Raw genomic sequence first — 1,153,433 nt, 5'->3', positions numbered from 1 at the left:
TATTAACCGTTAAGAGAAAAAGAGCCTATATTTTGTGCCTAGAAGAGGGTTTGGCATGCAGTAGAACTTTACAAAGTGCACTCTGTAAAAATTAAAAACAAAAATTCCATTTAACAAACACAGTAATCACTAATGACCTTGGGAAGAGCAATATTAGGAATAGTGGAAATAAAAATAAAACTTCAATAAATTGAATAGCAGAGTGAAAAGGAAATGGGGTGAATGCTGACATTAATGACTTTTTGAGGACTAAAATGATAGGGAGAGGGGCTGGCATTGTGGCATAGTGAGTAAACTGCCAATTGTGAGGCCAGCATCCCATGGGAGTGCCAATTTGACTCTGAACTACTCCGCTTCCAACTCAGACACCTGCTAATGCACCTGGAAAAACAGCAGAAAATGGTCCAAGAACTTGGGCCCCTGCTTTTCATGTGGGAAACCCAGAAGAAGCTCCTGACTTGAGCCTGGCCCAGCCCCAGTTGTTGCAACTCTTTGTGGCATATGCTATCAGATGAGAGATCTCTCTGTCTTTCCCTCTCTATATTTAACTCTTTCAAATAAACAATGAAATACTTAATAAAAAATAAGCCAATAGAAAAAACCCACAATATTATAACTTATTCCAAAAATATAAAAAAGAAAATAAATGCTAGAGAGGATATGAGAAAAGAAAACTCTCATATACTACAGGTAAAAATGTAAATTAGTACAGGAGTTATGGAGAACAGTATGGTCATTACTCAGAAAAGAAAAATTAATCTACATGACATAGCTATCTTACTGCTGGCTATACAGTAAAAGGAAATGAAATAAGAATATCAAAGAGAAAGCAATTTTCCTACAGTCACTACAACACAGTTCACAGCATTCATGATTTAGAACAAATCTAGCTGTCAATCAGTGAGACAGTGGACAAGGGAACATCATTTGGACACAAAAATTAAAATAATTTAAGTATCTCTATGTTTTAAAAGATATAAAAATAACTTAAATAAGCCAGACACAGAAACACAAATGTCACACATTCCTTGTCATATATTGAAGTGACAAAAAAATGGGTCTGAATTGTGATGAGTAGAGGCTGAGAAGGGTGGCAGCTTGGGAGAGAGGGGTATTGCTAACAGGTAGCAAAGCACAGGGAAGCAGAAGTAACTTCTGGTGTTCCATAATACAGTTTGATGACTAGAGTGCACCATATTAGGTACTATGTAAAGAACTGGAGGAGAGGAGCTGGTAGGCTCAAATTATGAAGAGGAAATGGAAAACTAGTTATCTAGCTTAATTAGTTTCTACTGTGTATATGTGTTCAAATATTGCACTATATCCTATGATAATGCATGACTAGTATACATTAATCAAAATTGCTGAAATGCAACTTTAAAAAGCAAAAGCATTTGTACGTACTAATAATGAACTACTACAAAATGAAATTAGTAAAACACTTCCATGTATAACAGCATAACAAACAGTTGGAAAAATATCCTCCAGAACTCTCAGTGATTAATGAAATACACAGCTTAATAATCAAAAAAATCAAGGTGGCCTTCCCACTTTAATTTTTCTGATCAATCCTTACATGATTTACAACTAGATTAAACTGGTATTTTGAAAATGCCATTGTGGGGAAACTGGAACTCAGATGGATCCTTATACTGGTCTATTCATTGCTAATACTGTTATCACTGCTATCATCATGTGGCTTCTCCTCCTCCCTCCAATCAGACAAGGGGCCTGAATTCACCTCCCTGGTGCCTCAACAAGTCACTCAGTATTTATATACCCCTTGGAAATTTCATATTCCTTATAGGCGCTGGCCTGAAGCGCCAGCATCCAATATGGATGCTGATTCGAGAACCGGCTGCTCCACTTCTGACCCAGCTCTCTGCTATGGCCTGGGAAAGCAGTAGAAGGTGGCCCAAGTTCTTGGGCCCCTGCACCCATGTGGGCAACTGGGAAGAAGCTCCTGGCTCCTGGCATTGGATTGGCGCAGCTCCAGCCATTGCAGCCAACTGGGGAGTGGACCATCAAATGGAAGACCTCTCTCTCTCTCTGCCTCTTCTCTCTGAGTAACTCTGACTTTCAAATAAATAAATCTTTTAAAAAAAGTGAAAAAAATATTGTGTCTATTTACTTGAGTGAGTTCAATTCCTGGATACGGATATGGCTCCTGAATCCATCTTCCTATTAAAGCAGACTGTGGGAAGCAGTGGTGATTGCTTAAGTGATTGGGTACATGAAACTCACATGGAAAACCAGGATGGAGCCCTCAGCAACCAGCTTTTGCCATGGTTCTCACCATGGCATCTGTGGGCATTTGGGTAGTAAATCAGTGGGCAGAGATTCTCTAAGTCTCTTCAATAAATAAACAAGCAATGAATTAATCAAAGAAAAAGAGTTACAGATTTAGATAACAGGTCACAAAAAGGAGTGTGAAGTGCATTGAATTTGCCATTAACATTTTGCAGAAGTGGGAACTTTTTTTATTCCAGGGCCATTTGTATATTTATATCATTCATGGACCATATAAAATTACCAACTGAAAAATTAGCATACTGTAGATCGATTATCCATTCCCACCTGAAGTTGCCTTGGCAGGGCCAGAACAAATGATTTCATGGACCTTATAATGGCCCACAGTATGGATATTCCCCACCTCTGATTTAGAGCAAAATGTTAACTAAAGCTCTGACTTTTTTGCTTTGCTTATTGGCCCAGTCAGAGCTGATGTCCAATAAAGGTCTCTGGAACCAATTGTAGTTAGAAGAAGCTTCTTTCTATTTCCCTTGTTTAACTTTAGCTTGTACATTTTCATAGCCATTGATTTCACTTCAAAAGTATAATTATGGGGGCCTACGCTGTGGCCTAGAGGGTAAAGCCACCACCTACAGTGCCAGCATCTCATATGGAAGTGGCAGCTCCACTTCCAATCCAGCTCTCTGCTATGGCCTACAAAAGCAGTAAAAATGGCCCAAGTCCATGGGCCCCTGTACCCACATGGGAGACCCAGAAGAAGCTCCTAGCTTCAGATTGGTGGAGCTCCAGTCATGTGGCCAAGTGGGGAATGGACCAGTAGATGGAAGACTTTTCTCTCTGCCTCTCCTTCTCTCTCTGTATAATTCTTTCATATAAATAAATATATATTTTTTAAAAAAGTCTATTGATGGGATAACATTGTGGCACACTGGGTTAAGCTACTGCCAACAATGCCAGCATCCCATATAAGTACCAGTTCAAATCTCAGCTGCTCCACTTCCAATCTAGTTCCCTATTAATATTCCTGAGAAAGGCAGCAGAAGATGGCCTGGCACTTGGATCCCTGCCACCTGCATGGGAGTCTCAAATGGAGTTCCAGGCTTCTGGCTTCAGTCTGACCCTACCCTGGCCACTGCAGCCCATTTGGAGGGTGAAACAGACCTCTCTCTATCCCTCTCTTTCTATCACTCTGTCATTCAAATACACAATGTAAATTTTTTTTTAAAGTAGTTTAAATGAGAAATGGAAGAAAGTTTATCAAAGTAATGATAACACAAGATAAATACTAGGGCTCATTAACTTCAAAAAATATACACTAAATAGAAATTTAATGAAACTCAAATTATATCCAAAAACCATCATCTACTACAATTAAAATCTTTATATTGAGAGTCATATCAGAAAAAAAAATTATCCTCCCCTTTGAAAAAACCTACCTGGGGCTGGCATAGTGAGTTAAGCAGCCTCCTGCAGTGCCGACATCCCACATGGGTGCTGGTTCAAGACCTAGCTGCTCTATTTCCAATCCAGCTTGCAGCTAATGCACCTGGGAAAGCAAGTGCTTCAGCCAAGTGCTTGGGCCCCTGTACCCATGTGGGAGACCAGGAAGAAGCTCCTAGCTTCTGACTCCTGGCTTCAGCCTGGCCCAATCCCAACTGTTGAAGCCATTTTGATAGTGAACCAGTGGATGGAAGACTTCTCTCTCTCTCTGTAAATCTGCCTTTGAAATAAATAAAGCAAATCTTAAAAAAAAAAAAAAACCTATACAATGTAGTATTTTGGTTATTCCCTCACACAGAGAAACCTTTGATAAACTGTATATGAATCCTCCTGGCTTAATGTAATTCAGAGAGGATTTTCTTCTCCTAACAACATGTGGTAGACATCAATGACTACCATAAATGGTCAGATGAATGGACATCACCAGAATGCTTCCTCACACGGCACCTTTCCTTAAAGACATCACTGCTACTTACCATCTTAGGCATCTCATATGAAACATATCTCTTACAAATTTTAAATAACATGCCAGAAACTTATAGCAGTACAAGGAATGATGTGCCAAGGACAGCCAGTTAGCCTGACAAGTCTACGAGTCCTGCTCTTGGCCGTCCCCAAGTCATATTAATGGGCACACAACATGGTTGCTCAGAAAGTGGTCTTACAGTTGTTTCATGAGTGTGCAGCAGCTCTTCCCAGCAGAAACACAAAACTGCTTGTCCATTCACAAGCACTGTGATAGGAAGTACAATGGAGAAAAGGTCACAAACAACATATTGAGGTTGAGAGGAGAAAAACTGTCACACTAACACCCTTGGTCCAGGATTCAGTTTCTATTTTTACTTCCTAGATGACCTCATTATGGTAAATGAGATTCATAAATTAGTAATTGGTGACAACACCACTCTAATAGAATACATGAGTCACTTAAACAGTTATTCTTGTGAAAACTTCATTATACTCAAAGACAGCAACAGTTTTCAAGGCCACATCTACACTATGTGGGCAACTCTGTATGGGGGATGGGGCACTTTTTCTTTTCCCTCTTCTTTCTTACCCCTCCTCACATTGACAACTTGTATAGAGGCTGGCACAGACCACAGTCGTTATGAAAATCTATAACTAATATCCTTTCATATCAAAAATGTCATGGACTTAAACACAAAACTTAAAATAAGCAAAGTAACTGGACTTCTTAATTAAAATAGTATGGTCTGTAAGATAATCAGCTTGGGGCTGGTGCTGTAGTGTAATGGGCTAAGCCTTTTCCTGCAGCACCAGCATCCCATATGGGCACCAGTTCTAGTCCCAGCTGCTCCTCTTTCAATCCAGCTTAGTAGAAGGTGGCCCAACTGCTTGGGTCCCTGAACCCATGTGGGAGATCCAGAGGGAGCTCCTCGCTCCTAGCTTCAGATTAGCTCAGCTCCAGCTATTGAGGCCATTGGGAGAGTGAGTCAGGGGATGGAAGACCTCTCTGTCTCTCCCTCTCTCTGTATGCAACTCTGCCTCTCAAGTAAAACAAACAAATCTTTAAATAGCTTGGTGAAGCATTGGGTGACTGTAAGGAACTAGTCAGAGAAAAAGTTACTTTTCTGTATGTATGTTTCTAGAGTTCTCCACTTTATCCAAACCCAGATTAAAATAGCTCCAGTTACTGACCCACACAATAGATTTGCATTAACTTCGGTTCACATCTCACTTTGCAAAGAGTTCAGTGGCAGGTAATAAGAGTTGAATTCCTTGCTAACAGAAGAGAGAAGGATGAAGATAGAAACTAAAAAGCAGCCAAATAAATAATCAGCTAGGTTTTCATGCCGCCGCAAACTCCAAATTGATAAGTCTGTTAACAAAATACAGAACAGACATCAAACCACAAAACTACCGCATACCCATCAAGCTGCACTGCCTAGAAAATGTCAGCTGGGTAAGCAGATCCCATCTGTCAGGTGTGCCACAGGGACCCCACCCTCTGGGCCTTTGAGGTGCAGGGTGGGGACCAAGGAGCAGAAGCAGATCCTAATCTGAGTCTCATTTCCCAACCCCCTGCAGCCTTTGGCCCCTTGCCTAAGGCCACCAAGCCCCGCCCCACTGAAACAACCTCAGGAAACAGCAGGAGGCCTAGCCAGATGGAATTCTGCAACCCATCCTACCTGTGAATCATGCTTATTGAAATATAGAGAATGAGAGGCTCATTGCCTTCCTTGGCTGTCCCTCTGCTTGCCCTGCTTGTAAAGCTCTCCTATCCTGTGCCCCCTCTCTAGTAACCACTACATAAGACACATTAAGGAAAGTTTGAGCAAGGTAGCATGCGGGACTGATTGGGCGCAGGGAGGTGGGGAAGCAGCGGTGGAAGACTCAACAGCTCCTACCGTGGGTCCCAGCCCCTACCGTGCCCAGGGAAGCCTGCAGGTTCCCTGGCAAGCAAGCGAACAGTGTCTGGGATCCGCTGGCCCCCCTCACATCCACCCCTCTCCCACACATGCATCCGTGCCCCCTTTCTGTTCTCCATACTTACAAAAAAAAATGTCCCAGGCGCACGTCCCCTTTCTTCAGGACATACAGGGAGCAAAGCAGGGAGTGGGGGGGCAGGAAAAGTCCCTGGCAGTGTGACCTACAGGCGGTAGATCCTGAGGCTTAGTAGCAGAGGGTGGCAGGCTGTAGGATGCCTGGGATTGCACTTCCACAGCAAGAGACCTGGCAAATGCAGGAGAAAGCAGTGCAGCCGCTCAGTGAGTGAACTCCCTCAGTTCCCAATTCCAGGCAACGTGGGCAGTGATGCGCAGGTGCACACACTTTCTGCCACATTCACCCTCACAGGCATTTGGAACACGGAATATGTAAGGACACCGGGGACTCTGGGAAATGGAGTCCAGGATAGGGCATACCTAGAGAGACCACTACCACTTGCCCCATCCCAAGGACTTCAGTCTGGGTTGGAGACAGACTGGAAACCAAAGGGCATTTGCTTCTGTTTACATCCCTCCTGCCCTTCCTTCCCATCCCCAAATCTCAAATTGGTGTTTTTCAAGAGTGGTTACCGACTGCTGCTAATTGATCCCCAAATCTGGCTCCTTCATAACCTCTTGTCTTTTTCCAGAAAAAATCTTACTTGTTGCTTTCTTCTGAGAGACCTGGGCCTGGATCAAGGTGCAACTATTTTAAAATAGGCCTTCATCTTGTAACTCGGGCCTGACCAGGCCCTGAGCCCTGAGCCAGAAGCTCCTAAATAAAATAAATGAACTCCCCTTGCAGTAAACTCTCTCAGCAACAGCCAATTAGCAGATAACAGAGAAATACCTAGAGTTCCTGGTGTCTTCTCAAGGCAATTAAGGTGATTGATAACTTCCCGAGACCCTGCAGTTTGGCATTATACCCCAGCAGCTCAGACCCTATACTTTAGCCAATCACTTTAAGAGACATCAGCCCCAAAGCCATCCAACCACCTTTACTAGGGCAATTCCCACCACTGGATGCACTAATCAATTCTAAGGGATGGCCTTTGAATTTCCCATGGGATGAGATGATTTGCTAAATGGTGCTATAATATATAGAATGTCTCTAAAAACCCTATAAAACCCCTGTTAACTGAAGAGTCGGGGCTCTCAATTCAAATCTGCTGTGTTGGTGATAGTTGAGAGCCCAGGCAAGGACCTGTAATAGAACTCTCATGTGTTTTACAGTGGTATCGGCTCCTTGGTGGTCTTTGGGGACAAACTGGGCATAACACTTCCAGGAATGATTCTGTCAAATAATAAATGACTATAATCACAATACAATTTTTAGAAGAGTGTAGATGGAATGGTTTAACATCCAGATTTAAGAAAACAATTTTTATTTGTGTTTTATTGATGTTTAATGTTCATTTCAAATCATTTGACACCATCCTTTAATTCACCAAGTACAGAAATGAACAGGGGAACTGATACAGAACTAGCATTGCTGAGTATCTTCTAGGAGCCAGGTTAAGATACTAAATGCCTTACATCACATCATTTATACCTTAGGTTAATTTTGGAGACAGGATAATCATCAGTTTACAAAGGGGAAACTGAGGCAGAAAGACTTTAGAATTTGCCCATAACAATACTGTTACAAAGTATATGTTAAAAGCCAATCAAATTCTAGTATTACTGGGGGAGGAGGCAAGATGGAGGAACAGGAAGGGAGCACACTGATAGTCCGGGGAGAGACAGTTTAATAAAAGTGGAGATACTGCAGGTTCAAGGAAGAACAGGGGAGGAAACAGCAGAAGAAACTCTTCCGGAACATGTGATTCACAGTGGAGCTGCGTGGAGAGCATGGGAACCCACAGTTCGGGACACCAGCAGCAGACTCAACACACCAGCGCTGGAACGTGAGGTGAGCCGAACCTCAATAGCCCGAGAAACCAGCAGGCAAGCGGGGAGAGGAGACTAGAGGGAACGACCCCCGGGGGGGGGAGTTCACCAGGCTAACTGGAAGAGAGAGAGAGAAAAAAAAGGTGACTGGTACGGACACAGGTTTCTCTCTCTCCGCTCACCTCTCAAGGGCGAGCAAGACAAAGAGCAGGCGCCATCTTGGACATACGTCATAAGCAGAGCGACCTCAGGTCTGCACCAGCCCTGAGCCTAGCAGAAAAACCTGACTCTGGGCGGGGCGAGTTAACAGGAGATTAGGACCTAGTAAATTTGTGGTGCTACTGAACTGAGACTGTGAAAACAGAGACGGTGGGGGAGAGAACTCACAGAATTCACGTGAGTACTCTCCAGAGATGCTACAATTCCGTAACTTTGGCAACCCAGTGGGAGTCTGAAGGAGAAATCAAGGCCACTCTGAGGGCAGAACAGATTCCCTGTGTGGTCCTTGGGAAAGAGCTTCTGATCTCTGGCTCCTGTGGGTATATCATTTGCCTGCTAACTACCTCCAACTTCGTTCAGCTGTGCAGAATTACTTCCCTTTTGAATCAAAAAAAAGAAAGAAAGAGAGAGAGAGAGAGATCTATCACGCCTAACCTGGGAGTGTCACCTTTGGCACACCAAACAGAGCTCTCAGGCCACACCCATCTCAAGCCTCTAAGGCTCCATCAAAAACAGACAGTCCACTTAATCTAGAGTCATAGTATAACAAGAGAAAGCACCACAGTGAAGAAACCAAATATCTCCAATATGCCAAATAACAAACGCAAAAACCGAAATAATAGAAACAAGGAAGTAACCATGACGCCCCCAAATGAAAAAGACACCCCAATACAAGATTATGAAGATGATGAGATAGAAGAAATGCAAGAAGCAGATCTCAAAAAATTGATAAGAACATTAAGAAGTTCTCAAAAACAAATTCTTGAACTACAGAAATCCTTAATGGACAAGGTAGAAAAATCTCTCTCATGAAAATGAAATATTAAGGAGGAATCAAAATGAAACAAAACAACTAGTACAACAGGAAACTGTGATATTGACTGTGGGGAGCAAACCGGACTAGACTGAGTTACTGGAATTAAGACTTATTCTATGCATCTGCTCTCCCACAATATGGCGCTGGGAGAGAAGTAAACAGCTTCCGCACAGCTGCCTCCAGTTCAACCAATAAACTGTAGGACTTGCTATTGATTGGAGGAGAGCAGCGTACTCGGCGTGTGGGCAGCCGAGTTGGGATTGGCGGAGGAGGACTATAAAGGAGGAGAGAGACGGCATGCACCAGGAACATCTATGGGGAACATCTAGCTGAAGGAACACCTGTGCAGCCCCCGAGAAGAGCCGGCCGGCGGTGTGCCGCTCCCCTGCGGAAGTGGGGAAAGCGGCCAGGGGGAACCGCCCTTCCACGGAGGTGGAAGGGATAGTAGCCAACCCGGGAAGAACCAGCAGCAAACCCGGGGAGGGCCGAGCAGACGAAAGAACAGCGCAGGGTCCTGTGTCGTTCCTCCACGAAGAGGGGGAGCGACAGTGACGAGAAATCATAATGAAGTGAAGAATTCAATAGATCAAATGAAAAACACAATAGAGAGCCTTACAAACAGAATGGGTGAAGCAGAAGAGAGAATATTGGACTTAGAAGACAGAGAACAGGAAAGGATACAGTCAGACCAAAGAAAAGAAGAGGAAATTAGAAATGTAAAACATATTGTCAGGAATCTTCAGGATACTATTAAAAAACCCAACATTCGGGTCTAGGAGTTCCTGAAGGCATGGAGAGGGAGAAAGGATTAGAAGGCCTTTTTAGTGAGATATTAGCAGAAAATTTCCCAGGTTTGGAGAAGGACAGAGAAATCCTAGTACAGGAAGCTCACAGAACCCCTAATAAACATGACCAAAAGAGATCCTGACCACGACTCGTTGTAATTAAACTCTCCACAGTGAAACATAAAGAAAAGATCCTAAAATGTGCAAGAGAGAAATGTCAAATTACTCTCAAAGGATCTCCAATCAGACTCACAGCTGACTTCTCATCAGAAACCCTACAAGCTAGGAGGGGATGGCGAGATATAGCACAGGTGCTAAGAGAGAACAACTGCCAGCCCAGAATATTATATCCTGCAAAGCTATCATTTGTGAATGAAGGTGAAATAAAGACTTTTCATAGCAAACAGAAATTGAAAGAATTTGTCGCCACTCATCCAGCCCTGCAAAAGATGCTTAAAGATGTGTTACACACAGAAACACAGAAACACACTCATCAATATGAAAGAAGGTAAAGGAAGGAAACCTCACAGCAAAAGATCACAGGGAATTCAAAGCATATATTAGAACTTATCTTTGGCAAATGGCAGGGCAAAGTTACCACTTATCATTAGTCACATTGAACGTGAATGCCCTGAACTGTCCAGTTAAAAGACACTGATTGGCTGATTGCGTTAAGGAACAAAACCCATCTATTTGCTGCTTACAAGAAATGCATCTTTCCAACAAAGATCCATACAGACTGAAAGTGAAAGGCTGGAAAAAGATATACCATGCCAACAGAAATGAAAAAAGAGCGGGCGTAGCCATCTTAATATCGGACAACATAAACTTTACCACAAAAACTGTTAAGAGTGACAAAGAGGGACACTATATAATGATTAAGGGATCAATACAACAAGAAGATATAACAATTATCAATGTATATGCACCTAATTACAGGGCACCGATTTATCTAAAAGATTTGTTAAGGGACTTAAAGGGAGACTTAGACCCCAATACAATAGTACTGGGGGACTTCAATACTCCACTCTCAGAAACAGACAGATCAACAGGACAGAAGATCAACAAGGATACAGTAGATTTAAATGACACTATAACCCAAATGGATTTAACAGATATATACAGAACTTTCAATCCTACAGCTAAAGATTTTACATTCTTCTCAGCAGTACATGGAACCTTCTCTAGGATTGACCACATACTAGGCTATAAAGCAAGTCTCAGCAAATTCAAAAGAATTAAAATCATACCATGCACCTTCTCAGACCATAAAGGAATGAAGTTGGAAATTAGCAACTCAGGAATCCCTAGAGCATTTGCAAACACATGGAGATTGAACAACATGCTCCTTAATGAACAATGGGTCATAGAAGAAATTAAAAGAGAAATCAAAAATTTTCTGGAAGTAAATGAGGATAACAGCACAACATACCAAAACTTATGGGAAACAGCAAAAGCAGTGTTAAGAGGAAAGTTTATATCAATAGGTGTCTACATCAAGAAATTGGAAAGGCACCAAATAGATGAGCTTTCAATTCACCTCAAGGATCTAGAAAACCTACAGCAAACCAGACCCAAATCTAGTAGGAGAAGAGAAATAATTAAAATCAGAGAAGAAATCAACAGGATTGAATCCAAAAAAAATTACAAAAAATCAGCCAAACGAGGAGCTGCTTTTTGAAAAAATAAACAAAATTGACACCCCATTGGCCCAACTAACTAAAAAATGAAGAGAAAAGACCCAAATCAACAAAATCAGAGATGAAAAAGGAAACGTAACAACAGACACCACAGAAATAAAAAGAATCATCAGAAATTACTACAAGGACTTGTATGCCAGCAAACAGGGAAACCTCTCAGAAATGGATAGATTCCTGGACACATGCAACCTACCTAAATTGAACCAGGAAGACATCGAAAACCTAAACAGACCCATAACTGAGACAGAAATTGAAACAGTAATAAAGGCCATCCCAACAAAGAAAAGCCCATGACCGGATGGATTCACTGCTGAATTCTACCAGACATTTAAAGAAGAACTGACTCCAATTCTTCTCAAACTATTCAGAACAATCGAAAAAGAGGGAATCCTCCCAAATTCTTTCTATGAAGCCAGCATCACCTTAATTCCTAAGCCGGAAAGAGATGCAGCATTGAAAGAGATTTACAGACTAATATCCCTGATGAACATAGATGCAAAAATCCTCAATAAAATTCTCGCCAATAGAATGCAACAACACATCAGAAAGATCATCCACCCAGACCAAGTGGGATTTATCCCTGGTATGCAGGGATGGTTTAATGTGCGCAAGACAATCAACGTGATTCACCACATTAACAGACTGCAGAAGAAAAACCATATGATTATCTCAATAGACGCCGAGAAAGCATTTGATAAAATACAACACCCGTTCATGATGAAAACTCTAAGCAAACTGGGTTTGGAAGGAACATTCCTCAATACAATCAAAGCAATCTATGAAAATCCCACAGACAACATCCTATTGAATGGGGAAAAGTTGAAAGCATTTCCACTGAGATCTGGTACCAGACAGGGATGTCCACTCTCACCACTGCTATTCAATATAGTTCTGGAAGTTCTAGCCAGAGCTATTAGGCAAGAAAAAGAAATTAAAGGGATACAAATTGGGAAGGAAGAACTCAAACTATCCCTCTTTGCAGATGATATGATTCTTTATTTAGGGGACCCAAAGAACTCTACTAAGAGACTATTGGAACTCATAGACAATTTTGGAAAAGTAGCAGGGTATAAAATCAATGCACAAAAATCAACAGCCTTTGTATACACAGACAATGCCATGGCTGAGGAAGAACTTCTAAGATCAATCCCGTTCACAATAGCTACAAAACAATCAAATACCTTGGAATAAACTTAACCAAGGACGTTAAAGATCTCTACGATGAGAATTACAAAACCTTAAAGAAAGAAATAGAAGAGGATACCAAGAAATGGAAAAATCTTCCATGCTCATGGATTGGAAGAATCAACATCATCAAAATGTCCATTCTTCCAAAAGCAATTTATAGATTCAATGCAATACCAATCAAGATACCGAAGACCTTCTTCTCAGATCTGGAAAAAATGGTGCTGAAATTTATATGGAGGCACAAGAGACCTCGAATAGCTAAAGCAATCTTGTACAACAAAAACAAAGCCGGAGGCATCACAATACCAGATTTCAGGACATACTACAGGGCAGTTGTAATCAAAACAGCATGGTACTGGTACAGAAACAGATGGATAGACCAATGGAACAGAATTGAAACACCAGAAATCAACCCAAACATCTACAGCCAACTTATATTTGATCAAGGATCTAAAACCAATTCCTGGAGCAAGGACAGTCTATTCAATAAATGGTGCTGGGAAAACTGGATTTCCACCTGCAGAAGCATGAAGCAAGACCCCTACCTTACACCTTACACAAAAATCCACTCAACATGGATTAAAGACCTAAATCTACGACCTGGCACCATCAAGTTATTAGAGAACATTGAAGAAACCCTTCAAGATATTGGAACAGGCAAAGAATTTCTGGAAAAGACCCAGGAGGCACAGGTAGTCAAAGCCAAAATCAACTATTGGGATTGCATCAAATTGAAAAGTTTCTGTACTGCAAAAGAAACAGTCAGGAGAGTGAAGAGACAACCGACAGAATGGGAAAAAATATTTGCAAACTATGCAACAGATAAAGGGTTAATAACCAGAATCTACAAAGAGATCAAGAAACTCCACAAAAACAAAACCAACAACCCACTTAAGAGATGGGCCAAGGACCTCAATAGACATTTTTCAAAAGAGGAAATCCAAATGGCCAACAGGCACATGAAAAAATGTTCAAGGTCACTAGCAATCAGGGAAATGCAAATCAAAACCACAATGAGGTTTCACCTCACCCTGGTTAGAATGGCTCACATACAGAAATCTACCAACAACAGATGCTGGAGAGGATGTGGGGAAAAAGGGACACTAACCCACTGTTGGTGGGAATGCAAACTGGTCAAGCCACTATGGAAGTCAGTCTGGAGATTCATCAGAAACCTGAATATAACCCTATCATTCGACCCAGCCATCCCACTCCTTGGAATTTACCCAAAGGAGTTTAAATTGATAAACAAAAAAGCGGTCTGCACCCTAATGTTTATTGCAGCACAATTCACAATAGCCAAGACCTGGAACCAACCTAAATGCCCATCAATGGTAGACTGGATAAAGAAATTATGGGATATGTACTCTTTAGAATACTATACCACAGTAAGAAACAACGAAATCCAGTCATTTGCAACAAAATGGAGGAATCTGGAACACATCATGCTGAGTGAAATAAGCCAGTCCCAAAAGCACAAATACCATATGTTCTCCCTGATTGGTGACAACTGACTGAACACCAAAAAGGAAACCTGTTGAAGTGAAATGGACACTATGAGAAACGGTGACTTGATCAGCATAGCCCTGACTGTTAATGAACAACTTACTGCATTATCCCTCTTAGTAGATTTTTTTTGGCAGTTCTACTTAATATGACTGGTTTAATACTGTAATTAATACACAGTTATTCTTAAGTGTTGAAATTTAACTGAAATGTGATCCCTGTTAAATATAAGAGTGGGAATAAGAGAGGGAAGAGATGTACAATTTGGGACATGCTCAAGCTGACTTGCCCCAAATGGTAGAGTTAGAAACATACAAGTGGAGTCCAATTTAATCCCATCAAGGTGGCATGTACCAATGCCATCTCACTAGTCCAAGTGATCAATTTCAGTTCACAACTGATCATAATGAAAGGACTAAGAGTCAAAGGGAGCACATAAACAAGTCTAGTACCTGCTAATACTAACCGATAGAATAAAGGGGAGAGTGATCCAACATGGGAAGCAAGATACTCAGCAGACTCATAGAATGGTGGATGTCCTAAACAGCACTCTGGCCTCAGAATCAGCCCAAAAGGCATTCCAATCTGGCTGAAATGCCCATGAGAGTATTTAGGCATGGAAAGCCAAGATACTCTGGAAAAAAAAAAAAAACACCTAAATGAAAGATCTCTGTGAGTGAGATCCCAGTGGAAAGAACAGGTCTTCAAAGAAGGAGGTACCTTTCTCTGAAGGGAGGAGAGAACCTCCACTTTGACTATGACCTTGTCTAAACAAGGTAAGAGTCGGAAAACTCAAGGGGCTTCCATAGCCTTGGAAACTCATGACTGGTGCATAGGGAGATTACTGATGCCATAAACAGGAGTGTCAATTTGTAAAGTCAACAACAGGAGTCACTGTGCACTTACTCCTCATGTAGGATCTCTGTCCTTAATGTGCTCTACATTGAGGCTTAATGCTATAACGAGTACTCAAACAGTATATTTCACTTTGTGTTTCTATGGGGGTGCAAACTGTTGAAATCTTTACTTAATGTATACTAAACTGATCTTCTGTTAAAAAAAAAGAAGAAATTAGCAATTCCCAACTTGACTCTCACTGGGATTAAACACGACAATAGGTCTGATCTGATTTCATCATCATTTAAAAAATCATCTATTATTTTGCACTTTATGTTTCTGTGTGGGAGCAAACTGTTGAAATCTTTACTTAATGTATGCTAAACTGATCTTGTGTATATAAAGAGAATGGAAAATGAATCTTGATGTGAATGGAAGGGGAGAGGGATGGGAAGGTGAGGGTTGCGGTGGGAGGGACGTTAAGGGGGGGAAGCCATTGTAATCCATAAGCCGTACTTTGGAAATTTATATTCATTAAATAAAAGTTAAAAAAAAAGCCAACCAAATTCTAATACTGGTTTAAGAAATCTTTCTTTTTTCTTGGGGTTCAGTTTCTAAATCCCAGATTTCTCATCTGGAAAAAAAAAAAGAGAGAGAAAGAGTACCTACAATGATTATCTACACAGAAACCTGCATATGTTTATACCTTGTCTAAAAAAGGAAAGAAATTCAAAGTTGCTATTATTCCATGATCATTTTTCTTATGTTTAATATCAAGATAGCATACAAATTTTATGTATTCTTAGGTATATGTGTGTTGTTTGTTTTTTAAGTTTTAAAGTAGAAGCACAAATAGTTAACTGGATGACATGGCGTTCTATGTTTATGATTACTTCTCTCAATTATAGTTCATAGGATTAGAGCTGCTGGATTGGGAATGCATAAATCTTTATCCATTCACTTCTCAATAGCATTTACTAGATCAGAACATTCTTTGGGTAGCTGCTCTTTCTTGCCAGATTGAAAACCTCATTAGGACAAGAAAAATGCTTGCTTTGACATTAAAACTCAGCATCGTGATAAAGTAAGCCTCTTAGTTGAATGAATAAATGAGGATATAACAAATACAAATAAGATTTCTGACCTTCAATAACTATCTAATAGAGGATACAAGGAAATAGAAATCTATTTGATGACTGCCACAATCAGCTGAATATATAATCTGTTGTTCTGAGAAAAGTTTGATCATAAAAGGACCAAGTTAATAACTATACAAGATTGAAGTGTAGAAATAGGAACCATCCAGGACCAATCAGGTTAAATGTTCACCCTAGCAATGTAATGCATTCCATTCATTTATTTAATATGCATTTATTGAGCATTCTTTCATATGGTGATTTGAAGGAGCTACCAGCAGGGCTGCTGCTGTGGCATACTGGGTAAAGCTACCTCATACAGTGCCAGCATCCCATATGGGCAACTTGTTAGAAACCTGACTGCTCCAGTTTCTGTCTAGCTCTCTGCCATGGCCTGGGAAAGCTGTGAATGATGGTCCAAGTACTTGGGCTTCTGCACCCACATGGGAGACCCAGAGGGAATTCCTGGCTCTTGACTTTGAAACAACCCAGCTCTGACACTTGTGGCCATTTGGGGAGTGAACCGGTGGAGGAAAATCTCTCTCTCTCTCTCTCTCTCTCTCTCTCTCTCTCTCCCTATGTCTCTATGTAACTCTGCCTTTCAAATAAATGCATGAATCTTAAAAAAAAGAAGAAGAAAGAACTACCACCTACTTGATTTCACTAAAAATTGGAGTGAGATACTGAGCTACCAAATACAGCCAAGAAGAGTGGGCCAAATCACAAAAGTCTTTGGACACAAAGGTAAAGAATACAAAAGGCAAGAAAGTCAATTAAAGAGTCCATTAGGAGCCAGCACTGTGGCGTGGCAGGTAAAGCTGATGCCTGCAGTGCTGGCATCCCTTATGGGTGCTGATTCTAGTCCTGGCTGCTCCTCTTTCAATCCAGCTCTTTGCTATGGCCTGGGAAAACAGTAGAAGATGGTCCATGTCCTTGGGCCCCTGCATCTGCATGGGAGCCCTGGAAGAAGCTCCTGACTTCTGGCTTTGGGTCAGCACAGCTCCTGACATTGCAGCCAATTGGGGAATGAACCATTGGATGAAAGACCTCTCTCTCTCTCTGCCTTTCAAAGAAATAAATATATCTTTTTTAAAAAATCACACAAAAATTAGCATTAAAAATGCTTTTAAAAAGTCTATTAAACGTAATTTAGTAGGATCAGAACCAAGGAACTGTGGCAGTGGGAATAAAGAGGCAATAAGTGAAATCTAAAAAGTATAATCAACATAATTTCAATGCTTTACTATGGTAGATGAAGGCAGAAGGAATTTGGATTTCATTATTCAAAAGACAAGGTGTTGTTAGTACATTAATGTTCATCAGTAATAAAATGCTTCCTCCAACCAACTTATGGTGTCCCCATAAATCCAGGACACAATCTCATGAGTATATGCTCTCTATAAACTCTATGTCAATCATCAAACATTTTAACTGCTACCATATACAATGGCCTTCATGATGATATATTAACTTAGAAACTAGAAGACATAATCAGGGTTGATAACCAGAATCTACAAATAAATCAAGAAACTCCACAACAACAAAACACACAACCCACTTAAGAGATGGGCCAAGGACCTCAATAGACATTTTTCAAAGGAGGAAATCCAAATGGCCAACAGGCACACGAAAAAATGTTCAAGGTCACTAGCAATCAGGGAAATGCAAATCAAAACCACAATGAGGTTTCACCTCACCCCGGTTAGAATGGCTCACATACAGAAATCTACCAACAACAGATGCTGGAGAGGATGTGGGGAAAAAGGGACACTAACCCACTGTTGCTGGGAATGCAAACTGGTCAAGCCACTATGGAAGTCAGTGTGGAGATTCCTCAGAAACCTGAATATAACCCTACCATTCAACCCAGCCATCCCACTCCTTGGAATTTACCCAAAGGAGTTTAAATTGATAAACAAAAAAGCAGTCTGCACCCTAATGTTTATTGCAGCTCAATTCACAATAGCCAAGACCTGGAACCAACCTAAATGCCCATCAACAGTAGACTGGATAAAGAAATTATGGAATATGTACTCTTTAGAATACTATACAGCAATTTAAATTCTCCAGTAGACAGTGCTGGGTAAGACAAGGGTTGGGGGTAGGGCTGGGTTATTAAGATGCAGGCTGCTGTATTTTAACCAATGGTTTGGGGAGGGGTGCCTGGAGACAACAAAGTGACTTCCCTGTTTTGAAACTTGAAATTATTATTTTTGTTTGGTAAAAATGGGAGAAATTCTAACATACCTGTCCATAAGGGACCACTTCCACTGAGAAATGAGCAGTGGGAACTCAAAACTTTGAAAACATTTCAGGAAAGGGAAAATTGGCTTTCTGTTAATTGGCAAATGTTCCAATGGGTCTCTGTTTTTGTTGGGATGTGTTATGTTGTATGTACACATTTATGGACCAGAGTCTACTGAGGTTACAAAGTTCAGAAAACACGAGTGGTAAAATCTGGATTTTTGTTCCTTTATCTCAATAAAAGCCCACTGGAACTACAAAAAAAGAGTACAGGAGTAAAATAACAATGAAATCCGGTCATTTGCAACAAAATGGAGGAATCTGGAATACATGATGCTGAGTGAAATAAGCCAGTCCCAAAGGGACAAATATCATATATTCTCCATGATCGGTGACAACTGACTCAACACCAAAAAGGAAACCTGTTGAAGTGAAATGGACACTATGAGAAACAGTGACTTGATCAGTATAGCCCTGACTGTTAATGAACAACTTAATACGTTATCCCTCATAGTGTTTTTTTTTTTTTTTGGTCTGCTCTACTTAATTCTACTGGTTTAATTCTGTAATTAATACACAATTATTCTTAAGTGTTGAAATTTAACTGAAAAGTGACCCCTGTTAAATCTAAGAGTGGGAATAAGAGAGGGAAGAGATGTACAACTTGGGACATGCTCAGGCTGACTTGCCCCAAATGGTAGAGTTAGAAACATACCAGGGGATTCCTATTCAATCCCATCAAGGTGGCATGTACCAATGCCATCTCACTAGTCCAAGTGATCAATTTCTGTTCACAACTGATCATAATGAAAGGACTAAGAGACAAAGGGATCACATAAACAAGACTAGTGTCTGCTAATACTAACCCATAGAATAAAAAAGGGAGAGAACGATCCAACATGGGAAGCAAGATACACAGCAGACTCATAGAATGGCGGATGTCCTAAACAGCACTCTGGCCTCAGAATCAGCCTTAAAGGCATTTGGATCCAGCTGAAATGCCCATGAGAGTATTTCAGACATGAAAAGCCAAGACACTCTGGCAAAAAATTAAAAAAAATGACCTAAATGAAAGATCTCCACAAGTGAGATCCCAGTGGAAATAACAGGTCTTCAAAAAAGGAGGTGGGGGTGGGGCAAGATGGCGGAATGGGAGGGAGCACATTGATAGTCCAGGAAAAGATAGCTCAATAAAAGTTGGGATTCTGTAGTTTCGGGGAAAAGTTAGTGAAAAAATACTGCAGAGGAAACTCTTCCAGAACTAGTGAGACAAGGTGGACCTGTGAGGAGGGTGCAGACATCCACAGCGCAGGACACCAGCCGACGAGTCTAAGCACCAGTGCTGGAAGCCGAGGTGAGACAGGGCACTCACCCAGCTCTGCTGCAACAGCTGGTGCTGCCCCTCCCCCAACCCACTCTGGGACAGACACTGAGACACACATGACTGAGTTGGGGTGTAAATAGAAAATGGAACAGAGTGTGCAGTGCCTGCGGAAAGAGTACGTGATTCAGGGGCACTAACTGAGGGTCTAAACAAGTGAGGATCCTTTGCTGCCTCCACCTCTTCCCAAATTGGAGCTGCAGTGGGCGGGAAGCAGCCATCTTGTTTGTTTACATTAGGGCTTAAAGGAGAACTGCCTTTGCCTCCACACTAACCTTCGGAGGCGGAGCCCAAAGGTGGAGTGGAGTGACACAACATTCCTCACGCAGGGGCGGGCAGCGAGGGAGGGCAGCTCAAAGCCCTGACACCAGTCTGCTCAAGTTACTAGAAAAAAAAAACTACCCAGATGGAATGCCAAAAAAACAAAACAAAAACCCACAATAAGAATATGGAAGAACATATAAACTCACCAATAGAGCAGGCTAAACCAACCATAACAGAAGCTGAAGAAGAAGAAGAATTTGAAGCCATGCCAGAAAAAGAATATGAAAATTAATAATCAGATTACTTAGAAATAATGAGAAACAGTGTCGAGAGCTGAACGAAAAACAAGCCCAAGGATTAGAGATCCTAAAGAGAAACCAGAACGAAATAGTGGTAATGAAAATCTCAATTGACCATATAAAAAACACCGTGGAATCCCTCAGAAATCAAACAGAGGAAATAGAAGACCGAATATCAGAATTCTAAGACAAACTTCCAGAAATAATACAGTCAGTTCAAATACAGGAAGAAGAAATTAAAAAATTAAAAAATATGGTTGGAGACCTACAAGATTCAATCAAACGGTGTAATGTTCAGATAATAGGAGTCCCTGAGGGGGTGGAAAGAGAGATTGGATTGGAAGGTGTTCTCAATGAAATAATATCAGAAAACTTTAAACAAAGGCAGCTGGATAACAACAGACAAATGCAACAGATAGTCAGGACTCCGAACAGGGTAGACCAGAAGAGAAATTCACCGTGACACATTGTGGCAACACTCAGCTCAGTGACACACAAAGAACAAATCCTAAAATGTGCCAGAGAAAAACAACAAATCACATTCAGGGGTAAGTTAATCAGACTCACCCCAGACTTCTCATCGCAAACACTACAGGCAAGGAGACAATGGCATGATATATTTCAAGTATTAAAAGACAATGCCAACCTAGAATACTACCCTGCAAAGCTATCATTTATGAATGAAGGGGAAATAAAGATCTTCCAAGACAAACAGAAACTGAAAGAATTTGTATCCACGCGTCCAACCCTACAACAGTTGCTCAAAGACGTGTTGCACATAGAAATACAAAAACAAGAACTTCACTACAAAAAAAAAAAAGTGAATGTAGCCAGTTAGATTGGCTTACATACAGAAATCAACCAACAACAGATGCTGGCGAGGATGTGGGGAAAAAGGGACACTAATCCACTGTTGGTGGGAATACAAACTGGTAAAGACACTATGGAAGACAGTTTGGAGAGTCCTCAGAAACCTGAATATAGCACTACCACAGGACTCAGCCATCCCACTCCTTGGAATATAGCCAAATGGAATTAAAGGGGAAGAAAAAAAGAGCCATTTGCACCTCAATATTTGTTGCAGTTCAATTCACAATAGCTAGGACATGGAATCAACCTAAATGTCCATCAACGAATGATTGGATAAAGAAACTATGGGATATGTACTCTATGGAACACTATACAGCAGTGAAAAACAATGAAATCCGGGCATTTACAACAAAATGGAAGAAGCTCGAAAACATATGCTGAGTGAAATAAGCCAGTCCAAAAGGGACAAATATCATATGTTCTCTCTGATCAATGGCAACTAAATGAGCATCTAAAATGATACACATTGAAGTGAAATGGACACTATGAGAGACAATGACATGATCAGCCCTTGTCTAGACTGTTGAGGAACAACTTACTATTTTATTCCTTTTAGAATTTTTGTTGTTGTTGCTCTGTTTGTTCTCCATAAGACTACTGGTTGAACTCTGTAATCAATGTACAATCATTCTTAGGTGTTTAAAATTAACAGAATAGTGATCTCTGTTAAACATAGGAGTGGGAATAAGAGAGGGAGGAGATATATAAGTTGGCACATGCTCACTCAGACTTACCTCCAATGGTGGAACTAGAAATGTGCCAGGAGATTTCAGCTCAATCTTACCAAGGAGGCAGGTACCAATGCCAGTGCACTTGGTAAAGTGATAAGTATAAATACACAATCAATCAAAAAGATAGGGTAAATGTCGAAGAGGTTTCACAAATAAGACCAGTGTAAGCAAGCAATGAAGGATGGAATTAAAAGGGAGAATATGATCCTGCAGGGGAAGCAGGACACACAGCAGACTCATAGAATGGCAAATGCCCAAAGCGGCACTCCTGCCTCAGAATCAACCCTTGGGACATTCGGATCTGGCTAAAAGGTCCATGAGAGTCTCACAGGTATGGGAAGCCATGACACGGTGGCAAAAAAAAAATCAAAATGAAAGATCCCGGTGAACAAGACCCCAGCAGAAGGAACAGGCCATCAAGGAGGGAGGCGCCTTTCCTGAAAGGAGGAGGGAACCTCCAGTGTGATATGGCCTTGACTGAACAAGTGCAGAGTTGGTGAACTCAAGGGGCTTCCATAGCCTAGACAGCTCATGGCAAGAGTCTCGGGTGATTGCTGATGTCATAAATAAGAGTGCCAATTGTTAAATCAACAGCGGGAGTCACTGAGTACAGGCTCTCCATGTAGGATCTCTGTCCTTAATGTGTTTTACTATGAAACAAAAACAACACTACTAGTCGAACAATACCATATACATTGTGCGGTTGTGTGAGTGCAGCCTGTTGAAATCCATGCTTAGTATATACTAAGTTGATCTTCAGTATATGAAGGTAATTGGAGGGCCACAGGAGGGAGGGAGGTTGGGGAGGGAGCCACAACAATACAAAAGCTGCACTTTGTAAATTCATATTTATTCAATAAAAATAACTATATTACAAACAAAAAAAGAAGAAAAAAGAATTTAATACTTTACCCTTTTAGTATTTTTTATGTTCTACTTAAAACTGTTGGCTAAACTCTGTAATTAATATACAATTACTCTTAGGTGTTTAATTAATGCTATAACTAGTACTCAAATAGTATTTTACACTTTGTGTTTCTGTGTGGAAATCTTTACTTAATATATGCTAAATTGATCTTCTGTATATAAAGATAATTGAAAATTAATCTTGATGTAAATGGAAGGGGAGAGGGAGTGGGAGAGGGGAGCATTGCGGGTGGGAGGGAAGTTATGGGGGGGAAGCTATTGTAATCCATAAGCTGCACTTTGGAAATTTATGTTCATAAAATAAAATAGAAAAAAAAATAATTACTAGCCCACCATGTTGTCAAACTTTTTTTAAAAAAAAGAAGGAGGTACCTTTCTCTGAAGGGAGGAGAGAACCTCCACTTTGACTATGACCGTGTCTAAACAAGATAAGAATCGGAGAACTCAAAAGGCTTCCATAGCCTTGGAAACTCATGACTGGAGCATAGGGAGATTACTGATGCCATAAACAGGAGTGTCAATTTGTAAAGTCAACAACCGGAGTCACTGTGAACTTACTCCTCATGTAGGATCTCTGACCTTAATATGCTGTACATTGTGATTTAATTCTGTAACGAGTACTCAAACAGTATTTTTCACTTCGTGTTTCTATGTGGGTACAAACTGTTGAAATTTTTACTTAATGTATGCTAAACAGATCGCCTGTATATAAAGAGAATTGAAAATGAATCTTGATATGAATGGAAGGGGAGAGTGGGAAAGGGGAGGGTTGTGGGTGGGAGGGAAGTCATTGGGGGGGAGCCATTGTAATCCATAAGCTGTACTTTGGAAATTTATATTCATTAAATAAAAGTTTTTTTAAAAAAGAACAAATTAATTAAAAAAGTTAAATCTCAAATACTGAATGCACAAAGAAGCAGAAAGTAAGTAAAAACAAATTCCAGAATAGCGAAAGTATCCATTATAAAATCCAAGTGATGTGCCCCGCCACTGACTCAGCATCACAGCTCTTAAATGAAGTCACTCTGTCTTGACAACTCTGGCAGGAGTGGATGGGCACATAGAGAAGAAGACAACAATAGGTATGAGCAGTGAATTACTAGAAAGGGCTCCAACAACAGTGGTGCAGAACTCTTTGGCCACTAACTGAAATGCAATATGCAGGCAGACATCTTCATTTCTGGTAGATGGCTAGAAATGAAAACAAGAACTCAGTTGTTAAGAACTGAGCACAATCAGAGCATTCAAGGACAACATCCACAATTCACTTAGTGATAACAGAGCACAGTAGCTTGGCTTCATGGGTACAACTAAGCCTTATTCGCCTGCTATATCTTTTTGTTTGGAGCCACTGGAACTGGAGAGAACATAGGGTTAGAGGAAATATAGGAGTGGGGTGTGTGGGGGTCTCATGGTGGTAGTTGTGCAGAGGGAGCTGTAGAGGAAAAGATCAAAAGCATCTAGCACTGTGGAAGTGAGGAGCAGAGGACAGAAGGAGACAGGGATGACTTGTCTCATTATGCCTGGTGCTCTCCTAGGCATCAGTGATACAATATGAATGATATGAATATAATGCTTACCCTAAAGGTACTTAGAGTCCTGGGGGACAGATGACAAGGACATAGACAATTATAAAGCCATGTGAAAAAAGCTCTAGGTGCATAATAGAATCACCTACATCATTTGTGGATGTAATGCCCTTGCCAGGTAGGAAATACTGGTTTAAGGTCAGATCTCAGAAGTAGCAGAGCGCAGAAATGACACCACTGTCTGAAATGGAAATAAGCATATGGTGGGCAGAGGCTTGGTAACTGAAACTGGGGAAAGAACATGGATGCTGACTGACTGGGAGGCTGCTAAACCCATCATTAACCTGGGCAAGGCTGAGATCTCTAGTTTCTTTTTCTTTTTTTTTAATGGAAATTTTTTAACTTTTATTTAATGAATACAATTTCCAAAGTACAGCTTATGGATTACAATGGCTTTCCCCACCCTATAACTTCCCTCCCACCCCCTGCCCTCTCTCCCCTTCCGTTCACATCAAGATTCACTTTTAATTCTCTTTATATACAGAAGATCAGTTTAGTATATATTAAGTAAAGATTTCAACAGTTTGCACCCACACAGACACACAAAGTGAAAAATACTGTTTGAGTACTAGTTATAGTATTAAATCACAATGTACAGTACATTAAGGACAGAGATCCTACATGAGGAGTAAGTTCACAGTGACTACTGTTGTTGACTTAATAATTTGACACTCTTGTTTATGGCATCAGTAATCACCCTAGGCTCTTGTCATGAGTTGCCAAGGCTATGGAGGCCTTTTGAGTTTGCCAACTCTGATCATGTTTGGACGAGGTCATAGTCAAAGTAGAAGTTCTCTCCTCCCTTCAGAGAAAGGTACCTCCTTCTATGATGGCCCCGTTCTTTCCACTGGGATCTCACTCACAGAGATCTTTCATTTAGGTTATTATTTTTTTTTTTTTGCCAGAGTGTCTTGGCTTTCCATGCCTGAAATATTCTCATGGGCTTTTTAGCCAGATCTGAATGACTTAAGGGCTGATTCTGAGGCCAGAGTGCTGTTTAGGACATCTGCCATTCTGAGTCTGCTGTGTATCTCGCTTCCCATGTTGAATTGTTCTCTCCTTTTTAATTCTATCAGTTAGTATTAGCAGACACTAGTCTTGTTTATGTGATCTATTTGACTCTTAGTCCTATCATTATGATTCATTGTGAACAGAAATTGAGAGATCTCTAGTTTCTATCCTGGTGCCCATGTCTTTACAGAGAGGCATAACCAAGAAAGAGAAACCTCTGTAATTTGGCTGGCTGCGGGGACTGTGAGAGCTCCCCACAATTTGAAACCAGAATAATTTACCCTGAGGTTTGCTCTTTCATAGGAAGGCTCTTTTTTCTTCTTAGTATAAACATCTCTTGCCACCAGCTCTCTCACAGGCCCACATCAGAGGGCAGATGATAATGACTTGCTGAATGAACAGAATCTTGAGGTGCCATTTAAATAGAAGATACATGCTATAAGTGAATACTCACATTATGAGTGTATGGAAGGTGATAAAACTGAGGAAGGGGACATTGGTCATGCTCTAACTTAGAGTCCTACTTAAAAACAAAATAAATGAATAAATAAATAATCCTTTCCGTAACTCAGAAATGCCCAGCTGCTAACCTGCTGAGTACACGCTCCTAAAAAACAACAAATCTCCAAAGACCAGATGTGGGCATGGAACTATCTTAACGCCGTAGAAAACATTTTGGGAGAAGAAGCCCCACACCACTAGAACCCATCTGTCAAAGGATCCAGCAGAAGCCTCAGAGGCTAGTCTCATCACACATTTGCTGACAAGGTAGGCCAGGCACAAAACATGTGGTGGGTTGTGGGCATGTTGTGATGACTGCAGCAATTGACCCACCAGGAATTGGTAGTAGTAGTAGGCAGTGGTTTGAGCTAGCCTCGCCTCTGTCTGGCCAGCTGCAGTATGCATGAACTGAGTCTGCACCTGGACTGCCTGCTAAGGCCAAGGGATACCTGGGGACTTGTAATCAGAGAAAGTCTGTTGCACTGGCCTCAAGATTGGAGAGTTGCCATAGCAACAGCATTTTCAGGGGGTGATGTGTCAGGGGCAGCCCTGGGGAGGTGGGCTGGTCTCTTGATCTCATGTTTTTCCCCTTATACCCCCCTAAATTTTTGTGAGCCTGAGTTTAATGCAACAACCTGTATGGGTGATGCTGAGAAGCCACAAGGTGAGATTCTGCTTGGTCCTGCAGAAACAATTGTATGTCATGGAAGAGATGATATGTGACTTCTGAGGCTGTTATAAAGACCATTCTCATCTGCCTTGGATCCTTTCCACTGGGGAAAATTCCCATGCTGCAAGGACACTCAGGAAACCCTGGGGAGAAGCAAGTGTTGTATAGAAATTGGGCTGCAGCCAAAATGCAGTGACGACTCATCAATCATGTGAGTGAGTTTTAAGTGAGTCCATCAGCCTCAGTCAAGCACTCAGATGATTATATTTCCAGTCAAATCAGGAGAGACCCTGCACCAAACAGCTACTCAATCTTCTGCCACATTCCCAATTCACAGGATCTGTGAATAACAACAACTTACCATCTAATGATTTTTTAAAGTCACACTTGGGATAATTTCTTGAGAAAAGCATTAGGTAACCTAAATAAGTACACTTTTGGTTGTTGGAAAGGAAAATTTCTTGGCTTGCTTATTTCTTTTGTGACCAACTAAGCTCAAAGACTTTTCACCTCATACAGCAGTACTCCCAGAAGCCTGGAGTGGCAGTAGAGAGGCAAGTGCACTGTGATCATGAAGTGCTTGGTGTTTACTTTGAAGGGTAACTTGGGGGAAGCTGTGGTAGTTACTGCATTGTGAATGCCTTGGTGGTGTCTCTAGGACTATGACTATCCTGCAAGGCTACACCACTGGGATGCAGACATCTATTGCTTTGGAAGATGCTTCCTTAGTAGGCAGGGGATGGAGAAGAGAACCTCAGCACTGGTCACTTTGGTAACAGGCAGGAATAGGACCCCTTCAAAGAAAACTGGACCCCTGTCCTTTCTAGTGCTTCATTTTTTATTTGTGTTTATTTGTTTAAAAGACACAGATACAGAAAGAAAAAGAAAAAAAGGAGAGGTAGGGGAGAGAGAAAGAGATAGAGAGATAGAACTTATATCCACTTATTCACTCACCAAAAGGCCAAAATAGCTGGAATTGGGCCATGTCAAAGCCAGGAGCCAGTTCCTTCATACAGGTCTCCCACATGGGTGGCAGGAGTTCAGACATATGGGATATACTCCACTGCCTTCACAGGTACATTAACAAGGAGCTGGATCAGAAGTTGGGTAGTCAGAACTCAAACTAGTACCCATAAGAGATGCTGACACTGTGGCCTCTGTGTCAGCCTACTGTGGCTCAGACATTGGGCTCATTTCTTGGAACTGATTTTCTGGAATATGTCTTTAGGAAAGTAGCCTATTAGGGGGCAGTTTTAATCATCTGAAATTTGCCTACTCTCAGATGTGTAATCTTTAGAAAAGTATTTAAAGGTAATCTGAGTTTAATTTATGGATACTGAAGCAAAATCCTTCAAATTTAAGAAATTTTCTAATAATGACAACTACCTCTTGATTTATTATTAATACATTTAAGGCACACTTTTAGTCTAAACATTCACAAACTTTAATTTTATGTTAATGATTTTGTTGCATTTTAGGAAATAGTAATGCATGATGGTAGCATTAAATTAGTAAATTAATATTTGATGGTAGCATTAAAAATAAACATGAATTTTAGCAGCTAAATTCAGATTATTTTGTAAGTTTTATTTGTTCATAGTTGATAATTTAAAGTTATTTTTTCAAGATTTATTTATTTATTTGAAAATCAAAGTTGCAGAAAGAGAAGAGAGACAAGAGTCTTCTGTCTACTAGTTCACTCCCCAAATGTCCAGAATGGTTAGGGCTGGTCCAGGCCAAAGCCAGGAAGGAGCGAGAGCCTACTTTCAGTTGGCAGGGACCTAGGTACTTATGCCATCTTTCTCTGATTTTCAGGTTTAACTAGCAGGGGCTGGATCACAAGTGGAGCAGCTGTGACTCTAACTGATGCTCAAATGGGTTGTCAGCACTGGAGATGGTGGCTTCACTCACTATGCCATGGTGCCAGTCCCATTTAATTGTTGTTTTTAGATCTTGTTTATACTCCTGTGGAACTGTGGTCTTTCTAGTTTTTACTTGTTAAGTATTATTGGTAGTGGTGTGTTAACCCTGTGATTATAGAGTGGATTGGAATTATAGTTTTTATAAAAGTAAAAAAAAATTCATAAAGGAAGGAAGGCATGGGATTGAGGAAAGGAGAAAAGGAAGAAGAGAAATATGGTTATCACCTTAGAATTGTACCTATAAAAACATGTTCTCTTTATATTAATAAAATTTTAAAAGAATATTTTATCACAAAGACAGAATACAATATTCTTTGGACACTATTGTAATGAAATAATATCTGGCTTCTTTGTCTTATGAAGGCATAAAGGGACATGTCTTTCTAGTTAACTGTTGTACTCTCAGTACCTTTCATGGTACCATACACTTAGCATACATTCAATAAATATTTGTTGTTTGTGTAAAAGTTACTTTTAAAACATGTACATGACTTCTGTCCAGAGGCAACACACTAGCTGCCCTATGACAAATAATATGCTCAATGACCTAAGCAGATTTCAGAAAGGAACATTGATTTAGATGAACACTGTGACATCCATTTGTGAAGAGAGTATGCGTAGTACCTCTCTTTGTTACAGTAGTTTTTCCAATTAGTTTTGAAAAACATACAATCCTAGGTGTTTGAAAAAGAAAGATTTTAAGCAAGGGTTTGAATCACCAGTGTTTTAGGACACATGGGATCCTGCAACACTGTTCAATCACATGAAGCTCTCAAATTACATAAATTCTGAGTCACTGTGAGAACTGCTTATTTTCTGTAATTGCACACCCAGGTATGGCCCTAGCTCCATTCCTAGAGATGGCCCTGGAATGTGTTCCTAAAGACAGCAAGATTCAGGGAAAGAGATATAATGTGAAGATGCCCAAGTCCATTTTTGGGAAACATAGCCCCAGTACTCAGGATGATGCATGAAATTTGATGTGGGAGGACTGCCTAGCACCCTGTGGACAGCAGCACACAGCAGTGGAAACATGGTAAAATAGCCAATGCAAAAATGATCACAAAAAAATTAACTGAAAGAGTGGAGAGTCACATTTCTGCTATACAAAGCATAGATTGCACCTTCCTCCAGAAAGGGGAGCAGTTGAGAACCTAGTATTGGATAGCAACTCTGGAGCAAATTTCAGGGTCACCTAATAGCGCTGCATTAACATACATCCAGATGCAAGGTGCCTCAGATGTACTTTCCCACTCTGTCAGCCATGACATGGGGTGTGATCATAACAGGGCCACCAGCTTACAATTTGTTTCTTCCCATGATTCTATCCTTATACATCCATTCACCTCACATACAATAGGAGAGAATGGCACTGCCCAAGTGGGCTCATGGTGGTGGCCTGCTCCTAAGACGCCTGCCTTGCATCAGTCTTTATCCTGAATTATTTTTAAAGATTGTGGGATGGTGATCTAAAGCAGCATCTGAAGTAAGTGTTGGAAAAGCCTTTGACCCTATGGCATTCTGGCCATAACCTCTGGGAGTAAGTAGGATTTCAACATCAAAGCACCATGTCCACATTGTCTCTGATCAAGTTAGCTGAGTGGTGATTATCTCTTGATATGTACATGCCTGGTCACCAGGGTTCTAAGTTCTGTTGTCTTTTATCACTAAGAAAGTGGTATCAACCTGGACTCCTTTTATCTGACCACTCTCCTCTGCCAGGGTTGTGGGGTGGGAGTAGGGGTGGGCAGGGCAGGGCAAGTAGGCTTATTGTGACCAGGACCTTTCCATTGCCAATGCACCTAGTTATAATGAGTGACGTACCAGCAGGGGAAAGAGGACACAGTGGCAGAGCAGTGGAAAGGAGGAAGAAACTTCAACCTCTGGTTGCAACTAGAGGATTCCCAGGTGGGCAGGAAGGGACACAAGAGGTCTCTCCAGTCAGGATCTGAATCCAGATTGTGTAAAAATGGGGCAAGCCCCTGGGAGCAGGAACTCAGGGAACTTTGAGTCAGGTGCCTGGACCTAGTGACCCACAAGGCACTCCTATCCAATTGGGGGGCTCCAGATGGTCGGGATCCCTACCTGTGTCTGTGGGGACCTCTAGGAACTAGTGCTCGATAATGGTGCAGAGTCTCACTGCAGTGTCACCAGGGAAAGACTGAGTGCTCCATTTTCGCTGCTGGTGTTAATTTTTATGTCTTTATGTGTGTGTACACTGGGATTATGGGAGAGTAAAGAAGTGTTGGGAGGGAAGAGGGTTGGGGTTGTAAGGCAAGGCTGGGGAAGTGTGGGATGACTCTTGATCCTAAGTGGGAACGCTACCTGGAGCCAGATCCCCTTCCAGAATGCTGCACTGGGCCTTTTGGGGCTTTCCACTTAACAGAGAGCAGACCTGTCTGCTTCAGGATAGATGGGGCCCCCAACAACAGCAATTCAGCTTCTACCAGCAGCCCAGGGAGGGTCAGTGATACGGACATAGGAGGAACAAACTCCAAGGCTTGAGAGATGTGGGTGGAGGTGAGAAGCCACTTCTGTTCCCTTTCCTTCCTGGAGGTGACCAGAAGGGGATGTCTGTCCCTTGGGTGGGCCTGCAGTACCTGCTGGAAGCTCTGTGCTGGGCTCCAGTTCCCAACCGCACATGTGGTTTGTGATGGGTACTTCAGGGCCCTGACATGGATACAGTGCCTACTGAAGGAGATACCTCATGGGGGCTGAGGGTTGGATGCCTGGCCAGACCTGGTCTTTTCTACTCTTCCCCAGGTTCTGTGCTTGCCTGGTGGGAGCTTTGTTGCCCTAGGGGCAGCTGGACAGGTCTAGCACATGGTCACACAGCTCCATGCCTACAGCCTGAGTGCTGCCATGCACCAGACACCCAGGGCACCCTCCCACCTTGTGTGGACCCTACATGCCTAGACCATGGTCCTGGCTGCTGACTACAGTGCTGCCAACCCCTAACAGCAGCACATTTGCCTGACCATGCTGTTGGTCATAATGAGGTAAGCATGAGCATCATGGATAAGGACCTGGTGAAGCAGAACCAGAGGGGAGCAAGATTGCTATGCACAAATTCGTGCTGGTGGGAGACCAATGCTTCCTGCTGGTGTTGTGCTATTTGGCATCATGGACCAGAGTCAAGGTGTGTAGGTCCAGCAGCAGCTACACCATGGTCTTCTGGTTCCTGTACATCTTCGTGGTGGGGGTCAAGCTCTATTCTATCTTTCATAGGTGCTGGGTGGCACAGCATGGCACGGCTGATGCAGTGGCTTACAATGCTCTGACACTCTTGCTGTCGGTGTGTGTGCTGGTTATCTTCTTGCTGCTTGAGGCTTAAAGTACCATCATAAAGAACACTAGGTTTGAAGGCTTACTGCTAAATCATGGTCCACTTAGAGCCCAAGGAAAAAGCTTGTCCCCTTGTAGTGGGGTGACATAGCTGATTGATGGAGCTGTGCTGGAAGAAAGAATGAGCCAGCTCAGCTTCAGGAAGACAGTGTCTCATTTTCCTGCAGCTGACTGATCAGAATGGAACTGAAGAAGAAAATGATAAAGAGGAGGGGATACCAGGAACTACAGTGGGAACTAAACTAAAACCATTTATGCTCATTTTATTTTGCAATCATTAAGTTATTAATGTTTATCCAGTTCTGATAAGGTTTATTATCAAACAAGTGCAATGAGATTATGGGAGGTTAACCTTTTTATGAATTTTTAAAAAATATTTGCTCAAGTTGATTCACTTTAATACACTACACAGTATTTAATCAGCATCTTATATTTTTAAATAAAAACAAGTTTAAATTCTGCATGCCCTTCAAAGTCATAAAACCTGAATCTTCATACTTAATTTGAACAGACTCCTGTTCAAATGATGTTCACTCCAAATATATCACAGAATATTAAGTCGGCATCTTATATAATGTTTCAGTAAATATTAAATATTAAACAATGTTAAATATTAAAGACAATCCTAAAGACCCTATGGCCTTCATAGTTATAAATCTTCAAACTAGCATAAATCCAAACATACATATCAATATTATAAACTTTTTATAAAATTAGTACTTTCTTCAGGGCATAATTGGATTAAGTGTAAATTTTAGGAATGCCTTTTTATATGTCTCCATATTTTAGTATAAGATAGATAATTCTCTGAGCTACATGCTGTAGTAATCATTTATCTGAACAGTGGTTAGTTATGAAATCAGTTGTACTATTATGACAAACTGTTTTACATTTTAAAACCTGACACCTTTTCTGTTTTTCAGATGATGCTAATGAGATATCAAGCTATATTTTTCTTTAAAAAAGATGCACTTTGGGTGCTGGCACTCTGATGTAATGGGTAAAGCTGCTGCCTATGTATCCTATATGGGTGCCAGTTAAAGTCCCAGCTGCTTTACTTCCAATCCAACTCCATGGCCATGCTCCTGGAAAAGCAGTGCAAGAGAGCCCAAGTGCATAGGCTCCTGCATCCACAAAAGAGACCCAGAAGAAGCTCCTGGCATCAGACTGGCCCAGCTAAAGCCATTACAGCCATTTGTGGAGTGAACCAGCAAATGGAAGATTTCTGTCTCTCCCTCTTTCTCTGTATCTCTTACATTCAAATAAATAAATCTTAGAAAATGCATTTTTGGCATAAAATCTTGGAGTATCCTTTTATCTATAATGCCTCTATTCAAAGGTGTCTTGAAAATATTTTAACTCCACTACTTTTTCATGAACATCTATAAAGCTGAGTGTTTTCTTGAACTTGAATGTTGTAAAGACATCTGCATTCACATGCTTCACTTAAATTTACTGCTTTTCAAATAAATTTTATGCCATTTGTGTTTATTTTAATATGTTGACTGCTTTCTTAATGATGATGTAAAGGATTATAAAATTGCACTTATCATCTTTTTATGCCTTAAATATTAAATTTTTAAATGTAATATCACTTTTCTTTTTTTTTTATTTGACAGGTAGAGTTACAGACAGTGAAAGAGAGAGAGACAAAGAGAAAGGTCTTCCTTCAGTTGGTTCACTCTCCAAATGGCCGCAATGGCCGGAGCTGCGCCAATCCAAAGCCAGGAGTCAGGTGATTCTACCCGGTCTCCTATGTGGGTGCAGAGGCCCAAGCACTTGGGCCATCCTCCACTGCTATCCATGGCCATAGCAGAAAGCTGGACTGGAAGAGGAGCTACCAGGACTAGAACCAGCACCCATATGGGATGCCAGTGCCATTGGTGGAGGATTAACCTAGTGCACCATGGCACCAGCCCCCGTGTAATATCACTTTTCTATCTCCTACCATTTTTTAGAAAGCTTTTATTTAATGAATGCAAATTTCATAGATACAACTTTATTAATATAGTGGTTCTTACCGCACCCTCACTCTCATCCCACCTCCTACTCCCTCTCCCATCCCATTCTTCATTGTGATTTATTTTTAATTAACTTTATATACAGAAGACAAACTCTATACTAACTAAAGATTTCAACAATTCACACCCACACAAACACACTAAGTATGAAGAACTGTTTGAAAACAAGTTTTACAGTTAATTCTTATAGTATAACTCATTAAGGACAGAGATCCTACATAGGGAGTAAGTGCACAGTGACTCCTGGTGTTGATTTAACAATTAACACTGTATTTATGATGTCAGTGATCACCCAAGGCTCTTGACATGAGCTGTCAAGGTTATGGAAATGTTTTGAGTCCACAAACTTTATCAGTATTTAGACATGGCCATAAGCAAAGTGGACATTCTTTCCTCCCTTCATGAAAATGTACATCCTTCTTTGATGCCCCCTTCTTTCCACCAGGATCTCACTCACAGAGATCCTTCCTGTAGAATATTTTTTGCCACAGTGTCTTGTCTTTCCATCCCTGAAATGCTCTCATGGGCTTATCAACCAGTACAGAGTGCCTTGAGGGCTGATTCTGAGGCCTGAGTGCTGTTTAGGGCATTTGTCATTCTATGAGTCTGCAGTGTGGACTGCTTCCCATGTTGAAAATTTCCTTTTCATTCTATCTATTGTTATTACCAGACACTGGTCTTATTTATGTGATCCCTTTGACACTTAATCCCATCTATATGATCAATCACATACTTAATATGATCTGTTTAACATGTAAGATGGCATTAGTACCACCCATATTAATGGGATTTGGATTCTCATGACTAGTTTTTAGCTTTATCCTTAGGGGTATGTGCAAGAGCATGTGTGCAAAAACATACAACTCCTCCTTCTCTTATTCCCACTCTTATTTTTGTTTAATGGGATCTATTTTCAATTGAATTTATACACCTATGGTTAATTCTATGTTAAGTAAAGAGTCAATCAATGGTATTAAGTAGCATAAAAATAATAAAAAATAAAATAATAAACTGGTCCTTGACAGTCAAGACAAGGACTGTTCAAATCATTGCTTCTCATAGAGTCTCTTTCACTTCTACAGGTTTCCTTTTAACTTCCCATATTTCTTAACTGACACTTTCCTGAGCAGTTTCCTTAACTGATTTCTCTTACCTGATGTCTCCTGCTAAAAATTTTTGTAAATTAAATATTTCTTTTTTAAACTTTGCTTATGGTTTTCTGATTTCTGAGAGAATTGAGAGAAAGAGTTTTCTTTTTTTTTTTTTTTTTTGACAGGCAGAGTGGACAGTGAGAGAGACAGAGAGAAAGGTCTTCCTTTTACTGTTGGTTCACCCTCCAATGGCCACCATGCGGCCAGTGCGCTGCAGCCGGCTCACCGTGCTGATCCAATGGCAGGAGCCAGGTACTTATCCTGGTCTCCCGAGGGGTGCAGGGCCCAAGGACTTGGGCCATCCTTCACTGCACTCCCTGGCCACAGCAGAGAGCTGGTCTGGAAGAAGGACAACCGGGACAGAATCCGGCGCCCCGACCAGGACTAGAACCTGGTGTGCCAGCGCCACAAGGCGGAGGATTAGCCTAGTGAGCCACGGCGCCGGCCAAAAGAAAGGGTTTTCGTAAATCATTCCAGCTCCAGTTCTATAATGTATTTCAGGTTTCGAATACACTATTTTTCTAAATTGAAATTATAAAATTTGGGAAACCAAAATAGTCTCATTAAAATTTATACCCTCGGCAATAATTCCATATTTACTTTTGTATCAAAGTTTGGGTAAAAATTTCTTACTTGTCATTTTATAATTTTTCTTCTACTCAGATTTTAAAAAGTAGGTTTTATATCAGTATGCACTATGAAAACCATATATAAAGTCTCTTTTTCATATGTGAAAGACATGTACTCAGCAAGATTTTCTGTTGTTTTCCTTCATAATAGTGGTACCAAATTAAATGATAGTTTTACAAATTCTACTCTATTTATTTCATAGGCCAGTATAAAACACATAATTCACTTACAAATAAAATTTCTGCAGTTTCAGAAAATAAAACTGGTAAGATGTCAGAACATTTCAACAATAAAAGTCAGTGTGGGCCTGTGCCCTGGTTCACTAGGCTGATCCTCTACCTGCGGCACTGGCACCCTGGGTTCTAGTCCCAGTTGGGGCGCCGGTTCTGTCCCGGTTGCTCCTCTTTCAGTCCAGCTCTCTGCTGTGGCCCAGGAAGGCAGTGGAGGATGGCCCAAGTGCTTGGGCCCTGCACCTGCATGGGAGACCAGGAGGAAGCATCTGGCTCCTGGCTTCGGATTGGCACAGCGTGCCAGCTGTAGCGGCCATTTGGGGGGTGAACCAATGGAAAAGGAAGACCTTTCCCTGTCTCTCTCTCTCTCTCTCTCACTGTCTAACTCTGCCTGATGCCAGTGTGGTATCAAACTAGAAAACGGATTAAAAAGTTTTGGAAAAGTTAGCTAAATGCAAGCAAGTTACTTTTTAAAAGATGTATTAAATATCCTCAGGGAGTTTTATTTATGTATTAATTTGAAAGGCAGTGTTACAGAGAGGCAGAGGTAGAGGTAGAGGTAGAGAGAGAGAGAGAGAGAGAGAGGGAGAGAGAGAGAGAGAGAGAGAGCGAGCTTCCATCTACTGGTTTACTCCCCAAATGGCTGCAATGGCTGGAGGTAGGCTGATCTGAATCCAGGGCCCAGGAGCCTCCTCCAGCTCTTCCACATGGATGTAGGGGCCCATGCACTTGGGAGATCTATTGCTTTCCCAGGCCCTAGCCAAGAGCTGGATCAGAAGTGGAGCAGCTGGGTCTCAAATCAGCATGCATATGGGGTGCTGGCACTCTAGGCAGTGGCTTTACCCAGTATGCCACAATGCCAGCCACCCTTGAAGATTTTTTAAGTCTGTTCTGCATTACAAAGAGTCTAAGCATATTATATTTTATATGATCTGCAACACATAAAATCATAAGTATCAGGAATTTAGCTAAAATGATTTCTAAATGAGTTTTAATCAAAGGAGTAGCAAATATTAACTCTCCTAGCAGAGATTATAAAAGATACTTGCTGTATAGTCTCAGAATGATAGTGAACTTTGTTGCAAGATAAGCTGATTGACATGAATTTTAATTTGAGGATGCACATTATGTAACTAAGAAAGTTTTTTAAGTAGTTTTAGATGTGAATTTTAATCATAACCATTGCCCATGTCATTCTCTCTCTGTTTAAAAGCATTGCTTATTGAGCATCCAAGTTACTCTTTGAAATACTAGATATTTGCATGTTTGAAAAACTTAGAGTTCTTATAAAAATTTCACAGATGACATGTATTACCAATGTGAAAGTACAGTGAAAATCAGATATTCTCTGAAGACATGGAATATTTGTATCCTGATGGTAGCTCTACAACTTCTACAAGTGCAACTTTGAACAGGTTATTAATTCCTACACACCTTTATTTTCATGTATATTAAATCAATAAAGTCAAATTCATGTTTTTAAAGGAAAGTTAGACAATATAATATATGACTAAATTGTGTAAATTTACTTTTCCTTCTGTCTCCAAAATAAATCAAATGAGTACCTTGCATGATCTCAAGAAGAGAAATTATATGTGGTTCCTATTGTCTTTTCTACTTTCCAATTCTCCACAAATATGTTTATATTACTCTTATATGAAAACAAAATATTAAAAAATAATATTCTAATGTTAGTTGCTTTATAGATAGGCATGTGGCAAAAATTCCTTTTTATATTGTGTATTAGAGCTAGCATTGTGGCTTAATGGGTCAAGCCAACACCTGCAGTGAGAAATCCCATATGGGCACAGGTTTGAGTACCTGCTGCTCCACTACTGATCCAGCTCCCATCTAATACATTTAAGAAAACAGCAGAAGATGTCCCAAGTACTTGGGCTCTTGTACCCATATGGGAGACCTGGAAGACTCCTGGCTCCTGACTTCAGCCTGGCACAGCCCCAACCATTGTGGCCATTTGGGGAATGAACCAAAAGATGGAAGATCTGTGTGTGTGTGTGTGTGTGTGTGTGTGTGTCTTCCTCACTCTCTATAACTATGCCTTTCAAATAACATAGAATATACCATTTTAAATATTGGGTATTAAAAATTGGGTATAACTTCATCTCCATAGATCTTTCATCAATTAATTCACTTAAAATGTTTTTACTATTTTGTGAATATCTATTTTTTTCTCATGCTAATACTTCACTTTTAATAATTGAACCATATAGATCTATTGCAGTGTTTTGAGGATTGAATAGATAATATAGAGGTAGTGGGTAGACAATCACTTTGGCAATCTAGAATAAAAGCCCATTAAACACATGAACTACATATTATTGGTAAGAATCTAGACTTCAACATCAGATATACCTATATTCAAGTTTAAGTTCTGTCACTGACATCCTGGGATCTTCTGAGGAATATAATGTCCCTTTCTAGTCTCTATCTTCTGTGTCAGCAATCATAGGATAATGGCAACCTATCTCAGAGAGTGCTAGTGAAAATTCAATGAAGTAAGTAACACTTACCAGTAACAGTGTCTGACAAAAATTAAGGACTCATTCATTGAATATTTTTGTGTGCAATCCATTTGAGGTTACTTCTGAGGTTAATTCAGCAGAATGGAAGATCCAAGATGTATGAATAGGGAAAAGAGGTGCTGATTTTGACCACAGGAAGATAACAGAAGAAAAGTAAAGTAGCTGCATTCCAGAGGAGAGTTGGAGAGAGGTTTTCAGGGGAAATTCGACAGAAAGAAAAGAATCTTCTTGAAGGAGTGTGGACACTACAAACACGGAGCAGTGGGCAGTGACAGCACTGCCAACTCCCGCAGCTGAGGGCTGGAGAAGCCATATTCTTGGGACAAGGTGAGAAGAGTCTGTGACAACACATGTCACTGGTGACAAATTTCCTGAAAAGGAATTCAAAATAATGGTCATAAAATTACTCAAAAATACAGAGAAGGAAATTCATAAGTTAAAGACATCCATGCATGACATAGCTGAAAAATGTTGCCAGGAGGTAAAGAGGTTGAAGGGAGATGAAACTGAAATATTACAAATGAGAATTCAGTATGTCAATAAAATAGAAAGTGTTAACAATATAATGTGTAGGAGAGAACAAAGAGCTAGAAGACAAATATTTGGAAATATTTAAGACAAATAAAAAAACTGAAAATAGTGTATGAGAATTATAGGATACTATCACATGACCTAACATAGATTCTTAGTAGTTCCTGAAGGTGTGAGAACAGAGAATGGACTAAAAGACTTATTCAGTGAAATAATGGCAGAAAATTTCTTTAACTGGGAGAGAGATATTGACAGGCAAGTAAAAGAAGCACATAAAACTCCTAACAAACATGATCAGAAAAGAGGTTACCAAGACACATTATTAGACAAACATTCAAAAGTAAAACATAAAGAAAAGATGCTTCAAAAATATCCAATTATACTGGCAGATGGTTTCTCATGAGGAACCCTACTGGGTAGGAGAGAATGGAAAGATATAGTCCAAGTCCCAAAAGAAAATCAACAACAACAAACCTTAACAAAGAACATTATACTCAGCAAAGCTGTCATTTATAAATGAAAGTAAAATAAAGATATTCCAAAATAAGCAGAAATTGTAAGAATTTGTCACCACACATCCAGCCTTACAAATGACACTTAAGAATGTGCTACAAACAGAAACAGAGGAAGATAGTCATTATTATGAAAGAATGTGAGGGAAGAAAAATCTCCTAGTTAAAGTATAAAGGAAATCCAAAGCAAATAATAGGAATTTTTATGGAAAAATGGCAAGACCAAGTCACTATTTATCAATAACAATGTAACTAGCCTAAATTCCCCAATGAAAAGATATAAACTACTGGAATGGATAAAAAGAAGACCCATCTATTTGCTGCCTACAAGAAACACATCATCAACAAAGATAGACAGACTGAAAGTAAAAGATTAGAAAAAGAGCTTTGTGATATCAGAAAGCAAAAATAAGCAGGAGCAGCAATCCTGATATCAGACAAAATAGACTTTAACATAAAAACAATTAAAAGAAACAAAGAAGGGCTTTATGTAATTATTAAGGGATCAATTCAAGAGAAAGATGTAGTAAATATATATTCACCAATACCAGGGTGCTTGGAAATTTAAAACAAATATTAATGGATCTAAAGGGAGACATAGACTCCAATACAATAAGAATAATGGGTAACTTTAATACTGCACTATGATCAATGGACAGGTCAACTAGAAAAAGAAAATCAACAAAGAAGCAACAGTACTAATCTACATTGTGGACCAAAGGTTTCTAATTTATATCAATGGATACAAATTAGGAAAATATAGAAAACCTAAATAGACTAATAAACAAGTTAGAAATTAAATAAGTAATAAATACCCTCCCAGAAAAGAAAATCCTCTTCTTCAGATATTGATCTGAAGCCAGGAGCCAGGTGCCTCTCCTGGTCTCCCACACAGGTGCAGGGCCCAAGGACTTGGCTCATCCTCCACTCAACTCCCAGGCCATAGCAGAGAGTTGGACTTGAAGAGGAGCAACCAGGACAGAACCAGCACCCCAAGTGGGACTAGAACCCAGGTTGCTGGCCCCACAGGCAGAGGATTAGCCTATTGAGCTGCGGTGCAGGCCTTCAAGGAACATTATTAAACTAGGGGAACTAGATATTGAGCCTGGCCTTGTACATGGGTAATACACACCTGGCTCTTCTAGCAAATAACTGTCTCTATCCAACATTGAGGATCCCTAAATAAGATGCACTCCTTATTCATCTATCTGGATTAGCAGATTCTATGAGTCACAGCTTTATTTCTATCTATATTTCTTACTTCTCAGATATGTACATTTGTATTTATTTGTGAATGTATACCTTTCCAGAAATAATGGTAGTAATGATTTTGTTCTTAGGATGCTGAAGCATTCAAGATGCAAAGTTAACAGTCACACAGATAAGGAACCATTTATTGTACTTTTAGTGTTTCTCCATTTCTGCTTAAATCTGTGGGTGTTCAGTAAAGATTTATATATATTTCCATAAGTGTATGTAGCCTGATTTTTTCCAAGACGGGAATTTTTGCAAAAGATACTATGTAGATGTCAACCACTCATTGGTGACATCACCCTGGAGACTTTGCTGAGCTGAGTTTAGAGGGGAGCTGTACATGGAAATCCACATCCCCACTCACTGCCAGCAGTTGTGCTAACCATCTTTATGCAAGAGCAGTGGCCCTTACTTTAGACAACCTATGTCAGCATCTATGAGGCTTGCTGGCCCAAACCCAGGCTCTGACCAAATAATTGGTATTAATTTTCGAATTTGAGGTGAATCACTCTGTTGATGCAAACATTAGTGGAGGTGTTTTTAGTGTATCTGAAAGCTGTGGATTGATTTTATACACAAAATTTGGTGTAATTCTGATGAATTTTTTTTTCAAATTGTGCATTGTATTTTACCTACACCAGGTAATCTTTATAGTTTTTTTTTATTTTATGCCAAACTTTATTGAGGTAATATTGACAAAGAAATAATGTATCTACTTTTTGGACTTTATTTATTTTAAAATTTTAAGGTAAAAAATTTAATGTATTTCTCATATATAGGTTTAGAAAAATAGTGATACTTCCCACCCTACCATCCCTCTTGACCATGTTCCAATACTTCTTACTCCTTGATCTCTTATTCTGTTAATTTTTTTTTGACAGGCAAAGAAGACAGTGAGAGAGAGACAGAGAGAAAGGTCTTCTTTTTGCCATTGGTTCACCCTCCAATGGCCACTGCAGATGGTACACCGTGCTGATCCGAAGCCAGGAGCCAGGTGCTTCTCCTGGTCTCCCATAGGTTGCAGAGCCCAAGCACTTGGGCCATCCTCCACTGCACTACTGGGCCATAGCAGAGAGCTGGCCTGGAAGAGGGGCAACCGGGACAGAATCTGGCGCCCCGACCTTGACTAGAACCTGGTGTGCTGGAGCCACAAGGTGGAGGATTAGCCTATTGAGCTGTGGCGCTGGCCTTTATTCTGTTAACTTTTATAATGATCTACTTTCAGTTTACTTCATACTCATAAGGTTGACTCTACACTAAGTAAAGACTTCAACAAATACTAAGAAGAAAAATAAACTGTTACTCAACAGTAGAGACAAGGGCTATAAACAATCACAAGTTCTCAAAATGTCCATTTCACTCATATACCATACATTTTGGTATTCTGTTAGTTACCACAGACCAATGAAAGCATATGGTATTTGTCTTTGAGACTGGCTTATTTCACCAAGTAGAATGGTATCAAGTTGCATCCATTTTGTTGCAAAACACAGGATGTCACTTTTATTTGAGGCTGAGTAGTATTCCACACAATTTCTTTATCCAGTCATCAGTTAATGAATATCTGGGCTGATTTCATATCTTAGATGTTGTGAATTGAGCTGCTATAAACATGGAAGTGCAGATAACTGTTTCATATGCTGATTTCATTTCATTAAGGTAAATTCCCAGGAGTGGGATTGCTGGGCCTTTGGTAGATCTAGATTTTTGAGGTATCTCCATACAGTCTTTAAAAATGGCTGTAGCAGTTTACATTCCCACCAACAGTGAATTAGGTTACCTTTTCCCTCACATCCTCAACATATATTGTTGATTCCTGTATGGGAGATATTCTAACTGGAGTGAGGTGAAACACCATTGTGGTTATTTGCATTTCCCTGATAGCTAGTGATCCTGAGCATCTCATGTGTCTGTTGGCCATTTAAATTGCCTCTCTTGAAAATTGCCTTTCAAGTCCTTTGCCAATTTGTTAACTGTATTGCATGTTTTATTTCTTTCTTTTTATTTTTGACAGGCAGAGTGGACAGTGAGAGAGAGAGACAGAGAGAAAGGTCTTCCTTTTGCCATTGGTTCACCCTCCAATGGCTGCCGTGGCCAGCGCACTGCAGCCGGCACATCACACTGATCTGAAGCCAGGAGCCAGGTGCTTCTCCTGGTCTCCCATGGGGTACAGGGCCCAAGCACTTGGGCCATCCTCCACTGCACTCCCGGCCACAGCAGAGAGCTGGCCTGGAAGAGGGGTAGCTGGGACAGAATCCAGCGCTCCGACTGGGACTAGAACCCCATGTGCCGGCACTGCAAGGCAGAGGATTAGCCTATTGAGCCACAGCACCAGTGCTTGCTTTATTTCTATTGAGTTTCTTGAGCTCTTTATAAATTCTGGATCTTAATCCTTTATCATTTGCATAGTTTGCAGTTATTTTCTCCCATTCTGTCAGTTGCCTTTTCAGTTTGCTGAGTGTTCCCTTTGCAGTATAGAAGCTACTCAATTTGAAGTAATTCCATTTGTCATATTTGGCTTTGGTTGCCTGTGCTTCTGGGGTCTTTTCCAAAAATTCTTTGCTTATGCCAGTGTTTTGCCAAGTTTCCCCCAATGTTCTCTGGTAATTTTATGATATTACATTGTTGTTGTAGGTGCTTGATCCATTTTGAGCAGATTTTTTCTTAGATGTAAGGTCTAGTTTCACATTTCTACATGAGAAGATTCAATTGTACAGCACCATTTGTTGAAGAGACTACTCTTTCTCCTGGGATGGATTTTATCTCCTTTGTGAAAGAACAGTTGGTTGTAGATGTGTGTATTGATTTCTGGAATTTCTATTTTGTTCCATTGGTGTACATGTCTACTGTTGTGGTGGCATCAAGCAGAGTTAGACAGTGAGAGAGAGAGAGAGACAGGGAGAAAGGTCTTCCTTATATTGGTTCACCCGCCAAATGGCTGCCACGGCCAGTGCTGTGCTGATCCGAAGCCAGGAGCCAGGTGCTTCCTCCTGGTCCCCCACGCAGGTGCAGGGCCCAAGCACTTGGGCCATCCTCCACTGCCTTCCCAAGCCACAGCAGAGAGCTGGACTGGAAGAGGAGCAACCGGGGACTAGAACTTGGTGCCCATATGGGATGCTGGCACCGCAGGTGGAGGGTTAACCAAGTGAGCCATGGTGACAGCCCCTTGTAGTATATTTTATGATCTGGTATTGTGACACCTCCAGCTTTGTTTTTGTTGTTTAAGATTACTTTAGCTATTCAGGTTCTCTTGTTTTCATATGAATTTTAGCACTGTTGTTTTGCTAGATCTCAGAGGAATGTCATTGGTATTTTGATTGATAATTCATTTAATTGGTAAATTACTTTTGATAGTATGGACATAATGATATTAATTCTTTCAATCCATGAATGTCATAGATTTTTCCATTTTTTTGGCTTCTATTTCTATTTTTTTGTAGTTTTAATCCCAGAGATCTTTCACCTCCTTTGTTAAATTTATTCCAAGGAACTTATTTTTTTGTAGTTCTTGTGAATGGGTTTGATCTTAGTTCTTTCTAGCCATGGCATTATCTGTTATACAAAGGCTATTGATTTTGCTGCATTAATTTTATATCCTACAAATGACCAGACTCTTTTCTGAGTTCCAATAGTCTCTTAGTGTATTCTTTCAATTTCACTATATATAGAATCATGTCATCTGTAAACAAGGATACTTTGACTTCCTCCTTGCCAATTTGTATCCCTTTAATTTATTTTTCTTGCCTAATGTCTCTGACTAAATCTTCCAGGACTGTACTGAATAGCACTGGTGAAACTGGGTATCTTTTTCTGATTCTGGATCTTAGTAGAAATGCTTCCAACTTTTCCCCATTCAATAAGATGCTTGTTGTGTTGTTTGTCATAAATTGCCTTTATTGTGTTGAGGAATGTTTTTTCTTTAAGATTTTTTCATTTATTTGAAAGTCAGAGTTACAGAGTGAGGTAGAGACAGAGAGAGAGCTCTTCCATCTGCTGGTTCACCCCCAGATGGCCACAATGGCTGAAACTGCACTGATCAGAAGCCAGGAGCCAGGTGCTTCCTCCTGGTCTCTCATGTGGGTGCAGGGCCCAAGCACTTGGGCCATTCTCCACTGCCTTCCTGGGCCACAGCAGAGAACTGGACTGGAAGAGGAGCAACCAGGACAGAAACCGGTGCCCCAACTGGGACTAGAATCTGAAGTGCCAGCGCCGCAGGCAGAGGATTAGGCTAGTGAGCCATGGCGCCAGCCTGAGATGAAATTTCTTGATGCAGGCACCAATTTCTATAAACTGCAATTTTAACACTGCTTTCACTGTATCCTATAATTTTAATATTTTGTATTGTCATCTTCATTTGTTTAGGAATATTTTTATTTCCAATTTGATTTCTTCTGCAATCCACTGTTCATTCAGAAGCATGTTGCTTAGTCTGCATGTGTTTGTGTATTTTCTAGATGTTCTTGAGTTGTTTCTCCATTTTCTCCAGCCCCTAGTGTTTCTGGTGAGAAATCAGCTGTGAATGTAATTGAAGGTCCTCTGAAAGTAATCTGGCATGTCTCTTGTATGCATTTTAGAAACTTCTTTTTATATTTTACTGTTAAAAGTTTTACTACAATGTATTGTGATAAGGTGCTTTTCTGGTCATGTCTATTAGGAGCTCTATGTGCCTTGTGTACTTGGATATCTCTTACTTTCTCCAAATTAGGAAAAATTTCTGTAATTGCTTTACTGAATAGGCCTTTTAAACCATTCTCTTTCCACACCTTCAGAAACTCTTATGACCCATAATTTGATAGTATCCCATAAATATCTAATATAGCTTTTAATTTTTCTAATTTCATCTTTTTTTGATCTAAGATATTTCCAAAGATTTGCCTTCTAGCTCAGATATTCTTTCTTCTGCATCAACAAATCTGTTGATAAGGCTTTCCACTGTATTTTTCATTTGACATATAAAATTCTTCATTTCTAATATCTGCTTCTCAATTGAAATCTCAATCTCATGGGAAATTCTTTCCTCCATATCATATATAGAATCCTATAACTCATGAGTTTGCTTCTCATTGCTTCTGAGTAATCCTATGATCATTCTTTTGAATTCCCTTTAGGTATTTTCATCAATCATTTTCACATTCTAATATTGAAGTGTTGTGTTCTTTTGGGGGAGTCATGTTGTCTTCTTGTTTCTTGAATTTCTGCATTTATTTTTAAGTATTTGTGGAAATATTTGTTACTTTTCTATTTTGCTGGATTTTATTTCTAAACCATACCCCCTTTGGCTTAGTGGAATGACTGTTCTTTCAGTTGATACAGAGACATGCTCTAGGAGTGTCCAGGAAGCTCTGGGCAGTGCTCTAGAGTAGGGCAAATATCCAGATTAACACCCAACTTTGGCGTGGTAGATCTCCTCTATTGTCAGCAGGGGGAAGTGTGTGCTCACCTCTGTTGGTATCTTCACATTGTTAACACCTCTCTTCCAAAGTGATCAAACCCAAGGCTTAGACCACAGTGGGTACAACACTCACTTGTACTACCACATGAACCACACAGCAGATCTGTAAAGTCCTTAATGTGAGCATGGATCCCACTGCTGGGGCCCACTGCAGGTAATTGCAGAGCTCTGAGCTTCTGGTCCCAGACATAGTTATTGCCCAGAAACCCAGCTATACATGCCCTATATATATGCCCTATCTTAGAGAATTCTGAGCCACAGCATGCCATGCTCCCACATGGAGAGTGGGAGTGCAGAGGATCAATTCCACCCCACTACGCTGTTCTGTTGACAGAGAGAGCAAAGACGTTTCCAGAGCCAGCTGCCTGTGGGTGCTTCACTTAGAGTTTGAGCCCTGCAGCCTATATGTTGAGATGAAGGGTCACCTCACAGTTCTACATGGGTGCCTAGGCCCTGTCAAACCTCCCAGCCAGAATCAAAGTCAATGAGGAATACACAGTTTTCTCTTTCATAAAATCCCTTGATCATACCCGTGCAGCTGCTACTGGTGTCAAATGGCACCTTCTCCCCACCAGTTGCCAGGTGCCCTTGTGGGGGCATGGGGAGAAAGAATTGTTCTTTTCTTTTGCTGGGTTAGACAGGTACCCTGCCCCCTGTTAGCGCTCCAGGCCAGAATGAAAGACAATGTGATCCTCAAGGTTCTCCCTCTGGCAGTATCACCAGTGGCACAGGCTGCCTCAGTCTCCTGTCACCCCACTCTCCAATGCAGACAAATCCCCCAGCTCTCAACTGCAGGAGTTGTGTGTGGAGTGTGCACTGGTCATTGTGTGTTGGCATCTTCCATGCTGATCCATGGTCTCCCTCTTCCTTCTGCAGGATTTCCAGAGCAAATTTCTCTCTGACTCTCCTCTGCAAATGCACTTCCTCTGCTTTTTGTTGTTGTTGCTGCTGTTTTCCTCTCTTCTAAAGCAGTATGTCTTTTCCCTATTCAGTCACTTAAAATCTTCTTTAGTGTATCTATCTTAAACATTTTTTTAAAAGTATGTACTTGCCATGCAGAGAGAGAGGCAGAGTGCTCTACTCCCCTTAATAATGCCTCAATGTCTGCCGAGGCTGGGGTAGATGAGGGTTGAAGCCATGAGCTGGAGACTCAATCCAGGGTGATAGAAACCTAATTACTTGAGTCATCACCTGCTGTGTCCCAGAGTCTACATTGAAAGGAAGGTGGAACTGGGAGCCAGAGCTGAGACTCAAACCCAGTCACACCTATGTGAGACATTGGTCACATAACTGGTGTCTTAACTTCTAGACTAGATACCTTCCATCTCTATGTTTAATGAGTATATTGCACTAAATATACATGTATATATAAAATATACATACACAAATACACATAAATATTGTGAAATGAGGACTGCAATGAAGCTAATTAACCTAACATCTTCCATACTGAAAGATCTACTCTTTCATTTAGCAAATTCTAACACTATGATATTAGTAACTGTAATCAAATTCTAGGTTAAATCTCAGGAACTCATTCATTCTATTTAAATGAAACTTTGTATACTTTGGCCAACACCTCCCAATATCCTTAAACCCAAGCCTCTGGAAGCACCATTCTACTCTAGTTTCTACGTGCTTGATATTTGTCGTGTCTGATGTGATATGTACTTGTTTTTCTGCATCTAGCTTACTTCACTTACTATAATGGGACATCTTTACGGAGTTTAGCATAAGAATTAATTATATGTAGACAATTTGTGATGATCAAATCAGGCTGGTTTACATTTCCAGTTCCCTAACTGTATTTTATATTCTTTTGATTGATATTAAATACTTTCACAGGTTTGGAGTATAGTGCGACGTGTCAAATATGTATAGTGTACATATGGTCCAAATGAGGACCATTAACATTTCCCCTTCCTTATTATGATAAGTTTGCAGCCTTTGAGCTACTCCCTTCTATTTATTCTGTTTATTCCTCCTGGATATAATGGGTTATTGTAAACTCCTGGTCTTTCTTTTCCATGTGATGTATGCATATCTCTTGAGTCATTGGCTCCCCAGGTTCATGCTACCCAATGCCAATGGTAGGATCATTGATCAAGAAAGTCAGCGTGTGGTAGGCAATGATGTCTCTTACTATGCTGCATAAGGGATTTGTGACAGGGTGACAAGTACTTTTGTGTACAGGGTGTGTGCTGCTGCATTTAAACATACATTTTTAAGGCTCATGTTGACGATTGATTAAATCTAATAAAGGTCTGGCGCTGCGGCTCAACAGGCACCACCTGCAGCGCCAACACCCTGGGTTCTAGTCCCGGTTGGAGTGCCGGATTCTGTCCTGGTCACTCCTCTTCCTGTCCAGCTCTCTGCTGTGGCCTGGGAGTGCAGTGGAGGATGGCCCAAGTGCTTGGGCCCTGCACCCACATGGGAGACCAGGAGAGGCACCTGGCTCCTGGCTTTGGATCAGTGCAGTGTGCCAGCCGCAGCAGCCATTGAGGGGTGAGCCAACAGAAAAGGAAGACCTTTCTCTCGTCTCTCTCTCTCACTGTCCACTTTGCCTGTCAAAAAAAAAAAAAAAAACCTAATAAAGTGTCTCCCTTTGTCTTGCCTATTTAGGCCAGGTACTGAAAAAGACTGAACTTAACAGAGGTTGACCTTTGCTTTCTGACATGGTGCCACACACCTCTCAGAATTTGTGAGTTGATGAGGATTTCTGTTTGTGTGTTACAATGCTCATGATGATGCCAAAGCCTGCAATTTGGTGTACCTATTGCTACTTGGATTGTGTGATAACAGAGATCAGCTTATAATTATGTACAGCATTTAGGATCTCTGTGGATCTAATAATTCTTGGCACGTAAGTGCTGGGACTCCCTTGCATGGTGGTGCTAGTTATGTCATGGTTCGAAGTTCACTGCAGTCAGAAGGATCAACAGGGGCACTTAGTTGCCTCTCTCACTTGGGCCATCAAGGTCTTGGGCAATTTGTGTATGTATCATATCTGTCTGAGCTGTGGAAATGTAACTTATCTGTCAGACATTAGGCGGGGATAGGGTTGAATGAGTCCATTACATAAAGTTAATTACATAAAATGATCAGATTCTTCTCTATTTTGAGAAGTTAATCTTGAGCTGTGCATAGGAATGCATTTCCTGGGGAAAACACACACACACACACACACACACACACACACACACACACACTCATGCACACTTTTAAAAGCATACATGATCACTCATGAAAACTTCACAACACTGATGCACATAGACCCACATGATCTCTAAATGACACAGCTACTTCCAGGGCCTGCCTTAGATGCCCATAGCTCTGTGCTGGCCTATCTGTTCCTTTCACCACACCTGAGATCTTGTTATCCACCAGGAAGCTGGAATCAGATTGAATCACCAGAAGAGAACAGGCAGGAAGGTCCCACTCTCTCATCCCTTCAGTTTTCCTCAACAACTGAGGGATTCCAGAACATGTACAGTTTTCACTGGATCTTGAGTCCATCTGTAATCAGAGAAAGAAAGTCAAGTCGCTATAGGACCACATTCTGTTTGCACACAGGTCTCTTTTTCCCTTGCTTACTGTGGGAAACCTGATGCATGAGGCAGCTGCCCTCAGATAAAGCATAGATGACACTTGTGTGCAAGACATGACCTTTCACAGGTGACACTGCATGTCCATTTTGCTGGCAAATACAAGATGCATTTTTCTAAAAAGATTTTTTATTTATTTGAGAGAGCTACAGATGGTGTGAGAGAGAGACAGAGAGAAAGGTCTTCCTTCTGTTGGTTCACTCTCCAAGTGGCCACAATGGACAGAGCCGTGCTGATCTGAAGCCAGGAGCCAGATGTTTCTTCCTGGTCTCCCATGTGCATGCAGGGTCCCAAGCACTTGGTCCATCTTCTACTGCTTTCCCAGCCCCCAGCAGAGAGCTGGACTGGAAGAGGAGCAGCCAAAGAATGAAAAACTGCTACTGAACAAATGCCCTGTACTATATAACTTGTAAATGATGCTGTCATTTTTGAAGACCATCTTGAATCAGGTCACAATTAACAACAGGCATGCACTTCATTTATCTCAAGAAAACTGAGGTAGTCATCTGCAATGTATGTAGTCAGATTTTCATATTTGAGAAAAAACTAATTGTAAACAAAAAACATTTCTGTCTCCAAAATAAAGGTACCAATGCCTTGGCAAAGGATATGGCTTTCTCCTCCACCCTGTCTTTGGGAAGTTCTTGGAGAACACAGGGTAACTGTCAGTAAATTTGCGTTGTGGATGAGTTAGGAAGGGACACTTGCATGCAGTGGACATAGAACTAGGCTTTGTAGGGTGGTTGGTGAACAGTGAACAACATGAAAAGTTCTGTGCTGCACTCAGTGACAGAGCAAGAAAAAACCCAGCCCTGCACCCACAAATAATTCAGGAAGGTCAACTGATGCAGGCTCTGAACTGTTCTGGACCATCTGAACTTTGGGACCACCCTCATTGATGGATGAAAGAAGGCCAAGAAGAGGGCTGGGAAATAAATAAGAAATGGAGTCTTGATTTCTTGCCCAAAGCAACCAAATCACTATGAAATAGTCAGTTTAGGATTTTTTTTATTTGAAAGGCAGAGATAGGGAGAGAGGGGAAGGGGGAGAGAGAGAATCTTCTACCTGCTGGTTCACTCTCCAAATGGTTACAATGGCCAGGGTTAGGCCAGGTAAAACCAGGAGCCCACAGCACAATCTGGGTCTCACATGTGAGTGGCAGGGTCCCAGCACTGGGACCATTCTCCACTGCTTTCTCAGGAACAGGAGCAGGGGGCAGGAACAGCAGCAGCTGGGACTCAAACTGGAGCTCTGATAGACAGAGGCTTTCCTCATCACATGAGAAGGCCCAAGCCAGGAACCTGGACTCCACCCACATCTCCCACACGGTGGCAGGGGAACACAGGCCACTGCTTTCACAGGTGCATTAACAGGGAGCTGGACCAGAATCAAGGCAGTGGAGACTCGACTGGGCACTCTCATAGGAGATGCTGGAGTCACAGGTGTCAGCTTAACCTGCTGCACCACAGCAATGGCCAGAAACTGCCTGCTTCTATCACTGTCTACAGTGAGGTAACAAAGTTCACTGCCCAAGGCATAAAATGTCCATGTCTCATTTCTCTCCTCCTACACCCAGGAAGAGAAAGCAGCTTCTTCTCTTCTTCCTTCCTCTGCCCCAGATCCTGCACCCCTGGCCCAGCAGGTGACTCTACTCACAGCTACTCCACTGCCTCTTGGTAACAGCTGATTCAAGAGACACCACAGGCAAGCCCAGGGCCCTCCCTGATCCCACCTCCACAACACAATTGCTCCAGGGCTGGCTTCCAAGCTCTGAACTCAAGACATGGTCCACAACAAGAACTCAGTGAACACTGGAAATAACATCCAAAAGTAGACTAACATGAAGCCAGGAAAACTCAAAAGTGTCTGCAACCCAAGCAACAGACTGAGGGTGAAGACCCTTAACATGTGAAAAGTCCCTACCAATCAACAAGAAAATCAGAAAGAGAAATAAAATCACTGGGGGAAGTATCAATGAATGCATAAAAATGCATTCTGGGGCCAGCGCTGTGGTGTAGTGGGCTAAGCTTCTGCCTGCAGCATCAGCATCCAATATCAGTGTCAGTTCTAGTCCCAGCTGCTCCTGTTCTGATCCAGCTCCCTGTTATGGTCTGCAAAAGCAGTAGAAGATGGCACCTATGTGGGAGACCCTGGAAGAAGCTCCTGGATCCTGGCTTCAGATCGGCACAGCCCCAGCTGCTACAGCCATTTGTGGAGTGAAAGAGCAGATGGAAGACCTTTCTCTTTCTCTCCCTCTCTGTAACTCTACCTCTCAAAGAAATAAATAAAATCTTTTTTTTTTTTTAATGCAGTTGTGTTTCTACGGTCACCTCAATAACAACACTATAACATTTCCACACACCAGAGAGGCAAAAATTCTAAAAATCAATAACATCCAGCAGTGTCAGGATAGAAGAAATTATTTTCTTTTTTCCTATTTTTTCAAATTAGACAAAGTAATATATGCTCATTTTCAGTAGTCAAAAAATGCAAACTGTTAACGTATTTCAAAGAGACACATGCACTGATTTGATTTCCTGATACCATACCACATAAATGTGTTTGTGATTCTGCAAGTGAACTATTTAAATACTTTGGAGAAATTTCAATGGCAGCGGAGAGATCAATCTCAAGCTTCCTCCAGCTGAATTCCTCCACACAGGGTGTGCTCAAATGTATTCCACCAAGACTTGGCCAGAAGAATCTGCTTCCAGACTGCTTTCCCCCAGTGTTAACACACAGCTGAGCATTCCTTTTTTTTTTTTGACAGGCAGAGTGGACAGTGAGAGAGACAGAGAGAAAGGTCTTCCTTTTTCCGTTGGTTCACCCTCCAATGGCCGCTGCAGCAGGCGCACTGCGCTGGAGCCAGGTGCTTCTCCTGGTCTCCCATGGGGTGCAGGGCCCAAGGACTTGGGCCACCCTCCACTGCACTCCTGGGCCACAGCAGAGAGCTGGACTGGAAGAGGAGCAACCAGGACAGAATCCGGTGCTCCGACCGGGACTAGAACCCGGTGTGCCGGCGCCACAGGCGGAGGATTAGCCTGTTGAGCCACGGCGCTGGCCCACAGCTGAGCATTCTGACACGTGACTCTGTGGGATGGGTCCCTCGGAAGGGACTTGCTGAGGCCAAGGCAGCACAGCCCAGCAGATTCCCACATCCTCACGTTTCCAAGTTCTGCTGTTCTAGCCCTTCTCAGGTGAGGACTTGGAGGTTAGCCCTTGCCCTGGGGTCAGGTGATGGCTGAGCCCAATCTTCAGCTCTTCTCCCATGCTCGCCAGCAGCTGGACACTCCCGCCTTAGCAACTGCTGCCGAAGTGGTCAGCAGGGAAAAGCAGCGAATGGGGGGAGGGCTGAGACAAGGACATGAAGCCACCCCTCCCCATTCACAATGTCATAAAACTCCCCGTGCAGAACCAGGCAACTGAGCTTCCATGGTCACGGGGGTGGGGGGTGCAGCCCTCACAGGAAAGGCCACAAGCAGGAAATCTAATGTGTAATGTGCAGGCCTGGACCTGCCCCAGCATCACACAAGAGAGGAGACGAGCGGGCCATGCAGACAAGCCCTGCCCTCCATCCGAGAAGAAACGCCAGAAATGGCGAGAGGGGAGGGGATTGGCACTGTTGGCCCCAGACCATGCCCCCAGTGACCACCTGAGTCCTTGGGGACACCCTGGGGACAGAAGGCATGGGGCCCACCTGGGGCACCCCGCTGAGCAGCAGCCTGGGGGTGGGGGAGTTGTCCACGCAACCCTCGCCCGGTTGCCGTAATCCATGTGGCTGGGCCGTGGCATTGTCCACTGCTGGTAGTACAGGGACTGCTCCGTGGACGTCATGGTATTGCTGAGTAGCGGGCAGAAGAAGCTGGCCCACATGACCGAGGGGGAGGGCAGCATCGAGGCAGCCTTGGGCAGGCTGCTGCTGTCAGTGGCCAGGAACATGTCTGCAGGAGCTTGGGCAGGAAGATGATGGGCGGCTGCCGGCAAGTCTTGGCCAGGAAGCACTGTGGGGCCTGCAGGATGAGGGTGCTGCTGGCGGCGGCTGTGGACAAGGAGCATGAGCCCGAGGAGGACGGCTGGCCAGATGAGGTGACCACCACGTGCAGGCTGCTCCACCCAGGGCTGTGTGTGCTGGCTGCGGGTGGGGGATCCTGGCTCACCTGGCTCCCCTGCTTCTCCCTGGGGACACTGCCCTCCTCAGAATGGCAGCTGGGCAGGGGTGAGCTGGCCTGCTCTCTCTGCAGGGGCCCCACAGGCAGAGCCCCAGGCTTGCCAATGAGCGTGGAAGCTGAGGAGAGAACACCGGTCAGGCGCGTCCCATGGGAACCTGTGCAGAGCCTATGCAAAGCCTGCTGGCTGCTTCCACGTCTACCCAACTCCCTGAGCTGTTTCTGGTGGCAGGAAGTGGCCCACTGGTCGGGGGCTTGGAGCCTGCTGGTCACGGCACTGGGCCAGCCACCCAGCTCACTGCTACCCATGGGCCAAGTTAGCCAAGAAGAAGAAAGGCAGCCAAAGGCCCCCCTGCGCCCTGCCTCAGGCCATGCAACAGGGTTTCCCAGTGGCCCCAGCCAGCCCCTTGCACCCCAGGCTGGAGCTGCTGGAACTCCCAGAGCCCAGGCCCTGCACCCCTGCCCTTCAGCAGCTCCTCTGCTCAGGAAGCTCCTCCTACTTGGGCCACTTCCTCCAGGGCTGGGCCAGGGGACACTTAGGGCAAGGGCCAGGGGAGGAGTTTTTGTTCACAGCCCTTCTCCTCTCTGCCAAACGCGGTCTTTGGCCTGAGGCCACAAGTCCTAGCAGCGAAGCCTCCCATGTCCATTCACCTGGACAGGGGACACCTCATCCTCACCCCTACTCCCAGCATAGGTGCTTCCCAAATCAGTAGCTTCACTGAGGACATGGCCACCACTCCCAAGATGGCCCTGGCCAGGGGCAGACCCCATGGTCCTCTCTGGGCCCAGCCCTCCCCAAAGCATCCAAGCCCTTGGATCCCAAGTTCACTCCCGGTCTGCTCCCTGGAGGACCCACGTCTTCAGAGACTCCCTCCTTTTTCAGGACCCCATGGAGCTACACCAGTGCCAGCGAAAAGCACCTCCCCATGTCTTCATTCTTGGAAACCTCAGCCCTCACCCAGCTCGAACCTCTGCACGGGAACTCACAGGACGCCGTGGAGGATGGGGTGAGGACGCTGAGTCCTGGGAGCAGAGCCTTTCCATTGTCACCGGGCTTACTCACGCCCAGGTAGAGCCTGTTTCAAAGCATACAGGCAGCTGTGACCCTGCTGCATGCCCAGCCCTTCACACATCATCTCCTCTCCCCTTATCCACTGCTGGAGCATGGAGGTGGCAGAATGAGAGATGTGGAGGTGGCCATGGGTGCTCCCAGACCATAGGCTCCCACCCAGGCGGTGCAGCACAGAGGAGGACCACGTGGCCAGCAGGTGGCGCTGCAGCCATCTCTTCCCACTCTACAAAGGCCTTGCATTTTTCATGTGCTTGGCCTTTTTCTCATCCCCCTTGGCCACAGCCAAACACCCTCTGCCACTCTCATTTGTGTGGTCTATAGGAGACCCAGTGTTGGGCTGCAAGGGGCTGCAAAGGAGACCAGCCAGCTCGCACAAACTGTGGTTATGGACAGCACAATGGTGGCTCTGTTGGTGTAGGGGCAGAGAAAGAGGGAGCCCCACACGGGAAGGAATGCAGCTAACAATAGTCTCAGCCTAGCCCTAGGAAACCTCAACGTCCTTCTCAGCCTCCAAGAGTTCTAGGGCGAGAAAGAACCCACGGGGACTTCCTACTCACCCCACCAAAACACGGGAGCAAAACGTGAATTGAGCGAGCGCTGCTCTGGAGGCTCCCAGCCCCACGACCACGTGGCAGGGACCCCAGGGGGACAGGTGGGCCTCACCTTAAGTCCCTGCTCCTCCTCCTCATTGTTCATGCTGCTCAGCTTCTCCGTGTCACTCTCCAAGGCCTTGCTCCTGGGCCCCTTGTCCGAGGGCAGCTCACTGCTCACAAAGTGGGTGGCCGGCCCAGCTCCTGCTCCAAGGCACTTCTCACCAAGCACGAGTTGATCAGGTGCAGGTCAGAGACCTAGGAGGTGGCACAGGCCAGGCCTTAGGGGCTGCCCTGTGCTGAGCAAGCACCCAGGGAGGCAGCAACTGTGGACTCCTGCCCTCCTCCTCATGATGCCAGGACCCGTGCCGGTGGGAAGACAACCACGCTTCTGTGAGACTTCAGAGCAATGCCAGCTTGCCGGCAAGGCTCCAGGGCGCCTGCTGCATTTCCGACTTGGCTGCATGTGATTGAAGGAGCAATGATTTTAGGGTCAGGCGACACAGGGCTGGAATCCAGCTCGGCCACATCCACATGACAGAACCTTCTATAACTGTGCAACTTCTCTGAGGCTTTGATTTTAAAAGATCTGCTTATTTACTTGAAAGGCAGAGTTTCAGAGAGGGGGGGGGGAGATATCTTCCATCTTCTGGCTCATTCCCCAGAATGGCCACAGTGGCCAGGGTTGGGCCAGGCCAAAGCCAAGAGCCTGGAACTCCATCCAGGTCTCCAACGTGGGTGCAGGGAGTTCAGCAGCAGCCCCACCCCTAACCCACAGGTGCCTTTCTGAGAAGTGGGAAAAAGCTGCTTGTGCTTCTGATGAATCTCATTGCCATCTGCTGGAAGCTCCTAAGAATTACACCATCTACCATGACCATAGCTGACAGTGAAGGGTGCCACCTGGAGCCAGGCCATGGTAACACACCTGGCCTCACCAGGGCAAGGACTCCCTGAGCAGGTCCACCCCACTGAGGAAGAGGATGCAAGGCAGGCCCTCCAATTCCAGGTAGGTCTGGGGTCTCCATGCTGCATCCTCGATGTTCTGCCACATCTGCAGATAGTTAGAAAGAGATGAGGTCCAGAGGCTCCTTCCTCCCCCCGGGCCCAGCTGCCCAGGACCCGCATGTTCTCTGAATGATTTAAAGCCCTCACCATGCAGCTCTTTGCACTGCAGACAAGAACACCATCCACTTTGTTTTCCATTAGGTGTGAGCATCCTATCCCTTTCTGTACTTTATTCATTAATTTTAGAGGCAGGGAGGCAGAGGAGGGGGTTAGGATGGGGGAAGATAAAGAGTGTGCTCCCCCACCCACCAGTTCCCTCACCAAACACCTACAATGGTGGGGGCTGGGCTGGGCCAGGCAGAAGCTCAATTGAGGTCTCCCATGTGGGTGGCAGAAACCCAGTCAGCTGAGCTCTCACCACGGCCAGGTACTCCAATGTGGGATACAAGCACCAACCACTAGGTTAGATGCCCAGTCATGCCTTATTCTTGAACACTCTAACTGGGCAGTCTGAGAGTGTCCATTCAGAGTTCTCTGGGAGGGAGGACCTGTGGGTTCTGTCCCATGGCTCACTATTCTGTCATGTGCTACTCGCTTGTTCATTCATCACCTGCTCTCTAACCCCCACCTTCTCTCCTGGCCTGGTGACAACTCTGATGGGTAAGGAATTGCGCTAGGTTTCCAGGCAAGCCATGAGGGATAGTCTTTGTCCCCAGTGCCTGGAGGAGGGGCAGGGAATGCAGAGACCTGGGCCCAGCCCCAGCAGTGGGGGAGGGTGTCCTTGTGAAAGGGGAAATGACATTGAGCTGGGTCCCGCAGCAGAAGGAGAAATGGACCCCAGGATGCAGGAAAAGCTGGGACAACCCTAGGGGTGTGAGAAAGGTGGCCCTGGGTCCAGGGGAGCAGCATGGAGAGCTGCACAGTGGAGAAGTGGCCCTGGGTTGGAGGAGTGGTAGGGTCCCAGGAGACCAGCAGGCATTGTGGCACCCACCATTAGCTGCTTTACAAAGTGCTTGCTCACCATGACGCCCATGCTGTGGGTGCCCCGGATGATCTGGAAGCACTCCTGCAGTGCCAGGCACGCACACACGTGGGCCAGGGACTCCGAGGCCATGGTGGCCAGCGGCTCACAGGGCACATGCATCAGCACCATGAGCCCGTGTCCACAGGGGCATTGTGCAGAAGCACGCAGCAGGTGCTGTGTGATCTCCAGCTTCTCCACTGACATGTGGTTCCTCCTCTGTGGCAGGCCACTCCTGGCCATCAGCACAGCTGCCTAGTGCTGCAGAACAAAGGTCTGGATCACCACCCTGTGCAGGTGGGGAATCAGACACACGGATGTGGTGTCACTTTGTGCTTCCCAGCCCCTGGCGCCCCGAAGCAGCATACTCAGCACGTGCAGTGAGCAAACAGATGGAGGAAGGAAGGGCCTGTGCAGCTCTCACTGGCTTCTGGAAGGCTCCCCAAGGAGGCAGGTGAAGCTCCCAGGGCTCCCCCTAGCATCAGGAGAGCCTGCAGCCACCAACAGGCAGAGGCAGCCCCTGCCCCTCAGACCCAGGGCCCATCTTCCACACACACCTTTGTTTCCATTACAGAAGTCACGTTTGACAGATGAGTCTTAGAACACGTGAAGTCAAGCTGACATTTACCATGCATCCCCACAGAGCTGGTGGCTCCAGGAACAGCTCTGACCCACACATCAGGAACAGGCCCCAGGTGCTGCTGGAAAAACCCAGGTCCTCCTGGGTTACTGTATGCCTCCCAGGAGCATACAAATATATGTGCTCCGTTTTTTTGAAAAGATTTATTATTTATTTGGAAGGCAGAATTACAAATAGAGGGAGAAGGAGACAGACACATACACACACACACACACAGACACAGATCTTCTATCCACTGGTTTACTCCCCAAATGGCTGCAATGGCCAGGGCTGGGCCAGTCCAAAGCCAGGAGCCAGGAGCCAGGAGCTTCTTCCGGGTCTCCCACGTGGGTGCAGGGGCCCAAGCACTTCTGCCATCTTCCACTGCCTTCCCAGGCCATTATCACGGAGCTGGACCAAAAGTGGAGCAGCCAGGTCTGGAACCCGTGCCTATATGGGATGCTGGCATCACAGATGGTGGCTTAACTTGCTATGCCACAGTGGTGGACCCAGACATCCAGTTTCCAAACAGTGCCCTTGTGAGTTCCTGTAGCTGGAGTGAGTCCCCCTGAACCTGCAAAGCTAGGAATCATGCAGTAGCCAGGCACTTGTATGTGCTCTTAGAACAGCCAGCTGACACCTAGATGACATTCTGCTCCCTCCTCTTCTTCATTCTTCCCTGAGCAGGGCAGCTTCTTTGGGTTTTTTTTGGGGGGTGGGGGTGGTTTGTAAACTGGAAGGCTGGCCTAGTGGACTTGACAGGACTTAGCACAGATCCAGTAGGGCATAAGTGGTTCATGGGGTCTGGCACAAGGGGACTCAGTGGCCCAGGGACTTCTTGCCCTGCCCCTGGTGCCCAGCCAGATGGCAGGGAGGGAGGGAAGGACAGAGGGGGTGGGTTAACTCTCTTCTGCTCAAGGGCAAGCAGAGACTTCCACTTCTGGCCATGACAGAGTTGCAGGGATCAGGTTTATCCTCCCAGGGGGTGGAACAATGGTGTAGCAAGACCTTGGTTTTCTGAGCCTCCAGCCCCTGCCTGCACAGGAAGGGAGAACCCAGGCAAAGCCCAGGGGTCTCCCCGAGTTGAGCTGAGATGTCAGATTCCAGGGAAACCAAGGCAGCTGCGTGGCACAGCCAGAGTGCCAAGGAGGAGAGAGCTGCATAGACAAGGAGAGCTCCAGAGATCTGCAGCGCCCACCCCCTCGAGTCTTCAGCTGAGCTGTGGTCAGCACTGGTTAGGTGAGGAGGCTGCCCAAGGCAAGGAAAGGATGTGCTGCTGTGAGCCCCCGGGATTGGAGGCAGTCCCTCTTCCCTCCTGAGATGTGGAAGACCTCAGAGGCAGGGGACACTGCCTGCTGCTCTGCTCCTGCCTGGCAATGTTCAGCAGCAAGGCCAGAAGGACTGAACTGTTCCAAGCATCTTCACTGTATTCCAGGAAGAAAAACCAAAACTCACTATTTTTAAGAATACCAACATATGTAACACCCAATAAGGTAAACTTCACAATGACTAGCATCTCTCAAAAATGATCAGATAAGAAAAGCAACAGAAAAAACAAGCCTAAGGAAGAGGAGGCAAGCCAGTCAACAGAAACCAACCCAGAAATGCTACAGGTGAATCAGCAGACAGGAAACCTAACACAAGCATCCTGCCTGCGTTCTGTATTCAAATAACTAGAGGAAAAATGGAACATGCTAAGTGGAGATGTCTTTAAAAAAACAAATTACAGAGGTGAAAGCTATTTCTAAATAGGACCCTGAGTTCTCCCCAGGAGCCGTTGTCTCTGTCCATGGTCTCACCCTGCCAGCCACAATAAGCTGGCTCAGGAATGGGAACCTGACCCAACAAGGGCCAACAACATCTTTCCAGGATTATTCCCCCTGAAGAAGTCAAAGACTGTGAGGTCCACTGACAACCACAGGCAATGCTTTTCAGTCCCTGGACGATGCCCATGGGTATAAGCTATGTATAGTAAAGCCAGCCCAGAGACAGCCAAGGCAGGATGGCACTGTTGTGACAATGGGTGAACACCTAACACAACTACTCTCAGAACCATCAGTGACTCTGCTTAGCTTTTTACTTCATGAGCCAATACATCCCTGTTCTTCCTAAAAAGTTCAAGCTTGGTGGTAGGGTGGGGGCAGCACTGCAGCATAGCAGGTTAAGCCTCCACCTGCAGGGCCGGCATCCCATGTGGATGCCAGTTCCAGTCCCAACTGCTCCACTTCTGATCCAGCTCCCTGCTAATTCACCTGGGAAAGCAGCAGAAGATGGCCCAGGTGCTTGGGCCTCTGTACCTGCATGGGAGACCTGGAAGAAGCTCCTGACTCCTGGCTTGACCCTGGTCCAGCTCTGGCTGTTTCAGTGATTTGGAGAGTGAAACATTGGATGGAAGCTCTCTCTCTCTGTAATTCTGCCTTTCAAATAATTAAATATTTTTTAAAAATTAATAAACTTGAAAACAGCAGCAGAAACCAAACTGACTGAGGAAAAAAATGAAATGGAGGCAGGGATCCAGCTTCAAGCAGCCTGATCCTTGTGTGATTGTTTTCCTCTCTGATAGAGGTGGGTGGGAGACAGAAAGGATGAACTTTTGAAGAAAGGCTGAACTTGCTCAGATGTGATGAAAACTCAAGCACAAGAAAGATGAAGAGAATTATGCCCAACCATGCCGAGCTTGTATGGCTTTAAATGAGTGAATGTTTTAAAAGCTTCCAAGCCACCAGCAGGGACAGGGGAGACAGCAGAGAGACACAGCAGGGATGATGTTTCGGGGCTGAAATGACACAAGACAGAAGACAGCAAAATAGCATCTCTAGCGTACTAACAGAAAAAGTCGGTCTAGCACTTATGAGGCCTTCCAGGGAAAATCGCTCTAGAGAATGATACAAAGACAGACTTTTTCAGACATACAATAGCTGAACAAATTCATCACTAGCTGACCTGCTCTATAAGAAATGTTAAATGAAGGCCTTAAGACAAGGAGGAGACTGAGCTGTGGTGTAGCGTCAAGTCTCTGCCGGTGACACCAACATCCAGTGAAACCAGAAGATAGCCCAGGTATTTGGGCCCCTGCTACCCAAGTGGAAGACCTGGAAGAAGCTCCTCGCAGCCATCTGGAGATTTAACCAGTGATGTAAGTCCTCTCTGACTTTCAAATAAATTAAATCATTTTTTACAAATGTGCAAAATGGAATTAAAAGACCAGGTTTTTTGGTGCAAAAAAAAAAAAATGAAATCCACTCACACTTTCTTCCCACTACCTATTCTTTTTAAACTTTTCAAAGTCTCCTCAAATGCATGGACTCTAGCGTTTACTTTGGTACAAAAAGAATTTATCTTTTAATTCCATTTTCCACAAAATTTTGAACACTCTCATAAGCTGCTGAAAGAATCTTAAACATGACCTGAGGGCACAGTGTGGTTAGATGTAAACCATACATGTAAGGCAGCCATGAGAGAGAGTGCAGCAGTTTGTATCAGGTAGTATAAATAATCTAGAGATAATTTAAAGTATACTTGAGAATGTGCATAGGTTCTATGCAAATACTGTACAATTTTCCATAAGGACTTGAGCATCCATGGATTTTGATAATTGCTGGGGTTGTAGAAACAACCCCTCATGGACATGGTTGGATGTCTGTATTTATCTTGCAAAAATAGTATCATATTATCTCTCAAATTTTGTGTCTGTGAGTGTGCATGTCTAAATAATATCATGGTGTTCTTTGCACATTTTTTAAGAAAAATTTTATTTAATAAATATAAATTTTGAGGGGTGGTTCCAAGATGGCGAACTAGGGAGGGAGCTTACTGATCTAGTCCAGCAGAAGATACTTTAATAAAAGTGGAGATAGTGTAGTTTCAGGGAAGAGTTAGGGTAAAAATGGCAGAGGAAACTCCTCCGTAATTGGAGGGACAGAGTGTACCTACGTGGAAAGTGTGGGCGTCCACGGCTCAGGACTCCAGCAGCTGAGAGCCTCCGCACCAGTGCTGAAAAGTGAGGTGAGACAAGACCACAGTAGCCCAAAACAATGGCAGAAAAGTGGCAGGAAGTGCCTAGAGGGAACGAAGCTTGAAGCCCCGTGGGAGAAAGTACACCAGCCTAACTATAAAAGGGAAGGTACAAACACAATTCTCTCTCTCCTGTCACCTTACAAAGGCCCAATCACCTTACAAATGCATATGGGCCAATAGAGCAGGCACCATTTTGGACATATACAGCAGCTATGCCAGCTTGTTGTCTGAGCCTGGCAATCAGCCAAGCAGAGAAACCTGACTCTGGTGGGGAGTAATAGCAGGCAAATAAGACCTGGGGATTGTGTGGAGCTTCTGAACTGGGACTGTGAAAAAAATAAAATTGAGAGTGTGTGGGAGAACTCACAGTGTGGCTGAGACTTTGAGTAGTCTCAGTGGGAGATGCCACAAGCTTGGGCAGTCCTGGCTACCTGGTGAGAGACAGTGCTGGGGAATCTGATCTTACACTGAGGACTACACAGACCCTTTGTATGGTCCTTGGGACAGAGAAGATGGATATTAGATCCACTAGGGCTAGCCCTCACGTACTGATCACCATCAAGAAGAAGAGCTCAGCTGAGCAGAATTACTTCCCTTCTAATTCAAAATAAAAGAGAGAGAGAGAGAGAGAGAGAGAGAGAGAGAGAGGGATTTACAGTGACAAACCTGGATGTGTGACATTAGGCATGCCCTTAACCCTGAAGAACTGAACAAAGCTCTCTGGCCAGACCCACCACAAGCCTTTAGAGATTACTGAAAGCAGACAGTACACTTATCTACAGAGTCACAGTACAATGAAAAAAGCAGCCACAGCAGAAAAAAAGGAGAAGAAACCAATGAGTATCTCCACAAATGCCGAACAATGAACACAACAATCCAACAAACAAGAATAAGGAAGACAACATGACACTCCCAAAAGAATGTAGCAATTCAATACAAGATTATGAAGATGATGAGATAGAAGAAATGAAAGAAATGAAACTCAAAAAATTTATGATAAGAATACTTAAAAGTAATCAAAAACAAATCCACAAACTACTGAAATTCATGCAGGACAGGAAAGAAAATCTCTCTCATGAAAATGACATCTTAAAGAGGAATCGAAATGAAGAATTCAATAGCACATGAGATTGAAATATTGAAGATAAATCAATGTGAAATGAAAATTCAATAGAACAAATAAAAAAAGCAGTTGAGAGCCTTAAAAACAGAATCAGAGAGGCAGAATAGACAATATCGAACTTAGAAGACAGGGTACAGGAAAGTATACAGCCAAATCAAAGACAAGAAGAGGAAATTAGAAATCTAAAAACTATTGTGAGGAATCTACAGAATACTATTAAAAAAAAACAACATTCGAGTTCTAGAAGTTCCCTGAAGTCATGAAGTGAGAGATAGAATTAGAAGGCCTTTTTAGTGAGATACTAGCAGAAAACTTCTGGGTTTGGATAAAGAAAGTATGTCCAAGTACAGGAAGCATACAGAACTCCTAATAGGCATGACCAGAAAAGACCCTTGCCACTACACATGGTAATTAAACTCACCACAGTGAAACACAAACAAAAGAGCACAAGAGAGTAATGCAAGATTACTCTCAGAGGATCTCCAATTAGACTCACAGCAGACTTATCAGAAACCCTACAGGCTAGGTGGGAATGCAAGATATAGTCCAAGTACTAAGAGAAAAAAACTGACATTCCAGAATATTATATCCTGCAAAGCTCTCATTTGTGAATGAAGATGAAATAAAGACCTTTCACAGCAAACAGAAATTGAAAGAATTTGTCACTACTTGTCCAGCCCTGCAAAAGATGCTTACAGATGTGTTACATACAGAAATACAGAAAGACAGCCATCAAAGTAAAGGAAGAAAATCTTTCAGTAAAACATCACAGGAAGTCAAAGTATATATTAGAAATATTGTTGGGAATTTGGCAGGGCAAAGTGACTACTTATCAATAGTCACACTGAATGTAAATGGCCTCAACTCTCCAGTTAAAAGACACAGACTGGCTGAATGGAATAAAAAACAAAACCCATCTATTTGCTACTTGCAAGAAACACATCTTTCCACAAAGGTGCACACAGACTGAAAGTGAAAGGTTAGAAGAAGATATTCCATGCCAACAAAAACAAAACAAAAAAAAATAGCTGGCATAGCCATCTTAATATCAGACAAAATAGACTTAAAAACAAAAACTGTTAAAAGACACAAAGAGGGGCACTATATAACTTAAGTATGGAGGCCTTTATTAATCCAGGCTGATAAAACAATATTCCCATTACTCATTTACTTCAAGGCAAATTATTAAGAATATCAATTTTTACCACACCCCCAAAGCATATTTCATATGCCTGGGCAGTAGGAAAAGAACAGTTTTTTTTAAAAAAATATTTATTTATTTATTTATTTCAAAGTCATAGGAGAGAGAGGAGGTAAGGGAGAGAGAGACTGATTTCCATCCATTGGTTACTTCCCAAATTACTGCAACAGCTAGCACTGGGCCAGGCTGAAGCCAGAAAGTTTTTCCAGATCTCCCACATTAGTGGCAGGAGCCAAATACTTGCACCATTTTCTGATGCTTTTCCCAGGCTATTAGCATGGAGCTGGGTAGTAAATGGAGCAGTTAGAAATTAAACCAGTGTCCACAGGGGATACTGGCATAATGAGTGGTGGTTTAACCTGCTATACCACAAAACCAGCTCAAGAAAACAACAATTTAATATTCTTCCATGAGATCCTTAACCTCATTTTTCATTGAAGTTGAAGCAAATTTACCATTTTTCACCAGAGTTTGAAGAGCTCTGTATCGTATTTCTGAGCCACAGTTTTTATCAAAAGAAAACTAGATCTCTGTGGATTTGGAATCTACAACTTGCACCTTTGGTTTTCTATAAAAAAAGTATTAAACAGTACCTACACACAAAACTTTAGGCCCAAAAATGCCTAAATCTCTGGTGATTGAGTCTTTCATCTATCCAGGAACTTCCCCAGACCATTGTAGTTAGAAGAAGAGAACAGGGGAGATGCAAGCTGGCTGACTAGAGAAAAGCTGTGCTGATTCAGACCACAGGAAAGTAACAGAATAAAAAGGGAACTGCGTTCCCAGGGGACAGTTAGAGAGAAGTTTGCTGTGGAAATTCTACAGAAAGAAGAGACATACCATAGAGCAGCAGAGATGGCACAATCACATAATAGGGAGCAGAACACTGCCAGTGACTCCTGCAGCCAGTGGGGGTCAGGAAAACCACTTTCCAGAAGCAAGGTGAGAGGAACTGTGGCAACCCATGTCACTGGTGATACTGCCTTTGGGAGAGATTCACAGACCCCACTGACTTTGAGTTTGGACTGGAGCATGAATGGGGGAAGGGAGTGTGCCTGCAAAACCCCATGAAGGGAGAGCACATTGCTTTCCTCACATTGCCCCACAAGGATGCTCAGTAACTAGCGAGGATGTAGTACCATCTTCATAAGGTGAGTAGACTGATGCAGCCCACATGCACTTGCAGGATTTTATAGGAAGGATAAATCTGTGGCCCCCACTGAATGTCATTGTGTTCTGAATGGATGCTGTGGGTGGAGCACCCACTTAGGACTGTAAATTGCCCCCCTCTCCTCGCTCAGTCAAGGTGCCTAGACTCAACGTGGCAAGGCATAGCACCAACCACCTTCTATTAGGCATTCAGATGGATTTAGAAAAACTGTGGCTCTCTCCATGCATGGGATAGACTTGAGCTGAGAGTGGTTCGCCTACTCTCTGTTACTGCAGGAACACACTCTTTTTGACTGTGAGAATTCTGTGACTGTGCAAAAGGGTGTGGAGTGTGGAAAGATCTTAATACAATCACTGTATCTGGCTTCAGAGGCCCAGAGTTCCCTGAGTGCCCAGAGTGGGTCATGACAGAGGTCCTGCACTCACACTGGGGAGACCACAGATCCTTATGTAGTTCAAGCACCTGCTTGGGTGGGTACATAGACACTGAGGACCCATCCTGGAGAGTTTGTTAATATTGACAAATAGGGGCTGAGACTGTGTGCACACCAGGCAACATGATCATAACCCTACCCCTCCTTACAGTACAAGAGATCCACAATTCCTAATTTGAGAGACACACTGGGCACTTTCTCTAACCTCAAGCACTGCCTGGAGTTCCCTGGCCATTCCCAGCACACACCACTGGATATGCAAAGGAGCAGACATTCCACTAAATCATAGAGGCATATGTCAAAGAAAAAAGCCCTCAGAGGAGAAAACCAAGTGTTTCCACCAATGCCTAAAAATGAATGTAGAAATATAAAAATGATAGCCAGCGCCGCGGATCACTAGGCTAATCCTCCGCCTTGCGGCGCCGGCACACCGGGTTCTAGCCCCGGTTGGGGCGCTGGATTCTGTCCCGGTTGCCCCTCTTCCAGGACAGCTCTCTGCTGTGGCCCGGGAGTGCAGTGGAGGATGGCCCAGGTGCTTGGGCCCTGCACCCCATGGGAGACTAGGAAAAGCACGTGGCTCCTGGCTCCTGCCATCGGATCAGCGCGGTACGCCGGCCGCCGCGCGCCGGCCGCGGCGGCCATTGGAGGGTGAACCAATGGCAAAGAAAGACCTTTCTCTCTGTCTCTCTCTCTCTCTCACTGTCCACTCTGCCTGTCCAAAAAAAAAAGAAATATAAAAATGATGAACAAGGAAGAAAACATGACTCACATAATATTTCACTATTAGAATGTGAAGAGGAAGAGGTTAATGAAATGCCAGAAAGGGAGTTCAAAACAATAGTCACAAATTACTCAAAACACAGAGAACCAAATATATTAGTTAAAGAAATCCATACCTGACATCAGTTAGAAACTAGGGTAGCATAGAGAGATACTGAAGAGAAATCAAACTGAAATATTAGAAACAAAGAATTCAATATGTTAACCAAAAAATTCAGTGGAAAGCACGAACAACAGACTTGTTGAGTCAGAAGATTGAAAAGCTGAGCTAGAACACAAATCCTTAGAAATAGCTCAGAGAAAACAAACAGAAAAGATTACAAAAACTGAAGATAATGTTTTAGACTTACAGGATACTATCAATCAAACATACATATTTGGCTGAAGAGTTTCTCCAGGTATGCCCTTGATTAGAAGGCCTATTCAATACAATAACAGCACAACAATTCCCTCATTTGGAGAAAGACAGGGTCATCCAAGTACAGGCAGCACACAGAATTCCTGAAAACAATTATCAGAAAATATTTTAACACAGCACATTGTAGTCAGATTTGCAAAAGTAAAACATAAGAAAAAGATTCTAAAAGGTGCAGAAGAAAAACACTAGATTACATTGAAAGAATCTCCAATTAGCCTGACAGCTAATTTTTCCTCAGAAAAGTAAAGCAACCACATGCAGTGCCAGCATCACATATGGGCACCAGTTTGAGTCCCAGCTGCTCCACTTCTGATCCGCCTCTCTGCTATGGCCTAGGAAAGCAGTAGAAGATGGCCGAAGACCTTGGGGCCCTACATCCAAATAGAATGAGAACTTGAAGAGGTTCCTGGCTCCTGGCTACAGATCGGTGCTGCTCCAGCCACTGCAGCCATCTGGGAAGTGAACCAGCAGATGGAAGGCCTCTCTCTCTCTGCCTTTCCTTCTCTTTCTGTGTAACTCTGACTTTCCAATAAATAAATAAATCTTAAAAAAAAGAAACACACACACAGCGAGGTTTCACTTCACACCACTAGGAATAGCTTTCATCCAAAATCAAGGAATAACAAATGCTACCTAGAATGTGGTAAAAAGGGTATCCTAATACACTGTGGCTGGAAATGTAAATTATTACAACATAGGATGCTTGGGGCTGACACTGTAGCATCATAGGTAAAGCTTCCACCTGCAGTGTCAGCATCTCATATGGGTGCCAGTTTGAGTCAAGGTTGCTCCACTTCTTCTTTTTTTTGAAGGCAGAGTGGAGAGAGAGAGAGAGAAAGGTCTTCCTTTTGCCATTGGTTCACCCTCCAATGGCCGCCACGGCCGGCACGCTGCGGCCTGTGCACCACGCTGATCCAAAGGCAGGAGCCAGGTGCTTATCCTGGTCTCCCATGGGGTGCAGGGCCTAAGCACTTGGGCCATCCTCCACTGCACTCCCTGGCCACAGCAGAGAGCTGTCCTGGAAGAGGGGCAACCGGGACAGAATCTGGCACCCCAACTGGGACTAGAACCTGGTGTGCCAGTGCCATAAGGCGGAGGATTAGCCTAGTGAGCCACGGCACTGGTGCTCCACTTCTGATCGAACTCTGCTATGACCTGGGAAATCAGTGGAGGATGGCCCAGATTCTTGGGCCCCTGCACCCACATGGGGGGCCTGGAAAGATGCCCCTGGCTCCTTGCTTCAGCCATTATGGCCATTTGCAGAGTGGACCAGCAGATGGAAGACTTCTCTGTTTCTGTCTTTCTGTGGCTCTGCCTTTCAAGTAAATAAATCAGTAATTTAACTTTGTGTATCTGTGTGGGTACAAACTGTTGACATCTTTACTTAGTATATACTAAGTTGATCTTCTGTATATAAAAATAATTGAAAATGAATCTTGATGAAGAATGGAATGGGAGAGGGAGTTGGAGATGAGATGGCTGTGGGTGGGAGGGAGGTTATGGAGTGAAAAGCTGTTATAATTCAAAAGTTGTACTTTGGAAATTTATATTTATTAAATAAAAGTTGAAAAAAAAATTTAAGAAAATACAGTATGGCAATTCCTCAGAAATCTGAAAACAGATTTACCATCTGACCCAGCCATTCCACTCCTGAGAATTTACCCAAAGGAAGTGATATCCACATAAGAAAGTATTATCTGTATCTCCATGTCTCTAGCAGATCAACTAAAAATAGCCCAGATAAAGAATCAACTACATGTCCATCACGTTAAGACTGGATAAAGAAATTATGGGTATATATACATGATGGACTACTACTTAACCATAAAAAATAGGATGAAATCTTGTTTTTCACAACAAAATGTATGCAGAGACTATTAGGCTCAGTGAAATAACCCAGTCTCAAAATGATAAATATGTTTTCTTGATTGGTGGGAATGGGTATTATGGAAACTGACATTTTAATAATTGATTATTGCTTATAGATTGCCCTTGAGGAATAGTGCTTTTTTCTACTTACTACTTGTTGATTTTTGTATTTAACAGAGTATTAAGTTTGTGTTTATAAAAAAAAATTAAAAGTGTGTCATTGTAAAAATTAAAAGAAAAATGGGAACTGAGGGAGGATGGGTGTGAGGGAGAGAGGAAAGGTAGAATGGCAATTATCACTATGGTCTTGAAACTGAATATATGAAAGACATGATATATGTGCCTTTTTAATAGTTTTTTAAAAAGTAACAAAGGAGAATAAATAAATAAACCTCAATAATCAGGCCCCAGTACAAACAATTGGACAAGTGAATTTAATTATCATAACTCATAGACTCTCACTAAAGCTTTGTTTATTCTTTCTAATTGAGACTGCCAGGGGGCAAATTGCTGAAATAATCAAATTAGGATACCTGAAATGTTTGTGTCTCTAGAACAGCAATGTAAAATAAAAGTCATGTTAACATTTAACCTTGGATGGAATTACAGTCAAATCACATGCTTTTCTTGCCTGTGAACAGAAACAAGCAAGAGGTTTTGCTGATCATTTATTATTCATTGTGGATACAAATTTAAGACTGATAATGTGGGACCAGCATTGTAGTGCAGTGGGTAAAGCCACCACCTGCAATGCCAGCACCCCATATGAGCACCAGTTTACGTACTGTATGCTTCACTTCTGATCCAGCTCCCTGCTAATGCACCCAGGAAAGCAGTAGAAGATGGGCCCCTGCAACCATGTGGGAGAATCAGAAGAAGCCCCTGGGGCTCTTGGCCTTGGTCTGGCCCAGCCCTGGCTGTTACAGCCATTTGGGGAGTGAACCAGTAGATGGAAGGTGTTTCCCTCTCTCTAACACTGCCTTTCAAATAAATAAAAAATAGCTTAAAGCACTTATGATGCAGAACATTAATTGGGAGAAAATAAGCAAAAACACACCAAAGTGGCTCCCAGTTTGTAATTATAAAATAGACTCATAAAAATATCATATGAAGGTACCCCCAAGAATTTGTTGAAAATGGAATTCAAAGATAACTTTATTTTGGGACAGATATTTTCAAATCCATATTTTTTTAATAATATGCACTTCCATAAACTTTTTACAGATCCCTCATACATAAGAAAAAGAAAAGGAAACAAATATGTATGAAGAATAGTCGGCCTAAACCAACTTGATTGCAGAGCTGAGGTTTCAACTTCTTAAGAGAGGTTTTCAACACTGACAGGAGAATCCAAAATGGACAATTTTCCTTATAATCTCCTTCCAGTATCAGGATAGATTTACTCATACACACTTTCCCTGAGGATGTAGCCATTTAACGGTCCTGGCTTATGCAGCTGTCTCATTTCCCATTAAAGCCCAGGAGCCAAAGGCATGTATTTTACCTCCATACAGCTGGTAAAATCCAGTCCTCTGAGCAATGGAAGAGAATAAAGAAAAATAAGACTGTTTCTTCCTGTTCTTGTTTTTTTTTTTTTTTAATTTTTATTTATTTATTTTCATTGTGCTTGAAAAGCAGCCTGACTGAGAGATGAGGGAGGGAGACTGTTCATATGCTGGTTCATTTCTCAGGTGCCTGCTACAGCTGGGACTTGACCAGGCTAAAGCCAGGAGCTCAGAACTCAACCCAAGTCACCAAATGGGAGACAGGGACCCAGGCACTTGAGCTATCACCTGTTGCCTCCCAGGGTGCACATTGGCAGAGCTAGGACTCAAAGTCAGGCACTTGGATATGGGATGCAAGTGCCCCAAGTGGCAGCTTAGCTGCTGCTCCAAATGCCCTCACTCCTCTACTCTGACTCCAGAGAAACCACGTAAACTCAGCAATGCCTTTAAAGGGATATTTAATATACTTAACTCCAATGTGCTAAATGAATTGTAATTGAAACTTTTTCAGATTATCTAATTTATTAAATTGCTGGAAATGTAAGTACTCAGTAAAGAGTGTTGAATATAAAATTACTTAGTAAATACATGTGTTAGCTCTTCATTTAAAATCACAGAAATGAATCTGTATAGTCTCATTTGTGTATGTGATGAATATAAATGTCTGTATGTATGTCTATGTCTTTGTATATGTTTGTGTACGTGTCTATGCATGTGTGTGTAAGAGTGTGCATGTGTGTTTGTGTGTATATGATTATTACATATCCACATATATTTATTGCAATAAAATTTAATTACTTCATAATTCAAAAAATAAATAAAATAGTGGGAAAGGGAAGCATTTCTGATTACAGCTTTTCAGTCTTCTAAGTATGCAAGATAATACCCTTTTCTAATAATTCATGCACATATAGACCTGTTCCAAATTAAGAAAATTATATAGTTATACTTGACATTTCAACTAAAAGCGCTATACGTTATTTTTCTCTTTGAATTAATTATGATTGTAGAAAATGACATTTAAGGGTTTGGTACAAATAAGGGATCCACAGATGGCATTTAACAACCAGCATTAAACTTACTTGTTCACTAACTCCTGCTTGACACCAGTGCAGATCAGATAGCGCCGGGTAAACAGTAAGTATTTGATACTAAGCATGGTGCTGGTCATGAGTGAGGAGTAAGACTGCCATTGGTATGCCTTCCAGATGGGTAATCAATAAGCACATGATGGTGTGAACGTAAGTTATGCTTGGTTGGAATGGCAGAGATCATGTGCAAGGGGACTGATTAATGAGAGAATCTGTCCTGTAACGAGGGTAAAAAAATACTCCAGAAAACAGACAGTTATGCTCGACTTCAAAATGAGTAAGAGTTATCACAGGAAGAGAGGGATGTAAGTGTGTTCTTCTAAAGGAAACAGCATGGGCAAAAGCTCTGAGTTGGAAGAATGCATGGCATATCCATGGTATCATCCTACCAGATATTGCCAGCCAGACTCCAGAGGTTGTTAGGATTCAAATTCTACCTCGACCAATCACAATTTTTGTTATCTTAGGCAAAATATAAAACCATGATTAGTACCCTTCTTCTGTAAAATTAAGACAATTATTGTACTTACTTCAATAGGCAGATTGGATCAAACAAATTAACATATAGACAGTACATATCTAGTAATGTTATTATTGTTAGATATTATTGTTACAAATATTATATGATTTGACATTTTCTACTACTTGTCTAGATAAAATTAAAACATGATTATTCTCTCTTCCGTTAAAGGTAAAAAGACCGTGCATACACTTTAATTTTTAGAAAGATAAAGCAGTTTCTGTATATCCTATACATAAATAACCATGCACTCTAACAGTGCTGTCCAGTGACTTTTAGTAAATGTATGCAGGGGGAAACCAGCACAGTCCAGCTTTAGGAAATTCCCATCACTCCAAGGTTCCTACAGCATTTCTGAGTCTTTCTCCAGTTTTACCCCCAAAAACATGTAAGTCATGATTTGCTTTCTCTCCATATATATTTGCCTTTTCAAGATAAATGGGATCATAGAACATTTTAAAAAAAAGACTTTGGTAGAATGAGGTGTGTGGTTGAAGAAGGCTTGGGGGACAGTGGTTTTATGCTGTGCAATGCTCCTATGAAAAGAAACATCAGTAGAGTTCCAGCTTATTCTTTCCTCCCTTTTGGAATCTCCCAAGCCCATATCAATAAAACCATGAAATTGCCATCATTCTATTATTTTTACAGCAACATGTTGTAAGCAATGACCAGAATCACAAAACCATCTTTGAGAATTGTGAAATTTACTTTGAAACATGAAAGGAAAATATTCCATAATGCAGTTCCAAGGGTACAAAGTAAGAACTAATGCCAATTACCTGACATGAAAGACCTAGAACATATTTTCAGTACAAAAGCCATCATACATTTTATGTAGAAATTTAGTATGCCCCTTACTTCATTCAATAAGCCTATAAACTCCTAAAGTACAGGACTGAATTCATAGACTAAACTTGTTACACTACAGCCATGGGCAGACACACATATTTTCAATAAATTCTTTCTGAGTTTATGAGTGAACTTTACCAAGAAGCTAAGCAAACACAGTTTTCTGATTAGATCAAGCATTGAACAATAGTATTGGGATGAATTGAGTGATGCACCTGGCCTTACATATCAGTGTGACTTTTTCTTGAGAGGTATAGAAATCTTTCATACCAACTCTAATGAAAATTGCAAGTGAGGTGGAATTCAGTGTTAAGTCTAAGAAACAGCAAAACAGCTTTGTAGGATCAACATTAAAATGGAGTCCTATTGCCACAACACCTATGTCACATTATATTGTGATTACCAAGAGAAAAATACAGAGTATATTCATCCTAAAACTAGTGAGAAAACATGTAAATGAGCTATTTAGCCAGAATACTTTCCAATGACTCATTTTGCAAAAGTTTCTCCATTCCTCCTGGTTCCCCTCTGCCTCTGGGTTTATGTTGCCCCATATTCAGTCCATCCCAATCTTGCTTTACATGTGAAAATAGAATGACGATCTTTCTAATGTGACTGGAACTAGATATTTACATATTAAAATATATTCACTCATTCAACATTTACTGTTTACCTATTTTAAAGCACCATTTGAGATGTGTAGGATAGATGAATAAAACTGATACAAATCAGTGGCTTTCTGAACCTTACATTGTATGAGAATCACAGTTTGTCAGACACTGAATCATTTGTTTTTATTTATTTAATAGGCAAAGTAAGAGATGAGGAGGTAAAGAGAAATGGGGGAGAGTGTGAGGAGGAGGAATAGAGGGAGAGACCATCCAATCACTGGCTCAACCCTCAAATGCCCACCTTTAAGACTGAATCAGGCCAAATTCAAGAGCTGGAAGTCCATCCAAGCCTGCCACAGGTGTGGCAGGACTCAAGCCCTTGGGCCATACTCTAGTGCTTTCCCAAGTACATCAGTGGCTAGCTGGATGGTGGTTGCTGGCACTCAAAGCAGCACTCCAATATGGGATGTGAGCATCCCAATCTGCAGCTTAACCTGATGAGAGGCAATGCTTACTACATACACATTGAATTATTTTACACAAGTTATGTATCCCTCACAACAAGGAGGTAGTTGCCTTTATCATCCACACTTGATAAGAAACTGTAATAAATGCTTAAATGCATGGCTACATGTCCAGGTTTACACACAGCAATGAGTCCAATCCAGGCATCTAACTCCAGAGCATACAGACAACCATGACAAACTGCACACTTTATGAAATGCTGGTAGCAAACAAATATGTAGCAAATGAGGCATACTATACAATTAGCCCCTAACATGCTAACTTGTAATTGTCCTAATTAAGTTTACTTCCCACAAAAAAGCACACTTTGTGAGCCAACCAGACTTTATAGTACAGGAGTGAAGGGTATACCGTACTGTATGTTGTCCAGCTGGTTGGCCTCTTTTGGCCTCGGTTTCCTTATAGATAAAATAAAACCTCAGTGTCCAACTCACACAGTAGCAGCAAGGATGAACAACAAATGTGTGCAGGATGCTTGGTTCACAGGAATCACAATAAATTGCTGCTGCTATCAGTGTTCTTAGACACAACACTGCTCCCACAGCTTGCAGCCAAAGCTGGGTATACAGTAACTCACTGAAAAATTTTGGGCTTTTGGGTTTTCTCATGTCTTTCAGATTTCTTGGATATTTCTCCTCATTCAACAAATATCTCAGCAGTTTCTATTCCATGCCAGGCTGTTCAAAAGGGTGAACCAAATAGAAAAGTTGTCTTCTACTCATTACATAATGCTATCGTTGTCACTCCCCAGCTTGCTTTCCTTCCTAATACAAAATTAGAAGGCACACACCTTCTCCAGGCAAATTTACCAACATATTAAACATCTATCCCTAATGCCACTAGAATTACTTTATCACATTCTTGCAAATCAATGCAGTCTGAAAATGATTTCTTTGTTTAATCTGCAAAAATAGGCTGGTTGCGATCAGGGATGTGAGGCAGGATATTAAACTTCCACCTGTGGTGCGAGCAACCCAGATCAGCACCAGTTCAAGTACTGGCTGCTCCTTTTCTGATTAAGTTATCTGATGTTGGCCTGAGATGGCAGTGGAGGATGGTCTAAGTGCTTGGGACCCTATACCCATGTGGGCCCCTGTAGCTCCCCCTCTTTGCGGAGGAACAACACTAAACCCTGCCTATGTTTGCTATCCGAGTCACGGCACCATTATGTCGCTCCCCCTCTTCACGGAGGAACAACACAGGACCCTGTGCTGTTCTTTTGTCTGCTCGGCCCTCCCCGGGTTTGCTGCTGGTTCTTCCTGGGTTGGCTGCCATCCCTCCACCTCCGTGGAGGGGCGGGCCCCCCTGCCACTTTCCCCACTTCCACGGGGGAGTGGCACACCACTGGCCGGCTCTCTCGGGGGCTGCTCAGATGTTATCCGGGTGTTCCCTTTAGATGTTCCTGGTGCATGTTGTCTCTCTCTTCCTTTATAGTCCTCTTCCACCAATCCCAACTCTGCTACCCACATGCCGAGTATGCTGCTCTCCTCCAATCAGGAGCAGGATCAGCTCCTGCAGGTCATCACTCAAGTTGGTGAGAGGCAGCTGCGTAGAAGTTGTTTACTCCCTTCTCAGCACCATATTGTGGGAGAGCGGATGCATAGAGTAAGTCTTAATTCCAGTAATTTAGTCTAGTCTGAGTTGCTCCCCACAATTCCCCCTTTCTTTTTATTTTTGGCGTTGATATGCGCCTGTCTTTGGTGCCCCGCGGCACACACTCTGCTCTGCTTGCTGGAGTTGCCCACAGGTGCTTACAAGCCCTACCAATCAGGCAAACTGAATCCGGGTCCTCTCTTCGCCATGTTGTGAGGAGGTTTTTAGGCGCTGATGCGTGCTTGTGTTTGGTGCCCTGCAGCGCATGCTCTGCTCTGCTAGAACTGCCTGCAGGTGCTTACAAGCCCTACCAATCAGGCAAACTGAATCCGAGCCTTCTCATTGCCGTATTGTGGGGAGACTTATTGATGTTGATTCGTGCCTTTCTTCGGTGACCTGCGGCACCTACTGCCTGCAGGTGCTTATCGTCTTACTAATCAGGCAGACCGAATCCAAGCCCTCTCATTGCCGTGTTGTGGGGAGGACTTATTTTTCTCTATTTCTCTATCTCCGGGCATTCCTATTTCTCCTATTTTACTTCTATCTGCCAGCATTCCTATTTCTCTCATTTTACTTCTAAACTTCTGTTTCTCTTATCCCCGCAGCTTCCTGGCGCCCGCCCCGAGGCAGCTTCTCAGCGACTCGCCCGGAGGTGGCTTCCCAGCTCTGCGTGGCTTCAGCCCACGCTTCTCTCATCTGTGTGGCTTCCCGGCTTCACGCGCCCCTTCTCCCCCACACCACGGCCTCCTCGCCAGCCCCGCACTTCCTATCTACTCACGCCCCGTGCGCCCTCTCCGCTTGTGCCCTGCACGCTTTCTCTGCGCACAGCGTCTTCCGCGAATCACACAGCCTAGCTCATGTTTCCGCTTCTCAGTTTTCAGTCTAAGTTCCCCGGGCTAACCTGACAAAATCCAACCTAGCTTACATCTCCGCCTTTCAGTTTGGCTTCCCGTCTTTTGCTCCCCGGGCTAATCAGATGGATTCCAACCTAGCTTACGTCTCCACTTCTGGTTTTACATTTTCGCCTTTTGTTCCCCGGGCTGCCTTGATGAATCCCAACCCAGCTTACGTCTCCGCTTCGGCCTGCCCCCGCGACTTCATCCTCCCTAACACATTTTTCTCTACCCAGTATGTTTCCTAACTTTTCTTCCAACAATATTCCCCTCTCATTCCTGGCTTCTCCCCAGTCCGTATCCGAGTCTAACATTCTTCTAGCTTTCACTTTCACTTTCTTTTTTTTTTTAACTTTTATTTAATGAATATAAATTTCCAAAGTACGACTTATGGATTACAATGGCTTCCCCTACATAACTTCCCTCAAACCTGCAACCCTCCCCTTTCCCAATCCCTCTCCCCTTCCATTCACATGAGGATTCATTTTCAATTCTCTTTATATACAGAAGATCAGTTTAGCATACATTAAGTAAAGATTTCAACAGTTTGTTCCCACACAGAAACATAAAGTGAAAACTAATAGATGATTTTTTAAATGATGATGAAATCAGATCAGACCTATTGCCATGTTTAATCCCAGTGAGAGTCAAGATGGGAATTGATAATTTCTTCTTTTTTTTTTTTTTACAGAAGATCAGTTTAGTATACATTAAGTAAAGATTTCAACAGTTTGCACCCCCATAGAAACACAAAGTGAAATATACTGTTTGAGTACTCGTTATAGCATTAAGTCTCAATGTACAGCACATTAAGGACATAAACAAGTCTAGTACCTGCTAATACTAACAGATAGAATAAATAAAGGGGAGAGTGATCCAACATTGGAAGTGAGATACTCAGCAGACTCATAGAATGGCGGTTGTCCTAAACAGCACTCTGGCCTCAGAATTAGCCCTAAAGGCATTCGGATCTGGCTGAAAAGTCCATGAGAGTATTTCAGGCATGGAAAGCCAAGACACTCTGGCAAAAAAAAAAAAAAAAAAAAAAAAAAAAAACACCTAAATGAAAGATCTCTGTGAGTGAGATCCCAGTGGAAAGAACAGGTCTTCAAAGAAGGAGGTACCTTTCTCTGAAGGGAGGAGAGAACCTCCACTTTGACTATGAGCTTGTCTAAACAAGATAAGAGTCGGAGAACTCAAGGGGCTTCCATAGCCTTGGAAAATCATGACTGGTGCATAGGGAGATTACTGATGCCATAAACAGGAGTGTCAATTTGTAAAGACAACAACAGGAGTCACTGTGCACTTACTCCTCACTTTCGCTTTCAATCCTAGCTTTCAATCCTAACTTCTTTCCCACAGTCCGTATCCGAGTCTATGCCTAGGCTTTCGATAGCTTCTTCCGGCACCTTTTCCGTCCGGCTTTCCCCTAGGCTCTCTCTAATCTCTCTCCAGTATTTTCCCACTTTTTCCCTCTTCTTCCCTCCTAGGTTTCCTATCCGAGTCACGGCACCATTATGTCGCTCCCCCTCTTCACGGAGGAACGACACAGGACCCTGCACTGTTCTTTTGTCTGCTCGGCCCTCCCTGGGTTTGCTGCTGGTTCTTCCTGGGTTGGCTGCCATCCCTCCACCTCCGTGGAGGGGCGGGCCCCCCTGCCACTTTCCCGGGCGGGCCCCCCCTGCCACTTTCCCCACTTCCATGGGGAAGCGGCACACCACTGGCCGGCTCTCTCGGGGGCTGCTCAGATGTTATCCGGGTGTTCCCTCTAGATGTTCCTGGTGCATGTTGTCTCTCTCTTCCTTTATAGTCCTCTTCCGCCAATCCCAACTCTGCTACCCACACACCGAGTACGCTGCTATCCTCTAAACAGGAGCAGGATCAGCTCCTGCAGGTCATCACTCAAGTTGGTGAGAGGCAGCTGCGTAGAAGTTGTTTACTCCCTTCTCAGCACCATATTGTGGGAGAGCAGATGCATAGAATAAGTCTTAATTCCAGTAACTTAGTCTAGTCCGAGTTGCTCCCCACAGGCCCCTGTAACCATGTGGGAGACTGAGAAGAAGTTCCTGTATCCTGGGTTTCAATCAGTGTAGCTCCACGTGTTGCAGCAATCTGGTGAGTAAGCCAAATTGTTTCTGTCTATCTCTCCCTCTGTCTCTCTGTAAATCTGACATTCAAATAAATATTTTTTAAAAAGAGCCATAGAGCAAATGTTTTTTTAAAAAATTACAGCATCCGGGGGCTAGCATTGTGGCATAGCGGGTAAAGAAGCCACTTGCGTGCCGTCATCCCATATGGGTACTGGTTCTAGGCCTGACTGCTCCACTTCTGATCCAGCTCTCTGTTATGGCCTGGGAAAACAGTGGAGGATGGTCCATGGCCCAAGTGTTTGGGACCCTGCACAGATGTGTGAGACCTGGAGAAAGCTCCTGGCAACTGGCTTCAGATTGGCACAGCTCCAGCTGTTGCAGCCACTTGGCGAGTGAACTAGTGGACTCTGACTCTCCTCCTCTCTCTGTATTACTCTGAATACCAAGTAAACTAATTTATTTAAATTATAATATCTAAGAGTATCAGATGAGACTCAATCATTAACAAGGTTAGTCTCTCTCTGTGTTACTCTGAATTTCTTTTTTTTTTAACTTTTATTTAATGAATATAAATTTCCAAAGTACAGCTTATGGATTACAATGGCTTCCCCCCATAATGTCCCTCCCACCCACAACCCTCCCCTTTCCCACTCCTTCTCCCCTTCCATTCACATCAAGATTCATTTTCGATTCTCTTTATATAGAGAAGATCAGTCTAGCATACATTAAGTAAAGATTTCAACAGTTTGCTCTCACACAGAAACATAAAGTGAAAAATACTGTTTGAGTACTAGTTATAGCATTAAATCTCAATGTACAGCACACGAAGAACAAAGATCCTACATGAGGAGTATGTGCACAGTGACTCCTGTTATTGACTTAACAAATTGACACTCTTCTTTATGGTATCAGTAATCAACCTTGGCTCTTGTCATGCATGAGCTGCCAAGGCTATGGAAGCCCCCTGAGTTCACCGACTCTGATCATATTTAGACAAGGCCATGGTCAAAGTGGAAGTTCTCTCCTCCCTTCAGAGAAAGGTACCTCATTCTTTGATGACCTGTTCTTTCCACTGTGATCTCACTCCCAGAGATCTTTCATTTAGGTTTTTTTTTTCCCCAGAATGTCTTGGCTTTCCATGCCTGAAATACTCTCATGGGCATTTCAGCCAGGTCCACTTGCCTTAAGGGCTGACTCTGAGGCCAGAGTGCTGTTTAGGACATCTGCCATTCTATGGGTCTGCTGTGTGTCTCACTTCACATGTTGGACTGTTCTCTCCCTTTTTTATTCTATCAGCTAGTATTTGCAGACACTATTCTTGTTTATGTGATCGCTTTGTTTCTTAGTCCTATCATTATGATCAATTGTGAACAGAAATTGATCACTGGGAGTAGTGAGATGGCATTGGTACATGCCACCTTGATGGGATTGAACATCCCCTTGTATGTTTCTAACTCTACTGTTTGAGGTAAGTCAGCTTGAGCATGTCCCGAATTGCACATCTCTTCCCTCTCTTATTCCCACTCCTTTATTTAACAGCGATCACTTTTCAGTTAAGTTGAGCACTTAAGAAGAATTGTGTATTGATTACAGTATTCAACTAAAAGTATTAAGTAGAACAAACAAAAAAAATACTAATAGGCATAACATATTGAGTTGCTCATCAACAGTCAGGGTGAGGGCTGATCAAGTCACCGTTTCTCCTAGTGTACATTTCACTTTAACAGGTTTCCTTTTTGGTTCTCAGTTAGTTGTCACCTATCAGGTAGAACAAGTGGTATTTGTCCCTTTGGGATTGGCTTATTTCACTCAGCATAATGTTTTCCAAATTCCTAACAGGGATCACTTTTCAGTTAAAATTTAAACACCTAAAAATAATTGTGTGTTAATTACAGAGTTCAACCAATGGTACTAGAACAAAAAAATACTAAAATGGATAAAGTATTACATTGTACATCAATCGTCAAGACAAGAGCTGATCAAGTCACTGTTTCTCATAGTGTCCATTTCATTTCAACAAGTTCCCCCCTTGCTGCTCAGTTAGTAGTCGCCGATCAGGGAGAACATATGATATTTGTCCCTTTGGGACTGGCTCAATTTACTCAGCATGATGTTTTCCAAATTCCTCCATCTTGTTGCAAATGATCGGGTTTCATTGTTTTTGACTGCTGTATAGTATTCTATAGAGTACATGTCCCATAATTTCTTTATCCAGTCTACCATTGATGGGCATTTAGGTTGATTCCAGGTCTTAGCTATTGTGAATTGAGCTGCGATAAACATTAATGTGCAGACAGCTTGTTTGCCTATTTTGTTTCCTTTGGGTAAATTCCAAGGAGTGGGATGGCTGGGTTGAATGGTAGGGTTATCTTCAGGTTTCTGAGGAATCTCCAGACTGACTTCCATAGTGGCTTGACCAGTTTGCATTCCCACCAACAGTGGGTTAGTGTCCCTTTTTCCCCACATTCTCACCAGCATCTATTGTTGGTAGATTTCTGAATGTGAGCCATTCTAATTGGGGTGAGGTGGAACCTCACTGTGGTTTTGATTTGCATTTCCCTGATTGCTAGTGATCTTGAACATTTTTTCATGTGTCTGTTGGCCATTTGGATTTCCTCTTTTGAAAAATGTCTATTGAGGTCCTTGGCCCATCTCTTAAGTGGGTTGTTTGTTTTGATGTTGTGGAGTTTCTTGATCTCTTTGTAGATTCTGGTTATCAACCCTTTATCTGTTGCATAGTTTGCAAATATATTTTCCCATTCTGTTGGTTGTCTCTTCACTTTCCTGACTGTTTCTTTTGCAGTACGGAAACTTCTCAATTTGATGCAATCCCAAATGTTAATTTTGGCTTTGACTGCCTGTGCTTCTGGGGTGTTTTCCAAGAAGTCATTGCTGGTACCTATATCTTGCAGGGTTTTTCCAATGCTCTCTAATAATTTGATGGTGTCAGGTTGTAGATTTAAGTTTTAATCCATGTTGAGTGAATTTTTGCGTAAGGTGAAAAGTAGGGGTCTTGCTTAATGATTCTGCACGTGGAAATCCAGTTTTCCCAGCACTATTTATTGAGTAGACTGTCCTTACTCCAGGGATTGGTTTTGGATTCTGGATCTAATATGAGTTGGCTGTAGATGTTTGGGTTGATTTCTGGTGTTTCAATTCTGTTCCATTGGTCTATCCATCTGTTTCTGTACCAGTACCATGCTGTTTTGATTACAACTGCCCTGTAGTATGTCCTGAAATCTGGTATTGTGATGCCTCCGGCTTTGTTTTTGTTGTACAAGATTGCTTTAGCTATTCTAGGTCTCCTGTGTCTCCATACGAATTTCAGCATCATTTTTTCCAGATCTGAGAAGAAGGTCTTCGGTATCTTGATTGGTATTGCATTGAATCTATAAATTGCTTTTGGGAGAATAGACATTTTGATGATATTGATTCTTCCAATTCATGAGCATGGAAGATTTTTCCATTTCTTGGTATCCTCTTCTATTTCTTTCTTTAAGGTTTTGTAATTTTCATTGTAGATATCTTGAACGTCCTTAGTTAAGTTTATTCCAAGGTATTTGATTGTTTTTGTAGCTATTGTGAATGGAATTGATCTTATTTCTTCCTCCACCATGGCATTGCCTGTGTATACAAAGGCTATTGATTTTTGTGCATTGATTTTATACCCTGCTACTTTGCCAAAATCTTCTATAAGTTCCAATAATCTCTTAGTAGAGTTCTTTTGATCCCCTAAATAAAGAATCATATCATCTGCAAAGAGCGATAGTTTGAGTTCTTCCTTCCCAATTTGTATCCCTTTAATTTCTTTTTCTTGCCTAATAACTCTGGCTAGAACTTCAAGAACTATATATTGAATCACAGTGGTGAGAGTGGGCATCCCTGTCTGGTACCAGATCTCAGTGGAAAGGCTTCCAACTTTTCCCCATTCAATAGGATGTTGGCCATGGGCTTTTCATGGATTGCTTTGATTGTATTGAGGAATGTTCCTTCCAAACCCAGTTTCTTAGAGTTTTCATCATGAACGGGTGTTGAATTTTATCAAATGCTTTCTCGGCGTCTATTGAGATAATCATATGGTTTTTCTTCTGCAGTCTGTTAATGTGGTGTATCACATTGATCGTTTTGCGCACATTATTTTTTTTTTTTTTTTTTTTTTAAGTTTTTTTTTTTTTATCTTTTATTTAATGAATATAAATTTCCAAAGTACGTCTCATGGGTTACAATGGCTTTCCCCCCCATACCGTCCCTCCCACCCACCACCCTCCCCTTTCCCACTCCCTCTCCCCTTCCATTCACATCAAGATTCATTTTCGATTATCTTAGTATACAGAAGATCAGCTTAGTATACCTTAAGTAAGGATTTCAACAGTTTGTTCCCACACAGAAACATAAAGTGAAAAATAATAGATGATTTTTTTTTAAATGATGATGAAATCAGATCAGACCTATTGTCATGTTTAATCCCAGTGAGAGTCAAGTTGGGAATTGATAGTTTCTTTTCTTTTTTTTTTTTTTTTTAACAGAAGATCAGTTTAGTGTACATTAAGTAAAGATTTCAACAGTTTGCACCCCCATAGAAACACAAAGTGAAATATACTGTTTGAGTACTCGTTATAGCATTAAGCCTCAGTGTACAGCACATTAAGGACAGAGATCCTACATGAGGAGTAAGTGCACAGTGACTCCTGTTGTTGACTTTACAAATTGACACTCCTGTTTATGGCATCAGTAATCTCCCTATGCACCAGTCATGAGTTTCCAAGGCTATGGAAGCCCCTTGAGTTCTCCGACTCTTATCTTGTTTAGACAAGGTCATAGTCAAAGTGGAGGTTCTCTCCTCCCTTCAGAGAAAGGCACCTCCCTCTTTGAAGACCTGTTCTTTCCACTGGGATCTCACTTGCAGAGATCTTTTTGCCAGAGTGTCTTGGCTTTCCATGCCTGAAATACTCTCATGGGCTTTTCAGCCAGATCCGAGTGCCTTTAGGGCTGATTCTGAGGCCAGAGTGCTATTTAGGACATCTGCCATTCTATGAGTCTGCTGAGTATCTCACTTCCCATGTTGGATCACTCTCCCCTTTATTTATTCTATCGGTTAGTGTTAGCAGATACTAGACTTGTTTATGTGCTCCCTTTGACTCTTAGTCCTTTCATTATGATCAATTGTGAACTGAAATTGATCACTTGGAATAGTGAGATGGCATTGGCACATGCCACCTTGATGGGATTGAATTGGAATCCCCTAGTATGTTTCCAACTCTACCAATTGGGGCAAGTCAGCCCGAGCATGCCCCAAATTATACATCTCTTCCCTCTCTTATTCCCACTTTTATGTTTAACAGGGATCACATTTCAGTTAATTTTCAACACTTAAGAATAACTGTGTGATAATTACAGAATTAAACCAGTCATATTAAGTAGAACAGACAAAAAAAAAATACTATGAGGGATAATGTATTAAGTTGTCCATTAGCAGTCAGGGCTATGCTGATCAAGTCACCATTTCTCATAGTGTCCATTTCACTTCAGGAGGTTTCCTTTTTGGTGTTCAGTCAGTTGTCACCGATCAGGGAGAACATATGGTATTTGTCCCTTTGGGACTGGCTTACTTCACTCAGCATGATGTGTTCCAGATTCCTCCATTTTGTTGCAAATGACTGGATTTCGTTGTTTCTTACTGCGGTATAGTATTCTAAAGAATACATATCCCATAATTTCTTTATCCAATCTACCATTGATGGGCATTTAGGTTGGTTCCAGGTCTTGGCTATTGTGAATTGTGCTGCAATAAACATTAGGGTGCAGACCGCTTTTTTCTTTATCAATTTAAACTCCTTTGGGTAAATTCCAAGGAGTGGGATGGCTGGGTCAAACGGTAGGGTTATATTCAGGTTTCTGAGGAATCTCCAGACTGATTTCCATAGTGGCTTGACCAGTTTGCATTCCCACCAACAGTGGGTTAGTGTCCCTTTTTCCCCACATCCTCGCCAGCATCTGTTGTTGGTAGATTTCTGTATGTGAGCCATTCTAACCGGGGTGAGGTGAAACCTCATTGTGCTTTTGATTTGCATTTCCCTGATTGCTAGTGACCTTGAACATTTTTTCATGTGCCTGTTGGCCATTTGGATTTCCTCTTTTGAAAAATGTCTATTGAAGTCCTTGGCCCATCTCTTAAGTGGGTTGTTGGTTTTGTTTTTGTGGAGTTTCTTGATCTCTTTGTAGATTCTGGTTATTAACCCTTTATCTGTTGCATAGTTTGCAAATATTTTTTCCCATTCTGTCGGTTGTCTCTTCACTCTCCTGACTGTTTCTTTTGCAGTAAAGAAACTTCTCAATTTGATGCAATCCCAATAGTTGATTTTGGCTTTGACTGTCTGTGCCTCCCGGGTCTTTTCCAGAAATTCTTTGCCTGTGCCAATATCTTGAAGGGTTTCTCCAATGTTCTCTAATAACTTAATGGTGTCAGGACGTAGATTTAGGTCTTTAATCCACGTTGAGTGGATTTTTGTGTAAGGTGTAAGGTAGGGGTCTTGCTTCATGCTTCTGCACGTGGAAATCCAGTTTTCCCAGCACCATTTATTGAATAGACTGTCCTTGCTCCAGGAATTAGTTTTAGATCCTTGATCAAATATAAGTTGGCTGTAGATGTTTGGGTTGATTTCTGGTGTTTCAATTCTGTTCCATTGGTCTATCCATCTGTTTCTGTACCAGTACCATGCTGTTTTGATTACAACTGCCCTGTAGTATGTCCTGAAGTCTGGTATTGTGATGCCTCCGGCTTTGTTTTTGTTGTACAAGATTGCTTTAGCTATTCGAGGTCTCTTGTGCCTCCATATGAATTTCAGCATCATTTTTTCTAGATCTGCGAAGAATGTCTTTGGTATCTTGATTGGGATTGCATTGAATCTATAAATTGCTTTTGGGAGAATGGACATTTTGATGATGTTGATTCTTCCAATCCATGAGCATGGAAGATTTTTCCATTTTTTGGTATCCTCTTCTATTTCTTTCTTTAAGGTTTTGTAATTTTCATCGTAGAGATCTTTAACGTCCTTGGTTAAGTTTATTCCAAGGTATTTGATTGTTTTTGTAGCTATTGTGAATGGGATTGATCTTAGCAGTTCTTTCTCAGTCATGGCATTACTTGTGTATACAAAGGCTGTTGATTTTTGTGCATTGATTTTATATCCTGCCACTTTGCCAAACTCCTCTATGAGTTCCAATAGTCTCTTAGTAGAGTTCTTTGGATCCTCTAAGTACAGAATCATATCGTCTGCAAAGAGGGATAGTTTGACTTCTTCCTTCTTGATTTGTATTCCTTTGATTTCTTTTTCTTGTCTGATGGCTCTGGCTAAAACTTCCAGAACTATGTTAAATAGCAGTGGTGAGAGTGGGCATCCCTGCCTGGTGCCAGATTTCAGTGGAAATGCTTCCAACTTTTCCCCATTCAATAGGATGCTGGCTGTGGGTTTTTTATAAATTGCTTTGATTATATTGAGGAATGTTCCTTCTATACCCAATTTGCTTAGAGTTTTCATCATGAAAGGGTGTTGAATTTTATCAAATGCTTTCTCTGCATCAATTGAGATAATCATATGGTTTTTCTTTTGCAGTCTGTTAATGTGGTGAATCACATTGATTGATTTTCGAATGTTGAACCATCCCTGCATACCAGGGATGAATCCCACTTGGTCTGGGTGGATGATCTTTCTGATGTTGCATTCTGTCAGCAAGAATTTTATTGAGGATTTTTGCATCTATGTTCATCAGGGATATTGGTCTGTAATTCTCTTTCAATGCTGCATCTTTTTCTGGCTTAGTAATTAAGGTGATGCTGGCTTCATAGAAAGAATTTGGGAGGACTCCCTCTTTTTCGATTGTTCTGAATAGTTTGAGAAGAATTGGAGTTAGTTCTTCTTTAAATGTCTGGTAGAATTCAGCAGTGAATCCATCTGGTCCTGGGCTTTTCTTTGTTGGGAGGGCCTTTATTACTGTTTCAATTTCTGTCTCAGTTATGGGTCTGTATAGGTTTTCTTTGTCTTCCTGGTTCAATTTAGGTAGGTTGCATGTGTCCAGGAATCTATCCACTTCTGATAGGTTTCCCTGTTTGCTGGCATACAAGTCCTTGTAGTAATTTCTGATGATTCTTTTTATTTCGGTGGTGTCTGTTGTTACGTTTCTTTTTCATCTCTGATTTTATTGATTTGGGTCTTTTCCCTTCTTTTTAAGTTAGTTGGGCCAATGGGGTGTCAATTGTGTTTATTTTTTCAAAAAACCAGCTCCGCGTTTGGCTGATTTTTTGTAATTTTTTTTTTTTTTTGGATTCCGTCCTGCTGATTTCTTCTCTGATTTTAATTATTTCTCTTCTTCTGCTAGATTTGGGTCTGGTTTGCTGTAGATTTTCTAGATCCTTGAGGTGAATTGAAAGCTCATCTATTTGGTGCCTTTCAAATTTCTTGATGTAGGCACCTATTGATATAAGCTTTCCTCTTAACACTGCTTTTGCTGCATCCCATAAGTTTTGGTATGTTGTGCTGTTATCCTCATTTACTTCCAGAAAATTTTTGATTTCTCTTTTGATTTCTTCTATGACCCATTGTTCATTCAGGAGCATGTTGTTCAATCTCCATGTGTTTGTGTATGCTCTTGGGATTCCTGAGTTGCTAATTTCCAACTTCATTCCTTTATGGTCTGAGAAGCTGCATGGTATGATTCTAATTCTTTTGAATTCGCTGAGCCTTGCTTTATGGCCTAGTATGTGGTCAATCCTAGAGAAGGTTCCATGTACTGCTGAGAAGAATGTAAAATCTTTAGCTGTAGGATTGAAAGTTCTGTAGGTATCTGTTAGATCCATTTGGGCTATAGTGTCGTTTAAATCTACTGTATCCTTGTTGATCTTCTGTCCTGTTGATCTGTCTGTTTCTGAGAGTGGAGTATTGAAGTCCCCAGTACTATTGTATTGGGGTCTAAGTCTCCCTTTAAGTCCCTTAAGAAATCTTTTAAATAAACTGGTGCCCTGTAGTTAGGTGCATATACATTGATAATTATTATATCCTCCTGCTGAATTGATCCCTTAATCATTATATAGTGTCCCTCTTTGTCTCTCTTAACATTTTTTGTGGTAAAGTTTAGGTTGTCCGATATTAAGATGGTTATGCCCACTCTTTTTTCATTTCTGTTGGCATGGTATATCTTTTTCCAGTCTTTCACTTTCAGTCTGTATGCATCTTTGTTGGACAGATGTGTTTCTTGTCAGCAGCAAATAGATGGGTTTTGTTCCTTGAGCCAATCAGCCAATCGGTGTCTTTTAACTGGACAGTTCAGGCCATTAATATTCAATGTGACTAATGAAAGGTGGTAACTTTGCCCTGCCATTATTAGAGTATTCTCACAACAAACAATGAAATAAATAATTTTTATGGCTATTTTACAGATGTGAAAAATGACCTTAGAAAGTGTAAAGTTTAAACAACTTATATAATGCATACAGTGAATTAGAAATAAGGCCAATGATGTACTTCTTAAGTCTATCTCCAAAGCTTCCATTATTCTTCATTTCCTCTGAAATGGAGAGGGAGAAGAGAAGAAAGGCCATACATAGGGGATGGATATAAGGTTTTACAATATGGTACAAGGCAGGACATGCAATGGACTGAAATTTCACATTTCTGTGGCTCTACGATATTATCATCACTCTGACAAGGCCAAGAGTTCAACTGCAAATGTGAGGCCTAATTATGCACATTCCTCTTGGTTAACTTTCTTTTTCTTAATAAGATGTATTTATTTATTTGAAAGTCAAAGTTATACAGAGAAGGAGAGGCAGAGGGATGGGGGGGTGCTCTTCCATCTGCTGGTTCACTCCCTAATTGGCCGCAACAGTCCAAAGCCAATCCAAAGCCAGGAGCCAGGAGTTTCTTCAGGGTCTCCCACACAGCTGCAGGCACCCAAGAACTTGGGCCATCTTGTATTGCTTTCCCAGGCCATAACAGAGATCTGGATTGGAAATGGAGCAGCTGGGACTTGAACTGGTGCTCATGTGGGATGCCAGCACTGCAGGTGGAGGCTTTACACAGCACTGGCCCCTGGTTAATTTTCAGAAGGAAGTCAATCAGATAGTGTCACAAATGGATACCAGGTAGTACTTAGAGGTTAGGCAGATACTATCAACATAGACAATGAACCAGTGGGGGACTACTGAGTTATGCCTCAGAAGCTTCATAAAGCTGTATCATTGGCTCCAAATGTAAAAGTGAATGAAGCCTGTCACAGACACCAAAAAAGATATTGTTTCCATGTCAATAATGCAAACTTAAGGCAGAGGCGTCTGAGCATCTTAGAAGATACTAACACTGACTGGTAAAAGGAGGTGTGACCTTGCTTAGGTTGTGGTAATCAGAAGTATTCTTCTTCTTTTTCTCCAGCCTTGACAAGGGGCAAAACTGGTAAGTTACAGACACAAATTTCAGAACACGGGCTACCAATATGTTGTGATTCACAAAGCAACTTCTACCATGGCCTACTGAGTGCTGATGCTGCTGAGGGGCTGGAGGAAAAGTGCAGGCTATGAGCCCAGTAAACAGGTGACTGTCACCCACAGAGGTGCCCATGGAGTGCATGAACTACTGTGCCAAGGGACCTGCTATGGAGACTGGAGGGATGAGCCACATCAGTGCCAAGGAGTATCTGAAATACATGAGGTTCACCTGAAATGAGACAACTTGGGATCTCCCTTTAGCACAGCATCCAGTAGTGATCACTTGATGAGGATGGCCAGGTGTGGTACCAGCATGTGGAAAATGGATGAAGAGATGTCAGGGAGAACAGCACCTGATGCACACCTCTAGCTGCACAGTTCTGGGTGATGAGCACAACAGGAAGCTGCTGCTGTGAACACTCCATTGGGTGGTTGTGTTTGGGTATTTTCTATGGTGTTGAGGGTCTGCATAGCTTAACTTTAGGGACTATAAACATCAGGGCCAGCAGGGTTGGTTTGGACTGTTACAGGAGTCCTCTTAAAATAATAGAGGGGTGAACATTGGGAAACAGCATGTAATATGGCTCTTTAGAGACCCACATCATATATTAGGATATGTGGGTTGATTTCCACTCCACTTCCAATCCAGCTTCCTACTAAAGTGCACCCTAGAAGGCAGCAGATAACAGCTCAAATACTTGGGTCTGTGCCCACCCATACTGAGTTCTGCGATCTTCACTTCATAAAACCTGATGTTTTCACATCACAACCTGGTTCAATCCCAGGTATTGTGAATATCTGGAGTGAGAACAGTGGCTGAGAGATCACTGTGACTTTAATATGAATAAAATTAATTTTCAAAATTTAAATAAACCTCCTGCATCCATGTGGTCAGAGTGGGACTATTCCAGTTGTGCTCCTTCCCTGTGGGGATGGCAGCTGCACAGACTAACTGAAAAATGCCTAAATACCTGAGTGGCCTCCTTTTCTCAGTTGTGCATCATTGTTTGACATAAGGAAGTTCATGATGGAGTGTGTCATTTTCCAGATCACCAACACACATTGCAGCAAAGGAACACTTTATGTCCATCCACTCTGCATGGAGGACCCCATCAGTTCTGCTTCCCAGATGATATGAATTTTCCATGTGGGTTATAGGGACACACATACTTCACCCACCACTCCCTCCAAAAGTGAGTATTGGCAGAAAGCTGGAATTGAGAGTCTGTGACTGTAACAAGGCACACCAATATGGGATGCGGACATACTAAGCAGGGTTGTAACAGGTGCCAAATGTCGATCCCTCGATGAATTTTGGAAGTGCCTCCATATATCCAAGGATTTCGGAGAAAGGAGACAGAGCCTTCTGGGCCCAGCCCCTTTACTACATGGTTTCTGCTTCTCCCCAACATTGCACACTGCTTCACATGACTCTCTCTGTGCATGCTCATGTCTGAGGTCTATTGATGCGGACAGGGAAGAGCAGCAGAGCACAGCAAATGGGTCTGGGAGACAAGGCAGATTAGGGAAAACTGGACTGTGACAGTTTCTGCCTGGATCCTGCCTTGTTAGAGGCACATCTTTGGGGGTGCTGGGTCTAGCAAGTAACACCAGTTACCAAGTGGCTACACACTATTTAGTGACCACATCTGAAGCAGAGGCAAATTGGACATCTACATGCAAAAACTGAAATACAGTATCTTTATGTTACACCAGGCATGAAAGTCAACTCAAAATGAATTGAAGGCTTACATAAAAGGTCTGAGAATATAAACCCCCTTACAAATGGAAGCAGATTCATTGATATTAGTCTCAACAATGATTGTTTACATATGACACTAAAAGCACAAGTGAAAAAGCAAAGGCTGCAAAAATCTAAGAAATATTCTTCATACGATAGGAAAAACAGAACAGATAAAGCAAGGAATGGAAGAAAGTATTGGAAAGCCTGAGTTTGAACACAGACAACTCAAAAGCAAATACTGTAATAAAAATCGCACAAAGGATTGATCAGTTTTCAATGGAATATATACAAGTAGTCAACAGGTAACTGAAAGGGGGCTCCAAAACTGCTAATGAAGAGTACAATGCTAATCAAGACCACAATGGTTATCATCTCATATATGTTAAAATGATTATTATCCAAAAGCAAAAAGATAACATTGGACCAGGTAGGAAAAAATATAAAAATTGTTGCTGCGAAAGTAAATTGGTATATCCAATATAGAAAACACTGTGTAGGTCTTCAATCAAAATTAAACATAGAACATATGACAAAGCAATCCCACTACTGCATATGTATACAAAGGAAATCAAATCAGTATCTCAAATAGGCACATATCTCCACATTAATGGCAATATTATCTACAAGAAAAAGATACGGAAACCCCATTGTTAACAGATGAATAAAGAAAATGTGATACACACATACACACACACACACACACACACACACTGAAATCACAGCCAACCTTAAAAAGGAAATTCTTCCATTTTGTCAGAACAAGGATCCAAAAATATGAATGTGGACATTAGGCTATTTGAAATAATGCACAAAAAAAATGCCACACAATCTCACTCATATGTGTCACCTAAAAAAATCACACTTAATCACAGAACAGAATGATGGTTATCATGGGCTGAGAATGAGGACATGGGAAAATGTTAGCTGAACACACATTTGCTGCTCCTCCGCACGCGGAGGAGCCGCACCGGACCGGGCGCTTGTTGTTCCCTTTTTTTACAAGTCCTTTCTATAGTAAAGTAAGAATAAGTAAACAGCAAACTCCCAAAGCAAGAATGAGTAGAGAAATGAGAAAGAACGAAGTAACGAACTTCCCCGCGAACTCTCCAATGCAGTCTCCAACCAACCCACCACACCATGCCGTCTCTCTCCTCCTATATAGTCCTCTCCACCAATCCCAACTCGGCTGCCCACACGCCGAGCACGCCGCTCTCCTCCAATCAGGAGCAGCTCCTGCAGCTTGTCAAGTTGGTGAGAGGCAGCTGGGTAGAAGCTGTTTACTTCTCTCCCAGCGCCATATTGTGGGAGAGCAGATGCATAGAATAAATCTTAATTCCAGTAACAGTATAGTCCGAATTGCTCCCCACAGATCCCCCTTTCTTTTTATTTTTTTGGCGTTGATACGCGCCTGTGTAAAGTTCAGTGTGATCTTCATGCTATTGACTCTTGTTTGTCGTGCTACTTCAGAGTTTGTTGAAAAATGTCCCGTATTCCAAAGATCTCAGGGATTGGTTATTCATTGTTTTCTTCCTCAAATGGAGTTTTCTTCTTCTAGATCTTCTGCTGGTAGGTTTATCAACCGAATTCTTCTCTCAGGGGTCCATATTGGTTGTGCCGCACCCTGTGGAAAAAAACAAACGGCGCCTCGTACTCTTCTGAGTAAGGGGAACGGGCCTTTCCATTGGTTGTCCTGTAAATCCTTCCACATTACCCACTGTATTGATTCCTTATCAGCTGATTGAGTATGCATTTCTGCAGGTGTTTTACCGTTCTTTTTCTTGTTCAAAAAATTAATTGTATAAAGAGCTAGGGCCAAGACGTCCTTGTTGGATGTGGCCATTTCCCCTATTCCCCCTTTTTGTTTAATTATTAAATTTTTTAAATATAAGTGAGCGCGTTCTACCACAGCTTGCCCCTGTGGATTGTATGGAATACCGGTAATATGGGAGATTCCGAATTCTTTCAAAAATGCAGCAAAACGCTTTGATGTATACGCTGGGCCGTTATCCGTTTTGATCACATGAGGAACTCCCCAGGCTGCAAAAGCCTGCAAGCAGTGTTGGATTACTTGTTGTACTCCTTCTTTATTCATGGCTGTGGCCATAATTACACCTGAGTATGTATCTACAGTGACGTGAACACAGCTTTGTCGCCCAAAAGAGGGGATATGTGTAACGTCCATCTGCCAGATATGTCCTGGTTTAAGGCCACGGGGATTGGCTCCTGCAGGAATCTTTGGAACTATGGTAACAACGCACTTTTCACAGGATCTAATGATATCTTCTGCTTGCTTGCGGGGAATATTAAATTTAAAACTTAAAGTGTGGGTGTTAACATGCCATTTAGAGTGATATTCTTTAGCTTGTTCCAAAGCGGTGCATGCAAGCAAGAATCTTGAATAGTGATCTGCCATCATGTTTCCTCGAGTAAGTGGGCCAGGTAAATTAGAATGAGCTCTTATGTGGCCTATGTAAATAGCATGCTCTCTTTGATTTAATAACCCCTGAATTTCACTTAGATAAGAATAGACTGAGGAGGATTTAAGAATAAGGCACTGTGTAGCGAGCATCTGAACTGCATTCACCACATATGCACTATCAGACAAAATATTCATGGGTGCGCTCTCTCTGCGTAATACTGTTGCGATAATAGCTAATTCTGCATGTTGTGGAGAAGGGGATGCTGTTAAAACGAAATATCATTGATTGTTAAATATAGCTGCTCCTGTTCCGCCTTTAGCTCCATCCGTAAATACGGTAACTGCCCCTTGAATTGGATCCCTTCGCACCTTCTGCACCCGTTTTATTGAAACCTGTGTGCAGAAGTTAACAAATGGATGGCGAGGGTAGTGATTGTCAATCTCTATTTGTAGAATGAGAACTATGTATGCCCATTGCCAGCATTCCCTTGTAAAGGCTTCTACTGCCTCTTGAGCAAAGGGAACTACACATCGCTTTGGAGTCTTCCCCGCCATTTCTGTCGCCTTTTTTATTGCTGTTAATATTAAATCGGCCACCGCAATGCCTTGGGTGTATAGTACACGCGGTGCATGTGAATGTGGGTATACAAACAACAAGGGTCCTCCTTGCCAAATGACTGCGAAGGGATACAGCTGTTCCATAAAAATTAATATTTCTAGGGCTTGTTGTGGATCACATCTTTCCATCTGCATTGCTTTAATTTGTTTTTCAATTTTCTGTAACGCCAAGCGGGCTTCTATTGTCAATCTACGAGGGGAATCAAGCTGGGCATCTCCTTCTAAAATATTGAATAATGGCATCATATCTTCGGTAGTTAATTTACAATAGGGCCTCAACCAATTTAAATTGCCACATAATTTTTGGAAGTCATTAAGGGTCTGTAACCCATCTATTGCAATTTCAAATTCTAATGGGGTTACCTTTTCAGAAGTTACTTTAAGTCCTAAGTACTGTACTACTTCCCCTTTTTGTATCTTCTCTGGCGCTACTTGTAACCCAACTTTTTCCAAATATAATAGCAGCAGCTTATATGCTTCCATTAGGTGACTTTCACTTTCAGCCGTTATTAACAAGTCATCCATGTAGTGTAAGATTTGTACTTTTGGGCACTGTTGTCGAACCGGCTCTACTGCTTGGTCAACATATAGCTGGCATATGGCAGGACTGTTAGTCATTCCTTGGGGAAGCACCTTCCATTCATATCTTTTGTCGGGACCTTGATGATTAATGGAAGGTACGGTGAAAGCAAACCTCTGAATGTCTTGTTCATGTAGAGGTATGCTAAAAAAGCAGTCCTTCAGATCGAGTACTATTAGTGGCCAATGCTTTGGGATCATAGTAGGAACCGGGAGTCCGGGTTGCAATGCCCCCATGGGTTGCATCTGCTGATTAACAGCCCGTAAATCATGCAACAACCGGTATTTCCCTGATTTTTTCTTTATCACGAATATTGGCGTATTCCATGGGGAGGTTGATGGTTGCAAATGGCCTGCCTCTAATTGTTGTGATACTATATCATTTACCGCAGCCAGCTTTTCCTGGGTAAGGGGCCACTGTGGTATCCACTTTGGCTTGTTGTCCAGCCATGACAATGGCAGCGGCTGCATCTCAGTGGCCCCCACGAAAAACCCGTGTCCTGTCTTTTAAAATCGCCTATGGGCTGGGCTAGGTCCCTTCTGCCTTCTCTGGAGCCTAATCCTCTCTCCTGATATCCCTTTTTATACATAATACGCCGTCCTGTAGAACTCTCCAATTGATCCTCATTTGTTAACGTCAGTCCCAATTGTTCTAAAATGTCTCTTCCCCATAATGTGATGGGGAGTGCACTAACATAAGGTTGCACATTTCCCTTGTTCCCTTCTTGATCCTGCCAATGAAGCACCTGAGCACTCCTTGATGGTGTCATGGCCGCACCTAGGCCTACTAAAGTATCTCCTGGCTGAAGGGGCCATGACTTCGGCCAATCATTTTCCGAAATTATACTTACATCCGCACCTGTGTCTAGCAGGCCCTGAATCGACTTTCCTCTAATGGTTAAGGTCCACAGAGGTCGATCTGCTAGAGATAGGGACAAGGCTGCAAATTTCTCCCCTTGGGGTCCATGAACGTCCTGCGCTCCAATCATGATCAGTATTTGAGCCACAGGTTCTTCTGGTTTGATTTGAATAATACCCTTTGTAGATTGTATTAGCACTTTTAACTTATCAAAAGGTAACTGAATGACTCCGGTGATGACCATTAGGCCTCTCAAAGCATTTGTTTCTTTTCCTACGATTATTCCAAGTCCGTTATGCTCCACTGAAATTGCTTCTGCCCTCACCTCTATGGCTTGTGGCCCCATTTGAGGTGTCAGTACCGAATATTCGGTGGCTCGTAACTCTGCGCGGTAAATATTTGGTTTTGGGACCGTGGCACCCACCGATTGTTTTGGCCCTGGGGTGCAGGGGCCCACATTCCGTTTTTTTTGCTGTTGACCATATACACCTGATCTTCTTATGGGGCCCGGCTCATTTGGCATCCTCTGGGGATTGCCTGCGCTGTTTATTTTAAAGTAACATTCACTGACCCAATGATTTCCTCTTCTACAGCGTGGGCAAAGGCCTGGTCTTCTCGAGTTCTCTATGCCCTGCCGATCTCGGGCTGGAAATCTGGCCCTACATTCCCTCATTAGATGCCCTTCTCGACCACATCTAAAGCATATACGTCCCCTCATGTTCTGTCTAAATTGTCGGGTTACTGCTACTGCAGCATGTGATCCAGAAACTACATCATCCATGACATCCCTACAGATTTTCAAAAAGGTAGGGATGTCCTTATGCTGCCATGGTCTAAGAGCTTCCCGACATGTTTTATTGGCCTGTTCATACGCCAATCTTTTGACTAAGGGCATTGCTTCTTCCACGGTTTCGAAAATGTTTCCTGCTGCTTCCATTAATCGGTTCACGAAATCAGCGTAAGGTTCGGTAGGACCCTGTACTATCTTAGTTAGGCTGTGTCTTACTTCTCCTTTTCTGGGTATCACCTTCCAGGCTCTTCTTGCTATTTCTCTCACCTGTAAGAGGACAGCTGTTGGTAATCGGGCCTGCTCATCGGGACAGGCAAATCGCCCTTCTCCATTTAACATTTCCTCATCCCATGCTTGATTCCCTGTTTGATAGTTCTGCTTTGAATATTCTCGCGCAAATTCTTTATAGGCAGCTAACCACAAGAGGAAGTCACCCCCGCCTAACACCGCCTTTACTAAGTTTCTCCAATCCTCAGGTATTAGGCCTTGCTGCCCAATGTTATCAAGGATTGCCTGAGTGTAACTTGCATGGGGCCCATACAATTGTACTGATTGCTGCAACTCTTTAAGTAATTTATGGTCAAGAGGCGTCCATCCCCTGTTTCCCTGTGGATCCTGAATTACAGGAAACACCTGGCCTGGTTCCTGGTACTGCTCCCAAGCAGGTTTTCTATAAACAGCTCCCCTTTGCTTGTTTTCGGTTCTTGGCCTTTCTAGCTCCTCCTGCATACCTACTCCCTCCATCACTCCTTCTTCCTCCCACTCTTCTTCAATCTCATGGGGAAAAAAGGGGCTTTTCTTTACAGGAGGAAACTTTGGTAGTACCAATGGGCGATACCGGGGTGGTGATTCATCCTTTATGGTTGAATTTGCCAGCCTTGTATGGCCAGGCATCTCTCTCGGGGGCGAGGTTCCCTCCTCAGCTTCCTTCTCCCCCCCATAAGCTTCCTGGCTCTCTAAATCCTTCTTTGATTTTCTTCTCACTTGTTCGTTACAATAGTTGCTCGCCTGGCTGCCCTGCCATAATTCTTCCTGCATTTCACTCCCCTCATTAAGCAACAACTCGATCCCTTCCGTGGGGTTCTGAAGCACCTGATCAACGAGTTGCCACAGCTTCAGCACTTCTATCGGTTCCCCAGCCTCGCGCATTTTCCGTCCCACCTGCCTCCACTGCTGTGGAAACCAGGGGGACGTCTCTACGATTGCTCTTACGAATGCATGAATTTTCCTCCCCCCTCGTTTCCCTTGCTTAGAGGAAAAGCTGCGACGAGGTGGGGAGTAGGAAGAGAGAGAGAGAGAAACCATATTTAGCCCATAGATGATCTTTAGGGAGAAACAGAGGATGGTGCCCAGGAGGAGGAAGAGGTAGCCAGTGGGCAAAGAGTAGCCAAAGAACTCCATTGTCTGTACCGTCTGTGACATGTTGGAGCAGTGAGCGTAATGGAAGACTGAGTCTCCCAGACGTTCCCAGTTAATACCTCCTTCCTAGCTTCTAATTTTCTTCCCCCGCGGCTTTTTTCCTAGGTTCTGACTAGCTTTTCACCGGCACTCTTTCCGTCCGGCCTTCCCCTAGGCTCTTTGCTAGTCTCTCTCTCCAGTAATTTCCCACTTCTTCCCGGTCTTCCCTCTTAAGTTTGCTATCCGACCTAGGTTTCCTATCCGAGCTAGGTTTCCTATCCGAGTCACGGCACCACTTGCTGCTCCTCCGCACGCGGAGGAGCCGCACCGGACCGGGCGCTTGTTGTTCCCTTTTTTTACAAGTCCTTTCTATAGTAAAGTAAGAATAAGTAAACAGCAAACTCCCAAAGCAAGAATGAGTAGAGAAATGAGAAAGAACGAAGTAACGAACTTCCCCGCGAACTCTCCAATGCAGTCTCCAACCAACCCACCACACCATGCCGTCTCTCTCCTCCTATATAGTCCTCTCCACCAATCCCAACTCGGCTGCCCACACGCCGAGCACGCCGCTCTCCTCCAATCAGGAGCAGCTCCTGCAGCTTGTCAAGTTGGTGAGAGGCAGCTGGGTAGAAGCTGTTTACTTCTCTCCCAGCGCCATATTGTGGGAGAGCAGATGCATAGAATAAATCTTAATTCCAGTAACAGTATAGTCCGAATTGCTCCCCACACACATTTGCAGCTACGAGGTAAATTAACACCTCAAGACCTTAATATTCAACACAATAAGTAGGTGAGTATGATATCACATACTCACAACTTGCTAATATCTTACATATTCTTTAATAACACAGGGGTGTAAGGTGATGGATATGTTAGATTGTCCTAATAATTTCATAATATAGACATACAAGAGGATTCCAGAAAGTTATTAAAAATGTAATCAAAAGATAATGTGAATTGTCCATGATTTTTTAAAAATATTTTTTCAAAATAACTTAGTAAACTCGACATATCTTCGGGATTGAGAAGGCTTTCATGGAACAGAAATCATTTTTAAAACACACAAAAATTTGAGCAGCCAAAATTTCTACTTTGAAAGTGCAAATACAGATGGCATTTGTTAGGAGGAACTGTAAGGGCTACGATGATACCTAAGTACCAAATTACAGGGGCCTCCTGCCCCTCTAAAACCTGGGTAAAAACTTTGAGCCAAATAAAACTTCGGTTTCCATCTTACTCAGTCTATGTTACTGTGTTACTGGAAACAGAAAACGGCCTGAGACGTCCCAGAAACAGCTACGTGAAGAGGTCAGAGCCCTGGAAAAGACCCTGCAGCCACATATTTAGAAATCTCGGGGGGAACCAGGTCCGTGTGGGGAAGGGAGGAGGAACCCACAGCGCCTGCCCCGCATGAACCGCATAACCGCACTGCACACAGAGCCGCCTTCTCCCTAGTGACCACCCCGTGCCCCCTGCACAACCGGGGAGAGCGGAGCTGCAGCCACACAGCTGCCCGCTATGGCTCCGGGGTCGAGAAGCCTCTGCGGGCAGGGAAGGGGCAGGACCTCGGGGGTCCTGGGTGCTGGCAGAGCCCCCACCCCACAGGTCTGGGGGGCCGAGGGAAGCCCTGAGCCAGCGCCAACACGGAGTCCACGGCGCTGGGCCCGCGTCCTCCGGCCTGCGGCTCCGGGTTCCTCTCTCGGACCCCAGGGCCACACACTCACCATGTCGCGGTGCCCGGCTCCCCAGGTGCCCGCGTCCCCGGGGAGCGAAGGTCGACAGAGGCAGAGCCCGACTTCACCTGGGAGCCTCGCAGCGGCCACTCTGCCTCCTCTGACCTTACTCTGCAGGAACGCTAAGACGACTGTGACGTCAAGGCCGCGTGCTGACGCAGCGTGGACGGCCCCATGTCTGACTGGGCAGTCTGCCGGCCCGGCGTCACGCAACGTCACAGAGGACGGAGCCAATCAGCACCCCCACAGCAGGACCCCTGCCGTCAGGTGTCCTGCACGGGGACAGGAGCGCAGGCCTGGGCAGGTCTGCAGTGGCCGCCCCAGGGCGCGCACTCCCAGCTCCTGCCGCCCGCTGGCCTCGCCCTGGGTCCAGTCCTTCTCCCTGTGGAGCCTGCCTGGCGCTGGCCGGCCTGCCTCAGTGAGCGCAGTTCTGTGCATGCGCTGCCGGAGCCTTCGCTTTCCTCGTATTCTGCTTTTTCCTGTTGGGCCATTGTATTACTATGTGATATTTACTGGAATAGTACTTAAAGAAATAGCGTACTTTAATCAGTCTGTCTCTTGTGTCCTGTGAATATTCGTTGTCCACTCTGCCTGCTGACCTCTGATAGCGTCTATTGCTTTCTTTCTTTGGTAATCTAGTGGATTTGTAAACCACTGATCTTTCCCGCAACCTCATTAAATTCATTTATCAGTTGTGTTTGTTTCTAGATCTTATGGATTCTCTCTAAATAAATATCTCCACTATACTGACAATTTATTGTTTAGAAATTACACATTATTTTTCTCTTTGCTCTCCCACCCCCACTACTCCCCCAGGAAGAAGCTGGAGGTAGTGGAGACTTCCTGGTCTAGGTTTCCTTCCAGGGAAAAAGCTGTCAATTATTCTGTATTAATTGTGCTGTTCGTTGTAGGAGCCTTTTAAACAATCTTGATCAGAATAAGAAAGCCACTGCTTTTTTACTATACTGCTAGCAAGTTTTTAATTACGTGCGGATTTTTAATGTTTTTCAAAATTAAATTGTCATGTGATTTTCCTCTTGAATTTTTCACCTACCTGGAAAATTTACATGGCTTGTTTAGAAATGTTAACCACTTCTTGTATTTTTTATTATATGTCACTTATTATTCATATTTTCATATGTGGTTTAATTTATTATAAAATACTAAAGATTTATACCTCTGTATGTGAAAGAGAAGTTCATACTTAATTCATATTTCAAGTTCTGGTCAACTTACAGCATAATCAATGTAATGCTGGCTTTCTAAAAGAAATCTGAAAATATTCTCCGCTTGTTTATACTTTGGCGCATCTGGGAAATATAGGTTTTTTTTTTATTTCTTAAATGTTTGGAATATTTTGTCTTTCTATAACTGAAGGTTTGCTTCTGTATCTGTTTTAGTGGTTAGTGGTCTTCAAATTAGGATTCAACTTGCTTGGTTTAATGTGGAGTTTTCCTATTTTACATTTGTTATATTGGATTTTAGGAATTTATATTTGTGTTTGTGAATTTGATTTTCAAAGTATAGTGGATTTTTTATCTCTAGTCAAATTTTTCCCCTAAGAGTTTTATATTTTTTGCAGATCTTGACAAGGCTATTTTCTCTGTAAACAATGTTTTAATAACTGAAAATGGACGCTAGTGTTACTTTTCTCTGTGTTTCTCAGTTACTTTTACTCATAGTGTATTAATTTTGTTAACATTAAAAAGTATATCCTGGGGCCAGTGCTGTGGCGTAGAGGGTAAAGCCCCGCATGCAGTGCCAGCATGCATATGGGCAGCAGTTGTTGTACTTGTACCAGGTGGTTTGATCCTAACTGCCCTGTCGGATGCCTTGAAATCTGGTATTGTGCTGCCACTAGCTTTGATTTCCTTGTGTAAAATTTCTGTAGCTGTTCAGGGTCTCTTGTACTTCCATATGAATTTTAGCATTGTTTTTATATTTCTAAGAAGAATGTCATGTTGTTTTGATTTGGATCACTTTGAATATGTAAATTGCTCTGCATAGTATGAACATTTTTGTAAATTAATTCTTCCGATCCCTGAACATGGAAGAACCTTTCATTTTTTGTGTCTTCTTTGAGTTCTTGCTATAATATGTTCTAATTTTCATTGCTGAGATTTTTTATATCCTTGGTTAAATTTATTCCAAGGTATTTATATATTTTGTAGCTATTGTGAATGGTACTGATCTTACAAGTCCTTTCTAAGCCATGTCATTTTTTGTGAATACAAAGGTATTGTTTTTTGCATGATTATTTTATATCCTGCTACTTTACCAAAATCTGTTAGTACTCTCAATAGTCTCTCTCTTTTTTTTTTTTTTTGACAGGCAGAGTGGACAGTGAGAGAGAGAGACAGAGAGAAAGGTCTTCCCTTGCCGTTGGTTCACCCTCCAATGGCCGCCGCGGCCGGCGCGCAGCGGCCGGCGCACCGCGCTGATCCGATGGCAGGAGCCAGGAGCCAGGTGCTTTTCCTGGTCTCCCATGGGGTGCAGGGCCCAAGCACCTGGGCCATCCTCCACTGCACTCCCTGGCCACAGCAGAGAGCTGGCCTGGAAGAGGGGCAACCAGGACAGAATCCGGCGCCCCGACCGGGACTAGAACCTGGTGTGCCGGCGCCGCAAGGCGGAGGATTAGCCTAGTGAGCCGCGGCGCCGGCCCTCAATAGTCTCTTAGTGGTGTATTTTCATTTTCCTATGTATAGGATCACGTCATCTGCAAACAGGGATAATTTGACTTTCTCCCTTCCAGTTTGCATCCCATTGATCTCTTTTTCTTGCCTAATTGCTCTAAAATATGAAAGCATTGTGAGATTGGGCATTCTTGTCTGGTTCTGGACCTTAATGGAAATTCTTCTAGCTTTTCCTGATTTAACATGATGCTGGCTGTACTTTAGTCATGTATTTCCTTATTCTGTTAAGGATTGTTCCTTCTATATCTATTTTGGTTAAGGGTTTTATCATGAAAGGATGTTGTATATCAAATACTTTCTCTGCATCTACTTGAGATAATCAAATAATTTTTATTTTTCAATTTGTTAATGTGATTTATCACATTGATTTGTGTATGTTGAGACATCCCTGCATACCAGGGATAAATCCCAATTAGCCTAGGTGAGAGGTCTTTTTGATGTGCTGTTGAATTCAATTAGCTAGTATTTTGTTGAGGATTTTTGCATCTATGTTCATCAGTGATACTGTTTTATCATCCTATTTCTTTGTTGTATCTTTTCTGGCTTTGTTTAGGGCAATGCTGGCCTCACAGTAAGAGTTTGGGAGGATTCTGTCCATTTCAGTTGTTTTGAATGGTTTCAGAAGGATTGGAATACATTCTTATTTAAAAGTCTTGTAGAATTCAGCAGTGAAGTCATCTGGCTTTGGACTTTTCTTTGTTGAGAAGGTCTGCATTATTGATTCAATCTCTGTCTTGGCTATTGGCCCATTTAGGTTTTCTATATCTTCATGAGTCAATTTTGGTGAATTGGATGTGTCCAGAAATCTATCCATTTCTTTTATATTTTCCAATTTGTTGTTGTATCTCTGTAGCATTTTTTAAAAGAATTATTTATTTATTTGAAAGTCAGAGTTACGCAGAGGGAGGAGAAAAAGAGAAAAAGAGAGAGAGAGAGATCTTCCATCCAATGGTTTGCTTCCAAATTGGCCACAATGGCCGGAGCTGGGCTTATCTGAAGCCAGGAGCCAGGAGCTTCTTGTGGGTCTCCCACGTGGGTGCCGGGGCCCAAGGACTTGGGCCATCTTCTACTGCTTTCCCAGGCAATAGCAGAGGGCTGGATTCAAAGTGAAGCAGCTGGGTCTCGAACCAGCACTTATTTGGGATGCCAGCACTTCGGACCAGGGCATAACCCACTGTACCACAGTGCCGGCCAACTTTGTAGCAATTCTTAATGATTCTTTTCATATCTGTGGCATTCACTGTAAAATCTCCTTTTTCCTGTCTCATTTTTAATGAATCTACTCCCTTTTTTGGGTAAGTTGGGCCAATGGTGTATTTTTTTTTTTATTTTTTCCAAGAAGCAACTCTTCATTTCAAGGAATTTTTGTATTTTTTGGCCTTTATTTTGTTTATTTCTTCTCTAATTTTAATTTTTTTTTCTTCCAAGTTTATGTTTTGTCTGTTCCTGTTTTTCTAGGTCCTTGAGATGTATTCTTATATCATTTATTTAATATCTTTCAAGTTTCTTGATGTAGGCACTGGCTGCTCTCGATTCCCTCTTAACACTGCTTTTGATGTTCAATTTCTGGCTCTGCAATCTACTATGACTGAGAAACTCCTTGCAGGGAATGGTTTAAGGGAGTGGAAGCCTGTATTAGGTGTTAGTAGAGGTCAGGGAAGCAGTAGCATGGTCCAGGGGACCAAAGAACACAGCCAGGTGTGGAGCTAGGGCAGTGATAGCAAAGCCAGAGCAAGGCTGTTTTGGAATGAAAGTGGGTGGGGCAGAGTGAAGGTGGCTAGGATTCAAGGCCACAGATTTGGACTTCATCTGGTTTACCATGTGCAGAGGGACATCATGAAACATGTTTTCAGGTTTTCAGGAAACGTGGCCCATGGACAATGGGAGAAAAGTTTAGAATCTGAGGTCTAGGAACTTGGTGTTAGGAGACAGCCCCTTGGCCTGAGATGGTGAGAAGAAGAAACAGCAGCAGGAAATGTCAGGGTGGAAAGAGCCTGAATAGGCAGGAGGGTGAGGTTTGATGCTGCAGGCAGCAGGAGAACTGGCACTTAGGTGGTACTCTATTGGATAGGCAGTGGGCCCTGGGAGATTGTTGGTCCAGAGGTTTCCAGAGTGAGGAGAGGCAGTAACCAAACTACTGTGTGATGACACAGGCAACAGAGGGAGTTCTTTCCTCAAAATTCTGTGGATCAATGTTGGGAGATGGAGATGAATGGAGCAAGCACCACTTGATACATCACTTACAATGTGTGCATGGGCAGAGTAGTCTACACTGGGGATCAAGTGTTTGGGCTTAACTGTTTAGACAGCTAAGGCTTGGGTTGCTCACTGCAGCTGAGGGATCTTAGTCAAGACAGCTTGCCCTCCATTTTCCTCATGTAGAAAATGGGCAAATACTAGAAAGACCGTCAGAGATAGGCTGCTGCATGTGAAGACACTTGATACACATAGGGGTTCATATAGGCACACTTGTGTGCACAGAAGTGCTCAGACAAGTGCATGTGCAATTGTGGATATGAGCCTAGTACACGACGGTGCTCATACACACACATGTGTATGCACATTCATGTGCTTTGTATACAAATGTATTAGTACACAGACATGCACATGCACAGACGTGTGCCTAGTACACACATGTACTTACCTCTGCATGTAAACACACAAAAGCATGCCTCATACACAGAGATGTACACACAAGCACATGTGAATTCATGGATATGTGCTTACTACACAAAGGTGCTCACACATGTACATGTGCATCCATGGCCATTTGCTTGCTACACACAAACTTTCATCTTGCCATGTACACATATGTTCCCAAAGATGGAGGTAGACATAGGGTGTTTTGGAAACCCAGGTGTCGCTCCCCCTCTTCGTGGAGGAACGACACAAGACCCTGCACTGTTCTTTTGTCTGCTCGGCCCTCCCCACGTTTGCTGCTGGTTCTTCCCGGGTTGGCTACTGACCCTTCCACCTCCGTGGAAGGGTGGTTCCCCCTGCCACTTTCCCCACTTCCGCGGGGAAGCGGCACACCGCCGGCTGGCTCTCTCGGGGGCTGCACAGGTGTTCCTTCAGATAGATGTTCCTGGTGCATGTTGTCTCTCTCCTCCTTTATAGTCCTCTTCCACCAATCCCAACTCTACTACCCACACGCTGAGTACGCTGCTCTCCTCCAATCAGGAGCAGGTCCTGCTGCTTATTGGTTGAACTGGAGGCAGCTGTGTAGAAGCTGTTTCCTCCTCTTCAAGTGCCATATTGTGGGAGAGCAGATGCATAAAATAAGTCTTAATTCGAGTAACAGTCTAGTCCCAGTTGCTCCCCACACCCAGGCACTCCCCCAAAAAAAGGAGAGCCCAGAACTCCAGCTTAGGCTAATTAGGTAGAGTGGCAGGCAAGAGATTTCAGAACTCTTTGGCACACAGAAGATACCAAACACAACTTAGCCCTCTTCAGCCTGTAGAAAATATGTGACCCTCAGACCATGCAAGCCACATTTTCTTCCCATAGGATCTGCTGGAGCAAACAACCTGCAGAGGGAACACTTTACAGGCTCCTCAGGTAGTGGGCTCATTTTTCCTTTGATTTCATCTGTTCTATTGAAGAGGATGGTGCTTTCCTCAGTCCATTAGCAGGGATCTATCTGAAGTGGAGCAGCCATGACACAATCAGCACCCATACGGGATGCCAGCATTGCAGGCAGCAACTTTATGTGCTATGTCACAATACAGCCCACAATGACAGGCTTTTTGTCTGCTTGCTTGATGCACTCTTGTTTAATCACAATGAAATTCTTTCTTTCATTCTAGCCTGATTCATTAAATTAAAAAAATACAGGATATACTGGTAAGTTTAGTTTCTTCAAAGCAATGAATACTTTTTAATATAAATTTGGCTCATGCAATACGTGTGAAAAAAGATTGTGGTTTCTTTGAAATTCAAAATTAACTGGGAATTCTGTATTTTATCAGCAATCATATGTTGCTTCCTGCAATCCATGAAGCAAAAGTGGGGCTAACTACTCACATTCTGGTTAGTGAATTCCCTTGGAAGTAAAGATTTTGTTCAATACCAGGTACTAGGAATAAACACTCCTTCTCACATTTTATTAACAAAGAATGAAGAAGTGGCATAACTCACCAGTAGATTATATTTCCCAGATTATTGCAAATAAATTATTTAAATACATAATTGATCCCATTACCTTGAAGCTTTTCTTGAACACTTACTCATTTGGGGATGCCAGGAACACAGTTAGAGGGACTATTGCAAGCAGGCACCTTGTACCCCTTTCCCTATTGCAGCCGCTAAAAGTGAGCATGTCAACCATAGCTGCTCAGTCATCTTCCTAGAGAACAACATCAATGCCTTTTGTTATAATTCAGAATCCAGAAATTTTATATTCATATTACATAATGTGTTTCCCATCTGATTGTTTCTTGGTACTTTAGTTTTTATTTATAACCCAAAGAAACCAGCACCATGGCTCACTTGGCTAATCCTCTGCCTGCGGTGCCAGTACCCTGGGTTCTAGTCCCGGTCAGGGTGCTGGATTCTGCCCCGGTTACTCCTCTTCCAGTCCAGCTCTCTGATGTGGCCTGGGAAGGCAGTGGAGGATGGCCCAATTGCTTCGGCCCTGCAGCTGCGTGGGAGACCAGGAGGAAGCACCTGGATCCTGGCTTCAGATCAGCGCAGCGTGCTGGCAGTGGCAGCAACTTGGGGGGGGGGGGTGAACCAATGGAAAGAAGACCTCTATCTCTCTCTCTCTCTCTCTCTAACTCTGCCTGTCAAAAAATAATAATAATAACCCAAAGGAAGATTTATGGAGACAGATCTTAACCCTAAAGTCATTATATTGGAAAAAAAATTCTCTAAGAATAGTGAAACAAGCCATGGATTGTCCAGTTGGAAGAGGGCCTTGCATGAGTCCATTACTAGATGAAAGCACATTATTCATTTCAGAGAAGCATTTCTCTAATAGGGGAATTTGAATAAAGCATCACCTGTAACTAGACAACTCACAAGCAGCTGGCTCAGCAGGTGGACAGCACATTCATGCAATAAAATGTGCCAATTTTGTGAAGAAGAAGGCCCACAGGCAGGGTGGATGCTATGATGAGCAGGGTACAGGCAGTATTTCAGCCCCTACTTTCCCATTTTGTGTTGTACATAAACTTAACGACAGGATCAGTGCCCGTGATCATATTAAATAAGATGATGATGTTACAAAGTGGTGGAATTTTCTGCTGAGTAGCCTAGGGGGTGATGGAAGTGTAGCTGATTGCAGCAGTATAAAGCGGCTGGAGTTAAATAAGAAGAGATAGAAAACATATCACCATAAAAATGGTAATTGTGGGAGCACCGTGTTTTAAAATGGTTTTACTTCTTATTTTCTAAAATATTTGTAATATTTTGAATGCTAAAACATAATTTAAAAAGAACAATTTCTTCAATGGATTAAATTAAAGATATTTTGGAACTTTTATGGAACCAGCATTAAGTCTCAAGAAACACAAAGCCTAAAAAAGTAAACAAGAACCAACCTTAACAAACACTGGGGCACAACCAGCATTCTAAGTTTTATCAATAAACTGGCAAATGAGTTGCTTACATGAGTTCCTCTGTTGACCATAGCTGATAAACTGGGCTGGGCAACTTCATCTGTGACAAGGAATGTGGCTGCATCATGGGTGAGGGCAGGATAGATGGGAAGGCCATTCATGCTGAGGACGAATGATAAGATAAAGGAACAGAAGCAGGAAACCATGTTTGTGTAATTAGAGGAAGGCTATTTGGGAACTAGCCTCAAAGTACATGCATGGGGGAGCTGGAGCAGTGCGGGGTAGACCAAGCCTCTGCCTATGGTGCTGCCATCCCATATGGGCACCGGTTTGTGTCTTGCTCCATTTCCTATCCAGGTCTCTGCTTTGGCCTGGGAAAGCAGTAGTTATGGCCCAAGTGCTTGGGCCCTTGCACCCATGTGGGAGATCCAAAAGAAGATCCTAGGCCCTGGCTTTGGATCAGCCCAGCTGAGGTCGTTGCTGCCATTTCAGGAGTGAACCAGCTGATGGAAGACTTTTCTCCCTGTCTCTCCCTTTGTCTGTGACTCTGCCTCTCAAATAAATAAAATCTTGACAAAAAGTACATGCAGGTATCCCAAAGTGATGCACAACAACCCAACCCATTAGCTTGTGGAGGTAATTAAATAGAATTTGTGATTTTTTTCCCTTTAGAAGTACAAGTATAACCTGCTGTACATGCTTCTAAGTTAAATGTGTCTGTCTTTTATGGAAGTATGGGAATACTATACACATCTATAGAGCTCTGCATGGCAGACCAAGGCCTTATTGAAAAGGCTGTTGAATCTTCACCTGGTATTAGGGCAACATCCTCAACCCTGATAATATCTTGGCCTATTTAGCCCTAACATGGTTTGCCTTTATCAATTTTTAAAAATGTTTTTATTAATTTGTTAGAGCAGGAGAGAGAAAAGAAGAAAGGAAGCCAGCAGGGGAATGGGAGACAAAAGAAAGAAAAGAAACAGAGTGCTCCCACCCATTGGCTCACTTCATGCCTTCAACAGCCAGCAATGGACCAGGACAAAGCTAGGAGCCAGGAATTCCTTCTGGTTCTCCAATGTGAGTGACAGGGACCTTAGTACTTGAACCATCAGCCACTCCTTCCCAGGCCATGCATTGGCAGAAACCTGGAGTCAGGAGTTTGAGCTGGGAATCAAATCAAGGCACTCTGACACACAGCACAGGTTTCTTAACAGGCAGCTTAAAAACTAGGCTAGATGGCTGTCCATGTTTTTTTTTTAAAGTAACATTCTGGAAAATTAGAGTTTATACCTATTTGTGGAACCTACATGTTTTCAATTCAGCTTACTTAGGGCAGTCCTAGACATGGTCTATTCTGTTTCATTCATAGTACCATATGGAGATGCTATTCTTCCTCCATCTCCACTTTTTCTAGCTTGTGTGCAGCATGAAAGAACAGAGAGGGTACCATAATTCGCAAGGCTTGTGTACCCTCACCCTCACATTCCTGTGTTGAAATCATGACCCACAATATTTCAAACTGTGACCTTATTTTGAAAGAGTTTGGCCTGCACCGCAGTTCAATAGGATAATCCTCCACCTGCAGTGCTGGTATTCTGGGTTCTAGTCCCAGTCGGGGCACCAGATTCTGTCCCAGTTGCTCCTCTTCCAGTCCAGCTCTCTTCTATGGCCCAGGAGGGCAGTGGAGGATGGCCCCAGTCCTTGGGCCCTGCACCCACATGGGAGACCAGAAGAAGCCCCTGGATCCTGGCTTTGGATCAGAGCAGTCTGCTGGCTGCAGCAGCCATTGGGGGGTGAACCAATGGAAAAGGAAAACCTTTCTCTCTGTCTCTCTCTCTTTCTGTCTACTCTGCCGGTCAAACAAAAAAGAAAGAGTATTATTATGTTATTAGTTAGGATGAGGTCATACTAGAGCATGGTGGGCCAACATCCAATATGGGTGATGTCTTTATTAAAAGGGGATGTTTGGAAACAGACATGGGCACAGGCAGAACACCATGTGAACATGAAGGCAGAGATCAAGGTGTTGAGTGCATAAGCTAGGACATCACAGACTGCCAGGAACTCACCAGAAACTAGAATGAGGCCTGGAACAGACAGCACCCCTCAGCCCTCAGTCGGAGCCAGTCCTGCTGAGCCTGAGCACAGACCTGCAGTCTCCAGGACTACAGGACAGTGCACTTGTTGTGGTTCAATCCACAACACTGGTTCTAGATCAAGTACATGGCATTTAATGTCTCTTCAAATAGAGAACACAAGGGAACAAACCAAGGCAACTCTTTAGTGGTATCTTAGTGGGAATGCTTCTGAAATTACTCCATTCAATAAGATGCTGGCTGTGGTTCATCATAAATTGCCATTCCTATGTTGAGAAATGTTTCTTCTGTACTCAAGTTCTTAAAGTGTTTTTCATAAAAGGATGCTGTATTTTATCAAATGCTTTCTCTGCGTCTATTCAAATAATCGTATAGTTTTTGTTCTGAAGTTCTTTGATGGAATGTATAATAATTACTGATTTGTGAATGTTGATACATCCCTGCTTACCAGGGATAAACCTCACTTGGTATGAGTGGATGATCTTTCTGTTGTGTTTTTGGAGTTGATTATCTAGTATTCTGTTGAGGATTTTTACATCTATGTTCACAAGGGATATTGGTCTATAGTTCTCTTTCTCTGTGTATCTTTTTCTGGCTTAGGAATTAGGGTTACGTTTGGTTTATAGAAGGAGTTTGAAATGATTCCCTCACTGTCAATGGTTTTAATAACTTGAGAAGAATTGGAATTAGTTCTTTTTTCAATGTGTGATTGAATTTTACCAGTTAAACCATCTGGTCCTCGACTTTTCCTGGGAGGGTATTTATTACTGATTCAATCTCTATCTTCTTTCTTTGTCTGATTAAGTTTTCTGTGTCTTCATGACTCAATTTTTTTAGATTGTATATGTGCATGAATCTATCCAGTTCTTCCTGGTTGACATACAGTTATTTGTGTAATTCCTGGTTATTTTATTCCTGATGTATCATGCTACTTTTCATTTTTCATCTCTTATTTTGTTGATTAGAGTCTTCTCCCTCTTTTTTGGTTAGTTTTTCCAATGGTTTATCAGTGATTTTTATTTCTTCTTTAATCTTAATTATTTCTTTCATCCTACCAATTTTGGGTTTGTGTCGCTCCCCCTCTTTGTGGAGAAACGACACAGGACCCTGCGCTGTTCTTTTGTCTGCTCGGCCCTCCCCGGGTTTGCTGCTGGTTCTTCCCAGGTTGGCTACCGACCCTTCCACCTCCGTGGAAGGGTGGTTCCCCCTGCCACTTTCCCCACTTCCGCGGGGGAGCTTCACACCACCGGCTGGCTCTCTCGGGGGCTGCTCAGGTGTTCCTTCAGATAGATGTTCCCATTAGATGTTCCTGGTGCATGCGGTCTCTCTCCTCCTTTATAGTCCTCTTCCACCAATCCCAACTCTGCTACCCACATGCCGAGTACGCTGCTCTCCTCCAATCAGGAGCAGGATCAGCTCCTGTAGGTTATTGGTCGAACTGGAGGCAGCTGTGTAAAAGCTGTTTACTCCTCTCCCAGCGCCATATTGTGGGAGAGCAGATGCATAGAATAAGTCTTAATTCCAGTAACTTAGTCTAGTCCGAGTTGCTCCCCACAGGTTTGGTTTGTTTTTCTATGTCCCTTAGATATATTGAAAGCTTAATTATCTTTCCAATTTTTTGATATTTGCAGTAATTGTTTTAATCTTTCCTGTTAGCACTGCTTTTGCTGTGTCGCATAAGTTTTAATATGTTGTATTATCTTCATTCTCTCTTTTTATCTCTTTTTATTGATTATATTGCCCACTGTTCATTCAGGTACATGTTTTGCAGTGTGCATGTGTTTGCATATGTTCTAGAGATTTTTGAGTTGTTAATTTCCTACTTCATTGCATTGTGGTCAGAGATGCATGGTATGATTCAGATTTTTATTGAATTGTTAAGACTTGCTTTATAACATTGCATATGCTCTATCCTATAGAAAGTTCCATACAATGATGCAAAGAATGTGTTCTCCAACTGTGGAATGAAAAGCTCTTTAGATATCATTTAGGCTTCTAATGTCATATCTACACTATCAATTAGCTCTGTCGTTTTATTTTTTGTTGTTGATTTTCTGTCTAGTTGATCTGCCCATTGAGAAAAGTGAGTGTTGATTCTATGTTATGGGAGTCTATGGATCCATTTAAATCCATTAACCTTTCTTTTAAAAAGCCAGGTGCCTTGGCATTGGGTTCATACACATTTATTATTATGTCATCTTCTGTTTAATCAATCTCTTAATCACTACATAGTGTCCTTCTTTGAATCTTTTAACAGTATTTTGGTAAAAGTCTATTTTGTCTGATAACAGGATGACCACAACTGATCTTTTTTGTTTTCCATTATTATGGAATTACTTTTCACATCCTTTCACTTTCAATTTGCATTTCTTGTTGTTGAGGTGTGATTCTTGTAGGCAGCAAATAAATGGGTTTTGGTTTACAATCCATTCAACCAGTCTGTACCTTTTCACTGGAGGGTTTCAGGCCATTTACATTAGGGTAACAACTTGGCCTTGGCATTTTTTTCATGAATATGCCTATTGTTTGTTTCATATTTCATTTATATATTCACTTCCTTCACATTCTTTCATAATGATGACTGTCTTTCTGTGTTTCTGTTTGTAGCACATCCTTAAGCAAGTTTTGTAAGGGAAGGTCTTTATTTTACCTTCATTCATAAACGATAGCTTTGCAGGGTATAGTACACTAGGTTGACTTTTTTCCGTAAGACTTGGACTATGTCTCTCCTTTCTCTCCTAGCCTGCAGAGTTTCTGATGAGAATTCAGAAGTGAGTCTAATTGGAGACCCTGTGAAAGCAATCTGGTGTTACTCTCATGATCATTTTAGAATTTTTTTATGTTTTATTGTTGAAAGTTTGAATGCAATGTGCTGCAGTGAAGATCACTTCCTGTCATTTATATAAGAGATCCGTGTGCCTCATCTACTAAGAGTTCCCTTTCTTTTTCTAAATTAGGGAAGTTTCCTGTAATTATTTCACTAAATAGGTTTTCTAATACATTTTATCTATCCATATCGTCAGGAACTCCTAAGACCCAAATGCTGGGTCCTTTGATGTTATCCCAAGAGTCTCCAACACTGTTTTCAATTTTTCTAATTTCTTCTCCTTTTTTTGTTGTTCTCACTGAAAAGTTTCAAATGATTTATTCAAGCTTGGGAATTATTTTTTCTACCTCAAGCAGTCTGTTGTTAAGGCTTTCCACTTAATTTTTATTTTGCATATTGAGCTCTTCACTTCTAATATTTCATTTTGATTTCTCTCAAAATCTCAATTTGATAGGAGAAGTTTTCATTCATGTCATTTATGGATTTTTTAAATTTTTGAACTTTTTCTTATTGTCACTGAATAATCCTTTCATTAATTGTTTGAATTCCAGTTCAGGCATTTCATCAATCTCTTAATCTTCAAAGACTAATATTGGAGTATTTTTGTATTCCTTTGGGGAGTCATGTTGTCTCCCTTGTTCTTGTTTCTTACTATATTTTTAGGCATTTGTATAGAAAATTGTTGGATCTTTCCTCTGATGGCTTTTATTTTTCAACTATGCCTCTGTGGCTTGGCGGAGCATCTGCTCTTTTAGTGAATATCCAGATGCTTGAGCTGGGTGTGGACTGGGGTTTCTAGTATGTGCTCCAGGATGGGGTGAGTATCCCATCCTGTAACCCATGTTGGATGTGGTACATCTTCTTTATTGTCAACAGAGAGGAGAGGATGATCACCTATGTTGGCATCATCACACCCTCCCCTCCCCTCCTCTCTTCTAAAGTGATCAGTGCCTGGGTGTTGGGTCTCAGGGTGTAACCCTCACCCATGCAGATGCATGAACTGCACAAAGGATCTTCATAGTCCTCAGGATGAGCATAGATCCTGCTGCGATGTCCCACCCAATCAGGAGCTCAGAATGTGTGGATCTGTAAACAGGGATTGCCCAGAAATCCAGCAACACCGTGCACCCACTCAAGCAGTCACAGAATGCACAGTGTCAGCCCACAGGACACCCACAGTCATTTGTGCAGAGGATCCACTCTGTTCCACTAGCCTGGTCCTAGTCAGAGAGAGGCTGAGATGTTCCCAGAGCCAGCTGCATGTGAGTATGCTGCCTAGGCAATTTGGGCCCCAGAGTCAGTGATATGTTAAAAGGCTGGGGCACCTCACAGTTGTACATGGGTGCCCAGCCCCCTGTCAATCATCCCAACAGACTCAAAGTCTGTAGAGAATATGTACATTTCCCTCTGGTAAAATCCCTGAATCCCAAACATGCACAATAAATGCTGGCTGCAACCTTACTTCTTTCAAAATAATGCCTTCTCCCCAGCAGTTACTGGGTGCATACAAGAGTCTCTGCAGCCAGTACAGATGTCAGAATGGCACCGTAACTGTACTCATTGCTGGGAGCTGGCAAAATGGCATCAGTCCTTGCCAGTTGCTGGGCAAGCACAGATGAGTTGCTGTAGCTGCTACATACTATGTACAAAATGACACCCACCCTCTTTCACCTGAGTGCAGGCACTGTTGTGAGGAGGGAGCTGAGATGAGTAGAAAGAATACTGCCCCTTTTTTTTCCTGGGTGAGTGTGCATCTTCTTCCGCTTGGGCACCAGGCAAGATTCAAAATGTAGACCTCTAGGTTCTCACTCCACCTATATCACCAGTAGCCTGGGGCACTGCAGTCTGATCTCACCTCACTCTCCAAAGCTGATGCTTTCTCCAGTTCTCAGCTTCTGCATTTGTGTGCTATGTCCATGCTCATTGCTGTACATCTGCGCCTTCCACACAGATCCACAGTGTCTCTCCCCTCTTCCACAGAATCTCCACTGCAGTTTTCCCTCCAACTCACCCCTGAGAATGCACTTTCTCTACTTTTTTTATTATTTTCATCTTCCCTGTAGTAGTCTGCTCTTTCCCTATTTTGCCACCTTGGAATCCCTGCCAAAGTAATTTTGATTTGAGGTGTATAATTGTTTAGCTGTTTGTCATGACTATTTTTTGAAATGAAATATAAAACTTAAAAAATTAAATTCTTGCAAATAGATTTTGGTAAATGTTCTTTCAGTATGAGAAAAAGTGAGAACATGATATGTAGTTGTTGGAGAACAGAATAAAACATATAATAAAGCTCTTTCTGTAAGAAAATAGATGTTGATCAAGATATGCTACATAAGATTAAGAATGGAAAAGTGATTCATGACATGGATATCATATAATTGCTTCTACAAATCAAATTTGAAAATCAGTTCTCCGAGTTATTAACACTACTCCAGCGTGTATTCAGTGTTTTAGACTAAAATGCTAATGTTGTGTGTTTAATAACTATGGGTATTCAAAAAACTTTCCTTCAGTGCATATGTATCCAATTAGAAAAAACTTATCTAATTAGAAAAAAATTTCCAGCATCGTTTATTTGATAAAGTTGGCAACCCTAATTGCTTTGGTGCCATGAAATTTTAAAAAACATATTTTAGATGTGAATTTTGATACTAGAGGTCCGGTGGACAGTGCTGCTGATCTAGGCCACCTTTGCCTAATCTTGCCTGATCTTGTGCAACATATCAGTCTGCTATTATAGGATGGCCTCATGTTTTTATGTTTTTCATCATTGAGTGGGTATTTGGAACACATGTTAAGTTACTTCTTGGTGTTACTTCATCTCATACATGAATGCCTGGGTTTACATCCTGACTCTGCTTCAGATTTCTGCTGTTGTACACTCTGGGATGCAGCAAGTGATAATTCAAGTGATTGGGTGCTTGCTCCTTTCATGAGATACACTGATTGAGTTCCTCTGATTGTGACTTTGATCCAACTTAGCATTTGTTGTGAACATTTGGAGAAATGAACTAGAGGATGGAATATTTCTCTGTATCTGCCTGTGCCTTTCAAGCAAATACAAATTTAAAACAAATGAATTCATGTGTGTTTGATATTTGTGTAGCTGAGACAATTTTATCATGCTGCCCACTGTGAGGCATGAGAACAAATGGAAAAATACTTCAGATTGGAAATTATCACATGTTTATTAGCATTTTATTGAATTCATAACAGGTTCTATGTTTAATGGAACCATTAGTTCAGGTGATAAAAACTTACTTACCTAAAGTCATATCAACACATCTATTCATTAAACTCAAAAGACTCATAGGTTATTGTGCATCCCCTATCTACTAAAATATAGCTTTTCTTATTTTTTTATGATCTTTGAACCATTACTTGTCAAGATCATGCACCATAATTGCTAGGATTTAGCTCCTGTTGATGGTTACCTAAGCTGTATCTGAGTTTCCCAGCAATCCTTCTGATTCTTGTCTTTCCTCATTTACAACTTTGAGTGGGGACACAGAATCTTAAGACATTGCCACCTTAATGCTCACAGTTTCCCCCATGAGTATGCAGTTGTCCCTCAAACTGTCCTAGTATCCTAGATGGTTTTCAGGGTGACCACAGTTTGTCTCAGGTAGGAAGTTGCACTGCTCTTCCAGTCAGCTAAACAACTGTAGTTCACCTTCTAGCTTCCCACAAAACACCTCACAGCAGGATTTACAATTACCAAGAACATACTGAAGGTTTCAGGATAAGTAGGAACATAACACAGGTACGCACCCATGCACAAACATCAGGGAAAACAACCTAAAGCTTCCCCATAAGCCTACATCAAGTTAGAAGACACCTCCATCTTATATTGTAATGATTCCATCATCCTACACCAGGAAAACACCAGGCTTTGGAAACCTGCATAATTTGACTCTAGTCTCAGGTTGGAAGAAGAGTTACATGTTTGTTTGTTTCTTAAGCACAGTTTCAAAGCCTGCTCTGAAATTCTTGTTCTCTGGATCATATTTCTCCCAAAATGGTGACTCCCCTTGGGCCCTTCCTTAAGAGACTTAACCTGACCCCTTGAGACTCAGGGACCCACTGGACCCCTTCTGACCACTGGCCATGATTAAGAAATAGATTCCTTTAACCCTGTGACACACCCTCTATAATGGTGCTGGAAAAGGCTGGCTATATCAGACACAGGGTGAGATCCTCAGAATGACCCTCCCCTCTTGCAGAAGAGGCCTCAGCCCTGCATAAACCACAAAAACCTCATATCCAGCTCCATCCCAGCCAGTCACCCTGGGTCACTCACCGGGTCAGTCAGCTCTAATCTAATGTTCACCAGGATGAGCACTGTGATGGCAGCCAGAAGGAGGGTCCCAACCTTGTGGAGACCTGTCTTATCTCAAGGCAGGTGTTTCTATTCTCACAACTAGGATGAGATGCAGACAGAGGGCTCGCTCACTGCAGGACCCCCAACCGTCTATGACTAGGCAGAGGCTCACATCCTTCTCCTCCCTAGGCCCCACCTGCTTCCCTCCTTTGCAGTGCTGCAACCAACAGGGGGATCAGGTGAATGATCAGAGGCACACAGAGTCTTGGGGAAGCAGGGCGGTCTGTCTGTTCTGAGGGATCCCAAGGCCCTGTGTCCACAAGCACAGCACAAGGTTGGGTCCTTCCTCCTTCATGCAGTATCCAGGTCTGTAACTGCTCATCCTTGGCTATGGTGTCTACTCACTCCTTTGCCTACCATATTCAGGGCTCACAGCTGCTAAAAGCTGCAAGACAAAAATCTGTACATAAAGCAGTACTGGATGACTACAGGGAACTATTCCTCATAGAGGAATAGTTGTCCATTTAATCAAAAGAAGATTTAGATCCACAGACAGGTGTACGGCACCTGGAATCTAGTTCCCAGAAAGGTGACTAATTTAAAGGACAGAGACAAAGGGAGTATCAGAATCCTTGTCCAACTCCCTTGGCACACAAGAAGACCGCTCCTCACACAAATTGGGCCACATTTTCCATCGTGAAGGGCCATCCCCACTCCATTACAGGTCATGAAGCCTATGAGTCTGGTGCACCCACAGCACTGAGATCAGTGCTGACTGCAGTGCCTCCCTAAGGACTCATGTACCTCCACAGGCCCATATAAAGGGGAAATTTGCACCCATCCCAGGAGTCAGAAACAACTGTATTCATACTCAGCATACAATGGGCACCACTGAGAGTACAGCAAATAACACCTTCCACAGCAACCAGGAGAAATCAGGGCCACCCACCTTGGATTGACTGTCCCAATTCATCAGGAAATGAAGAAGGCGGGTCATAGTCACAGGGGTCCTGAAATTATCCTTCTGTGCCGAATTAACTTCCTGAACTAAAAAACAAACCCCAAGTCAGTAATTTATCAACAAACCAGTCTCCTCTAACTGCAGGAGAGCATAGAGGAAGGGGCACTGGACAACAGTGACATCATGGAACCGGCCCTGTCACAATGGTGCACTCCACAGATACTAGGGCCTAGGTCAGTTTCCTCAACCCACTGAATAAGCAAAAACTCTGTCTCTCTGCTTCTGTCTCTCTGTAAATCTGCCTTTCAAACAAAAAATAAATCTTTAAAAAAGAAAAGAAATGATGTTTGAAGAGTTAGATTTGTTCACTCTGATTTGAATGTTATGCAATGTATGTTTCAAAATAGCACATGGTATCCCATAAATAAAAATATAATTTTATTTTTATTCATAAATATTATACTTTTTATCTCAGTTAAAAAATTAAAATATATAATTTTTAGAAACTGGAAAATAACCCCATATTAAGCACAACCAAATTCATAGAGAACACAACAGAATATAAATAAAATGTCAACCTGCTTACAATAGAAAAATTAAAAGTTGAAACATAAGGACACATTAATATCAGAATTTAAGTGTTATCTTTTTCTCAAAAGATTTTAGGATCATGATAAGAGAATATTTGGAAAAATATAAAATAAATTCAATGTATTAGGGAAAACCTCAAGAAGGAAGGTGATCATGCAAAATTCAATGAAATTTGTTTTAGGAACAAATTAAATGAAGTAAAACTATTTACAAAAGCATTAAAAATATAAAATACTTGGGGACAAATAACAAATGTTATGTAATACCTCATACCATGAAAAATAAAATATTACTGGTTGTATATAAAGAAGATCCAAGAAGTGGAAAGTTATAATACATACCTTGAAGATAAAACTCAGTGTTGGGGTGGTCATTGCCATGCGGTGGGTTAAGTTGCCATTTGGGGTGCTAATGTCCCATATTAGACTACTTGAGATCAAATCCCACCTCCACATCTGATACAGATCTTTACTAATGTGTCTAAGGGGCAAAGATAACACACTGAATGCTTGGGGTCCTGCCACCCACATGGGAGAGCTAGACAGATTTGTGTGTGTGTGTGTGTGTGTGTGTGTGTTGGCTTTACACAGCTGTATTTCAAATATTTGGAAAGCAAAACTGCAGATAGAAGATTTATCTCTATATTCTCCTCTGTATTTCACCGTGACATTAAAAAAAATAAAGAAAATTCAATAATTTGAGGCATTAATTCCTCCAAATTTATTTTAAAATATAAAAAAATGCCATCATAATTCCAACAACTCTGTATATGTGTCTCTGTGTGTGTGTGTCCTTTGCTCCGGTCACCACCATTTGCCAAGGCTGGAGGAATGCTTTCAGGAACATATCCGCTTTGTGAACTCTACTGCCATGATGGCATTTTGTTCCCTCCCATCCTTGGAAGGGACCAGGCAGAGACCTCACTCTCCAAGTACAGGAAAAATAGATCAAATGAGGGGGGAACTGCAGGAAGCAGCTACCCGTTTACACTATGCTCTAGCAGCTATCCTGATCGCAAGTGCGGCGGACATCAAGCAGGAGAGTGGGATGGAAAGCACGTCAGAAGGGCAGGAGGGGCACTGAGAAGTGGTGGGGGCGCGGCGGGGCTCACACCGCCCCCTCCACCCCAGCTCCAGCCCCTTTCCCTCTGGAGCCCCGGGACTCCGCGGCCGCCGCCACCAGGGCGAGCACAGAGCATGGGGCAGCGGTGGCGGCGATGAGCAGAGCGGTGCCCGATCCACTACAACTCCACTTGGAACTTCTGGGCCAGCACCATGCCATCGCCGCCGCCGCCGCCGCTGTCGCCACCGCCGCGGGCGCGCAGACCCCTTTGGCCTTCTTGCCTGACCATGGCGCGCGTGTGTGCACGAGGTGCTGCAGCAGTGGGGCAACCTGGACCACCTGGCCTGGTTCCTGTGGTCCCTGCCCCAGAGCGACCTGCTACAAGGCAACGAGAGTCTGCTGAAGGAGCGGGCGCTCCTGGCCTTCCACCAGGGCATCTACCCGGAGCTCTCCAGCATCCTGGAGAGCCAACGACCCGCTGCTGCAGCAGCTCTGGTACAAGGCGCGCTACACCGGACCGAGAGAGCCCGCGGCCGGCCGCTGGCTGCCTTGGACAATTACCGGCTGCACAGGAAATCCCCCTTGACCCACATCATCTGGGACTGGGAGGAGACGGTGTACTGCTTCAAGGAGAAGTCACGCAGTGCGCTCAGGACTCTACAAGCAGAATCCCTCGCCTCACCCGTGAAGAAGCAGACCTGGCCAAGATCACCAGCTTCTCCCTCACCCAGCTCAGCAACTGGTTCAAGAACTGCTGGCAGCGCGACCAGAACCCGTCAGAGACCCAGTCCAAAAGTGAGTCAGATGGCAATCCCAGCACCGAAGATGAGTCCAGCAAAGGACAGGAGGCTCTATCTCCTCACCCTCTCCTGGGTTCCTCCAATGGTGTCACCAACCTCAGCTTGTCCAGTCACATGGAGCCCAGGTACATGCAACAAATTGGAAATGCTAAGATATGGTTAAGCTCTTCTGGGTTTTGTTAACTGGAAGCTGAGTACCTACAAGTACTTCACCTGTTTTCCTTACTGGTAACTCTTTCATCCAGGGACCCAGTGGAGTCATCCTAAATGGATTAAATGTGAGAAACACACAGACAGTGTCCTTGAACCCACCAAACATGTAAACCAGCATTGTAAGCAATGGTATCCACATGATGTACATCCTGGGGCCTACCTCCCAGGATGTGAAGGAATTCAAAGTGCTGCACAGTTCTGCAGCCAATTCAGCAGCCACCACCTCCTACAGCCCCAGTGCCCCCATGTCATTCCCAGGCAGTGAAAAGAGAAGATATTCAAACAGTGACTTCCCTGGAGGGAAACTCTACGGTGACTTTCACTAGCCCAGTGCAAGTTAAACAGTATGGCATTGTCCAGATCCCCAATTCCAGAGCCAATGGCCAGTTCCTGTCTCAGTGGCAGCTTCACCAGGTAATAGTTCCGTAAATTCAAGAACTTCAGACAGGAGCACATTCACCAGCAAGTCTGCTCCAGTGCAGCAAGGCAGGGTTTTCTTTCTTTCTTTTCTTCCGCACTGCCCCACCACCACCACCACAGGCAGAGTTACACAGTGAGAGAGAGGAGAGGCAGAGAGAAAGGTCTTTTTTTTTTTCCGTTGGTTCACTCTCCAAATGGCCATGCTATGGCCAGCACTGCGCCGATCCAAAGCCAGGAGCCAGGTGCTTCCTCCTGGTATCCCATGCGAGTGCAGGGCCCAAGTACTTGGGCCATCCTCCACTGCCTTCCCGGGCCACATCAGAGAGCTGGACTGGAAGAGGAGCAACCAGGACAGAATCTGGCACCCCAACCGGGACTAGAACCCAGGGTGCTGGTGCCGCAGGCAGAGGATTAGCCTAGTGAGCCACGGCGCCAGCCGCAAAGTTTTCTTGAGCTCTCTCAGTCCCAGTGCAGTGGTATACACTGTTCCTAATTCTGGCCAGACTGTAGGATCTGTGAAGCAGGAAGGCTTGTAGAGGAGCCTGGTCTTTCCCCAGTTGATGCCCATCAAACAGAACGCCAGTAAATGCAAACCTGCCATTTGAAAATCTTTCGGGGCATGGCCTCCACCCTCTGGCCTCTCGTTGGTGAATGTGTCCCCAACTCACAGTTTTTCCCTGACTCCTTCTGCACTGCTAACTTCCACTGAGCTCAACCCTGACGTTGCTGATAACCAGCCAATGGCTGTACTGTGGCAGGCAAATCTACAAGGACGGCTGTCAGCAGTGCTAACTATGCAGCTCTTCATAACTTCTCCCCATTACTGGTCAGGACCTGTTGTCCACGCCTCTGACTCAGACTTCCCTGGGGGAAATTGTTCCTACCTCCTACCAGGTGGGCCACATCTCCATGGCAGTGCACCAGGATTTTGTAGAACACCATTTGGTTCTGCAATCAGTAGCTAACTTAAAAGAGAATTTCTTACCAGATTCTGAGAACAAAGCAATGAGCAGCCTAATGATGCTGGACACCAAATATGAACATGTCCTAGATGGCAAGAATGAGACTGTGTGTGAAGATCTAGAAACAGACAAAAAAAAAAAAAAAGAGCTTGCCAAGCTCCAAACTGTCCAGCTGGATGAAGCTATGCAAGATTATAAACTTCCTGTGCCTCTCCCCTTCCTTTTTGGCATAGGGGCAGATGTTTTCCTGAAGCCTTGATGACACAAAGCATTTACCCTTTCAAAGGAAAGCACTACTTTTGCAAGCAAATGCATTCAAGAGACTTTGGATCTGCATAAAGATCACACTTAAATATATTGAGTAGAACTGGGTTACTGTAGCCTTTTTATTCACATACAATGATCTCTTTTCAATAGATGGAGACAAAAGAATCAGATGAAATGTCTCAAGGCAAAGTGTACCCTTTAGAGGACAATATCATTCTAAAATGAACATGGAACTTGATAATTTTAAAATTAAAAATGTACACATGTAACATAGAAAACTAAATATAGCTGCAGACCATTAAAAACCATGCAATTATTTTGTTTACTTTTATTCCATGGGCATTGATAAGGTTAAGCATAAATGGTACTCCAAACTGTTCTAAGGGTGTCTTTTTAAAGTTCAGTAGCTTAATTATATATTTGTGTGTAGGTAGACAGAGACACACTTCTCTTTTTCAGCATTTTTGGTTTAGGTCTCTACACATTTCCAAATGCGATTGTTTATAGCTCAGTGTGGCTGAGCAACTTGGAGACCCCATGAGAAACTATGAAACAAACTTCAGCGTGAATGTAAATATATCACTTCTATACACAGACTTTAATTACAGTGAATTTTATTTCTATTGTATATGTTCCTCTTGCACTGCAGGTGCTATGAACTGAAACTTCATTCTAAATGTTTTTGAAACAGTTGTTATACAATGATATGTGACTCTGGCTTGCACTATACTTTCATGTCTTCTTTAAAAGTAAATATTTTGGGTTTCTGTAAAAAAAGAACAATAGAAGAAATATGTGTTTTAAACAGTAAATATGGTATATAAAATAACATCATGTGACATTTAAAAAGATTACAAAAGCATTTTTAGAATTGTAATCTATATATATATATATGTCATTTGGATACAATAACAAAATGGAAATGAGTAACTTATTATTCTGTTGTTGGTTCTGAAACAGATATTGAAGTATAAACTCATTTATTTGATGTGTGGAATATCTCCGAAAGAGTGGAGACTGAAGTGATATCATGCACTGCCTTTAAGCGTGAATACATACATAATTGAACAGCAAGGAAGATTGTTTTTCACTATGTTTATATCTTACAAAGCTAAATAAAATGTTTAAATCATTAAATTTAGAGCATCTTATCAGCACCGTCACACTGCACTACCTGTCAACCTCTTAAATTCATCATCTCTGTATATAGGAAAATGACTTTTACTTAAAATTATGCACACTATAGGATAACCTTCATTTTTAATGTCTATTTTGATCTTCTGCTTTGTGTCATCTTGTCTACATTTTCAAATACACTTATTTTCCATCCATAGTCAGATGCTTTGGCCCTATGCTTTTAATGTTAATTTTCCATGTTGTACCTTCAAATGTATAATTATTTGATTATTGTTTTCAATTCATATTTGGCTTTTCAATTTTATTTTTAAATAGAGAACAGAGTGAATTTTGAACATTTTGCTATATTTTTTCATGTGTATCAACATGACTTATGTAAAATCTGTTAGCATATCTTGCTTAATAACTGTTACTGTAGTTCACAAGTCATATTAAAAATATCTGTTGTGATGTATTCTCTTGAAAAATAAGATGAAATCATTGAGATGGTTTTGTTGGAATGCTCATTATAAATGAGAAAGCTTCAGCTGCAAAATGATTTTCCTTATTCCTGCCTGAAACACAGATAGTATATTAGTCATACAGCAGCTACTATGTTACCATGAGGTAAGAATATGGAGACTATAAGCCACATTGTCAGGATCATGTCAATGTTATACTCTCAGACTACTATATTAGTCCCAGATCATATAATTTAGGGGGCTTGTTACATAGAAAAATAAAATGATTTAGATAAGCCTATGACTTCAATTATCTATTATACTCAAGTTTATTCTTAACTGAATGGAAAGAGTACTTTTTTATTATATTTAGTTATTTAATTATAATTATTCTAAATCACCCTCCTTATCTCTTACCCAGGTTGTCCCTTATGGTAATTTAGTCTCCAAGAAATGATGCATTAAGTCCCTCTGGTGTTAAGGAAAAGATTTCCCAGTGGCTGTCCCTTCTCAGCTTCAACACAATCCTAGCATTACTTCAGGAGTATAACTTTGAGAAAGATTTAACAAGTTATATAGATATTTTGCAGACTATAATACATTTTTAAAATCTAAAATGGTGCTTGTTGTTCCTCTTATCTGTTCTATTAAAAGCCACTATTGATTATAATTAATCTTAACCAAAAACAACAGTATTATTTTTACTTCAGTATGAATTCACTGTGTTTTTTTCTTTTTCTACAATAAACAAAAGTATAGAGAAAGCAATTTTGAACACATTGCTTACAATTTTCCATTTGGATTAATAAACAGATGGCAGTCAGAAAGCACGAGAAATTAAGAAAAGGTATTATAATTTCAATTAACACCTATGAAGGGGCATGCTAACACTTGCCTGTTAATTGCACACATTCAATTCCTGCTAGTAAGGCTTGGCTCATTTTGTCATCACTTATTTTACCCACAAAATAATTGTTATCTTAGGGTAACTGCTGTAGCACATCAGGTTAAGCTGACCCTTAGATGCACCCATCAATCCACCTTCCTGATGACGCACTTGTGAAGAAGCAGATAATAGGCTCAGCTCCATGGGTTCCTGACACAGACATAGGAAACCTGGGTGGAGTTTCTACTTCCTGGCTTTGACCTGTCCCAGCTGAAGCTACTGAGGGCACTTGGGGAGTGGAACTGGAAACAAGTTTCATGCTCATTCTCATTCTCATTCTCATTCACTTCTCTCTCTCTCTCTCTCTCTCTCTCTCTCTCTCTCTCTTTCTCTCCCCCGTATCTACCATTCTGCCCTTCTAAAAAATAAATACATTTTTTAAATTTATTTTATTTGAAGGTGGAGTTACAGAGAGGCAGAGGCAGAGAGAGAAAAAGTCCTCCATCTGCTGATTCACTCCTCAAATGGCTTCAAAGGCTGGAGCTAGTCTGATCTGAAGCCAGCAGCAAGGAGTTTCTTCCAGGTCTCCCATGTGGGTGCAGGGGCCCAAAGACTTGGACAATCTTCCACTGCTTTCCCAGGCCATAGCAGAGAGCTGGATTGGAAGTGGAGCAGCCAGGACTAGAATCGGGGCCCATGTGGGATGTGGGCATTGCAGGACACCCACTATGCCACAGAGCAGGCCCCAGTGAATACATTTTTAAAAGAATACATTTTTATAAGGCGGCAGTGTAGTGGTGGTGGTGGCAGCCAGCTGCTGGGGTCTTGGGAGCCTGGCGCTGCACGTTGCTGCTGTGGGCTGGACCAACCACCATGCCACAGGTCTTTTGGGATAAATCATGGGATGCAGCTTCATTCTGATGTGGTAGACTATGCCAAGGAAAAGCTGGAGAACTTCATCAAAAATAGTAGTAGCTTTGATAAATTTGAGTTCTGTGAACCTGCATTTGTGGTTGCTAACTGACTCCAGAGATCGTCTGAAAGTCATCCTTATGATCAAATTTATTGTGGTGCTGGAGTCCAGAAAGACCGTGAAAACTACATGAACGTTTTACTGAACATGGGAGCATACCAGTCATGCTTATAGAAAATCAGTTAACACAGATTATGCTAACTGGAAAAGTCAGTGGGAAAGTAAAAATAGCCTTGCTGTTTCATTTGCTCCACTGGTGCACCCAAGTGAGAATGATTATGGCACGCTTGCCTCTGTGGGACTGCCTCCCTGACCTGTCAGGAGCCTGCAGACTTGTCCTGTATTTACATTCGCTGCACACTTAGAACTTGCATAAATGATGAGATGCAGGCCCAAGGGATTTCCCAAAAGGCTCCACCCAAAAGGAAAAGAGAGTGAAACAGAATTAATAGGCACATCCTTGTAGGTAATCGGCTTATTCCTCAACTTCTAGACAGTGAGGAGGATGAGAAAATGCAAGATCACAAAGAGGAGACAGACCAGAGTGAAGACATGGAGCCAGAAGAGCCTCCTCAGAATCCACTGAGGGAGAATCATGACGCTGCCCCTCGCTGAGTCTGTAAAAGCTCACTTGACATATTTTAGGAACAAATTACAGAGTGATGAGAAAGAATGACTACTGATAATTCCTGTAGCCTTGAACCTGTAGAGTTTGTTAGGAGTTAAAAGAATTATTTCTTTCACCAGAGTGAATTATAGTAGGGTAAAAAGTATAACTTGTTCCTCTCAGTAACAAAAATGATGTAGTCAGTCATTAAAAAGAATCTCTTTTATAAAATCTATTTTTTTAAATCTTGCAAAAATGCCATTTTATCTGACTGATTTGAAAGTGGAATGCCACCATAGTCAAGACCTTGTGACCTATAAATCCCTTTTTGACTCCCTACGGATTTATAATAGTGAAGCTTAGATGTAATTTTATGCAAGGTCTAAATCATTGTTAAGCATATAAATCTGATTTGAATAGGAGTTATTTTATTTCCTCTACAAAAACTTTCTTATGAGGAAATCAAATGCTTTGTAGACCGGTTTGCCTTACTTTTATTACAATCACTATTTCTGAGTTGTTGCAGATTATTCCAAGCTATATATGTATACACTAATAATGCAATGTATCAAGTAATTTAGCTTTTAAAAATCACAAATTTCATGAAATTATACATCCCTGCAACTTTTGCTATTGAAACTGATGCCACAAGACCTGGGTAGGGGTGGGTGGGGATATCTGCTTCTCTCATAGAGATTTTTAAGAGCACAACAAGTGAATACTAGAAAGTATACACTTAATATAACTCTTAGTTTGCATGGGCCATTTGCATTTTCAGTATTTAAAGTTAATGAAGTCATCTTGAGACTCAAGATTTTCAAGGTCTATTAAGCATTATTTTTAATATAGTTCACTGTAGAAAGTATTTGGTTTAAGAGCTCCAGAATTGTGTGTGACTCATAGCAACACAGTGACTGAGTGAATGAGTGGAATAAGCACGTGTGACTGCCACTTTCCTGACAGCTCCAAGTTGCAGGGCTACAGCAGGCATGGACAGCAGATGCACTTTAGTAAATAGGACTTCCAGTTTATCTGAATATTTACCTGTGACAAGGGAGGGCTGAACTCACTATATTTGCTTTGGATCTTTCTAATACAAGAAATATTCACAGAAATTGCATGTAGACACCTTTTGTTTTGGAAAGTTGGTTCAGATTCACAGTGTAAACTTTGGGACCTACATCATGCTCATCTAACAACTCCTCTTACTTTTTTTAAAAAAGATTTTCTTTTATTTGAGAGAGTTGCAGAAAGTGAGAGGGAGAGAGAGAGAAAGAGAGAGAGAGGGGGGGGAGAGAGAGGTCTTCCTTCTGTTAGTTCAATCCCTAAATGGCTGCAATGGCCAGAACTGCACCCATCTGAAGCTAGGAGCCATGTGCTTCTTCCAGGTCTCCCACATGGGTGAAGGGGCCCAAGGACTTGGGCCATTTTCTATTGCTTTCCCAGGCCACAGCAGAGAGCTAGATTGGAAGAGGAGCAGCAGGGACTAGAACTGGTACCCATATGGGACGCTGGGACCTCAGGCGGAGGATTAGCCTCCTGTGCCATGGCGCCAACCCCATCCTCATACTTTTTAATGTTTCTTTTGGCAAAATTTTAATGGTTTTCATTTCACTTAATATTTTCATTTTGCTTAATACTTAATGCATCCATTATGAGAATTTTGTTGTAGCTTGATAAAACTGGGAGAAAATGCCATTCTGACTTTTTTTCCAAAGGAGGCTTATAGACAGTCATGTCTTCTGAGCAAGCTCTGCAGTCCAGCCAGCTGTCTGGAGCCCTTTCTCCCTGTTGGGGATCCCAGCACCCTGAAGCACACTAGACTTTTTAAGCCTGTGCAAGCAGGCAGGAGGCCAATTTTCAGCCCAAGGGCCCACCACCCAAGGCACAGCTGGGTAGAGAGATGAGTTTTCCCAGGCAGCGAGGCTTCCTCCATCCACTGGCCACCCAGGGTTTCCTTTCAATGTCGGGGGCAGGGAGATGACACAACTGCCAGTTACCAGTGCCTGGACTAGGCCCAAGTACCATCATAGAGCTACAGATAAGCCAGAGCCACATCAACCAAACAGGGTTACAGGATGGAGCAGAGTGTGCTTCTGGTTTACTAATCCACTGCCCAGCCTTTCAGTGGTTCCTGGGTTGAGCATCAGTCCATGGGAAACAATGGCAAACCCTCCAACACTCTGCCATGATTGCAGCCATTTGCCGTACCCTAGGATGTCTCACAACCATAAGGGCTGGGCCCAGCCAGCAGGGTCCACACCAGGCTCAAGTGATACAGGGATCAGGTGATCAGGGAGCCACATGGATCTGGCATGGAATCCATGCTGTGGAGGATTCTGTCTAAGATGGTCACCAACATGTTGGGCAGGAGGACACAAGCAGACTCCCTCCCCACACACAGGCACTAGGTGTCACAGCACAGTTCCATCAGTTGAGGGAGGAGGAAACTGGTCACCATATGCCCCATGCATCCAACCAGTGGACATCTGGTACCATGTGACATTCACATTTTATTGTGGCCTGGGGCATTGGTGTTGGTGCCACATGGGTGTCACCACTCTGAGAGGCAGGGTGTCTGGGCACCAAGGGGCAACTGTGATCAGTGGCTACCAGGAGGAGGCAGCTCAGAGAACCCTGATCTCTCTAGGCCTCAAATAGGGCACTGTTGGCCTCCCCTGGGAGAGCCCCACACACCCACTTAGGAGGGTGCTAAGGTGCCATGTGGAGCAGCATGTTCAGCTGAATGCTCGAGGCCAGGAAGAGCTGGCAGGAGCTTCCCATGCAGAAGTCACCCTCAACCTCCTTTACCCAATGTAAGAGCCTCTCGAAGCCCGGGTCTGGGACCCAGCCACAGGCCCAGGACACTCCTAGGATGATGTCCTCATGGGCTGCCAGTGCAGCCCAGCAGTAGTCTGTAGTGTACTGGGATCTTCAAACCTTTGTGTTTCTTGCTATTTGCTGCTATCCAGGCAATCCTGATCATGTCATGGCTACAAGGGCTGCTGGAAAATATGTTGCCTGAGGGAAGTGGAGTCTCCTGTCAATGTGAGACTTTCTAAAAAAGTGTGGCTCTTTGGGGCCAGCGTCGTGGCTCACTTGGCTAATCCTTTGCCTGCGGCACCAGCATCCCATATGGGTGCCTGTTCTAGTCCCGGTGGCTCCTCTTCCAGTGCAGCTCTCTGCTGTGGCCCGGGAAGGCAGAGGAGGATGGCCCAAGTATTTGGGCTCTGCACTCGCATGGGAGACCAGGAGGAAGCACCTGGCTCCTGGCTTCGGATCGGCACAGCACTGGCCATGGTGGCCATTTGGGGAGTGAACCAATGGAAGGAAGACCTTTCTCTCTGTCTCTCTCTCTCTCTCACTGTCTAACTCTATCTGTCAAATAAAAAAAAGTGTGGCCCCTTACTTGTGCTAGGCATGCAGACAAGATGCTCTTCCCTCACCATCAGTGGCTCTAGGCAGCCCTGTCTGTAGCTGCTGTCAGGCTCAAACTGAGGGTGGAGGTCTTGGGGATGTTGGTTGAGTAGGTGACAAATTTGGATGGCTTCTTTTGACTCCTGATCTAATTGGCTCAGTTCCCACATATGCACTTCATATATGACATGACATTTCCTAGGTGAGATAGGAGAAAAAATGTCAGGGTAGGAAGGGAGTCATGATACCATCTCTGTGTTTCCACAGAGGTTTCACTGAGAAAGTCTTACAGATCCCTGCAAACAGCAACACTGACGGGTGTGACTGCCTGTGGTGAGGATAAAGTAAGAGCCTCCTCTGTATTAGAGAGGGGGATGCTGTACCATTCCTTGACATCCCCTCAACTCATGTTCTGTCCACTGTACCAGGACTCTTCCTTCATCCCGCTCAGAGAGCTGCTCCTTCAGTTGCTCACTTCAACCACAGGAATTTCCATGTAAAAACACAGAGCATGTTGTGCACTGATGGAACACAAAGGCACACACAGATGCCATGTGTGACTCAGGTTCATGAGAAAGAGGTTGGCAAGGCTGATCAAAGTCAACATACTCAATTGGGAGGTGATGGTGAGCAAAGTGAGTGAAATGGTGAGGACACACCATGTGTATACCACGTTACTCACTATCCCTTGTTCAGTTTATTATATGAATTTGAACTCAAGAGAGGCTCCGAATAACCACCACAGCCCATCATTTGGTATTTTCATTGATATCCACATGTTTTACAAACACAAGATGCATCCCCAACATGTCAATTCCTGCCCTACTCCTGACCCAAGTCTCAGTTTTCCCAGCTGAGCTGCCCCAGTTCCAGACACACACACCTTCTCACCCACTTACCCTGCATGCGACTTACCATACTTGAAGTCAGTAGACACCAGCATCTCAAGGCTTCTCCCCCAGTATGGATGCAATCATATTTAGGCACTCTTCCCAATCTGAGACAGACAATGACAGACATGCCTGCCTTTCTGGACAGCTGGACATACTGCTGAGGCCACTGTCTCCAGGGAGGAGAAACTCTACAACCCAGATCTAATTTAGGATTTCCTCATCTTGATTTCTCCACCACCAAACAAAGGGACGTCTGATAATTCCCAGGTTAAAGATGAGCAGAGTGCCAAGGGACAGAGTGACCTGACCAGGTGATTCAACTGGTATCCTACAGAACCACAATTCCCTTCCCCTGAGCTGTGACTGAGTCATGGGGCAAGGTCATTACACACTGTGCAGCTTGTTAAGTCAAACACTGAGTTGGGGTAAGAAGCAGATTCCCTGGATGGTTGGAAAGGTGCCCTAGTACTAGGAACTAACAGTTCCCTTGTGCTGAGAATTCCAAGCTTTCATGTTTGGGGAGTTTCCAAAGACAAAAATTCCCAGCTAGAGAGAACTGTGTAAAACAGAATGCTTAACACCTGAAGGCCTTGAAGGACATACACGCTTATACTAATGAAGTTCCTGTTAAATGAGACCTAACAAAAGATAGTGAATAAATCTGCTCCATGCCAGGAACCATACTAGGAATTTCACAAGAAATATGTCTTTTATTTCATAGCAACAATTTACAGAGATAGGAATTACAACAGCACTGTGGGAGCAGATGAGGAAGGTCAGGCTACCTGGAGCAGAGCCCTGGGGAGGGGCCCAAAGTCCCTGCTCTACACTCTGCTCTGTGCCACTCAAGAGCTTTCTTCCTCGCAGGAAGAGCTTGTGCTCCTGGAGCAGATCTTCAACCTCACCCGGGCAGTCTCTGGTCCTGACAGTGTCACTCACAGACACCACAGTTTCAGTGCAGAGTGGAACCCTTTAGCACCTAGAAGGGAGATTCTGTGTACTCTTCACCATATTTCCATATGTGACTAGCACAAAGATTTGCTGATTGAAACTCCAAAGTAGCCTCAATTGAGTGAAAGTTCGTTAATCCCAGACATGAAAACCACACCATCTGGTACTGGATACAGAGGCAGCTAATCACTGACAACCCATCCTACACTTCGATGAAAACTTGGAAAAGTTGCTGAATTTGTGCCTCAGTTACTACACATTCAGCAAGTGAACAACAAATACTAATGTCTACCTTTCTCAGAGTATGATCGTGATAACATTTCTTTTAATGAAGAGAAGAATCAAATCTAGAAAGCATTTCATTTCTCAGAGGAACAAAAGATAATAACAAATCATTCTAGTGAGAGGACCTATTGAACTCACCAGGGTTATCTTGTTGGATGACTCAATAGAGATGCCGAAGAATATCTCTGAGGTCTTGCAATTCTCGTTGTTTCTGCTCCAGTTCGTAGCACAGTGCGAGGTTCTTCACAACCATGTTCTTTGTATCGGTTAGGTAAGATGGAGGAATAAGTGGTACTGTCATCCTGATGTTTCTGGCATAAGAGGTAGATCTGGAGGCTAGGGTGAAGAAACCCAAGCACAGAATCAGTTACAACAAATATAATTCAATGACAAGAACTCTATTTCTAAACTTAATGTTGGGAAACACCCCACAGAACTTGAAAGTCTTCAATCACAATCCTATCAACATTAGGTAGTCAGAACTCAGCTTTTAAGTGACTTCTCATAACTTGGTCACTAACACAAGTAAGGCCACTAAGGGCCCTGCCTGCCAAGTAACCGTTGGGAGTAACAGTAACAGCATTAGAAGGTGGGGGGTGTCATGGAATGTTAGGAGCTCCTGCCTCCCATTTGCCTAAGCCTGGCTGATACACAAGGCCACCTGGTATCTTCTTAAAGGTACCACTGAAAAGACCCCCCAACTCATCCTTCAGACTCAAGAGTAGTGTACCCTTGTGCTGATACCAACGACCTGCCTTTTCCCCTAAACCAATCTAAGCACATTTCCCCTGTCTGTCCCTCTCTGTGGTTGAAAACACTAAGGCAGAATTAGTTTATAAACAAGTTTTCGTTTCTCAAGGGCTGTCAGGTTCAAATCGATCTCCAGGTTTTTCCTCCAGGGAGACAGATCACATTATAAACTGCCATGAGTTTCTTCTCCAGTTTCTGCACACTTTTCTGTACAGTTAAATAACATAGGACTAAAAAACAGAATACAACACTAAGTGAATGAATAATTCATTTTCAAACTATTTTGTGTCCTGTCTCAAAATACCTTTGGCTGTACTCAAGTGCTGTATTGACTTCCTTTCCTTCACACAGGCTGCATGTTGCCATTTCATTCCACCAAAAGCCACTTAGACATCCCTCCCTACATTGTAAGTCCTTCCTGTAACTTGAGTGGTTTTGTTTTGCTTCCAACTTCACTGAACAGGACATTTCACGCTTGTCACAGTTTTTGTACTAGCTCCACAAGAGCTCTTTTTTGAGATATCATAGGATTGAAATCCTTTATGTACAATCTCCTGCTAATACGGAGTGGCCATCTATTTCTGGAAGACTTAGAAACCTATGCTTCTATTTAAATGTTTTCCTTCTGTACATCCACATGGTGAACAGAACAGGAACCACTGGCAGTTCTTACGGGTTGTTGCCTGATGGATTTCTTTTGTGGCCAAACCCCGTTGAATGATGGCTGAATTCCACTAACATGATCAGGACCGAGATAATGACTGTATGGTGCCTGGTGATCCACAGTGCATATGTGCAGTACAAGCTGATGCTGAAGCAAGAGCAGCCACCTCCTCCCTTTCTTAGCTTCCATCTTCACTTAGTTTTTGTGGACCTGAGACTTTGAGGACTCTCCTGGGCTCTGAAACACTTCAGTTGTTGGACTTGCCTAAGTTGAGAAGGCAAGGGTTTTGACCATGGGGCAATGGATATTCCTCAAAAAGTAAAGGAAGTTTAATCAATCAGCTGTATTGGAAAGATTCTCTACCTCACCCCACTCACACCATCTTCCAAAGATACTGCTTGATGGTGTCAGTTTGTGAGTTGAATGAAAGAGTTTTCTAAAAATTTTTTTTTGTCTGGTGTTCGTGGACTTGACATTCAGTGGCAAAAGAATTGTCAAATCCTTCACTGTAAAAATGACAAACTTAAATAGCACAAAGTTTTACATGTCTAATTTACCTCACTCAGGGATGAGTTTGGGCAGTGTTAATAAAAAAAAAAAAACTGTAATAAGAGTGGCCACTACTTGCATGGATTACACCACACACTTGGCTAAGTGCTGTATACATGAGGGCATTTCATTTTCACCAAATCCTTGAGATAACAGTATTAAGTAGAAGGAATAAAACCTAAAGAATAGGGACAGTGAGTAACTTATTTAGCCATATTTACATTTTTATGTTCCATTGCTTCTTCCAATCAAAGTGAATCAAAGAAATACACATTACAGCATCACTTTCGAGGACAGATGAGTGCCCGCTTGGACCAGCAGGACCAACGTGCACAGACACCTGCAAGCATTCTTTCACACTATGTGAAACGACCCCTATGACCTAGACATTCACCAGTCCTTGGGGATATCAAGAGAAACACCAGATTTGAGTCTTCATTTAACTGGCTGTAATTGAACCCTCTATTTAATGTTGGGCTTCTCATGAAGACTTTTGCCTTTTTAGAACCACAATAAATGCATAATGGGGAATATTTTACTCTTAGAAAGATGAAATGGAAATAGTGGCTTTGGTTTTCTTCCTTAGATTTAGAATTATTCTGATTTTAGTGCCAGCACTGTGGCACAGTGGGTTAAAGTCCTGGCCTTCAGAGCTGGCATCCCATATGGGCAGCAATTTGAGTCCTGGCTGCTCCAGTTCTGATCCAGCTCTCTTCTATGCCCTGGGAAGACAGTGGAAGATGGTCTAAGTTCTTGGGCCCCTGAGCCTCTGTGGGAGACCTGGAAGAAGCTCCTGGCTCTGAGCTCCTGGCTCTGGGCTTCAGCTCAGCACAGCTCTGGGCATTGTGGTCATTTTGGGTGTGAACCAGAAGACAGAAGATCTCTCTCTCTCTCTCTCTCTCTCTCTCTCTCTCTCTGGCTTAATCTCTCTGTAACTGTTTTTCAAATAAATAAAACAAATCTTTTTTAAAAAAGAATATTCTGATTTCTACAAAGACTAAATAAGTATAAAAATAATGCTTGTTGTTAGCTCTATGAGCAAAGGAGTTATCAGCTTGGAACCCACTGATGTCACTGACCTAAGACTTTATGGGATGATTATTTCACACACGCTCAGCTTGTGAAGAAAGCATTACATTCCCATGCTTTGCTGCTGAGGGACATGATTTACAGGCTCCTTTCTTTCCAGGAGTCTGTAACTTGCCCAAGATCCCCTTGCTGTGACTGCTGGAGCCAGATACCAGGTACAGACCTCTCTACCCTCAACCCTTGCCACACTTTCCAATTGAGTTGACATAAGCCTTTCCACATAGATGTATCACTTACCAATAACTCATTTCTGCCTGAAACCATTTGGAAATCCAGTGGTTTTATTGGATTTTTTTTTTTTGGACAGGAAGAGTAAGACAGTGAGAGAGAGACAGAGACAGAGAGAAAGGTTTTCCTTTTCCCCTTGGTTCACCACCTAAATGGCTGCTATGGCCAGCACGCTGTGGCCAGCGTGCTGTGCTGATCCAAAGCCAGCAGCCAGGTGCTTCTCCTGGTCTCCCATGTGGGTGCAGGTCCCAAGGGTGCTGTGCCTTCCCAGGCCACAGCAGAGAGCTGGACTGGAAGAGGAGCAACCAGGACAGAATCCAGTGCCCCAACCGGACTAGAACCTGGGGTGCTAGTGCCACAGGCAGAAGATTAGCCTAGTGAGCTGTGGCACAGGCCTGATGTGTTTTGTCACAACAAGCATTCAGTGCCATATTCTGGCCACTCACTGTTTACTGAAAATGTAGTGTGTGATGTGTGTGATTAAAAATACAGGGAGCAGGGTAAGGGTAAGGGTAACATTTAATACAAGCATTGAGATGCAACCTGGAACACCGAACTCCACCAAAATCAGATCCACTACAGCAGCCCCAGCCCCCCCATCAGGTGGTGACTAGTGGAGACTAGATTCCACAAAAGCGCCATCAGAATTGATAGACCAGTTCAATAAGGTTGTAGGATACAAAAACAGCAGACAAAAACAATACTATTTTTATGCACCAACAATAAAGTCTCTAAAATAGAACTTGTAAAGGCAATCCCATTCACAATAGCTGTAAAAAGAATAAAACTTCTTGGATTTCTGTTAATTAGGGATGTGAAAGACTTATACATTGAAAACTACCAAAAAAATCAAAATAATGTGAAGACACCAAAAAATGTAATACCTCCCACATTCATGGACAGGAACGATTAACATTATTAAAGCAAGAATATTGCCAAAGGGATGTACAGATTCAATGCAACCCCCTACCAAATACCAATGACATTCTTCACATAACTGGTAATACAACACTAAAATTCATGTGGAAGCACAAAAGACTGCATGGACATGGCAATCCTGAACAATACCAAAGATGAAGACGTCACAATACCAAATTTCAAGATGTACCATAGAACCAAAACAGCACAGGGCTATTAAACACATACTAACAGAAGAGAATAGAAATCCCAGGAATAAATCCACATAGCTATAGCTGACTTACCTTTGACAAAGGTACCAGAAGCCTATCTTGGAGAAAGGACAATCTTTTCAATACATGGTGCTGGGTAAACTGGATATGCACATGTGGATGGCTGAAACTTGTCCATTATTTCTCATCCGAGACAAAAATAAAGTCAAAGTGAAGTAAAGATCTAGATGTTTCTTCATGGAACTATGAAATCACTAAAAGAAAAGTAAGGGGAAACACACAAAGACACTGGCATTACAACAATTTTTTTGCTAAGATCCCTAAAGCACAGAGGATAAAAGCAAAAGTAGACACACGAGATTATGTGAAACTGAGCAGCTTATATATAGCAAAGGAAACAATCAACAGTGAAAAGGCAACAAAAGCATGGGGCACAATATTGGCAAATCATTCTTCTGAATGGATTAATATCTGGAACATGTAAGGTGCTTAAAAACTCAATAACCAAAACAAATAATCCAATTAGTAAGTGGACAAAATATCTCAATAGCTATGTCTCAAAAGAAGAAATACAAATGACCAAAAATACATGAAAAATTGCCCAATAGCACAAAAATTAGGGAAATACAAATTTAAGCCATAAGGAGATCCCATCCTACTCTAATCAGATTACCCTTTACCAAAAATAAAAAAAAAAAAACAGTGCTGGTGATGATATGGAGAAAAGGGAATCCTAACACATTGTTGGCTGGCATACAAATTTGCATATAGACCTTATGGAGAACACTGTGGAGGTCCCTCAAAAATTAAAAATAGATCTGCCATAGGTCCTAGTTATCACAACTCTGGGGATATATTTGAAGGAACTGAAATAAGCCCACTAAACATCAACCTGTACTACCAGGTTCATTGTAGCTCCACTCACAACAGCCAAGATACAATATGAATCTAGGTATTCATCAATGAATGAATGAATGGATAAAGAAATATGGTATGCATAAACAGTGTAGTGTTATTCAGCCTTGGAAAGAGAAATCTTGACATTTGCAGAAAACATGAGTAGAATTGGAGATTGCTATGATAAGCAAATCAGCCAGATATTTCTCATTTAAGGAAGTTCATCTATAGTTGATTTGAACGTTAAATAGTAACTACTGGCTGGCGCCATGGCTCACTAGGCTAATCCTCCACCTGTGGTGCCGGCACCCCGGGTTCTAGTCCCGGTTGGGGCACTGGGTTCTAGTCCTGGCTGCTCCTCTTCCAGTCCAACTCTCTGCTGTGGCCCGGGAAGGCAGTGGAGGATGGCCCAAGTACTTGGGCCCTGCACCCACATGGGAGACCATGAGGAAGCACCTGGCTTCTGATTGGCACAGCATGCTGGCCATTGCAGCCATTTGTGGGGTGAAGCAATGGAAGGAAGACCTCTTTGTCTCTCTCTCACTGTCTAACTCTGCCTGTCAAATAAAAATAAAAATAAAAAAAACATAAAAAATAGTAATTATTAGAGCTTTGGAAATCAGGGGGTAGGGGAGGTTTGAGAAATGGGTATCTTGGGGCTGGTGCTGTGGAGTAGCAGCCGCCTGCAGTGCTAGGATCTCATATGGGCGCTGGTTTGAGTCCCGGCTGCTCTACTTCCAATCCAGCTCTCTGCTATGGCCTGGGGAAGCAGAAGATGGCTCAAGTCCTTGGGCCCCTGCACCCATGAGGTGAGAATTGGAGGAAGCTCCTGGCTCTTGGCTTCAGATCAGCAGCAGCTCCAGCCATTGTGGCCAATTGGGAAGTGAACCAGGGAATGAAAGATCTCTTTTTCTCTCTGCCACTCCTCTCTCTGTAACTCTGACTTGCAAATAAATAAATAAATCTTTTTTAAAAAGAAAGAAAAATGGATATTTCATGACACTTAAGTGAAGGTAGGAGATTCTGGTTTTGCAGCACAGTGCAGCGACTATAATTCACTTGGAAGAAAGGAGCCTGTAGATTCCAAACAAAGAAAAAGTCAGAAAATGAAAAGGCTAATTTCCTATTATGACTGGTTTGCATTATGCTTGTGTGTTTAAGTATTGCACTGTATCTTTTCAAATGTACACTTACTACAAGTTAATTCAAAGATAACATAAAATGAAGCTATTTTTGAAAATGCAAGGAAAAAATAACAGAGGTAGGCATTTAGTCTAGTGGTTAAGACAATAGTTCAGAAGCCCCTAAGAGTACCTGTGTTCAGCTCTCAGATCTGCTCCTGACTCCAGGTTCTTGTTCATGTGGAGCATCTGGTGATAGTTCAAATAATTGGATTCCCGTCACCTACATGGATGACCTGGACTGAGCTGCTAGTTGTTGGCTTCAGTTCTGGCCCAGCCCAGGCATTGTGGGAACTCGAACACTGGACTCTCTTTTTAATCTGTTGCTCTTTTGTTAAATGTTTGTGTTGCAGGCCCTACATAAATAAAAATAAATAAATAATTTTAATGAAAGAAAAATCTCCAGTATATAGACACTATTGATTCAGGACTTCCTATAAAGCTACAGTAATGAAATGCGGTGGGATTGATGAAAAAAAGAAAAAGAAAACTGATGTATAAATCAATGGAAAATGATGCAGACTTCAGAAGTGGACATCCATGAGTGTGTCAACTGATTTCGCACAAAGGTGTACAGACAATTGGGCAGCAGTGACAGAGTGATAGTCTTTTCAAAAAAGGTGCCAGTACAACTGATCATCCCTATGTTCCAAAATGTCAATCGAGACCCAGATCTTCTTACACTTTTCACAAAACTGGTTGAAGCCTCCTCAAGATAACATATGAGAAAATTGGGCAACCTTAGACTTGGTGATGGCTACTTAGAAACACCACCAATAGTGCAAAATGAAAGAAGAATGTAATAAGATGAACTTCATTAAAATTAGAAACTTCCTCCCTATGAAAGACACTATTAGAAAGAAAAGTCAAGTCTCAGGGCCCAGTGTTGTGGTACAGTGGTAAAGCCACTGCCTGTGAAGCTGGCATCCCATGTGGCACCAGTTTGCGTTCTAGCTGCTCCACTTCCAGTCCAGCTCTCTGCTAATGGACTGGGAAAAGCAGTGAAAGATGGCCCTAGTGCTTGGGCCCCTACACCAATGTGTATATAACATTCAAAGATGAAAAGAAATGAGCTATCAAATAGGGAAAGGACATGAGGGGACTAAATACGTAACTCTAGAAAGTCTAGAAATAGGCATACTGGGTGATTCCACTTATAGGAAATTATAGAAAAATCCAAACTATCAAGATAGCAAAAGATCAGTGTTTGCCTAAGGTGAAGGGAGGCAGAAGGGACGACATAGGGATTCTTTAAATTATGCCATCATCTGTAGACTGTAAAGGGGATTCTTGACATTTATTTGTCAAAACTAATAGAAGTATACCACACAAGAACTTTTTTTTTTGACAGGTAGAGTGGACAGTGAGAGAGAGACAGAGAGAAAGGTCTTCCCTTGTCGCTTGGTTCACCCTCCAATGGCCGCCGTGGCCAGTGCACCGCGCTGATCCGATGGCAGGAGCCAGGTGCTTCTCCTGGTCTCCCATGGGGTGCAGGGCCCACGTACTTGGGCCATCCTCCACTGCACTCCCTGGCCACAGCAGAGAGCTGGCCTGGAAGAGGGGCAACAGGGACAGAATCCGGCACCCCGACCGGGACTAGAACCCGGTGTGCCGGCACCGCAAGGTGGAGGATTAGCCTAGTGAGCCACGGCACCGGCCCCACACAAGAACTTTAATATAAACTGTGGAATAATTAATAGTAATGTGTCCAGAATGTAGTCACGAACTCTGAACCATAATTAAGCAAAGATACCAATAATAAGACAAAATATGTGTGTGTTGGACAGTGGAGAGCAGGGAGAATTCTCCACACCATTACTCACATTAGCTGTCAACCTAGAACTCTTCTAAAAGTCATATCTATTTTCCTTCACGTCAGAATGTGATTCACCCAAATAAAGATATTGATGGCATTCTGGGAAAGATTCGTTAATATTGAATAGTAAGGTGTACCAATCTGGAGTCCAAACAACTGCTGAATTCTATTCATGCATTTTTACCTGCAAGCACCAAGAATACCACTGCAATTCAGTGGGTCAAAGCAGCCTCACTCCAGGGTAGTGCAGGGGGACTGGGGCATCTGGTAGAACAAGGAGAAATCATGGATCCTGTGAGGACACTGTGGAAACTTGCAGTCAATGAGACCCCGGCTGCCTGAGCAGCACCCACATATCAAAGCAGGAGATTGGGAAGACAGGAGGAATACAGAGTGAGCGGCCTGCCTGGAAGACAAAAGCAGCTCCAATTTTGAGAACCATCAAGAACCTGAATAAGAACATAGGTGATGATTAGAACATCTGAGCTCTAGAATAGTCTGTGGTTTGTGCTACCAACCTTACCCTTTAAGGCTCCAAGGCTTTAAGCCTGGCCCGGCATGGACCATTGTGGTTGTGGCCATCTGGAGAGTGAGCCAGTGGATGGAGGATCTCTCCCTCTCTTGTCACTCTGCCTCTCAAATAAAGTATTTTTTTTTTTCAGAAAAGGGGTCCTGGGGCTAGAGCTGTGGTATAATGATAAAGTCATCTCCTGCCTTATCAGCATCCCATTTGGGCACCAGTTCAAAACCTGGTTGCTCTATTTCTGATGCAGCTACCTAGTCATGTGCCAGGGACAACAGATGAAGATGATCCAAAGGTTTGGGCTCCTGAACCCACCTGGGAAAACTGGAACAAGCTCTTAGCTCCTGGCTCCTGGCTTTGGCCTGGCCCAGCTCTAGTTGTTTCAGCCCTTTGGGAGATGAACCAAGGATGGAAGATATATATCTCTCTTTCTCTTTCTCTCTCTCCCTCTACCTTTTACATACATATAATTAATATTTAAAAAATACATAATGGGACCCTGCTCTGCTTTCTTGCAGCAAGTAGGAAATCCCCCCTCTACTGAGAGGAACCTGTGTGCTGATCCACATGCCCAGTGACACTGGCCTGTGGTAGCCCAGGTGAAAATGACTGTTGTCAAGGAAAACCTTCATGGGCCACCCTACCATGAAGTGAATGTCTACTTCAGGGTATCCCACCTGAAATGGGACACAACGAGGAACCATCCTCCCACCATCTGTGTGTTTGCTACTTCATTTACTCACTGCAAGCCTAGGAACCCTTAAAGCCAGGCATTCTGTGGATAATTTTTAAACATGGTAATGTTTACAATGATATCCTGTTATGAAGAAAACACATTCTTACTGAACTCATGCAATCACATTGCCACAAAACTTAGAACACTCATAAAAGCCTTTCAATTTTGGACGCATTAAGTGAGAAAAAAGTAGTTTTGTATTCTTTGTTTATACAGCTATACCAAAGCATTGTAATCTTTCTGTGCTTCTATTAGATTTTCATAACACAATTCTCATGTTAATGCAATATTAATGCAAAAATGAGAACATATTCCATGTAGTTCATAGATACAGTTCTAATAATATAATGACAATTCCCTTGCTCCTTCCCAGTTTCTTCTTCCTTTCTTTCTCTTTCATTAAAGTTGTTGTATCTAGAAAGGCTAGAATTTGCAAATAATATCAAGGGCAGCTATAATTTAAGAAACACAAAAATGAACCAACTTGCGATATGGATGATAAATGTAATCCAGTTAATGCCCACAACAACCCTATTATATAATTCCACTCACAAATGAAGAAACTTAAGACCAGAAAGATTAAATAATATGATGAAAGATAGCTAATAAGACTCTGAGCTACAATATCTGAACCTCTGCTTCCCAAACCTAACTTATACCTCCCCACCATGTTAACACAGTCTCTCTTAAACAAGGACTCCACCTAATTTTATATTTTCAAGGGTTAATTTGATAATGTACCACTATAGTAAAAGAGATGATCCTTACTGCCACTTCTTGAAGGCTTGTGCCAAGTGCTTGGCTGAAGGATCTAGACACCTTAACCCTTTTGTTCCTCATCACAGGTTTCTGAGGTTGCAACCATGGTTATCTCTACTTCTCAGTTAACACATGACAGACATGCCATGAGTAACTTTACCTTAGTTACATGGGATATGTGTGACAGAGTCAGAAAGACACCCAGGCAGTCTGCTACATATATGTATGTATATATACACACGTACATATACATATTCCTCAGCCTGCTATATGTACACATATATATGCATACATATATAGACACACACATACATGTTCCTCACATCAAATAATAAAGAGAAATTTTTCCACTAGCCAATGTGACAACTTAAACTCTTAGTGATTAAAAGTCATAAAACATTACAAATTGAAGACGTCAGTGAGATTTTCTTGAACCTTCATTGCGTTATCTCTGGTCGGTGTTTTCAGTACCCAGAATCATGCTCATGAGGGTACCATGGCCTTCCTGTTGGGCACTCTGCCCTGCTAAAAGCTTTTTGCCACAATTGAGCATAAATTCTAACATGATAAAAAGTTTCAAATGGAGCAGTGAAATGAATACCCCAGAATATTAGATAATATGAACTGTCCATGAGTAAAATGTTGCATCAAATCAGCCATCTGTTTCAACAAAATGAATCTATTAACTTGAAAATTAAGAATTCTGCTCTACCAAATGAGACAGGGCAGTCAGAATGTAAACAAGTGAAAAAATTTTCCTGAAGAATCCCGACAAAGTAGTGAAATTTTTATTCATCTATAGAAACAACAAAAAAAATCAGTGACATAGGATAACATAAAAACGGATTATATTTTAATGTTTTTAAAGATTAATGTTTATTTTTGAAAGGCAGAGATACAGAGAGAGAGAGGGAGAAAAAGAGAGAGAGAAAGAGAGTTTCCATCTTCTGATTAACTCCTCAAATGGCCACAATGGCCAGAGCTGGGCCAGTCTGAAGCCAGGAGCCAGGAGCTTCTTCCAGGTCTCCCACATGGATGGCAGGGTCATCTTCTGCTGATTTTCTGGTACATTATCAGGGAGTTGGATCAGAATGAAGCATCCAGGACTCAAATCAGTGCCCCTATGCGATGTCAGCACCAGAGGCTATGGCTTTACCTGCAACGCAACAATGCCAACCCCAGGATTGTATTTTAATTACTGGTGACTTTAAATTTTATTTTCCATCAAATATACCATGACTTGGTTTGGTCTACTATTCTTCATTTGTTTGTAAAATATCAATTTCTCAATGAGAATGTCTATAACTGCCTATTTAAAACTGTAACCTTGGACCAGCATGGTGTCAGCTGAAACCAGTGCTTGCGATGCTGGCAGCCCACACTGGTGAATCAAACGTTTGAGTGTCAGCTTCTCTGCTTCCCAGCCAGCTCCCCCTCCATGTGCCTGAGAAGTCAGAGGAAGCTGGTCCCTGTACTTGGGCCCTTCCGCCCAGATGAGATACTCTGAAAAAATTCCTGGATCCTGACTCTGACCTGGCCCAGGCCTGGGTCATTGGGACCATTTGGGGAGAGAAGCAGTCGATGGTGGGTCTCTCCCCTTCTCTGTCATCCAGCCTTTCAACAACACCCTTCAAATGGAAGGAATTTCTTCCTCACTCTTTCCTAGTTTACCTTCTTGATAGAGAATTTTTCACCAGGAATTAAATAAATGAACTGATTTGTTTTATATTTGGGCCCTCTCCCCCATGAATGCACCTTTCACATGGAGCTGTCAAAGAGGTTATACAAAAATATGTATTATGAGAAAGCTGTGCATGGATTATCAAACAATTTTATACCCAAACAAATGAACAATTTTTCTTCTCAGAAACTTTTTCAAAAACAATTATGTTGCTCCCGGCATTATCTGGAGTAATTAGAAAAAAAGCTGGTAAAGTACAGATAACACTTACAAGACACATTCCTTTAATGACCAAGAGTGTTCTGCCCCAATTCAGTCCTACAAAGTGACCACAGCCAAAAACTATTTCAGTCTCAACCTGAGTCAAATTCTCCATTTTCTAAAGTGCTGTTTCAACTCAGTTTTCTTTCAGAAAAGCTTCCTCTCTATTCCCAGTTTTCTAGAGATCTTTATTAAAGTTTCTTAATTAGTGCTGCACGAGTACTCCAGTCCTTTCAGAAAGATCCCTCCTCCCAAATTCTCCTTCCTCCCACTTTGCCTAAGGGTTTTCCCTAGGGTCTGTCCCAGGTCCAACTCTCCTGACCCTCCACTAGTCCAACTCACGGATCCCGTGCATCCCTGCTATAGCTCTTGCAAAAGTCATCTGCCATCAGCAGTAATACTCTTCCCTTGTTCTTATCCAACCTCGAATGGTGACATCCACAGATGACCTGTTTTTCCATCTCCCATGTCTTCCAAGGTACCTAACCCTCCCCAGAATTTCCCTCTAATGCTGTCATCCTTAGTCCCGAGCTTACCTGACTTTTTCTCAGTCTCTTCAAATCCAGACGTGTTCAGCTTTTAATCTTAGCCAACAGCACACACCTTCCCTCACAGGTCTAGCTCCCATGCTGCCATGCCCAAGTCTTCTCAGCCCCTAATTCCCTGCAGCACCCCGGGGAACTCAGTCCCCAATATCCTGTCTGCCCCTCCTGTCTCTGTGGCCCCTAACTCTCCTCTAGCCACCCTCGGACCTCAGATTTCTCCCCAAGCGTGTGACCACTCTGCTGCAGGAGGGAGGCCCACCTCACTGCCTGCAGGGCTCGGGAGTCCCTCCCCCTCACCTCGGGGCCCCCAGGCTGCTGCCAACCCCAGTGCGGCCGGACTGGCTCACCTGTCACTCCTGTCCAGGAAGAACGCACAGGTTGAGTCACGCTCAGCAGCCTCTGAGACTCGGAGATGAGCTCGTCCTTGCCGGTGGCCGTCAAGCAGCTGAACTTCAGCGTCAGGTCCATGTCCAGCTCCTGCCTCAAGTCCTCCAGAGCGTGGCGGACTCCGGCTTCCCTCCTCCTCACAACTCCGCTGGGAGCCCAGGGGGCCGCTGCCCGCAGACACAGCGACTGCACTCCACTGAGGTAGGCCTCTGATCTATCACTCCATAGAGAGAAACTCAGCAGTCAGTCGTATGCACCTCATGCCGCGCCGTGGCTGGCATTCTGCTGCATTCCCGGCTCCCCCACGGCAGCCCCAGGGCCTCCAAGGAGACACCTGAGGCCCAGCTTCGTCCCCACCACCGCCGCGGCCCACGCTCAGTGCCAGCTGCTTGGCCATCGCCCCACTGCCGCCATCTTCCCATGCTCAGCGGTGCCTTCTCCCCACACTTCTTCGGTTCCAAAGCCGCAGCGCTGCCGGGATTCAGGCTGCCACCATCGCAGTGCCCCACTCTTCATGGCCTCGGCCACTGCCTCGTCCTCATTTCTGTGCTGCGGTTTCTTCCGCTTGCTCTGGTGCAGCACCTACTGCACGGGGCTGCATGCTCGGCCCCGCCTCTTCCTCCTGGTCTCCCTCCTACCTTGACTTTCAGCTTCCCATGAACTCCATGGACGTGTGCATCCCAGAGAGCTTTTTCACTCCCACGGACCCTGGTCCCTCTTCTGACATCTGTGAGCAGTAAACTTCTGTTACTGCATAGATGTGGTTCAGTTGCCTCGACTCCCACTGAATCAACTCAGTGAATCTAACTTTCTCCTGGAGAGAGGCCACCTGGGTAGGAATAAGCTAGGAACAGATCAGACAACAGTCTCAAGGGCATCTGCCAGTCTTCATGTGTCCTGTAAAAGGAACAGCTGATCATGGTTTGGACACTGGAGTATTGGGCTTTGGCCCTTTAATTCCTCTATAACGTGTCCAGTCTGGTGGCCATGGTTTCGAACCCCTCTGTGCTCCTGGACATGGCGTGCACTGTAGTGTCACTGGATGATACACATTTTTCAGCCGTTATCCTCTGATGGGACCACCGTTGTATGTGCAGTCTGTAGGTGACTGGCACGTTGGGATGTGGTGACTATTTTCTCAGGAGTAAGTTCTGTAATGGAAGCTAAAAGCTCCCAAGTATGTGAATAACCAGGCCAAACTAAGTGGGCTTGAGTGGTGGAAACTGGGCCCTTGGGGCACGTGTCTTTCTGTAGTTCTTCTTTGACTGTCTTCAATGCATATATATCCTGCGTTTATTCACAAATAAAAGTGGTGTTTAGGAACATCAAAGAAAACATGACAAAAATATCTGAACTGTTTGTTATAACCTCCTTTAAGTCAGAAGTTTGTGTTGCTTGTGTATAACTTCCAGACCCTCCAGAGAGTGTTTGAAGATGCCGACTCTTCCTTCCTTAGTACAATGATAATTGATAAGATAAACAATTATAGTTCCAAATATATCTATATCGATTGAGCACCTATTTTGCTCTGCTCCACCCCTCACACACAAGACACTTAACCACTTTTAACATTTTGTATCTCTGTTGTCTAAATTAGTCTTCCACAAAGCCCTATTGGTAGGAAAGGCAGCTGCTAAACATTATGCTATTTTACAGATAAAGAAACTGAGGCCCACAGGAGATTTATCACTTACACAAAGGCAGTTTGATTGAGACAGAGTGACACAGACAGGGCTGGTAGTCTCATGTCTCCAAAGTCAGTGTCATCCCTTCCCCTGGCCCTGGAGCTCCATACCACCCTGGAGCAGGCTTCTAGAATGAGCCACACACACAGAGCCTTGGGTCCAGAGGGCCTGGAACAGGTCTTTGAACCAGATGTGAGCGTCCATCCTATAGCAGGATTTGTGTGTAGAGATGAGATGCTAAGGCCTTTTAGAGGAACTATTTATTATTATTTATGCCGGCATAAGGCCTAGGTGTATTTTAACCCAAAAGCCTGAGCCCTAAACAAAGAGGGATATTTTTCTATGTATGGTTTTAGATTCCTTTTCCCCCTATATGGCTACATGCATGCAGCATGCTTCATGGTGGCTGCAGGAGATGACATAATACTGCTCATGCATAGTTGTTGATAATGTTATCTTTTCCAAAAATACTGATTGTTACACTGTCTATCAAGGGTTAACATCATCCTTTAGTGCTAATAAGCAGGAACCCCAGCAGACAGTAAACTCACAGGCAAGAAGATAATAACTACGTTTCATTCACAGGACAGGCCCCTCCCTTTTTCTTCTTCTGACCTTGGGAAGTCCTCTCCCACAACATTAATCATTTTAGTCAGAAACAAGTTTAATTAAAAGACAAAGGCCTGTACCAGGATCCCCCACTCCCCATGTCCTCCGCTGTTGAGTACATCTGTACCATCCAGTCTCTACCAGAAGGGAAGCCTGTGTAAGTGTGACGAATGTGGTTCATGCCACGGTTACTGCCCACCAGGCATACATAGTGCTGACTGAGCCCAAGGCTGGACTCTGGGGTCAGGCAGAGTGAGTGCAGGGCCAATGGGCTGTGTGGGGTAGTTAGACCAGAATCTGGTGATGGACTGAGGAAAGAGGCAGGGCTGTTGAGAGGGTGGAGACTGAGGGGAGGCCCAACTGCGGGTACCCTAAGATAAAATCCCAGAATGCATGCCAGTGTCCCTAGCTCCTGCATTCTAAGTTTTCTTGGCACCTTCTGAACCATTTCTCCATAAATATTCTGAGAGAGCTGGAGGTTGGACAGACACATGTGGGACTTCTTGTGTAGGGAGCCTAGATTTCCTTTCATCCTCCCAGAAAGCTAGCCAGTGACATGAAGACTGTTCCACATGCCAGCCTGATGCCCTTGTCTGAGGAGCATGCCTCAGGCTGTCCTCATTTACTCTTCAAGCTCTGGGACCTGTGATATTAATAGCAGCCCTGCCTTTGGATCAGATCTTTTGATGACTGCCTGATGTTGGATGATCTCATTTAACCCCCAATATTTGGAAGTTAGGTATTGTTTTAAAATAAGGTATTTGAAGCTCAAAGAGAGTGACTTTATGTGATACAGCTAGAAATTCTAGCAGGATACTGAGGTCAGGGCACTGCCCAGTGTCAGTCACATGGCGTCAATGCCCTCTTCTACCCCAAACCTGGCCCCCCATGACAGAATGGCAGGTGGTGCCAGGATGTCCATGAGTTTGCCCTCAGGTTTTGTGGGTTATGATGTTGATGACTATTTGATGTGTTCTTGTGTTAATGGTGCCACCTGCCTTGATGGCATAAACTGCTTCACCTGCCTCTGCAGCACACTTCTGCCGATGCCTTAGAAGAGCCTGCTGTGGGAACCAAGTGCTAGACTTTCACTCCCTCTGCCCCATGTCTATGGGGGCAAGACTTATGAGCTTGTCTTACCTGCCCCAAATCCCTCACCACAGTGGACACCCCTCTAAAGATCACCTTAGCACCTGCCACAGGACTAGCCCCTCTCCCCCACAGTATAGGGACTACCATGGCATCAGTGAAGGAGTTGGTGTTAAGGCAAGAGTCTGGGCTGGGGGAGTCTAATCTGGTGGCCTTGATGGTGTTTGGATCCCTCACTGCTGCCCTGGTCCTGGCTACTATGTTGCTGACCCTGAGGGTCTAACATCACAGTGTCATAGCCACAGACCCTGAGCCTCTCCTGGCCCACACTGTGTCCCAGAATGCCATGCCCAGGAATGGCAGGTTGGCAGCTGGCAGCAATACTCTCCCTGCCTCCTGTCCTGCCATTGAGCCTGGAAGGACCAAAGCACTGTGATAGAGGGGAGCTTGCTGGCCCAATTTCTCACCTCCTCTACCCTGAGGTTGGAAGGGTCCCTTCTCATGAGCCCCCAGCTCTGGCACACATCCTAAGGGGACTTCATCTCTCATCAGAAGTATTATGTTTTCAATACACAAAATGTAAGATGGGGATTTTATCCAAAACATGAAAATGCAGGTGGGACCCTATTCCAGAAACCCCACCTTGATTTTCAGCTGCCAAAAGGGCAGAGCAAAGGCTTGGTTCTGGGAAAGCCTCTGCGTTCTGCCCACTGAGGAGTAGCTTCCCAAGAGGAAACCAGGATGCCACTTTCCTCTCTGGGGAAATGAGGAGAGCTGGAGCCACAGAGGAGAATGTGAATCTGCAGTCAGCACCTCTGTGCTGGCCCCGCTGTGGACAGATGGAGGGGAGAACCCCACAGCATGGGGGATGGGGCTCAGAGCCCTCAAGGAGACTGGTGGGATCCCTACTGGCTTCTTTTTATCTGCTGCTGGGACAGCAAATGGGAGTGGTTGTGCAGGCCAGTATGAAGTCTGTCACCACACCCTTCCTGCTACTTGTAGCACTAGTACCTGGTCCAAGTTCAGGATCAGGTTGAGCCCCTGGGAGAAGATGGTCGGTGGGTGAGCAGACAGGGAACAGCACTCTACAGGAGAAAACTGAGCAGCTCTATCTCTTTCGTCCACATATAGCACAGATCTGTCCTCACCTTTTTCCTTTGTCTTTGTGCTAGAGGAGTCCACTTCCATAATGTGTGTGATGCATGATTTCTGATGTGTTTGAAAGACTTTGAGGATTTAGAAGGAATCACTAGAAATTTAGTAACTTGTTATTTATATAATTAAAGAGCACTCATGGTAATCTAATTACATATGTATATAGATATTTTAATTTATCCAGTGTGAGCATTATTTCACATTATACTTATCTCCCTTTTTTCTTCTGTATTGTATTTCTTCAATATTTTTCTCCTTATATTCTATTTTTATTTCTAAAGGAATGAAAAAATAACATTTTGTTATAATGTTTTTATAGCAAAATGCAGGGATGGTGCTGTGCCTTTTGTCTCCTGAATATGCTGAAACTTACTTCCTGTCTGAAATTCTGCTAGACAAGGTATCTTGCACTGGTTTCTTCATGCTGGATTCATCCCAGGGCTTAAGGAGGTGGGGCAATATTAGAGGCCTGAGCTTCTGAGGGATTCCTCCTTCTTCAGGGAAGTCTCTTCCTAAGGAGGTTTGTCTGGGGCAGGGTGGGGAGGTAGGAAGCACAATAGAAAAGGGGTAGATGGAAGGTTTGCAAAAGGTGTTGAAAGTACACCAGCAGTTTGAGGGAGTTTCATAAGGATGCACTTAATGGCCAAAGATGGCAGCTTCCCTTTGGAGAGCTCAGATACAGTGCATGGTACAGGACTAGGACACACATGGTGACCCTGGTATTCTGGCATCCATGCTATTCCAGTCACTCCCTGACACTGAATACAGGGATCAACATCCCAGTATCGTGTCTCTAGAAGGAAGAATCTCAGTGTTTAGCAGCCTCCTCTCCAAAACCTACACATATCCTCTCCAGGATGAGTCTTTGTCACAATCTTCCTTGTGTTGTGGTCCTCCTCTTCTCCTGGGCCTTCCCCTTTTGCTCAAGAAAGGCCTTACCTTTGTAACCATTTGGGAAGTGAACCAAGAGAAGGAAGACACTTCTACATCTCTCTGTCTCTCCCTCTCTCTTTCTCTAAATTTTTAAAATAAATAAAAAATAAGCCTTAAAAATTTGAAACCCCTTTATTATAAAAATCTTCCCAAAATTATTCACAGAAGGAACATATATGACAAGCTAGGTGTCCCAAATGGGGGCTTTACCTGCTGTGCCACATTTTCCTCCATATATTCTTTTAAAGTCAAAAATATATCTCCCTTTGGCTTCTGTTAGATTCCATTCTATTCGCTTCTCAGCCTTTTGGCTAAGATCAAGTGTAAATTCCGTTGTGGTGATGGGCTATGAATTGCTGACCTGATAAGGAAATTGATTAGAAAGTTAGGAATAAAATTGTTTGCTATGGAGATTTCATTGAAAGACATAAATAATATGTTCTGTGTTAAGTTTTACTATTTTGTTTATAATATAAAATAAGACATATGAGTATATTAAAGGTAATTGTTAATGTCAATCAGAATATTTTATTTTTGTCTTGGAATCTGATTATGTCACTCTCCATGTTTCTGACAAGTTGCTGTTTATAAATGCAGTGATTCTCAGCTGAGAATGGTGCTAACGCTACCTCAGGGGCATTGAAAGTCTGGGAGGACCTTTTTAGTTGTGGCAGAGTCTGGGGAGTGCTCCTGGTACCAGATACTCTTTATCAGACAGCCTGTTTCCTTTTGCTGCCTATAGTTCTTCACAGATTTCATGGAGAATCTTTTCCCTTGTCCCCCGCCTTTTTTTTTTTTTTTGACAGGCAGAGTGGACAGTGAGAGAGACAAAGAGAAAGGTCTTCCTTAGCCGTTGGTTCACCCTCCAATGGCTGCTGTGGACTTGGGCCATCCTCCACTGCACTCCCGGGCCACAGCAGAGAGCTGGACTGGAAGAGGAGCAACTGGGACAGAATCCATCGCTCCAACCAGGAATAGAACCTGGGGTGCTGGTGCTGCAGGTGGAGGATTAGCCTGTTGAGCCATGGTGCCAGCCTGTTCCCTTGCTTTTGCCAGCTCCTAGAAGATGCCTGCATTCCTTGACTAGACGCTCTTCCCATCTCTCATTTTCCTTCTGCAGTCCAGTGTTCCTCTGATCACAGCTGGCAAGGCTTCTTCACTTTTAAAGACTTCATTTAGTGAGAATGGTCTCACCTACTTTATCCAGTTAAATTCCTTATCCTAAGAACTTAGACACAACCGCACTTGCAGTCTGTTTTGCCATGTAGGCTAACACATTCACAGGTTCAGGAAATAAGGGTAACTTTGGAGGAGAGCTGTCTGTTACAGGACAACCTAGATATATGAACAGAAAAGTGAGGGGGCACAATCTGAGGAAACTGTTCCTAATTACTTCCAGGGTGATAAATTTGTGTTAAGTCCAGGATAGTTATTTTGTACAAGAATTGTCTAAATTTCAACCACATCTGTATAGTTATGCTATGATGTTGAACATTCCATTTTAAATTGAATTGTTTTGAGGCTCGCTTTGAGGCCCAGTGGTTCAGCTACTGCTTGCAGTGCGGGCATCCCATACTTAAGTGCTGATTATGTCCCCTCTGTAATTCTGGTCCAAGTTTGGAAAATGGCCCACGCGGTGTACCTGTGCCACATATGTGAGCTACCTGGATGGAGCCCCTGGCTTTGGCTTGGCCTAGAAAATTCTGCTGTGGCCATCTCTGCTCCATTTTAAAATTTTTTAAGATGTATAAGATGTATTTATTTATTTGCGAGGTAGAATTACCGACATAGATAGAGAGAACGTTCTTCCATCTGCTAGTTCATTCCCCAAATGGCCACAATGGCTGGATTTGGACCACTCCAAAGCCACGAGTCAGGAGCTTCTTCTAGGTCTTCCATACAGGTAATAGAATCATTGAAAAGAGTAATATAATCAATAAAATGAGATAAAAAGAGAGGATGAAGATTATACAACACATTAACACTTATGGGAGACAGCAAAAGCAGTGCTAAGAGGCAAGTTTAAAACAATTGCTGCCCATATCAAAAAATTGAAAGAAACCAAATAAATAAGCATTCAGTATATCTAAGGGACCTAGGAAAACAACAAAACAAACCCGAAATTGGTAGGATGAAAGAAATAATTAAGATTAGAGAAGAAATAAAAAACACTGATAAACCATTGGAAAAACTAACCAAAAAAGAGGGAGAAGATTCTAATCAGCAAAGTAAGAGATCAAAATGAAAGGTAACATGATACAGCAGGAATAAAATAACCAGGAATTACACAAATAACTGTATGTCAACCAAGAAAAATAGTTTCGTAGACGTATATAATTTACAAAAATTGAGTCATGAAGACACAGAAAATTAGAGCAGACAAATAAAGAACAGAGATTGAATCCATAATAAATATCTCCCAAGTAAAGTGCAGAACCAGATGGTTTCACTGGTGAATTCAATCACACATTGAAAAAAGAACTAATTCCAATTCTTCTCAAGTTATTAAAACCACTGACAGTGAGAGAATCATTTCAAACTCCTTCTATAAACCAAGCATCACCTTAATTCTTAAACCAGAAAAGGATACACTGAGAAAGAGAATTATAGACCAATATCCCTGGTGAACATAAATGTAAAAATCCTCAACAGAATACTAGATAATCAACTGCAAAAACACACCAGCAAGATCATCCACTCCTACCAAGTGAGGTTTATCCCTGGTATGCAGGGATGTGTCAACATTCACAAATCAGTAATTATTATACATTTCATCAAAGAACTTTAGGACAAAAACTATACGATTATTTGAGTAGACACAGAGAAAGCATTTGATAAAATACAGCATCCTTTTATGAAAAACACTTTAAGCAACTTGAGTACAGAAGAAACATTTCTCAACATAGGAATGGCAATTTATAACGAACCACAGCAAGCATCTTATTGAATGGAGTAATTTCAGAAGCATTCCCACTAAGATACCACTAAGGAGTTGCCTTGGTTTGTTCCCTTGTGTTCTCTATTTGAAGAGACATTAAATACCATGTTACTTGATCTAGAACCAGTGTTGTGGATTGGACCACAACAAGTGCACTGTCCTGTAGTCCTGGAGGCTGCAGGTCTGTGCTCAGGCTCAGCAGGGCTGGCTCCGACTGAGGGCTGAGGGGTGCTGTCTGTTCCAGGCCTCATTCTAGTTTCTGGTGAGTTCCTGGCAGTCTGTGATGTCCTAGATTATGCACTCAACACCTTGACCTCTGCCTTCATGTTCACATGGTGTTCTGCCTGTGCCCATGTCTGTCTCCAAATATCCCCTTTTAATAAAGACATCACAAATATTGGATTTTGGCCCACCACGCTCTAGTATGACCTCATCCTAACTAAGAAGATAATAATACTCTTTCAATAAGGGCACAGTTTGAAATATTGTGGGTCATGATTTCAACACAGGAATGTCAGGGTGAGGGTACACAAGCCTTGCAAATTATGGTACCCTCTCTGTTCTTTTGTGCTGCACACAAGCTAGAAAAGGTGGAGATGGAGGAAGAATAGCATCTCCATATGGTACTATGAATGAAACAGAATAGATCATGTCTAGGACTGCCCTGAGTAAGCTGAATTGAAAACATGTAGATTCCACAAATAGGTATAAACTCTAATTTTCCAGAATGTTACTTTAAAAAAAAAACATGGACAGGCATATAGCCTAGTATTTAAGCTGCCTGTTAAGAAACCTGTGCCCTGTATCAGAGTGCCTTGATTTGATTCCCAGCTCAAACTCCTGACTCCAGCTTTCTGCCAATGCATGGCCTGGGAAGGAGTGGCTGATGGGTCAAGTACTAAGGTCCCTGTCACTCACATTGGAGAACCAGAAGGAATTCCTGGCTCCTAGCTTTGTCCTGGTCCATTGCTGGCTGTTGCAGGCATTTTGAAAGTGAACCAATGGGTGGGAGCACTCTCTGTCTTTTCTCTCTTTTGTCTCCCATTCCCCTGCTGGCTTCCTTTCTTCTTTTCTCTCTCCTGCTCTAACAAATTAATAAAAACATTTTTAAAAATTAAGAAAGGCAAACCATGTTAGGGCTAAATAGGCCAAGATATTATCAGGGTTGAGGATGTTGCCCCAACACCAGGTGAAGATTCAACAGCCTTTTCAATAAGGCCTTGGTCTGCCATGCAGAGCTCTATAGATGTGTATAGTATTCCCATACTTCCATAAAAGACAGACACATTTAACTTAGAAGCATGTACAGCAGGTTATACTTGTACTTCTACAGGGAAAAAAATCACAAAACCTATTTAATTCTCTCCACAACCTGTTGTTGTGCATCACTTTGGAATACCTGCATGTACTTTTTGTCAAGATTTTATTTATTTGAGAGGCAGAGTCACAGACAAAGGGAGAGACAGGGAGAAAGGTCTTCCATCAGCTGGTTCACTCCTGAAATGGCAGCAAAGACCTCAGCTGGGCTGATCCAAAGCCAGGGCCTAGGATCTTCTGTTGTATCTCCCACATGGGTGGAAGGGCCCAAGCAATTGAGCCATAAGTACTGCTTTCCCAGACCAAAGTAGAGACATCGATAGGAAATGGAGCAAGACACAAAGTGGTGCCCATATGGGATGGCAGCACCATAGGCAGAGGCTTGGTCTACCCCGCACTGCTCCAGCTCCCCCATGCATGTACTTTGAGGCTAGTTCCCAAATAGCCTTCCTCTAATTACACAAACATAGTTTCCTGCTTCTGTTCCTTTATCTTATTCGTCCTCAGCATGAATGGCCTTCCCATCTATCCTGCCCTCACCAATGATGAGCCACATCCCTTGTCACAGATGAAGTTGCCCAGCCCAGTTTATCAGCTATGGTCAACAGAGGAACTCATGTAAGCAACTCATTTGCCAGTTTATTGATAAAACTTAGAATGCTGGTTGTGCCCCAGTGTTTGTTAAGGTTGGTTCTTATTTACTTTTTTAGGCTTTGTGTTTCTTGAGACTTAATGCTGGTTCCATAAAAGTTCCAAAATATCTTTAATTTAATCCATTGAAGAAATTGTTCTTTTTAAATTATGTTTTAGCATTCAAAATATTGCAAATAGTTTAAAAAACAAAAGGAAATATTTTAATCACGGTGCTCCCACAATTACCATTTTTATGGTGATATATTTTCTATCTCTTCTTATTTAGCTCAGCCCCTTTATACTGCTGCAATCAGCTACACTTCCATTACCCCCTAGGCTATTCAGCAGAAACATTCCACCACTTTGTAACATCATCATCTTATTTTATATGATCACGGGCACTGATCCTATGGTTTAGTTTTTGTACTACATAAATTGGGGAAGTAGAGGCTGAAATACTGCCTGTACCCTGCTCATCAAAGCATCCATACTGCCTGATGTGGGCCTTCTTCTTCTTCACAGAATGGACAAATTTTATTGCATGAATGTGCTGTGTACCTGCTGAGCCAGCTGCTTGTGGGTTGTCTAGTTACAGGTGATGCTTTATTCAAATTCCCCTCTTAGGGGAGTGCTTCTCTGAGATGAATAATTTGCTTTCCTCTAGTAAAGGACTCATGCAAGAACCTCCTCCAACTGGACAATTCATGCCTTGTTTCACTATTCTTAGGCAGAGAAATCAGTTTTTCCAATGTAATGACTTTGGGGTTAAGATCTGTCTCCATAAACCTTTGTTTGGGTTATTTTTTAAAAACTAAAGTAGCAAGGAACTATCAAACAGGAAAACACATTATGGAATGTGAATATGAAATCTCTGGATTCTGAATTATAACAAAAGGCATTGATGTTGTTCTCTAGGAAGATGACTGAGCAGCTATGGTTGACATGCTCACTTTTAGCGGCTACAATAGGGAAAGGGGTACAAGGTGCCTGCTTGCAATAGTCCCTCTAACTGTGTTCCTGGCATCCCCAAATGAGTAAGAGTTCTAGAAAGGCTTCAAGGAAATGGGATTAATTATGTATTTAAATAATTTATTTGCAATAATCTGGGAAATAAAATCTGCTGTGAGTTATGCCACTTCTTCATTCTTTGTTAATAAAACTTGAGAAGGAGTGTTTATTCCTAGTACCTGGTATTGAACAAAATCTTTACTTCCAAGGGAAGTCACTAACCAGAATGTGAGTAGTTATCCCCACTTTTGCTTCATGGATTGCAGGAAGCAACATATGATTGCTGATAAAATACAGAATTCCCAGTTGATTTTGAATTTCAAAGAAACAACAATCTTTTTTCACACGTATTGCATGAGACAAACTTACATTAAAAAGTATTCATTGCTTTGATGAAACTAAACTTACCAGTATATCCTGTATTTTTTAATTTAATGAATCAGGCTAGAATGAAAGAAAGAATTTCATTGTGGTTAAACAAGAGTGCATCAAGCAAGCAGACAAAAAGCCTGTCATTGTGGGCTGTATTGTGACATAGCACATAAAGTTGCTGCCTGCAATGCTGGCATCCCGTATGGGTGCTGATTGTGTCATGGCTGCTCCACTTCAGATAGATCCCTGCTAATGGATTGAGGAAAGCACCATCCTCTGCAACAGAACAGATGAAATCAAAGTAAAAATGAGCCCACTACCTGAGGAGCCTGTAAAGTGTTCCCTCTGCAGGTTGTTTGCTCCAGCAGATCCTATGGGAAGCAAGTGTGGTCTGCATGAGCTGAGGGTCACATATTTTCTGCAGGCTGAAAGGGCTAACTTGTATTTGGTACCTTCTGTGTGCCAAAGAGTTCTGAAATCTCTTGCCTGCCACTCTACCTAATTAGCCTAAGCTGGAGTTCTGGGCTCTCCTTTTTTCTGGGGGGGGTACCTGGTTATCCAACACACCTTATGTCTACTTCCATCTTTGGGAACATATGAGTACATGGCAAGATGAACAGCTTGTATGTAGTAAGCAAATGGCCATGGATGCACATGGACATGTGTGAGCACCTTTGTGTATTAGGCACACATTTGTCTATGCACTTGTCTATATGTGAACACAGTTGTGTACCAGGCACATCCATGCATTCACATGTGCTTGTATGAACACCTTTGTGTATGAGGCATGCTTTTGTGTGTTTACATGAAGAGGTAAGCACATGTGTGTACTGGGCACACGTCTGTGCGTGTGCATGTCTGTGTACTAATACATTTGTATATAAAGGACATGTATGTACATGCACATGTGTGTGTATGAGCACCGTCATGTACTAGGCTCATATCCACAATTGCAAATGCACTTGTCTGAACACTTCTGTGCATACAGGTGGTGCTTATGTGAACCCCTATGTGTAGCAAGTGTCTTCACATGCAGCAGCCTCCCTCTGAGGGTCTTGCTAGTATTTGCCCATTTTCTAGATGAGGAAAATGAGAGAGTAAGCAGTCTTGACTAAGATCCCTCAGCTGCAGTGAGCAACCCAAGCCTTAGCTGTCTAAGCAGTTAAGCCCAAACACTTGATCCCCAGTGTAGACTACTCCACCCATACTCACATACTAAGTGACATATCAAGTGGTCCTTGCTCCATTCACCTGCATCTGCCAACACTGATCCACAGAATCCTGAGGAAAGAACTCCCTCTGCTGCCTATGTCACCACACATCACTGACAAATATTTGTCAAAATGGGAAACAAATTGACACATTTACTCATCAGTTACTTGTTCAGTTCACTGCAGTTTGATTACTGCCTCTCCTCACTCTGGAAACCTCTGGACCAACAATCTCCCAGGACCCACTGCCTATCCAATAGAGTACCACCTAAGTGCCAGTTCCCCTGCTGCCTGCAGCATCAGACCTCACCCTCCTGCCTATTCAGGCTCTTTCCACCCTGACATTTCCTGCTGCTGTTTCTTCTTCTCACCATCTCAGGCCAAGGGGCTGTCTCCTAACACCAAGTTCCTAGACCTCAGAGTCTAAGCTTTTCTCCCATTGTCCATGGGCCACGTTTCCTGAAAACCTGAAAACATGTTTCATGATGTCCCTCTGCACATGGTAAACCAGATGAAGTCCAAATCTGTGGCCTTGAATCCTAGCCACCTTCACTCTGCCCCACCCACTTTCATTCCAAAACAGCCTTGCTCTGGCTTTGCTATCACTGCCCTAGCTCCACACCTGGCTGTGTTCTTTGGTCCCCTGGACCATGCTACTGCTTCTCTGACCTCTACTAACACACCCAATACTGGCTTCCACTCCCTTAAACCATTCCCTGCAAGGAGTTTCTCAGTCATAGTAGATTGCAGAGCCAGAAATTGAACATCAAAAGCAATGTTAAGAGGGAAGTCGAGAGCAACCAGTGCCTACATCAAGAAACTTGAAAGATATTAAATAAATGATATAAGAATACATCTCAAGGACCTAGAAAAAGAGGGAAAGACCAAAACCAAACTTGGAAGAAAGAAAAATTGAAATTAGAGAAGAAATAAACAAAATAAAGGTCAAAAAAGATATATAAATTTCTTGAAATGAAGAGCTCTTTTTGGAAAAAATAAAAAAGATAGGCCATTGGCCCAACTAACCAAAAAAGGGAAAATGAGCAATGCTAAAATTCATGTGGAATTACAAGAAACCCTGAATATCTACAGCAGTTGTGAACAAGGAAATCAAAGCTAGTGGAAGCACAATACCAGATTTCAAGACATCCTACGGGGAAGTTAGGATCAAACCACCGGGTAAAGCTCAACAACTGCTGCCCATATGGCATGCCAGCACTGTAGGTGGGGCTTTACTCACTATTCCATAGCACTGGCCCCAGGATATACATTTTTTTTGACAGGCATAGTTAGACAGTGAGTGAGAGAGAGACAGAGAGAAAGGTCTTCCTGTTTCCATTGGTTCACCCCCCAAGTGGCTGCTACGGCCTGCATGCTGCGCCGATCTGAAGGCAGGAGCTAGGTGCTTCCTTCTGGTCTCCCATGGGGTGCAGGGGCCCAAGCACTTGGGCCATCCTCCACGGCACTCCCAGACCACAGCATAGAGCTGGACTGGAAGAGAAGCAACCAGGACAGAATCTGGCGCCCCTACCGGGACTAGAACCTGGGGTGATGGCGCAGCAGGCAGAGGATTAGCCTAGTGAGCCATAGCGCCAGCTGGATATACTTTTTAATGTTAACAAAATTAATAAACTATGAGTGAAAGTAATTGAGGAAACACAGGGAAAAGTAACACTAGTGTCCATTTTCATTTATTAAAACAATTGTTTATGGACAAAATAGCCTTGTCAAGATCTGAAAAAAAATTCTTAGGGGTAAAAATTTGACTTGAGATAAAAATCCACTATACTTTGAAAATCAAATTCACAAACACAAATATAAATTCCTAAAATCCAATATAACAAATGTAAAATAGGAAAACTCCACATTAAACCAAGCAAGTTGAATCCCAATTTGAAGACCACTAACCACTAAAACAGTTACAGAGTCAAAATTTCAATTATAAAAACTCAAAATATCCAAACATTTAAGAAATAAAAAACACACCTATGTTTCCCAGATGTACCAAATATAAATAAGCATAGAATATTTTCAGATTTCTTTTAGAAAGCCAGCATTACATTGATTATGATGCAAGTTGACCAGAACTTGAAATATGAATTAAGTATGAACTTCTCTTTCACATACAGATGTATCAATCCTTAGTATTTTATAATAAATTAAACCACATATAAAATATGAATAATAAGTGACATACAATAAAAAATACAAGAAGTGGTTAACATTTCTAACCAAGCCATGTAAATTTTCCAGGTAGGTGAAAAATTCAGGGGAAAATCACATGACAATTTAATGCTGAAAAACATTTTAAAATCTGCACGTAATTAAAAACTTGCTAGCAGTATAGTAAAAAAGCAGTGGCTTTCTTATTCTGATCAAGATTGTTTAAAAGGCTCCTACAACGAACAGCACAACTAATACAGAATAATTGACAGCTTTTTCCCTGGAAGGAAACCTAGACCAGGAAGTCTCCACTACCTCCAACTTCTTCCTGGGGCAGTAGTGGGGGTGGGAGAGCAAAGAGAAAAATAATGTGTAATTTCTAATCAATAAACTGTCAGTATAGTGGAGATATTTATTTAGAGAGAATCCATAAGATCTGGAAACAAACACAACTGATAAATGAATTTAATGAGGTTGCGGGAAAGATCAGTGTTTTACAAATCCATTAGACTACCAAGTACCAGAAAGAAAGCAATAGACGCTATCAGAGGTCAGCAGGCAGAGTGGACAACGAATATTCACAGACACAAGAGACAGACTGATTAAAGTACGCTATTTCTTTAAGTACTATTCCAGTCAGTATTACATAGTAATACAATGGCCCAACAGGAAAATGAGCAGAATACCAGGAAAGCGAAGGCTCCGGCAGCGGATGCACAGAACTGCGCTCACTGAGGCAGGCCGGCCAGCGCCAGGCAGGCTCCGCAGGGAGAAGGACTGGACCCAGGGCGAGGCCAGCGGGCGGCAGGAGCTGGGAGTGCGCGCCCCAGGGCGGCCACTGCAGACCTGCCCAGGCCTGCGCTCCTGTTCCCCTGCAGGACACCTGACGGCAGGGGTCCTGCTGTGGGGGTGCTGATTGGCTTCGTCCTCTGTGACGTTGCGTGCACGCCGGGCCGGCAGACTGCCCAGTCAGACATGGGGCCGTCCACGCTGCGTCAGCACGCGGCCTTGACGTCACAGTCGTCTTAGCGTTCTTGCGGAGTGAGGTCCGGGGAGGCAGCTTGGCCGCCGCGAGGCTCCCAAGTGAAGTCGGGCTCTGCCTCTGTCCCCCTTCGTTCCCCGGGGACGCGGGCACCTGGGGAGCCGGGCACCGCGACACTGTGAGTGTGTGGGCCTGGGGTTCGAGAGGGGAACCCGGAGCCGCAGGCCGGAGGACGCGGGCCCAGGGCCGTGGACTCCGTGTTGGCGCTGGCTCAGGGCTTCCCTCGGCCCCCCAGACCCGTGGGGTGGGGGCTCTGCCAGCACCCAGGACCCCCGAGGTCCTGCCCCTTCCCTGCCCGCAGAGACTTCTGGACCCCGGAGCCATAGCGGGCAGCTGTGTGGCTGCAGCTCCGCTCTCCCCGGTTGTGCAGGGGGCACGGGGTGGTCACTAAGGAGAAGGCGGCTCTGTGTGCAGTGCGGTTATGCGGTTCATGCGGGGCAGGTGCTGTGGGTTCCTCCTCCCTTCCCCACACGGACCCGGTACTCCCCGAGATTTCTAAATATGTGGCTGCAGGGTCTTTTCCAGGGTTCTGACCTCTTCACATAGCTGTTTCTAGGACGTCTCAGTCTGTTTTCTGTTTGCAGTAACACAGTAACATAGACTGAGTAAGGTGGAAACCGAAGTTTTATTTGGCTCAGAGTTTTTACCCAGGTTTTAGAGGGGCAGGAGGCCCCTGTAATTTGGTACTTAGGTATCATCGTAGCCCTTACAGTTCCTCCTAACAGATGCCATCTGTATTTACACTTTCAAAGTAGAAATTGTGGCTGCTCAAATTTGTGTGTGTTTTAAAAATGATTTCTGTTCCATGAAAGCCTTCTCAATCCCGAAGATATGTCGAGTTTACTAAGTTATTTTGAATTTATATTTTAATACAGGAGTTTTTTTGCTTGTTTTAATTTTCAAGATTGTCAGAGTATGATTGACACAATTTGTGTATATTCAAGGTATGTAACACGATGCTTTGCTATATGAGGGGCCTTTAAAAAGTGATGGACAATTCACATTATCTTTTGATTACATTTTTTCATAAACTTTCTGGAATCCTCTTGTATGTGTATATTATGAAATTATTAGGACAATCTAACATATCCGTCACCTTACACCCCTATGTTATTAAAGAATATGTAAGATATTAGCAAGTTGTGAGTATGTGACATCATACTCATCTACTTACTGTGTTGAATATTAAGGTCTTGAGGTGTTAATTTACCTCATAGCTGCAAATGTGTGTTCAGCTAACATTTTCCCATGTCCTCATTCTCAGCCCATGACAACCATCATTCTGTTCTGTGATTAAGTGTGATTTTTTTTAGGTGACATATATGAGTGAGGTTGTGTGGCATTTTTTTTGTGCATTATTTCAAATACCTAATGTCCACATTCATATTTTTGGATCCTCGTTCTGACAAAATGGAAGAATTTCCTTTTTAAGGTTGGCTGTGATTTCCGTGTGTGTGTGTGTGTGTGTATGTGTGTATCACATTTTCTTTATTCATCTGTTAACAATGGGGTTTCCATATCTTTTTCTTGTAGATAATATTGCCATTAATGTGGAGATATGTGTCTATTTGAGATACTGATTTGATTTCCTTTGTATACATATGCAGTAGTGGGATTGCTTTGTCATATATTCTATGTTTAATTTTGATTGAAGACCTACACAGTGTTTTCTATATTGGATATACCAATTTACTTTCGCAGCAACAATTTTTATATTTTTTTCTACCTGGTCCAATGTTATCTTTTTGCTTTTGGATAATAATCATTTTAACATATATGAGATGATAACCATCGTGGTCTTGATTAGCATTGTAGTCTTCGTTAGCAGTTTTTGAGCCCCCTTTCAGTTACCTGTTGGCTACTTTTGTGTATTCAATTGAAAATTGATCAATCCTTTGTGCGATTTTTATTACAGTATTTGCTTTTGAGTTGTCTGTGTTCAAACTCAGGCTTTCCAATACTTTCTTCCATTCCTTGCTTTATCTGTTCTGTTTTTCCTATCGTATGAAGAATATTTCTTAGATTTTTTGCAGCCTTTGCTTTTTCACTTGTGCTTTTAGTGTCATGCATAAACAATCATTGTTGAGACTAATATCAATGAATCTGCTTCCATTTGTAAGGGGGTTTATATTCTCAGACCTTTTATGTAAGCCTTCAATTCATTTTGAGTTGACTTTCATGCCTGGTGTAACATAAAGATACTATATTTCAGTTTTTGCATGTAGATGTCCAATTTGCCTCTGCTTCAGCTGTGGTCACTAAATAGTGTGTAGACACTTGGTAACTGGTGTTACTTGCTGGACCCAGCACCCCCAAAAATGTGCCTCTAACAAGGCAGGATCCAGGCAGAAACTGTCACAGTCCAGTTTTCCCTAATCTGCCTTGTCTCCCAGACCCATTTGTTGTGCTCTGCTGCTCTTCCCTGTCTGCATCAATAGACCTCAGACATGAGCATGCACAGAGAGAGTCATGTGAAGCAGTGTGCAATGTTGGGGAGAAGCAGAAACTATGTAGTAAAGGGGCTGGGCCCAGAAGGCTCTTTCTCCTTTCTCCGAAATCCTTGGATATATGGAGGCACTTCCAAAATTCATCGAGGGAATGACATTTGGCACCTGTTACAACCCTGCTTAGTATGTCCGCATCCCATATTGGTGTGCCTTGTTACAGTCAGACTCTCAATTCCAGCTTTCTGCCAATACTCACCTTTGGAGGGAGTGGTGGGTGAAGTATGTGTGTCCCTATAACCCACATGGAAAATTCATATCATCTGGGAAGCAGAACTGATGGGGTCCTCCATGCAGAGTGGATGGACATAAAGTGTTCCTTTGCTGCAATGTATGTTGGTGATCTGGAAAATGACACACTCCATCATGAACTTCCTTATGTCAAACAATGATGCACAACTGAGAAAAGGAGGCCACTCAGGTATTTAGGCATTTTTCAGTTAGTCTGTGCAGCTGCCATCCCCACAGGGAAGGAGCAAAACTGGAATAGTCCCACTCTGACCACATGGAAGCAGGGGGTTTATTTAAATTTTGAAAATTAATTTTATTCATATTAAAGTCACAGTGATCTCTCAGCCACTGTTCTCACTCCAGATATTCACAATACCTGGGATTGAACCAGGTTGTGATGTGAAAACATCAGGTTTTATGAAGTGAAGATCGCAGAACTCAGTATGGGTGGGCACAGACCCAAGTATTTGAGCTGCTATCTGCTGCCTTCTAGGGTGCACTTTAGTAGGAAGTTGGATTGGAAGTGGAGTGGAACTCAACCCACATATCCTAATGTATGATGTGGGTCTCTAAAGAGCCATATTACATGCTGTTTCCCAATGTTCACCCCTCTATTATTTTAAGAGGACTCCTACAGCAGTCCAAACCAACTCTGCTGGCCCTGATCGTTATAGTCCCTGAAGTTAAGCTGTGCAGACCCTCAACCCCATAGAAAATACCCAAGTACATCCACCCAATGGAGTGTTCACAGCAGCAGCTTCCTGTTGTGCTCATCACCCACAACTGTGCAGCTAGAGGTGTGCATCAGGTGCTGTTCTCCCTGACATCTCTTCATCCATTTTCCACATGCTGGTACCACACCTGACCATCCTCATCAAGTGATCACTACTGGATGCTGTGCTAAAGGGAGATCCCAAGTTGTCTCATTTCAGGTGAACCTCATGTGTTTCAGATACTCCTCAGCAGTGATGTGGCTCATCCCTCCAGATAGTCTCCATAGCAGGTCCCTTGGCACAGTAGTTCATGCACTCCATGGGCACCTCTGTGGGTGACAGTCACCTGTTTACTGGGCGCATAGCCTGCACATTTCCTCCAGCCCCTCTGCAGCATCAGCACTCAAGCAGGCCATAGTAGAAGTTGCTTCAGTGAATCACCACATATTGGAAGCCTGTGTTCTGAAATTTGTGTCTGTAACTTACCAGTCTTGCCCCTTGTCAAGGCTGGAGAAAAAGAGGAAGAATACTTCTGATTACCACAACCTAAGTAAGGTCATACCTACTTTTACCAGTCAGTGTTAGTATCATCTAAGATGCTCACACGCCTCTACCTTAAGTTTGCATTATTGACATAGAAACAATATCTTTTTTTGGTGTCTGTGACAGGCTTCATTCACTTTTACATTTGGAGCCAACGATACAGCTTTATGAAGCTTCTGAGGCATAACTCAGTAGTCCCCCACTGGTTCATTGTCTATGTTGATAGTATCTGCCTACCCTCTAAGTACGACCTGGCATCCATTTGTGTCACAATCTGGTTGACTTTCTTCTGAAAGTTAACCAGGGGCCAGTTCTGTGTAAAGCCTCCACCTGCAGTGCTGGCATCCCATATGAGCACCAGTTCAAGTCCCAGCTGCTCCATTTCCAATCCAGCTCTCTGCTATGGCCTGGGAAAGCAATACAAGATGGCCCAAGTGCTTGGGCGCCTGCACCTGCGTAGGAGACCCTGAGGAAACTCCTGGTTCCTGGCTTTGGATTGGCTTTGGACTGTTGCAGCCAATTAGGGAGTGAACCAGCAGATGGAAGAGCACCCCCCCTGTCCCTCTGCCTCTCCTTCTCTGTATAACTTTGACTTTCAAATAAATAAATACATCTTATTAAGAAAAAGAAAGTTAACCAAGAGGAATGTGCATAATTAGGCCTCACATTTGCAGTTGAACTCTTGGCCTTGTCAGAGTGATTATAATATCATAGAAGACACAGAAATGTGAAATTTCAGTCCATTGCATGCCCTGCCTTGTACCATATTGTAAAACCTTATATCCATCCCCTATGTATGGCCTTTCTTCTCTTCTCCCTCTCCATTTCAGAGGAAATGGAGAATAATGCATGCTTTGGAGATAGACTTAAGAAGTACAACATTGGCCTTATTTCTAATTCACTGTATGCATTATATAAGTTGTTTAAACTTTACACTTTTAAGGTCATTTTTCACATCTGTAAAATGGCCATAAAATTATTTATTTCATTGTTTGTTGTGAGAATACTCTAATAATGGCAGGGCAGAGTTACCACTTTTCATTAGTCACATTGAACATTAAAGGCCTGAACTGTCCAGTTAAAAGACACCGATTGGCTGATTGGCTCAAGGAACAAAACCCATCTATTTGCTGCTTACAAGAAACACATCTGTCCAACAAAGATGCATACGGACTGAAAGTGAAAGGCTGGAAAAAGATATACCATGCCAACAGAAATGAAAAAAGAGCGGGCGTAGCCATCTTAATATCAGACAACATAAACTTTACCACAAAAACTGTTAAGAGAGACAAAGGGGGCACTATATAATGACTAAGGGATCAATTCAACAGGATGATATAATAATTATCAATGTATATGCACCTAACTACAGGGCACCGGTTTATTTAAAAGATTTCTTAAGGGACTTAAAGGGAGACTTAGACCCCAATACAGTAGTACTGGGGGACTTCAATACTCCACTCTCAGAAATAGACAGATCAACAGGACAGAAGATCAACAAGGATACAGTAGATTTAAACAACACTATAGCCCAAATGGATCTAACAGATACCTACAGAACTTTCAATCCTACAGCTAAAGGTTTTACATTCTTCTCAGCAGTACATGGAACCTTCGCTAGGATTGACCACATACTAGGCCATAAAGCAAGTCTCAGCAAATTCAAAAGAATTAGAATCATACGATGCAGCTTCTCAGACCATAAAGGAATGAAGTTGGAAATTAGCAACTCAGGAATCCCTAGAGCATATGCAAACACATGGAGATTGAACAACATGCTCCTGAATGAACAATGGGTCATAGAAGAAATCAAAAGAGAAATCAAAAATTTTCTGCAAGTAAATGAGGATAACAGCACAACATACCAAAACTTATGGGATGCAGCAAAATCAGTGTTAAGAGGAAAGTTTATATCAATAGGTGCCTACATCAAGAAATTGGAGAGGCACCAAATAGATGAGCTTTCAATTCACCTCAAGGATCTAGAAAATCTGCAGCAAACCAGACATAAATCTAGTAGGAGAAGAGAAATAATTAAAATCAGAGAAGAAATCAGCAGGACTGAATCCAAAAAAAAAAAAAAATTACAAAAAATCAGCCAAACGAGGAGCTGTTTTTTGAAAAAATAAACACAATTGACACCCCATTGGCCCAACTAACTAAAAAAAGAAAAGACCCAAATCAATAAAATCAGAGATGAAAAAGGAAATGTAGCAACAGACACCACAGAAATAAATAGAGTCATCAGAAATTACTACAAGGACTTGTATGCCAGCAAAGAGGGAAACCTATCAGAAATGGATAGATTCCTGGACACATGCAACCTACCTAAATTGAACCAGGAAGACATAGAAAACATAAACAGACCCATAACTGAGACAGAAATTGAAACAGTAATAAAGGACCAGATGGATTCACTGCTGAATTCTACCAGACATTTAAAGAAGAACTGACTCCAATTCTGCTCAAACTATTCAGAACAATCGAAAAAGAGGGAGTCCTCCCAAATTCTTTCTATGAAGCCAGCATCACCTTAATTCCTAAGCCGGAAAAAAGATGCAGCATTGAAAGAATTACAGACCAATATCCCTGATGAACATAGACGCAAAAATCCTCAATAAAATTCTTGCCGACGGAATGCAACAACACATCAGAAAGATCATCCACCCAGACCAAGTGGGATTTATCCTTGGTATGCACAGATGGTTTAATGTGCACAAATCAATCAATGTGATACACCACATTAACAGACTGCAGAAGAAAAACCATATGATTATCTCAATAGATGCAGAGAAAGCATTTGATAAAATACAACACCCTTTCATAATGAAAACTATAATGAAACGGATATGGGAGGAACATTCCACAATACAATCAAAGCAATCCATGAAATGCCCATGGCCAACATCCTATTGAGTGGGGAAAAGATGGAAGCATTTCCACTGAGATCTGGTACCAGACAGGGAGGTCCACTCTCAGCACTGCGATTCAATATAGTTCTGGAAGTTCTAGCCAGAGCTATTAGGCAAGAAAATGAAATTAAAAGGATACAAATTGGGAAGGAAGAACTCAAACGATCCCTCTTTGCAGATGATATGATTATTTAGGGGATCAAAAGAACTCTACTAAGAGATTATTGGAACTCATAGAAGATTTTGGCAAAGTAGCAGGGTATAAAATCAATGCACAAAAATCAATAACTTTGTATACACAGGCAATGCCACGGCTTAGGAAGAACTTCTAAGATCAATCCCATTCACAATAGCTACAAAAACAATGAAATACCTTGGAATAAACTTAACCAAGGACTTTAAGGATCTCTACGATGAAAATTAGAAAACCTTAAAGAAAGAAATAGAAGAGAACACCAAGAAATGGAAAAATCTTCCATGCTCATGGATTGGAAGAATCAATATCATCAAAATGTCCATTCTCCCAAAAGCAATTTATAGATTCAATGCAATACCAATCAAGATACCGAAGACCTCCTTCTCAGATCTGGAAAAAATGATGCTGAAATTCGTATGGAGACACAGGAGACCTCGAATAGCTAAAGCAATCTTGTACAACAAAAACAAAGCTGGAGGCATCAAAATACCAGATTTCAGGACATACTACAGGGAAGTTGTAATCAAAACAGCATGGTACTGGTACAGAAACAGATGGATAGACCAATGGAACAGAATAGAAACACCAGAAATCAATCCAAACCTCTACAGCCAACTCATATTTGATCAAGGATCCAAAACCGATCCCTGGAGTAAGGACAGTCTATTCAATAAATGGTGCTGGGAAAATTGGATTTCCACGTGCAGAATCATGAAACAAGACCCCTACCTTTCACCTTACACAAAAATTCACTCAACATGGATTAAAGACCTAAATCTACGACCTGACACCATCAAATTATTAGAGAGCATTGGAAAACCCTGCAAGATATAGGTACTGGCAATGACTTCTTGGAAAACACCCCAGAAGCACAGGCAGTCAAAGCCCAAATTTACATTTGGGATTGCATCAAATTGAGAAGTTTCTGTACAGCAAAAGAAACAGTCAGGAGAGTGAAGAGGCAACCAACAGAATGGGAAAATATATTTGCAAACTATGCAACAGATAAAGGGTTAATAACCAGAATCTACAAAGAGATCAAGAAACTCCACAACATCACAACAAACAACCCATTTAAGAGATGGGCCAAGGACCTCAATAGACATTTTTCAAAAGAGGAAATCCAAGTGGCCAACAGACACATGAAAAAATGTTCAAGATCACTAGCAATCAGGGAAATGCAAATCAAAACCACAATGAGGTTCCACCTCACCCCAGTTAGAATGGCTCACAATCAGAAATCTACCAACAATAGATGCTGGTGAGAATGTGGGGAAAAAGGGACACTAACCCACTGTTGGTGGGAATGCAAATTGGTTAAGCCACTATGGAAGTCAGTATGGAGATTCCTCAGAAACCTGTATATAACTCTACCATTCAACCCAGCCATCCCACTCCTTGGAATTTACCCAAAGGAAATGAAATTGGCAAACAAACAAGCAGTCTGCACATTAATGTTTATTGCAGCTCAATTCACAAAATATCTAAGACCTGGAATCAACCCAAATGCCCATCAACTGTAGACTGGATAAAGAAATCATGGGACAAGTACTCTATCGAATACTATACAGCAGTTGAAAACAACGGAACCCAGTCATTTGCAACAAGATGGAGGAATTTGGAAAACATCATGCTGAGTGAATTAAGCCAGTCCCAAAGGGACAAATATCATATGTTCTCCCTGATTGGCGACAACTAACTGAGCACCAAAGGGGAAACTTGTTGAAGTGAAATGGACACTATGAGAAACAGTGACTTGATCAGCTCTTGTCCTGATGGTTGATGTACAATGTAATACTTTATCCATTTTAGTATTTTTTTTGTTCTAGTACCATTGGTTGAACTCTGTAATTTACACACAATTATTCTTAGGTGTTTAAATTTTAACTGAAAAGTGATCCCTGTAAGGAATTTGGAAAACATTATGCTGAGTGAAATAAGCCAATCCCAAAGGGACAAATACCACTTGTTTTCCTTGATAGGTGACAACTAAGTGAGCACCAAAAAGGAAACCTGTTAAAGTGAAATGAACACTATGAGAAACGGTGACTTGATCAGCCCTCACCCTGACTGTTGATGAGCAACTTCACATGTTATCCCTCTTAGTATTTTTTTGGTTGTTCTACCAATACTTTTGGTTGAATACTGTAATCAATACACAATTCTTCTTAAGTGCTCAACTTAACTGAAAAGTGATCGCTGTTAAATAAAGGAGTGGGAATAAGAGAGGGAAGAGATGTGCAATTCAGGCCATGCTCAAGCTGACTTTCCTCAAACGGTAGAGTTAGAAACATACAAGGGGATGTTCAATCCCATCAAGGTGGCATGTACCAATGCCATCTCACTAGTCCCAGTGATCAATTTCTGTTCACAATTGATCATAATGATAGGACTAAGAACCAAAGGGATCACATAAACAAGGATAGTGTTTGCAAATACTAGCTGATAGAATAAAAAAGGGAGAGAACAATCCAACATGTGAAGTGAGACACACAGCAGACCCATAGAATGGCAGATGTCTTAAACAGCACTCTGGCCTCAGAGTCAGCCCTTAAGGCAAGTGGACCCAGCTGAAATGCCCATGAGAGTATTTCAGGCATGGAAAGCCAGGACATTCTGGGGAAAAAAAAACCTAAATGAAAGATCTCTGGGAGTGAGATCACAGTGGAAAGAACAGATCATCCAAGAATGAGGTACCTTTCTCTGAAGGGAGGAGAGAACCTCCACTTTGACCATGGCCTTGTCTAAATATGATCAGAGTCGGTGAACTCAGGTGGCTTCCATAGCCTTGGCAGCTCATGACAAGAGCCAAGGTTGATTACTGATGCCATAAACAAGAGTGTCAATTTGTTAAGTCAACAACAGAAGTCACTGTGCACTTACTCCTCATGTAGGATCTTTGTCCTTCGTGTGCTGTACATTGAGATTTAATGCTATAACTAGTACTCAAACAGTATTTTTCACTTTATGTTTCTGTGTGGGAGCAAACTGTTGAAATCTTTACTTAATGTATGCTAAACTGATCTTCTGTATATAAAGAGAATCAAAAATGAATCATGATGTGAATGGAAGGGGAGAGGCAGTGGGAAAGGGGAGGTTTGCGGGTGGGAGGGAAGTTATGGGGGGAAGCCATTGTAATCCATAAGCTGTACTTTGGAAATTTATATTATTAAATAAAAGTTAAAAAAAAGAAATTCAGAGTAACACAGAGAGAGACTAACCTTGTTAATGATTGAGTCTCATCTGATACTCTTAGATATTATGATTTAAATAAATTAGTTTACTTGGAATTCAGAGTAATACAGAGAGAGGAGGAGAGTCAGAATCCACTGGTTCACTCGCCAATTGGCTGCAACAGCTGTAGCTGTGCCAATCTGAAGCCAGTTGCCAGGAGCTTTCTCTGGGTCTCACACATCTGTGCAGGGTCCCAAGCACTTGGGCCATGGACCATCCTCCACTGCTTTCCCAGGCCATAACAGAGAGCTGGATCAGAAGTGGAGCAGTCAGGACTAGAACCAGTACCCGTATGGGATGACAGCACTGCAAGTGGCTTCTTTACCCGCTATGCCACAGTTCTAGCCACAGGATGCTGTAATTTTTTTTAAAAAAACATTTGCTCTATGGCTCTTTTTAAAAAAAAATTATTCATTTGAATGTCAGATTTAGAGAGACAGAGGGAGAGATAGACAGAAACAATTTGGTTTACTCACCAGATTGCTGCAACACGTGGAGCTACACTGATTGAAACCCAGGATACAGGAACTTCTTCTGAGTCTCCCACATGGTTACAGGGGCCCACATGGGTATAGGGTCCCAAGCACTTAGACCATCCTCCACTGCCATCTCAGGCCAACATCAGATAACTTAATCAGAAAAGGAGCAGCCAGTACTTGAACTGGTGCTGATCTGGGATGCTCCCACCACAGGTGGAAGTTTAATATCCTGCCTCACATCCCTGATCCCAACCAGCCTATTTTTGCAGATTAAACAAAGAAATCATTTTCAGACTGCATTGATTTGCAAGAATGTGAAAAAGTAATTCTAGTGGCATTAGGGATAGATGTTTAATATGTTGGTAAATTTTCCTGGAGAAGGTGTGTGCCTTCTAATTTTGTATTAGGAAGGAAAGCAAGCTGGGGAGTGACAACGATAGCATTATGTAATGAGTAGAAGACAACTTTTCTATTTGGTTCACCCTTTTGAACAGCCTGGCATGGAATAGAAACTGCTCAGATATTTGTTGAATGAGGAGAAATATCCAAGAAATATGAAAGACATGAGAAAACCCAAAAGCCCATATTTTTTTCAGTGACTTACTGTATACCCAGCTTTGGCTGCAAGCTGTGGGAGCAGTGTTGTGTCTAAGAATACTGATCGCAGCAGCAATTTATTGTGATTCCTGTGAGCCAAACATTCTACACACATTTGTTTTTCATCCTCGCTGCTACTGTATGAGTTGGACACTGAGGTTTTATTTTATCTATAAGGAAACCGAGGCCAAAAGAGGCCAAGCAGCTGGACAACATACAGTACGGTATACACCCTTCACTCCTGTACTATAAAGTCTGGTTGGCTCACAAAGTGTGCTTTTTTGTGGGAAGTAAGCTTAATTAGGACAATTACAAGTTAGCATGTTAGGGGATAATTGTATAGTATGCCTCATTTGCGACATATTTGTTTGCTACCAGCATTTCATAAAGTGTGCAGTTTTGTCATGGTTGTCTGTATGCTCTGGAGTTAGATACCTGGATTGGACTCATTGCTGTGTGTAAACCTGGACATGTAGCCATGCATTTAAGCATTTATTACAGTTTCTTATCAAGTGTGGATGATAAAGGCACCTACCTCCTTGTTGTGAGGGATACGTAACTTGTGTAAAATAATTCAGTGTGTAGTAAGCATTGCCTCTCAGCAGGTTATGCTGCAGATTGGGATGCTCACATCCCATATTGGAGTGCTGGTTTGAGTGCCAGCAACCACCATCCAGCTAGCCACTGATGTACTTGGGAAATTACTAGAGTATGGCCCAAGGGCTTGAGTCCTGCCACACCTGTGGCAGGCTTGGATGGACTTCTGGCTCTTGAATTTGGCCTGATTCAGTCTTAAAGGTGGGAAGTTGAGGATTGAGCCAGTGATTGGATGGTCTCTCCCTCTATTCCTCCTCCTCACACTCTCCCCCATTTCTCTTTACCTCCTCATCTCTTATTTTGCCTATTAAATAAATAAAAACAAATGATTCAGTGTCTGACAAACTGTGATTCTCATGCAATGTAAGGTTCAGAAAGCCACTGATTTGTATCAGTTTTATTCATCTTATCCTACACATCTCAAATGGTGCTTTAAAATAGGTAAACAGTAAATGTTGAATGAATGAATATATTTTAATATGTAAATATCTAGTTCCAGTCACATTAGAAAGATCGTCATTCTATTTTCACATGTAAAGCAAGATTGGGATGGACTGAATATGGGGCAACATAAACCCAGAGGCAGAGGGGAACCAGGAGGAATGGAGAAACTTTTGCAAAATGAGTCATTGGAAAGTGTTCTGGCTAAATAGCTCATTTACATGTTTTCTCACTAGTTTTAGGATGAGTATACTCTGTATTTTTCTCTTGGTAATCACAATATAATGTGACATAGGTGTTGTGGCAATAGGACTCCATTTTAATGTTGATCCTACAAAGCTGTTTTGCTGTTTCTTAGACTTAACACTGAATTCCACCTCACTTGCAATTTTCATTAGAGTTGGTATGAAAGATTTCTATACCTCTCAAGAAAGAGTCACACTGATATGTAAGGCCAGGTGCATCACTCAATTCATCCCAATCATATTTTTCAATGCTTGATCTAATCAGAAAACTGTGTTTGCTTAGCTTCTTGGTAAAGTTCACTCATAAACTCAGAAAGAATTTATTGAAAATATGTGTGTTTGCCCATGGCTGTAGTGTAACAAGTTTAGTCTATGAATTCAGTCCTGTACTTTAGGAGTTTATAGGCTTATTGAATGAAGTAAGGGGCATACTAAATTTCTACATAAAATGTATGATGGCTTTTGTAATGAAATATGTTCTAGGTCTTTCATGTCAGTTAATTGACATTAGTTCTTACTTTGTACCCTTGGAACTGCATTATGGAATATTTTCCTTTCATGTTTCAAAGTAAATTTCACAATTCTCAAAGATGGTTTTGTGATTCTGGTCATTGCTTACAACATGTTGCTGTAAAAATAATAGAATGATTTCAATTTCATGGTTTTATTGATATGGGCTTGGGAGATTCCAAAAGGGAGGAAAGGATAAGCTGGAACTCTACTGATGTTTCTTTTCATAGGAGCATTGCACAGCATAAAACCACTGCCCCCCAAGCCTTCTTCAACCTCACACCTCATTCTACCAAAGTCTTTTTTTTTTAAATGTTCTATGATCCCATTTATCTTGAAAAGGCAAATATATATGGAGAGAAAGCAGATCATGACTTACATGTGTTTGGGGGTAAAACTGGAGAAAGACTCAGAAATGCTGTAGGAACCTTGGAGTGATGGGAATTTCCTAAAGCTGGACTGTGCTGGTTTCCCCCTGCATACATTTACTAAAAGTCACTGGACAGCACTGTTAGAGTGCACGGTTATTTATGTATAGGATATACAGAAACTGCTTTATCTTTCTAAAAATTAAAGTGTATGCATGGTCTTTTTACCTTTAACAGAAGAGAGAATAATCATGTTTTAATTTTATCTAGAAAAGTAGTGGAAAATGTCAAATCATATAATATTTGTAACAATAATATCTAACAATAATAATTAACATTACTAGATATGTACTGTCTATATGTTAATTTGTTTGATCCAATCTGCCTATTGAAGTAAGTACAATAAATGTCTTAGTTTTACAGATGAAGGGTACTAATCATGGTTTTATATTTTGTCTAAGATAACAAAACTTGTGATTGGTCGAGGTAGAATTTGAATCCTAACAACCTCTGGAGTCTGGCTGGCAATATCTGGTAGGATGATACCATGGATATGCCATGCATTCTTCCAACCCAGAGCTTTTGCCCACACTGTTTCCTTTAGAAGAACACACTTACATCCCTCTCTTCCTGTGATAACTCTTACTCATTTTGAAGTTGAGCTAACTGTCTGTTTTCTGGAGTATTTTTTTACCCTCGTTACAGGACAGATTCTCTCATTATTCAGTCCCCTTGTACATGAACTCTGCCTTTCCAACCAAGCATCACTTATGTTCACACCACCATGTGCTTATTGATTACCCATCTGGAAGGCATACCAATGGCAGTCTTACTCCTCACTCATGACCAGCACCATGCTTAGTATCAAATACTTACTGTTTACCTGGCGCTATCTGATCTGCACTGGTGTCAAGCAGGAGTTAGTGAACAAGTAAGTTTAATGCTAGTTGTTAAATGCCATCTGTGGATCCCTTATTTGTACCAAACTCTTAAATGTCATTTTCTACAATCATAATCAATTCAAAGAGAAAAATAACATATAGCGCTTTTAGTTGAAATGTCCAGTATAACTATATAATTTTCTTAATTTGGAACAGGTCTATATGTGCATGAATTATTAGAAAAGGGTATTATCTTGCATACTTAGAAGACTGAAAAGCTGTAATCAGAAATGCTTCCATTTCCCACTATTTTATTTAATTTTTGAATTATGAAGTAATTAAATTTTATTGCAATAAATATATGTGGATATGTAATAATCATATACACACAAACACACATGCACACTCTTACACATACATGCATAGATGCATACACAAACATATACAAAGACATAGACATACATACAGACATTTATATTCATCACATACACAAATGAGACTATACAGATTCATTTCTGTGATTTTAAATGAAGAGCTAACACATGTATTTACTAAGTAATTTTATATTCAACACTCTTTACTGAGTACTTTTTTTCCAGCAATTTAATAAATTAGATAATCTGAAAAAGTTTCAATTACAATTCATTTAGCACATTGGAGTTAAGTATATTAAATATCCCTTTAAAGGCATTGCTGAGTTTACATGGTTTCTCTGGAGTCAGAGTAGAGGAGTGAGGGCATTTGGAGCAGCAGCTAAGCTGCCACTTGGGGCACTTGCATCCCATATCCAAGTGCCTGACTTTGAGTCCTAGCTCTGCTAACGTGCACCCTGGGAGGCAACAGGTGATAGCTCAAGTGCCTGGGTCCCTGCCTCCCATTTGGTGACTTGGGTTGAGTTCTGAGCTCCTGGCTTTAGCCTGGTCAAGTCCCAGCTGTTGCAGGCACCCGGGAAATGAACCAGCATATGAAGAGTCTCCCTCCCTCGTCTCTCAGTCAGGCTGCTTTTCAAGCACAATGAAAATAAATAAATAAAAATTAAAAAAAGAAAACAAGAACAGGAAGAAACAGTCTTATTTTTCTTTATTCTCTTCCATTGCTCAGAGGACTGGATTTTACCAGCTGTATGGAGGTAAAATACATGCCTTTGGCTCCTGGGCTTTAATGGGAAATGAGACAGCTGCATAAGCCAGGACCGTTAAATGGCTACATCCTCAGGGAAAGTGTGTATGAGTAAATCTATCCTGATACTGGAAGGAGATTATAAGCAAAATTGTCCATTTTGGATTCTCCTGTCAGTGTTGAAAACCTCTCTTAAGAAGTTGAAACCTCAGCTCTACAATCAAGTTGGTTTAGGCCGACTATTCTTCATACATATTTGTTTCCTTTTCTTTTTCTTATGTATGAGGGATCTGTAACAAGTTTATGGAAGTGCATATTATTAAAAGAAAACTATGTATGGATTTGAAAATATCTGTCCCAAAATAAAGTTATCTTTGAATTCCATTTTCAACAAATTCTTGGGGGTACCTTCACATGATATTTTTATGAGTCTATTTTATAATTACAAACTGGGAGCCACTTTGGTGTGTTTTTGCTTATTTTCTCCCAATTAATGTTCTGCATCATAAGTGCTTTAAGCTATTTTTTATTTATTTGAAAGGCAGTGTTAGAGAGAGGGAAATACCTTCCATCTACTGGTTCACTCCCCAAATAGCTGTAACAGCCAGGGCTGGGCCAGACCAAGGCCACAAGCCCCAGGCGCTCCATCTGACTCTCCCACATGGTTGCAGGGGCCCATCTTCTACTGCATTCCTGGGTGCATTAGCAGGGAGCTGGATCAGAAGTGAAGCATACAGTATGTAAACTGGTGCTCATATGGGATGCTGGCATTGCAGGTGGTGGCTTACCCACTGCACTACAATGCTGGTCCCACATTATCAGTCTTAAATTTGTATCCACAATGAATAATAAATGATCAGCAAAACCTCTTGCTTGTTTCTGTTCACAGGCAAGAAAAGCATGTGATTTGACTGTAATTCCATCCAAGGTTAAATGTTAACATGACTTTTATTTTACATTGCTGTTCTAGAGACACAAACATTTCAGGTATCCTAATTTGATTATTTCAGCAATTTGCCCCCTGGCAGTCTCAACTAGAAAGAATAAACAAAGCTTTAGTGAGAGTCTATGGGTTATGATAATTAATTTCACTTGTCCAATTGTTTGTACTGGGGCCTGATTATTGAGGTTTATTTATTTATTCTCCTTTGTTACTTTTTAAAAAACTATTAAAAAGGCACATATATCATGTCTTTCATATATTCAGTTTCAAGACCATAGTGATAATTGCCATTCTACCTTTCCTCTCTCCCTCACACCCATCCTCCCTCAGTTCCCATTTTTTCTTTTAATTTTTACAATGACACACTTTTAATTTTTTTTATAAACACAAACTTAATTCTCTGTTAAATACAGAAATCAACAAGTAGTAAGTAGAAAAAAAGCACTGTTCCTCAAGGGCAATCTATAAGCAATAATCAATTATTAAAATGTCAGTTTCCATCATACCCATTCCCACCAATCAGGAAAACATATTTATCATTTTGAGACTGGGTTATTTCATTGAGCCTAATAGTCTCTGCATACATTTTGTTGTGAAAAACAGGATTTCATCCTATTTTTTATGGTTAAGTAGTAGTCCATCATGTATATATACCCATAATTTCTTTATCCAGTCTTCATGTGATGGACATGTAGTTGATTCTTTATCTTGGCTATTTTTAGTTGATCTGCTAGAGACATGGAGATACAGATAATACTTTCTTATGTGGATATCACTTCCTTTGGGTAAATTCTCAGGAGTGGAATGGCTGGGTCAGATGGTAAATCTGTGTTCAGATTTCTGAGGAATTGCCCTACTGTATTTTTTTAATTATTTTTTTCAACTTTTATTTAATAAATATAAATTTCCAAAGTACAACTTTTGAATTATAGTGGCTTTTCGCTCCATAACCTCCCTCCCACCCACAGCCATCCCATCTCCAACTCCCTCTCCCATCCCATTCTTCATCAAGATTCATTTTCAATTATCTTTATATACAGAAGATCAACTTAGTATATACTAAGTAAAGATGTCAACAGTTTGTACCCACACAGATACACAGAGTTAAATTACTGATTTACTTACTTGAAAGGCAGAGCCACAGAAAGGCAGAAACAGAGAGAGAAGTCTTCCATCCGCTGGTCCACACTGCAAATGGCCATAATGGCTGAAGCAAGGAGCCAGGGGCATCTTTCCAGGTCCCCCATGTGGGTGCAGGGGCCCAAGAATCTGGGCCATCCTCCACTGATTTCCCAGGTCATAGCAGAGTTCGATCAGAAGTGGAGCACCGGCACCGTGGCTCACTAGGCTAATCCTCCGCCTTACGGCACTGGCACACCAGGTTCTAGTCCCAGTTGGGGTGCCAGATTCTGTCCAGGTTGCCCCTCTTCCAGGCCAGCTCTCTGCTGTGGCCAGGGAGTGCAGTGGAGGATGGCCCAAGTGCTTGGGCCCTGCACCCCATGGGAGACCAGGAGAAGCACCTGGCTCCTGCCTTCGGATCAGTGTGGTGCACAGGCTGCAGCATGCCGGCTGCGGTGGCCATTGGAGGGTGAACCAATGGCAAAAGGAAGACCTTTCTCTCTCTCTCTCTCTCTCTCTCTCTCTCTCTCTCTCTCTCTCTCTCTCTCCCCACTAGGCCTTTAAAAAAAAAGAAGAAGTGGAGCAACCTTGACTCAAACTGGCACCCATATGAGATGCTGACACTGCAGGTGGAAGCTTTAGCTATGATGACACAGTGTCAGCCCCAAGCATCCTATGTTGTAATAATTTACATTTCCAGCCACAGTGTATTAGGGTACCCTTTTTACCACATTCTAGGTAACATTTGTTATTCCTTGATTTTGGATGAAAGCTATTCCTTGTGGTGTGAAGTGAAACCTCGCTGTGTTTTTTTTTTTTAAGATTTATTTATTTATTGGAAAGTCAGAGTTACACAGAAAGAGAAGGAAAGGCAGAGAGAGAGAGAGGTCTTCCATCTGCTGGTTCACTTCCCAGATGGCTGCAGTGGCTGGAGCAGCACCGATCTGTAGCCAGGAGCCAGGAACTACTTCCGGTTCTCAAATTCTATTTGGATGTAGGGCCCCAAGGACTTGGGCCATCTTCCACTGCTTTCCTAGGCCATAGCAGAGAGGCGGATCAGAAGTGGAGCAGCTGGGACTCAAACTGGTGCCCATACGTGATGCTGGCACTGCATGTGGTTGCTTTACTTTTCTGAGGAAAAATTAGCTGTCAGGCTAATTGGAGATTCTTTCAATGTAATCTAGTGTTTTTCTTCTGCACCTTTTAGAACATTTTTCTTATGTTTTACTTTTGCAAATCTGACTACAATGTGCTGTGTTAAAATATTTTCTGATAATTGTTTTCAGGAATTCTGTGTGCAGCCTGTGCTTGGATGCCCCTGTCTTTCTCCAAATGAGGGAATTGTTGTGCTGTTATTGTATTGAATAGGCCTTCTAATCAAGGGCATACCTTCAAGAACTCTTCAGCCAAATATGTATGTTTGATTGATAGTATCCCGTAAGTCTAAAACATTATCTTCAGTTTTTGTAATCTTTTGTGTTTGTTTTCTCTGAGCTATTTCTAAGGATTTGTGTTCTAGCTCAGCTTTTCAATCTTCTGGCTCAACAAGTCTGTTGTTAGTGCTTTCCACTGAATTTTTTGGTTAACATATTGAATTCTTTGTTTCTAATATTTCAGTTTGATTTCTCTTCAGTATCTCTCTATGCTACCCTAATTTCTAACTGATGTCAGGTATGGATTTCTTTAACTAATATATTTGTTTCTCTGTGTTTTGAGTAATTTGTGACTATTGTTTTGAACTCCCTTTCTGGCATTTCATTAACCTCTTCCTCTTCACATTCTAATAGTGAAATATTATGTGAGTCATGTTTTCTTCCTTGTTCATCATTTTTATATTTCTACATTCATTTTTAGGCATTTGTGGAAACACTTGGTTTTCTCCTCTGAGGGCTTTTATCTTTGACATATGCCTCTATGATTTAGTGGAATGTCTGCTCCTTTACATATCCAGTGGTGTGTGCTGGGAATGGCCAGGGAACTCCAGGCAGTGCTTGAGGTTGGAGCAAGTGCCCAGCGTGTCTCTCAAATTAGGAATGGTGGATCTCTTGTACTGTAAGGAGGGGTAGGGTTATGATCACGTTGCCTGGTGTGCACACAGTCTCAGCCCCTATTTGTCAATATTAACAAACTCTCCAGGATGGGTCCTCAGTGTCTATGTACCCACCCAAGCAGGTGCTTGAACTACATAAGGATCTGTGGTCTCCCCAGTGTGAGTGCAGGACCTCTGTCATGACCCACTCCAGGCACTCAGGGAACTCTGGGCCTCTGAAGCCAGATACAGTGATTGTATTAAGATCTTTCCACACTCCACACCCTTTTGCACAGTCACAGAATTCTCACAGTCAAAAAGAGTGTGTTCCTGCAGTAACAGAGAGTAGGCGAACCACTCTCAGCTCGAGTCTATCCCATGCATGGAGAGAGCCACAGTTTTTCTAAATCCATCTGAATGCCTAATAGAAGGTGGTTGGTGCTATGCCTTGCCACGTTGAGTCTAGGCACCTTGACTGAGTGAGGAGAGGGGGGCAATTTACATTCCTAAGTGGGTGCTCCACCCACAGCATCCATTCAGAACACAATGACATTCAGTGGGGGCCACAGATTTATCCTTCCTATAAAATCCTGCAAGTGCATGTGGGCTGCAACAGTCTACTCACCTTATGAAGATGGTACTACATCCTCGCTAGTTACTGAGCATCCTTGTGGGGCAATGTGAGGAAAGCAATGTGCTCTCCCTTCATGGGGTTTTGCAGGCACATTCCCTTCCCCCATTCATGCTCCAGTCCAAACTCAAAGTCAGTGGGGTCTGTGAATCTCTCCCAAAGGCAGTATCACCAGTGACATGGGTTGCCACAGTTCCTCTCACCTTGCTTCTGGAAAGTGGTTTTCCTGACCCCCACTGGCTGCAGGAGTCACTGGCAGTGTTCTGCTCCCTATTATGTGATTGTGCCATCTCTGCTGCTCTATGGTGTGTCCTTCTTTCTGTAGAATTTCCACAGCAAACTTCTCTCTAACTGTCCCCTGGGAACGCAGTTCCCTTTTTATTCTGTTACTTTCCTGTGGTCTGAATCAGCACAGCTTTTCTCTAGTCAGCCAGCTTGCATCTCCCCTGTTCTCTTCTTCTAACTACAATGGTCTGGGAAAGTTCCTGGATAGATGAAAGACTCAATCACCAGAGATTTAGGCATTTTTGAGCCTAAAGTTTTGTGTGTAGGTACTGTTTAATACTTTTTTTTTTATAGAAAACCAAAGGTGCAAGTTGTAGATTCCAAATCCACAGAGATCTAGTTTTCTTTTGATAAAAACTGTGGCTCAGAAATACGATACAGAGCTCTTCAAACTCTGGTGAAAAATGGTAAATTTGCTTCAACTTCAATGAAAAATGAGGTTAAGGATCTCATGGAAGAATATTAAATTGTTGTTTTCTTGAGCTGGTTTTGTGGTATAGCAGGTTAAACCACCACTCATTATGCCAGTATCCCCTGTGGACACTGGTTTAATTTCTAACTGCTCCATTTACTACCCAGCTCCATGCTAATAGCCTGGGAAAAGCATCAGAAAATGGTGCAATTATTTGGCTCCTGCCACTAATGTGGGAGATCTGGAAAAGCTTTCTGGCTTCAGCCTGGCCCAGTGCTAGCTGTTGCAGTAATTTGGGAAGCAACCAATGGATGGAAATCAGTCTCTCTCTTCATTACCTCCTCTCTCTCCTTTGACTTTGAAATAAATAAATAAATATTTAAAAAAAAAAACAAAAACTGTTCTTTTCCTACTGCCCAGGCATATGAAATACACTTTGGGGGTGTGGTAAAAATTGATATTCTTAATAATTTGCCTTGAAGTAAATGAGTAAAGGGAATATTGTTTTATCAGCCTGGATTAATAAAGGCCTCCATACTTAAGTTATATAGTGCCCTTCTTTGTGTCTTTTAACAGTTTTTGTTTTTAAGTCTATTTGTCTGATATTAAGATGGCTATTCCAGCTATTTTGTTGTTGTTGTTGTTGTTTTTTGTTGGCATGGAATATCTTCTTCTAACCTTTCACTTTCAGTCTGCGTGCACCTTTGTGGAAAGATGTGTTTCTTGCAAGTAGCAAATAGATGGGTTTTGTTTTTTATTCCATTCAGCCAGTCTGTGTCTTTTAACTGGAGAGTTGAGGCCATTTACATTCAGTGTGACTATTGATAAGTAGTCACTTTGCCCTGCCAAATTCCCAACAATATTTCTAATATATACTTTGACTTCCTGTGATGTTTTACTGAGAGATTTTCTTCCTTTACTTTGATGGCTGTCTTTCTGTATTTCTGTATGTAACACATCTGTAAGCATCTTTTGCAGGGCGGGACAAGTAGTGACAAATTCTTTCAATTTCTGTTTGCTGTGAAAGGTCTTTATTTCATCTTCATTCACAAATGAGAGCTTTGCAGGATATAATATTCTGGAATGTCAGTTTTTTTCTCTTAGTACTTGGACTATATCTTGCATTCCCACCTGGCCTGTAGGGTTTCTGATAAGTCTGCTGTGAGTCTAATTGGAGATCCTCTGAGAGTAATCTTGCATTACTCTCTTGCACTCTTTTCTTTGTGTTTCACTGTGGTGAGTTTGATTACCATGTGTAGTGGCAAGGATCTTTTCTGGTCATGCCTATTAGGAGTTCTGTATGCTTCCTGTACTTGGATGTCTCTTTCTCTCTCCAAACCCAGGAATTTTTTGCTAGTATCTCACTAAAAAGGCCTTCTAATCCTATCTCTCACTCCATAACTTCAGGGAACTTCTAGAACTCGAATGTTGGGTTTTTTAATAGTATTCTGTAGATTCCTCACAATAGTTTTTAGATTTCTAATTTCCTCTTCTTTTCTTTGATTTGGCTGTATACTTTCCTGTACCCTGTCTTCTAAGTTTGATATTGTCTATTCTACCTCTCTGATTCTGTTTTTAAGTAGTTTAAGTAGTTTTCAGTAGTTTGTGGATTTGTTTTTGATTACTTTTAAGTATTCTTATCATAAATTTTTTTTAGTTTCATTTCTTGCATTTCTTCTATCTCATCATCTTCATAATATTGTATTGAATTGCTGCATTCTTTTGGGAGTGTCATGTTGTCTTCCTTATTCTTGTTGTTGGATTGTTGTGTTTGTTGTTCGGCATTTGTGGAGAAACTCATTGGTTTCTTCTCCTTTTTTTTCTGCTGTGGCTGCTTTTTTCATTGTACTGTGACTCTGTAGATAAGTGTACTGTCTGCTTTCAGTAATCTCTAAAGTCTTGTGGTGGGTCTGGCCAGAATGCTTTGTTCAGTTCTTCAGGGTTAAGGGCATGCCTAATGTCACACATCCAGGTTTGTCACTGTAAATCCCTCCCTCCATCCCTCTCTCTCTCTCTCTCTCTTTTATTTTATTTTGAATTAGAAGGGAAGTAATTCTGCTCAGCTGAGCTCTTCTTGATGGTGATCAGTACGTGAGGGCTATCCCCAGTGGATCTAATATCCATCTTCTCTGTCCCAAGGACCATACAAAGGGTCTGTGTAGTCCTCAGTGTAAGATCAGATTCCCCAGCACTGTCTCTCACCAGGTAGCCAGGACTGCCCAAGCTTGTGGCATCTCCCACTGAGACTACTCAAAGTCTCAGCCACACTGTGAGTTCTCCCACACACTCTCAATTTTTTTTTTCACAGTCCCAGTTCAGAAGCTCCACACAATCCCCAGGTCTTATTTGCCTGCTATTACTCCCCACCAGAGTCAGGTTTCTCTGCTTGGCTGATTGCTGGGCTCAGACAACAAGCTGGCACAGCTGCTGTATATGTCCAAAATGGTGCCTGCTGTATTGGCCCATATGCATTTGTAAGGTGATTGGGCCTTTGTAAGGTGACAGGAGAGAGAGAATCGTGTTTGTACCTCCCCTTTTATAGTTAGGCTGGTGTACTTTCTCCCATGAGGCTTCAAGCTTCATTCCCTCTAGGCACTTCCTGCCACTTTTCTGCCATTGTCTTGGGCTACTGTGGTCTTGTCTCACCTCACTTTCCAGCACTGGTGCGCAGGCTCTCAGCTGCTGGAGTCCTGAGCCGTGGACGCCCACACTTTCCACGTAGGTACACCGTGTCCCTCCAATTACAGAGGAGTTTCCTCTGCCATTTTTACCCTAACTCTTCCCTGAAACTACACTATCTCCACTTTTATTAAAGTATCTTCTCCTGGACTAGATCAGTAAGCTCCCTCCCTAGTGCGCCATCTTGGAACCGCCCCTCAAAATTTATATTTATTAAATAAAAGTTTTCTTAAAAAATGTGCAAAGAACACTATGATATTATTTAGACATGCACACTCGCAGACACAAAATTTGGGAGATAATATGATACTATTTTTGTAACATAAATACAGTCATCCAACCATGTCCATGAGGGGGTGTTTCCAGAACCCCAGCAATTATCAAAATCCATGGATGCTCAAGTCCTTATGGAAAATTGTACAGTATTTGCATAGAACCTATGCACATTCTCAAGTATACTTTAAATCATCTCTAGATAATTTATACTACCTGATACAAACTGCTGCACTCTCTCATGGCTGCCTTACATGTATGGTTTACATCTAACCACACTGTGCTCTCAGGTCATGTTTAAGATTCTTTCAGCAGCTTATGAGAGTGTTCAAAATTTTGTGGAAAATGGAATTAAAAGATAAATTCTTTTTGTACCAAAGTAAACTTAGAGTCCATGCATTTGAGGAGACTTTGAAAAGTTTAAAAAGAATAGGTAGTGGGAAGAAAATGTGAGTGGATTTCATTTTTTTTTTGCACCAAAAAACCTGGTCTTTTAATTCCATTTTGCACATTTGTAAAAAATGATTTAATTTATTTGAAAGTCAGAGAGGACTTACATCACTGGTTAAATCTCCAGATGGCTGCGAGGAGCTTCTTCCAGGTCTTCCACTTGGGTAGCAGGGGCCCAAACACCTGGGCTATCTTCTGGTGTCACTGGATGTCGGTGTCACCAGCAGAGACTTGACGCTACACCACAGCTCAGTCTCCTCCTTGTCTTAAGGCCTTCATTTAACATTCCTTATAGAGCAGGTCAGCTAGTGATGAATTTGTTCAGCTATTGTATGTCTGAAAAAGTCTGTCTTTGCCTCATCTTCAAGAGCGATTTTCCCTGGAAGGCCTCATAAGTGCTGGACCGACTTTTTCTGTTAGCACGTTAGAGGTGCTATTTTGCTGTCTTCTGTCTTGCGTCATTTCAGTCCAGAAACATCATCCCTGCTGTGTCTCTCTGCTGTCTCCCCTGTCCCTGTTGGTGGCTTGGAAGCTTTTAAAACATTCACTCATTTAAAGCCATACAAGCTCGGCATGGCTGGGCATAATTCTCTTCATCTTTCTTGTGCTTGAGTTTTCATCGCATTTGAGCAAGTTCAGCCTTTCTTCAAAAGTTCAGCCTTTCTGTCTCCCAACAACCTCTATCAGAGAGGAAAACAATCACACAAGGATCAGGCTGCTTGAAGCTGGGTCCCTGCCTCCATTTCATTTTTTCCTCAGTCAGTTTGGTTTCTGCTGCTGTTTTCAAGTTTATTAATTTTTAAAAAATATTTAATTATTTATTTGAAAGGCAGAATTACAGAGAGAGAGAGCTTCCATCCAATGTTTCACTCTCCAAATCACTGAAACAGCCAGGGCTGGACCAGGTTCAAGCCAGGAGCCAGGAGCTTCTTCCAGGTCTCCCATGCAGGTACAGAGGCCCAAGCACCTGGGCCATCTTCTGCTGCTTTCCCAGGTGCATTAGCAGGGAGCTGGATCAGAAGTGGAGCAGTTGGGACTGGAACTGGCATCCATATGGGATGCCGGCCCTGCAGGTGGAGGCTTAACCTGCTATGCTGCAGTGCTGCCCCCACCCTACCACCAAGCTTGAACTCTTTAGGAAGAACAGGGATGTATTGGCTAATGAAGTAAAAGGCTAAGCAGAGCCACTGATGGTTCTGAGAGTAGTTGTTTTAGGTGTTCACCCATTGTCACAACAGTGCCATCCTGCCTTGGCTCTCTCTGGGCTGGCTTTACTATATATAGCTTATACCCATGGGCATCGTCCAGGGGCTGAAAAGCATTGCCTGTGGTTGTCAGTGGACCTCACAGTCTTTAACTTCTTCAGGGGGAATAATCCTGGAAAGATGTTGTTGGCCCTTGTTGGGTCAGGTTCCCATTCCTGAGCCAGCTTATTGTGGCTGGCAGGGTGAGACCATGGACAAAGACAACGGCTCCTGGGGAGAACTCAGGGTCCTATTTAGAAATAGCTCTCACCTCTGTAATTTGTTTTTAAAGACATCTCCACTTAGCACATTCCATTTTTCCTCTAGTTATTTGAATACAGAACGCAGGCAGGGTGCTTGTGTTAGGTTTCCTGTCTGCTGATTCACCTGTAGCATTTCTGGGTGGTTTCTGTTGACTGGCTTGCCTCCTCTTCCTTAGGCTTGTTTTTTTCTGTTGCTTTTCTTATCTGATCATTTTTGAGAGGGTGCTAGTCATTGTGAAGTTTACCTTATTGGGTGTTACATATGTTGGTATTTTTAGAAATAGTGAGTTTTGGTTTTTCTTCCTGGAATTCAGTGAAGATGCTTGGAACAGTTCAATCCTTGCTGCTGACCATTGCCAGGCAGGAGCAGAGCAGCAGGCAGTGTCTCCTGCCTCTGAGGTCTTCCACATCTCAGGAGGGAAGAGGGACTGCCTCCAACCCCGGGGGCTCACAGCAGCACATCCTTTCCTTGCCTTGGGCAGCCTCCTCACCTACCAGTGCTGACCACAGCTCAGCTGAAGACTCGTGGGGGTGGGCGCTGCAGATCTCTGGAGCTCTCCTTGTCTACGCAGCTCTCTCCTCCTTGGCACTCTGGCTGTGCCACGCAGCTGCCTTGGTTTCCCTGGAATCTGACATCTCAGCTCATCTCGGGGAGACCCCTGGGCTTTGCCTGGGTTCTCCCTTCCTGAGCAGGCAGGTGCTGGAGGCTCGGATAACCAAGGTCTTGCCACACCATTGTTCCACCCCCTGGGAGGATAAACCTGATCCCTGCAACTCTGTCATGGCCACAAGTGGAAGTCTCTGCTTGTCCTTGAGCAGAAGAGAGTTAACCCACCTCCTCTGTCCTTCCCTCCCTCCATGCCATCTGGCTGGGCACCAGGGGCAGGGTAAGAATTCCCTGGGCCACTGAGTCCCCTTTGTGCCAGACCCCATGAACCACTTATGCCCTCCTGGAACTGTGCTAAGTCCTGGCAAGTCCACTAGGCCAGGCTTCCAGTTTACAACCCCCCCCGCAAAAAAAAAAAAAAAAAAAAAAAAAAAAAAAAAAAAAAAAAAACAAAGCAGCTGCCCTGCTCAGGGAAGAATGAAGAAGAGGAGGGAGCAGAAGTGTCATCCAGGCATCAGCTGGCTGCCCCAAGAGCACATACATGTGCCTGGCTACTGCATGATTCCTAGCTTTGCAGATTCAGGAGGACTCACTCCAGCTACAGGAACTCACAAGGGCACTGTTTGGAAACTGGATGTCTGGGTCTGCCACTGTGGCATAGCAAGTTAAGCCGCCATCTGTGATGCCAGCATCCCATATAGGCACGGGTTCCAGACCTGGCTGCTCCACTTTTGGTCCAGCTCCATGATAATGGCCTGGGAAGGCAGTGGAATATGGCAGAAGTTCTTGGGCCCCTGCACCCACGTGGGAGACCCGGAAGAAGCTCCTGGCTCCTGGCTCCTGGCTTTGGTCTGGCCCAGCCCTGGCCATTGCAGCCATTTGGGGAGTAAACCAGTGGATAGAAGATCTGTGTGTGTGTGTGTGTGTGTGTCTCCTTCTCCCTCTATTTGTAATTCTACCTTCCAGATAAATAATAAATCTTTTCAAAAAAAACGGAGCACATATATTTGTATGCTCCTGGGAGGCACACAGTGACCCAGGAGTACCTGGGTTTTTCCAGCAGGACCTGGGGCCTGTTCCTGATGTGTGGGTCAGAGCTGTTCCTGGAGCCACCAGCTCTGTGGGGATGCATGGTAACTGTCAACTTGACTTCATGTGTTCTAAGACTCATCTGTTAAACGTGACTCCTGTAATGGAAACAAAGCAGTGTGTGGAAGATGGGCCCTGGGTCTGAGGGGCAGGGGCTGCCTCTGCCTGTTGGTGGCTGCAGGCTCTCCTGATGCTAGGGGGAGCCCTGGGAGCTTCACCTGCCTCCTTTGGGAGCCTTCCGGAAGCCATTGAGAGCTGCACAGGCCCTTCCTTCCTCCATCCGTTTGCTCACTGCACGTGCTGAGTATGCTGCTTCGGGGCACCAGGGGCTGGGAAGCACAAAGACACACCACATCCGTGTGTCTGATTCCCCAGCTGCACAATGTGGCAATCCAGACCTTTGTTCTGCAGCACTAGGCAGCAGTGCTGATGGCCGGGAGCGGCCTGCCGCAGAGGAGGAAACGTGTCAGTGGAGAAGCTGGGATCACACAGCACCTGCTGCATGCTTCTGCACAATGCCCCTGTGGACACGGGCTCATGGTGCTGATGCACGTGCCCTGCGCACCGCTGGCCACCATGGCCTAGGAGTCCCTGGCCCACGTGTGTGCGTGCCTGGCGCTTCAGGAGTGCTTCCAGATCATCCGGGGCACCCCCAGCATGGGCATCATGGTGAGCAAGCACTTCGTAAAGCAGCTAATGGTGGGCACCACGGATGCCTGCTGGTCTCCTGGGACCCCACCACCCCTCCATCCCAGGGCCACTTCTCCACTGTGCAGCTCTCCATGCTGCTTCCCTGGACCCGGGGCCACCTTTTTCACACCCCTAGGGTTGTCCCAGCTTTTCCTGCATCCTGGGGTGCATTTCTCCTTCTGCTGCGGGACCCAGCTCAATGTCATTTCCCCTTTCACAAGGACACCCTCCCCCACTGCTGGGGCTGGGCCCAGGTCCCTGCAGTCCCTGCCCCACATCCAGGCACTGGGGACAAAGACTAGCCCTCATGGCTTGCCTGGAAGCCTAGCGCAATTCCTTACCCATCAGAGTTGTCACTAGGCCTGGAGAGAATGTAGAGGTCAGGGAGCAGGTGTTGAATGAACAAGCGAGTAGCACATGACAGAACAGTGAGCCATAGGAGAGAACCCACAGATGCTCCCTCCCAGAGAACTGTGAATGGACACACTCAGACTGCCCAGTTAGTGTGTTCAAGAATAGGGCATGACTGGGCGTCTAACGTAGTGGTTGGTGCTTGTATCCCACATTGGAGTACCTGGCCGTGGTGAGAGCTCAGCTGACTGGGTTTCTGCCACCCACATGGGAGATGTGAATTGAGCTTCTGCCTGGCCCAGCCCAGCCCCCACCATCGTAGGTGTTTGGTGAATGAACTGGCGGGTGGAGGAGCACACTCTTTATCTTCCCCCATCCTAACCCCCTCCTCTACCTCCCTGCCTCTAAAATTAATGAATAAAGTACAGAAAGGGATAGGACACTCACACCTAATGGGAAACAAAGTGGACGGCGTGCTTGTCTGCAGTGCAGAGAGCTTGTCTGCAGTGCAGTGAGGGCTTTAAATCATTCAGAGAACATGCGGGTCCTGGGCAGCTGGGCCCAGGGGGAGGAAGGAACCTCTGGACCTCATCTCTTTCTAACTATCTGCAGATGTGGCAGAACATCGAGGATGCAGCATGGAGACCCCAGACCTACCTGGAATTGGAGGGCCTCCCTTGCATCCTCTTCCTCAGTGGGGTGGACCAGCTCAGGGAGTCCTTGTGTTACCACAGCCTGGCTCCAGGTGGCGCCCTTCACTGTCAGCTATGGTCATGGTAGGTGGTGTAATTCTTAGGAGCTTCCAGCAGATGGCAGTGATATTCATCAGAAGCACAAGCAGCTTTTTCCCACTTCTCAGAAAGGCACCTGTGGGTTAGGGGTGGGGCTGCTGCTGAACTCCCTGCACCCACGTTGGAGACCTGGATGGAGTTCCAGGCTCTTGGCTTTGGCCTGGCCCAACCCTGGCCACTGTGGCCATTCTGGGGAATGAGCCAGAAGATGGAAGAGATCTCTCTCCCTCTCTCTCTGAAACTCTGCCTTTCAAGTAAATAAGCAGATCTTTTAAAATCAAAGCCTCAGAGAAGTTGCATAGTTATAGAAGGCTCTGTCATGTGGATGTGGCCGAGCTGGATTCCAGCCCTGTGTTGCCTGACCCTAAAATCATTGCTCTTTCAATCACATGCAGCCAAGTTGGAAATGCAGCAGGCACCCCAGAGCCTTGCCGGCAAGCTGGCATTGCTGTGAAGGCTCACAGAAGCATGGCTGTCTCCCCATGGGCACTGGTCCTGCCATCACAAGGAGGAGGTCAGGGGTCCCCAGCCCCCTGGGCGCCTGCTCAGCAAAGGGCACTCCCTAAGGCTGTGCCTGCCTCCTTGGTCTCTGCACCAGATCAACTCCTCATGCTTGGCAAGAATGGCTTTAGAGCAGGAGCTGGGCCTGGCCACCAACTTTGTGAGCAGTGAGCTGCCCTCAGACAAGGGGCCCAGGAGTGAGGACTTGGAGAGTGACACGGAGAAGCTGAGCAGCACAGACAACAAGGAGGAGGAGCCAGGGACTGAAGGTGAGGCCCACCTGTCTCCCTGGGGTCCCTGCCACGTGGTCGTGGGGCTGGGAGCCTCCAGAGCAGCGCTCGCTCAATTCACGTTTTGCTCCCATGTTTTGGTGGGGTGAGTAGGAAGTCCCCGTGGGTTCTTTATCGCCCTAGAACTCTTGGAGGCTGAGAAGGACGTTGAGGTTTCCTAGGGCTAGGTTGAGGCTTTGTTCCTATTGTTAGCTGCATTCCTTCCCGTGTGGGACTCCCTCTTTCTCTGCCCCTACACCAACGGAGCCACCATTGTGCTGTCCATGACCGCAGTTTATGCGAGCTGGCTGGTCTCCTTTGCAGCCTTTGGCAGCCCAACACTGGGTCTCCCATAGACCACACAAATGAGAGTGGCAGAGGGTGTTTGGCTGTGGCCAAGGGGGATGAGAAGGCCAAGCACATGAAAAATGCAAGGCCTTTGTGGAGTGGGATGAGATGGCTGCAGCACCACCTGCTGATCACGTGGTCCTCCTCTGAGCTGCACCACCTGGGTGGGAGCCTATGGTCTGGGAGCACCCATGGCCACCTCCACATCTCTCATTCTGCCACCTCCATGCTCCAGCAGTGGGTAGGGGGAGAGGAGATGATGTGTGAAGGGCTGGGCGTGCAGCAGGTTCACAGCTGCCCACACCTTTCCAGCGCCTGTATGCTTTGAAGCAGGCTCTACCTGGGAGTGAGTAAGCCCGGTGACAATGGAAAGGCCCTGCTCCCAGGACTCAGCGTCCTCACCCCTGTCCTCCACGGCATCCGGTGAGTTCCCGTGCAGGGGTCGGAGCTGGGTGAGGGCTGAGGTTTCCAAGAATGAAGACACAGGGAGGTGTTTTTCGCTGGCACTGGTGTAACTCCATGGGGTCCTGAAAAAGGAGGGAGACTCTGAAGACATGGGTCCTCCAGGGAGCAGCCCAGGAGTGAACTTGGGATCCAAGGGCTTGGATGCTTTGGGGAGGGCTGGGCCCAGAGAGGACCATGGGGTCTGCCCCTGGCCAGGGCCATCTTGGGAGTGGTGGCCATGTCCTCAGTGAAGCTACTGATTTGGCAAGCACCTATGGTGGGAGTAGGGGTGAGGATGAGGTGTCCCCTGTCCAGGTGAATAGACATGGGAGGCTTCGCTGCTAGGACTTGTGGCCTCAGGCCGAAAACCGAGTTTGGCAGAGAGGAGAAGGGCTGTGGACAAAAACTCCTCCCCTGGCCCTTGCCCTAAGTGTCCCCTGGCCTGGCCCTGGAGGAAGTGGCCCAGGTAGGAGAGCTTCCTGGGCAGAGGAGCTGCTGAAGGGCAGGGGTGCAGGGCCTGGGCTCTGGGAGTTCCAGCAGCTCCAGCCTGGGGTGCAAGGTGCTGGCTGGGGGCCACTGGGAAACCCTGTTGCATGACCTGAGGCAGGGCCCAGGGGGGCCTTTGGCTGCCTTTCTTCTTCTTGGCTAACTTGGCCCATGGGTAGCCATGAGCTGGGTGGCCGGCCCGGTGCCATGACCAGCAGGCTCCAAGCCCCCGACCAGTGGGCTACTTCCTGCCACCAGAAACAGCTCAGGGAGTTGGGTAGACATGGGAGCAGCTGGCAGGCTTTGCATAGGCTCTGCACAGGTTCCCATGGGACGTGCCTGACCGGTGTTCTCTCCTCAGCTTCCACGCTCATTGGCAAGCCTGGGGCTCTGCCTGTGGGGCCCCTGCAGAGAAAGCAGGCCAGCTCACCCCTGCCCAGCTGCCCTTCTGAGGAGGGCAGGGTCCCCAGGGAGAAGCAGGGGAGCCAGGTGAGCCAGGATCCCCCACCCGCAGCCAGCACACACAGCCCTGGGTGGAGCAGCCTGCACGTGGAGGTCACCTCATCTGGCTAGCCGTCCTCCTTGGGCTCGTGCTCCTTGTCCACGGCCACCGCCAGCAGCGCCCTCATCCTGCAGGCCCCACAGTGCTCCCTGGCCAAGGCTTGCCAGCCGCCGCCCATCGTCTTCCTGCCCAAGCTCCTGCAGACATGGTCCTGGCCAGACAGCAGCAGCCTGCCCAAGGCTGCCTCACTGCTGCCCTCCCCCTCGGTCATGTGGGCCAGCTTCTTCCGCCCACTACCCAGCAAGACCATGACGTCCACAGAGCAGTCCCTGTACTACCAGCAGTGGACGGTGCCACAGCCCAGCCACATGGATTATGGCAACCGGGCGAGGGTTGCATGGACAACCCGCCCCCCAGGCTGCTGCTCAGTGGGGCGCCCCAGGTGGGCCCCATGCCTGCTGTCCCCAGGGTGTCCCCAAGGACTCAGGTGGTCACTGGGGGCATGGTCTGGGGCCAACAGTGCCAATCCCCTTCCCTCTCACCATTTCTGGTGTTTCTTCTCGGATGGAGGGCAGGGCTTGTCTGCATGGCCCGCTCGTCTCCTCTCTTGTGTGATGCTGGGGGCAGGTCCAGGCCTGCACATTACACATCAGACTTCCTACATGTGGCCTCTCCTGTGAGGGCTGCACCCCGCACCCCCATGACCATGGAAGCTCAGTTGCCTGGTTCTGCACAGGGAGTTTTATGACATTGTGAATGGGGAGGGAGTGGCTTCATGTCCTTGTCTCAGCCTTCCCCCCACTTGCTGCTTTTCCCTGCTGACCACTTCGGCAGCAATTGCTAAGTCAAGAGTGTCCACCAGCTAGCAAGCATGGGAGAAGTGTTGAGGATTGGGCTCAGCCATCACCTGACCCCAGGGCAAGCGCTAACCTCCAAGTCCTCACCTGAGAAGGGCTAGAACAGCAGAACTTGGAAACGTGAGGATGTGGGAACCTGCTGTGCTGTGCTGCCTTGGCCTCAGCAAGTCCCTTCCCAGGGACCCATCCCACAGAGGCATGTGTCAGAATGCTCAGCTGTGTGTTAACACTGGGGGAAAGCAGTCTGGAAGCAGATTCCTCTGGCCAAGTCTTGGTGGAATACATTTGAGCACACCTGTGTGGAGGAATTCAGCTGGAGGAAGCTTGAGATTGATCTCTGCTGCCATTGAAATTTCTCCAAGGTATTTAAATAGTTCATTTGCAGAATCACAAACACATTTATATGGTATGGTATCAGGAAAACAAATCAGTGCATGTGTCTCTTTGAAAATACGTTAACAGTTTTTTTGCATTTTTTGACTACTGAAAATGAGCATATATTACTTTGTCTAAATTGAAAAAATAGGAAAAAAGAAAATAATTTCTTCTATCCTGACACTGCTGGATGTTATTGATTTTTAGAATTTTTGCCTCTCTGGTATGTAGAAATGTGATAGTGTTGTTATTGAGATGACCGTAGAAACACAACTGCATTTTTTTAAAAAAGTATTTTATTTATTTCTTTGAGAGGTGGAGTTACAGAGAGGGAGAGAAAGAGAAAGGTCTTCCATCTGCTCTTTCACTCCACAAATGGCTGTAGCAGCTGGGGCTGTGCCGATCTGAAGCCAGAATCCAGGAGCTTCTTCCAGGGTCTCCCACATAGGTGCCATCTTCTACTGCTTTCCCAGACCATAACAGGGAGCTGGATCAGAAGAGGAGCAGCTGGGACTAGAACTGGCACCGATATTAGATGCTGGTGCTGCAGGCAGAAGCTTAGCCCACTACACCACAGTGCTGGCCCCAGAATGCATTTTTATGCATTCATTGATACTTCCGAACCCAGTGATTTTATTTCTCTTTCTGATTTGCTTGTTGATTGGTAGGGACTTTTCACATGTTAAGGGTCTTCACCCTGGGTCTGTTGCTTGGGTTGCAGACACTTTCGAGTTTTCCCAGCTTCATGTTAGTCTACTTTTGGATGTTATTTCCAGTGTTCGCTGAGTTCTTGTTGTGGACCATGTCTTGAATTCAGAGCTTGGAAGCCAGCCCTGGAGCAATTGTGTTGTGGGGTGGGATCAGGGAGGGCCCTGGGCTTGCCTGTGATGCCTCTTGAATCAGCTGTTACCAAGAGGCAGTGGAGTAGCTGTGAGTAGAGTCGCCTGCTGGGCCAGGGGTGCAGGATCTGGGGCAGAGGAAGGAAGAAGAGAAGAAGCTGCTTTCTCTTCCTGGGTGTAGGAGGAGAGAAATGAGACATGGACATTTTATGCCTTGGGCAGTGAACTTTGTTACCTCACTGTAGACAGTGATAGAAGCAGGCAGTTTCTGGCCGTTGCTGTGGTGCAGCAGGTTAAGCTGACACCTGTGACTCCAGCATCTCCTATGAGAGTGCCCAGTCGAGTCTCCACTGCCTTGATTGTGGTCCAGCTCCCTGTTAATGCACCTGTGAAAGCAGTGGCCTGTGGTCCCCTGCCACCGTGTGGGAGATGTGGGTGGAGTCCAGGTTCCTGGCTTGGGCCTTCTCATGTGATGAGGAAAGCCTCTGTCTATCAGAGCTCCAGTTTGAGTCCCAGCTGCTGCTGTTCCTGCCCCCTGCTCCTGTTCCTGAGAATGCAGTGGAGAATGGTCCCAGTGCTGGGGCCCTGCCACTCACATGTGAGACCCAGATTGTGCTGTGGGCTCCTGGTTTTACCTGGCCTAACCCTGGCCATTGTAACCATTTGGAGAGTGAACCAGCAGGTAGAAGATTCTCTCTCTCCCCCTTCCCCTCTCTCCCTATCTCTGCCTTTCAAATAAAAAAAATCTTAAACTGACTATTTCATAGTGATTTGGTTGCTTTGGGCAAGAAATCAAGACTCCATTTCTTATTTATTTCCCAGCCCTCTTCTTGGCCTTCTTTCATCCATCAATGAGGGTGGTCCCAAAGTTCAGATGGTCCAGAACAGTTCAGAGCCTGCATCAGTTGACCTTCCTGAATTATTTGTGGGTGCAGGGCTGGTTTTTTTCTTGCTCTGTCACTGAGTGCAGCACAGAACTTTTCATGTTGTTCACTGTTCACCAACCACCCCACAAAGCCTAGTTCTATGTCCACTGCATGCAAGTGTCCCTTCCTAACTCATCCACAATGCAAATTTACTGACATTTACCCTGTGTTCTCCAAGAACTTCCCAAAGACAGGGTGGAGGAGAAAGCCATATCCTTTGTGAAGGTATTGGTGCCTTTATTTTGGAGACAGAAATGTTTTTGTTTACAATTAGTTTTTTCTCAAATATGAAAATCTGACTACATACATTGGAGATGACTACCTCAGTTTTCTTGAGATAAATGAAGTGCATGCCTGTTGTTAATTGTGACCTGATTCAAGATGGTCTTCAAAAATGACAGCATCATTTACAAGTTATATGGTACAGGGCATTTGTTCAGTAGCAGTTTTTCATTCTTTGGCTGCTCCTCTTCCAGTCCAGCTCTCTGCTGTGGCCTGGGAAAGCAGTAGAAGATGGACCAAGTGCTTGGGACCCTGCATGCACATGGGAGACCAGGAAGAAACATCTGGCTCCTAGCTTCAGATCAACACGGCTCTGTGCATTGTGGCCACTTGGAGAGTGAACCAACAGAAGGAAGACCTTTCTCTCTGTCTCTCTCTCACACCATCTGTAGCTCTCTCAAATAAGTAAAAAATCTTTTTTAAAAACTGCATCTTGTATTTGCCAAGCAAAATGGACATGCAATGTCACCTGTGAAAGGTCATGTCTTGCACACAAGTGTCATCTATGCTTTATCTGAGGGCAGCTGCATCATGCATCAGGTTTCCCACAGTAAGCAAGGGAAAAAGAGACCTGTGCAAACAGAATGTGGTCCTATAGTGACTTGACTTTCTTTCTCTGATAACAGATGGACTCAAGATCCAGTGAAAACTGTATGTGTTCTGGAATCCCTCAGTTGTTGAGGAAAAGCTGAAGGGATGAGAGAGTGGGACCTTCCTGCCTGTCCTCTTCTGGTGATTCAATCTGATTCCAGCTTCCTGGTGGATAACAAGATCTCAGGTGTGGTGAAAGGAACAGATAGGCCAGCACAGAGCTATGGGCATCTAAGGCAGGCCCTGGAAGTAGCTGTGTCATTTAGAGATCGTGTGGGTCTATGTGCATCAGTTTTGTGAAGTTTTCATGAGTGATCATGTATGCTTTTAAAAGTGTGCATGAGTGTGTGTATGTGTGTGTGTGTGTGTGTGTTTTCCCCAGGAAATGCATTCCTATGCACAGCTCAAGATTAACTTCTCAAAATAGAGAAGAATTTGATCATTTTATGTAATTAACTTTATGTAATGGACTCATTCAACCCTATCCCCGCCTAATGTCTGACAGATAAGTTACATTTCCACAGCTCAGACAGACATGATACATGCACAAATTGCCCAAGACCTTGATGGCCCAAGTGAGAGAGGCAAATAAGTGCCCCTGTTGATCCTTCTGACTCCAGTGAACTTTGAACCATGACATAACTAGCACCACCATGCAAGGGAGTCCCAGCACTTACGTGCCAAGAATTATTAGATCCACAGAGATCCTAAATGCTGTACATAATTATAAGCTGATCTCTTATCACACAATCCAAGTAGCAATAGGTACACCAAATTGCAGGCTTTGGCATCATCATGAGCATTGTAACACACAAACAGAAATCCTCATCAACTCACAAATTCTGAGAGGCGTGTGGCACCATGTCAGAAAGCAAAGGTCAACCTCTGTTAAATCCAGTCTTTTTCAGTACCTGGCCTAAATAGGCAAGACAAAGGGAGAAACTTTATTAGGTTTTTTTTTTTTTTTGACAGGCAAAGTGGACAGTGAGGGAGAGAGACGAGAGAAAGGTCTTCCTTTTCTGTTGGCTCACCCCTCAATGGCTGCTGCGGCTGGCACACTGCACTGATCCAAAGCCAGGAGCCAGGTGCCTCTCCTGGTCTCCCATGTGGGTACAGGGCCCAAGCACTTGGGCCATCCTCCACTGCACTCCCAGGCCACAGCAGAGAGCTGGACAGGAAGAGGAGTGACCAGGACAGAATCCAGCACTACAGCAGAGACTAGAACCCAGGGTGCTGGCACCGCAGGTGGTGCCTGTTGAGCCGCAGCGCTAGACCTTTATTAGATTTAATTGATCATCAACATGAGCCTTAAAAATGTATGTTTAAATGCAGCAGCACACACCCTGTACACAAAAGTACTTGTCACCCTGTCACAAATCCCTTATGCAGCATAGTAAGAGACATCATTGCCTACCACACGCTGACTTTCTTGATCAATGATCCTACCATTGGCATTGGGTAGCATGAACCTGGGGAGCCAATGACTCAAGGGATATGCATACATCACATGGAAAAGAAAGACCAGGAGTTTACAATAACCCATTATATCCAGGAGGAATAAACAGAATAAATAGAAGGGAGTAGCTCAAAGGCTCCAAACTTATAATAAGGAAGGGGGAATGTTAATGGTCCTCATTTGGACCATATGTACACTATACATATTTGACACATCACACTATACTCCAAACCTGTGAAAATATTTAATATCAATCAAAAGAATATAAAATATATTTAGGGAACTGGAAATGTAAACCAGCCTGATTTGATCATCACAAATTGTCTACATATAATGAATTCTTATGCTATACTCCGTAAAGATGTCCCATTATAGTAAGTGAAGTAAGCTAGATGCAGAAAAACAAGTACGTATCACATCAGACATGACAAATATCAAGCACGTAGAAACTAGAGTAGAATGGTGCTTCCAGTGGCTTGGGTTTAAGGATATTGGGAGGTGTTGGCCAAAGTATACAAAGTTTCATTTAAATAGAATGAATGAGTTCCTGAGATTTAACCTAGAATTTGATTACAGTTACTAATATCATAGTGTTAGAATTTGCTAAATGAAGGAGTAGATCTTTCAGTATGGAAGATGTTAGGTTAATTAGCTTCATTGCAGTCCTCATTTCACAATATTTATGTGTATTTGTGTATGTATATTTTATATATACATGATATTTAGTGCATTGTACTCATTAAATATAGAGATGGAAGGTATCTAGTCTAGAAGTTAAGACACCAGTTATGTGACCAATGTCTCACATAGGTGTGACTGGGTTTGAGTCTCAGCTCTGGCTCCCAGTTCCACCTTCCTTTCAGTGTAGACTCTGGGACACAGCAGGTGATGACTCAAGTAATTAGGTTTCTGTCACCCTGGATTGAGTCTCCAGCTCATGGCTTCAACCCTCATCTACCCCAGCCTCGGCAGACATTGAGGCATTATTAAGGGGAGTAGAGCACTCTGTCTCTCTCTCTGCATGGCAAGTACATACTTTTAAAAAATGTTTAAGATAGATACACTAAAGAAGATTTTAAGTGACTGAATAGGGAAAAGACATACTGCTTTAGAAGAGAGGAAAACAGCAGCAGCAACAACAAAAAGCAGAGGAAGTGCATTTGCAGAGGAGAGTCAGAGAGAAATTTGCTCTGGAAATCCTGCAGAAGGAAGAGGGAGACCATGGATCAGCATGGAAGATGCCAACACACAATGACCAGTGCACACTCCACACACAACTCCTGCAGTTGAGAGCTGGGGGATTTGTCTGCATTGGAGAGTGGGGTGACAGGAGACTGAGGCAGCCTGTGCCACTGGTGATACTGCCAGAGGGAGAACCTTGAGGATCACATTGTCTTTCATTCTGGCCTGGAGCACTAACAGGGGGCAGGGTACCTGTCTAACCCAGCAAAAGAAAAGAGCAATTCTGTCTCCCCATGCCCCCACAAGGGCACCTGGCAACTGGTGGGGAGAAGGTGCCATTTGACCCCAGTAGCAGCTGCACGGGTATGATCAAGGGATTTTATGAAAGAGAAAACTGTGTATTCCTCATTGATTTTGATTCTGGCTGGGAGGTTTGACAGGGCCTAGGCACCCATGTAGAACTGGGAGGTGACCCTTCATCTCAACATATAGGCTGCAGGGCTCAAACTCTAAGTGGAGCACCCACAAGCAGCTGGCTCTGGAAACGTCTTTGCTCTCTCTGTCAACAGAACAGCGTAGTGGGGTGGAATTGATCCTCTGCACTCCCACTCTCCATGTGGGAGCATGGCATGCTGTGGCTCAGAATTCTCTGACTCTAAGATAGGGCACAATGTATAGCTGGGTTTCTGGGCAATAACTATGTCTGGGGCCAGAAGCTCAGAGCTCTGCAATTACCTGCAGTGGGTCCCAGCAGTGGGATCCATGCTCACATTAAGGACTTTACAGATCTGCTGTGTGGTTCATGTGGTAGTACAAGTGAGTTTTGTACCCACGGTGGTCTAAGCCTTGGGTTTGATCACTTTGGAAGAGAGGTGGTAACAATGTGAAGATACCAACAGAGGTGACCACACACTTCCCCCTGCTGACAATAGAGGAGATCTACCACGCCAAAGTTGGGTGTTAATCTGGATATTTGCCCTACTCTAGAGCACTGTCCAGAGCTTCCTGGACACTCCTAGAACATGTCTCTGTATCAACTGAAAGAACAGTCATTCCACTAAGCCAAAGGGGGTATGGTTTAGAAATAAAATCCATCAAAATAGAAAAGTAACAAATATTTCCACAAATACTTAAAAATGAATGCAGAAATTCAAGAAACAAGAAGACAACATGACTCCCCCAAAAGAACACAACACTTTAATATTAGAATGTGAAAATGATTGATGAAAATGCCTAAAGGGAATTCAAAAGAATGATCATAGGATTACTCAGAAACAATGAGAAGCAAACTCATGAATTATAGGATTCTATATATGATATGGAGGAAAGAATTTCCCATGAGATTGAGATTTCAATTGAGAAGCAGATATTAGAAATGAAGAATTTGATATGTCAAATGAAAAATATAGTGGAAAGCCTTATCAACAGATTTGTTGATGCAGAAGAAAGAGAAAGAATATCTGAGCTAGAAGGCAAATCTTTGGAAATATCTTAGATCAAAAAAAAGATGAAATTAGAAAAATTAAAAGCTATATTAGATATTTATGGGATACTATCAAATTATGGGTCATAAGAGTTTCTGAAGGTGTGGAAAGAGAACGGTTTAAAAGGCCTATTCAGTAAAGCAATTACAGAAATTTTTACTAATTTGGAGAAAGTAAGAGATATCCAAGTACACAAGGCGCATAGAGCTCCTAATAGACAGGACCAGAAAAGCGCCTTATCACAATACATTGTAGTCAAACTTTTAACAGTAAAATATAAAGAGAAGTTTCTAAAATGCATACAAGAGACATGCCAGATTACTTTCAGAGGACCTTCAATTACATTCACAGCTGATTTCTCATCAGAAACTCTAGGGGCTGGAGAAAATGGAGAAACAACTCAAGAACATCTAGAAAATACACAAACACATGCAGACTAAGCAACATGCTTCTGAATGAACAGTGGATTGCAGAAGAAATCAAATTGGAAATAAAAATATTCCTAAACAAATGAAGATGACAATACAAAATATTAAAACTTATAGGATACAGTGAAAGCAGTGTTAAAATTGCAGTTTATAGAAATTGGTGCCTGCATCAAGAAATTTCATCTCAGGCCAGTGCTGTGGCTCACTAGCCTAATCCTCTGCCTGCAGCGCTGGCACTTCAGGTTCCAGTCCCAGTTGGGGCACTGGTTTCTGTCCTGGTTGCTTCTCTTCCAGTCCAGTTCTCTACTGTGGCCCAGGAAGGCAGTGGAGAATGGCCCAAGTGCTTGGGCCCTGCTCCCACATGGGAGACCAGGAGGAAGCACCTGGCTCCTGGCTTCTGATCAGTGCAGTTTCAGCCATTGTGGCCATCTGAGGGGTGAACCAGCAGATGGAAGAGCTCTCTGTCTCTACCTCACTCTGTAACTCTGACTTTCAAATAAATGATAAATCTTAATGAAAAAACATTCCTCAACACAATAAAGGCAATTTATGACAACACAACAAGCATCTTATTGAATGGGGAAAAGTTGGAAGCGTTTCTACTAAGATCCAGAATCAGAAAAAGATACCCACTTTCACCAGTGCTATTCAGTACAGTCCTGGAAGATTTAGTCAGAGACATTAGGCAAGAAAAAATAAATTAAAGGGATACAAATTGGCAAGGAGGAAGTCAAAGTATCCTTGTTTACAGATGACATGATTCTATATATAGTGAAATTGAAAGAATACACTAAGAGACTATTGGAACTCAGAAAAGAGTCTGGTCATTTGTAGGATATAAAACTAATGCAGCAAAATCAATAGCCTTTGTATAACAGATAATGCCATGGCTAGAAAGAACTAAGATCAAACCCATTCACAAGAACTACAAAAAATTAAGTTCCTTGGAATAAATTTAACAAAGGAGGTGAAAGATCTCTGGGATTAAAACTACAAAAAAATAGAAATAGAAGCCAAAAAAAAGGAAAAATCTATGACATTCATGGATTGAAAGAATTAATATCATTATGTCCATACTATCAAAAGTAATTTACCAATTCAATGAATTATCAAAATACCAATGACATTCTTCTGAGATCTAGCAAAACAACAGTGCTAAAATTCATATGAAAACAAGAGAACCTGAATAGCTAAAGTAATCTTAAACAACAAAAACAAAGCTGGAGGTGTCACAATACCAGATCATAAAATATACTACAAGGGGCTGGCACCATGGCTCACTTGGTTAACCCTCCACCTGCGGTGCCAGCATCCCATATGGGCACCAAGTTCTAGTCCCGGTTGCCCCTCTTCCAGTCCAGCTCTCTGCTGTGGCTTGGGAAGGCAGTGGAGGATGGCCCAAGTGCTTGGGCGCTGCACCTGCGTGGGGGACCAGGAGGAAGCACCTGGCTCCTGGCTTCAGATCGGCACAGCACTAGCCGTGGCGGCCATTTGGCGGGTGAACCAATGGAAGAGAGACCTTTCTGCCTGTCTCTCTCTCTCTCTCACTGTCTAACTCTGCTTGATGCCACCACAACAGTAGACATGTACACCAATGGAACAAAATAGAAATTCCAGAAATCAATACACACATCTACAACCAACTGTTCTTTCACAAAGGAAATAAAATCCATCCCAAGAGAAAGAGTAGTCTCTTCAACAAATGGTGCTGTACAATTGAATCTTCTCATGTAGAAATGTGAAACTAGACCTTACATCTCAGAAAAAATCTGCTCAAAATGGATCAAGGACCCACAACAACAATGTAATATCATAAAATTACCAGAGAACATTGGGGGAAACTTGGCAAAACACTGGCATAAGCAAAGAATTTTTGGAAAAGACCCCAGAAGCACAGGCAACCAAAGCCAAATATGACAAATGGAATTACTTCAAACTGAGTAGCTTCTATACTGCAAAGGGAACACTCAGCAAACTGAAAAGGCAACTGACAGAATGGGAGAAAATAACTGCAAACTATGCAAATGATAAAGGATTAAGATCCAGAATTTATTAAGAGCTCAAGAAACTGAATAGAAATAAAACAAGCGCCGGTGCTGTGGCTCAATAGGCTAATCCTCCGCCTTGTGGTGCCGGCACATGGGGTTCTAGTCCCAGTCGGAGCACTGGATTCTGTCCCAGTTGCCCCTCTTCCAGGCCAGCTCTCTGCTGTGGCCGGGAGTACAGTGGAGGATGGCCCAAGTGCTTGGGCCCTGTACCCCATGGGAGACCAGGAGAAGCACCTGGCTCCTGGCTTCAGATCAGTGTGATGTGCCGGCTGTAGCACACTGGCCATGGCAGCCACTGGAGGGTGAACTGATGGCAAAAGGAAGACCTTTCTCTCTGTCTCTCTCTCTCACTGTCCACTCTGCCTGTCAAAAATAAAAAAAAGAAAGAAAACAAGCAATACAGTTAACAAATTGGCAAAGGACTTGAAAGGCAATTTTCAAGAGAGGCAATTTAAATGGCCAACAGACACATGAGATGCTCAGGATCACTAGCTATCAGGGAAATGCAAATAACCACAATGGTGTTTCACCTCACTCCAGTTAGAATATCTCTCATACAGGAATCAACAATAAATGTTGTTGAGGATGTGAGGGAAAAGGCAACCTAATTCACTGTTGGTGGGAATGTAAACTGCTACAGCCATTTTTGAAGACTCTATGGAGATACCTCAAAAATCTAGATCTACCAAAGGCCCAGCAATCCCACTCCTGGGAATTTACCTAAAAGAAATGAAATCAGCATATGAAACAGTTATCTGCACTTCCATGTTTATAGCAGCTCAATTCACAACATCTAAGATATGAAATCAACCCAGATATTCATTAACTGATGACTGGATAATGAAATTGTGTGGAATACTACTCAGCCTCAAATAAAAGTTACATCCTGTGTTTTGCAACAAAATGGATGCAACTTGATACCATTCTACTTGGTGAAATAAGCCAGTCTCAAAGACAAATACCATATGCTTTCATTGGTCTGTGGTAACTAACAGAATACCAAAATGTATGGCATATGAGTGAAATGGACATTTTGAGAACTTGTGATTGTTTATAGCCCTTGTCTCTACTGTTGAGTAACAGTTTATTTTTCTTCTTAGTATTTGTTGAAGTCTTTACTTAGTGTAGAGTCAACCTTATGAGTATAAAGTAAACTGAAAGTAGATCATTATAAAAATTAACAGAATAAAGGCCAGTGCCACAGCTCAATAGGCTAATCCTCCACCTTGGGGCACCAGCACACCAGGTTCTAGTCCCGGTCGGGGTGCCAGATTCTGTCCCGGTTGCCCCTCTTCCAGGCCAGCTCTCTGCTGTGGCCCGGGAAGGCAGTGGTGGATGGCCCAAGTCCTTGGGCTCTGCACCCTATGGGAGACCAGGAGAAGCACCTGGCTCCTGGCTTCGGATCAGTGCGGTGTACCATCTGCAGCGGCCATTGGAGGGTGAACCAATGGCAAAAAGGAAGACCTTTCTCTCTGTCTCTCACTGTCTTCTCTGCCTGTCAAAAAAAAATTAGCAGCCATTCTAACCGGGGTGAGGTGAAACCTCATTGTGGTTTTGATTTGCATTTCCCTGATTGCTAGTGACCTTGAACATTTTTTCATGTGCCTGTTGGCCATTTGGATTTCCTCTTTTGAAAAATGTCTATTGAAGTCCTTGGCCCATCTCTTAAGTGGGTTGTTGGTTTTGTTTTTGTGGAGTTTCTTGATCTCTTTGTAGATTCTGGTTATTAACCCTTTATCTGTTGCATAGTTTGCAAATATTTTTTCCCATTCTGTCGGTTGTCTCTTCACTCTCCTGACTGTTTCTTTTGCAGTACAGAAACTTCTCAATTTGATGCAATCCCAATAGTTGATTTTGGCTTTGACTGCCTGTGCCTCCCGGGTCTTTTCCAGAAATTCTTTGCCTGTGCCAATATCTTGAAGGGTTTCTCCAATGTTCTCTAATAACTTCATGGTGTCAGGACGTAGATTTAGGTCTTTAATCCACGTTGAGTGGATTTTTGTGTAAGGTGTAAGGTAGGGGTCTTGCTTCATGCTTCTGCACGTGGAAATCCAGTTTTCCCAGCACCATTTATTGAATAGACTGTCCTTGCTCCAGGAATTAGTTTTAGATCCTTGATCAAATATAAGTTGGCTGTAGATGTTTGGATTGATTTCTGGTGTTTCAATTCTGTTCCATTGGTCTATCCATCTGTTTCTGTACCAGTACCATGCTGTTTTGATTACAACTGCCCTGTAGTATGTCCTGAAGTCTGGTATTGTGATGCCTCCGGCTTTGTTTTTGTTGTACAAGATTGCTTTAGCTATTTGAGGTCTCTTGTGCCTCCATATGAATTTCTACCAACAACAGATGCTGGCGAGGATGTGGGGAAAAAGGGACACTAACCCACTGTTGGTGGGAATGCAAACTGGTCAAGCCACTATGGAAATCAGTCTGGAGATTCCTCAGAAACCTGAAGATAACCCTACCGTTCGTTCGACCCAGCCATCCCACTCCTTGGAATTTACCCAAAGGAGTTTAAATTGATAAACAAAAAAGCGGTCTGCACCCTAATGTTTATTGCAGCACAATTCACAATAGCCAAGACCTGGAACCAACCTAAATGCACATCAACGGTAGACTGGATAAAGAAATTATGGGATATGTATTCTTTAGAGTACTATACCGCAGTAAGAAACAACGAAATCCAGTCATTTGCAACAAAATGGAGGAATCTGGAACACATCATGCTGAGTGAAGTAAGCCAGTCCCAAAGGGACAAATACCATATGTTCTCCCTGATCGGTGACAACTGACTGAACACCAAAAAGGAAACCTCCTGAAGTGAAATGGACACTATGAGAAATGGTGACTTGATCAGCATAGCCCTGACTGCTAATGGACAACTTAATACATTATCCCTCATAGTATTTTTTTTGTCTGTTCTACTTAATATGACTGGTTTAATTCTGTAATTATCACACAGTTATTCTTAAGTGTTGAAAATTAACTGAAATGTGATCCCTGTTAAACATAAGAGTGGGAATAAGAGAGGGAAGAGATGTATAATTTGGGGCATGCTCGGGCTGACTTGCCCCAATTGGTAGAGTTGGAAACATACCAGGGGATTCCAGTTCAATCCCATCAAGGTGGCATGTGCCAATGCCATCTCACTATTCCAAGTGATCAATTTCAGTTCACAATTGATCATAATGAAAGGACTAAGAGTCAAAGGGAGCACATAAACAAGTCTAGTATCTGCTAACACCAACCGATAGAATAAATAAAGGGGAGAGTGATCCAACATGGGAAGTGAGATACTCAGCAGACTCATAGAATGGCGGATGTCCTAAATAGCACTCTGGCCTCAGAATCAGCCCTAAAGGCACTCGGATCTGGCTGAAAAGCCCATGAGAGTATTTCAGGCATGGAAAGCCAAGACACTCTGGCAAAAAGATCTCTGTGAGTGAGATCCCAGTGGAAAGAACAGGTCTTCAAAGAGGGAGGTGCCTTTCTCTGAAGGGAGGAGAGAACCTCCACTTTGACTATGACCGTGTCTAAACAAGATAAGAGTCGGAGAACTCAAGGGGCTTCCATAGCCTTGGAAACTCATAACTGGTGCATAGGGAGATTACTGATGCCATAAACAGGAGTGTCAATTGGTAAAGTCAACAACAGGAGTCACTGTGCACTTACTCCTCATGTAGGATCTCTGTCCTTAACGTGCTGTACACTGAGGCTTAATGCTATAACGAGTACTCAAACAGTATATTTCACTTTGTGTTTCTATGGGGGTGCAAACGACTGAAATCTTTACTTAATGTACACTAAACTGATCTTCTGTAAAAAAAAAAAAAGAAAGAAAGAAATTATCAATTCCCAACTTGACTCTCACTGGGATTAAACATGACAATAGGTCTGATCTGATTTCATCATCATTTAAAAAAAATCATCTATTATTTTTCACTTTATGTTTCTGTGTGGGAGCAAACTGTTGAAATACTTACTTAAGGTATACTAAGCTGATCTTCTGTATATTAAGATAATCGAAAATGAATCTTGATGTGAATGGAAGGGGAGAGGGAGTGGGAAAGGGGAGGGTTGTGGGTGGGAGGGACGGTATGGGGGGGAAGCCATTGTAACCCATGAGTCGTACTTTGGAAATTTATATTCATTAAATAAAAGATTAAAAAAAATTAACAGAATAAGAGATCAAGAAGTAAGAAGTATTGGAACATGGTCAAGAGGGATGGTAGGGTGGGAAGTATCACTATTTTCCTAAATCTATATATGAGAAATACATTAAATTTTTTACCTTAAAATTTTAAAATAAATAAAGTCTAGAAAGTAGATACATTATTTCTTTGTCAATATTACCTCAATAAAGTTTGGCATAAAATAATAAAAAACTATAAAGATTACCTGGTGTAGGTAAAATGCAATGCACAATTTGAAAAAAAATCATCAGAATTACACCAAATTTTGTGTATAAAATCAATCCACAGCTTTCAAATACACTCAAAACACCTCCACTAATGTTTGCATCAACAGAGTGATTCACCTCAAATTCGAAAATTAATACCAATTATTTGGTCAGAGCCTGGGTTTGGGCCAGCAAGCCTCATAGATGCTGACGTAGGTTGTCTAAAGTAAGGACCACTGCTCTTGCATAAAGATGGTTAGCACAACTGCTGGCAGTGAGTGGGGATGTGGATTCCCATGTACAGCTCCCCTCTAAACTCAGCTCAGCAAAGTCTCCAGGGTGATGTCACCAATGAGTGGTTGACATCTACACAGTAGCTTTTGCAAAAATCCCCATCTTGGAAAAAAATCAGGCTACATACACTTATGGAAATGTATATAAATTTTACTGAACACCCACAGATTTAAGCAGAAATGGAGAAACACTAAAAGTACAATAAATGGTTCCTTATCTGTGTGACTGTTAACTTTGCATCTTGGATGCTTCAGCATCCTAAGAACAAAATCATTACTACCATTATTTCTGGAAAGGTATACATTCACAAATACATACAAATGTACATATCTGAGAAGTAAGAAATACAGATAGAAATAAAGCTGTGACTCATAGAATCTGCTAATCCGGATAGATGAATAAGGAGTGCGTCTTATTTAGGGATCCTCAATGTTGGATAGAGACAGTTATTTGCTAGAAGAGCCAGGTGTGTATTACCCATGTGCAAGGCCAGGCTCAATATCTAGTTTCCCTAGTTTAATAATGTTCTCTGATGGCCTGCTCCGCAGCTCAATAGGTTAATCCTCTGCCTGTGGGGCCAGCAACCCGGGTTCTAGTCCCACTTGGGGTGCTGGTTCTGTCCTGGTTGCTCCTCTTCAAGTCCAGCTCTCTGCTATGGCCTGGGAGTTCAGTGGAGGATGAGCCAAGTCCTTGGGCCCTGCACCTGTGTGGGAGACCAGGAGAGGCACCTGGCTCCTGGCTTCAGATCAATATCTGAAGAAGAGGATTTTCTTTTCTGGGAGGGTATTTATTACTTATTTAATTTCTAACTTGTTTATTAGTCTATTTAGGTTTTCTATATTTTCCTAATTTGTATCCATTGATATAAATTAGAAACTTTTGGTCCACAATGTAGATTAGTACTGTTGCTTCTTTGTTGATTTTCTTTTTCTAGTTGACCTGTCCATTGATCATAGTGCAGTATTAAAGTTACCCATTATTCTTATTGTATTGGAGTCTATGTCTCCCTTTAGATCCATTAATATTTGTTTTAAATTTCCAAGCACCCTGGTATTGGTGAATATATATTTACTACATCTTCCTCTTGAATTGATCCCTTAATAATTACATAAAGCCCTTCTTTGTTTCTTTTAATTGTTTTTATGTTAAAGTCTATTTTGTCTGATATCAGGATTGCTGCTCCTGCTTATTTTTGCTTTCTGATATCACAAAGCTCTTTTTCTAATCTTTTACTTTCAGTCTGTCTATCTTTGTTGATGATGTGTTTCTTGTAGGCAGCAAATAGATGAGTCTTATTTTTATCCATTCCAGTAGTTTATATCTTTTAATTGGGGAATTTAGGCTAGTTACATTATTATTGATAAATAGTGACTTGGTCTTGCCATTTTTCCATAAAAATTCCTATTATTTGCTTTGGATTTCCTTTGTACTTTTACTAGGAGATTTTTCTTCCCTCACATTCTTTCATAATAATGACTATCTTCCTCTGTTTCTGTGTGTAGCACATTCTTAAGTGTCATTTGTAAGGCTGGATGTGTGGTGACAAATTCTTACAATTTCTGCTTGTTTTGGAATATATTTATTTTACTTTCATTTATAAATGACAGCTTTGCTGAGTATAATGTTCTTTGTTAAGGTTTGTTGTTGTTGATTTTCTTTTGGGACTTGGACTATATCTTTCCATTCTATCCTATCCAGTAGGGTTCCTCATGAGAAATGATCTGCCAGTATAATTGGATATTTTTGAAGCATCTTTTCTTTATGTTTTACTTTTGAAAGTTTGTCTAATAATGTGTCTTGGTAACCTCTTTTCTGATCATGTTTGTTAGGAGTTTTATGTGCTTCTTTTACTTGCCTGTCAATATCTCTCTCCCAGTTAAAGAAATTTTCTGCCATTATTTCACTGAATAAGTCTTTTAGTCCATTTTCTATTCTCACACCTTCAGGAACTACTAAGAATCTATGTTAGGTCATGTGATAGTATCCTATAATTCTCATACACTATTTTCAGTTTTTTTATTTGTCTTAAATATTTCCAAAGATTTGTCTTCTAGCTCTTTGTTCTCTCCTACACATTATATTGTTAACACTTTCTATTTTATTGACATACTGAATTCTCATTTGTAATATTTCAGTTTCATCTCCCTTCAACCTCTTTACCTCCTGGCAACATTTTTCAGCTATGTCATGCATGGATGTCTTTAACTTATGAATTTCCTTCTCTGTATTTTTGAGTAATTTTATGACCATTATTTTGAATTCCTTTTCAGGAAATTTGTCACCAGTGACATGTGTTGTCACAGACTCTTCTCACCTTGTCCCAAGAATATGGCTCCTCCAGCCCTCAGCTGCGGGAGTTGGCAGTGCTGTCACTGCCCACTGCTCCGTGTTTGTTAGTGTCCACACTCCTTCAAGGAGATTCTCTTCTTTCTGTAGAATTTCCACTGAAAACCTTTCTCCAACTTTCCTCTGGAATGCAGCTACTTTACTTTTCTTCTGTTATCTTCCTGTGGTCAAAATCAGCACCTCTTTTCCCTATTCATACATCTTGGATCTTCCATTCTGCTGAATTAACCTCAGAAGTAACCTCAAATGGATTGCACACAAAAATATTCAATGAATGAGTCCTTAATTTTTGTCAGACACTGTTACTGGTAAGTGTTACTTACTTCATTGAATTTTCACTAACACTCTCTGATAGGTTGCCATTATCCTATGATTGCTGACACAGAAGATAGAGACTAGAAAGGGACATTATATTCCTCAGAAGATCCCAGGATGTCAGTGACAGAACTTAAACTTGAATATAGGTATATCTGATGTTGAAGTCTAGATTCTTACCAATAATATGTAGTTCATGTGTTTAATGGGCTTTTATTCTAGATTCCCAAAGTGATTGTCTATCCACTACCTCTATATTATCTATTGAATCCTCAAAACACTGCAAGTTAATTCCAATTGTTAAATGAACAAGATAGATCTATATGGTTCAATTATTAAAAGTGAAGTATTAGCATGAGAAAGAAAATATTCACAAAATAGTAAAAACATTTAAAGTGAATTAATTGATGAAAGATCTATGGAGATGAAGTTATACCCAATTTTTAATACCCAATTTTTAAAATGGTATATTCTATGTTATTTGAAAGGCATAGTTATAGAGAGTGAGGAAGACACACACAGACACACACACACACACACACACACACACAGATCTTCCATCTTTTGGTTCATTCCCCAAATGGCCACAATGGTTGGGGCTGTGCCAGGCTGAAGTCAGGAGCCAGGAGTCTTCCAGGTCTCCCACATGGGTACAAGAGCCCGAGTACTTGGGACATCTTCTGCTGTTTTCTTAAATGTATTAGATGGGAGCTGGATCAGTAGTGGAGCAGTAGGTACTCAAACCTGTGCCCATATGGGATTTCTCACTGCAGGTGTTGGCTTGACCCATTAAGCCACAATGCTAGCTCTCATACGCAATATAAAAAGGAATTTTTGCCACATGCCTATCTATAAAGCAACTAACATTAGAATATTATTTTTTAATATTTTGTTTTCATATAAGAGTAATATAAACATATTTGTGGAGAATTAGAAAGTAGAAAAGACAACAGGAACCACATATAATTTCTCTTCTTGAGATCATGTAAGGTACTCATTTGATTTATCTTGGAGACAGAAGGAAAAGTAAATTTACACAATTTAGCCATATATTATATTGTCTAACTTTCCTTTAAAAACATAAATTTGACTTTATTGATTTAATATACATGGAAATAAAGGTGCGTAGAAATTAATAACCTGTTCAAAGTTGCACTTGTAGAAGTTGTAGAGCTACCATCAGGATCCAAATATTCCATGTCTTCAGAGAATATCTGATTTTCACTGTACTTTCACATTGGTAATACATGTCATCTGTGAAATTTTTATAAGAACTCTAAGTTTTTCAAACATGCAAATATCTAGTATTTCAAAGAGTAACTTGGATACTCAATAAGCAATGCTTTTAAACAGAGAGAGAATGACATGGGCAATGGTTACGATTAAAATTCACATCTAAAACTACTTAAAAAACTTTTTTAGTTACATAATGTGCATCCTCAAATTAAAATTCATGTCAATCAGCTTACCTTGCAACAAAGTTCACTATCGTTCTGAGACTATACAGCAAGTGTCTTTTATAATCTCTGCTAGGAGAGTTAATATTTGCTACTCCTTTGATTAAAACTTATTTAGAAATCATTTTAGCTAAATTCCTGATACTTATGATTTTATGTGTTGCAGATCATATAAAATACAATATGCTTAGACTCTTTGTAATGCAGAACAGACTTAAAAATCTTCAAGGGTGGCTGGCATTGTGGCATACTGGGTAAAGCCACTGCCTAGAGTGCCAGCACCCCATATGCATGCTGATTTGAGACCCAGCTGCTCCACTTCTGATCCAGCTCTTGGCTAGGGCCTGGGAAAGCAATAGATCTCCCAAGTGCATGGGCCCCTACATCCATGTGGAAGAGCTGGAGGAGGCTCCTGGGCCCTGGATTCAGATCAGCCTACCTCCAGCCATTGCAGCCATTTGGGGAGTAAACCAGTAGATGGAAGCTCGCTCTCTCTCTCTCTCTCTCTCTCCCTCTCTCTCTCTCTCTCTCTCTACCTCTACCTCTACCTCTGCCTCTCTGTAACACTGCCTTTCAAATTAATACATAAATAAAACTCCCTGAGGATATTTAATACATCTTTTAAAAAGTAACTTGCTTGCATTTAGCTAACTTTTCCAAAACTTTTTAATCCATTTTCTAGTTTGATGCCACACTGGCATCAGGCAGAGTTAGACAGTGAGAGAGAGAGAGAGAGACAGAGAAAGGTCTTCCTTTTCCATTGGTTCACCCCCGAAATGGCCGCTACATCTGGCATGCTGTGCCAATCCGAAGCCAGGAGCCAGGTGCTTCTCCTGGTCTCCCATGCGGGTGCAGGGCCCAAGCACTTGGGCCATCCTCCACTGCCTTCCCAAGACACAGCAGAGAGCTGGACAGAAAGAGGAGCAACCAGGACAGAACCGGCACCCCAACCGGGACTAGAATCCAGGGTGCCAATGCTGCTGGTAGAGGATTAGCCTAGTGAGCCACGGCACCGGCCCACACTGACTTTTATTGTTGAAATGTTCTGACATCTTACCAGTTTTATTTTCTGAAACTGCAGAAATTTTATTTGTAAGTGAATTATGTGTTTTATACTGGCCTATGAAATAGAGTAGAATTTGTATAACTATCATTTAATTTGGTACCACTATTATGAAGGAAAACAACAGAAAATCTTGCTAATGAGTACATGTCTTTCATATATGAAAAAGAGACTTTATATATGGTTTTCATAGTGCATACTGATATAAAACCTACTTTTTTAAAATCTGAGTAGAAAAAAAATTATAAAATGACAGGTAAGATAAATTTTTACCCAAACTTTGATACAAAAGTAAATATGGAATTATTGCCTAGGGTATAAATTTTAATGAGACTATTTTGGTTTCCCAAATTTTATAATTTCAATTTAGAAAAATAGTGCATTAGAAACCTGAAATACATTATAGAACTGGAGCTGGAATGATTTACGAAAACCCTTTCTTTTGGCCGTTGCCAGGGCTCACTAGGCTAATCCTCCACCTTGTGGCGCTGGCACACCAGGTTCTAGTCCTGGTCGGGGTGCTGGATTCTGTCCCGGTTGCCCTTCTTCCAGGCCAGCTCTCTGCTGTGGCCAGGGAGTGCAGTGAAGGATGGCCCAAGTCCTTGGGCACTGCACCCCTCGGGAGACCAGGATAAGTACCTGGCTCCTGCCATCGGATCAGCACGGTGCGCTGGCTGCAGCGCGCTGGCCGCATGGCAGCCATGGGAGGGTGAACCAACGGCAAAAGGAAGACCTTTCTCTCTGTCTCTCTCTCTCACTGTCCACTCTGCCTGTCAAAAAAAAAAGTAAAAAAAAAAAACAAAAGAAAACTCTTTCTCTCAATTCTCTCAGAAATCAGAAAAACATAAACAAAGTTTAAAAAAGAAATATTTAATTTAGAAATAAATTTTAGTAGGAGACATCAGGTAAGAGAAATCAGTTAAGGAAACTGCTCAGGAAAGTGTCAGTTAAGAAATATGGGAAGTTAAAAGGAAACCTGTAGAAGTGAAAGAGACTCTATGAGAAGCAATGATTTGAACAGTCCTTGTCTTGACTGTCAAGGACCAGTTTATTATTTTATTTTTATTATTTTTATGCTACTTAATACCATAGATGGACTCTTTACTTAACATGGAATTAACCATAGGTGTATAAATTCAATTGAAAATGGATCCCATTAAACAAAAATAAGAGTGGGAATAAGAGAAGGAGGAGTTGTATATTTTGGCACACATGCTCATGCACATACCCCTAAGGATAAAGCTAAAAACTAGTCATGAGAATCCAAATCCCATTAAAATGGGTGGTACTAATGCCATCTTACATGATAAAGAGATCATATTAAGTATGTGATTGATCATATAGATGGGATTAAGTGTCAAAGGGATCACATAAATAAGACCAGTGTCTGGTAATAACAATAGATAGAATGAAAAGGAAATTTTCAACATGGGAAGCAGTCCACACTGCAGACTCATAGAATGACAAATGCCCTAAACAGCACTCAGGCCTCAGAATCAGCCCTCAAGGCACTCTGTACTGGTTGATAAGCCCATGACAGCATTTCAGGGATGGGAAGACAAGACACTGTGGCAAAAAATATTCTACAGGAAGGATCTCTGTGAGTGAGATCCTGGTGGAAAGAAGGGGGCATCAAAGAAGGATGTACATTTTCATGAAGGGAGGAAAGAATGTCCACTTTGCTTATGGCCATGTCTAAATACTGATAAAGTTTGTGGACTCAAAACATTTCCATAACCTTAACAGCTCATGTCAGGAGCCTTGGGTGATCACTGACATCATAAATACAGTGTTAATTGTTAAATCAACAACAGGAGTCACTGTGCACTTACTCCCTATGTAGGATCTCTGTCCTTAATGAGTTATACTATAAGAATTAACTGTAAAACTTGTTTTCAAATAGTTCTTCATACTTAGTGTGTTTGTGTGGGTGTGAATTGCTGAAATCTTTACTTAGTATATAGTTTGTCTTCTGTATATAAAGTTAATTAAAAATAAATCATAATGAAGAATGGGATGGGAGAGGGAGTAGGAGGTGGGATGAGAGTGAGGGTGGGGTAAGAACCACTATATTAATAAAGTTGTATCTACAAAATTTGCATTCATTAAATAAAAGCTTTCTAAAAAATGGTAGGAGATAGAAAAGTGATATTACACAGGAGCTGGCGCCATGGTGCACTAGGTTAATCCTCTACCTATGGCGCTGGCATCCCATATGGGTGCCGGTTCTAGTCCTGGTAGCTCCTCTTCCTGTCCAGCTTTCTGCTATGGCCATGGATAGCAGTGGAGGATGGCCCAAGTGCTTGGGCCCCTGCACCAACATGGGAGACCAGGAAGAATCACCTGACTCCTGGCTTTGGATTGGCGCAGCTCCGGCCATTGCGGCCATTTGGAGAGTGAACCAACTGAAGGAAGACCTTTCTCTTTGTCTCTCTCTCTTTCACTGTCTGTAACTCTACCTGTCAAATAAAAAAAAAGAAAAGTGATATTACATTTAAAAATTTAATATTTAAGACATAAAAAGATGATAAGTGCAATTTTATAATCCTTTACATCATCATTAAGAAAGCAGTCAACAGATTAAAATAAACACAAATGGCATAAAATTTATTTGAAAAGCAGTAAATTTAAGTGAAGCATGTGAATGCAGATGTCTTTACAACATTCAAGTTCAAGAAAACACTCAGCTTTATAGATGTTCATGAAAAAGTAGTGGAGTTAAAATATTTTCAGGACACCTTTGAACAGAGGCATTATAGATAAAAGGATACTCCAAGATTTTATGCCAAAAATGCATTTTCTAAGATTTATTTATTTGAATGTAAGAGATACAGAGAAAGAGGGAGAGACAGAAATCTTCCATTTGCTGGTTCACTCCACAAATGGCTGTAATGGCTTTAGCTGGGCCAGTCTGGTGCCAGGAGCTTCTTCTGGGTCTCTTTTGTGGATGCCGGAGCCTATGCACTTGGGCTCTCTTGCACTGCTTTTCCAGGAGCATGGCCATGGAGTTGGATTGGAAGTAAAGTAGCTGTGACTTTAACTGGCACCCATATGGGATACCTGGTCCATAGGCAGCAGCTTTACCCATTACATCAGAGTGCCAGCACCCAAAGTGCATCTTTTTTAAAGAAAAATATAGCTTGATATCTCATTAGCATCATCTGAAAAACAGAAAAGGTGTCAGGTTTTAAAATGTAAAACAGTTTGTCTTAATAGTACAACTGATTTCATAACTAACCACTGTTCAGATAAATGATTATAAAGCATGTAGCTCAGAGTATTATCTATCTTATACTAAAATATGGAGACATATAAAAAGGCATTCCTAAAATTTACACTTAATCCAATTATGCCCTGAAGAAATTAGTAATTTTATAAAAAGTTTATAATATTGATATGTAGGTTTGGATTTATGCTAGTTTGAAGATTTATGACTATGAAGGCCATAGGGTCTTTAGGATTGTCTTTAATATTTAACATTGTTTAATATTTAATATTTATTGAAACATTATATAAGATGCCGACTTAATATTCTGTGATATATTTGGAGTGAACATCATTTTAACAGGAGTCTAACACGGAATACCTGTGTTTGAAGATTGAGGAATTAAGTATGAAGATTCAGCTTCTATGACTTTGAAGGGAATGCAGAATTTAAACTTGTTTTTATTTAAAAATATAAGATGCTGATTAAATACTATGTAGTGTATTAAAGTGAATCAACTTGAGCAAATATTTTTAAAAAATTCATAAAAAGGTTAACCTCCCATAATCCCATTACACTTTTTTGATAATAAACCTTATCAGAACTGGATAAACATTAATAACTTAATGACTGCAAAATAAAATGAGCATAAATGGTTTTAGTTTAGTTCCCACTGTAGTTCCTGGTATCCCCTCCTCTTTATCATTTTCTTCTTCAGTTCCATTCTGATCAGTCAGCTGCAGGAAAATGAGACACTGTCTTCCTGAAGCTGAGCTGGCTCATTCTTTCTTCCAGCACAGCTCCATCAATCAGCTATGTCACCCCACTACAAGGGGACAAGCTTTTTCCTTGGGCTCTAAGTGGACCATGATTTAGCAGTAAGCCTTCAAACCTAGTGTTCTTTATGATGGTACTTTAAGCCTCAAGCAGCAAGAAGATACCCAGCACACACACTGACAGCAAGAGTGTCAGAGCATTGTAAGCCACTGCATCAGCCATGCCATGCTGTGCCACCCAGCACTTATGAAAGATAGAATAGAGCTTGACCCCCACCACGAAGATGTACAGCAACCAGAAGACCATGGTGTAGCTGCTGCTGGACCTACACACTTTGACTCTGGTCCATGATGCCAAATAGCACAACACCAGCAGGAAGCATTGGTCTCCCACCAGCACGAATTTGTGCATAGCAATCTTGCTCCCCTCTGGTTCTGCTTCACCAGGTCCTTATCCATGATGCCCATGCTTACCTCATTATGACCAACAGCATGGTCAGGCAAATGTGCTGCTGTTAGGGGTTGGCAGCACCGTAGTCAGCAGCCAGGACCATGGTCTAGGCATGTAGGGTCCACACAAGGTGGGAGGGTGCCCTGGGTGTCTGGTGCATGGCAGCGCTCAAGCTGTAGGCATGGAGCTGTGTGACCATGTGCTAGACCTGTCCAGCTGCCCCTAGGGCAACAAAGCTCCCACCAGGCAAGCACAGAACCTGGGGAAGAGTAGAAAAGATCAGGTCTGGCCAGGCATCCAACCCTCAGCCCCCATGAGGTATCTCCTTCAGTAGGCACTGTATCCATGTCACAAACCACATGTGCGGTTGGGAACTGGAATCCAGCACAGAGCTTCCAGCAGGCACTGCAGGCCCACCCAAGGGACAGACATCCCCTTCTGGTCACCTCCAGGAAGGAAAGGGAACAGAAGTGGCTTCTCACCTCCACCCACATCTCTCAAGCCTTGGAGTTTGTTCCTCCTATGTCCGTATCACTGACCCTCCCTGGGCTGCTGGTAGAAGCTGAATTGCTGTTGTTGGGGGCCCCATCTGTCCTGGAGGAGACATGTCTGCTCTCTCTGTTAAGCGGAAAGCCCCAAAAGGCCCAGCGCAGCATTCTGAAAGGGGATCTGGCTCCAGGTAGCATTCCCACCTAGGATCAAGAGTCATCCCACACTTCCCCAGCCCTGCCTTACAACCCCAACCCTCTTCCCTCCCAACATTTTTTACTCTCCCATAAGCCCAGTGTACACACACATAAAGACATAAAAATTAACACCAGCAGTGAAAATGGAGCACTCAGTCTTTCCCTGGTGACACTGCAGTGAGACTCTGCACCATTATCGAGCACTAGTTCCTAGAGGTCCCCACAGCCACAGGTAGGGATCCTGACCATCTGGAGCCCCCCAATTGGATAGGAGTGCCTTGTGGGTCACTAGGCCCAGGCCCCTGACTCAAAGTTCCCTGAGTTCCTGCTCCCAGGGGCTTGCCCCATTTTTACACAATCTGGATTCAGATCCTGACTGGAGAGACCTCTTGTGTACCTTCCTGCCCACCTGGGAATCCTCCAGTTGCAACCAGAGGTTGAAGTTTCTTCCTCCTTTCCACTGATCTGCCACTGTGTCCTCTTTCCCCTGCTGGTATGTCACTCATTATAACTAGGTGCATTGGCAATGGAAAGGTCCTGGTCACAATAAGCCTACTTGCCCTGCCCTGCCCACCCCTACTCCCACCCCACAACCCTGGCAGAGGAGAGTGGTCAGATAAAAGGAGTCCAGGTTGATACCACTTTCTTAGTGATAAAAGACAACAAAACTTATAACCCTGGTGACCAGGCATGTACATATCAAGAGATAATCACCACTCAGCTAACTTGATCAGAGACAATGTGGACATGGTGCTTTGATTTTTTTTTCTTTCGTCCATTTTTTTTAACTTTTATTTAATGCATATAAATTTCCAAAGTACGACTTATGGATTACAATGGCTTCCCCCCCATACCATCCCTCCCACACACAACCCTCCCCTTTCCCACTCCCTCTCCCCTTCCATTCACATCAAGATTCATTTTTGATTATCTTAATATACAGAAGATCAGCTTAGTATACATCAAGTATGGATTTCAACAGTTTGCTCCCACACAGAAACATAAAGTGAAAAATAATAGATGATTTTTTTTAAATGATGATGAAATCAGAGCAGACCTATTGTCATGTTTAATCCCAGTGAGAGTCAAGTTGGGAATTGATAATTTCTTTTTTTTTTTAACAGAGGATCAGTTTAGTATGCATTAAGTAAGGATTTCAACAGTATGCACCCCCATAGAAACACAAAGTGAAATATATTGTTTGAGTACTCGTTATAGCATTAAATCTCAATGTACAGCACATTAAGGATAGAGATCCTACATGAGGAGTAAGTGCACAGTGACTCCTGTTGTTGACTTTACCAATTGACACTCCTGTCTATGGCATCAGTAATCTCCCTATGCTCCAGTCATGAGTTTCCAAGGCTATGGAAGCCCTCTGAGTTCTCCGACTCTTATCTTGTTTAGACAAGGTCATAGTCAAAGTGGAGGTTCTCTCCTCCCTTCAGAGAAAGGTACCTCCTTCTTTGATGACCTGTTCTTTCCACTGGGATCTCACTCGCAGAGATCTTCTGCCAGAGTGTCTTGGCTTTCCATGCCTGAAATACCCTCATGAGCTTTTCAGCCAGCTCCGAATGCCTTTCGGGCTGATTCTGAGGCCAGAGTGCTATTTAGGACATCTGCCATTCTATGAGTCTGCTGAGTATCTCACTTCCCATGTTGGATCACTCTCCCCTTTATTTACTCCATCGGTTAGCGTTAGCAGGTACTAGACTTGTCTATGTGCTCCCTTTGACTCCCAGTCCCTCCACCATGACCAACTGTGAACTGAAACTGATCACCTGGAACAGTGAGATGGCATTGGTACATGCCACCTCGATGGGATTGAATTGGAATCCCCTGGTATGCTTCTAACTCCACCACTTGGGGCAAGTCAGCCTGAGCATGTTCCAAATTATACATCTCTTCCCTCTCCCATTCCCACCACCATGTTCAACAGGGATCACATTTCAGTTAATTTTCAACACTTAAGAATAACTGTGCATCAATTACAGATCTAAACCAGTTATAGCTTTGATGTTGAAATCCTACTTACTCCCAGAGGTTATGGCCAGAAAGCCATAGGGTCAAAGGCTTTTTCCAACAATTACTTCAGATGCTGCTTTAGATCACCATCCCACAATCTCTAAAAATAATTCAGGATAAAGACTGATGCAAGGCAGGCCTCTTAGGAGCAGGCCACCACCGTGAGCCCACTTGGGCAGTGCCATTCTCTCCTATTGTATGTGAGGTGAATGGATGTATAAGGATAGAATCATGGGAAGAAACAAATTGTAAGCTGGTGGCCCTGTTATGATCACATCCCATGTCATGGCTGACAGAGTGGGAAAGTACATCTGAGGCACCTTGCATCTGGTTGTATGTTAATCCAGCACTATTAGGTGACCCTGAAATTTACTCCAGAGTTGCTATCCAATACTAGGTTCTCAACTGCTCCCCTTTCTGGAGGAAGGTGCAATCTATGCTTTGTATAGCCGAAATGTGACTCTCCACTCTTTCAGTTAATTTTTTTGTGATCATTTTGCATTGGCTATTTTACCATGTTTCCACTGCTGTGCACTGCTGTCCACAGGGTTCTAGGCAGTCCTCCCACATCAAATTTCATGCATCATCCTGAGTACTGGGGCTATGTTTCCCAAAAATGGACTTGGGCATCTTCACATTATATCTCTTTCCCTGAATCTTGCTGTCTTTAGGAACACATTCCAGGGCCATCTCTAGGAATGGAGCTAGGGCCATACCTGGGTGTGCAATTACAGAAAATAAGCAGTTATCACAGTGACTCAGAATTTATGTAATTTGAGAGCTTCATGTGATTGAACAGTGTTGCAGGATCCCAAGTGTCCTAAAACATTGGTGATTCAAACCCTTGCTTAAAATCTTTCTTTTTCAAACACCTAGGACTGTATGTTTTTCAAAACTAATTGGAAAAACTACTGTAACAAAGAGAGGTACTACGCATACTCTCTTCACAAATGGATGTCACAGTGTTCATCTAAATCAATGTTCCTTTCTGAAATCTGCTTAGGTCATTGAGCATATTATTTGTCATAGGGCAGCTAGTGTGTTGCCTCTGGACAGAAGTCATGTACATGTTTTAAAAGTAACTTTTACACAAACAACAAATATTTATTGAATGTATGCTAAGTGTATGGCACCATGAAAGGTACTGAGAGTACAACAGTTAACTAGAAAGACATGTCCCTTTATGCCTTCATAAGACATAGAAGCCAGATATTATTTCATTACAATAGTGTCCAAAGAATATTGTATTCTGTCTTTGTGATAAAATATTCTTTTAAAATTTTATTAATATAAAGAGAACATGTTTTTATAGGTACAATTCTAAGGTGATAACCATATTTCTCTTCTTCCTTTTCTCCTTTCCTCAATCCCATGCCTTCCTTCCTTTATGAATTTTTTTTTACTTTTATAAAAACTATAATTGCAATCCACTCTATAATCACAGGGTTAACACACCACTACCGATAATACTTAACAAGTAAAAACTAGAAAGACCACAGTTCCACAGGAGTATAAACAAGATCTAAAAACAACAATTAAATGGGACTGGCACCATGGCATAGTGAGTGAAGCCACCATCTCCAGTGCTAACAACCCAGTTGGGCATCAGTTAGAGTCGCAGCTGCTCCACTTGTGATCCAGCCCCTGCTAGTTAAACCTGAAAATCAGAGAAAGATGGCATAAGTACCTAGGTCCCTGCGAAATGAAAGTAGGCTCTCGCTCCTTCCTGGCTTTGGCCTGGACCAGCCCTAACCATTCTGGCCATTTGGGGAGTGAACTAGTAGACAGAAGACTCTTGACTCTCTTCTCTTTCTGCAACTTTGATTTTCAAATAAATAAATAAATCTTGAAAAAATAACTTTAAATGATCAACTACGAACAAATAAAACTTACAAAATAATCTAAATTAGCTGCTAAAATTCATGTTTATTTTTAATGCTACCATCAAATATTAATTTACTAATTTAATGCTACCATCATGCATTACTATTTCCTAAAATGCAACAAAATCATTAACGTAAAATTAAAGTTTGTGAATGTTTAGACTAAAAGTGTGCCTTAAATTTATTAATAATAAATCAAGAGGTAGTTGTCATTATTAGAAAATTTCTTAAATTTGAAGGATTTTGCTTCAGTATCCATAAATTAAACTCAGATTACATTTAAATACTTTTCTAAAGATTACACATCTGAGAGTAGGCAAATTTCAGATGATTAAAGCTGCCCCCTAATAGGCTACTTTCCTAAAGACATATTCCAGAAAATCAGTTCCGAGAAATGAGCCCAATGTCTGAGCCACAGTAGGCTGACACAGAGGCCACAGTGTCAGCATCTCTTATGGGTACTAGTTTGAGTTCTGACTACCCAACTTCTGATCCAGCTCCTTGCTAATGTACCTGTGAAGGCAGTGGAGTATATCCCATATGTCTGAACTCCTGCCATCCATGTGGGAGACCTGTATGAAGGAACTGGCTCCTGGCTTTGACATGGCCCAATTCCAGCTATTTGGGCCTTTTGGTGAGTGAATAAGTGGATATAAGTTCTATCTCTCTATCTCTTTCTCTCTCCCCTACCTCTCCTTTTTTTTTTCTTTTTCTTTCTGTATCTGTGTCTTTTAAACAAATAAACACAAAAAATAAAGCACTAGAAAGGACAGGGGTCCAGTTTTCTTTGAAGGGGTCCTATTCCTGCCTGTTACCAAAGTGACCAGTGCTGAGGTTCTCTTCTCCATCCCCTGCCTACTAAGGAAGCATCTTCCAAAGCAATAGATGTCTGCATCCCAGTGGTGTAGCCTTGCAGGATAGTCATAGTCCTAGAGACACCACCAAGACATTCACAATGCAGTAACTACCACAGCTTCCCCCAAGTTACCCTTCAAAGTAAACACCAAGCACTTCATGATCACAGTGCACTTGCCTCTCTACTGCCAATCCAGGCTTCTAGGAGTACTGCTGTATGAGGTGAAAAGTCTTTGAGCTTAGTTGGTCACAAAAGAAATAAGCAAGCCAAGAAATTTTCCTTTCCAACAACCAAAAGTGTACTTATTTAGGTTACCTAATGCTTTTCTCAAGAAATTATCCCAAGTGTGACTTTAAAAAATCATTAGATGGTAAGTTGTTGTTATTCACAGATCCTGTGAATTGGGAATGTGGCAGAAGATTGAGCAGCTGTTTGGTGCAGGGTCTCTCCTGATTTGACTGGAGATATAATCATCTGAGTGCTTGACTGAGGCTGATGGACTCACTTAAAACTCACTCACATGATTGATGAGTCGTCACTGCATTTTGACTACAGCCCAATTTCTATACAACACTTGCTTCTCCCCATGGTTTCCTGAGTGTCCTTGCAGCATGGGAAGTTTCCCCAGTGGAAAGGATCCAAGGCAGATGAGAATGGTCTTTATAACAGCCTCAGAAGTCACATATCATCTCTTCCATGACATACAATTGTTTCTGCAGGACCAAGCAGAATCTCACCTTGTGGGTTCTCAGCATCACCCATACAGGTTGTTGCATTAAACTCAGGCTCACAAAAATTTAGGGGGGTATAAGGGGAAAAACATGAGATCAAGAGACCAGCCCACCTCCCCAGGGCTGCCCCTGACACATCACCCACTGAAAATGCTGTTGCTATGGCAACTCTCCAATCTTGAGGCCAGTGCAACAGACTTTCTCTGATTACAAGTCCCCAGGTATCCCTTGGCCTTAGCAGGCAGTCCAGGTGCAGACTCAGTTCATGCATACTGCAGCTGGCCAGACAGAGTCGAGGCTAGCTCAAACCACTGCCTACTACTACCAATTCCTGGTGGGTCAATTGCTGCAGTCATCACAACATGCCCACAACCCACCACATGTTTTGTGCCTGGCCTACCTTGTCAGCAAATGTGTGATGAGACTAGCTTCTGAGGCTTCTGCTGGATCCTTTGACAGATGGGTTCTAGTGGTGTGGGGCTTCTTCTCCCAAAATGTTTTCTACAGTGTTAAGATAGTTCCATGCCCACGTCTGGTCTTTGGAGATTTGTTGTTTTTTAGGAGCATGTACTCAACAGGTTAGCAGCTGGGCACTTCTGAGTTATGGAAAGGATTATTTATTTTGTTTTTTAAGTAGGACTCTAAGTTAGAGCATGACCAATGTCCCCTTCCTCAGTTTTATCACCTTGCCATACACTCATAATGTGAGTATTCACTTATAGCATGTATCTTCTATTTAAATGACACCTCAAGATTCTGTTCATTCAGCAAGTCATTATCATCTGCCCTCTGATGTGGGCCTGTGAGAGAGCTGGTGGCAAGAGATGTTTATACTAAGAAGAAAAAAGAGCCTTCCTATGAAAGAGCAAACCTCAGGGTAAATTAATTATTCTGGCTTCAAATTGTGGGGAGCTAGTCCCTGCAGCCACCAAATTACAGAGGTGAGTTTCTCTTTCTTGGTTATGCCTCTCTGTAAAGACATGGGCACTAGGATAGAAACTAGAGATCTCTCAATTTCTGTTCACAATTAATCATAATGATAGGACTAAGAGTCAAAGGGATCACATAAACAAGACTAGTGTCTGCAAATACTAACTGATAGAATAAAAAAGGTAGAGAACGATCCAACATGGGAAGCAGGATACACAGCAGACTCATAGAATGGCAGATGTCCTAAACAGCACTATGGCCTCAGAATCAGCCCTTAAGGCATTTGGATCCAGCTGAAAAGCTCATGAGAGTATTTCAGGCATGGAAAGCCAAGACACTCTGGCAAAAAAAAAAGGCCTAAATGAAAGATCTCTGCGCATGAGATCCCAATGGAAAGAACGGGTCATCAAAGAAGGAGGTACCTTTCTCTGAAGGGAGGAGAGAACTTCTACTTTGACTATGACCTTGTCTAAACATGATCAGAGTTGGTGAACTCAAAAGGCCTCCATAGCCTTGGCAACTCATTACAAGAGGCTAGGGTGATCACTGATGCCATAAACAAGAGTGTCAATTTGTTAAGTCAACAACAGGAGTCACTGTGTACTTACTTCTCATGTGGGATCTGTCCTTAATGTGTTGTCCAATGTGAAGTAATGCTATAACTAGTACTGAAACAGTATTTTACACTTTATGTTCTGTGTGGGTGAAAACTGATGAAATCTTTACTTAATGTATACTAAACTGATCTTCTGTATATAAAGAGAACTAAAAATGATTCTTGATGTGAATGGAAGGGGAGAGAGGGCGGGGGGGGTGGGAGGGAAGTTATAGGGTGGGGAAAGCCATTGTAATCCATAAGCTGTACTTTGGAAATTGTATTCCTTAAATAAAAGTTAAAAAAATTTCCAATAAAAAAAAAAAGAAAAAGAAACTAGAGATCTCAGCCTTGCCCAGGTTATTGATGGGTTTAGCAGCCTCCCAGTCAGTCAGTATCCATGTTCTGTCCCCAGTTTCAGTTACCAAGCCTCTGCCCACCATATGCTTATCTCCATTTCAGACAGTGGTGTCATTTCTGAGCTCTGCTGCTTCTGAGATCTGACCTTAAACCAATATTTCCTACCTGGCAAGGGCATTACATCCACAAATGATGTAGGTGATTCTATTATGCACCTAGAGCTTTTTTCACATGGCTTTATAATTGTCTATGTCCTTGTCATCTGTCCCCCAGGACTCTAAGTACCTTTAGGGTAAGCATTATATTCATATCATTCATATTGTATCACTGATGCCTAGGAGAGCACCAGGCATAATGAGACAAGTCATCCTTTCTCCTTCTGTCCTCTGCTCCTCACTTCCACAGTGCTAGATGCTTTTGATCTTTTCCTCCACAGCTCCCTCTGCACAACTACCACCATGAGACCCCCACACACCCCACTTCTATATTTCCTCTAACGCCATGTTCTCTCCAGTTCCAGTACTCCAAACAAAAAGATATAGCAGGTGAAGAAGGCTTAGTTGTACCCATGAAGCCAAGCTACTGTGCTCTATTATCACTAAGTGAATTGTGGATGTTGGCCTTGAATGCTCTGTTTGTGCTCAGTTCTTAACAACTGAGTTCTTGTTTTCATTTCTAGCCGTCTACCAGAAATGAAGATGTCTGCCTGCATATTGCATTTCAGTTAGTGGCCAAAGAGTTCTGCAGCACTGTTGTTGGAGCCCTTTCTAGTAATTCACTGTGCATACCTATTGCTTTCTTCTTCTCTATGTGCCCATCCACTCCTGCCAGAGTTGTCAAGACAGAGTGACTTCATTTAAGAGCTGTGATGCTGAGTCAGTGGTGGGGCACTTCACTTGGATTTTATAATGCATATTTTGGCTATTCTGGAATTTGTTTTTACTTCCTGCTTCATTGTGCATTCAGTATTTCAGATTTAACTTTTTTAAGTCATTTGTTCTTTTTTTAAAAACTTTTATTTAATGAATATAAATTTCCAAAGTACAGCTTATGGATTACAATGGCTTCCCCCCTCCAATGTCTTCCCTCCCACCCGCAACCCTCCCCTTTCCCACTCTCCCCTTCCATTCATATCAAGATTCATTTTCAATTCTCTTTATATACAGGAGATCAGTTTAGTATACATTAAGTAAAAATTTCAACAGTTTGTACCCACATAGAAACACAAAGTGAAAAATACTGTTTGAGTACTCGTTATAGAATTAAATCACAATGTACAGCATATTAAGGACAGAGATCCTACATGAGGAGTAAGTGCACAGTGACTCCTGTTGTTGACTTTACAAATTGACACTCCTGTTTATGGCATCAGTAATCTCCCATGCTCCAGTCATGAGTTTCCAAGGCTATGTAGAAGCCTTTTGAGTTCACCGACTCATATCTTGTTTAGACAAGGTCATAGTCAAAGGGGAAGTTCTCTCCTCCCTTCAGAGAAAGGTACCTCCTACTTTTTTTTTTTGAAGTTTGACAACATGGTGGGCTAGTAATTAATTTCTTTTTTTCTATTTTATTTTATGAACATAAATTTCCAAAGTACAGCTTATGGATTACAATAGCTTCCCCCCATATAACTTCCCTCCCATCTGCAATGCTCCCCTCTCCCACTCCCTCTCCCCTTCCATTTACATCAAGATTAATTTTCAATTATCTTTATATACAGATGATCAATTTAGCATATATTAAGTAAAGATGTCCACAGTTTGCCACCCACAAACACAAAGTGTAAAATACTATTTGAGTACTAGTTATAGCATTAATTAAACACCTAAGAGTAATTGTGTATTAATTACAGAGTTCAGCCAATAGTTTTAAGTAGAACATAAAAAATACTAAAAGGGTAAAGTATTAAGTTCTTTTTTTTCTTTTTTTGTTTGTTATATAGTTATTTTTTATTGAATAAATGTGAATTTACAAAGTGCAACTTTTGTATTGTTGTGGCTCCCTCCCCAACCTCCCTCCCTCCCGTGGCCCTCCAATTACCTTCATATACTGAAGATCAACTTAGTATATACTAAGCAAGGATTTCAACAGGCTGCACTCACACAACCGCACAAGGTATATGGTATTATTCGACTAGTAGTGTTGTTTTTAAGTTTCATAGTAAAACACATTAAGGACAGAGATCCTACATGGAGAGCCTGTACTCAGTGACTCCCATTGTTGATTTAACAATTGGCATTCTTACTTATGACATCAGCAATCACCCGAGACTCTTGCCATGAGCTGTCTAGGCTATGGAAGCCCCTTGAGTTCACCAACTCTGCACTTGTTCAGTCAAGGCCATAACACACTGGAGGTTCCCTCCTCCCTTCAGGAAAGGCACCTCCCTCCTTGATGGCCTGTTCCTTCTGCTGGGGTCTTGTTCACCGGGATCTTTCATTTAGATTTTTTTTTTTTTTTGCCACCGTGTCATGGCTTCCCATACCTGTGAGACTCTCATGGACCTTTTAGCCAGATCTGAATGTCACAAGGGTTGATTCTGAGGCAGGAGTGCTGCTTTGGGCATTTGCCATTCTATGAGTCTGCTGTGTGTCCTGCTTCCCCTGCGGGATCATATTCTCCCTTTTAATTCCATCCTTCATTGTTTGCTTACACTGGTCTTATTTGTGAAATCTCTTCGACACTTACCCTATCTTTTTGATTGGTTGTGTATTTATACTTATCACTTTACCATGTGCACTGGCATTGGTACCTGCCTCCTTGGTAAGATTGAGCTGAAATCTCCTGGCACATTTCTAGTTCCACCATTGGAGGTAAGTCTGAGTGAGCATGTGCCAACTTATATATCTCTTCCCTCTCTTATTCCCACTCCTATGTTTAACAGAGCTCACTATTCTGTTAATTTTAAACACCTAAGAATGATTGTACATTGATTACAGAGTTCAACCAGTAGTCTTATGGAGAACAAGCAGAGCAACAACAACAAAAATACTAAAAGGAATAAAATAGTAAGTTGTTCCTCAACAGTCTAGACAAGGGCTGATCATGTCATTGTCTCTCATAGTGTCCATTTCACTTCAATGGGTATCATTTTAGATGCTCATTTAGTTGCCATTGATCAGAGAGAACATATGATATTTGTCCCTTTTGGACTGGCTTATTTCACTCAGCATGATGTTTTCGAGCTTCTTCCATTTTGTTGTAAATGCCCGGATTTCATTGTTTTTCACTGCTGTATAGTGTTCCATAGAGTACATATCCCATAGTTTCTTTATCCAATCATCCGTTGATGGACATTTAGGTTGATTCCATGTCCTAGCTATTGTGAATTGAGCTGCAACAAATATTGAGGTGCAAATGGCTCTTTTTTTCTCCCCTTTAATTCCATTTGGGTATATTCCAAGGAGTGGGATGGCTGAGTCCTGTGGTAGTGCTATATTCAGGTTTCTGAGGACTCTCCAAACTGTCTTCCATAGTGTCTTTACCAGTTTGTATTCCCACCAACAGTGGATTAGTGTCCCCTTTTCCCCACATCCTCGCCAGCATCTGTTGTTGGTTGATTTCTGTATGTAAGCCAATCTAACTGGCTACATTCACTTTTTTCGTAGTGAAGTTCTTGTTTTTGTATTTCTATGTGCAGCACGTCTTTGAGCAAGTGTTTAGGATTGGATGCATGGATACAAATTCTTTCAGTTTCTGTTTGTCGTGGAATATCTTTATTTCCCCTTCATTCATAAATGATAGCTTTGCAGGGTATAGTATTCTAGGTTGGCATTGTTTGTCTTTTAATACTTGAAATATATCATGCCATTGTCTCCTTGCCTGTAGTGTTTGTGATGAGAAGTCTGGGGTGAGTCTGATTAAGTTACCCCTGAATGTGATTTGTTGTTTTTCTCTGGCACATTTTAGGATTTGTTCTTTGTGTGTCACTGAGTTGAGTGTTGCCACAATGTGTCGCAGTGAATTTCTCTTCTCGTCTACCCTGTTCGGAGTCCTGACTATCTGTTGGATTTGTCTGTTGTTATCCAGCTGCCTTTGTTTAAAGTTTTCTGATATTATTTCATTGAGAACACCTTCCAATCCAATCCCTCTTTTCACCCCCTCAGGGACTCCTATTATCTGAACATTACACTGTTTGATTGAATCTTGTAGGTCTCTGACCACATTTTTTAATTTTTTAATTTCTTCTTCCTGTGTTTGAACTGACTGTATTATTTCTGGAAGTTTGTCTTAGAATTCTGATATTCAGTCTTCTATTTCCTCTGATTTCTGAGGGATTCCACGGTGTTTTCTATATGGTCAATTGAGTTTTTCATTTCCACTATTTCGTTCTGGTTTCTCTTTAGGATCTCTAATCCTTGGGCTTGTTTTTTGTTCAGCTATTAACACTGTTTCTCATTATTTCTAAGTAATCTGATTATTAATTATTGGAATTCTTTTTCTGGCATGGCTTCAAATTCTTCTTCTTCAGCTTCTGTTATGGTTGGTTTAGCCTGCTCCATTGGAGAGTTTATATGTTCTTCCATATTCTTATTGTGGGTTTTTGTTTTGTTTTTTGGCATTCCATCTGGGTAGTTTTTTTTTTTTTTTCTAGTAACTTGAGCAGACTGGTGTCAGGGCTTTGAGCTGCCCTCCCTCGCTGCCCGCCCCTGCGTGACGAATGTTGTGTCACTCCACTCCATCTTTGGGCTCCGCCTCCGAAGGTTAGTGTGGAGGCAAAGGCAATTCTCCTTTAAGCCTGAATGTAAACAAACAAGATGGCTGCTTCGCGCCTACTGCAGCTCCAATTTGGGAAAAGGTGGAGGCAGCAAAGGATCCACGCTTGTTTAGACCCTCAGTTAGTGCCCCTGAATTGCGTACTCTTTCCGCAGGCACTGCACACTCTGTTCCGTTTTCTATTTCCACCCCAACTCAGGCACGCATGTCTCAGTGTTTGTCCCAGAGTGGGTTGGGGGAGGGGCGGCACCAGCTGTTGCAGCAGAGCTGGGCAAGTGCCCTGTCTCACCTTGGCTTCCAGCGCTGGTGATTAGACTCGTCGCCTGGTGTCCTGCACTGTGGATGTCTGCGCCCTCCTTACAGGTCCACCTTGTCTCACTAGTTCTGGAAGAGTTTCCTCTGCAGTATTTTTTCACTAACTTTTCCCCAAAACTACAGAATCTCAACTTTTATTGAGCTATCTTTTCCTAGACTATCAATGTGCTCCCTCCATATTCCACCATCTTGCCCTGCCCTCACCTCCTTCTTTGAAGACCTGTTCTTTCCACTGGGATCTCACTTGTGGAGGTCTTTCATTTAGGATATTTTTTAGTTTTTGCCAGAGTATCTTGGCTTTCCATGTCTGAAATACTCTCATGGGCTTTTCAGCTGGATCCAAATTCCTTTAGGGCTGATTCTGAGGCCAGAGTGCTGTTTAGGACATCTGCCATTCTATGAGTCTGCTGTGTATCTCGCTTCCCATGTTGGATTGTTCTCTCCCTTTTTTATTCTATCGGTTAGTATTAGCAGGCACTAGTCTTGTTTATGTGATCCCTTTGACTCTTAGTCCTTTCATTATGATCAATTGTGAACAGAAATTGATCACTGGGACTAGTGAGATAGCATTGGTACATGCCACCTTGATGGGATTGAATTGGAATCCCCTGGTATGTTTCTAACTCTACCATTTGGGGCAAGTCAGCTTGAGCATGTCCCAAATTGTACATCTCTTCCCTCTCTTATTCTCACTCTTATATTTAACAGGGATCACTTTTCAGTTAAATTTCAACACTTATGAATAACTGTGTATTAATTACAGAATTAAACCAAAAGTATTAAGTAGAACAGACCAAAAAAAAAAAAAACTGCTAAGAGGGATAATGTATTAAGTTGTTCATTAACAGTCAGGGCTATGCTGATCAAGTCACCGTTTCTCATAGTGTCCATTTCACTTCAACAGGTTTCCTTTTTGGTGTTGAGTCAGTTGTCACCGATCATGGAGAACATATGGTATTTGTCCCTTTGGGACTGGCTTATTTCACTCAGCATGATGTGTTCCAGATTCCTCCATTTTGTTGCAGATGACCGGATTTCATTGTTTTTTACTGCTGTATTCTTTTTTTTTTGTAGTTCCAGTGGGCTTTTATTGAGATAAAGGAACAAAAATCCAGATTTTACCACTTGTATTTTCTGAACCTTGTAACCTCATTAGACTCTGGTCCATAAATATGTACATACAACATAACACATCCCAACAAAAACAGAGACCCATTGGAACATTTGCCAATTAACAGAAAGCCAATTTTCCCTTTCCCAAAATGTTTTCAAAGTTTTGAGTTCCCACTGCTCATTTCTCAGTGGAAGTGGTCCCTTATGGCCAGGGATGTTAGAATTTTCTCCCATTTTTACCAAACAAAAATAATAATTTCAAGTTTCAAAACAGGGAAGTTATTTTGTTTTCTCCAGGCACCCCTCCCAAACCATTGGTTAAAATACAGCAGCCTGCATCTTAATAACCCAGCCCTACCCCCACCCTTGCCTTACCCAGCGCTGTCTACTGGAGAATTTAAATTGCTGTATAGTATTCTAAAGAGTACATATTCCATAATTTCTTTATCCAGTCTACTGTTGATGGGCATTTAGGTTGGTTCCAGGTCTTAGCTATTGTGAATTGAGCTGCAATAAACATTAATGTGCAGACAGCTTTTTTGTTTGCCAATTTCATTTCCTTTGGGTAAATTACAAGGAGTGGGATTGCTGGGTCGAATGGTAGGGTTATATTCAGGTTTCTGAGGAATCTCCAGACTGACTTCCATAGTGGCTTGACCAGTTTGCATTCCCACCAACAGTGGGTTAGTGTCCCTTTTCCCCCACATCCTTGCCAGCATCTGTTGTTGGTAGATTTCTGAATGTGAGCCATTCTAACCCGGCTGAGGTGAAACCTCATTGTGGTTTTGATTTGCATTTCCCTGATTGCTAGTGATCTTGAACTTTTTTTCATGTGCCTGTTGGCCATTTGGATTTCCTCTTTTGGAAAATATCTATTGAGGTCCTTGGCCCATCTCTTAAGTGGGTTGTTTGTTTTGTTTTTGTGGAGTTTCTTGATTTCTTTGTAGATCCTGGTTATCAACCCTGATTATGTCTTCTAGTTTCTAAGTTAATATATCATAATGAGGGCCATTGTATATGGTAGCAGTTAAAATATTTGTTTGATGATTGACATAGAGTTTATAGAGAGCATATACTCATGAGATTGTGTCCTGGATTTATGGGGACACCATAAGTTGGTTGGAGGAAGCATTTTAGTACTGATGAACATTAATGTACTGACAACACCTTGTCTTTTAAATAATGAAATCCTAATTCCTTCTGCCTTCATCTACCATAGTAAAGCATTGAAATTCTGTTGATTATACTTTTTAGATCTCACTTGTTGTCTCTTTATTCCCACTGCCACTGTTCCTTGGTTCTGATCCTACTAAATTACGTTTAATAGGCTTTAAAAGCATTTTAATGCTAATTTTTGTGTGAATTTTTTAAAAAGATATATTTATTTCTTTGAAAGGCAGAGTTACAGAGAGAGAGAGAGAGGTCTTTAACCCGATGTTTCATCCCCAATTGGCTGCAATGTCAGGAGCTGTGCTGACCCAAAGCCAGAAGTCAGGAGCTTCTTCCAGGTCTCCCATGCAGATGCCAGAGCCCAAGGACTTGGACCATCTTCTCTTTTCCCAGGCCATAGCAAAGAGCTGGATTGAAAGAGGAGCAGCCAGGACTAGAATCAGCACCCATAAGGGATGCCAGCACTGCAGGCAACAGCTTTACCTGCCACGCCACAGTGCTGGCTCCTAATGGACTCTTTAATTGACTTTCTTGCCTTTTGTCTTCTTTACCTTTGTGTCCAAAGATGTTTGTGATTTGGCCCGCTCTTCTTGGCTGTATTTGGTAGCTCAGTATCTCACTCCAATTTTTAGCGAAAGCAAGTAGGTGGTAGTTCTTTCTTCTTCTTTTTTTTAAAGATTCATGCATTTATTTGAAAGGCAGAGTTACAGAGAGAGAGAGAGAAAGATTTTCCTTCACTGGTTCACTCCCCAAATGGCCACAGAGTCAAAGCTGGGTTGTTTCAAAGTCAAGAGCCAGGAATTTCCTGTGGGTCTCCCATGTGGGTGCAGAAGCCCAAGTACTTGGACCATCATTTACAGCTTTCCCAGGCCATAGCAGAGAGCTAGACAGAAACTGGAGCAGTCAGGTTTCTAACAAGTTGCCCATATGGGATGCTGGCACTGTATGAGGTAGCTTTACCCAGTATGCCACAGCAGCAGCCCTGCTGGTAGCTCCTTCAAATCACCATATGAAAGAATGCTCAATAAATGCATATTAAATAAATGAATGGAATGCATTACATTGCTAGGGTGAACATTTAACCTGATTGGTCCCGGATGGTTCCTATTTCTACACTTCAATCTTGTATAGTTATTAACTTGGTCCTTTTATGATCAAACTTTTCTCAGAACAACAGATTATATATTCAGCTGATTGTGGCAGTCATCAAATAGATTTCTATTTCCTTGTATCCTCTATTAGATAGTTATTGAAGGTCAGAAATCTTATTTGTATTTGTTATATCCTCATTTATTCATTCAACTAAGAGGCTTACTTTATCACGATGCTGAGTTTTAATGTCAAAGCAAGCATTTTTCTTGTCCTAATGAGGTTTTCAATCTGGCAAGAAAGAGCATCTACCCAAAGAATGTTCTGATCTAGTAAATGCTAGTGTGAAGTGAATGGATAAAGATTTATGCATTCCCAATCCAGCAGCTCTAATCCTATGAACTATAATTGAGAGAAGTAATCATAAACATAGAATGCCATGTCATCCAGTTAACTATTTGCGTTTCTACTTTAAAACTTAAAAAACAAACAACACACATATACCTAAGAATACATAAAATTTGTATGCTATCTTGATATTAAACATAAGAAAAATGATCTTGGAATAATAGCAACTTTGAATTTCTTTCCTTTTTTAGACAAGGTATAAACATATGCAGGTTTCTGTGTAGATAATCATTGTAGGTACTCTTTCTCTCTCTTTTTTTTCCAGATGAGAAATCTGGGATTTAGAAACTGAACCCCAAGAAAAAAGAAAGATTTCTTAAACCAGTATTAGAATTTGGTTGGCTTTTAACATATACTTCTTAACTATATTGTTATGGGCAAATTCTAAACTCTTTCTGCCTCAGTTTCCTCTTTGTAAACTGATGATAATCCTGTCTCCAAAATTAACCTAATGTATAAATGATGTGATGTAAGGCATTCAGTATCTTAACCTGGCTCCTAGAAGATACTCAGCAATGCTAGTTCTGTATCAGTTCCCCTGTTCGTTTCTGTACTTGGTGAATTAAAGGATGGTGTCAAATGATTTGAAACGAACATTAAACATCAATAAAACACAAATAAAAATTGTTTTCTTAAATCTGGATGTTAAACCATTCCACCTACACTCTTCTAAAAATTGTATTGCAATTATAGTCATTTATTATTTGACAGAATCATTCCTGGAAGTGTTATGCCCAGTTTGATTGTCCCCAAAGACCACCAAGGAGCCGATACCACTGTAAAACACATGAGAGTTCTATTACAGGTGCATTCCTGGACTCTCAACTATCACCAACACAGCAGATTTGAATTGAGAGCCCCGACCCTTTAGTTAACAGGGGTTTTATAGGGTTTTTAGACATTCTATATATTATAGTACCATTTAGCAAATCATCTCATCCCATGGGAAATTCAAAGGCCATCTCTTAGAATTGATTAGTGCATCCAGTGGTGGGAATGGCCCTAGTAAAGGTGGTTGGATGGCTTTGGGGCTGATGTCTTTTAAATTGATTGGCTAAAGTATAGGGTCTGAGCTGCTGGGGTATAATGCCAAACTGCAGGGTCTCGGGAAGTTATCAATCACCTTAATTGCCTTGAGAAGACACCAGGAACTCTAGGTGTTTCTCTGTTATCTGCTAATTGGCTGTTGCTGGGAGAGTTTACTGCAAGGGGAGTTCATTTATTTTATTTAGGAGCTTCTGGCTCAGGGTTCAGGGTCTGGTCAGGCCCGAGTTACAAGATGAAGGCCTATTTTAAAATAGTTGCACCTTGATCCAGGCTCAGGTCTCTCAGAAGAAAGCAACAAGTAAGATTTTTCTGGAAAAAGACAAGAGGTTATGAAGGAGCCAGGATTTGGGGATCAATTAGCAGCAGTCGGTAACCACTCTGGAAAAACACCAATTTGAGATTTGGGGATGAGAAGGAAGGGCAGGAGGGATGTAAACAGAAGCAAATGCCCTTTGGTTTCCAGTCTGTCTCCAACCCAGACTGAAGTCCTTGGGACGGGGCAAGTGGTAGTGGTCTCTCTAGATATGCCCTATCCTGGACTCCATTTCCCAGAGTCCCAGGTGTCCTTACGTATTCCGTGCTCCAAATGCCTGTGAGGGTGAATGTGGCAGAAAGTGTGTGCACCTGCGCATCACTGCCCACGTTGCCTAGAATTGGGAACTGAGGGAGTTCACTCACTGAGCAGCTGCACTGCTTTCTCCTGCATTCGCCAGGTCTCTTGCTGTGGAAGTACAATCCCAGGCATCCTGCAGCCTGCCACCCTCTGCTACTAAGCCTCAGGATCTACCACCTGTAGGTCACACTGCCAGGGACTTTTCCTGCCCCCCACTCCCTGCTTTGCTCCCTGTCTGTCCTGAAGAAAGGGGACGTGTGCCTGGGACATTTGTTTGTAAGTATGGAGAACAGAAAGGGGTCACGGATGCATGTGTGGGAGAGGGGTGGATGTGAGGGGGGCCAGTGGATCCCAGACGCTGTTCACTTGCTTCCCAGGGAACCTGGAGGCTTCCCTGGGCACGGTAGGGGCTGGGACCCAACGGTAGGAGCTGTTGAGTCTTCCACCGCTGCTTCCCCACCTCCCTGCACCCAATCAGTCCCGCATGCTGCCTTGCTCAAACTTTCCTTAATGTGTCTTATGTAGTGGTTACTAGAGAGGGGGCACGGGATAGGAGAGCTTTACAAGCAGGGCAAGCAGAGGGACAACCAAGGAAGGCAATGAGCCTCTCATTCTCTATATTTCAATAAGGGTGATTCACAGGTAGGATGGTTTGCAGAATTTCATCTGGCTAGGCCTCCCGCTGTTTCCTGAGGTTGTTTCAGTGGGGCAGGGCTCAGTGGCCTTAGGCAAGGGGCCAAAGGCTGCAGGGGGTTGGGGAATGAGACTCAGATTAGGATCTGCTTCTGCTCCTTGGTCCCCACCCTGCACCTCAAAGGCCCAGAGGGTGGGGTCCCCATGGCACACCTGAAAGCTGGGATCTGCTTACCCAGCTGACATTTTCTAGGCAGTGCAGCTTGATGGGTATGCGGTAGTTTTGTGGTTTGATGTCTGTTCTGTATTTTGTTAACAGACTTATCAATTTGGAGTTTGCGGCATGAAAACCTAGCTGATTATTTATTTGGCTGCTTTTTAGTTTCTATCTTCATCCTTCTCTCTTCTGTTAGCAAGGAAGTCAACTCTTATTACCTGCCATTGAACTCTTTGCAAAGTGAGATGTGAACCGAAGTTAATGCAAATCTATTGTGTGGGTCAGTAACTGGAGCTATTTTAATCTGGGTTTGGATAAAGTGGAAAACTCTAAAAACATACATACAGAAAAGTAACTTTTTCTCTGCCCAGTTCCTTACAGTCACCCGATGCTTCACCAAGCTATTTAAAGATTTGTTTGTTTTACTTGAGAGGCAGAGTTGCATACAGAGAGAGGGAGAGACAGAGAGAGAGGTCTTCCATCCCCTGACTCACTCTCCCAATGGCCGCAATAGCTGGAGCTGAGCTAATCTGAAGCTAGGAGCGAGGAGCTCCCTGTGGATCTCCCACATGGGTTCAGGGACCCAAGCAGTCGGGTCATCTTCTACTAAGCTGGATTGAAAGAGGAGCAGCTGGGACTAGAACTGGTGCCCATATGGGATGCTGGTGCCGCAGGAAAAGGCTTAGCCCATTACACCACAGCACCAGCACCCAAGCTGATTATCTTACAGACCATACTGTTTTAATTAAGAAGTCCAGTTACTTTGCTTATTTTAAGTTTTGTGTTTAAGTCCATGACATTTTTGATATGAAAGGATATTAGTTATAGATTTTCATAATGACTGTGGTCTGTGCCAGCCTCTATACAAGTTGTCAATGTGAGGAGGGGTAAGAAAGAAGAGGGAAAAGAAAAAGTGCCCCATCCCCCATACAGAGTTGCCCACATAGTGTAGATGTGGCCTTGAAAACTGTTGCTGTCTTTGAGTATAATGAAGTTTTCACAAGAATAACTGTTTAAGTGACTCTTGTATTCTATTAGAGTGGTGTTGCCACCGATTACTAATTTATGAATCTCATTTACCATAATGAGGTCATCTAGGAAGTAAAAATAGAAACTGAATCCTGGATCAAGGGTGTTAGTGTGACAGTTTCTCCTCTCAACCTCAATATGTTGTTTGTGACCTTTTCTCCATTGTACTTCCTATCACAGTGCTTGTGAATGGACAAGTAGTTTTGTGTTTTTGCTGGGAAGAGCTGCTTCACACTCATGAAACAACTGTAAGACCACTTTCTGAGCAACCATGTTGTGTGCCCATTAATATGACTTGGGGATGGCCAAGAGCAGGACTCGTAGACTTGTCAGGCTAACTGGCTGTCCTTGGCACATCATTCCTTGTACTGCTATAAGTTTCTGGCATGTTATTTAAAATTTGTAAGAGATATGTTTCATATGAGATGCCTAAGCTGGTCAGTAGCAGTGATGTCTTTAAGGAAAGGTGCCATGTGAGGAAGCATTCTGGTGATGTCCATTCATCTGACCATTTATGGTAGTCATTGATGTCTACCACATGTTAGGAGAAGGAAATCCTCTCTGGGTTACATTAAGCTAGGAGGATTCATATACAGTTTATCAAAGGTTTCTCTGTGTGAGGGAATAACCAAAATACTACATTGTATAGGTTTTTTTTTTAAGATTTGCTTTATTTATTTCAAAGACAGAGTTACAGAGAGAGAGAGAGAAGTCTTCCATCCACTGGTTCACTATCAAAATGGCTGCAACAGTTGGGATTGGGCCAGGCTGAAGCCAGGAGTCAGAGCTAGGAGCTTCTTCCTGGTCTCCCACTTGAGTACAGGGGCCCAAGCACTTGGCTGAAGCACTTGCTTTCCCAGGTGCATTAGCTGCAAGCTGGATTGAAAATGGAGCAGCTAGGTCTTGAACCAGCACCCATGTGGGATGTCAGCACTGCAGGAGGCTGCTTAACTCACTATGCCAGCCCCAGGTGGGTTTTTTCAAAGGGGAGGATAATTTTTTTTTTCTGATATGACTCTCAATATAAAGATTTTAATTTGTAGTAGATGATGGTTTTTGGATATAATTTGAGTTTCATTAAATTTCTATTTAGTGTATATTTTTTGAAGTTAATGATCCCTAGTATTTATCTTGTGTTATCATTACTTTGATATTCTTCCATTTCTCATTTACACTACTTTTTTAAAAAACATTTACATTGTGTATTTGAATGACAGAGTGATAGAAAGAGATGGATAGAGAGAGGTCTGTTTCACCCTCCAAATGGGCTGCAGTGGTCAGGGTAGGGCCAGACTGAAGCCAGAAGCCTGGAACTCCATTTGAGATTCCCATGCAGGTGGCAGGGATCCAAGTGCCAGGCCATCTTCTGCTGTCTTTCTCAGGAATATTAATAGGGAACTAGATTGAAAGTGGAGCAGCTGAGATTTGAACTGGTACTTATATGGGATGCTGGCATTGTTGGCAGTAGTTTAACCCAGTGTGCCACAATGTTATCCCATCAATAGACTTTTTAAAAAATATATTTATTTATATGAAAGAATTATACAGAGAGAGAAGGAGAGGCAGAGAGAGAAAAGTCTTCCATCTACAGGTTCATTCCCCACTTGGCCACAATGACTGGAGCTCCACCAATCTGAAGCTAGGAGCTTCTTCTGGGTCTCCCATGTGGGTACAGGGGCCCATGGACTTGGGCCATCTTTACTGCTTTTGTAGGACATAGCAGAGAGCTGGATTGGAAGTGGAGCAGCCACTTCCATATGAGATGCTGGCACTGTAGGTGGTGGCTTTACCCTCTAGGCCACAGTGTAGGCCCCCATAATTATACTTTTGAAGTGAAATCAGTGGCTATGAAAATGTACAAGCTAAAGTTAAACAAGGGAAATAGAAAGAAGCTTCTTCTAACTACAATTGGTTCCAGAGACCTTTATTGGACATCAGCTCTGACTGGGCCAATAAGCAAAGCAAAAAAGTCAGAGCTTTAGTTAACATTTTGCTCTAAATCAGAGGTGGGGAATATCCATACTGTGGGCCATTATAAGGTCCATGAAATCATTTGTTCTGGCCCTGCCAAGGCAACTTCAGGTGGGAATGGATAATCAATCTACAGTATGCTAATTTTTCAGTTGGTAATTTTATATGGTCCATGAATGATATAAATATACAAATGGCCCTGGAATAAAAAAGTTCCCACTTCTGCAAAATGTTAATGGCAAATTCAATGCACTTTACACTCCTTTTTGTGACCTGTTATCTAAATCTGTAACTCTTTTCCTTTGATGAATTCATTGCTTGTTTATTTATTGAAGAGACTTAGAGAATCCCTGCCCACTGATTTACTACCCAAATGCCCACAGATGCCATGGTGAGGACCATGGCAAAAGCTGGTTGGTGAGAGCTCCATCCTGGTTTTCCATGTGAGTTTCATGTACCCAATCACTTAAGCAATCACCACTGCTTCCCACAGTCTGCTTTAATAGGAAGATGGATTCAGGAGCCATATCCGTATCCAGGAATTGAACTCACTCAAGTAAAAAAGACACGATATTTTTTTTCACTTTTTAAAAAGATTTATTTATTTGAAAGTCAGAGTTACGCAGAGAGAAGAGGCAGAGAGAGAGAGAGGTCTTGATGGTCCACTCCCCAGTTGGCTGCAATGGCTGGAGCTGTGCCAATCCAATGCCAGGAGCCAGGAGCTTCTTCCCAGTCTCCCACATGGGTGCAGGGGCTCAAGAACTTGGGCCACCTTCTACTTCTTTCCTAGGCCATAGCAGAGAGCTGGGTCAGAAGTGGAGCAGCCGGTTCTTGAATCAGCATCCATATTGGATGCTGGCGCTTCAGGCCAGCGCCTATAAGGAATATGAAATTTCCAAGGGGTATATAAATACTGAGTGACTTGTTGAGGCACCAGGGAGGTGAATTCAGGAACCTTGTCTGATTGGAGGCAGGAGGAGAAGCCACATGATGATAGCAGTGATAACAGTATTAGCAATGAATAGACCAGTATAAGGATCCATCTGAGTTCCAGTTTCCCCACAATGGCATTTTCAAAATACCAGTTTAATCTGGTTATAAATCATGTAAGGATTGATCAGAAAAATTAAAGTGGGAAGACCACCTTGATTTTTTTGATTATTAAGCTGTGTATTTCATTAATCACTGAGAGTGCTGAAGGATATTTTTCCAACTGTTTGTTATGCTGTTATACATGGAAATGTTTTACTAATTTCATTTTGTAGTAGTTCATTATTAATACGTACAAATGCTTTTGCTTTTTAAAGTTGCATTTCAGCAATTTTGATTAATGTATATTAGTCATACATTATTATAGGATATAGTGCAATATTTGAACACATATACACAGTAGAAACTAATTAAGCTAGATAACTAGTTTTCCATTTCCTCTTCATAATTTGAGCCTGCCAGCTCCTCTCCTCCAGTTCTTTACATAGTACCTAATATGGTGCACTCTAGTCATCAAACTGTATTATGGAACACCAGAAGTTACTTCTGCCCCCCTGTGCTTTGCTACCTGTTAGCAATACCCCTCTCTCCCTAGCTGCCACCCTTCTCAGCCTCTACTCATCACAATTCAGACCCATTTTTTTGTCACTTCAATATATGACAAGGAATGTGTGACATTTGTGTTTCTGTGTCTGGCTTATTTCAGTTAATTTAAGTATCTCTATGTTTTAAAAGATATAAAAATATTTTATTTTTTGTGTCCAAATGATGTTCCCTTGTCCACTGTCTCACTGATTGACAGCTAGATTTGTTCTAAATCATGACTGCTGTGAACTGTGTTATAGTGACTGTAGGAAAATTGCTGTCTCTTTGATATTCTTATTTCATTTCCTTTTACTGTATAGCCAGCAGTAAGATAGCTATGTCATGTAGATTAAGTTTTCTTTTCTGAGTAATGACCATACTGTTCTCCATAACTCCTGTACTAATTTACATTTTTACCTGTAGTATATGAGAGTTTTCTTTTCTCATATCCTCTCTAGCACTTATTTTCTTTTTTATATTTTTGGAATAAGTTATAATATTGTGGGTTTTTTCTATTGGTTTATTTATTTTTATTAAGTATTTCATTGTTTATTTGAAAGAGTTAAATATAGAGAGGGGAAGGCAGAGAGATCTCTCATCTGATAGCATACACCACAAAGAGTTGCAACAATTGGGGCTGGGCCAGGCTCAAGTCAGGAGCTTCTTCTGGGTTTCCCACATGAAAAGCAGGGGCCCAAGTCCTTGGACCATTTTCTGCTGTTTTCCCAGGTGCATTAGCAGGTGTCTGAGTTGGAAGTGGACTAGTTCAGAGTCAAATTGGCACTCCCATGGGATGCTGGCCTCACAATTGGCAGTTTACTCACTATGCCACAATGCCAGCCCCTCTCCCTATCATTTTAGTCCTCAAAAAGTCATTAATGTCAGCATTCACCCCATTTCCTTTTCTCTCTGCTATTCAATTTATTGAAGTTTTATTTTATTTCCACTATTCCTAATATTGCTCTTCCCAAGGTCATTAGTGATTACTGTGTTTGTTAAATGGAATTTTTGTTTTTAATTCCTCATTTACAGAGTGCACTTTGTAAAGTTCTACTGCATGCCAAACCCTTTTCTAGGCACAAAATATAGGCTATTTTTCTCTTAACGGTTAATATGACAACATGCTCACAAGACAACATAAAGTACACTTTCACTGAGAATAAATTGTTATGAAAATGAAGCATAGTAATGGGATAAGTAACTAATCAGAACAAAGAATGGGTTTAGAAGGCATCATCTGACACATTTCCTAGCTCCCTCTTCAAACACTGTCTCCCTCAGCATACATTGTAACACATCTCCTTCAATTTCCTCTGTACTTCTGATTACTCCCTTTAAGTTCATTTGCCGTTTCACATGCTTAAAATCAAATATTGATATTTCTCAGATGTTTACCATTGCAGTGGTTGTCTACACACTTTTTTTTTTAAGTGATAGCATCTAAAATTTTTATTTGTTTATTTTCACTTTATTTGAAATACAGAGATAGAGATAGAGATAATAGAGATAGATAGAGGTGAAGAGAAAGGGGGCGGCATTATGATACTGCAGGTTAAGTGGCCACTTGGGATGCCAGCATCCCATATCAGAATGTGGATACAAGTGTCATGTGCTCCACTTCTGATCCAGCATCCTGCTAATGTATCTGAGAAGGCAGAGGAAGATGGTCCAAGTACTTGGGCCCCTGCCACTCATGTTGGAAACCAGAATGGAGGTCCTGGTTCCTGACTTCAACCTAGCCCAGACCTGGGGTGTGAACCAATGAATGGAATGTCACTTTCTCTTCCTCTCTCCCCCTTTCTCTCCACCACTCTGTCTTTCTTTTTTTTTTAACTTTTATTTAATGAATATACGTTTCCAAAGTACGAATAATGGATTACTATGGCTTCCCCCCCATACCGTCCCTCCCACCCACAACCCTCCCCTTTCCCACTCCCTCTCCCCTTCCATTCACATCAAGATTCATTTTCGATTATCTTAATATACGGTTGTCTACACACTTTACAAATACATGTAGTGCTTGGCTAAACTCATCTACTCCTCATGACATCTTACTTTATGTTATATTAAATTTACATTTCTCCTGAGCATATAACACATATATATGCAACTATGAACTTCACAGTTCCTCAAAATCAATATGAACAAAAGTAAAAGTAAAACTTGCTTCCCCCTTGGTAAACCTTATCTCAGAATATGTCACCAACATTCCACTTTCTATAAAAGGTAAATATTTGGGAATAATCAATTCTTTCCCCTTTTTGTTCACTTACCTATGACTGGATGAGTGTATTCCTTACCTATTTTTCAAATCTCTTCATTCCACCTGCTACCTCCTTGGTCCCACCTTCCTTATATCTGCTGTCACCTACATAAATGAAATTACAATAGTTATCTAAGATGGTTCCCACTCTTGCTCTCAACTTCAGTCCATTCCCCAAGCAGCAAATTAAACACAATAGCTGTCACCTTATTTCTCTTTCATATCTTCATCTACACCACATGACTCTTCCACATCCCACTTCTGCCTACTTCTTCATCTTCATCTTTGTCAGTGGCCCCTGACCCCAACTCTGCTTTAATCACTGTGAACTTTTGCTCAGTTCCTGCTCCATACCTTGCCCTTAATATACTACTTGACATGTGAAAACCATGGCTCATGAAAACTACAGACTGTATAAATGAGTGAATCTTTTGAGCATCACAATTTCTTGGAGAAATGTAATAAGGAATAAAACAAAAAATATCCTTGGTATACAGCAGGTATACTATTTTTAAAGCCACAGAGAAGAGACTAAATAGAAGTTCAGCAGAAGGAAAGTAGCGTGATACAAAAGTTTGTGGCAAGGCTAACAGGCACCGGTCAAGAATCTAACAAATCCATTAGGAAAAGACTAAAATTTTCTTCACCTCCTTCAATCATACAAATTATTTCAACCTAGGATAATGAGACAACTTTCCAATTTATATGTATATATTTTTCATCAGTTTAGAGGTTTTATTGTAGAAGGCTTTCGTATCCTGGATTAAATCTATTGCTTGGTATTTTATTTTCTTGTGACAATTGTAAATATGTTTGCTCTTAAAATTTGCTGCCCACTAAATTCATTATTATATACCAAAGTGCTACTGAATTCATTTTGTATTGTCCATTTTATTAAATTATCAGTTCCAGAATTCTCTTGATGATGTTCTTATTTATTTCCATATAGAACCATGTTATCTGCAAACAGAAATATAAATTTAAATTCTTACTTTCCTGTTTGAGTGGATATTTTCTGTTTTCGATTGTATTCATTTGAATCATTTCCTATTTCTCTTAATTTAGCTAGAAAATTATTTTCTTCAAAGAATCAGCTCTTCATTTTTTTAAAAGACTGATTTATTTATTTTAAAGCAGACTTACAGAGAAGTAGAGGCAGAGAAAGAGAGAGAGAGAGAGAGAGAGATAGAGTCTTCCATCTACTGGTTTACTCCCCAAATGGCCACAATGGCCAGAGCTGCACTCATTCAAAGCCAGGAGCCAGGAGCTTCTTCCAGGTCTCAGATGTGGGTTAAGGGGCCTAAGGACTTAGGCCATCTTTTACTGCTTTCCCAGGCCATAGCAGAGAGCTGGTTCAGAAGTGGAGCAGCCAGGACTTGCACTGTCTCCCATATGGGGTGCCAACACTACAGGCAGTGGCTTTACCTGCTATGCCACAATGCTGGTCCCTCTTCATTTTATTTATTTTTAGTATTGATTAAGATTCGTCCTTATTTATTTCTGCTTTGATCTTTATTATTTATTTTTTACTGCCCTTGGATTTGACTCATTCTTGTTTTTTCTGGGTACTTGAGAAGGATAGTAGGTTACTTATCTGATATCTTTATTGTGTTTCTATATGTTTGGCCAACTGAAGTCATAGTTTTAATTTCTATGTTTCTCTGATAACTGTGGGGACCTTCTAGGTGACTGCAGAGAACGCTTGCAGAAATGAGGCTGTATTAGGTTGCTAACAAAATACCACAGATAGTGTCATTTTAATCAGAGAAATTTACTTCTCAGAGTTCTGGAGATTGAAAACACAAGATCAAAGTCATAACAAGCTTGATTTTCTTCTAGAGGCCTTTCTCCCAATGGACCTCACACATATGATATTATTTGTTCTGCTCAAAAGCAATTTCTCCAGGTAGAATCATATTGGCACTTAGCACTTAAAGGTATGAGTTTTAGGGAGGCACATTTCAGTCCATAACACTTATATGGGCTACATGGTCTGACTCAAAGACAGCCATCTCTGGGGAGGCTAGAGATGTTGAAATGAGTGTTAGGATTCTTACGGTATTACTTTCAGAGCTAACTCCATTGAAAATTGTGCATGCATGCACACACACAGAAACAAAAATACTTGCACATATAAACACATACTACAGTGGAAATGCCTAATGGTTCTTACCTATAGGTAACATCAATACAATAACCATAAGGTGGCAAATTAGCAAACCATTAAAAAGAGTATTGGAGAGAATAAAAACAAAATCTGCCACTACAAAAATATGTAAGTATATGTATATATGATATTCAATATTTATAGTTGCTAAAAGATAAATACTGATGTGTGGGAAATAAAACCTAAATCTTACCTCTCAATATTACAGACTATGCTGCATGGAGAATGTCTTCCCAAAACCATTCATTGGGTTAATGCTTTGGCATAGTATGTTAGGTCTTCAACTGCAGCACTGGAATCCCATATGGGTGCCAATTCAAGTGCCTGCTGGTACACTTCCAGTTCTGCTCTTGGTAATGGCCAAGAAAGCAGTGAAAGATAGCCCAAATACTAGGGCCCCTGCAACCATGTGGCAGACCCAGAGGAAGCTCCTAGCTGCTGGCTTTGGATCATCCCAGCTCCAGACATTGTGGCCATATGGGGAGTAAACCAGTGGATAGAAGACCCCTCTTTCTGTCTCTCCTTCTTTATGTCCATAGCTGATTCTCAAATAAAAATTGAATCTTTATAAAATATTGAAAATTCTTCACATTTTAAATTTCTGTTACTCAAAGCTAGCACAGAACTACATTATACATAGGAAAGATAGATTCTGAAAATCATAAATGTAATGCATTGTAGCAAAATTTTCAAACACTTCTGATTTTCTCAACACTAGATACTAAATTAATAGTCATTGTAGGCCGGTGCCACGGCTCACTAGGCTAATCCTCTGCCTTGCGGCACCGGCACACCAGGTTCTAGTCCCAGTCGGGGCGCCGGATTCTGTCCCGGTTGCCCCTCTTCCAGGCCAGCTCTCTGCTATGGTCAGGGAGTGCAGTGGAGGATGGCCCAAGTGCTTGGGCCCTGCACCCCATGGGAGACCAGGAGAAGCACCTGGCTCCTGCCTTCGGCTCAGTGCGGTGCGCCGGCCGCAGTGCACCAGCTGTGGCGGCCATTGGAGGGTAAACCAAAGGCAAAAGGAAGACCTTTCGCTCTGTCTCTTTCTCTCACTGTCCACTCTGCCTGTCCAAGAAAAAAAAAATAGTCATTGTGGGTTTTTATCTCTTTGACAACCACTTGTAGTACTTCACAGCTTTTCCAAATTTATCACTATGTGTGTTTTTCAAAACATGCACTGAATTTTACCAGTTTAATGAACATGAAATTGAATTTTAGTGGCACATATAATAAACATCTACAAAGCTTCCAAAACATAGAAATACCATGGATCAGATATGAGACTTACATTTGATTGAGTTCAATTCTTTTAAGCTAATTTGTCATTAGTATGTGGCAATTACAAATATAATTAATAATTAAGCATATAAGCATTAAAATTGAATGATTCATAGAATTAGGAAAAGATCATGTGTAGCAGTGGGAACATGTTTTTTAGTAAAATTGATGAGGGTTACTTAAAATCTAAATAAGAAGCTATTCTAGTAAACTCCAAAGACATATAGGGAGTAAATAAATACCACAGAAGGTAAGAGCAAAGAGATTTGGTGCCAGTTGAAACCTGGTCTGCTTTCTTATCCCCTGTCGTGACACAATGAAATGGAAACATCAGGATCCTTCTCCTCTCTACCACCAACTGAAGGGCAAGGCATCCTCATTTGTTCTGACTCCAGTTTCCTGTCGCCAAGAATATGTCCTGGGTGAATATGGCTGAGAGGTAGTGCCCCATCCTATCTGAATGATGGAGGCTCTGTATTTGTCAAGAGAACACATAGATCCCATCTTCCACTATATGTTATGTCCACCGTAAGCATGTCTACAGAAATTGACCATATTTGTGGTGAATTTTGGTTGTAAGTTTTTGGGATAAGGAAGATATCTCTCTCTCTCTCTCTCTCTCTCTCTCTCTCTCTCTCTCTTTTTTTCAAATACGTAATTTTATTTAAGAAATAACTCAATCCAAGTGTCTGACATGGCTCAAAGGCCTTCACCTACTTGAGGCATTGCTTCCCGGGAGGAGTTTTTCAGTATGTGATTTTGCAGGGAGCTGGAATTGAATTAGGAGGGGAGCAGCCACTCAAATGGTAATTTCTAGTGAATCTTGGCTAGATCTTATCTCTTCCTCAAGCAGACCCCAGGGTTTTCCTGAAGATAACTGTGTCAAATAAGGAAAATCTGAGAAGGCAAATGCTTTACAATGTGTGTTTCTCTCACATGTCCTGATGTCTCATAGGTAAAGGAAGTGAAATGGTGAAATCCAAGGTCTTGTGAAGGGATGGATACAGGGAATGGTGTTATTTGAAATCATTACTGAAAAAGTATACTACATTAAATATATATTATGTATATTTGTTCCAATGCAATTTTGGCCAAAAATGTGATGCTGTAAGTTGCATTCTTTCTATAGACTTTCAGGTCTAAAAATACAAGAAGTGTTCTAGTGTACACACATATATATGGAATCCTATATGGTATTTTTGAAATCATAGAAAAAGAATGAATTCAAAATGACTTTCTCTAATGTAAATTTTAGTGACAACATAATGTTTGTCTCTTTGATAACCTCATTTATTTGGATAATCACCCTTAAAGTTTTAATTTTTTTTACTATTATCTCATTATTTTACAAAATTTGTAGGCAGTGCTTTCTTAATTATTCCTCAGCTTGTAGTCAGTTTTCATTTTAGGAAATCTATAAGTGTTTATTAATCAAAAAGGAAAATAAACATAACTTTGTTCTCAGAGAATATCCACAAATAAGATGAATGACAAATGTGTCATGATTATGAAACATTACATTCATCTAAGATAGGGCAGTTTGGTCTCTGTTCTTTCTGTTGCCATGAGAAAATATATATTACATGTTTGAGTTGAACCTCAGAGCAAAATATCCTAAATCTTTTGGATCATGATGTCACAGTTTTTATTGTCACATACATGACATAGTGGTCAACATTTTAGTGCTACCTTGAAAATAAATACTTAGAATTCTACAAAGGTAAAAATTGCCTAGTACTAACACACATATCCGTTAAATTCATTTCTGAATTTTTAGAGTAATGCAGTCCTTAATAGTTTTGAGGTGCTGAACTTGATTCAGGTATAGGATCCAAAATGTGGGGAAAAGAATCTAGTGCAGGTTATTTTGTTTTTGTAATATTTATTTATTGATTTGAAAGGCAGGGTTACAGAGATTGGGAGAGACAGGGAGAGAAAAAGAGATATCTTCCATCTTTCTGCTCCATTTCCCAAATGGCCACAGTGGCTGGGACTGGGCCAGGCTAAACCAAGAGCCTGGGACTCCATCTTGGTCACCCATATTAGGGGATGGGGCCCAAATACTCAGACCATCTTTCAGTACTCTTTCAGACGTATTAGCAATGGAGCTGGGTAGCAATAGAGAGGCAGGACTCAAATTGTACGCTCACAAAGGATGACAGGATTGCAGATGGAGGCTTAACCTGCTACATCACATTGCAGATGCCTACTTCAGTTTCTTAAATCTTTATGCATTTCTCTCAATTAGTCACAAATGCAGATTGTAGTGCAGACTTCCCCAAGTACTGTTTTTAGGCAAATAATTCCATTGTTTTCCTTTAATTTGATGTTATTTCAGTTCTTCAAATGTTCATCAGTAGAATAATCATAGACAAAGCCAAAAGCTATTTTCTATTGTCTGTCTTACCTCAATGTTCTTATTTAAAAATATTTATGAGCTTGATAGGGAAAGAAGTTAAAGGACAGAAAGAGAGAGAGAGAGAGAGAGAGAGTGAGAGAGAGAGAGAGAGAGAGCTCCCATGCATTTATTCACTCCCTAAATAACCATACCAAGCAGAGGTGAGCAGGATTGAATCCAGAAGTTAGGAATGGAGTCTATGCCTGCCTCCTTGGTGGCATCACTACTGCTTCCCCAGTTCTGCATTAGCTGAGAGCTGGAAACTAGAACTGGCACTGGAAATCCAAGTTGGGCACTCTGAAGTAGAACTAGGGTTTCTTAGCTGGCATCATAAACACTAAACTAAATGCTTGCCCTCTCTTTAAAATATTTGTCTTTTGCCATATTTGAAGTGACTATGGATGATGTTTTCCTGGAAATTCTTCTGTGTTCATTCTCATTAAGGCTTCACTGATAGGATCTTCTCTTTTTCCCTAAATGCTTCTAAATTCTTCACTTTAACATTGCTCACTCAAAGTTAATATTATCCCCCTTTCAGTCTGTTATGTAATTCCTCTGGACAGATGTAGCCCTTTTGATCTGAAACTCCTGTTTCCCTCTGGGTTGGGCATTTTTCACTGCTTTCAGACAATAGTTTGACTCCCTGTTTAATGCTTCTTATGTGGTTGTCCAAATGCTCAAGTCTAAAATGAAACCACTTCCTTCCTTCTTCCTTCATACCTGCATACATCATACACAGCTTTTAGTGTTTGCTTTGTGACAGAGTTCATATGTTGACCAGAGGTGTTCTATTACAGGTGATGATAGGATTTGAAGACCTGGCTGTGTATTTCACCTGGAAAGAATGGCAGAACATGAACAATGCTCAAAAAATCTTGTACAGGGATGTGATGCTGGAGACCTACAGCATCCTGTTCTCCTTGGGTGAGTGACACCCATCACATTCCCAATGGTAACTTTTTCTGCTATTTGACAAATAAGTAAACACTTTATAAAGTATAATGTTTGGAAGGTGTAGAATTTGAGAACATGAATAATCTGAATTTCTAACATCCAGGAAGGATTCAAATTGGTACCTTTGTTGCAGAGCACCTGAACCAAGCTCTAGTCTTTTAAATAACCCAACATTGTGATTTCACAAAGTCTGACATTGTTTCCATTAATAGGGCACTGCATGACCAAACCTGATTTGGTCTTGAAGTTGGAGCAAGGAGCAGAGCCCTGGATGGTGGAAGAATGCTTGCATCAGAGCCTTCCAGGTCAGTCTGCACATAATGGGCAGGGAGGCCAAAGTAGAAGCAGTGCAGCAGATGTTGACTGGTGCTCTTTCCATGAATTTTTCTCAAGTCTTACTCCTGATGACATCTGGATTTGTAAATCAGGTATTCTAGAATATCTGGGGATACCAATGTCTGTCTCTTTTCTTCTTGGTGAAGATATTCTTGAATTAAAAAAAAATTATAATGCTTTTCTGATGTTACTAAGGGTTTTTTTTTCCAGGTTAGATTCATTCTACACATTCTAACTTGTTCTCCACACTTTCATACCTTTTCCTTCATGCATTTATTAACTCTTTCAGTGGCTGGCAACCCTCTCTTTCATTCTCTTTGTGCCTCAATCTTTGTCTCTTTGGCTTTGAAGTAAGTTAATAAATGAGTAAATGCTAAAAGATGATCAGGAATAAGCCTCTGTGCTGTGACATCAAAAATCATAAAGCTAAGCATGAACTTGTATAGGAACATGAAAATAAGTGATCCTAGACTCACCAAGAAATTCATGAGTTTCTCAATCCCAAGGTCAAGTAACCTCATAGGTTCATGTTGAATGGCTCAGATTTGTTTGGGAGAAGAGTTTGAATTATGAATTCTTATTTTTCATTGTCATTGAAAAACAAGAAAATAACAAAACAGCATAGGAAATGAAGTGTTCTGTGAAAATAGGAGGCAACTAATCAAAAGCCTTGAGAAACTCAAATTATCACAGAGGAGTGTTTATAGGAAGAATTGAGAGGAGATAACCACAGCTGGTGTTTTCAGAATTAGTTAGAAAACACTTTTCAAGTGATCTCTGTTAAATATAAGAGTGAGAATAAGAGAGGGAGGAGATATATAGTTTGGGACATGCTCAATCGGACTTGCCCCAAATGGTAGAGTTAGAAATGTACCAGGGATTCCAATTCAATCCTATCAAGGTGGTATGTACCAATGCCATCTCACTAGTACAAGTGATCAGTTTCAGTCCACAATTGATCATAATGAGAGGATTAAGAGTCAAAGGGATCACATAAATAAATCTAGTACCTGAGAATACTAACTGAAAGAATTAAAAAGGAGAGAATGATCCAATATGGAAAGTGGGATACAAAGAAGGCTCAAGAATTCCAGATGTCCTAAATAGCATTATGGCCTCAGAATCATCCCTTAAGGCATTCGGATCTGACTGAAGAGCCCATGAGAGTATTTCAGGCATGGAAAGCCAAGACACTCTGGCAAAAAAATGACCTAAATGAAAGATCTCTGCAAGTGAGATCCCAGTGGAAAGAATGGGCCATCAAAGGAGGTACCTTTTTCTGAAGAGAGGAAAGAACTTCCACTTTGACTATGACCTTGTCCAAACATGATCAGAGTTGGCAAACTCAAAAGGCTTCCATAACCTTGGCAACCCATGACAAGAGCCTAGGGTGATTACTGACACCATAAACAAGCATGTCAATTTGTTAAGTCAACAACAGGAGTCGCTGTGCACTTATTCCTCATGTAGGATCTCTGTCCTTAATGTGTTGCACAATGTGAATTAATGCTATAACTGGTACTCAAACAGTACTGTACACTTTGTGTTTCTGTGTGGGTGCAAACTGTTAATCTTTTTCTTAATATATACTAAATTGATCTTCTGTATGTAAAGATAATTGAAAATGAATCTTGATGTGTATGGGATGGGAGAGGGAGTGGGAGATGGGAGGGTTGTGGGTAGGAGGGAAGATATGTGGGGGGAAAAGCCACTATAATCTAAAAGCTGTACTTTGGAAATTTATATTTATTAAATAAAAGTTAAAAAAAATAAGAAAACACTTTTCAAAGAAAGTGAGCACCCCGTGGGTTGTAGAAACAAATTCTTTAAACTGGTATCGAGTTTATACCCAAGATGGTATACTGTGACTTTTCTGTACCAGTAACAGATATGAGAAGCTGAAGATGTCAGATTTACTTAGGAATATGGGGAAGCGGTCATAGATTGCAGATAAAAGTTTTTCATTTGAAAAATCCTACAAACCCCAGGGAAGACTAAACATGAGGAAACATACACTCATATACTATTCCTTAAATGTGATCCTGTTTGGAATACAAACACATTTCATTCTTCACCTGAAAGTAAATGATCCAGTAAAACTTTCTTGTATTTCTGAAATATTAGAGAAGCCCAAAATACACAATTTTTCTAAATATAAACTGGAGCAAAAGCACAAGGAAAAAATGTTTGCTAGGCAAGGGGTGAAAATTTTTGCTAAATATTTGTCTAATCTTTGAAATCTTTTGTAGTTGTTTCATCTCTGATAAAAGCAGAATGTCAATGAGTAGAGAAAGATCTTTTAACTCACTGTCTGCAAACGACTGCAACAGTTAGGTCTGTCTAGTCTGAAGCCAATATCCTGGAATTCTATCTAGTCTTCTCTGGTGTATCACAGGGTCCCAAACACATAAACCGTCATCTGCAGCCTCCCAGGTTACATAAGCAGAGAGTTATATTCAAAGCAGAGACTTGTATTGGAGACAAGAGTAGTCAGGTTTCAAACTGGCATATCTGAACAGAATTCAAGTAGTGAACACAATCATGATTGAGCATTGGGAGACTATTGATACTATTCAATATATTAATGTGTTAAGGAGAAAAGCCATATAATAATCATAACTAAGTTTCTCGTATTGATTTTGTTAATATTTTATGCCAATTGAATAATAAGTAACTTGATTCCATTTACATAAGTTATCAAGGGGAAAGTTCTATGTGATTCAGTGAGGTGGTTGTTTATTTTTTTCTCATTTCAGTTGCTGTGAAAAGGGATGACCTGATTAGGACCAACCAGGAATGTCAGGACAAAAGTCTAAATCTTAATGTTATGAAAAATAACAACACTTGAACTCCAAAGAGAGTTGAATTAAGAAAAACATTTAATTTATGTTCAAGCCATATTCCAAACCTAAATATCAGAAAGGGAAATTATTTAAGAATGAAACCTGAAGAATGCAATGTATGTCAAAATGTGTATCCCCAAAGGGGGTCTGATCAACTACAACCTGAAGAGAAATTTGATGCCACTAAGGTACCTGGGAACTCTCTCCAGTTCTGTGAGCCTCTTAATCAGTGTCACAAGATTCAGACTGTAAATCAGACATTTGAGCATATTGGACAAGGGAAAGACTTCACAAGGAAGATGTTCTTTAAATCTGAGAAGGTTCATAAGGGAGAAACCTGTAATAAGTCAATCACTGTTGGAAAGGCAACTCAAATAATAAATGCTTTCCACAAAAGCTCTAACCTCAGTACGTGTCAACAAACCCACATAAGAGAGAAATTTTATGAATATATTAGATATGTGGAACCTGTTATTTACCACTCAAATCTTGCCATAAATCAGAGACCATATGTAGAGAAAAAACTCTATGCAGGTAAACCTTGTGGAAAATCTTTCAGTTGTGAGTCCTGCCATAACATCCATCACAGTACTCACATACAGGGAAACCCCCATATGTGTATTGAATGTGGAGAGACCACTCACCAGGAGTCAGATCTCATTAGACAACAGAAAGTTCACATACAGATGAAACCTCATGAGTGTACTAATAGTAGAAAAGTCTTTTTCCCAAAACTGTACATCATAACACAACAGAGAATTCACATAGAGGAGAAACCTCATGAATATAATGACTATGGAAAAGACTTTTTGAACAAGTCCAACCTCATCAATCAGCAGAGAATCCACAAAGGGAAGAAGCATTATGAATGCAATGAATATGGAAAAGCCTTTGGCCATAAATCAAACCTCAAAATGCATCAGAGAATTCACACAGGGGAGAAACGTTATAAATGTTTTGACTGTGGAAAAGTCTTTGGCCGGAAGTCAAGCATCATAATTCATCAAAGAGGTCACACTGGGGAGAAACATTATGAATGTAATGTCTGTAGAAAAGCTTTTGGCAAGAAATCAAATCTCATGAGGCATCAGAGAATTCACACAGGGGAGAAACCTCATAAATGTAATGACTGTGGAAAAGCCTTTGGACAAAAGTCAGAACTCATCATACACCAGCGAATTCACACAGGGGAGAAACCTCATGAATGTAATAACTGTGGCAAAGCCTTTGGCCATAAGACCAACCTAATAATGCATCAGAGAATTCACACAGGGGAGAAACCTTATGAATGCAAGGAATGTGGAAAAGCCTTTGGCCAGAAGGCAAGCCTAATAATGCATAAGAGAATTCACACAGGGGAGAAACCTTATGAATGTAATGACTGTGGAAAAGCCTTTAGCCAGAAGTCAATCCTCAGAAACCATCAGAGAACTCACACAGGTGAGAAACCTTATGAATGTAATAACTGTGGCAAAGCCTTTGGCCAGAAGGCAAACCTAATAATCCATCAGTGAATTCACACAGGGGAGAAACCTTATGAATGTAATAACTGTGGAAAAGACTTTGGCCATAAGACAAGCCTAATAATGCATCAGAGAATTCACACAGGGGAGAAACCTTATGAATGTAATGACTGTGGAAAAGCCTTTGGCCAGAAGTCACACCTCATTAGACATCAGAGAATTCACACAGGAGAGAATTCTTATGAATGTAATAACTGTGTAAAAGCCTTTGGCCGGAAGGCAAGCCTAATATTGCATCAGAGAATTCACACAGGGGAGAAACATTATGAATGTAATGACTGTGGAAAAGCCTTTGGCCAGAAGTCACACCTCATAGACATCAGAGAATTCACACAGGAGAGAATTCTTATGAATGTAATAACTGTGTAAAAGCCTTTGGCCGGAAGGCAAGCCTAATAATGCATCAGAGAATTCACACAGGGGAGAAACCTTATGAATGTAATGACTGAGGAAAAGCCTTTGGAAATATATCACAACTCAATGCATCAGAGAATTAACACAGGAGAGAAATGTCATGAATGTAATGACTGGAAAAGTCTTTTGTGAAAAATCACAACTCCTATACACCAGAAAATTCACACAGGTGAGAAACCTTATTAAGCTAATGACTAATGGAAAGGTCTTTGGCCAGAATCAGACCTTATTGAACACCAGAGAATTCACACAGGGCAGGAGCCTTATGAATGTAATGTATGTGGAAAAGCCTTTGACAATAAGTGAGAACTCAATGCACCAGAGAATTCACACAAGGAGAAACCTTATGAATGTAATGACTCAGAAACTTTTTAACTATAATTCAACCCTAACTGCACATCATCAAATCATATAGGGGAAAACCCTTTTGAATGTAATGCATGTGAAAAAGCCTTTATCTGGAAGTCACACCTCTTAAGACATCAGAAATCACATGGGGGGAAAACCTTATGAATATAATGAGTGTTAGAAAGCTCTTTGCCAAAATCATGCCTTATAACGTCAGAGAATTTAGAGTAGAGACTTTTGAGTGTAATAAATGTAAGAGGTCCTTTTGTCAGAAGTAATGCCCCATACTACATCATGGAATTCAAACAAAGGAAATAGTTTAAGAATATACTGACTGTGGAAGAGCTTTTTCCCAAAATCAATGTAATCTTTGTGACAAAGCCTTTTGTTAGAAACCATGGCCCATACAACAGGGACTCATGTAAAGGAGAAAGCTAATGAATGTTATTAGTGTGAAAAACATCATTCTTCCAAAATCAATTGTTATAATCAAAGAATTCACACAGGGGTTTTCTTACAAGTGTAATGAATGTTGAAAAGTATTTTCCTGGAATTCATGCTTACATTGATACAAAATTCAAAACATATGACAAAACAGTTAGCCAGAAATTAGATATCAATAGACATCAGAGAAACCATAAAGAAAAAAATAAATGTAAGGAATGTTTAAAAAAAATTCATCTCCTGTAAATCTGTCTTTAGTTCACAAGAAGTGACTCAGAAATGAAATTACCATAAGTCATCTCTCAATGGTTAGCTGAGAACTCACCAAAGAGAAAATCCTTTGCTTGTAATGTAATTGGAAAAACCTTTATTGTAAGGCAAACTTCTGCAATACTTAGCAAGATTACAGGGAGAAGTTTCTGAAAATGTCATGTGTTTAGAATTCTTAGATACAACCACACCTCAGCAAGTGTTAGGCAATTCACATGATGAATTGTGACTGAGACAGGTTAACCATTCTTCAGAAATTCTTTCTCTTATATAACCTGTGTTTTTAGTTTCCCATTATTGTGAGACCAAGTAAATGACCTATGCTTTCATGTATAAATTTTGCTAACAAATATTCAACAGTTGATTCAACAGTTACTTGGAATACCTTCACCAATTACAAAGTTATTGTTGTATAGCAGTTTTACCACCTGCCTAGGATTCTTTCCCCACATTATTGTAGTATTGTAGTACAAAGAAGTAATGTGACCACAGGCATGTGAACTGAACTGACACATGTTCCAGCCATCATTCTGTACTCCAGCCCTGGGTGATGAGTGTTGTGTCCAGTATAGGGAATGAGCCTGTGGTCACCTGTATACTCATGTGAACTTTCAAGTTATCTGTGTGCATGTCTGGATTAGACTATACTGCCTGAGGTCTGTTCGAATATTCAGGTAGGACTTTTTGCACACATCACCTTCACTATATAATGGGACTATCTCAAATCCTATAAATTGCTCTTTATCTCCTAAATTTTCTTGGATTACTGAGTTGCAATCCATTTTAAAATATTTCATTTACAATCCCTTATTTTATACTTTTCTTCCTTTAATTTCTTGCACAGAGACAATAATTTGGGTAGTATTACTTCATACTGCTAAAAGTGACCCTCATTTTTATTGAAAATGTGTGTTTTCATCCTTTTCCAAAGGCAAAAGGAGGCTTATACTGAAAATGAAAATCAATGTCATCATGAAGGCAAAGATGAAAGTCATGTAATCATAAAGACAGAGGCTACCAGAAGCTGAAGTTGGCAATGAAGAGATTATTCTGTAGATACTGGCTGGAGCACAGACCTCACTCCCTGCATTGCAGTTTGAGCCAGAGAGAGTGATTTCACTTTTATCCTTCAAATAGTGACAGTATACATTTTACTTTTTTTAAGTCATTAAGCTTGTGATAATTTTTGACAGTAACAATAGGTAACCAGATTCTCTTACTACTAACCTGGAAGTGACTGAAATTTCATGAAACATGAGCACAATCTGGTGGTAGAACTAAAAAAACTGATCATATCTGGGAAAATTGACAAAAACTTGCTAGTAGGGTCAACGGATGGATCAATTAGCTCCCTGATCCACAGCTAATTATTTCCTTATAATTATCATTGTTGGAATATAAATAATGCGGTATGCCTCTAGAAGCCATTTCTTAATTCTGGATGGAATATAATTCTTTTGGCTTATTTGTTTTGTGTCATTTGTGCTTTTCCAATGTTTTTAATCACTGATGCCTCAATAAATTCTTTTTTTCTAAAGTTAAATGTGATATATTTTATTTACAAATAATCCTCAGGGACCGGGAGAGGACAGTTATTGTCAGAAATCCACTAATTTCTTTGAATTTTTGTTTTGGTGTTAATTTCCGACATGTGTTATGAGTTCTATTGAAAGAGACACTGGTTAGTTTAATGACTGATGATGCCATAATTTCTTATGACAAGTAATTGTACATTTTCTGGCTGGGAGTCTTACTTTCCTCTATACTTAAGGAGTCTGTTTCTCTATGGGCTTTGTTTGATTATCTATGACTTGATCAGGGTGGGGGATATTTTGACCTGTTTGTATTTCTTGCCATCTTAATTTTGTTTTCCTTCAAAACAAGGCTGAGACAGGAGCATATCTGAGGGTCTTATATGGGACTTGATGCCAGATGTAGAGTGAGGGCATAGAAAATGTGAGAAGGGGAAGCAAGTTCACAGAAGAAAATGCTGGTGAATTGGTAGCTAATGTGAGCCAGCTGGTATCCATATCAATTTTAACTGTATCCAGCCAAGAATTTGCTATCAACTGATGTCCTAAGATTTGGAGTCCGATGCCATTGTGAATTGCTGGGTATTGTCTGTGAACTTTTTATAGCTCTGTTAACTTTAGTGAGCTTTAAGAGAGCCTGGCATAGTCAATCTAGATGAATGAAAGATCTTTGTAGATTTGTTATAGCAAAAAGTGCCTGCTGATGAAGAACAGGTTATACGGGGCCACTTAATAGAAACACAGTTAGCCACAATACTGAAGGAATGAAATGTTGTGAACAAGTATTATATTATGGATTCAAGTTTAAAATTAGTTGATTTAGAGAAAGATCTTTGGTGCAGTGCTTAATAAAGCACTTGGGATGTCTGAATACCTAGATTTGAGTCCAGCTTCATTTCTGATTCTAGTTGCCTGATACTACACATATTTGGATGTTGCCATTCAAATTGGAAGACCAAATTGAGTTCTAACATCCTGGCTTTAAGCTGTGCTGATTCAAGTGCCAGCTGCTCCACTTCTGATTTAGCACTCTGTAATGTGCCTAGGAAAGCGGCATAAGATGGCTCAAGTGCTTGGACCATGCATCCATGTGGGAGACTCTGAAAAAGCTCCTGGCTCATGGTTTCAGAACTGTTCAGTTCCAGCCATTGCATCCATTTGGGGTATGAACCAGCAAATGGAAGACCTCTAGCTCCCTCTGTCTCTCTGCCTCTGCCTTGTCCCTCTCTGTAACTCTTTCAAATGAATAAATAAATTTTACAAAAACCAAAAGATTACATAAGTTTACTAATCCCTGTCCCCCTTAAGGTAAAATATCAGTCAATGATTTCTTATGTGTCTGCCCTGGATGGACAGGTATACAGTAGCTCAGCTCTGAGGGTCCAAAAGAGAAGATGCTCTGGGTGGGGTCAACCATGGTTTCTCAGGAATGGCATTGTAAAACCATAAATCCATAGACTAGATAGTGAATAAACACGGCATTTTCAAAATGGTGAACAACAATTTAACCCATGAAATTTTCACATCAGATTTGGACTAGACCATTTGGGATATAAAGTATTTTATCATGAGATTAAAATTAAGATCACAAATAGAAGTCTTTATAATTTTTTTATTCAAATTATACAAATTGCATGTACTTCATATGTACAGATTCAGAAACAGTGATAATTCCTACCCTGCCCTCCATACAGCACATGTGCCCACCCTTTTTCTTCCCCCATCCCATTCTTATTTTTAACAAATATCTATTTTCAATTTGTTATACTCATAAAAATAACCATGCTCTAAGTAGAGTTCAACAAATAGTATGAAGAAAAAAACACAAAAGAGCATTGAACCTGAACAGTAGAGACAAAGACTTAAAAATCACTGCAAGGGCTGGCACTGTGATGCAGTGGGTTAAAGCCCTAGTCTGCAGTGCCAGCATCCCATATGGGCACCAGTTTGAGTCCCAACTGCTCCTCTTCCTATCCAGCTCTCTGCTGGTGGCCTGGAAAATCAGTAGAAGATGGCCCAAGTCCTTGGGCCCCTGCACCTGCATGGGAGGACTGGAATAGGTTCCTGGCTCCTAACTTTGTATCAGCTCAGCTCTGGCCATTGTGGTCATTTTGGGAATGAACCAGTGGAATGGAAGACCTCTCTCTCTCTCTCTCTCTCTCTCTCTCTCTGGTTCTATCTCTTTAACTCTGTCTTTCAAATAAATAAAACAATTCTTTAAAAAAATCACTGAATTCAAAATGTCAACTTCATTCCTATAGATTACTTTTTAGGTACTCTATTACTTACCACAATCAGACTGGCTTATTTCATTAAGTATTATGATTTCCAGTTGCATCCATTTTTTTGCAAACAACAGGATATCATTTTTAACCATTGTATAGTATTCCTTGGTATATATATAACACAGTTTCTTTATCTAATCTTCAATTGATTGACATCTGGGTTGATCTGAAATCTTAGCCCTTGTGGATTGAGCTGCAATCAACATAGGGATACAGATAAATTTTTCATACACTGATTTCTTTTAATGTAACTGCACCGGTTTACATTCCCATCAACAATAAATTAGGATTTTTCCCCCTCATCCTAGTCAGAATTTGTTGTTTGCTGATTTCTCCATTGGAGCTATTGTAACTGTGGTGAGGTGAAACATCATTGTAGTTTGATCTGCATTTCTCTGATGGTTAGTGATCCTGAACATTTTTTCATGTGTTTATTGCCATTTGAATTTCCTCTCTTGATAAAAAGGCTGTTCAAGTCTTTTGCCCCCCTTTTAACCAGATTGTTTGCTTTCTTCTTGTTATATTTCATTACATTTTGTGTATTCTGATTACTGGCTTGTAAATGTTTTCTTCCATTCTGTCATGCTTCTTCATTTGGCTGAGTTTTTCCTTTGCAGGGAAGAGGCTTCTCCACTTGATGTAATCCCATTTGTTCAATTTTGGCTTTGACTGCTTGTGCTTCTGGGATCTTTTCCAAGAAGATTCTTCCTCTGCCAATATGTTGTAGAGTTCCTCCAATGTATAGCTAGTAATTTGATGGTATCGGGTCATATCATAGATGTAGGTCTTTGATCCATGTTGGGTAGATTTTTTGTGTAAGGTGTAAAGTAGGGGTCTTGTTTCATACTTCTGCATGTGGAGATCTAGTTTTCCCAGCATCATTTGTTGAAGAGACTGCCCTTGATTCAAGGATATAGTTTAGCTCCTTTGTCAATGATCAGTTGGTCGCAGATGCATGGATGAGTTCTCAAGTTTCTACTCCTTCCATCGGTCTACACATCTCTCTTTTTTTTTAACCAATACCAGGCTGTTTTGATTTCACCTCACTGATCTTTTTTATTTTATGTTTCAATTGTGTTTATTTCTTCCCTAATATTAATTATTTATTTCCTCCTAATAATTTGGAGTTTGTTTTGTTGTTGCTTTTCTAGGTCCTTGAGATGCACTGATAGCTCATTTATTTGGTATGTTTCAAATTCATTGATGTAGGCACCAAGTGCTGTAAACTCACTTAACCCTGCTTTTGTTACATCTCATAAGTTTTGATATATTATCATCTTCATTTGTTACCAGAATTTTTTTATTTTTTTTAAATTTCTTCTGTTACCTACTATTCATTCAGAGCATGTTGTTCATCCTCCATGTGTTCACATATGTTCTGGAGTTTCTTGAGTGCTTGATTTCCAATTCTATTACTTTGTGGTATGAGATGATGCATAGTATTGTTGAGATATGCTTTATTGCCTAGCATATGGTCTATTCTAGAGAAAGTTCCATGGACTGATGGAAAGAATGTGTATTCTTTAACTGTGGGATGAAAAATTTTTCAGATTTCAGTTAGATCCATTTGGTCCCTAGTGTCAATTAACTGTCATTTTTTGTTGATTTTCTGTCTAGTAGATCTGTTCATTGATGAAAACGGCTTGTCGAAGTCCTCCATTAGTATTGTATTGTAGTCTATCCTTCTCTTTGAATTCATTAATATTTCTTTTAAATACCCAGGTATCCTATAATTGGGTTTATATTCATTTACTATAGTCACAGTTTCCTGTTGAATGGATCCCTTAATCATTACATAGTGCCCTCTCTTAGTCTTTTTTAACAGTTTTTTTGTTAAAGTCTATTTTACCTGATATTAGGACTGCTATAACTTCTCTTTTTTGCTTTCCACTAGCATCAATTATCTTTTTCCATCCTTTCAGTTTCAGTCTGTGTGTGTCTTTGTTGGTGAGGTGTGATTCTTGAAAGCTACACCTTGGTGGGTCTTGGTTTTTTAATCTTTTCAATCAGTCTATATCTCTAAACTGAAGAATTGAGGCCATTTACATTCAAGGTTATGATTACGTAATGACATGGTCCTGAGATTTTCCATACATACTCTTATTGTTTACTTTAGATTTCTTTTGTATTTTTACTGGGAGATTTTCTGTCTTCACATTTTTTCATAATGATGAATATATTCCTGTATTTCTGTGTGTAGCATATCCTGAAGCATGCTTTATAAGGCCAGATGAATGATGACAAATTCAATTTCTGTGTGTTATGAAAGGTCATTATTTACTTTCATTCATAAGTGATAGCTTTGTCGAGTCCGGTATTCTCTGTTTTTATTTTTTTTCTCTTAAAACTTAAACTATGTATCTGCATTCTTCCATAGCCAATAGAGATTCTGACAAGAAGTCAGCTGTGGGTCTAGTTGGAATGTCTCTGAAAATAACCTGGCATTTCTCTCATGCACACCTTAGAAACTTTTCTTTGTTTTACTATTAAAAGTTCAACTTTCAAAGGTGGGCTGGTCTCCTGACCCCGTGTCCTTTGCCTTATGTCCTCTGAACTTAGGGGATCCTGAGTGCAAAACCTAAGTGGGTGATGTTGAAAGGCTACAAGAGAGTGCTGGAAGGGGAGTGGATGTGACACAGATGACCAGTGGGGAGAGCAGGGATGCCCAGGGCTCCAAGTCCACACATCAGTACTGGAAGTTGAGGTGAGCTCAGTAACCCGAGACATTGGTGGGGAAACGGTGGACAGAATCTAGAGGGAAGTGGGCTTGAGGCAGGAAAGTTCACCAGACTGACTACAGGAGAGAAGGAAAAAAAAAGTTGGGGGGGTACTGGTACAGATGAGTTTCTCTCTCTGCCAACCTTGCAAAGGTGAGCAAGAGACAAAGAGAAGGCACCACTCTGGATATACATAACAAAAGGGTAGAGCTAAGGAACTGAGGCGCTACAATTAAGTAGACTAGGCAACCAGTGGGAGTCTGCAGGAGAAACTGAGCCCGCACAGACTCTTTGGGTAGAAGCCAGAGATTTACCACGCATAACCTGAGGGTGGCACCTTTGCACACCCGTAACCCTGAAGAACCAAGCAGAGCTCTCAGGCCACACCCATCTCAAGCCTCCAAGGCTCCTCCAACAGCAGACAGAGCACTTAACACAGACCTAATATTAAAAAAAAAAAAAACCTCACAGTGAGGGAAGAAAAATTAATGATGCTAAGCAACAAACACAAAAATCGAGGGAACAAGATCAACGAAGACACTATGATGCCTCCAAACAAACAAAAACAAAACACCCCAAGCCAAGATTATGAAGATGATGAGATAGAAGAAATGCAAGATAAAGATTTCAAAATATTTATGATAAGAACATTTAGAAGTTTTCAAAAGCAAATCCTTGAACTACAGAAATCCTTATTGGACAGGATTGAAAATCTCTCTCGTGAAAATGAAATTTTAAGGAAGAATCAAAATGCAGAAACTCGTAGAACAGGAAAGTGTGATAGTGAAGAGAAATCAAAATGAAATGAAGAGCTCAATAGATCAAATGACAAACATATTAGAAAGCCTTAAAAACAGAATGGGTGAAGCAGAAGAGAGAATATTGGACTTAGAAGATAGAACACAGGAAAACATACAGTCAAACCAAAGAAAAGAGGCAATTAGAAATCTAAAATATATTGTTGGGAATCTACAGGATACTATTTAAAAAACCAACATTTGAGTTCTAGGAGTTCCTGAAGGCATGGAGAGAGAGAAAGGATTAGAAGGTATTTTTAGTGAGATACTAGCAGAGAACTTTCCAGGAATGGAGAAGGACAGAGACATCCTAGTACAGGAAGCTCATAGAACCCCCAATAAACATGACCAAAAGAGATCCTCACCACGACACGTGGTGATTAAACTCACCACAGTGAAAGATAAAGGAAAGATCCTAAAATGTGCAAGAGAGAAACGTCAGATTACTCTCAGAGGATCTCCAATCAGACTCACAGAAGACTTCTTGCCGCTCCTCTGCACGCGGAGGAGCCGCACCGGACCGGGCGCTTGTTGTTCCCTTTTTTTACAAGTCCTTTCTATAGTAAAGTAAGAATAAGTAAACAGCAAACTCCCAAAGCAAGAATGAGTAGAGAGAAATGAGAAAGAATGAAGTAACGAACTTCCCCGCGAACTCTCCAACGCACTCTCCAACCAACCCACACACCACCATGCCGTCTCTCTCCTCCTATATAGTCCTCCTCCACCAATCCCAACTCAGCTGCCCACACGCCGAGCATGCCGCTCTCCTCCAATCAGGAGCAGCTCCTGCAGCTTGTCAAGTTGGTGAGAGGCAGCTGGGTAGAAGCTGTTTACTCCTCTCCCAGCGCCATATTGTGGGAGAGCAGATGCATAGAATAAGTCTTAATTCCAGTAACAGTCTAGTCCGAGTTGCTCCCCACAGATCCCCCTTTCTTTTTATTTTTTGGCATTGATACGCGCCTGTGTAAAGTTCAGCGTGATCTTCATGCTATTGACTGTCTTGTTTGTCGTGCTACTTCAGAGTTCGTTGAAAAATGTTCCATATTCCAAAGATCCCAGGGATTGGTTATTCATTGTTTTCTTCCTCAAATGGAGTTTTCTTCTTCTAGATCTTTTGCTGGCATGTTTATCAACTGAATTCTTCTCTCAGGGGTCCATATTGGTTGTGCCGCACCCTGTGGAAAAAAACAAATGGCGCCTCGTACTCTTCTGAGTAAGGGGAACGGGCCTTTCCATTGGTTGTCCTGTAAATGCTTCCACATTACCCACTGTATTGATTCCTTATCAGCTGATTGAGCATGCATTTCTGCAGGTGTTTTACCGTTCTTTTTCTTGTTCAAAAAATTAATTGTATAAAGAGCTAGGGCCAAGACATCCTTGTTGGATGTGGCCATTTCCCCTATTCCCCCTTTTTGTTTAATTATTAAATTTTTTAAATATAAGTGAGCGCATTCTACCACAGCTTGCCCCTGTGGATTGTATGGAATACCGGTAATATGGGAGATTCCGAATTCTTTCAAAAATGCAGCAAAACGATTTGATGTATACGCTGGGCCGTTATCCGTTTTGATCACATGAGGAACTCCCCAGGCTGCAAAAGCCTGCAAGCAGTGTTGGATTACTTGTTGTACTCCTTCTTTATTCATGGCTGTGCCCATAATTACACCTGAGTATGTATCTACAGTGACGTGAACACAGCTTTGTCGCCCAAAAGAGGGGATATGTGTAACGTCCATCTGCCAGATATGTCCTGGTTTAAGGCCACGGGGATTGGCTCCCGCAGGAATCTTTGGAACTATGGTAACAACGCACTTTTCACAGGATCTAATAATATCTTCTGCTTGCTTGCGGGGAATATTAAATTTAAAACTTAAAGTGTGGGTGTTAACATGCCATTTAGAGTGATATTCTTTAGCTTGTTCCAAAGCGGTGCATGCAAGCAAGAATCTTGAATAATGATCTGCCATCATGTTTCCTCGAGTAAGTGGGCCAGGTAAATTAGAATGAGCTCTTATGTGGCCTATGTAAATAGCATGCTCTCTTTGATTTAATAACCCCTGAATTTCACTTAGATAAGAATAGACTGAGGAGGATTTAAGAATAAGGCACTGTGTAGCGAGCATCTGAACTGCATTCACCACATATGCACTATCAGACAAAATATTCATGGGTGCACTCTCTCTGCGTAATACTGTTGCGATAATAGCTAATTCTGCATGTTGTGGAGAAGGGGATGCTGTTAAAACAAAATATCGTTGATTGTTAAATATAGCTGCTCCTGTTCCGCCTTTAGCTCCATCCGTAAATACGGTAACTGCCCCTTGAATTGGATCCCTTCGCACCTTCTGCACCCGTTTTATTGAAACCTGTGTGCAGAAGTTAACAAATGGATGGTGAGGGTAGTGATTGTCAATCTCTATTTGTAGAATGAGAACTATGTATGCCCTTGCCAGCATTCCCTTGTAAAGGCTTCTACTGCCTCTTGAGCAAAGGGAACTACACATCGCTTTGGAGTCTTCCCCGCCATTTCTGTCGCCTTTTTTATTGCTGTTAATATTAAATCAGCCACCGCAATGCCTTGGGTGTATAGTACACGCGGTGCATGTGAATGTGGGTATACAAACAACAAGGGTCCTCCTTGCCAAATGACTGCGAAGGGATACAGCTGTTCCATAAAAATTAATATTTCTAGGGCTTGTTGTGGATCACATCTTTCCATCTGCATTGCTTTAATTTGTTTTTCAATTTTCTGTAACGCCAAGCGGGCTTCTATTGTCAGTCTACGAGGGGAATCAAGCTGGGCATCTCCTTCTAAAATACTGAATAATGGCATCATATCTTCGGTAGTTAATTTACAATAGGGCCTCAACCAATTTAAATTGCCACATAATTTTTGGAAGTCATTAAGGGTCTGTAACCCATCTATTGCAATTTCAAATTCTAATGGGGTTACCTTTTCAGAAGTTACTTTAAGTCCTAAGTACTGTACTACTTCCCCTTTTTGTATCTTCTCTGGTGCTACTTGTAACCCAACTTTTTCCAACTATAATAGCAGCAGCTTATATGCTTCCATTAGGTGACTTTCACTTTCAGCCGTTATTAACAAGTCATCCATATAGTGTAAAATTTGTACTTTTGGGCACTGTTGTCGAACCGGCTCTACTGCCTGGTCAACATATAGCTCGCATATGGCAGGACTGTTAGTCATTCCTTGGGGAAGCACCTTCCATTCATATCTTTTGTTGGGACCTTGATGATTAATGGAAGGTACGGTGAAGGCAAACCTCTGAATGTCTTGTTCATGTAGAGGTATGCTAAAAAAGCAGTCCTTCAGATCGAGTACTATTAGTGGCCAATGCTTTGGGATCATAGTAGGAACCGGGAGTCCGGGTTGCAATGCCCCCATGGGTTGCATCTGCTGATTAACAGCCCGTAAATCATGCAACAACCGGTATTTCCCTGATTTTTTCTTTATCATGAATATTGGCGTATTCCATGGGGAGGTTGATGGTTGCAAATGGCCTGCCTCTAATTGTTGTGATACTATATCATTTACCGCAGCCAGCTTTTCCTGGGTAAGGGGCCACTGTGGTATCCACTTTGGCTTGTTGTCCAGCCATGACAATGGCAGCGGCTGCATCTCAGTGGCCCCCACGAAAAACCCGTGTCCTGTCTTTTAAAATCGCCTTTGGGCTGGGCTAGGTCCCTTCTGCCTTCTCTGGAGCCTAATCCTCTCTCCTGATATCCTTTTTTATACATAATATGCCGTTCTGTAGAACTCTCCAATTGATCCTCATTTGTTAACGTCAGTCCCAATTGTTCTAAAATGTCTCCTCCCCATAATGTGATGGGGAGTGCACTAACATAAGGTTGCACATTTCCCTTGTTCCCTTCTTGATCCTGCCAACGAAGCACCTGAGCACTCCTTGACGGTGTCATGGCCGCACCTAGGCCTACTAAAGTATTATCTCCTGGCTGAAGGGGCCATGACTTCGGCCAATCATTTTCCGAAATTATACTTACATCCGCACCTGTGTCTAGCAGGCCCTGAATCGACTTTCCTCTAATGGTTAAGGTCCACAGAGGTCGATCTGCTAGAGATAGGGACAAGGCTGCAAATTTCTCCCCTTGGGGTCCATGAACGTCCTGCGCTCCAATCATGATCAGTATTTGAGCCACAGGTTCTTCTGGTTTGATTTGAATAATACCCTTTGTAGATTGTATTAGCACTTTTAACTTATCAAAAGGTAATTGAATGACTCCGGTGATGACCATTAGGCCTCTCAAAGCATTTGTTTCTTTTCCTACGATTATTCCAAGTCCGTTATGCTCCGCTGAAATTGTTTCTGCCCTCACCTCTATGGCTTGTGGCCCCATTTGAGGTGTTAGTACCGAATATTCGGTGGCTCGTAACTCTGCGCGGTAAATATTTGGTTTTGGGACCGTGGCACCCACCGATTGTTTTGGTCCCGGGGTGCAGGGGCCCACATTCCGTTTTTTTGCTGTTGACCATATACACCTGATCTTCTTATGGGGCCCGGCTCATTTGGCATCCTCTGGGGATTGCCTGCGCTGTTTATTTTAAAGTAACATTCGCTGACCCAATGATTCCCTCTTCTACAGCGTGGGCAAAGGCCTGGTCTTCTCGAGTTCTCTATGCCCTGCCGATCTCGGGCTGGAAATTTGGCCCTACATTCCCTCATTAGATGCCCTTCTCGACCACATCTAAAGCATATTCGTCCCCTCATGTTCTGTCTAAATTGTCGGGTTACTGCTACTGCAGCATGTGATCCAGAAACTACATCATCCATGACATCCCTACAGATTTTCAAAAAGGTAGGGATGTCCTTATGCTGCCATGGTCTAAGAGCTTCCCGACATGTTTTATTGGCCTGTTCATACGCCAATCTTTTGACTAAGGGCATTGCTTCTTCCACGGTTTCGAAAATGTTTCCTGCTGCTTCCATTAATCTGTTCACGAAATCAGCGTAAGGTTCGGTAGGGCCCTGTACTATCTTAGTTAGGCTGTGTCTTACTTCTCCTTTTCTGGGTATCACCTTCCAGGCTCTTCTTGCTATCTCTCTCACTTGTAAGAGGACAGCTGTTGGTAATCAGGCCTGCTCATCGGGACTGGCAAATCGCCCTTCTCCATTTAACATTTCCTCATCCCATGCTTGATTCCCTGTTTGATAGTTCTGCTTTGAATATTCTCGCGCAAATTCTTTATAAGCAGCTAACCACAAGAGGAAGTCACCCCCGCCTAACACCGCCTTTACTAAGTTTCTCCAATCCTCAGGTATTAGGCCTTGCTGCCCAATGTTATCAAGGATTGCCTGAGTGTAACTTGCATGGGGCCCATACAATTGTACTGATTGCTGCAACTCTTTAAGTAATTTATGGTCAAGAGGCGTCCATCCCCTGTTTCCCTGTGGATCCTGAATTACAGGAAACACCTGGCCTGGTTCCTGGTACCGCTCCCAAGCAGGTTTTCTATAAACAGCTCCCCTTTGCTTGTTTTCGGTTCTTGGCCTTTCTAGCTCCTCCTGCATACCTACTCCCTCCATCACTCCTTCTTCCTCCCACTCTTCTTCAATCTCATATGGAAAAAAGGGGCTTTTCTTTACAGGAGGAAACTTTGGTAGTACCAATGGGCGATACCGGGGTGGTGATTCATCCTTTATGGTTGAATTTGCCAGCTTTGTATGGCCAGGATATATTCTTGGCATCTCTCTCGGGGGCGACGTTCCCTCCTCAGCTTCCTTCTCCCCCCCATAAGCTTCCGGGCTCTCTAAATCCTTCTTTGATTTTCTTCTCACTTGTTCGTTACAATAGTTGCTCGCCTGGCTGCCCTGCCATAATTCTTCCTGCAGTTCACTCCCCTCATTAAGCAACAACTCGATCCCTTCCGTGGGGTTCTGAAGCACCTGATCAACGAGTTGCCACAGCTTCAGCACTTCTATCGGTTCCCCAGCCTCGCGCAATTTCCGTCCCACCTGCCTCCACTGCTGTAGAAACCAGGGGGACATCTCTACGACTGCTCTTACAAATGCATGAATTTTCCTCCCCCCTCGTTTCCCTTGCTTAGAGGAAAAGCTGCGAGGAGGTGGGGAGTAGGAAGAGAGAGAGAGAGAAACCATATTTAGCCCATGGATGATCTTTAGGGAGAAACAGAGGATGATGCCCAGCAGGAGGAAGAGGTAGCCAGTGGGCAAAGAGTAGCCAAAGAACTCCATTGTCTTTACCGTCTGTGACATGTTGGAGCAGTGGGCGTAATGGAAGACTGAGTCTCCCAGACGTTCCCAGTTAATACCTCCTTCCTAGCTTCTAATTTTCTTCCCCCGCGGCTTTTTTCCTAGGTTCTAACTAGCTTTTCACCGGCACTCTTTCCATCCGGCCTTCCCCTAGGCTCTTTGCTAGTCTCTCTCTCCAGTAATTTCCCACTTCTTCCCGGTTTTTCCCTCCTAGGTTTCCTATCCGAGTCATGGCACCACTTGCCGCTCCTCCGCACGCGGAGGAGCCGCACCGGACCGGGCGCTTGTTGTTCCCTTTTTTTACAAGTCCTTTCTATAGTAAAGTAAGAATAAGTAAACAGCAAACTCCCAAAGCAAGAATGAGTAGAGGGGGCGGAGCCAAGATGGCGGAATAGTGAGGGCGCGCACCGATAGTCTGGGAAAATTTAGTTTAATAAAAGGGGAGTTACGGTAGCCTCAGAAAAAAGAACCAGGAAAATATTGCAGACAAAACTCTTCTGGATCCAGTGGGCGTGAATCGGAGGACCTACTGGGAGAACAAGGTCGCCCACCGCGCGCGAAAGCCGAACCGCAGGACCGAGCCACGGGACTGAGCCGCGGAAGCCGAGCCGCGGGACTGAGCTGCGCAAGCTGCAGGGTCTGCGCGCAAGTGCTCGAAGGGGAGTGCAACAGCGGGGAGACTTGGGAAGTCCAGGGCTCCGAGTCCACACATCGGCGCTGGAAGGGGAGCAGACCTGCGTGGAGAGCGTGGGAGCCCACAGTTCGGGACATCAGCGGCAGACTCAACACACCAGCGCTCGAACGCGAGGTGAGCCGAACCTCAATAACCCGAGACACCGGCAGGCAAGCGGAGAGAGGAGACTAGAGGGAACGACCCCCGGGGCGGGGGGGACTTCACCAAGCTAACTGGAAGAGAGAGAGAGGGAAAAAAAAAAGGTGACTGGTACGGACACGGGTTTCTCTCTCTCCGCTCACCTCTCAAGGGCGAGCAAGACAAAGAGCAGGCGCCATCTTGGACATACGTCATAAGCAGAGTGACCTCAGGTCTGCACCGGCCCTGAGCCTAGCAGTAAAACCTGACTCTGGGTGGGGCGAATTAACAGGAGATTAGGACTTAGTAAATTTATGGTGCTACTGAACTGAGACTGTGAAAAAAGAGACGGTGGGGGAGAGAACTCACGGAATTCACGTGAGCACTCTCCAGAGACGCTACAATTCCGTAACTTTGGCAACCCAGTGGGAGACTGAAGGAGAATTTGAGCCCACTCTGAGGGCAGAACAGATTCCCTGTGTGGTCCTTGGGAAAGAGCTTCTGATCTCTGGCTCCTGTGGGTATATCATTTGCCTGCTAACTACCTCCAACTTTGTTCAGCTGTGCAGAATAACTTCCCTGTTGAATCAAAAAAAGAGAGAGAGAGAGAGAGAGAGAGAGAGAGAGGTTTACCACGCCTAACCTGGGAGTGTCACCTTTGGCACACCAAACAGAGCTCTCAGGCCACACCCATCTCAAGCCCTAAGGCTCCATCAAAAACAGATAGTCCACTTAATCTAGAGTCATAGTATAACAAGAAAAAGCACCACAGTGAAGAAACCAAATATCTCCAATATGACAAATAACAAACGCAAAAACCAAGGTAATAAAAACAAGGAAGTGTGTTTTTCATTTGATCTATTGAGCTCTTCATTTCATTTTGATTTCTCTTCACTATAACACTTTCCTGTTCTACTAGTTTCTGAGTTTCATTTTGACTCTTCCTTAAAATTTCGTTTTCACGAGAGAGATTTTCAATCTTGTCCATTAAGGATTTCTGTAGTTCAAGGATTTGCTTTTGAAAACTTCTAAATGTTCTTATCATAAATTTTTTGAAATCCGTATCTTGCATTTCTTCTATCTCATCATCTTCATACTCTTGGCTTGGGGTGTTTTGCTTATTTGGAGGCATCATAGTGTCATCGTTGATCTTGCTCCCTCTATTTCTGTGTTTGTTACTCGGCATAGTTAATTCTTCTTGCGTCACTGTGCGTTTTTTTTTTCTTTTCTTTTTTTTTTTTTTATTTATACTGTGTCCGTGTTAAGTGGACTGCCTGCTGTTGGAGGAGCCTTGGAGGCTTGAGATGGGTGCGGCCTGAGAGCTCTGCCTGGTTCTTCCAGGTTAAGGGTGTGCAAAGGTGACACCCTCAGGTTATGCGTGGTAAATCTCTCTCTTTTTATTTATTTATTTATTTTATTTATTCAGGGGGTAAGTAACACCGCAGGGCACGGCTGTGCAGAATTGATGGTATTTAGCTTCCAGTCTTTGGCTCCTCTGGACTCCCACTGGGTTGCCTAGGCTACTGAATTGTAGTGACTCAGTTCCTTAGCTCTCCCCCATTGATATGTAAATCCAGAGCGCAGGCCTGCTCTTTGTCTCTTGGGAATTCTAGCCTTCCAGCCTTGTAACCTTTGCAAGGTTAGGGGGAAGAGAAACCCCGAAGCTTTTTTTTTTTCCTTCTTTCCGGTAGTGAGTTTGCTGCACTTTCCGGCCCCCCTCTAGATTCTGACCCCCGTTTCCCCACCAATGTCTTGGGTTATTGAGCTCACCTCCCCTTCCAGCGCCGATGTGTGGACTCGGTGCCCTGAGCATCCCAAGTCTCCCCGCTGTTGTCTGTGTGGCATGCACTCCCCTTCGAGCACTGGCGCGCAGACCCTGGGGCTTCCGCAGCTCGGTCCTGCGACTTGGCTTCCGCAAGGTGGGCGACCTTGTTCTCCCAGTAGGTCCTCCGAAGTCAGTCTGGAGATTCCTCAGAAACCTGAATATAACCCTACCATTCGACCCAGCCATCCCACTCCTTGGAATTTACCCAAAGGAGTTTAAATTGATAAACAAAAAAGCGGTCTGCACCCTAATGTTTATTGCAGCACAATTCACAATAGCCAAGACCTGGAACCAACCTAAATGCCCATCAACGGTAGACTGGATAAAGAAATTATGGGATATGTATTCTTTAGAGTACTATACCGCAGTAAGAAACAACGAAATCCAGTCATTTGCAACAAAATGGAGGAATCTGGAACACATCATGCTGAGTGAAGTAAGCCAGTCCCAAAGGGACAAATACCATATGTTCTCCCTGATCGGTGACAACTGACTCAACACCAAAAAGGAAACCTCCTGAAGTGAAATGGACACTATGAGAAATGGTGACTTGATCAGCATAGCTCTGACTGCTAATGGACAGCTTAATACATTATCCCTCATAGTATTTTTTTTTGTCTGTTCTACTTAATATGACTGGTTTAATTCTGTAATTATCACACAGTTATTCTTAAGTGTTGAAAATTAACCGATGTATAATTTGGGACATGCTCGGGCTGACTTGCCCCAATTGGTAGAGTTGGAAACATACCAGGGGATTCCAATTCAATCCCATAAAGGTGGCATGTGCCAATGCCATCTCACTACTCCAAGTGATCAATTTCAGTTCACAATTGATCATAATGAAAGGACTAAGAGTCAAAGGGAGCACATAAACAAGTCTAGTATCTGCTAACACCAACCGATAGAATAAATAAAGGGGAGAGTGATCCAACATGGGAAGTGAGATACTCAGCAGACTCATAGAATGGCGGATGTCCTAAATAGCACTCTGGCCTCAGAATCAGCCCTAAAGGCACTCGGATCTGGCTGAAAAGCCCATGAGAGTATTTCAGGCATGGAAAGCCAAGACACTCTGGCAAAAAGATCTCTGTGAGTGAGATCCCAGTGGAAAGAACAGGTCTTCAAAGAGGGAGGTGCCTTTCTCTGAAGGGAGGAGAGAACCTCCACTTTGACTATGACCGTGTCTAAACAAGATAAGAGTCGGAGAACTCAAGGGGCTTCCATAGCCTTGGAAACTCATAACTGGTGCATAGGGAGATTACTGATGCCATAAACAGGAGTGTCAATTGGTAAAGTCAACAACAGGAGTCACTGTGCACTTACTCCTCATGTAGGATCTCTGTCCTTAACGTGCTGTACACTGAGGCTTAATGCTATAACGAGTACTCAAACAGTATATTTCACTTTGTGTTTCTATGGGGGTGCAAACGACTGAAATCTTTACTTAATGTACACTAAACTGATCTTCTGTAAAAAAAAAAAAAAAAAAAAAAAAGAAAGAAATTTTCTATTCCCAACTTGACTCTCACTGGGATTAAACATGACAATAGGTCTGATCTGATTTCATCATCATTTTAAAAAAATCATCTATTATTTTTCACTTTATGTTTCTGTGTGGGAGCAAACTGTTGAAATACTTACTTAAGGTATACTAAGCTGATCTTCTGTATATTAAGATAATCGAAAATGAATCTTGATGTGAATGGAAGGGGAGAGGGAGTGGGAAAGAGGAGGGTTGTTGGTGGGAGGGACGGTATGGGGGGGGAAGCCATTGTAACCCATGAGTCGTACTTTGGAAATTTATATTCATTAAATAAAAGATTAAAAAAAAAAAAAAGGAAGTCACCATGAAGCCCTCAAGTGAAAAAGACACCCCAATTCAAGATTATGAGGATGATGACATAGAAGAAATGCAAGAAGCAGATCTCAAAAAATTGATAAGAACATTAAGAAGTTCTCAAAAACAAATTCTTGAACTACAGAAATCCTTAATGGACAAGATAGAAAATCTCTCTCGTGAAAATGAAATATTAAGGAGGAATCAAAATGAAACGAAACAACTAGTACAACAGGAAACTGGGATAGTGACTGAAGTGAAGAATTCAATAGATCAAATGAAAAACACAATAGAGAGCCTTACAAACAGAATGGGAGAAGCAGAAGAGAGAATATCGGACTTAGAAGACAGAGAACAGGAAAGGATACAGTCAGACCAAAGAAAAGAAGAGGAAATTAGGAATCTAAAACATATTGTCGGGAATCTTCAGGATACTATTAAAAAACCCAACATTCGGGTTCTAGGAGTTCCTGAAGGCATGGAGAGGGAGAAAGGATTAGAAGGCCTTTTTAGTGAGATATCAGCAGAAAATTTCCCAGGTTTGGAGAAGGACAGAGAAATCCTAGTACAGGAAGCTCACAGAACCCCTAATAAACACGACCAAAAGAGACCCTCACCACGGCACGTTGTAATTAAACTCTCCACAGTGAAACATAAAGAAAAGATCCTAAAATGTGCAAGAGAGAAACGTCAGATCTCTCTCAGAGGATCTCCAATCAGACTCACAGCTGACTTCTCATCAGAAACTCTACAAGCTAGGAGGGAATGGCAAGATATAGCCCAGGTACTAAGAGAGAACAACTGCCAGCCCAGAATATTATATCCTGCAAAGCTCTCATTTGTGAATGAAGGTGAAATAAAGACTTTTCATAGCAAACAGAAATTGAAAGAATTTGTTGCCACTCGTCCAGCACTGCAAAGATGCTTAAAGATGTGTTACACACAGAAACACAGAAACACAGTCATCAATATGAAAGAAGGTAAAGGAAGGAAACCAAGGAAGGAAACCTCACAGCAAAAGATCACAGGGAATTCAAAGCATATATTAGAATTTATCTTTGGCAAATGGCAGGGCAAAGTTACCACTTATCATTAGTCACATTGAACGTGAATGGCCTGAACTGTCCAGTTAAAAGACACCAATTGGCTGATTAGGTTAAGGAACAAAACCCATCTATTTGCTGCTTACAAGAAACACATCTTTCCAACAAAGATCCATACAGACTGAAAGTGAAAGGCTGGAAAAAGATATACCATGCCAACAGAAATGAAAAAAGAGCAGGCGTAGCCATCTTAATATCAGACACCATAAACTTTACCACAAAAACCATTAAGAGAGACAAAGAGGGACACTACAGAATGAATAAGGGATCAATTCAACAGGAAGATATAACAATTATCAATGTATATGCACCTAACTACAGGGCACTAGTTTATCTAAAAGATTTGTTAACGGACTTAAAGGGAGACTTAGACCCCAATACAATAGTACTGGGGGACTTCAATACTCCACTCTCAGAAATAGACAGATCAATAGGACAGAAGATCAACAAGGATACAGTAGATTTAAACGACACTATAGCCCAAATGGATCTAACAGATATATACAGAACTTTCAATCCTACAGCTAAAGATTATACATTCTTCTCAGCAGTACATGGAACCTTCTCTAGGATTGACCACATACTAGGCCATAAAGCAAGTCTCAGCAAATTCAAAAGAATTAGAATCATACCATGCAGCTTCTCAGACCATAAAGGAATGAAGTTGGAAATGAACAACTCAGGAATCCCTAGAGCATACGCAAACACATGGAGATTGAACAACATGCTCCTGAATGAACAATGGGTCATAGAAGAAATCAAAAGAGAAATCAAAAACTTTCTGGAAGTAAATGAGGATAACAGCACAACATACCAAAACTTATGGGACGCAGCAAAAGCAGTGTTAAGAGGAAAGTTTATATCAATAGGTGCCTACATCAAGAAATTGGAAAGGCACCAAATAGATGAGCTTTCTATTCACCTCAAGGATCTAGAAAACCTACAGCAAACCAGACCCAAATCTAGTAGGAGAAGAGAAATAATTAAAATCAGAGAAGAAATCAACAGGATTGAATCAAGAAAAACATTACAAAAAATCAGCCAAACGAGGAGCTGGTTTTTTGAAAAAATAAACAAAATTGACACCCCATTGGCCCAACTAACTAAAAAAAGAAGAGAAAAGACCCAAATCAATAAAATCAGAGATGAAAAAGGAAATGTAACAACAGACACCACAGAAATAAAAAGAATCATCAGAAATTACTACAAGGACTTGTATGCCAGCAAACAGGGAAACCTATCAGAAATGGATAGATTCCTGGACACATGCAACCTACCTAAATTGAACCAGGAAGACATCGAAAACCTAAACAGACCCATAACTGAGACAGAAATTGAAACAGTAATAAAGGCCCTCCCAACAAAGAAAAGCCCAGGACCAGATGGATTCACTGCTGAATTCTACCAGACATTTAAAGAAGAACTAACTCCAATTCTTCTCAAACTATTCAGAACAATTGAAGAAGAGGGAATCCTCCCAAATTCTTTCTATGAAGCCAGCATCACCTTAATTCCTAAGCCGGGAAAAGATGCAGCACTGAAAGAGAATTACAGACCAATATCCCTGATGAACATAGATGCAAAAATCCTCAATAAAATTCTCGCCAATAGAATGCAACAACACATCAGAAAGATCATCCACCCAGACCAGGTGGGATTTATCCCTGGTATGCAGGGATGGTTTAATGTGCGCAAGACAATCAATGTGATACACCACATTAACAGACTGCAGAAGAAAAACCATATGATTCTCTCAATAGATGCCGAGAAAGCATTTGATAAAATACAACACCCGTTCATGATGAAAACTCTAAGCAAACTGGGTTTGGAAGGAACATTCCTCAATACAATCAAAGCAATCTATGAAAAACCCACAGCCAACATCCTATTGAATGGGGAAAAGTTGGAAGCATTTCCACTGAGATCTGGGACCAGACAGGGATGTCCACTCTCACCACTGCTATTCAATATAGTTCTGGAGGTTCTAGCCAGAGCTATTAGGCAAGAAAAAGAAATTAAAGGGATACAAATTGGGAAGGAAGAACTCAAACTATCCCTCTTTGCAGATGACATGATTCTTTATTTAGGGGACCCAAAGAACTCTACTAAGAGACTATTGGAACTCATAGAAGAGTTTGGCAAAGTAGCAGGGTATAAAATCAATGCACAAAAATCAACAGCCTTTGTATACACAGACAATGCCATGGCTGAGGAAGAACTTCTAAGATCAATCCCGTTCACAATAGCTACGAAAACAATCAAATACCTTGGAATAAACTTAACCAAGGACGTTAAAGATCTCTACGATGAAAATTACAAAACCTTAAAGAAAGAAATAGAAGAGGATACCAAGAAATGGAAAAATCTTCCATGCTCATGGATTGGAAGAATCAATATCATCAAAATGTCCATTCTCCCAAAAGCAATTTATAGATTCAATGCAATACCAATCAAGATACCAAAGACCTTCTTCTCAGATCTGGAAAAATTGGTGCTGAAATTTATATGGAGGCACAAGAGACCTCGAATAGCTAAAGCAATCTTTTACAACAAAAACAAAGCCGGAGGCATCACAATACCAGATTTCAGGACATACTACAGGGCAGTTGTAATCAAAACAGCATGGTACTGGTACAGAAACAGAAGGATAGACCAATGGAACAGAATTGAAACACCAGAAATCAACCCAAACATCTACAGCCAACTTATATTTGATCAAGGATCTAAAACTAATTCCTTGAGCAAGGACAGTCTATTCAATAAATGGTGCTGGGAAAATTGGATTTCCACGTGCGGAATCATGAAGCAAGACCCCTACCTTACACCTTACACAAAAATCCACTCAACATGGATTAAAGACCTAAATCTACGACCTGACACCATCAAGTTACTAGAGAACATTGGAGAAACCCTTCAAGATATTGGCACAGGCAAAGAGTTTCTGGAAAAGACCCGGGAGGCACAGGCAGTCAAAGCCAAAATTAACTATTGGGATTGCATCAAATTGAGAAGTTTCTGTACTGCAAAAGAAACAGTCAGGAGAGTGAAGAGACAACCGTCAGAATGGGAAAAAATATTTGCAAACTATGCAACAGATAAAGGGTTAATAACCAGAATCTACAAAGAGATCAAGAAACTCCACAAAAACAAAACCAACAACCCAATTAAGAGATGGGCCAAGGACTTCAATAGACATTTTTCAAAAGAGGAAATCCAAATGGCCAACAGGCACATGAAAAAATGTTCAAGGTCATTAGCAATCAGAGAAATGCAAATCAAAACCACAATGAGGTTCCACCTCACCCAGGTTAGAATGGCTCACATTCAGAAATCTACCAACAACAGATGCTGGCGAGGATGTGGGGAAAAAGGGACACTAACCCACTGTTGGTGGGAATGCAAACTGGTCAAGCCACTATGGAAATCAGTCTGGAGATTCCTCAGAAACCTGAAGATAACCCTACCGTTCGACCCAGCCATCCCACTCCTTGGAATTTACCCAAAGGAATTTAAATTGGCAAACAAAAAAGCGGTCTGCAGCCTAATGTTTATTGCAGCACAATTCACAATAGCTAAGACCTGGAACCAACCTAAATGCCCATCAACGGTAGACTGGATAAAGAAATTATGGGATATGTACTCTTTAGAATACTATACTGCAGTAAGAAACAACGAAATCCAGTCATTTGCAACAAAATGGAGGAATCTGGAACACATCATGCTGAGTGAAATAAGCCAGTCCCAAAGGGACAAATACCATATGTTCTCCCAGATCGGTGACAACTGACTGAACACCAAAAAGGAAACTTGTTGAAGTGAAAGGGACACTATGGGAAACGGTGACTTGATCAGCATAGCCCTGACTGTTAATGAACAACTTAATACATTATCCCTCTTAGTAGTTTTTTTGTCTGTTCTACTTAATATGACTGATTTAATTCTGTAATTAATACACAGTTATTCTTAAGTGTTGAAATTTAACTGAAATGTGATCCCTGTTAAACATAAGAGTAGGAATAAGAGAGGGAAGAGATATATAATTTGGGACATGCTCAAGCTGACTTGCCCCAAATGGTAGAGTTAGAAACATACCAGGGGACTCCAATTTAATCCCATCAAGGTGGCATGTACCAATGCCATCTCACTACTGCAAGTGATCAATTTCAGTTCGCAATTGATCATAATGAAAGGACTAAGAGTCAAAGGGAGCACATAAACAAGTCTAGTACCTGCTAACACTAACCGATAGAATAAATAAAGGGGAGAGTGATCCAACATGGGAAGTGAGATACTCAGCAGACTCATAGAATGGCAGATGCCCTAAATAGCACTCTGGCCTCAGAATCAGCCCTAAAGGCATTCAGATCTGGCTGAAAAGCCCATGAGAGTATTTCAGGCATGGAAAGCCAAGACACTCTGGCAAAAGATCTCTGTGAGTGAGATCTCAGTGGAAAGAACAGGTCTTCAAAGAAGGAGGTACCTTTCTCTGAAGGGAGGAGAGAACCTCCACTTTGACTATGACCTTGTCTAAGTAAGATAAGAGTCGGAGAACTCAAGGGGCTTCCATAGCCTTGGAAACTCATGACTGGAGCATAGGGAGATTACTGATGCCATAGACAGGAGTGTCAATTGGTAAAGTCAACAACAGGAGTCACTGTGCACTTACTCCTCATGTAGGATCTCTGTCCTTAATGTGCTGTGCATTGAGATTTAATGCTATAACGAGTACTCAAATAATATATTTCACTTTGTGTTTCTATGGGGGTGCAAACTGTTGAAATCTTTACTTAATGCATACTAAACTGATCCTCTGTAAAAAAAAAAAAAAAAAAAAAAAGAAAAAGAAAAGAAACTATCAACTCCCAACTTGACTCTCACTGGGATTAAACATGACAATAGGTCTGATCTGATTTCATCATCATTAAAAAAAATCATCTATTATTTTTCACTTTATGTTTCTGTGTGGGAGCAAACTGTTGAAATCCTTACTTAATGTATACTAAGCTGATCTTCTGTATATTAAGAGAATCGAAAATGAATCTTGATGTGAATGGAAGGGGAGAGGGAGTGGGAAAGGGGAGGGTTGTGGGTGGGAGGGACGTTATGTGGGTGAAGCCATAGTAATCCATTATTCGTACTTTGGAAACGTATATTCATTAAATAAAAGTTAAAAAAAAAAAAAAGAATGAGTAGAGAGAAATGAGAAAGAACGAAGTAACGAACTTCCCCGCGAACTCTCCAACGCACTCTCCAACCAACCCACACACCACCATGCCGTCTCTCTCCTCCTATATAGTCCTCCTCCGCCAATCCCAACTCGGCTGCCCACACGCCGAGCACGCTGCTCTCCTCCAATCAGGAGCAGCTCCTGCAGCTTGTCAAGTTGGTGAGAGGCAGCTGGGTAGAAGCTGTTTACTCCTCTCCCAGCGCCATATTGTGGGAGAGCAGATGCATAGAATAAGTCTTAATTCCAGTAACTCAGTCTAGTCCGGTTGCTCCCCACACTTCTCATCAGAAACACTACAGGCTAGGAGGGAATGGCGAGACATAGCACAGGTGCTAACAGAGAAAAATTGCCAGTCCAGAATATTATATCCTGCCAAGCTCTCATTTGTGAATGAAGGTGAAATAAAGACCTTTCATAGCAAACAGAAATTGAAAGACTTTGTGGCCACTCATCCAGCCCTGCAAAAGATACTTAAAGATGTGCTACACTCAGAAACACGGCCATCAATATGAAAGAAGGGAAAGGAAGAACACCTACCAGTAAAAGAGCATGGGAACATCAAAGCATATACTAGAAAATATCTCCGGGAAAATGGCAGGGCAAAGTCACTATGTATCAATAGTCACATTGAACATTAATGGTCTGAATTCTTCAGTTAAAAGACACCGATTGGCTGATTGGCTAAAGAACACAACCCAACTATTTGTTGCCTTCAAGAAACACTTCTCTCTAACAAAGATGCATGCAGACTGAAAGTGAAAGGTTGGAAAAAGATATTCCATGCCAACAGAAATGAAAAAAAAGCAGGTGTAGCCATATTAATATCAGACAAAATAAACTTTAATACAAAAACTGTTAAGAGAGACAAAGAGGGACACTATATATTGATTAAGGGTTCAATTCAACAGGAAGATGTAACTATTATAAATGTATATGCACCTGATTACAGGGCACCGGTCTATTTAAAAGATATCTTCAGGGACTTAAAGGGAGATTTAGATTCCAATACAATAGTACTGGGGGACTTCAATACTCCACTCTCAGAAATAGACAGATCATCCAGACAGAAGATCAACAAGGAAACAGCAGATTTAATTGACACTATTGCCCAAATGGATCTAACAGATATCTACAGAACTTTCAATCCTACATCTAAAGACTTTACATTCTTCTCAGCAGCGCATGGAACCTTCTCTAGGATTGATCACATACTAGGCCATAAAGCAAGTCTCAGCAAATTCAAAAGAATTAGAATCATACCATGCAGCTTCTCAGACCACAGCGGAATGAAGCTGGAAATTAGCAACTCAGGAAACCCCAGAAAGTATGCAAACACATGGAGACTGAACAACATGCTCCTGAATGAACAATGGGTCATTCAAGAAATCAAAAGAGAAATCAAAAACTTTCTGGAAGTAAATGAAGATAACAACACAACATATCAAAACTTATGGGATACGGCAAAAGCAGTATTGAGAGGCAAATTTATAGCAATAGGTGCCTATATCAAGAAATTGGAAAGGTACCAAATAAATGAGCTTTCAGCACATCTCAAGGACCTAGAAAACCTGCAGCAAACCAGACCCAAATCGAGTAGGAGAAGAGAAATAATTAAAACCAGAGAAGAAATTAACAGGATTGAATCCAAAAAAAAAACAAAAAAAAACTACAAAAAATCAGCCAAGCGAGAAGCTGTTTTTTTGAAAAAATAAACAAAATTGACACCCCATTGGCCCAACTAACTAAAAAAAGAAGAGAAAAGACCAAAATCAATAAAATCAGAGATGAAAAAGGAAACGTAAGAACAGACACCAGAGAAATAAAAAGAATAATCAGAAATTGCTACAAGGAGACCTGTATGCTAGCAAACAGGAAAATCTATCAGAAATGGATAGATTCCTGCACACATGCAATCTACCAAAATTGAATCATGAAGACATAGAAAACCTAAATAGACCCATAACTGAAACAGAAATTGAAACAGTAATAAAGGCCCTCCCAACAAAGAAAAGCCCAGGACCAGATGGATTCACTGCTGAATTCTACCAGACATTTAAAGAAGAACTACTCCCATTTCTTCTCAAACTATTCAGGACAATGGAAAAAGAGGGAATCCTCCCAAATTCTTTCTATGATGCCAGCATCACCTTAATCCCTAAGCCAGAAAGATGCAGCACTGAAAGAATATTATAGACTAATATCCCTGATAAACATAGACACAAAAATCCTCAATAAATTTCTTGCGAATAGAATACAACAACACATCAGGAAAATCCTCCACCCAGACCAAGTGGGATTCATCCCTGGTATGCAGGGATGGTTCAACATTCGTAAATCAATCATTGTGATTCACCACATTAACAGACTGCAGAAGAAAAACCATATGAGTATCTCAATAGATGCAGAGAAAGCATTCGATAAAATTCAACACCCTTTCATGATGAAAACTCTAAGCAAATTGGGTATAGAAGGAACATTCCTCAATATAATCAAAGCAATTTATAAAAAACCCACAGCCAGCATCCTATTGAATGGGGAAAAGTTGGAAGCATTTCCACTGAGATCTGGTACCAGACAGGGATGCCCACTCTCACCACTGCTATTTAACATAGTTCTGGAAGTTTTAGCCAGAGCCATCAGACAAGAAAAAGAAATCAAAGGAATACAAATTGAGAAGGAAGAAGTCAAACTATCCCTCTTTGCAGACGATATGATTCTTTACTTAGGGGATCCAAAGATCTCTACTAAGAGACTATTGGAACTCATAGAGGAGTTTGGCAAAGTGGCAGGATATGAAATCAATGCACAAAAATCTACAGCCTTTGCATATACAAGCAATGCCATGACTGAGAAAGAACTGCTAAGATCAATCCCATTCACAATAGCTACAAAAACAATCATATACCTTGGAATAAACTTAACCAAGGACAATAAAGATCTCTACGATGAAAATTACAAAACCTTAAAGAAAGAAGTAGAAGAGGATACCAAGAAATGGAAAAATCTTCCATGCTCATGGATTAGAAGAATCAACATCATCGAAATGTCCATTCTCCCAAAAGCAATTTATAGATTCAATGCTATACCAATCAGGATACCAAAGACATTCTTCTCAGATCTAGAAAAAATGATGCTGAAATTCATATGGAGGCACAAGAGACCTCGAATAGCTAAAGCAATCTTTTACAACAAAAACAAAGCCAGAGGCATCACAATACCAGATTTCAGGACATACTACAGGGCAGTTGTAATCAAAACAGAATGGTACTGGAACAGAAACAGATGGATAGATGAATGGAATAGAACACCAGAAATCAACCCAAACATCTACAGCCAACTTATAATTGATCAAGGATCTAAAACCAATTCCTGGAGCAAGGACAGTCTATTCAATAAATGGTGCTGTGAAAACTGGATTTCCACGTGCAGAAGCATGAAGCAAGACCCCTACCTTACACCTTACACAAAAATCCACTCAACATGGATTAAAGACCTAAATCTATGACCTAACACCATCAAGTTACTAGAGAACATTGGAGAAACCCTTCAAGATATTGGCACAGGCAAAGAGTTTCTGGAAAAGACCCGGGAGGCACAGGCAGTCAAAGCCAAAATCAACTATTAGGATTGCATCAAATTGAGATGTTTCTGTACTGCAAAAGAAACAGTAAGGATAGTGAAAAGACAAACGACAGAATGGGAAAAATATTTGCAAACTATGCAACAGATAAAGGGTTAATAACCAGAATCTAGAAAGCGATCAAGAAACCCCACAAAAACAACATAAACAACCCACTTAAGAGATGGGCCAAGGACCTCAATAGACATTTTTCAAAGAGGAAATCCAAATGGCCAACAGGCACATGAAAAAATGTTCAAGATCACTAGCAATCAGAGAAATGCAAATCAAAACCACAATGAGGTTTCACCTAACCCCGGTTAGAATGGCTCACATACAGAAATCTACCAACAACAGATGTTGGTGAGGGTGTGGGGAAAAAGGGACACTAACCCACTGTTGGTGGGAATGCAAACTGGTCAAGCCACTATGGAAGTCAGTCTGGAGATTCCTCAGAAACCTGAAGATAACCCTACCGTTCAACCCAGCCATCTGACTCCTTGGAATTTACCCACAGGAATTTAAATTATCAAACAAAAAAAGCGGTCTGCACTCTAATGTTTATTGCAGCTCCATTTACAATAGCTAAGACCTGGAACCAACCTAAATGCCCATCAACGGTAGACTGGATAAAGAAATTATGGGATATGTACTCTTTAGAATACTATACCTCAGTAAAAAAAAAATGATATTCGGTCATTTGCAACAAAAGGAGGAATCTGGAACACATCACTCTGAGTGAAATAAGCCAGTCCCAAAGGGACAAATACCATATGTTCTCCCTGATTGGTGACAACTGACTCAACACCAAAATGGAAACCTGTTGAAGTGAAATAGGCACTATGAGAAATGGTGACTTGATCAGCATAGCCCTGTCTGTTAATGAACAACTTAATACATTATCCCTCTTAGTAGTTTTTTTGTCTGCTCTACTTAATACTATTTGTTTAATTCTGTAACTAATACACAGTTATTCTTAAATGTTGAAATTTAACTGAAAAGTGATCCCTGTTAAGTATATGAGTGGGAATAAGAGAGAGAAGAGATGTACAACTTGGGACATGCTCAAGCTGACTTGCCCCAAATGGTAGAGTTAGAAACATACCAGGGGATTCCAATTCAATCCCATCAAGGTGGCATGTACCAATGCCATCTCACTATTCCAAGTGATCAATTTCAGTTCACAGTTAATCATAATGAAAGGACTAAGAGTCAAACGGATCACATAAACAAGTCTAGTGCCTGCTAATACTAAACGATAGAATAAATAAAGGGGAGAACGATCCAACATGGGAAGCGAGATACACAGCAGACTCATAGAATGTTGGATGTCCTAAACAGCACTCTGGCCTCAGAATCAACCCTAAAGGCATTCAGATCTGGCTGAAAAGCCCATGAGAGTATTTCAGGCATGGAAAGCCAAGACACTCTGGAAAAAAAAAAACCCTAAATGAAAGATCTCCACAAGTGAGATCTCAGTGGAAAGAACAGTTCTTCAAAGAAGGAGGTACCTTTCTCTGAAGGGAGGAGAGAAACTCCACTTTGACTATGACCTTGTCTAAGTAAGATAAGAGTCGGTGAACTCAAAAGGCCTCCATAGCCTTGGAAACTCGTGACTGGATCATAGGGAGGTTACTTATGCCATAAACAGGAGTGTCAATTTGTAAAGTCAACAACAGGAGTCACTGTGCACTTACTCCTCATGTAGGATCTCTGTCTTTAATGTGCTTACATTGAGATTTAATTCTATAACTAGTACTAGTATTTTTCACTTTGTGTTTCTATGTGGGTGCAAACTGTTGAAATCTTTACTTAATATATACTGAACTTATCTTCTGTATATAAACAAAATTGGAAATGAATCTTGATAAGAATGGAAGGGGAGAGAGAGCGGGAAGGGGAGGGTTGCAGGTGGGAGGGAAGTTATGGGGGGGAAACCAATGTAATCCATAAGCTGTACTTTGGAAATCTATATTCATTAAATAAAAGTTAAAAAAAGGAAAAAAAGAAAGGCTACAAGATGAGATTCTCGTTAATGTATGCAGGTTGTGGGTCATATTCCTAACAGTGTGTGCAACAGTGGATGCTGGCCAATGCAGTCACCCACATGCATGATCTGAGTGAGGGTCTGACAGAGTAATAGTGGGACATCATATTTCCCAGACAAACTGGTGAGTGAGTGAAGCAGGCTAACCTGTTGCCTAGGACTCTAGGACTGCTAGAGAAGGGGAGGAGAGATTTGCAGGCTAGAAACAGAGCAAAGAGATAGCAGAAAGCACATCCCTTTTGTCCCTTCCTCAATATGCACACCCAAGATTAGCAGTTGACCTCTTCTTAAATCTGAGTTGGTGGTGGTAGGGATGCTACACATCGTAAGTGAAGGGCCTAATACAGCTATGTTTCTGTCCATCTTTCCTGAAAATGTTCCAGCAAATGATATTTCCTTAAAACAAACATAGACATGCACATCACTTGAGGCTTGACTGAGAGTTCCTGTGAAATATAAGTATACCTTGTGAACTTGAAAGATGCTAAATGTGTGGCCCCTCATGGGGATTTGAGTACTGTCATTAGGGCTGGATTTTGTCACTGGTGGTTTGCACTGTTCTCTCTACTAGAGTCTCTGGCCACTTCTATGGCATTCACCCCTGTTAGACATTTCCTCATGTTCTCAGTTAAAGGCACCAAACATGAATCCCTTTAGCTAGAATGAAATCTATGTGAATTGCCATAGATTGCAATTGGCTATATTTTTATTATAGAATTTCTACCAGGGGCCTGTGCCATGACACAGTAGGTTAATCCTCTGCCTGCAGTGCTAGCATCCTATATGGGCACCTGTTCTAGTCCAGTTGCTCCACTTCAAGTCCAGCTCTCTGCTATGGCCTGGGAAAGCAATAGAAGATGGCCCAAGGCTTTGGACCCCTGCACCCACATGGGAGACCAGGAAGAAATGCCTGGCTCCTGGTCTCTGATCAGCACAGCTCTGGCCATTGCAGCCATTTGGGGAGTGAACCAATGGAAAGAAGACCTTTCTCTGTCTCTCCCTCTCACTGTAACTCTACCTCTCAAATAAAATAAATAAAATCTTTTTAAAAAGAATTTGTGCCAGAAATTTCCTTAATCAAAGTGTGCTTTATTCTGACTTCATCATACACAGTGATGGAGCTAGGACAAAAAACTAGATCCATGTTGACCTCTCAACTAACAAGCAGGTCCTTGTTTCTCTGCCTTGCCAATACAGCCCCACTCTACCTTGACCAGCCCTGTCCTGCCTTGATTGTTGGACACAATGCTATCAAAAGATGCCTACTACCAGCCTAGGATCTCTCTTACTCCTCCCAAGTTCTCTCCCCCTATTTCAACAGCTCAGCCTCAGAGTCCAGCCTCAGCCCAACCCCTCACAGCTCACACTATCTCAAAGGGACTTTAAATCTAGCCCAAATTCTCCCTTTGTCTCACTAGCCTAGCTTTAGCCCAGACCTTCAAGCCCCTCCCAGTTATTTTGTGCTATATAAAGCACTAGTCTTTAAGGGAGGGGGTTTCCCCTCTGCTTTGTATTCATTGGCAACTGTCTTAAATGCATTCACCTGGTAGTGAGCCCCTCCTAGACTTTATTCTTCTAAATAAACTTGCTCTGAAAGTGCCTTAATGCTTTCCCCTCTTTTGTGACACACAGCATATCTTGTTGTGCAGGCTTGTGGTTGGAGGTTAAAGTACCTCAACCTTTACCATTTAAAAGCCAATTTTTAAACAGGACTTGTAATGTGGCTTCACTAATGTGTGCTTGTGGTCTTAGAAATCATCTTGGTTGCATTTTTTAAAAGACTTATTTTATTTATTTGAAAGAGTTACAGAGAGAAGTAGAGACAGAGAGAGGTCTTCCATTCAATGGTTCACTCCCAAATGACTACAATGGACAGAGCTGAACTAATCCAAAGTGGGAGCCAGGAGCTTCTTCTGGGTCTCTCTTGCTGGTGCAGGGGTCCAAGGACTTGGGCCATCTTCTACTGCTTTCCCAGGCCATAGCAGAGAGCTGGATCAGTAGAGGAGCAGCCAGGACTCGAACTAGTGCCTTTATGGGATGTAGGCACTGCAGGTTGGGGCTTTAAGCCACTGTACCAGGGCACCAGCCCAGTCTTAGCTGATTTTATTGGGAGATGGGTGTCAAGATGGGTGCTGCTGGGAAGGCATTGATAGGCTTCCTTTATGAATTCTCAATAAATTTTAGAGCACTTTGATGATTTAAGCCCTTCAGATTAAAAGCTCATTAATAATTCCTGCTCAAAAATGCTGAAAATGATCAGCTATCTAAATCACAGATGTTGGCTAAGTGTTTTATCTACAAATTGAAATTTCTATAGAGGACTTCATTTAATTTTTTTTAGGAGTGAGGTTTTCAATAAGAGAAAACAAAGAGCTACCTTTTTTCCTTGTCTTAGCAGAACTTACTTTTGAGAAGTAAGGGGAGTGTGGAACCCAGTGACTATTGATGTCTACAGATGTGACTTCCTAGTGAATACTCCCATGATTTTCTATAGCTTTTCTATGTGAGTGAAATCAAGTGAGAAAGGACAGTATTCAAGCAAAAGGACTCTGGCCATCAATATGTTGTCCATAGTAGAGACTGGGGTGCATGAAGAGTCTTTAAAAATTTCATTAAAATGTCTCTCAAGGGGAAGAAAACTAGGTACTGATTTTTTAAATGAAACAAAATTATCTTTTAATTCAATTTCTCCTATGAACTTTTTTAAGCCCATTTGGATATGGTTTGCTCTATGTGAGGTCTAGAGAACTTTAGACAACAAGAGCCATTGTTGTCTCTGAGGCTGCATCATGTGTTGATTGGGCTTATACATTCAGAGTATGGGAACTCAAGTGTGGCCCACTGCACTTAGCCTGATAGAACAGTAGTAGTGATAATGGTAAGCTAGTACTGAGTCATTGTATGCTAGACATGGCACTTAGCATTTTAAATGTGTTGTCCCACTTCATTCTTGCTTAAGCAGTAGGTTACATTATTCTCATCATTTTAGAGGGGAGGAAGAACTGAGAGTGCCCAAGAAGCTGCTGCTAAGAAGTGGCCAAGCCAGCATTGAAACCTGGAAACATTCCTTAATGCTGATGCTTAATTTTGGTTGGATTTGTCATAGTCTGGCTAACTATACATACTCTATATACTCTGTACACTGGATAAGGTTAATAATTTTACAAGTCCTTGTACATGACCTAACTTGATGGGTCTAGAGAAGAATTTGATGCCCCAAGGGACTTTACATCCCACTTGAATAAAAAAATCTGAGACTACTAGTATTTCCCATTTCAGTCAACTTTCAGGAGAGTGATGAATAGAGTTATTTAGCACTGTGTCTTCAAAGAAATGTTGTGGGGCCAACACTGTGGGGTAGAAGGTAAAGCACCACCTGCAGTGCTGGGGTCCCATATGGGTACCAATTCAGTTCCTAGCTGTTCCACTTCTGATCCAGCTCTCTGATGTGGCCTAGGAAAGCAGTGGAAGATGGCCCAAGTCCTTGGGCCCCTGCACCAATGTGGGAGACCTGGAAGAAGTTCCTGGCTCCTGGCTTTGAATCAGCCAGGTCGGGCCATTGCATCCACTTGGGGAGTAAATCAGCAGATGTAAGACTTTCTTTCTCCCTCTCTCTCTGCCTCTCTGTAACTCTGCCTTTCAAATAAATAAATCTTTAAAAAGAAAATGGATGTTGAACATTTTTGCTTGTCCTAGATATTCCATAGTAAAACACAAAGTAGCCTTTGTATTTCCAGCAGAGGGATTTTGGCTTTATTTTAGGAGTGACTGTAAAACAATGGGTAAAGCAAGTTCTGTGCTTGTGCAGGATCCAGGAAATATTTCATATAATTTTAAACCTTACCACAACTGAATCCCCATGAGTGCTCACTGGAATTAAAGGTACTTTGGAGGGCTGGCGCTGTGGCACAGCGGGTTAAAGCCCTGGCTTTAAGTGCCGGCATCCCATATGGGCACCAGTTCTAGTACTGGCTGCTCCTCTTCTGATCCAGCTCTCTGCTGTGGCCTGGGATGGCAGTGGAGGGTAGCCCAAGTCTTTGGGCCCCTGCACTCACATGGGAGATTTGGAAGAAGCTCCTGGCTTCAGATCAGTGCAATTCCAGCCATTGCAGCCATCTGGGGAGTGAACCAGTGGGAGACCTCTCTCTCTCTGTCTCTACCTCTCTATATAACTCTTTCAAATAAATAAATCCTTTCAAATAAATAAATAAATCTTTCAAATAAATAAAGGGTACTTTGGGGACTCTCATTAGCACAGAGCACATAGTCAATATGCAAGTGAGTGAGTGTGTGTAGTTCAGTGAGGCAGGAGAGAGCTGGGGAGAGAAATGACACTTGACATTCCACTCCCTGAAGGTGGCAGTGGGCTATTTGGCTTTGAGCATGCTGTTGACTTCACTGGGTGTCATCCCCTCTACCTGAGATGGAAGCAGCCAGGTGCCCACTTGAAGCAATTCAGAGACAAGTCTTTGGGTGTGTTGCAATAAGGCCATTTCTGTAATGAGCAGTGAAGTTTTGTGTTTGAAGACTAAAGTAGTGAGAAATTTAGGTGCAGGGTTTAAAAGGAGGAAAGACACAAAATTTCTGCCTTACCTTTATTTTAGGAAATTTGAGTTATTTGTAAGTAAAACTTAGGCCATGATTTTTATATTTAGTTAGGCCTCTGAGGATAAAACATCCTACAAATTTCAAAGAAAAATGTCAAGAGAAAATAATTTTTTCACAGGTTCATGAAGGTTTTTGAGACTTTCAGCAATGCTCCCATTACTACTGAATTTGCTTTTTCTCTCTTTCCTTAAGTAAAAAGTCCTGCAGTTCCTCAGGGCCTCTGGGGAGAGTGATCCTGAAGGCAGCAAATGGAAAGGGGCTGTGGTCACCTGTACTCTCCAGGCCTTGTTCAGCCCCTAGCATGCCACCTCCTAGTACAGGGGGTTCAGAAATTGCCTGAATGTCCAGAGCAAACTCCCCTGTGCTGGACATTGTTTTCACATTGGGAGAATGGAAGAGGTTGAACAGAGATGTCCAGATTGAGACAGAAAACCTAGGGGTGAATGGTTAGTAATAGAGCTGAGTGGAGACCCTGTGGCATGTTTCCCAGAGGTTTAATGTGGATAATTGCCACCTAAGAAGTGTCCAGACTTTCCACTTTCTCTCATTTTAGCTTCAGAGCTGCATCTACAGGTGGAGGTAAGTGGTACATGGTGTTTTGAAAATGATTTGGGGGATTCAGAGCTATAATAATGCATCAGACACATAATTAGGGTCTTGAATTTCCAGTGATGAGACACAAGATATGCACATGCTGAATGGACATTACTTGACTGATTATAACAGGGTCACAGTGGATACAGTAGGAGAGGAGGAACAGGGCTTTTATCTTTATCTTTACTTCCCTCCCCCATGTTTTAGATGCATCTCTGTGTTAAATTCTACCATCTTTACAGCTTGTAGTAAATCTCTTGCTTTGTATTTACTTTCAAGAGCAAGGAAAGTGCTAGGTTCCCACTTTCTTCCAGCGGTGTTCCAAATTCCTGCTCTATATATTCAGTAGAAAGTTGAAGACTATGATATTCATGCATCCATGGTTACATTAGCATCATTTCTTCCCCAGAGGCATCACTTTTTTTAAAGCAATCACATTTATTAAAGAGATTTATTTATTTATTTGAAACGCAGTTACAGAGAGGCAGAGGCAGAGCGTCACAGAGAGGTCTTCCATCCAGTGGCTCACTCTCCAAATGACTGCAATGGCCAGAGATGAGCTGATCAGAGACCAGGAGCCAGGCATTTCTTCCTGGTCTCCCATGTGGGTGCAGGGGTCCAAAGCCTTGGGCCATCTTCTATTGCTTTCCCAGGCCATAGCAGAGAGCTGGACTTGAAGTGGAGCAACTGGACTAGAACAGGTGCCCATATAGGATGCTAGCACTGCAGGCAGAGGATTAACCTACTGTGTCATGGCACAGGCCCCTGGTAGAAATTCTATAATAAAAATATAGCCAATTGCAATCTATGGCGATTCACATAGATTTCATTCTAGCTAAAGGGATTCATGTTTGGTGCCTTTAACTGAGAACATGAGGAAATGTCTAACAGGGGTGAATGCCATAGAAGTGGCCAGAGACTCTAGTAGAGAGAACAGTGCAAACCACCAGTGACAAAATGGCCTTGGGCTGTTTTCTACTGCTGTCCCAGGCCATGGCAGATAGCTGCACTAGAAGTAGAGTAGCCAGAACTCAAACTGGCACCCAGATGGGTTGTCAGGACTGTGGGTGGCAGCTTTATCCACTCTGTCACAGCACTGACCCCAGTGTGATCACTTTTTAGTGACCAGTTTTGAGAACATATGTGTCAAGCCACAGACTTATTCTTAGGTACTTGTCACATCATAGCTTCAACAAAGGTAAGGTAGGAAAAGGGGAAAGGAAGACAGCTGTGCCTCCTGGGACCAGGAATAGGTTTCTCAATGCATCCTGTCTTTTTGTGACTCTTCTGAAATCTCTGCCTTAGAAGTTGGAGTTTGGATTCGAGGATTCTCCTGTGAAGAGACATCAAGGTCGGCCTCAGAGGTCTCAGGAAAGAACTGCGTACATTGTTTCTATCTGCTCTCAGCTTTTAGGAATCAAAACATTTCCTTCTCTCCCATGCTCCCCATCTTTCCCTTCTATCTCTTTTATGATATGCTTCTTATTCTTTTAAGTACTAGTTCAGCAAATCCCCAAAATGATCCCCAATGATCCTTATCAGTATTCACACCCTTTGCACACTCACTGAATCTGATAGCCCTGTAGAAACAGTAGTATGTCATGGAAGTGATGACATATGACTTCTGAGGCACTTATAAAGATCACTCCCATCTGCCTTGGATTAATTCCTCTGGGGAAAATCCCCATGCTGTAAGGATACTAAGGAAACCATGTGAAATGATACATGTGTGTAGAAAATAGGCTGTAGCCAAAATCTAGTGACAACGTGTCAACCATGTGAATGAGTTATAAGTGAGTCCATCAGCCTTAATCGAGTATTCAGATGATGACAGCTCCAGTGAATGTCCAACTTCAGCCTCAGGAGAGAGCCTGCACACACTCAATCCTCTCAAACATTCCCAACTCACAGGAATGTGAACAATAGAAACCAATGATCTAATGATTTTTTTAAAGCCACAGTTTGGAATGTTTCTTGAGAGAAGCATTAGATAGCATAAGTTAGTATATTTTTGGTTGTTAGAAAGGAAAACCTCTTGGCTTCCATATTTTCCTTTAAGAGAAACTGTGCTCAAAGACATTTCACCTCATACAGCAGTACTCCTAGAAACACAGAGTAGCAGCAGAGAGGCATGTACACTATGATTCTGAGTGCTTAATATTTACTTTGAGGGACAATTGGGGACAGATGCCTTTGTTGTGTCTGACTCTAGGATTATGACTGTCCTACAAGGCTACACCACTGAGATGCATAAACATATCGCTGTGGGAGCTGCTTCCTTAGTAAGCAAAAAGAAAAGAGAGAGAGAGAGAGAGAGGGAGAGAGAGAGGGAGAGGGAGAGGGAGAGGGAGAGGGAGAGGGAGAGGGAGAGGGAGAGGGAGAGGGAGAGGGAGAGAGATCTTTCATCCACTGGATCACTCCCCCAAAGGCCACAATAGCTGGGATTGGGGGATTGGGCCATGTCAAAGCTAGGAGTCAGTCACTTTATAGAGGTCTCCCAGGTAAATTAACAGGGAGCTAGAACTGAAATGGGGTAGTCAGGACTCAAACTGGTATCCAATTGGCTGGTGCCGTGGCTCACTAGGTTAATCCTCTGCCTGTGGCACTGGCACCCTAGGTTCTAGTCCTGGTTGGGGCACCAGATTCTGCCCTGGTTGCTCCTCTTCCAGTCCAGCTCTATGCTGTGGCCCTGGAGTGCAGTGGAGGATGGCCCAAGTGCTGGGCCCTGTACCCACATGGGAGACCAGGAAGAAGCACCTGGCTCCTGGCTTTGGATCAGCAGCACAGCACACTGGCTGTAGTGGCCATTTTGGGGGTGAACCAACGGAAGGAGGACAATTCTCTCTGTCTCTTTCTCTCTCTCACTGCCTAACTCTGCCTGTCAAAAATAAATAAATAAATAAGCATAAATTAAAAAAAAACTGGTACCCAATTGAGATACTGGCACTATGGGCTGTCTTAACACAATGTGGCTGAATATCAGACCCTGGGTTCATTTCTTGTGGTTGGTTTTTTCAGGGGTCTCTAGGAAAGTAGCATCCTGGGGGATAGCACTGGGTGTAGCAGGTAGAGCAGCTATGTGTGGGGACCATAATTCCATATGAGAGCCAGTTCATGATTTTGCTGCTCTGCTTCCCATACAGTTCCCTGCTAATGTGCCTGGGAAAGCGGTGGAGGATGGCCCAAGCACCTGGGCACCTGCAACCATGTGGGATACCCAGAAGAGGCTTTTGGCTCCTCTCTTCAGACCAGCCCAGCTCTGGCCATTACAGTAATATGGGAAATGAACCAGAAAATGAAAGATCTAACTCTATATGTCTATCTCTCTGTCTGAAACATTAAAAATGAAAACCAGTAACAGAATATATATAGCAGGGAGAGTTCAGGAGATACAGAAAGATTAGTTCCACATCAGTAGATACATTTTAAAAAGTAGTATATTTCACCTATAACAGAACACAACAACCACTTCACTTTTCCCTTTCTTCTCTTATTCTCCATTCACCTGCTTATATATACATATTATAAGCTTGAAGTGGTATATAAACTCAGATACTTACAGAGCTTTATTCTACTCTTTTGAAAAGGTTCCCATCCATGTTCCAGAAGGTAAAGCCTTATTGGTTTCTCAATTTGGTTGAACATAGGCATTTTGCATCTCTCTCTGTCTAGGATATTTACTTATTTATTCATTTTTATTTTTATATTTAAATGCTTATGACATCATGTAGTTCATATTTTAAAGAACTGCATCACCAATTTCCTTCCTAGATTTAGGCACCAAAATCTTCCAGATCTAGGCCAAGTTAGTTCATGCAGTTTACCAGGACCTGGGCCTGATTAAAGATTATCTCCCGGGGCCAATGTTGTCACATATCAGGTTAAGCTACTGACTGTGAACCTGGCATCCCATGTAGAATCCAGTTTGAGCCCTGGCTGCTCCACTTCCTGTCTAATTCCTTGATAATGCACCTTTGAAAGCAGCTGAAGATGGCCCAAATCCCTGGGCCTCTGCCACCATGTAAGAGTCCTGGAAGAAGCTCCTGGTTTCTGGCTTTGGCCTGACCAAGTCCTGGCCATTGACACCATTTGTGGAATGATCCAGTGACCCAGGCCAAAGCCAGGAGGTTAGAATGCCATTTGGGTTTCCCACTTGTGTGGCAGAGGTCCAAGGACTTGAGCTACATTGTGTTGTATTCCCAGGTGCATTCACAAGGAGCTGTATTGAAAGCACAGCAGACAGACTCAAAGTGGCATTCTCATATGGGATGCTGACATTGCACTCAGTGGCTTTACGTGTTATACCACAATGCCAGCTCTGCAGAGAAGATTCTTGACCTGATTGTCAGATAATCAATCAATATACAGCTGAAAGTGCCTGGAGTACTGAATAATAACTTACACACATTTGTAATGAAGAGAAAATCCTGTAAGATCCATCTAATTTCTTGTTGTATCAGTGATGGATTTGAGTAGACTTAGGACCTGTAAGTGAAATGCATCCTGATCTCATTAAATCTCCACAATGCTGTGAACAAAAATGAGAATGTGACTTTGGGGTCAGACATCTGTTTGACTCCCATCATATCATCTCAGGAAAGAAATGGACAGTTTGAGAACTGAGTGTGGCAGCTTTAAGTCATCTAATTTTCAATATTCTTTCAGGTTTGCAGGTAGTGAGGCTCTAATAGTACTCACAGAAATCTTAGAATATCAGTGGGAGAAGAGAGTCCCAGATAGGACAGCATTGCTTCAGTGAATTCATTATAAGTTGGGTTTTCATTAGAGCTTGTGTGTTGATTAGATCTGGTAAACAAAGCAAGTGTAGAAAAAAATAAAAAGAAAAAAAAAGCAAGTGTGGAAATTGGAAAAGCTCAGAAGAGGAACAAAAATCATTAGAGCCAAAAATATGTGATTTAAAATTTTTCTATAAAAAGAAAACAAATTGAATACAGTTATAGTAATTAATTTCTTTTCCAGGCTAAATAAACTTATCATGTGTGGAGTAATTGCTCCAAGTAGTATGATAATAACTTCATTTTCCTTTTAATAATGACAGAAATGAATTTAAATTGAGGCAGGAGGGACAGCATTTTGATCCAGTGGATTAAATTGCAACTTGTGAAGCTGGCATTCCATATTGAAGTGGTTATTCAAATCCCAGCTGCTCTGCTTCTGATCCAGCTCCCTGCTAATACACCAGAGAAATCAGTAGATGATGACTCAAATGCTTGGGCCCTGGCTACTCAAGAGGGAGAAATGGATTGTGCTCCAGGCTACTGACTTCAGCCAGGCCCAGACCCATCAAAAGAAGCAGGAGATAGAAGACCTCTCACTCTTTATCTGTCTCCCTCTGTCTCTCTAAATTTGCCTTTCAAATAAATATACAAATCTTTGAACAAAAGAAAAGAACTTCAGAAACATTTATTTGTATACCTACACACTCAGTAAGGCAGTTACTGAGCCTACCATATCAAAGGCACAATCCTAAGAGAAGCCAAACATAAATAGAGGATGGATTCTGCCCTACATTCAAGTGGAAGTATAGAATATGTAAACAAGTAAAACAGAAAAGTATAATCCACCAGTTCTACAAATGAAGTGAATAACTTAAAGTAAGGGCATAGAGGAGATGACAGGATGTAAGTCTGGGCAGCTCAGAAAATGCTGCAAAAGTAATGCCAAATTTTGACAAATGGACCAAGTGCAAAGATAGTGTGAGAAGGTCATCCTAGAGAGGGAAGCATGAACAAAATATGAGCTATGAAACATGGGAAATGATGTATGCCAAGTCATGTGGTAAAACAAGAACATATTCAATGGGAAAGAGGCAGAGTGAAAAATGGTAAAGTCAAAGCCAACCCAAAAATTATGTGTCATGCTAGAATGTGAACCTTTGTCTATATATAGAATTTGTCTATATATAGAATCATGTCATCTGCAAATAGGCATAGTTTTTTTTCCTCCTTCCCAATTTGTATCCCTTTGAATTCTTCTTCTTGCTAATGGCTCTGGCTAAATCTTCCAGGATTATATTGAATAGCAATGGTGAGAATGGTTATCCTTGTCTTGTTCTAGATCTCAGTGGAAATGTTTCCAAATTTTCTTCATTCAATGCGATGCTGGCCTTGGATTTGTCATAAATTCCCATGATTGTATTGAGGAATGTTCCTTCTATATCCTATTTGCTTAGAGTTTTCATCATGAAAGGGTGTTGTAATTTATCAAATTCTTTCTCTGCATCTATTGAGATAATTATATGATTTTGTTCAATTTGTTGTGATGCGTGGCTGTGGATTTGTTCTGAGAGGAGGAGCATGGTGGGGGCAAGAGGCAGGAATCACCACACAGACCCTGGAAGTTGGGTGAAAGTGGGCCAGAGGCTAGCAGCCCACAGACTCATTTATTTCAACTGGTATAGCTGCTTAAATAGTCAAAGCAGCCAATCCAGTCAAGGGGCAGTTTATGCCCTAACCAATCACAGCCTGTTGCCAGGCAGGCTCTGTTGCCTGGTGGTTTCCCAGGGGGTTGCCCAGGGGGTTTCTGAAGCCACTCCTGAGTAACGGACAACATCTTGGCATGGCCTTCTCATTCCACCACAATGATATATAACATTGATTGGTTTGTGAATGTAAAACCATTCTTGCATACTAGGCATGAATCACACTTGGTTTGAGTGAGTGATCTTTTTGATCTGTTGTTGGATTCAATTGCCCAGAATTTTGTTGATGATTTTTGCGTCTACTTTCATCAGAGAAATTGGTCTGTAGTTCTCATTCTCTGTTGTATCTTTTCCTGGTTTAGGAATTAAGGTGAAGTTGGTTTCATAGAAAGAATTTGGGGGGATTCCATCCCTTTCAATAGTTTTGAATAATCTGAGGAGAATTGGAGTTAGTTCTTCTTTAAAAGTCTGATAGAATTTAGCAGTGAAGCCATCTGGTCCTGGGCTTTTCTTTGTTGGGAGGGTCTTTATTACTGATTCAATTTCTTGGTAATTGGTCTATTTATGTATTCTATGTCTCACGGCTCAATTTAGGTAGATTGCATGTGTTCAGGTATCTATCCATTTTCTCTGTTTCTCAGTTTGTTGTCATACAGCTCTTTGTAGTAATTTCTGATGATTCTTTTTATTTCTGCCATGACTATTGTCACATTTCTTTTTTCATCTCTAGTTTTACTGATTTGGGTCTTCTCTCTCCTTTTTTTGGTTAGTTGGGCAAATAGTGGGTCAATTTTGTTTTTTTCAAAAAATCTTTTGCATTGTTTTTTGCTTCTATTTTGTTGATTTATTCTCCAATTTTAATTATTTCTTTTCTCCTACTAGTTTTGGGTTTAGTTTGCTGTTGTTTTTCTAAATTCTTGAGATGCATTGATAGCTCATTTATTTGGTGCATTTCCAATTTCTTGATGTAGGCACCATTTGCTATAAACCTTCCTAATAACACTGTTTTTGCTGTATCCCATTACTTTTGATATGTTGTATTGTCATCTTCATTTGTTTCCAGAAATTCTTTTATTTTATTTATCTTTTGATTTTTTTATGACCCACTGTTCATTCAAGAGCATGTTGTTCAGTTTCCATATGTTTACATATGTTCTGGAGAGTCCTAATTTGTTAATTTCCAGTTCATTACATTGTATTCAGAGAGATTTTGATTTTTTTTAATTTGTTGAGACTTGTTTTATGGCCTACCATGTGGCCAGTCCTAGAGGAGGTTCCATGCACTGCTGGGAAGAATGTTTATTATGGAACTGTAGGATTAAAAGTTCTGTAGATATCTCTTAGGTCCATTTGGTCTATAGTGTTGATTAATTCTGTTTCCTTGGGGATATTCTGTCTGGTTGATTTTTCCATTGCTCAAAGTGTGGTATTGAAATACCCCATTACAATTGTATTTGAGTCTATGTCTCCCTTTAGCTTCCTTAACATTTCTTTTAAATAGCCAGGTGCCCTTTAACTAGATGAATACATATTTATAATAGTTACATCTTCCTGTTGAATCGATCCCTTAATCATTACATAGTGCCCTTCTTTGTCTCTTTAAACAGTTTTTGTTTAAAAGTCTATTTTGTGTGATATTAGGATGGCTACACTGTGGTGGAATGAGAAGTTTCTCATGCAACCAGCACACTTAAAGATCAGTGCTTGGTCATACATTATGTGGATGATATCTTACTTGCTCACAAGAATGCAGCAACTCTGAATGCCTGTCTAAGTGAGACAGTAAGAAATTTACAATTCCTGGGTTTATCTATTGCCACAGAAAAGGTACAACATTTTCCTCCCTTTCAATTCTTGGGTTATCAAATCTCCTCCCATATATCTCCAATAGGACCAAACCTAAAAGTGAAGCATAAATACTCACTTAATGAACTTTGGCAACTATGTGGCCAAATCAGTTGGCTGTAGCCCTTCCTTCCCCTAACACCTGCAGAACTTAGACCGCTATACGATTTACTGACTAAGGGAAACAGCCCTTCTTCAAAATCACACTGACAGCCAACCAAAACCAGCTGAACAAGACTGAGACTCCACCTTGTTAGCAGACGCACCTTCCCTATCATCCTACCCTGAGGAACTGCCCATAGCCATACCTGTTACTGTTTTATACCCCACTAGCTCTGGTCAGCCACTCAAATGGCCCACAGCCTGTGTGCGGTCATGCCATTCCTGATAACCATTATTCCTCATTCCTACCCCTACCTGAGCAAGCAATCCTGTGGTCTCTCAATTTGAGCACTGGTTAGTCAATGATGGGTAAGATCCCCTGGGGGACAACCTAAGACAGGCACAGCTGTGTACGGAGACCACATGGAAATGGGGTCAACAATGTTATGGCCAAGAATCATGCCTCCTGTTGCTCAAAAATAAATGAAAAGGGGGAAATGTGGTGGAATGAGAAGGCCATGCCAAGGTGGCCACTGGCAAGCGAGTGTCAGTTGCTCAGGAATGGCTTTGAAACCCACCTGGCAATGGAGCCTGCCTGGCAACAGGCTGTGATTGGTTGGAGCATAGACTGCCCCTTTACCACATTGGCTGGTCTTGACTATATAAGATGTGGTTCCAACTGTAATAAACAAGTCTGCAGGCTGCTTGCCTCAAGCCTGCTTTCACCCAACTCCTGGGGTCTGTGTGCTGACTCCGCATCTCTTGCCCCCACCACGCTGCTCCTCTCAGAAATGAATACACTGCAACATTGTTGAGAAAGCAACAGCAACACTATACTAGCTCTTTTTGGGTTTCTGTTGGCATGGAATATCTTTTTCCATCCTTTCACTTTGAGTCTGTGTGCATCATTGTTGGTGATAGCTGTTTCTTGTAGGCAGCAAATAGATGGGTTTTGATTTTTAATCCATTCAGCCAGTCTGTGCCTTTTAACTGGAAAGTTAAGGCAATTTTCATTCAAGGTGACTATTGATAAGGAAAGACTTGCCCTGCCTTTTTCCAAAAGTATTCCAGTTTTTCATTTTGGATTTCCTTTGTGCCTTTACTGGGAGATTTCCTCCCTTAACTTCTTCCATAATGATGACCATGTTTTTGTGTTTCTGTGTGCAGCACATCCTTAAGTATCTTCTGCAGGGTTGGATGGGTGGTCACAAATTCTTTCAGTTTCTGTTTGTCATGAAGGTCTTTATTTCACCTTCATTCATAAATGAGAGCTTTTCAGGGTGCAGTATTGTGGGATGACAGTTTTTTTTTTTTTTTCTCTTATGACTTTGAGTATTTCTCACCATTATCTACTAGCCTGTAGAGTTAATTATGAGAAGTCTGCTGTGAGTCTAATTTCAGATCCTCTGAAAGTAATCTAGCATTTCTCTTGTGCACATTTTAGAATCTTTTTTAATGTTTTATTGTGGAGAGTTTGATTACAATGTGTCTTGAAGACAATCTTTTCCGGTCATATCTATTAGTTCTATGTGCTTCCTGTAATTAGATGTCCCTTTCATTCTTGAAATTGGGGAAAATTTTCTGTTACTATTTCACTAAAAAGTTCTTATAATCCTACGTCTCTTTCCAGCCTTCAGGAATTTCTAGAACCTGTATGTTGGTTCATTTGATAGTGATCTATAGATTCCCTCCAGTGTTTTTTATTTTTTATTTTTTAAATTTCTTCTTCTTGTGTTTGGTCTGACTATAATTTCCTGTGCTTTGTATTCTAAATCAGATAATCTTTCCTTTGCTTAACCGATTCTGTTATTAAGGCTCTCCATTGTATTTTTATCTGTTCTATTGAATTGTTCATTTCCAAGATTTCTTTCTGATTTCTCTTTTAGATCTCAATTTCATGGGAGCAGCCAGGACTCAATTCAATGTCCAGTGGGATGCCAGCAACTCAGGTGGCAGCTTCACCTGTTATGCCACAATGTAGTTTCCCATTTTTGGAGTTTTAGAAGCACTCTTATACCTCTAATTTTTTAGCCAAATTATTAAGACACCTGACCCCCACAATGGAGAACCTGGATTTAATTATCTATCTGGCTGTGACTCCTAACTCCAATTTAACACAAAATCAAGCTCTGGAATACAGTGATAATAGCATAATTAATTGGATTCTTTCTACCCATATAGGAGCCTAAGATTAAGTTTCTGGTCCTATCTTCTCCCCATTACAGGTAGTTGGAGAGTGAACCAGTGGATAACATGGGAGCTATCTCAATCTTTTTTTTTTTTTTTGAAGGTTTTTTTATTTACTTGAAACTTGGAGTTACACACAGAGAGAAGCAGAGGTAGAGGCAGAGGTAAAGGCAGAGGCAGAGAGAGAGAGGTCTTCTACCTGCTGGTTCATTCCCCAATTGGCCACAATGGCCTGAACTGTGCCAATGGGGAAGCCAGGATCCAGGAGCCTCCTCCGGGTCTCCCATGTGGGTGCAGAGGTCCAAGGGCTTGGGCCATCTTCTTTTATTTTTTTATCTTTTTTTTGTTTGTTTATTTTTTTTAACTTTTATTGAATGAATATAAATTTCCAAAGTACGGCTTATGGATTACAATGGCTTCCCCCCCATATCGTCTCTCCCACCCGCATCCCTCCCCTTTCCCACTCCTTCTCCCCTTCCATTCACATGAGGATTCATTTTCGATTCTCTTTATATACAGAAGATCAGTTTAGCATACATTAAGTAAAGATTTCAACAGTTTGCTCCCACACAAACATAAAGTGAAAAATAATAGATGATTTTTGAAATGATGATGAAATCAGATCAGACCTATTGTCATGTTTAATCCCAGTGAGAGTCAAGTTGGGAATTGATAATTTCTTCTTCTTCTTCTTCTTTTTTTTTTTTTTTACAGAAGATCAGTTCAGTATGCATTAAGTAAAGATTTCAACAGTTTGCACCCCCATAGAAACACAAAGCGAAATATACTGTTTTATTTTTTTATCTTTTAATAAATATAAATTTCCAAAGCACAACCTTGGATTATAGCAGCTTCCCACCCCCGTAACCTCCTTTCCACACGCAACCATCCCATCTCCTACTCCCTCTCCCATCCCATTCACATCAAGATTCATTTTCAATTATCTTTATATACAGATCAATTTAGCATATATTAAGTAAAGATTTCAACAGTTTGCAGCCACACAGAAACATAAAGAATAAAGTACTGTTTGAGTACTAATTATACCACTAATTCACATCGAATAACACATTAAGGACAGAGATCCTACATGGGGAGTAAGTGCACAGTGAATCCTGTTGTTGATTTAACAATTGACACTCTTATGTATGGCATCAGTAATCACCCTAGGCTCTTGTCATGAATTGCCAAGGCTATGGAAGCCTCTTGAGTTCGCGAACTCTGATCTTATTTAGACAAGACCATAGTCAAAGTAGAAGTTCTCTCCTCCCTTCAGAGAAAGATGCCTCCTTCTTTGATGACCTATTCTTTCCTCTGGGATCTCACTTAGAGATCTTTCATTTAGGTCATTTTTTTTTTTTTTTGCCAGAGTATCTTGGCTTTCCATGTCTGAAATACTCTCATGGGCTTTTTAGCCATATCTGAATGCCTTAAGGACTGATTCTGGCTATCTCAATCTTAATCTCTGAGTTCCTGCTTCCCAGCTTTTGCCTGGCCTAGCCCCAGCTATTGTGGGAATTTGGAGAGTAATCCCACAGATGCACAATCTCCCTGATTCTCAAAGAAAAAAATATAAGATTAAAAAAGCCCTGAAAGCCAGCACCGCAGCTCACTTGGCTAATCCTCTGCCTGCAGCACTGGCACCCCGTGTTCTAGTCCCGGTTGGGGCACCAGATTCTGTCCTGGTTGCTCCTCTTCTAGTCCAGCTCTCTGCTGTGGCCCGGGAAGGCAGTGGAGGATGGCCCAAGTGCTTGGGCCCTGCACCTGCATGGGAGACCAGGAGGAAGCACCTGGTTCCTGGCTTCGGGTAGGTGCAGTGTGCTGGCCATAGCAGCCATTTGGAGGGTGAACCAAAGAAGGAAGACCTTTCTCTCTCTCTTCACTGTCTAACTCTGCCTGTCAAAAAAAAAAAGCCCTGAAAACCAACATGTGAAATTTTGCCCAGTTTGTACTTCTAGTGTTGATTTATATTTTTATTCCATTACACTTAGGGAATGTGCTTGGTACAATTCCAATTTTCTAAAACTATTTGAAACTGAATTTTCTGAACTACAGGTGATCCCACCTGAAGAATGGTTAAGAACATGTGATCTGGGATGGGTGTTGTGTTATAGTAGATTAAGCCACTGACACTTCTGTTCCAGCTCATTGCTAATGCACATGGGAAAGCAGAAGATGCCTCAATTCCTTGGCCTCTGAATCCTTGTCAGAGACCTGGAACAAGCGCCTAGCTCCTGGCTTTCGCCTGACTCATTCCTGACTGTTGTGGCCTTTAGGTGAGTGAACCAGCAGATGGAAGATCTATCAATTTATCTCTTGATCTCTTTCTCTGCAACTCTGTATTTCAAATAACTAAATAAACTTTTTTTTTAAAGAGTATGTGTTCTGATGCTGTCAGGTAGAAGGCTCCTTATATGACTGCTCAAAAAGTTGATCTACATTGTTGTTCAAATAGACTATTCTGTCAGGGTCTCAAGCCCGATGCTAGCCCCTGACCAGCAGGGGCAGTGCAAGCACACCCCAACAGGGCAAATGGGAGGGGTAAGGTCGACGGGTGATGAACACACCACAAGCACCCGTGAGTTCTGTGGAAGCAGGAACCACTTTATTGAAGAAGTATGCAGGCTTATAAAGCTTACAAAAGACATGGGCAGTAGGGGAGCCAATCAGCGAAAAGGTCATGCAGGCATCGGTGGACCATGCACAGGGGCATCTTAAGCAAAGTGTAGGTATCACGCACTGTCCACATGTCCAGAACTAAAGCAGACCTATCCCTGCTGGTGGTCTGATCAGCAGCTGCAGACACGCCCCTTGAACATCTACCAGGTGCCATATTGTAATGGAGATTTTAGGCAATGCCAACACTATTCCTTACTGATTTTCTGTCTGGTAGTTCTATCTTTTCTCGGAAATTATGATTTGACATCTCTTTCTAGTTATTCCATTGCTATCTGATTCCCCTTCTGATGTGTCAATCTTTACATTGACTATTACTCATCATAGAATAATTCACTACAACCTAGATTTGGAAGAAATGTCCTTCTAATGATAAACTTGTGAAGAAAACATGCACACAGTGGGATTTATTGCAGCCATAGGAAAGAAGAAATTCCTTGACATGGATGAACTTTTAAGACATTGAAATAAGTAAATAAGCCAAGCAAAGAAAAATATTGTAAGACTCCACCCAAATAAAGTATTTAAAGCAGTCAAAATGCTAGAAAGCAGAAATGTGGTTATGGATGTCAGGAAGGATTTATTGTTCAATGACAAGAAAATATACTAGAGATTCTTTGCACAACAATGTGTTTCTGTGTGCACTAACAACTGAATATATAAATGTTAAAGATGGTAAAGTTAATATCATTTGCCTTTATCATAATTATGAATGAGTGTAGTTTTATTTTTCTTGTGAGATGCTGTATCTAAGTCCTCTTGCGCCTTACCCTAAAAATATGACTCTGCCTATGGTCTATGTCACTCTGAGATTGCATGTGGGCATGGTTGGTAACAGGTCACTCCCAGGAGGATGTTGGGCAATCCACGACTGGTGTGTCTAGGAGTATTGAGAAACACTGCAAGCCCATGTCTCTTTTCTCTTCTCCCAATCTTTTCTGTGTAGTTATCAGAATTTCTTTTCATGAGAACACAGGAAACCCTAGAGGACTCTGGTGAGTTCATAACAATGCAATTGCAGTGTCTTATGAATGGACTTCCATTTGTCAGTAAATGGACAGTTTCCTTATCTTGGCTGAAGACTTTCAAGTACACCCAGGAAATGTTAATTCCAATTTTACTTCACTAAGACTCTGGTAAGTGTATATAGCAGTGAAGAAAAGAATCAAGTATGTATAACGTTCCCCACTTTTTTTTTTTTTTGACAGGCAGAGTTAGACAGTGAGACAGAAAGAGACAGAGAGAAAGGTCTTCCTTTTCCATTGGTTCACCCCCCAAATGGCCACTAGGGCCGGCGTGCTGCAGTCAGCGTAACGTGCCAATCTGAAGCCAGGAGCCAGGTGCTTCCTCCTGGTCTCCCATACGGGTGCAGGGCCCCAGCACTTGGGCTATCCTCCACTGCACTCCTTGGTCACAGCAGAGAGCTGGACTGGAAGAGGAGCAACTGGGACAGAATCTGGTGCCCCAACCGGGACTAGAACCCGGGGTGCCAGTGCCACAGGCAGAGGATTAGCCAAGTGAGCTGCAGTGCCGGCCAATGTTCCCCACATTTTCACTAACACTTCATTCTCCATTAAGAATGTTTTTGCAGAAAAGGAACATGAGAGACTGGCATTTTTATTTTCTATCCCATCGTCTTGGTGAGGAAATCATCCTCTATTAACTGTGGCAGTGACTGTAGTGGGCGGTGTGCTGTGAGCACAGGAGACAGCTGAGTGAGAGAAATTCAGTGCCCTGTGGAGTCAGCACCTTCCTCAGCGGGCTCAATAAACACAGTGATAAAAGTGCTGGAAGAGGGCCGCATAGCATTGATGGAGGAGAAAAGAGGGGTTAGAGTAGGCAACAAGAAGGAATCATGTGTTTGTGTTCAAGTTTTAAATCAGTAAAAGTTTTATTTAGGATTTAATGGAACATTTTGATAAATTCTTAAAATAATTTAACTTTCCTTCCTGTTTCCAGCAAACCTGTTTGCCCCTTGGTAATTAGTGTTTATTACAATTATAATATAGTTGAAACTTATTTGAGAGACAGAGAGACAATTACACAGAGAGAAAAAGAGCTCCCATTCACTAGATCAATCCCCAAATGTCTGTAATCATTAGGACTGAGCCAGTACCAAAGCTGGGAGCCTGGAACACACATTGATACCCAGAACCCAATTACTTAATCCATAATGGCTGCCTCCCTGGGTGTGCATTAGCAGGAAACTGAAGTCAGGTATATCAAACCCAGTCACTATGGTTAGGATGGAAGTATCTTAACTATTAAGCAAAATGGATACCCTTTATTCTCAAAATTTTTAAAATTCATGAAGTTTATGGCAAATATCGTTTCCTTACTTTTGGTCATGTGGTTAGTACATAACAAAAAAAAGTGGGATAATGTGAAAATTTTTGAATGACTAGCGAAGTCACATTGAATTGAGTTTTCTTCTATCCATTTAACAGATAAATACATTAAGATACAAAAAAAAAAATGACAACTGGTATTTGGAGGCTCCAGAGAAGAGAGCAGGAGGTCTCACCTCCTGGAGAGACCACAGGAAGTCAGGTTATGACCATCCTTTTCTACAGCAGTCTTAGGGTTCCAGGCCTATCTTCTGACTGTACCTTATTTGTTACTGTGAACACACGGCTGTAGAGATGAGGGAAGCTGCATCCACTGATGTCCATGCTGTGTTTAGACCATATAATCTGCAGAATGCTGAACACTGTTTCATCATCCTTTGCCACCTTAACAACAATAAGAAAAAAAGACAATGGTTAGGATGCCAGCATCCTGTATTGGAGTGCACTTTGAGTACCAGCCAATCTGCTTCTTACCCAGCTTCCTACTGACATGCCTGGGAGGACACCAGATAACGGACCTAAGTGATTGGATCCCTGCGGCCCACCTAGAAGACCCAAATGGAGTCCCTGGCTTTTTAAAAAATATTTATTTATTTGAAAGTCAGAGTTACACAGAGAGAGGAGAGGCAGAGAGTGAGAGTGAGAGAGAGAAGTCTTCCATCTCCTGGTCCATTCCCCAGATGGCCGCAATGGACAGAGCTGTGCTGATCTAAAGCCAGGAGCCAGGAGCCAGGAGCTTCTTCCAGGTCTCCCACTTGGGTGCAGGGACCCAAGGACTTGGGCCATCCTCCACAGCTTTCCCAGGCCTTAGCAGAGAGCTGAATTGGAAGAGGAGCAGCTGGGTCTTGAACCAGCGCCCACACAAGATGCCAGGGCTTCAGGCCAGGGCATTAACCCACTGCGCCACAGCACCAGCCCCATCCCTGGCTTTTGATTTTGGACTTGTCTACCCCCAGGTGTTGCAAGTTTTGTAGAGTGAACTAGCAGATGGACGATCTCTCTCTCTCCCTCATTCACTTGCTCGCTTTCTCTCTCTTTCAAGTAGATGAAAAATAAATACACATAAAAACAGTGTTTTAAAAATGTATGTTTTTGATTCTGGGGACTAGCATTGGAAATGTATTACTTTGTGCCTAGCGCTGTGCCAGGACTTGAGCCTACTGTTAGTTCTTAAAGACTGAAACAGACAGCAACAAGACTCTGGTCATTTTTCCACTGGAAGTTTTCAGAAGAGGGTAAGCTTTCCATTAGAACCTCAGCAGCTCCTGTCTGAATGAACCACTGTATTTGTGTCAGGTGTTGCATTTTTACTGATAATATTTATATGCATATGCTGTAGAGTTATATATACATGTGTTTATATACTCCTGTTTGGGAGATTTAATAATTATTCATGTCTATATAATTCACTTGAAAGTAAGATATATCAGTACATGTGTAAGTCTATCCATACATAATGGAGTGAACTTATGAGTGTCTTCCATGTTATGGTGAATCATCTAGTGAGAAATATGTTTGAATAAACATGCATTTCATAGACTCTCCAGGTATTTTCATTGTAATGTGTACATTTGTTATCTTTATTTATACATTTTAACAGACATACACCTACATATGTGTGTCATTGTTACTTCTTAATTTACAATTGATTATTTGTGAGTTTAATTACCCAAGAAAACCACATAAAGATCACTCACTATTGCTAAACTCCTGAATATTGTCTGAAATCTTCCTAGGGCTAAAAGCCCAAGTGCTCAGATGGGCTTGAGTCCTCTGCCTTGAGCATGCATTGCAGCATGTCCTTTGCTTTAAACATCACAGAAACATCCTCACACTACACCTCAAACACAGGAATGAAACGCATGGTCAGAAATATGGGATCTCTCATTAAATATACCCCTCATCCAACTGCCTTGAAATGGGGGTGGGGCTAATACTCTAATTTTGACCAATTGTTGTTGCTCCATCACAAGTCTTGCTAAACACCAAGATATCTGATCTATTCTCCACCTGCAAGGCACCTGAAAAAATGAGCCCTCAAGGATGCTTGATCCCCAGCTTTGTGGAGTCTAGATAATGAGCAGACAACAGACCACCAAAAGAGAAATGTCTGCCTCCTTGTGGACATGGATAGAAATTATCAGACCAAGAATGTGAAGTCCCAGAGTCAGGGTTCCTTAGTCTGGCTTTAGGATATTTTCAGAAGGCCATAAGTGCTGCTTTAAACCCTGGCAACATTTCCCCCCATTCTGAAGCTCTCTTCCTTTCTGTATTTTCTTACTGTTCTCAGGGCTGTCTGAGATCCCAGAGTTGGCTATAGTTCTCCTCAAGGCAGAGCCTGAACCTTACTCTCAGCATTGCCTAGGCACACTCCAAATCTTATTGTTTAAAACATGAGTTCTTATCCTGGAGCAACTCTATATAAAGGATGCCAGTATCTCACTGGGAATTTTGTATCTGTAGTAGGCCTGGTTAAAGGCCAGGCTCTAGTTGTTTCTCTCAGTCATAAGTCACCTGCAATAGACAGCAAAGGCTCCTTTTCTCTGGAAATGTGGCTCTGAGCAGAGAACGAGAGGCTTCTCTGGCCCCTCTCCAAAACAAACATGTTTGTTTCAGATTTGGTTTGTTCATACTAGGTTTTGGGGTTCTTTTGTATAGTGGTCATGCATTTTGTAGATTTGAGTATATTTTCTTTCTATTATATTTGGAGGATACATTAATTGGTCCATATTCATATAATTTATTTCACAAGAATGTATGTGTTTATTTAGGTACAAATTTATATACAAATCTGTATTCATGCTCTTTCTTTATTTTCTATGGTGAAGCACCTCAGACTTATGAATGTTACTTGTATAGGTTCTGTAATGTTCATTACATCTATGATTTTTTCACAATGTGATGTAATATGTTACTATATTAAATCTATGCACACACATGCATAAAATAAACAACATAATCATTGCCTAAGGAAATTCATAAAATATGAAATTCATATATTCATTCATTCATTCATGAGAAGGATGAGTATGGACTGTTGTTTTTTCATCATAAATATTTATTTTATTAGCACCAGTATCGTGGCATAGTGCCTTCAACAGCCACCTGCAATGCTGGCATCCTATATGGGCCCTGGTTTGAGTCCTGGCTGCTTTAGTTTTGATCCAGCTCCCTGGTAATATGCCTGAGAAAGTAGCAGAGGATGGCCCAAGTGCTTGCATCCCTGCACCCATGCGGGAGACCTGAAGGAACCTCCTGCTTCCTGACTGTGGCCTGGCCCAGCCTACATCAGCCATTGCAGCCATCTGTGAATTGGACCCATGAATGGAGTACCTCTCTGTGTGTATCAATTCATTTGTGTTGAAGGCATAGTTACAGAGAGATGGAAAGAGAGAGAGAGGTGAAGAGGCGGGAGGAGAGAGAGATTTTCCATCTAGTATTTCACTCCCCAAATGGCTGCAACATTCAGGGCTGAGTCAGGCTGCAGGCAGGAGCCAGAGCTTCATCCACATTTCCCCCATGGGTGCAAAGGCGTAAGTACTTAGGCCATCTTCTACAGCTTTCCTCAGCAAATTAGCAGGGAGCTGCATCAGATGTGGAATAGTCTGAGATGTAAACCAGATGCCCATATGAGATTATGGCATTGCAGGGGGTAGCTTAATCTTTACTGGCAACAAGTAGAGAAAAAAACTTCCAGGCAGGCCATTTCCAGCCAATTACAGCTGCCCATGTCTGCCAGGAACTTCTAGAACTTGGCCCTCTAGCCAGGTACAACCAAAGGTATAGCATTCTTAATGAGATACTGGCTTCTTTATTATTATTTCCATCAGCATAAGAATTCATCTAGTGGACAAAAAATGGAATTTGGGATTTTGCCACACAGTGCATTGGGTCTGGAGTTGAGACTCTATCTTAAAGAAAAGCTACACTAATTCTGAGGTTTCAGGTTCCCCTGCAAACTTACAATACAGAAGGGTAGATAACACCAGGGTGCTTTCACTGGCTGATACTCTGGGCAGATCAAAAATTTTTATTCTGACTCTTCAATGTTTAGACCTGATGATCTCCAAATTTGTCTTCAGCTTTTCAGTCACATTGCAGGAAGACATGAATCAAGCAACCACCCTGGAATGGCCCACATCCTACTGAAGAAGAAAAGTCTGAGTAGATGGATCAAAAAGTACTGGGGCCAGCGCTGTGGTGCAGTGGGTTAACGACCTGGCCTGGAGCATCGGCATCCCATATGGGCACCAGTTCTAGTCCTGACTGCTCCACTTCGTATCCAGTTCTCTGCTATGGGAAAGCAGTGGAGGTGGCCCAAGTCCTTGGGCCCCTGCACCCAAATGGGAGACCTAGAAGAGGCTCCTGGCTCCTGGTTCAGATTGGGTTATCTTATTTGCAACATCTTCCTTTACTTCACAATTTTGGTGCATTCCTTAGAACACACTGGAAAATGATACCAAAATTTTGACTGGGTAACATTTTGTGGCCCAGTTGAACCTCACCCTTCAGAGTTCCTGGTCTTCTAACTCCCCATTTTCTCATGAACAGTGCAGAGGACAGTGGCAGAGAGGCTAGCCTAGCTCATTTATTCTACTGTAATTTGAGGTTCTGGCCTCACTGAGGTGGCTCCAGCCTTGGAAATGTTGCCACTGGTCCTCCTTGCCCCTCAAGATGCTCAGTGGCTGCACTGAGTATATTTGCTTGTATGATATCTTGGTAGAAATAAGTGCCACTGACCCTCATTGTGTGGCTATAAGTGGTCTAGAAATGTCCACATAATGCCTGGCTTCTGGAATCTGAAGACCCCCACCACCTAGATCAAGCAATGCTCTAGCATGAAGTTTGACTAGCCAATCTGAGGTGTATGGCACAAGTAGGTTAGCATCCCTTTGGCAGATTTAGCCCATGACAAATCAATGGTTTGACTCCCTCCAAGACATCAAGATCCTTGTTACTGCCTGTGGTTTGGGAAGTTTTCAGGGATGTCTGGCACTTTTTCCTTCTTTCTTTTTTGATCAAGCTGGATTTCAGGCTAGATGAAACACTTTCCCTCTGTTCCTTTCCCAGTACACCTTAATGGGCCATGGTAAACTTTGACTTTCTCATAACCCAGCTCTAAATTTTTGACCTCCATCATTATTCTGTCTCTACTTAAGTTGCCCAATTTTTGTGATTGCATTTTGTGTAGCTGGTTTGTCATTTTCCCAAACAGTGGATTCAGAAAAAAAGTCCTTATGGAGACATTCATCTTCTCGAACCCCATGAGGAATGAGAAACCACCCTCTTCCTCTTTTCAATAAGGCAAACTCATAGGGAGGCTGTCCTCTTGAGTTGTTCTATCTCAGAGCTTATTTCTGACTTCAACCTTTGTCAGTTCCTGCCTACTGAAAGCCAAGGACAAGTGCCCAATTGGATCTTTATTTTTAAATTACAGAGACTGGGATAACCAAATATGTGAAAGTAGTCATATTTATATGACCTAGCTTCAGGTCAGCAAGATTTATAGTTTGATTTTGGCAAAATTTTGATGTATCTGTGTACCTGTTAAAAGATCAGGGAGCAGGTATTATGGTACAGCAGATTAAGGTGCTGATTATGGCACACACACACCCCATATTAGAGTGTCATTCAAATCCTGGCTACATTCCAGGTTCCAGTGAATGTGCCCAGGAAGTAATGGATTATATCTCAGGTGCTTGAGTCTCTGTCATTCAAGTAGAAAACCTATATGAGGCTCTAGTTTCATGATTTCTGCACGACTCAATCCCAGCTGTTCTGGTGACTTGGGTATTGAATCAACAGGTAGAAGATCTCTCTCTCTCTCTCTCTCTCTCTCTCTCTCCCTCTCTTTCTCTCTCTCTCTCTCTCTCTCTCTCTCTCTCTCTCTCTCATGCTGCCTATCAAAAAAATCTTTTGAAATGCCTTTGAGATGTTAAAAACTCTGAGAAAGAATTATAGAATGCATGGAGGCAAGTCTCATGCCAGAGAGAGTAGACAGGGCTGCAACCTCCCAGAGTTTGAAGGCCTTTGGTTACACCTCATTGATCTAGAAGCAGATGATCTTTCTTGTAGCACATCCTGACTGCAGCGTTTATTAGGAAATATGAAATGATGATCCACATTTGAACACCACATTATAACTGGACTTACACTATAAAATGCCTAGAAGTTGGGAGCAAATCCCATCATGTTCAGTGGATTGTGGCACACTGTCAGAATGAGGGATTGCACAGAAAATGGAAATTATTTTTTTTGTATTTATTTGGCAGATAGAGTTATAGACAGTGAGAAGGAGAGAGAGAGAAAGGTCTTTCTTCCATTGATTCACCCCCCAAATGGCTACTACGTCCAGAACTTCTGATCTGAAGCCAGGAGCCAGGTGCTTCCTCCCAGTCTCCCATGTGAGTGCAGGGGAGAAAATGGAAAATTTATAGACTGAAAATGTTGAACTTTAGACTTTAAATATTTCCTCACACTACAAGTTTTGTGGGTGAGGAAGAATTGCTCCTCCAGGCTAGGAAGTAATGAAAAGGGCACATGAGGATAGGCCCCGCTCACAACTTCAGCCTTAACCCCATCACTGAGCCAGCTGGTCAGCCCTGAGAGGCCCAAGGACCAGCATATACCCTTGCTAGAGCAGGGCATCAGGAGCCCAAAATCTCTAACCCCAGTGGGTTTGTCACTCTTCTGTGAGCTTGTCTCCTCAACAGCCCCAAATCTTTTACCATTCTCTCACACAGAGCTCCACTAGATCAAGAATCAACAAGACTGGAATGGTCCTGCAAAGGCAGGGGCCTGGTGATAAGAGGAGACTTTCTGATGCTCATGACCCCTTATCCAGAGCTGATTTACATAATTGAAAGGCACACACTGTTCAAGAAATTCAACAACAAAATCAGCAATCCAGTTAAGGAATGGGCAAAGGAATTGAACACACATTTTTCAACAGAGGAAATTCAAATTGACACTTGAGAAAATGCTCAGGATCACTAGACATCAGGGAAGTGCAAATCAAAATCCCAGTGAGGTTTCGCTTCACCCCAGTGAGAATGGCTGCCATAAAGAAATCAGCAAAATATAAATGCTGGCAAGGATGTAGGAGAAAAGTACCCTCATCCACTGTTGGTGGGAATGTAAACTGGTGCAGCCCCTATGGAATACGGTATAGAGATATTTCAGAAATCTGAATATAGACCTACCATGTGATCCAGCCATCCTCCTGGGAATTTACCCAAACCAAAACAAATCAGCATATGAAACAGTTATTGGTCCACTCATATTCATTGCAGTTCACAATAGCTAAGATCTGGAATAAACCCAGATGTCCATCAAATGTTAGCTGGATAAAGAAATTATAGTGTATATATACATATATATATATACATATACATATATATACATATATATATACATATACATATATATACATATACATATATATATATATGTATATATACTCAGCTGTAAACAAAAAGAAATCCTGTCTTTTGCTACAAAATAGATGCAACTAGAAACCATTATAGTTGGTGAAACAAGCCAGTCCCAAAAAGACAGATACCATATGTTTATCTTGATCTGAAATAACTCACAGAATAACTAAAATAATGTAGTGGAGTGAAATGGACATTTTGAGATTCAATAATTCCTTATAGCCCATGTCTCTTCTATTGAGGAACAGCAATTGTTTTTTTTTCTTCATGCTATTTGTTGAACAGTTTTACTTAGTGTAGAGTTAACTTTATGATGATTAAATAAATTGAAAATATATTTTTGTAAAAAAAATTAAGAGTGGGAATGGGAGAGGGAAGAGGAAGAAAGTCTGGCGTATGGGCAGGAGGGCGAGTAGGGTGGAAAGTATCACAGTTTTCCTATATCTGTGTATCTGAAATACATGAAACTCATACTAGTTAAATAAAATTTTTTAAAAAAGAAAGGCACACATCACAGGGCACAGAATTGAGTCAGAGAAATTTATAAACCTAAGGATTTTCTCTATGCACAGTCCAACTTGCATAAATATTCAAATTCTGGTGCCTGCTCACCTCCCTGTTGAGAAGTTGGCTTTTCTGCTGGAGATGAGAAATACAAGCTAGGGTAAAGAGTTAGGAGACTCAGTGAAGAGGATCTGCCAGGGATCTGCCCTAAACAAGATCCACAAGATCCTGAGGGACAAGAGAAATTAGGACACTTTTGGAGTCTCCTATTGAAGGCAATGTGCCTACTAATCACCCTCCCAACAACTGCTTTATCTGAGAGAGGTCCAGCAGGGCCCTGAAGAAACCACATCACATTTTGCAGAGGTGGCAGGACTGCCTCAGAAAATCTGAAAAGCAGAGGTCTGAGGCCTGAGCAGTGCAGTGGTTGTTTTTAAAGATTTATTTATTGATTTCAAAGGCAGAGTGACTGAAGGAGGGAAAGAGAGAGAACTATCTCCTATCAACTGATGCACTATCAGAACACAATGGCCAAAGTTGAACCAGGCCAAAACCAGGAGCCCAAAACTAAATTGAGGTCTCCTACATGAGTGTCAGTAGCCTAATACTTGGGCCTTTTTCCAGTGCTTTCCCAGTCACATTAACAGGGAGCTAGAAAAGAACTAAAACAGCCAGGACATGAACCAGCACTGCCATATAGGATGCTGGCATTGCAACAGCTTTACATTGTACCAAAAATATGGCCCCAGGGAAGTGGTTCTAAATATGTACTTCATATCTCAGAGTACCCCACACATCTGGAGGTAGCTTCAATAATTGATGATACATCCTGATGCTAACCTTACTCATTCAAGATACTATTCAGTGTTTAACAACCTAGGAGTGCTGAGGAAAGAAAAGAAGACAAAAAGATACAAAGATCACAAAATTCTGTGAGCCATGACTCCCCACTCTGCTGGAAATAACTGGGGGAGAGGAAGAGATGCTATGTATGAGTGACTATATCCTTCACTAACGGCTTAAAAAGGACATCAACAATACTGGGGCTTATCAGTATGGTTATTGCAAACAAGAAAAACAGTGGAAACAAAATGCTTGAAATATCTACAAAGAGGTAAAGAATCAGAAAGAACTGAGTCATGCCAATTTCATTTGGCTTAAAACAGATGACAACACAATGAGATTCTCCAGTTAGTCCTTAACCACATCTTCATCTCCCATGAGGGTCTCCAGGTAATCTAGTTAGAGACAAAGTTAAATTTATGCTAAATACTGGAACCTTATCTTCAGTGTTAAATATTCATAAGGAAGACCTTTCTAATAAAAGATGTGTTATAAAGAGAACATCAGGAGAGGGGGAGAGACAAAGAGGTTTCTGTAGTCCTTCACCTGTGGAACAGGGATAAAGATGTGAATGCATTCCATTCTGCTTCTGCCAGAATCTCCTGTTTCCATGTTAGAAAGGAACATTATCTAAGTTAGTGGCATTAATAAACTGAATTAGACAAAATTTAGATCCACATACCTATACATTGCAGGTTTATTGCAAATACAATAGTGCCTGAAATGGAAAGGATTCCTCCAAGTGTCCTCAGTTGAATTAATTTGGAAGTTGCAGCACAAAGCTGAGTGGGACAAGTGGCTTCTGCCATTCCATTTTTTTTTATCTTTTATTTAATGAATATAAATTTCCAAAGTACGACTCTTGGGTTACAATGGCTTTCCCCCCCATACCGTCCCTCCCACCCACAACCCTCCCCTTTCCCACTCCCTCTCCCCTTCCATTCACATCAAGATTCATTTTCGATTATCTTAATATACAGAAGATCAGCTTAGTACACCTTAAGTAAGGATTTCAACAGTTTGTTCCCACACAGAAACATAAAGTGAAAACTAATAGATGATTTTTTTTTAAATCATGATGAAATCAGATCAGACCTACTGTCATGTTTAATCCCAGTGAGAGTCAAGTTGAGAATTGATAATTTCTTTCTTTCTTTTTTTTTTTTACAGAAGATCAGTTTAGTGTACATTAAGTAAAGATTTCAATCGTTTGCACCCCCATAGAAACACAAAGTGAAATATACTGTTTGAGTACTCGTTATAGCATTAAGCCTCAGTGTACAGCACATTAAGGACAGAGATCCTACATGAGGAGTAAGTGCACAGTGACTCCTGTTGTTGACTTTACAAATTGACACTCCTGTTTATGGCATCAATAATCTCCCTATGCACCAGTCATGAGTTTCCAAGGCTATGGAAGCCCCTTGAGTTCTCCGACTCTTATCTTGTTTAGACAAGGTCATAGTCAAAGTGGAGGTTCTCTCCTCCCTTCAGAGAAAGGCACCTCCCTCTTTGAAGACCTGTTCTTTCCACTGGGATCTCACTCACAGAGATCTTTTTGCCAGAGTGCCTTGGCTTTCCATGCCTGAAATACTCTCATGGGCTTTTCAGCCAGATCCGAGTGCCTTTAGGGCTGATTCTGAGGCCAGAGTGCTATTTAGGACATCCGCCATTCTATGAGTCTGCTGAGTATCTCACTTCCCATGTTGGATCACTCTCCCCTTTATTTATTCTATCGGTTAGTGTTAGCAGATACTAGACTTGTTTATGTCACTGAAATCTGGCACCAGGCAGGGATGCCCACTCTCACCACTGCTATTTAACATAGTTCTGGAAGTTTTAGCCAGAGCCATCAGACAAAAAAAAGAAATCAAAGGAATACAAATCAAGAAGGAAGAAGTCAAACTATCCCTCTTTGCAGACGATATGATTCTGTACTTAGAGGATCCAAAGAACTCTACTAAGAGACTATTGGAACTCATAGAGGAGTTTGGCAAAGTGGCAGGATATAAAATCAATGCACAAAAATCAACAGCCTTTGTATACACAAGCAATGCCATGACTGAGAAAGAACTGCTAAGATCAATCCCATTCACAATAGCTACGAAAACAATCAAATACCTTGGAATAAACTTAACCAAGGACGTTAAAGATCTCTACGATGAAAATTACAAAACCTTAAAGAAAGAAATAGAAGAGGATACCAAAAAATGGAAAAATCTTCCATGCTCATGGATTGGAAGAATCAACATCATCAAAATGTCCATTCTCCCAAAAGCAATTTATAGATTCAATGCAATCCCAATCAAGATACCAAAGACATTCTTCGCAGATCTAGAAAAAATGATGCTGAAATTCATATGGAGGCACAAGAGACCTCGAATAGCTAAAGCAATCTTGTACAACAAAAACAAAGCCGGAGGCATCACAATACCAGATTTCAGGACATACTACAGGGCAGTTGTAATCAAAACAGCATGGTACTGGTACAGAAACAGATGGATAGACCAATGGAACAGAATTGAAACACCAGAAATCAACCCAAACATCTACAGCCAACTTATATTTGATCAAGGATCTAAAACTAATTCCTGGAGCAAGGACAGTCTATTCAATAAATGGTGCTGGGAAAACTGGATTTCCACGTGCAGAAGCATGAAGCAAGACCCCTACCTTACACCTTCTGCCATTCCATTAAGTGTAGAATTAAAAGAGATGGATTCCTCAACATGGGAAGCAGGACACACAACAGACTCATAGACTCACAAATGCCCTAAACAGCACTCTGGCCTCAGAATCAGCCCTCAAGGCATTCGGATCTGGCTAAAAAGCCCATGAGAGCATTTCAGGCATGGAAAGCCAAGTCATTGCAGCAAAAAGATAACCTAAATGAAAGTTATCTTTGAGGGAGATACCAGTGGAAAGAAGGAACCATTAAAGAAGGAGGTACCTTTCTCTGAAGAGAGGAGAGAACTTCCACTTTGATTATGGCCTCATCTAAATAAGGTCAGATTTTGTGAACTCAAGAGGCTTCCATGGCCTTGGCAGCTCATGACAAGTGCCTTGGGTGATTACTGACATCATAAATAAGAGTATCTACTGTTTCTAACATATTTCATCCAGAATCCAAGAACACAGCCAGCACCACCAGGAACACATGTTATAATACCCCATTACATAAAACAAGGCTTCTGATCCACCAGTAAGACCATCTTTGAAATTTTAGGAGTTACTTTGACTTGTCACACTCAGTTGCAGCACCACCACAACCATGACATGAGAACGGGAATAGAGTTCACAGCAGCAAAATGACAGGTGTAGGTGTAAGAATCTTAGTATTGGGGATAGACAGAGTCATGCCAAATGTAAGACCTTGTTAAAATCAAAACCCTGGGGCCAGCACTGTGACACAGCGGGTTAAAGCCCTGGCCTGAAACGCCAGCATCCCATATTGGCATCGGTTTTAGTCCCTGCTGCTCCTCTTCTGATTCAGCGCCCTGCTATGGCCTGGGAAATCAGTAGAAGATGGCCCAAGTCCTTGGAACCCTGCACGCATGTGGGAGACCTGGAGGAAGCTCCTGGCTCCTGGCTTCGGATCAGCACAGCTCTGGCGGTTGCGGCCATGTGGGGAGTGAACCAGAAGATGGAATACCACTCTCTCTGTCTCTACCTCTCTCTGTAATACTTTCTTTCAAATAAATAAAATAAATCTTTAAAAGAAAAAAACAAAACTCAGCCAGACTAGTCACCTTTCAACTTAACAACATCACACTGTAAGCAAAAACGAAAAGAGAGACAACATGCAGACTGTAGTAAAGTTGATCCTTCTAATGATTCTGAGAGCTAAATCTGATCATTGCTGTTTTTCAGAATAGTCAGAAACTCAGAAGTTCAGGGCACAGCTTGGACTTTTGCTCAGGTCTTTTTGCTTCTGATATGCATGGCCTCTCACTCTCCACTCTGCTGACTTCGCTATCATCTGAGTTCCCTAGTGCAGTCAATTTACTTATTAAAACTGCAAGAAAAGAGAAAGACATCTTAGAATTAAGGGCAAGTGTTATTAGTGTGTTTACATATTTTTCCAAACATTATCCACAAGGAAAAGATAAAAGCAAAGCAAAACAAAACAAAAAAGAGTGAAACTAAAGCAAAAGCAAACCAGTACCTATTAGCCTATCCACAAAGAAGTGCCATAAGTTTATTAAAAAATAAAGAAGAGACATCTGGAAACAGCATTCTGACCTTTCTTGTTTTCCCTCTTATGCAACCTATATTCTCTCTCACTCAACCATCTACCTACTCTCTTCTCTGTAGCTCTCAGCTCTAACACCATCTGCCTGACTGCTTATGTAACCAACAATCTCATAACTCACAATCTAAATCCTGGAAACTCGTTTAGATATCCCTCTCTGCATGTGGGTAGCTGTGAGCCTGGGTAATTGAGGGAGTCACTGTATGGCCAGATAAGGTAACTTGCTTAATAGAACAGCTACTATATTAGTTTTCTAGTGCTTCCCTAAAGAAGTACCACAAGCTGAGTTGCTTAAAACCACAGGAATGTATTGTCTCAGAGTTTTGAATGCCAGCAGTCCAAACTCAAACTCAATCTGAACACCTTTCTGAGGACTGGACTCTGAGGGAGAAATCTATTCCATGTCTTTCCCCAACCTTCTGATGATAGCCAGGGGCTGTATCACTCCAGTCTCTGCTTCCATTACTGCATAGTCTTTGTATTTCTGTTTGTTCTCTCTTTTTATAAGGACACTTGCCATTGTGGATCAGTGCTCACTCTACTGCAGTAGGACCTCATCCTAACTAATGCCATCTGCAACAATCCTACTTCCAAATAAGGTCACATTCTGAGGTCCCGTTCAAAGGACTTTAACATATCTATTCTGTGTACACATTTAACATGTAACAAGTGCTGAGTGCCAGATATGAGGGCCATGCCATTTCATTTGGTCCTAAAACTATGAAATTTATCAGTGGCTCTCTACCCTGGCAGCAGTGGCTCTCTACCCTGGCAGCACACAGAAATGTTAGCAGAATAATTTTGTTCTAACATATCCATACATAGAACCACAAACTAGATTAAGGCACTGCCTGTGATGCTGGCATTCCATATGGGTGCTGGTACAGGTTCTGGCTGCTCCACTTCTTTTTTTGAAATTTTTTTTAACTTTTATTTAATGAATATAAATTTCCAAAGTACGGCTTATGGATTACAATGGCTTCCCCCACATAACATCCCTCCCACCCGCAACCCTCCACTTTCCAACTCCCTCTCCCCTTCCATTCACATGAGGATTCATTTTAGATTCTCTTTATATACAGAAGATCAGTTTAGCATACATTAAGTAAAGATTTCAACAGTTTCCTCCCACACAGAAACATAAAGTGAAAAATAATAGATGATTTTTGAAATTATGATGAAATCAGATCAGACCTATTGTCATGTTTAATCCCAGTGAGTGTCAAGTTGGGAATTGATAATTTCTTCTTCTTTTTTTTTTTTACAGAAGATCAGTTCAGTATGCATTAAGTAAAGATTTCAACAGTTTGCACCCCCATAGAAACACAAAGTGAAATATACTGTTTGAGTACTCGTTATAGCATTAAGTCTCAATGTACAGCACATTAAGGAAAGAGATCCTACATGAGGAGTAAGTGCACAGTGACTCCTGTTGTTGACTTTACAAATTGACACTCCTGTGTATGGCCTCAGTAATCTCCCTATGCACCGGTCATGAGTTTCCAAGGCTATGGAAGTCTTTTCAGTTCTCCGACTCTCACCTTGTTTAGACAAGGTCATAGTAAAAGTGGAGGTTCTCTCCTCCCTTCAGAAAAAGGTACCTCCTTCTTTGGAGACCTATTCTTTATACTGGGATCTCACTCACAGAGATCTTTCATTTAGGTTTTGTTTTTTTCTTTGTGTTTTTTTTTTTTTTTTTTTTGTGCCAGAGTGTCTTGGCTTTCCATGCCTGAAATACTCTCATGGGCTTTTCAGCCAGATCCGAATGCCTTTAGGGTTGATTCTGAGGCCAGAGTGCTGTTTAGGACATCTGCCATTCTATGAGTCTGCTGAGTATCTCACTTCCCATGTTGGATCACTCTCCCCTTTATTTATTCTATCGGTTAGTGTTAGCAGGTACTAGACTTGTTTATGTGCTCCCTTTGACTCTTAGTCCTTTCATTATGATCAATGATAAATTCTGAACTGAAACTGATCACTTGATCTAGTGAGATGGCATTGGTACATGCCACCTTGATGGGATTAAATTGGAATCCCCTGGTATGTTTCTAACTCTACCATATGGGGCAAGTCAGCTTGAGCATGTCCCAAATTGTACATCTCTTCCCTCTCTTATTCCCATTCTTATGTTTAACAGGGATCACATTTCAGTTAGTTTTCAACACTTAAGAATAACTGTGTATTAATTACAGAATTAAACCAGTCATATTAAGTAGAACAGACAAAAAAAACTACTAAGAGGGATAATGTATTAAGTTGTTCATTAACAGTCAGGGCTATGCTGATCAAGTCACCATTTCTCATAGTGCCTATTTCACTTCAACAGGTTTCCATTTTGGTGTTGAGTCAGTTGTCACCGATCATGGAGAACATATGATATTTGTCCTTTGGGACTGGCTTATTTCACTCAGCATGATGTGTTCCAGATTCCTCCATTTTGTTGCAAATGACCGAATTTCATTTTTTTTTACTGCGGTATAGTATTCTAAAGAGTACATATCCCATAATTTCTTTATCCAGTCTAACATTAATGGGCATTTAGGTTGGTTCCAGGTCTTAGCTATTGTGAATTGAGCTGCAATAAACATTAGGGTGGAGACTGCTTTTTTGTTTGCCAATTTAAATTCCTTTGGGTAAATTCCAAGGAGTGGGATGGCTGGGTCGAACGGTAGGGTTATTTTCAGGTTTCTGAGGAATCTCCAGACTGACTTCCATAGGGGCTTGACCAGTTTCCATTTCCACCAACAGTGGGTTAGTGTCCTTTTTTCCCCACATCCTCTCCAGCATCTGTTGTTGGTAGATTTCTGTGTGTGAGCCATTCTAACTGGGGTGAGGTGAAACCTCATTGTGGTTTTGATTTGCATTTCCCTGATTGCTAGTGACCTTGAACATTTTTTCATGTGCCTGTTGGCCATTTGGATTTCCTCTTTTGAAAAATGTCTATTGAAGTCCTTGGCCCATCTCTTAAGTGGGTTGTTATTTTTGTTTTTGTGGAGTTTCTTGATCTCTTTGTAGATTCTGGTTATTAACCCTTTATCTGTTGCATAGTTTGCAAATATTTTTTCCAATTTGTTAGTTGTCTCTTCACTCTCCTGACTGTTGCTTTTGCAGTACAGAGACTTCTCAATTTGATGCAATCCCAATAGTTGATTTTGGCTTTGACTGCCTGTGACTCCCGGGTCTTTTCTAGAAATTCTTTGCCTGTGCCAATATCTTGAAGGGTTTCTCCAATGTTCTCTAGTAACTTGATGGTGTCAGGTCGTAGATTTAGGTCTTTAATCCATGTTGAGTGGATTTTTGTGTAAGGTGAAAGGTAGGGGTCTTGTTTCATGCTTCTGCACGTGGAAATCCAATTTTCCCAGCACCATTTATTGAATAGACTGTCCTTGCTCCAGGAATTAGTTTTAGATCCTTGATCAAATATAAGTTGGCTGTAGATGTTTGGGTTGATTTCTGGTGTTTCAATTCTGTTCCATTGGTCTATCCATCTGTTTCTCTACCAGTACCATGCTGTTTTGATTACAACTGCCCTGTAGTATGTCCTGAAATCTGGTATTGTGATGCCTCCGGCTTTGTTTTTGTTGTACAAGATTGCTTTAGCTATTCGAGGTCTCTTGTGCCTCCATATAAATTTCAGCACCAATTTTTCCAGATCTGAGAAGAATGTCTTCGGTATCTTGATTGGTATTGCATTGAATCTATAAATTGCTTTTGGGAGAATGGGCATTTTGATGATATTGATTCTTCCAATCCATGAGCATGGAAGATTTTTCCATTTCTTGGTATCCTCTTCTACTTCTTTCTTTAAGATTTTGTAATTTTCATCGTAGAGATCTTTAACGTCCTTGGTTAAGTTTATTCCAAGGTATTTGATTGTTTTTGTAGCTATTGTGAATGGGATTGATCTTAGCAGTTCTTCCTCAGCCATGGCATTGTCTGTGTATACAAAGGCTGCTGATTTTTGTGCATTGATTTTATAACCTGCTACTTTGCCAAACTCTTCTATGAGTTCCAATAGTCTCTTAGTAGAGTTCTTTGGGTCCCCTAAATAAAGAATCATATCATCTGCAAAGAGGGATAGTTTGAGTTCTTCCTTCCCAATTTGTATCCCTTTAATTTCTTTTCCTTTCCTAATAGCTCTGGCTAGAACTTCCAGAAATATATTGAATAGCAGTGGTGAGAGTGGGCATCCCTGTCTGGTACCAGATCTCAGTGGAAATGCTTCCAACTTTTCCCCATTCAATAGGATGTTGGCTGTGGGTTTTTCATAGATTGCTTTGATTGTATTGAAGAATGTTCCTTCCATACACAGTTTGCTTAGAGTTTTCATCATGAACGGGTGTTGTATTTTACCAAATGCTTTCTCGGCGTCTATTGAGATAATCATATGTTTTTTTCTGCGGTCTGTTAATGTGGTGTATCACATTGATTGTTTTGTGCACATTAAACCATCCCTGCATACCAGGGATAAATCCCACTTGGTCTGGGTGGATGATTTTCCTGATGTGTTGTTGCATTCTATTGGCGAGAATTTTATTGAGGATTTTTGCATCTGTGTTCATCAGGGATATTGGTCTGTAATTCTCTTTCAATGCTGCATCTTTCTCTGGCTTAGGAATTAAGGTGATGCTGGCTTCATAGAAAGAATTTGGGGGGACTCCCTCTTTTTCAATTGTTCTGAATAGTTTGAGAAGAATTGGAGTTAGTTCTTCTTTAAATGTCTGGTAGAATTCAGCAGTGAATCCATCTGGTCCTGGGCTTTTCTTTGTTGGGAGGGCCTTTATTACGGTTTCAATTTCTGTCTCAGTTATGGGTCTGTTTAGGTTTTCGATGTCTTCCTGGTTCAATTTAGGTAGGTTGCATGTGTCCAGGAATCTATCCATTTCTGAGTGGTTTCCCTGTTTGCTGGCATACAAGTCCTTGTAGTAATTTCTGATGATTCTTTTTATTTCTGTGGTGTCTGTTGTTACGTTTCCTTTTTCATCTCTGATTTTATTGATTTGGGTCTTTTCTCTTCTTTTTTTAGTTAGTTGGGCCAATGGGGTGTCAATTGTGTTTATTTTTTCAAAAAACCAGCTCCTCGTTTGGCTGATTTTTTGTAATTTTTTTTTTTGGATTCAATCCTGTTGATTTCTTCTCTGATTTTAATTATTTCTCTTCTCCTACTAGATTTGGGTCTGGTTTGCTGTAGGTTTTCTAGATCCTTGAGGTGAATTGAAAGCTCATCTATTTGGTGCCTTTCCGATTTCTTGATGTAGGCACCTATTGATATAAACTTTCCTCTTAACACTGCTTTTGCTGCGTCCCATAAGTTTTGGTATGTTGTTCTGTTATCCTCATTTACTTCCAGAAAGTTTTTGATTTCTCTTTTGATTTCTTGAATGACCCAGTGTTCATTCAGGAGCATGTTGTTCAGTCTCCATGTGTTTGTGTATGCTCTAGGGATTCCTGAGTTGCTAATTTCCAACTTCATTCCTTTATGGTCTGAGAAGCTGCATGGTATGATTCTAATTCTTTTGAATTTGCTGAGACTTGCTTTATGGCGTAGTATGTGGTCAATCCAAGAGAAGGTTCCATGTACTGCTGAGAAGAATGTAAAATCTTTAGCTGTAGGATTGAAAGTTCTGTATATATCTGTTAGATCCATTTGGGCTATAGTGTCATTTAAATCTGCTGTCTCCTTGTTGATCTTCGGTCCTGTTGATCTATTTCTGAGAGTGGTGTATTGAAGTCCCCCAGTACTATTGTATTGGGATCTAAGTCTCCCTTTAAGTCCCTTAACAAATCTTTTAGATAAACCGGTACCCTGTAGTTAGGCGCATATACATTGATAATTGTTATATCTTCTTGTTGTATTGATCCCTTAATCATTATATAGTGACCCTCTTTGTCTCTCTTAACAGTTTTTGTGGTAAAGTTTATGTTGTCCGATATTAAGATGGCTACGCCCGCTCTTTTTTCATTTCTGTTGGCATGGTATATCTTTTTCCAGCCTTTCACTTTCAGTCTGTATGGATCTTTGTTGGAAAGATGTGTTTCTTGTAAGCAGCAAATAGATGGGTTTTGTTCCTTAACCCAATCAGCCAATTGGTGTCTTTTAACTGGACAGTTCAGGCCATACACGTTCAATGTGACTAATGATAAGTGGTAACTTTGCCTTGCCATTTGCCAAAAATAAGTTCTAATATATGCTGTGAATTCCCTGTGATCTTTTGCTGTGAGGTTTCCTCCCTTTACCTTCTTTCATATTGATGACCGTGTTTCTGTGTGTAGAGTTTCTGATGAGAAATCAACTGTGAGTCTGATTGGAGATCCTCTGAGAATAATCTGATGTTTCTCTCTTGCTCATTTTAGGATCTTTTCTTTATGTTTCACTGTGGAGAGTTTAATTACACCGATAGTCCGGGAAAATTTAGTTTAATAAAAGGGGAGTTACAGTAGCCGCAGGAAAAAGAACCAGGAAAATATTGCAGGGGAAACTCTTCTGGATGAATCGGAGGACCTACTGGGAGAACAAGGTCGCCCACCTTGCGGAAGCCAAGTCGCAGGACCGAGCTGCGGAAGCCCCAGGGTCTGCGCGCCAGTGCTCGAAGGGGAGTGCATGCCACACAGACAACAGCGGGGAGACTTGGGATGCTCAGGGCACCGAGTCCACACATCGGCGCTGGAAGGGGAGGTGAGCTCAATAACCCAAGACATTGGTGGGGAAACGGGGGTCAGAATCTAGAGGGGGGCCGGAAAGTGCGGCAAACTGACTACTGGAAAGAAGGAAAAAAAAAGCTTCTGGGTTTCTCTTCCCCCTAACCTTGCAAAGGTTACAAGGCTGCAAGGCTTGAAGAATTCCCAAGAGACAAAGAGCAGGCCTCCTCTCTGGATTTACATATCAATGGGGGAGAGCTAAGGAACTGAGTCACTACAATTTAGTAGCCTAGGCAACCCAGTTGGAGTCCAGAGAAGCCAAAGACTGGAAGCGAAATACCATCAATTCTGCACAGCGGTGCCATGCGGTGTTACTTACCCCCTGAATAAATAAAATACATAAATAAATAAAAAGAGATTTACCACGCATAACCTGAGGGTGTCACCTTTGCACACCCTTAACCAGGAAGAACCAGGCAGAGCTCTCAGGCCGCACCCATCTCAAGCCTCCAAGGCTCCTCCAACAGCAGGCAGTCCACTTAACACGGACACAGAATAAAAAAAAAACGCACAGTGACACAAGAAGAATTAACTATGCCGAGTAACAAACACAGAAATAGAGGGAACAAGATCAACGATGACACTATGATGCCTCCAAATAAGCAAAACACCCCAAGCCAAGAGTATGAAGATGATGAGATAGAAGAAATGCAAGATACGGATTTCAAAAAATTTATGATAAGAACATTTAGAAGTTTTCAAAAGCAAATCCTTGAACTACAGAAATCCTTAATGGACAAGATTGAAAATCTCTCTCGTGAAAATGAAATTTTAAGGAAGAATCAAAATGAAACTCAGAAACTAGTAGAACAGGAAAGTGTTATAGTGAAGAGAAATCAAAATGAAATGAAGAGCTCAATAGATCAAATGACAAACACATTAGAAAGCCTTACAAACAGAATGGGTGAAGCAGAAGAGAGAATATCGGACTTAGAAGACAGAGCACAGGAAAACATACAGTCAAACCAAAGAAAAGAAGAGGAAATTAGAAATCTAAAAAATATTTGGGAACCTACAGGATACTATTAAAAAAACCAACATTCGAGTTCTAGGAGTTCCTGAAGGCATGGAGAAAGAGAAAGGATTGGAAGGCCTTTTTAGTGAGATACTAGCAGAGAACTTTCCAGGTTTGGAGAAGGACAGAGATATCCTAGTACAGGAAGCTCATAGAACCCCCAATAAACATGACCAAAAGAGATCCTCACCATGACACGTGGTAATTAAACTTACCACAGTGAAACATAAAGAAAAGATCCTAAAATGTGCAAGAGAGAAACCTCAGATTACTCTCAGAGGATCTCCAATCAGACTCACAGCAGACTTCTCATCAGAAACACTACAGGCTAGGAGGGAATGGCGAGACATAGCACAGGTGCTAAGAGAGAAAAATTGCCAGCCCAGAATATTATATCCTGCCAAGCTCTCATTTGTGAATGAAGGTGAAATAAAGACCTTTCATAGCAAACAGAAATTGAAAGACTTTGTGGCCACTCGTCCGGCCCTGCAAAAGATACTTAAAGATGTGCTACACTCAGAAACACAGAAACACGGCCATCAATATGAAAGAAGGGAAAGGAAGAACACCTACCAGTAAAAGAGCATGGGAAGCTCAAAACATATACTAGAAAATATTTCCAGGAAAATGGCAGGGAAAAGTCAATATGTATCAATAGTCACATTGAACATTAATGGTCTGAATTCTTCAGTTAAAAGACACCGTTTGGCTGACTGGCTCACAGAACACAACCCAACTATTTGTTGCCTACAAGAAACACATCTCTCTAACAAAGAGGCATGCAGACTGAAAGTGAAAGGTTGGAAAAAGATATTCCATGCCAACAGAAACCAACAAAAAGCAGGTGTAGCCATATTAATATCAGACAAAATAAACTTTAATACAAAAACTGTTAAGAGAGACAAAGAGGGACACTATATAATGATTAAGGGTTCAATTCAACAGGAAGATGTAACTATTATAAATGTATATGCACCTGATTACAGGGCACCGGTCTATTTAAAAGATATCTTAAGGGACTTAAAGGGAGATTTAGATTCCAATACAATAGTACTGGGGGACTTCAATACTCCACTCTCAGAAATAGACAGATCATCCGGACAGAAGATCAACAAGGAAACAGCAGATTTAATTGACACTATTGCCCAAATGGATCTAACAGATATCTACAGAACTTTCAACCCTACATCTACAGACTTCACATTCTTCTCAGCAGTGCATGGAACCTTCTCTAGGATTGATCACATACTAGGCCATAAAGCAAGTCTCAGCAAATTTAAAAGAATTAGAATCATACCATGCAGCTTCTCAAACCACAGCGGAATGAAGCTGGAAATTAGCAACTCAGGAAACCCCAAAAGTATGCAAACACATGGAGACTGAACAACATGCTCCTGAATGAACACTGGGTCATTCAAGAAATCAAAAGAGAAATCAAAAACTTTCTGGAAGTAAATGAGGATAACAGTACAACATATCAAAACTTATGGGATACAGCAAAAGCAGTATTGAGAGGCAAATTTATAGCAATAGGTGCCTATATCAAGAAATTGGAAAGGCACCAAATAAATGAGCTTTCAGCGCACCTCAAGGACCTAGAAAAACTGCAGCAAACCAGACCCAAATCTAGTAGGAGAAGAAAAATAATTAAAACCAGAGAAGAAATTAACAGGATTGAATCCAAAAAAACATTACAAAAAATCAGCCAAATGAACAGCTGGTTTTTTGAAAAAATAAACAAAATTGACACCCCATTGGCCCAACTAACTGAAAAAAGAAGAGAAAAGACCCAAATCAATAAAATCAGAGATGAAAAAGGAAACGTAACAACAGACACCACAGAAATAAAAAGAATCATCAGAAATTACTACAAGGACCTGTATGCCAGCAAACAGGAAAACCTATCAGAAATGCATAGATTCCTGGACACATGCAATCTACCAAAATTGAACCATGAAGACATAGAAAACCTAAATAGACCCATAACTGAAACAGAAATTGAAACCGTAATAAAGGCCCTCCCAACAAAGAAAAGCCCAGGACCAGATGGATTTACTGCTGAATTCTACCAGACATTTAAAGAAGAACTAACTCCAATTCTTCTCAAACTATTCAGAACAATCGAAAAAGAGGGAATCCTCCCAAATTCTTTCTATGAAGCCAGCATCACCTTAATCCCTAAGCCAGAGAAAGATGCAGCACTGAAAGAAAATTACAGACCAATATCCCTGATGAACATAGACGCAAAAATCCTCAATAAAATTCTGGCCAATAGAGTACAACAACACATCAGGAAAATCATCCACCCAGACCAAGTGGGATTCATCCCTGGTATGCAGGGATGGTTCAACATTCGAAAATCAATCAATGTGATTCACCACATTAACAGACTGCAAAAGAAAAACCATATGATTATCTCAATTGATGCAGAGAAAGCATTTGATAAAATTCAACACCCTTTCATGATGAAAACTCTAAGCAAATTGGGTATAGAAGGAACATTCCTCAATATAATCAAAGCAATTTATAAAAAACCCACAGCCAGCATCCTATTGAATGGGGAAAAGTTGGAAGCATTTCCACTGAGATCTGGTACCAGACAGGGATGCCCACTCTCACCACTGCTATTTAACATAGATCTGGAAGTTTTAGCCAGAGCCATCAGACAAGAAAAAGAAATCAAAGGAATACAAATCAAGAAGGAAGAAGTCAAACTATCCCTCTTTGCAGACGATATGATTCTGTACTTAGAGGATCCAAAGAACTCTACTAAGAGACTATTGGAACTCATAGAGGAGTTTGGCAAAGTGGCAGGATATAAAATCAATGCACAAAAATCAACAGCCTTTGTATACACAAGCAATGCCATGACTGAGAAAGAACTTCTAAGAACAATCCCATTCACAATAGCTACAAAAACAATCAAATACCTTGGAATAAACTTAACCAAGGACGTTAAAGATCTCTACGATGAAAATTACAAAACCTTAAAGAAAGAAATAGAAGAGGATACCAAGAAATGGAAAAATCTTCCATGCTCATGGATTGGAAGAATCAACATCATCAAAATGTCCATTCTCCCAAAAGCAATTTATAGATTCAATGCAATACCAATCAAGATACCAAAGACATTCTTCTCAGATCTGGAAAAATTGGTGCTGATATTTATATGGAGGCACAGGAGACCTCGAATAGCTAAAGCAATCTTGTACAACAAAAACAAAGCTGGAGGCATCACAATACCAGATTTCAGGACATACTACAGGGCAGTTGTAATCAAAACAGCATGGTACTGGTAGAGAAACAGATGGATAGACCAATGGAACAGAATTGAAACACCAGAAATCAACCCAAACATCTACAGCCAACTTATATTTGATCAAGGATCTAAAACTAATTCCTGGAGCAAGGAAAGTCTATTCAATAAATGGTGCTGGGAAAATTGGATTTCCACGTGCAGAAGCATGAAGCAAGGCCGCTACCTTACACCTTACATAAAAATCCACTCAACATGGATTAAAGACCTAAATCTACGACCCGACACCATCAAGTTACTAGAGAACATTGGAGAAACCCTTCAAGATATTGGCACAGGCAAAGAATTTCTGGAAAAGCCCCGGGAGGCACAGGCAGTCAAAGCCATAATCAACTATTGGGATTGCATTAAATTGAGAAGTTTCTGTACTTCAAAAGAAACAGTCAGGAGAGTGAAGAGACAACCGACAGAATGGGAAAAAATATTTGCAAACTATGCAACAGATAAAGGGTTAATAACCAGAATCTACAAAGAGATCAAGAAACTCCACAAAAACAAAACCAACAACCCACTTAAGAGATGGGCCAAGGACTTCAATAGACATTTTTCAAAAGAGGAAATCCAAATGTCCAACAGGCACATGAAAAAATGTTCAAGGTCACTAGCAATCAGAGAAATGCATCAAAACCACAATGCGGTTTCACCTCACCCCGGTTAGAATGGCTCACATACAGAAATCTACCAACAACAGATGCTTGCGAGGATGTGGGGGAAAAGGGACACTAACCCACTGTTGGTGTGAATGCATACTAGTCAAGCCACTATGGAAATCAGTCTGGAGATTCCTCAGAAACCTGAATATAACCCTACCGTTCGACCCAGCCATCCCACTCCTTGGAATTTACCCAAAGGAGTTTAACTTGACAAACAAAATGCGGTCTGCACCCTAATGTTTATTGCAGCACAATTCACAATAGCCAAGACCTGCAACCAACCTAAATGCCCATCAACGGTAGACTGGATAAAGAAATTATGGGATATGTATTCTTTAGAATACTATCCCGCAGTAAGAAACAACGAAATCCAGTCATTTGCAACAAAATGGAGGAATCTGGAACACATCATGCTGAGTGAAGTAAGCCAGTCCCAAAGGTACAAATACCATATGTTCTCCCTGATCGGTGACAACTGAAGGAACACCAAAAAGGAAACTTCCTGAAGTGAAATGGACACTATGAGAAACGGTGACTTGATCAGCATAGCCCTGACTGTTAATGGACAACTTAATACATTATCCCTCTTAGTATTTTTTTTGTCTGTTCTACTTAATATGACTGGTTTAATTCTGTAATTATCACACAGCTATTCTTAAGTGTTGAAAACTAACTGAAATATGATCCCTGTTAAATATAAGAGTGGGAATAAGAGAGGGAAGAGATGTATAATTTGGGGCATGCTCGGGCTGACTTGCCCCAATTGGTAGAGTTGGAAACATACCAGGGGATTCCAGTTCAATCCCATCAAGGTGGCATGTGCCAATGCCATCTCACTATTCCAAGTGATCAATTTCAGTTCACAATTGATCATAATGAAAGGACTAAGAGTCAAAGGGAGCACATAAACAAGTCTAGTACCTGCTAACACTAACCGATAGAATAAATAAAGGGGAGAGTGATCCAACATGGGAAGTGAGATACTCAGCAGACTCATAGAATGGCAGATGTCCTAAATAGCACTCTGGCCTCAGAATCAGCCCTAAAGGCACTCGGATCTGGCTGAAAAGCTCATGAGAGTATTTCAGGCATGGAAAGCCAAGACACTCTGGCAAAAAGATCTCTGTGAGTGAGATCCCAGTGGAAAGAACAGGTCTTCAAAGAAGGAGGTGCCTTTCTCTGAAGGGAGGAGAGAACCTCCACTTTGACTATGACCATGTCTAAACAAGATAAGAGTCGGAGAACTCAAGGGGCTTCCATAACCTTGGAAACTCATGACTGGTGCATAGGGAGATTACTGATGCCATAGACAGGAGTGTCAATTGGTAAAGTCAACAACAGGAGTCACTGTGCACTTACTCCTCATGTAGGATTTCTGTCCTTAATGTGCTGTACATTGAGGCTTAATGCTATAACGAGTACTCAAACAGTATATTTCACTTTGTGTTTCTATGGGGGTGCAAACGATTGAAATCTTTACTTAATGTACACTAAACTGATCTTCTGTAAAAAAAAAAAAAGAAATTATCAATTCCCAACTTGACTATCACTGGGATTAAACATGACAATAGGTCTGATCTGATTTCATCATCATTTTAAAAAAAATCATCTATTATTTTTCACTTTATGTTTCTGTGTGGGAGCAAACTGTTGAAATCCTTACTTAAGGTATACTAAGCTGATCTTCTGTATATTAACATAATCGAAAATGAATCTTGATGTGAATGGAAGGGGAGAGGGAGTGGGAAAGGGGAGGGTTGTGGGTGGGAGCGACGGTATGGGGGGGGAAGCCATTGTAACCCATGAGTTGTACTTTGGAAATTTATATTCATTAAATAAAAGATAAAAAAAAGGCCTTCTAATCCTTTCTCCCTCTCCATGCCTTCAGGAACTCCTAGAACCCAAATGTTGGGTTTTTTAATCGTATCCTGAAGATTCCTGACAATATGTTTTAGATTTCTAATTTCCTCTTCTTTTCTTTGGGCTGACTGTATCCTTTCCTGTTCTCTGTCTTCTAAGTCTGATATTCTCTCTTCTGCTTCACCCATTCTGTTTGTAAGGCTCTCTGTTGTGTTTTTCATTTGATCTATTGAATCCTTCACTTCATTATGATTTCTCATCACTATCACAGTTTCCTGTTGTACTAGTTGTTTTGTTTCATTTTGATTCCTCCTTTATATTTCATTTTCATGAGAGAGATTTTCTATCTTGTCCATTAAGGATTTCTGTAGTTCAAGATTTTGTTTTTGAGAACTTCTTAATGTTCTTATCAATTTTTTGAGATCTGCTAAGAAGCATTTCTTCTATGTCATCATCTTCATAATCTTGAATTGGGGTGTCTTTTTCATTTGGGGACGTCATGGTGACTTCCTTGTTTTTATTACCTCGGTTTTTGCGTTTGTTATTTGGCATATTGGAGATATTTGGTTTCTTCACTGTGGTGCTTTTTCTTGTTATACTATGACTCTAGATTAAGTGGACTGTGTGTTTTTGATGGAGCCTTAGAGGCTTGAGATGGGTGTGGCCTGAGAGCTCTGTTTGGTGTGCCAAAGGTGACACTCCCAGGTTAGGCATGATAGATCTCTCTTTCTTTCTTTCTTTCTTTTTTTGATTCAAAAGGGAAGTAATTCCGCATAGCTGAACAAAGTTGGAGGTAGTTAAGCAGGCAAATGATATACCCACAGGAGCCAGAGATCGGAAGCTCTTTCCCAAGGACCACAGAGGGAATCTGTTCTGCCCTCAGAGTGGGCTCAAATTCTCCTTCAGTCTCCCACTGGGTTGCCAAAGTTACGGAATTGTAGCGTCTCTGGAGAGTGCTCACGTGAATTCCGTGATTTCTCTCCCCCAATGTCTCTTTTTTCACAGTCTCAGTTCAGTAGCACCACAAATTTACTAGGTCCTAATCTCCTGTTAATTCGCCCCACCCAGAGTCAGGTTTTTCTGCTAGCCTCAGGGCCGGTGCAGACCTGAGGTCGCTCTGCTTATGACGTATGTCCAAGATGGCGCCTGCTCTTTGTCTTGCTCACCCTTGAGAGGTGAGCGGAGAGAGAGAAACCCGTGTCCATACCAGTCACCTTTTTTTTTCTCTCTCTCTCTTCCAGTTAGCCTGGTGAACTCCCCCCCCGGGGGTCGTTCCCTCTAGTCTCCTCTCTCCGCTTGCCTGCCGGTGTCTTGGGCTATTGAGGTTCGGCTCACCTCGCGTTCCAGCGCTGGTGTGTTGAGTCTGCCGCTGGTGTCCCGAAATGTGGGCTCCCAGGCTCTCCACACAGGTCTACTGTGAATCACGTGTTCCAGAAGAGTTTCTTCTGCTGTTTCCTCCCCTACTCTTCCTTGAGCCTGCAGTATCTCCACTTTTATTAAACTGTCTCTCCCCGGACTATCAGTGTGCTCCCTTCCTATTCCGCCATCTTGCCTCCTCAGTAGATCATTTTTTGAAATTTATTTATTTGTGAAACAGAGAGAGGGAGAGAGAGAGAGGTCTTTCATCAGCTGGTTCACTCCCAAAATGCCCACAATTTCCAGAGTTCGGCCTAGTCAAAACCTGGACCCAAGAGATTATCGCACACGTGTGCAGGGGCCTAAACACTTGAGCCATCTTCCACTATTTCCCAGGCTTTTAGCAGGGATATGAATTAGAATTGGGGCATCTTAATTGGACACCGGTGCTGCAGGTGGAGGCTCAGCCTAAGTTACAATGCTGACCCCTGTCCATTTCTCATCCATCTCCCTGATAATGGCCTGGGAAAAGCAGTAGATGTTCTGAGTGCTCAAGCCCATGCCATGCATGTGGGAGACCTGGATGATGCTCCTGGCTCTTGGCTTCAGCTTGACCCAGAACTTGTTGCAGCCATCTGGGGAGTGACCCAGAGAATGGAAGACATTTCTCTCTGTCTCTCCCTCTCTACTTATAACTCTTTCAAAATAAATAAATAAAAATCTTTTTTAAAAAAGAAAAATATGTAATCTACAAATGCCTACATACTTGTTCAATCCTATTAAAGTACCAAATAAACGTCTCACAACTGAACTCTGGATGTCCTCCCTAGATCTACTCTTACTCTAATCTTCTCCCTTAATTTTCAGTAAATAGTATTTTCATTCTTAATGTATAAGATAAATGTAGTCATTCTAAGATACACAGAAGAACCATCCTCTTTCTCAACTCATGCATCAGCTAATCTGATTTATTCCAGATTCAAAATGCTTATGAAACTCAATTTTTTCTCACTGCCTCTACTGATCCCATCATCTCTGGCTTGTAATATCATAATACCCTCTCAACTTGTGTCCCTGCTACCTTCTTGACAACTTATAGTCTGTTTTCCAAATAGCAACCCAAGTAATTATTTTAAAGTGTAGATATAGTCAAATCACTCTCAAAATTCTTCAGTGGTGGGCTGGTGCTGTGTCATAGCAGGTAAAGCCTCACCCACAATGCCAGCATCCCATATGAGCACTGGTTCAAGTCCCAGCTGCTCCACTTCCGATCTCTGCTATGGCCTGGGAAAGCAATGGAAGAGGGCCCCTGACCCACATGGGAGACCTAAAAGAAGCTCCTGGCTCCTGGCTTCAGATCAGCACAGCTCTGGTTGTTGTGGCCATCTGGGGAATGAACCAGTGATGCAAGATCTCTATCTCTCTCTCTACCTCTCTTCCCTCTGTGTGTAACTCTGACTTTCAAATAAATAAAATAAAATCTTTAAAAAAAAAATTCTTCAGTGGCTTTTTAGGCTGTTGGGAGAATCTTAAGGCTTTATTTAGTTTCTGGGTCCGTCTCTAAGTTCTTTTTCTAAATCATTTCCCATCTCCTTTACCTCACCTTCTGTTACACTTACACTCAATAATTGTCTTAAGGTTGCCCTGGTCTCCTTGATACTTCTCAAACAGTCTAAGTAAGCTATTGCCTCAATCCTCAATTCCAGTGAACTTACCACCCCTTTTGCCTAAAACTTGCTTCCACTGAATACCAGAATTTTGCAATCCTAACTTCATTCAGGTCTGTTCAAATGTCCCCACACCAAAGGTGATGCACTGAATATTATTTCCTTATCCAAATTGCTTATAACTCTCCAATCTGTCTCTAAATGGTTAATTTTAACTCACACTTTGTTCATCTCATCAAGTTACACTTCCTCAAGTAACACTAAGCCCCAAATCTAAGTCAACTTATTTGCTAGTTTCTCCCACACAATACACATTTCCCCAAATTTATCCAAGTTGGTAGTTATTCATATCTTGGCATGAATATTTTATTTTTATACTAGATTTTAAGATCCATTAAGACAATGAATATCCAGCACCTACCTAAAAGAGTGCCTGGCAAACAGTAGATAATTAATAAATTTTTGAAGCTAAAAAGAAGGCTAAAAACCACTATATGCCCTATTCCAACGAGTACAGAGGAAAAAACTGTGAGAAATATGGGTGCCTAATAAAGATGTGGTAGTCTTTTAAATTAGGAAAAGAAGCAGTCTTTAAAGATGCATGCAATAAAAAGATGAAGCATAACATTTTGCTAATCTACATTTACCTCCGCCCCCCCTTGTCTTTCATGCCTGCCTTTTCTGATGTTCAACAAAGTCAAGTAAAGAAGGAAACTTACCTATGGAGAGGTCTAGCTCTTTTGCCTTGAGCTCCAAGAAAGTAATTTCTAGGTAGTTGGAATTTCCTGCCTGATAAGAATGTTTTCCTTATTTGGTGGCCTTGGGCTGTAGGATATCAGCTTGACCTCCAGAGAAGTGAGAGGCTGTGATCAACCACATGGTCAGTCAACTTTGTGATACAGCCAACGTCCAATTAAAATCCTGGACAGTAAGGCTCAGATGAGCTTCCTTGTTTGGCAGCACAGCATGTGTATTGTCAAACATGGTTTCTGGAGAAATTAGTTTGTTTGCCACTCCACTGGGAGAGGAATGTGAGAGATCACAAATGTGAGTATAACAACTTTCAGTAAGTTCTATGAGTCTTGTTGGTATATTATTGAACCTGAATGTAATCCTGGATATTCCTGAACTTGCAGTTGATGCCAGAAGTGAGGATAGTTGAGGCTGGCACTGTGGGGCAGTGAATTAAAGCCCTAACCTGAAGCACCAGCATCCCATGTGGGTGCCAGTTCAAGACGCAGATGCTCCACTTCCTATCCAGATCTCTGCTATGGCTTGGGAAAGCAGTACAAGATGGCCCAAGTGCTTGGGTCCCTGCAACCATGTGGGAAACCTGGAAGAAGCTCTTGGCTCCTGGCTTTGGATTCGCGCAGCTTCAGCTGTTGCAGCCATCTGGGGAGTAAACCAGTGGATGGACGACCTCTCTCTCCATCTCTACCTCTCTATGTAACTCTGTCTTTCAAATAAATAAAAATAAAAAAAGAAGTGAGAGTAGTCTTCAGCTTGCTGAAGTCTACATAAAGTCACCTAACCCAGGTGGTACTAGAAGAATGAAGTAGACATATGAACTATTTTTTTTCCTAAGTTTCTCATATGTTTAACATGAGCCTTAGAGTCTATGACTTACTACATTAGTTATATGACTTAGGGCCTCTCACACCCCTAAAAATCATCAATAAAAACAAAAAAATGTGAAGCTCACTCAGAGAATGACTGATGTTTAAATATAATGTGCATAAAGCCCAATGTATGGAATGAGAAGTTAATCAGTGTTCATTATAGATTTTCTTGACTGTTTCTCTGACTGGTTTTCCTTCTTTCCTCCTATCCGTAGAGTTGGAATTATCCAAGTTTCTCCCCATGATATATGCGGCCAAGACTTTAAGACATTTGCCAGAATATTTTTTCTCTTCTTCAGAGATACAGTTAGACCTATTTCCCAGGCTCCCTTGTAATTAACTGTTGTGATGTTAGACAAAATTCTAACCAAGGAACACCAACAAACGTTCCAAACCTGAGGCATTAAATATTTCCACACACATTTCTTCAGTACTGGATGATACAAAGTTAGCCCCTGCACTGATTTTGGAAGCCTACTAGAAAGACATTAGTATAGATGATTTAATATTTAAAAGTGGGCCCAACACCACACCTAATTCCCTGGAATATTCTTGGTCCATTTGTATGGGTGAAAAACAAACTTCTACTACATTGAACCATCACACATTTGAATCTTTTATTTACTGTGGCCTGGTTTATCCCAGAAAATATACATCTCTGCTTTTATTTTTGTGTTTGTTTTCCTTCATTATATCAACTGACAAATTAATTATTACACTTTGGATAGTATGTCTAATCTGTAAGGCAATTTTTCTTCTCAGAACTCTTCGATATGTAAACCTCATTTATTTTGCACTGGTATAAATTTAATTACCCTAACAAACAGCTTTGACTATGATTCTCCCTTGCTTAGAATATTAAGAGAATTCTGAGTTCGGAGGCAAGATGGCGGAATAGGAAGGGAGCACACTGATAGTCCGGGGAGAGATAGTTTAATAAAAATGGAGATACTGCAGGTTCAAGGAAGAGTAGGGGAGGAAACAGCAGAAGAAACTCTTCTGGAACGCGTGATTCACAGCGGACCTGCGTGGAGAGCGTGTGAGCCCACAGTTTGGGACACCAGCGGCAGACTCAACACACCAGCGCTGGAACGCGAGGTGAGACGAACCTCAATAGCCCAAGACACCGGCAGGCAAGCGGAGAGAGGAGACTAGAGGGAACGACCCCCGGGGGGGGGGAGTTCACCAGGCTAACTGGAAGAGAGAGAGAGAAAAAAAAAGGTGACTGGTATGGACACGGGTTTCTCTCTCTCCGCTCACCTCTCAAGGGTGAGCAAGACAAAGAGCAGGCGCCATCTTGGACATACGTCATAAGCAGAGCGACCTCAGGTCTGCACCGGCCCTGAGGCTAGCAGAAAAACCTGACTCTGGGTGGGGCGAATTAACAGGAGATTAGGACCTAGTAAATTTGTGGTGCTACTGAACTGAGACTGTGAAAAAAGAGACATTGGGGGAGAGAAATCACGGAATTCACGTGAGCACTCTCCAGAGACGCTACAATTCCGTAACTTTGGCAACCCAGTGGGAGACTGAAGGAGAATTTGAGCCCACTCTGAGGGCAGAACAGATTCCCTCTGTGGTCCTTGGGAAAGAGCTTCCGATCTCTGGCTCCTGTGGGTATATCATTTGCCTGCTAACTACCTCCAACTTTGTTCAGCTGTGCAGAATTACTTCCCTGTTGAATCAAAAAAAAAAAAAAGAAAGAGAGAGAGAGAGATTTATTACGCCTTACCTGGGAGTGTCACCTTTGGCACACCAAACAGAGATCTCAGGCCACACCCATCTCAAGCCTCTAAGGCTCCATCAAAAACAGATAGTCCACTTAATCTAGAGTCATAGTATAACAAGAAAAAGCACCACAGTGAAGAAACCAAATATCACCAATATACCAAAAAACAAACGAAAAAACCGAGGTAATAAAAACAAGGAAGTCACCATGACGCCCTCAAATGAAAAAGACACCCCAATTCAAGATTATGAAGATGATGACATAGAAGAAATGCTTCTTAGCAGATCTCAAAAAATTGATAAGAACATTAAGAAGTTCTCAAAAACAAATTCTTGAACTACAGAAATCCTTAATGGACAAGATAGAAAATCTCTCTCGTGAAAATGAAATATTAAGGAGGAATCAAAATGAAACGAAACAACTAGTACAACAGGAAACTGTGATAGTGATGAGAAATCATAATGAAGTGAAGAATTCAATAGATCAAATGAAAAACACAATAGAGAGCCTTACAAACAGAATGGGTGAAGCAGAAGAGAGAATATCAGACTTAGAAGACAGAGAACAGGAAAGGATACAGTCAGCCCAAAGAAAAGAAGAGGAAATTAGAAATCTAAAACATATTGTCGGGAATCTTCAGGATACTATTAAAAAACCCAACATTCGGGTTCTAGGAGTTCCTGAAGGCATGGAGAGGGAGAAAGGATTAGAAGGCCTTTTTAGTGAGATATCAGCAGAAAATTTCCCAGGTTTGGAGAAGGACAGAGAAATCCTAGTACAGGAAGCTCACAGAACCCCTAATAAACACGACCAAAAGAGATCCTCACCACGACACGTTGTAATTAAACTCTCCACAGTGAAACATAAAGAAAAGATCCTAAAATGTGCAAGAGAGAAACGTCAGATCTCTCTCAGAGGATCTACAATCAGACTCACAGCTGACTTCTCATCAGAAACTCTACAAGCTAGGAGGGAATGGCGAGATATAGCCCAGGTACTAAGAGAGAACAACTGCCAGCCCAGAATATTATATCCTGCAAAGCTCTCATTTGTGAATGAAGGTGAAATAAAGACTTTTCATAGCAAACAGAAATTGAAAGAATTTGTTGCCACTCGTCCAGCACTGCAAAGATGCTTAAAGATGTGTTACACACAGAAACACAGAAACACAGTCATCAATATGAAAGAAGGTAAAGGAAGGAAACCAAGGAAGGAAACCTCACAGCAAAAGATCACAGGGAATTCAAAGCATATATTAGAATTTATCTTTGGCAAATGGCAGGGCAAAGTTACCACTTATCATTAGTCACATTGAACGTGAATGGCCTGAACTGTCCAGTTAAAAGACACCAATTGGCTGATTAGGTTAAGGAACAAAACCCATCTATTTGCTGCTTACAAGAAACACATCTTTCCAACAAAGATCCATACAGACTGAAAGTGAAAGGCTGGAAAAAGATATACCATGCGAACAGAAATGAAAAAAAGAGCGGATGTAGCCATCTTAATATCGGGCAACATAAACTTTACCACAAAAACTGTTAAGAGAGACAAAGAGGGGCACTATATAATGATTAAGGGATCAATACAACAAGAAGATATAACAATTATCAATGTATATGCACCTAACTACAAGGCACCAGTTTATCTAAAAGATTTATTAACAGATTTAAAGGGAGACTTAGACCCCAATACAATAGTACTGGGGGACTTCAATACACCACTCTCAGAAATAGACTGATCAATAGGACAGAAGATCAACAAGGATACAGTAGATTTAAATGACATTATAGCCCAAATGGATCTAACAGATATATACAGAACTTTCAATCCTACAGCTAAAGATTTTACATTCTTCTCAGCAGTACATGGAACCTTCTCTAGGATTGACCACATACTACGCCATAAAGCAAGTCTCAGCAAATTCAAAAGAATTAGAATCATACCATGCAGCTTCTCAGACCATAAAGGAATGAAGTTGGAAATTAGCAACTCAGGAATCCCTAGAGCATACGCAAACACATGGAGATTGGACAACATGCTCCTGAATGAACAATGGGTCATAGAAGAAATCAAAAGAGAAATCAAAAACTTTCTGGAAGTAAATGAGGATAACAGAACAACATACCAAAACTTATGGGACGCAGCAAAAGCAGTGTTAAGAGGAAAGTTTATATCAATAGGTGCCTACATCAAGAAATCGGAAAGGCACCAAATAGATGAGCTTTCAATTCACCTCAAGGATCTAGAAAACCTACAGCAAACCAGACCCAAATCTAGTAGGAGAAGAGAAATAATTAAAATCAGAGAAGAAATCAACAGGACTGAATCAAGAAAAACATTACAAAAAATCAGCCAAATGAACAGCTGGTTTTTTGAAAAAATAAACAAAATCGACACACCATTGGCCCAACTAACTAAAAAAAGAAGAGAAAAGACCCAAATCAATAAAATCAGAGATGAAAAAGTAAACGTAAGAACAGACACCAGAGAAATAAAAAGAATCATCAGAAATTACTACAAGGACTTGTATGCCAGCAAACAGGGAAACCTATCAGAATTGGATAGATTCCTGGACACATGCAACCTACCTAAATTGAACCAGGAAGACATCGAAAACCTAAACAGACCCATAACTGAGACAGAAATTGAAACCGTAATAAAGGCCCTCCCAACAAAGAAAAGCCCAGGACCAGATGGATTCACTGCTGAATTCTACCAGACATTTAAAGAAGAACTAACTCCAATTCTTCTCAAACTATTCAGAACAATTGAAAAAGAGGGAGTCCTCCCAAATTCTTTCTATGAAGCCAGCATCACCTTAAATCCTAAGCTGGAAAAAGATGCAGCATTGAAAGAGAATTACAGACCAATATCCCTGATGAACATAGATGCAAAAATCCTCAATAAAATTCTCGCCAATAGAATGCAACAACACATCAGAAAGATCATCCACCCAGACCAAGTGGGATTTATCCCTGGTATGCAGGGATGGTTTAATGTGCGCAAGACAATCAATGTGATACACCACATTAACAGACTGCAGAAGAAAAACCATATGATTATCTCAATAGATGCCGAGAAAGCATTTGATAAAATACAACACCCGTTCATGATGAAAACTCTAAGCAAACTGGGTTTGGAAGGAACATTCCTCAATATAATCAAAGCAATCTATGAAAAACCCACAGCCAACATCCTATTGAATGGGGAAAAGTTGGAAGCATTTCCACTGAGATCTGGTACCAGACAGGGATGCCCACTCTCACCACTGCTATTCAATATAGTTCTGGAGGTTCTAGCCAGAGCTATTAGGCAAGAAAAAGAAATTAAAGGGATACAAATTGGGAAGGAAGAACTCAAACTATCCCTCTTTGCAGATGATATGATTCTTTATTTAGGGGACCCAAAGAACTCTACTAAGAGACTATTGGAACTCATAGAAGAGTTTGGCAAAGTAGCAGGGTATAAAATCAATGCACAAAAATCAACAGCCTTTGTACACACAGACAATGCCATGGCTGAGGAAGAACTTCTAAGAACAATCCCATTCACAATAGCTACAAAAATAATCAAATACCTTGGAATAAACTTAACCAAGGACGTTAAAGATCTCTACGATGAAAATTACAAAACCTTAAAGAAAGAAGTAGAAGAGGATACCAAGAAATGGAAAAATCTTCCATGCTCATGGATTGGAAGAATCAATATCATCAAAATGCCCATTCTCCCAAAAGCAATTTATAGATTCAATGCAATACCAATCAAGATACCAAAGACATTCTTCTCAGATCTGGAAAAATTGGTGCTGATATTTATATGGAGGCACAAGAGACCTCGAATAGCTAAAGCAATCTTGTACAACAAAAACAAAGCCAGAGGCATCACAATACCAGATTTCAGGACATACTACAGGGCAGTTGTAATCAAAACAGCATGGTACTGGTAGAGAAACAGATGGATAGACCAATGGAACAGAATTGAAACACCAGAAATCAATCCAAACATCTACAGCCAACTTATATTTGATCAAGGATCTAAAACTAATTCCTGGAGCAAGGATAGTCTATTCAATAAATGGTGTTGGGAAAACTGGATTTCCACCTGCAGAATCATGAAGCAAGACCCCTACCTTTCACCTTACACAAAATCCACTCAACATGGATTAAAGACCTAAATCTACGACCTGACACCATCAAGTTAGTAGAGAACATTGGAGAAACCCTTCAAGATATTGGCACAGGCAAAGAATTTCTGGAAAAGCCCCGGGAGGCACAGGCAGTCAAAGCCAAAATCAACTATTGGGATTGCATCAAATCGAGAAGTTTCTGTACTGCAAAAGAAACAGTCAGGAGAGTGAAGAGACAACCGACAGAATGGGAAAAAATATTTGCAAACTATGCAACAGATAAAGGGTTAATAACCAGAATCTACAAAGAGATCAAGAAACTCCACAAAAACTGTGGGGAGCAACCGGACTAGACTGAGTTACTGGAATTAAGACTTATTCTATGCATCTGCTCTCCCACAATATGGCGCTGGGAGAGAAGTAAACAGCTTCCGCACAGCTGCCTCCAGTTCAACCAATTAACTGTAGGACTTGCTCCTGATTGGAGAGCAGCGTACTCGGCGTGTGGGCAGCCGAGTTGGGATTGGCGGAGGAGGACTATAAAGGAGGAGAGAGACGGCATGCACCAGGAACATCTATGGGGAACATCTAAGGGAACCCGTGCAGCCCCCGAGAGAACCGGCCGGCGGTGTGCCGCTCCCCTGCGGAAGTGGGGAATGTGGCCAGGGGGAACCGCCCTTCCACGGAGGTGGAAGGGATAGTAGCCAACCCGGGAAGAACCAGCTGCAAACCCGGGGAGGGCCGAGCAGACGAAAGAACAGCGCAGGTTCCTGTGTCGCTCCTCCATGAAGAGGGGGAGCGACAAAAAACAAAACCAACAACCCACTTAAGAGATGGGCCAAGGACCTCAATAGACATTTTTCAAAAGAGGAAATCCAAATGGCCAACAGGCACATGAAAAAATGTTCAAGGTCACTAGCAATCAGGGAAATGCAAATCAAAACCACAATGAGGTTTCACCTCACCCCGGTTAGAATGGCTCACATTCAGTAATCTATCAACAACAGATGCTGGCGAGGATGTGGGGAGAAAGGGACACTAACCCACTGTTGGTGGGAATGCAAACTGGTCAAGCCACTATGGAAGAAATCCTATCTTTATGATCAATTATGAACTTAAGCTGATCACTTTAACTGGTAAGATGGCATTGGTACACGCCTACTTAATGGGATTTTGAGTCCCATGGCACGTTTCTAGCTCTACCAACTAACTAATTGAATTCAACAACACACCAGAAATATCATTCACCTGGACCAAGTGGGATGTACTGCCTGAGTGTGCAGGGATGGTTCAACATATACAAATCAACAAATGCTATATATCATAGTAAGAAACTGAAGAATACAAAAACATGATTGGGCTCAGCACTGTGGCATAGCAGGTAAAGCTACTGCCTGCAGTGTTAGCATGCCATATGGGCACCAGTCCTGGCTGCTCCTCTTCTGAACCAGTTCTGTGCTCTGGCCTGGGAAATCAGTAAAAGAGGGCTCAAGTCCTTGGGCCCCTGCATGCACTGGGGATATCCAGAAAGAAGCTCCTGGTTCCTGGCTTCATATTGGTGCAGCCCCAGCTGTTGAGGCCGATTGGGGTGTGAAACTGCAGATGGAAGACCTTTCTCTCTCTCTGCAGCTCCTTCTCTCTTTGTGTAATTCTGACTTTCAAATAAATAAATAAATCTTAAAAAGCTTATGATTATCTCAAAAGATGTGAACAAAGCAGTTGATAAAACACAAATCACTTCATGATTAAAAAACTTAAGCAAATTGAGCATAGAATTTACACATTAACACCATCAAAGCAATATATCACAAACCCACAACCAGTATTACATTCAATAGGGGAAAGCTGGAAGCACTTCCACTAAAATCTGGAACCAACCAGTATGCTCATTCTTACCATTACCACTCAATATAATTCTGGAAATTTTAACCTGAACAATTGCACAAGAAAAAGAAATCAAGGGGATGCAAATAGGATGGGAGAAAGTCATATTATATTTGCTTGCAAATGATATGATCCTATACATATGGGAACAAAAGACTCCACTAAGAGATTACTGGAACTCATAGAAGAGTTTTGAAAAGGTGCAGGATATAAAATCAACAAACAAAAACAAATAATCTTTATATAAACAAATAATTTCATGGCTGAGAAATAAATGGTAAGATCTGACTCATTCATACTAGCTTCAAAAAACGTATATACCTGGGATAAATTTAACCAAAGATATGTAAGAGTGCTACAATTTATAATTGTAAATGAGACTCACATAAAAATGAAGGTACTCCAAAAAGTTTGTGGAAAATGGAATTCAAAGATACGTTTATTTTGCTATGAATATTTTTAAATTCATACATAACTTTTTAATAATATGCACTTCCATGAACTTTTTGAAGACCTCTCATGTATATGAAAAAAGAGGAAACAAATATGTATGTAAAATAGTGGGAAAGGAAGTAATTTCTGATTACAGCTTTTTATTCTTCCAAGTATGCAAGAGAATACACTTTTCTAATAATTCATGAATGTATAGACATATTTCAAATTAAGATAGTAATTTAGTTATACCTCAGATCTCAAATAAAAGTGCTATAAGTTATTTTTCTATTTGAATTTATTTTGATTGTAGAAAATGACATTTAAGATTTTGGTAGAAATGCACAAATAAGGGATCCACAGATGGCGTTTACCAACCAGCACTAAACTTACTTGTTCACTAACTCCTGCTTGATGCAAGTATAGATCAGATAGTGCTGGATAAACAGTAAGTATGAGATACTAGGCATGATGCTGGTCACGCATGAAGAATAAGATTGCTGTTGTTATGCCTGCAGGTGGGCTATCAATAAGAACATGATGGTGTAAGCACAAGCAATGGCTGCTTTGAAAGGCAGAGGTCAGGTGCAAGGGCACTGCATGGTGAGAAGCTGTCCTATACCAACAGGGTATAAAAATGGCTCCGGAAAACAGACAGTGATACTCTACTTCAAAATGAGTAAGAATTATCAAAGGGAGAGGGCAAGAATTATCAAAGGAAGAGGGCGATGTAAGTGTGTTATTGCAGAGGGCATGGCCAAAAGCTCTGAGGTGGAAGAACGTGTGGCATATTCTATCAGATACTGCAAGCCAAACTCGAGAGGTTTTGAGCTTCTAATTCTAGCTCTACCAATTACAATTTATGTTACCTTAGGCAAAATGTAAAACTGCATGTCAGTTTCCTTCATCTGTAAAATGAAGACAATTATTATACTAATACTTCATAGGCTGGTCGGATCAAGAAAATTAACATACAGACAGCATGTTCCTAGTATTGTTAGATATTATTATTGTTAGATGTTATTGTTAGATATATATGTTTTGATATTTTATATTTTTTTAGATAAAATTAAAACACTGATTATTTTCTCTTCTGTGAAAGGTTCATGCCCAAGTTTATGCACATAGGAATGGATCCAATCCCAACATGTAACTCCAGAGCATAAATATTTAACCATGACATAACTCCACCCTTTATGAAATGCTTCCAGAACACAAATACATAGGAAATGAGACATACTATACAATTAGCCTCTTAAATGCTGTTTATAAATTTTCCTAATTATGTTCTCTTCCAAATAGTCATTAGAGTACAGTGGTTAAGGGTACACCTTACTTTGTGTTGTCAAGCTGCTTGATCTCATTTGGCCTCAGTGTCCTTATACATAAAATAAAACCACTGTGCCCAACTCACAGTGTAGCAGAGGGAATGAAAAACAAATTTGTACAGAATTCTAGGCTCATAGGAAGCACAATAAATGGCTACTGCTATCAGTATTCTTAAACAGAGCACTGGCTCCCACAGCCTCCAGCCAAAGCTGAGTATACTGCAAATTACTGAAAATGTATAGGATTTTAGGTTTTCCCATATATTCCAATTTCTTTGGACACTTCTACTCATTCAATAAACATCTAAGCAGTTTCAAATTCATGTCAGGCTATTCCAAGGTGTGAGCCAAATAGAAAACATGTCTTCTAATCACTAAATAGTGCCCTGGCTGTCTAAGAAATCATCCTTCACCCCCAACTTGGTCTTCCTTCCTGATAAAAAATTAGAGGGCACCTCACTCCCTGCTGACAAATTTACCAATATATTAAACATTGAACTCCAATGAAATTGGAATTATTTTAGGACATTCATGCAAATGAATTCAGTCTGAAAAAAAATTCTTTAACATGTAAAAATGGACTGGTTGGGGCCAGTGCTGTGGCAAAGCAGGTTAAGCCTGTGGTTGACAGCATCACATATGGGCACTGATCTGAGTTCCTAGCAGTTCCTCTTCTGATTCAGCTCTCTGCTTTTGACCTGGGAAGGCAGTGGATGATGGTCCAAGTGCTTGGGCTCCTGCACATACATGGGAGATTGAGACAAAGCTCCTGGTACCTGGCTCTGGATAGGCTTAGCTCTTGCCATTACAGCCATTTGGGGAGTTAGCCAGTAGATGGAAGATCGCTCTCCTTGTCTCTCCCTCTATTTGTCTGCAGTTCTGCCTCACGAATAAATAATCTGAAAAATGGACTGGTTTCTAAATTCCCCTAAGAACTTGTGAGCTCATCTGGTAGACAGGATTTAGTTCCCAAATGTAATTCACCATAACATCCACAGTCAGGTTGGAGTGTACTCGGTGTGAGGTGTGACAATGAACTTCATTTTAGAAATGGTGAAATTTCTTTCCTGAGAATGTCTTATGAATTAATGACATTTTGTTTCTTAAGATGCCATTTAAGGGGAAAAGTCACCTTTAGGAGTTCAGAAGAAGTAATCCTACTGTACAGTTCAAATTGTGTCCCCCCAAAGATTCATAGGTTCTAGTCCCAACCCCAGGACCCCAGAATGTGATGTTATTTGAGATAAAATCTTTGTAGAGGTAATCAAGACAAAACAAGTTCATTAGGATGGGATCATGAGCCAGTATGACTGGCATCTTTATAAAAAAGGGAAAATCTGGAGGCAGACACACATATAGTGAGACACCTATATGAAGGTGAAAGCAAGCTCAAGGTGCCAGAAAACCACAGGCTGCCAGGGAGAGATGTGGATCCAGTTCCCCCATAGCCCTCCAAGGAACTCACCCTGCTGATACCTTCATCTCTGACTTTGGGCTCCAGAACTGTAAGACAATAATTTCTGTGTTTTAAGCCACTGATTGTGTGGGATTTTGTTATGAGAGCCCTACCAGGTACATCAAAACGATATTTGAAGTTTGGACTTAGTATTATAGAGTTTGGCTAACTTCAGAGTGCTTACTTCTCTTTTCCAATTGCCCCCCATTGCATAGTGTATCGTACAAGCATTCCAAAACATTTATGAAAAAGTGTCATTAAAAGATAATGTGAAAAAAAAATTTTCCTACAACAAAGTCCTCTCAAATATCAAAACACCAGGTTACATACCTTGAATATACCTTGAATATACACAAATTTTTTTCTATCATATTCTAACAATCTTGAAAAAATTAAAACAAGCAAAAAGAAACAGGATCCTATATTAAAAATAAATTCAAAATAAGAGTAAACTAGACATATCTTCAGGATCTGGAAGGCTTTCATGGAGCTGAAATAATTTTTAAAACACTCATAAATTTGGTAGGCAAAATTTCTATTTTGAACGTGCAAATACAGATGGCAGCCTGTCAGGAGAAAGTGTCAGGGCTACGATGATACCCAAGTACCAAATTACAGGGGCCTCCTGCCCCTCTAAAACCTGGATAAAAACTCCGAGCCAAATAAAACTTCTGGTTTTACTTTACTCAATCTATGTTACTGTGTTACTGGAAACAGAAAGTGGAGCAAGATGCCCTAGAATCAGCAATGTGAAGAGGTCAGAGTTCTGGAAAAGACCCTGGAGCCCACATACTTAGAAAACTTGGGGGAATCAGGTCCCAGGGAAAGGGAGGAGGAACTGACAGCTCCTGTCCAGTGTGAACTCCATACACAAAGCCTGCGTTCTCCCCAGTGACCACCCAGTCCCCACTGCACAATTGGGAGCAACACGGGGCCACTGCCACACAGCTGCCCAGAGATGGCCATGGGGCCGAGAAGTCTCTGCAAGCAGGGAAGGGGCAGGACATCAGGGGTCACGGATGCCAGTTCTGTCCCCATCACATGGGTCTGAGGGGATCACAGGAAGCCCTATGCCAGCTCCAACATAGTGCCCATAGATTCCAGAGATGGGAGGCTCGTGGCTCCAGGGCCCTTCAGCGACTTCCATAGGGCGACCTTCCCCCTCTCTGGACACCTGGGCCCACACACTCACCATGTCGTGGCTTTTGGCTTCCTAGGTGCCCGGCATCCCCTGGTGAGCAAGGATGGAGAACAGCAGAGCCCGACTTGTCTTGGGAGCCTCCTGGCAGCAGAGGCATCTCCTAGGACCTCTCTTCCCTGCGGAACTGAAGGATGATTGTGACGTCAAGAACCTGCATGATTTCCTGGTGTGAGCATCACCATTCCTGATTGGACCATTTGCATGGCTGTGAGCGTACCCAGTATCACAAAAGAAACAGCCAATCAGCATCCTCCATAGCATGGACCCCTCAGTTCAGGTGGTGCTGGATGAGAACAGCGGCAGGCCAGGGGTTCAGGTCAGAAACTGCCTCCTCCTGGGCTCCACCTCGCCACAGCAGGAGGGCCTTTCCCCTCCGTGCTGCTGCCACGCCTGCTGGTATCGCCCTGTGTAGCCCCAGTTCTCCCTGGCTGGTCCTCCCTGGTACTCGCTGTAACCTGTCTCAGTGAGGTACAGTTCTATTTATCAGCTTCTGGGCATTTCTTTTTCCTCGTATTTCTGGTCATTTTTCTGTTGGGTTCTTTGTGTTACTTTTAATATTGATTTGAAGAATGTCACATAATTTAATCCTTTTGTTTTTCTTTTCTCATGTTGATAGTTCTCTTCTAGTCTGCCTTTTATCCTTTCATGTTTTCTATTTGTTTCATGCTGGTACTTGATAATCTAGTGAATTTTATGGGTTTTGTTTTGTTTTATTTTTTTATTATTTTTTTTTGACAGGCAGAGTGGACAGTGAGAGGGAGAAACAGAGAGAAAGGTCTTCCTTTGCCGTTGGTTCACCCTCCAATGGCCGCCGCGGCCAGCGCACTGCGGCTGGCGCATCGCGCTGATCCGAAGCCAAGAGCCAGGTGCTTCACCTGGTCTCCCATGGGGTGCAGGGCCCAAGCACTTGGGCCATCCTCCACTTCACTCCTGGGCCACAGCAGAGAGCTGGCCTGGAAGAGGGGCAACAGGGACAGAATCCGGCGCCCTGACCGGGACTAGAACCCGGTGTGCCGGCGCCGCAGGCAGAGGATTAGCCTGTTGAGCCGTGGTGCCAGCCGGATTTTATGTTTATCTTTCCAGCAATCAAATTAAATTCATTCATCATTTGCTTTTAGACATTATGGACTATCTATATAAAATACCGTGAATATATTAATTTATTGTTTAGAAATTTATTTTTACACCTTTTTTTTTTTTTTTACTCTTTTTCACTCCTGACTACTCCTGCAGTAAGTAGTTGGAGGCATCCTGGTGTAGGTTTACTTTCAAGGAAAAAGCTGTCAATGATCTTGTGTTGATTGTGTTGTTTGTTCTAGGATCTTCTTAAGCAACCTTGATCCGAATAAGAAAGCCACTGCTTTTTTACTACACTACTAGCAGTTTTTTTTAACTAGATGTTGAATTTTTAAATTGTACTTCCACATTTATTCTAAATGATCATGTGATTTTCCTCTTGAAATTTTCACCTATCTGGAAAAGTTCTATGGTTTGTCTGTGAGAGTTAACCACTCTTGCATTTTGTTAGTATCTCACTTGTTATTCATTATGGTTTCATACGCGATTTCATTTATTATAGTAATACTTTACTAAGAATATATGTATCTGTTTTTGAAAGAGATACTTATACTTAATTAGCATTTCAAGTTCTGATCAGCTTGCATCATCATCAATGTTATGCTGGCTTTCCAAAAGAAATTTTAAAATATCCCCAGCTTATTTCCACCGGATATGTCTGGAAAATATAGATGTGGTTTTTCTTCCTTAAATTTTTAGAATATTTTGTATTTATAGACCTGAAATTTTTCTTCTGTAATTATTTTTATTGATTGGTTGGTAGTTTTCAAATTCTGATTCAACTTGTTTTGTAAAGTAGTAGTTTTCCTATTTTATGTTATATTTGTGTTTCTGCGAATTTGGTTTTCAAAAACTAGTGGATTGGACCTCTAGAAAATGTTTACTCTTAAGAGTTTCAAATATTTATTCTAGCATTTTGACAAGAATATATTATCCGTGAAGAATTGTCTTAATTCTTGTAACTGGGTATTGCTGTTACTTTTCCCTTTGTTTATTAATTATTTTTACTTGTAGTATATTAATTTTGTTAAAATTTAAAAAATTGTGGTACTTTTAAAAACATTTCATTGATATCTGCTGTTATTTTTTGAATGTATTCTATACTTTCAGGTTTTATTTTCTTTTTAATTCTTGTGAAGGAAGCTATGATGTTTGATTTTTCAATGTTTCATTCTAAATATTCATTTAAAGCTATAAATTTTCCCTTTGTATTGATTTATCTGCACTGTATTTATTGCCTCATAAACTTCCAATCCCTATATGTGCAGACCCTGGCCACCTCCCAGTGTTTCCACTCCTATGTGTCTGTAGCCATCGTAGACTATATGTATTTCCATTCTTGTGCCTGAAACACATCCGTTGTTATTGGTAAATTAATACTTCAACCATTAGAGACAAATACTTTTTTTAAGATTTATTTATTTATTGGAAAGTCAGAGTTACACAGAGAGGAGAGGCAGAGAGAGAGAGAGAGAGAGAGAGAGAGAGAGATCTTCCAATTGGCCGCAATGGACAGAGCTGTGTGGATCCAAAGACAGGAGCCTGGTGCTTCTTCTCGGTCTCCCATGTGGATGCCAGGGACCAAGCACTAGGGCCATCTTCCACTGCTTTCCCAGCCCATAGCAGAGCTGGATCAGAAGTGGAGCAGTGGGCAGAGACAAATTCTTTATTCTTTGCCATTACAGCTTTCACTGTCTCTTTTATTCCCCCTTGGAAGTCATAGAAGCATTTTCTTGGGAATCAACACCATCTCCACCTTCCCCAGAAATCAGATTCTGCTTCTGCTTGCTCCTAGGGGCCTTGATGGCCTGCAGGTCCTTGAAGGTTCCTGCCTCACAGCTCCTTTTATCCTTCTTGCTGATTTTGGTGATGTCTGTGGCATTCTTTCTTTCCTGATTCAGCAGCTGCATCAGTACCTTCACCACCAAGGCCTGCACCTGGTCTTACTCATGGGCCTGGTTTGCGCAGGAGGTTGTGGGTGGTATTGCTTTTAAGGAGTGAGGCTTGGGGACACACGGCCCATTTCTTGGGCTTTTGAAGTTTGGTGCTTTATGTGGACTCTTTTTCACCTGTATTAGGAGACATGATGCCTGCTTCTTGTTGGAACTCTATCTCCTGCTTCACATCTGGGGAATCTCTTGGCCAGAGCAGAGGTAACTGGAAGGTTGATTTCTAGCCTGGGTCTGGGCTTTAATACTGGAGAACAGGCAAGGGTAAGCCCAGGGTCACTCTCTGTAATTTACACCCCCAATAAGAATTAAACCCAATGTGAGACTGAGATGACCATCTAGGGCCCTGCAGATCCCTGTTCACTCACTGAAGAGCTTTTTCTGCTATCCTTACTTCTGCCTGAGTTCCCGGTGTCTGGTTTTGGTGTTCTCTGAGGGAGGAGCTCTGGTCTGCAGATCCTTGGTTTTTCCAAATTTGTTGGTCACTGTGTCCTGGACATAGACTCTCTGAGGCTTCAACACAGTGAGTATTCCACAGCAGTGTTACAACAGTTGAAGACTGGTAGTAGGTGGCTCGGCCAACCTGTGTTCTGGAAAAGGAGCTTCAGGAAAGCGGAATAGATTCTTGTTTGTCACATGCTTGGCTGTTACCTCCTATTTCTTTCATCTGCTAGGCAGACCTGTGGGCACAGATGTGTGCCTAGTACATAAAAATGCTCACACCTGAACATGCACACACAGATGTGTGCCTTGTACACAAAGGTATCCAAACAAGCACATGTGCATACATGGTTGTGTGTCAGGTACACATAAGGTGCTCACACACACACACACACATATGTTCATGCACAAACTTGTGCCTGATACACAGAAGGTGCTGACACCTGCACATGTGCCTGTGTGGATGTGTTCCCAGTACACAAAGGTGCTCTCATCTGCACAGGTATGCATAGATGTGCACAAAATGTTACACAAAGATGTTCACAAAAGCACATGTATGTGCATAGATATATATGCAGTACACAGAAGGTGTTAACACTAAGATGCACCCCAAAGGTGGAAATAGGCACAGACAAGAGAACCCAGGGCTACAGGCAAAGGCAAGTTAGGTAGACTGTCAACAAAGATGTCAGACCAATTTGGGATGCATCAAGTATCAAATAAATGTTGGCACCTTTAGCTTGAAGAAAGCGTATGACCTACAGGGTGTGCAAGCCACATGTGCTCCTCAAAACATCTCCTGGAGCAGAAGGAGCACTTTACAGGCTTCTCAGCTAAAAGGCTCATTTTCCCTCTGGATTTTGCCTTTATCATCTGTACTTTTGTAAAGAATTACAGCTGTTGCATTCATTTTCTTAGCACAGGAGCCCATGACCATTGTATCCCTCATGACAGACACAAATCCAGACACCAGACATGAGAAACTTAAGGGTCACCTGATAAAACTAAGAAGATGTGCTCTGTTTTTCTATTTGAATATCCTACAACAATAGGCTCAGTCTAGGGTGAGAACTCCAAATTTAGGGCTGGAAGATAATAGGAGTATCCTGCAGACCCAGAGTACTGCAATGACAGTCTTTCTTTTAATAAAGATTCATTCAGTTATTTGGAAGGCAGACGTGCACAGAGAGGGAGACACATATACAGAGGGGGAGGGGTCTTCATCCACTGGTTCACACCTCAGATGGCTGCAATGGCTGGAGCTGGGCCAGGCAGAAACCAGGATCCAGGAGTTTCTGTGCCTCCCACATGAGTAGCAAGGACCCCAACACTTGAATCATATTCCACAGCTTTTCCCAGGCCATCAACAGGAAGTTGGGTCAGAATTGGAGCAGCCAGGATGCGAACTGTTGCTCATATTGGATGCCAGCAGTTCAGGAGGGAGCTTTAGCTGCTATGCCATGACACCTGCTCCCCCAACAATAGGCTTTTATCTGCTTCTTTAGTGCACACTTATTTAATCACAATGAGTTATTTATTTCATCCCTACATGATTTAGCAATTAAAAATATAGGAAACACTGGTAAATTTTAGTTTTATATAAAGGATGAATACATTTTTGTAAGTTACCCCATACAATATTTGGGAATTAATTCTGCCAAAACATTGTTATTTAATGAAATCCTCATTTAACCAGGAATTCTGTATTTTATCAGCAATCATATGTTGGTTCCTGCAAGCCTGAAGCAAACATTGGGAGAACTTCTCCCATGCTGCTTAGGTATTCTCCTTGAGGATAAGAGAGATTTTGCTCATTACTAGCACTAGAAATAACCTAACTTACCTTCTCTTTCAAGTTTTATTTAAAGAAGTAATGAAAAAGAAGTGATATACCTCACTTATGGATGACATTTCCCAGTTTTGCAAACAGGAAATTAGAGATTCACCATCAATCCCATTTCCCTAAAACTATTTCTTGTACTCACTCCTTCTGGAATGCCAATTCTTATGTTAGAGGGGATTATTGAATGCAGGCACCTTTAACCCTTTACCTCATATGGCCCTGAAAAGTGAGCAAGGAATCCATAGCTGTTCTGTACCACTAGAGAACATCAATGGCTTTTGTTATGATTCAAAATCCAGAGCTGTTAGTCTTCATATTCTGCAGTACATTTTCCAATCTTACAGTTCCTAGTACTTAAATTGATACAGTTTAATCTCAATCCATATTAGGAACAAGGACACATGCTTTACTCCCATCAGCCATTTTACTGGACAGTGTATTGGGTCAAAGTTTTTTATGTACTGTCATTAGTTTCTTTTAAAAAAGCTAGCAAAGATGTACTTTTGAATGTTCAACCACAGTTTTAAACACAATAAAGACAAAATTCTTGAAAATTTAGGCCTTTAGGTATTTATCCACCATTAATGAATGAATTTTTGAGCAAAAACATATATGCAAAAGGATAACTGAGATATTATTTGTATTGTGAAAATATGGTACCTCATATGGCTCTTGCAACTCATGACAAGAGCCTAGGGTGATTACTGATGCCATAAACAAGAGTGTCAGTTGTTAAGTCAACAACAGGAGTCACTGTGCACTTATTCCCTATGTAGGATCTCTGCCCTTAATGTGTTGTACAATGTGAATTAATGCTATAACTAATACTGAAACAGTACTTTACACTTTGTGTTTCTGTGTGGGTGCAAACTGTTGAAATCTTTACTTAATATATACTAAATTGATCTTCTGTATATAAAGAGAATTGAAAATGAATCTTGATGTTAATGGGATGGGAGAAGGAGCAGGAAAGGGGAGGGTTGTAGGTGGGAGGGAAGTTATGGGGGTACAAAGCCATTGTAATCCATAAGCTGTACTTTGGAAATTTATATTTATTAAATAAAAGTTAAAAAAAGGTGGAAAAGTTACTATGATATATTCATAGTTAAAAATGATTATGATTTTTATATCAAGCTATTACATACATACATACATAAATATCAATATTTAATGCAATAACATTAAATTTACTAAGTATCAATGTTTACATATCTCAGAAATACTTAAGCTTCTAATCTTTTTTTAAGGATTTATTTATTTACCTGAATGGCAGTTACATAGAACCAGATGCAGAGAGAGAGAAAGGTCTTCCATCTGCTGGTTCACTTCCCAGATGGCTGTAATGGTCAGAGCTGTGCCAATTCAAAACCAGAAGACAGGAGCTTCTTCTGGATCTCCAACGTGGGTTCTAAGAACTTGGGCCATCTGCTATTGATTTCCCAGGCCATAGTAGAGAGCTGGATCAGATGTGGAGCAGCCAGGACTCGAACTGGCATCCCATATGGGATGCTGACACTGCAGACTGAGTTTTTCACCCATTGCACCACAGTGCCAGCTCCCCTAATTGAGTTTTTAAAATGCACTTATTTGAGAAGAATGGAAGGAGATTGAGTGAGAGAGAAAAAGAAAACTCCTGTCTGCTTGTTCTGAAAATGCCTACCATCGTCTTCAACCCTGGGCTAAAGATGGGAATCCAGAACTCAATCCAAGTATTCCATTTGGGCATCAGGTACTCAACTGCCTGGGTGATGACTACTGCCTCCCTGGGTCTGCATTAGTAGGACGCTGTAATTTGGAGCAGAGCCAGATACTCCAGTTAGAGATGTGTCTCTCAACATGTAAGCCTAATTATAACATGTAATTGAGTATTTTATTTTAATAAAAATAGCTAGTTATTTTAATGGGAGGGTATGTTATCCCCTGGTTTACTGCTTAAGATGCTGCAGGTTGGGATCTGAGGACTTGATTCAGTTCTCACACATTGGGTTTCAGGAACCCAATTATTCGAGCCATCGCCACTGCCTCCTCAGACCTGCTTTACTGGGAATCTGGAGTCAGAAGGCAGTTATCAAACCCAGGCACTCCAGTATGGTATATGGATGTTTTAAGTGAAAGCCAAAGTGGTTACCCCAGTACATCTTTTTTTATGAACCTTTGAAATGTTCTCACTTTTGCCTTCCTATGATCTCCACCTTCAAGGCTAACTTCAGTTACCACCTCCTCCTCCATCGCTTCCATATAGGATATTCTGTCTTCTCTGGGCTCCTAGACTACTTTATTCTTCACCACGTTTCACTAGTTTATGTACCGATTGTGCTATATTCTGCTGCCTTCATTATTTCACATACATACATTCAGTTTTGCTAGAATAATTCATTTAAGAGGCTATTCTTTCTCCAGCATATGTTCTGGGCACTTCTATCATAACTCAGTTTGTTGTATGTATGAGAATTGATTTTTAACTCTAGATTTTATTCCTTTGACCTATATAACAGATTTTATTCCAGTACCATGCTGTTTTAATTAAGGCAGCTTTGTGGTGTGCTTTGAAGTTAGGTGTTGAGGTATTGTGATGCCTACATTATGTTTTTTTTTTTTTTGAAAATCAGGATCACTTTGGATCTACTGGCTCTTTTGTTGTTTCATATGAGGTTTGCGATAGTTTTCTAATTCTGTGAAGAATCTTATTGATATTTTGACAGTGATTATATTGAAATTGCAGTTTGTTTTGTGTAATATTGACATTTTAATGACATTAATTCTTCAAACCATAAAGAAGCAATATCTTTCCACTTTGTGCACTTAATATTTTTCATCAATTTTTTTTAACTTTTACTGTAGAAATCTTCCACTGCTTTTGGTTAACTGTTTGCCAAAATATATGAATCTTGTGGTGATTGTGAATCTGATTTCTTTCTTTATATCTCTTTTGGTGAGTTTATTATTAGTGTACAAAATGCTACCTTTTTGTATTTTGATTTTGTAATCTGTGAATTTACTGAATTGGTTTATCAGTTCTAAGAGATTTTGTGGTGTGTTTAGGTTTTTCCTTGTACTATATCGTGTCATCTGCAAACATGGATACTTTAATTCCCCTTTCCAAGTTTGATACCCTTTCTGTGTCTCATTAATTGCTATGGCTAAAACTTTTAATATTATGTGAAAATGCACATTCTTTTCTTGTTCTCTTTCTGGGCAGAAATGCTTTCAGCTTTTTCCCTTCTGTGTAATTTTGGCTTTTGTTTTGTCATATACAGTCTTTAAAATTTTGAGGTATGTTTCTTCTATACCTGGTTTACAGAGCATTTTTATCCGGAAGGGATGGTGAATGTTCTTAAATGTTTTATCTATTAAGACAGTCATATGATTTTTGTTCTTCATGCTGTTGATGCCACATGATATTTACTGAATTGAGAATATCAAATGATCCTTGCATTTCTGAGATAAATACCACTTGATCATATCATATGCTGTGATTGATGAGATACTGGATTGGTTTGCTAGTATGTTGTTGACAATTTTTGCATGCATGCTCATTAACAATATTGGTCTGTGGTTTTCTCTTTGTGTTATGTCTTTGATTTTGGATTCAGAGTGATGCTGGACACAAAGAAAGAATTTGGCAGAGTTCTTCCATGTTCGATATTTTGGGATAGATTGAAAAGTATTAGAGTTAGTTCCTCTTGAAATATTTTGTAGAATTCAGTAGTAAAACCATCAGGTCCTAGAATTTTCTTTAGGGAAGACATTTGAGTATTTCTTCAATTTGATTTCTTGTTATGGGTCTGTATAGATTTTCTACATTCTTGTGACTTAATCCTCGCAGATTACAGGTATCCAGGAATTTATTCATTTCTTAATAATTTTCCAACATGTTATGTATGGTTGTTCTCAGTAGTTACTTATGGCCCTTTGTATTTCAGTTCTATGAGTAGTACCATTACTTATGTCTAACTCTGTTTATTTGAAGTTATCTCTTTTCTCTGTTAGTATGTCTAAAGACTGTAAACTTTCTTTTTCTTTTAAAAAACAGACATTCTGCATGAAAATGCTGGCCACATTAAGTATTTTTAACCCTTTTGGGTGAGTGAGTACATGGAATAGCACAGTGTACTTGGAAGATGATGACCAATTTACTATTTTTGAGAGATGAGAGAAGATCTTAAAGTAGTGATGAGTACTCTGAACTAAGAGGGTCTTGAAATCCCAATTGAGAATTTTTTCACATCTCAATCATGTGTTGGAGTAATTAGGAACCAGCAATAAGAGACAACATGCTATTTCCTTTTTTAAAAGATTTATTTATTTATTTGAAAGAGTTACACAGAGAGGAAAGGCAGAGAGGGAGAGAGGGAGGGAGGGAGAGAGGGAGGGAGGGAGGGAGGGAGAGGGAGGTTTTCCATCAGATGGTTCACTCCCCAATTGGCCACAATGGCTGGAACTGCATTGATCTGAAGCCAGGAGCCAAGAGCCTCTTCCAGGTATCCCAGGTGGGTGCAGCAGCCCAAGGACTTCGACTATCTTCTACTGCTTTCCCAGTCCATAGCAGAGAGCTGGATTGGAAGTGGAGTAGTCTGGTCTTAAACTGGTGCCCATATGGGATCCTGGCACTCCAGACCAGGGTGTTAACCCACTACACCGCAGTGCCGGTCCCAAAATGTTATCTTCATCTTACAGATATTTCTATGATCATTGTAGAGAAGATAAGTGGAAGTTATAAGGAAGCTACAGAATGGGGAGAACTGCTGAAGGTTTGATGAATCTGCATAAAGGATGGTGATATTCTATATGAGATCTATGGGAATGGAAAGCTATGATTAAATTCAAAGACTTTTAAGGATACTCAATAACTGCATGCAAAGGAAACTGAGTCCAGGATGGCGGTCAGATTTTATTTTTAGGTAACAGTGGGTGATGCAGCCACTTGATACACAGAAAATATATCTATATTAGGAAAATGACATGTTTAAGTGCATGATATTAATGTTTGAGTTGTCAGTGGTATTCAGTTGCAGCTGTTCAGCAAGAAGAAGGCTCTACTCATGTGAGCAGAAAATTTTATGTTGGATTCTAACTGCAGTGTTATAAAAAGAGATTCAGGAATAAATCCCTGGGAAAACAATTTGAGGCTGTATAGAAATGACCTTTGGGGGAAGATCAAGAGCAAACATTGTCAAGAACATCTAGAAAGGAGTTTCAATAATTAAGGATCATCACAAGTGTTTCATAAAACATCAATATTGAGACCAATGAGGACAAGAAATATCCAATGCATTTGGGTACATTTAGTGTTAGGATAAGACTAGAACACTGTACTCTGAAGAGTGAACAAGTCAAACATATAAAAATATCCAGTGCCGTCTACTGACCTAGAAAGGGATAAGGAAAAAGAGAACAAAAGAATGATCAATAGAAGTAGATAAAGCATCTCTGAAAGTTTTTCTTTTGTGAGGCACAGGAGAAACTTCACGATGAGTGATAGATCAAATATACAAGAGGCCTCTATCCAGGGCCCAATCAGGAGGCTGAAATCATCCCAGATATTTGACAATAGAAAATTTATTATAAATTTATTAAATATGCATAAAGTGGGTTATAGGTGCTTTAAACATTGATAACATAGCAGTTATATGTAAATAGTGTTTGTAAGAAGCATCTAGCACTCTGAGAGCTAAATTACCAAAGTAGGAAGGTAGGGAAGGAAATGTGTAAATCTAAGAGGATTGGTGTCAGGTTTTTCAAATGAAGCGACAGGATATAAAAGTGTCCATTCTAATTGCTTTGTGACAGCTGTTTTTATTAGAGGGCACCAACAATTCTACAAGCAGGCAGGCGTGTAGGTAAGGTTATACGTTAACTTTATGATTGGGAAAAGGAATGCAGTCTGGTGGTCTATGATAGAGAACAGGATGGTGGTGTAAATTTTCAAAGACAAGTCCATTGAAATGCTATCACAAGTTCACTAGTTCCAGAAACACCAGAAAACAATTAAAGCCCATTACTCCTGCTGCTCCCATCCCCTGGCTTATATTGGAAGAGAATAGAGACTGCAGCTGTACCTCTAATCCCAGGGCAGTTTGCTGCACTGAGAGACACTTGGGCAGCATCTTCTACAGATGGAGAAAATTTTATGCTTATGCAGAGTGTTTTATGAAGATGGTGCTTGATAAAGGCTTATAAAGAGATAAAAGAATATCCCAGGAATTGCACATGGTCTGCCAAGTAGTAGATGCTTAATAAATATTTCCTAGAAAATGAAATGAAGGGATGAGCAAAAATCTAGAGAAATATGGAAATATTTGGGGGAACAGTATGTTTGGGGATTCAGTGGTGGGAAATAAAGCTGCACAGATGGAATATGCATGGAGAAGAGAGCCTTAGGTACCAGAGAAATGGGTATCAAGCTCATTTTAGGAAGCTGTAGATATGTAAATAGAAAAGTAACAGAAGTAAATTTCTGAAAGGATCAACGGTGGTATGCAAGAAGAACTAGGAGATGAGTCCTGAAATCATCTTCTTGAAGGCCAAAATGATTATGTGGATAGAGTAGAAGGCACAATATTAGAAAGGGATTAGATAGGGAATAAAATATAGGCAGCCCTGTATGATTTAATTAACTGCTGATTTAATTCTTTTCTGTGAGTGATCTGCAAGACTTGTGAATGGGGAAAGAGAGGAAGAGGTTTTAAACAATCACTGTTGGTTCCTTGATGGGTGGATTTCACATCCAAGTGCACACAGAGGTGATCACACAGGTCTGTATTTTAGTGGAGTCAGCAAAATATGACCAAGAATATTATTTGCATAGAATCTTGCTGAGGACTGCAGTTGAGAGATTGTAACAGTTCCCTGGGTATCTGAATCTGCAGTCATCTTTCAGGCCAGAAGCACAGGAGGAACTAGCCCTTCATTTACTACACCTTCGTTTACAGTATGCACTACAACCAGGAAGAACAAGGTTCCCAGGTTCCATTTTACCCCAAGGCATTGAACTCAAGGAGAGTAGGATGAACTCAACTTTTCCAATACTAACTGCTTCCTGGAAAAATCAGAGGATGCTGGCAGCCAAGGTTGTGCTCACAGAACATAGGCACAGAGGCACAGCCTGATGTCACCTACCAAAAGGGACATCAGTGGTTAGGAGGTAAGCATTGGAAGCAGGGGCACCATTTGATAGCACTCTGCGGAGTGGATACCAGGTCAGACCTCCAAGCAAGTAGAGGAATGCCCTTTCTACCCATCTAACCTGTGGGTTGGAGAGATCAAAGACAAAGGCCTGAGTAAAATGGTGAAAGAAAAAGTGCCACATGATTGAGGCCTGTCAGACAACTGAGAGGACAAATTTTAAAATTTTCTTATTTATTTATTTAGATTCTTAAACATTTGGAATGTTACGAAATTTTTGTATATTTTATGGCTTTCTGTGCAGTGATTCAACTGATTTATAAACTAATCCCACTAGGCTATTAGCCCTCCCATTTTCCTTATTGAAGACTATGATCACTCTATTGTCCTATGCAGCACCATAGTGGTGCTCATGATCAGATTCCTCAGTGCTCATGCCTCACCCCTCTCAACATCTAGTATACTCATACTGAATATACAAATATGTTTATATATTTGTATATATAGTATACTCATATTGAATATATAAATATATATATAGTATACTCATATTGAATATATAAATATATATGTATACATATACAAACAAACATATGAGAGAATATGTGGTATTTGTCTTTTATGTCTGGTTTATGTCATTTAACATAATGATCTCCAATATCATCCATGTGGTTGCCAAAAGCAGGGTTTCATCTCTTTTTTTGGACTGAGGCATATCTAATTCTAAAACATATACCACATTTTCTTCAGTCAGTCTTCCATTAATTGACATCTAGGTTCATTCCATATGCTTGGAGTGCAGGAATCTCTTTCATATATTGACTTAACTTTCTTTGAAATATACAGAGTGGAATATCTCAGTCATATTGATAGACAAATGCTTTATTTCTATAAGTTATAAATAACAGATGAAAACCAACAGGGGATAAAAAGCACATGAATAAATGAGCACAGTATAGTATATCAGTCCACAAAGAAATTAACTTTGAAAAGGAAATTGTCATTAGTAAATAAAAAACATTCCAACTAAAAACGATATGCAGTTTACTGTTTTACACATTGAACTCCGTATGTGAATAAATGCGTTTTCCTAATCTTGTTATGAAACTGCATTTTGGAAAAGGAACACTGAAATGGGCCTACTCCCATGATTTAATGGAAGTGAATAGAACATAACACAATTGTTTTGAAGAATAGCCTGACACTATATCTCAAAGATAAGTGTATGTGTGTATGTACCAGTTACATAGTCAGAAATTGAGGTGAGGCACCAACACAGATTTGTGCCAACCTGAGAAGACTTGACTGAATATCCTTAGAGTCACTTAGGGCTCATCAAGGCAAAGGAAGGACAGAGCCTTCCCATCCCCTAATTCCAAACTGCTCCTCTTCCAATCCAGCTCTCTGCTGTGGCCCAGGAGTGCAGTGGAGGATGGCCCAGGTTCTTGGGCCCTGCACCCCATGGGAGACCAGGAGAAGCACCTGGTCCTGGCTTCGAATCGGCACAGCACGCCGGCCTCAGCATGGCGGCCATTGGGGGGTGAACCAACGGAAAAAAGGAAGACCTTTCTCTATCTCTTTCACTGTCCACTCTGCCTGTCCAAAAAAAAAAAAAAAAGAAAGAAAGAAAGAAAATGTAATTAAAGATAAATTTCTTGTGGTGCAAAAATTTTTGCTCAATTCATGCAGATTTTTTTTGACAGGCAGAGGAGTGGAGTGAGAGAGACAGAGAGAAAGGTCTTCCTTTGCTGTTGGTTCACCCTCCAATGGCCACCACGGCCGGTGTGCTGCAGCCGGCACACCACGCTGATCCGAAGGCAGGAGCCAGGTGCTTCTCCTGGTCTCCCATGGGGTGTAGGGCCCAAGGACTTGGGCCATCCTCCACTGCACTCCCTGGCCACAGCAGAGAGCTGACTTGGAAGAGGAGTAACCAGGACAGAATCCGGTGCCCCGACCGGACTAGAACCTGTTGTGCCAGCGCCACTAGGCGGAGGATTAGCCTATTGAGCCATGGCGCCGGCCCAATTCATGCAGATTTTTACAATGTGTTTTTTTTTTCATTAAATTTCTGAAGATTTGTATTATGTGACTGATCAGAAGTCTGATGGGAATGAACTTTGAAAGGTATTGAATTTTCTGATTCAGAAATTCAGAAAGAAACTGACAGGTGATATTATGTTCTTACTTTTTGTTTCTGAGAATTTGCCAGATTCCTACAACTAATGTTACTTTTTTTGGTCAAAAGGAATATTACTGGTTTTTTTTCAGTAGTTCCAATTTTTTTCCTGTGGTAATTCTAATAAATGGAAAATCACAAAGGGATTGTGGTAGAAAAGATTGGTATAACAGTTCAACACAAGGTCTTTACAAAGACAAAGTGTTACCATTTCAGTTAAAAGAAACACAGTCATGCAGAATAAACCTGGGAATAACTGGATTTCCTATAGTTATGGCCCCAGTTATGCCTGTCATCTCAGCAGGAGGGAGATCCAAAGAATAAGGCAGGCAGGCAGGGCACAACATTTGGGAAAGTTCTGAAAACCCACTGGAAGACTTGATGTGTCCTGGTCAGGATTCTGACTTGTTTCCTGCTCCATTTCTGTGGTATCTGCTCACATTTTCCTAGAAATTCACGTCCTCAGGGGAATGTCTACACCACTCACATGAGTGGCCCTACCTGACCCAATTCTTAGATGGCTGATCACACCAGGAAAGGTCCATCTCCAGGACAGTTGGTACTACTGCCCACCAATTACTCTATTACTGTACACTGTATGCAGGGCAAACCAGTGGAAGGAAGGATAGACCCCTGACATGCAGAGACCCCCTCTTCAGAAACTCAGGAGGAGAGGCAGCCAGCAGTGGTCATATGGTGCTCCAACACCTTATCTACACACATAAACCATGTTAGTCTTGAGCTCGGGGCCACTCAACAGGTGTAATAAATGGAGGTCTCCCCTTAGATTTCTGATCATGCCAATTTCTAGAGCAAAAAAGCCAAACCCACAGATCTCAGTTTCACCAAATCTTAGATTCCATTCTCTGGACTCCACCAAGCAGCTCTGAATCATCTCTCTTAACCTTCACTGATCTTGAGAGACTGAAAGTTGATAGTATCATTTTATAAATGAGCAAACTGTGTCTACAGAGAATTAAGCTTAGTTCACATGAATAGAAACTGGCAGAGCTAAGACTTAAACCTAGGCCCTGTCATGTCTGTGGGAAATGCCACATACCACACAGATTCCTACACAACAGACAAGGCAGGACTGTCCTTATTGAACAGGAAATTCACAGTTGCCACTTGGATGAGCAATGGAAAGGTCATGGCATGAGGTCAGATGACAGTTATCCCCGGAGCCATCCCCTGAAATTACCATCACATTGCAGGTAGAGACATTCTGTACTCACACAATATATTTATGTTAATAGAGATCTTGTACCATGAAAATTATAAACAGGATGCTTAACTAAACTCACCTCATCCAACCATGATCAGTTTGAAGGAGAAATCAGCCAGCTTTAGCCTCTCATCACTCCTCACTATTAGAGGTCTGTGTGCAACAAACTCTGGCTCAGCAGAATGATGCCCTGATTGATGACTCACTCACTTAGGATGATTGCCTTTAGCACTGGACATTTGGAGGGAAGGTGGAGCAATGCTACCATGTGTCCTCAGCAGTAAGCCGGAACAGGCAACCTGGAATGCTATGATTTGATAAGTCATGTGACACAACAGGGACAGACGGATATGGGAGCGCACACAATTTCACTAATTTGCCTATTTGATCATTTAAAAACAGGGGTCATGAGAAAGAATCCAGAAAACACTTGAACCAAGTATAGTTTGTATGACTCATGTTCATACATAAGCATTTTCACACAATGATATCTATACCTAGATTAGCAGAATAAACTGGTGACTAGCGGGGAGGAAACACCATCTTATTAAGATGAGTAGAGATCACTGTGGCTCATGCACATTACTGGGGTATTTTACCAGAGGGACAAATCTATGGTTCCCACTGACTTTTTGAGGGTGGTCTGGAGGACTGGTGGGTTTGAGGCACCAACTTAGGCCTGTGAAGTTTTCTCCTACTATCATTTTATCATGGAACCTGGGCTCAATCTCAAAGGCAGAGCACCAACAAATTTCTGTCGGGCAGGCAGGCAGCTGGCTCTGGGAATGCCTCAGCTCTCTCCATGGCCAGGGAGGCTCACAACACTAAGCATGGATACCGTACTCCCTATGACCATGGAAGACCTGTGCATTATAACTATGAGAATCTTGTGACTGTATGATAGGATCTGGGGTGTGGCTGGGTCTCTGGGTAATCACTGTGTCTGGCTTGAGAGGCTTATAATTCCCTGAGTGCCTGGGATGGGTCATCAGAGGGGGCTCCATGCACACAGCTCCTTTGTGCAGTTGATGTATCTGCATGGGTGGGGTATGGAGTCACTGTGGGCTCACCCTCAGAGTTGGTCACCTTGGCAGACATGGGGTGATCATGACAGTTGATGTGGTTACACCCTCCCCTTTATTGACAGAAAAGGAGATCTATTAAGCACAGGGCAGAGTTCCCTGGCTCCACCCGACACACATCTCTGGATATCTACTGAATGAACAGACACTTAAGCCATAGAGGCATACTTCAAACTAAAAGCCATCAGAGGAGAAAACCAACCAGTATTTTCATAAATGCCTTAAAATAAAAATATAAATACAAGAAACATGAACATGGAAGACAATATGACTCCTTGATGGAAACAAAACAACACTTCAGTATTAGAATGTGAAGACGAACAGATGTATTAAATTTCTGAAAAGGAATTCAAAAGAACCATCATAAGATTACAGAAGAACACAGAGAAGCGAATACATGAGTTAAAGAAATGCATACAGACGGATATAATTGGGGGGCGGAGCCAAGATGGCGGAATAGTGAGGGCGCGCACTGATAGTCCGGGAAAATTTAGTTTAATCAAAGGGGAGTTACGGTAGCCTCAGAAAAAAGAACCAGGAAAATATTGCAGAGGAAACTCTTCTGGATCGAGTGGCTGTGAATCGGAGGACCTACTAGGAGAACAAGGTCGCCCACTGCGCGGAAGTCGAGCCGCGGGAGCCACGGGTGCCGCGGAAGCCACAGGGTCTGCGCGCCAGTGCGGGAAGGGAAGTGCATGTCACACAGACAACAGCAGGGAGAGTTGCGACTTCCAGGGCTCCGAGTCCACACGTCGGCGCTGGAAGGGGAGGTGAGCTCAATAACCCGAGACATTGGCGGGGAAATGGGGGTCAGAATCTAGAGGGGGGCCGGAAAGTGCAGCAAACTCACTACCGGAAAGAAGGAAAAAAAAAAAAAAAAGCTTGGGGGTCTCTCTTTCCCCTAACCTTGTAAAGGTTGCAAGGCTGCAAGGCTTGAAGAATTTGCAAGAGACAAAGAGCTGGCCCCCTCTCTGGATTTACATATCAACAGGGGAGAGCTAAGGAATTGAGTCACTACAATTCAGTAGCCTAGGCAACCCAGTGGGAGTCCAGAGGAGCCTAAACAGACGCTTTGGGTAGAAGCCAGAGACTGGAAGCTAAATACCATCAATTTTGCACAGCCGTGCCATGCGGTGTTACTAACCCCCTGAATAAAATAAATAAATAAATAAATAGAGAGAGATTTACCACGCATAACCTGAGGCACACCCATAACCAGGAAGAACCAAGCAGAGCTCTCAGGCCCCACCCATCTCAAGCCTCCAAGTCTCCTCCAACAGCAGGCAGTCCACTTGACACGGACATAGTATAAAAAAAAATAAAAAAAAAACGCACAGTGACGAAAGAAGAATTAACTATGCCAAGCAACAAACACAGAAATCGAGGGAACAAGATCAACGATGACACTATGATGCCTCCAAATAAACAAAACACCCCAAACCAAGATTATGAAGATGATAAGATAGAAGAAATGCAAGATACGGATTTCAAAAAATTTATGATAAGAACATTTAGAAGTTTTCAAAAGCAAATCCTTGAACTACAGAAATCCTTATTGGTCAGGATTGAAAATCTCTCTCGTGAAAATGAAATTTTAAGGAAGAATCAAAATGAAACGCAGAAACTAGTAGAACAGGAAAGTGTGATAGTGAAGAGAAATCAAAATGAAATGAAGAGCTCAATAGATCAAATGACAAACATATTAGAAAGCCTTAAAAACAGAATGGGTGAAGCAGAAGAGAGAATATCGGACTTAGAAGACAGAGCACAGGAAAACATACAGTCAAACCAAAGAAAAGAAGAGGAAATTAGAAATCTAAAAAATATTCTTGGGAATCCACAGGATACTATTAAAAAAAACAACATTCGAGTTCTAGGAGTTCCTGAATGCATGGAGAGAGAGAAAGGATTAGAAGGCCTTTTTAGTGAGATACTAGCAGAGCTTTCCTGGTTTGGAGAAAGACAGAGACACCTAGTACAGGAAGCTCATAGAACCCCCAATAAACATGACCAAAAGAGATCCTCACCATGGCACGTGGTAATTAAACTTACCACAGGGAAACATAAAGAAAAGATCCTAAAATGTGCAAGAGAGAAACGTCAGATTACTCTCAGAGGATCTCCAATCAGACTCACAGCAGACTTCTCATCAGAAACACTACAGGCTAGGAGGGAATGGCGAGACATAGCACAGGTGCTAAGAGAGAAAAATTGCCAGCCCAGAATATTATATCCTGCCAAGCTCTCATTTGTGAATGAAGGTGAAATAAAGATCTTTCATAGCAAACAGAAATTGAAAGACTTTGTGGCCACTCATCTGGCACTGCAAAAGATGCTTAAAGATGTGCTACACTCAGAAACACAGAAACACGGCCATCAATATGAAAGAAGAGAAAGAAAGAACACCTACCAGTAAAAGAGCATGGGAAACTCAAAGCATATACTAGAAAATATCTCCGGGAAAATGGCAGGGCAAAGTCACTATGTATCAATAGTCACATTGAACATTAATGGTCTGAATTCTTCAGTTAAAAGACACCGTTTGGCTGACTGGCTCACAGAACACAACCCAACTATTTGTTGCCTACAAGAAACACATCTCTCTAACAAAGATGCATGCAGACTGAAAGTGAAAGGTTGGAAAAAGATATTCCATGCCAAAAGAAACGAAAAAAAAACAGGTGTACCCATATTAATATCAGACAAAATAAACTTTAATACAAAAACTGTTAAGAGAGACAAGGAGAAACACTATATAATGATTAAGGGTTCAATTCAACAGGAAGAGGTAACTATTATAAATGTATATGCCCCTAATTACAGGGCACCGGTCTATTTAAAAGATATGTTAAGGGACTTAAAGGGAGATTTAGATTCCAATACAATAGTACTGGGGGTTTTCAATACTCCACTCTCAGAAATAGACAGATCAATAGGACAGAAGATCAACAAGGAAACAGAAGATTTAATCGACTCTATTGCCCAAATGGATCTAACAGATATCTACAGAACTTTCAACCCTACATCTACAGACTTCACATTCTTCTCAGCAGTGCATGGAACCTTCTCTAGGATTGATCACATACTAGGCCATAAAGCAAGTCTCAGCAAATTCAAAAGAATTAGAATCATACCATGCAGCTTCTCAGACCACAGCGGAATGAAGCTGGAAATTAGCAACTCAGGAAACCCCAGAAAGTATGCAAACACATGGAGACTGAACAACATGCTCCTGAATGAACAATGGGTCATTCAAGAAATCAAAAGAGAAATCAAAAACTTTCTGGAAGTAAATGAAGACAACAACACAACATAACAAAACTTATGGGATACAGCAAAAGCAGTATTGAGAGGCAAATTTATAGCAATAGGTGCCTATATCAAGAAATTGGAAAGGTACCAAATAAATGAGCTTTCAGCGCATCTCAAGGACCTAGAAAAACTGCAGCAAACCAAACCCAAATCTAGTAGGAGAAGAGAAATAATTAAAATCAGAGAAGAAATCAACAGGATTGAATCCAAAAAAAAAAACACTACAAAAATCAGCCAAGTGAGAAGCTGGTTTTTTGAAAAAATAAACAAAATTGACACACCATTGGCCCAACTAACTAAAAAAAGAAGAGAAAAGACCCAAATCAATAAAATCAGAGATGAAAAAGTAAACGTAAGAACAGACACCAGAGAAATAAAAAGAATCATCAGAAATTACTACAAGGACTTGTATGCCAGCAAACAGGGAAACCTATCAGAACTGGATAGATTCCTGGACACATGAAATTTACCAAAATTGAACCACGAAGACATAGAAAACCTAAATAGACCCATAACTGAAACAGAAATTGAAACAGTAATAAAGGCCCTCCCAACAAAGAAAAGCCCAGGACCAGATGGATTCACTGCTGAATTCTACCAGACATTTAAAGAAGAACTACTCCCATTTCTTCTCAAACTATTCAGAACAATTGAAAAAGAGGGAGTCCTCCCAAATTCTTTCTATGAAGCCAGCATCACCTTAATCCCTAAGCCAGAGAAAGATGCAGCACTGAAAGAAAATTACAGACCAATATCCCTGATGAACATAGACGCAAAAATCCTCAATAAAATTCTGGCCAATAGAGTACAACAACACATCAGGAAAATCATCCACCCAGACCAAGTGGGATTCATCCCTGGTATGCAGGGATGGTTCAACATTCGCAAATCAATCAATGTGATTCACCACATTAACAGACTGCAGAAGAAAAACCATATGATTATCTCAATTGATGCAGAGAAAGCATTCGATAAAATTCAGCACCCTTTCATGATGAAAACTCTAAGCAAATTGGGTATAGAAGGAACATTCCTCAATAGAATCAAAGCAATTTTTAAAAAAACCCACGGCCAGCATCCTATTGAATGGGGAAAAGTTGGAAGCCTTTACACTGAGATCTGGCACCAGGCAGGGATGCCCACTCTCACCACTGCTATTTAACATAGTTCTGGAAGTTTTAGCCAGAGCCATCAGACAAGAAAAAGAAATCAAAGGAATACAAATTGAGAAGGAAGAAGTCAAACTATCCCTCTTTGCAGACGATATGATTCTTTACTTAGAGGATCCAAAGAACTCTACTAAGAGACTATTGGTACTCATAGAGGACTTTGGCAAAGTGGCAGGATATAAGATCAATGCACAAAAATCAACAGCCTTTGTATACACAAGCAATGCCATGACTGAGAAAGAACTTCTAAGATCAATCCCATTCACAATAGCTACAAAAACAATCAAATACCTTGGAATAAACTTAACCAAGGACGTTAAAGATCTCTACGATGAAAATTACAAAATCTTAAAAAAGAAATAGAAGAGGATACCAAAAAATGAAAAAATCTTCCATGATCATGGATTGGAAGAATCAACATCATAAAAATGTCCATTCTCCCAAAAGCAATTTATAGATTCAATGCAATCCCAATCAAGATACCAAAGACATTCTTCGCAGATCTAGAAAAAATGATGCTGAAATTCATATGGAGGCACAAGAGACCTCGAATAGCTAAAGCAATCTTGTACAACAAAAACAAAGCCGGAGGCATCACAATACCACATTTCAAAAAATAATACAGAAAAAAGAAATAAAGAAAACAAAACAAAACAAAAAAATACTACAGGGCAGTTATAATCAAAACAGCATGGTACTGGTACAGAAACAGATGGATAGACCAATGGAACAGAATTGAAACACCAGAAATCAACCCAAACATCTACAGCCAACTTATATTTGACCAAGGATATAAAACTAATTCCTGGAGCAAGGACAGTCTATTCAATAAATGGTGCTGGGAAAACTGGATTTCCATGTGCAGAAGCATGAAACAAGACCCCTACCTTACACCTTACACAAAAATCCACTCAACGTGGATTAAAGACCTAAATCTATGTCCTGACACCATCAAGTTACTAGAGAACATTGGAGAAACCCTTCAAGATATTGGCAAAGGCAAAGAATTTCTGGAAAAACCCGGGAGGCACAGGCAGTCAAAGCCAAAATCAACTATTGGGATTTCATCAAATTGAGAAGTTTCTGTACTTCAAAAGAAACAGTCAGGAGAGTGAAGAGACAACTGACAGAATGGGAAAAAATATTTGCAAACTATGCAACAGATAAAGGGTTAATAACCAGAATCTACAAAGAGATCAAGAAACTCCACAAAAAACAAAACAAACAACCCAATTAAGAGATGGGCCAAGGACCTCAATAGACATTTTTCAAAAGAGGAAATCCAAATGTCCAACAGGCACATGAAAAAATGTTCAAGGTCGCTAGCAATCAGGGAAATGCAAATCAAAACCAAAATGAGGTTTCACCTCACCCCAGTTAGAATGGCTCACATACAGAAATCTACCAACAACAGATGCTGGTGAGGATGTGGGGAAAAAGGGACACTAACCCACTGTTGGTGGGAATGCAAACTGGTCAAGCCGCTATGGAAGTCAGTCTGGAGATTCCTCAGAAACCTGAAGATAACCCTACCGTTCGACCCAGCCATCCCACTCCTTGGAATTTACCCAAAGGAGTTTAAATTGGCAAACAAAAAAGCGGTCTGCACCCTAATGTTTACCGCAGCACAATTCACAATAGGCAAGACCTGGAACCAACCTAAATGCCCATCAACGGTAGACTGGATAAAGAAATTATGAATCTTGATGTGAATGGAAGGGGAGAGGGAGTGGGAAAGGGGAGGGTTGTGGGTGGGAGGGACGGTATGGGGGGGGAAGCCATTGTAATCCATAATTCGTACTTTGGAAATTTATATTTATTAAATAAAAGTTAAATAAATAAATAAATAAATAAAATTAAAAAAAAGAAAAAAAAAAGAAATTATGGGATATGTATTCTTTAGAATACTATACCGCAGTAAGAAACAACGAAATCCAGTCATTTGCAACAAAATGGTTGATTCTGGAACACATCATGCTGAGTGAAGTAAGCCAGTCCCAAAGGGACAAATACCATATGTTCTCCCTGATCGGTGACAACTGACTGAACACCAAAAAGGAAACCTCCTGAAGTGAAATGGACACTATGAGAAATGGTGACTTGATCAGCATAGCCCTGACTGCTAATGGACAACTTAATACATTATCCCTCATAGTATTTTTTTTTGTCTGTTCTACTTAATATGACTGGTTTAATTCTGTAATTATCACACAGTTATTCTTAAGTGTTGAAAATTAACTGAAATGTGATCCCTGTTAAACATAAGAGTGGGAATAAGAGAGGGAAGAGATGTATAATTTGGGACATGCTCAAGCTGACTTGCCCCAAATGGTAGAGTTAGAATCATACCAGGGGATTCCAATTCAATCCCATCAAGGTGGCATGTACCAATGCCATCTCACTAGTCCAAGTGATCAATTTCAGTTCACAATTGATCATAATGAAAGGACTAAGAGTCAAAGGGAGCACATAAACAAGTCTAGTACCTGCTAACACTAACCGATGGAATAAATAAAGGGGAGAGTGATCCAACATGGGTAGTGAGATACTCAGCAGACTCATAGAATGGCAGATGTCCTAAATAGCACTCTGGCCTCAGAATCAGCCGTAAAGGCATTCGGATCTGGCTGAAAAGCCCATGAGAGTATTTTAGTCATGGAAAGCCAAGAGACTCTGGCAAAAGATCTCTGTGCGTGAGATCCCAGTGGAAAGAACAGGTCTTCAAAGAAGGAGGTACCTTTCTCTGAAGGGAGGACAGAACCTCCACTTTGACTATGGCCTTGTCTAAACAAGATAAGAGTCGGAGAACTCAGAGGGCTTCCATAGCCTTGGAAACTCATGACTGAAGCATAGGGAGACTACTGATGCCATAGACAGGAGTGTCAGTTGGTAAAGTCAACAACAGGAGTCACCGTGCACTTACTCCTCATGTAGGATCTCTGTCCTTAATGTGCTGTACATTGAGGCTTAATGCTATAACGAGTACTCAAACAATATATGTCACTTTGTGTTCCTATGGGGGTGCAAACTGTTGAAATCTTTACTTAATGCATACTAAACTGATCTTCTGTAAAAAAAAAAAAAAAAAGAAAAAAAAAAGAAATGATCAATTCCCAACTTGACTCTCACTGGGATTAAACATGACAATAGGTCTGATCTGATTTCATCATCATTTAAAAAAATCATCTATTATTTTTCACTTTATGTTTCTTGTGGGAGCAAACTGTTGAAATCTTTACTTAATGTATACTAAGCTGATCTTCTGTATATTAAGATAATTTAAAATGAATCTTGATGTGAATGGAAGGGGAGAGGGAGTGGGAAAGGGGAGGGTTGTGGGTGGGAGGGAAGTTATGGGGGGGAAGCCATTGTAATCCATAAGTCGTACTTTGGAAATTTATATTCATTAAATAAAAGTTAAAAAAAAAGAAATGCATACATGAAATGGATGAGAAATTCTACTGGAAGATAGAGATATTTAAGAGAACACAAACTGAAATATTAATGAAGAATTAAATTTATCAGATAAAAATACAGTGGAAAACCTTAACAACAAACTAGTGAGCAAAGAAAGAGTATTCAAGCTAGAACATAAATCTTTGAAAATACCTGTTGGACAAAAAAACGAAAGGAGAAGGAGGAGAAGAAATAGGAAAATTAAAAATAATGCTTGAGATTTTGGGGATACTATGTAATGACCATATGTGAAATAATAGCAGCAAATTTCACTAATCTGGAGAGATAGAGCCATCAATGTATAGCAAGCACATAGAATGCCTGTATAGAAATGATCAGAAAATATCTTCACTGCCATGCATTATAGTCAAACTTTCAAATATAAATATGAAGAAAAGATGCTAAAATGTGCATAAGAGAAGTGCCAGTTACCTTCAAAAGATCTCCAGTTGAACTGGGAGCTGATTTCTCTTAGAAATCCAATGAGGTAGGAGAGAATGGAGAGACAGAGGCCATATCCTAAAAGAAAAAAAAAAAAGCTGTTATCTCATAATACTGGACAAAAGAGGCCTCTCAATTATGAATGAAAGTGAAATAAAGACCTTCCAAAACAAATTGAATTTGTCACCACTCACTGACTCAGACTTATGAATGATATTTAACAATGTGCTACAAATAGACACAGAAGAAGATTGCCTGATTTGTGAAATAATTTTAAAGCAGAAAATCTCTCACTAAAAGTACAAAGGAAATCCAAAACAAACTATAGGGATATTTATGGGAAAATAATGGGAGCAAGTTGCTACTTATCAATAGTGCTTTTGAATTTAAATGGCCTAAATTCTCCAATTAATTACACAGACCTGCTGAAGCTATAAAAAGTACCCATTTATTTGTTGCTGACAAGAAATGCAACTCACCAACAGACACATGCAGACTGAAAGTGGAAGGATGGAAAAAGCTATTCTATGCTAAGAGAATGCAAAAACAAGCATCGGTAGCCATCCTAGTTTTAGAGAGAATAGACTTTAACACACACACAAAAAATTTATACTTGATCTGAGCTAAAAGGCTGAGAAGCAGTGAACACAAAAAAATTTAAGAGAGGCAAGGGCATTTGAAATGATAGGAATAGGAAGATGTGATATATAATATGTTTATATGCACACAATACTAGAGTATGTGGCTATTTAAAACCAATGTTAATAGATCTAAAGGGAAACATGGACTCCAATACAATAATAATGGGGGACTACAGCAGCCCACTTTCATCAATGGGCTGATCAACTAGATGACAAATCAATAAAGAAATAATAGAGCTAATCTAGACTTTGAACAATTGATATCCATAAAACATTTCATTCCACAGATGCAGAATACACATTCCTTGCCTCAGTGCATAGGACTTTCTGTAGTATAGGCCATCTAATAAGCCATAAAGCAAATCTCAATAAATTAAAAAAAATAAAGTCATGCCATCTGTCTTTCCTTATCACAATGGGATAAAGCTGAAATTAACAACTTAGCAAATTATAGAAAATATGCATACATTAAGACTGAACAGAATCCTAGTTGAACAGTAGATCATAGAATTAATCAGAAGGAAAGAAAAAACTCCTCTTTCCCTTATCAACAGATGCCTGTTGCTCAGTGGATCACAAATGGATTCACAATCACTCAAAATTCCAACATTTACACTGATGCATTCTAAGTTAATAAAGTTATTTTGAATGTAGAATTTGTCTTACACTAGATCAATGTCGTTAGGAAGCACAAGAACTTAAGTAATCCAGTTAGTGACTGCAATGGGCTTAAGAAAGCAGATCTGTAGACTTGAGAGGAGCAAAGAACACTTGTACTTCTGTGAGTTAGTGCCAACCAGAGTGATGCAACTATTTTCACACTTTATTTTCTATAATTTAACTGCATTAAAGTTGTGATACAATATACTTAATATTTTAAAAACACCAAACAAGATAAATTATCCTTAGCATTCATGTATTCATTCTTTGTGTTCATTTAATAAAAAAAGACAATCAAGGCCCTTTGTATTAAATACTTATTCAAATTAGAAACCAAAAAATTTGAGTATGTCTTTAGGAGAAATACAATAGTAGTTACAGTAAACTGTAGGGTGCACAGACATCATGTGTAAATAATAAAAATCTGAACCCATCAAGGGTCTCTGTTATTTTGTGAGCAGAGACATAGGATTAAGAGCTTGAAGAGATGACAAAAAAAATGGTATTAGGAGGTCCCAAAGAAAACAAGAGGAAATGGCAGCCCAATAGCAAAAGAAGAATGCAGTCATCACCTTCTCTCATTATAGCAGTTCTGGATCCACTGGGTTAGATTGTGACCCCATTGGTCTTCATCTGCTCTACCAACTCTGTGTGAAACCTGTTCAGTCCTGGATGAAGCTAGACATTACTTCATGGTGATCTGACATTTTATGAAGAATAGGTCCATCAATTGTGTTTACTCAAGGCTGTAATATTCAAAAAACTATAACAATTATTTTACAGATTAGAAACCTGAGGTTGAAGCAAATGAGTATTTTGTTCATTTTCACACTTGGTAAGCAGAAGATGATATAAATTGCTTGTTAGGATATTACCTGCCTGTTAATGAGTCTCTAAAGCAACTGGAAATTGCCTGGGGTGTTAGTTATTAAATATACGCCAAGTACAAATTTTAAAGTCATGTCTCAGGAAATCAGCAGTAGCTGATAATGATAGTGACAAAGTAAGTTTAAGCCAGCCCTAATGTGATTCCCTATGCAATTGGAATTATTTTGTGTTCAGAGTATGTGCCTCACTGTGAATATGCACGGAAGACAGGCTCTGTGCCTGGAATCTATGACACAGGGACAGATTAACGTACAAACTCCCCCTTCTCCAGCACTAGCATGTCTACTGAAACTTTCTGTGTATTTGCTTCTGTCCAAAACAGAATGATGATTTAGAAACCAGTGACATTTATGATGTGGCTACAGACTTATAGGAAGAATGGACCCTGATAGATATATCCCAGGGGAAGGTGTGCACACGGATGTGATGCTGGACCGTGTCAGTCACTTGATACCTGTGGATGAGTCTGTCAGCATGGAATGATCTGTTCAAATAGTACCCACAGTACCTTCTCTATATATGCCCTTTCTCTATCCAGACGCATATTTTTATAGCAGTTACAATTGCCTCAGGATGAATTTTCATTCAGCTACTCAGATCTGGTTTTGACCTGGTCTTTGAGAGACCATGTGTCTCTCAGTGCCCCATTCTTTACACTGAGAACAGTGTCTGACAAGCAATGAACATTTGTTGAATGAACAAATTCCAAGCCCATCAGAGACCCTTGGGCTCTCAGCCCTAGGAGGGTTTTAGACATCACTCAGGACTTCAGTGATAGTGGTCTTCTTGGGTAAATAATTCACCCATAATCAATTGTAAATTAGTAAGAAGCAAAGATACAAACATGTACATGCATTTTTCTTAGTATTATTGATGGATGTAACAAATATACACATTACAGTGAAAATACATGTACATGGCAAGCCTATGAAATACATGTTTATTCAAACACATATTTCTCAATGGATGATTCACTATACTCTGTAAGACATCCATAAGTTCACTTCAAACATATGGTTACACTTTCATATATACTGAAATACCTTACTTTCAAATGAGTTATATAGACATACATAACTTTCAAATCTCCCAAACAGGAGTATACAAATCAATGTATATATCACTATACAGCATATGCATACAAGTATTATCAATAGAAATGCAACACCTGGCAAAAACACAGTTGTTCAAACAGGGCCAGTGGAAAAACAACCAGAGTCTTGTCACTGTCTGTTCCAGTGTTTAGGGACTAACAAGAGGCTCAGGGCCTGGCACATATGCCAGGCATGAAGTAACACCTTTCCAATGTTGGCCCCCAGAATCAAATTATATATTTTTAAAGCATTGCCTTTGGTTTTATGTTTCTTTTTCATCTACCTGAAATGGAGAGAGAGAAAGAGAGATATCTTCCATCTGCTGCTTCCCTCTACAAAACTTGCAAAAGTTGAGGGTAGGCGAGGCCAAAATCAGAAGCCAAGGACTCCATTTGGGTCTCCCATGTGGGTAGCAGAGACACAAGCACTTGGGCCATTATTTGGTGTCCTCCAAAACATATTATCAGAAATTCGGATCAGAAGCAGAGTGCCTGGGACTCAAATTGGCACTCCCATATGGGATTTTGACATCCCAACCATTGTCTATTTTTGTTAAGGTGGCAAAGGATGAGGAAGCATTGTATAGCATCCTGAAGACTAAATGGTCTAAATATAGAATATGGGAATCATTGGGTGCAGCTTCCTTCATCTGTACACCAGCCATGTGTTCACTGTAATGAACAAGGCACAGTCCAGCAAAAGGCCTGGATCCCTGAGACTCTATAGAAAGGGTGGTCCTAACATGACTCTTCCCTCCTGTTCTCTTCTTAGGAGCTTCCAAACATCAGTTTTCATTCTGCCTTTTTTATCTGTTCAAAAAATATTTATTTAGGTGCCAGTGCTGTGACATAGCAGGTAAAGCCACCACCTGCAGTGCCAGCATCCCATATGGGTGCTGGTTCAAGTTCCAGCTGCTCCACCTCTGATTTGGCTCTTTGTTGTGGCCTGGGAAAGCCATAGAAGATGGCCCAAGTCCTTGGATCCCTGCACCAGAATGGAAAACCCAGAAGAAGCTCAAGGATCCTGGCTTCAGATTGGCCCAGCTCCTGCTATTGTGGCCCTTTGTGGAGTGAACCAGTGAATGGAAGATGGCTGTCTGTCTGTCTCTGCCTCTGTCTCTGCCTCTCTGTAACTGCCTTTCGAGTAAGTAAATAAATCTGTAGAAAAAAAGAATAAGTAAAGATTTTAACTGTTTGCACCCACACAGACACAATAAGTATAAAGTACTGTTTGAAACTTAGTATAGAGTTGATCTTCTGTATATAAAGATAATTAAAAATGAATCTTAATTAAGAATGGGACGGGAGAGGGAGTAGGAGGTGGGATGGTTTGTGGGTGGGAGGGTGGTTATGGGGGGAAGAACTGCTATAATCTAAAAGTTGCATTTTTGAAATTTATAGTTATTAAATAAAAATTATCTATTAATAAAACAGTGGCACTATAAAAAAGAAAAAGGACTGATCCTGACTCCCCAGATGAACACTTAAAAACATTTATTTATTTATTTATTTGAGAGTTAGTGTTACAAACAGAGAGGGAGAGACAGAGTGGTGTTCCATCCACTGGTTGACTCCTCGATGGCTACAATGGCCAGAGCTGAGCCAATCTGAAGCCAGGAATAAGGAGCTTCTTCAAGGTCTCTCATGCAGTTGCAGGGGCCCAAGAACTTGGGCCATGTCACTGTGGCAAAGTGGGTAAACCACTGATTGCCCACATCCCATATGGGTGCCGATTTGAGTCCCAGCTGCTCCATTATCCATTCAGCTCTCTGCTGTGGCCTGGGAAAGCAATAGAAGAGGGCCCAAGTGCTTGGGCCCCTGCACTTGTGTGGGATTATCTAGAAGAGGCTGCTGGCTCCTAGCTTTGGATCAGCCCAACTCCAGCCATTGCAGCCATTTGGAGAGTGAACCAGTGGATGGAAGATCTCTCTCTCTCTCTCTCTCTCTCTCTCTGCTTCTGACTCTGTCTTTCTGTAACTCTGCCTTTCAAATAGAATAAATAAATATTAAAAACCATATTTTAATTGTAACCCAAGCTAGTTAAGAGAGAAACTGGTTTGTTGGAAATAAGGGAAGATCAATTTGTGTTTTTAAGAATTACAAAAATGTTCCATTAAATCCCATAAAAGTTTTTCCAAATATAAAATTGGTAAACATAAACTTATGATTCTTCCTTTTACCTGGTTTAACTTTTCTCCTTTATCCTCCATCAATATTGCATGGCCCTCTTCAAGCACCTTTTTGCTACTGTACTTAATGAACTCACAGAGGAAGCCTCTGCCTCTGAAGGGTACTATGTACTTCTACCTTACTCTGCCTGTCTCCTGTGCTTACCAAACACTAAGCTCACTTCAGTCATTGCCATGGTTAATGAGTGGATGATTTCCTTGCCAAGGCCAGGCTAGAAGAGAAAAATCTCAGTCTTTCTGTTCCTTCTATGCAAGAACTTACTTAATAATAAATTGTTAATGTAAATCTGGGGAAGCCTAACATTATTGATTATTTTCTACACTGCTATATACATCTACCAGAGTCCTAGTGAAGTAAAAGTGGAATTATTATTTTCAGGGTGCAATTAGAAGTCCTAGAACAAGATAAAGAAACTGCCCATTTACTGACAAATGAGGGCCAATTCCTAAAACAGAGCAAGTTCCTGCTCCGTTGCAGTGCGTTGTCATGAACTTAGCAGAGAGCTCTGGGGCTTCCTGTAATCTCATGGAAAGACATTCTGATCATTAAGCAGACATGAAAGGGGAAGATAAAGCAGACATGGGATTGCAGTGCTTCTCAACATTTCTGGACATACCATTCATAGATCACCTGGGAGTGACCTGCCACCAGCCTTGCCCACCTGCAATCTCAGAGTGACTTAAGACCACAAGGGGAGTCATCTTTTTAGGGTAAGGTAGAAGAGGACATAGATGCTGCATCTCACAAGGAAAATAATCCCTCATTTACAATTATGCTAAAAGCATATAATATTAAATTTACCATCTTTAACAACTATATGTACAGGACAGTGGTGATACACAGACATATACACATATATAAACACATTGTTGGGCCAGCACTGTGGCATAGTGGGCTGAGCCTCCATCTGTGGTGCCGGAATCCCATATGGGCACTAGTTCAAGTCCTGGATGCTCCACTTCTGATCTAGCTCTCTGCTATGGCCTGAGAAAGCAGTAGAAGATGGCTCAAGTACTTGGGTCCCTGCACTTGCATGGGAGACCGAGAAGAAGCTCCTGTCTCCTGGCTTTGGATCAGCTCAGCTGCAGCCATTGTGGCCATCTGGAGAGTAAACCAGCAGATGGAAGATCTTTCTTTCTGTGACTCTACCTCTCAAATAAATAAATAATATATAATAAATAAATAAACAAAAACACATTGTTGTATAACAGAGCTCTAGAACTTCATTTTGCTAAAAAGTAAACCCTTTACGCCATCCATAACCACATGTCTACTTTCTAGGACTTTGGCTATTTTAAATACTTTATTTGGGTGGAATCGTATAGTATTTTTCTTTGATAGGCTTATTTCTGTATCATACTCTCCTCAAAATTCATCCTTGTCAAGGAATGACAGTAAAGTAGCTGCATAAAATCACATGCATAAAATATGCATGCACCACATTTTCCTCACAAATTCATCTTTACAGTGGACATCCTTCCAAATCTTGGCTGTAGTGAATTATGCTATGAGGAATAATACTCAGCAAAAATATTGATACATCAGAAGGGAAATCAGACAGCAATGCAATACGTGAAGGCGGTGTCAAAACTTGACTTCCAAGAAAAGATAAAACATCTAGAAAGAAAATCAATAAGGAACAGCAGATTTGATCAACACTGTAGATCAACTTCTTTGACAGTCATATAAAGAGCTTTTCATCCGAAAGCATCAAAACACACGTTCTTTTTTAAAAGAAAGTTTTATTTAGTAATTTATTTGAAAGGAAGAGTTACCGAGGCAGAGATCTTCTGTCTGCTGGTTCACTCCCCAAATGACCACAACAGCCAGACCTTTACCAAGCTGAGGCCAGGATCCAGGAGCTTCTCCTGGTTCTACCACATGGATACAGGGGCCAAAGATTTGGGCCATATTCTGCTACTTTCCCTGGTGCATTAGAAGGGAGCTGTAACAGAAGTGACAGTGGCTTAACCCACTTCACACCAATCCCAGAACACATATTCTTAACTGCTGTTTTTCAGGTAGAATCATCTGTTAGTTCAGAAAATAACTATCAACCAGATTTAGAAAATTGGGATCATCAGGGCCAGCACTGTGGCATAGCAGGTAAAGCCATAGCCAGGAGTGCTGGCATCCCATATGGGAGCTGGTCTAGTCCCAGCTGTTCCACTTCCAGTCCAGCTCTCTGCTATGGCCTGGGAAAGCAGTAGAAGATGGACCAAGTCCTTGGGCCCCTGAACCCACATGGAATACCTGGAAGAAGCTTCTGGTTCCTGGCTTCAGATCAGTGCAGTGCCTGCTGTTGCAGCCATTTGGGGAGTGAACCAGCAGATAGAAGACTTTCTTTCTCTCTCTCTCTCCCTCCCTCTCTCTCTCTCTCTCCCTCCCTTCCTCCCTTCTTCCCTCCCTCCCTCTCTGTAAACTGACTTTTATTAAGATTTATTAATTCATTTGAAAGTCAGAGTTACACAGAGAAGGAGAGGCAGAGAGAGAGAGGTCTTCCATACAATGGTTCACTCCCAAATTGGGTGCAACAGCCAGAGCTGTGCTGATCCAAAGCCAGGATCCAGGAGCTTCTTCTGGATCTCCCACATGGGTGCAGGGGCTCAAGCATTTGGGCCATCCTCTATTGCTTTCCCAGGCCACAGCAGAGAGCTGGATTGGAAGTGGAACAGCCAGGTCTCGAACCGGTGCTCATATGGGATGCTGGCACTTCAGGCCAGGGTGTTAACTCCCTGTGCCACAGTGCCGGCCCCAAACTGACTTTCAAGTAAAATAAATAAACCTTTAAAAAAAGAGAGAAAAATATTGGAATCACATCAAGTGTATTTCCTAAATGCTGTGGAATATTATACAACTCTCAAGTCCAAAGATGGATATATGGAGAAAACAGATGAAAATGGAAGACCACCAAAAGAGAACTTGGAAATCTAAGAACCATGTTTTTGTTTTGTTATGTTTTTATGTTTTGTTTCATTTTTCATTGGAGCAGAAAGAATTTGTTATATTCTTCACAATAAAGTGAGGACCACAGGCCACTGATGCACTTTTACAAATCTGAAGCCGGGGGGTGGGGGGGGCGGCGCCATGGATCACTTGGTTAATCCTCCACCTGCGGCACTGGCATCCCATATGGACGCTGGATTCTGTTACTGTTACTCCTCTTCCAGTCCGGCTCTCTTCTATGGCCCGGGAAGGCAGTGGAGGATGTCCCAAGTGCTTGGGCCCTATACCCGCATGGAAGACCAGGAGAAGCACCTGGCTCCTGGCTTTGGATCGGCACAGTGCCGGCCGTAGTGGCCATTTGGGGAGTGAACCAACGGAAGGAAGACCTTTCTCTCTCTCTCTCACTGTCTACAACTCTACCTGTCAAATTAATTAATTAATTAATTAAAAAATTGAAGGCAGACCACCAAATCATGTGATTTAAATTTTAGCTGTAAACTATACAGCCTTGAGCATGCACAACATGTCCACTGCTTTGAGCATACACAGCAACATCCCCTCACCACACCTCAAATGCATGAGACAAACTCATGGGCAGAAATGTGGAAGCCCTCATTAAACATACTATTCATTCATTTACCTTGGGATGGGGTGTGGTGTTGACACTCTGAATTTAACCACTGATTTTGATCCATCAAAGTGTTGCTAAACACAAAGACATCTAGTCCATCCTCAGGTCTGCAAGGCACCAGAAAAAGAGCCTTTAGGGCCCCTTGATCCTCAGCTTTGTGGAGTCTAGATAATGAGCAGGTCAACCACTCATTCAGCAAGGAATGATTGCATCCTTGTGGACATGGACAGAAACTATCAGAGCAAGGATGAAGAGTCACCAGAGTTAGGGGCCTGTAGTCTGGCTCTAGGATGTTTCCAAAAGGCCATAGATGCTACAAACCCTGGCAAGATTGCCTCCCGTGCTAAAGCTCCTGTGTTTTCCCACAGTTTCTCCCCTGTGTTTTCCTACCATCTCTAGGGCACCCTGGCAACATCTACTTAGCTCAAGTTCTCCTCAGGGTGAAGCCTGAGCTCCACCCTCAGCATCACAAGGCCACACTCCAAATCTTAGTACTTATTCAAAAGATGAGTGATTATCCTGGTGCAGCTCTGTGTAGAGGAGACCAGAAACCCGCTAGAAATGTTGTACCTTTAGTAGCCCTGGTTAAAGGTCCAGTCCCTAGATGTTTCTGTCAATCAGAGGTCAGCTGCAAAGTCTTCCTGGATATTCCCTGACAGGGTGGCTATGAGTAGAGGACAAGAGAACTCACTGGCACCTCTCCAAAATGAACAAACATGTTTATTTCAAATTTAGTTTACTTTTTGTGCTAGCTTTTGTTTCTATGTTTTATGTTATAGTGATTGTACATTTTGTAGACTGTATATTTTCTTTCTATGCTTATATCTGGAAAGTATAATAATTTCTTTATATGAATATAATTTATTTCAAAGGAATATATGTCTTTATGTAGGTACAAATTTACATATAAATCTGTATTTATTACCTTCCTTTATTTTATATGGTGAGACACCTCAGATTCAGGAATTTTAATTCCATAGGTACAAGAATGTCCACTGTATATTTATATATGCATGCATATTTTCCAATGAGATGTAGATATGTTACTATATTAAATCCATGCACACAATGCAGTAAATATGCAGCATAATCATTGCCTAAGAAAACCTATGAAATAAGAAATTTACACATTCATTCATTCATGAGAAGGACAAGCAGGGTCTCTTGTTCTTTTATCATAAATTTTGTTTTATTAGAGCCAGTGTGGTAGCATAGTGGGTTAAACAGCTGCCTGCAATGCTGATATGTCATATGGGCACTGGTTTGAGTCCCAGATGCTCTATTTCCAATCAGTCTCCTTGTTAATGTCCCTGGGAAAGCAACAGAGGATGACCCAAGTGTGTGTGCCCCTGTACCCATGTGGGAGACCTGGAGGAAGCTTCTGGATCCTGACTTTGGCCTGGCCTAGCTCCAGCCATTGTAGCTATTTGTAGAGTAAACCAGTGGATGGAGGACCTCTGTGTACCATTTTAATTATTTGAAAGGCAGAATTAGAGAGGGAAAGAGGAGAAGGTGACAGAGAAAGAGAGAGAGGAGAGAGAGAGAGTTTCCATCTGCTGTTTCACTCCCCAAATGGGTGAAACTTACATGGGCACAAGGGCTTAATACTTGGGCCCCCTTCTGCTGCTTTCCTGGGTACATTAGTGGGGAGTTGGCTCAGCAATGGAGCAGCTGGGATGTGAATCAATGCTCCTATGGAATGCCGGCATTGCAAGTGGTGACTTAACCTGATTATGCATTCTTTACTCATGGCAAACGCTTCCAGGGAAGCCATTCCCTGACAGTTGCAACTGCCCTCAACTGCCAGGAACATATAGAGCCTGACTCTTTAACCAGGCACAAAGGTACAGCGTTCTTAATGAGATGCTGGCTTGCTTATGCTTATTTCCACCAGCATAAGAATCCATACAGTTTCAACAAATGGAATTTGGAATTTGGCCTCACAATACCTTGCGTGAGGTTGAGACTGTATCTTAAAGAAAAGTTTCACTAATTCTGAGGTTTCAGGTTCCCCTGCAGACTTATAATACAGAAAAGCAGATAGTACCAGGGTGCTTTCTCTGGCTAATGCTCTGAGCAGATCAAAATCTTTTATTCTGATTATTTTCAGTGTTTAAACAGTGAAAGCACCTGATGATCTCCAAGCTTGTCTTCAGTTTTTCTATCACATTGCAGTAAGACATGAAATCAGCAGCCACTGTGGAATGGTCCAGAGCCCACTGAAAAAGAAAAGTCTGAGAAGGTGGGTCACAATGATGTCAGTGATCCCTCTTCATGATAATGTTGAGCTCTGCCATTGAGGGAGCGATTCTGCCTCCATGCTCTAACACACAGCCTATGCAGGGGCATGATGCTGCACAGTGCTCACACACACCCTTATATGTGATGACAAGAATGCCCTCCCTGACACGTTCATTTCTCCCTGAAAGATGTCAGTGTCCCCTGCGCAGGAGATTGCGGCTTCAAAAATTATTTGTCATGGCTGTCTTATTTGCAGCACATTACTTTGCTTCACAACTCTTGGTGCCGTCCTTAGAACACATTGGAAACTAGGACTGAAATTTTGACGAGGTAACATTTGGTGGCCTAGATGGGACCTCTTCCCTCAGAGGTCCTAGTCTTCTAATTCTCCAGAAGACAGCAACAGAGAGCATATTCTAACTCATTCACGCTACTCAGAGTTGGGTTTCAGGCCTCACTGAGGTAGCTCCTGCCTTGGTGCTGTTGCCACTGGTGCTGTATCTGTACCCTTCAAGATACCCAGTTGCAAAAGCAGTGGAAGATGCTCAAGTGCTTGGGTCCCTGTACCCACCCAGGAGACCCAGAAGAAGCTCCTGGCTCCTGGCTTTGGATCAGCCCAGCTCCGGCCATTGCGGCCATTTGGGGAGTCAACCAGAGGGTGGAAGACCTTTCTCTCTGTGTATTCCTCTGTATGTCTGTAACTCTACCTCTCAAATAAATAAGTAAGAATTTTATAAAAAGATACCTAGTGGCTGTGCTGAGCATTTTTGCTTGTAAGAAATCTCAGCAGAGGTAAGAGCCACTGACCTCCATTCGGTGGCTATAAGTTATATCTCAGAGTGGTCTAGAAATAGTCATCTCATCCCAGGCCTCTGGAATCTAAAGACCCCCACCAGCTAGATAAAGCAATGCCCTGGCATTTAGTTTGATTAGCCAATCTGAGGAGGGCTGCACTAGCAAGTTTAAGTCCCCTTGGCGGTGTTATCCCATGAGAAAGCAAAGGTTTGGATCCCTCCAAGGCACTGAGATTCTTGTTATCATCTGTGGTTCAGGATGTTGTCAGGGATGCCTAACTTTTCTCTTCTTTTTTATTTGGTCAGGCTGGCCTCTAAGGCCAGGTCAAATACTTCCTTTATGTTTCTTACCCAGTACACCCTGATGGGCCGTGGTAAACTTTCAGTTTCTCGTAATCTGGCTCTAAGTCTTTGTACTCCACCCTTATTCTCTGTCTCTACCTAAGTTGCCCAATTTTTGTGGTTGCATTTTGAGTGCCTGGCTTGTCATTTTCCTGAACTGTGGATTCCAGAAAAAGAAAACTTCTCAGTGGGACACCTTTCTTCTAGACCCCCTTGAGGAATTAGCAGCCACTCTCCTTTTCTATTTTTTTTTTTTTGTAAGGGAAAGAGTTTATTGGGGGAAATCCAACAGACTGCAGGGAAGGGGCAAATAAGGATAAAGAGAGAGAGGAGAGCATAAGAGAGAGATCAAGAGAGAGATAGACAGAGAGACAGAAAGATCAGGAGACAGAGAGAAAGAGCCACTCTCCTTTTCATTAATGCAAAGTCACAGGAAGGCTGTCCACCTGAGTTGCTGTGTCCCAGAGCTGACTGCTGACTCTAACCATTGGGGACTTCTGGCTAATGAGAGCCAAATACAAGCACCTATTAGGGTCTTTATATTTAAATTACAGAGACTGTGATGATCAGTTCTGTGTGAAAGTATTCATATTCATATGACCTGGTATCAGGGCAGCAAGATGCGTAGTTTGACCTTGGCGAAATGCTGCCATGTCTGTGTACCTATTAAAAGATTCCCCCAGGATCTGGTGCTGTAGCGTAGTTAGCTGGGCCTCTGCCTAGGGTGCCAGTGTCCCATATGGGGGCCAGTTCATGTTTCAGCTGCTCCTCTTCTGATCCGGCTGTCTGCTAATGGCCTGCAAAAGCAGTGAAGGATGGCCCAAGTGCTAGGACCCCTGCACCCATGTGGAAGACCCAGAGGAAGCTCCTGGCTCCTGGCTTGGATCAGCCCAGCTCCGGTGGCCAATGCAGCCATTTTGGGAGTGAATGAGCGAATGGAAGATCTTTCTGTCTCTCCCTCTCTGTCTATAACTCTTCCACTCAAATAAATAAATAAACAGAACCTTTAAAAAGTTGCTCCCAGGGAACAGGCATCAGGATGCAGCAGATTTAAGTGCTGCTTGAGATGCATGAATCCCATAATGGAGTGTCATTCAAATTCTGGCTACAGTCCAGGTTCCAGTGGATGTGCCCAGGAAGCAGTGGATGATACCTCGGGTACTTGGGTCTCTGTCACTCATGTGGAAGATCCAGATGAAGTTCTAGTTTCCTGACCTCTGTGTGGCCAAGTCTCTGCTGTTGTGGCCACTTGGGGATTGGATTAGCAGATAGAAGTTATCTATTTCTCTGTCTCTCTCTTCCATGCTGCTTGTCAAATAAATAAATAAGGACTTTAAAATGCTGTCATTGAGATGCTAAAAATTATCCATGAGAAAGAATTCTGGAATGAAGAGAGATAAGTCTCAGGCTAGAGAGAGTGTAATCTGGGCTCCACCCTCCAGAATTTGAAGGACTTTGGGTACACCTCATTGATGGAAGCAGATGATCTTTCTTGTAGCATAACTTAGCTGTAGTGTACATTAGGGGATAAGCCCATTCACAGCTGCCATGGGCAGTCGGGGAGTGAAAAAGAAGATGGAATACCTCTCTAGATTTCTCTCTAAATAAATAAATAATAAAATAAAAATGAAAATAAATAAATGTTTAAAGCCCAGGAAATCTAGTTTTTCAAATAACTCTTCGTGGTGAAATTGACCTAATATGAGGATTGATGTACTTCTGTTATTCACACTTTATATGAATATTTAAGCTTTGCTACAAAAGACCAATTTGCTCGGCTATGGAGAAATACTTCTGTCTCCACTTGGTTTGAGTCACAGCTTATGGTACTCATACATTTTCTGCCTTTCCAATTAATAAATAATAGCTTTTTATATTTTTATATTTTAAGATTTATTTATTTATTTGATAGGCAGAGTTACATACAGGGAAGGAGATTCACACACACACACACACACACACAGAGAGAGAGAGAGAGATCCATTCCCCAAATGATGACATCAGCCAGGAGGGTTGGGCCAGGCCAAAGCCTGGAACTCCATCTGGGTCTCCTTGTGGGTGACTTGGACTCAAATGTTTGATGCATCCTCCACCACTTTTGCAGATGTCTTACCAGGGAACTGTATTGGAATTGAAGTAAGACAGGGTGTCAAAATCTTTAAGGATAGTGATTCCCAAACTTTAGTGTGCTTAGGATTCACACACAGAAATTATCCAATAGGTAGATTTCAGAACCTCACCCCAAGCATTCTTAATGATAGAAACATGAAGTCCAGAAATATACTTGCTGGTCAGCTTGAATCTTATAACTCAGGTACACTGTTTGGGGACCCAGAAACATATTGCCTGTTTAGGGGATCACATAGACACATTCCTCCTTAGAATATTCTAAGGTATCTACAAGGATATCTTGATTTAGGATAACTTTAAGTTAAAAGAAGCTTATTCAGGAGACAAATCAGATGATATTACTTATTTTACAAACAGATGTTCATTTTAGGAAAAATTTGGTACAGGTGTTTATTAAAAGATCCAAAAACCCCTCATAGTCTTCAAAATTGGATGTTATTTAAAATATGGTTTACACTCAAGTTTTCTGGAACATTGCTGTTGTAAGGTTTCTTAAAATTCACACACATATGTAAATTGCCCAAAAATGTAACATCACTCCCCTGGTAACTTATTAAAAAATATTATATAACAATGGTGGTTTATTACATTCAATTAATTATTACGTCACCAGGGTTTTTATATCATCATAATTGATTATGAGCCAACAATGGTAGGTTAGGGCATGAAAATCTTTTGCAGCATCACAATAGATTTTGATTTCACAATGATTTCTATGATATTGTAATTGATTATAATACCATAACAATGGTTTTATGGCATCACGATGGAAGTTTAAAACATCACAATGATTGTTTATGATATCACAATTGATTTTTATATCACAATGGTACGTTTGTTATGCCACAATGGCTTTTATGGCTTCAAAGTTCAATTAATAATGACAACATAGTAGCTAGTTTATGAGATCACAATTTTGTATTTATCACAATATTGGTTTATGTCATCACAGTGGTTTTCATGACATCACAATTTATTATGACATCACAATGATGGTCAAGGGAATCAGGATGTGACATCACAATGCAAGGTTTATAATGTCACAATAGTATGTATGGCTTCACAGTTAATTATGACATCATAGTGGTTGGTTTGTGACACGACAATTGTTGGTTCATTGTATCATAATATTGGTGGCCAAACAATGGTTTTCATGATGTCACAACTGATTATCATACCACAATGGCATTTTACCACATCACAATTATGACTCCCTAAAGTTAGATTTGTGACATCACAAATGGTTTTTATGTGTTCACAACTATGATATCACAATGGTAGCTTTATAACATCATATTGTTTTATTCACATCAGAATTGATTATAATGTCACAATGATAGGTTCATAACATCACAGTGGCTTTTAAGCCTGCAATATTGATGACATCAAATGGTTGGTTTATGACATTACAATGATTTTTATGGCATTTTGTGACATCACAATTGATCATGACATAACAGTGTCATGTTATGGCAACACAACGGTATGTTATGCCATCACAATATTGGCTTATGGCATCACAATAGATTTTACAACATCACAGTTACACCATGATAATGATGGTTTATAACATCACAATTGAGATGACATCAAAAAGGTTTATAATTAATTATGTTATCACAATGGTGGTTTATGGCATCACAAACTGATTATGACTTCATATTGGTAGATATGACATCACAATGGTTTTTATGTTAATTGATGATTATGACATCATAATGGTAAGTATATAATCATCACATATTATTGATTAGGAAATTACAAGGATTTTTATGAAATCACAATTGATTATGACTAACTGATAGCTTTATGTCATATATAACATGGTCTTTCATATCATAACAGCTTTTGACTTCAAAATTATTTTAATTACCTCAATGTTTTATAACATATTGGCAGTTTTATGACATCACATAGAGGCTTATAATATCAAAATATTGGTTCATGACTTCACAAATGATGACTCACAATGGAAATTCATGTCCACACAGTGCTTATTTATGACATCCAATTGATTATTATCTCACAATGGCAGATTTATGACATCACAATGATTTTCATGGCTTTAATTTGTCATCATGACTACACAATGTTTGACCTATGATATTAGAACTACATATTTATGGCAGCACAATATTTTTATATAACATCAAAATGTTTTTTCATAATATCAGAATTGATTATAATGTCAATCTTGTGTTTTATGACATCACAATTGATAATGCCATCACAGTGATGATTTATGATACAGTAATTGACTAAGAGATCATAATCATAGGTTTATGACATCACAATGGTTTTTATGATTTAACAATTGAATGATATTATGATGTCATAATGGTAAGGTTAGGGTGTCCCAATTATTTCAGTGACCTCACAACTGATTTTGACAACACAGTGGTAGTTTTATGAGATCACAATGGTCACTATGACATCACTAGGGTTGTTTATGAAATTACAATTGACCATAATGTCACAATGGTAGTTTTATGATACCAGAATGGTTGGTTTATTTCATTATAAGTATTTTTGGGACATCACAATTAATTATGACATATCAAAGGCAGTTTTATTGCAGTACAATATTTTATGCCAACAAAATCCTGATTTATGACATCATATTGTTTTATGACATCATTACTCATTATAGTATCACAATGGTGGTTTAGGACATCTTAATTGATTATGATGTAACGACATTGGATTTGTGGCATCACAATGACTTTTATAATTTGACATCATAGTGGTTGGTTTATGATGTCACCCTGGTGGCTTATGAAATCCTGAATGATTATGACATCAACAGGGTTTTGATGATAATATGGTTGATTCCATAACAATGGTAATTTTATAAAATCACAGATTTTACATGTAATCACAATAATTTTTAGGGTGCACCCTGCCCTGCTGCCTTCTCCTTCCACCTTGCCACTGCCACCACGCATGCTCACTCCCACTCCTGGGCGCAGCAGAGGAGCTGCCCGCGGGAAAGCTGCGGGAGGCAGCATCGGGCAGCCAGGAGGGGGCTGTGTGTTTGGGCTGGGGCTGGGAGTGTGTTCCCAGTATTAAAACGAGGAGGAGGAAGGGGAGGCAGCCGCAGCGGCGGCAGCAGTGGCCCGGAGGACTGTAGCCCTGGTGGACGCGAGGGGCCTGGGGCGCGCCAGCGGCGCCGGCGGCCAGGATGAGTCACTGACCCTTCAGTGGGGGCAGAGGTGGCAGCGAGGGGGCACGCGAGCGAGCGAGCAGCGGCCCTGTCCGGAGGCTCCGCTCACAGGCACACACACACGCGCGCACACCTGCCCTGGGCCGCCCGCCGAGCAGCCGCCACTCAGCAGCACAGCGATTGCCCTGGGCGCAGGGCCGTGGCGGAGCCAGGCGACCCCACCACGGAGCCGCTCGGGAAACTCCTCCTGGGCTGCGCTCCCTCCAAGTCCTAGTCCACTGTGCTGCTCCTTGTTGACCCAGGCTCTGGCTGAGCGACTTTCGGGGAGGGGGCTGCCAAGAAGGCAAGGTGTTTAGGGGTGCCTTCACACACCCTCCCGCCCTCTATCTCCTCCCTCCCCCGTGCTCACTCCAGGATACCCGGACGCTCCAGCCCCGCGTCTTTGGGCAGGGACAAGGTCCGTGAGGCTGTAGTTGGCGAAGGTGGAATCAAAAGTGGCATTTCCATGCCTTCCCGGGGCTGCGCTCGCGACCCCCTGCCCGGCCCTCTCGCCATCCCCTGGTAGATGCAGTGGTCAGGGGTGCAAGTCTGTGGGGAGAAATTGGGGGCTTGTTAATAGCAGTCACAGTTGTTGGGGGAGAGGGCAGCGGCGAGGGGTCGCGGGGCTTCCCTCTGCGTTCCCCAGGCTGGGGGGAACAATGCTGCGACTGACAGCCCCTAGTAGACATTCTCTCCGGCCTGCTGCCCAGGCCCACAGGACAGAGGCATGGACTCCAGGGGACCTTGTCCCTTCCTGGAGACCTTGTCCACAGTCCTTGTCCCCCTCACCCCCGACTTTTGAAGAGAATCCTCAGTCACCACCTCACCTCCCCAGCACCGCCAACGTGTTTGGCTCAAAACGGATTTTGGTTTGTTGTTAAGATTTTCCCCCAACGAATCATTTGTCAGATCAATTTTATCTTCTTCCCTCCTCCCTCCTTCCCACTCTCCCTGACTCCTGACATTAGACATTTTACAAGACATGTATGTTGCTTTTCGAATTACCCTCCATGACTACTCTTTTAAGACATTTTTTTTTCTGTCCTTTCCCTGCTTAGAGGGGCGGGGGTAGGGGAAGAGAAACTAATACAATTTCAGAGGAAGTCACCTTCAGGTCTGTTGCTGGCTGTTTTTGTTTCGTTTTGTTTTGTTTTGGCATTGCTGTCGCTAGGCCATTACCAAGCTCTGATGCCCAGGCCAAAGGGCTCACCCAGGTTGGAAAGTAGAATCAGGGCCACTCTCTTATGTGACAGATGCCCCTGATACCACAGTAGCAGATACGCTTCAAGGCATGTATCATGTAGTCACACTGAAAATTCAGTCGCCCCAAACTAGATTTGCCTCCCAAACAATGGTCACACACCACAATAAGGAATGGTCTGAAGGGCTTGCTAAAAGTCATGAATCAGAGTTCATTGGCCAAGGCGTGCCCCCTTTCATAGAGTATGATTTCTTCCATTGTGTTCAAATGTCTCAACAGCAGCAAATGTCAAGAATTTAGAAGGTGGTACAAACATTTCAAGCAAGCAAAAGATAAAATGGTCAACATGGATAGTCTTTCTGAACTATCCCAGGGAAGTGCCAACCATGTGAACTCTGGCCTGTGGCCAGTCAGGGAACACAGCCCAGCAGCCTGCGTCCCCCACACAGCTTTCCAATGACAGCCAACCCTCTGTCCAGACCCCTCTTCCAAACCTGCATCCAGGACTTGTATCAATACCTATCAGTCCTCAGTTGATCAACAATCAGCTGGTGATGGCACAACTGTTGAACAGCAGTATGCAGTGAATAGACTGTTAGTCCAGCAGTCCTTAAATCAACAATACTTGAACCATCCTCCGTGTCAGTAGAGCTATGAATAAGACTTTGGAGCAACAGGCTTCAACCAACACAGAGGTGTTTTCTGAAATCTACCAGTGGGTTCATGATGAACTGGAAGGTGCAGGACACTCCCAGGCAGTATTTGCATGTATGGCTTTTAACAGAACTCAGGGCTGGCTTTCAGAAATCCTCCAAAAGGAAGAGGACCCCAAGATTGCATCCCAGTCTTTGCTGGTAAACCCTGGGGCTATGCAGAACTTCTTACAGTTACCAGAAGCTGAAAGCAACCAAATACACCAAGATGAGAGGGAAAGGCGTTTGAATGCTGCCTCAGCCATGGGTCCTGCCCCCTGATAAGCACCCAGCCATCCTCTCTGGGTGAAAACAGATACCATTGCTACTGAGAGGAATGGAAGGGGGCACTGTGGCATGAAAGGTAAAGCTGCCTCCTGCAGTGCCAGCATCCCATAGGGACACTGGTTCAAATCCAGGCTGCTCCACTTCTGATCCAACTCCCTGCTATGGCCTAGGAAAGCAGTAGAGGATGGCCCAAGTCCTTGAGCCCCTGCAACCACGTGGGAGACTGGGAGGAGGCTCCTGGCTCCTGGCTTTGGATCAGCACAGCTCCAGCCCATGCAGCCAATTGGTGAGTAAACCAGTGGATGGAAGACTTCTCTCTCTCTCTCTCTCTCTCTCTCCCTCTCCCTCTCCCTCTCCCTCTCCTTCTCTCTTTGTGTAACTCTTTCAAATAAATCTTAAAAAAGATTTAAGATTTATTTTTATTTATTAAATATATGAAATTTTATTTTATTTATTATTTTTATCTTGTCTTTTATCTTTTATCTTATTAAATCTTAAAAAAGGTTTATTTTATTTATTTGAAAGTCAGAGTTACAGAGAGATAGAGACATAGACAGAGAGATCTTCCATCTGCTGGTTCACTCCCCAAATGAATGGGTGGGGCTGGACATGAGCTGATCTGAAGCAAGGAGCTTCTTCCAAGTCTCCCACATGGGTACAGGGGCCCAAGGGCTTAGGCCATCCTCTACTGCTTTCCCAGGCACATTAGCAGGGGGCTGGATGTGAAGTGGAGCAGCCAGGACTCGAACTAGCATCCATATGGGATGATGGTGTTGCAGGCCAGGGCTTTAACCAACTGCACAACAGCACTGGCCCCATAAATAAATCTTAAGAGAGAGGAGGGGGATTGGGAAGCCAGAGAACAATACCATGAACATTAATGCTTTCATTTATGATGAGATTCACCAGGAAATGAAAGCGCCACAGTGCCCCAAGCAATGTTTGCAAGGGTTGTGGCAACCAAAAGCCAGGGATGGTGTGTAAGCTGTTATGCTGGAAAGAAGATGCTTCTCCAGAAAATAGGACCTTGTGGGAGAACCTCTCCATGATCCGAAGGTTCCTCAGTCTTCCTCAGCCAGAATGGAATGCCGCTTATAAACAGGAGAGCAATGGGGTGCATCACCATGGCGACAGGCCCTCCCACTTCAGCAATGCTCCACCAGAGCGGATTCAGCAGCCTAGCACTGCCACCCCCACAACCACAGCAGCAGCCACAGGCAGGCCCCCACTCCCAGCACGGCAGCCCACAGTAGCCTCGTCTGCTGAGTCAGAGCAGGAAAACCACAAACAAGCCCTGGGAATCCTCCAGTGCATCCAAGATGTAAGCCTATACCCTGATAAGAGGTCATCCAGACTCTGTCTGCCCAACTTGACCTTCCCTAGTACACCATCATCAAGTTCTTTCACAACCGGTGATATTATCTCAAGCACCATGGCAAATGGAAGACAACTCCTGTTTAGAGGTGGATGCGGCAGAATATAAAGAAAAGGAGCTGGTTAAGGATCTAGAAGAGTGTCCAAGATGCAAATGCTAACATCTTTTTTTCAGTGAAACTAGAAGAGCTGTCAGTGGAAGGAAACAGACATTAGTGCTGATTTAAAAGACTGAGATAACAGTATTATTTTCATCCAACAATGCCACTGGTATTTACTTACAAGATGAAAAGTCCACCTTGCATTCTCTCAAAAAATCTTTGTTGTTCATTGTTTGGCCAATCAATCTTCAAAAGCCTGCACAAAGTGGGAGATAGGATGGTTGCGGGTGGGAGGGAGGCTATGAGGGGGAAAAGCCGCTATAATCCCAAAGTTGTACTTTAGAAATTTGTATTTATTAAAAGTTAAAAAAAAGGAATGCTAAAAAAGTTGAAAGTCATGAAAGGAATAATGCGGACTGCACTAAATGTTTTACTCTGTGTTTGATATTGAAACGTGTTCACAGAACACACCAAGGTGTGTACCCATAAGCATGGAACAAGTGCTTTTTATTTTTAAATTATTATTATGGAGCCTCAAACAAGCATTATAACTTCTGTGATTATGATTTCCTTTTCTTTAATTATTTCTGTAACTCTCCACACTGATCTTTGGAAACTCACCCCTTTTTATAAAGAAGAGAGAAAAGACTTTGTTACTCTATTGTATGTTCCAAAAAAACTATAGACTGTGCAATGCAGTTTAAAGATGACATATGCCAACAAATGCCTTATATTATATGGCCCTGACATAATTCAAATTTGTTTTTATTTTGGAAAAAAGTTCACTGTATTTTTTAAAAAAGAATAATAATTTCTATGACATCAAAATTAACTATAAATGATGAGGGTAGTTAGTGACATGAAAATATTTATGACATCAGAATGTTCATAACACTACAATATTGTTTTATGATGTAAATATTTTATGGTCTCATATTTGGTTCTGATATTGCATGGAGGTTCATATCACAATTGATGATGATGTCACAATGGTAGGTTTATTATGACATATTGGTTCAATGGCTTCACAATTGATTATGAAATCATAGTGGTAGTTTTATAATATGATAATCAATATGACACCATAATAGTTGTTCATGACATCATAATTATTACATCACAGTGGTAGGTTTATAATATCACAATGGTTTTTACAATTCACCATTATGACATCACAATTAATTACACAAGAATTAGTTACAGATTTCTTGTAACAAATTTTATGTCACTGAATGATAGCAGGAATTTTGATCGTATATTTTCAACAAATGAATCATAACAAAATGTCTGTATGTGCACTTACTTGTAATGTGATTTTTGTGGGATCCCTTTTAGAATTTGTATAACTATATATGGTTTTCATAATATCTGAAGATCACTTGTCTTTTAATGATTTATTTACTTAAAAGGCACAGTGATGGAGACAAAAGGAAAGACATATATTATATATGCTGAAATACCTGCAACAGCCAGGGCTGTGCCAGGCTGAAGCCAGGAGCAAAAGGCTCCATTCAGGTCTCCTGAATTGGCAAGAGAAACCCAAGAATTTGAATATTGTCTGCTGCCTTTCATGTTCATTTGCAGGAAACTGTATCAGAGAAATGTCTTGTCTGGGTCTCAAACCAGGCACTCTGATGTAAGAGGCTGGTGTCCCAAGCACTAGCTTAACACACTGCATCATCATGCCAGTTCTATGAGGATCTCTTATTCTTAATGCACAACCTAATTTATTCAGGGCTATTAGCTTATTTCTTCCTATATATTGCTTTATTTGAATTCCTTTTTGTCCCCCTATATTTCATTTGATGACATAGATTTCTCTCCTGTTTTCTCTTTGTATTTTTGGTTTGTTTCTCTAGTCTTTTTTCCAAACTATAATTCTGTTTTTAAATATTATATTCATTTACTTGGTTATTAGAAACAAAATATGGTAGTGTCATATTTTGCACACTTACCCAATTCTAAGCTCAAGAATGATATGCTTTAATACAAATGTCATAATTTTTACTTTACATTGGTAATTATTTTTTTAAAAGATTTTATTTATTTGAGAGGTAGAGCAACAGACAGTGAGAGGGAAAGATAGAGAAAGAGGTCCCCCATCCACTGGTTCACTCCCCAAATGACCACAACAGTCGGAGCTACACCAATCCAAAGCCAGAAGCCAAGTGCTTCTTCCTGGTCTCCCACGTGGGTTCAGGTGCCCAAGGGCTTGGACCATTTTCTGCTGCTTTCCCAGGCCATAGCAGAGAGCTGGATCAGAAGAGGAGCAGCCAGGACTAGAATGGGCACCCATATGGGATGCTGGCACTGCAGACGGAGGATTAACCTACTATGCCATGGTGCCGGCCCCGGTAATTATTTCTTACAACTCATTTATATTTTTTAACATTTAATTTTTCTTGTCCTTAAGGCATCTTTCTCTTCATCAAATGTATCCTGTATTTCCTTTGCTCTACCATAAAAATTATTGACATTCATTGAATCTAAAATGAAGCCCTCTCAAATTATTTGTTTTTTCATGTTTCTAATAAGTTCCTTTACCTGTTAACAAATATTTTGCTTCTTATAAGTCAAAGAATATTTTCAGAAGCATCATAAGAGGTATAACTCTAGTTTTTTGTAATCTTTGTATTGGTGTGGATGTTTATTGCTATCAACTTCCATCTTGGACTGCCTTCACAGAGTTTGGCATTCTATATTTCCAATTTTATACCTTAAGAAAATTTTAAATATCTTTCAATATGACTGGCCTAGTCATTGGGGATAGTAGTGGCATTGGTACACTTGGGGTGATTAGGCTACCTGGTATTATCATTCTGACCTCAGAATCAGTTCTTAAAACATTCTCATCTGGCTGAAAAGCCCATGAGAACACTTTAGACATGGAGACATGGAAAGCCAAGACACTGTGGCAAAAAGTATCCTACATAAAGGACCTCTGTGGGTGAGACCAACAGAATGATAATACCTGATCTCTGATTGACTTCAAAACAACTATGATAGTCTTCCATTGGTCTTTATAGTTACTGTGGTCATTTGGAGGTTCTCTATCAAAAAGTGTTCAATTCTGAAAATTTTGGGTTATTTTATCAGGAAAAGAGCCATGATCAATACAGAAGCTTTCTGAAGACAAAGACAATACAGACTCTACAGAATGTAAGAATTATGAATACTAGGCATTTCTCCAGAGACATGTGCTGCAATTATATAAGTATTTCCTCATTTTGGATATTAAGTTGAAACATATACTTACATATATATGTATTTATTTTCTATGGATACATATGTTTATATACACATATATTTACAAAAATGTAAACATATATACCTATTTATTTTCATTAGTACTAGTAAATTATTAACATAAGTTACAATGAAGTTAATATATTTTAAAATGGTTAAATGAAACATGAAAACTGTATATATTTATGTGATACCATGTGGATTATACATTGAAAAATATTAAAATGAGGGTAAACATAACTGTCTTCAAATGTTTATCATTTTCTTTTTATTAGATTATTAGTTTTTATTGACATACAATAAAAGCAAACCTTTCTAAGGTTTAATTTACAACTTTTTAATTTTTAATTTTTTTTTATTTTTAAGCATTTTTTGAGAAACTTAATTAGCTTTGAAGAGCCTGAGAATGATATATCTTTTGCAAGCCCATAGACTTAACTATAGCTTACGAGACATAAGGATATCCTCCACTTAATACATGATAATGAAGTAAATAATTGAGAACAAGTTTCTTTGTCCAACTCTCATAATCCAACTTGTTGAAAACAAAGGTCCTGAATGGAAGTTAATGCACAGTGACTCCTGTTGTTAATTTAACAATTAACACTCTTTACCACTCTTTGTACACAAGGCTCATGACATGAGCTGCCTATGCTGTGGAAGCCTTTTGAATCCACAACCTCCTTTAGTATTTAGACAAGGCCATAATCCCAGTGGAATTTCTCTCCTACCTAAAGAGAAAAGTACATTCTTCTTTGATGACCATTTCTTTCCACTGTGTCCTCACCCACAGAGGTCCTTTATGTAGGATACTTTTTGCCACAGTGTCTTGGCTTTCCATGTCTAAAGTGTTCTCATGGGCTTTTCAGCCAGATGAAAATGTTTTAAGAACTGATTCTGAGGTCAGAATGATAATTAAAGTGATTGTCATTCTATGAGTCATCCATATGGATGGTTCTCTTGTTGGAGCATTCACTCCTTTTTTAATTTTTTATTTATATTTTTTGACAGGCAGAGTGGACAGTGAGAGAGAGAGACAGAGAGAAAGGTCTTCCTTTTCCATTGGTTCACCCCCCAATGCCCCCTGCGGCCGGTGCAACATGCTGATCTGAAGCCAGGAGCCAGGTGCTTCTCCTGGTTTCCCATGTGGGTGCAGGGCCCAAGCACTTGGGCCATCCTCCACTGCACTCCTGGGCCACAGCAGAGAGCTGGACTGGAAGCATTCACTGGAAGCATTCATTCCTCTTTAATACTATTATTATTTCTATGAGTTCCAATAATCTCTTAGTAGAGTTTTTGGGTCTGCTAAATAAAGAATCAGAAGATTTTGGCAAAGTAGCAAGGTATAAATTAAATGCACAAAAATCAACAGCCTTTGTATACACAGGCAATGCCACGGCTGAGGAAGAACTTCTAAGATCAATCCCGTTCACAATAGCTACAAAAACAATCAAATACCTTGGAATAAACTTAAACAAGGACGTTCAAGATCTCTACGATGAAAATTACAAAACCTTAAAGAAAGAAATAGAAGAGGATACCAAGAAATGGAAAAATCTTCCATGCTCATGGATTGGAAGAATCAATATCATCAAAATGTCCATTCTCCCAAAAGCAATTTATAGATTCAATGCAATACCAATCAAGATACTGAAGACCTTCTTCTCAGATCTGGAAAAAATGGTGCTGAAATTCATATGCAGACACAGGAGACCTCGAATAGCTAAAGCAATCTTGTACAACAAAAACAAAGCCGGAGGCATCACAATACCAGATTTCAGGACATACTACAGGGCCGTTGTAATCAAAACAGCATGGTACTCGTACAGAAACAGATGGATAGACCAATGGAACAGAATTGAAACACCAGAAATCAATCCAAACTTCTACAGCCAACTCATATTTGATCAAGGATCCAAAACCAATCCCTGGAGTAAGGACAGTCTATTCAATAAATGGTGCTGGGAAAATTGGATTTCCACATGCAGAATCATGAAGCAAGACCCCTACCTTTCACCTTACACAAAAATTCACTAACATGGATTAAAGACTTAAATCTACAACCTGACACAATCAAATTATTAGAGAGCATTGGAAAAACCCTGCAAGATATAGGTACTGGCAATGACTTCTTGGAAAACACGCCAGAAGCACAGGCAGTCAAAGCCAAAATCAACTATTGGGATTGCATCAAATTGAGAAGTTTCTGTACTGCAAAAGAAACAGGAGAGTGAAGAGACAACTGACAGAATGGGAAAAAATATTTGCAAACTATGCAACAGATAAAGGGTTAATAACCAGAATCTACAAAGAGATCAAGAAACTCCATAAAAACAAAACAAACAACCCACTTAAGAGATGGGCAAGGACCTCAATAGACATTTTTCAAAAGAGGAAATCCAAATGGCCAAAAGACACATGAAAAAATGTTCAAGATCACTAGCAATCAGGGAAATGCAAATCAAAACCACAATGAGGTTTCACCTCACCCCAGTTAGAATGGCTCACATTCAGAAATCTACCAACAACAGATGCAGGAGAGGATGTGGGGGAAAAGGGACACGAACCCACTGTTGGTGGGAATGCAAATTGGCTAAGCCACTATGGAAGTCAGTCTGGAGATTCCTCAGAAACCTGAATATAACCCTACCATTCAACCCAGCCATCCAACTCCTTGGAATTTACCCAAAGGAAATGAAATCGGCAAACAAACAAGCTGTCTGCACATTAATGTTTATTGCAGCACAATTCACAATAGCTAAGACCTGGAACCAACCCAAATGCCCATCAACAGTAGACTGGATAAAGAAATTATGGGACATGTACTCTATAGAATACTATACAGCAGTCAAAAACAACGAAACCCGGTCATTTGCAACAAGATGGAGGAATTTGGAAAACCTCATGCTCAGTAAATTGAGCCAGTCCCAAAGGGACAAATACCATATGTTCTCCCTGATCGGCGACTACTAACTGAGCACCAAGGGGGAAACTTATTGAAATGAAATGGACACTATGAGAAACAGTGACTTGATCAGCTCTTGTCTTGACTGTTGATGTACAATGTAATATTTTATCCATTTTAGTATTTTTTTTTGCTTCTAGTACCATTGGTTGAACTCTGTAATTAACACACAATTATTTTTAGGTGTTTAAATTTTAACTGAAAAGTGATCCCTGTTAGGAATTTGGAAAACATTATGCTGAGTAAAATAAGCCAATCCCAAAGGGACAAATACCACTTGTTCTCCTTGATAGGTGACAACTAACTGAGCACCAAAAAGGAAACCTGTTAAAGTGAAATGAACACTATGAGAAACGGTGACTTGATCAGCCCTCACCCTGACTGTTGATGAGCAACTTGATATGTTATGCCTCTTAGTATTTTTTTTGTTTGTTCTCCTTAATACTTTTGGTTGAATACTGTAATCAATACACAATTCTTCTTAAGTGCTCAACTTAACTGAAAAGTGATCGCTGTTAAATAAAGGAGTGGGAATAAGAGAGGGAAGAGATGTGCAATTCGGGACATGCTCAAGCTGACTTACCTCAAACGGTAGAGTTAGAAACATACAAGGGGATTCCAATTCAATCCCTTCAAGGTGGCATGTACCAATGCCATCTCACTAGTCCCAGGGATTAATTTCTGTTCACAATTGATCATAATGATAGGACTAAGAACCAAAGGGATCACATAAACAAAAATAGTGTCTGCAAATACTAGCTGATAGAATAAAAAAGGGAGAGAATTATCCAACATGGGAAGTGAGATACACAGCAGACCCATAGAATGGCAGATGTCCTAAACAGCACTCTGGCCTCATAATCAGCCCTTAAGGCATGAGGATCTGGCTGAAAAGCCCATGAGAGTATTTCAGGCATGGAAAGCCAAAACACTCTGGGGAAAAAGAAAAAAAAAAACCTAAATGAAATATCTCCATGAGTGAGATCCCAGTGGAAAGAATGGGTCATCAAAGAAGGAGGTACCTTTCTCTGAAGGGAGGAGAGAACTTCCACTTTGACCGTGGCCTTGTCTAAATATGATCAGAGTCAGTGAACTCAGGGGGCTTCCATAGCCTTGGCAGCTCATGACAAGAGCCTAGGGTGATTACTGATGCCATAAACAAGAGTGTCAATTTGTTAAGTCAACAACAGGAGTCACTGTGCACTTACTCCTCATGTAGGATCTTTGTCCTTAGTGTGCTGTACATTGAAAAAAAAAAGAGATTTAATGCTATAACTAGAACTCAAACAGTATTTTTCACTTTATGTTTCTGTGTGGGAGCAAACTGTTCAAATCTTTACTTAATGTATGCTAAACTGATCTTCTGTACATAAAGAGAATTGAAAATGAATCTTGATGTGAATGGAAGGGGAGAGGGAGTGGGAAAGGGGAGGGTTGCGGGTGGGAGGGACATTATGGGGGGAAGCCATTGTAATCCATAAGCTGTACTTTGGAAATTTATATTCATTAAATAAAAGTTTGAAAAAAAATACTATCTATTATTATTTCAAACAGTCCTATTTATATGATCACTTTTACACTTAATCCTATCTATATGATTACTTAAACACTTAATTCCATCCAGATGCACCCTTTAACACTTAAAATGCTATTATTACTACCCAGCTCAAGAGGATTTGGGGTCTCATGGCAAGTTTCTAAAGCTGTACCCTTAGAAGTAAGTCTGTAGGACTTGCAGTTGCAAACTTCACACATTTCACGATTACAACTTAAGGAGAATTCAGGGCCGATGCTGTGGCATAGTGGGTAAAGCCACCACCTAGCAGAGCTGGCATCCCATATGGGTGCCAGTTCAAGTCCTGGCTGCTCCATTTCTGATCCAGTTCTCTGCTATGGCCTTGGAAAGCAGTGGAAGATGTACAGATCTAGCCATCATGGAAATGCAGATCAAAACCACAATGAGGTTTCACCTCACTCCAATTAAAATGGCTTACATACAGAAATCAACTAACAACAAATGCTGGCAAAATGTAGTCCTTTGCCCATTTAATAACTGGGTAGTTTGTGTTGTTGTTTAGTTTCTTGATATCTTTATATATTCTGGTTATTAATCTTTGTATAGTTTGCAAATAATTTTGCTTTCCTTTAACGTGCCTCTCACTTTCCTGATTTATTCTTTTGCAGTAGAGAAGCTTCTCAATTGCATGTAATCCCATTTGTCAATTTTGGCTTTGCCTGTGCATCTGGGGTCTTTTCAAAGAACTCTGACTATGCCCATTTATTTCAGGGTTTCCTCAATTTTCTCTAATAATTTGATGGTATCAGGCCATAGATTTAGGTCTTTAATCCATTTGGAGTGGATATTTGGGTAAGGTTCAAGGTAGGGGTCTTGCTTGACACTTCTGCGTCTGGACATGCAGTTTTCCATTTATTGACGAGACTATTCATGCTCCACAGATTGATATTTTAACTCTTTTGTCACAGAAGTTGGTTGTAGATGCTTGGAATGATTTCTGGCATTTCTATTATGTTTCATTGGCCTATCCATCTGTTTTTCACCAGTACCAGGCTTTTTTGATTATAACTGCCTTGTAGTATATCTTAAAATCTGGTATTGTGATGCCCCCAGCTTTGTTTTTGTTGTATAAATGTCTTAAGCTATTTGGGGTCTCCTCTGTTTCCATATGAATTTCAGCATACATTTTTCTATATGAGAAGAATATTCTTGGTAATTTTAATGGTATCACATTGAATCTGTAAATTGCTTTCAGTAGTGTGGACATTTTGATGATATTGATTCTTCCAATCTATGAACATGGAAGATTTTTTTCATTTTTTGTATCTTCTTTCTTTAATGTTTTGTAATTTTCATGGTTAGAGATCTTTGACATCCTTGGTTAAATTTATCCCAAGGGATTTGATTTTTTTGTAGATACTGTGAATGGGATTGATCTTAGAAGGTCTTTCTCAGCCATGGCACTGTCTGTGTATACAAAGGCTATTGATTTTTGTGTGTTGATTTTATATCCTAATATTTTACCAAACTCTTCTATGAGTTCCAATAGTCTCTTGATGGAGTCTTTTGGATCCTCTATATATAGAGTCATGTCACCTGCAAATAGGGATAGTTTGGCTTCCTCCTTCCCAATTTATATCCCTTTGATTAGCTTTTCTTTTCTAACGGCTCTGGCTAACACTTCCAGGAATATATTGAATAACAGTGGTGAGAGTGGGCATCTTTGTCTGGTTCTGGATCTTTATGGGAATGCTTCCATAATTTCCCCATTCAATAAGATTCTGGCCATGGGATTGTCATAATTGCCTTTACTGTGAGAAGAATGTGTATTCTGCAACTGTAGGATGAAAACTTCTGTAGATACCAGTTAGGTCCCTAGTCTGCTGTTGGTGAAAATGTAAATTGGTACAGCTGCTGTGAAAAACAGTATGGAAATACCCCAGAAATATGAATATAGACCTACCACATAAATTTAATTGAAAATAGATCTTAGTAACAAATAAAGATGAGAATAGGGGAGGGAGGCAGAAGAGGGGTGGGGCTGTACGTCAGAGGGTGGGTATGGTGAGAAGAATCACTATGTTCCTAAAGTTGTACTTATGAAATCCATGAAGTTTGTATTCCTTAAATAAAAGGTTTCTGGGGGAAAAAGTTCTTTTTTGCCTGTTTCCCTCTTTGTGACAACATACCAGAAGTGAAAAAAATATAGTAAGAATTATACCAAACTTCATGAAAAATGCATTTGTATACTTTATCAGTCAAAAATGCCATGTTTAGTTATGGGCTACCTTGAGTCATTGGTGTGCTACTGCATTTTTTGTCATATTTACTTATCATTTGTTATTTTAGCTCCAGCTGTATATTAGGGATCAAAAAAATAAACGACTTCATCTGTTTTCAAGAAACTTACAATCTGGCGGAGAAACAAACATAAAGAGATGTAGTTCAGCAGAGTATTCCTCTAGAAAGTACACTGTTACCACTGTGCACCAGATTGACCTAGTTTTAAGTGCTCTTATCGTGAAGGAGTGTGGGGTTTTGTCACACAGTTTTTTATATCTTCTGAGATGATTACATCTTTTTGTTCATTTTTCTATTTTTATATTAAATTGCTGATCCTTTTATTTAATGAATGTAAATTTCATAAGTACAACTTTTGGATTACAGCACTTCTTCCCCCATACCCGCCCTCCCACCTGCAAACCATTCCATCTCCTACTCCCTCCCCCATCCCATTCTTCATTAAGATTCATTTTTAATTATCTTTATATACAGAAGATCAACTCTGTACTGAGTAAACATTTCAACAGTTTGTACCCACATGCACACAAAGTATAAAGTACTGTTTGAAGAATAGTTTTACCATTAATTCTCATAGTAAAACACATTAAGGACAGAGGTCCTACATGGGAGCAAGTGCACAGTGACTCCTGCTGCTGATTTAACAATTGACACTCTTATTTATGATGTCAGTGATCACCCGAGGCTCTTGTCATGAGCTGCCAAGTCTATGGAAGCCTCTTGTGTTCACAAACTTCCACCTTATTTAGACAAGGCCATAGTCAAAGTGGAAGTTCTCTCCTCCCTTCAGAGAAAAGTACCTCCCTCTTTGATGCCCCCTTATTTCCACCAGGATCTCACTCACAGAAATCATTCATGTAGGTCATTTTTTGCTACAGTGTCTTGGCTTTCTGTGGGGAGCAACTGGGAGCAACTCGGACCAGACTAAGTTACTGGAATTAGGACTTGTTCTGTTCATCTGCTCTCCCACAATATGGCGCTGGGAGAGGAGAAAACAGCTTCTACACAGCTGCCTCCAGTTCAACCAATAAACAGCAGGACCTGCTCCTGATTGGAGGAGAGCAGTGTACTCGGCGTGTGGGCAGCCGAGTTGGGATTGGAGGAAGAGGACTATAAAGGAGGAGAGAGACAACATGCACCAGGAACATCTAAGGGGAACATCTATCTGAAGGAACACCTGTGCAGCCCCCGAGAGAGCCGGCCGGCGGTGTGCTGCTCACCCGCGGAAGTGGGGAAAGTGGCTAGGGGGAACCGCCCTTCCACAGAGGTGGAAGGGTCGGTAGCCAACCCGGGAAGAACCAGCAGCAAGCCCTGGGAGGGCTGAGCAGACAAAAGAACAGCGCAGGGTCCTGTGTCGTTCCTCCACGAAGAGGGGGAGCGACAGCTTTCCATGCCTGAAACACTCTCATGGGCTTTGTAGCCAGATGGAATAATTTTTATTTGACTAGTACTTATTTGTGCTTTTAATAATCTGCTTTTCTCTAATTTTTAGTGGTTTGATTATAATGTGCATAGATGTGGATCTCTTTGCCTTTGTCTCAATTGAGTTTTTGTTTCTTGAGTGTTTACATTTCTTTTTTTCGAATTTGGGAAGTTTTTGGCCATTATTCCTTCAGATATTTTATTTCTTTCTCCCTTTTCCTTGCTGGGGCACGTGTATCTTGGTGTGCTTCATCATGTTCCACAGGTCATTATGCTGTCTACATTTTTCTTTACCCTTTCTCCTGTTCCTTATGTTGGGTAATTTGGAATTCCCTTTAGTTTCTATCTTTTCATTGATATTCTGGGTAGCATGGAGACATTAATGTTATATTTCATTATTATTTTAAGGCTTCATTTTCTTTAGTTCTTGGTAAATATTTAGAATAACTGATTTAATCTATTTTTGTAGTGTGTCTTGACTTCCTCAGGGACAGATTATGTTGTCTTTTTCATGTGCAGTGGCCATACTTGCTTCTTTTTTATTTTTATGCATCTTTTTATTTTTTTAAAGATTTATTTATTGATTTGAAAGTCAGAGTTACACAGAGAGAGGAGAGGCACAGAGAGACAGAGAAGTCTTCCATTTGATGGTTCACTCCCCAATTGGACACAACAGCCGGAGCTGCACCAATCTGAAACCAGGAATCAAGAGCTTCTTTCAGGTCTCCTACACAGGTGCAGGGGCCCAAGGACTTGGGCCATCCTCCACCACCCTCCCATGCCATAGCAGAGAGCTGGACGGGAAGCAGAGCAGCTGGGTCTTGAACCAGCACCCATATGGGATGCCGGCACTTCAGGCCAGGGCATTAACCTGCTGCATCACAGCACTGGCCAATTTGTGCATCTTTTTAATGTTTCTATTCAAAACTGGACATTGGTTGATTCAATGCAAAAATAAGAAATCAGATTCTCTCACACCCTAGTTTTATGTTTTATTTTGTTTTGTTTGGATCTTGTTGCTCATTAGTTTTTTTTATAACTTTTATTTAATAAATATAAATTTCCAAAGTACAACTTTTGGATTACAGGGGCTCCCCCCCCACAACCTCCCTCCCACCCACAACCCTCCCATCACCTGCTCCCTCTCCCATCCCTTTCACATCAAGATTCATTTTCAATTGTCATTATATACAGATCAATTTAGTATATACTAAGTAAAGATTTCAACAGTTTGCAGCCACACAGAAACACGAAATATAAAGTATTGTTTGAGTACTAGTTACACCATTAATTCAACAGTACAACACATTAAGGACAGAGATTCTACATGAGGAGTAAGTGCACAGTGACTCCTGTTGTTCATTTAACAATTGACACTCTTATTTATGACATCAGTAATCACCCGAGGCTCTTATCATGGGTTGCCAAGGCTATGGAAGCCTCTTGAGTTCGCCAACTCCGATCTTATTTAAACAAGGTCATAGTCAAAGTGGAAGTTCTCTCCTCCCTTCAGAGAAAGGTACCTCCTTTGATGGCCTTTTCTTTCTGTTAGGATTTCACTCACAGAGATCTTTTATTTAGGTTTTTTTTTTTTTTTTTTTTTTTTTTTTTTTTTTTTTTTTTTTGCCAGAGTGTCTTGGCTTTCCATGCCTAAGATACTCTCATGGGCTTTTTAGCTGGATCCAATTGCCTTAAAGGCTGATTCTGAGGCCAGAGTGCTGTTTAGGACATCTGCTATTCTGAGTCTGCAATGTATCCCGCTTCCCATGTTGAATAGTTCTCTCCCTTTTTTATTCTATCAGTTAGTATTAGCAGACACTAGTCTTGTTTATGTGATCCCTCTGACTCTCAGTCCTATCATTATGATCAATTATGAACTGAAACTGATCACTTTGACTAGTGAGATGGCATAGGTACATGCCACCTTGATGGGATTGAATTGGAATCCCCTGGCACGTTTCTAACTCTACCATTAGGGGTAAGTCCAATTGGTTTCTCATTAGTTTTGCTTTGCTTTGGTTTTGTTTCTTTTTTGGTTGCTCTTTGGTTAATGGCTTTCCCAAACTAATTCTGTAGCCTTTGTTAATTGTAACAATTAAAGTTTCTTCTTGGTTAGCTTAGTGGTCAGCTAATAATTAGACAAAAATTCCATTAAGAATTTGAAATAGTGAATTGAGTAGCCCTTGCCTATAGGACTATGGCCTCTCATGTACCATTTAACCTCAATCACTTCATTAGAGGTACCATCTCTAAACACAGCCAAATTTAGAATTAGGACTTCAACATTTGAGTTTTGAGGTGGACACAAAAATACAGTGCCTAAAAACATCACATTCCCTAGCTTTTCTTTTTAATTTTGTTTCCTATCTATTACATGTTTTCACCAAATGTTATCGTTTCATATATCCTTACTATTTACATATTGCTACTTCATATTTTCAATAAATTCTCTCAGGAAAAATAAAAACTGTTATCAAGCTAGATTTGAGTTAGGTCAAATAAAGCCAGATCATCCTACTGGGATCATAGCTATTGTTGAGGTTTTTGTGCAACTGTTCCATTTCCTCTGGTGGCTGCTCAGCTGCTAATTTCATTGTGATTATGTACATTCTGGTTTTAGTAGCTGTTCAAAGTCTGTTTTAAAGTCTGTTCAAAGCTGTTCAAAGGTGAAAGCCTTGGAAATGAGTAATTTTGGATTTTGAAATTTTTGGATTTTATAATATTTATAGATTCATACTGACAAATCTTGAGACAGAACACAGATAAACATGAAACTCATTTATACATAAACTGAAGGTAATTTTAAACAATTTTTTTTAGTAAGAAGTTTTTTTTTAACTTTTATTTAATGAATATAAATTTCCAAAGTACGGCTTATGCATTACAATGGCTTCCCCCCCCATAACATCCCTCCCACCCGCAACCCTCCCCTTTCCCATTTCCTCTCCCCTTCCATTCACATGAGGATTCATTTTCAATTCTCTTTATATACGGAAGATCAGTTTAGCATACATTAAGTAAAGATTTCAACAGTTTGCTCCCACACAGAAACATAAAGTGAAAAATAATAGATGATTTTTTAAATGATGATGAAATCAGATCAGACCTATTGTCATGTTTAATCCCAGTGAGAGTCAAATTGGGAACTGCTAATTTATTCTTTTTTTTTAACAGAAGATCAGTTTAGTATACATTAAGTAGATTTCAACAGTTTGCACCCCCATAGAAACACAAAGTGAAATATACTGTTTGAGTACTCGTTATAGCATTAAGTCTCAATGTACAGCACAATAAGGACAGAGATCCTACATGAGGAGTAAGTGCACAGTGACTCCTCTTGTTGACTTTACAAATTGACACTCCTGTTTATGGCATCAGTAATCTCCCTATGCACCAGTCATGAGTTTCCAAGGCTATGGAAGCCCCTTGAGTTCTCTGATTCTTATCTTGTTTAGACAAGGTCATAGTCAAAGTGGAGGTTCTCTCCTCCCTTCACAGAAAGGTACCTCCTTCTTTGAAGACCTGTTCTTTCCAGTGGGATCTCACTCACAGAGATCTTTCATTTAGGGTTTTTTTTTTTTTTTTTTTTTTTTTTGCCAGAGTGTCTTGGCTTTCCATGCCTGAATTACTCTCATGGGCTTTTCAGCCAGATCCGAATGCCTTTAGGGCTAATTCTGAGGCCAGAGTGCTGTTTAGGACATCTGCCATTCTATGAGTCTGCTGAGTATCTCACTTCCCGGTTGGATCACTCTCCCCTTTATTTATTCTATCGGTTAGTATTAGCAGGTACTAGACTTGTTTATGTGCTCCCTTTGACTCTTAGTCCTTTCATTATGATCAATTGTGAACTGAAATTGATAATTAGGACTAGTGAGATGGCATTGGTACATGCCACCTTGAAGGGATTGAATTGGAATCCCCTGGTATGTTTCTAACTCTACCATTTGGGGCAAGTCAGCCTGAGCATGTCCCAAATTGTACATCTCTTCCCTCTCTTATCCCCACTCTTATGTTTAACAGGGATCACATTTCAGTTAAATTTCAACACTTAAGAATAACTGTGTATTAATTACAAAATTAAACCAGTCATATTAAGTAGAACAGACAAAAAAAACTACTAAGAGGGATAATGTATTAAGTTGTTCATTAACAGTCAGGGCTATGCTGATCAAGTCACCATTTCTCATAGTGTCGATTTCACTTCAACAGGTTTCGTTTTTGGTGTTCAGTCAGTTGTCACCGATCAGGGAGAACATATGGTATTTGTGCCTTTGGGACTGGCTTATTTCACTCAGCATGATGTGTTCCAGATTCCTCCATTTTGTTGCAAATGACTGGATTTCGTTGTTTCTTACTGCGGTATAGTATTCTAAAGAGTATATATCCCATAATTTCTTTATCCAGTCTACCATTGATGGGCATTTAGGTTGGTTCCAGTTCTTCGCTATTGTGAATTGTGCTGCAATAAACATTAGGGTGTAGACTGCTTTTTTGTTTGCCAATTTAAACTCCTTTGGGTAAATTCCAAGGAGTGGGATGGCTGGGTCGAACGGTAGGGTTATATTCAGGTTTCTGAGGAATCTCCAGACTGACTTCCATAGTGGCTTGACCAGTTTGCATTCCCACCAACAGTGGGTTAGTGTCCCTTTTTCCCCACATCCTCGCCAGCATCTGTTGTTGGTAGATTTCTGAATGTGAGCCATTCTAACCGGGGTGAGGTGAAACCTCATTGTGGTTTTGATTTGCATTTCCCTGATTGCTAGTGACCTTGAACATTTTTTCATGTGCCATTTGGATTTCCTCTTTTGAAAAATGTCTATTGAGGTCCTTGCCCATCTCTTAAGTGGGTTGTTTGTTTTGTTTTTATGGAGTTTCTTGATCTCTTTGTAGATTCTGGTTATTAACCCTTTATCTGTTGCATAGTTTGCAAATATTTTTTCCCATTCTGTCGGTTGTCTCTTCACTCTCCTGACTGTTTCTTTTGCAGTACAGAAACTTCTCAATTTGATGCAATCCCAATAGTTGATTTTGGCTTTGACTGCCTGTGCCTCCCGGGTCTTTTCCAGAAACTCTTTGCCTGTGCCAATATCTTGAAGGGTTTCTCCAATGTTCTCTGATAACTTGATGGTGTCAGGTTGTAGATTTAGGTCTTTAATCCATGTTGAGTGGATTTTTCTGTAAGGTGTAAGGTAGGGGTATTGCTTCATGTTTCTGCACGTGGAAATCCAGTTTTCCCAGCACCATTTATTGAATAGACTGTCCTTGACCCAGGAATTGGTTTTAGATCCTTGGTCAAATATAAGTTGTCTGTAGATGTTTGGGTTGATTTCTGGTGTTTCAATTCTGTTCCATTGGTCTATCCATCTGTTTCTGTACCAGTACCATGCTGTTTTGATTACAACTGCCCTGTAGTATGTCCTGAAATCTGGTATTGTGATGCCTCCGGCTTTGTTTTTGTCGTACAAGATTGCTTTAGCTATTCGAGATCTCTTGTGCCTCCATATGAATTTCAGCACCATTTTTTCCAGATCTGAGAAGAAGGTCTTCAGTATCTTGATTGGTATTGCATTGAATCTATAAATTGCTTTTGGGAGAATGGACATATTGATGATATTGATTCTTCCAATCCATGAGCATGGAAGATTTTTCCATTTCTTGGTATCCTCTTCTATTTCTTTCTTTAAGGTTTTGTAATTTTCATCGTAGAGATCTTTAACGTCCTTGGTTAAGTTTATTCCAAGGTATTTGTTTTTGTAGCTATTGTGAATGGGATTTATCGTAGCAGTTTTTCCTCAGCCATGGCATTGTCTGTGTATACAAAGGCTGTTGATTTTTGTGCATTGATTTTATACCCTGCTATTATGCCAAACTCTTCTATGAGTTGCAATAGTCTCTTAGTAGAGTTCTTTGGATCCCCTAAATAAAGAATCATGTCATCTGCAAAGAGGGATAGTTTGAGTTCTTCCTTCCCAATTTGTATCCCTTTTATTTCATTTTCTTGCCTAATAGCTCTGGATAGAACTTCCAGAACTATATTGAATAGCAGTGGTGAGAGTGGACATCCCTGTCTGGTACCAGATCTCAGTGGAAATGCTTCCAACTTTTCCCCATTGAATAGGATGTTGGCTGTGGGTTTTTCATAGATTGCTTTGATTGTATTGAGGAATGTTCCTTCCAAACCCAGTTTGCTTAGAGTTTTCATCATGAACGGGTGTTGTATTTTATCAAATGCTTTCTCAGCATCTATTGAGATAACCATATGGTTTTTCTTCTGCAGTCTGTTAATGTGGTGTATCACATTGATTGTCTTCTGCACATTAAACAATCCCTGCATACCAGGGATAAATCCCACTTGGTCTGGGTGGATGATCTTTCTGATGTGTTGGTGCATTCTATTGGCGAGAATTTTATTGAGGATTTTTGCATGTATGTTCATCAGGGATATTGGTCTGTAATTCTCTTTCAGTGCTGCATCTTTTTCCGGCTTAGGAATTAAGGTGATGCTGGCTTCATAGAAAGAATTAGGGAGGACTCCCTCTTTTTCGATTGTTCTGAATAGTTTGAGCAGAATTGGAGTCAGTTCTTCTTTAAATGCCTGGTAGAATTCAGCAGTGAATCCATCTGGTCCTGGGCTTTTCTTTGTTGGGAGGGCCTTTATTACTGTTTCAATTTCTGTCTCAGTTATGGGTCTGTTTAGGTTTTTGATGTCTTCCTGGTTCAATTTAGGTAGGTTGCATGTGTCTAGGAATCTATCCATTTCTGATAGGTTTCCCTGTTTGCTGACATACAAATCCTTGTAGTAATTTCTGATGATTCTTTTCATTTCTGTGGTGTCTGTTGTTACATTTCCTTTTTCATCTCTGATTTTATTGATTTGGGTCTTTTCTCTTCTTTTTTTAGTTAGTTGGGCCAATGGGGTGTCAATTGTGTTTATTTTATCAAAAAACCAGCTCCTCGTTTGGCTGATTTTTTGGAATGTTTTTCTTGATTCAATCCTGTTGATTTCTTCTCTGATTTTAATTATTTCTCTTCTCCTACTAGATTTTGTCTGTTTTGCTGTAGGTTTTCTAGATCCTTGAGGTGAATTGAAAGCTCAACTATTTGGTGTCTTTCCAATTTCTTGATGTAGGCACCTATTGATACAAACTTTCCTCTTAACACTGCTTTTGCTGCGTCCCATAAGTTTTGGTATGTTGTGCTGTTATCTTCATTTACTTCCAGACAATTTTTGATTTCTCTTTTAATTTCTTCTATGACCCATTGTTCACTCAGGAACATGTTGTTCAATCTCCACGTGTTTGTGTATGCTCTAGGGATTCCTGAGTTGCTAATTTCCAACTTCATACCTTTATCGTCTGAGAAGCTGCATGGTATGATTCTAATTCTTTTGAATTTGCTGAGACTTGCTCTATGGCGTAGTATGTGGTCAATCCTAGAGAAGGTTCCATGTACTGCTGAGAAGAATGTAAAACCTTTAGCTGTAGGATTGAAAGTTCTGTATATATCTGTTAGATCCATTTGGGCTATAGTGTCGTTTATCTACTGTATCCTTGTTGATCTTCTGTCCTGTTGATCTGTCTATTTCTGAGAGTGGAGTATTGAAGTCCCCCAGTACTATTGTATTGGGGTCTAAGTCTCCCTTTAAGTCTGTTAACAAATCTTTTAGATAAACCGGTGCCCTGTAGTTAGGTGCATATACATTGATAATTGTTATATCTTCTTGTTGTATCGATCCCTTAATCATTATATACTGTCCCTCTTTGTCACTCTTAACAGTTTTTGTGGTAAAGTTTATGTTGTCCAATATTAAGATGGCTACGCCCACTCTTTTTCCATTTCTGCTGGCATGGTATATCTTTTTCCAGCCTTTCACTTTCAGTCTGTATGCATCTTTGTTGGAAAGATGTGTTTCTTGTAAGCAGCAAATAGATGGGTTTTGTTCCTTAACCCAATCAGCCAATCTGTGTCTTTTAACTGGACAGTTCAGGCCATTCACGTTCAATGTGACTAATGATAAGTGGTAACTTTGCCCTGCCATTTGCCAAAGATAAGTTCTAATATATGCTTTGAATTCCCTGTGATCTTTTGCTGTGAGGTTTGCTTCCTTTACCTTCTTTCATATTGATGACCGTGTTTCTGTGTTTCTGTGTGCAACACATCTTTAAGCATCTTTTGCAGGGCTGGATGAGTGCCGACAAATTCTTTCAATTTCTGTTTGCTATGAAAAGTCTTTATTTCATCTTCATTCACAAATGATAGCTTTGCATGATATAATATTCTGGGCTGGCAGTTGTTCTCTCTTAGTACCTGGGCTATATCTCGCCATTCCCTCCTAGCTTGTAGGGTTTCTGATGAGAAGTCAGCTGTGAGTCTGATTGGAGATCCTCTGAGAGTAATTTGACGTTTCTCTCTTGCACATTTTAGGATCTTTTCTTTATGTTTCACTGTGGTGAGTTTAATTACAACATGTCGTGGTGAGGATCTCTTTTGGTCGTGTTTATTAGGGGTTCTGTGAGCTTCCTGTACTAGGATTTCTCTGTCCTTCTCCAAACCTGGGAAATTTTCTGCTGATATCTCACTAAAAAGGCCTTCTAATCCTTTCTCCCTCTCCATGCCTTCAGGAACTCCTAGAACCCGAATGTTGGGTTTTTTAACAGTATCCTGAAGATTCCTGACAATATGTTTTAGATTTCTAATTTCCTCTTCTTTTCTTTGGTCTGACTGTATCCTTTCCTGTTCTCTGTCTTCTAAGTCCGATATTCTCTCTTCTGCTGCACCCATTCTGTTTGTAAGGCTCTCTGTTGTGTTTTTCATTTGATCTATTGAATTCTTCACTTCATTATGATTTCTCATCACTATCCCAGTTTCCTGTTGTACTAGTTGTTTCGTTTCATTTTGATTCCTCCTTCATATTTCATTTTCACGAGAGAGATTTTCTACCTTGTCCATTAAGGATTTCTGTAGTTCAAGAATTTGTTTTTGAGAACTTCTTAATGTTCTTATCAATTTTTTGAGATCTGCTTCTTGCATTTCTTCTAGCTCATCATCTTCATAATCTTGAAATGGGGTGTCTTTTTCATTTGGGGGCATCATAGTGACTTCCTTGTTTTTATTACCTTGGTTTTTGCATTTGTTATTTGGCATATTGGAGATATTTGGTTTCTTCACTGTGGTGCTTTTTCTTGTTATACTATGACTCTAGATTAAGTGGACTGTCTGTTTTTGATGGAGCCTTAGAGGCTTGAGATGGGTGTGGCCTGAGAGCTCTGTTTGGTGTGCCAAAAGTGACACTCCCAGGTTAGGCGTGGTACATCTCTCTCTCTCTTTCTTTCTTTTCTTGATTCAAAACGGAAGTAATTCCGCACAGCTGAACAAAGTTGGAGGTAGTTAGCAGGCAAATGATATATCCACAGGAGCCAGAGATCAGAAGCTCTTTCCCAAGGACCACACAGGGAATCTGTTCTGCCCTCATAGTGGGCTCAGATTCTCCTTCAGTCTCCCACTGGCTTTCCAAAGTTACGTAATTGTAGCGTCTCTGGAGAGTACTCACATGAATTCCGTGAGTTCTCTCCCCCACCGTCTCTTTTTTCACAGTCTCAGTTCAGTAGCTCCACAAATTTACTAGGTCCTAATCTCCTGTTAATTCGCCCCACCCAGAGTCAGGTTTTTCTGCTAGGCTCAGTGCTGATGCAGACCTGAGGTTGCTCTGCTTATGACGTATGTCCAAGATGGCGCCTGCTCTTTTTCTTGCTCGCCCTTGAGAGGTGAGCGGAGAGAGAGAAACCCGTGTACGTACCAGTCACCTTTTTTTTTTTCTCTCTCTCTCTCTTCCAGTTAGCCTGGTGAACTCCCCCCCCCCGGGGGTCTTTCCCTCTAGTCTCCTCTCTCCGCTTGCCTGCCGGTGTCTCGGGCTATTGATGTTTGGCTCACCTCACGTTCCAGCGCTGGTGTGTTGAGTCTGCCGCTGGTGTCCCGAACTGTGGGCTCCCACGCTCTCCACACAGGTCCACTGTGAATCACGCGTTCTGGAAGAGTTTCTTCTGCTGTTTCCTCCCCTACTCTTCCTTGAGCCTGCAGTATCTCCACTTTTATTAAACTGTCTCTCCCCGGACTATCAGTGTGCTCCCTTCCTATTCCGCCATCTTGCCTCCTCCCCAATTTTAAACAATATTTTTAATGTGACTCAATTTTGACCATAACAACTCACAAGAGATCAGGTATGGTATTTTCATTTTCTGATGAACATTAAGCAAATTTTGCACTTTTTAGCTTTGTGCTTTTGTGTGTTTCATTTATAGAAAGCCAATTTTATACTACCAAGTAAGAGAGGAGTGGAATATATGAACAGAAAAGTATATGATGTCCCAAATCTCACTATTAAAAAAAAAAACTTAAGCCAGTTTTCTTGAGTAAACAGTCCCCTGGTTATTACAATCATTTAAGTAATTTTCAGATTCCTGGAGAGTGGATCTCCATAATTTTTGAAAGTGTTCTCATTAATTTTATTGGAAAGAATTTTTTAGACCTGTTTGGCTTGTCATTCCTAGTGTTTTGATCTCTTCCTAATTTCTTAAAAAATAATTTTCTACTTTTTTTGTTTCATCTAAAAAAATACCCTTCCTTTCTTTGTCATTTGTCAAACTCTTTTTTTCTTTTCCTTTTTATTTATGTTATGTTTGGTTTGACTAAGGGACATTCTTTAAGGACATTAGTAACATGTGGACAAGAAGGTTAATTTTAAATTAACAAACTTATAAAGCTTTTTAAAATGTACTCTTAGATAATAAATTCTATTTTAATAAAAAAGCCAGAGAGAGAGACTGTGATTTGACTTTTACCTCTACTTCTGAGTTTGAGACATGTTTCTCAATAGGAAACTGTAAAATAATAATAATAATAATAATAATAATAATAATAAGGCATTCTAGTAGGCTTCTGACTAACATGATCTCCTTATGTTGGGGATTTGATGGTTTCAGTGAGCCAAGGCATTTCAGTGAATTCTTTTTTAGTTTTTTACCTAAAAGTTAGATGTATGTTGTTGTAGTTACTACTTATAGATTCAGTGCTATTGCAACATTTAGAAAGCAATCATCTCTTCAGAATGTCATCATTATTTTGAGCTTTTTTTCCTAGGAATACTGTTAAAAAGTAATATGATAATGCTTGTTTTCATTACTTAATGCTTTTTAAGAATGTCAAAAAGCTAGGAAAATATTTTTCTTATGGTTTCTGACCATCCTGATCTCATAATTATGTGACAATATCTACAGCTTAGACTAGAAAAATATCAAGTCATATTGAAATGCCATGAAACATTAAATAGTAATAATGGTATCAAATTTATGAGATTTTCAAGTGAGTGTATGAAAGAATTGTATTACCTGTGCTCTGGCCTTGGCTATAATTATGGTTTTAATTACACATTTTCTATTGTTGGCTGGAGTTTATATGTAATTATTCCATTAATATATCTTTTTTATTTGTATGTATCTCATGAATACAACATTAGGAAAATAGTAATTTTTCCTAACATACCCAACCTCCCATCCAGTCTCCCTTTCCTCCTCCCTCTCCTGTTTAGTCTGAGAAAGAAAAAGTAACAGAAAGGAAAGAATAAATGAAATAAAAATAAGAGATTTGTTCCTCAACAGAATAGACAAGAGCTATTTTATGTTATTGCTTCTCAAAGGCGATTTCACTTTTTTGTCCTCATTCCTCTTTGCCCTTCCTTCCTCCCACTTCTTTCCTTTTAGAAATGTAGGTGTCTTTATGGCCAGTGCCGTGGCTCAACAGGCTAATCCTCCACCTAGCGGCGCTGGCACACCAGGTTCTAGTCCCGTTCAGGGCGCCTGATTCTGTCCCAGTTGCCCCTCTTCCAGGCCAGCTCTCTGCTATGGCCCGGGAGTGCAGTGGAGGATGGCCCAAGTGCTTGGGCCCTGCACCCCATGGGAGACTGGCTCCTGCCTTCGGATCAGCGCAGTGCGCCGGCTGTGGCAGCCATTGGAGGGTGAACCAATGGCAAAGGAAGACCTTTCTCTCTGTCTCTCTCTCTCTCTCACTGGCCACTCTGCCTGTCAAAAAAAAAAAAAAGGAAAAAGAAATGTAGGATGTCGCTCCCCCTCTTCGTGGAGGAACGACACAGGACCCTGCGTTGTTCTTTTCATCTGCTCGGCCCTCCCCGGGTTTGCTGTTGGTTCTTCCCGGGTTGGCTACTATCCCTTCCACCTCCGTGGAAGGGCAGTTCCCCCTGGCCGCATTCCCCACTTCCGCAGGGGAGCGGCACACCGCCGGCCGGCTCTTCTCGGGGGCTGCACGGGTTCCCTTAGATGTTCCCCATAGATGTTCCTGGTGCATGCCGTCTCTCTCCTCCTTTATAGTCCTCCTCCACCAATCCTAACTCGGCTGCCCACACGCCGAGTACGCTGCTCTCCAATCAGGAGCAAGTCCTACAGTTTATTAGCTGAACTGGAGGCAGCTGTGCGGAAGCTGTTTACTTCTCTCCCAGCGCCATATTGTGGGAGAGCAGATGCATAGAATAAGTCTTAATTTCAGTAACAGTCTAGTCTGGTTTGCTCCCCACAGTAGGAGTCTTTAAAGAAGAATCCAAGTATGGTACATCTCTTGTGAGCTCTTAGACATAACTTTAACTTATGAGACACAGTAATACCTTCATTTAATACACTAAATGAAAGTTATTCTTGAGAGCAAGTTTTACTATTAAGTTTCACGATACAACTCTTTGGGGACAGAGGTCCTGTACAGGAAGGTAGTGCTCAGTGACTCTTGTTGTATCTTAACAATCCATGTTTCTTCCTCTCAAAATTTTCTCTGTTGTTTCAGTTAATTGGACTGTTATTATTTATAAAACTTTTATTAAGTAAATATAATTTTCCGAAGTACAGTTTATGGATTACAATGGCTTTTTGCCCACCATAACTTCCCTCCCACCTGAACCCCTCCCATCTCCCGCTCCCTCTCCCATTCCATTCACATCAAGATTCATTTTCAATTATCTTTATATACAGAAGATCGATTTAGTATATATTAAGTAAAGATTTCATTAATTGGACTGTTATTTACAATCAAATGCTTTCAGCTGTCAAAACTGATTCATCAAGGACAGTCTCTTCAACAAATGGTACTGGGAAAGTTAGATATTTTCTGTGCAAAAATATAAAATAATGCCTCTCTGTTATACCTTACACAAAAATCTACTCAAATTGAATCAAGGATCAAAATCTGTGACCTGGCACCATCAAATTACTAGAAGAGAACAGTGGGGAAGACTGCAAGTCATTGGGATAGGCAAAGACTTCTTGGGAAAGACCCTAGAAGCATAGGCGATCAAAGAAAAAACAGACAAATTGGATTACACAAATGCAAAGGAAATACTCAGCGAAGTTAAGAGACAACTGAGAGAATGGGGGAAAATATTTGAAAATGATGCATCTGATAAAGAATTAATATCCAGAACCTAGAAAGTGCTCAAGAAACTCAACAGCAGGGGCCAGTGCTGTGGTATAGCAGATAAAGTCATTGCCTGAGTACCAGCATCCCATATAGGCACTAGTTCAAGTCCTGGATGCTCCAATTCCAATCCAGCTCTTTGATAGCAGCTTGAGGAGGCAGTGGAAGATGGCCCAAGTGCTTAGGCCCTGCCCACGTGGGAGACTCAGAAGAAGCTCCTGGCTCCTGACTTCACATTGGCCTAGGTCTGGCTATTGCAGCCATTTGGGGAATGAAACAGTGGATGGAAGACCCCCCCAGTCTTTGCCTCTCTATAATTCTGCATTTCAAATAAATGAATAAATCTTTAAAAAAAGAAATGCAACAACAAAATAAAAGTCCAGGTCAGTGCCATGGCTCACTAGGCTAATCTTCTGCCTGTGGCATGGGCACTCCAGGTTCTAGTCCCGGTTGGGGCACCAGATTCTGTCCCAGTTGCTCCTCTTCCAGTCCAGCTCTCTTCTGTGGCCCTGGAGTGCAGTGGAGGATGGCCCAAGTGCTTGGGCCCTGAACCCACATGGGAGACCAGGAGGAAGCACCTGGCTCCTGGCTTCAGATCGGCGTGGTGCACTGGCTACAGTGTGCCAGCAATAGCGGCCATTTGGGGGTGAACCAACAGAAGGAAGACCTTTCTTTCTGTCTCTCTCTCTCACTGTCTAACTCTGCCTGTCAATAAATAAATAAATAAATAAATAGTCCAGTCAGAAATGGGCAAAAGACTTAAACAGGCATTTTTCTATAGGAAATTCAAATGCCAACAGGCACATGAAAAACATAATTAAATGCAAATTTATATGATGAGATATTGAAAAATGCCATTTTAAAAATGACCTGATATCTTCGTAGCAAACTCTGCTAAAGTAGACTTCATTACTAATATTACTTTAGTAATTCTAATCTACTGAAATGTTAAATTCATTCAACTTGCCAGAGAGGAATTAACCACAAATTAAAAGCAGCATCAACTCTATCTAAATGATAATATTGGAAAATGTCATAGTACCATTGTCTAACTATTAGGGTTTTTGCATTATTTTATTTTGTTTAAGGAATGCAACTTCATGCATTTAATATATATAGATTTGGGAACATGAGGATTCTTCCCCAACCCCTTCCATATATACTCCCTCCCTTTTTTCTCCACCCTCTTCTTTTCCCATTCTTATTTTTTACAGAGGTCAGGTTTTCAGATATTTTTATATACTCATAAAATTAAACCTACACTAAGTAGAGTTCATCCATTAGTATGAAAATTAACCCTACACTAAGAGAGTTCATCCATTAGTATGAAAAAAGGAAAAAAATATTGTTCCTTGACTGTCAAGGCAAAAGCTATTCAAAATCATTGCATCTTAAGTGTCAGTTTTACTCTATATCTATAGATTACATTTTAGGTACTCTCTTAGTTACCACAGATCAGAGAGACCATACGGTATTTGTCCTTTTGTGACTGGCTTATTTCACTAAGTAGAATGGTATCCAGCTCTATCCATTTTCTTGCAAATGAAAGGATTTCAGTTTTTACCACTGTGTAGCATTCCATGGTGTATATATACCATAATTTCTTTGTCCAGTCCTCAGTTGATGGATATCTGGGTTGATTCCCTATTTTAGCTATTTTAAACTGAGTTGAGATGAACATGGAAGGAAAGAGCACTCTTTCATATGGCGATTTCATTTCCTTTGGATAAATTCTCGGAGTGGGATGGCTGGGTCATATAGTAGGTCTATATTCAACTTTCTGAAATATCTCCATATTGTCTTCCACGGTGGCTATACCAGTTTACATTCCCACCAACAGTGGATTAAGGTACCCACCTCCCCACATCCTAGCCAGAATTTGTTGATTTCTGGATGAGGGCCAGTCTAATGGGGGTAAGGCAAGACTTCATTGTGATTTTGTTTGCATTTCCCTGATGGACACTGGAGAAACCCTATAAGACATTGGCATAGGGAAAGACTCTTGAAAAAGACCCCAGAAGCACGCAATCAGAGCTAAAATTAAAAAGGGATTACACCAAACTGAGAAGTTTCCCCACTGCAAAAGAAACACTCAGCAAAGTGAAGAGGCAACCAACAGAATGGGAGAAATTATTTGCAAACTATGAATCGGACAAAGGATTAACTTCCAGAATCTATAAAGAGCTCAAGAAACTAAACAACCACAAAACGTACAACCTAGTCAAGAAACGGGCAATGGACCTTAACAGACATATTTTAAGAGAGGAAATTCAAATGCCCAACAGACTCATGAAAAAATGCTCAGGGTCGCTAGCCATCAGGGAAATGCAAATCAAAGCCATAACTATTAGGTTTTGGCAAGTTTGTCAGTTGAGTCATTAAGATAGCACCTGCTCGCATCATGTTTCAACTCTTATATGCAAACACAAGCATTACTTGCATTAAAACAAAGATGTGTACAAACCTAACCAATGTTAGGTATATATTTGCAAGAAGTATAAATTATTGGACTTGGTAAGAAAAGCAGGCTGCACCAAAATCAACTTAGCATATATGTTAATGCATTAATTATCCCTAAATGTTGAAAAGTGATATGGTACAAATTTGAGTGTGTGAGTTCTTTTGTATTAGTTCTAGCAACAGTTCAAAATATATGGATATATAAAAATGTAATCTTTGATTTAAGTTTTCACTGATACATTAAAGTCCCTCTTTGGAGATCCTTGAAGTCTATGTTGAGTACAAATAATCTTACGGAAACCTCATTTTGCACATGAGAATGCTAAGTGCTAAGGGCCAGAGAAGTAAACTGAGTTGTTCAAGGCCATGCACGTAATTTGTTGCAGTGAAAATTCTATAAATAATTAGATATCCTGAAACATAGGCCATTGTTCTATCAATATACTACTGCTTCCAGAGTTTAAGATTCTAACATGTGGAAAATTTTTTATTTTTTTATTATTTTTTTTATTTTTTGACAGGCAGAGTGGACAGTGAGAGAGAGAGACAGAGAGAAAGGTCTTCCTTTGCCGTTGGTTCACCCTCCAATGGCCGCCACGGCCGGCGCGCTGCGGCCGGCGCACCGCACTGATCCGATGGCAGGAGCCAGGAGCCAGGTGCTTTTCCTGGCCTCCCATGGGGTGCAGGGCCCAAGCACCTGGGCCATCCTCCACTGCACTCCCTGGCCACAGCAGAGAGCTGGCCTGGAAGAGGGGCAACTGGGACAGAATCCAGCGCCCCAACCGGGACTAGAACCCGGTGTGCCGGCGCCGCTAGGCGGAGGATTAGCCTAGTGAGCCGCAGCGCCGGCCCACATGTGGAAAATTAATGTTAGAAAATTTGTACTTGCTTTTCATTATGGTAAAAAAATTTTTGTACACTTATTTATGCGTTGCATGAATTTTATTCAAGATATGTTTGCTATTTACTTGAAATATATAACAAATGATTACATCTATTTCCCAAAAGAATTATAGAAGCTATTACATATATATGCTTAAAATTATTTGGTTATTTACTTGGCAATATGAAATATCACTGCATATTTGAAAACCTGAATGTAGTAAGTAACTTTGGTTTTAAGATACAATGTTAGGAACTAGTACTTTGGCACAATAGGTTAATCCTCTGCCTGGAGTACCAGCATCCCATATGGGCACCAGTTCTAGTCCTGACTGCTCCTCGCCTGATCCATCCCTCTGTTACAGCCTGGGAAAGCAGTGGATGATAGCCCAAGTCCCTGGACCCATGAACCCACATGGGAGACCTGGAAGAAGCTCCTGGCTCCAGGATTTGGATCAGTGCAGCTCTGGCCAGCTGTTGTGGCCATTTAGGAAGTGAACCAGTGGATGGAAGACCGTTCTCTCTGTCCCTCTCTCTCACTGTCCATAACTCTACCTCTCAAATAAAATCTTTTAAAAAAAGACATAGTGTTACATTTTAGGTCTCTTACTGTTTTGAGTAATGATTTTTAAAGACTATTTTATCAAAAACAAGGATTTTTGGTAACCATTTTCAATTAAAACAGAATATTAACTAAGAATTCTCAAGGTAATAATTTAATAATGAATTATATTACATTAAGATGTTTCAAAGTGATAAAATAGGATTTCTTTGTGATCTCATTTAATGATATTCACTACCAAAGATATCTAGTGTTTAATCAGTTTATTTAAAAATTTTTTAAATTTGATAGCTTTTTATTTTAACTTTTAGTTAGTTTTTAACAGATTCAATAGGTTTGTAGATACAATTCTAAGAATATATTGATACACCCATCCTTATTCCTTTCCATCGTCTTTCTTTCATTGCCATTTTTTTTTAGCATTATAAAGTTACACTATGGTAAGAAAAGCTTAATACTTCAGGGAATTAGTTTAACAAGTATAAAACTAAAAACCCTGGTTTAGTGAGAATATAGAAAATGGCTATAAACAGTATTTGAATGAAAGAAATTGAAATTAAATGATAAAATCAATGTTTTAATTCCTTTACTACAAGACTCAGAGAAAGTCTTTCATTATTTAACAAATGTCAGTCTGAAAATAAGGATTTAAAATGGATTAACTTGTGTGTCATTAAAGTGGAACTTCTCTCAAGTTTTCTTGACAGCTTCACAGAAATACTTTTCAATAAATTTAGACAGTTTCCCCCTCGTAAATTTTAGTAAGCATAATGCATTCCACACTGTATTTAATAATACCATATATTAAAAATAATGGATATTTCCTAGAAAGTTACTTAGCAAGTCAGGTCATGGAACTGAATCTTCACTTCCCACATGAGAAAAAGGAGGAACGGAGGACCCCGGCAGCCTAAACCCCACACACAGCCCAGCTTCTCCCTAGTGACCACCGGTCCCAACTGCACAATCAGGGGAGATGCGGGGCTGTGCCACACAGCTGCCCAGGGATGGCTCTGGGTCCAGAAGTCTCTGCAAGCAGATAAGGGGCAGGACACCTGGGGTTCTAGGTGCGAGTCCAGGCCGCACCTTGTGTACCAGAAGAGACCCAGAGAAGTACTGTGCCAGCTGTGAGATGGGGCCCACGCATTCCAGAGACAACCTCTGGGAGCCCTGCATTCTGTCTTCAGGTCCACCAGTTCCACCTCCTCCCCTCACTGTAGACACCCTACCCACCCACTCACCATTTCCCAGGGTCCTAAGAGTGTGGTGTCCAGTGCTGAAAGGTCAGAGAGCAGGAGACACTGGGATACCTTCCGGAGTCTCCCAGCAGTGAAGCCCCTCCTTGGATTCTTTCTTCCCCTAGGAACTGGACTGCTATGGCATCAAGATCCTGCGTAGTTCATAGATTTACACCACCAGGCCTGACTGGACAGCTTGCATAGCCATCAGCATGCACGACACAAAAGACGCAACGAATCACCATCCTGGATAGCAGTTACATAACTTCAGGCCACTCCAGATGGGAGAAGTGACAGGGAGGGCTTCGTGCAGGTCGCAAACCCGGCCCTGCAGTGGGAGGGTCTTTCACCGCTGGATCAGGCCACCTGCCTCCCCATGCTTTCTCCTGTGACTGTCCTACCTGGAAGCTGCAGTAACCTGCTTAAGGGGAATTGAAGTCTGATGGGGTTTATTGACTTCTGGGACTTTTTGTTTTCTTCATAGTTCTCACTCATTTCTCTGTTGGGTCGTTTGTGAGTTTTTTTTTTTAATATTGATCTTAAGAATGTTAACAGATGTTAAATAATCATTTTTCCTTTTAATCTCTGTTGTAGGGTATTTGTTTTCTAGTCTTCTTCTTGTTCTTAAATATTACTTTATAATTGTTTATTTTCTAGTACTTAGTAATTAGAGGATTTTATACACTAATCTTCCCAGTAATCTTGTTAGTTACCAGTTGTATTTTAGATTTTATGAATTATCTCTATATGTGTCAGCCTAAATATATATATAATATGTATGATACATATAAACTATTTGTTCCTTCAAAATTGATCTTTACATTTTTTTTGCTGTTTTATTTACCTGACTACCCCTCCAGTATGAAGTTGAAAAAAAAATAATTGTGGCATCTTGGTCTAGGCTTGCTTCCAGGGAAAAAACTTTCAAAGATCCTGTATTAGGTGTGTTTTTCTTGTAGGTCCTTTTGATCTTGATCAGATTGAGGAAGTCACTTTTTGTTTGTTTTTACTGATAGCAAGTTTTTTAAATAGATACTGAATTATATTAAATGTTTTTCAACATTTACTCAAAATGATCATGTGATTTTTTTTTATATTTTTCACCTACTTGTTTGGGAATCTTAACAACTCCTGTACTTTTTACTTTCTCTTGCTTGTAATTGATCTATTATGTTTTCATACACAATTTAATTTATTATAATAACACTTTGCTTAGGATATCCATATCTCTGTTTATAAAGGTTTCCTTTAAAAATTATTTCAAATCCTGATCCACTTTCATCATCATCAATGTGATACTAGTTTTCCAAGAGAAATTTAAATATATTCTCTGCTTATTCCTACTTACATAGGTCTGGGAAGTATAAGTGTTCTTTCTTCCTTAGAAGTTTTGAGTATGCCTATAAGGATGGACCTGAAATTTTCCTTGTTTTGTTTTTTGGAGCTTTCAAAATGTGATTCAACTTACTTGATTTATATAGGAATTTTTCTATTTTATGTTACATATGTGTTTTGGGAATGTGATTTTCAAAATATGGTGGGTTTTGATCTCTCTAGTCAGAATATTGCTCCTAAGAATTTCATTCACTTTTCTTAGTATCTTGGTAAAGCCTACAAAAGGATGATCCTGTTTTAATTCCTGAAAGTGGTTATTTGTGCGACTTTTCCCTCCATTTCCTTAATTGCTTTTATTAATGTTTTATTAACTTATTAACATTTTTTAAATCATTGTATATTTTTATTTGCTTGTAGTAACTTTTACAGCTTTTCATAAGGTTTGCTGTTATCTTCTTGCTTTAATTAACTATCCTTTCAGTTTTTTCTTTATAATTGTTAACAAGCTGTAATGATTGCTTTTCATTGTTTCATTCTAACATAATCATTGAAGGCTGTAAATTATCTCTAGGCACTGATTTACTGCATCCTCTTCATTCTCTTGTGTGTTTCCAACCCTGGTATGTACAAGCCCTGTGTTTCTCCGAGTGTCTCCAATCCCATGTACCTAAAGCAATCGCAGTCTACAGGTGTCTTCACTTCTGTGTTTTAAACCCATATGTTCTGGTTGGAATTGTAGTGTTTTAACTATGGGGGACTCGTTTATGCTTACATGCCCAGGTAAGCACAACACATCATCTACCCTTTCCATGGCTGCAGTAAAATGTCCCAGATATCCTAAGGTAGACATTTCCTTATGTACTGCTGACTGCAAGTGATTTGTTCACTTCTACATTAATTTTTCAAAACAAAAACACTGCTGTGATTGTTGATTTTTTTCCTTTATGGTGATATTTGTTAACTGCTGACATGTGTTGATGTGAATGAGATTCATATACCTGATCTTCTATCAATACATTCAACATTATGGTGTGACCTGAATGAGAAAACTGCCATCATAGAGTGTATTTGAGAAAGGTGGGTCAGATAATATCTTTTAAAGTAAAAATAGTTTATATTTTTAAATGAACTTGAGAAAAAATATAACTCTGTAACAACAGATTGTTGCACAAGGGAAAAGGATTTTTAGCTAAAATAGTTTGAAAGGCTTCACTAATGCATAATATTTAAGCTTAAATCATAATAATGGGGTGTAATTTTCAATAAGGAAGTGAATATTCAAACTGAGGAAGCAAACCACATATTTAACTATATTAATGAAGGAGAGAACAATGTGGGTGTATAACCAAAAGATAGAAGTTGGCTGGCGCCGAGGTTCAATAGGCTAATCCTCCATCTAGTGGCACTGGCACACCGGGTTCTAGTCCTGGTCGGGGCACCGGATTCTGTCCCAGTTGCCCCTCTTCCAGGCCAGCTCTCTGCTATGGCCCGGGAGTGCAGTGGAGAATGGCCCAAGTGCTTGGGCCCTGCACCCCACTGGAGACCAGGATAAGCACCTGGCTCCTGCCTTCAGATCAGCGAGGTGCGCCGGCCACAGCCCACCGGCCGCGGCAGCCATTGGAGGGTGAACCAACGGCAAAAGGAAGACCTTTTACTCTGTCTCTCTCTCTCACTGTCCACTCTGCCTGTCAAAAAAAAAAAAGATAGAAGTTCATACTTTTTCCTTACTGAATATTATGGTTAGTGGTGCATTAAGCCTGTGATTATAAAGTGCAATGAAATACATTTTTGGAAAAATTTTTAAAATAAAAGAAACAAAGGGGGGGCCATTGAGGGAAGGAAAAAAGGAGGATTAGAAGTATGCATATGGTCTTAGAATTGTACATGAAAATACAAGAAATCTGTTCTATTTATTTTATTAAAAATTTAAACAAATGCAGTTTTAAAAAGTTGATTGACTTGGAAAAGGGTAAAAAAAGTGAAACACTGTGACTATAGTTAATAACAATGAATTCTATTATCAAAAATTGTTGAGAAACTGGATTTAAGGAGTTTTAACTTAAAATATATGCAAGGTGAAATTTATTTTAATTCACTTTCTTTAGTCATTCCACAATGCATACATATTTCAAAATAATATATACAGTGACACTCTAAAATTCTTGTAAAATGAAACAAATATTATTTTGGTTCAAAAAACTTGAAATCCAAATATAGATTTCATAATACATATATTAAATGAGCTTTTAAAGACACCCTTATATGCATAGATTTCACATTTTCTCAGCACCATTTATTGAATAGACTGTCCTTGCTCCAGGAATTAGTTTTAGATCCTTGATCAAATATAAGTTGGCTGTATATGTTTGGGTTGATTTCTGGTGTTTCTATTCTGTTCCATTGGTCTATCCATCTGTTTCTGTACGAGTACCATGCTGTTTTGATTACAACTGCCCTGTAGTATGTCCTGAAATCTGGTATTGTGATGCCTCCGGCTTTGTTTTTGTTGCACAAGATTGCTTTAGCTATTCGAGGTCTCTTGTGCCTCCATATGAATTTCAGCACCATTTTTTCCAGATCTGAGAAGAAGGTCTTCAGTATCTTGATTGGTATTGCATTGAATCTATAAATTGCTTTTGGGAGAATGGACATATTGATGATATTGATTCTTCCAATCCATGAGCATGGAAGATTTTTCCATTTCTTGGTATCCTCTTCTATTTCTTTCTTTAAGGTTTTGTAATTTTCATCGTAGAGATCTTGAACGTCCTTGTTTAAGTTTATTCCAAGGTATTTGATTGTTTTCGTAGCTATTGTGAACGGGATTGATCTTAGAAGTTCTTCCTCGGCCATGGCATTGTCTGTGTATACAAAGGCTGTTGATTTTTGTGCATTGATTTTATACCCTGCTACTTTGCGAAACTCTTCTATGAGTTGCAATAGTCTCTTAGTAGAGTTCTTTGGATCCCCTAAATAAAGAATCATGTCATCTGCAAAGAGGGATAGTTTGAGTTCTTCCTTCCCAATTTGTATCCCTTTAATTTCTTTTTCTTGCCTAATAGTTCTGGCTAGAACCTCCAGAACTATATTGAATAGCAGTGGTGAGAGTGGGCATCCCTGTCTGGTACCAGATCTCAGTGGAAATGCTTCCAACTTTTCCCCATTGAATAGGATGTTGGCTGTGGGTTTTTCATAGATTGCTTTGATTGTATTGAGGAATGTTCCTTCCAAACCCAGTTTGCTTAGAGTTTTCATCATGAACGGGTGTTGTATTTTATCAAATGCTTTCTCGGCATCTATTGAGATAACCATATGGTTTTTCTTCTGCAGTCTGTTAATGTGGTGTATCACATTGATTGTCTTGTGCACATTAAACCATCCCTGCATACCAGGGATAAATCCCACTTGGTCTGGGTGGATGATCTTTCTGATGTGTTGTTGCATTCTATTGGCCAGAATTTTATTGAGGATTTTTGCATGTATGTTCATCAGGGATATTGGTCTGTAATTCTCTTTCAGTGCTGCATCTTTTTCCGGCTTAGGAATTAAGGTGATGCTGGCTTCATAGAAAGAATTAGGGAGGATTCCCTCTTCTTTGATTGTTCTGAATAGTTTGAGCAGAATTGGAGTCAGTTCTTCTTTAAATGTCTGGTAGAATTCAGCAGTGAATCCATCTGGTCCAGGGTTTTTCTTTGTTGGGAGGGCCTTTATTACTGTTTCAATTTCTGTCTCAGTTATGGGTCTATTTAGGTTTTCGATGTCTTCCTGGTTCAATTTAGGCAGGTTGCATGTGTCCAGGAATCTATCCATTTCTGATAGGTTTCCCTGTTTGCTGGCATACAAGTCCTTGTAGTAATTTCTGATGATTCTTTTTATTTCTGTAGTGTCTGTTGTTACATTTCCTTTTTCATCTCTGATTTTATTGATTTGGGTCTTTGCTCTTCTTTTTTTGGATTTCCACGTGCAGAAGCATGAAGCAAGACCCCTACCTTACACCTTACACAAAAATCCACTCAACATGGATTAAAGACCTAAATCTACGACCTGACACCATCAAGTTACTAGAGAACATTGGAGAAACCCTTCAAGATATTGGCACAGGCAAAGAATTTCTGGAAAAGACCCGGGAGGCACAGGCAGTCAAAGCCAAATTCAACTACTGGGATTGCATCAAATTGAGAAGTTTCTGTACTGCAAAAGAAACAGTCAGGAGAGTGAAGAGACAACCGACAGAATGGGAAAAAATATTTGCAAACTATGCAACAGATAAAGGGTTAATAACCAGAATCTACAAAGAGATCAAGAAACTCCACAAAAACAAAACCAACAACCCACTTAAGAGACGGGCCAAGGACCTCAATAGACATTTTTCAAAAGAGGAAATCCAAATGGCCAACAGGCACATGAAAAAATGTTCAAGGTCATTAGCAATCAGGGAAATGCAAATCAAAACCACAATGAGGTTTCACCTCACCCCGGTTAGAATGGCTCACATACAGAAATCTACCAACAACAGATGCTGGCGAGGATGTGGGGAAAAAGGGACACTAACCCACTGTTGGTGGGAATGCAAACTGGTCAAGCCACTATGGAAGTCAGTCTGGAGATTCCTCAGAAACCTGAATATAACCCTACCGTTCGACCCAGCCATCCCACTCCTTGGAATTTACCCAAAGGAGTTTAAATTGGCAAACAAAAAAGCGGTCTGCACCCTAATGTTTATTGCAGCTCAATTCACAATAGCTAAGACCTGGAACCAACCTAAATGCCCATCAATGGTAGACTGGATAAAGAAATTATGGGATATGTACTCTTTAGAATACTATACCGCAGTAAGAAACAACGAAATCCAGTCATTTGCAACAAAATGGAGGAATCTGGAACACATCATGCTGAGTGAAATAAGCCAGTCCCAAAGGGACAAATACCATATGTTCTCCCTGATCGGTGACAACTGACTGAACACCAAAAAGGAAACCTGTTGAAGTGAAATGGACATTATGTGAAACGGTGACTTGATCAGCATAGCCCTGACTGTTAATGAACAACTTAATACATTATCCCTCTTAGTATTTTTTTTTATTTGTTCTACTTAATATGACTGGTTTAATTCTGTAATTATCACACAGTTATTCTTAAGTGTTGAAAATTAACTGAAATGTGATCCCTGTTAAACATAAGAGTGGGAATAAGAGAGGGAAGAGATGTATAATTTGGGACATGCTCAGGCTGACTTGCCCCAAATGGTAGAGTTAGAAACATACCAGGGGATTCCAATTCAATCCCATCAAGGTGGCATGTACCAATGCCATCTCACTATTCCAAGTGATCAATTTCAGTTCACAATTGATCATAATGAAAGGCCTAAGAGTCAAAGGGAGCACATAAACAAGTCTAGTACCTCCTAATACTAACCGATAGAATAAATAAAGGGGAGAGTGATCCAACATGGGAAGTGAGATACTCAGCAGACTCATAGAATGGCAGATGTCCTAAATAGCACTCTGGCCTCAGAATCAGCTCTAAAGGCATTCGGATCTGGCTGAAAAGCCCATGAGAGTATTTCAGGCATGGAAAGCCAAGACACTCTGGCAAAAGATCTCTGTGAGTGAGATCCCAGTGGAAAGAACAGGTCATCAAAGAAGGAGGTACCTTTCTCTGAAGGGAGGAGAGAACCTCCACTTTGACTATGACCTTGTCTAAACAAGATAAGAGTCGGAGAACTCAGAGGGCTTCCATAGCCTTGGAAACTCATGACTGGAGCATAGGGAGATTACTGATGCCACAGACAGGAGGGTCAATTGGTAAAGTCAACAACAGGAGTCACTGTACACTTACTGCTCATGTAGGATATCTGTCCTTAATGTGGTATGCATTGAGATTTAATGCTATAATGAGTACTCAAACAATATATTTCACTTTGTGTTTCTATGGGGGTGCAAACTGTTGAAATCTTTACTTAATGCATACTAAACTGATCCTCTGTAAAAAAAAAAAAAGAAAGAAATGATCAATTCCCAACTTGACCCTCACTGGGACTAAACATGACAATAGGTCTGCTCTGATTTCATCATCATTGAAAAAAAATCATCTATTATTTTTCACTTTATGTTTCTGTGTGGGAGCAAACTGTTGAAATTCTTACTTAATGTATACTAAGCTGATCTTCTGTATATTAAGATAATTGAAAATGAATCTTGATGTGAATGGAAGGGGAGAGGGAGTGGGAAAGGGGAGGGTTGTGGGTGGGAGGGATGTTATGGGGGGAAGCCATTGTAATCCATAAGTCGTACTTTGGAAATTTATATTCATTAAATAAAAGTTTAAAAAAAAAAGAAAGAAAGAAAAAAAAAGATTTCACATTTTCTTGCACCAAAATAAAGTTACTTTTGAATTCATTCTTTTCAAACTTTTTGAAATACACAACATACAAAACAAATGAATACACAATGTTTGTATTTTAACTTTTAAGTAAAATATGTTTGTCAAATGAATAAATATAAAATCAGTATTGGTAGATTTTAAGTCTGGAGGTCTTTTTTGTCTATGCTGTTTGGTGTTTTAAATAGTTCGTTTTTCTTGTTGAGACTGGATTGTAGACATGTAAGAATAAATGGTGAGATCCAGTTATGAAACTAATCTTGCTGGATGCACCATCATTGACTTACCTAATGCTTTTCTAAAGGCGTCTTTAGTGTTGTCTTCCAATTTTCCCTATTTATTTGTTGATTGATTGCTATTATAAGCAACACTGTGAGGAACATCCTGTGTAGGTGTCTTTGTGGTCTGTTCCTTTTGGTTTCTTAGAAGAAATTCCTAGAAATGAAATTACTATGTCAAAAGGCATGATCAGTCTAAGTGTTCATCATACAGGAATCCTATCCTTAGAAGGCATGGTCCCTCAGCTGTGGGCATTTGAGGAAAGGTAAATTAGGGGTTAATTGTTGTGGGAGCATTGATCTTGCTTTCCTTTCAATTAGGAACCACTGTTGGAGCATTATTAATAGCCACGGCTGACAAGGGAAGATTTTTCTCTTCAGTAGAATGTTACTACAATCATGTGAAGTGAAGATAGAGTTATAAGAGAAGTATTTTGTTGTTGCTGTAGATTTCTCAACAATGTTGCAGTGGATTCATTTCTGAAAGGAGAAGCATGGTGGGGGTAAGAGGCGGAGTCACCACACAGATCCCGGGATTCGGGTGAAAGCAGGCTTGAGGCGAGCAGCCTGCAGACTCGTTTATTACAGTTGGTACAACATCTTATATAGGCAAGACAAGCCAATCTGGTCAAGGGGCAGTCTATGCCCCAACCAATCACAGCCTGTTGCTAGGCAGTTTCCAAAGCCATCCAATCACAGCCTGCTGCCAGGCAGGCTCCATTGCCAGGTGGGATTCAAAGCCATTCCTGAGTAACTGACACTCGCTTGCAGTGGGACCTTGGCATGGCCTTCTCATTCCACCACATTTCCCCCTTTTCATTTATTTTTGAGTAATGTGACTCATGATTCTTGGCCATACCATTGTTGACCCCATTTCCATGTAGTCTCCGTACACAGCTGTGCCTGTCTTAGGTTGTCCCCCAGGGGATCTTACCCGTCATTGACTAACCAGTGCTCAAATCGAGAGACCACAGGATTGCTTGCTCAGATAGAGGTAGGAATGAGGAATAATGGTTATCAGGAATAGCATGACCACACACAGGCTGTGGGCCATTTGAGTGGCTGACCAGAACTAGTGGGGAATAAAGTAGTAGCGGATGTGGCTATGAGCAGTTTCTCGGGGTAGGATGATAGGGCAGGTGCGTCTGCTAACAAGGTGGAGTCTCAGTCTTGTTCAGCTGGTTCTGGTTGGCTGTCAGTTGCAGGCTTGATGTTTCTGGCTGGTACCCAAAAGGGCTGTTCCACATTCTCTTGAAAGATTCAAACATATCCTCGACCTTTGGTTGGTTAGCAGAGGGTGTGGTCCTTTCCATTCTCCTGTCAGGGGCTCTTCCCACCTAACCATAGGGGCTGGGGTCTGGGATGGAAAGGATCCCCAGTGTTTATAAGCTGGGCTGATCCCTTGGGAATCAAAAGTAAGAAAATTGATAGTGAAAGGGACCTCAGTCAAAGCGAGCTGTGGGTCTGGGGGGCATATGATTGTTTTTCTGTCTTTGTAAGAGATCTTTAATCATCCTATGACTTCTTTCAATGATTGCCTATCCCTGTGGGTTGTATGGGATACCTGTGGCAGGCAGGCTGTATGTTCCAAGATTTCAGGAAGGAATTAATTCCTGTGATGTATACACTGGCCCATTTCAGTTTTTATGGTCCAGGGGACACCAAGGACCAGCATGGCAGATTTAACCGCCTTTATCACATTACTAGACTTCTATACGGATGGGGCTGTTGTAAATACAGCCTTTGAATAAGTATCAACCACCGCATGGACAAACTTAAGTTTACCAAAGGAGTTAATGTGGGTGACGTCCACTTGCCATTGCTTATTAGGAGCAAGGCCTCACAGGTTCACTCATGCTTGTTGCAGTGGGCCTAACGGGGCGAGGGGTGCACAATTCTTACAAGAGTGCACTAGGTGTTTGCATTGGATCATTGTTAGCTCTGGGAAAAGCAATTTTATGCTGCTTGCTGGCATATGAAATTTTTGGTGTAAAATACGGGCTTGTTCTAAGTGTCCAATGGAAGCTGAGTTGCAGGAGATAAGAAGATCAACCTTTCTGTTGCCTTGGAAAATAAAGCCAGGTAACCCAGTATGTGATCTTTCGTGTGAGATATACCATGAGTATTTTCTGTTTTCAGTTAGCTCTTTAAGTGTTGTGAACATCTGGTCAATTGGGTTAAAGACTACAAAAGGGATCATACTTGCTACCTGTGCTGAGTATTTGCTGTCCGAAAATATATTTACCAGTCCATCTTGGCTAAGGAGTATAACCTTGACTATTGCTCTTATTTCTCCCAACTGTACTGATCCTCCATGGGGTTCTACATGGATCTTATCTTTTTTCTGTTAAAGATTTGATCACTATTCCAAACAGTGACTTGTTGGCATCCGTAAACGCATATGGTGCCATGGGTATAGGTTGATTAGCAGGGAAAGCATGTTTTGGATAGTGTATTTCTAAGGTTTGTAGTGTCTGGAGTAGCCTGTCTGCTGGCAGGTGATTGTCAGTCTGTCCTGGAAAATTTATCATTAAAGTTTGAAAGAGCGTGCTATTCTGCATCAGTGTCAACAGTTCTAATTGTGATAGTGGTAGGACCACTATGTCTGGATCTGTGTTAAATATCTTATTGGTATAATATCTTCATTTAAGTCCCATCATAAGGATGGCATCTACTTTGTTTACTGTTTTACAACAATCACTCCAGGCTATGTGCACCCAAAAAAGTGGTCTGTGTTGTTGCCAAATAGCTCCTAAGGGGACCTTGAGGGTAGATATGGTCATGGCACATAGAGGCACGTGAGGGTCATATCTAAAGGTTTTTAAATTTGACAACTGGGTGTTAATCTTTCCTATAGTGGATTTGGCTGCTGGTGTCAATGTGATTTTTGAGGAAGAGCTGTTTCCCTTAGTCAGTAAATCATATAGCAGTCAACATTCTGCAGGTATTAGCAAAGGAACAGCTTCAGCCAATTGATTTGGCCACATAGTTGCTGAAGGTCATTGACTGAGTATTTATGCTTGACTTTTAGGTTTCGGCCCATTGGAGATATATGGGAGGAGATTTGACAACCCAAGGATTGAAAGGGAGGAAAATGTTATAACTTTTCTTTGGCAATAGATAAATCCCTGGGTTTCATTGTAAGTTTCTTACTGTCTCACTTAGACTGGCATTCAGAGTTGCTGCATTCTTGTGAGCAAGTAAGATATCATCCACATAATGTATGACCAAGCACTGATCTTTAAGTGTGCTGGTCGCATGAGAAACGTATCTTTGGCAAATGGCAGGGCTATTTTTTATGCCTTGTGGGAGTACTGTCCACAGGAATCTTTTTTGCAGGGAGCTGGAAATTGGGCTCCCATACTGTAAAGGCAAAGTAAGCCTTATCCTGCTCTGCAATGGGAATGGAAAAGAAGCCATCTTTGATATCAATGGTAACTTGTGGTATCCATTAGGAATGGCCCCTGGATGGGGAATGCCAGCCTGGAATGTTCCCATCTTTTTTATATTTTTGTTAATAGCTCTCAAATCCTGTAGAAGCCTATATTTTTCCTGTTTCTTTAGTATCACAAAAATGGGTGTGTTATGAGGGCTAGTGGAGGGTTCTATGTGTCTCTTTTCCAATTTTTCCTGTACTAATTCTTTAAGGATGCTAAGTTTGGGTTGTATTATTGGCCACTGCTCTACCCAGATGTTTCCTGTTTTTTCCCATTCAATGGGGATTGGGTCTGGCTTTTGTATGAGGTGAGCAGTGGCCCCTAGAATTGGGGTTGAATCTTACTTGTAGGTTCTCCATTAAAGCTGCTGGCTTGTGCAGATTTGTGATCTGTAGTAAGGACCGCTTTCATTTGTGAGAGCACATCTCTCCCCCATAAGGTCATGGAAACCTCAGCAGTTAGTGGAAAGATGGTTCCTGTGTCTCCATGTCATCTCGCCAAGTTACAGGTGTGATGACCTGATCAGCCAATTTTAATCCTCCAACACGTTAGAGGTCAGGTCCGGGTACTGTCTTCCAATGTTGAATTTTTCTTGCATCCCTAGCTTTTAAGACAGTAACATCTGCTCCCGTATCAATTAAACCCACAAAGGCAATGTCATCTAAATATAGGGTCAATTTTGGCCTCAGATTGAGATAGGCATCGACTAGTTAATGATTGTGGGACTCCCTCTTACTTACTGGGCTGAGGGCTGCCCAACTGGGAGTTTAAAGGCTTGGTCTTGCCATCTTTTGCCCAGTGAAAGCCTTTTTTACATCTGGGCCACAGCGTTTTGGGCTTGCCCCATCTTTCAGCGTTTGGGCAGTTTAGCCGTAGGTGTCCTACTTCCTGGCATCCCCAACAAACTGGAGGGTCATTAGACTTCTTTGTGTTCAATTTGTTAATGGCTGCAGTTAGGGCCTGTATGGGTGTATCAGCAGGGTTTACCTCCTTTGTGGCTACTATCCATTTAGAAATGTCTTCATTACAGGCTGGGGCAATTGCTGCTTTTGCCTCTTTTGTAGCACCTTCCCAAGCTAATTGTTTGACCAAATTGTCTTGATTGGGGCCAGGCAGTAGTCTTTTCTCTACTGCCTCCAAGACTCTGGCAAGGAAATCGGGGAACCATTCGCCTAGGCCTTGAACTAGATTTCTAAAGAGCTGACTGTAATCAGGAAGATTTATATATTTTAAGGCTTTAAGTGCCAAATCTCTGACCTGATCAAAATAGGCAATTACTCCAATGCAGCCTGTTCTTGAGGATTTATGTAGGTGCCATGGCTTGTAAGCATATCAAAGGTTACTGCTATTCCATAGGCAGCATCATTCCTTGCCACAGTTTCAGCCTCTTCCTCATAGGAGGCTTTCCACTGTAAGAACTGTAGTCTCGACAAACATGCTTTGAGCAGTGCAACCCAGTCAAAATGAGTTTGAAGGGTTGCTGCCCATTGTGTGAGCACTTGTTCAACGTAGGGAGAGTCAGGACCTGACTCTTGAGAAGCCTTTCTTAGCATAGTAAGGTCCTTTATGGGTGTTGGAATCCAGGGCCTGAATTCTGCATCCACTCCTACATTAACAGCAAATGTGCAGGTGTATGGGGTCTAGTGGCTGCCCTGAGAGCTTGGGGTGTCCGAGTACTGCCACAAATGTGGGGATCCTCACTGGGTGCTCTTGGGATGACCTCACATGAGTTATTGTCTAGAGGTCCTCTAAGTTCATCCCATGGGTATGTGGGCGGTGGCTGACTAGGCATTGCTATCTTGTTTGTTACCTTGTATGCTACATTGTTTTTTTTTCACAGTCAGAGTTCTCTTTCCCTAAGTCATCAACCATTGTCTGTGAGACAGGGACCTGGAGTGCCAGGCTCTTATCACTCACAGATTCACTATGTTTGATAATCTGCACAGGATTCTGAGAGGGGGGTTTCTTTCCCATGTCTGAGCGCTTAAGAGTGGCACAGCACGCCAACTCTAGCCAAAGGAAAGACATGTACAGTACTGCTGACTTAACAAAGCAAATTCCTAGCACCTCAGCTGTTGATGGCATTTTGCAGGAGGTTTCCCTACCTTAGACAAATAGATAGTGGTGTATCAGGCTGTAAGTATGCCCTGTGCTTAGTGGGGGATTTCCTTGATTTGTTAGGTCAAGGCCGTATGCCCACACAGTGTCTCCAGAGTGTCACCTCTCTCGAGTGAGGGAAGATGACTTGGTTCAAAATTCTGGGATGATCAGTCCCTTATGTGAATTCGCCGGGTGAACTGAAAGTAAAAGGAGAAGCCGAGAAGCGATGTACGCTTCTGGGCGGTGTGTGCCTAACCTGGGGTCACTTTAACCGAGGACAAGGACACAGAAAGGGGCATAGGAGGGGGTCCTGTGCTCACCCTCACAGAACCGAACAACACACAAAACACCAAGGTGCCTACTTGCCGAAATCCAAGGGGACCTTGCCAAGTCAGACACGCTGTCTCTTATCAGTCATGTTGGTGCACCAGATGTTGCAGTTGATTTCTCAACAATGTTGCAGTGGATTCCTTTCTGAGAGGAGGATTGTGGTGGGGGCAAGAGGCGCGGAGTCACCACACAGACCCCGGGAGTCGGGTGAAAGCAGGCTTGAGGTGATCAGCCCACAGACTCGTTTATTACAGTTGGAACAAAATCTTATAAAGCCAAGACCAGCCAATCTGGTCAAGGGGCAGTCTATGCCCCAACCAATCACAGCCTGTTGCCAGGCAGGCTCCATTGCCAGGTGGGTTTCAAAGCCATTCCTGAGTAACTGACACTCGCTTGCCAGTGGCCTTGGCATGGCCTTCTCATTCCATCACATTTTGTGAAGCCTAAACATATATGGACTACACAATAGTAAGTATAATTGGTTGCTCAGATAGCTAATCGATTTATGGAAGTGCAACTTTACATAGCATCAAGGTAACCCCACACACTTGGTTACAAGTGAGGAATAACCATTATGATACAGTATAGGCAACAGTTTGTAATTACATTAGTTAATTTGAGAAGTTTGATTTGCCATTCGAATAAAATCACATTTAAAAAGAAAGATGGAACTCTTAGTTAAATTTGAATTTCAGTTAAACAACATAAATTTTAGTTCGAGGGGCCAGCATTGTGTCACAGAAGGTTATGCCACCACCTACAGTGTGAACCAATAGCTGGAAGATTCTTTCTTTCTCTCTCCCTCTGCCTCTCCTACTCTCCCTCTCTCCCTCCCCAGGCTCTCTTTTATAATTCTTTCAAATAAATAATTTTTTTTAATCTGACAGATAGAGTTGGACAGTGAGAGAGAGAGAGAGAGACAGAGAGAAAGGTCTTCCTTCTGTTGATTCACTCCCCAAAGAGCCGCTATGGCTGGCACTGCACCGATCTGAAGCCAGGAGCCAGGTGCTTCCTCCTGGCCTCCCATGCGGGTGCAGGGGCCCAAGCACTTGGGCCATCCTCCACTGCACTCCTGGGCCACAGCAGAGAGCTGGACTGGAAGAGGAGCAACCAGGACTAGAACCCGGCACCCATATGGGATGCCAGCACTGCAGGCGGAGGATTAACCAAGTGATCCACAGCACCAGCCCCTCAAATAAATAAATCTTAAAAAATAAAATGAATTTTTGTTTCATTCCTTTTCACACAGTATTAGGGTGCCCTGTATTTTATCTAGCACACCCACTCTTGCAGCAATGCAATCTGTAATACACATATTGCATATACACATTGTCTTCCAGTCAACATGTTAAACTTCAAATAAATATTTAGCTTTAAAATTGTATTCCTGAAGGATTTTCAGTGTATGGAATGAAAAATTCAAGGATAACCTAAAAGAATCCAGAAAAAAATTTAAGAAAATGAGGAAGGGTTTAAGGCAACTGCCTTTTATTTCCAGTAGGTCAATGAAATGTTAAAGGCAATGTGTAAAACTAAATGCCAGAAATGCGTAAAGAATGTACCCATCCATTTGCCCCGCTTTGTTCCTTGGACATGTCTGACATGTGGAAAAATTGAATTAGTCTTTGCTCATTAAATTGGATGGAAATGCATTGATGAAAAATAAATATTCCTGAAATCAGATAATTGTGATATAGAATGTTCCCACATGTAAAAAATGTAATACTGCATTTTCACGATAGTATCTGGAATTATATGAGTCTTGAAATTGATAGAAAATATGTAATATGAAAAACTATACATGGATTTAAATATTTTTTTTTTTTTTTTTTGACAGGCAGAGTGGACAGTGAGAGAGAGAGACAGAGAGAGAAAGGTCTTCCTTTGCCGCTGGTTCACCCTCCAATGGCCGCCGCTGCAGCCGGCGCACCGCGCTGATCCTGGCAGGAGCCAGGAGCCAGGTGCTTTTCCTGGTCTCCCATGGGGTGCAGGGCCCAAGCACCTGGGCCATCCTCCACTGCACTCCCTGGCCATAGCAGAGAGCTGGCCTGGAAGAGGGGCAACCGGGACAGAATCCGGCGCCCCAACCGGGACTAGAACCCGGTGTGCCGGCGCCGCAAGGTGGAGGATTAGCCTATTGAGCCACGGCGCCGGCTCGGATTTAAATATTTTTACACAAAATACTTATTTTAATTCCATTTTCCAAAGTCTTTTCAGTGTGGCCTTGTGTATATATGTTAATCAATCTCATATGAACCCCATGTTGTTTTTGTACAATCCAATAAGTCTCAACTTGCTTGTTCTAAGGTTTTAAATTCTTACTTAAAAGAAATAAAACATCACATCTGCAGTTGTTAAATTCTGAACTTTTTTGTTTTTAAAGAGTTATTTATTTGAAAGGCAGAGCTAGAGAAAGTGAGCAAGAGAGAGAAAGATCTTCAGTCTGTTGATTCAAACCCCAAATGGTCACAATGGTCAGAGATGGGCCAATCCAGAGCCAGGAGCTAGGAGCTTCTTCATGCAGGTGTTGTGGGCAAAGTACTCAAGCCATTTTCCATTGCTTCCCCAGGTGCATTAGCAGTGAGCTGGATCAGAAGTGGAGCAGCTGGAACTCAAATCAACACCAATGTGGGATGCCAGCACTATAGGCAGCATCTTTACCCACAGTGCCATAGTGCTCGCTCCAAAATTTTGGACTTTTAAATCAGAAGTTTCATTGATTGGAACTTAAAGCTATTGGTGTTCCATTCTCTTATGGACATTTGGCACTGTTTACCAATAAATTCAGAGAGCCCAACTTCACTATCTGAATTGCTCTCTATGCTGAGATTCATCCCTTGCCAGCTGTCTGTTCCTTGTGACATTTGATTGTACCTAAAAACAAAGCAAATAAATACCAGCATTACTCACATACAATTTATTATAAAATAAACAATATATAAACCCTCACCTGCAACAGTTTGCAGTTTCTTACTTTTTCATGGTATAGATTTTCAAAACAGCAAAAGCCAACACTAGTAAAATGAGAAATATGACTCAAAGTACTTAGGAATACTGCTTATGTCAGTGATGTAAATATTTTAGTTATATGCCCTATACTGATTAAATTTTTCAGCTTCTGTAAGTGTTTCAGATTATTAGAAGTATTCCAATAGTTGGGAGTATCTGGAAATATTCCTCAAAATCTTACAGGCTAATATTGTGGCATATGGGCACCAGTTCAGCTCCCAGCTGACCCGCTCGCAATCCAGCTCCCTGCTAATGATCTGGGAAAATAACAGAAGGTGCTCCAAGATTTGGGTTTCTGGCACCCATGGGGGAGACCCAGAAAAGGCTCCTGTCTTTGGCCAGACCAGCTGCTATTTTGGGAGTGATCAAAGGGTGAAAGATATTCTCATTCTCTCTCTCTCTCTCTCTCTCCCCTCCCCTCCCCTCCCCTCCCCCTCCCCCCTCCCTCTCCCTCTCCCTCTCCCTTTCAAATAAATAAAAATAAATATTTAAAAGGAAATCTGAAAAGCTGGCCTACCCATGCAGCCACCTCAAAATGGGGCATGAGTAATTTCTTGGGACAAAACAGAAGTCATTGAAATTATAGCTCACCTTAAAATCCAGAGAAACCCCAAAATCCCTAACAAATGTGAAATCTTCATCCAGAGGAGAAATTTTGTGGGATGACTTTAGAAAATCTGAATTCAGGGAGGATGGGGTAAGTGTTGCAAGTTTACTTGAAGGTTCACTGATGCTGATGTGGCCTAGGAAGAAGTAACTCACAGAAGTCAACAGCACATGTTTCTGTTTTGGAGCAGATATCTACAATGAGGAAGATCCAGTGGGAGGGGAAACCAATGTGAATGTCAGAAAAGCAAAAATCAGGGTAGGGAGAAACTTCAAATATATAATGGAAAGAATATCAGAAAGGAAGCTTCCAGAAAGTTCAGTGGAGCTATATTTTGGCACAGTTTGTATACAACATAAGAAATCTTAGAATCACAAAGCTACAAGATTCTTTCTTGCCTATCTCCTAACAACCTACATAGAAGCCTCCTATAAAATAGCATAAAATCCACTCTGCTCAAACATGAACATGGAATAGATGCAATTGTGATTCACCCAGAGAGCAATAGAGAGCAAAAGAGATATGAAGCCACAAGAAAGATATGACCACAAAATAAAAAAATATGAAAACCAAAAATTTAGCATTGCAAAGTGATCTGACACAAATAAAACAGTAGACACATCAAAGAACAAATTGTCAAAATCAGAACAATTCAAGTATGAATAATTAGACAAAAATAGAAGTACCAAAGAGAAATTAATTAGAATTTATTAAAAATATTACTAGAATAAAAATAACTGTAGGAAAGAAAATTAAACTGAAGGTAATACAAGCGAATAGAAAGAAAACAGACTTGAGAGGAAACAAAGGATGTACAGTTAGACAAGATCATCCAGCAATGGTGACAGCACAGAAAGCTGAAGCAATAGAACAAATTTTGAAAATTTATACTTAAAGTACACTTTAAGTGCAGAATATATTCAAATGTATATGTTTATGCAGTGTAAATGTATTTAAGAAAATCACTCCATAACATTCAACACTTAGCTATGTTCTTATAAACTACTGAAATTATAAAGCAAAGGAAGATATGAGTATCTAGAAAGCTAGGCACTTATGAGGAATATGAATGGTAATGAGGGATTTCAGATTATCCAACTACAGAAAGAAAAATGGGAAACCATAAAACACTTCCTACACAGATACGCTTAGTGAAAATTGTTTTAAAAATTGCACTTGATAATGACATTTATAAATTTTATTTGGCTTTTTTTCTGTATGATAAATGCCATATCATTAACATGACTTTAAGGACACAATTATACTAATGCCCTCACGGGTTAAGGTTAACATTTTTAAAAAATTTTTAAAAGGCCAAGAGAGACAGTGCTTCCACATACTAGCTGGCTACCCAAATGGCCATAATGGCCAGCACTCTCCAGGCAAAATCCAGGAATGTGGAACTCCATCCAGGTCTCCCACATGGGTGGCAGGATCACAACCAGTTGGGCCAACTGCTATCTTCACAAGAACATTAGTAGGGAGTTGTACTGAAAGCAAAGTATCCAGGACTCAAATTGGCACTGTGATAAAGGATGCCTGCATTGAAAGCTGTGGCTTAACCCAGCACACAATAACACAAGCCCCAGAATTTTAATGAATGTGCACTATGTAATTCAGGAGGTGTGAAATCAGTGTGGATCTCCCAAAGGGGTGGCAGGCACCTCAATAACTTTATGCTTTAATTCCATTTTCCACAAATACTTGAATTACCCTCATATAATAACACATGTTCGGAAGTACATTTAAAAAAATTTGAAGTCAATGCTAGCATACTCCTGCTGTGCTGTGTTCAGCCATCCCCACTATCCAAGCTCTGAAGAGGTCACTGCTCTTTGACACCTGCCTCCCCCTGCAGTACTCAGTAAAACCCTGACACTGTTAAAGCATTCTGCACACTCCGCACCTATTTCAGGAGCATTTGAATATGGCTGAACATAACCAAACTAACAATCCCTTTTTATTTGTAATCTCAGATCTCAAGTGGGCACTCAACACTGGTGTTACACTGTACTTCCCCAGGCTATTGGTTTTCCCACTATCCATGTTACTTTTTTATACCTTTTTCCTCCTCAATTTGTAATACCCCTGACTTTCCCTTACTATCTGCTGATGACCTGGCTCATATTTCATTGAGCAAGTATAAAGAATGAGATGGGAACCCTCTCATGTTCCTACCACCCAAAACACTTTTCCCATGTATAAACTCTACCTTTCTTCCTCCTCTTTCAACAGATGATGTATTCTTGCTCCTGTAGTCTTCTTACTTGGGTTTTGGATCACATTCCCAACTACTACTGTGAAAACTTCCCTCTCAATTAAGTATTCATACAGAAAGGAAGGAAGGGAGGGAGGGAAGTAGGATGGGTGGAAGTAGGAGAGAGGGAAGAGAAAAAAGATGTTTCCTTGATCACAACTCCTTTGGAGTTACAGCCTCAATTCTCTCCTTCCTTTCCCAGCCATCTGGGGAGTGAACTAATTGATGGAAGATTCTCCCCCTCCCTCCCTGTCTCTTCCTCTCTTTCTTCCACTCTGTAGCTTTTTATTTCAAATAAATAAATATATCTTAAAATAAATAAATAAATGCTTGTTGAATGAGGGTTCCCCTCAACATGGCTTGGATAAATTTGGTCAAATTTTGTTTTTCAATTTTTTTTTCTAAATTTCATTCTACTAATCCAAACACAATGGGGAAACCAGGCAGGGAGTTAGATGGGTGCAAATGAGCTGGAATTTCTGCTAGTCACTCATTATAACTTTATCCCCTCACCCATCAGTTTGACCACCTTCCCACACCACATGGGTGGCAGGAACTCATGTACTTGAGCCATCACCTGCTGCCTTCAGGGTACACATTAACAAAAATCTGGAATCAGAAGCAGAGTCAGGACTTGAACCAAGGCACTCCAATATGGAATGAAGGAATCCCAAGCAACATCTTAAACACTGTGCCAAACTCCCACCCCTAGATGTCTTATTAAAGATGTAGCTATTAAATTTAAGGAAGCCCTATTGGTTTGAAGTATAACATATGCCATACTACAGATAAATCTCAGGTATAACCATGAAGTACATGAAGTGGAAATTCTAACACAAGGATTGGTAAGATCATTAACTTCAATTCTAACATAAGGATTGGTAAAATAATTAACTTCAATTGTTAGTTGTAAACTCTGATTCATGCCTGACAGAAAAAGCTAATTTTCTCTCTTAGCTACTAGGTATACAAATTACATTCTAAGAAATTAATCAATCATGACTTTTATACCTTAGATCCTATTATGAATAGGTACAGGGTCTTGTGGGGTCATAGGCTTATTCTATTAATGAAGATTTCTCCAACAAAAAGTTAAATTAGGGACAGGCATTTAGCCTGCAGTTAAGATGCCTGAGTCCTATATCAGAGTAGTTGCATTCAACACTCAGCTCTGGTTCCTGAATCCAGTTTCCTGCTAATATCAATCCTGGAAAGCAATAGTGATGGCTCAAGTAGTTGGGTTCCTGACAACCACATGGGACATTTAGACTGAGCTCCCACTCCTGGCTTCAGCCTGACCGAGCAAGTCCCAGCTGTTGGCATTTGGGGAGTAAACCAGCAAATTGAATGCATTCTCATTATCTCTCTCTCCTTCTGTCTCTCTCTCTCTCCTTCTCAATTAAGTAAAAAATTAAATAAGACTAAAAGTAGTAATAAAGACAAGTATTACACTTCTTTCATATGACCAACAAATAGGTACTAAAAGTTTTCAATTTTTCCAATTACTCATCACATTTCTTTCTTGTTCCTTTTTAAAACTAACCACTTGTAGCCAATGTTGCTGCTAAGCCACCAGCTATAATGCTGGCATCCCATAAGGGTGTCAGTTTGCATCCCAGCTGCTCCACTTCTGATCCAGCTCCCTGGTAATGGCCTGTGAAAAGCAGCAGAAAATTAATATCAGAAATGACCCCCTAAAATTACATATGAAAATGTGTCCCCTCAAAGTTCCCCAGAGGCCGAGTCTGGGGTGCCACATATGTTACCGGAATTTGGGGTGCCAGATGATATCACCATATGCTTATTAATAAATCCCCAATAGTTATATGCCCTAGAGGGTTCTTGCCTAATATTTAGAGAAGAATTCTAAATACTGGCATAAATGAATGAGACAGCATGGTATGTTTTAAGCTTTTATTTAGTGTGAAAGATGCATAGGACAGTGAAGGCTTTAGTTCAGTTTAAGGAGAAGGGAAAATCTGGATTCATACTGAGTACCAGGAACCAGCCATGTAGAAGAGCATCTAGGCCAGGAAGCCTAGGGTGGGTGGCCCGAAGGCCACATGCCCTGGGGGTGCAGGGCTTCAGCCAGCCCCCTCCTGGCTAGAGGCCAGGGCAAAGAAGAGAGAGGACACACCCTGTTCCAGGCTTTTAACCCACTTCCAAAGGGGAGTGGTTAATTAACCTGATTGGCCAGTGGGCACTCAGGTGTGGCCAGGTAGGGGCATCAGGTCACACAGGGGTGTTGTGAAGGTATCAGGTAGGGGCGTGGTGAAGACGTGGTCTTCCAGCTCACAAACCAAATCGATTTTAACCTGTATGCCTACTTCACAAGTGTTTGGGACACTGCCACTCACATGAGAGACCCAATGAAGCTCCTGGTTCCTGGCTTTAGTAGTCTTGCCCAGCTCTGGCCATTGCAGCCATCTGGGGAGTGAACTTGCAGATAGATGGTATCTGTCTATCTCAATCTCTATCTCAATCCCACCCCCATAATTCAGACTTTCAAATAAATAAAATTCTTCAATTTTTTTTCAAAAAGAAATAAACACAAACCACTTAAACTTTCATAAGGTAAGCAAGAGGCTTACCGCACTCATACATTTAGGACCTAAGATATTGTACTGACTGAAAAAAGCAAAGTACATAAGAAAATTATACTTTGTGGTGTTTCTTAAGGCATATATGTTGTTTTCTAAATTTCTGAAGTATAATCATGAGCATTATTATATGTAAATATTTTTAACTTCTGGTAATTAATAGAGAAGAGGAAGTATGGTGGGGTAAACTTTTTATTCTCCATAATCTCTCCTTGATATTATCAGAAGCTTATAATTTTTTTGCTTGCCTTTTTCTGGAATTTACACTTTTAAGAAATTATGAAAATTCCCAAGAACCACTCTGAGAACCTCCACCACCAATGCTTGCAATCAGATATCTCTACAGCAGAGGGTGAGGTAGACACAAAGTGGAAAATGCAAAGTGAGTTGATCTACCTCTCTCAGGCTGTGGCTTCACTGCCCACCTTTAACAACCCACTGCCTTGTTTCTTTCTCCTCCACACTAGTATGATGCCATCCCACTTAGCCAAAAGCCAGTGGCAGCAAATAGCCCAAGGGGAAGTCATCAAATAAAAGGTTTCACTTTAAATAGCTCAGCTTGTCTTTAAAGAGATATAAACATGACAATTTTTAAGGATAGGTTTCTGACTGTAGCAGTTATCATCTTAACTCTTAACAGTACTTATTGACACAAAAAATATAAACTGATGGATAGATTTCTCAATCAACCACATAATTTAAAATAAACAAATTGCCACTCAGCATCAGCTATCAGTATGAAAGTGTTCATGAAAAAAAGCAATTAACCTGGCCAGCTCCGTGGCTCACTTGGTTAATCCTCCACCTGTGGCACCAGCATCCCATATAGGCACCGGGTTCTAGTCCCAGCTGCTCCTCTTCCAGTCCAGCTCTCTGTTGTGGCCCAGGAGGGCAGTGGAGGATGGTCCAGGTGCTTGGGTCCCTGCACCCGCATGGGAGACCAGGAAGAAGCACCTGGCTCCTGGCTTCAGATCGGCACAGCGCCAGCCATTGCGGCCATTTGGGGAGTTAACCAATGGAAAGAAGACCTTTCTCTCTGTCTATAACTCTACCTGTCAAATTAAAAAAAAAGCTCTATGGTGCCCCTCATTTAAACCAGTTGCTTGCATGTATATATGCAGATTGACTTTTGCTAATATATGGAGAGCAATGTATTTCCCTGGCATGGAGCTCTCTGAAGAGTTTAAATGCTAATCTGTTGCTTTCATTTCATTTGCTTATCACCAGACAGCATTTATTAAATATCTATCATGAGTTTCACACTCTACAAATCTGTATTAACTATCTTGATATTTAAGGATACTTACATGTTTTTTTTTTTAAAGATGTATTTATTTGTTTGAAAGTCAGAGTTACACAAAGAGAGGAGAGACAGAGAGAGAGAGAGAGAGAGAGAGAGAGAGGTCTTCCATCTGATGGTTCACTCCCCAGATGGCTGCAATGGCTGGAGCTGTGCCGATCCAAAGCCAGGAGCCAGGAGCTTCTTCCAGGTCTCCCACATGGGTGCAGGGGCCCAAGCACTTGGGCCATATTCCACTGCTTTCCCAGGCCATAGCAGAGAGCTGGACAGTAAGTGGAGCAGCCGGGTTTTGAACCAGCACCCACATGGGATGCTTGCACTTCAGGCCAGGGCATTAACCCACTGTGCACAGCGCCGGCCCCATGCTTACACGTTTATAACCTGAGCTAATTCTCATAACTTCCCTCTCTTGAATAGCTATGCCTTTCACATTATGCTTTTTTCACACATATGCAAATACAAAATCAACTTTAGTGTGCTACTTTAGAATTTATAAAAGGCCTTTTGTGTAAGACTTACATAACACTGAAAATCTTAGCTTCTAGGACTTGAACTTACTTGAACATGTGAAACTGGCAAAAAGGACTTGGTTTTCTCATTACAGATGAAAGAGGTGTGAAGAGACTGTTCCAATTGTTAGATTCTAGTGATCAGGCCCCGACTCTAATTAGGTCTCAGGTAGACACACATCTAGATTCTTCTTACGGTCTCTGTCAGAATTCCCAGCCTATGAGTGAAATTCAGTCTGTGAGTAAATTGTAATATCCAAGGTTCTCAGTCAAAAATTTATTGAGGTTTGTATCGATGAGATGAAGCATGTGTCTATATAATACATGCATTCAATAAATAAGTACTGAATCATATGGAAGTAAAATTGGATACAGAAATACCAGGCAAAGACTTTTTTGAGATGAAGAGCATGTTTAAAAAGTTACAGTCTTAGAGTTTTGCAAACATGTTTAAAATGTGACTGGAGCTCTTGTTTGGCATAGTGATCAAGCCTTCCACATCCCATTCAGAATGCTTGAGTTCAAGCCTCAGCTCTGCTTCTGATTCTACTTCCTGTTAATAGAACCCTGCTGGGCAGCAGGTGACGGCTCAAGTATTTGAGTCCCTACCACCTACATGGGAAGCCCTAGACTGAGTTCTTGGCTTCAGCCTGACCCAGCCCAGGTTGCTGCAGACATTTGGAGAATGAATAATGAATGTAAGAACACTCTCTGCATTTCAAATAAGTGAAAATAAATACACAAACCTTTTTTGTAAGGCAGAGTTAGAGAGTGGGAGAGACAGAGAGCTCTTCCATCGCTGGTTCACTCCCCAGATGGCCGCAACAGCCAGGTCTGGACCAAAGCCAGGAGCCAGGAGCTTCCTCTGGGTCTCCCACGTGGGTGCAGGGGCCAAAGCACTTAAGTCATCTTGGGCTGATTTCCCAGGTGCATTAGCTTAGCAGGGAGCTGGATCAGAAGTGGAGCAGCCTGGACTGAAACCGGTGCCCATATGGGCTGACGACGCTGCAGATGGAATCTTTTCTACGCCACAGTGCCAGCCCCACAGAACTCTGTTTTGTCTTCCTGATGTCTGAGTGGTTTTCCTTTACACCTAACTGTTCTCCCTAGTAACAACAGAGATTTTGCTCTCCAAGTCAAACCTGGAGTTCTTAGTACTGGCAGCTCACCCTAAGAACATGCTGACTGGATCCAATATTCAAACACAGGTTTTATATTTTCTTCTGATAGATCTAATGCAAAGCAAGGAGAGTGTCTACAGTAACTAATGCCTTACTGTTAACCTAACTGTCCACTACAGGCCTGGGAGAGAACCACTGGAATACACACTGTCATATAGTATCCAAAATTGACTCACTTCATAGTTGAGGGACTCTGTCCTGACCAATCATTTAAGTCTGCAGGAGCAGGGAGGGGTGGTTTCTGAAGAATTTACAAATACAGCTCATTGAAGTAAGCTACTCTCACCCCCACCGCACCCCTATACACATTGTTTTTGCCAGTTAAAAGTTTTGGTAAATTCTAAGCTGACCAGCAGTGACGGAGGAGGCAAGCCCGACTGCTTGCACTGCTGAACTCCAAGGACCCTGGTGTGTCCCAGTGCCAAGCTCACTGTGCCTCACTCTCCCTCCCTGCCCACCAGGACTCCGGACTCCAGAGCTGACCCAAAAAGTAGGCCCAGCTCAGGTGTCGCCTTCGGACAAAGTCACTGTCTCCTGCTCTCTTCCCGAAGACTGCCCAGCCCGATGTTGCAGTTCCTGGTTCGCCCGCCCACCAGCGAGGGAAGCAGAGGCACAGTGTGTTCTTTCTGGAATCCGGCTCAGCTTGCAGGCAGGGATTCGGCAGGCTGGGCAAAGAAGGGCCTGAGCCAGACTGCTCCACAGGACTGCGGCCTGGAAAAACCCGTTGCCCTCAGCGCCCTGCCGCTGGAGGTGTCCCGCCAAATCATGTTCTAAGCCTTAGTCTCACGTGTCAGCAGCTCCCAGGCTTCCAGCCAGTCAGCGGCCTTCGTGCCCCGCGCCTGCTCAGGCTCTGCCCCTGCCGTAGGCCTCTGGCCAATCCTCGCTTTAGGAGGTGGGGCTGGCCCAGAGAGACCCCGCCTCCACGCTGGCAGGCTATAAAAGCTGTGGTGAACTGCAGGCCGCTACTCTGTACTGAGATCAGCGAATGCTAAGTGTCGTTTTTATGGAGATTCAGCCCGACTGTGGAGGTATGGACGAGAGCGTAGGCAGTGACACCAAGAGCGTGGAAAAGCAGGAGAAGATGAAACGGTCCTTGTGAGTAGGCTCCTCTCTGTCGGGTCGGCTTGCTGTATATGGGGCACTTTGGGAAACACTGTAGCCTGAGCCTCTGCAGAAAAACCAAGCGCACGATGCTAATTTACTCAGGGAAATTACATCTACGAGGGCTGTGCTGGCTTTGTGAGTGTGGACACTCGGGAGGGCTTGGTAGGAGGAGGGTGGAGGCGCGCTGGGGCCTTATGGAGCGGCCTTCTGCGTGCATCTCATCACAGCTGAGAACCCTGGTCGACATCGTGTGCTTCTGCTGGGTGGTGGGAAATCATTTACCTTTATTTTAAAATTATTAAGATTGATATCTAAAGTGTTCTTGTCTATTTAGATAAGAATTCTTGTTGGGAAAGTGGCACAGTCTTATCTCTGGCGAGACCTACACCCTGACACCATCCTAGGCTCTAGCACCCACTGCCATTGCTGCAAGCCAGGTGGCCACATGGCCCAACCACTGGTGTCAGCCCCACCCCCATCCTAATGGGATTCTCTGCTCCTCCTTCCCTGCCCGCCCCCTGGCGAAGTTTTAAAAGGGCCTGTTTCTGAACACGCGGCGCTCTGTCGGCTCCGTTCTCTCACTCCCCTCTCTCCTCTCCTCTCTTCCCTCTTACTTGTTTTCTTTCCTTGCCCCTCCCCTCTAGCTTGCCGGGTTTTCCCCAATAAACCCTTTACCTTACTCCGGTGTTTGGTGTGTTTTGTGGTGAACTTACATTGGTGCCGAAACCCGGGACCTTACAATTCTAAATATCGAGTTTCTGTAAATCAGACAGCGTGGTATGGCTTAGCATTTAGTGTGAGAGAAATACACAGGAAGGTGAAGGCTTTATTAAGAGAAAGGAATCAGAAATTTAAACCGGCAGTTGCATACCAGGCTTTTCCAGGGAGTAGGCCAGAGCCTGCAAGGGAGAGCCTGTGGGCCGGAGAGCAGCAGCAAGGCAAGTCAGCAGGCTCCAGTGGCATCCAGAAGGCCGCCCACACCAAGAGGCATGAGGTGAACAAGGGCCACGTGCAGGCCATCACAGGTCAGAGTCATGGGGAAAGGAAAAACCGTGCAGGCAGGAATGACCACAAAACCACAAGGTGCAGGCAAACAGATGAGGGGCAGCCAAAAGCTGTGCCTGGAGGCTTGGGAGAACAAGGGTGGGCCCAGCAGGCTCCACCCTTTTTATTCAGTCCCCAAAGGGGCATGGTTAATGGTCTGAGTGGCAGGTGGGTGAATACAGGTGGGATACATAAGGGGTGGAGGCGTGGTTTTCCAGTTCATGAATCTGATTAATTTAATCCGATCTGCCTGACCATATCAGGGGAAGAGCATTTGCTGGCTGAAGATCTCGTTTTGAGTCCTTTCTCACCTTTTCATGATAAAGCTGTTCTCAGGCAGTCATGACTGTGGAACAAATCTTCCTCAAAAGAACACTGTAGGTCGGAGGGCCAGTGTCACTCCCTATGCATGGCCTCTGGTGCATCCAGGACCATGGGTGGAAGGGGAAGGAGTGAACTGCCGCTCTTTGTGGGCCAGAAATAGCATAAGGTTTTCATTTTTTTTAAGCTTTATTTGAAGGTCGCAGTTAGAGAGGCAGAAAAAGAAGTCTTCCATCCTCTGGTTCACTTCCCTAAATGGCCACAAGCACAGGGGCTGGGCAAGGCTGGAGCCAGAAGCTCTTCAGGGTCTTTGACTGGGTGTAGGTGTCCAAGGACATGGGCATCCTCCACTGCTTTCCTGGGTGCATTAGCAGGGAACTGGATTGAATGTGGAGCAGCCTGGACTTGAACCATTGCCAATATGGGGTAGATGGCTTAACTCATAGTACTGGGCCCCAGTATGTGCTTTTTGGGTATGCAGCATATTGAGATAATATTTTTGTGAATTTTAAGGTAGTTCCTACCTTTACTCTTAACACGAGTAGTTATAGTCTGAGAAAACTATTCAGTATTTCAGTGCTGGGTTTAAATATTAGGTTGATAAGGCTGCTACTTGGTTTTGTCTCATTTGGTTTGCCTGTAGCTACTAGATAGCTTTATTGGATAAAAATACATTCAGCTGTAGTTGTGTTTTCAAGCATGGCCACTTAGTGACTTTTTTTTTAAAATTAAAAGATTGGAAGACACGATTGAGTTCCTTCTTGCAAAATTCTTCCACTCCTGGGAAGCCCAAAACCAGCAAGAAAAACAAACAGCAAACTTTCAGCAAGTAAGTGAGAATCCTGTGCTCACAAACCTGAACAGCTCACTGCTGAGCTGGAAAGGGGACCTGATATGTGCCCTCTTAACTGAAAACTTCTCTTGCAGGCCTTCCCCAGAGGAAGCACTGCTGTGGTCAGAAGGATTCGAGGAGCTGCTGGCCAGCAAATGTGAGTTAACCTTGAATTTGATCTACTGCAAATATTGCAAGAGTCTAGAAAGGTGTGTCTCCACAGCAAATGAGTGGCTCACAAGAGGAGGAATGGACTCAACAGTCACAGGAGCCTAGAATATCTTTTTTCTCCCCTTATTTCTTAGCATATTGACTCTGAGTGGGGAAGACAAATTAGCCTTAAACAGCACAGTGGCAGTGCTCTTAGTTGAAGTTGTCCACTTTTCCATTGCATATATTGTTTACAAGACACTTGTTCCCAGAGAATTTGTGGTTCCCCTGAAGACATTTTTTTGTATTTGTTTTTATACTTAAGTATTTTGTCTACTGGCATCTTTGTCTTTCTTTAAAATTTGTTAAGATTTTATGTAAGTTGTATAACTTTCATTTATTTCATTTGTATAGATTTTGGAACATAGTGATACTTGCCATGCTACCCTCCCTCCCACCCATGCTCCAATTCTTCTTCCTCTCCCTCTCCCCTTCCCACTCTTTACAATGAGCTACTTTCAGTTTACTTAATGATCATACAGTTAATCCTACACTAAGTAAGAGTTCAGCAAATGGTATGAAGAAAAAAAAAAACCCACTGTTCCTCAATGGAAGAGATGGGCTTTAAACAATCATTGAATCTCAAAATGTTCATTGCACTCTAATACATTACATTTCAGGTACTCTATAAGTTAACTCAGATCAGGGAAAACATATAGTATCTGTGTTTTTGGGGACTGGCTTATTTCACTAAGTGTAATGGTTTCCAGTTGTATCCATTTTGTTGCAAAAGACAAGGTATCATTTTTTTACAGGTGACTAGTATGCCATAGTGTATATATATACACCATAATTTCTTTATCTAGTCGTTTTTCCAAACTCTATGAGTTCCAGTAGTGTCTCAGTGGGGTCACCTACAAATAGGGATAGTTTGACTTCCTCCTTTCCAATTTGTATCCCTTTGATTTCTTCTTGTTTAATGGCTCTGGCTAAACCTTCCAGTACTGTATTGAATAGCAATGGTGAGTGGGCATCCTTGTCTGGTTCTGGATCTCAGTGGAAATGCTTCCAACTTTTCCCCATTCAATAGTATGCTGGCGGGTGGCACCGTGCCTCAATAGGCTAATCCTCCACCTTGAGGCGCTGGCACACCGGGTTCTAGTCCCTGTCGGGACACCGGATTCTGTCCCAGTTGCCCCTCTTCCAGGCCAGCTCTCTGCTGTGGCCAGGGAGTGCAGTGGAGGATGGCCCAAGTGCTTGGGCCCTGCACCCCATGGGAGACCAGGAGAAGTACCTGGCTCCTGCCTTAGGATCAGCACGGTGCGCCGGCCACAGCGCAGCGGCCATTGGAGGGTGAACCAACGGCAAAGGAAGACCTTTCTCTGTCTGTCTCTCTCTCACTGTCCACTCTGCCTGTCAAAAAAAAATAGTATGCTGGCCATGGGTTTGTTATAAATTGCCTTGATTGTGTTGAGGAATGTTCCTCCCATGCCCAATTTTCTTAAGGTTTTCATCATGAAAGGATGTTATATACTATCAAATGCTTTCTCTGCATGTATTGAGATAGTCATATGGTTTTTCTTCAGTTTGTTATTGTAATGTATCACACATTGATTTGTGAATGTTGAACCACCCCTGCATACCAAGGATAAATATCACTTGTTCTGGATGAATGATCTTTTTGGTGTGTTGTTGGATTCAAATGGCCAGTATTTTGTTGAGGATTTTTGCATCTGTGTTCATCAGAGAAAGAACTACAGAACAATTTCCCTGTTTCTTTTTCTTGTATAGGAATTAAGGTGACACAGGCTTCAGGAGTTTGGGAGGGTTACCTCCCTTTCAATTGCTTTGAATAACCCAAGAAGAATTGGAATTAGTTCTTTAAATATCTGGTAGAATTCAGCAATAAAGCCATCTGATCCTAGGCTTTTTTTTATTGGGAGGCTGTTTATTACTGATTCAGTTTCCATCTTGGTTATTGGTCTGTGAAGTTTTTTATGTCTTCATGGCTCAATTTAGGTAGGTGGCTTGTGTCTAGGGATCTATTTTAATTTATTTGACAGTTAGAGTTATAGATAATGAGAGAGAAACTGAGAGAAAGGTCTTCCTTCCATTGGTTCACTCCCCAAATGGCTGCTATGGCTGCCGCTGCGCCAATCTGAAGCCAGGAGCCAGATGCTTCTTCCTGGTCTCCCGTGCAGCTGCAGGGGCCCAAGCACTTGGGCCATCCTCCACTGCCCTCCCGGGCCACAGCAGAGAGCTGGACTGGAAGAGGAGCAACTGGGACTAGAACCCGTTGCCCATATGGGATGCTGGCACTGCAGGCAGAGGATTCACCAAGTGAGCCATGGTGCTGACCCATAGGGATCTATTCTTTTTTTCTAGTTTTCCAGGTTAGTTGGCATACAGCTCTTGATAGCTCTTTGTACCTCTATTGTTATGCTCATACCCCCACCCCCTCTCCTCCAAGCAGAGCAATGCCTAGGTGTTTTCCCTGTGTTCAGTACTTATCTGTGCCACCATGTGAACCATACAAATGATCTGCACAGTCCTCACTATGAGCATAGTTCTCTAGCCGAGTGTAGTAAATTGTTCCCTATTACAGCATCTTGGAATCCCAGCATCTTGTTCCCATCCAGCATCTTTGTCTTTAAAGATCTAAATTCTGAGGGCTGGCACCATGGCACAGTAGGTTAATCATCCACCTGCAAAGCCGGCATCCCATATGGGCTCCGGTTCTAGTCCCAGCTGCTTCTTTTCCTATCCAGCTCTCTGCTGTGGCCTGGGAAAGCAGTGGAGATGGTTCAAGTGCTTGGGCCCCTGCACGCACATGGGAGACCAGGAGGAGGCACCTAGCTCCTGGCTTTGGATTGGTGCAGCTCTGGCTGTTGCAGCCATTTGGGTTGTGAAACAATGGAAGGAAGACCTTTCTCTCTGTTTCTCCCTCTCACTGTCTGTAACTCTGCCTCTCAAATAAATAAAATATTTTTAAAAGAGCTAAATTCTGAGGATTATGTGTTTGAATGAAATCTAGAAAATAGCTAAGTGATAATTATTTGGTTATTCAGTTCTTCATATTCTGTGTTCTTTCTCCTCCCATCTCTTCTATCTTTATAGATGGTGTGGCTGTTTTTAGGGCCTTTTTAAAATCTCAATTCTGTGAAGAAAATATAGACTTCTGGCTGGCTTGTGAAGACTTCAAAAAAATCAAGTCATCCCAGAAGCTGTCCTCAAAAGCAAAGGAAATATATATAGAATTCATAGAAAAAGATGCCCCAAAAGAGGTAAGATAAAAATACTCATTTCAGCATAATGTGGACATCCTTGGCACCAAGAGGCAGCAAAAGAATTAGACATTAGATTAAACCAGGGGTGAGGAATGGTGAAAGGATATCTTCCCTGGCATTCTGGTTTTCAACTGTATCTGAAAACCTGGCAGGTGAAGCTCATCACATGGTACAGCTTCTTTTTGTGTTTCATTTTCAAATAGCAGAGCAATGGGTACTGAGTGATCTGCTTTTTTGTTTTATTTCAGGTAAACATAGACTTCCAAACCAAAATCCTTATTGTGCAAAATATACAAAATGCTACAACTGGCTGTTTTACATCTGCACAGAAAAGGGTTTACAGCTTGATGGAGAATAACTCCTATCCCCATTTCTTGGCATCAGAATTCTACCAGAACTTGTGTAAAAAACCACAAATCACCACAGAGCACCATGCTATATGATTTGAAAAAGGGAGCCCCAGAGTGAGAGACATGTCTTTCTGCATCCTGAGGTAGAAGGCTGTCACCTACCAAAGAGAATGACATTGAATTCAGCCTGGTTGTTTGGGAAACATCTCTCAGAACTACTGATTCCAAGTTGGGTAGTGAATCAGGAAGCTGCTGACTGTCTAGGAGAATCTTGTATCAGAATAACTTCCACTGCTCTACAGACACATGGAAAGAATATGTGGCCTGAATGTAGAGGGTCTCACTGGAAAAGCAAGAATATGAAATGGAAGATAACACAATTTATCCAAACACATGAAAAATCAATGTCTGAGATTATGTGGCCTTGGCTAGCTGGCTGTACATCTTTCCCTAAACCCGTCCATGTTACCACATAGTGGCTTTATTTTTCAGTTTTGAGTCCTAACATTAGCAGGTTTGCTCTGTGCAAGAGTATTGAAGTTCTTGTGACTCCAGATCATCCATACTATTCTTATGCATGGTTGAACCTGAAATGGTCTGTTTGAATTGCTAGATAGTTTGTGAAATAGAGTGGGTGCTCATGTGTAGAAAGCTACAGTGTCTGTTACAAGTGCCAAAAACTGTCTTGAAGGCAGCAGAAGTTTGAAGTGGTCTTTGGATATTTTAATACATTTTTTGATAAATAATGCCATTGAATGCTTGGAGTCCAGGTATGAGTTGATTTGATTTTAATAGTTGGAAATATGTCAAGCCCAAGGGGAAACATCTGTCTAGGGAAGCAGAAGCATCTGTTGCTGTGCCTGTCCTTGGAGAACTGGCATCCCCCAGAGTGATTCTCTGATTCTCAGATGAGGGTAGCAGGGAAGATACAACTTTCTAAACCTAAGTTACAGCACATCCTTAGAACCACCCTGTGTCAAGCCTCTTGGTATAATTTTTTAAAGATCAAGGTCATTAATAAGAACAATAGGACTTTGATTTAAAGCCCTTCATGAGTATTAAGAACCAACTAAATAGAAGTGAAGGGTGTGGAGACAAGCACCAATGTTAGGTTATTCAATTGCTCCAATGAAGAAAGAGCCAAATAAGGGGAACATGGGCCTCCCTCTTTTGTCTTTTCCCCCTTGGTTTTAAGCTTTCTTTGACATGTTCCATGGAACCGTATTTTGTCAAATATCTGTGATGGGCTTATCTGGGCCAGTGATCTGAAAAAGAGTAGAAGACATGGTTGTCTACTGGGGAGGAAATGGAGAGAAAAGATGGAGACTCAAACCTTATTTTCTTAGAAACAGATTTCCATATGATCATCAAGGGTAAGGTCATCATCCACAACTTGACAGACTTTACCAGATCTACCTTCAGGATGTCCCAGTCACCCTGTCCTTCTCTTACTGCAGCCACCTGCTTCCTCGCTGGTGTTGTCATTCTTCACCTGGATCTCAGAAGGGCTCAGTACCTGTGTCCTGCTTCTGACCTGTTCTTGAAAATTTATTTTAACATCATTTTTCTCATATTTTATGCTCAGAAAACTTGGACTCCTTGGCTCTAAAATCATGGTAAACTCTTGTGCCTAAGACTACAATTTCTCTCTAATAGCTTGGTTTGTTTTCTGCCTTGCTACTCCTGTCAGCAATATTTGATACAGGCTTTTTTTATGGGGCCCAAGATAAACTATCTCCTATTATTGATCCAATTTCCCTCCCTCTTTCTCTGCCTTTCAAGTGTATTTTTAAAAAAAGTTTTTTTTTAAAACAAAATACTCTGTTCGCTTGAATTTTACTCATTTGTCAAGGCTCAGATCGATTCATTTCCATGAACTATCCTCAAGGGTATATAAGTCTTCTTTCTCAAGTAAATGATCAATAACTGTACCATTCTGACATACTCTCCTTCATTTTCAAAGTAATTAATAAAGTTGCAGTCTTGGAAGATATTCAGGACCCACTGCTCATTGATGATCTAATTAAATAATTGATTGGTTGAATGATGCACAAACTTTTTTTTAAAGATTTTTTATTTGAAAAGCAGAGTTATTGAGAGGCAGGGGCAGAGAGAGAGAGAATGAGAGAGAGAGAGAGAGAGAGAGAGAGATCTTTCATCTGCTGGTGCATTCAAAGGATGGAGCTGGGCTCAATCCAAAACCAGGAGCCTGGAGTTTCTTCCAGGTCTCCATAGTAGAGAGATGTATTTTGGAATTGGAATATCTGGGACTGGAACCAGTGCCAATAAGGGATGCTGGCACTGCAGGTGGTAGCTTTACATGCTACACCACATTGCTGGCCCCCAACAAACTCTTAATTGAAACTACATACAGTGGGGAGCCAGTACTGTGTTATAGCTGGTTAAGCCACCACCTGCAGTGCTGGCATCCCATATGAGTACAAGTTCCTTTCCCAGCTACTCCACTTCCAATCCAGCTTCCTACCAATGCCCCTGGGAAAGCAGCAGAGGATGGCCCAAGTGCTTGGGCCCCTGCACCCACATGGGAGACCTGGAAGAAGCTCCTGGCTCCTGGCTTTGGCCTGGTCCAATCCCACCCAGTGTGGTCATGTGGGGAAATGAATCAGCAGATGGAATATCTCACTCTCTCCCTCCCTCTCTCTCTTTCTCCTCTGTGTCTCTGCATTTCAAATAAATAAGTCAATCAAAAATGTGTTCTTAAAATGTAACTGAAGGGGAAGGCGCTGAGGCATAGTGAGTAAAGCCACTGCCTTCAGTGCCGGCATCCCATATGGGCACCAGTTTGAGACCCAGCTGCTCCACTTCTGATCCAGCTCTCTGCTATGGCCTGAGAAAGCAGTGGAAGATGGCCAAAGTTCTTGGGCCACTGCTCCAAAGGAAGGAGACCTGGAAGAAACTCCTGGCTCCTGGCTTCAGATCAGCCCAGCTCTGGCCATTATGGCCATTTTGGGGAGTGAACCAGTGGATAGAAATTCTCTATCTTTCTCTGTCTCTCTGACTTTGCCTCTCTCTAACTCCGCCTTTCAAATAACTAAAATATTTTTTTAAAATGTAACTGAAAACAAATCATTTAAATATTCTAGGTGGGACTGAACAAAAATATCCATGGGGCAAGAGCTATTTTCTCATAGGGTGAACCATTGAAGGAGTAGCACTTGATTTTGTTGTGCTTGTTTAACCTCCAATGGTATCTATTCTTTCTCCTTCACATATTCACTACCATCATCAAGGCTTCATTTGTGTCATGCCAATGTTACTTCATAGTCTTTGTGGGTTCTCTCATATTAGTTTCCTTTTTCCAATTCATCTTACATATGGAGTCAGACTTTTTTTTTTTTCTTAAGATTTGTTTATTTGAAAGTCAGAATTACACAGAGAAAAAGAGAGGCAGACAGGGAGAGAGAGGTCTTCCATTAGCTGGTTCACTCCCCAATTGGCTGCAAAAGCCAGAGCTAGGCCTATCCGAAGCCAGGATCCAGAAGCTTCTTCTGGGTCTCCCATGTGGGTGCAGAGGCCCAAGCACCTAGGCCATCTTCTACTGCTTTCCCAGGCCATAGCAGAGAGCTGGATGGGAAGTGGAACAACTGGGACTCGAACTGGCACCCATATGGGATGCCAGCAATGCAGGCAGTGGCTTTACCAGCTATGCCACTGTGCTGGCCCAAGATTTCTTTTAATAAACACCTATTTTACCATATATTGTTTTCTCTTCAAATATTTCCAAAGTACCATGGAAAGAGCACTGGATTTAAGTTAGTGAATAAGATTCTGATCATACAGCATTAACTTTCTGGTTAGCCCAGTAACCATCATCCCTTGGGACCTCAAGTTACTTCATCTCTAAGGGAGTTGACTAGATCGATAAAAATGCTTCCAGCTCCAAAATTCTGTCGGGATTTGGATGTTCATTAGAATATGTCCCTACCCTGACAACTTTATTTTTTTTACCAAAAATATCTAACATAAAATCATGGCTTCTATCCATTTGCTGCCTTCCTGATTAGAATAAACAAAAACACCATGATTTTACTCGTGGTGACCTTCTGTCTGGATTGCTCCCTCTTCCCTTAATCTTCCCACATCTGACACATTCTTCAAGACTCAGCTCAACATCTTAAGGTACAACAGTTCATTAATCTCCGGCCCAACCTCAGGTTCAAAATATACTTGTTGAGTACCTACTCAAATAAGGCCCTAGTGACACCTAGAGGAAGAAAGGAAATTCCTGCCCCTGTGGAATTTACAATCCATTGGGGTCAAAGGTAATGAATAAGTCACAAAATAAAACAAGGTAGTTCTGGATTTTGACAAATGCTTGTGAGAAAAAAAGAAAAAAAACTAAGTGATGAGACAAAAAGACTTGACTGCCTGGGAAGGCACATTCTATATGTTTCATGAATTTTTTTAAAGGTTTATTTTTTATTTATTTGAAAGACAGAGTTACAGAGAGAGGTAGAGACAGGAGGTCTTCCATCCGCTGGTTCACTCCCCAGAGGACCACAAAAGTCGGAGCTGCACCAATCTGAAGCCAGCAGCTTCTTCTGGGTCTCCCACATGGGTGCAGGGGCCCAAGGACATGGGCCATCTTCTACTGCTATCAAAGGCCATAGCAGAGAGCTGGGCCAGAAGAGGAGCAGCCAAGACTAGAACCGGCACCCATATGGGATGCCGATGCTTCATGCCAGGGTGTTAAGCCGCTGAGCCACAGCACCAGCCCCTCCATGAATTTGTATTGACTGAACTACTAAACTCCAGACTCTACCTTTTAATAACAAATCCTCTTTGAATAGGATAAATGTAAAAGTTATTTTAGCTAGGTCACAACTTTCTCTTAGTTCCAAAATAATCTTTGTCTATAAAAATAATCTTTTAATCAAAATACAGTATGTGATATTTTAAAATTTGAAATCATTGCTTTATTTACCTTTTAGAATTTATGTAAAGGGAATAGATTTGATGTATTTTGTATATACAATCTTAAGAGCATAATGATATTTCTCATTCTCCCTTTCTCCTTCCCTCCCTCCATCCTTCCTTACTTTTCTTTTAAGTTTTGTGATGACATACTTTCCATTTACTTCATAATAACAACAGTAATTCTTCAATAAATAAGGAATTCAGCCGGTGCCGTGGCTCACTAGGCTAATCCTCCACCTGCGGCACCGGCACCCCGGGTTCGGTTGCCCCTCTTCCAGGCCAGCTCTCCGCTATGGCCCAGGAGTGCAGTGGAGGATGGCCCAAGTCCTTGGGTCCTGCACCAGCATAGGAGAGCAGGAGAAGCACCTGGCTTCAGATCAGCACGCTGTGGCAGCCATTAGAGGGTGAACCAACGGCAAAAGGAAGGCCTTTCTCTCTGTCTCTCTCTCTCACTGTCCATTCTGTCAAAAAAAATAAATAAGGAATTCATCAAGTTTAATGACATAAAAAAATCTCTTGAATTATTTCTGAAATCATCAAGAATAACAGGTTTATCCAACTATTGTTCCAATCTTGTGATGATACACCAGACTAATGATCAAGATAATCTTCATCCTTATGATTAAGTTTGTATTTATTTATTTTAGATATGAGAGAGATGGAGGCAGATAAAGAAAGCTCCTCCCATCCACTAGTTCATTCCTCAGTTGCCCACAAAGGCCTAGGCTGGGCCAGGCCAAAAACAAGAGCTGGAAACTCCATCTGGACCTCCCACAGGGATGGCAAGGACCCACATACTTGAGTCATCATCTGCTGTCTCCCAGAGTGTGCATTAGCAAGAACTATTTTCAAGCTCTGTCTTGAAGCACCTTGTCTACTACCAAGGGAGAGATCTCACTGTTCTGTGTCAGTGTCAGTGTCAGCCTCTTGTTTGGTGCCACACCTTTAGCCCTTTGAACGCACTGTTCTTGTGCCTAAAATAGCCTTTTATCCTCTGATTGAGGTGATCTTAACATCATTCAGCTCTTTGATAAAATTGGACTTCTTCAAAACTTCACAGATGAACTCCAGGCAGGATGAATAATTTCTTCTTATCTCCTGCAGTATTTTATTCATACATCCATTATAGCATTTTATTGAAATAATATACCTCAAAGCATCACTTTCTGTACTTACTTTTTAGAGCTATCTCCTCTGTCAATAAGATTATTCAATGTCCAGTTTATTTGTTTACTGTTTTTTTACACAATGTTACATGTATTTTTTCTTTAATCAGTGTTTTGTAGTTTTCAATATACATGTTCTACACATTTTTTGTTAAATTTACAAGTTATGGGTTTTTTATGATTTATTTACTTAAAAGGCAGTCATAGAAGGAGAAGCACATGGCACACACACACACACACACACACACACAGATCTTCCATCCTCTGGTTCACTTCTCAAATGGCCACATCAGCCAGGGCTGGGCCAAGTTGAAGGAAGCCAGGAGACAAGAGCTTCAGCTGGGTCTCCCATGTGTGTGCAGGGACCCAAAGACTTGGGCCATCTTCTGCTGCTTTCCAAGGCACGTTAAGTAGGAAGCTAGATTGGAAATGGAGCAGCTGGGACCTGAACAGGTGGCCACATGGGATGCCAGCATCACATGCAGTGGCATAAACTGCTGTGCTCTAAAGCTGATCCCTTTCTTCACTTGAGTGGCTATACTTGCTATCAGACTTTTCATTTTGTTGCCTGTAATTCATTGCCATTTTATACAAATTCTACTGTGTTTCATGTTTATCTTGTACCCTAAGACCTCATTGGACTTATTGGCTTCAGGATTTTATTTTTGTAGATTCTTGAATTTGTTGTTTTATAGAGACAATCATGTCTTTTGCAAATATAGGCAGTCAAATTTATAATTATTGCCTTAAACCCTGTCAGATAATTCCATCATCTCTGCTTTCTCATTGTTGATATCTACTGATTGTCTGGGTTTATTCAAGTTGAGATTTGCTTCGTTCTTGGTATGACAGGTGATTTTCTGAGTCTGAGTAATTATGATGAGAACCTACATCCTATTTAGCCAAACCTATTGCACCTGGTTTGGGCTGTGCTCTTCCAACAGAAGAGGTCCTTCTTTGTTCTCAAATGGGAAATAAGTCCAGGTTTCCTGCTGGCTTATAGTTGACCCTCAACAAGGAGAGACAATCCTTTTCCTTTTGGACTGGTGTGGAGATGCAGCTCTCTGCTGGTTTCTATGGATGGCCCTGGTTTTCAGCTTGTCTAGATTTGCAGTTTATACTCTGCTTTCAGCATTTGCTGGCCTGGGTAGAGGTCGGCAGTTATTGTTTAAACAGATCTGTCTTGGCCAGCGCTGTGGCTCACTAGGCTAATCCTCCACATGTGGCACCGGTGCACCAGGTTCAGTCCCAGTCGGGATGCCAGATTCTGTCCTGGTTGCCCCTCTTCCAGGCCAGCTCTCTGCTGTGGCCAGGGAGTGCAGTAGAGGATGGCCCAAGTGCTTGGGCCCTGCACCCCATGGGAGACCAGGATAAGTACCTGGCTCCTGCCATCGGATCAGCACGGTGCGCCAGCTGCGGCGGCCATTGGAGGGTGAAGCAATGGCAAAGGAAGACCTTTCTCTCTGTCTCTCTCTCTCTCACTGTCCACTCTGCCTGTCAAAAAATAAAATAAAATAAAATAAAATAAAATAAAATAAAATAAAATAAAATAAACAGATCTGTCTTGTGAGGCTGCCCCTTTCCTTATCATTTGGCTTAAGAAATAAAGCTTTTGTTGGGACTTTTTTGTCTTCTTCCTGGCATTTCTGAGTTACCAGTTGTTGGGTTCCAAGTCTGACATATATTAGGCCAAAGGACAAGCTAGAGAACTTTCCACCATCTCATTTCTTCGGTCCTAGTCTCTAGCTGTTTGTTCTACTTCTCTCTACCTTTCAGTCTTTTTTCTTTTTAAGGATTTATTTGTTAATTTGAAAAACAGAGTTACAGAGAGAGGGAGTGAGAGATCTCCCATCCATTGGGTCACTCTCCAAATGGCCACAACAGCCAGGGATGGGCCAAACTGAAGCCAGGAGTCAGGAGCTTCTTCCAGGTCTCCCTTGTGTGTGGCAGGGACCTATGCATTTCAGCCATCCTCTGCTGTTCTCCCAGGCATATTGGGAGGAAACTGGATCAGAAGTGGAGCAGATGGGATCAGCAGGAACACAAACTAGTGCCCAGATGGGATGTCAGCATTGCAGGCAGCAGCTTAATGCACTACACCACAATGCTGACCCCTGCACTTCAGACTTTTTATGTTTGTTTTCTCTATAATGTACAAATGTTTTAGTTGTATTCAGTGGAAATAGGGAAAATAGTGTGTTTTCTATTTTTCAGGAAGTGAACATCTTCTCTACCATTTTTTGCTTTTAATATTTTGATTACCATATTTACAAAAATTGGTTTCTTATTATGCATTTATGCATCCTCTGAGAATCATCAGATAGTCATAGAAATTATAAACTTCCCAGAGAGATTAAACTTCCCAATGGGCTGACTGCATTCCTAACCAAACTGTGTGAGTGTGAGTGTGTGTGTGTGTGTGTGTGTGTGTCAAACTGGAGGTGGGTGGCAAGGTGATCAACTGCCTTCTACAATAGCTAAAGATGAAAACTTGGATTGACAATTATACTGGTGCCTAAAAAAAAAACCCAGAAAATACAGATAGAGAAGTCAAGTAAATCTCCAAGGGTGAGAGTCAGTGACCAGTGCTCCTTTTCCTCCATAAAATTTGGGGAAATTCTGGGTCACATAATAATCTCTTTACTGTATAACAAATACCTTCATCTTTACCAAATTGTTATGTTTTCCAATTTGAATTTTTCCTTCTGATTGTGTTCAATTTGTAGTGGATAATTTGTTTTACAAATTTAGTTATTTATTTGAAGGCAGATTTACAGCAAGAGGGGCAGTGAGAGAGGAAGAGATCTTTCATCCTTTGGTTCATTCTTCAAATATCCACAGCATTGCAGAGTGGGCCAGGCCAAAGCCATTAGGCTGAACAGTGGATACTCTCTTTAATCATTAATTTAAAATAGAAAGGTTTATTGACATATGCTATGATCAAATTCAGTAAAAGAGGAGCAATAAATATTGCTATCTATACTTTTAGTTATTCTATAAGTATTATATAACTACAATACTCAATATATACTATTGTCCAATATTACAATATATAATACTAGGAATATACTATCAGAAATTACACTAGCAATATGCAATTATTATAAATAAAAATTTTAGTAACTATATTTATTCTGAACAATAATTCAGTGATTCTATTTTTAAATTTAAAAATTTCCATGTACTCAAATGATTCTTTGTAACTCCAAATAGAACCACAAGCCCTGGCAGTCCTATGTTGTTTAGCACTTCATCTTCAATGCCAACTTGATTATTACACTGTTAACAGTGCAGTAGAATTGAAGAAGACCTGACAGTCACAAAATGTTTCACAGTCATGTGAACCTTACCTTAAGGTAGGAATGTGTAGAGTAAATCATTTAAATAGAAAGACATCATTGTCGAAGGCAGAATAGAGAGGGAGGGAGCACAGCGAAGGTCCACTAAGGGAAGGTTCAAAGAGGGGTGAGAATTTGTAGTTTTTAAGGATCGAGAAGCCCTTCGTGAAACTGGAGAGATAGGGTGGACATGCAAGGAGGATGCGGACGCCTGAGACTCAGGACACCAGCAGGAGTGTGTACGCACCAGTGCTGGAAGCCGAGGTGAGACGGGGCACTTGCCCAGCACTGTGGCACAGCTGCCGCTGCCCCTCCCCCAACACACCCTGGGATGGACACTGAGACACGCACGACTGAGTGGAGGAGGAAATAGAAAACGGAACAGAGTGAGTGGTGCCTGTGGAGAGAGTGCACGATTCAGGGGTACTAATTGAGAGACTGAGTAAGCCAGTATCTCTTGGCGCCTCCCCCAAGCTCCAGCTGGCGGGAAGCAGCCATTTTGTCTGTTTACATTTGGGCTTAAAGGAGAACTGTCTTTGCCTCCACGCTAACCTTCGGAGGTGGAGCCCAAAGGTGGAGCGGAGCAACAGGACACTTCTTGCTCGAGGGAGGGCAGCTCAAAGTCCTGACACCCCTCTACTCAAGTTACAAGAAAAAAAAAAAACTAAATAGCGCCTGCTGGTGGGGGAAAAAGTGCAGGATGCAGAGCTTCAGTGGGCAGAGAGCAGCCATCCTGTCTGTTTACCTGCGGGCTGTGTAGAGCAGCCTGATTACACTGGATATTGGTAGAGACTCACAGCAGCCTATAGTAGAAGGAAATCAACCTGAAAAATCACCCAGACAGAATGCCAACAAACAAAACAAAAACCCAAAAAAATATAGAAGAACATATAAACTTGCCAATGGAGCAGGCTAAACCAACCATAACAGAGGCAGAAGAAGAAGTTGAAAACATGCCAGAAAAAGAATTCAGAAAATTAATAATCAGAATACTTAGAAATAATGAGAAACAGTGTCAAGAGCTGAATGAAAAACAAGCCTAGGGATTAGAGATCCTAAAGAGAAGCCAGAATGAGATACTAGAACTGAAAAACTCAATTGACCATATAAAAAACACTGTGGAATCCCTCGGAAATCGAACAGATGAAATAGAAGGCCAAATATCAGAATTCGAAGACAAACTTCCAGAAATAATACAGTCAGTTCAATCGCAGGAAGAAGAAATTAAAAAATTAAAAAATACGGTCGGAGACCTACAAGATTCGATCAAGTGGTGTAATGTTCGGATAATAGGAGTCCCTGAGGGGGTGGAAAGAGAGAATGGATTAGAAGGCGTCTTCAATGAAATAATATCAGAAAACTTTAAACAAAGGCAGCTGGATAACAACACACAAATACAACAGATAGCCAGGACTCCGAACAGAGTAGACCAGAAGAGAAATTCACCACGACACATTGTGGCAACACTCAGTTCAGTGACACACAAAGAACAAATCCTAAAATGTGCCAGAAAAAAGCGACAAATCACATTCAGGGGTAAGTCAATCAGACTCACCCCAGACTTCTCATCGCAAACACTACAGGCAAGGAGACAATGTCATGATATATTTCAAGTTTTAAAAGACAAACAGTGCCAACCTAGAATACTATATCCTGCAAAGCTATCATTTATGAATGAAGGGGAAATAAAGATCTTCCACCACAAACAGAAACTGAAAGAATTTGTATCCACGCGTCCAACCCTACAACACTTGCTCAAAGACGTGCTGCACACAGAAATACAAAAACAAGAACTTCACTGCAAAAAAAAAAGTGATGTAGAGTAACCCACAAAGTTCAAAATACATAAACAGCTCATTTCAGGAAACATGAAGGGGAAAAGACAGTACTTAACAGTAATCACATTGAATGTGAATGGTCTTAATTCCACGACAAAGAGACATAGACTAGCTGATTGGATAAAGAAAGAGAATCCATCTATATGCTGCCTTCAGGAGACACACCTCATCAGCAAAGATGCACGCAGACTGAAAGTGAAAGGATGGACAAAGATACTCCAAGCTAATGGAAATCAAAAAAGAGCTGGTGTGGCCATTCTAATATCAGACAAAACAGACTTTAACATAAAAACTATTAAAAGAGACAGAGAAGGGCACTATATAATGATTAAAGGATCTATCCAACAGGAAGATATTACTATTATAAATGTATACACACCTAATTACAGGGCGCCTGGCTACCTGAAAGAATTACTAAAGGATTTAAAGGGAGCCCAGGACCGGATGGCTTCACTGCCGAATTTTACCAGACATTTAGAGAACAACTAACCCCAGTTCTTCTCAAATTATTCCAAAAGATTGAAAGAGAGGAAATCCTCCCAAATTCCTTCTATGAAGCCAATATCACCTTAATTCCTAAGCCCAGAAAAGACACAACAAAGAGAACTACAGACCTATCCAACTACAAATCAGAAAGATCATTCACCCAGACCAAGTGGGATTTATCCCTGGTATGCAGGGATGGTTCAATATTCGAAAGTCAATCAATGTAATACATCACATTAATAAATTGAGAAACAAAAATCATATGGTTATCTCAATAGATGCAGAGAAAGCATTTGACAAAATACAACACCCTTTCATGATGAAAACCCTAAGCAAATTGGGGTTAGAAGGAACATTTCTCAACAGAATTAAGGCAGTCTATGATAAACCAAAGGCCAGCATCATATTGAATGGGGAAAAGTTGGAGGCATTTACATTGAAAACTGGCACCAGACAGGGATGCCCACTCTCACCATTGCTATTCAATATAGTCCTAGAAGTGTTAGCCAGAGCCATCAGGCAAGAAAAAGAAATTAAAGGGATACAAATGGGAAAGGAGGAAGTTAAACTATCCCTTTTTGCAGATGACATGATACTATATATAGGGGACCCAATAAACTCCTATAAGAGACTACTGGAACTCATGGAAGAGTTTGGTAAAGTAGCAGGATACAAAATCAACGCTCAGAAATCAACAGCCTTTGTATACACAGACAATGCCAGGGCCGAGGAAGAACTACTAAGATCAATCCCATTCACGATAGCCACAAAAACAATAAATTTAACCAAGGAGGTCAAAGACCTCTATGATGAAAATTACAAAACACTAAAGAAAGAAACAGAAGATGACACAAAAAAATGGGAAAACCTGCCATGCTCATGGATTGGAAGAATCAATATCATCAAAATGTCCATTCTCCCAAAAGCAATATACAAGTTCAATGCAATACCAATCAAAATACCAAAGTCATTCTTCAAAGACCTAGAAAAAACGATGATGAAATTCATATGGAGAAACAGGAGACCCAGAATAGCTAAAGCAATCCTTAACAATAAAAACAAGGCCGGAGGCATCACAATTCCAGACTTTAAGGCATACTACAGGGCAGTTATAATCAAAACAGCCTGGTACTGGTACAAAAACAGATGGATAGACCAATGGAACAGAATAGAAACACCGGAGATCAATCCAAACATCTATAACCAACTCATATTCGACAAAGGACCTAAAACCAACCCCTGCAACAAGGACAGCCTCTTCAACAAATGGTGCTGGGAAAACTGGATGTCCACATGTCGCAGTGTGAAGGAAGACCCCTACCTTACACCTTATACAAAAATCCACTCAACATGGATCAAAGAACTAGAGATGCGCCACGACACCATGAAACTAATTGATAGCATAGGGGAAACCCTTCAAGATATCGGAATAGGCGAAGAATTCCTGGAGAAGACCCCACAGGCACTGGTAATCAAAGATAAAATAAACAAATGGGATTACCTCAAATTGAAGAGTTTCCCAACAGCAAAGGAAACAGTCAGGAAAGCGAAGAGGCAATCAACAGAATGGGAGATGTTATTCACAAACCACACAACAGATAAAGGATTAACAACTAGAATCTACACAATGATCAAAAAACACCACAGAATCAAAACAAACAACCCAATAAAAAATGGGCCAAGGACCTTAACAGACATTTTTCAAAAGAGGAAATCCAAATGGCCAACAGGCACATGAAAAAATGCACAGGATCCCTAGCCATCAGGGAAATGCAGATCAAAACCACAATGAAACCTCACTCTGGTTAGATTGGCTTACATACAGAAATCAACCAACAACAGATGCTGGTGAGGATGTGGAGAAAAGGGGACACTAATCCACTGTTGGTGGGAATGCAAACTGGTAAAGCCACTATGGAAGACAGTCTGGAGAGTCCTCAGAAACCTGAATATAGCACTACCACAGGACCCAGCCATCCCACTCCTTGGAAGATACCCAAATGGAATTAAAGGGGTGAAAAAAGCCATTTGCACCTCAATATTTGTTGCAGCTCATTTCACAATAGCTAAGACATGGAATCAACCTAAATGTCCATCAACAGATGACTGGATAAAGAAACTATGGGATATCTACTCTATGGAACACTATACAGCCGTAAAAAACAATGAAATCCGGGCATTTACAACAAAATGGAGGAAGCTGGAAAACATCATGCTGAGTGAAATAAGCCAGTCCAAAAGGGATAGATATCACATGTTCTCCCTGATCGATGGCAACTAAATGAGCACCTAAAATGATACCCATTGAAGTGAAATGGACACTATGAGAGACAATGACATGAGTAGCCCTTGTCTAGACTGTTGAGGAACAACTTACTATTTTGTTCCTTTAGTATTTTTGTTGTTGTTGTTGTTGCTTGGTTTGCTCTACACAAGACCACTGGTTGAACTCTGCAATCAATGCACAACCATGCTTAAGCGTTTAAAAATTAACAGAAAATTGATCTCTGTGGAACATGGGAGTGGGAATAAGAGAGGGAGGAGATATATAGGACGGCACATACTCACTCAGACCTACCTCCAATGGTGGAACTGGAAATGTGCCAGGGGATTTCAACTCAATCTTACCAAGGAGGCAGGTACCAATGCCAGCACACTTGGTAACGTGACAAATATAAATTCACAACTGATCAAAAAGATAGGGTAAGTGTCAAAGAGATTACACAAATAAGACCAGTGTAAGCAAATAATGAAAGATAGAATCAAAAGGGAGAGAATGATCCTGTGGGGGAAGCAGAACACACAGCAGACTCATAGAATGGCACATGCCCCAAACAGCACTCCTGCCTCAGAATCAATCCTTGGGACATTCAGATCTGACTAAAAGGTCCATGAGAGTCTCGCAGGCATGGAAAGCCATGACACTGTGGCAAAAAAACAATCTAAATGAAGGATCCTGGTGAACAACACCCCAGCAGAAGGATCAGGCCATCAAGGAGAGAGGCGCCTTTCTCTGAAGGGAGGAAGGAACCTCCACTGTGATATGGCCTTGACTAAACAAATTCAGAGTTGCTGAACTCAAGGGGCTTCCATAGCCTAGACAGCTCATAGCAAGAGTCTCAGGTGATTGCTGACATCATAAATAAGAGTGCCAATTGTTAAATCAACAACGGGAGTTACTGGGTTCATGCTCCCCATGCAGGATCTCTGTCCTTAATATGTTTAACTATGAAACTCAAAAACAACACTACTAGTCGAACAATACCCTATACCTGGTTCGGTTGTGTGAGTGCAACCTGTTGAAATCCCTGCTTAGTATATACTAAGTTGATCTTCAAGATATGAAGGTAATTGAAAATGAAACATGACGAAGGGTGGGATGGGAGAGGGAGTGGGTGAGGGGAGGGCCACGGGAGGGAGGGAGGTCGGGGGGGAAGCCACAACAATACAAAAGATGCATTTTATATTCTACTTAAAACTATTGGTTGAACTCTGTAATTAATACACAATTACTCTTAGGTGTTTAATTAATGCTATAACTAGTACTCAAATAGTATTTTACACTTTGTGTTTCTGTGTGGGAGCAAAATGTGGAAATCTTTACTGAACATATGCTAAAATGATCTTCTGTATATAAAGATAATTGAAAATTAATCATGATGTGAAGGGGAAGGGGAGAGGGAATGGGAGAGGGGAGCGTTTTGGGTGGGAGGGAAGATACGGGGGGGAGGAGGCTATTGTGGTCCATAAGCTGTACTTTGGAAATATATGCTCATTAAATTAAAAAAAAAGAAAAAAGAAAGAAATAAATAGACAGTCTTCTTATGTTACAAAGGAGAAAGAACTAGAGAGGTAAAATGACTTGCCAGTGTCTCTTAGCTGTTCTAGGGCAGAAGCAAGATGAGTTGTCAGGTACCTCTCCTATATTACCTGCCTCAACCAGATGAGCCCATAATTTTAAGGACATCAAACTTAGGCACAATGCATTCACATGGACTTTTTAAGGTTACATGACAAAAATGTATCAAATCCAAATGTAAAAATTATTGCCCACATCTTCTCTCTTCTCTATCCATTATGTAAGTTTGATTTATAATTATACATTATTCACATATCATTTACATCCAAGAATTATTTTTGCTGAATTTAACAATGAAAATACTTTTAGCCATTAAGCCATTTTATTGGAAGACACACACACTGTTTTTTTGTTTTTTTTTTTTTTTGGTTTGGTTTGTGTTTTAATTTGAGAGGCAAAAAAAAAAAAAAACAGAGAATAAAGATTCACCCTCTGGTTCACTGCTCAAATGTACACAATGTTCAGGGATGGCCTTGGAGCAGGGAACTCAATCATTTGAACCATCACACTGCTGCCTTCCAGGATCTGCATTGGCAGGAAGCTGCAGTCAGGGGTCAGAACTTGGAATCAAACCCAGAAACTCCAGTATGTGACACTGGCATCTTAACCACAAGGCTAAATGCTGTCTTCCTGACATGCTTTCTCATCAGTCATTTGAAAATAAAAGCTAAGTCAGACCTGCAATCTAAGATTTTGGAGTCCTCGGGTATGTGTAAGCAAGTTAATTCATGAAAGTTATTTAGGTGCTCAAGAGTCTGTAGTTTAGAGAACAGAAGAGGCCAACATCTGTGACAGGAAGTCAACATTTGGGAGATGTGTTGTGCTCTATTCAGAGATTGAGAAGGACAAGTCAACAGATTGCTGTAGCACCAAGGGAGAATGCTATTCTAGAAGCTAGAGAAAAAAAATGAAAAAAAATTCACTTTTTAAAAGATTTACTTACTTATTTGAAAGGCAGAGATAGAGATAGAGAGAGAGAGAGAAAAAGAGAGAGAGAGAGAAATCCAGCTCCCATCTGCTGGTTCACTCCCCAAATGGCCACTTTGACTGGGGCTGGGTCAGGCCAAATCCAGTAGCTGGAACTCCATCCAGGTTTCCCGTATGGAAGGCAGGAACTCAAGAACTTGGATCATCTTCTGCTGCTTTCCAGATGCATTAGCAAGGAGCTGGATAGGAAATGCAGCACCCGAGATACAAGATGGTGCTCATATGGGATGCCAGCATCACTGGCAACAGATTAACCTGCTGGATCACAATACTAGCTCTGAAAAATAAAGTTAGGTAAAACAATTCAAAATATCAAAGAAATGTCAAATAAAATGCTAAAGATGGCAATATGGTGCAGTGGGTTAAGGTACCACTTGGGATGCCTAAAACACATATCAGAATGCCTGGGATTGAATCCTGCCTCTGCTTCTAACCCAGCTTCCTATTAATGTGCATGGGTGGCACCAGATGATGGCCCAAGTACCTAGGGCTCTAATACCCATGTGTGAGATCTGAATGGAATTCCTGGCTCCTTGCTTCAGCCTGACCCAACTCCAGCTGTGTGGGCATTTGGCAAGTGAATCAGCAGGTGAAAACACCCCTCCCAGCGCTGTGGTTTTCTGTCTCTCTCTCTCTGCCCCTCTCCCACCCTCTCCTTGTCCTTCCCTCCCTCCATCCCTTTATTTCCCTCCCTGTCACTCTGCCTTTCAAATAAATAAGCCTATTTTTAAAGTTAACAGGCCATTGGATTTATGATATCCATAATCATTTGACTAAAGATTTTGTATTTGACTCTTAATGAAATATGGATGCCTTTTTGTTCTCTTAGTCACTTTTGTACAAGAGAGTAACAAGATAAAAACTGTTCTCCAACAAGTTTGATCTGATAACTTCACATAGGATAGACTGAGATGAGAAGAAATTGCAAGACAGAATAAAATTTTGCAGATAAGAAATGAAAATAAAACTAGGGTGATATCAGTAAGGCCAAAATGAGGAAGGAAATACAATCCATGCTTTGCAAGACATGCAAATATATGTATTATTTATAGGAAAATATAAATAAAAGCAAATATGAGAGGTTTTCAGAAAATTTGTGGAAAATTATTATTAAAAGATGTTTATTTTATGCAACAAATTTTGAAATCCTCCTTAAAAACTTTAAGCAAAATGCATATTATGCAAAATGATACATGGATTTCAAACTTCTAAAAAAATTCTTATTTATTTGAATGGCAATTATATTGGGGGTTGGGAAGGAGAAGATACAGATATTTCTTTTACTGTTTCACTCCCAAAATATCCACAATAGCCAGGTCTGGGCCAGGGTGAAGCTGGGAACCATAATTCCATCTGAGTCTCCCTCATAAGTGGTAGTGGCTCTAGCAGTTGAACCATCTTCCTCTGCCTTCTCAGATGAACTAGCAGGAAGCTGGATTAGAAGCAAAACACCTGGGACTCTAACTGCACTCTGATATGAGACGCCAACATCACATGCTTAACCTACTGCATCACAAAAATGGCCATTCAAAATAAATTCTTGAACATTTAACAGACCTATTGCAATCCAAGTGCATAGTTACTTGCTAAGCATAAATGCTAATGCAGGTGCCAGAAGTGTTGGTATCAGGGATGTCTTGGCAAAGAAGTAGGGAACTAGGCAGGTCACTCAGAAGCCAGGCAGCAGTGTTTTAGAGTTGAAGAGAAGGTATTAGTTGGTAAATTATGTATTAACTTCCAACTGGGAGATCAGTAATTGAGTCAAGGTGGAATTAGTCATTTAAATAGGCATGTAGTCAAACCTGTAATGACAACCTCTTTATTTCTAAACACAGAAATTATTTTAAATGAGACATACTTATCTAAATACTGTAGGTGAGACTCCAGTTGTCAAAAGTTGTTATGACCAAAGGCCAGCACTCTCTGAGGCAGCATGGAGACTGCAGGAGAAGAATGCAAAACACCTGAACCAGTCAGCCACAGACAAAAGTATCTGCAGCTGATGCAGGACTCGCAGTCTTTAGATGACAGACACATGTTTTACAACCAGAAAGAGAAAAAAAACTACCTGAGAAGAAGCAGAGAGCTAGGGACAGACATAGAACCATGGGATTCTAGGGTATAACGCCTTTGGTCCTCCATGGTTACCTCCACTTAGCACACAGGCAGAGCCTAGAGCTTTGTACTACCCACACCCTCTCCTCCCATAAAGAAAAAGAGGGCTTGAACTGTGTGGTGTAGTAGTCCAAGTCTCCACCTGCAATGCCAGCATTCCATGTGGGTGCTGGTTCAAGTCTCAACTGCTGCTCTTCCTATCCAGTTCTCTGCTATAGCCTGGACAAACAGTGGAAGATGGCCCAAGTGCTTGGGCCCCTTCACCCACATGAGAGGCCCAGATGAAGCTTCTAGATCCAGGCTTCAGATTGTCCCAAATCTGCCCATTGCGGCCATTTGGGGAGTGAACCAGTGGATGGAAGATCTCTCTCCCTCTCTGCCTCTCCTTCTGTCTGTGGCTCTACCTCTTGAATAAATGAATGAAATCTTTAAAAACATAAAAATTTGGAGGAGCCCATGGAGAAGTGGTACATCCTGGATGAGTCCCTGGAGAAGAGGGCAGAGTGAGTGCAGAGCTCACCCAGATGTGTCTGGGGACAGTTTCTCCACTACTACATTTTTTTTTGACAGGCAGAGTGGACAGTGAGAGAGAGAGACAGAGAGAAAGGTCTTCCTTTGCCGTTGGTTCACCCTCCAATGGCCGCGGCCGGCTCGCTACGGCTGGCGCACCGCGCTGATCTGATAGCAGGAGCCAGGAGCCAGGTGCTTTTCCTGGTCTCCCATGGGGTGCAGGGCCCAAGCACCTGGGCCATCCTCCACTGCACTCCCTGGCCACAGCAGAGAGCTGGCCTGGAAGAGGGGCAACCGGGACAGAATCCGGCGCCCCGACCAGGACTAGAACCTGGTGTGCCGGCGCTGCTAGGCGGAGGATTAGCCTAGTGAGCCGCGGCGCCGGCCTTCCACTACTACATTTTAATGGGGACAGCAAACACCTTAACACTCCCACAACACCCTGCAGAGGCTTAATTGCTGAATCCTTTAAGACACTAAGGATTGGGTTAGGAGCTAAATACAACAGCTTCCTGTAGAGCTGCAGCTAGGGGAACAGGTCCCACTCACAGATGGAGGGGATGGGGACAGGCCACACCCCACCAAACACAGATCAGGTCAGAAGCCTCTGACCAGCTGGGAGCTTTCTGGCCTCATCTCCTGGATCTCTTTTTTCTGACAAGCTCTTCTTCCCAACCTCATTGCTGGGAGGGATGCACTGAGGAGATGACTTAGTGGCAAACCTAGGAATTCGAGTTGAGATAGTGGATAGTGCACTGTGATCCCCAAGTCTAACGTAGTCATGGGCAATGTTAATAGAGATGGTGCAGGCAAAGGGAAATGACAGGCATGCTCTGCTGCAGACCTGTGACACAGGGGCAGGCACTCCAGACCAGGATCCCCTGAGGTTCCCCTGAGGTTCCCAGCCTTTACTTTCTCCTCAGTGACCACTCCTCAGGCCACCTCTTCTCTGTGGCCACAGACAGTTTTGAAAGCAGTATCCTGGGACGGGGCATTTAGTCATTACTGAAGGCTACTTCAAGTGCAGGAAAGGAAGGATGCAGAGCATATCTATGAGTATTTAGTCCAGAGGGAGCATTTTTAAAACATTATAGTCCTGTTTGCCACAAGCAGCCCTGCCATGTACCCACTTCCTTGGCTTTGGCCTTGATGGTAGCAGAGGCAGAGAGGACTTCTATCCACTAGTTCACTCCCCAACTGGTCGCAATGTCTGGAGCTGCACCCATCTGAAGCCAACAACCAGGAGGTTCTTCTGGGTCTCTCCCATGTGTGCAGGGGCCCAAGTACCTGGGCCATCTTCCACTGCTTTCCCAGGGCATAGCAGAAAGCTGGATTGGAAGTGGAGCAGCTAGGTTTTGAACTGGCACCCATATGGGATGCTGGTGCTGCAGGTGGCAACTTTATCTGCTGTGCCACAGTGCTGCCTCCAACATAATTTTCTAAAGAGCATGAGTATTTATTTTAACTGGAGTACTTCATGGAAAACAATACAATACAGAACAGGAAATCTTTCTGTGTTTAGCTAACTATTAAGAAAGGCAAAACAAGACCTGAAGACTGGAGCTGGCATCACCTCAATAAAAGGCCTAGACTTACACTGTTGAAGAGATGTATGAATATGTCATGTGTGAGTATGTCACACACTCTCGACACCAGACAACACTTCTCAGTGACTATGTTAAATCAAGACAAAAAAGCCATTGTGTAAATACATCTCTGTGTGTGTGTGACTCTGCTTTGATCCAGTTCCCTGTTAATAACATGGGAAAAGTAGTGGAAGATGTCTCAAGTGCTTGGCTACTGCCACCCATCTGAGAGACCTGGGAGAACCTCCTGGCTCCTGTTTCTTGGCTTTAGTTTGGCACAACACTGGCCACTTCGGCCATTGGGGAGTAAAACATTGAATAGCAGTTCTCTGTGTGTGTGTGTGTGCCTTTCTCCCTCTCTCTTCCTCTCTCTTCCTTTCTCTGTCTGTAATTGATTTTCAAGTAAATAAATGTAAAGGAACACACGAAAATGCCCATTATGTCCCTCTTGTTACTGCCATAACTAACTGGTCCTCCATAAGAATTAGCTTTAGCTCTACTGCATTCTCTCTGCATCCCAAATAAGAACTATTAGGATTACCAAGGGCCGAATAAACTTCCTCAAGATAGCCAATACAGAGAAGCATCTTTCTTCCTTGAACAATAATCAGTATATGTGAAATGGGCCCAAATCCATTCAGAAACTCTCTTGAGTAGCCTCTGTGTGACATACTACACAATCATTTCTGGTCTGCAATCATATTTATTACTCAAAATATTTACTCTTTAGACAACAGCTGTCATACTGATGGTCTTTGGGAAAAGTGGCCTCATAAAAGTATTTTTTAAAATTTTTGGCATCACAGCACAATAAAAAATAATGATCATGACAAACATTGTGACTATGTGAGGGTGAAAAGTAAAATTCACAGGTGAAAACAAAATTGAAGATACATAGCAATACTGTCAATGTCAAAATTCTTAAAATTATCAAGTGGAGTGTAAAGTTCATTGGATTCATGAATGCCGAGAGATATTTTAATTTATCTTCTCATTAAAATAAAGTCACAAAACACGTATTAAAATGCAACACTTAAGATCTATGAACCAGAAAATGTGGGCAAATATCAAACATATATTTTTATCATTCAACAGATGCAAATTCTCAAATCTCTAAGCTTTTTCTCCACAGGCAGAGTCTTGCCTTCCCAGACAATCTCACTTGCGGTCTAACTACACCAACTCCCTGGAAGAAAAAACAAACTGCTGTGTGTCCACCAAAGTGCATTTGCTTTTCAGATCTGGCACTGCTTAGCTAGGGTGGGTTTGCCCTGACTTCTGTGACAACCTTTCTCCCTTTAGAAGTATCAGAGAATCATTTCTGTCTTGTACCCAGATACCAGCATCTATGTAGTTGACTATTAATATGTCTCCCAGGATAGAAACTGCAGTGAGAGGAAAACCTTAATGTCCCAAAGGCTTAGCCATACAGATGGCAGGTGTACCCAGAATTTTCACCCAGTCCTAAGAGAAGCTTCAGGGGCAGGATGAGACCCAGGGAATGACATCCACTAGACACTCCTGGAGCGGGCGGAATGTTGCCAGGTGAGGGGAGTGAGGACCTGGGGCTACTGCCGATTCCCCCGCGGCTGGCGCCATCACCTCCGTGTTCCTGTGCAGCTCTGGTGATCTATACCGCATTCAGGTGGGATAGAACTTACTGGCTTACTGGCATTTCATTGACTTCTGGGTCTTTGCTTTCTCCATGCTCTGGAGTCATTTCTCTGTTGTGTCCTTTGTGTGCGTTCATGTGTACTTAAAATGCGTTTGAATAATGTTTAAAGATATTACATAATTTAAATTTCTCTCGTAGATGCGTGTTTGCTAGTTAGCCTTTTGTCCTTTAATGTTTTCTGTTTGTTTCTTGCTGTGACTCATAATGATTGTCTACCTGGTAATCTTGCTAAATCCGGTTGTATTTGGCTTGGAGTTAGATTGGATTCTCTCTCCCTATAATGGTGTCATCCACATATCTTGAGTTTTATTGATTAAAAGTTGATATTTAAATTTATGCTTCTTTTTTGCTTGATTTCCCTGACCATTCCTCCCATATAGTGTTGAAGAGGGAGGGGAGAGAAGGCAGTCATGTCCGGGTCTGTTCCTAGGGAGAAGGCTTTCAAGGATCCTGTATTAAGTAGTGTGCTGTGGTCCATTTTAGACTATCTTGATCACAAGAAGGAAGTCACTGTGTTCTCCTATTCTGCTAAAAGTTGATTTTCTTATGGTTGGATATTGAATTTTATTAAATGCTTTTTAATATTTAATCTAAATGGCCATATAATTTCCTTATATTTTTCACCTACATGGATGATTTACAGAGTTTGAGAATGCTAAAAATTCTTCACTTTTTAATGTACCTTGCTTGATATTGATCCGTTATGCTTTCATATGTGATTAAATTCATATAATAATATTTTGCTTAGAATATATGTACCTCAGTTTATGAAAGACATTTTTGTATTTCATTTTCATTGCATACCCTGGTCTCATTTGCATCATATGTGTAACATTGGCTTCCCGAAAGAAATTCAAAATATTCTGAGTATGTCCACTTGGAACAAGTTAGGGAAATTCAGTGTTTTTTCTCGTAGAAGTGTATAATGTTCCATAAGTCTGGATCCAGATTTTTGCTTGTGGGACATTTTTCTTGATTGGTTGGTTTGGAGTTCCAAAAATTGGTTCAACTTATTAAATTATATAGGAATTTTCCTATTTCATCTTACAGTTGTGTTTTTGGAAATTGGATATCAAAATGTAGCAGATTTTGAACTCTGAAGTCAATTTTTAGATATTTTTTAGTTATATAAGGTGAATAAATTTCATGTATTAAATATATACAGACTTAGGAGCATAGTACTACTTTCTACACTACCACCTCTCCTGCTCATGCTGCCATCCTCCCTCCTGCTTAATATCATAGTCTTTCTTTTTACAATGCACATTTTCAGTTCATTTTATATTCATGAAATTATCCTGCCACTAAGTACAGAATTCAACAAATAGTAAGAAAAAAAAGCCTATTCCTCAACAGCAGAGATAGGGGTTGTAGACAATAATCAGATATCAAAACATCAATTTCATTCATATATATTACTTTTTTGTATTCTATTAATTATCACAGATCAGGGAAAACATAACATTTGTCTTTGAGGACTGGCCTTTTTCACTAAGTATAATGAGTTCCAGTTGTATTCATTTTAATACAAAGGACATAATTCCATTATTTTTATGGCTGAGTAATAGTTCATAGTGTGTATATTTAACACATTTTCAGTTGATGTACATCTAGGCTGATTCCATCTCTTAGCTATTGTGAATTGAACTGCAATAAACATGGAGGTACAGATAACTTTCATATGCTGATTTTATTTCATTTGGGTAAATCTCAGGAGTGGGATGACTGGGTCATATAGTAGGTCGATTTTCAAATTTCTGAGGAATCTCCATACTGTTTTCCACAACAGCTGTCCTAGTTTACATTCCCACCAACAGTGTATTAGGGTAATTTCCCCACATCCCCACCAGTATGTGTTGTTTTGGTTGCTGTATGAAGGGGTCCTAACTGTGGTGAGGTGAAATCTCATGGTGGTTTCTATTTGCAGTTCCCTGATGGCTAGTGATCAGAATTATTTCTTCTTGTGTCTGTTGGCCATTTGAATTTCATCTTTTGAAAAAATGTCTGTTCAAGTCCTTTGAACCATTTCTTACAAGATTTTTTGTTTTGTTGTTGTTGAGTTTCTTTATCAGTTACATAGTTTGGAAATATTTTCTCCCATTCTACCAGTTGCCTCTTTGGAGTCAAGTTTTTACTCATAAGAATTTCACAAAATCTTAATATCTTGGTGAGTTCTATAAGCTCTGTAGAGAATAGCACTGTTGGCTGGCGCCATGGCTCACTAGGTTAATCCTCCACCTGCGGTGCTGGCACCTGGGGTTCTAGTCCCAGTTGGGGCACCGGTTCTGTCCCAGTTGCTCCTCTTCCAGTCCAGCTCTCTGCTGTGGCCTGGGAGTGCAGTGGAGGATGGCCCAAGTCCTTGGGCCCTGCACCCATGTGGGAGACCAGGAGGAAGCATCTGGCTCCTGGCTTCGGATCAGCACGGTGCACCGGCTGCAATGCGCCAGCCACAGCGGCCATGGGGGGTGAAGCAATAGAAAAAGGAAGACCTTTCTCTCTGTCTCTCTCTCTCACTGTCCACTCTGCTTGTCAAAAAAATAAAATTCAATTAAATAAAAAAGAATAGCACTGTTTTAATTTCTTTTTTAACTTTTTTATAAACTTTTACTTAATATAAATTTCCAAAGTACAGCTTTTAGATTACAGTGGCTTTTCCCCCCCATAACTTCCCTCCCACCCACAACCCTCCCATCTCCCGCTCCCTCTCCCATCCCATTCACATCAAGTTTCATTTTCAATTATCTTTATATACAGAAGATCAATTTAGTATATACTAAGTAAAGATTTCAACAGTTTGCACCCACACAGAAACACAAATTGTTAAGTACTGTTTGAGTACTAGTTATGCCATTAATTCACATAGTACAGCACATTAAGGACATTGATCCTACATGGGGAGTAAGTGCACAGTGACTCCTGTTGTTGATTTAACAGTTGACACTCTTGTTTATGACATCAGTAATCACCTGAGGCTCTTGTCATGAGTTGTCAAGGCCATGGAAGCCTTTTGAGTTTGCCAACTCTGATCTTATAAAAATATAGTTTCACTGGAAATAATATTCTTAGTTTGAAGTGTTTTTTTTAAGACTGAATATATCATATCACTCTCTTCTGGCCTGTAGGATTTTTGCTGAGGAGTTTGACATTTCTAGTGCATTTTCCTTTATATGTAATGATGCTTTCTCTTACTGTCTTTAGGATTTTCTCCTTGTCTTTAGCTTCTGACAATTTGGTAACAGTATGCCTTGGAGAAGACATTTTATGGTTGAGTCTGCTTGGGGTTCTTTGAGCTTCTTGTAACTGGATGTCCATGTCTCTTTTAAGACATGGGAAATTGTCAACTATTTCATTTAGCAGGGTCTCAACAGCTTCAGGAATACATATAATATTGATATTTACTCATTTATGGGATCCCATATTTTACATAGAGTTAATTCTTTTTATTTCTTTTCTGTTTATTTTTGTCTGCATTGTTTCAAAATTCTTGTTCTCAAGTTCAGAAATTCTTTTCTTCACTTTGCCTGTTCTGCTGTTAAAGCTCTCAATCAGGAACCAGTGCTGTAGTCTCATGGGTTAAACCAGGTCTGCAGTGTTGGCATCCCATATGGGCACCAGTTGGAGTCCTGGCTCCTCCACATCTTATCTAACTCTCTGCTAATGTACCTGGGCAAACAGCAGAAGATAGCACAAGTCCTTGGGCCCCTGCACTTACATAGGAGACCTGAATGAAGCTTCTGGCTCCTGGCTATGGCCCAGCCTGGCCCAGCCCTGGCCATTGCAGCCCTCTGGAGAGTGAACCAACAGATGGAAGATTCTCTCTCTACCCCCCAGCCCATAATTCTGACACTCAAATAATTAAAAAAAATGCTCTCATTCATTTTCTTATTTCACTGATTATGACTTCATCTCCAAAATTTGTATTTTGTTCTTTTTTAAAAGATTTATTTATTTGTTTGAAAGACAGAAAGGCAGAGTTACAGACAAAGAGTTACAGGCAGAGACACAAGGAGGGGGAAGGAGAGGGGAAGGAGGGGAGGGGAAGGGTAGAGGAAGGAAGAGGGGGAGGATAGGAGAAGGAGGAGAGGGAGAGGGAGAGAGAGAGGTATCTTCCATCCACTGGTTCATTCCCCAAACAGCCTCAATGGCCAAGGCTGAGCCAAGTTGAAGCAAAGAACCAGAGCTTATGCTGGGCCTCCAACACTGGTGCTGTGGCCCAAGTATTTGAGCAATCCTCCACTGGTTTCTGAGGTGCATTAGCAGGGACCTGGATCGGGAGTGGAGCAACCGGGACTCAAGCTGATGCCCATATGGGAGACCATCCCCAAAGACAGCAGCTTTACCTGCTGAGCCCCAGTGATGACCTCACATCCGGTTCTTCGTAAAGAGTTCCATTCTTGTCACTCACTGATTTTCTCATTTCTGCACTATATCTGTGTGCTGTTGCATCTCATTGAGTTTCCTTACAGTCATTATTTTGAATTCTATATCTGTCACTTCATAGATTTCCTTCAGTTCAGGGTCTCCTAGAGGATTATGACGCTACCTTGCTTCATGTCTCTGGGTCACTACACTGGTGTCTGCCTGTTAGGTAAAATAATCCCTTCCTTTTTATGAAGTTGATTTTATTATCAAAAGAGTTTATGGTTTGCCTGGCACTTGCCTTGTGGCTTTGGCTTTGGTTCTAGAGGAGCACAGCAGTGTAGTCTCTGAGTGATTTCTTTTGTCTTCATCAAAGCCAGCTGTGTGTATAAGTGACACCGTGTTGTAGCCTGCTGCAGTTTGTAGGATAGAATTGTGGCTTTAAGATGAATAAGGGTTTATTTTTGGTCCACAGAGTCTGGTGTCAGTCTCCCTGGTGAATGTGACAGACAGGGACTCATTCTTGGTGCTGAGGGAAACAGGAGTTGCTACTTCCTTGTCCTACTGGCCAGTCTGAAAATGCTTGGGCTTGTTGAACCAATTTCTATGGCTCTAGGACAGTGATATGGATGGACCCTTCCTCTGGTTCTGCTTGGAGAGTCTAACTGGTTCTGTGGCCTGTAATACAAACAGCCCTTGTCCTAGGACTAGGATATGTAAATTGAACCCTGTTCCAGTCCTACAGGGAGACTACAATGCATATAGGAGATTTTCCTCTGGAGGGTATGAGTCTAGAGAGGTGGAACACAGGTAGGCTATTCCCTGTCCCCACCAGGTAGATTCCAGTGGCATTAAGAAATTTTGAATAAATTGTTACAGTCCTGTTTTTGCATAATGGGATCATTACCCAGATCTTCCAAAGTGAAAGTGAATTTTTTGCAGGCTGCTTTAGGTGTTATTCCCCAACAGCTAAGTTGAATCCCCCTAGCAAGGACTCTACTCATGTAGAGTCCATGAGTTAGCTCTGGGGCTAATGCCCAGAAATTCCCACATTGAAGGATGTAGATCTGTCCTTTGCCCTACATGTTGCCTTGACTGACATGGTGGTAGGAGCTGAACAGAAGCTTGCTGCAATACTTTCCACTGCAGAGTGTTGTGCTCTGTGGAGAGGGAGAGAGGGAGGGGAAGGAAGCAAGGTGGTTTCTGTGCTACAAGACCAGCAGGTGCTCAGACACCAGTCAGTTCTCCAGGCTAAGTAAAAGTGAGTGGGTGACTGCAGAATTCTTGTTAGCTAAAACTGAGAGCAGCGAGTGCACAGCAATTACTTCCTACTTTGACATGATAAGATGGGGACTCACAGCCAACAGATGGTTGTGCCATGTGTCTGGCTGCAGCAGTATCTCTGTCTTCTCTTCTCTTGTCTCATGGAGTCTTCATCTTTTTTTTTTCACTTCTTCACTGAAAATTTCCCACCAGTCAGACCCTGGAAACCTAGTCCTTCCTTTATTCTTTTCATATCCTAGAGCAGTTTAAGTTACTGTGGCTGCACCCTATTCAGCCATCTTGGATAAGATCTGTTTCATATATTTTTTAAAGATTTATTTGAAAGTCAGAGTTACACAGAGAGAGGAGAGGCAGAGAGAGAAAGAGAGAGATCCTCCATCCACTGGTTCACTCTCCAATTGACCGCAATGGTCAGAGCTGTGCTGATCTGAAGGCAGGAGCCAGGAGCTTCTTCTGGGTCTCCCACATGGGTGCAGGGGCCCAAGGACTTGGGCCATCTTCTACTGCTTTCCCAGGCCATACCAGAGACCTGGATTGGAAGTAGAGCAGCCAGGTCTCGAACCAGCGCCCATATGGGATGCCAGCGCTTCAGGCCAGGGTGTTAACCAGCTGCACCACAGTGCCAGCCCCTGTTTCATATTTTTGATAATAGGCATTCTAACTGAAGTAACTTTGTATCTAACTGTGGTTTTGAATTGCATTTCCCTGTTGATTAGTGATGCTGAGCATATTTTCATGTACTTGCTGACCATTTTTTTGTCTTTCTTTGACAAATGTGTTTAGATCTATTGCTATCCTAAAATTGTATTGTTTATTCATTTGTTGTAGAGTTTTTAAAATTTCTTATATATTCTGATTATTAACTGTGGGGAGCAACTCGGACTAGACTAAGTTAGTCGAATTAAGACTTATTCTATGCATCTGCTCTCCCACAATATGGCGCTGGGAGAGGAGTAAACAGCTTCTACACAGCTGCCTCTAGTTCAACCAATAAACTGCAAGACCTGCTCCTGATTGGAGGAGAGCAGCGTACTCGGCGTGTGGGTAGCAGAGTTGGGATTGGTGGAAGAGGACTATAAAGGAGAAGAGAGACAACATGCACCAGGAACACCTGAGGAACATCTGAGCAGCCCCCGAGAGAGCCGGCCGGCGGTGTGCTGCTCCCCTGTGGAAGTGGGGAAAGTGGTAGGGGGGCCCGCCCCTCCACAGAGGTGGAGGGATGGCAGCCAGCCCTGGGAAGAACCAGCAGCAAATCCGGGAAGGGCCGAGCAGACAAAAGAACAGCGCAGGGTCCTGTGTCATTCCTCCATGAAGAGGGGGAGCGACAATTAACCCCTTATTATATTTGTAGATGTATGGTTTGTACATATTGTATCCAATTTCATAGGTTGTCTCTTTGGTGCACTGATTATTTTACTTTCTGTTCAGAAGCTTCTTAATTTGATTAAATTCCATTTGACTATTAGCTTTTTTTTTTTTTTTAACTATGCACTGGTGTCTTATCCCCAAAATGCTTGCCCGTTATAGTGTCCTGAAGTGTTTTCCTGTGTTATCTCCTAGTAGATTCAGGTTTTACATTTAGGTCTTTAATCCATTTTGAATTGATTTAAAAATAATTTAATTGAGAACAGGAAGAAACTGAAAAAGAGACATAGAGAGCTCTCATCTATTGATTAACTCCATGAATGCCTACAAACATAAGACTGGGTTAGACTGAAGTCAGTAGTGGGGAATTCAATCCAGCTCTCCCACCTGGGTGGAAGGAATTCAGTACTTATCACCATGCCTCCCATCATCTGCATTAACAAGAAACATGATTCAGGAGTCAGACCTGGGTATCCAACTGAGATTTTTTTAAAAAACCTAGAAAGCTTTTACTTAAGGTATACAAACTTCATGTATTTCATATTTACAAATTTAGGAACATAGTGATTCTTCCCACCCCATCCTCTTTCCCTGCTGCACTTTCATCCTTCTCCCTCTTCCCTTTCCATCCCCATTCTTATTTTTTCAAGGATCTATTTTCAATTAACTTTATACTCACAAGATTAATCCTATCATAAGTAAAAAGTTTAAGAAATAGTATGTGTCGCTCCCCGTCTTCGTGGAGGAACGACACAGGACCCTGCGCTGTTCTTTTGTCTGCTCAGCCCTCCCCGGGTTTGCTGCTGGTTCTTCCCAGGTTGGCTACCGACCCTTCCACCTCCGTGGAAGGGCGGTTCCCCCTAGCCACTTTCCCCACTTCCGCGGGGGAGTGGCACACCGCCGGCCGGCTCTCTCGGGGGCTGCACAGGTGTTCCTTCAGATAGATGTTCCTCTTAGATGTTCCTGGTGCATGCCGTCTCTCTCCTCCTTTATAGTCCTCCTCCGCCAATCCTAACTCGGCTGCCCACACGCCGAGTATGCTGCTCTCCTCCAATCAGGAGCAGGATCAGCTCCTGGAGGTCATCACTCAAGTTGGCAAGAGGCAGCTGCATAGAAGCTGTTTTCTCCTCTCCCAGCGCCATATTGTGGGAGAGCAGATGCATAGAATAAGTCTTAATTCCAGTAACTCAGTCCAGTCCGGGTTGCTCCCCACAAGTATGAAAAAAAAAAAAAAAACTGTTCCTCAACAACTAGGACAAGGGCTGTTAATAAATCATTGCATCTCAAAGTGTCAATATCACATCTATAGATTACTTCTTAGGTACTCTATTATACCACAGATCAGGGAGAATATATGGTGTTTGTTTTTTGGCACTGCCATATTTCATTAAGTATAGTGGTTTACAGTTGCATCTGTTTTATTGCAAATGACAGGATTTCATTTTTTACCACTCTGTAGTATTCTGTGGTACATCTCCCATGATTTCTTTTTTTTAAGATTTAATTTACTTATTTGGAAGGTAGAAGGAGAGACAGAAAGGTCCTCCCCCCATTGGTTCACTCCCCAAATGGCCACAATGGCTGGAGATGTGCTGATCCGAAGCCAGAATTCAGTTGACTCTTCTAGGTCTCCCACATGACTGCAAGGGCCCAAGCACATGGGCCATCCTCTACTGCTTTCTTAGGCCATAGCAGAAAGCTAGATTAGAATAGGAGTAGCCAAGATAAGAACCAGCACCTATATGGGATGCTGGTGCCATGGGCGGAGGACTGCACTATGGCACAAGTCCCCCATAATTTCTTTTTCCAGTCTTCAGTAGATGGACATCTGGATTGATTCCATATCTTAGCTATTGTGAATTGAGCTGCAATAAATGTGGGGGTACAGATCACTCTTTCATATGTTGATTTCATTTTCTTTGGGAAAATTCTCAGGAGTGGAATGGCTGGGTCATATTGCAGATCTCTATTCAGATTTCTGAGGTATCTCCATAATATCTTTCACAGTGGCTATACCAGATTAATTCTCACCAACAGTGGATTAGGGTACCTTTTTCACCACATCCTCCCCAGCATTTGTTACTTTTTGTTTTCTGTATGAAAGCCATTCTAAGTGGGTTGAGGTAAAACAACTGAGATACTTTAATATGTAATTCCAGCATCACAACTACTATCTTAACTGCTAGGATAAATGAACATGCCTGAGTTAATTTTTTGTACACAGTGAGTGAGAAATAAGGTCTAGTTTAATTCTTCTGCATGTGGATATTCAATATTCCATGCACCATTTTTTGAGAAGACTGTCCTTTCTGCAGTGCATATTCTTAGTGCTTTTGTTGAAGGTCAATTGGCTGGAGATGTTTGAATTTACCTTTAGGCTCTCTATTCTGTTCCTAACATATATGATATTATTTGAAAAAGTTTAGGAAATGGAATTAAAAGATAAGATTGGGGGTGGACATTGTGCCACAGCAATTAGGACATCACTATGACTCTCACATCTCATATTGGAGTGACTAGGTTTGAGTCCTGCCTTTGCCTCCAATCCCCCTTCCTGTTAATGCATATCCTGGGAGGCAGCAGGTGATGTCTCAAGTTCATGAGTCCCTGCCACCAACATGGGAGACCCAGATACAGTTCCTGGTTCTTGGTTATGGCCAAGCCTAGCCTCAGCTGTTGCAGGCATGTGGGGCATGAACCAGTCAATAGAAAATCTCTGTCCCTCCTTCCTCCTCTTCCTTCCTCCCTCTCTCTCCCTCCCTTCCTCCTTCCCTACTCCCTCTACCTCTGTCTTTCAAATAAAAAGGATAAATTTATGGTTTATTTTAGCACAATTTTTTTGAAAATCGGTAGTTTTTTGTGATGTACTTTTCCACAGGTCATTTTTGTCAGCATGCAATACATGTACATTTTTAAGAGATACAAGGCATTACCTCAACACATGTATATATAATAAACTGATAAAATAATTGGCATTCCATTTTCTTATTTTTCTTTATGTTTGGAGCCTACAAGTTCCTCTGTTATAGTTCTTCAAAGAGCATATAATACATGATTGCAAGCTATGATTATAATCTCTCTGTGCTGTGGGACACTGCAACTTACTACTTCTGTGTCACTGTTATTTGGTTCCTGTTATTCAGTCTTCCTCTTTGCCATTTCACCATACTTTCCCCAACTTATAGTAATCACTATATGAAGTTCAGATCATCATTTTTCAACATCCATATATGAGGGAGAATGTATGGTATTTGCCTTCTGTGTCTGACTTATTTCACATACCCTAATGACCTCTAGTTCTATACATTTGCTACACATATCAAGATTTCATTCTTATCTGTGGCTGAACACAACTCTATTGTGTATATATACCATATTATCTATTCATCCATTGATGGACCCCTAGATTGATTCCAAATCTTGGCTGCTGCTAATAGTGCTACAGTGAATATGGGAGTGCAGCTATTTTCTCCAAATCCTGAATTCATTCACATAGGTAGGATAGCTGGGTCACATAGCAGATTTGTTTTTAGTTTCCTTGAGGAACCTCCATACCATCCTCCTAATGTCTATACAAATCTTCATTCAAACCAAGAATGTATAAGGGTTCATTTTTCTCCACATCTTCACCAGACTTTTTGTTTTGTCTTGTTGGTGTTGTCCATTTTAGCTAATGTAAAATATCACATTGTACTTTTGATTTGAATTTTGCTGATGGATAATGATACAGCATTTTATACATATTTTTGTCACCTATATTTATTATTTTGAGACATGACTATTCATATCCTTTTCTCATTTCTTAATTTTTCTAAAATTACTTGAGTTCCTTCAGTATTCTGGATTTTATTTCTTTGTCAAATAAATAGCTTACAAATAGCTTGAAAATATTTTTCTACTATTTCGATTATCTCTCTACTGAATGATTGTTTCCTTTGATGTTCAAGTCAAAATCTCAGCAGTGGAGGCTAGAATCAGCACTCTAACATGGGATGCAGGCATCTGAATTGGAAGCTTAACCAACTGTACCACAATGCCTGCCCCAGGGTGTATATATATTTTAAGTATTATTTTCTCTTGCCATATTTACCTTTACATCATTATCAAATGACCTTCTTTGTATTTTTATTATCTTTAATTTTAAATTTATTTCATCTGATGTAAGTATGACTAAACCAACTTTTATTTGAATTCACGTGGAATTTTTCATCCCTTCACTTTCAGTTTATGCATGTGCTTCAAGATGAAGTGATTTTCTTGTAGGCAGTTTATTTTTATTTATCCAGTCACTCCATATTTATTAATAATAAATTTAATAATTTAATATTAATATTAATTTAAGCCATTTACATTTAAGATAGTTATTGATAGGTAAGTTCTAACTGCTGCCAATCTGATACTTGCTTTCTAGGCATATTGTGCTTATTTTCTTTTTTATTACATTCTACTTTTGTGATTAAGTGATTTTACTCTAGTAATGTGTTTGGTCTTCTGCTTACTATTTTTTGCTTTTATTCTATTTTGTTATGAATTTTTGTTTTGTGCTTGCCAGAATACTTACTGAAAATATGTCTTGCTTATAAAAAGCTATTTTGAAACGATAGCAACATAACATTAATCATGAAGATACAAGGGAAAAGAAAAATTACTAATACAAAACTCCATACTTGCACTACATTCCTCCCCACATTTTGAATTTTGGATTTCTCCTTTTCAACTTTTATGTTACTGTCTTAAGGCATTAATGTAGTTAAGCATATTTCTTTTTGATACCTATACCTAAGCACTTGAAGACAGTGGGTACAACAAATTTGGTAAAATAACATGTAAATTCTTAGTTGAAATGTCCTAAAGCTTAAATGTAGAAGACTATACTTCTCAAAACACTGCAAAAATCTAACAGCGGCTGCCTGGCTGCTACAGGCTGATAACCTACAAGAGAATTTCACAAAGTTCATATATTTGATTACCAAAGGCATAATGGCAACTAATTTTAGATACAGGAATTCATATAAATTTTTCATCATCCAAGCCTCTGAAATTTCCTGATTTATCACTTAAGAAACACTCCACATAATTCATGATTTTGTTTCTGTTTCAGGATTTCACCTGCCATATTCCTCCCATTGTCAGTAGCAGAGAATAGTGTTCTCCACTAAAGTAGCTCCTTGTTGTAGGTTTTATTTAATTCCTGGTTGTGTGGTGTCTCCTACAATTCCTCCGAAGAGAAAAGTCATCTCCATTTTGGAGATGGAAGAACTTAAAATACTGACTACAACTCTAAGATATGGAAACATTTATTCACTTTGTTTATCCTTTATATAATCAATAAGAAATTAATCTTACTGAAAATGCTTTCATGTATCACCCTTTAAAATGCCCACAGAATGCTGCAAGTTGTAGGCACAATACAGTGGTATATTGCAAAAGTATAATCCTCATAATCTGGAAGATTCCAGGATGGCTCAATTGAGAAAAGATGTACTGCTTTAGGCTAGGAGAAAATAGCAGAAAAAAGTGGAGAGATTGCATTCCTAGGGGAGAGTTGGAGACAAAACTGCAGTGGAAATTCTACAGATATGAGTGATGCTATGGAATAGAGCAGAAACACAGAAATGAGCACAGACAAAATATAGGATCCCACAGCCATGAGCAACCGGATATTGCCAGCCTTGGAGAGCAAGGTGAGAGCAGCCTGCATGTGGCAGCTTGTGCCTCTCATGATATTGCTGGAGGAAGAGCCTTGCAGACCACATCGTCTTTGAGTCTGTCCTGGGGCCCTAATAGGGGCAGGGTACCCCTCTAACAGTGAGGAAAAAGGGCATTTCTTTCTCCCTATCCCGCAACAAGGGCACCTGGTGGAAGGTACCATTTTGACACTGAAGTGGATGCAGCAGTACTTGTGTCTGTGAGCAGGGATGTTAACAAAGGGAAAAATCCAGGTTCCCCATAGACTTTGAGTCTGGCTGGAGGCTGAGCACCCACATGTGATTGTGAGATGTCCCCAGCCTTTCAACATATAACAGGCTCCAATGCTCAAAATGCCAAGGAGGAGCACCCACAGATAGCTGGCTCTGGGAACATCTCTCCTCTCTCTGTGGATGGGAAATGAAAAATAGGTTTTTTGAAAAAAAATAAACAAAATCAATACACCATTGGCCCAACTAACCAAAACGAAGAGGCAGAAACACAAATCAGTGAAATCAGAAGTGAAGAAGGAGGTGTAACAACAAACACAACAGGAATAAAAAGAGTCATCAGGAATTACTACAAAGAGTTGTATACCAGCAAATTGGAAAATCTAGAAGAATTGGATAGATTCCTAGACACGTACAATCTACCAAATTTGAGTCATGAGGACATAGAAAACCTAACAGACCAATAACCAAGATTGAGATTGAATCCATAATAAAGACCTTCACAACAAGAAAGTCCAGGACCATTTGGCTTCAATGCTGAATTCTACCAGACATTTAAAGAACTACTTCCAATTCTTCTCTAGCTATTCAAAGCATTTGAAAGGGAAGGAATCCTCCCAAGCTCCTTCTATGAAGCCAGCATCACTTTATTTCCTAAACCAGAAAAAGACATAGCAGAGAAGAACTACAGACAAATATCTCTGACGAACATAGACCCAAAAATTCTTAAAAAAAAACTATCCAATGAAATCCAACAACACATCAGAAAGATCATTCACCTGGACCAAGTGGAACTAAAGGATGGTATGCAAGGATGGTTCAACATTCACAAATCAATAAATGTGATCGATCACACAAACAAGAACAAAAAAAGGATTATTTGAACAGTGGCAGGAAAGCATTTGGTAAAATACAATATCATTTCATCATAAAAATCTTAAGCAAATTGTATGTATACAGAACATTCCTCAAGACAATCAAGGCAATTTATGACAAACCCACAGCCAGCATCTTATTAGATGAAGAAAAGTTGGAAGCATTCCCACTAAGCTCTAGAAGCAAACAAGGATGCCCATTCTCACCATTCCTATTCAATATAGTCCTGAGAGTTTTAGTTTAGTTTTCATTAGGAAAGAAAAAGAAATCAAAAGGATTACAAATTGGAAAAGAGGAAGTCAAATTATCCCTATTTTCAGATGACATGATTCTAAATATAGGGGAACCAAAAGACTCCACTAAGAGACTACTGGAACTCATTAAAGAGTTTGGGAAAGTGACGATATATAAAATTACCACACAAAAATCAGTAGTCTTTGTATACGAAGACAATGCCAAGGCTGAGAAAGAAGTCTTAAGATCACTCCCATTCACAATAGTTACAAAATATTTAAATGCCTTGGAATAAATTTAACCAAGGAGATTAGCAATGGAAAAAATAGAATAAGACACAAAAAATGAAATTATTTTCCACATTCATGGATTGGAAGAATCAATATCATTAGAATGTCCATTCTACCAAAATCAATTTACACAGATTCAGTGTGATCCCAATCAAAACACCAAGGACATTTTTCTCTGATCTAGAAAAAATTATGCTAAAGTCATATGGAGTACTACAGACTCTGACTAGCTAAAGCAATCTTACACATAAAACAAAAGCAGGAAGCATCATGAAATCAGATTTCAAGACACATTACTGGGCAGTTATAATCAAAGCAACCTGGTACTGGCAAAAAAATATATGTGTAGACCAATGGAACATAGAAACTCCAGATTAATCCATGCATCTACGACCAACTTATTTTTGACAAAGGAGCTAAAATCAACCCCTGGAGCAAGGACAGTCTCTTCATCAAATGGTGCTGGGAAAACTGGATCTCCACATGCAGAAGAATGAAACTACACTCCTAGCTTACACCTTATACAAAAATCCATTCAAAGTGGATCAAAGACCTAAATCTATGACCCAATCCCATCAAATTATTATAGAAACAACTTGGATAAATTTGCAAGACATTAGCATAGGCAAAGACTTTTTGAAAAAGACCTCAGAAGCACAGGCAATCAAAAACAAAATTGACATGGGATTACTTCAATCTGAGAAACTTCACATTTCAAAAGAAGCACTCAGCAGTGTGAAGAGGCAACTGACAGAATTGGAGAAAATATTTGCAAACTAGTCAACTGATAAAGGAAAGGGTTAATACCTATCCTCTGTAAGAAATTCAACAACAACAAAACAAAGAATCCAGTTAAGAAATAGGCAAAAAAACTTGAGCAGGCATTTTTCAAGAGAGAAAATTCAGATGGCCAACAGACACTTGAAAAAATGCTCAGGATCACTATTCATCAGGGAAATGCAAATCAAAACCATAATGAGGTTTCATATCACACCAGTTAGAAAGGCTGTCACACAGAAATCAACAAATGACAAATGCTGGTGAGGATGTGGGGAAAAAGGTACCCCGGTCCACTTTTGGTGAGAATGTAAATTGGAAAAGCCATTTTGGAAGACAGTATGGAGATATCTCAGAAATCTGAATATAGACCTACTATATGACCCAGCCATCCTACTTGTGGGAATTTACCCAACAAAAAGAAAGCAGCATATTAAAGTGTTATCTTTATCTCCATGTTCATTGCAGCTCAGTTCACAATAGCTAAGATATGGAATCAAACCAAATGTCCATTAACTGTTGACTGGATAAAGAAATCATTGTATATATACAACTATGCAATGCTATGCAGCTATTTAAAAAATCAAATTCTGTCTTTTGCAATAAAAGGGATGTAACTGGAAACCATTCTACTTAATGAAACAAGCCAATCCCCAAAAGAGAGATACCATATGTTTTCCCTGATCTGACAATAGAGTACCTAAAATGTAATGTATTGGAATGAAGTGGACATTGTAAGATTTCATGATTATTTACAGCCCTTATTTCTTCCATTGTGGAATTTTTCTTTTTTGTCCCCATACTGTTTGTTGAACTCTTTTACTTAGTGTAGGGTTAACTTTATGATAAGTAAACTGGAAGTAAATCTTTGTAAAACTAAGAGTGGGAATCAGAAAGGGAGGAGGAAGAAGGTTTGGAGCATGGGTGGGAGGGAAAGTGGTGTTGAAGCATCACTATGTTCCTAAACCTGTATAAATGAACTCCATGAAACTTGCATAAGTTAAATAAAATTTAAAAATATAAAAAATTAAAGAAAACCCAAATAAATAAATATTTAATATATATAAATATTTTATAGAGTATGATATTTACATATTTTTCATTGTTTAATATTAATATGGGATAGTTATTTTGCTGTATATAGTGGATGAATATTTAGCAAAATTGTATTGACTTTGACTTCTAGTAGGCATCCTTGACACTTTTTCCCTGAACCCTAAGCAAGCCTTAAAGTTATGCCTCATAAATATTCCTCAAATACACCATTTATTTCTGTTTCTACCCATTACTATTAGTGCAAAATTATTTTCCCTATAAATACTAGAAAACTCCAAATTAATTTCTGGTGATGTGACAAACGACTTTTCTAGCAAATAGGCTAAAAGGGAGGGGGACTTAGAATTGAATGTAAATCACAATTTGTAAGACATTGCTGTGTATCACAAAAGAGATAAATTTTTCCTAAGACATGCAAGAAACACTAGCATACACTCTTTTCAAATGCCCATATATTAATATCAAAACCTCTGTTAAATCAATTTAACGGTAATTTGGTATTGGGTCATATGTTCTAAAGATAAAAGAGGCCAGCGCTGTGGCATAGCAGTTAAAGCCCTGGCCTGAAGCGCTGACATCCCATATGGGTGCTGGTTCTAGACAGGGCTGCTCCTCTTCTGATCCAGCTCTCTGTTAAGGCCTGGGAAAGCAACAGAAGATGACCCAAGTTCTTGGGCCCCTGAACCCATGTGGGAGACCTGGAGGAAGCTCCTGGCTCCTGCCTTCAGATCAGCACAGCTCTGGCCATTGCGGCCATCTGAGGAGTGAACCAGCGATGGAAGACCTCACTTTCTGTCTCTACCTCTCTCTGTAACTCTTTCAAATAAATAAAATAAATCTTAAAAAAAAAAGATAAAAGAAAATCTGACTACTTCAGCAAATTGCTTACTTCACAAATGATGGTCTGACCCCAACAAAACTGTATGACTCTATCCCCCAAAGCTTCTAGGTTTATTTTCCTGACATGTTGTTTCTGAAATGTTCATGGTTCTGCAGGCTGCTTTCTATCGTGGTGCGCTGGCCACAGCACGCTGGCTGCGGTGGCCATTGAAGGGTGAACCAATGGTAAAGGAAGACCTTTCTCTCTGTCTCTCTCTCTCACTGTCCACTCTGCCTGTGGAAAAAAAAAAAAAAAGAGTGGAAAGCCAAACTTTGCCTCAATGTGACTGTTGTCTTTCTTCCATGGTCTTTAACATGTTTAGGGAGGCACCAACACAATTCAGCAACACCTTCAATGCCAGGGACCAGTGCTCTTCACTTAGTATTTCTGATTACTAAGATTACTTTTATGAGTAAGGGATGCTCAGGGACGTGGTGAAGCATTATTTTCATGTGTATCTGAGGGTATTTCCAGAAGTGACTAACATTTTGATCAGTATGAGTGAAGATTCACCATCATCATTGTTGGCCAGTGTTTTCCAAACCACAGAAGGTCCACAAAGAACAAAATGGTGGAGGGAAAGCCAATTCTATCTCATTACTCTTATGCTGAGGCATCCCTCTTCTGTCCACCGACAGCAGAGTTCCTGATGCTTGGGCCTTGGTAATCTAGGATCCTTTTCAATAGATGCTTTCATCCAGGATCTCAGGCCTTCACCTGGAACTGGTAGTTATATCACTAGTTTCCTAGTTCTCAGCTTGCAATAACCATTTTTTGCCACAATAATCACTTGAGCCAATTTCTACAATAAATCTCTGTAAAATATATACTAACATATTGATACATTCTATTGGCTGTTTCTCTGGGGAATGCTGGCTAATACAGAAATAATTTGCACATCTGAGAATACTTTAATTTTTATCCTTCAAGGCCACAATGTCTGTGATTATGAGGAATTACTATAATTGAATTGACTGTGAATATGAATTATAGTAATAAAAATAATGGCTAATAATTTTTGAACATTTAATATATGGCACATTTTGTTCTAGGGACTTCGCAGGTATACTATCATTAAATTTTCTCAATGACCCTGTAAGGCAAAAACTATAATTTTTATGTTTTGAAAAAAGAAACTGAGGCCCAGGGAGTTTAAGTAGCATGTGAAGGTCACAAATGCTTTTCTTTTATCTCCAAAGAGAAAATATTGTGCATAATGCATTTGAGCATGGGGCTGAGAGGCTTATGGATCTGGCATTATGCCTTATCCCTCTAAATGCAGCCACAGTCATTTGACATTTGTTTTTAACAAATGGTGGAGAAATATAAATGTAAAGAAGAATATAGCTCTTTTTTATCTACTCTGAAAACATTTTGACTTTCTGCAAGTTTCGGTAGTAATTAATGGATAGATACCGACACATGGCTGAGTGGATGAAGACCTTTAACTTTGTCATTTTCTGCCACTGGATAACAAAAAAAATGCCTAAACAAGTTAAAAGACTTGTCTAGGAGTCACAAAACATTTGTAATAGTAAATAATTACCAGACTTTAATCCTAAACACTGAAGATTACAAGGGGATTCTACACTTTACACACATGATGCAGACTAATTTGATTTCTTATTCTTTTGTCTTTTTCTATGTATTCTATATAATTTTAAAAATTTCCCTTCATTGTTTTAAATTAGTTTTTCAATTCTTTTTAATTTTCATTAATACAAAGAACAGATTTCATATATTTCAGAGGTAACAATTCTAGTGAGATAACCATACTTCACTCTTTTCCTTCTCTCCATCAACCAATATTCCTCCTTCCCTACTTTTTTCCTTTAATCTTTGCAAAAGCATCATTTCAATCCATTCTATAATCACAGATTTAATGCACCACTAACAATAGTAAATTAAAGGTAGAAAGACCACAGTCTCACAGAAGTATGAATGAGGGTTAAAACATCAAATCACAAGATGTCCATTTCATCTTTTTGCTTTATAATATCTATCACATATTAGAGAAAACATAATATTTGTCAATGTGGTACTGGCTGATTTCACTAAACATAATTGTTTCCAGTGCATCCATTTCTTTGCAAAACACAGGATTTCATTATTTTTTAACGCTGAGTAGTATTCAATTGTGTATATATACTAAAAATATTTTTTTAAGATTTGTTTATTTGAAAGAATTATAGAGAGTGAGGGAAAGACAAAGAGAGAGAGAGAGAGAGGGACAGAGAGAAAGAGAAAGAGAATCTTCCTTCTGGTTCACTCCCCTAATGGCCACAGCAGCCAGAGCTGGGTGAGACTGGAGCCAGGAGCTTCTTTCATGTCTCCTATATGGGTTCTGAAGCCCAAGAACACAGGGCATTTTCCATTGTTTTCCCACGTGCATTGACAAGGCAATGGATCAGATGTAGAGCATCCAGGACTCAAATGGCTTCCCACATGGGATGCCAGCACTGCAGATGCCAGCTTAACCTGCTGCAGCATAGCTCTGGCCCCCACATTTTCTTCATTGAGTCATCAATTGATGGACATTTGGGTTGAATCCATGTGTTAGCCATTCATGAATTGATCTGCAATGAACATGAGGGTTCATTCATATTTTGATTTCATTTCATTTGGGTAAATTCCCAGGAGATGGATGACTGGGTTGTATGGTAGATCTACTTTCAGATATCTGAGGAATCTCCCTATTATCTTCCATAATGATTGTGCTGGTTTACTGTCGCTCCCCCTCTTCATGGAGGAACGACACTAAACCCTGCCTAGGCTTCATATCTGAGTCACGGCACCATTATGTCGCTCCCCGTCTTTGTGGAGGAACGACACAGGACCCTGCGCTGTTCTTTTGTCTGCTCGGCCCTCCCCGGGTTTGCTGCTGGTTCTTCCCGGGTTGGCTACCGTCCCTTCCACCTCCGTGGAAGGGCGGTTCCCCCTGCCACCTTCCCCACTTCCGTGGGGGAGCGGCACACCGCCGGCCGGCTCTCTCGGGGGCTGCACAGGTGTTCCTTCAGATAGATGTTCCCAGTGCATGTTTTCTCTCTCCTCCTTTATAGTCCTCTTCCGCCAATCCCAACTCTGCTACCCACACGCCGAGTACACTGCTCTCCTCCAATCAGGAGCAGGTCCTGCTGCTTATTGGTTGAACTGGAGGCAGCTGTGTAGAAGCTATTTCCTCCTCTCCCAGCGCCATATTGTGGTAGAGCAGATGCATAGAATAAGTCTTAATTCCAGTAACTTAGTCTAGTCTGAGTTGCTCCCCACAGTTTACAATACCGCCAACAGTGTATTAAGGTAACATTTTCCCTACATCCTCACCAGCATTTATTATTTTTATGATTTTTGGATGATTACCATTGTACCTGGGTGAGGAAAAACCTAATGTGGTTTTTATTCAAATTTCCCTGATGGCTACTGATCCTGAGCATTTTTTTTCATTTGTCTATTGGCCCTTTATATTTCATCATTTGAAAAAATTTCTGCTCATATCCTTTACCAATTTCTTAACTGGATTGTTTTGTTTAGCTGCTGTTGAGTTTTTTGAGCTCTTTATAGATTCTGGATATTAATTGTCAGTTTCATAGTTCACAAATATTTTCTCTCATTCTGTCAGTTGTCTCTTCACTGTGTTGTATTTTTATTTTATAGTGCAAAAGCATCTTAGCTTGATGTAATCCCATTTTCTATTTGGGCTTTGATTGCCTGTACTTATGGGGTCTTTTCCAAGAGTTCTTTGCCTATGTCAGTGTCATGAAGATTTTCCCCATTGTTTTCCTCTAGTAATTTGATGGCATTAGGTCATAGATGTAGATCTTTGATTCATTTTGAGTTGACGTTTGTGTAAGGTGTAAGGTAAGTGTCTTATTTCATATTTCTGCATGTGATTCAAGTTCCCTAGCACCATTTGTTGAAGTGACAATCCTTTCTCCAGGGATTGATTTTGGCTCCTTTGTCAGATAGTTAGCTCCTTTGTCAAAGTTGGGTGTAGATGCATGAATTAATTTCTGAGGTTTCTATTCTGTTCTATTGGACTGCATGTCTATTTTTTGCCAGCACCAAGCTATTCGATTGCAACTGTCCAGTGGTATGTCTTGAAATCTGGTATTGTGATTCCTCTGGCTTTGTTTTTGTTGTTTAAGATGCATTATCTGTTCCAGCATTTTTGTGTTTCCATGTGAATTTTCACATCATCTTTTTCTAGATCTGAGAATATCATTGGTATTTTTATTGGGATTGCATTGTAATCTGTAAATTGCTTTGAGTAGAATGGACATTTTGAGTATCTTAATTCTTCCAACTCACAAACATAGTTTTTTTTTATATTTTTGTGCCTTCTCTTATTTCTTTCTTTAATGTTTTGTAATTTTGATTGTAGAGATCTTTCAGACCTTTGGTTAAATTTATTCCAAGGTGTTTAAATTTTTTGTAGCTATTGTGAGTTGTACTGAACTTACAAGTTGTTTCTCAGTCATGGCATTATCTGAATATAAAAAGGCTACTGATTTTTTATGTTGCTTTTATATCCTGCAACTATTCCAAACTCATGAGGCCCAATATTCTTGAGTGGAGTATTTTGGTTCCTTTATATAAGATCATGCCATCTACAAACAGGGATAATTTGATTTCCTCCTTTTTAAATTGTATATCATTGATTTCTTTTTTCTTTCTTTTTTTTCCTAATGGCTCTGGTTAAAACTTTCAGGACTATATTGAATAGCACTTGTGAAAGTGGGCATCCTTGTCTGGTTCTGGACCCCACTGCTTCCAACTTTTCCTCATTCAGTATAATTCTGGCTGCAGATTTGTCATCTATTTCCTTGATTGTGTTGAGGAATGAATGCTCCTTCTATATCCAATTTGCTTAAGGTTTTTATAATAAGATGTTGTATTTTATCAAATGCTTTCTTTGCATGTATTGAGATAATCATGGTTTTTATTATTCAGTTTTTTAATGGGATATATCATATTTATTAATTTGCATATGTTGAAACATCCTTGCATTCCAGAGATAAATACTTGGTCCAGGTGGATAATCATTCTAATGTCTTGTAGGATTCGATTAGCTAATATTTTATGGATGATTTTTGCATCTGTATTCATCAGGGATATTTGTCTATAGTTCTCTTTCTTTGTTTTATCTTTTTTCTTGTTTTGGACTTAAGGTGATGCTGGCTTCATAGTAGGAATTTGGGAGGATTCCCTCCCTTTTAATTGTTGTGAAAGTTTCAGAATTAGAATTAGTTCTTCTTTAAATGTTTTGTGGAATTCAACAGTGAAGCCATCTGGCTCTGGGCTTTTCTTTGTTGGGAGGGTCTTTGTTACTGATTCAGTCTCCATCTTGCTTATTGGCCTATTTATGCTTTCTATGTCTTCATGACTCAATTTTGATAGATTGCATGCTTCAAGAAATCTATGCATTTCTTGTAGATTTTCTGATTTGCTGGCATATAGCTGTTTGCAGTAATTCCTAATGATTCTTTTTATTTCTGCGGTCTCTGTTGTAACATCTCTTTTTTTTTAAAGATTTATTTATTTATTTGAAGGTCAGAATTACAGAGAGGAGAGGCAGAGAGAGAGAGAGAGGTGCTCCATGTGATGGTTCACTCCCCAGCTGGCTGCAATGGGCAGAGCTGCACCGATCTGAAGCCAAGAGCCATGTTGGATTGTTCTCTCCCTTTTAATTTTATCAATTATTATTAGCAGACACTTGATCTTATTTATGTGATCCTTTTGACATTTAATGCTATCTTCATGATCATTTATGAACTTAAACTGATCACTTTAACTAGTAAGATGGTATTGGTACCTGCCAACTTAATGGGATTTGGAGTCCCCTGGCAAGCTTTTAGCTTTACCCTTAGGGGTAAGTCCAAGGGAACATGTGCCAAACTGTACATCTCCTCCCTCTCTTATTCCCACTCTTATTTTTTAACAGGGATCAATTTTCAGTTGGATTTAAACACCTAAGAATAATTCTGTGTTAAGTACAGAGTTCAACCAATAGTATTAAGTAGAAAAAGAAAACACTAAAAATAAAATAGTAACCTGTTCCTGGACAGCCAGGACAAGGGCTGATCAAGTCATTGTTTCTCTTAGTGTCAGTTTCTATTCTATAGGTTTCCTTTTATGTACTCAGTTAGTTGTCACAAATCAGGGAGAACATATGGTAATTGTCCCTTTGGGACTGGCTTATTTCACTCAGCATGATGTTTTCCAGATTCCTCCATTTTGTTCTAAATGACATGATTTCATTTCTTTTACCACTGTGTAGTATTCCATAGAGTACATATCCCATAATTTCTTTATCCAGTCTTCTGTTGATGGGCATTTAGGTTGATTCCATGTCTTAGCTATTGTGAATTGAGCTGCAATAAACATGGAGGTGCAGATAGCTCTTTTATTTGCCAATTTAATTTCCCATGGGTAAATTCCAAGGAGTGAGATGGGTCATATGGTAGGGCTATATTCAGATTTCTTAGGTATCTCCAAACTGTTTTCCATAGTGGCTTTACCAGTTTGCATTCCCACTAACAGTAAGTTAGTGTCCCTTTTTCCCCACAATAGCTTTAGCTATTCAATGTCTTCTGTGCCTCCATATGAATTCAGGCATCCTTTTTTTCCAGATCTGAGAAGAATGTCTGGTATTTTGACTGGTATTGCATTGAAATTGTAAATTGCATTTGGAGGAATGGACATTTTAATGACATTGATTCTTCCAAACCATGAACATGGAAGATTTTTCCAGTTTTTGGCATCTTTTTCTATTTCTTTCTTTAAAATTTTGTAATTCTCATCGTAGAGATTTTTGACATCCTTGTCTAAGTTTATTCCAAGGTATTTGATTTTTTTTTGTAGCCACTGTAAATAGGATTGAGCTTAGAAGTTCTTTCTCAGCCAGGGCATTGTCTGTGTATACAAAGGCTGTTGATTTTTGTGTATTGATTTTATATCCTGCTACTTTACCAAATTCTTCTATGAGTTGCAATAGTCTGTTTAGTGGAGCTCTTTGGATTCCTTAAAAAAGAATCATTTTACTGCAGACTGATAATTTGACTTCTTCCTTTCCAATTTGTATCACTTTGATATCTTTTTCTTGCCACGTCTCTGAGTAAAACCTCCAGTAACATATTGTATAGCAATGGTGCAAACAAGCATCCCTGTTTGGTACTGGTCTTAGTGGAATTGCTTCCAGCTTTTCCCCCATTCAGTATATTTCTTGCCATGGGTTTGTCATAAATTGCTTTGATTTTGTTCAGGAATGTTCCTTCTATACCCAATTTACTTAGAATTTTCATCATGAAAGAGTGTTGTATTTTTGAAATCCTTTCTCGGCATCTATTAAGATAACCATATGGTTTTTCTTCTGTAGTCTGTTAATGTGGTGTATCATAATGATTGATTTGCTAACGTTGAACCATCCCTGCATACCAGGGATAAATCCCACTTGGTCTGGGTGGATGATCTTTCTGATGTGTTGTTGCATTCTATTGGCCAGAATTTTATTGAGGATTTTTGTGTCTATGTTCATCAGAGAAATTGGTCCGTAATTCTCTTTCTCTGCTGAATCTTTTTTAGGTTTAGGAATTAAGGTGATACTGACTTTGTAGAAAGAAGTTGGGAGGATTCCCTCTCTTTCAATTATTTTGAATAGCTTGACAAGAATTGGAGTTAGTTCTTCTTTAAATGTCTGGTAGAATTCAGCAGTGAATCCATCCAGTCCTGGGCTTTTCTTTGTTGGGAAGGACTTTATTACTGATTCAATTTCTGACTCACTTATGGGTCTTTAGGTTTTCTATGTCTTCATGGTTCAATTAGGTAGCTTGTATGTATCCAGGAATCTATCCATTTCTGCTAGATTTCCCAGTTTGTTGGCATACAACTCTTTGTAGTAATTTTTGATGACTCTTTTTATTTCTGTGGTGTCTGTTGTTACATTTCCTTTTTCATCTCTAATTTTATTGATTTGGGTCACCTCTCTCCTTTTTATGGTTATTTGGGCCAATGGGGTGTCAATTTTGTTTATTTTTTCAAAAAAAGCAGCTCTTCGCTGATCTTTTGTAATGTTTTTGGATTCAATTCTGTTGATTTCTTCTCTAATTTTAGTTATTTTTCTTCTCCTATTGGTTTTGGGTTTGGTTTGGTTTGCTGTATTTTTTCTAGATCCTTGAGATGCATTGAAAGCTCATTTATTTGGTGCCTTTCCAATTTCTTGATGTAGGCACCTATTGCTATAAACTTTCCTCTCAACACTGCTTTTGCTGTATCCCATACGTTTTGATATGTTGTGTTGTTATCTTCATTTGCTTCTAGAAAATTTTTGATTTCTCTTTTGGTTTCTTCTATGACCCACTGTTCATTCAGGAGCCTGTTGTTCAGTCTCTATGTGTTTGCATATGCTCTAGAGTTTTCTGAGTTGCTGATTTTCAGCTACCAAAAGAATGAAGTTGTAACATTTGCATCAAAATGGATGCAGCTGGAGAATATACTGGTGAGTGAAATAAGCCTGAGACAGAAAGACATATATCACATATTGTCCCCTATGTGTGGGGGCTAAAATTTAAAAATAAAAACAAAAACAAAAAAGAAATGCGTGTATCAATATTGCTGCAAATATAATTTTGTCAAACTTTATATGTTTGACAAATCAATGACTGAGAATGATATACTACAATTTCAATGATCTGTCATTATTTTAATATTTACTGTATATAATTGAAATGGATATTGTTTTATTTGATTATTATTTATAGCCTGTTGAACTATGATTTTTTTTATTTGTTGAACTCTTTATTTTGTGGAGCATTAAGCCTTTGAGTGTAATGTAAATTTAAATGTCATATCAAAAATTAAAAAAGAAATGAAGGAAGGAAGAAACAGAAAGGGAGGAGAAAGGTAGAGAAATAGTGCATTCTTTGAATTGTGTCTACAAACTACACTGAATAGGAATTGTATTGTAGTAATTACCATGCATTTTCCATGACTTGAGAACCCAATGTATCAATAAAGTCCTCATAAAACAAAACAAAGCAAGCAACAATAAAATAAACCGCATTTTGACTGCAGACCAATTTGTTCATTGGGCAAGCATTACTTCTTTGCTCAGGAACTGCAGATCTTCCCTGGGAAGCAGAATTGGTGCAACACTTGGAGAAGCAACCTCAAACTCCAGTGTTGAGTCAAAGAAAACAGCCCAAAGTAAATAAACTGCACATAAGTCTTCTGTAGGGAAAGCCCCTCCCCCTACAAACAGCAAGCCACTAACAATGCCAGGAAAAGTGCTCCCTCTACTGGTAGAGCAAATAAGCTTTATCACATACAGGCCCAGATCCTGGTACTTTTGGAGATTCATCATTTGCAGAAATCAACCACGCTTTTCATCTGGAAGCTGACTATCCAAAGGCTGATGAGGGAGATTGCCCAGATCTCAAGACTAATTTGAAGTTCCAGAATGCAGTCATCAGTGAACTTCAGAAGGCTAGTGAGTCACACCTAGTGGATTTCTTGGAAAATACTAATTTGCATGCCATTTACACTGAGAGTCATTATCATGTTGAAAGTCATCCAGTTGGTTCACTATACATGGGGAGAGAAAGCTTTAGTGGAGGCAGTTTTTGTGGCATTTTATAGTGAATTCTATAAAATACTTTGGTTTAACTTGTGACTTTTTGTAAGAAATTTCTTAAAATGTATTGCATTTGCACTGTAAATTGTCATTACATCTTGCAGTATGAATATAAAAAACGTTCACAGATCTCAGGGATGTGAATCCTGTTGCTCAGGAGTTACATTCCTAATATGCAGAAAAGATGGGTGTTATTTCTTGCTTTCTTGATGCATGCTGTTGTGTGTCAATGACTTGTGTAGCTATTAATGTACTAGGATTGATTAAAAATGTATTCATGACATTTTCAATCAAACTGGTTATGGCTTGATCCAGATGTTTAGTGACCAGGGATATTAAGTCTGACCATACATAATGGTGCTAGAACATGGACTTTTACAATGGTGAAGATCCAAGTCACAACTACAGTGTATCTTACAGTTCCCTTAAAGAAAAAGTAAATCTGGCAGCTATAGAATACACTATGTGCATTTACATATTGTAGTGTCAATATTTTAAATTAATCTTCTACATTCATAAGTGGTGGAGAGTCTTGTCACAGACACGTACCATTTACATCTGGTTTTCTAACTAGACTGCACTTGTCTTCATTGTAGTAAAATGCCTTGTGCAATATACCTTGCATAACTCCTCATCCTACCAAAAGTTAACTAACCCTCCAGCTGGTAATGAAAACAGTAACTGGAGGATTCCATTTGTAAGTGTTTTAGAATAAAATACAATTTATACACACCAGAATTCTGTTGTTAATATTATCATCTAGTTGGTGTAGCTTTTTGTGTTGTGGTTGATCTCAAAACAGATTTATTTTCTCTTCTACCTAGAGGGAACAATGCAGATGTTCTTTTTTTCTTGTGAAATTTATAGTGCAACTCTTAGTATAAGCCTGCTGTGGAGGCTTATACTAAGCAAGCAGCACACACCTCCAGTTTATGGAACCTTTGCCAATTAAGATGATGGCTGGTTAGGTTATATCTGGTTATTGTCCTAGGAAAATCACTTTCCTAGAGATAGCCTTCCAAGTGATTTTAAAACTTATCTTTCTATTGAAGCTTTTAGGTCAATTATGTGTGATGACTGAATTTACAAATAATCTTTTTTATCAAAAATAATGTACTTAACTACAAATATATATAACAATTTGTCAGTTACAAATAAAATGTTTAAAAAATAAAGCAAAGATTTGGGTGGGAATTTTGGTACAGGAGTTAATCCACTGCTTGTGATGCTTGCATCAAATAGAGCCTGGTTTGAGTTTTTGCTGCTCTACACTTTTGATTCATCTTCTTGCTAATGTGCCTGGGAGGCAATGTACGATGGCCAATATGGTTTGATGGCTACCACCCTTTAGGAGACCTAAAAGGGGTTCCTGGATTCTGTCTTTAGCATGGCCTAACCTTAAATTTTGTGGGCATTTGAGAACTAAAACAGTGGATGAAAGGTATCTTCCTCTGTCCCTCCTTTTTTCTGTCACTATGCCTTTAAAATAAGGAAATATTCCAAAGTCAAAGGTTTTAATGTGGGCTTCAAATAAATACGATCAAACAATATATTGTGTACAGAAGAAGAAAGCTTTAACAGATGCAAAAAGCTGAAAATTTAAGTGATGAAACAAAGATATACCAAAATGTAACAGAGAAGAGAGTTATAGTGGTTGGCCATTTCAATAATGGACAGAAAAATTTTAAAATAAACAGTGTCACTAAAGATAAACAGGGACATCCTTTAGTAATAGAAATGCCAAACAATTTAGATAAGATAGCAAATATACATATATATTTCTCCTACAGACATGCTCAACATTATAGGAAAAAGAGACAAAGGGATCAGCAGAGTCAGCAATAGAACTTGGATTTGCCAGTATCCTTCTTTTAGTGATGGATGGCATAACTATGAAGAAGACTGAAAAGGATATGGAAGATTTGAATATAATAAAGCAACAAAGTTAATTGATACACACCACACTAATCAAGAGAATATGCCTTTCATTTAGATGTGCATGATGTGTTTTCCACAGAAAACAACTTGCTACATCATAAAGTCACCTGAATAAACTTTAAAGGACTGAAATCATTTAAGATATTTTCTCCGACCACAATTAGGAGTATTTGTCTAGTTGTTAAGATAATGTTTGACATATCCAAATCAAAATCAGGGCACCTGAGTTCAAGTCTTGGCTCGGCTCCCATTACAGCTTCCTGCTAATATGCATCCTAGTAGGGAAAAGGTGATGGCTGATGTAATTGAATCATTGCCACCCATATGGAAAACTTGGATTGAATTTCTGGCTCCATTTTGCCTAGATGAACTCCAACAGTGGTGAGTATTTTGGAAGCAAACCACAAATGACAATCTCTCATTCTCCCTCTCACTCTTGCTCTTGCTCTCTCTCTTTAAAAGATAAATTCTAAAAGCCAAAACCAAAAGGCTACTTGAGAAGTTGAAAAATAGGTGAAAAATAAGCAGTGCATTCTGAAAAAAAAAAAAAAAAAAACAGGAAGTAATGTGATGGAAAGAACCTCAAGGGAAATTAAAAAATATTAGGAAAGGATTGACAATTAAAATACGGTATACAAGAACCCATGTGATTAAAAGAGTGGTTGATGGAAATTATGAGCTATAAAAATCTGTTTTATGAAGAAATACATAAAATCAATAAGGCAGACTTCCCATTTAAAAAACTATAAAAAGCTGGGAAAACTAAACTCAAAAAAAAGCATCCTAAAGAAATAGACTACAGTGCAAAAGGACCATTTGTTGTTGAGACTTGGGGCTGGGTCAGCACATGGGAGCTGACCCCTCTGTCCATCAGTGTGCCCCCTACTTTAAACCCAACCACTACTCCCGAGTTCTTTAATGGATTCCGTTGAAAACTACAACATCTGCTCCTTCCCTTGATGAATGATGGATGCTGATATAACAGCTATATTGTCCCTAGTGCTAATTTGCTGTCTGCATTGAGCTCATGGAAGTGAAAAGCTTGCTGTCATCACCCACCTGATCTTGTCTACACATCTACTAGCTTGGCTTGCTGGGTGAGGAAATGTGCAGGGTGTAGACCACGCTGCAGTTGTAAGCAGTGACACTGGATATCATAGATGCAGGCAGGACATTTGAGAGAATGGGGTTATGGAATTAGCAGGGAATATGGGATACTGGCACTGCACATAGCTTAACCTGCGCTGGCAGCACAGGGCCTGGGATCCCCTGGTGACCTTATTCCCAAACTCCCCTGTCCTCATGGTCCTCAACTCCAGCTGGCAGCAGCGCACCCCGGGGTGCAGCTTGAGGCTGGAACTGATGGGCACCACAGAAGGCCACCCGTAGCTGGCCACTGGGCTTGGAGTCCAGGTGGCCATCATAGTCACCAGCCTGCTCAGAAATTGGGGATTCCCGCTGACTCCAGGTGCCGTGGGACCCACCCCACATACATCCATCACACACACCCTGAGTCCCATAAACAATCAGTAAATTGTAAGTCAGGTGAAGATTATTGCAAGCTCTGGAGTTACAAGATCTGAACGGGATTTTGGACAATGCAGGCAGCGGAGCTCCCAGGAGATGGGATCCTGAGGGCGGGTCAGCGGCCCCTGCTATCAGGAAGGCCAAACTCCCAGTAAGGCAGCTTCGGACCTTAGGCCAAGCCCCGCCCCTCACTCTCCTCACCCCGTGCAACCCCAAGGGACCACCCTCAGGCTAGGATTGGATACATCTTTCGTGACGTCATGCCTGCGCATTATCCAAACTGTTTAATCTAGCGCACCAGGGCGACATGGAGACCCTCTGGGGATTCTCTTTCCATTGCTGCTGAATTCAGCTTCCTGGTTCTGCTCCTGAGAGAGCGCGGGTCAGCTCAGACGCTTCTACTCTGAACTTCCCTCACCGCAGGGCCCTGAGTGGATGCCTGGAGTCCTTGGAAGCTGGAAAGAGGTGAGTGTGTGAGGTTCCCTGGCCCACAGGAGGTGAGGTGGGCCAGCAGCTGGGACCCCGGTGTGCTGGCTGCCTGAACCCTGGGCCTCACCTTTCCAGATTGTGTGGTGAGAAGGGAGAATCTGAACTTCACGCATGACCTAATTTCTTTGAGTTGGGCAATGGGGTCTCAAGTCTATAGCTCAGCTTTCCCTAGGGGTCTGAATCAGTTTTCTTGTTGAGCAGACTCAATATGCTAGAAAGAAATGGTATATTTACCACACACTTTTGGTCCAGGGATGAGGGGCAGTGTGTGATGGACTTTGCTGGTGGAGGCTTGGGATGGCACAGACACCACGTGGACGGATGGAGTGTGGGAGAGGCCTATCTCAAGTGGCTTCCATAGCAGACTGCTGGGGAGAGACCATTATCACATGAACGATTTACTCTGAGATGAAGAAGTGCTGGAGATCCATTACACAAGGATGTGTTTGCGTGTGTATCGCTACTGAACTGTGCATGTAATGTTAAAGATGGTAAGTTAGTATGTGCTTTTATCATAATTATAAATTGGGGGTTATTTTGCTTGTGAGATGCTGTATCCAAATCCTCTTGTACCTTACCCTAAAAATGGCCCTGCCTGTGGTCTTAAGTCACTCTGAGATTTCATTGAGCACAGCTGTTATCGGGTCACGCCCAGGCGGATGTGTGGCAGTCCATGACTGGTGTGTCCAGAAATATCGAGAAACATTGCTGCTTTCTAGCATTTTGAGTGCTTTAAATACTTTAATCAGGTGGAATCTTATAGTATTTTTCTTTGTTTGTTTGGCTTATTTTCTTATAATATCCTCAAATTTCATCCATGTCAAGGAATTTTTTCTTTCCAATGGATACATTAAATCCCACTGTGTGTATGGACTACATTTTCTTCACAAATTCATCTTTAGAGTGGCAACCCTTGCAAATGTTGACTGCAGTGAGTTATGCTATGATGAATAATACTCAATGAAAATTTTGACACATTAGAAGGAGAATCAGACAGCAATGAAATAAGTAGAAGGAAATATCAAAATCTGATTTCCAAGAAAAGATAGGACTACCAGAAATAAAATCAATATGAAACAGCAGATGTGAACAACAGTGTAGATCAACTTTTCTAACAATAGTATAAGAAGCATCCTACTTGGCAGCATCAGGACACATGCTCTTTAAAAAAACAGTTTTATTTATCTAGTTATTTGAAAGGCAGAATTACAGAGAGAGAGGAAGAGACAAAGAGATAGATCTTCCATCTACTAGTTCACTCCCCCAAAAGACCACAACAGTTGGGGGTAGGCCAGGCCAAATCCAGGAGATTGAAGCTTCTTCTGAGACTCTAACATGGGTTTAGGGGCTAAGCACTTGGCCATCTTCTGCTGATTTCCCAGGTGCATTAGCAGGAAGCTGGATCAGAATTGGCAGTGGCTTAACCCCTTACACCACAACACCAGTCCCAGAAGACATATTCTTAACTATTCTTCAGGTGAGATCACCAGTTAGTTCAGAAAATGTCTCAGCTAGTTTTAGAAAATTGAAAGCATACCAAGCACATTTCCCAAGTGAAATGGAATAAAAATATAAATCAACACCAGAAATAAAAAAATTGAAAAATCTCACATGTTATTTTCAGGGCTTTTTCAATTGTATATTTTTTTCTTTGAGAACCAGGGAGATTGTCCATTGGCTAATTTACTCCCCAAATATGCACAATAGCTGGGGCCAGGCCAGGCAAAATCTGGGAACAAGGAATTCAGAGAGAGAGATTGAGAGATGGCTACCAGCTTGCCCAATGATTCACTCTCCAATTGCCTGTAATGGGGAGAAGCCAGGACCAGAACCGTAATCTTGGACTCCCATACAGGTAGAAGGAATCTCATTGTGTTATCTCCAATGCTTTCCAGGGCTTGCCTTTGGGTGAAATTGGAATCCAGATGCACAGCCAGGTATCAAACCCGGGGTCTCCACCGTGGGGAGTAGGTGTCTTAATCATTTGGCCAAAAAATGAAAGCTACAAGATACTTCAAAAATTCCAAAACTAGTGGCATATTGGGTAAAGCTGCCTGGGATGCCAGCATCCCAATATAGGCATTGGTTTGAGTCCCAGCTGCTCCACTTCTGATCCAGCTTTCTGCTAATGCACCTGGAAAGGCAGCAGATAATGGCTCAAATACTTGGGCCACTGCACTCACATGGGAGACCTGGAAGAAGCTCCTGGCTCTTTATTTGGACTGGTCCAGCTCTGGCCATTGTGGCTATTTGGAGACTGAACCAGTGGATGGAAGATCTATTTTTTCCTCTCTATTTATAACTCTGTCTTTCAAATAAATGAATAAATAAATATTTTTATAAACCTCTAAAAATGGAATTAAAAGACATTATTTTGGTAGAAACATCTTTGAAAGCTCTGCATAATTTTTCATAATATATATTTTTCATAAACTTTTTGAGGAATTTCATTATAATATGCTGTTTCAAGGTGAATATATCAACCTTGTGAATTTTAAAAGAATGGTTATATACATATCTTTTATATCATGGTTGTATTTAAAATGTTTTATTACCCTATAATCACATAGGCATTTCTAGTTTAAATCTTAATATTTAAAGATTAACATTTAAATAGTTATTCCATAGCCTCTTGGATTGTTACTTAAATATTAAATATTTTCATTAAAATGAAAATTGCACATTGTCATTAGCCCAGAAATAAATATTTTTATACTATAATGAAAGTATATTGTGTGCCCTTAAAACAAATGTTGTTCTATGTAATTTTAAAACTGAAAGCTATTTTTAACACATTTGCATTTCCTGAGTGTGGTCATCTATGCCTTATCCAAATCTATTATCTAAGTGTGTCTTGTGAATCTTCTGGTACATCACATCCTGAACACATGATCATGTATCTTTACATTGTTGCTAAAATGGCCTTTTTAAAAAAGATTAATTTTTTATTTATTTGAAGCGCAGAGTTACAGAGAGAAAGGGAGGACAGAGAAGGAGAGGAATAGGGAGAGGGAAAGGGGGAGGGAGAGGGAGGAAGGAGAGAGAGAGAGAGAGAGAGAGAGAGAGGCCTTTCATCTGCTGGTTCACTCCCCAAATGTCCGCAATGGCCAAGGCTGAGCCAAGCCAAAGCCAGGAGCCAGGAGCTTCATCTGGGTCGCCCATATGGGTACAGGAGCCTAAGCAGTTGGGCTGTCCTCCACTAATTTCCCAGACACATTATCAGGGCACTGGATTGGAAGTGGAGCAGCTGGGACTTGAACCAGCACCCTCATGAGATGCCAGCACTATGGTCAGTGGTTTAACCTACTACACCATAGCCCTTAAAGCAGCCACTATGAAGTATATTTTTCATGTCATAACAACTGCTTATTGAGTGGATTGCAATTTAATGAAGGCAAAGGTTCACATTCTAGTATAACCCATGCCATTTGTGGATTGGCTCTGAGTTTGCCATTTATCAGTCTGTCTCCTTCCCATTAAATATGTTTTTATTTTATCACATGACTTTAACACTCATCATTTGCCATGTTGGTTCATAGCTCATATTTTTCTCATGTTCCCCTGTCTAGAATAACCTTCTCACAATATCTCTGTGCTTGGTCCATTTGTCAAAATATGACATTACTTTTGCAGCATTTTCTGAGCTGTCCAGACTTATATACCAGTTCCTCCTCTATGCCCTTACTTTAAGTTATTCACTTCATTTGTAGAATTGGCAAATTATACTTTGCTGTTCTTACTTGTTTATATCTATCTATTTTATATATATATATATATATAACTTAAATATAGGGCAGAATTCACCCTCTAAATTTTTTGACATTTCTTAGGATCTGCCTTAATGAGTGGAGGACATACAAATAAATGTTTTCTGAAGTTCTTTTCTCTTTTTTTTCAAATATTTCTTTATTTGAAAGCAAAAGTTAGAGAGACAGAAAAGTCTTCCATTTCCTGGTTCACAGCTGGGTCTGGGCCAGGGTGAAGCCAGTAGCCTGGAACTCTATCCATGTCTCCCACATGGGTGGCCAGGGTCCAAGTATTTTAGTCATTATATGCTAATTTCTCTGGTGTATTAACAGGGAGTGAGTGTAATACTGGTGTATTAGCAAGAAGCTGGATCAGAAGCAGAGCAGCTGAGATTTGAATCACCACTTCCATATGGAATGCTAGCATCAGAAGCTGTATGTTGACACATAGGACCACAATGCTGGCCCCATTTGCCTTATTAAAATGAAAAGGAAGTTATGCAACTGAACACCTAAAAGGAAACCTGTAGAAGTGAAACTGACACTGTGAGAAACAATGACTTGATTAGCCCTTGTCCTGACTGTCGAGGAACAGCTTACTATTTTATTGTTTTTAATATTTTCTTTTTCTACTTAATACTATTTGTTGAACTCTTTAATTAACACACAATTATTCTTAGGTGTTTAAATTCAACTGAAAATTGATCCCTGTTAAAAATAAGAGTGGGAATGGGAAAGGGAGGAGATGTACAGTTCAGCGCATGCTCAGTCAGACTTACCCCTAATCGCAAACCTGGAAACATGCCAAGGGACTCCAAATCCCATTAAGTTGGCAGATACCAATGCCATATTACTAGTTAAAATGATCAATTTAAGTTCATAATTGATCATGAAGATAGTATTAACTGTCAAAGGGATTACATAAATAAGATCAGTGTCTGCTAATAGTAATTGATAGAATTAAAAAGGAGAGAACGATCCAACATGGGAAGCAGGATACACAGCAGACTCATAGAATGGCAAATGCCCTAAAAGCACTCTGCCTCAGAATCAGCCCTTAAGGCATTCGGATCTGGCTAAAAAGCCCATGAGAGTTTCTCAGGCATGGAAAACCAAGACACTGTGGCAAAAAAGGACTTAAATGATCAATCTCTGTGAGTGAGATCCTCGAAGAAAGAATGAGCCATCAAAGAAGGAGGTACCTTTCTCTGAAGGGTGGAGAGAACTTCTGCTTATTATTGCCTTGTCTAAATACAGTTGGAGTTTCTGAACTCAAGAGACTTCCATAGCCTTGGCAGCTCATGACAAGAGCCTCGGGTGATTACTGATATCATAAATAAGTGTGTCAATTGTTAAACCAACAACAGGAGTCACTGTGCACTTACTCCCCATGTAGGATCTCTGTCCTTAATGTGTTGTACTATGAGAATTGACTGTAGGACTAGTCTTCAAATAGTACTTTATACTTTGTGTGTCTGTGTGGGTACAAACTGTTGAAATCTTTACTTAGTATATACTAAGTTGATCTTCTATATATAAAGATAATTAAAAATGAATCTTACTGAAGAATGGGATGGGAGAGGGAGTAGGAGATGGGATGGTTTGCGGGTGGGAGGGTGGTTATGGGGGGGGACTGCTATAATCCAAAAGTTGTACAAATGAAGTTTATGTTTATTAAATAAAAGTTTTCTAAAAAAAGAAAAGAAAGTTATTATAATACTACTTGGAATATTGCTCCACACAGGATAAATTTATTAAACCTAGAAATCAATCACTAAAACATTTTTCATTTTTTTATAAGAAAATTTTGTCACATATTTATGTCTCTAGCTGATGTAGGAAGGCATTTAGGACAAGATTGATCAGGACTGTGATCATTGAATCTCCTTCCTTTTTTAGACAAGTTATAAGCTATAATCATTGGTGGTTCTCTACAGTGTAGATTATTGTTTTAGGTACTCTTCCTCTCTCTCACTGTTTTTCCAGAAGAGAAATCTAGGGTTTTAGAAGCTGAATCCCAAGACAAAAGAAAGATTTCCTAAACCAGTACTAGATTTTGGTTGACCTTTAACCCAGACCTTTAACTGATATCACCATGGGTAAATGCTAAACTCTTTGCACCTCATTTTTTTTTTGTAAATTCCTGATGATACTGTCTCCAAATTAATCTAAGGTATAAATAATATGATGTAAGGTATTTAGTCCCTTAACTTGGTTCCTATAAGGTACTCAACAATATTAGTTCTGTATCCAGTTCCCCTGTTTCTGTGCTTGGTGAATTAAAAGGTGGTAAAAAATAAATAGAGGCCGGCACCGCAGCTCACTAGGCTAATCCTCCACCTGTGGCACTGGCACCCCGGGTTCTAGTCCCAGTTGCTCTGGTTCTGTCCCAGTTGCTCCTCTTCAAGTCCAGCTCTCTGCTGTGGCCCAGGAGGGCAGTGGAGGATGGCCCAAGTGCTTGTGCCCTGCACCCACATGGGAGACCAGGAGGAAGCACCTGGCTCCTGGATTCAGATAGGTGCAGTGCGCTGGCCGCAATGTGTCAGCCGTAGCGGCCATTTTGGGGGTGAACCAATGGAAAAGGAAGATCTTTCTCTCTGTCTCTCTCTCTCTGTCTAACTCTGCCTGTCAAAAAAAAAATTTGAAAAGAACTATTGGGACTGGCACTATGGTGTAGCAGGTAAAGCCACTGTCAGTAGTGCCAGCGTTGCATAAGTGTGCTGGTTTGAATTCAGGCTTCTGCACTTCCTACCCATTTCTCTGCTATGGCTTGGTAAAGCAGAGGAAGATGGCCCAAGTACTTGGGCCCCTGCACACATGTAGGAGACCTGGAAGATACTCCTGGCTTCAGAATGGCTGAGCTCCAGCCATTGCAGCCATTTGGGGAGTGAATTGATGGAAGACCTCTCTCTATCCCTCTCTCTCTTTTGGCCTCCACATCTCTGTAACTCTGTCTTTCAAACAAATGAATAAAATTTTTTTAAAGATTTTTTTTTTTATTTCTTTGAAAGACAGAGCTACAGAGAGGTAGAGACAGAGAGAGAGGTCTTCCATCTGCTGGTTCACTCCCTAGATGGCCACAATGGCCAGACCTGTGCTGATCCAGAGCCAGGAGCTTCCTCTGGGTCTCCCACGTGGGTGCAGGGGCCCAAGGACTTGGACCATCTTCTACTGCTTTCTCAGGCCTAGCAGGGAGCTGGATGGGAAAGGAGCAGCCGGGACTAGAACTGGCACCCATATGGGATGCTGGGGCTTCATGCCAGGGCTTTAGCAAGCTGCACCACAGCGCTGGCCCCAGTAAAAATGTTTAAAAAAATTATAAACACCAATAAAACACAAATAAAAGTTGTATTCTCAAATTTGGATGTTAAACTATGCCTTCTACACCTCTGCTAAAGATATATTCTATTCATCGTCATTTATTATTTGAGAGAAATTTCCAGGAACAAAGCAAATTAGACTTCCCCAGAAGAATGCAGTTAATGAAGTAGCGAAGGTTTTGGGATCAGTTAGCAGAAGTCGGTGTTTCTCAAGATTTTCCTTCAGGAAAGGAAGAGCACCAACTGATCCTTGAGATTTTGAGGTGAGAAGGAAGAGAAGGAGGGATGTAAACAGAAGCAAACGCCCTCTGAAGCCCTCGGGGAGAGCCAGAGGTCCCAGCCTGGACTCCATTTCCCAGAGTCCTCGGGTGTCCCGACGCGTTCCTGCCCTTGCGCCTCGGAGGAAGCTCATTCAGTGACCGGAGTCAGGACCAGGAGGCTGCTGCGATCCTCTCCACACTTGCACTGCCTCGCTCGGCACTGCAACCCCAGGCAGTTTGCGAGCACACACCCAGAGCCTGCCACCCGCTGTGGCTGTGCCTCTTCATCTGCTGCCTGTGGGTCCCACGTGCTGGGGACCTTTTCTGCCCCACACTCTGCTCCTCGTGTGCCCTGAAGAAGGAGGACGTACTCCCTGGACTTTCTGTGGCAAGTATGGAGACTAGGAAGGGGCCGGGATGTGTGTGTGTGGGGGAGGGGTGGGTGCTAGGGCGGCTGGCGGCTCCCAGGTGTGGCTCACTTGCTCCTCAGTGATCCTGGCGGCTTTTCCCTGCAGTCAGGGCTGGAATCCGGGCTGTCCTGCCTCCCAGCGCAAGAACAGTGGCATGCTATCTCGCCCAAACTTCCCATAACGTGCTTTACTTAGTGGTTACAAGGGGAAGGTTATCGGATGGGGGGAGCTGCACCAGCAGGACAGGCAAGAGCACAGCCAGACTCCCGTTCTCTAAATATTTAAATAAAGCCGGTTCTCACTTTGAGTGGATCAGAGAATGCCATCTGAGCGGGCCTCCTGCTGTATCCAGAGGCCATTCCAGCAGGGCTGGGCTTGGTGGCCTTCAGCTGGGAGCCTGAGGGGGCAGGGGGTTGGAGAAGGAGGATCAGACTAGAATCTGCTCCACAGCCCCCATCCTGCACCTCGTTGGCTCAGTGGGGTCCCCGCGGACACAACTGGCAGCCGGGACCCTAAGTGTTCAGCTTAGTTTTTCCAAGCGGGAGCAGCATGAAGGGTGTGCTGTAGCTTTGTGGCTTTATCTCTCTTCCTTGTTTAGTTGACAGGCTTTTTTCTTTTCTTTTCTTTTCTTTTCTTTTCTTTTCTTTTCTTTTCTTTTCTTTTCTTTTCTTTTCTTTCTTTTTCTTTTTCTTTTTCTTTTTCTTTTTCTTTTTTATTTATTTGACAGGCAGAGTTAGACAGTGAGAGAGAGAGACAGAAAGGTCTTCCTTCCATTGGTTCACCCCCAAAATGGCCACTATGGCTGGCACTGCACTGATGCGAAGCCAGAATCCAGGTGCTTCCTCTTGGTCTCCCATGCAGGTGCAGGGCCCAAACACCTGGGCCATCCTGCACTGCCCTCCCGGGCCACAGCAGAGAGCTGGACTAGAAGAGGAGCAAAGGGGATGCCGGCACTGCAGGCAGAGGATTAACCAAGTGAGCCACAGCGCCGGCCCCGACAGATTTTTTCAGTCTTGAATTTGAGGCCATGGAATCATAGCTGTTGATTTATTTTGCTGCTTTTTGATGTCTGTCTTCAGCCCTTCCTTCTTCTGTTAGCAAGGATGCCAACAGTTACTACTGTTAGGAAAGGAGTTGCTGACTAGTGCCTCCTCACACAGGGCACCACGATGTTAGGAAAAGAGGTGCAGAATAGAGAGGAAGCAGCGTATGAATTTATGGCCAGAACGAATTTATTCAGAGAAAATGAATTTGTAGAGGTGGGTGACCAACTGCCCACATGCACATTGATGGAACGCCTGGCAGAATGCTGTGCTTTTTGGATTTTAGGAGGGTTAAGGATGGGGGCAGCAGGTGGAGGGGAATTCCTGGAACTGTGTGGGGCTTTGGGAACCTGGAGTAGAATGTAGGGTGGGGTGTGAAGGCAATAGGGTGTGAGACCCAATTGAGATTCAAGGACAAGGAATACATTCCAATGTTTATCTTTTGGGTAATGAGCTAGAATGGCTGAGGCTTATATCCTTGTTCCATCAATTATCTGCCACTGATCCCTTTGCAAGGTGAGCTGAAGTTAACACAATCTACTGTGTGGTCAACTGGAGCTATTTTTATCTGGATTTGCATAAAGTGGAGGACTATAAAAAATACAGAAAAGTAACACTTTTTCTCTGCCCAGTTCTTTACAGTCACCCAATGATCCACCAAGCTGATTATCTTACAGTCCATATTGTTTTAATTAAGGGGGCCTATTATTTGTCTTACTTTGGGTTCTGTGTTTAAGCCTATGACATTTTTGACATGGGAGGATGTTCTATATTTTCATAATGACTGTTCTGTGGAAACATCTATACAAGTTGTTAATGTGAGGAAGGCTAAGAAAGAAGAGAGGACAAAAAAGTGCCTCTCTCCCCACACAGAGATGCCCACATAGTGGAGTAGAAGATGTGGGCTTGAAAACTATTTCTGACTTTCAGTAAAATGAAGTTTGCACATGCATAACTGTGTTTCAGTGATTCATATGTTGTGGTTTTATCACAGGTTACTAATTGTTGAGCATAATGAGGCCATCTAGGAAGTAAAAACAGAAAGTGAATCCTGGATAGTGTCCTTGGATAGCCCAGTTGGGAAGTGAATCCTGGATAGAGCCTGGAACACCTTTTGGGACTCCCATGTGGGTGGCAGGGACCCAAGTTGTTAGGTTTGGAATAGCTCAGGACTCTAGCCTTTTTTACCCTCAGAAGAAGAGGTGGAAAAAGGAAACAGATCGACCTCAACAGAGACAGATTGCTTTATTGGAAACAAAGAGGGGTGGCAGCCTATTCTCAGGAGAGGGCTGCTGGCAGGTGAGTCAGGACCCTGGGTTTTATCCAGTTAGGAGGGACTTTTTCACTCAGGGTATGGGGAGGTGTATTAGGCAGCTGGGGAAAAATGGATGTCTCTTTGAAGCCTCAGGGGCTTTCCACTTGTCTGTTTCACTAGCTGCTCTGTGCTGCATATCAGCTTTGCTATTTGCATTGCAAGGAGACCTGAAGGGTCCCTTTGGCACCTAGGATACACACAAAAGTGAGGAAGTGGGGCAGGGGGCAGGGGCGGAGGAAGAGAGGGAGGAAGGGAAGGGTGGGATAAGTGTTGGGCCATCTGCTGCTGCCTTTCCCGGGCCTATTAGTAGAGAACTGGATTGGAAGTGGAGCAGCTGAGACTTGAACTGGTGCTCACATAGAATGTTGGCATTGCAGGAGGTACCTTAAACCAGTGTGCCACAAAACTAGGCCATCAGTAGACAATTTGAAGTGGGATCAGTGGCTATGAAAATGTACTCTAAAGTTACAAGGGAAGTGGAAAAGTGTTTCTTCTAACTCTAGTAGGTTCTAAGGGCCTTTATTGGACATCGGCTCTGACTTGTCCAATAAGCAAAGTGAAAGAAGTCAGAACTTTAGTTAACATTTTACTCTAAATCAGAGGTGGGGAACAGCCAATCTGTGGGCCATATAGGGTCCATGAAATCATCTGTTCTGGCCCTGCCAAGGCAACTGCATGTGGCACTGGATAAGCAATCTACAGCATATGAATTTTTAATTTGGTAATTTTGTGTGATCCATGAAAGATGTTATAAATATTCAAATGACTTTGACAGGAAAAAAAAATCCCCACCCCTGTCAAATATTAATGGCAAATCCAAGGCAGTTCACAAATATGTTTAAGAGTGAATGAATGGCTACAATTACCAATCCTGTGGAAGACAGACACTTCTAGACAACACATTCCAAAGATATCAATTACGTTTCTACGTACTGTCAAAGGATGTCAATCATGTGGTTGAAATTGATTTATTACTTCTCAGAAAGAGAAATAGGAATCCTGTGTGATGAGAGGTGTGTGCATCAAAAATAATGTTGGCTCAGAGAACCTGTTTCTGTGACCAGTCTTAAATGGCATGTGGAGATGCATGTTTATGGCCAGTGTGCATGAGGTATCCAAGTGCACAGTTTGTACCAACTCATATGTACAGATGTGCTTTTCTAGATGTGGATGATGTGGAGATTCTTCAGTGTCTGGTTTTTCTTGGGGGAGATGAAGAGAGGATGCATATGCGGGGGAATTGTAAAACTCAAAACTGGTCTCTGAATATCAGGCCTACCATGAATGGCACTTCTTTAAAATATGGATTCCCCCATCTACTCTATTAGATGACTTGGCTTTACAAGATTTATTTTTCATGGAATGTTGTATTTGAAGGTTTTTTAAGTCTTTTTTGATTTTACGAGTGACCGCGGTGTGCTGCTGCCCCTCAGTGGCTCCTAAAGCCTGTGGTGGCTCTTGTCTGAGCATCTGTAATCCAGAAAGATGGAGTCTCCACATTTTTTTCTCCCCTTTCTTCCCCACTTTTTCTCTTTGCTGTTTCTGCTGGTCTGCAAAGGGGATGATTGCCTAGCTGTAGTCACTGCCTTGATCCAAGGTGCCACTTGGCCTCTCTCCCTGGGAAGACTGCTTCTTGTGTGACACTGGCCATTGGAAGAGACTCTGATGGACTCACATTGGGCACCTTTCAGTAGACAGCTTGTCCTACTTTCCAACATTTTGGCAGTGGAGTGAATGCCACATTAGCAAGTGTGGGTTCCTAGGGAATTTGATGGAGGAAAAGCTCTGAAGAAACTCATCTGTCCCTCGTTTCATTGCTTTTCTCATTTTGTTTCTCTGGTCTTGACATTATTTTCTAGCTTTTCCATTGATTCACATCCAGTAGACTGCATGTAATTCTGTTTTCATAACTGTCAGCCCTTGTCCACATCAGGCTGTTTTTCAGAGAAGGACAAAGATGTTAGTAGTCACCCTAAAGCATTTCAAGTAGCTGTGTTTTCCTTGTGACTGCAAGGCTAAAAAGCTGACTTCTCTTGGGACTTAACAGGTTTGCTGGGTGATTATTCTGGGGTTCACATTGAGCACTAGACATCGATGTTCCATGTGACTGGTTCATATTACATGTTTCATTTTGTGGAAAATCTTTGCTTATATTCTCTGAGTGCCTGGTTGGGTGACACCTGCCCATAGTGGGAACTAAACCATTGTTTTGCTCACATGGGCATTTTTTCTGGATCCTGGTGAGAACTGATGAATTGATGATGTTTTTCCACCTACATTATATTCTGAGATTTATTTTATTTTCTTAAAACGATCTGACCTTTGCTCCCCCCTCTTCTGAAATTGGTGTGCTTCCATCCTCTTTATAACCACACACATGAATACCTTTCTTCTTTCTTTTTATGATGTTGAGAAGAGTAATGGAGACATTTCAGCTCTCTCCACTGTCAGCACATTCTTCAGGCTGTCTCCTTGAATTAGGCACTGGGTTCATTTGGTTGCACTAAAAGGGATCTACCTATTGTTAGTGTAACTTTACAATAAAAGTCATCATAAAATCAATCTGCCTTATAAACCTCTCCTCTGTTATTTTGAAATATGTTGTAAGTGTCTTTTATGTCAATGTCTATAAGCTGGAGACTTCCCATTTAAGGCAGAAGGCTGCCGAGGGATAGCACAACCATAGCTTTGCTCTGTTATTTGCATGTGGCTCCTCTTTTACCCTTTCTTTTTTTTTTTTTGTAAGAATTAAGCATTTTATTTTAAAGGCAGATTTACAGAGGAAGAGGGAGACACAGAAGGATGAGGATCTTCGATTTGCTGGTTCACTCTTCAAATGGCCACAATGAACAAGATTGAGCCAGTTGAAAGCCTGGAGCCTGGAACTCCATCCAAGTCTTCATGTGGGAGCAGGGGCCCAAATATTTGGATCATCTACTTCTTCCCCAAGTGTATTAACAGAAGTGGAGCAGCTGTGAGTTAAACTGGCACTGATGGGGCCAGCATTTTGGCACCATGGGCTAAAACCACTGCCTGCAACTCTGGCATCCCAAATAGGTAATGGTTCATATCCCAGTTACTTCATTTATGATCCCCCTCCCTGATAATGGTCTGGGAAAGAGTGGAGGATGGCTCAAGTGTTTGGGTTCCTGCCACCCATGTGGGAGACCTGGCTGAAGCTCCTGGCTCCTGATTGCCACCTGACTCAGCCCTGGCTGTTGTGCCCATCTGAGGAGAAAACTAGCAGATGGAAGATCTCTCTCTCTTTTAGGATATATTTATTTATTTGAAAGGCAGAGTTACAGGGAGAAATGGGGCGGGGGGGGAATCTTCCCTCTACTGATTCACTCCCCAGATGGTTTTAGTAGTGAGGGCTGGGCCAGGCCCTGCCCAGGCCCACATCAGGAGCCCAAGTAGTTGGACCATCTGCTGTCCCCAGCCCATTAGCAGGGAGCTGGATCAGAAGTGGAGCAGCTGGGACATGAACTGGTGCTGATATGGGATGTCAGCATTGGCTTTACCTGCTACACCAGATTGCCATCATCTCTCTCTCTCTCTGTGTGTGTATAACTCCAACTTTCAAATAAATAAATAAATCTTAAAATGACATTCATATGGGATGCCATCATTTGAGGCTGTGGTGGCTTAACCTACTGTGCCACAATACCAGCCCCACCATTTCCCTTCTGTTGACTTGTGTGTCAAGATCTTGGAGATGCCTATTGAACAGGTATCAGCATTGTGTTGGGCTGTTCTATTTCAGTTTGATTGTCATTTGTTGAGTGGGAGATAGTGATCAAGGCTAGCTGTAATGTGATCAGTGGCTAAAGATGCTATGTGTTAGGACTGAACTGGATCAATCTTTTTATTTCCTCAAATATAAGTAGAAAATTAAATACTCTCAAGGCTAATATGCTACAAAGTAATTACTAGAAACCAATATTCCTTTCTTCTCACCTAACAGATTCAGCTGTTTTTGTTTTTCTATCATTTAGTTCAAATCTGTATTGGACCCCTAGAGCAGGGGGAAGCTTTTTAGTCCAGTCAGAACTCAGAGATGTTATCCATCCCTCTCAGAGCATCAAAGCCACAGCTCTGCTACTAGCCTGGCTTGCATTGTGTGGTGGTGCCATGCCCACATGGAGATGGATTCTTCACTCAGGAATTCACCTGAGTGGAGAAGAAGTCAGGTAGTCTATTTCTTGAACTGAAATGGAATTTTGATCAGGACATTCTTCAGATTGTGGTTAGCAGAGTGGAGAAATTTTGTTTAACATGTTCTTGCCTTGTGGAGTGCTCTGTGTTCTTCCAGTGTACACACAGGGAGCCTATGAAAATGTCTGTGATTGATTGAAGGTGTTTGTGCAGCTCCGCAGTATCTGAATTTCCCCTTGTGACCATCTCTAACTAGAAACCAAGGTGCAAAGTGAGGAGGAAACTGTCACCCTGAAACCATCCTGGGTTTGTGCCCCTTGTTCCTTTTCTTTTCCTTCAATACTAAAGCAGCCTTAAACAGAGTTATACTGGGTAGAATTGGTACTTTTGGTATTTGAGTGCTTGGAAAGCAAGAGAAATGATTTTTCTGGAGGAAAGCATTAGGAGTCACTAGACAAAGTTAGCAGTAGCTTTCTTGGCTCCATCATATGTCAACTTGAGTCATTTATGGTCAGTTTTTTTTTTTATTTCTAAAAACTTTTTTTTTAAACCAGAAAGGCAGAATGACAGGAATTTTTTTGTTTGTTTCTTTTTAATTTTATTTTTTCTTTTATTCTAGGAGAGAGATGCTCCATTTGCTGGCTCACTCCCCAAATAGCCATAACATCCTGGGCTGGGCTAGACTGCAGCCTGGAGCCCAAAGCCAGATCCCTGATGTGGTTGAAGGGGTCCAAGAAGTTGGGCTATCCTCTGCTGCTTTCCCAGACCATTAGCAGGGAGCTGGATTGGATTTGGAACCGCCTGGAAATGAGCTTGTACCTATAAGGGATGGTGGCTCTGCTGGCTATGGTTTTATCTTGTGTACCACAGTGTGGACCCTTTTTTAAAACACTTTAAAAAAAGTTTATTTATTTATTAGAAAGGCAGAGTTAGAAAGAGGAAAAGACACCCCACCCCCACCACACACAAGAGATAGAAAAAAAAAGAGAAATGAATATTCCATCTACTGGTTTACTCCCTCAGTGGTCACAACAGCCAAGGCTGGGCTGGGTCAAAGCAGCAGCCAAGAGATTCATTCAAGTCTCTATGGAGGAGCAGGGACACATACACTTGGGCTGTCCTCTGCCACATTACCTGGAAGCTGGATTAAAGTAGGGTAGCTAGGACATGAACCAGAGCCCATGTGGGGTGTCAGTGTCATATGCAGTGGCTTTACTTAATATGCTACAAATGTGCTGGCCCCACATATGCTGGAAATATAGTTAAGGAATATTAGAATTGCTGCTTTTTGCCATTAGATGCCATTCAGGCATGCCCTACAGAATCATTTTGAAGTAAGGAACATTTCTCACATGATTGAATGGCAGTCTACAAGACTGCTCCAAAGGGAGAGAGCTTCAGGAGCATATAGGGCAATGATGTAGAGTGGGGGTGAGGGGAGGAGGGGAAAGCCAGAAGAGAGGTTAGGAAGTATTCAAAAACACAAAGAAGACACATGCCACAGGCCACTTGTGTAGATTGCCAGAATTAACATTTTATCTTTTAGGTTTTTTTTTTTTTTTTAGGATTTATTTATTTTCTTGAAAGTCAGAGTTAAATAGAGAGAGAGAAAGAGAGGCAGAGAGAGAGAGAGGTCTTCTTCCACTGGTTCACTCCCCAGATGGCCACAACAGCTGGAGCTGCACCAGTCTGAAGCCAGGAGCCAGGAGCTTCCTCTGGGTCTCCCACATGGGTGCAGGGGCCCAAGGACTTAGGCCATCTTCCACTGCTTTCCCAGGCCACAGCAAAGAGCTGAGAGCAGAGAGCATAGAAGAGGAGCAGCTGGGACTCAAACTGGCACCCATATGGGATGCCGGCACTGCAAGTGGTGGCTTTACTCGCTACGCCACAGTGCTGGCCCCCAGGGTTTTTTATTTTTTTAATTTAGAGTTAATTTTTTAAAAATAGTTTCTGATGTACTTATTTATGTAGATATTTTTATAAGCAGTAGAGAACTGCTGTAATTAAATGCAAAAAGGCACTCCTAAATAAGCAGTTCACATTAGAGTTTTCATAGAGCGGTGAATATGGCTGTTTGTGTGTGTCCCTTGCTAAGAGCAGAAGTTTTATGACTGAATTTGAGGTCATTAAAATTAGTTTTATAATGGAAACACTGACCACTTCTGCTGTGGTTACTTTTGGCTCACACTCTACTTCCCTGTACAGATAGTTCACATGCGAGTAGAATGAAAAGGGTTGCGGACCTGCAATAATGCACATGTGCCCTTTGCTTAAACCAGGGGACTGAAGGACAAGGTCTTTGTTTCAGGTGGCATTTTTCTGTAGAATGAAATATAGCCGTTTGGGTAAAGTGTCCTTTCTCCTAGAAGATGACTCCCGTTGGCTTGCTTGTCCATCCATCCGACATCACAGGTGATTTCCAAGGCAGTTGTTGGGCTATCTGGAAAAAAAGAAGCCTCTTTAAGGATGAATCATTTCCCCTGAAAAAAATAATACAAATAATAACAATAAAATGATGAAAATCATGCACTATGGATTCCAAGACAGTAATTCTATCCAGTATGGAATATAGAAAAAAAGGATTCTATTGTTTTTAAATGAAAAATAAGAGAAGTGGTTGTAAGAAGAGCTTCATGTAGGACGCAAAATTCCCTAGGAAGGGGACTGAAGTAATTCCCTTTAATTGTTCCTCCCTGAGGTAGTTGCTGATGCTCATTGCTCAAGGAAATAATAATAATATAATAATAATGATAATATTTATAGACCAATTGCAAATGGCCCATGTGTATCTTACATATGAATTGCCTACAGATATGTTCCCCAAGGCCTTTAATATAAAACTTTACAACAGAAAAGAAGGTTGGCATTGTCTTTTGTCTTGGGCTAGAGTCTGTGCATTTATTACCCACTTACCACCCTCATTCCTGTTGTGTACATCTCTTCATAGTTCTTTTTAGATCACTCTTGTATCCAGGTTCCTGAATAAGTGACACAATTTTTTTTTTTTTTAAGATTTATTTATTTGGCAGGCAGAGACAGAGAGGCATCTTCCATTTGCTGGTTCACTCCCCAAAAAGCTGCAATGGCTTTAGTTGAGCTGATCTGAAGCCAGGAGCCAGGAGCCTCCTCCAGGCCTCCCACACAGGTGCAGGGGCCCAAGGACTTAGGCTGTCTTCTACTGCTTTCTCAGGACATAACAAAGAGCTGGATCAGAAGTAGAGTAGCCAGGACTTGAACTTGTGCCCATATGTGATGCCAGCACAGCAGGTAGTGGTTTTTAACCACTTCACCGCAGTGCCCGCCCCTTCACACAGTCTGACCAGCCTGCTGGTCTGTTCACTCAGCCTAAATTGGAGTTGGCTAGTTTGTGCACCCATTCCAGGGTTAAGCAGGCCCAGAACTGCCCATGACTGGCTCTTCCTTCTTGCCCAAGTGGCTTTGCTTGGTCCTCTTTCCTTGATTTCCCTTGTGACCAGGTTGATTCTCAGGTAGACAGGAAACCTGTTGGCTCGCAGCAGCCTCTGGATTAATGTTGTGCTCTCATCTGTGATGCATTAGTTTTCTCTCAGATCCCAAAAACCTTCACTAGGGGTGTTATTTTGTACTGCGATGTCTCTTTGTAAAGGCAGATACCATTGAGGACCCTGTCCTCAGGATCAGCTGAACTCACCCAGGTCTGGATGGAGTTACAAGATCCTGGCTTCAGGCTGGCACATTCCCAGCTGTTTTGGCATTTGGGGAGGTACCAGCAAATGGAAGAAATTTCTGTACTCCCTCTCCTCCTGCCTTTCAAAGGAAATGAAAAAATAAATAGTTAAAACATTGGAAAAAAATATTTTGCCTTATGTCCTAAGGGAACAAGAATTACTGTTGCTGTATGTAGAACTCATTGTACACTTTGCAAATACTCATAATTCTCAGCTTAAAGGCTGGTTGATCACTGCTGTCTGGGCTGCCTACTTTGGCTCCCATCCCTTTCCCTCTGCAGTTCACTGTGAGTGCTCATAAATCACCAAACTGCCTCCCAATTTTATATCCTTGTGTTCTTTACATAGCTTGGCCATAATCTCACTTTCTTAGCAGCATGCTTATTTCTAAGATGCTTCATAGGCAAAGAGATAGTGAGGTCATTGATTTTTCTCTGAGTCTTCCCCCTAAGTGGTTTATTTTATGAAGCTGATTGTGGGTGATTGCTCAGAAATTGAGGTGCAGAGGTTGCTGTTAGAGGAATAGGGTTGTCACTGCCCATTCCACTCTGCCCCAACCCTGCAACCCATGCCTGCCTTTGAATTCTCTTTTTAGAGCACTAGAGTGACACAGTAGTGACTCAATAAAAGAAAAAAAAAAGCTTCTAATTTATTTATTTATTTTTATTTTTTTGACAGGCAGAGTGGACAGTGAGAGAGGGAGATACACAGAGAGAAAGGTCTTCCTTTTGCGTTGGTTCACTCCTCAATGGCTCCCATGTGGGTGCAGGGCCTAAGGACCTGGGCCATCCTCCACTGCCTTCCCGGGCCACAGCAGAGAGCTGGACTGGAAGAGGAGCAACCAGGACAGAATCTGGAGCCCCAACTGGGACTAGAACCTGGTGTGCCGGTGCCACAGGCAGAGGATTAGCCTAGTGAGCCATGGCGCTGGCCCAAAGCTTCTAATTTTTAAACAGATTTATATTTATTAATATAAAGAGAACAGATTCCATGTATTTAATGGATACAATTCTCAGAACATAACCATACTTCTTTGCCTATTTCCTCCTCCTTTCTTCACTTCTGTTTTTAACAATTTAAAAGTTGGCTTTATTTCTTAACCTTATTTTTATTCCTTCTTCTCCAGTCTTCCTGTCCAATCTTGTACTTTTAAGTTTTCATTTTTTCCCTTTCTTTCATCCACTTTTTTGCCTATTCCCACCTCAGTTCCAAAGAAGGAATAATGAATAAAAATCATGAGCTATTGATTCAAAGACAGGAATTCTGTCTAGTATGCAATATAGAAAAAGAAGATTTCATTGTTTTTTAAGTTACCTATTTTCTTTCTATAAGGTTTATTTTGTGCGGGCCAGCTGCACCAGTCAAACGAAACCTGAGGGAGGGAGAGGGACTGAAAAGAGGGACAAGCGATTGCAGAGAATGGAGCCAAGACAACAAGACTGATCAAGGCTCGTTTATTCTAATGTCTCTGTGGTATTTGTACATAACCAGCTGCAGAACAAAGAAGCACAAAGAAGCACAAAAGATAACAACATATGTAAGCAACTTATCGGGGCCTCCAGTAGCACAGATAATTTTAACAGAGCGTTCCTGATTATCATCCTCCTTCAGGATGGGAGTATGTGACTTTCTTATCCTAGGAATCTCACAGGCCTACATTAGCCTTGACTTGTGCAAAGGCTGCCTACATTATTTATTTACTTGAAAGGCAGAGTTACAGAGAGGGAGAGATCTTCTATCTGCTGGTTCACTCCCCAAATGACAATGGCCAAGGTGGGGCTAGACTGAAGCCAGGAGCCAGCGACTTCTTTCAGGTCTCCCACATGGGAGCAGCGGCCTGATATCTGGGTCATCATCTGCTGCTTTCTCAGGCTCATTAGCAGTGAGCTGGATCAGAAATGGAGCAGTCAGGACTCAAACTGGCACCCTTATGGGATGCCAGCACTAAAATCAGGAACTTTACTATGGCTATGCCACAACGCCAGTCCCAGATTCCATTTTAATAAAAGACAATACAGAATTCTAGATGGCTTTTCCCTTTGGCTACACCAATAGGAATTTATTTCTTCTTATAATGTGACCTAGATTAATTATTTCCATGTTTCCTGATTAACATTCTCTATTGGTTCAGGAGGCTGGCAGGTTGGGAGGCCAGGGAAAGAGCACCTGTTTTCTGTTCAGTTGTGCTGAGCTCCATGGAAGCTATACAGGAAGTTTGTGAGCAGAAAAAGTGAGGTTGGAGGCAGGAGACAAGGCAATGAAGAGGGTGAGTATAGAAGAAATAAGTGCAGGACCATATGCACAGAGAAGTTTGGTAAGAAAACTAAGTGTGATCAGAGCTAAAAGGAAGAAAAGAAAGCTTGAAGATAGGCATCAAAAGAGATGGTAAATTGGAAGCATCTGAGGGAATTCTGACTCTGATCACACACTTATTGAAGATGTGAGGAAACAGGTTCTTGCACTCATATTGGTGTGAGTGTAATGCAGTAGAGTCCCTTTGGAGAAAAAATTTGACAAATCTTTCTATAAAATTTTTCGAATGCAAATGTTCTTTGGTATGATTCAACTGCAGGAATTTATCTTACATATATTTGGTCAAATACATAAAACCATGTAAGTTACTTGTAATATTGTTCATCATGGGAATAAAACAGAAACAACCTAAATGTATAGTGATAGAGAATTGGTAAAATACATTATGGTATATCTGTACAATGAAATAGTAAATATGTAATGATATTTACTCATTTTATTTCATTCATAAGATAGACAGGAAGGGAGGGATTTTTCATCTGCTGATTCATTCCCTAAATGGTTGCAATGGCTGGGGCTGGGCCAGGCTAAAGCCAGAAGCTCCAAATGGGTCTTACACATAGGTGCCAAAGCCAAGGACTTTGGCTATCTTTTGCTGCTTTCTCAGGCACATTCACAGAGAGTTCAATCAAAAGTGGAGCAGCCAGGACACAAACTAGTGCCCATAAGGGATGCCAGCATCAAAGACTGTGGCTTCACCCATTACACCACAATGCTGGCCCCATGCACATATATCTTTATGAAGGCCCTTCAAAAGGTTCATGGAAAATGGAGTTAAAAACTGACATTATTTTGGTGCAAAAATTAAAATCCTTTCAATTATTTTTCATAATACATTCAAATGGTTTTGAAACCTTCTTGTATGAATGAACTTAAAAATTTGTTACAGTAAAACAGACAATAATTTAATTCTACTTTTTTATGATGCTTTAAAGTACCCTTCTGTATATACATGGAAGTCTCAGAATGGAATGTAAGAATCTTTTAAGAGTAGTTTGTTCTGGGAAGTATGACTAGTACTCCGTAGAAAGAAGGGAATAATGCTTATATTTTTATGTTTTTCTGTAATATTAATAGCTGATATGCACATTATTGCTAAAGATGTATTTTCTAAAGGTAGAGACTGAGAAAGTGAGATGGAGAGAGATTTTCCATTACTGGTTCACTCCCCAAATGGGTACAATAACTAGGGTGGGCCAAGATGAAGCCAAGGACCAGGAACCCCATCTGGGTCTCCCACATAGTTGATGGGGATCCAAGCACTTGGACCATCTTCCTCTGCCTTCCTAAGTGCATTACCAGGAAGCTGGATTACCAGAAAGCTGGAACAGAAGAGCAGCCAGGACTCATATCAGGCTTTCTATTATGGGATGCTGGCATTCCAAGCAGCAGCAGCTTAACCTACAGAATCACAATACTGCTCCATGCATTATTTTTATAATTAAAAGATCTAGATTCTGATTTTCAAATAATAATTTGGAGTTACTGGAACAGAAAAAGGATATTATGTAATATGCAAGGAAGTGCAAATATAGACTTTAGTTAATGATATGTCAATATCAGGGTCAATGTTGTGGCACAGTGGGTTAAGCCATCAAGTACAATGGAAACAATTGCCCCTCAGTGTTCATTGAGGTCCCAGCTGTTCCACTTCCAATTCATCTCACTGCTAATGCACCTTGGAAAGTAACAGAATATGGCCCAAGTGCTTGGGGCCTGAACCACACATGTGGGAATGCAGATGGAGTTCTGGGCTCTTTTTTGGCTTTGGCTTATTATGGAACAAGGACATAAGCCTCAGTGATTTTGGGTTCTTTTTACCCCTGCCGTCTTTAAAGAGGCAGTCTCACATTGTTTCTTATCCCAACCTTATATTCTTCTTCAGGTTTGAAGCTCATAGAAAACTTGAAAAACCTGTGTGGAGAAGCTCACCTCCACCTACTGCCCCCTACCCCCACCCCAGCCCACTTAAGATATAAAATAGGCCCCGACTGCTGGGGTCTGGGCCCTCTGCCACGTGTTCAATCTGCATGCACACTGGCAGCTGGTCAATCTGAATAAAGAAAGCAGAAATATTTGAAAATAATCTTAATCTTTAATTTTGATATTACAACACTCCTTTTCACTCTTTCTAATCAATTGGTAATTTTTAACAAGGCAGTTAAAGATTTTAAAAAGCTATTACTGAAACTGTTTTGTTGCACTCTCCTGTAATGCATGTTATGTATTATACTTGTGTACATATTGTATGTCTGTATGGGAAAATTTATTAAGAGCTCTGTTTTAATTGGCTTATGTTTGTGTTAGATATTCAATAAATATTTCCAACTACATGTACTCTTATAGTTTATAGAAGGTATTGGACCTTTTGGTAATTATTTGACAGTTTTATCTTTAGACCTTAGAAAAGGATGACTAACAATTTTCTGTATTAATAGCCTAGCCAAATATAGAAGACATTATGATTTTACAGCTAGATTTACCTTGCCATGGATGCAATAAATAGGCAAGCCATCTCTTTTCAAACCAAACTTTCTTATTTACTTCAAAATTTATAAGACAGTTTGGATAAGGTGGTCTTAATATTTGATCTTACCTGGAAGGACATAGCTTTCCTTATGGGCATCATCTTATCTCACAGAAAAAACTCTGTCACAACATGCCTGTGACCAAGAATTTCTAGCTCAGGCCACCAAAGATTAGGGATGGGATTGAGAACCACCTTGGTTGACATTCCTAAAGGCTGCCTCTGTGGTCTACTTTAATAGAGATAAGGAAAAGAGGGGTGAGCTAGGTAGCAGGAGCAATGTAAGAATAGATGGCAGGACCAATTAACAGCTGGTTTACATGGTGGTCTGCCATCAGGGAGACCCAATAAGGCTGGTCCATTCCCAAAAGACACCTGTTTTCAATATGAGGAGTCAGGGCACTGGGCATGCAGCTGTTGTGACAGAAACTGGCTCCTGAATAGCCCTTCCAGTTCTGATAAGAGCAAGGCCACTGGAAACAACTGCCCTGGGGGTTGAAGAACTCCTGTGTCAGAGCTGCAGGCCCTACTGGCCCTCCCTAAACTGAAAAAACCTTCTGTCCAGCTTCCAAACTAACCATCACTGTTGGGGTGATGCCCTAGGGTCAATAACATTGCAGATTAATTTCCTTTTAGAGATGCCAGCAATTCAAAACTAACATATTCAGTACAACTCTTCTCCTAGGCCAGCTAGTCATGGAAGTCAACAGGGTGTCTTCCTTAAAGAGATTCACACCTCCCTTATGATGTCTCTTTTTCTAAAAGATTTATTTATTTATTTGAACATCAGAGTTACACACAGAGAGGAGAGGCAGAGAGAGAAAGAGAGAGATCTTCCATGTGCAGGATCACTCCCCAATTGGCTGCGATGGCCAGACTGTGCCGATCCAAAGCCAGGAGCCAAGAGCTTCTTCTGCGTCTCCCATGTGGTTTCAGGGGCCTAAGGACTTGGGCCATGCTCTACTATTTTCCCAGACCATAGCAGAGAGCTTGATCAGATGTGGAGCAGCTGGGACTCAAACCAGCACCCATATGGGATGCTGGCACTGGAGGCAGCAGCTTTACCTGCTACACCACAGTGCTGGCCCCTCTTATGATGTCTCTTCTAGTATCCCAAGTAAAGAGATAGATAGGTCTGGGCCTCACATATACCTGGCCAGGCCTTAATGCCAACCTGGTTATTATTAAGCCCCTCTTGTCAGATTCTGTTTGCTTCTCAGTAGGAAAACTCCCTCCTGGTTTGGAGAGCACCTTTCTTAGATCCTCTAATAAAGACTGTCCTTAGTTTTGGACCCTGTGTGTCTAATCTGCATGTTAGATTTATTTCTTCCAGACATGAAGCAATGAAATTCTAGATGGCCATGCACATGAAACCTCAAATGGAGACTGTTCTGTGAGCTGATGTTGCAGCCCCTTGAGAAGCCACCTTTTCTGCCAGAACCCTATCTTGACCACGAGTCCCTACATCACTACTATTCAAGCTCAAAGAAGTAAGAACTGTCCTCACCTTAACCTCCAACAGCAGCCAGGGTTTCCACAGACAGGGAGGAAATGAGGGAGCCCAGGACTAGAAGCAGGCCAGACTAACTCCAGCCTACAGCTCCTTGCCAGCATATACACACTAGACAAAACAGGAGTGTTCAGGCATATAACTGTCTTCACACTATGAACAGGACTCTTGCTTTCCTACATCCTCCTTTGCCCTCATCATTTTGGCCATCTTTTCCACTAGGGGCAATGTTTCTAATTTCTCCTTTTAGCCCCATAATCATAGTGCTCCTATTCCTACCATGTATAATTGACATGCTTCAAAGATAATTACAGGAGCATATGGCTGCTATATACCAAGCCATCATGCAAGAACAACACAAGATTGCTCTTCTTCAATTAATCTGATCCAGAGTATAGATACCCCATCCCATGTCAATGCTTCATATCAGCAGGAAGTAGCCATAAAAAAAAAAAAACAGCACCCCCTCTTATCTATACTCAGAGTCAGGGTTGATGGAACAAGGACATAAGCCTCAGTCATTTTAGGTTCTTGCTACCGCTTCCTTCTTTCAAGAGACCAGTTCAGTCTCACACTCTGTATTGTTTCCCACCCCACCCCCTGCATTCTTCTTCAGGTTTGACAGCCCACAAATAAACTTGAAAAATCTGTGGAAAGCTCACCTCCACCTACTGTTCTCCACCCCCACCCCTAGCCCAGCTAAGTTATAAAAAGGCCCAGCTTCCTGGGGTCTTTGCTCTCTGCCATGTGTTTGGTCTGTATGCACACTGGTAGTTGGTCAACCTCTGCAACTTTATTTTCTTTGAATAAATGAGGTCTGGTTATCTCCTCTCTGTTTCCACCCCCTTTTCCTTACAGCTTGTCCCAGCAGGCACTTAGGGAGTGAACTAATGGATGAGAGATCTCTCCCTCTGTCTGTAAATCTGCCATTCAAAAGAAAATTAGTATTTAAAAAAGAAGATAGTATATAAATAATACCACATTGGTTGTGGTAAGTGTACCATGTTAATATGAGGTGTTAGTAATAGTGGGAACTGGGGTATGGGGTGTATCTGTAAACACTGTTGTCTTTGAAATTTTTTCTGTAAATCTGAAAAATCTTTTTAAATAACATTTATTTTGAAAAAATAACTTGGAAGTCTATATTATGGGAAAGGGCCATAACTTGGCATTTAAAAGTTGAAAATTGAAGTGATGAATTAATGCAGAAAAATGGTTCCCCTGGATCCAGAACAAATTAATTGGTTATGCTTCCTCTGAATGGTAAAATGAATGGGAGTATAGTCATAGTTGTTGGAAAAGTCATTTTGTTTACTTAAAAGATGTTATTTATTTGAGAGCTAGAGTTAACAGACAGAGAGAGAGACAGAAAGGTCTTCCTTCTGTTGGTTCACTCTCCAAATGGCCACAACAGCTGGAGCTATCCGAAGCCAGGAGCCACATGCTTCTTCCTGGTCTCCCATGTGGGTGCAGGGGCCCAAGCACTTGGACCATCTTCTACTACTTACCCAGGCCACAGCAGAGAGCTAGATTGGAAGAGGAGCAGCCAGGACTAGAACCGGCACCCATATGGGATGCCGGCACCACAGGCAGAGGTTTACCCTACTAAATCATGGCACCAGCCCTGACAAATAAGTTATTTAAAAAATTAAGCGATGGTTATTTAAATCTCATAATCCAGAAATCACAGAGTTATTGCAAGCTACATGGTGAAGAGAGTTTAAAAATGAAAGCTTTAGGGTGGGTGTTCTGTTGCAGTGAGTTAAGCTGCCACTCAGGATGTGTTCAGCCTATGATGAAGTACATGGAATCTTATCTTGTCATCACTCCAGTCTAGCTTCTTGTTAATGCTGAAGAATGAGAAGCAACATTCGATTGTCCCAGTCCTTAGATTCTGTCCAGCAATATGGCTCCTGGGTCAGCATGACCCAGTTTCATTTGGGAAGAAAACCAACAGATGGAAGATTGCCTATCTTTGTGCATTTCCCCTCTTGTTCACTTTTTCAAGTAAATGAATGAGTGAATGAATATATTTTTTTAAATGAAGAAACTTAAAAGTGATCAAATGCTTGCTGTTTTCTTTAAGTGAACAAAATGGAGTGGACAGAAAGCAGATGTGATTTGTTAATGTAAATCCATTTAGCCAGCTCTGTGAGAGGTGATTTCTATGAGGACTTTTTTCTTCAAGATGGCATGATAGGAGCCAGGTCATGACACCTCATTCCTAGTCGTCTTCCAAATTAGATCCCTTTGCTACTCATGCAACATCAGAGGTGACTATAGCCATTGTCTGAGTTCATTACAGGATTCAGATTGAGGTACAGAGCCTTGGCATTGACTCAATATGATATGTGCTCATCTCTCTTCTTGCCTTTGGTTAAGACCAAATGCAAGAATTGCCCCCTTTGAATCAATTTGTATTCTCACCAGAGGAAGGCACCCTTGGTATTACCTTTCTATGCACTAGAGGAAGAATCTCTGGACCCTGTTCCCAGTTGTTGGTACCCAGTTTAAGAATTGGTATCCTTGGTAGTATAGGGTACAGCCACTCTTGTATATTTTAATGCCATTGTCTAGTTCTTCAGGACTCAAACACAGGTACTACTACATATGATGAGTAACCTATTACCCACTCTTTCAAATATCCATATCTCATTTTGATAGGACTTAATTTTGTCTACTCTATTAAGCTATATCAAGGATCAGTTTTTCCTAAAATTTTCTTTTGATGATTTTCCTAAAAATTATAATATACATTTATAACTGATAAACTCACTTTCAATTAGCAGTTTACTATTTATTGGGTACTTAAATCATATTTCTATAATTTTTTAAGATTTATTTTACTTTAAAGTCAGAGTTACACAGAGAGAGGAAGGAGAGGCAGAGAGAGAGAGAGAAAGAGAGAGAGATCTTCCATCTGGTTCACTCCTCAGATGGTCATAATGGCAGGAGCTATGCCAATCCAAAGCCAGGAGCCATGAGTTTCTTCCAGGTCTCCCACATGGGTGCAGGGGCCCAAGGGCTTGGGCCATCTTCCACTGCTTTCCCAGGCCATAGCAGAGAGCTGGATAGGGAGTGGAGCAGCTGGGTCTCGAAGCAGCGCCCATATGGGATGCCAGCACTGTAGGTGGTGGCTTTACCCACTACTCCACAGTGCCTGCCCCTTCTATAATTTTTTTTTTTAAATATTTCAATTTGAAAAAGTTACAGAGAGGGGAGAGAGAGATATCTTCTATCTGCTGGTTCACTCCCCCCATGGCCCCAAAAGTTAGGATGGGATAGGCTGAAGTCAGGAGATTTATCTGGGTCTCCCTTGGGAGTGACAGGAGCCCAAACAATCAGACCACTTTTTTTTTTGCTTTTTCTCAGGCTACTATCAGGGACCTGGATTGGAAGTGGAGCAGTTAGGGCACAAACCAGCACCCCTATGGGATACTGCCATTGTATATGGTGACACCATGATGCCCACTCTTCTATAACTTAACTTTTATCTATGAGAAGCTACAACTATCCAGTTCTTTTTCAATATTATCATTTTGAATAAACATTTATCCATTAGTTCAGATGGAAATAAAAGTAAATATTTCATTATACTTTCATTTAACACGTATCACACTCCTTGTTGTGACCTGACATCTAAATCTATATCTCTTTTACTTTGATGAATTCCTTTCTTATTTAATTTAAGAGACTTTGAGACAGAGGATTCCTGTTTGCTAATTTATTATGCAAATGCGATGGCAAAAGCTGGTTGCTGAGAACTCAATGCTGGTTTTCCGTGTGAGTTTCATGAACCCAATCATTTGAGCCATCAGCACTGCTTCTCAGGGTCTGCACTAACAAGATGTTGGAGTCAGGAGCTGTGTGCATATCTAGGAATTGAACTCAGGTACTCCAATAAAGGACAGAAGCTATGTAACTATTGGGCTAAATACCCACTCGCAGTCTATATTTTAACTGTGAGACACAGATAAAAGTTTGATGACCCTCTGTGTAATTTGATAGCAATATTTTAATAGACCAATATAAGGATCCTCCTATCTGAGTTCAATGTAGTTTCCCAACAGTGGCATTTTTGGAATTGCAGTTTATCTAGTTGCAAATCATGTAAAGGCTGATCAGAAAGTTAGAGTGAAAATGCATCTTGATCTGCTGATTTTGGGGCTGTATATTTCATTAATCAATAACAGGGATGGAGGGTATTGTATCCTAACTGTATTTTATGCTGTTACACATGGAAATTTTTTTTTTTTTGACAGGCAGAGTTAGACAGTGGGAAAAAGAGAGAGACAGAGAGAAAGGTCTTCCTTTTCCGTTGGTTCACCGCCAAGTGCCAATCCGAAGCCAGGAGTCAGGTGCTTCCTCCTGGTCTCCCATGCGGGTGCAGGGCCCAAGCACTTGGGCCATCCTCCATTGCCTTCTTGGGCCACAGCAGAGAGCTGGACTGGAAGAGGAGCAACCAGGACAGAATCCGGTGCCCCAACCAGGACTAGAACCTAGGATGCCGGTGCCGCAGGCAGAGAATTAGCCAAGTGAGCCACAGTACCAGCCAGAAATGTTTTCTTAATTTCATTTTTAAACAGTTCATTTTTAGTATATACAAATGCCTCTGATTTTTAAAATATTATTGAAACAGTTTCGATTAATGTGTACCACTCAGTCACTATTTTAGAGGATAGTGCAATATTTAAATACATATACACCATAGAAACTGATCAAGCTAGACAACTACTGTTTCCATTTCCTCTCATGGTTTGAGCCTACCAGCTCCTGTCCTCCAGTTCTTTATACAGTACTTAATATGTACACAGTTGTCATCTAACTATACTATGGAACAGCAGAAGGTAATCCTGCCTCACTTTACTTTGCTACCTGTTATCCATTCCCCCTCTCTCCCTAGCCTCCAAACTTCTCAGTCTTTAATAATCACAATTCTATGTTCACATCCATTTTTTTCACTTCCATATATGACAAGAAACTGGGACATTTGTGTTTCTGTGTCTGGCTTATTTCAATTAATTTAATGATCTCTTTTTATTCATTTTTCAGGATGTAACAGTGTTGTATTTTTTTGTGATAAATGATGTTCCCTTTTCCACTTTTTCATAGATAGACAGCTAGATTGGTTATAGTTCATGGCTGCTGTGAACTGTGTTACAGTGACTATAGGAGAATTGCTGTCTCTGGTATGCAAGTTTCACTTCCTTCTGATACATAACCAGGAGTAAGATAACTATGTCATGTAATAGATAAATTTTTATGTTTTTTGAAGAATGACCATACTTTTCTCCATAACATTTGCATTAATTTGCATTTTCACCCATAGTGTCTGAGAGTTATCTTTTCCCACATTGTCACTAGCATTTGTTCTTTTTTATCTTTTTGGGATGAGAAGACATAATATTGTAAGTTTTTTTCTTCTTATCAGTTTATTAACTTGTTTATTAAAAATTTATATGTTTATTTGAATGGCAGAGTTACAGAGAGAGAAGAAAATACAGAGATCTTTCTACTGGCTCACTCCCTGGGGCCTGGCCAGACTGAAGGGGCTTCATCTAGGTCTTGCACATGAGAGGCAGGGGTCCAAGACCTTGGCCATCTTCTGCTGCTTTCCCAAATGCATTAGCAGGGAGCTGAATTGGAAGTAGAGTAGCCTGGACACAAACTGGTACTCACAGATGGCAGCTTAACCCACTGTTCCACAATTCCAGCCCTTCTCTATCCAGATTTCTCAAAAAAGTCATTAATATTGGCATCCATGTCATTTTCTTTTCATTGTTATCATTCAATTTAATGAAGTCTTATTTTTATTTCAACTATTCCTCTCAAATGGCTCTTCCCAAGGTCATTAGTGATTACCATGTTGGTTAAATGCAGCTTATGCTTTAAATTTCTCATTTACTGAGTGCATGGACCAGTGAATGGAGGACCTCTGTCTGTCTCTCTACCTCTGTCTTCACCTCCCTGTGACTCTACTTCCCAAATAAATGAGTGGATCTTTAAAAATAAAGCAAAATATGGGGCTGGTGCTGTGGCTCATTTAGTTAATCCTCTGCCTGCGGTGCTGGCATCTCATATGGGCACTGGTTCTAGTCCTGGTTGCTCCTCTTCCTGTCCAGCTCTCTGTGGGGCCTGAGAAGGCAGTGGAGGATGGCCCAAGTGCTTGGGCCCTGCACCCGCATGGGAGACCAGAAGGAAGCACCTGACTCCTGGCTTTGGATCGGCACAGCACGCCGGCTGTAGCGGCCATTTGGGGGGTTAACCAATGGAAAAGGAAGACCTTTTTCTCTATCTCTCTCACTGTCAATAAAATAACTTATATATATATAATTATATATATAATTATTGTATATATTATATATTATATATTATTAAATATATTATTATAAAATAAAAAATCTATCTGTCAAATAAATAAAGCAAAATTAAAAAAATTTAAATACTGCTTTTGATTGTATGGGAATTTTGGTGATATTCTTCCAATTTATTAATAGGGAATACTTTTCCTTTTGTGTGTTTTTTTTCTATTTATTTAATATTTTGTAATTTTTCATTGTAGAGTTCTTTTGCTTTCTTGATTAAATTTATTCCAAGACAACAAAAGTTTTTTAGCAATTTTGAATGGTACTGACATGATAAGTTCTTTATCAGTCATGAGATTTTTGTGTGTTGATTTTATATCTTGCAAGTTTAGTAAACTTCTTTATGAGTTCCAATAGTCTTTTAGTGGGGTCTTTTGGTTTCCTTATATATAGGATTATGTAATCTACAGGCAGGGATAATTTGACATTCTCCTTTCTAATTTGTATCCCTTTGATTTCTTTTTCTTCCTTATTGCTCTGGTTAAAACTTTTAGAACTATTTTGAATAGCATGGTAAGGATGAGCAGCTTTGTCTGGTTCCAGTTCTTAGTGAAAATGCTCCTAACTTTTTTTCATTCAATATGATACTGGTTGAAGATTTATCATATATTGCATTGAATGTGTTAAGAAATGTTCTTTCTATACTCAGTTTGCTTAAGTTTTTTATAATGAAAGCATACTGTGCTTTCTCTGCATCAGTTGAGATCATCATGTGGTTTTTATTCAGTTTGTCAATGTGATGTATCACATTTATTGATTTGCTTATGTTGAATCATTCCTGCATATCCCTCTTGGTCCATGTGAATAATTTTTCTAATGTATTGTTAGATTCTATTAGCTAGTCTTTTGATGAGGATTTTTGCATATATATTCATCAATGGTATTGTTCTATAGTTCTCCTTCTTTGTTGTATATATTTTTTCTGGTTCAGGAATTAAGGTTATGCTGGCCTAATAGAAGGAGTTTGGGAGGATTCCCTCCCTTTCAACAATTTTGAATAGCTGAGGAATAATTGGAATTAGTTCTTTAAAAGTCTAGTAGAATTCAACAGTGAACCTGTCTAGTCCTGGGCTTTTCTTTGTTTGGAAGGTCTTTATTACTGATTCAATCTTTGTCTTGGTTTAGGTTTTCTAAGTGTCTTCGTGACTCAAATTTGGTATATTGTATGTGTCCAGGAATCTTGATTTCTTTTAGGTTTTCCATTTTGTTAGGCATCACTTCATATGCTCACATTCTATATTGCAATTGTAATCTGAGTTTTGGGTACTCCACTTTCAAGAAGTTTCATGCTAATATCCATGGGAAAAAGTGGATGATGTCTCAAATTCCTTAGTTCCTGTTGCTTATTTGACCTGTCACCTAAGTGGAGGACCTGAGAACCTGATCCAGCCACAGCTGTTGCAGACATTTAGAGAGTGAACCAGTAGTTGGAAGATCTCTCTGCCTCTCTCTCCCTCTCTCTTTCTCTTTCTGTGTGTGTGTCTCTCTCTATTTTTTTTAAAAAATCAATTTAAAAATATTTACTTATTTATTTGAAAGTCAAGAGTTATAGAGAGGAGAGATAGAGATCTTCCACCAACTGATTCACTCCTGAGATGGCTTCAATGGCCAACATGTGGCCAGGTTGAAGCCAGGAGATTGTTCTGGGTCTCCCATGTGGGTGGCAGGAACCCCAGTACTTAGGCCATGTTCCTTTTCTCAACCCATTGGCAAGGAGCTGGTTCAAAAGTGGAATAGCTGGAACTTGAACTGGCACCTATACAGAATGCCAACTTAATAAGTGGCAGTTTTTCCCATTGTACCACAACACCAGCTCCCCTCTCTGCCTTTCAAATAAGTAAATCTTTAAAAAAGATTTTTTTTAAACTTTTATTTAATGCATATAAATTTCCAAAGTACGACTTATGGATTACAATGGCTTCCCCCCCATACCGTCCCTCCCACCCACAACCCTCCCCTTTCCCACTCCCTCTCCCCTTCCATTCACATCAAGATTCATTTTCGATTATCTTAATATACAGAAGATCAGCTTAGTATACATTAAGTAAGGATTTCAACAGTTTAAAAAGATTTCAAAAGATTTCAAAAGATTTTTAAAAGACCTAAAGTAACAAAAGTCATTGTGATTGAGCATTGGAGAATCTATTGGAGTGATCTACTTTTTAAAAGATTTATTTATATATTTGAAAGTATCATTGAGTGAGAGAGGGACAGATTGATCTTCCTTCTGATTTGTTCATTCCCCAAATGGCTGCAATGATTGTGGCTAGACAAGACTGATATCAGAAGCCAGGAGCTTCTTCCACATCTCTCACATGAGTGCAGGGGCCCAAGCATTTGAAACATCCTATGTTGCTTTCCCAGACACATTAGCAGGGAGCTAGATCAGTTTGGAGCATTAATTTCTGTGATACTCTCCTTGCAGTTCAAGTATACAAAATCCACCTGGCACAAAGTCCCATTTATGGGTAGGCTGAGTATAACAGTTTTCAACTCTCCAAGGTTTGGGCTAGATGAGTTCTGAGTAATTGTGCTAAAATAGACATTAAGCCACAACTCTCAGTTTATGCTTTGTTAGCATAGTTTCATGTTTGCCAGTGATAATGTCTCTGACAACTTTAGGTCTCTGTATTGCAACCAATGAAAGCATCCAGACCAACAATGGTGATATCATCAGTCAGCAGAATGGTGTCCAGATGAACTTAACTGGCTTTTCTTGTTTGTTAGAGAGGTGATTTCCTGCTGTAACCTGACATCTGGACACAGACATTGGAGGCCATCCCCTCTGCCAAGTGGAGTATGCCATGTTTGGATCCATCCTATGGTAAAGAGGCCTCAGTAGCCATGCTCAGGTTTTATTGTTCTATATCCATAGCCAAAGTCCTAGTAGACAACATGGTTTGGAGAATCACATGCTCAAGTTGTGTAGGAGTCTGTATTTCTAGTATAGCACAGTTAATAGCCATCTAATTTAATTTTATTGGAACAAAGCAGGGTTCCAAGAGAGGTAATTTATTGCATCACAGCATTTAAGAACTAATGGATATCACAGCTGACCCAGAGAATTTAGAAGGCATGTGAACCTTTAGAGTGAAGTCATTGAGAGCACGAAGGGTAGTGTCTATAATATTTATTTTGACTGATTTTTGCACCTTTCATTGGAGAGAGACCCAGATAACCTGGACTGATTTGTAGCATCAGTGACAATTTTTTAAGTGAGGCATGCCTTACACAGAAACCCAAGGACTATAGGATATTAGCCTTGTTTGTTCTTCACAATGTGTCAAATAGTGTTATTCAAGCAGGATGTCATCAATGTGATGTATACTTGTATTCGATTGGAAAATTTGTATTTGCTGGCAAAATCAGTGAGGTGCCCATGTATATTCTAGAAGTGTCCCTTCAAAGTGAAGGCAGAGACTGAGGGGCTTTTGGAAAAGCTTTGAATAAAACACATTTGCCACATTCATAATAGTTGAGATACATCATTTATCTATTGAGAGGCATCAGAAACATTGATATTAGACATAAGGTATGGTAGACATAATGGGTGGGACATAGCATTATGATTTTAGTATTCTAACATGAGATACTATTTATTTTTTCCAGATTCAGTAGATAAAATTGGGCTGCCAAATAGGGAATAGTTGAAATAATCACCTTTTTGTTAATTAAGTCTAAGGTAATAAACTGTAATGCATGAAGACCTTGAGTTTTTTTTTTTTTAATAGGGCCATCTTAATTATTTTAGTTTGTGATCTATGAATTCTTATTTTCTCTAGCCAAGTAACTTACAAACTTTATTACTCAAAATGTTAGCCCATCTCTGCCACCTGTGGGATTTTTTGAGTACATCTGACTATTGAAAATTTAGGCAATACTATAGTTAAAGTGAGATGCACCAAGTAAATTATTTATGTTTCTTCTGATACATGTTTTGAAATTGTGGGGAGCAGCCCGGACTGGACTGAGTTACTGGAATTAAGACTTATTCTATGCATCTGCTCTCCCACAATATGGCGCTGGGAGAGAAGTAAACAGCTTCCGCACAGCTGCCTCCAGTTCAACCAATAAACTGTAGGACTTGCTCCTGATTGGAGAGCAGCGTACTCGGCGTGTGGGCAGCTGAGTTAGGATTGGCGGAGGAGGACTATAAAGGAGGAGAGAGACGGCATGCACCAGGAACATCTAAGGGGAACATCTAAGGGAACACCTGTGCAGCCCCCGAGAGAGCCGGCCGGCGGTGTGCTGCTCCCCTGCGGAAGTGGGGAAAGCGGCCAGGGGGAACCGCCCTTCCACGGAGGTGGAAGGGATAGTAGCCAACCTGGGAAGAACCAGCAGCAAACCCGGGGAGGGCCGAGCAGACGAAAGAACAGCACAGGGTCCTGTGTCGTTCCTCCATGAAGAGGGGGAGCGACAGAAATTTTTAAAAATTTCTGTTGAATTTCCTGCTTAAATTTAGTGGGATCCCTGGTTAGGACTGTTATTTGAGCCTCACTACTGATTGCATCTATGAAACTTCATGAATAAGTGCATATAAAACCTGTGAAAGTTGATCTCTATCTTATGGTGTAGGGACACAAGAATCAGTATCGTTAAAAAATAAATTTTAAATTTTAATTTGGATCAAGTTATGTGCTTTTCAGAAATGTATAAACAACCATAATTTATACATCTTATATTTTCCTTCTTTAAATTTTAAGGAACTATTTATTGAGGCTTGCGCTGTGGTCTAGCAAATAAAGACTCCACCTGCAGTGCCAGCATCCCATATGGGCACTGGTTCATATCCCAGTTGCTCCACTTCCAATCCAGCTCCCTGATAATGTGCCTGGTTAAACACCAGAAGATTCCGCAAGCCTTTGGGCTCCTGTATCCATGTGGGAGATCCAGAAGAAGCTCCTGGATCATGGCTTCTGATTGACATACCTCTGCCATTGCTACCATTTGGGGAGTGGAGTAACAGATGGATGATCTCTATGTGTCCTTCTCTGAAACTCTGCCTTTCAAATTAATACATAAATCTTTAAAAATATTTATTAATTTTTTTTGACAGGCAGAGTGGACAGTGAGAAAGAGAGAGACAGAGAGAAAGGTCTTCCTTTTTCTGTTGGTTCACCCCCCCCAGGCATGGTTACACAGAGATCTTCCATTCACTGGTTCATTGACCAAAATGACTGTGTCATCTCATGCTTCCTTTGTTTGTATCCATCTCTTATTTCTCTTCTTACAAGGTCATCAGTCTGGGTTAGGGTCTCACACATTTGATTTTTTTACTTGAATTGTGCCATGAAAGGCACCATCTCCAGATAGAGTCACACTGCAGGTTAGAGATTGAAGATAGGAATGTTGGAGAAACACAATTTGGTGCATCACAATGGAAAGCATCCAGATGTCTCCCTCATGGGCAGCCAACTCTAGGTAGGAATTACTGTGTAAAGTGAGTCTTGGGATTCCTTTTGTTATTATTTTAATGCTATCTGACTAACCTAAGTGCATGCATGTACCCAACAAATTATCTGTGTACACCTACACAAACTAGAATATAGATAACTGATAGTAGTGTACATGTAAAATCAATAGAGCAGTCCATAAGATAGAACATTTTGAAACTAAAACTGATGAGTAGAAAAATGATAACAAAGCCTGAGCTCCATTATGATATATAAGATATCCGCAATTCATATTTTATAAATATTAAATATTTTTAAAATATTTTTAAATAAATCACTGTGAGGAATATAAGAAAAACATTCACACCTACATGCAGGTTAATCAGATAGTATTGAAATAATAACAAAAGGAATCTTAAGACTCACTTTACACAGTAAGTGTAATATTCCAAATTAATTTAAACATACAGTGTGACTTCTTTTCTGCATGATACATTCTGTACTTACTTGTGAATATGCTATTAATTCATTAGAAAATGTGAGTATGTCTATTGACCTAATATGCTTAATTCAGGAAACAGACCTTTTGTCCATGTGGGGAAAGGTGCCATTCAGTGTTATCTCTCTGTTTTTACAAAATATGTTAATGAATCAAATGATTAGAAAATAAAACATGACGAGACAATGCTGGTTGGTACATTAGGGTACATTATTGTATATTTCCATTAGTGATGCATAGCTCAAGATTGACTTCAAATTTTATTCCTTAGGGGATCCTGAATTAGTTTCTCTGTGGTCACCACTCTCTTTATATCACAGGGACTATATTTTTCATTCTTCAATAAGTACTAATCAAGTATTAGAGCTCTTCTCTCTGACTCAGTGCTTGAGATTATAAATACCAGCCATTACTCAGAAGGTATAACTAAGACAACCCAGGGAGAGGTAGTTCCAAAAGTCCTGTAGACAGTCTGTCTCATCCAAGATGGTCACAGGATGGAGATGGGTTTTCAGACCATTTTAGCTGAAATGTGTTTGGGGTGAATGAATGTAGGTTGCACCTCTGGCACTGTTTACCCATCTATGAGGTGAGTATATTAGTAGTATTTATGAAATGCCCCTGCATTTTCTAAGAAATCATTGTGAGATATGTGCAGGCTGACTTACACTATGTGGCAGTTGCATTTGTGGTGTTTCATGGTATATCTTCCCCAAATGCACTTTCTGGTTTCCTGCACTGTGTAGACTGACCAGCACAACTCATTTGAGGTTATAGAAGTTTATACAACACCTAGTTTCTAGGAACGTGGAAGTTTGGGTACTGGGTGACAGTCCCATTTCCTTTGGAAGTGAGTAGTTTTTATGATACTTCAAGAAGGGAACCCCAGGAATAAGAATCATTTAAGACAGCATACCACTTGATGATCTTTGAGACTATCTCTTATGGCTTCAGAGAAAAAAGAGTCACTGAAATGCAAAGGTGATAGATTTGCACAGTCAAAGATTTTATTGATCATACAGACCAGAATGAACAAGATTTAGGTGATATTACCTTACCTCATCCGTAAATTATGATATTGGAAGTTCTGGACCAGCCTTCAAAAAAGTTGTGAATGGATTAGAAAGACAGGCAAGGGCCTAACGAATGTTACGTAAGTGGTCTTGAGGGTGTGTCCTGGGGTGGAGGGATAACCTCTCATGTCTGAGAGTCACTGTCTACATTGTTATCACATGCCCATTACTTACCTTGCTATTATGATTTCTAGAACTGGAAGTCTCCTAGTCTGCCATACATTTAGTATCTAGAGCTTTGCTGCTTTCCTCTGTATCCTAGAAATTCTTCCTGGTAGTTCAAGGAATGTCGGTGAGGGTCTCTGCATGTAAAAAAGTTGAAATAAATTGTATTTTAGGAGATTGATGGTTTGAGTACTGTCAGATGATTTGTAGATGCCTGGCACCCTAACTTTTGGATGGTGATTTCTATTTTGCTACACTTAATTAAAAAACACTTTTATTGGGACTGATGATGTGGCATAGTGGGTAAAGCTGCTGCCTGCAGTGTCAGCATTCCATGTGAGCACTAGTTCAAGTCCCAGATGCTGCACTTCTGTTCCAGCTCTCTGCTATGGCCTGGTAAAGAGGTAGAAGATGGCCCAAGGCCTTGGGCCCCCACATCCATGTGGGAGACCTGGAAGAAGCTCCTGGCTTTGGGCTTCAGATCAGCACAGCTCCAGCCATTGTGGCCATTTGGGAAGTGAACCAATGGATGGAAGACTCTCTCTCTCTCTCTCTGCCTCTCCTTCTGTCTGTGTAACTCTGACTTTCAAATAAATAAATAAATAAATCTTTAAAAAAGAGAAAACAAACACACTTATTTTTCAGATTAATTTCAGAAACTGTCACCAGTTTCTTTATTAAGCAAATATAAATTTTCAAAGTACATCTTATGCATTACAATGGCTCCCCCCCCATAACTTCCCTCCTGCCCACAACCCTCGCAACTCCCACTCATCTCCCATTCCATTGATATCAAGATTCATTTTCAATTATCTTTATATACTGAAGATCAATTTAGTATATATTAAGTAAAGATTTCAACAGTTTGCATCCCCACAGAACATAAAGTGTAAAATACTGTTTGAGGACTAGTGATAGCATTAATTCACATTGAACAACACATGAAGGACAGAGATCCTACATGAGAAATAAGTGCACAGTGACTCCTGCTGTTGACTTAATAATTTGATACTCTTGTTTATTGCGTGAGTAATCTCCCTAGGCTATTGTCATGAGTTGCCAAGGCTATGGAAGCCTTTTGAGTTTGCTGACTTCGATCTTATTTAGACAAGGTCATAGTCAAAGTGGAAGTTCACTCCTCCCTTCAGAGAAAGGTACCTCCTTCTTTGATGGCCCATTCTTTCTACTGGGATCTCACTCGCAGAGAGCTTTCATTTACGTGAGTTTTCTTTTTTTTTTTTTTTTTTTTTTTTTTTTTTTTGCCAGAGTGTCTTGGCTTTCCATGCCTAAAATACTCTCATGGGCTCTTCAGCCAGATCTGAATGCCTTAAGGGCTGATTCTGAGGCCAGAGTGCTGTTTAGGACATTTGCCATTTTATGAGTTTGCTGTGTATCCCGCTTCCCATGTTGGATCGTTCTCCCACTTTTTGATTCTATCAGTTAGTATTAGCAGACACTAGTCTTGTTTATGTGATCCCTTTGACTCTTAGGCCTATCATTATGATCAATTGTGAACTGAAATAGATCACTATGACTAGTGAGATGGCATTGGTACATGCCTTCTTGATGGGATTGTATTAGAATCCCAGGGCACATTTCTAACTCTACCGTTTGGGGCAAGTCTGATTGAGCATGTCGCAAATTGTACATCTCCTCCCTCTCTTATTCCCACTCCTATATTTAACAGAGATCACTTTTCAGTTAAATTTACACACCTAAGAATAATTGTGTGCTAATTACAGAGTTGAACCCATAGTATTAAGTAGAACAACAACAAAAAATACTAAAAGGGATAAAGTATTAAGTTGTACATCAACAGTCAGGACAAGGACGGATCAAGTCACTCTTTCTCATAGTGTCCATTTCATTTGAACAGGTTTCCTTTTTGGTGCTAGGTCAGTTGTCACCAATCAGGGAGAACATATGATATCTGTCCCTCTGGGACTGGCTTATTTCACTCAGCATGATGTGCTCCAGATTCTTCCATTTTGTTGCAAATGACCAGATTTCATTGTTTTTGACTGTTGTATAGTATTCTATAGAGTACATGTCCCATAATTTCTTTATCCAGTCTACTGTTGATGGGCATTTGGGTTGATTCCAGGTCTTAACTATCATGAATTGAGCTGCAACAAACAAAATAAGGTGCAGACCGCTTTTTTGTTTGCCCATTTAATTTCTTTTGGGTAAATTCCAAGGAGTGGGATGGCTGTGTTGTATGGCAGGGTTATATTCAGGTTTCTGAGGAATCTCCAGACTGACTTCCAGAGTGGCTTAACCAGTTTGCATTCCCACCAACACTGGGTTAGTGTCGCCAGCATCTGTTGTTGGTAGAATTCTGTATGTGAGCCATTCTGACCAGGGTGAGGTGAAACCACATTGTGATTTTGATTTATATTTCCCTGATGGCTAGTGATCCTGAACATTTTTTTCATGTGTCTGTTGGCTACTTGGATTTCCTCTTCTGAAAAATGTCTATTAAGTCCTTGGCCCATCTCATGCGTGGGTTCTTTGCTTTCTTGTTTTGGAGTTTCTTGATCTCTTTGTGGATTCTGGTTATTAATCCTTTACCTGTTGCATAGTTTACAAATATTTTTTTCCATTCTGTTGGTTGCATCTTCACTTTCCTGTTTATTTTGCATACAGAAACTTCTCAGTTTGATGCAATCCCAAATGTTAATTTTGCCTTTGACTGCCTGTGTCTCTGGGGTCTTTTCCAAGAAATCTTTGCCGGTACCAATATCTTGCAGGGTTTCTCCAATGTTCTCCAATAATTTGATGTTGTCAGGTTGTAGATTTAAGTCTTTAATCCATGTTGAGTGGATTTTTGTGTAAGGTGTAAGGTAGTGGTCTTGCTTCATGTTTCTGCATGTAGAAATCCAGTTTTCCCAGCACCATTTATTGAATAGACTGTCCTTGCTCCAGGAATTGGTTTTGGACACTTGAGCAAATATAAGATGGCTGTAGATGTTTGGATTGATTTCTGGTGTTTCTGTTTTGTTCCATTGGTCTATCCATCTGTTTCTATACCAGTACCATGCTGTTTTGATTACAACTGCCCTGTAGTATGTCCTGAAATCTGGCATTGTGATGACTCCAGCTATGTTTCTGTTGTACAAGATTGCTTTAGCTTATTTGAGGCCTCCTGTGTCTCCATATGACTTTCAGCATCATTTTTTCCAGATCTGAGTATGTCTTCAGTATTTTGATTAGTATTGCATTGAATGTATAAATTGCTTTTGGGAGAATGGACATTTTGATGATATTGATTCTTCCAATCCATAAGCATGGAAGATTTTTCCATTTTTTGGTATCCTCTTCTATTTCTTTCTGTAAGATTTTGTAATTCTCATCGTAGAGATCTTTAAAGTCCTTGGTTAAGTTTATTCCAAGGTATTTGATTGTTTTTGTAGCTATTGTGAATGGGATTGATCTTAGAAGTTCTTCCTCAACCGTGACATTGCCTGTGTATACAAAGGCTGTTGATTTTTGTGCATTGATTTTATTTCCTGCTACTTTGCCAAACTCTTCTATGAGTTCCAAGAGTCTCTTAGTAGAGGTCTTTGGATCCCCTAAATAAAGAATCATATCATCTGCAAAGAGGGATAGTTTGAATTTTTCCTTCCCCATTTGTATCCCTTTAATTTCTTTTTCTTGCCTAATAGCTCTGGCGAGAACTTCCAGAACTATATTGAATAGCAGTGGTGAGAGTGGGCATCCCTGTCTGGTACCAGATCTCAGTAGAAATGCTTCCAACTTTTCCCTATTAAATAAGATGCTGGCTGTGGGTTTTACATAAATTGCTTTGATTGTATTGAGGAATGTTTCTTCCATACCCAGTTTGCATCATGAAAGGGTGTTATTTTTATTGAATGCTTTCCTCTGCATCTATTGCAATAATCATATGGTTTTTCTTCTGCAGTCTGTTAATGTGGTGTATCACATTGATTGTTTTGTGCACATTAAACCATCCCTGCATACCAGGGATAAATCCCACTTGGTCTGGGTGGATGATCTTTCTGATGTGTTGTTGCATTCTATTGGCGAGAATTTTATTGAGGATTTTTGCATCTATGTTCATCAGGGATATTGGTCTGTAATTCTCTTTCAGTGCTGCCTCTTTTTCCTGTTTAGGAATTAAGGTGATGCTGGGTTCATAGAAAGAATTTGGGAGGACTCCCTCTTTTTTGATTGTTCTGAATAGTTTGAAAAGAATTGGAATTAGTTCCTCTTTAAATGTCTGGTAGAATTCAGCAGTGAATCCTGATCCTGGGCTTTTTATGTTGGGAGGGACTTTATTACTGTTTCAATTTCTGTCTCAGTTATGGGTCTGTTTAGGTTTTCTATGTCTTCCTGGTTCAATTTATGTAGGTTGCATGTGTCCAGGAATCTATCCATTTCTGATAGGTTTCCCTGTTTGCTGGCATACAAGTCCTTGTAGTAATTTCTGATGATTCTTTTTATTTCTGTGGTGTCTGTTGTTACGTTTCCTTTTTCATCTCTGATTTTATTGATTTGGGTCTTTTCTTTTTTTAGTTAGTTGGGCCAATGGGGTGTCAATTTTGTTTATTTGTTGAAAAAACCAGCTCCTCATTTAGCTGATTTTTTGTAATTTGTTTTTGAATTCAATCCTGTTGATTTCTTCTCTGATTTTAATTATTTCTCTTCTCCTACTAGATTTGGGTATGGTTTCCTGCAGATTTTCTAGATCCCTGAGATGCATTGAAAGCTCATTTATTTGGTGCCTTTCCATTTTCTTGATGTAGGCACCCATTGATATAAACTTTCTTCTTAACTCTGCTTTTGCTGTATCCCTTAAGTTTTTATATGTTGTGCTGTTATCCTCATTTGCTTACAGAAAGTTTTTGATTTCTCTTTTGATTTCTTCTATGAACCATTGTTCACTCAGGAGCATGTTGTTCAGTCTCCATGTGTTTGTGTATTCTCTAGGGATTCCTGAGTTGCTAATTTCCAACTTCATTCCTTTATGGTCTGAGAAGCTGCATGGTATGATTTTAATTCTTTTGAATTTTCTGAGACTTGGTTTATGACCTAGTATGTGGTCAATCCTAGAGAAGGTTCCATGTACTGCTGAGCAGAATGTAAATACTCTAAGTGTAGCTTGAAAAGTTCTTTTGGGGGGAGGAGGCACGATGGCAGAATAGGAAGGGAGCACACTGATAGTCCAGGGAGAGACAGTTTAATAAAAGTGGAGATACTGCAGGTTCAAGGAAGAGTAGGGGAGGAAACAGCAGAAGAAACTCTTCCGGAACATGTGATTCACAGTGGACCTGTGTGGAGAGCGTGGGAGCCCACAGTTCGGGACACCAGCGGCAGACTCAACACACCAGCACTGGTACGCGAGGTGAGCCGAACCTCAATAGCCTGAGACACTGGCAGGCAAGCAGAGAGAGGAGACCAGAGGGAACGACCCCCGGGGGGGAAAAGTTCACCAGGCTAACTGGAAGAGAGAGAGAGAGAGAAAGAAAAAAAAGGTGACTGGTACAGACACGGGTTTCTTTCTCTCTCCGCTCACCTCTCAAGGGCGAGCAAGACAAAGAGCAGGCGCATCTTGGACATACGTCATAAGCAGAGTGACCTCAGGTCTGCACCGGCCCTGAGCCTAGCAGAAAAACCTGACTCTGGGTGGGGCGAATTAACAGATTAGGACCTAGTAAATTTGTGGTGCTACTGAACTGAGACTGTGAAAAAAGAGACAGTGGGGGAGAGAACTCATGGAATTCATGTGAGTACTCTCCAGAGACGCTACAATTCCATAACTTTGGCAACCCAGTGGGAGACTGAAGGAGAATTTGAGCCCACTCTGAGGGCAGAACAGATTCCCTGTGTGGTCGTTGGGAAAGAGCTTCTGATCTCTGGCTCCTGTGGGTATATCATTTGCCTGCTAACTACCTCCAACTTTGTTCAGCTGTGCGGAATTAGTTCCCTTTTGAATCAAAAAAAGAAAGAGAGAGAGAGAGAGATCTACCACGCCTAACCTGGGAGTGTCACCTTTGGTACACCAAACAGAGCTCTCAGGCCACACCCATCTCAAGCCTCTAAGGCTCCATCAAAAACAGACAGTCCACTTAATCTAGAGTCATAGTATAACAAGAAAAAGCACCACAGTGAAGAAACCAAATATCTCCAATATGCCAAATAACAAACGCAAAAATCGAGGTAATAAAAACAAGGAAGTCACCATGACGCCCCCAAATGAAAAAGACACCCCAATTCAAGATTATGAAGATGATGACATAGAAGAAATGCAAGAAGCAGACCTCAAAAAATTGATAAGAACATTAAGAAGTTCTCAAAAACAAATTCTTTAACTACAGAAATCCTTAATTGACAAGATAGAAAAATCTCTCGTGAAAATGAAATATTAAGGAGGAATCAAAATGAAATGAAACAACTAGTACAACAGGAAACTGGGATAGTGACGAGAAATCATAATGAAGTGAGTAATTCAATAGATGAAATGAAAAACACAATAGAGAGCCTTACAAACAGAATGGGTGAAGCAGAAGAGAGAATATCGGACTTAGAAGATAGAGCACAGGAAAACATACAGTCAGACCAAAGAAAAGAAGAGGAAATTAGAAATCTAAAACATATTGTCAGGAATCTTCAGGATACTATTAAAAAACCCAACATTTGGGTTCTAGGAGTTCCTGAAGGCACGGAGAGGGAGAAAGGATTAGAAGGCCTTTTTAGTGAGATATTAGCAGAAAATTTCCCAGGTTTGGAGAAGGACAGAGACATCCTAGTACAGGAAGCTCACAGAACCCCTAATAAACACGACCAAAAGAGATCCTCACCACGAAACATTGTAATTAAACTCACCACAGTGAAACATAAAGAAAAGATCCTAAAATGTGCAAGAGAGAAACGTCAGATTACTCTCAGAGGATCTCCAATCAGACTCACAGCTGACTTCTCATCAGAAACCCTACAAGCTAGGAGGGAATGGTGAGATATAGCCCAGGTACTAAGAGAGAGCAACTGCCAGCCCAGAATATTATATCCTGCAAAGCTATCATTTGTGAATGAAGGTGAAATAAAGACTTTTCATAGCAAACAGAAATTGAAAGAATTTGTCGCCACTCGTCCAGCCCTGCAAAAGATGCTTAAAGATGTGTTACACACAGAAACACGGTCATCAATATGAAAGAAGGTAAAGGAAGGAAACCTCACAGCAAAAGATCACAGGGAATTCAAAGCATATATTAGAACTTATCTTTGGCAAATGGCAGGGCAAAGTTACCACTTATCATTAGTCACTTTGAATGTGAATGGCCTGAACTGTCCAGTTAAAAGACACAGATTGGCTGATTGGGTTAAGGAACAAAACCCATCTATTTGCTGCTTACAAGAAACACATCTTTCCAACAAAGATGCATACAGACTGAAAGTGAAAGGCTGGAAAAAGATATACCATGCCAACAGAAACGAAAAAAAGAGCGGTTGTAGCCATCTTAATATCGGACAACATAAACTTTACCACAAAAACTGTTAAAAGAGACAAAGAAGGGGCACTATACAATGATTAAGGGATTGATACAACAAGAAGATATAACTATTAATGTATATGCACCTAACTACAGGGCACCAGTTTATCTAAAAGATTTATTAAGTGACTTAAAGGGAGACTTAGACCCCAATACAATACTACTGGGGGAATTCAATACTCCACTCTCAGAAATAGGCAGATCAACAGGACAGAAGATCAACAAGGAGACAGTAGATTTAAATGACACTATAGCCCAAATGGATCTAACAGATATATACAGAACTTTTAATCCTACAGCTAAAGATTTTACATTCTTCTCAGAAGTACATGGAACCTTCTCTAGGATTGACCACATACTAGGTCATAAAGCAAGTCTCAGCAAATTCAAAAGAATTAAAATCATACCATGCAGCTTCTCAGACCATAAAGGAATGAAGTTGGAAATTAGCAACTCAGGAATCCCTAGACCATACACAAACACATGGAGATTGAACAACATGCTCCTGAATGAACAATGGGTCATAGAAGAAATTAAAAGAGAGATCAAAAATTTTCTGGCAGTAAATGAGGATAACAGCACAACATACCAAAACTTATGGGACGCAGCAAAAGCAGTGTTAAGAGGAAAGTTTATATCAATAGGTGCCTACATCAAGAAATTGGAAAGACACCAAATAGATGAGCTTTCAATTCACCTCAAGGATCTAGAAAACCTACAGCAAACCAGAACCAAATCTAGTAGGAGAAGAGAGATAATTAAAATCAGAGAAGAAATCAACAGGATTGAATCCAAAAAAAAACATTACAAAAAATCAGCCAAACGAAGAGCTGGTTTTTTGAAAAAATAAACAAAATTGACACCCCATTGGCCCAACTAACTAAAAAAAGAAGAGAAAAGACCCAAATCAATAAAATCAGAGATGAAAAAGGAAATGTAACAACAGACACCACAGAAATCAAAAGAATCATCAGAAATTACTACAAGGACTTGTATGCCAGCAAACAGGGAAACCTATCAGAAATGGATAGATTCCTGGACACATGCAACCTACCTAAATTGTACTAGGAAGACATCGAAAACCTAAATAGACCCATAACTGAGACAGAAATTGAAACAGCCTTTATTACTGTTTAGTATAAATAAATAAATAAAAAATAAATAAAATAATAATAATAAAATAAAATAAAAATAATAAAATAAATTAAAAAATAAATAAATAAATAAATAAAATTTAGTATAAATAAATAAATAAATATTACTGTTTAGTATAAATATATAAATAAAGGCCCTCCCAACAAAGAAAAGCCCAGGACCAGATGGATTCACTGCTGAATTCTACCAGACATTTAAAGAAGAACTGACTCCAATTCTTCTCAAACTATTCAGAATAATCGAAAAAGAGGGAGTCCTCTCAAATTCTTTCTATGAACCCAGCATCACCTTAATTCCTAAGCAGGAAAAAGATGCAGCATTGAAAGAGAATTACAGACCAATATCCCTGATGAACATAGATGCAAAAATCCTCAATAAAATTCTCGCCAATAGAATGCAACAACACATCAGAAAGATCATCCACCCAGACCAAGTGGGATTTATCCCTGGTATGCAGGGATGGTTTAATGTGCACAAGACAATCAATGTGATACACCACATTAACAGACTGCAGAAGAAAAACCATATGATTATCTCAACAGATGCCGAGAAAGCATTTGATAAAATACAACACCCATTCATGATGAAAACCCTAAGCAAACTAGGTTTGGAAGGAACATTCCTCAATACAATCAAAGCAATCTATGAAAAACCCACAGCCAACATCCTATTGAATGGGGAAAAGTTGGAAGCATTTCCACTGAGATCTGGTACCAGACAGGGATGCCCACTCTCACCACTGCTATTCAATATAGTTCTGGAAGTTCTCGCCAGAGCTATTAGGCAAGAAAAAGAAATTAAAGGGATACAAATGGGGAAGGAAAAATTCAAACTATCCCTCTTTGCAGATGATATGATTCTTTATTTAGGGGATCCAAAGACCTCTACTAAGAGACTCTTGGAACTCATAGAAGAGTTTGGCAAAGTAGCAGGAAATAAAATCAATGCACAAAAATCAACAGCCTTTGTATACACAGGCAATGTCACAGTTGAGGAAGAACTTCTAAGATCAATCCCATTCACAATAGCTACAAAAACAATCAAATACCTTGGAATAAACTTAACCAAGGACGTTAAAGATCTCTACGATGAGAATTACAAAATCTTACAGAAAGAAATAGAAGACGATACCAAAAAATGGAAAAATCTTCCATGCTCATGGATTGGAAGAATCAATATCATCAAAATGTCCATTCTCCCAAAAGCAATTTATACATTCAATGCAATACTAATCAAAATACTGAAGACATTCTCAGATCTGGAAAAAATGGTGCTGAAATTTATATGGAGGCACAAGAGACCTCGAATAGCTAATGCAATCTTGTACAACAAAAACAAAGCTGGAGGCATCTCAATACCACATTTCAAAACATACTACAGGGCAGTTGTAATCAAAACAGCATGGTACTGGTACAGAAACAGATGGATAGACCAATGGAACAGCACATAAACAAGTCTAGTACCTGCTAATACTAACTGATAGAATAAATAAAGGGGAGAGTGATCCAACATGGGAAGTGAGATACTCAGCAGACTCATAGAATGGCGGATGTCCTAAATAGCACTCTGGCCTCAGAATCAGCCCTAAAGGCACTCGGATCTGGCTGAAAAGCCCATGAGAGTATTTCAGGCATGGAAAGCCAAGACACTCTGGCAAAAAGATCTCTGTGAGTGAGATCCCAGTGGAAAGAACAGGTCTTCAAAGAGGGAGGTGCCTTTCTCTGAAGGGAGGAGAGAACCTCCACTTTGACTATGACCGTGTCTAAACAAGATAAGAGTCGGAGAACTCAAGGGGCTTCCATAGCCTTGGAAACTCATAACTGGTGCATAGGGAGATTACTGATGCCATAAACAGGAGTGTCAATTTGTAAAGTCAACAACAGGAGTCACTGTGCACTTACTCCTCATGTAGGATCTCGGTCCTTAACGTGCTGTACACTGAGGCTTAATGCTATAACGAGTACTCAAACAGTATATTTCACTTTGTGTTTCTATGGGGGTGCAAACTGTTGAAATCTTTACTTAATGTATACTAAACTGATCTTCTGTAAAAAAAAAAAAATTATCAATTCCCAACTTGACTCTCACTGGGATTAAACATGACAATAGGTCTGATCTGATTTCATCATCATTTAAAAAAAATCATCTATTATTTTTCACTTTATGTTTCTGTGTGGGAGCAAACTGTTGAAATCCTTACTTAATGTATACTAAGCTGATCTTCTGTATATTAAGATAATTGAAAATGAATCTTGATGTGAATGGAAGGGGAGAGGGAGTGGGAAAGGGGAGGGTTGTTGGTGGGAGGGACGGTATGGGGGGGGAAGCCATTGTAACCCATGAGTCGTACTTTGGAAATTTATATTCATTAAATAAAAGAAAAAAAAAAAAGATATTGGCACAGGCAAAGAGTTTCTGGAAAAGACCCGGGAGGCACAGGCAGTCAAAGTCAAAATCAACTATTGGGATTGCATCAAATTGAGAAGTTTCTCTACTGCAAAATCAACAGTCAGGAGAGTGAAGAGATAACTGACAGAATGGGAAAAAATATTTGCAAACTATGCAACAGATAAAGGGTTAATAACCAGAATCTACAAAGAGATCAAGAAACTCCACAAAAACAAAACAAACAACCCACTGGAGAGATGGGCCAAGGACCTCAATAGACATTTTTCAAAAGAGGACATCAAAATGGCCAACAGGCACATGAAAAAATGTTCAAGGTCCCTAGCAATCAGGGAAATGCAAATCAAAACCACAATGAGGTTTCACCTCACCCCGGTTAGAATGGCTCACATACAGAAATCTACCAACAACAGATGCTGGCGAGGATGTGGGGAAAAAGGGACACTAACCCAGTGTTGGTGGGAATGCAAACTGGTCAAGCCACTATGGAAGTCAGTCTGGAGATTCCTCAGAAACCTGAATATAGCCCTACCGTTCGAGCCAGCCATCCCACTCCTTGGAATTTACCCAAAGGAATTTAAATTGGCAAACAAAATAGCGGTCTGCACCCTAATGTTTATTGCAGCACAATTCACAATAGCCAAGACCTGGAACCAACCTAAATGCCCATCAACGATAGACTGGATAAAGAAATTATGGGATATGTACTCTTTACAATACTATACTGCAGTAAGAAACAATGAAACCCAGTCATTTGCAACAAAATGGAGGAATCTGGAACACATCATGCTGAGTGAAATAAGCCAGTCCCAAAGGGACAAATACCCTATGTTCTCCCTGATCGGTGACAACTGACTGAACACCAAAAAGGAAACCTGTTGAAGTGAAATGGACACTATGAGAAACGGTGACTTGATCAGCATAGCCCTGACTGTTAATGAACAACTTAATACATTATCCCTCTTAGTAGTTTTTTTTTTTGTCTGTTCTACTTAATATGACTGTTTTAATTTTGTAATTAATACACAGTTATTTGTAAGTGTTGAAATTTAACTGAAATGTGATCCCTGTTGAACATAAGCGTGGGAATAAGAGAGGGAAGAGATGTACAATTTGGGACATGCTCAAGCTGACTTGCCCCAAATGGTAGAGTTAGAAACATACCAGGGGACTCCAATTTAATCCCATCAAGGTGGCATGTACCAATGCCATCTCACTAGTCCAAGTGATCAATTTCAGTTCACAATTGATCATAGTGAAAGGACTAAGAGTCAAAGGGAGCACATAAACAAGTCTAGTACCTGCTAATGCTAACTGATAGAATAAATAAAGGGGAGAGCGATCCAACATGGGAAATGAGACACTCAGCAGACTCATAGAATGGCGGATGTCCTAAACAGCACTCTGGCCTCAGAATCAGCCCTAATGGCATTCCGATCTGGCTGAAAAGCCCATGAGAGTATTTCAGGCATGGAAAGCCAAGACACTCTGGGAAAAAAAAAAAAACAAAACTAAATGAAAGATCTCTGTGAGTGAGATCCCAGTGGAAAGAACAGGTCTTCAAAGAAGGAGGTACCTTTCTCTGAAGGGAGGAGAGAACCTCCACTTTGACTATGAGCTTGTCTAAACAAGATAAGAGTCAGAGAACTCATGGGGCTTTATAGCCTTGGAAACTCATGACTGGTGCATAGGGAGATTACTGATGCCACAAACAGGAGTGTCAATTTGTTAAGTCAACAACAGGAGTCACTGTGTACTTACTCCTCATGTAGGATCTCTGTCCTTAATGTACTCTACATTGAGACTTAATGCTATAGTGAGTACTTAAACAGTATATTTCAATTTGTGTTTCTATGGGGGTGCAAACTGTTGAAATCTTTACTTAATGTACACTAAAATGATCTTCTGTAAAAAAAAAAAAAAAAAGAAGAAATTATCAATTCCCAACTTGACTCTCACTGGGATTAAACATGACAATAGGTCTGATCTGATTTCATCATCAGTTAAGAAATCATCTATTATTTTTCACTTTATGTTTCTGTGTGGGAGCAAACTGTTGAAATCTTTACTTAATGTATGCTAAACTGATCTTCTGTATATAAAGAGAATTGAAAATGAATCCTCATGTGAATGGAAGGGGAGAGGGAGTTGGAAAGGGGAGGATTGCAGTTGGGAGGGACGTTTTGGGGGGGAAGCCATTGTAATCCATAAGCCGTACTTTGGAAATTTATATTCATTAAATAAAAGTTAAAAAAAATCAAAAAAAAAAGAAAAGTTCTGTAGATATCTGTTAGATCCATTTGGGCTATAGTGTCATTTAAATCTTCTGTCTCCTTGTTGATCTTCTGTCCGGTTGATCTATTTCTGAGTGTGGAGTTTGAAGTCCCACAGTAGTATTTTATTGGGGTCTAAGTCTCCCCTTAAGTCCCTTAATATATCTTTTAAATAAACTAGTGCCCTGTTATTAGGTGCATATACATTGATAATCATATCTTCCTGTTGAATTGATCCCTTCATCATTATATAGTGATCCATGCCCTCCACGTAAGTCCACCATGAACCAGCAGTTCTGGAAGAGTTTCCTCTGCTGTTTCTTCCCTAACTCTTCCTTGAAACTGCAGTATCTCCACTTTTATTAAACTGTCTTTTCCCAGACTGTCAATGTGCTACCTTCCTCTTCCGCCGTCTTGCCCCAAGTCTTTGTAACCAGTTTTAGAAGATTGCCCTGAGCATGGATTTCCTTTTGATCCTGATGCTATGTATGGATTGTGTGACATCAAAAAGCATATCGAAATTTTCCCAGTCACTGTCAGTAATTTCTTCTTGAAAATCTTGACCAATATTTAGTATACATGCAGCTTCAGAAAATTTCTGTGAGCTTTTTCCTGTTTTCTGAATAGTAAAATTACACTAAATCAGACTTCATGTGCTAATAAGTTTCTTAAAATATAAACAAAAATATGACCACATATAAGCAGAAATGTGAAGCATTACCTTATGATCGCCAATGAATTCACTTGCATGATTCCCAGGACTATTTTTAAAAAAAATATTTATTTATTTGAAAGTCAGAGTTACACACAGAAGGAGAGGCAGAGAGAGGTCTTCCAACTTCTGGTTCACTCCACTGATGGTCACAATGGCCGGAGCTGCCCCAACCTGAAAGCAGAAGTCAGGAGCTTCTTCCTGGTCTCCCATGTGGGTGCAGGGACCCAAGGACTTGGGCCATCTTCTATCACTTTTCTAGGCCATAACAGAGAGCTGGATTGGATGGGGATCAGCCAGGACTTGAACTGGCACCCATTCGGGATGCCTACACTGGAGGTGGCAGCTTTACCCACTATGCCACAGCACTGGCTCTTGGAGGACTTTTTTTTTTTTTTTTAGTGTCATCAACTTTGGGGCTAAGATGCAATTCATAGGCATAGATCATGTTTATAGGAGCTTTTTTTCTAAGATTTTTAAAAAGTATTTGAAAGTGTTTTATATATATATATATATATATATAGAGAGAGAGAGAGAGAGAGAGAGGGAGACACACTGATCTTCCAGCTGCTGGATCACTACCCCAGAATGCTACAATAAGCAGGATGAGGCCAAGCACTTCTTCTGGGTCTCCTGTATTAGTAGCATTTACCCAAGTACTTGTGACTTCTTCCAGTGCTTTTCTCAGTCCACTAGAAGGGAGCAGGATCAAAAGCAGAGCAGCCAGAATACAAAGCATATGGGGTTGCTTGCATTGCAGATGGAAATTTTACTTTTTATGTGGCAGTGCAGGTCTATATTTATGGAAACTTTAACATGACTGAAATTCAATTAATTTTATTTTGCACTTTAATGGAACTTTCTCTCCTGCTCACCAGGGTGTATCAGAATTTGATGCAGGACAAATCAGAAAATGCAATAACATCATGGCTTAACAAATAGCCATTTGATTTATAATTCCAATTCAATATTTTGTGATGGGCTCAGATGGGCAGTTCCTATGATCAGCCTGTGATCAGAAATGAGGGTTTAGTCATCTTAGGAGCTGATTGACACTCATGACTTAGAGATGGCTTCATTTAAATGGCTGGTGGTTTGTGATGAATCTTGGTAAGATCCTATCTCTTCAATGGGCAGGACCCAGTGCTTTCTAAAAGATAAGGAAAATCTGACAAGACAAATACTTTGCAACCTATCTTTTTCTATCACATTTACTGATATCCCAGGGGGTTAAGAAAATGAAAAATGAAATCCAGAGTCTTATGAAGGCATGGATAAAGGGAATGGTTTCATTTGGAATCATTACTGGTAAAGTGTACTGCATTAAATATACATTATGTATATATGTATATATATATATTTTTTGACAGGCAGAATGGACAGTGAGAGAGAGAGACAGAGAGAAAAGTCTTCCTTTGCCATTGGTTCACCTTCCAATGGCCGCCGCGGCTGGCACACCGTGCCAAAGGCAGGAGCCAGGTGCTTCTCCTGTTCTCCCATGGGGTGCAGGGCCCAAGCACTTGGGCCATCCTCCACTGCACTCCCGGGCCACAGCAGAGAGCTGGCCTGGAAGAGGGGCAACCAGGCCAGAATCCGGCGCCCTGACTGGGACTAGAACCCAGTGTGCTGGCGCGGCAAGGCAGAGGATTAGCCTATTGAGCTGGGGCGCTGGCCCAAAATAACTTTCTTTAGTGTAAAATTTAGTGACAGTATAATGTTTATCTCTTCAATAACTTCATTTATTTGAACAATCACCCTTAAATTTTACTGCTATTTTACAAAATTTGTAGACAATGCTTTCATGAAGCCAATGATGATTCTGTTTAATCTCTACTACTTAATAGAAGTGGATGTGCTTTCTTATATATTTCCACGTTTAAATGTTTATTCCTCCACAGGGAAGCTGATGTTTCCTCAGTTAATGTATTCATTACTCTTTATTCATTGTATCACATTTTTTCTTTTTTCTAGTTCAGTGTAAAAGGAAACCAGGTAAGTTTTCTTTTAACTCCTTCCATTTATCTTCTCTTCCAGGTATAATTTGGGTACCTCCATATATTTTCAAAACTAAACAAAATTATTACATCACCTGTAAAAGGTTTTCTTAATTATTCCTCAGCTTGCTGTCAGTTTTCATTTTAGGAGAATTTTAATAATTTATTAATTAAAATGGAAAAATAAACATAAAATTCACTCTTAGGGAGTGTACACAAACAAGATGAATGATGAATTTGCCATGATTATAAAACATTACAATCATCTGAGATACAGCAATTTGGCCTCTGGTCTTTCTGTTGCCATAGCAAAATATACATGTGTTACATGTTTTGAGTTGAAACTTACAGTACGATTTGCTAAATTTTTTGGGTCATGATGTCTGAAATAGCAAAGATGATGTAGTGATCAGTGTTTTCATGCTACCCTGGAAATAAACACTTAGCATTCTGCAAGGGTAAGAGTTACATAGTATTAAAAAACACAAATCAGTTAAGCTTGTATTTGAATTGTTAGAGTAATGCAATCCTTAATTGTTTTGAGAAGCTGAATTTGATTCAGGGATAGGATCAGGAATGTGTGGGGAAAAGAATGTACTGCAGGTTCTTTTATTTTTTTAAGATTTATTTATTTATTTGAAAGGCAGAGCTACAGAGCTTGGGAGAGATGAGCAGAAAGAGACTCCTTCCATCTACTGGTGCAATCCCCAAATGAACATAATGGCTGAGACTGGTTCAGACCAAAGCCAGGAGCCTGGAATTCCATCTAGGTCTCCCATATTAGTTGAAGGAGCCCAAATATTTAAGCAACATTTCACTGATCTTTCAGGAACTTTAGCAGAGAGCTAGATTGGAGTGGAGTACCCTGGACTCAAATAGTATGATACCATGAGATGCCAGCATTGCAATTGGAGGCTTAACTGTCTGCACCACACTGGCGCCTACTGCAAGTTCTTAAACAAATCTCTATGCATTTCTCTCAGTTAGTCACAAATCCAGATTACACTGCACACTTTCCCAAGTTCTGTTTTTGGGCAATTAATTCCATTGTTTTTACCTTAATTTAATTTTAATAATGTTATCTCAGTTCTTCAAATGTAAAATAAGCATAGTCAAAGTCAAAAGATATTTTCTATTCTTTGTCTTACCTGAATATTCTCTCTTATTTAAAAATAATTATGGGCTTGATTGAGAAAGAAGTTGATGGACCAAGAGAGAAATGAAGAGAGAGCTCCCATGCACTTATTCACTCCATAAATACCCATACCAAGAAAGGTTGGGCAGTACTGAAGCCAGAAGTCAGGAATGGAGTCTAGCTCTTTCTCATTGGTGGCATCACTACTGCTTCTGCAGCATTAGCTGGGAGCTGGAAACTGGAACTGGCACTGGAAATTGAACCTAGGTACTTTGAGGTAGAAGTAGGGTATCTTAGCTGGCATCATAAACACCAAGATGAATGCCTGTCCTCTTTTTAAAAATATTTTTTCTCTGCCATATTTGAAGTGACTTTGCATGGTGTTTTTCTGAAAATTCTTCTGTGTTCACTCCCAACATAGCTCCACTGATGGTTTCTTGTCTTTTCACCTGAATACTCTACATTCTTCCCCTTAACATAGCTTATTGAAGAGTCAATATTTTCTTCCTTTCAACCTGCTGTGCAATTCCCCTTGACATATGTGGCCCCTTGTGAACTGAAACTCCTGTTTTCTTCCAGTTGTGGCATTTTTCACAGTATTTAGACCATAGGTTTGACTCCCTGCTGAATGCTTCTGTATGGCTGTCCAAATGCTCAATAATTCTAAAATGAAAACCCATCCTTCCTTCTTCCTTCATACCCATGTACAAGATGAAAACTGTCAGTCTTTGTTTTGTGACAGAGTTAATATGTTGACCAGAAATGTTCTTTTACAGATGATGCTAACATTTGAAGACCTGGCTATTTACTTTACCTGGGAGGAATGGCAGAACATGAATAAAGCTCAGAAAATTCTGTACAGGGATGTGATTTTGGAGACCTACAATAGCCTGCTTTCTTGGGTGAGTGACACCCATCACATATCCAATGATAGCATTTTCTTGCTATTTGAAAAATAAGTGAACACTTTATAAAGTTTAATGATGGGCAGGTATAGAATTTGATTCCATAAATAATCTGTATGTCTACCATCTAGGAAAGGATCCAAATTGGAACATTTGTTGCATAGCTCCTGGAATAAGCTGTAGTCTTTTAAATAACCCAAGATAGCAGTTTTACAAAATCTTACATTGTTTGCATTAAATAGGACACTGCATCACTAAGCCTGATTTGATCTTTAAGTTGGAGCAAGGAGGAGAGCCATGGATGGTGAACAAATGCCTAAATCAGAGCCTTCCAGGTCAATACGCACATAACAGATGTTGACTGATGTTCTTTCCATGAAATTTTCCCAAGTGTTACTCCTGATGACACCTGGTTTTGTGCATCAGACAAGGGATTCTAGAGTATCTAAGGATGCCATTATATCTCTAACTCTTTTTTCTTGATGAAGATGATCTTTGATTAAAAAAAATTCTAATCTTTTTCTGATGTTACTAAGGGTTTTTCTAGGTTAGATATATTCCCCAGATTCTAACTTGTCCTTCTATAATAACTTTTCCTTCATGCATTTATTCTATTCTTCAGTTCTTTTTTTTTAAGATTTATTTATTTTGCTTGAAAGAGTTACACAGAAAGAGAATGAGAGGTAGAGAAAGGTCTTCCATCTGCTGGTTCACTCCCCAATTGGCCACAATGGCTGGAGCTATGCTGATCCAAAACCAAGCTTCTTCCAGCTTGGACCATCCTCCACTGTTCTCCCAGGACATAGCAGAGAGCTGGATAGGAAGTGGAGCAGCTGGGTCTTGAACCGGCACCCATTGGGGATGCCAGCACTGCAGGCGGGGATGTAGCCACCATGCCACAATGCCAGCCTGTCTTCATTTCTTATAAGTTGGGCAAGTTATAGAGACTTGTTTCAGATTGAGTCCCCACTCATGGTTTTGGCCAGGCACAGAGCTTGCTATTTTAAGCATCTCACAACTGAACCAATAAATGTGAACTCTTTCTCTTTCTCTTTCTCTCTCTTTTCTCTTTCTCTGTGCCTTTCAAATAAAATAAGAAAAAAAATAGGTTGCTAGAAACATTGGATTAGAGAGCCTGTGGCTGGCAATCTTCTGTTTCATTCTCCCTTTTTGTCTAATTCTCCATCTCTCTGACTCTCAAGTATGTAAATGAATAAGTAAATGCTAAGAAATGGTCAGAAGTAGGCCTCTGTGCAATGACATCAGAAACCCTGAAGCTAAGCTTGAACTTATGTAAAAACATAAAAATAAGTGATCCTAAACTCACCAAGAAAGTCTTGAGATTCTGAATCCCAAGGTCAAGTAACTTCATGGTTTCATGTTGAATGTCTCAGATTTGTTTAAAAGTAAGAAGCATGAATTCTGTCTCAAATAAACAATAAAGATAACAAAGGCATAGGAAATGAAAATTTCTTTGAAAATAAGAGACAGCTGATCAAAAGCCTCCAGAAACTCAAATTATCACACAAAAAAATGTTTATAGAAAAAACCTGAGGGGATATAACTAGGGCTCATGATTTCAGAATGAGCTAGAAAATACTTTTCAAAGAAAGTAAACACACTCTGGGCTGCAGAAACAAATTCTTTAAGCTGTCAGAAAGTGGTAGGGTGGCACATTGCTATATTTCTGTAACTGCTGTAGTTCTGAGAAGCTGAAGATGTTAGATTTCCTTAGGAATATGGGGAAGCTGTCATAGAGTGCAAATAAAAGTTTCTCATTTGCAAAATCCCACAAATGCTGTTTACCTGGGAAGACTGAACATGAGACAACCATAAATTCAAATCTTGTTCCTTAAACGTGATCCTGTTTAGAGTACAGACACATTTCACTCTTCTTCACCTGTAAGTAAATGATCCAGTAAAACATTCCAATATTTATGGTTGAAAAAGTACAGGAAAAAACTGGTTGCTAGGCAATGGGGGAATATATTTATTAAATATTTGTCCATTCTTTAAAATCTTACAGTTGTCTCATCAATGCTAAAGACTAGAATGACAATAAGAGGAGGAGAGACAGAGATTGTTTATTAGCTCACTCCCCTAATGCCTGTGAAATTTAGGTCTGACTAGTCTGAAGCCAAAAGTCTGGAATTTCATCTAATCTTCCCTAACATATCACAGGGTCCCAAGCACTTGAACCATTATTTGCTGCCTTCTAGTTTACATAAGCTAGAGTTTTATTGGAATCGGAGTAGCCAGGGCTCATACTGGCACTATTTTGGGATGAAGGCACCATAAGCAGCAAATTAATACATCTAACCAGGAAAGCAATTCTGCCATACTTGAATAAAATTCAAGTAGTAAACATGATCATGATTGAAAATTAAGAAATCTATTGGTACAACCTAATATATCAATGTCTTAAGGAAAAAAAAATCATAATGAGCATAAATAAGTGTCTTCCACTGATTATGTTAAAATCTTATTCCACTTAGATAACAAGAAACTTCATTCCCTTTACATCAGTATTCCAGGAGAAAGCACATATATGTGATTCAGTGATTTTTGTTTTCCTCATTTCAGTTGCCATGAAAAGTGATGACATAATTAGGATGAACCAGGAAATTCAAGAAAAAGATTTCAAGCAGGATGTTATGACAAATAGCAAGACATCAACTCCCAAGAGAGTTGAATTAATAAAAAGACTTAATTTAAGTTCAAGTCATGTTTCAAAACTGATTATCAAAAAGGGAAGTTATTCAGCAATGAAACCTGAGGAATGCAATGTATGTCACAATGTGCATCCCCATGGTGGGCCTGATGAGCTGCAAGCTGGAGAGAAGCTTGATGCCGCTAAGGTACCTGGGAACTCTGTCCAGTGCTGTGAGCATCTTAGTGAGGATTACAAGATTCAGACTGTGAAGCCTTCATTTGAACATAGTGGACAGGGGAAAGACTTCAAAAGGAAGAAGATATTCTTTAGATTTTGCACGGTCCATATGGGAGACCCCTGTAATAAGTCAACAATTACTGTTGGAAAGACAACTCAAATAGAAGAAACTCTTCATAAAAATACTAACCTCAGTAAGCATCAACAAATCAACACAGGGGAGAAACTCTATGAAGATATGGGGTATGTGGAACCTCTCATTTACAAATCAGATCTTCCAATAGATCAGAGACAAAATACAGAGAAAAAACCTTATGCATGTCAGCCTTGTAGGATCTCCCATGTGTGTAATGAATGTGGAGAAACCACGTACCAGAAGTTAGATCTCATTAGACATCAGAAAATTCACACAAAGAAGAAACCTCATGAATGTAATGAGTTCCAAAAAACCATTTTCCAGAAATCATACCTCATAACACAGCAAAGAATTCATACAGAGGATAAACCTCATGATTGTAAAGACTGTAGAAAAGCCTTTGGCAAGAAGTCACAGCTTGTAGTGCATCAGAGAATTCACACAGGAGAGAAACCTTATGAATGCAATGGCTGTGGAAAAGCCTTTCTGTGCAAGTCACAGCTCATCAAACATAAGGGAATCCACAAAGGTGAGAAACCTCATGAATGTAATGACTGTGGAAAAGCCTGTGGCTTGAAGACAGACCTAATCAAACATTGGAAAATTCACACCACGGAGAAACCTCATGAATGTAATGACTGTGGAAAAGCCTTTGGCTCTAAGTCATAACTCATAACCCATCAGAGAGTTCACACAGGGGAGAAACCTTATGAATGCAAGGAATGTGGAAAAGCCTTTGGCAAGAAGTCAACAATCACTAGCCATCAGAGAATTCACACAGGGGAAAAACCTTATGAATGTAATGACTGTGGCAAAGCCTATGGCTATAAGTCTGACCTCATCAAACATCAGAGGATTCACACAGGGGAGAAACCTTATGAATGTAATGACTGTGGCAAAGCCTATGGCTGTAAGTCTGACCTCATCAAACATCAGAGAATTCACACAGGGGAGAAACCTCATGAATGCAAGGAATGTGGAAAAGCCTTTGGCTATAAGGCAGATCTCCTCAAACATCAGAGAATTCACACAGGAGAGAAACCTTATGAATGTAATGACTGTGGAAAAGCCTTCAGCTATAAGTCATATCTCATAATCCATCATAGAATTCACACAGGGGAGAAACCTTATGAATGCAAGGAATGTGGAAAAGCCTTTGGCAAGAAGTCAGCAATCACTAGCCATCAGAGGATTCACACAGGGGAGAAACCTTATGAACGTAATGACTGTGGAAAAGCCTTCAGCTATAAGTCATATCTCATAATCCATCAGAGAATTCACACAGGGGAGAAACCTTATGAATGCAAGGAATGTGGAAAAGCCTTTGGCAAGAAGTCAAGAATCACTAGACATGAGAGAATTCACACAGGGGAGAAACCTTATGAATGTAATGACTGTGGAAAAGCCTTCAGCTATAAGTCATATCTCATAATCCATCATAGAGTTCACACAGGGGAGAAACCTTATGAATGCAAGGAATGTGGAAAAGCCTTTGGCAAGAAGTCAGCAATCACTAGCCATCAGAGGATTCACACAGGGGAGAAACCTTATGAACGTAATGACTGTGGCAAAGCCTACGGCTGTAAGTCTGACCTCACCAAACATCAGAGGATTCACACAGGGGAGAAACCTTATGAATGTAATGACTGTGGCAAAGCCTACGGCTGTAAGTCTGACCTCACCAAACATCAGAGGATTCACACAGGGGAGAAACCTTATGAATGTAATGACTGTGGCAAAGCCTTTGGCCGTAAGTCGGACCTCACCAAACATCAGAGGATTCACACAGGGGAGAAACCTTACGAATGTAATGACTGTGGCAAAGCCTTTGGCTGTAAGTCTAACCTCATCAAGCATCAGAGAATTCACACAGGAGAGAAACCTTATGAATGTAATGACTGTGGCAAAGCCTTCGGCTGTAAGTCTGACCTCATCAAACATCAGAGAATTCACACAGGGGAGAAACCTTATGAATGCAAGGAATGTGGAAAAGCCTTTGGCCAAAAGTCACATCTCATAATCCATCAGAGAATTCACACAGGGGAGAAACCTTATGAATGTAATGACTGTGGCAAAGCCTATGGCTATAAGTCTGACCTCATCAAACATCAGAAGATTCACACAGGGGAGAAACCTCATGAATGTAATGACTGTGGCAAATCCTTTGGCTATAAGTCACAGCTCATAATCCATCAGAAAATTCACACAGGGGAGAAACCTTATGAATGTAGTGACTGTGGCAAAGCCTTTGGCCAGACGTCACATCTCATAATCCATCAGAGAATTCACATAGGGGAGAAACCTTAAGAATGTAATGAATCCTGAAAAGCCTTTGGCTGGAGTCAGTAATCATCAAACATCAGAGAATTCACACAGGGGAGAAACCTTATGAATGTAATGACTGGAAAAGCCTTTGGCAAGAAGTCACATCTTATAATCCATCAGAAAATTCACACAGGACCCTAAGCATCTGTGCATATACATTTATTTATACTTACATCTTCCTGTTGAATTGATCCCTTAATCATTATATAGTGCCATTCTTTGTCTCTTTTAGTAGTTTTTGTTTAAAGTCTCTTTCCTTTGCTATTAGCATTGCTACATCTGTCCTGTTTTGTGTTCCATTGGCATAGAATATCTTTTCTCATCCTTTCACTTTCAGTCTGCATGCATCGTTGTTGGTGAGATGTTTCTTGTAGGCAGCAAGCAGATTGGTTTTGTTTTTAATCCATTCAGCCAGTCTGTACCTTTTAACTGGAGAGTTGAGGCCATTTACATTCAAAGTGACTGTTGATAAGTAATGACTTTGTCCTGTCATTGTTTCATAAATTTTCCTATTGTTTACTTTGGATTTCTTTTGTACTTTTGCTCGAGTATTTTTTTTTTGCTTTCAGATTTTTGAAAGATTATTTATTTGTTTGAAAGGCAGAGTTACATAGAGCCAGAGTCAGAGGCCAGAGAGAGAGAGGTCTTCAATCCACTGGCATACTCCCAAATTGGCTGCAATGGCTGGAGCTGGGCCAATCTGAAACCAGGAGTCTGGAGCTTATTTCAGGTCTCCCATATGGGTGCAGGGGCCCAAGGACCTGAGCCCTCTTCAGCTGCTTTTCCAGGCACATTAGCAGGGAGTTGGATCAGAAGTGCAGCAGTCGGGACTTGAATCAGTGCCCATAAGGGATGCTGGTGCTGTAGGTGGTGGCATTATCTGCTATAACACAGTGCCAGCCCTTCTCATTCTTTCATCATGATGACTATCTTTCTGTGTTTCTTAGTGTAGCACTTTATTTAAAACATCTTTTGTAATGCCACTTTGTGATTGAAAATTCTTCCTACTCCTGTTACAAATGGTCTTTATTTCATTGTCATTCTTAAAAGAGAGCTTTGCAGGATACAGGATTCTGGGTTGACAATGTTGTATTAAGACTTAGACTATGTCTTGCACTCCTTGCCTGTAGGGTTTCTTATGAGAAGTCCATTGTAAGTATAATTGGAGATCCTCTGAAAGTAATTTGGCATTTTTTTGTGCAACTTTTTGGAATCTCTTTATATACAGAAGATCAGTTTAGCGTACATTAAGTAAAGATTTCAACAGTTTGCTCCCACACAGAAACATAAAGTGAAAAATACTGTTTGAGTACTAGTTATAGCATTAAATATCAATGTATAGCACACTAAGGACAAAGATCCTACATGAGGAGTAAGTGCACAGTGACTCCTGTTGTTGACTTAACAAATTGACACTCTTGTTTATGGCATCAGTAATCACCCTAGGCTCTTGTCATGAGCTGCCAAGGCTATGGAAGCCCCCTGAGTTCACTGACTCTGATCATATTTAGACAAGGCCATGGTCAAAGTGGAAGTTCTCTCCTCCCTTCAGAGAAAGGTACATCCTTCTTTGATGACCCATTCTTTCCACTGGGATCTCACTCCTGGAGATCTCATTTAGGCTTTTTTTTTCCCCCAGAGTGTCTTGGCTTTCCATGCCTGAAATACTCTCATGGGCATTTCAGCCAGATCTGCATGCCTTAACGGCTGATTATGAGGACAGAGTGCTGTTAGGACATTTGCCATTCTATGGGTCTGCTGTGTATCTCACTTCCCATGTTGGATCATTCTCTCCCTTTTTTATTTTATCAGCTAGTATTTGCAGATGCTATTCTTGTTTATGTGATCCCTTTGGTTCTTAGTCCTATCATTATGATCAATTGTGAACAGAAATTGATCACTGGGACTAGTGAGATGGCATTGGTACATGCCACCTCGATGGGATTGAATTCGAATCCCCTGGTATGTTTCTAACTCTACCGTTTGAGGTAAGTCAGCTTGAGCATGTCCCGAATTGCACATCTCTTCCCTCTCTTATTCCCACTCTTATATTTAACAGTGATCACTTTTCAGTTAAGTTTCAGCACTTAAGAATTGTGTATTGATTACAGTATTCAACCAAAAGTATTAAGTAGAACAAACAAAAAAAAATACTAAGAGGGATAACATATTAAGCTGCTCATCAACAGTCAGGGTGAGGGCTGATCATGTCACCATTTCTCATAGTGTTCATTTCACTTTAACAGGTTTCCTTTTTGGTGCTCAGTTAGTTGTCACCTATCAAGGAGAACAAGTGGTATTTGTCCCTTTGGGATTGGCTTATTTCACTCTACATAATGTTTTCCAAATTCCTAACAGGGATCACTTTTCAGTTAAAATTTAAACACCTAAGAATAATTGTGTGTTAATTACAGAGTTCAACCAATGGTACTAGAACAAAAAAAAAATACTAAAATGCATAAAGTATTACATTGTACATCAACCGTCAGGACAAGAGCTGATCAAGTCACTGTTTCTCATAGTGTCCATTTCACTTCAACAAGTTTCCCCTTTGGTGCTCAGTTAGTTGTCGCAGATCAGGGAGAACAGATGATATTTGTCCCTTTGGGACTGGCTTAATTCACTCAGCATGATGTTTTCCAAATTCCTCCATCTTGTTGCAAATGACTGGATTTCGTTGTTTCTTACTGCGGTATAGTATTCTAAAGAGTACATATCCCATAATTTCTTTATCCAGTCTACCCTTGATGGGCATTTAGGTTGGTTCCAGGTCTTGGCTATTGTGAATTGAGCTGCAATAAACATTAGGGTGCAGACTGCTTTTTTGTTTGTCAATTTAAACTCCTTTGGGTAAATTCCAAGGAGTGGGATGGCTGGGTTGAATGGTAGGGTTATATTCAGATTTCTGAGGAATCTCCAGACTGACTTCCATAGTGGCTTGACCAGTTTGCATTCCCACCAACACTGGGTTAGTGTCCCTTTTTCCCCACATCCTCACCAGCATCTATTGTTGGTAGATTTCTGAATGTGAGCCATTCTAACTGGGGTGAGGTGGACCTCATTGTGGTTTTGATTTGCATTTTCCTGATTGCTAGTGATCTTGAACATTTTTTTATGTGTCTGTTGGGCCGTTGGATTTCCTCTTTTGAAAAATGTCTATTGAGGTCCTTGGCCCATCTCTTAAGTGGGTTGTTTGTTTTGATCTTGTGGAGTTCCTTGATTTCTTTGTAGATTCTGGTTATCAACCCTTTATCAGTTCCATAGTTTGCAAATATATTTTCCCATTCTGTCGGTTGTCTCTTCACTCTCCTGACTGTTTCTTTTGCAGTACAGAAACTTCTCAATTTGATGCAATCCCAAATGTTAATTTTGGATTTGACTGCCTGTGCTTCTGGGGTGTTTTCCAAGAAGTCATTGCCAGTACCTATATCTTTCAGGGTTTTTCCAATGCTCTCTAATAATTTGATGGTGTCAGGTTGTAGATTTAAGTCTTTAATCTATGTTGAGTGAATTTTTGTGTAAGGTGTAAGGTAGGGGTCTTGCTTCATGGTTCTGCATGTGGAAATCCAATTTTCCCAGCATCACTTGTTGAATAGACTGTCCTTACTCCAGGGATTGGTTTTGGACCCTTGATCAAATATGAGTTGGCTGTAGATGTATGGATTGATTTCTGGTGTTTCAATTCGGTTCCATTGGTCTATCCATCTGTTTCTGTACCAGTACCATGCTGTTTTGAGTACAACTGCCCTGTAGTATGTTTTGAAATGTAGTATTGAGATGCCTCCAGCTTTGTTTTTGTTGTACAAGATTGCATTAGCTATTCGAGGTCTCTTGTGTCTCCATATAAATTTCAGTACCATTTTTTCCAGATCTGAGAAGAAGGTCTTCGGTATCTTGATTGGGATTGCATTGAATGTATAAATTGCTTTTGGGAGAATGGATATTTTGGTTATATTGATCCTTCCAATCCATGAGCATGGAAGCTTTTTCCATTTTTTGGTATCCTCTTCTATTTCTTTCTTTAAGGTTTTGTAATTTTCATCATAGAGATCCTTAACGTCCTTGGTTAAGTTTATTCCAAGATATTTGATTGTTTTTGTAGCTATTGTGAATGGGATTGATCTTAGAAGTTCTTCCTCAACCGTGTCATTGCCTGTGTATACAAAGGCTGTTGATTTTTGTGCATTGATTTTATTTCCTGCTACTTTGCCAAAATCTTCTATGAGTTCCAATAGTCTCTTAGTAGAGTTCTTTGGATCCCCTAAATAAAGAATCATGTCATCTGCAAAGAGGGATAGTTTGAGTTCTTCCTTCCCCATTTGTATCCCTTTAATTACTTTTTCTTGCCTAATAGCTCTGGCTAAAACCTCCAGAACTATATTGAATAGCAGTGGTGAGTGGGCATCCCTGTCTGGTACCAGATCTCAGTGGAAATGCTTCCAACTTTTCCCCATACAATAGGATGTTGGCTGTGGGTTTTTCATAGATTGCTTTGATTGTATTGAGGAATGTTCCTCCCATACCCAGTACGCTTATAGTTTTCATCATGAAAGGGTGTTGTATTTTATCAAATGATTTCTCGGCATCTATTGCAATAATCATATGGTTTTTCTCGGCATCTATTGTAATAATCATATGGTCTGTTAATATGGTGTATCATAATGATTGATTTGTACACAATGAACCATCCCTGCATACCAGGTATAAATCCCACTTGGTCTGGGTGGTTGATCTTTCTGATGTGTTGTTGCATTCTATTGGCGAGAATTTTATTGAGGATTTTTGCATCTATGTTCATCAGGGTTATTGGTTTGTAATTCTCTTTCAGTGCTGCATCTTTTTCCGGCTTAGGAATTAAGGTGATGCTGGGTTCATAGAAAGAATTTGGGAGGACTCCCTCTTTTTCGATTGTTCTGAATAGTTTGAGAAGAATTGGAGTTAGTTCTTCTTTAAATGTCTGGTAGAATTCAGCAGTGAATCCTTCTGATCCTGGGCTTTTCTTTGTTGGGAGGGCCTTTATTGCTGTTTCAATTTCTGTCTCAGTTATGGGTCTATTTAGGTTTTCGATGTCTTCCTGGTTCAATTTAGGTAGGTTGCATGTGTCCAGGAATCTATCCATTTCTGATAGGTTTCCCTGTTTGCTGGCATACAAGTCCTTGTACTAATTTCTGATGATTCTTTTGATTTCTGTGGTGTCTGTTGTTACATTTCCTTTTTCATCTCTGATTTTATTGATTTTTGTCTTTTCTCTTCTTTTTTTAGTTAGTTGGGCCAATGGGGTGTCAATTTTGTTTATTTTTTCAACAAACCAGCTCCTCGTTTGGCTGATTTGTTGTAATTTTTTTTTTTGATTCATTCCTGTTGATTTCTTCTCTGATTTTAATTATTTCTCTTCTCCTAGTAGATTTGGGTCTGGTTTGCTGCAGATTTTCTAGATCCTTGAGATGAGTTGAAAGCTCATCTATTTGGTGCCTCTCCAATTTCTTGATATAGGCACCTATTTATATAAAGTTTCCTCTTAACACTGCTTTTGCTGCATCCCATAAGTTTTGGTATGTTGTGCTGTTATCCTCATTTACTGCCGGAAAATTTTTGATTTCTCGTTTAATTTCTTCTATGACCCATTGTTCATTCAGGAGCATGTTGTTCAATTTCCATGTGTTTGCATATGCTCTAGGGATTCCTGGGTTGCTAATTTCCAACTTCATTCCTTTATGGTCTGAGAAGCTGCATGGTATGATTCTAATTCCTCTGAATTTGCTGAGACTTGCTTTATGGCCTAGTATGTGGTCAATCCTAGAGAAGGTTCCATGTACTGCTGAGAAGATTGTAAAATCTTTAGCTGTAGGATTGAATGTTCTGTAGATATCTGTTAGATCCATTTGGGCTATAGTGTCGTTTAAATCGACTGTCTCCTTGTTGATCTTCTGTCCTGTTGATCTGTCTATTTCTGAGAGTGGAGTATTGAAATCCCACAGTAGTATTGTATTGGGGTCTAAGTCTCCCTTTAAGTCCCTTAACAAATCTTTTAAATAAACCGGTGCCCTGTAGTTAGGTGCATATACATTGATAATTGTTATATCTTCCTGTTGAATTGATCCCTTAATCATTATATAGTGTCCCTCTTTGTCACTCTTAACAGTTTTTGTGGTAAAGTTTATGTTGTCCGATATTAAGATGGCTACGCCTGCTCCTTTTTCATTTCTGTTGGCATGGTATATCTTTTTCCAGCCTTTCACTTTCAGTCTGTATGGATCTTTGTTGGAAAGATGTGTTTCTTGTAAGCAGCAAATAGATGGGTTTTGTTCCTTAACCCAATCAGCCAATCGGTGTCTTTTAACTGGACAGTTCAGGCCATTAATGTTCAATGTGACTAATGATAAGTGGTCACTTTGCCCTGCCATTTGCCAAAGATAAGTTCTAATATATGCTTTGAATTCCCTGTGATCTTTTGCTGTGAGGTTTCCTTCCTTTACCTTCTTTCATATTGATGACCGTGTTTCTGTGTTTCTGTGTGTAACACATCTTTAAGCATCTTTTGTAGGGCTGGATGAGCCGCGACAAATTCTTTCAATTTCTGTTTGCTATGAAAGGTCTTTATTTCACCTTCATTCACAAATGATAGCTTTGCAGGATATAATATTCTGGGCTGGCAGTTGTTCTCTCTTAGTACCTGGGCTATATCTCGCCATTCCCTCCTAGCTTGTAGAGTTTCTGATGAGAAATCATCTGTGAATCTAATTGGAGATTCTCTGAGAGTAATCTGACATTTCTCTCTTGCATATTTTAGGATCTTTTCTTTATGTTTCACTGTGGTGAGTTTAATTACAACGTGTCGTGGTGAGGATCTCTTTTGGTCGTGTTTAGAACCCAAATGTTGGGTTTTTGAATAGTATCCTGAAGATTCCCAACAATATGTTTTAGATTTCTAATTTCCTCTTCTTTTCTTTGGTCTGACTGTATCCTTTCCTGTTCTCTGTCTTCTAAGTCTGATATTCTCTCTTCTGCTTCACCCATTCTGTTTTTAAGGCTCTCTAGTGTGTTTTTCATTTGATCTGTTGAATTTTTCACTTTGTTATGATTTCTCGTCACTATCACAGTTTCCTGTTGTACTAGTTGTTTCATTTCATTTTGATTCCTCCTTAATATTTCATTTTCTCGAGAGAGATTTTCTATCTTGTCCATTAAGGATTTCTGTAGTTCAAGAATTTGTTTTTTGAACTTCTTAATGTTCTTATCCATTTTTTGACGTCTGCTTCTTGCATTTCTTCTATCTCATCATCTTCATAATCTTGAATTGGGGTGTCTTTTTCATTTGGGGGCATCATAGTGACTTCCTTGTTCTTATTACCTCGGTTTTTGCATTTGCTGTTTGGCATATTGTAGATATTTGGTTTCTTCACTGTGGTGCTTTTTCTTGTTATACTATGACTCTAGATTAAGTGGACTGTCTGTTTTAGAGGCTTAAGACAGGTGTGGCCTGAGAGCTCTGGTGTGCCAAAGGTGACACTCAGGTTAGGCATGGCAGATCTCTCTCTTTCTTTCTTTCTTTTTTTGATTGAAAAGGGAAGTAATTCCACACAGCTCACGTTCCAATGCTGGTGTGTTGAGTCTGCTGCTGGTGTCCTGAACTGTGGGCTCCCACGCTCTCCAAGCAGGTGCGCTGTGAATCACTAGTTCTGGAAGAGTTTCTTCTGCTGTTTCTTCCCCTACTCTTTCTTCAACCTGCAGTATCTCCACTTTTATTAAAGTGTCTCTCCCTGGAGCATCAGTGTGCTCCCTTCCTATTCTGCCATCTTGCCAAAACACTAAAGGATTTCTCTTAACACTTCAAATCAAACAAGATAGTTCCATTTACCTTTGGTTCTCAGTGGTGTATTTACATATGGCTGGTTTATAGCATTATGACAGTTTTACATTTTAAGGAAAATATATTTTTTTATGTTGTGGCTTAACCTATTATAACACAACAGTGGCCCATTTCTGAGTTTTAATCATCAGTATTTATAAGATAGAATAAAATTTGATGACTTGGTAAATCTAAGCTGAACACATTGTAGAATAATTTAATTATAATATTTTTCCAAAATGAAAAAGTATTACTGAGTAAAATCAAAATCATTAACTGTAAATGTCATTTATATTTTGTGCCATTCTTGTTTCTATAAAATGTAGACATAAATGAATTTTTCATCTTATGTGCTATCAACATATTACTGAAATGTCAATCATTTATTTTTTGGCTGTAAGTTTATTAAGAGCTCCAGTAGAGTTAGAGGATAGAATATCCACTAACATACAATGTTATGCTTGATATTTTCAGCACACTTTAATCAACTTGGTATCATCAAACTCTGTTCCAGATGGTAATAGAATATTTGGCTTGGAGAAATGCTCATCTGCAGCAATAATACTGGTTTTATCAGAAAGTCTAGTTTGCTGTTAGGATCCTTTTAAAGGATATAGGAACTACACTGAACATTGAATTTGGAAAATAAACAGCTTTCAGTCAGATCATGCCTAGTCCAGGACTTCACCAATTATGATTTAATGTTCTTGGGAACCAAGTTACTTAGTTTCTTTAGGCTTCAGTTTCATTTAAAATTTGCTTTAAAGTTAAGATAATAGAAGCAATCCAATTTTTTCCTGAAACCATAAAGTGTTAGAATATTGTTTAGTATAGAGTAGATATTAGCTGTTATTTTTACCATCTATTTTTATTTTTACTATCTAAAAGAATCTAAATGTCACTTCTGCATGTTATATTGTACAAATTTAGGTACAACTAAAAATATTTGAAACACATTTGTGTACATTCAACTTATAATTTGAAACTTCATATTTTACATTTAATAAGACACTCCTTTCACTTCCTGTTTAATTAGATTAATAAGGCATCTCCTACATAATTTCCTAGATACTGTAATTTATTTACTCTTTGCTTTTTGTGATGGTACTTTCATATTTTGGAAAAAGAGTAATTAAATGGTGCCATTTTCTTGTTTTAAAAATGACCATTGATTTTTGGGGCCAGCATTGTTGCTTAGCAGGTAAAATCATTGCCTGCAATGTTGGCATCCCATATGTGTGCTGGTTAGAATTCCAGCTTCTCTACTTTGATCTAGCTCCTTGCTAATGGTCTAAAAAAAGCAGCAGAAAATGGCCCAAGTGTTTGGGTCCCTGCACTCTTGTGAGCCATTTTCCTCTGCATCTAGCCAGATGAAGGGAAACAAAAGCAAGGAGGTGCACACTCACCCTTAAAGGCTCTAGCCTGCAAGTGATACACATCACTTCCATTCACATTCTGCAAGGAGGGATGTTAGCTCATTGCTTCACTACTACAGAGGAGCAGAATAGGGGCACAGCTGGGAAATGTATTCTGGCCATTTGTCCTAGATTCCCGTAACTTTGGAAGGTGGCAGCAGGTTGTGGTAGATGGCTAGCAGTCTCACAAATGCTTCTGGTATGTATTATTAACTGAACTGTGATAATCATCCTTGTTTACAAGTCTTGGTGTACCTGGCCGAGGGGAGCTTCTTTGTATACACTGCAGACTGAAACTGCCCAGATGGTGCATCATCAACTTTAGTAAATATGGCCAAATTCTTTTCAAAGTGACTGCTAACATTCCAAACCATGCAGCAATTTACTCTGTTCCAAAACCTTGATATACCTCATACTGTCAAAATTAGTTTGTTGATTCTAATGAATCCTAATGAATTTGTTTTTTTAAACTTTTCCAAAAAGTGTAATTAGTATTATTTATATTGGGGCTGGTGCTGTGATGCAGTGGGTTAAAGCCCCAGCCTGAAGGGCCAGCATCCCATATGGGTGCCAGTTCTTCTTCTTTTTTTTTTTTTTTTTTTGACAGGCAGAGTGGACAGTGAGAGAGAGAGAAACAGAGAGAAAGGTCTTCCTTTTGCCGTTGGTTCACCCTTCAATGGCAGCTGCGACTGGTGCACCACGCTGATCCGATGGCAGGAGCCAGGTGCTTCTCCTGGTCTCCCATGGGGTGCAGGGCCCAAGGACTTGGGCCATCCGCCACTGCACTCACTGTTAGTCAATGACGGGTAAGATCCCCTGGGGGACAACCTAAGACAGGCACAGCTGCGTATGGAGACCACATGGAAACGGGGTCAACAATGGTATGGCCAAGAATCATGCCTTCCATTGCTCAAAAATAAAAAGGGAGAAATGTGGTGGAATGAGAAGGCCATGCCAAGGTGGCCACTGGCAAGTGAGTGTAAGTTACTCAGGAATGGCTTTGGAAACTGCCTGGCAACAGGCCGTGATTGGATGGCTTTGGAAACTGCCTGGCAACAGGCTGTGATTGGATGGCTTTGGAAACTGCCTGGCAACAGGTTGTGATTGGTTGGGGCATAGACCACCCCTTGACCAGATTGGCTGGTCTTGGCCATATAAGATGTTGTACCAACTGAAATAAATGAGTCTGCAGGCTGCACACCTCAAGCCTGCTTTCATCTGACTCCCGGGGTCTGTGTGGTGACTCCGTGCTTCTTGCCCCCACCACGCTGCTCCTCTCAGAAACAAATTCACTGCAACATCTGGCGCGCCAGCATGACTGAGAGAAAGACAGTGTGTTGGACTCGGTGAGGTCCCCCCTGGATTTCGGCAAGTAGGCGCCTTGGTGTTTTGTGTGCTGTTTGGTTCTGTGAGGGTGAGCACAGAACCCCCTCCTATGCCACTTTCCTTGTCCTTGGCCTCAGTCTAAGTGACCCCAGCGTAGGCACACACTGCCCAGAAGTGTACATCACTTCTTGGCTACTCCTTTTACTTTCAGTTCACCTGGCGAATTCACATAAGGGACTGATCTTCCCAGAATTCGGAACCAAGTCATCTTCCCTCACTCAAGAGAGGTGACGCTCTGGAGACACCGTGTGGGCATATGGCCTTGATCTAATGAGTCAAGGAAGTCCCCCACTAAGCACAGGACATACTTACAGCCTGATACACCACTATCTATTTGTCTAATGTAGGGAAACCTCCTGCAAAATGCCATCAACAGCTGAGGTGCTAGGAATTTGCTTTGTTATGGCAGCAGTGCTGTACATGTCTTTCCTTTGGCTAGAGTTGGCGTGCCGTGCCGCTCTTATGCGTTCAGATATGGGAAAGATACCCCCTTCTCAGAATCCTGTGCAGATTATCAAACATAGTGAATCTGTGTGATAAGAGCCTGACACTCCAGGTCCCTGTCTCGCAGACAATGGTTGATGACTTAGGGAGAGAAAACTCTCTGTGAAAAAAATAAGGTAGCAATGCCTAGTCAGCCACCCCCCATATACCTGTGGGATGAACTTAAAGGACCTCTAGACAATAACTCATGCAAGGTCATCCCATCTGCACCCAGTGAGGATCCCAACATTTGTGGCAGTACTCAGACACCCCCAGCTCTTAGGGCAGCAGCTGGACCCCGTCCCACCCACACATTTGCTGTTAATGTAGGAGAGGGTGCAGAATTCAGGCCCTGGATTCCAACACCCATAAAGGACCTTACTATGCTAAGAAAGGCTTCTCAAGAGTCAGGTCCTGACTCTCCCTACGTTGAACAGGTGCTCACACAATGGGCAGCAACCCTTCAAACTCATTTTGACTGGGTTGCACTGCTCAAAGCATGTTTGTCGAGACTACAGTTCTTACAGTGGAAAGCCTCCTATGAGGAAGAGGCTGAAACTGTGGCAAGGAATGATGCTGCCTATGGAATAGCAGTAACCTTTGATATGCTTACAAGCCATGGCACCTATATTTATCCTCAAGAACAGGCCCGCATTGGAGTAGTAGTTGCCTATTTTGATCAGGTCAGAGATTTGGCACTTAAAGCCTTAAAAAATATAAATCCTCCTGATTACAGTCAGCTCTTTAGAAATCTAGTTCAAGGCCCAGGTGAATGGTTCCCCAATTTCCTTGCCAGAGTCTTGGAGGCAGTAGAGAAAAGATTACTGCCTGGCCCCAATCAAGACAATTTGGTCAAACAATTAGCTTGGGAAGGTGCTACAAAAGAGGCAAAAGCAGTAATTGCCCCAGTCTGTAATGAAGACATTTCTAAATGGATAGTAGCCACAAAGGAGGTAAACCCTGCCGATACACCCATAGAGGCCCTAACTGCAGCCATTAACAAATTGAGCACAAGGAAGTCTAATGACCTTCCAGTTTGTTGGGGATGCCAGGAAATAGGACACCTATGGCTAAACTGCCCAAATGCAAAAAGATGGGGCAAGCCCAAAACGCTGTGTCCCAGATATAAAAAAGGCTTTCATTGGGCAAAAGATTGCAAGACCAAACATTTAAAGTCCCAGTGGGGCGGCCCTCAGCCCAGCAAGTAAGAGGGAGTCCCACCACCATTAACTGGTCGATCTGAGGCCAAAATTGACCTTATATTTAGATGACATTGCCTTTGTGGGTTTAATTGATACTGGAGCAGATGGTACTGTCTTAAAAGCTAGGGATGCAAGAAAAATACAACATTGGAAGACAGCACCTGGACCTGACCTGGACTGCCTCAGTGCATCCCTCCCAGCAATGAGGGTGGGAAGAAGAGCTTTTCAGAAAAAAAGAGATCCAGGAGATGAGGCCAGAAAGCTCCCAGCTGGTCAGCGGCTTCTGACCTGATCTGTGTTTGGTGGGGTGTGGCCTGTCCCCATCCCCTCCATCTGTGAGTGGGACCTGTTCCCCTAGCTGCAGCTCTACAGGAAGCTCCTGACCCAATCCTTGTGTTTAGCTCCTGACCCAATCCTTGGTGTCTGAAAGGATTCGGCAACTAAGCCTCTGCAGGGTGTGTGTGGGAGTGTTTGCTGTCCCCATTAAAATGTAGTAGTGGAGAAACTGTCACCAGACACATCTGGATGAGCTCTGCACTTACTCTGCCCTCTTCTCCAGGGACTCATCCAGGATGTACCACTTCTCCATGGGCTCCTCCAACTTTTTATGTTTTTAAAGATTTCACTCATTTATTCAAGAGGTAGAGCCACAGACAGAAGGAGAGGCAGAGATGGAGAGATCTTCCATCCACTGGTTCACTCCCCAAATGTCCACAATGGGCAGATCTGGGACAATCTGAAGCCTGGATCTAGAAGCTTCATCTGGGCCTCTCATGTGGGTACAGGGGCCATCTTTCACTGTTTGTCCAGGCTATAACAGAGAACTGGATAGGAAGAGGAGCAGTTAGGACTTCAACTGGCACCCACATGGAATGCTGGCATTGCAGGTGGAGACTTGGACTACTACACCACACAGTTCAAGTCCTATTTTTCTTTATGGGAGGAGAGGGTGTGGGTAGTACAAAGCTCTAGGACCTGCCTGTGTGATAAGTGGAGGTAACCATGGAGGACCAAAGAAGTTATACCCTAGAATCCCATGGTTCTATGTCTGTCCCTAGCTCTCTGCTTCTTCTCAGGTATTTTTTTTTCTCTTTCTAGTTGTGAAACATGTGTCTGTCATCTAAAGACTGTGAGTCCTGCATCAGCTGCAGACACTTTTGTCTGTGGCTGACTGGTTCAGGTGTTTTGCATTCTTCTGCTGTCTCCATGCTGCCTCAGAGAGTGCTGGCCTTTGGTCATTACAACTTTTGACAACTGGAGTCTCGCCTACAGTATTTAGATAAGTATGTCTCATTTAAAATAATTTCTGTGTTTAGAAATAAAGAGGTTGTCATTACTGGTTTGACTACATGCCTATTTAAATGACTAATTCCACCTTGACTCAATTACTGATCTCCCAGTTGGAAGTTAATACATAATTTACCAACTAATACCTTCTCTTCAACTCTAAAACACTGCTGCCTGGCTTCTGAGTGACCTGCCTAGTTCCCTACTTCTTTACCAAGACATCCCTGATACCAACACTTCTGGCACCTGCATTAGCATTTATGCTTAGCAAGTATCTATGCACTTGGATTGCAACAGGTCTTTTAAATGTTCAAGAATTTATTTTGAATGGCCATCTTTGTGATGCAGTAGGTTAAGCATGTGATGTTGGCATCCCATATCAGAGTGCAGTTGGAGTCCCAGGTGTTCAGCTTTTAATCCAGCTTCTTGCTAGTGTATCTGAGAAGGCAGAGGAAGATGGTTCAACTACTGGAGACACTACCACTCATGAGGGAGACTCAGATGGAATTATGGTTCCTAGCTTCACCCTGGCCCAGATCTGGCTATTGTGGACATTTTGGGAGTGAAACAGTAAAGGAAATATCTGTATCTTCTCCTTCTCAACCCCCAATATAATTGCCATTCAAATAAATAAGAATTTTTTTTAGAAGTTTAAAATCCATGTATCATTTTGCATAATATGCATTTTTCTTAAAGTTTTTAAGGAGGATTTCAAAATTTGTTGCATAAAATAAACATCTTTTAATAATAATTTTCCACAAATTTTCTGAAAACCTCTCATATTTGCTTTTATATTTTCCTATAAATAATACATATATTTGCATGTCTTGCAAAGCATGGATTGTATTTCCTTCCTCATTTTGGCCTTACTGATATCACCCTAGTTTTATTTTCATTTCTTATCTGCAAAATTTTATTCTGTCTTGCAATTTCTTCTCATCTCAGTCTATCCTATGTGAAGTGATCAAATCAAACTTGTTGGAGAACAGTTTTTATCTTGTTACTCTCTTGTACAAAAGTGACTAAGAGAACAAAAAGGCATCCATATTTCATTAAGAATCAAATACAAAATCTTTAGTCAAATGATTATGGATGTCATAAATCCAATGGCCTGTTAACTTTAAAAATAGGCTTATTTATTTGAAAGGCAGAGTGACAGGGAGGGAAATAAAGGGATGGAGGGAGGGAAGGACAAAGAGAGGGAGGTAGAGGGGCAGAGAGAGAGAGAGACAGAAAACCACAGCGCTGGGAGGGGTGTTTCACCTGCTGATTCACTTGCCAAATGCCCACACAGCTGGAGTTGGGTCAGGCTGAAGCAAGGAGCCAGGAATTCCATTCAGATCTCACACATGGGTATTAGAGCCCTAGGTACTTGGGCCATCATCTGGTGCCACCCATGCACATTAATAGGAAGCTGGGTTAGAAGCAGAGGCAGGATTCAATCCCAGGCATTCTGATATGTGTTTTAGGCATCCCAAGTGGTACCTTAACCCACTGCACCATAATGCCATCTCTAGCATTTTATTTGACATTTCTTTGATATTTTGAATTGTTTTACCTAACTTTATTTTTCAGAGCTAGTATTGTGATCCAGCAGGTTAATCTGTTGCCAGTGATGCTGGCATCCCATATGAGCACCATCTTGCATCTCGGGTGCTGCATTTCCTATCCAGCTCCTTGCTAATGCATCTGGAAAGCAGCAGAAGATGATCCAAGTTCTTGAGTTCCTGCCTTCCATACAGGAAACCTGGATGGAGTTCCAGCTACTGGATTTGGCCTGACCCAGCCCCAGTCAAAGTGGCCATTTGGGGAGTGAACCAGCAGATGGGAGCTGGATTTCTCTCTCTCTCTCTTTCTCTCTCTCTCTCTGTATCTCTGTCTCTGCCTTTCAAATAAGTAAGTAAATCTTTTAAAAAGTGAATTTTTTTTCAATTTTTTTCTCTAGCTTCTAGAATAGCATTCTCCCTTGGTGCTACAGCAATCTGTTGACTTGTCCTTCTCAATCTCTGAATAGAGCACAACACATCTCCCAAATGTTGACTTCCTGTCACAGATGTTGGCCTCTTCTGTTCTCTAAACTACAGACTCTTGAGCACCTAAATAACTTTCATGCATTAACTTGCATACACATACCCGAGGACTCCAAAATCTTAGATTGCAGGTCTGACTTAGCTTTTATTTTCAAATGACTGATGAGAAAGCATGTCAGGAAGACAGCATTTAGCCTTGTGGTTAAGATGCCAGTGTCACATACTGGAGTTTCTGGGTTTGATTCCAAGTTCTGACCCCTGACTGCAGCTTCCTGCCAATGCAGATCCTGGAAGGCAGCAGTGTGATGGTTCAAATGATTGAGTTCCCTGCTCCAAGGCCATCCCTGAACATTGTGTACATTTGAGCAGTGAACCAGAGGGTGAATCTTTCTTCTCTGTTTTTTTTTTTTTTTTTTGCCTCTCAAATTAAAACACAAAATAAAACAAAAAAACAGTGTCTGTGTCTTCCAATAAAATGGCTTAATGGCTAAAAGTATTTTCATTGTTAAATTCAGCAAAAATAATTCTTGGATGTAAATGATATGTGAATAATGTATAATTATAAATCAAACTTACATAATGGATAGAGAAGAGAGAAGATGTGGGCAATAATTTTTACATTTGGATTTGATACATTTTTGTCATGTAACCTTAAAAAGTCCATGTGAATGCATTGTGCCTAAGTTTGATGTCCTTAAAATTATGGGCTCATCTGGTTGAGGCAGGTAATATAGGAGAGGTACCTGACAACTCATCTTGCTTCTGCCCTAGAACAGCTAAGAGACACTGGCAAGTCATTTTACCTCTCTAGTTCTTTCTCCTTTGTAACATAAGAAGACTGTCTATTTATTTCTTTTTTCTTTCTTTCTTTTTTTTTAATTTAATGAGCATATATTTCCAAAGTACAGCTTATGGACCACAATAGCCTCCTCCCCCCCATATCTTCCCTCCCACCCACAACACTCCCCTCTCCCACTCCCTCTCCCCTTCCCCTTCACATCATGATTAACTTTCAATTATCTTTATATACAGAAGATCATTTTAGCATATGTTCAGTAAAGATTTCCACATTTTGCTCCCACACAGAAACACAAAGTGTAAAATACTATTTGAATACTAGTTATAGCATTAATTAAACACCTAAGAGTAATTGTGTATTAATTACAGAGTTCAACCAATAGTTTTAAGTAGAATATAAAATGCATCTTTTGTATTGTTGTGGCTTCCCCCCTGACCTCCCTCCCTCCCGTGGCCCTCCCCTCACCCACTCCCTCTCCCATCCCGCCCTTCGTCATGTTTCATTTTCAATTACCTTCATATATTGAAGATCAACTTAGTATATACTAAGCAGGGATTTCAACAGGTTGCACTCACACAACCGAACCAGGTATAGGGTATTGTTCGACTAGTAGTGTTGTTTTTGAGTTTCATAGTTAAACATATTAAGGACAGAGATCCTGCGTGGGGAGCATGAACCCAGTAAATCCCGTTGTTGATTTAACAATTGGCACTCTTATTTATGATGTCAGCAATCACCTGAGACTCTTGCTATGAGCTGTCTAGGCTATGGAAGCCCCTTGAGCTCAGCAACTCTGAATTTGTTTAGTCAAGGCCATATCACAGTGGAGGTTCCTTCCTCCCTTCAGAGAAAGGCGCCTCTCTCCTTGATGGCCTGATCCTTCTGCTGGGGTGTTGTTCACCAGGATCCTTCATTTAGATTCTTTTTTGCCACCGTGTCATGGCTTTCCATGCCTGTGAGACTCTCATGGACCTTTTAGTCAGATCTGAATGTCCCAAGGGTTGATTCTGAGGCAGGAGTGCTGTTTTGGGCATTTGCCATTCTATGAGTCTGCTGTGTGTTCTGCTTCCCCCGCAGGATCATTCTCTCCCTTTTGATTCTATCTTTCATTATTTGCTTACACTGGTCTTATTTGTGTAATCTCTTTGACACTTACCCTATCTTTTTGATCAGTTGTGTATTTATATTTGTCACTTTACCAAGTGTGCTGGCATTGGTACCTGCCTCCTTGGTAAGATTGAGTTGAAATCCCCTGGCACATTTCCAGTTCCACCATTGGAGGTAGGTCTGAGTGAGTATGTGCCGTCCTATATATCTCCTCCCTCTCTTATTCCCACTCCCATGTTCCACAGAGATCAATTTTCTGTTAATTTTTAAACGCTTAAGCATGGTTGTGCATTGATTGCAGAGTTCAACCAGTGGTCTTGTGTACAGCAAACCGAGCAACAACAACAACAACAAAAATACTAAAGGAACAAAATAGTAAGTTGTTCCTCAACAGTCTAGACAAGGGCTACTCATGTCATTGTCTCTCATAGTGTCCATTTCACTTCAATGGGTATCATTTTAGGTGCTCATTTAGTTGCCATCAATCAGGGAGAACATGTGATATCTATCCCTTTTGGACTGGCTTATTTCACTCAGCATGATGTTTTCCAGCTTCCTCCATTTTGTTGTAAATGCCCGGATTTCATTGTTTTTTTTACTGCTGTATAGTGTTCCATAGAGTAGATATCCCATAGTTTCTTTATCCAGTCATCCGTTGATGGACATTTAGGTTGATTCCATGTCTTAGCTATTGTGAATTGAGCTGCAACAAATATTGAGGTGCAAATGGCTTTTTTCACCCCTTTAATTCCATTTGGGTATCTTCCAAGGAGTGGGATGGCTGGGTCCTGTGGTAGTGCTATATTCAGGTTTCTGAGGACTCTCCAGACTGTCTTCCATAGAGGCTTTACCAGTTTGCATTCCCACCAACAGTGGATTAGTGTCCCCTTTTCTCCACATCCTCACTAGCATCTGTTGTTGGTTGATTTCTGTATGTAAGCCAATCTAACCAGAGTGAGGTGGTATTTCATTGTGGTTTTGATCTGCATTTCCCTGATGGCTAGGGATCCTGAGCATTTTTTCATGTGCCTGTTGGCCATTTGGATTTTCTCTATTGAAAAATGTCTGTTAAGGTCCTTGGCCCATTTTTTATTGGGTTGTTTGTTTTGATTCTGTGGTGTTTTTTGATCATTGTGTAGATTCTAGTTGTTAATCCTTTATCTGTTGTGTGGTTTGCGAATAACATCTCCCATTCTGTTGGTTGCCTCTTCGCTTTCCTGACTGTTTCCTTTGCTGTTAGGAAACTCTTCAATTTGAGGTAATCCCATTTGTTTATTTTATCTTTTATTACCCATGCCTGTGGGGTCTTCTCCAGGAATTCTTTGCCTATTCCGATATCTTGAAAGGTTTCCCCTATGCTCTCAATTAGTTTCATGGTGTTGTGGCGCAACTCTAGTTCTTTGATCCATGTTGAGTGGATTTTTGTATAAGGTGTAAGGTAGGGGTCTTCCTTCATACTGCGACATGTGGACATCCAGTTTTCCCAGCACCATTTGTTGAAGAGGCTGTCCTTGTTCCAGGGGTTGGTTTTAGGTCCTTTGTTGAATATGAGTTGGTTATAGATGTTTGGATTGATCTCCGGTGTTTCTATTCTGTTCCATTGGTCTATCCATCTGTTTTTGTACCAGTACCAGGCTGTTTTGATTATAACTGCCCTGTAGTATGCCTTGAAGTCTGGAATTGTGATGCCTCCGGCCTTGTTTTTATTGTTAAGGATTGCTTTAGCTATTCTGGGTCTCCTGTTTCTCCATATGAATTTCAGCATCGTTTTTCTAGGTCTTTGAAGAATGACTTTGGTATTTTGATTGGTATTGCATTGAACTTGTAAATTGCTTTTGGGAGAATGGACATTTTGATGATATTGATTCTTCCAATCCATGAGCATGGCAGGTTTTTCCATTTTTTTGTGTCATCTTCTATTTCTTTCTTTAGTGTTTTGTAATTTTCATCATAGAGGTCTTTGACCTCCTTGGTTAAATTTATTCCAAGGTACTTTATTGTTTTTGTGGCTATCATGAATGGGATTGATCTTAGTAGTTCTTCCTTGGCCCTGGCATTGTCTGTGTATACAAAGGCTGTTGATTTCTGAGCAGTGATTTTGTATCCTGCTACTTTACCAAACTCTTCTATGAGTTCCAGTAGTCTCTTATAGGAGTTTATTGGGTCCCCTATATATAGTATCATGTCATCTGCAAAAAGGGATAGTTTAACTTCCTCCTTTCCCATTTGTATCCCTTTAATTCCTTTTTCTTGCCTGATGGCTCTGGCTAACACTTCTAGGACTATATTGAATAGCAATGGTGAGAGTGGGCATCCCTGTCTGGTGCCAGTTCTCAATGGAAATGCCTCCAACTTTTCCCCATTCAATATTATGCTGGCCTTTGGTTTATCATAGACTGCCTTAATTGTGTTGAGGAATGTTCCTTCTAACCCCAATTTGCTTAGGGTTTTCATCATGAAAGGGTGTTGTATTTTGTCAAATGCTTTCTCTGCATCTATTGAGATAACCATATGATTTTTGTTTCTCAATTTATTAATGTGATGTATTACATTGATTGACTTTCGAATATTGAACCATCCCTGCATACTAGGGATAAATCCCACTTGGTCTGGGTGAATGATCTTTCTAATTTGTAGTTGGATTTGGTTTGCCAGGATTTTATTGAGTATTTTTGCATCTATGTTCATCAGGGAGATAGGTCTGTAGTTTTCTTTCTCTGTTGTGTCTTTTCTGGGCTTAGGAATTAAGGTGATATTGGCTTCATAGAAGGAATTTGGAAGGATTCCCTCTCTTTCAATCTTTTGGAATAATTTGAGAAGAACTGGGGTTAGTTGTTCTCTAAATGTCTGGTAAAATTCGGCAGTGAAGCCATCCGGTCCTGGGCTCCCTTTAAATCCTTTAGTAATTCTTTCAGGTAGCCAGGCGCCCTGTAATTAGGTGTGTATACATTTATAATAGTAATATTTTCCTGTTGGATAGATCCTTTAATCATTATATAGTGCCCTTCTCTGTCTCTTTTAATAGTTTTTATGTTAAAGTCTGTTTTGTCTGATATTAGAATGGCCACACCAGCTCTTTTTTGATTTCCATTAGCTTGGAGTATCTTTTTCCATCCTTTCACTTTCAGTCTGCGTGCATCTTTGCTGATGAGGTGTGTCTCCTGAAGGCAGCATATAGATGGATTCTCTTTCTTTATCCAATCAGCTAGTCTATGTCTCTTTGTTGTGGAATTAAGACCATTCACATTCAATGTGATTACTGTTAAGTACTGTCTTTTCCCCTTCATGTTTCCTGAAACGAGCTGTTTATGTATTTTGAACTTTGTGGGTTACTCTACATCACTTTTTTTTTGCAGTGAAGTTCTTGTTTTTGTATTTCTGTGTGCAGCACGTCTTTGAGCAAGTGTTGTAGGGTTGGACGCGTGGATACAAATTCTTTCAGTTTCTGTTTGTGGTGGAAGATCTTTATTTCCCCTTCATTCATAAATGATAGCTTTGCAGGATATAGTATTCTAGGTTGGCACTGTTTGTCTTTTAAAACTTGAAATACATCATGACATTGTCTCCTTGCCTGTAGTGTTTGCGATGAGAAGTCTGGGGTGAGTCTGATTGACTTACCCCTGAATGTGATTTGTTGTTGCTTTTCTCTGGCACATTTTAGGATTTGTTCTTTGTGTGTCACTGAACTGAGTGTTGCCACAATGTGTCGTGGTGAATTTCTCTTCTGGTCTACTCTGTTCGGAGTCCTGGCTATCTGTTGTATTTGTGTGTTGTTATCCAGCTGCCTTTGTTTAAAGTTTTCTGATATTTTTTCATTGAAGACGCCTTCTAATCCATTCTCTCTTTCCACCCCCTCAGGGACTCCTATTATCTGAACATTACACCACTTGATTGAATCTTGTAGGTCTCCAACCGTATTTTTTAATTTTTTAATTTCTTCTTCCTGCGATTGAACTGACTGTATTATTTCTGGAAGTTTGTCTTCGAATTCTGATATTCGGTCTTCTATTTCATCTGTTCGATTTCCGAGGGATTCCACGGTGTTTTTTATATGGTCAATTGAGTTTTTCAGTTCTAGTATCTCATTCTGGCTTCTCTTTAGGATCTCTAATCCCTGAGCTTGTTTTTCATTCAGCTCTTGACACTGTTTCTCATTATTTCTAAGTATTCTGATTATTAATTTTCTGAATTCTTTTTCTGGCATGTTTTCAACTTCTTCTTCTTCTGCCTCTGTTATGGTTGGTTTAGCCTGCTCCATTGGCAAGTTTATATGTTCTTCTATATTTGTTTTGTCTTTTTGGCATTCCGTCTGGGTGATTTTTCAGGTTGATTTCCCTCTACTATAGGCTGCTGTGAGTCTCTACCGATATCCAGTGTAATCAGGCTGCTCTACACAGCCTGCAGGTAAACAGACAGGATGGCTGCTCTCTGCCCACTGCAGCTCTGCATCCTGCACTTTTTCCCCACCAGCAGGCGCTATTCAGTTTTTTTTCTTGTAACTTGAGTAGAGGGGTGTCAGGACTTCGAGCTGCCCTCCCGGAGCAAGAAGTGTCCTGTTGCTCCGCTCCACCTTTGGGCTCCACCTCCGAAGGTTAGCGTGGAGGCAAAGACAGTTCTCCTTTAAGCCCAAATGTAAACAGACAAAATGGCTGCTTCCTGCCAGCTGGAGCTCGGGGGAGGCGCCAAGAGATACTGGCTTACTCAGTCTCTCAATTAGTACCCCTGAATTGTGCACTCTCTCCGCAGGCACCACTCACTCTGTTCCGTTTTCTATTTCCTCCCCCACTCAGTCGTGTGTGTCTCAGTGTCCATCCCAGGGTGTGTTGGGGGAGGGGCGGTGGAAGCTGTGCCGTGGTGCTGGGCGAGTGCCCCGTCTCACCTCGGCTTCCAGCACTGGTGCGTACACACTCCTGCTGGTGTCCTGAGTCTCAGGCGTCCGCATCCTCCTTGCATGTCCACCCTATCTCCCCAGTTTCATGAAGGGCTTCTCGATCCTTAAAAACTACAAATTCTCACCCCTCTTTGAACCTTCCCTTAGTGGACCTTCGCTGTGCTCCCTCCCTCTCTATTCCGCCATCGACAATGATGTCTTTCTATTTAAATGATTTACTCTACACATTCCTACCTTAAGGTAAGGTTCACATGACTGTGGAACATTTTGTGACTGTCAGGTCTTCTTCAATTCTACTGCACTGTTAACAGTGTAATAATCAAGTTGGCATTGAAGATGAAGTGCTAAACAACATAGGACTGCCAGGGCTTGTGGTTCTATTTGGAGTTACAAAGAATCATTTGAGTACATGGAAATTTTTAAATTTAAAAATAGAATCACTGAATTATTGTTCAGAATAAATATAGTTACTAAAATTTTTATTTATAATAATTGCATATTGCTAGTGTAATTTCTGATAGTATATTCCTAGTATTATATATTGTAATATTGGACAATAGTATATATTGAGTATTGTAGTTATATAATACTTATAGAATAACTAAAAGTATAGATAGCAATATTTATTGCTCCTCTTTTACTGAATTTGATCATAGCATATGTCAATAAACCTTTCTATTTTAAATTAATGATTAAAGAGAGTATCCACTGTTCAGCCTAATGGCTTTGGCCTGGCCCACTCTGCAATGCTGTGGACATTTGAAGAATGAACCAAAGGATGAAAGATCTCTTCCTCTCTCACTCCCCCTCTTGCTGTAACTCTGCCTTCAAATAAATAACTAAATTTGTAAAACAAATTATCCACTACAAATTGAACACAATCAGAAGGAAAAATTCAAATTGGAAAATATAACAATTTGGTAAAGATGAAGGTATTTGTACAGTAAAGAGATTGTTATGTGACCCAGAATTTCCCCAAATTTTATGGAGGAAAAGGAGCACTGGTCACTGACTCTCACCCTTGGAGATTTACTTGACTTCTCTATCTGTATTTTCTGGTTTGTTTTTTTTTTTTTTTTTTTGGCACCAGTATAATTGTCAATCCAAGTTTGCATCTTTAGCTATTGTAGAAGGCAGTTGATCACCTTGCCACCCACCTCCAGTTTGACACACACACACACACACACACACACACACATACTCACACTCACACTCACACAGTTTGGTTAGGAATGCAGTCAGCCCATTGGGAAGTTTAATCTCTCTGGGAAGCTTATAATTTCTATGACCATCTGATGATTCTCAGAGGATGCATAAATGCATAAAAAGAAACCAATTTTTGTAAATATGGTAATCAAAATATTAAAAGCAAAAAATGGTAGAGAAGATGTTCACTTTCTGAAAAATAGAAAACACACTATTTTCCCTATTTCTTTCCACTGAATACAACTGAAACGTTTGTACATTATAGAGAAAACAAACATAAAAAGTCTGAAGTGTAGGGGTCAGCATTGTGTGGTGTAGTGCATTAAGCTGCTGCCTGCAATGCTGGCATCCCATCTGGGCACTAGTTTGTGTTCCTGCTGATCCCATCTGCTCCACTTCTGATCCAGTTTCCTTCCAATATGCCTGGGAGAACAGCAGAGGATGGCTGAAATGCATAGGTCGCTGTCACACACAAGGGATACCTGGAAGAAGCTCCTGACTCCTGGCTTCAGTTTGGCCCATCCCTGGCTGTTGTGGCCATTTGGAGAGTGACCCAATGGATGGGAGATCTCTCACTCCCTCTCTCTGTAACTCTGTTTTTCAAATTAACAAATAAATCCTTAAAAAGAAAAAAGACTGAAAGGTAGAGAGAAGTAGGACAAACAGCTAGAGACTAGGACCCAAGAAATGAGATGGTGGAAAGTTCTCTAGCTTGTCCTTTGGCCTAATATATGTCAGACTTGGAACCCAACAACTGGTAACTCAGAAATGCCAGGAAGAAGACAAAAAAGTCCCAACAAAAGCTTTATTTCTTAAGCCCAATGATAAGGAAAGGGGCAGCCTCACAAGACAGATCTGTTTATTTTATTTTATTTTATTTTATTTTTTGACAGGCAGAATGGACAGTGAGAGAGAGAGAGAGACAGAGAGAAAGGTCTTCCTTTGCTGTTGCTTCACCCTCCAATGGCCGCCACAGCCGGCGCACTGTGCTGATCCGATGGCAGGAGCCAGGTACTTATCCTGGTCTCCCATGGGGTGCAGGGCCCAAGGACTTGGGCCATCCTCTACTGCACTCCCTGGCCACAGCAGAGAGCTGGCCTGGAAGAGGGGCAACCGGGACAGAATCTGGCACCCTGACCGGGACTAGAACCTGGTGCGCCGGTGCCACATGTGGAGGATTAGCCTAGTGAGCCACAGCGCTGGCCAAGACAGATCTGTTTAAACAATAACTGCCGACCTCTACCCAGGCCAGCAAATGCTGAAAGCAGAGTATAAACTGCAAATCTAGACAAGCTGAAAACCAGGGCCATCCATAGAAACCAGCAGAGAGCTGCATCTCCACACCTGTCCAAAAGGAAAAGGATTGTCCCTCCTTGCTGGGGGCCAACTATAAGCCAGCAGGGAACCTGGACTTATTTCCCATTTGAGAACAAAGCAGGACCTCTTCTGTTGGAAGAGCACAGCCCAAAACAGGTGCAATAGGTTTGGCTAAATAGGATGTAGGTTCTCATCATAATTACTCAGACTCAGAAAATCACCTGTCATACCAAGAATGAAGCAAATCTCAACTTGAATAAACCCAGACAATCAGTAGATACCAACAATGAGAAAGCAGAGATGATGGAATTATCTGACAGGGTTTAAGGCAATAATTATAAATTTGACTGCCTATATTTGCAAAAGACATGATTGTCTCTATAAAACAACAAATTCAAGAATCTACAAAAATAAAATCCTGAAGCCAATAAATCCAGTGAGGTCTTAGGGTACAAGATAAACATGAAACACAGTAGAATTTGTATAAAACAGCAATGAATTACAGGCAACAAAATGAAAAGTCTGATAGCAAGTATAGCCACTCAAGTGAAGAAAGGGATCAGCTTTAGAGCACAGCAGTTTATGCCACTGCATGTGATGCTGGCATCCCATGTGGCCACCTGTTCAGGTCCCAGCTGCTCCATTTCCAATCTAGCTTCCTACTTAACGTGCCTTGGAAAGCAGCAGAAGATGGCCCAAGTCTTTGGGTCCCTGCACACACATGGGAGACCCAGCTGAAGCTCTTGTCTCCTGGCTTCCTTCAACTTGGCCCAGCCCTGGCTGATGTGGCCATTTGAGAAGTGAACCAGAGGATGGAAGATCTGTGTGTGTGTGTGTGTGTGTGTGTGTGTGCCATGTGCTTCTCCTTCTCTCTATGACTGCCTTTTAAGTAAATAAATCATAAAAAAAACCCATAACTTGTAAATCTAACAAAAATGTGTAGAACATGTATATTGAAAACTACAAAACACTGATTAAAGAAAAAATACAAGTAACATTGTGTAAAAAAACAGTAAACAAATAAACTGGACATTGAATAATCTTATTGACAGAGGAGATAGCTCTAAAAAGTAAGTACAGAAAGTGATGCTTTGAGCTATATTATTTCAATAAAATGCTATAATTGATGTATGAATAAAATACTGCAGGAGATAAGAAGAAATTATTCATCCTGCCTGGAGTTCATCTGTGAAGTTTTGAAGAAGTCCAATTTTATCAAAGAGCTGAATAATGTTAGGATCACCTCAATCAGAGGATAAAAGGCTATTTTAGGCACAAGAACAGTGCGTTCAAAGGGCTAAAGGTGTGGCACCAAACAAGAGGCTGACACTGACACTGACACAGAACAGTGAGATCTCTCCCTTGGTAGTAGACAAGGTGCTTCAAGACAGAGCTTGAAAATAGTTCTTGCTAACGCGCACTCTGGGAGACTGCAGATAATGACTCAAGTATGTGGGTCCTTGCCATTCCGGTGGGAGGTCCAGATGGAGTTTCCAGCTCTTGTTTTTGGCCTGGCCCAGCCTAGGCATTTATGGGCAACTGAGGAATGAACTAGTGGATGGGAGGAGCTTTCTTTATCTGCCTCCATCTCTCTCATATCTAAAATAAATAAGTACAAACTTAATCATAAGGATGAAGATTATCTTGATCATTAGTCTGGTGTATCATCACAAGATTGGCACAATAGTTGGATAAACCTGTTATTCTTGATGATTTCAGAAATAATTCAAGAGATTTTTTTATGTCATTAAACTTGATGAATTCCTTATTTATTTTTTTGACAGACAGAATGGACAGTGAGAGAGACAGACAGAGAGAAAGGCCTTCCTTTTGCCATTGGTTCACCCTCTAATGGCTGCCACAGCGTGCTGATCTGAAGCCAGGTGCTTCTCCTGGTCTCCTATGCTGGTGCAGGACCCAAGGACTTGGGCCATCCTCCACTGCACTCCCGGGCCATAGCGGAGAGCTGGCCTGGAAGAGGGGCAACCGGGACAGAATCTGGCACCCTGACTGGGACTAGAACCTGGGGTGCCGGTGCCGCAGGTGGAGGATTAGCCTAGTGAGCCATGGCACTGGCTGAATTCCTTATTTATGGAAGGATTACTCTTGTTATTATGAAGTAAATGGAAAGTATGTCATCACAAAACTTAAAAGGAAGGAAGGATGGAGGGAGGGAAGGAGAAAGGGAGAATGAGAAATATTATGCTCTTAAGATTGTATATACAAAATACATCAAATCTGTTCCCTTGACATACATAAATTCTAAAAGGTAAATAAAGTAATGATTTCAAATTTTAAAATATCACATACTGTATTTTGATTAAAAGATTATTTTTATAGACAAAGATTATTTTGGAACTAAGAGAAAGTTGTGACCTAGCTAAAATAACTTTTACATTTATCCTATTCAAAGAGGATTTGTTATTAAAAGGCAGAGTCTGGAGTTTAGTTGTTCAGTCAATACAAATTCATGGAGGGGCTGGTGCTGTGGCTCAGCGGCTTAACACCCTGGACTGAAGCATCGGCATCCCATATGGGTGCCGGTTCTAGTCTTGGCTGCTCCTCTTCTGGCCCAGCTCTTTGCTATGGCCTGGGATAGCAGTAGAAGATGGCCCATGTCCTTGGGCCCCTGCACCCATGTGGGAGACCCAGAAGAAGCTCCTGGCTTCAGATTGGTGCAGCTCCGACTTTTGTGGTCCTCTGGGGAGTGAACCAGCGGATGGAAGACCTCCTGTCTCTACCTCTCTCTGTAACTCTGTCTTTCAAATAAATAAAAAATAAACCTTTAAAAAAATTCATGAAACATATAGAATGTGCCTTCCCAGGCAGTCAAGTCTTTTTGTCTCATCACTTAGTTTTTTTTTTCTCACAAGCATTTGTCAAAATCCAGAACTACCTTGTTTTATTTTGTGACTTATTCATTACCTTTGACCCCAATGGATTGTAAATTCCACAGGGGCAGGAATTTCCTTTCTTCCTCTAGGTGTCACTAGGGCCTTATTTGAGTAGGTACTCAACAAGTATATTTTGAACCTGAGGTTGGGCTGGAGATTAATGAACCGTTGTACCTTAAGATGTTGAGCTGAGTCTTGAAGAATGTGTCAGATGTGGGAAGATTAAGGGAAGAGGGAGCAATCCAGACAGAAGGTCATCACGAGTAAAATCATGGTGTTTTTGTTTATTCTAATCGGGAAGGCAGCAAATGGATAGAAGCCATGATTTTATGTTAGATATTTTTGGTAAAAAAAAAATAAAGTTGTCAGGGTAGGGACATATTCTAATGAACATCCAAATCCAGACAGAATTTTGGAGCTGGAAGCATTTTTATTGATCTAGTCAACTCCCTTAGAGATGAAGTAACTGAGGTCCCAAGGGATGATGGTTACTGGGTTAACCAGAAAGTTAATGCTGTATGATCAGAATCTTATTCACTAACTTAAATCCAGTGCTCTTTCCATGGTACTTTGGAAATATTTGAAGAGAAAACAATATATGGTAAAATAGGTGTTTATTAAAAGAAATCTTGGGCCAGCACAGTGGCATAGCTGGTAAAGCCACTGCCTGCATTGCTGGCATCCCATATGGGTGCCAGTTCGAGTCCCAGTTGTTCCACTTCCCATCCAGCTCTCTGCTATGGCCTGGGAAAGCAGTAGAAGATGGCCTAGGTGCTTGGGCCTCTGCACCCACATGGGAGACCCAGAAGAAGCTTCTGGATCCTGGCTTCGGATAGGCCTAGCTCTAGCTTTTGCGGCCAATTGGGGAGTGAACCAGCTAATGGAAGACCTCTCTCTCCCTGTCTGCCTCTCTTTTTCTCTGTGTAATTCTGACTTTCAAATAAACAAATAAATCTTAAGAAAAAAAAATCTGACTCCATATGTAAGATGAATTGGAAAAAGGAAACTAATATGAGAGAACCCACAAAGACTATGAAGTAACATTGGCATGACACAAATGAAGCCTTGATGATGGTAGTGAATATGTGAAGGAGAAAGAATAGATACCATTGGAGGTTAAACAAGCACAACAAAATCAAGTGCTACTCCTTCAATGGTTCACCCTATGAGAAAATAGCTCTTGCCCCATGGATATTTTTGTTCAGTCCCACCTAGAATATTTAAATGATTTGTTTTCAGTTACATTTTAAAAAAATATTTTAGTTATTTGAAAGGCGGAGTTAGAGAGAGGCAAAGTCAGAGAGACAGAGAAAGATAGAGAATTTCTATCCACTGGTTCACTCCCCAAAATGGCCATAATGGCCAGAGCTGGGCTGATCTGAAGCCAGGAGCCAGGAGCTTCTTCCAGGTCTCCTTCCTTTGGAGCAGCGGCCCAAGAACTTTGGCCATCTTCCACTGCTTTCTCAGGCCATAGCAGAGAGCTGGATCAGAAGTGGAGCAGCTGGGTCTCAAACTGGTGCCCATATGGGATGCCGGCACTGAAGGCAGTGGCTTTACTCACTATGCCTCAGTGCCTTCCCCTTCAGTTACATTTTAAGAACACATTTTTGATTGACTTATTTATTTGAAATGCAGAGACACAGAGGAGAAAGAGAGAGAGGGAGGGAGAGAGTGAGATATTCCATCTGCTGATTCATTTCCCCACATGACCACACTGGGTGGGATTGGGCCAGGCCAAAGCCAGGAGCTTCTTCCAGGTCTCCCATGTGGGTGCAGGGGCCCAAGCACTTGGGCCATCCTCTGCTGCTTTCCCAGGGGCATTGGTAGGAAGCTGGATTGGAAGTGGAGTAGCTGGGAAAGGAACTTGTACTCATATGGGATGCCAGCACTGCAGGTGGTGGCTTAACCAGCTATAACACAGTACTGGCTCCCCACTGTATGTAGTTTCAATTAAGAGTTTGTTGGGGGCCAGCAATGTGGTGTAGCATGTAAAGCTACCACCTGCAGTGCCAGCATCCCTTATTGGCACTGGTTCTAGTCCCAGATATTCAAATTCCAAAATACATCTCTCTACTATGGAGACCTGGAAGAAACTCCAGGCTCCTGGTTTTGGATTGAGCCCAGCTCCATCCTTTGAATGCACTAGCAGATGAAAGATCTCTCTCTCTCTCTCTCTCATTCTATCTCTCTCTGCCCCTGCCTCTCAATAACTCTGCTTTTCAAATAAAAAATCTTTTAAAAAAAAGTTTGTGCATCATTCAACCAATCAATTATTTAATTAGATCATCAATGAGCAGTGGGTCCTGAATATCTTCCAAGACTGCAACTTTATTAATTACTTTGAAAATGAAGTAGAGTATGTCAGAATGGTACAGTTATTGATCATTTACTTGAGAAAGAAGACTTATATACCCTTGAGGGTAGTTCATGGAAATGAATCGATCTGAGCCTTGACAAATGAGTAAAATTCAAGTGAACAGAGTATTTTGTTTTAAAAAAAAAACTTTTTAAACAATACACTTGAAAGGCAGAGAAAGAGGGAGGGAAATTGGATCAATAATAGGAGATAGTTTATCTTGGGCCCCATAAAAAAAGCCTGTATCAAATATTGCTGATAGGAGTAGCAAGGCAGAAAACAAACCAAGCTATTAGAGAGAAATTGTAGTCTTAGGCACAAGAGTTTACCATGATTTTAGAGCCAAGGAGTCCAAGTTTTCTGAGCATAAATGTAATATGAGAAAAATGATGTTAAAATAAATTTTCAAGAACAGGTCAGAAGCAGGACACAGGTACTGAGGCCTTCTGAGATCCAGGTGAAGAATGACAACACCAGCGAGGAAGCAGGTGGCTGCAGTAAGAGAAGGACAGGGTGCCTGGGACATTCTGAAGGTAGATCTGGTAAAGTCTGTCAAGTTGTGGATGATGACCTTACCCTTGATGATCATATGGAAATCTGTTTCTAAGAAAATAAGATTTGAGTCTCCATCTTTTCTCTCCATTTCCTCCCCAGTAGACAACCATGTCTTCTACTCTTTTTCAGATCACTGGCCCAGATAAGCCCATCACAGATATTTGCCAAAATACAGTTCCATGGAACATGTCAAAGAAAGCTTAGAACCAAGGGGGGAAAGACAAAAGAGGGAGGCCCATGTTCCCCTTATTTGGCTCTTTCTTCATTGGAGCAATTGAATAACCTAACATTGGTGCTTGTCTCCACACCCTTCACTTCTATTTAGTTGGTTCTTAATACTCATGAAGGGCTTTAAATCAAAGTCCTATTGTTCTTATTAATGACCTTGATCTTTAAAAAATTATACCAAGAGGCTTGACACAGGGTGGTTCTAAGGATGTGCTGTAACTTAGGTTTAGAAAGTTGTATCTTCCCTGCTACCCTCATCTGAGAATCAGAGAATCACTCTGGGGGATGCCAGCTCTCCAAGGACAGGCACAGCAGCAGATGCTTCTGCTTCCCTAGACAGATGTTTCCCCTTGGGCTTGACATATTTCCAACTATTAAAATCAAATCAACTCATACCTGGACTCCAAGCATTCAATGGCATTATTTATCAAAAAATGTATTAAAATATCCAAAGACCACTTCAAACTTCTGCTGCCTTCAAGACAGTTTTTGGCACTTGTAACAGACACTGTAGCTTTCTACACATGAGCACCCACTCTATTTCACAAACTATCTAGCAATTCAAACAGACCATTTCAGGTTCAACCATGCATAAGAATAGTATGGATGATCTGGAGTCACAAGAACTTCAATACTCTTGCACAGAGCAAACCTGCTAATGTTAGGACTCGAAACTGAAAAATAAAGCCACTATGTGGTAACATGGACGGGTTTAGGGAAAGATGTACAGCCAGCTAGCCAAGACCACATAATCTCAGACATTGATTTTTCATGTGTTTGGATAAATTGTGTTATCTTCCATTTCATATTCTTGCTTTTCCAGTGAGACCCTCCACATTCAGGCCACATATTCTTTCCATGTGTCTGTAGAGCAGTGGAAGTTATCCTGATACAAGATTCTCCTAGACAGTCAGCAGCTTCCTGATTCACTACCCAACTTGGAATCAGTAGTTCTGAGAGATGTTTCCCAAACAACCAGGCTGAATTCAATGTCATTCTCTTTGGTAGGTGATAGCCTTCTACCTCAGGATGCAGAAAGACATGTCTCTCACTCTGGGGCTCCCTTTTTCAAATCATATAGCATGGTGCTCTGTGGTGATTTGTGGTTTTTTACACAAGTTCTGGTAGAATTCTGATGCCAAGAAATGGGGATAGGAGTTATTCTCCATCAAGCTGTAAACCCTTTTCTGTGCAGATGTAAAACAGCCAGTTGTAGCATTTTGTATATTTTGGACAATAAGGATTTTGGTTTGGAAGTCTATGTTTACCTGAAATAAAACAAAAAAGCAGATTACTCAGTATTCATTCCTAGAGAATCACTCAGTACCCATTGCTCTGCTATTTGAAAATGAAACACAAAAAGAAGCTGTACCATGTGATGAGCTTCACCTGCCAGGTCTTCAGATACAGTTGAAAACCAGAATGCCAGGGGAGATATCCTTTCACCATTCCTCACCCCTGGCTTAATCTAATGTCTAATTCTTTTGCTGCCTCTTGGTGCCAAGGATGTCCACATTATGCTGAAATGAGTATTTTTATCTTACCTCTTTTGGGGCATCTTTTTCTATGAATTCTATATATATTTCCTTTGCTTTTGAGGACAGCTTCTGGGATGATTTGATTTTTTTGAAGTCTTCACAAGCCAGCCAGAAGTCTATATTTTCTTCACAGAATTGAGATTTTAAAAAGGCCCTAAAAACAGCCACACCATCTATAAAGATAGAAGAGATGGGAGGAGAAAGAACACAGAATATGAAGAACTGAATAACCAAATAATTATCACTTAGCTATTTTCTAGATTTCATTCAAACACATAATCCTCAGAATTTAGCTCTTTTAAAAAATATTTTATTTATTTGAGAGGCAGAGTTACAGACAGTGAGAGGGAGAAACAGAGAGAAAGGTCTTCCTTCCATTGGTTCACTCCCCAAATGGCTGCAACAGCCAGAGCTGCACCGATCCAAAGCCAGGAGCTAGGTGCCTCCTCCTGGTCTCCCATGTGCGTGCAGGGGCCCAAGCACTTGAACCATCTCCACTGCTTTCCCAGGCCACAGCAGAGAGCTGGATAGGAAGAGAAGCAGCTGGGACTAGAACCGGAGCCCATATGGGATGCCGGCTTTGCAGGTGGATGATTAACCTACTGTGTCATGGTGCCAGCCCTCAGAATTTAGATCTTTAAAGACAAAGATGCTGGATGGGAACAAGATGCTGGGATTCCAAGATGCTGGAATAGGGAACAATTTACTACACTAGGCTAGAGAACTATGCTCATAGTGAGGACTGTGCAGATCATTTGTATGGTTCACATGGTGGCACAGATAAGTACTGAACACAGGGAAAACACCTAGGCATTGCTCTGCTTGGAGGAGAGGGGGTGGGGGTATGATCACAACAATAGAGGTACAAAGAGCTATCAAGAACTGTATGCCAACTAACTTGGAAAACTAGAAAAAAAGAATAGATCCCTATGGGTCAGCACCATGGCTCACTTGGTGAATCCTCTGCCTGCAGTGCCAGCATCCCATATGGGCACCGGGTTCTAGTCCCAGTTGCTCCTCTTCCAGTCCAGCTCTCTGCTGTGGCCCGGGAGGGCAGTGGAGGATGGCCCAAGTGCTTGGGCCCCTGCAGCTGCACGGGAGACCAGGAAGAAGCATCTGGCTCCTGGCTTCAGATTGGCGCAGCAGCAGCCATAGCAGCCATTTGGGGAGTGAACCAATGGAAGGAAGACCTTTCTCTCGGTCTCTCTCTCATTATCTATAACTCTACCTGTCAAATAAATTAAAAACATAGATCCCTAGACACAAGCCACCTACCTAAATTGAGCCATGAAGACATAAAAAACTTAACTGACCAATAACCAAGATGGAAACTGAATCAGTAATAAAGAGCCTCCCAATAAAAAAAAAAGCCTAGGATCAGATGGCTTTATTGCTGAATTCTACCAGATATTTAAAGAACTAATTCCAATTCTTCTTGGGTTATTCAAAGCAATTGAAAGGGAGGTAACCCTCCCAAACTCCTGAAGCCTGTGTCACCTTAATTCCTATACAAGAAAAAGAAACAGGGAAATTGTTCTGTAGTTCTTTCTGTGATGAACACAGATGCAAAAATCCTTAACAAAATACTGGCCATTTGAATCCAACAACACACCAAAAAGATCATTCATCCAGAACAAGTGATATTTATCCTTGGTATGCAGGGGTGGTTCAACATTCACAAATCAATGAGTGATACATTACAATAACAAACTGAAGAAAAACCATATGACTATCTCAATACATGCAGAGAAAGCATTTGATAGTATATAACATCCTTTCATGATGAAAACCTTAAGAAAATTGGGCATGGGAGGAACATTCCTCAACACAATCAAGGCAATTTATAACAAACCCATGGCCAGCATACTATTTTTTTTTGACAGGCAGAGTGGACAGTGAGAGAGAGACAGACAGAGAGAAAGGTCTTCCTTTGCCGTTGGTTCACCCTCCAATGGCCGCTGCGCTGTGGCCGGCGCACCGTGCTGATCCTAAGGCAGGAGCCAGGTACTTCTCCTGGTCTCCCATGGGGTGCAGGGCCCAAGCACTTGGGCCATCCTCCACTGCACTCCCTGGCCACAGCAGAGAGCTGGCCTGGAAGAGGGGCAACTGGGACAGAATCCGGTGCCTCGACAGGGACTAGAACCTGGCGTGCCAGCGCCTCAAGGTGGAGGATTAGCCTATTGAGCCACGGTGCCACCCGCCAGCATACTATTGAATGGGGAAAAGTTGGAAGCATTTCCACTGAGATCCAGAACCAGACAAGGATGCCCACTCACCATTGCTATTCAATACAGTACTGGAAGGTTTAGCCAGAGCCATTAAACAAGAAGAAATCAAAGGGATACAAATTGGAAAGGAGGAAGTCAAACTATCCCTATTTGTAGGTGACCCCACTGAGACACTACTGGAACTCATGGAGTTTGGAAAAATGACTAGATAAAGAAATTATGGTGTATATATATACACTATGGCATACTAGTCACCTGTAAAAAAATGAAATCTTGTCTTTTGCAACAAAATGGATACAACTGGAAACCATTACACTTAGTGAAATAAGCCAGTCCCCAAAAACACAGATACTATATGTTTTCCCTGATCTGAGTTAACTTATAGAGTACCTGAAATGTAATGTATTAGAGTGCAATGAACATTTTGAGATTCAATGATTGTTTAAAGCCCATCTCTTCCATTGAGGAACAGTGGGTTTTTTTTTCTTCATACCATTTGCTGAACTCTTACTTAGTGTAGGATTAACTGTATGATCATTAAGTAAACTGAAAGTAGCTCATTGTAAAGAGTGGGAAGGAGAGAGGGAGAGGAAGAAGAATTGGAGCATGGGTGGGAGGGAGGGTAGCATGGCAAGTATCACTATGTTCCAAAATCTATACAAATGAAATAAATGAAAGTTATACAACTTACATAAAATCTTAACAAATTTTAAAGAAAGACAAAGATGCCAGTAGACAAAATACTTAAGTATAAAAACAAATACTTATGTTTGCTGTTGATGCAAAAAAAATGTCTTCAGGGGAACCACAAATTCTCTGGGAACAAGTGTCTTGTAAACAATATATGCAATGGAAAAGTGGACAACTTCAACTAAGAGCACTGCCACTGTGCTGTTTAAGGCTAATTTGTCTTCCCCACTCAGAGTCAATATGCTAAGAAATAAGGGGAGAAAAAGATATTCTAGGCTCCTGTGACTATTGAGTGCATTCCTCCTCTTGTGAGCCACTCATTTGCTGTGGAGACACACCTTTCTAGACTCTTGCAATATTTGCAGTAGATCAAATTCAAGGTTAACTCACATTTGCTGGCCAGCAGCTCCTCGAATCCTTCTGACCACAGCAGTGCTTCCTCTGGGGAAGGCCTGCAAGAGAAGTTTTCAGTTAAGAGGGCACATATCAGGTCCCCTTTCCAGCTCAGCAGTGAGCTGTTCAGGTTTGTGAGCACAGGATTCTCACTTACTTGCTGAAAGTTTGCTGTTTGCTTTTCTTGCTGGTTTCGGGCTTCCCAGGAGTGGAAGAATTTTGCAAGAAGGAACTCAATCGTGTCTTCCAATCTTTTAATCTTAAAAAAAAAGTCACTAAGTGGCCATGCTTGAAAACACAACTACAGCTGAATGTATTTTTATCCAATAAAGCTATCTAGTAGCTACAGGCAAACCAAATGAGACAAAACCAAGTAGCAGCCTTATCAACCTAATATTTAAACCCAGCACTGAAATACTGAATAGTTTTCTCAGACTATAACTACTAGTGTTAAGAGTAAAGGTAGGAACTACCTTAAAATTCACAAAAATATTATCTCAATATGCTGCATACCCAAAAAGCACATACTGGGGCCCAGTACTATGAGTTAAGCCATCCACCCCATATTGGCAATGGTTCAAGTCCAGGCTGCTCCACATTCAATCCAGTTCCCTGCTAATGCACCCAGGAAAGCAGTGGAGGATGCCCAAGTCCTTGGACCCCTACACCCAGTCAAAGACCCTGAAGAGCTTCTGGCTCCAGCCTAGCCCAGCCCCTGTGGTTGTGGCCATTTAGGGAAGTGAACCAGAGGATGGAAGACTTCTTTTTCTGCCTCTCTAACTGCGACCTTCAAATAAACCTTAAAAAAAATGAAAACCTTAAGCTATTTCTGGCCCACAAAGAGCGGCAGTTCACTCCTTCCCCTTCCACCCATGGTCCTGGATGCACCAGAGGCCATGCATAGGGAGTGACACTGGCCCTCCGACCTACAGTGCTCTTTTGAGGAAGATTTGTTCCACAGTCATGACTGCCTGAGAACAGCTTTATCATGAAAAGGTGAGAAAGGACTCAAAACGAGATCTTCAGCCAGCAAATGCTCTTCCCCTGATATGGTCAGGCAGATCGGATTAAATTAATCAGATTCATGAACTGGAAAACCACGCCTCCACCCCTTATGTATCCCACCTGTATTCACCCACCTGCCACTCAGACCATTAACCATGCCCCTTTGGGGACTGAATAAAAAGGGTGGAGCCTGCTGGGCCCACCCTTGTTCTCCCAAGCCTCCAGGCACAGCTTTTGGCTGCCCCTCATCTGTTTGCCTGCACCTTGTGGTTTTGTGGTCATTCCTGCCTGCACGGTTTTTCCTTTCCCCGTGACTCTGACCCGTGATGGCCTGCACGTGGCCCTTGTTCACCTCATGCCTCTTGGTGTGGGCGGCCTTCTGGATGCCTCTGGAGCCTGCTGACTTGCCTTGCTGCTGCTCTCTGGCCCACAGGCTCTCCCTTGCAGGCTCTGGCCTACTCCCTGGAAAAGCCTGGTATGCAACTGCCGGTTTAAATTTCTGATTCCTTTCTCTTAATAAAGCCTTCACCTTCCTGTGTATTTCTCTCACACTCTAAATGCTAAGCCACACCACGCTGTCTGATTTACAGAAACTCGATATTTAGAATTGTAAGGTCCCGGGTTTCGGCACCAATGTAAGTTCACCACAAAACACACCAAACACCGGAGTAAGGTAAAGGGTTTATTGGGGAAAACCCGGCAAGCTAGAGGGGAGGGGCAAGGAAAGAAAACAAGTAAGAGGGAAGAGAGGAGAGGAGAGAGGGGAGTGAGAGAACGGAGCCGACAGAGCGCCGCGTGTTCAGAAACAGGCCCTTTTAAAACTTCGCCAGGGGGCGGGCAGGGAAGGAGGAGCAGAGAATCCCATTAGGATGGGGGTGGGGCTGACACCAGTGGTTGGGCCATGTGGCCGCCTGGCTTGCAGCAATGGCAGTGGGTGCTAGAGCCTAGGATGGTGTCAGGGTGTAGGTCTCGCCAGAGATAAGACTGTGCCACTTTCCCAACAAGAATTCTTATCTAAATAGACAAGAACACTTTAGATATCAATCTTAATAATTTTAAAATAAAGGTAAATGATTTCCCGCCACCCAGCAGAAGCACACGATGTCGACCAGGGATCTCAGCTGCGCTGAGATGCACGCAGAAGGCCGCTCCATAAGGCCCCAGCGCGCCTCCACCCTCCTCCTACCAAGCCCTCCCGAGTGTCCACACTCACAAAGCCAGCACAGCCCTCGTAGATGTAATTTCCCTGAGTAAATTAGCATCGTGCGCTTGGTTTTTCTGCAGAGGCTCAGGCTACAGTGTTTCCCAAAGTGCCCCATATACAGCAAGCCGACCTGACAGAGAGGAGCCTACTCACAAGGACCGTTTCATCTTCTGCTTTTCCACACTCTTGGTGTCACTGCCTACGCTCTCGTCCATACCTCCACAGTCGGGCTGAATCTCCATAAAAACGACACTTAGCATTCGCTGATCTCAGTACAGAGTAGCGGCCTGCAGTTCACCACAGCTTTTATAGCCTGCCAGCGTGGGGGCGGGGTCTCTCTGGGCCAGCCCCACCTCCTAAAGCGAGGATTGGCCAGAGGCCTACGGCAGGGGCAGAGCCTGAGCAGGCGCGGGGCACGAAGGCCGCTGACTGGCTGGAAGCCTGGGAGCTGCTGACACGTGAGACTAAGGCTTAGAACATGATTTGGCGGGACACCTCCAGTGGCAGGGCGCTGAGGGCAACGGGTTTTTCCAGGCCGCAGTCCTGTGGAGCAGTCTGGCTCAGGCCCTTCTGTGCCCAGCCTGCCGAATCCCTGCCTGCAAGCTGAGCCGGATTCCAGAAAGAACACACTGTGCCTCTGCTTCCCTCGCTGGTGGGCGGGCGAACCAGGAACTGCAACATCGGGCCGGGAAGTCTTCGGGAAGAGAGCAGGAGACAGTGACTTTGTCCAAAGGCGACACCTGAGCTGGGCCTACTTTTTGGGTCAGCTCTGGAGCCCGGAATCCTGGTGGGCAGGGAGGGAGAGTGAGGCACAGTGAGCTTGGCACTGGGACACACCAGGGTCCTTGGAGTTCAGCAGTGCAAGCAGTCGGGCTTGCCTCCTCCGTCACTGCTGGTCAGCTTAGAATTTACCAAAACTTTTAACTGGCAAAAACAATGTGTATAGGGGTGCGGTGGGGGTGAGAGCAGCTTACTTCAATGAGCTGTATTTGTAAATTCTTCAGAAACCACCCCTCCCTGCTCCTGCAGACTTAAATGATTGGTCAGGACAGAGTCCCTCAACTATGAAGTGAGTCAATTTTGGATACTATATGACAGTGTGTATTCCAGTGGTTCTCTCCCAGGCCTGTAGTGGACAGTTAGGTTAACAGTAAGGCATTAGTTACTGTAGACACTCTCCTTGCTTTGCATTAGATCTATCAGAAGAAAATATGAAACCTGTGTTTGAATATTGGATCCAGTCAGCATGTTCTTAGGGTGAGCTGCCAGTACTAAGAACTCCAGGTTTGACTTGGAGAGCAAAATCTCTGTTGTTACTAGGGAGAACAGTTAGGTGTAAAGGAAAACCACTCAGACATCAGGAAGACAAAACAGAGTTCTGTGGGGCTGGCACTGTGGCGTAGAAAAGATTCCATCTGCAGCGTCGTCAGCCCATTTGGGCACCGGTTTCAGTCCAGGCTGCTCCACTTCTGATCCAGCTCCCTGCTAAGCTAATGCACCTGGGAAATCAGCCCAAGATGACCTAAGTGCTTTGGCCCCTGCACCCACGTGGGAGACCCAGAGGAAGCTCCTGGCTCCTGGCTTCGGTCCAGACCTGGCTGTTGCGGCCATCTGGGGAGTGAACCAGCGATGGAAGAGCTCTCTGTCTCTCCCACTCTCTAACTCTGCCTTACAAAAAAGGTTTGTGCATTTATTTTCACTTATTTGAAATGCAGAGAGTGTTCTTACATTCATTATTCATTCTCCAAATGTCTGCAGCAACCTGGGCTGGGTCAGGCTGAAGCCAAGAACTCAGTCTAGGGCTTCCCATGTAGGTGGTAGGGACTCAAATACTTGAGCCGTCACCTGCTGCCCAGCAGGGTTCTATTAACAGGAAGTAGAATCAGAAGCAGAGCTGAGGCTTGAACTCAAGCATTCTGAATGGGATGTGGAAGGCTTGATCACTATGCCAAACAAGAGCTCCAGTCACATTTTAAACATGTTTGCAAAACTCTAAGACTGTAACTTTTTAAACATGCTCTTCATCTCAAAAAAGTCTTTGCCTGGTATTTCTGTATCCAATTTTACTTCCATATGATTCAGTACTTATTTATTGAATGCATGTATTATATAGACACATGCTTCATCTCATCGATACAAACCTCAATAAATTTTTGACTGAGAACCTTGGATATTACAATTTACTCACAGACTGAATTTCACTCATAGGCTGGGAATTCTGACAGAGACCGTAAGAAGAATCTAGATGTGTGTCTACCTGAGACCTAATTAGAGTCGGGGCCTGATCACTAGAATCTAACAATTGGAACAGTCTCTTCACACCTCTTTCATCTGTAATGAGAAAACCAAGTCCTTTTTGCCAGTTTCACATGTTCAAGTAAGTTCAAGTCCTAGAAGCTAAGATTTTCAGTGTTATGTAAGTCTTACACAAAAGGCCTTTTATAAATTCTAAAGTAGCACACTAAAGTTGATTTTGTATTTGCATATGTGTGAAAAAAGCATAATGTGAAAGGCATAGCTATTCAAGAGAGGGAAGTTATGAGAATTAGCTCAGGTTATAAACGTGTAAGCATGGGGCCGGCGCTGTGCACAGTGGGTTAATGCCCTGGCCTGAAGTGCAAGCATCCCATGTGGGTGCTGGTTCAAAACCCGGCTGCTCCACTTACTGTCCAGCTCTCTGCTATGGCCTGGGAAAGCAGTGGAATATGGCCCAAGTGCTTGGGCCCCTGCACCCATGTGGGAGACCTGGAAGAAGCTCCTGGCTCCTGGCTTTGGATCGGCACAGCTCCAGCCATTGCAGCCATCTGGGGAGTGAACCATCAGATGGAAGACCTCTCTCTCTCTCTCTCTCTCTCTCTCTCTCTCTCTGTCTCTCCTCTCTTTGTGTAACTCTGACTTTCAAACAAATAAATACATCTTTAAAAAAAAACATGTAAGTATCCTTAAATATCAAGATAGTTAATACAGATTTGTAGAGTGTGAAACTCATGATAGATATTTAATAAATGCTGTCTGGTGATAAGCAAATGAAATGAAAGCAACAGATTAGCATTTAAACTCTTCAGAGAGCTCCATGCCAGGGAAATACATTGCTCTCCATATATTAGCAAAAGTCAATCTGCATATATACATGCAAGCAACTGGTTTAAATGAGGGGCACCATAGAGCTTTTTTTTTAATTTGACAGGTAGAGTTATAGACAGAGAGAAAGGTCTTCTTTCCATTGGTTAACTCCCCAAATGGCCGCAATGGCTGGCGCTGTGCGGATCTGAAGCCAGGAGCCAGGTGCTTCTTCCTGGTCTCCCATGCGGGTGCAGGGACCCAAGCACCTGGACCATCCTCCACTGCCCTCCTGGGCCACAACAGAGAGCTGGACTGGAAGAGGAGCAGCTGGGACTAGAACCCGGTGCCTATATGGGATGCTGGTGCCACAGGTGGAGGATTAACCAAGTGAGCCACGGAGCTGGCCAGGTTAATTGCTTTTTTTCATGAACACTTTCATACTGATAGCTGATGCTGAGTGGCAATTTGTTTATTTTAAATTATGTGGTTGATTGAGAAATCTATCCATCAGTTTATATTTTTTGTGTCAATAAGTACTGTTAAGAGTTAAGATGATAACTGCTACAGTCAGAAACCTATCCTTAAAAATTGTCATGTTTATATCTCTTTAAAGACAAGCTGAGCTATTTAAAGTGAAACCTTTTATTTGATGACTTCCCCTTGGGCTATTTGCTGCCACTGGCTTTTGGCTAAGTGGGATGGCATCATACTAGTGTGGAGGAGAAAGAAACAAGGCAGTGGGTTGTTAAAGGTGGGCAGTGAAGCCACAGCCTGAGAGAGGTAGATCAACTCACTTTGCATTTTCCACTTTGTGACTACCTCACCCTCTGCTGTAGAGATATCTGATTGCAAGCATTGGTGGTGGAGGTTCTCAGAGTGGTTCTTGGGAATTTTCATAATTTCTTAAAAGTGTAAATTCCAGAAAAAGGCAAGCAAAAAAATTATAAGCTTCTGATAATATCAAGGAGAGATTATGGAGAATAAAAAGTTTACCCCACCATACTTCCTCTTCTCTATTAATTACCAGAAGTTAAAAATATTTACATATAATAATGCTCATGATTATACTTCAGAAATTTAGAAAACAACATATATGCCTTAAGAAACACCACAAAGTATAATTTTCTTATGTACTTTGCTTTTTTCAGTCAGTACAATATCTTAGGTCCTAAATGTATGAGTGTGGTAAGCCTCTTGCTTACCTTATGAAAGTTTAAGTGGTTCGTGTTTATTTCTTTTTGAAAAAAAATTGAAGAATTTTATTTATTTGAAAGTCTGAATTATGGGGGTGGGATCGAGATAGAGATTGAGATAGACAGATATCATCTATCTGCAAGTTCACTCCCCAGATGGCTGCAATGGCCAGAGCTGGGCAAGACTACTAAAGCCAGGAACCAGGAGCTTCATTGGGTCTCTCATGTGAGTGGCAGTGTCCCAAACACTTGTGAAGTAGGCATACAGGTTAAAATTGATTCGGTTTGTGAGCTGGAAGACCACATCTTCACCACGCCCCTACCTGATACCTTCACAACACCCCTGTGTGACCTGATGCCCCTACCTGGCCACACCTGAGTGCCCACTGGCCAATCAGGTTAATTAACCACTCCCCTTTGGAAGTGGGTTAAAAGCCTGGAACAGGGTGTGTCCTCTCTCTTCTTTGCCCTGGCCTCTAGCCAGGAGGGGGCTGGCTGAAGCCCTGCACCCCCAGGGCATGTGGCCTTCGGACCACCCACCCTAGGCTTCCTGGCCTAGATGCTCTTCTACATGGCTGGTTCCTGGTACTCAGTATGAATCCAGATTTTCCCTTCTCCTTAAACTGAACTAAAGCCTTCACTGTCCTATGCATCTTTCACACTACATAAAAGCTTAAAACATACCATGCTGCCTCATTCATTTATGCCAGTATTTAGAATTCTTCTCTAAATATTAGGCAAGAACCCTCTAGGGCATATAACTATTGGGGATTTATTAATAAGCATATGGTGATATCATCTGGCACCCCAAATTTGGGTAACATATGTGGCACCCCAGACTCGACCTCTGGGGAACTTTGACGGGAAACATTTTCATATGTAATTTTAGGGGGTCATTTCTGATATTAATTTTCTGCTGCTTTTCACAGGCCATTACCAGGGAGCTGGATCAGAAGTGGAGCAGCTGGGACGCAAACTGACCCTTATGGGATGCCAGCATTATAGCTGGTGGCTTAGCAGCAACATTGGCTACAAGTGGTTAGTTTTAAAAAGGAACAAGAAAGAAATGTGATGAGTAATTGGAAAAATTGAAAACTTTTAGTACCTATTTGTTGGTCATATGAAAGAAGTGTAATACTTGTCTTTATTACTGCTTTTAGTCTTATTTAATTTTTTACTTAATTGAGAAGGAGAGAAGGAGAGAGAGAGAGTGAGAGAGAGAGAGAGAGAGAGAAAGAGAGAGATTGAGAATGCATTCAATTTGCTGGTTTACTCCCCAAATGCCAACAGCTGGGACTTGCTCGGTCAGGCTGAAGCCAGGAGTGGGAGCTCAGTCTAAATGTCCCATGTGGTTGTCAGGAACCCAACTACTTGAGCCATCACTATTGCTTTCCAGGATTGATATTAGCAGGAAACTGGAGTTAGGAACCAGAGCTGAGCACTGAATGCAACTACTCTGATATAGGACTTGCGCATCTTAACTGCAGGGTAAATGCCTGTCCCTAATTTAACTTTTTGATGGAGAAATCTTCATTAATAGAATGAGCCTATGACCCCACAAGACTATGTACCTATTCATAATAGGATCTATGGTATAAAAGTCATGATTAATTTCTTAGAATGTAATTTGTATACCTAGTAGCTAAGAGAGAAAATTAGCTTTTTCTGTCAGGCATGAATCAGAGTTTGCAACTAACAATTGAAGTTAATGATTTTACCAATCCTTATGTTAGAATTGAAGTTAATGATCTTACCAATCCTTGTGTTAGAATTTCCACTTCATGTACTTCATGGTTATACCTGAGATTTATCTGTAGTATGGCATATGTTATACTTCAAACCAATAGGGCTTCCTTAAATTTAATAGCTACATCTTTAATAAGACATCTAGGGGTGGGAGTTTGGCACAGTGTTTAAGATGTTGCTTGGGATTCCTTTATTCCATATTGGAGTGCCTTGGTTCAAGTCCTGACTCTGCTTCTGATTCCAGATTTTTGTTAATGTGTACCCTGAAGGCAGCAGGTGATGGCTCAAGTACATGAGTTCCTGCCATCCATGTGGTGTGGGAAGGTGGTCAAACTGATGGGTGAGGGGATAAAGTTATAATGAGTGACTAGCAGAAATTCCACCTCATTTGCCCTCATCTAACTCCCTGCCTGGTTTCCCCATTGTGTTTGGATTAGTAGAATGAAATTTAGAAAAAAAATTTGAAAAACAAAATTTGACCCAATTTATCCAAGCCATGTTGAGGGGAACCATCATTCAACAAGCATTTATTTATTTATTTTTAAGATATATTTATTTATTTGAAAGAAAATCTACAGAGAGGAAGAAAGAGAGGGAGAGAGAGGGAGGGAGGGGGAGAATCTTCCATCCATTGGTTCACTCCCCAAATGGCTGGGAAAGGAAGCAGAGGATTGAGGCTGTAACTCCAAAGGAGTTGTGATCAAGGAAACATCTTTTTTCTCTTCCCTCTCTCTTACTTCCATCCATCCTACTTCCCTCCCTTCCTTCCTTCCTTTCTGTATAAATACTTAATTGAGAGGGAAGTTTTCACAGAAGTAATTGGGAATGTGATCCAAAACCCAAATGAGAATACTATAGGAGCAAGAACACATCATCTGTTGAAAGAGGAGGAAGAAAGGTAGAGTTTATACATGGGAAAAGTGTTTTGGATGGTAGGAATATGAGAGAGCTCCCATCTCATTCTTTATACTTGCTCAATGAAGTATGAGCCAGGTCATCAGCAGACAGTAAGGGAAAGTCAGGGGTATTACAAATTGAGGAGGAAAAAGGTATAAAAAAGTAACATGGATAGTGGGAAAACCAATAGCCTGGGGAAGTACAGTATAACACCAGTGTTGAGTGCCCACTTGAGATCTGAGATTACAAATAAAAACGGGATTGTTAGTTTGGTTATGTTCAGCCATATTCAAATGCTCCTGAAATAGGTGTGGAATGTGCAGAATGTTTTACTTTAACAGTGTCAGGGTTTTACTGAGTACTGCACGGGGAGGCAGGTGTCAAAGAGCAGTGACCTATTCAGAGCTTGGATAGTGGGGATGGCTGAACACAGCACAGCAGGAGTATGCTAGCATTGACTTCAAATTTTTAAAATGTACTTCCCAACATGTGTTAATATATGAGGGTAATTCAAGTATTTGTGGAAAATGGAATTAAAGCATAAAGTTATTGAGGTGCCTGCCACCCCTTTGGGAGATCCACACTGATTTCACACCTCCTGAATTACATAGTGCACATTCATTAAAATTCTGGGGCTTGTGTTACTGTGTACTGGGTTAAGCCACTGCTTTCAATGCAGGCATCCTTTATCACAGTGCCAATTTGAGTCCTGGATGCTTTGCTTTCAGTACAACTCCCTACTAATGTTCCTGTGAAGGTAGCAGTTGGCCCAACTGGTTGTGATCCTGCCACCCATGTGGAAGACCTGGATGGAGTTCCACATTCCTGGATTTTGCCTGGAGAGTGCTGGCCATTATGGCCATTTGGGTAGCCAGCTAGTATGTGGAAGCACTGTCTCTCTCGGCCTTTTAAAATTTTTTTAAAAATGTTAACCTTAACCCATAAGGGCATTAGTATAATTGTGTCCTTAAAGTCATGTTAATGATATGGCATTTATCTTACAGAAAAAAAAGCCTAATAAGATTTATAAATGTCATTATCAAGTGCAATTTTTAAAGCAATTTTCAATAAGCGTATCTGTGTAGGAAGTGTTTTATAGTTTCCCATTTTTCTTTCTGTAGTTGGATAATCTGAAATCCCTCATTACCATTCATATTCCTCATAAGTGCCTAGCTTTCTAGATACTCATATCTTCCTTTGCTTTATAATTTCAGTAGTCTATAAGAACATAGCTAAGTGTTGAATGTTATGGAGTGATTTTCTTAAATACATTTACACTGTATAAACATATACATTTGAATATATTCTGCACTTAAAGTATACTTTAAGTATAAATTTCTTTTCTTTTTTTTTTTTTTTTTTACAGGCAGAGTGGACAGTGAGAGAGAGAGACAGAGAGAAAGGTCTTCCTTTTGCCGTTGGTTCACCCTCCAATGGCTGCCGCGGCCGGCGCACTGCGCTGATCCAAAAGCAGGAGCCAGGTGCTTCTCCTGGTCTCCCATGGGGTACAGGGCCCAAGTACTTGGGCCATCCTCCACTGCACTCGCTGGCCACAGCAGAGAGCTGGCCTGGAAGAGGGGCAACCGGGACAGAATCTGGCGCCCCAACCGGGACTAGAACCCAGTGTGCCAGTGCCACTAGGTGGAGTATTAGCCTAGTGAGCCATGGCACCGGCCTTAAGTATAAATTTTCAAAATTTGTTCCATTGCTTCAGCTTTCTTTGCTGTCACCATTGCTGGATGATCTTGTCTAATGTACATCCTTTGTTTCCTCTCAAGTCTGTTTTCTTTCTATTCACTTGTATTACCTTCAGTTTAATTTTCTTTCCTACAGTTATTTTAATTCTAGAATTATTTTTAATAAACTCTAATTAATTTCCCTTTGGTACTTCTTTTTTTGTCTAATTATTCATACTTGAATTGTTCTGATTGTGACAAATTTGTTCTTTGATGTGTCTACTGTGTTATTTGTGTCTGATCATTTTGCAATGCTGAATTTTTGGTTTTCATATTTTTTTATTTTGTGATCACATCTTTCTTGTGGCGTCATGTCTCTTTTGTTCTCTGTGGCTCTCTGTGTGAATCACAATTGCATCTATTCCAGGTTCATGCTTGAGCAGAGTGGATTTTATGCTATTTTATAGGAGGCTTCCATGTAGGTTGTTAGGAGATAGGCAAGAAAGAATCTTGTAGCTTTGTGATTCTAAGATTTCTTTTTTTTATTTTTTTTTAACTTTTATTTAATGAATATAAATTTCCAAAGTACAGCTTATGGATTACAATGGCTTATACCCCCATACCTTCCCTCCCACCTGCAACCCTCCCCTTTCCCACTCCCTCTCCCCTTCAATTCATATCAAGATCCATTTTCAATTCTCTTTATGTACAGAAGATCAGTTTAGCATATATTAAGTAAAGATTTCAAAGGTTTGCACCCACATAGAAACACAGAGTGAAAAATACTGTATGAGTACTAGTTATAGCATTAAATCACAATGCACAGCACATTAAGGACAGAGATCCTATATGAGGAGTAAGTGCACAGTGACTCCTGTTGTTGACTTAACAAATTGACACTCTTGTTTATGCCATCAGTAATCACCCTAGGCTCTTGTCATGAGGTGCCAAGGCTATGGAAGCCTTTTGAGTTCACCAACTCTGATCATATTTAGACAAGGTCATAGTCAAAGTGGAAGTTCTCTCCTCCCTTCAGAGAAAGGTACCTCCTTCTTTGATGACCTGTTCTTTCCATTGGGATCTCACTCGTGGAGATCTTTCATTTAGGTCATTTTTTTTTTGTCAGTGTCTTGGCTATCCATGCCTGAAATACTCTCATGGGCTTTTCAGCCAGATCTGCATGCCTTAAGGGCTGATTATGAGGACAGAGTGGTGTTTAGGACATCTGCCATTCTATGGGTCTGCTGTGTATCTCACTTCCCATGTTGGATCATTCTCTACATTTTTATTCTATCAGTATTAGCAGATACTAGTCTTATTTATGTGATCCCTTTGTTTCTTAGTCCTTTCATTATGATCAATTGTGAACAGAAATTGATCACTTGGACTAGTGAAATGGCATTGGTGCCTGCCACCTTGATGGGATTGAATTGGAATACCCTGGTATGTTTCTAACTCTACCATTTGGAGCAAGTCAGCTTGAGCATGTCCCAAATTGTACAGCTCTTCCCTCTCTTATTCTCACTCTTATATTTAACAGGGATCACTTTTCAGTTAAGTTTCAACAATTAAGAATAACTGTATATTAGTTACAGAATTAAACCAAAAGTATTAAGCAGAACAAACAAAAAATACTAAGAGGGATAACGTATTAAGTTGTTCATCAACAGTCAGGGCAAGGGCTCATCAAGTCACTGTTTCTAATAGTGTCCATTTCACTTCAACAGGTTTCCTTTTTGGTGCTCAGTTAGTTGTCACCGATCAGGGAGAACATATGATATTTGTCCCTTTGGGACTGGCTTATTTCACTCAGCATGATGTGTTCCAGATTCCTCCATCTTGTTGCAAATGACCGGGTTTCATTGTTTTTGACTGCTGTATAGTATTCTATAGAGTACAGTCCCATAATTTCTTTATGGGCATTTGGGTTGGTTCCAGGTCTTAGCTATTGTGAATTGAGCTGCGATAAACATTAATGTGCAGACAGCTTTTTTGTTTGCTAATTTAATTTCTTTTGGGTAAATTCCAAGGAGTGGGATGGCTGGGTTGTATGGTAGAGTTATATTCAGGTTTTTGAGGAATCTCCAGACTGACTTCCATAGTGGCTTAAACAATTTGCATTCCCACCAACAGTGGATTAGTGTCCCCTTTTCCCCATATCCTCTCCAGCATCTGTTGTTGGTAGATTTCTGTATGCGAGCCATTCTGACCAGGGTGAAGTGAAACCTCATTGTGGTTGTGATTTGCATTTCCCTGATTGCTAGTGATCTTAAACATTTTTTCATGTGCCTGTAGGCTCTTTGGATTTCCTCTTTTGAAAAATGTCTATTGAGGTCCTTGGCCCATTTCTTAAGTGGGTTGTTTGTTTTGATCTTGTGGAGTTTCTTGATTTCTTTGTAGATTCTGGTTATCAACCCTTTATCTGTTGCATAGTTTGCAAATATTTTTTCCTATTCTGTAGGTTGTGACTTCACTTTCCTGACTGTTTCTTTTGCAGTACAGAAACTTCTCAATTTGATGCAATCCCAAATGTTAATTTTGGCTTTGACTGCCTGTGCTTCTGGGGTATTTTCCAAGTAGTCTTTGCCAGTACCTATATCTTGCAGGGTTTCTCCAATGCTCTCTAGTAATTTGATGGTGTCAGGTCATGGATTTAAGTCTTTAATCCATGTTGGGTGGATTTTTGTGTAAGGTGAAAGGTAGGGGTCTTGCTTCATGCTTCTGCACATGGAAATCCAATTTTCCCAGCACCATTTATTGAATAGACTGTCCTTGCTCCAGGGATTGGTTTTGGATCCTTGATCAAATATGAGTTGGCTGTAGATGTTTGGATTGATTTCTGGTGTTTCAATTCTGTTCCATTGGTCTATCCATCTGTTTCTGTACCAGTACCATGCTGTTTTGATTACAACTGCCCTGTAGTATGTCCTGAAATCTGGTATTGTGATGCCTCCGGCTTTGTTTTTGTTGTACAAGATTGCTTTAGCTATTCGAGGTCTCCTGTGTCTCCATATGAATTCCAGCATCATTTTTTCCAGATCTGAGAAGAATGTCTTTGGTATCTTGATTGGTATTGCATTGAATCTATAAATTGCTTTTGGGAGAATGGACATTTTGATGATATTGATTCTTCCAATCCATGAGCATGGAAGATTTTTCCATTTCTTGGTATCCTCTTCTATTTCTTTCTTTAAGATTTTGTAATTTTCATCATAGAGATCTTTAATGTCCTTGGTTAAGTTTCTTCCAAGGTATTTGATTGTTTTTGTAGCTATTGTGAATGGGATTGATCTTCCTCAGCTGTGGTATTGCCTGTGTATACAAAGGCTGTTGATTTTTGTGCATTGATTTTATACCCTGCTACTTTGCCAAACTCTTCTATGAGTTCCAATAGTCTCTTAGTAGAGTTCTTTGGGTTCCCGAAGTAAAGAATCATATCATCTGCAAAGAGGGATAGTTTGAGTTCTTCCTTCCCAATTTGTATCCCTTTAATTTCTTTTTCTTGCCTAATAGCTCTGGCTAGAACTTCCAGAACTATATTGAATAGCAGTGGTGAGAGTTGTCATCCCTGTCTGGTACCAGATCTCAGTGGAAATGCTTCCAACTTTTCCCCATTCAATAGGATGTTAGCCTTGGGTTTTTCATAAATTGCTTTGATTCTATTGAGGAATGTTCTTCCATACTCAGTTTGCTTAGAGTTTTCATCATGAAAGGGTGTTGTATTTTATCAAATGCTTTCTCGGTGTCTATTGAGATAATCATATGTTTTTTCTTCTGCAGTTTGTTAACGTGGTGTATCATATTGATTGATTTGTGAACATTGAACTATCCCTGTCACTCCCCCTCTTCGTGGAGGAATGACACAGGACCCTGCGCTGTTCTTTTGTCTGCTCAGCCCTTCCCGGGTTTGCTGCTGGTTCTTCCCGGGTTGGCTGCCGATCCTTCCACCTCCATGGAAGGGCAGCTCCCCCTGCCACTTTCCCCACTTCTGTGGGGGAGCGGCACACCACCGGCTGGCTCTCTCGGGGGCTGCTCAGATGTTATCTGGATGTTCCCCTTAGATGTTCCCAGTGCATGTTGTCTCTCTCCTCCTTTATAGTCCTCTTCCACCAATCCCAACTCTGCTACCCACACGCCGAGCACGCTGCTCTCCTCCAATCAGGAGCAGGATCAGCTCCTGCAGCTCATCAAATTGGCGAGAGGCAGCTGCATAGAAGTTGTTTGGTCTTTTTCTCTAAGCGCCATATTGCGGGAGAGCAGATGCATAGAATAAGTCTTAATTCCAGTAACTTAGTCTAGTCCAAGTTGCTCCCCACACATCCCTGCATACCAGGGATAAATCCCACTTGGTCTGGGTGGATGATCTTTCTGATGTGTTGTTGCATTCTATTGGCAAGAATTTTATTGAGGATTTTTGCATCTATGTTCATCAGGGATATTGGTCTGTAATTCTCTTTCAATGCTGCATCTTTTTCTGGCTTAGGAATTAAGGTGATGCTGGCTTCATAGAAAGAATTTGGGAGGATTCCCTCTTTTTCGATTGTTCTGAATAGTTTGAGAAGAATTGCAGTTAGTTCTTCTTTAAATGTCTGATAAAATTCAGCAGTGAATCCATCTGGTCCTGGGCTTTTCTGTGTTGGGAGGGCCTTTATTGCTGTTTCAACTTCTGTCTCATTTATGGGTCTGTTTAATTTTCCTATGTCTTCCTGGTTCAGTTTAGGTAGGTTTCATGTGTCCAGGAATCTATCCATTTCTGATAGATTTCCCTGTTTGCTGGTATACATGTCCTTGTAGTAATTTCTGATGATTATTTTTATTTCTGTGGTGTCTGTTGTTACGTTTCCTTTTTCATCTCTGATTTTATTGATTTGGGTCTTTTCTTTTTTTAGTTAGTTGGGCCAATGGGGTGTCAATTTTGTTTATTTGTTGAAAAAACCAGCTCCTCGTTTGGCTGATTTTTGTACTAAGATTTCTTATGTTGTATACAAACTGTGCTAAAATATAGCTCCACTGTACTTTCTGGAAGCTTCATTTCTGATATTCTTTCCATTATATATTTGAAGTTTCTCCCTACCCTGATTTTTGCTTTTCTGACATTCACATTGGTTTCCCCTCCCACTGGATCTTCCTCATTGTAGATATCTGCTCCAAAACAGAAACATGTGCTGTTGACTTCTGTGAGTTACTTCTTCCTAGGCCACATCAGCATCAATGAACCTTCAAGTAAACTTGCAACACTTACCCCATCCTCCCTGAATTCAGATTTTCTAAAGTCATCCCACAAAATTTCTCCTCTGGATGAAGATTTCACATTTGTTAGGGATTTTGGGGTTTCCCTGGATTTTGAGGTGAGCTATAATTTCAATGACTTCTGTTTTGTCCCAAGAAATTACTCATGCCATTTTGAGGTGGCTGCACGAGTAGGCCAGATTTTCAGATTTCCTTTTAAATATTTATTTTTATTTATTTGAAAGGGAGAGGGAGAGGGAGAGGGAGAGGGAGAGGGAGAGGGAGAGGGAGAGGGAGAGGGAGAGGGAGAGGGAGAGGGAGAATGAGAATATCTTCCACCCTGTGATCACTCCCAAAATAGCAGCTGGTCTGGCCAAAGGCAGGAGCCTTTTCTGGGTCTCCCTCATGGGTGGCAGAAACCCAAATCTTGTAGCACCTTCTGCTATTTTCCCAGACCATTAGCAGGGAGTTGGATTGTGAGCGGGTCAGCTGGCAGCTGAACTGGTGCCCATGCCACAATATTAGCCTGTAAGATTTTGAGGAATATTTCCAGATACTCCCAACTTTTGGAATACTTCTAATAATCTGAAACACTTACAGAAGCTGAAAAATTTAATCAGTATAGGGCATGTAACTAAAATGTTTACATCACTGACATAAGCAGCATTCCTAAGTACTTTGAGTCATATTTCTCATTTTACTAGTGTTGGCTTTTGATGTTTTGAAAATCTATACCATGAAAAAGTAAGAAACTGCAAACTGTTGCAGGTGAGGGTTTATATGTTGTTTATTTTATAAATTTTATGTGAGCAATGCTGGTATTTATTTGCTTTGTTTTTAGGTACAATCAAATGTCACAAGGAACAGACAGCTGGCAAGGGATGAATCTCAGCATAGAGAGCAATTCAGGTAGTGAAGTTGGGCTCTCTGAGTTTATTGGTAAGCAGTGCCAAATGTCCATAAGACAATGCAACACCAATATCTTTAAGTTCCAATCAATGAAACTTCTGATTTAAAAGTCCAAAATTTTGGAGCAAGCACTATGGCACTGTGGGTGAAGATGCTGCCTATAGTGCTGGCATCCCATATTGGTGCTGATTGGAGTTCCAGCTGCTCCACTTCTGATCCATCTCACTGCTAATGCACCTGGGGAAGCAATGGAAAATGGCTCGAGTACTTTGGCCACAACATCTGCATGAAGAAGCTGCTGGCTCCTGGCTCTGGATTGGCCCATCTCTGACCATTGTGACAATTTGGGGATTGAATCAACAGACTGAAGATCTCTCTCTCTCACTCGCTTACTTTCTCTAGCTATGCCTTTCAAATAAATAACTCTTTAAAAACAAAAAAGTTCAGAATTTAACAACTGCAGATGTGATATTTTATTTCTTTTAATTAAGAATTTAAAACCTTAGAACAAGCAAGTTAAGACTTATTGGATTGTACAAAACAACATGGGGTTCATATGAGATTGATTAACATATATACACAAGGCCACACTGAAAAGATTTTGGAAAAATGGAATTAAAATAAGTATTTTGTGCAAAAATATTTGAATCCATGTATAGTTTTTCATATTACATATTTTCTATCAATTTTAAGACTCATATAATTCCAGATACTATCGTGAAAATGCAGTATTCCATTTTTTTCATGTGGAAACATTCTATATCACAGCTATCTGGTTTCAGGAATATTTATTTTTCATCAATGCATTTCCATCCAATTTAATGAGCAAAGACTAATTCAATTTTTCCACATGTCAGACATGTCCAAGGAACAAAGCAGGGCAAATGGATGGGTACATTCTTTATGCATTTCTGGCATTTAGTTTTACACATTCCCTTTAACATTTCATTGACCTACTGGAAATAAAGGGCAGTTGCCTTAAACCCTACCTCATTTTCTTAAATTTGTTCTGGATTCTTTTAGGTTATCCTTGAATTTTTCATTCCATACACTGAAAATCCTTCAGGAATACAATTTTAAAGCTAAATATTTATTTGAAGTTTAACATGTTGACTGGAAGACAATGTGTATATGCAATATGTGTATCACAGATTGCATTGCTGCAAGAGTGGGTGTGCCAGATAAAATACAGGGCACCCTAATACTGTGTGAAAAGGAATGAAACTGAAATTCATTTTATTTTTTAAGATTTATTTATTTGAGGGGCTGGCGCTGTGGATCACTTGGTTAATCCTCTGCCTGCGGTGCTGGCATCCCATATGGGTGCCAGGTTCTAGTTCTGGTTGCCCCTGCACCCGCATGGGAGGCCAAGAGGAAGCACCTGGCTCCTGGCTTCAGATCGGTGTAGTGCCAGCCATAGCGGCCACTTGGGGAGTGAATCAACAGAAGGAAGACCTTTCTCTCTGTCTCTCTCTCTCACTGTCTAACTCTATCTGTCAAATTAAAAAAAAAAAAAGATTTATTTATTTGAAAGAGTTACAAAAGAGAGCCTGGGGAGGGAGAGAGGGAGAGTAGGAGAGGCAGAGGGAGAGAGAAAGAAAGAATCTTCCAGCTATTGGTTCACACTGTAGGTGGTGTCATAACCTTCTGTGACACAATGCTGGCCCTCGAACTAAAATTTATATTGTTTAACTGAAACTCAAATTTAAGAGTTCCATCTTTCTTTTTAAATATGATTTTATTTGAATGGCAAATCAAACTTCTCAAATTAACTAATGTAATTACAAACTGTTGCCTATACTGTATCATAATGGTTATTCCTCACTTGTAACCAAGTGTGTGGGATTACTTTGATGCTATGTAAAGTTGCACTTCCATAAACCGATTAGCTATCTGAGCAATCAATTATACTTACTATTGTGTAGTCCATATATGTTTAGGCTTCACATAATGTGATGGAATGAGAAGGCCATGCCAAGGCCACTGGCAAGCGAGTGTCAGTTGCTCAGGAATGGCTTTGAAACCCACCTGGCAATGGAGCCTGCCTGGCAACAGGCTGTGATTGGTTGGGGCATAGACTGCCCCTTGACCAGATTGGCTGGTCTTGGCTTTATAAGATTTTGTTCCAACTGTAATAAACGAGTCTGTGGGCTGATCACCTCAAGCCTGCTTTCACCCGACTCTCGGGGTCTGTGTGGTGACTCTGTGCCTCTTGCCCCCACCACAATCCTCTCAGAAATGAATCCACTGCAACATTGTTGAGAAATCAACTGCAACATCTGGTGCACCAACTTGACTTTTGAAAGAGATAGTGTGTCCGACTTGGCGAGGTCCCCCTGGATTTCGGCAAGTAGGCACCTTGGTGTTTTGTGTGCTGTTCAGTTCTGTGAGGGTGAGCACAGAACCCCCTCCTATGCCCCTTTCCGTGTCCTTGGCCTCAGTCTAAGTGACTCCAGGTTAGGCACACACCGCCCAGAAGCGTACGTCACTTCTTGGCTCCTCCTTTTACTTTCAGTTCGCCCGGCGAATTCACATAAGGGACTTATCATCCCAGAATTTGGAACCAAGTCATCTTCCCTCACTCAAGAGAGGTGATGGTCCGGAGACACCGTGTGAGCATACGGCCTTGACCTAACAAATCAAGGAAGTCCTCCACTAAGCACAGGACATACATACAATCTGATTCAACACTATCTGTTTGTCTAATGTCGGGAAACCTCCTGCAAAATGCCATCAACAGCTGAGGTGCTAGGAATTTGCTTTGTTATGGCAGCAGTGCTGTACATGTCTTTCCTTTGGCTAGAGTTGGCGTGCTGTGCTGCTCTTAAGCGCTCAGACATGGGAAAGATACCCCCCTCTCAGAATCCTGTGCAGATTACCAAACATAGTGAATCTGTGAGTGATAAGAGCCTGACACTCCAGGTCCCTGTCTCTCAGACAATGCTTGATGACTTAGGGAAAGAGAATTCCGACTGTGAAAAAAAACAATGTAGCATACAAGGTAGCAAACAAGATAGCAATGCCTAGTCAGCAACCCCCCACATATCCATGGGATGAACTAAGAGGACCTCTACACAATAACTCAAGTGAGGTCATCACATCCACACCCAGTGAGGATCCCCTAATTTGTGGCAGTACTTGACACCCCCAGCTCTTTGGGCAGCAGCTGGACACCGTACTACCTGCACATTTGCTGTTAATGTAGGAGAGGATGCAGAATTCAGGCCCTGGATTCCAACACCCATAAAGGACCTTACTATGCTAAGAAAGGCTTCTCAAGAGTCAGGTCCTGACTCTCCCTACGTTGAACAGGTGCTCACACAACCTCAGCAACCCTTCAAACTCATTTTGACTGGGTTGCACTGCTCAAAGCATGTTTGTTGAGACCACAGTTTTTTATAGAGGAAAGCCTCCTATGAGGAAAAGGCTGAAACAGTGGCAAGGAATGATGCTGCCTATGGAATAGCAGTAACCTTTGATATGCTTACAAGCCATGGCACCTACATTTATCCTCAAGAACAGGCCTGCATTGGAGTAGTTGCCTATTTTGATCAGGTCAGAGATTTGGCACTTAAAGCCTTAAAAAATATAAATCCTCCTGATTATAGTCAGCTCTTTAGAAATCTAGTTCAAGGCCCAGGCAAATGGTTCCCTGATTTCCTTGCCAGAGTCTTGGAGGCAGTAGAGAAAAGACTACTGCCTGGCCCCAATCAAGACAATTTGGTCAAACAATTAGCTTGGAAAGGTGCTATCAAAGAGGCAAAAGCTGCAATCACCCCAGTCCATAATGAAGACATTTCTAAATGGATAGTAGCTACAAAGGAGGTAAACCCTGCTGATACACCCATACAGGTCCTGACTACAGCCATTAACAAATTGAGCACAAAGAAATCTAATGACCCTCCAGTTTGTTGGGGATGCCAGGAAACAGGACACCTATGGCTAAACTGCCCAAATGCTAAAAGATGGGGCAAGCCCAAAACGCTGTGTCCCAGATGTAAAAAAGGCTTTCACTGGGCAAAAGATTGCAAGACCAAGCCTTTAAACTCCCAGTGGGGCAGCCCTCAGCCCAGTAAGTAAGAGGGAGCCCCACCACCATTAACTAGTCAATGCCTATCTCAATCTGAGATAAAAATTGACCCTATATTTAGATGGCATTGCCTTTGTGGGTTTAATTGATATAGGAGCAGATGTTACTGTCTTAAAAAGCTAGGGACTCAAGAAAAATGCAACATTGGAAGACAGTACTCAGACCTGACATCCCAGGTGTTGGAGGATTAAAATTTGCTGATCAGGTCTTCACACCTGTAACTTGGCGAGATGAAAGTGGAGATACAGGAACCATCTTTCCACTAATTGCTGAGGTTTCCATGACCTTATGGGGGAGAGATGTGCTCTCACAAATGCAAGCAGTCCTTACTACAGATCACAAATCTCCACAAACCAGCAGCTTTAATGCAGAACCTACAAGTAGGATTCACCCCCAATTCTAGGGGCCACTGCTCACCTCATACAAAAGCCAGACCCAATCCCCATTGAATGGCAAAAAAAAAAACAGGAAACATCTGGGTAGAGCAGTGGCCAATAATACAACCCAAACGTAGCATCCTTAAAGAATTGTACAGGAACAATTGGAAAAGAGACACATAGAACCCTCCACTAGCCCTCATAACACGCCCATTTTTGTGATACCAAAGAAACAGGGAAAATGTAGGCTTCTACAGGATTTGAGAGCCATTAACAAAACATAAAAAAGATGGGAACATTCCAGGCTGGCATTCCCCACCCAGGGTCCATTCCTAACGGATACCACATAGTTACCATTGATATCAAAGATTGCTTCTTCTCCATTCCCATTGCGGAGCAGGATAAGGCTTACTTTGCCTTTACAGTATGGGAGCCCAATTTCCAGCTCCCTGCAAAAAGATTCCTGTGGACAGTACTCCCACAAGGCATGAAAAATATCCCTGCCATTTGCCAAAGATACATTTCTCATGCAACCAGCCCACTTAAAGATCAGTGCTTGGTCATACATTATGTGGATGATATCTTACTTGCTCATAAGAATGCAGCAACTCTGAATGCCAGTCTAAGTGAGACAGTAAGAAATTTACAGTTCCTGGGTTTATCTATTGCCACAGAAAAGGTACAACATTTTCCTCCCTTTCAATCCTTGGTTTATCAAATCTCATCCCATATATCTCCAATGGGCCCAAACCTAAAAGTCAAGCATAAATACTCACTTAATGACCTTCAGCAACTCTGTGGCCAAATCAATTGGCTGAAGCCCTTCCTTCCCCTAACACCTGCAGAACTTTGACCTCTATACAATTTACTGACTAAGGGAAACAGCCCTTCCTCAAAAATCACATTGACACCAGCAGCCAAATCCACTATAGAAAAGATTAACACCCAGTTGTCAAATTTAAAAACCTTTAGATATGACCCTCACGTGTCTCTATGTGCCATGACTATATCTACCCTCAAGACCCCCTTAGGAGTTATTTGGCAACAACACAGACCACTTTTTTTGGGTGCACATAGCCTGGAGTGATTGTTGTAAAACAGTAAACAAAGTAGATGCCATGCTTATGATGGGACTTAAATTAAGATATTATACCAATAAGATATTTAACACAGAACCAGACATAGTGGTCCTACCACTATCACAATTAGAACTGTCGATATTGATGCAGAATAGCACGCTCTTTCAAACATTAATGATCAATTTCCCAGGACAGGTTGACAATCACCTGCCAGCAGAAAGGCTACTCCAGGCACAACAAACCTTAGAAATACACTGTCCAAAACATGCTTTCCCTGCTAATCAACCTATACCCATGGCACCATGTGAGTTTACGGATGCCAACAAGTCACTCTTTGGAATAGTGATCAAATCTTTAACAGAAAAAGATAAGATCCATGTAGAACCCCATGGGGGATCAGTACAGTTGGGAGAAATAAGAGCAATAGTCAAGGTTCTACTCCTTAGCCAAGTTGGACCGGCAAATATATTTTCGGGCAGCAAATACTCAGTACAGGTAGCAAAGACTATTCCTTTTGCAGTCTTTAACCCGACCAATAAGCCAATTGAGCAGATGATCACAACACTTAAAGAGCTGAGAACAGAAAATACCCATGGTGTAACACACACGAAAGATCACATACTGGGTTACCTGGCTTTATTTTGCAAGGCAACAGAAAGCTTGATCGTCTTATCTCCTGCAACTCATCTTCCATTGGACACTTAGAACAAGCCCGTATTTTACACCAAAAATTTCATATGCCAGCAAGCAGCATAAAATTGCTTTTCCCAGAGCTAACAATGAGTCGATGCAAACACCTAGTGCACTCTTGCAAGGATTGTGCATCCCTCGTCCTGTTAGGCCCACTGCAACAAGCAGGAGTGAACCCGCGAGGCCTTGCTCCTAATAAACTATGGGAAGTGGACGTCACCCACATTAACTCCTTTGGTAAACTTAAGTTTGTCCATGCGGTGGTTGATACTTATTCAAAGGCTGTATTTGCAACAGCCCCATCCGTAGAAAAGTCTAGTAATGTGATAAAGGCAGTTAAATCAGCCATGCTGGTCCTTGGTGTCCCCTGGACCATAAAAACTGAAATGGGCCAGTGTATACATCACAGGAATTTAATTCCTTCCTGAAATCTTGGAACATACAGTCTGCCACAGGTATCCCATACAACCCACAGGAACAGGCAATCATTGAAAGAACTCATAGGACAATTAAAGATCTCTTACGTAGACAAAAAAACAATCATATGCCCCCCAGACCCACAGCTCGCTTTGACTGAGGTCCCTTTCACTATCAATTTTCTTGCTTTTGATTCCCAAGGGATCATCAGCCCAGCTTATAAACACTGGGGATCCTTTCCATCCCAGACCCCAGCCCCTATGGTTAGGTGGGAAGACCCCCTGACAGGAGAATGGAAAGGACCACACCCTCTGCTAACCAAAGGTCGAGGATATGCTTGTGTCTTTCCAGAGAATGCGGAACAGCCCATTTGGGTACCAGCCAGAAACATCAAGCCTGCAGCTGACAGCCAACGAGAACCAGCTGAACAAGACCGAGACTCCGCCTTGTTAGCAGATGCACCTGCCCTATCATCCTACCCTGAGAAACTGCCCATAGCCACATCTGTTACTACTTTATACCCCACTAGCTCTGGTCAGCCACTCAAATGACCCACAGCCTGTGTGCGGTTATGCCATTCCTGATAACGATTATTCCTCATTCCTACCTCTATCTGAGCAAGCAATCCTGTGGTCTCTCAATTGGAGCACTGGTCAGTCAATGACGGGTAAGATTTCCTGGGGGACAACCTAAGACAGGCACAGCTGCGTACGGAGACCACATGGAAACGGGTCAACAATGGCATGGCCAGAATCATGCCTCCCGTTGCTCAAAAATAAACGAAAAGAGGGAAATGTGGTGGAATGAGAAGTCCATGCCAAGATGGCGGCTGAGGTGCAAAGGTCATGCCAAGATGGCCGTTGGCAGCAGACCATGATTGGATTTCTTCGGAAACCACATGACAACAGAGGAAACCACATGATAACAGAGCCTGACTGATGTCAGGCCGTGACTGGATGGTTTCAGAAACTGCCTGGTTTCAAGAGCCTGTCTGGCAACAGGCTGTGATTGGATGGCTTTGGAAACTGCCTGGCAACAGGCTGTGATTGGTCAGGGCATAGACCGCCCCTTGACCGCTGCATTGGCTGGTCTTGGCTATAAAAGCTGTTGTACTAACTCAAATAAAGGAGTCTGCGGGCTGCTCGCCTCAAGCCCCCCGTTCACCCGACTCCCGGGGTCTGTGCGGTGATCCTGGGGGTTTCTCAGGGTCCCTGTGCTCCTGTTATATCCTTGTGAGAGACCCGGATGGAGGACCTGGGGTGGGTTCAGGTCCTTGTTCACCAGTTATGTCCTTGTGAGAGACCCGGATGGAGGACCTGGGATGGGCTCAGGATGTTATATCCTTGTGAGAGACCCAGTTGGATATCTGGGAAGGGCACATGTCCCTGTGCACCTCTTAAATTCATGTGAGATACCAGGATGGAGATCCTGGGGGTTTCTCAGGGCCCCTATGCACCTGTTATATCCTTGAGAGACACCCGGATGGAGGCCTGGGATGGGCTCTGGGCCCCTGTGCACCTGATATATCATTATGTGAGACCCGGATGTAGGTCTTTCGGAGGTTTCAACTGTTATATCCTTGTGAAAGACCCGGATTGAGGATCTTGGACCTTGGATGAGACAGCTGCCAGTCTCTGCGCCTCGAGCCACGCCCCTCGCGGCTCCTGACTGGACGCGGGAAGTGACGTCTGCGCGCACAACGCGGCAGTCGTCCCGCCCATGTCCAGCTCGCGACGGACGGGGCAGCTTCGGGTCTGTGTCCCGCACGTCCCTGGCAGCCCCTGAGCGGGCGCGTACCCGCCTGTCCGTCCGCCAGAACCTCGCCCTGTATCTTGGCCCTGCCTGCCCTTGTCTGGGAGGAGGAACGTGCAGTAGGAGCCCAGAACCTGTCTTCTGCGACGCTGCCTGCCCGCGCCCACCACGGGCGGGACAGGCCGGACTGTTCCTCCTCATCCATCAGAGCCAGTCAGGGCCGGGCAGAGGGCGAGGTTCTGAACCTAGACCTGCGCCTCACTCGTCCAGGGAGGCCAGGCAGCCACCGGCGAGGAAGGAGGTGGCGTTCTGAGCGCGCACTGGAAAAAGCCATTAGCGGGAGTGCAGAGGGCGGGAGGAGGCGCGCTCGGGCAGCTTCCGGTCCCGTTAGGGGCTGCAGGAGCGCCAAGGGGGTGGGGTGCTGGCGGGAGACTGACAGGTTCCCCGTCCAGTCAGGAGCAGGTAGGGGAGCTAAGGAGGTGGGGTTCTGGCTGCAGACAGGTTCCCCCTCCAGTCAAGAGCAGGCAGTGGAGCCTAAAGGGGTGGGGTTCTGGGGGCAGACTGACAGGTTCCTGGTCCCGTCAGGGGCAGGCAGGGGAGCTAGGGAGGTGGGGTTCTGGTTGATGACGGGTAGGTTTAGGTCCCCTCAGGAGCAGGCAGGGGAGCCAAGGAGGTGGGGTTCTGGCGGGAGACTGACAGGTTCCCGGTCCCGTCAGGGGCAGGCAGTGGAGCCTAAGGGGGTGGGGTTCTGGGGGCAGACTGACAGGTTCCCAGTCCACTTAGGAGCAAGCAGGTTCTAATAGGCTGGGGTTCTGGCCACAGACTGACAGCTTCCCGGTCCTATCAGGGGTATTCAGTGGTTCTAAGCAGGTGGGGCTTTCCAGGTGTTGACTGACAGGTTTCTGGTCCAGTCAGGGGCAGGCAGGGGAGCCAGGGAGGTGGGGTTCTGTCCGCAGACTGACAGGTTCCCATTCCACTCAGGGGCACTCAGGGGATCCAGTGGGTCGGGTTCTGACCACAAACTGGCAGGTTCTCATTCCAAAGAGGAGCAGTCAGGGAACCAAGAAGGTGGAGCTCTGGCTGCAGACTGACAGGTTCCTGAACCCATCCGGGGCATCATAGGAACCAAAGAGGTGGGGTTCTGGTGACAGACTGGCAGGTTCCCGATCCCTGCAGGGGCAGGCAAGGGAGCAAAGAGGGGGAGGTTCTGGCCAGACTGACAGGTCCCGGTACAGTATGGCCAGGGAGGTGTGCTAAGGGGATCGTGTTCTGGCTGCAGACTGCAAGTTCCCCATTTCAGTCAGTGGCACTCAGGGCATACTAGGTGGTTGGGGTTCTGGCCGCAGACTGACAAGTTCCAGGTCCCGTCAGGTTTAGGGAGGGGTAGCTAAGGATGTGGGATTCTGGTCGCAGATGACAGGTTCCTGGTCCTGTCAGAAGCAGGCAGGTGAGCTAAGGGGTGGGGTTCTGGCCGCAGACGGACAGGTTCTCGGTCCCATCAGGAGCAGGCAGGGCAGGTAAAGGGTTGGGGTTCTGGCCTAGACTGACAGGTTCCTGGTCTCCTCAGGGGTGGGCAGAGGAGCCAAGAAGGTGAGATTCTGGTGGCAGACTGACAGGTTCCCGGTCCCATCAGGGCAGGCAGGGCAGCAAGGGGTGAGGTTCTGGCCACAGACTGACAGGTTCCTGGTCAATTCAGGGGTAGTCAGTGGAGCCAAGGAAGCGGGTTCTGGCCTCAGACTGACAGGTTCTTGTTCCTTTTTGCCAAGCAGGGGAGCTAAGGGGGGGGGGGGGTTGGCCGCAAACTGACAGGTTCCTGGTCCATTCAGTGGCTGTCTGGAGAGCCTAAGGGGGTGGGGTTCTGGGTGCAGACTGAGAAGTTTCCGGTCCAGTATGAGCAGGCAAGGGAGAAAAGGGGGTGTAGTTCTGGCCGCAGACTGACAGGTTCCTGGTCCTGTCATGGGCAGTCAGGGGAACCAAGGAGGTGGGGTTCTGGCTGTAGACTGACAGGTTCCCGGTCCTGTAATGGGTTGGCAGCGGAGCATAATGAGGTGGGGTTCTGGCCACAGACTGGCAGGTTCTGGGTCTAGTATAGCCAGGCAGGGAAGCTAAGGGGGTAGGCTTCTGGCTACAGACTGACAGGTTCTCGGTCCAGTCAGCGGCAGGCAGGGGAGCCTAATGAGGGGGTGTTCTGGATACACCTTAAAGATTCTGGGTCCACCAGGAGCAGTCAGGGGAGACTAAGGGTGTGGGGTTCTGGGCACAGACTGACAGGTTCCACATTCTTTATGGCCAAGCAGGGGAGCGAAGGATGTGGGGTTCCTGCTGCAGACTGACAAGGTCCTGTTCCTCTAAGCCGTAGGCTGGGGAGACTAAGGAGGTGTGGTTCTGGCCACAGACTGACTGGTTCTAGGTCCAGTATTGCCAGGCAGGGGAGCTAATTTGGTGGGTTTTGGGGGGAAACAGACAGGTTCCTGGTCCAATCAGGGGCAAGCAGGGGAGCAAAGGATGTGTGATACTGGGCACAGACTAACAGGTTCCCAGGTCAGTTAGTTGAAGTCAGGGGAGCCAAGGAGGTGGGTTCTGGCCACAGACTCACAGGTTCTGGGTCATTAAGGGCATGCAGGGAAGCCAAGGATTTGGGGTTCTGGCCACAGACTGACAGGTTTCCCATCCCCTCAGGGGCAGTCAGGGGAGCCAAGGAGGTGGGGATCTGGATGAAGACTGACATGTTCTGGTACATCAGGGGCAGGCAAGGGAGCTAAGGGTGTGGGGTTCTGGCTGCAGACTGGCAGGTTCCCTGTCCAGTCAGGAGCAGTCAGGGGAGCTGAGGAGGGGGGGTTTGTGGCAGGCCGACAGATTCCGGGGCCATTAGGGGTAGGCAGGGAGCCAAGGAGGTGGGGTTCTGGCCTCAGACTGACAGGTTCCTGGTCCCATCACGGGCACTCAGTGGATCCTAAGGGGGTGGGGTTCTGACTGCAGACTGACAGGTTCCCGGTCCAATATGTCCAGGCAGGGGAGCTAGTGAGGTGGGTTCTGGTTGCAGACTTACAAGTTCCCGGTCCCTTCAGGGGCAGGCAGGGGAGCAAAGGACGTGGGCTTCTGACCGCAGACTGACTGGTTCCCAGTCCATTCAGGGACATGCAGAGGAGTTAAGTACATGGGGTTCTGACTGCAGACTGATAGGTTCCAAGTGCAGTGTGGCCGGCAGGGGAGCTAAGGACGTGGGGTTCTTGCTGCAGACTGACAGGTTCCCGGTCCCATAAGGGGCACTCAGGGAAGCCTCAGGGAGTGGGGTTCTGGATACAGACTGACAGGTTCCAATCCTGTCAGGAGTACACAAGGAAGCTAAGGAATTGGTGTTCTGGGGGCAGACTGACAGGTTCCCAGTCTCGTCATGGAGAAGGCAGGAAAGTTAAGACTTGGGGTTCTTGATGCAGACTGAAAGGTTCCTGGTCCCATCAGGGGCAGGCAAAAGAGATAAGGGGGTGTGTTCTGGCAGGTTCATCAGAGGCTGACAGGGGAGCTAAGGACATGGGGTTCCTGCTGCAGACAGACAGGTTCCCAGTCCATTATGGCCAGGCAGAGGAGTTAAGAGGGTAAGATTCCTAGCCACAGGAATGACAGGTTCCCAGTCCCGTCAGGGGCAGGCAGGGCAGCAAGGAGGTGGGGTTCTGGCAGCAGACTGACAGGTTCCCGGTCCTTTAGGGACAGGCAGGGGAACTAAGGAGGTGGGGTTCTGGCCACAGACTGACAGGTTCCCTTTCCCTTCAGGGGCACTCATGGCAACCTCAGGGGGTGGGCTTCTGGCCACAGACTGACAAATTCCCAGTCCCGTCATGGGCAAGCAGGGGAGCTAAGGATATGTGGTTCTGGCAGCAGACTTACAGTTTCCCGGTGCAGTCATGGGCAGTAAGGGTAGCCAAGGATATGTGGTTCTGGCCACAGAGTTACAGATTCTGGGTCCATCAGGGGCATGCAGGAGAGCTAAGGGGGTGGGTTTCTAGCCACAGTCTGACTGGTTCCAGGTCCAGTATGGCCAGGCAGGTGAGCCTAAGGAGGTGGGGTTCTGGCCACAGATTGAAGGTTCTGGTCCTGTATGGCCATGCAGGGGAAATAAGTGTGTGGTGTTCTGGGCGCAGACTGAAAGGTTTTTGGTTCCGTCGGGCGGGCAGGGGACCTAAGGATGTGGGGTACCTGCTGCAGGCTGACAGGTTCCAGGTCCACACAGGGGCAGGCAAGGGAGAAAGAAGGTAATGTTCTGGATGCAGACTGACAGGTTCCTGGTCCCATTAGGGGTAACCAGAAGTTTAAGGAGGTGGGGTTTGGCCAAAGACTGACAGGTGCCTGGTCCCATCTGGGGCAGGCAGGGGAGTTAAGGAGGTGGGGTTCTGGATGCAGACTGACAGGTTCCCGGACTTGTCAGGGGATTTCAGGAGAGCCAAGGAGGTGGGTTTCTGGCTGCAGATTGAGAGGTTCCCGGTCCTATCAGGGGTATGCTGGGAATCTAAGGACTTGGGGTTCTGGCCACAGACTGACAGTTTCCCTGTCCAGTCAGGAGCACTCAAGGCAGCAACAGGGAGTGGGGTTCTGGCTGCAAACTGACAGGTTAACAGGCTTGTCAGGGGTACACAGGGGAGTGAAGGTGGTGGGATCTGGACGCAGACGGATATGTTACCAGTCCCATTTGGGGAGGCAGGGGAGTGAAGGATGTGGGGTTCTGGCTGCAGAATAACAAGTTTCCAGTCCCTTCAGGGGCACTCAGGGCAGCCTAGGGTGTGGGGTTGTGGCCGCAGACTGACAGGTCCCATTTCAGTTATATCAGGCAGGGGAGTTGAAGGATGTGAGTTTCTGGCCACAAACTGACAGGTTTCCAGTCCATTCAGGGGCAGGCAGGGGAGTTCAGGACATGGGGTTCTGGCCGCAGACTGTCAGATTCCCAGTCCAGCATGGCCAGGAAGGGGAGCTAAGGTTGTGGGGTTCTGGCTGCAGACTGACAGGTTCTTTATCCTTTAGGGGCAGGCAAGGAAGCTAAGGAGGTGGGGTTCTGGATGACAGACTGACAGGTTCCCGGTTCCTTCTGGGGCACTCAGGGCAGCCTCAGGGGTGGGGTTCTGGATGGCAGACTGACAGGTTCCCAGTCCCAGTCTGTTGCAGTTGATTTCTCAACAATGTTGCAATGGATTCGTTTCTGAGAGGAGGAGCGTGGTGGGGGCAAGAGGCGCAGAGTCACCACACAGACCCCGGGAGTCGGGTGAACGGGGGCTTGAGGCGAGCAGCCCGCAGACTCGTTTATTTCAGTTGGTACAACATCTTATATAGGCAAGACCAGCCAATCTGGTCAAGGGGTGGACTATGCCCCAACCAATCACAGCCTGTTGACAGGCAGTTTCCAAAACCATCCAATCACAGCCTATTGCCAGGCAGGCTCCATTGCCAGGTGGGATTCAAAGCCATTCCTGAGTAACTGACGCTCACTTGCCAGCGGCCACCTTGGCATGGCCTTCTCATTCCACCACACTGTCATGAGCAAGCAGGGGAGCTAAAGACTTGGGGTTCTAAATGCAGACTGACAGGTTCCCAGTCCAGCCTGGGGCAGTCAGGGGAGCAAGGAGGCAGGGTTCTGGCCACGGAGTTACAGGTTCTGGGTCTGTCTGGGACAGGCAGGGGAGCTAAGGGGGTGGGGTTTTGGTCACAAACTGACAGGTTCCAGGTCCAGTAGGGCCAGGCACGGGAGCTAAGGATGTGGGGTTCTGGCTGCAGACTGTCAAGTTCCTGGTCCCATAAGGGGCACTCAGGACAGCCTCAGGGAGTGTGGTTTTGGCTACAGACTGACAGGTTCCCGGTCCTGTCAGTGGTTCGCAGGGGAGTTAAGGTGGTGTGGTTCTGGCTGCAGACTGACAGGTCCCTGTCCAGTCAGGGTCAGGCAGGGGAGCCTTTGGAGGAGGGGTTCTGGCCGCAAGCTGACAGGTTCCTGGTCCAGTCAGGGGCAGGCTGAGGAGCTAAGGACATGAGGTTCTGGCCATAAACTGACAGGTTCCCGGTCCAGTCATGGGATGGCTGGGAGCTAAGGATGTGGGGTTCTGGCTGCAGACTGTGAGGTTCCTGTTCCAGTAGAGCCAGGCAGGGGAGTCTAAGGACCTGGGGTTCTTGCCACAGACTGACAGGTACACAGTACAGTCAGGGGCAGTTAGGGCAGCTGAGGACATGGGACTCCTGCTGCAGACTGACAGGTTCCCAGTCAATCAGGGGCTGGCAAGGGAGCCAAGGGGGAGGGGTTCTGGCCAAAGTCTGACAGGTTCCGAGTCCATCAGAAGCATGCAGGGAAGCTAAGAACATGGGGTTCTGGCGGCACACTGACAGGTTTCTGGTCCCATCAGGGTCACTCAGGGCAGCCTCAGGGGATGGGGTTCTGGCCCCACACTGACAGGTTCCCGGTTCCATCATGGGCAAGCAGGGGAGCTAAGGACATGAGGTTCTTATCACAGGCTGACAGGTTCCTGGTCCTGTCAGGGGCATCAGGGGAGCCAAGGAGTTGGGGTTCTGGCCCCAGATTGACAGGATCCAGGTCCCATCAGGAGCAGGCAGGGTAACCAAGGAGGTGGGGTTCTGGCTCCAGACTGACAGGTTCCTGGTCCAGTCAGGGGCTGGCAGGGAAGCCAAGGAGCTGGGGTCTGGCTGCAGAGTTACATTTGCTGGGTCTATCATGGGCAGACAGGGGAGCAAAGGAGGTGGGGTTCTGGCCGCAAAAACAGGTTCTGGGTCATTAGGGGTAGGCAGGGGAGCTAAGGGGATAAGTTTCAGTTCACAGATGGACAGATTCCCAGTCCAGTCAGGGGTAAACAGGTGAGCCAAAGACTTGGGGTTCTGGCTGCAGACTGACAGATTCCAAGTTCAGTATGGCCAGGCAGGAGAGCTTAGGGCATGGGGTTCTGGCCGCAGACTGACAGGTTCCTGGTCCAGTCAAGCACAGTCAGGGCTGCCAAGGAGGTGGGGTTTTGGCCGCAGACTGACAGGTTCCGGGTCCATCAGGGTCAGGCAGGGGAGAAAAGGAGGTGGGCTTCTGCCCACAGAATAACAAGTTCCCGGTCCCTTCAGGAGTACTCTGGGCAACCTCAGAGGGTGGGCTTCTGGCCGCAGACTGACAGGTTCCCAAACCAGTCAGAGGAAGGCAGGGGAGCTTCAGGGAGTGGGGTTCTCGCGAAAGACTGAATGGTTCCCGGGGGTTTCTAGCCACAGACTGACAGGTCCCCATTCCAGTTGGGTCAATCAAGGGAGCTAAGGATGTGGGACTCTGGCCAAAGACTGACAGGTCCCGGTCCCATCAGGGCCACTCAATGAATACTAAAGGGGGGGGGGTTCTGGCTGCTGACTGACAGATTCACGGTCCCATCAAAGCAGGCAGGGGACCCAAGGAATTGGCGTTGCGGCCCCAGACTGATAGGTTCCTGGTCCCATCAGGAGCAGGTAGTGTAACCAAGGAGGTGGGGTTCTGGCGTCAGACTGACAGGTTCCTGGTCCAGTCAGGGGTAGGCAGGGGAGTCCAAAGATGTGGGGTTCTGGCCACATACTGACAGGTACCCCGGTCCAGTAAGGGGACCTCAGGGCAGCCTCAGGGGTGCAGTTCTGGCCACAGTCTGACAGGTTCCCAGTCCAGTCAGGGGCAGGCAGGGGAGCCAAAGAGGTGTGGTTCTGGGCACAGACTTACAGATTCCTGGATCAGTATGGCTAGGCAGGGAAGCAAAGGAGGTGGGGTTCTGGCCACACACTGACAGGTTCCCAGTGCCGTCAGGAGCAGGCAAGGGAGCTAAGGATGTGGGGTTCTGGCTGCAGACTGAGAGGTTCCCGGTCCAGTAAGGGGTAGGCAGGGGAGCAAAGGACGTGGGGTTCTGGCCACAGACTGATGGCTTCCTGGTCCAGTATGTCCAGGCAGGGAAGCTAAGGGGATGGGTTCTGGCTGCAGACTTACAGGTTCCCAGTTCAGTCAGGGGCAGGCAGGGGAGCCTAAGGAAGTGGGATTCTGGCAGCAGACTTACAGGTTGCTGGTCCTGTCAGAGGTAGGTCGGGGAGCTAAGGACATGGGGTTCCTGCTGCAGACTGACAGTTTCCCGTTCCAGTCAGGGACAGTCAGGGACGCCAAGAAGATGGGGTTCTGACCACAGAGTTACAGATTCTGAGTCCATCAGGGGCAGACTGGGGAGCTAAGGGGGTGGGGTTCTGGCCATAGACTGACAGGTTCCAGGACCAGTATGGCCAGGCAGGGGAGCTCAGGACATGGGGTTCTGGCCCCAGACTTAAAGGCTCCTGTTCCAGTCAGGGGCAGGCAAGGAAGCCTAGGAGCTGGGGTTCTGGCTTCAGAGTTTCTGGGTCCATCAGGGGAAGGCAGGGGAGCCAAGAGGTGGGGTTCTGGCCACCAAAACAGGTTCTGGGAAATTAGAAGTAGGCAGGGAAGCTAAAGGGGTGAGTTTCAGTTCACAGATGGACAGATTTCTGGTCCAGTCAGGGATAAACAGGTGAGCCAAAGACTTGGGGTTCTGGCCGCAGACTGACAGGTTCCTGGTCCTGTCAGGGTATGCAGGGGAGCTAAGGGGTGGGGTTCTTGCTTCTGACTGAAAGATTCCCAGTCCCATCAAGGGCAGTCAGGGGAACCAAGGATGTGGGGTTCTGGCCAAAGACTGACAGGTTCCCGTTCCCTTCAGGGGCACTCAGGGCAGCCTCAGGGGGTGGGCATCTGGTCACAGAGTGACAGGTTCCTGGTTCAGTCAGGGTCACTCAGGGCAGCCTCAGGGGATGGGGTTCTGGCCCCACACTGACAGGTTCCCGGTTCCATCATGGGCAAGCAGGGGAGCTAAGGACATGAGGTTCTTATCACAGGCTGACAGGTTCCTGGTCCTGTCAAGGGCACTCAGTGGAGCCAAGCTGGGTGGGGTTTTGGCTGCAGACTGACAGGTTCCTGGTCCAGTCAGGGGCATGCAGGGGAGCCTAAGGAGGTGAGGTTCTGGCCACAGACTGACAGGTTCCTGGTCCAGTCAGGGGCAGGCAGGGGAGCTAAGGACGTGGGATTCCTGCCGCAGACTGACAGGTTCCAGGTTGAGTCCGGGGCAGACAGATGAGCTTAAGGGGGTGAGGCTCTGGTCACAGACTGACATGACCTGGTCCTGTTAGGGGCAGGCAGGGGAGCCTAAGGAGTTGGGGTTCTGGACTCAGACTGACAGGTCCTGGTGAAGTATGTCCAGGAAGGGGAGCAGATGGAGTGGGGTTCTGGTCACAGACTGAGAGGTTCCTGGTCCCATCAGGGAAAGGCAGGGGAGCTAAGGAGTGGGGTTCTGGTCGCAGACTGACAGGGTTTCAGTTCTGTCAGTGGCAGTCAGGGAAGCCATCGAGGTGGGGTTCTGGCGGGAGACTGACAGGTTCCCAGTCCAGAATGGCCAGGCAGGGGAGCTAAGGGGTGGGGTTTTGGCGGCAGACTGATAAATTCCCAGTCTCATCAGGGACAGGAAGGGGAGCCAAGGAGGTGGGGTTCTGGCCACAGACTGAGAGGTTCTGGGTCCATTAGGGGAAGTCAGTGGAACCAAGGATGTGGGGTTCTGGCCCAAGACTGACAGGTTCCACCTCCATCAGGGGCAGGCAGAGGAGCTAAAGTGGTTGGTTTCTGGTCACACACTGACAGGTTCCAATCCTGTCAGGGGCAGTCAGAGGAGCCAATGACGTGGGGTTCTGTCAGCAGGCCGACAGGTTCCCGGTCCCGTCAGGGCCACTCAGTGGAGACTAAGGGGGTGGGGTTCTGGCTGCTGACTGACAGGTTCCTGGTCCCCTCAGGGGCAGGCAGGTGAGCTAAGGACATGAGATTCCTGCCGCAGATTGAAAGGTTCCCAGTCCTGTCAGGGGTAGGCAGGGTATCCTAAGGAGGTGGGGTTTTGGCCACAGACTGACAGGATCCTAGTCCAAAATGTCCAGGCATGAGAGCTAATGGGGAGGGTCTGGTCGCAGACGGACAGGTTCCCTGTCCAGTATGGCCAGGCATAAGGTGAAAAGGTCCTTGAGGTGAAAAGGTCATGTCAAGATGGCCGCTGAGGTAAAAAGGTCATGCCAAGATGGCCACCAAGGTGAAAAGGTCATGCCAAGATGGCCACTGAGAACAGAAATTGCCTGGCAATAGGCCATGATTGGATGGCTTCAGAAACCACATGACAACAGAGGAATCCACATGACAACACAGCCTGACTGACAGCAGGCCATGATTGGATGGTTTCAGAAACCACATGACAACAGAGGAAACCACATGACAACAGAGCCTGACTGATGGCAGGCCGTGACTGGATGGTTTCAGAACCTGCCTGGCAACAAGAGCCTGCCTGGCAACAGACTGTGATTGGATGGTTTTGGAAACTGCCTGGCAACAGGCTGTGATTGGTTAGGGCATAGACCACCCCTTGACTGGACTGGCTGTCTTGGCTATATAAGCAGCTGTAGCAACTGAAATAAACGAGTCCGCTGGCTGCTCGCCTCAGGACTGCTTTCACCTGACTCCCGGGGTCTGTGTGGTGACTCCGCACCTCTTGCCCCCACCACGCTCCTCCTCTCAGAACGCATCCTCTCAGGAAGAAATAAACTTCCACAGTTTCTTGGCTCACCTGAGTGCCCCTGACGAGAACGGGAACCTGTCAGTCTGTGGCCAGAACCCCACCCCCTTTTCTCCTCTGCCTGCCCCTGATGAGACCAGGAACCTAGAAGTCTGCGGCCAGAACCTCACCTCCTTAGCTCCCCTCCCTACCCAAATGGATCTGGAACCTGTCAGTCTGCCGCTAAAACCACAGCTCATTGGCTCCCCTGACTGCCACTGATGGGACTGGGGACCTCTCAGTGTATGACCAGAAACCCACAACCTTAGCTCCTCTGCCTGCCTCTGATGGACCCGGAACCTGTCAGTCTGCGGCCAAAACCCCACCTCCTTGGCTCTCCTGACTTCCCCTAATGGACCTGGAACCTGTCAGTCTGTGGCCAGAACCAATCTCCTTGGCACCCCTGACTGCCCCTGACAGGACCAGTAACCTGTCAGTGGCCTGCCAAAATCCCACATCCTTAGACTCCCCTGCCTGGCCTTACCGGAATGGGAACCTGTAATTCTGCAGTCAGAACCCCACGTCCTTAGCTCCCCTTCCTGACCATGACTGGACCGGGAACCTGTCAGTCTGCAGCAAAATCTCCATGTCCTTAGCTCTCCTGCATGGCTATACTGGACCGGTAACCTCTCTGTCTACGGCCAGAACCCAACTCCCTTTGTCTGCCTTGCCTGCCCCTGACTGGACCAGGAACCTGTCAGTCTGGAGCCAGAACCCCACCTCCTTGGTTACCCTGCCTGCTCCTGATGGGACCTGGATCCTGTCAATCTGGGGCCAGAACCCCAACTCCTTGGCTCCCCTGATGCCCCTGACAGGACCAGGAACCTGTCAGCCTGTGATAAGAACCTCATGTCCTTAGCTCCCCTGCTTGCCCATGATGGAACCGGGAACCTGTCAGTGTGGGGCCAGAACCCCATCCCCTGAGGCTGCCCTGAGTGACCCTGACTGGACCAGGAACCTGTCAGTCTGCGACCAGATGCCCACCCCCTGAGGCTTCCCCTGAAGGGAACGGGAACCTGTCAGTCTTTGGCCAGAACCCCACATCCTTGGTTCCCCTGCCTGCCCTTGATGGGACTGGGAATCTTTCAGTCAGAAGCAAGAACCCCACCCCTTAGCTCCCCTGAATACCCTGACAGGACCAGGAACCTATAAGTCTGGGGCCAGAACCCCATGTCCTGAGCTCCCCTGCCTGGCCATACTGGTCCTGGAACCTGTCAGTCTATGGCCAGAACCCCACCCCCTTAGCTCCCCAGTCTGCCCCTGATGGACTCAGAATCTGTAACTCTGTGGTCAGAACCCCATCTCCTTAGCTTCTCTGACTGTCCCTGACTGGAACAGGAACCTGTCAGTCTGCGGCAGGAACCCCATGTCCTTAGCTCCCCGACCTACCTCTGACAGGACCAGCAACCTGTAAGTCTGCTGCCAGAATCCCACCTCCTTAGGCTCCCCTGCCTGCCCCTGACTGAACTGGGAACCTGTAAGTCTGCAGCCAGAACCCATCCCCTTAGCTTCCCTGCCTGGACATACTGGACCAGGAAGCCATCAGTCTGTGGCCAGAACCCCACGTCCTTTGCTCCCCTGCCTACCCCTTACTGGACCGGGAACCTGTCAGTCTGCAACCAGAAACCCACCATCTTTATCTCCCCTGCCTGCCCCTAATAAACCCGGAAACAGTGCATTTGTGGCCTTAACCCCACCACATTAGGCTCCACTGAGTGCCTATGACTGGACCAGGAACCTCTCAGTCTGCAGCCAGAACCCCACATCCTTAGCTCCCCTGCCTGCTCCTGACGGCACCAGGAACCTGTCAGTGTGTGGCCAGAACCCCACCTCCTTTGCTTCCCTGCCTAGCCATACTGATCCAGGAATCTGTAAGTCTGTGCCCAGAACCACACCTCTTTGGCTCCCCTGCCTGCCCCTGACTGGACTGGGAACCTGTCAGACTGTGGCCAGAACTGCACCCCTGAGGCTGCCCTGAGGTCCCCTTACTGGACCGGGGTACCTGTCAGTATGTGGCCAGAACCCCACATCTTTGGACTCCCCTGCCTACCCCTGACTGGACCAGGAACCTGTCAGTCTGACGCCAGAACCCCACCTCCTTGGTTACACTACCTGCTCCTGATGGGACCAGGAACCTATCAGTCTGGGGCCACAACACCAACTCCTTGGGGCCCCTGCCTGCTCTTGATGGGACCGTGAATCTGTCAGTCAGCAGCCAGAACCCCCCCCCACTTTAGTATCCATTGAGTGGCCCTGACGGGACCGGGACCTGTCAGTCTTTGGCCAGAGTCCCACATCCTTAGCTCCCTTGATTGACCCAACTGGAATGGGGACCTGTAGTCTGTGGCTAGAACCCCATGTCTTTAGCTCCCTTGACTGACCCTGACTTAACCGGGAACCTTTCAGTCTTTAGCGATAACCCCACTCCCTGAAGCTCCCCTGCCTTCCTCTGACTGGTTTGGGAACCTGTCAGTCTGCGGCCAGAAGCCCACCCTCTGAGGCTGCCCAGAGTACTCCTGAAGGGACCGGGAACTTGTTATTCTGTGGGCAGAAGCCCACCTCCTTTTCTCCCCTGCCTGACCCTGATGGACCCGGAACCTGTCAGTCTGCGGCCAAAACCCCACCTCCTTGGCAGCCCTGACTGTGCTTGACTGGACCAGGAACCTGTCAGTCTGCGGCCAGAACCCCATGCCCTAAGCTCTCCTGCCTGGCCATACTGAACTTGGAATCTGTCAGTCTGCAGCCAGAACCCCAAGTCTTTGGCTCACCTGTTTACCCCTGACTGGACTGGGAATCTGTCCATCTATGAATTGAAACTCATCCCCTTAGCTCCCCTGCCTACCCCTAATGGCCCAGAACCTGTTTTTGCGGCCAGAACTCCCTGGCTCCCCTGCCTGCCCATGATAGACCCAGCAAATGTAACTCTGCAGCCAGACCCCAGCTCCTTGGCTTCCCTGCCAGCCCCTGACTGGACCAGGAACCTGTCAGTCTGGAGCCAGAACCCCACCTCCTTGGTTACCCTGCCTGCTCCTGATGGGACCTGGATCCTGTCAATCTGGGGCCAGAACCCCAACTCCTTGGCTCCCCTGATGCCCCTGACAGGACCAGGAACCTGTCAGCCTGTGATAAGAACCTCATGTCCTTAGCTCCCCTGCTTGCCCATGATGGAACCGGGAACCTGTCAGTGTGGGGCCAGAACCCCATCCCCTGAGGCTGCCCTGAGTGACCCTGATGGGACCAGAAACCTGTCAGTGTGCCACCAGAACCCCATGTTCTTAGCTTCCCTGCATGCTTCTGATGGACTCGGAACCTGTCAGACTTTGGCCAGAACCCCTCCCCCTTGGCTCCCTTGCCAGCCCCTGATTGACTGGGAACCTGTCAGTCTGCAGCAGGAGTCCCATGTCCTCAGCTGCCCTAACTGCCCCTGACTGTACTGTGAACCTGTCAGTCCGTGGCAAGAACCCCAGGTCCTTAGACTCCCCTGCCTGGCTCTACTGGAACAGGAACCTCACAGTCTGCAGCCAGAACCCCACATCCTTAGCTCCCAGCCATCCCATGACTGGACCGGGAACCTGTCAGTTTATGGCCAGAACCTCATGTCCTTAGCTCCTCAGCCTGCCCCTGACTGGACCAGGAACCTGTCAGCTTGCGGCCAGAACCCCTCCTCCAAAGGCTCCCCTGCCTGACCCTGACTGGACAGGGACCTGTCAGTCTGCAGCCAGAACCACACCACCTTAACTCCCCTGTGAACCACTGACAGGACCAGGAACCTGTCAGTCTGTAGCCAAAACCACACTCCCTGAGGCTGTCCTGAGTGCCCCTTATGGGACCAGGAACTTGACAGTCTGCAGCCAGAACCCCACATCCTTAGCTCCCGTGCCTGGCCCTACTGGACCTGGAACCTGTCAGTTTGTGACCAAAACCCCACCCCCTTAGCTCCCCTGCCTGCCCCAGACGGACCCAGAACCTGTAACTCTGTGGCCAGAACCCCACCTCCTTGCTCCCCTGACTGCCCCAGGCTGGACTGGGAACCTGTCAGTCTGCATTTAGAACCCCAAGCCTTAGCTCCCCTGCTTGCCCATGACAGTGTGGTGGAATGAGAAGGCCATGCCAAGGTGGCCACTGGCAAGTGAGCGTCAGTTACTCAGGAATGGCTTTGAATCCCACCTGTCAATGGAGCCTGCCTGTCAACAGGCTGTGATTGGTTGGGGCATAGTCCACCCCTTGACCAGATTGGTTGGTCTTGGCCATATAAGATGTTGTACCAACTGAAATAAATGAGTCTGCGGGCTGCTCACCTCAAGCCCCCGTTCACCCGACTCCCGGGGTCTGTGTGGTGACTCTGGGCCTCTTGGCCCCACCACGCTCCTCCTCTCAGAAATGAATCCATTGCAACATTGTTGAGAAATCAACTGCAACAGACTGGGACTGGGAATTTGTCAGTCTGCCATCCAGAACCCCACCCCTGAGGCTGCCCTGAGTGCCCCAGAAGGAACCGGGAACTTGTCAGTCTGTCATCCAGAACCCCACCTCCTTAGCTTCCTTGCCTGCCCCTAAAGGATAAAGAACCTGTCAGTCTGCAGCCAGAACCCCACAACCTTAGCTCCCCTTCCTGGCCATGCTGGACTGGGAATCTGACAGTCTGCGGCCAGAACCCCATGTCCTGAACTCCCCTGCCTGCCCCTGAATGGACTGGAAACCTGTCAGTTTGTGGCCAGAAACTCACATCCTTCAACTCCCCTGCCTGATATAACTGAAATGGGACCTGTCAGTCTGCGGCCACAACCCCACACCCTAGGCTGCCCTGAGTGCCCCTGAAGGGACTGGAAACTTGTTATTCTGCAGCCAGAACCCCACATCCTTCACTCCCCTGCCTCCCCAAATGGGACTGGTAACATATCCGTCTGCGTCCAGATCCCACCACCTTCACTCCCCTGTGTACCCCTGACAAGCCTGTTAACCTGTCAGTTTGCAGCCAGAACCCCACTCCCTGTTGCTGCCTTGAGTGCTCCTGACTGGACAGGGAAACTGTCAGTCTGTGGCCAGAACCCCAAGTCCTTAGATTCCCAGCATACCCCTGATAGGACCGGGAACCTCTCAATCTGCAGCCAGAAACCCACCTCCTTGGCTCTCCTGAAATCCCCTGACAAGTCCGGGAACCTGTCAGTCTGCATCCAGAACCCCACCTCCTTAACTCCCCTGCCTGCCCCAGATGGGACCAGGCACCTGTCAGTCTTTGGCCAAACCCCACCTCCTTAAACTTCTGGTTACCCCTAATGGGACCAGGAACCTGTCAGTCTGCATCCAGAACATTACCTTCTTTCTCCCTTGCCTGCCCCTGTGTGGACCTGGAACCTGTCAGCCTGCAGCAGGTACCCCACATCCTTAGGTCCCCTGCCCGCCCGACGGAACCAAAAACCTTTCAGTCTGCGCCCAGAACACCACACACTTATTTCCCCTGCATGGCCATACAGGACCAGAACCTTCAATCTGTGGCCAGAACCCCACCTCCTTAGGCTCACCTGCCTGGCCATACTGGACCTGGAACCAGTCAGACTGTGGCTAGAAACCCACCCCCTTAGCTCTCCTGCATGCCCCTGATGGACCCAGAATCTGTAACTCTGTGGCCAGAACCACATATCCTTGGCTACCCTTACTGCCCATGACTGCACCGGGAAACTGTAAGTCTGCTGCCAGAACCACATATCCTTAGCTCCCCTGCTTGCCCATGACGGGACTGGGAATTTGTCAGTCTGTGGCCAGAAGCCCACCCCCTGAGGTTGCCATGAGTGCCCCTGAAGGGAAAGGGAACCTGTCAGTCTGTGGCCAGAACCCCACCTCCTTAGTTCCCCTGCCTGTCCCTAAAGGACCGGGAACCTGTCAGTCTGCTGCCAGAACCCCACCTCCTTGCTGCCCTGCCTGCCCCTGACGGGACTGGGAACCTGTCATTCCTGTGGCTAGGAATCTTACCCTCTTAACTCCTCTGCCTGGCCATAATGGACTGGGAACCTGTCTGTCTGCAGCAGGAACCCCATGTCCTTAGCTCCCCTGTCAGCCTCTGATGAACCTGCCAGAACACACCCCCTTATCTCTTTTGCCTGCCCCTGATGGGACCAGGAACCTTTCAGTCTGCATCAAGAACCCCAAGTCTTAACTTTCCTGCCTTCTCCATGACGAGACTGGGAACCTGTCAGTCTGCCCCCAGAACACCAATTCCTTAGCTTCCTTGTGTACTCCTGACAGGATTGGAACCTGTCAGTCTGTATCCAGAACCCCACTCCCTGAGGCTTCCCTGAGTGCCCCTTATGGGACCGGGAACCTGTCAGTCTGCAGCAAGAACCCCACGTCCTTAGCTCCCCTGCCGGCCACACTGCACTTGGAACCTATCAGTCTGCAGTCAGAACCCCATGTACTTAACTCCTCTGCATGTCCCTGAATGGACTGGGAACCAGTCAGTCTGCGGTCAGAAGCCCACGTCCTTTGCTCCCCTGCCTGCCCCTGAAGGGACCGGGAACTTGTAAGTCTGCAACCAGAACCCACCTCACTAGCTCCCCTGCCTGGACATATTGGACCGGGAACCTGTCAGTCTGCAGTCAGAACCCCACCCCCTTAGGATCCACTGAGTGCCCGTGATGGGACCAGGAACCTGTCAGTCTGAGGCCAGAACCCCACCTCCTTGGCTCCCTGCCTACCCCTAATGGCCCCGGAATCTGTCGGCCTGCCACAAACCCCCCCTCCTCAGCTCCCCTGACTGCTCCTGACTGGACAGGGAACCTGCCAGTCTGCAGCCAGAACCCCACACCCTTAGCTCCCTTGCCTGCCCCTGATGTACCAGAACATGTCAGTCTTCATCCAGATCCCCACCTCCTTGGCTCCCCTGACTGCCCCTGAGGGGATGGGAAACCTGTCAGTCTGTGGCCAGAACCCCAAATCCTTGGCTTCCCTGCATGCCCTTAATGACCCAGAACCTGTGAGTCTGTGGCCAGAACCCACCTCCTTGGCTCCCCTGACTTCAACTAACTGACCTGGGAACCTGTTAGTCTGTGCCCAGTATCACACATCCTTTGCTCCCCTGCTTGCCCCTGATTGGACCAGGAACCTGTCTGTTTCCCCCCAAAACCCACCAAATTAGCTCCCCTGCCTGGCAATACTGGACCTAGAACCAGTCAGTCTGTGGCCAGAACCACACCTCCTTAGTCTCCCCAGCCTACGGCTTAGAGGAACAGGACCTTGTCAGTCTGCAGCAGGAACCCCACATCCTTCGCTCCCCTGCTTGGCCATAAAGAATGTGGAACCTGTCAGTCTGTGCCCAGAACCCCACACCCTTAGTCTCCCCTGACTGCTCCTGGTGGACCCAGAATCTTTAAGGTGTATCCAGAACACCCCCTCATTAGGCTCCCCTGCCTGCCGCTGACTGGACCGAGAACCTGTCAGTCTGTAGCCAGAAGCCTACCCCCTTAGCTTCCCTGCCTGGCTATACTAGACCCAGAACCTGCCAGTCTGTGGCCAGAACCCCACCTCATTATGCTCCGCTGCCAACCCATTACAGGACCGGGAACCTGTCAGTCTACAGCCAGAACCCCACCTCCTTGGTTCCCCTGACTGCCCATGACAGGACCAGGAACCTGTCAGTCTGCGGCCAGAACTACACCCCCTTTTCTCCCTTGCCTGCTCATACTGGACCGGAAACTTCTCAGTCTGCACCCAGAACCCCACCCCCTTAGGCTCTCCAGACAGCCACTGAATGGACCAGGAACCTGTCAGTTTGCGGCCAACCCCCCCCCCCCCCTTAGCTCCCCTGCTTGGCAAAAAGGAACAAGAACCTGTCAGTCTGAGGCCAGAACCCGCTTCCTTGGCTCCACTGACTACCCCTGAATTGACCAGGAACCTGTCAGTCTGTGGCCAGAACCTCACCCCTTGCTGCCCTGCCTGCCCTGATGGGACCGGGAACCTGTCAGTCTGCCACCAGAATCTCACCTTCTTGGCTCCTCTGCCCACCCCTGAGGAGACCAGGAACCTGTCAGTCTAGGCCAGAACCCCAACCCTTTACCTGCCCTGCCTGCTCCTGATGGGACCGAGAACCTGTCCGTCTGCGGCCAGAACCCCACCCCTTAGCTCACCTGCCTGCTTCTGACAGGACCAGGAACCTGTCATCTGCGACCAGAATCCCACATCCTTAGCTACCCCTCCCTAAACCTGACGGGACCTGGAACTTGTCAGTCTGCGGCCAGAACCCCAACCACCTAGTATGCCCTGAGTGCCACTGACTGAAATGGGGAACTTGCAGTCTGCAGCCAGAACACGATCCCCTTAGCACACCTCCCTGGCCATACTGTACCGGGACCTGTCAGTCTGGCCAGAACCTCCCCCTCTTTGCTCCCTTGCCTGCCCCTGCAGGGATCGGGAACCTGCCAGTCTGTCACCAGAACCCCACCTCTTTGGTTCCTATGATGCCCCGGATGGGTTCAGGAACCTGTCAGTCTGCAGCCAGAGCTCCACCTTCTTGGTTCCCTGACTGCTCCTCTTTGGAATGAGAACCTGCCAGTTTGTGGTCAGAACCCGACCCACTGGATCCCCTGAGTGCCCCTGAGTGGAATGGGAACCTGTCAGTCTGCGGACAGAACCCCACCTCCCTGGCTCCCCTGCCTGCCCCTGACTGGACCAGAAACCTGTCAGTCAACACCTGGAAAGCCCCACCTGCTTAGAACCACTGAATACCCCTGATAGGACCGGGAAGCTGTCAGTCTGTGGCCAGAACCCCAGCCTATTAGAACCTGCTTGCTCCTAAGTGGACTGGGAACCTGTCAGTCTGCCCCCAGAACCCCACCCCCTTAGGCTCCACTGCCTGCCCCTGACGGGACCGGGAACCTGTCAGTCTCCCGCCAGAACCCCACCTCCTTGGCTCCCCTGCCTGCTCCTGAGGGGACCTAAACCTACCCGTCATCAACCAGAACCCCACCTCCCTAGCTCCCCTGCCTGCCCCTGACGGGACCAGGAACCTGTCAGTCTGCCCCCAGAACCCCACCCCTTTAGGCTCCACTGCCTGCTCTTGACTGGAGGGGGAACCTGTCTGCAGCCAGAACCCCACCTCCTTAGCTCCCCTACCTGCTCCTGACTGGACGGGGAACCTGTCAGTCTCCCGCCAGCACCCCACCCCCTTGGCGCTCCTGCAGCCCCTAACGGGACCGGAAGCTGCCCGAGCGCGCCTCCTCCCGCCCTCTGCACTCCCGCTAATGGCTTTTTCCAGTGCGCGCTCAGAACGCCACCTCCTTCCTCGCCGGTGGCTGCCTGGCCTCCCTGGACGAGTGAGGCGCAGGTCTAGGTTCAGAACCTCGCCCTCTGCCCGGCCCTGACTGGCTCTGATGGATGAGGAGGAACAGTCCGGCCTGTCCCGCCCGTGGTGGGCGCGGGCAGGCAGCGTCGCAGAAGACAGGTTCTGGGCTCCTACTGCACGTTCCTCCTCCCAGACAAGGGCAGGCAGGGCCAAGATACAGGGCGAGGTTCTGGCGGACAGACAGGCGGGTACGCGCCCGCTCAGGGGCTGCCAGGGACGTGCGGGACACAGACCCGAAGCTGCCCCGTCCGTCGCGAGCTGGACATGGGCGGGACGACTGCCGCGTTGTGCGCGCAGACATCACTTCCCGGCCCAGTCAGGAGCCGCGAGGGGCGTGGTTCGAGGCGCAGAGACTGGCTGCTGTCTCATCCAAGATCCAAGATCCTCAATCCGGGTCTTTCACAAATATATAACAGTTGCGCGGGGACCTGAACTACCAAAAGAACTACTTCCGGGTCTCACATAATGATATAACAGGTGCACAGGGGCCCAGAGCCCATCCCAGGCCTCCATCCGGGTCTCTCTCAAGGATATAACAGGTGCACAGGGGCCCTGACCTCACCACAGATCCTCCATCCGGGTCTCTCTCAAGGATATAACAGGTGAACAAGGACCTGAACCCACCCCAGGTCCTCCATCCGGGTCTCTCACAAGGATATAATAGGTGCACAGGGTCCATTAGCCCATCCCAGGACCGCCACCCGGGTCTCTCACAAGGATATAACAGGAGCACAGGGGCTCTGAGAAACCCCCAGGATCACCGCACAGACCCCGGGAGTCGGGTGAACAGGGGGCTTGAGGCGAGCAGCCCGCAGACTCCTTTATTTGAGTTAGTACAACAGCTTTTATAGCCAAGACCAGCCAATGCGGTCAAGGGGCGGTCTATGCCCTGACCAATCACAGCCTGTTGCCAGGCAGTTTCAAAAGCCATCCAATCACGGCCTGCCATCAGTCAGGCTCTGTTATCATGTGGTTTCCTCTGTTGTCATGTGGTTTCCGAAGAAATCCAATCATGGCCTTTTTGCCAACGGCCATCTTGGCATGATCTTTGCACCTCAGCCGCCATCTTGGCATGGCCTTCTCATTCCACCACATTTCCCCCTTTTCGTTTATTTTTGAGTAATGGGAGTCATGATTCTGGCCATGCCATTGTTGACCCGTTTCCATGTGGTCTCTGTACGCAGCTGTGCCTGTCTTAGGTTGTCCCCCAGGGGATCTTACCCGTCATTGACTAACCAGTGCTCAAATCGAGAGACCACAGGATTGCTTGCTCAGATAGAGGTAGGAATGAGGAATAATGGTTATCAGGAATAACATGACCGCACACAGGCTGTGGGCCATTTGAGTGGCTGACCAGAGCTAGTGGGGTACAAAACAGTAACAGATGTGGCTATGGGCAGTTTCTCAGGGTAGGATGATAGGGCAGGTGCGTCTGCTAACAAGGCGGAGTCTCAGTCTTGTTCAGCTGGTTCTGGTTGGCTGTCAGTTGCAGGCTTGATGTTTCTGGCTGGTACCCAAATGGGCTGTTCCACATTCTCTGGAAAGACACAAGCATATCCTCGACCTTTGGTTAGCAGAGGGTGTGGTCCTTTCCATTCTCCTGTCAGGGGCTCTTCCCACCTAACCATAGGGGCTGGGGTCTGGGATGGAAAGGATCCCCAGTGTTTATAAGCTGGGCTGATGATCCCTTGGGAATCAAAAGTAAAAAAATTGATAGTGAAAAGGACCTCAGTCAAAGCAAGCTGTGGGTCTGAGGGCATATGATTTTTTTTTTTGTCTACATAAGAGATCTTTAATCGTCCTATGAGTTCTTTAAATGATTGCCTGTCCCTGTGGGTTGTATGGGATACCTGTGGCAGACTGTATGTTCCAAGATTTCAGGAAGGAATTAAATTCCTTTGATGTATACGCTGGCCTGTTATCAGTCTTTATGGTCCAGCGGACACCAAGGACCAGCATGGCTGATTTAACCGCCTTTATCACATTACTAGCCATTTCTCCAGATTGGGCAGTTGCAAATACAGCCTTTCAATAAGTATCTACCACCACATGGACAAACTTAAGTTTACCAAAGGAGTTAATGTGGGTGACGTCCACTTGCCATTGCTTATTAGGAGCAAGGCCTCGCGGGTTCACTCCTGCTTGTTGCAGTGGGCCTAACAGGGCAAGGGGTGCACAATCCTTGCAAGAGTGCACTAGGTGTTTGCATCGACTCATTGTTAGCTCTGGGAGAAGCAATTTTATGCTGCTTGCTGATATATGAAATTTTTGGTGTAAAATACAGGTTTGTTCTAAGTGTCCAATGGAAGCTGTGTTGCAGGAGATAAGACGATCTGTTAGGGTTTGAAAAAGCCCACCGCCCGAGGAACGACTCCAAGAGACTTTTTCTCTCATGCAACCAGCAAAGGGTTAAATTTATTGATCCAACATGTTGGGGCCCTCTGACAAGGACAGAGGAGCAGTGAGGAACTACAGCATAGGGTTTATAAAGGCAAAAACCGCAAAATTGGGAGGAAGGAGAGAATACACGGTTGCTAAGCGGTTGCTAAAATCTTACAATCAGCAATTATGATTTTAAGACATAGACAAATCACATCTTCATTAGCAGCTCAGGTAACCCAGGTGCAACCTTTCTACTTTTAAGCTTGAGCAATCATGCTAGGGGGTTTTTGTGCGTTGCCAAGGGTGATGTAGTGCACTGCTATTGTCCGACTATTTGAGATCATAGTTTCAGACCAGAGTCTCATGGGGGGGGGTTGCTTTCCCAGAATGCAGTCTCAAGTGCTCCAAAATGGAGTCCGTACTGTCAAGGTGCTACTTTACTCTGTCTTATTTTTACAGCTGCACCAGGAAGGTTTAAACCTGTAAGCTTAAGCTTAACTTTTGACACCCGTACATATACAATTTTAACTCTTCATTCCCCACTCCTTGTTGTGAGGATCTCTAATCTTAGAGATTATTCGTTTTTGTCTCTTTTAATGTGACATATTTTTGTCTTACAATCATGAGTTTAACATTTTTAACTTGTTCCCACATGAAGATGATGAGTCTATTTAACACACAAGGTCCTATGGTTACAATTAGGAGTAGAACAATTAAGGGTCCTGTTAGGGCTGACAGTAGGGTAGTAAGCCATGGGGACCGGCAGAACCATGCCTCAAACCATCCCTGTTGAGATTTCCTTTTCCGTTGCCATTTTTCCAGTCGTTTTTTGAGTTTGGCCATGGAGTTTCTAACCACCCCGGTTCAGTCAACATAAAAATAACATTTTTTCTTTAGGGCCACGCATAACCCACCCCCATGAAAATGAGATTTAACCCCCGTCTGTTCTGTAATACTGAAATGCAGATACTGGGCTGCATCTGGGAGATTGTGGAAGATTTGTCAGGCAGAAGGGGCGGGCATCTCCACCTGGCAGGTTATCAGGTAGAAGGGGGCAGGGCAGGATGCAAAGGCCAGGCTGCCCGTGAAACATTGTCAGGATGACTGAGATGTAGATGCATATGCTGGACACATTAGGCCTTTATGTCACACACACATAAGCTCATAACTGACTTTCTGCCTAATATTTTTTCCTCAAGAGGTAATACCCAAAATTCTTCTTTGGGATTATGGATGGAGTTCCGTTTTCTGTAACTTCTTCGAAGCTGGCATGTGGGCGTTGAGGGGGATTTGGGTATTTCCTCTTGCTACCTGTCTTATGGTGTGCAACAGTGGCCTTGGAAAGACTGTGTTGCTCGGTCCAGAGGGCTGCTCAGGTCGTCCAGTGGAATGGGCTGGAAGTCTTGCCTGATGACCATTTGGAGTTAACAGCTTTTAGTCTGTTAGAGACAAAACGAACAAGGGCATTAAAAACACACGGTGCAAAGAGAAGCATCAAGATTGCAGAAGTTAGTGGGCCAAGGAGAGGAAATAGCCAGGATTTCCATGACCAGATGTCAGGCCAGAAATCCCAGCCCTGCTTGGCCTGGTCCTGGAGCTGTTTGGCTTTTTCCAGGAAAAGTACAAATCTGGGTTTGTGCCTGTCTAGTCTGATTGACCCAGAGACAATTTTTTTTTTTTTTTTGATATTTAGTAGCCAGTTTTGCTAGGAAGTTAAGCCAATGTACAAGACTAGAGTCTCAGGCTGGGAAAAGGACAGACTAATGAATTATTTACATTTAACCATTTATATTATGGATTATTGTGCACCCCCCTCAAGAGATAGCCCCTTTAAGTCCTCAGTGAGGACCTGTCTAAATCGGTGTAGGGCTATCTGAGTTAGCTGTTACTGAAAGCCCTGTTTTTAGGAACTGGCAGGGAGGGCTTTCTAAGCTTAATGTTATTGGATAGACTTTTAAGGCCTGGCTGGGTGTGTGAGGCCCAGACCTATCCATGGGGTGCTGGAAGAGAATTGAAAGAGATGCAAATCTCCTTTAAGGGAGGCACCCTGTTGACTTGCATTACATGGATGCACTAGGAGGAGAGCTGAATAGGAGGCTGATGGAAATAGGCAACTTGCGTTTTACTGACCCTAGGCCATCCCCTCAATAGCAGTGGCTGGAGCTGGAAGCTGGGCAGAGGCTGGGCAGAGCCAAAGGCTTTTTAGCTCGGGGCCACAGGGTCAGCGGTTCTGAACCAGGAGTCCTTCGACACCCAGGGCAGTTCCGTGTCCAGTGGCCGTGCTCTTGGCAGGGCTGACAGAAGGCATTTGCTGTCACGACAGCTGCTTGCCCAATGCCCTGTCTCCTTATATCAGCAACAGGTGCCATTTGGGGTGCACTGGCCTTGCTGGGTCTCCTTGATGGCAATCACCATGTAAAGCAGCCATTGATTGGTCTGTTGCCTATCCTCTGCTGCTAGCTTGCTCCTCATTTTCCTGGTCTCTAATAAAGTAGACCAAGGAGGCAGCCTCTATGATGTCAGTCAAGGGGGTGCTCAACCCAATCCTGATTTTTGGAGATTTTTTTTTAAATATCAGGGTGAGCTAGAAAAACTATGGTCATGGGCAAATTCTGACACTTAGTATTTTCCTGCGAGTTAAGACCGTGCCCATGAGGAGAACTATGACCCTATAGGTAAGATCAACTGTGGTGACCTGCTTGCATACTTTTGAGGTCGTCAGTGTAACTTTTTACACCGAAAAATTGATCTAGTTGTCATATTATTTTATACTTTAACCTTTTTTTGTTGTTGTTGTTGTTTGGGGCCCTATACTGTGGCCAGGCATTATTACAGAAAAGGTCAGTCATCCCTTACATAAGGTCTGGGGATCAAACCGTACATCACAGTGGAGAGTCCTGCAGAACAGTAGTAACTTCCCTTCTGGAAGAGAAAAGAGGAGAAGTGAGGCAGCGAGTTGGGTCTCTAGCCTGACTTTTTGGGCTTTTAGATTTAACTGGCAGTTTAACCAGTGTTTACTGTGTAGCCTGACTTAGAGGAGAAATTGTGGCAGAGGTCTCTGCCATTCTTTGGCTCCCGGGTATTTACCGTGTAGCCTGTGGACACTAGCGCTTTCTTGGGTTTCTGGAACCCAGTTTTTTAGCGTCTTCCGCATAACCATAACTTAACAGAGACAGTAGAGTACACAATGGATTAACATGAATTTTATGTCTCTTGTTGTCGAATAAACCAGATATAAAAAAAAACCTTGTATATAAGAGTTTACATAATTTAGGATTATTTAACAGAGTCAAAAAAAAGAGCTTATAGGACCTAACTCTAGAAATGGCAGAGTAACCGAATAAGCAAACACTGTTAAAATAGACGTTACAGTTTTTGCAGAAACAGATTCCAAGATTTATGATTTAGACCATTTTTAGATATTTACTAACATTAGTACACTTTTTTTTTTTAAATCCCATTGTTATAACAGAAGATCAGACTTTAACTTTAGGTTAGTGTAATTTTGGCATTAGCACTCAACTCTGTAAACAATATTTTAAAACTGTAAACATTTTAAAACTTTTTATGACTTGTTTACACCTTTTGAAACTTTATACCAGTAGTTACTTTTACATAGCCTTGAATTGTCATGTATGGACAACCTATGAGAATACGTGTTAACAAACTCAAACAGTTTTTTTATCGAATTTGAGATGTTAAAAGTATATATTTTTTTTTCAAGTTTTACTTAGCACTGATGCCTAGATGACTTAAGACACTGAGTTATTAATGAATACCACACCATTATCTGAAATAAAAGTTAAAATTACATTTTTATGTTTTTAAGTAATATGAGGATAACACCTCCTGGACAGCAAACACTAGTGTATGTTTACAACTTTGAAAAGATCTTCCTCATTAAGAGAAACAAGTTTAAAGCATATCAAAGACATGTAAAACTGAGCAAGCAAGCCACTGAGCAAACCGAAGGGTGTTTGCATTACCTCAATTTTCTGAACCAATCTGCATTGGCTTACTTTAGTTAACTGTGGGGAGCAATTCGGACTATACTGTTACTGGAATTAAGATTTATTCTATGCATCTGCTCTCCCACAATATGGCGCTGGGAGAGAAGTAAACAGCTTCTACCCAGCTGCCTCTCACCAACTTGACAAGCTGCAGGAGCTGCTCCTGATTGGAGGAGAGCGGCGTGCTCGGCGTGTGGGCAGCCGAGTTGGGATTGGTGGAGAGGACTATAAAGGAGGAGAGAGACGGCATGCACCAGGAACATCTATGGGGAACATCTAGCTGAAGGAACACCTGTGCAGCCCCCGAGTAGAGCCGGCTGGCGGTGTGCCGCTCCCCTGCGGAAGTGGGGAATGTGGCCAGGGGGAACTGCCCTTCCACGGAGGTGGAAGGGATAGTAGCCAACCCGGGAAGAACCAGCAGCAAACCCGGGGAGGGCCGAGCAGACAAAAGAACAGCGCAGGGTCCTGTGTCGTTCCTCCACGAAGACGGGGAGCGACATAATGGTGCCGTGACTCGGATATGAAGCCTAGGCAGGGTTTAGTGTCGTTCCTCCATGAAGAGGGGGAGCGACATTAACAACATAAAGGCTTGTATACACAGAATTTACTCTTATTTTTATAAGACCACTTTAGCTGGAAAGCAAAAACATAAATATAGTATAGGTCTGACACCATTTATAACATTTTAATATATTTTATATAATTTGAATTGACCCAAGCAGCTGTTACTTTAACAAGTTTAGAGTCTCATTCTTTGAGAGTTCCAGGGATCTGGCTGGAAGCCCAAAGTTGGAAGACTCGGTTTAGAATTTAAGCTGTCAGAGAGTCAAACCATTTAGCCAAAATTAGTACATTTCTGATCAGTTGGGTAATCACTCAGACATTAAAAACAGATAAACAATGTAAACAACTTTGCATTGTAGTTTTCCCAATTAAGACTCTAATGGCAATAGAAAAACACGAAACCTTCGAAACCTTCGAGACAGGTGAATGCTCTCAGATGAATAACCCATTGTTTAGGTTTTTATTAGCTGCAAAGAGAAAAACCCATCAGGTTGGTAAGGGTTAATGGCTTAAGGTTCTGGCTCCCTTAGGTAAGGCCAGCAGTAGTATTGAATTGGAAATTCCTCCAGGAGAGGAGAGAAAAAGCAGCCCTGGGGTGGGGGCTCTGCCTAGAGATATTTGGCTATGCCTGCCTGGGTGCGGCAGGCCACATGAACTAGAATACAGTGCAGAGAAAGGCTGTGGTCCCCCATTTACAGGGAAGACTGCACACACCGTGGCCTGGCAGGACTAACCGTGGGGTTGGGTAAGTGTGCCGTTTTACTAAGAGTGTTGGGAACCTCCTATAATTTAACCAAAGTCAGATCAATTAGGACTACTGCAGACACTCAGTCAATTACAACAGATAGTTAACTTTAGCTTTTTTCCAGATTTAGTCCTCAGGCAATCAAAGCTTAGCAACAGTAATACTTCACAAAAAACTTTAAGACGCACCAGAGCTACCATAAGCTGCAAAGACAGAAAACTTTTTGCCAGGTTGGAAAGGGTTAACAGGTAACAGGTAACAGCTTTTCCCTGGGTGGAGAGACCTGTGGAATTTCCCTCTCCCTTTCTCCTGGCCAGTGGTATAGGAATGGAGATGAGGAGAGCAAAAGAGTGGAGGAGGGAGCCCCTGGGAGAAGGAGGAAGGCAGAAAGCAATAAAGCTCCTCAGTCTGGGGGCTGAGTGGGGTTTGAAATCTCCTATCACTCAAGGTTACCCACTACCTAGTTGTCTGAGTTTACCTGAAGGGCCAATATTAGCCTCGACCGAAGCTAAGCCCTGCTCGCGTAGCAGTAGGCAGCGTGACCAGGCGTCCCTCCGAGAGAGAGACCTGGTCCTCGGGTCGAAGTCCGGCCGCCGGGAAGCCAAAGCGAGCTCAGGGGGTCTCCAGGCTCTCAGCCAACTGCCCTTCCTAATTTCCCTCCCGTTCCTTACAATCCCTCTGGAGTTTCGGCCGTAGCTAAGCCGTGGCCGGGGGGACTCCGCGTTCTCGGAGAGCTGTGGGGTGCCGGACACTCAACGGTCACTTCCACAGATCCGGTCCCGCTTGAGGGAAGGAATACTGACCTTCGATGTCTTCTTAAAATCCCCGTCTGGGTGCCCATGACGGCCAGGCTGGAGAACGGCCTCTTTCACTCAGCTAATGAGTGGTAAATGGAATGAGCCCTCCGGGGGCCAATCCACTCTGAGAGCAGGTCATTTAGAGACACAGAAAGACTGCCACTTTACCTTTTTGACTGACAAAGAAAGGTTATATGCCTAGTGGCTTACCTCTGACCAATGATTCAAAGTTAGAGACAAAGGTGTAGACACAGTCTGGCCCATGTTAGCAAACAACACAATGTACACAAACAGACAAACAGCGTAGAGAAGCAGCATACAACGACCACACAAATGTCTACCAAACGGGAGCCATCATGGCGTCCCAAAAATGCTTAACAAATACAAAAGACTAACGAGCTCGATCAAATACCAAAGTTTCGGCAGTACAAACAAAATGTGAGTCTCTGCAGTCTATTTCCCTACTGCAGGCAACCCACCAAACAGGAAACACTGGGCGTCCCCAGTTCTCCCTTTCTCCCGGGGCGTCCCCCGGGATGTGGTCTGTGGCTCTGGAGCACGTCTGCCCGCCACAGTCGGGTGGAGCTCTCGCTCGAGCCCGACAACCACACTGCCGATTACAAACAAATAACAAACCTCAGCAAACAACAAATCAAAGTGTACACGTTCAATCAAAACAATAGGCGCCTTAATCACCCCGAGAGATATCCGTTGGAGGAGTCCACAGGCAGCAGTCAGATCTCAGTGGGACCTCCAAATGTTAGGGTTTGAAAAAGCCCACCGCCCGAGGAACGACTCCAAGAGACTTTTTCTCTCATGCAACCAGCAAAGGGTTAAATTTATTGATCCAACATGTTGGGGCCCTCTGACAAGGACAGAGGAGCAGTGAGGAACTACAGCATAGGGTTTATAAAGGCAAAAACCGCAAAATCGGGAGGAAGGAGAGAATACACGGTTGCTAAGCGGTTGCTAAAATCTTACAATCAGCAATTATGATTTTAAGACATAGACAAATCACATCTTCATTAGCAGCTCAGGTAACCCAGGTGCAACCTTTCTACTTTTAAGCTTGAGCAATCATGCTAGGGGGTTTTTGTGCGTTGCCAAGGGTGATGTGGTGCACTGCTATTGTCCGACTATTTGAGATCATAGTTTCAGACCAGAGTCTCACGGGGGGGGGGTTGCTTTCCCAGAATGCAGTCTCAAGTGCTCCAAAATGGAGTCCGTACTGTCAAGGTGCTACTTTACTCTGTCTTATTTTTACAGCTGCACCAGGAAGGTTTAAACCTGTAAGCTTAAGCTTAACTTTTGACACCCGTACATATACAATTTTAACTCTTCAGATCAACCTTTCTGTTGCCTTGGAAAATAAAGCCAGGTAACCCAGTATGTGATCTTACCTGTGTGATGCACCATGGGTATTTTCTGTTTTCAGTTAGCTCTTTAAGTGTTGTGAACATCTGCTCAATTGGCTTATTGGTCGGGTTAAAGACTACAAAAGGGATCGTCTTTGCTACCTGTACTGAGTATTTGCTGTCCGAAAATATATGTACCAGTCCATCTTGGTTAAGGAGTAGAACCTTGACTATTGCTCTTATTTCTCCCAACTGTACTGATCCCCCATGGGGTTCTACATGGATCTTATCTTTTTTCTGTTAAAGATTTGATCACTATTCCAAAGAGTGACTTGTTGGCATCCGTAAACGCATATGGTGCCATGGGTATAGGTTGATTAGAAGGGAAAGCATTTTTACATGTTAAAGAATTTTTTTCAGACTGAATTCATTTGCATGAATGTCCTAAAATAACTCCAATTTCATTGGAGTTCAATGTTTAATATATTGGTAAATTTGTCAGCAGGGAGTGAGGTGCCCTCTAATTTTTTATCAGGAAGGAAGACCAAGTTTGGGGGTGAGGGATGATTTCTTAGACAGCCAGGGCACTATTTAGTGATTAGAAGACATGTTTTCTATTTGGCTCACACCTTGGAATAGCCTGACATGAATTTGAAACTGCTTAGATGTTTATTGAATGAGCAGAAGTGTCCAAAGAAATTGGAAGATATGGGAAAACCTAAAATCCTATACGTTTTCAGTAATTTGCACTACACTCAGCTTTGGCTGGAGGCTGTGGTAGCCAGTGCTCTGTTTAAGAATACTGATAGCAGTAGCCATTTATTGTGTTTCCTATGAGCCTAGAATTCTGTACAAATTTGTTTTTCATTCTCTCTGCTACACTGTGAGTTGGGCACAGTGGTTTTATTTTATGTATAAGGAAACTGAGGCCAAATGAGATCAAGCAGCTTGACAACACAAAGTAAGGTGTACCCTTAAGCACTGTACTCTAATGACTATTTGGAAGAGAACATAATTAGGAAAATTTATAAACAGCATTTAAGAGGCTAATTGTATAGTATGTCTCATTTCCTATGTATTTGTGTTCTGGAAGCATTTCATAAAGGGTGGAGTTATGTCATGGTTAAATATGTATGCTCTGGAGTTACATGTTGGGATTGGATCCATTCCTATGTGCATAAACTTGGGCATGAACCTTTCACAGAAGAAAAATAATCAGTGTTTTAATTTTATCTAAAAATGTATAAAATATCAAAACATATATATCTAACAATAACATCTAACAATACTAGGAACATGCTGTCTGTATGTTAATGTTCTTGATCCGACCAGCCTATGAAGTATTAGTATAATAATTGTCTTCATTTTACAGATGAAGGAAACTGACATGTAGTTTTACATTTTGCCTAAGGTAACATAAATTGTAATTGGTAGAGCTAGAATTAGAAGCTCAAAACCTCTCGAGTTTGGCTTGCAGTATCTGATAGAATATGCCACACGTTCTTCCACCTCAGAGCTTTTGGCCATGCCCTTTGCAATAACACACTTACATCGCCCTCTTCCTTTGATAATTCTTGCCCCCTCCCTTTGATAATTCTTACTCATTTTGAAGTAGAGTATCACTGTCTGTTTTCCGGAGCCATTTTTATACCCTGTTGGTATAGGACAGCTTCTCATCATGCAGTGCCCTTGCACCTGACCTCTGCCTTTCAAAGCAGCCATTGCTTGTGCTTACACCATCATGTTCTTATTGATGGCCCACCTGCAGGCATAACAACAGCAATCTTATTCTTCATGTGTGACCAGCATCATGCCTAGTATCTCATACTTACTGTTTACCCAGCACTATCTGATCTACACTTGCATCAACCAGGAGTTAGTGAACAAGTAAGTTTAGTGCTGGTTGGTAAATGCCATCTGTGGATCCCTTATTTGTGCATTTCTACCAAAATCTTAAATGCCATTTTCTACAATCAAAATAAATTCAAATAGAAGAATAATTTATAGCATTTTTATTTGAGATCTGAGATATAACTAAATTACTATCTTAATTTGGAATATGTCTATACATTCATGAATTATTAGAAAAGTGTATTCTCTTGCATACTTGGAAGAATGAAAAGCTATAATCAGAAATTACTTCCTTTCCCACTATTTTACATACATATTTGTTTCCTCTTTTTTCATATACATGAGAGGTCTTCAAAAAGTTCATGGAAGTGCATATTATTAAAAAGTTATGTATGAATTTAAAAATATTCATAGCAAAATAAACGTATCTTTGAATTCCATTTTCCACAAACTTTTTGGAGTACCTTCATTTTTATGTGAGTCTCATTTACAATTATAAATTGTAGCACTCTTACATATCTTTGGTTAAATTTATCCCAGGTATATACGTTTTTTGAAGCTAGTATGAATGAGTCAGATCTTACCATTTATTTCTCAGCCATGAAATTATTTGTTTATATAAAGATTATTTGTTTTTGTTTGTTGATTTTATATCCTGCACCTTTTCAAAACTCTTCTATGAGTTCCAGTAATCTCTTAGTGGAGTCTTTTGTTCCCATATGTATAGGATCATATCATTTGTAAGCAAATATAATATGACTTTCTCCCATCCTATTTGCATCCCTTTGATTTCTTTTTCTTGTGCAATTGTTCAGGTTAAAATTTCCAGAATTATATTGAGTGGTAATGGTAAGAATGAGCATACTGGTTGGTTCCAGATTTTAGTGGAAGTGCTTCCAGCTTTCCCCTATTGAATGTGATACTGGTTGTGGCTTTGTGATATATTGCTTTGATGGTGTTAATGTGTAAATTCTATGCTCAATTTGCTTAAGTTTTTTAATCATGAAGTGATTTGTGTTTTATCAACTGCTTTGTTCACATCTTTTGAGATAATCATAAGCTTTTTAAGATTTATTTATTTATTTGAAAGTCAGAATTACACAAAGAGAGAAGGAGCAGCAGAGAGAGAGAAAGGTCTTCCATCTGCAGTTTCACACCCCAATTGGCCTCAACAGCTGGAGCTGCACCAATATGAAGCCAGGAACCAGGAGCTGCTTTCTGGATATCCCCAGTGCATGCAGGGGCCCAAGGACTTGAGCCCTCTTTCACTGATTTCCCAGGCCAGAGCACAGAACTGGTTCAGAAGAGGAGTAGCCAGGACTGGTGCCCATATGGCATGCTAACACTGCAGGCAGTAGCTTTACCTGCTATGCCACAATCATGTTTTTGTATTCTTCAGTTTCTTAGTATGATATATAGCATTTGTTGATTTGTATATGTTAAACCATCCCTGCACACTCAGGCAGTACATCCCACTTGGTCCAGGTGAATGATATTTCTGGTGTGTTGTTGAATTCAATTAGTTAGTTGGTAGAGCTAGAAACGTGCCATGGGACTCAAAATCCCATTAAGTAGGCATGTACCAATGCCATCTTACCAGTTAAAGTGATCAGCTTAAGTTCATAATTGATCATAAAGATAGGATTGCATGTCAAAGGGATCAAATAAATAAGACAAGTATCTGCTAATAATACTTGATAAAATTAAAAAGGAGAGAACAACCCAACATGGGAAGCGGGACACAGAGCAGACTCATAGAATCAAAAATGCCCGAAACAGCATTCTACCTCAGAATCAGCCTTTAAGGCATTCGGATCTGGCTAAAAAGCCCATGAGAGTTTCTCAGGCATGGAAAGCCAAGACACTGCGGCAAAAAAAAAATGACCTAAGTGAAAGATCTCTGTGAGTGAGATCCTATAGGAAAGAACAGGCCATCAAAGAAGGAGGTACCTTTCTCTGAAGGGAGGAGAGAACTTCCACTTTGATTATGGCCTTGTCTAAATAAGGTCAGAGTTTGTGAACTCAAGAGGCTTCCATAGCCTTGGCAGCTCATGACAAGAGCCTTGGGTGATTACTGACATCATAAATAAGAGTGTCAATTGTTAAATCAACAGGGGCTGGTTCCATGGTGCAGTGGGTTAATCCTCCACCTGCTGTACTGGCATCCCAAATGAGCACCGGTTCTAGTCCCGGCTGCTCCTCTTCCAATCCAGCTCTTTGTTATGGCCTGGGATAGCAGTAAAAGATGTCCCAAGTGCTTAGGCCCCTGCACCTGCATGGGAGACTTGGAAGAAGCACCTAGCTCCTGGCTTCGAATCAGCTCTGGCTGTTGCAGTCATTTGGGGAGTGAAACAACAGAAGGAAGAGCTTTCTCTCTGTCTCCCTCTCACTGTAACTCTACATCTCAGATAAATAAATAAAAATCTTTTAAAAATTATTAAATCAGCTGGTGCCGTGGCTCACTAGGCTAATCCTCCACCTGCGGTGCTGGCACCCTGGGTTCCAGTCCTGGTTGGGGCGTCGGATTCTGTCCCAGTTGCTGCTCTTACAGTCCAGTTCTCTGCTGTAGCCTGGGAGTGCATTGGAGGATGGCCCAGGTCCTTGGGCCCTGCACCCACATGGGAGACCAGGAGGAAGCACCTGGCTCCTGGCTTCAGATCGCCGCAGGGCACCGGCCACAGCGCACCGGCCCTAGTGGCCATTTCGGGGGTGAACCAACGGAAAAAGGAAGACCTTTCTCTCTGTCTCTCTCTGTCTCACTGTCTAACTCTGCCTGGCAAATAATTAATTAATTAATTAATTAAAAATTGTTAAATCAACAGCAGGAGTCACTATACACTTACTCCTCATGTAGGATCTCTGTCCTTAATGTGTTGTACTATGCAAATTAATGGTAAAACTCCTATTCAAGCAGTACTTTATACTTTGTGTGTCTGTGTGGGTGCAATCTGTAGAAATCTTTACTTAGTATAGAGTTGATCTTCTGTATATAAAGATAATTAAAAATAAATCTTAATCAAGAATAGGGTGTGAGAGGGAGTAGAAGATGGGATGGTTTGCGTTTGGGAGGGTGGTTATGGGGAGAAAAACCACTATAATCCAAAAGTTGTTCTTCAGGTATTTATATTTATTAAATAAAAGTTTTGTAAAAAAAAGAATTCAATTAGTATTTTGGTGATGATTTTTTCATCTTTGTTCATCTGATCCCATCATCTGTAGTTCTCTCTTTTTTAAATCTGTTTCTGGTTTTGGAATTCAAGTGACATGGTCTTCATACAAGCAGTTTAGAGGATTCTCTCCTTTTTCATACTTTTTAATAGTTTGAGAAGAATTAGAATTATTATTCTTTAAAAGTTTTGTAGAATTCAACAGTAAAGTAATTGGGTTCCAGGGTTTTCTTTGTTGGGAGAGTATATTTCTGATGAAATTTGAAATTTTTATATTGGTTTTTGTCTGTTTACATTTTGTATGGCTTCATGAGCTGTCATTGCTGTGCAATGGATAGATCATTGGACCTCTATGTGCCTTTCTGACTCAATTATTGTAGGTTGTATGTGTCCAGGAATCTATCATTTTCTTCCAGATTTTCCAGTTTGTTGGCATATAGCTGTTTGTAGTATTGCCTGTTGATTTTTTTTATTTCTGTGATAAACATTGTAACATCACTTTTTCATGTCTGATTTACTAATTTGAGTCTTCTCCCCCTTTTTTGGTTAGTTGGGCCAATGATGTATCATTTTTTTAATAAAAAGCTCTTCCTTGATCTTTTGTATCTTTGTTGCTTCAATTTTGTTATTTATTCTCTAATTTTTTGTTATTGCTTTTCACCTACTAATTTTGTATTTGGTTTGTTCTTTTTTGGAGATGCTTGAGATGCATTGTTAGATCATGTAGGTGATACATCTTCAATTTCTTGATGTAGGCACTAATTGCTATAAACTTTCCCCTTAACACTGCTTTTACTGCATTCCATATTTTGAAATGCCATGCTGTCATCTTCATTTGTTTCTAGGAATTTTTTGATGTCTCTTTTGATTTCAGTCTCCATTTGTGTATTTTTTGGAGTTAAATTCCACCTTCATTCCATTGAGTTCAGAAAAAACACATAATATGATTTCAGCTTTTTAAAAAAATTTTGTTGAGACTACTTTATGGCCTAGCACATGGTATATCCTAGAAAAATTCCATGCACTGATGAAAAGAATATGTATTCTGCAGCTGTGGGATGAAATGTTCTGTAGATATTAATTAGGTCCTTTGGATCATAGTGTGGATTAGCTCTGTTGTTTCTCTGTTGTTTTTTGTCTAGTTGATCTGTCCATTCATGAAAGTGGGGTGTTGAAGTACATCATTATTATTGCTTTGGAAACTATGTCTCCCTTTATGTACATTAACATTTACTTTAAATATCCAGTGCCCTAGCATTGGGTGCATATATCTTCACTATATTCACATCTTCCTATTGAACTGATTCCTTAATCATTGCATAATGCCATCCTTTGTCTCTTATAACAGTTTTTGTGTTAACCTTGTCTGTATTAGGATGGCTACTCCTTTTCTTTGGCTTTTTAATATGGAATAACTTTTTCCATCATTTCACTTTCAGTCTGTGTATATCTTTGTTGATGAGGTTTGTGTTTTTGCAGAGAGCCAATAGATAGGTCCTTTTTAAAATTGATTCAATCAGTTTGTGTGTTTAATTTTAGAATTTAGGCCATTTACATTCAAGATTATTATCAATAAGTATCAATTTGTTCTTGCCATTTCCCATAAATATTCCTATTATTTGATTTGGATTTCTATTATACTTTTACTAGATTTTCTGCCTTCACATTCTTGTTTGATGTGGCTATCTTTTTCTGTTTCTGTGTGTAGTACATCCTTAAGTATCATTTGTGAAGCTGTTTGAGTGCTGACAAATTCTGTTTGCTTTGAAAGGTCTTTACTTCACCTTCATTCATAAATGAGAGATTTGCAGTGTACAGTATTCTAGATTGACAGTTGACAGGTTTTTTTAAGTACTTGGACTATCTCTCCATGATCTCCTAGGCTATAGATATTCTGAGGAGAAATCAGCTCTCAATCTAATTATAGATCCTTTCAAGGTAATCTAGTGTTTTTCTTTTGTACACTTTAGGACATTTTCCTCATGTTTTACCTATTAAAATTTACATTGCATTAAAATATTTTCTGATAATTGTTTTCAGGAGTTTTTTGTGCTTCCTGTACTTGGATGTCCCTGTCTTTCTCCAAATTAGGGTTTTTTTCTGCTACTATTTTACTGAATAGGCCTTCTAATCAATTCTCTCATTCCACACCTTTAGCAACTCCTCAGACATATGTTTGGTTGATTGAAGTCTCCCATAAGTCTCAGACTTTATTTTCAGTTTTTATAATTTTTTTTCTTGATAAGTTAGCTAATCACATTCAACAACACATCAAAAAGATATTTACCTAGACAAAGTAAGATTTATCACTTGGGATGCAGTGATGGCCCAACATATGAACATCAATAAACACGAAACATATTAACAAATTGGAAACTAAAAAGCATAGTATGCTCTGAATAGATGTAGAGAAAGCATTTTTTCATTTCATTTTTTTACCTGGAAAATATATATTTAAGGTAAACTTCATGGATTTCATAAACACAAATTTAAGAATATAGTTTCTTTCCATCCTACCCTCCTCCCCTTCCGCACTTACACCCTTCTTCTTCCTCCCTCTCCTATTCCCATTCTTATTTTTTAGTAAGATCTATTTTCAGTTAACTTTATAAAATTTTTAATCCTATACTAATTAAAGAGTTGAACAAATAGTATGAAAAAAAAAAACTGCTTCTCAACAGTTGAGACAAGGGTGTTCAAAGTGATCATATCCCAATGTGTCAATTTCATTTCTATAGATTACCTTTTAGATAGTGTTAAATTTATCTTTAGAAACCATGAATGAAAAGCCAGGAGGAGCAGGTGTGTGTGTGTGTGTGTGTGTGTGTGTGTGTGTGCATGCACACATGCATTCATGTGTATATGTTCTCATTTCCATGTGATTTCATATGCAAGTCCTAGGAGATCTATGCCTTCTTTTCAAGTATTAGGTCCTCCCTCTTAATCAGGTTTCCGTGTCAATGTCCTGCCCTCATATCTCTCCACCCCCATCCTATCTCAAAAATTAAGTCAGGCTTATCAAGACAGAAGAATGGTGAGCAGAGCATGAGGAAATCCTTGCTATAAATCAGTGATAGTCCTGGCCCTAGCCAGCTATGCTAGCAGTGGGGCAGGTCTACCATGATTTCATGGTCCTCACTATTCCTTTATTTTCTGAAATTGAGAGGATTTCAAGTTAAATTACTCTAGAAGCTGGGGGAACTAATATTCTGTAATTTCAAAGGTCTGGGACAAGTGTCTATGTCTGTTCTACTTCCATACAGGTGATTTCAGTAGAAACAGATGTGAGTTGTAATTACAAATTTTCTGGTAGTATTATTAAAAAAGTGAAAATAAAGAGATAAAGTTATTTAATGCCATTCTCTTCAGCTAAATATATAAAATATATTTCAACTTATTAAAAATTATTGGTGAAGAATTTTACATTCTTTTTTCAACACCAAGTCTTTGACTCTGTTGTGAGACTCACACTGACAGCATATCTTGGTTAATGGTAGCTACATTTCAGGCACTGTGTAGCAATAAACACACTGAACATTGCCACTCTAAATCATCCAAGACAGTTTTTGTCTGAGAGGAAATCCACATTGTATTTTCTTTTAGGATCTTGTAAGGACATTTATATAAGATACATACTTATCATTCTTATTGTTTCAAAACATTTTTATAAGTAGGTGCTCTCATTTTGTGTATATAATTTGCTTCTAGTGTGACTGTACTTTTTTCAAACTTGCTGTTCAGTCTCTAGCATACCACACACCTTTACCTTCTCATGGATAACCCTTACTAGGGTTTCCAGAGAACTTGAGCAAGGAATCATTTCTCAATCTGCAAATCTATATTTATGTATATCTGAGTGAATCTCTACTATAATGTAAATAAATCTATTGATATAAATGTATACATTTATAAGTGTATGTACTTCTCAGCACTCCCAAGGACTAATGAAATGTTATGTTCATTAAGCAGTGAAAGAGTCATTTTATATGATATTTGAGGTGGTATTTCAAGGTAGATGTGTATAGAAGCAGCAGAAAGTTGCTCCCAGGTGAGAACAGTGGAATTAATCAAGCATGACATCTTAACTGGAAAATACAGAACATTTTTATGAAGAGTGATGAGAGCAAAATGTATGAAGTTAAATAAGAGAAATTAAGCATAAACTGAAATCCTTAAAAGAAGCCCCAATTGCTAGTGAATTTAGATTTTATTTTATAAATTCAGGGAATTCTCTTAATATTCTAAGCAAGGGAGAATCATAGTCAAAGCTGTTTGTTAGGGGAATTAAATTTATACCAGTGCAAAATAAATGAGGTTTTCATATTGAAGAGTTCTGAGAAGAAAAATTGTCTTACAGATTAGACATACTATCCAAAGTGTAATAATTAATTTGGCAGTTGATACAATGAAGGAAAACAAACACAAAAATAAAAGCAGAGATGTATATTTTCTGGGATAAACCAGGCCACAGTAAATAAAAGATTCAAATGTGTGATGGTTCAATGTAGTAGAAGTTTGTTTTTCACCCATACAAAATGGATCAAGAATATTCCAGGGAATTAGATGGGGTGTTGGGCCCAGTTTTAAATATTAAATCATCTATACTAATGTCTTTCTAGTAGGCTTCCAAAATCAGTGCAGGGGCTAACTTTCTAATCAGCCAGTACTGAAGAAATGCGTGTGGCAATATTTAATGCCTCAGATTTGGAACTTTTGTTGGTGTTCCTTGGTTAGAATTTTGTCTAACATCACAACAGTTAATTACAAGGGAGCCTGGGAAATAGGTCTAACTGTATCTCTGAAGAAGAGTAAAAATATTCTGGCAAATGTCTTAAAGTCTTGGCCGCACATATCATGGGGAGAAACTTGGATAATTCCAACTCTATGGACAAAAGGAAAGAAGGAAAACCAGTCAGAGAAACAGTCAGAAAAATCTATAATGAACACTGATTAACTTCTCATTCCATACATTGGGCTTTATGCACTTTATATTTAAACATCAGTCATTCTCTAAGGGAGCTACACTATTTTTTGTTTTTATTGATGATTTTTAGGGGTGTGAGAGAGGCCCTAAGTCATATTAGTAATGTAGTAAGTCATAGACTCTAAGGCTCATGTTAAACATCTGAGAAACCTAGGGAAAAAAACAAAATAGTTCATTTGTCTACTTCATTCTTCTAGTACCACCTGGGTTAGGTGACTTTATGTAGACTTCAGGAAACTGAAGACTACTCTCACTTCTTTTTTTATTTTTATTTATTTGAAAGACAGAGTTACATAGAGAGGTAGAGATGGAGAGAGAGGATGTCCATCCACTGGTTTACTCCCCAGATGGCCGCAACAGCTGAAGCTGCACCAATCCAAAGCCAGGAGCCAGGAGCTTCTTCCAGGTTTCCCACATGGTTGCAGGGACCCAAGCACTTGGGCCATCTTGTACTGCTTTCCCAGGCCATAGCAGAGATCTGGATAGGAAGTGGAGCATCTGGGTCTTGAACTGGCACCCACATGGGATGCTGGTGCTTCAGGTTAGGGCTTTAATTCACTGCCCCACAGTGCCAGCCTCAACTATCCTCACTTCTGGCATCAACTGCAAGTTCAGGAATATCCAGGATTCCATTCAGGTTCAATAATATACCAACAAGACTCATAGAACTTACTGAAAGTTGTTATACTCACATTTGTGATCTCTCACATTCCTCTCCCAGTGGAGTGGCAAGCAAACTAATTTCTCCAGAAACCATGTTTGACAATACACATGGTGTGCTGCCAAACAAGGAAGCTCATCTGAGCCTTACTGTCCAGGATTTTAATTGGACGTTGGCTGTATCACAAAGTTGACTGATCATGTGGTTGATCACAGCCTCTCACTTCTCTGGAGGTCAAGCTGATATCCTACAGCCCAAGGCCACCAATAAAGGAAAACATTCATATCAGGCAGGAAATTCCAACTACCTAGAAATTACTTTCTTGGAGCTCAAGGCAAAAGAGCTAGACCTCTCCATAGGTAAGTTTCCTTCTTTACTTGACTTTGTTGAACATCAGAAAAGGCAGGCATGAAAGACAAGGGTGGGACGGAGGTAAATGTAGTCTAGCAAAATGCTATGCTTCATCTTTTTATTGCATGCATCTTTAAAGACTGCTTCTTTTCCTAATTTAAAAGACTACCACATCTTTATTAGGCACCCATATTTCTCACAGTTTTTTCCTCTGTTCTCATTGGAATAGGGCGTATAGTGGTTTTTAGCCTTCTTTTTAGCTTCAAAAATTTATTAATTATCTACTGTTTGCCAGGCACTCTTTTAGGTAGGTGCTGGATATTCATTGTCTTAATGGATCTTAAAATCTAGTATAAAAATAAAATATTCATGCCAAGATATGAATAACTACCAACTTGGGTAAATTTGGGGAAATGTGTATTGTGTGGGAGAAACTAGCAAATAAGTTGACTTAGATTTTGGGCTTAGTGTCACTTGATGAGTTGAACAAAGTGTGAGTTAAAATTAACCATTTAGAGACAGATTGGAGAGTTATAAGCAATTTGGATAAGGAAATAATATTCAGTGAATCATCTTTGGTGTGGGGACATTTGAACAGACCTGAATGAAGTTAGGATTGCAAAATTCTGGTATTCAGTGGAAGCAAGTTTTAGGCAAAGGGGTGGTAAGTTCAGTGGAATTGAGGATTGAGGCAATAGCTTACTTAGACTGTTTGAGAAGTATCAAGGAGACCAGGGCAACTATAAGACAATTATTGAGTGTAAGTGTAACAGAAGGTGAGGTAAAGGAGATGGGAAATGATTTAGAAAAAGAACTTAGAGATGGACCCAGAAACTAAATAAATAAAGCCTTAAGATTCTCCCAACAGCCTAAAAAGCCACTGAAGATTTTTTTTAAAGATTTTATTTTATTTATTTGAAAGTCAGAGTTACACAAAGAGGGAAGAGAGGCAGAGGGAGAGATAGAGATCTTGCATCCACTGGTTCATTCCCCAGATGGCCACAACAACCAGAGCTATGTTGATCTGAAGCCAGGAGCCAGGAGCTTCTTTTAGGTTTCCCATGTGGGTCAGGGGCCCTCTTCCATTGCTTTCCCAGGCCATAGCAGAGATCGGAAGTGGAGCAGCCGGGACTTGAACCAGTGCTCATATGGGATGCTGGCATTGCGGGTGCGGCTTTACCTGCTATGACACAGCACCAGCCCACCACTGAAGAATTTTGAGAGTGACTTGACTATATCTACACTTTAAAATAATTACTTTGGTTGCTATTTGGAAAACAGACTATAGGTTGTCAAGAAGGTAGCAGGGACACAAGTTGAGAGGGTATTATGATATTACAAGCCAGAGATGATGGGATCAGTAGAGGCAGTGAGAAAAAATTGAGTTTCATAAGCATTTTGAATCTGGAATAAATCAGATTAGCTGATACATGAGTTGAGAAAGAGGATGGTTCTTCTGTGTATCTTAGAATGACTACATTTATCTTATACATTAAGAATGGAAATGCTATTTACTGAAAATTAAGGGAGAAGATTAGGGTAAGAGTAGATCTAGGGAGGACATCCAGAGTTCAGTTGTGAGACGTTTATTGGGTATAAGTAAGAGTTATAAGAGTTATAAGTAGAGAGGGAGAGACAGAGAGAAAGGTCTTCCATCCTCTGGGTCACTCCCCTGATGGCTGCAACCAGTTCTGGGTCAAGCTGAAGCCAAGAGCCAGGAGCATCATCCAGGTCTCCCACATGCATGGCATGGGCTTGAGCACTCAGAACATCTACCGCTTTTCCCAGGCCATTATCAGGGAGATGGATGAGAAATGGACAGGGGTCGGCACTGTAGCATAGGCTGAGCCTCCACCTGCAGCACCGGTGTCCAATTAAGATGCCCCACTTCTAATTCGAATCCCTGCTAATGGCCTGTGAAAATAATGGTAGATGGCTCAAGTGTTTAGGCCCCTGCACCCATGTGGGATAATCTCCTGGGTCCAGGTTTTGACTAGGCCCAGCTCTGGCCATTGTGGGCATTTTGGGAGTGAACCAGCTGATGAAAGACCTCTCTCTCTCTCTCTCTCTCTCTCTCTCAAATAAATAAATTTCAAAAAAGGAAGTGGAGCAGCCAGAACCTGTACCAGCACCCATATGGAATGCCAGCATCACAGGCAGTTCCTTAATCTAGTTTGTGGGACTATGCATGGATATGTTAGAGCAAAATCATTCTGCTAACATTTCTGTGTGCTGCCAGGGTAGAGAGCCACTGATAAATTTCATAGTTTTAGGACCAAATGAAATGGCATGGCCCTCATACCTGGCACTCAGCACTTGTTACATGTTAAATGTGTACCCAGAAAAGATATGTTAAAGTCCTTTGCACAGGACCTCAGAATGTGACCTTATTTGGAAGTAGGATTGTTGCAGATGGCATTAGTTAGGATGAGGTCCTACTGCAGTAGAGTGAGCACTGATCCACAATGGCAAGTGTCCTTATAAAAAGAGAGAATAAACAGAAATACATAGAAGACTATGCAATAATGGAAGCAGAGACTGGAGTGATACAGCCCCTGGCTATCATCAGAAGGTTGGTGAAAGACATGGAATAGATTTCTCCCTCAGAGTCCAGTCCTCAGAAAGGTGTTCAGACTGAGTTTGATTTTGGACTGCTGGCATTCAAAACTGTGAGACAATACATTCCTGTGGTTTTAAGCAACTCAGCTTGTGGTACTTCTTTAGGGAAGCACTAGAAAACTAATATAGTAGCCGTTCTAGTAAGCAAGTTACCTTATCTGGCCATACAGTGACTCCCTCAATTACCCAGGCTCACAGCTGCCCACACACAGAGAGGGATATCTAAATGAGTTTCCAGGATTTATATTGAGAGTTATGAGATTGCTGGTTACATAAGCATTCAGGCAGATAAGTGTTAGAGCTGAGAGCTACAGAGAAGAGAGTAGGTATATGGTTGAGTGAGGGAGAATATAGGTTGCATAAGAGGGGAAAAAAGGAAGATCAGAATGCTGTTTCCAGATGTCTCTTCTTTATTTTTTAATAAACTTATGGCATTTCTTTGTGGATAGGCTAATAGGTACTGGTTTGCTTTTGCTTTAGTTTCACTCTTTTTGTTTTGTTTTGTTTTGCTTTTATCTTTTCCTTGTGGATAATGTTTGGAAAAATATGTAAACACACTAATAACACTTGCCCTTAATTCTAAGATGTCTTTCTGTTTTCTTGTAGTTTTAATAAGTAAATTGACTGCACTAAGGAACTCAGATGATAGGGAAATCAGCAGAGTGGAGAGTGAGAGGCCATGCATATCAGAAGCAAAAAGACCTGAGCAAAAGTCCAAGCTGTGTCCTGAATTTCTGAGTTTCTGACTATTCTGAAAAACAGCAATTATCAGATTTAGCTCTCAGAATTATTAGAAGGATCAACTTTACTACAGTCTGCATGTTGTCTCTCTTTTGGTTTCTGCTTACAGTGTGATGTTGTTAAGTTGAAAGGTGACTAGTCTGGCTGAGTTTTGTTTTTTTCTTTTAAAGATTTATTTTATTTATTTGAAAGAAAGTGTTACAGAGAGAGGTAGAGACAGAGAGAGAAGTCTTCCATCTTCTGGTTCACTCCCCACATGGCCGCAACAGCCAGAGCTGTGCTGATCCAAAGCCAGGAGCCAGGAGCTTCCTCCAGGTCTTCCACATGCGTGCAGGGACCCAAGGACTTGGGCCATCTTCTACTGCCTTCCCAGGCCATAGCAGGGGGCTGGATCAGAAAAGGAGCAGCAGGGACTAAAACCGATGCCAATATGGGATGCTGGCGTTTCAGGCCAGGGCTTTAACCCGCTGTGTCACAGTGCTGGCCCCAGGGTTTTGATTTTAACAAGGTCTTACATTTGGCATGACTCTGTCTATCTCCAGCACTAAGATTCTTACACCTACACCTGTCATTTTGCTGCTGTGAACTCTATTCCCGTTCTCATGTCATGGTTGTGGTGGTGCTGCAACTGAGTGTGACAAGTCAAAGTAACTCCTAAAGTTTCGAAGACGGTCTTACTGGTGGATCAGAAGCCTTGTTGTCTGTAATGGGGTATTATAACATGTGTTCCTGGTGGTGCTGGCTGTGTTCTTGGATTCTGGATGAAATACTTAAGAAACAGTAGCTCTCTGCCCTGTTTGAGGGAAACTTCCTGCTTTCAGCTTTGTGCTTTTAAAATAAAAATTACTCTAAACCTATTTCTACCCTGTCTGTTCATGTCAGGAAGGTTGGAGAAGAGGCAGCAGAATATATATAAATACTAGTCCATAAGAAACTGTGTGTTGTGGGTAGGAAGAGGACAAAATCAGAACCCTGCATGCACTGCTGGGGACTTTCTGCCCATCTGTATGCTAGGGTCTGGCAGATGTGTGCCACACAATACCAGCACTGGAATCAGAACACAAGATCTGCCTGTATATTGCTTCTGTTCTGTCAGCCTCAACTGCTTGTTGTCCAGAATAGCAAAATCAGCAACTGAGGGGCCAGTGCTATGACACAGTGGGTTAAGCCACTGTCTGCAGTGCCAGTATCCCACATGTGTGCCAATTTAGTCCTGGATGCTTCACTTTTGATCCAACTTCCTGCTAATATGTCTGGGAAAATAGTGGAAGATAGCCCAAGTGCTTCAGCCTGTGGACCCTCATGGGAGACCTGGAAAAAACTTATGGCTCCTGCCTTTGGATCAACTGAGCTCAGGTTGTTGTGGCCATTTGGGGAGTGAGCCAGTTGATGGAAGATTCTCTCTCTATCTCTCTCTCTGTCTCTATCTCTATCTTTCTGTCTCTGTGATCTCTGCCTTTCAAATAAATAAATTCTTTAAAAAAATCAGCAACTGAAACCATTTAGCTTCCTGTGAATGCCCTCACATGATACCTCAATAAATTGAAGGTTAACATCAGGAAACTTCTTGCAAAGATGTTCTTTTGCCAGAAAGTCTAATTCTTTTTAGAACTTTAAAAATAAAACACAGATCACATTACTTATTAGATAATGCTTTTTTCAAGTTACTCATCTTACAAATAAACTCTTCTGTGTCAAAGTTAATATTATTGGACTGAATGAAGGACATCTGTCACTCAGTTCTCTTTATAGTCCAACTTAGAGGCACTGAGGTAATGGCTATTGCTCCACACCTCATCTCTCCCTCTAGTTCAGGGAAAGGTTTACCCTAAGAACAGAAACAGAACCTGGGGGACATTCAAGGGAAGGCTTGAGTTTTGGGAAATGGCCTTGGTTCATCTCTGTTCTTGCTGTGCACCTGTGTAGTTTCAGATTGTTTGGCCTTGGGACCATCAATATGATGTATCTTTCCAATATGAGGTTACTTTTTAAAGAAACAGTAAAAAATTTTGCATGTGATTACTAATGGTAACAGAGTTGAGGAGACTGGTTTTGTTTTTGCAGGCAGGCATGCAAAAGGACCCGTAAGAGAAGAAATAGGCCTTTTTTTTTTTTATTTTGAGGAACCTGCTAGAGTATTACTTATTTTTTTAACTTTTATTTAATGAATATAAATTTCCAAAGTACAGCTTATGGATTACAATGGCTTTTTCCTCCCCATAACTTCCCTCCCACCCACAACGCTCCCCTCTTCCATTCCCTCTCCCCTACCATTTACATCAAGATTAGTTTTCAATTATCTTTATATACAGAAGATCAATTTAGCATATATTAAGTAAAGCTTTCAACCGTTTGCACCCACACAGAAACACAAAGTGTAAAATACTGTTTGAGTACTAGTTATAGCATTAAATCACAATGTACAGCACATTAAGGATGGAGACTAGTTTTACCATTAATTCTCATAGAACAACACATTAAGGACAGAGATCCTACATGAGGAGTAAGTGCACAGTGACTCCCATTGTTGATTTACCAGTTGATACTCTTATTTATGATGTCAGTAATCACCCGAGGCACTTGTCATGAGCTGCCAAGGCCATGGAAGCCTCTTGAGTTCACAAACTCTGACCTTATTTAGATAAGGCCATAATCAAAGTGGAAGTTCTCTCCTCTCTTCAGAGAAAGGTACCTCCTTCTTTAATGGTTCCTTCTTTCCACTGGTATCTCCCTCAAAGATATCTTTCATTTAGGTTATCTTTTTGCTGCAATGACTTGGCTTTCCATGCCTGAAATGCTCTCATGGGCTTTTTAGCCAGATCCTAATGCCTTGAGAGCTGATTCTGAGGCCAGAGTGCTGTTTAGGGCATTTGCGAGTCTATGAGTCTGCTGTGTGTCCTGCTTCCCATGTTGAGGGATCCATCTCTTTTAATTCTACTCTTAATGGAATGGCAGAAGCCACTTGTCCCACTCAGCTTTGTGCTGCAACTTCCAAGTTAATTCACCTGAGGACACTTGGAGGAATCCTTTCCATTTCAGGCACTATTGTATTTGCAATAAACCTGCAATGTATAGGTATGTGGATCTAAATTTTGTCTAATTCAGTTTATTAATGCCACTAACTTAGATAATGTTCCTTTCTAACATGGAAACAGGAGATTCTGGCAGAAGCAGAATGGAATGCGTTCACATCTTTATCCCTGTTCCACAGGTGAAGGACTACAGAAACCTCTTTGTCTCTCCCTCTCTCCTGATGTTCTCTTTATAACACATCTTTTATTAGAAAGGTCTTCCTTATGAATATTTAACTCTGAAGATAAGGTTCCAGTATTTAGCATAAATTTAACTTTGTCTCTAACTAGATTACCTGGAGACCCTCATGGGAGATGAAGATGTGGTCAAGGACTAACTGGAGAATCTCATTGTGTTGTCATCTGTTTTAAGCCAAATGAAATTGGCATGACTCAGTTCTTTCTGATTCTTTACCTATTTGTAGATATTTCAAACATTTTGTTTCCACTGTTTTTCTTGTTTGCAATAACCATACTGATAAGCCCCAGTATTGTTGATATCCTTTTTAAGCCGTTAGTGAAGGATATAGTCATTCATACATAGCATCTCTTCCTCTCCCCCAGTTATTTCCAGCAGAGTGGGGAGTCATGGCTCACAGAATTTTGTGATCTTCGTATCTTTTTGTCTTCTTTTCTTTCCTCAGCACTCCTAGGTTGTTAAACACTGAATAGTATCTTGAATGAGTAAGGCTAGCATCAGGACGTATCATCAATTATTGAAGCTATCTCCAGATGTGTGGGGTACTCTGAGATATGAAGTACATATTTAGGACCACTTCCCTGGGGCCATATTTTTGGTACAATGTAAAGCTGTTGCAATGCCAGCATCCTATATGGCAGTGCTGGTTCATGTCCTGGCTGTTTTAGTTCTTTTCTAGCTCCCTGTTAATGTGACTGGGAAAGCACTGGAAAAAGGCCCAAGTATTAGGCTACTGACACTCATGTAGGAGACCTCATTTAGTTTTGGGCTCCTGGTTTTGGCCTGGTTCAACTTTGGCCATTGTGTTCTGATAGTGCATCAGTTGATAGGAGATAGTTCTCTCTCTTTCCCTCCTTCAGTCACTCTGCCTTTGAAATCAATAAATAAATCTTTAAAAACAACCACTGCACTGCTCAGGCCTCAGACCTCTGCTTTTCAGATTTTCTGAGGCAGTCCTGCCACCTCTGCAAAAGGTGATGTGGTTTCTCCAGGGCCCTGCTGGACCTCTCTCAGATAAAGCAGTTGTTGGGAGGGTGATTAGTAGCCACATTGCCTTCAATAGGAGACTCCAAAAGTGTCCTAATTTCTCTTGTCCCTCAGGATCTTGTGGATCTTGTTTAGGGCAGATCCCTGGCAGATCCTCTTCACTGAGCCTCCTAACTCTTTACCCTAGCTTGTATTTATCATCTCCAGCAGAAAAGCCAACTTCTCCACAGGGAGGTGAGCAGGCACCAGAATTTGAATATTTATACAATTGGACTGTGCATAGAGAAAATCCTTAGGTTTATAAATTTCTCTGACTCAATTCTGTGCCCTGTGATGTGTGCCTTTCTGTTTTAAAAAATTTTATTTAACTTATATGAGTTTCCTGTATTTCAGATACACAGATATAGGAAAATTGTGATACTTTCCACCCTACTCTCCCTCCTGCCCATACTCCAGACTTTCTTCCTCTTCCCTCTCCCATTCCCACTCTTAATTTTTTTTACAAAAATATATTTTCAATTTATTTAATCATCATAAAGTTAACTCTACACTAAGTAAAACTGTTCAACAAATAGCATGAAGAAAAAAAAAATTGCTGTTCCTCAATAGAAGAGACATGGACTATAAGGAATTATTGAATCTCAAAATTTCCATTTCACTCCACTACATTATTTTAGGTATTCTGTAAGTTATTTCAGATCAAGATAAACATATGGTATCTGTCTTTTTGGGACTGGCTTGTTTCACCAACTATAATGATTTCTAGTTGCATCTATTTTGTAGCAAAAGACAGGATTTCTTTTTTTTTTTTTTACAGCTGAATATATAATTTCTTTATCCAGCTAACATTTGATGGACATCTGGGTTTATTCCAGATCTTAGCTATTGTGAACTGCAATGAATATGAGTGGACCAATAACTGTTTCATATGCTGATTTGTTTTGGTTTGGGTAAATTCCCAGGAGGATGGCTGGATCACATGGTAGGTCTATATTCAGATTTCTGAAATATCTCTATACTGTATTCCATAGGGGCTGCACCAGTTTACATTCCCACCAACAGTGGATGAGGGGGTACTTTTTGACTACATCCTTGTCAGCATTTATATTTTGTTGATTTCTTTATGGCAGCCATTCTAACTGGGGTGAAGCGAAACCTCACTGGGATTTTGATTTGCACTTCCCTGATGGCTAGTGATCCTGAGCATTTTCTCAAGCGTCAATTTGTATTTCCTCTGTTGAACAATGTGTGTTCAATTCCTTTGCCCATTCCTTAACTGGATTGCTGATTTTGTTGTTGAATTTCTTGAACAGTGTGTGCCTTTCAATTATGTAAATCAGCTCTGGATAAGGGGTCATGAGCATCAGAAAGTCTCCTCTTATCACCAGGCCCCTGCCTTTGCAGGGCCATTCTAGTCTTGTTGCTGATTCTTGATCTAGTGGAGCTCTGTGTGAGAGAATGGTAAATGATTTGGGGCTGTTGAGGAGACAAGCTCACAGAAGAGTGACAAACCCACTGGGGTTAGAGATTTTGGGCTCCTGATGCCCTGCTCTAGCAAGGGTATATTCTGGTCCTTGGGCCTCTCAGGGCTGACCAGCTGGCTCAGTGATGGGGTTAAGGCTGAAGTTGTGAGCGGGGCCTATCCTCATGTGCCCTTTTCATTACTTCCTAGCCTGGAGGAGCAATTCTTCCTCACCCACAAAACTTGTAATATGAGGAAATATTTAAAGTCTGAAGTTCAACATTTTCAGTCTATAAATTTTCCATTTTCTCCCCTGCACTCGCATGGGAGATTGGGGGGAAGCACCTGGCTCCTGGCTTCAGATCAGAAGTTCTGGACATAGTAGCCATTTGGGGGGTGAATCAACAGAAGAAAGACCTTTCTCTCTGTCTCTCCTTCTCACTGTCTATAACTCTATCTGCCAAATAAATACAAAAAAATAATTTCCATTTTCTGTGCAATCCCTCATTCTGACAGTGTGCCACAATCCACTGAACATGATGGGATTTGCTCCCAACTTCTAGGCATTTTATAGTGTAAGTTCAGTTATAATGTGGTGTTCAAATGTGGATCATCATTTCATATTTCCTAATTAATGCTGCAGTCAGGATGTGCTACAAGAAAGATCATCTGCTTCTAGATCAATGAGGTGTAACCAAAGGCCTTCAAACTCTGGGAGGTTGCAGCCCTGTCTACTCTCTCCGGCATGAGACTTGCTTCCATGCATTCTATAATTCTTTCTCAGAGTTTTTAACATCTCAAAGGCATTTCAAAAGATTTTTTTGATAGGCAGCATGACACACACACACACAGAGAGAGAGAGAGAGAGAGAGAGAGAGAGAGAGAGATCTTCTACCTGTTGATTCAACACCCAAGTCACCACAACAGCTGGGATTGAGTCGTGCAGAAGTCATGAAACTAGAGCCTCATATAGGTCTTCTACTTGAATGACAGAGACTCAAGCACCTGAGATATATTCCATTACTTCCTGGGCACATTCACTGGAACCTGGAATGTAGCCAGGATTTGAATGACACTCTAATATGGGGTGTGTGTGCCATAATCAGCACCTTAATCTGCTGTACCATAATACCTGCTCCCTGATCTTTTAACAGGTACACAGATACATCAAAATTTTGCCAAAATAAAACTATAAATATTGCTGACCTGAAGCTAGGTCATATAAATATGACTACTTTCACATATTTGGTTATCCCAGTCTCTGTAATTTAAAAATAAAGATCTAATTGGGCACTTGTACTTGGCTTTCAGTAGGCAGGAACTGACAAAGGTTGAAGTCAGAAATAAGCTCTGAGATAGAACAACTCAAGAGGACAGCCTCCCTATGAGTTTGCCTTATTGAAAAGAGGAAGAGGGTGGTTTCTCATTCCTCATGGGGTTCAAGAAGATGAATGTCTCCATAAGGACTTTTTTCTGAATCCACTGTTTGGGAAAATGACAAACCAGATACACAAAATGCAATCACAAAAATTGGGCAACTTAAGTAGAGACAGAATAATGATGGAGGTCAAAAATTTAGAGCTGGGTTATGAGAAAGTCAAAGTTTACCATGGCCCATTAAGGTGTACTGGGAAAGGAACAGAGGGAAAGTATTTCATCTAGCCTGAAATCCAGGCTGATCAAAAAAGAAGGAAGGAAAAAGTGCCAGACATCCCTGAAAACTTCTCAAACCACAGGCAGTAACAAGGATCTTGATGTCTTGGAGGGAGTCACACCATTGATTTGTCATGGGCTAAATCTGCCAAAGGGATGCTAACCTACTTGTGCCATACACCTCAGATTGGCTAGTCAAACTTCATGCTAGAGTATTGCTTGATCTAGGTGGTGGGGGTCTTCAGATTCCAGAAGCCAGGCATTATATGGGCATTTCTAGACCATTTATAGCCACACAATGAGGGTCAGTGGCACTTATTTCTACCAAGATATCATACAAGCAAATATACTCAGTGCAGCCACTGAGCATCTTGAGGGGCAAGGAGGACCAGTGGCAACATTTCCAAGGCTGGAGCCACCTCAGGGAGGCCAGAACCTCAAATTACAGTAGAATAAATGAGCTAGGCTAGCCTCTCTGCCACTGTCCTCTGCACTGTTCATGAGAAAATGGGGAGTTAGAAGACCAGGAACTCTGAAGGGTGAGGTTCAACTGGGCCACAAAATGTTACCCAGTCAAAATTTTGGTCTCATTTTCCAGTGTGTTCTAAGGAATGCACCAAAAATTGTGAAGTAAAGGAAGATGTTGCAAATAAGATAACCCGATCTGAACCAGGAGCCAGGAGCCTCTTCTAGGTCTCCCATTTGGGTTCAGGGGCCCAAGGACTTGGGCCACCTCCACTGCTTTCCCATAGCAGAGAGCTGGATACGAAGTGGAGCAGTCAGGACTAGAACTGGTGCCCATATGGGATGCCGATGCTCCAGGCCAGGGCGTTAACCCACTGCACTACAGCGCTGGCCCCAGTACTTTTTGATCCATCTACTCAGACTTTTCTTCTTCAGTAGGATGTGGGCCATTCCAGGGTGGTTGCTGGATTCATGTCTTCCTGCAATGTGACTGAAAAGCTGAAGACAAATTTGGAGATCATCAGGTCTAAACATTGAAGAGTCAGAATAAAAATTTTTGATCTGCCCAGAGTATCAGCCAGTGAAAGCACCCTGGTGTTATCTACCCTTCTGTATTGTAAGTTTGCAGGGGAACCTGAAACCTCAGAATTAGTGTAGCTTTTCTTTAAGATAGAGTCTCAACTCCACCCAATGCACTGTGTGGCAAAATCCCAAATTCCATTTTTTTGTCCACTAGATGAATTCTTATGCTGATGGAAATAATAATAAAGAAGCCAGTATCTCATTAAGAATGCTATACCTTTGGTTGTACCTGGCTAGAGGGCCAAGTTCTAGAAGTTCCTGGCAGACATGGGCAGCTGCAATTGGCTGGAAATGGCCTGCCTGGAAGTTTTTTTTCTCTACTTGTTGCCAGTAAAGATTAAGCTACCCCCTGCAATGCCATAATCTCATATGGGCATCTGGTTTACATCTCAGACTATTCCACATCTGATGCAGCTCCCTGCTAATTTGCTCAGGAAAGCTGTAGAAGATGGCCTAAGTACTTATGCCTTTGCACCCATGGGGAAAATGTGGATGAAGCTCTGGCTCCTGCCTGCAGCCTGACTCAGCCCTGAATGTTGCAGCCATTTGGGGAGTGAAATACTAGATGGAAAATCTCTCTCTCCTCCCGCCTCTTCACCTCTCTCTCTCTTTCCATCTCTCTGTAACTATGCCTTCAACACAAATGAATTGATACACACAGAGAGGTACTCCATTCATGGGTCCAATTCACAGATGGCTGCAATGGCTGGTGTAGGTGGGGCCAGGCCACAATCAGGAAGCAGGAGGTTCCTTCAGGTCTCCCGCATGGGTGCAGGGGTGCAAGCACTTGGGCCATCCTCTGCTACTTTCTCAGGCATATTACCAGGGAGCTGGATCAAAACTAAAGCAGCCAGGGCTCAAACCAGGGCCCATATAGGATGCCAGCATTGCAGGTGGCTGTTGAAGGCACTATGCCACGATACTGACGCTAATAAAATAAATCTTTATGATGAAAAAACAACAGTCCATACTCATCCTTCTCATGAAAGAATGAATGAATATATGAATTTCATATTTTATGAATTTCCTTAGGCAATGCTTATGTTGTTTATTTTATGCATGTGTGTGCATAGATTTAATATAGTAACATATTACATCAAATTGTGAAAAAATCATAGATGTAATGAACATTACAGAACCTATACAAGTAAAATTCATAAGTCTGAGGTGCTTCACCATAGAAAATAAAGAGCATGAATACAGATTTGTATATAAATTTGTACCTAAATAAACACATACATTCTTGTGAAATAAATTATATGAATATGGACCAATTAATGTATCTTCCAAATATAATAGAAAGAAAATATACTCAAATCTACAAAATGCATGACCACTATACAAAAAACCCCAAAACCTAGTATGAACAAACCAAATCTGAAACAAACATGTTTGTTTTGGAGAGGGGCCAGAGAAGCCTCTCGTTCTCTACTCAGAGCCACATTTCCAGAGAAAAGGAGCCTTTGCTGTCTATTGCAGGTGACTTATGACTGAGAGAAACAACTAGAGCCTGGCCTTTAACCAGGCCTACTACAGATACAAAATTCCCAGTGAGATAATGGCATCCTTTATACAGAGTTGCTCCAGGATAAGAACTCATGTTTTAAATAATAGGATTTGGAGTGTGCCTTGGCAATGCTGAGAGTAGGGTTCAGGCTCTGCCTTGAGGAGAACTATAGCCAACTCTGGGATCTCAGACAGCCCTGAGAACAGTAAGAAAATACAGAAAGGAAGAGAGCTTCAGAATGGGGGGAAATGTTGCCAGGGTTTAAAGCAGCACCTATGGCCTTCTGAAAATATCCTAAAGCCAGACTAAGGAACCCTGACTCTGGGACTTCACATTCTTGGTCTGATAATTTCTATCCATGTCCACAAGGAGGCAGGCATTTCTCTTTTGGTGGTCTGTTGTCTGCTCATTATCTAGACTCCACAAAGCTGGGGATCAAGCATCCTTGAGGGCTCATTTTTTCAGGTGCCTTGCAGGTGGAGAATAGATCAGATATCTTGGTGTTTAGCAAGACTTGTGATGGAGCAACAACAATTGGTCAAAATTAGAGTGTTAGCCCCACCCCCATTTCAAGGCAGTTGGATGAGGAGTATATTTAATGAGAGATCCCATATTTCTGACCATGCGTTTCATTCCTGTGTTTGAGGTGTAGTGTGAGGATGTTTCTGTGATGTTTAAAGCAAAGGACATGCTGCAATGCATGCTCAAGGCAGAGGACTCAAGCCCATCTGAGCACTTGGGCTTTTAGCCCTAGGAAGATTTCAGACAATATTCAGGAGTTTAGCAATAGTGAGTGATCTTTATGTGGTTTTCTTGGGTAATTAAACTCACAAATCAATTGTAAATTAAGAAGTAACAATGACACACATATGTAGGTATATGTTTGTTAAAATGTATAAATAAAGATAACAAATGTACACATTACAATGAAAATACCTGGAGAGTCTATGAAATGCATGTTTATTCAAACATATTTCTCACTAGATGATTCACCATAACATGGAAGACACTCATAAGTTCACTCCATTATGTATGGATAGACTTACACATATACTGATATATCTTACTTTCAAGTGAATTATATAGACATGAATAATTATTAAATCTCCCAAACAGGAGTATATAAACACATGTATATATAACTCTACAGCATATGCATATAAATATTATCAGTAAAAATGCAACACCTGACACAAATACAGTGGTTCATTCAGACAGGAGCTGCTGAGGTTCTAATGGAAAGCTTACCCTCTTCTGAAAACTTCCAGTGGAAAAGTGACCAGAGTCTTGTTGCTGTCTGTTTCATTCTTTAAGAACTAACAGTAGGCTCAAGTCCTGGCACAGCGCTAGGCACAAAGTAATACCTTTCCAATGCTAGTCCCCAGAATCAAAAACATACATTTTTAAAACACTGTTTTTATGTGTATTTATTTTTCATCTACTTGAAAGAGAGAGAAAGTGAGCGAGTGAGTGAGGAAGAGAGAGAGAGATCGTCCATCTGCTAGTTCACTCTACAAAACTTGCAACACCTGGGGGTAGACAAGTCCAAAATCAAAAGCCAGGGATGGGGCTGGTGCTGTGGCACAGTGGGTTAATGCCCTGGCCTGAAGCCCTGGCATCTTGTGTGGGCACCGGTTCAAGACCCAGCTGCTCCTCTTCCAATTCAGCTCTCTGCTATGGCCTGGGAAAGCTGTGGAGGATGGCCCAAGTCCTTGGGTCCCTGCACCCAAGTGGGAGACCCGGAAGAAGCTCCTGGCTCCTGGCTCCTGGCTTTAGATCAGCACAGCTCTGTCCGTTGCGGCCATCTGGGGAATGGACCAGGAGATGGAAGACCTCTCTCTCTCACTCTCACTCTCTGCCTCTCCTCTCTCTGTGTAACTCTGACTTTCAAATAAATAAATATTTTTTAAAAAGCCAGGGATTCCATTTGGGTCTTCTAGGTGGGCCACAGGGGTCCAATCACTTAGGTCCATTATCTGGTGTCCTCCCAGGCATGTCAGTAGGAAGCTGGGTAAGAAGCAGATTGGCTGGTACTCAAAGTGGCACTCCAATACGGGATGCTGGCATCCTAATCATTGTCTTTTTTTCTTATTGTTGTTAAGGTGGCAAAGGATGATGAAACAGTGTTCAGCATTCTGCAGATTATATGGTCTAAACACAGCATGGACATCAGTGGGTACAGCTTCCCTCATCTCTACAGCCATGTGTTCACAGTAACAAATAAGGTACAGTCAGAAGATAGGCCTGGAACCCTAAGACTGCTGTAGAAAAGGATGGTCATAACCTGACTTCCTGTGGTCTCTCCAGGAGGTGAGACCTCCTGTTCTCTTCTCTGGAGCCTCCAAATACCAGTTGTCATTTTTTTTTGTATCTTAATGTATTTATCTGTTAAATGGATAGAAGAAAATTCAATTCAATGTGACTTCACTAGTCATTCAAAAATTTTCACATTATCCCACTTTTTTTTGTTATGTACTAACCACATGACCAAAAGTAAGGAAACGATATTTGTCATAAACTTCACGAATTTTAAAAATTTTGAGAATAAAGGGTATCCATTTTGCTTAATAGTTAAGATACTTCCATCCTAACCATAGTGACTGGGTTTGATATACCTGACTTCAGTTTCCTGCTAATGCACACCCAGGGAGGCAGCCATTATGGATTAAGTAATTGGGTTCTGGGCATCAATGTGTGTTCCAGGCTCCCAGCTTTGGTATTGGCTCAGTCCTAATGATTGCAGACATTTGGGGATTGATCTAGTGAATGGGAGCTCTTTTTCTCTCTGTGTAATTGTCTCTTTCTGTCACTCAAATAAGTTTAAACTATATTATAATTGTAATAAACACTAATTACCAAGGGGCAAACAGGTTTGCTGGAAACAGGAAGGAAAGTTAAATTATTTTAAGAATTTATCAAAATGTTCCATTAAATCCTAAATAAAACTTTTACTGATTTAAAACTTGAACACAAACACATGATTCCTTCTTGTTGCCTACTCTAACCCCTCTTTTCTCCTCCATCAATGCTATGCGGCCCTCTTCCAGCACTTTTACCACTGTGTTTATTGAGCCTGCTGAGGAAGGTGCTGCCTCCACAGGGTACTGAATTTCTCTCACTCAGCTGTCTCCTGTGCTCACAGCACACAGCCCACTACAGTCACTGCCACAGTTAATAGAGGATGATTTCCTCACCAAGACGATGGGATAGAAAAGAAAAATGCCAGTCTCTCATGTTCCTTTTCTGCAAAAACATTCTTAATGGAGAATGAAGTGTTAGTGAAAGTGTGGGGAACGTTGGCCGGCACCGCAGCTCACTTGGCTAATCCTCCACCTGTGGCACCAGCAGCCAGGGTTCTAGTCCCGGTTGGGGCACCAGATTCTGTCCCACTTGCTCCTCTTCCAGTCCAGCTCTCTGCTGTGACCCAGGAGTGCAGTGGAGGATGGCCCAAGTGCTGGGGCCCTGCACCTGTATGGGAGACCAGGAGGAAGCACCTGGCTCCTGGCTTCAGATTGGCGCGTTACGCTGGCCGCAGCACGCGGGCCCTAGTGGCCATTTGGGGGGTGAACCAATGGAAAAGGAAGACCTTTCTCTCTGTCTCTTTCTGTCTCACTGTCTAACTCTGCCTGCCAAAAAAAAAAAAAAATGTGGGGAACGTTATACATACTTGATTCTTTTCTGCACTGCTATATACACTTACCAGAGTCTTAGTGAAGTAAAATTGGAATTAACATTTCCTGGGTGTACTTGAAAGTCTTCAGCCAAGATAAGGAAACTGTCCATTTACTGACAAATGGAAGTCCCATTCATAAGACACTGCAATTGCATTGTTATGAACTCACCAGAGTCCTCTAGGGTTTCCTGTGTTCTCATGAAAAGACATTCTGATAACTACACAGAAAAGATTGGGGGAAGAGAAAAGAGACATGGGTTTGCAGTGTTTCTCAATACTCCTAGACACACCAGTCATGGATTGCCCAACATCCTCCTGGGAGTGACCTGTTACCAACCATGCCCACAAGCAATCTCAGAGTGACATAAGACCATAGGCAGAGTCATATTTTTAGAGTAAGGCACAAGAGGACTTAGATACAGCATCTCACAAGAAAAATAAAACTACACTCATTCATAATTATGATAAAGGCAAATGATATTAACTTTACCATCTTTAACATTTATATATTCAGTTGGTAGTGCACACATAAGCACATTGTTGTGCAAGGAATCTCTAGTATATTTTCTTGTCATTGAACAATAAATCCTTCCTGACATCCATAACCACATTTCACATTTCTGCTTTCTAGCATTTTGACTGCTTTAAATATTTTATTTGGGTGGAGTCTTACAATATTTTTCTTTGCTTGGCTTATTTACTTATTTCAATGTCTTAAAAGTTCATCCATGTCAAGGAATTTCTTCTTTCCTATGGCTGCAATAAATCCCACTGTGTGCATGTTTTCTTCACAAGTTTATCATTAGAGGGACATTTCTTCCAAATCTAGGTTGTAGTGAATTATTCTATGATGAGTAATAGTCAATGTAAAGATTGACACATCAGAAGGGGAATCAGATAGCAATGGAATAACTAGAAAGAGATGTCAAATCATAATTTCCGAGAAAAAGATAGAACTACCAGACAGAAAATCAGTAAGGAATAGTGTTGGCATTGCCTAAAATCTCCATTACAATATGGCACCTGGCAGATGTTCGAGGGGCGTGTCTGCAGCTGCTGATCAGACCACCGGCAGGGATAGGTCTGCTTTAGTTCTGGACATGTGGACAGTGCATGATACCTACACTTTGCTTAAGATGCCCCTGTGCATGGTCCACCGATGCCTGCATGACCTTTTCGCTGATTGGCTCCCCTACTGCCCATGTCTTTTGTAAGCTTTATAAGCCTGCATACTTCTTCAATAAAGTGGTTCCTGCTTCCACAGAACTCACGGGTGCTTGTGGTGTGTTCATCACCCATCGACCTTACCCCTCCCATTTGCCTTGTTGGGGTGTGCTTGTGCTGCCCCTGCTGGTCAGGGGCTAGCATCGGGCTTGAGACCCCAACAAGTGGTGCCCAACGTGGGGCACGATGGACTCAAAAGAGCCCTAAAGAAGGACTGACTCTGGCTGAGAGAAGGACTGACTCCGGCTTAAGTGAAAGTACTGGCGGACATGGCTAAGCGAGGCTCTCGAGGTAAGGTATCCCTGAAAGGATGGGGCAATATCATGCTAAATTTGAGGACCCAGTGCCTAAGGCACTGAGATACATACTAAAGACTCAAGGCTTATAGCCACACAAAAAATTTTGCACACCTAAGCTGGTTGATATGAAACAGATGGGCTGGGTGGCCTTTAATGAGGAACGTCAGAAGGCTCATAAATCCCCAGAGGCAGTTAAAACTCAGGTAGAGCCTTCAGGTGTGGTGGCAACCCCTAAAGGCCTAGTGCTGTCTCAACCCACCATGCCTCCAATTACAGAGGGGACATTTGGCCTAGTACCACCCCTGTGGTCACCCCTTTAAGGGTATTCCCCTCCCTTGGATCACCCACTGCCATCTTGTAAACAGTGTGCTTACCCAACCCCACAGCCTTCGCAGCAGTGTGCCTACCCAACCCCACAGCCTGCGCAGTCTTCCCTGTAAATGGGGGACCACAGCCTTTCTCTGCACTCTCTTCCAGTCAATGTGGCCTGCTGCACCCACGCAGGCATGGCCATAACATAGGGTCAGATATTTAAAGGCAGCCAAGGAGATTTCTGAGAATGGCACGATTCTGTGAACTTTGGACTCCACAATTTGGATCCCAAGCTTTCGCATGTAGCTTTAAAGATGCCCTAATGCAGTCTCCATACTGAAAAGGGTAGCTGCAAAGTTGTTCCAGAGAACTAAGGAGCTTCTAAATAAAAGCTCCGGTATTGGGAATTACTGATGGCAGGATTCTATGGAATTTGGATTCCAAAATTTGTATTTCAAACTTTTGTGTGTAGCTTTAAAGAGGCCCTGATGTAGACTTTGTACTGAAAAGGGTAACTACAAAAGTTGTTATGGAGTCCAGGATTTGTATGCTAAGCCTTGTGTTTGCTTAAAAGCCTCTGAAACAGACACTGTGTTGGACAGGGGAGCTGCAAAGGTGTTCCAAGGAATCAAGGAGTTTTTAACAAAAATTCCAACATTAGAAATTCCTGAGCAAGCCATTCATAAGAAGATCCTCTTCAGATCAGTTTCAGCTTAAATAAAAGGGACCTTACCAGGTGCTAGAGAACATGACTACCTCCGTGAAATTTGGATTAAACTTCTACCTCTTAAGTCCTCACAGGTGAATACGAAAGACATGCCTGACTGTTCCTTTAAGCCAATCAGAAACCTTAAGTCAAGATGTGTTCCCTGTCCTAAGCAATGGGCTCCTACACTGATAACCAGCCCTTCTCTGTGCTGCTATAGCTAACTTATCTGATGAGAGTTTGCACGTGTCTTGAAGGTTTCATGCTTTATTGGATTTGCCTGTCTTTAATGTTTGAGTGATTACCTTAAATCTGATCAGATCTAGCCCACAGCCTTGGTTAAAATGCTCAGGTTAAACATATCAAAAAACAAAATAAGATTATAAAAAAAACTTATAAAACAAAAAGGGGGAATCATACCCCCACAAGACCAGCTACTAATGGCCATGCTCATATTTTAAATTTTCCAAAACATCAGCCCTTGTCAGCCTTTCACAAACATTGGTCCCTCCAAGTATCCTACCCTTCAGTTAGGGTAAAATGGAAGGACCCACTGACAGGATGCTGGCAAGGACCAGACCCACTGATAAGTGTTAGTAAAGGATTTGGATGTGTCTTCCCTCAGGGGAATTCTAATCCCATATGGGTACCCTGCCAAAAAGGTCACCCAGGAGGACCCCCTCCTGAGGAGTGATTTTTCTTTTTCTCTTACAGGGATGAAAAGACCGTATTGGACTCTCTGCCTCATTGTGACATTGGTACATCAGGAGTGCTGCTTTTATGCTAATTGCTCCAGCATCATTAAGGACAAGATAAAGACCCTCCAAGAAGACCTTGAAGCTCTAGTTACCTGTGGTCGGGGCTTGGGGGATGGCTTCCTTATCTCCTCCCCCTTGTGGGCCCCTTGGTCTCCATTGTCCTTGTAAATTTGTCCAAGATTGCATCACTGCAGTCCAGTTAATGGTGGTCCGACAACAATATGCCACTCTTTAAGAACCGGGTTATGCTGCTCTTCAAGCACCAGATTGGAAACCCTATACATCTGCCCATGGCTGCTGCCAAGATGTAGAGGTATAATACATCATACTCTGAGTTGCTGAGGTGGTAGCCAATGATGGGTAAGATCCCCTTGGGGCAGCCCTTAATAGCTGGAGAAGTAGTCAAAGACAGGTAAGATCCCCAGAGGGGGACAACCTAAGGAAGACATGCTCCCTAAAAGGCTGCTACCAGTCAGAGGGGAAAACCTAAGACAGGCACCCTATCCATTCAGTTCCTCTTCCTCTCTTTAATATAAAACATAAAGGGGGAAATCTTGGGCATTGCTTAAAATCTCCATTACAATATGGCACCTGGCAGATGTTCGAGGGGCGTGTCTGCAGCTGCTGATCAGACCACCAGCAGGGATAGGTCTGCTTTAGTTCTGGACATGTGGACAGTGCGTGATACCTACACTTTGCTTAAGATGCCCCTGTGCATGGTCCACCGATGCCTGCAGGACCTTTTCGCTGATTGGCTCCCCTACTGCCCATGTCTTTTGTAAGCTTTATAAGCCTGCATACTTCTTCAATAAAGTGGTTCCTGCTTCCACAGAACTCACGGGTGCTTGTGGTGTGTTCATCACCTGTCGACCTTACCTCTCCCATTTGCCTTCCATTGGGGTGTGCTTGCGCTGCCCCTGCTGGTCAGGGGCTAGCATTGGGCTTGAGACCCTGACAGAATAGTCTATTTGAACAACAGTGTAGATCAACTTTTTGAGCAGTCATATAAGGAGCCTTCTACCTGACAGCATCAGAACACATACACTTTAAAAAAAAAGTTTATTTGGTTATTTGAAAGACAGAGTTGCAGAGAAAGAGATTAAGAGATAAATTGATAGATCTTCCATCTGCTGGTTCACTCACCTAAAGGCCACAACAGTCAGGAATGAGTCAGGCGAAAGCCAGGAGCTAGGCGCTTGTTCCAGGTCTCTGACAAGGATTCAGAGGCCAAGGAATTGAGGCATCTTCTGCTTTCCCATGTGCATTAGCAATGAGCTGGAACAGAAGTATCAGTGGCTTAATCTACTATAACACAACACCCATCCCAGATCACATGTTCTTAACCATTCTTCAGGTGGGATCACCTGTAGTTCAGAAAATTCAGTTTCAAATAGTTTTAGAAACTTGGAATTGTACCAAGCACATTCCCTAAGTGTAATGGAATAAAAATGTAAATCAACACTAGAAGTACAAACTGGGCAAAATTTCACATGTTGGTTTTCAGGGCTTTTTTTTTTTTTTTTTTGACAGGCAGAGTTAGATAGTGAGAGAGAGAAAGGTCTTCCTTCCTTTGGTTCACCCTCCAAATGGCTGCTATGGCCAGCACACTGCACCTACCCGAAGCCAGGAACCAGGTGCTTCCTCCTGGTCTCCCATGCAGGTGCAGGGCCCAAGCACTTGGTCCATCCTTCACTGCCTTCCTGGGCCACAGCAGAGAGCTGGACTAGAAGAGGAGCAACCAGGACAGAATCTGGTACCCCAACTGGGACTAGAACACGGGGTGCCGGTGTTGCAGGCAGAGGATTAGCCAAGTGAGCTGCGGTGCCAGCTTTCAGGGCTTTTTAATCATATATTTTTTTCTTTGAGAATCAGGGAGATTGTGCATCTGTGGGATTACTCCCCAAATTCCCACAATAGCTGGGACTAGGCCAGGCAAAAGCTGGGAAGCAGGAACTCAGAGATTAAGATTGAGATAGCCAGAATCAGCCCTTAAGGCATTCAGATCTGGCTAAAAAGCCCATGAGAGTATTTCAGACATGGAAAGCCAAGACACTCTGGCAAAAAAAAAAAAAAAAAAAAAAAATGACCTAAATGAAAGATCTCTAAGTGAGATCCCAGAGGAAATAATAGGTCATCAAAGAAGGAGGCATCTTTCTCTGAAGGGAGGAGAGAACTTCTACTTTGACTATGGTCTTGTCTAAATAAGATCAGAGTTGGCGAACTCAAGAGGCTTCCATAGCCTTGGCAATTCATGACAAGAGCCTAGGGTGATTACTGATGCCATAAATAAGAATGTCAATTGTTAAATCAACAACAGGATTCACTGTGCACTTACTCCCCATGTAGGATCTCTGTCCTTAAGGTGTTATTCGATGTGAATTAGTGGTATAATTAGTACTCAAACAGTACTTTATTCTTTGTGTTTCTGTGTGGCTGCAAACTGTTGAAATCTTTACTTAATATATGCTAAATTGATCTTCTGTATATAAAGATAATTGAAAATGAATCTTGATGTGAATGGGATGGGAGAGGGAGTAGGAGATGGGATGGTTGTGAGTGGAAAGGAGGTTATGGGGTTGGAAGCTGCTATAATCCAAGGTTTACTTTGGAAATTTATATTTATTAAAAGTTAAAAAAATAAAAGAAGATGGCCCAAGCCCTTGGACCCCTGCACCCACATGGGAGACCCGGAGGAGGCTCCTGGATCCTGGCTTCCCATTGGCACAGTTCAGGCCATTGTGGCCAATTGGGGAATGAACCAGCAGGTAGAAGACCTCTCTCTCTCTGCCTCTGCCTTTGCCTCTGCCTCTACCTCTGCTTCTCTCTGTGTGTAACTCCAAGTTTCAAGTAAATAAATAAACCTTCAAAAAAAAAAAAGATTGAGATAGCTCCCATGTTATCCACTGGTTCACTCTCCAACTACCTGTAATGGGGAGAAGACAGGACCAGAAACATAATCTTAGGCTCCTATATGGGTAGAAAGAATCCAATTAATTGTGCTATTATCACTGTATTCCAGGGTTTGATTTTGTGTTAAATTGGAGTTAGGAGTCACAGCCAGATAGATAATTAAATCCAGGTTCTCCATTGTGGGGGTCAGGTGTCTTAATAATTTGGCTAAAAAATTAGAGGTATAAGAGTGCTTCTAAAACTCCAAAAATGGGAAACTACATTGTGGCATAACAGGTAAAGCTGCCACCTGAGTTTCTGGCATCCCACTGGACATTGAATTGAGTCCTGGCTGCTCCCATGAAATTGAGATCTTAAAGAGAAATCAGAATGAAATCTTGGAAATGAACAATTCAATAGAACAGATAAAAATACAATGGAGAGTCTTAATAACAGAATCAGTTAAGCAAAGGAAAGATTATCTGATTTAGAATACAAAGCACAGGAAATTATAGTCAGACCAAACACAAGAAGAAGAAATTTAAAAAATAAAAAATAAAAAACACTGGTGGGAATCTATAGATCACTATCAAATGAACCAACATACAGGTTCTAGAAATTCCTGAAGGCATGGAAAGAGACGTAGGATTATAAGAACTTTTTAGTGAAATAGTAACAGAAAATTTTCCCCAATTTCAAGAATGAAAGGGACATCTAATTACAGGAAGCACATAGAACTAATAGATATGACCGGAAAAGATTGTCTTCAAGACACATTGTAATCAAACTCTCCACAATAAAACATTAAAAAAGATTCTAAAATGTGCACAAGAGAAATGCTAGATTACTTTCTGAGGATCTGAAATTAGACTCACAGCAGACTTCTCATAATTAACTCTACAGGCCAGTAGTTAATGGCGAGAAATACTCAAAGTCATAAGAGAAAAAAAAACTGTCATCCCACAATACTGCACCCTGAAAAGCTCTCACTTATGAATGAAGGTGAAATAAAGGCCTTCATGACAAACAGAAACTGAAAGAATTTGTGACCACCCATCCAACCCTGCAGAAGATACTTAAGGATGTGCTGCACACAGAAACACAAAAACATGGTCATCATTATGGAAGAAGTTAAGGGAAGAAAACTCCCAGTAAAGGTACAAAGGAAATCCAAAGTAAAAAATTGGAATATTTTTGGAAAAAGGCAGGGCAAGTCTTTCCTTATCAATAGTCACCTTGAATGAAAATTGCCTTAAATCTCCAGTTAAAATGCACAGACTGGCTGAATGGATTAAAAATCAAAACCCATCTATTTGCTGCCTATAAGAAACAGCTATCACCAACAATGATGCACACAGACTGAAAGTGAAAGGATGGAAAAAGATATTCTATGCCAAAAGAAACCCAAAAAGAGCTAGTGTAGTGTTGCTGTTGCTTTCTCAAGAATGTTGCAGTGTATTCATTTCTGAGAGGAGCAGCGTGGTGGGGGCAAGAGATGCGGAGTCAGCACACAGACCCCAGGAGTCGGGTGAAAGTAGGCTTGAGGCAAGCAGCCTGCAGACTTGTTTATTACGGTTGGAATCACATCTTATATAGTCAAGACCAGCCAATGTGGTCAAGGGGCAGTCTATGCTCCAACCAATCACAGCCTGTTGCCAGGCAGGCTCCATTGCCAGGTGGGTTTCAAAGCCATTCCTGAGTAACTGACACTTGCTTGCCAGTGGCCACCTTGGCATGGCCTTCTCATTCCACCACATTTCCCCCTTTTCATTTATTTTTGAGCAACGGGAGGCATGATTCTTGGCCATAACATTGTTGACCCCATTTCCATGTGGTCTCCATACACAGCTGTGCCTGTCTTAGGTTGTTCCCCAGGGGATCTTACCCATCATTGACTAACCAGTGCTCAAATCGAGAGACCACAGGATTGCTTGCTCAGATAGGGGTAGGAATGAGGAATAATGGTTATCAGGAATGGCATGACCGCACACAAGCTGTGGGCCATTTGAGTGGCTGACCAGAGCTAGTGGGGCATAAAACAGTAACAGGTATGGCTATGGGAAGTTCCTCAGGTAGGATGATAGGGCAGGTATGTCTGCTAACAAGGTGGAGTCTCAGTCTTGTTCAGCTGGTTTTGGTTGGCTGTCAGTGTGATTTGGAAGAAGGGCTGTTTCCCTTAGTCAGTAAATCATATAGCGGTCTAAGTTCTGCAGGTGTTAGGGGAAGGAAAGGCTTCAGCCAATTGATTTGGCCACATAGTTGCTGAAGTTAATTAAGTGAGTATTTATGTTTCACTTTTAGGTTTGGTCCTATTGGAGATATATGGGAGGAGATTTGATAACCCAAGAATTGAAAGGGAGGAAAATGTTGTACCTTTTCTGTGGCAATAGATAAACCCAGGAATTGTAAATTTCTTACTGTCTCACTTAGACAGGCATTCAGAGTTGCTGCATTCTTGTGAGCAAGTAAGCTATCATCCACATAATGTATGACCAAGCACTGATCTTTAAGTGTGCTGGTTGCATGAGAAACTTCTCATTCCACCACAGTGTAGCCATCCTAATATCACACAAAATAGACTTTTAAACAAAAACTGTTTAAAGAGACAAAGAAGGGCACTATGTAATGATTAAGGGATCAATTCAACAGGAAGATGTAACTATTATAAATGTGTATTCATCTAGTTAAAGGGCACCTGGCTATTTAAAAGAAATGTTAAGGAAGCTAAAGGGAGACATAGACTCAAATACAATTGTAATGGTGTATTTCAATACCCCACTTTGAGCAATGGACAAATCAACCAGACAGAATATCCCCAAGGAAACAGAATTAATCAACACTATAGACCAAATGGACCTAAGTGATATCTACAGAACTATTAATCCTACAGTTCCATAATAAACATTCTTCCCAGCAGTGCATGGAACCTCCTCTAGGACTGGCCACATGGTAGGCCATAAAACAAGTCTCAACAAATTCAAAAAAATCAAAATCTCTCTGAATACAATGTAATGAACTGGAAATTAACAAATTAGGACTCTCCAGAACATATGTAAACATATGGAAACTGAACAACATGCTCTTGAATGAACAGTGGGTCATAAAAAAATCAAAAGATAAATAAAAGAATTTCTGGAAACAAATGAAGATGACAATACAACATATCAAAAGTTATGGGATACAGCAACAACAGTGTTAAGAGGAAAGTTTATAGCAAATGGTGCCTACATCAAGAAATTGGAAAGGCACCAAATAAATGAGCTATCAATGCATCTCAAGAATTTAGAAAAACAACAGCAAACTAAACCCAAAACTAGTAGGAGAAAAAAATAATTAAAATTGGAGAATAAATCAACAAAATAGAAGCAAAAAACAATGCAAAAGATTTTTTGAAAAAACAAAATTGACCCACCATTTGCCCAACTAACCAAAAAAAGGAAAGAGAAGACCCAAATCAGTAAAACTAGAGATGAAAAAAGAAATGTGACAATAGTCATGGCAGAATTAAAAACATCATCAGAAATTACCACAAAGAGATGTATGACAACAAACTGAGAAACAGAGAAAATGGATAGATTCCTGACACATGCAATCTACCTAAATTGAGCCGTGAGACATAGAATACATAAATAGACCAATTACCAAGAAATTGAATCAGTAATAAAGACCCTCCCAACAAAGAAAAGCCCAGGACCAGATGGCTTCACTGCTAAATTCTATCAGACATTTAAAGAAGAACTAACTCCAATTCTCCTCAGATTATTCAAAATGATTGAAAGGGATGGAATCCCCCCAAATTCTTTCTATGAAACCAACTTCACCTTAATTCCTAAACCAGGAAAAGATAAAACAGAGAATGAGAACTATAGACCAATTTCTCTGATGAAAGTAGACGCAAAAATCTTCAACAAAATTCTGGCCAATTGAATCCAACAACAGATCAAAAAGATCACTCACTCAGACCAAGTGTGATTCATGCCTAGTATGCAAGAACGGTTTTACATTCACAAACCAATCAATGTCATATATCATTGTGGTGGAATGAGAAGGCCATGCCAAGATGTTGTCAGTTACTCAGGAGTGGCTTCAGAAACCCCCTGGGAAACCCCCTGGGAAACCACCAGGCAACAGAGCCTGCCTGGCAACAGGATGTGATTGGATGGCTTTGGATACTGCCTGGCAACAGGCTGTGATTGGTTAGGGCATAAACTGCCCCTTGACTGGATTGGCTGCTTTGACTATATAAGCAGCTATACCAGTTGAAATAAATGAGTCTGTGGGCTGCTAGCCTCTGGCCCACTTTCACCCAACTTCCGGGGTCTGTGTGGTGATTCCTGCCTCTTGCCCCCACCATGCTCCTCCTCTCATAACAAATCCACAGCAACACATCATAACAAATTGAACAAACCTTTTCAAAAGAGTAGAATAAAGCTCTGTAAGTATCTGAGTTTATATCCCACTTCAAGCTTATAACATGTATATATAAGCAGGTGAATGGAGAATAAGAGAAGAAAGGGAAAAGTGAAGTGGTTGTTGTGTTCTGTTATAGGTGAAATATGCTACTTTTTAAAATGTATCTACTGATGTGGAACTGATCCTTCTGTATCTCCTGAACTCTCCCTGCTATATATCTTCTGTTACTGGTTTTCATTTTTAATGTTTCAGATAGAGAGATAGACATATAGAGTTAGATCTTTCATTTTCTGGCTCATTTCCCATATTACTGTAATGGCCAGAGCTGGGCTGGTCTGAAGAGAGGCACCAAAAGCCTCTTCTGGGTATCCCACATGGTTGCAGGTGCCCAGGTGCTTGGGCCATCCTCCACTGCTTTCCCAGGCATGTTAGCAGGGAACTGGATGGGAAGCAGAGCAGCAAAATCATGAACTGGCTCTCATATGGAATTCTGGACCCCACACATAGCTGCTCTACCTGCTACATCCAATGCTATCCCCCAGGATGCTACTTTCCTAGAGACCCCTGAAAAAACCAACCACAAGAAATGAACCCAGGGTCTGGTATTCAGCCACATTGTGTTAAGACAGCCCACAGTGCCAGTATCTCAATTGGGTACCAGTTTTTTTTTTTTTAATTTATGCTTATTTATTTATTTTTGACAGGCAGAGTTAGACAGTGAGAAAGAGAAAGAGACAGGATTGTCTTCCTTCCATTGGTTCCCCCCACAAATGGCCACTACAGCCAGCGTGCTGCACTGCTGATCCAAAGCCAGGAGCCAGGTGCTTCTTCCTGGTCTCCCATGTGGGTGCAGGGCCCAGCACTTGGGCCATCCTCCACTGCACTCCAGGGCCACAGCAGAGAGCTGGACTGGAAGAGGAGCAACCAGGGCAGAATCTGGTGCCCCAACCAGGACTAGAACCTGGGGTGCCAGTGCCGCAGGCAGCCACCTAGTGAGCCACAGCACCAGTCAATTGGGTACCAGTTTGAGTCCTGACTACCCCAATTCAGTTCTAGCTCCCTGTTAATTTATCTGGCAGACCTCTATAAAGTGACTGACTCCTAGCTTTGACATGGCCCAATCCCCCAATCCCAGCTATTGTGGCCTTTGGGGGAGTGAACCAGTGGATGAAAGATCCCTCTCCCTCTCCCTCTCCCTCTCCCTCTCCCTCTCCCTCTCCCTCTCCCTCTCCCTCTCTCTCCCCCCCCCCTCTCTCTCTCTCCTTTTTGCTTACTAAGGAAGCAGCTCCCACAGCGATATGTTTATGCATCTCAGTGGTGTAGCCTTGTAGGACAGTCATAATCCTAGAGTCAGACACAACAAAGGCATCTGTCCCCAATTGTCCCTCAAAGTAAATATTAAGCACTCAGAATCATAGTGTACATGCCTCTCTGCTGCTACTCTGTGTTTCTAGGAGTACTGCTGTATGAGGTGAAATGTCTTTGAGCACAGTTTCTCTTAAAGGAAAATATGGAAGCCAAGAGGTTTTCCTTTCTAACAACCAAAAATATACTAACTTATGCTATCTAATGCTTCTCTCAAGAAACTTTCCAAACTGTGGCTTTAAAAAAATCATTAGATCATTGGTTGCTATTGTTTACATTCCTGTGAGTTGGGAATGTTTGAGAGGATTGAGTGTGTGCAGGCTCTCTCCTGAGGCTGAAGTTGGACATTCACTGGAGCTGTCATCATCTGAATACTCGATTAAGGCTGATGGACTCACTTATAACTCATTCACATGGTTGACACGTTGTCACTAGATTTTGGCTACAGCCTATTTTCTACACACATGTATCATTTCACATGGTTTCCTTAGTATCCTTACAGCATGGGGATTTTCCCCAGAGGAACTAATCCAAGGCAGATGGGAGTGATCTTTATAAGTGCCTCAGAAGTCATATGTCATCACTTGCATGACATACTACTGTTTCTACAGGGCTATCTCAGATTCAGTGAGTGTGCAAAGGGTGTGAATACTGATAAGGATCATTGGGGATCATTTTGGGGATTTGCTGAACTAGTACTTAAAAGAATAAGAAGCATATCATAAAAGAGATAGAAGGGAAAGAGGGGGAGCATGGGAGAGAAGGAAATGTTTTGATTCCTAAAAGCTGAGAACAGATAGAAACAATGTACGCAGTTCTTTCCTGAGACCTCTGAGGCCGACCTTGCTGTCTCTTCACAGGAGAATCCTCGAATCCAAACTCCAGCTTCTAAGGCAGAGATTTCAGAAGAGTCACAAAAAGACAGGATGCGTTGAGAAACCTCTTCCTGGTCCCAGGAGGCACAGCTGTCTTCCTTTTCCCTTTTCCTACCTTACCTTTGTTGAAGCTATGATGTGACAAGTACCTAAAAATAAGTCTGTGGCTTGACACACATGTTCTCAAAACTGGTCACTAAAAAGTGATCACACTGGGGTCAGTGCTGTGACAGAGTGGATAAAGCTGCCACCCACAGTCCTGACAACCCATCTGGGTGCCAGTTTGAGTTCTGGCTACTCTACTTCTAGTGCAGCTATCTGCCATGGCCTGGGACGGCAGCAGAAAACAGCCCAAGGCCTTGTGCCCCTGCACCCATGTGGAAGACCTGGAAGAAGCTCCTGGATGCTGGCTTCAGATCAGCTCATCTCTGGCCATTGCAGTCATTTGGAGAGTGAACCACTGGATGGAAGACCTCTCTGTGACGCTCTGCCTCTGCCTCTCTGTAACTGCATTTCAAATAAATAAATAAATCTCTTTAATAAATGTGATTGCTTTTAAAAAAAATGATGCCTCTGGGGAAGGAATGATGCTAATGTAACCATGGATGCATGAATATCATAGTCTTCAACTTTCTACTGAATATATAGAGCAGTAATTTGGAACACCGCTGGAAGAAAGTGGGAACGTAGCACTTTCCTTGCTCTTAAAAGTAAATACAAAGCAAGAGATTTACTACAATCTGTAAAGATGGTAGAATTTAACACAGAGATGCATCTAAAACATGGGGGATGGAAGTAAAGATAAAGATAAAAGCCCTGTTCCTTCTCTCCTACTGTATCCACTGTGACCCTGTTATAACCAGTCAAGTAATGTCCATTCAGCATGTGCATATCCTGTGTCTCATCACTGGAAATTCAAGACCCTAATTATGTGTCTGATGCATTATTATAGCTCTGAATCCCCCAAATAATTTTCAAAACACCATGTACCACTTACCTCCACCTGTAGATGCAGCTCTGAAGCTCAAATGAGAGAAAGTTGAAAGTCTGGACACTTCTTAGGTGGCAATTATCCACATTAAACCTCTGGGAAACATGCCACAGGGTCTCCACTCAGCTCTATTACTAACCATTCATTACAGAAATGGCCTTATTGCAACACACCCAAAGACTTGTCTCTGAGTTGCTTCAAGTGGGCACCTGGCTGCTTCCATCTCAGGTAGAGGGGATGACACCCAGTGAAGTCAACAGCATGCTCGAAGCCAAATAGCCCACTGCCACCTTCAGGGAGTGGAATGTCAAGTGTCATTTCTCTCCCCAGCTCTCTCCTGCCTTACTGAACTAGACACACTCACTCACTTGCATATTGACTATGTGCTCTGTGCTAATGAGAGTCCCCAAAGTACCCTTAATTTATTTGAAAGATTTATTTATTTATTTGAAAAGATTTATTTATTTGAAAGGGTTATATAGAGAGGTAGAGACAGAGAGAGAGAGGTCTCCCACTGGTTCACTCCCCAGATGGCTGTAATGGCTGGAATTGCACTGATCTGAAGCCAGGAGCTTCTTCCAAGTCTCCCATGTGAGTGCAGGGGCCCAAAGACTTGGGCTATCCTCCACTGCCATCCCAGGCCACAGCAGAGAGCTGGATCAGAAGAGGAGCAGCCAGTACTAGAACTGGTGCCCATATGGGATGCCGGTGCTTAAAGCCAGGGCTTTAACCCACTGCGCCACAGCGCCAGCCCTCCAAAGTACCTTTAATTCTAGTGAGAACTCATGGGGATTCAGTTGTGGTAAGGCTTAAAATTATATGAAATATTTCCTGGATCCTGCACAAGCACAGAACTTGCTTTACCCATTGTTTTACAGTCACTCCCAAAATAAAGCCAAAATCCCTCTGCTGGAAATACAAAGGCTACTTTGTGTTTTACTATGGAATATCTAGGACAAGCAAAAATGTTCAACATCCATTTTCTTTTTAAAGATTTATTTATTTGAAAGGTAGAGTTACAGAGAGGCAGAGAGAGAGGGAGAAAGAAAGTCTTACATCTGCTGATTTACTCCCCAAGTGGATGCAATGGCCCGACTGGGCTGATTCAAAGCCAGGAACCAGGAACTTCTTCCAGATCTCCCACATTGGTGCAGGGGCCCAAGGACTTGGGCCATCTTCCACTGCTTTCCCAGGCCACATCAGAGAGCTGGATCAGAAGTGGAACAGCTAGGAACTGAACTGGTACCCATATGGGACCCCAGCACTGCAGGTGGCGCTTTACCTTCTACCCCACAGTGTTGGCCCCACAACATTTCTTTGAAGACACAGTGCTAAATAACTCTATTCATCACTCTCCTGAAAGTTGACTGAAATGGGAAATACTAGTAGTCTCAGATTTTTTTATTCAAGTGGGATGTAAAGTCCCTTGGGGCATCAAATTCTTCTCTAGACCCATCAAGTTAGGTCATGTACAAGGACTTGTAAAATTCTTAACCTTATCCAGTGTACAGAGTATATAGAGTATGTACAGTTAGCCAGACTATGACAAATCCAACCAAAATTAAGCATCAGCATTAAGGAATGTTTCCAGGTTTCAATGCTGGCTTGGCCACTTCTTAGCAGCAGCTTCTTGGGCACTCTCAGTTCTTCCTCACCTCTAAAATGATGAGAATAATGCAACCTACTGCTTAAGCAAGAATGAAGTGGGACAACACATTTAAAATGCTAAGTGCCATGTCTAGCATATAATGACTCAATACTAGCTTACCATTATCACTACTACTGTTCTATCAGGCTAAGTGCAGTGGGCCACACTTGAGTTCCCATACTCTGAATGTATAAGCCCAATCAACACATGATGCAGCCTCAGAGACAACAATGGCTCTTGTTGTCTAAAGTTCTCTAGACCTCACATAGAGCAAACCATATCCAAATGGGCTTAAAAAAGTTCATAGGAGAAATTGAATTAAAAGATAATTTTGTTTCATTTAAAAAATCAGTACCTAGTTTTCTTCCCCTTGAGAGACATTTTAATGAAATTTTTAAAGACTCTTCATGCACCCCAGTCTCTACTATGGACAACATATTGATGGCCAGAGTCCTTTTGCTTGAATACTGTCCTTTCTCACTTGATTTCACTCACATAGAAAAGCTGTAGAAAATCATGGGAGTATTCACTAGGAAGTCACATCTGTAGACATCAATAGTCACTGGGTTCCACACTCCCCTTACTTCTCAAAACTAAGTTCTGCTAAGACAAGGAAAAAAGGTATCTCTTTGTCTTCTCTTATTGAAAACCTCACTCCTAAAAAAATTAAATGAAGTCCTCTATAGAAATTTCAATTTGTAGAGAAAACACTTAGCCAACATCTGTGATTTAGATAGCTGATCATTTTCAGCATTTTTGAGCAGGAATTATTAATGAGCTTTTAATCTGAAGGGCTTAAATCATCAAAGTGCTCTAAAATTTATTGAGAATTCATAAAGGAAGCCTATCAATGCCTTCCCAGCAGCTCCCATCTTGACACCCATCTCCCAATAAAAGCAGCTAAGACTGGGCTGGTGCCCTGGTACAGTGGGTTAAAGCCCCAACCTGCAGTGCCTACATCCCATATAGGCACTAGTTCGAGTCCTGGCTGCTCCTCCACTGATCCAGCTCTCTGCTATGGCCTGGGAAAGCAGTAGAAGATGGCTCAAGTCCTTGGACCCCTGCACCAGCAAGAGAGACCCAGAAGAAGCTCCTGGCTCCCACTTTGGGTTAGTTCAGCTGTCCATTGTAGTCATTTGGGAGTGAACCAGTGAATGGAAGACCTCTCTCTGTCTCTACTTCTCTCTGTAACTCTTTCAAATAAATAAAATAAGTCTTTTAAAAAATGCAACCAAGAGGATTTCTAAGACCACAAGCACACATTAGTGAAGCCACATTACAAGTCCTGTTTAAAAATTGGTTTTTAAATGGTAAAGGTTGAGGTACTTTAACCTCCAACCACAAGCCTGCACAACAAGATATGCTGTGTGTCACAAAAGAGGGGAAAGCATTAAGCCACTTTCAGACCAGGTTTATTTAGAAGAATAAAGCCTAGGAGGGGCTCACTACCAGGTGAATGCATTTAAGACAGTTGCCAATGAATACAAAGCAGAGGGGAAACCCCTCCCTTAAAGACTAGTGTTTTATATAGCACAAAATAACTGGGAGGGGCTTGAAGGTCTGGGCTAAAGCTAGGCTAGTGAGACAAAGGGAGAATTTGGGCTAGATTTAAAGTCCCTTTGAGATAGTGTGAGCTGTGAGGGGTTGGGCTGAGGCTGGACTCTGAGGCTGAGCTGTTGAAATAGGGGGAGAGAACTTGGGAGGAGTAAGAGAGATCCTAGGCTGGTAGTAGGCATCTTTTGATAGCATTGTGTCCAACAATCAAGGCAGGACAGGGCTGGTCAAGGTAGAGTGGGGCTGTATTGGCAAGGCAGAGAAACAAGGACCTGCATGTTAGTTGAGAGGTCAACATGGATCTTGTTTTTTGTCCTAGCTCCATCACTGTGTATGATGAAGTCAGAATAAAGCACACTTTGATTAAGGAAATTTCTGGCACAAATTCTTTTCAAAAAGATTTTATTTATTTTATTTGAGAGGTAGAGTTACAGTGAGAGGGAGAGACAGAGAAAGGTCTTCTTTCCATTGATTCACTCCCCAAATGGCTGCAATGGCCAGAGGTGTGCTGATCAGAGACCAGGAACCAGGCATTTCTTCCTGGTCTCCCATGTGGGTGCAGGGGTCCAAAGACTTGGGCCATCTTCTATTGCTTTCCCAGGCCATAGCAGAGAGCTGGACTTGAAGTGGAGCAACTGGACTAGAACAGGTGCCCATATAGGATGCTAGCACTGCAGGCAGAGGATTAACCTACTGTGTCATGGCACAGGCCCCGGGTAGAAATTCTATAATAAAAAATATAGCCAATTGCAATCTATGGCAATTCACATAGATTTCATTCTAGCTAAAGGGATTCATGTTTGGTGCCTTTAACTGAGAACATGAGGAAATGTCTAACAGGGGTGAATGCCATAGAAGTGGCCAGAGACTCTAGTAGAGAGAACAGTGCAAACCACCAGTGACAAAATCCAGCCCTAATGACAGTACTCAAATCCACATGAGGGGCCACACATTTAGCATCTTTCAAGTTCACAAGGTGTACTTATATTTTACAAGAACTCTCAGTCAAGCCTCAAGTGATGTGCATGTCTATGTTTGTTTTAAGGAAATATCATGTGCTGGAACATTTTCAGGAAAGATGGGCAGAAACATAGCTGTATTAGGCCCTTCACTTACGATGTGTAACATCCCTACTACCACCAACTCAGATTTAAGAAGAGGTCAACTGCTAATCTTGGGTGTGCAAATTGAGGAAGGGACAAAAGGGATGTGCTTTCTGCTATCTCTTTGCTCTGTTTCTAGCCTGCAAATCTCTCGTCCCCTTCTCTAGCAGTCCTAGGCAAGAGGTTAGCCTGCTTCACTCACTCCCCAGTTTGTCTGGGAAATATGATGTCCCACTATTACTCTGTCAGACCCTCACATAGATCATGCATGTGGGTGACTGCATTGGCCAGCATCCACTGTTGCACATACTGTTAGGACTATGACCCACAACCTGTATATATTAACCAGAATCTCATCTTGTAGCCTTTCTTTTTTTTCCTTTTTTTCATTTTTTAACTTTTATTTAATGAATATAGATTTCCAAAGTACAGCTTATGGATTACATTGGTTTCCCCCCATAACTTCCCTCCCACCCACAACCCTCCCCTTTCCCGCTCTCTCTCCAATTCCATTCTTATCAAGATTCATTTCCAATTTTGTTTATATACAGAAGATCAGTTTAGTATATATTAAGTAAAGATTTCAACAGTTTGCACCCACATAGAAACACAAAGTGAAAAATACTGTTTGAGTACTAGTTATAGCATTAAATCTCAATGTACAGCACATTAAGGACAGAGATCCTACATGAGGAGTAAGTGCACAGTGACTCCTGTTGTTGACTTTACAAATTGATACTCCTGTTTATGGCATAAGAAATCTCCCTATGCTCCAGTCACGAGTTTCCAAGGCTATGGAGGCCTTTTGAGTTCACCGACTCTTATCTTATTTAGACAAGGTCATAGTCAAAGTGGAAGCTCTCTCCTCCCTTCAGAGAAAGGTACCTCCTTCTTTGAAGAACTGTTCTTTCCACTGGGATCTCACTTGTGGAGATCTTTCATTTAGTTTTTTTTTTTTTTTTTTTTTTGCCAGAGTGTCTTGGCTTTCCATGCCTGTAATACTCTCATGGGCTTTTCAGCCAGATCCGAATGCTTTTAGGGTTGATTCTGAGGACAGAGTGCTGTTTAGGACACCCGCCATTCTATGAGTCTGCTGTGTATCTCGCTTCCCATGTTGGATTGTTCTCCCCTTTATTTATTCTATCGGTTAGTATTAGCAGGCACTAGACTTGTTTATGTGATCCATTTGACTCTTAGTCCTTTCATTATGATCAGTTGTGAGCAGAAATTGATCACTTGGACTAGTGAGATGGCATTGGTACATGCCACCTTGATGGGATTGAATTGGAATCCCCTGGTATGTTTCTAACTCTACCATTTGGGGCAAGTCAGCTTGAGCATGTCCCAAGTTGTACATCTCTTCTCTCTCTTATTCCCACTCTTATATTTAACAGGGATCACTTTTCAGTTAAATTTCAACATTTAAGAATAACTGTGTATTAATTACAGAATTAAACCAATAGTATTAAGTAGAGCAGACAAAAAACTACTAAGAGGGATAATGTATTAAGTTGTTCATTAACAGTCAGGGCTATGCTGATCAAGTCACCATTTCTCATAGTGCCTATTTCACTTCAACAGGTTTCCATTTTGGTGTTGAGTCAGTTGTCACCGATCATGGAGAACATATGATATTTGTCCTTTGGGACTGGCTTATTTCACTCAGCATGATGTGTTCCAGATTCCTCCATTTTGTTGCAAATGACCGAATTTCATTTTTTTTTACTGCGGTATAGTATTCTAAAGAGTACATATCCCATAATTTCTTTATCCAGTCTAACATTAATGGGCATTTAGGTTGGTTCCAGGTCTTAGCTATTGTGAATTGAGCTGCAATAAACATTAGGGTGGAGACTGCTTTTTTGTTTGCCAATTGAAATTCCTTTGGGTAAATTCCAAGGAGTGGGATGGCTGGGTCAAACGGTAGGGTTATCTTCAGGTTTCTGAGGAATCTCCAGACTGACTTCCATAGGGGCTTCACCAGTTTGCATTCCCACCAACAGTGGGTTAGTGTCCTTTTTTCCCCACATCCTCTCCAGCATCTGTTGTTGGTAGATTTCTGTGTGTGAGCCATTCTAACTGGGGTGAGGTGAAACCTCATTGTGATTTTGATTTGCATTTCCCTGATTGCTAGTGACCTTGAACATTTTTTCATGTGCCTGTTGGCCATTTGGATTTCCTCTTTTGAAAAATGTCTATTGAGGTCCTTGGCCCATCTCTTAAGTGGGTTGTTCGTGTTTTTTTGTGGATTTTCTTGATCTCTTTGTAGATTCTGGTTATTAACCCTTTATCTGTTGCATAGTTTGCAAATATTTTTTCCCATTCTGTCGGTTGTCTCTTCACTCTCCTGACTGTTTCTTTTGCAGTACAGAAACTTCTCAATTTGATGCAATCCCAATAGTTGATTTTGGCTTTGACTGCCTGTGGCTCCCAGGTCTTTTCCAGAAATTCTTTGCCTGTGCCAATATCTTGAAGGGTTTCTCCAATGTTCTCTAATAACTTCATGGTGTCAGGTCGTAGATTTAGGTCTTTAATCCATGTTGAGTGGATTTTTGTGTAAGGTGTAAGGTAGGGGTCTTGCTTCATGCTTCTGCACGTGGAAATCCAGTTTTCCCAGCACCATTTATTGAATAGTCTGTCCTTGCTCCAGGAATTAGTTTTAGATCCTTGATCAAATATAAGTTGGCTGTAGATGTTTGGATTGATTTCTGGTGTTTCAATTCTGTTCCATTGGTCTATCCATCTGTTTCTGTACCAGTACCATGCTGTTTGATTACAACTGCCCTGTAGTATGTCCTAAAATCTGGTATTGAGATGCCTCTGGTTTTGTTTTTGTTGTACAAGATTGCTTTAGCTATTCGAGGTCTCTTGTGCCTCCATATGAATTTCAGCATCATTTTTTCTAGATCTGAGAAGAATGTCTTTGGTATCCTGATTGGAATTTCATTGAATCTATAAATTGCTTTTGGGAGAATGGACATTTTGATGATGTTGATTCTTCCAATCCATGAGCATGGAAGATTTTTCCATTTTTTGGTATCCTCTTCTATTTCTTTCTTTAAGATTTTGTAATTTTCATCGTAGAGATCTTTAACGTCCTTGGTTAAGTTTATTCCAAGGTATTTGATTGTTTTCGCAGCTATTGTGAATGGGATTGATCTTAGCAGTCTTTCTCAGCCATGGCATTGCTTGTATATACAAAGGCTGTTGATTTTTGTGCATTGATTTTATATCCTGCCACTTTGCCAAACTCCTCTATGAGTTCCAATAATCTCTTAGTAGAGTTCTTTGGATCCTCTAAGTAAAGAATTATATCGTCTGCAAAGAGGGATAGTTTGACTTCTTCCTTCTCAATTTGTATTCCTTTGATATCTTTTTCTTGTCTGATGGCTCTGGCTAAAACTTCCAGAACTATATTGAACAGCAGTGGTGAGAGTGGGCATCCCTGCCTGGTGCCAGATCTCAGTAGAAATGCTTCCAACTTTTCCCCATTCAATAGGATGCTGGCCGTGGGTTTTTTATAAATTGCTTTGATTATATTGAGGAATGTTCCTTCTATACCCAATTTGCTTAGAGTTTTCATCATGAAAGGGTGTTGAATTTTATCAAATGCTTTCTCAGCATCAATTGAGATAATCATATGGTTTTTCTTTTGCAGTCTGTTAATGTGGTGAATCACATTGATTGATTTGCGAATGTTGAACCATCCCTGCATACCAGGGATGAATCCCACTTGGTCTGGGTGGATGATTTTCCTGATGTGTTGTTGTATTCTATTGGCCAGAATTTTATTGAGGATTTTTGCATCTATGTTTATCAGGGATATTGGTCTGTAATTCTCTTTCAGTGCTGCATCTTTCTCTGCCTTAGGGATTAAGGTGATGCTGGCTTCATAGAAAGAATTTGGGAGGATTCCATCTTTTTCGATTATTCTGAATAGTTTGAGAAGAAATGGTATTAGTTCTTCTTTCAATGTCTGGTAGAATTCAGCAGTGAATCCATCTGGTCCAGGGCTTTTCTTTGTTGGGAGGGCCTTTATTACTGTTTCAATTTCTGTTTCAGTTATGGGTCTATTTAGGTTTTCGATGTCTTCCTGGTTCAATTTTGGTAGATTGCATGTGTCCAGGAATCTATCCATTTCTGATAGATTTTCCTGTTTGCTGGCATACAGGTCCTTGTAGTAATTTCTGATGATTCTTTTTATTTCTGTGGTGTCTGTTGTTACGTTTCCTTTTTCTTCTCTGATTTTATTGATTTGGGTCTTTTCTCTTCCCTTTTTAGTTAGTTGGGCCAATGGGGTGTCAATTTTGTTTATTTTTTCAAAAAACCAGCTCCTCGTTTGGCTGATTTTTTATAATGTTTTTTTTTTTTTTTTTTTTTTTTTTTTTTTTGGATTCAATCCTGTTGATTTCTTCTCCCGGAATGCCCTGGGAGAAAGGGAGAACTGGGGACCCCCAGTGTTTCCTGTTTGGTGGGTTGCCTGCAGTAGGGAAATAGACTGCAGAGACTCAGGTTTTGTTTGTACTGCTGAAACTTTGGTATTTGATCGAGCTCCTTAGTCTTTTGTATTTGTATGGGACGCCCTGATGGCTCCTGTTTGGTAGACACTTTGTGTGGTCCTGAAGGGTTAAAAAGTTAAAAGCCGCTCCCCCCCAACCTCCTCTGGTGAACTTTCCTGACCTCGTTAGACTTGCTCTGCATAGCCATTAGTCAGTAAATTACCCCAATGTGAGCGTAACCTCAGTTTCACCTAAGTGAGATAGAAGAAGTCACCATATATCTCTGCCTCCTGGACCCCTGACTCCACCATGTGTCCCTTATCGCCATTCGGCTGCATTCCTAGGTATCACTCCCTGTATTCATAAATCAACTGGTTGTAAAATCACTTAACTTGTATCAATTATTTACTCTATACCACTGTCTGCTCTATGCAATGATTGATTTTCTTTGTTTCAATGTGTATAAAAACCCCAACCCAAGACTATTCGAGGCCGCTCGCCTGTACTAGGACGGGGGCCCCGACATGTCGGAACATCAATAAACTTTACCCTTTGTTAATTACATGAGAGAAGGTCTCTTGGAGCGTTTTTGGGGTGGCAAGAGCAATTCAACTCTAATTCGACTGTAACAGTCCTTGTGTGCTGCTTCTCTATGCTGTTTGTCTGTTTGTGTACATTGTGTTGTTTGCTAACATGGGCCAGATTGTGTCTACACCTTTGTCTCTAACTTTGAATCATTGGTAGGAGGTAAGCCACTAGGCACATACCTTTCTTTGTCAGTCAAAAAGGTAAAGTGTCAGTCTTTAGGTGCCTCTAAATGGCCTGCTCTTGGAGTGGACAGGCCCTCAGAGGGCTCATTCCATTTACCACTCATTAGCAGAGTGAAAGAGGCCATTCTCCAGCCTGGCCGTCATGGGCACCCAGATGGGGTTTTTAAGAAGACATTGAAGGTCAGTATTCCTTCCCTCAAGTGGGACCGGATCTGTGGAAGTGACCGTTGAGTGTCCGGCACCCCATAGCTCTCCGAGAAGGTGGAGTCCCCCCAGCCACGGCTTAGCTAAGGCTGAAACTCCAGAGGGATTGTAAGGAATGGGAGGGAAATTAGGAAGGGCAGTTGGCTGAGAGCCTGGAGACCCCCTGAGCTTGCTTCAGCTTCCAGACGGCCGGACTGCGACCCGAGGACCAGGTCTCTCGGAGGGACGCCTGGTCACGCTGCCTACTGCTACGTGAGCAGGGCTTAGCTTCTGTCAAGGCTAATATTGGCTCTTCAGTTAAACTCAGACAACTAGGTAGTGGGTAACCTTGAGCGATAGGAGATTTCAAACCCCACTCAGCCCCCAGACTGAGGAGCTTCATTGCTTTCTGCCTTCCTCCTCCTCCCGGGGGCTCCCTCCCCCACTCTTTTGCTCTCCTCATCTCCATTCCTATACCACTGGCCAGGAAAAAGGGAGAGGGAAATTCCACAGGTCTCCACCCAGGGAAAAGCTGTTACCTGTTAACCCTTTCCAACCTTGTAGAAAGTTTTCCATCTTTGCAGCTTATGGTAGCTCTGGTGCGTCTTAAAGTTTTTTTGTGAACTATTACTGTTGCTAAGCTTTGATTGCCTAAGGACTAAATCTGGAAAAGAGCTAAAGTTAACTATCTGTTGTAATTGACTGAGTGTCTGCAGTAGTCCTAATTGATCTGGCTTTGGTTAAATTATAGGAGGTTCCCAACACTCTTAGTAAAACGGCGCACCTACCCAACCCCAAGGTTAGTCCTGCCAGGCCCTGGTGTGTGCAGTCTTCCCTGTAAATGGGGGAACACAGCCTTTCTCTGCACTCTATTCTAGTCCATGTGGCCTGCTGCACCCAGGCAGGCATAGCCAAATATCTCTAGGCAGAGCCCCCACACCAGGGCTGCTTCTTTTTCCTCTCCTGGAGGAATTTCCAATTCAATACCACTGCTGGCCTTACCTAAGGGAGCCAGAACCTTAAGCCATTAACCCTTTCCAACCTGATTAGCTTTTCTCTTTGCAGCTAATAAAAACCTAAACAATGGGTTCATATGCTGATAATCAGCTCTTTTCTGTGCTACTGTCCCTGACTTATCTGATGAGAGTGTTCACCTGTCTTGAAGGTTTTGTGTTTTTCTATTGCCATTATGAGTCTTAATTAAAAAAAAAAAAAAACTACAGTGCGAAGTTTGTTTACACTGTTTATCTGTTTTTAATGTCTGATTACCCAACTGATCAGAAATGTACTAATTTTGGCTAAATGGTTTGACTCTCTGACAGCTTAAATTCTAAACCGAGTCTTCCAACTTTGGGCTTCCAGCTGGATCCCTGGAACTCTCAAAGAATGAGACTCTAAATTTGTTAAAGTAACAGCTGCTTGGGTCAATTCAAATTATATAAAATATATTAAAACGTTATAAATGGTGTCAGACCTATACTGTATTTATGTTTTTGCTTTCCAGCTAAAGTGGTCTTATAAAAATAAAAGTAAATTCTATGTATACAAGCCTTTATGTTGTTAACTAAAGTAAGCCAATGCAGATTGGTTCAGAAAATTGAGGTAATGCAAACACCCTTCGGTTTGCTCAGTGGCTTGCTTGCTCAGTTTTACATGTCTATAATATGCTTTAAACTTGTTTCTCTTAATGAGGAAGATCTTTTCAAAGCTGTAAACATGCACTAGTGTTTGCTGTCCAGGAGGTGTTATCCTCATGTTACTTAAAACATAAAAATGTAATTTTAACTTTTATTTCAGATAATGGTGTGGTATTCATTAATAACTCAGTGTCTTAAGTCATCTAGGCATCAGTGCTAAGTAAAACTTGGGAAAATATATTATATATACTTTTAACATCTCAAATTCAATAAAAAAAACTGTTTGAGTTTGTTAACATGCATTCTCATAGGTTGTCCATACATGACAATTCAAGGCTATGTAAAAGTAACTATGGGTATAAAGTTTCAAAAGGTGTAAACAAGTCATAAAAAGTTTTAAAATGTTTACAATTTTAAAATATTGTTTACAGAGTTGAGTGCTAATGCCAAAATTACACTAACCTAAAGTTAAAGTCTGATCTTCTGTTATAACAATGGGTTTTTTTTTTTAAATGTGTACTAATGTTAGTAAATATCTAAAAATGGTCCAAATCATAAATCTTAAAATCTGTTTTTGCAAAAACTGTAACATCTATTTTAACAGTGTCTGATTATTCGGTTACTCTGCCATTTCTAGAGTTAGGTCCTGTAAGCTCTTTTTTTGACTCTGTTAAATAATCCTAAATTATGTAAACTCTTATATACAAGGTTTTTTTTTATTTCTGGTTTATTCGACAACAAGAGACATAAAATTCATGTTAATCCATTGTGTACTCTACTGTCTCTGTTAAGTTATGGTTATGCGGCAGATGCTAGAAAACTGGGTTCCAGAAACCCAAGAAAACTCTAGTGTCCACAGGCTACACAGTAAATACCTGGAAGCCAAAGAATGGCAGAGACCTCTGCCACAATTTCTCCTCTAAGTCAGGCTACACAGTAAACACTGGTTAAACTGCCAGTTAAATCTAAAAGCCCAAAAAGTCAGGCTAGAGACCCAACTCGCTGCCTCACTTCTCCTCTTTTCTCTTCCAGAAGGGAAGTTACTACTGTTCTGCAGGACTCTCCACTGTGATGTATGGTTTGATCCCCAGACCTTATGTAAGGGATGACTGACCTTTTCTGTGATAATGACTGGCCACAGTATAGGGCCCCAAACAACAACAACAACAAAAAAGGTTAAACTATAAAATAATGTGACAACTAGATCAATTTTTCGGTGTAAAAAGTTACACTGATGACCTCAAAGTATGCAAGCAGGTCACCACAGTTGATCTTACCTAAAGGGTCATAGTTCTCCTCATGGGCACGGTCTTAACTCGCAGGAAAATACTAAGTGTCAGAATTTGCCCATGACCATAGTTTTTCTAGCTCACCCTGATATTTTAAAAAAATTTCCAAAAATCAGGATTGGGTTGAGCACCCCCTTGACTGACATCATAGAGGCTGCCTCCTTGGTCTACTTTATTAGAGACCAGGAAAATGAGGAGCAAGCTAGCAGCAGGAGCAATGTAAGGACAGGCAACAGGCCAATCAATGGCTGCTTTACACGATGATCTGCTGTCAAGGAGACCTAGCAAGGCCAATGCACCCCAAACGGCACCTGTTGCTGATATAAGGAGCTAGGGCATTGGGCAAGCAGGTGTCGTGACAGCAAATGCCTTCTGTCAGCTCTGCCAAGAGCACAGTCACTGGACATGGAACTGCCCTGGGTGTCGAAGGACCCCTGGTTCAGAACTGCAGACCCTGTGGCCCTGAACTAAAAAGTCTTTGGCTCTGCCCAGCCTCTGCCCAGCTTCCAGCTCCAGCCACTGCTATTGAGGGGACGGCCTAGGGTCAGTGAAACGCAAGTTGCCTATTTCTATCAGCCTCCTATTCAGCTCTCCTCCTAGTCTAGCCATGTAATGCAAGTCAACAGGGTGCCTCCCTTAAAGGAGATTTGCAACTCTTTCAATTCTCTTCCAGCACCCCATGGATAGGTCTGGGCCTCACACACCCAGCCAGGCCTTAAAAGTCTATCTAATAACATTAAGCATAGAAAGCCCTCCCTGCCAGTTCCTAAAAACAAGACTTTCAGTAACAGCTAACTCAGATAGCCCTACACCGATTTGGACAAGTCCTCACTGAGGACTTAAAGGGCCTATCTCTTGGGGGGGGGTGCACAATAATCCATAATATAAATGGTTAAATGTAAATAATTCATTAGTCTGTCCTTTTCCCAGCCTGAGACTCTAGTCTTGTACATTGGCTTAACTTCCTAGCAAAACGGCTACAAAATATCAAAAAAAAAAAAAAATTGTCTCTGGGTCAATCAGACTAGACAGGCAAAAACCCAAATTTGTACTTTTCCTGGAAAAAGCCAAACAGCTCCAGGACCAGGCCAAGCAGGGCTGGGATTCCTGGCCTGATATCTGGTCACGGAAATCCTGGCTATTTCCTCTCCTTGGCCCACTAACTTCTGCAATCTTGATGCTTCTCTTTGCACTGTGTGTTTTTAATGCCCTTGTTCGTTTTGTCTCTTAACAGACTAAAAGCTGTTGAACTCCAAATGGTCATCAGGCAAGACTTCCAGCCCATTCCACTGGACAACTTGAGCAGCCCTCTGGGCCGAGCAACACAGTCTTTCCAAGGCCACTGTTGCACACCATAAGACAGGTAGCAAGAGGAAATACCCAAATCCCCCTTGACACCCACATGCCAGCTTCGAAGAAGTTACAGAAAATGGAACTCCATCCATAATCCCAAAGAAAAATTTTGGGTATTACCTCTTGAGGGGAAAATAATAGGCAGAAAGTCAGTTATGAGCTTATGTGTGTGTGACATAAAGGCCTAATGTGTCCAGCATATGCATCTACATCTCAGTCATCCTGACAATGTTTCATGGGCAGCACAGCCTTTGCATCCTGCCCTGCCCCCTTCTACCTGATAACCTGCCAGGTGGAGATCCCCGCCCCTTCTGCCTGACAAATCTTCCACAGTCTCCCAGATGTAGCCCAGTATCTGCATTTCAGTATTACAGAACAGACGGGGGTTGAATCTCATTTTCATGGGGGTGGGTTATGCACGGCCCTAAAAAAAAAAAATCGTTTTTATGCCGACTAAACTGGGGTGGTTAGAAACTCCGTGGCCAAACTCAGAAAATGACTGAAAAAACAGCAACGGGAGAGGGAAACTCAACAAGGATGGTTTGAGTCATGGTTCGGCCAGTCCCCATGGCTTACTACTCTACTGTCAGCCCTAACAGGACCCTTAATTGTTCTACTCCTAATTGTAACCATAGGACCTTGTGTGTTAAATAGACTCATCACCTTCATGTGGGAACAAGTTAAAAATGTTAAACTCATGGTTGTAAGACAACAACATGTCACATTAAAAGAGACAAAAACGAATAATCTCTAAGATTAGAGATCCTCACAACAAGGAGTGGGGAATGAAGAGTTAAAATTGTATATGTGCAGGTGTAAAAAGTTAAGCTTAAGCTTACAGGTTTAAACCTTCCTGGTGCAGCTGTGAAAATAAGACAGAGTAAAGTAGCACCTTGACAGTAGGGACTCCATTTTGGAGCACTTGAGACTGCATTCTGGGAAAGCACCCCCACCATGAGACTCTGGTCTGAAATTATGATCTCAAATAGTCGGACAATAGCAGTGCACTACATCACCCTTGGCAATGCACAAAAACCCCCTAGCATGATTGCTCAAGCTTAAAAGTAGAAAGGTTGCACCTGGGTTACCTGGGCTAATAATAAAGATGTGATTTGTCTATGTCTTAAGATCATAATTGCTGATTGTAAGATTTTAGCAACTGCTTAACAACCATGTATTCTCTCCCTCCTCCCGATTTTGCGGTTTTTGCCTTTATAAACCCTATGCTGTAGTTCCTCACTGCTCCTCTGTCCTTGTCAGAGGGCCCCAACATGTTGGATCAATAAATTTAACCCTTTGCTGGTTGCATGAGAGAAAAAGTCTCTTGGAGTCGTTCCTTGGGCGGTGGGCTTTTTCAGACCCTAACAAACATATCTTTTAAATAGACCGGTGGGTGCATATACATTTATAATAGTTACATCTTCCTGTTGAATTGAACCCTTAATCAATATATAGTGTCCCTCTTTGTCTCTCTTAACAGTTTTTGTATTAAAGTTTATTTTGTCTGATATTAATATGACTACACCTGCTTTTTTTTTTGGTTTCTGTTGGCATGGAATATCTTTTTCCAACCTTTCACTTTCAGTCTGCATGCATCTTTGTTAGAGAGATGTGTTTCTTGTAGGCAACAAATAGTTGGGTTGTGTTCTTTGAGCCAATCAGCCAATCGGTGTCATTTAACTGAAGAATTTAGAACATTAATGTTTAATGTGACTATTGATACATAGTGACTTTGCCCTGCCATTTTCCCAGAGATATTTTCTAGTATATGCTTTGAGCTTCCCATGCTCTTTTACTGGTAGGTGTTCTTCCTTTACCTTCTTTCATATTGATGGCCGTGTTTCTGTGTTTCTGAGTGTAGCACATCTTTAAGTATCTTTTGCAGGGCCGGACGAGTGGCCACAAAGTCTTTCAATTTCTGTTTGCTATGAAAGGTCTTTATTTCACCTTCATTCACAAATGAGAGCTTAGCAGGATACAATATTCTGGGCTGGCAATTTTTCTCTCTTAGCACCTGTGCTATGTCTCGCCATTCCCTCCTAGCCTGTAGTGTTTCTGATGAGAAGTCTGCTGTGAGTCTGATTGGAGATCCTCTGAGAGTAATCTGACGTTTCTCTCTTGCACATTTTAGGATCTTTTCTTTATGTTTCACTGTGGTAAGTTTAATTACCACGTGTCGTGGTGAGGATCTCTTTTGGTCATGTTTATTGGGGGTTCTATGAGTTTCCTGTACTAGGATGTCTCTGTCCTTCTCCAAACCTGGAAAGTTCTCTGCTAGTATCTCACTAAAAAGGCCTTCCAATCCTTTCTCTCTCTCCATGCCTTCAGGAACTCCTAGAACTCAAATGTTGGTTTTTTTAATAGTATCCTATAGATTCCCAACAATATTTTTTAGATTTCTAATTTCCTCTTCTTTTCTTTGGTTTGACTGTATGTTTTCCTGTGCTCTATCTTCTAAGTCCGATATTCTCTCTTCTGCTTCACCCATTCTGTTTTTAAGGCTTTCTAATGTGTTTGTCATTTGATCTATTGAGCTCTTCATTTCATTTTGATTTCTCTTCACTATCACAATTTCCTGTTCTACTAGTTTCTGCATTTTGATTCTTCCTTAAAATTTCATTTTCACGAGAGAGATTTTCAATCTTGTCCAATAAGGATTTCTGTAGTTCAAGGATTTCCTTTTGAAAACTTCTAAATGTTCTTATCATAAATTTTTTGAAATCTGTATCTTGCATTTCTTCTATCTCATCATCTTCATAATCTTGGCTTGGGGTGTTTTGTTTATTTGGAGGCATCATAGTGTCTTCGTTGATCTTGTTCCCTCGATTTTTGTGTTTGTTGCTTGCCATTGTTAATTTTTCTTCCCTCACTGTGAATTTTTTTTTTTAATATTATGTCTGTGTTAAGTGGACTGTCTGCTGTTGGAGCAGCCTTGGAGGCTTGAGATGGGTGTGGCCTGAGAGCTCTGCTTGGTTCTTTCCGGTTACAGGTGTGCAAAGGTGACACCCTCAGGTTATGCGTGGTAAATCTTTCTTTCTTTCTTTCTTTCTTTCTTTCTTTCTTTCTTTCTTTCTTTCTTTCTTTCTTTCTTTCTTTTATTTTTTTATTCAGGAGGTAAGTAATACCGCAAGGCTGTGCAGAATTGATGGTATTTAGCTTCCGATCTCTGACTTCTGCCCAAAGAGTCTGTGTGGGCTCAGTTTCTCCTGCAGACTCCCACTGGGTTGCCTAGGCTACTGAATTGTAGCGCCTCAGTTCCTTAACTCTACCCTTCTGTTATGTATATCAGGAGTGGGGCCTGCTCTTTGTCTCTTGTTCACCTTTGCAAGGTTGGCAGAGAGAGAAACTCGTCTGTACCAGTACCCCCCACCTTTTTTCCCCTTCTCTCCTGTAGTCAGTCTGGTGAACTTTCCCGCCTCAAGCCCACTTCCCTCTAGATTCTGTCCGCTGTTTCCCCACCAATATCTCACATTGCTGAGCTCACCTCACCTTCCAGTGCTGATGTGTGGACTCGGAGCCCTGGGCATCCCTGCTCTCCCCACTGGTCGTCTGTGTCACATCCACTCCCCTTCCAGCACTCTCTTGTAGCCTTTCAACATCACCCACTTAGGTTTTGCACTCAGGCTCCCCTAAGTTCAGAGGACATAAGGCAAAGGACACGGGGTCAGGAGACCAGCCCACCTTTGAAAGTTGAACTTTTAATAGTAAAACAAAGAAAAGTTTCTAAGGTGTGCATGAGAGAAATGCCAGATTATTTTCAGAGACATTCCAACTAGTCCCACAGCTGACTTCTTGTCAGAATCTCTATTGGCTATGGAAGAATGCAGATACATAGTTTAAGTTTTAAGAGAAAAAAATGAAAACAGAGAATACCGGACTCTGCAAAGCTATCACTTATGAATGAAAGTAAATAATGACCTTTCATAACACACAGAAATTGAATTTGTTATCATTCATCTGGCCTTATAAAACATGCTTCAGGATATGCTACACACAGAAATACAGGAATATATTCATCATTATGAAAAAATGTGAAGACAGAAAATCTCCCAGTAAAAATACAAAAGAAATCTAAAGTAAACAATAAGAGTATGTATGGAAAATCTCAGGGCCATGTCATTACATAATAATAACCTTGAATGTAAATAGCCTCAATTCTTCAGTTTAGAGATATAGACTGATTGAAAAGATTAAAAAACCAAGACCCACCAAGGTATAGCTTTCAAGAATCACACCTCACCAACAAAGACACACACAGACTGAAACTGAAAGGATGGAAAAAGATAATTGATGCTAGTGGAAAGCAAAACAGAGCAGTTATAGCAATCCTAATATCAGATAAAATAGACTTTAACAACAAAAAAAAAACTGTTAAAAGAGACTAAGAGGGGCACTATGTAATGATTAAGGGATCCATTCAACAGGAAACTGTGACTATAGTAAATGAATATAAACCCAATTATAGGATACCTGGGCATTTAAAAGAAAGATTAATGAATTCAAAGAGAAGCATAGACTACAATACAATACTAATGGAGGACTTCGACAAGCCACTTTCATCAATGAACAGATCTCCTAGACAGAAAATCAACAAAAAATGACAGTTAATTGACACTAGGGACCAAATGGATCTAACTGAAATCTGCAAAATTTTTCATGCCACAGTTAAAGAATACACATTCTTTCCATCAGTCCATGGAACTTTCTCTAGAATAGATCATATGCTAGGTAATAAAGCATATCTCAACAATACTATACATCATCTCATACCACAAAGTAATAGAATTGGAAATCAAGCACTCAAGAAACTCCAGAACATTTGTGAACACATGGAGGATGAACAACATGCTCTGAATGAATAGTAGGTAACAGAAGAAATTTAAAAAAATAAAAACATTCTGGTAACAAATGAAGATGATAATATATCAAAACTTATGAGATGTAACAAAAGTAGGGTTAAGTGAGTTTATAGCAATTGGTGCCTACATCAATGAATTTGAAACATACCAAATAAATGAGCTATCAGTGCATCTCAAGGACCTAGAAAAGCAACAACAAAACAAACTCCAAATTATTAGGAGGAAATAATTAATATTAGGGAAGAAATAAACACAATTGAAATATAAAATAAAAAAGATCAGTGAGGTAAAATCAAAACAGCCTGGTATTGGTTAAAAAAAAAGAGAGATGTGTAGACCAATGGAAGGAGTAGAAACTTGAGAAATCATCCATGCATCTGCGACCAACTGATCATTGACAAAGGAGCTAAAATATATCCTTGAATCAAGGGCAGTCTCTTCAACAAATGATGCTGGGAAAACTAGATCTCCACATGCAGAAGTATGAAACAAGACCCCTACTTTACACCTTACACAAAATTCTACCCAACATGGATCAAAGACCTACATCTATGATATGACCCGATACCATCAAATTACTAGACTATACATTGGAGGAACTCTACAACATATTGGCAGAGGAAGAATCTTCTTGGAAAAGATCCCAGAAGCACAAGCAGTCAAAGCCAAAATTGACAAATGGGATTACATCAAGTGGAGAAGCCTCTTCCCTGCAAAGGAAAAACTCAGCCAAATGAAGAAGCATGACAGAATGGAAGAAAACATTTACAAGCCAGTAATCAGCACACACAAAATGTCAAGAAATATAACAAGAAGAAAACAAGCAATCTGGTTAAAAGGGGGGCAAAAGACTTGAACAGCCTTTTTATCAAGAGAGGAAATTCAAATGGCAATAAACACATGAAAAAATGTTCAGGATCACTAGCCATCAGAGAAATGCAGATCAAACTACAATGATGTTTCACCTCACCACAGTTACAATAGCTCCAATGGAGAAATCAGCAAACAACAAATTCTGACTAGGATGAGGGGGAAAAATATCCTAATTTATTGTTGATGGGAATGTAAACCGGTGCAGTTACATTAAAAGAAATCAGTGTATGAAAAATTTATCTTTGTCCCTATGTTGATTGCAGCTCAATCCACAAGGGCTAAGATTTCAGATCAACCCAGATGTCCATCAATTGAAGATTAGATAAAGAAAATGTGTTATATATACACCAAGGAATACTATACAATGGTTAAAAATGATATCCTGTTGTTTGCAAAAAAAATGGATGCAACTGGAAATCATTATACTTAATGAAATAAGCCAGTCTGATTGTGGTAATAGAGTACCTAAAAAGTAATCTATAGGAATGAAGTCGACATTTTGAATTCAGTGATTTTTTTAAAGAATTGTTTTATTTATTTGAAAGACAGAGTTAAAGAGATAGAACCAGAGAGAGAGAGAGAGAGGTCTTCCGTTCCACTGGTTCATTCCCAAAATGACCACAATGGACAGAGCTGAACCGATACAAAGTTAGGAGCCAGGATCCTATTCCAGTCTTCCCATGCAGGTGCAGGGGCCCAAGGACTTGGGCCATCTTCTACTGATTTTCCAGGCCACCAGCTGAGAGCTGGATAGGAAGAGGAGCAGTTGGGACTCAAACTGGTGCCCATATGGGATGCTGGCACTGCAGGCTAGGGCTTTAACCCACTGCACCACATTGAAAGCCCTTGCAGTGATTTTTAAGTCTTTGTCTCTACTGTTCAGGTTCAATGTTCTTTTGTGTTTTTTTCTTCATACTATTTGTTGAACTCTACTTAGAGCATGGTTATTTTTATAACAAATTGAAAATAGATATTTGTTAAAAATAAGAATGGGATGGGGGAAGAAAAAGGGTGGGCACATGTGTTGTATGGAGGGCAGGGTTGAAATTATCACTGTTTCTGAATCTGTACATATGAAGTACATGCAATTTGTATAATTTGAATAAAAATTATAAAGACTTCTATTTGTGATCTTAATTTTAATCTCATGATAAAATACTTTATATCCCAAATGGTCTAGTCCAAACCTGATGTGAAAATTTCATGGGTTAAATTCTTGTTCACCATTTTGAAAATGCTGTGTTTATTCAATATCTAGTCTCTGGATTTATGGTTGTACAATGCCATTCCTGAGAAGCCATGGTTGACCCCACCAAGAGCATCTTCTCTTTTGGACCCTCAGAGCTGAGCTACTGTATACCTGTCCATCCAGGACAGACACATAAGAAATCATTGACTGATATTTTACCTTAAGGGGGACAGGGATTAGTAAACTTATGTAATCTTTTGGTTTTTGTAAAATTTATTTATTCATTTGAAAGAGTTACAGAGAGGGAAAAGGCAGAGGCAGAGAGACAGAGGGAGCTAGAGGTCTTCCATCTGCTGGTTCATACCCCAAATGGCTGCAATGGCTGGAACTGAACAGTTCTGAAACCATGAGCCAGGAGCTTTTTCAGAGTCTCCCACATGGATGCATGGTCCAAGCACTTGGGCCATCTTAAGCCGCTTTCCTAGGCACATTACAGAGTGCTAAATCAGAAGTGGAGCTGCTGGCACTTGAATCAGCACAGCTTAAAGCCAGGATGTTAGAACTCAATTTGGTCTTCCAATTTGAATGGCAACATCCAAATATGTGTAGTATCAGGCAACTAGAATCAGAAATGAAGCTGGACTCAAATCTAGGTATTCAGACATCCCAAGTGCTTTATTAAGCACTGCACCAAAGATCTTTCTCCAAACCAACTAATTTTAAACTTGAATCCATAATATAATACTTGTTCACAACATTTCATTCCTTCAGTATTGTGGCTAACTGTGTTTCTATTAAGTGGCCCCATATGACCTGTTCTTCATCACCAGGAACTTTTTGCTATAACAAATCTACAAAGATCTTTCATTCATCTAGATTGACTATGCCAGGCTCTCTTAAAGCTCACTAAAGTTAACAGAGCTATAAAAAGTTCACAGACAATATCCAGCAATTCACAATGGCATCGGACTCCAAATCTTAGGACATCAGTTGATAGCAAATTCTTGGCTGGATACAGTTACAATTGATATGGATACCAGCTGGCTCACATTAGCTACCAATTCACCAGCATTTTCTTCTGTGAACTTGCTTCCCCTTCTCATATTTTCTATGCCCTCACTCTTCATCTGGCATCAAGTCCCATATAAGACCCTCATATATGCTCCTGTCTCAGCCTTGTTTTGAAGGAAAACAAAATTAAGATGGCAATAAATACAAGCAGGTCAAAATATCCCCCACCCTGATCAAGTCATAGATAATCAAACAAAGCCCATAGAGAAATAGACTCCTTAATTATAGAGGAAAGCAAGACTCCCAGCCAGAAAATGTACAATTACTTGTCATAAGAAATTATGGCATCATCAGTCAGCAAACTAACCAGTGTCTCTTTCAATAGAACTCATAACACATGTTGGAAATTAACACCAAAACAAAAATTCAAAGAAATTAGTGGATTTCTGACAATAACTGTCCTCTGCAGGTCCCTGAGTATTATTTCTAAATAAAATAGATCACATTTAACTTTAGAAAAAAAGAATTTATTGAGGCATCAGTGATTAAAAACATTGGAAAAGCAAAAATGACACAAAACAAATAAGCCAAAAGAATTATATTCCATCCATAATTAAGAAATGGCTTCTAGAGGCATACTGCATTATTTATATTCCAACAATGATAATTATAAGGAAATAATTAGATGTGGATCAGGGAGCTAATTGATCCATCTGTTGACCCTACTAGCAAGTTTTTGTCAGTTTTCCCAGATATGATCAGTTTTTATACTTCTACCACTAGATTGTGCTCACGTTTCATGAAATTTCAGTCACTTCCAGGTTAGTAGTAAGAGAATCTGGTTACCTATTGTTACTGTCAAAAATTATCACAAGCTTAATGACTTAAAAAAAGTAAAATGTATACTGTCACTCTTTGAAGGATAAAAGTGAAATCACTCTCTCTGGCTCAAACTGCAATGCAGGGAGTGAGGTCTGTGCTCCAGCCAGTATCTACAGAATAATCTCTTCATTGCCAACTTCAGCTTCTGGTAGCCTCTGTCTTTATGATTAGATGACTTTCATCTTTGCCTTCATGATGACATTGATTTTCATTTTGAGTATAAGCCTCCTTTTGCCTTTGGAAAAGGATGAAAACACACATTTTCAATAAAAATGAGGGTCACTTTTAGCAGTACAAAGTAATACTACCCAAATTATTGTTTCTGTGCAAGAAATTAAAGGAAGAAAAGTATAAAATAGGGGATTGTAAGTGAAATATTTTAAAATGGATTGCAACTCAGTAATCCAAGAAAATTTAGGAGACAAAGAGCAATTTATAGCATTTGAGATAGTCCCATTATATAGTGAAGGTGATGTGTGCAAAAAGTCCTACCTGAATATTCAAACAGACCTCAGGCAGTATAGTCTAATCCAGACATGCACACAGATAACTTGAAAGTTCACATGAGTATACAGGTGACCACAGGCTCATTCCCTATACTGGACACAACACTCATCACCCAGGGCTGGAGTACAGAATGATGGCTGGAACATGTGTCAGTTCAGTTCACACGCCTATGGTCACATCACTTCTTTGTACTACAATACTACAATAATGTGGGGAAAGAATCCTAGGCAGGAGGTAAAACTGCTATACAATAACTTTGTAATTGGTGAAGGTATTCCAAGTAACTGTTGAATCAACCATTGAATATTTGTTAGCAAAATTTATACATGAAAGCATAGGTCATTTACTTGGTCTCACAATAATGGGAAACTAAAAGCACAGGTTATATAAGAGAAAGAATTTCTGAAGAATGGTTAACCTGTCTCAGTCACAATTCATCATGTGAATTGCCTAACACTTGCTGAGGTGTGATTGTATCTAAGAATTCTAAACACATGACATTTTCAGAAACTTCTCCCTGTAATCTTGCTAAGTAGTGCAGAAGTTTGCCTTACAGTAAAGGTTTTTCCAATTACATTACAATCAAAGGATTTTCTCTTTGGTGAGTTCTCAGCTAACCATTGAGAGATGACTTATGGTAATCTCATTTCTGAGTCACTTCTTGTGAACTAAAGACAGATTAACAGGAGATGAATTTTTTTAAACATTCCTTACATTTATTTTTTTCTTTATGGATTCTCTGATGTCTATTGATATCTAATTTCTGGCTAACTGTTTTGTCATATTTTTTGAATTCTGTATCAATGTAAGCATGAATTCCCGGAAAATACTTTTCAACATTCATTACACTTGTAAGAAAACCCCTGTGCGAATTCTTTGATTATAACAATTGATTTTGGAAGAATGATGTTTTTCACACTAATAACATTCATTAGCTTTCTCCTTTACATGAGTCCCTGTTGTATGGGCCATGGTTTCTAACAAAAGGCTTTGTCACAAAGGTTACATTGATTTTGGGAAAAAGCTCTTCCACATTCAGTATATTCTTAAACTATTTCCTTTGTTTGAATTCCATGATGTGTTATGGGGCATTACTTCTGACAAAAGGATCTCTTACATTTATTACACTCAAAAGTCTCTACTCTAAATTCTCTGATGTTATAAGGCATGATTTTGGCAAAGAGCTTTCTAACACTCATTATATCCATAAGGTTTCCCCCCCCATGTGATTTCTGATGTCTTAAGAGGTGTGACTTCCAGATAAAGGCTTTTTCACATGCATTACATTCAAAAGGGTTTTCCCCTATATGATTTGATGATGTGCAGTTAGGGTTGAATTATAGTTAAAAAGTTTCTGAGTCATTACATTCATAAGGTTTCTCCTTGTGTGAATTCTCTGGTGCATTGAGTTCTTCTCACTTATTGTCAAAGGCTTTTCCACATACATTACATTCATAAGGCTCCTGCCCTGTGTGAATTCTCTGGTGTTCAATAAGGTCTGATTTTTGGCCAAAGACCTTTCCAATAGTCATTAGCTTAATAAGGTTTCTCACCTGTGTGAATTTTCTGGTGTATAGGAGTTGTGATTTTTCACAAAAGACTTTTCCAGTCATTACATTCATGACATTTCTCTCCTGTGTTAATTCTCTGATGCATTGAGTTGTGATATATTTCCAAAGGCTTTTCCTCAGTCATTACATTCATAAGGTTTCTCCCCTGTGTGAATTCTCTGATGCATTATTAGGCTTGCCTTCCGGCCAAAGGCTTTTCCACAGTTATTACATTCGTAAGGTTTCTCCCCTGTGTGAATTCTCTGATGCATTATTAGGCTTGCCTTCTGGCCAAAGGCTTTTCCACAGTTATTACATTCATAAGGTTTTTCACCTGTGTGAGTTCTCTGATGCATTATTAGGCTTTCCTTCTGGCCAAAGGCTTTTCCACAGTTATTACATTCATAAGGTTTCTCCCCTGTATGAATTCTCTGATGTCTAGTGATTGTTGACTTCTTGCCAAAGGCTTTTCCACATTCCTTGCATTCATAAGGTTTCTCCCCTGTGTGAATTCTCTGATGCATTATTAGGCTTGCCTTCTGGCCAAAGGCTTTTCCACATTCCTTGCATTCATAAGGTTTCTCACCTGTGTGAATTCTCTGATGCATTATTAGGCTTGTCTTATGGCCAAAGGCTTTTCCACAGTTACTACATTCATAAGGTTTCTCCCCTGTGTGAATTCTCTGATGCATTATTAGGTTGGTCTTATGGCCAAAGGCTTTTCCACAGTCATTACATTCATAAGGTTTCTCACCTGTGTGAATTCTCTGATGCACTATTAGGTTGGTCTTCTGGCCAAAGGCTTTTCCACAGTCATTACATTTATGAGGTTTCTCCCCTGTGTGAATTCTCTGATGCCTCATGAGATTTGATTTCTGGCCAAAAGCTTTTCTACAGACATTACATTCATGTTTCTCCCCAGTGTGAACTCTTTGATGAATTATGATGCTTGACTTCTGGCCAAAGACTTTTCCACAGTCAAAACATTTATAAGGTTTCTCCCCTGTGTGAATTCTCTGATGCATTTTGAGGTTTGATTTATGACCAAAGGCTTTTCCATATTCATTGCATTCATAATGCTTCTTCCCTTTGTGAATTCTCTGCTGATTGATGAGGTTGGACTTGTTCAAAAAGTCTTTTCCATAGTCATTATATTCATGAGGTTTCTCCTCTATGTGAATTCTCTGTTGTGTTATGATGTACGGTTTTGGGAAAAAGACTTTTCTACTATCAGTACACTCATGAGGTTTCATCTGTATGTGAATTTTCTGTTGTCTAATGAGATCTGACTCCTGGTGAGTGGTCTCTCCACATTCAATACACATATGGGGGTTTCCCTGTATGTGAGTACGGTGATGGATGTTATGGCAGGACTCACAACTGAAAGATTTTTCACAAGGTTTACCTGCATGGAGTTTTTTCTCTACATATGGTCTCTGATTTATGGCAAGATGTGATTGGTAAATAACAGGTTCCACATATCTAATATATTCATAAAATTTCTCTCTTATGTGGGTTTGTTGACACGTACTGAGGTTAGAGCTTTTGTGGAAAGCATTTATTATTTGAGTTGCCTTTCCAACAGTGATAGTTGACTTATTACAGGTTTCTCCCTTATGAACCTTCTCAGATTTAAAGAACATCTTCCTTGTGAATTCTTTCCCTTGTCCAATATGCTCAAATGTCTGATTCACAGTCTGAATCTTGTGACACTGATTAAGAGGCTCACAGAACTGGAGAGAGTTCCCAGGTACCTTAGTGGCATCAAATTTCTCTTCAGCTTGTAGTTGATCAGACCCCCTTTGGGGATACACATTGTGACATACATTGCATTCTTCAGGTTTCATTCTTAAATAATTTCCCTTTCTGATATTTAGTTTTGGAATATGGCTTGAACATAAATTAAATGTTTTTCTTAATTCAACTCTCTTTGGAGTTGATGTGTTGTTATTTTTCATAACATTAAGATTCAGACTTTTGTCCTGACATTCCTGGTTGGTCCTAATCAGGTCATCCCTTTTCACAGCAACTGAAATGAGAAAAAAATAAACAATCACTTCACTGAATCACATAGAACTTTCTCCTTGATAACTTATGTAAATGGAATCAAGTTACTTATTATTCAATTGGCATAAGATATTAACAAAATCAATACGAGAAACTTAGTTATGATTATTATATGGCTTTTCTCCTTAACACATTAATATATTGAATAGTATCAATAGTCTCCCAATGCTCAATCATGATTGTGTTCACTACTTGAATTCTGTTCAGATATGCCAGTTTGAAACCTGACTACTCTTGTCTCCAATACAACTCTCTGCTTTGAATATAACTCTCTGCTTATGTAACCTGGGAGGCTACAGATGACGGTTTATGTGTTTGGGACCCTGTGATACACCAGAGAAGACTAAATAGAATTCCAGGATATTGGCATCAGACTAGTCAGACCTAACTGTTGCAGTCATTTGCAGACAGTGAGTTAAAAGATCTCTCTCTACTCATTGACATTCTGCTTTTATCAGAGATGAAACAACTACACAAGTTTTCAAAGATTAGACAAATATTTAGCAAAAATTTTCACCCCTTGCCTAGCAAACATTTTTTTCCTTGTGCTTTTGCTCCAGTTTATATTTAGAAAAATTGTGTATTTTGGGCTTCTCTAATATTTCAGAAATACGAGAAAGTTTTACTGGATCATTTACCTTCAGGTGAAGAGTGAAATGTGTTTGTATTCCAAACAGGATCACATTTAAGGAATAGTATATGAGTGTATGTTTCCTCATGTTTAGTCTTCCCTGGGATTTGTAGGATTTTTCAAATGAAAAACTTTTATCTGCAATCTATGACAGCTTCCCCATATTCCTAAGTAAATCTGACATCTTCAGCTTCTCATATCTGTTACTGGTACAGAAAAGTCACAGTATACCATCTTGGGTAGAAACTTGATACCAGTTTAAAGAATTTGTTTCTACAACCCACGGGGTGCTCACTTTCTTTGAAAAGTGTTTTCTTATTTTTTTTTAACTTTTATTTAATAAATATAAATTTCCAAAGTACAGCCTTTAGATTATAGTGGCTTTTCCCCCCACATATCTTCCCTCCTACCCACAACCCTCCCATCTCCCACTCCCTCTCCCATCCCATTCACATCAAGATTCATTTTCAATTATCTTTATGTACAGAAGATCAATTTAGTATATATTAAGAAAAAGATTAACAGTTTGCACCCACACAGAAACACAAAGTGTACAGTACTGTTTGAGTACCAGTTATAGCATTAATTCACATTGTGCAACACATTAAGGACAGAGATCCTACATGAGGAATAAGTGCACAGCGACTCCTGTTGTTGACTTAACAAATTGACACGCTTGTTTATGGTGTCAGTAATCACCCTAGGCTCTTGTCATGGGTTGCCAAGGTTATGGAAGCCTTTTGAGTTTGCCAACTCTGATCATGTTTGGACAAGGTCATAGTCAAAGTAGAAGTTCTTTCCTCTCTTCAGAGAAAGGTACCTCCTTCTTTGATGGCCCATTCTTTCCACTGGGATCTCACTTGCAGAGATCTTTCATTTAGGTCATTTTTTTTTGCCAGAGTGTCTTGGCTTTCCATGCCTGAAATACTCTCATGGGCTCTTCAGCCAGATCCGAATGCCTTAAGGGCTGATTCTGAGGCCATAATGCTATTTAGGACATCTGCCATTCTTGAGCCTTCCTTGTATCCCGCTTCCCATGTTGGATCATTCTCTTCTTTTTAATTCTTTCAGTTAGTATTAGCAGGCACTAGTCTTGTTTATGTGATCCCTTTGACTCTTAATCCTCTCATTATGATCAATTGTGGACTGAAACTGATCACTTGTACTAGTGAGATGGCATTGGTACATGCCACCTTGATGGGATTGAATTGGAATCCTTGGTACATTTCTAACTCTACCATTTGGGGCAAGTCTGATTGAGCATGTCGCAAACTATACATCTCCTCCCTCTCTTATTCCCACTCTTATATTTAACAGAGATCACTTGAAAAGTGTTTTCTAACTAATTCTGAAAACACCAGCTGTGGTTATCTCCTCTCAATTCTTTCTACAAACACTCCTCTGTGATAATTTGAGTTTCTCAAGGCTTTTGATTAGTTGCCTCCTATTTTCACAGAACACTTCATTTCCTATGCTGTTTTGTTATTTTCTTGTTTTTCAATGACAATGAAAAATAAGAATTCATAATTCAAACTCTTCTCCCAAACAAATCTGAGCCATTCAACATGAACATATGAGGTTACTTGACCTTGGGAATCAGAAACTCATGAATTTCTTGATGAGTCTAGGACCACTTATTTTCATGTTCCTATACAAGTTCATGCTTAGCTTTATGATTTTTGATGTCACAGCACAGAGGCTTATTCCTGATCATCTTTTAGCATTTACTCATTTATTAACTTACTTCAAAGCCAAAGAGACAAAGATTGAGGCACAAAGAGAATGAAAGAGAGGGTTGCCAGCCACTGAAGGAGTTAATAAATGCATGAAGGAAAAGGTATGAAAGTGTGGAGAATGACAAGTTAGAATTTGTAGAATGAATCTAACCTGGAAAAAAAAACCCTTAGTAACATCAGAAAAGCATTATATTTTTTTTAATTTAAGAATATCTTCACCAAGAAAAAAAGAGACAGACATTGGTATCCCCAGATATTCTAGAATACCTGATTTACAAATCCAGATGTCATCAGGAGTAAGACTTGAGGAAAATTCATGGAAAGAGCACCAGTCAACATCTGCTGCACTGCTTCTACTTGGCCTCCCTGCCCATTATGTGCAGACTGACCTGGATGGCTCTGATGCAAGCATTCTTCCACCATCCAGGGTTCTACTCCTTGCTCCAACTTCAAGATCAAATCAGGTTTGGTCATGCAGTGCCCTATTAATGGAAACAATGTCAGACTTTGTGAAATCACAATGTTGGGTTATTTAAAAGACTAGAGCTTGGTCCAGGTGCTCTGCAATAAAGGTACCAATTTGAATCCTTCCTGGATGTTAGAAATTCAGATTATTCATGTTCTCAAATTCTACACCTTCCAAACATTATACTTTATAAAGTGTTTACTTATTTGTCAAATAGCAGAAAATGTTACCATTGGGAATGTGATGGGTGTCACTCACCCAAGGAGAACAGGATGATGTAGGTCTCCAGCATCACATCCCTGTACAAGATTTTTTGAGCATTGTTCATGTTCTGCCATTCTTTCCAGGTGAAATACACAGCCAGGTCTTCAAATCCTATCATCACCTGTAATAGAACACCTCTGGTCAACATATGAACTCTGTCACAAAACAAACACTAAAAGCTGTGTATGTTGTATACAGGTATGAAGGAAGAAGGAAGGATGTGGTTTCATTTTAGACTGGAGCATTTGGACAATCACATAAGAAGCATTAAACAGGGAGTCAAACTATTGTCTGAAAGCAGTGAAAAATGCCCAAGCCAGAGGGAAACAGGAGTTTCAGATCAAAAGGGCTACATCTGTCCAGAGGAATTACATAACAGACTGAAAGGGGGATAATATTAACTTTGAGTGAGCAATGTTAAAGTGAAGAATTTAGAAGTATTTAGGGAAAAAGACAAGATCCTATCAGTGAAGCCTTAATGAGAATGAACACAGAAGAATTTCCAGGAAAACATCATCCATATTCACTTCAAATATGGCAGAGGACAAATATTTTAAAGAGAGGGCAAGCATTTAGTTTAGTGTTTATGATGCCAGCTAAGAAACCCTAGTTCTACTTCAGAGTGCCCAACTTGGATTTCCAGTGCCAGTTCTAGTTTCCGGCTCTCAGCTAATGCAGAACTGGGGAAGCAGTAGTGATGCCACCAATGAGGCAGGCATAGACTCCATTCCTAACTCCTGGATTCAATCCTGCTCACCTCTGCTTGGTATGGTTATTTAGGGAATGAATAAATGCATGGGAGCTCTCTCTCTCTCTCTCACTCTCTCTCTCTCTCTTTCTGTCCTTTAACTTCTTTCCCTATCAAGCTCATAAATATTTTTAAATAAGAACATTGAGGTAAGACAGACAATAGAAAATAGCTTTTGGCTTTGTCTATGATTATTCTACTGATGAACATTTGAAGAACTGAAATAACATCAAATTAAAGGAAAACAATGGAATTATTTGCCTAAAAACAGTACTTGGGGAAGTCTGCACTACAATCTGCATTTGTGACTAATTGAGAGAAATGCATAAAGATTTAAGAAACTGAAGTAGGCATCTGCAATGTGATGTAGCAGGTTAAGCCTCCATCTGCAATCCTGTCATCCTTTGTGAGCATACAATTTGACTCCTGCCTCTCTATTGCAACCCAGCTCCATTGCTAATACGTCTGAAAGAGTACTGAAAGATGGCCTGAGTATTTGGGCCCCATCCCCTAATATGGGTGACCAAGATGGAGTCCCAGGCTCTTGGTTTAGCCTGGCCCAGTCCCAGCCACTGTGGCCATTTGGGAAATGGAGCAGAAAGATATCTCTTTTTCTCTCCCTGTCTCTCCCAATCTCTATAACTCTTCTTTTCAAATCAATAAATAAATAATACAAAAACAAAATAACCTGCACTAGATTCTTTTCCCCACATTTTGGATCCTATACCTGAATCAAGTTCAGCTCCTCAAAACTATTAAGGACTGCATTACTCTAAAAATTCAGAAATGAATTTAACGGATATGTGTGTTAGTACTAGGCAATTTTTACCTTTGTAGAATTCTAAGTATTTATTTTCAAGGTAGCACTAAAATGTTGACCACTATGTCATGTATGTGACGATAAAGACTGGGACATCATGAACCAAAAGATTTAGGATATTTTGCTCTGAGGTTCAACTCAAACATGTAATATATATTTTGTCATGGCAACAGAAAGAACAGAGACCAAACTGCCCTATCTTAGATGAATGTAATGTTTCATAATCATGACACATTTGTCATTCATCTTATTTGTGGATATTCTCTGAGAACAAAGTTATGTTTATTTTCCTTTTTGATTGATAAACAATTATAGATTTCCTAAAATGAAAACTGACTACAAGCTGAGGAATAATTAACAAAGCACTGCCTACAAATTTTGTAAAATAATGAGATAATAGTAAAAAAAAATAAAACTTTAAGGGCGATTATCCAAATAAATGAGGTTATCAAAGAGATAAACATTATGTTGTCACTAAAATTTGCATTAGAGAAAGTCATTTTGAATTCATTCTTTTTCTATGATTTCAAAAATACCATATAGGATTCCATATATATGTGTGTACACTAGAACACTTCTTGTATTTTTAGACCTGAAAGTCTATAGAAAGAATGCAACTTACAGCATCACATTTTTGGCCAAAATTGCATTGGAACAAATATACATAATATATATTTAATGTAGTATACTTTTTCAGTAATGATTTCAAATAACACCATTCCCTGTATCCATCCCTTCACAAGACCTTGGATTTCACCATTTCACTTCCTTTACCTATGAGACATCAGGGCATGTGAGAGAAACACACATTGTAAAGCATTTGCCTTCTCAGATTTTCCTTATTTGACACAGTTATCTTCAGGAAAACCCTGGGGTCTGCTTGTGGAAGAGATAAGATCTAGCCAAGATTCACTAGAAATTACCATTTGAGTGGCTGCTCCCCTCCTGATTCAATTCCAGCTCCCTGCAAAATCACATACTGAAAAACACCTCCTGGGAAGCAATGCCTCAAGTAGGTGAAGGCCTTTTAGCCATGTCAGAGACTTGGATTGAGTTATTTCTTAAACAAAATTGCTTATTTGAAAAACAGAGAGAGAGAGAGAGAGAGAGAGAGAGAGAGAGAGAGATCTTCCTTATCCCAAAAACTTACAACCAAAATTCACCACAAATATGGTCAATTTCTGTAGACATGCTTACTGTGGACATAACATATAGTGGAAGATGGGATCCATGTGTTCTCTTGACAAATACAGAGCCTCCATCATTCAGATAGGACGGGGCACTACTTCTCAGCCATATTCACCCAGGACATATTCTTGGCAACAGGAAACTGGAGTCAGAACAAATGAGGATGCCTTGCCCTTCAGTTGGTGGTAGAGAGGAAAGGGATCCTGATGTTTCCATTTCATTGTGTCACGATAGGGGATAAGAAAGCAGACCAGGTTTCAACTGGCACCAAATCTCTTTGCTCTTACTTTCTGTGGTATTTATTTACTCCCTATATGTCTTTGGAGTTTACTAGAATAGCTTCTTATTTAGATTTTAAGTAACCCTCATCAATTTTACTAAAAAACGTGTTCCCACTGCTACACACGATCATTTCCAAATTCTATGAATCATTCAATTTTAATGCTTATATGCTTAATTATTAATTATATTTGTAATTGCCACATACTAATGACAAATTAGCTTAAAAGAATTGAACTCAATCAAATGTAAGTCTCATATCTGATCCATGGTATTATTTCTATGTTTTGGAAGCTTTGTAGATGTTTATTATATGTGCCACTAAAATTCAATTTTATGTTCATTAAACTGGTAAAATTCAGTGCATGTTTTGAAAAACACACATAGTGATAAATTTGGAAAAGCTGTGAAGTACTACAAGTGGTTGTCAAAGAGATGAAAAACCCACAACGACTATTCTTTTTTTTTTTTTTTTTTGACAGGCAGAGTGGACAGTGAGAGAGAGAGACAGAGAGAAAGGTCTTCCTTTTGCCTTTGGTTTACCCTCCCATGGCCGCCACAGCCGGTGCACTGTGGCCAGCGCACCACGCTGATCCGATGGCAGGAGCCAGGTGCTTTTCCTGCTCTCCCATGGGGTGCAGGGCCCAAGCACTGGGGCCATCCTCCACTGAACTCCCTGACCATAGCAGAGAGCTGGCCTGGAAGAGGGGCAACCGGGACAGAATCCGGCGCCCCGACTGGGACTAGAACCCGGTGTGCTGGTGCCGCAAGGCAGAGGATTAGCCTAGTCAGCCGCGGCGCTGGCCCACAGTGACTATTAATTTAGTATCTAGTGTTGAGAAAATCAGAAGTATTTGTGAAAATTTTGCTACAATGCATTACATTTATGATTTTCAGAATCTATCTTTCCTATGTATAATGTAGTTCTGTGCTAGCTTTGAGTAACAGAAATTTAAAATGTGAAGATTTTTCAATATTTTATAAAGATTCAATTTTTATTTGAGAAGCAGCTATGGACATAAAGAAGGAGAGACAGAAAGAGGGGTCTTCTATCCACTGGTTTACTCCCCATATGGCCACAATGGCTGGAGCTGGGATGATCCAAAGCCAGGAGCTAGGAGCTTCCTCTGGGTCTGCCACATGGTTGCAGGGGCCCTAGTACTTGGGCTATCTTTCACTGCTTTCTTGGCCATTACCAAGAGCAGAACTGGAAGTGTAGCAGCAGGCACTTGAATTGGCACCCATATGGGATTCCAGCGCTGCAGTTGAAGACCTAACATACTATGCCAAAGCATTAACCCAATGAATGGTTTTGGGAAGACATTCTCCATGCAGCATAGTCTGTAATATTGAGAGGTAAGATTTAGGTTTTATTTCCCACACATCAGTATTTATCTTTTAGCAACTATAAATATTGAATATCATATATACATATATTTACATATTTTTGTAGTGGCAGATTTTGTTTTTATTCTCTCCATTACTCTTTTTAATGGTTTGCTAATTTGCCACCTTATGGTTATTGTATTGATGTTACCTATAGGTAACAACCATTAGGCATTTCCACTGTAGTATGTGTTTATATGTGCAAGTATTTTTGTTTCCGTGTGTGTGCATGCATGCACAATTTTCAATGGAGTTAGCTCTGAAAGTAATACTTTAAGAATCCTAAAACTCATTTCAACATCTCTAGCCTCCCCAGAGATGGCTGTCTTTGCGTCAGACCATGTAGCCCATATAAGTGTTATGGACTGAAATGTGCCTCCCTAAAACTCATACCTTTAAGTGCTAAGTGCCAATATGATTCTACCTGGAGAAATTGCTTTTGAGCAGAACAAATAATATCATATGTGTGAGGTCCATTGGGAGAAAGGCCTCTAGAAGAAAATCAAGCTTGTCATGACTTTGATCTTGTGTTTTCAATCTCCACAACTCTGAGAAGTAAATTTCTCTGATTAAAATGACACTATCTGTGGTATTTTGTTAGCAACCTAATACAGCCTCATTTCTGCAAGTGTTCTCTGCAGTCACCTAGAAGGTCCCCACAGTTATCAGGGAAACATAGAAATTAAAACTATGACTTCAGTTGGCCAAACATATAGAAACACAATAAAGATATCAGATAAGGAACCTACTATCCTTCTCAAGTACCCAGAAAAAACAAGAATAAGTCAAATCCAAGGCAGTAAAAAAGGAATAATAAAGATCAAAGCAGAAATAAATAAGGAAGAATCTTAATCAATACTAAAAATAAAATGAAGAGGGACCAGCATTGTGGCATAGCAGGTAAAGCCACTGCCTGTAGTGTTGGCACCCCATATGGGAGACAGTGCAAGTCCTGGCTGCTCCACTTCTGAACCAGCTCTCAGCTATGGCCTGGGAAAGCAGTAAAAGATGGCCTAAGTCCTTAGGCCCCTCAACCCACATCTGAGACTTGGAAGAAGCTCCTGGCTCCTGGCTTTGAATGAGTGCAGTTCTGGCCATTGTGGCCACTTGGGGAGTAAACCAGTAGATGGAAGACTCTCTCTATCTCTCTCTCTCACTCTCTCTTTCTCTGCCAATACTTCTCTGTAAGTCTGCCTTTAAAATAAATAAACCAGTCTTTTAAAAAAAATGAAGAGCTGATTCTTTGAAGAAAATAATTTTCTAGCTAAATTAAGAGAAACACGAAATGATTCAAATGAATACAATCAAAAAGAGAAAATATCTACTCAAACAGGAAAGTAAGAATTTAAATTTATATTTCTGTTTGCAGATAACATGGTTCTATATGGAAATAAATAAGAACATCATCAAGAGAATTCTGGAACTGATAATTTAATAAAATTGACAATACAAAATGAATTCAGTAGCACTTTGGTATATAATAATGAACTTAGTGGGAAGCAAATTTTAAGAGCAAACATATTTACAATTGTCACAAGAAAATAAAATATCATGCAATAAATTTAATCCAGGATATGAAAGCCTTCTACAATAAAACCTCTAAACTGATGAAAAAAATATATAAAAATTGGAAAGTTGTCTCATTATCCTAGGTTGAAATAATTTGTATGATTGAAGGAGGTGAAGAAAATTTTATTCTTTTTCTAATGGATTTGTTAGATTCTTGACCAGTGCCTGTTAGCCTTGCCACAAACTTTTGTATCACACTACTTTCCTTCTGCTGAACTTCTATTTAGTCTCTTCTCTGTGGCTTTAAAAATAGTATACCTGCTGTATAACAAGGATATTTTTGTTTTATTCCTTGTTACATTTCTCCAAGAAATTGTGATCCTCAAAAGATTCACTCATTTATACAGTCTGTAGTTTTCATGAGCCATGGTTTTCACATGTCAAGTAGTATATTAAGGGCAAGGTATGGAGCAGGAACTGAGCAAAAGTTCACAGTGATTAAAGCAGAGTTGGGGCCAGGGGCCACTGACAAAGATGAAGATGAAGAAGTAGGCAGAAGTGAGATGTGGAAGAGTCATGTGGTGTAGATGAAGATATGAAAGAGAAATAAGGTGACAGCTATTGTGTTTAATTTGCTGCTTGGGGAATGGACTGAAGTTGAGAGCAAGAGTGGGAACCATCTTAGATAACTATTGTAATTTCATTTATGTAGGTGACAGCAGATATAAGGAAGGTGGGACCAAGGAGGTAGCAGGTGGAATGAAGAGATTTGAAAAATAGGTAAGGAATACACTCATCCAGTCATAGGTAAGTGAACAAAAAAGGGAAAGAATTGATTATTCCCAAATATTTACCTTTTATAGAAAGTGGAATGTTGGTGACATATTCTGAGATAAGGTTTACCAAGGGGGAAGCAAGTTTTACTTTTACTTTTGTTCATATTGATTTTGAGGAACTGTGAAGCTCATAGTTGCATATATATGTGTTCTATGCTCAGGAGAAATGTAAATTTATTTAATATAACATAAAGTAAGATGTCATGAGGAGTAGATGAGTTTAGCCAAGCACTACATGTATTTGTAAAGTGTGTAGACAACCACTGCAATGGTAAACATCTGAGAAATATCAATATTGGATTTTAAGCACATGAGACTGCAAATGAACTTAAAAGGAGTAATCAGAAGTACAGAGGAAATTGAAGGAGATGTGTTACTATGTATGCTGAGGGAGACAGTGTTTGAAGAGGGAGCTAGGAAATGTGTCAGATGATGCCTTCTAAACCCATTCTTTGTTCTGATTAGTTACTTATCCCATTACTATGCTTCATTTTCATAACACAATTTATTCTCAGTGAAAGTGTACTTTATGTTATCTTGTGAGCATGTTGTCATATTAACCGTTAAGAGAAAAAGAGCCTATATTTTGTGCCTAGAAGAGGGTTTGGCATGCAGTAGAACTTTACAAAGTGCACTCTGTAAAAATTAAAAACAAAAATTCCATTTAACAAACACAGTAATCACTAATGACCTTGGGAAGAGCAATATTAGGAATAGTGGAAATAAAAATAAAACTTCAATAAATTGAATAGCAGAGTGAAAAGGAAATGGGGTAAATGCTGACATTAATGACTTTTTGAGGACTAAAATGATAGGGAGAGGGGCTGGCATTGTGGCATAGTGAGTAAACTGCCAATTGTGAGGCCAGCATCCCATGGGAGTGCCAATTTGACTCTGAACTACTCCACTTCCAACTCAGACACCTGCTAATGCACCTGGAAAGACAGCAGAACATGGTCCAAGGACTTGGGCCCCTGCTTTTCATGTGGGAAACCCAGAAGAAGCTCCTGACTTGAGCCTGGCCCAGCCCCAGTTGTTGCAACTCTTTGTGGCATATGCTATCAGATGAGAGATCTCTCTGTCTTTCCCTCTCTATATTTAACTCTTTCAAATAAGCAATGAAATACTTAATAAAAAATAAATAAACCAATAGAAAAAACCCACAATATTATAACTTATTCCAAAAATATAAAAAAGAAAATAAATGCTAGAGAGGATATGAGAAAAGAAAACTCTCATATACTACAGGTAAAAATGTAAATTAGTACAGGAGTTATGGAGAACAGTATGGTCATTACTCAGAAAAGAAAAATTAATCTACATGACATAGCTATCTTACTGCTGGCTATACAGTAAAAGGAAATGAAATAAGAATATCAAAGAGAAAGCAATTTTCCTACAGTCACTACAACACAGTTCACAGCATTCATGATTTAGAACAAATCTAGCTGTCAATCAGTGAGACAGTGGACAAGGGAACATCATTTGGACACAAAAAATAAAATAATTTAAGTATCTCTATGTTTTAAAAGATATAAAAATAACTTAAATAAGCCAGACACAGAAACACAAATGTCACACATTCCTTGTCATATATTGAAGTGACAAAAAATGGGTCTGAATTGTGATGAGTAGAGGCTGAGAAGGGTGGCAGCTTGGGAGAGAGGGGTATTGCTAACAGGTAGCAAAGCACAGGGAGGCAGAAGTAACTTCTGGTGTTCCATAATACAGTTTGATGACTAGAGTGCACCATATTAGGTACTATGTAAAGAACTGGAGGAGAGGAGCTGGTAGGCTCAAATTATGAAGAGGAAATGGAAAACTAGTTATCTAGCTTAATTAGTTTCTACTGTGTATATGTGTTCAAATATTGCACTATACCCTATGATAATGTATGACTAGTATACATTAATCAAAATTGCTAAAATGCAACTTTAAAAAGCAAAAGCATTTGTACGTACTAATAATGAACTACTACAAAATGAAATTAGTAAAACACTTCCATGTATAACAGCATAACAAACAGTTGGAAAAATATCCTCCAGAACTCTCAGTGATTAATGAAATACACAGCTTAATAATCAAAAAAATCAAGGTGGCCTTCCCACTTTAATTTTTCTGATCAATCCTTACATGATTTACAACCAGATTAAACTGGTATTTTGAAAATGCCATTGTGGGGAAACTGGAACTCAGATGGATCCTTATACTGGTCTATTCATTGCTAATACTGTTATCACTGCTATCATCATGTGGCTTCTCCTCCTCCCTCCAATCAGACAAGGGGCCTGAATTCACCTCCCTGGTGCCTCAACAAGTCACTCAGTATTTATATACCCCTTGGAAATTTCATATTCCTTATAGGCGCTGGCCTGAAGCGCCAGCATCCAATATGGATGCTGATTCGAGAACCGGCTGCTCCACTTCTGACCCAGCTCTCTGCTATGGCCTGGGAAAGCAGTAGAAGGTGGCCCAAGTTCTTGGGCCCCTGCACCCATGTGGGCAACTGGGAAGAAGCTCCTGGCTCCTGGCATTGGATTGGCGCAGCTCCAGCCATTGCAGCCAACTGGGGAGTGGACCATCAAATGGAAGACCTCTCTCTCTCTCTGCCTCTTCTCTCTGAGTAACTCTGACTTTCAAATAAATAAATCTTTTAAAAAAAAGTGAAAAAAATATTGTGTCTTTTTTACTTGAGTGAGTTCAATTCCTGGATATGGATATGGCTCCTGAATCCATCTTCCTATTAAAGCAGACTGTGGGAAGCAGTGGTGATTGCTTAAGTGATTGGGTACATGAAACTCACATGGAAAACCAGGATGGAGCCCTCAGCAACCAGCTTTTGCCATGGTCCTCACCATGGCATCTGTGGGCATTTGGGTAGTAAATCAGTGGGCAGGGATTCTCTAAGTCTCTTCAATAAATAAACAAGCAATGAATTCATCAAAGAAAATGAGTTACAGATTTAGATAACAGGTCACAAAAAGGAGTGTGAAGTGCATTGAATTTGCCATTAACATTTTGCAGAAGTGGGAACTTTTTTTATTCCAGGGCCATTTGTATATTTATATCATTCATGGACCATATAAAATTACCAACTGAAAAATTAGCATACTGTAGATCGATTATCCATTCCCACCTGAAGTTGCCTTGGCAGGGCCAGAACAAATGCTTTCATGGACCTTATAATGGCCCACAGTATGGATATTCCCCACCTCTGATTTAGAGCAAAATGTTAACTAAAGCTCTGACTTTTTTGCTTTGCTTATTGGCCCAGTCAGAGCTGATGTCCAATAAAGGTCTCTGGAACCAATTGTAGTTAGAAGAAGCTTCTTTCTATTTCCCTTGTTTAACTTTAGCTTGTACATTTTCATAGCCATTGATTTCACTTCAAAAGTCTAATTATGGGGGCCTACGCTGTGGCCTAGAGGGTAAAGCCACCACCTACAGTGCCAGCATCTCATATGGAAGTGGCAGCTCCACTTCCAATCCAGCTCTCTGCTATGGCCTACAAAAGCAGTAAAAATGGCCCAAGTCCATGGGCCCCTGTACCCACATGGGAGACCCAGAAGAAGCTCCTAGCTTCAGATTGGTGCAGCTCCAGTCATGTGGCCAAGTGGGGAATGGACCAGTAGATGGAAGACTTTTCTCTCTGCCTCTCCTTCTCTCTCTGTATAATTCTTTCATATAAATAAATATATATTTTTTAAAAAAGTCTATTGATGGGATAACATTGTGGCACACTGGGTTAAGCTACTGCCAACAATGCCAGCATCCCATATAAGTACCAGTTCAAATCTCAGCTGCTCCACTTCCAATCTAGTTCCCTATTAATATTCCTGAGAAAGGCAGCAGAAGATGGCCTGGCACTTGGATCCCTGCCACCTGCATGGGAGTCTCAAATGGAGTTCCAGGCTTCTGGCTTCATTCTGACCCTACCCTGGCCACTGCAGCCCATTTGGAGGGTGAAACAGACCTCTCTCTATCCCTCTCTTTCTATCACTCTGTCATTCAAATACACAATGTAAATTTTTTTTAAAGTAGTTTAAATGAGAAATGGAAGAAAGTTTATCAAAGTAATGATAACACAAGATAAATACTAGGGCTCATTAACTTCAAAAAATATACACTAAATAGAAATTTAATGAAACTCAAATTATATCCAAAAACCATCATCTACTACAATTAAAATCTTTATATTGAGAGTCATATCAGAAAAAAAATTATCCTCCCCTTTGAAAAAACCTACCTGGGGCTGGCATAGTGAGTTAAGCAGCCTCCTGAAGTGCTGACATCCCACATGGGTGCTGGTTCAAGACCTAGCTGCTCTATTTCCAATCCAGCTTGCAGCTAATGCACCTGGGAAAGCAAGTGCTTCAGCCAAGTGCTTGGGCCCCTGTACCCATGTGGGAGACCAGGAAGAAGCTCCTAGCTTCTGACTCCTGGCTTCAGCCTGGCCCAATCCCAACTGTTGAAGCCATTTTGATAGTGAACCAGTGGATGGAAGACTTCTCTCTCTCTCTGTAACTCTGCCTTTGAAATAAATAAAGCAAATCTTAAAAAAAAAAAAACCTATACAATGTAGTATTTTGGTTATTCCCTCACACAGAGAAACCTTTGATAAACTGCATATGAATCCTCCTGGCTTAATGTAATTCAGAGAGGATTTTCTTCTCCTAACAACATGTGGTAGACATCAATGACTACCATAAATGGTCAGATGAATGGACATCACCAGAATGCTTCCTCACACGGCACCTTTCCTTAAAGACATCACTGCTACTTACCATCTTAGGCATCTCATATGAAACATATCTCTTACAAATTTTAAATAACATGCCAGAAACTTATAGCAGTACAAGGAATGATGTGCCAAGGACAGCCAGTTAGCCTGACAAGTCTACGAGTCCTGCTCTTGGCCATCCCCAAGTCATATTAATGGGCACACAACATGGTTGCTCAGAAACTGGTCTTACAGTTGTTTCATGAGTGTGAAGCAGCTCTTCCCAGCAAAAACACAAAACTACTTGTCCATTCACAAGCACTGTGATAGGAAGTACACTGGAGAAAAGGTCACAAACAACATATTGAGGTTGAGAGGAGAAAAACTGTCACACTAACACCCTTGATCCAGGATTCAGTTTCTATTTTTACTTCCTAGATGACCTCATTATGGTAAATGAGATTCATAAATTAGTAATCGGTGGCAACACCACTCTAATAGAATACATGAGTCACTTAAACAGTTATTCTTGTGAAAACTTCACTATACTCAAAGACAGCAACAGTTTTCAAGGCCACATCTACACTATGTGGGCAACTCTGTATGGAGGATGGGGCACTTTTTCTTTTCCCTCTTCTTTCTTACCCCTCCTCACATTGACAACTTGTATAGAGGCTGGCACAGACCACAGTCGTTATGAAAATCTATAACTAATATCTTTCATATCAAAAATGTCATGGACTTAAACACAAAACTTAAGCAAAGTAACTGGACTTCTTAATTAAAACAGTATGGTCTGTAAGATAATCAGCTTGGGGGCTGGTGCTGTGGTGTAATGGGCTAAGCCTTTTCCTGCGGCACCAGCATCCCATATGGGCACCAGTTCTAGTCCCAGCTGCTCCTCTTTCAATCCAGCTTAGTAGAAGATGGCCCAACTGCTTGGGTCCCTGAACCCATGTGGGAGATCCAGAGGGAGCTCCTCGCTCCTAGCTTCAGTATAGCTCAGCTCCAGCTATTGCGGCCATTGGGAGAGTGAATCAGGGGATGGAAGACCTCTCTGTCTCTCCCTCTTTCTGTATGCAACCCTGCCTCTCAAGTAAAACAAACAAATCTTTAAATAGCTTGGTGAAGCATTGGGTGACTGTAAGGAACTGGGCAGAGAAAAAGTTACTTTTCTGTATGTATGTTTCTAGAGTTCTCCACTTTATCCAAACCCAGATTAAAATAGCTCCAGTTACTGACCCACACAATAGATTTGCATTAACTTTGGTTCACATCTCACTTTGCAAAGAGTTCAGTGGCAGGTAATAAGAGTTGACTTCCTTGCTAACAGAAGAGAGAAGGATGAAGATAGAAACTAAAAAGCAGCCAAATAAATAATCAGCTAGGTTTTCATGCCACAAACTCCAAATTGGTAAGTCTGTTAACAAAATACAGAACAGACATCAAACCACAAAACTACCGCATACCCATCAAGCTGCACTGCCTAGAAAATGTCAGCTGGGTAAGCAGATCCCAGCTGTCAGGTGTGCCACGGGGACCCCACCCTCTGGGCCTTTGAGGTGTAGGGTGGGGACCAAGGAGCAGAAGCAGATCCTAATCTGAGTCTCCTTCCCCAACCCCCTGCAGCCTTTGGCCCCTTGCCAAGGCCACTGAGCCCCGCCCAGCTGAAACAACCTCGGGAAACAGCAGGAGGCCTAGCCAGATGGAATTCTGCAACCCATCCTACCTGTGAATCACGCTTATTGAAATATAGAGAATGAGAGGCTCATTGCCTTCCTTGGCTGTCCCTCTGCTTGCCCTGCTTGTAAAGCTCTCCTATCCCATGCCCCCTCTCTAGTAACCACTACATAAGACACATTAAGGAAAGTTTGAGCAAGGTAGCATGCAGGACTGATTGGGCGCAGGGAGGTGGGGAAGCAGCGGTGGAAGACTCAACAGCTCCTACCGTGGGTCCCAGCCCCTACCGTGCCCAGGGAAGCCTCCAGGTTCCCTGGGAAGCAAGCGAACAGCGTCTGGGATCCGCTGCCCCCCCTCACATCCACCCCTCTCCCACACATGCATCCATGCCCCCTTTCTGTTCTCCATACTTACAAAAAAAGTCCCAGGCGCACGTCCCCTTTCTTCAGGACAGACAGGGAGCAAAGCAGGGAGTGGGGTGCAGGAAAAGTCCCTGGCAGTGTGACCTACAGGCGGTAGATCCTGAGGCTTAGTAGCAGAGGGTGGCAGGCTGCAGGATGCCTGGGATTGCACTTCCACAGCAAGAGACCTGGCGAATGCAGGAGAAAGCAGTGCAGCCGCTCAGTGAGTGAACTCCCTCAGTTCCCAATTCCAGGCAACATGGGCAGTGATGCGCAGGTGCACACACTTTCTGCCACATTCACCCTCACAGGCATTTGGAGCACGGAATACGTAAGGACACCGGGGACTCTGGGAAATGGAGTCCAGGATAGGGCATACCTAGAGAGACCACTACCACTTTCCCCACCCCAAGGACTTCAGTCTGGGTTGGAGACAGACTGGAAACCAAAGGGCATTTGCTTCTGTTTACATCCCTCCTGCCCTTCCTTCCCATCCCCAAATCTCAAATTGGTGTTTTTCAAGAGTGGTTACCGACTGCTGCTAATTGATCCCCAAATCCTGGCTCCTTCATAACCTCTTGTCTTTTTCCAGAAAAATCTTACTTGTTGCTTTCTTCTGAGAGACCTGAGCCTGGATCAAGGTGCAACTATTTTAAAATAGGCCTTCATCTTGTAACTCGGGCCTGACCAGGCCCTGAACCCTGAGCCAGAAGCTCCTAAATAAAATAAATGAACTCCCCTTGCAGTAAACTCTCCCAGCAACAGCCAATTAGCAGATAACAGAGAAATACCTAGAGTTCCTGGTGTCTTCTCAAGGCAATTAAGGTGATTGATAACTTCCCGAGACCCTGCAGTTTGGCATTATACCCCAGCAGCTCAGACCCTATACTTTAGCCAATCACTTTAAGAGACATCAGCCCCAAAGCCATCCAACCACCTTTACTAGGGCCATTCCCACCACTGGATGCACTAATCAATTCTAAGAGATGTCCTTTGAATTTCCCATGGGATGAGATGATTTGCTAAATGGTGCTATGATATATAGAATGTCTCTAAAAACCCTATAAAACCCCTGTTAACTGAAGAGTCGGGGCTCTCAATTCAAATCTGCTGTGTTGGTGATAGTTGAGAGCCCAGGCATGGACCTGTAATAGAATTCTCATGTGTTTTACAGTGGTATCGGCTCCTTGGTGGTCTTTGGGGACAATCAAACTGGGCATAACACTTCCAGGAATGATTCTCTCAAATAATAAATGACTATAATTGCAATACAGTTTTTAGAGGAGTATAGATGGAATGGTTTAACATCCAGATTTAAGAAAACAATTTTTATTTGTGTTTTATTGATGTTTAATGTTCGTTTCAAATCATTTGACACCATCCTTTAATTCACCAAGTACAGAAACGAACAGGGGAACTGATACAGAACTAGCATTGCTGAGTATCTTCTAGGAGCCAGGTTAAGATACTGAATGCCTTACATCACATCATTTATACCTTAGGTTAATTTTGGAGGCAGGATTATCATCAGTTTACAAAGAGGAAACTGAGGCAGAAAGAGTTTAGAATTTGCCCATAACAATATAGTTAAAAAGTATATGTTAAAAGCCAACCAAATTCTAATACTAGTTTAAGAAATCTTTCTTTTTTCTTGGGGTTCAGTTTCTAAATCCCAGATTTCTCATCTGGAAAAAAAGAGAGAGAAAGAGTACCTACAATGATTATCTACACAGAAAACTGCATAGGTTTATACCTTGTCTAAAAAAGGAAAGAAATTCAAAGTTGCTATTATTCCAAGATCATTTTTCTTATGTTTAATATCAAGATAGCATACAAATTTTATGTATTCTTAGGTATATGTGTGTTGTTTGTTTTTTAAGTTTTAAAGTAGAAACGCAAATAGTTAACTGGATGACATAGAGTTCTATGTTTATGATTCTTCTCTCAATTATAGTTCATAGGATTAGAGCTGCTGGATTGGGAATGCATAAATCTTTATCCATTCGCTTCACACTAGCATTTACTAGATCAGAACATTCTTTGGGTAGATGCTCTTTCTTGCCAGATTGAAAACCTCATTAGGACAAGAAAAATGCTTGCTTTGACATTAAAACTCAGCATCGTGATAAAGTAAGCCTCTTAGTTGAATGAATAAATGAGGATATAACAAATAAAAATAAGATTTCTGACCTTCAATAACTATCTAATAGAGGATACAAGGAAATAGAAATCTATTTGATGACTGCCACAATCAGCTGAATATATAATTTGTTGTTCTGAGTAAAGTTTGATCATAAAAGGACCAAGTTAATAACTATACAAGATTGAAGTGTAGAAATAGGAACCATCCAGGACCAATCAGGTTAAATGTTCACCCTAGCAATGTAATGCATTCCATTCATTTATTTAATATGCATTTATTGAGCATTCTTTCATATGGTGTTTTGAAGGAGCTGTACCTCATACAGTGCCAGCATCCCATAATCCCATATGGGCAACTTGTTAGAAACCTGACTGCTCCAGTTTCTATCTAGCTCTCTGCTATGGCCTGGGAAAGCTGTAAATGATGGTCCAAGTACTTGGGCTTCTGCACCCACATGGGAGACCCAGAGGAAATTCCTGGCTCTTGACTTTGAAACAACCCAGCTCTGACTCTTGTGGCCATTTGGGGAGTGAACCAGTGAAGGAAAATCTTTCTCTCTCTCTCTCTCTCTCTCTCTCTCTCTCTCTGTGACTCTGCCTTTCAAATAAATGCATGAATCTTTAAAAAAAGAAGAAGAAAGAACTACCACCTACTTGCTTTCACTAAAAATTGGAGTGAGATACTGAGCTACCAAATACAGCCAAGAAGAGTGGGCCAAATCACAAAAATCTTTGGACACAAAGGTAAAGAAGACAAAAGGCAAGAAAGTCAATTAAAGAGTTCATTAGGAGCCAGCACTGTGGCGTGGCAGGTAAAGCTGATGTCTGCAGTGCTGGCATCCCTTATGGGTGCTGATTCTAGTCCTGGCTGCTCCTCTTTCAATCCAGCTCTTTGCTATGGCCTGGGAAAACAGTAGAAGATGGTCCAAGTCCTTGGGCTCCTGCATCTGCATGGGAGACCTGGAAGAAGCTCCTGACTTCTGGCTTTGGGTCAGCACAGCTCCTGACATTGCAGCCAATTGGGGAATGAACCATCAGGTAAAAGACCTCTCTCTCTCTCTCTCTCTGTAACTCTGCCTTTCAAAGAAATAAATATATCTTTTTTAAAAAATCACACAAAATTAGCATTAAAATGCTTTAAAAAGTCTATTAAATGTAATTTAGTAGGATCAGAACCAAGGAACTATGGCAGTGGGAATAAAGAGGCAACAAGTGAGATCTAAAAAGTATAATCAACAGAATTTCAATGCTTTACTATGGTAGATGAAGGCAGAAGGAATTTGGATTTCATTATTTAAAAGACAAGGTGTTGTCAGTACATTAATGTTCATCAGTAATAAAATGCTTCCTCCAACCAACTTATGATGTCCCCATAAATCCAGGACACAATCTCATGAGTATATGCTCTCTATAAACTCTATGTCAATCATCAAACAAATATTTTAACTGCTACCATATACAATGGCCCTCATTATGATATATTAACTTAGAAACTAGAAGACATAATCAGGGTTGATAACCAGGATCTACAAAGAAATCAAGAAGCTCAACAACAAAACAAACAACCCACTTAAGAGATGGGCCAAGGACCTCAATAGATATTTTACAAAAGAGGAAATCCAAATGGCCAACAGGCACATGAAAAAATGTTCAAGATCACTAGCAATCAGGGAAATGCAAATCAAAACCACAATGAGGTTATACCACACACCCCAGTTAGAATGGCTCACATACAGAAATCTACCAACAACAGATGCTAGCGAGGATGTGGGGGAAAAGGGACATTAACCCACTGTTGGTGGGAATGCAAACTGGTCAAGCCACTATGGAAGTCAGTCTGGAGATTCCTCAGAAACCTGAAGATAACCCTACCATTCAACCCAGCAATCCCACTCCTTGTAATTTACCCAAAGGAAATGAAATTAGCAAAGAAAAAAGCTGTCTGCACCTTAATGTTTATTGCAGCTCAATTCACAATAGCTAAGACCTGGAACCAACCTAAATGCCCATCAACAGTAGACTGGATAAAGAAATTATGGAATATGTACTCTTTAGAATACTATACAGCAATTGAAATTCTCCAGTAGACAGCGCTGGGTAAGTCAAGGGTGGGGGTAGGGCTGGGTTATTAAGATGCAGGCTGCTGTATTTTAACCAATGGTTTGGGGAGGGGTGCCTGGAGAAAACAAAGTGACTTCCCTGTTTTGAAACTTGAAATTATTATTTTTGTTTGGTAAAAATGGGAGAAAATTCTAACATCCCTGGCCATAAGGGACCACTTCCACTGAGAAATGAACAGTGGGAACTCAAAACTTTGAAAACATTTGGGGAAAGAGAAAATTGGCTTTCTGTTAATTGGCAAATGTTCCAATGGGTCTCTGTTTTTGTTGGGATGTGTTATGTTGTATGTACACATTTATGGACCAGAGTCTACTGAGGTTACAAGGTTCAGAAAATACGAGTGGTAAAATCTGGATTTTTGTTCCTTTATCTCAATAAAAGCCCACTGGAACTACAAAAAAAAAAAGAATACAGCAGTAAAAAACAATGAAATCCGATCATCCGCAACAAAATGGAGGAATCTGGAACACATCATGCTGAGTGAAATAAGCCAATCCCAGAGGGACAAGTATCATATGTTCTCCCTGATTGGTGACAAGTAACCGAGCACCAAAAAGGAAACCTGTTGAAGTGAAATGGACACTATGAGAAACAGTGACTTGATCAGCCATAGCCCTGACTGTTGATGAGCAAGTTAATATGAAATTCCTCTTAGTATTTTTTTTGTCTGTTCTACTTAATACTATTGGTTTAATTCTGTAATTAATACACAGTTATTCTTAAGTGTTGAAATTTAACTGAAAAGTGATCCCTGTTAAATATAAGAGTGGGAATAAGAGAGGGAAGAGATGTACAATTTGGGACATGCTCAAGCTGACTTGCCCCAAATGGTAGAGTTAGAAACATACCAGGGGATTCCAATTCAATCCCATCAAGGTGGCATGTACCAATGCCATCTCACTAGTCCAGGTGATCAATTTCTGTTCACAGTTGATCATAATGAAAGGACTAAGAGTCAAAAGGATCACATAAACAAGACTAGTGCCTGCTAATACTAACCGATAGAAGAAAAAAGGCAGAGAACAATCCAACATGGGAAGCGAGATACACAGCAGACTCATAGAATGGCAGATGTCCTAAACAGCACTCTGGCCTCAGAATCAGCCCTAAAGGCATTCGGATCCGGCTGAAAAGTCCATGAGAGTATTTCAGACATGGAAAGCCAAGACACTCTGGCAAAAAATAAAAAAATGTCCTAAATGAAAGATCTCTGTGAGTGAGATCCCAGTGGAAAGAACAGGTCTTCAAAGAAGGAGGTGAGGGTGGGGCAAGATGGTGGAATAGGGAGGGAGCACATTGATAGTCCAGGAAAAGATAGCTCAATAAAAGTTGAGATTCTGTAGTTTTGGGGAAAAGTTAGTGAAAAAATACTGCAGAGGAAACTCTTCCAGAACTAGTGAGACAAGGTGGACCTGTAAGGAGGGCGCAGACATCCACAGTGCAGGACACCAGGCGATGAGTCTAAGCACCAGCACTGGAAGCCGAGGTGAGACAGGGCACTCGCCCACCTCTGCTGCAACAGCTGGTGCTGCCCCTCCCCCAACCCACTCTGGGACAGACACTGAGACATGCGTGACTGAGTTGGGGTGGAAATAGAAAACAGAACAGAGTGTGCAGTGCCTGCGGAAAGAGTACGTGATTCAGGGGCACTAACTGAGGGTCTAAACAAGTGAGGATCCTTTGCTGCCTCCACCTTTTCCCAAATTGGAGCTGCAGTGGGCAGGAAGCAGCCATCTTGTTTGTTTACATTCAGGCTTAAAGGAGAACTGCCTTTGCCTCCACAATAACCTTCAGAGGCAGAGCCCAAAGGTGGAGTGGAGTGACACAACATTCCTCACGCAGGGGTGGGCAGCGAGGGAGGGCAGCTCAAAGCCCTGACACCAGTCTGCTCATTACTAGAAAAAAAAAAAAACTACCCAGATGGAATGCCAAAAAACAAAACAAAAACCCACAATAAGAATATGGAAGAACATATAAACTCGCCAATGGAGCAGGCTAAACCAACCATAACAGAAGCTGAAGAAGAAGAATTTGAAGCCATGCCAGAAAAAGAATTCTGAAAATTAATAATCAGATTACTTAGAAATAATGAGAAACAGTGTCAAGAGCTGAACGAAAAACAAGCCCAAGGATTAGAGATCCTAAAGAGAAACCAGAATGAAATAGTGGAAATGAAAAACTCAATTGACCATATAGAAAACACCGTGGAATCCCTCAGAAATCAGAGGAACTAGAAGACCAAATATCAGAATTCTAAGACAAACTTCCATAAATAATACAGTCAGTTCAAACACAGGAAGAAGAAATTAAAAAAATTAAAAAATATGGTCTGAGACCTACAAGATTCAATCAAACGGTGTAATGTTCAGATAATAGGAGTCCCTGAGGGGGTGAAAAGAGAGATTGGATTGGAAGGTGTTCTCAATGAAATAATATCAGAAAACTTTAAACAAAGGTAGCTGGATAACAACAGACAAATGCAACAGATAGTCAGGACTCCGAACAGGGTAGACCAGAAGAGAAATTCACCGCGACACATTGTGGCAACACTCAGCTCAGTGACACACAAAGAACAAATCCTAAAATGTGCCAGAGAAAAACAAAAAATCACATTCAGGGGTAAGTTAATCAGACTCACCCCAGACTTCTCATTGCAAACACTACAGGCAAGGAGACAATGGCATGATAAATTTCAAGTATTAAAAGACAAACAATGCCAACCTAGAATACTATACCCTGCAAAGCTATCATTTATGAATGAAGGGGAAATAAAGATCTTCCAAGACAAACAGAAACTGAAAGAATTTGTATCCACGCGTCCAACCCTACAACACTTGCTCAAAGACGTGCTGCACATAGAAATACAAAAACAAGAACTTCACTACAAAAAAAAGTGAATGTAGCCAGTTAGATTGGCTTACATACAGAAATCAACCAACAACAGATGCTGGCGAGGATGTGGGGAAAAGGGGACACTAATCCACTGTTGGTGGGGATACAAACTGGTAAAGACACTATGGAAGACAGTTTGGAGAGTCCTCAGAAACCTGAATATAGCACTACCACAGGACTCAGCCATCCCACTCCTTGGAATATACCCAAATGGAATTAAAGGGGAGAAAAAAAGAGCCATTTGCACCTCAATATTTGTTGCAGCTCAATTCACAATAGCTAGGACATGGAATCAACCTAAATGTCCATCAACGGATGACTGGATAAAGAAACTATGGGATATCTACTCTATGGAACACTATACAGCAGTGAAAAACAATGAAATCCAGGCATTTACAACAAAATGGAAGAAGCTTGAAAACATATGCTGTGTGAAATAAACCAGTCCAAAAGGGACAAATATCATATGTTCTCTCTGATCAATGGCAACTAAATGAGCATCTAAAATGATACCCATTGAAGTGAAATGGACACTATGAGAGACAAGGACATGATCAGCCCTTGTCTAGACTGTTGAGGAACAACTTACTATTTTATTCCTTTTAGTATTTGTTGTTGTTGCTCTGTTTGTTCTCCATAAGACTACTGGTTGAACTCTGTAATCAATGTACAATCATTCTTAGGTGTTTAAAATTAATAGAATAGTGATCTCTGTTAAACATAGGAGTGGGAATAAGAGAGGGAGGAGATATATAAGTCGGCACATGCTCACTCAGACTTACCTCCAATGGTGGAACTAGAAATGTGGCAGGAGATTTCAGCTCAATCTTACCAAGGAGGAAGGCACCAATGCCAGTGCACTTGGTAAAGTGATAAGTATAAATACACAACCAATCAAAAAGATAGGGTAAGTGTCGAAGAGATTTCACAAATAAGACCAGTGCAAGCAAACAATGAAGGATGGAATTAAAAGGGAGAATATGATCCTGCAGGGGAAGCAGGACACACAGCAGACTCATAGAATGGCAAATGCCCAAAGCGGCACTCCTGCCTCAGAATCAACCCTTGGGACATTTGGATCTGGCTAAAAGGTCCATGAGAGTCTCACAGGTATGGGAAGCCATGACACGGTGGCAAAAAAAAAATCTAAATGAAAGATCCCGGTGAACAAGACCCCAGTAGAAGGAACAGGCCATCAAGGAGGGAGGTGCCTTTCCTGAAGGGAGGAGGGAACCTCCAGTGTGATATGGCCTTGACTGAACAAGTGCAGAGTTGGTGAACTCAAGGGGCTTCCATAGCCTAGACAGCTCATGGCAAGAGTCTTAGGTGATTGGTGATGTCATAAATAAGAGTGCCAATTGTTAAATCAACAATGGGAGTCACTGAGTACAGGCTCTCCATGCAGGATCTCTGTCCTTAATATGTTTTACTATGAAACGTAAAAACAACACTACTAGTCAAACAATATTGTATACCTTGTGTGGTTGTGTGAGTGCAGCCTGTTGAAATCCTTGCTTAGTATATACTAAGTTGATCTTCAGTATATGAAGGTAATTGGAGGGCCACGGGAGGGAGGGAGGTTGGGGAGGGAGCCACAACAATACAAAAGTTGCACTTTGTAAATTCACATTTATTCAATAAAAAATAACTATATAACAAACAAAAAAAGAAAAAAAGAACTTAATACTTTACCCTTTTAGTATTTTTTATGTTCTACTTAAAACTATTGGCTTAACTCTGTAATTAATACACAATTACTCTTAGGTGTTTAATTAATGCTATAACTAGTACTCAAATAGTATTTTACACTTTGTGTTTCTGTGTCGGTGGCAAACTGTGGACATCTTTACTTAATATATGCTAAATTGATCTTCTGTATATAAAGATAATTGAAAGTGAATCTTGATGTAAATGGAAGGGGAGAGGGAGTGGGAGAGGGGAGCATTGTGGGTGGGAGGGAAGTTATGGGGGGAAGCTATTGTAATCCATAAGCTGTACTTTGGAAATTTATGTTCATAAAATAAAATAGAAAAAAAGAAATTAATTACTAGCCCACCATGTTGTCAAACTTCAAAAAAAAAAAAAAGAAGGAGGTACCTTTCTCTGAAGGGAGGAGAGAACTTCCACTTTGACTATGACCTTGTCTAAATAAGATAAGAGTCAGTGAACTCAAAAGGCTTCTACATAGCCTTGGAAACTCATGACTGGAGCATAGGGAGATTACTGATGCCATAAACAGGAGTGTCAATTTGTTAAGTCAACAACAGGAGTCACTGGAAACTTACTCCTCATGTAGGATCTCTGTCCTTAATATGCTGTACATTGTGATTTAATTCTATAACGAGTACTCAAACAGTATTTTTCACTTTGTGTTTCTATGTGGGTACAAACTGTTGAAATTTTTACTTAATGTATACTAAACTGATCTCCTGTATATAAAGAGAATTGAAAATGAATCTTGATATGAATGGAAGGGGAGAGTGGGAAAGGGGAGGGTTACGGGTAGGAGGGAAGTCATTGGAGGTGGGGAAGCCATTGTAATCCATAAGCTGTACTTTGGAAATTTATATTCATTAAATAAAAGTTTTTAAAAAAAGAACAAATGAATTAAAAAAGTTAAATCTCAAATACTGAATGCACAATGAAGCAGGAAGTAAAAACAAATTCCAGAATAGCCAAAATATGCATTATAAAATCCAAGTGAAGTGCCCCGCCACTGACTCAGCATCACAGCTCTTAAATGAAGTCACTCTGTCTTGACAACTCTGGCAGGAGTGGATGGGCACATAGAGAAGAAGAAAGCAATAGGTACGAGCAGTGAATTACTAGAAAGGGCTCCAACAACAGTGCTGCAGAACTCTTTGGCCACTAACTGAAATGCAATATGCAGGCAGACATCTTCATTTCTGGTAGACGGCTAGAAATGAAAACAAGAACCCAGTTGTTAAGAACTGAGCACAATCAGAGCATTCAAGGCCAACATCCACAATTCAATTAGTGATAATAGAGCACAGTAGCTTGGCTTCATGGGTACAACTAAGCCTTATTCGCCTGCTATATCTTTTTGTTTGGAGCCACTGGAACTGGAGAGAACATGGCGTTAGAGGAAATATAGAAGTGGGGTGTGTGGGGGTCTCATGGTGGTAGTTGTGCAGAGGGAGCTGTGGAGGAAAAGATCAAAAGCATCTAGCACTGTGGAAGTGAGGAGCAGAGGACAGAAGGAGACAGGGATGACTTGTCTCATTATGCCTGGTGCTCTCCTAGGCATCACTGATACAATATGAATGATATGAATATAATGCTTACCCTAAAGGGTAAGGGGGACAGATGACAAGGACATAGACAATTATAAAGCCATGTGAAAAAAGCTCTAGGTGCATAATAGAATCACCTACATCATTTGTGGATGTAATGCCCTTTCCAGGTAGGAAATATTGGTTTAAGGTCAGATCTCAGAAGTAGCAGAGCCCAGAAATGACACCACTGTCTGAAATGGAGATAAGCATATGGTGGGCAGAGGCTTGGTAACTGAAACTGGGGACAGAACATGGATGCTGACTGACTGGGAGGCTGCTAAACCCATCAATAACCTGGGCAAGGCTGAGATCTCTAGTTTATTTTTCTTTTTTTTATTGGAAAATTTTTAACTTTTATTTAATGAATACAATTTCCAAAGTACAGCTTATGAATTACAATGGCTTTCCCCATCCCCACCCTATAACTTCCCTCCCACCCCCTGCCCTCTCTCCCCTTCCATTCACATCAAGATTCATTTTTAATTCTCTTTATATACAGAAGATCAGTTTAGTATATATTAAGTAAAGATTTCAACAATTTGCACCCTCACAGACACACAAAGTGAAAAATACTGTTTGAGTACTAGTTATAGTATTAAATCACAATGTACAGTACATTAAGGACAGAGATCCTACATGAGGAGTAAGTTCACAGTGACTACTGTTGTTGACTTAACAAATTGACACTCTTGTTTATGGCATCAGTAATCACACTAGGCTCTTGTAATGAGTTTCCAAGGCTATGGAGGCCTTTTGAGTTCACCAACTCTGATCATGTTTAGACAAGGTCATAGACAAAGTAGAAGTTCTCTCCTCCCTTCAGACAAAGGTACCTCCTTCTTTGATGACCCGTTCTTTCCACTGGGATCTCATACGCAGAGATCTTTCATTTAGGACATTTTTTTTGCCAGAGTGTCTTGGCTTTCCATGCCTGAAATACTCTCACGAGCTTTTCAGCTGGATCCAAAGGCCTTAAGGGCTGATTCTGAGGCCAGAGTGCTGTTTAGGACATCTGCCATTCTATGAGTCTGCTGTGTATCCTGCTTCCCATGTTGGATCGTTCTCTACCTTTTTTATTCTATCAGTTAGTATTTGCAGACACTAGTCTTGTTTATGTGATCCCTTTGACTCTTAGTCCTGTCATTATGATTAATTGTGAACAGAAATTGAGAGATCTCTAGTTTCTATCCTAGTGCCCATGTCTTTACAGAGAGGCAGAACCAAGAAAGAGAAACTCACCTCTGTAATTTGGCTGGCTACGGGGACTGTGAGAGCTCCCCACAATTTGAAACCAGAATAATTTACCCTGAGGTTTTCTCTTTCATAGGAAGGCTCTTTTTTTCTTCTTAGTATAAACATCTCTTGCCACTAGCTCTCACAGGCCCACATCAGAGGGCAGATGATAATGACTTGCTGAATGAACAGAATCTTGAGATGTCATTTAAATAGAAGATACATGCTATAAGTGAATACTCACATTATGAGTGTATGGCAAGGTGATAAAACTGAGGAAGGGGACATTGGTCATGCTCTAACTTAGAGTCCTACTTAAAAAACAAAATAAATAAATAATCCTTTCCATAGCTCAGAAGTGCCCAGCTGCTAACCTGTTGAGTGCATGCTCCTAAAAAACAACAAATCTCCAAAGACCAGACGTGGGCATGGAACTATCTTAATGCCATAGAAAACATTTCAGGAGAAGAAGCCCCACACCACTAGAACCCATCTGTCAAAGGATCCAGCAGAAGCCTCAGAGGCTAGTCTCATCACACATTTGCTGACAAGGTAGGCCAGGCACAAAACATGTGGTGGGTTGTGGGCTTGTTGTGATGACTGCAGCAATTGACCCACCAGGAATTGGTAGTAGTAGTAGGCAGTGGTTTGAGCTAGCCTTGCCTCTGGCCAGCTGCAGTATGCATGAACTGAGTTTGCACCTGGACTGCCTGCTAAGGCCAAGGGATACCTGGGGACTTGTAATCAGAGAAAGTCTGTTGCACTGCCTCAAGATTGGAGAGTTGCCATAGCAACAGCATTTTTAGGGGGTGATGTGTCAGGGGCAGCCCTGGGGAGGCGGGCTGGTCTCTTGATCTCATGTTTTTCCCCTTATGCCCCTCTAAATTTCTGTGAGCCTGAGTTTAATGCAACAACCTGTATGGGTGATGCTGAGAAGCCACAAGGTGAGATTCTGCTTAGTCCTACAGAAACAATTGTATGTCATGGAAGAGATGATATGTGACTTCTGAGGCTGTTATAAAGACCATTCTCATCTGCCTTGGATCCTTTCCACTGGGGAAAATTCCCATGCTACAAGGACACTCAGGAAACCCTGGGGAGAAGCAAGTGTTGTATAGAAATTGGGCTGTAGCCAAAATGCAGTGACGACTCATCAATCATGTGAGTGAGTTTTAAGTGTGTCCATCAGCCTCAGTCAAGCACTCAGATGACTATATCTGCAGTCAAAATCAGGAGAGACCCTGCACCAAACAGCTACTCAATCTTCTGCCACATTCCCAATTCACAGGATCTGTGAATAACAACAACTTACCATCTAATGATTTTTTAAAGTCACACTTGGGATAATTTCTTGAGAAAAGCATTAGCTAATCTAAATAAGTACACTTTTGGTTGTTGGAAAGGAAAATTTCTTGGCTTGCTTATTTCCTTTGTGACCAACTAAGCTCAAAGACTTTTCTTTTTTTATTTTAACTTTTATTTAATGAATATAAATTTCCAAAGTACGATTTATGGATTAGAATGGCTTCCCCCACATACCGTCCCTCCCACTCACTACCCTCCCCTTTCCCACTCCCTCTCCCCTTCCATTCACATCAAGATTCATTTTCGATTATCTTAATATACAGAAGATAAGCTTAGTATACATTAAGTAAGGATTTCAACAGTTTGCTCCTACACAGAAACATAAAGTGAAAAATAATAGATGATTTTTTTAAAATGATGATGAAATCAGATCAGACCTATTGTCATGTTTAATCCCAGTGAGAGTCAAGTTGGGAGTTGATAATTTCTTTTTCTTTTTTTTTTTTTTTTTACAGAGGATCAGTTTATTATACATTAAGTAAAGATTTCAACTGTTTGCACCCCCATAGAAACACAAAGTGAAATATATTGTTTGAGTACTCGTTATAGCATTAAATCTCAATACAGAAGAATTAAATGGGGGGCGGAGCCAAGATGGTGGAATAGTGAGGGCGCGCACCGATAGTCCGGGAAAATTTAGTTTAATAAAAGGGGAGTTACGGTAGCCGCAGAAAAAAGAACCAGGAAAAAATTGCATGGGAATCGTGAATCGGAGGACCTACTGGGAGAACAAGGTTGCCCACCGCGCGGAAGCCAAGTTGCGGGACTGAGCCGCAGAAGCCCCAGTGCTCCAAGGGGAGTGCATGCCACACAGACAACAGCGGGGAGACTTGGGACGCTCAGGGCTCCGAGTCCACACATCGGCGCTGGAAGGGGAGGTGAGCTCAATAACCCGAGACATTGGTGGGGAAACGGGGGTCAGAATCTAGAGGGGGGCCGGAAAGTGCAGCAAACTCACTACCGGAAAGAAGGGAAAAAAAAAAAAAAGCTTCGGGGTTTCTCTTCCCCCTAACCTTGCAAAGGTTACAAGGCTGCAAGGCTAGAAGAATTCCCAAGAGACAAAGAGCAGGCCTGCTCTCTGGATTTACATATCAATGGGGGAGAGCTAAGGAACTGAGTCACTACAATTCAGTAGCCTAGGCAACCCAGTGGGAGTCCAGAGGAGCCAAAGACTGGAAGCTAAATACCATCAATTCTGCACAGCCATGCCCTGCGGTGTTACTTACCCCCTGAATAAATAAAATAAATAAATAAATAAAAAGAGAGAGATTTACCACTCATAACCTGAGGGTGTCACCTTTGCACACCCTTAACCTGGAAGAACCAGGCAGAGCTCTCAGGCCGCACCCATCTCAAGCCTCCAAGGCTCCTCCAACAGCAGGCAGTCCACTTAACACGGACACAGTATAAAAAAAAAAAAGAAAAAAAAACGCACAGTGACGCAAGAAGAATTAACTATGCCGAGTAACAAACACAGAAATAGAGGGAGCAAGATCAACGATGACACTATGGTGCCTCCAAATAAGCAAAACACCCCAAGCCAAGAGTATGAAGATGATGAGATAGAAGAAATGCAAGATACGGATTTCAAAAAATTTATGATAAGAACATTTAGAAGTTTTCAAAAGCAAATCCTTGAACTACAGAAATCCTTAATGGACAAGATTGAAAATCTCTCTCGTGAAAACAAAATTTTAAGGAAGAGTCAAAATGAAACTCAGAAACTAGTAGAACAGGAAAGTGTTATAGTGAAGAGAAATCAAAATGAAATGAAGAGCTCAATAGATCAAATGACAAACACATTAGAAAGCCTTAAAAACAGAATGGGTGAAGCAGAAGAGAGAATATCGGACTTAGAAGATAGAGCACAGGAAAACATACAGTCAAACCAAAGAAAAGAAGAGGAAATTAGAAACCTAAAAAATATTGTTGGGAATCTACAGGATACTATTAAAAAAACCAACATTCGAGTTCTAGGAGTTCCTGAAGGCATGGAGAGAGAGAAAGGATTGGAAGGCCTTTTTAGTGAGATACTAGCAGAGAACTTTCCAGGTTTGGAGAAGGACAGAGATATCCTAGTACAGGAAGCTCATAGAACCCCCAATAAACATGACCAAAAGAGATCCTCAACACGACACGTGGTAATTAAACTTACCACAGTGAAACATAAAGAAAAGATCCTAAAATGTGCAAGAGAGAAACGTCAGATTACTCTCAGAGGATCTCCAATCAGACTCACAGCTGACTTCTCATCAGAAACCCTACAAGCTAGGAGTGAATGGCGAGACATAGCACAGGTGCTAAGAGAGAAAAATTGCCAGCCCAGAATATTATATCCTGCCAAGCTCTCATTTGTGAATGAAGGTGAAATAAAGACCTTTCATAGCAAACAGAAATTAAAAGACTTTGTGGCCACTCGTCCAGCCCTGCAAAAGATACTTAAAGATGTGCTACACTCAGAAACACAGAAACACGGCCATCAATATGAAAGAAGGTAAAGGAAGAACACCTACCAGTAAAAGAGCATGGGAAGCTCAAAGCATATACTAGAAAATATTTCCGGGAAAATGTCAGGGCAAAGTCACTACGTATCAATAGTCACATTGAACATTAATGGTCTGAATTCTTCAGTTAAAAGACACCGTTTAGCTGACTGGCTCACAGAACACAACCCAACTATTTGTTGCCTACAAGAAACACATCTCTCTAACAAAGAGGCATGCAGACTGAAAGTGAAAGGTTGGAAAAAGATATTCCATGCCAACAGAAACCAAAAAAAAAGCAGGTGTAGCCATATTAATATCAGACAAAATAAACTTTAATACAAAAACTGTTAAGAGAGACAAAGAGGGACACTATATAATGATTAAGGGTTCAATTCAACAGGAAGATGTAACTATTATAAATGTATATGCACCTAATTACAGGGCACCGGTCTATTTAAAAGATATGTTAAGGGACTTAAAGGGAGATTTAGATTCCAATACAATAGTACTGGGGGACTTCAATACTCCACTCTCAGAAATAGACAGATCATCCGGACAGAAGATCAACAAGGAAACAGCAGATTTAATTGACACTATTGCCCAAATGGATCTAACAGATATCTACAGAACTTTCAACCCTACATCTACAGACTTCACATTCTTCTCAGCAGCGCATGGAACCTTCTCTAGGATTGACCACATACTAGGCCATAAAGCAAGTCTCAGCAAATTTAAAAGAATTAGAATCATACCATGCAGGTTCTCAGACCACAGCGGGATGAAGCTGGAAATTAGCAACTCAGGAAACCCCAGAAAGTATGCAAACACATGGAGACTGAAAAACATGCTCCTGAATGAACACTGGGTCATTCAAGAAATCAAAAGAGAAATCAAAAACTTTCTGGAAGTAAATGAAGACAACAACACAACATATCAAAACTTATGGGATACAGCAAAAGCAGTATTGAGAGACAAATTTATAGCAATAGGTGTCTATACCAAGAAATTGGAAAGGTACCAAATAAATGAGCTTTCAGCGCACCTCAAGGACCTAGAAAAACTGCAGCAAACCAAACCCAAATCTAGTAGGAGAAGAGAAATAATTAAAACCAGAGAAGAAATTAACAGGATTGAATCCAAAAAAACATTACGAAAAATCAGCCAAGCGAGAAGCTGGTTTTCTGAAAAAAATAAACAAAATTGACACCCCATTGGCCCAACTAACTAAAAAAAGAAGAGAAAAGACCCAAATCAATAAAATCAGAGGTGAAAAAGGAAACGTAACAACAGACACCACAGAAATAAAAAGAATCATCAGAAATTACTACAAGGACCTGTATGCCAGCAAACAGGAAAACCTATCAGAAATGGATAGATTCCTGGACACATGCAATCTACCAAAATTGAACCATGAAGACATCGAAAACCTAAATAGACCCATAACTGAAACAGAAATTGAAACAGTAATAAAGGCCCTCCCAACAAAGAAAAGCCCAGGACCAGATGGATTCACTGCTGAATTCTACCAGACATTTAAAGAAGAACTAACTCCAATTCTTCTCAAACTATTCAGAACAATCGAAAAAGAGGGAATCCTCCCAAATTCTTTCTATGAAGCCAGCATCACCTTAATGCCTAAGGCAGAGAAAGATGCAGCACTGAAAGAAAATTACAGACCAATATCCCTGATGAACATAGACGCAAAAATCCTCAATAAAATTCTGGCCAATAGAATACAACAACACATCAGGAAAATCATCCACCCAGACCAAGTGGGATTCATCCCTGGTATGCAGGGATGGTTCAACATTCACAAATCAATCAATGTGATTCACCACATTAACAGACTGCAGAAGAAAAACCATATGATTATCTCAATTGATGCAGAGAAAGCATTTGATAAAATTCAACACCCTTTCATGATGAAAACTCTAAGCAAATTGGGTATAGAAGGAACATTCCTCAATATAATCAAAGCAATTTATAAAAAACCCACAGCCAGCATCCTATTGAATGGGGAAAAGTTGGAAGCATTTCCACTGAGATCTGGCACCAAGCAGGGATGCCCACCCTCACCACTGCTATTTAACATAGTTCTGGAAGTTTTAGCCAGAGCCATCAGACAAGAAAAACAAATCAAAGGAATACAAATCAAGAAGGAAGAAGTCAAACTATCCCTCTTTGCAGACGATATGATTCTGTACTTAGAGGATCCAAAGAACTCTACTAAGAGACTATTGGAACTCATAGAGGAGTTTGCCAAAGTGGTATGATATAAAATCAATGCACAAAAATCAACAGCCTTTGTATACACAAGCAATGCCATGACTGAGAAGGAGCTGCTAAGATCAATCCCATTCACAATAGCTACAAAAACAATCAAATACCTTGGAATAAACTTAACCAAGGACGTTAAAGATCTCTACGATGAAAATTACAAAACCTTAAAGAAAGAAATAGAAGAGGATACCAAAGAATGGAAAAATCTTCCATGCTCATGGATTGGAAGAATCAACATCATCAAAATGTCCATTCTCCCAAAAGCAATTTATAGATTCAATGCAATACCAATCAAGATACCAAAGACATTCTTCGCAGATCTAGAAAAAATGATGCTGAAATTCATATGGAGGCACAAGAGACCTCGAATAGCTAAAGCAATCTTGTACAACAAAAACAAAGCTGGAGGCATCACAATACCAGACTTCAGGACATACTACAGGGCAGTTGTAATCAAAACAGCATGGTACTGGTACAGAAACAGATGGATAGACCAATGGAACAGAATTGAAACACCAGAAATCAACCCAAACATCTACAGCCAACTTATATTTGATCAAGGATCTAAAACTAATTCCTGGAGCAAGGACAGTCTATTCAATAAATGGTGCTGGGAAAACTGGATTTCCACGTGCAGAATCATGAAGCAAGACCCCTACCTTACACCTTACACAAAAATCCACTCAACGTAGATTAAAGACCTAAATCTACGTCCTGACACCATTAAGTTATTAGAGAACATTGGAGAAACCCTTCAAGATATTGGCACAGGCAAAGAATTTCTGGAAAAGACCTGGGAGCCACAGGCAGTCAAAGCCAAAATCAACTATTGGGATTGCATCAAATTGAGAAGTTTCTGTACTGCAAAAGAAACAGTCAGGAGAGTGAAGAGACAACCGACAGAATGGGAAAAAATATTTGCAAACTATGCAACAGATAAAGGGTTAATAACCAGAATCTACAAAGAGATCAAGAAACTCCACAAAAACAAAACCAACAACCCAATTAAGAGATGGGCCAAGGACTTCAATAGACATTTTTCAAAAGAGGAAATCCAAATGGCCAACAGGCACATGATAAAATGTTCAAGGTCACTAGCAATCAGGGAAATGCAAATCAAAAGCACAATGAGGTTTCACCTCACCCCGGTTAGAATGGCTCACATACAGAAATCTACCAACAACAGATGCTGGCGAGGATGTGGGGAAAAAGGGACACTAACCCACTGTTGGTGGGAATGCAAACTGGTCAAGCCACTATGGAAGTCAGTCTGGAGATTCCTCCGAAGTCTGAAGATAACCCTACCATTCGACCCAGCCATCCCACTCCTTGGAATTTACCCAAAGGAGTTTAAATTGATAAACAAAAAAGCGGTCTGCAGCCTAATGTTTATTGCAGCACAATTCACAATAGCCAAGACCTGGAACCAACCTAAATGCCCATCAACGGTAGACTGGATAAAGAAATTATGGGATATGTATTCTTTAGAGTACTATACCGCAGTAAGAAACAACGAAATCCAGTCATTTGCAACAAAATGGAGGAATCTGGAACACATCATGCTGAGTGAAGTAAGCCAGTCCCAAAGGGACAAATACCATATGTTCTCCCTGATCGGTAACAACTGACTGAACACCAAAAAGGAAACCTCCTGAAGTGAAATGGACACTAAGAGAAATAGTGACTTGATCAGCATAGCCCTGACTGCTAATGGACAACTTAATACATTATCCCTCATAGTATTTTTTTTTGTCTGTTCTACTTAATATGACTAGTTTAATTCTGTAATTATCACACAGTTATTCTTAAGTGTTGAAAATTAACTGAAATGTGATCCCTGTTAAACATAAGAGTGGGAATAAGAGAGGGAAGAGATGTATAATTTGGGACATGCTCAAGCTGACTTGCCCCAAATGGTAGAGTTAGAAACATACCAGGGGATTCCAATTCAATCCCATCAAGGTGGCATGTACCAATGCCATCTCACTAGTCCAGGTGATCAATTTCTGTTCACAGTTGATCATAATGAAAGGACTAAGAGTCAAAAGGATCACATAAACAAGACTAGTGCCTGCTAATACTAACCGATAGAAGAAAAAAGGCAGAGAACAATCCAACATGGGAAGCGAGATACACAGCAGACTCATAGAATGGCAGATGTCCTAAACAGCACTCTGGCCTCAGAAACAGCCCTAAAGGCATTTGGACCCAGCTGAAAAGCCCATGAGAGTATTTCAGACATGGAAAGCCAAGACACTCTGGCAAAAAATAAAAAAATGTCCTAAATGAAAGATCTCTGTGAGTGAGATCCCAGTGGAAAGAACAGGTCTTCAAAGAAGGAGGTGAGGGTGGGGCAAGATGGTGGAATAGGGAGGGAGCACATTGATAGTCCAGGAAAAGATAGCTCAATCCCATCAAGGTGGCATGTGCCAATGCCATCTCACTACTCCAAGTGATCAATTTCAGTTCACAATTGATCATAATGAAAGGACTAAGAGTCAAAGGGAGCACATAAACAAGTCTAGTATCTGCTAACACCAACCGATAGAATAAATAAAGGGGAGAGTGATCCAACATGGGAAGTGAGATACTCAGCAGACTCATAGAATGGCAGATGTCCTAAATAGCACTCTGGCCTCAGAATCAGCCCTAAAGGCACTCGGATCTGGCTGAAAAGCCCATGAGAGTATTTCAGGCATGGAAAGCCAAGACACTCTGGCAAAAAGATCTCTGTGAGTGAGATCCCAGTGGAAAGAACAGGTCTTCAAAGAGGGAGGTGCCTTTCTCTGAAGGGAGGAGAGAACCTCCACTTTGACTATGACCGTGTCTAAACAAGATAAGAGTCGGAGAACTCTAGGGGCTTCCATAGCCTTGGAAACTCATAACTGGTGCATAGGGAGATTACTGATGCCATAAACAGGAGTGTCAATTGGTAAAGTCAACAACAGGAGTCACTGTGCACTTACTCCTCATGTAGGATCTCTGTCCTTAACGTGCTGTACACTGAGGCTTAATGCTATAACGAGTACTCAAACAGTATATTTCACTTTGTGTTTCTATGGGGGTGCAAACAATTGAAATCTTTACTTAATGTACACTAAACTGATCTTCTGTAAAAAAAAAAAAAAAAAGAAATTATCAATTCCCAACTTGACTCTCACTGGGATTAAACATGACAATAGGTCTGATCTGATTTCATCATCATTTAAAAAAAATCATCTATTATTTTTCACTTTATGTTTCTGTGTGGGAGCAAACTGTTGAAATCCTTACTTAAGGTATACTAAGCTGATCTTCTGTATATTAAGATAATTGAAAATGAATCTTGATGTGAATGGAAGGGGAGAGGGAGTGGGAAAGGGGAGGGTTGTGGGTGGGAGGGACGGTATGGGGGGGGAAGCCATTGTAACACATGAGTCGTACTTTGGAAATTTATATTCATTAAATAAAAGATAAAAAAAAGAATTAAATGGGTTTTAAACATAGAAAGTACCTCACCTTGTGGGAGAAGGATCTAGAAATAAAGTGGGCTCCAAGTTTGATATGATAAAAAAAAAATCTCAATACACAGCACATTAAGGACAGAGATCCTACATGAGGAGTAAGTGCACAGTGACTCCTGTTGTTGACTTTACAAATTGACACTCCTGTCTATGGCATCAGTAGTCTCCCTATGCTCCAGTCATGAGTTTCCAAGGCTATGGAAGCCCTCTGAGTTCTCCGATTCTTATGTTGTTTAGACAAGGTCATAGTCAAAGTGGAGGTTCTCTCCTCCCTTCAGAGAAAGGTACCTCCTTCTTTGATGACCTGTTCTTTCCACTGGGATCTCACTCGCACAGATCTTTTGGCAGAGTGTCTTGGCTTTCCATGCCTGAAATACTCTCATGGGCTTTTCAGCCAGATCCGAATGCCTTTAGTGCTGATTCTGAGGCCAGAGTGTTATTTAGGACATCTGCCATTCTATGAGTCTGCTGAGTAGCTCACTTCCCACGTTGGATTGTTCTCCCTTTTATTTATTCCATCGGTTAGTTTTAGCAGGTACTAGACTTGTTTATGTGCTCCCTTTGACTCTTAGTCCTTTCATTATGATCAATTGTGAACTGAAATTGATCACTTGGAATAGTGAGATGGCATTGGCACATGCCACCTTGATGGGATTGAATTGGAATCCCCTGGTATGTTTCTAACTCTACCATTTGGGGCAAGTCAGCTTGAGCATGTCCCAAATTGTACATCTCTTCCCTCTCTTATTCCCACTCTTATGTTTAACAGGGATCACATTTCAGTTAATTTTTAACACATAAGAATAACTGTGTATTAATTACAGAATTAAACCAGTCATATTAAGTAGAACAGACAAAAAAACTACTAAGAGGGATAATGTATTAAGTTGTTCATTAACAGTCAGGGCTATGCTGATCAAGTCACCGTTTCCCATAGTGTCCATTTCACTTCAGGAGGTTTCCTTTTTGGTGTTCAGTCAGTTGTCAATGATCAGGGAGAACATATGGTATTTGTCCCTTTGGGACTGGATTATTTCACTCAGCATGATGTGTTCCAGATTCCTCCATTTTGTTGCAAATGACTGGATTTCGTTGTTTCTTACTGCGGTATAGTATTCTAAAGAGTACATATCCCATAATTTCTTTATCCAGTCTACCGTTGATGGGCATTGAGGTTGGTTCCAGGTCTTAGCTATTGTGAATTGAGCTACAATAAACATTAGGCTGCAGACCGCTTTTTTGTTTGCCAATTTAAATTCCTTTGGGTAAATTCCAAGGAGTGGGATGGCTGGGTCAAACGGTAGGGTTATCTTCAGACTTCGGAGGAATCTCCAGACTGACTTCCATAGTGGCTTGACCAGTTTGCATTCCTACCAACAGTGGGTTAGTGTCCCTTTTTCCCCACATCCTCTCCAGCATCTGTTGTTGGTAGATTTCTGAATGTGAGCCATTCTAACCAGGGTGAGGTGAAACCTCATTGTGGTTTTGATTTGCATTTCCCTGATTGCTAATGACCTTGAACATTTTTTCATGTGCCTGTTGGCCATTTGGATTTCCTCTTTTGAAAAATGTCTATTGAGGTCCTTGGCCCATCTCTTAATTGGGTTGTTGGTTTTGTTTTTGTGGAGTTTCTTGATCTCTTTGTAGATTCTGGTTATTAACCCTTTATCTGTTGCATAGTTTCCAAATATTTTTTCCCATTCTGTCGGTTGTCTCTTCACTCTCCTGACTGTTTCTTTTGCAGTACAGAAACTTCTCAATTTGATGCAATCCCAATAGTTAATTTTGGCTTTGACTGCCTGTGCCTCCCGGGTCTTTTCCAGAAACTCTTTGCCTGTGCCAATATCTTGCAGGGTTTCTCCAATGTTCTCTAGTAACTTGATGGTGTCAGGTCATAGATTTAGGTCTTTAATCCATGTTGAGTGGATTTTTGTGTAAGGTGTAAGGTAGGGGTCTTGCTTCATGATTCTGCACGTGGAAATCCAATTTTCCCAGCACCATTTATTGAATAGACTGTCCTTGCTCCAGGAATTAGTTTTAGATCCTTGTTAAAATATAAGTTGGCTGTAGATGTTTGGGTTGATTTCTGGTGTTTCAATTCTGTTCCATTGGTCTATCCATCTGTTTCTGTACCAGTACCATGCTGTTTTGATTACAACTGCCCTGTAGTATGTCCTGAAATCTGGTATTGTGATGCCTCCGGCTTTGTTTTTGTTGTACAAGATTGCTTTAGCTATTTGAGGTCTCTTGTGCCTCCATATAAATTTCAGCACCAATTTTTCCAGATCTGAGAAGTAGGTCTTCGGTATCTTGATTGGTATTGCATTGAATCTATAAATTGCTTTTGGGAGAATGGACATTTTGATGATATTGATTCTTCCAATCCATGAGCATGGATGATTTTTCCATTTTTTTGGTATCCTCTTCTATTTCTTTCTTTAAGGTTTTGTAATTTTCATCGTAGAGATCTTTAACATCCTTGGTTAAGTTTATTCCAAGGTATTTGATTATTTTTGTAGCTATTGTGAATGGGATTGATCTTAGAAGTTCTTCCTCAGCCATGGCATTGTCTGTGTACACAAAGGCTGTTGATTTTTGTGCATTGATTTTATGTCCTGCTACTTTGCCAAAAGCTTCTATGAGTTCCAATATTCTCTTAGTAGAGTTCTTTGGGTCCCCTAAATAAAGAATCATGTCATCTGCAAAGAGGGATAGTTTGAGTTCTTCCTTCCCAATTTGTATCCCTTTAATTTCTTTTTCTTGCCTAATAGCTCTGGCTAGAACCTCCAAAACTATATTGAATAGCAGTGGTGAGAGTGGACATCCCTGTCTGGTCCCAGATCTCAGTGGAAATGCTTCCAACTTTTCCCCATTCAATAGGATGTTGGCTGTTGGTTTTTCATAGATTGCTTTGATTGTATTGAGGAATGTTCCTTCCAAACCCAGTTTGCTTAGAGTTTTCATCATGAACGGGTGTTGTATTTTATCAAATGCTTTCTCGGCATCAATTGAGATAATCATATGGTTTTTCTTCTGCAGTCTGTTAATGTGGTGTATCACATTGATTGTCTTGCGCACATTAAACCATCCCTGCATACCAGGGATGAATCCCACTTGGTCTGGGTGGATGATCTTTCTGTTGTGTTGTTGCATTCTATTGGCCAGAATTTTATTGAGGATTTTTGCATCTATGTTCATCAGGGATATTGGTCTGTAATTCTCTTTCAATGCTGCATCTTTTTCCAGCTTAGGAATTAAGGTGATGCTGGCTTCATAGAAAGAATTTGGGAAGATTCCCTCTTCTTTGATTGTTCTGAATAGTTTGAGAAGAAATGGGATTAGTTCTTCTTTAAATGTCTGGTAGAATTCAGCAGTGAATCCATCTGGTCCTGGGCTTTTCTTTGTTGGGAGGGCCTTTATTACTGTTTCAATTCCTGTCTCAGTTATGGGTCTGTTTAGGTTTTCTATGTCTTCCTGGTTCAATTTAGGTAGGTTGCATGTGTCCAGGAATCTATCCATTTCTGATAGGTTTCCCTGTTTGCTGGCATAGAAGTCCTTGTAGTAATTTCTGATGATTCTTTTTATTTCTGTGGTGTCTGTTCAAAGACTTTTCACCTCATACAGCAGTACTCCCAGAAGCCTGGAGTGGCAGTAGAGAGGCAAGTGCACTGTGATCATGAAGTGCTTGGTGTTTACTTTGAAGGGTAACTTGGGGGAAGCTGTCGTAGTTACTGCATTGTGAATGTCTTGGTGGTGTCTCTAGGACTATGACTATCCTGCAAGGCTACACCACTGGGATGCAGACATCTATTGCTTTGGAAGATGCTTCCTTAGTAAGCAGGGGAGGGAGAAGAGAACCTCAGCACTGGTCACTTTGGTAACAGGCAGGAATAGGACCCATTCAAAGAAAACTGGACCCCTGTCCTTTCTAGTGCTTTATTTTTTATTTGGGTTTATTTGTTGAAAAGACACAGATACAGAAAGAAAAAGAAAAAAAAGGAGAGGTAGGGGAGAGAGAAAGAGATAGAGAGATAGAACTTATATCCACTTATTCACTCACCAAAAGGCCAAAATAGCTGGAATTGGGCCATGTCAAAGCCAGGAGCCAGTTCCTTCATACAGGTCTCCCACATGGATGGCAGGAGTTCAGACATATGGGATATACTCCACTGCCTTCACAGGTACATTAGCAAGGAGCTGGATCAGAAGTTGGGTAGTCAGAACTCAAACTAGTACCCATAACAGATGCTGACACTGTGGCCTCTGTGTCAGCCTACTGTGGCTCAGACATTGGGCTCATTTCTTGGAACTGATTTTCTGGAATATGTCTTTAGGAAAGTAGCCTATTAGGGGGCAGCTTTAATCATCTGAAATTTGCCTACTCTCAGATGTGTAATCTTTAGAAAAGTATTTAAATGTAATCTGAGTTTAATTTATGGATACTGAAGCAAAATCCTTCAAATTTAAGAAATTTTCTAATAATGACAACTACCTCTTGATTTATTATTAATAAATTTAAGGCACACTTTTAGTTTAGTCTAAACATTCACAAACTTTAATTTTACGTTAATGATTTTGTTGCATTTTAGGAAATAGTAATGCATGATGGTAGCATTAAATTAGTAAATTAATATTTGATGGTAGCATTAAAAATAAACATGAATTTTAGCAGCAAAATTTAGATTATTTTGTAAGTTTTATTTGTTCGTAGTTGATAATTTACAGTTATTTTTTCAAGATTTATTTATTTATTTGAAAATCAAAGTTACAGAAAGAGAAGAGAGACAAGAGTCTTCTGTCTACTAGTTCATTCCCCAAATGGCCAGAATGGTTAGGGCTGGTCCAGGCCAAAGCCAGGAAGGAGCAAGATCCTACTTTCAGTTGGCAGGGACCTAGGTACTTATGCCATCTTTCTCTGATTTTCAGGTTTAACTAGCAGGGGCTGGATCACAAGTGGAGCAGCTGCGACTCTAACTGATGCCCAAATGGGTTGCCAGCACTGGAGATGGTGGCTTCACTCACTATGCCATGGTGCCAGTCCCATTTAATTGTTGTTTTTAGATCTTGTTTATACTCCTGTGGAACTGTGGTCTTTCTAGTTTTTACTTGTTAAGTATTATCGGTAGTGGTGTGTTAACCCTGTGATTATAGAGTGGATTGGAATTATAGTTTTTATAAAAGTAAAAAAAAAATTCATAAAGGAAGGAAGGCATGGGATTGAGGAAAGGAGAAAAGGAAGAAGAGAAATATGGTTATCACCTTAGAATTGTACTTATAAAACATGTTCTCTTTATACTAATAAAATTTTAAAAGAATATTTTATCACAAAGACAAAATACAATGTTCTTTGGACACTATTGTAATGAAATAATGTCTGGCTTCTATGTCTTATGAAGGCATAAAGGGACATGTCTTTCTAGTTAACTGTTGTACTCTCAGTACCTTTCATGGTACCATGCACTTAGCATACATTCAATAAATATTTGTTGTTTGTGTAAAAGTTACTTTTAAAATATGTACATGACTTCTGTCCAGAGGCAACACACTAGCTGCCCTATTTCAAATAATATGCTCAATGACCAAAGCAGATTTCAGAAAGGAACATTGATTCAGATGAACACTGTAACATCCATTTGTGAAGAGAGTATGCGTAGTACCTCTCTTTGTTACAGTAGTTTTTCCAATTAGTTTTGAAAAACATACAGTCCTAGGTGTTTGAAAAAGAAAGATTTTAAGCAAGGGTTTGAATCACCAGTGTTTTAGGACACATGGGATCCTGCAACACTGTTCAATCACATGAAGCTCTCAAATTACATAAATTTTGAGTCACTGTGATAACTGCTTATTTTCTGTAATTGCACACCAAGGTATGGCCCTAGCTCTATTCCTAGAGATGACCCTGGAATGTGTTCCTAAAGACAGCAAGATTCAGGGAAAGAGATATAATGTGAAGATGCCCAAGTCCATTTTTGGGAAACATAGCCCCAGTACTCAGGATTATACATGAAATTTGATGTGGGAGGACTTCCTAGCACCCTGTGGACAGCAGCGCACAGCAGTGGAAACATGGTAAAATAGCCAATGCAAAATGATCACAAAAAATTAACTGAAAGAGTGGAGAGTCACATTTCTGCTATACAAAGCATAGATTGCACCTTCCTCCAGAAAGGGGAGCAGTTGAGAACCTAGTATTGGATAGCAACTCTGGAGCAAATTTAAGGGTCACCTAATAGCGCTGGATTAACATACAACCAGATGCAAGGTGCCTCAGATGTACTTTCCCACTCTGTCAGCCATGACATGGGGTATGATCATAACAGGGCCACCAGCTTACAATTTGTTTCTTCCCATGATTCTATCCTTATACATCCATTCACCTCACATACAATAGGAGAGAATGGCACTGCTCAAGTGGGCTCACAGTGGTGGCCTGCTCCTAAGAGGCCTGCCTTGCATCAGTCTTTATCCTGAATTATTTTTAGAGATTGTGGGATGGTGATCTAAAGTAGCATCTGAAGTAAGTGTTGGAAAAGCCTTTGACCCTATGGCTTTCTGGCCACAACCTCTGGGAGTAAGTAGGATTTCAACATCAAAGCACCATGTCCACATTGTCTCTGATCAAGTTAGCTGAGTGGTGATTATTTCTTGATATGTACATGCCTGGTCACCAGGGTTCTAAGTTCTGTTGTCTTTTATCACTAAGAAAGTGGTATCAACCTGGACTCCTTTTATCTGACCACTCTCCTCTGCCAGGGTTGTGGGGTGGGAGTAGGGGTGGGTAGGGCAGGGCAAGCAGGCTTATTGTGAGCAGGACTTTTCCATCACCAACACACCTAATTATAATGAGTGACGTACCAGCAGGAGAAAGAGGACACAGTGGCAGAGCAGTGGAAAGGAGGAAGAAACTTCAACCTCTGGTTGCAACTAGAGGATTCCCAGGTGGGCAGGAAGGGACACAAGAGGTCTCTCCAGTCAGGATCTGAATCCAGATTGTGTAAAAATGGGCAAGCCCCTGGGAGCAGGAACTCAGGGAACTTTGAGTCAGGGGCCTGGGCCTAGTGACCCACAAGGCACTCCTATCCAATTGGGGGGCTCCAGATGGTGGGATCCCTACCTGTGGCTGTGGGGACCTCTAGGAACTAGTGCTCAATAATGGTGCAGAGTCTCACTGCAGTGTCACCAGGGAAAGACTGAGTGCTCCATTTTCGCTGCTGGTGTTAATTTTTATGCCTTTATGTGTGTGTACACTGGGCTTATGGGAGAGTAAAGAAGTGTTGGGAGGGAAGAGGGTTGGGGTTGTAAGGCAGGGCTGGGGAAGTGTGGGACGACTCTTGATCCTAGGTGGGAAAGCTACCTGGAGCCAGATCCCCTTCCAGAATGCTGCACTGGGCCTTTTGGGGCTTTCCATTTAACAGAGAGAGCAGACCTGTGTCCTCTAGGACAGATGGGGCCCCCAACAACAGCAATTCAGCTTCTACCAGCAGCCCAGGGAGGGTCAGTGATACGGACATAGGAGGAACAAACTCCAAGGCTTGAGAGATGTGGGTGGAGGTGAGAAGCTACTTCTGTTCCCTTTCTTTCCTGGAGGTGACCAGAAGGGGATGTCTGTCCCTTGGGTGGGCCTGCAGTGCCTGCTGGAAGCTCTGTGCTGGGCTCCAGTTCCCAACCGCACATGTGGTTTGTGATGGGTACTTCAGGGCCCTGACATGGATACAGTGCCTACTGAAGGAGATACCTCATGGGGGCTGAGGGTTGGATGCCTGGCCAGAACTGGTCTTTTCTACTCTTCCCTAGGTTCTGTGCTTGCCTGGTGGGAGCTTTGTTGCCTTAGGAGCAGCTGGACAGGTCTAGCACATGGTCACACAGCTCCATGCCTACAGCCTGAGCCCTGCCATGCACCAGACACCCAGGGCACCCTCCCACCTTGTGTGGACCCTACATGCCTAGACCATGGTCCTGGCTGCTGACTACGGTGCTGCCAACCCCTAACAGCAGCACATTTGCCTGACCATGCTGTTGGTCATAATGAGGTAAGCATGGGCATCATGGATAAGGACCTGGTGAAGCAGAACCAGAGGGGAGCAAGATTGCTGTGCACAAATGCATGCTGGTGGGAGACCAATGCTTCCTGCTGGTGTTGTGCTATTTGGCATCATGGACCAGAGTCAAGGTGTATAGGGCCAGCAGCAGCTATGCCATGGTCTTCTGGTTCCTGTACATCTTCGTGGTGGGGCTCAAGCTCTATTCTATCTTTCATAAGTGCTGGGTGGCACAGCATGGCACGGCTGATGCAGTGGCTTACAATGCTCTGACACTCTTGCTGTCAGTGTGTGCTGGGTATCTTCTTGCTGCTTGAGGCTTAAAGTACCATCATAAAGAACACTAGGTTTGAAGGCTTACTGCTAAATCATGGTCCACTTACAGCCCAAGGAAACAGCTTGTCCCCTTGTAGTGGGGTGACATAGCTGATTGATGGAGCTGTGCTGGAAGAAAGAATGAGCCAGCTCAGCTTCAGGAAGACAGTGTCTCATTTTCCTGCAGCTGACTGATCAGAATGGAACTGAAGAAGAAAATGAAAAAGAGGAGGGGATACCAGGAACTACAGTGGGAAATAAATTAAAACCATTTATGCTCATTTTATTTTGCAATCGTTAAGTTATTAATGTTTATCCAGTTCTGATCATGTTTATTATCAAACAAGTGTAATGGGATTACAGGAGGTTAACCTTTTTATGAATTTTTTAAAAATATTTGCTCAAGTTGATTCACTTTAATACACTACACGGTATTTAATCAGCATCTTATATTTTTAAATAAAAACAAGTTTAAATTCTGCATTCCCTTCAAAGTCATAAAACCTGAATCTTCATAGTTAATTCCTCAATCTTCAAACAGGTATTCCGTGTTACAGACTCCTGTTCAGATGATGTTCACTCCAAATATATCACAGAATATTAAGTCAGCATCTTATATAATGTTTCAGTAAATATTAAATATTAAACAATGTTAAATATTAAAGACAATCCTAAAGACCCTATGGCCTTCATAGTCATAAATCTTCAAACTAGCATAAATCCAAACATACATATCAATATTATAAACTTTTTATAAAATTACTAATTTCTTCAGGGCATAATTGGATTAAGTAAATTTTAGGAATGCCTTCTTATATGTCTCCATATTTTAGTATAAGAATAGATACTTCTCTGAGCTACATGCTGTAGTAATCATTTATCTGAACAGTGGTTAGTTATGAAATCAGTTGTACTATTATGACAAACTGTTTTACATTTTAAAACCTGACAACTTTTCTGTTCTTCAGATGATGCTAATGAGATTTCAAGCTATATTTTTCTTTAAAAAAGATGCACTTTGGGTGCTGGCACTCTGATGTAATGGGTAAAGCTGCTGCCTATGGACCAGGTATCCCATATGGGTACCAGTTAAAGTCCCAGCTGTTTTTCTTCCAATCCAACTCCATGGCCACGCTCCTGGAAAAGCAGTGCAAGAGAGCCCAGTTGCATAGGCTCCTGCATCCACAAAAGAGACCCAGAAGAAGCTCCTGACATCAGACTGGCCCAGCTAAAGCCATTACAGCCATTTGTGGAGTGAACTAGCAAATGGAAGATTTCTGTCTCTCCCTCTTTCTCTGTATCTCTTACATTCAAATAAATAAATCTTAGAAAATGCATTTTTGGCATAAAATCTTGGAGTATCTTTTTATCTATAATGCCTCTGTTCAAAGGTGTCTTGAAAATATTTTAACTCCACCACTTCTTCATGAACATCTATAAAGCTGAGTGTTTTCTTGAACTTGAATGTTGTAAAGACATCTGCATTCACATGCTTCACTTAAATTTACTGCTTTTCAACTAAATTTTATGTCATTTGTGTTTATTTTAATCTGTTGACTGCTTTCTTAATGATGATATAAAGGATTATAAAATTGCACTTATCATCTTTTTATGTCTTAAATATTAAATTTTTAAATGTAATATCACTTTTCCTTTTTTTATTTGACAGGTAGAGTTACAGACAGTGAAAGAGAGAGAGACAAAGAGAAAGGTCTTCCTTCAGTTGGTTCACTCTCCAAATGGCCGCAATGGCCGGAGCTGCGCCAATCCAAAGCCAGGAGTCAGGTGATTCTTCCTGGTCTCCCATGCGGTTGCAGGGGCCCAGGCACTTGGGCCATCCTCCACTGCTATCCATGGCCATAGCAGAAAGCTGGACTGGAAGAGGAGCTACCAGGACTAGAACCAGCACCCATATGGGATGCCAGTGCCATAGGTGGAGGATTAACCTAGTGCACCATGGCACCAGCCCCCGTGTAATATCACTTTTCTATATCCTACCATTTTTTAGAAAACTTTTATTTAATGAATGCAAATTTCATAGATACAACTTTATTAATATAGTGGTTCTTACCCCACCCTCACTCTCATCCCACCTCCTACTCCCTCTCCCATCCCATTCTTCATTACAATTCATTTTTAATTAACTTTATATACAGAAGACAAACTCTATACTAAGTAAAGATTTCAACAATTCACACCCACACAAACACACTAAGTATGAAGAACTGTTTGAAAACAAATTTTACAGTTAATTCTTATAGTATGACTCATTAAGGACAGAGATCCTACATAGGGAATAGTGCACAGTGATTCCTGGTGTTGATTTAACAATTAACACTGTATTTATGATGTCAGTGATCACCCGAGGCTCTTGACATGAGCTGTAAAGGTTATGGAAATGTTTTGAGTCCACAAACTTCATCAGTATTTAGACATGGCCATAAGCAAAGTGGACATTCTTTCCTCCCTTCATGAAAATGTACATCCTTCTTTGATGCCCCCTTCTTTCCACCAGGATCTCACTCACAGAGATCCTTCCTGTAGAATATTTTTTGCCACAGTGTCTTGTCTTCCCATCCCTGAAATGCTCTCATGGACTTATCAACCAGTACAGAGTGCCTTGAGGGCTGATTCTGAGGCCTGAGTGCTGTTTAAGGCATTTGTCATTCTATGAGTCTGCAGTGTGGACTGCTTCCCATGTTGAAAATTTCCTTTTCATTCTATCTATTGTTATTACCAGACACTGGTCTTATTTATGTGATCCCTTTGACACTTAATCCCATCTATATGATCAATCACATACTTAATATGATCTGTTTAACATGTAAGATGGCATTAGTACCACCCATTTTAATGGGATTTGGATTCCCATGACTAGTTTTTAGCTTTATCCTTACGGGTATGTGCATGAGCATGTGTGCCAAAACATACAACTCCTTCTCTTATTCCCACTCTTATTTTTGTTTAGTGGGATCTATTTTCAATTGAATTTATACACCTATGGTTAATTCTATGTTAAGTAAAGAGTCAATCAATGGTATTAAGTAGCATAAAAATAATAAAAAATAAAATAATAAACTGGTCCTTGACAGTCAAGACAAGGACTGTTCAAGCCATTGCTTCTCATAGAGTCTCTTTCACTTCTACAGGTTTCCTTTTAACCTCCCATATTTCTTAACTGACACTTTCCTGAGCAGTTTCCTTAACTGATTTCTCTTACCTGATGTCTCCTGCTAAAAATTTTTTTCTAAATTAAATATTTTTCTTTTTTAAACTTTGTTTATGTTTTTCTGATTTCTGAGAGAATTGAGAGAAAGAGTTTTCTTTGCTTTTTTTTTTTTTTAGTTTTTTTTTTTTTTTTTTTTTTGACAGGCAGAGTGGACAGTGAGAGAGAGAGACAGAGAGAAAGGTCTTCCTTTTGCCATTGGTTCACCCTCCAATGGCCGCCCTGCAGCTGGCACGCTGCAGCCGGCACACCGTGCTGATCCGATGGCAGGAGCCAGGTACTTATGGTCTCCCGCAGGGTTCAGGGCCCAAGGACTTGGACCACCCTCACTGCACTCCCTGGCCACAGCAGAGAGCTGGCCTGGAAGAAGGGCAACCGGGACAGAATCCGGCGCCCCGACTGGGACTAGAACCCGGTGTGCTGGTGCCACAAGGTGGAGGATTAGCCTAGTGAGCCACGGTGCCGGCCAAAAGAAAGGGTTTTCTTAAATCATTCCAGCTCCAGTTCTATAATGTATTTCAGGTTTCGAATACACTATTTTTCTAAATTGAAATTATAAAATTTGGGAAACCAAAATAGTCTCATTAAAATTTACACCCTTGGCAATAATTCCATATTTACTTTTGTATCAAAGTTTGGGTAAAAATTTATCTTACTTGTCATTTTATAATTTTTCTTCTACTCAGATTTTAAAAAGTAGGTTTTATATCAGTATGCACTATGAAAACCATATATAAAGTCTCTTTTTCATATGTGAAAGACATGTACTCATTAGCAAGATTTTCTGTTGTTTTCCTTCATAATAGTGGTACCAAATTAAATGATAGTTATACAAATTCTACTCTATTTATTTCATAGGCCAGTATAAAACACATAATTCACTTACAAATAAAATTTCTGCAGTTTCAGAAAATAAAACTAGTAAGATGTCAGAACATTTCAACAATAAAAGTCAGTGTGGGCCTGTGCCATGGCTCACTAGGCTAATCCTCTACACTGGCACCCTGGGTTCTGGTCCCGGTTGGGGCACCGGTTCTGTCCTGGTTGCTCCTCTTTCAGTCCAGCTCTCTGCTGTGGCCCAGGAAGGCAGTGGAGGATGGCCCAAGTGCTTGGGCCCTGCACCTGCATGGGAGACCAGGAGGAAGCACCTGGCTCCTGGCTTCGGATTGGCACAGCATGCCAGCTGTAGTGGCCATTTGGAGGGTGAACCAATGGAAAAGGAAGACCTTTCTCTCTCTCTCTCTCTCTCTCTCTCTCTCTCTCTCTCTCACTGTGTAACTCCGCCTGATTCCAGTGTGGCATCAAACTAGAAAAGGGATTAAAAAGTTTTGGAAAAGTTAGCTAAATGCAAGCAAGTTACTTTTTAAAAGATGTATTAAATAGCCTCAGGGAGTTTTATTTATGTATTCATTTGAAAGGCAGTGTTACAGAGAGGCACAGGCAGAGAGAGAGAGAGAGAGAAAGAGAGAGAGAGATCTTCCATCTACTGGTTTACTCCCCAAATGGCTGCAATGGCTGGAGGTAAGCTGATCTGAATCCAGGGCCCAGGAGCCTCCTCCAGCTCTTCCACATGGATGTAGGGGCCCATGCACTTGGGAGATCTATTGCTTTCCCAGGCCCTAGCCAAGAGCTGGATCAGAAGTGGAGCAGCTGGGTCTCAAATCAGCATGCATATGGGGTGCTGGCACTCTAGGCAGTGGCTTTACCCAGTATGCCACAATGCCAGCGACCCTTGAAGATTTTTTAAGTCTGTTCTGCATTACAGAGAGTCTAAGCATATTGTATTTTATATGATCTGCAACACATAAAACCATAAGTATCAGGAATTTAGCTAAAATGATTTCTAAATGAGTTTTTATCAAAGGAGTAGCAAATATTAACTCTCCTAGCAGAGATTATAAAAGATACTTGCTGTATAGTCTCAGAATGATAGTGAACTTTGTTGCAAGGTAAGCTGATTGACATGAATTTTAATTTGAGGATGCACATTTTGTAACTAAAAAAGTTTTTAAGTAGTTTTAGATGTGAATTTTAATCATAACCATTGCCCATGTCATTCTCTCTCTGTTTAAAAGCATTGCTTATTGAGTATCCAAGTTACTCTTTGAAATACTAGATATTTGTATGTTTGAAAAACTTAGAGTTCTTATAAAAATTTCACAGATTGTGGGGAGCAACTCGGACTATACTGTTACTGGAATTAAGACTTATTCTATACATCTGCTCTCCCACAATATGGCGCTGGGAGAGGAGCAAACAGCTTCTACCCAGCTGCCTCTCACCAACTTGACAAGCTGCAGGAGCTGCTCCTGATTGGAGGAGAGCAGCGTGCTCAGCATGTGGGTAGCAGAGCACGGATTGGTGGAGAGAACTATATAGGAGGAGAGAGACGGCATGGTGGTGTGGGTTGGTTGGAGAGTGTGTTGGAGAGTTCGCGGGGAAGTTCGTTGCTTCATTCTTTCTCATTTCTCTCTACTCATTCTTGCTTTGGGAGTTCGCTGTTCACTTATTCTTACTTTACTATAGAAAAGACTTGTAAAAAAGGGGAACAATAAGCGTCCGGTCTGGTGCGGCTCCTCCGCGTGCGGAGGAGCAGCAACAGATGACATGTATTACCAATGTGAAAGTACAGTGAAAATCAGATATTCTCTGAAGACATGGAATATTTGTATCCTGATGGTAGCTCTACGACTTCTACAAGTGCAACTTTGAACAGGTTATTAATTTCTATGCACCTTTATTTTCATGTATATTAAATCAATAAAGTCAAATTCATATTTTTAAAGGAAAGTTAGACAATATAATATATGGCTAAATTGTGTAAATTTACTTTTCCTTCTGTCTCCAAAATAAATCAAATGATACCTTACATGATCTCAAGAAGAGAAATTATATGTGGTTCCTGTTGCCTTTTCTACTTTCCAATTCTCCACAAATATTTTTATATTACTCTTATATGAAAACAAAATATTAAAAAATAATATTCTAATGTTAGTTGCTTTATAGATAGGCATGTGGCAAAAATCCTTTTTATATTGCGTATGAGAGCTAGCATTGTGGCTTAATGGGTCAAGCTACCACCTGCAGTGAGAAATCCCATATAGGCACAGGTTTGAGTACCTACTGCTCCACTACTGATCCAGCTCCCATTTAATACATTTAAGAAAACAGCAGAAGATGTCCCAAGTACTCGGGCTCTTGTACCCATGTGGGAGACCTGGAAGACTCCTGGCTCCTGACTTCAGCCTTGCACAGCCCCAACCATTGTGGCCATTTGGGGAATGAACCAAAAGATGGAAGATCCGTGTGTGTGTGTGTGTGTGTGTGTGTGTGCGTCTTCCTCACTCTCTGTAACTCTGCCTTTCAAATAAAATAAAATATACCATTTTAAAAATTGGGTATTAAAAATTGGGTATAACTTCATCTCCATAGATCTTTCATCAATTAATTCACTTTAAATGTTTTTACTATTTTGTGAATATCTATTTTTTTCTCATGCTAATACTTCACTTTTAATAATTGAACCATATAGATCTATTGCAGTGTTTTGAGGATTCAATAGATAATATAGAGGTAGTGGGTAGACAATCACTTTGGGAATCTAGAATAAAAGCCCATTAAACACATGAACTACATATTATTGGTAAGAATCTAGACTTCAACATCAGATATACCTATATTCAAGTTTAAGTTCCGTCACTGACATCCTGGGATCTTCTGGGCAATATAATGTCCCTTTCTAGTCTCTATCTTCTGTGTCAGCAATCATAGGATAATGGCAACCTATCTCAGAGAGTGCTAGTGAAAATTCAATGAAGTAAGTAACACTTACCAGTAACAGTGTCTGACAAAAATTAAGGACTCATTCATTGAATATTTTTGTGTGCAATCCATTTGAGGTTACTTCTGAGGTTAATTCAGCAGAATGGAAGATCCAAGATGTATGAATAGGGAAAAGAGGTGCTGATTTTGACCACAGGAAGATAACAGAAGAAAAGTAAAGTAGCTGCATTCCAGAGGAGAGTTGGAGAGAGGTTTTCAGGGGAAATTCTACGGAAAGAAGAGAATCTCCTTGAAGGAGTGTGGACACTACAAACATGGAGCAGTGGGCAGTGACAGCACTGCCAACTCCTGCAGCTGAGGGCTGGAGAAGCCATATTCTTGGGACAAGGTGAGAAGAGTCTGTGACAACACATGTCACTGGTGATATTGCCTGATTGGGAACTTTGTGGACACACTGACTTGATTCTGGTCTGGAACTTTTGTGGGGTGCATAGTGCCCATTTTACCTCCATGAAAAGAGAGCACATGGCTTTCTTCCCATTCCCTACAAGGGTGTCTGGGAACTAGCAGTGGGGAAGTGCCACCTTAATAAGGTGAATAGAGGCTGCTATGGTTCACATGCATTTGATTAGGAAATTTTATCACAGAGATAAATACATGGTTCCCATTGACTTTGAGACTGGCCCTGAGGGTTGGCAGGGATAGGCACCCTGGGAGGCACTCACCACCCCTCACTCTTATCATGAGCACCCAGACACAAACTTTCAAGGTGGAGCACTGATAAGAAGCTGGCTCTGGGAATGCCTTGGCTCTCCATATAAATAGGGCAGGATCACAGGGCTGAATGAATCCACTGCTCCCCACGACTGTGGGAGCCTTGTGCTCTATGGCTGGGGAAATTCTGTGACTACACAAAAGGTAGGGAATGTGATATATCTGAGTCTCTGGGCAATCACTGGGTCTGGATTCAGAGGCTCATAGTTTCCAGAGTGCCTGGGGTGGGTCATTGCACAGATTTCATGCTTACACTTAGGATCTCATAGATCCTTGGTGTGGACCACACACCTATATAGGTTGGGTGTGTAGCCACTGTTGGCTTATCCTGGGCATTGATCATCTTGGCAAAGATGAGGTGAGGTTATGATCACACCAGATGATGTGCTCATACCCTACACCCTACTGACATTAGAGGAGATCATTCACACTCAGATTGGGTGTCATCCTGAATTCTTGCTCCACACTTGAACACTGACTAGAACTCTATGGTCCCACCCACTCATGACTCTGAGTATCCACTCAAGCAAAAGACACTAAATCACAGCATATTTTAAAGATAAGAGCCAGCAGAGGAGAAAATCAGCAAGTGTTTCTACAAATAAATGTAGAAATATAAGAAACATGATCAAGGAAGACAATAAGAGTCTCCCAAAGGAATACCACAGCACATCAATGATAGAATCCAAAATCAAAGGGACTGACAAATTTCCTGAAAAGGAATTCAAAATAATGGTCATAAAATTACTCAAAAATACAGAGAAGGAAATTCATAAGTTAAAGACATCCATGCATGACATAGCTGAAAAATGTTGCCAGGAGGTAAAGAGGTTGAAGGGAGATGAAACTGAAATACTACAAATGAGAATTCAGTATGTCAGATAAAAATAAAATAGAAAGTGTTAACAATATAATGTGTAGGAGAGAACAAAGAGCTAGAAGACAAATCTTTGGAACTATTTAAGACAAATAAAAAAACTGAAAATAGTGTATGAGAATTATAGGATACTATCACATGACCTAACATAGATTCTTAGTAGTTCCTGAAGGTGTGAGAACAGAGAATGGACTAAAAGACTTATTCAGTGAAATAATGGCAGAAAACTTCTTTAACTGGGAGAGAGATATTGACAGGCAAGTAAAAGAAGCACATAAAACTCCTAACAAACATGATCAGAAAAGAGGTTACCAAGACACATTATTAGACAAACTTTCAAAAGTAAAACATAAAGAAAAGATGCTTCAAAAATATCCAATTATACTGGCAGATGGTTTCTCATGAGGAACCCTACTGGGTAGGAGAGAATGGAAAGATATAGTCCAAGTCCCAAAAGAAAATCAACAACAACAAACCTTAACAAAGAACATTATACTCAGCAAAGCTGTCATTTATAAATGAAAGTAAAATAAAGATATTCCAAAATAAGCAGAAATTGTAAGAATTTGTCACCACACATCCAGCCTTACAAATGACACTTAAGAATGTGCTACAAACAGAAACAGAGGAAGATAGTCATTATTATGAAAGAATGTGAGGGAAGAAAAATCTGCTAGTAAAAGTACAAAGGAAATCCAAAGCAAATAATAGGAATTTTTATGGAAAAATGGCAAGACCAAGTCACTATTTATCAATAACAATGTAACTAGCCTAAATTCCCCAATGAAAAGATATAAACTACTGGAATGGATAAAAAGAAGACCCATCTATTTGCTGCCTACAAGAAACACATCATCAACAAAGATAGACAGACTGAAAGTAAAAGATTAGAAAAAGAGCTTTGTGATATCAGAAAGCAAAAATAAGCAGGAGCAGCAATCCTGATATCAGACAAAATAGACTTTAACATAAAAACAATTAAAAGAAACAAAGAAGGGCTTTATGTAATTATTAAGGGATCAATTCAAGAGAAAGACGTAGTAAATATATAGTGACCAATACCAGGGTGCTTGGAAATTTAAAACAAATATTAGTGGATCTAAAGGGAGACATAGACTCCAATACAGTAAGAATATGGGTAACTTCAATACTGCACTATGATCAATGGACAGGTCAACTAGAAAAAGAAAATCAACAAAGAAGCAACAGTACTAATCTACATTGTGGACCAAAGGTTTCTAATTTATATCAATGGATACAAATTAGGAAAATATAGAAAACCTAAATAGACTAATAAACAAGTTAGAAATTAAATAAGTAATAAATACCCTCCCAGAAAAGAAAATCCTCTTCTTCAGATATTGATCTGAAGCCAGGAGCCAGGTGCCTCTCCTGGTCTCCCACACAGGTGCAGGGCCCAAGGACTTGGATCATCCTCCACTGAACTCCCAGACCATAGTAGAGAGCTGGACTTGAAGAGGAGCAACCAGGACAGAACCAACACCCCAAGTGGGACTAGAACCCGGGTTGCTAGCCCTGCAGGTAGAGGATTAGCCTATTGAGCTGTGGCACAGGCCACCAGGGAACATTATTAAACTAGGGGAACTAGATATTGAGCCTGGCCTTGTACATGGGTAATACACACCTGGCTCTTCTAGCAAATAACTGTCTCTATCCAACATTGAGGATCCCTACATAAGACGCACTCCTTATTCATCTATCTGGATTAGCAGATTCTATGAGTCACAGCTTTATTTCTATCTGTATTTCTTACTTCTCAGATATGTACATTTGTATGTATTTGTGAATGTATACCTTTCCAGAAATAATAGTAGTAATGATTTTGTTCTTAGGATGCTGAAGCATCCAAGATGCAAAGTTAAAAGTCACACAGGTAAGGAACCATTTATTGTACTTTTAGTGTTTCTCCATTTCTGCTTAAATCTGTGGACGTTCAGTAAAGATTTATATACATTTCCATAAGTGTATGTAGCCTGATTTTTTCCAAGACGGGAATTTTTGCAAAAGATACTATGTAGATGTCAACCACTCATTGGTGACATCACCCTGGAGACTTTGCTGAGCTGAGTTTAGAGGGGAGCTGTACATGGGAATCCACATCCCCACTCACTGCCAGCAGTTGTGCTAACCATCTTTATGCAAGAGCAGTGGCCCTTATTTAGACAACCTATGTCAGCATCTATGAGGCTTGCTGGCCCAAACCCAGGCTCTTACCAAATAATTGGTATTAATTTTCGAATTTGAGGTGAATCACTCTGTTGGTACAAATATTAGTGGAGGTGTTTTGAGTGCATTTGAAAGCTGTGGATTGATTTTATACACAAAATTTGATGTAATTCTGATGAATTTTTTTTCAAATTGTGCATTGTATTATACCTACACCAGGTAATCTTTATAGTTTTTTTTTAATTTTATGCCAAACTTTATTGAGGTAATATTGACAAAGAAATAATGTATCTACTTTTTAGACTTTATTTATTTTAAAATTTTAAGGTAAAAAATTTAATGTATTTCTCATATATAGATTTAGGAAAATAGTGATACTTCCCACCCTACCATCCCTCTTGACCATGTTCCAATACTTCTTACTCCTTGATCTCTTATTCTGTTTTTTGACAGGCAGAGAGGACAGTGAGAGACAGAGAGAAAGGTCTTCCTTTTTGCCATTGGTTCACCCTCCAATGGCCGCTGCAGATGGTACACCGCACTGATCCGAAGCCAGGAGCCAGGTGCTTCTCCTGGTCTCCCATAGGGTGCAGGGCCCAAGCACTTGGGCCATCCTCCCCTGCACTCTCGGGCCATAGCAGAGAGCTGGCCTGGAAGAGGGGCAACCGGGACAGAATCCGGTGCCCCGACCAGGACGAAAACATGGTGTACCGGCACCACAAGGTGGAGGATTAGCCTATTGAGCCGTGGTGCTGGCCTTTATTCTGTTAATTTTTATAATGATCTACTTTCAGTTTACTTTATACTCATAAGGTTGACTCTACACTAAGTAAAGACTTCAACAAATACTAAGAAGAAAAATAAACTGTTACTCAACAGTAGAGACAAGGGCTATAAACAATCACAAGTTCTCAAAATGTTCATTTCACGCATATACCGTACATTTTGGTATTCTGTTAGTTACCACAGACCAATGAAAGCATATGGTATTTGTCTTTGAGACTGGCTTATTTCACCAAGTAGAATGGTATCAAGTTGCATCCATTTTGTTGCAAAACACAGGATGTCACTTTTATTTGAGGCTGAGTAGTATTCCACACAATTTCTTTATCCAGTCATCAGTTAATGAATATCTGGGCTGATTTCATATCTTAGATGTTGTGAATTGAGCTGCTATAAACATGGAAGTGCAGATAACTGTTTCATATGCTGATTTCATTTCGTTAAGGTAAATTCCCAGGAGTGGGATTGCTGGGCCTTTGGTAGATCTAGATTTTTGAGGTATCTCCATACAGTCTTCAAAAATGGCTGTAGCGGTTTATATTCCCACCAACAGTGGATTAGGTTACATTTCCCTCACATCCTCGACAACATTTATTGTTGATTCCTGTATGAGAGATATTCTAACTGGAGTGAGGTGAAACACCATTGTGGTTATTTGCATTTCCCTGATAGCTAGTGATCCTGAGCATCTCATGTGTCTGTTGGCCATTTAAATTGCCTCTCTTGAAAATTGCCTTTCAAGTCCTTTGCCAATTTGTTAACTGTATTGCTTGTTTTATTTCTTCTTTTTATTTTTGACAGGCAGAGTGGACAGTGAGAGAGAGAGAGACAGAGAGAAAGGTTTTCCTTTTGCCGTTGGTTCACCCTCCAATGGCTGCTGTGGCCGGCGCACTGCAGCCGGTGCATCGCACTGATCTGAAGCCAGGAGCCAGGTGATTCTCCTGGTCCCCCATGGGGTACAGGGCCCAAGCACTTGAGCCATCCTCCACTGCACTCCCGGCCACAGCAGAGAGCTGGCCTGGAAGAGGGGCAACCAGGACAGAATCTGCACCCCAACCAGGACTAGAACCCCATGTGCCAGCACCGCAAGGCAGAGGATTAGCCTATTGAGCCACAGCACCGGCGCTTGCTTTATTTCTGTTGAGTTTCTTGAGCTCTTTATATATTCTGGATCTTAATCCTTTATCAGTTGCATAGTTTGCAGTTATTTTCTCCCATTCTGTCAGTTGCCTTTTCAGTTTGCTGAGTATTCCTTTTGTAGCACAGAAGCTACTCAGTTTGAAGTAATCCCATTTGTCAATTTTAGCTTTGGTTGCCTGTGCTTCTGGGGTCTTTTCCAAAAATTCTTTGCTTATGCCAGTGTTTTGCCAAGTTTCTCCCAATGTTCTCTGGTAATTTTATGATATTACATTGTTGTTGTGGGTCCTTGATCCATTTTGAGAAGATTTTTTTCTGAGATGTAAGGTCTAGTTTCACATTTCTACGTGAGAAGATTCAATTGTACAGCACCATTTGTTGAAGAGACTACTCTTTCTCCTGGGATGGATTTTATCTCCTTTGTGAAAGAACAGTTGGTTGTAGATGTGTGTATTGATTTCTGGAATTTCTATTTTGTTCCATTGGTGTACATGTCTACTGTTGTGGTGGCATCAGGCAGTTAGACAGTGAGAGAGAGAGAGAGAGAGAGAGAGAGAGAGAGGGAGAATGGTCTTCCTTCCATTGGTTCACCTGCCAAATGGACGCCACGTCCAGTGCTGTGCCGATCCGAAGCCAGGAGCCAGGTGCTTCCTCCTGGTCCCCCATGCAGGTGCAGGGCCCAAGCACTTGGGCCATCCTCCACTGCCTTCCCAAGCCACAGGAGAGAGCTGGACTGGAAGAGGAGCAACCGGGACTAGAACTAGGTGCCCATATGGGATGCTGGCACCACAGGTGGAGGGTGAACCAAGTGAGCCATGGTGCCAGCCCCTTGTAGTATATTTTATGACCTGGTATTGTGACACCTCCAGCTTTGTTTTTGTTGTTTAAGATTACTTTAGCTATTCAGGTTCTCTTGTTTTCATATGAATTTTAGCACTGTTGTTCTGCTAGATCTCAGAAGAATGTCATTGGTATTTTGATTGATAATTCATTTAATTGGTAAATTACTTTTGATAGTATGGACATAATGATATTAATTCTTTCAATCCATGAATGTCATAGATTTTTCCATTTTTTTGGCTTCTATTTCTTTTTTAATGTTTTGTAGTTTTAATCCCAGAGATCTTTCACCTCCTTTGTTAAATTTATTCCAAGGAACTTAATTTTTTGTAGTTCTTGTGAATGGGTTTGATCTTAGTTCTTTCTAGCCATGGCATTATCTGTTATACAAAGGCTATTGATTTTGCTGCATTAATTTTATATCCTACAAATGACCAGACTCTTTTCTGAGTTCCAATAGTCTCTTAGTGTATTCTTTCAATTTCACTATATATAGAATCATGTCATCTGTAAACAAGGATACTTTGACTTCCTCCTTGCCAATTTGTATCCCTTTAATTTATTTTTCTTGCCTAATGTCTCTGACTAAATCTTCCAGGACTGTACTGAATAGCACTGGTGAAAGTGGGTATCTTTTTCTGATTCTGGATCTTAGTAGAAACGCTTCCAACTTTTCCCCATTCAATAAGATGCTTGTTGTGTTGTTTGTCATAAATTGCCTTTATTGTGTTGAGGAATGTTTTTTTTTTAAGATTTTTTCATTTATTTGAAAGTCAGAGTTACAGAGTGAGGTAGAGACAGAGAGAGAGCTCTTCCATCTGCTGGTTCACCCCCCAGATGGCCACAATGGCTGAAACTGCACTGATCAGAAGCCAGGAGCCAGGTGCTTCCTCCTGATCTCCCATGTGGGTGCAGGACCCAAGCACTTGGGCCACTCTCCACTGCCTTCCTGGGCCACAGCAGAGAACTGGACTGGAAGAGGAGCAACCAGGACAGAAACTGGTGCCCCAACTGGGACTAGAACCTGAAGTGCCAGTGCCGCAGGCAGAGGATTGGGCTAGTGAGCCACGGCGCCGGCCTGAGATGAAATTTCTTGATGCAGGCACCAATTTCTATAAACTGCAATTTTAACACTTTCACTGTATCCTGTAAGTTTTAATATTTTGTATTGTCATCTTCATTTGTTTAGGAATATTTTTATTTCCAATTTGATTTCTTCTGCAATCCACTGTTCATTCAGAAGCATGTTGCTTAGTCTGCATGTGTTTGTGTATTTTCTAGATGTTCTTGAGTTGTTTCTCCATTTTCTCCAGCCCCTAGTGTTTCTGGTGAGAAATCAGCTGTGAATGTAATTGAAGGTCCTCTGAAAGTAATCTGGCATGTCTCTTGTATGCATTTTAGAAACTTCTCTTTATATTCTACTGTTAAAAGTTTGACTACAATGTATTGTGATAAGGCGTTTTTCTGGTCATGTCTATTAGGAGCTCTATGTGCCTTGTGTACTTGGATATCTCTTACTTTCTCCAAATTAGTAAAAATTTCTGTAATTGCTTTACTGAATAGGCCTTTTAACCATTCTCTTTCCACACCTTCAGAAACTCTTATGACCCATAATTTGATAGTATCCCATAAATATCTAATATAGCTTTTAATTTTTCTAATTTCATCTTTTTTTGATCTAAGATATTTCCAAAGATTTGCCTTCTAGCTCAGATATTCTTTCTTCTGCATCAACAAATCTGTTGATAAGGCTTTCCACTATATTTTTCATTTGACATATCAAATTCTTCATTTCTAATATCTGCTTCTCAATTGAAATCTCAATCTCATGGGAAATTCTTTCCTCCATATCATATATAGAATCCTATAACTCATGAATTTGCTTCTCATTGCTTCTGAGTAATCCTATGATCATTCTTTTGAATTCCCTTTCAGGCATTTTCATCAATCATTTTCACATTCTTTTTTTTTTACTTTTAATTAATGAATATAAATTTCCAAAGTACGATTTATGGATTACAATGGCTTCCCCCACATACCGTCCCTCCCACCCACTACCCTCCCCTTTCCCACTCCCTCTCCCCTTCCATTCACATCAAGATTCATTTTCGATTATCTTAATATACAGAAGATCAGCTTAGTATACCTTAAGTAAGGATTTCAACAGTTTGCTCCCACACAGAAACATAAAGTGAAAAATAATAGATGATTTTTTTTAAATGATGATGAAATCAGATCAGACCTATTGTCATGTTTAATGCCAGTGAGAGTCAAGTTGGGAGTTGATAATTTTTTTTTTTTTACAGAGGATCAGTTTAGGGGAGTCATGTTGTCTTCTTGTTTCTTGAATTTCTGCATTTATTTTTAAGTATTTGTGGATATATTTGTTACTTTTATATTTTGATGGATTTTATTTCTAAATCATACCCCCTTTGGCTTAGTGGAATGACTGTTCTTTCAGTTGATACAGAGACATGTTCTAGGAGTGTCCAGGAAGCTCTGGACAGTGCTCTAGAGTAGGGCAAATATCCAGAGTAACACCCAACTTTGGCGTGGTAGATCTCATCTATTGTCAGCAGGGGGAAGTGTGTGGTCACCTCTGTTGGTATCTTCACATTGTTACCATCTCTCTTCCAAAGTGATCAAACCCAAGGCTTAGACCACCGTGGGTACAACACTCACTTGTACTACCACATGAACCACACAGCAGATCTGTAAAGTCCTTAATGTGAGCATGGATCCCACTGCTGGGGCCCACTGCAGGTAATTGCAGAGCTCTGAGCTTCTGGTCCCAGACATAGTTATTGCCCAGAGACCCAGCTATACATTGTGCCCTATCTTAGAGTCAGAGAATTCTGAGCCACAGCATGCCATGCTCCCACATGGAGAGTGGGAGTGCAGAGGATCAATTCCACCCCACTACGCTGTTCTGTTGACAGAGAGAGCAAAGACGTTTCCAGAGCCAGCTGCCTGTGGGTGCTCCACTTAGAGTTTGAGCCCTGCAGCCTATATGTTGAGATGATGGGTCACCTCACAGTTCTACATGGGTGCCTAGGCCCTGCCAAACCTCCCAGCCAGAATCAAAGTCAATGAGGAATACACAGTTTTCTCTTTCATAAAATCCCTTGATCATACCCGTGCAGCTGCTACTGGTGTCAAATGGCACCTTCTCCCCACCAGTTGCCAGGTGCCCTTGTGGGGGCATGGGGAGAAAGAATTGCTCTTTTCTTTTGCTGGGTTAGACAGGTACCCTGCCCCCTGTTAGTGCTCCAGGCCAGAATGAAAGACAATGTGATCCTCAAGGTTCTCCCTCTGGCAGTATCACCAGTGGCACAGGCTGCCTCAGTCTCCTGTCACCCCACTCTCCAATGCAGACAAACCCCCCAGCTCTCAACTGCAGGAGTTGTGTGTGGAGTGTGCACTGGTCATTGTGTGTTGGCATCTTCCATGCTGATACATGGTCTCCCTCTTCCTTCTGCAGGATTTCCAGAGCAAATTTCTGACTATCCTCTGCAAATGCACTTCCTCTGCTTTTTATTGTTGCTGCTGCTGTTTTCCTCTCTTCTAAAGCAGTATGTCTTTTCCCTATTCAGTCACTTAAAATCTTCTTTAGTGTATCTATCTTAAACATTTTTTTAAAAGTATGTACTTGCCATGCAGAGAGAGAGACAGAGTGCTCTACTCCCCTTAATACTACCTCAATGTCTGCCGAGGCTGGGGTAGATGAGGGTTGAAGCCATGAGCTGGAGACTCAATCCAGGGTGATAGAAACCTAATTACTTGAGTCATCACCTGCTGTGTCCCAGAGTCTACATTGAAAGGAAGGTGGAACTGGGAGCCAGAGCTGAGACTCAAACCCAGTCACACCTATGTGAGACATTGGTCAAATAACTGGTGTCTTAACTTCTAGACTAGATACCTTCCATCTCTATATTTAATGAGTACAATGCACTAAATATACATGTATATATAAAATATACATATACAAATACACATAAATATTGTGAAATGAGGACTGCAATGAAGCTAATTAACCTAACATCTTCCATACTGAAAGATCTACTCCTTCATTTAGCAAATTCTAACACTATGATATTAGTAACTGTAATCAAAATCTAGGTTAAATCTCAGGAACTCATTCATTCTATTTAAATGAAACTTTGCATACTTTGGCCAACACCTCCCAATATCCTTAAACCCAAGCCTCTGGAAGCACCATTCTACTCTAGTTTCTACATGCTTGATATTTGTCATGTCTGATGTGATACATACTTGTTTTTCTGCATCTAGCTTACTTCACTTACTATAATGGGACATCTTTACGGAGTAGAGCATAAGAATTCATTATATGTAGACAATTTGTGATGATCAAATCAGGCTGGTTTACATTTCCAGTTCCCTAAATATATTTTATATTCTTTTGATTGATATTAAATACTTTCACAGGTTTGGAGTATAGTGCGATGTGTCAAATATGTATAGTGTACATATGGTCCAAATGAGGACCATTAACATTCCCCCTTCCTTATTATGATAAGTTTGGAGCCTTTGAGCTACTCCCTTCTATTTATTCTGTTTATTCCTCCTGGATATAATGGGTTATTGTAAACTCCTGGTCTTTCTTTTCCATGTGATGTATGCATATCCCTTGAGTCACTGGCTCCCCAGGTTCATGCTACCCAATGCCAATGGTAGGATCATTGATCAAGAGAGTCAGCGTGTGGTAGGCAATGATGTCTTACTATGATGCATAACGGATTTGTGACAGGGTGACAAGTACTTTTGTGTACAGGGTGTGTGCTGCTGCATTTAAACATACATTTTTAAGGCTCATGTTGATGATCGATTAAATCTAATAAAGGTCTGGTGCTGTGGCTCAACAGGCACCACCTGCAGCACCAGCACCTGGGTTCTAGTCCCGGTTGGAGTGCCGGATTCTGTCCTGGTCACTCCTCTTCCTGTCCAGCTCTCTGCTGTGGCCTGAGAGTGCAGTGGAGGATGGCCCAAGTGCTTGGGCCCTGCACCCACATGGGAGACCAGGAGAGGCACCTGGCTCCTGGCTTTGGATCAGTGCAGTGCACCAGCCACAGCAGCCATTGAGGGGTGAGCCAACAGAAAAGGAAGACCTTTCTCTCGTCTCTCTCTCTCACTGTCCACTTTGCCTGTCAAAAAAAAAAAAAAAACAACCTAATAGTGTCTCCCTTTGTCTTACCTATTTAGGCCAGGTACTGAAAAAGACTGGACTTAACAGAGGTTGATCTTTGCTTTCTGACATGGTGCCACACACCTCTCAGAATTTGTGAGTTGATGAGGATTACTGTTTGTGTGTTACAATGCTCATGATGCTGCCAAAGCCTGCAATTTGGTGTACCTATTGCTACTTGGATTGTGTGATAACAGAGATCAGCTTATAATTATGTACAGCATTTAGGATCTCTGTGGATCTAATAATTCTTGGCGCGTAAGTGCTGGGACTCCCTTGCATGGTGGTGCTAGTTATGTCATGGTTCGAAGTTCACTGCAGTCAGAAGGATCAACAGGGGCACTTATTTGCCTCTCTCACTTGGGCCATCAAGGTCTTGGGCAATTTGTGTATGTATCATATCTGTCTGAGCTGTGGAAATGTAACTTATCTGTCAGACATTAGGCGGGGATAGGGTTGAATGAGTCCATTATATAAAGTTAATTACATAAAATGATCAGATTCTTCTCTATTTTGAGAAGTTAATCCTGAGCTGTGCATAGGAATGCATTGCCTGGGGAAAACACACACACACACTCATGCACACTTTTAAAAGCATACATGATCACTCATGAAAACTTCACAACATTGATGCACATAGACCCACACGATCTCTAAATGACACAGCTACTTCCAGGGCCTGCCTTAGATGCCCATAGCTCTGTGCTGGCCTATCTCTTCCTTTCACCACACCCGAGATCTTGTTATCCACCAGGAAGCTGGAATCAGATTGAATCACCAGAAGAGAACAGGCAGGAAGGTCCCACTCTCTCATCCCTTCAGCTTTTCCTCAACAACTGAGGGATTCCAGAACACGTACAGTTTTCACTGGATCTTGAGTCCATCTGTAATCAGAGAAAGAAAGTCAAGTCGCTATAGGACCACATTCTGTTTGCACAGGTCTCTTTTTACCTTGCTTACTGTGGGAAACCTGATGCATGAGGCAGCTGCCCTCAGATAAAGCATAGATGACACTTGTGTGCAAGACATGACCTTTCACAGGTGACATTGCATGTCCATTTGGCTTGGCAAATACAAGATGCAGTTTTTTAAAAAGATTTTTTATTTTTTTTATTTATTTGAGAGAGCTACAGATGGTGTGAGAGAGAGACAGAGAGAAAGGTCTTCCTTCTGTTGGTTCACTCTCCAAGTGGCCACAATGGACAGAGCCGTGCTGATCTGAAGCCAGGAGCCAGATGCTTCTTCCTGGTCTCCCATGTGCATGTAGGGTCCCAAGCACTTGGTCCATCTTCTACTGCTTTCCCAGGCCACAGCAGAGAGCTGGACTGGAAGAGGAGCAGCCAAAGAATGAAAAACTGCTACTGAACAAATGCCCTGTACCATATAACTTGTAAATGATGCTGTCATTTTTGAAGACCATCTTGAATCGGGTCACAATTAACAACAGGCATGCACTTCATTTATCTCAAGAAAACTGAGGTAGTCATCTCCAATGTATGTAGTCAGATTTTCATATTTGAGAAAAAACTAATTGTAAACAAAAAACATTTCTGTCTCCAAAATAAAGGTACCAATACCTTCGCAAAGCATATGGCTTTCTCCTCCACCCTGTCTTTGGGAAGTTCTTGGAGAACACAGGGTAAATGTCAGTAAATTTGCGTTGTGGATGAGTTAGGAAGGGACACTTGCATGCAGTGGACATAGAACTAGGCTTTGTGGGGTGGTTGGTGAACAGTGAACAACATGAAAAGTTCTGTGCTGCACTCAGTGACAGAGCAAGAAAAAACCCAGCCCTGCACCCACAAATAATTCAGGAAGGTCAACTCATGCAGGCTCTGAACTGTTCTGGACCATCTGAACTTTGGGACCACCCTCATTGATGGATGAAAGAAGGCCAAGAAGAGGGCTGGGAAATAAATAAGAAATGGAGTCTTGATTTCTTTCCCAAAGCAACCAAATCACTATGAAATAGTCAGTTTAAGATTTTTTTTTATTTGAAAGGCAGAGATAGGGAGAGAGGGGAAGAGGGAGAGAGAAAATCTTCTACCTGCTGGTTCACTCTCCAAATGGTTACAATGGCCAGGGTTAGGCCAAGTAAAACCAGGAGCCCTCAGCACAATCTGGGTCTCACATGTGAGTGGCAGGGTCCCAGCACTGGGACCATTCTCCACTGCTTTCTCAGGAACAGGAGCAGGGGGCAGGAACAGCAGCAGCTGGGACTCAAACTGGAGCTCTGATAGACAGAGGCTTTCCTCATCACATGAGAAGGCCCAAGCCAGGAACCTGGACTCCACCCACATCTCCCACACGGTGGCAGGGAACTACAGGCCGCTGCTTTCACAGGTGCATTAACAGGGAGCTGGACCAGAATCAAGGCAGTGGAGACTCGACTGGGCACTCTCATAGGAGATGCTGGAGTCACAGGTGTCAGCTTAACCTGCTGCACCACAGCAATGGCCAGAAACTGCCTGCTTCTATCGCTGTGTCTACAGTGAGGTAACAAATTCACTGCCCAAGACATAAAATGTCCATGTCTCATTTCTCTCCTCCCACACCCAGGAAGAGAAAGCAGCTTCTTCTCTTCTTCCTTCTTCTGCCACAGATCCTGCACCCCTGGCCCAGCAGGCAACTCTACTCACAGCTACTCCACTGCCTCTTGGTAACAGCTGATTCAAGAGGCACCACAGGCAAGCCCAGGGCCCTCCCTGCTCCAACCCCCACAACACAATTGCTCCAGGGCTGGCTTCCAAGCACTGAATTCAAGACATGGTCCACAACAAGAACTCAGCGAACACTGGAAATAACATCCAAAAGTGGACTAACATTAAGCCGGGAAAACTCGAAAGTGTCTGCAACCCAAGCAACAGACCCAGGGTGAAGACCCTTGACATGTGAAAAGTCCCTACCAATCAACAAGCAAATCAGAAAGAGAAATAAAATTACTGGGTTCGGAAGTATCAATGAATGCATAAAAATGCATTCTGGGGCCAGCGCTGTGGTGTAGTGGGCTAAGCTTCTGCCTGCAGCACCAGCATCCAATATCGGTGCCAGTTCTAGTCCCAGCTGCTCCTCTTCTGATCCAGCTCCCTGTTATGGTCTGGGAAAGCAGTAGAAGATGGCACCTATGTGGGAGACTCTGGAAGAAGCTCCTGGATCCTGGCTTCAGATTGGCACAGCCCCAGCTGCTACAGCCATTTGTGGAGTGAAAGAGCAGATGGAAGACCTTTCTCTGTCTCTCCCTCTCTGTAACTCCACCTCTCAAAGAAATAAATAAAATACTTTTTTTAAAAAAATGCAGTTGTGTTTCTACGGTCACCTCAGTAACAACACTATAACATTTACACACACCAGAGAGGCAAAAATTCTAAAAATCAATAACATCCAGCAGTGTCAGGATAGAAGAAATTATTTTCTTTTTTTCCTATTTTTTCAAATTAGACAAAGTAATATATGCTCATTTTCACTAGTCAAAAAATGCAAACTGTTAACGTATTTCAAAGAGACACATGCACTGATTTGTTTTCCTGATACCATACCACATAAATGTGTTTGTGATTCTGCAAGTGAACTATTTAAATACCTTGGAGAAATTTCAATGGCAGCAGAGAGATCAATCTCAAGCTTCCTCCAGCTGAATTCCTCCACACAGGTGTGCTCAAATGTATTCCACCAAGACTTGGCCAGAGGAATTTGCTTCCAGACTGCTTTCCCCAGTGTTAACACACAGCTGAGCATTCTGACACGTGGCTCTGTGGGATGGGTCCCTGGGAAGGGACTTGCTGAGGCCAAGGCAGCAGCAGCAGGTTCCCACATCCTCACATTTCCAAGTTCTGCTGTTCTAGCCCTTCTCAGGTGAGGACTTGGAGGTTAGCGCTTGCCCTGGGGTCAGGTGATGGCTGAGCCCAATCCTCAGCTCTTCCCCCATGCTCGCCAGTGGGTGGACACTCTTGCCTTAGTGACTTCTGCCGAAGTGGTCATCAGGGAAAAGCAGCGAGTGGGGGGAAGGCTGAGACAAGGACATGAAGCCACCCCCTCCCCATTCACGATGTCATAAAAGTCCCTGTGTAGAACCAGGCAACTGAGCTTCCATGGTCACGGGGGTGCGGGGTGCAGCCCTCACAGGAGAGGCCACGTGCAGGAAATCTGATGTGTAATGTGCAGGCCTGGACCTGCCCCCAGCATCACACAAGAGAGGAGACGAGCGGGCCATGCAGACAAGCCCTGCCCTCCATTCGAGAAGAAACACCAGAAATGGCGAGAGGGGAGGGGATTGGCACTGTTGGCCCCAGACCATTCCCCCAGTGACCACCTGAGTCCTTGGGGACACCCTGGGGACAGCAGGCGTGGGGCCCACCTGGGGCGCCCCACTGAGCAGCAGCCTGGGGGGCAGGTTGTCCATGCAACCCTCGCCCGGTTGCTGTAATCCATGTGGCTGGGCTGTGGCACCATCCACTGCTGGTAGTACAGGGACTGCTCTGTGGACATCATGGTCTTGCTGAGTAGCGGGCGGAAGAAGCTGGCCCACATGACCAAGGGGGTGGGCAGCAGCAAGGCAGCCTTGGGCAGGCTGCTGCTGTCAGTGGCCAGGACCATGTCTGCAGGAGCTTGGGCAGGAAGACGATGGGCGGCGGCCGGCAAGCCTTGGCCAGGGAGCACTGTGGGGCCTGCAGGATGAGGGTGCTGCTGGTGGTGGCCATGTACAAGGAGTACGAGCCTGAGGAGGACGGCTGGCCAGATGAGGTGACCACCACGTGCAGGCTGCTCCACCCAGGGCTGTGTGTGCTGGCTGCGGGTGGGGGATCCTGGCTTACCTGGCTCCCCTGCTTCTCCCTGGGGACCCTGCCCTCCTCAGAAGGGCAGCTGGGCAGGGGTGAGCTGGCCTGCTCTCTCTGCAGGGGCCCCACAGGCAGAGCCCCAGGCTTGCCAATGAGCGTGGAAGCTGAGGAGAGAACACCAGTCAGGCGCGTCCCATGGGAACCTGTGCAGAGCCTATGCAAAGCCTGCCAGCTGCTCCCATGTCTACCCAACTCCCTGAGCTGTTTCTGGTGGCAGGAAGTGGCCCACTGGTCGGGGGCTTGGAGCCTGCTGGTCATGGCACCGGGACGGCCACCCAGCTCACGGCTACCCATGGGTCAAGTTAGCCAAGAAGAAGAAAGGCAGCCAAAGGCCCCCCCTGGGCCCTGCCTCAGGTCATGCAACAGGGTTTCCCAGCAGCCCCCAGCCAGCCCCTTGCACCCCAGGCTGGAGCTGCTGGAACTCCCAGAGCCCAGGCCCTGCACCCCTGCCCTTCAGCAGCTCCTCTGCTCAGGAAGCTCTCCTACTTGGGCCACTTCCTCCAGGGCCGGGCCAGGGGACACTTAGCGCAAGGGCCAGGGGAGGAGTTTTTGTTCACAGCCCTTCTCCTCTCTGCCAAATGCGGTTTTCGGCCTGAGGCCACAAGTCCTAGCAGCGAAGCCTCCCATGTCTATTCACCTGGACAGGGGACACCTCATCCTCACCCCTACTCCCAGCATAGGTGCTTCCCAAATCAGTAGCTTCACTGAGGACATGGCCACCACTCCCAAGATGGCCCTGGCCAGGGGCAGACCCCATGGTCCTCTCTGGGCCCACCCCTCCCCAAAGCATCCAAGCCCTTGGATCCCAAGTTCACTCCCGGTCTGCTCCCTGGAGGACCCATGTCTTCAGAGTCTCCCTCCTTTTTCAGGACCCCATGGAGCTACACCAGTGCCAGCGAAAAGCACCTCCCTGTGTCTTCATTCTTGGAAACCTCAGCCCTCACCCAGCTCGGACCCCTGCACGGGAACTCACAGGATGCTGTGGAGGACAGGGTGAGGACGCTGAGTCCTGGGAGCAGGGCCTTTCCATTGTCACCGTGCTTACTCACTCCCAGGTAGAGCCTGCTTCAAAGCATACAGGCACTGGAAAGGCGTGGGCAGCTGTGACCCTGCTGCACACCCAGCCCTTCACACATCATCTCCTCTCCCCCTACCCACTGCTGGAGCATGGAGGTGGCAGAATGAGAGATGTGGAGGTGGCCATGGGTGCTCCCAGACCATAGGCTCCCACCCAGGCGGTGCAGCTCAGAGGAGGACCACGTGGTCAGCAGGTGGCGCTGCAGCCATCTCATCCCACTCCACAAAGGCCTTGCATTTTTCATGTGCTTGGCCTTCTCATCCCCCTTGGCCACAGCCAAACACCTTCTGCCACTCTCATTTGTGTGGTCTATGGGAGACCCAGTGTTGGGCTGCAAGGGGCTGCAAAGGAGACCAGCCAGCCCGCACAAACTGCGGTCATGGACAGCACAATGGTGGCTCTGTTGGTGTAGGGGCAGAGAAAAGGGAGCCCCACACGGGAAGGAATGCAGCTAACAATAGTCTCAGCCTAGCCCTAGGAAACCTCAACGTCCTTCTCAGCCTCCAAGAGTTCTAGGGCGAGAAAGAACCCACGGGGACTTCCTACTCACCCCACCAAAACATGGGAGCAAAATGTGAATTGAGCGAGCGCTGCTCTGGAGGCTCCCAGCCCCACGACCACATTGCAGGGACCCCAGGGGGACAGGTGGGCCTCACCTTCAGTCCCTGGCTCCTCCTCCTTGTTGTCTGTGCTGCTCAGCTTCTCCGTGTCACTCTCCAAGTCCTCACTCCTGGGCCCCTTGTCCAAGGGCAGCTCGCTGCTCACAAACTGGGCGGCCAGGCCCAGCTCCTGCTCCAAAGCCATTCTTGCCAAGCATGAGGAGTTGATCTGGTGCAGAGACCAAGGAGGCAGGCACAGCCTTAGGGAGTGCCCTGTGCAGAGCAGGCACCCAGTGGCTGGGGACCGCTGACCTCCTCCTTGTGATGGCAGGACCAGTGCCCATGGGAAGACAACCATGCTTCTGTGAGCCTTCACAGCAATGCCAGCTTGCCGGCAAGGCTCTGGGGTGCCTGCTGCATTTCCAACTTGGCTGCATGTGATTGAAAGAGCAATGATTTTAGGGTCAGGCAACACAGGGCTGGAATCCAGCTCGGCCACATCCACATGACAGAACCTTCTATAACTATGCAAGTTCTTTGAGGCTTTGATTTTAAAAGATCTGCTTATTTACTTGAAAGGCAGAGTTTCAGAGAGAGAGGGAGAGAGATATCTTCCATCTTCTGGCTCATTCCCCAGAATGGCCACAGTGGCCAGAGTTGGGCCAGTCCAAAGCCAAGAGCCTGGAACTCCATCCAGGTCTCCAACGTGGGTGCAGGGAGTTCAGCAGCAGCCCCACCCCTAACCCACAGGTGCCTTTCTGAGAAGTGGGAAAAAGCTGCTTGTGCTTCTGATGAATATCACTGCCATCTGCTGGAAGCTCCTAAGAATTACACCACCTACCATGACCATAGCTGACAGTGAAGGGCGCCACCTGGAGCCAGGCCGTGGTAACACAAGGACTCCCTGAGCTGGTCCACCCCACTGAGGAAGAGGATGCAAGGCAGGCCCTCCAATTCCAGGTAGGTCTGGGCTCTCCATGCTGCATCCTCGATGTTCTGCCACATCTGCAGATAGTTAGAAAGAGATGAGGTCCAGAGGCTCCTTCCTCCCCCCAGACCCAGCTACCCAGGACCCGCATGTTCTCTGAATGATTTAAAGCCCTCACCATGCAGCACTCTGCACTGCAGACAAGCACGCCGTCCACTTTGTTTCCCATTAGGTGTGAGCGTCCTATCCCTTTCTGTACTTTATTCATTAATTTTAGAGGCAGGGAGGCAGAAGAGGGGGTTAGGATGGGGGAAGATAAAGAGTGTGCTCCCCCACCCACCAGTTCCCTCACCAAACACCTACAATGGTGGGGGCTGGGCTGGGCCAGGCAGAAGCTCAATTGAGGTCTCCCATGTGGGTGGCAGAAACCCAGTCAGTTGAGCTCTCACCACGGCCAGGTACTCCAATGTGGGATACAAGCACCAACCACTAGGTTAGACGCCCAGTCATGCCCTATTCTTGAACATGCTAACTGGGCAGTCTGAGAGTGTCCATTCACAGTTCTCTGGGAGGGAGGACCTGTGGGTTCTGTCCTATGGCTCACTGTTCTGTCATGTGCTACTCACTTGTTCATTCAACACCTGCTCCCTAACCTCTACATTCTCTCCAGGCCTAGTGACAACTCTGATGGGTAAGGAATTGTGCTAGGCTTCCAGGCAAGCCATGAGGGCTAGTCTTTGTCCCCAGTGCCTGGAGGAGGGGTGGGGACTGCAGGGACCTGGGCCCAGCCCCAGCAGTGGGGGAGGGTGTCCTTGTGAAAGGGGAAATGACATTGAGCTGGGTCCCGCAGCAGAAGGAGAAATGCACCCCAGGATGCAGGAAAAGCTGGGACAACCCTAGGGGTGTGAGAAAGGTGGCCCCGAGTCCAGGGAAGCAGCATGAAGAGCTGCACAGTGGAGAAGTGGCCCTGGGCCGGAGAGGTGGTGGGGTCCCAGGAGACCAGCAGGCATCCGTGGCGCCCACCACTAGCTGCTTTACAAAGTGCTTGCTCACCATGATGCCCTTGCTGGGGGTGCCCTGGATGATCCGGAAGTACTCCTGCAGTGCCAGGCACGCACACACATGGGCCAGGGACTCCTAGGCCATGGTGGCCAGCGGCGCACAGGGCACGTGCATCAGCACCATGAGCCCGTGTCCACAGGGGAATTGTGCAGAAGCACGCAGCAGGTGCTGTGTGATCTCCAGCTTCTCCACTGACACATGGTTCCTCCTCTGCGGCAGGCCGCTCCCGGCCATCAGCACAGCTGCCTAGTGCTGCAGAACAAAGGTCTGGATCACCACACTGTGCAGCTGGGGAATCAGACACATGGATGTGGTGTCCCTTTGTGCTTCCCAGCCCCTGGTGCCCCGAAGCGGCATACTCAGAACGTGCAGTGAGCAAATGGATGGAGGAAGGAAGGGCCTGTGCAGCTCTCAATGGTTTCCGGAAGGCTCCCCAAGGAGGCAGGTGAAGCTCCCAGGGCTCCCCCTAGCATCAGGAGAGCCTGCAGCCACCAACAGGCAGAGGCAGCCCCTGCCCCTCAGACCCAGGGCCCATCTTCCACACACTGCTTTGTTTCCATTACAGGAGTCACGTTTAACAGATGAGTCTTAGAACACATGAAGTCAAGCTTACAGTTACCATGCATCCCCACAGAGCTGGTGGTTCCAGGAACAGCTATGACCCACACATCAGGAACAGGCCCCAGGTCCTGCTGGAAAAACCCAGGTCCTCCTGGGTCACTGTGTGCCTCCCAGGAGCATACAAATATATGTGCTCCATTTTTTTTTGAAAAGATTTATTATTTATCTGGAAGGCAGAATTACAAATAGAGGGATAAGGAGACACACACACACACACACACACACACACACACACAGATCTTCTATCCACTGGTTTACTCCCCAAATGGCTGCAATGGCCAGGGCTGGGTCAGACCAAAGCCAGGAGCCAGGAGCTTCTTCCGGGCCTCCCACGTGGGTGCAGGGGCCCAAGCACTTCTGCCATCTTCCACTGCCTTCCCAGGCCATTATCACGGAGCTGGACCAAAAGTGGAGCAGCCAGGTCTGGAACCCATGCCTATATGGGATGCTGGCATCACAGATGGCGGCTTAACTTGCTATGCCACAGTGGCGGACCCAGACATCCAGTTTCCAAACAGTGCCCTTGTGAGTTCCTGTAGCTGGAGTGAGTCCCCCTGAACCTGTAAAGCTAGGAATCATGCAGTAGCCAGGCACTTGTATGTGCTCTTGCGGCAGCCAGCTGACGCCTGGATGACACTTCTGCTCCCTCCTCTTCTTCATTCTTCCCTGAGCAGGGCAGCTGCTTTGGGGTTTTTTTTTGGGGGGGGGGTTGTAAACTGGAAGCCTGGCCTAGTGGACTTGCCAGGACTTAGCACGGTTCCAGGAGGGCATAAGTGGTTCATGGGGTCTGGCACAAAGGGGACTCAGTGGCCCAGGGACTTCTTACCCTGCCCCTGGTGCCCAGGCAGATGGCATGGAGGGAGGGAAGGACAGAGGGGGTGGGTTAACTCTCTTCTGCTCAAGGGCAAGCTGAGACTTCCACTTCTGGCCATAACAGAGTTGCAGGGATCAGGTTTATCCTCCCAGGGGGTGGAACAACGGTGTGGCAAGACCTTGGTTATCCAAGCCTCCAGCCCCTGCCTGCTCAGGAAGGGAGAACCCAGGCAGAGCCCAGGGGTCTCCCCGAGTTGAGCTGAGATGTCAGATTCCAGGGAAACCAAGGCAGCTGCGTGGCACAGCCAGAGTGCCAAGGAGGAGAGAGCTGCGTAGACAAGGAGAGCTCCAGAGATCTGCAGCACCCACCCCCTCGAGTCTTCAGCTGAGCTGTGGTTAGCACTGGTAGGTGAGGAGGCTGCCCAAGGCAAGGAAAGGATGTGCTGCTGTGAGCCCCTGGGATTGGAGGCAGTCCCTCTTCCCTCCTGAGATGTGGAAGACCTCAGAGGCAGGGGACACTGCCTGCTGCTCTGCTCCTGCCTGGCAATGTTCAGCAGCAAGGATTGAACTGTTCCAAGCATCTTCACTGTATTCCAGGAAGAAAAACCAAAACTCACTATTTCTAAGAATACCAACATATGTAACACCCAATAAGGTAAACTTCACAATGACTAGCACCCTCTCAAAAATGATCAGATAAAAAAAGCAACAGAAAAAACAAGCCTAAGGAAGAGGAGGCAAGCCAGTCAACAGAAACCAACCCAGAAATGCTACAGGTGAATCAGCAGACAGGAAACCTAACACAAGCACCCTGCCTGCATTCTGTATTCAAATAACTAGAGGAAAAATGGAACGTGCTAAGTGGAGATGTCTTTAAAAAAACAAATTACAGAGGTGAAAGCTATTTCTAAATAGGACCCTGAGTTCTCCCCAGGAGCCTTTGTCTCTGTCCATGGTCTCACCCTGCCAGCCACAATAAGCTGGCTCAGGAATGGGAACCTGACCCAACAAGGGCCAACAACATGTTTCCAGGATTATTCCCCCTGAAGAAGTCAAAGACTGTGAGGTCCACTGACAACCACAGGCAATGCTTTTCAGCCCCTGGACGATGCCCATGGGTAGCTATGTATAGTAAAGCCAGCCCAGAGACAGCCAAGGCAGGATGGCACTGTTGTGACAATGGGTGAACACCTAACACAACTACTCTCAGAACCATCAGTGGCTCTGCTTAGCCTTTTACTTCATGAGCCAATACATCCCTGTTCTTCCTAAAGAGTTCAAGCTTGGTGGTAGGGTGGGGGCAGCACTGCAGCATAGCAGGTTAAGCCTCCACCTGCAGGGCCAGCATCCCATATGGATGCCAGTTCCAGTCCCAACTGCTCCACTTCTGATCCAGCTCCCTGCTAATGCACCTGGGAAAGCAGCAGAAGATGGCCCGGGTGCTTGGGCCTCTGTACCTGCATGGGAGACCTGGAAGAAGCTCCTGGCTCCTGGCTTGAACCTGGTCCAGCCCTGGCTGTTTCAGCAATTTGGAGAGTGAAACATTGGATGGAAGCTCTCTCTCTCTCTGTAATTCTGCCTTTCAAATAAATAATTAAATATTTTTTTAAAAATTAATATACTTGAAAACAGCAGCAGAAACCAAACTGACTGAGGAAAAAAATGAAATGGAGGCAGGGATCCAGCTTCAAGCAGCCTGATCCTTGTGTGATTGTTTTCCTCTCTGATAGAGGTGGGTGGGAGACAGAAAGGCTGAACTTTTGAAGAAAGGCTGAACTTGCTCAGATGTGATGAAAACTCAAGCACAAGAAAGATGAAGAGAATTATGCCCAACCATGCTGAGCTTGTATGGCTTTAAATGAGTGAGTGCTTTAAAAGCTTCCAAGCCACCAGCAGGGACAGGGGAGACAGCAGAGAGACAGCAGGGATGATGTTTCTGGACTGAAATGACGCAAGACAGAAGACAGCAAAATAGCATCTCTAACGTACTAACAGAAAAAGTCGGTCCAGCACTTAAGAGGCCTTCCAGGGAAAATCGCTCTTGAGGATGAGGCAAAGACAGACTTTTTCAGACATACAAAAGCTGAACAAATTCATCACTAGCTGACCTGCTCTATAAGAAATGTTAAATGAAGGCATTAAGACAAGGAGGAGACTGAGCTGTGGTGTAGCGTCAAGTCTCTGCCGGTGACACTGACATCCAGTGACACCAGAAGATAGCCCAGGTGTTTGGGCCCCTGCTACCCAAGTGGAAGACCTGGAAGAAGCTCCTCGCAGCCATCTGGAGATTTAACCAGTGATGTAAGTCCTCTCTGACTTTCAAATAAATTAAATCATTTTTTACAAATGTGCAAAATGGAATTAAAACCAGGTTTTTTGGTGCAAAAAAGAAAATGAAATCCACTCACACTTTCTTCCCACTACCTATTCTTTTTAAACGTTTCAAAGTCTCCTCAAATGCATGGACTCTAGAGTTTACTTTGGTACAAAAAGAATTTATCTTTTAATTCCATTTTCCACAAAATTTTGAACACTCTCATAAGCTGCTGAAAGAATCTTAAACATGACCTGAGGGCACAGTGTGGTTAGATGTAAACCATACATGTAAGGCAGCCATGAGAGAGTGCAGCAGTTTGTATCAGGTAGTATAAATAATCTAGAGATAATTTAAAGTATACTTGAGAATGTGCATAGGTTTTATGCAAATACTGTACAATTTTCCATAAGGACTTGAGCATCCATGGATTTTGATAATTGCTGAGGTTCTGGAAACACCCCCTCATGGACATGGTTGGATGACTGTATTTATCTTACAAAAATAGTATCATATTATCTCCAAAATTTTGTGTCTGTGAGTGTGCATGCCTAAATAATATCATGGTGTTCTTTGCACATTTTTTAAGAAAACTTTTATTTAATAAATATAAATTTTGAGGGGCGGTTCCAAGATGGCACACTATGGAGGGAGCTTACTGATCTAGTCCAGGAGAAGATACTTTAATAAAAGTGGAGATAGTGTAGTTTCAGGGAAGAGTTAGGGTAAAAATGGCAGAGGAAACTCCTCCATAATTGGAGGGACAGAGTGTACCTATGTGGAAAGTGTGAGCGTCCACAGCTCAGGACTCCAGCAGCTGAGAGCCTCCGCACCAGTGCTGAAAAGTGAGGTGAGACAAGACCACAGTAGTCCAAGACAATGGCAGAAAAGTGGCAGGAAGTGCCTAGAGGGAACGAAGCTTGAAGCCCCGTGGGAGAAAGTACACCAGCCTAACTATAAAAGGGAAGGTACAAACACAATTCTCTCTCTCCTGTCACCTTACAAAGGCCCAATCACCTTACAAATGCATATGGGCCAATAGAGCAGGCATCATTTTGGACATATATACAGCAGCTGTGCCAGCTTGTTGTCTGAGCCCAGCAATCAGCCAAGCAGAGAAACCTGACTCTGGTGGGGAGTAATAGCAGGCAAATATGACCTGGGGATTGTGTGGAGCTTCTGAACTGGGACTGTGAAAAAAAAATTGAGAGTGTGTGGGAGAACTCACAGTGTGGCTGAGACTTTGAGTAGTCTCAGTGGGAGATGCCACAAGCTTGGGTAGTCCTGGCTACCTGGTGAGAGACAGTGCTGGGGAATCTGATATTACACTGAGGACTACACAGACCCTTTGTATGGTCCTTGGGACAGAGAAGATGGATATTAGATCCACTGGGGCTAGCCCTCACGTACTGATCACCATCAAGAAGAAGAGCTCAGCTGAGAAGAATTACTTCCCTTGTAATTCAAAATAAAAGAGAGAGAGAGAGAGAGAGAGAGAGAGAGAGAGAGAGAGAGAGAGATATGGAGGGATTTACAGTGACAAACCTGGATGTGTCACATTAGGCATGCCCTTAACCCTGAAGAACTGAACAAGCTCTATGGCCAGACCCACCACAAGCCTTTAGAGATTACTGAAAGCAGACAGTACACTTATCTACAGAGTCACAGTACAATGAAAAAAGCAGCCACAGCAGAAAAAAAGGAGAAGAAACCAATGATTATCTCCACAAATGCCGAACAACGAACACAACAACCCAACAAACAAGAATAAGGAAGACAACATGACACTCCCAAAAGAATGTAGCAATTCAATACAAGATTATGAAGATGATGAGATAGAAGAAATGCAAGAAATGAAACTCAAAAATTTATGATAAGAATACTTAAAAGTAATCAAAAACAAATCCACAAACTACTGAAATTCATGCAGGACAGGAAAGAAAATCTCTCTCATGAAAATGACATCTTAAAGAGGAATCGAAATGAAGAATTCAATAGCACATGAGATTGAAATATTGAAGATAAATCAATGTGAAATGAAAATTCAATAGAACAAATAAAAAAAGCAGTTGAGAGCCCTAAAAACAGAATCAGAGAGGCAGAATAGACAATATCGAACTTAGAAGACAGGGTACAGGAAAGTATACAGCCAAATCAAAGAAAAGAAGAGGAAATTAGAAATCTAAAAACTATTGTGAGGAATCTACAGAATACTATTAAAAAACCCAACATTCGAGTTCTAGAAGTTCCCTGAAGTCATGGAGTGAGAGATAGGATTAGAAGGCCTTTTTAGTGAGATACTAGCAGAAAACTTCTGGGCTTGGAGAAAGAAAGAGATGTCCAAGTACAAGAAGAATACAGAACTCCTAATAGGCATGACCAGAAAAGATCCTTGTCACTACACATGGTAATCAAACTCACCACAGTGAAACACAAAGAGCGCAAGAGAGTAATGCAAGATTACTCTCAGAGGATCTCCAATTAGACTCACAGCAGACTTATCAGAAACCCTACAGGCTAGGTGGGACTGCAAGATATAGTCCAAGTACTAAGAGAAAAAAACTGACATTCCAGAATATTATATCCTGCAAAGCTCTCATTTGTGAATGAAGATGAAATAAAGACCTTTCACAGCAAACAGAAATTGAAAGAATTTGTCACTACTTGTCCAGCCCTGCAAAAGATGCTTACAGATGTGTTACATACAGAAATACAGAAAGACAGCCATCAAAGTAAAGGAAGAAAATCTCTCAGTAAAACATCACAGGAAGTCAAAGTATATATTAGAAATATTGTTGGGAATTTGGCAGGGCAAAGTGACTACTTATCAATAGTCACACTGAATGTAAATAGCCTCAACTCTCCAGTTAAAAGACACAGACTGGCTGAATGGAATAAAAAACAAAACCCATCTATTTGCTACTTGCAAGAAACACATCTTTCCACAAAGGTGCACGCAGACTGAAAGTGAAAGGTTAGAAGAAGATATTCCATGCCAACAAAAACCAAAAAAAAAAAAAAATAGCTGGCATAGCCATCTTAATATCAGACAAAATAGACTTAAAAACAAAAACTGTTAAAAGACACAAGGAGGGGCACTATATAACTTAAGTATGGAGGCCTTTATTAATCCAGGCTGATAAAACAATTTTTTTTATATTCTCTTTACTCATTTACTTCAAGGCAAATTATTAAGAATATCAATTTTTACCACACCCCCAAAGTGTATTTCATATGCCTGGCCAGTAGGAAAAGAACAGTTTTTTTAAAAAAAATATTTATTTATTTATTTCAAAGTCAAAGGAGAGAGAGGAGGTAAGGGAGAGAGAGACTGATTTCCATCCATTGGTTACTTCCCAAATTACTGCAACAGCTAGCACTGGGCCAGGCTGAAGCCAGAAAGTTTTTCCAGATCTCCCACATTAGTGGCAGGAGCCAAATACTTGCACCATTTTCTGATGCTTTTCCCAGGCTATTAGCATGGAGCTGGGTAGTAAATGGAGCAGTTAGAAATTAAACCAGTGTCCACAGGGGATACTGGCATAATGAGTGGTGGTTTAACCCGCTATACCACAAAACCAGCTCCAGAAAACAACAATTTAATATTCTTCCATGAGATCCTTAACCTCATTTTTCATTGAAGTTGAAGGAAATTTACCATTTTTCACCAGAGCTTGAAGAGCTCTGTATGGTATTTCTGAGCCACAGTTTTTATCAAAAGAAAACTAGATCTCTGTGGATTTGGAATCTACAACTTGCACCTTTGGTTTTCTATAAAAAAAAGTATTAAACAGTACCTACACACAAAACTTTAGGCTCAAAAATGCCTAAATCTCTGGTGATTGAGTCTTTCATCTATCCAGGAACTTCCCCAGACCATTGTAGTTAGAAGAAGAGAACAGGGGAGATGCAAGCTGGCTGACTAGAGAAAAGCTGTGCTGATTCAGACCACAGGAAAGTAACAGAATAAAAAGGGAACTGCATTCCCAGGGCACAGTTAGAGAGAAGTTTGCTGTGGAAATTCTACAGAAAGAAGAGACATACCATAGAGCAGCAGAGATGGCACAATCACATAATAGGGAGCAGAACACTGCCAGTGACTCCTGCAGCCAGTGGGGGTCAGGAAAACCACTTTCCAGAAGCAAGGTGAGAGGAACTGTGGCAACCCATGTCACTGGTGATACTGCCTTTGGGAGAGATTCAGAGACCCCACTGACTTTGAGTTTGGACTGGAGCATGAATGGGGGAAGGGAGTGTGCCTGCAAAACCCCATGAAGGGAGAGCACATTGCTTTCCTCACATTGCCCCACAAGGATGCTCAGTAACTAGCGAGGATGTAGTACCATCTTCATAAGGTGAGTAGACTGTTGCAGCCCACATGCACTTGCAGGATTTTATAGGAAGGATAAATCTGTGGCCCCCACTGAATGTCATTGTGTTCTGAATGGATGCTGTGGGTGGAGCACCCACTTAGGACTGTAAATTGCCCCCCTCTCCTCGCTCAGTCAAGGTGCCTAGACTCAACGTGGCAAGGCATAGCACCAACCACCTTCTATTAGGCATTCAGATGGATTTAGAAAAACTGTGGCTCTCTCCATGCATGGGATAGACTCGGGCTGAGAGTGGTTCACCTACTCTCTGTTACTGCAGGAACACACTCTTTTTGACTGTGAGAATTCTGTGACTGTGCAAAAGGGTGTGGAGTGTGGAAAGATCTTAATACAATCACTGTATCTGGCTTCAGAGGCCCAGAGTTCCCTGAGTGCCTGGAGTGGGTCATGACAGAGGTCCTGCACTCACACTGGGGAGACCACAGATCCTTATGTAGTTCAAGCACCTGCTTGGGTGGGTACATAGACACTGAGGACTCATCCTGGAGAGTTTGTTAATATTGACAAATAGGGGCTGAGACTGTGTGCACACCAGGCAATGTGATCATAACCCTACCCCTCCTTACAGTACAAGAGATCCACCATTCCTAATTTGAGAGACACACTGGGCAGTTGCTCCAACCTCAAGCACTGCCTGGAGTTCCATGGCCATTCCCAGCTCACACCACTGGATATGCGAAGGAGCAGACATTCCACTAAATCATAGAGGCATATGTCAAAGATAAAAGCCCTCAGAGGAGAAATCCAAGTGTTTCCACAAATGCCTAAAAATGAATGTAGAAACATAAAAATGATGAACAAGGAAGAAAACATGACTCACATAATATTTCACTATTAGAATGTGAAGAGGAAGAGGTTAATGAAATGCCAGAAAGGGAGTTCAAAACAATAGTCACAAATTACTCAAAACACAGAGAAACAAATATATTAGTTGAAGAAATCCATACCTGACATCAGTTAGAAACTAGGGTAGCATAGAGAGATACTGAAGAGAAATCAAACTGAAATATTAGAAACAAAGAATTCAATATGTTAACCAAAAAATTCAGTGGAAAGCACTAACAACAGACTTGTTGAGCCAGAAGATTGAAAAGCTGAGCTAGAACACAAATCCTTAGAAATAGCTCAGAGAAAACAAACAGAAAAGATTACAAAAACTGAAGATAATGTTTTAGACTTACGGGATACTATCAATCAAACATACATATTTGGCTGAAGAGTTCCTGAAGGTATGCCCTTGATTAGAAGGCCTATTCAATACAATAACAGCACAACAATTCCCTCATTTGGAGAAAGACAGGGGCATCCAAGTACAGGCAGCACACAGAATTCCTGAAAACAATTATCAGAAAATATTTTAACACAGCACATTGTAGTCAGATTTGCAAAAGTAAAACATAAGAAAAAGGTTCTAAAAGGTGCAGAAGAAAAACACTACATTACATTGAAAGAATCTCCAATTAGCCTGACAGCTAATTTTTCCTCAGAAAAGTAAAGCAACCACATGCAGTGCCAGCATCACGTATGGGCACCAGTTTGAGTCCCGGCTGCTCCACTTCTGATCCACCTCTCTGCTATGGCCTAGGAAAGCAGTGGAAGATGGCCCAAGTCCTTGGGGCCCTACATCCAAATAGAATTTGAGAACCAGAAGAAGTTCCTGGCTCCTGGCTACAGATCGGTGCTGCTCCAGCCACTGCAGCCATCTGGGAAGTGAACCAGCAGATGGAAGACCTCTCTCTCTCTCTGCCTTTCCTTCTCTTTCTGTGTAACTCTGACTTTCCAATAAATAAATAAATCTTAAAAAAAAAAACACACAGCGAGGTTTCACTTCACACCAATAGGAATAGCTTTCATCCAAAATCAAGGAATAACAAATGTTACCTAGAATGTGGTAAATAGGGTACCCTAATACACTGTGACTGGAAATGCAAATTATTAGAACATAGGATGCTTGGGGCTGACACTGTGTCATCATAGGTAAAGCTTCCACCTGCAGTGTCAGCATCTCATATGGGTGCCAGTTTGAGTCAAGTTTGCTCCACTTCTTTTTTTATTTACAGGCAGAGTGGACACAGAGAGAGAGACAGAGAGAAAGGTCTTCCTTTTGCCATTGGTTCACCCTCCAATGGCCGCCGTGGCTGGCACGCTGTGGCCTGTGCACCACCCTGATCCAAAGGCAGGAGCCAGGTGCTTATCCTGGTCTCCCATGAGGTGCAGGACTCAAGGACTTGGGCCATCCTCCACTGCACTCCCGGGCCACAGCAGAGAGCTGGCCTGGAAGAGGGGCAACCGGGACAGAATCTGGCACCCCAACTGGGACTAGAACCCGGTGTGCCAGTGCCGTAAGGTGGAGGATTAGCCTAGTGAGCCACGGCACTGGTGCTCCACTTCTGATCGAACTCTGCTATGACCTGGGAAATCAGTGGAGGATGGCCCAGATTCTTGGGCCCCTGCACCCACATGGGGGACCTGGAAAGATGCCCCTGGCTCCTTGCTTCAGCCATTATGGCCATTTGCAGAGTGGGCCAGTGGATGGAAGACTTTTCTCTCTGTTTCTGCCTTTCTGTGGCTCTGCCTTTCAAGTAAATAAATCAGTAATTTAACTTTGTGTATCTGTGTGGGTACAAACTGTTGACATCTTTACTTAGTATATACTAAGTTGATCTTCTGTATATAAAGATAATTGAAAATGAATCTTGATGAAGAATGGGATGGGAGAGGGAGTTGGAGATGAGATGGCTGTGGGTGGGAGGGAGGTTATGGAGCGAAAAGCCGCTATAATTCAGAAGTTGTACTTTGGAAATTTATATTTAGTAAATAAAAGTTGAAAAAATAATTTAAAAAAATACAGTATGGCAATTCCTCAGAAATCTGAAAACAGATTTACCATCTGACCCAGCCATTCCACTCCTGAGAATTTACCCAAAGGAAGTGATATCCACATAAGAAAGTATTATCTGTATCTCCATGTCTCTAGCAGATCAACTAAAAATAACCAAGATAAAGAATCAACTACATGTCCATCACATGAAGACTGGATAAAGAAATTTTGGGTATATATACATGATGGACTACTACTTAACCATAAAAAATAGGATGAAATCCTGTTTTTCACAACAAAATGTATGCAGAGACTATTAGGCTCAGTGAAATAACCCAGTCCCAAAATGATAAATATGTTTTCTTGATTGGTGGGAATGGGTATGATGGAAACTGACATTTTAATAATTGATTATTGCTTATAGATTGGCCTTGAGGAACAGTGCTTTTTTCTACTTACTACTTGTTGATTTCTGTATTTAACAGAGAATTAAGTTTGTGTTTATAAAAAAAATTAAAAGTGTATCATTGTAAAAATTAAAAGAAAAAATGGGAACTGAGGGAGGATGGGTGTGAGGGAGAGAGGAAAGGTAGAATGGCAATTATCACTATGGTCTTGAAACTGAATATATGAAAGACATGATATATGTGCCTTTTTAATAGTTTTTTAAAAAGTAACAAAGGAGAATAAATAAATAAACCTCAATAATCAGGCCCCAGTACAAACAATTGGACAAGTGAATTTAATTATCATAACTCATAGACTCTCACTAAAGCTTTGTTTATTCTTTCTAGTTGAGACTGCCAGGGGGCAAATTGCTGAAATAATCAAATTAGGATACCTGAAATGTTTGTGTCTCTAGAACAGCAATGCAAAATAAAAGTCATGTTAACATTTAACCTTGGATGGAATTACAGTCAAATCACATGCTTTTCTTGCCTGTGAACAGAAACAAGCAAGAGGTTTTGCTGATCATTTATTATTCATTGTGGACACAATTTTAAGACTGATAATGTGGGACAGCATTGTAGTGCAGTGGGTAAAGCCACCACCTGCAATGCCAGCACCCCATATGAGCACCAGTTTAAGTACTGTATGCTTCACTTCTGATCCAGCTCCCTGCTAATGCACCCAGGAAAGCAGTAGAAGATGGGCACCTGCAACCATGTGGGAGAGTCAGAAGGAGTGCCTGGGGCTTGTGGCCTTGGTCTGGCCCAGCCCTGGCTGTTACAGCCATTTGGGGAGTGAACCAGTAGATGGAAGGTATTTCCCTCTCTCTAACATTAATTGGGAGAAAGTAAGCAAAAACACACCAAAGTGGCTCCCAATTTGTAATTATAAAATAGATTCATAAAAATATCATATGAAGGTACCCCCAAGAATTTGTTGAAAATGGAATTCAAAGATAACTTTATTTTGGGACAGATATTTTCAAATCCATACATAATTTTTTTTAATAATATGCACTTCCATAAACTTTTTACAGATATGTATGAAGATAGTCGGCCTAAACCAACTTGATTATAGAGCTGAGGTTTCAACTTCTTAAGAGAGGTTTTCAACACTGACAGGAGAATCCAAAATGGACAATTTTCCTTATAATCTCCTTCCAGTATCAGGATAGATTTACTCATACACACTTTCCCTGAGGATGTAGCCATTTAACGGTCCTGGCTTATGCAGCTGTCTCATTTCCCATTAAAGCCCAGGAGCCAAAGGCATGTATTTTACCTCCATACAGCTGGTAAAATCCAGTCCTCTGAGCAATGGAAGAGAATAAAGAAAAATAAGACTGTTTCTTCCTGTTCTTGTTTTCTTTTTTTAATTTTTATTTATTTATTTTCATTGTGCTTGAAAAGCAGCCTGACTGAGAGATGAGGGAGGGAGACTCTTCATATGCTGGTTCATTTCCCGGGTGCCTGCAACAGCTGGGACTTGACTAGGCTAAAGCCAGGAGCTCAGAACTCAACCCAAGTCACCAAATGGGAGACAGGGACCCAGGCACTTGAGCTATCACCTGTTTCCTCCCAGGGTGCACATTAGCAGAGCTAGGACTTAAAGTCAGGCACTTGGATATGGGATGCAAGTGCCCCAAGTGGCAGCTTAGCTGCTGCTCCAAATGCCCTCACTCCTCTACTCTGACTCCAGAGAAACCATGTAAACTCAGCAATGCCTTTAAAGGGATATTTAATATACTTAACTCCAATGTGCTAAATGAATTGTAATTGAAACTTTTTCAGATTATCTAATTTATTAAATTGCTGGAAATGTAAGTACTCAGTAAAGAGTGTTGAATAAAAAATTACTTAGTAAATACATGTGTTAGCTCTTCATTTAAAATCACAGAAATGAATCTGTATAGTCTCATATATGTATGTGATGAATATAAATGTATGTATATCTATGTCTTTGTATATGTTTGTGTATGTGTCTGTGCATGTGTGTGTAAGAATGTGCATGTGTGTTTGTGTGTATATGATTATTACACATCCACATATATTTATTGCAATAAAATTTACTTACTTCATAATTCAAAAAATAAATAAAATAGTGGGAAAGGGAAGCATTTCTGATTACAGCTTTTCAGTCTTCTAAGTATGCAAGATAATACCCTTTTCTAATAATTCATGCACATATAGACCTGTTCCAAATTAAGAAAATTATATAGTTATACTTGGCATTTCAACTAAAAGCGCTATACGTTATTTTTCTCTTTGAATTAATTATGATTGTAGAAAATGACATTTAAGGGCTTGGTACAAATAAGGGATCCACAGATGGCATTTAACAACCAGCATTAAACTTACTTGTTCACTAACTCCTGCTTGACACCAGTGCAGATCAGATAGCACCAGGTAAACAGTAAGTATTTGATACTAAGCATGGTGCTGGTCATGAGTGAGGAGTAAGACTGCCATTGGTATGCCTTCCAGATGGGTAATCAATAAGCACATGATGGTGTGAACATAAGTGATGCTTGGTTGGAAAGGCAGAGTTCATGTACAAGGGGACTGAATAATGAGAGAATCTGTCCTGTAACGAGGGTAAAAAAATACTCCAGAAAACAGACAGTTAGCTCGACTTCAAAATGAGTAAGAGTTATCACAGGAAGAGAGGGATGTAAGTGTGTTCTTCTAAAGGAAACAGCATGGGCAAAAGCTCTGAGTTGGAAGAATGCATGGCATATTCATGGTATCATCCTACCAGATATTGCCGGCCAGACTCCAGAGGTTGTTAGGATTCAAATTCTACCTCAACCAATCACAATTTTTGTTATCTTAGGCAAAATATAAAACCATGATTAGTACCCTTCATCTGAAAAATTAAGACAATTATTGTACTTACTTCAATAGGCAGATTGGATCAAACAAATTAACATATACACAGTACATATCTAGTAATGTTAGTTATTATTGTTAGATATTATTGTTACAAATATTATATGATTTGACATTTTCTACTACTTGTCTAGATAAAATTAAAACATGATTATTCTCTCTTCTGTTAAAGGTAAAAAGACTGTGCATACACTTTAATTTTTAGAAAGATAAAGCAGTTTCTGTATATCCTATACATAAATAACCATGCACTCTAACAGTGCTGTCCAATGACTTTTAGTAAATGTATGCAGGGGGAAACCAGCATAGTCCAGCTTTAGGAAATCCCCATCACTCCAAGATTCCTACAGCATTTCTGAGTCTTTCTCCAGTTTTACCCCCAAACACATGTAAGTCATGATCTGCTTTCTCTCCATATATATTTGCCTTTTCAAGATAAATGGGATCATAGAACATTTAAAAAAAAAAGACTTTGGTAGAATGAGGTGTGCGGTTGAAGAAGGCTTGAGGGGCAGTGGTTTTATGCTGTGCAATGCTCCTATGAAAAGAAACATCAGTAGAGTTCCAGCTTATTCTTTCCTCCCTTTTGGAATCTCCCAAGCCCATATCAATAAAACCATGAAATTGCCATCATTCTATTATTTTTACAGCAACATGTTGTAAGCAATGACCAGAATCACAAAACCATCTTTGAGAACTGTGAAATTTACTTTGAAACATGAAAGGAAAATATTCCATAATGCAGTTCCAAGGGTACAAAGTAAGAAGTAATGTCAATTAACTGACATGAAAGACCTAGAACATATTTTCAGTACAAAAGCCATCATACATTTTATGTAGAATTTTATTATGCCCCTTACTTCATTCAATAAGCCTATAAACTCCTAAAGTACAGGACTGAATTCATAGACTAAACTTGATACACTACAGCCATGGGCAGACAAACATATTTTCAATAAATTCTTTCTGAGTTTATGAGTGAACTTTACCAAGAAGCTAAGCAAACACAGTTTTCTGATTAGATCAAGCATTGAAAAATAGGATTGGGATGAATTGAGTGATGCACCTGGCCTTACATATCAGTGTGACTCTTTCTTGAGAGGTATAGAAATCTTTCATACCAACTCTAATGAAAATTGCAAGTGAGGAGGAATTCAGTGTTAAGTCTAAGAAACAGCAAAACAGCTTCGTAGGATCAACATTAAAATGGAGTCCTATTGCCACAACACCTATGTCACATTATATTGTGATTACCAAGAGAAAAATACAGAGTATACTCATCCTAAAACTAGTGAGAAAACATGTAAATGAGCTATTTAGCCAGAATACTTTCCAATGACTCATTTTGCAAAAGTTTCTCCATTCCTCCTGGTTCCCCTCTGCCTCTGGGTTTATGTTGCCCCATATTCAGTCCATCCCAATCTTGCTTTACATGTGAAAATAGAATGACGATCTTTCTAATGTGACTGGAACTAGATATTTACATATTAAAATATATTCATTCATTCAACATTTACTGTTTACCTATTTTAAAGCACCATTTGAGATATGTAGGATAGATGAATAAAACTGATACAAATCAGTGGCTTTCTGAACCTTACATTGTATGAGAATCACAGTTTGTCAGACACTGAATCATTTGTTTTTATTTATTTAATAGGCAAAGTAAGAGATGAGGAGGTAAAGAGAAATGGGGGAGAGTGTGAGGAGGAGGAATAGAGGGAGAGACCATCCAATCACTGGCTCAATCCTCAAATGCCCACCTTTAAGACTGAATCAGGCCAAATTCAAGAGCCGGAAGTCCATCCAAGCCTGCCACAGGTGTGGCAGGACTCAAGCCCTTGGGCCATACTCTAGTGCTTTCCCAAGTACACCAGTGGCTAGCTGGATGGTGGTTGCTGGCACTCAAACCAGCACTCCAATATGGGATGTGAGCATCCCAATCTTCAGCTTAACCTGATGAGAGGCAATGCTTACTACACACTGAATTATTTTACACAAGTTACATATCCCTCACAACAAGGAGGTAGGTGCCTTTATCATCCACACTTGATAAGAAATTGTAATAAATGCTTAAATGCATGGCTACATGTCCAGGTTTACACACAGCAATGAGTCCAATCCAGGCATCTAACTCCAGAGCATACAGACAACCATGACAAAACTGCACACTTTATGAAATGCTGGTAGCAAACAAATATGTCACAAATGAAGCATACTATACAATTAGCCCCTAACATGCTAACTTGTAATTGTCCTAATTAAGTTTACTTCCCACAAAAAAGCACACTTTGTGAGCCAACCAGACTTTATAGTACAATTCAAAATGAATTGAAGGCTTACATAAAAGGTCTGAGAATATAAACCCCTTTACAAATGGAAGCAGATTCATTGATATTAGTCTCAACAATGATTGTTTACGTATGACACTAAAAGCACAAGTGAAAAAGCAAAGACTGAAATTATCTAAGAAATCTTCTTCATACGATAGGAAAAACAGAACAGATAAAGCAAGGAGGGGAAGGAAGTATTGGAAAGCCTGAGTTTGAACACAGACAACTCAAAAGAAAATATTGTAATAAAAATCACACAAAGGATTGATCAGTTTTCTATTGAATATATACAAGTAGCCAACAGGTAACTGAAAGGGGACTCCACAACTGCTAACAAAGACCACAATGCTAATCAAGACCACAATGATTATCATCTCATATATGTTAAAATGATTCTTATCCAAAAGCAAAAAGATAACATTGGACCAGGTAGGAAAAAATATAAAAATTGTTGGTGAGAAAGTAAATTGGTATATCCAATATAGAAAACACTATGTAGGTCTTCAAACAAAATTAAATATAGAACATATGACAAAGCAATCCCACTACTGCATATGTATACAAAGGAAATCAAATCAGTATTTCAAATAGACACATATCTCCACATTAATGGCAGTATTATCTACAAGAAAAAGATACGGAAACCCCATTGTTAACAGATGAATAAAGAAAATGTGATACACACATACACACACACACACACACACATGGAAATCACAGCCAACCTTAAAAAGGAAATTCTTCCATTTTGTCAGAACGAGGATCCAAAAATATGAATGTGGACATTAGGCTATTTGAAATAATGCACAAAAAAATGCCACACAACCTCACTCATATGTGTCACCTAAAAAAATCACACTTAATCACAGAACAGAATGATGGTTATCATGGGCTGAGAATGAGGACATGGGAAAATGTTAGCTGAACACACATTTGCAGCTATGAGGTAAATTAACACCTCAAGACCTTAATATTCAACACAGTAAGTAGATGAGTATGATATCACATACTCACAACTTGCTAATATCTTACATATTCTTTAATAACATAGGGGTGTAAGGTGATGGATATGTTAGATTGTCCTAATAATTTCATAATATATACATACAAGAGGATTCCAGAAAGCTTATGAAAAAATGTAATCAAAAGATAATGTGAATTGTCCATCACTTTTTAAAGGCCCCTCATATAGCAAAGCATCGTGTTACATACCTTGAATATACACAAATTGTGTCAATCATACTCTGACAATCTTGAAAATTAAAACAAGCAAAAAAACTCCTGTATTAAAATATAAATTCAAAATAACTTAGTAAACTCAACATATCTTCGGGATTGAGAAGGCTTTCATGGAACAGAAATCATTTTTAAAACACACACAAATTTGAGCAGCCACAATTTCTACTTTGAAAGTGCAAATACAGATGGCATCTGTTAGGAGGAACTGTAAGGGCTACGATGATACCTAAGTACCGAATTACAGGGGCCTCCTGCCCCTCTAAAACCTGGGTAAAAACTCTGAGCCAAATAAAACTTCGGTTTCCACCTTACTCAGTCTATGTTACTGTGTTACTGCAAACAGAAAACGGACTGAGACGTCCCAGAAACAGCTATGTGAAGAGGTCAGAGCCCTGGAAAAGACCCTGCAGCCACATATTTAGAAATCTCGGGGAGAACCGGGTCCGTGTGGGGAAGGGAGGAGGAACCCACAGCGCCTGCCCCGCATGAACCGCATAACCGCACTGCACACAGAGCCGCCTTCTCCCTAGTGACCACCCCGTGCCCCCTGCACAACCGGGGAGAGCGGAGCTGCAGCCACACAGCTGCCCGCTATGGCTCCGTGGTCGAGAAGTCTCTGCGGGCAGGGAAGGGGCAGGACCTCGGGGGTCCTGGGTGCCGGCAGAGCCCCCACCCCACGGGTCTGGGGGGCCGAGGGAAGCCCTGAGGCAGCGCCAACACGGAGTCCACGGTGCTGGGCCCGCGTCCTTCCGGCCTGCTGCTCCGTGTTCCTCTCTCGGACCCCAGGCCCACACACTCACCATGTCGCGGTGCCCGGCTCCCCAGGTGCCCGCGTCCCCGGGGAGCGAAGGGGGACAGAGGCAGAGCCCGACTTCACTTGGGAGCCTCGCGGCGGCCAAACTGCCTCCCCGGACCTCACTCCGCAAGAACGCTAAGACGACTGTGACGTCAAGGCCGCGTGCTGACGCAGCGTGGACGGCCCCGTGCCTGACTGGGCAGTCTGCCGGCCCGGCGTGCACGCAACGTCACAGAGGACGAAGCCAATCAGCACCCCCACAGCAGGACCCCTGCCGTCAGGTGTCCTGCACGGGAACAGGAGCGCAGGCCTGGGCAGGTCTGCAGTGGCCGCCCTGGGGCGCGCACTCCCAGCTCCTGCCGCCCGCTGGCCTCGCCCTGGGTCAAGTCCTTCTCCCTGTGGAGCCTGCCTGGCGCTGGCCGGCCTGCCTCAGTGAGTGCAGTTCTGTGCATCCGCTGCCGGAGCCTTCGCTTTCCTCATATTCTGCTCATTTTCCTGTTGGGCCATTGTATTACTATGTGATACTGACTGGAATAGTACTTAAAGAAATAGCGTACTTTAATCAGTCTGTCTCTTGTGTCTGTGAATATTCGTTGTCCACTCTGCCTGCTGACCTCTGATAGCGTCTATTGCTTTCTTTCTGGTACTTGGTAGTCTAATGGATTTGTAAAACACTGATCTTTCCCGCAACCTCATTAAATTCATTTATCAGTTGTGTTTGTTTCCAGATCTTATGGATTCTCTCTAAATAAATATCTCCACTATACTGACAGTTTATTGTTTAGAAATTACACATTATTTTTCTCTTTGCTCTCCCACCCCCACTACTGCCCCAGGAAGAAGTTGGAGGTAGTGGAGACTTCCTGGTCTAGGTTTCCTTCCAAGGAAAAAGCTGTCAATTATTCTGTATTAGTTGTGCTGTTCGTTGTAGGAGCCTTTTAAACAATCTTGATCAGAATAAGAAAGCCACTGCTTTTTTACTATACTGCTAGCAAGTTTTTAATTACGTGCAGATTTTAAAATGTTTTTCAGCATTAAATTGTCATGTGATTTTCCCCTGAATTTTTCACCTACCTGGAAAATTTACATGGCTTGGTTAGAAATGTTAACCACTTCTTGTATTTTTTATTGTATGTCACTTATTATTCATATTTTATATGTGGTTTAATTTCTTATAAAATACTAAAGATTTATACCTCTGTATGTGAAAGAGAAGTTCCTACTTAATTCATATTTCAAGTTCTGGTCAACTTGCATCATAATCAATGTAATGCTGGCTTTCTAAAAGAAATCTGAAAATATTCTATGCTTATTTATATTTGGTACATCTGGGAAACATAGGTGTGTTTTTTATTTCTTAAATGTTTGGATATTTTGAGTTTTTATAATTGAAATTTTGACTCTGTAACTGTTTTAGTGGTTAGTGGTCTTCAAATTGGGATTCAACTTGCTTGGTTTAATGTGGAGTTTTCCTATTTTACATTTGTTATATTGGATTTTAGGAATTTATATTTGTGTTTGTGAATTTGATTTTCAAAGTATAGTGGATTTTTATCTCAAGTCAAATTTTTACCCCTAAGAATTTTTTTTTCAGATCTTGACAAGGCTATTTTGTCCATAAACAATTGTTTTAATAAATGAAAATGAACACTAGTGTTACTTTTCCCTGTGTTTCCTCAATTACTTTGACTCATAGTTTATTAATTTTGTTAACATTAAAAAGTATATCCAGCTGGCGCTATGGCTCACTAGGCTAATCCTCTGCCTGCTGCGCCATCACCCCAGGTTCTAGTCCCGGTAGGGGCGCCGGATTCTGTCCCGGTTGCTTCTCTTCCAGTCCAGCTCTATGCTGTGGTCTGGGAGTGCCGTGGAGGATGGCCCAAGTGCTTGGGCCCCTGCACCCCATGGGAGACCAGAAGGAAGCACCTAGCTCCTGCCTTCAGATCGGCGCAGCATGCAGGCCGTAGCAGCCACTTGGGGGGTGAACCAATGGAAACAGGAAGACCTTTCTCTCTGTCTCTCTCTCACTCACTGTCTAACTATGCCTGTCCAAAAAAAATGTATATCCTGGGGCCAGTGCTATGGAATAGTGAGTAAAGCCCCACCTACAGTGCTGGCATGCCATATGGGCAGCAGTTGTTGAGCTTTACCCGGTGGTTTGATCCTAACTTCCCCGTAGGATGTCTTGAAATCTGGTATTGTGCTTCCACTAGCTTTGATTTCCTTGTTCACAACTGCTGTATATATTCAGGGTTTCTTGTAATTCCACATGAATTTTAGCATTACTCATTTTCCCTTTTTTGGTTAGTTGGGCCAATGGCCTATCTTTTTTATTTTTTCCAAAAAGAGCTCTTCATTTCAAGAAATTTATATATCTTTTTTGACCTTTATTTTGTTTATTTCTTCTCTAATTTCAATTTTTCTTTCTTCCAAGTTTGGTTTTGGTCTTTCCCTCTTTTTCTAGGTCCTTGAGATGTATTCTTATATCATTTATTTGATATCTTTCAAGTTTCTTGATGTAGGCACTGGTTGCTCTCGACTTCCCTCTTAACACTGCTTTTGATGTTCAATTTCTGGCTCTGCAATCTACTATGAGAAACTCCTTGCAGGGAATGGTTTAAGGGAGTGGAAGCCTGTATTAGGTGTTAGTAGAGGTCAGGGAAGCAGTAGCATGGTCCAGGGGACCAAAGAACACAGCCAGGTGTGGAGCTAGGGCAGTGATAGCAAAGCCAGAGCAAGGCTGTTTTGGAATGAAAGTGGGTGGGGCAGAGTGAAGGTGGCTAGGATTCAAGGCCACAGATTTGGACTTCATCTGGTTTACCATGTGCAGAGGGACATCATGAAACATGTTTTCAGGTTTTCAGGAAAAGTGGCCCATGGACAATGGGAGAAAAGTTTAGAATCTGAGGTCTAGGAACTTGGTGTTAGGAGACAGCCCCTTGGCCTGATATGGTGAGAAGAAGAAACAGCAGCAGTGAAAGTCAGGGTGGAAAGAGCCTGAATAGGCAGGAGGGTGAGGTCTGATGCTGCAGGCAGCAGGGGAACTGGCACTTAGGTGGTACTCTATTGGATAGGCAGTGGGTCCTGGGAGATTGTTGGTCCAGAGGTTTCCAGAGTGAGGAGAGGCAGTAATCAAACTGCAGTGAACTAAACAAGTAACTGATGAGTAAATGTGTCAATTTGTTTCCCATTTTGACAAATATTTGTCAGTGATGTGTGGTGACATAGGCAGCAGAGGGAGTTCTTTCCTCAGGATTCTGTGGATCAGTGTTGGCAGATGCAGGTGAATGGAGCAAGGACCACTTGATATGTCACTTAGTATGTGAGTATGGGTGGAGTAGTCTACACTGGGGATCAAGTGTTTGGGCTTAACTGCTTAGACAGCTAAGGCTTGGGTTGCTCACTGCAGCTGAGGGATCTTAGTCAAGACTGCTTACTCTCTCATTTTCCTCATCTAGAAAATGGGCAAATACTAGCAAGACCCTCAGAGGGAGGCTGCTGCATGTGAAGACACTTGCTACACATAGGGGTTCACATAAGCACCACCTGTATGCACAGAAGTGTTCAGACAAGTGCATTTGCAATTGTGGATATGAGCCTAGTACACGATGGTGCTCATACACACACATGTGCATGTACATACATGTGCTTTATATACAAATGTATTAGTAAACAGACATGCACATGCACAGACGTGTGCCTAGTACGCACATGTGCTTACCTCTGCATGTAAACACACAAAAGCATGCCTCACACACAAAGGTGTTCATACAAGCACATGTAAATGCATGGATGTGCCTGGTACACAACTGTGTTCACACATAGACAAGTGCATAGACAAATGTGTGCCTAATACACAAAGGTGCTCACACATGTCCATGTGCATCCATGGCCATTTGCTTACTACATACAAGCTGTTCATCTTGCCATGTACTCATATGTTCTCAAAGATGGAAGTAGACATAAGGTGTGTTGGATAACCAGGTACCCCCCCCCAAAAAAAAGGAGAGCCCAGAACTCCAGCTTAGGCTAATTAGGTAGAGTGGCAGGCAAGAGATTTCAGAACTCTTTGGCACACAGAAGGTACCAAATACAAGTTAGCCCTTTCAGCCTGCAGAAAATATGTGACCCTCAGATCATGCAGGCCACACTTGCTTCCCATAGGATCTGCTGGAGCAAACAACCTGCAGAGGGAACACTTTACAGGCTCCTCAGGTAGTGGGCTCACTTTTCCTTTGATTTCATCTGTTCTGTTGCAGAGGATGGTGCTTTCCTCAATCCATTAGCAGGGATCTATCTGAAGTGGAGCAGCCATGACACAATCAGCACCCATACCGGATGCCAGCATTGCAGGCAGCAACTTTATGTGCTATGTCACAATACAGCCCACAATGACAGGCTTTTTGTCTGCTTGCTTGATGCACTCTTGTTTAATCACAATGAAATTCTTTCTTTCATTCTAGCCTGATTCATTAAATTAAAAAATACAGGATATACTGGTAAGTTTAGTTTCTTCAAAGCAATGAATACTTTTTAATATAAGTTTGGCTCATGCAATACGTGCGAAAAAAGATTGTTGTTTCTTTGAAATTCAAAATCAAATGGGAATTCTGTATTTTATCAGCAATCATATGTTGCTTCCTGCAATCAATGAAGCAAAAGTGGGGCTAACTACTCACATTCTGGTTAGTGACTTCCCTTGGAAGTAAAGATTTTGTTCAATACCAGGTACTAGGAATAAACACTCCTTCTCAAGTTTTATTAACAAAGAATGAAGAAGTGACATAACTCACCAGCAGATTTTATTTCCCAGATTATTGCAAATAAATTATTTAAATACATAATTAATTCCATTACCTTGAAGCCTTTCTTGAACTCTTACTCATTTGGGGATGCCAGGAACACAGTTAGAGGAACTATTGCAAGCAGGCACCTTGTACCCCTTTCCCTATTGTAGCCACTAAAAGTGAGCATGTCAACCATAGCTGCTCAGTCATCTTCCTCGAGAACAACATCAATGCCTTTTGTTATAATTCAGAATCCAGAGATTTCATATTCACATTCCATAATGTGTTTTCCCGTTTGATAGTTCCTTGCTACTTTAGTTTTTAAAAAATAACCCAAACAAAGGTTTATGGAAACAGATCTTACCCCTAAACTCATTACATTGGTAAAACTGATTTCTCTGCCTAAGAATAGTGAAACAAGGCATGAATTGTCCAGTTGGAGGAGGGTCTTTCATGAGTCCTTTACTAGATGAAAGCACATTATTCATCTCAGAGAAGCACTCCCCTAAGAGGGGAATTTGAATAAAGCATCACCTGTAACTAGACAACCCACAGCAGCTGGCTCAGCAGGTACACAGCACATTGATGCAATAAAATTTGTCCATTCTGTGAAGAAGAAGAAGGCCCACATCAGGCAGTATGGATGCTTTGATGAGCAGGGTACAGGCAGTATTTCAGCCTCTACTTCCCCATTTTATGTAGTACAAAAACTAAACCATAGGATCAGTGCCCGTGATCATATTAAATAAGATGATGATGTTACAGAGTGGTGGCATGTTTCTGCTGAGTAGCCTAGGGGGTGATGGAAGTGTAGCTGATTGCAGCAATATAAAGGGGCTGAGCTAAATAAGAAGAGATAGAAAACATATCACCATAAAAATGGTAATTGTGGGAGCACCGTGTTTTAAAATATTTCTTTTTGTTTTCTAAACTATTTGCAATATTTTGAATGCTAAAACATAATTTAAAAAGAACAATTTCTTCAATGGATTAAATTAAAGATATTTTGGAACTTTTATGGAAACAGCATTAAGTCTCAAGAAACACAAAGCCTAAAAAAGCAAACAAGAACCAACCTTAACAAACACTGGGGCACAACCAGCATTCTAAGTTTTATCAATAAACTGGCAAATGAGTTGCTTACATGAGTTCCTCTGTTGACCATAGCTGATAAACTGGGCTGGGCAACTTCATCTGTGACAAGGGATGTGGCTGCATCATGGGTGAGGGCAGGATAGATGGGAAGGCCATTCACGCTGAGGATGAATGATAAGATAAAGGAACAGAAGCAGGAAACCATGTTTGTGTAATTAGAGGAAGGCTATTTAGGAACTAGCCTCAAAGTACATGCATGGGGGAGCTGGAGCAGTGCGGGGTAGACCAAGCCTCTGCCTATGGTGCTGCCATCCCATATGGGCACCGGTTTGTGTCTTGCTCCATTTCCTATCCAGGTCTCTACTTTGGTGTGGGAAAGCAGTAGTTATGGCTCAAGTGCTTGGGCCCTTGCACCCATGTGGGAGATCCAAAAGAAGATCCTAGGCCCTGGCTTTGGATCAGCCCAGCTGAGGTCGTTGCTGCCATTTCAGGAGTGAACCAGCTGATGGAAGACCTTTCTCCCTGTCTCTCCCTTTGTCTGTGACTCTGACTCTCAAATAAATAAAATCTTGACAAAAAGTACACGCAGGTATCCCAAAGTGATGCACAACAACCCATTAGGTTGTGGAGAGAATTAAATAGAATTTGTGATTTTTTTTCCCTTTAGAAGTACAAGTATAACCTGCTGTACATGCTTCTAAGTTAAATGTGTCTGTCTTTTATGGAAGTATGAGTATAGTATACACATCTATAGAGCTCTGCATGGCAGACCAAGGCCTTATTGAAAAGGCTGTTGAATCTTCACCTGGTGTTGGGGCAACATCTTCAACCCTGATAATATCTTGGCCTATTTAGCCCTAACATGGTTTGCCTTTATCAATTTTTAAAAATGTTTTTATTAATTTGTTGGAGCAGGAGAGAGAAAAGAAGAAAGGAAGCCAGCAGGGGAATGGGAGACAAAAGAGAGAAAAGACAGAGAGTGCTCCCACCCATTGGTTCACTTTCAAAATGCCTGCAACAGCCAGCAATGGACCAGGACAAAGCTAGGAGCCAGGAATTCCTTCTGGTTCTCCAATGTGAGTGACAGGGACCTTAGTACTTGACCCATCAGCCACTCCTTCCCAGGCCATGCATTGGCAGAAAGCTGGAGTCAGGAGTTTGAGCTGGGAATCAAATCAAGGCACTCTGATACAGGGCACAGGTTTCTTAACAGGCATCTTAAATACTAGGCTAGATGGCTGTCCATGTTTTTTTTAAAGTAACATTCTGGAAAATTAGAGTTTATACCTATTTGTGGAACCTACATGTTTTCAATTCAGCTTACTCAGGGCAGTCCTAGACATGGTCTATTCTGTTTCATTCATAGTACCATATGGAGATGCTATTCTTCCTCCATCTCCACCTTTTCTAGCTTGTGTGCAGCACGAAAGAACAGAGAGGGTACCATAATTTCCAAGGCTTGTGTACCCTCACCCTGCCATTCCTGTGTTGAAATCATGACCCACAATATTTCAAACTGTGCCCTTATTTAAAGAGTATTATTATCTTCTTAGTTAGGATGAGGTCATACTAGAGCATGGTGGGCCAACATCCAATATGGGTGATGTCTTTATTAAAAGGGGATATTTGGAGACAGACAGACAGGCAGAACACCATGTGAACATGAAGGCAGAGGTCAAGGTGTTGAGTGCATAAGCTAGGACATCACAGACTGCCAGGAACTCACCAGAAACCAGAATGAGGCCTGGAATTGACAGCGCCCCTCAGCCCTCAGTCGGAGCCAGCCCTGCTGAGCCTGAGCACAGACCTGCAGCCTCCAGGATTACAGGACAGTGCACTTGTTGTGGTCCAATTCACAACACTGGCTCTAGATCAAGTAACATGGTATTTAATGTCTCTTCAAATAGAGAACACAAGGGAACAAACCAAGGCAACTCCTTAGTGGTATCTTAGTGGGAATGCTTCTGAAATTACTCCATTCAATAAGATGCTGGCTGTGGTTCGTCATAAATTGCCATTCGTATGTTGAGAAATGTTTCTTCTATACTCAAGTTGCTTAAAGTGTTTTTCATAAAAGCATGTTCTATTTTATCAAACACTTTCTCTGCATCTATTGAATAATCATATTGTGTTTGTCCTAAAGTTCTTTGATGAAATGTATAATAATTACTGATTTGTGAATGTTGACACATCCCTGCATACCAGGGATAAACCTCACTTGGTATGAGTGGATGATCTTGCTGGTGTGTTTTTGCAGTTGATTATCTAGTATTTTGTTGAGGATTTTTACATTTATGTTCACCAGGGATATTGGTCTATAATTCTCTTTCTCAGTGTATCCTTTTCTGGTTTAAGAATTAAGGTGATGCTTGGTTTATAGAAGGAGTTTGAAATGATTCTCTCACTGTCAGTGGTTTTAATAACTTGAGAAGAATTGGAATTAGTTCTTTTTTCAATGTGTGATTGAATTCACCAGTGAAACCATCTGGTTCTGCACTTAACTTGGGAGATATTTATTACGGATTCAATCTCTGTTCTTTATTTGTCTGCTCTAATTTTCTGCGTCTTCATGACTCAATTTTTGTAAATTATATACGTCTACGAAACTATTTTTTCTTGGTTGACATACAGTTATTTGTGTAATTCCTGGTTATTTTATTCCTGATGTATCATGTTACCTTTCATTTTCATCTCTTACTTTGTTGATTAGAATCTTCTCCCTCTTTTTTGGTTAGTTTTTCCAATGGTTTATCAGTGTTTTTTATTTCTTCTCTAATCTTAATTATTTCTTTCGTGCTACCAATTTTGGGTTTGTTTTGTTGTTTTTCTAGGTCCCTTAGATATACTGAATGCTTATTTATTTGGTTTATTTCAATTTTTTGATATGGGCAGCAATTATTTTAAACTTGCCTCTTAGCACTTCTTTTGCTGTGTCCCATAAGTGTTAATGTGTTGTATAATCATCATCCTCTCTTTTTATCTCATTTTATTGATTATATTACTCTTTTCAATGATTCTATTACCTGTATGGAAGACCTAGAAGAAGCTCCTGACTCCTGGCTTTGGAGTGGTCCAAATCCAGCCATTGTGGCCATTTGGGGAATGAACTAGCAGATGGAAGAACTTTCTCTCTATCTATGTCGGTAATTCTACCTCTCAAATAAATAAATACATCTTATACATCTTAAAAAATTTTAAAAATGGAGCAGATGGCTACAGCAGAATTTTCTAGGCCAAGCCAAAGCCAGGGGCTCCATCCAGGTAGCTCACATATGTGGCACAGGTCCACCACGTGGGCCATTTTCCAAACTTGGACCAGAATTACAGAGGGGACATAATCAGCACTTAAGTATGGGATGCCCGCACTGCAAGCAGTAGCTGAACCACTGGGCCTCAAAGCGAGCCTCAGAACAATTCAATTTAAAATGGAATGTTCAACATCATAGCATAACTATACAGATGTGGTTGAAATTTAGACAATTCTTGTACAGAATAACTATCCTGGACTTAACACAAATTTATCACCCTGGAAGTAATTAGGAACAGTTTCCTCAGATTGTGCCCCCTCACTTTTCTGTTCATATATCTAGGTTGTCCTGTAACAGACAGCTCTCCTTCAAAGTTACCCTTATTTCCTGAACCTGTGAATGTGTTAGCCTACATGGCAAAACAGACTGCAAGTGCGGTTGTGTCTAAGTTCTTAGGATAAGGAATTTAACCTGGATAAAGTAGGTGAGACCATTCTCACTAAATGAAGTCTTTAAAAGTGAAGAAGCCTTGCCAGCTGTGATCAGAGGAACACTGGACTGCAGAAGGAAAATGAGAGATGGGAAGAGCGTCTAGTCAAGGAATGCAGGCAGCTTCTAGGAGCTGGCAAAAGCAAGGGAACAAGCTGGCGCCATGGCTCAACAGGCTAATCCTCCACCTGCAGCGCCAGCACCCCAGGTTCTAGTCCCGGTTGGGGCGATGGATTCTGTCCCGGTTGCTCCTCTTCCAGTCCAGCTCTCTGCTGTGGCACGGGAGTGCAGTGGAGGATGGCCCAAGTCCACAGCAGCCATTGGAGGGTGAACCAATGGCAAAGGAAGATCTTTCTCTTTGTCTCTCTCTCTCACTGTCCACTCTGCCTGTCAAAAAAAAAAAAAAAAAAGGCGGGGGGCAAGGGAACAGATTCTCCATGAAATCTGTGAAGAACTATAGGCAGCAAAAGGAAACAGGCTGTCTGATAAAGAGCATCTGGTACCAGGAGCACTCCCCAGACTCTGCCACAACTAAAAAGGCCCTCCCAGACTTTCAATGCCCCTGAGGTAGCATTAGCACCATTCTCAGCTGAGAATCACTGCATTTATAAACAGCAACTTGTCAGAAACATGGAGAGTGACATAATCAGATTCCAAGACAAAAATATAATATTCTGATTGACATTAACAATTACCTTTAATATACTCATATGTCTTATTTTATATTATAAACAAAATAGTAAAACTTAACACAGAACATATTATTTATGTCTTTCAATGAAATCTCCATAGCAAACAATTTTATTCCTAACTTTCTAATCAATTTCCTTATCAGGTCAGCAATTCATAGCCCATCACCACAATGGAATTTACACTTGATCTTAGCCAAAAGGCTGAGAAGTGAATAGAATGGAATCTAACAGAAGCCAAAGGGAGATATATTTTTGACTTTAAAAGAATATATGGAGGAAAATGTGGCACAGCAGGTAAAGCCCCCATTTGGGACACCTAGCTTTTCATATATGTTCCTTCTGAGAATAATTTTGGGAAGATTTTTATAATAAAGGGGTTTCAAATTTTTAAGGCTTATTTTTTATTTATTTTAAAAATTTAGAGAAAGAGAGAGGGAGAGACAGAGAGATGTAGAAGTGTCTTCCATCTCTTGGTTCACTTCCCAAATGGTTACAAAGGTGAGGCCTTTCTTGAGCAAAAGGGGAAGGCCCAGGAGAAGAGGAGGACCACAACACAAGGAAGATTGTGACAAAGACTCATCCTGGAGAGGATATGTGTAGGTTTTGGAGAGGAGGCTGCTAAACACTGAGATTCTTCCTTCTAGAGACACGATACTGGGATGTTGATCCCTGTATTCAGTGTCAGGGAGTGACTGGAATAGCATGGATGCCAGAAGACCAGGGTCACCATGTGTGTCCTAGTCCTGTACCATGCACTGTATCTGAGCTCTCCAAAGGGAAGCTGCCATCTTTGGCCATTAAGTGTATCCTTATGAAACTTCCTCAAACTGCTGGTGTACTTTCAACACCTTTTGCAAACCTTCCATCTACCCCTTTTCTATTGTGCTTCCTACCTCCCCACCCTGCCCCAGACAAGCCTCCTTAGGAAGAGACTTCCCTGAAGAAGGAGGAATCCCTCAGAAGCTCAGGCCTCTAATATTGCCCCACCTCCTTAAGCCCTGGGATGAATTCAGCATGAAGAAACCAGTGCAAGATACCTTGTCTGGCAGAATTTCAGAAAGGAAGTAAGTTTCAGCATATTCAGTAGACAAAAGGCACAGCACCATCCCTGCATTTTGCTATAAAAATATTATAACAAAATGTTATTTTTTCATTCCTTTAGAAATAAAAATAGAATATAAGGAGAAAAATAATGAAGAAATACAATACAGAAGAAAAAAGGGAGATAAGTATACTGTGAAATAATGCTCACATTGGATAAATTAAAATATCTATATACATATGTAATTAGATTACCATGAGTGCTCTTTAATTATATAAATAACAAGTTACTAAATTTCTAGTGATTCCTTCTAAATCCTCAAAGTCTTTCAAACGCATCAGAAATCATGCATCACACACATTATGGAAGTGGACTCCTCTAGCACAAAGACAAAGGGAAAAGGTGAGGACAGATCTGTGCTATATGTGGACGAAAGAGATAGAGCTGCTCAGTTTTCTCCTGTAGAGTGCTGTGCCCTGTCTGCTCACCCACCGACCATCTTCTCCCAGGGGCTCAACCCGATCCTGAACTTGGACCAGGTACTAGTGCTACAAGTAGGCGGAAGGGTGTGGTGACAAACTTCATACTGCCCTGCACAACCACTCCCATTTGCTGTCCCAGCAGCAGATAAAAAGAAGCCAGTAGGGATCCCACCAGTCTCTGAGCCCCATCCCCCATGCTATGGGGTTCTCCCCTCCATCTGTCCACAGCGGGGCCAGCACAGAGGTGCTGACTGCAGATTCACATTCTCCTCTGTGGCTCCAGCTCTCCTCATTTCCCCAGAGAGGAAAGTGGCATCCTGGTTTCCTCTTGGGAAGCCACTCCTCAGTGGGCAGAACCCAGAGGCTTTCCCAGAACCAAGCCTTTGCTCTGCCCTTTTGGCAGCTGAAAATCAAGGTGGGGTTTCTGGAATAGGGGCCCACCTGCATTTTCATGTTTTGGATAAAATCCCCATCTTACATTTTGTGTATTGAAAACATAATACTTCTGATGAGAGATGAAGTCACCTTAGGATGTGTGCCAGAGCTGGGGGCTCATGAGAAGGGACCCTTCCAACCTCAGGGTAGAGGAGGTGAGAAAGTGGGCCAGCAAGCTCCCCTCTATCACAGTGCTTTGGTCTTTCCAGGCTCAATGGCAGGACAGGAGGCAGGGAGAGTATTGCTGCCAGCTGCCAACCTGCCATTCCTGGGCATGGCATGCTGGGACACAGTGTGGGCCAGGAGAGGCTCAGGGTCTGTGGCTATGACACTGTGATGTTAGACCCTCAGGGTCAGCAACATAGTAGCCAGGACCAGGGCAGCAGTGAGGGATCCAAACACCATCAAGGCCACCAGATTAGACTCCCCCAGCCCAGACTCTTGCCTTAACACCAACTCCTTCACTGATGCCATGGTAGTCCCTATACTGTGGGGGAGAGGGGCTAGTCCTGTGGCAGGTGCTAAGGTGATCTTTAGAGGGGTGTCCACTGTGGTGAGGGATTTGGGGCAGGTAAGACAAGCTCATAAGTCTTGCCCCCATAGACATGGGGCAGAGGGAGTGAAAGTCTAGCACTTGGTTCCCACAGCAGGCTCTTCTAAGGCATCGGCAGAAGTGTGCTGCAGAGGCAGGTGAAGCAGTTTATGCCATCAAGGCAGGTGGCACCATTAACACAAGAACACATCAAATAGTCATCAACATATGTCTAACCCACAAAACCTGAGGGCAAACTCATGGACATCCTGGCACCACCTGCCATTCTGTCATGGGGGGCCAGGTTTGGGGTAGAAGAGGGCATTGATGCCAAGTAACTGACACTGGGCAGTGCCCTGACCTCAGTACCCTGCTAGAATTTCTAGCTGTATCACATAAAGTCACTCTCTTTGAGCTTCAAATACCTCATTTTAAAACAATACCTAACTTCCAAATATTGGGAGTTAAATGAGATCATCCAACATCAGGCAGTCATCAAAAGATCTGATCCAAAGGCAGGGCTGCTATTAATATCACAGGTCCCAGAGCTCGAAGAGTAAATGAGGACAGCCTGAGGCATGCTCCTCAGATAAGGGGCATCAGGCTGGCATGTGGAACAGTCTTCATGTCACTGGCTAGCTTTCTGGGAGGATGAAAGGAAATCTAGGCTCCCTACACAAGAAGTCCCACATGTGTCTGTCCAACCTCCAGCTCTCTCAGAATATTTATGGAGAAATGGTTCAGAAGGTGCCAAGAAAACTTAGAATGCAGGAGCTAGGGACACTGGCATGCATTCTGGGATTTTATCTTAGGGTACCCGCAGTTGGGCCTCCCCTCAGTCTCCACCCTCTCAACAGCCCTGCCTCTTTCCTCAGTCCATCACCAGATTCTGGTCTAACTACCCCACACAGCCCATTGGCCCTGCACTCACTCTGCCTGACCCCAGAGTCCAGCCTTGGGCTCAGTCAGCACTATGTATGCCTGGTGGGCAGTAACCGTGGCATGAACCACATTCGTCACACTTACACAGGCTTCCCTTCTGGTAGAGACTGGATGGTACAGATGTACTCAACAGCGGAGGACATGGGGAGTGGGGGATCCTGGTACAGGCCTTTGTCTTTTAATTAAACTTGTTTCTGACTAAAATGATTAATGTTGTGGGAGAGGACTTCCCAAGGTCAGAAGAAGAAAAAGGGAGGGGCCTGTCCTGTGAATGAAACGAAGTTATTATCTTCTTGCCTGTGAGTTTACTGTCTGCTGGGGTTCCTGCTTATTAGCACTAAAGGATGATGTTAACCCTTGATAGACAGTGTAACAATCAGTATTTTTGGAAAAGATAACATTATCAACAACTATGCATGAGCAGTATTATGTCATCTCCTGCAGCCACCATGAAGCATGCTGCATGCATGTAGCCATATAGGGAGAAAAGGAATCTAAAACCATACATAGAAAAATATCCCTCTTTGTTTAGGGCTCAGGCTTTTGGGTTAAAATACACCTAGGCCTTATGCCGGCATAAATAATAATAAATAGTTCCTCTAAAAGGCCTTAGCATCTCATCTCTACACACAAATCCTGCTATAGGATGGACTCTCACATCTGGTTCAAAGACCTGTTCCAGGCCCTCTGGACCCAAGGCTCTGTGTGTGTGGCTCATTCTAGAAGCCTGCTCCAGGGTGGTATGGAGCTCCAGGGCCAGGGGAGGGGATGACACTGACTTTGGAGACATGAGACTACCAGCCCTGTCTGTGTCACTCTGTCTCAATCAAACTGCCTTTGTGTAAGTGATAAATCTCCTGTGGGCCTCAGTTTCTTTATCTGTAAAATAGCATAATGTTTAGCAGCTGCCTTTCCTGCCAATAGGGCTTTGTGGAAGACTAATTTAGACAACAGAGATACAAAATGTTAAAAGTGGTTAAGTGTCTTGTGTGTGAGGGGTGGAGCAGAGCAAAATAGGTGCTCAATCGATATAGATATATTTGGAACTATAATTGTTTATCTTATCAATTATCATTGTACTAAGGAAGGAAGAGTCGGCATCTTCAAACACTCTCTGGAGGGTCTGGAAGTTATACACAAGCAACACAAACTTCTGACTTAAAGGAGGTTATAACAAACAGTTCAGATATTTTTGTCATGTTTTCTTTGATGTTCCTAAACACCGCTTTTATTTGTGAATAAACGCAGGATATATATGCATTGAAGATGGTCAAAGAAGAACTACAGAAAGACACGTGCCCCAAGGGCCCAGTTTCCACCACTCAAGCCCACTTAGTTTGGCCTGGTTATTCACATACTTGGGAGCTTTTAGCTTCCATTACAGAACTTACTCCTGAGAAAATAGTCACCACATCCCAATGTGCCAGTCACCTACAGACTGCACATACAACGGTGGTCCCATCAGAGGATAACGGCTGAAAAATGTGTATCATCCAGTGACACTACAGTGCACGCCATGTCCAGGAGCACGGAGGGGTTCGAAACCATGGCCACCAGACTGGACACGTTATAGAGGAATTAAAGGGCCAAAGCCCAATACTCCAGTGTCCAAACCATGATCAGCTGTTCCTTTTACAGGACACATGAAGACTGGCAGATGCCCTTGAGACTGTTGTCTGATCTGTTCCTAGCTTATTCCTACCCAGGTGGCCTCTCTCTAGGAGAAAGTTAGATTCACTGAGTTGATTCAGTGGGAGTCGAGGCAACTGAACCACATCTATGCAGTAACAGAAGTTTACCGCTCACAGATGTCAGAAGAGGGACCAGGGTCCGTGGGAGTGAAAAAGCTCTCTGGGATGCACACGTCCATGGAGTCCATGGGAAGCTGAAAGTCAAGGTAGGAGGGAGACCAGGAGGAAGAGGCGGGGCCGGGCATACAGCCCCGCGCAGTAGGTGCTGCACAGAGCAAGCGGAAGAAACCGCAGCACAGAAATGAGGACGAGGCAGTGGTCGAGGCCATGAAGAGTGGGGCACTGCGATGGTGGCAGCCTGAATCCCGGCAGCGCTGCGGCTTTGGAACCGTAGAAGTGTGGGGAGAAGGCACCGCTGAGCATGGGAAGATGGCGGCGGTGGGGCGATGGCCAAGCAGCTGGCACTGAGCGTGGGCCGCGGCGGTGGTGGGGACCAAGCTGGGCCTCAGGTGTCTCCTTGGAGGCCCTGGGGCTGCTGTGGGGGAGCCGGGAATGCAGCAGAATGGCAGCCACGGCGCGGCATGAGGTGCATACGACTGACTGCTGAGTTTCTCTCTATGGAGTGATAGATCAGAGCCTACCTCAGTGGAGTGCAGTCGCTGTGTCTGCGGGCAGCGGCCCCCTGGGCTCCCAGCGGAGTTGTGAGGAGGAGGGAAGCCGGAGTCCGCCACGCTCTGGAGGACTTGAGGCAGGAGCTGGACATGGACCTGACGCTGAAGTTCAGCTGCTTGACGGCCACCGGCAAGGACGAGCTCATCTCCGAGTCTCAGAGGCTGCTGAGCGTGACTCAACCTGTGCGTTCTTCCTGGACAGGAGCGACAGGTGAGCCAGTCCGGCCGCACTGGGGTTGGCAGAGGCTGGGGGCCCCGAGGTGAGGGGGAGGGACTCCCGAGCCCTGCAGGCAGTGAGGTGGGCCTCCCTCCTGCAGCAGAGTGGTCACACGCTTGGGGAGAAATCTGGGGTCCGAGGGTGGCTAGAGGAGAGTTAGGGGCCACAGAGACAGGAGGGGCAGATAGGATATTGGGGACTGAGTTCCCCGGGGTGCTGCAGGGAATTAGGGGCTCAGAAGACTTGGGCATGGCAGCATGGGAGCTAGACCTGTGAGGGAAGGTGTGTGCTGTTGGCTAAGATTAAAAGCTGAACACGTCTGGATTTGAAGAGACTGAGAAAAAGTCAGGTAAGCTCGGGACTAAGGATGACAGCATTAGAGGGAAATTCTGGGGAGGGTTAGGTACCTTGGAAGACATGGGAGATGGAAAAACAGGTCATCTGTGGATGTCACCATTCGAGGATGGATAAGAACAAGGGAAGAGTATTACTGCTGATGGCAGATGACTTTTGCAAGAGCTATAGCAGGGATGCACGGGATCCGTGAGTTGGACTAGTGGAGGGTCAGGAGAGTTGGACCTGGGACAGACCCTAGGGAAAACCCTTAGGCAAAGTGGGAGGAAGGAGAATTTGGGAGGAGGGATCTTTCTGAAAGGACTGGAGTACTCGTGCAGCACTAATTAAGAAACTTTAATAAAGATCTCTAGAAAACTGGGAATAGAGAGGAAGCTTATCTGAAAGAAAACTGAGTTGAAATGGCACTTTAGGAAATGGAGAATTTGACTCAGGTTGAGACTGAAATAGTTTTTGGCTGTGGTCACTTTGTAGGACTGAATTGGGGCAGAACACTCTTGGTCATTAAAGGAATGTGTCTTGTAAGTGTTATCTGTACTTTACCAGCTTTTTTTCTAATTACTCCAGATAATGCCGGGAGCAACATAATTGTTTTTGAAAAAGTTTCTGAGAAGAAAAATTGTTCATTTGTTTGGGTATAAAATTGTTTGATAATCCATGCACAGCTTTCTCATAATACATATTTTTGTATAACCTCTTTGACAGCTCCATGTGAAAGGTGCATTCATGGGGGAGAGGGCCCAAATGTAAAACAAATCAGTTCATTTATTTAATTCCTGGTGAAAAATTCTCTATCAAGAAGGTAAACTAGGAAAGAGTGAGGAAGAAATTCCTTCCATTTGAAGGGTGTTGTTGAAAGGCTGGATGACAGAGAAGGGGAGAGACCCACCATCGACTGCTTCTCTCCCCAAATGGTCCCAATGACCCAGGCCTGGGCCAGGTCAGAGTCAGGATCCAGGAATTTTTTCAGAGTATCTCATCTGGGCGGAAGGGCCCAAGTACAGGGACCAGCTTCCTCTGACTTCTCAGGCACATGGAGGGGGAGCTGGCTGGGAAGCAGAGAAGCTGACACTCAAACGTTTGATTCACCAGTGTGGGCTGCCAGCATCGCAAGCACTGGCTTCAGCTGGCACCATGCTGGTCCAAGGTTACAGTTTTAAATAGGCAGTTATAGACGTTCTCATTGAGAAATTGATATTTTACTAACAAATGAAGAATAGTAGATCAAACCAAGTCATGGTATATTTGATGGAAAATAAAAGTTTAAGTCACCAGTAATTGAAATACAATCCTGGGGTTGGCATTGTTGCATTGCAGGTAAAGCCATAGCCTCTGGTGCTGGCATCGCAGAGGGGCTCTGATTTGAGTCCTGGATGCTTCATTCTGATCCAACTCCCTGATAATGTACCAGGAAATCAGCAGAAGATGACCCTGCCATCCATGTGGGAGACCTGGAAGAAGCTCCTGGCTCCTGGCTTCAGACTGGCCCAGCTCTGGCCATTGTGGTCATTTGAGGAGTTAACCAGAAGATGGAAACTCTCTCTCTCTCTTTTTCTCCCTCTCTCTCTCTCTGTATCTCTGCCTTTCAAATTAACATTAATCTTTAAAAACATTAAAATATAATCCGTTTTTATGTTATCCTATGTCACTGATTTTTTTTTTTTGGTTTCTATAGATGAATAAAAATTTCACTACATTGTCGGAATTCTTCAGGAAAATTTTTTCACTTGTTTACATTCTGACTGCCCTGTCTCATTTGGTAGAGCAGATTCTTAATTTTCAAGTTAATAGATTCATTTTGTTGAAACAGATGGCTGATTTGATGCAACATTTTTCTCACGGACGGTTCATATTATCTAATATTCTGGTGTATTCATTTCACTGCTCCATTTGAAACTTTTTATCATGTTAGAATTTATGCTCACTTGTGGCAAAGAGCATTTGACAGAGCAGAGTGCCCAACAGGAAGGCCATGGTACCCTCATGAGCATGAATCCAGGTACTGAAAACACCGACCAGAGATAACGCAATGCAGGTTCAAGAAAATCTCACTGACGTCTTCAATTTGTAATGTTTTATGACTTTTAATCACTAAGAGTTTAAGTTGTCACATTGGCTAGTGGAAAAATTTCTCTTTATTATTTGATGTGAGGAACATGTATGTGTGTGTCTATATATATGTATGCATATATATGTGTACATATAGCAGGCTGAGGAATATGTATATGTACGTGTGTATATATACATACATATATGTAGCAGACTGCCTGGGTGTCTTTCTGACTCTGTCACCCATATCCCATGTGACTAAGGTAAAGTTACTCATGGCATGTCTGTCATGTGTTAACTGAGAAGTAGAGATAACCATGGTTGCAACCTCAGAAACCTGTGATGAGGATCAAAAGGGTTAAGGTGCATAGATCCTTCAGCCAAGCACTTGGCACAACCCTTCAAGAAGTGGCAGTAAGGATCATCTCTTTTACTATAGTGGTACATTATCAAATTAACCCTTGAAAATATAAAATTAGGTGGAGTCCTTATTTAAGAGAGACTGTGTTAACATGGTGGGGTGGTATAAGTTAGGTTTGGGAAGCAGAGGTTCAGATATTGTGGCTCAGAGTCTTATTAGCTATCTTTCATCATATTATTTAATCTTTTGGTCTTAAGTTTCTTCATTTGTGAGTGGAATTATATAATAGGGTTGTTGTGGGCATTAACTGGATTATATTTATCATCCATATCGCAAGTTGGTTCATTTTTGTGTTTAGTAAATTATAGCTGCTCTTGATATTATTTGCAAATTCTAGCCTTTCTAGATACAACAACTTTAATGAAAGAGAAAGAAAGGAAGAAGAAAATGGGAAGGAGCAAGGGAATTGTCATTATATTATTAGAACTGTATCTATGAACTACATGGAATATGTTCTCATTTTTATATTAATATTGCATTAATGTGAGAATTGTGTTATGAAAATCTAATAGAAACACAGAAAGATTACAATGCTTTGGTATAGCTGTATAAACAAAGAATACAAAACTACTTTTTTCCCACTTAATGCGTCCAAAATTGAAAGGCTTTTATGAGTGTTCTATGTTTTGTGGCAATGTGATTGCATGAGTTCAGTAAGAATGTGTTTTCTTCATAACAGGATATCATTGGAAACATTACCATATTTAAAAATTATCCACAGAATGCCTGGCTTTAAGGCTTCCCAGGCTTGCAGTGAGTAAATGAAGTAGCAAACACACAGACGGTGGGAGGATTGTTCCTCGTTGTGTCCCATGTCAGGTGGGATATCCTGAAGTTGACATTCACTTCATGGTAGGGTGGCCCATGAAGGTTTTCCTTGACAACAGTCATTTTCACCTGGGCTACCACAGGCCAGTGTCAATGGGCATGTGGATCATCACACAGGGTCCTCTCAGTAGAGGGGGGATTTCCTGCTTGCTGCAAGAAAGCAGAGCAGGGTCCCATTATGTATTTTTTAAATATTAATTATATGTATGTAAAAGGGAGAGAGAGAGAAAGAGAGAGAGAGAGAGAGATATCTTCCATCCTTGGTTCATCTCCCAAAGGGCTGAAACAACTTGAGCTGGGCCAGGCCAAAGCCAGGAGCCAGGAACTAGGAGCTTGTTCCAGTTTTCCCAGGTGGGTTCAGGAGCCCAAACATTTGGACCATCTTCATCTGTTGTCCCTGGCACATGACCAGGTAGCTACATCAAAAGTAGAGCAGCCAGGTTTTGAACTGGTGCCCAAATGGGATGCTGATAAGGCAGGAGATGACTTTATCATTACACCACAACTCTAGTCCCAGGACCCCTTTTCTGGAAAAAAAATACTTTATTTGAGAGGCAGAGTGACAAGAAAGGGAGAGATCCTCCATCCACTGGCTCACTCCCTAAATGGCCACAACCACAATGATCCATGCCGGGCCAGGCTTAAAGACTGGAGCCTTAAAGGGTAAGGTTGGTAGCACAAACCACAGACTATTCTAGAGCTCAGATGTTCTAATCATCACCTATGTTCTTATTCAGGCTCTTGATGGTTCTCAAAAATGGAGCTGCTTTTGTCTTCCAGGCAGGCCGCTCACTCTGTATTCCTCCTGTCTTCCCAGTCTCCTGCTTTGATATGTGGGTGCTGCTCAGGTAGCCGGGGTCTCATTGACTGCAAGTTTCCACAGTGTCCTGACAGGATCCATGATTTCTCCTTGTTCTACCAGATGCCCCAGTCTCCCTGCACTACCCTGGAGTGAGGCTGCTTCGACCCAACTGATCCACATACTGAATTGCAGTGGTATTCCTAGTGCTTGCAGGTAAAAATGCATGAATAGAATTCAGCAGTTGTTTGGACTCCAGATTGGTACACCTTGCTATTCAATATTAACAAATCTTTCCCAGAATGCCATCAATATCTTTATTTGGGTGAATCACATTCTGACGTGAAGGAAAATAGATATGACTTTTAGAGGAGTTCTAAGTTGACAGATCATGTGAGTAATGGTGTGGAGAATTCTCCCTGCTCTCCACTGCCCAACACACACATATTTTGTCTTATTATTGGTATCTTTGCTTAATTATGGTTCAGATTTCGTGACTACATTCTGGACACATTACTATTAATTAGTCCACAGTTTATATTAAAGTTCTTGTGTGGTATACTTCTATTAGTTTTGACAAATAAATGTCAAGAATCCCCCTTACAGTCTACAGATGATGACATAATTTAAAGAATCCCTGTGTCGTCCCTTCTGCCTCCCTTCACCTTAGGCAAGCACTGATCTTTTGCCATCTTGATAGTTTGGATTTTTCTAGAATTTCCTATAAGTGGAATCACCCAGTATGTCAATTTCTAGACTTTCTAGAGTTATGTATTTAGTCCCCTCATGTCCTTTCCCTATTGAATAGCTCATTTCTTTTCATCTTTGAATGTTATATACACATTGGTGTAGGGGCCCAAGCACTAGGGCCATCTTTCATTGCTTTTCCCAGGACATTAGCAGAGAGCTGGACTGGAAGTGGAGCAGCCAGAACACAAACTGGTGCCACATGGGATGCCAGCTTCACAGGCAGTGGCTTTACCACTGTACCACAACACTGGGCCCTGTGACTTGACTTTTCTTTCTCTTAATAGTGTCTTTCATAGGGAGGAAGTTTCTAATTTTAATGAAGTTCATCTTATTACATTCTTCTTTCATTTTGCACTATTGGTGGTGTTTCTAAGTAGCCATCACCAAGTCTAAGGTTGCCCAATTTTCTCAAATGTTATCTTGAGGAGGCTTCAACCAGTTTTGTGAAAAGTGTAAGAAGATCTGGGTCTCAATTGACATTTTGGAACATAAGGATGATCAGTTGTACTGGCACCTTTTTTGAAAAGACTATCACTCTGTCACTCCTGTCCAATTGTCTGTGCACCTTTGTGTGAAATCAGTTGACACACTCATGAATGTCCACTTCTGAACTCTGCATCATTTTCCATTGATTTATACATCAGTTTTCTTTTTCTTTTTTTCATCAATTCCACTGCATTTCATTACTGTAGCTTTATAGGAAGTCCTGAATCAACAGTGTCTATATACTGGAGATTTTTCTTTCATTAAAATTATTTATTTATTGGCGGGCCGGGTTTGGGGTCTGAGGCGCCCTGGTGCCTGATTTCCGGGCGGGGTCGCTGCGGCCTCCGTGTTCCTTGGGGCTCTCGGGACCTCTAGAGTTCGCCGTGAGCTGCAGAAGCCGCCCCAGAGATCAAGGAGCCGCGGGACCGAGCCGCGGAAGCCGAGCCGTGGGACTGAGCTGCGCAAGCCAAGCCGCGGGACCGAGCCACTGGAACGCGAGGTGAGCCGAACCTCAATAGCCCGAGACATCGGCAGGCAAGCGGAGAGAGGAGACTAGAGGGAACGACCCCCGGGGCGGGGGGAAAGTTCACCAGGCTAACTGGAAGAGAGAGAGGGAAAAAAAAAAAAGGTGACTGGCACGGACACGGGTTTCTCTCTCTCCGCCCACCTCTCAAGGGCGAGCAAGACAAAGAGCAGGCGCCATCTTGGACATACATCATAAGCAGAGCGACCTCAGGTCTGCACCGGCCCTGAGCCTAGCAGAAAAACCTGACTCTGGGCGGGGCAAATTAACAGGAGATTAGGACCTAGTAAATTTGTGGTGCTACTGAACGGAGACTGTGAAAAAAGAGACGGTGGGGGAAAGAACTCACGGAATTCACGTGAGCACTCTCCAGAGACGCTATAATTCCGTAACTTTGGCAACCCAGTGGGAGACTGAAGGAGAATTTAGCCCACTCTGAGGGCCGAATAGATTCCCTGTGTGGTCCTTGGGAAAGAGCTTCTGATCTCTGGCTCCTGTGGGTATATCATTTGCCTGCTAACTACCTCCAACTTCGTTCAGCTGTGCAGAATAACTTCCCTTTTGAACCAAAAAAAAAAAAAGAAACAGAGAGAGAGAGAGAGGTTTACCACGCCTAACCTGGGAGTGTCACCTTTGGCACACCAAACAGAGCTCTCAGGCCACACCCATCTCAAGCCCTAAGGCTCCATCAAAAACAGATAGTCCACTTAATCTAGAGTCATAGTATAACAAGAAAAAGCACCACAGTGAAGAAACCAAATATCTCCAATATGCCAAATAACAAATGCAAAAACCGAGGTAATAAAAACAAGGAAGTCACCGTGAAGCCCTCAAATGAAAAAGACACCCCAATTCAAGATTATGAGGATGATGATATAGAAGAAATGCAAGAAGCAGATCTCAAAAAATTGATAAGAACATTAAGAAGTTCTCAAAAACAAATTCTTGAACTACAGAAATCCTTAATGGACAAGATAGAAAATCTCTCTCGTGAAAATGAAATATTAAGGAGGAATCAAAATGAAATGAAACAACTAGTACAACAGGAAACTGGGATAGTGACTGAAGTGAAGAATTCAATAGATCAAATGAAAAACACAATAGAGAGCCTTACAAACAGAATGGGTGAAGCAGAAGAGAGAATATCAGACTTAGAAGACAGAGAACAGGAAAGGATACAGTCAGACCAAAGAAAAGAAGAGGAAATTAGGATCCTAAAACATATTGTCGGGAATCTTCAGGATACTATTAAAAAACCCAACATTCGGGTTCTAGTAGTTCCTGAAGGCATGGAGAGGGAGAAAGGATTAGAAGGCCTTTTTAGTGAGATATTATCAGAAAATTTCCCAGGATTGGAGAAGGACAGAGAAATCCTAGTACAGGAAGCTCACAGAACCCCTAATAAACACGACCAAAAGAGATCCTCACCACGACACGTTGTAATTAAACTCTTCATGATGAAACATAAAGAAAAGATCCTAAAATGTGCAAGAGAGAAACGTCAGATTACTCTCAGAGGATCTCCAATCAGACTCACAGCTGACTTCTCATCAGAAACTCTACAAGCTAGGAGGGAATGGCGAGATATAGCCCAGGTACTAAGAGAGAACAACTGCCAGCCCAGAATATTATATCCTGCAAAGCTCTCATTTGTGAATGAAGGTGAAATAAAGACTTTTCATAGCAAACAGAAATTGAAAGAATTTGTTGCCACTCGTCCAGCCCTGCAAAAGATGCTTAAAGATGTGTTACACACAGAAACAAAGAAACACGGTCATCAATATGAAAGAAGGTAAAGGAAGGAAACCAAGGAAGGAAAGCTCACAGCAAAAGATCACAGGGAATTCAAAGCATATATTAGAACTTATCTTTGGCAAATGGCAGGGCAAAGTTACCACTTATCATTAGTCACATTGAACGTTAATGGCCTGAACTGTCCAGTTAAAAGCACCGATTGGCTGATTGGGTTAAGGAACAAAACCCATCTATTTGCTGCTTACAAGAAACTCATCTTTTCAACAAAGATCCATACAGGCTGAAAGTGAAAGGCTGGAAAAAGATATACCATGCCAACAGAAATGAAAAAAGAGCAGGCGTAGCCATATTAATTTCAGACAACATAAACTTTACCACAAAAACCGTTAAGAGAGACAAAGAGGGACACTACATAATGATTAAGGGATCAATTCAACAGGAAGATATAACAATTATCAATGTATATGCACCTAACTACAGGGCACCGGTTTATCTAAAAGATTTGTTAACGGACTTAAAGGGAGACTTAGACCCCAATACAATAGGACTGGGGGACTTCAATACTCCACTCTCAGAAATAGACAGATCATCTGGACAGAAGATCAACAAGGAGACAGTAGATTTAAACGACACCATAGCCCAAATGGATCTAACAGATATATACAGAACTTTCAATCCTACAGCTAAAGATTTTACATTCTTCTCAGCAGTACATGGAACCTTCTCTAGGATTGACCACATACTAGGCCATAAAGCAAGTCTCAGCAAATTCAAAAGAATTAGAATCATACCATGCAGCTTCTCAGACCATAAAGGAATGAAGTTGGAAATTAGCAACTCAGGAATCCCTAGAGCATATGCAAACACATGGAGATTGAACAACATGCTCCTGAATGAACAATGGGTCATAGAAGAAATCAAAAGAGAAATTAAAAACTTTCTGGAAGTAAATGAGGATAACAGCACAACATACCAAAACTTATGGGACGCAGCAAAAGCAGTGTTAAGAGGAAAGTTTATATCAATAGGTGCCTACATCAAGAAATTGGAAAGGCACCAAATAGATGAGCTTTCAATTCACCTCAAGGATCTAGAAAACCTACAGCAAACCAGACCCAAATCTAGTAGGAGAAGAGAAATAATTAAAATCAGAGAAGAAATCAACAGGATTGAAGCAAGAAAAACATTACAAAAAATCAGCCAAACGAGGAGCTGGTTTTTTGAAAAAATAAACAAAATTGACACCCCATTGGCCCAACTAACTAAAAAAAGAAGAGAAAAGACCCAAATCAATAAAATCAGAGATGAAAAAGGAAACGTAACAACAGACACCACAGAAATAAAAAGAATCATCAGAAATTACTACAAGGACTTGTATGCCAGCAAACAGGGAAACCTATCAGAAATGGGTAGATTCCTGGACACATGCAACCTACCTAAATTGAACCAGGAAGACATCGAAAACCTAAACAGACCCATAACTGAGACAGAAATTGAAACAGTAATAAAGGCCCTCCAAACAAAGAAAAGCCCAGGACCAGATGGATTCACTGCTGAATTCTACCAGACATTTAAAGAAGAACTAACTCCAATTCTTCTCAAACTATTCAGAACAATCAAAGAAGAGGGAATCCTCCCAAATTCTTTGTATGAAGCCAGCATCACCTTAATTCCTAAGCCGAAAAAGATGCAGCACTGAAAGAGAATTACAGACCAATATCCCTGATGAACATAGATGCAAAAATCCTCAATAAAATTCTTGCCAATAGAATGCAACAACACATCAGAAAGATCATCCACCCAGACCAAGTGGGATTTATCCCTGGTATGCAGAGATGGTTTAATGTGCGCAAGGCAATCAATGTGATACACCACATGAACAGACTGCAGAAGAAAAACCATATGATTATTTCAATAGATGCCGAGAAAGCATTTGATAAAATACAACACCCGTTCATGATGAAAACCCTAAGCAAACTGGGTTTGGAAGAAACATTCCTCAATACAATCAAAGCAATCTATGAAAAACCCACAGCCAGCATCCTATTGAATGGGGAAAAGTTGGAAGCATTTCCACTGAGATCTGGTATGGGACAGGGATATCCACTCTCACCACTGCTATTCAATATAGTTCTGGAGGTTCTAGCCAGAGCTATTAGGCAAGAAAAAGAAATTAAAGGGATACAAATTGGGAAGGAAGAACTCAAACTATCCCTCTTTGCAGATGATATGATTCTTTATTTAGGGGACCCAAAGAACTCTACTAAGAGACTATTGGAACTCATAGAAGATTTTGGCAAAGTAGCAGGGTATAAAATCAATGCACAAAAATCAACAGCCTTTGTATACACAGACAATGCCATGGCTGAGGAAGAACTTCTAAGATCAATCCCATTCACAATAGCTACAAAAACAATCAAATACCTTGGAATAAACTTAACCAAGGACGTTAAAGATCTCTACGATGAAAATTACAAAACCTTAAAGAAAGAAATAGAAGAGGATACCAAAAATGGAAAAATCTTCCATGCTCATGGATTGGAAGAATCAATATCATCAAAATGTCCATTCTCCCAAAAGCAATTTATAAATTCAAAGCAATACCAATCAAGATACCGAAGACCTTCTTCTCAGATCTGGAAAAATTGGTGCTGAAATTTATATGGAGGCACAAGAGACGTCGAATAGCTAAAGCAATCTTGTACAACAAAAACAAAGCTGGAGGCATCACAATACCAGATTTCAGGACATACTACAGGGCAGTTGTAATCAAAAGAGCATGGTACTGGTACAGAAACGCATGCATAGACCAATGGAACAGAATTGAAACACCAGAAATCAACCCAAACATCTACAGCCAACTTATATTTGATCAAGGATCTAAAACCAATTCCTGAAGCAAGGACAGTCTATTCAATAAATGGTGCTGGGAAAACTGGATTTCCACGTGCAGAAGCATGAAGCAAGACTCCTACCTTACGCCTTACACAAAAATCCACTCAACATGGATTAAAGACCTAAATCTACGACCTGACACCATCAAGTTACTAGAGAACATTGGAGAAACCCTTGAAGATATTGGCACAGGCAAAGAATTTCTGGAAAAGACCCAGGAGGCACAGGCAGTCAAAGCCAAAATCAACTATTGGGATTGCATCAAATTGAGAAGTTTCTGTACTTCAAAAGAAACAGTCAGGAGAGTGAAGAGACAACCGACAGAATGGGAAAAAATATTTGCAAACTATGCAACAGATAAAGGGTTAATAACCAGAATCTACAAAGAGATCAAGAAACTCCACAAAAACAAAACCAACAACCCACTGGAGAGATGGGCCAAGGACCTCAATAGACATTTTTCAAAAGAGGAAATCCAAATGGCCAACAGGCACATGAAAAAATGTTCAAGGTCATTAGTAATCAGGGAAATGCAAATCAAAAGCACAATGAGGTTTCACCTCCCCCAGTTAGAATGGCGCACATTCAGAAATCTACCAACAACAGATGCTGGTGAGGATGTGGGGAAAAAGGGACACTAACCCACTGTTGGTGGGAATGCAAACTGGTCAAGCCACTATGGAAGTCAGTCTGGAGATTCCTCAGAAACCTGAAGATAACCCTACCGTTCGACCCAGCCATCCCACTCCTTGGAATTTACCCAAAGGAATTTAAATTGGCAAACAAAAAAGCGGTCTGCACCCTAATGTTTATTGCAGCACAAATCACAATAGCCAAGACCTGGAACCAACCTAAATGCCCATCAACGGTAGACTGGATAAAGAAATTATGGGATATGTTCTCTTTAGAATACTATACCGCAGTAAGAAACAACGAAATCCAGTCATTTGCAACAAAATGGAGGAATCTGGAACACATCATGCTGAGTGAAATAAGCCAGTCCAAATGGGACAAATACCATATGTTCTCCCTGATCAGTGACAACTGATGAACACCAAAAAGGAAACCTCCTGTAGTGAAACGGACACTATGGGAAACGGTGACTTGATCAGCATAGCCCTGACTGTTAATGAACAACTTAATACATTATCCCTCTTAGTAGTTTTTTTGTCTGTTCTACTTAATATGACTGGTTTAATTCTGTAATGAATACACAGTTATTCTTAAGTGTTAAAAATTAACTGAAATGTGATCCCTGTTAAACATAAGAGTGGGAATAAGAGAGGGAAGAGATGTAGAATTTGGGACATGCTCAAGCTGACTTGCCCCAAATGGTAGAGTTAGAAACATACCAGGGGATTCCAATTCAATCCCATCAAGGTGGCATGTACCAATGCCATCTCACTATTCCAAGTGATCAATTTCAGTTCACAATTGATCATAATGAAAGGACTAAGAGTCAAAGGGAGCACATAAACAAGTCTAGTACCTGCTAACACTAACCGATGGAATAAATAAAGGGGAGAGTGATCCAACATGGGAAGTGAGATACTCAGCAGACTCATAGAATGGCAGATGTCCTAAATAGCACTCTGGCCTCAGAATCAGCCCTAAAGGCATTCGGATCCGGCTGAAAAGTCCATGAGAGTATTTCAGGCATGGAAAGCCAAGACACTCTGGCAAAAGATCTCTGCGAGTGAGATCCCAGTGGAAAGAACATGTCTGCAAAGAAGGAGGTACCTTTCTCTGAAGGGAGGAGAGAACCTCCACTTTGACTATGAGCTTGTCTAAACAAGATAAGAATCGGAGAACTCAGAGGGCTTCCATAGCCTTGGAAACTCATGACCGGAGCATAGGGAGACTACTGATGTCATAGACAGGAGTGTCAATTGGTAAAGTCAACAACAGGAGTCACTGTGCACTTACTCCTCATGTAGGATCTCTGTCCTTAATGTGCTGTGTATTGAGATTTAATGCTATAACGAGTACTCAAACAATATATTTCACTTTGTGTTTCTATGGGGGTGCAAACTGTTGAAATCTTTACCTAATGTATACTAAACTGATCCTCTGTAAAAAAAAAAAAATTGTCAACTCCCAACTTGACTCTCACTGGGATTTAACATGACAATAGGTCTGATCTGATTTCACCATCATTTAAAAAAAATCATCTATTATTTTTCACTTTATGTTTTTGTGTGAGAGCAAACTGTTGAAATCCTTACTTAATGTATACTAAGCTGATCTTCTGTATATTAAGATAATCGAAAATGAATCTTGATGTGAATGGAAGGGGAGAGGGAGTGGGAATGGGGAGGGTAGTGAGTGGGAGGGACGGTATGGGGGGGAAGCCATTGTAATCCATAAATCGTACTTTGGAAATTTATATTCATTAAATAAAAGTTAAAAAAAATTATTTATTTATTTTTATTTATGTAGGGCCTGCAACACAAACATTTAACAAAAGAGCAACAGATTAAAATAGAGTCCAGTGTTCAAGTTCCCACAATGCCTGGGCTGGGCCAGAACTGAAGCCAGCAGCTAGTAGCTCAGTCCAGGTCATCCATGTAGGTGACAGGAATCCAATTATTTGAACTATCACCAGATGCTCCACATGAACAAGAACCTGGAGTCAGGAGCAGATCTGAGAGCTGAACACACGTACTCGTAGGGGATTCTGAACTATTATCTTAACCACTAGACTAAATGCCTACCTCTGTTATTTTTTCTTTGTATTTTCAAAAATAGCCTCATTTTATGTTATCTTTGAATTAACATGTAGTAAGTGTACATTTGAAAAGATACAGTGCAATATTTAAACTCATAAGCATAATGCAAACCAGTCATAATAGGAAATTAGCCTTCTCATTTTCTGACTTTTTCTTTGTTTGGAATCTATAGGCTCCTTTCTTCGAAGTGAATTATAGTCGCTGCACTCTGCTGCAAAACCAGAATCTCTTACCTTCACTTAAGTGTCATGAGATATCCATTTTTCTTTCTTTTTAAAAAAGATTTATTTATTTATTTGAAAGTCAGAGTTACAGAGAGAGGAGAGGCAGAGAGAAAAAGAGATCTTTCATTCCCTGGTTCACTTCCCAATTGGCCAAAATGGCTGGAGCTGCTGCTGATCTGAAGCCAAGATCCAGGAGCTTCCTCCAATTCTCGCCTCATGGGTGAAGGGGCCCAAGGACTTGAGCCATCTTCTGCTTCCCCAGGCCATAGCAGAGAGCTGGATTGGAAGTAGAGCAGCCAGGACTCAAACCAGCGCCCATATGATATCCTACCACTGCTAGCGGCTGCTACACCACAGCACCAGCCCCAAGATACCCATTTCTCAAACCTCCCCTACCCCCTGATTTCCAAAGCTCTAATAATTACTATTTTTTATGTTTTTTTTTAATTTTTTTTGACAGGCAGAGTTAGACAGTGAGAGAGAGACAGAGAGGTCTTCCTTCCATTGGTTCACCCCCCAAATGGCTGTGATGGCCATCATGCTGTGCTGATCAGAAGCCAGGAGCCAGGTGCTTCCTCATGGTCTCCCATGTGGGTGCAGGGCCCAAGTACTTGGGCCATCCTCCACTGCCTTCCCGGGCCACAGCAGAGAGCTGGACTGGAAGAGGAGCAGCCAGGACTAGAACCCAGTGCCCCAACCGGGACTAGAGCCTGGGGTGCCGGCACCACAGGTGGAGGATTAGCCTAGTGAGCCATGGCGCCAGCCAGTAATTACTATTTAACATTTAAATCAACTATAGATGAACTTCCTTAAATGAGAAATATCTGGCTGATTTGCTTATCATAGCAATCTCCAATTCTACTCATGTTTTCTGCAAATGTCAAGATTTCTCTTTCCAAGGCTGAATAACAATAGTTTATGCATACCATATTTCTTTATCCATTCATTCATTCATTGATGAATACCTAGATTCATATTGTATCTTGGCTGTTGTGAGTGGAGCTACAATGAACCTGGTAGTACAGGTTGATGTTTAGTGGGCTCATTTCAGTTCCTTCAAATATATCCCCAGAGGTGTGATAACTAGGACCTATGGCAGATCTATTTTTCATTTTTGAGGGACCTCCAGAGTGTTCTCCATAAGGTCTATATGCAAATTTGTGTGCCAGCCAACAATGTGTTAGGATTCCCTTTTCTCCATATCATCACCAGCACTTTTTTTTTTTTGGTAAAGGGTAATCTGATTGGAGTAGGATGGGATCTCCTTATGGCTTAAATTTGTATTTCCCTAATTTTTGTGCTATTGGGCAATTTTTCATGTATTTTTGGTCATTTGTATTTCTTCTTTTGAGACATAGCTGTTGAGATATTTTGCCCACTTACTAACTGGATTATTTGTTTTGGTTATTGAGTTTTTAAGTACCTTACATGTTCCAGATATTAATCTATTCAAAAGAATGATTTGCCAATATTGTGCCCCATGCTGTTGGTTGCATTTTCACTGTTGATTGTTTCCTTTGCTATATATAAGCTGCTTAGTTTCACATAATCTCATGTGTCTACTTTTGCTTGTATCCTCTGTGCTGTGCTTTAGGGATCTTAGCAAAAAAAAAATGTTGTAATGCCAGTGTCTTTGTGTGTTTCCCCTTACTTTTCTTTTAGTGATTTCATAGTTCTGTGAAGAAACATCTAGATCTTTACTTCACTTTGACTTTATTTTTGTCTCAGATGAGAAATAATGGACAAGTTTCAGCCATCCACATGTGCATATCCAGTTTACCCAGCACCATGTATTGAAAAGATTGCCCATTCTCCAAGATAGGCTTCTGGTACCCTTGTCAAAGGTAAGTCAGCTATAGCTATGTGGATTTATGTTGCTCCCTTGCCCGCAAAGGAACGACGTTGCTCGCAGCTTATCGGTCTTCAGTAGACTTTTATTTAAACAGGATAGAAAGAGAAACCCTTGAGCAAGGGGAGCTCCGAAAGAAAGGGGAAGCTCCCGTTACTATTTCACAAACAGCTTATATAGTATAACATTGTTGAAGCATGTAAGCAAGCTTAGTCCATGCTACAGTCCATGCGGCGGTGCTCCAATCGGGTGCCTGATCATGCACAGTCCATGCGCTCCTTGTCCAACCATAAAGGTGATCACGTGCCTTCATCCAATCAAGCTCCTGGTCACGTAGCAGGCAACTCTGGTGCTAACAACAAGCTTCCACCTGGTGTTTTCTCAGCCTTGGTCAGTGGGAAAAGAAGTATGGGAAGCCCCAAGGCTATAGTTGTTTTGACTCTAGCCTGGGGTTATGAAACGGTCCCGATATCACAGCTCAACAGAAACCATAAACATCCACACAGCAGTAACTATTGCCAATGGTCAGCAAGCCAGGCCTTAGCATGTGGGCCCATGGCTGGCTCATGGGTCCCCACAGATTTATTCCTGGGATTTCTATTCTCTTCTGTTAGTATGTGTTTAATAGCCCTGTGCTGTTTTGGTTCTATGGTACATCTTGAAATCTGGTATTGTGACGTCTTCATCTTTGGTATTGTTCAGGATTGCCATGTCCATGCAGTCTTTTGTGCTTCCACATGAATTTTAGCGTTGTATTACCAGTTATGTGAAGAATGTCATTGGTATTTGGTAGGGGGTTGCATTGACTCTGTACATCCCTTTGGCAATATTCTTGCTTTAATAATGTTAATCGTTCCTGTCCATGAACGTGGGAGGTATTACATTTTTTTGGTGTCTTCACATTATTTTGATTTTTTGTAGTTTTCAATGTATAAGTCTTTCACATCCCTAATTAACAGAAATCCAAGGAGTTTTATTCTTTTTAGAGCTATTGTGAATGGGATTGCCTTTATAAGTTCTATTTTAGAGACTTTATTGTTGGTGCATAAAAATAGTATTGTTTTTGTCTGCTGTTTTTGTATCCTACAACCTTACTGAACTGGTCTATCAATTCTGATGGCGCTTTTGTGGAATCTAGTCACCCCTAGTCACCACCTGATGGGGGGCTGGGGCTGCTGTAGTGGATCTGATTTTGGTGGAGTTCGGTGTTCCAGGTAGCATCTCAATGCTTGTACTAAATGTTACCCTTACCCTTACCCTGTTCCCTGTATTTTTAATCACACACATCACACACTACATTTTCAGTAAACAGTGAGTGGCCAGAATATGGCACTGAATGCTTGTTGTGACAAAACACATCAGGCCTGCACCACAGCTCACTAGGCTAATCTTCTGCCTGCGGCACTAGCACCCCAGGTTCTAGTCTGGTTGGGGCGCCGGATTCTGTCCTGGTTGCTCCTCTTTCAGTCCAGCTGTCTGCTGTGGCCTGGGAAGGCAGTGGAGGATGGCCCAAGTCCTTGGGCCCTGCACCCCCATGGGAGACCAGGAGAAGCACCTGGCTGCTGGCTTTGGATCGGCACAGCACACTGGCCATAGCGTGCTGGCCATAGCAGCCACTTAGGTGGTGAACCAAGGGAAAAAGGAAAACCTCTCTCTCTCTCTCTCTGTCTTACTCTTCCTGTAAAAAAAAATATACAATAAAACCACTGGATTTGCAAATGGTTTTAGGCAGAAATGAGTTATTGGTAAGTGACACATCTATGTGGAAAGGCTTATGTCAACTCAATTGGAAAGTGTGGCAAGGGTTGAGGCTAGAGAGGTCTGTACCTGGTATCTGGCTCCAGCAGTCACAGCAAGGGGATCTTGGGCAAGTTACAGACTCCTGGAAAGAAAGGAGCCTGTAAATCATGTCCCTCAGCAGCAAAGCATGGGAATGTAATGCTTTCTTCACAAGCTGAGCATGTGTGAAATAATCATCCCATAAAGTTTTAGGTCAGTGACATCAGTGCGTTCCAAACTGATAACTCCTTTGCTCATATAGCTAACAACAAGTATTATTTTTTATACTTATTTAGTCTTTGTAGAAATCAGAATAGTCCTTTTTAAAAAAGATTTGTTTTATTTATTTCAAAAACAGTTACAGAGAGATTAAGCAAGAGAGAGAGAGAGAGAGATAGATCTTCTGTCTTCTAGTTCACACCCAAAATGACCACAATGCCCAGAGCTGAGCTGAGCTGAAGCCCGGAGCCAGGAGCTCAGAGCCAGGAGCTTCTTCCAGGTCTCCCACAGAGGCTCAGGGGCCCAAGAACTTAGACCATCTTCAACTGTCTTCCCAGGGCATAGAAGAGAGCTGGATCAGAACTGGAGCAGCCAGGACGCAAACTGCTGCCCATATGGGATGCCAGCTCTGAAGGCCAGGACTTTAACCCACTGTGCCACGGTGCTGGCACTAAAATCAGAATAATTCTAAGTCTAGGGAAGAAAACCAAAGCCACCATTTCCATTTCATCTTTCTAAGAGTAAAATATTCCCCATTATGCATTTATTGTGGTTCTAAAAAGGCAAAAGTCTTAATGAGAAGCCCAATATTAAATAGAGGGTTCAATTACAGCCAGTTAAATGAAGACTCAAATCTGGTGTTTCTCTTGATATCCCCAAGGAATGGTGAATGTCTAGGTCATAGGGGTCGTTTCACATAGTGTGAAAGAATGCTTGCAGGTGTCTGTGCACGTTGGTCCTGCTGGTCCAAGCGGGCACTCATCTGTCCTCGAAAGTGATGCTGTAATGTGTATTTCTTTGATTCACTTTGATTGGAAGAACCAATGGAACATAAAAATGTAAATATGGCTAAATAAGTTACTCACTGTCCCTATTCTTTAGGTTTCATTCCTTCTACTTAATACTGTTATCTCAAGGATTTGGTGAAAATGAAATGCCCTCATGTATACAGCACTTAGCCAAGTGTGTGGTGTAATCCACGCAAGTAGTGGCCACTCTTATTACAGTTTTTTTAAATTAACACTGCCCAAACTCATCCCTGTGTGAGGTAAATCAGGACATGTAAAACTTTGTGCTATTTAAGTTTGTCATTTTTACAGTGAAGGATTTGACAATTCTTTCTGCTACTGAATGTCAAGTCCACGAACACCAGACAAAAAAAAATTTTAGAAAACTCATTCAACTCACAAACTGACACCATCAAGCAGTATCTTTGGAAGATGATGTGAGTGGGGTGAGGTAGAGAATCTTTCCAATACAGCTGATTGATTAAACTTCCTTTACTTTTTGAGGACTATCCATTGCCCCATGGTCACAACCCTTGCCTTCTAACTTAGGCAAGTCCAACAACTGAAGTGTTTCAGAGCCCAAGAGAGTCCCCAAAGTCTCAGGCCCACAAAAACTAAGTGAAGATGGAAGCTAAGAAAGGGAGGAGGTGGCTGCTCTTGCTTCAGCATCAGCTTGTACTGCACATATGCACTGTGGATCACCAGGCACCATACAGTCATTATCTCGGTCCTGATCATGTTAGTGGAATTCAGCCATCATTCAACGGGGTTTGGCCACAAAAGAAATCCATCAGGCAACAACCCGTAAGAACTGCCAGTGGTTCCTGTTCTGTTCACCATGTGGATGTACAGAAGGAAAACATTTAAATAGTAGCATAGGTTTCTAAGTCTTCCAGAAATAGATGGCCACTCCATATTAGCAGGAGATTGTACATAAAGGATTTCAATCCTATGATATCTCAAAAAAGAGCTCTTGTGGAGCTAGTACAAAAACTGTGACAAGCGTGAAATGTCCTGTTCAGTGAAGTTGGAAGCAAAACAAAACCACTCAAGTCACAGGAAGGACTTACAATGTAGGGAGGGATGTCTAAGTGGCTTTTGGTGGAATGAAATGGCAACATGCAACCTGTGTGAGGGAAAGGAAGTCAATACAGCACTTGAGTACAGCCAAAGGTATTTTGAGACAGGACACAAAATAGTTTGAAAATGAATTATTCATTCACTTAGTGTTGTATTCTGTTTTTTAGTCCTATGCTATTTAACTGTACAGAAAAGTGTGCAGAAACCGGAGAAGAAACTCATGGCAGTTTATAATGTGACCTGTCTCCCTGGAGGAAAAACCTGGAGATCCATTTGAACCTGACAGCCCTTGAGAAACGAAAACTTGTTTAGAAACTAATTCTGCCTTAGTGTTTTCAACCACAGAGAGGGACAGACAGGGGAAATGTGCTTAAATTGTTTTAGGGGAAAAGGCAGGTCGTTGGTATCAGCACAAGGGTACACTACTCTTGAGTCTGAAGGATGAGTGGGGGGGTCCTTTCAGTGGTACCTTTAAGAAGATACCAGGTGGCCTTGTGTATCAGCCAGGCTTAGGCAAATGGGAGGCAGGAGCTCCTAACATTCCATGACACCCCCCACCTTCTAATGCTGTTACTGTTACTCCCAACGGTTACTTGGCAGGCAGGGCCCTTAGTGGCCTTACTTGTGTTAGTGACCAAGTTATGAGAAGTCACTTAAAAGCTGAGTTCTGACTACCTAACGTTGATAGGATTGTGATTGAAGACTTTCAAGTTCTGTGGGGTGTTTCCCAACATTAAGTTTAGAAATAGAGTTCTTGTCATTGAATTTTATTTGTTGTAACTAATTCTGTGCTTGGGTTCCTTCACCCTAGCCTCCAGATCTACCTCTTCTGCCAGAAACATCAGGATGACAGTACCACCTATTCCTCCATCTTACCTAACCGATACAAAGAACATGGTTGTGAACAACCTCGCACTGCACTACGAACTGGAGCAGAAACAACGAGAATTGCAAGACCTCAAAGATATTCTTCGGCATCTCTATCGAGTCATCCAACAAGATAACCCTGGTGAGTTCAATAGGTCCTCTCACTAGAATGATTTGTTATTATCTTTTGTTCCTCTGAGAAATGAAATGCTTTCTAGATTTGATTCTTCTCTTCATTAAAAGAAATGTTATCACGATCATACTCTGAGAAAGGTAGACATTAGTATTTGTTGTTCACTTGCTGAATGTGTAGTAACTGAGGCACAATTCAGCAACTTTTCCAAGTTTTCATCGAAGTGTAGGATGGGTTGTCAGTGATTAGCTGCCTCTGTATCCAGTACCAGATGGTGTGGTTTTCATGTCTGGGATTAACGAACTTTCACTCAATTGAGGCTACTTTGGAGTTTCAATCAGCAAATCTTTGTGCTAGTCACATATGGAAATATGGTAAAGAGTACACAGAATCTCCCTTCTAGGTGCTAAAGGGGTCCACTCTGCACTGAAACTGTGGTGTCTGTGAGTGACACTGTCAGGACCAGAGACTGCCCGGGTGAGGTTGAAGATCTGCTCCAGGAGCACAAGCTCTTCCTGTGAGGAAGAAAGCTCTTGAGTGGCACAGAGCAGAGTGTAGAGCAGGGACTTTGGGCCCCTCCCCAGGGCTCTGCTCCAGGTAGCCTGACCTTCCTCATCTGCTCCCACAGTGCTGTTGTAATTCCTATCTCTGTAAATTGTTGCTATGAAATAAAAGACATATTTCTTGTGAAATTCCTAGTATGGTTCCTGGCATGGAGCAGATTTATTCACTATCTTTTGTTAGGTCTCATTTAACAGGAACTTCATTAGTATAAGTGTGTATGTCTTTCAAGGCCTTCAGGTGTTAAGCATTCTGTTTTACACAGTTCTCTCTAGCTGGGAATTTTTGTCTTTGGACACTCCCCAAACATGAAAGCTTGGAATTCTCAGCACAAGGGAACTGTTAGTTCCTAGTACTAGGGCACCTTTCCAACCATCCAGGGAATCTGCTTCTTACCCCAACTCAGTGTTTGACTTAACAAGCTGCACAGTGTGTAATGACCTTGCCCCATGACTCAGTCACAGCTCAGGGGAAGGGAATTGTGGTTCTGTAGGATACCAGTTGAATCACCTGGTCAGGTCACTCTGTCCCTTGGCACTCTGCTCATCTTTAACCTGGGAATTATCAGACGTCCCTTTGTTTGGTGGTGGAGAAATCAAGATGAGGAAATCCTAAATTAGATCTGGGTTGTAGAGTTTCTCCTCCCTGGAGACAGTGGCCTCAGCAGTATGTCCAGCTGTCCAGAAAGGCAGGCATGTCTGTCATTGTCTGTCTCAGATTGTGAAGAGTGCCTAAATATGATTGCATCCATACTGGGGGAGAAGCCTTGAGATGCTGGTGTCTACTGACTTCAAGTATGGTAAGTCGCATGCAGGGTAAGTGGGTGAGAAGGTGTGTGTGTCTGGAACTGGGGCAGCTCAGCTGGGAAAACTGAGACTTGGGTCAGGAGTAGGGCAGGAATTGACATGTTGGGGATGCATCTTGTGTTTGTAAAACATGTGGATATCAATGAAAATACCAAATGATGGGCTGTGGTGGTTATTCGGAGCCTCTCTTGAGTTCAAATTCATATAATAAACTGAACAAGGGATAGTGAGTAACGTGGTATACACATGGTGTGTCCTCACCATTTCACTCACTTTGCTCACCATCACCTCCCAATTGAGTATGTTGACTTTGATCAGCCTTGCCAACCTCTTTCTCATGAACCTGAGTCACACATGGCATCTGTGTGTGCCTTTGTGTTCCATCAGTGCACAACATGCTCTGTGTTTTTACATGGAAATTCCTGTGGTTGAAGTGAGCAACTGGAGGAGCAGCTCTCTGAGCGGGATGAAGGAAGAGTCCTGGTACAGTGGACAGAACATGAGTTGAGGGGATGTCAAGGAATGGTACAGCGTCCCCCTCTCTAATACAGAGGAGGCTCTTACTTTATCCTCACCACAGGCAGTCACACCCGTCAGTGTTGCTGTTTGCAGGGATCTGTAAGACTTTCTCAGTGAAACCTCTGTGGAAACACAGAGATGGTATCATGACTCCCTTCCTACCCTGACATTTTTTCTCCTATCTCACCTAGGAAATGTCATGTCATATATGAAGTGCATATGTGGGAACTGAGCCAATTAGATCAGGAGTCAAAAGAAGCCATCCAAATTTGTCACCTACTCAACCAACATCCCCAAGACCTCCACCCTCAGTTTGAGCCTGACAGCAGCTACAGACAGGGCTGCCTAGAGCCACTGATGGTGAGGGAAGAGCATCTTGTCTGCATGCCTAGCACAAGTAAGGGGCCACACTTTTTTTTATTTGACAGATAGAGTTAGACAGTGAGAGAGAGAGAGACAGAGAGAAAGGTCTTCCTTCCATTGGTTCACTCCCCAAATGGCCACCATGGCCAGTGCTGTGCCGATCCGAAGCCAGGAGCCAGGTGCTTCCTCCTGGTCTCCCATGCGAGTGCAGAGCCCAAATACTTGGGCCATCCTCCTCTGCCTTCCCGGGCCACAGCAGAGAGCTGCACTGGAAGAGGAGCCACCGGGACTAGAACAGGCACCCATATGGGATGCTGGTGCCGCAGGCAAAGGATTAGCCAAGTGAGCCACGACGCTGGCCCCAAAGAGCCACACTTTTTTAGAAAGTCTCACATTGACAGGAGAATCCACTTCCCTCAGGCAACATATTTTCCAGCAGCCCTTGTAGCCATGACGTGATCAGGATTGCCTGGATAGCAGCAAATAGCAAGAAACGCAAAGGTTTGAAGATCCCAGTACACTACAGACTACTGCTGGGCTGCACTGGCAGCCCATGAGGACATCATCCTAGGAGTGTCCTGGGCCTGTGGCTGGGTCCCAGACCCGGGCTTCGAGAGGCTCTTACATTGGGTAAAGGAGGTTGAGGGTGACTTCTGCATGGGAAGCTCCTGCCAGCTCTTCCTGGCCTCGAGCATTCAGCTGAACATGCTGCTCCACATGGCACCTTAGCACCCTCCTAAGTGGGTGTGTGGGGCTCTCCCAGGGGAGGCCAACAGTGCCCTATTTGAGGCCTAGAGAGATCAGGGTTCTCTGAGCTGCCTCCTCCTGGTAGCCACTGATCACAGTTGCCCCTTGGTGCCCAGACACCCTGCCTCTCAGAGTGGTGACACCCATGTGGCACCAACACCAATGCCCCAGGCCACAATAAAATGTGGATGTCACATGGTACCAGATGTCCACTGGTTGGATGCATGGGGCATATGGTGACCAGTTTCCGCCTCCCTCAACTGATGGAACTGTGCTGTGACACCTAGTGCCTGTGTGTGGGGAGGGAGTCTGCTTGTGTCCTCCTGCCCAACATGTTGGTGACCATCTTAGACAGAATCCTCCACAGCATGGATTCCATGCCAGATCCATGTGGCTCCCTGATCACCTGATCCCTGTATCACTTGAGCCTGGTGTGGACCCTGCTGGCTGGGCCCAGCCCTTATGGCTGTGAGACATCCTAGGGTACGGCAAATGGCTGCAATCATGGCAGAGTGTTGGAGGGTTTGCCATTGTTTCCCATGGACTGATGCTCAACCCAGGAACCACTGAAAGGCTGGGCAGTGGATTAGTAAACCAGAAGCACACTCTGCTCCATCCTGTAACCCTGTTTGGTTGATGTGGCTCTGGCTTATCTGTAGCTCTATGATGGTACTTGGGCCTAGTCCAGGCACTGGTAACTGGCAGTTGTGTCATCTCCCTGCCCCCGACATTGAAAGGAAACCCTGGGTGGCCAGTGGATGGAGGAAGCCTCGCTGCCTGGGAAAACTCATCTCTCTACCCAGCTGTGCCTTGGGTGGTGGGCCCTTGGGCTGAAAATTGGCCTCCTGCCTGCTTGCACAGGCTTAAAAAGTCTAGTGTGCTTCGGGGTGCTGGGATCCCCAACAGGGAGAAAGGGCTCCAGACAGCTGGCTGGACTGCAGAGCTTGCTCAGAAGACATGACTGTCTATAAGCCTCCTTTGGAAAAAAAGTCAGAATGGCATTTTCTCCCAGTTTTATCAAGCTACAACAAAATTCTCGTAATGGATGCATTAAGTATTAAGCAAAATGAAAATATTAAGTGAAATGAAAACCATTAAAATTTTGCCAAAAGAAACATTAAAAAGTATGAGGATGGGGTTGGCGCCATGGCACAGGAGGCTAATCCTCCGCCTGAGGTCCCAGCGTCCCATATGGGTACCAGTTCTAGTCCCTGCTGCTCCTCTTCCAATCTAGCTCTCTGCTGTGGCCTGGGAAAGCAATAGAAAATGGCCCAAGTCCTTGGGCCCCTTCACCCATGTGGGAGACCTGGAAGAAGCACATGGCTCCTAGCTTCAGATGGGTGCAGTTCTGGCCATTGCAGCCATTTAGGGATTGAACTAACAGAAGGAAGACCTCTCTCTCCCCCCCCCTCTCTTTCTCTCTCTCTCCCTCTCACTTTCTGCAACTCTCTCAAATAAAAGAAAATCTTTTTTAAAAAAAGTAAGAGGAGTTGTTAGATGAGCATGATGTAGGTTCCAAAGTTTACACTGTGAATCTGAACCAACTTTCCAAAACAAAAGGTGTCTACATGCAATTTCTGTGAATATTTCTTGTATTAGAAAGATCCAAAGCAAATATAGTGAGTTCAGCCCTCCCTTGTCACAGGTAAATATTCAGATAAACTGGAAGTCCTATTTACTAAAGTGCATCTGCTGTCCATGCCTGCTGTAGCCCTGCAACTTGGAGCTGTCAGGAAAGTGGCAGTCACACGTGCTTATTCCACTCATTCACTCAGTCACTGTGTTGCTAAGAGTCACACACAATTCTGGAGCTCTTAAACCAAATACTTTCTACAGTGAACTATATTAAAAATAATGCTTAATAGACCTTGAAAATCTTGAGTCTCAAGATGACTTCATTAACTTTAAATACTGAAAATGCAAATGGCCCATGCAAACTAAGAGTTATATTAAGTGTATACTTTCTAGTATTCACTTGTTGTGCTCTTAAAAATCTCTATGAGAGAAGCAGATATCCCCACCCACCCCTACCCAGGTCTTGTGGCATCAGTTTCAATAGCAAAAGTTGCAGGGATGTATAATTTCATGAAATTTGTGATTTTTAAAAGCTAAATTACTTGATACATTGCATTATTAGTGTATACATATATAGCTTGGAATAATCTGCAACAACTCAGAAATAGTGATTGTAATAAAAGTAAGGCAAACCGGTCTACAAAGCATTTGATTTCCTCATAAGAAAGTTTTTGTAGAGGAAATAAAATAACTCCTATTCAAATCAGATTTATATGCTTAACAATGATTTAGACCTTGCATAAAATTACATCTAAGCTTCACTATTATAAATCCGTAGGGAGTCAAAAAGGGATTTATAGGTCACAAGGTCTTGACTATGGTGGCATTCCACTTTCAAATCAGTCAGATAAAATGGCATTTTTGCAAGATTTAAAAAAATAGATTTTATAAAAGAGATTCTTTTTCATGACTGACTACATCATTTTTGTTACTGAGAGGAACAAGTTATACTTTTTACCCTACTATAATTCACTCTGGTGAAAGAAATAATTCTTTTAACTCCTAACAAACTCTACAGGTTCAAGGCTACAGGAATTATCAGTAGTCATTCTTTCTCATCACTCTGTAATTTGTTCCTAAAATATGTCAAGTGAGCTTTTACAGACTCAGCGAGGGGCAGCGTCATGATTCTCCCTCAGTGGATTCTGAGGAGGCTCTTCTGGCTCCATGTCTTCACTCTGGTCTGTCTCCTCTTTGTGATCTTGCATTTTCTCATCCTCCTCACTGTCTAGAAGTTGAGGAATAAGCCGATTACCTACAAGGATGTGCCTATTAATTCTGTTTCACTCTCTTTTCCTTTTGGGTGGAGCCTTTTGGGAAATCCCTTGGGCCTGCATCTCATCATTTATGCAAGTTCTAAGTGTGCAGCGAATGTAAATACAGGACAAGTCTGCAGGCTCCTGACAGGTCAGGGAGGCAGTCCCACAGAGGCAAGCGTGCCATAATCATTCTCACTTGGGTGCACCAGTGGAGCAAATGAAACAGCAAGGCTATTTTTACTTTCCCACTGACTTTTCCAGTTAGCATAATCTGTGTTAACTGATTTTCTATAAACATGACTGGTATGCTCCCATGTTCAGTAAAACGTTCATGTAGTTTTCACGGTCTTTCTGGACTCCAGCACCACAATAAATTTGATCATAAGGATGACTTTCAGACGATCTCTGGAGTCAGTTACCAACCACAAATGCAGGTTCACAGAACTCAAATTTATCAAAGCTACTACTATTTTTGATGAAGTTCTCCAGTTTTTCCTTGGCATAGTCTACCACATCAGAATGAAGCTGCATCCCATGATTTATCCCAAAAGACCTGTGGCATGGTGGTTGGTCCAGCCCACAGCAGCAACGTGCAGCGCCAGGCTCCCAAGACCCCAGCAGCTGGCTGCCACCACCACCACTACACTGCCGCCTTATAAAAATGTATTCTTTTAAAAATGTATTCACTGGGGCCTGCTCTGTGGCATAGTGGGTGTCCTGCAATGCCCACATCCCACATGGGCCCCGATTCTAGTCCTGGCTGCTCCACTTCCAATCCAGCTCTCTGCTATGGCCTGGGAAAGCAGTGGAAGATTGTCCAAGTCTTTGGGCCCCTGCACCCACATGGGAGACCTGGAAGAAACTCCTTGCTGCTGGCTTCAGATCAGACTAGCTCCAGCCTTTGAAGCCATTTGAGGAGTGAATCAGCAGATGGAGGACTTTTTCTCTCTCTGCCTCTGCCTCTCTGTAACTCCACCTTCAAATAAAATAAATTTAAAAAATGTATTTATTTTTTAGAAGGGCAGAATGGTAGATACGGGGGAGAGAAAGGGAGAGAGAGAGAGAGAGAGAGAGAGAAGTGAATGAGAATGAGAACGAGAATGAGCATGAAACTTGTTTCCAGTTCCACTCCCCAAGTGCCCTCAGTAGCTTCAGCTGGGACAGGTCAAAGCCAGGAAGTAGAAACTCCACCCAGGTTTCCTATGTCTGTGTCAGGAACCCATGGAGCTGAGCCTATTATCTGCTTCTTCACAAGTGCGTCATCAGGAAGGTGGATTGATGGGTGCATCTAAGGGTCAGCTTAACCTGATGTGCTACAGCAGTTACCCTAAGATAACAATTATTTTGTGGGTAAAATAAGTGATGACAAAATGAGCCAAGCCTTACTAGCAGGAATTGAACGTGTGCAATTAACAGGCAAGTGTTAGCATGCCCCTTCATAGGTGTTAATTGAAATTATAATACCTTTTCTTAATTTCTCGTGCTTTCTGACTGCCATCTGTTTATTAATCCAAATGGAAAATTGTAAGCAATGTGTTCAAAATTGCTTTCTCTATACTTTTGTTTATTGTAGAAAAAGAAAAAAACACAGTGAATTCATACTGAAGTAAAAATAATACTGTTGTTTTTGGTTTAGATTAATTATAATCAATAGTGGCTTTTAATAGAACAGATAAGAGGAACAACAAGCACCATTTTAGATTTTAAAAATGTATTATAGTCTGCAAAATATCTATATAACTTGTTAAATCTTTCTCAAAGTTATACTCCTGAAGTAATGTTAGGATTGTGTTGAAGCTGAGAAGGGACAGCCACTGGGAAATCTTTTCCTTAACACCAGAGGGACTTAATGCATCATTTCTTGGAGACTAAATTACCATAAGGGACAATCTGCGTAAGAGATAAGGAGGGTGATTTAGAATAATTATAATTAAATAACTAAATATAATAAAAAGTACTCTTTCCATTCAGTTAAGAATAAACTTGAGTATAATAGATAATTGAAGTCATAGGCTTATCTAAATCATTTTATTTTTCTATGTAACAAGCCCCCTAAATTATATGATCTGGGACTAATATAGTAGTCTGAGAGTATAACATTGACATGATCCTGACAATGTGGCTTATAGTCTCCATATTCTTACCTCATGGTAACATAGTAGCTGCTGTATGACTAATATACTATCTGTGTTTCAGGCAGGAATAAGGAAAATCATTTTGCAGCTGAAGCTTTCTCATTTATAATGAGCATTCCAACAAAACCATCTCAATGATTTCATCTTATTTTTCAAGAGAATACATCACAACAGGTATTTTTGATATGAATTGTGAACTACAGTAACAGTTATTAAGCAAGATATGCTAACAGATTTTACATAAGTCATGTTGATACACATGAAAAAATATAGCAAAATGTTCAAAATTCACTCTGTTCTCTATTTAAAAATAAAATTGAAAAGCCAAATATGAATTGAAAACAATAATCAAATAATTATACATTTGAAGGTACAACATGGAAAATTAACATTAAAAGCATAGGGCCAAAGCATCTGACTATGGATGGAAAATAAGTGTATTTGAAAATAGACAAGATGACACAAAGCAGAAGATCAAAATAGACATTAAAAATGAAGGTTATCCTATAGTGTGCATAATTTTAAGTAAAAGTCATTTTCCTATATACAGAGATGATGAATTTAAGAGGTTGACAGGTAGTGCAGTGTGACGGTGCTGATAAGATGCTCTAAATTTAATGATTTAAACATTTTATTTATCTTTGTAAGATATAAACATAGTGAAAAACAATCTTCCTTGCTGTTCAATTATGTATGTATTCACGCTTAAAGGCAGTGCATGATATCACTTCAGTCTCCACTCTTTCAGAGATATTCCACACATCAAATAAATGAGTTTATACTTCAATATCTGTTTCAGAACCAACAACAGAATAATAAGTTACTCATTTCCATTTTGTTATTGTATCCAAATGACAAATATATATATATAGATTACAATTCTAAAAATGCTTTTGTAATCTTTTTAAATGTCACATGATGTTATTTTATATACCATATTTACTGTTTAAAACACATATTTCTTCTATTGTTCTTTTTTTACAGAAACCCAAAATATTTACTTTTAAAGAAGACATGAAAGTATAGTGCAAGCCAGAGTCACATATCATTGTATAACAACTGTTTCAAAAACATTTAGAATGAAGTTTCAGTTCATAGCACCTGCAGTGCAAGAGGAACATATACAATAGAAATAAAATTCACTGTAATTAAAGTCTGTGTATAGAAGTGATATATTTACATTCACGCTGAAGTTTGTTTCATAGTTTCTCATGGGGTCTCCAAGTTGCTCAGCCACACTGAGCTATAAACAATCGCATTTGGAAATGTGTAGAGACCTAAACCAAAAATGCTGAAAAAGAGAAGTGTGTCTCTGTCTACCTACACACAAATATATAATTAAGCTACTGAACTTTAAAAAGACACCCTTAGAACAGTTTGGAGTACCATTTATGCTTAACCTTATCAATGCCCATGGAATAAAAGTAAACAAAATAATTCCATGGTTTTTAATGGTCTGCAGCTATATTTAGTTTTCTATGTTACATGTGTACATTTTTAATTTTAAAATTATCAAGTTCCATGTTCATTTTAGAATGATATTGTCCTCTAAAGGGTACACTTTGCCTTGAGACATTTCATCTGATTCTTTTGTCTCCATCTATTGAAAAGAGATCATTGTATGTGAATAAAAAGGCTACAGTAACCCAGTTCTACTCAATATATTTAAGTGTGATCTTTATGCAGATCCAAAGTCTCTTGAATGCATTTGCTTGCAAAAGTAGTGCTTTCCTTTGAAAGGGTAAATGCTTTGTGTCATCAAGGCTTCAGGAAAACATCTGCCCCTATGCCAAAAAGGAAGGGGAGAGGCACAGGAAGTTTATAATCTTGCATAGCTTCATCCAGCTGGACAGTTTGGAGCTTGGCAAGCTCTTTTTTTTTTTTTTTTTTTTTTGTCTGTTTCTAGATCTTCACACACAGTCTCATTCTTGCCATCTAGGACATGTTCATATTTGGTGTCCAGCATCATTAGGCTGCTCATTGCTTTGTTCTCAGAATCTGGTAAGAAATTCTCTTTTAAGTTAGCTACTGATTGCAGAACCAAATGGTGTTCTACAAAATCCTGGTGCACTGCCATGGAGACGTGGCCCACCTGGTAGGAGGTAGGAACAATTTCCCCCAGGGAAGTCTGAGTCAGAGGCGTGGACAACAGGTCCTGACCAGTAATGGGGAGAAGTTATGAAGAGCTGCATAGTTAGCACTGCTGACAGCCGTCCTTGTAGATTTGCCTGCCACAGGTACAGCCATTGGCTGGTTATCAGCAACGTCAGGGTTGATCTCAGTGGAAGTTAGCAGTGCAGAAGGAGTCAGGGAAAAACTGTGAGTTGGGGACACATTCACCAACGAGAGGCCAGAGGGTGGAGGCCATGCCCCGAAAGATTTTCAAATGGCAGGTTTGCATTTACTGGCGTTCTGTTTGATGGGCATCAACTGGGGAAAGACCAGGCTCCTCTACAAGCCTTCCTGCTTCACAGATCCTACAGTCTGGCCAGAATTAGGAACAGTGTATACCACTGCACTGGGACTGAGAGAGCTCAAGAAAACTTTGCAGCTGGCGCCGTGGCTCACTAGGCTAATCCTCTGCCTGCGGCACCAGCACCCTGGGTTCTAGTCCCGGTTGGGGTGCCAGATTCTGTCCTGGTTGCTCCTCTTCCAGTCCAGCTCTCTGATGTGGCCCAGGAAGGCAGTGGAGGATGGCCCAAGTACTTGGGCCCTGCACTCGCATGGGATACCAGGAGGAAGCACCTGGCTCCTGGCTTTGGATCGGCACAGTGCTGGCCATAGCATGGCCATTTGGAGAGTGAACCAACGGAAAAAAAAAAAAAGACCTTTCTCTCTGCCTCTCCTCTCTCTCACTGTGTAACTCTGCCTGTGGTGGTGGTGGTGGGGCAGTGCGGAAGAAAAGAAAGAAAGAAAACCCTGCCTTGCTGCACTGGAGCAGACTTGCTGGTGAATGTGCTCCTGTCTGAAGTTCTTGAATTTACGGAACTATTACCTGGTGAAGCTGCCACTGAGACAGGAACTGGCCATTGGCTCTGGAATTGGGGATCTGGACAATGCCATACTGTTTAACTTGCACTGGGCTAGTGAAAGTCACCGTAGAGTTTCCCTCCAGGGAAGTCACTGTTTGAATATCTTCTCTTTTCACTGCCTGGGAATGACACAGGGGCACTGGGGCTGTAGGAGGTGGTGGCTGCTGAATTGGCTGCAGAACTGTGCAGCACTTTGAATTCCTTCACATCCTGGGAGGTAGGCCCCAGGATGTACATCATGTGGATACCATTGCTTACAATGCTGGTTTACATGTTTGGTGGGTTCAAGGACACTGTCTGTGTGTTTCTCACATTTAATCCATTTAGGATGACTCCACTGGGTCCCTGGATGAAAGAGTTACCAGTAAGGAAAACAGGTGAAGTACTTGTAGGTACTCAGCTTCCAGTTAACAAAACCCAGAAGAGCTTAACCATATCTTAGCATTTCCAATTTGTTGCATGTACCTGGGCTCCACGTGACTGGACAAGCTGAGGTTGGTGACACCATTGGAGGAACCCAGGAGAGGGTGAGGAGATAGAGCCTCCTGTCCTTTGCTGGACTCATCTTCGGTGCTGGGATTGCCATCTGACTCACTTTTGGACTGGGTCTCTGACGGGTTCTGGTCGCGCTGCCAGCAGTTCTTGAACCAGTTGCTGAGCTGGGTGAGGGAGAAGCTGGTGATCTTGGCCAGGTCTGCTTCTTCACGGGTGAGGCGAGGGATTCTGCTTGTAGAGTCCTGAGCGCACTGCGTGACTTCTCCTTGAAGCAGTACACCGTCTCCTCCCAGTCCCAGATGATGTGGGTCAAGGGGGATTTCCTGTGCAGCCGGTAATTGTCCAAGGCGGCCAGCGGCCGGCCGCGGGCTCTCTCGGTCCGGTGTAGCGTGCCTTGTACCAGAGCTGCTGCAGCAGCGGGTCGTTGGCTCTCCAGGATGCTGGAGAGCTCCGGGTAGATGCCCTGGTGGAAGGCCAGGAGCGCCCGCTCCTTCAGCAGACTCTCCTTGCCTTGTAGCAGGTCGCTCTGGGGCAGGGACCACAGGAACCAGGCCAGGTGGTCCAGGTTGCCCCACTGCTGCAGCACCTCGTGCACACACGCGCGCCATGGTCAGGCGAGAAGGCCAAAGGGGTCTGCGCGCCCGCGGCGGTGGCGACAGCGGCGGCGGCGGCGGCGATGGCATGGTGCTGGCCCAGAAGTTCCAAGTGGAGTTGTAGTGGATCGGGCACCGCTCTGCTCATCGCCGCCGCCGCTGCCGCCACCGCTGCCCCATGTTCTGTGCTCGCCCTGGTGGCGGCGGCTGCTGAGTCCCGGGGCTCCAGAGGGAAAGGGGCTGGAGCTGGGGTGGAGGGGGCGGTGTGAGCCCCGCCGCGCCCCCACCACTTCTCAGTGCCCCTCCTGCCCTTCTGACGTGCTTTCCATCCCACTCTCCTGCTTGATGTCCGCCGCACTTGCGATCAGGATAGCTGCTAGAGCATAGTGTAAACGGGTAGCTGCTTCCTGCAGTTCCCCCCTCATTTGATCTATTTTTCCTGTACTTGGAGAGTGAGGTCTCTGCCTGGTCCCTTCCAAGGATGGGAAGGAACAAAATGCCATCATGGCAGTAGAGTTCATAAAGCGGATATGTTCCTGAAAGCATTCCTCCAGCCTTGGCAAATGGTGGTGACCGGAGCAAAGGACACACACACACAGAGACACATATACAGAGTTGTTGGAATTATGATGGCATTTTTTTATATTTTAAAATAAATTTGGAGGAATTAATGCCTCAAATTATTGAATTTTCTTTATTTTTTTTAATGTCAGGGTGAAATACAGAGGAGAATATAGAGATAAATCTTCTATCTGCAGTTTTGCTTTCCAAATATTTGAAATACAGCTGTGTAAAGCCAACACACACATACACACACACACACACACACAAATCTGTCTAGCTCTCCCACGTGGGTGGCAGGACCCCAAGCATTCAGTGTGTTATCTTTGCCCCTTAGACACATTAGTAAAGATCTGTATCAGATGTGGAGGTGGGATTTGATCTCAAGTAGTCTAATATGGGACATTAGCACCCCAAATGGCAACTTAACCCACCGCATGGCAATGACCACCCCAACACTGAGTTTTATCTTCAAGGTATGTATTATAACTTTCCACTTCTTGGATCTTCTTTATATACAACCAGTAATATTTTATTTTTCATGGTATGAGGTATTACATAACATTTGTTATTTGTCCCCAAGTATTTTATATTTTTAATGCTTTTGTAAATAGTTTTACTTCATTTAATTTGTTCCTAAAACAAATTTCATTGAATTTTGCATGATCACCTTCCTTCTTGAGGTTTTCCCTAATACATTGAATTTATTTTATATTTTTCCAAATATTCTCTTATCATGATCCTAAAATCTTTTGAGAAAAAGATAACACTTAAATTCTGATATTAATGTGTCCTTATGTTTCAACTTTTAATTTTTCTATTGTAAGCAGGTTGACATTTTATTTATATTCTGTTGTGTTCTCTATGAATTTGGTTGTGCTTAATATGGGGTTATTTTCCAGTTTCTAAAAATTATATATTTTAATTTTTTAACTGAGATAAAAAGTATAATATTTATGAATAAAAATAAAATTATATTTTTATTTATGGGATACCATGTGCTATTTTGAAACATACATTGCATAACATTCAAATCAGAGTGAACAAATCTAACTCTTCAAACATCATTTCTTTTCTTTTTTAAAGATTTATTTTTTGTTTGAAAGGCAGATTTACAGAGAGACAGAAGCAGAGAGACAGAGTTTTTGCTTATTCAGTGGGTTGAGGAGACTGACCTAGGCCCTAGTATCTGTGGAGTGCACCATTGTGACAGGGCCGGTTCCATGATGTCACTGTTGTCCAGTGCCCCTTCCTCTATGCTCTCCTGCAGTTAGAGGAGACTGGTTTGTTGATGAGTTACTGACTTGGGGTTTGTTTTTTAGTTCAGGAAGTTAATTCGGCACAGAAGGATAATTTCAGGACCCCTGTGACTATGACCCGCCTTCTTCATTTCCTGATGAATTGGGACAGTCAATCCAAGGTGGGTGGCCCTGATTTCTCCTGGTTGCTGTGGAAGGTGTTATTTACTGTACTCTCAGTGGTGCCCATTGTATGCTGAGTATGAATACAGTTGTTTCTGACTCCTGGGATGGGTGCAAATTTCCCCTTTATATGGGCCTGTGGAGGTACATGAGTCCTTAGGGAGGCACTGCAGTCAGCACTGATCTCAGTGCTGTGGGTGCACCAGACTCATAGGCTTCATGACCTGTAATGGAGTGGGGATGGCCCTTCACGATGGAAAATGTGGCCCAATTTGTGTGAGGAGCGGTCTTCTTGTGTGCCAAGGGAGTTGGACAAGGATTCTGATACTCCCTTTGTCTCTGTCCTTTAAATTAGTCACCTTTCTGGGAACTGGATTCCAGGTGCCGTACACCTGTCTGTGGATCTAAATCTTCTTTTGATGAAATGGACAACTATTCCTCTATGAGGAATAGTTCCCTGTAGTCATCCAGTACTGCTTTATGTACAGATTTTTGTCTTGCAGCTTTTAGCAGCTGTGAGCCCTGAATATGGTAGGCAAAGGAGTGAGTAGACACCATAGCCAAGGATGAGCAGTTACAGACCTGGATACTGCATGAAGGAGGAAGGACCCAACCTTGTGCTGTGCTTGTGGACACAGGGCCTTGGGATCCCTCAGAACAGACAGACCGCCCTGCTTCCCCAAGACTCTGTGTGCCTCTGGTCATTCACCTGATCCCCCTGTTGGTTGCAGCGCTGCAAAGGAGGGAAGCAGGTGGGGCCTAGGGAGGAGAAGGATGTGAGCCTCTGCCTAGTCATAGACGGGTTGGGGGTCTTGCAGTGAGCGAGCCCTCTGTCTGCATCTCATCCTAGTTGTGAGACTAGAAACACCTGCCTTGAGATAAGACAGGTCTCCACAAGGTTGGGACCCTCCTTCTGGCTGCCATCACAGTGCTCATCCTGGTGAACATTAGATTAGAGCTGACTGACCCGGTGAGTGACCCAGGGTGACTGGCTGGGATGGAGCTGGATATGAGGTTTTTGTGGTTTATGCAGGGCTGAGGCCTCTTCTGCAAGAGGGGAGGGTCATTCTGAGGATCTCACCCTGTGTCTGATATAGCCAGCCTTTTCCAGCACCATTATAGAGGGTGTGTCACAGGGTTAAAGGAATCTATTTCTTAATCATGGCCAGTGGTCAGAAGGGGTCCAGTGGGTCCCTGAGTCTCAAGGGGTCAGGTTAAGTCTCTTAAGGAAGGGCCCAAGGGGAGTCACCATTTTGGGAGAAATATGATCCAGAGAACAAGAATTTCAGAGCAGGCTTTGAAACTGTGCTTAAGAAACAAACAAACAAGTAACTCTTCTTCCAAACTGAGACTAGAGTCAAATTATGCAGGTTTCCAAAGCCTGGTGTTTTCCTGGTGTAGGATGATGGAATCATTACAATATAAGATGGAGGTGTCTTCTAACTTGATGTAGGCTTATGGGGAAGCTTTAGGTTGTTTTCCCTGATGTTTGTGCATGGGTGCGTACCTGTGTTATGTTCCTACTTATCCTGAAACCTTCAGTATGTTCTTGGTAATTGTAAATCCTGCTGTGAGGTGTTTTGTGGGAAGCTAGGTGAACTACAGTTGTTTAGCTGACTGGAAGAGCAATGCAACTTCCTACCTGAGACAAACTGTGGTCACCCTGAAAACCATCTAGGACACTAGGACAGTTTGAGAGACAACTGCATACTCATGGGGGAAACTGTGAGCATGATGGTGGCAATGTCTTAAGATTCTGTGTCCCCACTCAATGTTGTAAATGAGGAAAGACAAGAATCAGAAGGATGCTGGGAAACTCAGATACAGCTTAGGTAACCATCAACAGGAGCTAAATCCTAGCAATTATGGTGCATGATCTTGACAAGTAATGGTTCAAAAATCATAAAAAATAAGAAAAGCTATATTTTAGCAGATAGGGGATGCACAATAACCTATGAGTCTTTTGAGTTTAATGAATAGATGTGTTGATATGACTTTAGGTAAGTAAGTTTTTATCACCTGAACTAATGGTTCCATTAAACATAGAACCTGTTATGAATTCAATAAAATGCTAATAAACATGTGCTAATTTCCAATCTGAAGTATTTTTCTATTTGTTCTCATGCCTCACAGTGGGCAGCATGATAAAATTGTCTCAACTACACAAATATCAAACAAACATGAATTCATTTGTTTTAAATTTGTATTTGCTTGAAAGGCACAGAAAGATACAGAGAAATATTCCATCCTCTAGTTCATTTCTCCAAATGTTCACAACAAATGCTAAGTCGGATCAAAGTCACAATCAGAGGAACTCAATCAGTGCATCTCATGAAAGGAACAAGCACCCAATCACTTGAATTATCACTTGCTGCATCCCAGAGTGTACAACAGCAGAAATCTGAAGCAGAGTCAGGATGTAAACCCAGGCATTCATGTATGAGATGAAGTAACACCAAGAAGTGACTTAACATGTGTTCCAAATACCCACTCAATGATGAGCAACATAAAAACATGAGGCCATCCTATAATAGCAGACTGATATGTTGCACAAGATCAGGCAAGATTAGGCAAAGGTGGCCTAGATCAGCAGCACTGTCCACCGGACCTCTAGTATCAAAATTCACTTCTAAAATATGTTTTTTTTTAATTTCATGGCACCAAAGCAATTAGGGTTGCCACCTTTATCAAATAAATGATACTGGAAATTTTTTTCTAATTAGATACATAATTTTTTTCTAATTGGATACATATGCACTGAAGGAAAGTTTTTTGAATACCCATAGTTATTAAACACACAACATTAGCATTTTAGTCTAAAACACTGAATACACACTGGAGTAATGTTAATAACTCTGAGAACTGATTTTCAAATTTGATTTTGTAGAAGCAATTATACGATATCCATGTCATGAATCACTTTTCCATTCTTAATCTTATGTAGCATATCTTGATCTACATCTATTTTCTTACAGAAAGAGCTTTATTATATGTTTTATTCTGTTCTCCAACAACTACATATCATGTTCTCACTTTTTCTCATACTGAAAGAACATTTACCAAAATCTATTTGCAAGAATTTAATTTTTTAAGTTTTATATTTCATTTAAAAAATAGTCATGACAAACAGCTAAACAATTATACACCTCAAATCAAAATTACTTTGGCAGGGATTCCAAGGTGGCAAAATAGGGAAAGAGCAGACTACTCTAGGGAAGATGAAAATAAAAAAAAAGTAGAGAAAGTGCATTCTCAGGGGTGAGTTGGAGGGAAAACTGCAGTGGAGATGCTGAAGAAGGAGGAGAGACATTGTGGATCTGTGTGGAAGGCGCAGATATACAGCAATGAGCATGGACATAGCACACAAACACAGAAGCTGAGAACTGGAGAAAGCATCAGCTTTGGAGAGTGAGGTGAGATCAGACTGCAGTGCCCCAGGCTACTGGTGATATAGCTGGAGTGAGAGCCTAGAGGGTCTACATTTTGAATCTTGCCTGGTGCCCAAGTGGAAGGAGATGCACACTCACCCAGGAAAAAAAAGGGGCAGTATTCTTTCTACTCATCTCAGCTCCCCGCTAACAACAGTGCCTGCACTCAGGTGAAAGAGGGTGGGTGTCATTTTGTACATAAGTATGTAGCAGCTACAGCAGCTCATCTGTGCTTGCCCAGCAACTGGCAAGGACTGATGCCATTTTGCCAGCTCTCAGCAATGAGTACAGTTACGGTGCCATTCTGACATCTGTACTGGCTGCAGAGACTCTTGTATGCACCCAGTAACTGCTGGGGAGAAGGCATTATTTTGAAAGAAGTAAGGCTGCAGCCAGCATTTATTGTGCATGTTTGGGATTCAGGGATTTTACCAGAGGGAAAGGTACATGTTCTCTACAGACTTTGAGTCTGTTGGGATGATTGACAGGGGGCTGGGCACCCATGTACAACTGTGAGGTGCCCCCAGCCTTTTAACATATCACTGACTCTGGGGCTCAAATTGCCTAGGCAGCATACTCACATGCAGCTGGCTCTGGGAACATCTCAGCCTCTCTCTGACTAGGACCAGGCTAGTGGAACAGAGTGGATCCTCTGCACAAATGACTGTGGTTGTCCTGTGGGCTGACACTGTGCATTCTGTGACCACTTGAGTGGGTGCACCGTGTTGCTGGATTTCTGGGCAATCCCTGTTTACAGATCCACACATTCTGAGCTCCTGATTGGGGTGGGACATCGCAGCAGGATCTATGCTCATCCTAAGGACTATGAAGATCCTTTGTGCAGTTCATGCATCTGCATGGGTGAGGGTTACACCCTGAGGCCCAACACCCAGGCACTGATCACTTTAGAAGAGAGGAGGGGAGGGGAGGGTGTGATGATGCCAACATAGGTGATCATCCTCTCCTCTCTGTTGACAATAAAGAAGATGTAACACATCCAACATGGGTTACAGGATGGGATACTCACCCCATCCTGGAGCACAGACTAGAAACCCCAGTCCACACCCAGCTCAAGCATCTGGATATTCACTAAAAGAGCAGATGCTCCGCCAAGCCACAGGGGCATAGTTGAAAAATAAAAGCCATCAGAGGAAAGATCCAACAAGTTTCTATACAAATGCCTAAAAATATAGTAAGAAACAAGAACAAGGGAGACAACATGACTCCCCAAAGGAATACAAAGATACTCCAATATTAGTCTTTGAAGATTAAGAGATTGATGAAATGCCTGAAATGGAATTCAAACAATTGATGAAAGGATTATTCAGTGACAATAAGAAAAAGTTCAAAAATTAAAAAAATCCATAAATGACATGAATGAAAACTTCTCCCATCAAATTGAGATTTTGAGTGAAATCAAAATGAAATATTAGAAGTGAAGAGCTCAATATGCAAAATAAAAATTAAGTGGAAAGCCTTAACAACAGACTGCTTGAGGTAGAAAAAATAATTCCCAAGCTTGAATAAATCATTTGAAACTTTTCAGTGAGAACAACAAAAAAAAGGAGAAGAAATTAGAAAAATTGAAAACAGTGTTGGAGACTCTTGGGATAACATCAAAGGACCCAGCATTTGGGTCTTAGGAGTTCCTGACGATATGGATAGATAAAATGTATTAGAAAACCTATTTAGTGAAATAATTACAGGAAACTTCCCTAATTTAGAAAAAGAAAGGGAACTCTTAGTAGATGAGGCACACAGATCTCTTATATAAATGACAGGAAGTGATCTTCACTGCAGCACATTGCATTCAAACTTTCAACAATAAAACATAAAAAAAAAATTCTAAAATGATCATGAGAGTAACACCAGATTGCTTTCACAGGGTCTCCAATTAGACTCACTTCTGAATTCTCATCAGAAACTCTGCAGGCTAGGAGAGAAAGGAGAGACATAGTCCAAGTCTTATGGAAAAAAGTCAACCTAGTGTACTATACCCTGCAAAGCTATCATTTATGAATGAAGGTAAAATAAAGACCTCCCCTTACAAAACTTGCTTAAGGATGTGCTACAAACAGAAACACAGAAAGATAGTCATCATTATGAAAGAATGTGAAGGAAGTGAATATATAAATGAAATATGAAACAAACAATAGGTATATTCATGAAAAAAATGCCAAGGCCAAGTTGTTACCCTAATGTAAATGGCCTGAAACCCTCCAGTTAAAAGGTACAGACTGGTTGAATGGATTGTAAACCAAAACCCATTTATTTGCTGCCTACAAGAATCACACCTCAACAATGAGAAATGCAAATTGAAAGTGAAAGGATGTGAAAAGTAATTCCATAATAATGGAAAATGAAAAAGATCTGTTGTGGCCATCCTGTTATCAGACAAAATAGACTTTTACCAAAATACTGTTAAAAGATTCAAAGAAGGACACTATGTAGTGATTAAGAGATTGATTAAACAGAAGATGAGATAATAATAAATGTGTATGAACCCAATGCCAAGGCATCTGGCTATTTAAAAGAAAGGTTAATGGATCTAAATGGATCCATAGACTCCCATAACATAGAATCAACACTCACTTTTCTCAATGGGCAGATCAACTAGACAGAAAATCAACAACAAAAAATAAAACGACAGAGCTAATTGATATTGTAGATATGACATTAGAAGCCTAAATGATATCTAAAGAGCTTTTCATTCCACAGTTGGAGAACACATTCTTTGCATCATTGTATGGAACTTTCTATAGGATAGAGCATATGCAACATTATAAAGCAAGTCTTAACAATTCAATAAAAATCTTAATCATACCATGCATCTCTGACCAAAATGCAATGAAGTAGGAAATTAACAACTCAAAAATCTCTAGAACATATGCAAACACATGCATACTGCAAAACATGTACTTGAATGAACAGTGGGTAATACAATCAATAAAAAGAGATAAAAAGAGAGAATGAAGATAATACAACATATTAAAACTTATGCGACACAACAAAAGCAGTGCTAACAGGAAAGATTAAAACAATTACTGCCAATATCAAAAAATTGGAAAGATAATTAAGCTTTCAATATATCTAAGGGACATAGAAAAACAAAACAAACCCAAAATTGGTAGGATGAAAGAAATAATTAAGATTAAAGAAGAAATAAAAATCACTGATAAACCATTGGGAAAACTAACCAAAAAACAGGGAGAAGACTCTAATCAAGAAAATAAGAGATGAAAAATGAAAGTAGCATGATACATCAGGAATAAAATAACCAGGAATTACACAAATAACTGTATGTCAACCAGGAAGAACTGGATAGATTCATGCACATATACAATCTAAAAAAATTGAGTCATGAAGACACAGAAAACTTAATCAGACAAAGAAAGAAGACAGAGATTGAATCAGTAATAAATACCCTCCCAGGAAAAGTCGAGGACCAGATGGTTTAACTGGTAAAATTCAATCACACATTGAAAAAAGTACTAATTCCAATTCTTCTCAAGTTATTAAAACCATTGACAGTGAGGGAATCATTTCAAACTCCTTCTATAAACCAAACATAACCCTAATTCCTAAGCCAGAAAAAGATACACAAAGAAAGAGAACTATAGACCAATATCTCTTGCGAACATAGATGTAAAAATCCTCAACAGAATACTAGATAATCAACTCAAAAAACACAACAGAAAGATCATCCACTCCTACCAAGTGAGGTTTATCCCTGGTATGCAGGGATGTGTCAACATTCACAAATCAGTAATTATTATACATTTCATCAAAGAACTTTAGGACAAAAACTATACGATTATTTGAGTAGACACAGAGAAAGCATTTGATAAAATACAGCATCCTTTTATGAAAAACACTTTAAGCAACTTGAGTACAGAAGAAACATTTCTCAACATAGGAATGGCAATTTATAACGAACCACAGCAAGCATCTTATTGAATGGAGTAATTTCAGAAGCATTCCCACTAAGATACCACTAAGGAGTTGCCTTGGTTTGTTCCCTTGTGTTCTCTATTTGAAGAGACATTAAATGCCATGTACTTGATCTAGAACCAGTGTTGTGGATTGGACCACAACAAGTGCACTGTCCTGTAGTCCTGGAGGCTGCAGGTCTGTGCTCAGGCTCAGCAGGGCTGGCTCCGACTGAGGGCTGAGGGGTGCTGTCTGTTCCAGGCCTCATTCTAGTTTCTGGTGAGTTCCTGGCAGTCTGTGATGTCCTAGCTTATGCACTCAACACCTTGACCTCTGCCTTCACGTTCACATGGTGTTCTGCCTGTGCCCATGTCTGTCTCCAAATATCCCTTTTAATAAAGACATCACCCATATTGGATGTTGGCCCACCATGCTCTAGTATGACCTCATCCTAACTAAGAAGATAATAATACTCTTTCAATAAGGGCACAGTTTGAAATATTGTGGGTCATGATTTCAACACAGGAATGTCAGTGTGAGGGTACACAAGCCTTGCAAATTATGGTATCCTCTCTGTTCTTTCGTGCTGCACACAAGCTAGAAAAGGTGGAGATGGAGGAAGAATAGCATCTCCATATGGTACTATGAATGAAACAGAATAGACCATGTCTAGGACTGCCCTGAGTAAGCTGAATTGAAAACATGTAGGTTCCACAAATAGGTATAAACTCTAATTTTCCAGAATGTTACTTTAAAAAAATACCTGGACAGGCATATAGCCTAGTATTTAAGATGCCTGTTAAGAAACCTGTGCCCTGTATCAGAGTGCCTTGATTTGATTCCCAGCTCAAACTCCTGACTCCAGCTTTCAGCCAATGCATGGCCTGGGAAGGAGTGGCTGATGGGTCAAGTACTAAGGTCCCTGCCACTCACATTGGAGAACCAGAAGGAATTCCTGGCTCCTAGCTTTGTCCTGGTCCATTGCTGGCTGTTGCAGGCATTTTGAAAGTGAACCAGGCCGGCGCCGCGGCTCACTAGGCTAATCCTCCGCCTTGCGGCGCCGGCACACCGGGTTCTAGTCCCGGTCGGGGCGCCGGATTCTGTCCCGGTTGCCCCTCTTCCAGGCCAGCCCTCTGCTGTGGCCCGGGAGTGCAGTGGAGGATGGCCCAGGTGCTTGGGCCCTGCACCCCATGGGAGACCAGGAAAAGCACCTGGCTCCTGGCTCCTGCCATCGGATCAGCGCGGTGCGCCAGCCGCATCGCGCTGGCCGCGGCGGCCATTGGAGGGTGAACCAACGGCAAAGGAAGACCTTTCTCTCTGTCTCTCTCTCTCTCACTGTCCACTCTGCCTGTCAAAAAAAAAAAAAAAAGTGAACCAATGGGTGGGAGCACACTCTGTCTTTTCTCTCTTTTGTCTCCCATTTCCCTGCTGGCTTCCTTTCTTCTTTTCTCTCTCCTGCTCTAACAAATTAATAAAAACATTTTTAAAAATTGATAAAGGCAAACCATGTTAGGGCTAAATAGGCCAAGATATTATCAGGGTGGAGGATGTTGCCCTAATACCAGGTGAAGATTCAACAGCATTTTCAATAAGGCCTTGGTCTGCCATGCAGAGCTCTATAGATGTGTATAGTATTCTCATACTTCCATAAAAGACAGACATATTTAACTTAGAAGCATGTACAGCAGGTTATACTTGTACTTCTAAAGGGAAAAAAAAATCTCAAAACCTATTCAATTCTCTCCACAACCTAATGGGTTGTTGTGCATCACTTTGGGATACCTGTGTGTACTTTTTGTCAAGATTTTATTTATTTGAGAGGCAGAGTCACAGACAAAGGGAGAGACAGGGAGAAAGGTCTTCCATCAGCTGGTTCACTCCTGAAATGGCAGCAACGACCTCAGCTGGGCTGATCCAAAGCCAGGGCCTAGAATCTTCTTTTGGATCTCCCACATGGGTGCAAGGGCCCAAGCACTTGGGCCATAACTACTGCTTTCCAAGGCCAAAGTAGAGACCTGGATAGGAAATGGAGCAAGACACAAAGCGGTGCCCATATGGGATGGCAGCACCATAGGCATTGGCTTGGTCTAACCCCACTGCTCCAGCTCCCCCATGCATGTACTTTGAGGCTAGTTCCTAAATAGCCTTCCTCTAATTACACAAACATGGTTTCCTGCTTCTGTTCCTTTATCTTATCATTCGTCCTCAGCGTGAATGGCCTTCCCATCTACCCTGCCCTCACCCATGACACAGCCACATCTCCTGTCACAGATGAAGTTGCCCAGCCCAGTTTATCAGCTATGGTCAACAGAGGAACTCATGTAAGCAACTCATTTGCCAGTTTATTGATAAAACTTGGAATGCTGGTTGTGCCCCAGTATTTGTTAAGGTTGGTTCTTATTTACATTTTTAGGCTTTGTGTTTCTTGAGACTTAATGCTGGTTCCATAAAAGTTCCAAAATATCTTTAATTTAATCCATTGAAGAAATTGTTCTTTTTAAATTATGTTTTAGCATTCAAAATATTGCAAATAGTTTAGAAAACAAGAAGTAAAACCATTTTAAAACACAGTGCTCCCACAATTACCATTTTTATGGTGATATGTTTTCTATCTCTTCTTATTTAGCTCAGCCCCTTTATACTGCTGCAGTCAGTTACACTTCCATCACCCCCTAGGCTACTCAGCAGAAACATTCCACTATTTTGTAACATCATCATCTTATTTAATATGATCACGGGTACTGATCCTGTGGTTTAGTTTGTGTACAACACAAAATGGGAAAGTAGGGGCTGAAATACTTCCTGTACCCTGCTCATCAAAGCATCCACCCTGCCTGTGGGCCTTCTTCTTCACAAAATTGGCACATTTTATTGCATGAATGTGCTGTCCACCTGCTCAGCCAGCTGCTTGTGGGTTGTCTAGTTACAGGTGATGCTTTATTCAAATTCCCCTATTAGCGAAATGCTTCTCTGAAATGAATAAATGAATAATGTGCTTTCATCTAGTAATGGACTCATGCAAGACCCTCCTCCAACTGGACAATCCATGGCTTGTTTCACCATTCTTAGGCAGAGAAATCAGTTTTTCCAATGTAATGACTTTGGGGTTAAGATCTGTCTCCATAGATCTTTCTTTGGGTTATTATTACTAGTTTTTGACAGGCAGAGTTAGACAGTGAGAGAGAGAGAGAGAGAGAGAGAGAGAGAAAGGTCTTCCTTCCATTGGTTTACCCCCCCAAATAGCTGCCACTGATGGCAAGCTGCACTGATCTGAAGCCAGGAGTCAGGTGCTTCCCCTGGTCTCCCACACAGCTGCAGGGCCGAAGCAATTGGGCCATCCTCCACTGCCTTCCCAGACCACATCAGAGAGCTGGACTGGAAGAGGAGTAACTGGGACAGAATCCAGCACCCTGACCGGGACTAGAACCCGGGGTACCAGCACTGCAGGCAGAGGATTAGCCAAGTGAGCCGCGGTGCTGACTTCTTTGGGTTATAAATAAAAACTAAAGTACCAAGAAACAATCAGATGGGAAACACATTATGTAATATGAATATAAAATTTCTGGATTCTGAATTATAACAAAAGGCATTGATCTTGTTCTCTAGGAAGATGATTGAGCAGCTATGGTTGACATGCTCACTTTTAGTGGCTACAATAGGGAAAGGGGTACAATGTGCCTGCTTGCAATAGTCCCTCTAACTGTGTTCCTGGCATCCCCAAATGAGTAAGGGTCCAAGAAAGGCTTCAAGGTAATGGGATTAATTATGTATTTAAATAATTTATTTGCAATAATCTGGGAAATATAATCTACTGGTGAGTTATGCCACTTCTTCATTCTTTGTTAATAAAACTTGAGAAGGAGTGTTTATTCCTAGTACCTGGTATTAAACAAAATCTTTACTTCCAAGGGAAGTCACTAACCAGAATGTGAGTAGTTAGCTCCACTTTTGATTCATGGATTGCAGGAAGGAACATATGATTGCTGATAAAATACAGAATTCTGAGTTAAATTTGAATTTCAAAGAAACAACAATCTTTTGGCACACGTATTTTATGAGACAAACTCACATTAAAAAATATTCATTGCTTTGATGAAACTAAACTTACCAGTATATCCTGTATTTTTTAATTTAATGAATCAGGCTAGAATGAAAGAAAGAATTTCATTGTGATTAAACAAGAGTGCATCAAGCAAGCAGACAAAAAGCCTGTCATTGTGGGCTGTATTGTGACATAGCACATAAAGTTGCTGCCTGCAATGCTGGCATCCCGTATGGGTGCTGATTGTGTCATGGCTGCTCCACTTCAGATAGATCCCTGCTAATGGACTGAGGAAAGCACCATCCTCTGCAACAGAACAGATGAAATCAAAGTAAAAAGGAGCCCACTACCTGAGGAGCTTGTAAAGTGTTCCCTCTGCAGGTTGTTTGCTCCAGCAGATCCTATGGGAAGCAAGTGTGGCCTGCATGAGCTGAGGGTCACATATTTTCTGCAGGCTGAAGGGGGCTAACTTGTATTTGGTACCTTCTGTGTGCCAAAGAGTTCTGAAATCTCTTGCCTGTCACTCTACCTGATTAGCCTAAGCTGGAGTTCTGGGCTCTCCTTTTTTGGGGGGAGTGCCTGGGTTTCCAAAACACCCTATGTCTACCTCCATCTTTGGGAACATATGTGTACATGGCAAGATGAAAGTTTGTGTGTAGCAAGCAAATGGCCATGGATGCACATGTACATGTGTGAGCACCTTTGTGTAGTAGGCACATATCCATGAATTCACATGTGCTTGTGTGTACATCTCTGTGTATGAGGTAGGCTTTTGTGTGTTTACATGCAGAGGTAAGCAGATGTGTGTACTAGGCACACGTCTGTGCATGTGCATGTCTGTGTACTAATACATATGTATACAAAGCACATGTATGTACATGCACATGTGTGTGTATGAGCACTGTCGTGTACTAGGCTCATATCCACAATTGCACATGCACTTGTCTGAACACTCCTGTGCATACAGGTGGTGCTAATGTGAACCCCTATGTGTAGCAAGTGTCTTCACATGCAGCAGCCTCCCTCTGAGGGTCTTGCTAGTATTTGCCCATTTTCTAGATGAGGAAAATGGAGGGCAAGCTGTCTTGACTAAGATCCCTCAGCTGCAGTGAGCAATCCAAGCCTTAGCTGTCTAAGCAGTTAAGCCCAAACACTTGATCCCCAGTGTAAACTACTCTGCCCATACACACATTGTAAGTGATGTATCAAGTGGTGCTTGCTCCATTCATCTCCATCTCCCAACATTGATCCACAGAATCTTGAGGAAAGAACTCCCTCTGTTGCCTGTGTCATCACACAGTAGTTTGGTTACTGCCTCTCCTCACTCTGGAAACCTCTGGACCAACAATCTCCCATGACCCACTGCCTATCCAATTGAGTACCACCTAAGTGCCAGTTCCCCTGCTGCCTGCAGCATCAAACCTCACCATCCTGCCTATTCAGGCTCTTTCCACCCTGATATTTCCTGCTGCTGTTTCTTCTTCTCACCATATCAGGCCAAGGGGCTGTCTCCTAACACCAAGTTCCTAGACCTCAGATTCTAAACTTTTCTCCCATTGTCCATGGGCCATGTTTCCTGAAAACCTGAAAACATGTTTCATGATGTCCCTCTGCACATGGTAAACCAGATGAAGTCCAAATCTGTGGCCTTGAATCCTAGCCACCTTCACTCTGCCCCACCCACTTTCATTCCAAAACAGCCTTGCTCTGGCTTTGCTATCACTGCCCTAGCTCCACACCTGGCTGTGTTCTTTGGTCCCCTGGACCATGCTACTGCTTCTCTGACCTCTACTAACACACCCAATACTGGCTTCCACTCCCTTAAACCATTCCCTGCAAGGAGTTTCTCATAGTAGATTGCAGAGCCAGAAATTGAACATCAAAAGCAATGTTAAGAGGGAAGTCAAGAGCAACCAGTGCCTACATCAAGAAACTTGAAAGATATTAAATAAATGATATAAGAATACATCTCAAGGACCTAGAAAAACAGGAACAGACCAAACATAAACTTGGTATATGCGCTGCCGAAGCGAGCACGCCAAACATAAACTTGGAAGAAAGAAAAAAAATTAAAATTAGAGAAGAAATAAACAAAATAAAGGCCAAAAAAATACAAAAATTTCTTGAAATAAAGAGTTGCTTTTGGAAAAAATAAAAAAAAAATATGCCATTGGCCCAACTTACCCAAAAAAGGTAGTAGACTCATTAAAAATGAGACAGGAAAAGGAGATTTTACAGTGAATGCCACAAATATGAAAAGAATCATTAAGAATTGCTACAAAGTTGGCCGGCACTGTGGTACAGTGGGTTATGCCCTGGCCTGAAGTGCTGGCATCCCAAATAAGCACGGGTTCAAGACCCAGCTGCTCCCCTTTGAATCCAGCCCTCTGCTATTGCCTGGGAAAGCAGTAGAACATGGCCCAAGTGCTTGGGCCCCAGCACCCACATGGGAGACCCACAAGAAGCTCCTGGCTCCTGGCTTCAGATCAGCCCAGCTCCGGCCATTGTGGCCAATTGGGGAGCAAACCATCGGATGGAAGATCTCTCTCTCTCTCTCTTTTTCTCTGCCTCTCCTCTCTCTGTGTAACTCTGACTTTCAAATAAATAAATAATTCTTTAAAAAATTGCTACAAAGAATGTAAAAGAAATGGATAGATTTCTGGACACATCCAATTCACTAAAATTGACTCATGAAGATATAGAAAACCTAAATGGGCCAATAGCCAAGACAGAGATTGAATCAATAATGCAGACCTTCTCAACAAAGAAAAGTCCAAAGCCAGATGACTTCACTGCTGAATTCTACAAGACTTTTAAATAAGAACGTATTTCAATCCTTCTGAAACCATTCAAAACAACTGAAATGGACAGAATTCTCCCAAACTCTTACTGTGAGGCCAGCATTGCCCTAAACAAAGCCAGAAAAGATACAACAAAGAAATAAGATGATAAAACAGTATCACTGATGAACATAGATGCAAAAATCCTCAACAAAATACTAGCTAATTGAATCCAACAGCACATCAAAAAGACCTCTCACCTAGGCTAATTGGGATTTATCCCTGGTATGCAGGGATGTCTCAACATACACAAATCAATGTGATAAATCACATTAACAAATTGAAAAATAAAAATTATTTGATTATCTCAAGTAGATGCAGAGAAAGTATTTGATATACAACATCCTTTCATGATAAAACCCTTAACCAAAATAGATATAGAAGGAACATTCCTTAACAGAATAAGGCAATATATGACTAAAGTACAGCCAGCATCTTGTTAAATCAGGAAAAGCTAGAAGAATTTCCATTAAGGTCCAGAACCAGACAAGGTTGCCCAATCTCACAATGCTTTCATGTTTTAGAGCAATTAGGTAAGAAAAAGAGATCAATGGGATGCAAACTGGAAGGGAGAAAGTCAAATTATCCCTGTTTGCAGATGACGTGATCCTATACATAGGAAAATGAAAATACACCACTAAGAGACTATTGAGAGTCCTAAGAGATTTTGGTTAAGTAGCAGGATATAAAATGATCATGCAAAAATCAATACCTTTGTATTCACAAAAAATGACATGGCTGAGAAAGGACTTGTAAGATCAGTACCATTCACAATAGCTACAAAATATTTAAATACCTTGGAATAAATTTAACCAAGGATATAAAAAATCTCAGCAATGAAAATTAGAACATATTATAGCAAGAACTCAAAGAAGACACAAAAAATGAAATGATCTTCCATGTTCAGGGATCGGAAGAATTAATTTACAAAAATGTTCATACTATGCAGAGCAATTTACATATTCAAAGTGATCCAAATCAAAACAACGACATTCTTCTTAGAAATATAAAAACAATGCTAAAATTCATATGGAAGTACAAGAGACCCTGAACAGCTACAGAAATTTTACACAAGGAAATCAAAGCTAGTGGCAGCACAATACCAGATTTCAAGGCATCCGACAGGGCAGTTAGGATCAAACCACCTGGTACAAGTACAACGACTGCTGCCCATATACATGCTGGCACTGCATGCGGGGCTTTACCCTCTACGCCACAGCACTGGCCCCAGGATATACTTTTTAATGTTAACAAAATTAATAAACTATGAGTCAAAGTAATTGAGGAAACACAGGGAAAAGTAACACTAGTGTCCATTTTCAGTTATTAAAACATTGTTTACAGAGAAAATAGCCTTGTCAAGATCTGCAAAAAATATAAAACTCTTAGGGGAAAAATTTGACTAGAGATAAAAAATCCACTATACTTTGAAAATCAAATTCACAAACACAAATATAAATTCCTAAAATCCAATATAACAAATGTAAAATAGGAAAACTCCACATTAAACCAAGCAAGTTGAATCCTAATTTGAAGACCACTAACCACTAAAACAGATACAGAAGCAAACCTTCAGTTATAGAAAGACAAAATATTCCAAACATTTAATAAATAAAAAACCCTATATTTCCCAGATGCGCCAAAGTATAAACAAGCAGAGAATATTTTCAGATTTCTTTTAGAAAGCCAGCATTACATTGATTATGATGTAAGTTGACCAGAACTTGAAATATGAATTAAGTATGAATTTCTCTTTCACATACAGAGGTATAAATCTTTAGTATTTTTATAATAAATTAAACCACATATGAAAATATGAATAATAAGTGACATATAATAAAAAATACAAGAAGTGGTTAACATTTCTAAACAAGCCATGTAAATTTTCCAGGTAGGTGAAAAATTCAAGGAGAAAATCACATGACAATTTAATGTTGAAAAACGTTTTAAAATCTGCACGTAATTAAAAACTTGCTAGCAGTATAGTAAAAAAGCAGTGGCTTTCTTATTCTGATCAAAATTGTTTAAAAGGCTCCCACAACGAACAACACAATTAATACAGAATAATTGACAGCTTTTTCCCTGGAAGGAAACCTAGACCAGGAAGTCTCCACTACCTCCAACTTCTTCCTGGGACAGTAGTGGGGGTGGGAGAGCAAAGAGAAAAATAATGTGTAATTTCTAAACAATAAATTGTCAGTTTAGTGGAGATATTTATTTAGAGAGAATCCATAAGATCTAGAAACAAACACAACTGATAAATGAATGTAATGAGGTTGCGGGAAAGATCAGTGTTTTACAAATCCATTAGACTACCAAGTACCAGAAAGAAAGCAATAGACGCTATCAGAGGTCAGCAGGCAGAGTGGACAACGAATATTCACAGACACAAGAGACAGACTGATTAAAGTACGCTATTTCTTTAAGTACTATTCCAGTCAGTATCACATAGTAATACAATGGCCCAACAGGAAAATGAGCAGAATACGAGGAAAGCTAAGGCTCCAGAAGCGCATGCACAGAACTGCGCTCACTGAGGCAGGCCGGCCAGCGCCAGGCAGGCTCCGCAGGGAGAAGGACTGGACCCAGGGCGAGGCCAGCGGGCGGCAGGAGCTGGGAGTGCGCGCCCCAGGGCGGCCACTGCAGACCTGCCCAGGCCTGCGCTCCTGTTCCCCTGCAGGACACCTGACGGCAGGGGTCCTGCTGTGGGTGTGCTGATTGGCTCCGTCCTCTGTGACGTTGCGTGACGCCGGGCCGGGATACTGTCCAGTCAGGCACGGGGCCGTCCACGCTGCGTCAGCACGCGGCCTTGACGTCACAGTCGTCTTAGCGTTCCTGCAGAGTAAGGTCAGAGGAGGCAGCGTGGCCGCTGCGAGGCTCCCAGGTGAAGTCGGGCTCTGCCTCTGTCCCCCTTCGCTCCCCGGGGACGCGGGCACCTGGGGAGCCGGGCACCGCGACACAGTGAGTGTGTGGGCCTGGGGTCCGAGAGGGGAACACGGAGCCGCAGGCCGGGAGGACGCGGGCCCAGGGCCGTGGACTCCGTGTTGGCGCTGCCTCAGGGCTTCCCTCGGCACCCCAGACCCGTGGGGTGGGGGCTCTGCTGGCACCCAGGACCCCCGAGGTCCTGCCCTTCCCTGCCCGCAGAGACTTCTCGACCCCGGAGCCATAGCGGGCAGCTGTGTGGCTGCAGCTCCGCTCTCCCCGGTTGTGCAGGGGGCACGGGGTGGTCACTAGGGAGAAGGCTGCTCTGTGTGCAGTGCGGTTATGCGGTTCATGCGGGGCAGGCGCTGTGGGTTCCTCTTCCCTTCCCCACACGGACCTGGTTCCCCCGAGATTTCTACATATGTGGCTGCAGGGTCTTTTCCAGGGCTCTGACCTCTTCACGTAGCTGTTTCTGGGACGTCTCAGGCCGTTTTCTTTTTGCAGTAACACAGTAACATAGACTGAGTAAGGTGGAAACCGAAGTTTTATTTGACTCAAAGTTTTTACCCAGGTTTTAGAGGTGCAGGAGGCCCCTGTAATTTGGTACTTAGGTATCATCGTAGCCCTTACAGTTCCTCCTAACAAATGCCATCTGTATTTGCACTTTCAAAGTAGAAATTTTGGCTGCTCAAATTTGTGTTGTTTTAAAAATGATTTCTGTTCCATGAAAGCCTTCTCAATCCCGAAGATATGTCGAGTTTACTAAGTTAATTTGAATTTATATTTTAATATAGGAGTTTTTTTGCTTGTTTTATTTTTCAAGATTGTCAGAGTTGATTGACACAATTGTGTATATTCAAGGTATGTAACACGATGCTTTGCTATGTGAGGGGCCTTTATTTTATTTTTATTTTTTTTATTTTTTGACAGGCAGGAGTGGACAGTGAGAGAGAGAGAAAAAGGTCTTCCTTTGCCATTGGTTCACCCTCCAATGGCTGCCACGGCCGGAGCGCTGCAACCAGCGCACCGCGCTGAACCGATGGCAGGAGCCAGGTACTTATCCTGGTCTCCCATGGGGTGCAGGGCCCAAGGACTGGGGCCATCCTCCACTGCACTCCCTGGCCACAAAAGTCGTGGACAATTCACATTATCTTTTGATTACATCTTTTCATAAACTTTCTGGAATCCTCTTGTACATATATATTATGAACTTATTAGGACAATCTAACATATCCATCACCTTACACCCCTATGTTATTAAAGAATATGTAAGATATTAGCAAGTTGTGAGTATGTGATATCATACTCATCTACTTACTGTGTTGAATATTAAGGTCTTGAGGTGTTAATTTACCTCATAGCTGCAAATGTGTGTTCAGCTAACATTTTCCCAAGTCCTCATTCTCAGCCCATGATAACCATCATTCTGTTCTCTGATTAAGTGTGATTTTTTTAGGTGACACATATGAGTGAGATTCTGTGGCATTTTTTTGTGCATTATTTCAAATAGCCTAATGTCCACATTCATATTTTAAGATCCTTGTTCTGACAAAATGGAAGAATTTCCTTTTTAAGGTTGGCTGTGATTTCCGTGTGTGTGTGTGTGTATGTGTGTATCACATTTTCTTTATACATCTGTTAACAATGGGGTTTCCGTATCTTTTTCTTGTAGATAATACTGCCATTAATGTGGAGATATGTGTCTATTTGAAATACTGATTTGATTTCCTTTGTATACATATGCAGTAGTGGGATTGCTTTGTCATATGTTCTATGTTTAATTTTGATTGAAGACCTACATAGTGTTTCTATATTGGATATACCAATTTACTTTCTATGCAACAATTTTTATATTTTTTCTACCTGGTCCAATGTTATCTTTTTGCTTTTGGATAAGAATCATTTTAACATATATGAGATGATAACCATTGTGGTCTTGATTAGCATTGTAGTCTTCGTTAGCAGTTTTTGAGCCCCCTTTCAGTTACCTGTTGGCTACTTGTATATATTCAATGGAAAACTGATCAATCCTTTGTGCGATTTTTATTACAGTATTTGCTTTTGAGTTGTCTGTGTTCAAACTCAGGCTTTCCAATACTTTCTTCCATTCCTTGCTTTATCTGTTCTGTTTTTCCTATCGTATGAAGAATATTTCTTAGATTTTTTGCAGCCTTTGCTTTTTCACTTGTGCTTTTAGTGTCATACATAAACAATCATTGTTGAGACTAATATCAATGAATTTGCTTCCATTTGTAAGGGGGTTTATATTCTCAGACCTTTTATGTAAGCCTTCAATTCATTTTGAGTTGACTTTCATGCCTGGTGTAACATAAAGATACTATATTTCAGTTTCTGCATGTAGATGTCCAATTTGCCTCTGCTTCAGATGTGGTCACTAAATAGTGTGTAGCCACTTGGTAACTGGTGTTACTTGCTGGACCCAGCACCCCCAATGATGTGCCTCTAACAAGGCAGGATCCAGGCAGAAACTGTCACAGTCCAGTTTTCCCTAATCTGCCTTGTCTCCCAGACCCATTTGCTGTGCTCTGCTGCTCTTCCCTGTCTGCATCAATAGACCTCAGACATGAGCATGCACAGAGAGAGTCATGTGAAGCAGTGTGCAATGTTGGGGGGAAGCAGAAACTATGTAGTAAAGGGGCTGGGCCCAGAAGGCTCCGTCTCCTTTCTCCGAAATCCTTGGATATATGGAGGCACTTCCAAATTCATCGAGGGATCAACATTTGGCACCTGTTACAACCCTGCTTAGTATGTCCGCATCCCATATTGGTGTGCCTTGTTACAGTCACAGACTCTCAATTCCAACTTTCTGCCAATACTCACTTTTGGAGGGAGTGGTGCGTGAAGTATGTGCGTCCCTATAACCCACATGGAAGATTCATATCATCTGGGAAGCAGAACTGATGGGGTCCTCCATGCAGAGTGGATGGACATAAAGTGTTCCTTTGCTGCAATGTGTGTTGGTGATCTGGAAAATGACACACTCCATCATGAACTTCCTTATGTCAAACAATGATGCGCAACTGAGAAAAGGAGGCCACTGAGGTATTTAGGCATTTTTCAGTTAGTCTGTGCAGCTGCCATCCCCACAGGGAAGAAGCACAACTGGAATAGTCCCACTCTGACCACATGGATGCAGGAGGTTTATTTAAATTTTGAAAATTAATTTTATTCATATTAAAGTCACAGTGATCTCTCAGCCACTGTTCTCACTCCAGATATTCACCATACCTGGGATTGAACCAGGTTGTGATGTGAAAACATCAGGTTTTATGAAGTGAAGATTGCAGAACTCAGTATGGGTGGGCACAGACCCAAGTATTTGAGCTGTTATCTGCTGCCTTCTAGGGTGCACTTTAGTAGGAAGTTGGATTGGAAGTGGAGTGGAACTCAACCCACACATCCTAATAAAGGATGTGGGTCTCAAAAGAGCCATATTACATGGTGTTCCCCAGTGCTCATCCCTCTATTATTTTAAGAGGACTCCTGTAACAGTCCAACTCTGCTGGCCCTGAAGTTTATAGTCCCTGAAGTTTAGCTGTGCAGGCCCTCAACACCATAGAAAATACCCAAGCACAACCACCCAATGGAGTGTTCACAGCAGCAGCTTCCTGTTGTGGTCATCACCCAGAACTGTGCAGCTAGAGGTGTGCATCAGGTGCTGTTCTCCCTGACATCTCTTCATCCATTTTCCACATGCTGGTACCACACCTGGCCATCCTCATCAAGTGATCACTACTGGATGCTGTGCTAAAGGGAGATCCCAAGTTGTCTCATTTCAGGTGAACCTCATGTGTTTCAGATACTCCTCAGCACTGATGTGGCTCATCCCTCCAGATAGTCTCCATAGCAGGTCCCTTAGCACAGTAGTTCATGCACTCCATGGGCACCTCTGTGGGTGACAGTCACCTGTTTACTGGGCTCATAGCCTGCACATTTCCTCCAGCCCCTCTGCAGCATCAGCACTCAAGCAGGCCATAGTAGAAGTTGCTTCAGTGAATCACCACATATTGGAAGCCTGTGTTCTGAAATTTGTGTCTGTAACTTACCAGTCTTACCCCTTGTCAAGGCTGGAGAAAAAGAGGAAGAATACTTCTGATTACCACAACCTAAGCAAGGTCACACCTCCTTTTCCAGTCAGTGTTAGTATCTTCTAAGATGCTCAGACGCCTCTGCCTTAAGTTTGCATTATTGACATAGAAACAATATCTTTTTTGGTGTCTGTGAAAGGCTTCATTCACTTTTACATTTGGAGCCAACGATACAGCTTTATGAAGCTTCTGAGGCATAACTCAGTAGTCCCCCACTGGTTCATTGTCTATGTTGATAGTATCTGCCTACCCTCTAAGTACTACCTGGCATCCATTTATGTCACTATCTGGTTGACTTTCTTCTGAGAGTTAACCAGGGGCCAGTGCTGTGTAAAGCTTCCACCTGCAGTGCTGGCATCCCATATGAGCACCAGTTCAAGTCCCAGCTGCTCCATTTCCAATCCAGCTCTCTGCTATGGCCTGGGAAAGCAATACAAGATGGCCCAAGTGCTTGGGCGCCTGCACCTGCGTGGGAGACCCTGAAGAAACTCCTGGCTCCTGGCTTTGGATTGGCTTTGGACTGTTGTGGCCAATTAGGGAGTGAACCAGCAGATGGAAGAGCCCCCCCCCCCGTCCCTCTGCCTCTCCTTCTCTGTATAACTTTGACTTTCAAATAAATAGATAAATCTTATTAAGAAAAAGAAATTTAACCAAGAGGAATGTGCATAATTAGGCCTCACATTTGCAGTTGAACTCTTGGCCTTGTCAGAGTGATTATAATATCATAGAAGCCACAGAAATGTGAAATTTCAGTCCATTGCATGTCCTGCCTTGTACCATATTGTAGAACCTTATATCCATCCCCTGTGTATGGCCTTTCTTCTCTTCTCCCTCTCCATTTCAGAGGAAATGAAGAATAATGGAAGCTTTGGAGATAGACTTAAGAAGTACAACATTGGCCTTATTTCTAATTCACTGTATGCATTATATAAGTTGTTTAAACTTTACACTTTTAAGGTCATTTTCACATCTGTAAAATGGCCATAAAATTATTTATTTCATTGTTTGTTGTGAGAATACTCTAATAAAAGGTGTGCTGTGGCTTGCAGCCAACATTACTTCTTCCTTATTTTCCACCTGTCAGTAGTGTTAGCTCTTGATGGTCTTCCTTTGAGTCCCCTCCTAGATAGTATCTCCCATGCCACCCTTGCTTCTGTTTTCCTGATGGATACTATGCCTAAGTACTGGTTGGTGTTCAAAGTCTTACCTTTCTCTCAAATTGGGCTTTTTCTGAAAGGGCATTGCAACCTCAGATCATCTTGTGAGATCAGTTGAGGCCTCTGTTGCAGTTGAATCATGGCTCAGCTTCTCATTTGCTGATTCTGCTTTCCACTCCAGCCAGCCTTTTCCAATAAGTCTCCTGAAAATTGCTGTGCCAATGTCTTTCCCATCCATGGAAAATGTTTTTAACCATACTAGCTGCCCAATAAATTGCTGTTATTCCTTTATTTATTTATTTGAAATTCAGAGAAGGAGAGAGAGCAAGAAGGAAGAATGGAGGGAGAGGCTGGAGCTGTGCTAATCTGAAGTAATGGCCAGTGCCAGGCCAGGCTGAAGCCAGGAGCCAGGAACTTCATTTGGGTCTCCCATGTGAGTGCAGAGGCCCAAGCACTTGAGTTATCATCTGCTGCTTTCACAGGTGCATTAGAAGTGAGGTAGATCAGAAATGGAGCATCCAGGACTCAAACTAGCACACTTATCAGATGCCTGCACTGCATATGTCAGTTTAACATATTATACCACAGTGTAAGCCACTGTTGTAACTCTTTAGAGAATAAAATAACTGATTTCAAGAGATTTTCTAACATATTCCCCAAACACGCGCGCGCACACACACACACACACACACACACAGAATTAAAATCTATAGTTGAATCATGAGTCGAGGGAATAAAAGTATCCAAATTCTAAGTAAGAAAAATGTTTAGATTTGACTTTTTAAATGCTATTTTTAAAAGTGTGTTCTAATTAGTCTACTCCAGTGAAAACAGAACCTTGTTATTTAATGATTGATTCTCATCTGATTCTCTTAGATATAATTTAAAATATTTTATTTGAAATTCAGAGTAACACAGAGAGAGACTAACCTTGTTAATGATTGAGTCTCATCTGATACTCTTAGATATTATAATTTAAATAAATTATTTTACTTGAAATTCAGAATAATACAGAGAGAGGGGAGAAGAGTCAGAGAGAGAGAGAGAGGGAGGGAGGGAAGGAGAGAGAGAGAGAGAGAGAGAGAGAGGTTTTCCATCCACTGGTTCACTCGCCAATTGGCTGCAACAGCTGGAGCTGTGCCAATCTGAAGCCAGTTGCCAGGAGCTTTCTCCGGGTCTCACACATCTGTGCAGGGTCCCAAGCACTTGGGCCATGGACCATCCTCCACTGTTTTCCCAGGCCATAACAGAGAGCTGGATCAGAAGTGGGGCAGTCAGGACTAGAACCAGTACCCGTATGAGATGACGGCACTGCAAGTGGCTTCTTCACCCGCAATGCCACAGTTCTAGCCCCAGGATGCTGTAATTTTTTTTTTTTTAAATTTGCTCTATGGCTCTTTTTAAAAAAATATTTATTTATTTGAATGTCAGATTTACAGAGAGGCAGAGGGAGAGATAGACAGACAGAAACAATTTGGTTCACTCACCAGATTGCTGCAATACGTGGAGCTACACTGATTGAAACCCAGGATACAGGAACTTCTTCTGAGTCTCCCACATGGTTACAGGGGCCCACATGGGTATAGGGTCCCAAGCACCTAGACCATCCTCCACTGCCATCTCAGGCCAACATCAGATAACTTAATCAGAAAAGGAGCAGCCAGTACTTGAACTGGTGCTGATCTGGGATGCTTGCACCACAGGTGGAAGTTTAATATCCTGCCTCACATCCCTGATCCCAACCAGCCTATTTTTGCAGATTAAACAAAGAAATCATTTTCAGACTGCATTGATTTGCAAGAATGTGATAAAGTAATTCTAGTGGCATTAGGGATAGATGTTTAATATGTTGGTAAATTTGCCTGGAGAAGGTGTGTGCCTTCTAATTTTGTATTAGGAAGGAAAGCAAGCTGGGGAGTGGCAGCGATAGCATTATGTAATGAGTAGAAGACAACTTTTCTATTTGGTTCACCCTTTTGAACAGCCTGGCATGGAATAGAAACTGCTCAGATATTTGTTGAATGAGAAGAAATATCCAAGAAATCTGAAAGACATGAGAAAACCCAAAAGCCCAAAATTTTTCAGTGAGTTACTGTATACCCAGCTTTGGCTGCAAGCTGTGGGAGCAGTGTTGTGTCTAAGAACATTGATAGCAGCAGCAATTTATTGTGATTCCTGTGAACCAAGCATCCTGCACACATTTGTTGTTCATCCTTGCTGCTACTGTGTGAGTTGGACACTGAGGTTTTATTTTATCTATAAGGAAACCGAGGCCAAAAGAGGCCAAGCAGCTGGACAACATACAGTATGGTATACCCTTCACTCCTGTACTATAAAGTCTGGTTGGCTCACAAAGTGTGCTTTTTTGTGGGAAGTAAACTTAATTAGGACAATTACAAGTTAGCATGTTAGGGGCTAATTGTATAGTATGCCTCATTTGCGACATATTTGTTTGCTACCAGCATTTCATAAAGTGTGCAGTTTTGTCATGGTTGTCTGTATGCTCTGGAGTTAGATGCCTGGATTGGACTCATTGCTGTGTGTAAACCTGGACATGTAGCCATGCATTTAAGCATTTATTACAGTTTCTTATCAAGTGTGGATGATAAAGGCACCTACCTCCTTGTTGTGAGGGATATGTAACTTGTGTAAAATAATTCAGTGTGCGGTAGGCATTGCCTCTCATCAGGTTAAGCTGCAGATTGGGATGCTCACATCCCATATTGGAGTGCTGCTTTGAGTGCCAGCAACCACCATCCAGCTAGCCACTGGTGTACTTGGCAAAGCACTAGAGTATGGCCCAAGGGCTTGAGTCCTGCCACACCTGTGGCAGGCTTGGATGGACTTCCGGCTCTTGAATTTGGCCTGATTCAGTCTTAAAGGTGGGAAGTTGAGGATTGAGCCAGTGATTGGATGGTCTCTCCCTCTATTCCTCCTCCTCACACTCTCCCCCATTTCTCTTTACCTCCTCATCTCTTACTTTGCCTATTAAATAAATAAAAACAAATGATTCAGTGTCTGACAAACTGTGATTCTCATACAATGTAAGGTTCAGAAAGCCACTGATTTGTATCAGTTTTATTCATTTATCCTACACATCTCAAATGGTGCTTTAAAATAGGTAAACAGTAAACGTTGAATGAGTGAATATATTTTAATATGTAAATATCTAGTTCCAGTCACATTAGAAAGATCGTCATTCTATTTTCACATGTAAAGCAAGATTGGGATGGACTGAATATGGGGCAACATAAACCCAGAGGCAGTGGGGAACCAGGAGGAACAGAGAAACTTTTGCAAAATGAGTCATTGGAAAGTATTCTGGCTAAATAGCTCATTTACATGTTTTCTCACTAGTTTTAGGATGAGTATACTCTGTATTTTTCTCTTGGTAATCACAATATAATGTGACATAGGTGTTGTGGCAATAGGACTCCATTTTAATGTTGATCCTACAAAGCTGTTTTGCTGTTTCTTAGACTTAACACTGAATTCCACCTCACTTGCAATTTTCATTAGAGTTGGTATGAAAGATTTCTATACCTCTCAAGAAAGAGTCACACTGATATGTAAGGCCAGGTGCATCACTCAATTCATCCCAATCCTATTTTTCAATGCTTGATCTAATCAGAAAACTGTGTTTGCTTAGCTTCTTGGTAAAGTTCACTCATAAACTCAGAAAGAATTTATTGAAAATATGTGTGTCTGCCCATGGCTGTAGTGTATCAAGTTTAGTCTATGAATTCAGTCCTGTACTTTAGGAGTTTACAGGCTTATTGAATGAAGTAAGGGGCATAATAAATTTCTACATAAAATGCATGATGGCTTTTGTACTGAAAATATGTTCTAGGTCTTTCATGTCAGTTAATTGACATTAGTTCTTACTTTGTACCCTTGGAACTGCATTATGGAATATTTTCCTTTCATGTTTCAAAGTAAATTTCACAGTTCTCAAAGATGGTTTTGTGATTCTGGTCATTGCTTACAACATGTTGCTGTAAAAATAATAGAATGATGGCAATTTCATGATTTCATTGATATGGGCTTGGGAGATTCCAAAAGGGAGGAAAGAATAAGCTGGAACTCTACTGATGTTTCTTTTCATAGGAGCATTGCACAGCATAAAACCACTGCCCCCCAAGCCTTCTTCAACCGCACACCTCATTCTACCAAAGTCTGTTTTTTTAAGTGTTCTATGATCCCATTTATCTTGAAAAGGCAAATATTTATGGAGATAAAGCAGATCATGACTTACATGTGTTTGGGGATAAAACTGGAGAAAGACTCAGAAATGCTGTAGGAACCTTGGAGTGATGGGAATTTCCTAAAGCTGGACTGTGCTGGTTTCCCCCTGCATACATTTACTAAAAGTCACTGGACAGCACTGTTAGAGTGCATGGTTATTTATGTATAGGATATACAGAAACTGCTTTATCTTTCTAAAAATTAAAGTGTATGCACGGTCTTTTTACCTTTAACAGAAGAGAGAATAATCATGTTTTAATTTTATCTAGACAAGTAGTAGAAAATGTCAAATCATATAATATTTGTAACAATAATATCTAACAATAATAACTAACATTACTAGATATGTACTGTCTATATGTTAATTTGTTTGATCCAATCTGCCTATGAAGTAAGTACAATAATTGTCTTAATTTTACAGATGAAGGGTACTAATCATGGTTTTATATTTTGCCTAAGATAACAAAACTTGTGATTGGTCGAGGTAGAATTTGAATCCTAACAACCTCTCGAGTCTGGCTGGCAATATCTGGTAGGATGATACCATGGATATGCCATGCATTCTTCCAACTCAGAGCTTTTGCCCATGCTGTTTCCTTTAGAAGAACACACTTACATCCCTCTCTTCCTGTGATAACTCTTACTCATTTTGACGTCGAGCTAACTGTCTGTTTTCTGGAGTATTTTTTACCCTCGTTACAGGACAGATTCTCTCATTATTCAGTCCCCTTGCACATGAACTCTGCCTTTCCAACCAAGCATCACTTATGTTCACACCATCATGTGCTTATTGATTACCCATCTGGAAGGCATAACAATGGCAGTCTTACTCCTCACTCATGACCAGCACCATGCTTAGTATCAAATACTTACTGTTTACCCGGCGCTATCTGATCTGCACTGGTGTCAAGCAGGAGTGAGTGAACAAGTAAGTTTAATGCTGGTTGTTAAATGCCATCTGTGGATCCCTTATTGTACCAAACCCTTAAATGTCATTTTCTACAATCATAATCAATATAAAGAGAAAAATAACGTATAGCGCTTTTAGTTGAAATGTCAAGTATAACTATATAATTTTCTTAATTTGGAACAGGTCTATGTATGCATGAATTATTAGAAAAGGGTATTATCTTGCATACTTAGAAGACTGAAAAGCTGTAATCAGAAATGCTTCCCTTTCCCACTATTTTATTTATTTTTTGAATTATGAAGTAAGTAAATTTTATTGCAATAAATATATGTGGATATGTAATAATCATATACACACAAACACACATGCACACTCTTACACACACATGCATAAACACATACACAAACATATACAAAGACATAGACATACATACATTTATATTCATCACATACACAAATGAGACTATACAGATTCATTTCTGTGATTTTAAATGAAGAGCTAACACATGTATTTACTAAGTAATTTTATATTCAACACTCTTTACTGAGTACTTACATTTCCAGCAATTTAATAAATTAGATAATCTGAAAAAGTTTCAATTACAATTCATTTAGCACATTGGAGTTAAGTATATTAAATATCCCTTTAAAGGCATTGCTGAGTTTACGTGGTTTCTCTGGAGTCAGAGTAGAGGAGTGAGGGCATTTGGAGCAGCAGCTAAGCTGCCACTTGGGGCACTTGCATCCCATATCCAAGTGCCTGACTTTGAGTCCTAGCTCTGCTAATGTGCACCCTGGGAGGCAACAGGTGATAGCTCAAGTGCTGGGTCCCTGTCTCCCATTTGGTGACTTGGGTTGAGTTCTGAGCTCCTGGCTTTAGCCTGGTCAAGTCCCAGCTGTTGCAGGCACCCGGGAAATGAACCAGCATATGAAGAGTCTCCCTCCCTCGTCTCTCAGTCAGGCTGCTTTTCAAGCACAATGAAAATAAATAAATAAAAATTAAAAAAAGAAAACAAGAACAGGAAGAAACAGTCTTATTTTTCTTTATTCTCTTCCATTGCTCAGAGGACTCTGATTTTACCAGCTGTATGGAGGTAAAATACATGCCTTTGGCTCCTGGGCTTTAATGGAAAATGAGACAGCTGCATAAGCCAGGACCGTTAAATGGCTACATCCTCAGGGAAAGTGTGTATGAGTAAATCTATCCTGATACTGGAAGGAGATTATAAGGAAAATTGTCCATTTTGGATTCTCCTGTCAGTGTTGAAAACCTCTCTTAAGAAGTTGAAACCTCAGCTCTACAATCAAGTTGGTTTAGGCCGACTATTCTTCATACATATTTGTTTCCTTTTCTTTTTCTTATGTATGAGGGATCTGTGAAAAGTTTATGGAAGTGCATATTATTAAAAAAATATGGATTTGAAAATATCTGTCCCAAAATAAAGCTATCTTTGAATTCCATTTTCAACAAATTCTTGGGGGTACCTTCATATGATATTTTTATGAGTCTATTTTATAATTACAACCTGGGAGCCACTTTGGTGTGTTTTTGCTTATTTTCTCCCAATTAATGTTCTGCATCATAAGTGCTTTAAGCTATTTTTTATTTATTTGAAAGGCAGTGTTAGAGAGAGGGAAATACCTTCCATCTACTGGTTCACTCCCCAAATGGCTGTAACAGCCAGGGCTGGGCCAGACCAAAGCCACAAGCCCCAGGAGCTCCTTCTGACTCTCCCACATGGTTGCAGGTGCCCATCTTCTACTGCTTTCCTGGGTGCATTAGCAGGGAGCTGCATCAGAAGTGAAGCATACAGTATGTAAACTGGTGCTCATATGGGGTGCTGGCATTGCAGGTGGTGGCTTTACCCACTGCACTACAATGCTGGTCCCACATTATCAGTCTTAAATTTGTGTCCACAATGAATAATAAATGATCAGCAAAACCTCTTGCTTGTTTCTGTTCACAGGCAAGAAAAGCATGTGATTTGACTGTAATTCCATCCAAGGTTAAATGTTAACATGACTTTTATTTTGCATTGCTGTTCTAGAGACACAAACATTTCAGGTATCCTAATTTGATTTTTTCAGCAATTTGCCCCTTGGCAGTCTCAATTAGAAAGAATAAACAAAGCTTTAGTGAGAGTCTATGAGTTATGATAATTAAATTCAATTGTCCAATTGTTTGTACTGGGGCCTGATTATTGAGGTTTATTTATTTATTCTCCTTTGTTACTTTTTAAAAAACTATTAAAAAGGCACATATATCATGTCTTTCATATATTCAGTTTCAAGACCATAGTGATAATTGCCATTCTACCTTTCCTCTCTCCCTCACACCCATCCTCCCTCAGTTCCCATTTTTTCTTTTAATTTTTACAATGACACACTTTTAATTTTTTTATAAACACAAACTTAATTCTCTGTTAAATACAGAAATCAACAAGTAGTAAGTAGAAAAAAGCACTGTTCCTCAAGGGCAATCTATAAGCAATAATCAATTATTAAAATGTCAGTTTCCATCATACCCATTCCCACCAATCAAGAAAACATATTTATCATTTTGGGACTGGGTTATTTCACTGAGCCTAATAGTCTCTGCATACATTTTGTTGTGAAAAACAGGATTTCATCCTATTTTTTATGGTTAAGTAGTAGTCCATCATGTATATATACCCAAAATTTCTTTATCCAGTCTTCATGTGATGGATATGTAGTTGATTCTTTATCTTGGCTATTTTTAGTTGATCTGCTAGAGACATGGAGATACAGATAATACTTTCTTATGTGGATATCACTTCCTTTGGGTAAATTCTCAGGAGTGGAATGGCTGGGTCAGATGGTAAATCTGTTTTCAGATTTCTGAGGAATTGCCATACTGTATTTTTTTAAATTATTTTTTTCAACTTTTATTTAATAAATATAAAGTTCCAAAGTACAACTTTTGAATTATAGCGGCTTTTCTCTCCATAACCTCCCTCCCACCCACAGCCATCCCATCTCCAACTCCCTCTCCCATCCCATTCTTCATCAAAATTCATTTTCAATTATCTTTATATACAGAAGATCAACTTAGTATATACTAAGTAAAGATGTCAACAGTTTGTACCCACACAGATACACAAAGTTAAATTACTGATTTATTTACATGAAAGGCAGAGCCACAGAAAGGCAGAAACAGAGAGAGAAGTCTTCCATCCGCTGGTCCACTCTGCAAATGGCCGTAATGGCTGAAGCAAGGAGCTAGGGGCATCTTTCCAGGTCCCCCATGTGGGTGCAGGGGCCCAAGAATCTGGGCCATCCTCCACTGATTTCCCAGGTCATAGCAGAGTTTGATCAGAAGTGGTGCACCAGCACCATGGCTCACTAGGCTAATCCTCCACCTTACGGCACTGGCACACCGGGTTCTAGTCCCAGTTGGGGTGCGAGATTCTGTCCCGGTTGCCCCTCTTCCAGGCCAGCTCTCTGCTGTGGCCAGGGAGTACAGTGGAGGATGGCCCAAGTGCTTGGGCCCTGCACCCCATGGGAGACCAGGAGAAGCACCTGGCTCCTGCCTTCGGATCAGCGTGGTGCACAGGCCACAGCATGCCGGCTGTGGCGGCCATTGGAGGGTGAGCCAATAGCAAAAGGAAGACCTTTCTCTCTCTCTCTCTCTCTCTCTCTCTCTCTCTCTCTCTCTTCTCTTTTATTTTCAATTAGAAGGGAAGTAATTCTGCTCAGCTGAGCTCTTCTTCTTGATGGTGATCAGTACGTGAGGACTAGCCCCAGTGGATCTAATATCCATCTTCTCTGTCCCAAGGACCATACAAAGGGTCTGTGTAGTCCTCAGTGTAAGATCAGATTCCCCAGCACTGTCTCTCACCAGGTAGCCAGGACTACCCAAGCTTGTGGCATCTCCCACTGAGACTACTCAAAGTCTCAGCCACACTGTGAGTTCTCCCACACACTCTCAATTTTTTTTTCACAGTCCCAGTTCAGAAGCTCCACACAATCCCCAGGTCTTATTTGCCTGCTATTACTCCCCACCAGAGTCTGGTTTCTCTGCTTGGCTGATTGCCGGGCTCAGACAACAAGCTGGCACAGCTGCTGTATATGTCCAAAATGGTGCCTGCTCTATTGGCCCATATGCATTTGTAAGGTGATTGGGCCTTTGTAAGGTGACAGGAGAGAGAGAATTGTGTTTGTACCTTCCCTTTTATAGTTAGGCTGGTGTACTTTCTCCCACGGGGCTTCAAGCTTCGTTCCCTCTAGGCACTTCCTGCCACTTTTCTGTCATTGTCTTGGGCTACTGCGGTCTTGTCTCACCTCACTTTCCAGCACTGGTGTGCAGGCTCTCAGCTGCTGGAGTCCTGAGCCGTGGACACACACACTTTCCACATAGGTACACCGTGTCCCTCCAATTACGGAGTTTCCTCTGCCATTTTTACCCTAACTCTTCCCTGAAACTACACTATCTCCACTTTTATTAAAGTATCTTCTCCTGGACTAGATCAGTAAGCTCCCTCCCTAGTGCACCATCTTGGAACCGCCCCTCAAAATTTATATTTATTAAATAAAAGTTTTCTTAAAAAATGTGCAAAGAACACCATGATATTATTTAGACATGCACACTCACAGACACAAAATTTGGGAGATAATATGATACTATTTTTGTAAGATAAATACAGTCATCCAACCATGTCCATGAGGGGGTGTTTCCAGAAACTCAGCAATTATCAAAATCCATGGATGCTCAAGTCCTTATGGAAAATTGTACAGTATTTGCATAGAACCTATGCACATTCTCAAGTATACTTTAAATTATCTCTAGATTATTTATACTACCTGATACAAACTGCTGTACTCTCTCATGGCTGCCTTACATGTATGGTTTACATCTAACCACATTGTGCCCTCAGTTCATGTTTAAGATTCTTTCAGCAGCTTATGAGAGTGTTCAAAATTTTGTGGAAAATGGAATTAAAAGATAAATTCTTTTTGTACCAAAGTAAACTCTAGAGTCCATGCATTTGAGGAGACTTTGAAAAGTTTAAAAAGAATAGGTAGTGGGAAGAAAGTGTGAGTGGATTTCATTTTTTTTTTTGCACCAAAAAACCTGGTCTTTTAATTCCATTTTGCACATTTGTAAAAAATGATTTAATTTATTTGAAAGTCAGAGAGGACTTACATCACTGGTTAAATCTCCAGATGGCTGCGAGGAGCTTCTTCCAGGTCTTCCACTTGGGTAGCAGGGGCCCAAACACCTGGGCTATCTTCTGGTGTCACTGGATGTCGGTGTCACCGGCAGAGACTTGACGCTACACCACAGCTCAGTCTCCTCCTTGTCTTAAGGCCTTCATTTAACATTTCTTATAGAGCAGATCAGCTAGTGATGAATTTGTTCAGCTTTTGTATGTCTGAAAAAGTCTGTCTTTGCCACATCCTCAAGAACGAGTTTCCCTGGAAGGCCTCATAAGTGCTGGACCGACTTTTTCTGTTAGCACGTTAGAGGTGCCATTTTGCTGTCTTCTGTCTTGCGTCATTGCAGTCCAGAAACATCATCCCTGCTGTATCTCTCTGCTGTCTCCCCTGTCCCTGCTGGTGGCTTGGAAGCTTTTAAAACACTCACTCATTTAAAGCCATACAAGCTCAGCATGGTTGGGCATAATTCTCTTCATCTTTCTTGTGCTTGAGTTTTCATCACATCTGAGCAAGTTCAGCCTTTCTTCAAAAGTTCAGCCTTTCTGTCTCCCACCCACCTCTATCAGAGAGGAAAACAATCACACAAGGATCAGGCTGCTTGAAGCTGGATCCCTGCCTCCATTTCATTTTTTTCCTCAGTCAGTTTGGTTTCTGCTGCTGTTTTCAAGTATATTAATTTTTAAAAAATATTTAATTATTTATTTGAAAGGCAGAATTACAGAGAGAGAGAGAGAGCTTCCATCCAATGTTTCACTCTCCAAATCGCTGAAACAACCAGGGCTGGACCAGGTTCAAGCCAGGAGCCAGGAGCTTCTTCCAGGTCTCCCATGCAGGTAGAGGCCCAAGCACCCGGGCCATCTTCTGCTGCTTTCCCAGGTGCATTAGCAGGGAGCTGGATCAGAAGTGGAGCAGTTGGGACTGGAACTGGCATCCATATGGGATGCTGGTCCTGCAGGTGGAGGCTTAACCTGCTATGCTACAGTGCTGCCCCCACCCTACCACCAAGCTTGAACTCTTTAGGAAGAACAGGGATGTATTGGCTCATGAAGTAAAAGGCTAAGCAGAGCCATTGATGGTTCTGAGAGTAGTTGTGTTAGGTGTTCACCCATTGTCACAACAGTGCCATCCTGCCTTGGCTGTCTCTGGGCTGGCTTTACTATACATAGCTTATGCCCATGGGCATTGTCCAGGGGCTGAAAAGCATTGCCTGTGGTTGTCAGTGGACCTCACAGTCTTTGACTTCTTCAGGGGGAATAATCCTGGAAACATGTTGTTGGCCCTTGTTGGGTCAGGTTCCCATTCCTGAGCCAGCTTATTGTGGCTGGCAGGGTGAGACCATGGACAGAGACAACGGCTCCTGGGGAGAACTCAGGGTCCTATTTAGAAATAGCTTTCACCTCTGTAATTTGTTTTTTTAAAGACATCTCCACTTAGCACGTTCCATTTTTCCTCTAGTTATTTGAATACAGGATGCAGGCAGGATGCTTGTGTTAGGTTTCCTGTCTGCTGATTCACCTGTAGCATTTCTGGGTTGGTTTCTGTTGACTGGCTTGCCTCCTCTTCCTTAGGCTTGTTTTTTTCTGTTGCTTTTCTTATCTGATCATTTTTGAGAGATGCTAGTCATTGTGAAGTTTACCTTATTGGGTGTTGCATATGTTGGTATTCTTAAAAATAGTGAGTTTTGGTTTTTCTTCCTGGAATACAGTGAAGATGCTTGGAACAGTTCAATCCTTCTGGCCTTGCTGCTGAACATTGCCAGGCAGGAGCAGAGCAGCAGGCAGTGTCCCCTGCCTCTGAGGTCTTCCACATCTCAGGAGGGAAGAGGGACTGACTCCAATCCCGGGGGCTCACAGCAGCACATCCTTTCCTTGCCTTGGGTAGCCTCCTCACCTAACCAGTGCTGACCACAGCTCAGCTGAAGACTCGAGGGGGTGGGCGCTGCAGATCTCTGGAGCTCTCCTTGTCTATGCGGCTCTCTCCTCCTTGGCACTCTGGCTGTGCCACGCAGCTGCCTTGGTTTCCCTGGAATCTGACATCTCAGTTCAACTTGGAGAGACCCCTGGGCTTTGCCTTGGTTCTCCCTTCCTGAGCAGGCAGGGGCTGGAGGCTCGGACAACCAAGGTCTTGCCACACCGTTGTTCCACCCCTGGGAGGATAAACCTGATCCCTGCAACTCTGTCATGGCCACAAGTGGAAGTCTCTGCTTGCCCTTGAGCAGAAGAGAGTTAACCCACCCCCTCTGTCCTTCCCTCCCTCCATGCCATCTGGCTGGGCACCAGGGGCAGGGTAAGAAGTCCCTGGGACACTGAGTCCCCTTGTGCCAGACCCCATGAACCACTTATGCCCTACTGGAACTGTGCTAAGTCCTGTCAAGTCCACTAGGCCAGCCTTCCAGTTTACAAACCACCTCCCCCCCCCAAAAAAAAAAAACCCAAAGAAGCTGCCCTGCTCAGGGAAGAATGAAGAAGAGGAGGGAGCAGAAGTGTCATCTACGTGTCAGCTGGCTATCCTAAGAGCACATACAAGTGCCTGGCTACTGCATGATTCCTAGCTTTGCAGATTCAGGAGGACTCACTCCAGCTACAGGAACTCACAAGGGCACTGTTTGGAAACTGGATGTCTGGGTCCACCACTGTGGCATAGCAAGTTAAGCCACCATCTGTGATGCCAGCATCCCATATAGGCACAGGTTCCAGACCTGGCTGCTCCACTTTTGGTCCAGCTCTGTGATAATGGCCTGGGAAGGCAGTGGAAGATGGCAGAAGTGCTTGGGCCCCTGCACCCACGTGGGAGACCCGGAAGAAGCTCCTGGCTCCTGGCTCCTGGCTCCTGGCTTTGGTCTGACCCAGCCCTGGCCATTGCAGCCATTTGGGGAGTAAACCAGTGGATAGAAGATCTGTGTGTGTGTGTGTGTGTGTGTGTGTGTGTATGTGTCTGTCTCTTTCTCCCTCTATTTGTAATTCTGCCGTCCAAATAAATAATAAATCTTTTCAAAAAAAATGGAGCACATATATTTGTATGCTCCTGGGAGGCATACAATGACCCAGGAGGACCTGGGTTTTTCCAGCGGGACCTGGGGCCTGTTCCTGATGTGTGGGTCAGAGCTGTTCCTGGAACCACCAGCTCTGTGGGGATGCATGGTAACTGTCAGCTTGACTTCACGTGTTCTAAGACTCATCTGTCAAACATGACTTCTGTAATGGAAACAAAGCAGTGTGTGGAAGATGGGACCTGGGTCTGAGGGGCAGGGGCTGCCTCTGCCTGTTGGTGGCTGCAGGCTCTCCTGATGCTAGGGGGAGCCCTGGGATCTTCACCTGCCTCCTTGGGGAGCCTTCCGGAAGCCAGTGAGAGCTGCACAGGCCCTTCCTTCCTCCATCCGTTTGCTCACTGCACGTGCTGAGTATGCCGCTTCGGGGCACCAGGGGCTGGGAAGCACAAAGGGACACCACATCCGTGTGTCTGATTCCGCAGCTGCACAGTGTGGTGATCCAGACCTTTGTTCTGCAGCACTAGGCAGCTGTGCTGATGGCCAGGAGTGGCCTGCCACAGAGGAGGAACCACATGTCAGTGGAGAAGCTGGAGATCACACAGCACCTGCTTCGTGCTTCTACACAATTCCCCTGTGGACACAGGCTCATGGTGCTGATGCACGTGCCCTGTGCGCCGCTGGCCACCATGGCCTAGGAGTCCCTGGCCCACATGTGTGCGTGCCTGGCACTGCAGGAGTGCTTCCGGATCATCCGGGGCACCCTCAGCATGGGCATCACGGTGAGCAAGCACTTTGTAAAGCAGCTAATGGTGGGTGCCACAATGCCTGCTGGTCTCCTGGGACCCCACCACCCCTCCAGCCCAGGGCCACTTCTCCACTGTGCAGTTCTCCATGCTGCTCCCCTGGACCCAGGGCCACCTTTCTCACACCCCTAGGGTTGTCCCAGCTTTTCCTGCATCCTGGGGTGCATTTCTCCTGCTGCGGAACCCAGCTAAATGTCATTTCCCCTTTCACAAGCACACCCTCCCCCACTGCTGGGGCTGGGCCCAGGTCCCTGCAGTCCCCACCCCTCCTCCAGGCACTGGGGACAAAGACTAGCCCTCATGGCTTGCCTGGAAACCTAGCACAATTCCTTACCCATCAGAGTTGTCACCAGGCCAGGAGAGAATGTAGAGGTTAGAGAGCAGGAGTTGAATGAACAAGCGAGTAGCACATGACAGAACAGTGAGCCATGGGACAGCACCCACAGGTCCTCCCTCCCAGAGAACTGTGAATGGACACTCTCAGACTTCCCAGTTAGAGTGTTCAAGAATAGGGCATGACTGGGCATCTAACCTAGTGGTTGGTGCTTGTATCCCACATTGGAGTACCTGGCCGTGGTGAGAGCTCAGCTGACTGGGTTTCTGCCACCCACATGGGAGACCTGAATTGAACTTCTGCCTGGCCCAGCCCAGCCCCCACCATTGTAGGTGTTTGGTGAGGGAACTGGTGGGTGGGGGAGCACATTCTTTATCTTCCCCATCCTAACCCCCTCCTCTGCCTCCCTGCCTCTAAAATTAATGAATAAAGTACAGAAAGGGATAGGACGCTCACACCTAATGGAAAACAAAGTGGATGGCGTGCTTGTCTGCAGTGCAGAGAGCTGCATGGTGAGGGCTTTAAATCATTCAGAGAACATGCGGGTCCTGGGCAGCTGGGCCTGGGGGGAGGAAGGAGCCTCTGGACCTCATCTCTTTCTAACTATCTGCAGATGTGGCAGAACATCGAGGATGCAGCATGGAGACCCCAGACCTACCTGGAATTGGAGGGCCTGCCTTGCATCCTCTTCCTCAGTGGGGTGGACCTGCTCAGGGAGTCCTTGCCCGGGTGAGGCCAGGTGTGTTACCATGGCCTGGCTCCAGGTGGCGCCCTTCACTGTCAGCTATGGTCATGGTAGATGGTGTAATTCGTAGGGGTTTCCAGCAGATGGCAATGAGATTCATCAGAAGCACAAGCAGCTTTTTCCCACTTCTCAGAAAGGTTAGGGGTGGGGCTGCTGGTGGACTCCCTGCACCCACGTTGGAGACCTGGATGGAGTTCCAGGCTCTTGGCTTTGGCCTGGCCCAACCCTGGCCACTGTGGCCATTCTGGGGAATGAGCCAGAAGATGGAAGAGATCTCTCTCCCTCTCTCTCTGAAACTCTGCCTTTCAAGTAAATAAGCAGATCTTTTAAAATCAAAGCCTCAGAGAAGTTGCATAGTTATAGAATGTTCTGTCATGTGGATGTGGCCGAGCTGGATTCCAGCCCTGTGTCACCTGACCCTAAAATCATTGCTCCTTCAATCACATGCAGCCAAGTCGGAAATGCAGCAGGTGCCCTGGAGCCTTGCCGGCAAGCTGGCATTGCTCTGAAGGCTCACAGAAGCGTGGTTGTCTTCCCACCATCACGGGTCCTGGCATCATGAGGAGGAGGGCAGGAGTCCACAGTTGCTGCCTCCCTGGGTGCTTGCTCAGCACAGGGCAGCCCCTAAGGCCTGGCCTGTGGCACCTCCTAGGTCTCTGACCTGCACCTGATCAACTCCTCGTGCTTGGCGAGAAGTGCCTTGGAGCAGGAGCTGGGCTGGCCACCCACTTTGTGAGCAGCGAGCTGCCCTCGGACAAGGGGCCCAGGAGCGAGGCCTTGGAGAGTGACACGGAGAAGCTGAGCAGCACGAACAATGAGGAGGAGGAGGAGCAGGGACTGAAGGTGAGGCCCACCTGTCCCTCTGGGGTCCCTGCCACGTGGTCGTGGGGCTGGGAGCCTCCAGAGCAGCGCTCACTCAATTCACGTTTTGCTCCCGTGTTTTGGTGGGGTGAGTAGGAAGTCCCCGTGGGTTCTTTCTCGCCCTAGAACTCTTGGAGGCTGAGAAGGACGTTGAGGTTTCCTAGGGCTAGGCTGAGACTATTGTTAGCTGCATTCCTTCCCGTGTGGGGCTCCCTCTTTCTCTGCCCCTACACCAACGGAGCCACCATTGTGCTGTCCATGACCACAGTTTGTGCAAGCTGGCTGGTCTCCTTTGCAGCCCCTTGCAGCCCAACACTGGGTCTCCCATAGACCACACAAATGAGAGTGGCAGAGGGTGTTTGGCTGTGGCCAAGGGGGATGAGAAAAAGGCCAAGCACATGAAAAATGCAAGGCCTTTGTGGAGTGGGATGAGATGGCTGCAGTGCCACCTGCTGACCACGTGGTCCTCCTCTGTGCTGCACCGCCTGGGTGGGAGCCTATGGTCTGGGAGCACCCATGGCCACCTCCACATCTCTCATTCTGCCACCTCCATGCTCCAGCAGCGGGTAGGGGGAGAGGAGATGATGTGTGAAGGGCTGGGCGTGCAGCAGGGTCACAGCTGCCTGTATGCTTTGAAGCAGGCTCTACCTGGGAGTGAGTAAGCCCAGTGACAATGGAAAGGCCCTGCTCCCTGGACTCAGCATCCTCACCCCATCCTCCACGGCATCCTGTGAGTTCCCGTGCAGGGGTCCGAGCTGGGTAAGGGCTGAGGTTTCCAAGAATGAAGACATGGGGAGGTGCTTTTCACTGGCACTGGTGTAGCTCCATGGGGTCCTGAAAAAGGAGGGAGTCTCTGAAGACGTGGGTCCTCCAGGGAGCAGACCGGGAGTGAACTTGGGATCCAAGGGCTTGGATGCTTTGGGGAGGGGTGGGCCCGGAGAGGACCGTGGGGTCTGCCCCTGGCCAGGGCCATCTTGGGAGTGGTGGCCATGTCCTCAGTGAAGCTACTGATTTGGGAAGCACCTATGCTGGGAGTAGGGGTGAGGATGAGGTGTCCCCTGTCCAGGTGAATAGACATGGGAGGCTTCGCTGCTAGGACTTGTGGCCCCAGGCCGAAGACCGAGTTTGGCATAGAGGAGAAGGGCTGTGAACAAAAACTCCTCCCCTGGCCCTTGCCCTAAGTGTCCCCTGGCCCAGCCCTGGAGGAAGTGGCCCAAGCAGGAGGAGCTTCCTGAGCAGAGGAGCTGCTGAAGGGCAGGGGTGCAGGGCCTGGGCTCTGGGAGTTCCAGCAGTTCCAGCCTGGGGTGCAAGGGGCTGGCTGGGGCCGCTGGGAAACCCTGTTGCATGGCCTGAGGCAGGGCCCGGGGGGCCTTTGGCTGCCTTTCTTCTTCTTGGCTAACTTGGCCCATGGGTAGCAGTGAGCTGGGTGGCCGGCCTGGTGCTGTGACCAGCAGGCTCCAAGCCCCCGACCAGTGGGCCACTTCCTGCCACCAGAAACAGCTCAGGGAGTTGGGTAGACATGGGAGCAGCCAGCAGGCTTTGCATAGGCTCTGCACAGGTTTCCATGGGACGTGCCTGACTGGTGTTCTCTCCTCAGCTTCCACGCTCATTGGCAAGCCTGGGGCTCCACCTGTGGGGCCCCTGCAGAGAGAGCAGGCCAGCTCACCCCTGCCCAGCTGCCCTTCTGAGGAGGGCAGGGTCCCCAGGGAGAAGCAGGGGAGCCAGGTGAGCCAGGATCCCCCACCCGCAGCCAGCACACACAGCCCTGGGTGGAGCAGCCTGCACGTGGTGGTCACCTCATCTGGCCAGCCATCCTCCTCGGGCTTGTGCTCCTTGTCCACGGCCACCACCAGCAGCGCCCTCATCCTGCAGGCCCCACAGTGCTTCCTGGCCAAGGCTTGCCGGCAGCCGCCCATCATCTTCCTGCCCAAGCTCCTGCAGACATGGTCCTGGCCACTGACAGCAGCAGCCTGCCCAAGGCTGCCTCGCTGCTGCCCTCCCCCTTGGTCATGTGGGCCAGCTTCTTCTGCCCGCTACTCAGCAATACCATGACGTCCACAGAGCAGTCCCTGTACTACCAGCAGTGGATGATGCCACGGCCCAGCCACATGGATTACGGCAACCGGGCGAGGGTTGCGTGGACAACTCCCCCACCCCCAGGCTGCTGCTCAGTGGGGTGCCCCAGGTGGGCCCCACGCCTGCTGTCCCCAGGGTGTCCCCAAGGACTCAGGTGGTCACTGGGGGCATGGTCTGGGGCCAACAGTGCCAATCCCCTTCCCTCTCGCCATTTCTGACGTTTCTTCTCGGATGGAGGGCAGGGCTTGTCTGCATGGCCCGCTCGTCTCCTCTCTTGTGTGATGCTGGGGGCAGGTCCAGGCCTGCACATTACACATCAGACTTCCTGCACGTGGCCTCTCCTGTGAGGGCTGCACCCCCCACCCCCATGACCATGGAAGCTCAGTTGCCTGGTTCTGCATGGGGAGTTTTATGACATTGTGAATGGGGAGGGGGTGGCTTCATGTCCTTGTCTCAGCCTTCCCCCCACTCTCTGCTTTTCCCTGCTGACCACTTCGGCAGAAGTCGCTAAGGTGAAAGTGTCCACCCGCTGGCGAGCACGGGAGAAGAGCTGAGGATTGGGCTCAGCCATCACCTGACCCCAGGGCAAGCGCTAACCTCCAAGTCCTCACCTGAGAAGGGCTAGAACAGCAGAACTTGGAAACGTGAGGATGTGGGAACCTGCTGGGCTGTGCTGCCTTGGCCTCAGCAAGTCCCTTCCCAGGGACCCATCCCACAGAGTCACGTGTCAGAATGCTCAGCTGTGGGCCAGCGCCATGGCTAAACAGTCTAATCCTCCACCTGTGGCGCCAACACACTGGGTTCTAGTCCCGGTTGGAGCACCGGATTCTGTCCCGGTTGCTCCTCTTCCAGTCCAGCTCTCTGCTGTGGCCCGGGAGTGCAGTGGAGGATGGCCCAAGTCCTTGGGCCCTGCACCCCATGGGAGAACAGGAGAAGCACCTGGCTCCAGGCTTCGGATCAGCGCAGTGCGCCTGCCGCAGCGGCCATTGGAGGGTGAACCAATGGAAAAAGGAAGACCTTTCTCTCTGTCTCTCTCACTGTCCACTCTGCCTGTCAAAAAAAAAAAAAACAAAAAAAAAGAATGCTCAGCTGTGTGTTAACACTGGGGGAAAGCAGTCTGGAAGCAGATTCCTCTGGCCAAGTCTTGGTGGAATACATTTGAGCACACCCTGTGTGGAGGAATTCAGCTGGAGGAAGCTTGAGATTGATCTCTCTGCTGCCATTGAAATTTCTCCAAGGTATTTAAATAGTTCACTTGCAGAATCACAAACACATTTATGTGGTATGGTATCAGGAAAACAAATCAGTGCATGTGTCTCTTTGAAAATACGTTAACAGTTTGCATTTTTTGACTACTGAAAATGAGCATATAATACTTTGTCTAATTTGAAAAAAATAGGAAAAAAGAAAATAATTCCTTCTATCCTGACACTGCTGGATGTTATTGATCTTTAGAATTTTTGCCTCTCTGGTGTGTGTAAATGTTATAGTGTTGTTATTGAGGTGACTGTAGAAACACAACTGCATTTAAAAAAAATTATTTATTTCTTTGAGAGGTAGAGTTACAGAGAGGGAGAGACAGAGAAAGGTCTTCCATCTGCTCTTTCACTCCACAAATGGCTGTAGCAGCTGGAGCTGTGCCGATCTGAAGCCAGGATCCAGGAGCTTCTTCCAGGGTCTCCCACATAGGTGCCATCTTCTACTGCTTTTGCAGACCATAACAGGGAGCTGGATCAGAAGAGGAGCAGCTGGGACTAGAACTGGCACTGATATTGGATGCTGGTGCTGCAGGCAGAAGCTTAGCCCACTACACCACAGCGCTGGCCCCAGAATGCATTTTTATGCATTCATTGATACTTCCGAACCCAGTGATTTTATTTCTCTTTCTGATTTTCTTGTTGATTGGTAGGGACTTTTCACATGTTAAGGGTCTTCACCCTGGGTCTGTTGCTTGGGTTGCAGACACTTTCGAGTTTTCCTGTCTTCATGTTAGTCTACTTTTGGATGTTATTTCCAGTGTTCACTGAGTTCTTGTTGTGGACCATGTCTTGAGTTCAGAGCTTGGAAGCCAGCCCTGGAGCAATTGTGTTGTGGGGTGGGATCAGGGAGGGCCCTGGGCTTGCCTGTGATGCCTCTTGAATCAGCTGTTACCAAGAGGCAGTGGAGTAGCTGTGAGTAGAGTCGCCTGCTGGGCCAGGGGTGCAGGATCTGGGGCAGAGGAAGGAAGAAGAGAAGAAGCTGCTTTCTCTTCCTGGGTGTAGGAGGAGAGAAATGAGACATGGACATTTTATGCCTTGGGCAGTGAACTTTGTTACCTCACTGTAGACAGTGATAGAAGCAGGCAGTTTCTGGCCATTGCTGTGGTGCAGCAGGTTAAGCTGACACCTGTGACTCCAGCATCTCCTATGAGAGTGCCCAGTCGAGTCTCCACTGCCTTGATTCTGGTCCAGCTCCCTGTTAATGCACCTGTGAAAGCAGCGGCCTGTGGTCCCCTGCCACCATGTGGGAGATGTGGGTGGAGTCCAGGTTCCTGGCTTGGGCCTTCTCATGTGATGAGGAAAGCCTCTGTCTATCAGAGCTCCAGTTTGAGTCCCAGCTGCTGCTGTTCCTGCCCCCTGCTCCTGTTCCTGAGAAAGCAGTGGAGAATGGTCCCAGTGCTGGTCCCAGTGCTGTGAGACCCAGATTGTGCTGTGGGCTCCTGGTTTTACCTGGCCTAACCCTGGCCATTGTAACCATTTGGAGAGTGAACCAGCAGGTAGAAGATTCTCTCTCTCCCCCTTCCCCTGTCTCCCTATCTCTGCCTTTCAAATAAAAAAAAATTTTAAACTGACTATTTCATAGTGATTTGGTTGCTTTGGGAAAGAAATCAAGACTCCATTTCTTATTTATTTCCCAGCCCTCTTCTTGGCCTTCTTTCATCCATCAATGAGGGTGGTCCCAAAGTTCAGATGGTCCAGAACAGTTCAGAGCCTGCATCAGTTGACCTTCCTGAATTATTTGTGGGTGCAGGGCTGGGTTTTTTCTTGCTCTGTCACTGAGTGCAGCACAGAACTTTTCATGTTCACTGTTCACCAACCACCCCACAAAGCCTAGTTCTATGTCCACTGCATGCAAGTGTCCCTTCCTAACTCATCCACAACGCAAATTTACTGACAGTTACCCTGTGTTCTCCAAGAACTTCCCAAAGACAGGGTGGAGGAGAAAGCCATATCCTTTGCGAAGGTATTGGTACCTTTATTTTGGAGACAGAAATGTTTTTTGTTTACAATTAGTTTTTTCTCAAATATGAAAATCTGACTACATACATTGCAGATGACTACCTCAGTTTTCTTGAGATAAATGAAGTGCATGCCTGTTGTTAATTGTGACCTGATTCAAGATGGTCTTCAAAAATGACAGCATCATTTACAAGTTATATGGTACAGGGCATTTGTTCAGTAGCAGTTTTTCATTCTTTGGCTGCTCCTATTCCAGTCCAGCTCTCTGCTGTGGCCTGGGAAAGCAGTAGAAGATGGACCAAGTGCTTGGGACCCTGCATGCACATGGGAGACCAGGAAGAAGCATCTGGCTCCTGGCTTCAGATCAGCACGGCTCTGTCCATTGTGGCCACTTGGAGAGTGAACCAACAGAAGGAAGACCTTTTCCTCTGTCTCTCTCTCACACCATCTGTAGCTCTCTCAAATAAATAAAAAATCTTTTTTTAAAAAATGCATCTTGTATTTGCCAAGCAAAATGGACATGCAATGTCACCTGTGAAAGGTCATGTCTTGCACACAAGTGTCATCTATGCTTTATCTGAGGGCAGCTGCCTCATGCATCAGGTTTCCCACAGTAAGCAAGGGAAAAAGAGACCTGTGCAAACAGAATGTGGTCCTATAGCGACTTGACTTTCTTTCTCTGATTACAGATGGACTCAAGATCCAGTGAAAACTGTACGTGTTCTGGAATCCCTCAGTTGTTGAGGAAAAGCTGAAGGGATGAGAGAGTGGGACCTTCCTGCCTGTTCTCTTCTGGTGATTCAATCTGATTCCAGCTTCCTGGTGGATAACAAGATCTCGGGTGTGGTGAAAGGAACAGATAGGCCAGCACAGAGCTATGGGCATCTAAGGCAGGCCCTGGAAGTAGCTGTGTCATTTAGAGATCGTGTGGGTCTATGTGCATCAGTGTTGTGAAGTTTTCATGAGTGATCATGTATGCTTTTAGAAGTGTGCATGAGTGTGTGTGTGTGTGTGTGTGTGTGTTTTCCCCAGGAAATGCATTCCTATGCACAGCTCAGGATTAACTTCTCAAAATAGAGAAGAATCTGATCATTTTATGTAATTAACTTTATGTAATGGACTCATTCAACCCTATCCCCGCCTAATGTCTGACAGATAAGTTACATTTCCACAGCTCAGACAGACATGATACATACACAAATTGCTCAAGACCTTGATGGCCCAAGTGAGAGAGGCAAGTAAGTGCCCCTGTTGATCCTTCTGACTGCAGTAAACTTTGAACCATGACATAACTAGCACCACCATGCAAGGGAGTCCCAGCACTTACGTGCCAAGAATTATTAGATCCACAGAGATCCTAAATGCTGTACATAATTATAAGCTGATCTCTGTTATCACACAATCCAAGTAGCAATAGGTACACCAAATTGCAGGCTTTGGCAGCATCATGAGCATTGTAACACACAAACAGAAATCCTCATCAACTCACAAATTCTGAGAGGTGTGTGGCAGCATGTCATAAAGCAAAGGTCATCCTCTGTTAAGTCCAGTCTTTTTCAGTACCTGGCCTAAATAGCAAGACAAAGGGAGACACTTTATTAGTTTTTTTTTTTTTTGACAGGCAAAGTGGACAGTAAGAGAGACGAGAGAAAGGTCTTCCTTTTCTGTTGGCTCACCCCTCAATGGCTGCTGCAGCTGGTGCACTGCACTGATCCAAAGCCAGGAGCCAGGTGCCTCTCCTGGTCTCCCATGTGGGTGCAGGGCCCAAGCACTTGGGCCATCCTCCACTGCACTCCCAGGCCACAGCAGAGAGCTGGACAGGAAGAGGAGTGACCAGGACAGAATCCGGCACTCCAACCGGGACTAGAACCCAGGTGCTGGCACTGCAGGTAGTGCCTGTTGAACCGCAGCACCAGACCTTTATTAGATTTAATCGATCATCAACATGAGCCTTAAAAATGTATGTTGAAATGCAGCAGCACACACCCTGTACACAAAAGTACTTGTCACCCTGTCACAAATCCCTTATGCAGCATAGTAAGAGACATCATTGCCTACCACACGCTGACTTTCTTGATCAATGATCCTACCATTGGCATTGGGTAGCATGAACCTGGGGAGCCAATGACTCAAGGGATATGCATACATCACATGGAAAAGAAAAACCAGGAGTTTACAATAACCCATTATATCCAGGAGGAATAAACAGAATAAATAGAAGGGAGTAGCTCAAAGGCTCCAAACTTATCATAATAAGGAAGGGGAAATGTTAACGGTCCTCATTTGGACCATATGTACACTATACATATTTGACACATCGCACTATACTCCAAACCTGTGAAAGTATTTAATATCAATCAAAAGAATATAAAATATATTTAGGGAACTGGAAATGTAAACCAGCCTGATTTGATCATCACAAATTGTCTACATATAATGAATTCTTATGCTCTACTCCGTAAAGATGTCCCATTATAGTAAGTGAAGTAAGCTAGATGCAGAAAAACAAGTACGTATCACATCAGACACGACAAATATCAAGCACGTAGAAACTAGAGTAGAATGGTGCTTCCAGAGGCTTGGGTTTAAGGATATTGGGAGGTGTTGGCCAAAGTATACAAAGTTTCATTTAAATAGAATGAATGAGTTCCTGAGATTTAACCTAGAATTTGATTACAGTTACTAATATCATAGTGTTAGAATTTGCTAAATGAAGGAGTAGATCTTTCAGTATGGAAGATGTTAGGTTAATTAGCTTCATTGCAGTCCTCATTTCACAATATTTATGTGTATTTGTGTATGTATATTTTATATATACATGTATATTTAGTGCATTGTACTCATTAAATATAGAGATGGAAGGTATCTAGTCTAGAAGTTAAGACACCAGTTATGTGACCAATGTCTCACATAGGTGTGACTGGGTTTGAGTCTCAGCTCTGGCTCCCAGTTCCATCCTTCCTTTCAATGTAGACTCTGGGACACAGCAGGTGATGACTCAAGTAATTAGGTTTCTATCACCCTGGATTGAGTCTCCAGCTCATGGCTTCAACCCTCATCTACCCCAGCCTCGGCAGACATTGAGGCATTTATAAGGGGAGTAGAGCACTCTGTCTCTCTCTCAGCATGGCAAGTACATACTTTTAAAAAAATGTTTAAGGTAGATACACTAAAGAAGATTTTAAGTGACTGAATAGGGAAAAGACATACTGCTTTAGAAGAGAGGAAAACAGCAGCAGCAACAACAAAAAGCAGAGGAAGTGCATTTGCAGAGGAGAGTCAGAGAGAAATTTGCTCTGGAAATCCTGCAGAAGGAAGAGGGAGACCATGGATCAGCATGGAAGATGCCAACACACAATGACCAGTGCACACTCCACACACAACTCCTGCAGTTGAGAGCTGGGGGATTTGTCTGCACTGGAGAGTGGGGTGACAGGAGACTGAGGCAGCCTGTGCCACTGGTGATACTGCCAGAGGGAGAACCTTGAGGATCACATTGTCTTTCATTCTGGCCTGGAGCACTAACAGGGGGCAGGGTACCTGTCTAACCCAGCAAAAGAAAAGAGCAATTCTTTCTCCCCATGCCCTCACAAGGGCACCTGGCAACTGGTGGGGAGAAGGTGCCATTTGACCCCAGTAGCAGCTGCACGGGTATGATCAAGGGATTTTACGAAAGAGAAAACTGTGTATTCCTCATTGACTTTGATTCTGGCTGGGAGGTTTGACAGGGCCTAGGCACCCATGTAGAACTGTGAGGTGACCCATCATCTCAACATATAGGCTGCAGGGCTCAAACTCTAAGTGGAGCACCCACAGGCAGCTGGCTCTGGAAACGTCTTTGCTCTCTCTGTCAACAGAACAGCGTAGTGGGGTGGAATTGATCCTCTGCACTCCCATCTCCATGTGGGAGCATGGCATGCTGTGGCTCAGAATTCTCTGACTCTAAGATAGGGCACAATGTATAGCTGGGTCTCTGGGCAATAACTATGTCTGGGACCAGAAGCTCAGAGCTCTGCAATCACCTGCAGTGGGTCCCAGCAGTGGGATCCATGCTCACATTAAGGACTTTACAGATCTGCTGTGTGGTTCATGTGGTAGTACAAGTGAGTGTTGTACCCACGGTGGTCTAAGCCTTGGGTTTGATCACTTTGGAAAAGAAATGGTAACAATGTGAAGATACCAACAGAGGTGACCACACACATCCCCCTGCTGACAATAGAGGAGATCTACCACGCCCAAGTTGGGTGTTAATCTGGATATTTGCCCTACTCTAGAGCACTGTCCAGAGCTTCCTGGACACTCCTAGAACATGTCTCTGTATCAACTGAAAGAACAGTCATTCCACTAAGCCAAAGGGGGTATGGTTTAGAAATAAAATCCATCAAAATAGAAAAGTAACAAATATTTCCACAAATACTTAAAAATAAATGCAGAAATTCAAGAAACAAGAAGACAACATGATTCCCCCAAAAGAACACAACACTTCAATATTAGAATGTGAAAATGATTGATGAAAATGCCTGAAAGGGAATTCAAAAGAATGATCATAGGATTACTCAGAAGCAATGAGAAGCAAACTCATGAGTTATAGGATTCTATATATGATATGGAGGAAAGAATTTCCCATGAGATTGAGATTTCAATTGAGAAGCAGATATTAGAAATGAAGAATTTGATATGTCAAATGAAAAATATAGTGGAAAGCCTTATCAACAGATTTGTTGATGCAGAAGAAAGAATATCTGAGCTAGAAGGCAAATCTTTGGAAATATCTTAGATCAAAAAAAAGATGAAATTAGAAAAATTAAAAGCTATATTAGATCTTTATGGGATACTATCAAATTATGGGTCATAAGAGTTTCTGAAGGTGTGGAAAGAGAGAATGGTTTAAAAGGCCTATTCAGCAAAGCAATTACAGAAATTTTACTAATTTGGAGAAAGTAAGAGATATCCAAGTACACAAGGCACATAGAGAACATCTAGAAAATACACAAACACATGCAGACTAAGCAACATGCTTCTGAATGAACAGTGGATTGCAGAAGAAATCAAATAGGAAATAAAAATATTCCTAAACAAATGAAGATGACAATACAAAATATTAAAACTTATAGGATACAGTGAAAGCAGTGTTAAAATTGCAGTTTATAGAAATTGGTGCCTGCATCAAGAAATTTCATCTCAGGCCGGCGCCGTGGCTCACTAGCCTAATCCTCTGCCTGCAGCGCTGGCACTTCAGGTTCTAGTCCCAGTTGGGGCACCGGTTTCTGTCCTGGTTGCTCCTCTTCCAGTCCAGTTCTCTGCTGTGGCCCAGAAAGGCAGTGGAGAATGGCCCAAGTGCTTGGGCCCTGCACCCACATGGGAGACCAGGAGGAAGCACCTGGCTCCTGGCTTCTGATCAGTGCAGTTTCAGCCATTGTGGCCATCTGGGGGGTGAACCAGCAGATGGAAGAGCTCTCTCTCTGTCTCTACCTCACTCTGTAACTCTGACTTTCAAATAAATGAAAAAATCTTAAAGAAAAAACATTCCTCAACACAATAAAGACAATTTTTGACAAACAACACAACAGGCATCTTATTGAATGGGGAAAAGTTGGAAGCGTTTCTACTAAGATCCAGAATCAGAAAAAGATACCCACTTTCACCAGTGCTATTCAGTACAGTCCTGGAAGATTTAGTCAGAGACATTAGGCAAGAAAAATAAATTAAAGGGATACAAATTGGCAAGGAGGAAGTCAAAGTATCCTTGTTTACAGATGACATGATTCTATATATAGTGAAATTGAAAGAATACACTAAGAGACTATTGGAACTCAGAAAAGAGTCTGGTCATTTGTAGGATATAAAATTAATGCAGCAAAATCAATAGCCTTTGTATAACAGATAATGCCATGGCTAGAAAGAACTAAGATCAAACCCATTCACAAGAACTACAAAAAATTAAGTTCCTTGGAATAAATTTAACAAAGGAGGTGAAAGATCTCTGGGATTAAAACTACAAAACATTAAAAAAGAAATAGAAGCCAAAAAAATGGAAAAATCTATGACATTCATGGATTAAAAGAATTAATATCATTATGTCCATACTATCAAAAGTAATTTACCAATTCAATGAATTATCAATCAAAATACCAATGACATTCTTCTGAGATCTAGCAAAACAACAGTGCTAAAATTCATATGAAAACAAGAGAACCTGAATAGCTAAAGTAATATTAAACAACAAAAACAAAGCTGGAGGTGTCACAATACCAGATCATAAAATATACAACAAGGGGCTGTCACCATGGCTCACTTGGTTAACCCTCCACCTGCAGTGCCAGCATTGCATATGGGCACCAAGTTCTAGTCCCGGTTGCTCCTCTTCCAGTCCAGCTCTCTGCTGTGGCTTGGGAAGGCAGTGGAGGATGGCCCAAGTGCTTGGGCCCTGCACCTGCATGGGGGACCAGGAGGAAGCACCTGGCTTCTGGCTTCGGATCGGCACAGCACTGGCCATGGCGTCCATTTTGCGGGTGAACCAATGGAAGGAAGACCTTTCTCCCTGTCTCTCTCTCTCTCTCTCACTGTCTAACTCTGCCTGATGCCACCACAACAGTAGACATGTACACCAATGGAACAAAATAGAAATTCCAGAAATCAATACACACATCTACAACCAACTGTTCTTTCACAAAGGAGATAAAATCCATCCCAAGAGAAAGAGTAGTCTCTTCAACAAATGGTGCTGTACAATTGAATCTTCTCATGTAGAAATGTGAAACTAGACCTTACATCTCAGAAAAAATCTGCTCAAAATGGATCAAGGACCCACAACAATGTAATATCATAAAATTACCAGAGAACATTGGGAGAAACTTGGCAAAACACTGGCATAAGCAAAGAATTTTTGGAAAAGACCCCAGAAGCACAGGCAATCAAAGCCAAAATTGACAAATGGGATTACTTCAAACTGAGTAGCTTCTATACTGCAAAGGGAATACTCAGAAAACTGAAAAGGCAACTGACAGAATGGGAGAAAATAACTGCAAACTATGCAACTGATAAAGGATTAAGATCCAGAATTTATAAAGAGCTCAAGAAACTCAACATAAATAAAGCAAGCACCGGTGCTGTGGCTCAATAGGCTAATCCTCCACCTTGCGGTGCCGGCACATGGGGTTCTAGTCCTGGTCGGGGTGCCAGATTCTGTCCCGGTTGCCCCTCTTCCAGGCCAGCTCTCTGCTGTGGCCCAGGAAGGCAGTGGAGGATGGCCCAAGTGCTTGGGCCCTGTACCCCATAGGAGACCAGGAGAAGCACCTGGCTCCTGGCTTCAGATCAGTGCGATGCACCGGTTGCAGCGCGCCAGCCACAGCAACCATTGGAGGGTGAACCAATGGCAAAAGGAAGACCTTTCTCTCTGTCTGTCTCTCTCTCTCACTGTCTACTCTGCCTGTCAAAAATAAAAACAAGAAATAAAACAAGCAATACAGTTAACAAATTGGCAAAGGACTTGAAAGGCAATTTTCAAGAGACGCAATTTAAATGGCCAACAGACACATGAGATGCTCAGGATCACTAGCTATCAGGGAAATGCAAATAACCACAATGGTGTTTCACCTCACTCCAGTTAGAATATCTCTCATACAGGAGTCAACAATAAATGTTGTCGAGGATGTGAGGGAAAAGGTAACCTAATCCACTGTTGGTGGGAATGTAAACTGCTACAGCCATTTTTGAAGACTGTATGGAGATACCTCAAAAATCTAGATCTACCAAAGGCCCAGAAATCCCACTCCTGGGAATTTACCTTAACGAAATGAAATCAGCATATGAAACAGTTATCTGCACTTCCATGTTTATACCAGCTCAATTCACAACATCTAAGATATGAAATCAGCCCAGATATTCATTAACTGATGACTGGATAAAGAAATTGTGTGGAATACTACTCAGCCTCAAATAAAAGTGACATCCTGTGTTTTGCAACAAAATGGATGCAACTTGATACCATTCTACTTGGTGAAATAAGCCAGTCTCAAAGACAAATACCATATGCTTTCTGTGGTAACTAACAGAATACTGTGGTAACAGTCTGTGGTAACTAACAGAATACCAAAATGTACGGTATATGAGTGAAATGAACATTTTGAGAACTTGTGATTGTTTATAGTCCTTGTCTCTACTGTTGAGTAACAGTTTATTTTTCTTCTTAGTATTTGTTGAAGTCTTTACTTAGTGTAGAGTCAACCTTATGAGTATAAAGTAAACTGAAAGTAGATCACTATAAAAATTAACAGAATAAAGGCCAGCACCACGACTCAATAGGCTAATCCTCCACCTTGTGGCGCCAGCACAACAGGTTCTAGTCCCGGTCGGGGTGCCAGATTCTGTCCCGGTTGCCCTTCTTCCAGGCCAGCTCTCTGCTATGGCCCGGGAGTGCAGTGGAGGATGGCCCAAGTGCTTGGGCTCTTCCTCTGTTTCTGTGTGTAGCACATTCTTAAGTGTCATTTGTAAGGCTGGATGTGTGGTGACAAATTCTTACAATTTCTGCTTATTTTGGAATATCTTTATTTTACTTTCATTTATGAATGACAGCTTTGCTGAGTATAATGTTCTTTGTTAAGGTTTGTTGTTGTTGATTTTCTTTTGGGACTTGGACTATATCTTTCCATTCTCTCCTATCCAGTAGGGTTCCTCATGAGAAACCATCTGCCAGTATAATTGGATATTTTTGAAGCATCTTTTCTTTATGTTTTACTTTTGAAAGTTTGTCTAATAATGTGTCTTGGTAACCTCTTTTCTGATCATGTTTGTTAGGAGTTTTATGTGCTTCTTTTACTTGCCTGTCAATATCTCTCTCTCAGTTAAAGAAGTTTTCTGCCATTATTTCACTGAATAAGTCTTTTAGTCCATTCTCTGTTCTCACACCTTCAGGAACTACTAAGAATCTATGTTAGGTCATGTGATAGTATCCTATAATTCTCATACACTATTTTCAGTTTTTTTATTTGTCTTAAATAGTTCCAAAGATTTGTCTTCTAGCTCTTTGTTCTCTCCTACACATTATATTGTTAACACTTTCTATTTTATTTTTATCTGACATACTGAATTCTCATTTGTAGTATTTCAGTTTCATCTCCCTTCAACCTCTTTACCTCCTGGCAACATTTTTCAGCTATGTCATGCATGGATGTCTTTAACTTATGAATTTCCTTCTCTGTATTTTTGAGTAATTTTATGACCATTATTTTGAATTCCTTTTCAGGAAATTTGTCAATCCCTTTGATTTTGGATTCTATCATTGATGTGCTGTGGTATTCCTTTGGGAGAGTCTTATTGTCTTCCTTGATCATGTTTCTTATATTTCTACATTTATTTGTAGAAACACTTGCTGATTTTCTCCTCTGCTGGCTCTTATCTTTAAAATATGCTGTGATTTAGTGTCTTTTGCTTGAGTGGATACTCAGAGTCATGAGTGGGTGGGACCATAGAGTTCTAGTCAGTGTTCAAGTGTGGAGCAAGAATTCAGGATGACACCCAATCTGAGTGTGAATGATCTCCTCTAATGTCAGTAGGGTGCAGGGTATGAGCACATCATCTGGTGTGATCATAACCTCACCTCATCTTTGCCAAGATGATCAATGCCTAGGATAAGCCAACAGTGGCTATACACCCAACCTATATAGGTGTGTGGTCCACACCAAGGATCTGTGAGATCCTAAGTGTAAGCATGAAATCTGTGCAATGACCCACCCCAGGCCCTCTGGAAACTATGAGCCTCTGAATCCAGACCCAGTGATTGCCCAGAGACTCAGATATATCACATACCCTACCTGTTGTGTAGTCACAGAATTTCCCCAGCCATAGAGCACAAGGCTCCCACAGTCATGGGTCATGGGGAGCAGTGGATTCATTCAGCCCTGTGATCCTGCCCTATTTATATGGAGAGCCAAGGCATTCCCAGAGCCAGCTTCTTATCAGTGCTCCACCTTGAAAGTTTGTGTCTGGGCGCTCATGATAAGAGTGAGGGGTGGTGAGTGCCTCCCAGAGTGCCTATCCCTGCCAACCCTCAGGGCCAGTCTCCAAGTCAATGGGAACCATGTATTTATCTCTGTGATAAAATTTCCTAATCAAATGCATGTGAACCATAGCAGCCTCTATTCACCTTATTAAGGTGGCACTTCCCCACTGCTAGTTCCCAGACACCCTTGTAGGGAATGGGAAGAAAGCCATGTGCTCTCTTTTCATGGAGGTAAAATGGGCACTATGCGCCCCACAAAAGTTCCAGACCAGAATCAAGTCAGTGTGTCCACAAAGTTCCCAATCAGGCAATATCACCAGTGACATGTGTTGTCACAGACTCTTCTCACCTTGTCCCAAGAATATGGCTTCTCCAGCCCTCAGCTGCAGGAGTTGGCAGTGCTGTCACTGCCCACTGCTCTGTGTTTGTAGTGTCCACACTCCTTCAAGGAGATTCTCTTCTTTCTGTAGAATTTTCCCTGAAAACCTCTCTCCAACTCTCCTCTGGAATGCAGCTACTTTACTTTTCTTCTGTTATCTTCCTGTGGTCAAAATCAGCACCTCTTTTCCCTATTCATACATCTTGGATCTTCCATTCTGCTGAATTAACCTCAGAAGTAACCTCAAATGGATTGCACACAAAAATATTCAATGAATGAGTCCTTAACTTTTGTCAGACACTGTTACTGGTAAGTGTTACTTACTTCATTGAATTTTCACTAACACTCTCTGAGATAGGTTGCCATTATCCTATGATTGCTGACACAGAAGATAGAGACTAGAAAGGGACATTATATTCCTCAGAAGATCCCAGGATGTCAGTGACAGAACTTAAACTTGAATATAGGTATATCTGATGTTGAAGTCTAGATTCTTACCAATAATATGTAGTTCATGTGTTTAATGGGCTTTTATTCTAGATTCCCAAAGTGATTGTCTACCCACTACCTCTATATTATCTATTGAATCCTCAAAACACTGCAATAGATCTATATGGTTCAATTATTAAAAGTGAAGTATTAGCATGAGAAAAAAATAGATATTCACAAAATAGTAAAAACATGTAAAGTGAATTAATTGATGAAAGATCTATGGAGATGAAGTTATACCCAATTTTTAATACCCAATTTTTAAAATGGTATATTTTATTTTATTTGAAAGGCAGAGTTACAGAGAGTGAGGAAGACACACACACAAACACACACACACACACACACAAACACACACACACACACACACACACACACATACATCTTCCATCTTTTGGTTCATTCCCCAAATGGCCACAATGGTTGGGGCTGTGCCAGGCTGAAGTCAGGAGCCAGGAGTCTTCCAGGTTTCCCACATGGGTACAAGAGCCCGAGTACTTGGGACATCTTCTGCTGTTTTCTTAAATGTATTAGATGGGAGCTGGATCAGTAGTGGAGCAGTAGGTACTCAAACCTGTGCCCATATGGGATTTCTCACTGCAGGTGGTAGCTTGACCCATTAAGCCACAATGCTAGCTCTCATACACAATATAAAAAGGAATTTTTGCCACATGCCTATCTATAAAGCAACTAACATTAGAATATTATTTTTTAATATTTTGTTTTCATATAAGAGTAATATAAACACATTTGTGGAGAATTGGAAAGTAGAAAAGACAACAGGAACCACATTTAATTTCTCTTCTTGAGATCATGTAAGGTACTCATTTGATTTATTTTGGAGACAGAAGGAAAAGTAAATTTACACAATTTAGCCATATATTATATTGTCTAACTTTCCTTTAAAAACATGAATTTGACTTTATTGATTTAATATACATGAAAATAAAGGTGTGTAGAAATTAATAACGTGTTCAAAGTTGCACTTGTAGAAGTTGTAGAGCTACCATCAGGATACAAATATTCCATGTCTTCAGAGAATATCTGATTTTCACTGTACTTTCACATTGGTAATACATGTCATCTGTGAAATTTTTATAAGAACTCTAAGTTTTTCAAACATACAAATATCTAGTATTTCAAAGAGTAACTTGGATGCTCAATAAGCAATGCTTTTAAACAGAGAGAGAATGACATGGGCAATGGTTATGATTAAAATTCACATCTAAAACTACTTAAAAAACTTTTTTAGTTACAAAATGTGCATCCTCAAATTAAAATTCATGTCAATTAGCTTACCTTGCAACAAAGTTCACTATCATTCTGAGACTATACAGCAAGTATCTTTTATAATCTCTGCTAGGAGAGTTAATATTTGCTACTCCTTTGATTAAAACTCATTTAGAAATCATTTTTGTTAAATTCCTGATACTTATGATTTTATGTGTTGCAGATCATATAAAATACAATATGCTTAGACTCTCTGTAATGCAGAACAGACTTAAAAAATCTTCAAGGGTGGCTGGCATTGTGGCATACTGGGTAAAGCCACTGCCTAGAGTGCCAGCACCCCATATGCATGCTGATTTGAGACCCAGCTGCTCCACTTCTGATCCAGCTCTTGGCTAGGGCCTGGGAAAGCAATACATCTCCCAAGTACATGGGCCCCTACATCCATGTGGAAGAGCTGGAGGAGGCTCTTGGGCCCTGGATTCAGATCAGCCTAGCTCCAGCCATTGCAGCCATTTGAAGAGTAAACCAGTAGATGGAAGATCTCTCTCTCTCTCTCTCTCTCTCTCTCTACCTCTACCTCTGCCTCTCTGTAACACTGCCTTTCAAATGAATACATAAATAAAACTCCCTGAGGCTATTTAATACATCTTTTAAAAAGTAACTTGCTTGCATTTAGCTAACTTTTCCAAAACTTTTTAATCCCTTTTCTAGTTTGATGCCACACTGGAATCAGGCGGAGCTAGACAGTGAGAGAGAGAGAGAGAGAGAGAAAGAGAGACAGAGAAAGGTCTTCCTTTTCCATTGGTTCACCCCCCAATTGGCCGCTACAGCTGGCATGCTGTGCCAATCCGAAGCCAGGAGCCAGGTGCTTCCTCCTGGTCTCCCATGTGGGTGCAGGGCCCAAGCACTTGGGCCATCCTCCACTGCCTTCCTGGGCCACAGCAGAGAGCTGGACTGAAAGAGGAGCAACCAGGACAGAACCGGCTCCCCAACTGGGACTAGAACCCAGGGTGCCAGTGCTGCAGGTAGAGGATTAGCCTAGTGAGCCACCGCACAGGCCCACACTGACTTTTATTGTTGAAATGTTCTGACATCTTACCAGTTTTATTTTCTGAAACTGCAGAAATTTTATTTGTAAGTGAATTATGTGTTTTATACTGGCCTATGAAATAAATAGAGTAGAATTTTTATAACTATCATTTAATTTGGTACCACTATTATGAAGGAAAACAACAGAAAATCTTACTAGTGAGTACAAGTCTTTCATATATGAAAAAGAGACTTTATATATGGTTTTCATAGTGCATACTGATATAAAACCTACTTTTTTAAATCTGAGTAGAAAAAAATTATAAAATGACAAGTAAGATAAATTTTTACCCAAACTTTGATACAAAAGTAAATATGGAATTATTGCCGAGGGTATAAATTTTAATGAGACTATTTTGGTTTCCCAAATTTTATAATTTCAATTTAGAAAAATAGTGTATTCGAAACCTGAAATACATTATAGAACTGGAGCTGGAATGATTTAAGAAAACCCTTTCTTTTGGCCGGCACTGTGGCTCACTAGGCTAATCCTCCACCTTGTGGCACCGGCACACCCGGTTCTAGTCCCGGTCGGGGCGCCGGATTCTGTCCTGGTTGCCCTTCTTCCAGGCCAGCTCTCTGCTGTGGCCAGGGAGTGCAGTGGAGGATGGCCCAAGTCCTTAGGCCCTGCACCCCATGGGAGAACATAAGTACCTGGCTCCTGCCATCGGATCAGCACAGTGTGCCGGCTGCAGCGCGCCAGCCACAAGGCGGCCATTGGGGGATGAACCAACGGCAAAAGGAAGACCTTTCTCTCTGTGTCTCTCTCTCACTGTCCACTCTGCCTGTCAAAAAAAAAAAAAGAAAACTCTTTCTCTCAATTCTCTCAGAAATCAGAAAAACATAAACAAAGTTTAAAAAAGAAAAATATTTAATTTAGAAAAATTTTTTTTAGCAGGAGACATCAGGTAAGAGAAATCAGTTAAGGAAACTGCTCAGGAAAGTGTCAGTTAAGAAATATGGGAGGTTAAAAGGAAACCTGTAGAAGTGAAAGAGACTCTATGAGAAGCAATGACTTGAACAGTCCTTGTCTTGACTGTCAAGGACCAGTTTATTATTTGATTTTTTATTATTTTTATGCTACTTAATACCATTGATTGACTCTTTACTTAACATAGAATTAACCATAGGTGTATAAATTCAAATGAAAACAGATCCCACTAAACAAAAATAAGAGTGGGAATAAGAGAAGGAGTTGTATGTTTTGGCACACATGCTCATGCACATACCCCTAAGGATAAAGCTAAAAACTAGTCATGAGAATCCAAATCCCATTAAAATGGGTGGTACTAATGCCATCTTACATGTTAAAGAGATCATATTAAGTATGTAATTGATCATATAGATGGGAATAAGTGTCAAAGGGCTCACATAAATAAGACCAGTGTCTGGTAATAGCAATAGATAGAATGAAAAGGAAATTTTCAACATGGGAAGCAGTCCACACTGCAGACTCATAGAATGACAAATGCCCTAAACAGCACTCAGGCCTCAGAATCAGCCCTCAAGGCACTCTGTACTGGTTGATAAGCCCATGAGAGCATTTCAGGGATGGGAAGACAAGACACTGTGGCAAAATATTCTACAGGAAGGATCTCTGTGAGTGAGATCCTGGTGGAAAGAAGGGGGCATCAAAGAAGGATGTACATTTTCATGAAGGGAGGAAAGAATGTCCACTTTGCTTATGGCCATGTCTAAATACTGATGAAGTTTGTGGACTCAAAACATTTCCATAACCTTGACTGCTCATGTCAAGAGCCTCGGGTGATCACTGACATCATAAATACAGTGTTAATTGTTAAATCAACACCAGGAGTCACTGTGCACTTACTCCCTATGTAGGATCTCTGTCCTTAATGAGTTATACTATAAGAATTAACTGTAAAATTTGTTTTCAAACAGTTCTTCATACTTAGTGTGTTTGTGTGGGTGTGAATTGTTGAAATCTTTACTTAGTATAGAGTTTGTCTTCTGTATATAAAGTTAATTAAAAATGAATCGTAATGAAAAATGGGATGGGAAAGGGAGTAGGAGGTGGGATGAGAGTGAGGGTGGGGTAAGAACCACTATATTAATAAAGTTGTATCTATGAAATTTGCATTCATTAAATAAAAGCTTTCTAAAAAATGGTAGGAGATAGAAAAGTGATATTACACGGGGGCTGGTGCCATGGTGCACTAGGTTAATCCTCCACCTATGGCACTGGCATCCCATATGGGTGCTGGTTCTAGTCCTGATAGCTCCTCTTCCAGTCCAGCTTTCTGCTATGGCCATGGATAGCAGTGGAGGATGGCCCAAGTGCCTGGGCCCCTGCACCTGCATGGGAGACCAAGAAGAATCACCTGACTCCTGGCTTTGGATTGGCGCAGCTCCGGCCATTGCGGCCATTTGGAGAGTGAACCAACTGAAGGAAGACCTTTCTCTTTGTCTCTCTCTCTTTCACTGTCTGTAACTCTACCTGTCAAATAAAAAAAAGTGATATTACATTTAAAAATTTAATATTTAAGACATAAAAAGATGATAAGTGCAATTTTATAATCCTTTACATCATCATTAAGAAAGCAGTCAACAGATTAAAATAAACACAAATGGCATAAAATTTATTTGAAAAGCAGTAAATTTAAGTGAAGCATGTGAATGCAGATGTCTTTACAACATTCACGTTCAAGAAAACACTCAGCTTTATAGATGTTCATGAAGAAGTGGTGGAGTTAAAATATTTTCAAGACACCTTTGAACAGAGGCATTATAGATAAAAGGATACTCCAAGATTTTATGCCAAAAATGCATTTTACAAGATTTATTTATTTGAATGTAAGAGATACAGAGAAAGAGGGAGAGACGGAAATCTTCCATTTGCTGGTTCACTCCATAAATGGCTTTAATGGCTTTAGCTGGGCCAGTCTGGTGCCAGGAGCTTCTTCTGGGTCTCTTTTGTGGATGCAGGAGCCTATGCACTTGGGCTCTCTTGCACTGCTTTTCCAGGAGCATGGCCATGGAGTTGGATTGGAAGTAAAACAGCTGGGACTTTAACTGGCACCCATATAGGATACATAGGCAGCAGCTTTACCCATTACATCAGAGTGCCAGCACCCAAAGTGCATCTTTTTTAAAGAAAAATATAGCTTGATATCTCATTAGCATCATCTGAAAAACAGAAAAGGTGTCAGGTTTTAAAATGTAAAACAGTTTGTCATAATAGTACAACTGATTTCATAACTAACCACTGTTCAGATAAATGATTACTACAGCATGTAGCTCAGAGAATTATCTATTCTTATACTAAAATATGGAGACATATAAAAAGGCATTCCTAAAATTTACACTTAATCCAATTAGGCCCTGAAGAAATTAGTAATTTTATAAAAAGTTTATAATATTGATATGTAGGTTTGGATTTATGCTAGTTTGAAGATTTATGACTATGAAGGCCATAGGGTCTTTATTATTGTCTTTAATATTTAACATTGTTTAATATTTAATATTTACTGAAACATTATATAAGATGCCGACTTAATATTCTGTGATATATTTGGAGTGAACATCATTTGAACAGGAGTCTGTAACACGGAATACCTTTGTTTGAAGATTGAGGAGTTAAGTATGAAGATTCAGGTTTTATGACTTTGAAGGGCATGCAGAATTTAAACTTGTTTTTATTTAAAAATATAAGATGCTGATTAAATACTGTGTAGTGTATTAAAGTGAATCAACTTGAGCAAATATTTTTAAAAAATTCATAAAAAGATTAATCTCCCATAATCCCATTACACTTGTTTGATAATAAACCTTATCAGAACTGGATAAACGTGAATAACTTAATGATTGCAAAATAAAAAGAGCATAAATGGTTTTAGTTTAGTTCCCACTGTAGTTCCTGGTATCCCCTCCTCTTTATCATTTTGTTCTTCGGTTCCATTCTGATCAGTCAGCTGCAGGAAAATGAGACACTGTCTTCCTGAAGCTGAGCTGGCTCATTCTTTCTTCCAGCACAGCTCCATCAATCAGCTATGTCACCCCACTACAAGGGGACAAGCTGTTTCCTTGGGCTGTAAGTGGACCATGATTTAGCAGTAAGCCTTCAAACCTAGTGTTCTTTATGATGGTACTTTAAGCCTCAAGCAGCAAGAAGATACCCAGCACACACAGCGACAGCCAGAGTGTCAGAGCATTGTAAGCCACTGCATCAGCCATGCCATGCTGTGCCACCCAGCACTTATGAAAGATAGAATAGAGCTTGACCCCCACCACGACGATGTACAGGAACCAGAAGACCATGGCATAGCTGCTGCTGGCCCTACACTCCTTGATTCTGGTCCATGATGCCAAATAGCACAACACCAGCAGGAAGCATTGGTCTCCCACCAGCACGCATTTGTGCACAGCAATCTTGCTCCCCTCTGGTTCTGCATCACCAGGTCCTTATCCATGATGCCCATGCTTACCTCATTATGACCAACAGCATGGTCAGGCAAATGTGCTGCTGTTAGGGGTTGGCAGCACCGTAGTCAGCAGCCAGGACCATGGTCTAGGCATGTAGGGTCCACACAAGGTGGGAGGGTGCCCTGGGTGTCTGGTGCATGGCAGCGCTCAGGCTGTAGGCATGGAGCTGTGTGACCATGTGCTAGACCTGTCCAGCTGCCCCTAGGGCAACAAAGCTCCCACCAGGCAAGCACAGAACCTGGGGAACAGTAGAAAAGACCAGGTCTGGCCAGGCATCCAACCCTCAGCCCCCATGAGGTATCTCCTTCAGTAGGCACTGTATCCATGTCAGGGCCCTGAAGTACCCATCACAAACCACCATGTGCGGTTGGGAACTGGAGCCCAGCACAGAGCTTCCAGCAGGCACTGCAGGCCCACCCAAGGGACAGACATCCCCTTCTGGTCACCTCCAGGAAGGAAAGGGAACAGAAGTGGCTTCCCACCTCCACCCACATCTCTCAAGCCTTGGAGTTTGTTCCTCCTATGTCCGTATCACTGACCCTCCCTGGGCTGCTGGTAGAAGCTGAATTGCTGTTGTTGGGGGCCCCATCTGTCCTGGAGGAGACAGGTCTGCTCTCTCTGTTAAATGGAAAGCCCCAAAAGGCCCAGTGCAGCATTCTGGAAGGGGATCTGGCTCCAGGTAGCGTTCCCACCTAGGATCAAGAGTCGTCCCACACTTCCCCAGCTCTGCCTTACAACCCCAACCCTCTTCCCTCCCAACACTTCTTTACTCTCCCATAAGCCCAGTGTACACACACATAAAGACATAAAAATTAACACCAGCAGCGAAAATGGAGCACTCAGTCTTTCCCTGGTGACACTGCAGTGAGACTCTGCACCATTATCGAGCACTAGTTCCTAGAGGTCCCCACAGCCACAGGTAGGGATCCCACCATCTGGAGCCCCCCAATTGGATAGGAGTGCCTTGTGGGTCACTAGGCCCAGGCCCCTGACTCAAAGTTCCCTGAGTTCCTGCTCCCAGGGGCTTGCCCATTTTTACACAATCTGGATTCAGATCCTGACTGGAGAGACCTCTTGTGTCCCTTCCTGCCCACCTGGGAATCCTCTAGTTGCAACCAGAGGTTGAAGTTTCTTCCTCCTTTCCACTGCTCTGCCACTGTGTCCTCTTTCTCCTGCTGGTACGTCACTCATTATAATTAGGTGTGTTGGTGATGGAAAAGTCCTGCTCACAATAAGCCTGCTTGCTCACAATAAGCCTGCTTACTCCCACCCCACAACCCTGGCAGAGGAGAGTGGTCAGATAAAAGGAGTCCAGGTTGATACCACTTTCTTAGTGATAAAAGACAACAAAACTTATAACCCTGGTGACCAGGCATGTACATATCAAGAGATAATCACCACTCAGCTAACTTGATCAGAGACAATGTGGACATGGTGCTTTGATGTTGAAATCCTACTTACTCCCAGAGGTTGTGGCCAGAAAGCCATAGGGTCAAAGGCTTTTCCAACACTTACTTCAGATGCTGCTTTAGATCACCATCCCACAATCTCTAAAAATAATTCAGGATAAAGACTGATGCAAGGCAGGCCTCTTAGGAGCAGGGCACCACCGTGAGCCCACTTGGGCAGTGCCATTCTCTCCTATTGTATGTGAGGTGAATGGATGTATAAGGATAGAATCATGGGAAGAAACAAGTTGTAAGCTGGTGGCCCTGTTAAGATCACACCCCATGTCATGGCTGACAGAGTGGGAAAGTACATCTGAGGCACCTTGCATCTGGTTGTGTGTTAATCCAGCACTATTAGGTGACCCTGAAATTTGCTCCAGAGTTGCTATCCAATACTAGGTTCTCAACTGCTCCCCTTTCTGGAGGAAGGTGCAATCTATGCTTTGTATAGCAGAAATGTGACTCTCCACTCTTTCAGTTAATTTTTTGTGATCATTTTGCATTGGCTATTTTACCATGTTTCCACTGCTGTGCGCTGCTGTCCACAGGGTGCTAGGCAGTCCTCCCACATCAAATTTCATGCATCATCCTGAGTACTGGGGCTATGTTTCCCAAAAATGGACTTGGGCATCTTCACATTATATCTCTTTCCCTGAATCTTGCTGTCTTTAGGAACACATTCCAGGGTCATCTCTAGGAATGGAGCTAGGGCCATACCTGGGTGTGCAATTACAGAAAATAAGCAGTTCTCACAGTGACTCAGAATTTATGTAATTTGAGAGCTTCATGTGATTGAACAGTGTTGCAGGATCCCATGTGTCCTAAAACACTGGTGATTCAAACCCTTGCTTAAAATCTTTCTTTTTCAAACACCTAGGATTGTATGTTTTTCAAAACTAATTGGAAAAACTACTGTAACAAAGAGAGGTACTACGCATACTCTCTTCACAAATGGATGTTACAGTGTTCATCTGAATCAATGTTCCTTTCTGAAATCTGCTTTGGTCATTGAGCATATTATTTGTCATAGGGCAGCTAGTGTGTTGCCTCTGGACAGAAGTCATGTACATGTTTTAAAAGTAACTTTTACACAAACAACAAATATTTATTGAATGTATGCTAAGTGTATGGTACCATGAAAGGTACTGAGAGTACAACAGTTAACTAGAAAGACATGTCCCTTTATGCCTTCATAAGACATAGAAGCCAGACATTATTTCATTACAATAGTGTCCAAAGAATATTGTATTTTGTCTTTGTGATAAAATATTCTTTTAAAATTTTATTAATATAAAGAGATCATGTTTTTATAGGTACAATTCTAAGGTGATAACCATATTTCTCTTCTTCCTTTTCTCCTTTCCTCAATCCCATGCCTTCCTTCCTTTATGAATTTTTTTTTACTTTTATAAAAACTATAATTCCAATCCACTCTATAATCACAGGGTTAACACACCACTACCAATAATACTTAACAAGTAAAAACTAGAAAGACCACAGTTCCACAGGAGTATAAACAAGATCTAAAAACAACAATTAAATGGGACTGGCACCATGGCATAGTGAGTGAAGCCACCATCTCCAGTGCTGACAACCCATTTGAGCATCAGTTAGAGTCACAGCTGCTCCACTTGTGATCCAGCCCCTGCTAGTTAAACCTGAAAATCAGAGAAAGATGGCATAAGTACCTAGGTCCCTGCCAACTGAAAGTAGGCTCTCGCTCCTTCCTGGCTTTGGCCTGGACCAGCCCTAACCATTCTGGACATTTGGGGAGTGAACTAGTAGACAGAAGACTCTTGTCTCTCTTCTCTTTCTGCAACTTTGATTTTCAAATAAATAAATAAATCTTGAAAAAATAACTTTAAATTATCAACTATGAACAAATAAAACTTACAAAATAATCTGAATTTAGCTGCTAAAATTCATGTTTATTTTTAATGCTACCATCAAATATTAATTTACTAATTTAATGCTACCATCATGCATTACTATTTCCTAAAATGCAACAAAATCATTAACATAAAATTAAAGTTTGTGAATGTTTAGACTAAAAGTGTGCCTTAAATGTATTAATAATAAATCAAGAGGTAGTTGTCATTATTAGAAAATTTCTTAAATTTGAAGGATTTTGCTTCAGTATCCATAAATTAAACTCAGATTACCTTTAAATACTTTTCTAAAGATTACACATCTGAGAGTAGGCAAATTTCAGATGATTAAAGCTGCCCCCTAATAGGCTACTTTCCTAAAGACATATTCCAGAAAATCAGTTCCGAGAAATGAGCCCAATGTCTGAGCCACAGTAGGCTGACACAGAGGCCACAGTGTCAGCATGTCTTATGGGTACTAGTTTGAGTTCTGACTACCCAACTTCTGATCCAGCTCCTTGTTAATGTACCTGTGAAGGCAGTGGAGTATATCCCATATGTCTGAACTCCTGCCACCCATGTGGGAGACCTGTATGAAGGAACTGGCTCCTGGCTTTGACATGGCCCAATTCCAGCTATTTTGGCCTTTTGGTGAGTGAATAAGTGGATATAAGTTCTATCTCTCTATCTCTTTCTCTCTCCCCTACCTCTCCTTTTTTTCTTTTTCTTTCTGTATCTGTGTCTTCTAAACAAATAAACACAAATAAAAAATGAAGCACTAGAAAGGACAGGGGTCCAGTTTTCTTTGAATGGGTCCTATTCCTGCCTGTTACCAAAGTGACCAGTGCTGAGGTTCTCTTCTCCCTCCCCTGCCTACTAAGGAAGCATCTTCCAAAGCAATAGATGTCTGCATCCCAGTGGTGTAGCCTTGCAGGATAGTCATAGTCCTAGAGACACCACCAAGGCATTCACAATGCAGTAACTACCACAGCTTCCCCCAAGTTACCCTTCAAAGTAAACACCAAGCACTTCATGATCACAGTGCACTTGCCTCTCTACTGCCACTCCAGGCTTCTGGGAGTACTGCTGTATGAGGTGAAAAGTCTTTGAGCTTAGTTGGTCACAAAAGAAATAAGCAAGCCAAGAAATTTTCCTTTCCAACAACCAAAAGTGTACTTATTTAGGTTACCTAATGCTTTTCTCAAGAAATTATCCCAAGTGTGACTTTAAAAAATCATTAGATGGTAAGTTGTTGTTATTCACAGATCCTGTGAATTGGGAATGTGGCAGAAGATTGAGTAGCTGTTTGGTGCAGGGTCTCTCCTGATTTGACTGGAAATATAATCATCTGAGTGCTTGACTGAGGCTGATGGACTCACTTAAAACTCACTCACATGATTGATGAGTCGTCACTGCATTTTGGCTGCAGCCCAATTTCTATACAACACTTGCTTCTCCCCAGGGTTTCCTGAGTGTCCTTGCAGCATGGGAATTTTCCCCAGTGGAAAGGATCCAAGGCAGATGAGAATGGTCTTTATAACAGCCTCAGAAGTCACATATCATCTCTTCCATGACATACAATTGTTTCTGCAGGACCAAGCAGAATCTCACCTTGTGGGTTCTCAGCATCACCCATACAGGTTGTTGCATTAAACTCAGGCTCACAAAAATTTAGGGGGGTATAAGGGGAAAAACATGAGATCAAGAGACCAGCCCACCTCCCCAGGGCTGCCCCTGACACATCACCCCCTGAAAATGCTGTTGCTATGGCAACTCTCCAATCTTGAGGCCAGTGCAACAGACTTTCTCTGATTACAAGTCCCCATGTATCCCTTGGCCTTAGCAGGCAGTCCAGGTGCAGACTCAGTTCATGCATACTGCAGCTGGCCAGACAGAGGCGAGGCTAGCTCAAACCACTGCCTACTACTACTACCAATTCCTGGTGGGTCAATTGCTGCAGTCATCACAACATGCCCACAACCCACCACATGTTTTGTGCCTGGCCTACCTTGTCAGCAAATGTGTGATGAGACTAGCCTCTGAGGCTTCTGCTGGATCCTTTGACAGATGGGTTCTAGTGGTGTGGGGCTTCTTCTCCCAAAATGTTTTCTACGGCGTTAAGATAGTTCCATGCCCACATCTGGTCTTTGGAGATTTGTTGTTTTTTAGGAGCGTGTACTCAGCAGGTTAGCAGCTGGGCATTTCTGAGTTACGGAAAGGATTATTTATTTATTCATTTATTTTGTTTTTAAGTAGGACTCTAAGTTAGAGCATGACCAATGTCCCCTTCCTCAGTTTTATCACCTTCCATACACTCATAATGTGAGTATTCACTTATAGCATGTATCTTCTATTTAAATGGCACCTCAAGATTCTGTTCATTCAGCAAGTCATTATCATCTGCCCTCTGATGTGGGCCTGTGAGAGAGCTGGTGGCAAGAGATGTTTATACTAAGAAGAAAAAAGAGCCTTCCTATGAAAGAGCAAACCTCAGGGTAAATTATTCTGGTTTCAAATTGTGGGGAGCTCTCACAGTCCCCGCAGCCAGCCAAATTACAGAGGTTTCTCTTTCTTGGTTATGCCTCTCTGTAAAGACATGGGCACCAGGATAGAAACTAGAGATCTCTCAATTTCTGTTCACAATGAATCATAATGATAGGACTAAGAGTCAAATAGATCACATAAACAAGACTAGTGTCTGCTAATACTAACTGATAGAATTAAAAAGGAGAGAACAATTCAACATGGGAAGCGAGATACACAGCAGACTCAGAATGGCAGATGTCCTAAACAGCACTCTGGCCTCAGAATCAGCCCTTAAGTCATTCAGATCTGGCTAAAAAGCCCATGAGAATATTTCAGGCATGGAAAGCCAAGACACTCTGGCAAAAAAAAAAATAATAACCTAAATGAAAGATCTCTGTGAGTGAGATCCCAGTGGAAAGAACGGGGCCATCATAGAAGGAGGTACCTTTCTCTGAAGGAAGGAGAGAACTTCTACTTTGACTATGACCTCGTCCAAACATGATCAGAGTTGGCAAACTCAAAAGGCCTCCATAGCCTTGGCAACTCATGACAAGAGCCTAGGGTGACTACTGATGCCATAAACAAGAGTGTCAAATTATTAAGTCAACAACAGTAGTCACTGTGAACTTACTCCTCATGTAGGATCTCTGTCCTTAATGTACTGTACATTGTGATTTAATACTATAACTAGTACTCAAACAGTATTTTTCACTTTGTGTGTCTGTGTGGGTGCAAACTGTTGAAATCTTTACTTAATATATACTAAACTGATCTTCTGTATATAAAGAGAATTAAAAGTGAATCTTGATGTGAACGGAAGGGGAGAGAGGGCGGGGGGTGGGAGGGAAGTTATAGGGTGGGGAAAGCCATTGTAATCCATAAGCTGTACTTTGGAAATTGTATTCATTAAATAAAAGTTAAAAAATTTCCATTAAAAAAAAAGAAAAAGAAACTAGAGATCTCAGCCTTGCCCAGGTTAATGATGGGTTTAGCAGCCTCCCAGTCAGTCAGCATCCATGTTCTTTCCCCAGTTTCAGTTACCAAGCCTCTGCCCACCATATGCTTATTTCCATTTCAGACAGTGGTGTCATTTCTGCGCTCTGCTACTTCTGAGATCTGACCTTAAACCAGTATTTCCTACCTGGCAAGGGCATTACATCCACAAATGATGTAGGTGATTCTATTATGCACCTAGAGCTTTTTTCACATGGCTTTATAATTGTCTATGTCCTTGTCATCTGTCCCCCAGGACTCTAAGTACCTTTAGGGTAAGCATTATATTCATATCATTCATATTGTATCACTGATGCCTAGGAGAGCACCAGGCATAATGAGACAAGTCATCCGTGTCTCCTTCTGTCCTCTGCTCCTCACTTCCACAGTGCTAGATGCTTTTGATCTTTTCCTCTACAGCTCCCTCTGCACAACTACCACCATGAGACCCCCACACACCCCACTCCTATATTTCCTCTAACCCTATGTTCTCTCCAGTTCCAGTGGCTCCAAACAAAAAGATATAGCAGGCGAATAAGGCTTAGTTGTACCCATGAAGCCAAGCTACTGTGCTCTGTTATCACTAAGTGAATTGTGGATGCTGTCCTTGAATGCTCTGATTGTGCTCAGTTCTTAACAACTGAGTTCTTGTTTTCATTTCTAGCCATCTACCAGAAATGAAGATGTCTGCCTGCATATTGCATTTCAGTTAGTGGCCAAAGAGTTCTGCAGCACTGTTGTTGGAGCCCTTTCTAGTAATTCACTGCTCATACCTATTGTTGTCTTCTTCTCTATGTGCCCATCCACTCCTGCCAGAGTTGTCAAGACAGAGTGACTTCATTTAAGAGCTGTGATGCTGAGTCAGTGGCGGGGCACATCACTTGGATTTTATAATGGATACTTTCGCTATTCTGGAATTTGTTTTTACTTACTTTCTGCTTCTTTGTGCATTCAGTATTTGAGATTTAACTTTTTTAATTAATTTGTTCTTTTTTAAAAAAACTTTTATTTAATGAATATAAATTTCCAAAGTACAGCTTATGGATTACAATGGCTCCCCCCCAATGACTTCCCTCCCACCCACAACCCTCCCCTTTCCCACTCTCCCCTTCCATTCATATCAAGATTCATTTTCAATTCTCTTTATATACAGGCGATCAGTTTAGCATACATTAAGTAAAAATTTCAACAGTTTGTACCCACATAGAAACACGAAGTGAAAAATACTGTTTGAGTACTCGTTACAGAATTAAATCACAATGTACAGCATATTAAGGTCAGAGATCCTACATGAGGAGTAAGTTCACAGTGACTCCGGTGGTTGACTTTACAAATTGACACTCCTGTTTATGGCATCAGTAATCTCCCTATGCTCCAGTCATGAGTTTCCAAGGCTATGGAAGCCTTTTGAGTTCTCCTATTCTTATCTTATTTAGACAAGGTCATAGTCAAAGTGGAAGTTCTCTCCTCCCTTCAGAGAAAGGTACCTCCTTCTTTTTTTTTTTTAAAGTTTGACAACATGGTGGGCTAGTAATTATTTTTTTTTTCTATTTTATTTTATGAACATAAATTTCCAAAGTGCAGCTTATGGATTACAATAGCTTCCCCCCCATAACTTCCCTCCCACCCGCAATGCTCCCCTCTCCCACTCCCTCTCCCCTTCCATTTACATCAAGATTAATTTTCAATTATCTTTATATACAGAAGATCAATTTAGCATATATTAAGTAAAGATTTCCACACAGAAACACAAAGTGTAAAATACTATTTGAGTACTAGTTATAGCATTAATTAAACACCTAAGAGTAATTGTGTATTAATTACAGAGTTTAGCCAACAGTTTTAAGTAGAACATAAAAAATACTAAAAGGGTAAAGTATTAAATTCTTTTTTTTTCTTTTTTTGTTTGTAATATAGTTATTTTTATTGAATAAATATGAATTTACAAAGTGCAGCTTTTGTATTGTTGTGGCTCCCTCCCCAACCTCCCTCCCTCCTGTGGCCCTCCAATTACCTTCATATACTGAAGATCAACTTAGTATATACTAAGCATGGATTTCAACAGGCTGCACTCACACAACCGCACAATGTATATGGTATTGTTCGACTAGTAGTGTTGTTTTTGTTTCATAGTAAAACACATTAAGGACAGAGATCCTACATGGAGAGCCTGTACTCAGTGACTCCCGCTGTTGATTTAACAATTGGCACTCTTATTTATGACATCAGCAATCACCCGAGACTCTTGCCATGAGCTGTCTAGGCTATGGAAGCCCCTTGAGTTCACCAACTCTGCACTTGTTCAGTCAAGGCCATATCACACTGGAGGTTCCCTCCTCCTTTCAGGAAAGGCGCCTCCCTCCTTGATGGCCTGTTCCTTCTGCTGGGGTCTTGTTCACCGGGATCTTTCATTTTGATTTTTTTTTTGCCACCGTGTCATGGCTTCCCATACCTGTGAGACTCTCATGGACCTTTTAGCCAGATCCGAATGTCCCAAGGGTTGATTCTGAGGCAGGAGTGCCGCTTTGGGCATTTGCCATTCTATGAGTCTGCTGTGTGTCCTGCTTCCCCTGCAGGATCATATTCTCCCTTTTAATTCCATCCTTCATTGCTTGCTTACACTGGTCTTATTTGTGAAATCTCTTCGACATTTACCCTATCTTTTTGATTGATTGTGTATTTATACTTATCACTTTACCAAGTGCACTGGCATTGGTACCTGCCTCCTTGGTAAGATTGAGCTGAAATCTCCTGGCACATTTCTAGTTCCACCATTGGAGGTAAGTCTGAGTGAGCATGTGCCAACTTATATATCTCCTCCCTCTCTTATTCCCACTCCTATGTTTAACAGAGATCACTATTCTGTTAATTTTAAACACCTAAGAATGATTGTACATTGATTACAGAGTTCAACCAGTAGTCTTATGGAGAACAAACAGAGCAACAACAACAAAAATTCTAAAAGGAATAAAATAGTAAGTTGTTCCTCAACAGTCTAGACAAGGGCTGATCATGTCATTGTCTCTCATAGTGTCCATTTCACTTCAATGTGTATCATTTTAGATGCTCATTTAGTTGCCATTGATCAGAGAGAACATATGATATTTGTCCATTTTGGACTGGCTTATTTCACTCAGCATATGTTTTCGAGCTTCTTCCATTTTGTTGTAAATGCCCGGATTTCATTGTTTTTCACTGCTGTATAGTGTTCCATAGAGTACATATCCCATAGTTTCTTTATCCAATCATTCGTTGATGGACATTTAGGTTGATTCCATGTCCTAGCTATTGTGAATTGAACTGCAACAAATATTGAGGTGCAAATGGCTCTTTTTTTCTCCCCTTTAATTCCATTTGGGTATCTTCCAAGGAGTGGGATGGCTGAGTCCTGTGGTAGTGCTATATTCAGGTTTCTGAGGACTCTCCAAACTGTCTTCCATAGTGTCTTTACCAGTTTGTATTCCCACCAACAGTGGATTAGTGTCCCTTTTTCCCCACATCCTCGCCAGCATCTGTTGTTGGTTGATTTCTGTATGTAAGCCAATCTAACTGGCTACATTCACTTTTTTTTTTTGTAGTGAAGTTCTTGTTTTTGTATTTCTATGTGCAACACATCTTTGAGCAACTGTTGTAGGGTTGGACGCGTGGATACAAATTCTTTCAGTTTCTGTTTGTCTTGGAAGATCTTTATTTCCCCTTCATTCATAAATGATAGCTTTGCAGGGTAGTATTCTAGGTTGGCATTGTCTTTTAATACTTGAAATATATCATGCCATTGTCTCCTTGCCTGTAGTGTTTGCGATGAGAAGTCTGGGGTGAGTCTGATTAACTTACCCCTGAATGTGATTTGTTGTTTTTCTCTGGCACATTTTAGGATTTGTTCTTTGTGTGTCACTGAGCTGAGTGTTGCCACAATGTGTCGCGGTGAATTTCTCTTCTGGTCTACCCTGTTCGGAGTCCTGACTATCTGTTGCATTTGTCTGTTGTTATCCAGCTGCCTTTGTTTAAAGTTTTCTGATATTATTTCATTGAGAACACCTTCCAATCCAATCTCTCTTTCCACCCCCTCAGGGACTCCTATTATCTGAACATTACACCGTTTGATTGAATCTTGTAGGTCTCCAACCATATTTTTTAATTTTTTAATTTCTTCTTCCTGTATTTGAACTGACTGTATTATTTCTGGAAGTTTGTCTTAGAATTCTGATATTCGGTCTTCTATTTCCTCTGTTTGATTTCTGAGGGATTCCACGGTGTTTTTTATATGGTCAATTGAGATTTTCATTTCCACTATTTCGTTCTGGTTTCTCTTTAGGATCTCTAATCCTTGGGCTTGTTTTTCGTTCAGCTCTCGACACTGTTTCTCATTATTTCTAAGTAATCTGATTATTAATTTTCATATTCTTTTTCTGGCATGGCTTCAAATTCTTCTTCTTCTTCAGCTTCTGTTATGGTTGGTTTAGCCTGCTCTATTGGTGAGTTTATATGTTCTTCCATATTCTTATTGTGGGTTTTTGTTTTGTTTTTTTGGCATTCCATCTGGGTAGTTTTTTTTTTCTAGTAACTTGAGCAGACTGGTGTCAGGGCTTTGAGATGCCCTCCCTCGCTGCCCGCCCCTGCGTGAGGAATGTTGTGTCACTCCACTCCACCTTTGGGCTCCGCCTCCGAAGGTTAGTGTGGAGGCAAAGGCAGTTCTCCTTTAAGCCCTAATGTAAACAAACAAGATGGCTGCTTCCCGCCCACTGCAGCTCCAATTTGGGAAGAGGTGGAGGCAGCAAAGGATCCTCACTTGTTTAGACCCTCAGTTAGTGCCCCTGAATCACGTACTCTTTCCGCAGGCACTGCACACTCTGTTCCATTTTCTATTTACACCCCAACTCAGTCATGTGTGTCTCAGTGTCTGTCCCAGAGTGGGTTGGGGGAGGGGCAGCACCAGCTGTTGCAGCAGAGCTGGGTGAGTGCCCTGTCTCACCTCGGCTTCCAGCACTGGTGCTTAGACTCGTCGGCTGGTGTCCTGCGCTGTGGATGTCTGCACCCTCCTCACAGGTCCACCTTGTCTCACTAGTTCTGGAAGAGTTTCCTCTGCAGTATTTTTTCACTAACTTTTCCCCGAAACTACAGAATCCCAACTTTTATTGAGCTATCTTTTCCTGGACTATCAATGTGCTCCCTCCCATTCCGCCATCTTGCCCCACCCCCACCTCCTTTTTTGAAGACCTGTTATTTCCACTGGGATCTCACTTGTGGAGATCTTTCATTTAGGTCATTTTTTTTAATTTTTTGCCAGAGTGTCTTGGCTTTTCATGTCTGAAATACTCTCATGGGCATTTCAGCTGGATCCAAATGCCTTTAAGGCTGATTCTGAGGCCAGAGTGCTGTTTAGGACATCCGCCATTCTATGAGTCTGCTGTGTATCTCGCTTCCCATGTTGGATCGTTCTCTCCCTTTTTTATTCTATGGGTTAGTATTAGCAGACACTAGTCTTGTTTATGTGATCCCTTTGTCTCTTAGTCCTTTCATTATGATCAGTTGTGAACAGAAATTGATCACTTGGACTAGTGAGATGGCATTGGTACATGCCACCTTGATGGGATTGAATAGGAATCCCCTGGTATGTTTCTAACTCTACCATTTGGGGCAAGTCAGCCTGAGCATGTCCCAAGTTGTACATCTCTTCCCTCTCTTATTCCCACTCTTAGATTTAACAGGGGTCACTTTTCAGTTAAATTTCAACACTTAAGAATAATTGTGTATTAATTACAGAATTAAACCAGTAGAATTAAGTAGAGCAGACCAAAAAAAAAAAAAAAACACTATGAGGGATAACGTATTAAGTTGTTCATTAACAGTCAGGGCTATACTGATCAAGTCACTGTTTCTCATAGTGTCCATTTCACTTCAACAGGTTTCCTTTTTGGTGTTGAGTCAGTTGTCACCGATCATGGAGAATATATGATATTTGTCCCTTTGGGACTGGCTTATTTCACTCAGCATCATGTATTCCAGATTCCTCCATTTTGTTGCAAATGACCGGATTTCATTGTTATTTTACTCCTGTACTCTTTTTTTGTAGTTCCAGTGGGCTTTTATTGAGATAAAGGAACAAAAATCCAGATTTTACCACTCGTGTTTTCTGAACTTTGTAACCTCAGTAGACTCTGGTCCATAAATGTGTACATACAACATAACACATCCCAACAAAAACAGAGACCCATTGGAACATTTGCCAATTAACAGAAAGCCAATTTTCCCTTTCCTGAAATGTTTTCAAAGTTTTGAGTTCCCACTGCTCATTTCTCAGTGGAAGTGGTCCCTTATGGACAGGTATGTTAGAATTTCTCCCATTTTTACCAAACAAAAATAATAATTTCAAGTTTCAAAACAGAGAAGTCACTTTGTTGTCCCCAGGCATCCCTCCCCAAACCATTGGTTAAAATACAGCAGCCTGCATCTTAATAACCCAGCCCTACCCCCAACCCTTGTCTTACCCAGCACTGTCTACTGGAGAATTTAAATTGCTGTATAGTATTCTAAAGAGTACATATTCCATAATTTCTTTATCCAGTCTACTGTTGATGGGCATTTAGGTTGGTTCCAGGTCTTGGCTATTGTGAATTGAGCTGCAATAAACATTAGGGTGCAGACTGCTTTTTTGTTTATCAATTTAAACTCCTTTGGGTAAATTCCAAGGAGTGGGATGGCTGGGTTGAATGGTAGGGTTATATTCAGGTTTCTGAGGAATCTCCACACTGACTTCCATAGTGGCTTGACCAGTTTGCATTCCCACCAACAGTGGGTTAGTGTCCCTTTTTCCCCACATCCTCGCCAGCATCTGTTGTTGGTAGATTTCTGTATGTGAGCCATTCTAACCGGGGTGAGGTGAAACCTCATTGTGGTTTTGATTTGCATTTCCCTGATTGCTAGTGACCTTGAACATTTTTTCATGTGCCTGTTGGCCATTTGGATTTCCTCCTTTGAAAAATGTCTATTGAGGTCCTTGGCCCATCTCTTAAGTGGGTTGTGTGTTTTGTTGTTGTGGAGTTTCTTGATTTATTTGTAGATTCTGGTTATCAACCCTGATTATGTCTTCTAGTTTCTAAGTTAATATATCATCATGAGGGCCATTGTATATGGTAGCAGTTAAAATGTTTGATGATTGACATAGAGTTTATAGAGAGCATATACTCATGAGATTGTGTCCTGGATTTATGGGGACACCATAAGTTGGTTGGAGGAAGCATTTTATTACTGATGAACATTAATGTACTAACAACACCTTGTCTTTTAAATAATGAAATCCAAATTCCTTCTGCCTTCATCTACCATAGTAAAGCATTGAAATTATGTTGATTATACTTTTTAGATTTCACTTATTGCCTCTTTATTCCCACTGCCACAGTTCCTTGGTTCTGATCCTACTAAATTACGTTTAATAGACTTTTTAAAAGCATTTTTAATGCTAATTTTTGTGTGATTTTTTTAAAAAGATATATTTATTTCTTTGAAAGGCAGAGAGAGAGAGAGAGAGAGAGAGGTCTTTCATCCAATGGTTCATTCCCCAATTGGCTGCAATGTCAGGAGCTGTGCTGACCCAAAGCCAGAAGTCAGGAGCTTCTTCCAGGTCTCCCATGCAGATGCAGGGGCCCAAGGACATGGACCATCTTCTACTGTTTTCCCAGGCCATAGCAAAGAGCTGGATTGAAAGAGGAGCAGCCAGGACTAGAATCAGCACCCATAAGGGATGCCAGCACTGCAGGCATCAGCTTTACCTGCCACGCCACAGTGCTGGCTCCTAATGGACTCTTTAATTGACTTTCTTGCCTTTTGTCTTCTTTACCTTTGTGTCCAAAGACTTTTGTGATTTGGCCCACTCTTCTTGGCTGTATTTGGTAGCTCAGTATCTCACTCCAATTTTTAGTGAAATCAAGTAGGTGGTAGTTCTTTCTTCTTCTTTTTTTTAAGATTCATGCATTTATTTGAAAGGCAGAGTTACATAGAGACATAGGGAGAGAGAGAGAGAGAGAGAGAGAGAGAGAGAGAGAGAGATTTTCCTCCACCGGTTCACTCCCCAAATGGCCACAAGTGTCAGAGCTGGGTTGTTTCAAAGTCAAGAGCCAGGAATTCCCTCTGGGTCTCCCATGTGGGTGCAGAAGCCCAAGTACTTGGACCATCATTTACAGCTTTCCCAGGCCATGGCAGAGAGCTAGACAGAAACTGGAGCAGTCAGGTTTCTAACAAGTTGCCCATATGGGATGCTGGCACTGTATGAGGTAGCTTTACCCAGTATGCCACAGCAGCAGCACTGCTGGTAGCTCCTTCAAATCACCATATGAAAGAATGCTCAATAAATGCATATTAAATAAATGAATGGAATGCATTACATTGCTAGGGTGAACATTTAACCTGATTGGTCCTGGATGGTTCCCATTTCTACACTTCAATCTTGTATAGTTATTAACTTGGTCCTTTTATGATCAAACTTTTCTCAGAACAACAAATTATATATTCAGCGGATTGTGGCAATCATCAAATAGATTTCTATTTCCTTGTATCCTCTATTAGATAGTTATTGAAGGTCAGAAATCTTATTTGTATTTGTTATATCCTCATTTATCCATTCAACTAAGAGGCTTACTTTATCACGATGCTGAGTTTTAATGTCAAAGCAAGCATTTTTCTTGTCCTAATGAGGTTTTCAATCTGGCAAGAAAGAGCAGCTACCCAAAGAATGTTCTGATCTAGTAAATGCTATTGAGAAGTGAATGGATAAAGATTTATGCATTCCCAATCCAGAAGCTCTAATCCTATGAACTATAATTGAGAGAAGTAATCATAAACATAGAACGCCATGTCATCCAGTTAACTATTTGCGCTTCTACTTTAAAACTTAAAAAACAAACAACACACATATACCTAAGAATACATAAAATTTGTATGCTATCTTGATATTAAACATAAGAAAAATGATCATGGAATAATAGCAACTTTGAATTTCTTTCCTTTTTTAGACAAGGTATAAACATATGCAGGTTTCTGTGTAGATAATCATTGTAGGTACTCTTTCTCTCTCTTTTTTTTTTCCAGATGAGAAATCTGGGATTTAGAAACTGAACCCCAAGAAAAAAGAAAGATTTCTTAAACCAGTATTAGAATTTGGTTGGCTTTTTTTTTAACTTTTATTTAATGAATATAAATTTCCAAAGTACGGCTTATGGATTACAATGGCTTCCCCCCCTTAACGTCCCTCCCACCGCAACCCTCCCCTTTCCCATCCCTCTCCCCTTCCATTCACATCAAGATTCATTTTCCATTCTCTTTATATACAGAAGATCAGTTTATCATACATTAAGTAAAGATTTCAACAGTTTGCTCCCACACAGAAACATAAAGTGCAAAATAATAGATGATTTTTTAAATGATGATGAAATCAGATCAGACCTATTGTCGTGTTTAATCCCAGTGAGAGTCAAGTTGGGAATTGCTAATTTCTTCTTTTTTTTAACAGAAGATCAGTTTAGTATACATTAAGTAAAGATTTCAACAGTTTGCACCCACATAGAAACACAAAGTGAAATATACTGTTTGAGTACTCATTATAGCATTAAGCCTCAATGTAGAGCACATTAAGGACAGAGATCCTACATGAGGAGTAAGTGCACAGTGACTCCTGTTGTTGACTTTACAAATTGACACTCCTGTTTATGGCATCAGTAATCTCCCTATGCACCAGTCATGAGTTTCCAAGGCTATGGAAGCCCCTTGAGTTTTCCGACTCTTACCTTGTTTAGACAAGGTCATAGTCAAAGTGGAGGTTCTCTCCTCCCTTCAGAGAAAGGTACCTCCTTCTTTGAAGACCTGTTCTTTCCACTGGGATCTCACCCACAGAGATCTTTCATTTAGGTGTTTTTTTTTTTTCCAGAGTGTCTTGGCTTTCCATGCCTAAATACTCTCATGGGCATTTCAGCCAGATTGGAATGCCTTTTGGGCTGATTCTGAGGCCAGAGTGCTGTTTAGGACATCCAACATTCTATGAGTCTGCTGAGTATCTTGCTTCCCATGTTGGATCACTCTCCCCTTTATTCTATCGGTTAGTATTAGCAGGTACTAGACTTGTTTATGTGCTCCCTTTGACTCTTAGTCCTTTCATTATGATCAGTTGTGAACTGAAATTGATCACTTGGACTAGTGAGATGGCATTGGTACATGCCACCTTGATGGGATTAAATTGGACTCCACTTGTATGTTTCTAACTCTACCATTTGGGGCAAGTCAGCTTGAGCATGTCCCAAATTGTACATCTCTTCCCTCTCTTATTCCCACTCTTATATTTAACAGGGATCACATTTCAGTTAAATTTCAACACTTAAGAATAACTGTGTATTAATTACAGTATTAAACCAGTCATATTAAGTAGAACAGACAAAAAAAAAAACTACTAAGAGGGATAATGCAGTAAGTTGTTCATTAACAGTCAGGGCTATGCTGATCAAGTCACCGTTTCTCATAGTGTCCATTTCACTTCAACAGGTTTCCTTTTTGGTGTTCAGTCAGTTGTCACCGATCAGGGAGAACATATGGTATTTGTCCCTTTGGGACTGGCTTGTTTCACTCAGCATGATGTGTTCCAGATTCCTCCATTTTGTTGCAAATGACTGGATTTCGTTGTTTCTTACTGTGGTATAGTATTCTAAAGAGTACATATCCCATAATTTCTTTATCCAGTCTACCATTGATGGGCATTTAGGTTGGTTCCAGGTCTTGGCTATTGTGAATTGAGCTGCAATAAACATTAGGGTGCAGACCGCTTTTTTTGTTTATCAATTTAAACTCCTTTGGGTAAATTCCAAGGAGTGGGATGGCTGGGTCGAATGATAGGGTTATATTCAGGTTTCTGATGAATCTCCAGACTGACTTCCATAGTGGCTTGACCAGTTTGCGTTCCCACCAACAGTGGGTTAGTGTCCCTTTTTCCCCACATCCTCGCCAGCATCTGTTGTTGGTAGATTTCTGTATGTGAGCCATTCTAACCGGGGTGAGGTGAAACCTCATTGTGGTTTTGATTTGCATTTCCCTGATTGCTAGTGACCTTGAACATTTTTTCATGTGCCTGTTGGCCATTTGGATTTCCTCTTTTGAAAAATGTCTATTGAGGTCCTTGGCCCATCTCTTAAGTGGGTTGTTGGTTTTGTATTTGTGGAGTTTCTTGATCTCTTTGTAGATTCTGGTTATTAACCCTTTATCTGTTGCATAGTTTGCAAATATTTTTTCCCATTCTGTCGGTTGTCTCTTCACTCTCCTGACTGTTTCTTTTGCAGTACAGAAACTTCTCAATTTGATGCAATCCCAATAGTTGATTTTGGCTTTGACTACCTGTGCCTCCTGGGTCTTTTCCAGAAATTCTTTGCCTGTTCCAATATCTTGAAGGGTTTCTTCAATGTTCTCTAATAACTTGATGGTGTCAGGTCGTAGATTTAGGTCTTTAATCCATGCTGAGTGGATTTTTGTGTAAGGTGTAAGGTAGGGGTCTTGCTTCATGCTTCTGCAGGTGGAAATCCAGTTTTCCCAGCACCATTTATTGAATAGACTGTCCTTGCTCCAGGAATTGGTTTTAGATCCTTGATCAAATATAAGTTGGCTGTAGATGTTTGGGTTGATTTCTGGTGTTTCAATTCTGTTCCATTGGTCTATCCATCTGTTTCTGTACCAGTACCATGCTGTTTTGATTACAACTGCCCTGTAGTATGTCCTGAAATCTGGTATTGTGATGCCTCCGGCTTTGTTTTTGTTGTACAAGATTGCTTTAGCTATTCGAGGTCTCTTGTGCCTCCATATATATTTCAGCACCATTTTTTCCAGATCTGAGAAGAAGGTCTTCGGTATCTTGATTGGTATTGCATTGAATCTATAAATTGCTTTTGGAAGAATGGACATTTTGATGATGTTGATTCTTCCAATCCATGAGCATGGAAGATTTTTCCATTTCTTGGTATCCTCTTCTATTTCTTTCTTTAAGGTTTTGTAATTCTCATCGTAGAGATCTTTAACGTCCTTGGTTAAGTTTATTCCAAGGTATTTGATTGTTTTGTAGCTATTGTGAATGGGATTGATCTTAGAAGTTCTTCCTCAGCCATGGCATTGTCTGTGTATACAAAGGCTGTTGATTTTTGTGCATTGATTTTATACCCTGCTACTTTTCCAAAATTGTCTATGAGTTCCAATAGTCTCTTAGTAGAGTTCTTTGGGTCCCCTAAATACAGAATCATATCATCTGCAAAGAGGGATAGTTTGAGTTCTTCCTTCCCAATTTGTATCCCTTTAATTTCTTTTTCTTGCCTAATAGCTCTGGCTAGAACTTCCAGAACTATATTGAATAGCAGTGGTGAGAGTGGACATCCCTGTCTGGTACCAGATCTCAGTGGAAATGCTTTCAACTTTTCCCCATTCAATAGGATGTTGTCTGTGGGATTTTCATAGATTGCTTTGATTGTATTGAGGAATGTTCCTTCCAAACCCAGTTTGCTTAGAGTTTTCATCATGAACGGGTGTTGTATTTTATCAAATGCTTTCTCGGCGTCTATTGAGATAATCATATGGTTTTTCTTCTGCAGTCTGTTAATGTGGTGAATCACGTTGATTGTCTTGCGCACATTAAACCATCCCTGCATACCAGGGATAAATCCCACTTGGTCTGGGTGGATGATCTTTCTGATGTGTTGTTGCATTCTATTGGCGAGAATTTTATTGAGGATTTTTGCATCTATGTTCATCAGGGATATTAGTCTGTAAATCTCTTTCAATGCTGCATCTCTTTCCGGCTTAGGAATTAAGGTGATGCTGGCTTCATAGAAAGAATTTGGGAGGATTCCCTCTTTTTCGATTGTTCTGAATAGTTTGAGAAGAATTGGAGTCAGTTCTTCTTTAAATGTCTGGTAGAATTCAGCAGTGAATCCATCCGGTCATGGGCTTTTCTTTGTTGGGATGGCCTTTATTACTGTTTCAATTTCTGTCTCAGTTATGGGTCTGTTTAGGTTTTCTATGTCTTCCTGGTTCAATTTAGGTAGGTTGCATGTGTCCAGGAATCTATCCATTTCTGATAGGTTTCCCTGTTTGCTGGCATACAAGTCCTTGTAGTAATTTCTGATGATTCTTTTTATTTCTGTGGTGTCTGTTGTTACGTTTCCTTTTTCATCTCTGATTTTGTTGATTTGGGTCTTTTCTCTTCATTTTTTAGTTAGTTGGGCCAATGGGGTGTCAATTTTGTTTATTTTTTCAAAAAGCAGCTCCTCGTTTGGCTGATTTTTTGTAATTTTTTTTGGATTCAATCCTGTTGATTTCTTCTCTGATTTTAATTATTTCTCTTCTCCTACTAGATTTGGGTCTGGTTTGCTGTAGGTTTTCTAGATCCTTGAGGTGAATTGAAAGCTCATCTATTTGGTGCCTTTCCAATTTCTTGATGTAGGCACCTATTGATATAAACTTTCCTCTTAACACTGCTTTTGCTGTTTCCCATAAGTTTTGGTATGTTGTGCTGTTATCCTCATTTACTTCCAGAAAATTTTTGATTTCTCTTTTAATTTCTTCTATGACCCATTGTTCATTCAGGAGCATGTTGTTCAATCTCCATGTGTTTGCAAATGCTCTAGGGATTCCTGAGTTGCTAATTTCCAACTTCATTCCTTTATGGTCTGAGAAGGTGCATGGTATGATTTTAATTCTTTTGAATTTGCTGAGACTTGCTTTATAGCCTAGTATGTGGTCAATCCTAGAGAAGGTTCCATGTACTGCTGAGAAGAATGTAAAATCTTTAGCTGTAGGATTGAAAGTTCTGTATATATCTGTTAAATCCATTTGGGTTATAGTGTCATTTAAATCTACTGTATCCTTGTTGATCTTCTGTCCTGTTGATCTGTCTGTTTCTGAGAGTGGAGTATTGAAGTCCCCCAGTACTATTGTATTGGGGTCTAAGTCTCCCTTTAAGTCCCTTAACAAATCTTTTAGATAAATCGGTGCCCTGTAATTAGGTGCATATACATTGATAATTGTTATATCTTCTTGTTGTATTGATCCCTTAATCATTATATAGTGTCCCTCTTTGTCACTCTTAACAGTTTTTGTGGTAAAGTTTATGTTGTCCGATATTAAGATGGCTACGCCCGCTCTTTTTTCATTTCTGTTGGCATAGTATATCTTTTTCCAGCCTTTCACTTTCAGTCTGTATGGATCTTTGTTGGAAAGATGCATTTCTTGTAAGCAGCAAATAGATGGGTTTTGTTCCTTAACGCAATCAGCCAATCAGTGTCTTTTAACTGGACAGTTCAGGGCATTCACGTTCAATGTGACTAATGATAAGTGGTAACTTTGCCCTGCCATTTGCCAAAGATAAGTTCTAATATATGCTTTGAATTCCCTGTGATCTTTTGCTGTGAGGTTTCCTTCCTTTACCTTCTTTCATATTGATGAGTGTGTTTCTGTGTTTCTGTGTGTAACACATCTTTAAGCATCTTTTGCAGGGCTGGATGAGTGGTGACAAATTCTTTCAATTTCTGTTTGCTATGAAAAGTCTTTATTTCACCTTCATTCACAAATGATAGCTTTGCAGGATATAATATTCTGGGCTGGCAGTTGTTCTCTCTTAGCACCTGTGCTATATCTCGCCATCCCCTCCTAGCTTGTAGGGTTTCTGATGAGAAGTCAGCTGTGAGTCTGATTGGAGATCCTTTGAGAGTAATTTGACATTTCTCTCTTTCACATTTTAGGATCTTTTCTTTATGTTTCACTGTGGAGAGTTTAATTACAACGTGTCGTGGTCAGGATCTCTTTTGGTCATGTTTATTAGGGGTTCTGTGAGCTTCCTGTACTAGGATGTCTCTGTCCTTCTCCAAACCTGGGAAATTTTCTGCTACTATCTCACTAAAAAGGCCTTCTAATCCTTTCTCCCTCTCCATGCCTTCAGAAACTCCTAGAACCCGAATGTTGGGTTTTTTAATAGTATCCTGAAGATTCCTGACAATATGTTTTACATTTCTAATTTCCTCTTCTTTTCTTTGGTCTGACTGTATCCTTTCCTGTTCTCTGTCTTCTAAGTCCAATATTCTCTCTTCTGCTTCACCCATTCTGTTTGTAAGGCTCTCTATTGTGTTTTTCATTTGATCTATTGAATTCTTCACTTCATTATGATTTCTCGTCACTGTCGCTCCCCCTCTTCGTGGAGGAACGACACAGGACCCTGCGCTGTTCTTTCGTCTGCTCGGCCCTCCCCGGGTTTGCTGCTGGTTCTTCCCGGGTTGGCTACTATCCCTTCCACCTCCGTGGAAGGGCGGTTCCCCCTGGCCGCTTTCCCCACTTCCGCAGGGGAGCGGCACACCGCCGGCCGGCTCTTCTCGGGGGCTGCACAGGTGTTCCTTCAGCTAGATGTTCCCCTTAGATGTTCCCGGTGCATGCCATCTCTCTCCTCCTTTATAGTCCTCCTCCGCCAGTCCCAACTCGGCTGCCCACACGCCGAGTATGCTGCTCTCCTCCAATCAGTAGCAAGTCCTACAGTTTATTGGTTGAACTGGAGGCAGCTGTGCGGAAGCTGTTTACTTCTCTCCCAGCGCCATATTGTGGGAGAGCAGATGCATAGAATAAGTCTTAATTCCAGTAACTCAGTCTAGTCCGGTTTGCTCCCCACAGTCACTATCACAGTTTCCTGTTGTACTAGTTGTTTTGTTTCATTTTGATTCCTCCTTAATATTTCATTTTCATGAGAGAGATTTTTCTACCTTGTCCATTAAGGATTTCTGTAGTTCAAGAATTTGTTTTTGAGAACTTCTTAATGTTCTTATCAATTTTTTGAGATCTGCTTCTTGCATTTCTTCTATCTCATCATCTTCATAATCTTGTATTGGGGTGTCTTTTTCATTTGGGGGCGTCATGGTTACTTCCTTGTTTCTATTATTTCGGTTTTTGCGTTTGTTATTTGGCATATTGGAGATATTTGGTTTCTTCACTGTGGTGCTTTCTCTTGTTATACTATGACTCTAGATTAAGTGGACTGTCTGTTTTTGATGGAGCCTTAGAGGCTTGAGATGGGTGTGGCCTGAGAGCTCTGTTTGGTGTGCCAAAGGTGACACTCCCAGGTTAGGCGTGATAGATCTCTCTCTCTCTCTCTTTCTTTCTTTTTTTTGATTCAAAAGGGAAGTAATTCTGCACAGCTGAACGAAGTTGGAGGTAGTTAGCAGGCAAATGATATACCCACAGGAGCCAGAGATCAGAAGCTCTTTCCCAAGGACCACACAGGGAATCTGTTCTGCCCTCAGAGTGGCCTTGATTTCTCCTTCAGACTCCCACTGGGTTGCCAAAGTTACGGAATTGTAGCATCTCTGGAGAGTACTCACGTGAATTCTGTGAGTTCTCTCCCCCACCGTCTCTGTTTTCACAGTCTCAGTTCAGTAGCACCACAAATTTACTAGGTCCTAATCTCCTGTTAACTCGCCCCACCCAGAGTCAGGTTTTTCTGCTAGCCTCAGGGCTGGTGCAGACCTGAGGTCGCTCTGCTTATGACGTATGTCCAAGATGGCGCCTGCTCTTTGTCTTGCTCGCCCTTGAGAGGTGAGCGGAGAGAGAGAAACCCGTGTCCGTACCAGTCACCTTTTTTTCTCTCTCTCTCTTCCAGTTAGCCTGGTGAACTCCCCCCCCCCCCGGGGGTCGTTCCCTCTAGTCTCCTCTCCCCACTTGCCTGCTGGTTTCTCGGGCTATTGAGGTTCGGCTCACCTCGCGTTCCAGCGCTGGTGTGTTGAGTCTGCTGCTGGTGTCCCGAACTGTGGGTTCCCATGCTCTCCACGCAGCTCCACTGTGAATCACATGTTCCGGAAGAGTTTCTTCTGCTGTTTCCTCCCCTGTTCTTCCTTGAACCTGCAGTATCTCCACTTTTATTAAACTGTCTCTCCCCGGACTATCAGTGTGCTCCCTTCCTGTTCCTCCATCTTGCCTCCTCCCCCAGTAATACTAGAATTTGATTGGCTTTTAACATATACTTTGTAACAGTATTGTTATGGGCAAATTCTAAAGTCTTTCTGCCTCAGTTTCCCCTTTGTAAACTGATGATTATCCTGTCTCCAAAATTAACCTAAGGTATAAATGATGTGATGTAAGGCATTTAGTATCTTAACCTGGCTCCTAGAAGATACTCAGCAATGCTAGTTCTGTATCAGTTCCCCTGTTCATTTCTGTACTTGGTGAATTAAAGGATGGTGTCAAATGATTTGAAATGAACATTAAACATCAATAAAACACAAATAAAAATTGTTTTCTTAAATCTGGATGTTAAACCATTCCATCTACACTCTTCTAAAAATTGTATTGTGATTATAGTCATTTATTATTTGAGAGAATCATTCCTGGAGTGTTATGCCCAGTTTGTCCCCAAAGACCACCAAGGAGCCGATACCACTGTAAAACACATGAGAGTTCTATTACAGGTCCTTGCCTGGGCTCTCAACTATCACCAACACAGCAGATTTGAATTGAGAGCCCCGACTCTTCAGTTAACAGGGGTTTTATAGGGTTTTTAGAGACATTCTATATATTATAGCACCATTTAGCAAATCATCTCATCCCATGGGAAATTCAAAGGCCATCCCTTAGAATTGATTAGTGCATCCAGTGGTGGGAATGGCCCTAGTAAAGGTGGTTGGATGGCTTTGGGGCTGATGTCTCTTAAAGTGATTGTCTAAAGTATAGGGTCTGAGCTGCTGGGGTATAATGCCAAACTGCAGGGTCTCGGGAAGTTATCAATCACCTTAATTGCCTTGAGAAGACACCAGGAACTCTAGGTATTTCTCTGTTATCTGCTAATTGGCTGTTGCTGAGAGAGTTTACTGCAAGGGGAGTTCATTTATTTTATTTAGGAGCTTCTGGCTCAGGGCTCAGGGCCTGGTCAGGCCCGAGTTACAAGATGAAGGCCTATTTTAAAATAGTTGCACCTTGATCCAGGCCCAGGTCTCTCAGAAGAAAGCAACAAGTAAGATTTTTCTGGAAAAAGACAAGAGGTTATGAAGGAGCCAGATTTGGGGATCAATTAGCAGCAGTCGGTAACCACTCTGGAAAAACACCAATTTGAGATTTGGGGATGGGAAGGAAGGGCAGGAGGGATGTAAACAGAAGCAAATGCCCTTTGGTTTCCAGTCTGTCTCCAACCCAGACTGAAGTCCTTGGGATGGGGCAAGTGGTAGTGGTCTCTCTAGGTATGCCCTATCCTGGACTCCATTTCCCAGAGTCCCCGGTGTCCTTACGTATTCCGTGCTCCAAATGCCTGTGAGGGTGAATGTGGCAGAAAGTGTGTGCACCTGCGCATCACTGCCCACGTTGCCTGGAATTGGGAACTGAGGGAGTTCACTCACTGAGTGGCTGCACTGCTTTCTCCTGCATTTGCCAGGTCTCTTGCTGTGGAAGTGCAATCCCAGGCATCCTACAGCCTGCCACCCTCTGCTACTAAGCCTCAGGATCTACCGCCTGTAGGTCACACTGCCAGGGACTTTTCCTGCCCCCCCACTCCCTGCTTTGCTCCCTGTATGTCCTGAAGAAAGGGGACGTGCGCCTGGGACATTTTTTTTTGTAAGTATGGAGAACAGAAAGGGGGCACGGATGCATGTGTGGGAGAGGGGTGGATGTGAGGGGGGCCAGCGGATCCCAGACACTGTTCGCTTGCTTGCCAGGGAACCTGCAGGCTTCCCTGGGCACGGTAGGGGCTGGGACCCACGGTAGGAGCTGTTGAGTCTTCCACCGCTGCTTCCCCACCTCCCTGCGCCCAATCAGTCCCGCATGCTACCTTGCTCAAACTTTCCTTAATGTGTCTTATGTAGTGGTTACTAGAGAGGGGGCACAGGATAGGAGAGCTTTACAAGCAGGGCAAGCAGAGGGACAGCCAAGGAAGGCAATGAGCCTCTCATTCTCTATATTTCAATAAGCGTGATTCACAGGTAGGATGGGTTGCAGAATTCCATCTGGCTAGGCCTCCTGCTGTTTCCTGAGGTTGTTTCAGTGGGGCGGGGCTTGGTGGCCTTAGGCAAGGGGCCAAAGGCTGCAGGGGGTTGGGAAATGAGACTCAGATTAGGATCTGCTTCTGCTCCTTGGTCCCCACCCTGCACCTCAAAGGCCCAGAGGGTGGGGTCCCCGTGGCACACCTGACAGCTGGGATCTGCTTACCCAGCTGACATTTTCTAGGCAGTGCAGCTTGATGGGTATGCGGTAGTTTTGTGGTTTGATGTCTGTTCTGTATTTTGTTAACAGACTTATCAATTTGGAGTTTGCGGCGGCATGAAAACCTAGCTGATTATTTATTTGGCTGCTTTTTAGTTTCTATCTTCATCCTTCTCTCTTCTGTTAGCAAGGAATTCAACTCTTATTACCTGCCACTGAACTCTTTGCAAAGTGAGATGTGAACTGAAGTTAATGCAAATCTATTGTGTGGGTCAGTAACTGGAGCTATTTTAATCTGGGTTTGGATAAAGTGGAGAACTCTAGAAACATACATACAGAAAAGTAACTTTTTCTCTGACTAGTTCCTTACAGTCACCCAATGCTTCACCAAGCTATTTAAAGATTTGTTTGTTTTACTTGAGAGGCAGAGTTGCATACAGAGAGAGGGAGAGACAGAGAGGTCTTCCATCCCCTGACTCACTCTCCCAATGGCCTCAATAGCTGGAGCTGAGCTAATCTGAAGCTAGGAGCGAGGAGCTCCCTCTGGATCTCCCACATGGGTTCAGGGACCCAAGCAGTGGGGCCACCTTCTACTAAGCTGGATTGAAAGAGGAGCAGCTGGGACTAGAACTGGTGCCCATATGGGATGCTGGTGCTGCAGGAAAAGGCTTAGCCCATTACACTACAGCACCAGCCCCAAGCTGATTATCTTACAGACCATACTATTTTAATTAAGAAGTCCAGTTACTTTGCTTATTTTAAGTTTTGTGTTTAAGTCCATGACATTTTTGATATGAAAGGATATTAGTTATAGATTTTCATAACGACTGTGGTCTGTGCCAGCCTCTATACAAGTTGTCAATGTGAGGAGGGGTAAGAAAGAAGAGGGAAAAGAAAAAGTGCCCCATCCCCCATACAGAGTTGCCCACATAGTGTAGATGTGGCCTTGAAAACTGTTGCTGTCTTTGAGTATAATGAAGTTTTCACAAGAATAACTGTTTAAGTGACTCATGTATTCTATTAGAGTGGTGTTGTCACCAATTACTAATTTATGAATCTCATTTACCATAATGAGGTCATCTAGGAAGTAAAAATAGAAACTGAATCCTGGACCAAGGGTGTTAGTGTGACAGTTTTTCTCCTCTCAACCTCAATATGTTGTTTGTGACCTTTTCTCCAGTGCACTTCCTATCACAGTGCTTGTGAATGGACAAGCAGTTTTGTGTTTCTGCTGGGAAGAGCTGCTGCACACTCATGAAACAACTGTAAGACCATTTTCTGAGCAACCATGTTGTGTGCCCATTAATATGACTTGGGGACGGCCAAGAGCAGGACTCGTAGACTTGTCAGGCTAACTGGCTGTCCTTGGCACATCATTCCTAGTACTGCTGTAAGTTTCTGGCATGTTATTTAAAATTTGTAAGAGATATGTTTCATATGAGATGCCTAAGCTGGTAAGTAGCAGTGATGTCTTTAAGGAAAGGTGCCATGTGAGGAAGCATTCTGGTGATGTCCATTCATCTGACCATTTATGGTAGTCATTGATGTCTACCACATGTTAGGAGAAGGAAATCCTCTCTGAATTACATTAAGCCAGGAGGATTCATATACAGTTTATCAAAGGTTTCTCTGTGTGAGGGAATAACCAAAATACTACATTGTAGAGGTTTTTTTTTTAAGATTTGCTTTATTTATTTCAAAGGCAGAGTTACAGAGAGAGAGAGAAGTCTTCCATCCACTGGTTCACTATCAAAATGGCTGCAACAGTTGGGATTGGGCCAGGCTGAAGCCAGGAGTCAGAAGCTAGGAGCTTCTTCCTAGTCTCCCACTTGGGTACAGGGGCCCAAGCACTTGACTGAAGCACTTGCTTTCCCAGGTGCATTAGCTGCAAGCTGGATTGAAAATGGAGCAGCTAGGTCTTGAACCAGCACCCATGTGGGATGTCAGCACTGCAGGAGGCTGCTTAACTCACTATGCCAGCCCCAGGTGGGTTTTTTCAAAGGGGAGGATAAATTTTTTTCTGATATGACTCTCAACATAAAGATTTTAATTTTTAGTAGATGATGGTTTTTGGATATAATTTGAGTTTCATTAAATTTCTATTTAGTGTATATTTTTTGAAGTTAATGAGCCCTAGTATTTATCTTGTGTTATCATTACTTTGATAAACTTTCTTCAATTTCTCATTTAAACTACTTTTTTAAAAAACATTTACATTGTGTATTTGAATGACAGAGTGATAGAGAGGGATAGAGAGAGGTCTGTTTCACCCTCCAAATGGGCTGCAGTGGCCAGGGTAGGGCCAGACTGAAGCCAGAAGCCTGGAACTCCATTTGAGACTCCCATGCAGGTGGCAGGGATCCAAGTGCCAGGCCATCTTCTGCTGCCTTTCTCAGGAATATTAATAGGGAACTAGATTGGAAGTGGAGCAGCTGAGATTTGAACTGGTACTTATATGGGATGCTGGCATTGTTGGCAGTAGCTTAACCCAGTGTGCCACAATGTTCAACCATCAATATACTTTTTTAAAATATATATTTATTTATATGAAAGAATTATACAGAGAGAGAATGAGAGGCAGAGAGAGAAAAGTCTTCCATCTACTGGTTCATTCCCCACTTGGCCACAATGACTGGAGCTGCACCAATCTGAAGCTAGGAGCTAGGAGCTTCTTCTGAGTCTCCCATGTGGGTACAGGGGCCCACGGACTTGGGCCATCTTTACTGCTTTTGTAGGCCATAGCAGAGAGCTGGATTGGAAGTGGAGCAGCCACTTCCATATGAGATGCTGGCACTGTAGGTGGTGGCTTTACCCTCTAGGCCACAGCGTAGGCCCCCATAATTAGACTTTTGAAGTGAAATCAGTGGCTATGAAAATGTACAAGCTAAAGTTAAACAAGGGAAATAGAAAGAAGCTTCTTCTAACTACAATTGGTTCCAGAGACCTTTATTGGACATCAGCTCTGACTGGGCCAATAAGCAAAGCAAAAAAGTCAGATCTTTAGTTAACATTTTGCTCTAAATCAGAGGTGGGGAATATCCATACTGTGGGCCATTATAAGGTCCATGAAATCATTTGTTCTGGCCCTGCCAAGGCAACTTCAGGTGGGAATGGATAATCAATCTACAGTATGATAATTTTTCAGTTGGTAATTTTATATGGTCCATGAATGATATAGATATACAAATGGCCCTGGAATAAAAAAGTTCCCACTTCTGCAAAATGTTAATGGCAAATTCAATGCACTTTACACTCCTTTTTGTGACCGGTTATCTAAATCTGTAACTCTTTTTCTTTGATGAATTCATTACTTGTTTATTTATTGAAGAGACTTAGAGAATCCCTGCCCACTGATTTACTACCCAAATGCCCACAGATGCCATGGTGAGGACCATGGCAAAAGCTGGTTGCTGAGAGCTCCATCCTGGTTTTCCATGTGAATTTCATGTACCCAATCACTTAAGCAATCACCACTGCTTCCCACAGTCTGCTTTAAAAGGAAGATGGATTCAGGAGCCATATCCATATGCAGGAATTGAACTCACTCAAGTAAAAAAGACACAATATTTTTTTTTCACTTTTTAAAAAGATTTATTTATTTGAAAGTCAGAGTTACACAGAGAGAAGAGGCAGAGAGAGAGAGAGGTCTTCCATTTGATGGTCCACTCCCCAGTTGGCTGCAATGGCTGGAGCTGTGCCAATCCAATGCCAGGAGCCAGGAGCTTCTTCCCAGTCTCCCACATGGGTGCAGGGGCTCAAGAACTTGGGCCACCTTCTACTTCTTTCCCAGGCCATAGCAGAGAGCTGGGTCAGAAGTGGAGCAGCCGGTTCTTGAATCAGCATCCATATTGGATGCTGGCGCTTCAGGCCAGTGCCTATAAGGAATATGAAATTTCCAAGGGGTATATAAGTACTGAGTGACTTGTTGAGGCACCAGGGAGGTGAATTCAGGCCCCTTGTCTGATTGGAGGGAGGAGGAGAAGCCACATGATGATAGCAGTGATAACAGTATTAGCAATGAATAGACCAGTATAAGGATCCATCTGAGTTCCAGTTTCCCCACAATGGCATTTTCAAAATACCAGTTTAATCTGGTTATAAATCATGTAAGGATTGATCAGAAAAATTAAAGTGGGAAGGCCACCTTGATTTTTTTCATTATTAAGCTGTGTATTTCATTAATCACTGGGAGTGCTGAAGGATATTTTTCCAACTGTTTGTTATGCTGTTATACATGGAAATGTTTTACTAATTTCATTTTGTAGTAGTTCATTATTAGTACGTACAAATGCTTTTGCTTTTTAAAGTTGCATTTCAGCAATTTTGATTAATGTATACTAGTCATACATTATTATAGGATATAGTGCAATATTTGAACACATATACACAGTAGAAACTAATTAAGCTAGATAACTAGTTTTCCATTTCCTCTTCATAATTTGAGCCTACCAGCTCCTCTCCTCCAGTTCTTTACATAGTACCTAATATGGTGCACTCTAGTCATCAAACTGTATTATGAAACACCAGAAGTTACTTCTGCCTCCCTGTGCTTTGCTACCTGTTAGCAATACCCCTCTCTCCCTAGCTGCCACCCTTCTCAGCCTCTACTCATCACAATTCAGACCCATTTTTTTTGTCACTTCAATATATGACAAGGAATGTGTGACATTTGTGTTTCTGTGTGTGGTTTATTTCAGTTAATTTAAGTATCTCTATGTTTTAAAAGATATAAAAATATTTTATTTTTTGTGTCCAAATGATGTTCCCTTGTCCACTGTCTCACTGATCGACAGCTAGATTTGTTCTAAATCATGACTGCTGTGAACTGTGTTGTAGTGACTGTAGGAAAATTGCTTTCTCTTTGATATTCTTATTTCATTTCCTTTTACTGTATAGCCAGCAGTAAGATAGCTATGTCATGTAGATTAATTTTTCTTTTCTGAGTAATGACCATACTGTTCTCCATAACTCCTGTACTAATTTACATTTTTACCTGTAGTATATGAGAGTTTTCTTTTCTCATATCCTCTCTAGCATTTATTTTCTTTTTTATATTTTTGGAATAAGTTATAATATTGTGGGTTTTTTCTATTGGTTTATTTATTTTTTATTAAGTATTTAATTGTTTATTTGAAAGAGTTAAATATAGAGAGGGAAAGGCAGAGAGATCTCTCATCTGATAGCATATGCCACAAAGAGTTGCAACAACTGGGGCTGGGCCAGGCTCAAGTCAGGAGCTTCTTCTGGGTTTCCCACATGAAAAGCAGGGGCCCAAGTCCTTGGACCATTTTCTGCTGTTTTTCCAGGTGCATTAGCAGGTGTCTGAGTTGAAAGTGGAGTAGTTCAGAGTCAAATTGGCACTCCCATGGGATGCTGGCCTCACAATTGGCAGTTTACTCACTATGCCACAATGCCAGCCCCTCTCCCTATCATTTTAGTCCTCAAAAAGTCATTAACATCAGCATTCACCCCATTTCCTTTTCTCTCTGCTATTCAATTTATTGAAGTTTTATTTTTATTTCCACTATTCCTAATATTGCTCTTCCCAAGGTCATTAGTGATTACTGTGTTTGTTAAATGGAATTTTTGTTTTTAATTCCTCATTTACAGAGTGCACTTTGTAAAGTTCTACTGCATGCCAAACCCTCTTCTAGGCACAAAATATAGGCTCTTTTTCTTTTAAGGGTTAATATGACAGCATGCTCACAAGATAACATAAAGTACACTTTCACTGAGAATAAATTGTTATGAAAATGAAGCATAGTAATGGGATAAGTAACTAATCAGAACAAAGAATGGGTTTAGAAGGCATCATCTGACACATTTCTGTCGCTCCCCCTCTTCGTGGAGGAGCGACACTAAACCCTGCCTAGGCTTCATATCCGAGTCACGGCACCATTATGTCGCTCCCCCTCTTCACGGAGGAACGACACAGGACCCTGCGCTGTTCTTTCATCTGCTCGGCCCTCCCCGGGTTTGCTGCTGGTTCTTCCCGGGTTGGCTACTATCCCTTCCACCTCCGTGGAAGGGCAGTTCCCCCTGGCCACATTCCCCACTTCCACAGGGGAGCGGCACACCGCCGGCCGGCTCTCTGGGGCTGCACAGGTGTTCCTTCAGCTAGATGTTCCCCTTAGATGTTCCTGGTGCATGCCGTCTCTCTCCTCCTTTATAGTCCTCCTCCGCCAATCTTAACTCGGCTGCCCACACGCCAAGTACGCTGCTCTCCTCCAATCAGGAGCAAGTCCTACAGTTTATTGGTTGAACTGGAGGCAGCTGCGTAGAAGCTGTTTTCTCCTCTCCCAGCGTCATATTGTGGGAAAGCAGATGCATAGAATAAGTCTTAATTCCAGTAACTCAGTCTAGTCCTGGTTGCTCCCCACACATTTCCTAGCTCCCTCTTCAAACACTGTCTCCCTCAGCATACATTGTAACACATCTCCTTCAATTTCCTCTGTACTTCTGATTACTCCTTTTAAGTTCATTTGCAGTTTCACATGCTTAAAATCAAATATTGATATTTCTCAGATGTTTACCATTGCAGTGGTTGTCTACACACTTTACAAATACATGTAGTGCTTGGCTAAACTCATCTACTCCTCATGACATCATACTTTATGTTATATTAAATAAATTTACTATTCTCCTGAGCATAGAACACATACATATGCAACTATGAGCTTCACAGTTCCTCAAAATCAATATGAACAAAAGTAAAAGTAAAACTTGCTTCCCCCTTGGTAAACCTTATCTCAGAATATGTCACCAACATTCCACTTTCTATAAAAGGTAAATATTTGGGAATAATCAATTCTTTCCCTTTTTTGTTCACTTACCTATGACTGGATGAGTGTATTCCTTACCTATTTTTCAAATCTCTTCATTCCACCTGCTACCTCCTTGGTCCCACCTTCCTTATATCTGCTGTCACCTACATAAATGAAATTACAATAGTTATCTAAGATGGTTCCCACTCTTGCTCTCAACTTCAGTCCATTCCCCAAGCAGCAAATTAAACACAATAGCTGTCACCTTATTTCTCTTTCATATCTTCATCTACACCACATGACTCTTCCACATCCCACTTCTGCCTACTTCTTCATCTTCATCTTTGTCAGTGGCCCCTGACCCCAACTCTGCTTTAATCACTGTGAACTTTTGCTCAGTTCCTGCTCCATACCTTGCCCTTAATATACTACTTGACATGTGAAAATCATGGCTCATGAAAACTACAGACTGTATAAATGAGTGAATCTTTTGAGGATCACAATTTCTTGGAGAAATGTAATAAGGAATAAAACAAAAAAATATCCTTGGTATACAGCAGGAATACTATTTTTAAAGCCACAGAGAAGAGACTAAATAGAAGTTCAGCAGAAGGAAAGTAGCGTGATACAAAAGTTTGTGGCAAGGCTAACAGGCACTGGTCAAGAATCTAACAAATCCATTAGGAAAAGAATAAAATTTTCTTCACCTCCTTCAATCATACAAATTATTTCAACCTAGGATAATGAGACAACTTTCCAATTTATATGTGTATATTTTTCATCAGTTTAGAGGTTTTATTGTAGAAGGCTTTCATATCCTGGATTAAATTTATTGCATGGTATTTTATTTTCTTGTGACAATTGTAAATATGTTTGCTCTTAAAATTTGCTTCCCACTAAGTTCATTATTATATACCAAAGTGCTACTGAATTCATTTTGTATTGTCAATTTTATTAAATTATCAGTTCCAGAATTCTCTTGATGATGTTCTTATTTATTTCCATATAGAACCATGTTATCTGCAAACAGAAATATAAATTTAAATTCTTACTTTCCTGTTTGAGTAGATATTTTCTCTTTTCGATTGTATTCATTTGAATCATTTCCTGTTTCTCTTAATTTAGCTAGAAAATTATTTTCTTCAAAGAATCAGCTCTTCATGTTTTTAAAAGACTGATTTATTTATTTTAAAGGCAGACTTACAGAGAAGTAGAGGCAGAGAAAGAGAGAGTGAGAGAGAGAGATAGCGAGAGTCTTCCATCTACTGGTTTGCTCCCCAAATGGCCACAACAGCCAGAGCTGCACTCATTCAAAGCCAGGAGCCAGGAGCTTCTTCCAGGTCTCAGATGTGGGTTGAGGGGCCTAAGGACTTAGGCCATCTTTTACTGCTTTCCCAGGCCATAGCAGAGAGCTGGTTCAGAAGTGGAGCAGCCAGGACTTGCACTGTCTCCCATATGGGGTGCCAACACTACAGGCAGTGGCTTTACCTGCTATGCCACAATGCTGGTCCCTCTTCATTTTATTTATTTTTAGTATTGATTAAGATTCTTCCTTATTTATTTCTGCTTTGATCTTTATTATTTATTTTTTACTGCCCTTGGATTTGACTCATTCTTGTTTTTTCTGGGTACTTGAGAAGGATAGTAGGTTACTTATCTGATATCTTTATTGTGTTTCTATATGTTTGGCGAACTGAAGTCATAGTTTTAATTTCTATGTTTCCCTGATAACTGTGGGGACCTTCTAGGTGACTGCAAAGAACGCTTGCAGAAATGAGGCTGTATTAGGTTGCTAACAAAATACCACAGATAGTGTCATTTTAATCAAAGAAATTTACTTCTCAGAGTTGTGGAGATTGAAAACACAAGATCAAAGTCATAACAAGCTTGATTTTCTTCTAGAGGCCTTTCTCCCAATGGACCTCACACATATGATATTATTTGTTCTGCTCAAAAGCAATTTCTCCAGGTAGAGTCATATTGGCAGTTAGCACTTAAAGGTATGAGTTTTAGGGAGGCACATTTCAGTCCATAACACTTAAATGGGCTACATGGTCTGACTCAAAGACAGCCATCTCTGGGGAGGATAGAGATGTGGAAATGAGTGTTAGGATTCTTACGGTATTACTTTCAGAGCTAACTCCATTGAAAATTGTGCATGCATGCACACACACAGAAACAAAAATACTTGCACATATAAACACATACTACAGTGGAAATGCCTAATGGTTGTTACCTATAGGTAACATCAATACAATAACCATAAGGTGGCAAATTAGCAAACCATTAAAAAGAGTATTGGAGAGAATAAAAACAAAATCTGCCACTACAAAAATATGTAAATATATGTATATATGATATTCAATATTTATAGTTGCTAAAAGATAAATACTGATGTGTGGGAAATAAAACCTAAATCTTACCTCTCAATATTACAGACTATGCTGCATGGAGAATGTCTTCCCAAAACCATTCATTGGGTTAATGCTTTGGCATAGTATGTTAGGTTTTCAACTGCAGTGCTGGAATCCCATATGGGTGCCAATTCAAGTGCCTGCTGCTACACTTCCAGTTCTGCTCTTGGTAATGGCCAAGAAAGCAGTGAAAGATAGCCCAAATACTAGGGCCCCTGCAACCATGTGGCAGACCCAGAGGAAGCTCCTAGCTCCTGGCTTTGGATCATCCCAGCTCCAGCCATTGTGGTCATATGGGGAGTAAACCAGTGGATAGAAAACCCCTTTCTGTCTCTCCTTCTTTATGTCCATAACTGCTTCTCAAATAAAAATTGAATCTTTATAAAATATTGAAAAATCTTCACATTTTAAATTTCTGTTACTCAAAGCTAGCACAGAACTACATTATACATAGGAAAGATAGATTCTGAAAATCATAAATGTAATGCATTGTAGCAAAATTTTCACAAACACTTTTGATTTTCTCAACACTAGATACTAAATTAATAGTCATTGTGGGCCAGTGCCATGGCTCACTAGGCTAATCCTCTGCCTTGCGGCACCGGCACACCGGGTTCTAGTCCCAGTCGGGGCGCCGGATTCTGTCCCAGTTGCCCCTCTTCCAGGACAGCTCTCTGCTATGGTCAGGGAGTGCAGTGGAGCATGGCCCAAGTGCTTGGGCCCTGCACCCCATGGGAGACCAGGAGAAGCACCTGGCTCCTGCCTTCAGCTCAGTGCGGTGCGCCGGCCGCAGTGCACCAGCTGTGGCGGCCATTGGAGGGTAAACCAAAGGCAAAAGGAAGACCTTTCTCTCTGTCTCTCTCTCTCACTGTCCACTCTGCCTGTCCAAAAAAAAAAAAAAAAAAAAAGAATAGTCATTGTGGGTTTTTTATCTCTTTGACAACCACTTGTAGTACTTCACAGCTTTTCCAAATTTATCACTATGTGTGTTTTTCAAAACATGCACTGAATTTTACCAGTTTAATGAACATGAAATTGAATTTTAGTGGCACATATAATAAACATCTACAAAGCTTCCAAAACATAGAAATAATACCATGGATCAGATATGAGACTTACATTTGATTGAGTTCAATTCTTTTAAGCTAATTTGTCATTAGTATGTGGCAATTACAAATATAATTAATAATTAAGCATATAAGCATTAAAATTGAATGATTCATAGAATTTGTAAATGATTGTGTGTAGCAGTGGGAACGCGTTTTTTAGTAAAATTGATGAGGGTTACTTAAAATCTAAATAAGAAGCTATTCTAGTAAACTCCAAAGACATATAGGGAGTAAATAAATACCACAGAAAGTAAGAGCAAAGAGATTTGGTGCCAGTTGAAACCTGGTCTGCTTTCTTATCCCCTGTCGTGACACAATGAAATGGAAACATCAGGATCCCTCTCCTCTCTACCACCAACTGAAGGGCAAGGCATCCTCATTTGTTCTGACTCCAGTTTCCTGTCACCAAGAATATGTCCTGGGTGAATATGGCTGAGAGGTAGTGCCCTGTCCTATCTGAATGATGTAGGCTCTGTATTTGTCAAGAGAACACATAGATCCAATCTTCCACTACATGTTATGTCCACAGTAAGCATGTCTACAGAAATTGACCATATTTGTGGTGAATTTTGGTTGTAAGTTTTTGGGATAAGGAAGATCTCTCTCTCTCTCTTTCAAATAAGTAATTTTATTTAAGAAATAACTCAATCCAAGTCTCTGACATGGCTCAAAGGCCTTCACCTACTTGAGGCATTGCTTTCCGGGAGGTGTTTTTCAGTATGTGATTTTGCAGGGAGCTGGAATTGAATCAGGAGGGGAGCAGCCACTCAAATGGTAATTTCTAGTGAATCTTGGCTAGATCTTATCTCTTCCACAAGCAGACCCCAGGGTTTTCCTGAAGATAACTGTGTCAAATAAGGAAAATCTGAGAAGGCAAATGCTTTACAGTGTGTGTTTCTCTCACATGTCCTGATGTCTCATAGGTAAAGGAAGTGAAATGGTGAAATCCAAGGTCTTGTGAAGTGATGCATACAGGGAATGGTGTTATTTGAAATCATTACTGAAAAAGTATACTACATTAAATATATATTATGTATATTTGTTCCAATGCAATTTTGGCCAAAAATGTGATGCTGTAAGTTGCATTCTTTCTATAGACTTTCAGGTCTAAAAATACAAGAAGTGTTCTAGTGTACACACATATATATGGAATCCTATATGGTATTTTTGAAATCATAGAAAAAGAATGAATTCAAAATGACTTTCTCTAATGTAAATTTTAGTGACAACATAATGTTTATCTCTTTGATAACCTCATTTATTTGGATAATTGCCCTTAAAGTTTTAATTTTTTTTACTATTATCTCATTATTTTACAAAATTTGTAGGCAGTGCTTTATTAATTATTCCTCAGCTTGTAGTCAGTTTTCATTTTAGGAAATCTATAATTGTTTATTAATCAAAAAGGAAAATAAACATAACTTTGTTCTCAGAGAATATCCACAAATAAGATGAATGACAAATGTGTCATGATTATGAAACATTACATTCATCTAAGATAGGGCAGTTTGGTCTCTGTTCTTTCTGTTGCCATGACAAAATATATATTACATGTTTGAGTTGAACCTCAGAGCAAAATATCCTAAATCTTTTGGATCATGATGTCACAGTCTTTATTGTCACATACATGACATAGTGGTCAACATTTTAGTGCTACCTTGAAAATAAATACTTAGAATTCTACAAAGGTAAAAATTGCCTAGTACTAACACACATATCCATTAAATTCATTTCTTAATTTTTAGAGTAATGCAGTCCTTAATAGTTTTGAGGAGCTGAACTTGATTCAGGTATAGGATCCAAAATGTGGGGAAAAGAATCTAGTGCAGGTTATTTTGTTTTTGTAATATTTATTTATTGATTTGAAAGGCAGAGTTACAGAGATTGGGAGAGACAGGGAGAGAAAAAGAGATATCTTCCATCTTTCTGCTTCATTTCCCAAATGGCCACAGTGGCTGGGACTGGGCCAGGCTAAACCAAGAGCCTGGGACTCCATCTTGGTCACCCATATAAGGGGATGGGGCCCAAATACTCAGGCCATCTTTCAGTACTCTTTCAGACGTATTAGCAATGGAGCTGGGTTGCAATAGAGAGGCAGGACTCAAATTGTACGCTCACAAGGGATGACAGAATTGCAGATGGAGGCTTAACCTGCTACATCACATTGCAGATGCCTACTTCAGTTTCTTAAATCTTTATGCATTTCTCTCAATTAGTCACAAATGCAGATTGTAGTGCAGACTTCCCCAAGTACTGTTTTTAGGCAAATAATTCCATTGTTTTCCTTTAATTTGATGTTATTTCAGTTCTTCAAATGTTCATCAGTAGAATAATCATAGACAAAGCCAAAAGCTATTTTCTATTGTCTGTCTTACCTCAATGTTCTTATTTAAAAATATTTATGAGCTTGATAGGGAAAGAAGTTAAAGGACAGAAAGAGAGAGAGAGAGAGTGAGAGAGAGAGCGAGAGCTCCCATGCATTTATTCACTCCCTAAATAACCATACCAAGCAGAGGTGAGCAGGATTGAATCCAGGAGTTAGGAATGGAGTCTATGCCTGCCTCCTTGGTGGCATCACTACTGCTTCCCCAGTTCTGCATTAGCTGAGAGCTGGAAACTAGAACTGGCACTGGAAATCCAAGTTGGGCACTCTGAAGTAGAACTAGGGTTTCTTAGCTGGCATCATAAACACTAAACTAAATGCTGCCCTCTCTTTAAAATATTTGTCCTTTGCCATATTTGAAGTGACTATGGATGATGTTTTCCTGGAAATTCTTCTGTGTTCATTCTCATTAAGGCTTCGCTGATAGGATCTTCTCTTTTTCCCTAAATACTTCTAAATTCTTCACTTTAACATTGCTCACTCAAAGTTAATATTATCCCCCTTTCAGTCTGTTATGTAATTCCTCTGGACAGATGTAGCCCTTTTGATCTGAACTCCTGTTTCCCTCTGGCTTGGGCATTTTTCACTGCTTTCAGACAATAGTTTGACTCCCTGTTTAATGCTTCTTAAGTGGTTGTCCAAATGCTCAAGTCTAAAATGAAACCACTTCCTTCCTTCTTCCTTCATACCTGTATACATCATACACAGCTTTTAGTGTTTGTTTTGTGACAGAGTTCATATGTTGACCAGAGGTGTTCTATTACAGGTGATGATAGGATTTGAAGACCTGGCTGTGTATTTCACCTGGAAAGAATGGCAGAACATGAACAATGCTCAAAAAATCTTGTACAGGGATGTGATGCTGGAGACCTACAGCATCCTGTTCTCCTTGGGTGAGTGACACCCATCACATTCTTAATGGTAACTTTTTCTGCTATTTGACAAATAAGTAAACACTTTATAAAGTATAATGTTTGGAAGGTGTAGAATTTGAGAACATGAATAATCTGAATTTCTAACATCCAGGAAGGATTCAAATTGGTACCTTTGTTGCAGAGCACCTGGACCAAGCTCTAGTCTTTTAAATAACCCAACATTGTGATTTCACAAAGTCTGACATTGTTTCCATTAATAGGGCACTGCATGACCAAACCTGATTTGATCTTGAAGTTGGAGCAAGGAGCAGAGCCCTGGATGGTGGAAGAATGCTTGCATCAGAGCCATCCAGGTCAGTCTGCACATAATGGGCAGGGAGGCCAAAGTAGAAGCAGTGCAGCAGATGTTGACTGGTGCTCTTTCCATGATTTTTTCTCAAGTCTTACTCCTGATGACATCTGTATTTGTAAATCAGGTATTCTAGAATATCTGGGGATACCAATGTCTGTCTCTTTTCTTCTTGGTGAAGATATTCTTGAATTAAAAAAAAATATAATGCTTTTCTGATGTTACTAAGGGTTTTTTTTTCCAGGTTAGATTCATTCTACACATTCTAACTTGTTCTCCACACTTTCATACCTTTTCCTTCATGCATTTATTAACTCTTTCAGTGGCTGGCAACCCTCTCTTTCATTCTCTTTGTGCCTCAATCTTTGTCTCTTTGGCTTTGAAGTAAGTTAATAAATGAGTAAATGCTAAAAGATGATCATGAATAAGCCTCTGTGCTGTGACATCAAAAATCATAAAGCTAAGCATGAACTTGTATAGGAACATGAAAATAAGTTATCCTAGACTAACCAAGAAATTCATGAGTTTCTCAATCCCAAGGTCAAGTAACCTCATAGGTTCATGTTGAATGGCTCAGATTTGTTTGGGAGAAGAGTTTGAATTATGAATTCTTATTTTTCATTGTCATTGAAAAACAAGAAAATAACAAAACAGCATAGGAAATGAAGTGTTCTGTGAAAATAGGAGGCAACTAATCAAAAGCCTTGAGAAACTCAAATTATCACAGAGGAGTGTTTATAGAAAGAATTAAGAGGAGATAACCACAGCTGGTGTTTTCAGAATTAGTTAGAAAACACTTTTCAAGTGATCTCTGTTAAATATAAGAGTGGGAATAAGAGAGGGAGGAGATATATAGTTTGGGACATGCTCAATCGGACTTGCCCCAAATGGTAGAGTTAGAAATGTACCAGGGATTCCAATTCAATCCCATCAAGGTGGCATGTACCAATGCCATCTCACTAGTACAAGTGATCAGTTTCAGTCCACAATTGATCATAATGAGAGGATTAAGAGTCAAAGGGATCACATAAACAAATCTAGTGCCTGTGAATACTAACTGAAAGAATTAAAAAGGAGAGAATGATCCAACATGGAAAGCGGGATACAAGGAAGGCTCAAGAATGCCAGATGTCCTAAATAGCATTATGGCCTCAGAATCAGCCCTTAAGGCATTCAGATCTGACTGAAGAGCCCATGAGAGTATTTCAGGCATGGAAAGCCAAGACACTCTGGCAAAAAAAAAAATGACCTAAATGAAAGATCACTGCAAGTGAGATCCCAGTGGAAAGAATGGGCCATCAAAGGAGGTACCTTTCTCTGAAGAGAGGAAAGAACTTCCACTTTGACTATGACCTTGTCCAAACATGATCAGAGTTGGCAAACTCAAAAGGCTTCCATAACCTTGGCAACCCATGACAAGAGCCTAGGGTGATTACTGACACCATAAACAAGCGTGTAAATTTGTTAAGTCAACAACAGGAGTCACTGTGCACTTATTCCTCATGTAGGATCTCTGTCCTTAATGTGTTGCACAATGTGAATTAATGCTATAACTGGTACTCAAACAGTACTGTACACTTTGTGTTTCTGTGTGGGTGCAAACTGTTAGTCTTTTTCTTAATATATACTAAATTGATCTTCTGTATGTAAAGATAATTGAAAATGAATCTTGATGTGTATGGGATGGGAGAGGGAGTGGGAGATGGGAGGGTTGTGGGTAGAAGGGAAGATATGTGGGAGGAAAAGCCACTATAATCTAAAAGCTGTACTTTGGAAATTTATATTTATTAAATAAAAGTTAAAAAAATAAGAAAACACTTTTCAAAAAAAGTGAGCACCCCGTGGGTTGTAGAAACAAATTCTTTAAACTGGTATCGAGTTTATACCCAAGATGGTATACTGTGACTTTTCTGTACCAGTAACAGATGTGAGAAGCTGAAGATGTCAGATTTACTTAGGAATATGGGGAAGCTGTCATAGATTGCAGATAAAAGTTTTTCATTTGAAAAATCCTACAAACCCCAGGGAAGACTAAACATGAGGAAACATACACTCATATACTATTCCTTAAATGTGATCCTGTTTGGAATACAAACACATTTCATTCTTCACCTGAAAGTAAATGATCCAGTAAAACTTTGTGGTATTTCTGAAATATTAGATAAGCCCAAAATACACAATTTTTCTAAATATAAACTGGAGCAAAAGCACAAGGAAAAAATGTTTGCTAGGCAAGGGATGAAAATTTTTGCTAAATATTTGTCTATTCTTTGAAATCTTGTGTAGTTGTTTCATCTCTGATAAAAGCAGAATGTCAATGAGTAGAGAGAGATTTTTTAACTCACTGTCTGCAAATGACTGCAACAGTTAGGTCTGACTAGTCTGAAGCCAATATCCTGGAAATCTATCTAGTCTTCTCTGGTGTATCACAGGGTCCCAAACACATAAACCGTCATCTGTAGCCTCCCAGGTTACATAAGCAGAGAGTTATATTCAAAGCAGAGGGTTGTATTGGAGACAGAGTAGTCAGGTTTCAAACTGGCATATCTGAACAGAATTCAAGTAGTGAACACAATCATGATTGAGCATTGGGAGTCCATTGATACTATTCAATATATTAATGTGTTAAGGAGAAAAGCCATATAATAATCATAACTAAGTTTCTCATATTGATTTTGTTAATATCTTATGCCAATTGAATAATAAGTAACTTGATTCCATTTACATAAGTTATCAAGGAGAAAGTTCTATGTGATTCAGTGAAGTGATTGTTTATTTTTTTCACATTTCAGTTGCTGTGAAAAAGGATGACCTGATTAGGACCAACCAGGAATGTCAGGACAAAAGTCTAAATCTTAATGTTATGAAAAATAACAACACATCAACTCCAAAGAGAGTTGAATTAAGAAAAAGATTTAATTTATGTTCAAGCCATATTCCAAAACTAAATATCAGAAAGGGAAATTATTTAAGAATGAAACCTGAAGAATGCAATGTATGTCACAATGTGTATCCCCAAAGGGGGTCTGATCAACTGCAAGCTGAAGAGAAATTTGATGCCACTAAGGTACCTGGGAACTCTCTCCAGTTCTGTGAGCCTCTTAATCAGTGTCACAAGATTCAGACTGTGAATCAGACAGTTGAGCATATTGGACAAGGGAAAGAATTCACAAGGAAGATGTTCTTTAAATCTGAGAAGGTTCATAAGGGAGAAACCTGTAATAAGTCAACTATCACTGTTGGAAAGGCAACTCAAATAATAAATGCTTTCCACAAAAGCTCTAAACTCAGTACGCGTCAACAAACCCACATAAGAGAGAAATTTTATGAATATATTAGATATGTGGAACCTGTTATTTACCAATCACATCTTGCCATAAATCAGAGACCACATTCAGAGAAAAAACTCTATGCAGGTAAACCTTGTGAAAAATCTTTCAGTTCTGAGTCCTGCCATAATATCCATCACAGTACTCACATACAGGGAAACCCCCATATGTGTATTGAATGTGGAGAGACCACTCACCAGGAGTCAGATCTCATTAGACAACAGAAAATTCGCATACAGATGAAACCTCATGAGTGTACTAATGGTAGAAAAGTCTTTTTCCCAAAACCGTACATCATAACACAACAGAGAATTCACATAGAGGAGAAACCTAATGAATATAATGACTATGGAAAAGACTTTTTGAACAAGTCCAACCTCATCAATCAGCAGAGAATTCACAAAGGGAAGAAGCATTATGAATGCAATGAATATGGAAAAGCCTTTGGCCATATATCAAACCTCAAAATGCATCAGAGAATTCACACAGGGGAGAAAGCTTATAAATGTTTTGACTGTGGAAAAGTCTTTGGCCGGAAGTCAAGAATCATAATTCATCAAAGAGTTCACACTGGGGAGAAACATTATGAATGTAATATCTGTAGAAAAGCTTTTGGCAAGAAATCAAATCTCATGAGGCATCAGCAAATTCACACAGGGGAGAAACCTCATAAATGTAATGACTGTGGAAAAGCCTTTGGCCAGAAGTCAATCCTCAGAAACCATCAGCGAATTCACACAGAGGAGAAACCTCATGAATGTAATGACTGTGGAAAAGCCTTTGGCCAGAAGTCACACCTCATTAGACATCAGAGAATTCACACAGGGGAGAAACCTCATGAATGTAATGACTGTGGAAAAGCCTTTGGCCAGAAGACAAGCCTAATAATGCATCAGAGAATTCACACAGGGGAGAAACCTTATGAATGCAAGGAATGTGGAAAAGCCTTTGGCCAGAAGGCAAGCCTAATAATGCATCAGAGAATTCACACAGGGGAGAAACCTTATGAATGTAATGACTGTGGAAAAGCCTTTAGCCAGAAGTCAATCCTCAGAAACCATCAGAGAACTCACACAGGGGAGAAACCTCATGAATGTAATCACTGTGGAAAAGCCTTTGGCCAGAAGGCAAGCCTAATAATGCATCAGAGAATTCACACAGGGGAGAAACCTTATGAATGTAATGACTGTGGAAAAGCCTTTGGCCATAAGACAAGCCTAATAATGCATCAGAGAATTCACACAGGGGAGAAACCTTATGAATGTAGTAACTGTGGAAAAGCCTTTGGCCATAAGACAAGCCTAATAATGCATCAGAGAATTCACACAGGGGAGAAACCTTATGAATGTAATGACTGTGGAAAAGCCTTTGGCCAGAAGTCACACCTCATTAGACATCAGAGAATTCACACAGGGGAGAATTCTTATGAATGTAATAACTGTGGAAAAGCCTTGGCCGTAAGGCAAGCCTAATAATGCATCAGAGAATTCACACAGGGGAGAAACCTTATGAATGTAATGACTGAGGAAAAGCCTTTGGAAATATATCACAACTCAATGCATCAGATAATTAACACAGGAGAGAAATGACATGAATGTAATGACTGGAAAAGTCTTTTGTGAAAAATCACAACTCCTATACACCAGAAAATTCACACAGGTGAGAAACCTTATTAAGCTAATGACTAATGGAAAGGTCTTTGGCCAAAAATCAGACCTTATTGAACACCAGAGAATTCACACAGGGCAGGAGCCTTATGAATGTAATGTATGTGGAAAAGCCTTTGACAATAAGTGAGAACTCAATGCACCAGAGAATTCACACAAGGAGAAACCTTATGAATGTAATGACTCAGAAACTTTTTAACTATAATTCAACCCTAACTGCACATCATCAAATCATATAGGGGAAAACCCTTTTGAATGTAATGCATGTGAAAAAGCCTTTATCTGGAAGTCACACCTCTTAAGACATCAGAAATCACATGGGGGGAAAACCTTATGAATATAATGAGTGTTAGAAAGCTCTTTGCCAAAATCATGCCTTATAACGTCAGAGAATTTAGAGTAGAGACTTTTGAGTCTAATAAATGTAAGAGATCCTTTTGTCAGAAGTAATGCCCCATACTACATCATGGAATTCAAACAAATGAAATAGTTTAAGAATATACTGAATGTGGAAGAGCTTTTTCCCAAAATCAATGTAATCTTTGTGACAAAGCCTTTTGTTAGAAACCATGGCCCATACAACAGGGACTCATGTAAAGGAGAAAGCTAATGAATGTTATTAGTGTGAAAAACATCATTCTTCCAAAATCAATTGTTATAATCAAAGAATTCACACAGGGGTTTTCTTACAAGTGTAATGAATGTTGAAAAGTATTTTCCTGGAATTCATGCTTACATTGATACAGAATTCAAAAAATATGACAAAACAGTTAGCCAGAAATTAGATATCAATAGACATCAGAGAATCCATAAAGAAAAAAATAAATGTAAGAATGTTTAAAAAAATTCATCTCCTGTAAATCTGTCTTTAGTTCACAAGAAGTGACTCAGAAATGAAATTACCATAAGTCATCTCTCAATGTTTAGCTGAGAACTCATCAAAGAGAAAATCCTTTGATTGTAATGTAATTGGAAAAACCTTTACTGTAAGGCAAACTTCTGCAATACTTAGCAAGATTACAGGGAGAAGTTTCTGAAAATGTCATGTGTTTAGAATTCTTAGATACAACCACACCTCAGCAAGTGTTAGGCAATTCACATGATGAATTGTGACTGAGACAGGTTAACCATTCTTCAGAAATTCTTTCTCTTATATAACCTGTGTTTTTAGTTTCCCATTATTGTGAGACCAAGTAAATGACCTATGCTTTCATGTATAAATTTTGCTAACAAATATTCAACAGCTGATTCAACAGTTACTTGGAATACTTTCACCAATTACAAAGTTATTGTTGTATAGCAGTTTTACCACCTGCCTAGGATTCTTTCCCCACATTATTGTAGTATTGTAGTACAAAGAAGTGATGTGACCACAGGCATGTGAACTGAACTGACACATGTTCCAGCCATAATTCTGTACTCCAGCCCTGAGTGATGAGTGTTGTGTCCAGTATAGGGAATGAGCCTGTGGTCACCTGTATACTCATGTGAACTTTCAAGTTATCTGTGTGCATGTCTGGATTAGACTATACTGCCTGAGGTCTGTTTGAATATTCAGGTAGGACTTTTTGCACACATCACCTTCACTATATAATGGGACTATCTCAAATCCTATAAATTGCTCTTTATCTCCTAAATTTTCTTGGATTACTGAGTTGCAATCCATTTTAAAATATTTCATTTACAATCCCCTATTTTATACTTTTCTTCCTTTAATTTCTTGCACAGAGACAATAATTTGGGTAGTATTACTTCGTACTGCTAAAAGTGACCCTCATTTTTATTGAAAATGTGTGTTTTCATCCTTTTCCAAAGGCAAAAGGAGGCTTATACTCAAAATGAAAATCAATGTCATCATGAAGGCAAAGATGAAAGTCATGTAATCATAAAGACAGAGGCTACCAGAAGCTGAAGTTGGCAATGAAGAGATTATTCTGTAGATACTGGCTGGAGCACAGACCTCACTCCCTGCATTGCAGTTTGAGCCAGAGAGAGTGATTTCACTTTTATCCTTCAAAGAGTGACAGTATACATTTTACTTTTTTTAAGTCATTAAGCTTGTGATAATTTTTGACAGTAACAATAGGTAACCAGATTCTCTTACTACTAACCTGGAAGTGACTGAAATTTCATGAAACATGAGCACAATCTGGTGGTAGAAGTATAAAACTGATCATATCTGGGAAAATTGACAAAAACTTGCTAGTAGGGTCAACGGATGGATCAATTAGCTCCCTGATCCACATCTAATTATTTCCTTATAATTATCATTGTTGGAATATAAATAATGCGGTATGCCTCTAGAAGCCATTTCTTAATTCTGGATGGAATATAATTCTTTTGGTTTATTTGTTTTGTGTCATTTTTGCTTTTCCAATGTTTTTAATCACTGATACCTCAATAAATTCTTTTTTTCTAAAGTTAAATGTGATATATTTTATTTACAAATAATCCTCAGGGACCGGGAGAGGACAGTTATTGTCAGAAATCCACTAATTTCTTTGAATTTTTGTTTTGGTGTTAATTTCTGACATATGTTATGAGTTCTATTGAAAGAGACACTGGTTAGTTTGCTGAATGATAATGCCATAATTTCTTATGCCAAGTAATTGTACATTTTCTGGCTGGGAGTCTTGCTTTCCTCTATACTTAAGGAGTCTATTTCTCTATGCACTTTGTTTGATTATCTATGACTTGATCAAGGTGGGGGATATTTTGACCTGTTTGTATTTCTTGCCATCTTAGTTTTGTTTTCCTTTAAAACAAGACTGAGACAGGAGCATATATGAGGGTCTTATATGGGACTTGATGCCAGACGAAGAGTGAGGGCATAGAAAATATGAGAAGGGGGCTGGCGCCGTGGCTCACTAGGCTAATCCTCCACCTTGCGGCGCCGGCACACTGGGTTCTAGTCCCGGTCAGGGCACCGGATTCTGTCCCAGTTGTCCCTCTTCCAGGCCAGCTCTCTGCTGTGGCCAGTGAAGTGCAGTGGAAGATGGCCCAAGTCCTTGGGCCCTGCACCCCATGGGAGAACAGGATAAGTACCTGACTCCTGCCATCGGATCAGCGTGGTGTGCCGGCCACAGCGCGCTGGCTGTGGCGGCCATTGGAGGGTGAACCACTGGCAAAGGAAGACCTTTCTCTCTGTCTCTCTCTCTCACTGTCCACTCTGCCTGTCAAAGAAAAAAAAAAGAAATAAAAGAAAATATGAGAAGGGGAAGCAAGTCCACAGAAGAAAATGCTGGTGAATTGGTAGCTAATGTGAGCCAGCTGGTATCCATATCAATTTTAACTGTATCCAGCCAAGAATTTGCTATCAACTGATGTCCCAAGATTTGGAGTCTGATGCCATTGTGAATTGCTGGATATTGTCTGTGAACTTTTTATACCTCTGTTAACTTTAGTGAGCTTTAAGAGAGCCTGGCATAGTCAATCTAGATGAATGAAAGATCTTTGTAGATTTGTTATAGCAAAAAGTGCCTGGTGATGAAGAACAGGTCATACGGGGCCACTTAATAGAAACACAGTTAGCCATAAGACTGAAGGAATGAAATGTTGTGAACAAGTATTATATTATGGATTCAAGTTTAAAATTAGTTGATTTGGAGAAAGATCTTTGGTGCAGTGCTTAATAAAGCACTTGAGATGTCTGAATACCTAGATTTGAGTCCAGCTTCATTTCTGATTCTAGTTGCCTGATACTACACATATTTGGATCTTGCCATTCAAATTGGAAGACCAAATTGAGTTCTAACATCCTGGCTTTAAGCTGTGCTGATTCAAGTGCCAGCTGCTCCACTTCTGATTTAGCACTCTGTAATGTGCCTAGGAAAGCGGCATAAGATGGCCCAAGTGCTTGGACCATGCATCCATGTGGGAGACTCTGAAAAAGCTCCTGGCTCATGGTTTCAGAACTGTTCAGTTCCAGCCATTGCAGCCATTTGGGGTATGAACCAGCAGATGGAAGACCTCTAGCTCCCTCTGTCTCTCTGCCTCTGCCTTGCCCCTCTCTGTAACTCTTTCAAATGAATAAATAAATTTTACAAAAACCAAAAGATTACATACGTTTACTAATCCCTGTCCCCCTTAAGGTAAAATATCAGTCAATGATTTCTTATGTGTCTGCCCTGGATGGACAGGTATACAGTAGCTCAGCTCTGAGGGTCCAAAAGAGAAGATGCTCTGGGTGGGGTCAACCATGGTTTCTCAGGAATGGCATTGTACAACCATAAATCCAGAGACTAGATATTGAATAAACACGGCATTTTCAAAATGGTGAACAACAATTTAACCCATGAAATTTTCACATCAGATTTGGACTAGACCATTTGGGATATAAAGTATTTTATCATGAGATTAAAATTAAGATCACAAATAGAAGTCTTTATAATTTTTATTCAAATTATACAAATTGCATGTACTTCATATGTACAGATTCAGAAACAGTGATAATTTCAACCCTGCCCTCCATACAACACATGTGCCCACCCTTTTTCTTCCCCCATCCCATTCTTATTTTTAACAAATATCTATTTTCAATTTGTTATACTCATGAAAATAACCATGCTCTAAGTAGAGTTCAACAAATAGTATGAAGAAAAAAACACAAAAGAACATTGAACCTGAACAGTAGAGACAAAGACTTAAAAATCACTGCAAGGGCTTTCACTGTGGTGCAGTATGTTAAAGCCCTAACCTGCAGTGCCAGCATCCCATATGGGCACCAGTTTGAGTCCCAACTGCTCCTCTTCCTATCCAGCTCTCTGCTGGTGGCCTGGAAAAGCAGTAGAAGATGGCCCAAGTCCTTTGGCCCCTGCACCTGCATGGGAGGACTGGAAGAGGCTCCTGGCTCCTAACTTTGGATCAGCTCAGCTCTGGCCATTGTGGTCATTTTGGGAATGAACCAGTGGAACAGAAGACCTCTCTCTCTCTCTCTCTGGTTCTATCTCTTTAGCTCTGTCTTACAAATAAATAAAACAATTCTTTAAAAAAATCAATTCAAAATGTCGACTTCATTCCTATAGATTACTTTTTAGGTACTCTATTACTTACCACAATCAGACTGGCTTATTTCATTAAGTATAATGATTTCCAGTTGCATCCATTTTTTTTGCAAACAACAGGATATCATTTTTAACCATTGTATAGTATTCCTTGGTGTATATATAACACATTTTCTTTATCTAATCTTCAATTGATTGACATCTGGGTTGATCTGAAATCTTAGCCCTTGTGGATTGAGCTGCAATCAACATAGGGATACAGATAAATTTTTCATACACTGATTTCTTTTAATGTAACTGGACCGGTTTACATTCCCATCAACAATAAATTAGGATATTTTTCCCCCTCATCCTAGTCAGAATTTGTTGTTTGCTGATTTCTACATTGGAGCTATTGTAACTGTGGTGAGGTGAAACATCGTTGTAGTTTGATCTGCATTTCTCTGATGGCTAGTGATCCTGAACATTTTTTCATGTGTTTATTGCAATTTGAATTTCCTCTCTTGATAAAAAGGCTGTTCAAGTCTTTTGCCCCCTTTTAACCAGATTGTTTGTTTTCTTCTCATTATATTTCTTGACATTTTGTGTATTCTGATTACTGGCTTGTAAATGTTTTCTTCCATTCTGTCATGCTTCTTCATTTGGCTGAGTTTTTCCTTTGCAGGGAAGAGGCTTCTCCACTTGATGTAATCCCATTTGTCAATTTTGGCTTTGACTGCTTGTGCTTCTGGGATCTTTTCCAAGAAGATTCTTCCTCTGCCAATATGTTGTAGAGTTCCTCCAATGTATAGTCTAGTAATTTGATGGTATCGGGTCATATCATAGATGTAGGTCTTTGATCCATGTTGGGTAGATTTTTGTGTAAGGTGTAAAGTAGGGGTCTTGTTTCATACTTCTGCAAGTGGAGATCTAGTTTTCCCAGCATCATTTGTTGAAGAGACTGCCCTTGATTCAAGGATATATTTTAGCTCCTTTGTCAATGATCAGTTGGTCGCAGATGCATGGATGAGTTCTCAAGTTTCTACTTCTTCCATTGGTCTACACATCTCTCTTTTTTTTTTAACCATTACCAGGCTGTTTTGATTTCACCTCACTGATCTTTTTTATTTTATGTTTCAATTGTGTTTATTTCTTCCCTAATATTAATTATTTACTTCCTCCTAATAATTTGGAGTTTCTTTTGTTGTTGCTTTTCTAGGTCCTTGAGATGCACTGATAGCTCATTTATTTGGTATGTTTCAAATTCATTGATGTAGGCACCAATTGCTATAAACTCACTTAACCCTACTTTTGTTACATCTCATAAGTTTTGATATATTATCATTTTCATTTGTTACCAGAATTTTTTTATTTTTTAAATTTCTTCTGTTACCTACTATTCATTCAGAGCATGTTGTTCATCCTCCATGTGTTCACATATGTTCTGGAGTTTCTTGAGTGCTTGATTTCCAATTCTATTACTTTGTGGTATGAGATGATGCATAGTATTGTTGAGATATGCTTTATTACCTAGCATATGGTCTATTCTAGAGAAAGTTCCATGGACTGATGGAAAGAATGTGTATTCTTTAACTGTGGCATGAAAAATTTGGCAGATTTCAGTTAGATCCATTTGGTCCCTAGTGTCAATTAACTGTCATTTTTTGTTGATTTTCTGTCTAGTAGATCTGTTCATTGATGAAAGTGGCTTGTCGAAGTCCTCCATTAGTATTGTATTGTAGTCTATGCTTCTCTTTGAATTCATTAATCTTTCTTTTAAATACCCAGGTATCCTATAATTGGGTTTATATTCATTTACTATAGTCACAGTTTCCTGTTGAATGGATCCCTTAATCATTACATAGTGCCCTTCTTAGTCTCTTTTAACAGTTTTGTTTGTTAAAGTCTATTTTATCTGATATTAGGATTGCTATATCTGCTCTTTTTTGCTTTCCATTAGCATCAATTATCTTTTTCCATCCTTTCAGTTTCAGTCTGTGTGTGTCTTTGTTGGTGAGGTGTGATTCTTGAAAGCTATACCTTGGTGGGTCTTGGTTTTTTAATCTTTTCAATCAGTCTATATCTCTTAACTGAAGAATTGAGGCTATTTACATTCAAGGTTATTATTACATAATGACATGGCCCTGAAATTTTCCATACATACTCTTATTGTTTACTTTAGATTTCTTTTGTATTTTTACTGGGAGATTTTCTGTCTTCACATTTTTTCATAATGATGAATATATTCCTGTATTTCTGTGTGTAGCATATCCTGAAGCATGTTTTATAAGGCCGGATGAATGATGACAAATTCAATTTCTGTGTGTTATGAAAGGTGGTTATTTACTTTCATTCGTAAGTGATAGCTTTGCAGAGTCCAGCATTCTCTGTTTTCATTTTTTTCTCTTAAAACTTAAACTATGTATCTGCATTCTTCCATAGCCAATGGAGATTCTGACAAGAAGTCAGCTGTGGGTCTAGTTGGAATGTCTCTGAAAATAATCTGGCATTTCTCTCATGCACACCTTAGAAACTTTTCTTTGTTTTACTATTAAAAGTTCAACTTTCAAAGGTGGGCTGGTCTCCTGACCCCGTGTCCTTTGCCTTATGTCCTCTGAACTTAGGGGAGCCTGAGTGCAAAACCTAAGTGGGTGATGTTGAAAGGCTACAAGAGAGTGCTGGAAGGGGAGTGGATGTGACACAGATGACCAGTGCGGAGAGCAGGGATGCCCAGGGCTCCGAGTCCACACATCAGCACTGGAAGGGGAGGTGAGCTCAGCAATCCGAGACATTGGTGGGGAAACAGTGGACAGAATCTAGAGGGAAGTGGGCTTCAGGCAGGAAAGTTCACCAGACTGACTACAGGAGAGAAGGGAAAAAAAGTTGGGGGGGTACTGGTACAGATGAGTTTCTCTCTCTGCCAACCTTGCAAAGGTGAACAAGAGACAAAGAGCAGGCCCCACTCTTGATATACATAACAAAAAGGTAGAGCTAAGGAACTGAGGCACTACAATTCAGTAGCCTAGGCAACCCAGTGGGAGTCTGCCGGAGAAACTGGGCCCGCAGAGACCTTTGGGTAGAAGCCAGCGATTGGAAGCTAAATACCATCAATTCTGCACAGCCGTGCGGTATTACTTACCTCCTGAATAAAAAAATAAGAGAGAGAGAGAGAGAGAGAGAGAGAGAAAGAAAGAAAGAAAGAAAGAAAGAAAGAAAGAAAGAAAGAAAGAAAGAAAGAAAGATTTACCACGCATAACCTGAGGGTGTCACCTTTGCAAACCCGTAACCAGGAAGAACCAAGCAGAGCTCTCAGGCCCCACCCATCTCAAGCCTCCAAGGCTCCTCCAACAGCAGACAGTCCACTTAACACAGACATAATATTAAAAAAAAAACTCACAGTGAGGAAAGAAAAATTAACAATGCCAAGCAACAAACACAAAAATCGAGGGAACAAGATCAACGAAGACACTATGATGCCTCCAAATAAACAAAACGCCCCAAGCCAAGATTATGAAGATGATGAGATAGAAGAAATGCAAGATACAGATTTCAAAAAATTTATGATAAGAACATTTAGAAGTTTTCAAAAGCAAATCCTTGAACTACAGAAATCCTTATTGGACAGGATTGAGAATCTCTCTCGTGAAAATGAAATTTTAAGGAAGAATCAAAATGCAGAAACTAGTAGAACAGGAAAGTGTGATAGTGAAGAGAAATCAAAATGAAATGAAGAGCTCAATAGATCAAATGACAAACACATTAGAAAGCCTTAAAAACAGAATGGGTGAAGCAGAAGAGAGAATATTGGACTTAGAAGATAGAACACAGGAAAACATACAGTCAAACCAAAGAAAAGAAGAGGCAATTAGAAATCTAAAAAATATAGTTGGGAATCTACAGGATACTATTAAAAAAACAACATTTGAGTTCTAGGAGTTCCTGAAGGCATGGAGAGGGAGAAAGGATTAAAAGGCCTTTTTAGTGAGATACTAGCAGAGAACTTTCCAGGTTTGGAGAAGGACAGAGACATCCTAGTACAGGAAGCTCATAGAACCCCCAACAAACGTGACCAAAAGAGATCCTCACCACGACACGTGGTAATTAAACTTACCACAGTGAAACATAAAGAAAAGATCCTAAAATGTGAAAGAGAGAAATGTCAGATTACTCTCAGAAGATCTCCAATCAGACTCACAGCTCACTTCTCCTCAGAAACACTACAGGCTAGGAGGGAATGGCGAGACATAGCACAGGTGCTAAGAGAGAAAAATTGCCAGCCCAGAATATTATATCCTGCCAAGCTCTCATTTGTGAATGAAGGTGAAATAAAGACCTTTCATAGCAAACAGAAATTGAAAGACTTTGTGGCCACTCGTCCGGCCCTGCAAAAGATGCTTAAAGATGTGCTACACTCAGAAACACAGAAACACGGCCATCAATATGAAAGAAGGTAAAGCAAGAACACCTACCAGTAAAAGAGCATGGGAAGCTCAAAGCATATACTAGAAAATATCTCCGGGAAAATGGCAGGGCAAAGTCACTATGTATCAATAGTCACATTAAACATTAATGGTCTAAATTCTTCAGTTAAATGACACTGATTGGCTGATTGGCTCAAAGAGCACAACCCAACTATTTGTTGCCTACAAGAAACACATCTCTCTAACAAAGATGCATGCAGACTGAAAGTGAAAGGTTGGAAAAAGATATTCCATGCCAACAGAAACAAAAAAAAGTAGGTGTAGACATATTAATATCAGACAAAATAAACTTTAATACAAAAACTGTTAAGAGAGACAAAGAGGGACACTATATAATGATTAATGGTTCAATTCAACAGGAAGATGTAACTATTATAAATGTATATGAACCCACCGGTCTATTTAAAAGATGTTTGTTAGGGTCTGAAAAAGCCCACTGCCCAAGGAACGACTCCAAGAGACTTTTTCTCTCATGCAACCAGCAAAGGGTTAAATTTATTGATCCAACATGTTGGGGCCCTCTGACGAGGACAGAGGAACAGTGAGGAACTACAGCATAGGGTTTATAAAGGCAAAAACCGCCAAATCGGGAGGAGGGAGAGAATACAGGGTTGTTAAGCGGTTGCCAAATTCTTACAATCAGCAATTATGATCTTAAGACATAGACAAATCACATCTTTATTATTAGTCCAGGTAACCCAGGTGCAACCTTTCTACTTTTAAGCTTGAGCAATCATGCTAGGGGGTTTTTGTGTGTTGCCAAAGTGATGTAGTGCACTGCTATTGTCCGACTATTTGAGATCATAGTTTCAGACCAGAGTCTCATGGTAGGGGTGCTTTCCCAGAATGCAGTCTCAAGTGCTCCAAAATGGAGTCCCTACTGTCAAGGTGCTACTTTACTCTGTATTATTTTCACAGCTGCACCAGGAAGGTTTAAACCTGTAAGCTTAAGCTTAACTTTTTACACCTGCACATATACAATTTTAATTCTTCATGTTAAGGGACTTAAAGGGAGACTTAGACCCCAATACAATAGTACTGGGGGACTTTAATACTCCACTCTCAGAAATAGACAGATCATCCAGACAGAATATCAACAGGAAACAGCAGATTTAATTGACACTATTGCCCAAATGGATCTAACAGATATCTACAGAACTTTCAATCCTACTTCTAAAGACTTCACATTCGTCTCAGCAGTGCATGGAACCTTCTCTAGGATTGATCAGATACTAGGCCATAAAGCAAGTCTCAGCAAATTTAAAAGAATAGAATCATACCATGCAGCTTCTCAGACCACAGCGGAATGAAGCTGGAAATTAGCAACTGAGGAAACCCCAGAAAGTATGCAAACACATGGAGACTGAACAACATGCTCCTGAATGAACAATGGGTCATTCAAGAAATCAACAGAGAAATCAAAAACTTTCTGGAAGTAAATGAAGATAACAACACAACATATCAAAACTTATGGGATACAGCAAAAGCAGTATTGAGAGGCAAATTTATAGCAATAGGTGCCTATCTCAAGAAACTGTAAAGGTACCAAATAAATGAGCTTTCAGCGCATCTCAAGGACCTAGAAAAACTGCAGCAAACCAAACCCAAATCTAGTAGGAGAAGAGAAATAATTAAAACCAGAAAAGAAATTAACAGGATTGAATCCAAAAAAAAAAAAACACTAAAAAATCAGCCAAGCGAGAAGCTGGTTTTTTGAAAAAATAAACAAAATTGACACCCCATTGGCCCAACTAACTAAAAAAAGAAGAGAAAAGACCCAAATCAATAAAATCAGAGATGAAAAAGGAAACGTAACAACAGACACCACAGAAATAAAAAGAATCATCAGAAATTACTACAAGGACCTGTATGCCAGCAAACAGGAAAACCTATCAGAAATGGATAGATTCCTGGACACATGCAATCTACCAAATTGAACCAGGGAGACATGGAAAACCTAAATAGACCCATAACTGAGACAGAAATTGAAACAGTAATAAAGGCCCTCCCAACAAAGAAAAGCCCAGGACCAGATGGATTCACTGCTGAATTCTACCAGACATTTAAAGAAGAACTGATTCCATTTCTTCTCAAACTATTCAGAACAATCTAAAAAGATGGAATCCTCCCAAATTCTTTCTATGAAGCCAGCATCACCTTAATCCCTAAGGCAGAGAAAGATGCAGCACTGAAAGAAAATTATAGACCAATATCCCTGATGAACATAGACGCAAAAATCCTCAATAAAATTATCGCCAATAGAATACAACAACACATCAGGAAAATCATCCACCCAGACCAAGTGGGATTCATCCCTGCTATGCAGGGATGGTTCAACATTTGCAAATCAATCAATGTGATTCACCACATGAACAGACTGCAGAAGAAAAACCATATGATTATCTCAATTGATGCAGAGAAAGCATTCGATAAAATTCAACAACCTTTCATGATGAAAACTCTAAGCAAATTGGGTATAGAAGGACCATTCCTCAATATAATCAAAGCAATTTATAAAAAAAACACGGCCAGCATCCTATTGAATGGGGAAAAGTTGGAAGCATTTCTACTGAGATCTGGCACCAGGCAGGGATGCCCACTCTCACCACTGCTATTCAATATAGTTCTGGAAGTTTTAGCCAGAGCCATCAGACAAGAAAAAGAAATCAAAGGAATACAAATTGAGAAGGAAGAAGTCAAACTATCCCTCTTTGCAGACGATATGATTCTTTACTTAGAGGAACCAAAGAACTCTACTAAGAGACTATTTGAACTCATAGAGGAGTTTGGCAAAGTGGCAGGATATAAAATCAATGCACAAAAATCAACAGCCTTTGTATATACAAGAAATGCCACGGCTGAGAAAGAACTGCTAAGATCAATCCCATTCACAATAGCTACAAAACAATCAAATACCTTGGAATAAACTTAACCAAGGACGTTAAAGATCTCTACGATGAGAATTACAAAACCTTAAAGAAAGAAATAGAAGAGGATACCAAGAAATGGAAAAATCTTCCATGCTCATGGATTGGAAGAATCAATATCATCAAAATGTCCATTCTCCCAAAAGCAATTTATAGATTCAATGCAATACCAATCAAGATACCAAAGACATTCTTTGCAGATCTAGAAAAAATGATGCTGAAATGCATATGGAGGCACAAGAGACCTCGAATAGCTAAAGCAATCTTGTACAACAAAAACAAAGCTGGAGGCATCTCAATACCAGATTTCAGGACATACTACAGGGCAGTTGTAATCAAAACAGCATGGTACTGGTACAGAAACAGATGGATAGACCAATGGAACAGAATTGAAACACCAGAAATCAACCCAAACATCTACAGCCAACTTATATTTGATCAAGGATCTAAAACCAATTCCTGCAGTCTATTCAATAAATGGTGCTGGGAAAACTGGATTTCCACCTGCAGAAGCATGAAGCAAGACCCCTACCTTACACCTTACACAAAAATCCACTCAACATGGATTAAAGACCTAAATGTACAACCTGACACCATCAAGTTATTAGAGAACATTGGAGAAACCCTTCAAGATATTGGCACAGGCAAAGAATTTCTGGAAAAGACCCGGGAGGCACAGGCAGTCAAAGCCAAAATCAACTATTGGGATTGCAGCAAATTGAGAAGTTTCTGTACTTCAATAGAAACAGTCAGGAAAGTGAAGAGACAACCGACAGAATGGGAAAAAATATTTGCAAACTATGCAACAGATAAAGGGTTAATAACCAGAATCTACAAAGAGATCAAGAAACTCCACAAAAACAAAACAAACATCCCACTTAAGAGATGGGCCAAGGACCTCAATAGACATCTTTCAAAAGAGGAAATCCAAATGGTCAACAGGCACATGAAAAAATGTTCAAGGTCACTAGCAATCAGGGAAATGCAAATCAAAACCACAATGAGGTTTCACCTCACCCCAGTTAGAATGGCTCACACACAGAAATCCACCAACAACAGATGCTGGAGAGGATGTGGGGAAAAAGGGACACTAACCCACTGTTGGTGGGAATGCAAACTGGTCAAGCCACTATGGAAGTCAGTCTGGAGATTCATCAGAAACCTGAAGATAACCCTACCGTTCGACCCAGCCATCCCACTCCTTGGAATTTACCCAAAGGAATTTAAATTGGCAAACAAAAAAGCGGTCTGCACTCTAATGTTTATTGCAGCTCAATTCACAGTAGCTAAGACCTGGAACCAACCTAAATGCCCATCAATGTTAGACTGGATAAAGAGATTATGGGATATGTACTCTTTAGAATACTATACCGCAGTAAAAAAAAAAAAAAAAAAAAAAAAAAACAAAAAAAAAAAAACATGAAATTCGGTCATTTGCAACAAAATGGAGGAATCTGGAACACATCATGCTGAGTGAAATAAGCCAGTCCCAAAAGCACAAATACCATATGTTCTCCCTGATCAGTGACAACTGACTCAACACCAAAATGGAAACCTGTTGAAGTGAAATAGGCACTATGAGAAATGGTGACTTGATCAGCATAGCCCTGACTGTTAATGAACAACTTAATACATTATCCCTCTTAGTAGTTTTTTTGTCTGCTCTACTTAATACTATTGGTTTAATTCTGTAACTAATACACAGTTATTCTTAAGTGTTGAAATTTAACTGAAAAGTGATCCCTGTTAAATATAAGAGTGGGAATAAGAGAGAGAAAAGATGTACAACTTGGGACATGCTCAAGCTGACTTGCCCCAAATGATAGAGTTAGAAACATACCAGGGGATTCCAATTCAATCCCATCAAGGTGGCATGTACCAATGCTATCTCACTAGTCCACATGATCAATTTCAGTTCACAACTGATCATAATGAAAGGAGTAAGAGTCAAACGGATCACATAAACAAGTCTAGTGCCTGTTAATATTAACCGATAGAATAAAGGGGAGAATGATCCAACATGGGAAGTGAGATACACAGCAGACTCATAGAATGGCGGGTGTCCTAAACAGCACTCTGGCCTCAGAATCAACCCTAAAGGCATTCGGATCTGGCTGAAAAGCCCATGAGAGTATTTCAGGCATGGAAAGCCAAGACACTCTGCCAAAAAAAAAAAAATCCTAAGTGAAAGATCTCTGTGAGTGAGATCCCAGTGGAAAGAACAGTTCTTCAAAGAAGGAGGTACCTTTCTCTGAAGGGAGGAGAGAACTTCCACTTTGACTATGACCTTGTCTAAATAAGATAAGAGTCGGTGAACTCAAAAGGCCTCCATAGCCTTGGAAACTCATGACTGGAGCATAGGGAGATTATTTATGCCATAAACAGGAGTGTCAATTTGTAAAGTCAACAACAGGAGTCACTGTGCACTTACTCCTCATGTAGGATCTCTGTCCTTAATGTGCTGTACATTGAGATTTAATGCTATAACTAGTACTCAAACAGTATATTTCACTTTGTGTTTCTATGTGGGTGTAAACTGTTAAAATCTTTACTTAATATATACTAAACTGATCTTCTGTATATAAACAAAATTGGAAATGAATCTTGATAAGAATGGAAGGGGAGAGAGAGCGGGAAAGGGGAGGGTTGCGGGTGGGAGGGAAGTTATGTGGGGAAGCCAATGTAATCCATAAGCTGTACTTCGGAAATCTATATTCATTAAATAAAAGTTAAAAAATGGAAAAAAAGGAAAAAAAGAAAGGCTACAAGATTAGATTCTGGTTAATGTATGCAGGTTGTGGGTCATAGTCCTAACAGTATGTGCAACAGTGGATGCTGGCCAATGCAGTCACCCACATGCATGATCTGAGTGAGGGTCTGACAGAGTAATAGTGGGACATCATATTTCCCAGACAAACTGGGGAGTGAGTGAAGCAGGCTAACCTCTTGCCTAGGACTGCTAGAGAAGGGGAGGAGAGATTTGCAGGCTAGAAACAGAGCAAAGAGATAGCAGAAAGCACATCCCTTTTGTCCCTTCCTCAATATGCACACCCAAGATTAGCAGTTGACCTCTTCTTAAATCTGAGTTGGTGGTAGTAGGGATGTTACACATCGTAAGTGAAGGGCCTAATACAGCTATGTTTCTGCCCATCTTTCCTGAAAATGTTCCAGCAAATGATATTTCCTTAAAACAAACATAGACATGTGTCGCTCCCCATCTTCGTGGGGGAACGACACAAGACCCTGCGTTGTTCTTTTGCCTGCTCGGCCCTCCCCGGGTTTGCTGCTGGTTCTTCCCGGGTTGGCTACCGTCCCTTCCACCTCCGTGGAAGGGCGGTTCCCCCTGGCCACTTTCCCCACTTCTGCGGGGGAGCGGCACACCGCCGGCCGGCTCTCTCAGGGGCTGCTCAGGTGTTCCTTCAGATAGATGTTCCCTTTAGATGTTCCTGGTGCATGTTGTCTCTCTCCTCCTTTATAGTCCTCTTCCACCAATCCCAACTCTGCTACCCACATGCCGTGTACGCTGCTCTCCTCCAATCAGGAGCAGGTCCTACAGTTTATTGGTTGAACTGGAGGCAGCTGTGTAGAAGCTGTTACTCCCTTCTCAGCGCCATATTCTGGGAGAGTAGATGCATAGAATAAGTCTTAATTCCAGTAACTTAGTCTAGTCTGAGTTGCTCCCAGTTGCTCCCCACAGACACGCACATCACTTGAGGCTTGACTGAGAGTTCTTGTAAAATATAAGTACACCTTGTGAACTTGAAAGATGCTAAATGTGTGGCCCCTCATGGGGATTTGAGTACTGTCATTAGGGCTGGATTTTGTCACTGGTGGTTTGCACTGTTCTCTCTACTAGAGTCTCTGGCCACTTGTATGGCATTCACCCCTGTTGGACATTTCCTCATGTTCTCAGTTAAAGGCACCAAACATGAATCCCTTTAGCTAGAATGAAATCTATGTGAATTGCCATAGATTGCAATTGGCTATATTTTTATTATAGAATTTCTACCAGGGGCCTGTGCCATGACACAGTAGGTTAATCCTCTGCCTGCAGTGCTAGCATCCTATATGGGCACCTGTTCTAGTCCAGTTGCTCCACTTCAAGTCCAGCTCTCTGCTATGGCCTGGGACAGTAATAGAAGATGGCCCAAGTCCTTGGACCCCTGCACCCACATGGGAGACCAGGAAGAAATGCCTGGCTCCTGGTCTCTGATCAGCACAGCTCTGGCCATTGCAGCCATTTGGGGAGTGAACCAATGGAAAGAAGACCTTTCTCTGTCTCTCCCTCTCACTGTAACTCTACCTCTCAAATAAAATAAATAAAATCTTTTTGAAAAGAATTTGTGCCAGAAATTTCCTTAATCAAAGTGTGCTTTATTCTGACTTCATCATACACAGTGATGGAGCTAGGACAAAAAACTAGATCCATGTTGACCTCTCAACTAACATGCAGGTCCTTGTTTCTCTGCCTTGCCAATACAGCCCCACTCTACCTTGACCAGCCCTGTCCTGCCTTGATTGTTGGACACAATGCTATCAAAAGATGCCTACTACCAGCCTAGGATCTCTCTTACTCCTCCCAAGTTCTCTCCCCCTATTTCAACAGCTCAGCCTCAGAGTCCAGCCTCAGCCCAACCCCTCACAGCTCACACTATCTCAAAGGAACTTTAAATCTAGCCCAAATTCTCCCTTTGTCTCACTAGCCTAGCTTTAGCCCAGACCTTCAAGCCCCTCCCAGTTATTTTGTGCTATATAAAACACTAGTCTTTAAGGGAGGGGGTTTCCCCTCTGCTTTGTATTCATTGGCAACTGTCTTAAATGCATTCACCTGGTAGTGAGCCCCTCCTAGGCTTTATTCTTCTAAATAAACCTGGTCTGAAAGTGGCTTAATGCTTTCCCCTCTTTTGTGACACACAGCATATCTTGTTGTGCAGGCTTGTGGTTGGAGGTTAAAGTACCTCAACCTTTACCATTTAAAAGCCAATTTTTAAACAGGACTTGTAATGTGGCTTCACTAATGTGTGCTTGTGGTCTTAGAAATCCTCTTGGTTGCATTTTTTAAAAGACTTATTTTATTTATTGAAAGAGTTACAGAGAGAAGTAGAGACAGAGAGAGGTCTTCCATTCACTGGTTCACTCCCAAATGACTACAATGGACAGAGCTGAACTAATCCAAAGTGGGAGCCAGGAGCTTCTTCTGGGTCTCTCTTGCTGGTGCAGGGGTCCAAGGACTTGGGCCATCTTCTACTGCTTTCCCAGGCCATAGCAGAGAGCTGGATCAGTAGAGGAGCAGCCAGGACTCGAACTAGTGCCTATATGGGATGTAGGCACTGCAGGTTGGGGCTTTAAGCCACTGTACCAGAGCACCAGCCCAGTCTTAGCTGCTTTTACTGGGAGATGGGTGTCAAGATGGGAGCTGCTGGGAAGGCATTGATAGGCTTCCTTTATGAATTCTCAATAAATTTTAGAGCACTTTGATGATTTAAGCCCTTCAGATTAAAAGCTCATTAATAATTCCTGCTCAAAAATGCTGAAAATGATCAGCTATCTAAATCACAGATGTCGGCTAAGTGTTTTCTCTACAAATTGAAATTTCTATAGAGGACTTCATTTAATTTTTTTAGGAGTGAGGTTTTCAATAAGAGAAGACAAAGAGCTACCTTTTTTCCTTGTCTTAGCAGAACTTAGTTTTGAGAAGTAAGGGGAGTGTGGAAGCCAGTGACTATTGATGTCTACAGACGTGACTTCCTAGTGAATACTCCCATGATTTTCTACAGCTTTTCTATGTGAGTGAAATCAAGTGAAAAAGGACAATATTCAAGCAAAAGGACTCTGGCCATCAATATGTTGTCCATAGTAGAGACTGGGGTGCATGAAGAGTCTTTAAAAATTTCATTAAAATGTCTCTCAAGGGGAAGAAAACTAGGTACTGATTTTTTAAATGAAACAAAATTATCTTTTAATTCAATTTCTCCTATGAACTTTTTTAAGCCCATTTGGATATGGTTTGCTCTATGTGAGGTCTAGAGCACTTTAGACAACAAGAGCCATTGTTGTCTCTGAGGCTGCATCATGTGTTGATTGGGCTTATACATTCAGAGTATGGGAACTCAAGTGTGGCCCACTGCACTTAGCCTGATAGAACAGTAGTAGTGATAATGGTAAGCTAGTACTGAGTCATTATATGCTAGACATGGCACTTAGCATTTTAAATGTGTTGTCCCACTTCATTCTTGCTTAAGCAGTAGGTTGCATTATTGTCATCATTTTAGAGGGGAGGAAGAACTGAGAGTGCCCAAGAAGCTGCTGCTAAGAAGTGGCCAAGCCAGCATTGAAACCTGGAAATATTCCTTAATGCAGATGCTTAATTTTGGTTGGATTTGTCATAGTCTGGCTAACTGTACATACTCTATATACTCTTTACACTGGATAAGCTTAATAATTTTACAAGTCCTTGTACATGACCTAACTTGATGGGTCTAGAGAAGAATTTGATGCCCCAAGGGACTTTACATCCCACTTGAATAAAAAAATCTGAGACTACTAGTATTTCCCATTTCAGTCAACTTTCAGGAGAGTGATGAATAGAGTTATTTAGCACTGTGTCTTCAAAGAAATGTTGTGGGGCCAACACTGTGGGGTAGAAGGTAAAGCGCCACCTGCAGTGCTGGGGTCCCATATGGGTACCAGTTCAGTTCCTAGCTGTTCCACTTCTGATCCAGCTCTCTGATGTGGCCTGGGAAAGCAGTGGAAGATGGCCCAAGTCCTTGGGCCCCTGCACCAATGTGGGAGATCTGGAAGAAGTTCCTGGTTCCTGGCTTTGAATCAGCCCCGTCGGGCCATTGCATCCACTTGGGGAGTAAATCAGCAGATGTAAGACTTTCTTTCTCCCTCTCTCTCTGCCTCTCTGTAACTCTGCCTTTCAAATAAATAAATCTTTAAAAAGAAAATGGATGTTGAACATTTTTGCTTGTCCTAGATATTCCATAGTAAAACACAAAGTAGCCTTTGTATTTCCAGCAGAGGGATTTTGGCTTTATTTTAGGAGTGACTATAAAACAATGGGTAAAGCAAGTACTGTGCTTGTGCAGGATCCAGGAAATATTTCATATAATTTTAAGCCTTACCACAACTGAATCCCCATGAGTGCTCACTAGAATTAAAGGTACTTTGGAGGGCTGGCACTGTGGCGCAGTGGGTTAAAGCCCTGGCTTTAAGCGCCGGCATCCCATATGGGCACCAGTTCTAGTACTGGCTGCTCCTCTTCTGATCCCGCTCTCTGCTGTGGCCTGGAATGGCAGTGGAGGATAGCCCAAGTCTTTGGGCCCCTGCACTCACATGGGAGACTTGGAAGAAGCTCCTGGCTTCAGATCAGTGCAATTCCAGCCATTGCAGCCATCTGGGGAGTGAACCAGTGGGAGACCTCTCTCTCTCTGTCTCTACCTCTCTATATAACTCTTTCAAATAAATAAATCTTTTCAAATAAATAAATAAATCTTTCAAATAAATAAAGGGTACTTTGGGGACTCTCATTAGCACAGAGCACATAGTCAATATGCAAGTGAGTGAGTGTGTCTAGTTCAGTGAGGCAGGAGAGAGCTGGGGAGAGAAATGACACTTGACATTCCACTCCCTGAAGGTGGCAGTGGGCTATTTGGCTTTGAGCATGCTGTTGACTTCACTGGGTGACATCCCCTCTACCTGAGATGGAAGCAGCCAGGTGCCCACTTGAAGCAACTCAGAGACAAGTCTTTGGGTTTGTTGCAATGAGGCCATTTCTGTAATGAGCAGTGAAGTTTTGTGTTTGAAGACTAAAGTAGTGAGAAATTTAGGTGCAGGGTTTAAAAGGAGGAAAGACACAAAATTTCTGCCTTACCTTTATTTTAGGAAATTTGAGTTATTTGTAAGTAAAACTTAGGCCATGATTTTTATATTTAGTTAGGCCTCTGAGGATAAAACATCCTACAAATTTCAAAGAAAAATGTCAAGAGAAAATAATTTTTTCACAGGTTCATGAAGGTTTTTGAGACTTTCAGCAATGCTCCCATTACTACTGAATTTGCTTTTTCTCTCTTTCCTTAAGTAAAAGGTCCTGCAGTTCCTCAGGGCCTCTGGGGAGAGTGATCCTGAAGGCAGCAAATGGAAAGGGGCTGTGGTCACCTGTACTCTCCAGGCCTTGTTCAGCCCCTAGCATGCCACCTCCTAGTACAGGGGGTTCAGAAATTGCCTGAATGTCCAGAGCAAACTCCCCTGTGCAGGACATTGTTTTCACATTGGGAGAATGGAAGAGGTTGAACAGAGATGTCCAGATTGAGACAGAAAACCTAGGGGTGAATGGTTAGTAATAGAGCTGAGTGGAGACCCTGTGGCATGTTTCCCAGAGGTTTAATGTGGATAATTGCCACCTAAGAAGTGTCCAGACTTTCAACTTTCTCTCATTCGAGCTTCAGAGCTGCATCTACAGGTGGAGGTAAGTGGTACATGGTGTTTTGAAAATGATTTGGGGGATTCAGAGCTATAATAATGCATCAGACACATAATTAGGGTCTTGAATTTCCAGTGATGAGACACAGGATATGCACATGCTGAATGGACATTACTTGACTGATTATAACAGGGTCACAGTGGATACAGTAGGAGAGGAGGAACAGGGCTTTTATCTTTATCTTTACTTCCCTCCCCCATGTTTTAGATGCATCTCTGTGTTAAATTCTACCATCTTTACAGATTGTAGTAAATCTCTTGCTTTGTATTTACTTTCAAGAGCAAGGAAAGTGCTAGGTTCCCACTTTCTTCCAGCGGTGTTCCAAATTCCTGCTCTATATATTCAGTAGAAAGTTGAAGACTATGATATTCATGCATCCATGGTTACATTAGCATCATTCCTTCCCCAGAGGCATCACTTTTTTAAAGCAATCACATTTATTAAAGAGATTTATTTATTTATTTGAAATGCAGTTACAGAGAGGCAGAGGCAGAGCGTCACAGAGAGGTCTTCCATCCAGTGGTTCACTCTCCAAATGACTGCAATGGCCAGAGATGAGCTGATCTGAAGCCAGCATCCAGGAGCTTCTTCCAGGTCTTCCACATGGGTGCAGGGGCACAAGGCCTTGGGCTGTTTTCTACTGCCGTCCCAGGCCATGGCAGATAGCTGCACTAGAAGTAGAGTAGCCAGAACTCAAACTGGCACCCAGATGGGTTGTCAGGACTGTGGGTGGCAGCTTTATCCATTCTGTCACAGCACTGACCCCAGTATGATCACTTTTTAGTGACCAGTTTTGAGAACATGTGTGTCAAGCCACAGACTTATTCTTAGGTACCTGTCACATCATAGCTTCAACAAAGGTAAGGTAGGAAAAGGGGAAAGGAAGACAGCTGTGCCTCCTGGGACCAGGAAGAGGTTTCTCAACGCATCCTGTCTTTTTGTGACTCTTCTGAAATCTCTGCCTTAGAGGCTGGAGTTTGGATTCGAGGATTCTCCTGTGAAGAGACAGCAAGGTCGGCCTCAGAGGTCTCAGGAAAGAACTGCGTACATTGTTTCTATCTGCTTTCAGCTTTTAGGCATCAAAACATTTCCTTCTCTCCCATGCTCCCTCTCTTTCCCTTCTATCTCTTTTATGATATGCTTCTTATTCTTTTAAGTACTAGTTCAGCAAATCCCCAAAATGATCCCCAATGATCCTTATCAGTATTCACACCCTTTGCACACTCACTGAATCTGAGATAGCCCTGTAGAAACAGTAGTATGTCATGGAAGTGATGACATATGACTTCTGAGGCACTTATAAAGATCACTCCCATCTGCCTTGGATTAGTTCCTCTGGGGGAAATCCCCATGCTGTAAGGATACTAAGGAAACCATGTGAAATGATACATGTGTGTAGAAAATAGGCTGTAGCCAAAATCTAGTGACAACGTGTCAACCACGTGAATGAGTTATAAGTGAGTCCATCAGCCTTAATCGAGTGTTCAGATGATGACAGCTCCAGTGAATGTCCAACTTCAGCCTCAGGAGAGAGCCTGCACACACTCAATCCCCTCAAACATTCCCAACTCACAGGAATGTGAAAAATAGCAACCAATGATCTAATGATTTTTTTAAAGCCACAGTTTGGAAAGTTTCTTGAGAGAAGCATTAGATAGCATAAGTTAGTATATTTTTGGTTGTTAGAAAGGAAAACCTCTTGGCTTCCATATTTTCCTTTAAGAGAAACTGTGCTCAAAGACATTTCACCTCATACAGCAGTACTCCTAGAAACACAGAGTAGCAGCAGAGAGGCATGTACACTATGATTCTGAGTGCTTAATATTTACTTTGAGGGACAATTGGGGACAGATGCCTTTGTTGTGTCTGACTCTAGGATTATGACTGTCCTACAAGGCTACACCACTGAGATGCATAAACATATCACTGTGGGAGCTGCTTCCTTAGTAAGCAAAAAGGAAAGAGAGAGAGAGAGAGGAAGAGAGAGAGGGAGAGGGAGAGGGAGAGGGAGAGGGAGAGGGAGAGGGAGAGGGAGAGGGAGAGGGAGAGGGAGAGGGAGAGAGATCTTTCATCCACTGGTTCACTCCCCCAAAGGCCACAATAGCTGGGATTGGGGGATTGGGCCATGTCAAAGCTAGGAGTCAGTCACTTTATAGAGGTCTGCCAGGTAAATTAACAGGGAGCTAGAACTGAAATGGGGTAGTCAGGACTCAAACTGGTACCCAATTGGCTGGTGCCGTGGCTCACTAGGCTAATCCTCTGCCTGCAGCACTGGCACCCCAGGTTCTAGTCCTGGTTGGGGCACCAGATTCTGCCCTGGTTGCTCCTCTTCCAGTCCAGCTCTCTGCTGTGGCCCTGGAGTGCAGTGGAGAATGGCCCAAGTGCTGGGCCCTGCACCCACATGGGAGACCAGGAAGAAGCACCTGGCTCCTGGCTTTGGATCAGCAGCGCAGCACACTGGCTGTAGTGGCCATTTGTGGGGGGAACCAATGGAAGGAAGACAATTCTGTCTCTTTCTCTCTCTCACTGTCTAACTCTGCCTGTCAAAAATAAATAAATAAGCATAAATTAAAAAAAACTGGTACCCAATTGAGATACTGGCACTGTGGGCTGTCTTAACACAATGTGGCTGAATATCAGACCCTGGGTTCATTTCTTGTGGTTGGGGTCTCTAGGAAAGTAGCATCCTGGGGGATAGCATTGGGTGTAGCAGATAGAGCAGCTATGTGTGGGGTCCAGAATTCCATATGAGAGCCAGTTCATGATTTTGCTGCTCTGCTTCCCATCCAGTTCCCTGCTAATGTGCCTGGGAAAGCAGTGGAGGATGGCCCAAGCACCTGGGCACCTGCAACCATGTGGGATACCCAGAAGAGGCTTTTGGCTCTTCTCTTCAGACCAGCCCAGCTCTGGCCATTACAGTAATATGAGAAATGAGCCAGAAAATGAAAGATCTAACTCTATATGTCTATCTCTCTATCTGAAACATTAAAAATGAAAACCAGTAACAGAAGATATATAGCAGGGAGAGTTCAGGAGATACAGAAGGATCAGTTCCACATCAGTAGATACATTTTAAAAAGTAGCATATTTCACCTATAACAGAACACAACAACCACTTCACTTTTCCCTTTCTTCTCTTATTCTCCATTCACCTGCTTATATATACATGTTATAAGCTTGAAGTGGGATATAAACTCAGATACTTACAGAGCTTTATTCTACTCTTTTGAAAAGGTTCCCATCCATGTTCCAGAAGGTAAAGTCTTATGGGTTTCTCAATTTGGTTGAACATAGGCATTTTGCATCTCTCTCTCTCTAGGATATTTGCTTATTTATTCATTTTTATTTTTATATTTAAATGCTTATGACATCATGTAGTTCATATTTTAAAGAACTGCATCACCAATTTCCTTCCTAGATTTAGGCACCAAAATCTTCCAGATCTAGGCCAAGTTAGTTCATGCAGTTTACCAGGACCTGGGCCTGATTAAAGATTATCTCTCACTAGTCCAAGTGATCAATTTCAGTTCACAATTGATCATAATGAAAGGGCTAAGAGTCAAAGGGAGCACATAAACAAGTCTAGTACCTGCTAATACTAACCAATAGAATAAATAAAGGGGAGAGTGATCCAATATGGGAAGTGAGATACTCAGCAGACTCATAGAATGGCGGATGTCCTAAACAGCACTCTGGCCTCAGAATCGGCCCTAAAGGCATTCGGATCTGGCTGAAAAGCCCATGAGAGTATTTCAGGCATGGAAAGCCAAGACACTCTGCCAAAAAAAAGAAAAAAACTAAATGAAAGATCTCTGTGAGTGAGATCCCAGTAGAAAGAACAGGTCTTCAAAGAAGGAGGTACCTTTCTCTGAAGGGAGGAGAGAACCTCCACTTTGACTATGACCTTGTCTAAACAAGATAAGAGTCAGAGAACTCAAGGGGCTTCCATAACCTTGGAAACTCATGACTGGTGAAGAGGGAGATTACTGATGCCATAAACAGGAGTGTCAATTTGTAAAGTCAACAACAGGAGTCACTGTACACTTACTCCTCATGTAGGATCTCTGTCCTTAATGTGCTCTACATTGAGGCTTAATGCTATAACGAGTACTCAAACAGTATATTTCACTTTGTGTTTCTATGGGGGTGCAAACTGTTGAAATCTTTACTTAATGTATACTAAACTGATCTTCTGTTAAAAAAAAAAGAAGAAATTAGCAATTCCCAACTTGACTCTCACTGGGATTAAACATGACAATAGGTCTGATCTGATTTCATCATCATTTAAAAAATCATCTATTATTTTTCACTTTATGTTTCTGTGTGGGAGCAAACTGTTGAAATCTTTACTTAATGTATGCTAAACTGATCTTGTGTATATAAAGAGAATGGAAAATGAATCTTGATGTGAATGGAAGGGGAGAGGGAGTGTGAGAGGGGAGGGTTGTGGGTGGGAGGGATGTTATGGGGGGGGAAGCCATTGTAATCCATAAGCTGTACTTTGGAAATTTATATTCATTAAATAAAAGTAAAAAAAATAAAAAATAAAGATTATCTCCCGGGGCCAATGTTGTCACATATCCGGTTAAGCTACTGCCTGTGAACCTGGCATCCCATGTAGAATCCAGTTTGAGCCCTGGCTGCTCCACTTCCTGTCTAATTCCTTGATAATGCACCTTTGAAAGCAGTTGAAGATGGCCCAAATCCCTGGGCCTCTGCCACCATGTAAGATTCCTGGAAGAAGCTCCTGGCTTCTGGCTTTGGCCTGGCCAAGTCCTGGCCATTGACACCATCTGTGGAATGATCCAGTGACCCAGGCCAAAGCCAGGAGGTTAGAATGCCATTTGGGTTTCCCACTTGTGTGGCAGAGGTCCAAGGACTTGAGCTACATTGTGTTGTATTCCCAGGTGCATTCACAAGGAGCTGTGTTGAAAGCACAGCAGACAGAATCAAAGTGGCATTCTCATATGGGATGCTGACATTGCACTCAGTGGCTTTACCTGTTATACCACAACGCCAGCTCCGCAGAGAAGATTCTTGACCTGATTGTCAGATAATCAATCAATATACAGCTGAAAGTGCCTGGAGTACTGAATAATAACTTACACACATTTGTAATGAAGAGAAAATCCTGTAAGATCCATCTAATTTCTTGTTGTATCAGTGATGGATTTGAGTAGACTTAGGACCTGTAAGTGAAATGCATCCTGATCTCATTAAATCTCCACAATGCTGTGAACAAAAATGAGAATGTGACTTTGGGGTCAGACATCTGTTTGACTCCCATCATATCATCTCAGGAAAGAAATGGACAGTTTGAGAACTGAGTATGGCAGCTTTAAGTCATCTAATTTTCAATATTCTTTCAGGTTTGCAGGTAGTGAGGCTCTAATAGTACTCACAGAAATCTTAGAATATCAGTGGGAGAAGAGAGTCCCAGATAGGACAGCATTGCTTCAGTGAATTCATTATCAGTTGGGTTTTCATTAGAGCTTGTGTGTTGATTAGATCTGGTAAACAAAGCAAGTGTAGAAAAAAAGTAAAAAGAAAAAAAAAAGCAAGTGTGGAAATTGGAAAAGCTCAGAAGAGGAACAAAAATCATTAGAGCCAAAAATATGTGACTTAAAATTTTTCTATAAAAAGAAAACAAATTGAATACAGTTATAGTAATTAATTTCTTTTCCAGGCTAAATAAACTTCTCATGTGGGGAGTAATTGCTCCAAGTAGTATGATGATAACTTCATTTTCCTTTTAATAATGAGAGAAATGAATTTAAATTGAGGCAGGAGGGACAGCATTTTGATCCAGTGGATTAAATTGCAACTTGTGATGCTGGCATTCCATATTGAAGTGGTTATTCAAATCCCAGCTGCTCTGCTTCTGATCCAGCTCCCTGCTAATACACCAGAGAAATCAGTAGATGATGACTCAAATGCTTGGGCCCTGGCTACTCAAGAGGGAGAAATGGATTGTGCTCCAGGCTACTGACTTCAGCCAGGCCCAGACCCATCTGTGAAGCAGGAGATAGAAGACCTCTCACTCTTTATCTGTCTCCCTCTGTCTCTCTAAATTTGCCTTTCAAATAAATACACAAATCTTTGAAAAAAAGAAAAGAACTTCAGAAACATTTATTTGTATGCCTACACACTCAGTAAGGCAGTTACTGAGCCTACCATATCATAGGCACAATCCTAAGAGAAGCCAAACATATAAATAGAGGATGGATTCTGCCCTACATTCAAGTGGAAGTATAGAATATGTAAACAAGTAAAACAGAAAAGTATAATTCACCAGTTCTACAAATGAAGTGAATAACTTAAAGTAAGGGCATAGAGGAGATGACAGGATATAAGTCTGGGCAGCTCAGAAAATGCTGCAAAAGTAATGCCAAATTTTGACAAATGGACCAAGTACAAAGATAGTGTGAGAAGGTCATCCTAGACAGGGAAGCATGAACAAAATATGAGCTATGAAACATGGGAAATGATGTATGCCAAGTCATGTGGTAAAACAAGAACATATTCAATGGGAAAGAGGCAGAGTGAAAAATGGTAAAGTCAGAGCCAACCCAAAAAATATGTGTCATGCTAGAATGTGAACCTTTGTCTATATATAGAATTTGTCTATATATAGAATCATGTCATCTGCAAATAGGTATAGTTTTATTTCCTCCTTCCCAATTTGTATCCCTTCGAATTCTTCTTCTTGCTAATGGCTCTGGCTAAATCTTCCAGGATTATATTGAAAAGCAATGGTGAGAATGGTTATCCTTGTCTTGTTCTAGATCTCAGTGGAAATGTTTCCAAATTTTCTTCATTCAATGCGATGCTGGCCTTGGATTTGTCATAAATTCCCATGATTGTATTGAGGAATGTTCCTTCTATATCCTATTTGCTTAGAGTTTTCATCATGAAAGGGTGTTGTAATTTATCAAATTCTTTCTCTGCATCTATTGAGATAATTATATGTTATTTGTTCAATTTGTTGTGATGTGTTGCTGTGGATTTGTTCTGAGAGGAGGAGCATGGTGGGGGTGAGAGGCAGGAATCACCACACAGACCCCGGAAGTTGGGTGAAAGTGGGCCAGAGGCTAGCAGCCCACAGACTCATTTATTTCAACTGGTATAGCTGCTTAAATAGTCAAGGCAGCCAATCCAGTCAAGGGGCAGTTTATGCCCTAACCAATCACAGCCTGTTGCCAGGCAGTATCCAAAGCCATCCAATCACAGCCTGTTGCCAGGCAGGCTCTGTTGCCTGGTGGTTTCCCAGGGGGTTGCCCAGGGGGTTTCTGAAGCCACTCCTGAGTAACTGACAACATCTTGGCATGGCCTTCTCATTCCACCACAATGAATATATGACATTGATTGGTTTGTGAATGTAAAACCGTTCTTGCATACCTGGCATGAATCACACTTGGTTTGAGTGAGTGATCTTTTTGATCTGTTGTTGGATTCAATTGGCCAGAATTTTGTTGATGATTTTTGCGTCTACTTTCATCAGAGAAATTGGTCTGTAGTTCTCATTCTCTGTTGTATCTTTTCCTGGTTTAGGAATTAAGGTGAAGTTGGTTTCATAGAAAGAATTTGGGGGGATTCCATCCCTTTCAATCATTTTGAATAATCTGAGGAGAATTGGAGTTAGTTCTTCTTTAAATGTCTGATAGAATTTAGCAGTGAAGCCATCTGGTCCTGGGCTTTTCTTTGTTGGGAGGGTCTTTATTACTGATTCAATTTCTTGGTAATTGGTCTATTTATGTATTCTATGTCTCATGGCTCAATTTGGGTAGATTGCATGTGTTCAGGAATCTATCCATTTTCTCTGTTTCTCAGTTTGTTGTCATACAGCTCTTTGTAGTAATTTCTGATGATTCTTTTTATTTCTGCCATGACTATTGTCACATTTCTTTTTTCATCTCTAGTTTTACTGATTTGGGTCTTCTCTTTTTTTGGTTAGTTGGGCAAATGGTGGGTCAATTTTGTTTTTTCAAAAAATCTTTTGCATTGTTTTTTGCTTCTATTTTGTTGATTTATTCTCCAATTTTAATTATTTCTTTTCTCCTACTAGTTTTGGGTTTAGTTTGCTGTTGTTTTTCTAAATTCTTGAGATGCATTGATAGCTCATTTATTTGGTGCCTTTTCAATTTCTTGATGTAGGCACCATTTGCTATAAACTTTCCTCTTAACACTGTTTTTGCTGTATCTCATTACTTTTGATATGTTGTATTGTCATCTTCATTTGTTTCCAGAAATTCTTTTATTTATCTTTTGATTTTTTTATGACCCACTGTTCATTCAAGAGCATGTTGTTCAGTTTCCATATGTTTACCTATGTTCTGGAGAGTCCTAATTTGTTAATTTCCAGTTCATTACATTGTATTCAGAGAGATTTTGATTTTTTTGAATTTGTTGAGACTTGTTTTATGGCCTACCAGGTGGCCAGTCCTAGAGGAGGTTCCATGCACTGCTGGGAAGAATGTTTATTATGGAACTGTAGGATTAAAAGTTCTGTATATATCTCTTAGGTCCATTTGGTCTATAGTGTTGATTAATTCTGTTTCCTTGGGGATATTCTGTCTGGTTGATTTGTCCATTGCTCAAAGTGGGGTATTGAAATACCCCATTACAATTGTATTTGAGTCTATGTCTCCCTTTAGCTTCCTTAACATTTCTTTTAAATAGCCAGGTGCGGCCGGTGCCGCTGCTCACTAGGCTAATCCTCCGCCTTGCGGCGCCGGCACACCAGGTTCTAGTCCTGGTCGGGGCGCCGGATTCTGTCCCAGTTGCCCCTGTTCCAGGCCAGCCCTCTGCTGTGGCCAGGGAATGCAGTGAAGGATGGCCCAAGTGCTTGGGCCCTGCACCCCATGGGAGACCAGGAAAAGCACCTGGTTCCTGGCTCCTGCCATCGGATCAGCGCGGTGCGCCGGCCGCAGCGCGCTGGCCGCGGCGGCCATTGGAGGGTGAACCAACGGCAAAAGGAAGACCTTTCTCTCTGTCTCTCTCTCTCACTGAACACTCTGCCTGTAAAAAAAAATAAAAAATATAAAAAAATAAATAGCCAGGTGCCCTTTAACTAGATGAATACACATTTATAATAGTTACATCTTCCTGTTGAATTGATCCCTTAATCATTACATAGTGCCCTTCTTTGTCTCTTTAAACAGCTTTCGTTTAAAAGTCTATTTTGTGTGATATTAGGATGGCTACACTGTGGTGGAATGAGAAGTTTCTCATGCAACCAGCACACTTAAAGATCAGTGCTTGGTCATACATTATGTGGATGATATCTTACTTGCTCACAAGAATGCAGCAACTCTGAATGCCTGTCTAAGTGAGACAGTAAGAAATTTACAATTCCTGGGTTTATCTATTGCCACAGAAAAGGTACAACATTTTCCTCCCTTTCAATTCTTGGGTTATCAAATCTCCTCCCATATATCTCCAATAGGACCAAACCTAAAAGTGAAGCATAAATACTCACTTAATGAACTTCGGCAACTATGTGGTCAAATCAATTGGCTGAAGCCCTTCCTTCCCCTAACACCTGCAGAACTTAGACCGCTATACGATTTACTGACTAAGGGAAACAGCCCTTCTTCCAAATCACACTGACAGCCAACCAAAACCAGCTGAACAAGACTGAGACTCCACCTTGTTAGCAGACGCACCTGCCCTATCATCCTACCCTGAGGAACTGTCCATAGCCATACCTGTTACTGTTTTATACCCCACTAGCTCTGGTCAGCCACTCAAATGGCCCACAGCTTGTGTGCAGTCATGCCATTCCTGATAACCATTATTCCTCATTCCTACCCCTATCTGAGCAAGCAATCCTGTGGTCTCTCGATTTGAGCACTGGTTAGTCAATGACGGGTAAGATCCCCTGGGGGACAACCTAAGACAGGCACAGCTGTGTACGGAGACCACATGGAAATAGGGTCAACAATGTTATGGCCAAGAATCATGCCTCCCGTTGCTCAAAAATAAATGAAAAGGGGGAAATGTGGTGGAATGAGAAGGCCATGCCAAGGTGGCCACTGGCAAGCGAGTGTCAGTTACTCAGGAATGGCTTTGAAACCCACCTGGCAATGGAGCCTGCCTGGCAACAGGCTGTGATTGGTTGGAGCATAGACTGCCCCTTGACCACATTGGCTGGTCTTGACTATATAAGATGTGGTTCCAACTGTAATAAACAAGTCTGCAGGCTGCTTGCCTCAAGCTTGCTTTCACCTGACTCCTGGGGTCTGTGTGCTGACTCCACGTCTCTTGCCCCCACCACGCTGCTCCTCTCAGAAATGAATACACTGCAACATTGTTGAGAAAGCAACAGCAACACTACACTAGCTCTTTTTGGGTTTCTTTTGGCATAGAATATCTTTTTCCATCCTTTCACTTTCAGTCTGTGTGCATCATTGTTGGTGATAGCTGTTTCTTGTAGGCAGCAAATAGATGGGTTTTGATTTTTAATCCATTCAGCCAGTCTGTGCCTTTTAACTGGAGAGTTAAGGCAATTTTCATTCAAGGTGACTATTGAGAAGGAAAGATTTGCCCTGCCTTTTTCCAAAAATATTCCAGTTTTTTACTTTGGATTTCCTTTGTACCTTTACTGGGAGATTTCTTCCCTTAACTTCTTCCATAATGATGACCATGTTTTTGTGTTTCTGTGTGCAGCACATCCTTAAGTATCTTCTGCAGGGTTGGATGGGTGGTCACAAATTCTTTCAGTTTCTGTTTGTCATGAAGGTCTTTATTTCACCTTCATTCATAAATGAGAGCTTTTCAGGGTGCAGTATTGTGGGATGACAGTTTTTTTTTTTTTCTCTTATGACTTTGAGTATTTCTCGCCATTAACTACTAGCTTGTAGAGTTAATTATGAGGAGTCTGCTGTGAGTCTAATTTCAGATCCTCTGAAAGTAATCTAGCATTTCTCTTGTGCACATTTTAGAATCTTTTTTAATGTTTTATTGTGGAGAGTTTGATTACAATGTGTCTTGAAGACAATCTTTTCCGGTCATATCTATTAGTTCTATGTGCTTCCTGTAATTAGATGTCCCTTTCATTCTTGAAATTGGGGAAAATTTTCTGTTACTATTTCACTAAAAAGTTCTTATAATCCTACGTCTCTTTCCATGCCTTCAGGAATTTCTAGAACCTGTATGTTGGTTCATTTGATAGTGATCTATAGATTCCCACCAGTGTTTTTTATTTTTTATTTTTTAAATTTCTTCTTCTTGTGTTTGGTCTGACTATAATTTACTGTGCTTTGTATTCTAAATCAGATAATCTTTCCTTTGCTTAACTGATTCTGTTATTAAGACTCTCCATTGTATTTTTATCTGTTCTATTGAATTGTTCATTTCCAAGATTTCATTGTGATTTCTCTTTAAGATCTCAATTTCATGGGAACATCCAGGACTCAATTCAATGTCCAGTGGGATGCCAGCAACTCAGGTGGCAGCTTTACCTGTTATGCCACAATGTAGTTTCCCATTTTGGCAGTTTTAGAAGCACTCTTATGCCTCTAATTTTTTAACCAAATTATTAAGACACCTGACCCCCACAATGGAGAACCTGGATTTAATTATCTATCTGGCTGTGACTCCTAACTACAATTTAACACAAAATCAAGCCCTGGAATACAGTGATAATGGCATAATTAATTGGATTCTTTCTACCCATATAGGAGCCTAAGATTAAGTTTCTGGTCCTGTCTTCTCCCCATTACAGGTAGTTGGAGAGTGAAGCAGTGGATAACATGGGAGCTATCTCAATCTTTTTTTTTTTTTGAAGGTTTTTTTATTTACTTGAAACTTGGAGTTACACACAGAGAGAAGCAGAGGTAGAGGCAGAGGCAAAGGCAGAGGCAGAGGCAGAGAGAGAGAGGTCTTCTACCTGCTGGTTCATTCCCCAATTGGCCACAATGGCCTGAACTGCGCCAATGGGAAGCCAGGATCCAGGAGCCTCCTCCAGGTCTCCCATGTGGGTGCAGGGGTCCAAGGGCTTGGGCCATCTTCTTTTATTTTTTTTAACTTTTAATAAATATAAATTTCCAAAGTAAACCTTGGATTATAGCAGCTTCCCCCCCATAACCTCCTTTCCACTCGCACCCATCCCATCTCCTACTCCCTCTCCCATCCCATTCACATCAAGATTCATTTTCAATTATCTTTATATACAGAAGATCAATTTAGCATATATTAAGTAAAGATTTCAACAGTTTTCAGCCACACAGAAACACAAAAAATAAAGTACTGTTTGAGTACTAATTATACCACTAATTCACATCGAATAACACATTAAGGACAGAGATCCTACATGGGGAGTAAGTGCACAGTGAATCCTGTTGTTGATTTAACAATTGACACTCTTATGTATGGCATCAGTAATCACCCTAGGCACTTGTCATGAATTTCCAAGGCTATGGAAGCCTCTTGAGTTCGCCAACTCTGATCTTATTTAGACAAGACCATAGTCAAAGTAGAAGTTCTCTCCTCCCTTCAGAGAAAGATGCCTCCTTCTTTGATGACCTATTCTTTCCTCTGGGATCTCACTTAGAGATCTTTCATTTAGGTCATTTTTTTTTTTTTGGCCAGAGTGTCTTGGCTTTCCATGCCTGAGAAACTCTCATGGGCTTTTTAGCCAGATCTGAATGCCTTAAGGGCTGATTCTGGCTATCTCAATCTTAATCTCTGAGTTCCTGCTTCCCAGCTTTTGCCTGGCCTAGCCCCAGCTATTGTGGGAATTTGGGGAGTAATCCCACAGATGCACAATCTCCCTGATTCTCAAAGAAAAAATATATGATTAAAAAAGCCCTGAAAGCTGGCACCACAGCTCACTTGGCTAATCCTCTGCCTGCAGCACCGGCACCCCGTGTTCTAGTCCCGGTTGGGGTACCAGATTCTGTCCTGGTTGCTCCTCTTCTAGTCCAGCTCTCTGCTGTGGCCCGGGAAGGCAGTGAAGGATGGCCCAAGTGCTTGGGCCCTGCACCTGCATGGGAGACCAGGAGGAAGCACCTGGTTCCTGGCTTCGGGTAGGTGCAGTGTGCTGGCCATAGCAGCCATTTGGAGGGTGAACCAAAGGAAGGAAGACCTTTCTCTCTCTCTCTCACTGTCTAACTCTGCCTGTCAAAAAATAAAAAAAGCCCTGAAAACCAACATGTGAAATTTTGCCCAGTTTGTACTTCTAGTGTTGATTTATATTTTTATTCCATTACACTTAGGGAATGTGCTTGGTACAATTCCAATTTTCTAAAACTATTTGAAACTGAATTTTCTGAACTACAGGTGATCCCACCTGAAGAATGGTTAAGAACATGTGATCTGGGATGGGTGTTGTGTTATAGTAGATTAAGCCACTGACACTTCTGTTCCAGCTCATTGCTAATGCACATGGGAAAGCAGAAGATGCCTCAATTCCTTGGCCTCTGAATCCTTGTCAGAGACCTGGAACAAGTGCCTAGCTCCTGGCTTTCGCCTGACTCATTCCTGACTGTTGTGGCCTTTAGGTGAGTGAACCAGCAGATGGAAGATCTATCAATTTATCTCTTACTCTCTTTCTCTGCAACTCTGTCTTTCAAATAACTAAATAAACTTTTTTTTTAAAGAGTATGTGTTCTGATGCTGTCAGGTAGAATGTTCCTTATATGACTGCTCAAAAAGTTGATCTACACTGTTGTTCAAATAGACTATTCTGTCAGGGTCTCAAGCCCGATGCTAGCCCCTGACCAGCAGGGGCAGCGCAAGCACACCCCAATGGAAGGCAAATGGGAGGGGTAAGGTCGACGGGTGATGAACACACCACAAGCACCCGTGAGTTCTGTGGAAGCAGGAACCACTTTATTGAAGAAGTATGCAGGCTTATAAAGCTTACAAAAGACATGGGCAGTAGGGGAGCCAATCAGCAAAAAGGTCATGCAGGCATCGGTGGACCATGCACAGGGGCATCTTAAGCAAAGTATAGGAATCACACACTGTCCATGTGTCCAGAACTAAAGCAGACCTATCCCTGCCGGTGGTCTGATCAGCATCTGCAGACACGCCCCTCGAACATCTGCCAGGTGCCATATTGTAATGGAGATTTTAAGCAATGCCCAAGATTTCCCCCTTTTTGTTTTATATTAAAGAGAGGAAGAGGAACTGAGCGGATAGGGTGCCTGTCTTAGGTTGTCCACTCTGACTGGTAGCAGCCTTTTAGGGAGCATGTCTACCTTAGGTTGTCCCCCTCTGGGGATCTTACCTATCTTTGACTACTACTCCAGCTGTTAAGGGCTGCCCCAAGGGGATCTTACCCATCATTGGCTACCACCTCAGCAACTCAGAGTCTGATGTATTATACCTCTTCATCTTGGCAGCGGCCATGGGCAGATGTATAGGGTTTCCAATCTGGTGCTTGAAGAGCAGCATAACCCGGTTCTTAAAGAGTGGCATATTGTTGTCGGACCACCATTAACTGGACTGCAGTGATGCAATCTTGGACAAATTTACAAGGACAATGGAGACCAAGGGGCCCACAATGGGGAGGAGATAAGGAAGCCATCCCCCAAGCCCCGACCACAGGTAACTAGAGCTTCAAGGTCTTCTTGGAGGGTCTTTATCTTGTCCTTAATGATGCTGGAGCAATTAGCATAAAAGCAGCACTCCTGATGTACCATGATGATCCAGTCACAATGAGACAGAGTCCAATATGGTCTTTTCATCCCTGTAAGAGAAAAAGAAAAATCACTCCTCAGGAGGGGGTCCTCCTGGGTGACCTTCTTTGGCAGGGTACCCATATGGGATTAGAATTCCCCTGAGGGAAGACACATCCAAATCCTTTACTAACACTTATCAGTGGGTCTGGTCCTTGCCAGCATCCTGTCAGTGGGTCCATCCATTTTACCCTAACTGAAAGGTAGGATACTTGGAGGGACCAATGTTTGTGAAAGGCTGAAAAGGGCTGATGTTTTGGAAAATTTAAAATATGAGCATGGCCATTAGTAGCTGGTCTTGTGGGGGTATGATTCCCCCTTTTTGTTTTATAAGTTTTTTTTATAATCTTATTTTGTTTTTTGATATGTTTAACCTGAGCAATTTAACCAAGGCTGTGGGCTAGATCTGATCAGATTTAAGGTAATCACTCAAACATTAAAGACAGGCAAATCCAATAAAACATGAAACCTTCAAGACACGTGCAAACTCTCATCAGATAAGTTAGCTATAGCAGCACAGAGAAGGGCTGGTTATCAGTGTAGGAGCCCATTGCTTAGGACAGGGAATACATCTCAACTTAAGGTTTCTGATTGGCTTAAAGGAACAGTCAGGCATGTCTTTCGTATTCACCTGTGAAGACCTAAGAGGTAGAAGTTTAATCCAAATTTCACGGAGGTAGTCGTGTTCTCTAGCACCTGGTAAGGTCCCTTTTATTTAAGCTGAAACTGATCTGAAGAGGATCTTCTTATGAATGGCTTGCTCAGGAATTTCTAATGTTGGAGTTTTTGTTAAAAACTCCTTGACTCCTTGGAACACCTTTGCAGCTGCCCTGACCAATACAGTGTCTGTTTCAGAGGCTTTCAAGCAAACACAAGGCTTAGCATACAAATCCTGGACTCCTTAACAACTTTTATAGTTACCCTTTTCAGTACAGAGTCTACATCAGGGCCTCTTTAAAGCTACACACAAAAGTTTGAAATACAAATCTTGGAATCCAAATTCCATAGAATCCTGTCATCAGTAATTCCCAATACCAGAGCTTTTATTTAGAAGCTCCTTAGTTCTCTGGAACAACTTTGCAGCTACCCTTTTCAGTACGGAGACTGCATTAGGGCATCTTTAAAGCTACATGCGAAAGCTTGGGATCCAAATTTTGGAGTGCAAAGTTCACAGAATCTTGCCATTCTCAGAAATCTCCTTGGCTGCCTTTAAATATCTGACCCTATGTTATGGCCATGCCTGCGTGGGTGCAGCAGGCCACATTGACTGGAAGAGAGTGCAGAGAAAGGCTGTGGTCCCCCATTTACAGGGAAGACTGCGCAGGCTGTGGGGTTGGGTAGGCACACTGTTTACAAGATGGCAGTGGGTGATCCAAGGGAGGGGAATACCCTTAAAGGGGTGACCACAGGGGTGGTACTAGGCCAAATGTCCCCTCTGTAATTGGAGGCATGGTGGGTTGAGACAGCACTAGGCCTTTAGGGGTTGCCACCACACCTGAAGGCTCTACCTGAGTTTTAACTGCCTCTGGGGATTTATGAGCCTTCTGACGTTCCTCATTAAAGGCCACCCAGCCCATCTGTTTCATATCAACCAGCTTAGGTGTGCAAAATTTTTTGTGTGGCTATAAGCCTTGAGTCTTTAGTATGTATCTCAGTGCCTTAGGCACTGGGTCCTCAAACTTAGCATGATATTGCCCCATCCTTTCAGGGATACCTTACCTCGAGAGCCTCGCTTAGCCATGTCCGCCAGTACTTTCACTTAAGCTGGAGTCAGTCCTTCTCTCGGCCAGAGTCAGTCCTTCTTTAGGGCTCTTTCGAGTCCATCGTGCCCCACATTGGGCACCACTTCTTGGGGTCTCAAGCCTGATGCTAGCCCCTGACCAGCAGGGGCAGCGCAAGCACACCCCAACAAGGCAAATGGGAGGGGTAAGGTCGACGGGTGATGAACACACCACAAGCACCCATGAGTTCTGTGGAAGCAGGAACCACTTTATTGAAGAAGTATGCAGGCTTATAAAGCTTACAAAAGACATGGGCAGTAGGGGAGCCAATCAGCGAAAAGGTCATGCAGGCATCGGTGGACCATGCACAGGGGCATCTTAAGCAAAGTGTAGGTATCACGCACTGTCCACATGTCCGGAACTAAAGCAGACCTATCCCTGCCGGTGGTCTGATCAGCATCTGCAGACACGCCCCTCGAACATCTGCCAGGTGCCATATTGTAATGGAGATTTTAGGCAATGCCAACACTATTCCTTACTGATTTTCTGTCTGGTAGTTTTATCTTTTCTCAGAAATTATGATTTGACATCTCTTTCTAGTTATTCCATTGCTATCTGATTCCCCTTCTGACGTGTCAATCTTTACATTGACTATTACTCATCATAGAATAATTCACTACAACCTAGATTTGGAAGAAATGTCCCTCTAATGATAAACTTGTGAAGAAAACATGCACACAGAGGGATTTATTGCAGCCATAGGAAAGAAGAAATTCCTTGACATGGATGAACTTTTAAGACATTGAAATAAGTAAATAAGCCAAGCAAAGAAAAATATTGTAAGACTCCACCCAAATAAAATATTTAAAGCAGTCAAAATGCTAGAAAGCAGAAATGTGGTTATGGATGTCAGGAAGGATTTATTGTTCAATGACAAGAAAATATACTAGAGATTCATTGCACAACAATGTGCTTATGTGTGCACTACCAACTGAATATATAAATGTTAAAGATGGTAAAGTTAATATCATTTGCCTTTATCATAATTATGAATGAGTGTAGTTTTATTTTTCTTGTGAGATGCTGTATCTAAGTCCTCTTGTGCCTTACTCTAAAAATATGACTCTGCCTATGGTCTTATGTCACTCTGAGATTGCATGTGGGCATGGTTGGTAACAGGTCACTCCCAGGAGGATGTTGGGCAATCCACGACTGGTGTGTCTAGGAGTACTGAGAAACACTGCAAACCCATGTCTCTTTTCTCTTCCCCCAATCTTTTCTGTGTAGTTATCAGAATGTCTTTTCATGAGAACACAGGAAACCCTAGAGGACTCTGGTGAGTTCATAACAATGCAATTGCAGTGTCTTATGAACGGGACTTCCATTTGTCAGTAAATGGACAGTTTCCTTATCTTGGCTGAAGACTTTCAAGTACACCCAGGAAATGTTAATTCCAATTTTACTTCACTAAGACTCTGGTAAGTGTATATAGCAATGCAGAAAAGAATCAAGTATGTATAACGTTCCCCACTTTTTTTTTGACAGGCAGAGTTAGACAGTGAGACAGAAAGAGACAGAGAGAAAGGTCTTCCTTTTCCATTGGTTCACCCCCCAAATGGCCACTAGGGCCGGCGTGCTGCAGCCAGCATAACGCACCAATCTGAAGCCAGGAGCCAGGTGCTTCCTCCTGGTCTCCCATACAGGTGCAGGGCCCCAGCACTTGGGCCATCCTCCACTGCACTCCTGGGTCACAGCAGAGAGCTGGACTGGAAGAGGAGTAACTGGGACAGAATCTGGCGCCCCAACCGGGACTAGAACCCTGGCTGCTGGTGCCACAGGCGGAGGATTAGCCAAGTGAGCTGCGGTGCCGGCCAATGTTCCCCACACTTTCACTAACACTTCATTCTCCATTAAGAATGTTTTTGCAGAAAAGGAACATGAGAGACTGGCATTTTTCTTTTCTATCCCATCGTCTTGGTGAGGAAATCATCCTGTATTAACTGTGGCAGTGGCTGTAGTGGGCGGTGTGCTGTGAGCACAGGAGACAGCTGAGTGAGAGAAATTCAGTGCCCTGTGGAGGCAGCACCTTCCTCAGCGGGCTCAATAAACACAGTGGTAAAAGTGCTGGAAGAGGGCCGCATAGCATTGATGGAGGAGAAAAGAGGGGTTAGAGTAGGCAACAAGAAGGAATCATGTGTTTGTGTTCAAGTTTTAAATCAGTAAAAGTTTTATTTAGGATTTAATGGAATATTTTGATAAATTCTTAAAATAATTTAACTTTCCTTCCTGTTTCCAGCAAACCTGTTTGCCCCTTGGTAATTAGTGTTTATTACAATTATAATATAGTTTAAACTTATTTGAGAAACAGAGAGAGACAATTACACAGAGAGAAAAAGAGCTCCCATTCACTAGATCAATCCCCAAATGTCTGCAATCATTAGGACTGAGCCAATACCAAAGCTGGGAGCCTGGAACACACATTGATGCCCAGAACCCAATTACTTAATCCATAATGGCTGCCTCCCTGGGTGTGCATTAGCAGGAAACTGAAGTCAGGTATGTCAAACCCAGTCACTATGGTTAGGATGGAAGTATCTTAACTATTAAGCAAAATGGATACCCTTCATTCTCAAAATTTTTAAAATTCGTGAAGTTTATGGCAAATATTGTTTCCTTACTTTTGGTCATGTGGTTAGTACATAACAAAAAAAAAGTGGGATAATGTGAAAATTTTTGAATGACTAGTGAAGTCACATTGAATTGAATTTTCTTCTATCCATTTAACAGATAAATACATTAAGATACAAAAAAAATGACAACTGGTATTTGGAAGCTCCAGAGAAGAGAACAGGAGGTCTCACCTCCTGGAGAGACCACAGGAAGTCAGGTTATGACCATCCTTTTCTACAGCAGTCTTAGGGTTCCAGGCCTATCTTCTGACTGTACCTTATTTGTTACTGTGAACACATGGCTGTAGAGATGAGGGAAGCTGCACCCACTGATGTCCATGCTGTATTTAGACCATATAATCTGCAGAATGCTGAACACTGTTTCGTCATCCTTTGCCACCTTAACAACAATAAGAAAAAAAGACAATGGTTAGGATGCCAGCATCCCATATTGGAGTGCCACTTTGAGTACCAGCCAATCTGCTTCTTACCCAGCTTCCTACTGACATGCCTGGGAGGACACCAGATAATGGACCTAAGTGATTGGACCCCTGCTGCCCACCTAGAAGACCCAAATGGAATCCCTGGCTTTTTAAAAAATATTTATTTATTTGAGGGCCGGCGCCGCGGCTCACTAGGCTAATCCTCCGCCTAGCGGCGCCGGCACACAGGGTTCTAGTCCCGGTTGGGGCGCCGGATTCTGTCCCGGTTGCCCCTCTTCCAGGCCAGCCCTCTGCTGTGGCCCGGGAGTGCAGTGGAGGATGGCCCAGGTGCTTGGGCCCTGCACCCCATGGGAGACCAGGAAAAGCACCTGGCTCCTGGCTCCTGCCATCGGATCAGCGCGGTGCGCCGGCCGCAGCGCGCAGGCCGCGGCGGCCATTGGAGGGTGAACCAACGGCAAAGGAAGACCTTTCTCACTGTCTCTCTCTCTCTCACTGTCCACTCTGCCTGTCAAAAAAAAAAAAATATTTATTTATTTGAAAGTCAGAGTTACACAGAGAGAGGAGAGGCAGAGAGTGAGAGTGAGAGAGAGAGGTCTTCCATCTCCTGGTCCATTCCCCAGATGGCCGCAATGGACAGAGCTGTGCTGATCTAAAGCCAGGAGCCAGGAGCCAGGAGCTTCTTCCGGGTCTCCCACTTGGGTGCAGGGACCCAAGGACTTGGGCCATCCTCCACAGCTTTCCCAGGCCATAGCAGAGAGCTGAATTGGAAGAGGAGCAGCTGGGTCTCGAACCGGTGCCCACACAAGATGCCAAGGCTTCAGGCCAGGGCATTAACCCACTGTGCCACAGCACCAGCCCCATCCCTGGCTTTTGATTTTGGACTTGTCTACCCCCAGGTGTTGCAAGTTTTGTAGAGTGAACTAGCAGATGGACGATCTCTCTCTCTTCCTCACTCACTCGCTCGCTTTCTCTCTCTTTCAAGTAGATGAAAAATAAATACACATAAAAACAGTGTTTTAAAAATGTATGTTTTTGATTCTGGGGACTAGCATTGGAAAGGTATTACTTTGTGCCTAGTGCTGTGCCAGGACTTGAGCCTACTGTTAGTTCTTAAAGACTGAAACAGACAGCAACAAGACTCTGGTCATTTTTCCACTGGAAGTTTTCAGAAGAGGGTAAGCTTTCCATTAGAACCTCAGCAGCTCCTATCTGAATGAACCACTGTATTTGTGTCAGGTGTTGCATTTTTACTGATAATATTTATATGCATATGCTGTAGAGTTATATATACATGTGTTTATATACTCCTGTTTGGGAGATTTAATAATAATTCATGTCTATATAATTCACTTGAAAGTAAGATATATCAGTATATGTGTAAGTCTATCCATACATAATGGAGTGAACTTATGAGTGTCTTCCATGTTATGGTGAATCATCTAGTGAGAAATATGTTTGAATAAACATGCATTTCATAGACTCTCCAGGTATTTTCATTGTAATGTGTACATTTGTTATCTTTATTTATACATTTTAACAAACATATACCTACAGATGTGTGTCATTGTTACTTCTTAATTTACAATTGATTATTTGTGAGTTTAATTACCCAAGAAAAACACATAAAGATCACTCACTATTGCTAAACTCCTGAATATTGTCTGAAATCTTCCTAGGGCTAAAAGCCCAAGTGCTCAGATGGGCTTGAGTCCTCTGCCTTGAGCATGCATTGCAGCATGTCCTTTGCTTTAAACATCACAGAAACATCCTCACACTACACCTCAAACACAGGAATGAAACGCATGGTCAGAAATATGGGATCTCTCATTAAATATACACCGCATCCAACTGCCTTGAAATGGGGGTGGGGCTAACACTCTAATTTTGACCAATTGTTGTTGCTCCATCACAAGTCTTGCTAAACACAAAGATATCTGATCTATTCTCCACCTGCAAGGCACCTGAAAAAAATGAGCCCTCAAGGATGCTTGATCCCCAGCTTTGCGGAGTCTAGATAATGAGCAGACAACAGACCACCAAAAGAGAAATGCCTGCCTCCTTGTGGACATGGATAGAAATTATCAGACCAAGAATGTGAAGTCTCAGAGTCAGGGTTCCTTAGTCTGGCTTTAGGATATTTTCAGAAGGCCATAGGTGCTGCTTTAAACCCTGGCAACATTTCCCCCCATTCTGAAGCTCTCTTCCTTTCTGTATTTTCTTACTGTACTCATGGCTGTCTGAGATCCCAGAGTTGGCTATAGTTCTCCTCAAGGCAGAGCCTGAACCCTACTCTCAGCATTGCCAAGGCACACTCCAAATCCTATTATTTAAAACATGAGTTCTTATCCTGGAGCAACTCTGTATAAAGGATGCCATTATCTCACTGGGAATTTTTTATCTGTAGTAGGCCTGGTTAAAGGCCAGGCTCTAGTTGTTTCTCTCAGTCATAAGTCACCTGCAATAGACAGCAAAGGCTCCTTTTCTCTGGAAATGTGGCTCTGAGTAGAGAACGAGAGGCTTCTCTGGCCCCTCTCCAAAACAAACATGTTTGTTTCAGATTTGGTTTGTTCATACTAGGTTTTGGGGTTTTTTTGTATAGTGGGCATGCATTTTGTAGATTTGAGTATATTTTCTTTCTATTATATTTGGAAGATACATTAATTGGTCCATATTCATATAATTTATTTCACAAGAATGTATGTGTTTATTTAGGTACAAATTTATATACAAATCTGTATTCATGCTCTTTATTTTCTATGGTGAAGCACCTCAGACTTATGAATTTTACTTGTATAGGTTCTGTAATGTTCATTACATCTATGATTTTTTCACAAGGTGATGTAATATGTTACTATATTAAATCTATGCACACACATGCATAAAATAAACAACATAAGCATTGCCTAAGGAAATTCATAAAATATGAAATTCATATATTCATTCATTCATTCATTCATGAGAAGGATGAGTATGGACTGTTGTTTTTTCATCATAAAGATTTATTTTATTAGCGTCAGTATCGTGGCATAGTGCCTTCAACAGCCACTTGCAATGCTGGCATCCTATATGGGCCCTGGTTTGAGTCCTGGCTGCTTTAGTTTTGATCCAGCTCCCTGGTAATATGCTTGAGAAAGTAGCAGAGGATGGCCCAAGTGCTTGCACCCCTGCACCCATGCGGGAGACCTGAAGGAACCTCCTGCTTCCTGATTGTGGCCTGGCCCAGCCTACACCAGCCATTGCAGCCATCTGTGAATTGGACCCATGAATGGAGTACCTCTCTGTGTGTATCAATTCATTTGTGTTGAAGGCATAGTTACAGAGAGATGGAAAGAGAGAGAGAGGTGAAGAGGCGGGAGGAGAGAGAGATTTTCCATCTAGTATTTCACTCCCCAAATGGCTGCAACATTCAGGGCTGAGTCAGGCTGCAGGCAGGAGCCAGAGCTTCATCCACATTTCCCCCATGGGTGCAAAGGCATAAGTACTTAGGCCATCTTCTACAGCTTTCCTGAGCAAATTAGCAGGGAGCTGCATCAGATGTGGAATAGTCTGAGATGTAAACCAGATGCCCATATAAGATTATGGCATTGCAGGGGGTAGCTTAATCTTTACTGGCAGCAAGTAGAGAAAAAAACTTCCAGGCAGGCCATTTCCAGCCAATTGCAGCTGCCCATGTCTGCCAGGAACTTCTAGAACTTGGTCCTCTAGCCAGGTACAACCAAAGGTATAGCATTCTTAATGAGATACTGGCTTCTTTATTATTATTTCCATCAGCATAAGAATTCATCTAGTGGACAAAAAATGGAATTTGGGATTTTGCCACACAGTGCATTGGGTGGAGTTGAGACTCTATCTTAAAGAAAAGCTACACTAATTCTGAGGTTTCAGGTTCCCCTGCAAACTTACAATACAGAAGGGTAGATAACACCAGGGTGCTTTCACTGGCTGATACTCTGGGCAGATCAAAAATTTTTATTCTGACTCTTCAATGTTTAGACCTGATGATCTCCAAATTTGTCTTCAGCTTTTCAGTCACATTGCAGGAAGACATGAATCCAGCAACCACCCTGGAATGGCCCACATCCTACTGAAGAAGAAAAGTCTGAGTAGATGGATCAAAAAGTACTGGGGCCAGCGCTGTGGTGCAGTGGGTTAACGCCCTGGCCTGGAGCATCGGCATCCCATATGGGCACCAGTTCTAGTCCTGACTGCTCCACTTTGTATCCAGCTCTCTGCTATGGGAAAGCAGTGGAGGTGGCCCAAGTCCTTGGGCCCCTGAACCCAAATGGGAGACCTAGAAGAGGCTCCTGGCTCCTGGTTCAGATTGGGTTATCTTATTTGCAACATCTTCCTTTACTTCACAATTTTTGGTGCATTCCTTAGAACACACTGGAAAATGAGACCAAAATTTTGACTGGGTAACATTTTGTGGCCCAGTTGAACCTCACCCTTCAGAGTTCCTGGTCTTCTAACTCCCCATTTTCTCATGAACAGTGCAGAGGACAGTGGCAGAGAGGCTAGCCTAGCTCATTTATTCTACTGTAATTTGATGTTCTGGCCTCCCTGAGGTGGCTCCAGCCTTGGAAATGTTGCCACTGGTCCTCCTTGCCCCTCAAGATGCTCAGGGGCTGCACTGAGTATATTTGCTTGTATGATATCTTGGTAGAAATAAGTGCCACTGACCCTCATTGTGTGGCTATAAGTGGTCTAGAAATGCCCATATAATGCCTGGCTTCTGGAATCTGAAGACCCCCACCACCTAGATCAAGCAATGCTCTAGCATGAAGTTTGACTAGCCAATCTGAGGTGTATGGCACAAGTAGGTTAGCATCCCTTTGGCAGATTTAGCCCATGACAAATCAATGGTGTGACTCCCTCCAAGACATCAAGATCCTTGTTACTGCCTGTGGTTTGAGAAGTTTTCAGGGATGTCTGGCACTTTTTCCTTCCTTCTTTTTTGATCAGGCTGGATTTCAGGCTAGATGAAACACTTTCCCTCTGTTCCTTTCCCAGTACACCTTAATGGGCCATGGTAAACTTTGACTTTCTCATAACCCAGCTCTAAATTTTTGACCTCCATCATTATTCTGTCTCTACTTAAGTTGCCCAATTTTTGTGATTGCATTTTGTGTATCTGGTTTGTCATTTTCCCAAACAGTGGATTCAGAAAAAAGTCCTTATGGAGACATTCATCTTCTCGAACCCCATGAGGAATGAGAAACCACCCTCTTCCTCTTTTCAATAAGGCAAACTCATAGGGAGGCTGTCCTCTTGAGTTGTTCTATCTCAGAGCTTATTTCTGATTTCAACCTTTGTCAGTTCCTGCCTACTGAAAGCCAAGTACAAGTGCCCAATTGGATCTTTATTTTTAAATTACAGAGACTGGGATAACCAAATATGTGAAAGTAGTCATATTTATATGACCTAGCTTCAGGTCAGCAAGATTTATAGTTTGATTTTGGCAAAATTTTGATGTATCTGTGTACCTGTTAAAAGATCAGGGAGCAGGTATTATGGTACAGCAGATTAAGGTGCTGATTATGGCACACACACCCCATATTAGAGTGTCATTCAAATCCTGGCTACATTCCAGGTTCCAGTGAATGTGCCCAGGAAATAATGGATTATATCTCAGGTGCTTGAGTCTCTGTCATTCAAGTAGAAGACCTATATGAGGCTCTAGTTTCATGACTTCTGCACGACTCAATCCCAGCTGTTGTGGTGACTTGGGTGTTGAATCAACAGGTAGAAGATCTCTCTCTCTCTCTCTCTCTCTCTGTGTGTGTGTGTGTGTCATGCTGCCTATCAAAAAAATCTTTTGAAATGCCTTTGAGATGTTAAAAACTCTGAGAAAGAATTATAGAATGCATGGAGGCAAGTCTCATGCCGGAGAGAGTAGACAGGGCTGCAACCTCCCAGAGTTTGAAGGCCTTTGGTTACACCTCATTGATCTAGAAGCAGATGATCTTTCTTGTAGCACATCCTGACTGCAGCATTAATTAGGAAATATGAAATGATGATCCACATTTGAACACCACATTATAACTGGACTTACACTATAAAATGCCTAGAAGTTGGGAGCAAATCCCATCATGTTCAGTGGATTATGGCACACTGTCAGAATGAGGGATTGCACAGAAAATGGAAATTATTTTTTTGTATTTATTTGGCAGATAGAGTTATAGACAGTGAGAAGGAGAGACAGACAGAAAGGTCTTTCTTCTGTTGATTCACCCCCCAAATGGCTACTATGTCCAGAACTTCTGATCTGAAACCAGGAGCCAGGTGCTTCCTCCCAGTCTCCCATGCGAGTGCAGGGGAGAAAATGGAAAATTTATAGACTGAAAATGTTGAACTTTAGACTTTAAATATTTCCTCATACTACAAGTTTTGTGGGTGAGGAAGAATTGCTCCTCCAGGCTAGGAAGTAATGAAAAGGGCACATGAGGATAGGCCCTGCTCACAACTTCAGCCTTAACCCCATCACTGAGCCAGCTGGTCAGCCCTGAGAGGCCCAAGGACCAGAATATACCCTTGCTAGAGCAGGGCATCAGGAGCCCAAAATCTCTAACCCCAGTGGGTTTGTCACTCTTCTGTGAGCTTGTTTCCTCAACAGCCCCAAATCTTTTACCATTCTCTCAGAGCTCCACTAGATCAAGAATCAGCAACAAGACTAGAATGGCCCTGCAAAGGCAGGGGCCTGGTGATAAGAGGAGACTTTCTGATGCTCATGACCCCTTATCCAGAGCTGATTTACATAATTGAAAGGCACACACTGTTCAAGAAATTCAACAACAAAATCAGCAATCCAGTTAAGGAATGGGCAAAGGAATTGAACACACATTGTTCAACAGAGGAAATTCAAATTGACGCTTGAGAAAATGCTCAGGATCACTAGCCATCAGGGAAGTGCAAATCAAAATCCCAGTGAGGTTTCGCTTCACCCCAGTTAGAATGGCTGCCATAAAGAAATCAACAAAATATAAATGCTGACAAGGATGTAGTCAAAAAGTACCCCCTCATCCACTGTTGGTGGGAATGTAAACTGGTGCAGCCCCTATGGAATACAGTATAGGGATATTTCAGAAATCTGAATATAGACCTACCATGTGATCCAGCCATCCTCCTGGGAATTTACCCAAACCAAAACAAATCAGCATATGAAACAGTTATTGGTCCACTCATATTCATTGCAGTTCACAATAGCTAAGATCTGGAATAAACCCAGATGTCCATCAAATGTTAGCTGGATAAAGAAATTATATATTCAGCTGTAAAAATAAAAAAGAAATCCTGTCTTTTGCTACAAAATAGATGCAACTAGAAATCATTATAGTTGGTGAAACAAGCCAGTCCCAAAAAGACAGATACCATATGTTTATCTTGATCTGAAATAACTCACAGAATACCTAAAATAATGTAGTGGAGTGAAATGGACATTTTGAGATTCAATAATTCCTTATAGTCCATGTCTCTTCTATTGAGGAACAGCAATTGTTTTTTTTTCTTCATGCTATTTGTTGAACAGTTTTACTTAGTGTAGAGTTAACTTTATGATGATTAAATAAATTGAAAATATATTTTTGTAAAAAAAATTAAGAGTGGGAATGGCAGAGGGAAGAGGAAGAAAGTCTGGAGTATGGGCAGGAGGGAGAGTAGGGTGGAAAGTATCACAATTTTCCTATATCTGTGTATCTGAAATACAGGAAACTCATACAAGTTAAATAAAATTTTTTTAAAAAAGAAAGGCACACATCACAGGGCACAGAATTGAGTCAGAGAAATTTATAAACCTAAGGATTTTCTCTATGCACAGTCCAACTTGCATAAATATTCAAATTCTGGTGCCTGCTCACCTCCCTGTTGAGAAGTTGGCTTTTCTGCTGGAGATGATAAATACAAGCTAGGGTAAAGAGTTAGGAGACTCAGTGAAGAGGATCTGCCAGGGATCTGCCCTAAACAAGATCCACAAGATCCTGAGGGACAAGAGAAATTAGGACACTTTTGGAGTCTCCTATTGAAGGCAATGTGGCTACTAATCACACTCCCAACAACTGCTTTATCTGAGAGAGGTCCAGCAGGGCCCTGGAGAAACCACATCACCTTTTGCAGAGGTGGCAGGACTGCCTCAGAAAATCTGAAAAGCAGAGGTCTGAGGCCTGAGCAGTGCAGTGGTTGTTTTTAAAGATTTATTTATTGATTTCAAAGGCAGAGTGACTGAAGGAGGGAAAGAAAGAGAACTATCTCCTATCAACTGATGCACTATCAGAACACAATGGCCAAAGTTGAACCAGGCCAAAACCAGGAGCCCAAAACTAAATGAGGTCTCCTACATGAGTGTCAGTAGCCTAATACTTGGGCCTTTTTCTACTGCTTTCCCAGTCACATTAACAGGGAGCTAGAAAAGAACTAAAACAGCCAGGACATGAACCAGCACTGCCATATAGGATGCTGGCATTGCAACAGCTTTACATTGTACCAAAAATATGGCCCCAGGGAAGTGGTTCTAAATATGTACTTCATATCTCAGAGTACCCCACACATCTGGAGATAGCTTCAATAATTGATGATACGTCCTGATGCTAACCTTACTCATTCAAGATACTATTCAGTGTTTAACAACCTAGGAGTGCTGAGGGAAGAAAAGAAGACAAAAAGATACAAAGATCACAAAATTCTGTGAGCCATGACTCCCCACTCTGCTGGAAATAACTGGGGGAGAGGAAGAGATGCTATGTATGAATGACTATATCCTTCACTAACGGCTTAAAAAGGACATCAACAATACTGGGGCTTATCAGTATGGTTATTGCAAACAAGAAAAACAGTGGAAACAAAATGTTTGAAATATCTACAAATAGGTAAAGAATCAGAAAGAACTGAGTCATGCCAATTTCATTTGGCTTAAAACAGATGACAACACAATGAGATTCTCCAGTTAGTCCTTGACCACATCTTCATCTCCCATGAGGGTCTCCAGGTAATCTAGTTAGAGACAAAGTTAAATTTATGCTAAATACTGGAACCTTATCTTCAGAGTTAAATATTCATAAGGAAGACCTTTCTAATAAAAGATGTGTTATAAAGAGAACATCAGGAGAGAGGGAGAGACAAAGAGGTTTCTGTAGTCCTTCACCTGTGGAACAGGGATAAAGATGTGAATGCATTCCATTCTGCTTCTGCCAGAATCTCCTGTTTCCATGTTAGAAAGGGAACATTATGTAAGTTAGTGGCATTAATAAACTGAATTAGACAAAATTTAGATCCACATACCTATACATTGCAGGTTTATTGCAAATACAATAGTGCCTGAAATGGAAAGGATTCCTCCAAGTGTCCTCAGTTGAATTAATTTGGAAGTTGCAGCACAAAGCTTAGTGGGACAAGTGGCTTCTGCCATTCCATTAAGAGTAGAATTAAAAGAGATGGATTCCTCAACATGGGAAGCAGGACACACAGCAGACTCATAGACTCACAAATACCCTAAACAGCACTCTGGCCTCAGAATCAGCTGTCAAGGCATTCGGATCTGGCTAAAAAGCCCATGAGAGCATTTCAGGCATGGAAAGCCAAGTCATTGCAGCAAAAAGATAACCTAAATGAAAGATATCTTTGAGGGAGATACCAGTGGAAAGAAGGAACCATTAAAGAAGGAGGTACCTTTCTCTGAAGAGAGGAGAGAACTTCCACTTTGATTATGGCCTTATCTAAATAAGGTCAGAGTTTGTGAACTCAAGAGGCTTCCATGGCCTTGGCAGCTCATGACAAGAGCCTTGGGAGATTACTGACATCATAAATAAGAGTATCAACTGGTAAATCAACAATGGGAGTCACTGTGCACTTACTCCTCATGTAGGATCTCTGTCCTTAATGTGTTGTTCTATGAGAATTAATGGTAAAACTAGTCTCCATCCTTAATGTGCTGTACATTGTGATTTAATGCTATAACTAGTACTCAAACAGTATTTTACACTTTGTGTTTCTGTGTGGGTGCAAACGGTTGAAAGCTTTACTTAATATATGCTAAATTGATCTTCTGTATATAAAGATAATTGAAAACTAATCTTGATGTAAATGGTAGGGGAGAGGGAATGGGAGAGGGGAGCGTTGTGGGTGGGAGGGAAGTTATGGGGAGGAAAAAGCCATTGTAATCCATAAGCTGTACTTTGGAAATTTATATTCATTAAATAAAAGTAAAAAAAATAAGTAATACTCTAGCAGGTTCCTCAAAATAAAAAAAAGGCCTATTTCTTCTCTTACGGGTCCTTTTGCATGCCTGCCTGCAAAAACAAAACCAGTCTCCTCAACTCTGTTACCATTAGTAACCACATGCAAAATTTTTTACTGTTTCTTTAAAAAGTAACCTCATATTGGAAAGATACATCATACTGATGGTCCCAAGGCCAAACAATCTGAAACTACACAGGTGCACAGCAAGAACAGAGATGAACCAAGGCCATTTCCCAAAACTCAAGCCTTCCCTTGAATGTCCCCCAGGTTCTGTTTCTGTTCTTAGGGTAAACCTTTCCCTGAACTAGAGGGAGAGATGAGGTGTGGAGCAATAGCCATTACCTCAGTGCCTCTAAGTTGGACTATAAAGAGAACTGAGTGACAGATGTCCTTCATTCAGTCCAATAATATTAACTTTGACACAGAATAGTTTATTTGTAAGATTAGTAACTTGAAAAAAGCATTATCTAATAAGTAATGTGATCTGTGTTTTATTTTTAAAGTTCTAAAAAGAATTAGACTTTCTGGCAAAAGAACATCTTTGCAAGAAGTTTCCTGATGTTAACCTTCAATTTATTGAGGTATCATGTGAGGGCATTCACAGGAAGCTAAATGGTTTCAGTTGCTGATTTTTTTTCTATTTTTTTAAAGAATTTATTTATTTGAAAGGCAGAGATCACAGAGACAGAAAGATAGAGATAGAGACAGAGAGAGAGATAGAGAGAGAATCTTCCATCAACTGGCTCACTCCCCAAATGGCCACAACAACCTGAGCTCAGTTGATCCAAAGGCAGGAGCCATAAGTTTTTTCCAGGTCTCCCATAAGGGTCCACAGGCTGAAGCACTTGGGCTATCTTCCACTATTTTCCCAGACATATTAGCAGGAAGTTGGATCAAAAGTGAAACATCGAGGACTAAATTGGCACACATATGGGATACTGGCACTGCAGACAGTGGCTTAACCCACTGTGTCATAGCACTGGCCCCTCAGTTGCTGATTTTGCTATTCTGGACAACAAGCAGTTGAGGCTGACAGAACAGAAGCAATATACAGGCAGATCTTGTGTTCTGATTCCAGTGCTGGTATTGTGTGGCACACATCTTCCAGACCCTAGCATACAGATGGGCAGAAAGTCCCCAGCAGTGCCTGCAGGGTTCTGATTTTGTCCTCTTCCTACCCACAACACACAGTTTCTTATGGACTAGTATTTATATATATTCTGCTGCCTCTTCTCCAACCTTCCTGACATGAACAGACAGGGTAGAAATAGGTTTAGAGTAATTTTTATTTTAAAAGCACAAAGCTGAAAGCAGGAAGTTTCCCTCAAACAGGGAAGAGAGCTACTGTTTCTTAAGTATTTCATCCAGAATCCAAGAACACAGCCAGCACCACCAGGAACACATGTTATAATACCCCATTACAGACAACATGGCTTCTGATCCACCAGTAAGACCGTCTTTGAAACTTTATGAGTTACTTTGACTTGTCACACTCAGTTGCAGCACCACCACAACCATGACGTGAGAATGGGAATAGAGTTCACAGCAGCAAAATGACAGGTGTAGGTGTAAGAATCTTAGTGCTGGAGATAGACAGAGTCATGCCAAATGTAAGACCTTGTTAAAATCAAAACCCTGGGGCCAGCACTGTGACACAGCGGGTTAAAGCCCTGGCCTGAAATGCCAGCATCCCATATTGGCATCAGTTTTAGTCCCTGCTGCTCCTTTTTTGATCCAGCCCCCTGCTATGGCCTGGGAAGGCAGTAGAAGATGGCCCAAGTCCTTGGGTCCCTGCACGCATGTGGAAGACCTGGAGGAAGCTCCTGGCTCCTGGCTTTGGATCAGCACAGCTCTGGCTGTTGTGGCCATGTGGGGAGTGAACCAGAAGATGGAAGACTTCTCTCTCTGTCTCTACCCCTCTCTGTAACACTGTCTTTCAAATAAATAAAATAAATCTTTAAAAGAAAAAAACAAAACTCAGCCAGACTAGTCACCTTTCAACTTAACAACATCACACTGTAAGCAGAAACCAAAAGAGAGACAACATGCAGACTGTAGTAAAGTTGATCCTTCTAATGATTCTGAGAGCTAAATCTGATCATTGTTGTTTTTCAGAATAGTCAGAAACTCAGAAATTCAGGACACAGCTTGGACTTTTGCTCAGGTCTTTTTGCTTCTGATATGCATGGCCTCTCACTCTCCACTCTGCTGATTTCCTTATCATCTGAGTTCCTTAGTGCAGTCAATTTACTTATTAAAACTACAAGAAAACAGAAAGACATCTTAGAATTAAGGGCAAGTGTTATTAGTGTGTTTACATATTTTTCCAAACATTATCCACAAGGAAAAGATAAAAGCAAAACAAAACAAAACAAAAAGAGTGAAACTAAAGCAAAAGCAAACCAGTACCTATTAGCCTATCCACAAAGAAATGCCATAAGTTTATTAAAAAATAAAGAAGAGACATCTGGAAACAGCATTTTGACCTTTCTTTTTTCCCCTCTTATGCAACCTATATTCTCCCTCACTCAACCATATACCTACTCTCTTCTCTGTAGCTCTCAGCTCTAACACTTATCTGCCTGAATGCTTATGTAACCAGCAATCTCATAACTCTCAATATAAATCCTGGAAACTCATTTAGATATCCCTCTCTGTGTGTGGGCAGCTGTGAGCCTGGGTAATTGAGGGAGTCACTGTATGGCCAGATAAGGTAACTTGCTTAATAGAACAGCTACTATATTAGTTTTCTAGTGCTTCCCTAAAGAAGTACCACAAGCTGAGTTGCTTAAAACCACAGGAATGTATTGTCTCACAGTTTTGAATGCCAGCAGTCCAAAATCAAACTCAGTCTGAACACCTTTCTGAGGACTGGACTCTGAGGGAGAAATCTATTCCATGTCTTTCGCCAACCTTCTGATGATAGCCAGGGGCTGTATCACTCCAGTCTCTGCTTCCATTATTGCATAGTCTTCTATGTATTTCTGTTTATTCTCTCTTTTTATAAGGACACTTGCCATTGTGGATCAGTGCTCACTCTACTGCAGTAGGACCTCATCCTAACTAATGCCATCTGCAACAATCCTACTTCCAAATAAGGTCACATTCTGAGGTCCTGTGCAAAGGACTTTAACATATCTTTTCTGGGTACACATTTAATATGTAACAAGTGCTGAGTGCCAGGTATGAGGGCCATGCCATTTCCTTTGGTCCTAAAACTATGAAATTTATCAGTGGCTCTCTACCCTGGCAGCACACAGAAATGTTAGCAGAATGATTTTGCTCTAACATATCCATGCATAGTCCCACAAACTAGATTAAGGAACTGCCTGTGATGCTGGCATTCCATATGGGTGCTGGTACAGGTTCTGGCTGCTCCACTTCTTTTTTTGAAATTTATTTATTTGAGAAAGAGAGAGAGAGAGAGAGAGAGAGAGAGAGAGAGAGAGAGGTCTTTCATCAGCTGGTTCACTCCCAAAATGCCCACAATGGCCAGAGCTGGGCCTAGTCAAAACCTGGACCCAGGAGATTATCCCACATGGGTGCAGGGGCCTAAACACTTGAGCCATCTTCCATTATTTTCACAGGCCATTAGCAGGGATTCGAATTAGAAGTGGGGCATCTTAATTGGACACCGGTGCTGCAGGTGGAGGCTCAGCCTATGCTACAGTGCCGACCCCTGTCCATTTCTCATCCATCTCCCTGATAATGGCCTGGGAAAAGCGGTAGATGTTCTGAGTGCTCAAGCCCATGCCATGCATGTGGGAGACCTGGATGATGCTCCTGGCTCTTGGCTTCAGCTTGACCCAGAACTGGTTGCAGCCATCAGGGGAGTGACCCAGAGGATGGAAGACCTTTCTCTCTGTCTCTCCCTCTCTACTTATAACTCTTATAACTCTTACTTATACCCAATAAACGTCTCACAACTGAACTCTGGATGGCCTCCCTAGATCTACTCTTACCCTAATCTTCTCCCTTAATTTTCAGTAAATAGTATTTCCATTCTTAATGTATAAGATAAATGTAGTCATTCTAAGATACACAGAAGAACCATCCTCTTTCTCAACTCATGTATCAGCTAATCTGATTTATTCCAGATTCAAAATGCTTATGAAACTCAATTTTTTCTCACTGCCTCTACTGATCCCATCATCTCTGGCTTGTAATATCATAATACCCTCTCAACTTGTGTCCCTGCTACCTTCTTGACAACCTATAGTCTGTTTTCCAAATAGCAAACAAAGTAATTATTTTAAAGAGTCGATATAGTCAAGTCACTCTCAAAATTCTTCAGTGGTGGGCTGGTGCTGTGTCATAGCAGATAAAGCCGCACCCACAATGCCAGCATCCCATATGAGCACTGGTTCAAGTCCCGGCTGCTCCACTTCCGATCTCTGCTATGGCCTGGGAAAGCAATGGAAGAGGGCCCCTGACCCACATGGGAGACCTAAAAGAAGCTCCTGGCTCCTGGCTTCAGATCAGCACAGCTCTGGTTGTTGTGGCCATCTGGGGAATGAACCAGTGGATGCAAGATCTCTATCTCTCTCTGCCTCTCTTCCCTCTGTGTGGAACTCTGACTTTCAAATAAATAAAATAAAATCTTTAAAAAAATTCTTCAGTGGCTTTTTAGGCTGTTGGGAGAATCTTAAGGCTTTATTTATTTAGTTTCTGGGTCCGTCTCTAAGTTCTTTTTCTAAATCATTTCCCATCTCCTTTACCTCACCTTCTGTTACACTTACACTCAATAACTGTCTTATAGTTGCCCTGGTCTCCTTGATACTTCTCAAACAGTCTAAGTAAGCTATTGCCTCAATCCTCAATTCCACTGAACTTACCACCCCTTTGCCTAAAACTTGCTTCCACTGAATACCAGAATTTTGCAATCCTAACTTCATTCAGGTCTGTTCAAATGTCCCCACGCCAAAGGTGATTCACTGAATATTATTTCCTTATCCAAATTGCTTATAACTCTCCAATCTGTCTCTAAATGGTTAATTTTAACTCACACTTTGTTCAACTCATCAAGTGACACTTCCTTAAATAACACTAAGCCCAAAATCTAAGTCAACTTATTTGCTAGTTTCTCCCACACAATACACATTTCCCCAAATTTACCCAAGTTGGTAGTTATTCATATCTTGGCATGAATATTTTATTTTTATACTAGATTTTAAGATCCATTAAGACAATGAATATCCAGCACCTACCTAAAAGAGTGCCTGGCAAACAGTAGATAATTAATAAATTTTTGAAGCTAAAAAGAAGGCTAAAAACCACTATACGCCCTATTCCAATGAGAACAGAGGAAAAAACTATGAGAAATATGGGTGCCTAATAAAGATGTGGTAGTCTTTTAAATTAGGAAAAGAAGCAGTCTTTAAAGATGCATGCAATAAAAAGATGAAGCATAACATTTTGCTAGACTACATTTACCTCCGTCCCACCCTTGTCTTTCATGCCTGCCTTTTCTGATGTCCAACAAAGTCAAGTAAAGAAGGAAACTTACCTATGGAGAGGTCTAGCTCTTTTGCCTTGAGCTCCAAGAAAGTAATTTCTAGGTAGTTGGAATTTCCTGCCTGATATGAATGTTTTCCTTATTTGGTGGCCTTGGGCTGTAGGATATCAGCTTGACCTCCAGAGAAGTGAGAGGCTGTGATCAACCACATGCTCAGTCAACTTTGTGATACAGCCAACGTCCAATTAAAATCCTGGACAGTAAGGCTCAGATGAGCTTCCTTGTTTGGCAGCACACCATGTGTATTGTCAAACATGGTTTCTGGAGAAATTAGTTTGCTTGCCACTCCACTGGGAGAGGAATGTGAGAGATCACAAATGTGAGTATAACAACTTTCAGTAAGTTCTATGAGTCTTGTTGGTATATTATTGAACCTGAATGGAATCCTGGATATTCCTGAACTTGCAGTTGATGCCAGAAGTGAGGGTAGTTGAGGCTGGCACTGTGAGGCAGTGAATTAAAGCCCTAACCTGAAGCACCAGCATCCCATGTGGGTGCCAGTTCAAGACCCAGATGCTCCACTTCCTATCCAGATCTCTGCTATGGCCTGGGAAAGCAGTACAAGATGGCCCAAGTGCTTGGGTCCCTGCAACCATGTGGGAAACCTGGAAGAAGCTCCTGGCTCCTGGCTTTGGATTGGTGCAGCTTCAGCTGTTGCGGCCATCTGGGGAGTAAACCAGTGGATGGACATCCTCTCTCTCCATCTCTACCTCTCTATGTAACTCTGTCTTTCAAATAAATAAAAATAAAAAAAGAAGTGAGAGTAGTCTTCAGCTTCCTGAAGTCTACATAAAGTCACCTAACCCAGGTGGTACTAGAAGAATGAAGTAGACAAATGAACTATTTTGTTTTTTTTTCCCCTAGGTTTCTCAGGTGTTTAACATGAGCCTTAGATTCTAGGACTTACTACATTAGTTATATGACTCAGGGCCTTTCTCACACCCCTAAAAATCATCAATAAAAACAAAAAATAGTGTAGCTCCCTTAGAGAATGACTGATGTTTAAATATAAAGTGCATAAAGCCCAATGTATGGAATGAGAAGTTAATCAGTGTTCATTATAGATTTTTCTGACTGTTTCTCTGACTGGTTTTCCTTCTTTCCTTTTGTCCATAGAGTTGGAATTATCCAAGTTTCTCCCCATGATATATGCGGCCAAGACTTTAAGACATTTGCCAGAATATTTTTACTCTTCTTCAGAGATACAGTTAGACCTATTTCCCAGGCTCCCTTGTAATTAACTGTTGTGATGTTAGACAAAATTCTAACCAAGGAACACCAACAACCGTTCCAAACCTGAGGCATTAAATATTTCCACACGCATTTCTTCAGTACTGGCTGATTAGAAAGTTAGCCCCTGCACTGATTTTGGAAGCCTACTAGAAAGACATTAGTATAGATGATTTAATATTTAAAAGTGGGCCCAACACCCCATCTAATTCCCTGGAATATTCTTGATCCATTTTGTATGGGTGAAAAACAAACTTCTACTACATTGAACCATCACACATTTGAATCTTTTATTTACTGTGGCCTGGTTTATCCCAGAAAATATACATCTCTGCTTTTATTTTTGTGTTTGTTTTCCTTCATTGTATCAACTGCAAAATTAATTATTACACTTTGGATAGTATGTCTAATCTGTAAGACAATTTTTCTTCTCAGAACTCTTCAATATGAAAACCTCATTTATTTTGCACTGGTATAAATTTAATTCCCCTAACAAACAGCTTTGACTATGATTCTCCCTTGCTTAGAATATTAAGAGAATTCCCTGAATTTATAAAATAAAATCTAAATGCACTAGCAATTGGGGCTTCTTTTAAGGATTTCAGTTTATGCTTAATTTCTCTTATTTAACTTCATACATTTTGCTCTCATCACTCTTCATAAAAATGTTCTGTATTTTCCATTTAAGATGTCATGCTTGATTAATTCCACTGTTCTCACCTGGGAGCAACTTTCTGCTGCTTCTATACACATCTACCTTGAAATACCACCTCAAATATCATATAAAATGACTCTTTCACTGCTTAATGAACATAACATTTCATTAGTCCTTGGGAGTGCTGAGAAGTACATACACTTATAAATGTATACATTTATATCAATAGATTTATTTACATTATAGTAGAGATTCACTCAGATATACATAAATATAGATTTGCAGATTGAGAAATGATTCCTTGCTCAAGTTCTCTGGAAACCCTAGTAAGGGTTATCCATGAGAAGGTAAAGGTGTGTGGTATGCTAGAGACTGAACAGCAAGTTTGAAAAAAGTACAGTCACACTAGAAGCAAATTATATACACAAAATGAGAGCACCTACTTATAAAAATGTTTTGAAACAATAAGAATGATAAGTATGTATCTTATATAAATGTCCTTACAAGATCCTAAAAGAAAATACAATGTGGATTTCCTCTCAGACAAAAACTGTCTTGGATGATTTAGAGTGGCAATGTTCAGTGTGTTTATTGCTACACAGTGCCTGAAATGTAGCTACCATTAACCAAGATATGCTGTCAGTGTGAGTCTCACAACAGAGTCAAAGACTTGGTGTTGAAAAAAGAATGTAAAATTCTTCACCAATAATTTTTAATAAGTTGAAATATATTTTATATATTTAGCTGAAGAGAATGGCATTAAATAACTTTATCTCTTTATTTTCACTTTTTTAATAATACTACCAGAAAATTTATAATTACAACTCACATCTGTTTCTACTGAAATTACCTGTATGGAAGTAGAACAGACATAGACACTTGTCCCAGACCTTTGAAATTACAGAATATTAGTTCCCCCAGCTTCTAGAGTAATTTAACTTGAAATCCTCTCAATTTCAGAAAATAAAGGAATAGTGAGGACCATGAAATCATGGTAGACCTGCCCCACTGCTAGTGTAGCTGGCTAGGGCCAGGACTGTCACTGATTTATAGCAAGGATTTCCTCATGCTCTGCTCACCATTCTTCTGTCTTGATAAGCCTGACTTAATTTTTGAGATAGGATGGGGGTGGAGAGATATGAGGGCATGACATTGACACCGAAACCTGATTAAGAGGGAGGACCTAATACTTGAAAAGAAGGCATAGATCTCCTAGGACTTGCATATGAAATCACATGGAAATGAAAACATATACACATGAATGCATGTGTGCACACACACGCACACATGCACACCTGCTCCTCCTGGCTTTTCATTCATGGTTTCTAAAGATAAATTTAACACACTATCTAAAAGGTAATCTACAGAAGTGAAATTGACACATTGGGATATGATCACTTTGAACACCCTTGTCTCAACTGTTGAGAAACAGTTTTTTTTTTTTTTCATACTATTTGTTCAACTCTTTAATTAGTATAGGGTTAAAAATTTTATAAAGTTAACTGAAAATAGATCTTACTAAAAAATAAGAATGGGAATAGGAGAGGGAGGAAGAAGAAGGGTGTAAGTGCAGAAGGGGAGGAGGGTAGGATGGAAAGAAACTATATTCTTAAATTTGTGTTTATGAAATCCATGAAGTTTACCTTAAATATATGTTTTCCAGGTAAAAAAATGAAATGAAAATATGCTTTCTCTACATCTATTCAGAGCATACTATGCTTTTCAGTTTCCAATTTGTTAATATGTTTCATGTTTATTGATGTTCATATGTTGGGCCATCACTGCATCCCAAGTGATAAATCTTACTTTGTCTAGGTAAATATCTTTTTGATGTGTTGTTGAATGTGATTAGCTAGCTTATTAAGAAAAAAATTATAAAAACTGAAAATAAAGTCTGAGACTTATGGGAGACTTCAATCAACCAAACATATGTCTGAGGAGTTGCTGAAGGTGTGGAATGAGAGAATTGATTAGAAGGCCTATTCAGTAAAATAGTAGCAGAAATGTCACTCCCCCTCTTCGTGGAGGAACGACACAGGACCCTGCGCTGTTCTTTCGTCTGCTCGGCCCTCCCCGGGTTTGCTGCTGGTTCTTCCCGGGTTGGCTACTATCCCTTCCACCTCCGTGGAAGGGCAGTTCCCCCTGGCCACATTCCCCACTTCCGCAGGGGAGCGGCACACCGCCGGCCGGCTCTTCTCGGGGGCTGCACGGGTGTTCCTTCAGCTAGATGTTCCCCTTAGATGTTCCCTGGTGCATGCCGTCTCTCTCCTCCTTTATAGTCCTCCTCCGCCAATCCTAACTCGGCTGCCCACACGCCGAATACGCTGCTCTCCTCCAATCAGGAGCAAGTCCTACAGTTTATTAGCTGAACTGGAGGCAGCTGTGCGGAAGCTGTTTACTTCTCTCCCAGCGCCATATTGTGGGAGAGCAGATGCATAGAATAAGTCTTAATTCCAGTAACTCAGTCTAGTCTGGTTTGCTCCCCACAGAAAAAAACCCTAATTTGGAGAAAGACAGGGACATCCAAGTACAGGAAGCACAAAAAACTCCTGAAAACAATTATCAGAAAATATTTTAATGCAATGTAAATTTTCATAGGTAAAACATGAGGAAAATGTCCTAAAGTGTACAAAAGAAAAACACTAGATTACCTTGAAAGGATCTATAATTAGATTGAGAGCTGATTTCTCCTCAGAAAATCTAAAGCCTAGGAGATCATGGAGAGGTAGTCCAAGTACTTAAAAAAAACCTGTCAACTGTCAATCTAGAATACTGTACACTGCAAATCTCTCATTTATGAATGAAGGTGAAGTAAAGACCTTTCAAAGCAAACAGAATTTGTCAGCACTCAAACAGCTTCACAAATGATACTTAAGGATGTACTACACACAGAAACAGAAAAAGATAGCCACATCAAACAAGAATGTGAAGGCAGAAAATCTAGTAAAAGTATAATAGAAATCCAAATCAAATAATAGGAATATTTATGGGAAATGGCAAGAACAAATTGATACTTATTGATAATAATCTTGAATGTAAATGGCCTAAATTCTAAAATTAAACACACAAACTGATTGAATCAATTTTAAAAAGGACCTATCGGCTCTCTACAAAAACACAAACCTCATCAACAAAGATATACACAGACTGAAAGTGAAATGATGGAAAAAGTTATTCCATATTAAAAAGCCAAAGAAAAGGAGTAGCCATCCTAATACAGACAAGGTTAACACAAAAACTGTTATAAGAGACAAAGGATGGCATTATGCAATGATTAAGGAATCAATTCAATAGGAAGATGTGAATATAGTGAAGATATATGCACCCAATGCTAGGGCACTGGATATTTAAAATAAATGTTAATGTACATAAAGGGAGACATAATTTCCAAAGCAATAATAATGATGTACTTCAACACACCACTTTCATGAATGGACAGATCAACTAGACAAAAAACCAACAGAGAAACAACAGAGCTAACCCACACTATGATCCAAAGGACCTAATTAATATCTACAGAACATTTCATCCCACAGCTGCAGAATACATATTCTTTTCATCAGTGCATGGAATTTTTCTAGGATATACCATGTGCTAGGCCATAAAGTAGTCTCAACAAAATTTTTTTTAAAAAGCTGAAATCATATTATGTGTTTTTTTCTGAACTCAATGGAATGAAGGTGGAATTTAACTCCAAAAAATACACAAATGGAGACTGAAATCAAAAGAGACATCAAAAAATTCCTAGAAACAAATGAAGATGACAGCATGGCATTTCAAAATATGGAATACAGTAAAAGCAGTGTTAAGGGGAAAGTTTATAGCAATTAGTGCCTACATCAAGAAATTGAAGATGTATCACCTACATGATCTAACAATGCATCTCAAGCATCTCCAAAAAAGAACAAACCAAATACAAAATTAGTAGGTGAAAAGCAATAACAAAAAATTAGAGAATAAATAACAAAATTGAAGCAAAAAAGATACAAAAGATCAAGGAAGAGCTTTTTATTAAAAAAATGATACATCATTGGCCCAACTAACCAAAAAAGGGGGAGAAGACTCAAATTAGTAAATCAGACATGAAAAAGTGATGTTACAATGTTTATCAGAGAAATAAAAAAAATCAACAGGCAATACTACAAACAGCTATATGCCAACAAACTGGAAAATCTGGAAGAAAATGATAGATTCCTGGACACATACAACCTACAATAATTGAGTCAGGAAGGCACATAGAGGTCCAATGATCTATCCACTGCACAGCAATGCCAGCTCATGAAGCCATACAAAATGTAAACAGACAAAAATCAATATAAAAATTTCAAATTTCATCAGAAATATACTCTCCCAACAAAGAAAACCCTGGAACCCAATTACTTTACTGTTGAATTCTACAAAACTTTTAAAGAATAATAATTCTAATTCTTCTCAAACTATTAAAAAGTATGAAAAAGGAGAGAATCCTCTAAACTGCTTGTATGAAGACCATGTCACTTGAATTCCAAAACCAGAAACAGATTTAAAAAAGAGAGAACTACAGATGATGGGATCAGATGAACAAAGATGAAAAAATCATCACCAAAATACTAATTGAATTCTTTTTTTTACAAAACTTTTATTTAATAAATATAAATACCTGAAGAACAACTTTTGGATTGTAGTGGTTTTTCTCCCCATAACCACCCTCCCAAATGCAAACCATCCCATCTTCTACTCCCTCTCACACCCTATTCTTGATTAAGATTTATTTTTAATTATCTTTATATACAGAAGATCAACTCTATACTAAGTAAAGATTTCAACAGATTGCACCCACACAGACACACAAAGTATAAAGTACTGCTTGAATAGGAGTTTTACCATTAATTTGCATAGTACAACACATTAAGGACAGAGATCCTACATGAGGAGTAAGTGCATAGTGACTCCTGCTGTTGATTTAACAATTTTTAATTAATTAATTAATTATTTGACAGTCAGAGTTAGACAGTGAGACAGAGAGAGACAGAGAGAAAGGTCTTCCTTTTTCCGTTGGTTCACCCCTGAAATGGCCACTAGGGCCGGCGCGCTGTGGCCGGTGCCCTGCGGTGATCTGAAGCCAGGAGCCAGGTGCTTCCTCCTGGTCTCCCATGCGGGTGCAGGGCCCAAGGACCTGGGCCATCCTCCAATGCACTCCCAGGCTACAGCAGAGAACTGGACTGTAAGAGGAGCAACTGGGACAGAATCCGACGCCCCAACCAGGACTGGAACCCAGGGTGCCAGCACCGCAGGTGGAGGATTAGCCTAGTGAGCCACGGCACCAGCTGATTTAATAATTTTTAAAAGATTTTTATTTATTTATCTGAGATGTAGAGTTACAGTGAGAGGGAGACAGAGAGAAAGCTCTTCCTTCTGTGGTTTCACTCCCCAAATGACTGCAACAGCCAGAGCTGATTCGAAGCCAGGAGCTAGGTGCTTCTTCCAAGTCTCCCATGCAGGTGCAGGGGCCTAAGCACTTGGGACATCTTTTACTGCTATCCCAGGCCATAACAAAGAGCTGGATTGGAAGAGGAGCAGCCGGGACTAGAACCGGTGCTCATTTGGGATGCCAGTACAGCAGGTGGAGGATTAACCCACTGCACCATGGAACCAGCCCCTGTTGATTTAACAATTGACACTCTTATTTATGATGTCAGTAATCACCCAAGGCTCTTGTCATGAGCTGCCAAGGCTATGGAAGCCTCTTGAGTTCACAAACTCTGACCTTATTTAGACAAGGCCATAATCAAAGTGGAAGTTCTCTCCTCCCTTCAGAGAAAGGTACCTCCTTCTTTGATGGCCTGTTCTTTCCTACAGGATCTCACTCACAGAGATCTTTCACTTAGGTCATTTTTTTTTGCCGCAGTGTCTTGGCTTTCCATGCCTGAGAAACTCTCATGGGCTTTTTAGCCAGATCTGAATGCCTTAAAGGCTGATTCTGAGGTAGAATGCTGTTTCGGGCATTTTTGATTCTATGAGTCTGCTCTGTGTCCCGCTTCCCATGTTGGGTTGTTCTCTCCTTTTTAATTTTATCAAGTATTATTAGCGGATACTTGTCTTATTTATTTGATCCCTTTGACATGCAATCCTATCTTTATGATCAATTATGAACTTAAGCTGATCACTTTAACTGGTAAGATGGCATTGGTACATGCCTACTTAATGGGATTTTGAGTCCCATGGCACATTTCTAGCTCTACCAACTAACTAATTGAATTCAACAACACACCAGAAATATCATTCACCTGGACCAAGTGGGATGTACTGCCTGAGTGTGCAGGGATGGTTTAACATATACAAATCAACAAATGCTATATATCATACTAAGAAACTGAAGAATACAAAAACATGATTGTGGCATAGCAGGTAAAGCTACTGCCTGCAGTGTTAGCATGCCATATGGGCACCAGTCCTGGCTACTCCTCTTCTGAACCAGTTCTGTGCTCTGGCCTGGGAAATCAGTAAAAGAGGGCTCAAGTCCTTGGGCCCCTGCATGCACTGGGGATATCCAGAAAGCAGCTCCTGGTTCCTGGCTTCATATTGGTGCAGCTCCAGCTGTTGAGGCCAATTGGGGTGTGAAACTGCAGATGGAAGACCTTTCTCTCTCTCTGCTGCTCCTTCTCTCTTTGTGTAATTCTGACTTTCAAATAAATAAATAAATAAATCTTAAAAAACTTATGATTATCTCAAAAGATGTGAACAAAGCAGTTGATAAAACACAAATCACTTCATGATTAAAAAACTTAAGCAAATTGAGCATAGAATTTACACATTAACACCATCAAAGCAATATATCACAAAGCCACAACCAGTATCACATTCAATAGGGGAAAGCTGGAAGCACTTCCACTAAAATCTGGAACCAACCAGTATGCTCATTCTTACCATTACCACTCAATATAATTCTGGAAATTTTAACCTGAACAATTGCACAAGAAAAAGAAATCAAAGGGATGCAAATAGGATGGGAGAAAGTCATATTATATTTGCTTACAAATGATATGATCCTATACATATGGGAACAAAAGACTCCACTAAGAGATTACTGGAACTCATAGAAGAGTTTTGAAAAGGTGCAGGATATAAAATCAACAAACAAAAACAAATAATCTTTATATAAACAAATAATTTCATGGCTGAGAAATAAATGGTAAGATCTGACTCATTCATACTAGCTTCAAAAAACGTATATACCTGGGATAAATTTAACCAAAGATATGTAAGAGTGCTACAATTTATAATTGTAAATGAGACTCACATAAAAATGAAGGTACTCCAAAAAGTTTGTGGAAAATGGAATTCAAAGATACGTTTATTTTGCTATGAATATTTTTAAATTCATACATAACTTTTTAATAATATGCACTTCCATGAACTTTTTGAAGACCTCTCATGTATATGAAAAAAGAGGAAACAAATATGTATGTAAAATAGTGGGAAAGGAAGTAATTTCTGATTATAGCTTTTCATTCTTCCAAGTATGCAAGAGAATACACTTTTCTAATAATTCATGAATGTATAGACATATTTCAAATTAAGATAGTAATTTAGTTATATCTCAGATCTCAAATAAAAGTGCTATAAGTTATTCTTCTATCTGAATTTATTTTGATTGTAGAAAATGACATTTAAGATTTTGGTAGAAATGCACAAATAAGGGATCCACAGATGGCATTTACCAACCAGCACTAAACTTACTTGTTCACTAACTCCTGCTTGATGCAAGTGTAGATCAGATAGTGCTGGGTAAACAGTAAGTATGAGATACTAGGCATGATGCTGGTCACACATGAAGAATAAGATTGCTGTTGTTATGCCTGCAGGTGGGCCATCAATAAGAACATGATGGTGTAAGCACAAGCAATGGCTGCTTTGAAAGGCAGAGGTCAGGTGCAAGGGCACTGCATGATGAGAAGCTGTCCTATACCAACAGGGTATAAAAATGGCTCCGGAAAACAGACAGTGATACTCTACTTCAAAATGAGTAAGAATTATCAAAGGGAGGGGGCAAGAATTATCAAAGGAAGAGGGCGATGTAAGTGTGTTATTGCAAAGGGCATGGCCAAAAGCTCTGAGGTGGAAGAACGTGTGGCATATTCTATCAGATACTGCAAGCCAAACTCGAGAGGTTTTGAGCTTCTAATTCTAGCTCTACCAATTACAATTTATGTTACCTTAGGCAAAATGTAAAACTACATGTCAGTTTCCTTCATCTGTAAAATGAAGACAATTATTATACTAATACTTCATAGGCTGGTCGGATCAAGAACATTAACATACAGACAGAATGTTCCTAGTATTGTTAGATGTTATTGTTAGATATATATGTTTTGATATTTTATACTTTTTTAGATAAAATTAAAACACTGATTATTTTTCTTCTGTGAAAGGTTCATGCCCAAGTTTATGCACATAGGAATGGATCCAATCCCAACATGGAACTCCAGAGCATACATATTTAACCATGACATAACTCCACCCTTTATGAAATGCTTCCAGAACACAAATACATAGGAAATGAGACATACTATACAATTAGCCTCTTAAATGCTGTTTATAAATTTTCCTAATTATGTTCTCTTCCAAATAGTCATTAGACTACAGTGGTTAAGGGTACACCTTACTTTGTGTTGTCAAGCTGCTTGATCTCATTTGGCCTCAGTTTCCTTATACATAAAATAAAACCACTGTGCCCAACTCACAGTGTAGCAGAGAGAATGAAAAACAAATTTGTACAGAATTCTAGGCTCATAGGAAACACAATAAATGGCTACTGCTATCAGTATTCTTAAACAGAGCACTGGCTCCCACAGCCTCCAGCCAAAGCTGAGTGTACTGCAAATTACTGAAAACGTATAGGATTTTAGGTTTTCCCATATCTTCCAATTTCTTTGGACACTTCTGCTCATTCAATAAACATCTAAGCAGTTTCAAATTCATGTCAGGCTATTCCAAGGTGTGAGCCAAATAGAAAACATGTCTTCTAATCACTAAATAGTGCCCTGGCTGTCTAAGAAATCATCCCTCACCCCCAACTTGGTCTTCCTTCCTGATAAAAAATTAGAGGGCACCTCACTCCCTGCTGACAAATTTACCAATATATTAAACATTGAACTCCAATGAAATTGGAGTTATTTTAGGACATTCATGCAAATGAATTCAGTCTGAAAAAAATTCTTTAACATGTAAAAATGGGCTGGTTGGGGCCGGTGCTGTGGCAAAGCAGGTTAAGCCTGTGGTTGCCAGCATCACATATGGGCACTGATCTGAGTTCCTAGCAGTTCCTCTTCTGATTCAGCTCTCTGCTTTTGACCTGGGAAGGCAGTGGATGATGGTCCAAGTGCTTGGGCTCCTGCACATACATGGGAGATTGAGACAAAGCTCCTGGTACCTGGCTCTGGATAGGCTTAGCTCTTGCCATTACAGCCATTTGGGGAGTTAGCCAGGAGATGGAAGATCTCTCTCCTGTCTCTCCCTCTCTTTGTCTGCAGTTCTGCCTCACGAATAAATAATCTAAAAAATGGACTGGTTTCTAAATTCCCCTAAGAACTTGTGAGCTCATCTGGTAGACAGGATTTAGTTCCCAAATGTAATTCACCATAACATCCACAGTCAGGTTGGAGTGTACTCAGTGTGAGGTGTGACAATGAACTTCATTTTAGAAATGGTGAAATTTCTTTCCTAGAACAGGTCATCAAAGAAGGAGGTACCTTTCTCTGAAGGGAGGAAAGAACTTCCACTTTAACTATGACCTTGTCTAAATATGATCAGAGTTGGTGAACTCAAAAGGCTTCCCTAGCCTTGGCAACTCATGAGAAGAGCCTAGGGTGATTACTGATGCCATAAACAAGAGTGTCAATTTGTTAAGTCAACAACAGGAGTCACTGTGCACTTACTCCTCATGTAGGATCTCTGTCCTTAATGTGCTGTACATTGTGATTTAATGCTATAACTAGTACTCAAACAGTATTTTTCACTTTGTGTTTCAGTGTGGGTGCAAACTGTTGAAATCTTTACTTAATATATGCTAAGCTGATCTTCTGTATATAAAGGGAATTGAAAATGAATCTTGATGTGAATGGAAGTGGGGAGGGAGAGGGAAAGGGGATGGTTGCGGGTAGGAGGGAAGTTATGGGGGGGAAGCCATTGTAATCCATAAGTTATACTTTGGAAATTTATATTCATTAAATAAAAGTTAAAAAGATAAAAAAAAGAAATTTGTTTCCTGAGAATGTCTCATGAATTAATGACATTCTGTTTCTTAAGATGCCATTTAAGGGGAAAAGTCACCTTTAGGAGTTCAGAAGAAGTAATCCTACTGTACAGTTCGAATTGTGTCCCCGCAGAGATTCATAGGTTCTAGTCTCAACCCCAGGACCCCAGAATGTGACGTTATTTGAGATAAAATCTTTGTAGAGGTAATCAAGACAAAACAAGTTCATTAGGATGGGATCATGAGCCAGTATGACTGGCATCTTTATAAAAAAGGGAAAATTTGGAGGCAGACACACATATAGAGAGACACCTATATGAAGGTGAAAGCAAGCTCAAGGTCCCAGAAAACCACAGGCTGCCAGGGAGAGATGTGGATCCAGTTCCCCCATAGCCCTCCAAAGAACTCACCCTGCTGATACCTTCATCTCTGACTTTGGGCTCCACAATTGTAAGACAATAATTTCTGTGTTTTAAGCCACTCAGTGTGTGGGATTTTGTTATGAGAGCCCTACCAGGTACATCAAAATGATATTTGAAGTTTGGACTTAGTATTATAGAGTTTGGCTAACTTCAGAGTGCTTACTTCTCTTTTCCAATTGCCCCCCATTGCATAGTGTATTGTACAAGCATTCCAAAACATTTATGAAAAAGTGTCATTAAAAGATAATGTGAAAAAAAAATTTTCTACAACAAAGTCCTCTCAAATATCAAAACACCAGGTTACATACCTTGAATATACCTTGAATATACACAAATTTTTCAATCATATTCTAACAATCTTCAAAAAATTAAAACAAGCAAAAAGAAACAGAATCCTATATTAAAAATAAATTCAAAATAAGAGTAAACTAGACATATCTTCAGGATCTGGAAGGCTTTCATGGAGCTGAAATAATTTTTAAAACACTCATAAATTTGGTAGCCAAAATTTCTATTTTGAATGTGCAAATACAGATGGCAGCCTGTCAGGAGAAAGTGTCAGGGCTACGATGATACCCAAGTACCAAATTACAGGGGCCTCCTGCCCCTCTAAAACCTGGATAAAAACTCCGAGCCAAATAAAACTTCTGGTTTTACTTTACTCAATCTATGTTACTGTGTTACTGGAAACAGAAAGTGGAGCAAGACGCCCTAGAATCAGCAATGTGAAGAGGTCAGAGTCCCGGAAAAGACCCTGGAGCCCACATACTTAGAAAACTTGGGGGAATCAGGTCCCAGGGGAAGGAAGGAGGAACTGACAGCTCCTGTCCAGTGTGAACTCCATACACAAAGCCTGCATTCTCCCCAGTGACCACCCAGTCCCCACTGCACAATTGGGAGCAACACGGGGCCACTGCCACACAGCTGCCCAGAGATGGCCATGGGGCCGAGAAGTCGCTGCAAGCAGGGAAGGGGCAGGACATCAGGGGTCACAGATGCCAGTTCTGTCCCCATCACATGGGTCTGAGGGGATCACAGGAAGCCCTATGCCAGCTCCAACATAGTGCCCATAGATTCCAGAGATGGGAGGCCCGTGGCTCCAGGGCCCTTCAGCGACTTCCATAGGGTGACCTTCCCCCTCTCTGGACACCTGGGCCCACACACTCACCATGTCGTGGCTTTTGGCTTCCTAGGTGCCTGGCATCCCCTGGTGAGCAAGGATGGAGAACAGCAGAGCCCGACTTGTCTTGGGAGCCTCCTGGCAGCAGAGGTGTCTCCTAGGACCTCTCTTCCCCGCGGAACTGAAGGATGATTGTGACGTCAAGAACCTGCATGATTTCCTGGTGTGAGCATCACCATTCCTGATTGGACCATTTGCATGGCTGTGAGCATACCCAGTGTCACACAAGACACAGCCAATCAGCATCCTCCATAGCATGGACGCCTCAGTTCAGGTGGTACTGGATGAGAACAGCGACAGGCCAGGCCTGGGTTCAGGTCAGAAACTGCCTCCTCCTTTTCCGTTGGTTCACCCCCCAATGGCCGCTGCGGCCAGCACACAGTGCTGATCCAATGGCAGGAGCCAGGTGCTTCTTCTGGTCTCCCATGCAGGTGCAGGGCCCAACCGGGACAGAATCCAGTGCCCCAACCAGGACTAGAACCCGGTGTGCTGGTGCCGCAGGTGGAGGAGTAGCCTATTGAGCCACGGAACCTCCACTTTGACTATGACCTTGTCTAAACAAGATAAGAATCGGAGAACTCAGAGGGCTTCCATAGCCTTGGAAACTCATGACCGGAGCATAGGGAGATTACTGATGCCATAGACAGGAGTGTCAATTGGTAAAGTCAACAACAGGAGTCACTGTGCACTTACTCCTCATGTAGGATCTCTGTCCTTGATGTGCTGTGTATTGAGATTTAATGCTATAACAAGTACTCAAACAATATATTTCACTTTGTGTTTCTATGGGGGTGCAAACTGTTGAAATCTTTACTTAATGCATACTAAACTGATCCTCTGTTAAAAAAAAAAAAAGAAAGAAAGAAAGAAATTATCAACTCCCAACTTGACTCTCACTGGGATTAAACATGACAATAGGTCTGATCTGATTTCATTATCATTTAAAAAAATCATCTATTATTTCTCACTTTATGTTTCTGTGTGAGAGCAAACTGTTGAAATCCTTACTTAATGTATACTAAGCTGATCTTCTGTATATTAAGATAATTGAAAATGAATCTTGATGTGAATGGAAGGGGAGAGGGAGTGGGAAAGGGGAGGGTAGTGGGTGGGAGGGACGGTATCTGGGGGAAGCCATTGTAATCCATAAATCGTACTTTGGAAATTTATATTCATTAAATAAAAGTTAAAAAAAAAAAAAAAGAAACTGCCTCCTCCTGGGCTCCACCTCGCCACAGCAGGAGGGCCTTTCCCCTCCGTGCTGCTGCCACCTGCTGGTATCGCCCTGTGTAGCCAGTTCTCCCTGGCTGGTCCTCCCTGGAACTCGCTGTAACCTGCCTCAGTGAGGTACAGTTCTATTTATCAGCTTCTGGGCATTTCTTTTTCATCGTATTTCTGGTCATTTTTCTGTTGGGTTCTTTGTGTTACTTTTAATATTGATTTGAAGAATGTCACATAATTTAATCCTTTTGTTTTTCTTTTCTCATGTTGATAGTTCTCTTCTAGTCTGCCTTTTATCCTTTCATGTTTTCTATTTGTTTCATGCTGGTACTTGATAATCTAGTGAATTTTATGGGTTTTGTTTTGTTTTATTTTTTTTGTTTGTTTTTTTTTGTTTGTTTGTTTGTTTGTTTGTTTTTGACAGGCAGAGTAGACAGTGAGAGAGACAGAGAGAAAGGTCTTCCTTTGCCGTTGGTTCACCCTCCAATGGCAGCCACGGCTGGCGCGCTGCGGCCCGCGCATCGCACTAATCCGAAGCCAAGAGCCAGGTGCTTATCCTGGTCTCCCATGGGGTGCATGGCCCAAGTACTTGGGCCACCCTCCACTGCACTCCTGGGCCACAGCAGAGAGCTGGCCTGGAAGAGGGGCAACCGGGACAGAATCCAGCGCCCCGACCGGGACTAGAACCCGGTGTGCCAGCGCCACAGGCAGAGGATTAGCCTGTTGAGCCGTGGTGCCAGCCGGATTTTATGTTTATCTTTCCAGCAATCAAATTAAATTCATTCATCATTTGCTTTTAGACATTATGGACTAGCTATATAAAATACCATAAATATATTAATTTATTGTTTAGAAATTTATCTTTACACCTTATTTTTTTTTTTTACTCTTTTTCACTCCTGACTACTCCTGCAATAAGTAGTTGGAGGCATCCTGGTGTAGGTTTACTTTCAGGGAAAAAGCTGTCAATGATCTTGTATTGATTGTGTTGTTTGTTCTAGGATCTTCTTTAGCAACATTGATCCGAATAAGAAAGCCACTGCTTTTCTACTACACTATTAGCAGTTTTTAACTAGATATTGAATTTTTAAACTGTATTTCAACATTTATTCTAAATGATCATGTGATTTTCCTCTTGAAATTTTCACCTATCTGGAAAAGTTCTATGGTTTGTCTGTGAAAGTTAACCACTCTTGCATTTTGTTAGTATCTCACTTGTTATTCATTATGGTTTCATATGCAATTTCATTTATTATAGTAATACTTTACTAAGAATATATGTATCTGTTTTTGAAAGAGATACTTATACTTAATTAGCTCAAGTTCTGATCAGCTTGCATCATCATCAATGTTATGCTGGCTTTCCAAAAGAAATTTTAAAATATCCCCAGCTTATTTTATTGGTAGGCTTTAAGTTTGGAGGTTTTTTTTTTCCTGTATGTTTGGAAGGGACCACTTGTTGAGACTGGACAGTAGGATGTTATGAGTAAATGCTAAGATACAGAGAGAATAGAAGTTCTGCAAGAGAGAGTAATGACCTCTTGAATCATGCAAGTAACAATAGAGAAATTGAGATCCTGACTTCACTCACAATGTGTTAGAAACACCTCATAAAACTTACTGAAAATGCCATGCTGATATATGATTTCTAGGTTTGGATATTGGGCTAAAAGATGATTTTTATTGACATTACTATAGGAAGGAAAACTTAAAGAAAATTTGGATATGGTAGCTAGGAATTATCAAGTAGAATAGGACAATAATGACTTTGGTTGAAATGACGGTCACAGAAGAATTAGTCTTTATAAGATAGGAATAATATTTTCCCCATGAGTGGTATGATACTTCCACTCATTCGATTTGGAGGACTATGAGGCTTAAGGAGAGAGAAATAAATGCAATTCAGAAAATTCTCACCTTAAGAGGGTTAAAGATTTTTCCACTTTATGATGATGAAAAAGTGATACATATTCAATAGAAGCCATACTTGCATCTTTAATTGTGTTCTTTTGTTAGAATATCGTTCTGTGCCACGATATTCTCTTACAGTGCTTGGTAATGGCAGCAAGCCCCAGATTTGATCAGCTATATGTTCACAAGTGCAAAAAAACTGGTCCTTTACAGTGTGCTGTGTTGTTGAGCTCTAAGGTTCAGTGAGACAAGTGTATTGAAAATTTTTATTTTGATTCTTTATTTCCAAATTCTTAAATAAGACACAACTAGTAAAGCTGAAAAAAGAGTGAATCTCAGGATCACTCAGAGATCAAGTAGAACAGGAAGAGCTGCAGGCTGGTTTTGCTGTTTCTGCAGAGCAGGGTGATGGAAAGTCCTGAAGACTTTGGGCATGTTGGCTTTGAAATGTGCACACAGACACACAAACAGTACATATCTATACAAAGTGTCCTTTGTTAGGAAAAAGTAGAGTTAGCCCAGGGCATGTGGGCCAACTTCCTCATTGGACCAGCTTCCCTATTAGCTCACTAGCTTGCCCCAGCATGGAGCCCCTGGGGCTGACAAACATTTTCTATGAGGGAAGGAAGTGAAAAATGTAGCTCCATGGGGTTGGCACTGTGGCACAGTTGGTTAAGCCATTTTCTACAGCACCAGAATCCCATATGAGCGCTGGTTTGACTCCTGGCTGCTCTACTTCCTATCCAGCTTTCTGCTAATGTGCCTGTGAAAGGAGCAAAGGTGGCCCAAGTCCAGAAGAAGCTGTTCACTTTGTCCTGGCCCAGCACTGGCTATTGCAGCCACTTGGGGAATGAACCAGCAGATGGAAGATCTCTCTCTGTCTCTCTATTTCTCCACTTCTATCTCTATCTCCATCTCTATCTTTCTCTCTAACTCTGCCTTTCAAATAGGCAAATGAATGAATCATCTAAAAAATGTAGTTCTAGCCCATGGTGGACAGAGGTCAGAGACATGGGGATGATCACTAATTCTCCTGTTCTGAATGATGACTTGGGGGTCCTTAGATGAGGGTTATTATTCTTTTGTTGCTTTCTTCTTTTCCATTTTAACCTTGTATTTTGTTTTTCCTTGTTACATTGCTTCTCTTTGTTTACAGGTTTCTTTGACCTCCATTCTCAATCTTCACCATCCCCAATTCCTTAATTTCTTGCCCTTGGATACTTGGAAGTCAGGTGACCCTTTTACTTTTTCTTTGCCACTACAACTTTCACTGTCTCTCTTTGATTCCCCCTTGGAAGTCACAGAAGCATTTTCTTGGGAATCAACACAATCTCCACCTTCCCCAGAAATCAGATTCTGCTTCTGCTTGCTCCTAGGGGCCTTGATGGCCTGCAGGTCCTTGAAGGTTCCTGCTTCACAGCTCCTTTTATCCTTCTTGCTGATTTTGGTGATGTCTGTGGCATTCTTGAGTCTTTGTTTATATGGGCAAAAAGTTGAAATCATTGAATATTTAGGAAGTTAAGATTACAGATTGTTCTGAGCCTCCTGTAATACTACATTGCATCACTGTTCACTTTAGTAGTATTTTTGGTGGTGGCAGGGATGGTTGAGTGTAGTATAGAATTATGTGGAAGGTAATTTTAATGATCACTTGCTACAAATCATTTTTCTGTAACCTGCATAAGTGATTTAGAAAATTGATTTTAATAAAAATAATTATAAAGTATATAGAAAAATATGTATAGCAGTTGCTGAAGAGGGAAGTATGGGCAATCAATTGTTTAACTTTGTGGTAGTATGAATTTATACCAGACGTCACAGTTGAGCTTTTTCATTGTTGTATAAAAATATTTAGAAGATACAGTTTTACATGTTAGAAATTCCAAACATGAAATTAGCTTCAATTATCAGTGGCTTTATGAGCAGTTAAAAACCAATATGGAAAGTATAAAAACAGATTTATGTTTGTCTAAATAAAGTCTGTGAGGGTTTTTTTCTTTACCAAAAAAAAAAAAAAAAAAAAAAAAAACAGGGGTCATGAAAAAGAATCCTGAAAACACTTGAACCAAGTATAGTTTGTATGACTCATGTTCATATATAAGCATTTGCACACAAACAATGATATCTATACCTAGATTAGCAGAATAACCTGGTGACTAGCAGGGAGGAAACACCATTTTATTAAGATGAGTGGAGATCACTATGGCTCATGCACATTACTGGGGTATTTTACCATAGGGATAAATCTATGGTTCCCACTGACTTTTTGAGGGTGGTCTGGAGGACTGGTGGGTTTGAGGCACCAACTTAGGCCTGTGAAGTTTTCTCCTACTATCATTTTATCATGGCACCTGGGCTCAATCTACAAAGGCAGAGCACCAACAAATTTCTGTCGGGCAGGCAGCTGGCTCTGGGAATGCCTCAGCTTTCTCCATGGCCAGGGAGGCTCACAACACTAAGCATGGATACCGATTCCCTGTGACCATGGAAGACCTGTGCATTATAACTATGAGAATCCTGTGACTGTATGATAGGATCTGGGGTGTGGCTGGGTCTCTGGGTAATCACTGTGTCTGGCTTGAGAGGCTCATAATTCCCTGAGTGCCTGGGATGGGTCATCAGAGGGGGCTCCATGCACACAGCTCCTTTGTGCAGTTGATGTATCTGCATGGGTGGGGTGTGGAGTCACTGTGGGCTCACCCTCAGAGTTGGTCACCTTGGCAGACATGGGGTGATTATGACAGTTGATGTGGTTATACCCTCCCCTTTACTGACAATAAAGGAGATCTATCAAGCACAGGGCAGAGTTCCCTGGCTCCACCTGACACACATCTCTGGATATCTACTGAATGAACAGACACTTAACTAAGCCATAGAGGCATACCTCAAAACTAAAAGCCATCAGAGGAGAAAACCAACCAATGTTTTCATAAATGCCTTAAAATAAAAATATAATTACAAGAAACATGAACGTGGAAGACAATATGACTCCTTGATGGAAACAAAACAACACTTCAGTATTAGAATGTGAAGACGAGAGAAAGGGGAGGGTTATGGGTGGGAGGGACGGTATGGGGGGGAAGCCATAGTAATCCATTATTCGTACTTTGGAAACGTATATTCATTAAATAAAAGTTAAAAAAAAAAGAATGTGAAGACGAACAGATGTATTAAATTTCTGAAAAGGAATTCAAAAGAACCATCATAAGATTACAGAAAAACACAGAGAAGCAAATACATGAGTTAAAGAAATGTATACATGAAATGGATGAGAAATTCTACTGGAAGATGGAGATATTGAAGAGAACACAAACTGAAATATTATTAATGAAGAATTCAATATATCAGATAAAAATACAATGGAAAACCTTAACAACAAACTAGTGAGCAAAGAAAGAGTATTCAAGCTAGAACATAAATCTTTGAAAATACCTGTCAGACAAAAAAAGGAAAGGAGAAGGAGGAGAATAAATAGGAAAATTAAAAATAATGTTTGAGATTTTTGGGATACTATGTAATGACCATATGTGAAATAATAGCAGCAAATTTCACTAATCTGGAGAGATAGAGCCATCAATGCATAGCAAGCACATAGAATGCCTATATAGAAATGATCAGAAAATATCTTCACTGCCATGCATTATAGTCAAACTTTCAAATATAAATATGAAGAAAAGATGCTAAAATGTGCATAAGAGAAGTGCCAGTTACCTTCAAAAGATCTCCAGTTGAACTGGGAGCTGATTTCTCATTAGAAATCCAATGAGGTAGGAGAGAATGGAGAGACAGAGGCCATATCCTAAAAGAAAAAACAAAAGCTGTTATCTCATAATACTGGACAAAAGAGGCCTCTCAATTATAAATGAAAGTGAAATAAAGACCTTCCAAAACAAATTGAATTTGTCACCACTCACTGACTCAGACTTATGAATGATATTTAACAATGTGCTACAGATAGAAACAGAAGACGATTGCCTAATTTGTGAAATAATTTTAAAGCAGAAAATCTCTCACTAAAAGTATAAAGGAAATCCAAAACAAACTGTAGGGATATTTATGGGAAAATAATGGGACCAAGTTGCTACTTATCAATAGTGATTTTGAATTTAAATGGCCTAAATTCTCCAATTAATTATACAGACTTTCTGAAGCTATAAAAAGTACCCATTTATTTGCTGCTGACAAGAAATGCAACTCACCAACAGATACATGCAGATTGAAAGTAAAAGGATGGAAAAAGCTATTCTATGCTAAGAGAATGCAAAAACAAGCATCAGTAGCCATCCTAGTTTTAGAGAGAATAGACTTTAACACACAAAAAAAAATTTATACTTGATCTGAACTAAAAGGCTGAGAAGCAGTGAACACAAAAAAATTTAAGAGAGGCAAGGACATTTGAAATGATAGGAATAGGAAGATGTGATATATAATATGTTTATATGCACACAATACTAGAGTATGTGGCTATTTAAAACAAATGTTAATAGATCTAAAGGGAAACATGGACTCCAATACAATAATAATGGGGGACTCCAGCAGCCCACTTTCATCAATGGGCTGATCAACTAGATGACAAATCAACGAAGAAATAATAGAGCTAATCTAGACTTTGAACAATTGATATCAATAGAACATTTCATTCCACAGATGCAGAATACACATTCCTTGCCTCAGTGCATAGGACTTTCTGTAGTATAGGCCATCTAATAAGCCATAAAGCAAATCTCAATAAATTAAAAAAAATAAAGTCATGCCATCTGTCTTTCCTTATCACAATGGAATAAAGCTGAAATTAACAACTTAGCAAATTATAGAAAATATGCATACATTAAGACTGAACATAATCCTAGTTGAACAGTAGATCATAGAATTAATCAGAAGGAAAGAAAAAACTCCTCTTTCCCTTATCAACAGATGCCTGTTGCTCAGTGGATCACAAATGGATTCACAATCACTCAAAATTCCAACATTTACACTGATGCATTCTAAGTTAATAAAGTTATTTTGAATGTAGAATTTGTCTTACACTAGATCAATGTCGTTAGGAAGCACAAGAACTTAAGTAATCCAGTTAGTGACTGCAATGGGCTTAAGAAAGCACATCTGTAGACTTGAGAGGAGCAAAGAACACTTGTACTTCTGTGAGTTAGTGCCAACCAGAGTGATGCAACTATTTTCACACTTTATTTTCTATAATTTAACTGCATTAAAGTTGTGATACAATATACTTAATATTTTAAAAACACCAAACAAGATAAATTATCCTTAGCATTCATGTATTCATTCTTTGTGTTCATTTAATAAAAAAAGACAATCAAGGCCCTTTGTATTAAATACTTATTCAAATTAGAAACCAAAAAATTTGAGTATGTCTTTAGGAGAAATACAATAGTAGTTACAGTAAACTGTAGGGTGCACAGACATCATGTATAAATAATAAAAATCTGAACCCATCAAGGGTCTCTGTTATTTTGTGAGCAGAGACATAGGATTAAGATCTTGAAGAGATGACAAAAAATGGTATTATGAGGTCCCAAAGAAAACAAGAGGAAAAGGCAGCCCAATAGCAAAAGAAGAATGCAGTCATCACCTTCTCTCATTATAGCAGTTCTGGAGCCACTGGGTTAGATTGTGACCCCATTGGTCTTCATCTGCTCTACCAACTCTGTGTGAAACCTGTTCAGTCCTGGATGAAGCTAGACATTGCTTCATGGTGATCTGACATTTTATGAAGAACAGGTCCATCAATTGTGTTTACTCAAGGCTGTAATATTCAAAAAACTATAAAAATTATTTTACAAATTAGAAACCTGAGGTTGAAGCAAATGAGTATTTTGTTCATTTTCACACTTGGTAAGCAGAAGATGATATAAATTGCTTGTTAGGATATTACCTGCCTGTTAATGAATCTCTAAAGCAACTGGAAATTGCGTGGGGTGTTAGTTATTAAATATATGCCAAGTACAAATTTTAAAGTCATGTCTCAGGAAATCAGCAGTAGCTGATAATGATAGTGACAAAGTAAGTTTAAGCCAGCCCTAATGTGATTCCCTATGCAATTGGAATTATTTTGTGTTCAGAGTATGTGCCTCACTGTGAATATGCACGGAAGACAGGCTCTGTGCCTGGAATCTATGACACAGGGACAGATTAACGTACAAACTCCCCCTTCTCCAGCACTAGCATGTCTACTGAAACTTTCTGTGTATTTGCTTCTGTCCAAAACAGAATGATGATTTAGAAACCAGTGACATTTATGATGTGGCTACAGACTTATAGGAAGAATGGACCCTGATAGATATATCCCAGGGGAAGGTGTGCACACGGATGTGATGCTGGACCGTGTCAGTCACTTGATACCTGTGGATGAGTCTGTCAGCATGGAATGATCTGTTCAAATAGTACCCACAGTACCTTCTCTATATATGCCCTTTCTCTATCCAGACGCATATTTTTATAGCAGTTACAATTGCCTCAGGATGAATTTTCATTCAGCTACTCAGATCTGGTTTTGACCTGGTCTTTGAGAGACCATGTGTCTCTCAGTGCCCCATTCTTTACACTGAGAACAGTGTCTGACAAGCAATGAACATTTGTTGAATGAACAAATTCCAAGCCCATCAGAGACCCTTGGGCTCTCAGCCCTAGGAGGGTTTTAGACATCACTCAGGACTTCAGTGATAGTGGTCTTCTTGGGTAAATAACTCACCCATAATCAATTGTAAATTAGTAAGAAGCAAAGATACAAACATGTACATGCATTTTTCTTAGTATTATTGATGGATGTAACAAATATACACATTACAGTGAAAATGCATGAACATGGCAAGCCTATGAAATACATGTTTATTCAAACACATATTTCTCAATGGATGATTCACTATACTCTGTAAGACATCCATAAGTTCACTTCAAACATATGGTTACACTTTCATATATACTGAAATACCTTACTTTCAAATGAGTTATATAGACATACATAACTTTCAAATCTCCCAAACAGGAGTATACAAATCAATGTATATATCACTATACAGCATATGCATACAAGTATTATCAATAGAAATGCAACACCTGGCAAAAACACAGTTGTTCAAACAGGGCCAGTGGAAAAACAACCAGAGTCTTGTCACTGTCTGTTCCAGTGTTTAGGGACTAACAAGAGGCTCAGGGCCTGGCACATATGCCAGGCATGAAGTAACACCTTTCCAATGTTGGCCCCCAGAATCAAATTATATATTTTTAAAGCATTGCCTTTGGTTTTATGTTTATTTTTCATCTACCTGAAATGGAGAGAGAGAAAGAGAGATATCTTCCATCTGCTGCTTCCCTCTACAAAACTTGCAAAAGTTGAGGGTAGGCGAGGCCAAAATCAGAAGCCAAGGACTCCATTTGGGTCTCCCATGTGGGTAGCAGAGACACAAGCACTTGGGCCATTATTTGGTGTCCTCCAAAACATATTATCAGAAATTCGGATCAGAAGCAGAGTGCCTGGGACTCAAATTGGCACTCCCATATGGGATTTTGACATCCCAACCATTGTCTATTTTTGTTAAGGTGGCAAAGGATGAGGAAGCATTGTATAGCATCCTGAAGACTAAATGGTCTAAATATAGAATATGGGAATCATTGGGTGCAGCTTCCTTCATCTGTACACCAGCCATGTGTTCACTGTAATGAACAAGGCACAGTCCAGCAAAAGGCCTGGATCCCTGAGACTCTATAGAAAGGGTGGTCCTAACATGACTCTTCCCTCCTGTTCTCTTCTTAGGAGCTTCCAAACATCAGTTTTCATTCTGCCTTTTTTATCTGTTCAAAAAATATTTATTTAGGCGCCAGTGCTGTGGCATAGCAGGTAAAGCCACCACCTGCAGTGCCAGCATCCCATATGGGTGCTGGTTCAAGTTCCAGCTGCTCCACCTCTGATTTGGCTCTTTGTTATGGCCTGGGAAAGCCATAGAAGATGGCCCAAGTCCTTGGATCCCTGCACCAGAATGGAAAACCCAGAAGAAGCTCAAGGATCCTGGCTTCAGATTGGCCCAGCTCCTGCTATTGTGGCCCTTTGTGGAGTGAACCAGTGAATGGAAGATGGCTGTCTGTCTGTCTCTGCCTCTGTCTCTGCCTCTCTGTAACTGCCTTTCGAGTAAGTAAATAAATCTGTAGAAAAAAAGAATAAGTAAAGATTTTAACTGTTTGCACCCACACAGACACAATAAGTATAAAGTACTGTTTGAAACTTAGTATAGAGTTGATCTTCTGTATATAAAGATAATTAAAAATGAATCTTAATTAAGAATGGGACGGGAGAGGGAGTAGGAGGTGGGATGGTTTGTGGGTGGGAGGGTGGTTATGGGGGGAAGAACTGCTATAATCTAAAAGTTGCATTTTTGAAATTTATAGTTATTAAATAAAAATTATCTATTAATAAAACAGTGGCACTATAAAAAAGAAAAAGGACTGATCCTGACTCCCCAGATGAACACTTAAAAACATTTATTTATTTATTTATTTATTTATTTGAGAGTTAGTGTTACAAACAGAGAGGGAGAGACAGAGTGGTGTTCCATCCACTGGTTGACTCCTCGATGGCTACAATGGCCAGAGCTGAGCCAATCTGAAGCCAGGAATAAGGAGCTTCTTCAAGGTCTCTCATGCAGTTGCAGGGGCCCAAGAACTTGGGCCATGTCACTGTGGCAAAGTGGGTAAACCACTGATTGCCCACATCCCATATGGGTGCCGATTTGAGTCCCAGCTGCTCCATTATCCATTCAGCTCTCTGCTGTGGCCTGGGAAAGCAATAGAAGAGGGCCCAAGTGCTTGGGCCCCTGCACTTGTGTGGGATTATCTAGAAGAGGCTGCTGGCTCCTAGCTTTGGATCAGCCCAACTCCAGCCATTGCAGCCATTTAGAGAGTGAACCAGTGGATGGAAGATCTCTCTCTCTCTCTCTCTCTCTCTCTCTCTCTCTCTGCTTCTGACTCTGTCTTTCTGTAACTCTGCCTTTCAAATAGAATAAATAAATATTAAAAACCATATTTTAATTGTAACCCAAGCTAGTTAAGAGAGAAACTGGTTTGTTGGAAATAAGGGAAGATCAATTTGTGTTTTTAAGAATTACAAAAATGTTCCATTAAATCCCATAAAAGTTTTTCCAAATATAAAATTGGTAAACATAAACTTATGATTCTTCCTTTTACCTGGTTTAACTTTTCTCCTTTATCCTCCATCAATATTGCATGGCCCTCTTCAAGCACCTTTTTGCTACTGTACTTAATGAACTCACAGAGGAAGCCTCTGCCTCTGAAGGGTACTATGTACTTCTACCTTACTCTGCCTGTCTCCTGTGCTTACCAAACACTAAGCTCACTGCAGTCATTGCCATGGTTAATGAGTGGATGATTTCCTTGCCAAGGCCAGGCTAGAAGAGAAAAATCTCAGTCTTTCTGTTCCTTCTATGCAAGAACTTACTTAATAATAAATTGTTAATGTAAATCTGGGGAAGCCTAACATTATTGATTATTTTCTACACTGCTATATACATCTACCAGAGTCCTAGTGAAGTAAAAGTGGAATTATTATTTTCAGGGTGCAATTAGAAGTCCTAGAACAAGATAAAGAAACTGCCCATTTACTGACAAATGAGGGCCAATTCCTAAAACAGAGCAAGTTCCTGCTCCGTTGCAGTGTGTTGTCATGAACTTAGCAGAGAGCTCTGGGGCTTCCTGTAATCTCATGGAAAGACATTCTGATCATTAAGCAGACATGAAAGGGGAAGATAAAACAGACATGGGATTGCAGTGCTTCTCAACATTTCTGGACATACCATTCATAGATCACCTGGGAGTGACCTGCCACCAGCCTTGCCCACCTGCAATCTCAGAGTGACTTAAGACCACAAGGGGAGTCATCTTTTTAGGGTAAGGTAGAAGAGGACATAGATGCTGCATCTCACAAGGAAAATAATCCCTCATTTATAATTATGCTAAAAGCATATAATATTAAATTTACCATCTTTAACAACTATATGTACAGGACAGTGGTGATACACAGACATATACACATATATAAACACATTGTTGGGCCAGCACTGTGGCATAGTGGGCTGAGCCTCCATCTGTGGTGCCGGAATCCCATATGGGCACTAGTTCAAGTCCTGGATGCTCCACTTCTGATCTAGCTCTCTGCTATGGCCTGAGAAAGCAGTAGAAGATGGCTCAAGTACTTGGGTCCCTGCACTTGCATGGGAGACCCAGAAGAAGCTCCTGTCTCCTGGCTTTGGATCAGCTCAGCTGCAACCATTGTGGCCATCTGGAGAGTAAACCAGCAGATGGAAGATCTTTCTTTCTGTGACTCTACCTCTCAAATAAATAAATAATATATAATAAATAAATAAACAAAAACACATTGTTGTATAACAGAGCTCTAGAACTTCATTTTGCTAAAAAGTAAACCCTTTACGCCATCCATAACCACATGTCTACTTTCTAGGACTTTGGCTATTTTAAATACTTTATTTGGGTGGAATCGTATAGTATTTTTCTTTGATAGGCTTATTTCTGTATCATAATCTCCTCAAAATTCATCCTTGTCAAGGAATGACAGTAAAGTAGCTGCATAAAATCACATGCATAAAATATGCATGCACCACATTTTCCTCACAAATTCATCTTTAGAGTGGACATCCTTCCAAATCTTGGCTGTAGTGAATTATGCTATGAGGAATAATACTCAGCAAAAATATTGATACATCAGAAGGGAAATCAGACAGCAATGCAATACGAGAAGGCGGTGTCAAAACTTGACTTCCAAGAAAAGATAAAACATCTAGAAAGAAAATCAATAAGGAACAGCAGATTTGATCAACACTGTAGATCAACTTCTTTGACAGTCATATAAAGAGCTTTTCATCCGAAAGCATCAAAACACACGTTCTTTTTTAAAAGAAAGTTTTATTTAGTAATTTATTTGAAAGGAAGAGTTACCGAGGCAGAGATCTTCTGTCTGCTGGTTCACTCCCCAAATGACCACAACATCCAGACCTTTACCAAGCTGAGGCCAGGATCCAGGAGCTTCTCCTGGTTCTACCACATGGATACAGGGGCCAAAGATTTGGGCCATATTCTGCTACTTTCCCTGGTGCATTAGAAGGGAGCTGTAACAGAAGTGACAGTGGCTTAACCCACTTCACACCAATCCCAGAACACATATTCTTAACTGCTGTTTTTCAGGTAGAATCATCTGTTAGTTCAGAAAATAACTATCAACCAGATTTAGAAAATTGGGATCATCAGGGCCAGCACTGTGGCATAGCAGGTAAAGCCATAGCCAGGAGTGCTGGCATCCCATATGGGAGCTGGTCTAGTCCCAGCTGTTCCACTTCCAGTCCAGCTCTCTACTATGGCCTGGGAAAGCAGTAGAAGATGGACCAAGTCCTTGGGCCCCTGAACCCACATGGAATACCTGGAAGAAGCTTCTGGTTCCTGGCTTCAGATCAGTGCAGTGCCTGCTGTTGCAGCCATTTGGGGAGTGAACCAGCAGATAGAAGACTTTCTTTCTCTCTCTCTCTCCCTCCCTCTCTCTCTCTCTCCCTCCCTTCCTCCCTTCTTCCCTCCCTCCCTCTCTGTAAACTGACTTTTTTTAAGATTTATTTATTCATTTGAAAGTCAGAGTTACACAGAGAAGGAGAGGCAGAGAGAGAGAGGTCTTCCATACAATGGTTCACTCCCAAATTGGGTGCAACAGCCAGAGCTGTGCTGATCCGAAGCCAGGAGCCAGGAGCTTCTTCTGGATCTCCCACATGGGTGCAGGGGCTCAAGCATTTGGGCCATCCTCTATTGCTTTCCCAGGCCACAGCAGAGAGCTGGATTGGAAGTGGAACAGCCAGGTCTCGAACCGGCGCTCATATGGGATGCTGGCACTTCAGGCCAGGGTGTTAACTCCCTGTGCCATGGTGCCGGCCCCAAACTGACTTTCAAGTAAAATAAATAAACCTTTAAAAAAAGAGAGAAAAATATTGGAATCACATCAAGTGTATTTCCTAAATGCTGTGGAATATTATACAACTCTCAAGTCCAAAGATGGATATATGGAGAAAACAGATGAAAATGGAAGACCACCAAAAGAGAACTTGGAAATCTAAGAACCATGTTTTTGTTTTGTTATGTTTTTATGTTTTGTTTCATTTTTCATTGGAGCAGAAAGAATTTGTTATATTCTTCACAATAAAGTGAGGACCACAGGCCACTGATGCACTTTTACAAATCTGAAGCCGGGGGGTGGGGGGGGCGGCGCCATGGATCACTTGGTTAATCCTCCACCTGCGGCACTGGCATCCCATATGGACGCTGGATTCTGTTACTGTTACTCCTCTTCCAGTCCGGCTCTCTTCTATGGCCCGGGAAGGCAGTGGAGGATGTCCCAAGTGCTTGGGCCCTATACCCGCATGGGAGACCAGGAGAAGCACCTGGCTCCTGGCTTTGGATCGGCACAGTGCCGGCCGTAGTGGCCATTTGGGGAGTGAACCAACGGAAGGAAGACCTTTCTCTCTCTCTCTCACTGTCTACAACTCTACCTGTCAAATTAATTAATTAATTAATTAAAAAATTGAAGGCAGACCACCAAATCATGTGATTTAAATTTTAGCTGTAAACTATACAGCCTTGAGCATGCACAACATGTCCACTGCTTTGAGCATACACAGCGACATCCCCTCACCACACCTCAAATGCATGAGACTGAAACTCATGGGCAGAAATGTGGAAGCCCTCATTAAACATACTATTCATTCATTTACCTTGGGATGGGGTGTGGTGTTGACACTCTGAATTTAACCACTGATTTTGATCCATCAAAGTGTTGCTAAACACAAAGACATCTAGTCCATCCTCAGGTCTGCAAGGCACCAGAAAAAGAGCCTTTAGCGCCCCTTGATCCTCAGCTTTGTGGAGTCTAGATAATGAGCAGGTCAACCACTCATTCAGCAAGGAATGATTGCATCCTTGTGGACATGGACAGAAACTATCAGAGCAAGGATGAAGAGTCACCAGAGTTAGGGGCCTGTAGTCTGGCTCTAGGATGTTTCCAAAAGGCCATAGATGCTACAAACCCTGGCAAGATTGCCTCCCGTGCTAAAGCTCCTGTGTTTTCCCACAGTTTCTCCCCTGTGTTTTCCTACCATCTCTAGGGCAGCCTGGCAACATCTACTTAGCTCAAGTTCTCCTCAGGGTGAAGCCTGAGCTCCACCCTCAGCATCACAAGGCCACACTCCAAATCTTAGTACTTATTCAAAAGATGAGTGATTATCCTGGTGCAGCTCTGTGTAGAGGAGACCAGAAACCCGCTAGGAATGTTGTACCTTTAGTAGCCCTGGTTAAAGGTCCAGTCCCTAGATGTTTCTGTCAATCAGAGGTCAGCTGCAAAGTCTTCCTGGATATTCCCTGACAGGGTGGCTATGAGTAGAGGACAAGAGAACTCACTGGCACCTCTCCAAAATGAACAAACATGTTTATTTCAAATTTAGTTTACTTTTTGTGCTAGCTTTTGTTTCTATTTTTTATGTTATAGTGATTGTACATTTTGTAGACTGTATATTTTCTTTCTATGCTTATATCTGGAAAGTATAATAATTTCTTTATATGAATATAATTTATTTCAAAGGAATATATGTCTTTATGTAGGTACAAATTTACATATAAATCTGTATTTATTACCTTCCTTTATTTTATATGGTGAGACACCTCAGATTCAGGAATTTTAATTCCATAGGTACAAGAATGTCCACTGTATATTTATATATGCATGCATATTTTCCAATGAGATGTAGATATGTTACTATATTAAATCCATGCACACAATGCAGTAAATATGCAGCATAATCATTGCCTAAGAAAACCTATGAAATAAGAAATTTACACATTCATTCATTCATGAGAAGGACAAGCAGGGTCTCTTGTTCTTTTATCATAAATTTTGTTTTATTAGAGCCAGTGTGGTAGCATAGTGGGTTAAACAGCTGCCTGCAATGCTGATATGTCATATGGGCACTGGTTTGAGTCCCAGATGCTCTATTTCCAATCAGTCTCCTTGTTAATGTCCCTGGGAAAGCAACAGAGGATGACCCAAGTGTGTGTGCCCCTGTACCCATGTGGGAGACCTGGAGGAAGCTTCTGGCTCCTGACTTTGGCCTGGCCTAGCTCCAGCCATTGTAGCTATTTGTAGAGTAAACCAGTGGATGGAGGACCTCTGTGTACCATTTTAATTATTTGAAAGGCAGAATTAGAGAGGGAAAGAGGAGAAGGTGACAGAGAAAGAGAGAGAGGAGAGAGAGAGAGTTTCCATCTGCTGTTTCACTCCCCAAATGGGTGAAACTTACATGGGCACAAGGGCTTAATACTTGGGCCCCCTTCTGCTGCTTTCCTGGGTACATTAGTGGGGAGTTGGCTCAGCAATGGAGCAGCTGGGATGTGAATCAATGCTCCTATGGAATGCTGGCATTGCAAGTGGTGACTTAACCTAATTATGCATTCTTTACTCACGGCCAGTAGGGCAAACGCTTCCAGGGAAGCCATTCCCTGACAGTTGCAACTGCCCTCAACTGCCAGGAACATATAGAGCCTGACTCTTTAACCAGGCACAAAGGTACAGCGTTCTTAATGAGATGCTGGCTTCCTTATGCTTATTTCCACCAGCATAAGAATCCATACAGTTTCAACAAATGGAATTTGGAGTTTGGCCTCACAATACCTTGCGTGAGGTTGAGACTGTATCTTAAAGAAAAGTTTCACTAATTCTGAGGTTTCAGGTTCCCCTGCAGACTTATAATACAGAAAAGCAGATAGTACCAGGGTGCTTTCTCTGGCTAATGCTCTGAGCAGATCAAAATCTTTTATTCTGATTCTTTTCAGTGTTTAAACAGTGAAAGCACCTGATGATCTCCAAGCTTGTCTTCAGTTTTTCTATCACATTGCAGTAAGACATGAAATCAGCAGCCACTGTGGAATGGTCCAGAGCCCACTGAAAAAGAAAAGTCTGAGAAGGTGGGTCACAATGATGTCAGTGATCCCTCTTCATGATAATGTTGAGCTCTGCCTTTGAGGGAGCGATTCTGCCTCCATGCTCTAACACACAGCCTATGCAGGGGCATGATGCTGCACAGTGCTCACACACACCCTTATATGTGATGACAAGAATGCCCTCCCTGACACGTTCATTTCTCCCTGAAAGATGTCAGTGTCCCCTGCGCAGGAGATTGCGGCTTCAAAAATTATTTGTCATGGCTGTCTTATTTGCAGCACATTACTTTGCTTCACAACTCTTGGTGCCGTCCTTAGAACACATTGGAAACTAGGACTGAAATTTTGACGAGGTAACATTTGGTGGCCTAGATGGGACCTCTTCCCTCAGAGGTCCTAGTCTTCTAATTCTCCAGAAGACAGCAACAGAGAGCATATTCTAACTCATTCACGCTACTCAGAGTTGGGTTTCAGGCCTCACTGAGGTAGCTCCTGCCTTGGTGCTGTTGCCACTGGTGCTGTATCTGTGCCCTTCAAGACACCCAGTGGCAAAAGCAGTGGAAGATGCTCAAGTGCTTGGGTCCCTGTACCCACCCAGGAGACCCAGAAGAAGCTCCTGGCTCCTGGCTTTGGATCAGCCCAGCTCCGGCCATTGCGGCCATTTGGGGAGTCAACCAGAGGGTGGAAGACCTTTCTCTCTGTGTATTCCTCTGTATGTCTGTAACTCTACCTCTCAAATAAATAAGTAAGAATTTTATAAAAAGATACCTAGTGGCTGTGCTGAGCATTTTTGCTTGTAAGAAATCTCAGCAGAGGTAAGAGCCACTGACCTCCATTCGGTGGCTATAAGTTATATCTCAGAGTGGTCTAGAAATAGTCATCTCATCCCAGGCCTCTGGAATCTAAAGACCCCCACCAGCTAGATAAAGCAATGCCCTGGCATTTAGTTTGATTAGCCAATCTGAGGAGGGCTGCACTAGCAAGTTTAAGTCCCCTTGGCAGTGTTATCCCATGAGAAAGCAAAGGTTTGGATCCCTCCAAGGCACTGAGATTCTTGTTCTCATCTGTGGTTCAGGAAGTTGTCAGGGATGCCTAGCTTTTCTCTTCTTTTTTATTTGGTCAGGCTGGCCTCTAAGGCCAGGTCAAATACTTCCTTTATGTTTCTTACCCAGTACACCCTGATGGGCCGTGGTAAACTTTCAGTTTCTCGTAATCTGGCTCTAAGTCTTTGTACTCCACCCTTATTCTCTGTCTCTACCTAAGTTGCCCAATTTTTGTGGTTGCATTTTGGGTGCCTGGCTTGTCATTTTCCTGAACTGTGGATTCCAGAAAAATAAAACTTCTCAGTGGGACACCTTTCTTCTAGACCCCCTTGAGGAATTAGCAGCCACTCTCCTTTTCTATTTTTTTTTTTGTAAGGGAAAGAGTTTATTGGGGGAAATCCAACAGACTGCAGGGAAGGGGCAAATAAGGATAAAGAGAGAGAGGAGAGCGTAAGAGAGAGATCAAGAGAGAGATAGACAGAGAGACAGAAAGATCAGGAGACAGAGAGAAAGAGCCACTCTCCTTTTCATTAATGCAAAGTCACAGGAAGGCTGTCCACCTGAGTTGCTGTGTCCCAGAGCTGACTGCTGACTCTACCATTGGGGACTTCTGGCTAATGAGAGCCAAATACAAGCACCTATTAGGGTCTTTATATTTAAATTACAGAGACTGTGATGATCAGTTCTGTGTGAAAGTATTCATATTCATATGACCTGGTATCAGGGCAGCAAGATGTGTATTTTGACCTTGGCGAAATGCTGCCATGTCTGTGTACCTATTAAAAGATTCCCCCAGGATCTGGTGCTGTAGCGTAGTTAGCTGGGCCTCTGCCTAGGGTGCCAGTGTCCCATATGGGGGCCAGTTCATGTTTCAGCTGCTCCTCTTCTGATCCAGCTGTCTGCTAATGGCCTGCAAAAGCAGTGAAGGATGGCCCAAGTGCTAGGGCCCCTGCACCCGTATGGAAGACCCAGAGGAAGCTCCTGGCTCCTGGCTTGGATCAGCCCAGCTCCGGTGGCCAATGCAGCCATTTTGGGAGTGAATGAGCGAATGGAAGATCTTTCTGTCTCTCCCTCTCTGTCTATAACTCTTCCACTCAAATAAATAAATAAACAGAACCTTTAAAAAGTTGCTCCCAGGGAACAGGCATCAGGATGCAGCAGATTTAAGTGCTGCTTGAGATGCATGAATCCCATAATGGAGTGTCATTCAAATTCTGGCTACAGTCCAGGTTCCAGTGGATGTGCCCAGGAAGCAGTGGATGATACCTCAGGTACTGGGGTCTCTGTCACTCATGTGGAAGATCCAGATGAAGTTCTAGTTTCCTGACCTCTGTGTGGCCAAGTCTCTGCTGTTGTGGCCACTTGGGGATTGGATTAGCAGATAGAAGTTATCTCTTTCTCTGTCTCTCTCTTCCATGCTGCTTGTCAAATAAATAAATAAGGACTTTAAAATGCTGTCATTGAGATGTTAAAAATTATCCATGAGAAAGAATTCTGGAATGAAGAGAGATAAGTCTCAGGCTAGAGAGAGTGTAATCTGGGCTCCACCCTCCAGAATTTGAAGGACTTTGGGTACACCTCATTGATGGAAGCAGATGATCTTTCTTGTAGCATAACTTAGCTGTAGTGTACATTAGGGGATAAGCCCATTCACAGCTGCCATGGGCAGTTGGGGAGTGAAAAAGAAGATGGAATACCTCTCTAGATTTCTCTCTAAATAAATAAATAATAAAATAAAAATGAAAATAAATAAATGTTTAAAGCCCAGGAAATCTAGTTTTTCAAATAACTCTTCGTGGTGAAATTGACCTAATATGAGGATTGATGTACTTCTGTTATTCACACTTTATATGAATATTTAAGCTTTGCTACAAAAGACCAATTTGCTCGGCTATGGAGAAATACTTCTGTCTCCACTTGGTTTGAGTCACAGCTTATGGTACTCATACATTTTCTGCCTTTCCAATTAATAAATAATAGCTTTTTATATTTTTATATTTTAAGATTTATTTATTTATTTGATAGGCAGAGTTACATACAAGGAAGGAGATTCACACACACACACACACACACACACAGAGAGAGAGAGAGAGAGAGAGAGAGAGAGAGATCCATTCCCCAAATGATGACATCAGCCAGGAGGGTTGGGCCAGGCCAAAGCCTGGAACTCCATCTGGGTCTCCTTGTGGGTGACTTGGACTCAAATGTTTGATCCATCCTCCACCACTTTTGCAGATGTCTTACCAGGGAACTGTATTGGAATTGAAGTAAGACAGGGTGTCAAAATCTTTAAGGATAGTGATTCCCAAACTTTAGTGTGCTTAGGATTCACACACAGAAATTATCCAACAGGTAGATTTCAGAACCTCACCCCAAGCATTCTTAATGATAGAAACATGAAGTCCAGAAATATACTTGCTGGTCAGCTTGAATCTTATAACTCAGGTACACTGTTTGGGGACCCAGAAACATATTGCCTGTTTAGGAGATCACATAGACACATTCCTCCTTAGAATATTCTAAGGTATCTACAAGGATATCTTGATTTAGGATAACTTTAAGTTAAAAGAAGCTTATTCAGGAGACAAATCAGATGATATTACTTATTTTACAAACAGATGTTCATTTTAGGAAAAATTTGGTACAGGTGTTTATTAAAAGATCCAAAAACCCCTCATAGTCTTCAAAATTGGATGTTATTTAAAATATGGTTTACACTCAAGTTTTCTGGAACATTGCTGTTGTCATGTTTCTTAAAATTCACACACATATGTAAATTGCCCAAAAATGTAACATCACTCCCCTGGTAACTTATTAAAAAATATTATATAACAATGGTGGTTTATTACATTCAATTAATTATTACGTCACCAGGGTTTTTATATCATCATAATTGAGTATGAGCCAACAATGGTAGGTTAGGGCATGAAAATCTTTTGCAGCATCACAATAGATTTTGATTTCACAATGATTTCTATGATATCATAATTGATTATAATACCATAACAATGGTTTTATGGCATCATGATGGAAGTTTAAAACATCACAATGATTGTTTATGATATCACAATTGATTTTTATATCACAATGGTACGTTTGTTATGCCACAATGGCTTTTATGGCTTCAAAGTTCAATTAATAATGACAACATAGTAGCTAGTTTATGAGATCACAATTTTGTATTTATCACAATATTGGTTTATGTCATTACAGTGGTTTTCATGACATCACAATTTATTATGACATCACAATGATGGTCAAGGGAATCAGAATGTGACATCACAATGCAAGGTTTATAATGTCACAATAGTATGTATGGCTTCACAGTTAATTATGACATCATAGTGGTTGGTTTGTGACACGACAATTGTTGGTTCATTGTATCATAATATTGGTGGCCAAACAATGGTTTTCATGATGTCACAACTGATTATCATACCACAATGGCATTTTACCACATCACAATTATGACTCCCTAAAGTTAGATTTGTGACATCACAAATGGTTTTTATGTGTTCACAACTATGATATCACAATGGTAGCTTTATAACATCATATTGTTTTATTCACATCAGAATTGATTATAATGTCACAATGATAGGTTCATAACATCACAGTGGCTTTTAAGCCTGCAATATTGATGACATCAAATGGTTGGTTTATGACATTACAATGATTTTTATGGCATTTTGTGACATCACAATTGATCATGGCATAACAGTGTCATGTTATGGCAACACAACGGTATGTTATGCCATCACAATATTGGCTTATGGCATCACAATAGATTTTACAACATCACAGTTACACCATGATAATGATGGTTTATAACATCACAATTGAGATGACATCAAAATGGTTTATAATTAATTATGTTATCACAATGGTGGTTTATGGCATCACAAACTGATTATGACTTCATATTGGTAGATATGACATCACAATGGTTTTTATGTTAATTGATGATTATGACATCATAATGGTAAGTATATAATTATCACATATTATTGATTAGGAAATTACAAGGATTTTTATGAAATCACAATTGATTATGACATAACTGATAGCTTTATGTCATATATAACATGGTCTTTCATATCATAACAGCTTTTGACTTCAAAATTATTTTAATTACCTCAATGTTTTATAACATATTGGCAGTTTTATGACATCACATAGAGGCTTATAATATCAAAATATTGGTTCATGACTTCACAAATGATGAATCACAATGGAAATTCATGTCCACACAGTGCTTATTTATGACATCCAATTGATTATTATCTCACAATGGCAGATTTAGGACATCACAATGATTTTCATGGCTTTAATTTGTCATCATGACTACACAATGTTTGACCTATGATATTAGAACTACATATTTATGGCAGCACAATATTTTTATATAACATCAAAATGTTTTTTCATAATATCAGAATTGATTATAATGTCAATCTTGTGTTTTATGACATCACAATTGATAATGCCATCACAGTGATGATTTATGATACAGGAATTGACTAAGAGATCATAATCATAGGTTTATGACATCACAATGGTTTTTATGATTTAACAATTGAATGATATTATGATGTCATAATGGTAAGGTTAGGGTGTCCCAATTATTTCAGTGACCTCACAACTGATTTTGACAACACAGTGGTAGTTTTATGAGATCACAATGGTCACTATGACATCACTAGGGTTGTTTATGAAATTACAATTGACCATAATGTCACAATGGTAGTTTTATGATACCAGAATGGTTGGTTTATTTCATTATAAGTATTTTTAGGACATCACAATTAATTATGACATATCAAAGGCAGTTTTATTGCAGTACAATATTTTATGCCAACAAAATCCTGATTTATGACATCATATTGTTTTATGACATCATTACTCATTATAGTATCACAATGGTGGTTTAGGACATCTTAATTGATTATGATGTAACGACATTGGATTTGTGGCATCACAATGACTTTTATAATTTGACATCATAGTGGTTGGTTTATGATGTCACCCTGGTGGCTTATGAAATCCTGAATGATTATGACATCAACAGGGTTTTGATGATAATATGGTTGATTCCATAACAATGGTAATTTTATAAAATCACAGATTTTACATGTAATCACAATAATTTTTAGGGTGCACCCTGCCCTGCTGCCTTCTCCTTCCACCTTGCCACTGCCACCACGCATGCTCACTCCCACTCCTGGGCGCAGCAGAGGAGCTGCCCGCGGGAAAGCTGCGGGAAGCAGCATCGGGCAGCCAGGAGGGGGCTGTGTGTTTGGGCTGGGGTTGGGAGTGTGTTCCCAGTATTAAAATGAGGAGGAGGAAGGGCGGCAGCAGTGGCCCGGAGGACTGTAGCCCTGGTGGACGCGAGGGGCCTGGGGCGCGCCAGCGGCGCCGGCGGCCAGGATGAGTCACTGACCCTTCAGTGGGGGCAGAGGTGGCAGCGAGGGGGCACGCGAGCGAGCGAGCAGCGGCCCTGTCCGGAGGCTCCGCTCACAGGCACACACACACGCGCGCACACCTGCCCTGGGCCGCCCGCCGAGCAGCCGCCACTCAGCAGCACAGCGATTGCCCTGGGCGCAGGGCCGTGGCGGAGCCAGGCGACCCCACCACGGAGCCGCTCGGGAAACTCCTCCTGGGCTGCGCTCCCTCCAAGTCCTAGTCCACTGTGCTGCTCCTTGTTGACCCAGGCTCTGGCTGAGCGACTTTCCGGGAGGGGGCTGCCAAGAAGGCAAGGTGTTTGGGGGTGCCTTCACACACCCTCCCGCCCTCTATCTCCTCCCTCCCCCGTGCTCACTCCAGGATACCCGGACGCTCCAGCCCCGCGTCTTTGGGCAGGGACAAGGTCCGTGAGGCTGTGGTTGGCGAAGGCGGAATCAAAAGTGGCATTTCCATGCCTTCCCGGGGCTGCGCTCGCGACCCCCTGCCCGGCCCTCTCGCCATCCCCTGGTAGATGCCGTGGTCAGGGGTGCAAGTCTGTGGGGAGAAATTGGGGGCTTGTTAATAGCAGTCACCGTTGTTGGGGGAGAGGGCGGCGGCGAGGGGTCGCGGGGCTTCCCTCCGCTCCCCAGGCTGGGGGCAACAATGCTGCTACTGAGAGCCCCTAGTAGACATTCTCTCCGGCCTGCTGCCCAGGCCCGCAGGACAGAGGCATGGACGCCAGGGGACCTTGTCCCTTCCTGGAGACCTTGTCCACAGTCCTTGTCCCCCTCACCCCCGACTTTTGAAGAGAATCCTCAGTCACCACCTCACCTCCCCAGCACCGCCAACGTGTTTGGCTCAAAACGGATTTTGGTTTGTTGTTAAGATTTTCCCCCAACGAATCATTTGTCAGATCAATTTTAACTTCTTCCCTCCTCCCTCCTACCCACTCTCCCTGACTCCTGACATTAGACATTTTACAAGACATGTATGTTGCTTTTCGAATTGCCCTCCATGACTACTCTTTTAAGACATTTTTTTTCTGTCCTTTCCCTGCTTAGAGGGGCGGGGGGAGGGGAAGAGAAACTAATACAATTTCAGAGGAAGTCACCTTCAGGTCTGTTGCTGGCTGGTTTTGGTTCGTTTTGTTTTGTTTTGGCATTGCTGTCGCTAGGCCATTACCAAGCTCTGATGCCCAGGCCAAAGGGCTCACCCAGGTTGGAAAGTAGAATCAGGGCCACTCTCTTATGTGACAGATGCCCCTGATACCACAGTAGCAGATACGCTTCAAGGCATGTATCATGTAGTCACACTGAAAATTCAGTCGCCCCAAACTAGATTTGCCTCCCAAACAATGGTCACACACCACAATAAGGAATGGTCTGAAGGGCTTGCTAAAAGTCATGAATCAGAGTTCATTGGCCAAGGCGTGCCCCCTTTCATAGAGTATGATTTCTTCCATTGTGTTCAAATGTCTCAACAGCAGCAAATGTCAAGAATTTAGAAGGTGGTACAAACATTTCAAGCAAGCAAAAGATAAAATGGTCAACATGGATAGTCTTTCTGAACTATCCCAGGGAAGTGCCAACCATGTGAACTCTGGCCTGTGGCCAGTCAGGGAACACAGCCCAGCAGCCTGCGTCCCCCACACAGCTTTCCAATGACAGCCAACCCTCTGTCCAGACCCCTCTTCCAAACCTGCATCCAGGACTTGTATCAATACCTATCAGTCCTCAGTTGATCAACAATCAGCTGGTGATGGCACAACTGTTGAACAGCAGTATGCAGTGAATAGACTGTTAGTCCAGCAGTCCTTAAATCAACAATACTTGAACCATCCTCCGTGTCAGTAGAGCTATGAATAAGACTTTGGAGCAACAGGCTTCAACCAACACAGAGGTGTTTTCTGAAATCTACCAGTGGGTTCATGATGAACTGGAAGGTGCAGGACACTCCCAGGCAGTATTTGCATGTATGGCTTTTAACAGAACTCAGGGCTGGCTTTCAGAAATCCTCCAAAAGGAAGAGGACCCCAAGATTGCATCCCAGTCTTTTCTGGTAAACCCTGGGGCTATGCAGAACTTCTTACAGTTACCAGAAGCTGAAAGCAACCAAATACACCAAGATGAGAGGGAAAGGCGTTTGAATGCTGCCTCAGCCATGGGTCCTGCCCCCTGATAAGCACCCAGCCATCCTCTCTGGGTGAAAACAGATACCATTGCTACTGAGAGGAATGGAAGGGGGCACTGTGGCATGAAAGGTAAAGCTGCCTCCTGCAGTGCCAGCATCCCATAGGGACACTGGTTCAAATCCAGGCTGCTCCACTTCTGATCCAACTCCCTGCTATGGCCTAGGAAAGCAGTAGAGGATGGCCCAAGTCCTTGAGCCCCTGCAACCACGTGGGAGACTGGGAGGAGGCTCCTGGCTCCTGGCTTTGGATCAGCACAGCTCCAGCCCATGCAGCCAATTGGTGAGTAAACCAGTGGATGGAAGACTTCTCTCTCTCTCTCTCTCTCTCTCTCTCTCTCTCTCTCTCCGTCTCCCTCTCCCTCTCCTTCTCTCTTTGTGTAACTCTTTCAAATAAATCTTAAAAAAGATTTAAGATTTATTTTTATTTATTAAATATATGAAATTTTATTTTATTTATTATTTTTATCTTGTCTTTTATCTTTTATCTTATTAAATCTTAAAAAAGGTTTATTTTATTTATTTGAAAGTCAGAGTTACAGAGAAATAGAGACATAGACAGAGAGATCTTCCATCTGCTGGTTCACTCCCCAGATGAATGGGTGGGGCTGGACATGAGCTGATCTGAAGCAAGGAGCTTCTTCCAAGTCTCCCACATGGGTACAGGGGCTCAAGGGCTTAGGCCATCCTCTACTGCTTTCCCAGGCACATTAGCAGGGGGCTGGATGTGAAGTGGAGCAGCCAGGACTCGAACTAGCATCCACATGGGATGATGGTGTTGCAGGCCAGGGCTTTAACCAACTGCACAACAGCACTGGCCCCATAAATAAATCTTAAGAGAGAGGAGGGGGATTGGGAAGCCAGAGAACAATACCATGAACATTAATGCTTTCATTTATGATGAGATTCACCAGGAAATGAAAGCGCCACAGTGCCCCAAGCAATGTTTGCAAGGGTTGTGGCAACCAAAAGCCAGGGATGGTGTGTAAGCTGTTATGCTGGAAAGAAGATGCTTCTCCAGAAAATAGGACCTTGTGGGAGAACCTCTCCATGATCCGAAGGTTCCTCAGTCTTCCTCAGCCAGAATGGAATGCCGCTTATAAACAGGAGAGCAATGGGGTGCATCACCATGGCGACAGGCCCTCCCACTTCAGCAATGCTCCACCAGAGCGGATTCAGCAGCCTAGCACTGCCACCCCCACAACCACAGCAGCAGCCACAGGCAGGCCCCCACTCCCAGCACGGCAGCCCACAGTAGCCTCGTCTGCTGAGTCAGAGCAGGAAAACCACAAACAAGCCCTGGGAATCCTCCAGTGCATCCAAGATGTAAGCCTATACCCTGATAAGAGGTCATCCAGACTCTGTCTGCCCAACTTGACCTTCCCTAGTACACCATCATCAAGTTCTTTCACAACCGGTGATATTATCTCAAGCACCATGGCAAATGGAAGACAACTCCTGTTTAGAGGTGGATGTGGCAGAATATAAAGAAAAGGAGCTGGTTAAGGATCTATAAGAGTGTCCAAGATGCAAATGCTAACATCTTTTTTTCAGTGAAACTAGAAGAGCTGTCAGTGGAAGGAAACAGACATTAGTGCTGATTTAAAAGACTGAGATAACAGTATTATTTTCATCCAACAATACCACTGGTATTTACTTACAAGATGAAAAGTCCACCTTGCATTCTCTCAAAAAATCTTTGTTGTTCATTGTTTGGCCAATCAATCTTCAGAAGCCTGCACAAAGTGGGAGATAGGATGGTTGCGGGTGGGAGGGAAGCTATGAGGGGGAAAAGCCGCTATAATCCCAAAGTTGTACTTTAGAAATTTGTATTTATTAAAAGTTAAAAAAAAGGAATGCTAAAAAAGTTGAAAGTCATGAAAGGAATAATGCGGACTGCACTAAATGTTTTACTCTGTGTTTGATATTGAAACGTGTTCACAGAACACACCAAGGTGTGTACCCATAAGCATGGAACAAGTGCTTTTTATTTTTAAATTATTATTATGGAGCCTCAAACAAGCATTATAACTTCTGTGATTATGATTTCCTTTTCTTTAATTATTTCTGTAACTCTCCACACTGATCTTTGGAAACTCACCCCTTTTTATAAAGAAGAGAGAAAAGACTTTGTTACTCTATTGTATGTTCCAAAAAAACTATAGACTGTGCAATGCAGTTTAAAGATGACATATGCCAACAAATGCCTTGTATTATATGGCCCTGACATAATTCAAATTTGTTTTTATTTTGGAAAAAAGTTCACTGTATTTTTTAAAAAAGAATAATAATTTCTATGACATCAAAATTAACTATAAATGATGAGGGTAGTTAGTGACATGAAAATATTTATGACATCAGAATGTTCATAACACTACAATATTGTTTTATGATGTAAATATTTTATGGTCTCATATTTGGTTCTGATATTGCATGGAGGTTCATATCACAATTGATGATGATGTCACAATGGTAGGTTTATTATGACATATTGGTTCAATGGCTTCACAATTGATTATGAAACCATAGTGGTAGTTTTATAATATGATAATCAATAGGACACCATAATAGTTGTTCATGACATCATAATTATTACCTCACAGTGGTAGGTTTATAATATCACAATGGTTTTTACAATTCACCATTATGACATCACAATTAATTACACAAGAATTAGTTACAGATTTCTTGTAACAAATTTTATGTCACTGAATGATAGCAGGAATTTTGATCGTATATTTTCAACAAATGAATCATAACAAAATGTCTGTATGTGCACTTACTTGTAATGTGATTTTTGTGGGATCCCTTTTAGAATTTGTATAACTATATATGGTTTTCATAATATCTGAAGATCACTTGTCTTTTAATGATTTATTTACTTAAAAGGCACAGTGATGGAGACAAAAGGAAAGACATATATTATATATGCTGAAATACCTGCAACAGCCAGGGCTGTGCCAGGTTGAAGCCAGGAGCAAAAGGCTCCATTCAGGTCTCCTGAATTGGCAAGAGAAACCCAAGAATTTGAATATTGTCTGCTGCCTTTCATGTTCATTTGCAGGAAACTGTATCAGAGAAATGTCTTGTCTGGGTCTCAAACCAGGCACTCTGATGTAAGAGGCTGGTGTCCCAAGCACTAGCTTAACACACTGCATCATCATGCCAGTTCTATGAGGATCTCTTATTCTTAATGCACAACCTAATTTATTCAGGGCTATTAGCTTATTTCTTCCTATATATTGCTTTATTTGAATTCCTTTTTTGTCCCCCTATATTTCATTTGATGACATAGATTTCTCTCCTGTTTTCTCTTTGTATTTTTGGTTTGTTTCTCTAGTCTTTTTTCCAAACTATAATTCTGTTTTTAAATATTATATTCATTTACTTGGTTATTAGAAACAAAATATGGTAGTGTCATATTTTGCACACTTACCCAATTCTAAGCTCAAGAATGATATGCTTTAATACAAATGTCATAATTTTTACTTTACATTGGTAATTATTTTTTTAAAAGATTTTATTTATTTGAGAGGTAGAGCAACAGACAGTGAGAGGGAAAGATAGAGAAAGAGGTCCCCCATCCACTGGTTCACTCCCCAAATGACCACAACAGTCGGAGCTACACCAATCCAAAGCCAGAAGCCAAGTGCTTCTTCCTGGTCTCCCACATGGGTTCAGGTGCCCAAGGGCTTGGACCATTTTCTGCTGCTTTCCCAGGCCATAGCAGAGAGCTGGATCAGAAGAGGAGCAGCCAGGACTAGAATGGGCACCCATATGGGATGCTGGCACTGCAGACGGAGGATTAACCTACTATGCCATGGTGCCGGCCCCGGTAATTATTTCTTACAACTCATTTATATTTTTTAACATTTAATTTTTCTTGTCCTTAAGGCATCTTTCTCTTCATCAAATGTATCCTGTATTTCCTTTGCTCTACCATAAAAATTATTGACATTCATTGAATCTAAAATGAAGCCCTCTCAAATTATTTGTTTTTTCATGTTTCTAATAAGTTCCTTTACCTGTTAACAAATATTTTGCTTCTTATAAGTCAAAGAATATTTTCAGAAGCATCATAAGAGGTATAACTCTAGTTTTTTGTAATCTTTGTATTGGTGTGGATGTTTATTGCTATCAACTTCCATCTTGGACTGCCTTCACAGAGTTTGGCATTCTATATTTCCAATTTTATACCTTAAGAAAATTTTAAATATCTTTCAATATGACTGGCCTAGTCATTGGGGATAGTAGTGGCATTGGTACACTTGGGGTGATTAGGCTACCTGGTATTATCATTCTGACCTCAGAATCAGTTCTTAAAACATTCTCATCTGGCTGAAAAGCCCATGAGAACACTTTAGACATGGAGACATGGAAAGCCAAGACACTGTGGCAAAAAGTATCCTACATAAAGGACCTCTGTGGGTGAGACCAACAGAATGATAATACCTGATCTCTGATTGACTTCAAAACAACTATGATAGTCTTCCATTGGTCTTTATAGTTACTGTGGTCATTTGGAGGTTCTCTATCAAAAAGTGTTCAATTCTGAAAATTTTGGGTTATTTTATCAGGAAAAGAGCCATGATCAATACAGAAGCTTTCTGAAGACAAAGACAATACAGACTCTACAGAATGTAAGAATTATGAATACTAGGCATTTCTCCAGAGACATGTGCTGCAATTATATAAGTATTTCCTCATTTTGGATATTAAGTTGAAACATATACTTACATATATATGAATTTTCTATGGATACATATGTTTATATACACATATATTTACAACAATGTAAACATATATACCTATTTATTTTCATTAGTACTAGTAAATTATTAACATAAATTACAATGAAGTTAATATATTTTAAAATGGTTAAATGAAACATGAAAACTGTATATATTTATGTGATACCATGTGGATTATACATTGAATAATATTAAAATGAGGGTAAACATAACTGTCTTCAAATGTTTATCATTTTCTTTTTATTAGATTATTAGTTTTTATTGACACACAATAAAAGCAAACCTTTCTAAGGTTTAATTTACAACTTTTTAATTTTTAAATTTTTTTTATTTTTAAGCATTTTTTGAGAAACTTAATTAGCTTTGAAGAGCCTGAGAATGATATATCTTTTGCAAGCCCATAGACTTAACTATAGCTTACGAGACATAAGAATATCCTCCACTTAATACATGATAATGAAGTAAATAATTGAGAACAAGTTTCTTTGTCTAACTCTCATAATCCAACTTGTTGAAAACAAAGTTCCTGAATGGAAGTTAATGCACAGTGACTCCTGTTGTTAATTTAACAATTAACACTCTTTACCACTCTTTGTACACAAGGCTCATGACATGAGCTGCCTATGCTGTGGAAGCCTTTTGAATCCACAACCTCCTTCAGTATTTAGACAAGGCCATAATCCCAGTGGAATTTCTCTCCTACCTAAAGAGAAAAGTACATTCTTCTTTGATGACCATTTCTTTCCACTGTGTCCTCACCCACAGAGGTCCTTTATGTAGGATACTTTTTGCCACAGTGTCTTGGCTTTCCATGTCTAAAGTGTTCTCATGGGCTTTTCAGCCAGATGAAAATGTTTTAAGAACTGATTCTGAGGTCAGAATGATAATTAAAGTGATTGTCATTCTATGAGTCATCCATATGGATGGTTCTCTTGTTGGAGCATTCACTCCTTTTTTAATTTTTTATTTATATTTTTTGACAGGCAGAGTGGACAGTGAGAGAGAGAGACAGAGAGAAAGGTCTTCCTTTTCCGTTGGTTCACCCCCCAATGCCCCCCGTGGCCGGTGCAACATACTGATCTGAAGCCAGGAGCCAGGTGCTTCTCCTGGTTTCCCATGTGGGTGCAGGGCCCAAGCACTTGGGCCATCCTCCACTGCACTCCAGGGCCACAGCAGAGAGCTGGACTGGAAGCATTCACTGGAAGCATTCATTCCTCTTTAATACTATTATTATTTCTATGAGTTCCAAAAATCTCTTAGTAGAGTTTTTGGGTCTCCTAAATAAAGAATCAGAAGATTTTGGCAAAGTAGCAGGGTATAAAATCAATGCACAAAAAAACAACAGCCTTTGTATACACAGGCAATGCCATGGCTGAGGAAGAACTTCTAAGATCAATCCCATTCACAATAGCTGCAAAAACAATCAAATACCTTGGAATAAACTTAACCAAGGACGTTCAAGATCTCTACGATGAAAATTACAAAACCTTAAAGAAAGAAATAGAAGAGGATACCAAGAAATGGAAAAATCTTCCATGCTCATGGATTGGAAGAATCAATATCATCAAAATGTCCATTCTCCCAAAAGCAATTTATAGATTCAATGCAATCCCAATCAAGATACCAAAGACCTTCTTCTCAGATCTGGAAAAAATGGTGCTGAAATTCATATGGAGACACGGGAGACCTCGAATAGCTAAAGCAATCTTGTACAACAAAAACAAAGCCGGAGGCATCACAATACCAGATTTCAGGACATACTACAGGGCAGTTGTAATCAAAACAGCATGGTACTGGTACAGAAACAGATGGATAGACCAATGGAACAGAATTGAAACACCAGAAATCAATCCAAACTTCTACAGCCAACTCATATTTGATCAAGGATCCAAAACCAATCCCTGGAGTAAGGACAGTCTATTCAATAAATGGTGCTGGGAAAATTGGATTTCCACATGCAGAATCATGAAGCAAGACCCCTACCTTTCACCTTACACAAAAATTCACTCAACATGGATTAAAGACTTAAATCTATGACCTGACACCATCAAATTATTAGAGAGCATTGGAAAAACCCTGGAAGATATAGGTACTGGCAATGACTTCTTGGAAAACACGCCAGAAGCACAGGCAGTCAAAGCCAAAATCAACTATTGGGATTGCATCAAATTGAGAAGTTTCTGTACTGCAAAAGGAACAGTCAGGAGAGTGAAGAGACAACCGACAGAATGGGAAAATATATTTGCAAACTATGCAACAGATAAAGGGTTAATAACCAGAATCTACAAAGAAATCAAGAAACTCCATAAAAACAAAACAAACAACCCACTTAAGAGATGGGCCAAGGACCTCAATAGACATTTTTCAAAAGAGGAAATCCAAAGGGCCAACAGGCACATGAAAAAATGTTCAAGATCACTAGCAATCAGGGAAATGCAAATCAAAACCACAATGAGGTTTCACCTCACCCCGGTTAGAATGGCTCACATTCAGAAATCTACCAACAACAGATGCAGGAGAGGATGTGGGGGAAAAGGGACACGAACCCACTGTTGGTGGGAATGCAAATTGGCTAAGCCACTATGGAAGTCAGTCTGGACATTCCTCAGAAACCTGAAGATAACCCTACCATTCAATCGAGCCATCCCACTCCTTGGAATTTACCCAAAGGAAATGAAATCAGCAAACAAACAAGCTGTCTGCACATTAATGTGTATTGCAGCACAATTCACAATAGCTAAGACCTGGAACCAACCCAAATGCCCATCAACAGTAGACTGGATAAAGAAATTATGGGACATGTACTCTATTGAATACTATACAGCAGTCAAAAACAATGAAATCCGGTCATTTGCAACAAGATGGAGGAATTTGGAAAACCTCATGCTCAGTAAATTGAGCCAGTCCCAAAGGGACAAATATCATATGTTCTCCCTGATCGGCGACTACTAACTGAGCACCAAGGGGGAAACTTGTTGAAATGAAATGGACACTATGAGAAACAGTGACTTGATCAGCTCTTGTCTTGACTGTTGATGTACAATGTAATACTTTATCCGTTTTAGTATTTTTTTTGCTTCTAGTACCATTGGTTGAACTCTGTAATTAACACACAATTATTCTTAGGTGTTTAAATTTTAACTGAAAAGTGATCCCTGTTAGGAATTTGGAAAACATTATGCTGAGTGAAATAAGCCAATCCCAAAGGGACAAATACCACTTGTTCTCCTTGATAGGTGACAACTAACTGAGCACCAAAAAAGAAACCTGTTAAAGTGAAATGAACACTATGAGAAACGGTGACTTGATCAGCCCTCACCCTGACTGTTGATGAGCAACTTGATATGTTATGCCTCTTAGTATTTTTTTTGTTTGTTCTCCTTAATACTTTTGGTTGAATACTGTAATCAATACACAATTCTTCTTAAGTGCTCAACTTAACTGAAAAGTGATCGCTGTTAAATAAAGGAGTGGGAATAAGAGAGGGAAGAGATGTGCAATTCGGGACATGCTCAAGCTGACTTACCTCAAACGGTAGAGTTAGAAACATACAAGGGGATTCCAATTCAATCCCTTCAAGGTGGCATGTACCAATGCCATCTCACTAGTCCCAGTGATCAATTTCTGTTCACAATTGATCATAATGATAGGACTAAGAACCAAAGGGATCACAGAAACAAAAATAGTGTCTGCAAATACTAGCTGACAGAATAAAAAAGGGAGAGAATGATCCAACATGGGAAGTGAGATACACAGCAGACCTATAGAATGGCAGATGTCCTAAACAGCACTCTGGCCTCAGAATCAGCCCTTAAGGCATGAGGATCTGGCTGAAAAGCCCATGAGAGTATTTCAGGCATGGAAAGCCAAAACACTCTGGGGAAAAAGAAAAAAAAAAACCTAAATGAAATATCTCCATGAGTGAGATCCCAGTGGAAAGAATGGGTCATCAAAGAAGGAGGTACCTTTCTCTGAAGGGAGGAGAGAACTTCCACTTTGACCATGGCCTTGTCTAAATATGATCAGAGTCAGTGAACTCAGGGGGCTTCCATAGCCTTGGCAGCTCATGACAAGAGCCTAGGGTGATTACTGATGCCATAAACAAGAGTGTCAATTTGTTAAGTCAACAACAGGAGTCACTGTGCACTTACTCCTCATGTAGGATCTTTGTCCTTAGTGTGCTGTACATTGAGATTTAATGCTATAACTAGAACTCAAACAGTATTTTTCACTTTATGTTTCTGTGTGGGAGCAAACTGTTCAAATCTTACTTAATGTATGCTAAACTGATCTGTACATAAAGAGAATTGAAAATGAATCTTGATGTGAATGGAAGGGGAGAGGTAGTGGGAAAGGGGAGGGTTGCGGGTGGGAGGGACGTTATGGGGGGAAGCCATTGTAATCCATAAGCTGTACTTTGGAAATTTATATTCATTAAATAAAAGTTTGAAAAAAAATACTATCTATTATTATTTCAAACAGTCCTATTTATATGATCACTTTTACACTTTATCCTATCTATATGATCACTTCAACACTTAATTCCATCCAGATGCACCCTTTAACACTTAAAATGCTATTATTACTACCCAGCTCAAGAGGATTTGGGGTCTCATGGCAAGTTTCTAAAGCTGTACCCTTAGAAGTAAGTCTGTAGGACTTTCAGTTGCAAACTTCACACATTTCACGATTACAACTTAAGGAGAATTCAGGGCCGATGCTGTGGCATAGTGGGTAAAGCCACCACCTAGCAGAGCTGGCATCCCATATGGGTGCCAGTTCAAGTCCTGGCTGCTCCATTTCTGGTCCAGTTCTCTGCTATGGCCTTGGAAAGCAGTGGAAGGTGTACAGATCTAGCCATCATGGAAGTGCAGATCAAAACCACAATGAGGTTTCACCTCACTCCAATTAAAATGGCTTACATACAGAAATCAACTAACAACAAATGCTGGCAAAATGTAGTCCTTTGCCCATTTAATAACTGGGTAGTTTGTGTTGTTGTTTAGTTTCTTGATATCTTTATATATTCTGGTTATTAATCTTTGTATAGTTTGCAAATAATTTTGCTTTCCTTTAACGTGCCTCTCACTTTCCTGATTTATTCTTTTGCAGTAGAGAAGCTTCTCAATTGCATGTAATCCCATTTGTCAATTTTGGCTTTGCCTGTGCATCTGGGGTCTTTTCAAAGAACTCTGACTATGCCCATTTATTTCAGGGTTTCCTCAATTTTCTCTAATAATTTGATGGTATCAGGCCATAGATTTAGGTCTTTAATCCATTTGGAGTGGATATTTGGGTAAGGTTCAAGGTAGGGGTCTTGTTTGACACTTCTGCATCTGGAGATCCAGTTTTCCATTTATTGAAGAGACTATCCATGCTCCAGAGATTGATATTTTAACCCTTTGTCAAAGATAAGTTGGTTGTAGATGCTTGGAATGATTTCTGGCATTTCTATTATGTTTCATTGGCCTATCCATCTGTTTTTCACCAGTACCAGGCTTTTTTGATTATAACTGCCTTGTAGTATATCTTAAAATCTGGTATTGTGATGCCCCCAGCTTTGTTTTTGTTGTATAAATGTCTTAAGCTATTTGGGGTCTCCTCTGTTTCCATATGAATTTCAGCATACATTTTTCTATATGAGAAGAATATTCTTGGTAATTTTAATGGTATCACATTGAATCTGTAAATTGCTTTCAGTAGTGTGGACATTTTGATGATATTGATTCTTCCAATCTATGAACATGGAAGATTTTTTTTCATTTTTTGTATCTTCTTTCTTTAATGTTTTATAATTTTCATGGTTAGAGATCTTTGACATCCTTGGTTAAATTTATCCCAAGGGATTTGATTTTTTTGTAGATACTGTGAATGGGATTGATCTTAGAAGGTCTTTCTCAGCCATGGCATTGTCTGTGTATACAAAGGCTATTGATTTTTGTGTGTTGATTTTATATCCTAATATTTTACCAAACTCTTCTATAAGTTCCAATAGTCTCTTGATGGAGTCTTTTGGATCCTCTATATATAGAGTCATGTCACCTGCAAATAGGGATAGTTTGGCTTCCTCCTTCCCAATTTATATCCCTTTGATTAGCTTTTCTTTTCTAATGGCTCTGGCTAACACTTCCAGGAATATATTGAATAACAGTGGTGAGAGTGGGCATCTTTGTCTGGTTCTGGATCTTTATGGGAATGCTTCCATAATTTCCCCATTCAATAAGATTCTGGCCATGGGATTGTCATAATTGCCTTTACTGTGAGAAGAATGTGTATTCTGCAACTGTAGGATGAAAACTTCTGTAGATACCAGTTAGGTCCCTAGTCTGCTGTTGGTGAAAATGTAAATTGGTACAGCTGCTGTGAAAAACAGTATGGAAATACCCCAGAAATATGAATATAGACCTACCACATAAATTTAATTGAAAATAGATCTTAGTAACAAATAAAGATGAGAATAGGGGAGGGAGGCAGAAGAGGGGTGGGGTGTACGTCAGAGGGTGGGTATGGTGAGAAGAATCACTATGTTCCTAAAGTTGTACTTATGAAATCCATGAAGTTTGTATTCCTTAAATAAAAGGTTTCTGGGGGAAAAAGTTCTTTTTTGCCTGTTTCCCTCTTTGTGACAACATACCAGAAGTGAAAAAAATATAGTAAGAATTATACCAAACTTCATGAAAAATGCATTTGTATACTTTATCAGTCAAAAATGCCATGTTTGGTTATGGGCTACCTTGAGTCATTGGTGTGCTACTGCATTTTTTGTCATATTTACTTATCATTTGTTATTTTAGCTCCAGCTGTATATTAGGGATCAAAAAAATAAACGACTTCATCTGTTTTCAAGAAACTTACAATCTGGTGGAGAAACAAACATAAAGAGATGTAGTTCAGCAGAGTATTCCTCTAGAAAGTAGACACTGTTACCACTGTGCACCAGATTGACCTAGTTTTAAGTGCTCTTATCATGAAGGAGTGTGGGGTTTTGTCACACAGTTTTTTATATCTTCTGACATGATTACATCTTTTTGTTCATTTTTCTATTTTTATATTAAATTGCTGATCCTTTTATTTAATGAATGTAAATTTCATAAGTACAACTTTTGGATTACAGCACTTCTTCCCCCATACCCGCCCTCCCACCTGCAAACCATTCCATCTCCTACTCCCTCCCCCATCCCATTCTTCATTAAGATTCATTTTTAATTATCTTTATATACAGAAGATCAACTCTGTACTGAGTAAACATTTCAACAGTTTGTACCCACATGCACACAAAGTATAAAGTACTGTTTGAAGAATAGTTTTACCATTAATTCTCATAGTAAAACACATTAAGGACAGAGGTCCTACATGGGAGCAAGTGCACAGTGACTCCTGCTGCTGATTTAACAATTGACACTCTTATTTATGTTGTCAGTGATCACCCGAGGCTCTTGTCATGAGCTGCCAAGTCTATGGAAGCCTCTTGTGTTCACAAACTTCCACCTTATTTAGACAAGGCCATAGTCAAAGTGGAAGTTCTCTCCTCCCTTCAGAGAAAAGTACCTCCCTCTTTGATGCCCCCTTATTTCCACCAGGATCTCACTCACAGAAATCTTTCAGGTAGGTCATTTTTTGCCACAGTGTCTTGGCTTTCTGTGGGGAGCAACTAGGAGCAACTCGGACCAGACTAAGTTACTGGAATTAGGACTTGTTCTGTGCATCTGCTCTCCCACAATATGGCGCTGGGAGAGAAGAAAACAGCTTCTACACAGCTGCCTCCAGTTCAACCAATAAACAGCAGGACCTGCTCCTGATTGGAGGAGAGCAGCGTACTCGGCGTGTGGGCAGCCGAGTTGGGATTGGAGGAAGAGGACTATAAAGGAGGAGAGAGACAACATGCACCAGGAACATCTAAGGGGAACATCTATCTGAAGGAACACCTGTGCAGCCCCCGAGAGAGCCGGCCGGCGGTGTGCCGCTCACCCGCGGAAGTGGGGAAAGTGGCTAGGGGGAACCGCCCTTCCACAGAGGTGGAAGGGTCGGTAGCCAACCCGGGAAGAACCAGCAGCAAGCCCTGGGAGGGCTGAGCAGACAAAAGAACAGCGCAGGGTCCTGTGTTGTTCCTCCACGAAGAGGGGGAGCGACAGCTTTCCATGCCTGAAACACTCTCATGGGCTTTGTAGCCAGATGGGATAATTTTTATTTGACTAGTACTTATTTGTGCTTTTAATAATCTGCTTTTCTCTAATTTTTAGTGGTTTGATTATAATGTGCATAGATGTGGATCTCTTTGCCTTTGTCTCAATTGAGTTTTTGTTTCTTGAGTGCTTACATTTCTTTTTTTCGAATTTGGGAAGTTTTTGGCCATTATTCCTTCAGATATTTTATTTCTTTCTCCCTTTTCCTTGCTGGGGCATGTGTATCTTGGTGTGCTTCATCATGTTCCACAGGTCATTATGCTGTCTACATTTTTCTTTACCCTTTCTCCTGTTCCTTATGTTGGCTAATTTGGAATTCCCTTTAGTTTCTATCTTTTCATTGATATTCTGGGTAGCATGGAGACAATGTTATATTTCATTATTATTTTAAGGCTTCATTTTCTTTAGTTCTTGGTAAATATTTAGAATAACTGATTTAATCTATTTTTGTAGTGAGTCTTGACTTCCTCAGGGACAGATTATGTTGTCTTTTTCATGTGCAGTGGCCATACTTGCTTCTTTTTTATTTTTATGCATATTTTTATTTTTTTAAAGATTTATTTATTGTTTGAAAGTCAGAGTTACACAGAGAGAGGAGAGGCACAGAGAGACAGAGAAGTCTTCCATCTGATGGTTCATTCTCCAATTGGACACAACAGCCGGAGCTGCACCAATCTGAAACCAGGAACCAAGAGCTTCTTCCAGGTCTCCTACACAGGTGCAGGGGCCCAAGGACTTGGGCCATCCTCCACCACCCTCCCATGCCATAGCAGAGAGCTGGACTGGAAGCAGAGCAGCTGGGTCTCGAACCAGCACCCATATGGGATGCCGGCACTTCAGGCCAGGGCATTAACCTGCTGCATCACAGCACCAGCCAATTTGTGCATCTTTTTAATGTTTCTATTCAAAACTGGACATTGGTTGATTCAATGCAAAAATAAGAAATCAGATTCTCTCACACCCTAGTTTTATGTTTTATTTTGTTTTGTTTGGATCTTGTTGCTCATTAGTTTTTTTATAACTTTTATTTAATAAATATAAATTTCCAAAGTACAACTTCTGGATTACAGGGGCTTCCCCCCCCACAACCTCCCTCCCACCCACAACCCTCCCATCACCTGCTCCCTCTCCCATCCCTTTTCACATCAAGATTCATTTTCAATTATCTTTATATACAGATCAATTTAGTATATACTAAGTAAAGATTTCAACAGTTTGCAGCCACACAGAAACACGAAGTATAAAGTATTGTTTGAGTACTAGTTACACCATTAATTCAACAGTACAACACATTAAGGACAGAGATTCTACATGAGGAGTAAGTGCACAGTGACTTCTGTTGTTCATTTAACAATTGACACTCTTATTTATGACATCAGTAATCACCCGAGGCTCTTATCATGGGTTGCCAAGGCTATGGAAGCCTCTTGAGTTCGCCAACTCCAATCTTATTTAAACAAGGTCATAGTCAAAGTGGAAGTTCTCTCCTCCCTTCAGAGAAAGGTACCTCCTTCTTTGATGGCCTTTTCTTTCTGTTAGGATTTCACTCACAGAGATCTTTCATTTAGGTTTGTTTTTTTTTGTTTGTTTGTTTGTTTGTTTGTTTTTTTGCCAGAATGTCTTGGCTTTCGATGCCTAAGATACTCTCATGGGCTTTTTAGCTGGATCCGATTGTCTTAAGGGCTGATTCTGAGGCCAGAGTGCTGTTTAGGACATCTGCTATTCTGAGTCTGCAATGTATCCTGCTTCCCATGTTGAATAGTTCTCTCCCTTTTTTATTCTATCAGTTAGTATTAGCAGACACTAGTCTTGTTTATGTGATCCCTCTGACTCTCAGTCCTATCATTATGATCAATTATGAACTGAAACTGATCACTTTGACTAGTGAGATGGCATAGGTACATGCCACCTTGATGGGATTGAATTGGAATCCCCTGGCATGTTTCTAACTCTACCATTAGGGGTAAGTCCAATTGGTTGCTCATTAGTTTTGCTTTGCTTTGGTTTTGTTTCTTTTTTGGTTGCTCTTTGGTTAATGGCTTTCCCAAACTAATTCTGTAGCCTTTGTTAATTGTAACAATTAAAGTTTCTTCTTGGTTAGCTTAGTGGTCAGCTAATAATTAGACAAAAATTCCATTAAGAATTTGAAATAGTGAATCGAGTAGCCCTTGCCTATAGGACTATGGCCTCTCATGTACCATTTAACCTCAATCACTTCATTAGAGGTACCATCTCTAAACACAGCCAAATTTAGAATTAGGACTTCAACATTTGAGTTTTGAGGTGGACACAAAAATACAGTGCCTAAAAACATCACATTCCCTAGCTTTTCTTTTTAATTTTGTTTCCTATCTATTACATGTTTTCACCAAATGTTATCGTTTCATATATCCTTACTATTTACATATTGCTACTTCATATTTTCAATAAATTCTCTCAGGAAAAATAAAAACTGTTATCAAGCTTGATTTGAGTTAGGTCAAGTAAAGCCAGATCATCCTACTGGGATCATATCTATTTGTTGAGGTTTTTGTGCAACTGTTCCATTTCCTCTGGTGCCTGCTCAGCTGCTAATTTCATTGTGATTATGTACATTCTGGTTTTAGTAGCTGTTCAAAGTCTGTTTTAAAGTCTGTTCAAAGCTTTTCAAAGGTGAAAGCCTTGGAAATGAGTAATTTTGGATTTTGAAATTTTTGGATTTTATAATATTTATAGATTCATACTGACAAATCTTGAGACAGAACACAGATAAACATGAAACTCATTTATACATAAACTGCAGGTAATTTTAAACAATTTTTTTTAGTTAGAAGTTTTTTTTTAACTTTTATTTAATGAATATAAATTTCCAAAGTACGGCTTATGGATTACAAAGGCTTCCCCCCCATAACATCCCTCCCACCCGCAACCCTCCCCTTTCCCATTCCCTCTCCACTTCCATTCACATGAGGATTCATTTTCAATTCTCTTTATATACAGAAGATCAGTTTAGCATACATTAAGTAAAGATTTCAACAGTTTGCTCCCACACAGAAACATAAAGTGAAAAATAATAGATGATTTTTTAAATGATGATGAAATCAGATCAGACCTATTGTCATGTTTAATCCCAGCGAGAGTCAAATTGGGAACTGCTAATTTATTCTTTTTTTTAACAGAAGATCAGTTTAGTATACATTAAGTAGATTTCAACAGTTTGCACCCCCATAGAAACACAAAGTGAAATATACTGTTTGAGTACTCGTTATAGCATTAAGCCTCAATGTACAGCACAATAAGGACAGAGATCCTACATGAGGAGTAAGTGCACAGTGTCTCCTGTTGTTGACTTTACAAATTGACACTCCTGTTTATGGCATCAGTAATCTCCCTATGCACCAGTCATGAGTTTCCAAGGCTATGGAAGCCCCTTGAGTTCTCCGATTCTTATCTTGTTTAGACAAGGTCATAGTCAAAGTGGAGGTCCTCTCCTCCCTTCACAGAAAGGTACCTCCTTCTTTGAAGACCTGTTCTTTCCACTGGGATCTCACTCACAGAGATCTTTCATTTAGGGTTTTTTTTTTTTTTTTTTTTTGCCAGAGTGTCTTGGCTTTCCATGCCTGAAATACTCTCATGGGCTTTTCAGCCAGATCGGAATGCCTTTAGGGCTAATTCTGAGGCCAGAGTGCTGTTTAGGACATCCGCCATTCTATGAGTCTGCTGAGTATCTCGCTTCCTGGATGGATCACTCTCCCCTTTATTTATTCCATCGGTTAGTATTAGCAGGTACTAGACTTGTTTATGTGCTCCCTTTGACTCTTAGTCCTTTCATTATGATCAATTGTGAACTGAAATTGATCATTAGGACTAGTGAGATGGCATTGGTACATGCCACCTTGATGGGATTGAATTGGAATCCCCTGGTATGTTTCTAACTCTACCATTTGGGGCAAGTCAGCCTGAGCATGTCCCAAATTGTACATCTCTTCCCTCTCTTATCCCCACTCTTATGTTTAACAGGGATCACATTTCAGTTAAATTTCAACACTTTAGAATAACTGTGTATTAATTACAAAATTAAACCAGTCATATTAAGTAGAACAGACAAAAAAAAACTACTAAGAGGGATAATGTATTAAGTTGTTCATTAACAGTCAGGGCTATGCTGATCAAGTCACCGTTTCTCATAGTGTCGATTTCACTTCAACAGGTTTCCTTTTTGGTGTTCAGTCAGTTGTCACCAATCAGGGAGAACATATGGTATTTGTGCTTTTGGGACTGGCTTATTTCACTCAGAATGATGTGTTCCAGATTCCTCCATTTTGTTGCAAATGGCTGGATTTTGTTGTTTCTTACTGCGGTATAGTATTCTAAAGAGTACATATCCCATAATTTCTTTATCCAGTCTATCGTTGATGGGCATTTAGGTTGGTTCCAGGTCTTAGCTATTGTGAATTGAGCTGCAATAAACATTAGGGTGCAGACCGCTTTTTTGTTTGCCAATTTAAACTCCTTTGGGTAAATTCCAAGGAGTGGGATGGCTGGGTCAAACGGTATGGTTATCTTCAGGTTTCTGAGGAATCTCCAGACTGACTTCCATAGTGGCTTGACCAGTTTGCATTCCCACCAACAGTGGGTTAGTGTCCCTTTTTCCCCACATCCTCACCAGCATCTGTTGTTGGTAGATTTCTGAATGTGAGCCATTCTAACCAGGGTGAGGTGAAACCTCATTGTGGTTTTGATTTGCATTTCCCTGATTGCTAGTGACCTTGAACATTTTTTCATGTGTCTGTTGGTCATTTGGATTTCCTCTTTTGAAAAGTGTCTATTGAGGTCCTTGGCCCATCTCTTAAGTGGGTTGTTTCTTTTGTTTTTATGGAGTTTCTTGATCTCTTTGTAGATTCTGGTTATTAACCCTTTATCTGTTGCATAGTTTGCAAATATTTTTTCCCATTCTGTCGGTTGTCTCTTCACTCTCCTGACTGTTGCTTTTGCAGTACAGAAACTTCTCAATTTGATGCAATCCCCATAGTTGATTTTGGCTTTGACTGCCTGTGCCTCCCGGGTCTTTTCCAGAAACTCTTTGCCTGTGCCAATATCTTGAAGGGTTTCTCCAATGGTCTCTAATAACTTGATGGTGTCAGGTCTTAGATTTAGGTCTTTAATCCATGTTGAGTGGATTTTTGTGTAAGGTGTAAGGTAGGGGTATTGCTTCATGCTTCTGCACGTGGAAATCCAGTTTTCAAGCACCATTTATTGAATAGACTGTCCTTGCTCCAGGAATTGGTTTTAGATCCTTGGTCAAATATAAGTTGGCTGTAGATGTTTGGGTTGATTTCTGGTGTTTCAATTCTGTTCCATTGGTCTATCCATCTGTTTCTGTACCAGCACCATGCTGTTTTGATTACAACTGCCCTGTAGTATGTCCTGAAATCTGGTATTGTGATGCCTCCAGCTTTGTTTTTGTTGTACAAGATTGCTTTAGCTATTCGAGGTCTCTTGTGCCTCCATATGAATTTCAGCACCATTTTTTCCAGATCTGAGAAGAAGGTCTTCAGTATCTTGATTGGTATTGCATTGAATCTATAAATTGCTTTTAAGAGAATGGACATATTGATGATTAGGATCTTTTCTTTATGTTTCACTGTGGTGAGTTTAATTACAACATGTCGTGGTGAGGATCTCTTTTGGTCGTGTTTATTAGGGGTTCTGTGAGCTTCCTGTACTAGGATTTCTCTGTCCTCCAAACCTGGGAAATTTTCTGCTAATATCTCATAAAAAGGCCTTCTAATCCTTTCTCCCTCTCCATGCCTTCAGGAACTCCTAGAACCCGAATGTTGGTTTTTTTAACAGTATCCTGAAGATTCCTGACAGTATGTTTTAGATTTCTGATTTCCTCGTCTTTTCTTTGGTCTGACTGTATCCTTTCCTGTTCTCTGTCTTCTAAGTCCGATATTCTCTCTTCTGCTGCACCCATTCTGTTTGTAAGGCTCTCTATTGTGTTTTTCATTTGATCTATTGAATTCTTCACTTCATTATGATTTCTCATCACTATCACAGTTTCCTGTTGTACTAGTTGTTTCGTTTCATTTTGATTCCTCCTTTATATTTCATTTTCACGAGAGAGATTTTCTACCTTGTCCATTAAGGATTTCTGTAGTTCAAGAATTTGTTTTTGAGAACTTCTTAATGTTCTTATCAATTTTTTGAGATCTGTTTCTTGCATTTCTTCTATCTCATCATCTTCATAATCTTGAATTGGGGTGTCTTTTTCATTTGGGGACATCATAGTGACTTCCTTGTTTTTATTACCTCGGTTTTTGCATTTGTTATTTGGCATATTGGAGATATTTGGTTTCTTCACTGTGGTGCTTTTTCTTGTTATACTATGACTCTAGATTAAGTGGACTGTTTTTGATGGAGCCTTAGAGGCTTGAGATGGATGTGGCCTGAGTGCTCTGTTTGGTGTGCCAAAAGTGACACTCCCAGGTTAGGCGTGGTAGATCTCTCTCTCTCTCTCTTTCTTTTCTTGATTCAAAAGGGAAGTAATTCCGCACAGCTGAACAAAGTTGGAGGTAGTTAGCAGGCAAATGATATACCCACAGGAGCCAGACATCGGAAGCCTTTCCCAAGGACCACACAGGGAATCTGTTCTGCCCTCAGGGTGGGCTCAGATTCTCCTTCAGTCTCCCACTGGCTTGCCAAAGTTACGGAATTGTAGCATCTCTGGAGAGTACTCACGTGAATTCCGTGAGTTCTCTCCCCCACCGTCTCTTTTTTCACAGTCTCAGTTCAGTAGCTCCACAAATTTACTAGGTCCTAATCTCCTGTTAATTCGCCCTGCCCAGAGTCAGGTTTTTCTGCTAGGCTCAGGGCCGATGCAGACCTGAGGTCACTCTGCTTATGACGTATGTCCAAGATGGCGCCTGCTCTTTGTCTTGCTCGCCCTTGAGAGGTGAGTGGAGAGAGAGAAACCCGTGTCCGTACCAGTCACCTTTTTTTTTTCTCTCTCTCTCTCTCTTCCAGTTAGCCTGGTGAACTTCCCCACCCCCCCAGGGGTCATTCCCTCTAGTCTCCTCTCTCCGCTTGCCTGCTGGTGTCTCAGGCTATTGAGGTTCGGCTCACCTCGCGTTCCAGCGCTGGTGTGTTGAGTCTGCTGCTGGTGTCCAGAACTGTGGGCTCCCATGCTCTCCACGCAGGTCCACTGTGAATCACGCGTTCTGGAACAGTTTCTTCTGCTGTTTCCTCCCCTACTCTTCCTTGAGCCTGCAGTATCTCCACTTTTATTAAACTGTCTCTCCCCGGACTATCAGTGTGCTCCCTTCCTATTCCGCCATCTTGCCTCCTCCCCAATTTTAAACAATATTTTTAATGTGACTCAATTTTGACCATAACAACTCACAAGAGATCAGCTATGGTATTTTCATTTTCTGATGAACATTAAGCAAATTTTGCACTTTTTAGCTTTGTGCTTTTGTGTGTTTCATTTATAGAAGGCCAATTTTATACTACCAAGTAAGAGAGGAGTGGAACATATGAACAGAAAAGTATATGATGTCCCAAATTTCACTATTAAAAAAAAAACTTAAGCCAGTTTTCTTGAGTAAACAGTCCCCTGGTTATTACAATCATTTAAGTAATTTTCAGATTCCTGGAGAGTGGATCTCCATAATTTTTGAAAGTGTTCTCATTAATTTTATTGGAAAGAATTTTTTAGACCTGTTTGGCTTGTCATTCCTAGTGTTTCGATCTCTTCCTAATTTCTTAAAAAATAATTTTCTACTTTTTTTGTGTCATCTAAAAAAATACCCTTCCTTTCTTTGTCATTTGTCAAACTCTTTTTTTTTCCTTTTTATTTATGTTATGTTTGGTTTGACTAAGGGACATTCTTTAAAGACATTAGTAACATGTGGACAATAAGGTTAATTTTAAATTAACAAACTTATAAAGCTTTTTAAAATGTACTCTTAGATAATAAATTCTATTTTAATAAAAAGCCAGAGAGAGAGACTGTGATTTGACTTTTACCTCTACTTCTGAGTTTGAGACATGTTTCTCAATAGGAAACTGTAAAATAATAATAATAATAATAATAATAAGGCATTCTAGTAGGCTTCTGACTAACATGATCTCCTTATGTTGGGGATTTGATGGTTTCAGTGAGCCAAGGCATTTCAGTGAATTCTTTTTTAGTTTTTTACCTAAAAGTTAGATGTATGTTGTTGTAGTTACTACTTATAGATTCAGTGCTATTGCAACATTTAGAAAGCAATCATCTCTTCAGAATGTCATCATTATTTTGAGCTTTTTTTCCTAGGAATACTGTTAAAAAGTAATATGATAATGCTTGTTTTCATTATTTAATTCTTTTTAAGAATGTCAAAAAGCTAGGAAAATATTTTTCTTATGGTTTCTGACCATCCTGATCTCATAATTATGTGACAATATCTACAGCTTAGACTAGAAAAATATCAAGTCATATTGAAATACCATGAAACATTAAATAGTAATAATGGTATCAAATTTATGAGATTTTCAAGTGAGTGTATGAAAGAATTGTATTACCTGTGCTCTGGCCTTGGCTATAATTATGGTTTTAATTACACATTTTCTATTGTTGGCTGGAGTTTATATGTAATTATTCCATTAATATATCTTTTTTATTTGTATGTATCTCATGAATACAACATTAGGAAAATAGTAATTCTTCCTAACATACCCAACCTCCCATCCAGTCCCCCTTTCCTCCTCCCTCTCCTGTTTAGTCTGAGAAAGAAAAAGTAACAGAAAGGAAAGAATAAATGAAATAAAAATAAGAGATTTGTTCCTCAACAGAATAGACAAGAGCTATTCTATGTTATTGCTTCTCAAAGGCGATTTCACTTTTTTGTCCTCATTCCTCTTTGCCCTTCCTTCCTCCAGCTTCTTTCCTTTTAGAAATGTAGGTGTCTTTATGGCCAGTGCTGTGGCTCAACAGGCTAATCCTCCACCTAGCGGCGCTGGCACACCAGGTTCTAGTCCCGTTCAGGGCGCCTGATTCTGTCCCAGTTGCCCCTCTTCCAGGCCAGCTCTCTGCTATGGCCCGGGAGTGCAGTGGAGGATGGCCCAAGTGCTTGGGCCCTGCACCCCATGGGAGACTGGCTCCTGCCTTCAGATCAGCACAGTGCGCCGGCTGTGGCAGCCATTGGAGGGTGAACCAATGGCAAAGGAAGACCTTTCTCTCTGTCTCTCTCTCACTGTCCACTCTGCCTGTCAAAAAAAAAAAAGGAAAAAGAAATGTAGGAGTCTTTAAAGAAGAATCCAAGTATGGTACATCTCTTGTGAGCTCTTAGACATAACTTTAACTTATGAGACACAGTAATACCTTCATTTAATACACTAAATGAAAGTTATTCTTGAGAGCAAGTTTTACTATTAAGTTTCACGATACAACTCTTTGGGGACAGAGGTCCTGTACAGGAAGGTAGTGCACAGTGACTCTTGTTGTATCTTAACAATCCATGTTTCTTCCTCTCAAAATTTTCTCTGTTGTTTCAGTTAATTGGACTGTTATTATTTATAAAACTTTTATTAAGTAAATATAATTTTCCGAAGTACAGTTTATGGATTACAATGGCTTTTTGCCCCCCATAACTTCCCTCCCACCTGAACCCCTCCCATCTCCCGCTCCCTCTCCCATTCCATTCACATCAAGATTCATTTTCAATTATCTTTATATACAGAAGATCGATTTAGAATATATATTTAGTAAAGATTTCATTAATTGGACTGTTATTTACAATCAAATGCTTTCAGCTGTCAAAACTGATTCATCAAGGACAGTCTCTTCAACAAATGGTACTGGGAAAGTTAGATATTTTCTGTGCAAAAGTATAAAATAATGCCTCTCTGTTATACCTTACACAAAAATCTACTCAAATTGAATCAAGGATCAAAATCTGTGACCTGGCACCATCAAATTACTAGAAGAGAACAGTGGGGAAGACTGCAAGTCATTGGGATAGGCAAAGACTTCTTGGGAAAGACCCTAGAAGCATAGGCGATCAAAGAAAAAACAGACAAATTAGATTACACAAATGCGAAGGAAATACTCAGCGAAGTTAAGAGACAACTGAGAGAATGGGGGAAAATATTTGAAAATGATGCATCTGATAAAGAATTAATATCCAGAACCTAGAAAGTGCTCAAGAAACTCAACAGCAGGGGCCAGTGCTGTGGTATAGCAGATAAAGTCATTGTCTGAGTACCAGCATCCCATATAGGCACTAGTTCAAGTCCCGGATGCTCCAATTCCAATCCAGCTCTTTGATAGCAGCTTGAGAAGGCAGTGGAAGATGGCCCAAGTGCTTAGGCCCTGCCCACGTGGGAGACTCAGAAGAAGCTCCTGGCTCCTGACTTCACATTGGCCTAGGTCTGGCTATTGCAGCCATTTGGGGAATGAAACAGTGGATGGAAGACCCCCCCCCCCAGCCTTTGCCTCTCTATAATTCTGCATTTCAAATAAATGAATAAATCTTTAAAAAAAGAAATGCAACAACAAAATAAAAGTCCAGGTCAGTGCCATGGCTCACTAGGCTAATCTTCTGCCTGTGGCACGGGCACTCCAGGTTCTAGTCCCGGTTGGGGCACCAGATTCTGTCCCAGTTGCTCCTCTTCCAGTCCAGCTCTCTTCTGTGGCCCTGGAGTGCAGTGGAGGATGGCCCAAGTGCTTGGGCCCTGAACCCACATGGGAGACCAGGAGGAAGCACCTGGCTCCTGGCTTCAGATCAGCGTGGTGCACTGGCTACAGTGCGCAGCGATAGCGGCCATTTGGGGGTGAACCAACAGAAGGAAGACCTTTCTTTCTGTCTCTCTCTCTCACTGTCTAACTCTGCCTGTCAATAAATAAATAAATAGTCCAGTCAGAAATGGGCAAAAGACTTAAACAGGCATTTTTCTATAGGAAATTCAAATGCCAACAGGCACATGAAAAACATAATTAAATGCAAATTTATATGATGAAATATTGAAAAATGCCATTTTAAAAATGACCTGATATCTTCATAGCAAACTCTGCTAAAGTAGACTTCATTACTAATATTACTTTAGTGATTCTAATCTACTGAAATGTTAAATTCATTCAACTTGCCAGAGAGGAATTAACCACAAATTAAAAGCAGCATCAACTCTATCTAAATGATAATATTGGAAAATGTCATAGTACCATTGTCTAACTATTAGGGTTTTTGCATTATTTTATTTTGTTTAAGGAATGCAACTTCATGCATTTAATATATATAGATTTGGGAACATGAGGATTCTTCCCCAACCCCTTCCATATATACTCCCTCCCTTTTTTCTCCACCCTCTTCTTTTCCCATTCTTATTTTTTACAGAGATCAGGTTTTCAGATATTTTTATATATTCATGAAATTAAACCTACACTAAGTAGAGTTCATCCATTAGTATGAAAATTAACCCTACACTAAGAGAGTTCATCCATTAGTATGAAAAAAGGAAAAAAAAATATTGTTCCTTGACTGTCAAGGCAAAAGCTATTCAAAATCATTGCATCTTAAGTGTCAGTTTTACTCTATATCTATAGATTACATTTTAGGTACTCTCTTAGTTACCACAGATCAGAGAGACCATACGGTATTTGTCCTTTTGTGACTGGCTTATTTCACTAAGTAGAATGGTATCCAGCTCTATCCATTTTCTTGCAAATGAAAGGATTTCAGTTTTTACCACTGTGTAGCATTCCATGGTGTATATATACCATAATTTCTTTGTCCAGTCCTCAGTTGATGGATATCTGGGTTGATTCCCTATTTTAGCTATTTTAAACTGAGTTGAGATGAACATGGAAGGAAAGAGCACTCTTTCATATGGCAATTTCATTTCCTTTGGATAAATTCTCCGAGTGGGATGGCTGGGTCATATAGTAGGTCTATATTCAACTTTCTGAAATATCTCCATATTGTCTTCCACGGTGGCTATACCAGTTTACATTCCCACCAACAGTGGATTAAGGTACCCACCTCCCCACATCCTAGCCAGAATTTGTTGATTTCTGGATGAGGGCCAGTCTAATGGGGGTAAGGCAAGACTTCATTGTGATTTTGTTTGCATTTCCCTGATGGACACTGGAGAAACCCTACAAGACATTGGCATAGGGAAAGACTCTTGAAAAAGACCCCAGAAGCACAGGCAATCAGAGCTAAAATTAAAATGGGATTGCACCAAACTGAGAAGCTTCTCCACTGCAAAAGAATACTCAGCAAAGTGAAGAGGCAACCAACGGAATGGGAGAAATTATTTGCAAACTATGAATCGGACAAAGGATTAACTTCCAGAATCTATAAAGAGCTCAAGAAACTAAACAACCACAAAACGTACAACCTAGTCAAGAAACGGGCAAAGGACCTTAACAGACATTTTTTAAGAGAGGAAATTCAAATGCCCAAGAGACTCATGAAAAAATGCTCAGGGTCGCTAGCCATCAGGGAAATGCAAATCAAAGCCATAACTATTAGGTTTTGGCAAGTTTGTCAGTTGAGTCATTAAGATAGCACCTGCTCGCATCATGTTTCAACTCTTATATGCAAACACAAGCATTACTTGCATTAAAACAAAGATGTGTACAAACATAATCAATGTTAGGTATATATTTGCAAGAAGTATAAATTATTGGACTTGGTAAGAAAAGCAGGCTGCACCAAAATCAACTTAGCATATATGTTAATGCATTAATTATCCCTAAATGTTGAAAAGTGATATGGTACAAATTTGAGTGTGTGAGTTCTTTTGTATTAGTTCTAGCAACAGTTCAAAATATATGGATATATAAAAATGTAATCTTTGATTTAAATTTTCACTGATACATTAAAGTCCCTCTTTGGAGATCCTTGAAGTCTATGTTGAGTACAAATAATCTTACGGAAACCTCATTTTGCACATGAGAATGCTAAGTGCTAAGGACCAGAGAAGTAAACTGAGTTGTTCAAGGCCATGCAGGTAATTTGTTGCAGTGAAAATTCTATAAAGAATTAGATATCCTGAAACATAGGCCATTGTTCTATCAATATACTACTGCTTCCAGAGTTTAAGATTCTAACATGTGGAAAATTATTTATTTTTTTATTTTTTTATTATTTTTTTTATTTTTTGACAGGCAGAGTGGACAGTGAGAGAGAGAGACAGAGAGAAAGGTCTTCCTTTGCCGTTGGTTCACCCTCCAATGGCTGCCGTGGCCAGCGCGCTGCGGCCGGCACACCGCACTGATCCAAAGGCAGGAGCCAGGAGCCACGTGCTTTTCCTGGTCTCCAGTGGGGTGCAGGGCCCAAGCACCTGGGCCATCCTCCACTGCACTCCCTGGCCACAGCAGAGAGCTGGCCTGGAAGAGGGGCAACTGGGACAGAATCCGGCGCCCCGACCGGGACTAGAACCTGGTGTGCCGGCGCCGCTAGGAGGAGGATTAGCCTAGTGAGCCGCAGCGCCGGCCCACATGTGGAAAATTAATGTTAGAAAATTTGTACTTGCTTTTCATTATGGTGAAAAATTTTTTGTACACTTATTTATGCGTTGCATGAATTTTATTCAAGATATGTTTGCTATTTACTTGAAATATATAACAAATGATTACATCTATTTCCCAAAAGAATTATAGAAGCTATTACATATATATGCTTAAAATTATTTGGTTATTTACTTGGCAATATGAAATATCACTGCATATTTGAAAACCTGAATGTAGTAAGTAACTTTGGTTTTAATATACAATGTTAGGAACTAGTACTTTGGCACAATAGGTTAATCCTCTGCCTGGAGTGCCAGCATCGCATATGGGCACCAGTTCTAGTCCTGACTGCTCCTCGCCTGATCCATCCCTCTGTTACAGCCTGGGAAAGCAGTGGATGATAGCCCAAGTCCCTGGACCCATGAACCCACATGGGAGACCTGGAAGAAGCTCCTGGCTCCAGGATTTGGATCAGTGCAGCTCTGGCCAGCTGTTGTGGCCATTTAGGGAGTGAACCAGTGGATGGAAGACCGTTCTCTCTGTCCCTCTCTCTCACTGTCCATAACTCTACCTCTCAAATAAAATCTTTTAAAAAAAGACATAGTGTTACATTTTAGGTCTCTTACTGTTTTGAGTAATGATTTTTAAAGACTATTTTATCAAAAACAAGGATTTTTGGTAACCATTTTCAATTAAAACAGAATATTAACTAAGAATTCTCAAGGTAATAATTTAATAATGAATTATATTACATTAAGATGTTTCAAAGTGATAAAATAGGATTTCTTTGTGATCTCATTTAATGATATTCACTACCAAAGATATCTAGTGTTTAATCAGTTTATTTAACATTTTTTTCAATTTGATAGCTTTTTATTTTAACTTTTAGTTAGTTTTTAACAGATTCAATAGGTTTGTAGATACAATTCTAAGAATATATTGATACACCCATCCTTATTCCTTTCCATCGTCTTTCTTTCATTGCCATTTTTTTTTTTTAGCTTTTGAGATAGCATTATAAAGTTACACTATGGTAAGAAAAGCTTAATACTTCAGGGAATTAGTTTAACAAGTATAAAACTAAAAACCCTGGTTTAGTGAGAATATAGAAAATGGCTATAAACAGTATTTGAATGAAAGAAATTGAAATTAAATGATAAAATCAATGTTTTAATTCCTTTACTAAAAGACTCAGAGAAAGTCTTTCATTATTTAACAAATGTCAGTCTGAAAATAAGGATTTAAAATGGATTAACTTGTGTGTCATTAAAGTGGAACTTCTCTCAAGTTTTCTTGACAGCTTCACAGAAATACTTTTCAATAAATTTAGACAGTTTCCCCCTCGTAAATTTTAGTAATCATAATGCATTCCACACTGTATTTAATAATACCATATATTAAAAATAATGGATATTTCCTAGAAAGCTACTTAGCAAGTCAGGTCATGGAACTGAATCTTCACTTCCCACATGAGAAAAAGGAGGAACGGAGGACCCCACCAGCCTAAACCCCACACACAGCACAGCTTCTCCCTAGTGACCACCGGTCCCAACTGCACAATCAGGGGAGATGCGGGGCTGTGCCACACAGCTGCCCAGGGATGGCTCTGGGTCCAGAAGTCTCTGCAAGCAGATAAGGGGCAGGACACCTGGGGTTCTAGGTGCGAGTCCAGGCCGCACCTTGTGTACCAGAAGAGACCCAGAGAAGTACTGTGCCAGCTGTGAGATGGGGCCCACGCATTCCAGAGACAACCTCTGGGAGCCCTGCATTCTGTCTTCAGGTCCACTAGCTCCACCTCCTCCCCTCACTGTAGACACCCTACCCACCCACTCACCATTTCCCAGGGTCCTAAGAGTGTGGTGTCCAGTGCCGAAAGGTCAGAGAGCAGGGGACACTGGGATACCTTCCGGAGTCTCCCAGCAGTGAAGCCCCTCCTTGGATTCTTTCTTCCCCTAGGAACTGGACTGCTATGGCATCAAGATCCTGCGTAGTTCATAGATTTACACCACCAGGCCTGACTGGACAGCTTGCATAGCCATCAGCATGCACGACACAAAAGACGCAACGAATCAGCATCCTGGATAGCAGTTACATAACTTCAGGCCACTCCAGATGGGAGAAGTGACAGGGAGGGCTTCGTGCAGGTCGCAAACCCGGCCCTGCAGTGGGAGGGTCTTTCACCGCTGGATCAGGCCACCTGCCTCCCCATGCTTTCTCCTGTGACTGTCCTACCTGGAAGCTGCAGTAACCTGCTTAAGGGGAATTGAAGTCTGATGGGGTTTATTGGCTTCTGGGACTTTTTGTTTTCTTCATAGTTCTCACTCATTTCTCTGTTGGGTCGTTTGTGAGTTTTTTTTTTTTTAATATTGATCTTAAGAATGTTAACAGATGTTAAATAATCATTTTTCCTTTTAATCTCTGTTGTAGGGTATTTGTTTTCTAGTCTTCTTCTTGTCCTTAAATATTACTTTATAATTGTTTATTTTCTAGTACTTAGTAATTAGAGGATTTTATACACTAATCTTCCCAGTAATCTTGTTAGTTACCAGTTGTATTTTAGATTTTATGAATTATCTCTATATGTGTCATCCTAAATATATATATATATATATATATAATATGTATGATACATATAAACTATTTGTTCCTTCAAAATTGATCTTTACATTTTTTTTTTTTTTTGCTGTTTTATTTACCTGACTACCCCTCCAGTATGAAGTTGAAAAAAAATAATTGTGGCATCTTGGTCTAGGCTTGCTTCCAGGGAAAAAACTTTCAAAGATCCTGTATTAGGTGTGTTTTTCTTGTAGGTCCTTTTGATCTTGATCAGATTGAGGAAGTCACTTTTTGTTTGTTTTTACTGATAGCAAGTTTTTTAAATAGATACTGAATTATATTAAATGTTTTTCAACATTTACTCAAATTGATCATGTGATTTTTTTTTTATATTTTTCACCTTCTTCTTTGGGAATCTTAACAACTCCTGTACTTTTTACTTTCTCTTGCTTGTAATTGATCTATTATGTTTTCATACACAATTTAATTTATTATAATAACACTTTGCTTAGGATATCCATATCTCTGTTTATAAAGGTTTCCTTTAAAAATTATTTCAAATCCTGATCCACTTTCATCATCATCAATGTGATACTAGTTTTCCAAGAGAAATTTAAATATATTCTCTGCTTATTCCTACTTACATAGGTCTGGGAAGTATAAGTGTTCTTTCTTCCTTAGAAGTTTTGAGTATGCCTATAAGGATGGACCTGAAATTTTCCTTGTTTTGTTTTTTGGAGCTTTCAAAATGTGATTCAACTTACTTGAGATTTATATAGGAATTTTTCTATTTTATGTTACATATGTGTTTTGGGAATGTGATTTTCAAAATATGGTGGGTTTTGATCTCTCTAGTCAGAATATTGCTCCTAAGAATTTCATTCACTTTTCTTAGTATCTTGGTAAAGCCTACAAAAGGATGATCCTGTTTTAATTCCTGAAAGTGGTTATTTGTGCGACTTTTCCCTCCATTTCCTTAATTGCTTTTATTAATGTTTTATTAACTTATTAACATTTTTTTAAATCATTGTATATTTTTATTTGCTTCTAGTAACTTTTACAGCTTTTCATAAGGTTTGCTGTTATCTTCTTGCTTTAATTAACTATTCTTTCAGTTTTTTCTTTATAATTGTTAACAAGCTGTAGTGATTGCTTTTCATTGTTTCATTCTAACATAATCATTGAAGGCTGTAAATTATCTCTAGGCACTGATTTACTGCATCCTCTTCATTCTCTTGTGTGTTTCCAACCCTGGTATGTACAAGCCCTGTGTTTCTCCCAGTGTCTCCAATCCCATGCACCTAAAGCAATCGCAGTCTACAGGTGTCTTCACTTCTGTGTTTTAAACCCATATGTTCTGGTTGGAATTGTAGTGTTTTAACTATGGGGGACTCGTTTATGCTTACATGCCCAGGTAAGCACAACACATCATCTACCCTTTCCATGGCTGCAGTAAAATGTCCCAGATATCCTAAGGTAGACATTTCCTTACGTACTGCTGACTGCAAGTGATTTGTTCACTTCTACATTAATTTTTCAAAACAAAAACACTGCTGTGATTGTTGATTTTTTTCCTTTATGGTGATATTTGTTAACTGCTGACATGTGTTGATGTGAATGAGATTCATATACCTGATCTTCTATCAATACATTCAACATTCTGGTGTGACCTGAATGGGAAAACTCTGTCATCATAGAGTGTATTTGAGAAAGGTGGGTCAGATAATATCTTTTAAAGTAAAAATAGTTTATATTTTTAAATGAACTTGAGAAAAAATAGAACTCTGTAACAACAGATTGTTGCACAAGGGAAAAGGATTTTTAGCTAAAATAGTTTGAAAGGCTTCACTAATGCATAATATTTAAGCTTAAATCATAATAATGGGGTGTAATTTTCAATAAGGAAGTGAATATTCAAACTGAGGAAGCAAACCACATATTTAACTATATTAATGAAGGAGAGAACAATGTGGGTGTATAATCAAAAGATAGAAGTTGGCTGGCGCCGAGGTTCAATAGGCTAATCCTCCATCTAGTGGCACCGGCACACCGGGTTCTAGTCCCGGTCGGGGCATTGGATTCTGTCCCAGTTGCCCCTCTTCCAGGCCAGCTCTCTGCTATGGCCCGGGAGTGCAGTGGAGAATGGCCCAAGTGCTTGGGCCCTGCACCCCACTGGAGACCAGGATAAGCACCTGCCTCCTGCCTTCAGATCAGCGAGGTGCGCAGGCCACAGCCCACCGGCCGCGGCGGCCATTGGAGGGTGAACCAACGGCAAAAGGAAGACCTTTCTCTCTGTCTCTCTCTCTCACTGTCCACTCTGCCTGTCAAAAAAAAAAAAAAAGATAGAAGTTCATACTTTTTCCTTACTGAACATTATGGTTAGTGGTGCATTAAGCCTGTGATTATAAAGTGCAATGAAATACATTTTTGGAAAAATTTTTAAAATAAAAGAAACAAAGGGGGGGCCATTGAGGGAGGGAAAAAAGGAGGATTGGAAGTATGCTTATGGTCTTAGAATTCTACATGAAAATACAAGAAATCTGTTCTATTTATTTTATTAAAAATTTAAACAAATGCAGTTTTAAAAAGTTGATTGACTTGGAAAAGGGTGAAAAAAGTGAAACACTGTGACTATAGTAAATAACAATGAATTCTATTATCAAAAATTGTTGAGAAAATGGATTTAAGGAGTTTTAACTTAAAATATATGCAAGGTGAAATTTATTTTAATTCACTTTCTTTAGTCATTCCACAATGTATACATATTTCAAAATAATATATACAGTGACACTCTAAAATTCTTGTAAAATGAAACAAATATTATTTTGGTTCAAAAAACTTGAAATCCAAGTATAGATTTCATAATACATATTTTAAATGAGCTTTTAAAGACACCCTTATATGCATAGATTTCACATTTTCTCAGCACCATTTATTGAATAGACTGTCCTTGCTCCAGGAATTAGTTTTAGATCCTTGATCAAATATAAGTTGGCTGTATATGTTTGGGTTGATTTCTGGTGTTTCTATTCTGTTCCATTGGTCTATCCATCTGTTTCTGTACCAGTACCATGCTGTTTTCATTACAACTGCCCTGTAGTATGTCCTGAAATCTGGTATTGTGATGCCTCCGGCTTTGTTTTTGTTGTACAAGATTGCTTTAGCTATTCGAGGTCTCTTGTGCCTCCATATGAATTTCAGCACCATTTTTTCCAAATCTGAGAAGAAGGTCTTCGGTATCTTGATTGGGATTGCAATTAATCTATAAATTGCTTTTGGGAGAATGGATATTTTGATGATGTTGATTCTTCCAATCCATGAGCATGGAAGATTTTTCCGTTTCTTGGTATCCTCTTCTATTTCTTTCTTTAAGGTTTTGTAATTTTCATCGTAGAGATCTTTAACGTCCTTGGTTAAGTTTATTCCAAGGTATTTGATTGTTTTTGTAGCTATTGTGAACGGGATTGATCTTAGAAGTGCTTCCTCAGCCATGGCATTGTCTGTGTATACTAAGGCTGTTGATTTTTGTGCATTGATTTTATACCCTGCTACTTTGCCAAACTCTTCTATGAGTTCCAATAGTCTCTTAGTAGAGTTCTTTGGGTCCCCTAAATAAAGAATCACGTCATCTGCAAAGAGGGATAGTTTGAGTTCTTCCTTCCCAATTTGTATCCCTTTAATTTCTTTTTCTTGCCTAATAGCTCTGGCTAGAACCTCCAGAACTATATTAAATAGCAGTGGTGAGAGTGGACATCCCTGTCTGGTACCAGATCTCAGTGGAAATGCTTCCAACTTTTCCCCATTCAATAGGATGTTGGCTGTGGGTTTTTCATAGATTGCTTTGATTGTATTGAGGAATGTTCCTTCCAAACCCAGTTTGCTTAGAGTTTTCATCATGAACGGGTGTTGTATTTTATCAAATGCTTTCTCGGCATCTATTGAGATAATCATATGGTTTTTCTTCTGCAGTCTGTTAATGTGGTGTATCACATTGATTGTCTTGTGCACATTAAACCAACCCTGCATACCAGGGATAAATCCCACTTGGTCTGGGTGGATGATCTTTCTGATGTGTTGTTGCATTCTATTGGTGAGAATTTTATTGAGGATTTTTGCATCTATGTTCATCAAGGATATTGGTCTGTAATTCTCTTTCAATGCTGCATCTTTCTCTGGCTTAGGAATTAAGGTGATGCTGGCTTCATAGAAAGAATTTGGGAGGATTCCCTCTTCTTCAATTGTTCTGAATAGTTTGAGAAGAATTGGAGTCAGTTCTTCTTTAAATGTCTGGTAGAATTCAGCAGTGAATCCATCTGGTCCAGGGCTTTTCTTTGTTGGGAGGGCCTTTATTACTGTTTCAATTTCTGTCTCAGTTATGGGTCTGTTTAGGTTTTCGATGTCTTCCTGGTTCAATTTAGGCTGGTTGCAAGTGTCCAGGAATCTATCCATTTCTGATAGGTTTCCCTGTTTGCTGGCATATAAGTCCTTGTAGTAATTTCTGATGATTCTTTTTATTTCTGTGGTGTCTGTTGTTACATTTCCTTTTTCATCTCTGATTTTATTGATTTGGGTCTTTTCTCTTCTTTTTTTTTTGGATTTCCACGTACAGAAGCATGAAGCAAGACCCCTACCTTACACCTTACACAAAAATCCACTCAACATGGATTAAAGACCTAAATCTACAACCTGACACCATCAAGTTACTAGAGAACATTGGAGAAACCCTTCAAGATATTGGCACAGGCAAAGAATTTCTGGAAAAGACCCGGGAGGCACAGGCAGTCAAAGCCAAAATCAACTATGGGGATTGCATCAAATTGAGAAGTTTCTGTACTGCAAAAGCAACAGTCAGGAGAGTGAAGAGACAACCGACAGAATGGGAAAAAATATTTGCAAACTATGCAAAGATAAAGGGTTAATAACCAGAATCTACAAAGAGATCAAGAAACTCCACAAAAACAAAACAAACAACCCACTTAAGAGACGGGCCAAGGACCTCAATAGACATTTTTCAAAAGAGGAAATCCAAATGGCCAACAGGCACATGAAAAAATGTTCAAGGTCATTAGCAATCAGGGAAATGCAAATCAAAACCACAATGAGGTTTCACCTCACCCCGGTTAGAATGGCTCACATTCAGAAATCTACCAACAACAGATGCTGGCGAGGATGTGGGGAAAAAGGGACACTAACCCACTGTTGGTGGGAATGCAAACTGGTCAAGCCACTATGGAAGTCAGTCTGGAGATTCCTCAGAAACCTGAAGATAACCCTACCGTTCGACCCAGCCATCCCACTCCTTGGAATTTACCCAAAGGAGTTTAAATTGGCAAACAAAAAAGCGGTCTGCACCCTAATGTTTATTGCAGCTCAATTCACAATAGCTAAGACCTGGAACCAACCTAAGTGCCCATCAACGATAGACTAGATAAAGAAATTATGGGATATGTACTCTTTAGAATACTATACCGCAGTAAGAAACAACGAAATCCAGTCATTTTCAACAAAATGGAGGAATCTGGAACACATCATGCTGAGTGAAATAAGCCAGTCCCAAAAGCACACATACCATATGTTCTCCCTGATCGGTGACAACTGAAGGAACACCAAAAAGGAAACCTCCTGAAGTGAAATGGACACTATGAGAAATGGTGACTTGATCAGCATAGCCCTGACTGTTAATGAACAACTTAATACATTATCCCTCTTAGTAGTTTTTTTTTGTCTGTTCTACTTAATATGACTGGTTTAATTCTGTAATTATCACACAGTTATTCTTAAGTGTTGAAAATTAACTGAAATGTGATCCCTGTTAAACATAAGAGTGGGAATAAGAGAGGGAAGAGATGTATAATTTGGGACATGCTCAAGCTGACTTGCCCCAAATGGTAGAGTTAGAAACATACCAGGGGATTCCAATTCAATCCCATCAAGGTGGCATGTACCAATGCCATCTCACTATTCCAAGTGATCAATTTCAGTTCACAATTGATCATAATTAAAGGACTAAGAGTCAAAGGGAGCACATAAACAAGTCTAGTACCTGCTAACACTAACCGATGGAATAAAGGGGAGAGTGATCCAACATGGGAAGTGAGATACTCAGCAGACTCATACAATGGCAGATGTCCTAAATAGCACTCTGGCCTCAGAATCAGCCCTAAAGGCATTCGGATCTGGCTGAAAAGCCCATGAGAGTATTTCAGGCATGGAAAGCCAAGACACTCAGGCAAAAGATCTCTGTGAGTGAGATCCCAGTGGAAAGAACAGGTCATCAAAGAAGGAGGTACCTTTCTCTGAAGGGAGGAGAGAACCTCCACTTTGACTATGACCTTGTCTAAACAAGATAAGAGTCGGAGAACTCAGAGGGCTTCCATAGCCTTGGAAACTCATGACTGGAGCATAGGGAGATTACTGATGCCATAGACAGGAGTGTCAATTTGTAAAGTCAACAACAGGAGTCACTGTGCACTTACTCCTCATGTAGGATCTCTGTCCTTAATGTGCTGTGCATTGAGATTTAATGCTATAACGAGGACTCAAACAATATATTTCACTTTGTGTTTCTATGGGGGTGCAAACTGTTGAAATCTTTACTTAATGCATACTAAACTGATCCTCTGTAAAAAAAAAAAAATAAAGAAAGAAATTATCAATTCCCAACTTGACCCTCACTGGGATTAAACATGACAATAGGTCTGCTCTTATCTCATCATCATTTAAAAAAATCATCTATTATTTTTCACTTTATGTTTCTGTGTGGGAGCAAACTGTTGAAATCCTTACTTAATGTATACTAAGCTGATCTTCTGTATATTAAGATAATTGAAAATGAATCTTGATGTGAATGGAAGGGGAGAGGAAGTGGGAAAGGGGAGGGTTGTGGGTGGGAGGGACGGTATGGGGGGGAAGCCATTGTAATCCATAAGTCGTACTTTGGAAATTTATATTCATTAAATAAAAGTTAAGAGAAAGAAAGAAAGAAAGAAAGAAAGAAAGAAAGAAAGAAAGAAAGAAAGAAAGAAAATGATTTCACATTTTCTTGCACCAAAATAAAGTTACTTTTGAATTCATTCTTTTCAAACTTTTTGAAATACACAACATACAAAACAAATGAATACACAATGTTTGTATTTTAACTTTTAAGTAAAATATGTTTGTCAAATGAATAAATAATAAAATCAGTATTGGTAGATTTTAAGTCTGGAGGTCTTTTTTGTCTATGCTGTTTGGTGTTTTAAATAGTTCATTTTTCTTGTTGAGACTGGATTGTAGACATGTAAGAATAAATGGTGAGATCCAGTTATGAGACTAATCTTGCTGGATGCACCATCATTGACTTACCTAATGCTTTTCTAAAGGCGTCTTTAGTGTTGTCCTCCAATTTTTCCTATTTATTTGTTGATTGATTGCTATTATAAGCAACACTGTGAGGAACATCCTGTGTAGGTGTCTTTGTGGTCTGTTCCTTTTGGTTTCTTAGAAGAAATTCCTAGAAATGAAATTACTATGTCAAAAGGCATGATCAGTCTAAGCATTCATCATACAGGAATCCTATCCTTAGAAGGCATGGTCCCTCAGCTGTGGGCATTTGAGGAAAGGTAAATTAGGGGTTAATTGTTGTGGGAGCATTGATCTTGCTTTCCTTTCAATTAGGAACCACTGTTGGAGCATTATTAATAGCCACGGCTGACAAGGGAAGTTTTTTCTCTTCAGTAGAATGTTACTACAATCATGTGAAGTGAAGATTGAGTTATAAGAGAAGTATTTTGTTGTTGCTGTAGATTTCACAACAATGTTGCAGTGGATTCGTTTCTGAAAGGAGAAGCGTGGTGGGGGCAAGAGGCGGAGTCACCACACAGATCCCGGGATTCGGGTGAAAGCAGGCTTGAGGCGAGCAGCCTGCAGACTCATTTATTACAGTTGGTACAACATCTTATATAGGCAAGACAAGCCAATCTGGTCAAGGGGCAGTCTATGCCCCAACCAGTCACAGCCTGTTTGTAGGCAGTTTCCAAAGCCATCCATTCACAGCCTGCTGCCAGGCAGGCTCCATTGCCAGGTGGGATTCAAAGCCATTCCTGAGTAACTGACACTCGCTTGCAGTGGGACCTTGGCATGGCCTTCTCATTCCACCACATTTCCCCCTTTTCATTTATTTTTGAGTAATGGGAGTCATGATTCTTGGCCATACCATTGTTGACCCCATTTCCATGTAGTTTCCGTACACAGCTGTGCCAGTCTTAGGTTGTCCTCCAGGGGATCTTACCCGTCATTGACTAACCAGTGCTCAAATCGAGAGACCACAGGATTGCTTGCTCAGATAGAGGTAGGAATGAGGAATAATGGTTATCAGGAATAGCATGACCACACACAGGCTGTGGGCCATTTGAGTGGCTGACCAGAGCTAGTGGGGAATAAAGTAGTAGCGGATGTGGCTATGGGCAGTTTCTCGGGGTAGGATGATAGGGCAGGTGCGTCTGCTAACAAGGCGGAGTCTCAGTCTTGTTCAGCTCGTTCTCGTTGGCTGCAGTTGCAGGCTTGATGTTTCTGGCTGGTACCCAAAAGGGCTGTTCCACATTCTCTGGAAAGATTCAAACATATCCTCGACCTTTGGTTGGTTAGCAGAGGGTGTGGTCCTTTCCATTCTCCTGTCAGGGGCTCTTCCCACCTAACCATAGGGGCTGGGGTCTGGGATGGAAAGGATCCCCAGTGTTTATAAGCTGGGATGATCCCTTGGGAATCAAAAGTAAGAAAATTGATAGTGAAAGGGACCTCAGTCAAAGTGACCTGTGGGTCTGGGGGGCATATGATTGTTTTTCTGTCTTTGTAAGAGATCTTTAATCATCCTATGACTTCTTTCAATGATTGCCTATCCCTGTGGGTTGTATAGGATACCTGTGGCAGGCAGGCTGTATGTTCCAAGATTTCAGGAAGGAATTAAATTCCTGTGATGTATACACTGGCCCATTTCAGTTTTTATGGTCCAGGGGACACCAAGGACCAGCATGGCTGATTTAACCACCTTTATCACATTACTAGACTTCTCTATGGATGGGGCTGTTGTAAATACAGCCTTTGAATAAGTATCAACCACCGCATGGACAAACTTAAGTTTACCAAAGGAGTTAATGTGGGTGACGTCCACTTGCCACTGCTTATTAGGAGCAAGGCCTCGCGGGTTCACTCCTGCTTGTTGCAGTGGGCCTAACAGGGCAAGGGGTGCACAATCCTTGCAAGAGTGCACTAGGTGTTTGCATCGACTCATTGTTAGCTCTGGGAGAAGCAATTTTATGCTGCTTGCTGATATATGAAATTTTTGGTGTAAAATACAGGTTTGTTCTAAGTGTCCAATGGAAGCTGTGTTGCAGGAGATAAGACGATCAACCTTTCTGTTGCCTTGGAAAATAAAGCCAGGTAACCCAGTATGTGATCTTACCTGTGTGATGCACCATGGGTATTTTCTGTTTTCAGTTAGCTCTTTAAGTGTTGTGAACATCTGCTCAATTGGCTTATTGGTCGGGTTAAAGACTACAAAAGGGATCGTCTTTGCTACCTGTACTGAGTATTTGCTGTCCAAAAATATATGTACCAGTCCATCTTGGCTAAGGAGTAGAACCTTGACTATTGCTCTTATTTCTCCCAACTGTACTGATCCTCCATGGGGTTCTACATGGATCTTATCTTTTTTCTGTTAAAGATTTGATCACTATTCCAGTGACTTGTTGGCATCCGTAAACGCATATGGTGCCATGGGTATAGGTTGATTAGCAGGGAAAGCATGTTTTGGATAGTGTATTTCTAAGGTTTGTAGTGTCTGGAGTAGCCTGTCTGCTGGCAGGTGGTTGTCAGTCTGTCCTGGAAAATTTATCATTAAAGTTTGAAAGAGCGTGCTATTCTGCATCAGTGTCAACAGTTCTAATTGTGATAGTGGTAGCACCACTATGTCTGGATCTGTGTTAAATATCTTATTGGTATAATATCTTAATTTAAGTCCCATCATAAGGATGGCATCTACTTTGTTTACTGTTTTACAACAATCACTCCAGGCTATGTGCACCCAAAAAAGTGGTCTGTGTTGTTGCCAAATAGCTCCTAAGAGGGCCTTGAGGGTAGATATGGTCATGGCACATAGAGGCACGTGAGGGTCATATCTAAAGGTTTTTAAATTTGACAACTGGGTGTTAATCTTTTCTATAGTGGATTTGGCCGCTGGTGTCAATGTGATTTTTGAGGAAGAGCTGTTTCCCTTAGTCAGTAAATCATATAGCGGTCAACATTCTGCAGGTATTAGCAAAGGAACGGCTTCAGCCAATTGATTTGGCCACATAGTTGCTGAAGGTCATTGACTGAGTATTTATGCTTGACTTTTAGGTTTGGGCCCATTGGAGATATATGGAAGGAGATTTGACAACCCAAGGATTGAAAGGGAGGAAAATGTTATAACTTTTCTTTGGCAATAGACAAACCCCTGGGTTTAATTGTAAGTTTCTTACTGTCTCACTTAGACTGGCATTCAGAGTTGCTGCATTCTTGTGAGCAAGTAAGATATCATCCACATAATGTATGACCAAGCACTGATCTTTAAGTGTGCTGGTCGCATGAGAAACGTATCTTTGGCAAATGGCAGGGCTATTTTTTATGCCTTGTGGGAGTACTGTCTGTGGGGAGCAACTCGGACTAGACTAAGTTACTGGAATTAAGACTTATTCTATGCATCTGCTCTCCCACAATATGGCGCTGGGAGAGGAGAAAACAGCTTCTACACAGCTGCCTCCAGTTCAGCCAATAAACTGTAGGACTTGCTCCTGATTGGAGAGCAGCGTACTCGGCGTGTGGGCAGCCGAGTTAGGATTGGTGGAGGAGGACTATAAAGGAGGAGAGAGACGGCATGCACCAGGAACATCTAAGGGGAACATCTAAGGGGAACACCTGTGCAGCCCCCGAGAGAACCGGCCGGCGGTGTGCTGCTCCCCCGCGGAAGTGGGGAATGTGGCAGGGAGAACCGCCCTTCCATGGAGGTGGAAGGGACGGTAGCCAACCCGGGAAGAACCAGCAGCAAACCCGGGGAGGGCCGAGCAGACGAAAGAACAGCGCAGGGTCCTGTGTCGTTCCTCCACGAAGACGGGGAGCAACATAATGGTGCCGTGACTCGGATATGAAGCCTAGGCAGGGTTTAGTGTCGTTCCTCCATGAAGAGGGGGAGCGACATAATGGTGCCGTGCCTCGGATAGGAAACCTAGGAGGGAAGAAGTGGAAAATACTGGAGAGAGAGACTAGAAGAGCCTAGGGGAAAGCCGGACGGAAAAGGTGCCGGAAGAAGCTATTGAAAGCCTAGGCATAGACTCGGATACGGACTGTGGGAAAGAAGTTAGGATTTAAAGTGAAAGCAAGAAGAAACTTAGACTCAGATACGGACTGCAGGTTGAAAGTGAAAGTGAAACCTAGCAGAAACTTAGAGTTGGATACGGACTGTGGGGAGAGGCCAGGAGAAATGAGGGAGGAATATTGTTGGAAGAAAACTTAGGGAAATATACCGGGTAGAGAAAAATGTTAGGGAGGATGAAGCCGCGAGTGCAGGCCAAGGCGGAGACGTAAGCCATCTTGGAATTCCTCAAGTCAGCCCGGGGAGCAAAAGGCGAAAATCTAAAACTAGAGGCGGAGACGTATGAGCTAGGTTGGAATCCGTCAGATTAGCCTGAGGAGCAAAGGACAGGAAGCCAGACCGAAAGGCGCAGACGCGTGAGCTAGGTTGAATTCGCCAGGTTAGCCCGGGGAACTTAGATTGAATACTAGTGGCGGAGACGTGAGCTGGGGCTGTGTGACTCGTGGAGGCTGCCGCGCGCAGAGAGAGCGTGTGGGGCACAAGTAGATAGGGAACGCTGGGCTAGCGCGGAGACCGCGGAGCGCACGCGCGAAGCCAGGAAGCCGCGAAGCCGCGCAGATAAGAGAAGCGGGCTGAAGCGGCTCAGAGCCGGGAAGCCACCAAGAAGCAGCCTTGGCGCGGGCGCCGGGAAGCCGCAGGGATAAGAGAAACAGAAGTTAGAAGTAAAATGAGAGAAATAGGAATGCTGGTAGATAGAAGTAAAATAGGAGAAATAGGAATGCCCGGAGATAGAGAAATAGAGAAAGGCCTCCCCACAACACAGCAATGAGAGAGCTTGGATTCGGTCTGCCTGATTAGGAAGGCGGTGAGCACCTGCGGGCAGCTAGCTGCTTATGCGCCGCAGGTCACCAAAGACAGGCACGAATTAACATCAATAAGGCCTCCCCACAATACTGCAATGAGAAGGCTTGGATTCGGTCTGCCTGATTAGTAAGGCGGTAAGCACCAGCAGGCAGCTCGACCAGAGTATGAGCTGCAGGTCACCGAAGATAGGCACGAATCAACACCAATAAGCCTCCCCACAATATGGCAGTGAGAAGGCTTGGATTCGGTTTGCCTGATTGGGCTTGTAAGCACCTGCAGGCAGTTCTAGCAGAGCAGAGCATGCGCTGCAGGGCACCGAACACAGGCACACATCAGCGCCTAAAAACCTCCTCTCAACATGGCGAAGAGAGGACCCGGACTCGGTTTGCCTGATTGGTAGGGCTTGTAAGAACCTGTGGGCAACTCTAGCAAGCAGAGCAGAGTGTGTGCCACGGGGCACTGAAGACAGGCGCGTATCAACGCCAAAAAATAAAAAGAAAGGGGGATCTGTAGGGAGCAACTCGGACTAGACTAAGTTACTGGAATTAAGACTTATTCTATGCATCTGCTCTCCCACAATATGGCGCTGGGAGAGGAGAAAACAGCTTCTACACAGCTGCCTCCAGTTCAGCCAATAAACTGTAGGACTTGCTCCTGATTGGAGAGCAGCGTACTCGGCGTGTGGGCAGCCGAGTTAGGATTGGTGGAGGAGGACTATAAAGGAGGAGAGAGACGGCATGCACCAGGAACATCTAAGGGGAACATCTAAGGGGAACACCTGTGCAGCCCCCGAGAGAACCGGCCGGCGGTGTGCTGCTCCCCCGCGGAAGTGGGGAATATGGCAGGGGGAACCGCCCTTCCACGGAGGTGGAAGGGACGGTAGCCAACCCGGGAAGAACCAGCAGCAAACCCGGGGAGGGCCGAGCAGACGAAAGAACAGCGCAGGGTCCTGTGTCGTTCCTCCACGAAGACGGGGAGCGACATTGTCCACAGGAATCTTTTTTGCAGGGAGCTGGAAATTGGGCTCCCATACTGTAAAGGCAAAGTAAGCCTTATCCTGCTCTGCAATGGGAATGGAAAAGAAGCAATCTTTGATATCAATGGTAACTATGTGGTATCCATTAGGAATGGCCCCTGGATGGGGAATGCCAGCCTGGAATGTTCCCATCTTTTTTATGTTTTTGTTAATAGCTCTCAAATCCTGTAGAAGCCTATATTTTTCCTGTTTCTTTGGTATCACAAAAATGGGTGTGTTATGAGGGCTAGTGGAGGGTTCTATGTGTCTCTTTTCCAATTTTTCCTGTATTAATTCTTTAAGGATGCTAAGTTTGGGTTGTATTATTGGCCACTGCTCTACCCAGATGTTTCCTATTTTTTTCCACTCAATGGGGATTGGGTCTGGCTTTTGTATGAGGTGAGCAGTGGCCCCTAGAATTGGGGGTGAATCTTACTTGTAGGTTCTCCATTAAAGCTGCTGGCTTGTGGAGATTTGTGATCTGTAGTAAGGACTGCTTGCATTTGTGAGAGTACATCTCTCCCCCATAAGGTCATGGAAACCTCAGCAGTTAGTGGAAAGATGGTTCCTGTGTCTCCATGTCATCTCGCCAAGTTACAGGTGTGATGACCTGATCAGCCAATTTTAATCCTCTAACACCTTGGAGGTCAGGTCCGGGTACTGTCTTCCAATGTTGAATTTTTCTTGCATCCCTAGCTTTTAAGACAGTAACATCTGCTCCCGTATCAATTAAACCCACAAAGGCAATGTCATCTAAATATAGGGTCAATTTTGGCCTCCGATTGAAGATGGGCATCGACCAGTTAATGGTGGTGGGACTCCCTCTTACTTGCTGGGCTGAGGGCCGCCCCACTGGGAGTTTAAAGGCTTGGTCTTGCCATCTTTTGCCCAGTGAAAGCCTTTTTTACATCTGGGACACAGCGTTTTGGGCTTGCCCCATCTTTCAGCGTTTGGGCAGTTTAGCCGTAGGTGTCCTATTTCCTGGCATCGCCAACAAACTGGAGGGTCGTTAGACTTCTTTGTGTTCAATTTGTTAATGGCTGCAGTTAGGGCCTGTATGGGTGTATCAGCAGGGTTTACCTCCTTTGTAGCTACTATCCATTTAGAAATGTCTTCATTACAGACTGGGGCAATTGCTGCTTTTGCCTCTTTTGTAGCACCTTCCCAAGCTAATTGTCTTGATTGGGGCCAGGCAGTAGTCTTTTCTCTACTGCCTCCAAGACTCTGGCAAGGAAATCAGGGAACCATTCACCTGGGCCTTGAACTAGATTTCTAAAGAGCTGACTGTAATCAGGAGGATTAATATTTTTTAAGGCTTTAAGTGCCAAATCTCTGACCTGATCAAAATAGGCAACTACTACTCCAATGCGGGCCTGTTCTTGAGGATAAATGTAGGTGCCATGGCTTGTAAGCATATCAAAGGTTACTGCTATTCCATAGGGAGCATTATTCCTTGCCACAGTTTCAGCCTCTTCCTGATAGGAGGCTTTCCACTGTAAGAACTGTAGTCTCGACAAACATGCTTTGAGCAGTGCAACCCAGTCAAAATGAGTTTGAAGGGTTGCTGCCCATTGTGTGAGCACCTGTTCAACGTAGGGAGAGTCAGGACCTGACTCTTGAGAAGCCTTTTTTAGCATAGTAAGGTCATTTATGGGTGTTGGAATTCAGGGCCTGAATTCTGAATCCACTACTACATTAACAGCAAATGTGCAGGTGGGATGGGGTCTAGCGGCTGCCCTAAGAGCTGGGGGTGTCAGAGTACTGCCACAAATGTGTGTGGACGGGATGACCCTGCATGAGTTATTGTCTAGAGGTCCTCTAAGTTCATCACACAGGTATGTGGGGGTGGCTGACTAGGCATTGCTACCTATTTGCTACCTTGTTTGCTACATTGTCATTTTCACTGTGGGAGCTCTCTCTCCCTAAATCATCAACTGTTGTCTGTGAGACATGGACCTGGAGTGACAGGCTCTTATCACTCACAGATTCACTATGTTTGGTAATCTGTGTGCGCTTCTGAGAGGGGGAGTATCGTTCCCGTGTCTGAGCGCTTAAGAGCGGCACAGCACGCCAACTCTAGCCAAAGGAAAGAGATGTACAGTACTGCAGACTTAACAAAGCAAATTCCTAGCACCTCAGCAGCTGATGGCATTTTGCAGGAGGTTTCCCTACCTTAGACAAACAGATAGTGGTGTATCAGGCTGTAAGTATATCCTGTGCTTAGTGGGGGACTTCCTTGATTTGTTAGGTCAAGGCCGTATGCCCACACGGTGTCTCCAGAGTGTCACCTCTCTCGAGTGAGGGAAGATGACTTGGTTCCAAATTCTGGGATGATTGGTCCCTTATGTGAATTTGCTGGTTGATACAAAAGTAAATGGAGGAGCCAAGAGTCCGCATACGCTTCTGGGCAGTGTGTGCCTAACCTGGGGTCACTTAGACTGAGGCCAAGGACAAGGAAAGGTGCATAGGAGGGGGTTCTGTGCTCACCCTCACAGAACCGAACAGCACACAAAACACCGAGGGGCCTTCCTGCCAAAATCCAGGGGGACCTCGCCGAGTCCGACAGCTGTCTCTTTCTCAGTCACCTTGGTGCACCAGATGTTGTAATTGATTTCTCAACAATGTTGCAGTGGATTCCTTTCTGAGAGGAGGAGCGTGGTGGGGGCAAGAGGCACAGAGTCACCACACAGACCCCGGGAGTCGGGTGAAAGCAGGCTTGAGGCGAGCAGCCGGCAGACTTGTTTATTTCAGTTGCTACAACAGCTTATATAGCCAAGGCAGCCAATGCGGTCAATGGGTGGTCTATGCCCCAACCAATCACAGCCTGTTGCCAGGCAGTTTCCAAAGCCATCCAATCACAGCCTGTTGCCAGGCAGGCTCAGGTGCCAGGTGGGTTTCAATGCCATTCCTGAGTATCTGACGCTCATTTGCCAGCGGCCACCTTGGCATGGCCTTCTCATTCCACCACACATGGGGTTCTGGCTGCACACTGAGAGGCACTCAGGGGAGCTAAGGAGTTTGGGTTCTGGCAGCAGAGTGACAGGTTCTGGGTCAATTAGGGGCAGGCAGGAGAGCTAAGGACTTGGTGTTCCTGCCGCAGACTGACATGCTCCCGGTACTGTCAGGGGCAGGCAGGGGAGCCAACGAGGTGGGGTTCTGGCCCCAGACTGACAGGTTCCCAGTTCCATCAAGGGCAGGCAGGGGATCCAAGAGGTGGGGCTGTAGTCCTAAACTGACAGGTTCTCAGGCCAGAAAGAGGCAGCCAGGGGAGCCAAGGAGTTGGGGTTCTGGCCGCAGAATGACAGGCTCTGGTTCGTCAGGACAGGCAGGGTAGTGTAAGAGGATGGTGTTCCTGCCACAGACATACAAGTTCCCTGTCTAGTCAGGGACAAGCTGGGGAGCTAAGGATGTGGGGTTCTGGCCGCAGATGGACAGGTTCCCGGTCCATATGGCCAGACAGGGAAGCTAAGGCATTCTGACTAAGGTTCTATCTGCAGAATGACAGGTTCCTGGTCCCATCAGGGACAGTCAGGGGAGCCAAGGAGGTTGGTTCTGGCCACAGACTGATAGGTTCAAGTCTATCAGGTGCAGGCAGGGGAGCTGAGGACATGGGGATCTGGCCACAGGCTGACAGGTTCCCGTTGCTGTCAGGGGCTGTCAGGGGAGTCTAATGAGGTGGGGTTCTGGCTACAGAGTGACAGATTCCCGGCCCCATCAGGGAAAGTCAGGGGAGCCAAGAGGGTTAGGTTCTGGTTGCAGACTGGCAGGTTCCAGTTCCCGACACAGGTAGACAGAGGAGCCTAAGGAGGTGGGGTTCTGGCCACAGATTACAGTTGTGGGTCCACCAAGGGTAGGTAGGGGTGCTGATGGGGTGGGGTCCTGGCTGCAGACTGACAGGTTCCTGGTCCAGTCAGGGGCAGGCAGCGTAGCCTAAGGAGGTGGGGTTTTGGCCACAGAATGACAGGTTTCTGGTCCCATCAGGAGTAGGCAGGGAGCTAAGGACATGGGGTTCCTTCCGCAGACTGACAGATTCCCGGTCCAGTCAGGGGCAGGCAGGGGAGCTAAGGGGTGGAGTTTTGGCCACAACTGACAGGTTCCTGGTCCAGTCAGGGGCAGTCAGAGGAGCCAACGAGGTGGGGTTCTGGCCACAGACTGACAGGTTCCCGGTCCTGTCAGGGGCACTCAGTGGAAACTAAGGGGGTGGGGTTTTGGCTGAAGACTGACAGGTTCCCAGTCCAGACAGGGGCAGTCATGATAGCCAAGGAAGTGTGGTTCTGACTGCAGAATGACAGGTTCCAGATCCATTGGGGCAGTTGGTGGAGCCAATGAGGTGGAGCTCTAGCTGCAGAGTGACAGGTTCCCAGTCAATTAGGGAAAGCCAGGGGATCTAAGGACATGGGGTTCCTGTTGCAAACTGACAGGTTCCCGGTACTGTCAGGGGCAGGCAGGGGAGACAACAAGGTGGGGTTCTGCCCCAGACTGCCAAGTTCCTGGTCCCAAGAGGGCAGGCAGGGGAGCCAAGGAGGTGGGGTTCTGGTGACAGACTAACAGTTTCTCGGTCCCATCAGTGGCAGGCAGGAGAGCAAAGAGGTGGGGTTCTGGTGGCAGACTGACAGGTTCCCAGTCCAGTCAGGGTCAGGCAGGGACACCAAGGAGGTGTGGTTTTGGCCACAGAATGATTCCGGGTCTATCTGGAGCAGACAGGGGAGGTAAGGGGGTAAGGTTCTGGAAAGATGACAGGTTCTTGGTCCAGTCAGGGGCACTCAGGGGAGCCAAGGAGGTGGGGTTCTGGTGACAGACTGACGGGTTCCCATTCCATTGAGGGCAGGCAGGGGAGTCTAAGGAGGTTGGTTCTGTCTGCAGACTGAAAGGATCCCAGTCCCATCAGGGGGACTCACTGGAGCCTAAAGGGTTGGGGTTCTGGCTGCAGAGTGACAGGTTGCAGTTCCAGTCAGGGGCAGGCAGGGGAATGAAAGAGGGTGGGGTTCCTGCCACAGACATAAAGGTTCCTGGTCCCATCAAGGGCAGGAAGGGGAGCTAATGGGGTGGGGTTCTCACCGCAGACAGACATGTTCCTGGCCCAGTATGACACGGCAGGGGAGCTAAGGCGTGGGGTTCTGGCCGCAGACTGACAGGTTCCCGGTCCCATCAGTGGCAGTCAGGGTAGCCAAGGAGGTTGGTTCTGACCTCAGAGTGACAAGTTTCAGTCCAGTAATGCCAGGAAGGGGAGTTAACTACGTGTGGTTCTGGCCACAGACTGACAGATTCCAGGTCCAGTATGGTCAGGCAAGGGAGCTAACGGGTTGGAGTTTTGGCCGCAGACAGACAGGTTCCGGGTCCTGTCAGGAGTACTCAGCGGAGACTAGAGGGTGGTGTTCTGGCTGCGGGCTGACAGGTTCCTGGTCCAGTTAGGGGCAAGTCAGGGGAGCAAAGAAGTTAGGGTTCTAGTGGCAGACTGACACATTCCGGGACCATTTGGGGTGGGCAATGAGCCCAAGAGCTGGGGTTCTGGCCGCAGACTTACAGGTATTGGGTCCAACAGGGGTAGGCAGTTGAGCTAAGGAATTTGGGTTCTGGCTGCATGCTCACAGGTCCCCGGTCCAGTCAGGGGCAGTAAGGGGAGCTAAGGACATGGGGTTCTGGCCGCAACTGACAGGTTCCCGTCAAGGGCACTCAGTGGAGCCAAAGTGGGTGGGGTTCTGGCCACAGACTCACGGGTTCCATTTCCAACAGAGGTAGGCAGTGGAGCTAAGGATGTGGGGTTTGGCTGCACACCAACAGGTTCCTGGTCCAGTCAGGGGCAATAAAGGGAGCTAAGGACGTGAGGCCACATGCAGAATGACAGGTTCCTGGTCCCATCAGGGGCAGCCAAAGGAGCTAAGGATGTGGGATTCTGGTGGCAGACTGGCAGGTTGCATGTCCATTTGGAGTAGGACAGGGAGACAGGGTGGTGAGGTTCTTTCTGCAGACTACAGGTTCCAGGTCTATCAAAGGCAGGCGGGCAGCTAAGGACATGGGGTTCTGGCCACAGACTGACAGATTCCCGGTTCTGTCAAGGGCACTCAGTGGAGCCAAGCTGGGTGGGGTTTTGGCTGCAGACTGACAGGTTCCTGGTCCAGTCAGGGGCAGGCAGGGGAGCCTAAGGAGGTGGGGTTCTGGCCACAGACTGACAGGTTCCTGGTCCAGTCAGGGGCAGGCAGGGGAGCTAAGGATGTGGGATTCCTGCCGCAGACTGACAGGTTCCAGGTTGAGTCAGGGGCAGACAGGTGAGCTTAAGGGGGTGAGGCTCTGGTAGCAGACTGACATGACCTGGTCCTGTTAGGGGCAGGCAGGGGAGCCTAAGGAGTTGGTGTTCTGGACTCAGACTGACAAGTCCTGGTGCAGTATGTCCAGGAAGGGGAGCAGATGGAGTGGGGTTCTGGTCACAGACTGAGAGGTTCCTGGTCCTATCAGGGAAAGGCAGGGGAGCTAAGGAGGTGGGGTTCTGGTCGCAGACTGACAGGGTTTCAGTTCTGTCAGTGGCAGTCAGGGAAGCCATCGAGGTGGGGTTCTGGTTGCAGACTGACAGGTTCTCAGTCCAGAATGGCCAGGCAGGGGAGTTAAGGGGTGGGGTTTTGGCGGCAGACTGATAGATTCCCAGTCCCATCAGGGGCAGGAAGGGGAGCCAAGGAGGTGGGGTTCTGGCCACAGACTGAGAGGTTCTGGGTCCATTAGGGGAAGTCAGTGGAACCACAGATGTGGGGTTCTGGCCCAAGACTGACAGGTTCCACCTCCATCAGGGGCAGGCAGAGGAGCTAAAGTGGTTGGTTTCTGGTCACACACTGACAGGTTCCAATCCTGTCAGGAGCAGTCAGAGGAGCCAATGACGTGGGGTTCTGTCAGCAGACTGACAGGTTCCCAGTCCCGTCAGGGCCACTCAGTGGAGACTAAGGGGGTGGGGTTCTGGCTGCTGACTGACAGGTTCCTGGTCCCCTCAGGGGCAGGCAGGTGAGCTAAGGACATGAGATTCCTGCCGCAGATTGAAAGGTTCCCAGTCCCGTCAGGGGTAGACAGGGTATCCTAAGGAGGTGGGGTTTTGGCCACAGACTGACAGGATCCTGGTCCAAAATGTCCAGGCATGAAAGCTAATGGGGAGGGTCTGGTCGCAAACGGACAGGTTCCCTGTCCAGTATGGCCAGGCATAAGGTGAAAAGGTCCTTAAGGTGAAAAGGTCATGTCAAGATGGCCGCTGAGGTAAAAAGGTCATGCCAAGATGGCCACCAAGGTGAAAAGGTCATGCCAAGATGGCCACTGAGAACAGAAATTGCCTGGCAACAGGCCATGATTGGATGGCTTCAGAAACCGCATGACAACAGAGGAATCCACATGACAACACAGCCTGACTGACAGTAGACCATGATTGGATGGTTTCAGAAACCACATGACAACAGAGGAAACCACATGACAACAGAGCCTGACTGATGGCAGGCCGTGAATGGATGGTTTCAGAACCTGCCTGGCAACAAGAGCCTGCCTGGCAACAGACTGTGATTGGATGGCTTTGGAAACTGCCTGGCAACAGGCTGTGATTGGTTAGGGCATAGACCGCCCCTTGACTGGATTGGCTGTCTTGGCTATATAAGCAGGTGTAGCAACTGAAATAAACCAGTCTGCTGGCTGCTCACCTCAGAACTGCTTTCACCCGACTCCTGGGGTCTCTGTGGTGACTCCGCACCTCTTGCCCCCACCACGCTCCTCCTCTCAGAATGCATCCTCTCAGGAAGAAATAAACTTCCACAGTTTCTTGGCTCACCTGAGTGTCCCTGATGAGAATGGGAACCTGTCAGTCTGTGGCCAGAACCCCACCCCCTTTTCTCCTCTGCCTGCCCCTGCTGGACGAGGAATCTTTCTTTCTGCGTCCTGGACCCCACCTCGTCTCCTCTGCCTGCCCCTGATGAGACCAGGAACCTAGAAGTCTGTGGCCAGAACCTCACCTCCTTAGCTCCCCTCCCTACCCCAATGGACCTGGAACCTGTCAGTCTGCCGCTAAAACCACAGCTCATTGGCTCCCCTGACTGCCACTGATGGGACCGGGGACCTCTCAGTGTACAACCAGAAACCCACAACCTTAGCTCCTCTGCCTGCCTCTGATGGACCCAGAACCTGTCAGTCTGCGGCCAAAACCCCACCTCCTTGGCTCTCCTGACTTCCCCTAATGGACCTGGAACCTGTCAGTCTGTGGCCAGAACCAATCTCCTTGGCTACCCTAACTGCCCCTGACAGGACCAGTAACCTGTCAGTGGGCTGCCAAAATCCCACATCCTTAGACTCCCCTGCCTGGCCTTACTGGAACAGGAACCTGTAATTCTGCAGTCAGAACCCCACGCCCTTAGCTCCCCTTCCTGACCCTGACTGGACCGGGAACCTGTCAGTCTGCAGCAAAATCTCCATGTCCTTAGCTCTCCTGCATGGCTATACTGGACCAGTAACCTCTCAGTCTACGGCCAGAACCCAACTCCCTTTGTCTGCCTTGCCTGCCCCTGACTGGACCAGGAACCTGTCAGTCTGGGGCCAGAACCCCACCTCCTTGGTTACCCTGCCTGCTCCTGATGGGACCTGGATCCTGTCAATCTGGGGCCAGAACCCCAACTCCTTGGCTCCCCTGATGCCCCTGACAGGACCAGGAACCTGTCAGCTTGTGATAAGAACCTCATGTCCTTAGCTCCCCTGCTTGCCCATGATGGAACCGGGAACCTGTCAGTGTGGGGCCAGAACCCCATCCCCTGAGGCTGCCCTGAGTGACCCTGACTGGACCAGGAACCTGTCAGTCTGCGACCAGATGCCCACCCCCTGAGACTGCCCCTGAAGGGAACGGGAACCTGTCAGTCTTTGGCCAGAACCCCACATCCTTGGTTCCCCTGCCTGCCCTTGATGGGACTGGGAATCTTTCAGTCAGAAGCGAGAACCCCACCCCTTAGCTCCCCTGAATACCCTGACAGGACCAGGAACCTGTCAGTCTGGGGACAGAACCCCATGTCCTGAGCTCCCCTGCCTGGCCATACTGGTCCTGGAACCTGTCAGTCTATGGCCAGAACCCCACCCCCTTAGCTCCCCAGTCTGCCCCTGATGGACTCACAATCTGTAACTCTGTGGTCAGAACCCCATCTCCTTGGCTTCCCTGACTGTCCCTGACTGGAACAGGAACCTGTCAGTCTGCAGCAGGAACCCCATGTCCTTAGCTCCCCTACCTACCTCTGACGGGACCAGCAACCTGTAAGTCTGCTGCCAGAATCCCACCTCCTTAGGCTCCCCTGCCTGCCCCTGACTGAACTGGGAACCTGTAAGTCTGCAGCCAGAACCCATCCCCTTAGCTTCTCTGCCTGGACATACTGGACCAGGAAGCTATCAGTCTGTGGCCAGAACCCCACGTCCTTTGCTCCCCTGCCTACCCCTTACTGGACCGGGAACCTGTCAGTCTGCAACCAGAAACCCACCATCTTTATTTCCCCTGCCTGCCCCTAATAAACCCGGAAACAGTGCGTTTGCAGCCTTAACCCCACCACGTTAGGCTCCACTGAGTGCCTATGACTGGACCGGGAACCTCTCAGTCTGCAGCCAGAACCCCACATCCTTAGCTCCCCTGCCTGCTCCTGATGGCACCAGGAACCTGTCAGTGTGTGGCCAGAACCCCACCTCCTTTGCTTCCCTGCCTAGCCATACTGATCCGGGAATCTGTAAGTCTGTGCCCAGAACCCCACCTCTTTGGCTCCCCTGACTGCCCCTGACTGGACTGGGAACCTGTCAGACTGTGGCCAGAACTGCACCCCTGAGGCTGCCCTGAAGTCCCCTTACTGGACCGGGGTACCTGTCAGTATGTGGCCAGAACCCCACATCTTTGGACTCCCCTGCCTACCCCTGACTGGACCAGGAACCTGTCAGTCTGACGCCAGAACCCCACCTCCTTGGTTACACTACCTGCTCCTGATGGGACCAGGAACCTATCAGTCTGGGGCCACAACGCCAACTCCTTGGGGCCCCTGCCTGCTCTTGATGGGACCGTGAATCTGTCAGTCAGCAGCCAGAACCCCCCCCCCCCTTTAGTATCCATTGAGTGGCCCTGACGGGACCGGGACCTGTCAGTCTTTGGCCAGAGTCCCACATCCTTAGCTCCCTTGATTGACCCAACTGGAACGGGGACCTGTCAGTCTGTGGCTAGAACCCCATGTCTTTAGCTCCCTTGACTGCCCCTGACTTAACCAGGAACCTTTCAGTCTTTAGCGATAACCCCACTCCCTGAAGCTCCCCTGCCTTCCTCTGACTGGTTTGGGAACTTGTTAGTCTGCAGCCAGAAGCCCACCCTCTGAGGCTGCCCAGAGTACTCCTGAAGGGACTGGGAACTTGTTATTCTGTGGGCAGAAGCCCACCTCCTTTTCTCCCCTGCCTGACCCTGATGGACCCGGAATCTGTCATTCTGCGGCTAAAACCCCACCTCCTTGGCAGCCAGGACTGTGCTTGACTGGACCAGGAACCTGTCAGTCTGCGGCCAGAACCCCATGCCCTAAGCTCTCCTGCCTGGCCATACTGAACTTGGAACCTGTCAGTCTGCAGCCAGAACCCCACGTCTTTGGCTCACCTGTTTACCCCTGACTGGACTGGAAATCTGTCCATCTATGAACTGAAACTCATCCCCTTAGCTCCCCTGCCTAACCCCTAATGACCTAGAACCTGTTTTTGTGGCCAGAACTCCTTGGCTCCCCTGCCTGCCCATGATGGACCTAGCAAATGTAACTCTGCAGCCAGAACCTCAGCTCCTTGGCTGCCCTGCCAGCCCCTGACTGGACCAGGAACCTGTCAGTCTGGAGCCAGAACCCCACCTCCTTGGTTACCCTGCCTGCTCCTGATGGGACCTGGATCCTGTCAATCTGGGGCCAGAACCCCAACTCCTTGGCTCCCCTGATGCCCCTGACAGGACCAGGAACCTGTCAGCCTGTGATAAGAACCTCATATCCTTAGCTCCCCTGCTTGCCCATGATGGAACCAGGAACCTGTCAGTGTGGGGCCAGAACCCCATCCCCTGAGGCTGCCCTGAGTGACCCTGATGGGACCAGAAACCTGTAAGTGTGCCGCCAGAAACCCATGTTCTTAGCTTCCCTGCATGCTTCTGATGGACTCGGAACCTATCATTCTGTGGCCAGAACCCCTCCCCCTTGGCTCCCTTGCCAGCCCCTGATTGACCGGGAACCTGTCAGTCTGCAGCAGGAGTCCCATGTCCTCAGCTGCCCTTACTGCCCCTGACTGTACTGTGAACCTGTCAGTCTGTGGCAAGAACCCCAGGTCCTTAGACTCCCCTGCCTGGCTCTACTGGAACAGGAACCTCACAGTCTGCAGCCAGAACCCCACATCCTTAGCTCCCAGCCATCCCATGACTGGACCGGGAACCTGTCAGTTTATAGCCAGAACCTCAGGTCCTTAGCTCCTCAGCCTGCCCCTGACTGGACTGGGAACCTGTCAGCTTGCGGCCAGAACCCCTCCTCCAAAGGCTCCCCTGCCTGACCCTGACTGGACAGGGACCTGTCAGTCTGCAGCCAGAACCACACCACCTTAACTCCCCTGCGAACCACTGACAGGACCGGGAACCTGTCAGTCTGTAGCCAAAACCACACTCCCTGAGGCTGTCCTGAGTGCCCCTTATGGGACCGGGAACTTGACAGTCTGCAGCCAGAACCCCACATCCTTAGCTCCCGTGCCTGGCCCTACTGGACCTGGAACCTGTCAGTTTGTGACCAAAACCCCACCCCCTTAGCTCCCCTGCCTGCCCCAGACGGACCCAGAACCTGTAACTCTGTGGCCAGAACCCCACCTCCTTGCTCCCCTGACTGCCCAGGCTGGACTGGGAACCTGTCAGTCTGCATTTAGAACCCCAAGCCTTAGCTCCCCTGCTTGCCCATGACAGTGTGGTGGAATGAGAAGGCCATGCCAAGGTGGCCACTGGCAAGCGAGCATCAGTTACTCAGGAATGGCTTTGAATCCCACCTGGCAATGGAGCCTGCCTGGCAACAGGCTGTGATTGGTTGGGGCATAGTCCACCCCTTGACCAGATTGGCTGGTCTTGGCCATATAAGATGTTGTACCAACTGAAATAAATGAGTCTGCGGGCTGCTCACCTCAAGCCCCTGTTCACCCGACTCCCGGGGTCTGTGTGGTGACTCTGGGCCTCTTGGCCCCACCACGCTCCTCCTCTCAGAAACGAATCCATTGCAACATTGTTGAGAAATCAACTGCAACAGACTGGGACTGGGAATTTGTCAGTCTGCCATCCAGAACCCCACCCCTGAGGCTGCCCTGAGTGCCCCAGAAGGAACCGGGAACCTGTCAGTCTGTCATCCAGAACCCCACCTCCTTGGCTTCCTTGCCTGCCCTTAAAGGATAAGGAACCTGTCAGTCTGCAGCCAGAACCCCACAACCTTAGCTCCCCTTCCTGGCCATGCTGGACTGGGAATCTGACAGTCTGCGGCCAGAACCCCATGTCCTGAACTCCCCTGCCTGCCCCTGAATGGACTGGAAACCTGTCAGTTTGTGGCCAGAAACTCACATCCTTCAACTCCCCTGCCTGATCTAACTGAAATGGGACCTGTCAGTCTGCAGCCACAACCCCACACCCTAGGCTGCCCTGCGTGCCCCTGAAGGGACTGGAAACTTGTTATTCTGCAGCCAGAACCCCACATCCTTCACTCCCCTGCCTCCCCAAATGGGACTGGTAACATATCCGTCTGCGTCCAGATCCCACCACCTTCACCTTCCTGTGTACCCCTGACAAGCCTGTTAACCTGTCAGTTTGCAGCCAGAACCCCACTCCCTGTTGCTGCCTTGAGTGCTCCTGACTGGACAGGGAAACTGTCAGTCTGTGGCCAGAACCCCAAGTCCTTAGATTCCCAGCATACCCCTGATAGGACCAGGAACCTCTCAATCTGCAGCCAGAACCCCACCTCCTTGGCTCTCCTGAAATCCCCTGACAAGTCCGGGAACCTGTCAGTCTGCATCCAGAACCCTGCCTCCTTAACTCCCCTGCCTGCCCCACATGGGACCAGACACCTGTCAGTCTTTGGCCAAACCCCACCTCCTTAAACTTCTCCTGGTTACCCCTAATGGGACCAGGAACCTGTCAGTCTGCATCCAGAACATTACCTTCTTTCTCCCTTGCCTGCCCCTGTGTGGACCGGGAACCTGTCAGCCTGCAGCAGGTACCCCACATCCTTAGGTCCCCTGCCCGCCCGACGGGACCAAAAACCTGTCAGTCTGCGCCCAGAACACCACACACTTATTTCCCCTGCATGGCCATACAGGACCAGAACCTTCAATCTGTGGCCAGAACCCCACCTCCTTAGGCTCACCTGCCTGGCCATACTGGACCTGGAACTAGTCAGACTGTGGCTAGAAACCCACCCCCTTAGTTCTCCTGCATGCCCCTGATGGACCCAGAATCTGTAACTCTGTGGCCAGAACCACATATCCTTGGCTACCCTTACTGCCCATGACTGCACCGGGAAACTGTAAGTCTGCTGCCAGAACCACATATCCTTAGCTCCCCTGCTTGCCCATGACGGGACTGGGAATTTGTCAGTCTGTGGCCAGAAGCCCACCCCCTGAGGTTGCCATGAGTGCCCCTGAAGGGAAAGGGAACCTGTCAGTCTGTGGCCAGAACCCCACCTCCTTAGTTCCCCTGCCTGTCCCTAAAGGACCGGGAACCTGTCAGTCTGCTGCCAGAACCCCACCTCCTTGCTGCCCTGCCTGCCCCTGACGGGACCGGGAACCTGTCATTCCTGTGGCTAGGAATCTTACCCTCTTAACTCCTCTGCCTGGCCATAATGGACTGGGAACTTGTCTGTCTGCAGCAGGAACCCCATGCCCTTAGCTCCCCTGTCAGCCTCTGATGAACTTGCCAGAACACACCCCCTTATCTCTTTTGCCTGCCCCTGATGGGACCAGGAACCTTTCAGTCTGCATCAAGAACCCCAAGTCTTAACTTTCCTGCCTTCTCCATGACGAGACTGGGAACCTGTCAGTCTGCCCCCAGAACACCAATTCCTTAGCTTCCTTGTGTACTCCTGACAGGATTGGAACCTGTAAGTCTGTATCCAGAACCCCACTCCCTGAGGCTTCCCTGAGTGCCCCTTATGGGACCGGGAACCTGTCAGTCTGCAGCAAGAACCCCACGTCCTTAGCTCCCCTGCCGGCCACACTGCACTTGGAACCTATCAGTCTGCAGTCAGAACCCCATGTACTTAACTCCTCTGCATGTCCCTGAATGGACTGGGAACCAGTCAGTCTGCGGTCAGAAGCCCATGTCCTTTGCTCCCCTGCCTGCCCCTGAAGGGACCGGGAACTTGTAAGTCTGCAACCAGAACCCACCTCACTAGCTCCCCTGCCTGGACATATTGGACCGGAAACCTGTCAGTCTGCAGTCAGAACCCCACCCCCTTAGGATCCACTGAGTGCCCATGATGGGACCAGGAACCTGTCAGTCTGAGGCCAGAACCCCACCTCCTTGGCTCCCTGCCTACCCCTAATGGCCCTGGAATCTGTCGGCCTGCCACAAACCCCCCCTCCTCAGCTCCCCTGACTGCTCCTGACTGGACAGGGAACCTGTCAGTCTGCAGCCAGAACCCCACACCCTTAGCTCCCTTGCCTGCCCCTGATGTACCAGAACATGTCAGTCTTCATCCAGATCCCCACCTCCTTGGCTCCCCTGACTGCCCCTGAGGGGATGGGGAACCTGTCAGTCTGTGGCCAGAACCCCAAATCCTTGGCTTCCCTGCATGCCCTTAATGACCCAGAACCTGTGAGTCTGTGGCCAGAACCCACCTCCTTGGCTCCCCTGACTTCAACTAACTGACCCGGGAACCTGTTAGTCTGTGCCCAGTATCACACATCCTTTGCTCCCCTGCTTGCCCCTGATTGGACCAGGAACCTGTCTGTTTCCCCCCAAAACCCACCAAATTAGCTCCCCTGCCTGGCAATACTGGACCTAGAACCAGTCAGTCTGTGGCCAGAACCACACCTCCTTAGTCTCCCCAGCCTACGGCTTAGAGGAACAGGACCTTGTCAGTCTGCAGCAGGAACCCCACATCCTTCGCTCCCCTGCTTGGCCATAAAGAATGTGGAACCTGTCAGTCTGTGCCCAGAACCCCACACCCTTAGTCTCCCCTGACTGCCCCTGGTGGACCCAGAATCTTCAGGTGTATCCAGAACACCCCCCCGTTAGGCTCCCCTGCCTGCCGCTGACTGGACCGAGAACCTGTCAGTCTGCAGCCAGAAGCCTACCCCCTTAGCTTCCCTGCCTGGCTATACTAGACCCAGAACCTGCCAGTCTGTGGCCAGAACCCCACCTCATTATGCTCCGCTGCCAACCCATTACAGGACCGGGAACCTGTCAGTCTACAGCCAGAACCCCACCTCCTTGGTTCCCCTGACTGCCCATGACAGGACCAGGAACCTGTCAGTCTGCGGCCAGAACTACACCCCCTTTTCTCCCTTGCCTGCTCATACTGGACCGGAAACTTCTCAGTCTGCACCCAGAACCCCACCCCCTTAGGCTCTCCAGACAGCCACTGAATGGACCAGGAACCTGTCAGTTTGCGGCCAGAACCCCCCCCCCCCTTAGCTCCCCTGCTTGGCAAAAAGGAACAAGAACCTGTCAGTCTGAGGCCAGAACCCGCTTCCTTGGCTCCACTGACTACCCCTGAATTGACCAGGAACCTGTCAGTCTGTGGCCAGAACCTCACCCCTTGCTGCCCTGCCTGCCCTGATGGGACCGGAAACCTGTCAGTCTGCCACCAGAACCTCACCTTCTTGGCTCCTCTGCCCACCCCTGAGGAGACCAGGAACCTGTCAGTCTAGGCCAGAACCCCAACCCTTTACCTGCCCTGCCTGCTCCTGATGGGACCGAGAACCTGTCCGTCTGCGGCCAGAACCCCACCCCTTAGCTCACCTGCCTGCTTCTGACAGGACCAGGAACCTGTCATCTGCGACCAGAATCCCACATCCTTAGCTACCCTCCCTAAACCTGACGGGACCTGGAACTTGTCAGTCTGCGGCCAGAACCCCAACCACCTAGTATGCCCTGAGTGCCACCGACTGAAATGGGGAACTTGCAGTCTGCGGCCAGAACACGATCCCCTTAGCACACCTCCCTGGCCATACTGTACAGGGACCTGTCAGTCTGGCCAGAACCTCCCCCTCTTTGCTCCCTTGCCTGCCCCTGCAGGGATCGGGAACCTGCCAGTCTGTCACCAGAACCCCACCTCTTTGGTTCCTATGATGCCCCGGATGGGTTCAGGAACCTGTCAGTCTGCAGCCAGAGCTCCACCTTCTTGGTTCCCTGACTGCTCCTCTTTGGAATGAGAACCTGCCAGTTTGTGGTCAGAACCCGACCCACTGGATCCCCTGAGTGCCCCTGAGTGGAATGGGAACCTGTCAGTCTGCGGGTAGAACCCCACCTCCCTGGCTCCCCTGCCTGCCCCTGACTGGACCAGAAACCTGTCAGTCAACACCTGGAAAGCCCCACCTGCTTAGAACCACTGAATACCCCTGATAGGACCGGGAAGCTGTCAGTCTGTGGCCAGAACCCCAGCCTATTAGAACCTGCTTGCTCCTAAGTGGACTGGGAACCTGTCAGTCTGCCCCCAGAACCCCACCCCCTTAGGCTCCACTGCCTGCCCCTGACGGGACCGGGAACCTGTCAGTCTCCCGCCAGAACCCCACCTCCTTGGCTCCCCTGCCTGCTCCTGACGGGACCTAAACCTGCCCGTCATCAACCAGAACCCCACCTCCCTAGCTCCCCTGCCTGCCCCTGACGGGACCAGGAACCTGTCAGTCTGCCCCCAGAACCCCACCCCTTTAGGCTCCACTGCCTGCTCTTGACTGGAGGGGGAACCTGTCTGCAGCCAGAACCCCACCTCCTTAGCTCCCCTACCTGCTCCTGACTGGACGGGGAACCTGTCAGTCTCCCGCCAGCACCCCACCCCCTTGGCGCTCCTGCCGCCCCTAACGGGACCGGAAGCTGCCCGAGTGCGCCTCCTCCCGCCCTCTGCACGTCCGCTAATGGCTTTTTCCAGTGCGCGCTCAGAACGCCACCTCCTTCCTCGCCGGTGGCTGCCTGGCCTCCCTGGACGAGTGAGGCGCAGGTCTAGGTTCAGAACCTCGCCCTCTGCCCGGCCCTGACTGGCTCTGATGGATGAGGAGGAACAGTCCGGCCTGTCCCGCCCGTGCTGGGCGCGGGCAGGCAGCGTCGCCGAAGACAGGTTCTGGGCTCCTACTGCGCGTTCCTCCTCCCAGACAAGGGCAGGCAGGGCCAAGATACAGGGCGAGGTTCTGGCGGACGGACAGGCGGGTACGCGCCCGCTCAGGGGCTGCCAGGGACGTGCGGGACACAGACCCGAAGCTGCCCCGTCCGTCGCGAGCTGGACATGGGCGGGACGACTGCCGCGTTGTGCGCGCAGACATCACTTCCGGCGCCCAGTCAGGAGCCGCGAGGGGTGTGGTTCGAGGCGCCGAGACTGGCTGCTGTCTCATCCAAGATCCAAGATCCTCAATCCGGGTGTTTCACAAATATATAACAGTTGCGCGGGGACCTGAACTACCGAAAGACCTACCTCCGGGTCTCACATAATGATATAACAGGTGCACAGGGGCCCAGAGCCCATCCCAGGCCTCCATCCGGGTCTCTCTCAAGGATATAACAGGTGCACGGGGGCCCTGACCTCACCACAGATCCTCCATCCGGGTCTCTCTCAAGGATATAACAGGTGAACAAGGACCTGAACCCACCCCAGGTCCTCCATCCGGGTCTCTCACAAGGATATAATAGGTGCACAGGGTCCATTAGCCCATCCCAGGACCGCCACCCGGGTCTCTCACAAGGATATAACAGGAGCACAAGGGCTCTGAGAAACCCCCAGGATCACCGCACAGACCCCGGGAGTCGGGTGAACGGGGGGCTTGAGGCGAGCAGCCCGCAGACTCCTTTATTTGAGTTAGTACAACAGCTTTTATAGCCAAGACCAGCCAATGCGGTCAAGGGGCAGTCTATGCCCGGACCAATCACAGCCTGTTGCCAGGCAGTTTCCAAAGCCATCCAATCACAGCCTGTTGCCAGACAGGCTCTTGTCACCAGGCAGTTTCTGAAACCATCCAATCACGGCCTGCCATCAGTCAGGCTCTGTTATCATGTGGTTTCCTCTGTTGTCATGTGGTTTCCGAAGAAATCCAATCATGGCCTGCTGCCAACGGCCATCTTGGCATGACCTTTGCACCTCAGCCGCCATCTTGGCATGGCCTTCTCATTCCACCACATTTCCCCCTTTTCGTTTATTTTTGAGTAATGGGAGTCATGATTCTGGCCATGCCATTGTTGACCCAATTTCCATGTGGTCTCTGTACGCAGCTGTGCCTGTCTTAGGTTGTCCCCCAGGGGATCTTACCCATCATTGACTAACCAGTGCTCAAATCAAGAGACCACAGGATTGCTTGCTCAGATAGAGGTAGGAATGAGGAATAATGGTTATCAGGAATAGCATGACCGCACACAGGCTGTGGGCCATTTGAGTGGCTGACCAGAGCTAGTGGGGTACAAAACAGTAACAGATGTGGCTATGGGCAGTCTCTCAGGGTAGGATGATAGGGCAGGTGCGTCTGCTAACAAGGCGGAGTCTCAGTCTTGTTCAGCTGGTTCTGGTTGGCTGTCAGTTGCAGGCTTGATGTTTCTGGCTGGTACCCAAAAGGGCTGTTCCACATTCTCTGGAAAGACACAAGCATATCCTTGACCTTTGGTTAGCAGAGGGTGTGGTCCTATCCATTCTCCTGTCAGGGGCTCTTCCCACCTAACCATAGGGGCTGGGGTCTGGGATGGAAAGGATCCCCAGTGTTTATAAGCTGGGCTGATGATCCCTTGGGAATCAAAAGTAAAAAAAAAAAAAAAAGATAGTGAAAAGGACCTCAGTCAAAGCAAGCTGTGGGTCTGAGGGCATATGATTTTTTTTTTTGTCTACATAAGAGATCTTTAATCGTCCTATGAGTTCTTTAAATGATTGCCTGTCCCTGTGGGTTGTATGGGATACCTGTGGCAGACTGTATGTTCCAAGATTTCAGGAAGGAATTAAATTCCTGTGATGTATACGCTGGCCTGTTATCAGTCTTTATGGTCCAGCAGACACCAAGGACCAGCATGGCTGATTTAACCGCCTTTATCACATTACTAGCCATTTCTCCAGATTGGGCAGTTGCAAATACAGCCTTTCAATAAGTATCTACCACCACATGGACAAACTTAAGTTTACCAAAGGAGTTAATGTGGGTGACGTCCACTTGCCATTGCTTATTAGGAGCAAGGCCTCGCGGGTTCACTCCTGCTTGTTGCAGTGGGCCTAACAGGGCAAGGGGTGCACAATCCTTGCAAGAGTGCACTAGGTGTTTGCATCGACTCATTGTTAGCTCTGGGAGAAGCAATTTTATGCTGCTTGCTGATATATGAAATTTTTGGTGTAAAATACAGGTTTGTTCTAAGTGTCCAATGGAAGCTGTGTTGCAGGAGATAAGACGATCAACCTTTCTGTTGCCTTGGAAAATAAAGCCAGGTAACCCAGTATGTGATCTTACCTGTGTGATGCACCATGGGTATTTTCTGTTTTCAGTTAGCTCTTTAAGTGTTGTGAACATCTGCTCAATTGGCTTATTGGTCGGATTAAAGACTACAAAAGGGATCGTCTTTGCTACCTGTACTGAGTATTTGCTGTCCGAAAATATATGTACCAGTCCATCTTGGTTAAGGAGTAGAACCTTGACTATTGCTCTTATTTCTCCCAACTGTACTGATCCCCCATGGGGTTCTACATGGATCTTATCTTTTTTCTGTTAAAGATTTGATCACTATTCCAAAGAGTGACTTGTTGGCATCCGTAAACGCATATGGTGCCATGGGTATAGGTTGATTAGAAGGGAAAGCATGTTTTGGATAGTTTGTTTCTAAGGTTTGTAGTGTCTGGAGTAGCCTGTCTGCTGGCAGGTGGTTGTCAGTCTGTCCTGGAAAATTTATCATTAAAGTTTGAAAGAGCGTGCTATTCTGCATCAGTGTCGACAATTCTAATTGTGATAGTGGTAGCACCACTATGTCTGGATCTGTGTTAAATATCTTATTGGTATAATATCTTAATTTAAGTCCCATCATAAGGATGGCATCTACTTTGTTTACTGTTTTACAACAATCACTCCAGGCTATGTGCACCCAAAAAAGTGGTCTGTGTTGTTGCCAAATAGCTCCTAAGAGGGCCTTGAGGGTAGATATGGTCATGGCACATAGAGGCACGTGAGGGTCATATCTAAAGGTTTTTAAATTTGACAACTGGGTGTTAATCTTTTCTATAGTGGATTTGGCCGCTGGTGTCAATGTGATTTTTGAGGAAGAGCTGTTTCCCTTAGTCAGTAAATCATATAGCGGTCAACATTCTGCAGGTATTAGCAAAGGAACGGCTTCAGCCAATTGATTTGGCCACATAGTTGCTGAAGGTCATTGACTGAGTATTTATGCTTGACTTTTAGGTTTGGGCCCATTGGAGATATATGGAAGGAGATTTGACAACCCAAGGATTGAAAGGGAGTGAAATGTTGTACCTTTTCTGTGGCAATAGACAAACCCAGGAACTGTAAATTTCTTACTGTCTCACTTAGACTGGCATTCAGAGTTGCTGCATTCTTGTGAGTAAGTAAGATATCATCCACATAATGTATGACCAAGCACTGATCTTTAATTGGGCTGGTCACATGAGAAATGTATCTTTGGCAAATGGCGGGGCTATTTTTTTATGCCTTGTGGGAGTACTATCCACAGGAATCTTTTTTGCAGGGAGCTGGAAATTGGGCTCCCATACTGTAAAGGCAAAGTAAGCCTTATCCTGCTCTGCAATGGGAATGGAAAAGAAGCAATCTTTGATATCAATGGTAGCTATGTGGTATCCATTAGGAATGGCCCCTGGATGGGGAATGCCAGCCTGGAATGTTCCCATCTTTTTTATATTTTTGTTAATAGCTCTCAAATCCTGTAGAAGCCTATATTTTCCCTGTTTCTTTGGTATCACAAAAATGGGTCTGTTAGGAGGGCTAGCTGAGGGTTCTATGTGTCCCTTTTCCATTTTTTCCTGTACTAATTCTTTAAGGATGCTAAGTTTGGGTTGTATTATTGGCCACTGCTCTACCCAGATGTTTCCTGTTTTTTCCCATTCAATGGGGATTGGGTCTGGCTTTTGTATGAGGTGAGCAGTGGCCCCTAGAATTGGGGGTGAATCCTACTTGTAGGTTCTGCATTAAAGCTGCTGGCTTGTGGAGATTTGTGATCCATAGTAAGGACCGCTTTCATTTGTGAGAGCACATCTCTCGCCCATAAGGTCATGGAAACCTCAGCAATTAGTTTAAAGATGGTTCCTGTATCTCCACTTTCATCTTGCCAAGTTACAGATGTGATGACCTGATCAGCCAATTTTAATCCTCTAACACCTTGGAGGTCAGGTCCAGGTACTCTCTTCCAATGTTGAATTTTTCTTGCATCCCTAGCTTTTAAGACAGTAACATCTGCTCCCGTATCAATTAAACCCACAAAGGCAATGTCATCTAAATATAGGGTCAATTTTGGCCTCAGATTGAAGATGGGCATCGACCAGTTAATGGTGGTGGGACTCCCTCTTACTTGCTGGGTTGAGGGCTGCCCCACTGGGAGTTTAAAGGCTTGGTCTTGCAATCTTTTGCCCAGTGAAAGCCTTTTTTACATCTGGGACACAGCGTTTTGGGCTTGCCCCATCTTTCAGTGTTTGGGCAGTTTAGCCGTAGGTGTCCTATTTCCTGGCATCCCCAACAAACTGGAGGGTCGTTAGACTTCTTTGTGTTCAATTTGTTAATGGCTGCAGTTAGGGCCTGTATGGGTGTATCAGCAGGGTTTACCTCCTTTGTGGCTACTATCCATTTAGAAATGTCTTCATTACAGACTGGGGCAATTGCTGCTTTTGCCTCTTTTGTAGCACCTTCCCAAGCTAATTGTTTGACCAAATTGTCTTGATTGGGGCCAGGCAGTAGTCTTTTCTCTACTGCCTCCAAGACTCTGGCAAGGAAATCGGGGAACCATTCGCCTAGGCCTTGAACTAGGTTTCTAAAGAGCTGACTGTAATCAGGAAGATTTATATATTTTAAGGCTTTAAGTGCCAAATCTCTGACCTGATCAAAATAGGCAATTACTCCAATGCAGCCTGTTCTTGAGGATAAATGTAGGTGCCACAGCTTGTAAGCATATCAAAGGTTACTGCTATTCCATAGGCAGCATCATTCCTTGCCACAGTTTCAGCCTCTTCCTCATAGGAGGCTTTCCACTGTAAGAACTGTAGTCTCGACAAACATGCTTTGAGCAGTGCAACCCAGTCAAAATGAGTTTGAAGTGTTGCTGCCCATTGTGTGAGCACTTGCTCAACGTAGGGAGAGTCAGGACCTGACTCTTGAGAAGCCTTTCTTAGCATAGTAAGGTCATTTATGGGTGTTGGAATCCAGGGCCTGAATTCTGAATCCTCTCCTACATTAACAGCAAATGTGCAGGTGTATGGAGTCTAGTGGCTGCCCTGAGAGCTTGGGGTGTCCGAGTACTGCCACAAATGTGGGGATCCTCACTGGGTGCAGATGGGATGACCTCACATGAGTTATTGTCTAGAGGTCCTCTAAGTTCATCCCATGGGTATGTGGGCAGTGGCTGACTAGGCATTGCTATTTTGTTTGTTACCTTGTATGCTACATTGTTTTTTTTCACAGTCAGAGTTCTCTTTCCCTAAGTCATCAACCATTGTTTGTGAGACAGGGACCTGGAGTGCCAGGCTCTTATCACTCACAGATTCACTATGTTTGATAATCTGCACAGGATTCTGAGAGGGGGGTTTCTTTCCCATGTCTGAGTGCTTAAGAGCGGCACAGCACGCCAACTCTAGCCAAAGGAAAGACATGTACAGCACTGCTGCCATAACAAAGCAAATTCCTAGCACCTCAGCTGTTGATGGCATTTTGCAGGAGGTTTCCCTACCTTAGACAAATAGATAGTGGTGTATCAGGCTGTAAGTATGTCCTGTGCTTAGTGGGGGACTTCCTTGATTTGTTAGGTCAAGGCCGTATGCCCACACGGTGTCTCCAGAGTGTCACCTCTCTCGAGTGAGGGAAGATGACTTGGTTCCAAATTCTGGGATGATCAGTCCCTTATGTGAATTCGCCGGGCGAACTGAAAGTAAAAGGAGAAGCCGAGAAGCGATGTACGCTTCTGGGCGGTGTGTGCTTAACCTGGGGTCACTTTAACCGAGGACAAGGACACAGAAAGGGGCATAGGAGGGGGTCCTGTGCTCACCCTCACAGAACTGAACAGCACACAAAACACCAAGGTGCCTACTTGCCGAAATCCAAGGGGACCTTGCCAAGTCAGACACGCTGTCTCTTCTCAGTCACGTTGGTGCACCAGATGTTGCAGTTGATTTCTCAATAATGTTGCAGTGGATTCCTTTCTGAGAGAAGGATTGTGGTGGGGGCAAGAGGTGCGGAGTCACCACACAGACCCCGGGAGTTGGGTGAAAGCAGGCTTGAGGTGATCAGCCCACAGACTCATTTATTACAGTTGGAACAAAATCTTATAAAGCCAAGACCAGCCAATCTGGTCAAGGGGCAGTCTATGCCCCAACCAATCACAGCCTGTTGCCAGGCAGGCTCCATTGCCAGGTGGGTTTCAAAGCCATTCTTGAGTAACTGACACTCGCTTGCCAGTGGCCACCTTGGCATGGCCTTCTCATTCCATCACATTTTGTGAAGCCTAAACATATATGGACTACACAATAGTAAGTATAATTGATTGCTCAGATAGCTAATTGGTTTATGGAAGTGCAACTTTACATAGCATCAAAGTAATCCCACACACTTGGTTACAAGTGAGGAATAACCATTATGATACAGTATAGGCAACAGTTTGTCATTACATTAGTTAATTTGAGAAGTTTGATTTGCCATTCGAATAAAATCACATTTAAAAAGAAAGATGGAACTCTTAGTTAAATTTGAATTTCAGTTAAACAATATAAATTTTAGTTCGAGGGGCCAGCATTGTGTCACAGAAGGTTATGCCACCACCTACAGTGTGAACCAATAGCTGGAACATTCTTTCTTTCTCTCTCCCTCTGCCTCTCCTACTCTCCCTCTCTCCCTCCCCAGGCTTCTTTTATAATTCTTTCAAATAAATAATTTTTTTTAATCTGACAGATAGAGTTAGACAGTGAGAGAGAGAGAGAGACAGAGAGCAAGGTCTTCCTTCTGTTGATTCACTCCCCAAATAGCCGCTATGGCTGGCACTGCACCGATCTGAAGCCAGGAGCCAGGTGCTTCCTCCTGGCCTCCCATGCGGGTGCAGGGGCCCAAGCACTTGGGCCATCCTCCACTGCACTCCTGGGCCACAGCAGAGAGCTGGACTGGAAGAGGAGCAACCAGGACTAGAACCCGGCACCTATATGGGATGCCAGCACTGCAGGCGGAGGATTAACCAAGTGATCCACAGCACCAGCCCCCAAATAAATGAATCTTAAAAAATAAAATGAATTTTTGTTTCATTCCTTTATACACAGTATTAGGGTGCCCTGTATTTTATCTAGCACACCCACTCTTGCAGCAATGCAATCTGTAATACACATATTGCATATACACATTGTCTTCCAGTCAACATGTTAAACTTCAAATAAATATTTAGCTTTAAAATTGTATTCCTGAAGGATTTTCAGTGTATGGAATGAAAAATTCAAGGATAACCTAAAAGAATCCAGAAAAAAATTTAAGAAAATGAGGAAGGGTTTTAGGCAACTGCCCTTTATTTCCAGTAGGTCAATGAAATGTTAAAGGCAATGTGTAAAACTAAATGCCAGAAATGCGTAAAGAATGTACCCATCCATTTGCCCTGCTTTGTTCCTTGGACATGTCTGACATGTGGAAAAATTGAATTAGTCTTTGCTCATTAAATTGGATGTAAATGCATTGATGAAAAATAAATATTCCTGAAATCAGATAACTGTGATATAGAATGTTCCCACATGTAAAAAATGTAATACTGCATTTTCACGATAGTATCTGGAATTATATGAGTCTTGAAATTGATAGAAAATATGTAATATGAAAAACTATACATGGATTTAAATATTTTTGCACAAAATACTTATTTTAATTCCATTTTCCAAAATCTTTTCAGTGTGGCCTTGTGTATATATGTTGATCAATCTCATATGAACCCCATGTTGTTTTTGTACAATCCAATAAGTCTTAACTTGCTTGTTCTAAGGTTTTAAATTCTTACTTAAAAGAAATAAAACATCACATCTGCAGTTGTTAAATTCTGAACTTTTTTGTTTTTAAAGAGTTATTTATTTGAAAGGCAGAGCTAGAGAAAGTGAGCAAGAGAGAGAAAGATCTTCAGTCTGTTGATTCAAACCCCAAATGGTCACAATGGTCAGAGATGGGCCAATCCAGAGCCAGGAGCCAGGAGCTTCTTCATGCAGGTGTTGTGGCCAAAGTACTCAAGCCATTTTCCATTGCTTCCCCAGGTGCATTAGCAGTGAGCTGGATCAGAAGTGGAGCAGCTGAAACTCAAATCAGCACCAATGTGGGATGCCAGCACTATAGGCAGCATCTTTACCCACAGTGCCATAGTGCTCACTCCAAAATTTTGGACTTTTAAATCAGAAGTTTCATTGATTGGAACTTAAAGCTATTGGTGTTCCATTCTCTTATGGACATTTGGCACTGTTTACCAATAAATTCAGAGAGCCCAACTTCACTATCTGAATTGCTCTCTATGCTGAGATTCATCCCTTGCCAGCTGTCTGTTCCTTGTGACATTTGATTGTACCTAAAAACAAAGCAAATAAATACCAGCATTACTCACATACAATTTATTATAAAATAAACAATATATAAACCCTCACCTGCAACAGTTTGCAGTTTCTTACTTTTTCATGGTATAGATTTTCAAAACATCAAAAGCCAACACTAGTAAAATGAGAAATATGACTCAAAGTACTTAGGAATACTGCTTATGTCAGTGATGTAAATATTTTAGTTATATGCCCTATACTGATTAAATTTTTCAGCTTCTGTAAGTGTTTCAGATTATTAGAAGTATACCAATAGTTGGGAGTATCTGGAAATATTCCTCAAAATCTTACAGGCTAATATTGTGGCATATGGGCACCAGTTCACCTCCCAGCTGACCCGCTCACAATCCAGCTCCCTGCTAATGATCTGGGAAAATAACAGAAGGTGCTCCAAGATTTGGGTTTCTGCCACCCATGGGGGAGACCCAGAAAAGGCTCCTGCCTTTGGCCAGACCAGCTGCTATTTTGGGAGTGATCAAAGGGTGAAAGATATTCTCATTCTCTCTCTCTCTCTCTCTCTCCCCTCCCCTCCCCTCCCCCTCCCCTCCCCCTCCCTCTCCCCCTCTCCCTCTCCCTCTCCCTCTCCCTTTCAAATAAATAAAAATAAATATTTAAAAGGAAATCTGAAAAGCTGGCCTACCCATGCAGCCACCTCAAAATGGGGCATGAGTAATTTTTTGGGACAAAACAGAAGTCATTGAAATTATAGCTCACCTTAAAATCCAGAGAAACCCCAAAATCCCTAACAAATGTGAAATCTTCATCCAGAGGAGAAATTTTGTGGGATGACTTTAGAAAATCTGAATTCAGGGAGGATGGGGTAAGTGTTGCAAGTTTACTTGAAGGTTCATTGATGCTGATGTGGCCTAGGAAGAAGTAACTCACAGAAGTCAACAGCACATGTTTCTGTTTTGGAGCAGATATCTACAATGAGGAAGATCCAGTGGGAGGGGAAACCAATGTGAATGTCAGAAAAGCAAAAATCAGGGTAGGGAGAAACTTCAAATATATAATGGAAAGAATATCAGAAAGGAAGCTTCCAGAAAGTGCAGTGGAGCTATATTTTGGCACAGTTTGTATACAACATAAGAAATCTTAGAATCACAAAGCTACAAGATTCTTTCTTGCCTATCTCCTAACAACCTACATAGAAGCCTCCTATAAAATAGCATAAAATCCACTCTGCTCAAGCATGAACCTGGAATAGATGCAATTGTGATTCACCCAGAGAGCAACAGAGAGCAAAAGAGATATGAAGCCACAAGAAAGATATGACCACAAAATAAAAAAATATGAAAACCAAAAATTTAGCATTGCAAAGTGATCTGACACAAATAAAACAGTAGACACATCAAAGAACAAATTGTCAAAATCAGAACAATTCAAGTATGAATAATTAGACAAAAATAGAAGTACCAAAGAGAAATTAATTAGAATTTATTAAAAATATTTCTAGAATAAAAATAACTGTAGGAAAGAAAATTAAACTGAAGGTAATACAAGCGAATAGAAAGAAAACAGACTTGAGAGGAAACAAAGGATGCACAGTTAGACAAGATCATCCAGCAATGGTGACAGCACAGAAAGCTGAAGCAATAGAACAAATTTTGAAAATTTATACTTAAAGTACACTTTAAGTGCAGAATATATTCAAATGTATATGTTTATGCAGTGTAAATGTATTTAAGAAAATCACTCCATAACATTCAACACTTAGCTATGTTCTTATAAACTACTGAAATTATAAAGCAAAGGAAGATATGAGTATCTAGAAAGCTAGGCACTTATGAGGAATATGAATGGTAATGAGGGATTTCAGATTATCCAACTACAGAAAGAAAAATGGGAAACCATAAAACACTTCCTACACAGATACGCTTAGTGAAAATTGTTTTAAAAATTGCACCTGATAATGACATTTATAAATTTTATTAGGCTTTTTTTCTGTATGATAAATGCCATATCATTAACATGACTTTAAGGACACAATTATACTAATGCCCTCACGGGTTAAGGTTAACATTTTTAAAAAATTTTTAAAAGGCCAAGAGAGACAGTGCTTCCACATACTAGCTGGCTACCCAAATGGCCATAATGGCCAGCACTCTCCAGGCAAAATCCAGGAATGTGGAACTCCATCCAGGTCTCCCACATGGGTGGCAGGATCACAACCAGTTGGGCCAACTGCTACCTTCACAAGAACATTAGTAGGGAGTTGTACTGAAAGCAAAGCATCCAGGACTCAAATTGGCACTGTGATAAAGGATACCTGCATTGAAAGCTGTGGCTTAACCCAGCACACAATAACACAAGCCCCAGAATTTTAATGAATGTGCACTATGTAATTCAGGAGGTGTGAAATCAGTGTGGATCTCCCAAAGGGGTGGCAGGCACCTCAATAACTTTATGCTTTAATTCCATTTTCCACAAATACTTGAATTACCCTCATATAATAACACATGTTGGGAAGTACATTTAAAAAAATTTGAAGTCAATGTTAGCATACTCCCTGCTGTGCTGTGTTCAGCCAACCCCACTATCCAAGCTCTGAATAGGTCACTGCTCTTTGACACCTGCCTCCCCCTGCAGTACTCAGTAAAACCCTGACACTGTTAAAGCATTCTGCACACTCCGCACCTATTTCAGGAGCATTTGAATATGGCTGAACATAACCAAACTAACAATCCCTTTTTATTTGTAATCTCAGATCTCAAGTGGGCACTCAACACTGGTGTTACACTGTACTTCCCCAGGCTATTGGTTTTCCCACTATCCATGTTACTTTTTTATACCTTTTTCCTCCTCAATTTGTAATACCCCTGACTTTCCCTTACTATCTGCTGATGACCTGGCTCATATTTCATTGAGCAAGTATAAAGAATGAGATGGGAACTCTCTCATATTCCTACCATCCAAAACACTTTTCCCATGTATAAACTCTACCTTTCTTCCTCCTCTTTCAAGAGATGATGTGTTCTTGCTCCTATAGTATTCTCATTTGGGTTTTGGATCACATTCCCAATTACTTCTGTGAAAACTTCCCTCTCAATTAAGTATTTATACAGAAAGGAAGGAAGGGAGGGAGGGAAGTAGGATGGATGGAAGTAAGAGAGAGGGAAGAGAAAAAAGATGTTTCCTTGATCACAACTCCTTTGGAGTTACAGCCTCAATCCTCTGCTTCCTTTCCCAGCCATTTGGGGAGTGAACCAATGGATGGAAGATTCTCCCCCTCCCTCCCTCTCTATCCCTCTCTTTCTTCCTCTCTGTAGCTTTTTCTTTAAAATAAATAAATATATCTTAAAAATAAATAAACAAATGCTTGTTGAATGACAGTTCCCCTCAACATGGCTTGGATAAATTTGGTCAAATTTTGTTTTTCAAATTTTTTTTTTTTTCTAAATTTCATTCTACTAATCCAAACACAATGGGGAAACCAGGCAGGGAGTTAGATGAGGGCAAATGAGCTGGAATTTCTGCTAGTCACTCATTATAACTTTATCCCCTCACCCATCAGTTTGCCCACCTTCCCACACCACATGGGTGGCAGGAACTCATGTACTTGAGCCATCACCTGCTGCCTTCAGGGTACACATTAACAAAAATCTGGAATCAGAAGCAGAGTCAGGACTTGAACCAAGGCACTCCAATATGGAATGAAGGAATCCCAAGCAACATCTTAAACACTGTGCCAAACTCCCACCCCTAGATGTCTTATTAAAGATGTAGCTATTAAATTTAGGGAAGCCCTATTGGTTTGAAGTATAACATATGCCATACTACAGATAAATGTCAGGTATAACCATTAAGTACATGAAGTGGAAATTCTAACACAAGGATTGGTAAGATCATTAACTTCAATTCTAACATAAGGATTGGTAAAATCATTAACTTCAATTGTTAGTTGCAAACTCTGATTCATGCTTGACAGAAAAAGCTAATTTTCTCTCTTAGCTACTAGGTATACAAATTACATTCTAAGAAATTAATCATGACTTTTATACCTTAGATCCTATTATGAATAGGTACATAGTCTTGTGGGGTCATAGGCTCATTCTATTAATGAAGATTTCTCCAACAAAAAGTTAAATTAGGGACAGGCATTTACCCTGCAGTTAAGATGCGCAAGTCCTATATCAGAGTAGTT

At 41.9% G+C, this 1,153,433-nt stretch overlaps 9 protein-coding genes and 5 pseudogenes across 17 annotated transcripts in view; 8 read left to right on the top strand and 6 right to left on the bottom strand.

The window, feature by feature from the left end:
• Positions 1-6,628, bottom strand: part of LOC138843426 (uncharacterized) — a 21,811-nt gene extending 15,183 nt beyond the window's left edge. Inside the window, exon 1 of one of the 2 annotated variants that reach the window (XR_016211529.1) lies at positions 6,269-6,609. The gene's annotated coding sequence lies outside the window, so the exon portion shown is untranslated. Of the gene's footprint in view, positions 1-6,268 lie in introns of both variants that reach the window. The other variant, XM_089301850.1, reaches the window with a different exon arrangement.
• Positions 6,629-119,738: 113,110 nt separating this feature from the next.
• LOC149124804 (homeobox protein SIX4 pseudogene) lies at positions 119,739-122,503 on the top strand (annotated as a pseudogene).
• Positions 122,504-124,249: 1,746 nt separating this feature from the next.
• Positions 124,250-126,623, top strand: LOC149124803 (protein-L-isoaspartate O-methyltransferase domain-containing protein 1 pseudogene; annotated as a pseudogene).
• A 109,652-nt stretch (positions 126,624-236,275) lies between these two features.
• On the top strand, positions 236,276-986,902 carry LOC149124800 (zinc finger protein 39-like). Of its 5 annotated transcripts, XM_089301848.1 has the most exons (5): positions 236,295-236,426; positions 236,842-237,017; positions 251,070-251,196; positions 251,439-251,654; positions 258,336-258,930. In XM_089301848.1, exons 3-5 carry the CDS (start codon positions 251,073-251,075, stop codon positions 258,401-258,403), a joined length of 408 nt encoding a protein of 135 aa, XP_089157974.1. In that variant the 5' UTR covers positions 236,295-236,426; positions 236,842-237,017; positions 251,070-251,072; the 3' UTR covers positions 258,404-258,930. The 5 variants fall into 5 exon arrangements, 2 of the variants coding, with proteins under 2 accessions (XP_089157975.1, XP_089157974.1); XM_089301849.1 differs by lacking the exon at positions 236,842-237,017 and having other exon boundaries at positions 236,276-236,426; XR_016211528.1 differs by lacking the exons at positions 236,295-236,426; positions 258,336-258,930 and adding an exon at positions 986,316-986,902 and having other exon boundaries at positions 236,651-237,017; positions 251,439-251,531.
• LOC149124802 (uncharacterized) lies at positions 254,501-257,275 on the top strand. The gene is given in 2 exon segments (XM_089302585.1): positions 254,501-256,241; positions 256,244-257,275. Coding segments are annotated over 2 exon segments (1,875 nt in total). The 3' UTR covers positions 256,378-257,275.
• On the top strand, positions 454,658-461,584 carry LOC127489069 (regulator of G protein signaling 2-like). Of its 2 annotated transcripts, none has more exons than XM_089301845.1 (4): positions 454,658-454,827; positions 457,129-457,190; positions 460,301-460,467; positions 460,719-461,584. In XM_089301845.1, the coding sequence occupies exons 1-4, from the start codon at positions 454,718-454,720 to the stop codon at positions 460,911-460,913; spliced, it is 534 nt and encodes a 177-aa protein (XP_089157971.1). In that variant the 5' UTR covers positions 454,658-454,717; the 3' UTR covers positions 460,914-461,584. The 2 variants fall into 2 exon arrangements, with proteins under 2 accessions (XP_089157971.1, XP_089157972.1); XM_089301846.1 differs by lacking the exon at positions 460,719-461,584 and adding an exon at positions 456,937-457,030 and having other exon boundaries at positions 454,659-454,827; positions 460,301-460,459.
• On the top strand, positions 521,347-575,659 carry LOC149124801 (uncharacterized). The gene is made up of 4 exons (XM_089301844.1): positions 521,347-521,654; positions 569,700-569,856; positions 572,870-572,894; positions 573,532-575,659. The coding sequence occupies exons 2-4, from the start codon at positions 569,700-569,702 to the stop codon at positions 575,159-575,161; spliced, it is 1,812 nt and encodes a 603-aa protein (XP_089157970.1). The 5' UTR covers positions 521,347-521,654; the 3' UTR covers positions 575,162-575,659.
• On the bottom strand, positions 605,354-613,555 carry LOC127486775 (regulator of G protein signaling 2-like). Of its 2 annotated transcripts, none has more exons than XM_051830991.3 (5): positions 613,396-613,555; positions 611,191-611,292; positions 611,031-611,092; positions 607,729-607,895; positions 605,354-607,452 (listed from the first exon to the last, which is right to left on the bottom strand). In XM_051830991.3, exons 1-5 carry the CDS (start codon positions 613,500-613,502, stop codon positions 607,258-607,260), a joined length of 633 nt encoding a protein of 210 aa, XP_051686951.3. In that variant the 5' UTR covers positions 613,503-613,555; the 3' UTR covers positions 605,354-607,257. The 2 variants fall into 2 exon arrangements, with proteins under 2 accessions (XP_051686951.3, XP_089157969.1); XM_089301843.1 differs by lacking the exon at positions 613,396-613,555 and adding an exon at positions 611,964-612,110.
• On the bottom strand, positions 730,442-751,980 carry LOC138843304 (uncharacterized). Of its 2 annotated transcripts, none has more exons than XR_016211524.1 (4): positions 751,623-751,973; positions 738,037-738,163; positions 737,702-737,794; positions 730,442-731,056 (listed from the first exon to the last, which is right to left on the bottom strand). XR_016211524.1 is itself a non-coding variant. In XM_089301842.1 (4 exons), exons 2-4 carry the CDS (start codon positions 738,158-738,160, stop codon positions 733,016-733,018), a joined length of 2,109 nt encoding a protein of 702 aa, XP_089157968.1. In that variant the 5' UTR covers positions 738,161-738,163; positions 751,623-751,980; the 3' UTR covers positions 732,447-733,015. The 2 variants fall into 2 exon arrangements, 1 of the variants encoding a protein (XP_089157968.1); XM_089301842.1 differs by lacking the exon at positions 730,442-731,056 and adding an exon at positions 732,447-734,907 and having other exon boundaries at positions 751,623-751,980.
• LOC127489441 (protein GREB1) lies at positions 800,591-827,468 on the bottom strand. Its single transcript, XM_089303230.1, has 4 exons — positions 827,264-827,468; positions 807,445-807,608; positions 806,661-807,034; positions 800,591-800,975 (listed from the first exon to the last, which is right to left on the bottom strand). The coding sequence occupies exons 1-4, from the start codon at positions 827,264-827,266 to the stop codon at positions 800,956-800,958; spliced, it is 561 nt and encodes a 186-aa protein (XP_089159356.1). The 5' UTR covers positions 827,267-827,468; the 3' UTR covers positions 800,591-800,955.
• Positions 869,727-872,089, bottom strand: LOC100343933 (protein-L-isoaspartate O-methyltransferase domain-containing protein 1 pseudogene; annotated as a pseudogene).
• On the bottom strand, positions 873,834-876,620 carry LOC127485224 (homeobox protein SIX4 pseudogene; annotated as a pseudogene).
• LOC108178789 (uncharacterized) lies at positions 964,031-986,316 on the top strand. Its single transcript, XM_089301847.1, is given in 5 exon segments — positions 964,031-964,244; positions 979,047-979,173; positions 979,416-979,508; positions 982,297-984,282; positions 984,285-986,316. Coding segments are annotated over 4 exon segments (2,277 nt in total). The 5' UTR covers positions 964,031-964,244; positions 979,047-979,049; the 3' UTR covers positions 984,359-986,316.
• A 92,742-nt stretch (positions 986,903-1,079,644) lies between the features above and the next one.
• LOC127482678 (DNA-binding protein SATB1 pseudogene) lies at positions 1,079,645-1,082,782 on the top strand (annotated as a pseudogene).
• Positions 1,082,783-1,153,433: the final 70,651 nt, after the last annotated feature.

Source organism: Oryctolagus cuniculus, chromosome 8 (genome assembly GCF_051225735.1).
Source record: "Oryctolagus cuniculus isolate XC-2025 breed Fujian yellow rabbit chromosome 8, ASM5122573v1, whole genome shotgun sequence".
Taxonomy (NCBI): Eukaryota; Metazoa; Chordata; class Mammalia; order Lagomorpha; family Leporidae; genus Oryctolagus; species Oryctolagus cuniculus.
Note: the sequence above shows the minus strand (reverse complement) of the source record. Positions and strands in the feature narration are given on the sequence as shown.

Excerpts from the sequence above, each read along its gene's own strand:
- LOC149124800 (XM_089301849.1), top strand. The coding sequence starts at position 251,073 with ATGATAGGATTTGAAGACCTGGCTGTGTATTTCACCTGGAAAGAATGG. Across the intron at positions 251,197-251,438 it reads CAGCATCCTGTTCTCCTTGG|GGCACTGCATGACCAAACCT; the intron begins GTGAGTGACACC and ends TTCCATTAATAG. Across the intron at positions 251,655-258,335 it reads CATCTGGATTTGTAAATCAG|GCAAAAGGAGGCTTATACTG; the intron begins GTATTCTAGAAT and ends CCTTTTCCAAAG.
- LOC127489069 (XM_089301845.1), top strand. The coding sequence starts at position 454,718 with ATGCTAAGTGTCGTTTTTATGGAGATTCAGCCCGACTGTGGAGGTATG. Across the intron at positions 457,191-460,300 it reads GGAGCTGCTGGCCAGCAAAT|ATGGTGTGGCTGTTTTTAGG; the intron begins GTGAGTTAACCT and ends CTATCTTTATAG. Across the intron at positions 460,468-460,718 it reads AAAAAGATGCCCCAAAAGAG|GTAAACATAGACTTCCAAAC; the intron begins GTAAGATAAAAA and ends GTTTTATTTCAG.
- LOC149124801 (XM_089301844.1), top strand. The coding sequence starts at position 569,700 with ATGATGCTAACATTTGAAGACCTGGCTATTTACTTTACCTGGGAGGAA. Across the intron at positions 569,857-572,869 it reads CCATCACATATCCAATGATA|ACAACTCAAATAGAAGAAAC; the intron begins GCATTTTCTTGC and ends ACTGTTGGAAAG. Across the intron at positions 572,895-573,531 it reads TCAAATAGAAGAAACTCTTC|CCATCAGAGAGTTCACACAG; the intron begins ATAAAAATACTA and ends ATAACTCATAAC.
- LOC127486775 (XM_051830991.3), bottom strand. The coding sequence starts at position 613,502 with ATGCTAAGTGTCGTTTTTATGGAGATTCAGCCCGACTGTGGAGGTATG. Across the intron at positions 611,293-613,395 it reads CAGAAGATGAAACGGTCCTT|ATTAAAAGATTGGAAGACAC; the intron begins GTGAGTAGGCTC and ends TTTTTTTTTAAG. Across the intron at positions 607,896-611,030 it reads GGAGCTGCTGGCCAGCAAAT|ATGGTGTGGCTGTTTTTAGG; the intron begins GTGAGTTAACCT and ends CTATCTTTATAG.
- LOC138843304 (XM_089301842.1), bottom strand. The coding sequence starts at position 738,160 with ATGATAGGATTTGAAGACCTGGCTGTGTATTTCACCTGGAAAGAATGG. Across the intron at positions 737,795-738,036 it reads CATCATCCTGTTCTCCTTGG|GGCACTGCATGACCAAACCT; the intron begins GTGAGTGACACC and ends TTCCATTAATAG. Across the intron at positions 734,908-737,701 it reads CTTGCATCAGAGCCATCCAG|TTGCTGTGAAAAGGGATGAC; the intron begins GTCAGTCTGCAC and ends TTCTCATTTCAG.
- LOC127489441 (XM_089303230.1), bottom strand. Across the intron at positions 807,035-807,444 it reads CACTGTCAGCTATGGTCATG|CCAAGTTGGAAATGCAGCAG; the intron begins GTAGGTGGTGTA and ends AATCACATGCAG. Across the intron at positions 800,976-806,660 it reads GGAGGAGCCAGGGACTGAAG|ATGGACTCAAGATCCAGTGA; the intron begins GTGAGGCCCACC and ends CTCTGATTACAG.